This window comes from Gopherus evgoodei, chromosome 1 (assembly GCF_007399415.2).
Source record: "Gopherus evgoodei ecotype Sinaloan lineage chromosome 1, rGopEvg1_v1.p, whole genome shotgun sequence".
Taxonomy (NCBI): Eukaryota; Metazoa; Chordata; order Testudines; family Testudinidae; genus Gopherus; species Gopherus evgoodei.
This window is the reverse complement of record NC_044322.1, coordinates 140,501,969-141,486,025: the sequence shown is the minus strand read 5'-3', so window position 1 is coordinate 141,486,025 and position 984,057 is coordinate 140,501,969. Positions and strand designations below refer to the sequence as shown.

Genomic DNA, 984,057 nt, shown 5'->3' with positions numbered 1-984,057 from the left:
TAGGCCTACTATAAGATTTCAATCACATTTAACTATTAAAAACTGTATATATTTGTGAGGTGTCCAGACCAAAAGATGCTAATAATACTAAAATTTGGTGTCACTTAGTCTGTAATCCTGCAACTTCTTGCATGTGGACAAACTGCTGCAAATGTATAGAGCTCCACTGAAGTACCTGGGGCTCTGTGCAGATGAAAGATAGGAGTCATAAACTGTAGACTCCAAAGGGCAGTGACCTTGTCTTTTCATCTGCTATAAAGTGTCATATGTATATGTAGTGCTAAACAAATAATTAAGATTGCTGCATAAGTTTAAAAAAAAAACTATTTTGTCACACATTGAAATTAGATACATGTTTGATAAACGTCGAGTCTTATTTATTTGCAATGAGCCTCTTGAAATTTGGAAAGCAAGACCGAAGTTTTGAAAATTAAAATATACATATTAGTGAGAAATTTAATAGGAAACATTCCACTGATCCAGTCAAATTCACTGTTTGCAAGTCAAAACGCATTGCAAACTGAAGTTGTGATTCTGAAATTATTGTATCGTAATCCTCTTCAGGCTTGCAACACAGAAAAACAAGAATTGTTAGTCAACACAAGATATTAAATGTTAATATATTATTTTAGATAAAATAGCAGGAATAGCAATTATGATGGGTGATACATCTCCGAACAAAAGTGTATTCCTCAATAGTCTTGTTAAATTCACCAAGAGGAGAAGATATTTCACCATACTACCAGAATCAACAGGAAGCTAGTGTGCCTTTGCAACAGTTGGGAAAAATAGTGATTTCAGAGGGTAGGGGAATATTGTCTGTAAAATTTAAAAGTGGCAATTTTAAAAAGTTATCTTGTGTGCATATGAACCCAGTCTGCACCTAACCAATATGAAAAATATAAATTGAATTTTAATTCTTTAATTTTCATAATATTTCTTTAAAACATAAAGGCTTAACATTTCTGACCAAAAAAAATTCACAACCTTAATTATGGCATTGTTACTATTCAATAGCCTGTAATTCTCTAAAAATAAGTTTTGTGAAAGGTCCTGTATACTGTATATCACAAAATGACTTGCATTTAGGGCAAGATTGAGACTTTCCTCAGCATGAGAAAGGAGTGGTATGTAGTTTCACTGTCCCAGGAGTAGCCCAGGGAAGGAACTGTAATTTTGAAAGGAACAATGATGTAAACTACTTTAGCTTTTAATAACTTTCTCTGTATGTGCCTTTTAAAATACTCTATGCCAGTGTTCCCTATGCCAGTCGCCTCTTGCGACTCTGAGGATGGGGCCCTTCCCAGGTGTGAGGGCCACTTAGACTCACCTGACTTGCTTAAATTCCCGGGAAGAGGAAGAAAGATTGTAGAACAATACAGAAGGAACTGTAAAAAGAAATGAAAATACCTGGGTGTTGCCGGCAGATAACTGCCTGAGGCCAAGCAACAGCGGGGGGGTCCGTGGCCTGGTGTGCCGCGCCAATAAACACACCAGGGTGGAGAAGCAAACCAAGTTTATTTGAGATCTCAAAGCGGTGCAGGGAGATTGACTCAGATCAAGCACACCTAAAACAAGCAGTCTGTTCCTTTATATCCATGAGAACTTTTCTCACTGACTAGCAATCCCCCGTTTCCCCTCCCTCCTCCTCCTTCCTCCCCCTGTAGCAATTCCGTAAGCGCAGGTGCATTAAGTAATCTTGGCCGTGGCAGCTCGTTAGTAAGTTTTCCTTCTGCAAGTTATCTTGTCCTTCTGCTAAAGGTGCACAGGCCTCATTATTTCTGCTTTAGACCAGTTAGAACTGTTGCAACTGATAACGGCTGTTACACCTGGCCTTTTAGGTCGATTAAAGTTCAAACATGGAGGGACTCTTGTCTGCTGAGGCCTAAAACCAGGAAGGCTCCCTACTCTTGTGGCCTTCCACCCTCCCGAGTTACGTAGGGTTATGCTTAGTGACACCAACAACTCCCTCCTTTGAGAATACTCAACAAACTTTTGGCTGAGTGTTCTCACATTTAAAGGATAACGTGATTAAGCTCTAGGGAGCTGGAGTGCTTTACAGCAAGCAAGCAAGAGAAGAGTAACAATACACAACACCACACCAGTGAGCAGGAGGTGAATAATGCCTTCCCCTATTTCTCCCAGGTTGAGTAACCAGCCCCAGTGGGAATTAGAAATAGTGGGTTTCCTTTCCTGGGCCTTCCACTGTTCAAAAGCCTGTTTGGCTGACAGGATGTGCCTGTTAATATCCTGTGCGCTTTCTGGGACATAAGTACAGCATTCATCCCCTATAAGGGCGCACACCCAGCCCTGGGAAGCCACACTTCCACCCAGGAAGTGTCCAAGTATGTCTCCATGATCACAGATCAGATGGTATTCCTGATGCGTCTGTAAGGGCAGTGGGCCAAGTCTGGTACTCAAGATCACTCCAAATGGCCATCAGCTGGTCATTTAGGAAATCGCGAATTCCTAAACATACTAGATCCCACTGCAATGCCTTCCCAGCCTCAGTTATATTTAATACCATCTTTTCTTGGTGTAGTACTATAATACACCTGTTATTTAACTATTCTCAGGTACTGTCAAAAGGCATTTCCATTAATGGCATACATTATTAGTCACTGGAATGGTTTCAATACGGGTAAAATTTCTAGTAGCAGAACAAACTCTTTGGGTACTTGTTATTTAAAATCCAATTAGAGAGAGATATATATGCTGAAGGATTTATCCAAAACACAGGGCGCAGCCTGTAGAATAAACCCCAAAATCCAATTAATACCACATTCCCAAACATGGGTCCCACAAATGTCCTCCCACCAGTGTATAATTCTTTGTTTCTTCACCAGGGTCAGTTCTTAATGTCCTTTCTAGTCAGGAATTCCTGTACTTTGGCAATTTCAGTGGAGCGAGTGTTCCTTCTTCTTTCCCAAAACAGTCATGGTGCAGCATCCTTGTACTTTTTCCCTACTGTCCAGAAGGCACAGTGGAGCTAGAAGGTGAAATAGGCTAATCATCAGTAGGAGAATTCTCCCGAGGTGGAGGGGTCTTTTTGCAGTGAAAACTTGGGACCAAGCAGTCAGGCGTTGGCACTTCACAGCGGTGTTGGTAGGTAGCAGGACTTAATAAGGGCCTTTCCAGCATGGAGCCAAGGCAGTCTTTTGTCGGTGGACCTTTACATCAATCCCGTCTCCTGGTTCCAAGGAGTGGCAGGGCTGCTAGGGTCTTTGGGTAGCCCTTCTTTACCTGTGAGAAAAGAAACTTAACACATTTCATTAGTGCCTGGCAATGTTTTTCAGATCTCATAGCTGTGTGGGCAAATTCAAGCCCTCCTTTTCCTAGTTGTTAGCCAAGTCTTAACTGTGAGCAGTGTCCTTGAATGGAGTCAGTGTCTTATCTATAGCCTGAGCTTGCTAGCTAATTTTTTTTTCCCGTTAACTCATTCTGTGCTTTGTCCTTCTTCCCTTCTTTTAACCTGCAAAGGAAACTTCCACTTTTTACTTATACACCTTTTTCCCAACAATGAAGACATAAACATTGCCATTATACAGTAATTAGTCTTATTATTTAATATATGCCACACACACCCTTTTACTAAAATAACCTTATTACAGAGCTTTGGAGCAACAAGCCAGGACAAGCACACCCACTTTGAGGAGTTAACTCAATACAACCTCTAGTCCAATAGCCTTCCACCATCCCCAGCCCTCTGGCTAGAAATCTGAGGTAGCCAGAAAGATCCCATGTACAATATGGGGAGTGGGTTAACTTTTCATGTCTTTGCTTTCAAAGACTGTTGGTATGCAAATTTTAACAACAATTTTTGCAATTAACAGTTTGGCCAATGAAATTTCTTTTTCTTGAGGAAATGCATTAGACTTTAGTATATCACATTCTCCTGATATATCCAAACACTTTGTATTCCAAGTTGAACAAAACAAATATCTGCATTTTAATTTAACCTTTTTGTTTGATTTTAAACTAGACTATTTTATAAAAATATTCAACACAAAAATTCCGGCCACAAGACAAACACCACAAGACAGGACATAGAACACAAAACATAATTCCTGTTGTGCCAGTAAATGCATGATACGTTGAATGCTGTTCAGCTGGCATCAGTTTTCTCTGATTATCTGAAAGACAAAAAAAACAGAGGTCTACCCTTCTAGGCAGACAATCATCGCTTGAAATATACAAATACTCTTGTTGGCTTCAGGCAAAACAGAGGAATTACCCCATAGTTTCTTGTATTTGTTTCATAGGCAGCCCAGGTTTTCAATTACATAACACTGTATACATTCTTCAGCTAATTCAACTAAATTGTTCATAGCCACACCAAATGATTGCGATCCAATAACTTCTTTGCCTGAATTTATTTACAAACATTTCACAGACACCAAAAACTTTTTTTTTCTTTAGCATTTTTACAAAGTTCAACTGCTGTTTCGTTCAGCAACTACAGAGTTAACTTCTCACTCTCCCTTAAATCACTTGCTTGTCTCCCAACAGCCACTTTTATCAACTTAAATCATCATTCCAAGTAAGTCCTGGGTATTTGAAATCTCCATGCTTACACTTACTGACTCCTTCCTTCCACTACACCCTTAAAGTTTTCCAACCTGCTTTCCAATCTCTCTCTCTCTCTCTCTCTCTCTCTCTCTCTCTCTCTGTTGCCTGCCTGCCTGGGCCCGATCCTGCTTTTCTTGCTGAACCGTCCCTTCCATGGGCACCAACTTGTTCCACTACCAGTTTAGCTACGAGGGTGGGCTTCTCAACTAGCCCCCACCCCTCCTGGTCTCTTCCTTTAAACATTCTTACTCACAAGACTACCCGAGTCCTCCTTCATGAGGCTTGCCACCTGGACAAAAACACATGGCCCATTGGGCAAAGGCCATTTACTTAACATATAATTTAAAGGACTATTCTTAGAGGGTTTACCCAGAGACTCATTCATCTGTTTGACACTTAAACAGAAAAGAGAATTACACAGAGCGCAGAGGGAATTACAGTCTAAGCCAGACTTTCCCACTTCTATACACTGACCGCTACAGGGGACGGGACAGAAGGATCTCCATTCAACCTCAGAACTTTCTCGCACACATGGCTTCCACTCCGAGGAATTACGAACAAGAGGTTCAGTTCCGCCCACACTCCTAACGTCCAAATGAACAGAGCAAAAAAACAACAGTAACCGGTTAAACAGAACAGAACCTGAACCAGATAGCGTTTTCTTATCCTATTAGGACTCACTTTTACTCATGCAGTTCTCAACATATAACACCAACAGTACCAAGCAAAGCAAACACAAAATAACAAGGGTAAAACAAATAGATGGTGTAAATTCTGCAGGGCTCCCCCCTTCTTAATTGCTCACCAAACTGTGACAAATTTCTGTTACCAATCTATCCCTCGTGTCAGGTGATCAGGCTGACACTACAGGATCGTTGGGGGAAGATAAAGAAAACACACCATATAACTGTATTTTAAAGCTCCATTAATAAAATAATAAAACAACAACGGAGAGTGTTGGGAACGCTCCCTCATCACTCAGGAAAACATTAATGCCCCAAGCCCCTTTCATACCCACACACGTACGTCCAGACTGGCCACTTCTGTGTATAATGTTCAGAGAAGGGGGGAGAGGTGGACTGGAGATTATCCTGTATACAGCTTGTCCAGAATTTCTAACATGCTTCCGCTCTTTGGAGGGCTGTTCTCTTGCACCCTGGAATCTTCTGCAGCGTCTCTTTCAGAGATTCCAGTCCAGGTCAGCTGCCTTCGGCTTCTTCAGTGTCACCAAGCCACACTGGCTCCAGGGTCACAAAGGCACACTGTTGGATCTTACTGGACAGTTAAGCTTTGCAAATGTAATCTTAGTTCTGTAACTTGTATTGCCTTTGGTTCGCCTCTGTCTATATTTTTTCCTTCACAGCCAGCTGGGGCCGAAAGCAGTTTTTCTTTGTACTTAGCATAGTCTGCTTTGATTCTGGACCTTGAACGCAGAGCAATCCCCCCCTTTCCATCCCTGGGCCAAGATGATTTTTAAATTAACCCGTTCCTTTCCTCAATAGACAAATTTGCTCACCCTGTGTCAGGGCTTTTTGGTGATTAAACGCTCCTCCTAGATAAGATCATACATCTAAATTGAAGTACCTTCTAGTGGGCATTGTTTAGATGGATTTTCACGCGTGTAAATATTCCATTTCTCTAAATACCTGCAGGTTGTTGAACCATAATGTACGTACATGTAATATGCTGGGGTACCCTAGGGGGTGAGGTGGAATGTTTAGACTGCCCCCCCCACCCATTTTCCACTTACACACACAGGGAGGGTGCCCTGTCCGCGCTAGCGGCTCATAAACTAAGGATTTTTCCCTACAGGGTACTCACACAGGACAGGCTAACGAGGATGGCCACGACCCTCCTACACCTCCCTTCAGCAAAGAGCGTCGGCTAGTCTCTCGGAGACGGCGCCGCTTACTCTGATTGCATCCAGTGAGATGATCAGACTGTCAGTAGCCCACACGGAAAGGAAAGGGGAAGGGAAGATGGGTACACACACTCCTAGACCCAGGCAGCTTCCTCACCGGACGATGCCAGGCCAAGTCAGCCCACCATGGGTCGGACCTCCTAAAGATCCACTAGTTACCGGGCTTGCGTTAGAGTAGTCCTGGTCACGAGCTTTTGCTTCACAGGGTACTCTGGGCGTCTTCCGGTAACAGTCACTCACACTGGCCCCCAGTACCATTCTGCATCTGATCTTGCTTTTTAGCTACAACAGGGAGAGAGTGCACTAGGACATAGGGTCTCCCTTTTCTAAACAGGTCCCTCCTTTGTCCCTGCACTATCCCTAACCTGCTTTTTGGATCCTTGCACTCTGCCAGACAGAGGGAAGAACTGGAGCTACAGTGGGGTATTTTTACAAGAGCTCTCCATACAAACAGCTTCAGAAGCTACCCATTTGCTGACAAAACAGGAGTAATTGGAGGATCGTGTTATAATTAAGTGATCCTTCCGGTGGCCACCTTTCTGGTCCTCTAGTTGATATTGAGGCCAGTCTACTATACAGAACTTTTTAGTTTGCTTTTAGTTAGTGGATCTGATCCAAGCACTTCCCAATTTGCTAGAATGCATTCTAAGGGTGTACACCGTGTCCTGCCTGTACTCTGTCCCTGCCCCATATCCTAGGGTGACACTGGGCGTCCCCAGGTCATAACAGGCAAAAATCCAGACCACTGGACTGTTCCTACCTTATCCAAGGGACCGGTTCCTCACCCTCGCCCTCAGCTGCTTCTCCACTACTCGAGCGCGTTGCACCGTTGTGCCCTCTGGGATCAGTCGAACTGCGTCTCCGCCGAGGCCCCCGGTGAAGTCACCGGTGCGCGCTGGGCGTCGGTCATCGCCGCAATCCGTCGACCACCAGAAGGGATCCAGGCAAGGCTAATTTTAGCCTCAATGCCCCACGTTGGGCGCCAAGAACTGTTGCCGGCAGATAACTGCCTGAGGCCAAGCAACAGCGGGGGGGGGTCCGTGGCCTGGTGTGCCGCGCCAATAAACACACCAGGGTGGAGAAGCAAACCAAGTTTATTTGAGATCTCAAAGCGGTGCAGGGAGATTGACTCAGATCAAGCACACCTAAAACAAGCAGTCTGTTCCTTTATATCCATGAGAACTTTTCTCACTGACTAGCAATCCCCCGTTTCCCCTCCCTCCTCCTCCTTCCTCCCCCTGTAGCAATTCCGTAAGCGCAGGTGCATTAAGTAATCTTGGCCGTGGCAGCTCGTTAGTAAGTTTTCCTTCTGCAAGTTATCTTGTCCTTCTGCTAAAGGTGCACAGGCCTCATTATTTCTGCTTTAGACCAGTTAGAACTGTTGCAACTGATAACGGCTGTTACACCTGGCCTTTTAGGTCGATTAAAGTTCAAACATGGAGGGACTCTTGTCTGCTGAGGCCTAAAACCAGGAAGGCTCCCTACTCTTGTGGCCTTCCACCCTCCCGAGTTACGTAGGGTTATGCTTAGTGACACCAACATGGGTTTAGCAGGCCAATGCTCAAACAACCGAGCTATCCCTCCAAGTGCTATTTAGGCCACAGTTTAGAGCTGAGTGCTAGGAGGTAGGAGCATATTTGTTTCATGGGGTGGATGGGCTGGATCTGCTGTCCTTTTTTCCATTTGCCATCCAGAGCCCTTTCCATTTTAGCACTGGATACTGCAGTTCACATAATTTTACTTGAAATATAAATTTTAGTGGTGCTGGGCAGTCATGATTACTGATCGCAATGAGGTTAGCCCCCCAGGTATTTAAAAAGTATGTCAGGTTAGGGTTACCATATGTCCAGGTTTTCATGTACATGACCTAATTTTTGGTCCACCAATCTCCATCTGGGCAAATTTTTAAAATATTAGCAACTGCCTGGGATTTTTCCTCCGTGGGGAGCTTGCAGCTGGAGTCGCAGCCTCTCCATGCAGGGGATGACAACTGGAGTTGCAGCCTCTCTGCCAAATACCCCCATCCTGCTCCTCTAACAGTGTCCTCTTTTGGTGAACCTGAAATATGGTCACTCTATGTCAGCACTCTCCCAAAAATAAGATTAGCTAAAAATCATGAGATAGTAACAAAATAATAAATGGTAGACGGCTTGCGTTTGCCTTCTGGGTTTTGACTCTTTTAGGTACGTTGCTGGCCTCACACCTTCTAGCTTTCCACCCCAACCAGGAGGGCTAGACCCTTTTCTTTAAGGACAGGGCAGAATCTCACATTACAGTGGGATATTAAGAAAAACAGCAAATACCGGGACTCTCACAAGAAAATCCTGACCACCGGTGGACCCTGCGCAGCGGGCTGAGAATGGCGCTGTCACGTGCAAACACACGCAGCTGGTCCCCTGCGCTCCTGTCTGGCTCTGCGTTCGGACCCTCTCTCAAGCTTCCATTCCCACGCAACTCGCCCCCACGCATGCGCATTTGGGACCGGGCGGGGCTTCGAGCAATGAAAGCCGCCGGCGGCCAGGGGGCGCTAGAGCGCGAGTCGGGACACAAGCCGCCGCCGAGAGCCGCAGTCTCGGTTGCCTGTTGCGGTTGCTGTCGCAGCCGCGTAAGGACCTGCCTGTCGCGTGACTCTCCAATCCCAACGGCCGCCACGAGAGTCGAGTCGCTGCCCGCGCGCCGCACGCAGGAACCCGCCGCCCGACCGGCAGAAGCAGCGCGCAGACACCCGCCCCTCCCCCCGCAGTGAGGAGCGGCCGGCGCCATGCCCAAGAATAAAGGTGAGGCCTCCCCTCGCGCGCGGGCCCGGGGCCGCCGCGTCCCCTCCCTCAGGCCGGGCCTGGGCCTGGGCCGGAGCGGCCTGTGCTCGGGGTGGCGCCGGGAGCCTCTCCTCGCAGGGCAGGCCGGGAGCGGGGCCGGAGTTCGCTGGGCGGTGAGGCGGGGGATCTGGGCAGGGCGGTCACAGCCGCTGCGGCCTGGCCTGGCCTCCTGCCGCCTAGCCCCGGGCTAGCGAGCCCGGCCTGAAGCGCCGGCACCTTCCCCGCCACACACGCACCGGCTGGGAGCCGGGTTCATGGCTCCGCGCAGCCACTGGCTCGCGGCGACCTGGCTGGCTCACGCAGGGTCCCTCCCGCCGGGCTTCTCTCGGGCCCGTGGCCCGGTGTGCGTGACTGGGGCCGAATGAGCGACGGGTCTGGCAGGAAGAGTGGGGGGTGCGGGGCGGTAGGATCCAGCTGAGTAGCGAAGCAAAAGACTCGTGTAGAGAGAGCGAGCCTCGGACTCCGGGACTAAGTAAGTTTGTTCCGCCCTCCCCTGTGTATGGCGAAACGCAACCAGCATTTAAGTGTCAACTTGCTATGCTCCGGTTCTTAACAGTAGCGTTTGTTCGTATAGTACATGCAGATCTTCACAGGGGTACCACCAGCCACCGCTGTTCCCGTATGTTAGAAACCTTAACAGGTCTTGTTAACGTGTTTCCCTGTGCTGATGTGAAAGAGGAAAGGAGAGAAAAGAAGCAATTTTTTGGAGGCAGGATTTACAAAAACTGCAAGCTGTTCTTGCTGATTTTTCAACAAGAAAATGAATCCTGTTGCCAGAAGCTTGTTGAAATGCTGCTGTTTAAAAGGAAAGCATCAATTTGAAAATCACATGTCCATCTGGATATTTGCACCTCCTGTTGCTACAGGAAAATCCCTAAAATTATTTTTCTTTAGTTTTTCAGTTGTCTATTGAACTTTATCTTTTGTATACTGTAGTCACTTTCATGTTTTTATTGAGAGTAGGTTACACTTTTCTGTCTTGTTTATTTGCATAGTGACATCACTCACTGATTTGGGTTGGGGAGTTCACCTGGATGCTTTCCCAGTCCCTGCAAGAACGTGTTCACCAGTAGCAGCACAACTGAGACTGAAGATTCATCACTCAGCCCCTTTGTAGTTTCTCTTTTTCCTGGACAGTCATGAAGGTTGATTAACTGAGGTCCACCAGAATGCAATCAATTGCATGTTCAGGGGTGATGGTGGTAAATGTTCTTTTGAAGGCTGCTGTTACCTAAATTTCAAAGCGAGGTTAAATACTCGATAGTTAGCATTGTATGATCTTTTAATTGATCCCTTGTTTGGCAATGGTAAAATAAGAACAAAGATGAGGTAATTTGATAGTAAATATTGCTGAAATTGATCCAAAGAAACGCAAAACACCTCCAGACTTTAAATAAAATAATAAGATGGCTTTATCATACTATCACTGAGGTGAGATTAAGGGGTAGGTGGTGCTCTTGAGATGTGATTCAGTTTCTCCTACATGTTCTTTTCTGGTGTGTGGCTGAGGAATTTATATGCACATGAATTTCTTCTGTGTCTGTTCCATGTGGAATTTTTTTCTTGTATCCTAGCCCTGCCACTTCAGCTCAGAATTAGGAAGGGTTAGAGCAGAGATGAGATGATCAGACTGTCGCTGAAGAGAATAGGTTTTTAAGTTTTTCTTGTAGCTTATGCTGGACTTCTAAGAATCCAAAGGAATACTATTTTTCTCATCACGTTTATTGGGAACATGAAAATTAAAATTTGTGTCTCGTGGTTTTGACTTTAGTCTGTCTCTCCATCCTTTTTGAAAGAAACTTGAAATCATCATGGTGTAGTGCTCTAAGAAGAAAGATCAGTTTTATCACACACCTAGATATAGTGCTTTAAAGCTGCAGCAGTGAACATAGATTTCCTTAGGTCTAACAAATTATTGCTGTTTTATCTTTCCAATACATGATTTTATATAAGTTTCTAAATTGCATATAGTGATTTATTTTATTTTCAATTTAGGTAAGGGAGGTAAAAACAGACGACGAGGTAAGAATGAGAATGAATCGGAGAAGAGAGAATTAGTGTTCAAAGAGGATGGACAAGGTGAGATTTTGAGTTGTAATTCAGTCAAATATGGTAGCTACAATACTTGGAAGGTTCCTACACAAGGGATAATTGAGCTGTGTATAGGTTTAATTTGGATGTTTGAAAACTACAAAAGTACTTGATGTGATGGAATGGAGCATCTTCATCTTGGGAATATATTTAGCAAAAGGCAAATTGAATGGGAGTGAAGATCTATCCACTTCACTTCCCATTTATTAATGTATCTAAGAAATAAGTTCAGTTCTTTGCTCCTCAAGCGGTTTGTGCTGCTGTGTGATTAAAAAAAAAAAAAAAAAAGTTGTGTTAGTTCCTATGTGTAAATTGTTCCTAGTTTCTTTCTAGAGATCACCTCTGGCTCACTCAGTAATATCACTGTGCTATAGGGAGCAACATTCAACCATCTTCTGCCAGAGGCACCATGATGAATGATAGGGAAACCCGTGAGATCCTGACTGGGTAGAGGAGGAATGTAGTAAATTTTAAAATAGGGAGTATATCTGAGTGTTCACCTAGCAGTCAGATAGTTGGCTTGGTAGCCAAATGAAATTCAGGCAATAGCTTTGCTTAACGTTTCCCTGATGGCTAAAACACAAATTGACATAGAGTCTTGCAGCTCTTGTGATGCGCCTCCTTGACTTGCAACACTCATACCCTGTGATCTGCTCCATTGTCCCTGCTATTCTTCATAGCTTTAAGAAGCAGTGGAATGAAACTGGTTTGTTTACTGGTGGGTGGGAAACTTGGAAAACAAATACTAGTGGGCCACTGTGAATCATGTCGTTTTCATGCAGCTGCTTATGTAAACTATGAGCAGCGGCAGATGTAGGTCCTGAAGCTACACACAGGAGAAGAGGACCCAACTGCAGTCTGAGGGGAAGTAGTTGCAACCAGCTTTTAGCGTTGTCCAAGAGACTTTAAGTGTAGTCAAGTAGCAGAAGACGTTCCTGCCCCCACCTCTCCATGGAGAAAGGAGCTAGCATAAGATCCTTCTCCCTTCCAACAAGCAGAGGTCCTGGAGGCTTTGCTTTTCTCAGTTGAAGGCTAATATGTATGAAAGTGTGATCTAGGGACAGCATGCTTTTAAGGACAGTAGGACCCCCGAAGCTGGGATTCAGAATTCACCAAAAGAGGGGAGAAAATAATGCTCTCCTGTCCCCAAATGATCTGCTTATTTTTGTAATCTATCTGTAGAGGTGGAGGGGAGTGGTGATGGATCTACAAATGTTTCATGTGTAAAATGAGCACGCTTGATCTGGAAGTCAGAGATAATAAATGTAGGCCCTTGTATATCTTTTAAAAATATTTGGAGGAAAAATAAAGCATACATAAATGTAAGAGGGGTTCAGTATAGAAAACATGTAGTCACTTTAAATACCAACAGTAACATAAAGACTTTTTTAAAGCATGATTATGGCTAATTTAAGCGCATATCAATTCAAATTTGCATTTTTTCCAACAATAAAACTTAAACATTTATAATATCCATAAAGTTGCAGTGATGAAAACAAAAAATCTTTGTAACGTTGTGATTTTTGGAGTATATCCACATGGAAAATATTGGTCAATGTGACAGGCAGTGGTCTCTCCACACTAGCAAGCTAACTGTTGCCTACACAAAAATTGACATCACAGCAAAGGAATTTTGAGAAGGGATCTGAAAATGGAAAATGAGGCAGCTTTGTGGATGTTTATGTGGAACACCTCCCAAGCATGTGTGGCTACACAGGATAAAGCGCATGAAGGTGCTTCTTTGAAAAGTGAACAAGTGACTGTGAAGGCTAGCATAATGGACCAATCAGAAGTGAACATCAACAGCTTGATAATGAATCAGAGGTGTTAGGTAGAGTGGGGATTGACTGCGAAGAGCCTTGAAAGTGAATACTAGCTGCTCTTGCATTTGTCAAGACCAGAGAAAGCTATTACATTCATCAAGATTTTGCCAGAGCTACATTGTTTATAGCCCCATTGGCTGGGTGAGCTGCCGAACCTGTCTGTCGGCATTACACCCCGCTGTTTTCTTCCATATTCAGTGGAAGTGGGGCTGGGCTTGGCACAGGAGACCTCTTTAGTGGCAAGAATTTCTTCTGCACCCCTGCTGTTAGTGCCACCTGTGTTATCAGGGTGGCAATCATTGCCCTCTACTTGGGTACCATCAGTCATCCTGGTACCACTGCTGACTTTGGGGTCAGCACTGCTTCCAGCACCGAAAATGATAGAGGCATATTTGGCACTGCCAGTATGGTTTCCACTGTCAGTGCCAGTTCCGAATTCGTTCTGGGCTATGAATGAGTCAGACCAGTTGCTCCCACCCTCAAGGCTGGCTCCACCTTCATCCCCTGAAGCCCAGGACTCCTTGGCATCCAGGTTAGGATCTTCCTCCTCTTGCTTTCCATCACCTGACCCACATTGAGGGGGTCGTTCATGGGGCACTGTGGGTATCAGGATTGGCACTAGTCTTGCAGTCAGGACCGGGGTGCCCCTGGCTGGAGCCTACTCACCCCAGTGTCCTACTCATACCAGTGGCCTCCACAGAATCCCTGAGATGCTTCTTGGTCACAGAGGTCCTGCTCCTCATCCCATTCTAAGGCAAGATCACTCAGCAGGTCTGTGGCAGTGACCATCAGTCTGCCGCAGGCCCAGGCACCATTGAACCTTCCCCTCGCAGAGCCTTCAGGGTATGCTTCTTGGGGCAAGGACTATCTTTTTGTTCTGTTTATAGCATGCCTCGCAAAATGGGATCCTGGTCCATGACTACAGCTCTTGGTTCAACAGTAAAATCATCTTTTTTTATTTCTTGTAAAAATTCCTATTGACTGTTTAAAATTAAGTAATTCAGCAACATGTTGGACTCTCTCTTCCAGAGTATGCGCAAGTGATCAAGATGTTGGGCAATGGAAGATTGGAGGCATTGTGTTTTGATGGTGTGAAGAGGTTGTGTCATATCAGAGGGAAGCTAAGAAAAAAGGTGAGTCTAAATCACTTACATGGAAAATAAATGAATACATACCAAGCAGAACAGGCAATCTTCTGAAAATGGACATAGCTACACATACTCTAAAATAACAGGACACTTGAAAAATTTCCTTAATTATGGTACTAGCAACTTTATTAAAATTTAAAGAATTTTAAAATTCATTTTTAAGTTTTTTGTTCAGATAATTAGCTGCTTATACTTCTCTTGGCAAGGGCAATGAAGGAAGCTTAAATCTTGCCCACTAACTTTCAGGTTCTTGGGGAGGCAGATGCTGATGTTTCAGGGGAAGTTTTGCTTGTTTAAAAAATGTCAGTTTTTTATTTTATGGAAACATTTTTGTTGAACTTGGGTTTTATAAAATCCTATACAAACTCTAAATTTTGGCTTGAATTTAAGGTTACAGGGTCAGAGTAAACTGGTGGATAGCATGATGGTAATTAAAATTGAGGCTAGCTGACTGTAAAATCTTCCTGCTTACTTGGATATACTTGCAAATTGCTGTTCCTCAAGGAGATAGGTTTAGTGGTCCAAATTTGAGGTAATTTAACAAAGGTTTGCAAGATACGGTCCCCCAGAAATCACATGTGCTACAGGACAAAGGCTCTGTTGCATACCTGATTGTTTTACAGGTAGCCTGACATCAGAATAATAGGAGTGGCTCAACTTGACATGCTGTGGCCATTTAAGCCAAGCAAACAGCATTGTCAGTTTTCTGACAACCTATGTTGTGCATATTAGTTGCTCTTTGTTTACATTCTGCAGGTACTCCATCTGGCAGGTTTGCCCTGAAAGCAAAACTTCTTGTTTAAATTGATATTTCCAAATACTCTAAAATCACATGCATACTCTGATTTTACTTCAGAAATATTGTCAAGGAAAATAGCTTTAATTAAATAGAGGGGCAACTATCAACTCTAGTAAGCAGAAACATTAAAGTGATAGAATCATGCTCCTCATTCTTTCCTGAGCAGTGGAGCTGAGTGTGATCAAAGAATAGCAAGTAGCTACTACTCTCATCAATGTCAGCATGGTCAACAGTGTTGCTGAATTTCAAGAAATGCACCGATAATAGACACACCCTATTCTGTGGTATATGGTCCACATGGACTAATGGGGAGCCAGGATGTTCTCATCAGTCAAAACACTATTTTAGGTTTATCATGAAAAATAAACACAGAAAACCTTTCAATTTTCTACTGTAATTCTTCCAGTCTGGACAAACCAAAGGTTCACACACACCATTTTTAGCCTTTTATTAACAATACAGAAAAAAAGGAAAAACAGTTAAAGTATTTGAAATGTAAAATATTGAGTAAGGCTTTCATTTTAACACCATCCCTTGTTTGTTTTCTCTTTAGCTGTAGAGCCTTTAGAAGGAAACCCCCCATTTTTCAGTCTCTTAGATGGTCTCAATGATGGTAATAACTATCCTTTTGGGGATAAACCTATGTGTAGTGCTGGGGAGGAGCTGGTGATCTTGGTACATGTAAGTACCAATGACATAAAGAAAGGTAGGAGAAATGTCCTGGAGGCCAAATTTAGGCTGCTAGGGAAGAGACTGAAATCCAGCACCTCTATGGGGGCATTCTCAGAAATGCTCCCAGTTCCACACGCAGGGTCAGGTAGGCAGGCAGAGCTTCAGTGTCTCAATGCGTGGATGAGATGATGTAGAGAGGAGATAGATTCATTAGGAACTGGGGAAACTTTTGGGATGTAGGGAGCCTATGCAGGAGAGATGGGCTCCACCTAAACCAAAGTGGAACAAGACTTCTGGCACTTAACATTAAAAAGGTTGCAGAGAAGTTTTTAAACTAGGAGATGGGAGAAAGCCGACTGCTGCAGAGGAGCATATGGGTCGGACAGAGACTTCTCTTAGAGGAGAGTCTATTGATAGAGATTCTCTAGGTTATAGTCAGGAGCAGAGGATGGAAGAGGATAATGTAAGGGCCAGATCAGATGAGAAACGTTCACATAAAGAATCAGACACATCAGAAAAGGACAGACAAATAAACAGTGATGCGTGTTTAAAGTGCTTTTACCCAAATGCTAGAAGTCTCAATAATAAGATGGGTGAACTAGAGTGCCTCGCGATAAAGGAGGATATTGATATAATAGGCATCACAGAAACCTGGTGGACTGAGGACAATCTGTGGGACACAATCATTCCGGGGTACAAAATATATCAGAAGGACAGAACAGGTCGTAGGCGGGGAGTGGCTCTATATGTAAAAGAAAATGTAGAATCAAATGAAGTAAAAATCTTAAGTGAATCCACGTGTTCCATAGAATCTCTATGGATAGTAATTTCATGCTCTAATAAGAATACAGGTCTGTCTCATCTTAGGCGGGGGTTCTGTTCCGCGGTTATCGCGTGTAGTGAAAACCACGTATAGTCAGAACCCCAAGCCCTTTAAATCCTGCCTGCAGCTCCGGCCGGCGGGACAGGGGCAAGGGGGGCATTTAAAGGGCTCCGCCAGGCTTCCCTCCGCGGTGGGGAGCCCCGTGGAGCCCTTTAAATGCCCCCTCCCCCCCCGTCCGGCCGCCGGAGCTGTGGGAAGGATTTAAAGGGCTCCTCCAGGCTTCCCGCCCTGGTGGGCAGCCCGGAAGAGCCCTTTAAATCCTGCCTGCAGCTCTGGCGGTGGGATGGGGGGGAGGGCATTTAAAGGGCCGGAAGCTCCACAGTGGCTGGAGTCTCAGGCCTTTTAATTTGCCCCAGGGGCTACCAGCCACCTCTGCAGCTGGGAGCCCCCTGAGTGATTTAAAGGCCCTGGGACTCCCAACCACAGCTGGTGCCCCAGGACCATTAAATCTTGAGGTCATGCCCCCTCCGGGACTCCAGGCCTTTCAGCGTAAAGCTGAAATTGCGCATGTTAAATACGCGTAAGTTGCAAGAGACCTGTGTAACATTAGGGATCTATTTTCGACCACCTGACCAGGACAGTAACAGTGATAATGAAATGCTAAGGGACATTAGAGATGCTATCAAAATTAAGAACTCAATAATAGGGATTTCCTCATATTGACTGGGTACATGTCACCTCAGGACGATATGCAGAGACAATATTTCTCAATACTTTTAAATGACTGCTTCTTGGAGCAGCTGGTACAGGAACCCACGGGGGGAAAGGCAACTCTTGATTTAGTCCTGAGAGGAGCGCAGGAGCTGGTCCAAGAGGTAACTATAACAGGACCACTTGGAAATAGTGACCATAATATAATAACATTTAACATCCCTGTGGTGGGAAGAACATCTCAACAGCCCAACACTGTGGCATTTAATTTAAAAAAGGGGAACTGCAAAAATGAGGGGGTTAGTTAAACAGAAATTAAAAGGTTCAGTGACTAAAGTGAAATCCCTGCAAGCTGCATGGACGCTTTTCAAAGACACCATAATAGAGGCCCAACTTAAATGTATACCCCAAATTAAGAAACACAGTAGAAGAACTAAAAAAGAGCCACCATGGCTTAACAGCCATGTAAAAGAAGCAGTGAGAGATAAAAAGGCATCTTTTAAAAAGTGGAAGTTGAATCCTGGTGAGGTAAATAGAAAGGTGCATAAACGCTGCCAAATTAAGTGTAAAAATGTAATAAGAAAAGCCAAAGAGGAGTTTGAAGAATGTATAGCCAAAAACTCAAGAGGTAATAACAAAATATTTTAGTGTATCAGAAGCAGGAAGCTTGCTGAACAATCAGTGGGGCCCCTGGACGATCAAGATACAAAAGGAGCACTTAAAGACAATAAAGTCATTGCAGAGAAACTAAATGGATTCTTTGCATCAGTCTTCATGGCTGAGGATGTTAGGGAGATTCCCAAACCTGAGCCACCTTTTGTAGGTGACAAATCTGAGGAACTGTCCCAGATTGAAGTGTCACTAGAGGAGGTTTTGGAATTAATTGATAAAATTAACATTAACAAGTCACCGGGACCGGATGGCAATCACCCAAGAGTTCTGAAAGAATTCAAATGTGAAATTGCGGAACTGTTAACTATGGTGTATAACCTGTCCTTTAAATTGGCTTTTGTACCCAATGACTGGAAGATAGCTAATGTAATGCCAATATTTAAAAAGGGCTCTAGAGATGATCCTGGCAGTAACAGACCGATAAATCTAACGTCAGCACCAGGCAAATTAGTTGAAACAATAGTAAAGAATAAAATTGTCAAGCACATAGAAGAACATAAATTGTTGGGGAAAAGTTAACATGGTTTCTGTAAAGAGAAATCGTGTCTTACTAATCTATTAGAGTTCTTTGAAGGGGTCAACAAACATGTGGACAAGGGGGATCCAGTGAACTTAGTGTACTTAGATTTCCAGAAAGCCTTTGACAAGGTCACTCACCAAAGGCTCTTATGTAAATTAAGCTGTCATGATATAAAAAGGAAGGTCCTTTCATGGATTGAGGACTGGTTAAAAGACAGGGAACAAAGGGTAGGAATAAATGGTAAATTCTCAGAATGGAGAGGGGTAACAAGTGGTGTTCCCCAAGGGTTAGTCCTGGGACCAATCCTATTCAACTTATTCATAAATGATCTGGAGAAAGGGGTAAAAAGTGAGGTGGCAAAGTTTGCAGATGATATAATGTAGGTAATTTTTTCACATCTAACTTCTCAGGATAGTTAAGAGCAAAGCAGACTGTGAAGAACTTCAAAAAGATCTTGCAAAACTAAGTGATTGGGCAACAAAATGGCAAATGAAATGTAATGAGGATAAATGTATGCAGGAGGTCAGACTAGATGATCATATTGGTCCCTTCTGACCTATGAGTCTGAGTCTATAAATGTAAAGTAATGCACATTGGGGAAAAATAACCCCAACTATACATACATTATGGTAGGGGGCCAATTTAGTTACAACGAATCAGGAAAAAGATTTTGGAGTCATCATGGATAGTTCTCTGAAGACGTCCATGCAGTGTGCAGAGGCGGTCAAAAAAGCAAACAGGATGTTAGGCATCATTAAAAAAGAGGATAGAGAATAAGACGGATAATATCTTGTTGCCCATATATAAATCCATGGTATGCCCACATCTTGAATATTGCATACAAATGTGGTCTCCTCATCTCAAAAAAGATATACTGGCAATAGAGAAGGTTCAGAGAAGGGCAACTAAAATGATTAGGGATTTGGAATGGGTCCCATCTGAGGAGAGATTGTGAGGACTTTTCAGCTTGGAAAAGAGGAGACTAAGGGGGGATATGATAGAGGTATATAAAATTATGAGTGAGATGGAGAAAGTAGATAAGGAAAAGCTATTTACTTATTCCCATAATAAAAGAACTAGGGGCCACCAAATGAAATTAATGGGCAGCAGGTTTAAAACAAATAAAAGGAAGTTCTTCACACAGCGCACAATCAACTTGTGGAACTCCTTGCCTGAGGAGGTTGTGAATGCTGGGACTATAACAGGGTTTAAAAGAGAACTGGATAAATTCATGGAGGTTAAGTCCATTAAGGGCTATTAGCCAGGATGAGTAAGGAATCGTGTCCCTAGACTCTTGTTTGTCAGAGGGCAGAGGTGGATGGCAGGAGAGGGATCACTTGATCATTACCTGTTAGGTTCACTCCCTCTGGGGCACCTGGCATTGGCCACTGTCGGTAGACAGGATACTGGGCTAGATGGACCTTTGGTCTGACCGAGTACGGCTGTTCTTATGGAAAAGAGGATAAGTCGGTTAAGATGGGATAGAGATGCTGATGCTGCTGCTGAAGTTTAATCTCAGAAAGAAAAGTCCCCTAGTTCACAATCTTCGATGCTATCAAAGATGGTAGTAACTGTCATCCCAGGCAGTGCTTGGGATTTATCTGGAGCCTGTAGGCATGGCAATATCATCTGGACCCCCCAGTCTTCTTCCCTCCTGCGCTCCCCCCCCCCCCCCGGTTATAGTTACGACACCTCTCAGGTTCAAGATGATGAAGGCCTGAGGTCCAATGAAACAGTGGGATTGGCATCTGATTGGTGAAGCTTGCTCAAGTAGCCTGTATCTGTTCTTTTGTTCCTTCATACTTTCCCAACAAATTTTTTCTTTTAAGGACCCAAGAAGGGAGTGATGGGTATAATAGTCTAACCCAGGGATCAGCAGCCTTTCAGAAGTGATGTGCCAAGTCTTCATTTATTCACTGTAATTTAAGGTTTCGCGTGCCTGCAATACATTTTGAGGTTTTTAGAAGGTCTCTTTCTATAAGTCTATAATATATAACTAAGCTATTGTATGTAAAGTAAATAAGGATTTTAAAATGTTTAAGATGCTTCATTTAAAATTAAATTAAAATGCAGAGCCTCCCGGATGGGTGGCCAGGACCTGGGCAATATGAGTGCCACTGAAAATCACCTCGTGTGCCACAGATTGCCTACACCTGGTCTAACCTGTCACTATTTTGTCCACCAACTAGGCCTAATATTTGACATATCACCTTTGGCTCATTATCCTTTGGTATCATATCTCCTGTTTTTTAACAGGCATAACTTCAACACAGTCCTTGAATCATATCAGCGTGGCCTTTTTGTTTAGACTAATTCAGCTATTCTGTTTCCCTTTCATACCTTTTCCATCAACATTTGTTGTTATAAACTATTGTAACCTCTTGTATCCTTCTACATGCTACTTACACTTGAGCATACAATTCAAGTAAATTTTTAGGCCCAACAGTACACACTCCCCTGTAATCTGAACTCTGAATGGTGCTCCAGTTTGACCCCACTAGCTATTATGGCTCTGTGCTTCCAGATGATATAGAGCGATGTGGATCCCCCAGTTTTGGGGTTAACTGCACTTCTGCCCCATCCTTAGTCTGGTTAAGGGACGTCCCTTTAGGACTCAGGCCTCTGTCACCTCTATAGGCAGGGACCTGGATTCCTCTCCTTCCCACCCAGGCTGGAATTCTTCTTTCCATTCACTGTGCGTATCCCAGCAGGTCTAAACTTAGCTTAGCACCTGTAGTTTCTCTCTCTCTCTCTCTAAAGTGATACAACTGTGAAGCCAGTCAGCCTTTACAAAGCAAAATAAACTTATTTTTAGGACAAAAGCATTAGAGAAAATATATCATAAAACTTCTATACATGTGCTAGGTTTACCGGAAGTCACCCGTCTTCCACATGGTAAACCTGATAGGTTTCAAAGTCCTTCAAATACTTTCAGCAGGGTTTTCCCTCTTGGTTACAATCTATCAGTTGTCAGATCAAAAATTAGGGCTCCTCAGCCAGTTAAGGCTGATCTTTGATACTTTTGGCTCATTCTTTATCTCCAGGACTTCTTGAACCTGTTCTAAACCAGTATATGCTATTCACCCAAGGGATGGTACTTCTCTACAGTTTTCCTGTTCCAGGTCTACAGTAATTACCTCCCCCCACCCCCATTTTAGTTCTTAGAGGGAGCTGGATAACCTGTCAGTGTACAATTTCTGGCTCACAAAGATACAGTTAACATTTATAATGTTGGAACAATAGTCTCAAAGATATTGTATATATCAGTAACACCTATCACAGTATGTATACAGCGTGCATGGGTACACTAGGATGAATTGTCAGACCACATCCTCACTAAGGCCAAAGTTGTGTTCAGGTTGACCTTAGTGAACAGAAGCAGACTATGCCTAGCTTATACTTGACCACATCACCATCTCTTCACAAACCACCAGATGCACCTCTTCTCATAATCTAATCTGTGCCAGATGCAAGTAATCCTTGAATCAGTCACTACAGCTGTCACTAATATAGTGAAGAATAGTCTGAGTTCATGCTAGCAGCTGAGAATATAGTTAATAAAATGGCATACTCACCAGTCTTTCCTCTTGCCTGTTTATTATAGGTTCGCATGGACTGTGAAACATACTTACAGTATATCCACAATGGTCCTAGTCATCTCTGGGTGGGGCATCTCTGTGTACCTTAACTCTGTATTTCCGGGTTTCTGAGGTTAAAGTTTAGGACCATGAAACATTCTGGACAGGTCTAAGACACTTCTGGTCAACGCTGTCTCTGCATTAACAAAGAATTTGGCAGTGAATGCAGCAGAGTTTTAGTGTTGATCAAATTGAGAATGTTGTTTTGTAGTCTGACATTAGGAAAGCCAGTTTAGTAAAATGCTGATTACCAATCAAGATGCTTATAAATAAAAGGCTTAAATCTCAGTTCAGCTTCATTTACACCCACGTTAAGGCTCCTTTTTACTACCAATTTGGTGTGCAGTCTCTATAGCATAACTGAGACCCAAGCCCAAATCTCTGAAATTTTTCTTCAAATATATTTTGACAATCATATGAAGAAAGTAGTGCCACTTTCAGGCTGCTGATTTTAAAACTTCTGTGGATTTTTTTTAACAGTAGGTGAATTAGTAAAAATCCATACTGCATTTTAAATCAAGATATTTCTAGGCTAGGAAACACAATCAGAACTTCAGGTTATGTTCTCAATTGAGGGGGCAGAATTGGAGTTGTAGTAATTTTCAGTTGTGGAAAAAGGCATCCCAGCACAATCGACTCAATTCATTGACACATTCTGGATATTAAAGTGTCTGTGTACTGACTGCTTTTGTAACTCCACTCTATTCTACTCAACTAATTTTAATCATAGGACTGGAAGGGACCTCGAGAGGTCATTTAGTCCAGTCTCCAGCCCTCACGGCAGGACTAAGTATTACTTAGTCCATCTCTGACAGGTGTTTATCTAACCTGTTGTTAAAAATCTCCAATGATGGAGATTCCACAGCCTCCCTAGGCAATTTATTCCAGTGTTTAACCACTCTGGCAGTTAAATTTTTCCCAATATCCAACATAAACTGCCCTTGCTGCAGTTTAAACCCATTGCTTCTTATCCTATCCTCAGAGGTTAACGAGAACAATTTTTCTCTCTCCTCTTTGTAACCTTTTATGTACTTGAAAACTGTTATGTCCCCTCTCTTCTCTTTTCCAGACTAAACAAACCCAATTTTTTCAGTCTTCCCTCATAGGTCATGTTTTCTGGACCTTTAATTATTTTTATTGCTCTTTCTCAAATTTGTCCACATCTTTCCTGAAATGTGGCACCCAGAACAATACTCCAGTTGAGGCCTAATCAATGTGGCACAAGAATTACTTCTCATGTCTTGCTTACAACACTCCTGATAATACATCCCCGAATGATGTTTCTTTTTTTTTTTGCAATGGTGTTACACTGTTGACTGACATTTAGCTTGTGATCCACTTTAACCCCCCAGATCCCTTTCTGCAGTACTCCTTCGTAGGCAGTCATTTCCCATTTTGTATGTGTGCAACTGATTGTTCTGTCTTAAGTGGAATACTTTGCATTTGTTCTTGTTGGATTTCATCCTGTTTACTTAAGATCATTTCTCCAGTTTGTCCAGATCACTTTGAATTTTATTCCTATCCTCCAAAGCACTTGCAACCCCTCCCAGCTTGATATGGTCCACAAACTTTATAAGTGTACTCTCAGTGCCATTATCTAAATCATTGATTGATATATTGAACTGAACTGATACCTGCAGGACCTCACTTGATATGCCCTTTCAGCTTGATTGTGAACTACTTGGAACTGCTTGGAAAACCATTCTTAAAGAGTAGTTATGCACTTATAGTAATGGTAGCTTACGGATCCCTTGGTTGCCAGCCAGGCTTGCGGAGGAAAGTTAAGTACAGTAAAAACAAAACAAAATTTACACTAACAGGCAGGACATGTGATCAGTTGACTAAATTATGTCTTTCATTTCATTCACACATCTAGATAAAGACATAAAATCGAGTTCCCTGAGTCTTTTTTATGGTGTATGCTCTGTTTGGGAAAAATCCATTTAAGCAAGGAGCCTAACAAGTCCTAACACACAATCAAGTCTGTGTCTAATATCTGCCTCTGCAGTAGATATTATGAAGCTGTGTGGCTAATTTCTACATAGTCTGCATCCCTGTCTATGTAAGTGATAGGAGATGCACCTTTTTCACTGAAGGTTCTCTCCCTGTTATGGTACAAAAAAGCCTCCCATTCACACCATGAATTACAGCAGTGGTTCTCAACCACGTGTCCAAGGCCCCCAGGGGGACTGCAGAGCAGAGCCAGCATTAGACTCGCTGTGGCCCAGGACAGAAAGCCAACACCCTGGCACAAGGGGCTGAAGCCCAGGCGCTGAGCTCCACCTCCTAAGGCTAAAGCCAAAGTCTGAGCAATGTAGCTCTGCAGGGGCCCCTGTGACATGAGGCCCTAGGCAATTGCCCTGCTTGGTACCCTGTAATGCCAGCCCTGGCTTTTATATGCAAAAAAACAATTATGATACAAGTGGGCTGTGAAGTTTTTATAGCATGTTGGGACAGGCCTCAGAAAGAAAAAGATTGAGAACCCCTGCATTACAGGATGTCAGTAAGTATTAGGATGCCAATAAACTTAATTTCTAAATATTTAATGCAATATCATGTTTATACGAGTTACTACATTAGTTATTTGAATTGCACTAGTGCTTAGGGATCCCTGACTTGAAGCCCCTTACCATGCTAGGCATTGTACAAATGCTTAATGAATGGTTCCTGCTTCAAAGAGTTTAAATTTAAATCTGAGTATAGGGAAAGACTCTGTTTTGGAGGTCTGCAATAAGGAAAAATAATGTAAACCGTTGGACTAATGCACAGTGAATAAGTCAACATTTTTAATCTTCATTTATTTTAATGTGAATTCATGTCATCTTTGAAAAATGACCCGTTCATAGTATCTCTTTAATGAATAAAAAGTCCAACTTTTAGAAAATCACTTTGACATAGTCACTCAACAGAAACAGTCCAGGTTAGATTTCTTGCATTTTCTCTTCTGCTTGGCTTCTTCCTTTCATTCACTTTAGTGTGAAGTTTTACTTTTCTGTGCACAGACCCTTTGTGGAACGTGGTCAATAAAATGGTTAGACTTTCTTTGGCCTACCCAAATTTAATGACTTCCTAGCCATCCATAAGGCTGGAGACATCTAAATCACTTGATTTGCTGCAGTGACGGAGTTCTGTAAATATGCTTGGTCAGCTATTACCCCCACCAACAGTAAGTAATGTAATGTTGAAACCAAGTGTTAGGAAGTGGGGATGTATTCTGTTTTCTTGTTTAGGAAAAAGTGTCTGCAGTTTGTTTTAATATTTTAGTAGATCCAAGTATAGTGTTTGAACTTATTACTGTTAAATTGCAGATGGACAAATGTGGATTTGTAGAGGTTTTTTTTTAATGTTCCTTGTTTCTGACTTTCAGGTTTGGATAAATACATCGGATATTATATTGGTTGGTTTAAGAGACTACCAGGTAAATATTCTTCTTGATTTAGCACTTGTATGTGTTGTAGTACATAGCATGGATTATGGCTTAAAGGGCACTAAAAGTCTGCTAGAGAGCATTGTGCAAATAATTTCTGTTTAACTGGCACTTACTATATGTTTAACTGTATCACGTTAAATATGCTTCATATTTGATTATTTTTATATTTGTAATACAAGACAAATTCTGTCATGGGTAAATGGACCAGTTTTCATCCAAATTGCCCCTTTAGACCATGTATGTGCGGAAAATGCCCTATGGCATCAGAATGCCTCTGACTTTTTCAGAAATGGCTGCTTGGTGAACTGCTCCTGTGCATTTCATTGGCAAATGGAGCAAAATAGGATGGTAGGATGCCAGCCATCACAGTTCAGCATAACTGCACCTGTATTTCTCCCTTTGTGGTCCAGCAAGGGCTGCCTCTGTTAGGCTTCTGGCTGCTTTCCCTCACTCTCTTGGCTGGAGACCCGGCCCTCACTCCCCTGACTACAGTGTGATATTTCCAGCAAGCCAGACTTCCTAAACAGGCCCCAGAGTTTTGTTTTAAGTTCTTAATAGCTATAGCTCAAAACAAGCGCACATATGGATAGTCTTTCCTTTGCACATCTTGAGCCTTTACTCTTCAGATTCTGGGAACGAGAACTCAGTAGACAACGGTTCCCTCAGGGTGTAGCTTCAAAAGGCTGGGCTTTTTCTTAACCAGAGATGAGAACTTGCTTTCACTTGCCCACGGAGATTCCCCAGGCAAACCACTTGACATAACACTTCCAGGGCTTACAATACAGGTCTGTCATATCTTATGCGCATATTTCAGCTTTACGTGGTCAGCAAAAAAACAAACAAAAAAACCCAACAATTTTAATACTGTACCTGTAGTGCGGGCGATTCCGCCCGCCATTACACTCAATGTAATTTTGACTATACACGATTTTAGCTTTACACGCTGACTGCAGAACATAACCCCAGCGTAAGATGCGACAGACCTGTAATACATAACCTTTGCATTTGATACAAAGATGCTTAAATTTAATTCATTACGGTTTGTCAAGGATATTGCAGAAAATTGCCATGTCTGTCACAACAGCCATTTCATTCAGATAAATTTATTCTTTGAGCCCTTTGCTGTTTGAAGAATTCTGCCTTAATCTGTCACTGAATCCAGAGACTACATTAGTTTTTTCTTTAAAATGTGTGGCTCTAATAGTTTCCTAGAGTAACTATATGTTGAGTCCAGTGAATGGCAGTTGTATCAGATTTTTAATGAGCTGTTTTCATAATAAATATACATTCAGGGAGTGCAGTATGATACCTTCAATTATTGGAATGTGAATTTTGTTGCTTATGGAATTAGGAAGATAATTATATTATATTCAAAATAGATTTTCAACAAATTAACAACCCATTAAGAAATATTTTATCACATAGCTTCATAGATAAAATTTAGACTGCTAATGCTAGCTAAAGCTTTAGCTTTGTGATATGTGACAGAAGTAGATGTACCTTGAAAAAGACTAGTTTAGAATGCTTAACAAAAATTGGAGTTCAGGGAGGGAAGACTTAAAATATTCTGTACAGTAGGTTTACCTCTTTCACTTGTAGTGGCAAATTGAAGAATAGTTGAGAACTAAGGGTTTTGTGGATGATTTCAGGACATAAGAATTGAAAAAGATTCAACTGTCCATCTAGCAAACACCTTGCTAACCTATCATTTTTAGGAAGTGGAAACCTTTCTACAATGCTGACTAATTCAGTCAAATGTTCTCTTACTTAGGATAACAAGGCTGATGTCATTCTAAAATACAATGCAGATGAAGCCAGAAGTCTGAAGGCATATGGGGAACTTCCAGAACACGGTAAGAATCTTTCAAGATCAGATTGGAAGTCAGTAGACATGAATGTGGTCAGTAGCCCACAATGAATTGTCAGTTTTTAATGTGTGCATTAACTTTTTTGAAACTCTCTATTTAGCTAAAATCAATGAAACAGACACATTTGGTCCTGGTGATGATGATGAAATCCAGTTTGATGATATTGGAGATGATGATGAGGACATTGATGATGTAAGTAATAAGAATACTACATTTGGTTTCATATATTTGAAGCATCAACTCTTTGATAATACTGCTTTGTTTGCTACTTAAGTAGTAACATATTTAGGTAGCATAATGTATTAAAGCTTTGAAGTCTTCAGCTGGGCTAGATATTATTTCTGAAAGGCTGTCCAGTGACTAAGTGAAATTGGTCAAAAATCCTGTTCTTTGGAGTTATGGCACTTCTTGCAGACCTCTGCATAGTCACAGATCAAAGATTTGCAGGATATCATACAGTGAATATTGCTTCAGATTTTAATAACAGAATTTCATACCTGTCGAAGTTTGATCTTTATCACTGTTTATGGGAGCTAGAAATAAATTATTACATTATGCTTGCAGGAATGTAGTCAACCTCAGCAGCCACTATAGATTAGTCAAGTTAATGTGACAATTTCAGAGCTCTAGTGCAGTGGTTCCCAAACTTTTTTCATTTGCGAAACCCTAAAATATTTCAAATGCAGATGGGGGACCCCTTTGGCAATCTTAGACAGTCAGCGGACCCCAGGATGAAAACCATTGCTGTAGTGGACAAGTCACCCTCAAAATGAACAGTGTCTCAAAATCCCATCCTCTGATTCCTCAGGCGAATTCTGAAAACAGTGTGCCATATCTTATGAACATGGAATTTTAAGTGGGGGAAAATGTATTCTAATGTGCAGCTGAGACTGTTTATTAATCATTTTTATATAGTATAAGATGGGCACAAAACTGTAAATTAGGTGTAGCAGGCAGAGAGGAAGACTTCTCCAAAGGATAAGAGGACAGAATAAAACAGCATGAAGAAACACTGTGAAGTGTTAGCTTGCTTGCAGTTTCTTTTTAATCTAGTTAGACTCTGAGTAAAATGATCTCAAATTCACAGTGTGAAAAAGTTCTGATTTGTATGCTGGAGCATCTCTGTAGTAGGGAGATTTAAACAGGAACCAGTTCATTTTGCCGGTGACTTCTTAAACTATATTTGTGTTTTGATTTGGAACTTTACCTCACAGCTGGGATTATTTTTCTTTTTTGCTTCTTCAGGAAAATCATAGCCCTGCCTTTTTGTATTTTACTGTTTACTCATTGGGATGATTTTACATTGATCATTAACTTCCGTAGGGGAGATGAGTTGGGAAGGAAGGCGCAAATGATTACGTACTCATTAACAAAAAAATGGAAACTGGGGGCAAAAAAGAATAAATTTGATTGTGAAATGAGTTGTTGAAATGAAATGAAATGTGAAATGAGTTGTTGTTTAATAAGTTATTAAAATACACCTTAAAGGTAGAATTGTTTGCTCACATGGTCAAAATTATCTTTCTCACTATGCTGTCTTTTTTTCCCCACTTACAGATCTAAATGAAGCTAAGAGGTTTACATTCCAACTTTTTTCCTCCAAGGATTATTCTACATTGATACATTGGGTAAAATCCCTTTCTTTTTAAGAAGACTGAAACATCAGTAATGAGTGTAGCTTGTTACATCAAATGAGAATTTATTTTCAGTGTTTGTTTTAAAGTATTTATATTTCTTTAAAAACAGATAATGCTGGATTATCTTAAAGGCTAAATGAAATGCCACAACTATTTTGTCTTTTCACAAATTAAAGCTCTTACATCTGGATGGAAGTGAGAGAGTAATATCTGCTGTAAAAGTCTGCATTTTTGCCTCTTATGCATTCATCACTACATTTCGAGTTAAACCTGTATTTTGAAATAAAATTGTTTACCCTGTAATTATCATGGATTTTGATTAAATACTCAGTTCAGATTAGTGTCCAATCATAGTATGCAGTGTCTTTCTGTATACCCTTGCCTTGAAGTTAACTTGAAAAGATTTTGATAATCTAAAAGGAAGGCGGAAATCTGCATTCAAACTCCTAATGCATGGGTCTGCTTTTCATGTTTTAGTAGAATGCTGCTATTTTTATAATAGTTTTGATAATTAAGCACTCATTCTTTCAAAGATGTAAAGTTGCCACAATGGGAGAAAAGTAAATGTAAAAAGTAAGCAGCATCTCAAATTTGCAGTTGTTTAAAACTGTTACATATGTTTGAATAGCTTTTCCATATTTGTAAATGCAGTATAATGCTGTAGTTGCAGAAATTAAACACTGGGTGGCACCCAATTTAACAAACACATTGGTACTAAACATTTACAGTTTTTTATACTGAAACATGTATAAAATAGTTTTCCCTCAACAAAATAAATGACTAGCATTCTTGATGTGTTAAACATACGTAGAATATTTTTACATTATAGAAAGGTTATGTTAAAAGTAGAGTTTTATTTTAATCTAAGTTCCATACATTGTAAGGTGCAACTTTGAAAAAGTTATGTAAACTTTGAATAACTGAATATAAATGAAAAATGTAAATTAATGTCAAATTCTGCAAAATCTCTTTATCCAGAATTAACCAGTAAGACAAACTAATGGAAAGATTCTCCAGCTTCTGAATGGAAGAGTCATAGCTAAAAAGTTGAATAAAGACTAACATATTCCTGGAAATATTTTCATGTGCTAGCATTAGTTTGCGTGTCTTTTTAATGATGTATTTTGAGTTTAACAGTTGAAAGCAGAATGGGGCTCTGGAGAATTTTTTATTTTCATTCTGTGCTGTGTAAAATTTGGTTTTTGACATTTTGTATTTATTATATGGCCTGATAGGCGTGAAGTGACTATGGCTTTAAAAATGCAGATTGGTCTGATTGCTTTAAACAAGATTTTTTTAACACTGTTGAATATTCAAACAAACTCCCTTAGAGCATGTAGCAAAAATGTAACTTTCTACCTTTTTCTCCCCAGTGTATGGTAGGTTTCCATTTATTTCCCTTGTGTGGAGTTGGGAGTCACTACAGGGACTGAAAAAATTTCTTCAATATTCAGTATACTTGCAAAACTTATTTTATATATTTAAATAATTTATAAATTTTACAATCCTGCTGACTTCTGAGAAAAGAAAATATATTTGCATTACCCATGCACCCTTCCTGCTCTGTTGGTTTGCATTGGGTGTATTGACTTTTGAAGTCCTTTTTGTGCCTGCATTTCCAGCAATTCAGGATCTGGTTTTAATTGTTTCATAGAGCCTGTAGTGAGCAGGAATTCATAAACCATTTTCCCCCCTTCTCCTTTATCTTTTCCCGTGAGTGCCCAAATGGATCCTGAACACCTCCTAACATGGTTGAGCTTTCAGAATTTAGCTAGAGCCATGGCACAGAAAGCTTTTACATCATCGGTCCTGTCTTTGCTTGTTCTGTTTTTTCCTAATACCAACTACCTATGAATTGGCTGAGTGTCATAGCAGATAAAATGTGGGCATTAACTGTAGAATGCTAGAACTATCCATTGGAGAAGATTCAGTGGTGATGACTTAAATCATCTTGCCTGTCCACATACTGAAGGGACTGCTGTTAGGGAACCTGTATGTTTTGTTCAGATGTGAATTTATCATAATATATTGTGACTGGGAGGAACAAGCCAAATTTTATACTGATTATCTTCATTTGTTGCTGGGAACTTTATTCATCATACAAAAGTCCACCAATCTATTACCATCTATATTTCAGCTTGGGAGCAGAACTGGACCTGTCAATCACTGGTAGCTGGCGGATGCCCTGCCCCCTGAAGTTCTGCCTGTTATGTGCACCCACAGTGGCAGATGACATAGCCAGATCTCCCTACTGCAGAGCTTTTCTGAGGGGAAAATTCCTGACTTCACTTCAAATTTTTGAGTAATGTTTTGGCTCAGCAAATTGGCTGTGTGATTCCTGTCTCTGTTCTAGGGCTTCATTTGCATTTTAGGGAGATTATGCCCTCAGTTTTGTCTCTCCATCTTATGCATTTGCAGTGTTTTGGTGCATTTTCAGAGACTTAGCAAGGCTGAGAAAAGCCAGAGGCAAAAGGAAGGGTCGGTTCTTGCTTCACCTGCTTAGTGTCTCATTGTGGAGCTTGACTGGCTTTATGGGCAGGGTGCAGTCTCTCTCTCTCTCTCTCTCTCTCTCTCTCTCTCTCTCTCAGCCAGTGCAAGCAGGGTTGTTTTAGCCCCCCAGTCCTGAGCAGGATTGGAAAACTGGGGAAAGCTGTTCCCACTCCCATCTTGATGCCAGAAGGACAGCTTGCTAGATGGAAGATTAAGTCCCTGGAGTTCATACCACCTTTTAACTGTTGAGCTCAGTCACATCCTCTCACTCCCCTCAGTGTAGATGGTGGAGGATAGTGGACTCAGCACAGATACTGCTGATGGCAGTGTGTGCAGTAAGGAGTCATTGGACCCAGCTCTTTCCTACTGCCGCCATTTCTACAACAAGCCTTTTAAAGGAGCTCTGTTGATATCCCAGGCTGAGGTCTATAGGGGAATTGCAGGCCCATCTGGATCTCATGCAGTAGAAGGGCTAGAGATGAGCTGTCTATCCTCAAACCCCAGGCCACCAGTACCTGCCTTGAAAGCCTAAAGATTTAGAAGAGGCTCATGTGGGGGAGGAAGGAACAATACATCTGACCCCTTTGAGGAGAGGGAGATAGTTAACCACTTGAAATACTATTGAAGCAATCTCGGGACCAGTTTTTCTCCCTTTAAATAAAATCAGCAACTAGTTCTCCTGCTCATCTTCAACATGTACAGTATGGTAGATCAATGCAGAAGAGACCAAGCCATAACCATGTGGTAATTTCTGTGGCTCTGTATGCCTATTGGGTGTAGTGAATTATCTTTAGTCAATCCCATGCTTTTAATGATCTAGAAGTCATATGAGACCTATCCAGTAACTCAGGTTATCCCCTCCATCTCTTTATCACATCCATTGATGTTGATCAGGGTCCCACTGTGTACCTGCTATGTCAACTGAATGTAGAAGCAGGGTTTTGTTTTGAGACCCACCTATTACTGGATTAGGTAGAGTGATCCTAGCTCTGATGCCAGCTGGGTTTAATGGAGAGATTCATTCATCTCTTAATTCAATCCAGGGAATAGATTCCAGATACAGGCACGCTACCTGCAGGAACCAATGAATCAGAGAAGTCTTTGGAGCATCTTTCCTTCTCTGGATCAAACCTGTTTTGGTTCCAGCCATCAGTGTGTTTGACAGCTGTTTTCCTAAAAATAAGAACATGATCACCTGATCCAAGAGTAAAAATCAACTTCTTTAGTCATGGGCAGAGCAGAGTTTCCTCTTTGTATGCATACTGCCCATCAAGGGGGAGATGGATACCAAGGCTTACATGTCAGATGTTCCCCCTGCTCATGTTAGCGTGTGCATCCAGAAATACTTTCTTTCATTGTAAGTCACTGTGGTGGTGGTTGACGTTTTTTTTCCACCTAGAAAGTAGTCTCCTGCTTTGTGACCTCTCTATGTATTGGACCTAGAATCTGCGGTGGTGAACAACCTCTTACACAGCACAGATACTGCCATGCTTTGAATCTTCCTACCTTTTCCATTTCCCTAGAACCATACAAAAGATAGGAAGGAGAAGTAGCAGCAATATAATTTATACCTTTTCTAACTAAAGAAGCTATGGCTTTCTGGCCTAACGTAGCATTGAACCATCTCATGTGTCTGTCTCAGAGGATGTCTGCTACTGCAAAAAACTAAACCTCCACCTGGAATCAGACAGGGTCAGAATGGATGGTTGGATAAAATTCACGGACCTGAAAAGTCAACAAATAGAACTTAATCTCTTGGCTGGAGCAAAGTCCATCATTTAACAAAGTGAAACACAGCCCTGATTTCCTGCAAGAGGGTTTCAAGCAGGTGTATAAATATGAGCAAATGGTCTAGTTCTTGTAATATTCTCAGCAGGTTTAAGAGAAAAGTTTTGCACAAATCTCAACATTAAATGCCTTAAGACAGCACCCTTTTTTCTAGCCTCTCAAGGTCATAGAGCATAACTTTAGACCCTCATTCTACTTCTTACAGTGCTACCTGGACTGAGCCCCTGCAGGAGCTGTTATATTTCCTGTGTCTGAAAGGGTGTCCTGCTAGCTACTATGTCCAATCAGATGACTTGAAGTTTGGAGCTTTTTCACATAAGAACCAATAGTGTGCTCTTAATACAAGGATGTAGCAAGTGTCATTACCCTCCTTCCAAAAATAAAGAAATATTCTTGCTTCTGTTAAGCATGAAAGTCCAGTTCTTAGGAGCATTGACAGTCTCAGGGCTGAGAAGTCATGACTCTTGTTTTGAGGTCCGTTAAGCCAAGTTGCAATAGTTGTCTTGTCTCATTAGAAGCTCATCAGAAGGCATTCAGGCAAAAAGAAACAATTGCAAAGTTTTTCTAGCTACACCAGGCAGTAAAATGTCTCTTCCACTCACCACGTCTGAGACCTGTCCCTGCTACTGCTTTTAGGCACTATTAACTAAGAGAAGCAAATGCTTTTAACTGTACTGACAATATGTCATTACAGGCCCCATCTATTAAAGAAATTAGTGTTTGTGCACAGTTGTTAAAAATCTGTTACAGCCACATGAGTTCTTACGCACTTGCACCAGCCAGTAGAACCAGGACAACCGTATTAGTCATGCTTTCTGGTGCTTTTATCTCGAAGTGAGTTTTTTATTTGTTAGCCACATCTGCACCAATTAGCCAACTTGCATTAAAACCTCATTGTTTCTTAACAGAACTTCATGCTGCAGTGAAGACAGAATTGGGAAATCACAAGTTAGTCATTTCATTTTTGTCTAATGCATTAGAGTGTGACCCTGCTGCAGAACAGCAATTGATTTCTTCACACTTATTGTCATGCCACATATCCAGCCATGAGAAACTCAGAAATTTCTGGGTGCACATTACATTGTTCAGTGTCATAACCCTGTGCTGAGGGACAATTTTTCTGTCCACTAGGGATTGTGGCCTGAGAAATTCATGTTGTGACACGACACGTGGGTGTGCTGTAAAGTATGAATCCTGCTTGCCCTCAGAACAGAACCAACAGCTGCTAGTGGTGGCTATGTTACTTTTAGTATGTTTCAACTGTCAGTAAGAGATGGTGGCATGTGTTTTCAGATTTGGCTTTTTACCACAAGAAGACAGCGATGGCTTGCTGTTAGAAGGAAGAGAAAAGATCAGTGCCATTCAGAGATGGAGGCATGGATGAAACTGATGCTGTCTTTCATGGCAGGCTCTCCCCTATTCAGACTGCCACTTCTGGACCAGTACCACAAGCATAGAGTAGTGGGACTATATCATAATGGGAATGTGGGGTGACCAGCAGTTGGCCCAGAACTTTTTTATGATGAAAGTAATGTTTATGGAGTAGTGAGAGAAGCTCACTCTTTGAATGCCACCATAACTTGCAGTTGAAAAAGGCAGCAACTGTCCATAAATATGTTGCTATCACCTTGTGGAAACTGGCAACCCTGGATTGTTACGATATGTGGTAATCCGTTCAGGGTTGGCAAATCAAAAGTTATCACAGTGGCCATGGAGATTTGCAAGACAATTATTGCTTTACTGCAACCCAGAGAGATTGAATTAGGAAGTATCTCCAAAATAATTGTGGAGTTTAATTGAAGTGAGTACAGTATCTGGAAAGGATATTGCTATGCCATTTTGCAACCCTTGTGGTTCACCATGGTATATTTGTAGACACCTACATACGAGTGCCTGATGCCCGGGTATTTCAGCGGTATGAGCTATTTCAGCAGGCAAGTTTTATTCCATCCTCGTGACAGGCATCAAGGGGTTGTCCATACCAACTGTGATTTTGGGCAAACCAGCCTACCCTCTGTTGCAATAGGTGGTGATGACTTCTGATTTCCACCAAAGTGACAGAAGACAATATAACTACACACTGAGCAAGTGCAGGATGGTGGTGAAATGTACTTTCAGCCAACTGACGGTAAGACGATGCTGCTTACAGACTTGTTTGGACTGTAGCATGTATAATCCCATGTGATTATGACGTGTGCTTTACCATATATGGGGGGATAGTTTGGGATAGAATGTTTGGGATGCTTACAAACATTCACCTTGTGCTGATGGAGGGTCCATTACAGCAAAGGTGATATGGGGTGCTTTGTGGGGATAACAGGTTAATGCCACACCTTGGCCCAGTGGTGAAATGAAATGTAATCTTGCATTAAATAAATATAGTGGACTTGTCATTTGTCGGTGTGTACTGTTAGCCATGTAATTCCAGACCTCAGTATGTGACCATAAAAAGCTTTATGGAAGGTAAACATATTTAGGCAGCTCAACTCCCATTACAACATTGAAAAGGTGTGCAAAACAAAACCAAACAAATCCACACCAGCAACAATTACCTGCAAAGATACCACAGTACAAAATATTCTAAACATCAAAGAGCAAAATAAACTGAAAATGTAGATGTGCAATGTAATATGTCATTAGGATATCTCTCTTTTCCCATATTGGAATAGGGGAGCTGTGCAGCAGATACCGCTGATGGAGCATTTCCTGTAGCTTATTGACTGATTTCCTCCCTATCCCTGCCCTCAGCTAGAGTTGGCCATAGGTTGGATGATGGTACCATAGAGATGAAGTGACAGGACTGGGCATAGGTGGTCTAGGGGGTTAGGCATGAGAACTTGAGGCCAACTGGCTCACGATACCTAAACGTCTTTGAGATATCCCTCTGAAACGTCATGTCTCACTCCCTCATCTCCCAGTCATAACAAAGATACTCCACCATTATATCCCTTTCATCTCTGGATTGCTTCTTCAATGCCAGGTCCTCCCTTTCCTTTGCAGCTTGCTCTAGGTCGACCTGCCAGTTCCTGAGCTTCGTTTTATAGTGCTGGTCTGACAGCGCAGTCGTTCTGCATCTCCAGCAGCAGGTCATCCCTTGGCCTCTGTCACTTGGCCCTCAGATTCTGCAGACAGGCTCACAGCTTTTGGCATCCTCCCTTCCCTCCTACATTTGAGACTGACTCAGAGGTTCCTGACAAAGAAAAGTCTGTGAGTGTCCTTGAGTCCTACTATAATTTTATACCCTTTCTATGTAGCTGGAAATAACAAAAACAAAAAAAAATGCAACTTTTTATCTTTGCCATTCCTTTTGCTGCTTCGTGTGCCTGTTTAAAACATGTTCTCAGGAAACGAATAGTGTGCTTTCAAAAAATTTCCACTTTAAGAGGGAGGTGTTTTAAAAGGGGGCGAGCGGGCGGGCAGCCAGTCTTCATGAAACAACATGAAGTGATTATTTCAAACTTATTGCAGGCTGATGTGGTCATATTGGAGATTCCAGTCTGGAGGAGAGAGCAGTTATTTCAGGCCTCAGAGCAGAGACCTGGTTATTCAAGGGAAATATTTCTGCACTTTTATACCAGATGAACAGAAAAATAATGAATTATTTGTGAATGACAGAAGGCAGAGGGAAGCTTACCTTGTCCGGGAAGCTAGTAGCCCGCTTGGAATTTTTACAGTGTGAAAAGTTCTACTTTACTGTTTCTTACAAATGGACCAAAAATAAGGTCTGCAATTAACTGGCAGCTACACCAGTTGGAGGGTCATACCACTTGCTGCCTTTAAGGACTGCTCAAGCAAGCTATATTTTTTTCAGGGCTATGGCTGCAATGCTTTTAGTCTTTTGAACACTTGCAATGCAGTTCTATTAATAAATTGGTAATGTTCTCAGCCACTATAAACTGCTCCTTTACAATTTTTTTTTTATTTCTAGCTTATTGAACAGTGTGGTGTGTTAGGAGGAAAGAAGAGAGAGTGGGAGATGGAGGTATGCAGGTAATGACACTGCATCCATCTGCAACTGATGCAAGATTGGGATTAAAGGCTAAAACCCACTCAGGTGTTTCATAATATCCTTTATAACAGCACATATCTGTGTCCCTGTCTTACCCAGCTGAAATGCTGTGTTCTCTTCTGGTTTGTTAGCTGATTTAATTGACATGGTGGTAAAAACACTTAAAGCCACCAGAGCTTTGTCTATGCTAGGTACTCCCACTGCTGTTAACATTGGATGATCTGATTTGATGGAAGCACGAACAGATTATTATTAATTAAATTATTTGTAGAGTGGGCAGGGACACCCCAATCTCCCTCTTTTCCTTCTTACTTGCTGTGGCCAGTCAGAGCTCCCTTGCATTCTTTTCAGAATACTTAGTTCTCCATCTTCCTTGTAGACAGCTGTTGTTTAGTACTCAATAGATAGGGTTTATTTTCTTTTTTTCTTTCAATTTTTAGTCAGTTCAGTGCAAGGCACCAGTGACAGGCAGTGCTTGCCAGACTTTAAGCACTGCCTATTGCCTGGGGTATCTGCCCCCCCACACACACACACACACACATACCCTGCCTTTTGTTCCTCAGCAAGGGTCACATCAAGAAGAAATGCAGCATCTACCCTCCATCTCCCACTATCTCTCTTCTTTCCTCTTAACAAATCACAAAGAAAAAAAATCGTAAAGGAGCAGTTTACAGTGGCTGATAACATTACCAATTTATTAATAGAAATAGGAAAAAAGCAGATTACCGAAGACCACCATCTCAAAATAGTACCTCATGGAGCAGGCAATGAGGCCCACCTCAGACCCAGGACCTTATGGCAAGTGCCCTGTCTCCTATACTTAGTATGTTAAAGTGGCTCCTGTTGTCTCTGACAGACCCCCAGATTCAGACTGTTCTTCACAGAGAAAGAGAGGTTGATCTTCCTCTCTGGGCCCTCCTAGGAAAAGGACCTGTAAAACAGACCACAGTCATTCAAAGTCGAAGAAGGACTCTTCTTCAGGAAAGAACATGGAACATCATCAGGACTCTTCAGGTACTCATGGTAGAGCTGGGTCATCAACCCATATTACCCCTGTACTGTGAGGAAAAACTCCAATACTGTCTGCAGGATGGCCATTGAGTCTGGCACCAGTGGACACTATCTTGGCACCAGCTTTATCAGTACTGATGATCCTGCAAGTTTTTGAGGCAGCAAAGGATTTGCTGTGCCTTTCAGTCCTGGACTCTCCTGTGGTGCAGGAATCCATTTTGCTGATGGTGCCTCCCACTGGTCCAGACCTGTTGCAGTCCTGGGCTTCTGCTCAGGGACTGTTAGTGATAACAATACCCAGAACGGACTAAGAAATCTGGCAGAGATTTGGCCCTGGTACCACCTTTGGCACCACTGCACACCATGCCAACTTCAGCTCAGTCCCCAGCCTCAATACCAGTTGTATTACCTCTTTTGGCTCCTGCAGTCTTTATATTATGACATTCATTGGAAGGTGCCCTGTCTATGGGCTGTTCTTCAGCACCAGCGGAGGGTTTTCTCAACACTGATGCATGACGACTGACCATCAGTGTCTCGGGATGCTTCTGTAGTACCAACAAATTTGTACTGACTTCAGTGTCTGTTCAACGGGCTATGGATAAGTTCGATCACCCAATGACTCCAGCCTTGGCACCTCTGATGCCCACTATTTGGATGATTTCTTGCAATCCGGTTCAGAGTCCTCCATTACTTCACTGTCCCCTCCTAAGCACAGACGGTCTAGCAACTCCTCTAGGCTACCTCCAGAGAGAGAGCATTGGTACCCAGACTGGAGCCGACCAGATGGTAGAGACAGCTCATTGTATCCTGGTACTTACCAGCTGCCCAGGCTTTATGCTCTTCCCCAGTGGCCTTTTTGGAATCCCTGGGTTGTTTCTCGATTTCCTCCAGGCACCACTCACAGACCCAGTTAAGTGGAAGGTCATTAGACTGTTTGGCAAAACAGCTTTTAGAGCCTCTTAGTTGGAAATACATGGAGATACTGTTCCTCTTGAGCAGCTGGTGCTTCAAAAGCCTATTGTGGGAGAAGCCAGTTCCACATCAGGAGGATCCTGTGGCTCCTGTGCAGCTGTCCTCCCCCTCACCTGACAACCTGATACCAGACTCCTCTTCTCCAGTCCTAGAGAACTTTAAGTAAGTCTTATCAAGACTTGCTGAGGAGAATGATGGTGGCTTTAGGCATACAAGTTGAGCTTGCTCAAGAGAATACTGACAAACATTTGAACAGTCTGCAGACAGCTACCCTGGGACGGTGGCCCTCTTGATTAATTATTCTCTTCTACAGCCATCAGAGGCACAGTTTAAGTGCTAGGCTTTAAGGCACATGCCAGCCTCCTGCACATACAAGTGTTATGTACCAAAGCAGGGAGTTCAGTGCTTTTCATAGAATCATAGCATTGTAGAACTGGAGGGGACCTTGAGAAGTCATCTAGACCAGCACTCATGGCAGGACTAAGTATTATTTAGACCGTCCCTGACAGGTGTTTGGAGATTTTTAAGAACAGGTTAGACAATGACAGAGATTCCACAACCTCCCTAGGCAATTTATTCCACTGCTTAACAGTTAGGAAGTTTTTCCTAACTTCCAACCTAAAACCGCCCTTGCTGCAATTTAAGTCCATTGCTTCTTGTCTTATTTTATTCACATCCTGCCTTTAAATTCCCTGGTGGTTACCGTTGCCAAGGAAAGGTCACATCAAGGGAGATTTAAATCAGCCCCCAAAGAAAAAGAACCCGAGAGATTTGATCTGTTTGGGAGAAAGATTCATTCCACCTTCTCTTTCCAGATGCATATAGCTAACCAGCAGGCTCTGTTAGCCAAATATGATTTTGTAAACTGGGATGCAATGTCCAAATTTACTGATAAACTTCCAGAAGATGCAAGGGATGAGTTCAAGACTTTCCTGATGGAAAGTCACATTGTAGCCAAGACATTCCTCTAGTCTGCACTTGACATGGTGGACGTTTCTTCTAGGGAGATGGCTTCTACAATAACAATGAGAGCCTCCTGGTTACAGAACTTCTATAGATCATCTGACATCCAGCAAACCATAGAGGACTTTACCTTTGATGGTCTGTTTTTGTTTTCCAACAAAACTGATGAGACTTTAAATTCATTAAAGACTCCTTCATTCATTAGTGGTCCCCCAGCTCCCAAAAAGCATCAACTTAAAGCCCTACAACAACACTACTCTCAGTAGTATTACAGGCAGCCAGGACACTCATCTAAGCAGCATGCCTTTTCTAGGAGGAAGCATAAGCCACAAAGAAGGAGGTCCTCCATTTCCAACTCAAATCAGCCACCTTGTCCCTAATCAGCTATGGGGCAGCAGAATATTTGACTTCTTTCTGGAGGTCAGTAATACAGTCATCAGATTATCTTGCCACACACCATTTGGGGACAGATTGCCCCGCTTTCTCAATGCTTGGGAAGCCATACAACAGACAAATGGGTCCTAAGCACTGAGAGTCTGGGATATTCTATCCAATTCCTATCCATCCCCTTTTCCCACCAACTTACTCGCATCCTTTTCATAGACACAATCTTACATGTCAGTGTTCCTTCAAAAAGTTCAGACTCTGTTCTCACTGCGAGCCATAGAACATGTTCCCCTTCAACACTAGGGAAAGGGGTTTTACTCATGCTACTTTTCTGATTCCCCAAGTCCAAAAAGGGTCTGAAACCTGTACTCAGTCTCTGAAATCTCAACAAGTTCATCAAGTGTATAAGATTCTGCATGGTTTCCGTAGCTTCAATCCTTCCCTCTCTGGATTGTGACAACTGGTTTGCTATTCTCAATCTCCAGGACACCTACTTCCACGTGGTGGTGCTGCCAAGTCGCAAGAAGTTTCTGAGATTCCTGGTGGCAGGTCAACATTATCAGTACACATCCTCAGGTCTATCAGTTCCTCGAGAATCCAGCTGGCTGCGATCTTGGCTATCCACCCTCCCATTCAAGGACGATTGTTGTTGTTTTTTTTCTAAGCTCAAGCTTGCCTGATTTTTAGAAGTTATTGTCCAGCTTTCTTCTCCTGTAATGGACATGGTTCCACTCTAGGTCCTTAATATGATATTGGCAGCCTTGATGGGTCTTCCAATTTTGAGCCTTTGGCAACTTGTCCTTTGCCTCACTTGTTACAAAAGGAGATTTAAGTTAGATATTAGAAAAAAGCTTAACTATCACAATAGTTAGATAGATACTGGAATAGCTAATGAGAGGTTGTGGAATCCTTATCAATGGAGATTTATAAGAACAGATTAGACAAACAAATGTCAGAGATGATCTAGGTTTACGTGGTCCTGCCTCAGGCCAGGGTGGACTAGATGGCCTCTTGAGGTCCCTTCCAGACTTACATTGCCATGCTTCTATGAGAAGTTCCCCCACGCACCCCCTTCCTCCCCAGGAAAAGCTTTGGTTTGAAACTAACCACTTTTTTTCCCCCCAATTTGACCAATTAACTGAAATAAATTATTCACTCAGCTCTAGTAACTACTGAAGTCAACTGGTTTGGCAGTTTACATCAGCTACAGATCTGTCCTTAAGTTAAATTCTGTCCCTACTGAAGTCAGTGGCAAAACTAAAAATGATATAGTAAAAGTGATCAGTTTAACATTTTTATAGCTATTCATTTGAGGCTTATCTACCATAGTTCAAGCATTATATGCTGTGGAAACTATTGGTCTTATTTTACCTATCAATATAGTCTGAAGCCCTTATTTACAAGTTGGGCTCAACAAGCTTGCTACCTTGCTCTATCAGAGCTTTAATGACCAATATACATGTTTTTAGTTTGTATATGCTCAGTCACACATGATTCATTAATTTGTTCAAGCTTATAAAAATGAAAGAATAAGGAAAACTGGAAAAGAAACTGATTACAAAGCAAATAAAATCATTTGCTATTTCAAATATTCTCTTTAAAAAAATGTAATTTCTATCCAGATGTTAGTGATGCTGTGCCCTTTTAAAGAAATAAACAAGCAAACAAAAAATCAACTCAACAATGAAGACAATGTAACTGTTCAAGGATTTTTCACGTGTAAACAGAGACAATTTGAAATCCCTGTTTCAAGGGGAAAATACAAGTTTTGTTCCTTTTTCTCCCACCCCCCAGTAATATTGAAAAGTGACTAATCAATTACTGATATTCAGGAAAGGAGAACAGTTTTTTTTTAATGATGATTTTTATTTTTATTTTTAACAATATTCCCACTCAGCACTTTGTGCATGCACACTTTAAAAATCATTAATCAATTGCCACCTAACAGGGCACAGACCTATACTTACAGACCTATGATAACTGCATCTGCACAGAGCTACTACATTGTCATTACCAGGCAAAGGCCTGATTCAATGTCCATTGAAGTCATTAAGTCTTTTAATTGACTTCAGTGGAAGTTAGATCAAGTCACCAGTGATGTGATCCTACATAATATCACCATACAGAATATCCACTATAGGTTAGAAGGGATCATCTGAAACATGTAGTTCAACTGGTTGGATTAAGAAGTGACACTATGGGCCCAGTAATATAAAGGCTTACAAAAATGTTTAGATCTTTTCAGAAATAGGACCTAAGTACCTTCTATGTGCTTATCTAACCTTTCCTTTAATTCCCCTAGCTCTGTCATTCCTTCCTTATAATATAAGTTGAACAGTATTATTAAAGCAGATTTGTATGGCTGTGGCTGCATCCCATGCAGCCCATCTATCATATATGCTCCAGGAGTTTGGACCAATGAAGAAATCCCTAATGTAGTCATGCTCTTTCTTCTTTATTTTGTAATGAAAGCTTAAATTCTTGAGCACAAGATGGCAGTTTAACAAATCAAAACAAAATAAAACACCTGGCTCACTGAGCTACCCTGAGTCAGCCCAGTTTGCCATTTTTATGCATTCAGGAATAACTCTAACGCGTCAGGATATGGTGTTCAAAATCACAGAGAAATTCATATTTATTTCTGTTGATGCAACTCATACCCAGGCATCTATCATACATGAACATAAGAATAGCCATACTGGGTCAGACCACTGGTCCATCTAGCTCAGTAACCTGTCTTCCAACAGTGCCAGAAGGTGCAGAGGGAACAGGGCAATTATTGAGCAATTGATCCCCTAACATCCAGTCCCAGCTTTTGGCAGTCAGAGATTTAAGGACACCCAGAGTATGGTGTTGCATCCCTAACCATCTTTGCTAATAGCCATTGATGGAACTATCCTCCATGAACTTACCCAATTTTGTTCTGAACTCAGTTATACTTATGACCGTCACAACATCCCCTGGCAACAAATTCCATAGATTGACTGTGTTGTATGAAGAAATGCTTCCTTGTGTAAGTGGGGGAATGGTCCTGCTATTGTGGGGAGCTTTCCTGGCTCATAAATTACCCAGTGAAATGGGCTATCGAAAGGATCTGACCTCAAGGGCTCCTCTTTTGCTCCTCATAACCCCAACAAGGCTGGGCCCAGGATTCCTGGGGAGGCTTGACCCCCAACCTTGCTATGGATAGGGAGTAGTTTATTCCCACTCTGGGGTACTCTCTTCACACCAGATACTTCCCTGGCCCACTGAATGTTACATATAGTTCAAGCAAATACAATTTATTAAACAGCAGTCAATTTTAAAAAATGGGAAAGGTTACAGGAAAACACATAACCCCACTCTGTGGCATGGGGACATCACAAACAGCAGTCTCTGGAATGTAAGGGAAGTTCAGTTTGTTCCTCATGTGTCCCAGGCCTTGGCTGTGCTGCAGGGATACTGCCAGTTAGACACTTACTCTGGCGGTGGCCACACACCTTCAAGCTCTATGTGGCAGGACCCCTCTTCCCAGCATCAGCCCACCCTCCTCCAGTCGGGGTTACAGTAAATCTGGCCTGCAAGGCCTCTTGGCTGAGGGTGTCTCCTTGCATTGGGCCAGCTGCGCAGTGTCCCCCTTTGCTGCTCTCCGCAGCTGCTCACACACCTGGCTCCAGACTGCTCCAGCTCCACTCTGCCTCAGGACTGATGCTGCTCTGCCTCCAGCCCCCTGGACTTCTTCTCTGATCTCTCTGGCTATGGTTGCTGTAGTTCTTCTCCCAGCACAGGTCTGCTCTCTGGGCTGCTTCTCCAGTTCTCTGGCCAGCACGGCTCTGCTCCCCAGCTCAGCTCGGGATCCTCTCTCTTTATCTCAGCCCCACTCTGTTCCAGGCAATTCCAGCGCCCAGGAAAGATGGGACCCTCCTCCCCTCGACTCCTGATCCCTCATTAGCCTGCCCACCCTGTCAATGAGGCTGACCTGGAGCACTGACCTCTCACCCTTGCTCCAGGGACTGTCAGTTTTAGGGTCCTGATTTCCCATCAACCCTTCCCCTTTCTTTCAGTACTGGGAGCTAGCTAACAAAAACAGCCCTACTGAGTTTCAGTAAAGGGCCAACAGTCCCCTTACATATGTTTTAAACCTGCTGCTATTAATTTAATTGGGTGACCCCCCTGCTTGTGTTATATGATGGCATAAATAACACTTCCTTAATCACTTTCTCCATACCATTCATAATTGTATAGACCTCTATTGTAACCCTCCTTAGTAGTCTCTTGTCTAACCTCTAACAGTCTTTGTAATCTCTCCTCCATATATAATAATTTTTATTGCCCTTCTCTGTATCTTTTCCAATGGTAATATCTTTTTTGAGATGCTACAACCAAGACTGCATGCAGTTTTCAAGGTGAGGGTTGTTCTGTGGATTTCTGTAGTGCATTATGATAGTTTCTTATTATCTATCCCTTTCCTAATGGTTGTTAGATTTTTGTCTGCTACTGCACATTTTCAGAGAACTATCCACAATGACTCCAAGATCTTTCCTCAGTGGTAACAGCAACAGCTAATTTTCTATATATGGTTGGGATTATGTTTTCCAAACTTTGCATTTATCAGCATTACATTTCATCTGTCAGTTTGCTGCCCAGCCATCCTATTTAGTGAGATCCCTTTAACTCTTCACACTCAGCTTTGGACTTGACTATTAAATAATTCTGTATCATCTGTAAACTTTGCCACCTCACTGTTGACCTCCTTTTCCAGAACCTCAGGGGACCCCACTATTTACCTCTCCCCATTGTGAAAAATGACCTTTTATTCCTACCTTTTGTTTCCTATCTTTTAACCAGTTACTGATCCTCGAGGACCTTCCTCCTTATCTGGAACTGCTTAAATCCCTACCAATGCAGAAATCCCATGGACATTACATAATCAAAAAGGTGCATCTGTGAATTTTTGATGTAGATAAATACATTTTCTGAGCTGAGATTAGGCAGTAAGAATGGATTTTTAAAAAAACAGGGAAAAACCTAGGTCAGGTTTAAGTCCATTGCTAGATGCAAATGGTAAAATTGTAAATAGTGATGTAGAAAAGGCAGAAATTTTCAAGAGATATTTCTGGTCTGTATTTGGAACACAGGAGGCTGTATCCATCCTATGTGAATTTGTGAATGGAGCAGAAAGATTAACATCTGTAACAAAGAAGAATGCAAGCCAGCATCTGTTAAAATTAAACATTTTAAAACCAAAATAGGGCTGGGAAACTTATACCCAAGAGTGTAGAGATTAAGAACTCTTACCCACTGATGTTAAATGTTTAACAAACCTTAGAAATCTGTGGAAATTCCCTGGGCTCCCAGCAGCAATTGACCTACTCTGCCCTGCACATGGGTGGCACATGAATGCCCCCTTTGGGGACACTACCCCTTTGCCCTTACCCCACATCTTCTCACCTGCCAGAGCCCCAAGTCCCCCCACCCCCTCACTGTGGCCAGAAGAGCCCCAGCCAAACCATACCCACCCCTGGGCTGCTTGCCAGACAGCCCTGAGTACCAGCCCAAGTGCCACCAGCCCAGCCCCAAAGCCACCAGCCAGCCCCAAGCCACCTCCTGGCCTGAACCACCCCAGGCTGCCCCTGGCCACCAGCTGAGCCACAGTTTCAGGCTGCCAGCCTGAGCTGAGCCCCTGGCTTCAGAGAAGAGTGAGAGCCAGGGCAGGGCCACAGCCTGGGTTAGTGAAGATTTTGTCTCCCCCAAGGCCTATGATATCCACTGCTCTGGCCCTGTAGCTCCTTTTTATTTGAGCCTGCTGGGCCCAGATTGGTTAGTCCCGCACCTCCTCCCTGATTGGCTGTGCTTCATGCAGCATCTCTGGGACATTCAGAGGACACACCTCCATTGCTCCTTCTAGGGCAGAGCATGATTAAGCCCTTCTGTGCCTGTGTGAGGCAGCCACCCCATAGCACGGCCAAAAGTCATTGGGCTAAATATAGGGATATCTAGATGAAATGTAATGATCTGTGTTACACAGGAGCTCAGACTAGATGATCTAATGGTCCCTTCCAGCCTTGAACTCTATGAAATCTATTAAACATACTGTTTGGTGAAAAGGTGCTCTTTTATCTCTCTGGCATTCCCAGTGCACTAGTACAATTACCCAGAAACACTACAAACAACTCAATTTCATTAAGGCAAGTATCAATGATTTCAGCAGTTGATGATGAGAAACCTAAAAAAAATGTTTCTGTGACTTGAGGGCAAACATTCCATGCTTCCTAGGGAGGATTTTTCTTTTTTACCTCTCCCAGCAAATGCTGAGGCTGTGTCACAGCCTGTTAAAGCATGAAAAACAAGGAGTGCTTTTGCCATTTCTTTGCCTAACCTCATAGCAAAGAATCTTGAGTTTAATCCCAGAATCAAAAGTAATCCAAAACTCATTAAAATTCAATTTATGCACAACAATCACTGAAGCAAGACCTTGATCCTGCAGTGTGAGCCACAAAGGTATATCCTGTTATGCCTAAAATTGTTTATAATTGGAGTTGTTTAATATGAGGGTTTGGGAGGTGTACATATATAGTATATATAGTAGAAAATAAGAAGCGGGGTCAGGAGATGGAAGAGAAAGAAAGGTGATGTGTGTAGGAGAATTATAGATGAATGCATAAAAAAGCTATGCACCATTTATTAAAATATTAGTATGTGATAATGTAATCAAAGACTATCATAATACATACAAACAATGAGGCAAATTAAGGTTGCACAGGCAAACAATTCTGGCATTCCCTTATTTTTAAGTGCTTCTCTTTGCAGTCTTACTGTTCTTGTAATTTAGGGAGTTTTGTTTCTTTTTAAAAACTTAGGGAATTACATTAAAAAACAAATATTGAAAAAACAAAAATTTCACCCCATGAAACCATGTTGTTGCTCAACTTGGTTATCACCAGGACTGGGATCTTTAGATCCAGAGCACAGCCCTCTACTGCCTTGAGCTAACAGTGTAACTGGCAGTATTAGAGATCTCTTATCTTCTATGTAACCTGCTGGGGGGAGGGAGGGGGGACAGGAGGATGACATGCATACTTTGCCAGTGGGTTTGACTGCTATTTGCTAGACTGAAAGGGAATATTGAGACTCGGCAATGATGGGATCAAGTCCAGGTTCTGTAGGAGAGCATTTTCTAGTGGTTACAAAACTTTCTGCTCCTGACCACTTCATTTCTCCCCTCTTCTCATCTCCTATCCTTGTCATTCCACTGCTGATATTCTTCCCCAATTCCTGCCTGTTCCCTCCCTCAACTCATGCCCTGTCCCTCCCTCCCCAACTTCTATGTTTTTCCCCACTCCTATCCTCCCTCTTCTCTGGCTCCTGCCCCGCCCTCTTTTCCTGACCCTGTTTCCCACCTCTGAGCTCCTATTTCTAACTCCCTATACCACCAGGCTCCTATCCCCTGAGCTCCTGGCCCTGTTCCTTCTGCACCCAATCTCGCCCGTTCCCCACATTCCTTACACCTCAGGATTTGCATCATCTGTTTCTTCCTTCTGCACATTCCCTGCGCATCAGCAAGGAGAGCACTGAGGGCAAGTTCTGCTCAGCCCCTGCAGTGCTGGTCTAGGGCATGTTCAGTGAGTCTGTAGCTCATCCAGTGGACAGGAAGGAGCCACGTGAGGGAATGGAGTATACCCAGTATAGATAGAATCTTTGGTGTATTTAGCTGCCAAACTCTAACAAGTCTCTACCGAGTATGTGTGAACCATGATTATTTTTTTCCAGAAAGTTATAACTTGCAGTAGAGCTCCTTAGTGAAATGCTTGTAAGAATTTTGTTATCATGGGCAAAAATGCATTTTACCCTAAGCTCATTCTTAGAACAGGATGAACCATTTTATATTAAACATTCCAGAATAATTGAGGCTGAGGGAGATGCCCAGCATGGAAATTTTCAGCCCAAATAGTTTAACTTTGGCACAGTTATCAGCAACTGAAAACGGTGTTCTTATAAAGGAAAAAGGGTTGGGCAACTTTAACTAATAGGCATTACTTCATGCACCATCTATAATTACTTGATAGGAAATCATAGCTCTGTCTAGTGAAATTATTTTAATGATACATGTAAATCAAAACCTATTTGAATGTACTGACTTGAAAGAAAAATAGTTCACAAGCAAGTTCCAACAAAACAATTCACCTGTAGCAAGAAACTGTAATTTATTTGAAGTAGCATTAATACTGAAATATGGAAAAAATTATGTTCCATATTGCCTTTTATTATCACGGGGACAACTATATACTGGGAGAATAACTGTTGAGTACAAGTATAGTAGGACAGTGCAGGTGTAGGACTAAATTGTTAAAACTTCATTGCTTCTATGCAAAGAAAGATTTGCTCAATCCATCTGGAGAGTGCATGCCTTCCCATCGCACAAATGGAGATATCTTACACTCCCTTAGTACTAAAGCAGTCAGAGTTTTGCAGGAATTAGTTGAATCAGAGATATCAGAAGCAATGCAGTAGCACCTGAGCTGTATAGCTTTCAGTCCTGTCCCTTGATCAAACATACAGATACCCATGGGAAAACAGAAGCAGATTTCAGAAATCCAGAAAGCAATTTCCATAATTATTTTTGGAGCCTGTCATTAGATGTATGAAGAACACAATCATACTGTCCCCATACTGTAAACGTATTTGAGTAACCTTCTTCTCAACCCAAACAACAGAAAGAACCATATATTTAGAATATTGAGAAACATAACTATAGGATGACATATTGTATCTTTTTCAAGATGTATTCCACACCGGAAAGCAGACAGCATGTCTAGGAGTTTAGGAAGGAGCTAATAATGAGAATTTGCCACTGGTTTATTCAAGGCACTGTGTGACCTCCAACAAGTCACTTAACCTTCTTTTGTTTCAAGCTGCTCAGCTGGAAAAATGAGTTAAACCAGGACCTCCCTGAAAGCCAGATGCTACAGATCGTTTAGCTTCCCTCCCTGGATAAACTAATTACAAGAGCCTAATTACCAATGTATGAAGTAATGTTACTCCACAAAACATACCTTTGCATGCAAAGCTATGACACGTGTCTCTTTATAATATATAAAAAATCAACAGCTTTGAAGCTTGACATCTCACATGTAGTGTTGTTGTCTTTCCTTTTTAAATGCCAATGAGGTTTTTTTCATCGTGCGTGTTTTAAAAGCTCACTGCCTGGTACTAGAATTCCTTTATTGTGGAACTGCAATGGCTCTAAACTTTGAAACAAAAATTATATACAGAGAGTAACAAAGAATCAGTGAAAAGGGGAAGAAGATATAAACGTTTTCGTGCTACTTAAAACACTTTCGAGATTCTCACTTGTTTTCTGGTCCTTTAAAACGTGCTTTTATCCGATATTTGTTTTATGTATTTATTTTGTATAGAATTAGGGAACACATTTTCACATTAACAGATCCACGCACATGGATCCAAATTCCAGGTGACACCTTTTCCAAGGAGCGTGTGCGAAGCAGTCAGAATGCACCTGAAACTTGACTATCATGATCTACCTCTAATTGTCCATGGCACTAATGATTTCTTAAATAATCGCGTACCTGGATCCCCGTGTTTTCTCCTCAATTGTCCCTAAATGTATCAGGATCCAGCTGTTTTGTAAGAGGGGGGGATCGTCCTCCGCGCCCCCGGAAGGATTATGCCTGAGGCGCTGAATCTGTACTGGTGAAGAAAGTTTCCTGCTGCTCGGTTCAAGAATATTCGTGGAGTTAAACTTTGTACTAGCATCTGTCAAGCCAGGGCAAGATCCGTTCAGACCAACCCCCCTGCCCCCCAGGGAACCAGAATACTTGAGAACAATGGGGAGGCCAAGGGTGTGAAGGCTGTGGTGACGGCGGGGGGTGCAGCAAAAGAGACTGGACTCCAGCAGCCCATCTCTTGGCTGCCCATCGTCTAGTGGCCAGGCTGTATCAGGCGTTATTATCCTGCAGCCCGAAGCCACCTGATCTCTGAGGCCAGGGAAACGCACCATCCCCCCCTGCCCGGCGCTTTGCACTTGCCCTTCACCTCGCCCCGCGCGCCTAGAGGTGGCGGCTGGAGCTCGGCTGCCGGCGCAGGAGGCAGCGGCCGGGCCCGCTTAGCGCCCAGTCCAGTTGCAGGGCCAAGGGCCGCTCCCCGGCGCTGGTGCCCGGGGCAGGGGGCGGGCGCGGGACGAGCCGCCACACGCCGGGAAGGAGGGAAACACCTGGAGGCGCCGGAGCCTCCGCCCCACCCGCTCTGCGCGCAGCGGGCACCGCAGCAGCCGCCGCCTCCCGCCCCGGGGGCAGCCCGCGCCGCCGCCTCCCCTCCCCGCAGCGCGGCGTCAGGTGCCGCGGAGCGCCCAGCGCGCCTGTGCGGCGGCTACCCGGAGCGCAGCGGGGCCGCAGCCGGGAGCGGGAGCCGCGCTCGCCGCTCGGCGAGGGAGAAGATGGCGGAGCCGGGAGCGGCGCGTATCTCCCCCCCGCAGCCGCGGGCGCCAGGTGAGGGACAGGCCGGGGCGGGCCCGCCAGGTGCAGGGGCAGCGGGGCTGGCGGGACCCCCCCTTCCCGCGGGGTAGCGGGACCCACAGGGGGACCCGCGGAGGCAGGAGCGGCCCCTCCAGTGGTGCCCGGAGCCGCTCTCCAGCCGGAGCAGCCCCGGGCACTGGGGGGCCAGCGGAGCCTCGTGCGCTAGCATGAAAGTGGGGCAGGTGCCCCAATAACTCACAGGGGAGGGTTGCAAATAACCAGCCGGGGGGGGGGCGGGTGTGTGAGCGGGTGCGGAGGAGGGGCGCGCCAGGCCTTAGCAAAGGACTCCTGCTCCTGGGCGGGGGAGCGGCGCACGCTGGTGAGCGGTATCGCTTGTGGAGGGGAAGGGCGCGTAGTGCTCATCCCGGGGGTGATGGCTGGATGTGGGGAGCCTTCCGCCTCCAGGAGCCGGGAAGAGAATTTGGAGAGGTCCCTCAATCCGAGGAGCACGAGGCCGGCTGTAAATAATGCCAGGGAAGGATTAGAAGGACCTGTGAATCCCTGCGTCTGTGGGAGAGGAGATCAGTAATAGCTACAGAAGAAAGCTGTTAATGCTGAATGGTTTGCTGTTCTCTGGGGATGTCAAACATGATTTGGTTCAACACTATCAGAAAGGGAGTATGTGTTGTACGAGAGTAAATCTGCACAGAGCTCTGCTAGTATTAGGCTGGTATAGTGCAGATTCACATCTTTTTGCGTGCTTACTTTCATTTTAAAACTATGTTTTCTTTGTGGTATAGTAAATATTTATCATGAGGCAGTTTTTAGGTGGCTTTAAACCTGTTGGGTTGGTCTTGCATGACAGATGCATGTTAATTTCTTAACCACTAAATATGTTGCCAGTGACGGAATGAGTTTTATTTTAGCCTAAAGTAGGGATCAAGGACAGAACATCTAAACACAGTTCCTGCAGTGTCTGGGCCTGTCTATACTGGTAGGCCAAACCATAGAATAAACTGGTTATGCTGGTATTGAGCTTGAATAATTAGTTTTGTTCTCAGTCCTATATAGGCACAACTTCTAAAGGGCTCTCCTTTCCTTCTTCATTCTAAATAACCATATTGTAAGCTTCTTGGGGCAAGGACTTTTTTTTTGCTCTGTTTGTACAGCACCCAACATAATGGAGCTCTGATTCTAGTTGGGATCTCTAGGTGCTACCAAAATATAAATAATAATTACATTAGGACATATTAAAATGAAGTTATTTAGTTGGTAGAGTCAAGCATTTGAACTTTAGGAAATACTAGAACTAAGGTTGCCTGTGAAACCTTATTCTTTCCCCTGCTTGTATGTGTGTGCGCATTCTGATAGACACCTTAATGACCTGATTGCGTGGTATTTTTTCCACATGACCTCTGCTTCAATCAGTACACAGGAGGGTTAATGCTCAGGGAATGAAGGAGCTATTCATTATATTTTTATCTACATTATCTAATATGTGACCCTTGCGCACCATATAAAACCATGTATTGAATATAGAATTATTAATTTACTCATGGTGCTCATCAACTGTAGTATGTGAGTGCCTCACAAACACTAAGTTTATTTTCACAACTTCTTGGAGAGAGAAGGTATTGTTATCCCTCTTTTACAGATGTGGAAACTGAGACACAGAGAGTGACTTGCTTGAGGCCACACAGTGGCAGAGTTAGAACCTGCAACATCAATTCCTGACTACTCTAGGCCACACTGCCTTACTGTGCTGAGCAGCCACAGCTCAGTTGCTCTTCAAAGCGTTTAGCATTGCTGATCATCCAGCCCTTAGTATCTCAAGTTGGGCCCCTAGAAAATGAGAGAGAAACTAATAGTGACCATGTACCAAAATTCCACTTCAAGTAACTTGCCCAGCATCATGTAGGAAGTAGAGGGAGGGATGGAAGTGATGTCTGTGTAAGTCACCTGTCTTAACCACAAGACCATCTTTTATCTTTTTTGTATTCCCTACTTTATTCTCTATGCACCTTCCAACTGCTAGAAAAACGAGGCAGCACCCTACAGATAAATCTCATTGACTATACAACTTCTCAGCACCATCCAGTCTCTGTCCTGTCCTGTGGAAAAGATAGTATGTTACCGTGTGATCAGAGTGTGTCACAATGAATCTGCACAAGAATGAAGGTTTCATAGGCAATTGTAATAACTGCTGATCATGCACTGTCAAGGTTTGAAACCTGAATTTTAAGCACTGCAACAGAGAGTGCTATTTCTTCAACTACAGGACTAAATATATTAATTGGTAGCAGAAGACTGTTACCCTATTTGAACCTTCCACTGAAAGAAGTTGCATAATACACTGAAAAATAGTGGGTTACATATGCATGAGTAGCCCCATTCTACAGACAGAATAGAAAATAAAGATATGCAGTGTGACTGACTGGATGAGATTTGGGTCTGCTGTAGTGGAGAGCTGGGATATATTGCTAGCCCTAGTTTAATAATTGTGAAGAGTACACAATTACTAAAGCACTCAGCAACAGAGTTTAGAAATCATACTCTTCTGGTACACATTATTATTATTTTAATTTATCTTCTCCTGGGGTTCTCATCCCACTGTGGGAGGTCTGTGGGTGGGGAGAATAGTATCTGCCCATCTGTGATACCCCTAGAAGTGGGCAATAGGCCAATGGGACCATGTGTTGGGTCCAGGTGATCGTTGCAGCCCAGCCTGTACCTTCCCATCCCTTCCTCCAGTACTAAAGCTGCTCTGTCAGCAACTCAGCAGAGTTTCTGTTCACAGAGATTTCCAGGGCAGTGTATGCTGCTATGGCAGTAGCTGTGGGATCCAAGCCTTAGAATGGTCGTGGTGTTCTTGCATGCTGGCAAAATCACGTAGTAACAACACAAGCCATGGTAGGGAAATAGCTATTTTCAACAGTTTGTATTCATCCACATCTGAGCAGAATTTCATGGTACTAGTAAACCGTGTTTTCCTTCTGCAAATAATAAAGGTGATAGAGCTCAAGAAAGATGGCAATAATCTTTTATAATGGAAAGTGTTAGGTAAACTAAATATTGGGGTCACTGCCAGTTCTCCATCAAATAATAATTAATAATGATGAATAAATACCAAATGTCAAGCTTTTGAGTTCCGGATTTCTCATCTTCTGTTTCACTGCTCTGTGACGTGTACTTAGATTTGTCCTGGAAACCTAAGTAGAGCTCAGTATTTCTGGTTATTTTTCAGGGAAGTGTTTTTAATTTCCTTGCAAAAAAACTTGGTCAAAACTAAGAGGATTTAAGAGAGAGGTACATATGGTGCCTAGTTAGTTAGAAAATATAAACATAATGAAAATATAAAGAGCAAATTCTTACATATTCCTTCAGAATATTTTTTTTGCTGCTGGGATGACAGCATTCACTCAGCTGACTTCTATAATATTTTTCAGTGTATAGCAAATTATACTAATGTTGTTTTGTAGTATTTATTTTTTTATGTGAGAAATTAATATTGTTTTCTCAAGATGTTAATTTGTGTACCTGCTTTTATATGGTGTAATTATTTCATAACCATCAGTTTTATTTCAGAATAATGTAATGCATTCTGTAGTTACATAAGAAATATCTCAGAGGCTTTACTAGTTAAAGTTATTTTTGTGCTTTGATTACAATGAAGTGAGGAACAGTATCTTGCCGCTTTGAACTGCAAAAATGGAGGGAAAAATGAAGAGTTGTTTCTGGAATGTAATAAGGTATAAAAATGTAGCAGTGACAAATTTGAACTTTAGGGTGTTAGAAAGCAGTCTTGATACCATACATTCTATACATATTTCAGTCTGCATTATTGGGCTTTCATATATGTATGTGGGAAATACATGAGGTTTAACTTAGATATTTGCTATTATCTTTTTTATGTTGACTGTAGGGGTTTACATGTATATCATGTAAATAAAACTGTATACTGACTGTTGAAATCTTATGATTTTTATAGTAAACACTTTTTATTATGTATTAAAACAATTATAATTTTCTTAGTAATTTTTTTAACTTTAGGTTTATTTATAGCTTAACCTAGTAAAAGAGAAGTTTTGAATATTCTGTTCATACCCTTCAGTCAAGTACTAGCACCACATATCCAGTGCATTGAAAATTTGTGTTTGGTGGCCAGATTAGTCTTCCTGACTGTTCATGTAATAAAGTATGTCTTTTTTTCCCTTATTCCTACCTGTGAATTCCTCCATTGTCAATATATTTCATGGTTGGCAGTACTAGTTGGTTCTTTTGCTTTCGTCCACTATGGTTATATTGGCAGTCTCAGCGGCTATTAGCTAGTATTTTAATAGATGAGCAATTTTTAAATTAGTGCCTTTTTATTTTGATGACTATAGTAGTATTGTACTGTCTACCCTCAAATCGTTAGATCTCCCCATGTACAAGCTGGCTTTCATTAACTTCATTGCAGCACTGTCTGTGGAAGGAAAATCACAATCTCCTTCTGCTAGGACCAGACACACAAGCTGTTACTAAACTTTCTGGCTCAAGCTGCTCTAAATTTAGGGGCATTCTCTGTAAGATTCTCAATGTCAGTTAGTCTTAATTGGAATATCCATACTCAATTTCTGTGCTTAAATAAATAAAAAAAATTGTCATGTATAAAAGTTTTAACTAAATGCATCTATTCAGGCACTCTAAAAAAGAGTAAGCAGACAAACACTATGTTTTGAAGTGTGAAAATATTACCTATGTCTTGGTACAACCATCTCTTGGTCCACTCTGCCTTTTCCACCTTCCATCTCTAACTGGCTGTCACAATTTTTTCCAGACTATCAAATTAGAATTTCAGCAAATCTTTGGAATTCTCTGTTTGATTCAGGTTCTCCTTGATATAATTACCTTTCACTTGATGTGAACAACACATTTTACCTAGGTCAGTACACCACGTTACTGTGATTTGAGTAGTACACATTAATACAGTGTGTTCCTTTGTTACACACCCCAGTTTAACTTTCATACAGCATGTTTCTCTCATATTGGCCCAGGCAAACTTCTGGTTTATTGTTTAATTGTTTACAGGAATACTAGTGTACATTAACAAAAGTTTCACTAATAAAACACCAATGTTCCTCTAGTACTGTTGTGAACTTGATCTAGTTATTATTTAAGCCTTCTTATTCATTACCATTTACATTATTTTGTAATAATTTGATTTTCCCATAAGTGACCTGCATTTGAATCACAGATGACTTGATATTTACTGACTGTGTGAGGATTTTACCATTCAGTGTATGTGTATATATGCATATATTTATATATATTGCCCACAGTCAGTTCTCTGTTTTTTTTCTATGCTCTAACTTCATAAACTACTTGATTTTAAATTTGGAGCTGTTATAGTATACTAGATAGTCTGCCACATTGTATATGTCCAATACCTGTTTTAGGGTCATTTAATGGGTTACTCACTAATTTAGTGACCTGTAATCTTAGCTGGAAAAACATTTACTTTACAGCAGAATAATATACCGTACTGAGTTTTTAGAGATACCTGTTATTGTAATTGATCTCCCTGATCAATGATGCTTGGGGTGTGTGTGTGTGTGTGTGTCTGTGTGTGTGTGTGCGCCTGCACACCTGCCTCAGTGGGAGCCGATGTCAGGTTGATCTTCCTACTGGGAAGTGGCTTAAGACAGAGGAAATGCAGTTCAATGTTAGAATGAAATAGGCAGAGACTTTCAAGGTTCTTATTGTTCTGTTACTTAAAATCTTATGTCTGACAGTTTCTGCCTCTCTCATTCAGATAATGAATTTCATTTTCTTTGTCTTGATTTCTGCCAATGGGCTGTCAAGATAGCAGTGTTCCCTGCTTGACAGACTTTTCAAATGAATATTGTAAAGATCTTAGTGTTGTATTGTGTGTGTAATTAGATAGTGATTAAAATCTTTCATATTAAATGGCAGGTTTGCTTTAAAATTGTTTTCTATTTGGTGTTCGTAGAGTATTTTTTGTTAAAATAATAAAAAAAATAAGATGTTCAGACCCCAGACTGTTCCATCTTTTTTTCTCTTCATTCCCTCCCATTATTCATTATTTAAATTGTTATTTAAATGATTCATGTAATTATACTTTCATTCAACTCTTAACATTTTTCTCCCTTGGCTCGTCTGAATTCTTGTTAAATGTGAGAGCAGATACAGCAGTTTGATGTGGTCTATCTCAACTCTTGCTTACTGTGTGCCTAATTAGCATATGTTTCTGTGAATTTTAGTGCAACAATTCTCTTTGCCCAATTTAATGTCTGAAAAGTATTAGTTATCATCATATATATCTGTTGTTCTTTGTTCAACCTGCTATTGACCATGCTTGTATTAGCTACTTCAGAATAGTAACAACCAAACCTCTGCTTTCTCTAGATTTTCTATAGACCAGTGGTGTGCAAACTGGGGGGCACCCACCAGTGGAGAGTGCAAGAGGTTCTCTGGAGTGCTGTGAAGAAACTTCTGCCTTTTGCCCTTTTGAAAAACAAACATACAAATATCAGTGTTGTTGCCAACCTTACTTCTGTGCTGCTGCTGGTAGCGGTACTGCCTCCAGAGCTGGGCAGCTGGAGAGCAGTGGCTGCTGGTTGGGGCGTTCATGTTATTTGCAGCACAAGACAATTATTTTTTTAATTCCGCACCAGTCCCACCCTCCAATTCCCACTCCCACCTGCTCCCGCATTGTCTATTGAATTTTTATTCCGCTCCCACTGTTATGGCAGCAGGCCCTCTTTGTTTCTGTCGTACTTTGTAACTCTAGTTTCTGACAAGGGATCCCAAACTGATGATGACTGGAAAAGATGTTCATTTTTCATGGCTCTCATTTTCCAATGAGCAGTGTTTGGGGGAAGTGAATAATATTTTTGGTAGCCTCTCTGCATGTGAAGATAAATGAACCTTTAAATATTTTAAGTTGTTCCATGCCTTCTCAGTGTGCAAAGTTCTTTCTTCGGCTGCAAGTTATTTTCCTTGGTCTGTCTTTTCTCTGACTGCTGTTTCTTTTGGATTGGTTTTAGTAATACTCTTAACCTTTCTGTTATGATATCAATCTACAGAGGGAAAACTCTCATATGTCTGATGAATGAAAACCCGTATTACAAACTTCATTTCTTAATGTTTCTTTAATATTAAATTATTTTCCTCAATTCATGGATGAGTCAGCTTTATTGCCTTCCATTGTCAGAATTTAGGCATTCCAGTCTTTTGTAGGATTTAATTTCCCTGAAGATTTCTTTATCCCATAATGAGCTGAAATAGATTTTATCATGTATTCAGTTCCAGATTTTTGTCATACTGGAAAATCCAGGAGAGATTTTTCTCTCCCTGTTCCAGAAATATTTTAATTTTGCCATTCATTTGCTCTCTCTGTTGTCATTTAATGAAAGTTCATTTTTATAGTTTATATCTAAAGTCAAATCACTCCTGTCTGTGTTGTGGAGTGGACCAGTCCCCTTCTAACTTCATTGCATATGTTTCAGTTCGCTGTTGTAAAATGGGCTTATCCGGCTGCAGTGTCTTTCTAAGTGGCTTCTTCACTTTAGTGATGTTGGCCTTTACGTTCACTTTAGTGCTTCTGCTGCATTTCTCATATCCGTTGACAGAAAGGTGATGTGGCACATAAAACATTCTTTAATCTTGCAGAGCTATTGGCTTAAGCAGCCATCTGAGAATCATAATGCTACTTGTCCCCCTTCTTGCTGTTTTAATACATGTCTTCTCTTAATTGTTTTGTTTTTCCAAATTGTTAACATTAACTCCTTCCATTAGAGAAATAGGCAGTGTTAAAAAACAAATTCTTTGAAGGAGTCAACAAACATGTAGACAAGGGTGATCCAGTGGATTTAGTGTACTTAGATTTCCAGAAAGCCTTTGACAAGGTCCCTATCCAAAGGCTCTTATGTAATTAAGTTGTCATGGGGTAAGTGGGAAGGTCCTTTCATAAATTGAGAACTGGTTAAAAGACAGGGAACAAAGGGTAGGAATAAATGGAAAATTCTCAGAATGGAGAGGGGTAACAAGTGGTGTCCCCCAAGGGTCAGTCCTAGGACCAATCCTATTCAACTTATTCATAAATGATCTGGAGAAAGGAGTAAAAAGAGAGGTGGCAAAGTTGCAGATGATATAACTTAGATAATTTTTTCACATATAACTGCTCAAGATAGTTAAGAGCAAAGCAGACTGTGAAGAACTTCAAAAAGATCTCACAAAACTAAGTGATTGGACAACAAAAGGGCAAATGAAATTTAACGTGGATAACTGTAAAGTAATGCGTATTGGGGAAAAATAATCCCAACTATACGTACAATATGATGAGGGCTAATCAGCTACAACTAATCAGGAAAGAGCTCTTGGAGTCATTGTGGATAGTTCTCTGAAGATGTCCATGCAATGTGCAGCAGCAGTCAAAAAAGCAAACAGAATGTTAGGCATCATTAAAAAGGGGATAGAGAATAAGACAGAGAATATCTTATTGCCCTTATATAAATCCATGGTATGCCCACATCTTGAATACTGCATACCGGTGTGCGGTCCTCGTCTCAAAAAAGATACACTGGCAATAGAGAAGGTTCAGAGAAGGGCAACTAAAATGATTACGGTTTTGGAACGAGTCCCATATGAGGAGAGATTAGAGGCGAGGACTTTTCAGCTTGGAAAAGAGGAGACAAAGGGAGAATATGATAGAGATATATAAAATCATGAGTGGTGTGAAGAAAGTGAATAAGGAAAAGTTATTTACTTGTTCCCATAATATAAGAACTAGGGGTCACCAAATGAAAGTAATGTGCAGCAGGTTTAAAACACATAAAAGGAAGTAGTTCTTCACAGAGGGCACAGTCAACTTGTGGAACTCCTTGCCTGACGAGGTTCTGAAGGCTAGGACTATAACAGAGTTTAAAAGAGAGCTGGATAAATTCATAGAGATTAAGTCCATTAATGGCTATTAGCCAAGACGGGTAAGGAATGATGTCCCTAGCCTCTGTTTGTCAGAGGGTGGTGATGGACGGCAGAAGAGCGATCACTTGATCGTTACCTGTTAGATTCACTCCCTCTGGGGCACCTGGCATTGGCCACTGTCGATAGACAAGATACTGGGCTGCATGGACCTGTGGTCTGACCCAGTACGGCCCGTTCTTATGTTCCTGCTTGGTTCAGCATGTGCGAGTGGTCAATTACTTGTCACACATTAAACAGAAACCGGAATGACTGTTCTTATTTTAATTAAATGCTCTTTCTAGTATCTGTGATTTGTAATTAATTCAGTATATGTATGCCATAGAATGCTGGAATTTTTAATGAATCTTTGGTCCACGAAGAAAGATACAGACTTATCATAAGGCAGGCCTGCACAACTCGTAAAGCGGCGAGGGCCACATTACTCCAAAGAAAACAGTTGAGGGCCGAAACCTCCCAGCCCTGCAGAAACAAACCCTCCATCCCCAGCACCGCCCCACCAAAACAGCTGTGGGCCAAAAAGGAAGGCTGGAGGTGTGGAGGTGATACTTCATTTTAAATTAACCAGGAGCTCCCAGCTGAAGAGGTGGCTGGGAGCCCTCAGGGTCAAATTAAAGGGCCTGGCGCTCCGGCGGCTGGAGGAACCTGGCAGAGCTGGCTCTAGGTTTTTTTGCTGCCTCAAGCAAAAAAAAATTTGGCTGCCCCCTGTCCCAGCACTGGGCTCCCCCCTGTACCTTCCTGCTGCCCCAGTCCTGGGCTCTCCCCCCACCGACCCACACTCCCTGCCGCCCCAGCGCTGGGCTTCTCCCTTTCCTCCCTGTCAGTGCCCTTCCCCCCACCCCGCTGCTGCCCTAGTCCTGGGCTCCCTCCCACCAGTGGCCCCCCACACACACCTCCTGCTGCCCCAGCCCTGGGTCACTGGTAACGCTCCCAGGGTGGGTCATTCAGCAGGAATTTTGGATGTGCACAGAACACAGACAGGACTGGTTCCCATATGGTTACAGAGCTGCAATAAAGTGGAACAATTTTCAGCTTGTGTGATTGGAGGATATCTGGATGCATATTATAAGACTGTCCTACAGAAATGAGGAAAAGTTGAGGTGCCTTTATTATCCTTTTATTCCACTCTTTCTTTCTATGGGGAATTTGCCAGTACAATATCACTGTCTTCCTTTTAAACAAACAAAAAGGCAATGGCTGTTGAAAATAGCAATTCCAGTTCTAATAAGCATTTCTTGCTCAATTTTATCCTACTTTTTCTACAGCAAGTTACAGTGGACCAGTATATTTGATTTGGGAGAAATGAAGTACCAGCTGCCCAAACTGAGATCGAGCACTCCTGAATTTTGAGGTGTTCAAATCTGGAAGGCAGGTGCTGGGGGGCAGGGGGATGCTATGGGCTCCGCAGGGGAGCATGGCAGCAACGTATCTGGAGCTGCATGGAGCCAGACACGCTGGTCTGAGTGGCACGGTAAGGGGGCTAGGGGTTGGAGAAGAGGTAAGGGGTTCAGGAGGGCAGTCAAGGGACAGGGAGCAGGGGGATTGGATGGGGCAGAGGTTCAGGGGGGCAGTCAGGGGACAGGCAGCATTTGGATAGGCATGGGAGTCCCAGGGGTTTTTCAGGGGACAGGTAGGGGGTGGGGTTCTGGGGGAAAGTTGGGGGGGTCTCAGGAGGGGGCAATCGGGGGACAAGGAGCAGTGGCATTTAGATAGGGGGTGGAGTCCTAGGGGGCAGTTAGGGGCAGGGGTCCCAGGAGAGGGGTATCAGGAGACAAGGACTAGCGGTGTTAGATAGGGGGTGGGGGTCCAGGGAGGCGGGCCAGGATTCAAAGGGCTCTGGGCTGCCCGCACCTACGGGGAGCCCTGAGCCCTTGGAATCCTAGCCGCAGCTGGGAATCTCTGCGGGCAGCCCAGAGCCCTTTGACTTCTGGCCGCGGCTGGGTTTTAAAGGGCTCTGGGCTCCCCTCTGCTGTGGGCAGCGGAGAGCCCTTTCATTCTGGGTCAGCTGAAATTTAAAGGACTCAGGGCTCCCCGCAGCTGCGGGCAGCCTAGAGCCCTCTGACTCCCGGCTGCAGCTGGGATTTAAAGGGTTCTACGCTCCCTGCTGCTGCTGGCAGCCCAGAGCTCTTTGATTCCCGGCTGCAGCTGGGATTTAAAGGGCTCTGGGCTCCCCGCTGCTGCGGGCAGCCCAGCACCCTCTGACTCGCGGCCGCAGCTGGGATTTAAAGGGCTCTGGGCTGCTCCAGAGCGCTGTCTGTGGGGGATTTAGAATCCCCCAGTGGGCCGCACAGTGAGGCTCCGTGGGCTGCATGTTGTGCAGGCCTGTCATAAGGCTAAGCCAGCGTGCTCCAGGTATTGACTAGAGAAAGAACTTTGAAGTGATCTTTCTTTTCAGTCAGTGAATGTGCTGCTCTTTTTAAAGAGTAAATTGGGTTATAGTTTGAGGAAAGTATAATCTAAGTAAACAGTCCTTGATTATCTATTGTGACAAAGTTCCTCCTCTATCTTGGTGGGTCCTGTGCTTACTGGCAGATGTGCTCACCTCAGTGATCTTCCGCACAGTCTGGGTCAACTCCTCCTGTGTCTGATCAGGAGTTGAGTGGTTTGGGGGGAACCTAGGCCTCCCCTCTACTCCGGGTTCCAACCCAGGGCCCTGTGGATTGCAGCTGTCTATAGTGCCTCCTGTAACAGCTGCATAACACCTACAACTCCCTGGGCTACTTCCCCATGGCCTCCTCCAAACACCTTCTTTATCCTCACCACAGGACCTTCCTCCTGGTGTCTGATAACACTTGTACTCCTTAGTCCTCCAGCAGCACACCCTTTCACTCTCAGCTCCTTGCACCTCTTGCTCCCAGCTCCTCACACACACTTCTTCTCCTCTGGCCTGACTGGAGTGAGCTCCTTTTTAAACCCAGGTGCCCTGATTAGCCTGCCTTGATTGGCTGCAAGTGTTCTAATCAGCCTGTCTGCCTTAATTGGTTCTAGCAGGTTCCTGATTACTCTAGTGCAGCCCCTGCTCTGGTCACTCAGGAAACGGAAAACTACTCATCCAGTGACCAGTATATTTGCCCTCTACCAGACTCCTGTACCCCACTGGTTTGGATCTTTCGCACTATCTAGAATTAAATGTTTTAAATGTAAGTTTATTTTATTGTAAGTAAAATAAGCCCTGAATTTGAAAAACCTTAATCACAGAAACAAAGATGCATTCTTTATGTAGTTAAGCAGGCCATAGGGCACATCAGAAGATGGATCTTGCTCTTTGTCCCAGAAGAAAATAAATATGATCATCCATTAAATATCTTATCAGGGCATAAATAAACACTGCATTAATAGCATTTTTAATGCTTGATGTAATGATGCTTTTATTTTTGCAATACTTTCTGCATGGTACCATGACTGGATTTTAATAACAATAGTAATGCTTTCCATGTGTATATTTCTTTTGATGAAAACACTACACACACAAAAAATTAAGCCTCTGTGAGGGAGGCAGGTATTCTGATTTCCCTGACGGAAAAAACTGAATATTGCAGTTGAGACTTAGTCAAGGTCACAAAGGAAATCTGAGGCAGAGCCTGAGTTTTATTCTCAGTCTCCTGACTCCCAGTCCTGTGTTTCAGCCCCAAGACATCTTTCCCTGTATTCAAAACACTTTATCTCCTGTTAATATGTGCAAGCGTTTGTTGTTCAGGTTCAAACATTTTTTAGTAAGAAACACAGCTAACTGCTGTGGCTATGATTAGGAATGGCAGTTATGGAACTGTCTAAAGGCCTGGTCCGAAGCCCATTGAAATCTAAGGGCTTCCAAGATAACGTTCCAGAATGTGGTTCTGTAATTTTTTTTAGGCTAGATTCTAGAACAAAGTCTGAGAAGGAATGAGGCAGTGAGAGATGGGACACAAATAGTGCATAATATAGGTTGTTTAGAGAGAGTGTTCTGTGGAGAGAGCAGAGTTGGAGAAATCACTGAATCCTACAGTCAGTGAATCCTCCTACAGTGCTGAGAAGCTGAAGACCTAGAAGAAAAGTCTGAGGCCTGGTCTACATGGGGGAGATGGTTCGATTCAAGTTATGCAACTTCAGCTACGTGAATAACGTAGCTGAATTCAACGTACTTAGACCTACTCTCCGTGGTGTCTTCACTGCAGTAAGTCGACTGCTGCCGCTCCCCCGTCAACTCCGCCTGCACCTCTCGCAGTGGTGGAGTACAGGAGTCGACGGGAGAGTGCCCAGGGATCGATTTATCGTGTCTAGACTAGACACGATAAATCGACTGCCCACTGGATCGATCACAGCCTGCCAATACGGTGGGTAGTATGGACATACCCTGAGAGAGACACCTGCATTGAGGCTCAAATAAAATGAGGTGCACTCATTTTTATAAAGTAGTGGGAACAGATCTTATTGTGTGCAGTTATTTTGACAGAATGAAGGAAAGTGCATTTTGGTATATCTGTTTGTTTTTCCAGTATATTGTTCCTGATCTGTTTTATGTAGTGTTCCTGAGCTTTACATATTATTCCTTATTTGGATACCACTGGTACTGAATGTACCTTGATTTTCCTGTAAGTTACATATTGATAAAAGAGTGTATAGAAGAAAATAAGTAGGCTGCCCCTGAATCATAGTGCATTTAAGCAAGCATAAGAAGTACCAGGGAGCAAGTGAAAAGGTGACTGACTTAAAATTACAAAAAACATTCGAAGAATGTATTTTTATTACTGTATTCAGCACTTCTGGAACAAATCTATGATGGGTAAATATTTTTCTTACACTGGAATTTGGTGTTCCCTTTTCTGTGCAGAGATTATTACTGTCCATAATTTTACATATTATTTTCCTTGTTTGGAGCTTATGGACTAAGTTGTTTAATCCTGACTCAAAATTTTTCTTGCTGCAGATATCATGTTTGTCATCCATGTGCAGATCAGGTGTTCAGGGCTTGAAAGTTTTACCTGACTTCTTTTTGCAAGGATACTAATCCTACTGGCTTAAGTAAAGAACACCTATGCTGCCATGACCCCACAACGATGTATGTGCAACTTTCTTTGATCTACTGGGGAGCATGAAGATTTGCTGATTATTTAATCAACCTAAATAAATCAGTTCTCGGTCTGGCTGCTGCTCCTCCTCCTGTCTTCTTGAGCATGCAGGAGGCTCTAGCTCAGGGGTAGGCAACCTATGGCACGTGTGCCAAAGGCGGCATGCGAGCTGATTTTCAGTGGCACTCACACTGCCCAGGTCCTGATCACTGGTCTGGGGGGCTCTGCATTTTAATTTAATTTGTAAATGAAGCTTCTTAAACATTTTTAAAAACCTTATTTACTTTACATACAACAGTAGTTTAGTCATATATTATAGACTTATAGAAAGAGACCCTCTAAAAACATTAAAATTTATCACTGGCATGTGAAACCTTAGATCAGAGTGAATAAATTAAGATTTGGCACACTACTTCTGAAAGGTTGCTGACCCCTGCTCTAGCTCCTCATCTCCACATAGATTTGCTGTTCCTTACTGCTACCTTCCCTCTGAAAGGAGCAACCCCTGGGAGACCACTTTGCTCCCTGGCCGCTCCTTTCTTCTGAGAAATGTATTGGCTTCAGTTACTCAGGCCAGTTCAACGTAACCACATATCTAGTTGCCTTAGTTTACCTCAAGACACACCTCACTTCATATCTAAGCACAAAACAAAATTGTGCAAAAGCAGGGGAGTCTAGGGCAACTGCTATCTTTTTTTTTCTTCTGTTGCCTCAGAAGATAGGGGCGTTTCTTACAAAGATTGCCTTTTAAAAGTAGTAAACTAACATGTAGGTTAACAGTAGGTTAACTACTGTTAGTTTACTACTAAACTAACATGTAGGTAAACTAACATGTAGGTTAACAGCAAACAGAAGCCATAAACAGTAAAGCTGTGTAAAGTTTTCATGTGTACTAGGTATTTGTAATGGAAGGTAAGTTGTGTTAACTTTAATGGACATGGTAAGTTAGTGAGCAGTTGGGAGACACTGGAAGTTTCCCCTAGCGCTTTCAAATAGAGTCAGATTTGTTATCTTTAGAAATTTCCTAGAAGGGATTCAGTTAAGCAGTTTTGTTTAGTGAACAGTAATAGAAGAAAATCTGACTACAAAAATACATTTAAACCACTTGCTCCCCTTGTTGGAAGCAAGGGGTGACTGATGGGGAGGGATGTTGCGAAGCAATGAATATCGCTCTCAGGGAGCGGGTAACGGATGTTAAGATGTGTGTTTGATTGGCAAGAGTTATTACCAGTTTGAGAATTTCACTGACAAGCTCTGAAAAGACACTCCAGCCGGAGGAGAGTTGTGCTGCCGCAAGGCCTGTCAACAGTGGAGGAGGATTATACAAGAATAAATCGTGCCTTTAATAAAAGCACAACTTGGGCTTGATGAGAAGAGGGGGAGGAGGAAGGAGTGCCTGCAGCCAAGAGCCTAGATGGTGAGTTCTTGAGTGAATTACTCAAATGGAAGAACCTGGCTTTTGGAGATTGAGTGAAAGCATGGCAGTTATGTGGAGCTGCAAGGCAAGGGAGTGTTATCCCCAAGCCTTTAAAATCATGAGAACAGAGGCTTTTCAAAACCTTAAATATATTTACTGTAATTTCTGCAAAATGTTAGGTAATGCTGTCCTTATGATCACCGTATATTAGTCCTTAGGGAAACTTAAGTCAAGATTGACACAAACCATGAATCAAATAAACCAGAGAATGTAGTGAACTTTAAAAAAAAAAAATCAAATAACTGGAGCCTTCTTTGTTTTGACTTAGGAATTTTTAGATTAGTCTGGAAGAATGTGCTTCAGGTATACACAGACAAGAAGCTGGAATTTTCTCCAAGTATTTCTCTCTGCAACTGCCCGTTCTCTTTGAGGAACTGCGAAGAGAATCGTGATAATTCTGTGTTGGGGGCTACATAAATTGAAATATTAATCTGTACATGATGTTTCTGGTGTATCAGACATGTAATCTGAAAGGACACACAGATGCTGGTTTTGTTATTTCAAGATACACTGGATATCGGTGACTATTTGTTTTTCCTCCCTAAACCTCAGATAATGTTTATTTTTAATTTTTGTTTTTGTCCGATGAAGAGTAGAAGCTATCTGCCATTTACATATACTAGATTATGATTCTCTTGAGTAGCTTTCAGCTTGAGTGCCATCAGATCTTAAGGGAAAGCAGGAGAGGCTAGATGGACTCTAACACTGAATGGTTCTTTTTTCTGCTAGACTCATAATGAGTCAGTCAAGAGTAACAGATTGGAGAATGCAAGATGCAGTTATTCTTACAGATAAATGTACAGGTAATTTTTTTTAACTTCTGTGGGATACATATGAAATGATATAGAGCAGATTCTCATAATCTGCTGTGATTTTTTTTAATATATGCAGCTACTGTGTCCTGCACTAAAAAAAGGTACCACTCATCAGGGTGCAACAGCAGTGTGTCATCAAGGTGTGGGAATGAACTGGATGAGCTGCACTACCCAGTGTGTGAATAAGAACTCTTCCTTCTTTGTCTCACAAGCATCCCAGTAGCAGTCATTTGTTGGTTGCACTGTGAAGTCAGTAGCTTCAGCAACCTGTGAAAAATCTCAGAACAAAGAAGCACTCACTTCCTATGGAGTTTTGAACTCTTCCTCAATCATGTTTATCTGTGGCAGCTGAAGTTGGAGCTGAACTTTAAGTTCCCACAGAATTGTAGATGTAGGAGAGACTGTGTAGCTATCTCCATGCCACAGGCTTGCATTGGTCAGCACAGAGGGGAGCAGAGAGCCAAGATATGTAAACCAGTCTGGGGCCCCAGGGGGGCAGTGAGCAAGTTTCAGGAGTTCCACTAAGCAGGGCTGCCATTAGACTCGCTGGGGTGCTCGGCAGAAAGCTGAGGCCCCACCGCATGGAGCTGAAGCCTGAGGCCCTGATCCCCACCACCCAAGGCAGAAGCCAATGCCTGAACAACTTAGCTTCATGGGGGCTCCTGTGGCACGGGGCCCTGGGCAATTGCCTGGCTTGCTACCCCCAGTGCAGCCCCTGCCTTTTATATGCAGAAAATAGTTGTTGTGGCACAGTTTTTATAGCATGTTGTGTGGGCTTCAGAAAGAAAAAGATTGAGAATCCCTGATGTGAACTAAGTTAAGTTCGAGTATGAATTTCACCTCTAACAGTGGCTAATTTTCAGTACTTGCATGTCCAGTATCACATTGGAACAAATGACACACTTTTTAACACAAATAATGAAACCAAAATGTCCTTATTTGCTTTGAATTTTTATATGAAAATGTAAAAACCCGTTGTTTCCCAGGTAGCAGTGGTGCTCCATAGTGCTGCTTCCAATCTCTGGTTGATCAAGATTGTTTCCCTCCAATGCTCGCCATGTCATGGTTATCCTTCACTGAGTTATCTGGAATCTGACAGTTAAAATCAGTGGAGATGCTTCAGCTATGTGTTAGGCTAGAACTGTGTAGTAAATGGCATTGTGAGTAGAAGTCATCAGCTTATGGAACTTGCTTCCAAATAGGTGGCTTTCTGAGAAGGATGCTGTCCTTTGGGCTAAGAAGGCTTACATGTGAGATTTGGGTTTCACAAGGAAAACACGTCTGCCAGTCAGTAATTATGGGCAGTAATAGCAATGATGATTTGACCATGCTGTCTGAGTTGTAAAGCTTTTCAAATAACTTAAAACTACACTGATGGGCACTTTTTTGGAGGGGAGATAGGAAGGTGGGTCTGTGGTTGTTTATGTGGTGGGGTTTTTTTTTTGGTTTTTTTTAACAAGTACCTGTATGAATAAAGTAAAGGGAAATTAGTCAGGTCAAATTTGATCCAAAATGTAGGTTTTTTAAATATACTCTTTTTACCAAACCAACAAAATGTTTTCATGAAATTTAAAAAAAACCAATCTTTTAATTGAAAGAACGTCTGAAAGCGAGACTGACTAGAAAGCCAATGTGAAAATGATTAGGCTGCTTTCATTATCAAAGTTCAGTGGAAGGAGTAAACACACAGCATGAATACTAAAAACAGTGATTTTTTTTTTAAAAAAAATTAATTTAGAGCCCTTCTTGTAATAGGGTTAAGGATTGCTTATTTACATTTTTTAAAATAAACCAGTGTGGTGTAGTGCAGTGGTTCTCAAACTTTTTTTTTTGCAGACCACTTGAAAATTGCCACTTAATAATCTTTCTAAATATTGTTTGTACCATTAGCTACCTATTGTAAAGCACTTTGGTTAAAAGCGCTATATATAAAAGCCTTAATAATAATTGTGTGTTTTTTCTACAAATAAAATCTCACAACTAATATTTTCATATCAGTAGTCTAACCTTTCTAATTTGATGGATATGCCCTCTCTCTCCTGCTGCAGCAGCCCCCAATCTGGGGCTGGGAAGGAGTGGGGTCTCTCCAGGCACCACTCAGGTGTGCACTTTAGAGGGTACTATCCACGGACCACCTGAATGGAGCTTGCGGACCACTGGAGGGCCACAGACCACAGTTTGAGAACCTCGGGGTATGTCTGCACTACGGGATTATTCCGATTTTACATAAACCGATTTTGTAAAACAGATTGTATAAAGTTGAGTGCATGCGGCCACACTAAGCACATTAATTCGGCGGTGTGCGTCCATGTACTGAGGCTAGCGTCGATTTCCGGAGTGTTGCACTGTGTGTAACTATCCTGTAGCTATCCCATAGTTCCCGCAATCTCCCCCGCCCATTAGAATTCTGGGTTGAGATCTCAATGCAAAAACTGTGTCACAGGTGATTCTGGGTAAATGTCATCACTCAGTCCTTCCTCCGTGAAAGCAACGGCAGATAATCATTTTGCACCCTTTTTCCCTAGATTGCCTTGGCAGACACCATAGAATGGCAACCATGGAGCCCATTTTGCCTGTTGTCACTGTCGCCGTATGTGTACTGGATGCTGCTGACAGACGCGGTACTGCAGTGCAACACAGCAGCATTCATTTGCCTTTGCAAGGTAGCAGAGATGGTTACCATCCCTATTGCACTGTCTGCCATGCCATTGTAAATTGGCTGTGAGATGATGGTTATCAGTCGTTCTGTACCGTCTGCTGTTGTCAAGGGTGCTCCTAGCTGGCCTCGCTGAGGTCGGCTGGGGGTCCATGGACAAAAATAGGAATGACTCCCCAGGTCATTCCCTTCTTTATGTTTTGTCGAAAAATAGAGTCAGTCCTGCCTAGAATATGGGGCAAGTGTACTAGAGAACCAGAGAGCACAGCCTTTCTGTGTCAGAGCCACAGAGATCCCACAGAAATGATGAGCTGAATACCATTCTAGGGGGTGTCCCTGCAACAACCCCACCCGTTGCTTTCCTCCTCCCCCAACCCTCCTGGGCTACCGTGGCAGTGTTCCCCCATTTGTGTAATGAAGTAATAAAGAATGCAGGAATAAGAAACAGTGACTTTTTAGTGAGATAAAATGAGGGGGAGGCAGCCTCCAGCTGCTGTGATATTCCAGGCAGGACATCTCCATTCCTCATTAAAGGGTGGAGGGGAGAGGAGCTCAGCCTCCAGCTGCTATGATGAGGACGGTTACCAGCCCTGTTGCACCATCTGCTAGGACTGAATCTCCAGGACCACAAAGCTTAAAGAAGGGAATGACCGGGAGTCAGTCCCATTTTTGCCCAGGTGCCCCCAGCCGACCTCACCGAGGCCAGTCAGGAGCACTCACAGGATGATGACGAAGACGGCTATCAGTCATATTGTACTGTACCATCTGCCACTGGGGAGGGGAGGGGAGAGGATGCTGCTGTTTAGCGCTGCAGCACCCCGTCTACCAGCAGCATCCAGTAGACATATGGTGACATTGAAAAGAGGCGAGAAACTATTTTTTTCCCTTTTCTGTGAGGGAGGGACGGGGGGTAAATTGACGACATATTCCCTGAACCACTGGCGACAATGTTTTTGACCCTTCAGGCATTGGGAGCTCAGCCAAGAATGCAAGAACTTTTCGGACACTGTAGGAACTGTGGGATAGCTCGAGTCCTCAGTCCCCCTTCCCTCTCTCCATGAGTGTCCATTTGATTCTTTGGCTTTCCGTTAATGCTTGTCACACAGCATTGTGTTGAATCCCTGCTGTGGCCTCTGTCTATCATAGCCTGGAGATTTTTTCAAATGCTTTGGCATTTCGTCTTCTGGAACGGAGCTCAGATAGAACAGATTTGTCTCCCCATACAGCGATCAGATCCAGTATCTCCCGTACGGTCCATGTTGGAGCTCTTTTTAGATTTGGGACTGCATGGCCACTCGTGCTGATCAGCGCTCCCCGCTGGGCAAACAGGAAATGAAATTCAAAAGTTCGCGGAGCTTTTCCTGTCTACCAGGCCAGTGCATCTGAGTGCAGGGTTAAATCGTTGTGTGGATGTTGTGTGGACGGGTGCAGGGTTAAATCGGTTTAATGCTGTTAAATTCAGTATAAACGCGTAGTGTAGACCAGGCCTTGGTGTAGTGGACTGAGCATAATACTGGAACTTCTGGGTTTTAGTCACAGCTCTGCTGTGGACTTACCATATATCCCTGAGTACTCTCCTGTTCTCCTCCACATCTTCCCTATCCCAGTAGGGATGATATCTAACAAAGGTGTTTTGAAAAATAGTATTTGTACAGTGTTTTGAAAATGTAAAATGTAAAGTGCAAAGTGTTAACTAAATCAGACTTTTAAAAATAGCTCATTTGGTGAAATTAACACACAGCTTGCCCATCTCAAAAGTGACCTTCTTGGGGCCAAGAGGAACATGGGCAACTGAATGGTGCTGGTGGACTAGAGTAGGGAAAAATCTTGAGGGAAATAGTTTAATTCAATACATCTTGTTACTGTTCTTCATAGGTGCAGGAGGAGCACTAATAGAGGTCTGTGACAAATTGGCAAAGAAGAAAACAAGGATATCTTGACATTGAATTTGTCAGTGAAAAATGATCTAGGATCAAATTGTAGCCTGACTTGATGACCAAACTTCCACAGACTTCACTCAGGACAGGATCTCACCCCTAGTATTTAGTTAATACCAAAATGGAGAAGTCTTCTGAGACATAGGCATTTCTTTAAGGTGTCTAGTTGTCATGTTTATGGTAACAGTGAGAATATCATACTAGAACAGGGGTTGGCAACATTTCAGAAGTGGTGTACCGAGTCTTCATTTATTCACTCTAATTTAAGGTTTTGCAGGCCAGGAATACATTTTAACATTTTTAGAATGTCTCTTTCTATAAGTACATAATATATAACTAAACTATTGTTGTATGTAAAGTAAATAAGGTTTTTTAAATGTTTGAGGCTTCATTTAAAATTAAATAAAATGCAGAGCCCCCTGGACCAGTGGCCAGGACCCAGGCAGTGTGAGTGCCACTGAAAATCATCTCGCTTGCCGCCTTCGGCACCCATACCATAGATTGCCTACCCCTGTACTAGAAGCATCCAAATCTAAACTCTGCTGGGTTAACAATTCAGGATGTAGGAAGACGGTGTTTTGGGTGAAGCTGGTATGGTGTGAATGTGGAACAAACAGCTGTGATAGGCTTGTCACTAGAATTTATCAACTGCAGAATCGGTATTCATACCCCTAAATCTTCTGTTGTACAAAATGAGGGTCCACATGTTGGGAACAGAAGTAAAATTAAGCAAAACTTAAGAGACTTGGTTGTACATAATAGATGAAATTGAAAAAAGAGATCAGAATTGTTCGCCTTCACAGAATGATAGAAGTAAACATCACTGGGTTTAGAGAGTGATAATCAAATAGTGTATCAATTACAGATTGATATGTAAATATGGAACCAGAAATCCATGTTGTTCGTTTTTCTTTAAACACCTGGATAAATATTCTAGTGAATGTGGTTTTAAAAAAAGAGGTGGTGGCTTGCTCCTGGTTAATGATCTTGGAAATAAATACTTTCTCTCTACGTAGTTCTGTACTGTGTGGGGATGCATGCCTGAACTTCTACCATGGGTGTTGGTTAGAAATGATTTCATCCTACATGTAAATGGTGGCAGGTGTGTGTGTGGGAGAGGAATGCAGTTCAGTAAGGTTTTTTGTACAGTCTCTGATCACAGTATATCCTTTAGTATATGAAGTCCTCACTTTTAATCTCAGTGTAATTAACAGGATGCTTGGAGGGTAGTGGTGGGTTGGTCAAGATGCCTCAGCCTTTCAGACCCTCTGAGTAGGGGAACACGGGCCTTCCCACTATGTCCCAGCCCAAGGCCCTGTGTGAGTCAACCCCAGAGCAGGGCAATTCCAAACAGGAAGTCCAAAGCCACTGTCCTGGGCTACTTCCTACCAGATTCCCTTCATCTTGGGGCGTGTCCCCTGTAGTCCAATTTGCTGAGGTGGCTTGCCTCCCGTAGTGCCCTGTTGTGGATCTTGGATGGTGTCCTGCTGCAGTCCCAGGCTCCTTCGCTGGGGCAGCTGTAAATTTGGTGAAGCCAAACCCCACAATGTCTCTGGGCCGCAGTCATCCAGTTATCTCAATTGCCAGAGGCTCTGAGGTCTCCTTCACAGTCTCCCTTGCCTGGGAGACAGAACATGCTGCCTGGTGGCAGCCTTATTTGGTAGACTAGCAATCCTTCTGGTCAGATAGGGCAGTAGCTAACTCCTGCCTCTGCCAGTCAGCCCTGATCTGGGCCTGGCGCTCTCCCTCCTCCAGGCCTGGCATTGGCTGCAGGTATAACAGGGTGGGGCTAGCTGGGCCCAAAGGTTCTCCTTAATCCCTGCAGTGCTGGTGGGTTGTTTATCTGCTTCATTAGAATCAGATAATTTTTTTTAAAGATATAATAGATAACTCAAGGTCAGTAAACATTGGTACATAGTGCATTTGTTGTTATAAGAGGTGTTCTGTATTTATTTACTCTAAAATGATTCTCAGTAAAGTGTAAGTTAAGGGTGATTTGAAGCAAAAAGCATGGTTAATGGGAGGCATCTACATTTTGTTGGAAGAGATTATAGGTGTGGTGGGAAATCTGGAAAATGGGATTAAGATTAAACAAAGGTCAGGTGTGTTGCACTACCTTTATTTCACTTGTTCTGTTTTCTTAACCGTAGTCATTCTTCCTCTTTTCATTAAACTATGAAAACTTTGTGGCCGTCTTAGGTTTACTGCTTATCTTTTAAGGCTAACATACTACAAATGGGATCAGTTCAGCACTGCTTTGAACATTCAGCATGATCTTGAAAGTTGGTGTGGTGTCACTAGTGCATCATCATTCAGGTTGAGTGAACAGTTAAATGCTTTAATTAGAACGTATTCTTGGCTGATAGAGGATCTTTTTTAAAATCAAACTTTACGTAATTTTATATACTGAGAATACACTGGCAGAAAATTTTGGTTTTGCAAAAAGAACATTTTTTTGTTGGAAATTGTATTTTTAATCAGCTCTAGTTTGTATAAGGTCTGGCTTTGCTTGGCCAATTATCCTTGCCTCTCCTCTCATATCCCAATTTATGTCTTGTCACTATTAAGATTGTGAGCCATTTGAGGCTGGGGCTGTCTTTTATTTTGTTGTGCATCACTCAGCACAATGTTGTCCTAAACCTGATAGGAGTCTCCAGGTGTTTCTGCAATAAAAATAATAAGGTTGTGACACTGCATCCCATATTCTTCACAGTGATATTATTATGATATGTTTATGACATAATCATGATGTATTTTATGGAAGATAATTCATGTGAGGTGTCATTGGATAGGTTATGGTTTGCTGAATATGATTATCCTATTTGTATGCATGCATCTTTTTTGTATTCAAAGTTATGAGCATTGACTATGTATCTGTGTTTCAAAATGTAGTTACACCTGGGGAATGCCCACTAGACAAGATACTTTCAGCCTAGATAGTGAGTGGTGAAGAGCCATTAGAGAGAACAATAAGCCTTAGGAGAAGCTTATCTCCCACCTGGGGTGCCTTCCTGAGGACGCTGCAGACAGTCTCCGAGTAATGGCTGCTATGACACTACAGGGACATGTAACCAGGTCACCTGGTGCTGGATTCCATCTTGGGATATCAGTATTTTTCCACTGACTGGAGTGGGAACCAAGCTTTGAAACAAAGGGTTCCTGCCATATGCAAAAAGCTATATAGGGCAGGGGAGTGACATCCTCTGGGGTCTTCACTGACTCCCCACCCAAGAAGACTCGTGGAAATACCTAAGGAGCAAAGACTGAACTGGGGGAAGTGATGGTCCCAGGCTAAAGGGATTTTTAGCTTGTGAATGGAACACCTGGGGATTCTAAGCTGTAAGCAAGTGCAACTTGCCCCTTATGAATCTGCAGCCTGCTTATATCATCACTTGCTATTTATATCCAATCTGTGTAGTATATTAAGGTTAATTTGTGTTTTTGTGTACTTGCTAGGTAATTTGCTTTGATCTGTTTGCTATCCCTTATCACTTAATATCTATCTTTTGTAGTTAATAAACTTGTTTTTGCTTTATCTGAAACCAGTGTGTGGGAATCATAACTCAGGAGGACAAAGCTGTGGCATATTACTCTCCACATTGAGGGAGGGGGTGAATTTTATGAGCTTACGCTGTACAGTTCCCTGTGCAGCACAAGATAATATAATTTTGCGTTTATACTACAGAGGGGGTGTGTGCCTTAGGGACTGGGAGGTGCCCTAGCTGAAGCCTTATCATGCAGAGAAGAGCCTGCCTGCGTGTACTGCAGCTGGATGTGTCTCTACCTGTATGTATCCTGATGAAGGTGCAGGCTGAAGCCTGGAAGACTTGGCATCTTGTCATATCAGTACAGTGTAAGAGAGAGCCCAGGCTGATGGTCAGGGGCCTCGGTACCCCAGGTCCAGGTGGCGTCCTTTGGGGGGGAACCCATCATAAATGTACATTACTATTTTTGTCTTCTCTGTGTCCTTTGGAAAAAATCTCGATATAAAAAATAACATTTTTCGTCCATGGGATTCCTATAAAACATTAATTAAAATTCCTAACCACCATTCAGAGAATTACTCAGCTCTCTGTGCTGAGTCTGAACCAAGTATACCTAGACAATCCCTGACAGATGTTTGTCCAACCTGTTCCTAAACACCTCCAGTGACCGAGATTCCGCAATCTCCCTTGGATGCTTAATCCAATGCTTAAATATCCTTATAGTTAGGTTTTCCTAATATCTAACCTAAACAGGGCCGCCCGGGGAGGGGGAAGTGGGGCAGTTTGCCCTGGGCCCCACAGGGGCCCCACGAGCCCTGGCCCGGCGGCGGTCTGGGTCTTCGGCGGCATTTCGGTGGCAGAGGGCCCTTCAGTGCTGCTGAAGACGCGGAGTGGCATCTGCCGAAATGCCATCAAAGACCTGGACCGCTGCCGCGTGAGTGCAAGCACCGCTGCTCCCCAGCTTTGCCCCAGGCCCCCTGAATCCTCTGGGCGTCCCTGAACCTAAATCTCCCTTGCTGCAGATGAAGCCCATTACTTCTTGTCCTACCTTCAGTGGACATGGATAACAGTTGATCACAGTGTCTTTATAACAATCATTAACATATCTGAAGACTGTTATCAAGCGTGTGTTCCCCCCCAGCCCCCGAGTCATCTTTTCTCAAGACTAAACATGTTCAATTTTTTTATCCTTTCCTCATAGTCAGGTTTTCTAAATCATTTCATTTTTGTTGCTTTCTTCTGAAACTCTCCAATTTGTCCACATATTTCTTAAAGTGTGGTGCCCGAAAATGGACACAGTGCTTCAGGTGAGGCCTCATCAGTGCCAAGTAGAGTGGACAATTACCTCCTGTGTCTTACGTACAACATTCCTGTTAATACACCCCAGAATTATATTAGCCTTTTTTTGGCAACTGCATCACATTGTTGCTCATATTCAGTTTGTGATCCACCGTAACCCCCAGATCCTTTTCTGCAGCACCACTGCCTAGCCAGTTATTCCTCATCTTGTATTTGTGCATTTGATTTTTAACTTCTGAAGTGAAGTACTTTGCACTTGTCATTATTGAATTTCATCTTGTTGAATTCACACCAGTTCTCCAATTTGTCAAGGTCATTTTGAATTCTAATCCAGCCCTCTAAACTTTGCTAACAGTCCTTCCCAGCATGGTGTCACCTGCATATTTTATAAGCGTACACTCCACTCCATTGTTCCGGTCATTAATGAAAATATTGAATAGTACTGGACCCAGGACACTCTCTTGTGGGAATGAGTTAGATACATCTTCCCAGTTTGACAGTGAACCATTTATAACTGCTCTTTGAGTACCCTCTTTTCACCAGCTATGCACCCATCTTGTAGTGATTTAATCGAGATCACATTTCCCTAGTTTGCTTATGAGAATGTCATGTGTAACTATGTCAAGAGCTTTACTGAAATCAAGATATATTCTGTCTATAGCTGTCCCCACCCCACAGTTCACTAGGCCAGAACCTATGAAATAATTTTGGTTTGGCATGATTATTCTTGACCAATCCGTGCTGGCTATTCGTTATCTTCTAGGTGCTTACAAACTGATTTTTTAATAATTTGGTCCAGTATCTTTCCAGGTATTGAGGTTAAGGAGACTGGTGTATAAATCCCCAGATCCTCTTTCTTTCCCTTTTTAAAGATAGGTATTATATTTGCCCTTCTGCAATCCTTTAGGATCTCACCTGTCCTCCATGAGTTCTCAAAGATAATTGCTAAGAGTTCTGAGATTTCTTCAGCTCGTTCCTTAAGTGCCCTAGGATGAATTTAATCAGGCCCTACTGACTTGAATACATCCAACTTGTCTAAATATTCTTTAAGCTGTTCTTTCCCTATTTTAGCTTGCATTCCTTCCTCCTTATTAGTATTGATTGTGTTAAGTAACTGGTCACAATCAACCTTTTTAGTGAAGACTTAATCCATCTCTGTGCACATAAACTTTTTCCTTTTAAGCAGACTCTAAAGTTTCATTGTTTGCATTTGGATGGTTTTGTACTCGCTAATAAATTAACTCAAATAGTTACTTAGTTCCTATTTTTAAAATGTTTTTGTGGATTCATACTGACTAGCAGAGAAGCTTTCCGTTTGTCCTCTAGCCTGTGAGCTTGTTACATTGTGTGAGGTTATAGAACAATGCCAAGCACACAACAAAATGTCTGCTGCAAAGAGAAATACATAAAGTTCTAAATATCTATTGTTAATTTAGAAAACCGCCTATTCTCAATATGGAGGCACAGTAAATCAACGAAGGCAAACACTGGTTGAAATAAGCTTATTATCTCAGTGTTTATGTAGAATTCTAACAGGCCACTTTTCTGAGACCGTTAAGTCAACTACATGGTCTTCATTAAAGTATGAAATCTTCTAATAATAAATAAATTAAAAATTCAGCTCAGTAATTTTTTTTTCTAGCTCAGATTTTCCTGTTTGGATCCACTGTATATAACTTTGTCATCCTTGACACTAAATATTTTCTCTCTACATGTCTGCAAATCTGTAAGTTACCACTTCACAGTGTCGAACCATCTTCTCTCACATTAACTTGCAGTACCCTTCCCTGTAGTCTCACTGTGTCCCAGCTCTCTGAACATAGACAAATGCAACTAAATCACTCCCATCCTCAATTCCATTATTTCCCTGTTCACTTCAAGAATCTGTAGATGTTTTCAGTGCTTCATCTACTCTGTGGTAAGCCTGACTTCAGATTTTCACAAGGCCCCCTTCTACTGTGAAGCAGTTTATTCATGAAGTCTCAGGCTTATCCATCTGCTAGGTGGACCTGTTGGTTCACTTGCTTCAGATTTCTCTGTGATAGTCAGGTGAATTTAGCTTTAATATTTTTGGGGGGCTGCAGGGCTGTTGGGTGGGAGAATGTGGTCCTAATCCAGTAACAGTTTTGTGAATGTTCATTTCTTTCTTTGTGAGCACTTACTAAGAACAGTACAGGAAAAGGGGATTTCTCTCCTGTTTTGTCGCATGTTAGAAAGCAATCCTCTGCCCCTTCAGTAGAGAGGCACATTTTTACCTATTCTCCTAATGCATCCCTCCATCTTTTATGGACTGCACTGGGGTAGGCAAACTTTTTGGGCTGAGGGCCCCATCGGGGTATAGAAATTGTATGGCGGGCCATGATTGCTCATGAAATTGGGGGGTGGGGAATGGGAGGGCAAGAAGGCTCTGGCTGGGGATGCTAGCTCTGGGGTGGGGCCAGAAATGAGTTCAGGGTGTGAGAGGGGCTCTGGGCTGGGGCAGGGGGTTGGGGTGCGGGGCGGGAGTGAGGACTCAAACTGGGGGTGCGGGCTCTGGGGTGGCTGGGGATGAATAGTTTGGGGTGCTGGAGGGTGCGCCAGGCTGGGGATGAGGGATTCGGAGGGCGGGAGTGGGATTGGGGCAGAGGATTGGGGCGCAGGGAGGTTGAGGGCTCCAGCTGGGAGTGCAGACTCTGGGGTGGCGTTTGGGGTGTGTGCAGCATGTGGAGCCCCCTGGCTGCCCCTACGCATAGGAGCCAAAAGTGGGACATGCTGCTGCTTCTGGGAGCCATGCGGAAAGCCCCCGGCTCCACTTCCCGGCGGGAGATCGAGGGCCAGATTAAAAGGTGTGATGGGCCAGATGTGGCCCGTGGGTCATAGTTTGCCCACCCTTGGGTTACACCATATTCCATGTCAGTGGTTCTCAAACTTATTTGATCGTGTCCCCACGCCTCTTTGTGTCTGTAGTAGTTATGCCACCCCCCCCCACCACACAAGTACATAAAAAAATCAACATGCAACTCACTAAATATTAAGAACAGTAAGGCACTGATTCAAACATAGTCTATGATCCATTGTAATAAGAGCAATAACAAAACTGCAATTGTTTATGCTTATGATTAAATGCTCATACGGCGTCTTACAAATGGATTAACGTACAGATGGCAATGACTTTGTATAATGCTATGCAAGTTTACCAGAAATCCGTCAAAATGCACAGCGCCATCTGACGACTAGGTATGTCTGGAGGAATCAGTTTTGCTAGTTATTCATGGCAGTGCATAAAATGAGCACAGTAAGTAGTTTTTCCTAACACTTCTCATGTCCCCTTCGTCCCAAATATATTCAGTTTCCTCCTCTACCCCCAGTTTGAGAACCTCTCTTATATGTCATCACTGGGTGGTGAGAACTCCTCTTCCAATCCCTACTTTTGTGGGCTTTGTCTATACTGGGAAAATGCATCACATTAGAAAACGTTAATATTGTGTTAAATGCAATTTTGCCTTTAGTGTGGATAAGGTCATTAGTGTTTAAAAACACATCAACTTGTCATGGTTATCCTTAGTCCAGAGGTGTATCCTTTAGCAGTCGGGCTTAATTTGTTCATGTGTTGTAGTTGACTATTCCATAAGCCTAAGCATGCCCCTTTTTTAGGTCTTTGAAATTATTTCTACTAATTACAAATGAGGAATGTGACAGCATCAAAGAGGTTGAATTTTCACCCTTAAGCAGTAGCACAGTGCTCAGAATACTTGTTCATCTTAAGGGACTTCATGCTTCCTAACGCATTACATTTTAAAAACGTTATTGGCATTCTCTCCTAACTTTTGTTCTAAAAAATAGAGAATTCTGAATTGCATGCAAAACGACAAACTACCTTTAAGATAGCCTATGTCCTTTTGTGTGGCAAATAATTTGAAAATGTCTGCTCCTTGTAAGCTGTTGGGTGAGGGGAGCCCAGTGTTTCAGGAATACAAAAACAGAATATAAGGTGCTTATTCTATTTTAGTAATTCTTTTACTGGAGCCAGAGTTATTTATATATACATGTATATTTCACACTATTTTGCTGCAGTGTGGGGGATGAAAATCTTGTGGATCCAGTCTTTTTTGTTTTAAACAGTTGTAATTTAAAGTATACATATGACACAGTGAAGAACCTGTTGAGTAAATAGCTAAACTGAATAAGGTGTATATATAGAGAGTACCCATTAGCTTGGCACCTGAGCATCAAATTGTCTCTTTAGAGTTACATACCTTTGTCCATAGAGCATACAATGGTATATCCTGCTTTTTACCTCTCCCATGGTTCTGGGAAGGGGCATGTGTGTGAGTGGTGTCAGTGATTTAGAACAGGTTTTGCAGCATTAACACAGCCTTCATTATACTGGTGGGCACTGTACTGGCAAACTGCAGTGTTACTTGAGGCAGGGCCTGTCTGCTCTACATCCTGACCCTGCAAGAGGTTCTGCATGGATGCACCTCTGCATCTGTGCAGTGCCTCGTTGACTACAATGTATATATATATGTGTCTACCTGTATAGATCCATTTACAGGATTAGGGCATATGATTATAGAGTGCCTACCACAAAGAAACACCAATCCTGAGAGGGGTCTCTAGATGCTCATGTGATATTAATAAAAGGCTCTTTTACTACAATACTCTGGTATCTTGAATCCCAACTATATTTAAAGGCAGTTGGATTTATTATAATAATGTTTTACGTAATTATTTTTAAATAAGTTTGACTCCCCAAGGGATGCTGCTATATTAGGTGGGGGCTGTTTTCTTTTCATAGGAGCTTGAGACGATGAAATAACATTGGATTCACTCTTTCTTGTCTGGATCTACATATTCCTAATGGAATAATTAGACAAGTCTCCACAATACAATTATCCTTCTTTTTGTTCTTGTGTACTTCAAGCAGTACTGCAGTAGTTAATAGTATTAATGGTTAACCACCATCATTAGGTTTATGAGTTAACACCCGGTAAAATAAATAGGTGTAGTTCACATCCTCTCAAATCTATTGTTTTGCACTGTCTGCAGACACAGGGACTGAACATTTGAAGGTTTGCATCAAACATAAGGGCTGAAGAATTTTTAAAAGTGAGTTTATATTGTGAATTGCAAGAAAGCAACTATCAAAAGAAGTACCAGCTTGCTGAGTTGCAGTGAGCTGGCCCAATTCAACCTCTGCTAGGATCCTCAGGAAGTGATAGCAGTATTATTACCTGCCCCACCATAAAACTAATTGGATCTTTAGCTCGACTGATTACTTGAATTTCAGTTGCCTTAGGCATGAATTTTTCTTGTTACTATAATAAGGGGCCCTAAATACTTGTTGTTAGGCAACCATTGTGTCCCTGACTTCACGAGTTGCTTTCATACAGAAGCACATGCAGCCAAATATGATTTTTTTCTACTGTAATTACTTATGAGGGATAAGACCATAATAATGCTTGCAGCAAAACTGACACGGTGCAAAAATTAGCACTGTTTCTATTAGCTCTGTGAAAACAAAATACCTATGATGCCTATCCTGCATGTAATGGATTGTCTACATGCCTACTCCGTGCTGAGCACATTAAAAGACCAGCAGCTTCACTGAAGAAAAAAGATGCTGTATTCAGTATAAGAAAATAAGAATAAGAGCAAAAGAATGGCCATACTGACTCAGACCAATGGTCCATCCAGTATCCTGGCTTTCGACAGTGGCCAATGCCAGATGCTTCAAAGGGAATGAACGGAACAGAGCAATTAAGTGACCCATCTCCCGTCATCCAGTCCCAGCATCTGGCAGTCAGAGGCTTAGGGACACCAAGAGCATACACATTGAGCGGATGTTTTCAGAGAGCTATCCACAGTGACTCCAAGATCTTTTTCTTGAGTGGTAACAGCTAATTTAGACCCCATCATTTTGTATGTATAGTTAGGATTATGTTTTCTAATGTGCATTACTTTGCATTTATCAACATTGAATTTCATCTGCCATTTTGTTGCTCAGTCACTCAGTTTGTGACATCCTTTTGTAACACTTTGCAGTCTGCTTTGGACTTAATCAAGATAATTAATTTGGTATCATCTTCAAATGGTACCACTGCACCTCTTTTTCCAAAACTTTCTATGAATATGTTGAATAGCACTGCTCCCAGTACAGATCCCTGGGGGAATACCACTATTTACCTCTCTCCAAACTGACCATTTATTCCTACTCTTTGGCCTGGTCTACACTGGGGTGGGGGGAAATAGATCTAAGATACGAGAATAGCGTAGCTGAAGTCGATGTATCTTAAATTGACTTAGAATTACTTACTTTGCATCCTCGTGGTGCGGGATTGATGGTCACCACTCCCCCGTTGACTTTGCTTCTGCCTCTCACCGAGCTGAAGTTCAGCAGTCAACGGGAGAGCGATAGGGGATCGATTTATCGTGTTACACTACACGTGATAAATCGATCACCAATAGATCGATCACTACCCGCCCCCTTTGTTTCCTGTCTTGTAACCAGTTACTGATCTATGAGAGGACCTTTCCATTTATCCCATGACTGTTTAGTTTGCATAAGAGCCTTTGCTGAGGGACCATTTCAAAAGCTTTCTGAAAGTCCCAAGTATGCTATATCCACTGGATCACCCTTTTCCAGCTGTTTGTTGACCCTCTCAAAGAATTCTAACATATTTGTGAGGCATGATTTCCCTTTACGAAAGCCTTGTTCACTCTTCCGCAACAAATTGGGTTCATCTATGTAGCTGATAATTCTGTTCTTTACTATAGTTTCAACCAGTTTGCCCGGTACTGAAGTTAGACTTACTGGCCTGTAATTGCCAGGGTTGCCTCTGAAACCTTTTAAAAAAATTGGTGTCAGATTAGCTATCCTCCAGTCATCTGGTACAGAAGGTGATTTAAGTGATAGTTTACATACCTCTGTTAGTAGTTCTGCAATTTTATGAGAGTTCCTTCAGAACTCTTGGGTGGTGAATACCATCTGGTGACTTCTTATTGTTTAATTTATCAGTTTGTTCCAAAACCATCCCTATTGACACCTCAATCTGAGTCAGTTCCTCAGATTTGTCACGTAAGAAGAATGGCTTAGGGGTGGGAATCTCCTTCCATATCTTTTGCAGTGAAGATGGATGCAAAAAATTCACTTAGCTTCTCCGCAATGGCCTTATCTTCTTCGAGTGTTCCTTTTTCACCTTGAGTATAACTATTCAGAGGGGTGCATTTTTACTATTGCAGAAAGAAGGAAACAGTAGTGAATGCATGTAATCTTGTCCCTGAGTTGGACTCCTGTTGTTGTTGTGGGTTTTTTTTGTTTGTTTGTTTTGATTTTTCTGGTTTGGGTGTTGCTTCTCCACAACAAAGTCATCAAGTGTATAAAGCTGACCATGCTCCTTCTCATCACTTGCAAAGAGGCAGTCTAATAATATAAGGATTTTACTAGGAGCAACAGTGGCCACAGACTCAGATCTCTGAACTACTGATGTAATATTCTTTCAGTCACTGAACCAGTTATAACACTTGTTCTGCTCACTGAATTCTCATTACGGACTGGGTAGGTTGTCGTGCCTAAGGCCTGGCTGTGGGGACTCTAGCTGCTTGGCCCCTTTTTTTCCTGTTTCAATGGAAAGTTTTCTGAATCTGTATTGTATCTTCTTGCCTAAGCAAATCCCCATCCACAAATCCCCAGTGTGGTTCTGAGGAGGATATAGGGCACAAGTCTTATTGTTTTAAAAAGTGAGGTATTGAAAAAATTAAGTACTTGTGTTTTGTCTGTATAGCAGGGTGGCTACTTAATAGGTGGCAAACAGGTCTTTAAATTTTCCGAAACTGGGAGAGACTTAGGGCTCAGGAACAACAACTCTGGGAAAGTAAAAATGACTTGTATGACAACTTGGGGGAAATAAGCTGTGTTTGAATCATGTAGATATCCTGATGCTGCTAGGTTTTCCCAAAGCAGCTTTAACCCAGAAAGAGAAAATCCAAATTAACCTCTTTCAGTTCTGTACATCTCACGTTGGCAATAACTAGTCATGTGTTCGTTATGTGTTTTTTCAGTTTAATGAATTGTTTGAGATTCTTTCCTCAAGGATTTGTGAATCTTGCTATAAAAATATACTGTACTTTTGTATAGGTTACAGTAGTGACTAATGTTCAAGGTATCCAGGGTGTTTGTGCATTTTTGTTAAGAGCAGCATGCTTAATCCAGGATAAATGTGCTATTAATATTGGATTGTATAAGTACAACAATTTAAGAGATTTTCTGTTCAGTGGATCTCTCTGGCAAAGTTTGGATGGGCAACCATCAGTTCCGTTAGTATAGCTGAAAAGCAGGCTCTAGTTCACATAGCTTAAAAATGTCACTATGGCAAATAAATGAATAATCAGTTTTTATCTTTCTGGCTATTAGCACAAGATATGAATAGATTTAGTCATAATAAAAACAACACACAACACATCTCCTATGTATATAAACATTCTGGAACTGTGCAGAAAGACTAGATACTCATGTACTTCAATCCAGTACAGATAAAAATTCACACATATTAGTATAACTAGGGACTTGCCAACTTTCAAGGTCTCTTCTGTATAGACAAAGATTTCTTCACAGAAATCTCTTCCATTGGTATCTATTTCTTGTTAGCTATTGTCTGTATTAAGAGTAAGGACCATCCAAAGCATGTCTGACTATTTTTGGAATGGGCAATGTTTAAAGTTTGCTTTAATAAGGTTTTCATGCACTGGCATTATTTTTTTAGTTTCCTGAGTTCAGACTTTTTTGTTTAACTTTCACTTTGTTTTGGCGTGTCTCAAAGTTTAACCAGCATTACACCAATATTGACATAACTTTGTAAAGTAATCATTTAATCAACATTTTCTTACTAAAAATCTTTCAGGTATTTCCATCTGCATATCATACTTAAGACAATACAACTTTCTTTTTGTTTTTAAATTTTAGCGTAATTTAGACAAACACACCGAGATGTTGGTTTCCAGCAGTGTAATATCAAGATACCATTGTATGTTCTTAGGTGCAGGAAACTGCCCTGGCATTTTAATCAATCTTGGATAAAGACCTAAAATACTCCTTAAAACTTTTGTATGCTAAAGTTCCTGATAAAATAAATCAGTTAACTTCCATAGAACTTAGGAACAGTGTCAGTCTCTATTTCCGTAACTAAATAATAAACAAATATTGAAACTATTAGTGTTTGAGGGAGGACAGGGTGGCACAAATAGAGAGTCATGCCATGCCTGTCGTCTTCACTACGTCTGTTCAAAACGAAGAAAAATTGGGAGAGAGAAAAGGAGAGGAGGTAAGGAGAAAGTTGGGGCACTTGTCTATTTTTTTTTTTAAACCAGCAAAGGTAGGGAGAACAAGATATGCCATAATGGCCTATATTCCACCCCCAATTTAAACACTGAATTTTACATCAGTTTTTCATTTTGAATACAGAAAATATCACAATGCATGTATTTACATTTTTGGTACTGATTAAAAAGTCAAAACTGTCCTTGCGGCTTTCAAATGGTTCAAATAATTATTTTGTGTTAGACTGACTAACTTTGGGGCAAGAGATAATAGGCATGTTTTCCACAATGAAAGGAACAAAAAATGTATTTCAGAATGTAGTTCTAGTAGGCTTAAATTGAGATTTGTGAAGTAGATTACCATAATTTTTAAAGTTTAATTATAACGCAATATACAAATTTATTTATTTGCACTGACTTATTTCTGTTTCTACAAGGAAAACTGCTTGTAGAGTAACAGTTAACTGAGATCTTAGTTAATGTGCAGTTACGCTAGATGTGCTTGTTCTGAGTTCAAACAGAAGGAATAATTTTTAATAACCTTTCAGATAAGATTGCCAATTACCAAAATGCCTGATGAATATTCTGGGTAACATGTCAGAAGATGCTGTCTTAAAAAGTAAGAAGTAATATTTTAATGAAAGGAATACTGTTATCTACTGCCCTAACCTATTGATAAAAATAATTACCAGTGTATTTCAAGAGTGTGTTTCTGGTAGTTTCCAAACTGTGGTAGGTGCAGTACAAACACACAAGAAGGCACAGATCTTGTCCCAAAGAGCTTACTGTAAAAATTGGGATCACTAAATCCATTAGGACCCAGGAAGAATGTTCTCCTTATATGGGATAGGATAAGAACATAACTGGAGACAGGACACACAGTATAGTTAAAAAGAATGTGATTTATTTTGAATGAATGTGTTAATTACAGCTTTTTAAAATAGTGTCTCTGTTTATACCGTGTGATGTCCAGGACAGTTAAAATGCTATGGATTTTAATTTTATAAATCACAACTTTGCCCCTCAGTACTAGATTCACTTCCTTAGGCCAGGTGTACACTACAGATTTCTTTGAGCGTAGCTCTGTCAGTTAGGGGTATGGAGAAGGTGTGATCCCCAACAGAAATAGCTGTGAGGGCAAAAGTCTCTAGTGTGAACAGAGTTAGATTGCAAAAGGGAGCAGGGGTGGGGTTTACTATACCAGTACAAAGCGCAGCTCTGCTGGTATAGCTTCAGCACGCTAGCAGCATTTTGCCAGATTGGTATTCTTATACTGACGAGGTGCTCCTAGTGTAGACCTAGCCTAAATTTTCCAGCTAGTAATCAGGATGTTTGGACTTACTTATTACAGCACCAAATTGTGATATCTACATATGTATTATAAACAGGCTTGGCAGAATTAGATTTTAATTTTTTAAATAGTTTTAATTGATAATATCCAGGTTTATTTTTAAGCATTTTTTATTTTATTTAAATGTTCCTAGCTGTACAAATCTGTGGATTTTAAGCTCCCCCCCCATTTTTATCAATTTAAATTGAGGGAGGAGTCTGACAATAATTATTTAATGAGAGCACACATTGAGATTAAAAAATTAAGTTTTACAGCTGTTAAAATATAAATTGTCAACATCACATGTCCAAATACACAAATTAAATAGCCTTAGATCTAATTCTGAGTTTTCAATCAGCATTTTTCTTTGCAGATCTGTACATTTCTGTTATCAATGGAAATATGTTTTTGCTAGTTTGTGTGTGCGGTGCAATCATCACTTATTGATCATCTAATCTTTCCAAATCTAGTTATACATAGTGGATAAGTACAGCTGTGTTTTACATTGTCTGAATCCATGCTGCAGCGCTGTCTTAACCTGAATGGTGGTTGCATCTCCCAAACAGGGAAAAGGAATTGGTACCCCATCTCTGAAGGGAAGAGGAGTGGGATGAGAATTCTCCATTTGACCATCACTCTTCTCTTCTCTACTTCCCCAACGTAAAGCATCATTCTCTGTGGGTGAGGAACAGTGGCCTTTATTTTCCTTTCGTGTCTTTGGGGGACCAGCTGTCCAGCCCACAGCTGTCACCTGATCTCTTCAGAGGGCCATCTTTTCCAAGACACAGAAAAAGCATCTTTCCACAATGGCAAAACTTCAAATTTGGGATAAACTCTCTTGCCACTGCAGACTTGATGGTAGGTTGATTTCACTTTGGTAAAACCCCATGGTGTATGGAGTTACCCTACAGCCAACAGCAAACTCTACACAAGGGAGTGGAATTGACATGTGGAATTTCCCGAAGGAGAACCTTTGTAAAATACTACACTGTGTGTGTGTGTATGTGTGTCTTCTTTACACCATTCATTTTTTAAATAAAGAGGACAAATTATATAACCCTGGGAGAAACGATTGAACAGAGATATGTGGAAGCAGACAGTGCCAAATACACTCAAGCCCTATCCCAGGCAGAGAAAGCTACTTCTGGTAAATACCGGTGGGTTCTCTCTCTTCCTTTACTGATGTGAAACACTTTGGCAATGCTTAACTTATGATTGTATTAAAATTTAACTTTTACACTGGTCTTTATATGACTGTTATGTACTTCTCTACCATGGTTATAACCCTGTGATGACATTGTTGTGGCATTATTATGTTGTAATGTGAGGCCCTGATATGGTCACTTTGGCTGCTTAGTCTCTAGATGTTAAGATGATGGACCCTGTAGAAAAACCTCAGATAACCTGATGACTGATGGTTTGGAATAGTGTTAGGTGTGGACACAATATTCAAAGTACTGTGCTGGAACTGTTCAGAATGAGTTCCAAACCAGTCAGAATGTATACAGTGGATTTACTCTGTTTAAATTTGTGTAGAGCGGGAATAGATGATCATGGTATGTTCCATTTATCACTCTTGCTGGGGTTTGAGGAAACTGAAGCACATCATTACTCTTCACTGTGGCTCTTTGCCTTTCATCACGACACACTCACCATCTTGACTTGACCTGCATGTTTATTTAACAGTTGAATTAAAGCATCCATGATCAATAGAAAGTAGCCATGCTACATGTGCTAAATTGGACCATCTTTCTTGCCACTTGTATTCTTGGCTGGAAGTCTACATCATTTTGTATATATCACACTCCTCAGGATTTATGTTGGCTTTGACAAAGATTGCTTTTGGCAACTAACTGGATATGAAAATGCTGTTGATAAAGAAAACCTGAAATCTGTTAAATGTCTCTGTGCTGTCTTAGTAACTGATACACTGGTTGCTAACAGTATAAATGCACTCCTTTGCAATAAATTTCCAAAGCAAAGTTGGATGTGTGCTTTTTCTTTTCTTTTCTTTTTCTTTTTTTTGGGGGGGAAGGGTGGGGGGTATTGTTCAGTGCTACTTTGTAGGCAAGACTCACTGCTCTTGTCAGAGGTCCAATGTTAAGTCCTTACTTTAAGTACCTGGAGAGGTTGTGTGCCCATGTGTGTATGCCAAAACACACCCTCTAAAACCAGTCATTCAGTGTTGGGAATAAGAGATGGGAGATATAGGGGGAAATATTTTTAAAGGGTCTGAAATGGTATATAGCCTTGTTTTACACTAGCATCCCAAAAAGGGAAGGAAGGCAGAATATATAAGAACACAATGATACAATATCAATTATACTAACTGATAGTGCTGTAAAATTTTAAAGTTCAATACTTGCATTTTTACTACCTGTCTTTCTCTTAGACAAGTTTATATACTGTAAACACTTTTTTCAATCTTAATAGACTTCTAATATACAAATCAATAAATCTTATTGTAAAAGAGCAGTGTCTAATTTATCATGCATCGTTGTGCATTTGAGGCATTAATGGACTACTAAAACGCAAACCTTCATGTCTTAATATTACATTGATCTACCAAATTAAAATGAAGAGAGCTGAGCCAATCAATAAAATGTAATGTCTAATCAAATTTCTTACATTTGCTGTTCTGATGGCGGTTAGCATCTTCTCAATTGAATTCTCATTGCTCAGCAAGAAAAATAGGTTGTTACTATTTCAAGGCTAAGTTTCAACAGCTAATATCTTTCCCTAAAAAGACACATTTAGAGAAGTATCATCTTAGTGTCCATTTTTTTACCAGTTATTTTAGTGTAACTCACTGTAGTGATAGTTCTATAAATGGCTGAGAGACCTCAGCTCGCTCTTCTTTAGGCTTCTCAGTTGAAAAGTTAATGGAAAAAGTGGACCTTTTACCAGTCAGTGGCAGTTGGATGGCTTGATGAGAGTAGGGTGGCCAGTTGTAGAACAGTAATGTAAACAACAAAAGTATGTGCCAACTGTCCTACTGCTCACACTGTGGCAGCTATATTTTATTGTTACCGCTCTAGCACAGTTAGAAGTAGCATGGGAATGTATCCTTAAGCTGGGAATCGCACTCCCTGCTTGAAATAGGAATATACTTTCGCAAAGGTTAAGGTAGTGTCTCCACACGATTGTCTAACACAATTCTGGGAGCAACACACTAGAAAAATGGTTAGGGTGATCATATTTCCCTATGCTGAATACGGGGCACCTGGTAAAATTACTTGTGTTCAAGCGAATTTAATGGCAGTCAATCAGAACTATGCAGTACAAATGTTCAAATTAAAATCAAGTTGACTGAGCCCGTTAAAAAGAAATGCTGCGTAGCTGGATTCATTTATTTACTTTCTTATGGCTTTAGGGCTCACATGGGGAGAGGTGACACACACACGCACCCCAACCCACCGATCCTCCCCTCCCTTCGTGGCACTCTCCGCCCTCTTTGCCTGGCTGGGCCCCTGGGAAGGACCCCACCACTCCTTGTACCTGGCAGGCACCGTGTCTTCCTGAGGCAACACATAGGGTGGGGGCATGCAGGGTCACATGCCCCCCCACCCCAGATTTCTGCCAGGGTTCACACTAGAATGTGGCCAGCAGCAGCCTTTTGGCACTGTGTGAGAGAGAAGGGACCGGAGCCCTTTTCAGCCGCAAGAGAGGAAGGCGGGGGGCGAGGAAGGGGATGACCTGGCCCATTTCCTTGCAGAGTTCATCTCTCCCCCTGCCCCCTTTGTGGCTGGAAGCATCTTGTCTCTTCCTGCCTGCACAGTGTTGAAAGGCAACTAACACCTCCAGGCTGCTGCTGGCCACTGATGTAACCCAGCCGCCTCATGTCCCCCTCCTCTCTCCCCCCCCGACTACAGAGCGGGCAGGAAGGGGTTAAACCCTAAGATGCACTGTGCACCAGGGCCCAGGAAACCTGATTGAAGGGGTTCAGCAAACCCCGCCAGAGAGGTGGCTCGGCAGGGGAAGGTGCCTAGGGGACAGAGCAACCCTGGCTTCCCTGGGGGCAAGACCCGAGTGTGTGTGAGTGAAGAGGGTGCTAAGCCCCTGCCCTGGGGGCTGCTGTGGAGCCTGCAGGTTCGGAGAGGCTTCCCCGTACCAGCACTGTGTGGGGTTTTGGCACACGCAGGGCTTGGCTCCTCCTGGCCAGCACCCCAGACCAGAGGGTCTTGGGATTTCCTGGGGCACCAGCCCAACCAGAGTCAGTGGGAGAAGGAAGGAGCCTGCTGGCCAGGCTGTTGGCGAGCTGAGAGCTCTGACCAGGGGCTGGTTCTCCACACAGCACTGGGAGAAGGATGCACCTCGCTGGGGGAGTAGATGGAGGAGCAGCGGGGATGGGGGGGTGAAAGGGCAAAGCAGTGAGAGGACAGCGAGAGGGTGGGCATATAAAGGGCTGATGGATGGGCAGCAGAGGCGACACATAGCTGGCTGCCACCTGGCACCTTCCCGCATTCACCAGGCACTGCAGCTCACAGTGTGCAGCCAGTATCAACTAGAAATGAGATAGGAGGCGGGGCCCTGCTAGTCGAGAGCCCCCACGCAGTGTAGGCTGTGCTGACAGATCAGCAGAGGGAGCAGCCCAGCCCCTCATGCTGCATCTTTGCCCCACAACGAGCCTTACAGACCCACCCCCGTTATTGGCCACTGGGCCACCTCCACTCACCGCTAGTGAGCAGGGATCTGGCCCACAGAGGACCTGCCAATACTGATTGGGGGGATTGAATCTATACTACACATTTTGCGTGGAAGCTATGTTATTACCTCAACTTGCACTATAGCATAATTTTGTCTTTTGTGTGGGTGGGTCTATAGCATTGTAACTGGAGCTGGTAGAAAAACAGAAATTAGTTTTTCATTTAAAAAAATTGCCCATTTTCAGCTAAACATTTTGAAATCTGAAACTTTCCCAGCCAGTTCTAGTTACAACTGTGTTTCAGAACTCTGCTATGGTTGCCTTTTTTGAAACAGACTCCTTCCTTGGTGTTGCCACAGTGCTAGAGTTGTGCTAAATCGTTTTTGAGGGAATGTTTCTCAGGTCTACAGTGGAATGTTTGGTGGGGCGGGGTGTTGGGAAGAGCAGAACACCCCCAGAATAGCCAGTAGCCCAATGGCTAGAGCACACACCTAGGAGGTGAGAGGCTCAGGTTAAAGTCTCTGGTGTGTATCAAGCAGAGCACTGGTACTCCTTGGTCCTTCCTATTCACTGCCAGTGTCTAGTCTTCTGTGGGCTGTAATACTTCACTATCATTTTGGTTGTTGGATTTACTGTGCAGGTGTTGCTGGCCTGTGGTATGCAGGAGATCAGACTAGATGATCTAATGGGCTTTCTGGCCTTAAATTCTACGACTCTGTTGCCGGGCTGTTGGCTATTCTGGGATATGCACATGCACTCTTGAAACTTTTCATACACAAAAAAGTTAGAAGTATATTGTTTTTGTTCCACATCAGAATGAAAATAAATGTCAAAACCTCTAAAATTTTTGTGAACTGGAATTTGTGTTTTCCAGCCAGTCTTAGTCCAGAGATCTGTCTGGTGCAAAAATATCCTTTTATTTGCTAATGTAAAAATCAAACTTCAGGAGATGTTTCAATTGTATTTTTTAAACTATCTGAAATTACTGTGCTACTTTTTCTCCAAAGTAGCTGCCATTTGATTAAATCAAGATCAGCTACTGAACAGGTTAATAGGACAATGTTCTGCACTGCTCAGTTCCTTTTTTATGTTTTCCTATTTTGTCATTTTTTCTTTTTATCTTTTACCACCAAGGAATAAAGGTTTTGTTTTGTTTTTGTTGCTTTATATCAATGACCTATTAAATATTCCTAAAGCCATAAGTGTAAGTGAGGGTGTAGATTGGGTTTTTTACTTTTACTGTGATTAAACAGAGTTCACTCGAAAGACTTTCTTACTGATCCTCCTCTGCCAGAATGCCATATTTAGCACTTAATTGTAAAGCAGATTCTAAGCCTTATACAACTACTCTAGTTCATAGATTACAAGGTGAAAGTGACTTAATCAATGGAGAGCTGTTCATTTCTGTATGTAAAACAAATGAATATTTTTGATTTGTCTTGGAAATAATTCAATTAATCACAATGGTTTTCTTTCTTTAGCAGTTTGCTACTGGGTAATATGTCTACAGAAATGCCAAAATGTGGCACATGGGGGTACTACTGAAGAATTTGCCAATATTGAGAAATATAACAGACCTGCGGTGATAAGCAATAATTTATTAAAAAAACGTTATTTGCAAAGCTCAGTTTATACAAAAGGAGACTTTTATGGTGTTAGTCATTTTGTCAGATACATCCTTTGCAGGAGAATGTGGTATAATACTTGTCTTAGTAAGTGAATACCCTTGTAAAATATAAAGAACAGATATATGTAATTCTGTATCCTAAGGCGTTTGGATAGGACATAGTAAAGTGCATCTGTTATAATATGTGTTTTTGTAATACTGAAAATAATTAGTTTTGCTACTTGATTATTGGGAGGCCATTCAAGTATTTCGGTATTGCCAAAATATCCGTGTTAAAACAATTCCTTATAGTTTCATAACTGGGTTTGTATCACACCATTCATGTGAGTGTTATAAAGCAGTTTATAAGTTATCTATGCCTGAGTCATTTAACCATCACTGGATTACTGATCACCTCTGGATGGAATATAGTTACTGTTTAATAAAGCACAGAATCAGTACATGGCAGTTTAGGATAGTGGTTTTCAATCTGTGGTCTACAGACCCTGGAGGTTGGCAGACTTTGTCTAAGGTGTCCACAAAAGGTGACTATGGAAATAAAGTTTCAGACCCCAGAAAAGACATTCAATTTTTCTGATCAATCAATAGTATGTGAAAATCCCCACTTACGGGTCAAAACCCAGTAGTGTCGTCATTACCTTAGAAGCCCATGGTTAGTGCCCTTTCTGACGCTGCATCAGATATCTTGCCCAGCACATGCAATGTTTATAGTTGAATTTTGTTCAGTCACTTTTCAGTCTCTCAGACTTCTATGGTAGGGGTCCGCGGACCACAGGTTGAATTTCCGAAGGGGTCTGCACCTCCATTTGAAATTTTGTAGGGGTCCGCAAATGAAAAAAGATTGAAAACCAGTGGTCTAGGGAATACTGTATTCAGCTGAAACTTCAGTGGGAGTGATCTAGATAGGCAAAATATAATTACCCAAACTGGAATTTGTCCAGGACACTGAGGCTAACCTCATCCTCATGCAAAATATGCCATGGAATCTTTTATAACTAAAAGTAGTTGGGACCTATATTTTATGTCCCATTCCACAAACATCCCGTCCAGTAGAATAGCGAGTCTTAGCACTATACTTAAGGAGTCACCTTGATTAAATTGAGTGAATGTTATATGGGGCCAAGATAGTGTAACAGTGGGTGTAACACAAGTCCCTTTGACAGAGATCATCCATAACTTAGATGCTATTGCAAACCTATGTGGGTAAAAATACCAGCTGATTTTAACATTTTTATTTAATATGATTTTATCATACTGCTGCGAACATAATGAAGGGGTTTTGGGGAAGGGCAGGGGAGATCTTCCCCTTTTGGCTACAGAGCAATTTTTAGAGCTGTGCTCATCATGCTGGTGATTTGAGCTCAGGCCTGAGAGATAGGTACTCTTGAGCACAGCTGCTGGGATTTGTTTGACTTTCCTTGGAAAATGCAGATTCATCAAAAACCAAAACTTTTTGCAAGGAAAAGTTTAGTTTTGATGATTTTCTAATTTCGAAAACCTTTTAGAAAAAAGTTGCAAAATTATACATTTTTTTAAATTAATTGTTTTGATTTTCACCATTATTTAAAAAACATGTTTCAGTTAACCTGAATGTTTTTTGTGTTTTTTTTCCTGTTGTTCACAAACATTTTGAGATTCCATCTTTTTTTGGCCATTTGGGACATGGACATTTTTTGAAAATTTCAAAATTTTCACAAGTTGAGAAAACAGTTTCCAGCCTAGCTCTGCTCCTGAGCTGTAATCCAAGTTCTGACCAGCTCCCTCTCGAATGCATAAAATCTGGTTTAATTTCTTTCTGAAAAATGGGAGATATCTACCTCAATGGAGTATTGCAGATTTGGATACAAAAAAGGTGAGTCCAAAGTATGTATTAATACTGTGGTTCAAGAACATTTTTCCGCATAAATATCGTGACCATATGAAGTATTTGATATAACTGTGTTATGTCAGCCTCCATCAGAACACAGGTTTGTTGGAGTGGGAAGAAGAATAATTGACAAGTGGAAATGGACGCTATTTCTAGTAAAGGATTTGCCCTTTAAGAGGATATTACAGTGTAAAAAAGAAGACAACATTATTTGAATATTACAGGGGCTGATTTTTGCATCTTTTTGTAAATTGGTAATTATATTTTAAAAACCAATCAGCTTTTGACATTCAAAACCCACATTGTGTGCATTTGGTAGCCAAATAAAGCTCTTTTTATTTATTTGCAGAATTGGCAGAGTTAACATTCCTACAAAGAAATTGCTGCAGTAAAAGCACAGTTATGACAAGCCAGAAGGGAAAGAGGAAATGAAGAAAATGTGGGGGAAATTATTTTTTAGTTTTCATTTTAATAAGGAAATATACAATTAAAAATTGCATGTGTCACTTAAATCACCAAACCCTTTAGAGGCATATTATAGACACAAATTTAACTCCAAACACACATTAAAAGATATTAAACTGATTACAAAGCTTGCTCAGTCATAAGCCTCCCAATATTATTGTGCAATATGCAGTGTAGTTGTAGCCCTGTCAGTCCTAGGATGTCAGACAAACAAGGTTGGTGAGGTAATATCAAAGCAATCACTCTATATTTGACCCATCAGTCCTCATCCTCAAGGAAACCTGCATAAAGCTTTCAAAAGACAATCTTGGGAGTTAAAATTCATTACTCTGCTAGACACTAAAAATCATGGACTGAACAGAGAGACTGGATTTATGGCTTGTTGCAACAAACTGTAAACCACTAACCCCCTCTTTTGGCCCTATGACTGTAGAGATGTTAATGCGCCACTCTACCTCGAATGCTCCCTTACAATATATGCTAACTACTTATGCTAAATGATCTGTTCCACCTTGCATTTTGTTGAGACCCTGAGAGTATCTTTCCTAGACCTGTTTCAGAGTCGTAGCAGTGTTAGTCTGTATCAGCGAAAAGAACGAGGAGTACTTGTGGCACCTTAGAGACTAACATTTATTTGAGACAGCTCTCCAACCTGAAGCAAATACTCACCAGCAACTACACTCCATACAGCAAAAACACTAACCCAGGAACCTATCCTTGCAACAAAGCCTGTTGCCAACTCTGTCCACATCTCTATTCAAGGGACACCATCATAGGACCTAATCACATCAGCCACACTGTCAGAGGCTTGTTCACCTGCACATCTACCAATGTGATATATACCATCATGTGCCAGCAATGCCCTTCTGCCATGTACATTGGCCAAACCGGACAGTCTGTATGCAAAAGAATAAATGGACACATCAGACATCAAGAATTATAACATTCAAAAACTAGTCGGGGAATACTTCAACCTCCCTGGTCACTCAATTACAAATCTAAAAGTCGCAATTCTCCAACAAAAAAATTTAAAAAACAGACTCCAATGAGAAACTGCAGAATTGGAATTAATTTGCAAATGAGACACCATTAAATTAGGCTTGAATAAAGACTGGAAATGGATGGGTCATTACACAAAGTAAAAACTATTTCCCCATGCTGATTTTCCTCTACTGTTACTCTCACCTTCTTGTCAACTGTTGGAAATGGGTCCTCCTGATTATCACTACAAAAGTTTTTTTTCTCCTACTGCTAATAGCCCACCTTAATTAATTACCCTTGTTACAGTTGATATGGCAACACCCGTTTTTTCATGGTGTGTGTGTGTGTGTGTGTGTGTGTGTGTGTGTATTCCTACTGTATTTTCCACTGCATTCATCCGATGAATTGGGTTTTAGCCCATGAAACCTTATGCCCAAATAAATTTGTTAGTTTCTAAGGTGCCACAAGTACTCGTTCTTTTTCCTAGACCTGAGGAAGAGATCTTTGTAGCTTGAAAGTTTCTCTCTCTCACCAACAGAGGAAGGTCCAATAAAAGATATTACCTCACCCACTTTGTCACTCTCATATTATTGTGTATGTTAGTTAATTGATAAATGACCATTTTTAGGTTTGTTAAAGCAGTTAGTTAGACCAAAGTATCATTTTGCTAACCAGAGATAAATATTGTAGACTACTGACTTTTGATTCCTTTGCATTCATTTTTGTTGCCTTGTGATGGGATGGATCCCCCTTCTGGGGTGCCACCTGATGTACTGGGATTTCATGAGCACCTCTTGCTCAACCAGCCCCGGGGTTCCCTCTCCCTGCTTTGCTGAATTAGGCTCTCTGGCATCTGGCCTCTTGCAGTGCACACAAACAGGGCCACACCCTGCTGCAGTCACAGGCGGAAGCCAGCTCTTTGTGAGAGAACTCCCCCAGCACTCATGTGCACACCCCTTTTGGTGTGTACCATCTTGCATTGTATAGAAAAATCTGCACTGCACAAGCTCATAAAAATCCACCCTCTTCCTCAATGTGAAGAGAGATATGCATGACTTCTTCTCCCCCCGTTAGAAATTACATAAACTGAGTTTTATTATAAACAAGAAATAAGTTTATTAACTACAAAAGATGAATTTAAGTGGTTCAAGGGATAGCAAACAGAACCCAGCAGATTACCTTAAATAAATAAATAAAAGCCGCAGACTGAGTTTTACACACTGGATAGGTAGGATACACATTAAATTCTCACCCTGAGTGATAAACAGGCTGGCAGATTCTTACAGCACAAGTTGCCTTGGCTTTCCCAGGTTTTCTTATATAGGCCAAAGATCTTAGCCTGGGACCATCACTTCTCACAGTTCAGTCTTTGTTCCACAGGTGTTTTCTGGTGTGTTGTTCTAGGGAGAGTGAGGCCCCCTCATGTTGTCATTGTGTCTCTTTTATGTCTTCCCCCCACTTTCTGGAAAGCGTTGTGTTTTTTTTTTCTGAGACCTGTGTCAAACAGTTCCCATTGTGTAGAGCTATCTCTGAGAGGTGTCTATTGCACATGGTTCCTGGGGGTAATCCTTATGCTTTTGTGCATTTCTTCAGTAAGCCACTAACATTGTTTGGCCTCATCCAATGTAGCACATCTGAAATATAGAGACATGGTCAATATTCACAGCTTCAGCTACAAAAATGATAGATGCATGCAAACTGGATAAACCCATTCAGGAAATTATAACCTTTCCAATGATATTTTACAAGACCAATCTTGCATAAAGTCTATCTTAGTTATACCATATTCATATCATGAGCATATTTCCATAAAGAATATGTGATGTAACATCACATGCCTTTTGCAGGATTAATTTATGAACTTTGTATATAACTAGCATTACATACATGTTCTAATACTGTAAAACTGGAATACAGAGGAAGGTTTGGGTGCATGATTAAATTGGCTTCCCACAGGGAATGACTAAGGGGCAATTCTCTCGCTCGCTCGTGCTCTCTCTCTCTGTGTCAAAGCTGTATTATGTTCTATGCAAATAATTTTTGTTGTTGACTAATCTGCCATCTTCAGTTTCTGGTTGACCCGGCAATATTTTGATAGACTGTAGCCACCATTCATTTCTCATCCTGCTTTCCACTGATAACAAAAAAAAATATTTTATGATGAAATCTATCACCTCCAACACTACAATTCTGTTTCATATTGGCATTAACTCTAGTGTCATGGTACTAGGCAACTAAATTACTTTAGAAACTGTGGTTTTGGGCTTGGTCACTGCCTCTCTCTAAGCCTGAGAAGGTGGGTGGGTAATATCAGAAGCTGATCTAATGAATAGGGGTGGCTAAACTTACTGACGCTCTGAGCCGCATACAACAACCTTCAGAAATTCAAGAGACTGGGCACACCAGCTGGAGCAGGGCTTCAGCCCCGTGGTGGGGCTATGGGCTTCTGCCCTGTGGGAAGGGGGACCTCAGGGCTTCAGCCCTGCAGGGTGCACTTGTTGGAGCTCCAGGAATGCAGGGCCTGGGGCTTGGGACTTCAGCCCTGCAGGGCATGCTTTCTGGGGCTTGGAGCTTTAGCCTGGCAGGGAACACCTGATGGGGCTTCAGCCCTACACCTGCTGATGCCCTGATTCCTGGCAGGTGTACCCCGTGGGGCTGAAGCCCCAAGATCCTCCGACCCTGCTGGGCAGAAGCCCCTAGCTCCATCACCCCACTGCAGGGCAGAAGCCCCAAGCTCCCTCCTGGGCCTCCCCGCCCAATCTGGTAGATGGAGAACGGAGGGGATATGAGTGGCTTTGCAAGCTGCACTTTAATTGTAAAAGAGCTGCAGTTTGGCCGCCCCTGAACCTCACTCACCTTGTGTGTCTAATATCCTGGGACTGATAAGGCTACGACATCATCTCTCTAAGCGTCTCAGTTCTAATATTAGCTGTTATACATTACATGCTGTGAAAACTGACACTAGTGTGATGTGGTGGTTATATCCCTTAACATGTTTAAACAGGAAATTTTCATATAACAATACAACTTAAACTGTCTTTTTGGCTAATCCGTATATCACCTTATTCAATAAATTTACCTTTGTCTCATTCAAATTGCTCAGAAGTTAATATGTAAAAGAGTAGTTCTACTCTGAAAAGTGACACTAAAAATGCGATCATGGGGTTTTGCAACTGTTGTGCCTAGGGACTTCTAGATCAAACTTTCCCAATTTAACTATAATGGATGGATGTTTGTTTTTCTAATTGCCAGCCATACTGTGAATGGGTCGAGTTCTCCTCTGGGACTTAACACAGCAAACACTCACTGGAATAGTATCCAAACTCTCAGAATTGATTGCTCTTAGGATATACAGGTGAATGAAACAGTGGAATGGATTTTAAGTGACAAGTTGCAACTTTAATTTAGCAGTGGGTGGAGGTGGTGTACATACCTATCCATCTCCTATATTTGGTCTGCAGAGACTTTAGGCTTCCTCTTCTCTGCCTACAATGGCATGTAGCAGATCTGCACCTGCTAGCTGCAAAGATCTCCAATGGCCAGTGATGGGACACTAGATGGGGAGGGCTCTGAGTTACTACAGAGAATTCTTTTCCAGTTGTCTGGCTGGTTGGTCTTCCCCATGCTCAGGGTCTAACTGATGAGCATATTTGGGGTTGCAAAGGAATTTCCCCCCGCTGGGTCAGATTGGTAGACACACCCCCACCACTGCGGTTTCCAACCTTCCTCTGCAGTATGGGGCACGGGTTACTTGCAGGTTTAAACTCACAGGTGCCAGCTTCCTCCAGGCCCAGAGTGTGTGATGTTGTGAATGGCTTGCCAATTACAAAACCAGTTTCTCCTCCCTTGATTTTCACACCTCAACTGCTAGAACAGGGCCTCATCCTCCCTGATTGAACTACTTCATTATCTCTAGCTTGCCTGCATATATATACCTGCCCCTGGAAATTTCCACTACATGCATCTGAGGAAGTGGGTATTCACCCACGAAAGCTCATGCTCCAAAATGTCTGTTAATCTATAAGGTACCACAGGATTCTTTGCTGCTTTTACAGGTATCTAGAGTGGAGCAGGGCTGGGGAAAGGCCAAGGGAATGGGGAAGCTTCAGCCTAGGAAAGCCCCAGGCTGCAGGCCTGGTAAGGCCTATTAGGTACTGGGTTGCAGGGGCTGCCCACGGGTAGCCAGAGGCAGCAGGTCCAAACCCCTTTGCCTGTGATGAGTGGCTTATACTGCAGTCTGCCCCAGTGAACAGGGGCTAGATGGAGACCAGGGAGTAGCCAAGACTGAGGCGAAGTGGGGATAGTGGGTGGGGGTTCCCCTGGGAGGGGGAGACCCAAAACTGTGGGTACTGCCAGGGGGCAGCACCCAGTTAAAGGGGCACTGGGGTGCTGGGAGGGACATGGGGGCCAGCAGTGGTAGCACATCACCCGCTGACAGAGGGTGCTCCAGAGGGCTGGTGAGCTAATTCCCACAGACAACCAGCAGGAAGTGCCGCCAAGTGAGTCTGCGCCCGTTTACACGGATCATCACTACAGATGTCTCCCTGCTAGACTGGAGCACACACTTCCAGAACTTTACAGCTCAGGGCAAATGGATATCTTGTGAGGCGGTCCTCTATATCAACGTATTAGCTCAGAGTGGTTCATTATGCTTGCCAGCACTTCCTACTGCACATTGGAGCCACTCAATCAGAATGATGCTGGACAGAGGAGCAAAATCCCAAACCTTATGTACCGAACTCGTAAACATATGGACCTGGTGCATATCATACTGCATACAGATCTCAGAGGTTTATCTACCAGGACTGCAGAACACAGTGGCAACTGCCTTACCAGGCATTTCCTCATTGATCACTAATGGCAGCTAAATGATGTATGCTGAGGGTATATCTACACTATGAAATTAGATCGATTTAATATGTCGATTTTTAGAAATCGATTTGATACAGTCGATTGTGTGTGTCCCTACTTAAAACTAATGAGACCATTAAGTCGGTGGACTGTGTCCACAGTACCGAGGCTAGTGTCAACTTTCGGAGCATTGCACTGTGGGGGTAGCTATCACACGGTTCCTACAGTCTCTGCTGCCCATTGGACTTCTGGGTTGAGCTCCCAATGCCTGATTGGGAAAAAACATTGTTGCAGGTGGTTCTGGGTACATGTCATTAACGCCCCCCCTCCCGTGAAAGCAATGGAAAAAATCATTTCTCGCCTTTTTTCCTGGGTTACCTGTACAGACGACATACCACGGCAAGCATGGAGCCTGCTCAGCTCACTGTCACCGTACGTCTTCTGGATGCTGCTGGCAGACATGGTACTGCAGTGCTATGCAGCAGCAGCCCCTTGCCTTTGCAAGTTAGCAAAACCGGTTAGCAGCCATATTGTACTATCTGCTGCTGTCTCTTGGTCCCTCCTGGCCGGCCTCGGTGAGGTCAGTCAGGGGTGCCTGGGTCGACATGGGTGCTCCTGGCCGGCCTCGGTGTGGTCGATCGGGGGCGCCTGGACATAAATGGGAGAGATTCCAGGTCATTCCCTTCTTTAAGTTTCATCTAACGGATATTCAGTCCTGCCTGGAATATCAGGCAAGCCTACCAAAGAACCAGAGAGGCAAACAGCCGCTCTGGGTCAGAGCCCCAGACATCCCGCTTCTATGATGAGCTGCATGCCATTCTAGGGGGTGCCCCTACAACTACCCCACCCCTGTGATTCCCTCCTCCCCCACTCCTCCCGGGCTACCTTGGCAGATATCCCCCCATTTGTATGATGAATTAATAAAGAATGCATGAATTTGAAACAATGACTTTGTCTCTGCAAGTGGAGATCAAAGGGGGAAGGGGAGGACGATTGGCTTAGAGGAAGTAGAGTGAACCAAGGAGGCGGGTTTTCATCAAGGAGAAACAAACAGAACTTTCACACCATAGCCTGGCCAGTCATGAAACTGGTTTTCAAAACTTCTCTAATGGGCAGCGCACCCTGCTGCGCTCTTCCAACTGCCCTGGTGTCTGGCTGTGCTTAATCATTTAGTCTTTTAGAATGGAGTTCTGATAGCACAGATTTGTCTCCCCATATAGTGATCAGATCCAGCACCTCCCATTCGGAAACCTCCAAGCTTAGTTACCAGCTTGGACCTGGTAAAGCTGGCACCACCCAAAAAATTAGTGTTTTGGGGCACTCTGGTCCCCCCAAAAACCTCCCCTGGGGACCCCAAGACCCAAATCCCTTGAGTCTCCCAACAAAGGAAAATAAACCTTTTCCCTTCCCCCTTCCAGGTGTTCCTGGAGAGAGAGACAGAAGCAAGCTCCGTGAATCTAAACAGAGGGACTCCACCCTCTCTATTTCCAGTCCTGGAAACACAAGCACTTCCCTCTTACCCAGAGGGAATGCAAAGTCAGGCTAGTAAATCTAACACACACAGATTTCCCCCTGACTTCTTCCTCCCACCAATTCCCTGGTGAGTACAGACTCAATTCCCTGGAGTTCCCCACTAAAGAAAAACTCCAACAGGTCTTAAAAAGAAAGAAAAATACATAAAAATGGTCTCTCTGTATTAAGGTGACAAATACAGGGTCAGTTGCTTAAAAGAAATATGAACAGCCTTATTCAAAAATAATACAATTCAAAGCACTCCAGCAACTATAGACATGTAAATACAAAACAACAAACCATCTTTGTACTCACAACTTGGAAACAGAAGATTAGAAAGCAGGAAATAGAAAAAATCACTCCTCATAGCTGAGAGAGTACAGGCAGAAGACCCAAGAACAAAGGACTCACACACAAACTTCCCTCCACCCAGATGTGAAAAAGTCTGGTATCCTGATTGGTCCTCTGGTCAGGTGCTTCAGGTTACTTTTTTTTTTAGGTGAAAGAGACATTAACCCTTAGCTATCTGTTTATGACAGCTCTTCTAACTGCCCTGGTGTCTGGCTGTGCTTAATCATTTCATCTTTTAGAACGGAGTTCTGATAGCACAGATTTGTCTCCCCATATAGCGATCAGATCCAGCACCTCCTATTCGGTCCATGCTCGACTCCATGGTCACCAGTGCTGATGAGTTCTGCATGGTCACCTGTGCTGATCAGCTCACTACGCTGGCCAAACAGGAAATAAAATTCAAAAGTTTTGACAGGCTTTTCCTGTCTACTTGGCCGGTGCATCTGAGTTGAAAGTGCTGTCTGGAGCGATGACAATGGAGCACTATAGGATAGTTCCCGAAGGCCAATATCGTCTAATTGCATCCATGCTATCCCAAATTCAACCCAGCAGGGTCGATTTCAGCACTAATCCCCTCATCGGGGAGGAGTACAGAAATTGATTTTAAGAGCCCTTTAAGTCGACAAAAATGGCTTCATCGTGTGGACGGGTGCAGGGTTAAATCAATCTAATGCTGCTAAATTCAACCTAAACTCATATTGTAGACCAGGGCTCAGTGGAATTAGGAATTTGGGGATTGGTCCATCTTTGAGCAGGGGGTTGGACTAGATGACCTCCTGAGGTCCCTTCCATCCCTGATTTTCTAAGAGTCTATGATTCCTCTTGAATAAAGTCTGCTAGTAGGGCTAAATTAGGATGACCAGATGTCCCAATTTTATAGGGACAATCCTGTTTTTGGGTCTTCTTCTTATATAGGTTCCTATTACCCCCCCACCCCCTGTCCCAATTTTTCACATTTCCTGTCTGGTCACCTTAGTGTAAATATTTTTAGTCTCTTTGTGATGTAGGCAAATGACAAATAGTGATTGGGGTAAGATTGCCAACCTCAATTTCACTTCTGACCTCAGCAAGCTGTTTATAATACAATTTGACTATTTTCAAGTGGTGACTTGGCTGAGTTGTATAATAATTAAAAAGATTAGTGGACCGCATTCTTGACCAAAATTAGTGCTTTAAAGCATAGTGGAGATCAGCTGATGAAAAGAGAGAGAACTCCTACAAGTATGTTCAGGGGCTGCGCATTTCCTAAAAAAAACCCTAAGCAATTGTAATGAAAGTTCTACATTCATCCTCAGGGCATCTTGTTACGCCTCATTGCACTTTTTATTGACCTTGAGGTTTTGATGTATTTTGACAGAATACTTAACTATGGTTCCTTAACTTTGTGGTAAACGTAACTTAAATGGAAAGCTTAGTGACCTGCTGTACTCTAACTAGTTCTTTGATTTTTCTCTTGGAATGAGTGTGGCAAAACTCTGAAAATAGTGTGCATGTGTGCGCATATGTATACATACAGTTTAATCTGGGTCCCCTCCCCATGGCTTCACGTTTGTGTTATCCTGTAGCTTAGAGAAATTTCTGTAAATATGCCAAAATCTTACCTGCAGGTAGAGTTTTCTTTTTTTGAGACATGAAAATAAGTGTTAGAGGCACAATTCTCTCATGGGCTAGACCTCTTGGGCTAGACAAACTTAACTTTGTTAATGCTTAGTTGGTCTATAGATCAAGTGCTCATTATTAGATTGTCACCCTGCTTCTGCTAGTATTTTTGTAAATAAATGTGAAGGTTTGCAACAGGAACTCATGAAGAAGCCTTGAATAGGTTACAGGTTAACAAAGATTTAACTTTATTTTGCAATCTACATAAGAACAGACTTCTTTTTTTTTTTGGTGAAAGCATCTCATGATCACATTTTTTTCTTCAAAATCAGAATAGCCAGGGAAATACACAAAACACATCAATTTAACATTTAAGTTATTTATTCAGAACCCTGACCTATATTGTTCCAAAGTGTATCCAGATTATAGAATCATACAAGATTAGGTTTGGAAGAGACTTCAGGAGGTCATCTAGCCCAGCCCCCTGCTCAAAGCAGGACCAACCCCAACTAAATCATCCCAGCTAAGGCTTTGTCAAGCTGGGCCTTAAAATCCTCTAAGGATGGAGATTCCACCACCTCCCTAGGTAACCCATTGCAGTGTTTCACCATCCTCCTAGTGAAATAGATTTTCCTAATAATCAACCTGTATGTTTTTATGCATCAACTCATTTGGATGTCGTAAGTTGTACTTAAAAGTCGTCTCTTCCAGGAATCACACTGGGCTCCCAGAAAGATGGAGTCACTTTGGGTATCCTCTCACCTTGATTACAAATATTCTCTTTTGATTGGAGAGCAGCAGGACTTAAACAATATGGGTGAGATTCTGTGATGCATCTCTAAGAAGTGCAGCACAGAACGCACAGCCATTGGAGGGGCTAGGGCTGTTTATGGTGGCTTTGAGCCACCTTTGTCCCCTCCCAATCTTGAGCTGCTTTGGGGACTGAAGTGGATTCCAGCATAATGGAGACAGCCATCTAAATTATGGCAACCTCCCTGAGCTGCTCCATGTGCCCTGTTAAGCCTGCAGAAAAGACAGAAAGCAGGGGTGAGGAACTCATCCTAGGAAGTCTGTGTCTGACTTTACACACAAAGATGCATACATCCTCTACATGACTGATTACAGCCACTGTGGTATTCATGTTAAAATATTAAACCAGAGAATAATATGACTATTAAAAGGAACCAATATGAAGATGGCATAAAATAAAAACAAAATATTATACACCTTACATTTAGATTAGCCTCAGAGCTATCCAGAGGATATAAAACATTGCTACAGACACAATTTGATTCTTATATTGTCACCTCTCAGCAGCTAGGTTCCCAACACTTTCTGGAATCTCAGCAAGTCCTTGCAGGTGGAATTGCAGCCAGTGATGCTCTTTTCACTCAACGTTCCCTCAGAGTCAAGAGGTGGAATTCTCTTGCCTTCCCAACAAGGCTGTAAAACACTCTTCACTTTGTTCCAGGCAAGATGGGTTGGATCCCATCGTGTGTGTGTTTCATAATACCTCTTTCTGGCTAGCTGATCATGCCAATACCAATTGTGTTGTCTTTGAGATCTGTTCCATGAGAACCTACTAGAAATATCTTCCCAAAGAGCCCCCTTTACAATACTAAAATTCAGTAGTCTAGTTCAAAACTTTCTATTCCTGTCTAATGTAATATATAGCTTATGACTTTGTGTGGAAAAATGAAGTAGAACATATAAAAATTAATTGTTGCCCTAAGGGTTGTGAAGCAAGAAGTTTTCATTTGTGGAATGTGGTTTTGGTGCCTGTTGTAACTGTGGAGCGCAAGGCAAGAGTGCATTCACTCTTTTCTTGCCTCTTTCCCCTTCACTCTTTTTCTGCAGTATGTCACCTTGGAGAGGGCTAAAGTGATCTCAGGTTTGACAGAATACTGACATCTTTCCATGTGCAGAACGCAACATCAAAGGATAAAGACAAAAGATGACTTATAGTCAGTATTTCTTTAACTTCATGTCTGAAAGGTTGTATTGAAAAGAAAAATCAGTTTGATTCAGACTTTCTCTATATGTTTAATCAACAGTGGTGGCTGTCTTACACTCACATACCTGAGTTCTCAAAAAATGTATAATCTAGGACACTTAACACTAAAAGCACTAGTCCTCCACTAGCTAAGCTGAAGATAACTACTCCAGCTGTGGAAAAGGGGCAGGCTGAATAGTCTTTGGGGCATCTCCTAAAGAGACAGGGGGAGAAACACATAATCAGCTGTGCTGGGCCAATGTAATTATTATTTTTTTATTTAAGTGCTCTTTAGATATGGAAGATTGGAAGGCCCCTGCTCTGTCTAAGGACAGATAGGAAAGTAGATACAGGTATGGGGAAGGGGAATGACAAATAGGGACAACTAATACTAGTTAACTAAAGTCACTGTAGACATCACAGCAGAAGTGGGTCTTTAAAGTGGATCTAGAAAGGGTAGAGTCTTCAATGAGATCATGGAGGACCTTTTTGCAGAGGGGGCATGTGGAAGAAAGCACTGAGGCAATTATTGATGTGGACTTAAAAGGCAAGCTTTGAGAAGTGGCCTCTAATTGTGGGCAGCTAAAATTGTATTCCTGGAATTAGAGGTGGGGTTGAATTCATTTTGAATTGGCCAAAAAGATAATTAAGGAACTACAGTTGGCACTGGTGCTATTGTTGCTATACTTATAACATATGCTGTTTATAATATATGTAGTAGTGTAGCTTTCAAGAAAAATGGGGTGAATTAACTGAAGGCATTAATGGAGAAACATCCCTAACAATGAAGGGGGCTGACGTGCACAGAAAAATTTGTATCCTTTTTTTCCACTGGTCTACAAACATCTCTTGCTTTCCCTTAGTAAGTCAGTGGGAAATACTGTTCGTTCAAATAAGGTACAGTAAAAAGAACAAGTTAAACCTGTCTCCTAGTCACAGTTGGATTCACAGCTTTTGCTTTTTTCTGGATCTGTCGGATTTGCTTTTATCCTGCAGTCATTGGTTATGGGAACAGCTGACGAGGAGAAAAGACTTTCCACATCTGGCAACCAACAGATGCTTCTATCTGAAGTCATGAGCTATTCCACTGATGTTGCAGATGAGAGCAGAGCAAACTGGAACTTATTTCAGCTTGCCATTGACAAGAGCATGCCATGCCAGTTAAGGTCAGTCAGTGTCTGACTGCTTATTTGTAGACCATTAGGTTTCATCAAGGGAAGCTTGCAGTAGAGACTAGTGTGTATTCCTATGACTTACATTAAACAATCCACATGCACCTGGATTGCATACAGAAGAGAAAATAAAACCCCTGACATCCTCCCTCCCAAAAAAGTTAAATACTTCAGTCACCACTGACTTAAGTCAATTTATAATTAGGCTTGGCAGAATTTTTTAAATTGATTTTTATCTGTCGCAATTATAAAAATTTTTTTTTTAAGATTTGTATTTATTTTAAATGTTCACAGTTGCGCAAAATTTTGAGGGGCAGACAATAAATTAATGACTTCGAAATTGTGATTCAAAAAGTTAAAGCTTTATAAAACTGTTAAAGCAGAAGTTGCCAATATCACACATCAAAATATACAAAGTAGATATCCTTAAATCAACTAATCATTTAATATTCATTCACTACTCCATTTGTAACAAGCCTAATTCAAAATTCTAAATCACTGGATTTTGACTCTAATAAGTTATCAAACAATATTTTTCTTTCTTTTCCTTTCTTTAGGTTTTGATTATTATAGATGGAAATATATTTTTGTCAGTTTGGGATGGAAGGAAATCAAATGTTTACAGACATTTGCTGATAAAAATATAATCCTTCCCAGCCAATTTATAATAATGGAGGAGAGTGAGGGTTGGAGAGTGAAGACAATTGAGGTAGTGTATTTTTCAATAGTCTCATCTGTTGTTATCTAGGAAGGACTAAAACAAAGGACAGGAGTATCATGCCCTAGGAACTGTAGATCTATTGGAAGGAGTGGGAATTTTTGGAGGAGTTCTTGGAGCCCAAACTCATTATCCTGGTTCTCCAACTTCAGTTTCTGCCCCATTATTCATAATCCAGAGCAAATTGCTGTTTTGACTCAAGAGCACAAGTAAAGCTATTTTTAAAAAAATGTATGATTGTATTAAATTGAGCACAAAACAAAAAATGTAAGAGGTTTTACAGCAATATCCCTGCATGTATGTGCTGTGATTTGTTCAAGGTCAGTGTTGCGTTTTATGAAATGCCACCCGTGATGTGCTCGTTCACCATGTCAACAGGTTTCCAAGAAAGAGTCATTTTGTTATAGATACAGACTTTGTTTTAAACATTTTATGGGTTTTGGAGTGCAAAAACTGGAGCTTCATGTTTAAAAAAAGTAATGTTTAATGACTGAGAAACTAGGTAGAAAAACCTGGAGTTGCATTTTTACTAAAGGTCCAGAATGTAGCATTCTGCAGAAGATGGTTTCCAATCAAGCAGTAGTTTTTGTGAAATAAACTTCTCTATATTTGTGAACTAGTGTTAAAAGGACAATGTCAACTTGAAATTGAGTAATTTTTTTAAAAAATGAGTTGAAAGGAGTTCCCCAGGCAACTTTTGTAGTCTTACAGTCACACTTTATCTTTTTTAAATTAGTTTTCTATCTCAGATGCTCTGTGAAAGAGCCATGCAAACAAATGAGGAAACTCTGAAATTTACGCCTTCATTCCCCAACTGTCCAAAGGTGCTGTCAAAATGCATAAATAAATAACGACAGTGTTGGTGGAAATATTTTTCTACATCCTTCAGTTATAATAATCTTATGTGCTTTATGAAATAAAAGGTTTTAAAACAGAAACATCACTATGTAATTGTTTAAGTACATCATGTCCCTTTGAACTGTATCATGGGTATCATCAGTTTACTATAACATGAAATAAAATTAACTTTGACTTCCACAGTCTGTCACCTCTTCGTGAAGAAATCCAGAAATTCTAAAAGTCACAAGATTACACAGCAATTGTAGATCACAGCACTACTGGAATAAGGAGGGACCCAGTCCTGTAGTTAACTCCACGTGACCAGATTCCCATTTGACTTCAGTGGAGTTTTGCAAGGTGTGGAACAAGTTGCAGGATCAGGGTGTACCTTTATCTATTAAGCATAGACAACTAATACTTCAGATGCAGTTTTTACTGTGCAGTCTACTCTAAATACATGTACAATTCTAAAAAAAATATAGATTGTGTTGAGTTTTTTGTTTGCATTTCAAATCTCAGATCTCAATAGTTTTAAACTAGTAGGCCAAGTTAATACTTTAATGTTGTCAGTCAGTCTCCTCGACCAACTTTTAAAATAAATAAGTATACTCTTGGTGTTGTGCTAACAGAGAGATGGTGTATTAAAACAAACAAAAAACAAACAAAAACAAAAAAACCCCACCATATTCTTTTCCATCTCGTTGAGTACAGATTGTGTCAGTGTGCACAAAATGAGCTGAAAGTGGAATAGGGATTTAAACCTGACATCTACGTTTAATATAGCTTTGTGAGAGAAGAAAGTTCTAGACTGGAAGCTCTTTGAGTCAGGGACCATCTCTTTGTTTTGTTTGTACAGGGCCTAGCTCAATGGGGCCCTAATCCATGACTGGTGCTCCTAGGCACTACCAGAATACAAGTAATATACAATAATCAAAATATTGCAGATCTTTTCCTGTTCTTCTCCTGCTTTCCTCAGAAAATATCCAAAGGAACAAAAGACCTACCATCTTATATAAATTGTGAAAAAGTACTTCTAAGCTTGGGTGTAAGAGAACAGTAAAGAGCACTCTTGTTTTAATTAACTGAGATATGATATGTTATGTAGTTCTGTTATCATTTTCATGAGGAAATAACATGCAAATTGTTCAGTGCCAACCTCTATTCAGTATAATGGATTAAATGCAGCCAGATACCCCCTTAATGTTTTTGGTTATGGTTTGCTAGAAAGCTGGATGGGAGTTGTTTTTTTAAAGCCTCTATGCAACAGGGTACCTACGAATGTGCTTAGTCCCATTGATTTCAGTGAGGCTAGCCCACAGTAGCATTTAATTTCTGAATGGGGGACAGGGCCAGCTTTAGGAAGTGTGGGGCCCAATTCGAACATTTTCGTAGGGCCCCAGCAGGGATGACTAAAAAAAAAAACAAAAAACGGTGAAAAAAAGCCTTTCATTTCTTAGCAACCGGTTCCCTATAAAAAGTTCAGATTTAAGGGATGTGCCACAGTGTGTATTTTTGTACCAGTAGGGTTACCATACGTCCGTATTTTCCTCCTGGATGGCAATTTAAGAACCAAAAAGCCTGACATGTCCGGGAAAATATGGATGTATGTTAACCCTGCCTACAGTTCTTTTTAAAAAAGATGGGCCTAAACTAGAAATTAGCTCCGTTTCACATGTGTGGGTCCCCGCCACTCCCTGGGAGTGTGCTAGGGTGACCAGACATCCTGATTTTATAGGGACAGTCCCGATTTTTGGGTCTTTTTCTTATATAGGCTCCTATTACCCCCCACTCCCTGTCCTGATTTTTCACATTTGCTGTCTGGTCACCCTAGGGTCTGCACATGTGTGGGTCCCAGCTGCTCCCTGCTCCTCTTATTGAAGCAGGTGTGCAGGGTTACTGCCTTGGGAACTGCAGGGCACCAGTGGACATGGGGCTGGCTGGAGGCAGGACAGGGGCTGACTTGAGGTAAGGTCTGGCTGCAGGAGGGCAAGGGGTGTGGGGCTGGCTGGAGACGGGGTATAGGGTGGGCTGGCTGGCTTCAGGCAGGGCCACAGAAGGGTGCGGCATGGGTTGGCAAGGCTGGAGACAAAGGAGTGCAGAACTGGCTGGCTTCAGGCAGGGTGGTGCAGCAGGGGTTGGCTGGAGACAAGGCGGGGGTCCGGGGCTGGTGCGGACAGGGCAGGGCAGGGGGTGCAGGGCTGGTGCAGGAAGGGCAGGGGATGAGGTAGGGGCTGGCTGGAGACAGGCTAGTTGCAGGCAGGGGATGCGGGGCTGGCTGCAGGCAGAGGCTGGTGCAGGCCGGGCAGGAGATGCAGGGCTGGCTGCAGATAGGAACTGGTGCAGGCAGGGCAGGGGGTGCAGCAGGGGCTGGCTATGGGCAGGGGGTACAGGGGGTGCAGCCCATTCTGTACGGTGAGTGCCCCCTCCCTCCCCAACCAGGTTAGCAGCAGCAGCCCGGGGCTCGGGGGCTATTTAAAGGGCCTGGGGCTCCTCTGCTTCTACCTCCCTTGCCCTTTTACATAGCTGCGGGAGCCCTGGAGAAGTGGCAGGGCTCCAGGGGCTGTTTAAAGGACCGGGGAGACAGAGGCAGCTGGAGCCCCCGCTCCCCCCCTACCCCAAGACTCTGGGGGCTATATAAAGGGCCTGGGGCTCCAGCCCCTGCTGGGAGTCCCAGGCCCTTAAAATTGCCCCCTGGGGAAGCCAGGCCACCCTGGTACAGTGCACCAGCTCTTGCCTGTATACTGTACTGGGGCTTGGGTGTGGGGCCCTCTTAGGGGCGGGGCCCGATTTAGGGGAATTGGTTGAATTGGCCTAAAGCCTGCCCTGATGGGGGACTACACAAAAATGAGAAAGTTAGTTAAACAGAAATAAAAGGTACAGCGTCAAAAGTGAAATGGCTGCAAGCTGCATGGAAACCTTTTAAAGACACCATAATAGAGGCTCAATTTAAATTTATACCCCAAATTAAAAAACATAGTAAGAGGACCAAAAAAGAGCCCCGGGGCTAAACAACAAAGTAAAAGAAGCAGTGTGAGGCAAAACGGCATCCTTTAAAAAGTGGAAGTTAAATCGTATTGAGGAAAATAGAAAGGAGCATAAACTCTGGCAAGTGAAGTGTAAAAATATAATTAAGAAAGCCAAAAAAGAATATGAAGAGCAGCTAGTTAAAGACTCAAAAAGTAACAGCAATTTTTTTTAAAGTACATCAGAAACATTTTTAAAATACCACTCATGTTTCCAATTTAGACGATCCATAGAGCTTGTTTACACATTAACTAGAACAGTATGAACTAAACTGGTTTTAATTCTCACCTTTAAGTATTTAAAGGTAAATCGGTGTGTGAACACTTTTATTTTGGATTGCATCCCTCTTAATCTGAAATAAGTGTCCACATACAGACTAACCCAGAAATAACTAAAACTGTGAATTACAACTGAATTAGTTCATTCTATTCCAGTTTTTGTGTAGACAAACACTTAGACTTAAAGAAATCTGGGTATATTTTCCCCAGGATTTTTTTTGACGTGTGTGTGTGTGTGTGTGTGTGTGTGTGTATGTACAGAAATTATCACCTTGTGGTGTCTCCAGAAAATTAAGAATGAAATCATTTTATAAGCTTTCTCTGTAAAGGATGATTCGGTAATATCTAGAGTGAGTGTAGACTGCTTTTGCCACCAGCAGAAAATCATCCTAACTTTTCCTTTAATGTGATGGCAAAATTTTAAAAAGGGCTCCAGCGTACTGAAATCTTAGACCATAGCTTGTCAATCTAGTGGTGGCAGGAAAACTCTCTAGGTGGAGGAGAAACATTCAGATTAAGAGGCTGCCAGTACTTTAGAGGCATCATGCTAAGCCCTTGATTACAAAGAAACCTGGTTCTTTAGCCGAAAGAAGACAGAACATTTGACTTTCTGAGTAGCCCTCTGAATAAGTATCAGCCCTGGTCAGTTTGTTAAATTACAATATCAAAAGCAATTATGTAAGGAAAATAGACAAGTATGTTGTTGGGTTTTTTTTTTTTTGTAAAGTAGTATAAATAAAATGAAGTATTCTGCACATCCAGTTGCAGATCAATACTATGTCCACATGGGGGCTGCAGAAGACTGCAGAATGCACTGGCTTTAGAGATTCTACTAAGGCTGTTGTTAGTTGGACCATAAGAGCAGCTGTGTGAGTTCCTTTACCTTCCCTGCCTCCCACATATTTTAGCTACATCCCTAGGAGTATGTTGTAGTAAAGAATATGGTAGAACAAATGAAGAGGACTCTTATTCTCCTTTCTCCTTCTTCCCTCCCCAGAATGTGGATGCAAGGTGCTTGCACTGTGTTCAGCACTACATGCTGGCAGAGCCAATTAATCCTGATAGCAATCAGTTTTTGACACCTAACTGTGGAGTTACAGTTTCTAGCATAAAGGTCAAAACTCAGAAGTCTCAGTAAATGGGGCACGAATGCTTGGGACCTCTACATGCTACTGTAATCCTAATAAACAACAGTAAAATGTAATAAATGGTTTGATTTTTATAAAACCTGACTATTTTAAATCCAAATATATTTAGAGTACGTTTAATATAAAGAAATTAACTCTAAGTTATATAGTAAAACTATGCTGCTGCTGCTTGTTTCAAATAATAATGAACGTAAGTCCAGATATAAAAATCAATTGATCTTCACTGCAGATATCAAATCCCTACTATATTGAAGTGCATGTTCTAAGAGGGCTTTTATTGAGACCCAGGCTGAAGTCAAGAGGTGGAGAAGCAAATCAGTGTGACTATAGGTACTCCACCGGGTTGCCTGGACAAAGTAACTATATTTACAGATTTTTTTTTTATGAAGTTGACCTTCTGTGAGACCTTTTCTTCATAGGCCATGGCACAAGGCAAACTGGAGCAGACTAAACAGAAGGTCTGCTGCATGTCTTCCTTCACATCCTTCAAATGTGTTATTCTGTTTGTATTGTGGTAGGGACCAAAGGCTATTCAGAGCTAGGGTTCCTCTGTGCTAAGTACTGCTTGACTACATAAGAGCTTCCAATCTAAGGCCCCAGTTCTGCAGAGATTTACATACTTGATTAACTTATGTGAACTTTACTTCAGCCCAACTGAAGTAAATGGAATTACACACAGTCCATAAAATTAAGAAGGTGCATATATCTTTGCAGGATCAGTGTCTAATTCAAGACAAGTGCAACGAGTGAGTGTAACAGACAATAAGAGGGAGTTTTAAGTGGAGGAGGGACAAGGATAGCAATAACACGTGGTTCCATAGACTGTGTGCTCTGCTTGATGGTTCTGAGTAATTTTTAAAGTTTTTTTATTTTAAAATACATATAACATATGGAGATATACCTATCTCATAGAACTGGAAGGGACCTTGAAGGTCATCCAGTCTGGTCCCCTGCCTTCACTAGCAGGACCAAGTACTGTTTTTGCCTCAGATCCTTAAATGGCCCCCTCAAGGATTGAACTCTCAACCCTGGGTTTAGCAGGCCAATGCTCAAACTACTGAGCTCTCCCTAGGGGGACCAGATGTCCTGGTTTTATAGGGATAGTCCCGATTTTTGGGTCTTTTTCTTATATAGGCTCCTATTATCCCCCATCCCCATCCCGATTTTTCACACTTGCTGTCTGGTCACCTTAGCTATCCCCTCCCAATATAAAAAAAAATTAATAAATATTAAAAAAGATTAATAAATATAAATCAGCAATCCTGTGTCCTAGCAATCCCAGCTGGCCTTTAGCTAAATTGGCTGCTTATTTTAGAAAACTAAAGCATTACTTAGGATCAGTGATTATTCTAGTCCTCTAAAGCAATTGATTTTTTTTCCCCTTCCTGGAAGATGTTGACTTGGGCTGATCTCCATTCATCTTGTTTTAAAAGATGGATGTGCCCCAAGAGACTGTGTGAGCAAGTAGAAATCATGCACTTAACTTTTTTGGTATTTCATTTGCTTAGGGAGAATATGAAGGTGCAACTTTCGTGAGTTGAGGGAGCAATACTCTGTTCTCAAAATATTGTCTGTGCACAACTTTATCCCACTGGCCCAGAGCAGCGATCTGCGGCCAGTGGGAGCCGCGATCGGCCGGACCTGCGGACGGGGCAGGTAAACACACCGGCCCGGCCTGCCAGGGGCTTTCCCTACACAAGTGGCTACCCCTGTTGGAGAAACCCTGATCTAATTTCAAGACTAAACTGGCTGGTGGCCAATTTGTATCCATTTGTTCCTGTGCCAGTGTTGATCCTTAACTTAAATAACCCTCTCTCTCCCTTGTGTTTATCCCTCTGATGTATTTATTGAGAGCAATCATATCTCCCTCAGCCTTCATTTTGTTAGACTAAACAAGTGAAGCTTTTGTAAGTCTCCTCTTATCATCCTAGAAGCCTTTCTCTGCACTTATTCCAGTTTGATTTCATCTTTCTTAAACAATGGAGACCAGAATTGCATACAGTATTCCAAATGAGGTCTCACCGTGTCTCGTATAATGGTAATAACACTTCCCTATCTCTACTGGAAATATCTTGCCTGATGCATCCTGGGATTGCATTAGCCTTTTTCATAGTCACATCATATTCGTGGATCATAGTCATCCTGCAATAGACCAGTACATGTAGGCTTTTCTCTTCTGTCTCCTCCAATTGATAAGTCCCAGCTTACAGCAAAAATTCTTGTCATTAGTACCTACGTGTATGATCATTCAATTTGAACTGTTAAATTTCATCCCGTTTCTATTAGTCCAGTTTTCCAGGTCATCCATTTTGTATGATATTTTGGTCCTCCTTCATATTAGCAATACCTCCCAACTTGTGACATCTGCAGTTTTATTAGCATATGCCCACACTTTGTGTCAAGGTTATTAATGAAAATGTTAAATAAAATTGATCCCAAAATCTTGAGAAATTCCACTAGTAATCTCCCTCCAGCCTGACAGTTCACCTTTCAGTCTGACCTGTTGTGGTTTCCCCTTTCCTTCTGTTGTCTGTAGAGTTCTTCTTAGTATTTTTATCTTCAGGAAAGCTCTTTCTTTCCTAAGGCTTCATGTCACAGCACCCTGAGAAACAAGGAACTATTGAAACCAAAGGAATTTATGGTCTTTTCTGTTAATTTTTTAATGACAATTCTGAATTCCTTTCTTATAAGAAAACCTAATATTTGTCTTATTGTATAGCTAAGTTTTGTTATCTTTTATGTTTGCAAGTAAATATTTTGACCAGTTTGGCAATAGTACTCAGGTATTCGTATAAGAGTTAATGTTGAAAGTGTATGTTCACATATTACTGATTGTAGGAATATTGTATAAAATTGCTAACTTTAAATTATTAATTTGATATTTGATAATACAAGCTTTTTGATTTCTTGCTCATTTTATTAATGTTTTGAAGTTATTTAGGACAGGTTAGAATAGCCAGAATATTTTAATTATTGTGAATTAGGATTATGCTTTTATAATGAACCTGGAAGTTATTTAAAAGTAGAATAAAATTGGGGGAAGCCTTCATCTCTTCTCATTGTAAGAAGAAAGAAGACGAAAGCTTTAACTTAAAAATTAACTAGAATTCTGGAAGATAATCACCAGTTATCTCATCCTGTTGTTAAATGGTTCAAGAAGAAGTAGTGACAGAAAATTGAGCCAAAAGACTTTTCAAACAATTGTTAGAATATATTTTAATTAACAGTACTAAAAAAAATTAAGTCCAAAATAAAAGGGTTTGCAACTGTTGAAGAGGTGAACTTATCTAAAGCTTGGTTGCCACCTGTTGGATGAATAGAAAACATGAAATGACATTTTGACCTGTTCAGTTGATGAATTTATTACCTGCAGACAAATCTGAGTATGTCCCAAAATTTTTAACTGCCCAATGGGATGATGTTAGATTGAGCGATTGATCCCTTTTCAGAGTTGGGCCAACCCTTCCATATAGCTGAATGGAAGGATGTTGCATAAAAAGTTTTGCAAAATCTGAGTTAGTTGTTCTCTCCACATAAGAGGGTCCACTGATTCTCTTAATTGAGAGATCTAGTCCAGAAGTCCTGAATACAGAAGCATCCTGATCTCAACTCAGATGAGCGAATCCTATTTATGCAAGAAGTATGCAGTGATTCTGCTCTTCCAAGAGAGAGAGTTTCTTTTAATTGAAAGTTCTTTTTGGACAAGAACCTGAGTTTTGGAACTTCAAAAGTCCAAAGTCCTAAATATAATTAGGACATACAATTTTAGTCTCAAAATCTGGGAACGTTGGTAAATATTTCTAAGTTAACTTACTTCCTTGCATATGTCTAAGATGTGTTTAATTACAGAGATGGCACCCTAAATTCTGGTTTAAATTAGAGGTAAGGGCTCTTCCCAAAATAAATATGGGAGGGTTGTTTACCTTCAAATGCTCCTAACATTTAGGTCCTCATCTCTCCTGGATAAGCATCCCTTTTATGGCCTATTCATAGCTAATAGGGTTCTGTTTAACACAGCATAGGAGCCTTCTTTTGTGAATTTCTGTGCAGCTTGTTAAGAGATGGATTAACATTTCTTCTAGGATTAAACATAATTGGAGACCTTTGTGGGGTTACATTTTATTTCCAGTTAAGTTCATGTATTGGCTAAGTATCAGAGCTTCATTGTGGGAATTAAGCAGAGAGAGAGAGGGACGGCGTGGACTGTCCTCTTACATATTGGAATATGGTGAGGTGTCAAAAGGGCACCATTTTATACTTATTAAGTTTGCTGATCACCAAACTCCTAGTGCATTGCAAATGCCCTGAAAATCTTTTTGATAAAGAACATTTGGCCAGTGGTTCAGGATGTCTCATGTAAAGCTTAAATAAATATAACTTGAATTTTTTAAAAAAATCAGTACTATAACCTTATGTAAATATCGCGTGCTATCAAAATGGATGCTGAAATATAGTCACCACTTCTTGACTATCCACATTAACATAATCCTCTTTATGACAAATAAAATACTGTGATTCTTGTGTGTTTGGAACTACAGCTGTCTGAAACTTATTCAAACTATTTTTTACACAATTTTTTTGGTCAAAATAGTATTTTCTGTGGAAAATATTGATGAAATTTTTAAAGTATTTATTATGGAAAAAAAAATTTCAGCCATTCAAGTAAAAACTGGACTGGACAAAAATTTTAATTGTTTGAAAGCCCAAAATGTTTCTGATCTTGGATTTTCAGTTTAATGAAAAACCTGAAAAAAAAGTATAGGAATAAGTTTAACAGTTATTTTGTCAATATTTTTCATGGAAAATTTAGGGGGGAAAAATCATGACCATCTCTACTTGACACATTGTTACTTAACTTTTGCAAGATTTTCGGCAATATACCAGAGTTTGAAAAACTATTTTCTTTTAGCTGACCTGGGACTTTGGTCAGTGTTGTACTAAAATACAAAATTCACAGATACTTTCCTTATGACAGTCTATAGTATGTCTTTTATTCCTAACCCGTCTGTTTCTGAAGTGTTGAATCTTGTGAATATAAATTTGTATGTCATGGTTTCTTGGCACATCTTGTAAGATGCTGAGTATTGTTATGGCGGGAATCACCGCTTGGCAAAGTTATGCATAATCCTACAAGTTCTTTTTCTTAGATTGCAATACAGTTTTTTGTCTTTGAAAAATGGTGTATTATTATTTTACTGTGCAGTACTACTTGGACAGAAGCTATGGAAGAGAGCAGAGAGTTTGCTTTCTGCTTTATTCTCTATATTTGGAGACAATTCTTGGACAGAGTAACTTCCTGGAACTGGACTTTGATGTGTGGGCTGAGATTTCTGGAAGAGTGGATTGCTTGTGCGTTGTGGGTAACTACCTGTCTACCATGACTTGTGTATGTGCGTGAAAATAAAGCAAGTTGTATTTAGGATATGCACTGAGTCCACATCCCAGATTTTCTCTTACATTGGGAAGCCAATCTACAGGGGCCAAGACATCTACTGTTTCCTGACAGAGGGACAGTACTTGTGTCAGAAACAAAAGGCTAGTGTCAGAAGAAGTGGCAACATTATGTTAAGTTTAGAAACTTACTCTACATATCAGTTGATGTGGTTTAATTTCTACTTATTGAACAGCATTGCCCAAGAAATGCTAGTTTATCCTCCCCAAAACTATAAAAAGTAGGCAGAAAATGTGTTCTGACATTCAGTTTTATCGTACAATAATTTATGTTGAAAGGACCTCCAGAGCCATCTAGTCCATCAAACTGAATTGTAGCCATGATTAAGATAAGTGTGCATGTGCTCCTGTGAATATTTATCTCGAATGAATGTAAAAGTATTGAAAAAAGTATTCAATATTTGTTAATGTATTACTGCTGCAGGAGTACTGACATTTCAATTGATTTCTAGAGTCCTAGTACGACCCTTTTCTGCAGAGGTTGTTGTGTCCTGGAATTTTATATAAGGCCTTCTCCACTTCAGATCTCTTGTTGAGGGACCAGTGATTTGGCAGTAAAACTCCTTTTGAACTGAAGCTTAGTATACAAGTTTTCAGTCCTGGAGTGCAGTTTTTCATGCTTCAGATTTTGCAAAACTATTGCTCTGCTATCTGCTGGTATTTCATTATGTGAAATAAATAGATGACATTTTTTAAAATGGGAGATTAATGATGATGTGATTCATAAACATGTACTTCATTTATCTGATGCACATCATTTGCAATCTGCTTTTTAGAATATTTAAACTTGTACTATTGATCATATTCTTAGTAAATTAACTGTAAACCTCCATGGCTACTACTGCCTTTACACTGTATTCTATATTCTATGTCCTTGTTCTGTATGCTTATTTTGACCTGCAATAAAAAATCATTACCAAATAATCTGTTATTACACAAGAGAAATAGCTAGATCAGCTTTGGGGGAAAAAAATTTGCCTACTCAATTAGGGCAAGAAACTTTTGACAGACAAGTTAAATATTAATTACACACAAAAAAACCCATGTTAAAATACTGTTGTTAGGGGTGCAAAGTCAGACACTCAAACATTAGGATGTGCCAGAATTAAGAATGTGCAACCTTAATTTGCCCTCCTTGTGTGTATTCTTTATGATAGTCTTTACATGATCACATATTATTTTTTCCATAAAACCTCTGGCTTATTGAGTGCACAGGAAGGATCTGCTCTAGGGATGAATCTGGGTTGTGTAATGCAGGAGGCTCTTGTCCATAGGATTCCTGCCTCATTTGTTGCAGAGGTTGAAACTGTGTAGTGAATGAGGCAGGGGATTGCAGGAAGAGAAAGGAGGAGCTAATAGTTCAAGCAGTGGAGTGCCACCATGGAGAACTGGATTCTATCCCTGCCTCTCCCATCGAGTTCCTATGTAATGCATCATGCTGGGCAAGTCACTGAAACCAGCATTTTCACAGGTGGCCATTGTGTGTTCCTCATTTTCTGATTGTCCATCTTGAGATACTTAGCACTTCTGCAGTTCAGAGCCCAAGGACTCTCAGTTGCAACAGAGGTCAACAAGAACTCTACTCTGACTATATAAACTGCTGTAAAATGCTAAGTACTCTGAACAATGAGGCCGTATATAGAACACTCAAAATCAATAGACAGTTTTAAACCTTAATCTTTGTGTTTTAATTCCCCATTTGTAAAATACCACCTCCTCACTTCACAAGTATTCACAAGAGCATTTTAGTAATAAATTAATGTTTGTGCATCACTTAGAAACTATTGTGATGAGTGCCCTGTAATTTTTGATTTTATGTTCCCAATTAGTATCTTAAAAATAAGGAATAAAACCAATTTGAATTCTTTTAAGGTTTGAGCCTCCAGGGCAGTTGCAGGTAATTTAATTTAGTGGAGAACTGTGACTGGCACAAGGAATGTTATAATTAAACACTTTATTTAATGTAAAATAGTGAAGCAAACAGGCATTACAATATAACCATACACTGCATTCATACTCACTTCCTAATATGAAATGGTGCAGTTAGAGGTGATCCTTAATGAGTATAATTCTTCCTCTACCTTCATGGTGGATAGCCATACCTAATCTTAAATTGCTGTGCTACCGTTTTATAATCAACTATAATAATGCCCCTTAATTAACATTAAATCCACCTTTTACCATAAATACATATCCACTGCCATAATTAAATATTTTCTACTTTCTCATTGGCTATTTAACATTAAACATCATCTTAATTAACATCGACATAAATGCCGTACCAATAACATATCAATATAGGTAAGATTTTCCAAAACATTAACATTTTATGTGGAATACTTGTGAAAACCAGTTAGGACCAAAACATGTTTACAGCATAACCTGGGGTTATGCCCTAACTAATCTCCAACTTGCTTCTGAATTATCTTACTTCACTTTACTCATATTTTACGAGGCCTCGCTTGGGCATTGTCCAGCCTATTTTCAGAAACAGATTTTTGGGCCTAACAACATTTAAACACATTTCTATATAAATATGAGCAAGCATCATTTCCATAGGCCCATGAGGAAATTAATAATTTTCTCTTCAGAGCAGGTTTTGAACTATGTGTAGTAGTTAAGGCCTGGGTCCACTCATTGGACAATTAGGGAAAAAGAAAATATCGAACAGCTGCTCAGCAAGTGAGCACCATCTATTCTGTGCATTGAGTAAGGCAGGAGATCTGTGGAAAAAATAGTATGTTATAATGTGGAAAAAAATAGTCTATTATAACTGTCTCATAATTCATATGCACACAAGTGCCAATTTAAGGTTGAAGAGGCAACCTTAATTTTGGCGATTGCTAACTTTTGAGTTCCACAGCCTTCATAATGTTCTTTGAACATAATTTTTTATGGGTAATTTCCTAGTTTTATAAAAATTAAACCGAAAAAACAGAAATTCCATCATGTGATACCATACTGACATCCATATGGGTCATCAGCAGGGCTGGAAACTTTAGATCCACCGCACAGACCTCTGCTGCTTGAGCTAATGGAGTAACTGATAGCAGTTACTTTATGTGGACCAGCACAGCAGGGAGATGAGATACTTTTTGCCAGAAGGTTTCATAGATATTTGCCGATAGCAGAGGATTTGAGAGACTCCATTCCAGCTGTGAAGGGAGACAGTCTATAATGGTCACAGATTCTTGTGCCCCTCCCCCTCCATCTTGTCCCTGTCCCAATCCCAGTCTCCACTCCTTACGCTTCTTATCCCCATTTCGTTTAGCCAGTCTGAGTCTCCCTTTCCAGTTACCGACTTGCAGCTCCTCATCTGATTTCTCTCCCACCCATTGGCCTCCAGTGCACACACCCCTTCCAGCTCCCCACCCAGAGCTGGCTCCAGGCACCAAACTGGCGCTTGGGGTGGCCCACGGAAGGGGGCGGCAATTCAGCAGCTGGTCTTTCAGTACCTCTCGGTGAGAAGGACCGGCCACCGCCGAATTGCCGCTGAAGAATGAAGCAGTGGGGTAGAGCAGCCGACAAATTGCTGCCAATCACGGCTTTTTTTTTTCTCTTTGCCACTTGAGGTGGCAGAAAAGCTGGAGCCGGCCCTGTCCCCATCCCCATGGGTTCCTCATTCCCGTGGTCTCATCCAGTCTGTTTCATTTCCCCATAACAACCTTCCTGCTCCTTGTCTTAATCTCTTTGCCAGCAACTCCTCGTTCTCTCCTTGCACCCTGGAAAGTGGGGAAGAAACATGGGGCAGCAGTAACAACCAGATATTTTAGCGTAGACTAGCTGCACAAATCCTAAATGTCATAAGCCACTCAGTAGCAGTAATTTCAACTTGCTCACTGCATGGCTGTTTAAAGATTTTCACTTGGAGATTTTCTCATGTGTAAGGTGTGGTGTGGTATGGTATGGGGGAGAGCATAAAGATGCTTGGGAGAACCAGTGTTGTCCTCAGAAATCATTGTAATGCAGGACAACTGGACTTCGTGTTTTGGTAAATTTTCTTGATGGCCTTGCCAGGCTGATTTTTAAACTTCCATAGTGCATATTATACATTCTTTTATGCCATCATCTAGGCAGGACTCTCACTCCTGGTCACCACCTGCTTTTCTCAGAGGAGCTGAGGCCCAGGAGTGAGACTCCAGCAAGCTACCACTTCCAGAGAAGCAGAATTACAAGCTAATTCTCCCTTTTAAATATTTGAATGAAACTCTCATACTTCTGTTCCCTTATATACCTTGCTCTGTTCTGTTGTCCTTTGCTCTTTAGACGACATATGTGATATGAGGAAACTACGCTGGCACAACAGGGGGTCCAAATAAACTAATCACTAACTATAAATACAACATGTAAGATCTAGCTCCCTGTATACACTGCTGCTCTGGCAGGGTTGTGGTGGCGTCTGAAAACCTAGAAGAAAGTGAAGGCCATTACCTTGGAATAAGAAGCAAATATGCAATGAGTCAGTGTCTGAAGGCTACCTAAGAACATGAGTCAGAAGGAGCCTTTTAACAGTCTGTTTGATCAAAGGGCCTCTGGTTAATTGTTGGTATATAAATGGAGACAATGTAGTTACACCTCAGATGGACGACTTACATTGTATTTTGTATTGTTTTGTGAAAGGTCTATCTGTTAATTGACACTTTCTAGGGGACTTGGTACTGTAGCAGATTTACTGTGCTGGCTGAGTCTGTCCATGGCATATCCATAGACAGCCTCTAAAGGGTGTCAGAGTAGCAGCCGTGTTAGTCTGTATCTGCAAAAAGAACAGGAGTACTTGTGGCACCTTAGAGACTAACAAATTTATTTAAGCATAAGAAGTGGGCTGTAGCCCACGAAAGCTTATGCTCAAATAAATTTGTTAGTCTCTAAGGTGCCAAACAAGTACTCTTGTTCGTTTTTCTAAAGGATGTGGCTTCTCACAGATGGAAAGTTCAGAAGCCAACTGAGAGGAAGATAAAAAGTGGGTTTCCTGACTGGGGAGTCTGGGGGGGGGGGCGTGTTTCAGAGGTGGGGAGAGAAATTGTTTGTACCAGTTGCAGGAAGGGAGCTGCCTCTGTAGCCTCCTGCAGTAATAATTGCATATGGTTCTGTTGTGCAAATGTTATTCCAGGGATTTGGTATGGCTGTGCTTAACCTGCTAATAAGGAGACCACAGGATCATGTAACAGCTTTTTTTGCCTTCTAGTATAACTGTCTCTTTTGATGCTGGCTCCCTTTAATGTCCACAACATTACTAAAACATTGAAAGTCTCACACACGATCTTGTGTGTCTTGTGAGGAATGACAACTTGTTGTGCCTTATTGTTATACTGAAATACCCTAATTCTAGCCAAGGATTTGAGAACAAGCTTGTTAATGATATTGAATATTTAGCAATAAAAACGTTTGGGTGTTTTTAAAGTAAACTAAGAGTACGCACAGAAGAGAAGCACCAAAAAGAGGATAGGGGTTTAGAAATTTGGTGACCCTTCGTAATGTAATCAACAGAGAAAGGATTCCCAACCAGCAAGTCAGAATCTGTAGCCAGGTTCTTTGAATATTAACCTTATCCTGAACAAGTGATATACAATGGGTAGTGTATTAATGTTTTATTGTAACTTTGCCGTCACAAAGGTTTTAAAAAACCACAGCCTACAAAAGCCTGATCTTTCACTTTTCTGCAGTGTAAAGGATTCAGGCTTGGCTGTTTACAGTGATTAACTTTACATTGAATTCCATTGTACATAGGAAGGAGTTATTTAAAAAAAAAATCCCTGATACAATGCAATAACCCATGAGAGTATGGTGTAATTTTTTAAAAAAAGAAATGCACTAGCTCTTTGGCTCTTTTGGACTCTTCTTGACTTTTATCATTAAAATTCCTTTTTTCCCGTCTGGTTTTAGTGGTGGATGGGTTTCTGAAAACTGATGAAAGGCAAAGATTAGCAAAAGAAAGAAGAGAAGAAAGAGAAAAATACCTAGGTAAGTTGACGTCTTCATTTTTTTGAAAGCTATATGTGAGTTTTAGTGGGGCTTCAATTATTGAAAGGAAAATAATCATGTTGTTCCTCTTCTGAATTTTAAATGTTATATTTCAGTCTACTTTTGTTTTTCTGTCATCTTGAAATGGTTTACATTTCTGAAGAATTTTAGTAGAATCTAATTTACTTTCAAACAGAGAACCTAATCTTCTAGGACTCTTTCAACTAATTTCAATGTACAGCACGTCACATTCTACAATTATCAGTTATCTTCAATAAATGTGCTGTTGAATATTATGACATGAATATATGTGTGAGATGCTGATTTTTTGGAAGCTGATGTATATATGATTCTGTCAAAAAGTCAAGCCTTGAACGACATTTACAATGAAAGATTGATGGGCTGCGGCATTGTGATTTTAGCCTCTGAGAGTTAACAACTTTAAAATTAAAGTGGAGTTAGTGAGAGTGGCCTAAACTAGTTATTTCCTTTGCCATGCTGTCACGTGAATTAAAGTTTACAAATTCATTTTTAAGTCATGGATGGCAAAAATTATTTTCAGATTCATTGGTGGTGTTTCTGGTGCTTTAAAGAACAAATTAAACCTCATGGGAAATGCTGATTGTGTGCGCACGTGTGTAAAATACTTCTGAATAATTCTTTCTACCTCATTATTATTATAGGCAGGGCAGGTTGCCCAACACTTCCCATTAAGACATCCTGCTTTCAGTTGCTTATAACTTTCCCAAACTTTAAACATTTGGACTGAAATTTGCCATGACCGGTATTTTTGGAAGATTTCACCAAAATGATTCAGTTGTTTCCAAGAATGAGACTAGAGAAAATGTTGTTTTGCTCATGTCAAAAATCTCTGGCTACCTTTCCTTTGAAAAGCTGCAGTGCCCCCATTTTTTGGAGTAGAGACTTGAAATTTGGCAGGGGTGTGGCCTTTGTGTGACTTTTATATTGCAGTTAGACACCCGCAGCTGACCCTTGCCAGCTGACTTGGGCTCACTGGGGGCTCAAGCTAAAAGGACTGTTTAATTACAATGTAGAGGTTCCAGCTCAGGCTGAAGCCTGAACTCTGGGACCCTCCCACCTCGCAGGGTCCAAAAGCCTGCACCCCAGCCTGAGCCAGAACATTTATGCTGCAATTAAAAAGCCCCTTAGCTAGAGCCCCTTAGCCCAAGTCATCTGGCACAGGCCAGCCAGGCATGTCTAATTGCAGTGTAGACATAGCTATTGTCATGGATGTGCCCTTTCCTGTCCTTGTGAAAAGGTGCCAGAATCTGGCCAAGTTATAAGCCTTTGAAGAATCATAGTTTGAACATGCTCAATAGAGACATGTTAGGTTTTTAGTTGGTAAATTCCCCAAAGATTCTGTATGCACTGAGCAAACTGCAGCCTGCGTCTCAACAGGGCGTTCTCTGCAATAGTAGCACTGGGCTGCTAGAGGCCGTGCCACTGCCAGATGTGAGCACCTGAAATAAGAAGAGGGAGACTCTCTCTACAATGAGCACTTGAAGCCTGGGATCAGTGTGGGAGAGAAAGCGGCCTGATTTGAGTGCAGAGAGAATGAGAACCAGGATTGGGGGGGCAGGAAGGGGGAAGTAGATTGGAATAAGGAGTCTGTGAAGGGAGGGGAGACTAGTGGGTGGAGAGGAGACTGGGAGCAAGAGCCAGATGAGACTGGGAATGGGATCCGGGGAGGTAAATGGGGAAGGGATGGGCAGATTGAGGAGCCAAGTGTGGAGACAGAGACTAGTGGGTAGGGAGATTAGGAATGAGAACCAATGGGGCGGGGAAAGGAGGGGAGACATATCAGATAAAGATGCAGGGGGGGAGCTGAGATTACTGGGGCCAAGAAACTAGAGAAGGAGCTGGAATGGGAGGGTTTTGCAGTTATTTAAATTCTTTCTTTAAAGAAGATCCCGCCAAAGAAAAGAGAATGGAACAATCAGCCTTTGCAGTACTAAAACCCACATTTGGCCCTCCTCATCTACATGCAACTCCCTTTAAAAGCCACAGGAGGCATGTTTGTGCAGGGAAGAATTTAGCCATAAAGTTATGAAGTAACTTGTAATGTACACAGATACAGATTACTTGTTAGTCGGATTATGTTGTTTATGGAAGAAAAGGAGCATCTGCCAGTTTGCAAAAAAGGGGTCTCCTCATTACTTATTATACTAATTAGATTATTGCTTTTTTTTTCTTTTTTTTAATTTTACCTGCATAGTGTATTTTTATGCATTGTGCTGTTGATTTTGTTTTACCAATGTGTCCTGTATATTTGCATTTGGTATACTTTTGCTCTTTGCTTCCCATTTTGTCATACTGGTAAATGACTTTATAAACAGGGAAAAATCAAATCAAGTTAAGTGAGTATTTTTATTTATTTAAGCTGCGAGAGAGCAGCAGATTTTGGAGAAGGAGAGAAGAGCAAAACTTCAGTATGAAAAGCAAATTGAAGAACGATGGAGAAAACTGGAGGAACAGAGACAGAGAGAGGAGCAAAAGAGAGCAGCCGTTGAAGAGAAAAGGAAACAGAAGCTCAGAGAAGAAGAGGTGAGGTATACTGCTATGGCATATGTAGTACAGCCACCACAGGTAGTGTGACTGTTGTGTAGGGATGGTTATGCTTTGCCGTGAGCTATCCAATGATTATGGCACCTTTGTGGCAGTAAGGACCACGTGCCTAAACGTACATAGGATTTCAGAGAGCTGCACAAAGTTTGTTTTTATATGTATCTGTGTGTGTTGTATATGTTTTATTGAGCACTTCGAATGGTATACAGGACTTTGCAAACTGCACAGAGACAAAATGCTCTGTGGGCTGCAGGGGAGGGAATACCTGTGGGGAAATTGGTACTGCATCTCTGAAAGTTGATCATTTATGACACCATTAATATCTCCTGGTTTTTGTTGTTGTTATTTTTTTGAGGGGGATTAGTAAACAACTCATCTGCAAATTGTGCATATATTACTCCTGGGGGATTTCTGTGCCAAAAAATTAAAATTCTGCACACACTATTTTAAAATCCTTTAAAATTCTGCGTATTTTGTCAAAATAACACAGTATAATCACACCAGTTTCAATTACTTTGGTAATTTATTTCAAAATACCTGTCAGCAAATATGTCTGTAACAATACAGATAACAAAAAAGATTCAGGAAATATTTTTTAACAAATAGATTAGTTACTAGGCACATTAATACAGAACTCTGAGTAATAATTCATTTAAATTACAATATAGAACCATATTTCCCACTCACCTCAGAAGCTGTGCAAAGATTTTGAGGAGTCTTGGGTAATGAAGGAGCTTAGGCAGAGAGAAGTAATTGCTCGGACAGAGCCTGGGTGTGAACTTGGTGGGTTGTTGGGTGTGGGTGGGAGAAGTATGGAACATTTATTGAGATTGTTAGGGAGCTTCCACATGCAGACCCTGGCTGACCTCTAGCCTCTCTCATTCAGTTATGTACATCTGCCCCTGTCCCCATGTGTCCCTTTACCCCCGCTCCCATTCAGCCCCTGCCCCAGTCTATCCCTCTCAACTAGCCCTTCTGAACCCCAGTCTGTGACCCCCCCCCCAGCAGCCCTATGTGCCCCATGCTATCCCTCCCCCCATATCCCATCCCTCCTGACCTGGCCCCGAGGGCAGGGTGGTATGAGATGGGCAAGGTGCTGTGAGGAAAGCAGCCTCTTTTCTTCCCTATCTGCAGCTGGGGATGCTGCCACCCGAGAGCAGCTGCTCTTTGTTCTGGTGCCATGGCAGCCACTGGTGGGTGAAAGGCATAACTGCAGGACTTTTCCAGCAGAATTTATTTTCTGCAGAGAGAAAAAAATCTTCATGGCACATGAAGTCTGTGGATGCACAGTGACACAGAATTTCCCCAAGAATAATTATTGTAATATGAATATTATGTATTGATGCCCTACTTTATCCTTGAAGTGGTGCCACATGTTATGCAGGGCAGACTGGAGTCTGGCCGCTGCCAGAGACTGGATACTAGATGAGATGGACCTTGGATCTAATCCCATTCCTATGGGCATGTCTAAACTACAGACTTAAGTCAAAGTTTGTGAAGTCGACTTACAGCCACCACAATAATTACTGCAGTGGATGATATCTACACTACCCTCCTTCTATCGGTGATGCTCATCCTCACCAGGAGCACTTCCACTGGTGGAAGAGGAGCTGTGGGAGGGATTGAGAGCCAGGGCTCTCAGCTCCGCTTACCTCCCCATTGCCTTCCGGGAATGGGTGCCAGCCACCTGTGCTTCTCGCCTCTCCATTCACCACTGAGAGCGGGGACAGCTGCCCAGGCTTCTCGCCTCCCTGAGTGGGGAAACGGACGGACTTGAACAGCCCAGTGGGGAGTCTGGCAGGTGTAGTCCGGTAGGGAGCCCGGGGCAACTGGGCTTTAGTTGCCTGACTTTCTTGTCAATTTCAGGGCTGAAATTTATAAGACAGTCAGCAGCCAGTGCAATTAAAGCAGGATCTGCACAGACATTGCATCGCCATAACTACACTGACATAAGCCCTATGCCTCCTGTGGAGATGAAGTTATGATGTCGGTGTAGTAGGGCACTCATGTCAGTGTGACAAAACTGTAGTGTGTACTGACATAATTGGGTCGACGTAAGTTGCCTTACGTCAACCTAACTCTGTAGTGTAGACCAGGCCTATGTTTGGTCACTGCAGTGTTTTGATATATTCAGTTTCATAGTAGAAAGTCTGTTTATAAATACAAATACTTCCAAAGAATATAGCACAAACAGAAGCTTTCTTACATAACTCTGGATATACACCTCTTCCTTGATATAACGCTGTCCTTGGGAGCCAAAAAATCTTACCGCGTTATAGGTAAAACCATGTTATATTGAACTTGTTTTGATCCACCAGAGTGCGCATCCCTGCCCCCGCATGCTCCTCCTCGGAGCACTGCTTTACCACGTTATATCCAAATTTGTATTATATCGGGCAGGAGCGTCGCCAGGGTTTTTGGCGCCCTAGGGCGGGAGTCCTTCCGCGCTCCCGGTCGGCGACAATTCGGCGGCGGGGGGTCCTTCCACGCTGCTGGTCTTCGGGGCACTTCAGCAGCAGGTCCCGGAGCGTGGAAGGCCCCCCTGCCGCCAAATTGACGCTGAGGGCTGCAAAATGCTGCCTCCCAAATCCTGGTGCCCTGGGCGACCGCCTAGGTCGCCTAAATGGAAGCGCCGGCCCTGATATTGGGTGGCATTATATCGAGGTAGCGGTGTATGTCACTTGTTCTCAGACATTTATAGAACTTAAATAAATTTTCTTTGTGGATATTTGCTCTCTTTGTGTTCAGGTGAACATGGCTCTGCAAACCACTGGAACATTTCTTTTCCTAAATCTCTGTGCCACTGATTTAATTTAATCTTGAACCTGCTTGATCCATTTGCCCTTTAGGATAATTCATACATATTTTTGAGCATTTCTTGGAAATCTGGAAAGCAATGGACTGCCCTTTCCCAAACCTTCCTATGTAAAGCTTTCAGAAGCAGACAAATGCCTCTTTCTTCCCTGATCCCCTGCCACCTGCAAGAAAAGTTGCCTGTTGTTCCATTCCTCTGGCAGCTGCAGACATGTCCCTTTGCTTCCCACTGAAATGTAATATTTTTAAGCACTTCAAAAATATTTTTGCAGCCATTCACTCAATCAGTAGAATACAGGCAAAGATTTTCATAGCCTGTTTGCTGGATTTTTAGATACACAGCTCACCATAAAATTAATCAGTGGTGTGTGTCTACATCACCTAGTTGACCTTGAAAATCTGAACCACGGTCTTTACTGACTCGTGCAACACAGTCGCAGCCATGCAGTGTTAGCTGCAGAATGATCTTTCCACAAGCTTCCTTGTAGTTTACTGCTATCCACATACGATTTCTACTTATCTTACCCATCCCACAAGCATCTTGCTCCTCCATAGAGAGACTCTAGCTGGGAAGCGTGAGTTTCTCTATCTCATAATTTCAGTCAAAACCCAAATGTTAGCTGGATGTTTCTGCTGAAATAACTAGGGCTTTCAATAATGTAGCATTCCAAGAGTCATTTTTTTAAAAATAGCCAGGACGAGAGGGAAGAGTCAGAAAATGCAAGGTTCTTTTTTCATTTCCTCTTTACACCGTCCACTGAAAGATAGAGGATTTTATACATCTAAATACATATTTCCTTTTCCTACCATATCCCAAAACAAAACCAGAAAGTCTCAATGGAACATATGTAAATAATCTAGGCCAACTGAAAATACTAGTCTTTAGAATAAAAGGGATAAAGTATTCTAAAAGGCTTGTGTGTGCACTTGCATATGCACACTCTCTGCCAGGGTCAGTTAGTACTCAGTTTGTTTTTTTGTTGTGGTGGACAGTGGCCTAATTTCTGATGTAGCTCTCTAAATGCAGTATGTACATGTGTGTTTCTGCACACTTATGGACAGGCCAGCGACATAGGAGACAAGCATGAAAGGAAACTGCTTTAAAACTCTTAATTTGATTTGTGTTTTTTTCATTGCTAAAGAAGTAACAGATTTCTGATAAATTATGTAGTAACAATTCAGGCAAACCTATAAAATAATATTTTATGGAGTGTCAGTGCAAAGTATCAAAAAGATGAACATAGAAATGAGTAAAAACAGAAACTGGAAAACCAGAGTCCCTTAAAATAGGGAATTATATAATGGCAACAATCAAAACGTTTCAGAGTTAGCACTCCATCACAATAAAATGGGGTATGTTCAGTTCTCAGAAGAACCTTTGCAGTGGACCACTGCAGTTCCGCCCTATGAGGAAGGTTTTAACAAACCATAAAGGGATAGAGACTTAAAATACAGTGTGAAAGTTCCAATTCTGCTGAAAACAAATGGCCACAAGCTTGTCCTGCACTTCCAGGATTTCACTTTAACACTTAAATTCACTGCTATTATCATGCTGCTGTTAATCACAGTAAGGTTCCTCTTACTATTATTATGTGTTCACATGTGGGTAAAGGTTTAAGACAGCTTGGGCCTTAGTATACACTAGCACTGCTACTGCATCTTAAGATTAAGAATTAAAAGTTTTTTGAAAAGACAGAGGGGATGAAAAAAGATGTCATGGGAAGATGATGACTTTGCTAGAATAGTTGACTTCTAGAGAACCTTGGTAACCTTCCCTATGACCAAAACACCTTTGCAAAAGAGAGAAAATATCTTCTTGTATCAAAATGATTTACTCCCATTTCTCTTCTTTCAGTCTGTGTACATTTTGCCCCGACTTTAACTTTAAAAGAGAAAACAAAATCTGGTCTCTCCTACTTTAACTGTGACATCTTGTTTCTATGATCTGGTTCTCTGTGTGCTTTACTTAAAAAAAAAAAAATAATTATCTTATACTATAGTTGTTTTGTCGGCCTGGGCAGAAAATGTTTTTGGTTCACTCCTGCCCCGCCTGAGTGGCAGAATGAAAAAATACAGAATATTTGGCTAGCCAATCAACGGAGCAAAAAGTAAACAAAACTGAGTGGCACAGCAGTCTGACACCTTCTGGAAGTTGGAATCCAGGGCAGTCATCCTGCTTGCGTGCCAATGTGTCATATGACTCATCTTAAGAATTACTCCTGTTTTACCTTTACAATGAGCAGCAACAGACCTCTATCTCCTTCTGAAATTACTTCACTGGCATAACAATACTTTCCCCAAAGATGTGTTAAACTAATTGGACACAGCTGGAAATGCATATCAGTGTTCCATCTGAAAAAAAAACGTGCAAGTATAAGAACATAAGAATGGCTATACTGGGTCAGAACAATGGTCCATCTAGCCCAGTAACTTGTCTTCTCATGGTGGCCAGTGCCAGAAGCTTCAGAGGGAATGAACAGAAAAGGGCATTTAGCAGTGATCCATCCTCTGTCCAGTTCCAGCACCTGGCAGTCATAGGCTTAGGGACAGTCAGAGCATAGGTTAACATCCCTGATCATCTAATAGCCATAGTTGGATGTATCCTCCATGAAGTTATCTAATTCTTTTCTGAGCCCAGTTATACTTTCATTCTTCAGAACATGCCCTGGCAATGAGATCCACAGGGTGACTGTGCATTGTGTGAAGTACATCTTTATGTTTGTTTTAAACCTGCTGTCTGTTAATTTAAATGGGTGACCCTTGGTTCTTGTGTTATGTGAGTTTTTGTGTTTTAAGTGTCTGCACCATCACAGACCTTTCCGTAACCATTCTCTCATGATGTTCAAAGAGAGAAGTGGTTCCACATGCATACCACTTGTAAATGCACACACACACACACACATATATATATATATATATATATATATATATATAAAAAAACATCTTCAGAAAATATACTGGGAAGAGTGCTGCATAACTGTGATGGAATAAGCCATGAGAATCTGGGTAGAAAATTGTTGTTGTTGAATCTGTAGAACTTTTTTTTTTTTTTTTTTTTTAAAGAAAGGAGAATGGCTGTCCACAATCTGTATTAGGCTTATTCCTTTCATAGAGCTGAGAATCCTTTGCTCAGCTATTTTGTACTTACAAGTACTTTTGAAGATGAGTAGATGGTGAAAGTGCCACATATTCTGATTTCTCTTCTTCCTTGTTCCCTGTGCAAAGGCAGATAGGGTGGTTTGTGTATTTTTAAGGGAATCGATAGTAAAAGTGGAGTGGCTACAGCAAGGACCTCTCTGAGGTGATGATTAGCCACATTGCAGAATGGAGTGAAAGTGGGTCTGTTTCCACTTTTTATCATTATTTAGGAGCATTTCCTCAGATAGGAACTGTGTGAATGTGACAAGTAGAAACTGAATTTTTACTTTAATGTAACCCTCTCCTTATTAGCTACTCCTTTTTTCCTAGAGGTTCCAGATGGCACCATTTTTATCTCCATATTTATCTTAAAACTGTCCAATAGCATTGGATTAAAAACCTCTGTCATTTCAAGGAAGAATGCACTCTCTTGTCCAGAAAAGTTTTAACTGCAGTTTTTATTAGTGAATAGCCAGTGGTTTTAGGAAGTTTGTTCCTCATACTTTGCTAAAATGCAGGTCTGTCCCTACTCCTATCCCAAAGCGCTTCTGGGATTGGAGTGCTTTAGTAGGTCTTTCAATATATTCTAAATGTATCTATTTTTAGATGTAATATCCTCTGCTCCTCTCACATTTTTGTTAATAAAGGAATGTGAACACCTGTCAAAATGTATGACGTTGGATTACATTCTAACTTGGACTGACTGTGTCAAACATATTTGGTGCTCTTTCTCATATTTTTCTACACTGCCCGTTCATACATCATTTTGGGGTAAAAATGTCAGATTATATTTTTAAAAAAGACAAAATTAACATTGAATCTACCACTATATTAAGGTTTAAAAAAACAAGCACTGCAAAATAGGTACATACACAAAACCCAGCTCCCAGCTTCAAGACATCTTGGTAATAGCTGTTGTAAAAATCATTCTGCATCATTGGAAGGATTTCTGTCAGTTAAATATTCATTACGGAGTAAATTTCATATTTTTGAAACTCACATTTGGGAAGGGTATGTGTTTAAAAAAAGAGATTGGAAATATTCATGAATGTTTGGGGACTCCAGTTAATTACTTTTTGATAATAAGTGTTGTAATTCATTTGTTTGTAACTTAATCCAATATATAAATACACAAAAAAAGTTATTGTCAATCAGTTAAGTTATTACACATGCAACTTGCCTGAAACAAACTCACAAAAGTAAGGAAATAAAGTTAAGCAACCGATCAGTTCATACCCTCTTCTCCTCCAACTGCAAACATGCCCATTATCATTGCTATAACTATCGTATACCACAGAACATGCACTGCAACCTTAACTCTGCCCTTCCTGTGCCTGTCTGCACACCTGTTCACCAGATATTTTTCCCTGTCAGTACAAATGTCTGGAGTACAAATAGGTTGTATTAAACGAGGATAGTTTGGTAAGGGGTTGTGTGCAGAAGGGCCGTTAGAAAGATTGGTGAAGGCCAGCATTAAAATTGTTGTGATTTTTTTTTTTACAATGCACATTTTTCCCCTTTAAAAGAAAAAAAACTTTCCCTCATTGCTGTGCAAAAGACCCACACAAATAAAAGTTGAAAGTGACTGTGTGGTGGTATTTAGAAATAGTGCAACTAACTATATACACGGTTTTGATTTTTTTTTAAATCCTTTTTTCATTTTGTTTACTATAGAAGAACAGAATTTTTTTTCTCTAATCTTAGTTAGCTGTTGTTTGTAACAGTAGGTACAAAAATTTCAGACAGGAGCATGACTTTTTAAAGCTATCCTTTTAACAAATTTCTCTTTGTTTATACCCATGATATTTGTAAAATAACCTCCAGTTTGAATGAGAAAAGAAATTGGATTCTTTTGCCTTTTGTGTGTATTATACTTTGTATAGATGAAAGGGAAGTTCATGATCAACTTACTTGTGTTCTCAGGGCTAATGCGTTTTTAAAAAGAGGTAATTTTGGGTGATCCAAATGGTTTTTTTTTTTTAGACTGAAGAAACGTGGGTTGATGGCTATAAGAGTTTTTGGAAAGCAGAAATAAATGTTATATTTTCTGTATGAAAAGTAGGTGGCTCTTTTCAGGTTTTCATAGTTTGCTTATTCTTGCTTTAACCTTCATATGAAGTTCATGGAATACTATATGATTGTTTTTGATGGCTCAACATATCAGTAGTACAGCAGTTACCTTCACAATAGCTATTACAGATTCCAGATGGGAAGCTGGCACAGTGTATGAAATGTCTTTCAAGGAGTTAGGGTCTGTGTAACAAAGGCAGGAAATTTTGTGTTGCTGATGGAGAAATGCATTTGTATCCTACTGTTTAGCTATTCCTAGGCAAATAATTTGGTTGTAGCAGTACTGAATCCAATTGTTGTTTTTGCTAACCCTGAATTTTTGTAGGCTAACAAGCTGGGTTTTTTTGGTTTTGCTTTAAGTATGTGATATTTTGCTAGTTTAAAATGTTAATGTATATGTTTGTTAATTTTTTGAGGGTTTAATATTCAAGTGTTCTGTGATTCTTTGACGAAAGGCACTATATAAATGAAACTATATATTTCCAAAAAATATATACAGAAAATCCTTTTCTCTTTGTAGTTTCATACTGTACAATTTAAGATATCAAATTCTAAATATGCGTAACGTGAGTTTTCAAATACCTGTGGAAAAAACCACAGTTTTTCTTTAGACTATTTCATTTTGTGCTTTATTTTGTTCATATAACAGTGTTGTTAGTTATTTTAAATGCCATCATTGTGTTATCTGACCTACAAAACAGAGGATGATATGATCTTTGCCCCGTGGAATATTGAAGTTATAAACAGACAAAACAAATACACATTGCCTCTTATAACCAGTTGACATTTTAATATATAGTATCACATTTTTTTAAAATAAGTGTGTTATAATACTTATTAGCTATGATAAGGTTGGTAGGTTTCACGGAAGTGTGTTTAAAGAGGGAAATGAGAGAAAAGAATGTTTTGCGTAACACTGGTGGGATGATATTTCAGAGGCAAGGAGGATAACTGGAATGAGTGGGAGGAGACTATAAAGAGATGGGTAAGATAGGAGGCTTGGGAGGAGTAGAGGAACTGAAAGGAAGTGAGAGCAGTGATTAGCCGTGGAGTTAATATGACCTTGAAGGGTGAGGACCAGAAGCTTGAACTTGATGTAGAAGATGAGTGGAAAACAGAAGAGGGATTTGAATATGGGGATGACATTGTTAGACAAGCAGGAAAGGAAGTCTGTTTAGGTCATGGCATGGTAGACTGGAGGGGAGCAAGTCTGGAATCAGGGAGACAGAGAAAAGCTGAATAGCAAAGGCAGGAGAAGACTACAGTATGGACAAGCATGTTACTCACTGAGACAGGAAGGAAGGTATGGATTTTTCTGAGCTATTGTAGAGAGAGAGAGATGTCTGGATTTTGTGGTGGCCTGTGTGTGCCTCTCTAAGCATGCACTTGCAGGGAGGGTGGGAAATGAGGAGTGGGAAAAGAGAAGGGAGCTTGTGTATCTGCTTGGACACTGATGGTATTGACAGTGACATAGGAAAAAAGGAAAAGGACAAAAGCTGCAGTTTGCTTTTGGCATGTTTTGCATTAGCAAATGGCAGGGTATTTAGGATGTGATGTTCTAAAGAGAACTGGAGATGAGAGGCAGATCAAAGGGGGAGATGTCAGTATGGAGACATAGATGAAGGACTCATCAGTACATAGACAATAATAGCTGAAGGTTTGAGATCAGATTAGGTCATCCATGGTAGCAGGAAAACATGGAACAATGGACAGAGCCCTGAGAGAGACTGAAACAATCCACAAAAGAGGGAGAGGAGAAACTAAAGGAGCAATTGGAGAGGGAGAGGAAGAACCTATAGATCAGAATCCAGGAGTAGGAAGTGGCCTGCTGCTGAAATCAGTGGATAGATCATGGAGGAGGATGAGGTGGAGACATTTACACTTTGCCAGAAATAGGACATGCTCTTTATCTTAATACGCAGCACTGAGATGGTTTATAGTAAAACTAAGCATACGTTTATTGATAAAGAATGCAGACTTAAGTGATACTAAGCAAGAGTAACAGACACACATGGTTACAAATAAAACAGAAACATGTTTCCTAGTGACTAAAACTTAATTTTAACAAGTTACAATCTTTGCCTAAGCTTTCTCACTGACCTCAAACTACCAGCATCTCTCGCCCTTCAGGCCAGGGGATCCAGCGTTCACAGAATCAGAGGGTGCTGTTCCCTTTGTCCCCTAAGTGATGGATAGCCAGGATGTTTGCTCCCATTTTATTCCCCAAAGTCCATTGACTTTGACTCAAGAGCCATGAAGACTTTCTGAGGGTTCAGACTCTGGGGAGTCCCCTAGTATGCTCACCATGCTATTGTATCACCTGTTAACTTGATTACTTTGTTTACCTTATATGTAAATGTACTTTCATTGTCCTTTGCCTGTAATCAAGCTAGGCAGACTGTTAAATCCACATTCCTTTGTCTAGGGCAGGCTTGTTATCCACTCTACTTAGTATGCTTGATCTAAACACATTTCCAGCACACGTAGCTAACTCTTCACATGCTAAATCACACAATAATATTAATATCTAGTGTGTTACCAGTTTACATATGATACCTTACAAGATGCCATTTGGGTAAGAATTATGAGAAGTCCTTGTGAACATGCTCAGTAGAAGCCAAACAGCAAATTTGGGGGTGGGCGGAAGGGAGGACATGACCCTGTGTGCCCCTTATGCATTGCCTCTGGAGACCAGCGTTCTCTGCCAAAGTGAAAGAGGTTAATGATAAAAGGATGGTGTTAATGTCAGTGGGAAGTTGGTAATTTAATAGATTGGAGATAACACAAGGATTTTGAGGTTGGGGTTTAACAGGGATGAATTAGGAAGATAATTTGAAGCATAAGAATCCAGTGTCTCGTGAAAAATAGAGCAACTGAGGAGATGAGTAGAGGAACTGAGGTAAAAAACGAATGAATGAATGTTGGGTAAGAAAGTGAGAGGCTGCACAGCTGGACTTATCTTCAGCATGGAGGCTGAAGTTGCCTAGGATGATGGAGGGCAGTTTGGAGGAGAGGAAGAAGGACCGGGACCGTGGGAGGCAATAGATGCAAAAAAATAAGCAGAGGGCAAAGAACAAGATGATGCTCATTTTGAAGGAAAAAAAAGAGTAAGAAAGTAAAAGGCCAGTGTCAACATCTTGACCAATAAAGCACAGAGAGAGTGTGCACTGCAGGGGGAAGATGGTAACAGGCATGGATGGAGGAGTCAGGTTTCAGTTAGGGCCAGGAGGTGGAGGTGATGGAAAGATCATGCATAAACAGTTGAACGTTTAAAGGTGGGGCAAGATTTCCAGAGGGACCAAAGAAAAAAAAAGAAGAAAAATACGCCAGGCAGAGGGAAAGGGGCAGGGGGTATGTGGGCGTAAGGGATGGAGAAGCAAGTTGTTCAGAGCAAGAAGTAGTAAATATGTGTTTAAAAAGTAAAAGCAGCAAAAAGTCCGTGGCACTTTATAGACTAACAGACGTTTTGGAGCATGAGCTTTCGTGGGTGCATGCATCCGAAGAAGTGAGTATTCACCCATGAAAGCTCATGCTTCAAAACGTCTGTTAGTCTATAAGGTTCCACAGGACTCTTTGCTGCTTTTACAAATCCAAACTAACACGGCTACCCCTCTGGTGTTTAAAAAGGTGTATCTAAATTGAATGAGATATGCAACTCAGATTAGGATAAAGACAATCTTAAATGTTTAATCTGTAGAAGGTGTTTTGGGGGAAGCAGGGATTTAAAAAATGTCATCCTGCAATTGCAACCTGCTTCAGGTTTGAAATGATCATTTATCTGTACAGCTAGGAGGAGCCACTGGCATTGCAGCAATCTAGCTTTAATATACTGAAGGAGAAAAGCCTGATGCCTGCTTAGACAAGAAGGAGTTAATGCTTGTCAAGCATTATTCTTATACAAATTAAGTCCAGAGCACAGCAGCAGACTCTCCAGCGGGAACAGATGCTAGGCAGTGATGCAACCTGTGGTGTTTACTTAGGCCTCTGTAGTGACCTCAGTGGATTGCAAACAAAAGATACTCTTCTCTGGAGGTAGGTAGACATACTGGTACTTCTGTATTCAGTCGTTTTTCTTTTGTTGATAGCATGATTACAGGAACCTGTTATGTGTAGTGACAAACGACGTTTATTTTTTACTTTTGATCAGAAAGCCCAGGTGAACTGAATTAGATTTTATTTCTCTCTCTTCATTTTTGCAACAATTTAACCAGGAACGTTTAGAAGCCATGATGCGTCGTTCACTAGAACGTAGTCAGCAGCTGGAACAGAAACAGAAGCGATGGTCATGGGGAGGAGCACTGGCTGCAGGCTCAGGAGGGAGAGATGGTGAGTGAAACAAACTGCCTGCATTGCAGATCCTGAAGTGCAAAATGCATGAGATTAAAGATAGAAAGAAGGTTCCTGTTTATAATTACTGTGATGTTGTGAGGACTGTTGATATGTAGCATGAATAAATGCTTTGTAATAGTTTATCAGGTTTCCTGTATATGGTATCTCCTGGGAAGAGAGGTCACTCCTAAGTTTGTGAAAGCAGATCATTTAATAGAGTAATCAGAAATTGTTTTGGGGATCACAGCAAATGCTAAAATGCAATTTTAACCCCCTCCAACACATTTAGCTTGCTACGTATTCACAAAGGAACTGAGTGCTGTCCAAACCTTTGTGGAAAACGAATCTATTTTTGTCACTTCTAAAAGCTCACAGGGATTTCTAGATGATTATGCAGCATTCACAGTTGAAAATGGATTTTTCCACATACTTTTTTGTTGTTGCTCTTTTTGATTTGGTTTCATAATTATTTCATGATCGACCACGAATTGCTTTTATGTTTCAAGAAGGTATTCATCTCTCTTCTGTTTGTCATTTAAATTCACTGGGTTTCCAAATGGACTGGTTTATTAAAAAACAAAAATAAAAAACCCTCTGCTCAGATGATGAAATATGACTGCTGCTCTCTTCTGAAGTAAATGTAAATATATTTTTCTGTCCATGTTAAAGCAAAAAACATTGAGCTTTATTTCACAATACAAGCATCATTTATGCTTCTAGAGAGCAACCTCTTTAATTTTCTAGTATAGCTTATACTTTTTTTTTAGCCTATTCAGTAATTTCTTTCACCTCTCTTTGCTCTGATTTTTCTGCTGTATAGGTGAATCAGAAAATACCCCACCCCCTCTCCTAGGTTTAGCTGCCAACACCCTTCCTCCAGACCCTGTGACCTCTACTGCTGCTGATGATTCCTACAATGGTATTTCAGAGAATCACAGTACCATAGTGTCTCGTTTATAACTGTTCTAATCACTTTAAACCATCCACTGATCTTGTCCTTCCTAACCACTGTTTTTCTTATTATTTCAGTCTGCTACTCTACACTGTTACCATTAAAGATATGGAACAAATGTCTTTTTTCTTTTTCTTTTGTCATAGTGAAGCAATGCATGCCTAGCATTCCAGCACAATGGAGACATTTCATAATTTTCTCACTAACTGTGGTCTTGAATAACTCAGTAAATTCATGTCTTTGTCAAATTTGTGGGCACAGATGTGTTTTTGTAGTTTTGTGTGATCATTTGAGTAGCTTGTTCAAGAGAGACTGGATGGGGCAGAAGTTCTATTTTAAAAACATTTCAATTATACAATAAGAGTAAATATGTTATGGAGATAGCATGTCACCCATCATGTATCTATTCCTTGCAGCCCCACCCTCTTCATCCACAATATGTTAAAAATTAGTAAGCATCGTCGTTTTAGTATGCTGAAGTCTTTTGAACATTGTAATAATGATTACAAATTCTGATTCTGAGATTGTCCTTTGACAACTTTATTGAATTTTATATTATATGTTAGATTAGAATATTAATTTCAGAGGACTTTGAAATAGATCTTGCATGTCTATACCAGGGATGAATCATACATTGTGGGGTTTGGGGTTTTTTTTTTTTTTTGGTGCTGTTTGTTTTTTCCTTCAGCTGCAAATATATATGACATATTTTGGAAATCTAGCACAGCCAATCTGCTCAAGAGCTATTTTTTCAAAGATGGGCACAATGATTATGCCTGCAAAATGCATGAGTAGCTGATGTACTGCAAAAACATGTATGTAAACCCCAAGATTCTTACTTTTGTGCAGTCATGGATGAATGTTCACACAAAGCAGTATTAATGTACAAATAAGTGATTTGCAGGTTTGCATGCATTTTCTGGAAGCAATCATTGCACCTACCTTTTAAAAATGTGAACATAAGGAATTTTATTGCTTGCTATAGCAGATAGGGCCAAATCTTGCAGTTGTCACTTAGGCAAGACTTCCACTGATATAAGTGGGAGTCATAGTTGAGCAAGGACTGTAGAATTTATAAGATGAATGTGAGTTACTAGCTGAGACTTCTTTGTTGTTGTAGGAAGAAACAAAATTTAAAACATAAACAACCCCCCTGAAGCCATCCAGTATGCTTGTAGGTTCTGACCATTACATAACGAACAACACGTTGTAGTTCACCACTACAATAATTGGGCATAAGCGATTCCATCATCATCTTATGAGTACATAGGAATAGCTATCAAGCCAAAATTTACTTTATCAAACAGTATTGTAACAGAAATAAAAACAAATGTGAACAGTTGGGCCAAAACCAAGTTATTGTTTTGAAAGTTCTCATGCACAAGATGGTAAAGAGGTAAATGATGCTATCATCCATCCTATAAATACATAAATTAGCGCTGAATATCTTGAATGTTGCATTAGAATAGTATTTTGGAGGAGCTGATATACATCTCACCTCCACCAGACTGAAACTGAGAGATGTCAGGGAAGAGTTCAAATTTGTTATGTTCATGAGGCCTATGTATTTTCTTCTTGTACAAGTATTGCATTTCTTTTCCTTGATTCAATTTCATTCATTTGGATTTAGCATGAAGTCACTTGCTCCTGGCATTGTATTAGAAAGGGTATTGTAAAATTGAAATGTTAAAATCACAAGTAGAAAAATTGTATCCCAAACTGTATCTTATAAAATGCTGGTATCTACAGCAGTTGGAATAGGTTTATCTGTTCTACATTATTCATTGCCCCTAGATGAATGACAAAGGTCCATGAGTAAAAAATGAGAGGTTAATTTTGGGAGCATTCAACACTGTAGTATGAATATAAATATCTTTAATACGTCTCTCTGCAGCATGTGACAAACTTTCAGCTTCTACAATGAATCTGCCAAAGCAAATGGAGTCACCAATCAGTAAGCGTCTCTCCTCCTCCACAGCGGCAATAACATATTCCCCTGACAGAGGCAAGTGAATATGCTGCTCATTGTCTCTTATCAGCATAAACTCTCCTATGTTTAAAGCACACCTTCTTGTCCATAGATCTGTTTGTAACTCAAGTTCTTTACAATAACCAATTCTAACGTTATTGGGGTGGTGAGTTAAATATATTAGTGAAAGATCTTTAATACATGAAATAGCTTTATAGCCAACCTAGGATAAATGCTGCCATGTTAGAGACCCCAGGCTGTATGTGACTAAATGTTGCACGGCAGATATAAGTCTTTGCCATAGAGGACAAAGTACGCCTTCATGTAACCATTTTGGGTGGCCAGTTATCTGCATTACTGTGGTTGAATATTGGTGAGGAATGGCATGGCAGTGAAAACATTGGATGAATTAAAGAAAGGATGCAAATTAGGGTTTTTTTTGAGATGTGATCGTTCACACTGTGATGTATTGTGCTTCTCCACCTTAAGTAAATACGAGGTTTATTTAACAGTAAAACAGCAAGAATTCATGCTGGTTCTATTTCATCTTGTGATGCACTAAGAAACAGGGCAGAGCACAAAATGTAATTGCAGTAATCCTCCAGAAGTGCATTGAATGTGACACTTTAGCCATATTAAGATACAAAAATAAAAAATGAACGCAGGTGTATATTTACTGGGTGTTATTGACAAAAGTTTGTCATTGTTGTGAGCCAGCTGGAAGTTGTCACTTATGTCAAGATTTCTAGAGTCTTTTAATTTGACTTAAAGGCCTGATTCATGAGAGGCACTGCAGATGATGAGCACTCTGCAAGATTAGGCCCTCTAGAAGATAATAACTATACAATAAATACTGGAGGATTTGTCCCTCTGTGAATTGTTTCTTTTGGAACAAATGACAAATATTTTGACAGAAACAAGAAGCAACAGTAAACATACTTCATTTTAAATTCTTTTTAGAGTTGCTTAATAAATATAAATGTAGAACTTGGAGGTTATAGTAATGGGTGACTTTATAAATGCAGATAATAGGAATTTGTTTATAAGCATATATAGTCATACCTCATATTTATGAGGAGGAAAGGCGTAAGGATGTACTGTATAAATAAGGTTTGACTGTATAAATAAGGTTTGTACCACAGAGAGACTGTGCATTTTAAATGACTCCAAGTGTACTTAGCACGCAAACCAGAAACTGCTCTGTCATTGGGGAAAAAAAGCAAACCCTTTTCATGCTGAGTCATGAAGCAACCATTTTGCAGAACCGCATTTCTTCTGTATAAAAAACAAGTTTAATCTACTATATTTATTATACAGATTGGAAGATAATTTTAGGTGGCTTAAAATGATGAAACCAGAAACCTCCTTCAGAGGAGCATTAACATCTTTAATAGCTTTTTAAATCACAGACATAACAGGTTTTCTCTTGTTCATTTCATTTGATCATTTCACTGATTTTATTTAAGTTATTTAAAACAATTTTTTTTTAGTTTTTGCTTTTAAAATTTATTTGTTTTATTTGCTCCCATCCTTCAGCTCACCGCATGCACCTTAGTCCAGTGGAAAACTTTATTGTTTCTCGACTGCTGACTCCCACACAGTCTTCTTTAGCCAGAAGCAGAAGTACATTAATGCTTTCTGAGCAATACAGTGATTCAGGTAAAAATGAAAATTGTGCCCTTTGAAAATGTTAAGGTATGTGTTTAGCTGCACTTGAAAAATTGCGTAGAGATATTATCTGTTATTTTTTTAATATAATTTTACTTCCATTTTGAGTAGTAACGTCTCAAAAGCATGGAAATACTTATGTCTACTGTTTTGTCCTTTTCAGTTCTTACCTTTATAAGAAAATTTGGTGACAGGGTCTTGAATTAGCTAAGTAAATAAAATCAACAGGAAATTCCAAACCAGGGTAGAATAATTATGAGAGAGCTCAACTTTTGGACCTTCTCTACAAGTTAACCCATTTATTAGAACAAAAGATTGTACATTAATGTAGTGCTCTTTATCCTCAACACCCAAATAATTTCCAAAATACAAATTAGCATTTTAACATGTAATTTCATCCATAATTGCTTTATTGGAGCTGCAATTATTTATTATGGAATCATTTTTGTCTTTTTAAAGGAACAGATCATAAAAGTGTTAAATTCTTGGGTATACTTAGAAATAAACTAGAAGCACAGAGTGGAGAATATCAGTTTTTCTAGTGATAAAAATATACATTATTATATATATTATTTTTATAGAAATTAAGAGAGTGACAGTAATTAGTGCTTCTTTTCTGTATATTATAGATTATAATAGATTTATAATCCCTGCCAACAAAAAACTAAATTTAGCAGCAGCCTTACTGACTTTATGCACATGAGTAATCCGACTGACTTCAGTGGGGCTACTCACATGAGTACATATTTGCAGTATCAGGACCAAAAGTAGGAAAAGTTTTGTGCACTTTTTTTTAAAAATAGACTTCCGCAAAGAAAAATACTCACTTTTCAGGACAAAATTGTGATAAGGTACAGCATCTATGTCATCTGTTATCCCCATATTACGTGACTTGAATCTACTCATGTTCTGTATGTTGCTTCCTTAATAAAAGGATGCCCAAAGGTATATTACAAAGCAAAAAGTTGTTCTCTTTTTCCCCTCCACTTTTTCTTTATGCTATATAAAATTAGACTCATTAAAAGAGCCTCAGTTTTTTGTTTCTACATGAAAAGTATTGTACTTCAGAAGTTATGATATAGAACACTTAGCTATGAGAGAATTCCTGATTTACTGTTCACAAAGCAACTGTCTAAAGGAAAACCAACTCAGAATGTCAGTGTACTCTGCTCTAAATTGAAGGAGAGCTACTAAGACAAAATAAAAGTATGTTGCTTTTACATCACACAACCACAGAAAGCTGGGACTGGAAGGGACCTAAGCAGGTCATCTAGTCCAGTTCCCTGCACTGAGGCAAGACTTAATCTTTAATAGGTTGTTCATGATTTATATAGAGGACATCAAATGTAGGGAAAAATTGTTTTTTGTTTTGCTTTTTCTCACATTCTTCCAGTTAATATTGTATTTTTTCACATGGATGAAAGGTGCCCAACATATTGCCAAAGCAATATGAGCAAAACGTAGAATACCCTCTTTTCACAAACCTTTGTTCAAATTACAAGTTAAAAAAAAAAAAGACAACGGGGGCGGGGAGGAAGCACCATGATTCTGGTCATGATGCACATAACCAGTGAACTTTTAAATTCAAGGATATGTGTAGTAACAATAACTTTGCATTTAATATGTGAACAGTAACAATAACTGTGCGCTTAGTAATAATCGTGCACTTAATATGTCTCAGACAAGGTTTTATTAGGACATATGGGTACAGCTTTTAAAAGCACCTGTTTGTTCTCGGTTACTGAGGTCTTGTCTGTGCTTGAAGCACTACAGCCGCACAGTTCTCCCATTAGCGTAGCTAATCCACTTCCCAGAGATCAGTAGTTAGGTTGACAGATACAGACCTAGCACTGCCTACACCACAGGTTCTCAGACTTTTGTATTGGTGAACCCTTTCGCAAAGCAAGGCTCTGAGGGCGACCCCCCCTTATATACTAAAAACACCTTTTTATATATTTAACACCATTATAAATGCTGGGGGTGAAGCGGGGTTTGGGGTGGAGGCTGACAGCTCACGACTCCCCCATGTAATAACCTCGTGACCCCGTGAGGGGTCCTGACCCCCAGTTTGAGAACCCCTGGTCTACATTGACACAACTATGGCTATCCTATTAATCTTTTTTTATGCGTGTTTAATAAAGGAGATCAGCACTCTTCAGAAAAGGGGGGGAATCACAAAATCTGTATTTGAAAAGTTATTCGTAATTTGTCTGGGTAAAAGAGATACTGTACTGCTCAGGTATTTGATAGTCTTTTTAAAAATGCACTTAGTTTTATCTTAATGCTTTTAGTGAAAACATTTTTGGTAAATGACACCATTCTGCACGTATGCAAAAGGCATGGATTTAATGTGATTTGAATATCCATTTAAATAAACCTTTAAAAATGTTGTTTGCCATGTTTAATGTTATAACCTAGTTGTGCTGTTTTTTCCTCTCCTTTACTTCCTCTGTCTGTTCCCCTTTGCTCTTGCTATTGTACTATAACTCTTTAGTATTCCATATCTGTCCTCGTGTAGCACCAGCTAGTCCTCTTAAATCTCCCTACAAGCCTTCCCCCACCCGAAGTGCAGAAAGGAAGAAGGCAGCATCACCTTCCACTTCTGATGCCATGAAAGGGGCAACTGCAGCTGAAGTTACACAGGTGGGTTTGGAGCATGTTTTGATTGCGTTCCTGGACAAAGTTATGTTGCTTTAGTTGCTGTGTTTCATTACTGTATAATATGCCCTTTTTTTTTTTTTAAGAACAGAAAGCAGAAAAACATTCACATCCGTTGGTTTTATTCACCTGCCAATCAGCAGGTTTTTAATATCTTCCTGGAAGGCAGTGTAGCCTCTATTAACCAGCATTAGTGGGAATTACACTTCTGTATTCAGGGAATCTACATTTCTGGCAGTGAAACATGTTTTCTGGACGTGCTACATCTTGTGAAACCAGTACTTCTGGAAATGGGTTTACAGCTGCATGGCAAATGGGATGTCACCACCGCTGAGAATGTTTGACTAGAAATAAAGCCACACTACTAGTGAATTGGCAAATTTTCCTCATGCTCTGGTAGCTTGTCTAATGTATTGGCAACATCGCTAATTTATACCTGTCAAGTTCACTTCCTTCTGTATATATAATTTTAAGTGAAATTTATTCAAGATTTTTACTATTGACAACTGTACATTTTCTATAGAGGCATGGAAACTTAACTTAGCCCGCATGTGCCTAGTCACTGCCTAGCATCTGAGAACAAAAGCTCAACTTTTCTGCCAAATCCCCTGACAGTGCCATATCTCTCGTAATAATTGATAGAAGGAACATGTCTGTGTAGTTGTGGAAGTCAGTAGGATTTAGATGCTTTTGAAAATTCTACTCAATGCTTTCCGGGCTTCAACGGGGCAGTGCCCTTCTGTACCACTCCATTAATATTTGTTTATGCCTGAAAGGTATTTTTGCAGCAGCATATACTGTGTGTGCAAGACATAAAAATGTATATTCAGTATTGAAAAAGATCTTGCAGTCCAATTGTATGCTGGGATTTAGAAAACTTCCATTTTATGTGAATGTTATGCAAATCTGTTTATATGTCCTTGTGTTAATAAACTATCTGTATCATCGAAGCATTGCTTTTAATTACAAGCTAAACAAAAACACCCAAATTTCTTTTTCTAGACTGAAAAAATAAAGAGAGAGAAGCGACCCACAACACCTGTTTCATCATCTGGCCTGGGATCCCCTCTGAGAAGATCTGATTCTCCTGCAAGCATGTCTAAAAGATCTGCATCACCTGCACCACCGAAGTATGAATATTTTCTTATTGCTTCAGTACTTTTTGAGAATGTCCCTATTGCTACAGGAAAACCATTAACTGCTATGGGGCTTCCTTAGAAATTTTGATTAAAATCCAGATTAATTTGAGTTCTAATTTTTTTATATTATTGTGTTAATGGCGCTCTGATAATATTTCTCTTCATCTGTCTTAGTCCCGCTCATGAACTGATTAGTGTTAGGCTTTCGTTTGGTAGCTTATATTAAATCTGATTGTGTTAGCCTGGCTTTAGTTATGTAGCATAGAAATGTATGTGTGTGTTTGTTTGGGGAAGCAGGTGAGGTTAAAGCCGTCCTTATCTATCTAAGAAGAAAGAAATTGGCAAGAGTCAGGGCTGCCCAGAGGGGGGGGCAAGTGGGGCAATTTGCCCCAGGTCCTGGGCCGCGCAGGGGCCTCCATGAGAATTTTTCGGGCCCCCTGGAGCAGGGTCCTTCACTTGCTCTGGGGGCCCAGGAAAACTTTTGCGAGGCCTGGGCCCCCAGAGCTCCTTCCACTCCGGGTCTTTGGTGGCAATTCGGTGGTGGGGGGTCCTTCCGCTCCGGGACCCGCCGCCGAAGTGCCCTAAAGACCCGCGGCGGGGGGGTCCTTCTGCTCTGGGAGCCGCCGCCAAAGTGCCCCAAAGACCTGCGGCGCGGGGTCCTTCCACCCCAGGACCCACCCCAAAGTGCTGGGTCTTCAGCGGCAATTCGGCAGCGGGGTCCCCCACCGCTGAAGACCCCAGGCCCCTTGAATCCTCTGGGTGGCCCTGGCAGGAGTACAAACACTAAATATTAGTCTAACTCCTTTTTTAATACATTTAAAGTTGCAGTTTCTGTTGCTGACCATGGTAGTTCAGTCCACAAACAAATGTATTACCCTCCATCTAAAGAAATTTATCCTTAACATCCTTATAGCTTCATCCTTTCTTTCTTTAGTTCAGTGTACTATTGGGTTTGAGCTGATTACTGCCTGTGTTATACATTTTCTCTGTGCCCCTTGGAACATTCATACCTCAGTCTCATCCATCTGTGATATGATCTCCTTTTTCTAATTAGCACAAAGGTTTTTAACCTTGCCACATGCTGATGCCCCATGAGTCCAGTTTGACACATTCCCATCATCTTTAACAGCAATAACAAACAAACCAACCAACTCTCCCTCTCTTTCAAACTTTTTGTATGTGGCCTCTTGACAGAAGAGAGTTTTGTGCTTGTAAGTTTCGTGTTAGTCAGACAAAATAGTGTAGGGATTTCATGGAGACTTTTCGAAAAGCAGTCTAGCCTTTGACACTATGGCTGTGTCTCTGCTACGAGCTAGGGGTGGAATTACACCTGCTCATGTACACACATTCATGCTAACTCTCATGGAGCTAACATGAATATAAACAGCAGTGTAACTAAGTAGCACCAATAGTGGGAGCAGAGGCACAGCTGAAGCAGGCCGAGTACAAATCCTCTTGAGACTCATACTCAGTATGGCTCAGTTCTGCCTCCACTGCTGTGACTGATGCTACCATGTACTATGTCTGTCTTGCTGTTTATACTCATGAGTTAGTGCGAGTATGTATACATAAGCAAAGGAATCACACTCCTGCCTCGTAGTGTCAACATAGAACATGTGTCTCTATTCAGGCTATCTTCCAGAAGACCCCTCACACTCAGCCACAACACATTCCTAATTCAAGTTTCCATGCTAGGTCACAATCAAATGTCATATATTGAGTATACAGTAAAGACTTGTATGTTCCAAATGCTGGAGTTACGTGAATTTGGACTGAGACAATTCATGTAACATTGAAGAATGAAATGGCAACTCTGCAGAGCCCAATTTTTTAAGCATCATTTTGGACCGTTCAGGGAAAATTTCTGCTCAGTGTGTGATGGCAGTCAAAAATGTAAACCAAAATTTAGTTGATTGGATATAAAATAAGTCCAAAATATTATAAAAATGATGGCATTTCTTAAATTACGGTATTCCTTAACAGTTCAATCATCTTATCTCAAAGATATACAAGAAATAGAGGAGGTTAAGGAATGGGAGAGTAGCGACATGGAAACAGTTCTGGATGAGTAGACAATGAAAATGTTTAGTTTAGAGAGATGATAAATAAGAAGGGACATGATGGAGAGATACAAACTAATGAATGGTACAGAGCGGGAAAACAGTAGTACCTGATTTACCTTTTCTCATATCATGGAACAAGGGGCCATTCAATGAAATTGAAAGACAACAAACTTATAACTGATAAAGGAAGTGCTTTATTTTTCAGTGCCTTTAACCTGTGAAACTAGTTTGCATAAAAGATTGAGGCCAAGAACTTAGATTTTTTTTAAAATAGACGCTTATATAAATAATGAGAACATCCACAATTACATTTGGACAAAGACCTAGTGAAATGATTAAAAGAAAGGAGATTGTTCCACTTAAAGGGCCAAGAATACTCCTGGGGGCATTATGCACCAAAAAACTAAAAAGTCTACACACAATATTGTAAAATAACACCATATAATCCTGCCAGTTTCAATTATTTTGGTAATTTATTTCAAAATACCTGTCAACAAGTATGTCTGTAACAATACAGAGACACACACACAAATTCCCCCAGGAGTAAAGAGTTAAAGAAAGCCCTATGACAGGGGTTGGCAACCTATGGCATGCATGCCAAAGGCGGCAAGCGAGGTGATTTTCAGTGGCCATGGGTCCTGGCCACCGGTGCAGGGGGCTCTGCATTTTAATTTAATTTTAAATGAAGCTTCTTAAACATTTTAAAAACCTTATTTACTTTACATACAGCAATAGTTTAGTTATATATTATAGACTTATAGAAAGAGACCTTCTAAAAACGTTAAAATGTATTACTGGCACGTGAAACTTTAAACTAGAGTGAACAAAAGGAAGACTTGGCAAACCACTTCTGAAAGGTTGCTGACCCCTGCCCTATGACAACCCAGTTCCTGTTTCTCTGCACACTCTTCCCCCCGCCCCACCCAGAGCCCAGCTAGGGGGTCAGACACTCACAGCCCCTCCCCACCCAGAGCCCATCAACAACCCCCTTCCCCCTGTAATATTCATATTCATAGACTTAAGGTCAGAAGGGACCATTATGGTCATCTAGTCTGACCTCCTGCATAATACAGGCCACAGAATCTCACCCACCCACTCCTGTAACAAACCCCTAACCTATGTCTGAGTTATTGAAGTCCTCAAATCGTGGTTTAAAGACCTCAAGGTGCAGAGAATCCTGCATGCTGCAGAGGAAGGTGAAAAACCTCCAGGGCCTCTGCCAATCTTCCCTGGAGGAAAATTCCTTCGTGACCCCAAATATGACGATCAGTTAAAGTACGTGGGCAAGCACATGGGCAAGACTCACCAGCCAGCACCCAGGAAAGAATTCTCTGTAGTAACTCAGATCCCACCACATCTAACATCCCATCACAGACCATTGGGCATATTTACCTGCTAATAATCAAAGATCAATTAATTGCCAATTTGGCTATCCCATCATACCATCCCCTCCATAAACTTATCAAGCTTAGTCTTGAAGCCAGATATGCTTTTTGCTCCCACTACTCCCCTTGGAAGGCTTTTCCAGAACTTCACTTCTCTAATGGTTAGAAACCTTCATCTAATTTCAAGTCTAAACTTCCTAGTGTCCAGTTTATATCCATTTGTTCTTGTGTCCACATTGGTACTAAGTTTAAATAATTCCTCTCCCTCCCTGATATTTATCCCTCTGATATATTTATAAAGAACAATCATATCTCCCCTCAGCCTTCTTTTGGTTAGGCTAAACAAGCCAAGCTCTTTGAGTCTCCTTTCATAATGCAGGTTTTCCATTCCTCGGATCATCCCAGTAGCCCTTCTCTGTACCTGTTTCAGTTTGAATTCATCCTTCTTAAACATGGAAGACCAGAACTGCACACAGTATTCCAGATGAGGTCTCAGCAGTGCCTTGTATACAGTACTAACACCTCCTTATCTTTACTGGAAATATCTCGCCTGATGCATCCTAAAACCACATTAGCTTTTTTAATGGCCATATCCCATTGGCGGCTCATAGTCATCCTGTGATCAACCAATACTCCAAGGTCCTTCTCCTCCTCTGTTACTTTCAACTGATGTGTCCCCAGTTTATAACCAAAATTCTTGTTATTAATCCCTAAATGCATAACCTTGCACTTTTCACTATTAAATTTCATCCTATTATTATTACTCCAGTTTACAAGGTCATCCAGATTTTCCTGTATGGTATCCTGGTCCTTCTCTGTGTTAGCAATACCTCCCAGCTTTGTGTCATCCGCAAACTTTATTAGCACATTCCCACTTTTTGTGCCAAGGTCAGTAATATAAAGATTAAATAAGATGTATCCCAAAACCGATCCCTGATTAACTCCTCTAGTAACCACCTACCAGCCTAACAGTTAACCTTTCAGTATCAGGGGCAGCTCTAGGCTCCAGCATGACAAGCGCATGCTTGGGGCGGCAAGCCGCAGGAGGCGCTCTGCTGGTGCTGCGAGGGCGGCAGGCAGGCTGCCTCCAGCCTGCCTGCCGTGCTTGGGACAGCAAAATCCCTAAAGCCGCCCCTGTTCAGTATGACCCATTGTAGTCTCCCCTTTAACCAGTTCCATATCCGCCTTTCAATTTTCATATTGATTCCCATCTTTTCCAATTTAACTAATAATTCCCCATGTGGAACCATATCAAATGCCGTACTGAAATCGAGGTAAATTAGATCCACTGCATTTCCTTTGTGTAAAAAATCTGTTAGCTTCTCAAAGAAGATCAGGTTTGGTATGATCTACCTTTTGTAAAACCATGTTGTATTTTGTCCCAATTACCATTGACCTCAATATCCTTAACTACTTTCTCCTTCAAAAATTTTTCCAAGACCTTGCATACTGCAGATGTCAAACTAACAGGCCTATAGTTCCTCGGATCACTTTTTTTCCCTTTCTTAAAAATAGGAACTATGCTAGCAATTCTTCAGTCGTACAGTACAACCCCTGAGTTTACCGATTCATTAAAAATTCTTGCTAATGGGCTGGCAATTTCATGTGCCAGTTCCTTTAATATTCTTGGATGAAGATTATCTGTTCCATTAAACTGTTCGAGTTTAGCTTCTACCTCGGATGCTTGTACTTCTACCTTCATATCCTCATTCCCATTTGTCATCCTACCATTATCCCTAAGCTCCTCATTAGCCTCATTAAAGACTGAGGCAAAGTATTTGTTTAGATATTGGGCCATGCCTAGATTTTCCTTAATCTCCACTCCATCCTCAGTGTTTAGTGGTACCACTTCTTCTTTCTTTGTTTTCTTCTTATTTATATGGCTAGAGAACCTTTTACTATTGGTTTTAATTCCCTTTGCAAGGTCCAACTCTACATGGCTTTTGGCCTTTCTCACTTTATCCCTACATGTTCTGACCTCAATAAGGTTGCTTTCCTTGCTAATCCCTCCCATCTTCCACTCCTTGTAGGCTTTCTGCTTTTTCTTAATCACCTCTCTGAGACACTTGCACATCCAGCTTGATCTTCAACTGTTGCCTATGAATTTTTTCCCCTTTCTTAGGATGCAGGCTTCTGATAGTTTCTGCAACTTTGACTTGAAGTAATTCCAGGCTCCTCCGCCTTTAGATCCCCAAGTTCTTCAGTCCAATCCACTTCCCTAACTAATTTCCTCAATTCTTTAAAGTTAGCCCTTTTGAAATCAAACACCCTAATCCCAGATCCATTTTTGTTTATCCTTCCATCTAGTTTGAACTGAATTAGCTCATGATCACTCGAACCAAGGTTGTCCCCTACAACCATTTCTTCTATGAGGTCCTCACTACTACCAAATGTAAAATGGCATCCCCTCTTGTTGGTTCTTCACCTACTTGGTGAAGGAATCCGTCAGCTATCACAGCCAGAAAAATCTGAGCCCTATTATTATTACTAGCACTTGTTCTCCAGTCTATATCTGGAAAGTTAAAGTCTCCCATGATCACACAATTCCCATTAGTGTTTACTTCATTAAAAACATTAAAAAGGTCTCTATCCATATCCAAATCAGATCCCGGCTGTCTATAGCACACCCAAGCACTATCTCAGGGGAGGCTCTAGTAGCTTTCTTTCCAATGTGATTTTTGCCCGGACAGACTCTGTCTTATCCATTCCATCACTTTTTATTTCTTTACAGTCTGCCTCATCATTGATGTACAATGCTCTTCCACCACCTTTGCTTTTATTTCTGTCTTTCCTAAACAGCACATACCCTTCAATACCTGTACTCCAGTCATGACTACTATTCCACCATGTTTCTGTTATCCCTATAATATCTGGTTTCACTGGAGCACCAGTAACTCTAGTTCCTCCATTTTGTTACTTAGGCTCCTCGCATTAGTGTACAAACATTTTAATTTTTGCCATTTGGCTTCACTGACATTCTTTACCCTGCACCACCACCCCCAGAGCCCAGCCACGGGGCCCTCCCTTGCCCAGATACCCACATCCCCTCCCCAGAGCCCAGCCATGCCCCCGCTCATCCCAGAAAGCTTCCCCCACTCCAGAGCCCAGGGCAGGGCTGGCTTTACCATGAGGTGAACTGAGGCAGCTGCCTCAGATGCCAGACTGTGGAGGGGTAACCACTAGGACCCAGAGTGTAGAAAATCGTGTCTGCTGCTGGTGCATATGTATTCTCTCTGCTCTAGGCGCACAAAGATGGTGGAGTGCTGTGCTGGAGGAAGGAGGGCACAAGAGACATAACAGGCAGGCGTAGGGTGTACGGACAGCAAATGTGAAAAATCGGGACGGAGGTGAGGGGTAATAGGAGCCAACATAAGAGAGAGACCCAAAAATCGAGACTGTGTGTATAAAATTGGGACATCTGATCACCGTAGGCAGGCCCGAGAAAAGGTGAGAGGGAATAACGGAAAGCAGCAGAAGCTTCAGGGAGAGAGACGAGCCTCTTATGTACCTCTCTAGCACCCTCAGGAGCCTGGACTGATTAACACCAGCTTCTCAGGGAGCTTCCTATTTCCTGCTGCTTCCCTGAACCCACTTGAGGAGAACAGGCAGTCAACTGAAGTAGAAGGAGCCAGTTAGACCCTTAAGACGCCGATATCTTTCCTCACTCAGGCCCTGCTACCAGCCTGCTTATTTGTCCCCTTCAATTGAGTGTTGAGAGACACGATAGCTGGCACAGAGCAGCAGTCACGAGTGAGAGAAGAAAACGCCCCTTTGGGGCAGCATTCAGAAAAAGCAAGCAAGCAAAGGAAGCTTTTCTATCTAAGCAGGAAAAGGGTCTCCTGAGATTCATAGACACAAATGTTCATGATGAGTCTTCCAGCCCCAGTGAGGATGTGAGTGGTGAGGAGATGCCTGATCTTCCAGTTAGTGAGAATGCAGGTGACCTGGCAGCTACTGCAGCATCCATATCTCCATCTCAAATGGATGTAACCATGCACATTTCTGAAGAAAAGTGTAGATCAGAGAAGTGTGTGGTGGAGGCACAAGAAACAGCTGCTGCTGAGTGTAGTTCCTTAAGTCTAGATGATCCAGGATTGTGGACTCACTTGAGCAGTAGCCTGAGGGACTTCCTGTACTATGTGGACTACAGCAAGTGAAAAACTTCATATTCCCCAAAGACAATGAAAATAGAAGTTTCCTTCCAACACATTACTGGCGTGAAATCCCCAATGGTGACAAAGTTGAGAGGCCACGGCTTCTGTACTCAAAAACCCAGAATGCTGCAGTCTAATGTTCCAGCCACATTGAGTTCTACAGGAACAAAGGACCGGAAAAATCTGGCTAGAAATCTAGCATGCCATGAGAAGGCAGCATGTCACCAGAGACCATTCCATAGGTGGAAAGAGCTTGAGATGAGACTAAGGTTAAAAGCCACCATAGATGATCAGCATCAAGAGAAGATTGCATCAGAGTCTCTTTACTGGCAAAATGTTCTGAAAAGGCTCATTACCATTGTGAGAATGCTTGCTACCCAAAACCTAGCACTGCGTGGCACTTCAGATCAGCTATATGTGCCAAACAATGGAAACTTCCTTTAAATTGTGGAGCTGATGGCTGAGTTTGATGCTGTATTCCAAGAGCATCTAAGAAGAGTCATCGTCCAAGAAATATACACACACCACTACCTTGGAAAAACAATTCAAAATGAGATCATACAGTTACTGGCAACAAAAGTCAAACAGAAGATTGTGACAGATCTGAAGTCAGCAAGATACTACTCTGTTATTCTGGACTGCACACCTGACATCAGCCATATGGAACAAATGACTTTAATGGTGCATTTTGTAACAACAACAGAACCTAGTGAAAATGTCCCTGCAATGGTGACTGTCAGAGAGCATTTTCTAGAATTTATTGACATTGATGATACTACAGGAGCTGGTATGACAAATGTGCTTCTTAAAAAGCTGGAAGATACGGGAATTGTGATATGACATGAGAGGTCAGGGCTACAATAATGGTGCCAACATGAGAGGAAAGAACAGAGGAGTGCAGACACGGATCCGAGAGTTAAACTCTCGAGTTTTTTTTTGTCCCGTGCAGTTCTCATTGAAGTGGGTGGTCAGTGATGCAGCATCAGCTTCTAGTGAGGCTGCTGAATTTTTTAATGTAATGCAAAGCATCTATGTATTTTTCTCCACGTCAACTCATCGATGGCAAATTTTGAAGCAACATCAGGGAACATCCTCTCTGACACTGAAACCACTGAGTGCCACACGATGGGAAAGTCGAGTGGAGGCGATAAAGCCTATCAAACACCAAATTGGGAAGATAGATGATGCCATAGTTGCCATTATGGAGGATAATGCTATGACAGGAGAACAGTGGCAGAGGGAAATGGAATCACCAGAAACATACATAACTTCAAATTTCTGTGTAGCTTAGTGTTGTGGCATGACATACAGTTTGAAATAAATGTTGTAAGCAAGAGACTCACAAGGTGCTGACCTTGATATATATCTGGAGCAATGGAACAACTGGACAAAGCAAAGTCATACCTACAGTCTTAGTGGTCAGTTGAGGGATTTCAAAACTTTCTGAAGAGTGCAGAGAAGTTGGCAGAGGAACTTCACGCTGAAGCTATTTTTCCACCCATTCAAGAATACAAGAGTCACCAAAGAAGATGACATTTTGATTACGAGGCACAGGATAATCTCATAAGAGACCCCAAACAACAATTCAAAGTTGAATTCTTTAACTAGGTGCTAGATTGTGCAGTATGATCAGTTGAAGAACGTTTCATGCAGCTCAAGGAATGCAGCAGTATATTTGGGATGTTGTATGATATTCCAAAACTCCTCACTATACCTGAAGAAGATCTACACCAGCAATTACACATGATGACGTGCGATATTGATGCAAGTGATTTAGGTGAGGAACTGAAAGCCCTTTCAAGATGCATTTCAGCAGGATCAACTCCAAAGGCTATTCTGGAATAAGATGACCACCCTCGTTCCAAATGCTTTTGTTACTCTGTGCATACTTCTGACACTTCCTGTAACAGTTGCCAGTGGAGAACACAGCTTCTCCAAGCTAAAGTTAATAAAAACACATCTATGCTCCACAATGACACAGGAGAGGCTGGTCGGCCTTGCAACCAGCTCAGTAGAGCATGAGCTGGCCCAGACTGTGGACCTTCAGGAAGCAATTTAAATCTTTGCAACCAGGAAGGCACAAAAAGCACCACTTTGATTATTCAACCAGATAAAAATGCCAGTGTTTACTATGCAGACAAGAAAAGTTATATTTCCTATTCAGGCGTTTGAAAGTTAAGTGTTACTTAAAATTTCTGAACAAGGCATTTTAAGTTGTTAGTTCTCCTTTATTGGGGTAGGTAGCAGAGAAGTACCATGAGAGGAGTAGAACAGGAAGAACGCAGAATTGAGACCTTTCAAAGTTTTGACTCAAGCAAGGGGGCATGGGGACATCATTTAAGTTCCCTGCCCCAGGTGCCAAAATGTTGCCCAGGAATCCAGAGGAAGAAACGGCTTGATGCTGAGTCCCAGGCTTGCATGGAGTTTCCTGCGCACCACTCTCTCCTTCCATCAGGGCAAGCAGGGAACTGCAGCTGCCGGGAACCCTCTAGCTCCCTCTCCTGCCCCCGGCAATGTCTTTTATGTAAGAGCTGGACTCTGCAGCCCATTTCTGTGGGGGAAAGGAAATTCTGTGTGCATGTTAATTTCTTCAAAATTCTGCATTGCGCAGTGGCACAGAATTCCCCCAGGAGTACAAGAAGGATGGAAAGAGTGATAATATGATGAAGCGAAATGAGGAATAAAGGAGATACCAAGAGAACACTAATTAGAAGACAAGAGGAAGTATACAAAGTTGTGTGAAATTACAGATGAGTCAGGAAATGGCATGAAGCACAGAAAAGTGTAGAACGATAATCTTAACTTAATATGGAAGTCTGTTAATAGGCAGGAAAGTTGACAGAGTAGAATAGCTTGGCAAAAACAAGGAATTCTTTTTAATTTCTCAGTTGCCAGTGGATATTGATTATTTTAAGTGTTTATCACTTTCAAGATACTTCCCCAGTGGGGAAAAATTGCATCCAGGCTTTTGAGAAAATATTATAAATTATGAACCATGAAAACCAGACATGTTAATGCTAAGGAATAGTATGTCTGACAGCATCCTTTCAAAAAGAAAACCTGAAAGTGTGGCAGTCTCTTGGGTTTGAACTAAAGTGGACGTAAAACAAACCGGATGTCTGAGCTGTTCATTTCTGATTTAATATCAGCCTTCTAATCTACAGCCTTCCAATTCATGAGCTATTGTGAATCTGGCTTTTAAAGCAACACATTGTTCTCTTCCCTACTCCCTTTAGATAAAATTGGATGTGACCTCTGACTGGCACACACTGAGAGATCTATATTTTTTTATTTTTTTGTTCTTGTGTATTTTGAAGCCTTATGAATTTTCTGGTGCAGCAGGACATATGTCTCACCTGTCCTTTCTTCAGCTAAAAAAAATTCTCAAAACTCTTCCTGTAGAGTTTCCTACATATTCTTCTGCCATGCGGGGGTCATCTTTTCCCCCTCAGAAGTGGCAGGTGTTGACCCACAAAATCCAGTATAACCTCAGAACCTTTGGAGGGCTTGTGCCCCTGTGTTGGTGTTTGCCCTTGCCCTGCTTCTTCTGGTGCCATGTCAGTACAGCGACAGCAAGAGTTATGCTGACAGGGGCTCTCTGCCAGCTGCCCCCAGAACACTGCCAAAGGAAGGTTTGTCAGAGCAGGGAGGAAAGGTGTGTTAATTTGCCTATCAGAAAAATTCCATGCTGTAGATGGGAGGAGAATGCTTCTTCCACAGCTATCCCTGCTTCATATATTTACATTCAGGTAACTTACTGTGTTACCAATTCCTCCTGGCGTTTATTTGTCATTGATAAAGGATCCTTTTCTGTATAATTTTCTTGTCTCTCTCAGACTGATCCTGTGAGTCATAGAGGACCTTAAGCTTCCATCTTTCTTCTAGGATTGCATTCCCTGTTTCTAGTTCACAAAAAAACAAACAACAAAAAATCCACCACCAAACCATCAGGAAAGAAAGTGTATGGACTGCACCAAAGATTCCTTTATATATATATTTTTCTAATAGTCCTATTTTTTATCCACATATTTGTAGAGCCCTGCAAATCCACAGACATCTGCTTTGTATCTGCAGACCATTTTTGTGGATAGTGGGTCAGATGTGGATACAAATTTTGTATCTGTGTAAGGCTTGGTCTACACTACGCGTTTAAACCAGTTTTAGCAGCGTTAAACCAATTTAACGCTGTACCCATCCACACTACGAGGCCCTTTATATCGATATAAAGGGCTCTTTAAACCGGTTTCTGTACTCCTCCCCGACGAGAGGAGTAGCGCTAAAATCGGTATTACCATATCGGATTAGGGTTAGTGTGGTCGCAAATCGACGGTATTGGCTTCCGGGTGGTATCCCACAGTGCACCACTGTGACCGCTCTGGACAGCAATCTGAACTCAGATGCAGTGGCCAGGTAAACAGGAAAAGCCCCGCGAAATTTTGATTTTCTTTTCCTGTTTGCCCAGCGTGGACCTCTGATCAGCACGGGTGGCAATGCAGTTCTGAATCCAAAAAGAGCTCCAGCATGGACCGTACGGGAGATACTGGATCTGATCGCTGGATGGGGAGGAAAATCTGTTCTATCAGAGGTCCATTACAGAAGACGAAATGCCAAAGCATTTGAAAAAAAAAATCTCCAGGCTACACAGTGCTGCGTGACAAGTGTAACGGGAAGCCAGAGACTCAAATGGACGCTCATGGAGGGAGGGAGGGGGTACTGAGGACTCCAGCTATCCCACAGTCCACAGCAGTCTCTGAAAAGTATTTGCATTCTTGGCTGAGCTCCCAATGCCCGTAGGTTCAAACACATTATCCGGCGTGGTTCAGAGAATAGATCATCAATTTACTCCCCCCACACGTGAAAGAAAAGGAAAAGAAATCGTTTCTTGACTTTCAATGTCACACTATGTCTACTGAATGCTGCTGGTAGATGCAATGCTGCAGCAGTGAAGAGCAGTATCCACTCCTCTCCCCTCCCTGGTGGCAGACGGTACATGCTTTATAACTGCTGAATACCCCTGGCTGGCCTCAGGGACGCCTGAGTAAAAATAGGAATGATTCCTGGTCATTCCCAGTAGATGGTATAGAACGGCTGGTAACCGTCTTCATCATAGCCACTGGGGGCTGAGCTCCATCAGCCCCCTCCCTTTCCTGTGTAAAGAAAAGATTCTGTCCTGCCTGGACTATCATAGCAGCAGCATGCTGGGCTCCTCTCCTCCACACCGCTTAATGTCCTGCCTGGACTGTCATAGCACGGGGAGGCTGCCTCCCCCTCATTTTATCTCACTAACAAGTCACTGTTTCTTATTCCTGCATTCTTTATAACTTCATGACACAAATGGGGGGGACACTGCCACGGTAGCCCAGGAAGGTTGGGGGAGGAGGGAAGCAACGGGTGGGGTTGTTACAGGGGCACCCCTTGTGAATGGCATGTAGCTCATCATTTCTGCGGGATCTGACACGGAGCAGCTGTGCTCTCTAATACACTGGTTCTCTAGTACACTTGCCCCAAATTCTGGGCAGGACTGACTCTGTTTTTAGAAACCATAAAGGAGGGATTGACTCGGGGAGTCATTCCCAGTTTTGCTTTTGCGCCCCCGGCCGATCTTAGCCAGAGGCACCCATGATAGCAGCAGACAGCACAGAAGGACAGATAACCGTCATCTCATTGCCAAATTACACTGGCAGCAGACGGTAGAGAACGACTGGTAACCATCTCTGCTATCATGCAAAAGCAATGAATGCTGCTGTGTAGTGCTGGAGTATCGCCTCTGTCCGCGGCATCCAGTACACATACGGTGAGTGTAAAAAAAAAAAAAAAAAAAGCTGAACGGGCTCCATGGTTGCCGTGCTATGGCGTCTGCCAGGGCAATCCAGGGAAAAAGGGCGCGAAATGATTGTCTGCCGTTGCTTTTCCGGAGGAAGGAATGACTGATGACATTTACCCAGAACCACCCGCGACAGTGATTTTTGCCCCATCAGCCACTGGGCTCTCAATCCAGAATTCTAAGGGGCAGGGGAGACTGCGGGAACTATGGGATAGCTACGAAATAGCTACCCACAGTGCAACGCTCCGGAAATTGACGCTAGCCTCAGACCATGAATGCACACCGCCAAATTAATGTGGTTAGTGTGGCCGCGTGCACTCGACTTTATACAATCTGTTTTACAAAACCGGTTTATGTAAAATCGGAATTATCCCGTAGTGCAGACCTACCCTAAGGCTCTGCATCACATGCTTACCTGAATGGAGCAGCTGTCACCCAGCCCTCAGGCTCCCGCTTGGCTCTCTGAATCACAGAGCAGCCAGCTGCAATATGTGGCAGTGTGGGAGTTGTCATCCCCAGCTAGCTCAGACAGAGGAGGTGAACTACAACTCCAAGAATGGAATGAGCGAAATGCCATTTTGAAAGAGGTGTGGTTGTACTTTAAATTAGTGGGCAGCAACTGCAGACCTGGTGAGGAGAGTAGTTATTGCCACTGTCTATCCCAGCCTGGTCTGCATGCGTTAGAGCCACTGCAGCTGCGTAGGGGTGTCTGAGCCTCCCATGGGAGGGTGGTGCTGCATATGAGTGCCCAGGATTGTAGCCTCCCTGCCCAGAGTGGGGAAGGAGGTACAACGTGAACAGCAGAGCAGGAGGTCTCTCGGAAGAAGTGGAGGGCAGTTGGGAAGTGGGTGCTTGGCATAACCCTGCACAGTGACCTGTGAAGCCATTAGTAGATTAGGAGATCCACAGACAATTTTTGGAGATCAGATGTGGGTACAAATTTTTGTATCCACTCAGGGCTCTGCACATTTGGGTTCAGCCTTTCAGTAAAGAGAAAAAAAAAAAAAAGGAGAAACTTGCTTCAAATAATGACCTCTGCTGGCATTTTGGAATAGAGGAATGCTAGAAGTGTCAATTTGTGGTGTTCTTAAATGCAGAGAAAACCATCAAATCAAAGCAATGTTCCTTTTTATATATTTCTGACTGGCACCTAATGTGGGATTTGAAAACTTCAGAATACAGATTCTTATTGCTGATATAAATTTTGTTTAACAGCTGTTCCTCTGTCACTGTGCAATATTGTCTTTTTTACAGTTTAGCTATAGATTTTATTTCTGGCTTTTACCAAATATCAAAACAAGTAAACCGCTGTTCTCTTTTCTTCTCATCAGACAACCACAAAATAAAATGTAGAGAGATTTATTAGTCAAGTTACCATTTTAACTCATGTTTTGGCTCCAGTGTAGTATGCTGTGCAGTTCTTCTGTCGTAGTCCTTAAAGTAGATCAAGAGATTTAATTGCTCATTACTAAGCTCCTTCTCTACTAACCTCTTTAATATAAACCTGTCAATGTCCCTTAATTAGAATATAATTACTGTTTTGGTAATGCTAAAAGTGATGACTCAGCCTTAGTTATATGACTGTTTCTTCTCCTGTCACAACAACTAAAACAGATTTGCCAGAAATGTGTTGTGAAATGGAAAAGGTGATCCAAGAAACTGAGGTAGAGGGTGAATGCAGTCTGGCTGGGAAATAATGTCCTCTGTGCAAAGGAAAAGTATAGACTCAGGGATGGATATCAATTTTTATTTACAAATTTTATTTTTTTAAATAAAAAATAGAGGGGTGGTTTTAACTTTAACGTTGAACATTAACACACACACATATGAAAGCTAAAAGGGTTTCTCTATGTAGCCGTTATACTTTATTTATTTTGTGCCATAGGTGTGCATGATATTTTACATGTGACTAAAACAAGGTCATTTCTCCAAGTAGTTTACATTCTAACTGAAATGAAATTTGGACACACACAGACAGGAGGGGAGTGCAGAGACACAGCAAAGAACAAAAAGGGGAAAGTTCTGTCAATAGACTCTGCTTGGAGAGTGGACTGTGAAAGAGGTTGTTTGGATACACAATTTCCCCCTACGCCAGCCCTGTCTAGACTAGGGGCATATCTTTTAAAGAAACTTAAGTCATTTGAAAAATGACTTTCCATGAAAATTAGGCTCTGAAGTTCCTACATCACTACTGAAAATAGAACTTGGATACCTAGAGTACATAAAAAGAATGATGAGTACTTGTGGCACCTTAGAGACTAACAAATTTATTTGAGCATAAGCTTTCGTGGGCTAAAGCCCACTTCATCAGATGCATGCAGTGGAAGATACAGTAGGAAAATATATATACACAGAAAACATGAAAAAATGGGTGTTGCCATACCAACTGTAACAAAGGTAATTAATTAAGGTGAGCTATTATTAGCAGAAGGAAAAAAAATCTTTTGTAATGATAATCAGGATGGCCCATTTCCAACCGTTGACAAGAAGGTGCGAGTAACAGTAGGGGGCAAAAATTAGCATGAGAAAACAGTTTTACTTTGTGTAATGATCCATCCACTCCCAGTCTTTATTCAAGCCTAATTTAATGGTGTCTAGTTTGCAAATTAATTCCAATTCTGCAGTTTCTCATTGGAGACTTTGTAAATGTTACCCTAAGAAAATAGGTCACGTCTGAAAACATTAGATAACCTGGTTTTAAACGAGGACTTTGCACCTAGTATAAACACAGTTTAAAAGTGTGCTAGCTGGTTGTGTTCGAGTATGGGCTCCCCACTAGGGTCAGCCATGATCAGCTAACACATTTTTAAACTATGTCTATGCTAGGTGCAAAGTTCAGATTTTAAAAAAGTTAGCTCACATGTTACTAAATGTGAATTATTTTCCTAGTGTAGACATACCCTTAGAACAGTGGTTCCCAAACTTTACTCGCAAACCCCTTTCGCTAAAATGTCAAGTCTTGTGAAGCCACTCCTGAAAATGAATATTTCCATGGATTTTCTCCCTTACCACAGCATAAATTAAAAGCATTGAACTTAGACATATAAAATTTGTTTTTATGACATGCTTATTACACACTATTTATTAATTATTATTTATCATTACAGTATTTTTATTACATTATGAAAAGGGCAACACTCTTCCAAGATCTCACTTCTGTAGCTTGTATCACTTTTGATTAAGCCTGTTATAAGACAAGACTCCTATCAGAGATGCTAATAGAAAAAAGAGGTGCGGGGGCAAAGCCCCCACACACCCCAGGGTCTGGGGTAACACTGCCAGAAAAGTGGGGGGCCTATGGGGACCACCAGAAAAAAAGGGCAGGGACACACGGGGAGGCGCACTGACATGGCGGCGGCACGTGACCCTCATCGCGCGCCCCCCCCCATACTGGCGCTTCTGGCTCCTATGTTTCTTCAAGGAGTATCTGATGTAAAACAGCATGAAGGTATTTAAGAAACCAACTCAGAGTTCCTCCTACACAAGCATTCAGGTCTTGAGCAGTCCAAGCAAACAATGCATGTTACAACAAAGCTTAAACTTGTTCTTCATAATAATTTAAAAACAACAGTAGCAGATGATTTAATTTTAAAAACAGCAAAACATATCCATCTCCCTTTCTATTTAGTAAAAGCAATCTTGAAGTTTAAATCTCCTCAGCGTGATAGATATGCTTGCTTTGATCTGCTTAGCTCTTAGAAGTCCCCAAAGCTCCAGGCTGCTGGCCCATGCTGCCCGGTGTCCCTATGGACAGTTCTGTCCGCCATTAGGGAATTTTTTCCCGAGAACCCCCTGTAACATTTCATGAACCCCCAGGGGTTCATGAACCTCAGTTTGAGAACCACTGGCTTAGAACAATTTAATTCCTGTTGTGTGCTATTCTGAAACACCTCACAGAAGCTGTGTTTGAAGAAGAGATTCACATGATAGGCAGGAGTAGGGTTATATAGCACCATAAAGATGGGAATCAGTAGTTAGGAGATGAAGGTGGAAGCTGAAAGAAAGTCAGTGCAGGAATTCCAAAAGGCGCATGACACTGCTAAATCCATGGCTTTTTCAGCGTATGGATGGGCTGGAGCAGAATGCCATGAAGGGTAGGTTGTAGTAGTCAAAGTGGTAGATGACCTCGTCCATGCTTGGTTTTCTTTTGTCACTGTTAAAGGATTACTTAGTTTACTTAACAGCCTTTTCAATTAGAATGAAGAGCATTTTATAGATATTAAAAATCAGACTGCAGGATTAATTATCAGGCCATATGTGGAGGGGGAAGAGATTGGAGTCACATGACACCAAGATTGCAATTCTGGAGAATGTGAGGAAAATAGTACAGTTATTTACAGTGGAAAAGGAAGAGTCTGGGAGGGGAAGTCCAATTGCATTCATTTATAATTAGTCACTGAGAAATAAATTTTCAAAGAGACTTAAATGTGTGTGTAGTCATTTGTACGTGCAAAAGACAAATTTGTTCATATAAAATTGGGTAGATTCTGGTTTTGCATGCAAAAATTTGGGACCAGGTTTTAAATGCAAATTTGTCTGAACAGAGCCATAGTACTTAGAAACTTTGTCATTTCATTCTGTTTGTATGTAGTAGATTGCAGATTTTGCAAGACTGAATAGCCCGGCACACCATTCTGCAATGCCAAGTTCTTGTGCACATTTCCTTTGTTTGTCAAATGAATGGCTCAGTAGGATAGGTCGGAAGGAGAGATGGCAACGTGCATATCTTTTAATTGCTGCTTCTTATGGTAGGGGTTCACTTAGGGTTAACTGTAAATTCCTCACCTATTTCTGGATGCATTTTCTAAATATAGTAATTGAAAATATACAATAGTAATCCAATAGAGAGTCTTGAAGGTAAAATTGCCTAATTTCAAATTTACTTTGTATTTATGGAGTTGATAAGGAGAACCTTAAAGCTTGAGTCAGGCAAAAATTTATATGGAATGTTTATTTCTCTTCATTAAATACTAAGTAGAGTCTTCAAAGATGTTTGATACTTTACTTCTAAAGTAAAGCAAAGGTTACAAAAAAGGACTTTGCTGTTTGTAACTTTCTATCAACTTGCCAAGTCTTTCAATAAGACAATCCTTCCTTGACTAATTAAACTAAGAGACTTGAGAGGGAACAGAATTGAGAAGTAGAAAAGCACAAGCTAATGCACCCATGCTCACCTATTCCAAGAACAGGAGACTGTGCCCACAGATCCTAGCAGTGGATGTGCACGAGGAGGCACTATCTGCACAGGCTTCCCATTTCCTCTGATCCCCAGAGAATCCTCCCCATGCCTTTGGCCTTCTGACTCCGTGAGTTTGTAGGAGAGGAGGGGCCAATAAGTCTCTTCTAGATTCTCTTTCTCACTCCATCCTTCTCCAAACATGTTTCTACAGACAGACTAGAGGAGATGCCATGCTTTGACCCCCAGAAAATTTTTCCTATATACTAACGGGCTAGTTGAGAAGATAGAGAAATCTGTCCCTCCTCATATTGAAAAGTTAGTCTAACCTAGTGATGTCTGTTGAATTCTTTGCTATGTTCAAGATGATGATGCAAAATCTGGACTGTAATTTATATAGGAGGGGTAGACGTGGTATTCCGAAACTGCATTGTATTGATCTTCCCAGAGCTTTAACTAGTTAAGCAAGTTATTTCCATGTGTCAATGTTGTCTACCTCTCTCTCTCTCAAAAAACAACTCTTGTATTCTGAGGGTCCAGTATTCCCTTAAGTATGAGTAATCCATACAGGGGAATAGAAACTCAGTGAGAACAGTTTCCTTCTGAGCCTTTCTTTGGGGGCTCAGGGCTGTCCATCCCCAAATCCATAGATCTTGGGGAATCTGAGAGACCCCTGGGCATTGGCATAATGGCTTTTTGTCTCCCACTGCTGTATTGCCTCAGCACCGCTGTCCAGTCTCCCTGCAGCTCCTCTCCTTCCCTGGAGCGCACAGCTCCAGACTAGCTAATTTGGGTCTGAGAGTGGCCTGTTCAAAATGATAATAACGCAGCTAATCGTGCAAAACAATTTGAGGGAAAGAAGCTTTTCCTGGTGATCAATTTATGACCTGAAACATGGAGACGATAACCCCTAAAACCTTCTATCTTGGCTAGTGCAGTTCAAGATCTTATTCTTATAGTAGTGTCTGCCGGTCACCTCAAGCTGCAGATCTATTTGCATAAAGGTTTCAGTTTAACCCATTTATTTTCAGTCATTCATAACTCCTTGAAATTTGCTATGTGTGGTAGCTCCCTGAGGTTTCTAAGGTTATAGAAAACAGTATGCTATGGTACAGAAAATTGTGTATTATATTATGTTATGTGAAAAATCTGATTATGTAATTAAAATTTTATCATAATTGCATAGCCTCAGGGTTTCAAAGTTTATATAATGCTCTCTTAATATAGATATTTTTAATATGGAGTTCATATAATTCACATTTTTTAAAGATAAACCATTTGTGTCAGTATTCTAAGGCAGAAAATTGCACAGGATTTTTTTTCAACTTTACAAGTATTTAAAGTATTGAAGCTATATAAATAACAAATAGTTTCCTCTTACCCATTTTTGTTTCCTCTGTTAATCTCTGTTCTTTAATACGTGAATGTTTTAAGGACATAGCATAAAAAGCACACCTTGGACAGAGTGTTATGATAATAAGCTATCTATGGATCCACAGCATGCGCTTACCCAAAATACTTTATCAGTACCATTGCTACTGCTTACACAATGCAACAAAAAAAAGTTTGAATACCTGAGTTTTCAGTGTCCAGTTTATCATATGTATGATGCTGATCAAAGCATTTAATGAGTGATCTGGATCACACCTGGTCTACTCCATGTAAATCTTTAGACATGCAATAAGTGGTCTTGCTTTACCTTAATGTACAGTTATTTTTTCAAAAAATAAGATACTATTGAAAAGATACAATGGTTTTGGAGGCAGACATTTAATCATATTAGCGCATATAATTTAGCCAAAACTTTGCTCTTGAATTTTCTGGAAAATTGTTGTCTTCTGGCTTTGGAAACACTGAGATGGACCATTAGGTGCACTCAGGTTATATATGGGCAAATACCCAGATTTGATATGAAATTGCAATTGAGGAAAAGTCAGTATTTTGGCTAGTGTATGAAACTATGTGACTTCCTACTGTATACTAGGTGTGTTCTTAGCCCTGTAAATCAGAACTTTCTGCAAGCAAACTTGAATACTCAGAGAGTCCTCTAGTACCTGATATGGGTCTCTGTGTTTGAGGAGTTCCAGTGTATTTGTAGCAAAGGAAAGATGCCAGTACTTCAGCCTATGGGCAGGGCCGGATTAACTTTTTGTGGACCCGGCGCCAAACGTATTTGTGGGCTCCCCTGGGGAATGATTGTAAAAGGGGTTGGGGGTAAAAGCACAGTGGGGCAGGAGCTAGGGTTGGTCCGTGGAGCAAGGGAGGGGACAGGGGTAAACTGAAAGCATAGCAGGGTTGGGGAGGGGGGAAACAGGATCCCCCTTCTCCCCCCCCCCCCATATAGCAGGCACCTACCTGGTTCTAGCCCATTCTTTTCATCTCTCTCTGCACTGAGCTGCCCCTCCTCCAGCAGCAGCAGGACAGGTTCTCTTCCAGCTAGGGTGACCAGATAGCAAGTGTGAAAAATTGGGATGGGGTGGGGGGTAATAGGTGCCTATATAAGAAAAAAACCCAAATATTGGGACTGTCCCCTGCCAGCAAACAGCTAATTGGCAGCAGGGAGAGGGATAGCAAGCTGGGGAAGAGGCGGGGAGGAAGCTTGGCTGCCGGCAGAGACTGCCCTGCTTCAGCAGGAGCCCCAGGAGCCGGCAGCATCAAGCTTCTGCCCCTGTGGGGGTGGGAGGGAGAAGAGCGGCTGGGCCAGGCCGAGGCCCCTTTGAACCGTGGGCCCCAAGGTAAATGGCGCCATGGTAAATCCAGTACTGCCTTAGGGGCAAAGCACCATAAGTATACCGCTTCTCTGTCTACACCATGGAAGTTGACATACAGACATAGTAGTTGTCTTAACTTCATACAAGTGGCATCAGCACTTAAATGCTATGGCAACAGCTGACTTAATGGGATGGATGGATAAAAACAAAATAATGCGTTTCGCTTAAACACAGGCCTCTTCTACATGATTTAAACAAGGAGCTCCACTGGTTCAGCCAGTAGAGGAGCTGATAACCACATAACCCAGGTCTGACATTCAATCTCCTAAAGGGTAGTGATGTGGGTGGGGTGGGGGATGTGCGTATGTATATATAATAAATTCAAGCCAGTAAGTTAATACTCTTCTAGATATATAAACACAGTCTCCTTATCACTAGCATTTTATTTCTTTGATAGTCTGAGATACTATGTCAAAACCTACAGGAAAAGAGTAGCAAATATCTGTTAAGATAGAACTTCATACTAAATCACATACAATTTATGGCGTGTGTGACTGTTCTCTCCCTCTCTTCCACCCCCCGACCCCAACCCCAGGACAGTTACAAAGACGTATCCACAGTCTCCTAAATATGTTAAACAATATCCTGCATCTCCTGTGAAGCACCGTGTCACCTCTAATCTCAGCCAGGAGACTCCTAAAAAGAAAGCAGACAAGGAGAAAGAGAACACCACTAGCCACAAACCCCAGCTATCTTCCACTGAGGAGATTGTGGGCCAAGCAGTTGCTGAGAAACATGTGCCTTCTGCAGGAAAGACAGAAAGCAGTGAAGGTGGGTTTTGCGGCAAGGATATATCTAAAGCCGCTGCAGGTACATGATGCTTTTAAACAAGGGCATTTCTTTCTTTTCCTAAAGCTACTTGTAAATCTGAAGTTTGCAGTATCTATTGAAATCACTAGTTATATAATTTCCATTGTGGATAAATTCTTAATTAAAAAAAATGCAACATGAGGTAGCCAAACTGAGGATTCCTATCAATGCATCTCATGGACCAAGGTTTTCAAAAACAAGAGCCTGAAGTTCTGAAGTTAGTCATTTTATCAATGGAAGGAGAAGGATGCACAGTTTTGAAAATCAAGTCACTTATTTAGATGCCTAAGTATGGATTTAGGAGCCTAGGCATAGGCTTCTTTTTTTTAAATCTTGCCAGTTTTGGATTAAAACTTTCTTTCTTTGCATCTAAATGATCAGTTAAAAACCCCTTATTTTTTCCATTTTTGTTTTTCATGCTAACAAGGTGCTTCAGCTTCAGCTGTATTAATCATTTGAAGTCAACAGTCCTTAGAAAAATGAGCTCCTTGAGTATGCCTTACACTTAAGCCAAGTTTTCAGAATTTAACGTTATTCTGTCTGGTACTTTCCTGAAGTGCTGGGCTCTATCTGAGCAGGATCAGGGTCCATTTAACTAGACAGTAGATGCCACTTGAAAATATTGTCTACATCTTTCTTTTAAGATGCACCTAAATCTTTACAGCAGTTGTGATCTAAAATACTTCATCACACAATGATGTTATTTTTATATTAATCTTATTTCTATGACTGTGTCAGCTGCTTTAAAGTGCTTGGTACTTTATAGACAGACACAAAATAAAGACGCTGCCCTAAGAAGTTTCCAGTGCATGAGGGATGTAAAAAAGTATTTGTGAGGTGGATAAGGGGGATGGGAAACAGTAGGCTACTGTGAAAAGATAACATGCTTATTGAATACATGTTACAAAGTATATATATGTATGTGCTGTGCTTCATTTTTTCATTTCCTGACTAATATTCTAATCACAATGCTCCACCAGGGAAGCTCACAGCAGGAACTACTGATGCAGAAGAAGCTACAAAAATTCTGGCAGAGAAAAGACGACAGGCTCGTCTGCAGAAAGAACAAGAAGAACAGGAGAGACAGGAGAGAGAAGAGCAGGAAAGGTACTTGCTGTCATTAAAAAAAAACCAAAAAGAAAATAGTGGTGGTAGTCATTACTACCCAGAAGTCTAAAGTCAGTGGCCCATTATAAAAAAGTGGGCGGGATCGAACCTGGGACCCTTGGAGCTTAGTGAATGAGCCTCTACTTCATGAGCTAGAAGCCAGCTGTCTCTGAGCTAAGGCTATAGAGCAGAGTCAGTCTCTCTCTCTCTTCTCCTCCTCCCCCAAGATGGCACAGAACATCACACTCAGGAGGTGTGTGAGTTACACAAACACATAATAATAGAGAGAATCCCAAAGAGTAGATCTGTTATGGGACCTCAGAACTTTTGAAGATCAAGCCAGCTACTCAGGAGTCTAAGCTTAGGCCCTCATGTTTTTAAAAATTTAACTCAAATAACTAATTACTCAAATCTTTTTATATCAAGTGCAATAGAAACATGTGTTTTTATCCCTGTAGAAGGCCGGAGGCTTCTCACTCTTTCCCCACTTTACGCTCCCACACATCTAAAGTGTCTGTCCTTCTGCCCCTGGAGGACTGAATGGAATTTAATTCAGAGCTTGTCATTGCTCCTTTACAGTTGATAGAAGGAATCACTGTAACATATCACAGTGCAGTACTAGATCCTTTCCCTCACCTTGCTTTCCCTGTGGCTAAGGGAATATGAAGATACTGCAGTGCTCTCAGCTCATTCTAGTCTGAATTGATTGATTTATTTACAGATCAACTACCATGCAGTCTGCTCCTACCTCCTGCTTCCTTACTGAGCTGTTAAGCACCTCATGGTCCCTAGGCTGCCAGGCTAAAATTGCACTGGGGACAGAAAGCTCCATGGACAGCCAGGTAGCCCAAGGCCCATGACAGGCTTAGCACTGCATGGAAGGGTTAGCTCCCAATTATCCTGACCTCCTTCAGGTTTTAGGCGTACAGATGCAAAGTGTTGTGCAAGCTCTCCTCTTAAGTGTGTCAAGCTTTATGTGTGTAAAATTTGAAATGCTGAGGCTCTAAACTTGGCTGTTTTTTTTAAAGTAAGAAACTTTAAGCAATTCAAAAGATAGAAGTTTTACCCTTACTTCTACGTGCGCTGTGGAGCTAATAGACATGAGTTTCTGTACTCCTGACCCCCTTAACTCTCCGTGTCCTGAGGTATTGTTTCTGGACATATGCACTCATGAATTGAGCAGGATGCACAAGTGAATTAAAACAGAGACAGGGATGGGTTTAAGCAGCAGGCCACAACTTTATTGACTTAACACTGAGGAAGGGCATTATTTGTGTCCCACCCACCTGGTCTCTCTCATACCACACATTTAGTTCAGGTCTCACATCATATAATCAATAATGGGGGAGAGAACCTGCTCAGCCTACCCCTACGACATAGCCCACTTCTGAATCTCACCCTCTGCCCCCCGAGGGGTTTAGACGATACCAAAGGTTTGGTCTGCAAAGTTTTCAGGTCTCCCCTTTTCCCAGAAATGCAAGGGCCACCAGCAAAATCCTAGGTCTCTCTTACTTCAGGAAGCTGGCTCTTTTAGACTTTTGCCACACTGGACACCAGCTGCAAATTGTGACAAACTAACAGTTCCTATAAATTGCTAATATTAAAATTCCAAACCCTATTTCTTTTAATCTAACTCCATGATGCTGTGAGGAGGGTGAAAAGATTGAACCTCAGTCAGTTTGGCCCAATGGGAAAAATTCTTTCCTGATCCCAAAATGGGACCTGTCAGACCCACAGCATTGCAAACACAGAGCTTAACAAGCTTATGAAGGAGGCATTATCAGATATGTGTTTTCCCTTCCTTCTGGGACTGTCTCTCACTGTTTTCACCAAGGGAAGGCATTTGCATGTTCAAAAATAACTTCAGTCCTCAGATGGACTGGAGTGAGGTGAAATTATCATAAGGCAAAAGTGGGAATAAGGGTCCTTTTTAACTACTCAAAGCTTGAAAAATGTTAGTTCTACATACTGTAGTTGAAATTACAAACACATTTCTTGTTCTGTCCCACTGTAGTCACATCAGTGTTCAAAGGGAAATGTCATTCCTGCAAAACATTAGATGGAGCGAAAATAAAACTTAGAATGGAAGCCTGGTTGCAACTTGGATTATGGAGTTGTGGCCAATCCCTCTATTGTGTCAGAGCCCATTCCACACAAATGTATGCAGAAGCATATATTTGCAGCCAAAATACATTCTCTACATACAGTGCATGCACTCTGTGTGCCTTTGAGTTCTGTGTTAACAAAGTGCAACATGTGCTGCATTTTAAATGTGCTGCTGTGTTTTGAAGGCTAGAGAGAGAGGAGCTGAAAAGAAAGGCAGAAGAAGAAAGAATTCGCCTAGAAGAAGCAGCTCATAAGAGAGAGGAGGAAAGAAGGCGTGAAGAGGAAGAGGCTAGGAGAAAAGCAGAAGAGAATGCCAGAAGGAGAGCTGAGGAAGAAAAAATGCTAAAGGAAAAGCAAGAAAAAGAACTACAGGCCAAGCTTGAAAAACAGGTATAGTACAAGATATCTCTTGCAAGAATTCCTGTTAAAAGAGCAGAAATCTAAAATACAATCTGCCTACAGGCAATGGACCTGATTTTCAGATGTTGAATCACTGGAAACTTGGTATGCTCAGCAAACTCCATCTTTATTTATGAACATTATAGAAAACTATTAGTGTGGAAAAGTTGTTGAAGAGCACTTAATAACTTAGAGCCCATTGCTTCTTATATCAAGTGGAAAGCAGAGGGACACTGTAGTGAAGATAAAATGTAATCTTCAGTGATCCTTTTTAAAATGGGACATGCAGTCTAATGAAACTGAAAACTCTTACTCTTTCTCTTTTGTAAAATGCTTGCTGACAGAGTTAGGCCGATAATACATACCTGGCAGGCTATGCAAGATTTTATAGAATCTGATAATTTGTCTAAAATAAATAACAGCTCTACCTTAGCTTACACATTTTAATTAGAGAGAAGAAGCTGAAGCAAAGGCCCGAGAGGCAGCTGAACACATGCGGCTGGAAAGGGAACAAATCATGCAGCAAATTGAGCAAGAAAGACTGGAGAGAAAGAAGGTAGGTGTTCATCTCCAATTTAAAAGAACTAGTACCTTTGTTGTTTTAAATACATAAATCCAGAAACCTGCCCAAAAATATCCAAAACAAATATTCAGTTGAGTAGGCAGAGTTCAAGGATGGTTTTTTTTTGTTTTGTTTTTTGGTTTTTTTTTAAACTTAATCCATATTAGCTAGTTTCCAACCAGGAGAAACATGTACCTTAGAGTTTGTAACAAACTTATTAGTTGTTTTATTATTATTTTTAATTCATAATGATTAAGGCAGTTCCTAGGGTCCTGCTGAGAATGTGACCCCATGTTCTAGGCACTGTACAAACACAGTATTGGACTGTCCCTGCCCTGAGGAGTTACAATTTAAATGGACAAGACAAAGAGTAGGAGAAGAGGGTATAACATACAAGCAGACTGATGGTTCCCACTCAAACTTATAAGATACATAAATTTAAAAACAATAATAGGGGTGTGTTTACTTTAAATAAATATGCAGTTTTTAATTGAGAAAGTGGATTTGTACTCTGCAGGAAAAAATAGTATGTTATCCAGTTGGAAAAAGCATTCTCCTCCCACCCTACTCTGAGGGGATGGAGAAGCAACAGTACAGCCACTCTATGGCCACTACTGCTGTTGTTTCCCTCAAGTAGGGAAATGGCTGGTGGTTCTATGTAACTCCATACCCACACCCTGCAAAGCATCCACGTAGTGTGTAGTCACACTGCATGCCTGTAGGTGGCGGGACAGAATTTCCCCCAGATTTGTAGAAATCCTTGTCTTTAGCTTAGTTAAGAGATGCCTGGAAAGTTGTTATAAAAGCCTTCCCTTTTGTGTGTTTTCTTCCAGTTTCATTCCACATTATTAGTCTTGGAGGGTGGAGGGGTTTAACTTTAGTAGGGTCAACCACTTGTACATTGGAACACAAGAACTAGAAGTGATGTCTTTAAATCTAAAATAGTTTACTTTAAGTATATAATTCATAATGCATTTGATTAATTAACAAGCAGAAAAAGAGGATTTTACAGCAGTATCTGATACATTTCTAAAAGGAGTAACTTCACATGTTTTATTCCCCCACCCCCCACAACCCCCAATAAACAAAATTGGTACAACTATATAAAAGTGTTTAATTTTAAATAGCAAATGGATTGCAATTCTAGAGGACTGCTGCTGACTTTGTGATCTGAAGAAGCAGTAGTTGGAGACTTGAGCAATTAGTGTTCAGCTGACAAACTTTCTGTTCAGGAAGTTTGCACAGGGGGCTAATAATCATAAACCTTTTTATTTTTTATTATCTACTAATTTGCACCTGGTGAGAAATTCAGTTTGTTGGAATTGTGATTGCAAAGAGAGCTCCCTTCTCCTCTTCCCCTCTTCTTCTCTGGGTACATCTACGCTGCAATAAAAAAACCTACAGCACCAAGTCTCAGAACCTGGATGAATTGACATGGGCTCACAGAGCTTGAGCTGTAGGCTGGAGCTCATCCTCTGAGACCCATCCCACTGGGCTCCTGCCTAAACTCAAACATCTACACTGCCATTTTTAGCCCTATAAATCCAATTCAGCTGATCCAGGCCAGCCACAGCCATGCTATGGGTCTTTTATTGCAGTGTAGATGTACCTTCCGTCTTCTTCCTTTCTAGTGAGGGCAGAGGCAGAGATAAGTTTGTGACACCCGAGTTAAATCAACCTTCCCTGCTGCACATTACCAATCCCATGAGCCCTCTATCCCAAATTCCTAGCAGGTCTGCCTTGTAACCACCTGATGTGATTGATTTACATTGCTTTCTAGCGCATAGATGAAATAATGAAGAGAACAAGAAAGAGTGAAACACCAGAAGTAAAGGTATGGAACAGAGTGCCCCCCCCACACACACACACACTCTGCTCCCAGGATATTTCCCCAGTGGGTGTGGGTGGCAGGGAGGGGGAGGGACACTGTAGGATTGCTCCCTGGAGATTAAATGCTTTGACTAGAAATGCTCTATTCTTATTTTTCTGTTAGATTTTAAGAATTAAGCGTGACTATAGTTGTGACAGCACCATGAGGTCAGTACTACTCTCCTAGGCAGTGGAGGGGGTGAGCCATATATATTGTTCATAACTGTACTGCTGAGAACTGATATCTTTAGGCAAAAGTCACATGCAATGCACCGCCTACATTTTGATGATATTGAATTAATTGGTCATAGAGCTCTTGTGCTCCTCCATGTTAATTCTGATCACGGGACAGGATTAACAGCAGAGCAGAGGTGTCTGATGATGCACCAAAACTCAATGGACAGAGGTAAAGTGTTTGACTCTCACTTCAGACTTTTACTTCATAACATTTTCTTTTAGGGAAGCTGTTTCTTTATTTAGCCTAGGAGGCTCTAATTTTCTTTAAAAAGACAAAACCAGAAAAATCCTCTCTCCCTTCTACATTTCTCTAAAAGCTACTAGACATTAGGCACATGAGGAGAGGCTTTGTCTGGCCAGGGGGAAGAAATGGGGGTTGTGACTCCTCAACCCAAAGGAGGGGACCCCTTAAAGGAGGCAGAAGGGGGACCTCACTTGAGCCAGGGAAGGACTGGAAATGGCACAAGTGGGCCACTAATCCATGGATGCCTTGGGGAGGGAGGTTTTTTAGTGAAATCCCTCACCAGTAAGGAGTTGTGCCACGATCTGCCCAGGGACCCTGTGTACCTGCAAGCATGCCCTGAATATCTGTGTGGTAAGCAGCCCTGGTTCAGCAACTCTGACTCCAACTGCCTGCTTGTTTCACCACAGCCACACACTGGTTTCCGGAAGCCTTGGTTATTGCTAGCCAAGTGATCCCAACACACCCCCAGACCCCAATTTCTCCAAAACTGTCTGCCCTGAAGTGTCCTGCCTTCTCCTGGAACATTCAGAGAAATAATATAGTTCATTCGCTCCTTCAAAGTGACAAAAGCAAATTTGTGCTTTTTATCTTAATTTGGGTAAATACACTCTTCCCTTCAAACATACCACTGAGTTGTTGGGATTTTTTTGTAAAAATAAAACAAGGGTATTAACAAAAGGGTGTAGGTTAAATGATACCAAGTAGAAGGAATAAAAATAGAAAGGGTTACAGACAAAAGTAAAAATACGCTTTCTAGTGTCTAAGACTTAACTCAAAAGCTACAGCCTTTGTTTGAGGTAGATTTCTTACCAATCCTTTTCTTTCCAGCCATGCCTGACTTTCTCTCTGTCAGGACCTTCCACGGAAGTACAAGGGACTGGTTTCCCTTGTCTTCCTAGGTGACAGATCTTTGCTTAAGCAGGTTTCTCACTTATATTCAGTTCCCAGAAACTTCAACCCCCTTGTTTAAAGGACCCATCTTTGTCATCTTGCAAAAGTTCTAGCCCCTTATGTCTGCCTAGTGATGGATGCCATGATGGCTTCTTCCTCTTGCCTTCTGTTATCTTCCCAAACTCACTCTTTTGTCCCCAGACCCAGGATTACGTCATGCTGTTCTTCTCTTCCTGTGGACTTCCCATCCCCCTGCTGATTCGTATGTAAATAGTACTTCCATTATTTTTGGTCACACCTCGCTTAATGTCATTGGAGATAGATAGATAGCTCTCCTGTCTGGGAGAAACTTGTTTTTTCCTGCTTTTGGTTAGAGACTTTAAAGCATAATGTCCTTAAGTATCCATATTTTCTCATAGAGTGTTAATACATACATTTCACAAAGATCTTAATCACCAGTGTGTCATGAGCTTTCAGAAAAGACGACTTCCTCTGTACACTTCACTAATACAGTAATATTACGTACAATCATTTGATTCTGTTACTTACCATTTGAGGTTCAGATCCATCCGGGGCTATCTCCCCCACATGCTAGGTTGGGGGCTTTTTTAAATCTTTCATGTAACTGTGCCTTCATTGTCTCTGCCTGATAACCAGGTGGGTCAGACAAACAAATGCACATTCTTTTGTCTACAGCAATCAGTGCCTGTGCATTGCTTGCCAAACACATTTTTGAGAACATAATTCTAGCAGATATCCATAACTCTTTTACACACTCCCAGGGCCGCCCAGAGTGGAGAGCAAGTGGGGCAATTTGCCCCAGGCTCTGAGGGGCCCCCACGAGAACGGCTGAGGCTCTGGCCCCCGGCCCGACCCCAGCTCCCGCCTCACCTGGAGCCTCAGTGCATCCAGGAACATCCCTGAACAGCTGAGCAGTGGGGCTCTGGCGAGGTTCCTGAGCTCCTCCCTGCTCAGAACCTCGTGGTAAGGGGGCTGGGCAGTGAGCTCCAGCGGGGCCTGAGTTTGCAGTCCCGCCCTCTTACCATGGGGCTCAGGCCCTGCCGGAGCCCCATTGCACCGCTGTTCAGGGACACTCCTGGATACGGTGCACTGAGGCTCCAGGTGGAGGGGAGCCAGGGGTAAGGGGTCGGGGGGGTTGAATAAGGGGCAGGGAGTCCTGAAGACAGTCAGGGGACAGAGAGGGGGCAGAGGTTGCGGGGGGTCAGGGGACAGGGAATGGGGAGGTTGGATTGTGGGCATTCCAGGGGTCTTTCAGGACTCAGCAGGGGGGTGGATAGGGGTCGGGGCGGTCAGGGGACAGGGAGCAGGAGTGGGGTCCCAGGGTGGTGGTTGGGGGGGTCTCTGGGGGACGGTGAGGCGACAAGGAGCAGGATGGATCAGGGATTCTGAGGGGCAGCAGACGGGGGGCAGGAAGTGGGTGGGGGGTCAGATGGGGGCAGGTCCAGGCTGTTTGGGAGGCACAGCCTTCCCTACTCTAAAGCACATTCAGCAGTTTGAGGTTTGCAGAAGAGCCAAGCTGTTAGCTTTTCCATTAGGGCTACCATCCCTTTCACTTCTCAAATGCCAAATTATAGTCTATATTTAATTTCAGTGCCATAAGGAGATTCATGTCAGGTGAGGGTAGCTTCATTTAAAATTAGCCACTGGGGGAGGATCACATGAGAAGAGCAATATTCTACACCACCTACTTCCTTCCCAACCCTACTAAGGGAGACCCTCCCACTTCCCCTGCATTCCCTGAGGCTTCAAAGGGGTTAATTCAGTGGTTCTCAAACTTTTGTACTGGTGACCCCTTTCACATAGCAAACCTCTGAATGCGACCCCCCACCCCAATAAATTGAAAACACTTTTTTTATATGTAACACTATTATAAATGCTGGAGGCAAAGCGGGGTTTGAGGTGGAGGCTGACAGCTCATGACCCCCAGTAATAACCTCGTGACCCCCTGAGGGGTCCCGACCCCTGTTTGAGAACCCCTGGGGTAATTTAATTTTAGCACCCTGTGTCCATTCACATGCATGTGCTATTTTGAGCATTTCAATTTTCACAACATAGGCTCATCCCAGATTCTGGAACAAGCTCAAATGCTCAGTTTGTGGAGTATGTACATAAGCTATACCAGGGGTAGACAACCTATGGCACGTGTGCCAAAGGCAGCACACAAGCTGATTTTCAGTGGCACTCACACTGCCCGGGTCCTGGCCACCGGTCCGGGGGGCTCTGCATTTTAATTTAATTTTAAATGAAGCTTCTTAAACATTTAAAAACCTTCTTTACTTTACATACAATAGTAGTTTAGTTATATATTATAGACTTATAGAAAGAGACCTTCTAAAAACTTTAAAATGTATTACTGGCATGCGAAACCTTAAATTAGAGTGAATAAATTAAGACTTGGCACACTGCTTCTGAGAGGTTGCCGACCCCTGAGCTATATTAAAGACAAACCCACAGTAACAGTCTTCAGTTTGTGAGGGACCCCATGGGAGCCAGTCTCTAGGAAACAGATAAATGCATGGAGGTTAAGTCCATTAATGATTATTAGCAAGGATGGGTAAGGAATGGTGTCTCTGGCCTCTGTTTGTCAAAGGGTGGAGATGGGTGGCAGGAGAGAGATCACTTGAACATTACCTGTTAGGTTCACTCCCTCTGGGGCACTTGGCATTGGCCATTGTCAGTAGACAGGCTACTGGGCTGGATGTATCTTTGGTTTGACCCAGCATGGCTGTTTTTATGTTCTAAGCTAAATGAACCCAAAGTTATGGAGACAGATATGAGTCAAGGAAGCCAGCAGAGTATGAGAAACCTGGAAAAATCTCTGACTGGCTGGGCTCAGGCGTTTGGTCACAAGCTGAGGTGGTTCAAAAGTTTTGGATTTTTTAAAGCAGAATTCTTTTTATTGTTTCTTTAAACAATCAAACACAGCAAGCAGCAAATATTGGGCCACACACTTCTGAAACCCCAAACCATATTCAGGTTTTGGCAGACTAATTTCAGCTTTTCAATTAAAAAAAACACAATAGATTTTGAAGGAAAGCAGACATTGTTCATGATTTTTTTTCTGCTTTTTAAAAACTCCTAGTTTTCGATCCAAAAAAAGTGTTGATGGAAAATATTTGTCCAACCCTTTTAATGAGCTTTAGTGCCTTTTAGCACTAGCTGGTGCTGAGAACCAGTGATACCTTGTAAAGAAGTTTTCTCAAAACTGAGTTTGTGCCGAGATGCGGAAGGTTTCTTTTTCCCAAGGCCACCTGTGGTGGCGGAGCAAGTGGGGCAATTTGCCCCAGGCCCCACAGGGGCCCGCATGAGAATACAGTATTGTATAGTATTGCAATTTTTTTTGTGGAAGAGGCCCCCGAAGTTGCTTTGTCCCAGGCCTCCTGAATCCTCTGGGCGGGCCTGCACACTCCATGCATACATCATGCAAGAATATTAATGAGTTACTAGTGACTAGTTTTCAAATGAACTACATGCCACTTCTTGGGTATATATCATGACAACTGTGTATGAAGTGTAGTGAGTATGTCAGGCCTGACGAGTTGCTGACACACAGTAGTGAACCACCAGTGGGCCTCTGTGTCACAAAGGTATTTATTAGGGCTGTCGATTAATCACAGTTAACCCATGTGATTAACTCAAAAATTAATAGTGATTAACAAATTAATTGTGATTAATTGCCGTTATAATTGCACTGTTAAACCATAGAGTACCATCTGAAATTTATTAAATATTTTGGATGTTTTTCTACATTTTCAAATATATTGATTTCAGTTATAACAAAGGATGCAAAATATACAGTGCTCACTTTATATTATTTTTCTTACAAATATTTGCACTGTAAAAATGATAAAAGAAATAGTATTTTTCACTTCACCTACTACAAGTACCATAGTGCAATCTTTTTATCGTGAAAGTGCAAGTTACACATGTAGATTTTTTTTAGCTACTTAGCTGCAGTAAAAAAAATGTAAAACTTTAGAGCCTACAAGTCCACTTAGGCCTGCTTCTTGGTCAGCCAATTGCTAAGAGAAACAAGTTTGTTTACATTTATGAGAGATAGTGCTGCCCACTTCTTATTTGCATGAGAACAGATGTGTGTGGCACTTTTGTAGCTTGCACTGCAAGATATTTGCGTGCCAGATATGCTAAACATTCGTATGCCCCTTCATGCTTTGTCCTCCATTCCAGAGGACATGCTTCCATGCTGATGATGCTTGTTAAAAAAAAAAAAAATGCATTAATTAAATTTGTGACTGAACTCCTTGGGAGAGAATTGTATGTCTCCTGCTCTGTATTCTACCTGCATTCTGTCATATATTTCATGTTATAGCGGTCTCGGAAGATGACCCAGCATGTTGTTCATTTTAAGAACACTTTCGCTGCAGATTTGACAAAACACAGGGAAGGTACCAGAGAAATCCATAGAGATTTCTAAGGATAGCTACAGCACTTGACCCAAGGTTTAAGAATCTGAAGTGCTTTCCAAAATCTGAGAGGGATGAGCTGTGGAGCATGCTTTCAGAAGTCTTAAAAGAGCAAAAGCAGCAAAGAGTCCTGTGGCGTCTTATAGACTAACAGACGTTTTGCAGCATGAGCTTTCGTGGGTGAATACCCACTTCGTCAGATGCATGTCATGACATGCATCTGACGAAATGGGTATTCACCCACGAAAGCTCATGCTCCAAAACGTCTGTTAGTCTATAAGGTGCCACAGGACTCTTTGCTGCTTTTACAGATCCAGACTAACACGGCTACCCCTCTGATACTTAAAAGAGTAACACTCTGCTGCGGAAACTACAAAACCTGAACCACCAAAAAGGAAAATCAACCTTCTGCTGGTGGCATCTTACTCACATGATGAAAATAAACATGCATTGGTCTGCATTGCTTTGGATTGGATGATGAGCAGAACCCATCATCAGCATGGACACATGATCCTCTGGAATGATGGTTGAAGCATGAAGGGACATATGAATCTTTAGCGCATCTGGCTCGTAAATATCTTGCAATGCTAGCTACAACAGTGAACACCTGTTCTCACTTTCAGATGACATTGTAAACAAGAAGTGGGCAGCTTTATTTTCTGCAAATGTAAACAAACTTGTTTGTCTGAGCGATTGGCTGAACAGGAAGTAGGACTGAGTGGACTTGTAGGCTCTTAAGTTTTACATTGTTTAGTTTCTGAGTGCAGTTATGTAACACAAAATCCTCTTTCACGATAGAGATTGCACTACCGTAGATGTATTAAGTGAATTGAAAAATACGAGTTTTTATTTTTACAGTGCAAATATTTATGATAAAAAATAAATATAAAGTGAGCACTGTACACTTTGTATTCTCTGTTGTAATTGAACTTAATATATTTGAAAATGTGGGAAACATTTGAAAATATTTATATAAATGGTATTCTATTGTTTAACAGTGTGATTAATTGCAATTAATTTTTTTAATCACTTGACAGCCCTAGTATTTATATTTCATTCCCAAGGACACTAGCTCCCACCCATGATCATAGTAAGACTAGGTTTTATTGTCTGTGGTGGACACTACACCAGTTGCTTTGCTGGGGCCTGGGAAGGAATTTCTCTCACTGCCAGAGTGGCTGAGATGGAGTGGGGGTTTTCTGCAGCTCAGGGACCTGGTGGGGCAGGTCAGGAACAAAGGTTCATGTTGTCTCAGCTTAGTAGGTATCCACAGGAGTTACTCATTGTATGGAGGATCTGGTTCCCTGATGAACCAATTGGAAGTGGATATATGGGAAGGGCATCTTCTGGGGAAATGGGACACCTACCGTCTGGTATAGCAGGGAGACAACCTCATATCCCCACCCATTCTTAACCTTCATAAGAGAGGAGGGCAGTGAGGACCCAGCAATGAGCTGGGGCCAGGCAGGAAGTCCAGAGGGCTGTTGGCAGCCCTTACAAATAGGGGGAATTATTAAGGAAAGAATGACCAGCACCATACAATCCTTGCCAGGTACTTCCAAAATGCGTTAATAAAATTGTGACCTAATTTAAACTACATCTCTTGCATCTTGTCTTTCTTCAACCCCCATTCTCCCAGCCATGCAGGATTTCCCCATCCATCTCAGTCAACTTTCTGACCCCCTTCTGGCACTGTCCTATCCCATCCACTCCCCTACCACCATTCACTTGAGCCTCTGCTCTTCCCTTTATGCATACCTTGTGCCTCTGCATCCCAAAGGGGGAAATGAGGATAATTTCACAAGACCATGTGTACTCTCAGAGTAACTACTCTGGCAGTGTAGGGAATACTTCTACGATAGATGCAGCCTAACGATAAAATTCTGTATTTTGTAGTTTTTGCTTTATGTGCTTGAATGTACCGTAACTGAGAAAAAACATTCTAGGAACAATTGTTTATTAACCAGCAGAGTTTTTTTAAAGGTTCTGCGTCCAGTCAGTTCCCAGAATCTTAGGACCTTGCATCTAATGCAGTTAAAATATTATTTGGTTACAGAAGGAAGAGCCCAAACTGGAGATACCATCACCTTTGACTGAGGAAAAGCAACCAAAAACTCTTGTTCTCAGTCAAACAGGTAAAAGCCCTTCATTTTTGTTTAGAGCGATATTCAGTCTTGATAACTTGAAAACAAAAATCCATAACCTCAGATAGTGCTGTATGATCACAGATGCTGTGTTTTCATTCAGAAAAGGGACAAATACATTTAAGTGTAAATAAGTTAAACATAAGAAAATAGAACATCTTTGGTTTACCAAAGCATGGTAAATGTAGAAGCAGGAGACAGCTATCCTGATGGGCAATATTCTACTCCACAGCATGTCCCAGATAGCATTTATATAAAGTTATTCTAGCCTACAGATTTCTGTTTGTTCATTGTAATCTAGTTCCTGTTTTGTAGATTCTCTAGAAATATTCTCCCCTACAGCCAAGCTTGACATGCTTTTTAAACATTGTTTTAAAATACAGTCCCTTTTGCATTTAATTTGGTTTGCTAACAGCACATATATAAAAATGATGAATGAAAAATGGGTATATAGTGAAGTGTGACTATTCTGTATTTTTTCCCCTTCTCTAGGGCTTCTCTGTGCATGTTGTAAAAGATAATATATTATCTTGTTTCTTTTTCAAACTGTCCTACAATAGCAGGGTGATTGACAAGATAATATGATGGGTCACTTTCATCTCTAATTTCTGTGACTCAAATAATTTTATGATTTTTTAAATATAAACACTGCTATTGCTTCCTAATGAGGTTCTTTTATAGAAATCAATGGACTGACAGCCTGCCAGGAGAGTAAAGGCTTGGGATATGTTGCTAACGAAACACTTTCTCGAGATATATTTTCTAATGGACTTAAGTCAGTAACGGGGCTTATTCAGCTGGATGCCATTGATGGGAAATCTAACAGCATGGATGATTCAACAGATGAGGTTCAGTCTATGGAAGTGAGGTACATGTCACATGAAACACATAACTTTTAAGTAACTGTTCAGAATACCAAAACCAACCCACCAAGACATATACAGTTTTCTCATTTTATTTGTTAATCTATCTCTCCGCACAGCCCAACCCCAAATATGGACTCCTGCGTAACTATGCTTTGTATGTTCTGACTAGTAGTGTGCTCTCAAGAAGTAAATGCACTTTCAGATCGAAGGATAATTATAATCTCTTATCTCACTCTCATATCCTGCAAAATAATTAAGCTCTTCCATAGTTCTCATTTGCTAAGTGCACACAAACGTGCCCAAACATTTTGGATTGTCCATAGAGTTCACATGCTGTATTGCCGTGAAAATGGGTATTCAAATATCAGATTTTGTTTTGTACCAGAACTATAAAGCAGTAGCGCATGTCATTGTGTTCTACAAATAATGCTGCAGGTTAGAGTTTCAACATTCACATTTACAATTATTTTAATCTTAAGTCTTTTAATTCATGTCAATATAACAAATATTTGGCAACAAGTAAACAGTATGAAGTAAGCAAGTAAACAAGCATTATGGGATTTTGGGTGAAAGACTCTTATTGTACAGTGTGTGCAACAAGGAAATTGAAATTTTAAGATTGCTCAGAACCATAGTCCTAAATTCCTTGATTTTAGTAAAATCTCATATGTAATATTGCATTAATGTAGATTTTTTTTAATCAATGGGTCAAATTAAGCCCTGATGCAACTCTAATTACTTCAGTAACTGTACAATGGATCCATTTATTCCAATGTTAGATTCATTTAATTTTTAGTTATAACGTTAATGGGGGAATGAACACTATATTTAAGGTTATAAATATATTATATATCTGTGCCAAACATTGGTATACAGATGTCTACAATCTTTGCTTACTTCCTCCAGTTTCTTTTAACAAATAGTCAAAAGGGCATGGGTAGATTTAAAAAGCAATTTTAATAAAAGATGGTTCTTGTTAAAATCTTGGTATAATCTTCAGACATAACGTAACATGAAAAAGCTGAAAATTAAATGAACTTAACATCATCATCAAATGGATGCATTGCATAACTATAGAAGTAATTAGAGTTGCAATAGGGCCAAATTTGACCCATTGATTAAAAAATCTACATTAATGCCATATTAAATATGAGATTTTACTACAATAAAGGAATTCAGAACTATAGTTCCCAGCAACCGTAGAATTTAAATTCCCTTGTTGTGCTGCATTTAGTTTGTTCTGTAAAAGTTAGCTTTTTAAATTTCACATGGTTTCACAATTTTCACATGGTCGAATATATCTTTGAAATCTGTACTGTGCAAAATTAACGATTTGAGACCATGGTTCTGCAAAGATTTATCCACAAGCTTAACTGAAATTTATGCATTGAAGCCAGTGTGACTACTTGCTGTTCATGGAGTTAAGTATGTGTGTAAACCTTTGCAGAATTAGTAAGATGCAATTAAAAATGGTAAATATAAGGTACCTGATGGTGCAGGGAGTGGAATATTCAGGCTTTTTAACCTCTGGGTCACCAGTTGGAATCCAGCCTCTCTGAAATGAGTTTGTAATCTTAGTCCAGTTCCTACTGGACTGCGTCGATGCCATGCAGCCACAACCAACGCCAACGTTTAAGGAGTATGAAGACAGAATTACTTTATCTCCTCTACAAATTGGCTCCTTTGTGTATGAGTTGAGCACATAGTGCTGAGGCATGTTGTATCTGTTCTGAGGATAAATAGAACAGCTTTCAGGGCTGTTGTCAACCTTTTCATGAACACTAAGAGCTTACAAGACTTTTATTCTGCATTTTCCTTTCTGTCTTTCATACAGTCCAGTTTCGAAAGAAGAACTTATATCTATCCCAGAATTTTCACCCATGAATGAACTCATTCCCGGTGTTTCTATGGACCAAAATGGAACAAGTAATTCCAAGGCTCTTGAAGATCTCTTGGATTTCACAGGACAGGCCACTTACTCCAAGATATCCAGTGAAAACATTAGTCTGGATGATTGTAACAAAAACTTGATTGATGGATTTAACAGTCCTGGGCAGGAGAATACACTTAACTCCATCTGTTGACAACCACAAGACTGTTGTACAGATGAAGGTACAATATTGTGAGAAATATCTAAGATATGACAAGTTATTGGGAGTGTAGATAGCACAATTTTTAGATTAATCCAGTAGTGCGAGCAGCATATGTTGAGAGTTAGGCTCCTGGACATTTAAATTTGGCATAATCTTCCGTGAGTAGACTAAATAGGAATGTAAGAATTGGCATCGTGGAAAAGAGGAATGGTCCACTTAGTCCTGAATCCTGTCTTAGTGTGCAGTCTGTGTTAAACAGTGTCCCTCAGAGCAAAGTATAAACTTTCAGAGTGCTCTGATGTATAACAAAGCAGAATGCTCCAGATCTTAATTGTAACTCTAAGGTATGAGAAGTGATGGTCCTTGTAACTTTACCCTAGCTAGTATACTAGGGTAACAGATGCTATTCTTATGCTTCTTTTAAAACAATATTCTAATCCTTTTCTGATGTGTGCTAAACTTTTTGTCTGAATACCCTACAGCCAACACTTTCACAGATTAATTAAATGTAACATAAAAAGCTTTTATTATCAGTTCTAAATTCTCTTCTAATTTCCTCTTATTCTTGTATTATGGGAAAGGGTAAATAGAAGTAAATGTTCAGCCTTCTCTACATTTTTAGTCTTTTTTATACTCCTGTCATACTACTTACTCTTCCCCTTTCAAATGAAATAATCCTAGTCTTCCTGAAATCTATTAAAATAGACTATATAGTAAAACCTGAGTTTTGCTTAGCTATACCTTAACCAATCATCTTACTGAAATTTAACTAACCAATCCTAACATACTGTAACATGTTATTTAACCTATTATACCCCACCACCTTAATTGTCTTACACCCAACAAAATTAATCATACAGCAGACAGAAACAATCACAGAGCCAGACAGAGACCATGCAAATAAACATACAAAACAATACAGAAGTGAGGATTTCACAACTACATCTATACAGACATAAGGGTTCTCCAGCTGTGTCTATTGATAAGTGAGTTCTTGCCAGACAGGATGCTATCAAACTAAGTTTCCTTTTCCATCTAGGCTCTTCTCTTTCTCTGGAGGTGATAGGAATATCAGGATAGGATTGTATTCCTAACAGCCCAATAGCACCTTATTTCAACGTGACTCGTATGGAATGTGAGGATATGACCATACACTTCCCAGCTTATGGCTGCCTTTGCTGCTTGGCTGAAGAACCAGGCCTCAGACAGTCACAGTAAAAGAAGGCCATTACACAGACAGTGATTTTGATTATCTCTTTTATACCTCTATAACTAGCTAAGTGATAAGAATACACCTAAATTTTTAAAGTATAGGCCTTTGCAGACAGGTCTGAATATCTATATCCTAACACTTAATAAAATGTTTAAGACTTTTTGTTGATCTGCACTGGTACCCAAATCAGTTACATTAATGCAATTGAAGCTACCTGTTTAACTTAAACATTTCAATGATAAACTCAGGATATAATGAAAAATATAGATGTGTATTCTCTTTTAGTTAAAGAACTATGCAACCTTCCCTATTAGTTATGATAGTTCTTAATTATATCTCATTTCAATTTAATCACAAAGAGAGAACAGTTAAAAGCAGGACCAGTTAAGTATGCAGCAATGTGGAATGTGGTAGTGACTGCCATTTATTATGGTTGAGTACTGTAGCTGTACGCAGCATTGTACAGACAGTTAAGTAACAGTCCTTTTCCTGGAAAGTTTGCAAGCTATGTGACATACACTATGATATACTGATAGTCTTAACGTTACATGTGGCATTGTACTTTATTGCAAGAGAATCAGTTCTCAGTTATAAAAATTGGAGCTATTTTACTTACATAAACTGTTTGGGTGTGTTTTTAATTGACAGAGGAAGTATTTATGGAGGATATACGTCCTGTCATGGTGCTGGCAGTAAAATATGAGCTTGTCATCTGAAAGAGCTTCTGCAGTCTTTGAACACTGGATTTCACATAATCAGAGCTGAATATAACTTTGTCTTCCCAAGTGGTATGTTGAATAACTGGCTGTTCTTGGTAGATGCCAGGAATCTATAGCCTTGATTGGTTCCAGGGAAGATTCATTGTGCTTTAGAATTTTGGCTTCAGCTGCTAATAAAGGTCTTACTGCTTTTTTTTTTTAATTTAAATTTCATCTGAATACGTCACTGGGATTTTTACCCTGTGCATTTTATTTTAAAATCATTCTTCCTTCGGTTTTATCATACAAGTACTCGATGTCATATTCTTGTAAATACTATGAGGTTTGCCCACAGTGCGTTGAAATTAAATAATGTACTGTACTTTAGCTCTGTGCCTATTTTTTTAAGTGGGGAACAATACTGAAGAGTTCTCGGCAACTCTTTTTTGCAGGTGTATAATTGCAAAACTAGAACTGAGGAAGCATGAAAACAAATAATTATTCAACTGCTGGAATCAAAGGAGCCTCCTTACAGACTGTGGAGGGTTAGATTTATCCCCCTGCTACAATGCATCACACGTGACAATTTTGTCTTTTTTTTTTTAAAGTCACTAGTGACAAAGCAGTTTGTTAATACAGTACTAATAAAGCTTTGGGTTGAGTCTCACTGAAATCTTTAAAACTCCCTTGATATAACACTTGTAGACAATGTAGGCATAATACCCATTACAGTTCTTTAATATGTATTCTGTAACTGCAGTAGTTCTAAGCAAGTATGTCATGGGGTTCAGATAAATGTTGAGTTAACTATCTGAGATCAATTATTAATACCAGCAGGCTTTCATTCATGTAGACAACTATTTTGTGTCTTCCTACAGACTCAACAAAAAATATAATCAGCGGTAAAACAATATACAGATATTGCAATGGAAATACTAAGTCTATGAGACACTGTCTCTCTCTCACATAGTATTTTCACCTGTATAACAATATTAGCCTCCTTAGTACTCAACAAACATCTATATGGGAAAATTCATATCAAGAATGTAAAATTTAGACATTATGTGCCATACAATGTATTTTGGTTAGTTTTATTTCTTTTGGTGAACTATGGTAACTTTTATCCTATATTCTGTGCTGCCTGGAGGACATTTTTGTCCAAATCTTTAAAAAAAGTCACTACAATTCTGTTTGGAGACTAACAAAAAAAGTAGAAACTTTTATATGTAGAGAAGTTTACAGTGTAGCTTGGTCTCAATTGTAGCCATGTTCTTCTGCTTTTAAAGCCAGCAACTGTTAAAAGATTGAAGTAGCCAATGAACCTGTGTGTGAGTATATAAAGAAAACATGCTTATAACAATCGTTCTTTTTATGTTGGTGTATTTCAGCAAAATACCTTTCTAGTGACTGTTCAGTAAGCTGTAGCATGGTATCGTGTCTTCCAAATTAGTCCTACAGTTGTTTCCTAAATAATAAAGAACCAAAACAAACTAATCATGTTTGTTTTGCTTGATATATTGTGTTTGGCAGATGTCACCTGAGATGTTATATTTTATTATGGTCTCATTGTATAACCTGTAGATTACCTCACTTGCATGACATGTATAGCATGTATAAGAGTGAAATACATTTTCATTTGAGTCTGACTTGTTTCCTAGCTTTTTTTCCCCCTCCAAATAATCATGGCAAAACTACTTAAAAATTGCGGGGCGGGGGGGGAGAGTTTGATTTGTGGTGGTTTTCTCAGCAAGGCTTAATACTAAATGAAGGGATAGTTCCTTAGCTTCTCAAAGTACTTGCCTTTTAGCCTTTTGTTTTCAATCTGATGTGGTGATTTGCTTCTATAGGCTGCTCTGTTCTCTTACTAGTCTTCTCTCAGGTGCGTGAACTGTGAATTAGCCACATTACAAAGCAGCCTAAAATATAAAGGTTAAACTGCTCCTTAGACTAAAGCCAAAGATCTTTTTAGAAAGAGACCAGCTTGTTAAATGTAATGACTAACAGTCCATTGAACTCTTGGGGAGGAGCAGTCTGCAAACATTTGTTTTAAATAAAAGTAAAATAAAACAAAATAATTTTAATGCAAAATATCAAATATATAAGTCTGAGATATTTTAGAGTGTACTAATACGTTACCTCTGTCATCCAAGATATCTCTTTCCACCATAGTGTTTCAACACATGCTCATTTGAGTTCTATGGTACACTGGGTCCTGTATGTGATTTCTCAATACAATTGCATCCTAAGATGATAGGAGGAGACACAGATAGGTGTACATATAAATAACTTCAGATCCTTTTCTTACTGACTTCCAAAGATTTTCTCAGCGGGATTTGGCTGAATATCTGGGGTTACTGCTCTTGTAGAAAATAGAATGTGTCGGGGGCGGGGCCTTAATTCATTTTCTTACTCTTTGTACTGGTATTCATATTTGCTGCTGGGGTTCAGAACTATGCAATGGACTTTCTTTGTATAGGACAATGGTCCTGGAACTACAGTCTGTGCACCACAGGTGGTCCTCCAAGTTCTTTCTAGAGATCTACAGAATTAAACCATTTGAGAACCACGCTGTAGAGAAGTGGGGTAGAGAAGTGGATGAAAGTGATCTTTGTTATGAAGTGATCCACAGAATGGAGTTGTTGGAGAACCACTGAAATAAGCCTGTTTCATTGTGTTAGATTAAATCATACACTACATTGCTAAGGTGAAACTATAGAAAAGTATTTACACTACTGGACTAGAGCAAAATTACTATAAGGTGGGTGCACAACTAGTTGAAAGATGGTACTCAGAGTAGTTGTCAGTGGTTCACTATCAAATTGGGAGGGCATAGCTAGTGGAGTCCCCAGGGGTCAGTCCTGGGTGTGGTACTATTTAACTTTCATTAATGACCTGAATTACAAAGTGGAGAGTGTGCTTACACAATTTGCAGACGACACCAAACTGGGAGGGATTACAAACACTTTGGAGGACAGGTTTAGAATTCAAAATGACCTTGATGAATTGGAGAACTGGTCTGAATTCAGTAAAGACAAATGCAGAGTACTTCACTTGGGAAGGACAAATGCACAACTACAAAAGGGGAATAACTAGCTAGGTGTTAGTACTGCTGAAAAGGATCTGAGGGTTATAGTGGATCACAAATTTAGTTGAGTCAACAATGCGATGCAGTTGATTTTCATTAGTACACAGTCCTTTATCATCTGTATAAGCTCTCGTGTCTGAAAATTAGAGAGTACTACTGCTCACTCTGCTTTATGGGAAAGACAATTTAAATTTGAAAGCAGGGATTAAAGAGGGAAAGGATTTTAAGCTTTTTTTTTTTTTTTTTTTTTTTTTTAAATGCAAGCTAACAAAGTCTTGTCCTTCAGAAGAGTTTTATGACACTTGTTTTCCACTCTGTTTCCTCATTTTGCACAGACGGAAGTACTGAAATATGGTGAGAAGTTCTTAAAGTATATTTGATCATTGAAAACCAAGTAAATAGTGTAAACTTGCTTCCCAGCCAATGGTTTGGATGAGTATCTGAACCCTGCAACATGCAGGATCAAAATGACCTAGAAGCCAGGGTCTCATGGTTCACAATTAGACATGCAGCCCATCTGAAATCCAGCCTGACTGTGAGTTAGAGAGATGCTAGCTCAGCCTGAGAGGAAATTAGAAAAGTAGAAAACTGCAGTAATGAGTGACATGATTTACATAGTCCTTGAACTGAGAATGTTTTATTTATGTATTTTGGCAACCAATCACATGAGCTATATATTTCAGCCATATGTGCGCAGGTTAAGAAGAGTCACTGAAGTTAATGGGAGTTGAGAGTGCTCAGCACTTCACAGGATTGGATCCCCAAATATCCAGAAATAATCTAATTATAGAAGAATTTTCATGGGTGTGAGATGAGATCATAAACTGGAAAATTATTCTCATACTGTTATTTCCTGTATTTTTCTGAGAATGACAGCCACATATTTACCAAATACTACATATGAGCAGTACTTGTTATCCCGTGGAAAGAGAGTGTGCAGGCCAGTGGCTGGCAATGTTAGGGCAATGCAGGCATAATACAATACTGAATTTTCAAAAATTCAGGTGTCCCTTATGTCATCACAATAACTTTTTCTCTTAAAATAAAGGCAAAACTATTCTATTGTGGTCTAAAAGCTCTTTTTTTTTTACCTAATGTGGCAACATCCCCCCAAAAAATTATTAGCATCTTTTATAAATATGGAGAATTATGAACATAACTGACCATCCTCAATTCCCTGGAGAAGTGGATTGACCAGGGGATTAGAAATGACATCCAGTGTTACAGGGTTTAACTCTAGTGACTTCTCTAAGGTCACTCCTAATTTACACTGGTGTGAATTCAAAATCAAGACCAGAGTTTTCACCTCTACATTACCATTCCCGAAACAGTCCATGCTCACGACTAAAAATCCTCACGGATGTCTTGTGAAATTAGGTTGCTCTAAGTCCAATTTTTAGTTGAAGGCAATTTGGACCACAGCTGTCAAACCAAAAACTGAATGTGCACAGAGACTGTATAATCCTCTCACCTCTAGAGATGGCGTATCCAGATCAGAATTGCTATGGCCATATGGAGAAGTTTGCTCTGCTGTGGTCCATGCTTTTCTCACTCTGTTAATAAATAGAGGACTTCTAGGGTGTGTCAAAGCACTAAAAATTCCCACACAATTTAGGAAATAAGTAATAGCTTCTTTGCCTGTTTCATCTTCCTTGACCCAAACCTCCAATTTTTCTTTACTAACCGTAATCCTGGTGATATCCTGAACACTGAACTTCTTCTCTTTCCCAGTGTCCTAGATCAGTAAGTCTACCTATTGCCATCTCAGATATACTATTGCATCACCTCTACTTAATTATTTGTATTATGGTAACACTCAGTGCCTCCAATCAAAATCAGGTCTCTGTTTTGCTAGTTGCTATGCAAACACACAAGATCCTGCATTGAGGATTTTTATAATTCAATGTAAAACAAGATACAACAAATGGGTTTAACAAATAATTTGAAGAAATGGGGGAGGATAGGGGTAACAATGTCACTAAGGTGGTTCATAGACTGTGCAAACTTAATATTGAGTCATTAATATTAAAAATCATAATATATACATAAATATCAGTAATCCCTTCTAACCATCTACCTATCAATGTCTTTTGAAGTCCAAAGTCATACTTTCATTTTCTCATGCCACCACTTCATTACAACTTCTTTCACTGTAGAATATCCAAATTCTAGTTCTTGCTGCTCACAAATGCAAACACATCACTCCATCATTAAATAACCTCACTAGCGTCCTATTTATTACTTCTTCAAAATTGATTGCTTGTTCAAAAAATTTTTTTTTAATTCTCTTTGAGTGATCAAGTTTGTACTCCATACCTATTCATACACTAAGTACCTCCACTAGTTTACAACTAAAGTTATTAAGCTACATCTTACAAATTATACACCCGTCTCCACAGTCAGTACCGCTAGAGGCAATGGATTTGTTTTATGTAGTGCTACAGGGAAGTCATGATGACCTTATAAATATCCAGGCACCATTATGTCATAAAAAGGAGGCTTGAATCCTATTTTATTTGACCAACCAGGAGAATTAGATGAGTTGTTAGATTCAGAATAAGACTCTATTTAAAGAATTATTTGCTGATGCTAAGTGAGCTGAGTAATGCAGTCAGTCATCTTGTTCAGGTTTAATTGTTAAATCCCATTTCTTTTTCCATATTTATAAGTTACTGATTTGACAAGAGTTTAACTCAAATATCAAAGCTACACAATGTGATTTTAATAAGGAGGATCCTAATTACCTCAGTTAACTGAGGAAATGTTGGCGACTGCTTGGAGCACATAATCAGGAGAGGATCACAGGTATGCAAACTGATTATTAAGCTAGTTACTTAACCTTTTTCTGGGCCAAAGTCATCCCTGGTCTGGGTGAGGTGTAACTCACCTGAATTCAATGTAGATGTAACAAGTTACCCTGAGGTCTGATCTGAGCTTCAGGCCTAAATTTCTGTTAATTGGGGGAAAATAGCTGATCTACATCATGTAGGTGTTTGTGATGCTTAGCTAGTTTGTTTACACAGCACTATATAAATACTCTATATTACTATAGACTATCTATAAATGTTTCCGGACAGTATGTATACAGCACTCTCCTTTAGTAAAGGGAAACAAAACTTGTGGTTTATGTGGTTAAAGTACTTTTGTATAAAAGGGAGAAAAATACCTGGATCTCTGAAGAGGGGCATGTATGAGGGAGAAATGATGATTGAAGTTCAGGCTATTACTGAAAGCAGAGTCCAAAATTGTTACTATAAAAGCGTATTTAAAACCAGACTAAAAAAAAGGTAAAGCACCCACTAAACATTTCTCTTGAAGTTTGCCTCATCCACTTTTTTATTGTTCCTTTGACAGCTGTCTTAGGGTTGGTCTACACTAGGGGAAGGGATTGATCTAAGATACGCAACTTCAGCTACATGAATAGCGTGGCTGAAGTCAAAGTATCTTAGATCGAGTTACCTACCGTCCTCACGGCGTGGGATTGACGTCCACAGTTCCCCGTCAACTCCGCTACCGTCGTTCGCGTTGGTGGAGTTCCAGAGTTGACAGGAGCACATTCGGGGATCGATATATCGCATCTAGATGAGATGCGATATATCGATCCCCAAGAAATCGATTGCTACTGATATGGCTGGTAGTGAAGATGTACCCTTAGACTTTCTCCTCCCTTGCAGACTCTGTCTCCAGAGGATCTCCTGCAGCAGGTTTGAAGGCAGCATTCTTTTTCCTCTAAAACATCTCTTGCACTAGGGCTGGGTCAAGACTAGTAAAAATCAGGGGCAGCTCTATGTTTTTTGCCGCCCCAAGCACGGCAGGCAGGCAGCCTTTGGTGGTGCGCCTGCGGGAGGTCCGCTGGTCACATGGATTCAGCGGCTTCCCTGTGGGAGGTCCGCTGGTGCTGCGCCATCGGCGTCCCCGCTTCCGAATTACTGCTGAAGCCATGGGACCAGTGGACCTCCTGCAGGCATGCTGCTGAAAGCTGCCTGCCTGCCACCCTCACAGTGACCGGCAGGCCCCGCCTTGCAGCTTGCCACCCCAGGCATGCTCTTGCTGCGCTGGTGCCTGGAGCCTCCCCTGGTAAAAATGAATTGTATATGATAACAAAACTAGCAGTCTTGTTACAATAGGTTTGGAACTTGGTTAACCAGGACCACCTCAGTGGAACAGCAGTACTCAAAACCAGGTGTTTTGATCTGTGTTGTCAAACCAGTTAACTTTCACTGGTGCAGAGTAAGCCTGTGGTGCTCAGCTTGCCTCTACCTAGTCCTGAAAGGGGTTGAGCAGCTTCCACTGAAATACTTTGTCCACTGTTCTACAATTAGCTTGGCATGGCCTTTGGCACAACTTTTGTGTGTAAAAGCGATTTATATGGACGGTTAAGTCGCCGTATGTTTACTTGTGTGATCTTTTATTTTTGAATTCCAGTTTACTTGCATTTGTAATCTATAAGTATTTAGCCACATAGACACAGTTAATGTGTCCACGAAACAAATTTTTCATTCAAGTGGAATATGAAAACTACACTAACTACTTTTAATTGGAAAGACAAATCACTCAAAAATAATAAATTGTCCTAAATATAATGTGTAATCATCAAATGAGCCTTGTCCAATAAGGCCCTTAGAGAAACCAGTCACAGTTCACAGGTATGGAGATAATGACCAGTGAGATTATTGATAAAAGCTGTTTTGAAATTTAAATATAATTTTACTAAGTAAATATTTAGTTTTCCTTTAAAAACTATGGTCCCAATTCTGGAAATACTTATGCACATGCTTAATATTAACCACATATATAATAACTGTTTGCAGACTGAAACCCGTATTGCTAGAGGAGGATTCAGAAGTAAAGAAGTTAATATTGCTACATTATTTCAGGTTATGTAATATAAAAGCTCATGTACAAAATGGGTTTTCTGTAGTCATTCTGAAGCAGTTTGCAATTTAAAGTGGGACACTCTATCTCCCTATTCCCAAGTGTAACCCTTCTGCCCCTCTGAGTTGGCAGCAACAAGGGCCAGGTTCAGTATCCAGGGGTTCCGTTTCAGTAACACAATGCATAACCGGCTCGAGCCCCCAACCAGTGAGCTGGGACACTTACATACCACACCCCCCTGGGTGCCTCTAGGAGGCAATACTTCCCCTCTCGCAAGCACGGAGTCTGAGTGTAGCAAAATCTTTTTAATGAAGGAATCAATGCGGCATCCCATTGGAGAAACACCACAAACAGGGTTATAACACAAACCATAAACAAAAACCCACCTCCAAGTACGTTTGGCAATGTCCTTTTTCCCCTTAAGGTTTTAAGTCCAATCACCCCAAGGTCCAACAACCCAAAAGTCTCTGGTCAATGCCACCCCAGAGTTCAAGAGTTTATCTGTAGAGGTCCCTCCCCCCAGCCTGGGTAGAAAGGGGCACCTTACATGGTCCGGGGCCAACCGCCCTGCCTCTCCGTGGGTTCTGCTTCTGCCTTTTCCATGAACTGCTCCACTCTACCAGCCACTCCACTCTGCTCCTCCAGCCATCTTCACAAACTGCTCCGCTCCGCCAGCAGCTCTGCTCCACCAGCTGTCCCGTGATCCGCTCCAGCTATCCTCGCAAACTGCTCGGCTCTGCGGGCCGCTCCACCCATCCTACAGCTGCTCAGCTCCACCAACTGTCCTGTGATCTGCTCCAGCCGTCCCCACAAACTGCTCCACTCCGCCAGCTGCTCTGTTCCACAGTATTGCTTCAGGCTCCCCCACTAGTTAGCACAGTACTCAGTGCTCTCAGCTCAGTAATTTCAGCTCTTTAGTGATATCAACTCTTAGTGATCTCAGCTCTTAGTAGGGGAGCCCCAGTGCTAGTGCACCATTAGCCCAAAGTGAGTTCAGCTCAGTAACCTGTATCTCGATTCTTGAGGGAATAAAAAAATCAACTCTGACATTCCACAGTGGAGAGAGGAGGGGGTGGAACTGGTGCTTCTGGCTCCATAAGGAGACTGCACCACCAGGCACAGATACCTGTCCCCAGCCTCTCTCAATTCAATGGGTTTTGGAACCCATGTCCCTTATCTAGCAAGTACCACCCAACTGAGGTTGAGTCATTTCTGTCACAAAGCAGTCCCACAGCTCAGCAGCCTGGGATGGGGTGGGCGTGCTTATGCAAATACACTCTCTGAAATTCTTTCCACCAGATGTCAGGGTAGATCTCATCCTGACTCTGCTTACACAAGTATCAGAATGTTGTCAGCCACACTATTGGTCTGAATATCCCTGTGTGCTTTATAAAGCTCTTGTTTTGTCATGGTAAATATATGAACCTGCCAACTGGAGAAATGAATAACAGAAAAAGTGAGATGTTTTCTTACTCTAACAGGCTGACCTTCCTTTTCTTGATTATGAAAATACTCCTTTTTGTGCAGTGATAGTGACTGTTCTATGTGGTTTAAAAGCATAGTAAATTTTAAATATATATAATCAGGTTGAGCCCTTTGGAGTTCAGGACTTTCCACTAGTTCACCTTTCCTGGTAAAAATGTGTGGATTAATATGGCTGGCTCTGGGAGAATTGTTGCCCCATCAGGGGAATTGGAGGGGGTGAGCTAATGCCTTGCCAGATTGGGGGAGGATTGTTGCCCAGCAGTGTGGCGGTTGGGGACATTATTGCCCAGCCAGTAGGGGGTATCCCCTCTTCCTGGAGGGCGGACAGAGGAGAGGAGGGTTGACTGGTTGGTCATTCCTGCCCCTTCACTTCCCAGGCACTGGGCCCAGCATGGCCCACCCACAGGGAGAAGCTTGCTGCTCTGGGGCTAGTATAATGGTACAAACAGCTACAATCACAAATTTATACATCAGTTACTGACTTCCATGGGTATGCTTTTTTGGTGCAATGTCACAATTTGCTGCCTTTGACATTCACCATTCTCTTGGTCTGAGGGTAGCATGTTGTAATTAGGTTGGGTGCACTCCCATCACAATTTGCTACCATTGTGAAATCTCTATTTTAAATTTGGACACAACTAAATAAAATATTTTTGTAATTTGGAGAAGCATTTTACAGAGTTAAACCACAGGGCTATTGTATGTAAAACCCTGCAGGAAGGTATTGGGTTTTTTTTTTATTAAGCCTTTCCCATTATAGATCAGAAACTGTATGGCCTATGGGAAGGTTTAATGTACCCAAAACATTGCTACTTGTGTAAAGCATTGTAAACAGCATTTGAAATACTTAGGAATACATTTTAACTGCAACTCATTAGGCAGAAAATTTACCACTGTTCCTTATACAGACTTCCCACCCCCTTCATTGTCACTATTACACTTATTGATCAAGTTTTCAAAACAAGATTTACACCTCTCTACTTTGGCACAAACATATGAGCATATTGCCTTCTGCTCTTAGTGCAGAGACATTTTCTCAGGTCTCCTCACTGCTAAAACCGAAGTGCCTCATCCTCAGTGTGTGTGTGTGGGCAGGCGGGTGGGGGGGAGGTTAACCTCAGAGTAGCTCTTGCACCTTAGGTATCTGAAGTAAAACAACAAAAATAATCCTTTTTAGCCATGAGAAAAATGCCTAAGGGGTAGAGCCACAAAGGGGCATAGGGCTTGTCTATGCTTAAAACAGTGCAGCTGTAGCACTTCAGTGAAGACAGTACCTACGCCAGTGGGAGGGGTTCACCCATCGAAGTAGGATCAGTAGTGCTAAACCAGGAGTACGCATACCCCTGGGGGTACGTAGAGGTCTTCCAGGGACTACATCAGCTCACCTGGATATTTCCCTAGTTGTACAACAGGCCACATAAAAAGCACTAGTGAAGTCAGTACAAACTAAAATTTCATACAATGACTTTATACTACTCTATGTGCTGTACACTGAAACACAAGTACAATATTTATACTCCAATTGATTTATAATTATATGGTAAAAAGAGAAAGTAAGCAATTTTTCAATAATAGTGTGCTGTGACACTTTTGTATTTTTATGTCTGATGTTGTAAGCAAATAGTTTTAAGTGAGGTGAATGTTGGGGTATGCCAGACAAATCAGACTTCTGAAAGGTGTACAGTCGTCAGGAAAGGTTGAGAGCCCCTGATTGTAGGTAATCCACTTCCCTGAGAGGAAGAAGTTAGGTCAATGGGAGAGACATTTGTTTTGTGGACACATTGAGAAGCAGAGGTTACTCGCTCTGTGCAGTATTGGTATTTCTTTGAGATCTGTGTCCTTGTGGATGCTACACTACCCACCCTCCTTCCCCTCATCTTTGGAGTTTCTTCTGATACAGTCCTAGGGGACAGCGAATTGGGGCAACCACTTTGGGGCAGGCTTGTGCCACATGGGTGGTGGGTGAACTGCTGACTAAGGGAGGCTATCCCCAGCCCTGCCCCTTCTATGTAAGAGAGAACATGTGCTCTGCAGTACCAGGAGAGCACATGGAGGTGCCGCTACAGTCTCCCCAGCCCTGGGAAGGTGAGTGGCATGGCCCCAGCCCCCTGGAATCCAGTGGCCTGGCTGAAGTAGCGTCTTGGGGTGGGGTTGGGGCCACACCTGACAGTTGGGGGAGGTACTACCTTCCCTATCCATCCCTGGCTTGGTCAGTCCAGGAAGTGACATCACTTCCACCCTGGTCTCCCCACACCCCCTAGGGACAGCCATGTATATAGTGATAAGTGACACAGTATACAAGTATGCCAGTGGGGGGTGTGTGTTGAACAGACACTGCTAATGAAAATCTCCAATTAAGGGCATATGGTCCGTGTGCACCCAGAATGGAGCACCCAGAGGGGGATACACCTTGAAGAGCTACAGTTATTGAACAGGGTAAGTAGCCTCTTCTTCGAGTAGTGTCCCTCTGGGTGCTCTACTCTGGGTGAGGAGGGGGCTTTGGAATAGAGTCCGGCACAGAAAAGAGAACGGCACTGCCGCCTGCACCATCAGACCTGGTGGCATCAACCAAGGCACAGGCTCTAGAAAGTATGAACCAAAGCCAAGTAGCAGCCCTGCAGCTTTAGACCAGAATTTTAAACAAATTTAAACATTTAGGCAATTACTTGGATTTTCAAAAGCATCTAGGTGCTTTCACCCTTTACAAATCTGGCCTGGGGTGAATATTTGGGAACCACGTTCTACACACCCGTGGTGACATGTGCAATAGCACTGCGGTGTTGGGGGGTGGGGAGGGAACAAACAATCAATCAAAAACCCTTGACAAGGGCAATCCCCATTGGTGGATCAAAGGAACCTGAACAAGTTTTGACACCAAACCAGGAAACCAGCCAGCCTTAAACCACATGATCCCAACGAATAAACGGGGGTATTGAAAAAGAAAAAAGAACAAAACTGTAGAATTAGAAGCGAATGTTGCCATACACCCGGGGCCGGGGGCTGCTCGGAGCCGGGGCGGGCGCTGAGAGGAGCCGCTCGGGCACGACGGGGGACCGCTCGGAGGCGCTGCAGACCCGGGACCGGGAGCCTCTAAACTCGCGTCTGACCATTAGCGAGCCTGGTGCATGTGAGATGTTGCCCGACTCGCGGGGGAGGAGAGTGGTCTGGGCGCTGGGACCGGCCTGGGAAGCGGGGGCTGAGATGGAGCAACCCCCCCCCGCCCTGTTTTTGCAGCCGCTGCAACGCCCCGCCCCCCGCTCTGGGGTCCCGCTTCCCCCTCAAATCCCGGCCCAGCAGCGCCCTGACCCCACTCTCAGAGGTGGCGCCTGGCCGCCCGTATTGCCCCTAGGCTCCGCCCCCAGCTCGGTGACCCCGCCCCCTGCACAGACTCCTCCCACTCCCGCCGGCCCCGCGCGCGGGCAGGGGCCTGGCAGCGGCTTCAGCGGGCGGCGCGGAGCCTGCTCGGTCGCTGGGCGCATGCGCCCCGCCAGCCGAGTCGAGCCGCCGCCGCCGCCGCCGCCTGTTCGAAGGGGGTCGCGGTTTGTCACGTTGCGCCGGGGCCCAGCTCTCTGCGCGGCCGGGCGGGCGGGCCCCGAAGCGGCGTTGGGGCGGCACAGGGTGAGTGTCCCCGCGCGCCGGGCTGGGCCTCCCGCTGGCGGGGCAGGAGGTGGGTGTGTCCCCGGCCGGGCCTCGCTCCCCATGGCGGGGCGGGGGCACCTGCTGCGACCGGGCCCGGGGCTCGCGGGGGGGCGGGGCCCGGCGTGACTCGGGGGCGGCCGCGGGGCCTGCTCGGGTCTGAGCCCAGGGGCGAGCTCCGAGCGCAGCCTCAGCTGGGGGTAGCGCCGGGGGGGGGCAAACCAGAGACCCCTGGCCCAGGCCTCCAGGCAGAGCCCCGCGCGGCCTGGGCACTGAGCTGGCTGCGCCTCGAGTTCTCCCAGTGCCGCCCACTCCCCTCCCCCGGCAGGCACAAAACTCGTCATACCGACCGACACAGGTGTCTGATCGCTGCCCCTTCCACACCAGCCAGGGTACTAGCCTGCCTTCAGGTCACGGGCCAGGGCTACGGACAAACAAATGCTTCCCGCTTGATACTTCATAGGAAACCTTGTCCGCTCGTCGTGTAGTAAAACCAAATAAAATATTTATTGGTATGGCAAACTGCATAAGATTAAAATACCAATCAAGCCAACAGCCTTCTCCCTCCCCGCCCCTCTAGTCTAAACTGCCCTGTAAATCTGGAGAGGAGTGGAGTTGTAGACTCTGCAAAGGGTCAATAGAGATTTGGGCTGTGCTAATCTGGAGAAACTCATACTGTGGTGATAGGTGCAAGCCCCCCTAAAATAGATGATCTCTTGTATACAGTATGATTTGACCAGGCTTGTTAGGGTTAAGGCTAGCATAGGACAATAATTATGAGATTATATCATCATGAAGTTACTCGTATTTCTTGATCGTTCTATTACATTCATTTTTTTCTATGAACTCTGCTGCATCACCTATACAGAACTGAGTTTATTGCTATTATTTTGCTTTCAACTGAACAAGATATGTCAAGACCCTCCCTGCCCCAAGAAATTTAAGATTTTTGAACACACAAACTTGCACAGCTTAACTGAAGGTGTGTATTAGAGCTGCTAAGTGGTTAAACAAATTAATTGTGTGATTAAACAATAGAATACCATTTATTTTAAATATTTTTGGATGTTTACTACATTTTCAAATATGTTAATTTCAGTTACAACACAATACAAAATGTACAGTGCTCACTTTATATTTATTTTTATCAACTATTTGCACAGTAAAACAAAGTATTTTTCAGTTCACCTCATACAAGTACTGTAGTGTAATCTCTGTCATGAAAGTTGAACTTATAGATGTAGAATTATGTTTAAAAAAACTGCATTAAAAATAAAATGTACAATTTTAGAGCCTACAAGTTCACTCAGTCCTATTTCTTGGTCAGCCAATCACTCAGATAAACAAGACTGGTCACAATTTGCAGGAGATAATGCAGCCTGCTTCTTGTTTACAGTGTCACCTGAAAGCGAGAACAGGCATTTTCATGGCACTATTGTAGTTAGCGTTGCAAGATATTTACATGCCAGATGTGCTAAAGATTCATATGTCCCTTCATGCTTCAACCATCATTCCAGAAGACATGCTTCCATGCTGATGATGGGTTCTGCTTGATAACAGTCCAAAGCAGTGTGGACTGACGCATATTCATTTTCATCATCTGAGTCAGATGCCACCAGCAGAAGATTGATATTCTTTTTTGGTGGTTTGGATACTGTGGTTTCTGCATCAGAGCGTTGCACTTTTAAGGCATCTGAAAGCATGCACCACACCTTGTCCCTCTCAGATTTTGGAAGGCACTTCAGATTCTTAAACCTTGTGTTGAGTGCTGTAGCTGTCTTTAGAAATCTCACATTGGTTCCTTCTTTGCATTTTGTCAAATCTGCATTGAAAGTGTTCTTAAAATGAACATGTGCTTAGTCATCATCCAAGACTGCAATAACATGAAACATATGCAGAATGGGGGTAAAACAGAGCAGGAGATATACAGTTCTCTCCCCCAATTAGTACAGTCAAAAATTTTAATTAACGCATTATTTTTTTTGACAAGCATCATCAAAATGAAGCATGTCCTCTGGAATGGTGGTCAAAGCATGGAAGGGGCATACAAATGTTTAGCATATTTGGCATATAAATACTTTGCAACACGGGCAGCAAAAGTGCCATGTGAATGCCTGTTCTCACTTTCTGGTGACATAAATAAGAAGCAGGCAGCAGTATCTACCCTCAATGTAGATGAACTTGTTTGTCTTAGCAATTGGCAGAATAAGACGTAAGGCTGAGTGGACTTGTAGGGTCTAAAGTTTTACGCTGTTTTGTTTTTGAGTGCAGTTATGTAACCAAAAAAAAATCTGCATTTGTAAGTTACATTTTCACGATAAAGAGATTGCGCTTTGGTACTTGTATGAGGTGAATTGAAGAATACTATTTATTTTATTTATAATTTTTACAGTGCATATATTTGTAATAAAAAATATAAAGTGAGCATGTGCACTTTGTATTCTGTGTTGTAATTGAAATCAATATTGAAAATGTAGAAAAACATCTGAAAATATTTAATACATTTCAATTGGTATTCTATTGTTATAAGTGTGATTAACTGCAACTAATTTTAAAATTACGATTAATTTTTTGAGTTAATTGCGTGAGTTAACTGCGATTAATTAACAGCCCTAATTTATATTGATTTCATTAAACAGGTGCAAGTTTTGTGTGTAGGGATTGGTATTTTGGTTTGAGTGTGTTGTTTCTGTTTAGGGTCACTTTACAGGATTAAACGAAATCAATACAGACATCTACACAAACTTGCACCAGTTTAAACTGAAAGTAAATATACAAAAAATAGTTGAAGTGGTACAAACTTTTGTGTAGACAAGCCCTTACACCTAAGTGCTTTTATAGAATAGCATAGCTTTATCTAGACAAACATCTTTTTGCCTAGCATAGGTAAGGGGTAACACTTCGAAAAGTACCACAGTAAGTTAGGAGGCTAAGCGCCATTTTCAAAAGTGACTTAGGCCATGTCCACACTACAGAATTCTGTCTATGTAACTTACGTTGGCATACAGCTACCACAGTTATTAACTGGCTTGCGTATGTGCACATGGCTCCTTGTGTTGTTGGTGCACGTCCTCACCAGGAGTGTTTGTATTGATTGTATTGTCAGTAAGCAACTTAGTGTCTACACCGACGGTGCATCAACCTAATTACATTGATTGTGACTCTAGGCAGCTCAGGGAGGTGCTGTCACTAAATTGGTGTGAAGAGGCATTTAACATTGGTGGGAGCCAAAAGTGAAGACACTTCCACAGCTAGGTTGACACAAAGCAGCTTATGTCAACCTAACCCTGTAGTGTAGACCAGGCCTTAGGCTCCTGAAAATCACTGAGAAAATGGGGTATGTGCTCCTTAGTCACATCGGAGCTCTTGGAAAATTTGACCCAAGTTCTAAAGAGAGAGACAAGTGAGACAAGAAGTGTTGGGAGAACTAGAGAAGGGAGTCCCTATCATTATTAGTTATTTTATTTATTTTGTACCTTTGTAGGTCTCTGTTCTTTCTTGAGTCTTGTGGGAGGAGGTTTGCGTAGTGCATTGGGAATGGAAGGCTGTTCCATACATAAGGGACAGCGTAGAAGAAGGGGAAAAATGTCAGTGGGAAAAGCATACAGAGGAGATCAGAGGCTGGGAAAGAGTTGAGGGGTGGAGATGCTGGAAGGCAAGGATCAGAAGTTTAAATTTGATATTCAGTTGTTGCTGAACAACACATTTTTGACATCTTGAAAGTTCTAATTGGTTTTTCTAGAATAGTTTTAAAATATTTTCTTCTGCAAGTGCTAGTATGGGAAGAGATCAGTCAAAAGTAATTCATTTAGTTTGAGAGACAACCTCGTAGTCCTGATGAACAACTCTCTTTCCTAAATAGTGTCTGTGCTATACTGTGCTCCTCCACATCTGCCTCCTGCAAAATAACTCTGGTATTGTTGCCACTACTTTAGTGTGTATAATCAAGTCAACTTTCTTCATGCCCGTGATAAACTGAAGCAGGATTCATTTTGGTCCAGACTTCGCTAGAAAAAAAAGCAACGGGCAGCCGACATGCATTTTGAATGGGGATCACCCCCCACGAAGCTCTGTCTTGCAACATGAAGGAGATCTTTGTCCTTGGATTATTCTAAAGCACGGTGGTGACATAGTTAAAACAGGTTGGATCCTATCTATTTTACAGATGGAACCATATTTTAATCATCTCAGGGGAAGGGGAAAGTATAGTAAATAAATTCTCCAGGATGACTGATTTTGTAGTGTAGAGGGGCAACATAGTTAAAAGGGCTGGAAGGGACCTCGAAATAATCTACTCCAGCCTCCTGGGCTGAGAGAAGACCAAATAAACCTAGACCATCCCTGGCAAGTGTTTGTCTAACCTAAAAATCTCCATGAACTGGGATTTCATAACTTACCTTTGAAGCCTGTTCTAGTACTTAGTTATCTTTATAGTTAGAAAGTTTTTTCTCGTATCTAATCTAAATCTCCTTTGTTTCAGATTAAGCTAATTGCTACTTGTCCTGCTGTCAGTGGTCATGGATAATAATTGGTCACCTTCCTCTTTATAACAGCCCTTGAAGCCTTTGAAGACTGTTATAAGGCCCCCAGTATTAGTCTTTTCACAAAATTAAACATATCCAATTGTTTTAACCTTTCCTTATAGGATAGTTTTCTAAACCTTTTATCATTTTTGTTGCTGTCCTCTGGACTCTGTCCAATTTGTTCATCTCTTTCTTAAACCAGGGTGCCTAAAACTGGATACAGTACTCCAGCAGAGGTCTTACCAGTGCAGTGACTTAACAATGGGTTTGATATTTCTTCTTTATGATGAATAAATTGGAACAGTTACCTCCTGTGTCTTGCATACATATGACACTCCTGTTAATACACCCTGGAATATTTGTCTTTTTCACAACTACATGACATTGTTGAGTCATTCACTTTGTTGTTATTCACTGTAACCCCCCCATATCTCTTTAGCAGTACTGTTGTGTAGCCAGTTATTGCCCATTTTGTAGTTGTGCATTTGATTTTTCCTTGCTATGTGTAGTACTTTTTACTTGTCTTTATTGAATTTCATCTTGCTGAATTCAGATGCATTCTCCTATTTGTCAAAATGGTTTGAAGTCTAATCCTGTCCTCCAAAGTGATAGAAATCTCTTCCAACTTGATGTAATCTGCAAATTTTATAAGCATACATTTCACTCCATTGGGTCATTAATGAAAATATTAACTAGTACCAGACCCAGGACAGACCCTTGCCAGACCCCATTAGCTATGCCCTCCCAGTTTGACAGTGAACCATTTATAACTACTCTGTGAATACAACCTTTCAACCAGTTTTGCATCCACCTCATAGTAACTTCCTCTAGAACAGTGGTTCTCAAACTAGGGTTGCTGCTTGTTCAGGGAAAGCGCCTGGTGAGCCGGGCCAGTTTGTTTATCTGCGATGTCCACAGATTCGGCCAGTTGTGGCTCCCTGTGGCTGCGGTTCACTGCTCCAGGCCAATGGGAGCTGCAGGAAGGGCAACCAGCAAGTTCCTCGGCCCACGCCGCTTCCTGTAGCCCGTTGGCCTGGAACAGCGAACCACAGCCAGTGGGAGCCGCAATCAGTTGAACCTGCGGATGTGGCAGGTAAACAAACTGGCCTGGCCCGCCAGGGGCTTTCCCTGAACAAGCGGTGGCCCTAGTTTGAGAACCCCTGCTCTAGAGCGCATTTCCCTAGTTTGCCTATGAAAATGTCATGTGGGACTGTGTCAGAAGTCTTATTTAAATCAAGATGTATTCCATCTACTACTCTCCCCCTCGACCAGTAGGCCATAGCCCTCTTAAAGATAGAAATTAGGTTGGTTTGGCATGATTTGTCTTTGGGAAATCCATGTTGTCTATTCCTTATAACCCTGTTATCCTATAGGTGCTTACAAATTGATTGTTTAATAATTAGTTCCAGTATCTTTCCAGGTATCAAAGTTAGGCTGACTGGTCTATAATTCCTGGGATCCTCTTCCCCCTTTTAAAAGATTGGCAAAGGACAAACATAAGTACTCATCCTCCATGAGTTCTTGAAGGTAATTGCTAAAGATTCAGAGATTGTTTTAGCTAATTCCTTGGGTGAACTTCATTAGGTCCTGCTGACTTGAATACATTTAAATTAACTAAATATTCCTTAACTTGTTTCTTCTCTATTCTGGCTTGAGTTCCTTCCCCCTTGTTGTTAGTATTAATTGTGTTAAGCATCTGGTCACAATCTTTTTAATGAAGGCTGAAGCAAAATAGGTGTTAAACAGCTCAGCCTTCTTAGTCGTCTGTGATTAGCTATCCTTCCCTGTTAGGTACTGGACCTACACTTTCCTTCATCTTTTTCTTGCTTCTCAAATACTTATAGAATCTCTACTTATTGCCTTTTTTATCTCTTGGGTGTAACTCATTTTATGCCTTCGACTTTCTGCTTTTTTGTCCCCACATGCTTGTGCAATTTTTTGTACTTGTCCTTAGCATTTTGTTGATGTTTCCACACTTTGTAGGATTCCGTTAGATTTTCAGGTTATTAAAAGAGCTCTTGGTGCAGTACACTGGCAGCATTCACATACAACATCACTGAAAGTCCTTTTTAGTGTTTTTTGAAAATGATCTGAAGAAAATTTATTTTCCTATCATTTTTTGTTTATTAAAAACAGTTATCTGTGTTAGGCTTTATATTGTGTTGTGTAGCATTCAGCTGTTACAGAACTCTGGAGAAGATTGTGTTGACTTTTTTCTTGTCTATGACACTAACCTGCAAAATGGGGATACAGGGTAGAAGAGGAGCTTCAGCTCAGTTTTGTTTCTCTGAGATGAAGGGGTAGTATCTTTCCCTAGTTTGTTTGAAATTCATGTTTTATCTCTCCTGGAAGATACTCTAGGAGACTGGTGAGCTATTGTAACCAGGAAATTGCGAAACACTGAAAGATGAGTATTTGACAGTCTGAGGGCTTAATGTGGCTTGGGAATGCCTCTCAATTCCCACAGAGTTCAAGCTTTCCTTATGTGGCCACGTGTTCCGTTATGGCCTAGTGCAATGTAGCAGTGGGTCTGTCTCTGTTTCCCTCCCGGCCTTTTGCTGCTCCCCTCAGCATCCCACACCTTCTAGATTGAGGTGATTTTAGCCCTCTGACTATGTCACACAAAAGTTTCTCTCTTTTGGGGTACTCAAAGTCCAAAATCAACATGAAGAAATGTAAGTTTTCCCTTTACCTCAAGGAGAGCCCGGTTGCAGTAGTCTTCCCCAGTTCCTGGCCCCAGCCAGTCTTCTCTCCCGCAGTGAGAGCTCAAGGTGTGCTCTCTCACACCCAGGGAACAAATCAGTTGTCTCTCTCCCTTTTTAGCTCCTTCCTCAAGGCCTGACATCTGCTTTAAATGTCTTGAAGTGGGGTTGATTGGGCCTCCAGTAGCCCATTAACTCTTACCTAACTTGTGTGATGGGTTGTATGAACTTCACACACGATTTAAAATAAAAATTAGTCATTACAGTAGTGAAATAAACCTCCTGAATATGAACTGAAGATACATTGTTGTCCTCCTGAGTCTGCGGACTGCCTAGAATTTTAAGAGAGAACTGCCTCACATCATCTTTGAAGTGTACTTACTAGGATTTCTCTGGTGCTCCTCACGGAAATGTCTAGATATTGTTTGTGGTTGATATTATAAAAGGTAGACTTGGAAAAGGCCTTCTAGAGCTGTGGTGCATAACTTGTGGTCTTAGTGCTTCCTCCACAAAAAACTCCATTTATCTTGGGTTTAAAATATATAATCATTACATATGTTTTTTTTCGCCCATTGGTTCTTATAAGTTTCCACCACATTCCTTTTTGCTGCAAACATGATGCTCCACTGGCCTAGGTGATGTCACTGACTGAGTGAGTTTTCCTGGAAGTCTGCTAAAATTGTAGCAGATGCCCAGTAAACTAACTCAGATAAGACATTTCTGCTGCTTATATTTACTAAAGATCATCATGATCATGTTCCCATTATGCCTCTGTTGTTTAGGGCAACAGCGAAGCTCCTCCACTCCTATCTGTTCCTGGAAAATCTTTTAATGGTTCACCAGTGTGCCCCAGGTTTTTTGGCTTGGCTTTCACAGCTCTTTGCCATGTTGTTTTCGGGCGGCTCATTTTCGCTTGCCTTCAGGTGTCCATCTTATTGCCACTCTGGTGATGGAATCAGTTTCCATCTGAAGCACATGGCCAATCCATCTCCAGCGCCTCCTGGCAATGATGGTGCTCATGTCCTCTTGGCAGCACTGTGTAAACAGGTCTTAATTTGAGATTGTCCTGGGCCAAAAGATACGGAGGATTTTTCTGAGACAGGTTGTATGGAATGAAGATAGTTTGGACATGTCATCCTTTCTCATTCCCCAGTATTCTGCACTGTAATGCTGAAAGTACGCTGCTCTGATAAATCTTGAGTTTGGTTTTGGTTTTGTATGTTGATGATTTCCAGACTCTATTTGAGCTCCTGAGGGTGGTCCTGACTTTGTTGATTTTGTTCTGGATGTCCTGGCTTGTTCCACTGTCCTGGCTGATGGTGCTGCCCACGTATGTCAATGTTTCTACTTTAGTGAGAACATAATCCTCTATACCTACTGGTGATGGTGAGGCAATATTAAAGGTCATGATATCTGTCCTATTGATTTTCAGTCCAATTTGCTGGCTGAATGCGTCGAGTTGAGTTGTTTTTTTCTTGTACACTTCTACCCCGATATAACTACGTCCTCGGGAGCCAAAAAATCTTACCATGTTCTAGGTGAAACCATGTTATATTGAACTTGCTTTGATCCGCTGGAATGCACAGCCCCACCCTAGTCGGGTCACTGCTTTACCACGTTATATCCAAGTTCATGTTATATCAGGTCGCGTTATATCGGGGTAGAGGTGTATATGGTGTTGGGTATGTGATAGGAGAGCGAGGTCATCTGCAAAGTCCAGGTCTTCAAGGGATGGGAAGGGTGTCCATTTAATGCCTGTTGGCATGCCTTCTGTTGTACACTGCATTACTAAAGATGTTCCCACAAATTCAAACATTGTAGAAAATTCTTTTAAATTTGTTGTAACAAACCCATTGATGCTCTGCACTTTTTTTTCTTCAGCATGGTAAAGTTTATAAATCCTATTGTAGGTCTTCATCTTGATTCCATCTTTGGGTGGAACTCAGGCATGTGGGACAGTTTGTGTGCAATTTATGATTTCTGTATGATATTATGAACTCTGAATGTTTGCCTGGGTGGTGATCATTACTATTTGCATCATACTGCTTGTGGCAAGAAAAGAGGGGACTGAATAGGCTGGTCATTGAGGACTTGTAGCTGACTAGGCCTTGTCCTAGGCTAGAGGGAACCTTGTGACTGTCAGACCACCAGAAGCCAAAGGAAGCTGATTGCAGGAATCAAAGCAGACTCCATGATTCAGAAGAGAAGCCTGAGCTGGAGGAGTGAGGTCCAGGAGAGGGGGCCTGGAAGCCTGAAATGTTATATATCAAATGACAAAGAATGCTCAAGAATGGTGAGGAAACTGAGGCAGGGAATTGTATACAGATGTTTCTTATTTTGCACCAATCAGGGCATCTCATGTTGTTTAAAATAAAGCAGCGTCGATAAAAATTGGTGACTTTTTGAAAAACTTAACAGATTTTTTTTATTTTGTTGTTTAAATTGTATTTTTTTCTTTTTAAAAAATAAACCCATGTAATATGAATCTGAATTTAATGCAAAATACATTAGGGCCTAAATTTACTGTAATATCTGAAAGCATTTAAATAAATATTTTGAAAGCATGAGCCTCTATGAAAAATGGAGTTAAAGGCTGCTGTTCTGTATAAAGGAAAAAAAAATTGGGAAAAATATCTAACTTTTGAAGTCAAGGATTATGAATATGGACCAATAGATCAGCCTAAGTAATTTAAGAGACTGTTTCATTTTTGAGAGACTTAGGTGAGATTAGGAATTTAAGGTCCAGTTACTTTTGTTTGGCATATTTAAAATTTTCCCAGGCTGACCTGAAATCAGTCTGTTTAGCTGACGGCAGTTAACCCCTCTGTTTAATAAAAACTTCAGTTGTTTAAGTGTGAAACGTGTTTTGTTAAGAGAGATTTATGTATCTAAAACAATTAAGGGTGTTTTGTTTAGTAAAAACAAACTTTATATGCTGTTTTGTGTGTTTAAATTCCAGTTGCCATCCCAATACAGCTTGCCACAAACAGTGAGCTAAAAGTGAATTATCTAGTAAATAAGCAATATATCATCATTTTCTAACCAACTAAAAATGTATAATAAATAAATATCTGAAAATATTAAGCTATATTATTGCTTAAATAAATGTATATAGAGTACCCTTCTAGATAGCAAAAGATGTACCAAATCTAGTGTAAAGGCTCTGTTTAGTTGTAAATCAACATGTTTTAATGGTTATATTAACTGATGACAATGCACCTTCTTTAGAAAATTAACTGAAGTACAAATGGAAAAGTCGATTAAAATCAATTATGTAAATCAAGGCTTTCCCCATGGTGATTTAAATCAGTGGTTTTCAAACTATGGGTCGCAACCCGGCACTGGGTCACAGTGGCTCTGGTCAGCACCGCCAACTGTGTCATAACAAGTCCCGTTGGTGGTGCTGCCCGGCTAAGGCAGGCTAGTCCCTACTTGTTTTGACACTGCGCTGTGGCCCAGAAGCGGCCAGGAGCAGGTCTGGCTCCTAGGTGGGTGGCCCACGGGGCTCCGCACAGTTCCCCCCAGCCCAAGTACCGGGGTTCCAGGCCAGTGGGAGTGGATGGGGTGGGGCAGTGCCTGGGGGAGAGAGAGACATGGAGGTGCTTTTGTGCCTCCGTCTAGGAGCTGGACATGCTGCTGGCAAGTTCTGGGGCACAATGTGGTCTGTGGTGCCAGGACAGGCAGGAAGCCTTTCTTAGCACCCCCGCTGCTGCCTGAAGTAAGCCTGCACCCTAATCCCTAGCCATGAGCCCCCCCAAACCCAGAGCCCCTTCTTGTGCCCCAAACCCCTCATCCCCGGCCCCATCCCAGAGCCTACGCTCCCAGCCCAGAGTCCTGACCCACTCCCGGCCCCAGCCCTGGTTCCCCCACTAAACCTGGAGCCCCCTCCTGTACCCCAAATGCCTCATCCCCCCCACTCCACAGCTCTCACCTTCTGCCCCAGCCCTGAGCCCCTCCCACCACCCCAGACCCCTCATCCTCAGCGCCGTTGTGTCATGGGCATCAACAATTTATTTCAACTGGGTTGCCAGAAAAAAAGTTTGAAAACCACTGAATTTTAAATCATTCCACCCTGCTGTAAACTGATTGATTTAGAAATTCTTCTGGAAATTCTTGTTTATCTGCTTCACCTATCACGTCACTGAAGAATTAAACTATACACCTGAGTACCCATTAGGGTGGAGTTGTGGAAAGTGTGTACTTAAGTGGCTGGGCGTGTGTGTTCTGCGCTGGTCTTAGGGTTAGGGCAGCTGGACTAAGAAGGTGTCCAGACAAGAGTCTGTTCCCGGGGAGTGAGCATAGAGGCCAAAGAAAGAGCTTCCTCAGAGCCAGAAGAGCTTAAAAGCAAATGGATTCAATTTCAGCAGCCTGGTGAGCCTCCAAAAAGGGGCAGCAGGTCTGTGAAAGCTTGTTAATCCCTGGCTCATGGATATACCTCATCTGTTGAAAAGGCTGCCAGTTTTGTCCTGCTACCTCGTTTATGAGCAGGACAGGACAGATGTCTGTGCTGCAGGTCTTAGGATCTAAAACTTTTCTGCTGAAAAATAAATTTGGGGGCAGTTGAGCTTTAGTGTGTCTGGATCTGTGTCAAATGGGTTTGCCTGTCTTCTGGGGTTGAGCCTCTGAATTCTTGGCTTCTCTCTCTTGCTGAGGCACTGCAGTAGTGCATGCTCTGGTATGCCCCTCATAGCCTGCTAGATATTTGTTTGACAGATGGTCAAATGAGAAACCTTTAATTCCTAAATCTCTTTCCAGGTGATGCATGCATAGTGAGCTCTACTGGTTTTGTGGCCGGGGAAATGCCCCTTCCTCTCTTTCTCCCCATCTCCTGCCTAGCCCACAAATGAATCATTCAGACTGCCTTGTTAAGGAGGCTAGACAAAGGCCAGGCTGGAGAGGCTATCAAGATGGCAATAAGGGACCATTGTGCCCAACTCCACAGAATACCCAACAGTCCACATATTTCATGGCCTGTTTACAAAGGCCTTAACTAGCTGCTGTTTTTCTAGTTAGATTTATGTATGTAAGTTTTTTCCATTCAGGGTATATAAGGGTGAAGGTTGCTTTTCCTGGGGGCAGCTCCAGTTCCCTCTTCCATCAGCCAGGTGACCACAGTTCCTATTGGTTATTCCTGAGTCTGGCCATGCTGGACAAAAATCCCCATAAAGGAGTCAGGAATCTATGAACATACCCTCCTCCAAGACTTGCATCTGACAAGAGGATCAAAGAAGCAGCAGCCCTTTGGAGCAGACAAAAGGATTAAAATAATTGGTCGACAAAAGCTGGTCCAATAAAACAATGGTCTCCAAAGTGGGGTGCTTAAGAGGATCCTTCGGGATGTGCAAGCAGGAGGAGCGCCACCGGAGCAGTGCCGCTTTGGCAGTTCAGGCGGATTTTTTTTTCCTTCGGCACTTTGGGCAGGAGTCTGAGCGGCTTTTTTTGTTTTTGTTTTTGCCTGGGGTGCAAAAATGGTAGAGCCGTCCCTGCGGCACGGCTGGGGGTGCGTGCTCAAATTTTTTTTACTGATAGAGGTGCATGATCAAAAAAGTTTGGAGACCATTACAATAAAGAGAGTACCTCACGCACCCTGTCTCTCTCAAATAATCCAGACACCCATCCCTCTAGCTCTGCAGGAATTTCCTTAGTTCTGTGTTGTATATTGGAATCTCTGTCTGATTCAGACAGGGTAAAAGTGCAGGAGCCCAATCCTTGCTGCCTCCCCCAAAGAATGCACATGAGAGGAGGGGAGGGAAATCAAAATAACACTGGCCATTTTAAGCTCAGTGATAGAAGAATCTGAAAGGGCAGTCGCTAAGAGAAGCTGCCATGGGGGCTCAGACTCTTCTTCCTGAGAGGAAGGTCAGTTCTTGGAATTGAAACTCGAGGGACAAGAAAAAGGAAATATAGGATGAGTTCCATCAGGAATACTGCAAGATTATTCTAAGGAGGTTTATTTCTGCATAAGACCCTTGCTTATGGCAAGTCTTCCATTTTGTAAACAAAAAACAACCACCCACTCCCTCTCAAAAAACACAAAACCAGACAGCAAAATGTCCAGAAGATATTTTTCCTCAGCGTCAAAATTAGTTCCTTATATCCCATGAAATGGTGTCCAGATTATGTCAGAACAGGAGGGCCCTGCAATACCCTAAGCTCTGTGGTACAATGAACCTCATTGGATCTCTAATTCAAAGCTTGTGGATTTGTAACCTACTATAGTTGCCAGTAGACAGGCAAGTGAATTAATCTGTAAGGAAGATCTATGAGGCAGATTCAGCAACTCAAAAGGCCTCCGCAGAATCCACCTGCTTGGCTCAAATAATCCTGACATAGACAGAATTGCTGTCTTGTTTCCTCCCAAAACTAATCAGTCTCATGTTTGCTTGGCATTCTCCGCCAGGCAACTGCCCTCTCCCCCACCTTAGTACCCAAAGAAAACAAATATGTTGAATAAGCACAAATAAATATTATTATTCTTGCTTTCCATATTATAATTTAATTTTAATGCTTTTTTAGCAGGGAGGAAGGTAGATGACTTAGTAATTTTTTCATATATTTCCATGATTTTAGGTAACTAGTACTCTGGGTCATTGTCCACATACTCTTGGAAAATAAGCTATGAGAAATTTCTTTAATGAATTATCTATTTTTTAACCATAATTTTCTGAATCTCACTGTCGGGAACTCAGATTTCTTGACTTGGGTAAGTTTTAATGTCCTGTAATAAGCCATTTCTTTCCATGAGGCAAAAGGAGTGTCTGAGCTGGAAATTATAATAGTACCATTTATCTCTGGGCGAAAACAAGTACATGCTATCAGTCTTTCCCACGCTTCCAACATGACTGCATTGCTGATCTGGCTGAGAAGGCTTTTTCTTAGGTTTGACTTAACCACGTACATTCCACTTTCAGTTTGATTGTATTGTAATATCATGGAGTTCTGCCAGGCTTTGAGATGGTTAGGGATGAACATTATTGTCTCTTTAGCATTACTACTTATTTTCAGTGGAGAGTAATTTGAGATGCTGCTTCTTTAGATGATGCACTTTTTAAAATTAAGAATGAAGTACAAAAAGTTTTAAGAAAGCTATGAAGGGAACAAATTTTTGGTGAAGTACAGAAATTATTGTGCTTTTTCTGGATGGGCAGAGTTGGTGATTGGGAAGGAAAACAACTGGATCCTTGCAAAGATAATTGAACTTTCTCTTCTTTGAAAGTATGGATCAGTTAAGGAAGCACCATTTCCAATGTGTTCACTAGCCAAGATTTTAAAGATTTTCATTGCATTGGATCAAGTGGGAAATTACTTATGGCCCTATTGTGATACCATTGATGTCAGCAGGATTGTTTTTGGAATAAGATGCTACTCAGTGTGAGTGAAAATGTTGCAATCTGGCCTATAATTTTCAAATAAACATTGAATGTAAACATTTGTCTGTAATAAGTATCTGCAGTTTTAATAGTGTGGCTCTCATGCACGTGACTTCAGCATTGATGATCAAAATTATTTTAAATCTGGGGCTCTTATGAAGCACTCAGTACAAATGCCTTTGGGTGTGTGTCACCATCTCTGCTCCAGTAGAAGGTTTTTGCCAGCTTTTTGCCTTTTGGCAGCACTCCTTCATTTTACGCCACATGGAAGGATTCACCAAAGGTTAATACTCAGATATTTGATTTTTACAGAAAATAACACACATAAAGTGGTAAAGCATAGTTCCAGTAAGAACTTCAGTTTATTGCAAACTGGTGTATGGGTAGGTTATGGCTCATCTCAATGAGAAAACACTGGTTTTGATAAACAGAGAACTGAATCCAGGTATATGGGGTGGTTCTCTGGAGGTCCTCTCCAGTTACAGCAACTCACCACTACTACTACTACAGGTCTCCTTCTCCATCACCACCATGTTTTATTGTATTCTTCCAGCTGGCCATAGCTTGTAGCTTTGTTCACATATATTTACAGTCCTTAGCCAGTTTCCCCACTTGCTTCTAGGGAAGGGAACAGTACTAGCAGCATCTAGTCCTGTGTACTTCAGGATCCCTCACCCCTGGACTTTCTTCCTGTCAGTTTATATAATCCCACCTCCTGGGGTTGCTTCCTCTTCAATTAGCCCTTAAGCTGTAGGTCTACTCAGGGTATGGCTACACTTACAGTTGTACAGCACTGGGAGTTACAGCTGTCTTCGTACAGCTGTGTAGGGAAAGCGCTGCAGTGTGGCCACACTGACAGCTACCAGCGCTGCAGTGTGGCCACATTTGCAGCACTGTTGGGAGTGGTGCATTGTGGGCAGCTATCCCAGCGTTCAAGTGGCTGCAATTTCAAATTTCAGTGGTGCTTTTCAAAAGAGGGGGGTGAGGGGGAACGTGGGGGAGAGAGAGAGTGGATTTTGCATCTGTCAGCTCCCTGCTGCAAGTTCTAAGGACTAGAACATACACATCACCAACCTGCAATCAATTTAAAAGTTTCGAGCCCTTTCCCCCACCCCTCTCTTATTCACTATATGCAAATTATGCACTCCTAAATAGCCTTCAGACCACATAAGCAGCTGCTCAGCACGGACTCCCCCCGCCCCCTCTCCTGTGTTACTTCTGTCTTCAAGCAAACAGCTGTGAACCTTCCAAAGCAATTCCCCTGTCTGCCTCCGCTCGCTCGCTCGCTGGAGCAAACAGCAGCTGTGTTTGTTTTTTAGATAAGGAGCTCGGGGAAGCTCGGAGTTCAGCCATTCTTCCGGTTTGTTGTGAGCAGGCATTCTGGGATACCTCCTAATACCCTGGAGGCCAATAACAGCGCTTTTGGTGGCCACACTTGATGAGCAGCGCTGCATCATCAGTGCAGCAATCGTTACACCCCAAGCAGACCAAGTGTACAGCCAGCGCTGCAGCCAGGGAGTTGCAGCGCAGATGTGCCTTGCAGGTGTGGACAGTTACTAAGTTGCAGCGCTGTAAACCCACCACCAGCGCTGCAACTCTCCAGTGTAGCCAAGCCCTCAGTTAATTGACTCCCTCTGTTAACTACCTGTCTTCCAGTCAGGTCCCAATTAATATATACTGATGAGTGGTAAAGTGCCAGGGTGCTGAGTTAGCTCCTGACTTAGCACACCCTGTTGCTCTAGGTTTTTAAAAGGTTACCCACTATCATAATATCTGAATGCTTGTGGTCTTCATAAGGACTATTCAGTATGTCCTATTTCTCAGTTGCAATTAATAGAATGATTTGTTAAGGTCTAATAGCTATTCCTGCAGTTGAAATTGTATTTGTCATCATCCGTATTTTTAAGTATATGTCTTAAATCAAGTTATAAAGTCCTGAATATAGAAATAGCAAGTCACCACTGGGAAAGGCTCTGTCACAAATGGATTAAAAGTGAATATAAGGGAATTTAATCACTTTTTACCTTTTTAAAAAAAAACCTGAACAACATTTAAATACAAATCTTGTAAAATAAATAAAAAATGTCTAGGCATCCTATTGATAGCTGTATTACAGCTCTCTAAACAGACTAATAATACATATTTTTCTTATAGCTTCAAGAAACTAATTGACGCATACATCAAAAGATGGCTAGATCTAGATCAAGATCACCAAGGTGGAAACACAGGTAAATGCTTAACTTTTATTATAGTTTATATAGAGCTGTCGAGCAATTAAAAAAATTAATAGCGATTAATCGCACTGTTAATAATAGAATACTATTTATTTAAATATTTTGGATGTTTTCTACATTTTTAAATATATTCATTTAACTACAATACAGAATACAAAGCGTACAGTGCTCACTTTATATTTATTTTTTATTACAAGTATTTGCGCTGTAAAAAAACAAAAGAAATAGTGTTTTTCAATTCACCTAATACAAGTACTGTAGTGCAATCTCTCTATCATGTAAGTTGAACTTACAAATGTAGAATTATGTACATAAAACCCCTGCATTCAAAAATAAAACAATATAAAATTTTGGAGCCTGCAAGTTCACTCAGTCCTACTTCTTGTTCAGCCAATCGCTCAGACAAACAAGTTTGTTTACATTTGCAGGAGATAATTCTGCCTGCTTCTTGTTTACAGTGTCACCTGAAAGTGAGAACAGGCATTTGCATGGCACTTTTGTTGCTGGCATTGCAAGGTATTTATGTGCCAGATGCGCTAAAGATTCATATATCCATTAATGCTTCAACCACCATTCTTCCATGCTGATGACGGGTTCTGCTCAATAACAATACGAAGCAGTGCAGACTGACGCATGTTTATTTTCATTATCTGAGTTAGATGCCTCCAGCAGAAGGTTAATTTTCTTTTTTGATGATTCGGATTCTGTAGTTTCTGCATCAGCGTGTCGCTCTTTTAAGACTTCTGAAAGTATGCTTGACATCTCGTCCCTCTCAGATTTTGGAAGGCACTTCAGATTCTTAAACCTTGTGTTGAGTTCTGTAGCTGTCTTTAGAAATCTCACATTGATAACTTCTTTGCGTTTTGTCAAATCTGCAGCGAAAGTGTTCCTAAAATGCCAACATGTGCTTGATCATCATCTGAGATTGCTATAACATGAAATATATGGCAGAATGCAGGTAAAACAGAGCAGGGGACATACAATTCTCCCCCAAAGAGTTCAGTCACAAATTTAATTAATGCTTTTTTTTTTTAACGAGTGTCATCAGCATGTCCTCTGGAATGGTGGCTGAAGCATGAAGGGGCATACGAATGTTTAGCATATCTGGCACATAAATACCTTGTAATGCCAGCTACAAAAGTGCCATGCACATGCTTGTTCTCACTTTCTAGTGACATTGTAAACAAGAAGCAGGCAGAATTATCCCCTGCAAATGTAAACAAACCTGTTTGTCTTTGCGATTCGCTGAACAAGAAGTAGGACTGAGTGGACTTTGTTTTGTTTTTGAGTGCAGTTATGTAACAACAAAAGAATCTACATTTGTAAGTTGCACTTTCATGACATAGAGATTGCACTACAGTACTTGTATGAGGTGAACTGAAAAATACTATTTCTTTTATTTATCACTTTTACAGTCCATATAGTTGTAATCAAAAATAATATACACTTTGATCTCAATTACAACACAGAATACAGTATATGAAAATGTAGAAGAACTTACAAAATTATTTAATAAATTTCAGTTGGTATTCTATTGTTTAACAGTGCAATTAAAAACTGTGATTAATTGCGATTAATTTTTTGAGTTACTTGCATGAGTTAACTGTGATTAATCGACAGCCCTAGTTTATATTTATTTTCAGGACATAGCTTTATATAGGAGTTTATAAAATAGCCTGTATCTTCTAGGATAGCAGAACAAAAAGATCTTAAGACTAAAATATATTTCAAAGAGAACATTTATTTTATAAAATACAAATTTTATGTAATCTGTAAAAGCAAGTTTTCATAAGTAAATTGTTTTCGTGAGTTCTTACTTGCATGAAATTTGAGCTAGATAGAAAGTGGTAATCAGTTTTAAGCATCATTAAGCCTGCAAGAAGGAGTTCGTGCATGAATGGCACCAGTTTAAATTGAGACAGCTTTTAAATTCCACTTCCATTTTTAAAAAAGTAAAACAAACTAGTTAACAATTATGTGAAGTGGTTTGTTGGGTAGGCGGGATGAAGCCTTTCCCTGCTCAGTAGAGGGAGAGGGGTGCATGCTATCAATTTTGGCAGAATGTCAAAACAACCACTATGTTTCTAGTTGGCCCTAATAGGTGTGAACGTACTTTTCAAAGGTGATGGTGGTATCCTGAGTCTGCAGACAGCTTTTTTGCTGAACACAGCTTTTTAGAATTGAGCTAGCAATCTGCAATGAATTTTGCATTTGCCAAGGAAAAATCCACAAGAAGATACTGATTTTCTTGGAATTCACTCAAGGTTTTTTAAGGGTTCTCTAAATCTCTAAATTGCGGAGTTTGTTGTAAATATTCAGTAACTGATTAGTTTAAATATAAGATGCTTTGGTCTGGGGTTGCTTCCTGATTCCCACTGGTGGTTCCTACTGTGTTGTTCTTTTGGAATGGCCTCTGACTAATAGGTGTCTGGCAGTTTAAAAAAAACAACAAAAAATTGCAAAGCTGGCCTCAGGCATTTTTGAAAATCAGATGAGCATTCGTTATCCCACATGCTTTCATCACAGATTGAGGTACACATGGAGGAGTATTTATTTTATTTTATTTTATTTTATTTTATTTTATTTTATTTTATTTTAATATGATTGCACTTTCATATGCAAAACTATCTTGTTTTTGTTTTTTTAAAAATGAACACGTGGAAGCACCATTTAACATATTTAAGTATATACTTACTAGCAAAAACATTAATATTTATATGCAAGAAGACAGAGATTAGAGCTGGTTTATATTTCTTGACTTATAAAAACTTTTCCTAGTGGCAAATGTGGTTTTGACAGAATCAGAATTTTCTGCAGGAAAAGGCTAATTTCAATAACATTTTTGATTTTGTTGAAAAGGAAATTTTGAAATTGAACATAGTGCTTCAAAGTAACATTTCTAAAAACAATTTTTCTCCCAGTTTTTGGAAACTGACATTTTGTCTCCATTTTTTTGGTTTTTGAATGTTTGGGGTTCACCCATTCACCACCTCTTAACTACCCCCACGCCTTTTTGCTTCCACAGGAAAAAATTGAGAAATGGTAAGCAAGTGTGAAAGTGCTTTCTACATTTGCTTACTGTTTTCCAACATTTTCCCGTATAATTGAAATGAAAAAAAAAAAGGTTTTGAAATGAAAATTCTTGTGGAAAACCTGAAATTTTTCAGTTAAAAAAAAAACTGGGTATTTTCCCATGTAATTTTTCATTAATGGAAAAATCAGGTTTTTATATCGGCTCTAGCTGAGATACAATTGCTTTGGACTTTATAATGTTAAATACTTTGGCTTGTTTAAATTATGAACCATAACATTGCAGTAATACTGCGTAAGTTATTTTTGCACTGAATATATTTTCATTTTAACAACAAATCTGTATGTGTTTTTTGGTAACACTTAAAATGGAATTTTTTTTTCTTATGTAGGTCCTTATCACCTGCATTTAGGAGCCCAGAACATCATAGACAAAGACATACTCATATTAATTATGACTGTGAATATAAGGGATTTAGGAAGGACCTGAAGAAACCTATGTCTTGGAGAGTGGAAGATGGGAAATACGGACAAAGCAATTATAGATTTGCACCACATGGGAATCTCCACCACAGAATTTATGAACATAGATCATCTTCGCCAAATGTAAAAAGAACTCCTTTAGAGGATACATATAGTCATAAACCCTGTAGAACACATTCATCAGAAAGGGGTGAAGGCAACAGGAGATATCAATTTCCAGCCAAATACTCAGAAGTATCCTATAAAGAACATGATCAGCCTTTTTACTTACACAAAATGGAAGAAAGATATATGCCTGAGGACTTCAGAGTCACCGGAGATGAAAAAGGAATGAAACCTTTTCATAGACCGTTAGGGGCTTCATGTAAATTTGAAAGAAAATGGCATGAAGATGAAATGAGGCACCAGAAGTTTCAGGAAGACAAATATGGTCAATCGCTCCGAAGAGCTTCTGAAGAATTTACAACAAGGAGCTCTTTGCAGAAGAGGTATAGGAATAAAATAATTAAACCTGGGTAATGTGGTGTAAAGCCTCAAGTGAAAGTCTATTTTCGTTGTAGTTGAAGATTTCCATCTTGAAAGGCATTTATCAATTTGTAGCTTAATTGTGGGCAACTGGTGGTAGAGAAGTATTTATCTTTTAAAGTAAATCATGTACATAGCTAGAGTATAAAAGGATGATATTTTCCTTTTAAGTGCCCCTGCACTTCTGTACTCTGGCTTGAGGGATTTTGGGTTAACTTGCCACGCATTCTGCATATAAGGCCGTGCTATCCAACATTCTGCACATAAATTCTCACTTTCTTCTCTAGTGCAAGTGTAAATTGCTTTATGTCAACACAGGTATCCTGAAGATCGTGATTACAGAGAACATGGGCACACATCTAAAAGGGCTAAAGAAATTGAGAGAGATGACGATGGAGAAATAGCAAGAAATCACAAATGGAAGCAAGATCGTTCTTTTCCACCCTACCAAAAAAAGGAGGAGCAAAGAAACATTGGTCCCCAAGCTCATCGGTCTGCTGAAAGGGAGTACACAAAGAGTTCTGTTACGAAGCTAGCATATGACTATAATTACAAACATCATAGACACCTAGATGGGACAAAATCTTTTTCTGATGATAGAGCTCAGAAGTATGTAAAGCAGGAAGACCAAAAATATAATTCTCCCAAGGGTGCTCTGAATAGCAAAGAGTTAGATTATTGTAGTGGTGGAAGAGTAAGACAGACTGAAGAAGGGCATAATGAAGTGCCCATTAAATATAGTTCAGTGAAGGGCTGCAATGCATGTGCCAACTCTTACAAAAATGATGTTGATCTGAGACCCTTTAATAACACAAAGAAGGAAAGAGTAAGGAATGAAGGGGATTTCAGAAAAAAAATAGATTCTTCTAATAGCCATCATGACACAAGTCATACAGTTTCAGATGTGAAAATGTCAGATGTCACTCCTAGGAAGGAGCTGCTCACAATCAAAGTGGATATGAAGAAAATGATGAACAAGTACAGGTATTTTTTTTTCTTACCTGTTCATGCTTCCTTTCTTGTTTAGTTGTGACTATTAGAGAAACCAAAGATTGTTAAGGTGGTAACTAGGGCAAAATAAGGTGGATCCTTAGTACAAAAATGCCAACTTGCTAACTCTGATGAGTTACTGTTTGTTTCTCTGAAAAGAAAATCGTACCTGATTATAAGGATATGGCAGGGAGAAAAAAAAATATGCTTTTTTGTCCTTCCTCTCACTGAGATGCATTTATCTACGTAGGATTTTTTTTTAACCAGGTAGAAATTTGATTTTGTCCTTTCTTCTGGAATGACCCCATTTAGGGTGGGATTTTCATTGACTTCCACTGGTACTTGGGTATCTAACTCCATGAAGCTCCTTTGAAAATTACTGCCTTAAACTGTATATAATCTCAAACACCTGAGATCTCAAATCCAGTTAAACTATAGAACAAAATGGTACATTCATGGGCCGTACAATTCAAGTATGTTGAAAGAGGTGTTGCTGGAACAAACTAAATTAAACAGCAACATGTTACCTGGCCCTGATGGTATTTCTGCAACAATTCTGCATGAGCTTGAAAGTGAAGTCACTAGCAGCTAACAAAAATATGGCATCATAATCAACCATTATGCCAGAGGACTGGAAATGGCTAACGTTGTACTTACGTTAAATAGGTGTTTGATTGTAATTGCTATGATCATCCCTATCAGACCTACTTAAGTACCAGTAAATTAGTAGAAATTGCAATATAAATACCTAGATGAAAATTACATGGATGGACAAGCCAGTATGACTTATTGAGAAGAAATCATGCTTCAGTATACTAGAATTATTCTAACATATTAACATGATGGTGAATAAAGGAGAGATGGTTTATATAATTTGAGCGGGAAAACCTTGACAGTCCTTTACGAGAAGCTATTTTGAGGGGGTGGGATAGGGGAACTAGGTAGTTACCGTCCGAAAGGTAAAGTACTGTGATGAATTATAACTTGCCTGAGAGACAGAAAACTATCCATTTGCAGTGTGGCAAAAGATTAGCAATTGGGTGTCATAAGATTCTCTACTAGGACTAGTGTTTGTTATTATATTAATAAACTGTAGAAGAGGCTGATCAGTTAAGTGGCAAAGTCTTGTGGATGACCAAATTTAATCAAGAAAGAGTTAGTGGGATTAAAAAAAGAATTGGATAACTACGTAAGGTAGGAGAAAAGATTTTTATAAGGGAGGCAAACAGTCATACCTTACGGCAGAAGCCAACTTCTGACAAATGTTAGGAAGAAACTTCTCTTGCGGAGACTGCACTGGATGAGCCACGGGTCTTATCTGGTATAGCAGTTCTTATGTTCATGATGTATTTTCTGAAAGGTGAACAATAAACCAATGTTCTAGATGTCTGAGTGGTATTTCATTACATTGATAAACTACCTCAGTCTAAGAAATAGCAAAACAATATAGTCAATTAGAAACTCCTTATATATCAAGGGAACTACTCCCACAGTATTTTTCCCTCCCAATCAAAGTTTCTTTTGTATATTTTTCTGCTTGAAATCAGTAATTAAATGTGGAGTTATGGAGACTAGAGAGAACACTACTAACTGAAGAGAGGCCAATATGAAAGACTATAGAGGGCTGTACCACTAGGGAGGCTGAGAGACAGTGGCACCTGTGCTTGGGCTACTGTTCCTGCTTTCTTGAGTGGTAATATACATGACGTGATTCTTCTCCATTTCACTGATTCCCACAAGGGTCCGAAAAACAGTACTGAAGAACCTGGCCATGTCTTGCTAATTTCACTCTGCTTATGTTTGGGAAAGCCACCCACAGCAGAGATGGAAATTTATTTCAGTATACTAGAATACTGAATCCTAGTATCCTAGCTCACGTATAGTCTCCATGCTATCCTCTCCTTCATCCCTCGTTCAGTCTTTTCCTTCATGATCTGTGTTCCTTGCGTCGTGTTTGATTTAAAATATGAAAAGGGCTTTAATTTGTTTCCACTTTTCCCTAAGATGAAATTGTCTCTCGATCTACTCTTTATTTAATTTTTTTGTTAATATTTCAGTATCTCTTAAAGTTACTAAATAAATTTATGCAAATATATTCTAGGACTGGTTCTAGCCATACTATGGAGCGGCAGATGTCACATGATCTGGTTGCTGTTGGCAGGAAAAATGAAAATTTTCATCCAGTGTTTGAACACATGGAATCTGTAACACAAAATGTGGAGAACAACCCATCAAAAGAATTTACTCAGGAAATCATAACAATTATCCATCAAGTTAAAGGTGATTATAATATTTTATGCTTGAACATATAAACTAGGGATGTGGTTAATTAAAATGTTTTGGTATATACCAGAATACTCTCTATTTGAATACAAATAGAACAAGACAAGTAAAGCCTTTTGCAGATTTCTGAGCAGTATGTGTCGTGGCTGTGGCCTTGGGCATATTTGATAAGGAATGCTGATGTGAAGTCTAGAGTAGAGGAAGTCTGGTGTGCTGCTAAGGGTTCAGGAAGGGTTTGCTAGAGAAGCAATCAAATTAAGCTGCTTGTCAAGGAAGAGTTGAGGTTCTCTTCTGAGTGAATATGGGTAAGGGACACGTAGAGGGCTTGGCAGCCTGGAGAAGGTGTAGGATATTGGGGCTCTTGATTGTTAAAGGTGGGGCTAGAAATTGACTGCTGGGACAAAAATAGTCTCTTAATTGATGGCCTCACTTGGTTACATAGTTTTTATATTAAGTAAAAATGGTCTTTGTTTGCATTTCATTTACATCTAAAACAAATACAAAGCTAGGGCCTCAATTCTATGTGGTTAATCCATATGCATAAATTATTGCACCAAGGTAGAGTGATGTTGACCTCAGTGGGACACTCATATGCATCCCAACTTGCAGTACCAGGGCTTGTGTTGCAGTGGAGAGATACTAGTGCCTCTCATATAACTTTTCTTGGGAGGAAAGGAGTGAGATAAGATAAACTTTGTTTTATTCAAAATTAACTATAAGCAATTTACATTTGCTGCTCCTTATTAATTTTGTTGTAGTGCTACTTCTATGAAATGCCGATTGACAGCCCACAGGTACCAGTATTTAAAATACTATATTAGCTGAGACGTTAAACCCTTACATCTCTTTATGTTGAGATTAATTTCATTGAAAAATGAAATGATTAAATACATTTTTTCTAATATATGGGGGGGAAGGATAGCTCAGTGGTTTGAGCATTGGCCTGCTAAACCCAGGTTGTGAGTTCAGCCCTAGAGGGGGCCACTTAGGGATCTGGGGCAAAATCAGTACTTGGTCCTGCTAGTGAAGGCAGGGGGCTGAACTTGACGTTTCAGAGTCTCTTCCAGTTCTATGAGATAGGTATATCTCCATATATAGAGAGAGATTTTTTATAAATATTAAAGTACTAGGATGGCTGCTTTAATAAGTATGCAGTTTGTTAAAGTACTAATCTTTCAGTAGTGTGACGGTTGGATTTCAAGTGGAATTTATTTTGATTTAATGTCAGCATTCAGCGTTATTTTGTGCAGTTAATATTTTAATAGTATGGTTGTGCAATTGCAATTCAAATGGTAAAGTAATATTTTTGCATTTAATATATCTTCACAGCAAATTATTTTACATCTTCTGACCTAACTCTAAATGAACGCTTCTCAAAAATTCAAGATAAACCAGTTGTAAATTTAAATGAAGTTAAAATATATTCAGATCCAGAAATTCACAGGTAAAGCATCAACTTTGTGCTATTATTTATATTGATTAAGCTATTCAATTGTTTCCATTATATTATACGTGCAGCTTAATGTGGAATATGAAATAAATGGACTATTTCTTTCAACATCTTTTAGTGGACTATAAATTGCATAGCATGCAATTGTGTAATGTAATTGTTTTTAAAATGGCCATAATAACAATCACATTTAGTTTAAAGTGATCATTCTCTTCCACGTTTAAATGTGGCATACTCATTCTTATTTTGGCTTATTACTTCAGGAGAATTGATATATCTTTGGCAGAACTTCAGAATAAACTAGCTATGCCATGTGAATCTGGACAGGTATGTTAATTTTTTGTTTTTTTATGGGGAGAATAAGTTACAATGACAATCTGTTATTCTGTTATCCTTTTTTCATGCTCTTGTAACTCGTCCATAACATTCCCGTTAGTATACAAATCCTGAACCACCAAGCAATTTTAAGATCGTTTTAATTTTTTTTCCACATTTTGTTTGCACATAGAATTAGAAACTGAATCTTAACAGTCCAAGTGTCATGTATTTCCCTGCCAATTCAATAAGCAGGCAAATGTGTTCTGCACTAACTGAAGTTTTTGAGTACTCATGCTGTGCTTTGTGAACCCAGAACCATTTGAAAGCAGTTTAAATATTGAGCTGATGCCAGTTAACCCATGGATCCAGTGTTCCACCTGGGGTTATAAAAGGTGTTAACCTCCTTCCCTTCCTGCTAAACTAAATAGTTATCCTGAGTACTTCTCTTTTTGTAGGCACAAGCAGCCTCAGCACTATTACCTCAAACCAACTGAATTGTCAGTGTACTTCAATTTAATGATTATAGTTGTATTTACATATTGTTTAAAAAATGTTAGGATCTAGTTAATGTGGATTCAGAAAAACACCCAGGCTTCAAGCACTGCATTTCACACTAGGTGCTTAAAGTGTTTGGGAAAAGGGCACTTACTTGAGGATACTTGGCTGGTGTTCTCTGTTATCAGAACAAGATGCAAATAAGAAAACTGGGACAAATAAGAAAAGGCTTTGGATCAACCGGTCAAAAGTGCTTCAGTCTTTCTCCAAAGAGGAAAGACAAATAATTGGTTATTGCAGCCCGTTCAGAGTCCCATAGTCCTCTATTCTCTGTTAAGAAACAACGTGCTGAGATATCAAGACAATTTTGATATAGTTGTTTCAAAGAAACGTTCAAGAGGTAAGCCCTTGTTGCCAAGTTCAGGATTGTATGGAGAAGCATTGCCTTTAAAGATCTAATCCCCCAGTTCACCAGCCTGTTAACTTCTGTATGTTGAGCTAGGTTCTTAGTAGGCTTATGGCTGCTCCTTTTGAATGTTGGGGAAGTTGTCTTCCTGGTAGTTGAATAAAATCCAGACTTTAATGATGGACCCTTCTTGTTTAGTATTTTCCGAAGAGAGAGCACAGTGCAGCATCCTTAGTTAATATTTCTGGGTAAAGTGTAGTATCTGAGCATCATCTAAAATGGGTAGGCAACCTATGGCATGCATGCTGAAGGCGGCATTCAAGCTGATTTTCAGTGGCACTCATACTGCCCGGGTCCTGGTCACTGGTTTGAGGGACTCTGCATTTTAATTTAATTTTAAATGAAGCTTCTTAAGCATTTTTAAAACCTTATTTACTTTACATACAACAATAGTTTAGTTGCATATTATAGACTTATAGAAAGAGACCTTCTAAAAACGTTAAAATGTATTACTGGAACACAAAACCTTAAATTACAGTGAATAAATGAAGACTAGGCACACCACTTCTGAAGGTTGCCGATCCCGATCTAAAATAAAACATATATCTATATCTTCTGCTCAAAGCTTCATACCATGCTGAGAAGGCTAGCTGAATAAATTAGATATGAAAACAGACCTTTGAAAATTAAGCAATTTTGGAAGTAATCTTATTTGAGGACTTTGGTAACAAGACCAAAGGAGATGAGCGCTCCATCTAGAGCAGTAGTTCTCAAACTTCTGTACTGGTGACCCCTTTCAACAGCAAGTCTCTCTGAGTGTGACCCTCACCCCCCGTAAATTAAAAACACTTTTTTATGTATTTAACCCCATTATAAATGCTGGATGCAAAGCGGGATTTGGGGTGGAAGCTGACAGCTTGCGATGCTCCATGTAATAACCTTGTGACCTCCTGGGGGGTTCCAACCCCCAGTTTGAGAACCCCTCATCTAGAGATTATCCAGATGGTTAAAGTAATGTATCTGGGTGTCACAGTTACTGGGTGAAGTTAGAGCCCCTTTAGTCCTTCTCAAGTACCCCCTAGGTGGCAGACCTGGCTTCTTGCACCTCACTCTGTGTGGAACCATGTACTTCAACTACTCTGGAACTGGGAGTAGTTGGCAGACCCAACTTGGTTTGGCACCTGTCAACACTTTCACTCAGGGGTCTTTTGACCACTGAGGTAGCTATAGTGACTACAAAACAGCTTTTTTCAAAACACAGCCCCCCATTTTTTATTTATTCAGTAATGGTACAGAGCATACAGAGCAAAGGATAAACATAATAAAAATCTACACGCATATTTCTCTTTACCTAACCCCTAATCTGCAGTCTTTTACATGTTTCAACCAGCCCATTTATCTCCATTTCTGGGTTATGAGAAGCCGACTGCCACTAGTTCAGTTTCTGCATTTCTGACTCTTTGTCTCCTTGCTAGCTTGTCAGCTCTTATTGGCTCCTGGGGCAGACCCTTTTAGCTCACCTGTACCCTCTTCCTTTTCTAGGCCCCGGGGTCTTGTAATAGTTGATTGTTCGCTTTGACAGCTCTCTCTTCTCAGCCTTGATAAAACATCTCACCAGAGTTGGAGCTGAGGAGCCTTCCCTTCATGGCTATAAACCTGACTGTTGTGTTTGAGTATTTTGTAGGATGCTCATTATCTTGGCCATTGTAAATGCAGAGTCTCATGTGCCATATTAATTCAGCACAGATATTTCCCACTTCATTACACCAGGCCCAAAAGAGTTCCAGCACCAAGAAGGACTCAGAGCCCTTTCTAACAGAGGAGCCACCTTGCCAGTCTGTCATTAATGTACCTTTCTTTGTAAGGATTCCAGTTGGAATTCCACTCATAGCTTAGTTTATTCAGTACTTTTTTCTCAACTCCATAGCCAAATAGGATGCTCATTTCAGAGGTCTTTTAATTAAGTATTCTGCCCTCTTCCTGCTTGCTAATCTACTACAGTGCAAATTTACAAAGGTAACTACACGAAGGAGAATGGCAGCCTAAGTATCAGTAACTGAGTTCTGTGAATATTTTGTCTCTTCGGCTGTACACTGACCCTTTTTCCCTGTTATTTTGAGATCTTGTAATTAGTAAAATGAATCAGAGAGGAACAGCTGATAGTTGCAGAGCTGAGTTCTTTATAACCAAGGTTTGAACTTTGTATCCATGGGTCAGTGTGCATGCCAGCCTCCTACCCGCCCTCAGATGGTTACACTTCTTTAAAATGGTTTTGCAAGCACAAGACAAGCCACAGCACCTGCTGTGTGGATCAAGTAACCTGCCTTTAAATTGATTTTATATATCCAATATAATTTCAGTAAAATTTCCCTTCCTATTACTTAGACTGTTGTGAGAGTTCTAGAAGATCCAAATGATCTACGGCATGATATAGAGAGGAGGAGAAAAGAGAGGCTGCAGAATGAAGATGAGAGAGTGTTTCACATAGACAGTGTAATTCAAAGGTAATCTACTATTAGTGAATACATCTGTATACCTGGATCTGTAGGGTCATCAGAAATTTTTTGCATCTGTTTTTAAGGTTGGTCCTTGAATTTTGAGTCTCAAAATCAAATTCCATTGAAATCCACTGTAAACACACCCAGACTTTATTCTATAGTAACAAAGAACAGCCTTGAAAGTGAGAACGGTTTAACTTTTATAAAGGTGAACTGCAATGTGAAAATCAAAATTAAGCTTTAAGTGTCAAATGTTCCCACTGGCCAGGCTGTGGGAAGGAGGAAGGAATTAATTGTTCTGTGCAACCATTCTATTTGTGATGTCTCCGTCTGGGATACCTTCAGTGAAGCAGGAAGCTCCAAGAGTATTTTAGAGATTTCTTTTTCAAAAGATTTAGTTACAGTTTATTATTGCACAGAGTGCCTTCCACTGCTTGATTAGTGGGGGCATTGAGCACAGAAATGTCTGCTTAACTCAATTTTACTACCGTATATACTCGATCATAAGTCGGTTTATTTATAAGCCGATTCCCCCCCTGAAGAATAAGTAAAAATGAAAATTTTTTTTACAACCCATTCATAATCTGACCCTATAATTCAGGGGTCAGCAAACTTTGGCTCCCGGGCCATCAGGATAAGCAGCTGGTGGGCCGAGATGGTTTGTTTACCTCAAGCGTCCGAAGGCACGGCTGTAAACCTAAGTAAACAAAGTGTCCTGGCACGCCAGCTGCTTACCCTGATGGGCTGGGAGAGCAACTGGTGGGGAAGTGTTTTTGGGGGGGAGAATCTGGAGGTCAGGGAAGTAACCCCTGTGACCACCCCCCACATGACCCCAACCCTAGCCTGGGACCCCCACCCTCTCCCCATCTCATCTCTTCCCACCTTATCTGGGGAGAGCCAAGGGAGAATGTCTCTGGCCTGGCTGGAGCTGCTCTGGCAGGCTGGGTGGTGTGGCCGCAGCATGTTCCAGTGGGCTGGGCCGGGTGGCACAGCCACAGCCAGCGTGCTCAGGCAGGCCAGGTGGTGCAGCCACAGCCTGCTCTGGGGGGTGGGGCTGAGCGGCGCAGCTGCTTCGGAGGCTGTGGGGAGAGCAGTGTGGCCAGAAGCAGAGACTGTGGCTCCGCCTCTTCCCTTCTGTTTCTGCTGGCTCTCCTTGCTCCCTGTGTTGGTGGGAGGGGCTATGTCCCACCTCTCCCTCTCTGTACCCATTCATAAGCCAACCCCCTTCTCTAGTGCTTCCCTTTTTTACTAAAAACAATTCAGCTTATGAACGAGTATATGGTTACTGGTTAACCTTAAAAGATTAATCGGAATATACAGAGATGACTTCTTTGTACAGAAAAGAATAATTGTGGAGGAAAGTGTCAAATTGTAATGAAATATGGCTTGATTTGATGATATCTCATAACATGCCAGTGCATATTTATTTTAAATACAAAGTCTATTACATAGTAAGTTGCAATACTTGCCGATTAGAAAACTAATTTGTGGCTTGGACTGGGTGCAGATTTAAGAAGGGGAGAAGGAACTAATTTCCTTTCCTTTGTCAGTTTGTAATATCATCATCATGTTTTCCTTTTTAAAAAAAATTGATGAGAACTTTCATGGAAGATCATACAGAATATATTCTGTAAGTGACTAGCTTGGTTCACTGCTATTCAGCTCTCATCCAGTATATCTCAATGAGTGTCCGTGGAATTCATTTTATAACTATATATTTTCAAACAATGGAGATTTACATTTAAATGCTTTTAGGCCATACTATAAATTTTTATTTAAAAGTAGATGCTAAGCAAATGGAAGTGATCAGTTGTATAGTCCCAAAGCTAAATCTTGACTTGTAGTGGCTGCTTCTTTTTATGGTGAATCTTTTCTTAGGTAGATGTTGGCACTACTGTATTTGTAGTATACTAAATGAGAGAGGTGAGTGGTATGGCCTGTTCAGGAAGGAGACCTAAGGGTATAATATCAGTAAGCATTCTTTTGTGTACTGCATAATGTCTGTTTTAATTTAGAGCTTTAAAAATTACAAATTTTGTGTGGTTTTGTTTAGAAGACTGGGTGCTTACACGAATGAACCATTTTCTTTCTGTCAGGGGAGAATATAAAAGGCATATTAAAGCAGCATTCCAGGTTTTATGCATTTGAAACTGCTAACCATAAACCCCAGTCTTATGTTTCAGGCAGTTATTCTTCAGCTTTATATTTAAACCTTATATAAGACACCAATGTACAATTGTGAAATCTTCAAAAGTTGTAGGAAAAAATAAAATTTTGTGCAGGACCTAGAGAAGAAATGTAGTTTTTCTTCTTGCTCTTTGCAGCTTTGCTCCTATTGGTGCCATGTAACGCCAAGGATTCTTCATTATTCATGCAGTTTTTCTTCATATCCTGCACTTTCATAAGTTAATATTCTTTAGCCTAGAAGGGATCATTTGATTGTCTAATTTGATAATCAAATCTGATATAACATTGGTCATAACTAGATTTTTAAAATTCCACCTTCAAAATTTGTTCTTGTCTCTTAATCTAGGGTGCTAAGAGTATGTTGTATTCAGCAATGGTTTTCAATCAGAGGTATGGGGGCCACAAGCAGGTTTCAGGGGGTCTGCCAAAATAAACCAGAGAGCAGGGCCGGTGTTAGACTCACTGGGGCCGAAGCCCGAGCTGCACCGTCCTGGGCTGAAGCCAAAGCTTGAGCAACTTAGCTTTGCGGGCCCCTTGTGGCTTGGGGCCCCAGGCAGTTGCCCTGCTTGCTATCCTCTAATGCCAGCTGGGCTTTTAATCTACTAGATATGCAGAAAAAGAGTTGTTGTAGAATAGGCGGGGGAGCTCTCTCCCGTTGGCATCTAGCATCTTCACCAGATGTGCTGCAGCAGCGCAGCTGCATCAGTGCTGTACTGTGTGGACAGGCCCTTACATGCTTTTGAAAATCTTATCAGTGGTACATAAATAGAGGCTGGATGTCACACTGTGTACTGAATGTGGTATGATGAATAGAACTTGTGATCTTCAGCTCCAAAAATGCAGACTTTTTCCATTTAAACTAATAGAACTCTCCATTTTATAAGAACACTAAGACATAGAGCTTTGTTGGACAGCCACACTAGGCTGAGACAAGTTCAAGCTGTAAAATAATTAAAAGTAGGTCTAACATATTCCAGCCCAGCAGAAGGCAGGGATAGCCAAGCACATGCATCATTGAATCATTTGTACAAAGATTTTCAGTTGTATGATGAGGATTTAAAGAAGGCACTGAGAATCACTAGCTTGTCTGTTTATTAATCTGTGTACCAGAATGCAGTGATAATTTCATTTAACTTTAGTTTTGACAGTGAAAATGGACCACTAATAATTTGTCAATTAATGTGCCAGTTTAAATTATGTATAAGTATTAAAAAATATGTTAAACTTTTAAAATAGCTTAGTTTTTAAATATTGCTGGCTTAGTTTTCATTCCTTTTTCATTTTCTGTATCCAATCAGGAATGAGCACAATGGTAGCTTTTCAAAATTACAGAACTCTCAAATTGATGGATTCCAAAAACCTATAAGATTCCTAAAACCACCTTTCAGGAAATTTATTAAGAAACCTCACATGGTAAGTTGAAGTGAAATAGATACCTTTCCATGTCTTTCTCTTCTATTTCCCTTATACTCAGATTTAAAATTGGCTAGGCTGACGTGAATTTTAAGTCTCTTGATCCCTTGTCATGTTAAGATTCAAAAGATGATTTGTTACATCATAAGATTTACCTGTGTTAAATTACATCTGGATGGTACTAAAGTTTACTGGTCATGGGTAAACTCTGCTGCATATGAACTTTTTCAAATGTTACAATTGTTACATAGTATACAAAAAGGTGTTGGCTTGCATGAATCTTGACATTCTGATTTAAAATCTTGATTTTTCTGCTTCTTGATACCTATTACCACTCCTAAGCAACTTGTATGGGCTTTTTATTTCCCTGGCATGGAGATGGTTATTGGGAATCGGAACACTGTTTGATTTAGACTTGGAACTATTTACAGTGGAGTCAGAACATTTTTAGGATAGTCAGGAAATGAGGAGATGAGTTTCTATCACAGGAGAATGAGAGCAGGTCATTGTAATTCTGGGTGCTGAATGACTTTGCAATTTCAATAGATCATGTGGAACTATTAAATTAAAACTTGTATTGATTGCAGCCTGTATTCAAGACATTTGGTGATGCACTGTATGTTCCCTTACTTCATAAAATACTCCCACCTAAAGCACAGATCAAAGAGTTTATTACTGAATGACTCATCTGAAGTTTTGGATGAAAAACACAGGAACAGAGAGCCAGCCCACACACTCCAGTGGCTGACCAAAGGACAGAGTGCACATCTTGCTTATATTAAGTACCCTCCTCTGCAGAGAGATTATATTTTAGTTACTAGAAATATTCTAGGAAATGCATAAGAAAAAAATTCAGAGACTAGAAATAATTGGACATACGTAAAATTCATGTAGTGAAAAAGCTCATGTTACTCTAGATTTTTAATTCACCAAATTTAGATGGGGCCTTTACTAACACCTCCATAATGAGTCTTTTTTAAATAAAATGTGTATATTAAACTGGGCAAAATGATTACTGCGAGTCCAATGCTGACCTGCAATAATTAGAAATAAATGCATGTTCACTCTGGACAGTTTCTCTACAAATAAATTTAGTTTGTTTTCAAGTGTTTACTAAGGACTGGTCTACACTGGGAACTTGCATAAGTATAGCTATGTCTCTTAGGGGTGTGAAGGATCCACACCCCTGAGTTATCCCCGGTGTAGATCACACGAGGTATATGGAAGAATTCTTCTGTCAACCTAGCTACCTCCTCTCAGAGAGGTGGATTAACTATATCAGTGGGAGAACTTCTCCCATCAGCATAAGTAGTGTCTACATTGGAGTGCCACAGGGGTGCAGCTGCAGCTGTAGCCACTATAACTGTTTGAGTATTGAGATGCCCTCAGATAAATGAGTGACCGTAAGTTAACAGAGTTAGAGAAGCAAAGGCATGCAGAGAAACTTTTGTTGAAATAAGTACAATGTAAATTAGAACTAAAGCCTCAACTTCCTGAGTTTTCAAGGGACTGTTTTGGTGCATGCAGAATAAATAAAAGAAACTAGATAGGAGACATGTAATTTGTGGTCTTTCTTATTTAATGTCTTGACACATCTGGTCAATATTTTAATATCAAACTTCCATGGGTTCATCAAACTTTTCCTTAGTCTACGAAAGTTTGTTTTTATTATCCACAATTAGTTCACTAACACTGAAATGCAGTTGCTTTGGGGATGTAATATGGCAACTCTCTAACAGCTCTGGCAATGCTATAGAACAGTTTAGGACAGGATGTGAATAATACTTCACTCAGAACTAAAATTGAAATTATGCATTTGAAACTGTGGGAGCCCAGCTTAGCGGTTAAAAGACTCAATGCAAATCATTAGGGAGTTGGATCAAAGTGGGAACTGAGTTAATGCGTTGTGTCTACCAAGGGTGCAGTGAATACTTTAGCCTGACATTTAACAGGAAACTGCAAACAAGGGAGTTCTTGGACAGCAGAAAATGCCTTTGCCTTGACACTTACAAGTTCCAGTAATGAAGAGTTGCTGAGTAAGAAGCAACAGCAGCTATGAAAGAACAGCTACTGAATAATGCAGGGCATCCTGAAGGAGAGAGAGCCAGCAATGTGCTAGCCAGTTTGAAGACAAGATTCTTGCCTCAGAGTTGACAGTGAATATGTCAGCAAAAATTAGAATGAGTTAGTGCTGGCCAAATGTTTTAAAAAGATTAAAAGGGCTTTTAGGGATAGCACTAGAACATTTTTTACCAGTCTTTATTAGTCAGAGCTCCCAGTTCTGACAGATTAGCAGATGAGCATCCTTTTTAGTCCTTGTCTTGCCCTGGCACACTTGGGCTTCCTTTCTCCGTCCATGTTCTCTCTTCTATATTGTTTTTTGCCTTTTAAAAATGTTTCTTTTCATTTTGCTCCCTTACTATTTCCCCACTCACTGTATACTGCTAAGATAGCCGTTCGTGGGGTGTATCAGTGTGGCCGGGTGGCAGATATACTTGTAGCTGTGCCAAGGGAGAAGAACTTTGCCTGATAGGCTGTAGCTTAAGCCTGATCTCTGTAAAAGTGAGCATCAGTCACAGAATTACAGGCTGCAGCAGGAGCAGGGAGGCAAGATTGTTTTCAAGGAGCCACCTGTAGCTTTAGCGTAAGAGTAATTTTGCAGTGTGCTTTAAGGTAGATCCAGAGCCATATAACTTTCTCAGCATCCACTGCTCTTTGGCTTTGATCCCCTAGAATAGTCTGGCATCTCTTGGGTTGGAAAGCACTGCAGTGGAGAAGAGTGAAAGCAGCTATTTAAAGAACTTGAATGAAAATAAAGATCCCAAAATAGCTCTAATATTGAACTTCTTTTCAAAAAGATTTGCCTTCAAGAAAACCTGAGAAGGTTACACAAATAGAAAGTGAGACAATATTATACAAGTTCTTGACAAAAAGCAAGTAAGGAAATAAAGTATATTAAATATGAATACAAAGATCATCCAGTATGCATAATGTACATTCTGTGCTCTTAAGGGAATTTGTAAAACTCATGAATGATATATTTCTGAAATGTCATGAAAACTGGATATGTGCCAGATCATTAGAAAAAAGCAAAGGTAGTATTGGTCTTCAAAATGAAGAGTGATCCCAGCAATTGATTTACTATCAATTCTATCTCTAATAAAATATAGAGGAAATGTTAAGAAAAAATCACTAAGTATCAAGAGAAGAACAAAATCATGGGCAGTAAGCAGCATAGAAATGGAGTCACTATCCACTGCATTGCTAATTTATCAAGTCATTCAGAAAGTATGGAAAGGGAATTTGGAAGATTAATATTTGAATCTTAGTAAAGCATTAGTAACTCACAGAATCCTGCTACCAGAACAGATTCATGTGGTCTTGGATATGAATATTGTTGCATGGATTCAAAATTGGGGGCAGGACCATTTTAAAAAAAAAAAGACAATATTAAATAGCGTGTCAGATTTGAAGGAGATATTTTGTGGAATCCCACAGGTGTTGATTCAGTTCAGGTCCAGTCTAACCAAATAGCTTCATAAATGATCTAGAATTGAGCGTGTGTTAATGACACTAATAAAAAGTTGTGCTTGGTGAATGGGCAGTTGCAAATAGCCACAAGGGAAGAAGAGATAATAGGTAAATAATATGATAATGAAGTGACCTAGAGAGATTAAAAAGAAAGAAAATAATTCAGTGAGATTCAGCTTGGAAAAATGCATGTAGATATATAGACAGGAAATACATATATGGGAGGGAGAAACAGGAAATGTTGAGAGTTAGGTGTTTATGAAAAGTAAATTAAACATGATATCATATTGCACTATAGGAGTAAAATAGGCCAGTATCTTTGAGCTGTGTAACTTGAGGTCATGTTATGGAATTATAAATTCCCACCAAAGGTCAGAGTGGAGGTGTATGTGTGCAGGGTGCAGTGATTGTATTTTACTCCAGCTCTGCCCACAGTCATAAAATGGTTTATAGCCTGAATTTAATCTAAAAATGTAAAAGGTGCTAAAAATTTGTGAAGACAAATTAATCAAAAAATTGTGTCATGTGTCCCATGTAATAAGAAACAAAACTTTTAAATAAATAAATCCCAAACTGCGACAGATAAATTATATCCAGATTAATCTTTGCAGTTGGCTCAATGTTGGTGCTGATTAAGGAATTCATCCTGGATTCTGTGGAAGAATTGTAGCAGTTTAGCATAATATCAGCAAAATCATAAAATTTAGAGGAGCAAGTGGACTGAATGTCTGGCTAGCCTTTATGTTTGGTGTGTCCCAACATGCAATCATAAGGTGCATGCTTTTTAAATGACAAAACACAATCATAACCACTCTCCTTTTGAGTGTGTTTGTTTTTGTTGACACGTAACTATACAGAAGATTGTACCTGAGGGGCAGGTTTCCAAGGGAAAGCATGACCAGTAGGCAAGGCTCCACGAATAGCATTTTAAAAAGAATATTTAAATAAGGATAGAAATAAATCCTTATATAAGGATTAATAAATAAATAAATTAAGTTATTTAAAATTATATTTTAAATTAGATTAGACATCCAGTTTTTATGGTGTTGTGTGGATATTTCTGCTTAATTTTTGTTTATTCGGTATTTAAAATACTCTATGGTTAAATCATGCTTGTCTGGCTCTATGATTAAATGGTTGGTTCAGGTGCATCGTATACAGACATTAAAGAAGCAACTGATATTTGAAAAATTTAAATCTGAGTGGCAGGTCATACCGGATATTAAGATCCTGCATGACATGAAACCTGACAGTATGCTGTGTTTTTATATATAAAAATAATAAAATGATTGTCCTTGATACAACTGAAATACTACTAGAAAGTTGATGTAAGCTCAATTTTGTTGCCATAATTAGATATTGTCCATTTAACAACAATAGTCAGTTAGTTTGGGTCCAAAATTTAACACAGTTGCCATACTAGATCAGATATGTGGACCATTTAGTCCAGTATAGTGTCTCCTGACAGTAGCTTCACACTGTAGTTTCAGAGGAAGGTGCAAGAAACCTTACAGGAGGTAGGTGCAAGGTAATCTTTCCTCCATGAAGGTTTCATGCTAATATTTAATAGTTACAGGTTGGTTTAAACCATGAAACACAATGTTTTATCTCCCTTCCAATACTCTTTGTGTTAGCATTAATGATGAGAACTCTAGATATTCTAGTTATCCATGTAAATGTCCAGACTCTCTTTGAATCTTTGTAAGTCTTGGCTTCAATGAGTTCCACACTCAAATTACGTATTTTGGTTAAAAACAAACAAGCAAACACAAAACGCTGACACCTTTTGATTGCATTAAATACTCCTATATTCTTGTATTATGAGACGGGAAGAACAGAAGCTCCTGATGTATCTTCTCTATGCCACTCATTATTTTATATACTATTATCATGTTGTCTTTTATTAATCTCCTTTCTAAGGAAAACAGTCCCATTCTCTTCAATCTCTCTTCATAAGATTTTTTCCATGCCCTCAATCATTTGTCGTCTTCTGAACCCCTTCTGTCATAAACAGATAAGAAAAGTTAATAGCACAGAAGTACTTTATATCTCTTTGACTGTAAAGGGTTAACAAGTTCAGTAAGCCTGGCTGTCACCTGACCAGAGGACCAATCAGAGGACAGGATACTTTCAAATCTTGAGGGAGGGAAGTTTTTGTGCTGTGCTGTTAGTTTTGGTGGTTGTTCACTCTGGGGGCTCAGAGGGATCAGACATGCAACCAGTTTTCTCTCCAATCCAGGCTCTTATAAGTTCAGACTAGTGACTACTAGGTAGATAAAGCGGGTTAGGCTTATAGTTGTTTTCTTATTTTGCAAATGTGCATTTGGCTGAAAGGAGTTCAAATTGGTATTTTGCTGAAAGGATTTTAATTTGTACTTAGGCTGGGAGGGTGTTCCCAGTGTCTATAGCTGAAAGACCCTTTACCTATTCCATTTTTTTTTAAATTTACAAAGATAATTTTTACAGTTTTTTCATTCTTTAATTAAAAGCTTTTCTTGTTTATGAACCTAATTGTTTTTTTATTCTGGTGAGACCCCAGGGGACTGGGTCTGGATTCACCAGGGAATTGGTGGGGAGAAAGGAGAGAAGAAGGAGAGAGAGGCTGATTTCTCTCTGTGCCAGGATTACTTTCTCTCAGGAAGAGTCTGGGAGGGGGAAAGAGAAGGAGGGAGGAAGGTGAATTGTCCTCTCTGTTTTGTGATTCAAGGAGTTTGAATCACAGTGATCTTCCAGGGTAACCCAGGGAGGGGAAGCCTGGGAGAGGCAACGGTGAGGGAAAGGGTTTACTTTCCTTGTGTTAAGATCCATAGGGTCTGGGTCTTGGGGGTCCCTGGGCAAGGTTTTGTGGGGACCAGAGTGTACCAGGCACTGGAATTCCTGGTTGGTGGCAGCACTACAGGTTCTAAGCTGGTAATTGAGCTTAGAGGAATTCATGCTGGTACCCCATCTTTTGGACGCTAAGGTTCAGAGTGGGGAATTGTACAATGACACCTTCTAATTCTGTAATAATATCTTTTGAGATGGGGTAACCAGTGAACACAATATTGCAGGTGAGGCTGTACCATTATAATATTTTCCAAAGTATTCCTTCTCCCATTCCTTATGCATCCTTGTTTGCTTAATATGCAGCTGCAACGGTCTTCACAGTGATGCCCAGGTCCCTTTCCTGAGCTGGCACCATTAATTTAGAAACCTATCAGGTGTAGGAGTAGCTTAAATTTACCCCTTCAGTGTTGAGGAAGGGGTTGGAATGGGGCAGGGAAGGGGTGGGAAGAGGCAGGACAGAGGCAAGGCTTCATGGAAGAGGTGGAGTGGGGGCGGGGCCGAGGGCAGCAGGGGGGAGGTGTCAGTAGTGCGGCCCTCGGGCCAATGTACTAGTCCTCGTGGTCATTTGAGTTTGAGACCCCTTGACTAGGTGGACCTTAGGTCTGACCCAGTATGGCCATTCTTATATCATAGCACACTATTACTGAAAAATTGCTTGCTTTTTCATTTTAACCATATAATTATAAAAATAAATCAATTGGCATATAAATATTGTATTGTTCAGTGTGCAGTATCAACAAGTCATTGTTTTTATGAAATTTTAGTTTGTATGACTTTGCAAGTGCTTTTTATCTAACTGGTTGTAAAACTAGACTAATATATACATATGTTGGTGTATTCCTAAGAGGACCTCTGTATACCCCCTATAACTGTTTCAAAGATCAAAAAATTGTTATTTCTCTTTGAAGAAAATAGTAGTCCTAACAAATTCAAAACTTTTGGAAGTATTAATGATTTATCATTAAAAAAAAGTACTAAAAATTATGTTGAATTTTCAGTTGAAAAAAGAAGAACTTAGCATCATTTTAAGCTCTGCCTACATGAAACAATTTCTATAACACTTTTATATTTGTATTTATATTTTACATGCATCTGGAAGATATATTTAGATATGAAAATAACATAATATGTTAAAATATGCACCAGCTCCTGGCAGCTGTGCTTGAAACTGTGGGAAAAGGGTCACAATGCACAGGTATAGCAGCGGTGGGAAGGAGTGCTGCATATGGAGGCACTGCACTGTTTTACATAACTAAGGCTGCTTAATGCACACACAGTCAACAGTTGTAGTTACAAACAGTTCCAACAACACTTAAATGTGTCACTTGCTTCTGAAATGGTGCATGTTTTTAGGTGAGCCTCTCATATTGATACATGCCACAATCAAGAAAGGATGAAGAGTAGTCATCCTTATGAACAAATCTAACACAGTTCTTAAGGTGCTGTTCAGTGCATGGGTATTACAGTAATTAGTATGCTAGAAATACATATGGCTGCTCTAGTGTCATAATGTCTGACTGGTAATGAGTCTGAAAAAAAGTAGTAGTCTCATTTGCCAGCCAGGGATCACCAAAGATCTGGTTGCGTCACTCCTGTTCCTCTTCTCCCCCTCGCTCCCCCATGTTCCCCCTCAAAGAGGGGTTGGTATTGGAGGCTGCTGTTCTGGGTCTGCTGATGGCTCTCTGCCCCACACAAAGGTAATCCTCAGTTGCAAAGATCTGGCTGCTTCACAGTCCACAGGGGCCATATTCTGGAGTGGTGCCCTATGTCTTTTCAGCTGTGGAAACTGAAATAAGTCTTTGCAACTTGGACTCCAGTTTAATGGGCAACACACTGCTGCAATTTCACTGACTTAATCCATCAGTTATAATCTTAGGCCAAAAAAGTACAGTACAAATTAGCTTCATGTAAAAATTGTACGTTTCATTGCAATGATTGTTTTTAACATTGTTAAACTACTATCTGTGCCATTTTTCTAGAATTCTTATTATGCTGCAAAAACAAATGACATCTTTACTCACAGACCATTTGGAGGACACCTGGAAAATCCAAGACCCTTCAGAAGACCCTTTAAGGTATTGTTTGACTCTTGCCAAGTGTATGTGTTGCATAAGGTTTTATTTCAGGCTGTGGTGTTGTGGTTTGGCATGTGCTTTGGCACTAAACAGAGATGTTAGTGGTGAGATTTTCAAAAATGGTCAGCATTGGCTGAACTTTTCCCATTGAAACAATGGGAGGTTGCCTTGACTTCAATAGGAAGGGAGTTGTATCAGAACTGAAAATTCCACTCCTTTCCTTTCCCCTCCCCCCCCCCCCCCAGACCCTCCTGTAACAGCTGGAGTACTTTCATATTTTGAAAGACTAAGTTACTAGAATTTGGACTCTCCCAAGTAGGTAAGAGAGCTGACTTTCTCAGGGTGTAATTTTAAATAACATTAAGGGAGAGGGCAAACAGAATGGCAAAACAGTAAGGTTGAAAGGAGAGTTGGGCAAGGAAGAAGGGAGTGGCAAGATCATGGGGCTAGTATCATCATAGAATATCGGGGCTGCTAATGTTGGACAATAGAAGAGAAAAAATCTTAAAGTAAATTTTAGAATCAAAATTGCAGAAAAAATGGGAGATTACTAAAACATCTGGCCAATAAATAGACTTGGAAAGACAGGGTTTTTAATCAGTAAATGTTGGTAAACATTGATTTCACCATACACACACAAACCACAAAAAATATTTCTATCGATAATAATAGACATTCACAGATAGGCAAAGTAAGACAAATGCTGCTTCAGAACTTGATTTGAGGATACTTACTTTGTATTTTTTGACACATGATGTTGACAGTTTTTGTGTTTCAACAGTTATAAAGCTTTAACTTTTTGAATCACCGTCCACTGTCATTAAATATCTATTTCCTGACCTGTTCCATAACTTCCCACAACTGTGAAAATTTAAATAGATGATGGGGGCGGGGGGGAGAGCTTAAATAAACATTACTATCAGTCAGCATTTATTTTTAAAAAAACAACAAATCAGATTCTGTCAAATCTGCCTATGAAGGAACACCTTACATCAATATATTCATTCTTAATTTCATTATTTTGTTTAGATACTGTTCTAGTAAATTTTTTTGAAATTAAGCCTGGTGGAATATTGTAGTTGTCATAACGCTACATGAGAAATTCAGAGTATTTTCCATGTTTGAAAGAACATCATCCTTTTTAGTTGCACTTCTAGTGCATTTTTTTTAAGGTAATTTTACATGAAAAATGCAATCTGTATGAAGACTCTCAAACAGTAATCCTTTTATGTTTTATATTTTCTCATTATTCTATCTGATAAGTATTGCTTTTAGGTTTTGTTTACAGGAACTAGGGTAGCCAGAGGGCAAGTGTGAAAAATCGGGATGGGGGTAGAGGGTAATAGGTACCTAAATAAGAGAGAGCCCCCAAAATTGGAACATTTGGTCACCCTAACAGAAACCCTAAGATGTAAGTGTGTCAGCAAAATCACCCAGTTCTGGGGTACTGCAGAGACTTCCCAATGTGTCTTGACTGTAAAAGACACCCTGGGGTCAAAATCGGTTAAATTTAAAACAAAGATTACTTGTATCTCTTCCTTGCTGTTGTGAGTGGCATGCTGTGCATGGCACCAATTAAGTCCATTCAAAATGGGAAAACGCTGATCAAATCTGGGTCAACTTCTTCTAGCTTTTCATTTAAAAGTGGCCTTGGTATAAGGCAGTTAGGTCACTGACTCATGGTCCAGAATATCCCTTTTCTCCATGAGCCACATGAATGGTGGAGATGTGATCATTGTTAATCCACCTCTTCCACAAAACACATTTCAGATAAGCCACCAAATAATGCTTGATATTTTACAAGGTTGCTGTGAGGATTTAAAAAAAAAATTTTTTTTGTGTGTAAGGTAGGTATGCATTATCCTTATTTTACAGTTAGGGAACTTGAGATAGAATTATTATGACCAAGTATGTATAGGTAGTTGGCATCAAAGCCTAAATTCAAATTTCAGACTTCTCAATTCTTAACTATACTTAAAACTATGGAACCCTTAGATGGAACTGACATTCAGGCTCTCCCATCCTGGTTATTGGTGTCTTGGTCTGTAGCCTATTACTAAATGCACTTAGCCAACCAGTCCCCCCAGATTAAAAGAAAAACAAACTTTAATCAAGATAAAGTTCATAGTGTTATAACATTAGTCTTTTTTTTTTTAGGTATTACTTTAGTTAACGGGTTAAAGTCATCTTACACTAAAATTACATTACATAGAATATTATTTTGGGATCCCTTGGTGTACACCTTACCATAATGGCACCTGTGTCAGCACCTCCCTTCTATTATCAGCACAGGGGAAGTAGATAGTTCTGTTATATCAGGCCGATCCCTGCCTGCCATATCAATCCTTTGGTCTGTTGGCACTTGATGTAACTTAAAGCAGCCTGAATTCTGGCTTAATTCACGTCAACTTGGAATTCTGTGTAGGATTGGGGGAATGTAAAGGTGAGATTTAAGCCACTGTTGCATTCATGGATGCAACTTGTGCTGTCCACTCCTGTGCTGCAGCCAATAATATCTTCCTTTGTGCTTCAGTATAACTACAGGTAAACAGCATATACAGCAGCACTATGTTTTGCATATGTGAAAAGCAAATGAATTATGGCTGGATGGGAAAAATTATATTGATTTATTGACTTAAAATTCGTAATCTAAAATTTCATCAACTTATTTTTTGCATTGAATTTTCTCTTGTATTGCATATAATTTTTTCTTATGTTGTTGAAGGTAGATTGCATTCAGTATACCTGAGATGGTAGTTTGCTTTCTAATGTTATATCTTTATCAACAAAAAGATAAAACAAGGCAGATCTCTTTCCCTTGTGTATGAAACAAGTTCTGTTGAGTCACTAAACAGAAGTATTTTGTTCAGAATACTTCAAAACTGGTTGTCTGTGGTATGTTAACTTCTATATGAAAAGAGTAACACATTCTAGAGGAGCAGTTTTATAAAGGGACACCCAACGTTTTTAGGTTTAAAAAGCTGTTCCTTTGACTTAGTGATTCACAATGCACCCAAGGGATGAGGGCAATCAGTAAACCCACTTGGTATGTTTATCATTTAAATAAAATCATTATCCTGGAGTTCTGATGATTTCATTAACTATTCATGTTTTACAGTCATGGTTTTATGGTGGGATAGCATAGAGGTTTATATTATTTGATATATAGTCTCTGCTTTTAAAAATAAAATATTTTGACAAGCAATATTACTTCATTTTTTAAGTGATGGTTTCAGAAACAATGTTAGCAATCCTTGTAAAATAATTTTACATTGATTATTAAATGAAATTTAGAACCTTAGATTGTTTCATGTTTCAAACTGAAACATTTTAAGGTTTTCCAAATAACTTGGAGCAGTGGAGTAATTTTGTAGCAGAATCTGTTTAAATTGCATAAATTTGTCTTTGAAGAATATTAGTAATTTGGAGTAAGCTACACTTTAGTTTTGTGGAATTTGATACTGAACATAGCTGTAGGTAGGATCTAAACACATTACTATCTAACTTTGGTATTTCTAATGTGTCTACCATCACACTTCTGGTTAGGTTTATCTACAATTGATTATATTCTTCATCAGTGTTGTCTTTTGGGGGTTTTTTCTCCACTTTTGTTTGGTCAAATGATTGCCTTAGTTCAAACGTAGAACCTGTGACAGCAGCAGCTCCACTCCCATTCCTTCCTCTTACTCTGTCTATCCGTTATTTGCTTATTTCCATAGAGAGAGACATGCAGGGGGATAGCCTTGGAACCATCTTCCTAACTACTCCTGCTAGGATGAAGACCAGAAGGTGTGGAAGGAGAGGGAAGCTCAGTAGCTTTCTCCCAAGCTGGAAACAGTAGTGATGGCTGCTGGAAAGCCTTGGGGCCTCCTCTAATGGTAGGAGGCAGATGCCTCCTGGTGGAAGAACTCCCCTGCTCAATGCAAGATGCTTGCCAATTGGGACACAGGCTGCCCATTCACACAGTTTAGGGGGAATCTTGGTTTTTACCTTGCCAAGGTTCACGGGCTTAACTTAGAATTTTAAAAACATTTCAGTTTCCCCTATTGTGGCAATATATTTGCATAAAGGATGGTATTGTATTGTATCCTGAGAACAGTCAGGTTTGGACTTACTCTGATCTCCTGTGAGAAGCTGAGCATTTGGCAGCTGTCTGCCGAGAATCCCGTGCCTCCAACTCCAGTAAGCTTCACCATGGTCACTGACATGTTCATCTTTCCTGGTAAATGCAGCTTTCTCAGTATATCATGGATGGATACAGTGTCTTTGAAATAGAAAAAGGCTTTTAGGAGTTCGTATAAATGAGCTCCTCCCTCGTGTAAGCCTTTTTTAGCTGCACATTGCAAGTTTACTGAAAAACTGGTACAAAATATATGGCATATGTGAAGCACGTGATTTCCCCCCCCCCCAACTCTGTCAGATTGATACCAAATGTTACCAGAACACTCAAAAGTACTTTTCAGTGAGGGCTATTTTCATGACAAATTTCATCTTCTTCTAGCAGTTAAAGTTGTTCATGAAAGGTTACAAGACTTCTACATGGGGAAGGTTTCTACTCTCTGTCTTGCATTTCCCTCGTATTCAAAAGCAGATTTAACAATTTTTTATTAAAACTCCTAAAAACAAACAAAAAAAAAAACCCAACCTTCTGGCAAGACCAAGTTTGAAAACTTCAAACAAAATGTTCAAAAACAATCTGAGAAACTATAATAAATGAGGTTGGAATTTTTTATATTAATAATCTTATACTGCACCCTTTTGTGTGGCATCTGAGTGCCTGAGAATGGAAAACTTAACACAAACATTGCTGCTCCCACTACATATGTTATCTGTCCACTCTAGTATTTATAGTGCCATTGACTTCATCTTCACCACCACCTTCCTTGGCCTTCACCCTCAGTTCTACTTCAGGTGAGTTTACAGTAGCCCAATATAGAGGTGAAGGAAGCATAGCTCTGTGGCTAGTTGTTCTTCCTATGGTTTTAAAGACTGAAGTAATTCTAGGTAAATTTGATATCTTACATTCAACAGATGAACCAGAGACAGCTCTGGGATGCAATCCTGCCTCCTTTGAAGTCACTGGGTTGCCACTCAGTTAATCAGGCCAGGATTTTACTCTTAAAGTTTACTTATTAGAACAGCTGTTTATATAGAGACTCACACACAACCCAAAAAGGAGCTTGTATCTCCCCTTCCACCTCATTTATTGCCCAAATTATACAACCTCTTCAGTGCTCATAATTCTGATATCAAAACCTGTTCTATGAAGATAACTTGAGCTACTTTGGACTGTTGCCCAATATGTGCCACACTGCAGTTCTGTGATATGAACAGTGAGTAGGGGTCTAGGAAGAATTAAATAGGAGGCAAAGAAGAGGCATGTGCATTTATAAATTAATAACACTTCAGTACTGTAAGTTTTTTTGTGTGTGTATAATTGTGTAATTGTAACTTTAAAATAGTTGAATACAATAAAATACAAAAGGCCTTTTTGACCAGAGTTCCGAAATTCCATCATTTTGTCCATTTTTTCTTTTTTTTTCCCTCTACAGAACAACTTTACAGATGGTCGATTGCAACACAGTTATAAATCAGGCTTAGTACAGAAGGGTTTATATATTCAGGCTAAGTACCAGCGGCTACGTTCTGCTGGTTTAAGGGGATTTACCACTTATAAATTCAGAGAAGGATTTTTGAGGAAAGAAAAGGTGAGTTGGATTAAAATTAATTTTCCCTAAACTTTTTTTTCATTATATAAAATGTGAGTATCCAAATGATTCACTCCTATTTCAGAATCCACTTGGAGTTGTTTGTCTAGTTTGTATGGATATTCTTTGGAGTACTAAATTTGACATTCATCCCCTCCTCCCCCTACTCCAAGAAACTTGGTAACTGAGGGCAGGTCTACATTATGGGATAAGTTGACCTAAGTTACGCAACTCCAGCCACGTGAATGATGTAGCTGGAGTCTACGTATCTCTTAGGTCGACTTATTGCAGTGTCTACACCATACTGGGTCGATGGGACAAACTCTCCTGTCGACTTACCCTATGCTTCTCATTCTGGTGGAGAACTGGAGTTGATGGGAGAGCGATCTGCAATCGATTTTAGCAGGCCTTCCCTAGACCCGCTAAATCAACCCCCCCAATGGATTGATCACTGCAGCATCGATCCATGGTAAGTGTAGACATATCCTAAGACTTTTGTCAGCTATGGCCTCTGACATTCCCTCTCTTCTGAAGTCTCAGTTTGGGCAATCCTTTCTGCAGCTCAACTAAGCTGATTTTCCATCTATAAGTGGGAAACTAGTCAAAGACTGTTTTGTGTGTCCTTTCAAACAATTGGTTAACTAAATTCTGTTGTATGATTATGTGCTCTTTTTCAGTACATTACCTAAGGATCCAAGCCAGATATTCACCTTATAAACCATCTAATTCATACATGTTGGAGTGCTATATTTACAATGCATGTTGACATTTACATCCTTAGTTGCACTGAGATATATTACAGGCAATTCTTGTGCATAAAAGGCAGACTGAACCCCCACCCCCACTACTAGAAGCTGGGACTGGATGATGAGGTGAATCACTCAAAAAATTGCCCTGTTCTGTTCACTATCTCCGATGCATCTGGCACCAGCCACTGTTGGAAGACAGGATTCTGGGCTAGATGGACCATTGGTCTGACCAGTATGGCTATTCTTATGTCCTTAAATTGAGTATCTAAAATATTTTCCTGATGGTTTATAAGCTTGCTTAATTGTGCAACTTCTGTTTTTAAAATACTCAAATGACTAGTAGCACTCTGCAAAGATGTACTACAGCAGTAGTAATTCATGAAGAATTTTTGGGGTACCCTGAACTGGTAGGATCTCCCATCTGTATTAGTGTAAAATTGACAGGGCACAGTCTAACACAGTTAGGAGTATCCATGTTGTTATAACTTCATAGGGTGCACAGGACAACACTGTTGAAGCACCTGATGGAGTATCATGTTACAGTTTATAGAATCATGTCAGGAGTCATGAGTATTGTAAGGCTCAGTAACAAATAGGATACCTCAATATTATAGCATCCTAAAGTCCTTATTTGAATTGTCTCAGCATAATCTAAAATTTATCTTCCTTTCTTGTATCAGAGGGGTAGCCGTGTTAGTCTGGATCTGTAAAAGCAGCAAAGAGTCCTGTGGCACCTTACAGACTAACAGACGTTTTGGAGCATGAGCTTTCGTGGGTGAATGACATGCATCCTATGAAGTGGGTATTCACCCATGAAAGCTCATGCTCCAAAACATCTGTTAGTCTATAAGGTGCCACAGGACTCTTTGCTGTTCTTCCTTTCTTGTTTTATAACCATGGTGTCTAATCCATATTACACATTGTTAAACATGCCAGACAGATGTTTTGGGCACGGTTAGACTAGTGATGTAAATAAAGTCTGAGAATGCTCTAAAGGCCATATACCACTACTCTGAGGGAACAGGGCGTGCTTCTCACATCACTGAACAATGACGGTCCTAACCGTTCCTTTCTAAGACCTCTGATAAATACCCATGCTTGCTAGATGGAAAAAGAAAATGACTGAAAAATCAAATTTCAGACTACAGAATCATTCGGAATTATAATCTTGTATTATAATACAAATGTACAATTGCTTCACTATAATCAGCAAACAGATGTCACTGCCATGTAAATTTCCTATTGCTATTTTATAATTCGATACTAGAAATTCTTGTTTAAAATTCATTAAAATAATCTTAAAATCTGGCTGCCAAAGATTACAGCATGAATTGTTGATCAGTATAATTAGGCTTTGTTAAAATATTAATTTTATAACCAATAAAGAAATCTAATATCTCCGTTAAAGTAATATAAATCCTGTATTAAAATGTATGATGCAGCCTTTTTTCCAGTGTGCAACTAGCAGTTTAGAAAGCCTCATCATGGCAACATGTGCTTACATTTCAGTAATTCATGTATTTCTGCCCACATAGTAAACTTGTGGGCAGTTGATATTTGTTGAAAAGGGTTACAATTGGTATGATTTATGTGGATTTTTTAAAAAGCGCTAATCTGTCGTGTTTCTTGCTGAAAGTTGATTTTTTTAAAAGAATTGAATGTCCCCACTTAAATTATACTTTTATGCTCAAAGTAAACAATTTAATTTTTTTAATCTAAACTATTTTTCCAAAATTTTCTAAATGACTAATAAACAGTTTGTTTTCAAGTCTAGCAAGTTAATAAGTTACTTAAAAGATAAGCACATTAGAGATTGTTATAAACATGTATGAACCCGTTATAAACTACAATTGTGCTATTAATATAAAGGAGAATCAAACTCTGTGTCAGCCAAAACTCATCTTAAATATTAATCTACACATTCAAAACTATAAAATGACTGTTTATTCACCATGCTAGTCAAAGTATTTTTAGTACGTAGTGTGTTAACAAACTTTGATGTGCTAGAACAGGTACTTTGCAGCTTTTAAGAGTGCTTCTGTCTAATTAGTGTATTAAAACTGCTGCTTTTGCATGACCCATGTGCCTTCTAAGGTGTAAACTGCAAACTCCCTGCCTGCACTGGTGTGCAATTATTCACACAAGTGGTCCAACTGATATTAATGGAGTTTCTTGAGTAACTTCTCATCAATATGATGAAGGGGTTCACAACACAGTTGCCAACTTTCACGCGATAAATAAACACCCGACTTTCACAATAAGCCAAAAATCAAGCAATCCCATTTCAAAACAAGGCCAAAACAAGCCAATCCCTAAGAACTCCAACGCTCTATGTGACTAGATCCCCCTGGCGTGCAGTCTGGGACTGTAGTGGGCCTGCTCTGCACTCCTCTCTCCCTCCTGCCCCTGCATGCCAGGAGCCAATTAAAAAAACACCTAGTAACAAGCAACAAGCCAAAAACTACCCAACGATCAACTCACAAGTCAATTAAACCAAAAACAAGCCCAATTTCTGTTTGTTTGTTTTTTGTCCCCCTCTCCCCCTCCCCTCCCCCCAATGGGTTTGGCATGTCTGGTTCACAACCTAGCTATGAGTGAATAAAAGAACAGATTTAAGTGTTTGTACTCTAATGTACTAGTATTTTTTCTGCTCACAAAGTTTGACTGTTTAGTATATATTTACATTATTTGGCAAGAATTTTCAAACTTGGTAAGCTCTTAAAGGTAAATAAATAAGTTCCCTGCTTTTCAGAGATGCTGAGCTTCTGCTGACTTTGGAAAAATTGGCATACATTGTATGATTTACTTTACCCTTGCAAAATTGACATGAAAATATACCAGTCCAGGCACAATTCATACTCACCTACTCTTTGCTATGATACTAAATGACTAAAAAACCCTACAGTATTACCTGTTCAAAATATTTTATCCTTGGCAAGTAAAATTTTGCAAAGCTGATTACTTATTCTTTATAGCAGCATGGCTGCTTTAATAAGTAGTCTTGTGCATTATTGCATACCATACAGTGAAAATTAAAATAATAAAAATATGAGCCAATAGAGGTTTTTTCCACTGTTGTGACCTAGAAGTAACAATTTTTTCCTCTTAATAGGAACAGTCAGGCATTGCCACAGAAACCTGAACTGTGATAAGTGGAGACATACAATAACACGGCAAGGGAGCATCGGTTTGTTTTTTTACAACTTTGTCAGGAATTAAAATGGGAGAAATGAACTAACACTGTAACTGTCTCGATAAAATAACTATTTTTTCAGTAGTAACATGCTGCAGAACTTTTTACGGTTTTAATCATTGCTTTTAAATTACAGTATTCAATTGAAAAGTTTAGTAATGGTACCTTTGGTTCTTTTTGCAAACAAGTCCCAAAAAAGAAAAATTGAAGGGAGTCTTATTTATTGAATACTTTTCTCTAAGCATGATTTTTATGAATAGAACTTGAGTTGTTATACCCAGAGGTTTATATGTTGAAATGTTTATTGCTTACATAATTAAAAGAAAAAAAAAAGGAGGGGGGAAGAAGTGCCTGAATTGTTCAGTGATAGCATATTAGCTCAGGGGTCTCCAAACAATGATTTCTTAGGTTGTGCAATAGAGCTTACAGCTGTTTTGAGTCATTTCCCTAGAACAATCTTTGTATTTATTTTTGCCTTATATTTAGTTGGGTTTTTGACTTAAATATATATATAAATTTGTAAATAAATTGTTAGAAAAATTGTAACAATTTCCAACATTTTCTAAAAATGTGTAATAATGGGTAGGTATGTCATCTATTACATAGCAGAAACTTGTAACTGCACTGAGATGCTTCGGTTAGTTAGAGGACTGGTTGACCTGTATGCAGAAATATTCTGGCTCATCACTTTTTTCCATCTATATCATTTCTTGATTAAGCAACACATTGTCTTATCTTCTGCTACAAGTAACCTAGGGACTTACTTGATTCTAAAAGTGGGCTTAAAGATATGTAAAAAATTAGATAAGAGGAGCATATTTTCTAACAAAACTGTTTATAACAAACTATTTAAGGCAAAAAGCTTGTAATTTTTTTTATTAAAATCCCAATCATTCTCCATAGTTTACCACCCCTCAATATCGTTATGCTTTATGCAAAAATCAAGCAGGCTGATGTACATAATATAATGCTCAGGCCTAAAGCAATACTGTATTGTGTTCATTTCCCATTTATAGTTTGAGCCTTAATGTAGATATGATGAGGTTGTTTATGTTAAAGATTTGTTTCTTAATCTTCTTAATACACTACGCTAAAGACTTCTTAATACACTACGCTAAAGGCATATAACAAGTAACTTTTCCAGGGAAAACTTTCTAATTAATTTCAAGAAGAAAGTTATTGTCATCCAATCTTGTGCATTTTAGTAATCTCCAATGTGATAGTAGCCATAAAAGTACACATTAGAATCTCATTTATGGAATGTATTTAGAAAACTGGCACATTCAATAGGCATGTGAAAATACAAAGGAAAACACTCAATTTTTGGGAAGATCAAGCTATAAACAATATATACTGCATGATTTTCCAGAGTACCTTTAATAATAGGAATATTTGACTTATTGAAACTCCTAAGCTGTGGTTCAAGGGACTATAAAATTTTAATACACTGAAATTTGCCTAAAAACTTTGACATACACTTTGGTACACAGTTTAGTCCTCATGTAGAATAATATTCAGTACTTACTAGTATAACTGCGATTCAACAATAGAGAGACATGTCGTCTTCTGTGAATGTTTCCAAAAGCTAAGTACAGGACTTAGGTGGTAATGTACATACACTGCTCTGGTCAAAAATTAAACTAGTTTTTTCAGGAACTTACGGTGTGCATAAGCCAAACAGAAAGTTGTGTTAGAAGAAAGGTTTTCTTTTTCAAACCAATACAGCTAACAATTTACAGGTAGCAGTAAATATTTTAAATATTAGACTGCATAAAGTGACCCTGTCCAAATCTAGGCCCAATTTGTGCTCAAACTGTCCAACAGGAATGCTGCTTCTGAATATGGAGAAATATCTTTAAACAACCGTACACACAATAGAACGTAAACTGTTGAAGCTGCATTGCTTTATGGGGCAATACACTGTTGTACTATTTCTGAAACATTTTCATTGTTTTCACAAAAGTTCTGCAGAAGAATTACATTTTGAGCCAAGTAGGAAAAGATGGGTACATGAGACAACTCCTCCATATCTGATAAGGGAATTTGATACCATTGTGTGGGACTATACAGTACTGGGGCACTCAGAGATCAAAGTTAATAATTTTATGCAAAAATTCCAACATTAGAAGTATTAATGACTTCCCCAACTGACTAGTATGTTTTGCTGATTCTATCTATGACAATGGGTAGCTTTAATTTCTTTTGTACTTCAGTTATATCTTGTTCTGTGCACGGTTTAAAAGAGTGATGACCACTGATGGTAAAACATTGCAAATGGCACATATTTTAGACTGTAGCCATTGTAATTTTATAAACTTTTCTAATGGGGTGTATCAAACACTACTCATTCAGTCATTTGTACTTTGACATGCTTTTCTTAAGAGCTCACCACTTGAACAAATTATTTTTTACTAATAATTTAGCAATGCTAATTCAAGATTCCTCGACTGCATTAGTTTAATAAATTGGGTGTATAGTTATTTTAGCTTACAGGAATTTACTTGAATTTGAGGTCTTTCTAAAACAGCCTGAGTTACTACTCATGCTGTTATCCAGCATATCATCTACATTGAAGAGCAGCTGCTGTCCTGCTAATTGGGGGAATGTTGTAGAGATGACTCCCTCCACATTGTGCAAAGACTTCATTACATACTGTCTGATAGCGTATCTTTATACACAAGTGTACACATACACAATTGGCTCACTTAGCACTGCACACTTAACTGATTTCTGTGTTAGATGAATACTATACAGTGATGTACCTGCTGAGAATAATAGACTGAAATACCAAAACGCAGCCCAGAAATAGAGGAAGGAGGAAGTTAGTGAGAGTTATAAGAAAAATGAGATCATAATATTATTCTGTGCCTTTCTGTAATGTACTGCATTAAGGAAAATAACCTCTTGCTGTACAAAAACAAAATGTCATTTTCAAAATCAGTTTGATGGAAATGTGGGCAGGAGACATTTGTGGATTACAATAGCCACTTTGTTTCACTATGCAAGTTATTCTCAGCCTCCATATTGTAGCTTAACTAAAAGGAGGCATAGGTATATCCTTTTATTGGCAAAGCCAATTGACACTAGTATTGTGAAGTGTTAGCTGTTGAATATGTAATTGTCTGACAGCCATTCTTTTTAGTTGTTTTTTTTAATTGGTGTAGATCTTTATTGTTAAATTGCTTTCAGTCATCTCGAAATGACTGTACTAGAATGCTTGTCATATTCCCAATAGCATTTTATACATTTTATAAATTGAAATGTTTAAATTATTCTTCACCAATATCCAAAAATGCAGTGGTTTAATACGATCAAAGTTCCATTTTTAAATGTGTAATTGCTTTGACATATACATCTGACATTGCATGGCTAGAACCCTAATTTAATCTTTTGGTGTTTTTTTGCTTTGATGATCAGACTTGCAAAGTTAAGAAAAGTGTGGGAGTTGCTGGGAAACTAGAGAGCTAACACACTAGTAGAGCTCTGCCTTACCCTCTTGGTTTGCTTAATTTTTAACAACTTCTTCAAAATTCAACAATTTACCTTAGGACTTGCTTATATCCAGGTTTTGAGACAAGAAGACTACCTCAATGCAGATGACTGATTTCTTTGGGGATTCACCTGAAGGCCCAGTCTGGACACTAACTCACTATACCTAGGTGTCATCCTCTCTTCCACGGCATCTGGATGAAACAGACATTCAGCTTCTGGTGTCTGAGCTTAGAGTTGCACAGATAATCAAAAGGTTGAAGGTCTGTGAAACTTGATAGAAAAGGAAGGCATTTCAGTCCATGGACAAATGCATCTCCATCTTGACTCAGACATGATGGGCAGAGTGAGAGGGGCTTCAGTGAAGTGATTAAGATACTGGTGGTAAGTGATAAGGAGGACTTGGAAAATACACTTGGCTTTTCAGTATTCACCTTAGAGGAGGGATAGAGCATACAATCCTTACTAAACTTTGCTTTACTTGCTGGAAGAATCTGCTTTCCCAAGGTCTTTAGAAACAGGACACACAGTTTGCCTCTGTTTAAACTGCTATTAGTGCCACCCTTGCCAAGTTGTCTATATTCCTTGGTTAAAGGGAAAATCTTAAAATTTGTACACCACCTAGTGCAGCAAAAATCTGCAAAAACTTAGTGCCTAGATATATGCACAGATCTCTTGCCTATGACATGACTTTATTCCACGGGTGCAGGTTAGGAAGATACTTGGTGCTTCAGCATCCCTGCAAAGAAAAGTACCATAAATATAATTTTAAAATAGCAACTGCAAGAACTATGAATGCTTACCTACAACCCTCTAACTCTTCATTAGACTTCCAGGAGACAGTTAAATGTTGACCACTGTCCTATCTCAGTCTTGGCTAAGAGAAAATTTCAGTGATAAGGAGTTGACATAACTACTCTTATAACAAAGTCCTTAGCCTGTTTCTTGAGTAAATACTTAGGCATGTGATTTAGCACAGCCTTGTGCCTCCCTGCTTTCTTTATATACTTCCCCCCCTACACACTATACTAGCTGTTGCTCTGAATCTTGTCTGAGTCATTTAAATCTCAGTCTTGAAATGTTGGTGTAATATTCTGTAAATAATTTAGTTGCTAATCTTATTTTGTGACTGGTTTCTTTTTCTCATGACTGTTTTTATTCTAGTTAATGAGTTTGGTGAAGGGCCTTCCCAGTGAGTTGCTGATTAAGTAAACAGACCTTGGAACAACAAAAGCTTCTTTCCTTTGTTTAGATATTATCAACAGTTTTCCATCCAGCAAGAACGTGGCTCGCTGGATTGTTAAGAAATGCATTTAAAGTAGACCCCATCTATACTGCAGTTCCTCTCCATTAAACCTTTTAAAGTGTTTTTTTAAGTTTAACATGATAGTTTTTGCTGGTGTGGATGGAGAATACTATATTTTTTTAAATCTTCACTATTAAGAGTAAAACTGTCTAAAGTGTGACTTAGTCTCCCGATTCACTATAATTACGCTATGTTTAATAGTTTCCTGATCAACAACCTATATATTGACATTCAGGTATGCTTATGTTTGACTATGTACAGATACAGTGTTCCTACAAACTCTAAATAGATGTTTTAACAAATTTAATGTTTTCGAGTTGCAAATGGTTTTAATGAGTTGTTTTAGCAGGAGGAATTGATATCATGTGTAGTTACTGAAGTAGTGTCCAGTCTTCCTTAGAAAAAATTCTGCTAGATTCTTTCTGCAAAAATGTAGTCCATAAAAATATTTGTGTACTACATTGCTTTTTTCACCTCAAGGCTTCATCCATTGCTCTTTTGTGAATATAAAGCTTTAATCCAGTTATAATTTTGGGTACGTTTCCTTTCTGGCGAATAGAATCAATACTACCCTCTATTTAATATTTCTTGTCTTTATAGTGCCCATAAATGTTCTTGAATTCTTAGAATGGTAATCTTTGTGTATTATGATGATGGATACAGTAGAAAACTCTGAGACAGGTTCTGAATATATCACTTATTCCATTCAAAAGGTGTAGTTCCGTATCCTTTGTGTTGAAAATCCTTGTTATTTCTACACCACATATGGGGAGGGCGTGCATTTGCCGTGTGTGTACATTTCTGCTGAATGTTTAAAACTGCTGTAACAAACTCAAGCCCATCTATGCTAGTTTTCACAAGTCACTACAGTTTTTAAAACTTCGATTTTTAACAAAATGGAAAGTAGTGTAATAAGTGACCTTAGAATCTAGGGATAGGGCTGAAGGTTAGACTAATTTCAATTGCAGTCAGAAAGTCACTAACTTTCTATATTACTTTTGTCCTCTATAACATCTTTAGGCTTAACAGAATCATATCTAAGTTCAGATTTGCAGCGTTCCATTTTCTAAAATGTAAGAAATCATCTTGAGAAAAGTGAGTACTCTGCACTCCAGTAGTATGACAAGGGTGTGTGTGTGTGTGTGTGTTTTGTGATACCATCCTTTTAAGTAACACTAAAATGTAAAAAAGTAACACTGCCCAGAACTTAGGCCCTGAAAGGCCCTTAAGAGGCATGTCTATTCTCTCTCTTGAAACTCAGAAGTAAAAAATTTAATGTTTGCCTTTTTCTAACCAGTTGCCAAGAAAGTTCATTCTTTCCCTAAAATTGTAAAGATCCAAATTAATATTTGTGAATCACAGTCTTCTGTTTATGATCCCCATTAGACTCTAATAATCATCCCTGAAGGGATGGAACAGTGAAGCAAAGCTCTGGTCTGGAGTAGACTTTTTTAATGATGCATTTAGTTGTAATAGAGGCAAATAGATCACTTCCATTCCTGAGGCCCAATTTTAGATCTGAAAGTTGTCTGGGATTTTCAAAAATGCCTAAGTGACTGAAGAGCACAAGTCACCCTAAAAATCAACAAGAACAATTTTGTGCTTTTTGAAAATTGCATCCTACATACGGCTGAGTTTTTGTTCCTGAGAAATACATCAGTCAAAAAATCATTTTCATCTAAAATACATAATCACATTCCATACATCAGGGAAATTTTGTACATTTTAACAAATACTTTCATTTTTCTAAGCAAACACTGTAGTTGTGAAGATTAATTTTCTTTTCCAAATACTTTTTCTTTTTTAAACATATCCTTATCTCTAATTTATTATTCAATATATATATTAAGTGTATATCATTCCATTGGCAAAGTAAAGGGCATAGAAAGCTATTTGGGGATATTATGATATCATCTTGAGGCCCTAACCATATCAGGTCCTTCTTGTAATAGGCACTGCATGAACATACAAATAATGATGCTTCTTGCCACAAAGAGCTTACATTATAGAAAAATGAGGTTTTTTCACTTTCCATAATGGGAGTGTATTATCTTCATGCTTTAATTCTTGGGAAACTGGCTAATTCAAGTACAGTAATTATTTTAGAGTGATTTTCTTCGAGTTAGACAGAAGTTGCTAGAGTATGCTGTGACAGAAGGCAAGAGGTTTTCTGATTCTGAGAGCCTCGCTGGGAATTGTACATAGGAGTAAGCCAGTTTGTGAAAACTGGAAGACACTGTGGCATCTATCTCCCTGCCAGCCCTGATACATTCCTGTAGAAACTGCTAAAGAAATGCTCCTCTTTCTAAGGCTATGTCTACACTACAGCCAGGATTGATGCTCTCATATCGATCCACCAGCGGCCGATTTAGCAGGTTTAGTGAAGACCTGCCAAATCGACAGCAGATTGTTACCCCTGACGAAAACAGTAAGGTAAGTCGACGGGAGAGTTTCTCCTGTTGACCTCCCTACAGTGTAGACCCCATGGTAACTCGACCTAAGGTATGTTGACTCCAGCTATGGGAATAACGTAGCTGGAGTTGCGTAGCATAGGTCGACTCACCGCGGTAGTGTAGACATAGCCAGATAAATTAGGTATATCAATTACTCCAGTACACCTTAAGCTCCTTAGAACCACAACCGGAGCAATTAACATTCTACAATGGAATCATCCCTATTCTTATCAAAACTAGTTCCATCAATTCTAAATATAGATTGGCACATTATTTACTTATGATCTTGGACTCTTCTTAAATGGAGGCAGATGGGTTGTATCAGAATAGACAATTGCTGAAATTGTAGTGCTGGAAAGGTATTTCCACACTTTCTGGTAATCCCACAGATTTAAAGAATATAGCAAAGCCATTATAAAAGGAGTGTTTGGTTATTTTAAAAAGACCTTAAACCTCAATTCATATTGTGGAAATGTGATGAATTTAGTACATGAGACAGATGTAAACTGGACCTTGTGCAGACTTTGTATGGTTGCATTTGTAAGTAAAGAGCCAGACTGTGAGGTGTTAGAGAATTGTCCACTTCCTGAGTGTGGAAGAATGGCTGCAAGAAATTTTCCAATGCCATTGCCTGGGGTGAACAGTGAAACAGAATATGTTTCAGTTTGCATCTCTACTCTGCTTTTGATGGAACTACATTAATGTACAAGTTTGGCTTGATTCTTCTTTTCAGTACATTTCTATTCTCTCCCTATTGAGTGTTGGATTTGTTTTACTATTTTCCTTACAGATATGTTTAATAAAAACAAAGAAATCATGTAACATTATAAGCCATTCTGTGCACTTTTTTCTTTTTCTGGACATGTAATATTTTTTTCAAAAAGTAAAATTCCAATACTTTAAACTAGAGAAGAAATACAGTCAAGTCTAAGCTGGTTCAATTTAAACTGTTTGAGCGTATGGAATCACTCTCCTACAAACATTGCTTTATAGCCGAACAAAAGCTAGTTCTAACAGACATACTGTATTACTAAAAAAATAAACCTAGGTACACCTCTACCTTGATATAACGCTGTCCTTGTGAGCCAAAAAAGCTTACTGCGTTATAGGTGAAACCATATTATATTGAACTTGCTTTGATCCACCGAAGTGCGCAGCCCTCTCCTTCCCCCCTCCTCCCGGAGCACTGCTTTACAGCATTATATCCAACTTCATGTTATATCGGGTGGCGTTATATTGAGGTAGTGGTGTATTTATAAAGCACATGGCATCGACAGCTGAAATAATGTCCCTTGCCCTGTGGAGTGTACGTTCTGAGATCATCTAATTTTCTAGAATAAAGAACTTTATCCAAGTCCTGATTTCAAAAATATAGATTCTGATGGCCAAATAAGCTGCATCAAAGCATTTTTTCTACTTATAAGCAATTCTGCCTCCACTGAGGAGTTTTTATAATTTCTGCTTTTTCAGTACCTGAGAGCTATTTTTCAACAGGAAAGAATATGCTCCACATGTTAAATCCATATCATTGTGGCTGCTAGCATTTTTCCATCTTCACAGCTAAATTAATGGAGAGTTAAAGAAATAGTCTACAGCAGCCTTGGGCAGTTAAAGCTGCTCAGTAGTACAAATCTCTTTAGATTACATTTTCTACACCTTATCTTTTAAAGTTGATTATGTAGTCCATAGTTGTTTTCCCTCTTAGTGGGAGTCTACTTCAGTTGATATGTATAGCTCTTCCAAAGACCCTTGAACTTCCACATACACTCCAACTGCAGAAAAACACCCGTTACCAAATAGGTAGTGAAGCTGAGACAGGCCACTTGGCCTCTTTCTGTCCAAACATGTTACTGTTCTTGGAATAGCACAATAAATCATTTTGATACTGTTTCATTGTGTCAATGTCACAAGTGTTCATCGTCTTAAAATGCAGACTTCAAATCCTTATACATTAGTTGAAAGTAGGAACAATCAATCACTCTACATGAAAGGTTTTTTTAATTTAAATCTCTAATTTCTGGTATCACCTACCCTTCTCTACTCTGTCAGTTACAGCAGCTTTGATGCCTTGTCTTCTCTTTAATGTTTGTCTCTTTTTTTCCATAGCAACAAGATGGGTGAGGTAGTATCTTTTATTGGACTAACTTATATGGGTGAGAGAGACAAGCTTTTGAGCTCTACAGCGCTCAGGTTTTTTTTTTCTTTTCCATGCCACTTTACTCCAGGTGGAATAGCCTTACTGAGGTGGTCTATACAGCCATTCTCCTTTAAATCTGTACTGAAGACTCGTTTCTACCTGGTCCCCAAGAAGAGAGTGCACAGACCCCCTCACAACTCCTGGACCAGACAGGGCTACAACCAGACCCTCTCCTAAGAGCCTTTGGAAGTACTCACCTAGAGCAACAACTCTAGCAGAGAGGCAGCAGGCCTAAGCGCGCCAGCGGCGGGGCTGCCTTGGCCATGAGATGTAGAACTGGCCAGTGGGTTTCGTTACAAACAGAAGTCAGACCAGGCTCCTCACAAGAGGGGCTGGGGCTGGGCTGCTCTAACCGCCCCGCGCGTTGTCCTGATGGACTGAGGGTTTCAGCTGAACAGGAAGCTTTGGGGGCGGGGGAGGGGTTTGAACTTTCGGTGTCAGGCGTTGTTCGGGAGGGTGGCACCTCGGCTCCCCGCGGGGTTGTGCGTGTTGTGTGCAGCCCAGCCCAGCGCAGCCCACCCGACCGTTTTAGCTGCCACCCCCAAAGCTCACTCAGCGGCTGTGAGGCCGGAGCACGGTCAGCTCTGTGGGGGCGGGTTTTTAGCAGCAGATTCGCTCTGCCACTATTCCCAGGGCCGAAGCTGCTCCCTCCCTCTTCCCAGCCGGCCCTGTGGGGAGGAGCATCCCTAGGCGGACCGCGGGAGCTGAGTTTCCCCCACGCCTGCGCCTCTCGCCTCTGTCTCCGTAGGGTCACCAGCCCCCTTCCCCCCTCCGCCGCTGCGGCGGGCAGCGCAGCCGGGCTGGGGCGCGTTCTCGCGACACTTCCCGCCGAGCGGAGCCGCTGATTGCGGCGGCAGCGCCCAGCGTGGCGGCGCCTGGGGGACTCAGCTCTGGCTTCACACTTGCCCCGCTGCACACGCGGAGCCCGAGACGGGGAGTCGCCGCCCATCAGCAACCGCCCGCCCAGCCTGGCTGGCCCCAGTGCAGGCAGCAGCGGGGACCCGGGTGCTTTGCGGAAACTGCGCCTCCCCCCGTCCTATTTCTGCGGTTTGGATGCGCATGAGAGCGGAGCAGCCGCTAGCGGGAAGCAGCACCGCTCAGCCCGGCTGCAACGGGCGCTGAGAGGGCGGGCGCCTGCCTCAGAAACCGCCGCTCCGCTCGGCTCCCACCCCGGACCGGTGGCTTTAACTCGCTGCCGTCCCCGCGGTTTGTCCCCCCGTCTCAAACTTTCAGCCTGTCCCCGCTGCCGGGCAGAGCCCGGCCCCACATCCATGGGTGAGTGTGAGCTCGGGGTGCGCCCCCTTTTCCAGGACGAGCCGGGGGCTGGGTGGTTGGCCAGCGTGGGGCAGAGATCAGAAGGCTGCTGCCTTCCGCCGTGCTGGCGGCTCCGCGGTGCGCCGGGGCTGCCTTCCCCCCACCCACTCAGTGGCTCCCGGGCTCGCTGATCCTTTCCCTGGTGAGGCGGAGTGAAAGGGTGACGGTGGCTGCGCAGCCCAGGGGCTGGGGAGAGGGGGACCCATCCCCTTGGGGCGGATGGGGATTGCAAGCTGGGTTGACACGTTTGCGATTTCCCCTGCTAATGAGCTGGCTTGTCTTTGCTGCGGGAGCCGCCGTTGTGCTGCTGGCAAGGCGGTGAAATGCAGGCTCGAGAGGCTGAAGTGTGAGGGAGGGCAGAGCCGGGGGGCCCTAGACGCGCAGGCTGCACTTTTGCTGCCAAGGTGCTCGAGCTGATGAGCGCAGCGGCTGCTGCCTTCTTGCGAGACAGGAAATCTGAGAGGCCTGCTCCAGGTTTGACATGTCCCGGGGGGGGCCACTCAGGCGGGTGCCAGGCGCTGCTTTCGCTGCCCCACGTTGCAGCCCGGGAGCGGAGAGCCGAACAGCCCCGTCGGGCTGTTACCAGGGTCGGTTCTGCAGCCCGCTGCGCGCTCGCCCTCCGCAGCCTGCTGCCTCGTTAACCCTCCGGCCAACTCGCGCTGCAGGGGCGGCTCGCCTGGATTTTGGGAAGAGGCAGCGTCTGGTTTGCGAGTCCTAGTGCATCCAGCCAGGCGCACGCTGTCCGGGAAGGAGACAGGCGCACGGCTGGCGTGGGGTGGGCTCAGTCCCTGGGTAGGGTGACCAGATGTTTCGTTTTTATAGTGACAGTCCTGATTTTTGGGTCTTTTTCTTATATAGGCTCCTATTACCCCCCTCCCCCCACGATTTTTCACACTTGCTGTCTGGTCACCCTATCCCTAGGGCTAGCGAGGAGCGCGGCAGCTGGTGGAAGGCGAGACTTATTCATGCTGCTCAGTTTGTAGGTGTTAGGAAGAGCCTCCCCCCGGTGGGGGTTGCTTGGAGGTTCCCCTGCTGTGCCTGTAGAGCCCCGGGGTGAATTGTCCTATTATGCTGAGCATGGAGCTGAAGAGCCAGGGACGACAGTAGTGCCAGGCTCTGGCTGGCTTAGAGGCGCACACATGGACCAAGCCTGCTCGCTCCTGAACAGGGCCAGATGCTGTTGCATCCATCCAGTCTGTTTAGCACTCTGTGTGTGTGTGACACACACATACACGTTTGTAGATTGGGGAGGAATACATGAAAGAAGGCGACAAAGGAGAACCCGTACCATGGTGTTTTATAGACTAGGTGTGCGCGCATAAACTCTTTTTCATGTGTGGGTGGGCTAGGATCAGCGGTTTTAACTAGGTTTGGGGAAGTGGCTAAGTGTACTTTAAAAGCTAGTTTTTGAGTTTTCTCTCATATACTGCCACCTCATTTTGTATACAGTGAAGGCAAAGAGCAAATAGGATGTTGTCAACATTAGCTCTCTTTTTGAGGTGTCTTTATCCTGTCAATTACAGTGAGCAGCTATAGTCGCTTACATGTGCAGGCAAAACCCTATATCTATAGTGACATTTGGTAATTTGTTTGAAAATCAACAAATTGCTACTGCTACTTGATACTTATGTAAGTATACGCTACATATACTTATGTATATGAAAATATATGTAACTACTGTAGTGCACAAAGATACACAAGATTAAGCACCAGCTTTTTGCTGTTGAACTTTAGTTAGTCCTGCAGTCCAAAATGGGACACAGGGGGAACAGATGGGAACAGATTCAGTTGCTGTGATCTGAGCTCAGTTGCTGGTTGACAGTAGGCCGATATCCCAGAACACCTCACTTCACTGGTGCATTTTAGAAGACTATGTAGGATTAGATCATTGCTGTTAGTGTTCGGAGAGTGATCATCTCCATTTCTATATTCAGCGGTAAAGAGTTGCACTCCCCAGTCTGCAGTATGACTTTAATATAGTGCTGTAATTGAGATTTATTTTTTTTTAAAGAATGGATAAGCAGAGCTGCATCTTGGGTGTAATGTCAATCCCTGCAATGTAACAAATGAATTTGGATAAAAATAATGTAACAAGAAATTAAGCACACTTTAAAAAAAAATTAGAGTGCTGTAATCAAATCCCATCCTGCAGGGCTTCACGGGCCAGAGAGAGTTTCCATCCCTGTCCTCCATGTAGAATTGATGTATTCCTCTGAAGCATTAGAGACTGGCCAGGGATGAAGTCAGGACACCCAGTGGGGTGGATCAGTGCTCTGAGAGCCAGGGACGACAGTAGTGCCAGGCTCTGGCTGGCTTAGAGGCGCACACATGGACCAAGCCTGCTCGCTCCTGAACAGGGCCAGATGCTGTTGCATCCATCCAGTCTGTTTAGCACTCTGTGTGTGTGTGACACACACATACACGTTTGTAGATTGGGGAGGAATACATGAAAGAAGGCGACAAAGGAGAACCCGTACCATGGTGTTTTATAGACTAGGTGTGCGCGCATAAACTCTTTTTCATGTGTGGGTGGGCTAGGATCAGCGGTTTTAACTAGGTTTGGGGAAGTGGCTAAGTGTACTTTAAAAGCTAGTTTTTGAGTTTTCTCTCATATACTGCCACCTCATTTTGTATACAGTGAAGGCAAAGAGCAAATAGGATGTTGTCAACATTAGCTCTCTTTTTGAGGTGTCTTTATCCTGTCAATTACAGTGAGCAGCTATAGTCGCTTACATGTGCAGGCAAAACCCTATATCTATAGTGACATTTGGTAATTTGTTTGAAAATCAACAAATTGCTACTGCTACTTGATACTTATGTAAGTATACGCTACATATACTTATGTATATGAAAATATATGTAACTACTGTAGTGCACAAAGATACACAAGATTAAGCACCAGCTTTTTGCTGTTGAACTTTAGTTAGTCCTGCAGTCCAAAATGGGACACAGGGGGAACAGATGGGAACAGATTCAGTTGCTGTGATCTGAGCTCAGTTGCTGGTTGACAGTAGGCCGATATCCCAGAACACCTCACTTCACTGGTGCATTTTAGAAGACTATGTAGGATTAGATCATTGCTGTTAGTGTTCGGAGAGTGATCATCTCCATTTCTATATTCAGCGGTAAAGAGTTGCACTCCCCAGTCTGCAGTATGACTTTAATATAGTGCTGTAATTGAGATTTATTTTTTTTTTAAAGAATGGATAAGCAGAGCTGCATCTTGGGTGTAATGTCAATCCCTGCAATGTAACAAATGAATTTGGATAAAAATAATGTAACAAGAAATTAAGCACACTTTAAAAAAAAATTAGAGTGCTGTAATCAAATCCCATCCTGCAGGGCTTCACGGGCCAGAGAGAGTTTCCATCCCTGTCCTCCATGTAGAATTGATGTATTCCTCTGAAGCATTAGAGACTGGCCAGGGATGAAGTCAGGACACCCAGTGGGGTGGATCAGTGCTCTGAGAGCCAGGGACGACAGTAGTGCCAGGCTCTGGCTGGCTTAGAGGCGCACACATGGACCAAGCCTGCTCGCTCCTGAACAGGGCCAGATGCTGTTGCATCCATCCAGTCTGTTTAGCACTCTGTGTGTGTGTGACACACACATACACGTTTGTAGATTGGGGAGGAATACATGAAAGAAGGCGACAAAGGAGAACCCGTACCATGGTGTTTTATAGACTAGGTGTGCGCGCATAAACTCTTTTTCATGTGTGGGTGGGCTAGGATCAGCGGTTTTAACTAGGTTTGGGGAAGTGGCTAAGTGTACTTTAAAAGCTAGTTTTTGAGTTTTCTCTCATATACTGCCACCTCATTTTGTATACAGTGAAGGCAAAGAGCAAATAGGATGTTGTCAACATTAGCTCTCTTTTTGAGGTGTCTTTATCCTGTCAATTACAGTGAGCAGCTATAGTCGCTTACATGTGCAGGCAAAACCCTATATCTATAGTGACATTTGGTAATTTGTTTGAAAATCAACAAATTGCTACTGCTACTTGATACTTATGTAAGTATACGCTACATATACTTATGTATATGAAAATATATGTAACTACTGTAGTGCACAAAGATACACAAGATTAAGCACCAGCTTTTTGCTGTTGAACTTTAGTTAGTCCTGCAGTCCAAAATGGGACACAGGGGGAACAGATGGGAACAGATTCAGTTGCTGTGATCTGAGCTCAGTTGCTGGTTGACAGTAGGCCGATATCCCAGAACACCTCACTTCACTGGTGCATTTTAGAAGACTATGTAGGATTAGATCATTGCTGTTAGTGTTCGGAGAGTGATCATCTCCATTTCTATATTCAGCGGTAAAGAGTTGCACTCCCCAGTCTGCAGTATGACTTTAATATAGTGCTGTAATTGAGATTTATTTTTTTTTTAAAGAATGGATAAGCAGAGCTGCATCTTGGGTGTAATGTCAATCCCTGCAATGTAACAAATGAATTTGGATAAAAATAATGTAACAAGAAATTAAGCACACTTTAAAAAAAAATTAGAGTGCTGTAATCAAATCCCATCCTGCAGGGCTTCACGGGCCAGAGAGAGTTTCCATCCCTGTCCTCCATGTAGAATTGATGTATTCCTCTGAAGCATTAGAGACTGGCCAGGGATGAAGTCAGGACACCCAGTGGGGTGGATCAGTGCTCTGAGGAGATACACCAGCCAGGCATCGATAACAGGATTCTCTGTGTCTTGCTTACATGCTCAGGGTCTTGCTGATTTCCCATCCCCAAATCTGGCAGGAATTTTTCTCCAGGTCAGATTGGCAGAGACATTGAGAGATTTGGGTTTTTTGGCCTTCCTCTGCAATATGGGGCATGGCTCGCCTGCTGGGCTCATCTGGGAATATCTTGAAAACCTTTTTCTTTCTGTTTTTACTCAGTTTTTCAGTATAGTTTTGTCATGTCTCTATTATGATAAAAAGTTAACTGCCACGGGACACTACTATCACTCTTGCTTAGACCCCAGTGTTTTACTCAGCCACTTGCCAAAAAAGGTATGTGTCACTCATATCTGAGACCAAGCTGTGATGAATAAGGATAAGCTCTTTCTCTGTTGTAAAGTACAAAGGTTAAAATATTTGGCCTTCCTTTTTTGTGCATGCCCACACAGGAGGTTAAAAGAAGTGATAAGGCAACATGAAGTAACTTTCCTTTGAGCCATAGATTGTGATCTACAAGCCAGTCTGAAATTAAGGGAAACTGTTTTTCTGATGAGTTTTCTGCCCCTCCATGATGGTTTGTTCATATATTTGTTTTTACTTGTGTGTGATCTCTCATGTTTCATTTTGGTCATTCATATTACTAATAGTTCCTTTCTGAAGTCACAACTCATTCAGACTTTTCTTTTTGGCCAGGGAGAAGAGGGTTGGAGGTATTTTGAAGTTCTGTCAATATCTTTACTTTTAATTTTATGAGTACCACTTAAAAAACAAAAACAGAAACAAACTATATAGGGAAGCATAGGTACAGACAGATAGAATGAAAGTGAATTTTTTATGTATTTGTCACAGATTCAAGATGAAAATGTGATTTTTAAAAATGAACTTGACAATTTAAAGATTTTCTACATATATGAAAGAATAGGTTAGCTCCATCCTTCAGAAGATGGCTTTGCACTTAGTGAAAATGTAGATATGGTAGAACTGCAGAGTTACGAACATCTCTGGAATGGACATTGTTAGTAACTCTGAAATGTTCATAACTGAACGAAATGCTATGGTGGTTCTTTCAAAAGTTTATTACTGAACATTGACTTAATACAGCTTTAAAACTTTACTTTGCAGAAGAAAAATGCTGCTTTTAACCATCTTCATTTAAATAAAATAATCACAGAAACAGTTTCCTTACCTTGTCAAATCTTATTTTTAAACTTCCCTTTATTTTTTTAGTAGTTTACATTTAACACTACTGTACTATATTTTCTTTTTTTTGGTCTCTGCTGTTGCCTGATTGTGTACTTCCGGTTCCAAACAAGGTGTGTGGTTGACTGGTCAGTTTGTAACTCTGAAGTTCTACTGTATCTATATATGAATACATAAAATCCTAGGCTGCGAATCTTGTCTGTCAGTTATTAAAAAGTCTGAGTCTGACACTATTTTTTTTAATCTTTTCTGTGTTTTGAAAATCTGTGTATGTTAGACACCATCTTACATCCCTCTCTAATCTGTCCCAGGCTGGGATCCTTATTGTATGTATATGCTCCATTAAAGAAAACAAGCCCCCCAGCACTTCCCTTGCACACATTAAAAGAATGTTATGGTCAAAAGTTAAGTGCTGAAAAGTTAGAAAATGACACAATTAAGGTTCTTCAAGTGACAGTACATGTCCATTCCACTTTAGGTATTTGCTAGCTCACTGCACAAAGCTATGGAAAAAAAATCTCTGTCAGTACTCCTCAGGGTGGTGCATGCACTCTCCACATGCTCATGCTGATAGCCAGTAGTATCGGGGTGGGGCTGCCCTCAGCCCTCCCTCAGTTCCTTCTCCCCACCTGTGGTAGGTAGACAGAGCCTGTATGCCTCATCATTCTCTAAAAAATGTAAATAATTAGATTAGTAGTTAGTGTTAGTTTACATGTATTGTTTTTATATTTGTTTATTTTTGCATATTTGGATTTAATAGTGTAATCGACACCAAGTATTGGGGCATGCCCAAGTTCCGAGGGTTTAAGTATTGTCTGGCTGTAATAAGTCCATGCTGGTCAGTGACCCTCAAGCCCGTTCTTTAAAGTGTTTGGAAGGGGGCACGTTTGAGAGGAGTGTCTGATCTCAAGGGGATTCAAGACTAGGACCAAGAAATCTGGAGAGGTGAGGCTTTGACACCTGTTGATGGAAGCAGCTTTACATCCTTCCTCAGAACCCAGCCATTCAGTATAGGGAGCTATGGACTCTACTTCATCTCAGAGTACACCTCTGGAAATTGTGCTTGTGTGCTCTCTTTCTCCCTCCATCCCCCATTGGAGGGAGTCAGAAAGGAGGCATAATTCTTCGAGTGTTTGCTCACATCCATTCCATATTAGGTGTGTGTACTAGCCACATGCACCAGTGCTGGAAGCTTTTCCCCTCAGTGGTAGCTGCAGGGCAGAGGTGGGCAAACTATGGCCCATGGGTCGGATCCGGTCTGCGAGCCGTTTTAAGCCAGGGCACTGGGTCAAGGGCTGGACTATGCAGCTCGGCCCTGCTCCAGCTGGGGCGCAGGGTCAGGGCCACACCACACGGCTCCCGGAAGCCGCAGCATGGTCCTGCTCCTGCTCTTATGTGCTATAATGGTCCCCTCCGGCGCTCCAAGCTGCAGGGGGATGCCTGCGGATGGGGCAGTGTGCATAGCCAGCTGGCCACACCTCCGCATAGGAGCCAGATAAGGGACATGCCTGCGCCACCTGAGCCTCTCTCCAGGCCCTAACCCCCAGCCCTGATTCCCCTCAATCTCCAAACCCCTCGATCCCAGCCCGGATCACCCTCCTGTATCCCAAACCTCTCATCCCCAGCCCCACCCTAGAACCCACAACCCCAGCCAGAACCTGCACCCTTCCTGCACCCCTGCCCCAGCCCTGATCCCCCTCCCACTCTCTGACCCCCTCGGTCCCAGCCCAGAGCACCCTGCTAAACTCCAAACTCCCCAGCCCCACCTCAGAGCTTGCATCCCCAACCAGAGCCCTCACTTTCCCCCAACATACCCCAACCCCAATTTTGTGAGCATTCATGGCCCACCATACCATTTCTATTCCCCAATGTGGTCCTCAGGCCAAAAAGTTTGCCCACCCCTGCTGTAGGGGACCGGCTCTGGTGCCCTCTGGAGTGGCATGCACATGCTGCGATATAAAGAGCGCCACTGATTCCCCCCACACTCAGTTCCTTCTTGCCACCAGTGACGGTGCTGAAACGTCTGCTGCTTCAGCTAGCTTTTTCGCTTCGTTCAGTGTTACAAATTTTTCTTGTAAAATTGTTAATAGTTATCCCATAGCGTGTTAGTGAATTTTACTTGGTGAATCCCGAACAGGACTCAGCCTAGGGACCGGGCATGCCCCGGTCCCCAGACTTTAAGCTCTGCTATTGCTGCAAAAAACCCCAGTGTCCCTCAGCGATCGGCATAACAGTTGTCTCAGGTGTTTGGGAGAGTCACGCATAAGCGACAAGTGCTGTATCTACAAGTCCTTCAAACCTCAGACTAAGAAGGAGAGAGACATCCGTCTCAAAGTGCTCCTAATGGAGCCAACTCTAACTCTGGCACCAGAGCAGTTGAGGTCCGACTCTGCCCCGAGCTCCACGGCGTTGGTGCAGAGTGCCCCACCGGCATCGTCAATGAACCGGCACTGACTACCCCCTTCCCCAGCATCTGCCAAGTGGCGCAAAAGAAGACCAGGGGAGGACGATCTCTTACATCCTACAAGGGGATGGAGAGTGCAGGAGGGGAGCCAAGGCCTGAGGAGGGCAGCTCAGTACCTCCAACCGGGAGTACCCTGCATCTGAGGCATTGGTGAACACCATAAAACATTTGTCAAAGTCTGGATTTACCAGCACCAGGCCCTTGACCGGATCTTCCTTCAGCGTGCAGAGAGCCCTCTGGCACTGCCTGGTCCAGATCACCTTGTCTGGCCTACCCTTATCTTATAGCTCAGTGATGGGGGCTGACAGGGAGCTGAAGTGAGGCAGAAACCTTTGGTAGAGGCCAACCATCCCAATAAAGGCCTGGATCTGTTTTTTAGTCTGGGGAGTTGGCCAATTTCTGATCACCTCCACCTTGGCTGGTTCTGGCTTTAAGCAACCGCTCCCCACCTTGTGGCCCAAGTACAGCACCTCTGCCATCCCCACCTTGCACTTCCCAGCATTTATAGTCTAGTCTTGCCTCTCAGAGGTGACCCTGCCCGCTCTTCACCTGGGACACATGTTCCTCCCCAGTCTAGCTATAGACATACATATCATCAATATATGCTAGGGTAAAATTCTCCATACCCCCTCAGTAACTGATTCCCCAGATCCTGGCAGGTGACCGGTGCCTCCTTGAGGCTGAAAGGTAGGACCAGGAATTCATATAGCCCTAGAGGGGTGACAAAAGCAAGTTTTAACCTGGCATCTCATTCCACAGGCACGTGCCAGTAGCCTTTGGTGAGATCCTTGGTAGTGAAGTATTGAGGTCCCCTCCTCCCCTGCAACTTGTCTAGGATCTCATCAGGCCTAGGCATGGGGCAGGCACCAGACATGGTGATGGCATTGAGCTTCCGATAGTCCACACAGAATCGGATCCACCCATCTTTCTTGGGGACCAGCACCACGGGTGAGGCTCAGTGGCTGGTTGATGGCTGGATCACCCGTAAAGCCAGCATATCTCTGACCTCTCTCTCTCTCCAGGGCCTGGGCTGTTTTCCCACTGACTCTGAATGGGGGACACCTGACAAGATGGGTGGCTCCTGTCCCCACCCAGTGAACAGCCAAGTTAGTGAGCCCATGCTGTCTGAAGAACAGCCACTGGTAGGAATGCAGCACTGCTTTGATCCCTGCCTGTCGGGCAGGGATTAGCTGGGCAGAGAAGAGAATTGATTCCAGCCAGAGGCCAGCTCCTGTCTCAGGGAAGAGATCCACTAGAGGATCATCCCCCTTCTCCTCGCACTGCCCACACTCAGCCAGTACCAGCCTCTCCCTGTCACAGTATGGATTTATCATGTTGACATGGTACCCTCGGTGGCTCAGGTTGGACAGTTCCACCACATATTTCACCCCATTCAGCTGTGTGATGACCTTAAAGGCTCCTCTGATGGGCAGGCATCTCAGGATTGCATTCTCTTTGTCCTGGGCCTTTCCCACTCTCTGGCAGGGGTCCCAGGACCTGCAGTATTGCTGGATGTTGTCAAAGACTGGACCAGTAAAAGTTCTGTAGCAGCTTCTGCCTTGGGCACAGGATACCCTGGTGTCTTGAGAAAGGCACGTCACAGGCCAGTTACAGTAGCCTGTGGCAGTACTTCTGAGGACCACTAGCTGTCTTCTGATCCTCTATAGTTCCACTTCCCCTGGGGAAGCCCATTCCCAGTACAGGAATCTCTTCTCCCACAGGAATCTTTCCCAGAAACCTTCCCCAAGGTGGCCAGCAAGTTCCCTCATTTTCTCTAAGGAGGGGTCCTTCTGCAGCTTGGTCTGGAATTCAGCGTCTAGGGAGGGGAATGAAACCAGTTCCCTCTCGCTGCCTGTGGTCACAGCCCCTCAGACTGGAATGCTGGGATTAGGGCTCTCTTGATAAAAAGCCACCATCTTCATCTTGGTCATTCTCTGACCAGGGATCTCTGTCACCAGCAGCGCCCTTTTAGCTGCTTCCCCCTTTCCTGCGGCCTCCTGCACCTCTGGACAAGGCAGCCCTGGTTGGCAGCCATTCTGCCCTTGCTGTGGTTCCCCATACTCAGCTGGGGTCTCCAACCCCACCCCCCACTGGCTCAACTTCGCCCCTGTTGTCCCAGTGAGGGCAGGCAGTGAGCCTGCTGCTTTGGGCACAACATCTTCAGAACCAGTGTGAGCTACCTCCCTCCGTGGGCAGGGGCGAGGAGCATCTCTCTCTCCCACTCAGCTCCAGGGGTCTGGATACTGACAGTCAGCACAACTGAGCTTAGCAACTCCTCCTCTCTGTCAGCCAGGACATTTGCATTTACACTGACCACTTCAGTCTTAGCCGATTGGTTCCCTGGATTCAAACTTGGCTGTTACAGGAGCAGGGCCTGGATCCTGTCTCAAAGAGACAGTTGTCCCCCCATCATCCACGTCAAAGCTGATATCTTGGAGAGCCCCAACTACTAGCCAGCCCGACCCCGTCTGCACAAAGATCTGAGCCCTAGGCAGGGCAAGTGACTTCATCCCTTGGACCTTCAGCCAGGTCTCGCAGCCTTGCAGCATCTGGTGAGGCTGCACCACCCGGAGTCTGACAACAGCTCTCTCTTTCCCAGGATCTCACCACCCCAGGAATGTCTCCCAGTTGTCCACCACCTTCTGTTCCCACTGGAGGTCTGAGGAGCCTGAGCCCAGGAGAGTATACACAGACATATATGCTGGGACCCTGCCCATCTGGCTTAACAGCTCTGGCCTTAGGACCCAGAAGGGGGGCTAGACACCGGAGCCTTTCTGCAGGGTCAGCCAGGTTCCAGTTGCCTTCCTTCCCAAAGGCCATGAGACAGGTATCTACATTTTCTCCCTCCTTAACCTGGGGCATTAATTTAGTATCAAAGTTCCCTGCGGAATTGGCAACCCGTGGTCCATCCCCATTCAGCCGTGGATGGGTCCCTAGCCTCTTAGCTCAGCCATCCCAGTTCATGCTGTCCCTCCTGCTGTTCTGCCTCATGCCTTCCCTGTCTCTCACGGTCCTCTGACTCCTTCAATCTCAGTTCCAGTTCCATCCATTTCAGATCAGATCCACTGATGGGGAATCTAGTAGAGACCCCCTGCTGGTTAGGAATGCTGGTCTCGGGGATGCCCGCCTGCTCCCAGACTCATGGCCCCAACTGGTTGGGAACCAGCTCTTTAGAGCAATCATCCTCTTCCAACTGAGAAGTTGGCTGCACCTTAATGAGCTTTCCAATGAGCAGCCCCCTCCCTCTTCATAGCTCCACAATGTGTTTCTTACGGAGATGGTTATAGGTAAGGCTTAGTTTTAGTCACTGGTATTTTTACTAAAAAGTCACAGAGAGATCACAGCCCATAAACAAAAATTCAGAGGCGTGTGACCTGTCCATGACTTCTACTAAAAATACCTACTGTGACTAAAACTTGGGTGAGGGTGTGGGGGGGAGGCGATCTGGGCGCATCACGGGTACTGGGGGAGGGGGTCGAGGTGACCGGAACCCCTGCTGGTGCTGAGGGAGAGGGGGGCCACGGTGTGCGGCTAGGAGTCCAGCTAATGGTGGGGGAGAAGGGGGCCAGGCCACAGCATGTGGCTGGGACTCCTGCTGATGCTGGGGTAGAGGGGTTGGCAGGGCTCCCTACCCAGCTCCGCATCTCTGCAGCTCTTAGGCCACAAGTGCTGACTGCTACAGCGCCCATTGGCCGGGAACCACAGCCAGTGGGAGCTGTGGGGGTGGGGCCTGCGGGCACTGGCAGCGCACAATGCGGAGACCCTCTCTGCTGCCTAGGAGCTGCAGGGGGGCTGCCCCCACCAGCCGCTGCCCATAGCCCCCTCCTGTACACCCAAGCTGCTGCTGCTGCAGAGATCATGGAAAGTCACGGAATCCATGACCTCCGTGACAGACTCACAGCCTTAGTTATAGGCCATCTCTTCGCTGTTCCCAAGTTGTCACAGACTCACAGGCCTGTGCTCTCTCGGCTCCCCAAAGTCCCTGGGAGGAATTCCCTTCAGTGTGGCAGCCCTTCTCGGGGGTCACAATCTCTCTCAGGCTTTACGTGGTAGGCTGCTCCGCCTCCTGGAACTGCACCTCACTCAGCCTTCAGCACACCTGGCTCTCGCTAATCCCCCTTTGTTTTACTGCTCCCCAGTCACTTACTGCAGGATGCCCTGTCCACAGGGTGCAGTTGGTACCACCCCTGCTGGAGCACCCATGGGGACAAATTAGTGGGTGCTCTGTACCCACCAGCAGCCAAGTTTCCCACCCGTCCCTCCTCCCAGCACACTGTGTTTCCGCTCCTCCAAACAGCAGCCAAACAGCTGTAGCAAGCTCTGGGAGGGAGGGGGGAGGAACTGGAACGTGGCATGCTCAGGGGAGGAGGCAAGGAAGAGGCGGGGCCGAGGCAGGAATTTGGAGAAGGAGTCGAATGGGGCAGGGAGGGGGTGAAGTTGGGGCAGGGTCTTTGGGGAAGGGGGTGGAATAGGGGCAGGAGGAAGTTGGGTAGGGGTGGAGTTGGGGTAGGGCCGGGGTAGAGAGCGGGTCGAGCACCCACCAGCGCCAGAAGAAATTGATGCCTATGCTAATACTCTGGAAATGCTCCAAGTGAAGCCAATCAGGACTGTGGTTTAACCTCCTCTCTTGGAACTGTTGCCTTGGCAGGAAGCCTACGTGACTTTGGTCTTCCTGGGTCTGACCTCGGAGCATTCAGCATCCTTGTTCTCACCATGCACTTCCTTGCTCAAGTATGCCTGGATGGGATGAAATCAAAGAGCCATGCACCCCAACTTCACATTCATCCATGCCTCTCAGCCAGCGTGTGAAACGGAAGGGTTTATTATTCGACAGGAACACAGCATAGAACACAGCTTGCTAGCACAGAAATTAGGAACATTCAGTAAAGTCCATCTTCGGGGGAGGGGAGCCCAGATCCAGAGCTTTGGGCTTCCCCCTGGGCCTCAAGGTAGCTGAGACTGACTTGCTTCCAGCTCCCTATCCTGTCCTGTCTTGTTGCTCCTCCTCTGGTCTTCTGTCTCGCTTCCTAGGCGAAGTGTCACCTGGTTGCATCCCCCTCCTCGTTCTCAGGTTATGAAGGGCATCATCGCTTATGTGCAGGCAGCTGGAGCTGCCTCACTTGCCCTTGAGGTTCTCAGAAAAAGTCACACATCCTTATTCCCATCACCTAAGCACTGATGTAATACAGGAAACTGCGGTACACAGAGTATTCATGCAAAACAGTTAGACCCGCATAGGCTCACGTACAACATAAGGGGAAAAACTGGACTTTGTCACAGTCCTATTAATGGGAAGTGTGAGCAACGTTAACTACCTGCACCACCTCTAGTATTTTTATATTAAAATCTCCCATAACATTTTTAATGCTTTGTCCGCTTCCTAATGTCTAGTATTGTTTTCCTCTTATCTAGAGCCATGTCTTGCTTCCATTGAAGTCATTGTGAGATTAGCTGTTGCTAAGTCCAGGTGAACTAGAGCTGTTCAAAAACATATTTCTAGTTGTTTGGTACATTGCAATTTGGTACACCACTTGTGAACTCCTTTCATTGCATGTGACATTTTCATAAATTATATTAAGCATGGTGATGTATTAAAGGTTAAGTTCATAGATCAACTGGAAGTATTACACAAAAGCTGCAAAATAACTTGCTTCTCTTTCCTCCTAGAAGTCAGGAAATTACAAACATCCTCACAAAAGCCTGTTCCAGGTTGTGTGCCTTCAGATTATATTTTAAACAATACAAAACATACCTAGGAATTCTGAAATTAAGATATATAATTGTGCATTTTTAGCTAATTGTTTGGGACCACATACTTATTATTTTGAGAGTGATTTCTAATTGCACAACATTTTTTAATGTCAGGATATACTCTCCATGAGTGTGGCTTCGCTTCTCCCTCCCTCCCTCCCTGTTACCATAGGGTTGTGTATTAACTGTTGCTTCAAAATCAGTAAGTGAGAAAGAAGAGGGCAATTTGCAGATGTGCTGGGGGTAAAACAACTGCATTCTTACTGGTCTATGTGCTTGAGAGAGATGCATAGCTGTGAAATCATGGTGTGGTGGTTTCTGTTCCATTTAGACCTTCCAGACATCATGTGTCCTTCTCTTTTCAGAATGGGAAGAAAAATTATGCCATAATTAAAATGGTTTTTCCCCTTTTTGCCAGCAATAAACAGCCTTCTCTTACTACCTCTTATTACCAGTGGTGATCGTATACTTCTTCCTATACTGTTCATGAAGTGTAAGATTTCTGCTAACAATTATTTTTTTAGAAGGCATTTAAACATTGTTCAAATTACTTATTTTTTAATAGTTATTTCCTGATTATTATCAAGAAAGCTTTTTGACAAATATCTGAGTTAAGCAAGGTAATATTTCTAACAGGTGTGTGCCAGAGTTCATATAGCAGATCATCATTGACCTTGTGGCTAATACATTGACTCTGACTGCCGCTGCTTAATGGGGGCCATGTGTAGGGAGGGGAAAGGAGGAGTTACAGTTGTTTATAATAAGCAGCTGAACTTTCACTTCTCAGATGTTAAGGTGCATTTTTGTCCTGTTGGGTGTGAGGAGGGAGGGAGAAATTAGAGATAACTGTCCCTATGGCAGTTTTTAGATCACTGTTTACTATATCATGGGTTTTTATAGAGATCCTATCACTGTGTGTCTAAAATTAGAGTACAAGAATCTGAACCAAGAAAAAATATTTTGGGGGGAACATGAAAGCAGGCTTTGTGTATTCCATACTGTGAATGTTCTATTGAAAAAACCAAAATGTCCCAGTAAAAGGAAAAAAAAACAGTACTGGGGCGGGAGGGGAATCAGATAATTGCTTCAACTTGTGTGAAAGTAATTGGTGAGTGTCTGCTTCATATCCAGTGGGAAGAAGTTAAAGGCTTTAAATCTGAGAATGTGTGAAAGAGAATATACAATATTACAGTTTGGTAGTCATGAATTTTATTAATAAATACTGTGTGTGTGTGTGTGCTCTTTCTTCCCTGTTTATGATAACAGATGGGGATCTGTAAAATTTGAAGTCTTGGGGAATTCAAGTAGTGGCAGTAGCTACATAAAGTTTGTAAGGCAAAAAAATATTGGTGTCTCAACTTTTCTTCCCTTCAAATCTGAGTTTGACTAGGTAAAAAAAAATGCCCATGATGATGAAATAAGATGACTGTGTATTTCTGACAAATAGTTTGTAAAGCAGTTCCTTTTCCACTGTGTCACTTAGAATTGTGCTTCTGTTGATATCTGTTTTACGATGAGGAAATATCTAGAACTAGTGATCAGAAATCACTGCTATGCTAAAATTCCTTTCTCTACGTACAGGGAAGACAATAGAAAACTGCTATTTCATTTGAGAAATTATTCCTGGTCTCCACTTATCTAGAATCTCAGTGTAGAAAACTGCATTTTGATCTCTTCCTTTGAACTTGACTAGAAACATTTCAAATAAGAGAGCAAATGTTGGCATTATTTTCTTTCCCTTTTGTTGTCTCCTCCTCACACTGTCCTCCAGTGTGCACCAAATTTACTTCTGGTGGAGTCGTTTCAACCTTAGTTGCAGTGTAGCTGCGTCCAATTAGATTAGTCCTAGTATATGTTGGATAAGCGACTCCCTTTGGAGCTGGTTCCTTTATTATTCCATGTAGAGAGATGTCAGTGGGAACTGGTTGCATGGTTTTGCAAGTCGGGGCAGAATTAGGACCTTAGATATTTAATCAGCTTGTAGAAGTGACAAAATTCATGTCTACTTACTGTGATGGTTCGCTATGATAGATGGAGCTCACAGTTCAAGCGGTTTGTTTTGTTTTTGTTTGTCCTCTGTTTACTTAGAGTTCAGGAAATCTTGTTTACTAATTTGTATGATGTTTCATAGCCACCAATGAAATACTAATATCTCAAAAGAATAAACCTGTGCTTTTATTCACTGAAGGCATTTGTAGTGGGCAATGCCTAGGACGTGTATTTTATATACCTTAAAAAAATCCAAATGAAAACTTCTATTGAACTTTTCATTCTAGTAACTCTTTATTTTATAGTGTATCCAGTTGCTAATGGCAGCATTATTCATTTTGCATGCTTTACTCTATTTCCATATAGACAAACTTGTAAAATATTCAGATAAGGTTAACAAAAGAATTAGACTATAAATACACACACAGTTCAAAATCTTCTCTTTTTGAACTAAATATACAGTGCAAAACCAACTTCCTGTGATTGCATAAACCTTCAGCTCCAGTTTGAGTCTAATGTGTAATCTAGTATGCAATTGCTGCTTCTGCTTTGCCACTGGCTAGGATCATTTAACACACTGATAACTTGACTGGATTTTTATCCATTAGGGACTTGTACAGTGGGGAATATTATTTATACTCTGGGCCTTGGAAAGAATTAAACCACTGGCTCGTGGTAAACCCTTTGTCTTTTCATTTAATTTCTGTAAGTATTTTCCTTCTCATTTCCTTTAGTCCTTTCTGTGGTGTTCATATTAGCTCTTAGTAAGTTGCTGGGACTTTAGCCCCTGTGGATGAAACAGCATAATGGAAATAGACTTTATAGAAATCTTAATTATTATTTATTAAATGGGTTTCATCCTGAGGTTTTAAAGTAACTTTATCAAGATGAAAACTTTTTAAAAGGTAAGCTGTTTGACTTGTGCCCTAGCTTCTAAATATAAAAATTACTAAATTGTTTTGCAGAGAGAATGGTGACATCTGGTCATAAGATATTCACATTTATGTTTAATTTTGCTGATGGATGAATGTTAAGTGGCTGGTTGTTGCTATAGTCTTTTTAATCAGTTGTTTCATAGGACTTTTTTGCCAGACTTTCTGTAAATTGGTGACATAATCTCAAGATAAGGCTGACAAGGCCGTGCCAGCTTCCTCAAAAGTGGTCTGGTATTCTCTATTTTTAATTTTTTTGTGAGGGAGGAAATAGTCACAGTCTCTGCGGTATGCAAACACAGAATATTTTAAAAGCTGTTGGCATAAGCAGGACTTTTCCAAATGGACATAAGATAAGGATGATCTAATCTTAACCCGATCGGATCAAGTTGCATGGCTCCAAGGTAAACCTCACACCTGATTTGTCTGAATGCCGCGGAGGGAGGCGAAGCTTGCAAACCATAAGAAGCCTCCCTGTTTGGTCTACAAGCTACCAGGGGAGGGGAGGGGTGGAGGACCATTTGAGAACCTCTGACACTCCTCATGGTGCGGAGAGAAAGTCATGACATCAACAACCAGCCCACTTCAGCCTTTGACTAGTCTCTCCCTGCACCCAAAGGAGGCCTTTTGGTGAGAAGCTCTGAACCAACAGTATCACTGTCTGGCTCCTTGACTGCAGTTCTAGCTTGTACTCCATGAGAGTCCAGAAGACAATGAGAGTTGAAGAGTTTATGAACCTGTTATCTTAATTTTTTTCCCCTTGTTTGTCTTTTGTCTTTATTATCTGGGAGGTGTCTCAGCCCCTTTTAGTCCCTAATTGTAAGGTATGAAAACATGGCTGTCTGTAAGAGTACCTGTACAGACTACACGAGGAAAGCATGGGAAAGAAAGTTTCCCCAGGTTTAAACAGCCCTACACATAGTCTCTGAAATATACTCATTAAAATGTGTTTAAGAGTCCTAAGAAACTGAAAGCTGTGTTAGCTGTAAACTGCCAAACAAAAGTTGTTAAGCTTATAATTGTTCCTTTAAAAAAAAAAAAAAAGCCTTAATCTGCTTCTCTCCGAAGGGAGGGAAGGCACATGGAGTGAGGAAAGTATTCACCACCACACAAGAATTTATTGAAATCTGTGGAAGAAGCTGTATAGTTTGCTCTGAGTTTGTGGTTATGATATTAGATAATAATTTGGATTCGGTATCAAACTTATAGATTTAATTGACTTGGATAGAGTTCTTTAGCTGGAATTAATAACCAAATGGACAGCCATCTTCTTAGATCCCGTCTTAGAATATATAAAGGTCAGTTATTTGTTGCATTGATTTTACAGGGTTTAACTCATTTGATGATGTAATTCTAATCCAATATTGATATTAACGTGTTGATTTGACTTTGATTTCATAGTTGTATTGCTTTCATTCTGAGTTCAGTATTGCTAGCAGTAGCGGTGATATGTTTTTCAATTTTATTTTTGTTTAATGGATTTAATAAAATATATTCAAAATACAGTGTCATTTCTTTCATTAACCAATGTGAGTCCAGAGTCCATGAGAACTTGGGTGAATATTAGCTGGTCAATGTAAGTCTCACCAGCTTTCCCCAATTAGTCTCTGATTCTCATACCCTTCCATTCAGCTATAGAAGAGATTTAATCTGGTGTTTGTATTATGATCTGATATATATGTCCAACTGAAGGTCTAATATGGGAGAGAACTACCCTTCACTTCCTTCCTCTTCCTTGTTTGTGTTTGATGAGGTTGCAGGGTTGACACATTATGACCTTTGCATGATGAAAGAGCATACCTTGGACACAGCTTTCTATATTGCAGGTGAGGGAATAGTTCTTATTTGTGAAACAGAAAGCCAATGAATTAAAAATCAGGATGAGAGAAACACAGTTACTGCTGCCTCTTGTTACAACTCTTTAAGTTTAGTCTGCTTGCAGTAGAGTGCAGTGGTTTGCTTCCTCTCCTGCTTTGAAGAAAGATCTGCTATCAAACTGGAGAAGTCTCCAGTACCATGAAATAGCAGTGATCACACTCTTGCACCTACAGTTGACTATATTAAACTATTGCAAATAGTTAGGGCTGACATACTTTTGTCGGTTTTACTTTGCCTGGCCACTTAGATCAACTTGAAAATTTTTTGTTCTCTTGTTGTCTCATGCATGTCAGAATTGTTCAGATGGATTCATTGTTAACATGCCATATATTTTTGTAAAGACTGCAAGTTTTTAATGTGAAGTAGCCATAAACAGGATTTCCTGTTAATCTGATAATTGAGGTTTTGGTTAAAGTCCATGGAAAATTGGGATAAATGGCTTGCAGAGATGTCAGCTAGAGAGTCCTGGACTGCCATCTGGTACTTTCTGAGGTTGCTGATTCCAGGACATTCCTCGGCAGAGGTGAGACTTTTAGCATTTTGTTCTTCAGCATATTATAGCTTTGCTATTTTATGGAGGGAATAAAGCTTTACTAAAACAAGCTTGGATAGTATATTCTCCTTGTTACCATGGCCTATTCCCCTGACACAAGCAACAGTTTTTCACCGTTGGCTTCCTATGTCTGCACACCTTTTTCTCTTGGGGAGTCACTCCTCGTTTTCTCCCTCTCTTCCTTAAACACACAGATGCGTTCCTTCCTCTCCTGGGCACCCAATCCTCACCTTCTCCTTCTCAGACACCTCTGAGTGTGCTCCCTTAGTTGTTCTCCGTATCGTCTGTCTCTTTAAGCTCACTCTTCCTTCCATCCCCCCTTCATCTTTTCTCCATCATTCCATCTCTCCTATTCTAGCCTCAGAAGTCTCCCTCCGATAGCACCTGTACGATCCAGTTGTGACTCCCTAGTATTGGGTGCACAGGAACCTGCTGTAGAGGAGTTATCAGCCTGTTTTCGTGGTCTCTGAAGACACAGTTGCTGCATCCTGTACCATGTATGTCTGAACCACTGTTGCTATGCAATCAGAGTTTGTGAGAGGAGTACTTGTAGCCTCAGTTGGCTTCTTTTCCTTGGCATTATGCCGATAGTTTCTGCAACTTAGAATTAAAGTAATTCCAAGCCTCCTCCACATTCAGATCCTTCAGTTCTTCAGTCCAGTCCACTTTCCTAACTAATTCCCTTTAATTTTTTTTAAAGTTTACTCTTTTGAAATCAAGTACCCTAATTGCAGATTTGTTTTTGTTTATTCTTCCATTTAGTTTAAACTGAATTGGCTCATGATCACTCAAACCAAAGTTGTCCTCTACAACAATCTCTCATATGAGGTCCTCGGTATTCACCAATACTAAATCTAAAATCTCTTGTTGGTTCGGTGACTATCTGGTGAAGAAATCTGTCAGCTATCACATCCAGGAATAGCTAGGCCCAACCATTATTAGTAGCACTTGTCCCCCAATCTATATCTGGGAAATTTAAGTCTCCCATAATCACACAATTCCAAGTAGTATTTATTTCATTAACAATATAAAACAGGTCTCTCCATGTCCAGGTAGGGTCCTGGGGGTCTGTAACATTTCCCAAGCACTAACCCAGTGGAGCATCTTCTAACTTTCTTCCCCAAAGAGATTTTGATCCAAACAGATTCTGTTGTATCTATTCTGTCACTTCTAATTTCTTTACAGCGTACCGCACCTTTACCTTTATTTCTGTCTTTCCTGAACAGCACATACCTTTCAATACCTGTACTCCAGCCATGACCACTGTTCCACCATGTTTCTGGTATCACTGTAATATTTGGTGTCTCTTCCTGGATTAATAGGTCTAGTTCTTCCATTTGGTTAACTAGAGTTTTGATATTAGTTGTTTCTACTTGGCTTTGCCCAGATTCTTTGCTCAATTGGTATAGTCATTCTACTGCCAGTGTTGCCTGCCTGCCTGTTAATGCCATTGGTTTGGGCATTATCTTCTTCCTCTTGATGTTCATTCTCCTACCCTCAGTTGTTCCTTTCTCTATTCCTGTAGCTTCTTCCTTGATTTTCCTCATGCTCCATATTAGAATCAGGTTTGGAGATTGTGAGCATCTTCTGACTGGCCCTCTGGAGTTCCGATTTAAAGTGTTTTTTTTTTTTTTTTTTTTTTTAATCAGTTGTACCAACTTCCATCCCAGAAGTTTATTTCTCTCGCTACTCATGTGGAGACCTCTCATGAGAACAGTCCTCTATCCATGAATGCCTCCCAAGGGTCGAACATCCCAAAGCCCTCCTTATAGCACCACTGCCTGAGCCATCTATTGATCATCGTAATCTTGTCTCATCTTTTGGTCTCTACCTGTCACTACCGGAGGAATCCCACTGAAGAGCCTCTGAGCCTCCCGCAGCTTCCACATCCGTTCATCTTTACTGTCTCCTCTGTTCCTTGGGTTGCTGCAACTGCTGCCTTTGTAACTGTCATAGCCTTCTTACCTAAGCTCCTATCAAAGACGGACGGACGGGGACACACACACACACTCTCCCCCCCCCCTTTTTTAACTGTGCTTTTTGTCTCCTTTGCGATTGCTTTTGTTATTCAAAGGGTAATTTTTCCTAGCTTTGCAGTAAGGTCTTTAGATTTGACATCTGACCTCAATGCTAGGGGGAATCGATCTCCATCCATACAAATTTTTGTTATAATATTGAAAGTACAGTTCACACAAAGTGCTAAAAAAAGACACTAAAAATTAGAACCATTGGATAGTTACAATAGAGTAATATTGCTAAACAGTGTCTGCTTTCAAGGTATAAACTTTCTTAATTTGGGTGTGTTTTTTGTTTTTGTTTTCTTCTCTTCATGAGCTGGTATATTTCTGCTTTTAGCAAAAAATTATGATGATGATGCCTTGAATAACAATGCAACTCTCTTGCTCCTCAAAAAATCTATCTAAAGGAAAAGCACATTTTTTTTGTGTGTAGCTTATGTCCTTCAATAACTTCAGGTTGTCAGGATGGGAGTTGGACAGCACATAAGTAGTGTTCCCAGCAGGTTATATATGAATATGTTCATTCCAGGTCACGTCAGAGTTATTTAGTTTAATCTTTGCGCTTAAGGGTTAGTTATGAACTATTTCATTCTCAGAATTGTTTTCAGTTCTAGCCATGCAGATATTCCTCTTCAGGTGCTAGCAAAATTTTAAAACTCCAGCATTGGAATCCTGGTTCTGTTGAAGTCAATAGGAGAACTATTGACTTCACTGTGGCCATGATTTCACCCTTAGGTGAGTATTTCGCTTTGCAACTTGTCTGTCTTCTCCTGCTTCCTCTGTGCAGTGGAATGTGGTAATACATCTGAGGAAAAATGATGTTTAAAAGAAGAAAACTTTATAAAGGATTTTCCTTCTAAAGGTTCTTGAAGGCTTGGAGAGGTTCAGAATAAGTGGCTATATAACTCACACTGCAGAGTTACAGGTTGATGCACACTGGGTCAACTGAAATATTTCTCATATAAAATATGAATTACAAAGTATGGCAAGCTGGCTTATGGAGGCAGTAAAGCTTGAAGCACCTGCTGTATTTGGAAGATGCACTTCAGTTTGTTTGGCTCATGAATCAAAAATCAAGCTCTGTCACTGGCAGCAGCCTGGTCCTAGATGTCCATGCACTAGACAGAATGGCCACTTACTGGAGCAGCAGTTTTCCCCTGGGGGAAAGGGTGAATTAACTCATGGAACGCAGGCATTGTTCAGACTGCCATCCAGATGAATGCTAGAGTGAGGGTGTCTCTCTCTAAAGGGTTAAGGGATTTGGAATGGGAAATCTGGCAAATGCTGTTAGATCTAATGTGGACTAAAAAGAAGCCTATAGCAATATGGTTCTAACTGCTACAGATTAGAACTACTGTGGCTTTGTCCTGTTTCCTAGCTTATTCTTAAAATTTTGCATTGACCAGTCTGGTGGTCACATGCTGCACATAGTGTCTTTAATTTTGTATTGATATGTCTGTGACACATACAAGGGTCTGATGGCGAAAAAAACTACTGTGATAAACAATGTTATCTTGTTGAATGGGCTTTAATAAATGTTAAGTGCGTGTGTCTGAAACTTTTACTGTGAGAGCCTCGAGAGATACTTCACAGTACAGGGAGTTTTATATGTTTAAACTAATTTGCATAATCTTCCTTATTTGCATAATCGAAAATCCTAGACCTGTATGATAGATTATGATTGTAATATATCTGTGGCTGAGTACAATCCTGGAATCGTAAAATATTCTACCTATCCTGCAAGGAATTTCCTGCTCTGCAGGGCCAATTCCACTAGGTAATTTTGTGTTCCTGTTTTAAAAAAATGAAAACAACAATACCTAACACTCTCCCAAACAAAAAACACCCCTCTCCCTACCCCAAGAAAACCAAAAACATCTCTTCCTTTCCTATTAGAAAGGTAGAATTGTATACATTCAGATAGCCTTCAGCTAGGGTTCATATATGATATGAGGGACACACTCTAGGCATTCTGTATACAAAAGCACAGGAGCATTTATTGCTTCAGTAAAAGCTCAGCTTGGTTATCTGTCAGAGCCATTTGGGCCAAAATTATCTTTCTGTGCCAGTCACTGTGGAGGGGGCACAATTACAAGCACTTGAGCAACTCTGATTCAAAACAGTAGGAGGCAGTGTACATGCACACCACCCACTTCCTACAATTCTTCTGGTGGTGCATGCTTGAATGATTCCTTTCACTGCGGAGGGTGGTGTGTGCGAGAGAGAGAGAGTGAGAGAGTACTGCACAAAATCCTTCTGACTTATCTTTGATATACAAAGAGTAAAGATTATAAGAACGGCCATATTGGGTCTGACTTATGGTCCATCTAGCCCAGTATTCTATCTCTGACAGTGGACAGTGCCTGATGCTTCTTGCAGTCATTCCCTGCTTAGGGACACCCAGAGCAGGGGGTTGCGTCTCTGACCGTCTTCGCTAACAGCTGTTGATGAATCTGTCCTCCAGGAACTCCTCATTCTTTTTTGAACCCAGTTATACTTTTGGCCTTCACAACATCCCCTGACAGCGAGTTCCAAAGGTTGGAAGAACTACTTATTAATTTCACCGAGTGAGCTTTAGTTCTAGTGTTATGTGAAGGGGTAAATAACACTTGCTTATTCACTTTATCCACACAGTTCATGATTTTGTAGATCTCTACTATATCCCCCCTTACTCATCTCTTTTCCAGGATGAACGGTCCATCTTTTAAATCTCTCATATGTAAGATGTTCCATACCCCTAATCATTTTTATTGCCTTTTTCTGTACTTTTTACAATTCTAATATGTCTTGATTGAGAGAGGACGACCAGAACTGCACTCAGTATTCCAGGTGTTGGGCATGCCATGGATTTATATAGTGACATTATGATGATTTCTGATTTTAATGCCTATCCTTTTCCTACTGATTCCTAACATTGTTAGCTTTTTAAAATTGCTGCTGCACATCGAGCTGATGATTTCAGAGAACTGTCCACCATGACTCCAAGATCTTGAGCTAATTCAGGCCCCATCATTTTGTATGTCTAGTTGGAATTATATCTTCCACTGTGCATTACTTTCCATTTATTAGCACTGAATTTCATCTGTCATTTTGTTGCCCAGTCACCCAGTTTTGTGAGATCCCTTTGCAACTCTTCACAATTTGCTTAGGACTTCGCTGTCTTGAGTAATTTTGTAATGTCTGGATGTTTTGCCACGTCACTGCTTACCCCCTTTTCCAGATCATTCATAAATTTGTTAAACAGCACAGGTCCCAGTAGAGATCCTTGAGGGACCCCACTATTTACCTCTTTCCATAGTGAACACTGACCATTTAATTACTATTCCTGTTTCCTATCTTTTAATCACTTACTGACCCATGACTGCTTAAGAGCCCTTTGATGAGGGACCTAATCAAAGGCTTTCTGAAAGTCGAAGTACACTGTATTGACTAGATCATCCATGTCCACATGCTTGTTGACTCCTGCAGAGAATTCTCATAGATTGGTGAAATATGATTTTCTTTTACAAAAGCCATGTTGGCTTTTCCTCAGCATATCATGTTCTTCTATGTGTCTATCAGTTGTGTTCTTTACTATAGTTTTAATCAATTTGCCTGGTATGAACTTAGGTTTACAGGTGTGTAATTGCCAGGATCGCCTCTGGAGTCTCTCTTAAAAATCAGTGTGTGATGGAATCCCCCTTGTACAACTTGGAACTGTGAGACTTCTGTGCCTCCTTAACTCTCCAGCCTGGGCTATCTCTCACAATGCTATGCCAGTGACAAACAGCACCATTCCTCCAGGCCCAGTGATCATTCATCTATCAGAATGTGGAGAGTAACTATCAGCTAATCTGCATGAATGCTCTCTAAGCCATTCATGAATCATACAGAGAGGCAATAGCAAATCAACCCAGCCTTACACCCCAGAAATATACTGCCTTACACTGCTCAAGACTCCCTTGGATAGTGCAAGCTCATTAATTAATTCACCACTCCAACAAAGGTTGGTGGACGTGCAGCAGCCCTTGTTAACCTGATTTAGGATTCCCCAAGCACTTCAACCAAAACCACACTGTTTTAGGTAAAATTTATCAATAAAGCTTTAAAATTCAGACATGTGGTATGCCTTGTCATCTCCTCCCCAAAAAGATCCTGTGGTCCCAGCCTGATTAACAGGGGGCCTAGGCAGATTGATGATGAAAATCTGTCACACGGCTCCCTGTATAAGGATCCCTCCCCCCTGCAGCTGAGGAGTGATGGGTGCAGTAAATAGGGTGGTAGTTTGGAGAGATTCCTGCAGCTAAGGGAGAAATCTGGGGGTGGGTCTGACCCGGCCCCAGATGTTATGCATGGAAAGAAGTCCCGTCCTCCCCAGCCCAACCGGGATTAGCAGCTGAGCCTGGTGCAGGGTAGGAGCCACCAGCTGGGTCTTCCCCAGTCCTGCTCCTAGCCTCACAGTGATTTGTCTCTCTGCCAGCTGCCCTAGGCACCCGAAACATGCTGCTGGGGAGGGTTGCATGACCTCCCTTGTGGCTTCCCTGTCAGGAGCTCCTGTGAGGAGGAGCAAAGAAATCTGCGGGGGGAAATAAATTCTGCACATGCGCAGTGGTGTAGAATTCCCCCATGAGTAATGGTAGTAAGCACTGCATGCCTGGTAGTAAGAGTTTGTATGACTGGGCCTTATTTATATTTATTTCCAGTCCTTTGATTTTTATTTTTTTTTTATTTTTAAATTCACTTAAATGTTCCTTTTGCACACTCTAAAACAGTGGCTCTCACCCTTTCCAGACTAGTGTATCCCTTTCAGGAGTCTGATTTATCTCATGTACCCCAAAGTTTCACCTCACTTAAAAGATATTTGTTTACAAACATCACACACACACATATACACACACAAAAAGGGTCACAGCACATTATTACTGAAAAATTGTTTTTCTCATTTTACCATATAATTATAAAATAAATTAATTGGAATATAAATATTGTACTTTAATTTCAGTGTATAATATATAAAGCAATATAAACAAGTCATTGTCTGTATGAAATTTTAGTTTGTACTGACTTCGCTAGTGCTTTTTACATAGCCTGTTGTAAAATTAGGCAACTATCTAAATGACTTGAGCTACCCCCTGGAAGACCACCACATACCCCCAGGGGTATGTGTACCCCTGGTTGAGAACCACTCCTCTAGAACTACCATGTGGCAAAAGGCCTTTCCATTGGTGCCACATAAGATCTAAAAAAATACAGCATTCCAAGATGCTGAATTTAGGCTTTATAAAGTAGAACCCATCATATTTAAAAAAAAAAAAAAAAAAGTGGGCTTTTTATTTTTCTAAGACTAGTGCAAAGCTCAACTCTTTGTTCTGTATTCACTCCATCCCATCACCCTCCTTCAGACAATCTCTCCTTCCCTATTGCCCATTACCATTTAATCATTATTTATTTTCACTACAATTATTTGGTAAGAGTTCTGCTGTAGCCTGTTGGGTACTGTAGTCCATGGGTGGGAGTGGCTCCTCTCTCTCTGGGTTTGTGGGTGGCCAATCTGCCTCACTACATCTCTGGGGGTCGCCTGACGTGGGGAATCAGCGTGACAGGAGATGTGGGCTCAGGCCTGTGATCAGGGCTGAACAATAAACACAGTTACAGAGCCCCAGCCCTGGTTAGGCTGGGCAGCAAATCCAATTAGCCCAGTCCTGGGTCAGGACAGGGCAGTAGAGGGTCTGAGGGCTCAGGCCTGCACTCAGGCTGAGCAGCAAACAGTCGGGCCTCTTTGCTCTGGTGGAGGGCTGACAAGCACAGGCTTCTTGCCTAAGCGAGGGGGAGACTGCCACCCACAGATTGGGGTGGGGGGGATGCAGACCCACCCACTCCACTGCATCCCAGCCCAGGTCCCTAGCACTGGTGGAGTGGTCTGCCACTGGGTCAGCGAGGATCCTGAATGCAACATGCTGACTCGCTCTGTAGGCGGTCATCAGGGAAGAAGGCCTCTGTCAGGGCTTGCAGCTTCTCTGTGCTTGGGTCTGTAAATGGCCCTGGCAGTCCTGGCCAGTCCTCAGCTCCCTCGGGGTCTGCAGCGGCCTCCCAGCTCGGGAACTCACAGGAGGTGTCTGGCTCCTCTGGTGGCTGCCTCCTCACTGAGTTCTCCAGCATGCCTTTTATACTTTCAGTCCCGCCCACTGACTTCCGGCAGGAGGGTTGAGCGTGGTATGGCTCTGCCCATCAGGGTTCAATTAAGGTCTCTTCCCCCTTGTCATCTTTCTTGTTGCTTTCCTATTTGTGGTCAGTGACTTCTATAGCCATCTTCCAAAACTCATGATTCAGGCTATCATGCAAGTTGGTCTCTGAAGTCTGCCAATATCCATCCGCGTATCAAGTCTTGCATAGGTTTCCCTCATAGTTATCTTTCATCATAGGTGCGGGAACTGCAGCTGCTGCCACAACTCCTGTCCTGAAATGGTTTCCATTATATACAGGGTTTAAACTTTGGTTCAGTGGCTCTCAGCAACCGCACCATACAAATTGTTCTAGCGCCCTTGTCTTCTGTCCACAGTCACTGCAAGAGCCATCCTACTGACAGAGCTCTCTGATCTCCACTGGATGTATCCACACCAACATAGCTTAGCTTCCTTCAACTTGTCTTGAATTGGAGCAACGCACATGTGACGAACTGGGAAAGTTCTTAATGTTTTCTCTGAATACTGTATTGGTGCCTCAGTGTCCCCATGGCAGTTCTTAAGTATCTGGCAGAGCAATGGCCAGTGCACCTAAATGCCTGACACTCTGTCTCCTAGCAACTGATGGCCTGGGCCCCTCCTCTACAAAGGTGCCAACAAAGGTGTTGGAGACAAAGGGATCAGGTGACCTCCTGGCCCGGGAAAGGGGCTAAGCAGAGAGGAGGGGCTGAGGGAGGGGTTGTGAGTCTGGAGCTGGCTGGGGTCGAGGGTGGAGGGCAGACCTGGGGGTCTGGCTCACTGCCCCCCAGAATGGACCCAGCCGAGGGGTCCAGTTTGCTGTATCTACAAGCTCTGTTTTAGACCCTGTTCCTGTCATCGAATAAACCTCTGTTTTACTGGCTGGCTGAGAGTCACGTCTGACTGCAAAGTGGGGGTGCAGAACCCGGTGGCTTCCCCAGGACCCCGCTGGGGTGGACTCGCTGTGGGAAGCGCACGGCGGGGCAGAGGATGCTGAATGCTCCAAGGAGAGACCCAGGAGGTGAAGACGTGTGAGCTTCTTGCCCTGAACAAGTCTGCTCCAAAGGAGAGGAGGCTCCCCAAAGTCCTGACTGGCTTGGTGGGGAGCAGTTCCAGAGCATCGCCCGGTGACTCCGTGACAGCACACTAGCCCCCTTATAATCTCATTTTATTTCCTGTCATGGAATCCAACGATTTGACCGTCTCAACATGTTGATTTCCATGGTGGAAAGCATGCTGATCTCCTTTTTGTGGCTGGTCATGCCTGCGTTCAGTATGTTAAGATGGATCGAATTACATCTTTATACACTCTACTTTTAAACTTTATTGGCATTTTTTGTAATAGAGAAATGGGGTCAGCTTTTGCCATTGGGACTGTGCGGCTTTAGTACAATGCCAGGCATCACTCAGGAGTGTACCATTGTCAGCAACCATTGATCCTGGGTATTAAAATTCTTTCACTCTTCTAAGCTCTCTGCTTGTGACATCCTTCATGGTGAGTCCTCCTCCTCCTCCCTCAATTATAAGAGCCTCAGTTTTACCAATATTCACTCTAAGCCCAGCCCACCCAAAACTCTTGTCACTGTTTAAAGTTGGTGTCCAGGGTCTCACAATATTTTGCATAGATCCCTAAGTCATCAGCAAACAGCAGTTCCAAGGCGTCTCCCTTCATATACTCTCACTTATCACATGTATGAGCACTGCAAACAAAAAGGGGGCTCAATGCTGACCTCTGGCACAGGCCAATGTTTATTGGAAGTTCTCTATTGTAGCCTCATTTAGTTTTGACTGTGATAGTGATTCTGTCATACATATCCTGGATAAGATGGGCATAACTTTCTGTCACACTTCTCTGTTGCAAACTCCACCAACTGGTTCTCTTGGTATATGATCATATGCTGCCTTCTCCAGGTCTATAATAACCATAAGCAGTTGCTGTTTTCTCTGAACTTCTTTTCCATGAAGATTTGTAGTACAACTATAACATCAGCTGTGCTCCTTCCCTGCATGAAGCCATACTGACCCTTCCAAACTTTAACCATTCCAGGCAAATGCTTTTCAGTAATCTTCTTCCATACCACTGCGTGACATCAGCTTAACTGGGTGATCATTAGAATGCAGTGTAATATCCCTTTTATGTTTGAAATATTTATTTACAGTATTTTTTTAAATTCATGTTCATAAACCACTAAAGTTTGCTGAAAGCAAGTTATATATAAATATATATATAATATAATATATATATATATAATAATTTTTTTTTAATTCACCTCTGGATTAGGACCTTATCAACAAGTTTCAATGCAGATTGAATTTTTATGGCCAGATTGAAAACCACTTATAAACTGTATTTATTGTAAAGTGTTGACAGACTTTTAACTACTGTGCAACTGCATAAATAAAGTTTCTGTTTATAACCATGCTATAATAGAAATGTTTTGTACCAAAAATACATATTCAAGGAAATTGATTTTTAAATAATTGAGCAGTCCATGATAACTAGTAAAAATTACTTAATATTTAAAAAATACTAATCCTGTAAGAATCATTGTGTCCTCTTACTGAGATTTATAGATAATGTTACATGAAAAGCAGAATGGTGAAAATTGCAATTATTTCTCCTCCAAGTTTTTAGTTCCATGCTAATAATTTCACTGTTGTGATTAGTTACAAAAATACAAATTAGAGCTAATTGTTTTTTCCTGCATTTATGTAACCCAAATGTTTTAGTTTGAGATTTTAAAAACCATTATTGTCCCTCTTTCAGTTCTGATTTTCTGGTTATATTGTACAGCGTACGTGTTTATCAGTTTACATGATACCTACATGATGCACAAATTGAACTTCAAAGTTCCTGCTTGTCATAAAGAAACTCCTAAACCTTTCGATTGCCGCATTAACTGTACGCTCTAGTTTCAGGTGACAATAATTGTGGTGTGAGAAATCATGTTGGAACTGAAGGTTGTATGACCATATGGCTTCTGTTACTTCAGTGGAATACTGCCAAAGACTTTAATAACACTTCCTTTGTGCCTAGACACTTCAGATGTCTGCAGAAAGTTGGTGATATTAATTAACATAGTTCTTGCTACATAGTAACAATCTGATCTTCTTGATGAGACACAGTGATGTAGGTTAAGATAGCATTAACTCTGATTGTCATTGCTTCTCTGAATTTTTGTCATGTTGTTAAAGTTCCTTTTACTCTAACTAGGTCTTTTAGGGTGCGGGGGGGGGGGTTGTTTCTGTTCAATAATGGCAATAAATAATGACAGGAACTAGTAAGTAGCCATAACCAATGAGGGAAAATTGTTGTGTAATTACCAACAAAAGTCTGTTTTCTCAAGTTCCTGTAAATATCTGGAGGGTGTGTGTGTTTCAGATCCAAATAGCTTGAATTGCTTTGGTGCTGGATTTCGTCTCCTTGCGTCAGTGAAGGAGTGCTAAGAAGAGTGTGCATTGCATCTTGGAGAAAAGAAAATGGTTATAACTTGTCAGGGTTAGAGAGATGTGTTTGACATTATTGAGGCATCATGTACGTTGTTTTGAAGTAAAAGTTGCTGAAAAGTTAAGTAGTCCAGAGATCTAGGGCCAGATTCTGTACTCCCTGTGTCACTGAGAGTTTTCCTCTTGCCTTCAGTGGGAGCAGGTGTTGGCCATTTAATACATAAGCAGAGCTTAAAGTGAAATTATTTTGATCTCATTGTCCATGAGATGCTTTTCTCCTCTCCTAAACCACAGTGCAAGTTAGGAGGCAAGCGTCTGTTCCAGAGAGATCTAGCACAGGAGATCTTCACTTGAAATCAATGGAAGTTTGGCACCTAAATACCTGTGAGGATCTAAGCCAAAATTCACTTCTCCCCTCCCCCCCCAAAATTTGGCAGAATGTATTATTCAGAACATGTTTTGAAATATGGATGTGCAAATCCTTTAGTATGCTTTTAAAAATGAATTTGATTTAATAACTGAAACTCAGTCCTATAAATTATAAAGCACCATTAGGCTTTTATGTGCTATTTTTGATACCTGGGGGCCTTGGGTGTCTTTTTTTCAAAATTGTATTTTTCATTAGTTTGTCACAATGATGGTCACATTCCTTAGATTTACCCTATTCGCCCCCCGCCTCCCCCCGAGCTACGGATTTCTTAGCTTTTTTTGAAAAATGCATAGAATTATCCAGCTTGTGTGAAATTTCTCCCTTGCTGTGCCAGCTGCTGTTTTGTATACCATCATCAGGTCGCACACGTTTAAGAAATAACTTTGGAGTTTCCTGACAGGATGCAGAATTTAAGAAGTATCAGTGAGTGAGAAGTTTCCTGGGGAAAGAGCTCATGCATCTGTGTTTAATTTAACTTCCGTTTCCAAAAATTGTTCCTAGCTCTTACGGTTGCAAAGATATATGTAGCAGTTCCAGTTCCTCTGCAGCAGCAGCTTATAGCTTCCCCAAGCAGCTGCAAAGTCCAATTAACAGCAGTATGGTCAATTTTACTGGTGCTATTCAGAATAAAATACAGAATAAAATAAAGTCATATCAATTTTACACTGCTCCTTGGGAGAGCTGCGGCCGCAGCGTCAGAGCCAGGTACTTGAATTATTTATGGAGAAACAGGATTCAAAAATAAAGACTAGGAGAGTTGTACAGTATTGATCCGTTTCCTTCACTCCTCTTCTTGCAGCAGCCAGGGAATAGGGAGGCTGTCTAATTTGAAGAGCCAGTACTGGGAGTGAGCCTAGAGCTCTGATCCCTTCCTGTCTCTTCTCCTCCCATTTTTGGAAAGGTTCATTCATAGCAACTGGGAGGGTGGGGGGTGGCTATGGCAGAGTTACGTACTCCACTTTCAGCAAGATGAGGATGGAGGCTAATAGGTTTCCTTAGAAGAGAGAAGAAGGACCTGACACCTACCAAAGGGACTTTACAAGCTGTCAGACCTGGATGCAGTTGGGCCATATTACAGAAGTAGGCTTTTTTAAATGAAGGGTTTGGGCCACGTAAGCTCCTGCCTTCAAAGAGGAAAATGCATTGCCAGGACCGAAGGCTGAAAAAATTATTTAAGGCCTACAGTAGTGACTTGCCTCAGTGTTTAAACCCTGAAGCTGCCTGAGTTCTAGCGATCTCGCCAGGTCTGCAGCATGGATATGCTTCCCAACTAACCGACCACTCAGCCCACTACAAGAGCATGTGTGGATCTATGAACAATATGGAAAATTAATAGGGTCCTTAGTTAGGTGTCTGATTCAAGCTCTGATTGAAAGTAAATTTCTTATAAGTGGTGGTGTTGGACTTCATCTCACATATGCTACAGGTCTTGCTATTTGTTTTACAGGCAGTGGGCCCCTTATGGCCTCAGCTGTGTATTGTTGGTCTCTGTGTGTACGTTTCTTTTGTTTTGTGGTCCCCATACAAGGACCAGAGGTTCTCACCAGCAGATCTTTCTTTCCGGATCCCTGAAAAGGTGCCCTGACTGATAAATTCCCTATCTTAATGATTCTCCTGGAAGGCTAGCAATGGCATGCTCATAATCTGTGGGCTCACAGGTGGACCAAAACTGGCAACCAAATGTAAACTATCCATTGAACAGAATTGTCCTTTAGACTTTAGCCTCCAATGCAGAATGAACATTATCTGTGTTTGACAAATTCACCATTATGCATTAAAATGGTTTCTTCCATCTCTAGCTTCTTTAAGATGCCCATGATCTCACTTTAGGGTATTTTGGATTCGTTATGATTTAAGGCTGTTTTAGTTGTGAGTATTTTTTGGTAAAAGTCATGGACAAGTCACAGGCAGTAATCAAAAATTCAGGGCCTGTGACCTGTCCATGACTTTTACTAAAAATACCAGTGAATAAAACTGGGGGGGGGGAGGGGAAGGAAGCTGCCTGGAGGGGTAGGGGGTGGCAGCACACCCCCTGCTGGTGCTGACAGGGAGGGTTGGGACTGGCAGGCTCCCAACTGGCTCCACCTGCCGCCCCGCAGCAGAATTTGGTTGTGGGAGGGGCCAGGATATTGGGGCACCTGATGGGGTGAGATGGGCTCTGAGTGGTGCTTATCCGGGGGCTACCTGGAAGCACTGACATCCCCCTGGCTAAGGTCCTAGGTGGAGGAGTGGCCAGTCACTCTGCGTGCTGCCTCCGTCTGCAGGCACTGCCCCTGCAGCTCCCATTTGCCGTGGTTCTCAGAGCCCGCTTCACCTCATCTGGTGCCCCAACCCCCTTTCCTCTCACACAGCCAAACTCTGCAGGGCGAGGGCCTGAGACTGTCCTGCTCCTGGCACAGGGGCTGCCTTAGCCAGGCGCAACTGCTGCTGCAGAAGTCACCGAGGTCAGGAAAGTCATGGCATCTGTGACCTCTGTGACAAACTTGCAGCCTTAATTATGATGTCAAATGATGGCTGTGATGTCTAAGTCTTGGTAGGACTAGAAATCTTTAATTATCTAATGTGAGATGAGACTGTAATATGTTTTGATGAAAGGTCACCAGTCCAATCAGAAGTTCAAGATGTGTTGTGGCCTTTAGCCCTTGGCCAAAAGCAATCATACTCTTCTAGCTATAGCTAAGTGATATCTCTGTCTGCGTTGCTCAAGAAACAAGAAAATATGTGTATACATATGTGCGTGTGACTTCTTTGGGATGGGAGGAATAACAACACTCTCTTACCAACCTAGTTCAATATAATGTAATATCCCTTTATAGGTTAGGTGGAATGTTATTGGGATTGTCTTACCATCTGTGGTGGTGTCACAGGTCTTGTCTGGGCCAGTGGGGTTTCGCTTGCCTTCATTTTACAACTGTACATTGATATTTAACTCAAGATGTCCACTTAGGCTTTAAATTTCATAATCTAATACTTCTTCGCTGGTCCAGTTACAATAAAGTGTGATCAGAGTGTGGCCTCTGACCAAGGTGGGTTTCTTGGGTTAAGACTGGAGACATTCTTCATCCCCGTTCCAACTTCACCCAGAACTGTCTTCTGGAAGAAGCAGCCAGTAGCAGGGTGGTGTTGCCCCCTGCTAGGCCCTGGTTGAATTCTGCCTGCTCATCAGCCTTCTTGATGGTGGAGTTCTTGTTGGTTCTGCCAGCAGCTGATCCTGGATGGCCTCTCTAGGCAGCTCTTGAAAGAATGAACGCACTCCTCTTTTTCTCCAAAAGGCCATCTGAGGGTGATGGTGTCAAGGTGGCAGGGCCTCCAGCAGAGGGCAACAACACCCTGTTCCTGGTTTAATAGTATATGCTCCTTTAGCTGTGCCAGCTGTCGTCATTCCCTGAGAGTTCACTCTCATGATGTCTTACGTGGCACACAGTTATCTGCACAGAAAGGAGATGAATGTGGATATTTCAATCTCTTAAAGGGTAAATGTTCTACAGAATGTCTTTAGGGCATGATTTCCCATCACAGGAGATGTGGCTATTCTGGGGATTCTGGCATCCACTCTTCTTTTGGTAGCTGCTGGGAGAGCTTCTAGAGATAAAAATACAGTAATGTTGGTTAGGGGGAGGGTTGTTTCAGGGGTGAAAATAAGTGAGAACAGCACCTACTGCGCCAAAAACAAACACAAGCAAACAAACTAACAAAAATTTCGCTTTACCATTGAGCATCATCTTCATAGCAGCAGAAAAGTTATTAATTCCTTCTGCACGGTTTGCCTCTGATATTGACTTCTTTTAAAAAAAATATTTTGGCACAGTAAGTAAAATACAAAGTATTTAGAAAAAAGATTTTCCATTCCCCACTAGAGAAATATATCAGAGTGATGCAAGGGGTTATAACACGAAGTAATGGAATGGAATAAACAAAAGTAAAACTGAGGCCAATAATCAGAAAAACTTCCTGCTGGTGATATCTGTTAGATTTAGATCCCTCTCTTGAGGGAAGTGATGAAAGTCCTATGGCTGAGATTTTTAAAATTTGACCTCACAGAGCACCAGGATCTCAATTCCACACTGACAGAGGAAGAGCTCGGTGATATGGTACAGGGGTGGGGGGAGAAACTTCACCCATTTCTAATAGAGCTTATTCCTGCCATTATGAATTCCCTAGCTCCTTCCAGTGAGAGATCTAGATATACGCAATATTGATACAGATATTTATAATATTATATGAAGGAATCTGAGGGGTTTGGGTTTATGTGGCTTTTATTCTTCTGGGAAGAGAATAGGGCATACTACCTGACATGATGAAATACTGGTAGAGGAGCAGCAACAAGTTTGTGTTTGATAGTTGACATTTGGAGCAATAGTAATATTTGAATTTCACATCCTCTGATGCATAATCATTTTGCAAGTGAACATCAATTTTTCCTTCTCAGTGAAATCCTAAGAGAGTATATGTACATAGCAAAGCTTTGCGAGGCTGAGCTCTGCATTTCTGAAATACATCACACTTATAGAAAGATTGTTATAGTGAAATTTAGCATCATGCAGAAACTTTAATAAATGATTCTGGGGGTAGCAATGATGTGTCTGGCAAACTAAGTGGCTATGGTTTTGAATGGTATGGATCTGAACACCATTTCAGAATGGTACTGAAATAAAGCAAGCATTTCTAAAGTAACAAGGAGAAAAACCATAATCTTTTCCCAGAAGTAGACACCAGTTTGTAATGCTTACATCTGAATGGATACTGCTGCAGCAACACACATTGATTTTTTTTAATTAAAAGATAAATATAAAATAAACAGATACAAATTGCTGTCTGTCAACCAGTTATAAAGGGCTGCTCAAAGGATCTCCCCCCACCAGCCCTTGTCCCTAATATGTTGCTGTTGTATGAAGTCTTCAAGGTTAATCTGATGCTATTCCTGTTCCTGAGCAGCTGTTACTGGGTTGGTTGGTTGGTTTTTCTTTTTATCTCTGAAGCCATGAAAACTTTAATCAACCTGACTGAAAATAAATACTGTCTCTAACTCTCTGTAACGTGTGGCTCTTTCTTTTTTAGTGGAGGCGATAGTGGAATTTGACTACAAGGCTCAACATGATGATGAGCTGACAATCACAGTAGGTGACATAATCACCAATATCAAGAAAGAGACTGGAGGCTGGTGGGAAGGACAGCTCAAAGGCAGAAGAGGTTTGTTCCCTGACAACTTTGTAAGAGTGAGTACAAAGTGAAACAGTTCTTGTGTATTGTACTTACTAGCTTGTATTGCTTGATGGAAAAGCAGTCTTTTTAAATCATGCTGCGATTTGTATTTTTTTGAATCATGTTGCATTACAAAGTAGAGAATGCATTTCTGTGGATATCTGGTGTAGTTATGATATCATTAAAATTAAAGATAAATAGACACACTTTTTCCATGCTCTGCAGTGGTTATTGCAGCCCTGTGGTCTGAAAACAAAATTAACATTTAGGATAAAGCTGTCCTCCAAAACTCAGTTCCTTGTATGACTCATGCTGTTTGTAATATCTTCTCTCTCATATACAGTGTGTCTATTTATAGATGTAAAGGCTTTATCACAGGGGAGGACAAACTACAACCCGTGGGCTGGATCCGGCCCATCAGGGCTTTCAGTCCGGCCTGCAGGGTTGCCAGCCACAGGGCTAAGGTAGGCTTAAGTAAAGTAGGCATAACTTGCTGGGAGCTGTGTTCAAAATGATCACTACTTTTTCAGTGTCTCTTGGTATGTGGCATCCTACCCTGCTTCAGAATGTCAAAATAGTTGCTCTCAGAGGTGAAAATAGTAGCCCTTCACAGTAAAACGTTTACATATATGTTCATATACCTACATAAAGGTTACATTTCACCTGTGAGTGGAGGGGCTGTGTCAGGCCTCCAGTACAGGAAACTGCAGCTATTCTTTTGTGCCAAAGAAGGATGAGGAGCAGGCACACAGGACTGCACTCCCTGCAGGCATTAAAGATGGGTTTGGTGCCAGTTATGGAAGGTTTTCATAGTTTAGCTATGGGAGGGGTAGTAGCATGGGCATTGAGTCTGTGATTACATGGATTGGGTGGCCATGAAACCTATGACAGGGTTGCTGGTGGCCGCTCTGACAATTTTTCCTAAAATACTTAATAAATATGCCATATATATGTCCAAATCATTGTAATTTATTTACATAGGATTTTTTTCCAGACTCAATAATAAAATAACGTACAGTTGTGTCTATTCTATACTGAACCTAAACAGACTAGAAACACACACAAGGTGCTTTGCATGTTCTTGTCTTGTTCTTCTTTTTTTTCCTTGTCTTTTTTTGGTTGCTTTTTTTAAGACGTGCTAGTTACTAAGTCTGCTGTGAAAAATGATGTTAACAAACATACAAATATCACTTTTCACAGCAGACTTACTCAACCCCGGCAAGGCCTGGATGGGGAGAGGGATATGGAGGCAGCAGGGGCCAGGGGTGACTTGGGGCAGAGCCCGCCACTTTACAGCAGGGGAACGGAGCCTAAAGCCCTGGGGCTGGAGCATGCCACCCATAATAATATCATAATAATAGTTGGAGGAATACCTATCTCCTAGAACTGGAAGGGACCTTGAAAGGTCACGAATCCAGCCCTGTGCCTTCACTAGCAGGACCAATTTTTGCCCCAGATCCCTAAGTGGCCCCCTCAAGGATTGAACTCACAACCCTAGGTTTCACAGGCCAATGCTCAAACCACTGAGCTATCCCTTCCCCCTGACCCTACCAGTCCTGGGAAAGTGGGGAACTCAATGGCTGCCTGCTCCTCCAGCTTTTGTGTCTCCAGAGGTGGGCAGGGTCCAACCACTGCTGGCAGTCCTAGGGGAGGGAGCTGCAGCTTTGCCACCGCCCATGACCACGCAGGAGGCTGTGGCCGAATGCCGCCAGCATGCTGCATATGAGAAATGCTGGTCTAGGGCAAGAGGAGGATGAGCAGTTCTGATTATTACATTTTAGACAAGTCCTGAGGTAGATAAACATGTAGATTGGGTTGGAGAGAGAAAATATGGATTATGGTGGGAAATGTGCAGTTCCTGTAATTGGTTTGCTGCTTAATAAGGTTACGAGAGCATCCCAGGCTCATCGGGAACTTTGCCTAATCCCCCAAGTTTTAGATGTATGTAATCATAAAAATTAACTAGTAATTGTGGATTCCAGAAGTGCCATTGGAAGGGGATAGAAGATTGTCAAGAGAGAAGAAGGATGATTCGGGGTGTAAAGAGAATGAAATATATTAAATCATTGTTTGGGAGAGAGTGGTGGAGGAAATTAAAAACTGAATATGGGGTAAAGCCAGTGGCAGTGGGAGGGAGTAAGAGCCAGTGGCACTGGAAGTGCTTTTTGAAGTACCTGTAACCAGAATGAAGTTTTCATCTCCACAGAGTGAGAGACAAGAAAAGAGTAAAAATGCAGATTACAAGAGAATATTCTAATGAAGAGACAGAGAATAGAAAGATGTGAGAAAGAAAGGGGAAAAGAAAGCGGGTGACTGTGTATATTTACAACTTCAGTAGCCTTAATCAAGAGACTTTCACTATGAAGCTACAGGAAGGGTACTTCCTGCTCTTGAATCTGCAAACCAAATGTACTTAAAACATGCAAAACAGCTATCAAAAACAAATGCTATAAATTTTATAGGGAGAGTAGAGGCGTATATTTGTCATAAATGACCTTCTGTTCAATGGAGCAACTATACAGGTACTTAAGATATTGTTTTCTCTCTTCTATGTTTCCTTGTCTATTGTCAAGATGTATATCTGGTCTGCTGAAAGATGATGTGGGAAAAGTTTTTGTCTAAATATGTGAAAATACATTAGCTGTTCCTCATTCAAGACCTAATTTCAGATTCTGTGGTCAACTCACTTCTGTTACTATAAACGATTCATTAAACTGATTTTTTTAAATCATAGTTAAGAAATATCTCTTATCCTTTTATGATTCTTGCCTCTCAGATTTGGCAGGTAGAGAGGTATAAATACAAAGAAGGAGAGTTTTCCCCTCTGTATCTGCCCTTAGCACCCCATATCCTTCAGATACAGGTGTTTTTTTTGTTGTTGTTTGTTTGTTGGTTTGTTTGTTTGTAAGGAGGTACAGGAAAAGAAGAGGATGAGAATTCTGTGGCAAGGGAAGTTGATTTAACTTCTGTTTTTAATCTGTAAAATGTTCATTGTTGTATGTTTTTGTGTTGAGTCTGCAAAAGATGAAATGTGTGTGGGCACTGAACTTCTGGGTAATACAGGCAATGTATGCTACATTTGTTCCTCTTTTTCTTTTGGTGTTGAGAAATATCATTCGGAAGTAGATGGAAGTTAAGAAAAACATTTGAATTCCTAGTCAAACCAGGCTTTCAGTGTAACAAACTGTACTTAAAAATACAGGGGCAGCTGAGACAGTTAGATTTTGCTGATAGCAAGTGGAGATGCAGAAAGCAGGAAACTGGTGAAAACCCATGCTTGCTGGTTTTAATTTACAAAGGCAACTGTGTGTGTGATCTAGTGGTGCAGCACTGGTAAATTGTATGCTACACTAGACTGTCTTCAGGTGACTTGCAAGTACTGTTAGCAGACTTGTATCTGGTTTGCAAATAAAGGGTCTACAAGCGCTACTGGAGTTGTGTAAAGTTGCTGTATAAAGCCAGGTTTTTAGAATCAGTGAAACAGAGGGCAGAAACTATGCATAACTGTACTGTTGCCTGAGGTCAGAAGAGCTGCCAAGCTCCATTGACTCCCTCTTTGTATTGAAGCAGAAAATAAGCCTCTTAATACTGCAAATCAGTTGAATTTCAAAGATGATGTGTATGCTAAATAGCAGATGTGAAATGGAACCTTAAGGTACTTAGGTTCAAGTGCTAGGAGACCAGAAGAAGTTACTTCGACAGCTGTCTGCTTGTTTGTTAGCCACCAAATTTTCTCTTCCCTTTTTCTGCCTTTATTAAACTTTTACAAATCTTAAACAGCCAGAGACTTGTAGGGGTTTACTAGAGAGGTGCTCGGCATGTCGGTGTCACTTATAACTGTAAAGCTCCCACAGACCCTATGAGCTGGAGAAGAGAGAGAATGTATTATTTTCTTCCCATATAACCCCAGAACATCCCAATAGTTTTTACTCACTCTATTATCTTTGCCCCAGTCTTCTTACTGCTGCTCGGTGGTGGACAGGTTCCTTTTCACTCCTCCAGTGTCCCCTCTCCCAACCCCGCAGCCTCCCATAAAGTTTCTTGTATCTGCCTCTGATATTGTGCTCTAGACTTTACTTGATTCTTGTTGATTTTATTGCTGCCCACAAAGTTCTGAATAGCGGTAGTGAAACTGACCATGACCTTGTTAATTTTGCTCAGTAATTGCTTCTGTAAGCTATGGCATCCCCAGAGGGGCTGAAGTTATCTGCAGACGGAGGAATACAACAGTGTCCACACTTGGAAGGTTGTCTGCTTAATTGGCCAGTGGAGCCCTTCAAGTCCTCTTAGGCCATGGCTACACTAGAGAGTTGCAGCGCTGGTGAGGGGGTTACAGCGCTGCAACTTAGGATGTGGCCACACTTGCAAAGCACGGCCAGTGCTGCAACTCCCTGGTTGCAGCGCTGGCTGTACACCCGGTCGAGCCTCGGGTGTAGGGATTCCAGCGCTGGTGATCCAGCGCTGGTGAGCAAGTGTGGACCCCACCAGCGCTTTTATTGACCTCCGGGGTATAAGGAGGTATCCCAGAATTCCTGTCCACAACAAACCGGAAGAAAGGGGGAGCTCAGAGTTCAGCCAAACTGCTTATTTAAAAAACAAACGCAGCTCCTGTTTGCTGAGCGAGCGGAGGCAGGCAGGGGAATTACTTTGGAATGTTCACAGCTGTTTGCTTGAAGAGAGAAACAGCATGCTCACACGGCAGAGGGGGAGGAGGAAGTCCATGTTGAGCAGATGCTTAACTGGTCTGCCTGCTATTTAGGAGTGCATAATTTGCATTTAGTGAATGAGAGGGGTGGGGGAAATGGTCAGAACTTTTAAAATGATTGAAGGTAGGCACTGTGTGTCTTCCAGTCCTTAGAACTTGCAAGGCAGGGAGCTGAGAACAGTGCTCCAAAAATCCATTCTCTCTGTCTCCCCCATGCTCCCTGTCACATTCCACCCACCCCCCTCTTTTGAAAAGCAGGTTGCAGCCACTTGAATGCTAGGATAGCTGCCCACAATGCACCACTCCCAACAGCGCTGCAAATGCTGCAAATGTGGCCACGCTGCAGCGCTGGTAGCTGTCAGTGTGGCCACACTGCAGCACTGGCCCTACACAGCTGTACGAACACAGCTGTAACTACCAGCGCTGCAGAACTGTAAGTGTAGCCATGGCCTTATTATATATTTGGTGGAGTGTTACCATTAAATTGCTGCATTCTGATAAGATTTCTAAGATTAAAAAAAACACCCTCATTAAATATAGATTCATTCTTGAGAGGCAGTGAGCTACAATGCCTCTTAATTGCCACTTAGTTCTTGGAAATAAAAGTCAATAGCCCTGCTCTTTGATGCCTTGAGGAAAAATCATTAAACTCGTTACCTTAGGGTTCCCAAACTGTGGAGCATGCCCCCACCCCGTGGGGTGCAGAGGAACGTTTGGGGGGGGACTTGGGCCAACCCCTGTGAGCGGTGGGGAGGGAGCTTCACTCTGCCCCGCCCCCAGCTCTGCATGGCCCCCAGCCCACATGCAGCCCCACAGCTCCACTCCATCCCCTGCTCCTGTTCAAACCCAGCTCTGCCCTCTCTGCCCCCAGGCCAGCTCTGCCTCTAGCCCCACCTCCCTAAGGGGAGGTGCAACAGGAAAAAGTTTGGGCACCACTGCCTTAGGGTCAAGTGCAAAAGAACTAAATGGGCAAAAATGCTTCAATTTTTGGCACATAAAATATGAAAGTATCTGTCTTGTATTTCCCTCCCAATCCCTTCTTGATAGCAAGGCGGACGTCATAAAAGGAAAGCTTTAATACTTTGTTGGCTTATAAGTGCAGGTTTTTTAAATGTATTTTTAAATTATAAAAGGGATATACGTACAAGTCATCTACAGTTCAGTACATCTATTGTAGTTTGTTTCATAGTTTTGCATATTGTGATAAGTTATTTGTAAAGAGTAGTATTTTGAAGAAGTGGCTTATTAGTTTGTCAGTGACTTATTGGCAGCATCACAACAGAATGCTAACTTAATTTACGGATGATACTTAAATGTATTCATTTTTAATGTTTCCTATTGGTTCCTAAGTATCTTTATCACATATGTTATACATTATATAATTGATTATACAGTACTAATACCACCACTACATTGGTTTGTTGTGGAGACTGTTGAATGTATAAAATGGAAATTAGTCTACCAAGCAGTCTTTTTTTTTTTTTTAATTATCCTTTGCTTTCTCTTGTTTTGTTTTTTCCTGAAGAAAACAAGTTTCATTTTGAAGCATATAGTTGATCATATAAAGGAATAAAACTACATTTGTTGTTAGAATTTGCAATGGAGGATTCTAAACGTGTATTTTTTTACCCAGTAAGAGTGAAACTAAGAATTGGTTTTGTGTTTCACTGCTTGAGGCTCTAAGCCAGAGGCAGAGGAATGGAGAGGAAAAACTCAATTAGAGCAGGAAATTAGAGCAGAATTCACCATTTTGGGGTAAGTTTTCAATATAGTGGTATCTTACTCTCCTGCTCCTGTGCCAGAAGGCCTTCGTCACAACTTCCTTTGGACAGTGTCTTCTGTCTGAACTGTGCATTGTGCAAGTGGATTGAATTTGTGGGGCCAGTGTATTTGGAGTATACTCTCTTGTGCTAGTATTCATCACAGCATGAGCTATTGATTGGCAGGAGTATAGGTGGTGACTCTCTCCTAAGGCAATCTTGAAAGGTTGGGAGGCGGTGCCTTATTGTGGAACTGTGACTTTGTAATTCTCTTCTTTTCGATATATATGTCTGAGTACATTTCTGGCTTCCTTCCAGGCTCCAAATATTTCCTCTTCAACTTGTTTATGTGTGGGTGGATAGGTAGATTATTTATGTGTTTTGAGTTGGGCATCTTTTATACTAGGTCCTGTGTTTGTTTTACTATTAAACCATGTTGCCATGAGAAATTCTTGTTCTTCAGGTAAATTATTTGAAGGTATTTGGAAGCATGCAGGTACAAATGCCTTATTTAAAAAACAAACACAAAAAAAGGCTGAAACACCACAATTTTGGTTTTACAGAGGCCCTAGTACAGCATAGACACCCCCCCCTCTCTCTCTCTCTCTCTTTTTTTCCCTCTGTGGAAGAAATTATAACTCTTGGGATTGAATAACAATATTTCCAGTAAAAATCATAGACACCTGGAAACTAAAGGTAGGAAAGACCTGTTTTGACATCACATTCACTCCCTGACTTTGCATTATTGTTCCTTACCGTTTAGTCAGGCAGAAGTTTGATTTTTGTATAAGTTAAGTGTTGGAAGGAATGGTATAGGTGGAATCACTACATCTGTAAGGCTCTAACTGATATTCTTTGGGTGATGTCCTCTTCAAAAATTATTAGATTATGAACTCTGTGATTTCCACCCCCCACCCCATTTGTGTAAGATGACATAGAAGTGGCATATGATTCTGGAAGTATATGACAGAACTATGGAGTTTAACAATTCTCACTACAAAGGGTTACTCCCATGTACAAACTTTATCTCACAGAAAAAGGTCCATTGACTTCAGTGGAACTATGCAAATCTTTTGCATGATTATAATAATTCCATATTCTTCCAAATATCTCACAACACACAGCAGTTACAATGGAAATTTTACAGTGTGACGACGAATAAGACGGGCAAGAAGAGACATCAGGGATTGTAATACAAAATGCCACCATGGTGAATTTTAGCAAGCTTATACTCTGAGTAGCTGTTGTTGCATCTGATTTTGTGATGATGAATAGACAATGGCATAAATTGCGTAGGGAGATCGTTAACATATATGTATGAAAATTGAGGGGTTTTTTTTAAGTCTTTCCTATGAACCCAAATAACAATGTTATGCCAAGACATAAGACCCAGAAAGAAAGACTAGAGACAAATCTTCTGGTCAAAGGAAAAGCATCCAATCCATTTTAATTGTTCAAGTTGAATGAAATGCAGAAATAAGCAAACAGTATAAGTGGTGAAAAATAACTAGCAGTTTTAGAATGTTTAGTTTGAAATGAAATAAAAATTAAAAGTGAAGGTAACTTTTTAAAAAAGTAGGGTTAAAATTTAGGTCGCCTAAAGGTGTTTGCGGTAATAATTTATAGTCATAGACTTTAAGGTCAGAAGGGACCAATATGATCGTCTAGTCTGACCTCCTGCACAACACATGCTGCAAAAAGGTGTTCGTTCTGGTTGGGAGTGAGAGACTCCTTAAATTTAATATTGAGAATTGCATTTGATTCACTTGTCTTCATGTAAATACATATTTTAAGTGTTGTATTGCCTGTCTAGAATCTTGTGGGAAGCAGTTGAGAAGTGTATGTTGGAGACGTCCCCCCCATCTTTCCTTTTCACCCTGCTCATGGCTGACTACATACATATACTAGAGCTTTACGGGTATCTTTGTAGCATATTTATTATAAGGCTGGGCATATTAGAGCTATTTAGATTCATGATCCACATATGTCATTCTCTTGGGAGGTGAGGGGGAGAAGGGAAAGTACATTTCTCTTGAAGTCCTCATGATTTTGGCTTTTATAGTTAAGCAAAATACATATTTTACTGGTACATAATACCAATCCTTTGAGGCCTTCAATATCTTTTTTTTTTTTTAAACTTTCAAGTGAATTTGGTGCTTTTGAAAGACACTGGATTAACATCCCTGGAGACAAGTGCTCTAGTAATCCCTGGAGAAGACAAGGAATGCTGCCACAGTATTCCAACTGGATATTGGCTGGTCGTCATGGCTATTCAGCTCTTAATTTTTTTTTTTTAAGGGGCTGCCAGCTGGAGTGCCAATTACTGCCATTTGTTATGATAGCGGTGGTTTTTTCCCCCTTTTTAAATAACATGGACACCTCCCACCAGGAGCGGTACTGAGACCAAACTTTCACATTGAGAACAAATGGTAATGAATTTTTGCTACCACTGACTTGAACTAGGGATGTAGTGGTAGAGTCAAGGCTGTTCCTAAGCATGTGTCAGGCGTGTGAATCCGTGATCCCATTCTTTAGTGACCTGATTCTCAGCTACCTGTCTCAGCATGCTATTGTGACCCAATGCACCTTGAAAGACTAACTTGGGAATCCAGTTCTCCATGACTGTACAACAGAGGTAGTCAGTAGGCAGACCACAAGTCAAATCGGGACCCCCAGATACTTTTTAATGGACTCTGAAATCTTTAATTTTTTTTTTGTTATTTACTTACTGTTATCATCATTTTTAAAATATTTTCTCTGGAGTCTGGACCTTGACTATACTTTGATGAAGAAGTTTGAACCTTGACAAAAAATAATTGAATATCCCTGTGTGATGGAGTAGGGGCTGCATGGGGGATGGGAGAGCAGGGGAGGACTGTAGGGGATGGACTATACCTGAGCCTGTAACCTGAGCTAGGCAAGGGGGGGGGGTGGGAGGTCAACACTTTTGCCCTGGAAGCTAGACAAAGGAAGGGGCCGGCTGGAGGGGCTTAGTTTCAGTTTCAGTTTGGGGCTGGGTGGTTGGAATTCAGGGTATCCTAACCTGGGATCCAAGCACCTTGAAACCCCAGAAGGACTCGATTGAGGGGTCCTGACTGTGCCTACAAGCCCTGCTGTACCCTGTGTTCCTGTTGTCCAATAAACCTTCTGTTTTATTGGCTGGCTGAGAGTCACTGAGAGTCCCAGGAAGAGGGGTGCCAGACCGGACTCCCCCATACTCCGTGACAACTGGTGGTAGAGGTGGGATATACTGCACCCCATGGATGGCGCTTCCTGCAGTAAGTGACTGGGGAGCAGTAAAACGAAGGGACGATTTTAGGGGTGATTAACCCCTGGGAGTGTGTGCCCAGTGAGAAGGACTTCCCAGTAACAGGGTCTCCCGGGGGATTGCAGCGAGCGGTCCCAGGGGCAGAGGAGTCTGCAGCTCGACCCTGGCAGAGGGCTCAAGAAGGGCTGGTGCACTAGGGGTCTCCCTGGAAACCGTGGGGAGCAGTGAGTACCCCGGCCTGTGAGTGGCTAGCAGGAAGATGTATGCCAAGTGGCGCAAGTGCGACCTGGTGGAGCTGTGCAAGTAGAGGGGGCTGCGCAGTGGGAGACGCACCAAAGACCAGCTGATTGCCCGGCTGGAGGAGGGAGACCGCTTGAATGAACGGAGCCCTGTCTCTGAGGGAAGCAGCCGGGCAGATGCAGCGCAGGCATCAGTGTCTGTCCCCGCTGGGAGTGGTCAGCTGGCGGCTCAGGGCTTCCCAAGACCCCCCCTTCCTAGGCATAGGGGAAGGGCGGGGAGGAGCCCAGTGAATACCGAGGGCACCGTGACCCCCTCGGCCAGCAGGGGATCCTCGCGGCGAAGCTCATTCCCCAGCAGGGGATTGTCCCGGCGGTGCTTGGCATCCGTGGAGCGGATGCGGCTGGAATATGACAGGGAGCTGAGACAGGAAGAGCTCGAGTTAAGGAGGCAAGAACTGAAGGAACGGGAGGAGCGTAAACATGAGGAGAACCAGTGCCAATGTGAGGAGAACCAGTGCCAGCGTGAGCTGGAGGAGAAGGAGAAACAGCGTAAACATGAGCTGGAGCTGGCCCGGCTGGCGAGCAGTGGGGCCCCGGCTGCAGTGAGTGAGGGGGGACCCAAGCCTATGAAGAGCTTTAATAAGTGCTTGCTGGCGTAGCGTAAGGAGGGGGAGGACATAGATACCTTCCTGATGGCCTTTGAGAATGCCTGTGAGCTGCACTGGGTTGGCCCTGCAGACAGGATCTCATTTCTCACCCCCTTACTGGACTCTACAGCCGTGGAGGTGTACAGCCGGATGAAAGGGGCAGAGGCAGGGGACTACGAACTGTTCAAACAGGCCCTGCTCCGCGAGTTTGGGCTGACTCCTGAGACGTACCATAAAAAGTTCCGGAGTCAGCGTAAAACCTGTGAGGTCACATACCTACAACTGGTCAACCGGGCGCAGGGGTATGCCTGCAAGTGGACAGCTGGGGCCCAAACTAAAGAGGACCTGCTTGACCTATTCATACTAGAGCACCTGTATGAGCAGTGTACGTCCGACCTGAGGCTGTGGTTGATGGACCAGAAGCTGGAGAACCCGCAGCACCCTGGCCAACCAATTTGTGGACAGTCGGGCAGGGGATAACAGGGAGGAGTCTCGAAGGAGCAGGCCTGCCTCAGCGCAGAGAGAGAGTCACCATGAGACCTCCCAGCGGGGGCTATGGAGAACCCCCACCAAACGGGAACCTCCAGAGTCAGGTTCATCAGACCCACTCAAGGAGACCCGCGAGACATGGGCTGCTTTCACTGTGGCCAGGCTCAGGGACAGACCAAGCAGACCCAACCCACAGAGGGTTGACTGGGTAAAGACCCAGTCGGATGAGGGGCAACAGTCCCTGGAAAGGGGGGCTGGCAACGTACAACCTGTGAAGGAGGGAGGAGGTCCCCAGGTCATCTCCTCTGGGGGGCTGGATGCTCCAGGCTCCAGGTTTTTGGTTTACAGGGTGGGCGCAGGGCTGCCCCTCCGGAAAGAGTGCCATGTTTCCCTGAAGGTAGACGGGAGGAAGGTCACTGGGTGCTGGGACACGGGTGCAGAGGTGACGCTCGCTCGGCCCGAGGTGGTGGCCTCAGATCGGATGGTGCCCGACACCTACCTGACCCTGATGAGTGTGGGTGGGACCCCAATCAAGGTGCCTGTGGCGAAGGTATACCTGAAGTGGGGGGCCAAGGAAGGCCCCAAGGACGTGGAGGTACAGCCACATTTGCCCACGGACGTGTTAATGGGAGGGGACCTCGAGGGCTGGCCAAGTAACACTGAGTGCCCTGGTCGTGACTTGTAGTCAGAATCAGCAAAGGGCACTGCGCCCCGACAACGGGGAAGGTACTCTGCCCGATGTGCAAGACCCTAACCTGGTTGGGGGGGAACGCCCAGGGACACGGCTCAGAGAGGCTGTGGCCTCAGACCCAGCCAGCGAGAGAGAGCAGGTCCCCATCCCTATCCCAGCTGCTGAGTTCCAGGCCGAGTTGCAGAAAGATCCCTCCTTGCGGAAGCCCAGGGACCGGGCTAACCTCAGTGCGGTACAGACCATGAGGAGATGTTGCAAGGAGAGGTGCCTGTGGGAGAAGGGGTTCCTGTACTGAGAAAGGGCTCCCCCAGGGGAAGTAGAGTCATGGGGGATCAGGAGGCAGCTGGTGGTTCCCCAGAAGTTTCACAACAAGCTATTGTACCTGGCCCATGACATCCCTCTCGCAGGGCACCAAGGAATCCGGCGCACCAGGCAGAGGCTGCTACAGAACTTTTACTGGCCTGGGGTCTTTACCCATGTCTGACATTACTGCCAATCCTGTGACCCCTGCCAGAGGGTGGGGAAGGCCCGGGACAAGGGGAAAGCAGCTTTGAGGCCTTTACATATCATAGAAGAACCTTTCCAGAAGGTAGCCATGGACATAGTGGGACCTCTCAGCAAGACGACCCGGTCGGGGAAGAAATACATCCTGGTGGTGGTAGATTTCGCCACTTGCTACCCCAAGGCGGTGGCCTTGTCCTCTGTCGAAGCAGACACTGTGGCAGATGCGCTGCTGACAATTTTCAGCCGGGTGGGGTTCCCCAAGGAAGTCTTAACGGACCAGGGGTCCAACTTCATATTGGCCCTGCTCCGGTGCTTGTGGGGAAAAATGTGGGGTCCGGCATAATTGGGCCTCAGGGTATCACCCCCAGTCCAGCGGGCTGGTGGAAAGGTTCAACGGGACGCTGAAGATGAAGCAAAAAACATTTATGAACCAGCACCCGCAGGATTGGGACAAGTACTTACCTCACCTGCTGTTCGCGTACAGGGAGGTACCCCAGGAATCTACCGGGTGTTCGCCTTTCGAACTGTTGTATGGAAGGCGGGTAAGGGGGCCCTAGACCTGATGAGAGACGAATGGGAGGGGAAGGCTGCTTCCAAGGGAGAGTCAGTGGTGGAGTAAGTCCTGACCTTCCGGGAAAGACTGGCCGAGCTCATGGGCCTGGCCAGGAAGAATCTGGCCCTAGCCCAGAGGAAGCAGAAGGTCTGGCATGACCGCATGGCACGGACCTGTGTCTTCGCCACCGGGGATCAGGTGATGGTTCTCATCCCCGTGAGGAAAAACAAACTCCAGGCTGCCTAGGAAGGGCCCTTCAAGGTTATCAAGCAACTAAATTAGGTAAACTATGTGGTGGAGCTGTCGAACCGGGCACATCACCGTTGGGTGTACCATGTGAATATGATGAAGCCATACTATGACGGGGAATGTGGTGTTGGCCGTGTGTGGACATTGGGAAGCAGGGGGATGACCCCTTAGTGGATCTATTCCCTGGGACAAAAGCTGGTTCCCCCCGGAGGCGATTCCCCTCTCTGATCAGCTGACCCTGGCCCAGCATGCAGAGATCAGAGAGGTGCTGCATCTATATCGACAGCTGTTTTCCTACCAGCCTAGACGCACTAATTTGACTGTCCACCGGGTAGAGACCGGGTCACATCCTCCTCTAAGATGCTCCCCTTTTTGGGTCACTGGTAAAACTGCCTAGGACCTAGAAAGAGAGGTCAGGGACATGCTGGCTTTAGAGGTGATCCAGCAGTCTTCCAGCCCTTGGGCCTCGCTAGTGGTGCTGGTCCCCAAGAAGGACGGGTCAATCCGGTTCTGTGTGGACTATCGAAAGCTCAATACCATCACCATTTCCGATGCCTACCCCATGCCCAGGCTGGATGAGTTCCTAGACAAGCGGGGAGGCGCTCGGTACCTCACCACCATGGATCTTACCAAGGGCTACTGGCAAGTGCCACTGGACGCAGATGCCAGGCTGAAATTGGCCTTTATCACCCCTCTGGGGCTCTGCAAGTTTCTGACCCTGCCCTTCGGCCTCAAGGGAACACCGGCCACCTTCCAGCGCCTGGTGGATCAGCTACTGAGGGGGATGGAGAGTTTTGCCATGGCGTATATTGACAATATCTGCATCTTCAGCCGGACCTGGGAGGACCATGTGTCCCAGGTTAAACGAGTGCTGTACCGACTCCGGGAGGCTGGGTTAACCGTAAAGGCTGAGAAGTGCAAGGTAGGGATGGCTGAAGTATCTTACCTGGGCCATCGGGTGGGAAGCAGCTGCCTGAAGCTGGAACCAGCCAAGGTGGAGGTGATCAGAGACTGGCCCGCTCCCCAAACCAAAAAACAGGTCCAAGCCTTTATTGGGATGGCGGGGTAATATCGAAGGTTTGTGCCCTACTTTAGCGCCATAGCCGCCCCCATCACTGAGCTGTGCAAAAAGGGGAAGCCAGACAAGGTGGTCTGGACCGAGCAGTGCCAGGAGGCTCTCCGGGCGCTGAAGGAGGCTCTGGTTAGTGGCCCAGTTCTGGCAAACCCAGATTTTGACAAACCCTTTATGGTGTTCACAGACGCCTCAGACACGGGACTGGAGGCGGTATTAATGCAGGAGGATGAAAAGGGGGAGAGACACCCTATCGTGTACCTGAGCAAGAAGTTGCTACCCCGGGAGGAAGAACTACGCGGCCATTGAGAAGGAATGCCTGGCCATGCTGTGGGCCCTTAAGAAACTGGAGCCATATCTCTTTGGGCGACACTTCACCGTGTACGCCGACCACTCTCCCCTGACCTGGTTGCACCAGATGAAAGGAGCTAACGCCAAGCTCCTGAGGTGGAACCTGCTCCTACAGGGCTATAATATGGACGTGTTCCATGTGAAGGGAAGTGCCAACCTGATAGCGGACGCGTTGTCCTGGAGAGGGGGGCCTGAACTTCCCCAGGTCACTGGGCAGAGTGACCCCGCTCAGTTCAGTCTCGAAGGGGGGAGAGATGTGATGGAGTAGGGGCTGTCTGCATGGGGGATGGGAGAGTAGGGGAGGACTTTAGGGGATGGACTATTCCTGAGCCTGTAACCTGAGCTAGGCAAGGGGAGTGGGAGGTCAACACTTTTGCCCTGGAAGCTAGACAAAGGAAGGGACTGGCTGGAGGAGGTTAGTTTCAGTTTTGGTTTGGGGCTGGGTGGTTGGAATTCAGGGTATCCTAACCTGGGATCCAAGCACCCTGAAACCCCAGAAGGACTCGATTGAAAGGTCCTGACTGTGCCTACAAGCTCTGTTGTAACCTGCATTCCTGTTGTCCAATAAATCTTCTGTTTTACTGGCTGGCTGAGAGTCACTGAGAGTCCCAGGAAGAGGGGTGCCGGACCGGACTCCCCCACACTCCGTGACACCCTGCTGTACAACAACAAGAGATTTGATCAAAACACGTTACCAGCAGAACCTTTCCCCTTTGAACCTACAATGACAAATGCCGTCATTCCCTAGTGTTGCAGAGTGTGGGTCAGCATGAGCCACCCTACTGCATGGCAACATAACTGCCCCAGCCTCTGTTTCCTTTCTGAGCCAAACTTACTTGCACTCAGGTATTTAAAATAACATTCTCTCTCTGGTAGTCTGATTATCATACAGTAACCCAAAGTAAACATAAAGTTTTGTTGGCCCTCCCAGGCTCCAACTATTCCTCCCTTTTTCTAGGGATAGTAGCACTTATACCCTTGGTGCAGGGTTCTCCATAGCTTTCCTTCTAGGGGGTGCAAGTACTAGCCTCATGATTACTTTGAAGTCTTGCCCTTGATGGGATCAGCCTTTCGCTGCACGTCTATCCCACTGTGTGAACAGGCAGTCCATCCTGTAGAAGCCTCATCTTTGGGCTACCGTCGTGTGACCTGCAGTCATCTGATTCAGTCACAGGCCAGAGCTTAGGCCTTGGCTACACTGGCACTTTACAGCGCTGCAACTTTCGTGCTCAGGAGTGTGAAAAAACACCCCCCTGAGCGCTGCAAGATACAGCTCTGTAAAGCCTCAGTGTAATCAGTGCCACAGCGCTGGGAGCACAGCTCCCAGCACTGCAAACTACACCCGTAGAGGATGTGGTTTACATGCAGCGCTGGGAGAGCTCTCTCCCAGCACTGGCGCTCCGACCACACTCACGCTTAAAAGCGCTGCCGCAGCAGTGCTTTGAAATTTCAAGTGTAGCCATACCCTCAGGGCTTTAACCTCTTGGGATGTGTCTGCACTGCAATTAGACACCTATGGTTGATCCGTGCCAGCTTACTGGGTCTTGTGGGACTCGGGTTATGGGGCTGTTTAATTGTGGTGTAGATGTTCAGTCTTGGGCTGCAGCAGGAGCAAGGAAGCAGACATATACACACACATACAGCACAGAGTAATTGTATTGTCTCAAACCTGTGTTTTACCAAAAGAAGTTATAAAATGCACTCTATGTAACATCCATGTAATATGATATTGCAGTTTATGGTTGTACAAATAGAGAAAATGTCAATCCAGAATATATGCAAATTGCATTTTAAGCATTTGTCAATGTATATTTTGTAGAATAAATCCCTTTAAACATTGTAAAATAAGCACAGGAAAGATTGTTAAAGAACTCCATTTGTGTGTCTGCTTGTAACTGTGATGTTGGATTCATTGGCAGTCATGTTTACTCAAACTGTTACTGTAGGTGAGAAGTGGTGATGCTTTAAACTTATTCCCTGCTTATCTGTCAAGTAGGCTAATAGAGGGACAAGATGGGTGAGGTAATATCTTTTTTGGACCAACTTTTATTGGTAAGAGAGACAAGATTTTGAGGTACACAGAGCTCTTCTTCAGGTCTGGGAAAGGTATGCAGTGCCACAGCTAAATACAAGGGCCTAGAACAGATTGTTTAGCGTAAGTAGTTAACACACATTGTAAGAGACCATTCAGAGTGAAATGGCCTGTTAGTACCTCTGCAGTACTAGGATAAAAAAAGACCAAAATCTGAGTGTATTTAGTTTAGCAAGCTAATGGCAAAACTTGTAACCTATTATTTTATAAAGGCATTTCTAAAACCAGCATTACCATAAAAAGAGCTAAAATGCTCTCTTTAATAGATAGCTTTGGTGAAATCTAGATGGAAAAATGATTACGTGTAGTAAAAAACCATTGTGCTAATAATAATCTTGCAACAGGAATGTCTAAAGTTCAACCACAGAAAACCAGCATGTATGTCTCAATGTAAATTTATTCATCAGCATAATTTTTCCTGTTTCATTTTTTCTTTGCTTTTTGTGGGTTTTAGTTTTGAAACTTTAGCTGAATTCCATTGTTGTTTTATTTATGCTTATGTCTGGCAATTTAAGAAGATTGAGGCATAACAAATGTGCAGCCGTAAGATCATTTAAATGTAGAGAGTGTTTTCTGCATTTTCTCTTAGTATTGCAGATACATATTTAAGTAAAAGCTCTTTGTGGCCCACCCATCTTTTTTTATGCGATTATGCAATAAAATCAGAGCTCTCTTATACCTCTTCCTTTTGTGTGTGGATCTTTGACTCCATGGAAGTTGCACTCATGGATTGAGAGTATATTAAGGCCTGTAATCCTGTATTTGACATCATAATAAATTCTCATGAAATGATTGCCACAAATTCAGGATTAAGTAGAGGAAAAGAAAATTTTGTACATTTACAAATATTTTTGTAATGAAGCTCCAGGAGGGCTGGGCGGAGCCGTGCACTCTGGCGGATCGAAGCAAGTTTGATATAACGCGGTTTCACCTATAATGCAGTAAGATTTTTTTGGCTCCTGAGGACAGCTTTATATCGGGGTAGAGATGTACTTGAAAGGAGATAGGATTTGTTTTGTTCTGATGTAAATGAAAGTTATTTCCTTTGTGAAGTTTGTTCTTTATGGAGCAAAAGTACTCATATGAAATTTATTTAAAACCTCAGTAGTTGCATGTTTAGGGCCTGCTCCTGTAAACACTTATGCGGAGGAACGACTTCCCCATTCAGATAGTCCCAGTGAAGTCATTGGGATAATTATATGAGTAAAGTTACTGACCTGCATAAGTGCTGGCAAGGTTGAGGCTGTCTTTAACCACTCTACTGAAGATATTAGAGTCTAATTATTATGAGAGACAGGATAGGTGAGGTAATCTCTTTTATTAGACCAGCTTCCGTTGGTGGATGGTACAAGCTTTCAAGCTACACAGAGCTTTTCTTCAGATCTGGGAAGGGTAATCAAAGTGTCTGAGCTTAATACAAGTTGGGACAGATAATTAGGCATAACGGATAATGCTTGTTGCAGGTAGCCACTTGAAATGGAGTGGAGTGAATGGTTATGCAAAAAGAGTTTTAAGTGGGCCACTATGGGTATGTCTATACAGCAAAATAAATCTTGCAGCTGGCTTGTGCCAGCCAACTCCGCTCACAGGGATCAGGCTGCAGGACTATTTCATTACTCTGCAAACATCCAGACATCCCAGAACTCAGCTCCAGTCCCAGTCTGGATGTCTACACAGCAATGAAAAAGCCTTGTGAAACCGAATCGACTGACATGGGCCAACTGTGGGTGTCTAGTTGCTGTGTAGATATATCCTAAGGGTTAGCAGGCTGGTGTGTGTGTGTGTGTGTGTGTGTGTGTGTGTGTGTGTGTGTGTGTGTGTGTGTTACCAAGTGCTGTTGTGAGTCACAAAATCAGTGTCCCTGTTGAATCCATTATTTTTGGTGTCTAATAGCATTATGAATCTGAGTTGATATTATTATTATAAAAATAAATATGATTTTTATATATAATTACACACATGTAATTATATATATATGTAATGTGTGTGTAATTATATGTATAAAAATCATATTTATTTTTAGTTTTTCCAAATGACTTTTCTTTACTTCATGGTTCTTGCTGTTTTGGGGGGTTTTGTTGTTTTTGTCTGCTAGTGTTTCTGTCCGCTATTTGTCTTTCAAATCAAGAGACAGTTTTTTGTTTTGCAGATCACTTAACCAGGAGATTCTAGTGACTCCCTGGAGCTATTGCAGTCCGTCAGATTATTTAAGTTAGGTGAGAATGCATGCTTGCACACATGCATGTCTTCCTCTGAGAAGTAAAAAGAGATTTTGTAGAAATTCAGGGGAAGGAATGGATTGCAAATAAACACAAAACAAAAGACTTTTTTTTAAAAAAAAAAAAAAGAAATTTAATCTGCATTTTGAACAATATATTTGTGTCACTTTTTTAAATGGCTAATGCAAGTTAAGATAGCTGAATCACTTTTTAACTTAAACTGGCCTGATTTTTCTTTTCAGAATCCTTAGAGGGGAAAAATACATTCCCTGACTCAATTCTTGAATGCAAGCATTCAAGCATTCTTTTGCCTGAAGCATATATTTACAGCTGAGCTTTTAAAATCCCAGAAACTAGAGATTTATAATAGAGCAACCAATAAGACCGACCCCATCCCAATCTTGGTGACACTTGCAGTGGAACTTCAAAATGTAGACATCTCTTTCACTGCTTCTGGGATTTTTTCTTTTTACTACCATAGTAATATGCATTCAGATACTTAAAAATCTTAAATTGTTACTCATTCTTTTAGAGTGGGGTGCACTAGCTCTCCTGTAGTTATGGTTCAGTTGTTTACATTAGAGAGCCCTTACTTTTTTTCAGTGTTTTACTTTCATATCAAGCAAACTAGACGCACAAACTGTTACCTTGGATGCAGAACTGTTTTTGTGATTAATTCTTTATTAGGGTTTGAAATTGTTTGTTAGTAACCTTTCCTCCTTCTCCCAATACGATGTCTTTCTGTTGCAGCATTTCTGCTCTACTGTGTTGAGCACTGTGTAAAAATCAATAAGATATTTAGGGCTTGGCTACACTAGAGAGTTGCAGCGCTGGTGAGGGGGTTTCAGCGCTGCAACTTAGGATGTGGCCACACTTGCAAAGCACGGCCAGCGCTGCAACTCCCTGGTTGCAGCGCTGGCTGTACACCCGGTCGAGCCTCGGGTGTAGGGATTCCAGCGCTGGTGATCCAGCGCTGGTCAGCAAGTGTGGACGCCCACCAGCGCTTTTATTGACCTCCGTGGTATAAGGAGGTATCCCAGAATACCTTAGAAGTCTCTCTGGTAATCATGCACACTCCACTGCCCTGGGCTCAGCTGACCCCTCCTTTAAATGCCCCGGGAATTTTAAAAATCCCCTTCCTGTTTGCTCAGCCAGGTGTGGAGTGCAATCAATCATTCAATCAATCAGCGACCATGCCTCCACGCCCCAAACGAGCCCCAGCATGGAACAATTCCGAGCTGCAGGACCTCATCAGTATTTGGGGTGAGGAAGCTGTGCAAGCACAGCTGCGTTCCAGAAGGAGAAATTATGATACTTATGGGCAGATATCGCAGTCCTTGCTGAGAAGGGGCCATGAACGGGACGCGTTGCAGTGCAGGGTCAAAATAAAAGAGCTGAGGAGTACTTACTGCAAAGCCCGTGAGGGAAATCGCCGCTCAGGAGCTGCCCCCACAACCTGCCGTTTTTACAAGGAGCTGGATGCCATACTTGGGTGTGACCCCACTGCCAATCCGAGGACCACGATGGAGAGTTCAGAGCAGGGAGAAGTGGGGGAGGGTGTAGAGGAAGCCGACAGTGAGGCTACTGGCGTGGAGGGAGACACCCCGGAGTCCCAGGAGGCATGCAGCCAGGAGCTCTTCTCAAGCCAGGAGGAGGCTAGCCAGTCGCAGCAGCTGGAAGTTGCTGGTGAGGAAGAAACTGAGGATCGTGCTCGGGGTAAGCATATTTTTATGTTTTGGGAGAGGAGGGTTTGGGTTATGGCTACCTGCATGCATGCCTAAACGTGGAATAGCCCATTGATTTGCTCTATCACGTCTCTGTAATCTGCCTCGGTAATCTCTTGAAAAGTTGCAGCCAGAGCGTGGGCAATGTGCTTTCTCAAGTTTATCGGGAGAGCCACCGTGGTCCTTGTCCCGGTCAAGCTAACTCGTCCGATCCACTGTGCAGCAAGGGGTGGGGGGTACCATGGCTGCACACAGGCAAGCTGCATAGGGGCCAGGGCGGAATCCACATTGCTGTAGAAGACCCTCCCTCTCTTCCCAGGTAACACGCAGCAGTGATATATCTGGCAGTAGGAAACCCTGTTGAAAATTTAGGGATACTTGAGTGCAGGGTGCCAGGTTCGCGTTCCCCCCCCCCCCAGCCCCGCGGTGCATTCCGGTCTCCACACCCCCTTCCCAGCAGGCAGCCAGCCCCGCGGTGCACTCCGGTCTTCCCACCCCCCCCTTCCCAGCACGTAGCCAGCCCCGCGGTGCGCTTCTGTCTCCCCACCCCCCCCTTCCCAACAGGCAGCCAGCCACGCGGTCTTCCCCCACCCTTCCCAGCAGGCAGCCAGCCCCGCGGTGCCCTCCGGTCTTCCTCCCCCTCCTCCCAGCAGGCAGCCAGCCCCGCGGTGCGCTCCGGTCTTCCCCCACCCTTCCCAGCAGGCAGCCATCCCTGCGGTGCCCTTCGGTTTTTCCCCACCCTTCTCAGCAGGCAGCCAGCACAGCTGTGTGTTCGCCCTCCCCCCCACCAGCAGGCCGGCAGTTACGCGGACCGCCCCCCCCCCCCCCGCCAGCAGCTCGCCACCTTCCTGTTCACTACTGTCCCCTGTGCAGGACACCAGCTACCTCCTGTACCCAGTGCAGATAAACCCCAGTGACCCATTGGTCAATTCCCCCTCCCAGGTGCACTCGGGGCAGAAACACTCACCCCATTGCTCGCCATGCCTTAGCTTCCCTGGCCTCTCTGTGTTATGTGAGGTATGTGGGAAGGATGCTACAAAAAGTCTAAAAACTCCTTCACTGTGTGATAATAAACAATGTAGCCTCTGTGTATTACATGTTTCTATCTATGTTTTTTTTAGTGACCTTGAGTAATGCAGCCGGATCACCGGCCTCACGTCGGTTGCAGAACTTGAGAAAAAATCCCAGAAAATCAAAAGAAGAATTGATCAGAGCAGTTATGATTCACTACAACAGAGAAAGTAGGAAGACGCAGGAATGGAGCGAGAAAATGTATGAATGGAGCGAGAAAATGTATGAATGGAGAGAGAAAATGTATGACTGGAGGCAAACAGAGCGCAGGAGAAAGGAGTTGGCTATCAAAAAAACCTCAAAGCAGATGATAAGCCTCCTGGCTCGCCAAACTGAGTCTTTCGAGTCTCTCGTAGCCATGCAGGCAGATCTGTACTGTGGTAACCCACACCCCGCCCAAGGCTCTCTTTCTTGTTCCCCAGTATTTGCACAAAACACCTTTCTCCAGCAGCCAGTTTCTTATTACTCCCAGCTGCCCCTAACACCTGTACGATCACCTACCAGCCCTGATAACTATAATTCTTACCCTGTGCACTCCACCCCCATTACCCTGCAGCATAGTAATCCTGAAGTGCAGCAGACATTGAACAGTAATCAAAACAGGACATATTCAAACCTCTGAATGTACAGTCCACCACCCTAACCCCCCTGGCCTTTTATGTACTGTACTTTGAATAAAGGATTTTATGGCTTTTACAATACGTTTTATTATTGTAGGAAGTGGTAAATATTGTACCCCAAGGTAGAACAAAGCACAGCAAAGGCACCAAACATTACTGTTGGCTCTCAGCATCAAATTGCTCCCTTAAAGCATCCCTAATCCTTGAAGCCCTTTCCTGGGCCTCCCTAGTAGCCCTGCTTTCTGGCTGTGCAAATTCATCCTCTAGGCGTCGAACCTCAGAGGTCCATTCCTCACTGAATCTTTCACCCTTCCTTTCACAAATATTATGGAGGGTACAGCATGCGGATATAACAGCGGAGATGCTGCTTTCCCCCAAATCTAGCTTCCTATAAAGACACCTCCAGCGGGCTTTCAAACGGCCAAAAGTACACTCCACAGTCATTCTGCACCGGCTCAGCCTGTAGTTGAACCGTTCCTTGCTCCTGTCAAGCTTCCCTGTATACGGTTTCATGAGCCATGGCATTAAGGGGTAAGCAGGGTCTCCAAGGAACACAGTGGGCATTTCGACGTCACCTACTGTGATCTTCCGGTCTGGGAAAAAAGTCCCGGCCCTCAGCCTCCTGAACAGGGAACTGTTCCGAAAGATGCGTGCATCGTGCACGTTTCCAGGCCATCCTGAGTAAATGTCAGTGAAACGCCCACGGTGATCCACAAGCGCTTGCAGAACCACGGAGAAATACCCCTTGCGATTAACGTACTCTGATGCCAGGTGGGGTGGTGATAGAATAGGAATATGCGTCCCATCTATTGCCCCTCCACAGTTAGGGAAACCCATTTGTGCAAAGCCATCCACAATGTCCTGCACGTTCCCCAGAGTCACAGTTCTTCTTAGCAGGGTGCGATTAATGGCTGTGCAAACTTGCATCAGCACCATTCCAACGGTGGACTTTCCCACTCCAAACTGGTTCGCCACCGATCGGTAGCTGTTTGGAGTTGCCAGCTTCCAGATTGCAATAACCACCCGCTTCTCCACTGGCAGGGCAGCTCTCAATCTTGTGTCCCTGCGCCGCAGGGTAGGGGCAAGCTCAGCACACAGTGCCATGAAAGTGTCTTTTCTCATCCGAAAGTTCTGCAGCCACTGCTCGTCATCCCAGGCTTGCAGGACGATGTGATCCCACCACTCAGTGCTGGTTTCCCGAGCCCAAAGGCGCCGTTCCACGGTGCTGAGCACGTCTGTTACTGCCACAAGCAATTGAGTGTCTTGAGCGTCAGGCATTTCAATATCATCGTCTGACTCCTCACTGTCACTTTGCAGCTGAAGGAATAGCTCCACTGCCATGCGTGATGTGCTGGCAACATTCATCAGCAAGGTCCTCAGCAGCTCAGGCTCCATTTGTAACAAAAATCGCATAAATCGCGCTGCAGACTCACAATGCCGCCAAACTGCTCGGAATGTGTAGCAAAGCACCACGGGGTGTTGGAACAGGAAGCGGAAAGACCCGCACACTTCCTTCCCCTTCCCACAAGCCACAGCGCCAAAATGGGATGAGGTGCTCTGTGGGATAGCTGCCCAAAATGCACCACTCCCAACAGCACTGCAAGTGCTGTAAATGTGGCCACACTGCAGCGCCGGTAGCTGTCAGTGTGGCCACACTGCAGCACTGGCCCTACACAGCTGTACGAACACAGCTGTAACTACCAGCGCTGCAAAACTGTAAGTGTAGCCATGGCCTTAGACTAGTTATGTTAGGGAAGTTTTATTTAATGTGTCTAGTGGAGACTTCTTAGTCTCCCTTTGGAGCCTGTCGTCCTTTAAATGTGAATGATCACTCCAGCCAATGAATGATGCAAGATGTCATGGTTCCTGTATTTGGAGAGTTGAAAATTGAGATGGAAATTGAAAGTTTCAAGCTTTGCGATGCAGCACTGAAGCCACTGTTTTGGTGCTGAATGCTGACAAATGTACTCTTGTTTTGTGATGCATATAAAGCAATAATAGCTCCCTGTAGATCATTCTTTCACTATATAGATCATTCACCATCAGAAACCTCCCTCCCGCAACCCTACTGATGCTACAACATTGGCACTACATAATACAGCAATCCATCTTTCTACTTCTTGTGTGTCATGGGTCTGATCTTACCTTCTTTGAAGGCAATGGAAAGACTTCCATGGGCCTGGGAGTTGGCTGTGTAAGTCCAGGTCTATCTTTTTCATGCTTTTAACATCTGTTGCATGTATGTATGTATGTATGTATGTATTTATTTAACAATGTTAAGTGCAGCTTTTTCACAATAACTGTAATTTATAAACTAGTAACTGATGTTTTGGCAGGATGTGCAATTACCGGTGCTGTGAAAGGAGTGTACCCAAAGTATCTAGAGTAAAGAAGCTGTTAGAAGCCTGTATGCTCAGAGTGCTGTGCTGTTTAATGCTGATCTCAATTGTACATAAGTAATATCTGCAGGAACATTCAGTACATAATACCTAGAAAAATCTTCACAGTTTTGATATCCTTACAGCATACATAAATGGAATTAGGGATAGAGTAGCAGGTTTAACTCTGAAATCAAAATCTTGCATGTGTATAAGTTACAACATCAAAACATGATTTAATCATACTTTGGGCATTATGAATGAACAGTCTAGGATTGCCTAATCTCCTAGAGGCTACTGAAACCAATCTGGGAGATTTTAGGCCGCTAAAAGTCCAGCGGCACAGCGGGGCTAAGGCAGGCTCCATGCGGCTCTCGGAAGCAACCAGTATGTCCAGCTTATAGGCGCAGGGGCGGCCAAGAGGTATCTGCGCACTGTCCCTGTCTGGATGCTGACTCCGCAGCTCCCATTGGCTGGGAACCGCGGCCAGTGGGAGCTGTGCGGGTGGTGCCTGCATGCAGGGGCACTGTGCAAAGCTGCCTGAGCCTAGGAGCTGGACATGCAGTTGCTTCTGGGAGCTACCCCAGGTAAGTGTCTACCAGCGGGAGCCTGCACCTCTATCCCCATCCTGCACCCAAACTCCCTTCCAGAGCCCACACCCCTCCTGCACCTCAACCCCCAGGCCCAGTCTGGAGCCCCCTTCCATACTCTGAACCCCTCGGCCCCACTTCCCAGCCCAGAGCCTGCACCTCCTCCCACACCCCAGCTCCCTGCCCCAGTCTTGTGAAAGTGAGTGAGGGTGAGGAAGAGCGAGTGATGGGGTGGGGGAATGGAGTGAATGGGGGTGTGGCCTTGGAGAAGGAGTGGGGCAAGAGTGTGGCCTCGGGAAGGGACAGGATGAGGGTGTTTGGGTTTGTGCGATTAGATAGTTGGCAACCCTAGAACAGTCAGCACTGGGCTCCCCTGGAATGTGCCATATGTAATTCAAAATATAACTGTCCTTAAAGTTACAGTAAAGGTCTTTTAAACAACAAATTGTAGAGGTTAGTAATTTCAACTAATTGAATTTATATGGTTTTTGGAATTATATTCAAGTGAATTGCTTTTCCCTTTTTGTGTTAATTATTTGGAGATCATGAATACCCTGTGATTTAAACATATGTTTCTCAGGTATTCACTAGTATAATAAACCAATGAGATTTACTGCAAAAATATCATATAGGATGTTACAATAACATATTGAGGGGTTTTTTTTATGGTCATTATGGATGCAAGGAACAAAACTGTCAGTAACAATAAATTCTCCCTTCATCTCTCTCAGAATTTCATCTAAAAATAATAATTTGAGCTCACCTAGCATCCTTGGAAAGTGGATTCTTCTTTTCTTTTCCTTCCCTCTCTCAAAGAACCTGCAGTTAGAGAGAGCATACTGTGTGTGTCTTTTAAAGATCTAAGTTAGGCTTAGATGGACTTGGAAATAGTTCCATGTTTACCTTCCTTCTGATGTAAATTCTACACTTTTTGAAGATGGGATAGAGGTTCAAGATTTATTTTGTGTGTGTGGAAACAAGATGAGAATTGATATCCAGGAGATTACATTTTCTAATATAAGGGTAGAGGTACTTTGACCATGACAGATATCCAAGATACTTGTGACATGGTGTCCAGATCCTGGATATAATTGTGTGCTATAGAGCAGTAGTTCTCAACCGCGGATTCGCAGTTCCCTAGGGGGCTGAGAGCAGATTTCCGGGGGGGGAGGGTGCCAAAATAAACCAAGCTTCAGCCCCAGGTGATGGGGATGGGGAGGGATTGCTACCTCCAACCCCTGACTCACCTCAGTGGGCCACCCAACCTGTGGGTCAGCACCAGCAGCATACTGGTTTCATACTGAGCAAGTAAAACAAAAATATTATCTAGATTTTTATTTTTGTACCTATATTATCCTTTTTTAATATTTATGTGTGTGTTTGTATTTAGCTGTATAACTATCAATTTAATGCAGCTTGTAATCTACTGAATAGGCAGAAAAACAGCTGTGGCACAAGTGGGCCATGGAGTTTTTATAGCATGTGAGGGGAGGGGAGGATCAGAAAGAAAAAGGTTGAGAACCCCTGCCATAGAGTACTAGCACTAACTCTGTTTTTAAATTCAGCCATCAACAGGCATGATAAGATGGAAGGGAACTGATTAGTTTCTTACGTTTGTTTGTTGTTTGTTTGATTATGTGAAATGGCTATGAAGAATGTGAAGCCATAATAAATAATAGGGAAAGCTGTATAAAAATGAACCTACTTTAAGATAGCTCAGTTGTATGGGCTATCACAGGAAATGTAGCTAGAGCACCAAATGGCAAAGTTTAAAATATCAGCAAAACAGTTTGTTGCATTGCAGAAACCGTAGCTGTGCTAGCACTAGCAGAGATTATGTACAAGGGTGCACTTGGCCCGTTGCTCCTCTCTGCTAGGTGCAGTTTTGTACACCATAAAGGAAAAACTGAATATACACTCTGTGTATCTTGAATTATGGTAGACTCCTCTGTGTAAGGAGCAGACCAAGACTTGGAACTAGGGATAGGAGGGTAGGGGACAGAGGAAGGGAACAGGAAGCAAGTAGGAGAGGACAGATGAAGTAAAGGGGTGCAGGAGATTAACAAGACTGTAATGTAGTAAACAGTTATTTTAGTCAGTAAAGTGAGCAGATGAGACTGTGAATATGTGCAACAAACATAATTTGTTTAGTTTCTTTCTGATCATAACCACATATAAGTTTTTTGTTTGTTTGTTTTCTGGCTTTTTTCAGTAGTTTGCATACCTGGCTTCCAACTCAAAGCATAATGTTGTGTCCCCCTTTACATCCCCCTAGCCAAAAATAAAACCAAAAAAACCCCAACCCAACAACAAAAAAACCCAACACATTTTTATAACCAATAAGGGAAGGGATAGGGTTGGATAGTATTGTGAGGCTATATGACTTGTGGAAACATTTGTATGGACCTAATAAAATCACAGGTTTTCACTCATCTTTTTGTTGTACTCCTCTCTGTATCTCATATTGTGGCTTATGAGAAGATAAATAGTTTTCTCTATATAAAACTCAGTGGCTGGCCACTACACTGTTAGCTTCTAAGGCAGTAATAATGAGACCTCAGTGGTTCGGGAGCCAAATTAACAATCAACATTACCCAAAAGAGCCACAGAAGTATGAATTCATTGTTTCATTCATTTACTATAGTACTATATATAGATAGATAGAAGCATGACAGTTTTAATACAATAGAACCCAGAGTTACGAACTGACCGGTCAACTGCACACCTCATTTGGAACTGGAAGTATGCAAGCAGGCAGCAGCAGAGACCAGAAAAAAGAGAGAGAGAGAGAGAGAGAGAGAGGTGGAGGGAAAAAAGAGGCAAGTACAGTACTGTGTTAAATGTGAGCTACTAACAAACAAACAAAAAAAGAGGGAGTTTAAAAATAAAAAGATTTGACAGAGTGGGGAAACTGTTCCTGTGTTTGTTTCATTTAAATTAAGATGGTTAAAAGCAACATTTTTCTTCTGCAAAGTAAAGTTTCAAAGCTGTATTAAGTCAGTGTTCAGTTGTAAACATTTTGAAAGAACAACCATAACGTTTTGTTCAGGGTTATGAATAACCTCCATTTCCAAGCTGTTCGTAACTCAGGGGTGTGTGTGTGTGTGTGTGTGTGTGTGTGTGTGTGTGTGTGTGTGTGTGTGTGTGTGTGTGAAAATAAAATATAATTCTCACAGCAAAATGACTGACCAAGTAGTATTTAATCAATTACAGTTGGATAATAACATATTAAAAGCATCCTCATTTGTTAATAAGTTAGACTGGTTAATAATTAAACTACAGTGTTTTAATATCGTGCTGCAAATAGCCATGAGAGACGCATTAAAGAGCCACTTGTGGCTTGCAAGCCTCATTCTGAGTATCACTGTTGTAAGGGTACAGATCGCGTCCTTTTCCTCCTTATTTCCAAAGGTAGTGTTACCTCTGCAGCCTTTGTAATCTTTCCAATGATCACGTCTCAGGAGTAGTCTTAGAACCTCAGTTATGGTAGTATAAATGGCCTCAGATCTCTTTCCTTTTGTTTTTTAACTTTTTATTGTAAATATTACAAGAACATATATGCTTTCCTTTTATTTTCAGCAACAGCTAATAATAAAACTGATATCAAATCATATGCTAGAGGTATGTCTATGTTGTTTATTTTGAAATACGGTTGTTGTTTCCCATTTCTTTTCAAACTGGTCCGAGTTCTGTGTTTATCTTGCTGAGATTTGCTCCATTATAAGCTTTATTCTGATCAAGCTGAGCCAGGCGGTCCTTTATGGTTCTCCTGGCTATTTCCCTGCCATCAGGATTGCTTGTTTGTTATTAGTTACTAGATTAATATTTTATTCTTTTCTCCAAAACAACTTGTGTACCACAATGTATATGTTTCTATTTGTGGGTCTGGATCTGTCAGCATGTAAATCATCTGCATACTGCTGCATGAACAGGATGCAGGCTGCCATGAGTTTTATTAATTAAAAACACATACTGAAACGAGCAAGTGCTGAGCCCCCTATTTTATTTAACTATATACATTCTGTTTGCTGCTTCTCCTGGGGCTTGTGTAGAACATTTCAGTTCCTTTAAATAGCATCCCTTTACAGTCACCGCAGAGCCATCTTTTCTCCACAGCCTTCTCTCTTCTGCTGCTAATTATAGCCTCCTCTTATGAGACCCTTTTTCCTTGCAGCCAGAAAATTCCCAACTGTAACCACAAGAGAAAAGGTTTAATAATTCAAAGAAAAATGTCTGAGTGAAAGGAGAAAAAAATCATAGGCATAAAAATTGCAATAGGTGTAGGGTTTTAAATGCCTTTGTAGAGTGATTGGAATAATTTGGCTGCCAAATTAATCAGATACAGGCTCCTCTTTTGTCATTTAGTTAGAGCTGTGCTAAGATAGATCCCTTTTGTGAACAGGGCCTTTCCAGATTAGAACATGAGCAGTTTATTCTCCATTCAAGTAAAATTATTTTTCAGCAACCAAAATCTAATGCCTCCTCCCCACCCCTCTGAAATTGTAGGAAGTAAAAATGTGATTACATTGGGTTGGATCACAATGTATTATTTTTTTTAATCTACTTTTTAAAGTTCCCTAAAATCAATCTTGTATGTGTTCAAACATTTACTAGCCAAATTCTTCCCTTTTGATATCCAGCCCTTATTGATTATCATGGGAGCCACACATGCACATCTGAGAGTACAGATGGACCTTAAATTGATTGAGGTTTGGCAGAAGAGGGGGGGTCGAGGTACTGTTGGTGTCATGTTGGAAATGAAAGGTTGATTTGAGGACTTTGGAGTCAGATGAGTTTGTGGTCACATCAGAAACCTAGGGTGCTGTCACTAGGAACGAATGAAAGGTTTTTTTGAGTCAGGAAGGATCAGAGTTAGGGCAGTGTGGGCCAGGAGGAAGACTAATTAGTAGCAAGTAGATCAGTTCTGGATAGGTACAACTGCAGGCAGCTGTTGAAGCAGGCAGAAACTGAGGAAGAGGTTGAAACAGTCAACAACATGCGCTGTTAGAATTGTACTGTGGTGATACTGAAGGCTGAATTTGAGAAGGCGGAGGTTGAAAGGTAATAGAGAGAAGAGACTGGAGATCCAGGACAGAATCCTGCGGGGCAACATAGTAGAGAGATCTGTTAGCCAGGGATTGTGTATTGCCAATCCCCAAAAAAGAAGTGGTGTAACGAAGACAGCAATGTGGGGAAATAAAGTTCGGCCATAGTGCACCTCTTTTGTGCTTCCTACTTACATTTAACCGCTGCCCAGTTATCACCCTGGTTAACTTGAAAGGCTGCATTGGCTTTCTTCTTGGACCCCAAAACTGTAGCTTTAAACCATCACTACTCCATCTGTGTTACAAATGATAGGAGTTAAACCAGGATAGCAAGATGACTGAGACTTCAGGAAACTGTATCAGGAGATGAAGTGTGAAGGCAAGGAGCAGAAAGAACACTGAGGTCAGGAACCGTGACTGTTTCCTCGTCAGACACAGTCCAGTAGGATCCTGTTGTATATTGTTCATAGTGAAGTCTGACATGGGTAGAAGAGAGAGAGTGGATCTGAGGGGGAAAAATTGGGACAAATTCATCCATCTGTGAGAAGAGAGAGTGTAATTTTTAAAAAAATATGCCATTGATTTATCCTGATTTTCCTCTTCACAGGTTGCAGTCGATGGCAGAACTGTAACCAATTCCTGTCTGACTTTGTTTGAATTTATTTATTTAGCTTTCAGAGTCTTACTACTTGCAAAGATGGAATAATGAATGTTTGTTCCATAGCTTCTTTTATTACTCGTGCTTTGTAATATCAGCATTATGGATCTAATCCAAAGCTCCTTGAAGCAAAGGGAATGACTCCCATTGGATTGTGCCCTAGAGTACCAATAATATGTAATTTCCTCGTTCTGTGTTTTTCTATTTTTGAAATTTTTAGTGACATTTGTTTGTTCCTCCTTCTCCCCTCCCCCCTTCTCTAAATTGAGTCTCATGCTCTGCTGCTGCAGGCAGAATAACAAACTGGACCAGTGTTCTGAATCAGTATGACATACCTGTTTCTGTGAGCTTGCATTTGAATAAAATGGCATTCCTGCACAAATTATCATTGTTTAGGGACACACATACTTCAGACCTCTGGATCAAAGTTGTTTGTAACATTATGGACCAACACTGTTCTTGTGCTGTATTAAAATCAAGAATGGAAACCTTGTTTTTGGCTTTTGTTTCTCCAGATTCCCCATGGTTGGCACCAATGTTTTGCTTTTCACCCTTCTCCCTCCATATACACCCATAAAGCCTAGTGTTCATAATAATAATTAATAATAATTTTGGATAAGGAGTGCTGGAAATGGCTCCCTCTAAACCCATTAGTGCTGCTTGTCATTCAAACTGATGCATCTCTGCTGAACCACACGCAATACGCTGCCTCCTTGCCATAGGCTAACTGTGCTGCTTCTTCAGAGCTCTGCAGGTCTAGGAGCAAAGGGCTGAGGTACGGTGTACTAACTGCGTTTTAACAACGTCCTCTAACTCTTCTTCTGGTGGAAAACCTTACTCTGTCATTTGTTATAAAGTGAATGCATGACTTTTTAGATGGTTAATGGTTTAGTGTACTTCCCCTCTGAAAAGGGTAATGTACTCCTCTCAGTGAAATAGATTTGAACATGCAAGAGGGGGTGTGCGCACGTAGACGTATGCGTGCAAATGATTGCTGAAATGGCTGCTGTATTCATCTCTATGCCACCAGTATTTAAGTGCTGTTTTGTAAAGTGTTTTGGGATACATTGAGTATAAAAGATGCTGTTCAAAAATAAATATTATTCTGGAATGTAACATTTCTAGTGCAGATGGCAGGAAGCAGTTTCATTCTCTATGAACTTGGAACATTTGAACACTATTCACATAAACTCAGGCTTGATATGGCGCAGGGAAAAATAAAAGCTAGTTACCTGATCTGAGAATAACACATTTAGCAGAAGCAGAAATGCATGTAAGGACTGAATATGATGCTGGTTGGGTTTGAGAATACTTTTACCATAAGAGATAAACAAGCTATTGCATGCTGTCATTCATGTGTGACTATTACATGGTTCAGCCATGTTTTAAAATCCTTTGCATGCTCATGTGTACTTTATGTGCAGAAGACTTACTGTATAGTCCCTTGGAGTTTATAGGGGGCCATCCAGAGCTCTGTAAATGATAAGCAAAATTTAATACTTGTGAAATTATTTTACTCTCTGTAAAGAAATTACAGCAGTTTGTGTTGTTGCTAGTTAGGAAGAGATTCTCTTGGTGGAAATCTTTGTCACTGGTTGAAGGGAACATGTATTTGTTTCTGCATTGTGACTGCAGAAATAGTGGAAGGAAATGTAGACCACCTTTGCCTTCCTGCCAGCCCTTCAGCAGCAGGTGCGGAAAGAAAAACTGACTGATGAACTCTTCAGTGAGAAGATGGCTGCTAAAAATATGCAAAACTGATGAGCGTGAAGTAGGGAGGGAAGAGTGAGACAGGGCTGTAGTTTCAGTCAAATATGCCCTAGTTTAATTATTTTTGTATTTAGTCCACTGAAATGGGAAGTAGAGTAATAGACAGACGACTTCTCCATTTAGAGACCTCAGTATAAAGTGATGAAAGACAGTAATTCAGGCAATGGCAAAACTCACAGAATATAGAATTTGCTGTACAGAATTATCATGAAGACATGTTCAGCAGGGGATCCTTACCAGGTACCTCAGAAGAAGTTAAGTCTCCCATCTCATAAGACACATCAGCAATTGGTGTAAATATGTAAATGGTGTATAAAAAGGAGGAATTCATTTCTGCTCACTGTGATGATAGCTTACTTACTGGAACATGAGTTACCTTTGTCTTTTTATCTTGGAAACTGTCTGGTGCGGATTAATTTTAAACATTTGGTCTGTGGTTCCTCTCTCTCTCTCGTGATTATTTTAGCTTAAGTAGCCAGATGTACTGTTTTTTTTATTTATTTAAGATAAATTTGATCAGTCAGTCATTCCAGAAGATTAGAAACCACTGCCTGAAGACACTGGGTGAGGTAATGGGTCATATTGTTGTCAAAGGAGAGAACAGATGTTTGAGGGGAGAGGAGGAGGAGAAGATGCCCTGCTGCGCTTCACTTCCTTCCCAGAAAACAACTTACGATGAGTAGAGGGAACAATGGCCTGTTGGGGGAATGTGAGCATAGAGATGCTTGTAGAGTCTTTTGCCTGAGGGGGAGTTGGTAAGGAAGGTCAAATGGCTTATGTGGAAGGATTTCTTCCAAATGGTTCAGTTGTAACTTGTTGATGCTTATTCAGATCTGATGTATTAGCCTTTTGCGGTTTGCCTATCATCATTAATACCTGTATGTACTATCTAGCCCTGTAGTGTCCAGTGTTTCCCCCATAACAGTCGTATCTATTTACTAAGGGGCACTGGATGTTGGGGTGCATATGTGGACCCCAGTAAGGCTATTATGGCCACGGGCACTTTAAAACTGAGAACTGTAGTTGCAGGGCATCTGACAAGTCGCCAGCATATAATCTAATGGAAACCAAATATGAAGTTTCCTACCCTTAGGGCAAGGGCAACAGACCAGAGAGACCATGTTTCTGTTCTCATTAGACACTTAGTTTAAAAGTCACTGACCACAACTCGGGGAGTGCATTTTCAATCCATAATTAGACACACATTTTCTCTTCAATACAATTGCCTTTGAGGGCCACATGTTAGAGTTTTAAAGGACTGGGAGACAACTGGCGTCTAGCTTTTCACTGAATTCCTTGGATAAAGCTTGCATGGGATTGGCAATGAGACGTGGGATTGACGAAGATGGAGCTGTCCCTCACTTAATCAAACTGCTTGCAGACTGCTCTGGTGGGTTTTTTTTTCAAGATGGAAGTATGGGGAATTATTTAATATTATGGCAGCATTTTGAGATCCCAGTGAGGATCGGAACCTCATTGTATCTTACCCTATACAAACATGAGCTAACACACATTTCCTGCCCTAAAAGCTAATGATCTAAGATGGTCCTGAATATTCTGACTCTCTTCCCCTACTTTACCCTTTAGTTAGGAGAAACAGAAACATTTTTTTGCCGCGTTTCTCCCAAAATGTAAACCAAACATGAATAAACATATTTCAATTTATAAAAAAAAAAATAAGTAAAAAGATGCTAAAAGATTTTTGGAGTGTGAAGAGGCAAAGGTAGGTAAGGAAAACACAGAAACAAACACAGTGCTTTATACCTGTTTGCCTGTTTGGGCTTTAGTACCATACCATAACTTAGTTGTTTAATGACAAGAGGGGAGAGGAAATATAAAAGAATGATCTCGAAGTTGTATGTAAAACAGGCTCCTAAAAGTCCTCAATCTGATATCTAAGCTTATTATGTATCTATATTTGGGACAGTTTCTCTTCATGTGGGATAAAATTCATAGTAAGAAATGCATTTGCAGTGTGTTGTGGCCTAACCACTTTATACAGCAAAGGCAAACATAACAATTTAAGATTCCCAAGTACCTTATCAAAATGGTCATATGCATTGATGATTGGTATGCATGACTTACCTCAGCAAGCCCTCTGGAACCACTATGATTTTCAGCTAATTAATATAGTTCCTTCAAGAGAGAGGTCTTCTACTCTTGGCTATTTTGACAATCACTGGAAAATATACTTTGCCCTCTGTTTTACCTTAAGGAAATGGTGCAAAACTTAGGCCTGGATCCTGCAACTGACTTTGTGTGGGCGGACCTGAGAGATATGGGGGCTCCGGGTGGAGACGTATAGAGTTAATTACAGGCTTGTGGCTGCGCTGATCAGAACTGTGAATTTGTAGAGGCTTTGTGCTCCTATGCCTCAGAGAAGATTGCATCAGTAACAGTGAACATCACTTCCCCCCCACTTCTTCAATTACTAAAGTATTGGTGGTTTTTAAAATAAAGTCGTCATGGCCTTTTAAAAACTTTTACACCGAGTTCAAGAGTAAACAACTTTTTAGATACTGTAGTTTGTGTTTTCATACTATAATTTTTACTGTATTTTATTTAGTGTCCTTAGATCTTTAAGGCTAGACTGATAGCCTTACTGCTTGAGTAATCCCACTGATTTCTCTACCTGTATAAGGTTCTACCCCACTTTTTTTTTTTTTTAATAAAAGCAGAAGAATGAGTTTGTCTATGCAGTGAAGGCTAACCTGTTTGTTTTCCCAGAAAGTCCAAAGAGATCTGTTTGATCATTTTGATTTATAGGAATTGTAACTTTGGGTCAACACACCTGAAACGAGGTCTAAGGGCTCACTCTGTGCTGGCATGGCCCTTTTCTATCATCTCTATGGATTGAGTCCCTCCCAAGCTTCTTTCTTATAACTTTGGGAATTTCTGAACTAATTAACCTAATCTGGGCAAATTAGCTGAAACAATAGTAAAGAATAAAATTGTCAGACACATAGAAGAACATAAATTGTTGGGCAAAAGTCACCATGGTTTCTGTAAAGGGAAATCATGTCTTATTAATCTATTAGAGTTCTTTGAAGGGGTCAACAAACATGTGGACAAGGGGGATCCAGTGGATATAATGTACTTAGATTTCCAGAAAGACTTTGACAAGGTCCCTATCCAAAGGCTCTTATGTAAATTAAGTTGTCATGGGATAAGAGGGAAGATCCTCATGGATTGAGAACTGGTTAAAAGACAGGGAACATAGGGTAGGAATAAATGGTAAATTTTCAGAATGGAGAGCGATACCTACTGGTATTCCCCAAGGGTCAGTCCTAGGACCAATCCTTTTAACTTATTCATAAATGATCTGGAGAAAGGGGTATACAGTGAGGTGGCAAAGTTTGCAGACGATACTAAACTACTCAAGATAGTTAAGACCAAAGCAGACTGTGAAGAACTTCAAAAAGATCTCACAAAACTAAGTGATTGGGCAACAAAGTGGCAAATGAAATGTAATGTGGATAAATGTAAAGTAACACACATTGGAAAAAATAACCTCAACTACATATACAATATGATGGGGGGCTAATTTAACTATAACTAATCAAGAAAGAGATCTTGGAGTCATCGTGGATAGTTCTCTGAAGATGTCCACACAGTGTGCAGCGGCAGTCGAAAAAGCAAACAGGATGTTAGGAATTATTAAAAAAGGGATAGAGAATAAGACAGAGAATATCTTATTGCCCTTATATAAATCCATGGTACGCGCACATCTTGAATTCTGCATACAGATGTGGTGGTCTCATCTCAAAAAAGATATACTGGCATTAGAAAAAGTTCAGAGAAGGGCGACTAAAATGATTAGGGGTTTGGAACGGGTCCCATATGAGGAGAGATTAGAGGCGAGGACTTTTCAGCTTGCAAAAGAGGAGACTAAGGGGGGATATGATCATGAGTGTTGTGGAGAGAGTGAATAAGGAAAAATTATTTACTTGTTCCCATAATATAAGAACTAGGGGCCACCAAATGAAAGTAATAGGCAGCAGGTTTAAAAGATGTAAAAGGAAGTTTTTCTTCACACAGCGCAGTCAACCTGTGGAACTCCTTGCCTGAGGAGGTTGTGAAGGCTAGGACTATAACAGGGTTTAAAAGAGAACTGGATAAATTCATGGAGGTTAAGTCCATTAATGGCCATTAGCCAGGATGGGTAAGGAATGGTGTCCCTAGCCTCTGTTTGTCAGGGAGTGGAGATGGATGGCAGGAGAGAGATCACTTGATCACTACCTGTTAGGTTCACTCCCTCTGGGACACCTGGTATTGGTCACTGTCAGTAGACAGGATACTGGCCTGGATGGACCTTTGGTGTGATCCAGTATGGCCGTTCTTATGTTTTTAATTCCTCCCATGAAAGGAAAGATTCCCAGGATGTTCAGTCAATCTTCCAGTTTATTATCAGAGGAAATTTAACCAATGTGATTTAACATATAGGGTGCTAAATGGCATACTCTTGTCTTCCTCAGACACTGCCTCTCTTCTCTCGTCATGATTCAAGGCAATTACGATTAACTAAGATTACTCAGGTTGGCCCAACGCCGAGTATAAAAGAGAGGGAGATGCTTATGGAATATGAGGGTTCCTTGGCTCTATAACTGCCTTCCTTGGTCTGCTAGAGGCTAAAGTTGATGACATTGAAAACATTCTGCAAGACCGGAAAATGGCGGTAGTGATTGTGGTATTGACAGTGTTGATGGCTGGGTGAGACCTTTGTTAGGGATGTGCTGTTTTTATAGATGTTGCTGTTCACAAAGTATTTAAAGTCTGGTTAGAATTAAAAATTTTCAAAATATTAATGACTGTTTCTTGTGACCCATGATTACTCAATGTTGCTCAGTCTTCATTTCCTCCTCCTCTTCTGGTCTAGAGAAACTGCTCCGCAGAGTAACTGAAACTTTGGGGGCTATTTACAGTTAGTTTACTCAGTGTGGGTCATAGTCACCTTTAAACACAGTACAGATTTGAGTCAAACGTTATGGTAAGAAAATTAAAACTTGATCTTACATTTACCACAGAAACGGTGGAATGACCTTTGACTGTTAAGGCAAAAAGTCATGTGCATTCTGTTATAACAAATGAAATAATTGTATCAAGTCATAAAATCTGCAGTCAAAATTACGGTATTTTGGCATGGTTTTTTTAACTTTACTATGAAAAGTTTGCATCTTAAACTGAACCCTGCAATAGGTTTGATGAGATCTAATAATTAATCTGGTGTAAGTACCTGATATAAGTTACTTTCAAGTGAAGCATGAGTTGAGTGCAGAAATCAGTGGACAGTCCTGGTGCTGACAGGAAAAACGTTTTCTGGAAATGGGTACACAGTTCTCAAACTCATTGTGTTTTTCTGCTGTACCTAAGCTTTTTAAAAGGGAGAAAACAACCATGGATTTAATATATTCTTTTTCCTCTATATTTTGGATGCAGCACATGTGAATGAATTAATTTCACTATGTGGTAGTGCTGACTATCTCATAATACATATTTGCACTTCCTTTCTCTGTCTTTTCAGAGGGACTCCGTTTTAAATATCTGAATGCCAGAGTGGAGCTGGCTATGGTTGTAATAAAACTTCTTTTCTTGAAAACTGAACCAAAAATGCAAAGACACAGCTGAAAAGTATTGACCTGAAAAAAAAATTGAGGATGTTTCAGTCAAACCCTAACATTTTAGAGCAGAACATTTTAGAGAAAAGAGAGGGAACAACTAACAAATCCTATCTCCGTTGCCTTGGAGTTCTTAGTAACTGGGTTTCATGGTGCATTTTGAAGGATCTCTTCATATTCTCATTGTATTTTGGCTAGATTTTAGGCAATCTGAGATGCTAAATACATCATGACACTGAGGCCCCTGTGGCATCTCTGACCTCTAACCCCCAGCTGTCCCCAAAAGGCACAGGGGCAGCAGCAACAGGGAGGGCCCGCCAATACATAACCTGGCTAAAGAGGGGTATCTGTGTGGGTGGGACAGGCTGTCATGGTATAATTCCCCACTCTGAACCTTAGTGTCCAAAAGATGGGGTACCAGGATGAATTCCTCTAAGCTCAATTACTCAATTAGTACTTGTAGCGCTGCCACCAACCAGGAATGTCAGTGCCTGGTACACTCTGGTCCCCCCCAAAACCTTGCCCGAGGACCCCCAAGACCCAGTCCCTCTGGCTCTTAACACAAAGAAAGTAAACCCTTTCCCTCACCGTTGCCTCTCCCAGACTTCCCCTCCCTGGGTTATCCTGGAAGATCACTGTGATTCAAACTCCTTGAATCTTAAAACAGAGAGGAAAATCCACCTTCCCCTCTCCTTCCCTCTCCTCCTCCCAGACTCTCCCTGAGAGAGAAAGTAATCCTGACACAGAGAGAAAATTAACCTTTCTCTCCCCCTTCCCTCCTTTCTCCCCACCAATTCCCTGGTGAATCCAGACCCTCTCCCCTGGGGTCTCACCAGAATAAAAACAATCAGGTTCTTAAACAAGAAAAACTTTTACTTAAAGAGAGAAAAACAGTAAAAATTATCTTTGTAAATTTCAAATGGAATAGGTACAGGGTCTTTCAGCTATAGACACTGGGAATACCCTCCCAGCCTAAGTATACAAGTACAAATCAAAATCCTTTCAGCAAAATACAAATTTGAACTCCTTCCAGCCAAATACACGTTTGCAAATAAAGAAAACAAACATAAGCCTAACTCGCCTTATCTACCTAGTACTCACTATTCTGAACTTATAAGAGCCTGTATCGGAGAGATTGGAGAGAAACCTGGTTGTACTTCTAGTCCCTCTGAGCCCCCAGAGTGAACAGCAACCAAATTCTAACAGCACACACACAAACTTGCCTCCCTCCAGATTTGAAAGTATCCTGTCCCCTGATTGGTCCTCTGGTCAGGTGACAGCCAGGCTCACTGATCTTGTTAACCCTTTACAGGCAAAAGAGATATGAAGTACTTCTGTGCTATTAACTCTTACTTATCTGTTTATGACACAGGCCTACTGCACTGTTTTCCTGCGACACTCAAATCTTCTTCTGGGAGCGTTTTGGCAGGCTCTCCAGAGCAGGGAGTCTTGACATTAATACCTCACTGAGAGGGATGGGCTAAATCCTCCCTCTTGGAGCTATTGTTTCAGGGTGACTGCAGGCGCAGGCAGACATGGCTGCATTGAAAATGTGACCCCTATTTAACCAAACTTTTCAACTATGAGTAGGGTGACAGGACAGCAAGTATGAAAAATTGGGACAGGGTGGGGGGTAATAGGGGCCTGTATAAGAAAAAGCCCCAAATATTGAGACTGTCCTTATAAAATTGGTACATCTGGTCCCCTTAACCATGAGCACTAGAATCTTTTTTTATTTTTTTCAATGAAAGCTGAGTTTGGGACCCTAGGCATAGGCCCAGAGTGTCTGTGCTTTAATCCAGTCCTGACTTGAACAACTGGTTGGTTTAGCAGAAATAGATTTTCAAAACTTTGATTTTGTACTTTACAGAAGATATATATGCTTGTCTAGAACAATCTAAGTCAAGGATGGGCCAAGGAGATCAGGCAGGATGAATGGATTGGAATTTTTACTCTTGTTAAATTAATACAATAAATACTTAATTTGTGAGTGGGGAGGTCCTTTTTGGACAAGAATCCTTTAAATTAACTTCATTATGATACCTCCATTCATAAAACAAACTGCCACATGAACTTAATTACGGAATGGCCTTGCGCATTTTAACAAGAAGTTTGCCAACAGTTATTGTATAGACCTTTCCTTGGAACCATGTAATTTAACCAGTTATATGTATTTGTTCTGCACAGAACAACATGTTAATTCATCTCAAAGCAGACCGTTCAGAAATCAGTGAAACATTTATTCATGGCTAACTTCTTCACCATTTCACTTCAAGATGGAGTCTCGTAACTGTGGAGTTACGTTGCTGAAGATTAATAGTCGATACATCACACATCAATTCTGGGATGAAACCAGGGACCCACTGAAGTCAATGACAAAACTCCCACTGACTTCACTGGGATCAGGATTTCAGCCCTGATGTTTGAGTTGATCTACAGTAAATGTGAATAGAATGGTGATTAAACTGCAGTATAAAGAAAATACATAGGAGATTTAAGTCTGGGTCTCAGGATAAATTTGGAGCTTTTAACATTTTAGTCTAAAGCAAACATTGTTTAAAATAAATATATTTATTGCTGGAGTCATATAGGTAATACTGCTTTTCTTCATAAATTATATAGTTATTTCTCTCCTACTCACTCACCCACCCCACTGCATTAAAAGAACTGCAAAGTCAAGTACTCGGAAGTTAGGAAATGGCCTAATTAAGGTTGCCTATGCATTGTGATACAGTCTTTAATTACACGATGATTTTCTTTATTTTTTTCCACAGGGGCCCTGCCTCAGTCAGTGCACGGAATGGACAGTTAACGAACAGCTATTCAATATTTTGTTTTTCCCTTGTTGTTCCGTGTATGGCCTCATTCCTTTTGTACCGCACACTAGTCAAACCTCGCTCTCTGAATATAGAATTATTAATTGCCTCATAGACTTTTCTGTGGTGCTCATCACTATTGTATCTGAGTGCCTCACAAACAGTAATTCGTTTATTTTCATAACTGCTCTGTGGTGAGAGGGTTATCTCCAATTTACAGAGGGGAACTGAGGTACAGTGCAGTTAAGGTAGAAAATATTCACTAATTTTGGGTGTCCAGTATGAGACACCTAGGAACTGATGCAGTTTTTACTTGTGTGGTTGTAACACCGACAGACCCCAGTTGTTGGTGGGCAGAATCAAACCTGGGACCTGCATGAACCTCTACTGCATGAGCTAAAAGCCATCTGGTTGTTAGCCAAGGCTGTAGATCAAACTCATTAATCGCTCTCTCTAAGTGGTCTCGGGGCCACCAGATGGGACAGAACACCACACCCAGAAGGTGTGTGGGTTACATGGTCACATACTAGGTTTCACACAGGACCCCTGCCTCATTCCTTCCTTAGCTCCCTTGCTAAACTCCCCATCCAATTACAGTCTGTCTCTTCCCTCCTCTCACACCCCTTCTGCCAAATCCCTTCCCCAGCCCCTTGTGTCAGTGCTTCTTGCCCAGCCAGTCCCAGTTGTGCCCTTGCAATCAGCTCCTTGTCAGACTTGTCTCCCGTCCCTTGTCCCCTTCTTCCCTACTCACTGGTTCATAGTCCCAGACCCAGTCTTTGTCCAGCCAGTCCAAGTCTCCTTGCTCCTTGTACTCTTTGTTGGATCTCAGTATACTGTGCCACCCAGCCAGCTGACTCCGAGCACCAACTATCCCCATCACTGGCTCCCAGTCCCAGTCTCCAAGTCCAGTAGTCCCAATTTGCTCTTCCTTCCCTTCCAGTCCCAGTCTTCCCAGATTCCTTCTTCAAATCTACTCTTCTCTCTTCCCCAGTCTGACTTTTGTTCCCTCTGTATTAAAATCAGATGGCTTCCTTATACATACTTCCTGAGCACCAGTAGTGGGGGCATTCAGAGTACAGGAGAGCCAGGCTTCCTGCTCTCTCCTTCAGTGCCTGGCTGGAAGCAGCCATTAAAGAGAGAGTCTGGGTAAGGCCATAGCTTGGGGCTGGAGGAAGCATATACATTTGCTCGGGGGGGATGGTGCATGCATCATGTAGGAGCTGTGAGAGGCTTGAGATGTTTAGTGAGGATGAACTCTTCAGAGACTTTAACTGCTATACTCTAAGGGTATGTCTACAGTACGAAATTAGGTTGATTTTTATAGAAGTTGATCTTTAGAAATCAGTTTTATACAGTCAATTGTGTGCGTCACCACTAAGTGCATTAAGTCGATGGAGTGTGTCCTCAGTATTGCGGGTAGCGGTACACTGTGGTAGCTATCCCACAGTTCCCACAGTGTCCGCTGCCCATTGGAATTCTAGGTTAAGCTCCCCATGCCTGATGGGACAAAAACATTGTTGCAGGTGGTTTTGGGTACATGTTGTCAGTCTCCTCTCCCTCGATGAAAACACAGCAGACAATTGTTTCTCACCTTTTTTCTTGAGTTACCCGTGCAGACGCCATAGCACGGCAAGCATGGAGCCCGCTCAGCTCACTGCTGCTGTTGTGAACGTTGTAAACACCTCGTGCATTATCCTGTAGTATGTGAAGAACCTGGCTAAGAGATGCCAGCATGAGGACAAGTGTGAGGAGGACATGGACACAAATGTTCCTGAAAGCACAGGCTGTTGCAATTGGGACATCATGGCGGCAGTGGGGCTGGTTGATACAGTGGAACGCTGATTCTGGGTCTGGCAAACAAGCACAGACTACTGAGACTGCATAATGTTGCAAGTATGGGATGATTCCCAGTGGCTGTGAAACTTTTGCATGCGTAAGGCCACTTTCTTTGAACTTTGTGAGTTGCTTTCCCCCTCCCTGAAGCGCAGGAATACCAAGATGAGAGCTACCCTGACAGTTGAGAAGCAAATGGCGATAGCCCTGGGGAAGCTTGCAATGCCTGACTGCTACTGTCGGGAATCAGTTTGGAGTGGGGACTGCTGTGATCCAAGTAGCCAGTGCAATCACTGAAGTTCTGTAGTGACTCTGGGAACTCTGGGCTGTTCGCGCAGCTGCAAGAAGGGACTTACTTCCCAGAGCAGAAAATTACCATTGGGGATGTTGAAATGCCAATAGTTATCCTTGGGGACCTAGCCTACCCCTTAGTCCCATGGCTCATGAAGTCGTACACAGGCAACCTGGACAGTGGTAAGGAGTAGTTAAACTATAGATGGTGCAAGTGCAGAATGGTGGTAGAATGTGCCTTTTGAAGTTTAAAAGCTCACTGGTGCTGTTTGCTGACTAGGTTAGACCTCAGTGCAACCAACATTCCCATTATTATTGCTGCTTGCTCCATAATATCTGTGAGAGTGAAGGGGAGATGTTTATGTCGAGATGGTAGATTGAGGCAAATCACCTGGTGGCCAGTTTTGAGCAGCCAGACATTTGTATAAAATACAAGTTTTTGCAAAATCTAATTAAGACCAATGGAAATGTAAGACAAGTATTAATTGATAAGAATATTTCCATGATATATGTTTAATTCTGAGTTTTCTTGTTATATTTAAAACATTTCCCCCCCCCCATGTTTGTGAGCCAAAAACTGCTGCTTTGTGTTACTACATGACCAATAAAGTGAAATAATATGAACGGAAGTAAAAGTGAGTAATTGTCTTTGTCTGACAAAAGTGCAAAATATAAATAGTGAAAAGTAAATTTAGTTTTTGAAGTGCTTTAGCAATCTAATTCCCTGTCCACACAGCAAATTTATCTCAGTTTGACCAGTTACAAAATCTAAATATGATTGATTTTGTGTTCAAGTTCCACATGGCTTATATTCAGTTAGTAACTAGTGGCAGTGATCTTTGGCAGTCTGGGTTGACGTATGGTGGTTTTCCTGTAATCTGTTCAGAGCACTGTTTTACTGGAGCATGGAAAGAACCCACAGATTTGCATAAGCAGTTGGGTTGGCCCTCCTGCCTCATAGTTCTCTGTACAATAAGACATCCCCGTGTGCTTTGCCACATATGTGTCAGGTGCTGTTCTATGTGAATGTGTGTCCTGTTGAGGCACTATGGGATAACTACCCAAAATTTGCTAGAATGCGCTGAACCAAACATGGTTGGGTAGCAGAAGAGATATGGACATGTAAATACAGTTGTGATTGCAGATCAGCTGATGTGTGGAAACAAACTGAACAGTGTTACTTGTAACTGGTAAAGGAGGGAATGCTTCTAATCACTTACAAAATCACTGTGGACACAATCTAAAGGGTTGTTTGTAACACACACATATATTTAACATGAAAAAGTCCTTTTGATATCTTATGTTCATGTTTACATTGCTCATTTTGTTCCCCTGAATTTGGTGAAACATCATTATCTAAAAATGTTGTGCTGCTTTGACACTGATCCCTGTTTATGCAGTATTTTAGCAGGCTTTCCCCCATTTGTAGAGGATCATTTGTATATTACACCAATGGGTCTTGTTTGGATTTAGCAATCCAGCACAGTACAGGACAGACTTTAAGTACTGGATTACATTGTGCAGGAAGAAAAGGGAATTGTGAAATAGCAAAATATCTTTTCTAATTAAAACTAGTGCAAAGCATCTTTTGATGTTTCAAATTGGTTTAATACTGGCTTAGAAATATTATATTTTAGATGGCTCAGTGCTGGGCAGAGTTAAAGCTTATCTACCTTTTAAAAAAATCTCTGAATCTACTTAGTGGTCTAGGAATCACTGGAAAATATGTTACTAACATGATTACCATAACTGCAATACTAAGATGATATTATTGGCATTTATTTCTTAAGTGCAAATATTTTGAAATTGATATGTTTCTGTGATACTGTGTGTAATCTCTATATCTGTTGTATGGACAGGAGTACAAGGGGAGAAAATGAAACAAAAGTTTTTCTGGGTTTTTAAAGTACTGTATCCGTATTAAATTAGATGAATCAAGTCAGTTCTCAAAAGTAATTGTGTTGTATTAACTTAAAAAAAAATCTACAATGACATAGTGCGGAAAAATCTATTTCCATCACCACTTATCACCATTTCCCCTTGGAGCAGAAGTAGATGCACTCACAAACATTTGGGCATCACATAAGAATGGTCATACTGGGTCCATTTAGCCCAATATCCTGGCTTCTGACAGTAGTCAGTTCCAGATGCTTCAGAGGGAATGAACAGATTTGGTGAATGATCAGTAGGTCCATCCTCTATCATCCACTCTCAGCTTCTGGTAGTCAGAAGCGTAGACACCCAGACCATACAGTTGCATCCCTGACCATTTTGGCTAATAGCCATTGATGGACCTATCCTGCATAACTTATCTACTTCTTTTTTTAACTCAGTTACACTTTTATATGGTCGTAATGAGTGCAGGAAACATCACTTAGAAGACATCATGGCCAGCCCTCAGTGTGACCCTAAACCTTGAGGGATGGAAAAAAGGGATGTGTGGATCATTTTCATTTTCCTCTGAAAGCATATTTTGACCACCCACTTTAACCGATCTGCTACCTTGCATAACAATAGAGAGGTCTTGAATTGTTTCTTAATTCAAGCTATGGCTGGCGCCTTTGATTAGACTGTAAGCTCCTGATGAAAGGCAATGTGGGTCCATTAAAATGGAGCGTGAAATTTGATTTAAAAGCTAAAAAGCAGTCAGTTTGGTCTGCTTTGTGTGTGTGTGGTGAGGAGACTTCAGTGTCCCATGTGGCTGAAAAATCACCATGAATCACCATAATAAATTGCTTCATGTTAGTTTCATAACCTATGGTTTCTCTGTCATTGCATACGGTTGTTAGACATTATTATTTCTATGCTTTTACAGAGAATACGTTTGTCACCTTCGCATAGGGGTATGTGGAGGTGGTGGTGATGATGTAAGCATACAAGATACCACAAAAGCCTATGAGCTAGAAAAACACAATTCAAATAATGCTAGTGTGGAGAGGTTACTTTAGGTGCCAGACCACATTGGTATTGCCTATAAAACATCAAGTAACAAACACGGTTGAAAGTAGAAACACTTTGATTCTATAGATCTTTTGTTACTTTTTTAACTGTCAGGAAAACTAAAGCAGATGTATGTGTCTTCAGTGCTGTACAGAACATGCTTAAACTGATCAGAGCTAGGATGGGCATGTTTTGTACACAATGCTGTTTTGTAGTGGCTCATACAGTATTTCCCCTCTCCTCCCCCTGAGCCCAGCAGGGGGCCCAGACACTCTCCCCCGCCTCCTCCGAGCCCAGCTGCAGGCTCCCTCCCCCCCTGGCCAGATATTTGCATGCACCCCCTATCTCCAATTTCCTTCCCCCCCCGCCCCCCCCCCCCCCAGCCCAGACACTCACACCCCCTCCCTGCCAGAGCCCAAGATCCAGATGGAGAAACCACTTGATGCTGGATCCCAGGCTTGTAGGAAGTTTCCAGCAGGCTGCTTCCTTCCTTCAGGGCTTGTTCTGATAAGGTGTGAGGAGGACTGTGCTACCATACCATACTACAGAGCTGTGCAGAATGCAAGGCTGTGCGGTACATGATTGTCACCTGTGTTTGTTTGTATTTTATTATAATGAAACACCAGGTTCAGACTCTAAATGTTTTTAGCATAGATATGAAAGCACATAAATGATGCAGGAAAAAAAAAGTATCAGTACCCAGAGGCAGTGCCCTAACGAGGGCGAGGCGAGTGAGGCACTTGCCTCGGGCGCGCAAAGCGGAGGGGCGCAGCTCTACCACGACCAGCGACGCTTTGGCGGCAGCTCTACCGCCACCGCTTCTTCAGCAGCAGTTTGGCGGCAGGTCCCTGAGTCCCTCTCGGAGGGAAGGACCTGCTGCCGAATTGCCGCCGCTGCTTCGTTCATTATTTGGCGGCAATTCAGTGGCAGGTCCTTCTCTCTGAGAGGGACTCCAGGACCCGCCACCGAAGAATGGAAGAAGCGGCTAAAGCAATTCGGCGGCAGGTCCTTCCCTCTGACAGGGACTCAGGGATCTGCTGCCGAGTTGCCGCCAAAGAGCCTGGAGCTGGCCCTTTCTTCAGGCTCAAAAATTCCTTGTTACGGCTCTGCCTAGAGGAGTGAGTAGTGATTTCAAGGAGACATGACAGGGTTTTTTGAATGCTCCTAAGCTCCTAGCACTTGACCTCTCATTTCTTCTTGTAACAATAACAGAGCATTGGGGAAGATTTTTGAGCCACTTTTGGAGATGTCTGGTGATTTCATGATCTGGTCAGCTTGTAGTCCACTGTTGCACTATCTTGTGTGTTTTCAGGATCTGGCTTTTAGATTGAATCAACAGTTGGAGGAAGAAGGTGGAGTAGTAAAGGCTTTGAATGTATGTAGCAAAAGTAAATGAGCATTAATGTTGGCCCATATGAAGAAAGGCCATGACTCCACACACTGAGCCCCCCTAGTGTTCCTTCTGGGGCAAAAATAATGTGTGAGAGCGACTTGAAGCAAGGAACATATATACACTAAAATGCACGAACCACACTCACTAATCACAGGCATTGGAGTGCCTTCTCCATGGCTCAGACTGTGGAGGACCAACAGTGTGTGAATGCCCCATGTTTTGACAGACAGAGGGTGTAAATGTTGTATCCTGTAGTTACCCCTTCTGTTTTACTATGAACTTCTGGTTACAGGGATATGCGACGGTCCATCTGTAGGGACAGCCTATTGAACTGAACAGTTGTATGATCCTGGAGATAGGATGAGATGGTAGTGGAGTAGTAATGGGGAATATCTTCCCAGGATATCAAGTTATCCAAAACAAAGTGCTTTAAAAATATTTATAGAAAAGAGTCTGAGTTCTCAACATGTTACTGAGGCATTGAATTTTCCCTAAGGTAATGAATCTTTAATTGTCTAATTCTGAAATAGTGTAGAAATGCATCAATGATTTTGGAGCCTGCTAGTCACTGTATAGTATTTCTGAAAATAATTAAAAAGAAGGGGAGGCCTGACTGAGAGAGCCCAGTGTTACCATGAAACTCCTACAAGCTTCATGATGGATGAAAAGTGAGCAGACCTGTCAAAGCATTGACAAGATGATAATGAAGAACAGCTGTGCTGACGTGCATTATTCTTCCAAATGCCCTTTTAATTAATCAATATTCCTTAGATTGTCACTAGGTATTTCTAAATGATCATGCCTTGAAAATAACAGAAGCATCTTGAACTGTTTCCTTTATTTCTCTCCCTTTCACCCATGCTTAGTTTGACCTATCTCTTCCTGTCTGAAGCATTTTTAGAGAAATACTGTCTGGATTATGAAATTCAAGTAATCACCAGACACTGCCCTCGGTGGCTCACTTATTCCAAATAAAGCCTCTTAATCCTATCATATTTTTGGGAAGCAACTGGAGGCTAAATACTGGAATGAATCTTAAAAACATCCTGAAAAGAAACATTGGACCAGACTCTTGGCCTCATTTTGGCCCCCTTTGCCATGATCTGCTGATATAAAGGGACTGCAAAGTTAGTACGTAATGGGGTTGTATCTGGGTGGTGTAAAATTGGCATAGACAGCTCTCTGTTCCACCCTCTCCTGGCCCTATCTGACATAAAGCGTTCCTGGATAGGGGTGGCTGGATCACTGCTCCTCTCGGGCTGTTCCTAGCCAGTGTAATGGCTCCTTGGACTGAACTGACCCTAAGCAGCCTTAGGTGATATAAGGCTATTTTTGCCCACTTGCCTTCTCAGGGCCTCTCTGAGTGCAGCTCAGCTGAATTGATCCCTTTATACAGTAAAGTGCTGTGCTAACCAGCACTTTGCCAACCAGCAAGCTCTAGAAACTGGCATTTCTGATTTCCATTAAAAGTCTGGTTGGTGCAGGGCCGGCAGGCTCCCTGCCTGGCTCCATGCACCTCCATGGAAGTGGCTGTTGTGAGAGGTGTTGTCAGATGCTACCGGTGTGGTGCTCTGCTCTGCTCTCTCCTTGTTGGTATCACTCGGCTGCGTGCGTGTTTTCCCTCTGTGTGCTGCCCCAGCTCTGTGCAGATAGCTGACACAGCAGACCCGAAGAGAACCCCCCAATGACCACAGAGTCTAGTAAGGTACAAAGGCACGGCGGCCAGGTTTATTGCCCTATTGGATACAGTAGTAGTTCTCCGCAGATTACTTAGTCTACCGAGCATACTACGAATATGTACCCACGGTCAATGGACTCGGCTCAGTTAGTGGCGGGACTTTCCACTGCCCCCTAGGCCGGACAAAGACACCGCCCCAAGGATGCATTCTTATACACAGGCACAAACAAGTTACACATCACTCCTGACGTATTGAGGTGCAACCCCTTTACGCAGTAAGGTGCAACCCCTCTACGTAGTAAGGTGCCACCTCTCATCTTGTACAGATTGGTTCGATCAAAACAATTCTATCCATCATATTACCCTTTTGCCCCTGTCATTGGGATGGGTCAGTCTGTTCCTTGTTATCTGTGTGGAATGTGCAAGTATGTGAATGTTCTGAACTCTAGTGTTCAGTACCTTTTAGGTATGTATCTTCTTGCAGCATCAGCCCTTTCCTTGCCAGTTTGTGTGAGCAGGGCCTGCCTCTGGCTCACAGCTTCACTTTGCTTTATATTAGCAAAGTCTTGACCATTATTTTAGTTCAGGCCTCAGGCCTCATACTGGGCCTTTATCAGGGCCTTCACTTACTACAGTGGCTACATGTTCCTGCTGCTCCTGGGTGGAGGAATGGCCACGGGGACTCCGTGCGCTGCCCCCACCCTGAGCACTGTTCCGTGGCTCTCATTGGCCAGGAACTGCTGTCAGTTGGGGCTTCAGGGGCGGCACCTGTAGGCAGAGGCAGTGCACAGAGCCGCCTGGCTGCACCTCTGCCTAGGAACAGCAGGGATATGTTGCCGCCCGGGGAGCCAACCGAGGTGAGTGCCACCCCGATCCAGCACAGTGAAACCCCTCCTGCACCCCAGCAGCCTGCCCCAAGCACCCTCCTGCACCCAAACTCCCTCTCTCCATTAGTAAGTACAACTCCTAGTTAACTGGAATTTTTGACTAACTGGCATCCCCCATTCTCCCAACATGCCAGATAACAAAGGTTTTACGGTATTTTGTGTCCTCATAAACAAATATGAGCCCTTCTTGTGCTGATCTTTTTGAAGAAAACCCAGGATGACTGTGATGGAGACTAATAGAGATTTGGCTCTTCTGGATGAATTATGAGGAAAATTCTTCATTGTGTAATATACGATACACAGACATTTTCTTCTTGGTTAGTTGGTGGGTATTTAGAACACTGGTGGAGTAACCCTGGTTCATCAGTCACTACGTCTCAGCATCCAGGCCACCAGAGACTGATTCTGCACTCACAACAACTTTTCACTGTCTCTGTAACCAGTTAGCTGCATGGTTGATTCTAAATGTAGTTTATGTTCGCACACCATGGGGTTAAAACTTTTAAAACCATGGCACTTAGAAGTGTTTGACCCCTGGCCTGTTACCAATTCAACATTCTGTTTAAGTTGTATGGTTGGATCTCATAATTGAGTCTGTGTAGCAATTTGATTGGCTTTTCTTCCTCCCAGCTCTCTGTGCAGTAGGACAGCCTAAAGTGCATTTCCCCATGTGCCCTGGTGATTCTGTGTTCATCAATCCGTTCCCTAATGAGTCCTCATGGAATAGCTACACAGGAATTCTCTACATTCATAGATATAAACATGGCATGGATGTATACATGGTTGTGAAATTAGAAAAGCTGTTGCCTGGACACAGCCTGGCCTTCAATACTCATAACAAGGGGGGGAGGCATAGCTCAGTGGTTTGAGCATTGGCCTGCTAAACTCAGGGTTGTGAGTTTAATCCTTGAGAGGGCCATTTAGGAATTTGAGGCAAAAATCTGTCTGGGGATTGTTCCTGCTTTGAGCAGGGGGGTGGACTAGATGACCTCCTGAGGTCCCTTCCAACCCTATGATTCTATGAACTTGACTTTGATGGGTGGTGCAGACCCATCAGGATTAAAATGGTTGGGGGATGGTTTCTTCAGACCAACAGTTTCACAGATAATGTGAGGTGACATCTGCCATGAGGAGGGAGATGGGTAAGCTTGGACCTGGAGGAATCCCCTCAGGATCTCAATTTTGCTAGAACTGTTGCTGCTAGTTTTGGACTTGATGCTATTCTGACTATGGAAGCACTTCAAATCTCTGCTTCTGGTGCCTCTGCTGTTCTTCAGGAGAGGGTGTGGTAGCATTGGTAACTCTGCTCCCTTAATTTAGATGAAAATTAAGTTATAAATTAACCTTCTGAACTGCCTTGTCTTTTTTGCTTACTAACAGCCTTCATTAAAGTTCAACAAATCTTAAAAGAGAAAAAACCCTCTGTTCTCCTTCCTTCTGATTTTCTATCTGCTTCGTTAAATTGGGACTCTCAGATGAATTGGCTGCTACAGGTCACTCAAAAGTCTCTGCTTCCAAAATTACCAGTTAAAAGTGGTTGGGAGAGGGTAGATTTCTTGTCTAAGGAGGTATATTTTTAAAACCTGAGCAACTGTAGTACAGCCCAAAATCACAGTACAAGGTGACTGATGCAACCGATGTAGCTGTGAGGAAAGAAGCATGTAATGTTGTGTTTGCATTTGACTACATTATGCCTTATCAGTGAGTTAATAGGTAGACTGTATCAGACAATATTAACAACATGAACATCTATAATCCTTCTATTTGTGCTTTTAATTGGTTTTTACATTTCATTCCAATAGCTGATGGCTACCCCTCTGATTATAATTAGTGTTTGTCATGTTAGTCTGGATGTGTAAAAAGCAGCAAAGAGTCCTGTGACACCTTATAGACTAACAGAAGTCTGATGAAGTGGGTATTCAACCACAGAAGCTTATGCTCCAGTACTTCTGTTAGTCTATAAGGTGCCACAGGACTCTTTGTCGCTTATTACTAATTATAATTAGTAGGTACTGTATTTCAAATCTGTTGAAAACAGTGACATTACTTTCATTGAAGGGGAAGATGCTATAAAAACTTGTTAATTTAATCATACAACTTAAGAAGTTTGAACATATAGAATGTACTGGTTTGCTTGCAACAATCTAACTAGATGGGCTTTGTGTGGCTGTCACATACTTCGCAAATTACATGCTGAAGTAAATAATGCATGAAAATAGGTATAATAAAATTGATATAGGCCAGGTGGGGGGAGGAGGGAAATAGTACAATTACAGAATTTTTATGGCTTAGAGCAACAGAAATGAGTCATGTAGTAACAGTGGCTAGGTAAGCCCAGTTATCCATCTCTAGGTCACAGGAGAGATGTAATTAGTCGACGTAACCATAACTAATAGAGGGGAAAATTTGACATCACTAGGATATATATGGCCAGTTCACTGGTGGTCTGTGGTTCTCACTGTACTAATTCACTGAATTTTTGCACTCTCAGTTGTGGAGTGTCATTTATAGAAATTTACTTTGCATCACACACAGGATAAGCTTTGTGTAGTCTTACTAATAGTATAACATTTTGCTTATGCTAATACCGCATACTGCTAACATAATGAAAAAGTGTAATTTTTCTCCCACTTATCCATCATACCATTCAGAGGTTACTCTTAAGAATTGTATGTCCATGTCTGCATGGTTTTGAAGCTGATGACTTTTACCAGATAATGTAGACACCAACATTAATTAGCTCGTTATCTATGGGTTCTGTGTTTTTGTAATCTTTGATGAGGATGGACTTCCTGCGATTTCCATATTATATTCCACTATAGAGAGTGCATACTGAGGCAGAGACAGAACAGTTCCCAAATTAATTTCTTTAGTGAACACCCTATCAAACAAAAAATGTTTATAATACAGTTGTAACCTCTTTTAGTTCTGCTACTGTTGCTCCCAGACCCAGTCTCTTCCTAGAGCTTTACTGCATTCACACTTCCTGTGTGTCTAGATACCCAGACTAAAGCTTCCAGTAGCCTTTTAAATGGCAGGTATTTTGGTCCCCAAATGTGCCATTTAATGAGATTGCAAATCCTGCATAAAGTCATGGGTTTCTGGAAAAACTCTGTGGTGTCTGCCTGACCCTAGGGCAACTCATTTGTTCTGACAGCCTGTGCTGTTAGTGACACAGAATTCCTAAACTTGCTTTCCCCAGCGATGGTAACCATAGTACTCCTCACTCTAGTCTCTATTAGGGTGTGGCTTCAAGTTCCTTCCAAATGCTGCAAAGCCAAAATGCATCAGACTGAGTCCTCCTTATCCAGTGCTTTTCTGCTGCTCCTAAGCAGAGTCTTGGTCTTCACCATAATGGAATATTTGTAACAGGCTATGGTGCTCTGACAGTTTAGACTGCTGATTGGTAGGCTTTCTGACTTGTCTTTTGATCCCCTCTCATCTCATAACAGGACTTGCAACTGGACTGATGTTGGTCTGATTATTTCATTGTCACCCTCTCTCAGGTCCAGTTAATGATTTACTACGTCAGAATAATATTTTTTCCAGTCCCTCATCTGAGATGCTATTTGTTATGGAACTGGCAGATGTCTGTGGCAGACTGTTTCCCTTTTTCTTTTGGGCATACCACATATAACTTGAAGGTAAGGTGTGCTTGTTTATGGCTTGAGCTGGCGCAGGTATGCCTACTCAAGGAGGGGGTGTAATTCCCATCTAGAAGTGTAGACATGAAGTGTAGACATGCCCATGCTTGAGGCTAGCCCATGCTGTAGGCTGTGCTGCCATGGCTATGCTATTGTTACTCAAGCCAGCTTTGATCTAAGATAAATCAAAGCTACCTTGGGTACGCTCACAGGTGCTGCAATCACACCTCTTGTTTGCAGTGTAGACACAGCCTAAGTGTACAAAATAGCTATCAAAATGTTGTCCTAAAAAAAAAGCAAAGAATCCTGTGGCACCTTATAGACTAACAGACGTTTTGGAGCATGAGCTTTCGTGGGTGAATACCCACTTTGTCAGATGCATGAAAAAAACAGTATTTGAACTTTAGCATCTATAGAACAAATACAGGCAGCTTCCTGAATACTTGCAGAGAGTTCCTCTAAAGAGCCTGGAGTAGAGCTGTCTCACGTCGCCATTGGCCTGCTAAACCCAGTGTTGTGAGTTCAATCCTTGAGGGGCCATTTGGGGATTGGTCCTGCTTTGAGCAGGGGGTTGGACTAGATGATCTCCTGAGGTCCCTTCCAACCCTATGATTCTATGATTTACAGATGTATATAATTCCACCCTGTTTTCTTTATTATTTAATTCAGTTTATAAGACACTTAATTACAAACTGCAGTACTAAATAAAAACCCACTTTGTGTCTTTCAAGAACCACCCATGCCCTACATTAACTTGTCTTTATTTTCCTCAGATACACATGGGCATTCTAATCCAGCATAATATACATTTCCATACATATTTGTTTAGAATGTCTACTTCTATTTCTGTGTGGAAAGATGCTTGTGTGTGTACAGAACTGATATTTGCTTTCATTTAGTTATTCAGGCTTTCTCATGGATAAGATATTTTATTTTGAGATCAAGATCCTAGTCCCAAATCCCTGCATTGTCCAAGAAATACCGGGCCAAAATACTACTCCTTTGAAGAGAATAAGCATGATTTTTCATATGACCGTAGCTCTACACTTGTTCTGGTGGCTATTTTCAAGCATACATGGACGTGAAGTTTCTTTGATATTTAATCACAAAATTCCACTTTCAATGATAAGATGTTTAAACTTGGTTTTAGCAAGATTGCAGTCACATACTTCTAGTCACTCACTGCATTTCCTTCATATTTTAATGCATTTGCACTAAAGTTTGTCTATTTTTCCTTTCCCTGTGGAATGGTCCATAATTTACAAAACTGTTTGGCTTGATTTCCCACATAACACTTATACATAAGATTGTATGCAGTATAGCTGCAGCCATGTTCCCATGCCCCAGGATATTAGTGACGAGGCAGGTGAGATAATATCTTTGTTGAAGAGCTGTGTGGGACTCGAAAGCTTATCTCTCACCAGCAGAAACTGGTCCAATAAAACACATTGCCTCACATTATCTTGTGTCTCTATGCATAGGTTTGGCAGAATTAAATATTTTTATAATGGATATTGATTTATTTTTACGCAATTCTTAGATTTTTTTTTTAAATTAATAGATTCCATGGCCATTGTGATAATTTAGTCTGACCTCCTGTATAACACAGGCTACAGACCTTCCCCAAGATAATTCCTAGAACAAATTTTTGGCTGCATGAAATCATGGGTGGTAAGCACTTTTTAAAGATATTTATCTATTTAAATTTCAACAATTGTGGAAATTATTAGGGGGTGTCATACAATAACTGTTTAATGACAGTAGATGTTGCGAGTCAAAAAGTTAAAGCTTTATAAGCAATAAAACACAAGTTGTCAACATCACATGTCAAAATATACAAAATAATTTTCCTCAAATCAAACTAAGTTCTTAAGCAGCATCTTTCTTACTTTACCTGTTTGTAGATTTCAGCTATCATTGATGGAAATATTTCTTCACTGGGGTGTGTGTGTATGCGTGTGCGTATGTGAAATCAATGTTTACTGACATTTGCTGATAAAAATCTAATTCTTCCAAGCTAACTTATAACAATTGAGGAGAGTAAGTGTTGGAGAGTGAAGAGGCTATTAAAAAGTAAGATATAGTAAATGTCATCTGTTGCTATCGAGGAAGGACTTAGAAGAGCAATACCATACTTTTTATAGACTATGCTGAACAGTGATTTATACTCAGCAATTATCAGAGGGACTAGCTAAAGCATTTTTTTAAAATCAAGTATGCAGTTCAATATATTAAAAAAAGTTTGAAATCTGTCACTGTGCAATACACCTCTACCCCAATATAACGCTGTCCTCTGGAGCCAAAAAATCTTACCGCGTTATATCGAACTTGCGGAGTGCTGCTTTACCGCATTATATCCGAATTCGTGTTATATCGGGTCGCGTAATGTCAGGGTAGAGGTGTAATTAAGTTATTTAAACTGCCCTGTGTGAGGCTTTTCAATCCTGTCCCACAGTTACTGTCTTGAACAGTTGCCTGCTGAATGTGTTTTCATTGAAAATTACTATTGTATCTCAAAATGATCCTGAGACCAAGCTAAAGTAAGTTTATCTGAGTCATGGAACCCTAATTTTAGAATTCATTTCATTTGCCTAGAGTTTTTCCTTGGGATAGTTACACTGCCAATTACTGTTCTGAAACAATAGGTAAATATTCAAGTCTTTCTCTATACAGTGAGCTGTGCTCACGTACTCCAGTGCAAATCAGGAATAATGCTACTGAGATCAGTGGCGTTATTCCTAATTTACAACAGTGTAAATTAGACTAGAAATTGACTCACTATGTCTAAAGAATATTGTACATACCAGAATTACACACTATTTCAAGAATTCTTTCTATTTATGAGTTAAATAGTTAGTGACCATCAATTTGACACCTATCATGAAATTGAAGGACCTTCTTAGTAACTTCTAGGAAAGCATATTTTCAGCCATGATATCAACAATGATATCCAGTGGCTAGGTAAACCAGTTCTTGACAAGAATACCCCGTGGATAATCCATAATAATAAACCAGTTATGGGCTTATAGGGGTTTTTGTTGTTGTTGTTGTTGTTTTTGTAGCGAGAGGAGCTGCACAGGTTGGGTAGCTCCTTAATTCCAAGTGAGCACTTCATATGTTCCTTAGATCTTTCATAGGAAAAACGCACTGAATCTGCTCTGCTGGACAAACAAATATCCTTTTTACTCCAAAGAAACAAACCTAGAAGTGTATTTATGTGATTCTTAAGATAAAACCCCCAAATACTAGGAAAGGTCAGTTTTGCCTCTATGCATGCCACCACCTTTTACTAGTATAGTACAGTTTTGTCACCATCTTTATAACGATTGGTGCTGGGATATGTATTTTAGTGGTGGAACCCAGGAATGGATGTATTAAAACCACATCACCAAAGAAACCAAACCACTCCTTCTTTCCATCAACACAGTGTACGGAGTGTCAATAGAAAATAAACTCCATGTGTTTGTGATTCAGGTTAGAAATCTATCCATTGAAGATATTTCTACAAAATGTGTAAGTGTTTGGTCTTTTTACTGAAGGTTTCTCGTCACAAATAGATTGAAATTAAAAACTACATTGGAGCCAGCTCAGCAGTTCATGTTCAATCAACTGATGGGGGCTAAGTTAGCTACAACGAGTCAGGAAAAAAATCTTGGAGTCATCGTGGATAGTTCTCTAAAGATGTCCATGCAGTGTGCAGAGGCGGTCAAAAAAGCAAACAGGATGTTAGGAATCATTAAAAAGGGGATAGAGAATAAGACTGAGAATATATTATTGCCCTTATATAAATCCATGGGATGCCCACATCTTGAATACTGTGTACAGATGTGGTCTCCTCACCTCAAAAATGATATTCTAGCACTAGAAAAGGTTCAGAAAAGGGCAACTAAAATGATTAGGGGTTTGGAGAGGGTCCCAAATGAGGAAAGATTAAAGAGGCTAGGACTCTTCAGCTTGGAAAAGAGGAGACTAAAGGGGGATATGATAGAGGTATATAAAATCATGAGTGATGTTGAGAAAGTGGATAAGGAAAAGTTATTTACTTATTCCCATAATACAAGAACTAGGGGTCACCAAATGAAATTAATAGGCAGCAGGTTTAAAACCAATAAAAGGAAGTTCTTCACGCAACGCACAGTCAACTTGTGGAACTCCTTACCTGAGGAGGTTGTGAAGGCTAGGCCTATAACAGTGTTTAAAAGAGAACTGGATAAATTCATGGTGGCTAAGTCCATAAATGGCTATTAGCCAGGAAGGGTAAAGAATGGTGTCCGTAGCCTCTGTTCGTCAGAAGATGGAGATGGATGGCAGGAGAGAGATCACTTGATCATTGCCTCTTAGGTTCACTCCCTCTGGGGCACCTGCCATTGGCCACTGTCAGTAGACAGATACTGGGCTAGATGGACCTTTGATCTGACCTGGTATGGCCATTCTTATGTTCTTATGTAAAAAATTGGAATCAGATGTAAAAGTTTTCTTGCTTCTCCACAACAGGGATAGGTGCCCTTTGTATTGTTTAATAGGAACTCCTCTGCTGGTGCTGGATGCCCGGCCTCGAGAGAGCTACATCCGCTCTGCTAGGTTTGATGGCTAGCCATCGCAGTGAGGAAGGTTTGGTAAAAGTGGAAAGAAAGAGAGAGGATCCTCAGTGAGCTGGGGGGAATTATGAAGTGCTTAGTGGTGTGCTGACCAAGCAAGAAGTACATTATACTGAAGTGTGTCACTAGTCACTGTCAAATACAGTATGTGACAATTTAATTACACAGTCTGATATGACAATTCCACACTGACTTCACAGTTCAGTGTGGCATTTCAAAGAAGTGTCCTCTTGCAATTATGAAAACTCCTAGGGAGTAAAAGAGTTGGACTTTTTTTTTTTTTAACCAGTTCCAAGGAAACATATATGCACTGAAGTTCTTCCAGCCCCTGATGGATTGGTTATAGACTGGATGAGGTGGTAGATTGGAATGAGCCTGTAAAAACTGTGACCCCCATTTAATGTTTGTACCCACCTTAAAACCACAGAGCACACTTCATTTCCCCCCTGTTTTTAGGGACATCTAATAAGCTAATGTTTGGAACAGCCAGTGGAAGGAAACATCTAAAGGAGAAAGCTATGCCCTGCAGCTCCTGAAAGGCAACAGGTGGCTTACACAGTGGCCTCAGACTTCTCTCAAGCCATGGAATAGTAAAAGCAACATTATAACACAGCCTTCCTACTTAATAAACTATATATTTATAGCCAGTAAAAGGTGAAGGGAAAAGAAAAAAATAATGGGATGGGAGAGAAAGAACTTTCCACATGGAGTGTAGCTGCGGGAGGGGCTTGCCACTCTGAGTACGTGCGTAGCATCTCAGCTCAGTACATACTCGGGGCGGGTAGCTCCTCCTGCCACTCACACTGCCATGGCTACACTCTCTGGTTTTTAGTGGGCTAACTTGATTAGAGCTAGTATACTGCTATGACTGTCCTGCCATTGCTCCTCTGTCTAGCTTTGATATATCTACATGTGCTTCAGTCACACCTCCTGATTGTAGTAGGCATACCCTTAGTTATCTTGCCAGAACACAACATTGAGATAAGGTTTATTTAGCCTAGGAAAGTGAATGGTGCTTTAAAATGTGTTAGGTAACGAGTTAATCAACATAAACACCACCTAGCACAGAGTCATTTCGAAAAAGGAGCTTGCTGCTCCTTATCAAGCATGGAGAAGAGTTGTAGGTCTAGAAAATTGACCCCAATCAGTAACATATTTGAACGAGCTACTCATTTTTCCAATCTAGATCAGCTCCTAGTGGACATCGGTGCTGTAGCAGAGGGGTTCATATGCTCTAGCAGCGTCCTCTTGAGTCTGACCATACCATTAGTCTGTTCACTCCCTGGTCTGTCTTCCAACAGCAATGAATGATAAACCAGCTTTTTCCCTGTTCTCTCTGAGGTCATTGGCTCTCCACAGTGGCTAATGTTGAAAGCTATGTTTATACCAGAAAGCTGTACTGCTTTAACTGTACCATCTAGTTGAAGTGGCACAGACCCACTAGTGTGGAGTCTGTATAACGATGCTCAGCCATTCCCACATGGCAATGGGAATATCAGTATTAGTATAAGTCAAGAACATAAGAACGGCCGTACCGGGTCAGACCAAAGGTCCATCTAGCCCAGTATCTGTCTACCGACAGTGGCCAATGCCAGGTGCCCCAGAGGAAGTGAACCTAACAGACAATGATCAAGTGATCTCTCTCCTGCCATCCATCTCCATCCTCTGATGAACAGAGGCTACGGACACCATTCTTTACCCTTCCTGGCTAATAGCCATTTATGGACTTAGCCACCATGAATTTATCCAGTTCCCTTTTAAATATTGTTATAGTCCCAGCCTTCACAACCTCCTCAGATAAGGAGTTCCACAAGTTGACTGTGCGCTATGTTTTAAACCTGCTGCCCATTAATTTCATTTGGTGACCCCTAGTTCTTGTATTGTGGGAATAAGTAAATAACTTTTTTCTTTATCCACTTTCTCTACATCACTCATGATTTTATATACCTCTATCATATCCCCCTTTAGTCTCCTCTTCTCCAAGCTGAAGAGTCCTAGCCTCTTTAATCTTTCCTCATATGGGACCCTCTCCAAACCCCTAATCATTTTAGTTGCCCTTTTCTGAACCTTTTCTAGTGCTAGAATATCTTTTTTTGAGGTGAGGAGACGACATCTGTACACAGTATTCGAGATGTGGGCGTACCATGGATTTATATAAGGGCAATAAGATATTCTCTGTCTTATTCTCTATCCCCTTTTTAATGATTTTTAACATCCTGTTTACTTTTTTGACCGCCTCTGCGCACTGCATGGACATCTTCAGAGAACTATCCACGATGACGCCAAGATCTTTTTCCTGACTCGTTGTAGCTAAATTAGCCCCCATCATATTGTATGTATAGTTGGGGTTATTTTTTCCAATGTGCATTACTTTACATTTATCCACATTAAATTTCATTGGCCATTTTGTTGCCCAATCACTTAGTTTCGTGAGATTTTTTTAAAGTTCTTCACAATCTGCTTTGGTCTTAACTATCTTGAGTAGTTTAGTATCACCTGCAAACTTTGCCACCTCACTATTTACCCCTTTCTCCAGATCATTTATGAATAAATTGAATAGGATTGGTCCTAGGACTGACCCCTGGGGAACACCACTAGTTACCCTTCTCTATTCTGAGAATTTACCATTAATTCTTAACCTTTGTTCCCTGTCTTTTACCCAGTTCTCAGTCCATGAAAGGACCTTCCCTTTTATCCCATGACAGCTTAATTTACATAAGAGCCTTTGGTGAGGGACCTTGTCAAAGGCTTTCTGGAAATCTAAATACACTATGTCCACTGGATCCCCCTTGTCCACATGTTTGTTGACCCCTTCAAAGAACTCTAATAGATTAGTAAGACACGATTTCCCTTTACAGAAACCATGTTGACTATTGCACAACAGTTTGTTTTTCTATGTGTCTGACAATTTTATTCTTAACTATTGTTTCAACTGATTTGCCCGGTACTACTGATAGACTTACCGGTCTGTAATTGCCAGGATCACCTCTAGAGCCCTTTTTAAATATTGGCGTTACAGTAGCTAACTTCCAGTCATTGGGTACCGATGCTGATTTAAAGGACAGGTTACAAACCTTAGTTAATAGTTCCGCAACTTTACATTTGAGTTCTTTCAGAACTCTTGGGTGAATGCCATCTGGTCCCGGTGACTTGTTAATGTTGAGTTTATCAATTAATTCCAAAACCTCCTCTAGTGAAACTTCAGTCTGTGACAGTTCCTCAGATTTGTCACGCACAAAAGCCGGCTCAGGTTTGGGAATCTCCCTAACATCCTCAGCTGTGAAGAATGAAGCAAGGAATTCATTTAGTTTCTCCGCAACGACTTTATCGTCTTTAAGCGCTCCTTTTGTATTTTGATTGTTAAGGGGCCCCACTGGTTGTTTAGCAGGCTTCCTGCTTCTGATGCACTTAAAAAAATTTTGGTATTACCTTTGGAGGTTTTGGCTAGCCATTCTTCAAACTCCTCTTTGGCTTTACTTATTACACTCTTGCACTTAAGCTGCCAGTGTTTGTGCACTTTTGTATTTGCCACTAGGATTTGACTTCCACTTTTTAAAGGAAGTCTTTTTATCTCTCACTGCTTCTTTTATATGGTTGTTAAGCCACGGTGGCTCTTTTTTAGTCTTTTTACTGTGTTTCTTAATTTGGGGTATACATTGAAGTTGGGCCTCTATTATGGTGTCTTTAAAAAGGGCCCATGCAACTTGTAGGGATTTCACTTTAGTCACTGTACCTTTTAACTTTTGTTTAACTAACCCCCTCATTTTTGTATAGTTCCCTCTTTTGAAATTAAATGCCACAGTGTTGGACTGTTGAGGTGTTCTTCCCCTCACAGGGATGTTGAATGCTATTGTATTATGGTCACTATTTCCAAGCGGTTCTGCTATAGTTACCTCTTGGACCAGCTCCTGCGCTCCACTCAGGATTAAATCTAGAGTTGCCTCTCCCCTTGTGGGTTCCCATACCAGCTGCTCCATGAAGCAGTCATTTAAAGTATCAAGAAATTTTATCTCTGCATTTCGTCCTGAAGTGAAATGTTCCCAGTCAATATGAGGATAATTGAAATCCCCCACTATTATTGGGTTCTTAATTTTGATAGCCTCTCTAATTTCCCTTAGCATTTCTATTACTGTCCTGGTCAGGTGGTGGATAATAGATCCCTAATGTTATATTTTTATTAGAGCGTGAAATTTCTATCCATAGCGATTCTATGGAACATGTGGATTCTCTTAAGATTTTTACTTCATTTGAATCTCCATTTTCTTTCACATATAGTGCCACTCCTCCCCCTGCACGACCTGTTCTGTCTTTCCGATATATTTTGTACCCCGGAATGATTGTGTCCCATTGATTGTCCTCAGTCCACCAGGTTTCTGTGATGCCTATTATATCAATATCCTCCTTTATCACAAGGCACTCTAGTTCACCCATCTTATTATTTAGACTTCTAGCATTTGTGTACAAGCATTTTAAAAACTTGTCCCTGTTTATTTGTCTGCCCTTTTCTGATGTGCCAGATTCTTTTTTATGTGACTGTTTATCATCTGATCCGGCCCTTACATTATCCTTTTCCCTCCTCTATTCCTGACTATAACCTGGAGATTCCCTATCATCTGACTCTCCCCTAAGAGAAGTCTCTGTCCCGATCCACATGCTTCCCTGCAGCAGTCAGCTTTCCCCCATCTCCTAGTTAAAAAACTTCTCTACAACCTTTTTAATGTTTAGTGCCAGCAGTCTGGTTCCACTTTGGTTTAGGTGGAGCCCATCTCTCCTGTATAGGCTCCCCCTATCCCAAAAGTTTCCCCAGTTCCTAATAAACGTAAACCCTTCCACTCTAGACCATCATCTCATTGACGCATTGAGACTCTGAAGCTCTGCCTGCCTACATGGCCCTGAGCGTGGAACTGGGAGCATATCTGAGAATGCCACCATAGAGGTCCTGGATTTGAGTCTCTTCCTTAGCAGCCTAAATTTGGCTTCCGGGACATCTCTCCTACCCTTCCCTATGTCATTGGTACCTACATGTACCATGACCACCAGCTCCTCCGTAGCACTGCACATAAGTCTGTCTAGATGCCTCGAGAGATCCGCAACCTTCGCACCAGGCAGGCAAGTCACCATACAGTTCTCCCGGTCATCACAAACCCAGCTATCTATGTTTCTAATGATCGAATCTCCCATTACTAACACCTGCCTTTTCTTAGCAACTGGAGTTCCCACCCCCGGAGAGGTAACCTCAGTGCAAAAGGAAACCCCAGCACCATCTGGAAGGAGGGTCCCAACTATAGGAAGGTTTCCCTCTGCTCCCATTGACCTTTTTACAGGTATAACTGACTCCACCTAGGGGGTTGTGCCACATTTACAAGACTGGTAGATGGAGGGAGCAGAACGGTATATGTTGTTGGTGTCCAGAAGAAAGGAGACTAGACATTCAAGTGTTAACAAAACGAGGTGTGTAAATTGCTAGCCTGAATTGGGACAGAGCAGAGCTTGTGGTGCGCAGAGCAGAGCGCTTTTGTTGCCAGCAGCTGGGGAGGGTTTCTTCTGGTGGGCACAGACACAGCTCCTTTCTGCTGTGAGAAGGTGGTAGCAAACCCTAGTGAACCCTGAAAAGTGTCACACCATCTCCACCACGTCCAAGGCCAAATTCAACGATTGAATAAGCGGGTACAACTCCCATCAATGTAAATAGGTCTTGCACTCATTCAAGATATGGTTGAGTTTGTTCCACAGTGAATATGTATGTTACAGTCATTTGCAAATCTATTGAATGCCTAATTGGTGTAAATTTCACTACTTTGGCCACTTATACCTATCCTGTGATCAAATTTATAAGAATGGTTTCTGTCCGTATTGAATCTGACCTCCTGTTTCTTAAAGAATGTTCCCTTAGCTCTCTGATATCATCAGCTGACTATATCCATGTAGTTAGTTCCTCCAGGCTTGACAATTTTTCTTTCTCCTCCCCACCATTCTACATGTGTGGGCAGGGCCGGCGCTACTATTTAGGCAGCCTAGGCAATCGCCTAGGGTGCCAGAATAATTGGTGGGCGCCGTTTTGCCGGAGGGGGCGGCAGGCGGCTCTGGTGGAGCTGCCGCAGTGGTGCCTGCGGAGGGTCCAGTGCTCCGCGGCTCCAGTAGAGCTGCTGCAGTGGTGCCTGCAGATGGTCGGCTGCTCGCGTGGCTCCAGTGGACCACCCGCAGGCATCACTGTGGCAGCTCCAGCGGAGACGCGGAGCGCCGGACCCTCCGCAGGCACCACTGCGGCAGCTCCAGCGGAACCGTGGGACCAGCGCGCGGGGCGGCGAAATTGCCGTCCGCCTAGGGCGCTCAAACCCCTAGCGCCGGTCCTGTGTGTGGGAATGACTTGTAATCTCTCTGAGAAGTAGTCCATTTGGAATGGCTGTGTTGAGTAAGTGGTAATGTTTGGCTGATAACTGTCCTTGCAGAAGGTTAAGGAACAATAAATAGCCCAAGCAGAAGAGAGAGTCTTGTGGACTGTAGCAGCCAGTGGCTTAGCTTTCTGTAAGATTCAGATGCAGCTTTAGTTTCTCCTCCTTGCAGGTTGAGTAGTTATTAGAAAAACTCCACCCCTTCTAGGAAAGCAAAAGTTCAAGGGAAGTGCAAAGCTAAAGCCAAAAAGTCTCCTCTCTCTTCCCCTGCCCCCAGCCCCAAGTCTTCCCTGGATCCCAAGGCTTCTCACTGTGTGCCCAACTGCCACATTGATATGGTAGAGAGGTGAAAGGAGCATCTGTCCTCCCTCTCTCAGAAGATCAGGGCCTTGGATCCCTGAGGAAGCAGGTAACCAATTCTGTCCTCACATCAACTCTGCTGCTTTGCTCAAAGCCCCTTTTTTTCATCCCTCTTCAAATTTCTTGTCAATCCCATGGATTCAACTCCTCAAACTGCCTGCCATCTAGGTCCTTCCATCAAGAGACCACAGCAGCTGCGCTCTGCATTCATGCTTTCTCTCGTCTGTGCTTGAGTGTGTCCCTTACTGAGAAAAAGGATTCGTTGTTTGTCTTCACTGTTTCCCAGTATATTGAGGGCAAGCGCCTATCAGTTCTGAGAACAACAGGCCTTGTCAATACCAGTGTTTAAATTTTAGCATGTGTTAGCTGACACACAACATGTTTAAAAGCCTAAGGTAGACAAGGTGCATGCTGCCTTAAACACGTGTGAAGCTGGTTGAGTCAAAACCAACACCATGGATTACAAATGGTAGGAACTCTGTTGGAGTGCTAGCCAGCTTTTGTTGAAAGAAACGCAATTTTTAAACTGAGAATACTAGGGAATACTGTTAGCACTTTTTTAGTAGGTTTGTAGATATGGCACATTCAGGTGTTTTAAACCCCAGCATCTATACCACTTCAGTTTTGTAAGTGCTGATGTCCTCTTAAATGCCCATCTTTACAAGCACATGAGATTTTTTTTAATTTACATGTACTGTAGCAACAGCTGGCAGCTTGAAGTTCAGACTTCAAAGCAATACCAAGCATGAGTTGTATATCAAAGTGGCTGTTACAGCAGAGATTTAGGCCATGTCTACATCTAAAATTTTGCAGCGCTGGTTGTTACAGCTGTATTAGTACAGCTGTATAGGGCCAGCGCTGCAGAGTGGCCACACTTACAGCAACCAGCGCTGCAAGTGGTGTTAGATGTGGCCACACTGCAGCGCTGTTGGGCGGCTTCAAGGGGGGTTCGGGGAACGCGAGAGCAAACCGGGAAAGGAGACCAGCTTCGCCGCGGTTTGCTCTCGCGTTCCCCGAACCCCCCTGCAAACCGCAGGGAAGGAGACCTGCTTGCTCGGGGGTTCGGGGAACGAGAGAGCAAACCGGGAAAGGAGACCAGCTTCGCTGCGGTTTGCTCTCGCGTTCCCCGAACCACCCTGCAAACCGCAGGGAAGGAGACCTGCTTGCTCGGGGGTTCGGGGAACGCGAGAGCAAACCGGGAAAGGAGACCAGCTTCGCCGCGGTTTGCTCTCACGTTCCCCGAACCACCCTGCAAACCGCAGGGAAGGAGACCTGCTTGCTCGGGGGTTCGGGGAACGAGAGAGCAAACCGGGAAAGGAGACCAGCTTCGCCGCGGTTTGCTCTCGCGTTCCCGGAACCACCCAGCAAACCTCAGGGAAGGAGACCTGCTTGCTCGGGGTTCGGGGAACGCGAGAGCAAGCCGGGGAAGGAGACCAGCTTGATTACCAGAGGCTTCCTCAGGTATGCTGGGATACCTGCTTATTCCACGGAGGTCAAGAAAAGCGCTGGTAAGTGTCTATATTTGATTACCAGCGCTGGATCCTCTACACCCGAGACAAAACGGGAGTACGGCCAGCGCTGCAAACAGGGAGTTGCAGCGCTGGTGGTGCCCTGCAGATGTGTACACCTCCTAAGTTGCAGCGCTGTAACTCCCTCACCAGCGCTGCAACTTTCTGATGTAGACAAGCCCTTAGTGGCTTATCTTAACTTTCTGCATTCTGGTAGCCATTTTGGACTCCTACTTTGATTTGATTAGAATTGATCTAATCAAGAAAAACTGTAATCAGATATTCAAATAATTTAGCCAGACAAATCTGGCTAACACTGGAGAGAGGGGGGAGATAGTTTTGTACTACGTATTGATTACATAGTAAAGAGTCAGTCACAGATATATGTTGCAGTTTGCTTGTATGATGTGATTTAGTGGCCTTTATTATTGTTTGTCAGTAGCAACCCTCTCTTTTCTCCATTATTCTTCAGTTATCTCAGGATGACTGTTTATGGCTAATTTCCAAGGGCCAAATATATCCTTCCTTCCAATTAATATTAATTTAGTACATGACTAGACCTATTGAATTCAGTGGGACAACCAATGGATATGGGTTAGAGAACCGCTGTGCTGTGCTTTCAAGTTCTCCTACACTTGATCCATACCACAAAGGAGAGGATACTTCCTTCTGTTATGAGAGAGATTGCCCTCTACCCTCAGAGATGCATGTATTTATATAAATTGTTCCAGCCTTTTTTGTAGCGTGACTACTCTCTGTGTTCTTGTTACTTTTTAATATATATTTTAAGTAGACAACTGTACTTTTAGGATAGAATGTTCTAGCAGGAGGAAAACTGATCTCAACATGCAGAAGTTAGTCCAATAAAAGATATTACCTCACCTACCCATTCATTTTCCCTGTTGTTCTGAGAGCTTCACAAATTGACATTTAGCAGAATGACGGCCCAGTTCTTCAGCCACTTTACACATAATTATTCGAGGCTCCGTACTTACGGTTGCATTTAAATTTTCACTATAAGCTTTTATTGACCTACGTTCAGACGAATGGATGAGCTTTTTTTCTGATTCTGGATAGCCCAGATAGTTTTTGTTAAATGTGCAGCTTTACCTACTATTCATTAAAAGCCCATAATGAAACTTCAGGCTGAGTAGCGCAGGCAACTTTGTGGCTCCAGGAGCCTTGATTTTTCTGCTTACTAACTCTGAGCCAGTAGCATCAGTCAATGAATACTGTATTAAAGCAATTTCAACAGGGCAGTACAGTAACTCCAGGAGTTCCCTTATTCTTATTAAAGGACTTGGACTCAGTATGATCAAACAGCACTGTTGCACCATCCCTTCTGCCTATTTTCTATCCTCAGCCCCCATCCTTAAATCCTCCCCTCTTTTCAGTCTGTACAAGGTTGTGGCAAGGTGCTATCCCAGAGCACGTTCCCCTCATGATACAGCATGGCCCTGTAAGCACACTGCCCTCAATTCCCTCTTGCTTCTCCAAAATCACTTGTTCACAGCCCAGAGCACATAAAGTAATATTTCACCTTGCTGAGGTCCAGTTTATTAAGCCTTCATAAAAATCCAATCTGCTTTGGCCCCTCAGACCCAAACCTTGCCCCCTGATTAAGAGATTCCATATCCTGCCTTCCTGGAGCTGTGCACTGCTTCCCCTGTGGGTTAAGGGATTCCACAGATCCCTTTTGTGGGGCAATGTAGTGGTTCAAACCTGCTTCCCTTAGGCCAGGTTCCAGCCCTGCTTTACAGAGACTCTCTCCCAGAGTCCACTAACTGCTGGGTTTTTATCCTATTCGGGAGATAGTTCCCTGATTAATACCTGTCTCCCATTCCTCAGCTTGTCTGCTGCTCTCTTAAGGGGCATGTTATGGAACAGGGTTGGCTGGCCCCGAGACCCACTACTCCTTAAAGGGGCCGGACCATCTTGTTACGAAGAGGTTACTGACATTGTCAAAGAAGCAATTAACAAGATTCTCCATGATCTTGTACTTCCCCCTCCCTAAGTGCGCTCTTGTGGTTTTAATGGCAGTGATTTCCATTCAGACTGGCATTGCACCAGTAGACAATGTCACACTGGAGGACCTTCAGAGTTTAGCCTTTCTTGAAACAAGTCTTATCCAAATGGTGGTGGTTATGCGTGTGCAAGATTGACAGCACTTCTTGTGTGCGGACATGAGATCTGTGCTGGTGGACCATGAAATGGTTAGCACACTACATTTCTCTGGCGCAGGCAAGGCTCTTTTGTTTTAAACTCTTGTTTGAAGTTTAAAACAAAACACCTTTTTTGAGTGGGAGGGGAAGACGCAACTTGTCTCAGAAGACTTTTTAAAACAAAATATTTACCTTGCTGTGATATCCTTCGATGTTTATGCCAAGTTTCATACTGGTGTTGTAAGAGGGAGTGATGAATAAGTTTAAGATTGCAAAACTGGGGTGAGAAATTTCCATGTGACACATTACTTCAAAGGTAACATGCCAATCTCATTTGTAAACATTGAATAATTCTGCATCTTGACCTCCTTTTCCTTCTCCTCCTCCTCAGTCTGAGATGTGTGGGTTTCTTCCTACAAATACTGAAGGCACGTCTGACAGGCTCTGGGGCATGGCCACACCCCTTCTAGTCTTATGCCTCATTCTCTGCAAGTTTGGAGCAGGAGTGAGCAAGATCTTTCTTCCCACTCACTCTTCTCCCTTCAGAGACTATAAAACATAAAGGGTATGCTTCTGAACAGATCAACCCACTGGTCTTCTAACTGCCTGTTCCCCTTTCTCCAACCATAGTGGAGCAAGCTTAAGGACACAAGATGCTCCATCTGTGACTAGACTTCAGAAAGGACAGGGAGTTCAGCCATTTCTGCTCCCAGCCAGTGTGCCTTCTGCCTCTGCCTGGAGAGAGGGACTCAGAGGCTGGAAGGGTTCTTGTTGCATTACTGCATTACTCCATGTCAGTCAAGATATCTCTGAGAGGCCTCCTTGAAGGGTAAGTGTTCTCTACTCTTGTGACTCAGGAAATTGGGCTGTCCTCATTGACCAAGAGCTCTTCAGGGTTAAGTCCAAGACTTCCTATGAATCCCCCTGCCTACCTCCAAAGAGAAATGCTCCATGATCCCACACCAGTTCCTTATGTGGATAATTAGAAACCTTGCCAGTGACTCAGAAGCTTTTCTGACTACTTAATTTCCAAAGAAGATGAGCTCTTTTCCGGGATGTACTCTCGAATGTCAGTTATATATGGGATGATGAGCATTAGGGGTTAGGGACTTCAGCTGTAGGCTGAGACCCAAAAGGGCATATTAGATTCGATTTATTTAAAAAAAAAAAAAAAGTATGTTTCCTAGCCACAGAGCCTCAGGGAATAGCCTGAATTGCATCTGGTATGTGCAGAAAGAGGTGCAGATGAAATGTCCTGGACTGGAAGAGAAAGCAACTGGGAAACAAATTTTCCATTATGACATATAAAAGAACTTTTATTGTTTGTGGAACCGGATTTTTCCGAGGTGCTGAGCACCTGCAACTTCTATTAACTTCTGGTTGGGGTTGTGGGTGCTCAGCACTTCTGAAAATCAGGGCTGTAACATCAATTTCTGTGAAATTGGCAGGTGGTTGCCAGCAATATTTATGAAAAGACCTTTAGGCCTAGACTGTCAGACTGCAGAAGGAATAGTGTTAAATTCTAATCTCTGATTTACAAGTCTGGCAGCACACCCTGTTCACATGGAGTGTGATTTGAATAATGATGTGTCTACTCCTAATCTCATTAACCCTGATTTAATCCAGGATCTTATTGCATTAATGCTTGCTAATTTTAATAGGGCTGGTGATGCAAACAAACATTCCTCTAATTATCTTTCTAGGAAGATATTTTCATGACACTTTTTTTTTTCTTTTTTTCTTTTTTTCTTTTTTTTTTTAAAGAGACTGAAAACGCAACTTTTCTGAGAAGATTCCTTAAAACACAGGGAACTGGATTTTGCCCTTGTCTGCATCTTCCAATCAATGGGATTTCAGTTTGTTTTATGTTTTGGTAGATACAGTGGACTTTCCTTTGTTGTCTTCATAATCAAAGGCTACAGAGGCTTGGATTATTGGGTTAATAGAGTGACGTATATTTGAAGGCAGCTCTGTCAAGGAACAATAAGCTTTCACCAATGTGTGTAATTTGTGACATAAAAAGGCTTAGGCAAGACTTTGTGCTCTGATATAAAAAAGAATCATGTGAGTAGAGATTGGGAATTTGTGTATATTTTTCTGGACTGGAGAGGGAAATGAATGTTTGGGCTGTCACTGTGGCATTTTTTTAAAACAGTGACTGAAATAAAAACTTCAGTGTTTCAAAAGCTGAAGTTTTTTTGTTTTGCATAGGGATTTTACTTTATTTTTTCCCCTCACCAAAGATCATTTGGAGAAGAAAAATCCTTTCACCAATAAATAAATAAATTAAAAAATCTTTCCCATGATTCTAAACTGAGGACTCAAGGCACTGGATGACTCCGTTAATGCTCTCATTAGAAAATCTTGCTGTAAATTTCTGGTGTGTGTGAGGATTCTGCACAGAGAATTTGTCCTCCTTCTTGCTCGCTGAACCTGCATGTGTCATAGGCAATGCTTTATGCTTTGTTTAATGCATTACACTTTACCATAATATCTGCAGTTTCTTATTTCTAAGAATGTAATTTTTCTAGATCAGTTTACCTACTTCAGATTGTGTGATTGTGAAAAGAGGGAGGAAGAACAATGCAGCCTTTTAAGTTAATGATTTCAAGAAGCATCTTGCATATCAGCAAGAGAACCTTTGCTATGCTCTCAGCAGAAATATTTATACTAGACTAAATATAAGAACTGACTCTTTTGGCTGATCTTTTATTCATGTCTAAAAAAAGCAATATCTTGTGTGTGAAGGAAGCACAATTATACACCTATTCTTAAAAACTTGTAATTCAGTTTTTCTGTGTATGAAGAACAATCTTGTACTTTCTAATTAGGTACTGGTGGTTTAACTCTTCTGGAGGAAAATGGGGCCTCCACTGCACAATTGTTTCTATGCAGGAGATTGAATAGAGATGCAGAAATAGCACAATGGGGTCTGTTTCCTTTCTTTCTGCTATGATAGGGCAGAGAGCTGGCTGGTCCAGGATGGAACTTTCAGTGCCCCTCCACAGCTGTCACAATCGGGGCAGGGTGTATGTGGGGGTGTGGTTGTTGTCAGACCCAATGGGTCACTGAAACTGTATAGAACCTTCTCTGTGTTGCTGTGATCATAGTGAGAGAGAGAGTACTTCGACCCAGTGGCAGTTGAAAGCCTCACAATCTCTCCAGTGCCATGAAGGTTATGGGAGGGGGAGAGGCAGGGGCTTCTCTACTGCTGTTAAGCTATTTGGTGACAGGCGAGCTGGTTGCAATCAGCCTCCCCAAGATAATTTTTGCTGCAGCAGAGCTTGGTGCCGCTCCGCTGTCTGTGTGTTAAATGGAACAAATCCTTGGCTGAATGTACTTTGCACTACAGCAGAGCCGCCTGCTAGTGCAAAGTACATCACTCATTTTAGTTTCTACTTCATCTCCAGCCTACCCAAACCCTTTGCAATCTCACTGTTTGTGCCTTTGTAAGATACTAGTTTTAGTCTCATGATTTTGCATTTCTGAAATGTTTCTATAAATCTACATCAAGACCAAACTTGTCTTCATTTTTAGTGCCTTTCATGGTCTATCCTTTTGCTACCGATCATCTGTAATGCACTGAGAAGTTGACTTCCACCTCTACTCTGCCAACAATGTCTACCTTCATTGCCTGTTTGTTAAATTAACAAAGAAATGCCTTTCTGCTTTTTCCCATGTTGCCTCTTACACAAGGGAGGCTTTTCCTGTAAACATCCACAAACATGGGTGGCAGGTATAATAAGCCAGGGAATGCTGTGATCCCCAAACAGCCTGGTGTGGCCCCGCCCATGATATACCCTCATTCTCCCTCCTGCGATTCCCAGTGCTCTTCTGTGGCCCAGGCTGGCTGGGGCTGGGGCTGGGGCAGGCCAGCCTGCCACCAGGACTCGAGGTGGCTGGCGCCACGGCCGCATTGCCCACCCAGCACTTAGGGGCTGGGGGTGCTACTGCCACACCACCTGGTGCTCCAGGTCTGGGGGTTGCCCAGGTGGCCTAGGGCTGGGGCCACGGTGGGAGTGCTTTGGGCTCCTGAGGGGGAGGAGGGCAGAAGGGAAGGGAAGGGAGGGGCTAGGGAATAGCCTCCCCCAAAGGCTGGTTCACCAACCACCCGTGTCCACAGTATCCTCTGTCTCATCCCTCCTTAAAACTTGCCTTTTCCATGATGCCTAGCAAACCTTGACAAGGGTTAGGCAGCTGGTGTTTTGTGACCACTGCTTTCATCCTGACCAGTTTTGTGTCATTGTTTTGCTGTGTTTCCCGTTTATCTGTATTCATCTGTTGTGATTTTCTTCTTACACCTAGATTGTAAGGTCCTCAGGGCACGACATGTCATTTTATGTGTTATACAGTGCCTAGCACTGTGGGACCCTGCTGTATGACTGGGACCCCTAGGCACTATCATAATAGAAATTAAGAATAATAATAATAATAATAAATAAAGGGACCTGAAACAGAATAGCAGAGCTGAACTTCCCCACTCCTTTGAATTGGGTGAGGATTGGCTCCAGAACTGCACCTTGTGACTTGGACTCATCTCTTTAGTTAAATACATACATTACACATTGTTTCTGTTTTTTTCCCCATTTGTTGTTGTACTTCTCATTTTGAATCTTGACAGGGCACGCATTTTAAAGATCTTTAGCATGTATTTGAATGTTGTAATCTATCTGTCTTGTAAAGTGGCTCATCAACATCATATCCAAGCTCCCTCCAGAGAACCTAAATCTCAACAGGTAAATGGTCTGGGTGTTTTTTTTCCCACCCTACTTCCTCTAAGGCAGTTGGAGATTGTTTGTTTGTTTTCTTCCTCTCTCTCTCTCTGTTGCTCACCTCTTCCCCCTTCTCTCTCTCCCTCCTCCCCCCCTTCACCTTTCTTCTCTTCTTGGCTGTTTTCAGTTGCAGCTAATGATCTAAATTGAAGAAGTACATTGAGTAGTTTTCTCTGAACTGAAGGGTTGAGAGCTATGTTTATTGCCTGGAGCAGGAACCACTACTGAAAAGCAACACACTGGTTAGGGGGAGTCTGTCATGCTTCTATAAAATAGAGCTGAAGGGTTACTTAGGATCTATGGAGTTTATTATTAAATCTATGAAGTTTATTATTTTATTGCAAATATCTACAGTAATGTAGCTTTCTAATATACAATGTTGTCAGAAATGTTGTCAGATGCTACCGGTGTGGTGCTCTGCTCTGCTCTCTTTTTGTTGATATCACTCGGCTGCGTGCGTGTGTTCCCTTTGCGTGCTGTCCCAGCTCTGTGCAGATAGCTGACACAGCAGACCCGAAGAGAACCCCCCATGACCACAGAGTCTAGTAAAGTACGAAGGCACGTTGGCCAGGTTTATTGCCGTATTGGATACAATAATAGTTCCCTGTAGGTTTCTTAGCCTAATTCAGGGCATACTACGAATATGTACCCACGGTCAATGGACTCGGCTCAGTTAGTGGCGGGACTTTCCACTGTCCCCTAGGCCGGACCCAGACACCGCCCCAGGGATGCATTCTTATACACAGGTACAAACAAGTTACCCATCACTCCTGACATATTGAGGTGCAACCCCTCTACGTAGCAAGGTACAACCCCTTCTACGTAGTAAGGTGCCGCCTCTCACCTTGTACATGTTGGTTAGAACAAAACAGCTCTATCCATCATATTACCCTTTTGGCTCTGTTATTGCGATGGGTCAGCCTGTTCCTTGTTATCTGTGTGGAATGTGCAAGAATGTGAATGTTCTGATCTCTAGTGTTCAGTATCTTTTAGGTACGTATCTTCTTGCAGCATCAGCCTTTCCTGGCCAGCTTGTGTGAGCAGGGCCTGCCTCTGGCTCACAGCTTAACTTTGCTTTATGTTAGCAAAGTCTTGACCATTACTTTAGTTCAGGCCTTAGGCCTCATACCAGGCCTCTGATACCAAGGTTTATATCTTAGGGCCTCCTCTTACTACATTCCCCCACTTTTTGTCTTTTTATGGGGAGGATGTTTACCCATCATCCCGGAAAAGCATAATGTATGGACTAAGGATAACCCAGTGGGCTAAACACTGTTACATGGTTACCTTATTTTACCATCCATACACTCATGCCCCATCTGTCTTTTTAGTCTGCGCATTCCCTCGTACGACTGTTAGGCATATTTTATAATATAATTATTTTTTAGTCCCTTATGATGGGCCTGGGAATGTTAGGCCCAGGACCATGACTGAGGATTGTAATGTTATGATTGATCCTTAGAGGCACTCCCAAATAATTAATATATATGAATTATATGGATATGGCATATATTTGTAGTGTGTATGGGCATATATGTATAGTATGTATGTGTACATATGACACCAACTTATATCCAAGCATAACCATGTTTTTCCAGTTTGCTGGTGTATTCTGGCCCTTTTACTTTGGTGACAGAGATAGAAACACACTCTTATTAGGGCAATTCCAGTGACCACCCCTTTCATTATTAGTAATAGGCTGAATGTGTTAAAATACTGGGATAGGGATTGTGACAATGTGTCCCACAGTGTATATGAGAAGTAAAACAGAAATTTGGAGTAGTAACACTACCATTGAGGCTTTTGTATATAAATATATTGTAATTAGTTATTACACAAGGCACTTTACATACATAGAAACAAAGTTCCTATTCTGAAGAGCTTTATGGTGAGACCAACGTATACAAGATGCAACACAACACAGCTGTTTCAGAAAAGGGGAAATGTGGGGCTTATTGATTAGGAGGGATTGCTTGAAGATGTGAGATTTAAGGAGACATAAAGCATTTGATAGGTGCAAAGCCGAGAGAGGGAAATCAAGACAGCAAGAAGATGAAATTGAGAGGTAGGCAGAGTAACATTTATGTAGGGCCTTGGAGAGGAAGGTGAGGTGCTTTAATTTGATGTAGAAACGGCCATTGGGGTTCAAACCTCAGCAGGATGTGACATAGTCAGAGTGCTTCAGTACCTGGGTCCATGGGAAGGTTTGAGTAGGGAATGTTTAATACATGCAGGAGTCTACAGCAATGGTTCAGCAACCTTTATTCACTGTAAAATATGCCAGCTATTGGAGTTTATTTCCTCTTATTCTTTCATACCAGCTGCCATTTTATTCAATATGTAATCACTTTGACAGGAAGATACAATACAGAAATGTCCTATACTTGCACTAAATCTAAATAGTTTATATTAATGCCTGACATGGATTTGTTCCAGAGGCCTGTGCATTTCCACACAACTCATTACTGCTTCTCAAATACTTAAGAAGTATGTACCTGTTTATTAAATAAAGAACTACAGTAAAATTCTTATTTAATGTTATTTTAATTTGACAAAAAACAAGTAGCTCAGGGTTAATCAGTCGTTTTACCATTTACATAAGCAAACTCATTTATGCCAAGATATTGCAGTGATTTTAGGTCAACGCATGATAGGTTATAAAATATTTATTAGGAGTAATGGAGTAAGTTATAGATGACAAATCTTCCAACTTTACCAAGGCCATAGTCGAACACCAGTTGTAGGGTTTCACACACATCTGTGCAATCAAGCAGACAGCATTGTCAACAAATGATGGATGGGGTCCAGTATTTTCTTGAGTTCAAGCAGAAAGGGAGTTCCCTGTAAAAAGAAGCACCCTAGGGCCCTGATCCTGCACATGCTTAACTTTAAATGTTGTGAGCGTTCCCATTGAAAACAATGGAGCTACTCTCAGAAGGGAAGGTTCAGCATGTGCATAATTCTTTGCAGGATTAGGGCCTCCATTAGGTGGAGATCATGTGAGCCACTGAAATAGTCTATGTGCTGGACTCTGAAAGCAACATGCACAAATCAGAGAGGTCAGTGAGATGTTTAGAAGGTTGTGGTTTAGAAATAAGTCAATAGCCAAAAAGGACTGCTGGAGTCTGAAGTTACTTGCTGAAGTTTTGACTACTAGAAGTCCTAGCCTAAAGGAAACCAGGAGGCTGATAAGTTGTTGTGTCCCCCTCTAGTGACTGGTGTACATAAGAGCCTACTGCTATTAGGACTAGCTAATGGAGTTCCTCCTTTATCTCTGTGCTTTTGGTGGCTGGTCCCAAGTTCTGTCCCTTCTGACAATGCCTTGTGATTGGTTGTTATATGTATGTTTAATAATGTAGAATAAATATAAAATTATATAATTAAAGTTAGCTTAAGTTTGGTTGAAGAAATGTGTTGTAAAGAAAGGCAAATAAAAGATAGGACTTGGGAATAATGAGTTATAAGGCCAGAAGGAATGGAGTAGGGAGGATGTCTGTTTCAAGGAATAACTAATGAAATAAGGCATAGTTTCTAAAAAGAAGGCTTCTGACTGATAGGGGTGATTGCAGATGGTTTTAAATAAGGCAAAGTGAATTTGAATTAGAAGGCGCCACCCCACATAGCACTACTATATTAAAAATTAGGGCCCACATGAACCTCAGTGCAGGAAACTGTTTGATCAGCAGGAAGGAGGGGAGAAGATAGGGTTTATTGCTAAGGCTGCGAGTTTCTCATGAAAGTCACGGATTCTGTGACTTTCTGTGACTTCTGCAGCAGCCAGTGTGCGTGGCTCAGGGGCAGCTCAGGCAGTCCCTGTGGCAGTTGCACCGGCTGTTGCCCACTGCTGGGGCAGTCTTGGGCCATCGCCCCCCAACCCCACCATTAGCAGAGTTTGGGTATGGGAGGGGACGGGTTGGGGCATGGGATGGGGTGAGGCGCTATGGGTGGCGCTGACCTGGGGGGCTCCCTGGAAGCAGCCATATCCCCTTCCCTCAGCTCCTAGGCAGAGGCATGGCCAGGCAGCTCTGCACGCTGCCTCTGCTTGCAAGCAACGCCCCCGCAGCTCCCATTTGCCAGGGTTCCCAGCCAATGGGAGCTGCGAAGCCCGTGCTCTGAGCGGAGGCAGCCCGCAGAGCTGTCTGGTCACACCTCACTAGGATCTGAGTGAGGGGGATGTTGCCACTTCTGGGGAGTCCCCCAGGTAAGCGCTGCCCAGCGCCCACCTCACCCTGTCCCGTACCCCAACCCCTACCCCCTCCCACACCCAAACTCTGCTGCTGCTGGGGTGGGGGAGAGGGGCATCGGGGAGCCAGGTAGGGAGCCTGCCGGCCCTGCCCACGCCCCTCCAGCACCAGTGGGGGTCCTGGGCTGCCCCTCGCCACCTACCCCCCCTCCAGGCACCAGCATGGGTTGCGGGCCACGCACTGCTTGTCTCATCCCCAAGCACGCGTGGCGTCCCCGGGCAGCTGCTCCCAAGTTTTAGTCAGGTGTATATAGTACAAGTCATGGACAGGTCTTGGGCCATGAATTTTTGTTTACTGCCTCTGATTTTTACTAAAAATACCCATGACTAAAACGTGGCCTTATTTATTGCTAATACCTGCCTCATAGACTCTAGGGTCAGAAGGGATCAATGTGATCATCTAGTCCGAACTCCTGCACAAAGCAGGCCACAGAACCTTACCCATCCACTTCTATAACAAACCCCTAACTTATGTCTGAGTTATTGAAGTCTTCAAATTGTGGTTTGAAGACCTCAAGCTGCAGAGAATCCACCAGCAAGTGACCCATGCCCCACGCTGCAAAGGAAGGCGAAAAACCTCCAGGGCCTCTGCCAACCTGCCTCGGAGGAAAATTCCTTCCCGACCCCAAATATGGCGATCAGCTAAACCCTGAGCATGTGGGCAAGACTCACCAGCCAGCACTCAGAAAAGAATTCTCTGCAGTAACTCAGATCCCATCCCGTCACCGACCTGACTGAGTTGGAGCTGACCAATATGGTTCCAAGCACCCATGGTTTTGACCCTTTTGTAAGTATCTTGATGAAATGTTTATAAATGTTTTGTTATTGTTTGTATGTAGTAAATTGTATAATATTTAGGCTTTTAGGGGTGTTTAGAGCAATTGTATAAATACCATTTAGCCTTTGGATTTAATAAAGGAATTTATGGTTAAATTAATGTTGTGATAATACCATAAATAATAATAATCTCAACACATAATAAAGGCAAAACAAAGTCCAGTTAATCTTGAATGATTTTGTGGAGAGTGGACAGCAGAGGCCAGTGGCTTTCTGTATATCCCTGCTTTACTTCACCTTTATATCCTTGTCCTTGAGCCCTGCATATCCCTTTTAAATGCAGCCATCATCTTTCTAACTGGTTAATGTTCTCATTGGTGCTAAAGCTGGTCTTCAGTTGACAGGGATGTTGATGTTGACTAGTACAAGAGACTTGCAGCAGAAATACTGTGAAGTTTGATGTAAAAGATGTTTTAAATCATGCTTTGTTTTAAACTGTAGACAACAGTTGGAGGAAATAACGATAGAAGTTGTCTCTTTTAAAATATACACTATAGGTTTAGGAGTAAGAGAGACAGCAGAAGTGTTGTAGAAGCCTTGTAGTTACATTCTTCATATCAGAGGGGTTAAGATGTTTCCATTATCCTATTCTGATAATTAGAATGTGTTGTATGCAATCCCTCTAGGCTTCTGATTCTGTATTCTTATTACTATTACCATATTTGGCTTCAAGCAATGTACAGGCAGGCAGTAGGTTTTTGAGTTGTAAAATGTCTCATTACTTAAGTTGCCTCTCTTTTTTTACTGTTTGGGTTTTTTTGTTTGTTTTCAAAAGCTTTGTGACTGCATATAGGCTAATTTGATTAACTCCCTTCCTCACAGAATATAAAGCATCAGTTTTCCTTTTTCAAGCCTTGGATAAATTATCTTGTTCTGTGACAATAATTTGCATATACATTTGCATGGCTTCCTACAGCTTTGAGAAATGAAAATGACCTACAGTCTGGAACCTTTCATCTTCAAATTAGCACAGAACAGCTTTTTGTGTTGTAATGGTTGCTGTGGAAACCTTGCAGCAATTTACTCAATTGTTTTTAGTCTGTTTACACAGTGAGGATTGTAAATGCATTGTTGGAAGAATCCATTGAGTAAGTTCTTGAAATGTTCATTTAATAAAAATGGCAGAAGTTCCCTGTAGTGAGGGTAAAATGGTAAACTAATAAAGTGAAGTAGTATTATGAGTAATCACAAAAATAGTACTGAGACCCCTCGCCTATTAGTGCTAGACTTTTTAAACATGCAATTTAAAAATTAATGAATACCGCTGGGGTGAATTTACAATTTTGTTTCTAATACCTCTGAGCAGATTTTCTCAAGGTCTTGATGGTGATGTACTTCTTTCCCCCTGACTAGTATTAGCTGTAACTATGGTGACAGCACTGATTTGAGCATGTCCTCTGCATTAGAGGAAATATTTTGATAGAGGGGACTATATGCAGACACAGTAGTTAGACTGTTGCCTTCAAGGGCAGTGAATGAGCAGATTCTGAAAGCAAAGTCATATATATATATATAAATACAAATAGAAAAAAAAATTAGGCTTGCCAAAGGCTTTTTTTTCTTTGCAAATTAGCAACCCCGCTATTTAATACCACTTGCAGAATTTGCTAATGATATTCAGACTAGGTAAATGTTATCAGTATACAGGAGAACCTCAGAGTTAGGAACACCAGAGTTATGAACTGACCAGTCAACCACACACCTCATTTAGAACTGGAAGTACACAATCAGGCAGCAAGAAACTAAAAAAATAAAAATAAAAAAAAATACAATACCATGTACAGCAAATACAGTACTGTGTTAAATATAAACTACTAAGAAAAGTGAAAGTTAAAAAAAAAGATTTGATGAGGTAAGGAAACTGTTTCTGTATTTGTTTCATTTAAATTAAGATGATTAAAAGCAGCATTTTTCTTTTGCATAGTAAAGTTTCAAAGCTGTATTAAGTCAATGTTCAGTTGTAAACTTTTGAAAGAACAACCGTAACATTTTGTTCAGAGTTACAAACATTTCAGGGTTATAAATAACCTCCATTCCCCAGGTGTTTGTAACTCTGAGGTTTTACTGTAATTAATAATTCTTGTAAGATTAAGAAAAGATGAAAGATTGCATTCAAGAAGGGTTTGGTTTGGTTTGGTTGGTTGGTTTTTTTGCCTAAATCCTCTTACATGTTGACACACTTGTCAAATAGGATAGTCTTGAAGCTTTATATACTAACTTTTGTTTTTTTTATATGGGTAGGGTGACCATACAGCCCGTTTTGGCCAGGACAGTCCCTTTTTTAAGCTCTGTTCCAGCTGTCCTGACTTTTTGGAAAAAGGGCATTTGTCATGTGACAAATGTGTACTTTTGTCAAAAAAGTTGGGTGCGGTGCAGAGGAACTTGCAGGGGTGAGCAGAGATGCCAGCCCTGTGCAGGGGGAAAGCTGGGCTGGGCGGGAGAGGGGGAGAGAAGGGTTCCAGTGCGTGGGGGGCTGGCAGGGTTCCAGTGATCAGCAACAGCCTCGAGCAGGGGGCTGGCAGGGTTTGAGTGATCAGTGACAGTCGGGGGGGGAGGGTGCTCAGGCGAGCAGCTGGGGCCAGCCCTGCATAGAGGGGGCCTCAGGCCAGCCCTGCGTGGTTTCCTGTTTTCCCTTTGGGAAATATAGTCACCCTATGGGAGTGGTAGCCCACTATAATGAAGGTGGAGATTAACTTGCTGTTTAACAGCCAATTTCTCAGTGTTCTAAAATCCACGGGCTTACTGGTGGTATCTTGAAAATTGCTTTGACTCATGGAGGTCTGGGATAGGATTAAGGGTTCAAATTTGGGAGTCACTCAGGCAAGGGATTTCTTAGTTGCAGACCCCTTAAAATTGTCAACAAAATGTTATAATTCATGTAGTTATTTTAGCACACACCTGCAGTTCAGACTATGGCTCGGACTTGCCCCATACCAATGTCACCCTCTAAGTTTTTATCCTGAATCCACTGCCTCTTTGGTGAAGCAATATTTTAAGTTATTTAGGATAAAAATGAATCTCTGGTGTGACTTGAGCCAAACTGATGCACCAGAGAAAGTCATTTGTACATGCTCAGTTTGACTGGAGCTTTGTTGTAAGCCAGGGTGTTTGCAGCCAGCTTGACATTAGAGTAACGGGTGACTCAAGATAATATGGTGAGGTAATTGAACCCAAGCAGTGCTCAGGTACCGTGAGTATGAGTCCTGCTCTCCACATCTTGCTGAGAATGTGTGTCGTGGACATTACTCCCTGCTGACTTTCTAAAGTGGCTTCTTTTGGAAGCTTTGCCCTGAGATTAAGCTGCTGTTTTTAAGAGCTGATAGTTCAAGTGCACTAAACCCCACATGCATACGCCAGGTTGTTTTGAAAAGTGCTGTGCCTCATTGGTGCCTAGGGCAGAGTTTTATGGTGCTAGTTTGGGGTCATTTGGTTCATGTGTTCCTTACATTAGCAAATCTCAAACTGGGGGTTGGGACCCCAAAGTAGGTCGTGACCCTGTTTTAATGGGGTCACCAGGCCTGGCTTAGACTTGCTGGGGCCCAGGGCCAAAGCCGGAGCCCCACCATGCACGGCCGATGCCTGAGGGCCCACTGCCTGGGGCTGAAGCCCTTGGGCTTTGTCCCCCACTGCCACCCGGGGTGATGGGGTTTGGGCAGGCTCAGGCTTCGGTCCTCCCTCCTGGGGTCATGTAGTAATTTTGCTGTCAAAAGGGGGTTGCGGTGCAAGGAAGTTCGAGAACCACTGCCTTAGATAAAGCTGCCCACCAATACGGACTGTTTCTAATGTTCAAATTGCTCTAAATCCTGCATGCATAGGGAGATTGTCTTGAAAATTATGTCCCAGTGAGGTCTGAGTTAGAGTTTTTGGTGGAAATATGGAGTCATTTGGTTAAAGGGATCCAAAGATACAGCCCCACTAAAATGAGCTGCTCATTACATTTTCAGATTTTAGATATTTTCCTAGCTCTTGTCCCCAAAAATTTGTTACACTGACTCTTATGAAATGTATAGCATGGACTGCCTTTGTGATTAACTATTGAGTGGTACCAACGACTGATTTAGAAATACTACGAAAGCTATTTCACTCTGAAAGCTTTTGCACGTCTACTTATAGACAACTGACATCTGAGATTTCATTTCTTCAGAAACTCCTTGGTGATGGACACTCATTGAGTAATGTAGTTACATAATAGCTTAAAGGAACAAGTGGTGTCCTTTCTACACAAGGGCTATGAGTTTGAAGCCTCTCCTTTTGGAGTTCTACATTCTGTGCATGTTCTCTCAGCATGGCTTTTCCTCATTATCTGGGGCACCGTGGGGCTCCTTGCGAAAGTGTGAGTGGGGTGTGCACTTTTGAAAAAAGTTCAGAACTCCACAAATGCAGCTCAGTGGCATCTACCCATCTTCCCCAGTCCTGCTGAGAGACAGTTTGATGGGCAGCACTGTGTCGGCCTGGATGCTGGTGTAGACCTGGGATAGTATGGAAAGGGCTAGTTGCCATGTTGAAAATGGTACTAGGTAGGCCAGTGCAAGAGACCCAGACAGGAGAAATTGATTCTCTTGGAATAGGCTCGCTGAACTCATGTGGGGTGTTCCCAAGCATGATGAACCAGATCTGTATCCTAACATTTAATGCATGGTCCAGTATTTTGAAGTTATAATATGGTAAAGTATCTGGTCTTTTCCAGTTCTTCCTCCTCCCACCAGAAAACCTCACTGTGAAGGATCCTTCCTCAAGAAACCATACTTTCTGGATTACAATGGATTTCTTGGTTTCTTTGCCTCCCACATCTTAAACTCTTCTGTTCCTGAAGTTTACAAGGTGCACACAGGGAGCTCTTCAAAGACAGCAAGGGAGTTAGGCACCTGGCTGCCATTGACTTTCATTGAGAGGTTGTGTCTAACTCCTCTTGCTGTCTTTGAAAACCTCTTCTCAGGCCACAGTGATGGGTACCAGTATAAATTTAAGATAGATAGAATGCCAGAAATGGTCCCTTGCACTCCACTAGGAAAGATATGTTCAAAGTGGGGTTTACTGTTTTTAAAACTCAAGATTTCTCCATTCCCAGACCTGCCATTCCTTCTCATGCACAGCCTCGTGCTCTATGCCTTATGCTGAAGAGTGATCTTTGGGATGAGCGTGTGGTGTACAGATATGATTCTAAATGTTATGGTTTGAGCGATGGTGTAGCTAGTCCCTGGCTTTTGGAACAGTTGCAATTGTCTCAAAGCTTAATGATCCAGGACAGACATTTTCAGTGCACTCTTCATTATGAGCCAGAGTAGACTGTGATAACTAGAACTTCTTGGCCAGAGTTTGATGCCTTTGTCTGCATTATTTTATCGCAAGCATCAATGCAATTATTTGAGACACCCTAGGACTTGGCAGTCTAAGAGCCTCATCCCCATTCCAGCCCTCTTACACCAGGTAAAAGGGCTGAAGTGGCATACAGGGGGTCCTACAACCCTAGTTCCAGCAGGAGGAGAATTTCCTTAGTGTTGACATTGTGGAGGACAGCTGTAAAGCTGCTGTCTGAGGACTCCCATAAGCCCTGACAGAGGGGCCAGGACTGAGGGAAGAAGCAGCATGTTAGGGTTGAAGCAGGAGTGCTGCATAGCTTTCGCGAAGCAATGCAGGCCATCAAGACTGTCATAATTTACAAAGGCCCTTAGGTCTGTCTGTTATGCCAAGAACTAATCCAACCCCTGGATGGAGCAGCCCAGGATAAAGAGGGTGCATAGGTGGCTCAATGTCACCATAGCCTCCCCTCCTCCTAGGCTGCATGTTCTGTGCTGAGTCTCTTAGATGTGCAGCAGAGAATCTCAGCCTAATGTATTTCTAAATTTTGGGTCTTACTTTTAAGGCCTTTTTGGTAAGTTTTTAAAAGGAGTTGTCTTGTACCTTCACTGTTCTCCAGTTCCATTTTAGAGATTTTCCTACATTTTCTATATTCAGTCTCTGGGTAATCTGCAACTCCATCCAAGCAGGACTGGGACTCTAATTTCATGTTGTTGTTTGCATATAGTATGTAAAAAAGGCCTGAGGAGCAGAAGTAACATGGGATGCTGAACCAAGTCCACTGAGGTGAGGAGGAGAGAAAGCAAACTAGAAAGCCAGTATGGGTCTCTTGTCTAGGTTAATGAAAAAGAATAGAGTGAAAGAAAGAGTGGGCTGATACATTATAGTTAGAGGAGGACTTAAGAAACATTTAATTACACCAAGGTCTGCAAGGTTAGATCTGGTATGTCCAGTGTTGACCATTCGAGATGGATTTGACAGAAATAGAGAGACTGGACAGTTAGCACAACTATCAGGAACCAGAGAGATGAGGTTGCAAACTGTGGCCTCAATTCTGCAGATTTATGTGCATAACTTTGAGTTCAGTAGCACTGATCATGTGCTTAAAGGTTAAGCATCTGCGTCAGTTTCTCAAGATCAAGGCCTTACGGCAGGGGAAATTCAAGGGTTATTTTATGGCACTCAAGGTCATAAAGTAGATTGCCAGACAGCAAGAAGGATCACTAGTGTGATGAAATTTGGAGTGCAAGCTGGCAGGTTGGTATGGTAGTTGATAAGGGAAAAGCCTCTTAGGAGGGTTAATGGAGATTTGCTCTAGGAAGCTGGAGAATGATTGATTGATTTTCTTCTGGAAAGTATCTGAAATAGATGTAATCTGGAAGCATTCAACTTTCAGAATAAGAGACTTCTTTCTCTTATGTTCTGGACATCTTTGCTGGAGTCCTTAGAATCATAGACTCAAGAGGTAGTGAATATATTATTGGTATGAGACATGAAAATGCCATTTTTATTCATGTGATGCCAAGAAAACAGTTTTAAAAAGTATATGTATAGTGTGTGAGAGAATGCCATTCATCTCTTCCATAGTCCCTTTTTCATTAGTTTGATTCAATAAAACTTTATGGAGACGCCCTATCAACTATGATATCTGTTGTCTTCTGGAGAGCTCCACAAGCATTCAAGGATTCGGAGCCAGCTGTGGCTTGCCCTAACGTGGTTAATCAAGACCAGCCTCTTGTGGTACAGGACCCTGTATAAGTCAGAATTTGGTGCCCCCTGACATCAGTAGGAGTTTGGGGGAGAGACAGCCCCTCCCAATCTTAATTAGCTGTGGGGTGGTAGCTATTAAAATCTACAGATAGTGGAGTGGGATGGGGTGGAGTATTAGACAAAGGCTACATGAACAATGAAGGGGAGAAGAGCCCTGCCCATGAGGTCCAGGGGAAATGCTAGTGAGAGTTCCAGCCCCCACTCCAGCCTACAGGTGATGGGCATGAGGATGCCGCCATCCTTGATCTCTGGAAGTTGGATGGGCTGCATCTTTGTCAGCCCCTAGGTAGGAGATGTTTGATAAGTTTGTTGCCTCCCCAGACCTTTATGGAAAGCTCCTAACTCCTTCGCACCTGGATCTGATAGTTGGCCCAGTCCATCAAGATCAGCTGGGTGTGTGTTTGAGGGGTAGGTAGCTAATCCCTCACTGGTGGGGTAGAGCCCAATTACCTTTAAAATCCAGCTTGTGGCACACTCTTTCCTCCAGCTCCCTGTGTTTTGTAAATTGAACAGTGGTGCTTTTTGGGAAAGCTATAAACTGGAGCAGAAGCACTGGAGTTGTCTCTACAGACTCTGGAAGGCTGCACTTCACTGATTCACATCAGAAGGCTTGCTTTTTTAGAGCTATGAATTTAATTTTTTGTATTGAAAATCATTCTGCAGAAATTGCTGGCTTATTACTTTTCCCATGAGCTGTATTCAACAAGGAAAAAGTGTCCTATTTGCCACTGGTAGCTGTAGAAGTTAATTTTCTAGCTCTCGTTAGTTGAACATTGAGTTTCTCATTGACATGAGGTTTTGAAAAATCTACTTGGCAATGTGCATAGGAAACTACCTCTGGCAATAAGGCAGGATCTCTGAGGTAATGCTTGAAGAAGACTAAAGTTTTGACATACTAGCTCCTTCCACTTAAATTGTCAGTATCCATTTGATATTCCGGTAGTCTGTCATCTAGAGTAGCAAACTGAGTTTGGGAGCTCCAGATGTAGAATGAACAAGTTCATTCTTTCCTTCCATTTTAAGATATTAAAAATATACTCTTATAACAATCCATGTACTAGACTAGTCTATTTTTAAAAAGTATTGTTACCTTTTTAAATGCGTGCATCATTTTTGACGTATACTTTCTGGATCATGCATACTAAGCATAGGGATATGATGCTATGCACTGCTTGGGAAGCTCAGTCACAGACATGTTCACTCCTTAAAGGTGCAGCATTATACAACTTCCAGTTTCTGACATCTGTGCATTAATTGCATCCTACGTGTATGCATTTTGGAGAAGTGGCAGACAGCTCAGGTTCATACAAATAATGATAATACAGTGCTTGGTTAAGTAGTACTGTTTGGGTGGCTACATTTAATAAAAATCTTTAGAAAAATTTCAAGAGAATTCACAATATTACTGCTGAGACATTTCAGGGTCTGAAATTGTAGAAATAAAATGTAAGTTTAGATATTTGTTAGAATTTAGAACAAAAAAGTTAAAGATGGGTGAGTCAGAGAGTGGGGCTCTAGCCTGGAATTTAGGAGACCCAGGTTCAATTTTCTACTTCATGTGTGACTTCAGAGGGATGTTGTGAAGATTGTTAAAGATTATGTGGTGTTCAGATATTACAGTGATGAGGCCAAATAAGAACTGAAAGCAGGTTGTATTTTAAGATCCGCATGAAAGGTTTGTGGAATGGTGATCCTGCATATGTTCTGTAAATATTTGTCTAATGAGAATTAACTGTGAACTATTGGGAAAATCTTTCCCTTTGGCTCAGTGCTGAGGGAGGGAGCGAGCGGTATGATGAAAGTTCACTCCACTGTTTTTTCCCCATCTATTGCTAAAGAGACAGTCTCCTTAAAAGGTAGTCAGTTGCAAAATATGTTATCAGTAGTAGCTGATACATGCCCTGGGTGCCCCTTACAATATTTATAGCGCTAGTCAGATTTTCCTATTTAAAAAAAATGTTTTCATACCCCCTGTTGTTTCTGTAGGCATTTCAACACAACAACATGACAAACTGCCTTTACAAGGGTAACCATGTAGCTGACTCTGTGCTACATTGTCAAATGCACAAGTATTCATGTTAGAACAATGGTGAAAAATATTTTTCTGTAATCGTTCTGCTATAGTAATTTTAGGTGCTGCTGGTAAAATAGAAAGCAGACATTTTACAGACAAAAATATGATTAAATTGGTGAGATTAACCCTTTTAAAGCACTGATTGGGGAAAATTTTGATAATCTATTAGCCTGCTTGATTTTCATTATGGCATTATCACGTATAAATATGTCTAGGAGTTGGGGAAGAAATATTATTTATTACGTTGTGGCTGTACACACATTGAGTATATACTACAGCAGTTTGAATTGAAATATTCTTATTTTGAGAAGGGAGAGGCAGTTTAAAGATTTTATCTGACACAATCTTGAGTTCCCCACTGGGTGAATTTTTTTTAAATTAATTTCAATTAAACAAAAGTGTTTGGAAGCTATTTAAATATGATAGATGCCAGTTCAGAAATGTGTCAAGTTGTTCCATGTACTGGAGTGGCAATAAACTGTCACTGCCATAACTGTACGATGGTAAGAGTGTAACACTCTGCTGTCTGCAGATAAGAGTAAGAATAATCCAAATTATTGTGAAATATAAAAATACATGGGTGAGTATAGCTGTCAGACTTTGAGCCTTTGGGACTTCTCACAGTTCACATCTATGACTTTCTCCAGTGCTCGACACTTGAGACTTACGAGTATCTTGTGAGACTTCTTGTAAGCTGTCTTTCCGTTTTCCTCCCATACAGGAAATAAAGAAGGACATGAAGAAAGAAAGTATTGCCAACAAACCACCAGAGAAGCCAATGGATGAAGTTTCCAATGGAAGCCCTTTACTGTTTTCTGAGACAATTAGAACCACCAGAAAAGGTACAGTATATCAAAGTATAGACTTTGGTTAAACTGGTGTGCTTTGTTCACAAAAAATTAAAATAACAGAATGTAAGCTTTCATTGTTTTTAGTGTTTTAAAGCACAGCATGTATACAGTTGTTAAAGGCTACCAGTAATGTTGGGAAGATAACAAAAATCTTTCCTTGATTGGCATACAGATGTATTCAGTATGTCAATTTCCATTTTTATTTCCATTTACAAAAGCACAGCTTCTTTCCTTCTAAAGAGATCTTGTCTAGATTTATTTTAATTAAGGAAAGCTACATGGGTGGCTTACTAAAGCTTATCAGACTGGCAGCTAGAAGCATATATAGTGCTCCTGTGCAATGCTGTTAGCAAACTTCAGTCCTGAATGTATCTTTTTTTCCCATTCTTTCCCAAACAGAAGCTCTTTTGTGACAGTGTGATTTTTTTAATTTTTTTAAGGATACTAAAAAGGATGTTAGGAGATGGGTAGAGTAGCAGAGATCACTTTTCTCTCGCCCCCCACTCCAGCACCCCAGAAGCTTTGGTGGAAAGAGAAGAAAATAGAAAGTTGTTTTCTCTCTTCCAGTAGCTAGAAGGATATAGCTTCAAATTAATGAAACACTGCCTAAACCAAATCTGATATAAAAGATGTAGCTATCAAATGGTGTGAAAGATAGCATCCTCCTCCTCCTCCTCCCAAGATCTAGGGATGGCAGCAGGGCTCCTTAACAGGGTGGTGGTGTCCCACTTTTATATCCAACTCTGTATAGTAGAAGGCTGATGAATTTTTCAAATGCTGCCTCCTTCCCACAGCTATCCCCTCTGCTCCTGGACAGACAGGGTCCTTGTCCACTATGCAGCAGTTTTTTCTCTCAGCTCTTCTAACTCATGCTCTCACTCTGTTTCAGTACAAAGTTGAGGGTTTAGAGGAGGAACTGGGTGGAGAAGCTCAGATGTAACTAAGAGAATGTTGCTGCCACTGCCCATCTCCTCTTTCTCTCGGCAGCAGATTACCAAGAGAATCTTGTTAGAGGGAGGGGAGCTAAGCAGACACCTCTTGCAACACGCAGACGTGAAGAAGAGCCCAGTAAGAGATGCATGGGGAGGGTTACATTGATTTGGGATGGGGAAAGAACGGAAATATTTTATTAGAAAAGGTGGGTGAGGTAATATCTTATATTGGACCAACTTCTGTTGGTGAAAGGGACAAGCTTTTGAGCTTACACGCAGCTCTTCTTCAGGTCTTGGTGATGTGGCATTAGATATATATATTACAGGCGTTTTTTACTAGTTCAATTTATTTTGTCTTTGAGCAACTAGGTGCCAGGGATGTTTTTTAAGCCCTACTCTATGCTGCCACAGGCCTGTAGCCCTTAAAAGGCAACCCCCCCCCCCCCCCCCCGTTGCAGTCTACATATTTGAGAGAGAATACATTTCTAAATGAAAAAGAGTTTTCTTTTTTAGGCTACAGTATTGTGCCTTATGGTTTCTTCAGAGCCCCGCATTGTAATGGAGGGGGTGTTTTTTGTAATGCAACAATGAAGTTCCTCTTATAAAGGTTTGTACTTAATTAAATAATCAGTTAGTCTAACTCAGTGGTTCTCAACCAGGGGTATGCATATCCCTGTGCGTACGCAGAGGTCTTTTAGGGGTGTACATCAACTCATCTAGATACTTGCCTAGTTTTACAACAGGCTACATAAAAAGCACTCATGAAGTCAGTACAAATTAAAATTTCACACAATGACTTGTTTATACTGCTCTATATATTATACAATGAAATGTAAGTACAATATTTGTATTCCAGTTGATTTATTTTATAATTATATGGTAGTAATGAGAGAGTAAGCAGTTTTTCAGTAATAGTGTGCTGTGACACTTATATATTTTTATGTTTGATTTTGTAAGCAAGTAGTTTTTAAGTGAAGTGAAACTTGGGGGTATGCAAGACAAATCAGACTTCTGAATGGGGTACAGTAGTCTGGAAATGTTGAGAGCCACTGGTCTAACTCCTTCAGATTGCAGTCGTGATCTGGGAATGCTTCAGGTCAGCCAAATGCCTCCCAATAGTAGCCTGCCCATATTACTAATTGTCTTTAGCTGCTTAAAGGGGGTAGCCGTTTTGTTACAGGATTGTTTGTTGGAAATCACCTCTAGCGATTTGTTTGGCTCACAACTGAATAGAACAAGAAGAATTGAGAGGGCTGGTTGCAGGGGCTGCAGTCCTGATTTTTTTTTCTTTTCATTTTGCTTTTCCGGCTGAATATTCTCGATAGCTTTAATATGTGTCCTTCTGGCTACCATAGATAGCCCACAGAGACACTGTACTAGAACTGATTGGTTTGATGGAAGTAATTTAGGGAAACATGTTGGGTGTAATTTTAAATATATCCTTTAGGGGTGAATTAGTAATTCTAGGGATTTCCTTTTCTGCACGACTTAGGGAGTATGATCTAGGGCTTGGTGCTCCTCAATAAGGAGTAATAGGATCTGTTCTCAAGTCAGGTACAGAAATGCTATGTGACTTTGTTCAAATTACTGAAAAATTTGGGCCTAAGAGTTTGAAAATGATTAGTGATTTTGAGTGCCCAATTCTAAGCACTGTAATGTGTGTTGATTTCCAACAGGGCTGAGTGCCTTCAATGCACTTTAATTTGCCTCAAGTTGGACATCAAAAATCACAAATCACTTTTGAAAATTTAGGCCTCTGTGTCTGTTTTCACATCTGCAAAATAAGAGTCGTACCTGCCAAATAAAGGTGCTGAAGCATCCTAATCATATACTGCAAGTACTATATCGATTTAGGGTTAGTGTGGACGGAAATTGAAGTTAGTGGTCTCATTCTTTTACTGAGTTACCCAGAGTGCACCGCTCCGGAAATTGATGGTAGCCTAGGACCATGGACGCACACACACTCCAAACTCTTCTAAACAAAATGTAATAATTAATGTCAAATCCTGAAAGGCTGACTGTTTGGAAGTAGTGTCCAGTGCAGTTGTTATAATGCCACATATTGTGTGCTGTTGTATGATCTGTCACTGTTTCCACTAAAACACGTTATTTTCAGAAACTGATATAGGCTTTAAAAACATTCTTCCAGCTGAAGTATGACATCCATGGCATGAGCCTGTGAGTGCATTTATTATGATTATTTTTCTTACACAACTCAAAACATTTTGATTCCTCTGGTTAAAACCTACTGAAGACACAAAGAATAAAAAGTTAAATTAATGGTGTTTGGTGGGGGCATTTTCACTCCTGTAACTTATTTTTGATATTATATAAAACTAGCTGACTGTCGATAATGTGTAAGCTAGATAATTCTGGGGAGGGTAGAATTACCGGGTATATAGATTCTCATTGTTCTGATTCTGGTAATTCATAGACACAGTGACTTGAGTAAGCATGACCCCAAATGTTTATTCCTCTTGTGCACTGACATGATGCCCTATTGGTTCCTTTTATTATTTTAATTTTTCATTGTTTTATCAATCATCTTTCAAAAAATTCATTCCTCCTGTGACGCACTTCTGTGTATGCCCTTTCATTGGCACGATACCCAGGGCCTGGAAAGGTGTGTAGTTTTTGCTAAATTGTACAGTTATGAGTGAAGACCTTTTTTAAAGACCTGTTCCATGTATCTTATGGAAATCTCATTGCTTTCTACTAGTACTATAATGTTATGGTAATGATACTAGAGTGAAGATTAAGGCCTGGTCCACACTACAGCGTTAAATCGATTTAAACAGCGTTAAATCGATTTAACGCTGTACCCGTCCACACTACAAGGCATTTTAAATCAATTTTAAGGCCTCTTAAAATCGATTTCTGTACTCCTCCCGAACGAGAGGAGTAACCCTAAAATCAATATTACTATATCGATTTAGGGTTAGTGTGGACCGAAATTGAAGTTAGTGGTCTCATTCTTTTACTGAGTTACCCAGAGTGCACCGCTCCGGAAATCGATGGTAGCCTAGGACCATGGACGCACACCACTGAATTAATGTGCCCTAGTGTGGACGCGTAAAATCGATTTTATAAAACCAGTTTTATAAAACTGGTTTTAATAATTTCGATTTTATGCTGTAGTGTAGACGTGGCCTTAGATAGGGCTTCCATTAAATCTCTCTCTGCAGTGCCTTCTGGTTTTTGTTGAATGAACATTTTTTGCTTGTTGCACTGGGTGTGATGGTGTCCATACAAGAGTCTCGAAGGCACTAATTTATTTAGCTTCACAGCGCACCGATAGGATAGCTAAGTGTAATAAAGGAATGACACACAGAATAATGGTAAGTATGTTTTATTTCCTGGCTCCAGACACTTGACGTAGATCAGGGTTCCAAAAGATGGTTATACGATGTCATATCACAGGGGTGGTTATTCACTGACTCCAGGGGCAACTTTATTTTTTACATATGTAGAAAGTGAAATGGAGAGATTAAGTGACTTGACCAAGGTCTGTCAAAAAAAGTCTGTCAAAGTCAGCAATAGGACTCAAATCTCTTGATTCCATGGCCCTTGCTTTAACTACTTTGTCATCTTTTTCTCTTTAAAAAAAATCCATTAAAATGTTGTAGAGTTTGTGCAGACTAGGGCATGTTCACTTAAAGCTGTTAACTTTTGAGGAAGCACTTATAATGAAAAGTTAAGAGGAACTTGACAGCTATTTTGCAGAAGAGAAAGTGGCTCTCTCAGGAGAAGCAGAAAAAGTAAAGGGACGACATAAACTTTGTCTAGTCAGTTTTAAACAAAAAGTTTATTAATTGCCCCAAATTGCCCTGAAAAGTTTTTCTACAGTTACATTTTCATACTGTTGTAAATGAATTTTCTCCAATTTCATTGTATGAAAAACCCACAGAAACAGAAATGGAAAAAAAACTGACTCTGTAGAGGAAATAGTGAAACTGACTATACAAAGTGTTGTCAAATGCACAAAGGAAGCAAAACAGGGGAAAAAAAAAAAGCCCTGAGAACTGTTACTGCATTTTTGTCTAATTTCTTCATTATGATCTTAAGTAGTAGGTAAACAATTTTCAGACAAGTTTATTTCTTAAACTTTACTGTGTTCCTTCAGGGAAAATAAACTACAGGATTATTAAATCAAGAAAGAGAGAGATGGATGTCATGTATTATAGATAAGGCTAAGATTTTGTCACGATTATTTTTAGTAAATGGAGCCTGTGACTTTTACTAAAAATAACTATACAAGCTGGGGCAGAGGTCCACAGCCCCAGCTGCATCGTCCACTACAGGGCAGGGGTGCATGGCCACTGTGGGGCTACGTGGGGAGCATAGCCCTGGCTCCAGCCCCTGCCACGGCTCCAGCTGCTGACAGCTGAAGCTGAAGAAGTCATGGAGGTCCGGTAAAGTCACAGAATCCGTGACTGCCATGACCTCCGTGACTAAATCGTAGCCTTAATTATAGAGAATCTTCATAATGACTACAGATAACCAGACTGATATGAAAGACCATTTGTGAATCGAGAGAAGAGGGGGGAGCAGAAACACAGGCAGAGGTCAATGACCTGCACCAATAAGTCAATGGGTCAACCTCAATCCCCTTAACAACTGATATCTGGGAGAAGAGCCAGCGAACAGGTTGGATCAACCCCACTGATATACTGTGGTCTAGCACTGGCAGCAGGTTTCAGAAAACTGAGTTTTGTCTGAGGATTCAGATGTGTTTTGTAGCTGCTGTGGCAGGAGACCAGAACAGTGAAAGCCATCAGTGCATGCAGGCATGAAAGCAGCAGTGCATGCTGTTTTGGGGCAGCCATACAGCCATGCAGAGCAGAGGAAGCAGACCTGAAAGCAATCACCTGTGAGATAAGCAGCTCAGCAGTTGCATGGAGGAAAAGGGGACAGGGAAAAGAGAAGAGGAGGAGCCAGTAGGCCAGATGAGGTTGCCACAGTCCCATGCATGGATATGAGAGGGAAGGCCGAGAGCATTGTGAAAGCTCTAGGCAGGGTCATGGGGAAAGCTCGCAAAAGCAGCCCAGAATCCGGGGGTGGAAAAGTAATGCTCTGGCTGCTGGGGAAGGACTAAAAGGAGGGCTAGTAAGAACAGGTTAATTAAGGGACCTCAGGGTAGGGAGGTAGCCAGGTGTTGAACAAGAGGGAGCTGTGCAACAGGAATTCAGGAGCTGCGTTGATCTGATGGGAGGCCTGCCCCTCTTCTTCAAATAGGGCAGCACTGGCCAGATACTTGGTATGTCTACACTCCAATCACACGGGTGTGATTGCCGTTGATCTAGCTTTAATCTAGCTATCGCAGGTACCAGTGCAGTGAATCTGTGGCAATGTGGGCTTTACAAGCCCATGTGCAATCCTGGGTACTTACTCAGACAGTTAGACCATGCTGAACTCCTGTGCTCGCACTGGCCCTTGATACTCGCACTAGCTAGATTAAAGCTAATTCAGCTGCAGTCCCAGCATGTGATTACAGTGTAGACATGAGAGCAGTGAAGGAGCAGCCACCAGCTGCAGCACACAGTCTAGCATCACATAGTCTAGCATGAGAACAGAAATGAGCCCAGGGCCAGGGGCAAAGGGAATTAAGCTGTGAGAAGAGTCACACAAAAGTGCTGGCTGTGACATGCCCAAGCAGAAATACTGAGACTGTGAGGAAGGTGGGTAACTTGTCTGTCACTCCTAGGTAAAGAGATACAGTGGGGTGGGGTAATATCTTTTATTGGACGAACTTCAGGTCACCAGAAGAAGAGCTCTGTGTAAGCTTCAAAGCTTATGTCTCTCACCAACAGAAGTTGGTCCAATAAAAGATATTGTCCCTCACCCACCTTGTCTCTCTGATATCCTGGAACCGATACGGCTTCAACAACGCTGCAAACAACCCATAGGTAGAGCGGTGAAGTGACAGACTCGGGACTCCAGTGCTGGGGCAAATGTAGGGAGGACCTCTCAATGAGACCAGTGACAGCACCAACGCTTGAACCAGGAAGCTAGTGAACAGGAGTTCTGTGAGGAGTTCTCCAGGGGAAGGAGAGGAGACTTAAGTGATGCTTGGAGTGACTTTCTTTTAGTTTGTTTATGTGCTTGCTTGCCTGAAGATTATAGCATGGTCTGTTTTGGGGGCTGTGTGCTAAGCCAATTGGCCAGCTAGGCTAGACTAGGCTAGGCTGAGTGCTTATTGATGAGCTTCTAGCTTGCTATTCCTTGATCCATAACCCTTTTAGGATCCCTTGACAAGGGGATGGGGCTATCTCAGGGGAACAGGGGTTTAAGAAGCCAGCTCTGTAAGATACCAGAGGAGCTAACGAACAGGGGAGTTTAGTGAGGGAGTGAGAGAGGCATTCCTTCCAGGGCAGATCAGGAGCACAGGGAGCCCCATAACAGATTGAACTACCAAGATAAATGGAGTGTGGGTGCAGTGAGAGTTCAGCTGCAGGGGGAGGAGGTCATGGGACTGTAACCTAACTATTAGAAAGGTGCCAGAGAAGCCCCCTACAAAAGAAAGTTACGGGGCGGGAGGGAGGAGAAAGAGGGGAAAAAAGCCCTGATACACCTAACAAACATACTCTAAACTTAGGCCAACAACCCGTGCCACCTTCCCCCATCCCCTCAAAAAAAAACAACCCTACAAAAGTAAAAAGAATGCAGGCAGGGTGTGGGCTATCCAGTTTGTTGCCCTGAGTGCAGCATGTAAGATTACCTGCCTTGTGGGGAGGTGGCATGTGTGCGCATGTGGTACAAGCCACACCCACAAGCTCATGCCCCTCAGCGACACAGAACAGGCTTTGACAACCTCTGTGCTGTAGAAGATGATGAAAGTCTTGGGGAAGGAGGACATCAAGCTGGAGCAGAGGGAAACAGTTCCATAGTTAGGACCTTCCTTTGATATGATGTCATGGTGTCCGCTCACACTGAGGATACTCCTCCAGGAAAGGAAACCCAGTTACCAGAAGGATCCAGATAATAGTAATGGGTAATTCAATTATTAGAAATACAGATAGTGGGGTTTGTGATGAGAGAACCATATGCTAAATTGCCTGCCATGTGCAAAGATTGCAGATCTCATGAGATAGCTAGACAGACTTAAGTGCAGTGCTGGGGAAAAGCTGGGGGTTGTGGTACATGTAGGTACCAATGACAGAGAAAAGTAAGACAACAGTCCTGGAGACCAAATTTAGGCTGCTGAATAGAGAGTAAAGTCCAGGACTTTGATGGTAGCATTATCTGAAATGTTCCAGGCAGAGCTGCAGGATCTCAACTCATGGATGAGACGATGGTGTAGGCAGGAAGGTTTTTGGTTTATTAAGAACTGGGGCACCTTTTGGGAGAGAAGGAGGCTTTACAGGAAGGATGGACAGCACCTGAACCAAAATGGAACTAGATCACTGGCATGTAAAATTTAAAAGGTTGTAGATTTTTTTCAAGCTAAGGCCTGGGAGAAAGCTGACCAGTGCAGAGGAGCACACGGTTCGGGTGGATACATCCCTTAGGGATGAATTTCTTAAAGGGAGAACTCTATATCATAATAAAGAGGATAGGAAAGAAGTTGGTAAAGTACAGGTAGGAGCTGGTGAGGGAACAGTCAAATATAAAAGAGTCCTATTGCAATATAATATTTGAAGGCAAGCAACTGAATATTGACAAAATGTAAGTGCTTTTATACAAATGCTAAAAGTCCAAATACTAAGATGGGTGAACTTGAGTGGCTGGTATTAAATGATACACTAAAATATAATTGGCATTGTGGAAACTTGGTAGAATGAGGCTATTCAATGGGACATGGTAATATCAGGGCAGGAGTGGTGCCAGGGTTTCTGGTGCCCTAGGCAGAATTCAGGGGGGTAGCATTTTGTGCGCTCCCCATGGGGCGCGTGGGAGCTTCCGGTACCGCTCCGGTAGCGCCGCCAAAGAAGGACCCTCCACCAAAATGCCGCAGGCGACAACAGCAGTCATTGAGCTGCTCAGTTGCCTGCCGCTGTTTTCTGTGGCACGTCGGCAGAAGGTCCTTCTTCGGCAGCGCAACGGGAGCAGAACCAGAAGCTCCCGTGAGCCCCGTGGAGAGCGCACAAAATGCCGCTCCCCGAATCCTGGTGCCTAGGCGACCGCCTAAGGTCGCCTAATGGAAGCACCGGCCCTGTACCAGGGTACAAAATAGATAGGAGTGACACAGTAGCTTGCACTGGTGCGGGAGTGGCACTATATGTGAAAGAAATCAGAGTCAAATGAAATAAAAATCTTAAATGAATCAAATTATACCATAGAATCTCTATAGATAGAAATTCCATGCTTGAACAAGAAGTGTAATGGTAGGAATATACTGCAAATCACCTGACCAGGATGATGACAGTGATTGTGAAATGCTCAGAGAGATTAGAGAGTCTATAAAAGCAGAAAGTGCAATAATGATGGGGGAGTTCAACTGTCTTCATATTAAGAACATAAGAACGGCCATACTGGATCAGACCAAAGGTCCATCTAGCCAAATATCCTGTCTTCTGACAGTGGCCAATGCCAGATATTGACTGGGAACATGTCACCTCACAAAGGGATGGAGAGAGAACATTTCTAGATACCAAAAATTACTGCTTCTTGAAGCAGCTTTTCCTGGAACCCACAAAAGGAAGCACACAATCTTATCCAAGAGGTGAATATAACTCAACCACTAGGTAATAGCAACCATAACGTAATTAAATTTAACATCCATGTAGAGAGAGAAATACAAAAGAAATCCACCTCAGTGACATTTACTTCAAAAAGGAGAACTATGCAAAAATGAGGAAGCTAGCTAAATGGAAATTAAAGGGAACTTTCACAGAGTGAAATGCCTGCAACTACATGTAAACACTAATAGAGGCACAAAGTAAATGTATACCCCAAATAAAAAGGCAGTAAGAGGACAAAAATATGTTGTCATAGTAAAACAGCAGAGTGAAAAAGGTGATTAGAGGCAAAAAGGCATCTTTTAAAAATTTGAAGTCACATCTTAGTAAGGAAAATAGAAAGGAACATAAACTCTGACAAGACAAGTGTAAAGGTATAAAAAGGCAGGCCAAGAAAGAATTTGAAGAGCAACTAGATAAAGACACAGAAACTAACAGCAAACATTTATTAAGTACATCAGAAGCAGAAAGCCTGCCAAATAGTTGGTGTGGCTAATGGATGATCGAGGTGCTAAAGGAGCACTCAAGAAAGACACAATTATTGTGGAGAAGCTAAATGAATTCTTTGCATGAGTCTTCACTGCAGAAGACCTGGGTTGGAGCTGTTCTTTTTAGATGGCAAATCTGAGGCTCTGCCTCAGATTGAGGTGTCAACAGAGAAGGTTTTGGAACAAATTCGTAAATTAAACAGTAATAAGTCACCAGGACCATATGGTATTCACCCAAGAGTTCTGAAGGAACGCAAATATGAAATTGAAGAGCTACTAACTGTCGTATGTAACCTATCACTTAAATCATCCTCTGTACCAGATGACTGGAAGGCAGCTTATGAAATGCTGATATTTAAAAAAGGATTCAGGAGGTTATCCTGGCAATTACAGGAAGCCTAACTATACATACAAAATGATGAGATCTAAATCAGCTGTTACCAATCCTTCTTGAATAATAACACACAACTCCTGTGGTGTTGGATAGTTCTCTGAAAACATCTGCTCAATGTGGAAAGGCAGTCAAAAAAGCTAACAATATTAGGAACCTTTAGGAAAGGGATAGATAATAAAACAGAAAATATCTTAATGCCACTATATAAATCCATGGTACACCAACACCTCAATTACTACATGCAGTCCTCATTCCCACAGCTTAAAAAAAAAAAAGGTACAGAGAGAGGCAACAAAAATTATTAGGGGTCTGGAACAGCTTCCATACAAGGAACGATTAAAAGGCCTGGGACTGTTCAGCTTAGAAAAAAGATGACTAATGGGGGATTTGATAGAGATGCATAAAATCTTGAATGGTATGGAGAAAGTGAATAGGTAAGTGTTGTTTATCCCTAGATATAGCACAAGAACTAGGGGTCACCTGGTGAAATTAATAGGCATCAGGTTTAAAACAAACATATGGAAGTACTACTTCACTTGACACACAGTGGAACTTCATTTCCAGGGGCAGGTATATGTATGTGTAAGCCGGAATCAGGCTAGAGATAACGAGGTTAGTTCAATCAGGGAGGATGAGGCCCTCTTCTAGCAGTTGAGTGAAAACCAAGGGAGGATAAACTGCTTTTGTAGTTGGCTAGCCATTCATAGGCTTTGTTTAATCCTGAGCTGATGGTGTCAAATTTGCAGATGAACTGAAGCTCAGCAGTTTCTCTTTGAAGTCTGGTCCTGAAGTTTTTTTGCTGCATGTAGAATTTTAAAAGATGATATTTTAAAAGACAATGACTGGCTGTTTTGAAGGCATGAAAACCCGTAGAGCAGGGGTCGGCCACCTGTGGCACAAATGCCAAAGGCAGCACGTTAGCCGATTTTTGCTTGCACACTGCTGCCAGCCAAAGTCCCAGCTGCTGGCCCCGCCCAGCCCGCTGCTGGCGTGGTGAATGGAACTTCTGGCCGGTAGCAGGCTGAGCAGGGCCGGCGGCCAGGACCCCGGCTGGCAGGAGCCAGCGGATGGAACCCTAGACCAGCTGCCAGGCTGAGCCGCTCAGCCCACTGCTGGACTGGGGTTCTGTCCTCTGGCCCCGCTCAGCCTGCTGACGGTCTGGGATACCAGTTGCTGGCCCCACTCACCTCGCTGCTGGTCTGGTGTTCCAGCCGCCCGGACCCCTGCCAGCCGGGGTCCAGGCCTCTGGCCCTGCTCAGCCCTCCTGCCAGCCTAGGGTACTGGCAGACAGCCCAGGGCTCTGCTCCTGGCCTGGTCCCAGTACTCTGCAGCCTTTATCAAAAATTACACTACAATTAGCTTAAAAACTTGAAAACTTAAAAACTTTGTCTATTACGGTAATCATTAAAACATGTATAATGTTAATAAATACATAGGTTTGATGAAACAAAGTAGTTGTACTTATGTGCCTGTGCTTAATTTGTGGTTTTTGTGATTTACCTTCTAAAAAAATCTCCCATGTCTCACACCCCCAGGGGATGCGTGCGCCCCAGGTCAAGAACCACTGCACTAAACTGACAAGATCTGCATTTTAATTAAATTTTAAATGAAGCTTCTTAAACATTTTTCAAACCTTGTTTACTTTACATACAGCAGTAGTTTAGTTATATAATATAGACTTATAGAGAGAGACCTTCTTGAAATGTTAAAATGTATTACCGGCACCTGAAACCTTAAATTAGAGTGAATAAATGAAGACTTGGCACAGCACTTCTGAAAGGTTGCCGACTCCTGCAGTAGAGGCTGGTATGTTTTACGGCTCTGAACTATGCTGGGAGAGGTGCAGAAACTTTAACATTGTGAAGTAATTGTGGAACTGATTAGGGAACTAGAGATGAGGCAAATATTTAAAATCAATATTTGACTGATTGTGTAGAACACTATATCGCCATACTCTGGGGTTGTGCCTTATGGTGCACCAGAATGCATTGTTCTTGGGAACAAATGCAGAACTCTCCAGAGTTTTCAGAAGCCTGATCCAGTCTGGAATATCATTATTGCTTGAGGGTTTAGAGGAGTTTGGTATAGCAGTGACCACTTCTTATTTCCCTTGCTGTCTTTATTGTGAAGGTGTTATTTGGTAGTGTTCACTTCTCAGGTATTCAGTAGTCTTCTTTATCTGTTTTAGTACTTGACAAAGTAGCAGTAGTTCAAATACTGGTCTGAAGAATTGCATGTATAAATGGTGAGGTCAGCTTTGGGTCCTCTTGCAATGAGAAGGTGCAATTATTGTCATCGTGGCCTTGTGGCCTTTTGGCGTTTCTAAATCAGAGTATCTTATGGTAGATAAAACCCTTTTTGGTGTTGAATTTAAACCAGTCTTTGGGGGGATGAGGGGGAGGACAAATTTAGTTTCTTAGGTTGATGTGTGCCATATACTTTTATGAACTGATGATTGTGCAGGAAAAACTTTTTTTTCTTTCCAGACTGCTCCAGAAAACATACTGTAAAACTCATTTCAGAATGAGAGAGCTTTCTTTTCATTTTCCAAATCAAACATATTTAAAGTATAAAGCCTGGTCCTGCCTACATCTGCAGAGTCTTAGTGGAGTAGTTATTTGCCCTACATAACCACAGAGGGGAATAAGAGGGCATGAGGTAACTCCATATTCCCTTATGTAAGCCACGCACATTGTGATTCAAAGTGCAAGATGGAAGTGCAGCCCTTTGCATGACTGCTACTAGGCAGGCAGGGGTAGGAAATGGGAAGAGCTTTGACTCTGTCATCCCTCATATGTTGGCCAGCACAGCTGAGTGGCCCCAAGATGGAGAGTAATCAACTCTTAGTAATAGCTGGCATGGATTAAGATTATTCTCTGCCCCTTCTTCCCCTCTCCAGCAAGGGATGAACCAGGATTAAGGTGTGGTCTATTTGCTGTCCCGTGCTTGGTGCAAATTACAAAGTGACAATCTAGCTGTATATTTGGACTTGAGTGCTTATAGGGATATGTCTACACAGTGAAGAAAAATCCATGGCTGGCCCATGCCAACCAACTCGGGTTTGCAGGGCTGTTTCATTGCTATGTAGACTTGTGAGTTTAAGTTGGAGCCAGGGCTCTGCAATCCTGTAGGGTGGGAAGGTCCCAGAGCTTTGGCTCCAATCTGACCCCAGAAGTCTACCTAGCAATGAAACAGGCTTGCAGTTGGAACCACGAGAGCCCAGGTCAGCTGGCATAGGCCAGCTGCAGGTTTTTCTTCGCTGTGTAGACACACCCAATGTGTAGACATGCCCATAGCATGCCCTAGTTACTTTTTCCTACATGTGCCTTTGCAACGGCATTCTTTGATGATTTCTCTTTGCCTCTTGTAGAACCATAATTGCCCAGTAATGTGCAGATCTAAGTAAAAGTTTCACCTGCTTGTACAATGACACCAATTCTTTAATTTAAAATCTCTGAGCATTTATAATTCCTCTTCTGCCAATCCTTTCTTAGTCCATCTTTGTCAAAATACAAGTAAGAACAGAAACAGGGAAGCTAAACTTCATGAGCTTCTGTCTGCTGATGTCAAGAATGAAAATCAGTGAAGAGCAACTCTATATCTGAGGAATTTTTGTTTAATATTGAAGGCACTTTTTTTTTTCCCCTCCAGCTGGTTCAGTTACTTCAAATGGAAATCTTTTCAGTTAACAAATGAGAGGGGTCTCAGAGTGCTGAGGAAGGGGTGTTTTCATCTTTCAGGAAATGCCAATCCTTGCATTGTTCAACTGAGATTTGCTGGCTGATTACCGTGATGTTTACTACAAAGGGAGCTCAGTTCAGCCTTTCTAAATGGAGGATGGTTGTGCTATCATAAGATCTGTGAACAAGTAAGGGTGACAAATGTTTGAGTGGAAGCAGAGTTTCTACCCAGGCTCCCTTGCTATCGAGGTCTTGGATTCTGCTTGTTCTCAGCTCCTCATTCTGTTAGGTTGCATCAGAGCAAGCTGTATGGTATTCTAGAAATCTAGCACTAACTGAGATTGATTAATAACAGAGCATTAGAAAAAATGTGTTGTGTTTAAGAGTTGTCATCAAAGTTTTTCTTTATTTATTTATATTTCATTAACTCCTTTAGACTCCAATCAGATAGAATCCCTATTTTCATACAGGCTATACAAAGATATGAACAGACAATTCCTGTCTTGAAGAGCTTACAGTCTAATTTTGGACAAGGCACAAGAACTGAGCTAATCAACAATAGGAGGATGAGGAGTAATTGTAATATGATTATGCAGTAATGCAGTCTAACAATATCCCAAATGAATTTTTTGGATTTAAAACAGCCATTGCTCATTACTTTTTAAAATTCATTTTATGTGCTTTTGTTAGAGGGTGTGCTTTGGGGAACGGAAAGAAACAAAAAGGGAGGAAAAGGGTGTAGACAGGAAGGAGAGGAGGGCGTTGGGAGAGGGTGGAGGGTACAGGGTCAACAGGATGAGGGCACAGTGAAAAAGAAGTAGATACCAGTAAATGTCAGCAATAGAGTCCATTAACTGAAGCTGAAGGAGTGAAAATGTCAAAGAAGATCTATTATACTGTGTTGTCAGAATTTCTAAAAGATGTCTTCCCCTCTCGCTGCTGCTGTTCTGCTGGAGCCTTGGGGGTGGGGGTGTTGAAGGATCTGTTGAGAGCCTGGCAGTGGGACAGAGACCATGGCGGGGGGGGGGGGGTCACCAACATCAAGTATTGAAATTTTCAAAATGGGTTTAAGAAAAATAAAAGCTCATTGTTTTTGCTTCTCCTCATGTCACTGCTGAAATTAATTTTTAGTACTTAATATTCCATGTAACCACTTAGCTGTTGGCATGTGATACAGCATTTCTCTTTAGTGTCAACATTCCAGTGGAACTTTGACACTTCCACAGGGTCTTCCAGATTCATTAAGCAGGTGCATTTTGCATGCTAGTTAACACTGAAGCAGTTAAATTTTTAAACACCCATCACGGTGATATAAAATGTATTCCTCTGATACATCTGCTCATGGTGAGGTGCTCATATGCACACACCCTCTCTTCATTTCTCTCTTCCTTCTATGTTAAATGTGACCCATGGAAAAAATAGTATTTTTTTATAATTTGGTATGTAAACAGAGAAAAAACTGTGAATTTCAATAAATAGTCTTTCATTGAGTAGTTTGTGAGATGCCTTTAAAATACAAAAGAGGATAGTGTGAAGATATTCCTGGAGAGCTATTCAGTAATGCTAGGTAGATAACAGAAACCAATATTTTTGCTGGAAGTACTTAAGCAAAACTGAAAGAAAGCTGCTACTAAATGAATTACCTCAACCACTAATGACAAAACAAAAGGCTAGAAAGGAATGTGTAGAAAGGAAGAAGAGGGGATAAATAGAAGCCCACAAATTGGGAGAGATGAGCACAAGTAAAAGAGTGCCTTTAGCTAATGTATATGCAAAACCATACAAGATTAATGACACCTTTTCTAACTTGATGAATCTGATTGATACAGGAATAAACAGCTACATGGTCAAGGGGAAAGAGGACAGATAATAAATGATTTATTCAATGTTTTTCTCCTGTAAACATGAGATACTGACAGTTACTGAAGGCCTGAATTAACAGAAAATACTGAGAGAAGATGCAGCGATATTTTATAGAGTTCTGTTGAGTGCTACAATAAAAAAGTTAACAAAACATTTAATCTATCTGCTCTCAAACTCTAAAAGAGATACTTGCACAGAGGAATGGCTTTTCCTCTCTGAGCAAACTGCCTAGTATCTCACTTCTGTTTTATGAAGGAAGGCAGCTCTTCTGTATGTATTCACACTATAAGATGGTTTTGTTTGTCATGACTCAGCTGCTACTTAGTTTGGATTTCAGGCAAGTTAGCTCTACAGTGGAAACACCATATGCAAAAGCACAGCTGATCATCTCGTCGTGCTCTACAGTAAATATGGTGCTGTTCACAGTTTTTTGGTTTTTTTTAATTTGGGATGAGGAGAGAGAATATTAAAGAACATTTGTCTTTTTAACTATGAGAGCTTTCAGAGCTAATTCAAAACAACTCCTGGGCCAGATCCTTGGCTTCTGTGAATATGTGTCGCTCCATTGAGCTATAATGGAGCTATCACAGTTTACAGCAGCCCAGGAGCTGGTCCAATATACAGGGTGGCCTTTGCCACCCCAAGCAAAAAAAATGTCATGTGCCTCCCCCAGCCCTGAGGGGAGAAGCGAAGCGGCGGTGCGCTCAGGGGAGAAGGCAGAGGTGAGCTGAGGCGGGAAGCGGTTCCTCTGCCGCCCCCCCCCCGGGTTACTTCCTGTGACCCCCCACCGCCGCTGCTCTGCCTGCTCCCCTGAGCATGCCGCTGCCGCTCTGCTTCTCCCCCCTCCCTCCCAGGCTTGCCGCAAAACAGCTGATTCACGTGGCAAGCCTGGGAGGGAGGGGGGAGAAGCAGAGCGGTGGCGCGCTCGGGCGAGCAGGCGGCAGTAGAGCAGAGATGAATGGGGGGGCGGTTCCTCTTCTCCCTCCCCCCCCCCCGAGTTATTTCCTGCGGCCTCCCTGTGCCCCCCACCGCTGCAGCTCAGCTCTGCTCAGGGCCAGCTCCTGGCTGTTTGTGTCCCAAGCAAAAAAAAAAATGGAGCCGGAGGTGCTGCTCCTTGGAAAGTGCCCCCCAAGCACATGCTCGGAGCACTGGTGCCTAGAGCTGGCCCTGCCAATATATTTGGCTCCCCAGTGATTGCTTGCAGAAGCCATTCAACAATCTTGAATTGCAAATACCAAGGAACGCTCCATAAACAAAGACTAGTTATAACAATAAAATCTTTTATGTACAAAAAGTGTGTCTGCAAAGTCTGTAGGTTTCTATATTAATAGTGCTCTCCATTTAAAGAATTGAAAATGGAAAAATGCATGATGAGTAATTATTCTCCCTCACATCAGAGAGAGAGTGTTTATTAATACGTTTAAAAATACAGTTAACCCCCCACCCCAAAGAAGTGGTTGGAGTTTGATATTTTATTGAGAATTTATGATTCACGGGGGTGTCTGTGTTAACTAGAGCGAAAAGTGGTAGACTGACAGTTCTGATGGCTCACATTATTATGTATCCATAAAACAAGGTACCACAGTAGCACACGCAATGTAAATTTCCCTACACTGTCTCACAAGTGTGCCCACCACCCTCACTTGGGTGGGAGTAATGGCTCTTGGAAGCAGCCCAGATTCATCTCCTTCCACGAGACTGACAGTTCTGGTGATAGTTTTTAGCCCGATTCAGTAAAACACATGCTTAAGTCTTCTTTATTTTAGTTGTAGTATATGACATGGCACTTGTGCATTACAAATTGACGTGAAAGAGCACTCACTGCTTTCAGAGTAGCCACCTGAGAGCCATCTCTCCCTGGGTGAGAGTGGTGGGCACATCGGTGAGGCAACGTAGGAAATTCACGTTGCTTATGCTGCAGTGGTACCTTGTGAGTAGTACCTCATCAGATGATGAGTTTTGATCATTTGAGCCAGTAGCACAGTGGTAAAGGCTCTATATTGCCATTGACCAATTCCTTAGCTATCTAACAGCCTCCATTCATGATCTGGTCTTTCTGTTCTGACAGGGATGATTTAGGTTGGAGACTTGGTACAGGTCCCAGCTCTGCTACTGATAACTTCTGGGTTTGAAATCTTTATGAATATCACAGCATAATTAAACAAACATGGTAGATAATTTTCAGGCAGATAAGAAATGTAGCTCAGAGGCGAAACTATAATTTTTTTCGTTATTTGCATAGATTTTTTTTCTGGAAATAAATTACGAGACAATGAAATACTGATGTTCTATGTGCAGTCGCATCTATCTTCCAAGGCAAAGACTAGTGAAAATTACTGAAAGCCTGAAATATATTTTTATTAATTTCCCTTTGTTGCAGGCAGATATGAAATCTATTATGTGGAATATCTAATTTAAAATGCAAACTGTGCTAGAGCTAGTTTTGCTTATTTATCTGGATGTAGATGGGTTTTTATTTCCTCATAATTTTTGCTGAGCTGTTACCAAATTCTTGTACTCTTCCATTTTCCATGATCCAATCAACACAAATTCTAACACAAATATGAGATTTTTAATAGTTATCAGGTACTAGATATTGTAAAGTTATTTATAGGAGTCATAAACTAAATACCATACAAAGCTCAGGATGATAATGTATTTATAATCTAGTATTTACTTCATCAATTTAGACTGTATATCTTACTACAGTTCTCTAAGCACTCATACTATACAACTTATTTTAAAACATACATCACAAAAATTAACAGTGTAAAAAAAAAAAAGTACTAAAACAACATTGCAGCTCACTAAAATCCTCCCTACTTACCCCAGTTCCTCAGAAGAATCCAGGTCCTTGTAACATGCCTGAAATATCAACAAACTCTGGGTCTTTCAAATTCTAGTCTAGAAAACCATCCACTTAATATGTCTTTCCCCGTATATACAAACATTGGCTGCTTCTTCAAGTGATTGCTCATGTGTATTCCACAATAGGTGTGCATGCTCACCACGTGCGCCGGTGTCGGAAGTTTTCCCCCTAGCAGAATCATAGGAGTGCTGCTAGCAACCCTTGGAGTGGCATCTCCATGGCACGGTATAAAGGGCACTACATGCTCCCCCCACCATCAGTTCCTTCTTTCTGCCATTGAAGGTGTTTTGGAGCTGCTCTGCTCCAACTTTGCTGCAGCTCTTCCACAGAACTCTTGTTCATTTGGTGTATAGTACCTATAGTTTAGTTTAGTTAGTGCGCCTGGGCCAGGGCATGCCCCGTGCCTTGAGTTTTAAGTTGTGCGACGCTTGTAGGTGACCGATGCCAGTGAATGATCTGCACACGGGCTGTTTGGGTGAAACCCATCTCAGCGATTGCTGCAAGTTGTTCAAGCCTTGGACCGAGAGAGAGACCTTAAGATCTGGGCCATCCTGATGGAGTTGGCATTGACCCCGACTCCAGCGCTCCACTATGAGTCGGCATTGGGTACCATGGTGTCAGTGTGCGGCGACCTCCTGGCACCATCTACCATTTAGCACTGCTCCCCATCCATGGGGCATGCCAAGAAGGCTAAGAGGAGGCCTTCTCCACCGCGGCACTGGAGCAAGACTGGGGGAGAGGCTAGACACATGTTGGGCAGTCCTCGGTCCCTATTGGCCTCTAGGCCTCCAACTCAGGTCAAGTAGAGTAGCCCAGCCCATTCTGAGCCAGCTTCCCCAGATGTCCAGAGGCCCTGCAAGCGGCCTGGGACGTTATGTCCATGCCGGTACCAGGAGCACCGCTAAGGTTGGCCCTGCGGTCCAGAGTCAAGCTGCCACTGGGATTTCCGCAGTAACCCCCAACTCAGTACTGGTCACAGTCGAGGGAATGTTCCCGACGCTGTTCACTGCTCAGCATAGTTCACGCAGGTTGCCATCAACCCCCACCGGGCTGTCTGGCTGGGTTCTAACTGACAGACTCCAGCGGAGCGGACACCGACAGGACAGAGGCAAAGAACACTAAAGGCCCTCATCTCAGAGGGGCTATCGTAGCCAGTCGCGACATGAATGTCAACACCATTCCCATTTGTCGGCTTGCTCCAGGATCGTGCCATGGCACGCTCCCACAGTCCCAGGCATCGATCGTCAGCGCCTTGCCATCGTGGAGCCGCCTGCTGGAGCCGATCGTGGAGCAGCTGCTACCGGCAGTACTGTTCCTTCACGTCAGGATCATGGTCTCGTGGTCACCACAGCTCCTGGCGCCTCCGCTCTTCCTGGTCCAGGGACAGTGGCAGGTCGTACGTCAGCCTGGCCTCCCTTCATAGTTGTCTATCGATGGGTCAGGCCAACCAGGCCGAACAGCTTGCTCCACCGTTGCCACAGCAGATGCTGTGGAACTGGGCCCTGGGGCTGGCACAGTGGTACCAGTGGGCACCACAGCTCCCAACAGGAGCTCACTCGGTGGCCAGAGCCTCGGAATGGCCATCGGCCTCCCTCTCCCAGCCTCCAAGGAAGGAGTTGGTGGAACGTGCACTTCTGCGCCATGCTCGGAGAGCGAACAGGTGGCGGATCCTAGGGTGCCTGTGGACACGCAAAGTACCGTGCTTGCTTCCTCACCCTCCCCGATGAGGCAATTACAGCCTCTCCTTCCTCCATCCCACAGGAGGACTCTAAAGCTCTCCAGGAACTATTGAAAAGGGTGGTGTCAGTCTTCAGGCAGAGGAGATGGAGGAGCCCTTGGACTCCCTCTTCAACATCCTGTCTGCCTCGGTGCTGGGCAGGGTGGCCTTGCCACTGCATGAAGGGTGGCGAAAATTTCAAATGTCTTGTGGCAAATCCCAGCCTCATTGCACTGCATATCTGAGAGGGGAGTGCAAGTATTTTGTGCCTGCCAAGAGACATGAATACCTATACACCCACCCTGCCCCTTACTACCTGGTGGTCAAGTTGGTCAACTACAGGGAGCAGCAGGGTAAACCAGCCCCCACTCCAAAAAATAAAGATTCAAGGAGGCTGGATTCATTTGGGAGAAAAATTTATTCGTCCTCAAACTTCCAGTTATGGGTGGCGAACCATCAGGCTCTCCTGGGCTGGTATGAATTCAGTCTGTGGGGCTCTCTGCCCAAGTTCGAGGACTCTCTGTCACGCTCCTGGAGGAGTTCAAAGCTCTGGTGGAGAGGGTTCAGCGGCTGCCAGGGCAATCCTGCAGGCAGCATCAGATGCGGCGGACACGGCTGCATGGTTCATGGCCCCCTCAGTGTCTGTAAGGAGGGCGTCGTGGCTCCTGCTGTCTGGGCTGTCCAGTGAGGTGCAGAACTCCTTGCAGAACTCCCGTTTGATGTCAAGGCTCTGTTTCCAGAACAGACGGACATAAAACTGCATGGCCTGAAAGACTCCCGCACTACACCGAGTCTTGGCCTCGATGTTCCAGCTCCAGCTCGACCTAAGTTTAAGCCACAGCAGGCTCCCACCCAGACCACCCACTGTAAATATAAGCCCCCTTATAAAAAGTCACAGGACTATAAGAAACACCCGCAAAGGCAGTCTTGGTCTGCCCCCCAACCTGGGCCCTCCAAGGGCAAACGGGCAGGGAAACAGCAGTTTTGACGGGATGCCTGGGGGCGACCTACTAGTTCACATCAGGGATCCACCCACAATAAAGCTTCCCTTCTCCAACTAGTTGTGTGCTTTACTCCCGGAGTGGTTGCGGCTGACCTCGGACTGATGGGTCCTCAGCACCATCTCCCGGGTCTACACCCACCAGTTTACCTCTACCCTGCCCAACTACCCTCTGTACCATCCCTCCTGGGGTACCCCTCTGATGAGGTCCTGCTCGAGCAGGAGGTGGGGCAGCTTCTTGGCCTAGGAGTGGTGGAAGTGGTGCCAATGGAGTTCAAATGCAAGGGGTACTACTCCTGCTATTTCCTTATCCCAAAGGCCAAAGGGGGGCCTAGGCCCATCCTGGACCTGCGATACTTGAACCAGTACATGGTGACGCTCAAGTTCTGCATGGTCTCCCTGGCCTCCTCCATTCCCTCCCTGGATCCCGGGGACCGGTACACTGCCCTTGATCTGCAGGACGCGTACTTCCACATCCACAGGCGCTGTCTCCATTTCACGGTTGGACAGAAACACTACCAATTTGTGGTCCTCTGGTTTGGCCTGTCCACTGCCCCCAGGATATTTACAAAGTGTAGGTCTGTGGTGGCGGCCTACCTCAGGTGCCGTGGGGTCCAGATCTTCCCCTACCAGCTCCCAGTCACAGGTGTGGGATCATGTGGCGCTCCTTCTGTCCACGTGCGCCACTCCGGGCCTGTTGGTAAACGACACCAAGTCCACATTAGTCTCGGTACAAGGTATAGAGTTTATTGGAGTAGTCCTGGCCACCATATCGGCCAGAGTCTCCCTCCCGCTGGACAGGTTCAAGACTCTGAAAGGGCTCATCAACACAGTCACAAGGTTTCCAGTGACAACAGCCAGAGAGTCTCTCCAGCTCTTAGGTCACATGTTGGTGTGCACATATGTGGTTTGCCACGCCAGACTCAGGATGAGGCCCCTCCACCTCTGTTTGGCCTCGGTGTTCTCCCAGGCCAGAGACAGGATGGACATGGTCCTCACTGTGCTTGAACCGGTGATCACCTCCCCTGGGAATATGCTTTGTGGGGTCCCGTTCAGAGGCAGGTCCCTGTTGATGGAACTGGTGTCCGACGCATCGACCTGGGGTGGGGAGCCAATGTGGGAGACGTTCAGACCCAAAGTCTCTAGTGTGCCCAGGAGCTGGCCTTCCACATAAAGGTCAAGGGCTTAGAGTAGTCCGGCTGGCATGTGTGGCCTTCCGCTCGCACCCGGATGAAAGGATCGTCAGGGTTCTCATGGACAACATGGCTTCAATGTTTTATATTAACATGCAAGGTAGGGCCTGATCCTCTGCCATCTGCCTGGAAGCCCTCAAGCCCACAACATTTGCCTACGGGCCCACTACCTACCGGGAGCCCAGAAGTGATGGGCGGATCACTTGAGCAGGGGCTTCTCTCAGCATGAGTGGTCTCTTCACCCAGAGGTGGTGCACAGACTTCCCCACTTTTGGAAGACTCCCCAAGTGGACCTGTTCGTGGCTCGGCAGAACTGCGTTGTACCTGGTTCTGCTCCGGGGGGTGCTAGGACGGGGCGCTATCTCCAATGCCTTCCTTCTGTCCTGGTCAGGCCAGTTTCTCTATACCTTCCCCCCCATTCCTGCTGATCGGCAAGGTCCTGGAAAAGATGAAGATGGACAGGGCCCGGGTCCTCCTTATTGCCCTGGCTTGGCCCAGACAGCATTGGTACAGGCATCTCACAAGCCTGGCGGTTGCCCGGTTGTGGTTGTTATCGTTCCCCCTTGGACCTGCTCTCCCAAGACCAGGGTTGCCTCCTCCACTCCAGCCTAGCGACACTCCACCTCACGAGGTGACTGTTCAATGGTTAGGCTGGGAGGAAAGGACGTGCTCAGAAGGGGTTCAGAGTATCCTCTTGGAAAGCAGGCAACCCTCCATGCACTTAGCCTACTTGGGAAGGTGGTCTTGGTTTTCCCCATCGGCAGCTGAGCAGGGCATTTCTCCTGTGGCTGCCCCAATCCAGCTCATTTTGGACTACCTCTTTCACCTTAGAGCCCAGGGCCTGGTGCCCTTGTCTATCAAGGTGCACTTGGTGGCCTTATCAGTCTTCCACCCGCAAGTGCAGGGGCACACGGTATTCTCCCATGCCGTGACTGGCCAATTCCTTAAGGGATTGGATCATCTCTTCCTGTACTTTAGGCTGCTGGCCCGGCTGATGGGTGCCTCATTTGAGCTGCTAGATACATGCTCCTGGTTGCATCTCTGGGAGAAGGTAGCCTTCCTAGTACCTGTACTGGGGGAGCACTGCTGCGACCCCTAGAGTTGCACCTATATACCATGCTATAAAGGGAGCTGCGCACTCCCCCAACCCTCAGTTCCTTCTTGCCGCCAGAAAGAGAATTGTTGGAACTTTGTGCTCCAGATCTGCTGCAGCCTTTCTACTCGACCTTAGTGGTACCATTCCTGGAATTGTTCCTTCAGTTGTTAAAGTGGGCTCGGGGCACGCCCCATGCCCCAGGCTTCAAGTTGTGCTACTCCTGTCACCATTCTATGCCTAGGAATGTCCCGCACACTAAGTGTCTTCGCTGCCTGTGTGAGACTCGCATCAGCGAACGTTGTAAGATCTGCAGATCATTCAAGCTGCGGACTAAGAAGGAGAGAGACATTAGACTCCTTGCTCTCCTGATGGAATCGGCATTGGCCCCAACTCTGGCACGCCGGGCAGACTCGGCACCTACCACTGCATCGTCGGTGAATAACTAGGCACCCTCTAATAGCAGGCACCGCTCCCCCTCCAAGAAACAGGGAAAGGGCCCTTCCTCACAGCAACGCTGAGACAAGGAAAGAGGGGAGGCTGGTCCCACATCGGGCAGCCTGTGGTCCCCCCTAGGCTCAGGGCCTCCAACTCGTGCTGAATGGAGCAGCCCGGCACCATCCGCATGCACATCTCCGCTGGTACAGATGGTGTCGACCCCGGAGGTGATGCAGACAGTGAAAGACATTATGAGTCTGCCGGTCCCAGTCGTGCAGCTGGTGACGGCCCCCCCTCTCGGGGCAAGCCCCCATTGGGTGCCCATCAGACCTCTCCTGTGGGTTGCAGTTCCCGCTCCGAGGGCCGTTCCCCTCACCGTTTGGTGCGCTCTCCCTCGACGCCGACCAGGCCATCCAGGTCACCACCCACATGGGAGTCTCAGGGACCCTCTGCGCCGCCTGACAGCGAGCACAGGGATCGAGAGGCTCTGGAAACGTTTCCCTTCATGACGCGGCTACCTTTTATATCAGCTTCTACTTAGCCCAGTAAATTTGGCAGCTGGAAGGTAGACTTCTTTCTCCCCTCTCCCCAATTACTTACCCACACAGCCCTCCTAGACTCTGCTTGCCAGTTAGAGAAGAGGATGACTATGTTACATCCCCATTTCCAATCTAGTGTGGGGTAATGTGGGGAGTGTGTCTCTTCTATTCTATTTCCTACCCTGTGAATAATCTTAGGGGCTGCCTTTGCTCAAAGTTTTTCAAGATAATTGCAGAGTGGAATTCACATGGTTGGTATAGGTCTCACTGCTGCCCAAAGGATTCTGACTACCAGAATAAAAATGGCAATAGAGTCCTTTAGCATTCCCTAGCAACAGTAGCAGGAAACAGTTTATAGACTAACTTTTCACATTTAGAAGTGTTTCCTTAAAACTGTAGGATTGAAAGTCCAGATGGAATCTTTCCTTCTTGTATACTGTCTCACCAGTAATTAAGCTTCTGCAGCCCCAACTATGCTCTTATTTATACATATGCAACCCTAAATTAGCTGTTATCACTCGAGAAAGAGATCTTGGAGTCATTGTGGATAGTTCTCTGAAAACATCCACTGCATGTGCAGCGGCAGTCAAAAAAGCGAACAGAATGTTGGGAATCATTAAGAGAGGGATAGATAATAAGACAGAAAATATTATATTTCCTTTATATAAATCCATGATATGCCCACATCTTGACAATTGCGTGCAGCTGTAGTTGCCCCGTCTGAAAAAGGTATATTAGACTTGGAAAAGGTTCAGAAAAGGGCAATAAAAGTAATTAGGGTTATGGAACGGCTGCCATATGAGGAGCGATTAATAAGATTGGGACTTTTCAGCTTGGAAAAGAGACGACGGGGGGAGATAGTGGAGGGATATGATAGAGGTCTATAAACTCATGACTGATGTGGAGAAAGTAAATAAGTAAGTATTATTTATTCCTTCTTGTAATATGAGGGGTCAGCAAATGAAATTAATAGGCAGCAAATTTAAAACAAACAAAAGGAGGTATTTTTTCACACAATGCACAATTAAACCATGGAATTCTTTGCCAGAGGATGTTGTGAAGGCCAAGACTATAACAGAGTTCAAAAAGAACTAGAGAAGTACATGGAGGATAGGTCCTATTAATGGCTATTAGCCAGGATGGACAGGGATGGTGTCTCTAGTCTCTGTTTGCCAGAAGCCAGGAATGGGTGACAGGAGATGGATCACTTGATGGTTGCCTGTTCTGTTCATTCCCTCTGGGGCACCTAGCATTGGCCACTGTTGGAAGACAGGGTACTGGGCTAGATGACCTTTGGTCTGATCCAGTATGGCCGTTCTTATGTTGTTAGGTTTCTGTGGAGTGCAAAGGTATATGTGAAGATATAGCTAGAAGATAATGAGGTTGTGCAGGTATAAGTCCGAGCACGTAATTTGGACTGAAGAAGCTTTATTACAATTAACAATGCCCAAGAAAGGAAAACCAGCTCAACTCTGCGCCCAAGTTGAATGTGTGTGGAAGGCAGTAGAAAAAACACTGGTTTTATTGGTAAAATGCAACAAATTTGACATGATGTAATTGAGGTACAATATAAAAAATGAAAATGTAAGGGTCCATGTTGAGTCATTTTTCAGAGTAGAATTTCATTTTAAATTCTGCTTAAATTGTTGATGGTCTCTCCCTACTCTGTTCACCAAAGAAAATGTGCTATTCATCCTTGGCAAATAGGTTGAAAAATCTGTGTGTATTTCCCACCAGCACTAATTCCCCAGTAGCACTAATGGGACTGATAGCTACACAAACAGATGCCTCGTGTTGATGGGGAAGTAGACCCTTAAATGTATTCAGCAGTTTTGCTTTTTGAGACAGCTATAGTCTGGTTTCCAAGGGGAAGCAAAGCCCAAAACAGAAATAAAAGAATCCAACCATACACATTTTGACTATTTTGATGACACACATTTTGATTACTTTATTTGTCTGTTTCATAGCCTTGTGGCAAGGATGAGAATAACATCACCAAAATGGTGTGGCTAATATTTGTGTTAATTGAGTTAACTGCCCCCCTGATCCCTTGGGTCACTGATTGTAATAGCCCTGTTTGTCAACCAGCACTTCAATTCTGCGGAACTGAACACCCCTCCACACCTGTTATAAATGCCAAAGTGCTCATTTGTTTGATGGCAGCAACAAGGAAAACCACAGGTCCAATCCAGCAGAATGTATCTATAGCATTCTGAGCCCCAGAAGGCTCTGCATTCCAGCTCCTCAGAGCCCAAAGAGAAGTCTGATGCAGAGCTGCCTTAGCGGAAAGAAGACTCTTTTCTCCACTCCCTATCGGTATTATTCTGGGAACAAGGATACAGTTGAAACGCTAAGCCTTTAATTTTTTTTTGAAAGGCTGCTAGCAACCAGGTGGGGCTAGGTATCTTGCTCATTGGTGAGATTAGTCGCCCTGTATGATAATCAGACTGCTTCCAGGAAGGAAGAGGTTGTGAAATACTTAATACAGCATTCGACATCCAACAAATGTGTGGGGCTTCCTCTTGGAGTAGACTACACTTTACCAGCTCCTTAGTCTCTGATGCTCAGAACTTCAGTGGACCAGCAGCAACAAGAGTATCTAGTTTGTTTGTATTATCAGATTTATATAACACTTTCTATGACATATGTTCCCAATGCACTGCACAGTCAGGTCACCACCAAATAACAAAGCACTGCATAAAATTCCCTTTCATAAAGCAGGTTACGTTTGGATTATAGCAATTTTGGAACAGTAGGTAAAAAATAACAAACCTTAACACAGGCAGAACAATTGAGGGTTCCTCCTGGTGAGTTTTCCCTTTAGGAGCTGGAAGATGGTTAGTTGTATAAACTAGCATGCTGGGCTAATGTATGTCACTGGATCGATAAGTCATATTAGCAAGGCTCTGGTTAGAGAGAGCTTTTGGAAATGTCATGGTTTAATTGCCATCTAACACATGTATATGTGTGTGGCCTGTTTAAGTTGCCAGCTGAGGAGTGACTTGTCTCTATATAATAGACTAAGACAGAGTAACCCATTTTTTGATCCTTTTGTGTGAGGGATGTTTTGTGATTTCACATGTTTTAGTTAATATATCAATAAAAGCTTTATGTTAAGAGTTCTGAGTTTAGAGCTATTTATTAAGTTAGAAAGAATTTATGAATTAGGGCTGTCAATCACAGGTAACTCACAAAATTAACTAAAAACAATCATGATTAATCACACTGTTGTTAATAGAATACCAATTGACATTTTTTAAATATGTTGGATGTTTTTTCTATGTTTTCAAATATATTGATTTAAATTACAGCACAGAATACAAAGTTTACAGTGCTTGCTTTATATTTATTTTTATTACAAATATTTACACTGTAAAAATGATAAACAAAATAGTATTTTTCAATTGATCTCATACAAGTACTGTAGTGCAATCTCTTCATTGTGAAAGTGCGACTTACAAATATAGATTTTGTTGTTGTTGTTGTTGTTGTTGTTGTTGTTTGTTATATAGCTCCTCTCAAAATCAATGTAAAACTTTAGAACCTACAGATCCACTCAGTCCTACTTCTTGTTCAGCCAATCACTAAGACAAACAAACTTGTTTACATTTACGGGAGATAATATGCCTGCTTTCTATTTCCCATGTCACCTGAAAGTGAGAACAGGTATTTGCATGGCATTTTTATAGCTGGCATTGCAAGGTATTTACATAAACATTCATATGCCCCTTCGTGCGTCGGCCAGCATTCCAGAGGACATGCTTCCATGCTGATGATGCTCATTTAAAAAAAAGATGCGTTAATTAAATTTGTGATTGAACTCCTTGGGGGAGAATTGTATGTCTCCTGCTTTGTGTTTTACCTGCATTCTGCCATATATTTCATGTTCTAGTGGTCTCAGATGATCATCCAGCACGTTAGTTTTAAGAATGCTTTCACTGAACAAAGAAGGTGTCAATGTGAGATTTCTAAAGACAGCTACAGCACTCAACCCAAGGTTTAAGAATCTAAAGTGCCTTCCAATATCCGAGAGGGACGAGGTGTGGTGTGTGCTTTCAGACTCTTAAAAGAGCAACACTCCGATGCAAAACTACAGAACCCAAACCACCATAAAAGAAAATCAACCTTCTGCTGGTGGCATCTGACTCTCATGATGAAAATGAACGTGTGTTGCTCCGCACTGCTTTGGATCGTTATCGAGCAGAACCCATCATCAGCATGGACACGCCTCTAGAATGGTGGCAAAGCTTGAAGGGACATATGAATCTTGCACATAAATATCTTGCAATGCCACTAAAACATGCCATGCAAATGCCAGTTCGCATTTTCAGGTGACCTTGTAAACAAGAAGCAGGCAGTATTATCTCCCACAAGTGTAACAAACTAGTTTGAGCTATTGGCTGAACAAAAAGTAGGAATGAGTGGATATGCATTTTTTCCTCCAGCACTTGAGGCAGTGGTTTAATTCATGTTGTTGCTGGTTGATCTGAAAATTAACATCCTGATGAGTTGTCAGGATAGGCTTATTTGAAATTAGTGTATCAAGGGGAAATTGTAATAGAGAAAAGGAACCAAAAGTGGTTTTGCAAAGCTTACATGGCAGTTTCATGACAGATTCCAGTATTGGCAGTCAACAGCAGTGGTGGAGAACCAAAATTGGTCAGTACAGCTGTTAACACCATGTGCCTCCCAGACAACAAATAAATAATTCTGAATTGTTCTGCTCAGTTAAATTAAGCAACTGCAGAGTCATTCGCAATGCAAGTAACTGATAGTTTTGTTGTTTACTAAATGCAAAAATGTTAACTTCACACTTTCCTCTGTGATCCACAAGCTTATTCATAACAGACAGTACAGTAACCCTTTACCGCAGAAATCTGGAAGATGGCATCACGGTTATTGGAAAGTAGCACTGAAACAGAAAAAACGTGAATGTTACTGGGGGGAACATCTATCTGCTTTGCAGATTGTTTCGTCTCTGTTAATATATCTTGCAAAACATTGACATTTATAGGTACATTCATTTCTGTAAATTATGTACTGATATGTAAGAACGTAAGAACATAAAGAACGGCCGTACCGGGTCAGACCAAAGTTCCATCTAGCCCAGTATCTTTCTATCGACAGTGGCCAATGCCAGGTGCCCCAGAGGGAGTGAAGCTAACAGACAATGATCAAGTGATCTCTCTCCTGCCATCCATCTTCATCCTCTGATGAATAGAGGCTAGGGACACCATTCTTTACCCTTCCTGGCTAATAGCCATTTATGGACTTAGCCACCATGAATTTATCCAGTTCCCTTTTAAACATTGTTATAGTCCCAGCCTTCACAACCTCCCCAGGTAAGGAGTTCCACAAGTTGATTGTGCGCTGTGTGAAGAAGAACTTCCTTTTGTTTTAAACCTGCTCCCTATTAATTTCATTTGGTGACCCCTAGTTCTTGTATTATGGGAATAAGTAAATAACATTTCCTTATCCACTTTCTCAACATCACTCATGATTTTATATACCTCTATCATATTCCCCTTTAGTCTCCTCTTTTCCAAGGTGAAGAGGCTTAGCCTCTTTAATCTTTCCTCATATGGGACCCTCTCCAAACCCCTAATCATTTTAGTTGCTCTTTTCTGAACCTTTTCTAGTGCTAGAATATCTTTTTTGAGGCAAGGAGACCACATCTGTACACGGTATTCGAGATGTGGGCGTACCATGGATTTATATAAGGGCAATAAGATATTCTCAGTCTTATTCTCTATCCCCTTTTTAATGATTCCTAACATCTTGTTTGCTTTTTTGACCGCCTCTGTGCACTGCCTGGACATCCTCAGAGAACTATCCATGATGACGCCAAGATCTTTTTCCTGACTTGTAGCTAAATTAGCCCCCATCATATTGTATGTATAGTTGGGGTTATTTTTTCCAATATGCATTACTTTACATTTATCCACATTAAATTTCATTTGCCATTTTGTTGCCCAGTCACTTAGTTTTGTGAAATATTTTTGAAGTTCTTCACAATCTGCTTTGGTCTTAACTATCTTGAGTAATTTAGTATCATCTGCAAACTTTGCCACCTCACTATTTACCCCTTTCTCCAGATCGTTTATGAATAAATTGAATAGAATTGGTCCTAGGACTGACCCTTGGGGAACATCACTAGTTTCCCCTCTCCATTCTGAGAATTTACCATTATTCCTACCCTTTGTTCCTGTCTTTTAAGCCAGTTCTCAGTCCATGAAAAGACCTTCCCTTTTATCCCATGACAGCTTAATTTACGTAAGAGCCTTCGGTGAGGGACCTTGTCAAAGGCTTTCTGGAAATCTAAGTACACTATGTCCACTGGCTCCCCCTTGTCCACATGTTTGTTGACTCCTTCAAAGAACTCTAGTAAGACACGATTTCCCTTTACAGAAACCATGTGACTATTGCTCAACAGTTTGTTTTTCTATGTGTCTGACAATTTTATTCTTAACTATTGTTTCGACTAATTTGCCCGGTACCGATATTAGACTTACCAGGTCTGTAATTGCCGATCACCTCTAGAGCCCTTTTAAATATGGGCATTATATTAGCTAACTTCCAGTCATTGAGTACAGAAGCCGATTTAAAGGACAGGTTACAAACCTTAGTTAATAGTTCCGCAACTTCACATTTGAGTTCTTTCAGAACTCTTGGGTGAATGCCATCTGGTCCCGGTGACCTGTTAATGTTGAGTTTATCATTAATTCCAAACCTCCTCTAGTGACACTTCAGTCTGTGACAGTTCCTCAGAGTTTAACCTACAAAAGCCAGCTTCAGGTTTGGGAATCTCCCTAACATCCTCAGTCCGTGAAGACTGAAGCAAAGGACTCCATTTAGTTTTCTCCTCAATGACTTATCGTCTTTAAGTGCACATCTTTTGTATTTCGATTAGTCAAGGGCCCCACTGATTGTTTAGCAGGCTTCCTGCTTCTGATGTACTTAAAAAACATTTTGTTATTACCTTTGGAGTTTTTGGCTAGCCGTTCTTCAAACTCCTCTTTGGCTTTTCTTATTACACTCTTGCACTTAATTGGCAGTGTTTGTGCTCCTTTCTATTTGCCTGACTAGGATTTGACTTCCACTTTTTAAAGGAAGTCTTTTCTCTCTAACTGCTTCTTTTACATGGTTGTTAAGCCACGTGCTCTTTTTTAGTTCCTTTTACTGTGTTTCTTAATTTGAGGTATACATTGAAGTTGGGCCTCTATTATGGTGTCTTTAAAAAGGGTCCATGCAACTTGCAGAGATTTCACTTTAGGTCACTAGTACCTTTTAACTTTTGTTTAACTAACCCCCTCATTTTTGTATAGTTACCCTCTTTTGAAATTAAATGCCTACAGTGTTGTGGCTGTTGAGGATGTTCGTCCCACTCACAGGGATGTTGAATGCTATTGTATTATGGTCACTATTTCCAAGTGCGTCCTGCTATAGTTACCTCTTGGACAGCTCCTGCGCTCCACTCAGGATTAAATCTAGAGTTGCCTCTCCCCTTGTAGGGTTCTCAGTACCAGCTGCTCCATGAAGCAGTCATTTAAAGTATCGAGAAATTTCATTCTGTATTTCGTCCTGAAGTGAAATGTTCCCAGTCAATATGGGGATAATTGAAATCCCTCACTATTATTGGGTTCTTAATTTTGATAGCCTCTCTAATTTCCCTTAGCATTTCATCATCACTATTACTGTCCTGGTCAGGTGGTCGATAATAGATCCCTAATATTATATTTTTATTAGAGCATGAAATTTATATCCATAGCGATTCTATGGAACATGTGGATTCGCTTAAGATTTTTACTTCATTTGAATCTACATTTTCTTTCACATATAGTGCCACTCCTTCCCCTGCACGACCTGTTCTGTCCTTCCGATATATTTTGTGCCCTGGAATGATTGTGTCCCATTGATTGTACTCAGTCCAAGCTCTCAGGTTTCTCTGATGCCTATTATATCAATATCCTCCTCTATCACAAGGCACTCTAGTTCACCCATCTTATTATTTAGACTTCTAGCATTTGTGTACAAGCACTTTAAAGACTTGTCCTTGTTATTTGTCTGCCCTTTTCTGATGTGCCAGATTCATTTTTATGTGACTCTTTATCATTTGATCCAGCCCTTACATTATCTTCTTCCGTCCTTTGTTCCTGACTATAACCTGGAGATTCTCTATCATCAGACTCTCCCCTAAGAGAAGTCTGTGTCCTATCCACATGCTCCTCTACAGCAGTCGGCTTTCCCCCATCTCCTAGTTCAAAAACTGCTCTACAACTTCTTTAATGTTTAGTGCCAGCAGCCTGGTTCCACCTTGGTTTAGGTGGAGCCCATCTCTCCTATACAGGCTCTTCTCATCCCAAAAGTTTCCCCAGTTCCTAATGAATGTAAACCCCTCCTCTCTACACCATCGTCTCATCCATACATTGAGACTCTGAAGCTCTGCCTGCCTACCTGGCCCTGTTTGTGGAACTGGGAGCATTTCTGAGAATGTCACCATAGAGGTCCAGGATTTCAGTCTCTTCCCTAGCAGCTTAAATTTGGCTTCCGGACATCTCTCCTACCCTTCCCTATGTCATTGGTACCTACATGTACCATGACCACTGGCTCCTCCCCAGCACTGCACATAAGTCTGTCTAGATGCCTCAAGAGATCCGCAACCTTCGCACTAGGCAGGCAAGTCACCATACGGTTCTCCCAATCATCACAAACCCAGCTATCTACGTTTCTAATGATTGAATCTCCCATTACTAACACCAGCCTTTTCTAGCAAATGGAGTTCCCTTCCCCGGAGAGGTAACCTCAGTGCGAGAGGCAACCCCAGCACCCATCGGAAGGAGGGTCACAACTATGGAAGGTTTCCCTCTGCTCCCATTGACCTGCTCCTGCTTCCCTGGGCCTTTCCTTCTTCTTAACAGCACAGAGGCTGTCCTGAGCGGAGGTGGGACAATTCTACAGTGTCCCGGAAAGCCCTCATCAACATACCTCTCTGCCTCCCTTATCTTCTCCATTCTGCCACCCTGGCCTCCAAAGTCCATACGTGGTCTTCTGAGGCCAGGAGCTCCTTGCAACCGACTGCACACATACCCACCTGCCCACAGGGCAGGTAATCATACATGCTCACCTCAGTGCAATAAACTGGATAGCCCCCACTCTGCTGCTGGGCTTCGCCTGCATTGTCTCCTAGTTAATGAAAGGGTGGTTTAAAGAAAGGGGTTTGGAATATGGTTTGGATTATAGGTTTTAAGGGGACTACAGGGGAACAGGTAGGACCGACGAGGGACCCCCCCCTTCCCACTCCCCTTCCAAACTCTCTTGCGAAACTCCCTGTTAACAGCTCCTATTCACAAGCTCCCTGGTCACTTGTGCGCGGCTTTATAAAGCGCTGGCCTGAGTTAATTCCCTGCCCACTGATTAAGGCTCAGCCAATTACCAGAGGCTTCGAACTTTCAAACCTTCCTTTGAAGCTCACGGCCTCCAACTGCCAGCCACAGCACATGATCCTTCAAACCACCAAACAAACAAACAAACAGATTGACAAACACAAGCTCAGCACACAGCAAGTAACCCCCAAACACACACAAACACACACTACAGACAGTCACTTACCCCACAGATGCTGTATTTGCTCCTCATTCACCTGGAGAACTCCCTTGCAAAACTCCCTGTTAGCAGCCCTTGGTCGCTTGTGCACGGCTTTATAAAGCCCTGGCCTGAGTTAATGCCCAGTCTACTGATTAAGGCTCAGCCAATTACCAGAGGCTTTGAGCTTTCAAACCTTCCTTTGAAGCTTATGGCCTCCAACTGCCAGCCACAGCACAGGGTCCCCACAGATGCTGTATTTGCTCCTCCTTCACCTGGAGAACTCCCTTGCAAAACTCCCTGTTAGCAGCCCCTGTGAAACGAGTAGGCAATATACAACAGGTGTTAATATTTATTTTTAACTTAGTTACTAAAATCTGTATAGGGTTAATTTAATGTGTTTAACTGTTTTATTAGTTTTATCTACCTTGAAAAGGGGCTTTGCAAGCATTTTGATAACTGATGATTGAAAGGTAGCTTTCAGTTTCATTTCAGCTTCAGTATCTATATCTCCCATCCACTGGAATCCTCCTGAAACAAATAACAAAACAGTATCAGCAGCAAATCCAAACAGAAGTCACTGTGTCTCCTCCAGCAACACTACAATACAGTATCAGAGGGGTAGCCGTGTTAGTCTGGATCTGTAAAAGCAGCAGAGAGTCCTGTGGCAACCTCATTCAGTACAATACAGGGATTTCTTTTTCTTGTATGAAAGAAAACCAAAGCATAAAACCCAACCACCGTCACTATAGTAACACTGTTATAAGCTGTAGCAGTGTATTTAGGATGTCTGCTGTTGTGTTGGTCATAGCCTATATTAATCACCAGCTTCTCAAGGATGACACAGTAAGTTTATTCAGTGTTTTTAAAACATCGTGCCTGGCTCAATTGCTAATCTTTTTGTACTCTTGGATTTGTTAAATGAACTTCAAAATTGTCACAACTTCCATTCCCCTCTCTTTCCCCTCACCCAGAAGCACAATAGCTTAATGACTACTTAGCTTTGTTCTTTCATTACTGAAACCACCACAGAGATTATAAATTGGAATTTGTGTATACCTTGTTGCTATTTCAGAGATTAGGTGGTATTGCAGGCAACTGTTAACAGAAGGTATTGTTTTGTGAATTAATAACCACAGCAGACATTCTGGAGTGAAAGAAATCTCTGATTTTTTCACGGCATAACCTAATGCATCCTGCTCTTCAGAATAGATTTAAATGGCTTTGATTACATCATTGATTTTAATCATTTTTTATTCTTAAAAAAATCTCGTTTCACAAGACGGTATGTGACAGCAAAAACATCTGATGTATATGCTACTGCAACAGTTGGTTAACCAAAATATTTCCAAGTTATTAATCAGTTAACTTGTTAAACTACATTTATTAATAATCATTTTGCCAACATGGGACTATTTCTATTATGTATTATTATTCATCAAAATGTGTTTTCATCAGAGTTGAGTTAAACCAGGAAAACTAGCATGATCAAAAATGTCTCTATTAAAAATAAAGATATGTTAAACTTATTGATGTGTAATCAAATTGATATGGGAGAGTGAAAAGTATGTTTCACATTATAAATGATTGCATAAATAAAAGGGATAAAGTTTAGTGAATTTTGATAGGGTTCTATTTGCACTTCACTGGGAACACTTTGCATGATTCAGCTCTGGTCATTAATTTGTGGCTGGATGGTTATCAATTGTAATGTTGAGGTGGTAGCAATATCCACTTCTTCAAGAGTAGGATTAGGCAAGCCCCTCTGTCCGATACAGAGGGTACGTCTACACTACGGATTATTCCTATTTTACATAAACCGGTTTTGTAAAAACAGATTGTATAAAGTCGAGTGCACGTGGCCACACTAAGCACATTAATTTGGTTGTGTGCGTCCATGTACCAAGGCTAGCGTCGATTTCTGGAGTGTTGCACTGTGGGTATTTATCCTGTAGCTATCCCATAGTTCCCGCAGTCTCTCCCATTGGAATTCTGGGTTGAGATCCCAGTGCATGATGACGCAAAAATAGTGTCGCGGGTGATTCTGGGTAAATGTCGTCCCTCATTCCTTCCTCCGTGAAAGCAACAGCAGACAATCATTTTGCGCCCTTTTTCCCTGATTGTCCTGGCAGACGCCATAGCATGGCAACCATGGAGCCTGTTTTGCTTTTGTCACTGTCACCATATGTATACTGGATGCCGCTGCAGAGGTGGTACTGCAGTGCTACACAGCAGCATTCATTTGCCTTTGCAAGAAAACAGAGACGGTTATCAGTTGTTCTGTACCGTCTGCCATGCCATTGTAAATTGGTGATGAGATGATGGCTATCAGTCGTTCTGTACCGTCTGCTGCTGTCATGGGTGCTCCTGGCTGAGGTCAGCCGGGGGTGCAAAGACAAAATGGGAATGACCCCCCGGGTCATTCCCTCCTTTATGGTTATCTAAAAATAGAGTCAGTCCTGCCTAGAATATGGGGCAAGTGTGCTAGAGAACCAGTGTACCAGAGAGCACAGCTGCTCAGTGTCAGATCCCACAGAAATGATGAGCTGCATGCCATTCATGGGGGGTGCCCCTGCAACAACCCCACCCATTGCTTCCCTGCTCCCCCAACCCTCCTGGGCTACCGTTGCAGTATACCCCCCCCCCATTTGTGTCATGAAGTAATAAAGAATGCAGGAATAAGAAACTGACTTGTTAGTGAGATAAAATGAGGGGGAGGCAGCCTCCAGCTGCTATGATAGTCCAGGCAGGACATTAAACGGTGCAGGGGAGAGGAGCTCAGCATCCCACTGCTATGATAGTCCAGGCAGTACAGAATCTTTTCTTTAGACATGAAAGGAGGGGGGCTGATGGAGCTCAGCCCCCAGTTGCTATGATGAAGACGGTTACCAGCCATTCTGTACCATCTACTGGGAATGACTGGGAGTCATTCCTATATTTACCCAGGCGACCCCGGCCGACCTCACTTGAGGCCAGCCAGGAGCACTCACGGGCTGATGATGACGATGGATAGCAGTCATATTGTACCGTCTGCCACCGAGGAGGGGAGGGGAGAGGGTGCTGCTGTTCATTGCCCCAGCACCGTGTCTACCAGCAGCAAGTAGTAGACATAGGGTGACATATAAAAAAGTCAAGAAACGATTTTTTCCCTTTTCTTTCACGGGGAGTGGGGGGTGTAAATTGACGAGTTATACTCTGAACCACCCCAGACAATGTGTTTGACCCTACAGGCATTGGGAGCTCAGTTAATAATGCAAATACTTTTCGGAGACTACAGGGACTATGGGATAGCTGGAGTCCTCAGTACCCCCTCCCTCCCTCCATGAGCGTCCATTTCATTCTTTGGCTTTCCGTTACGCTTGTCACGCAGCGCTATGCTGAGTCGCTGCTGTGGCCTCTGTCTGGAGATTTTTTTCAAATGCTTTGGCATTTTGTCTTCTGGAACGGAGCTCTGGTAGAACAGATTTGCCTCCCCATACAGCGATCAGATCCAGTATCTCCCGTACGGTCCATGCTGGAGCTCTTTTTGGATTTGGGACTGCATCGCCACCCGTGTTGATCAGAGCTCCACGCTGGGCAAACAGGAAGTGAAATTCAAAAGTTTGCGGGGCTTTTCCTGTCTACCTGGCCAGTGCATCCGAGTTCAGATTGCTGTCCAGAGCGGTCACAATGGTGCACTGTGGGATAGCTCCCGGAGGCCAATACTGTCGATTTGCTTCCACACTAACCCTAATCCGATATGGTAATACCGATTTCAGCTCTACTCCTCTCGTCGGGGAGGAGTACAGAAACCGGTTTAAAGAGCCCTTTATATCGATTTAAAGGGCCTCGTTGTGTGGACGGGTGCAGCGTTAAATCAGTTTAACGCTGCTAAAATCTGCATAAACGCGTAGTGTAGACCAGGCCAGAGACAAAACCAGATGTGGTTTTGCCCAGTATCACACAGGCAGAGGCAGGCCCTTGTCATTCTCAGAAGTACCATAATGTCCAGTATTTTGGGGATGCATGAGTGGTAACCCTAAGTAAGATACCTTCCCTGATTCTGGTACTTGTACTGAGACTGTGGGCACAAAAATGAGATGGAGTGTATGCTTGCTGTTTATAGTTTAACTGTAAGTGTGTCTGCCATGTTTCTTGAAGTTTTATACAAACTGAATTTGAAAGGATTTTATACAATATATATGGCTCTCCTTTAATTTGTTGCTGACAGTCTTCTGTACCCTCGGACAGTCTCCTGCAATTCTCTTTAGTCCTATATTTACAATTTAGGCTATGTGATTATTTCATGTATTTTATCATGATTTTCCATCAGGATTTAGAGGTGGTTGAGCCAGCAATATGAAGGTTCAGTTCAGATAAATTTCTAAAGAATTTCTCTGATCACTTCCCTATTCAGCTTCCTGCTCCTTTCTTTACCCCCAGAGGCATAGTTCCTCACCTCTGAAGATCACATCCTTCTGCAGCAGTTTCTAGTTCAAATCCTAGGTCATCTTACACATATTTCATCCTCATCTCGTGGCAGCAGTTGCATGTTAAAACCCAGGAACTCCTCTGCTGAGTCATGCTGCTGCATTTCCATTCATTTTGAAGCTCTCTGGTATTTATACATGAGGGAGCTCTTCTAAGCCCACTAAGCCAGGAAGTTTCAGAGCACAGGGAAGAATGAGTGAATGCAATCATAGTTGCAGGATGCTGTGCTGGGGGTCCCACTGCTCAGCTACAACTAACAGTAGAGTGGATAATGGGAAGCAGTGTGTCCTAGAGAACAGAACACTGGATAGGGACGTGGGCTTTGTTCCCAGCTCTGCCGTGGCTTGCTGGGTGACCTTGGGTAAGTCACTTTACCTGTCTAGATTTCAGTTTCTCCATCTGTAAAAAATCAGAGGGGTAGCCGTGTTAGTCTGGATCTGTAAAAGCAGCAAAGAGTCATGTGGCACCTTATAGAGTAACAGGACTCTTTGCTGCATCTGTAAAATGAGACTCCTAGAATATCAGGGTTGGAAGGGACCTCAGGAGGTCATCTAGTCCAGCCCCCTGCTCAAAGCAGGACCCAATCCCCAGACAGATTTTTGCCCCAGATCCCTAAATGGCCCCCTCAAGGATTGAACTCACAAGCCTGGGTTTAGCAAGTCAGTGCTCAAACCACTGAGCTATCCCTACCCCCCAAATCATGAAACTGACCTCTCTCTGTAAAGTGCTTTAGGATCAACTGATGAAGAAGGCCAGATAAGAGCTAGGTATTTATTTATTTATTCATTTGTTCATTCTCTTTTGGGAGCAGGTGAGAGAACAGGCTGCCTGGCAGAAGACCTTTACTGCGGCAAGTGTGCTGTGGAGGGATCTTGGTGAACACTTCCTGAATCTCAGCAAAGATTAGTTTGGGAAACAAGTGAAAGTGATCCCAGTTTGTCCAGTCCTGTCAGGATAGAGTAGTTCCTTTCAATAGTATTAAAAATCTTTTAGAATGTTTCACTCTTCTTGTTCATTGCCTATAGCTGATACAGAGTGTTCATTTACAGTTTAAATTCCAAAATAGTCAGGCAACACTAAAGATAAAGTTCTGGTAGTAGTGTTAATTTTGCAGATTATTTTTGAATCTGCACCTGGTTAAATGTGTGGCTTAATACAATATATTACTCTTTCTGTTGTGTCACATGGACATAAATATATATGAATAATACCCCCGTCACCTGCAGCGGCTTGGAGCTCCAGGGACTGCCAGAGGCAGCCGGTGTACCCCGCAGCTTCCAGTCCCCGCTGGCGGCAGGGAACCCTGCAGCTCGAGCGCCCCACAGGCTGAAATCACAGAGGTTGCTGGAAGTCACCTATTCCGTGACTTCTGCGATCTCCGTGACTATATCGTAGCTGTAACGATCACTACTGATATCAGTTGTCTGTCAATTACACAACTCATGGGTCCTGTTGTTATACTTAAACATTATTATTGGATCATTGTGTTCATGTTGCTCTACTGTAATTGCTGCTGACCACGCAGCCTTGATATAACCACATTGATACACATTTCTGGAAAATAGAAAAAAAAATTGAACTGTATGATCTGAGCAATGATTTTTGTCTGGGGAATCATGTGAAAATTTAATGGAATAATACAAGTATTTCTGCCAGGCTTCCAAGATCCTCACAGCTTTGACCAAATAAATCTTGGTCATAAAATTCACAATAGCAGTCAGCTAAGTCAGCTCAAAAGTCTAACTGTGGTGTCTAGTAAGAGAAAATATACTCTTCAGTAATGGTGGAACATTAGCACATCTGTATAATGGATTAAACGTGTTCGAGAGTCCTGCAATGTTCCTAATTCAGCTGCACACATACAAACAGGGCACTTGACACAGCAGAGCTAAAAGGTGCACTTAAAAATTAAGCTTCAAAACAAAGCAGCCTTCTTCTGCTCCTTTTTAGTGGAAAAGCAAGAGTTTCAAAGATTGATCGATTTATTTAAGGGGGTGGGCGAATGTTACTCTTTATATTAGAAATATCAGCTCTCAACTTGCATCTGTTTTCTGCTGGATCTGGAACACATCAGAGATTTTATTTCTTCTGCCCTGAGTATCAACCACCCTTCCAACAGAGTGATTAAGAGAATTAGAGCTCAGGTTTCAACATCCCAGCTGCAATGTCACTATTCAGTTCTGATGAATATTGCCAAAGTCCTCCAGGATAAAAGGGAAATCGGGTCCTGATATTTCTGTTTTTGTTTGTTTAAATGGGAGATGAACATTAATTCCTGGTTCTGATGTAGTCAATGGCAAAACTTTCATTCACTTAAATAGGGCCAGGATTTCACCTGGGGACTTTAAATGCCATATTAAATAAATCTTACAAGATCTCTAAGGATACCATCTAGTTTTTCTTATCCCTTCCCTTTTAATTAGAAAACTTCAACTTCACAAAAGCACCCAAAATAATTATTCACTTTAAAAAAAATGTCTTTAAATTTAGTCAGCTGCTAACCTGCATTTCTTAAAATCTAAATTAACAAATACGAAAATATGCTAAAATGAAAATACTTGGTGCTATAATTGCCCCAGCCAATAGCCAAAAATGATGAAATCTAAAATTCCTAGGTATCATGAAACACAGTAAAATACAAAGATTGCTAAAAGCATAGAACAATAAGTGCCTTCCCCTGTTGTATAATAGCTTTAAAAAACTGCAGACTAAACTTAAGTTTTTAATGTTGGTTTCCAGTATAATCACAATAAAGAACAGCTTGTCTAGCCAGAGTTAGCAGCAGATTGAACCATTTCCTCATAGATACAGGTTTAGCTTCTGAGAAAGGGAAGTAGTAAGTGCAACATAATATGATTTAAAAAAAAAAAAAAGTGGAAGACCAGAATTCTGAGCTTCAACATGCAAAGTTTCCTCAGAATTGTCCTGTCAGAAGGGATCAGCTTTGCGGGTCACTTTTAGAAGGGGGTTTTCTATTTTATGTCCCCCTTTCAGATAGGGGAAACCAAGGTTCAGGGAGCCTATGTGATTTGCCCAAGTCCAGACAACAAGCCAAAGATAGAAAGAGGAATAAAGCCCAGTGGCGTGGTAGGAACTGCTAGGTGATCAGCACTTGTGAAAATCTGGCCACTAATTTAGGTGCCTAAAGATGGATTTAGAAGAACTTTAGACTCTTATTACTGAAAATCTTGGTTCAAGTCTTCTAGATTCTTTGCTCCAGCCCTTGCAGTCTAGCAGTCTTTGTACATCTCAGGCTGCTGAGAGAGGCTGACATTACTTTTTAAAAAAAGAAAACCAGGAAAAATGATAGATTGCAGAGATACCTGTACATTCCTGAAACACCAGCCCCAATTACAAAATTGTACATGGTTTGTGGGTTTTCTTATGGTGGAATTATGATGATTAATTCTTTAAAAGATGTAAACAGTCACTCCATGATCCCAGGTTACAGAATTTATGTACTGAATGTAACTTTACCATGTTATAGGCTGTTGTGCTGCCCAGGTTGTCTTGAACAGGTGATGAAAAATTAAGATTTGTAATATATAACATACTGAAACAATATAATATACTGTATATTAATTTAAATTATAATTAGTTTGTATTAATGAGATTAACAGCCCGAATCTCGTTTACAGTGACAGGGCAGTGTGAAGGGGCTTTGGTGTAAATGATAATCAGGCCCATGGAAATTAATTTAAAACTATGTCTCAGGAGATACATTTTAAATAATCTCATTTGGATTTAAATACTCTGATTTGTTTTAAATAATTGATTTGTGTTCACTGTACTGCTAGCTCACATTTCAGTTTCTCCAAAACTAGATGTTTGGGATCTATTGCTGCTCTCTGACTGTGGTATGTCTGTCAACAGTATTAGTTTGACCTATTTGTAATTGTTGGCTCAGCTTTCAGTGACACTTGACAACCATTAAACATGACTTTTTGTTGTTGTATGCAGTGTAGTTGTAGCTGTGTTGGTCCTAGCATATTAGAGAGACAAGGTTGGTGAGGTAATAGCAATATGAGATCAACTTCTGTTGGTGAGAGAGATGAGCTTTTGAGCTTACACTGAGCTGTGACACTGAATACTGTGCTGGATCATGGAAACCCCCTTGGGACTGCCACCTGATGTACTCAGGCTACCTCTGAGCCCATTTTCCCTGACAGCTTGGGACTTCAGTACCCTGTCTTGTTGAGCCAGACATGCTAGCTTGCTGCAAACACAGACCCAGGTCTGAACCACATCCCCCAAAAGCTGCAAAATTAACTGAAAACAGCTTAAGAAGTGCTCCTGTCTCTAGCACCCAGATACCCAGTTTCCAATGGGATCCAAACTGCAAATAAATCCGTTTACTCCATATAAAGCTTATACAGAGTAAACTCATAAATTGTTCGCCCTCTGTAACACTGATAGATATGCATGGCTGTTTCCCCCCCCCCCCAGGAATTAATTACTTACTCTGGCTCAATTAATAAGCAAAACGTGATTTTATTAAATATAAAAAGTAGGATTTAAATGGTTCCAAGTAATAACAAACAGAACAAAGTGAATTACCAAACAAAATAAAACAAAAACACACAAGTCTAAGCCTAATATAGTGGGAATACAGATAAGTCTCACCCTTAGAGATGTTCCAATAAGTTTCTTTCACAGACTAGACTCCTTTCTAGTCTGAAATCAATCCTTGCCCCTTGTACAGTCCTTGTTCCAGCTCAGATGGTATCTGGGGAATTTCTCATGGCTGCAGCCCCCTTTGTTCTGTTCCACCCCTTTATATATCTTTTGCACAAGGTGGGAATCCTTTGTCCCTCTCTGGGTTCCTACCCTTCCTCCTAAATGGAAGAGCCCCAGGTTAAAGATGGATTCCAGTTCAGGTTACATGAATATGTATCACTGTAAGACTTCATTACCCACTTGCCAGCACACACACGTATACAGGATGACTTACAAGTAAACAGAGCCATTTACAGCCAATTGTCCTGGTTAATGGGAGCATTCAAGATTCCAAGCCACCATTAATGACCCACACTTTGCATAACTATAATAGGACCTCAGAGTTTTTATATTCCTAGTTTCAGATACAAGAATGATACATACGTACAAATAGGATGACCACACTCAGTAGATCGTAAGCTTTTTAATGATACCTTACAAGAGGCCTTTTGCCTGGAGCATATTCCAGTTACATTATATTCACACTCATTAGCATATTTTCATAAAATCATATGGAGTGCAACGTCACAAGTACGTTTCCCTGACCTGAAGAAGAGCTTTGTGTTGTTTGAAAGCTTCTCTTTCTCCAACAGAAGTTGGCCCAATAAAAGATATTAGCTCACCCAGCTTGTTTTTGTTGTTGTCTCCTTTTCATATTAATTGTTAACTCCAATACTTTGTTCAAGTAGTTTTAAAATTCTTTGATGGGATTTCTTGCTCACCTGTGTCTTTCACATAGAAGATTAAATTGTTCACATGGAAGAATGTCTTCCTGTTGGTGGTGGAAAGGTTCTTCCACGTCTCTAAATATGGGTCCACAGAGATGTCAAGGCTGTCCTTAAGAGTGAGATTTACAGCCCAAAGAGTGAGATTCAAGGCCCAAGAGTGAGACTTTCCAAGTGGTGTGTTAGGCCATTGTTTAAAACGGTGAGTTTCATCTTTGGTCCTTGGCAACATCCAGTAGTCCAGGTTTTTAATCCAACCAGCACTTAATAGCTTATTTTAAAATGTACACTGCTTAATATTGCATATGAAATACTTAAATATCCTAATTCATATTAAAGTATAGAATTCTATATGCAATGCAAACTCAGTGGATTTTAATAAAAACAATCATTTGCTGGATGGAATAAAAGCCTGAATGATCAGAGATCCCTGAGGACCAGAGTTAACAACCCCATCATTTAGGCAAACATTCTGTGGACAGAACAAGACAAATATTCAAAAATAAACTGTTTTTATATAAGCCTAACCAAAAACCCCTTGTTTTATCAACAAGGCCACCCGGGGGGGGGGCAGGAGGGGCAATTTGCCCCAAGCCCCGCAGGGGCCCCCAAGAGAGTTTTTTGGGGCCCCTGGAGCGGGGTCCTTCACTCGCTCCGGAAACCCTGGAAAACGCCCACAGGCCCGGGACCCCAGAGCTTCTTCCGCTCCCAGTCTTCACCGGCGGGAGGTCCTTTCGCTCTGGGGCGGAAGGACCACCCGCTGGCAAATTATCACCGAAGCGGAGCCGGGTCTTTGGCGGTAATTCCTCAGCGGGGGGCCCTTCCATTCTGGGGCCCGCCGCTGAAGTGCCCCGAAGACCTGTGGCGGGGGGCCCCCCACCGCCAAAGACCCAGCTGCACTTCGGCGGTGGGTCCCGCTTCCGCAGTAATTCAGTGGCTGGGGGCCCCCGCCGCGGGTCTTCAGGGCACTTCGGCGGCGGGTACCCGAGCGAAAGGACCCCCCACCGCTGACTTACCGCCAGAGTGGGGGCCCCCCACTGCCAAAGACCCCAGGCCCCCGGAATCCTCTGGGCGGCTCTGTTTATCAATAGAACAGTGTGTTTATTTTGCATATCATCTTGTCATAGTGATCATCCATTTGAAAAAAAATTTACAGAACAAATATTCGGTTTGTATATTATTGCTCATATTACATTTATAGCAAACTAAAATAATCAGATTGCAAAACAAATAAATTAATTAAATAACACACAACAAAACACATCAAATTAATGTAAATTAAATAAATTGAATTTAATTAATTTGAAGCTAACAAACTACAGATAAAGGAGTCAGATTCCACATTTCTTTGATTTCACATTTTATTCATGTGTTTTGTTATATTGTCATGTGGCTCCTTTGCGGTTTTTCTTTTGGTGGCTCAAACTTGAAACATGGCTCAGGATTTGCCTGCTTCACTTGGATAAAAGAGGAAAATGTCCCTTCTAGTCCAGAAGACCAGTAGGGATTGTGACATTAAGTTATGCCTACACAGTGTCCATCCTGTATGCACCCTGAGGGATATCTGATTTCTTCTTCCAAACTCCTCTTCCAGCTTCTCTGTCTTAGGTGAGATTGGACAAGTGCTGGTATCTTCCAGCAATGTGCTCAGCCTGTTCAAAAGTGCAGTTTTCCCTAATATCAAATTCACAAAAGCTGCCATCTTTAACATTTCATCCTTCAAATGAAGCTTCTCATGTGCACACTTGGCTTCATTAGTATAGAATGCTCTAGCTCAGGGGTGGACAAACTTTTTGGCCAGAGGGCCACATTTGGGGTTGCAAAACTGTATTGAGGGCCGGGCAGGGAAGGCTGTGCCTCCCCAAACAGCCTGGCCCCTGCCACCTATCTGCCCCCTCCCCCTTCCCATCCCCTGACTGCCCCCTCCCGGGGCCCCCTACCCCACGGAGCCCCACCCCCTATCCATCCCCCCCACGCTCTCTTTCCCCTGACTGCCTCAACCCCTATTCACACCCCTTCCCCCTGACAGGCCCCTCTTGACCCCCCTGCTCCTTATCCAACCCCCCTGCTCCCTGCCCCCTTACCATGAAGCTCAGAGCAGCAGGAGCTCACAGCCCCACCGCCCAGCTGGAGCCAGCCACACCTCAGTGCTGCCCGACAGAGCGGCGGACCAGAGCACTGGCAGTGCGGCGAGCTGAGGCTGCAGGGGAGGGACTGGTGGCTAGCCTCCCTTACCGGGAGCTCAAGGGTTGGGCAGGACGATCCCATGGGCTGGATGTGGCCCACAGGCTGTAATTTGCCCACCTCTGCTCTTGCTGCACAGGAGAACTTCCGTTTGCCAGAGGACTAATATCCTCTATCAGTCAATTCCAACTTTCCATACACCCTATTTTGTGACCAAACCTACAAATGCTGTTTGTCATCTCTTTCAGCACCTTAATAAAAACATTTTAAATCTTTACGTCTGTACTCAAAATGAGTGAGATAATCTTAGGAATGTATGTGAGATTGAGATAGCATGTTAATGAGCGAGTGAGTGAGACTTGACATGTCTGGGTCCAGTCTTGTTCCCTTTGAAATCCATGGCAAGCTCCCCTTCCCCCTCCCACCCACATTGAGATCAAGGGAGTGTTTCTATCGACATCTATGGGCTTTAGATCAAGATCCATATATGTGCATTGATTTAAATTACTGATTTTAATCAGCAAGCGGAAAACCTTGATCATTGATTTTAATCTTGTTTTGCATTTGTACTTTTTTTCCAGGAAATAAGTTGATTCTTATTGGTTGGTAACCATTAAAACATGTTGATTTGCAACTAAATATAGCCTCTATACTACATTTAGTCTCTCTCTCTGTCTTTTTCCCCCTCTCTAACCAGGAGGATTTTTTTTTTTTTGCTAACCAAGAGGATACACTATGTCTATACACATTTATGTAACAATTATTCAGATTCTTAATTTTTACATTTATTATGTTTGAAAATAGTGAACGATGCATTTCATATTTACTGGATGATTAATTTTTTACTTAGAGAGACCAGGTGAGTGAGGTGACTTCTTTGTTGGACCAACTTCTGTTGGTGAGAGAGACAAGCTTTCACTTGGGATATGTGTCCAGCTCTGTTGGACAGAGATTAAAATTTAATTAAAATGCACAAAAAAACAGCATTTAATGTTTCTGAAATTAGTTAAATAAAACTCCCTTATGTGGCTGGATATGTAAAAAAAAAGTTTATCAAAACATATTTTGCCTTTAAAACGATCAGTATTTAACAAATTACTTATTATATGTAAGTTAGCAAATTTGAACTGGTGTTTCTGTCATTATACCCTTCAGGATTTTAGAACTAGTGGATCTCACCCTCTCATCTGATTTTTATTCAGAGATTGAAGGAAAAAACAAGCTTTTCTGCTTTTTCAGCTCCTATTTGGTTTATTAACTTTGAATTGAACTAATCATTGACTGAACTAGTTGAATAAACTGAAATAAAGAAATATTCTGTCTGCACTTGCAGAAGAGGCTGCTGATGTCATAAGCTGCTTTAGCATTTCAACAAACCCTGTTTCCAGGTGCTTAGCCAGTGACTTCTAGCGGCTCAATGGTTTGACTTTTTTTTAAATTTGGATGCAAGATAAACTGCTTAATATTATTTTTTAAATTAATTTAGATTATTCTAATAGATTATAGTAATTTTGGCTTTCATATTAAGTTGTCCATAATTTCCATTTAATTTTAAATATGTTCATTTTAATTTTTTTTAAAACCCTGTAATTAATTCAATTGAAATATAATCCAATTTTTTTAATTTTTAAAAATAATCTCTATTCATATGGCTCCATATGAAAAGCCAAGTAAAACTGACTTTCACTTCAATATACTATGATTTAATGAAAAATTGGTTTAAGTAGTGAATACTGTTTAGTTAAATCCAGTACGTTCAGTTTAATTTGTAAAGTGTCATTCAGGTTACTTGTTCACAACGTACAACAGTTTAAAATAATAAAATGCATGAGCATGCTGGGCACAGTCCATTTTGTAGGATATTATGAGAATAGGCAACATCTCTAGTGGCTTTGTGTGCCAAGTTATAAACATCATTTGCACATATTTTTAATTAGCGATGGTTAAAAGTTCATATTTCCGCTTCCTGCCTAGACCCTAGCTATAAACTTTGAATTTTATTAAACATTACTGATAGGCATCCTGATAAATAGATTTGCCATTTGTGTAAGGTTACTAGACATGCTGTCATAAACCTTAGTCCCAGATTTGGACCTTAGCGTCCAAAATATGGGGGTTAGCATGAAAACCTCCAAGCTTAGTTACCAGCTTGGACCTGTACTTGCTGCCACCACCCCAAAAAATTGAGTGTTTTTGGGCACTCTGGTCCCCCTGAAAAACCTTCCCTGGGGACCCCAAGACCCAAATCCCTTGAGTCTCACAACAAAGGGAAATAATCCTTTTTCCCTTCCCCCCTCCAGGTGCTCCTGGAGAGATACACAGACACAAGCTCTGTGAAACTACACAGAGTGACTCCCCCTCTCTGTTCCCAGTCCTGGAAATAAAAAGTACTTTCCTCTTCACCCAGAGGGAATGCAAAATCAGGCTAGCAAATCCAACACACACATATCTCCCCCCCGATTTCTTCCTCCCACCAATTCCCTGGTGAGTACAGACTCAATTTCCCTGAAGTAAAGAAAAACTCCAACAGGTCTTAAAAGAAAGTTTTATATAAAAAAGAAAGAAAAATACATACAAATGGTCTCTCTGTATTAAGGTGACAAAATACAGGGTCAATTGCTTAAAAGAATATTGAATAAACAGCCTTATTCAAAAAGAATACAAATCAAAGCACTCCAGCACTTATATTCATGCAAATACCAAAGAAAAGAAACCATATAACTTACTATCTGATCTCTTTGTCCTACACTTAGAAACAGAAGATTAGAAAACAGAACTACTTCTCCAAAGCTCAGAGAAAGCAGGCAGACAGAAAACAAAGACTCAGACACAAAATTCCCTCCACCCAAAGTTGAAAAAATCCGGTTTCCTGATTGGTCCCCTGGTCAGGTGCTTCAGGTGAAAGAGACATTAACCCTTAGCTATCTGTTTATGACGCCCCCCCAAATTGCAGACAGTGGGGAAGCTCACTGGCGGCGATTTCCTTCTAGAACTTTAAAATAAACAGATTACTACAACACATGCACCTTTACATATACTACTAAGTATATAACTAACAGACTTCTACATTTTAAGAACACTTTTAACTACTGAATTCTGGGAAACTCTCACGGGAGAGAGCATCAGCAACTTTGTTAGAAGCTCCTGTGATGTGTTGAATTTCAAAATCAAAATCTTGGAGAGCTAAACTCCAACGAAGAAGTTTCTTGTTGTTCCCCTTGGCAGTATGAAGCCACTTTAGTGCAGCATGGTCAGTTTGTAGTTGGAACCGCCGTCCCCAAACATATGGGCGTAGCTTTTGCAGGGCGTACACAATGGCATAGCATTCCTTTTCACTGACTGACCAGTGACTTTCCCTCTCAGACAGTTTCTTGCTGAGAAACACGACAGGATGGAAGTTGTGATCTGTTGCTTCCTGCATGAGCACTGCTCCTATACCACGCTCAGATGCATCTGTGGTTACTAGGAATGGTTTGTCAAAATCCGGGGCCCTGAGCACAGGGTCAGACATGAGCGTTGCCTTAAGTTGGGTAAAAGCCTTTTGACACTCATCAGTCCACTTAACTGTATTTGGCTGGGTCTTTTTGGTCAGGTCGGTCAATGGGGCAGCGATTTGGCTGTAGTGTGGTACAAATCGCCTGTAGTATCCGGCCAAGCCTAAGAAGGATTGGACCTGTTTCTTTGACTTTGGGACAGGCCACTTTTGGATAGCATCCACCTTGGCCTGTAGGGGGTTTATGGTTCCTCGACCCACCTGGTGCCCCAAGTAAGTCACTCTGTTTTGGCCTATTTGACACTTTTTGGCCTTAACAGTTAGTCCTGCCTGCCTGATGCACTCAAAGACCTTTTCCAGGTGTAGTAGGTGTTCGGGCCAGGAGTCTGAAAAAATGGCCACATCATCAAGGTAGGCAACTGCAAATTCTCCCAGTCCAGCTAGTAGACCATCTACCAGCCTCTGGAAGGTGGCGGGTGCATTTCGAAGGCCGAAAGGAAGGACATTGAATTCATACACCCCCGCATGGGTGACAAATGCTGACCTCTCCTTGGCAGGTTCATCTAGCGGTACTTGCCAGTACCCCTTGGTTAAGTCTATTGTAGAGATGAACTGGGCACGTCCCAACTTTTCCAATAGCTCATCGGTGCGTGGCATTGGATAGCTGTCCAGACGAGTTACCGCATTTAGCTTATGGTAGTCCACGCAAAAGCGTATTTCCCCATCTGGTTTGGGTACCAGAACCACTGGAGATGCCCATGCACTGGTAGATGGGCGGATTATACCCATCTGTAGCATGTTCTGGATCTCCCGTTCTATAGCAGCTTGGGCATGAGGAGACACCCGGTAGGGTGGGGTTCTGATTGGGTGAGCATTACCTGTATCAATGGAGTGGTATGCCCGTTCAGTCCGTCCTGGGGTGGCTGAGAACAATGGGGCGAAGCTAGTGCACAGCTCCTTGATTTGTCGCCGCTGCAGACGTTCCAGGGTGGTTGAGAGGTTCACCTCTTCCACGCCACCGTCTTTTTTCCCGTCGTAGTAGACACCGTCAGGCCACTCAGCCTCATCTCCCTGGACTGTAAACTGACAAACCTGTAAGTCTCTGGAATAGAAAGGCTTGAGAGAATTAACATGGTACACTTTAGGCTTTAGTGAGGAATTGGGAAATGCTATGAGGTAGTTTACAGTTCCCAGGCGCTCTTGGACCGTGAATGGCCCTTCCCATGATGCTTCCATCTTATGGGCCTGTTGCGCCTTCAAGACCATAACCTGGTCTCCTACCTTGAAGGAACGTTCTCTGGCATGTCTGTCATACCAGGCCTTTTGCTCTTCCTGAGCATCCTTTAGGTTCTCTCTAGCAAGGGCTAAAGAGTGTTGGAGGGTGCTTTGTAGGTTGCTTACAAAGTCCAGAATGTTAGTTCCTGGAGAAGGCGTAAACCCCTCCCATTGCTGCTTCACCAACTGTAATGGTCCCTTAACCTCGTGACCATACACAAGTTCAAACGGTGAAAACCCTAAACTGGGATGTGGTACAGCCCTGTAGGCAAACAGCAACTGCTGCAACACTAAGTCCCAATTATTGGAGAATTCGTTGATGAATTTTCGTATCATGGCCCCCAAAGTTCCATTGAACCTTTCCACCAGGCCATTGGTTTGATGGTGGTACGGGGTGGCAACCAAGTGATTCACCCCATGAGTTTCCCACAGTTTTTCCATGGTTCCTGCCAGGAAATTAGACCCTGAATCTGTAAGGATGTCAGAGGGCCAACCTACCCTGGCAAAGATGTCTGTTAGGGCCAGGCACACAGTGTTAGCCCTGGTGTTGCCTAGAGCGACTGCTTCTGGCCATCGGGTAGCAAAGTCCACTAAAGTCAGTACGTACTGCTTTCCTCTGGGCGTCTTTTTTGGGAAAAGGCCCAGAATATCCACAGCTACTCGCTGAAATGGGACCTCAATTATGGGGAGTGGCCGGAGAGGGGCCTTGACCTGGTCTTGAGGCTTTCCCACTCTTTGGCATACCTCACAAGACCGGACATACTTGGCAACATCCTTGCCCATCCCCTCCCAGTGGAAGGACTTCCCCAACCGGTCCTTGGTTCTGTTCACCCCAGCATGGCCACTGGGATGATCATGGGCTAAGCTTAAGAGCTTCCCCTGGTACTTAGTTGGAACCACCAACTGTTTTTGCGGCTGCCATTCTTCCCGGTGTCCACCAGAAAGAATTTCCTTGTATAAAAGTCCTTGGTCTATAACAAACCGGGATCGATTAGAAGAGCTGAGAGGCGGTAGGGTGCTCCGTGCCGCCGCCCAAGCTTTCTGAAGGCTGTCATCTGCTTCCTGCTCAGTCTGGAACTGTTCCCTTGAGGCTGGGGTCACCAGTTCTTCCTCAGACTGTGGACTTGGGCTTGGTCCCTCTGGAAGCGATGTAGGTGATGGGGTTGTTTCCGTTGCTGGTGAACCGCTCTCCGCTGGTGCACCTGAGGTTATTTCAGGCTCTGGCTGAGCCTTTTGGGTATGGCTGTCTTTTGCTTCGGCCAGTTCTGGCTCGCTGGCACCCTCTGGCGTTGAGGTTGAAGATGTGGTTGCACTTGCTGGTGCTGGTTGCTGTTCCAGTTCCGGGCCTGGGACTGGAGATGCTGTGGCTGTTTCAGTGGTAGGCATGGAATCCGGGTCCACTACCTCTGTCTGGGTCTCTGGTAACACAGACGGGGCCTCTGTGGACGGCTCAGGAACAGGAATGGGTCTGGAAGCTTGCCTGGTTTGGCTACGTGTAACCATTCCCACTCTCTTGGCCCGCCTCACCTGGTTGGCCAAGTCTTCCCCCAGTAGCATGGGGATAGGATAATTGTCATAGACTGCAAAAGTCCACATTCCTGACCAGCCTTTGTACTGGACAGGCAGTTGAGCTGTAGGCAAGTCTACAGCTTGTGACATGAAAGGGTAAATTGTAACTTTGGCCTTTGGGTTGATGAATTTGGGGTCAACAAAGGATTGGTGGATAGCTGACACTTGTGCCCCCGTGTCTCTCCACGCAGTAACCTTCTTTCCGCCCACTCTTAAATTTTCCCTTCGCTCCAAGGGTATTTTAGAGGCATCCGGGCCTGGGGATCTTTGGTGTGATGGTGGTGTAATGAATTGCACTCGCATGGTGTTCTTGGGACAGTTGGCCTTGATATGTCCCAGTTCATTACACTTAAAGCATCTTCCATCTGATGGGTCACTGGGCCGAGGTGAGTTACTGGAGACTGGTGAGGTGTAAGGGTAGGGTGTCTGTGGCTTTACTTGGGTGGTATGTGGGGTCTTTGGCTGTCCTCGGTTGTAGGGTTTATGGTCTGTGTGCCCCCTGGGGTAATCGTTCCCCTTGACAGTAGCTTTCTTGCTTTCTGCCAGTTCCATCCATTTGGCTCCAATCTCCCCCGCCTCAGCGAGATCTTTGGGTTTTCCATCTTGTATGTACTGTGTGATGTCTTCAGGAACACCATCCAAGAACTGCTCCATTTGTATGAGGAGGTGCAGTTCTTCCAAGGTTTGAACGTTGTTTCCTGTTATCCAGGCCTCATAGTTTTTTGCAATGTAGTAGGCGTGTTTGGGAAATGACACCTCTGGTTTCCACTTTTGGGTTCTGAAGCGCCGACGGGCATGATCTGGGGTTATCCCCATGCTGTATCTGGCCTTGGTTTGAAAAAGTTTCTAGTCATTCATTTGCTGCTTTGGCATTTCGGCTGCCACCTCTGCTAAAGGTCCACTGAGTTGTGGCCTTAATTCTACCATGTACTGGTCTTCGGGGATGCTGTACCCAAGACAGGCTCTTTCAAAATTTTCCAAGAAGGCCTCGGTGTCATCACCTGCCTTGTAGGTGGGAAATTTCCTGTGCTGTGGAGCAATAATTGGCGCCGGGTTGTTAGAGTTGGCTGGCACAGGTAGCCCAGCTTTTGCCAAGTCCAGTTCATGTTTTCTCTGTTTTTCCTTCTCTTCATTCTCTTTTTGTTGTTTTTCCATTTCTTTTTGGTGTTTTTCCATTTCTTTTTGGTGTTTTTCCATGTCTCGGCGGTGGGCCAACTCTTCTTCTGCTTGTTTCCTTCGGTAGGCCACCTCTTCTTCTTCTAGTTTTCTTTTGTGTGCTGCCTCTTTGGCTGCCTGTTCTCTTTGGTAGGCTGCCAGTTTGATGCTTTCTTCCTTTTCTTTCAGCTCCATCTCTTTTTGTTTTATTTCTAGTTCCTGTTTGTGTTTTTCCATCTCTCGCCTGTGTTCAGCTTCTTTGATTTGTTCTTCGGCCTCAATTTTTGCCTTAGAAGTCATGGTTCCTGTTTTCTTGTGTTGGGGTGCCCTCCGGTGTTTATCTTCTGAACTGCAGGTTCTCTGTTGCCTCCTGAAGTCTGCCTAGCAACAGTGCCTTTAGCTAATCTTCAATGTTAAGTAAACCTGAAAAACCACTTTATTTGCATATATATAGTGCTGGTAATGACTCTCAGTGGGAGTGCTATTGTGTGACAAAAGACTCTTAATAGCACCTTAATGATTTCTTGCTTAAGATGGAAGCTACAAACTGCCAGAGAGAGCAGAAAAAAAAAATTCTCTCTGGTTCCCTTTTAAAACCAACTGTTTCTCTCTGCTAAAAAGCCCTTAGCAGAGAAGAGAAAAATATAATATTCCTACTGGCTTCTGGATTCTGTCTATCTCCCAACCGCTGCTACACCATGTCATAACCTTAGTCCCAGATTTGGACCTTAGCGTCCAAAATATGGGGGTTAGCATGAAAACCTCCAAGCTTAGTTACCAGCTTGGACCTGGTACTTGCTGCCACCACCCAAAAAATTAGACTGTTTTGGGGCACTCTGGTCCTCCTGAAAAACCTTCCCTGGGGACCCCAAGACCCAAATCCCTTGAGTCTCACAACAAAGGGAAATAATCCTTTTTCCCTTCCCCCCTCCAGGTGCTCCTGGAGAGATACACAGACACAAGCTCTGTGAAACTACACAGAGTGACTCCCCCTCTCTGTTCCCAGTCCTGGAAATAAAAAGTACTTTCCTCTTCACCCAGAGGGAATGCAAAATCAGGCTAGCACATCCAACACACACATATCTCCCCCCCTGATTTCTTCCTCCCACCAATTCCCTGGTGAGTACAGACTCAATTTCCCTGAAGTAAAGAAAAACTCCAACAGGTCTTAAAAGAAAGTTTTATATAAAAAAGAAAGAAAAATACATACAAATGGTCTCTCTGTATTAAGGTGACAAAATACAGGGTCAATTGCTTAAAAGAATATTGAATAAACAGCCTTATTCAAAAAGAATACAAATCAAAGCACTCCAGCACTTATATTCATGCAAATACCAAAGAAAAGAAACCATATAACTTACTATCTGATCTCTTTGTCCTTACACTTAGAAACAGAAGATTAGAAAACAGAACTACTTCTCCAAAGCTCAGAGAAAGCAGGCAGACAGAAAACAAAGACTCAGACACAAAATTCCCTCCACCCAAAGTTGAAAAAATCCGGTTTCCTGATTGGTCCCCTGGTCAGGTGCTTCAGGTGAAAGAGACATTAACCCTTAGCTATCTGTTTATGACACATGCCCATTTACTTATAAATTCAGAGGGGAGAATTGCATTGAGAATATTAAAATTACATGGTTAAGCACCTTGCTCTACAAATGCCAACTGAGGTTGCAACTTCAACCTTGCTTGTGTTCCCTTGTGCATATGCGTTATGATATAGACTTTAATTATGTGATCTACTACTGTTTTAAAAATACAATATATCATCTGTTTTTCTACCAGCTTAGCTGCAAGTATATCATCTCGTTATAATTTGATATTTTTGAATAGTTACACTGTGGTAATTTCATTGTTACCGTGGTCCAGTATATTTATTTGCTTACATATTTTATATATTAATATTTATTATTTCTATGACTGTAGCACCTAGGGGCTAGATCTAAGGGGGACTTAGGTGTTTTCGCACCTAACTTTTAGATACCCTGTTGCACAGTGGAATTCACAACCCCAAGTTAGGCACCTAGGGTCTCCATACAAAGCACAGGGTGAGTCAGGCGTCTATAAAAGGGATTCACAGAAGCCAGCATGCTGAAGGAGGGGATATTTAAGCTAGTCAATGGGAAAGGTTGTGGAGAGGCGTGTAGCCTAAGCTGCTTCCTTCAAAGGGCATTTTTAAATGAGCAGGTCTGGATGAGTTACATCCAAGAGTTTGAAAAGAACTGGTGGAGGAGCTTTCGGGACCATTAATGTTGATTTTCAGTAAGTCTTGGAACACTGGGGAAAGTTCCAGAAGAATGGAGGAAAGCTAATGTTAGTGTATTGTATAGTAATGTAGTTAATGTATTTTAAAAGGGTATGTAGAATGACTTGAGTAATTATTGGCCTGATGGTTTGACATTGATCCCAGACAAGTTGATGGAGCAGCTAATACAAGACTCAATTAATAAGAAATTAAAGGGGAGAATGACATAAATAATGCAAATCAACATGGGTTTATGGAAAATAGATCCTGTCAAACTAATTTGATATCTTTCTTGGATTAGAGTGCAAGTTTGGTTGAGAAATGTAATAGCATTGATGTAATATACCCAGGTATTTGACTTGATACTGTGTGACATTTGGTTTTAAAAAAAACAAACAGAAAGATATAAAACTGACATGGCACACATTAAATGGATTAAAAGCTGGCTTACTGATAGATCTCAAAATGTAATTGTAAATGAGGAATCATCATCGCAAGGGTGTATTTCTATTTGTCAGATTTTTTTTGATAAAATGTTTTTCAAGGAAAAAACCTGTCTAAAGATAGTTTTAATTAAGATCCATTAAAGCTCAAAGATATCTCATCATGGAATAGGGATTATAAATTCTAATTCTATAGTGTGAGACAATATATTCATGTAATGTTTAAGAAAAGTTTTGTAAATGAGTTCCAATAGTTCATGGATTAGGGACCCAATTTTATGTATAGATTATTTAGGTTACTCTTTCTTTCTACCTCATGGGACTCAGTGCTCAGTTTAGAAGATACCATCAGAGATGCTTAGTTTTGCAGTTCTCAAACTGTGGATTTGTGTCTCCAGAGGTAACATGCTTGTTAACAGCAAAAATGTTTTTAAATAAATAATGTATAGAGGTGAGAAATAACAGATCTCAACTCTATTGTCCTGCAAATTTGTGTACACAGAATCAATCCCTTACCTCTCTCTAAAAGTGCAAAGTTTCAAAAAGTTCAATGAATAGAAGATTGTTGGGGGGCGGAATAGATCTGGACAAGGAGAAGACATCTGGAGATAAATGTGAGAAGAGAGGGACATATGCTTGTTTTGTTAAAATATTATGTTTGCTGTTGAAGAAAAAACTCTGGAATGCTTAACATTGTTGTTTTAGTTAAATAAAACAATTTAAATGTCTGTCTGGTGATATTCTCCTTCTAATACAGCATGGCAAGAAAATCCCCCAAATATTAATGATTAACCTGTTGAATTGGAGACAGTTCACCTCCCAATGACTTCATAAATATCTGCTTCAATTACCTTTGGTAAATGAAATAACCAAACAATCATTCATTTCCTGATATAGCTGTAAAACTCACTTGAAAAGTTTTCAAAATAAATGACTGTTTAAAAATGTATAGTGTGTACCTTCTAAAAATGAAACTTACATCTGAGTTGTGAAGAATACAGTATGTATTAAGGTTATAACAATCAACAAGAATCTACTTCTGTGTAGAAAACCACAATTAAATAGAGTCTTCCTGACTAGTGATTTAAATCATGATTTAAATCAATTTGATTTAAATCAAATTCACCCTAATGTCAAACCATGGGCAGTTTGATTCATGTGCTGTTCAAAAATTCCAGTACTTTTAAAATGGGAAAGGTGCATTGTTCACCTCCTCCTTTCCACCTGCACTCAGAACTGGCTGAACTGCTTATGCCCAAACTTAAAAAGAAAAGCGGGAAATTTCCATCCAAATGGTGAAATTTTCATCAAATTGAAGGACCAAAAATAGGATTAGAATGGAAACTATATGCAACTTTAATTGCTGGAGTTGTTGCAGATACTACTGTAATCATAATTTTAGTAAGAAAATGGTTTAAAACTTAACTGCACATTGACTAGCCAAGTACAGTACATTTTAATTTCACAGTGTGTCTTTAATACATCTCACAACACACAGCAGTTACAGCAATAATTTCAGTACAAGTTTAATAATAGGTGGGAATATTGGTGGGAGGTGGGGAGGCAGGGCAGACAGCCTCAAGACTGATATTTTGTCTTTACTGTCTGTAAGCCATTCCAGGTGATAGTCATGATTCCTGAAGGTGCTGTGTTGAGAAACATTGTGTACTAATTAGACAAAAAAAACAAACCTCAGGCGAGTGACTGGCATGGGAATTATACAAAAATATCTCTATCTTTGCTAACAACTCCTGTATGTGTGCTGCTTGTTGACTCTGAACTCTCTTTGAATCAGCTCTGTTTTCACAGTGATCTAGTAGTACCAGCTGGATTCTCGTTGAACTACCCATGTTGCTTCGTCACACCATACAAAACAAAACAACCCTTCTGCTGTATATAGTTCTTAGCGCTGCTAGTATGCTGTCCTCAACAGATTCTAAACCTGTACATAAGCAGTTAGCTGTTCGTGGGGCCTGGCTGTTTACTTGTGTCCCCTTGTTGAAACCAAAAGAGAGAACTGCTGCTTCTGTTAACAGTTGCATTAGAAGAAAGAGAAGAACTGGATGATACTCTGTGTCTCACCTAAGGTGACCAGACAGCAACTATGAATAATCGGGACATAGATGTGGGGGTAATAGGAGCCTAGATAAGAAAAAGACCCAAAAATTGGGACTGTCCCTATAAAATCGGGACATCTGGTCACCCTAGTCTCACCTTCTGTTCCTCGTTGTTCTCCATTTAGATACTTCTTTAGAGAAAGATCCAGGGAGAGAGAGAAGCGAGAGAACCAGGAGACTAATCTGAGGAACTTTGAACAGTTGGGTATATTGAATGCTGTGGGTTGACCTTTCTTGTCTGGTATCATGCTGCTTTCATGTCTTCATGTACTCTGTAACTGCTGTAGACATGTCTGAGAACGGAACTGTAAGTTCATGATCCCCATAGTTATACTTTGCACTTCTGTAAAGTTTTTTGGGATCTGAGAGTTTTACAAATGTTAAGTTGAGTTTAACTCACAATAGATGAGAGAAGGAGATAAAATACAATTTCCTCTATTTACAAATGGGGAAATAGAGTTCCAAAGATCTTATGGAACTTACCCAAAGCCACACAGTAATTAAGTGGTAGAGCAGAGAAGAGAACACACATCTCTTGGCTCCTGTGCTTTCTTCACTAGGTGTTTATTCCTAAATTTTAAAATGTAGGACATTTTTCACTGGTAAGATTTCTCCCCGCCCACGGTTTTCTTGGATTCTCCATGTGCCTAATGCTCCGCTATCAATGGAGCTGAAGTCAATGGAGTTGCACTCACTTTATTTTTAACTTTTCTGGTTTTGCTGAGACATGAAGTGGATTTCAAAGCATTTGCCTCTTGTCTCTTTTCCCCACCTTTCTCACAAGAGCAGGATTAAGAAAATAGCAGTAGAGAGGACAGTATATTGGATGGATGCGGTTTATAGCTCTTTGTTTATTATACATTTTCCCTCTTGCATTGTAGAGTGGCCCCACTTCACACTCATTGAAGCTACGTTGGATGGATAATTACTGAAGCCGCTAGGAATTATTCTAAACATATACAGTATATCTTTCCTCCTTCACCTCATGACTTTTGTATAATCTTTTTTTCCTGCTGGACTGCAGCATTGAAGGAGCTTCCTTTCACTTGTCCTTCTCTTGTACCGACTTGCATTACGTTATTAGAGGACTTCCCATGTTGTTCTCTTGCTCTTTGAGCAAGTTCTGATAGACCTTAAGATAAACATTAAGGACCCGAAGTATACTTTTACCTTAGCACCTAGGAGCCCCCAGTCATGGACCAGGATCCTATTCTGCTAGGTGCTGTACAAACTCACAACCAAACGACAGTTCCAGAGAGATTACAATAAAGTGATTACATCTTTGTGGTAGTAAGAAATTTTGAAACAAAACGTCATACTGAAAAATCCAAATGTTTCATTTTATTTGATGTGAAATGTTTTTAGTTTTTTCAGATTTTATTAGTTTTCTTTTCCCCAACTGAATCAATTAGATGAAATTGGCACAACTTTGCATTTCCCCCCAAAATAAGTTGTGTGTGAAAAATTTTGACAAGCTCTGTTCTTGGGAATAAAATAAGACCAGTTGAACCTGCCTAAAACTGGATAGCTTGCACGAGGAGTATATGTGCACACTGAGTGTGAGTGAGCTGCTGATCTAGTAAGAGGAGAGACTGGATGTGTAGTTGAGAGGAAGGCCTTTTCTACAACTCCAGTAGCTATACTTCCAAATTTAGGAAACATCTGAAGGATTCCTGGCGTTTGTAAGTGTACTTTGATTTGAGGCTTAATGTTTTCATGTTTCTTTTACATACATATTAATCTTCCCATTTTATACAAGCTCTTCAACATGAATTGACCAGGGAAGACACACTTATAGCAATGACACAAAAAGATCATAAGTAAAAAAAAACAAAACAAAAAAAAACCAGAGAGAGAGAGAGATTCACATGGTTTTATCAGTAGTATCCAGTGCTGTATCGATTTCTTATTCTCTTAGGTCATGTCTACACTATCGGCTAAATCAGCACCGCTTCAGTTGATTCAGTGGTGTCCGTTTAGCAGGTTTGGTCAAGACACGCTAAATTGATGGGAGAGCACTCTCCCATTGACATCAGTACTCCACCTCCCTGAGTGCTCTCCCTTGTAGGCACTACTGTAAGTTGACCTAAGTTACGTCAACTTCAGTTACGTAACTTACGTAACTGAACTAGCATAACTTAGATCAACTTACAGCGTTGGTGTAGACCAGCCCTTAGAAATGTCAAAATCATTTATCCTTGAGTCACCCAATATTGATTATAAAATACCATGGCACCTGACGTACTTCAGTCTGTCAAATCAGTCAACAGTTACCACTTCATAAGTGCTGATATTCATATAATGAGGATGTTTATCTTTAGAAAAAATCTGTTTTTTATTTGCAGCCTCTAACTTTTGCACAGTCCTGAAGGCATTCTATGCAGAGTGTATTTATTAGGATACAGCCCAGAAATCACCCAAGTGAAATCATCAATGTCACACAATACTTTTCATTAGTGTAAGTGAAGAAAAATAAACTGACATTTTTTATGAAAGAACTGAGATAGGTCAACTGCATTAAAATATATTTATTTTTAAAAAATTCAAATAGTCATCTGCTGTTTATACTATACCTCAGAGACAAGGGAAGCTTTTTTCCAAAGCCTGAGATGGTAAAATTTAAAAGCTAAGTCAAGGTGAAGGTAAAATTGCCTTTCAGATTTTGTCTGCATGGGACTACCTCCAGGCTCTTTTTTTTTTTTTTTTTTAAAAAGACCAGCTTTCCAAACTGAAAAAAGAGAATCAGCAATTATATGACTTTTCCTCATTCATTTGTCCTAAAGAGCCTTTCTAATACTGTCGAGTATTTTGTAGAGTAAACATCATGCTGACTGCATGACTTTTTTTGAAATGGAAGTCTAGGGGCATTTGGACCATAATTATGAAGACACACCTGATTTGTGTGTGTGCATTTGAGGAGATTTAATATTCCACGTTATAAGTAAGCAAATTACGCATGAAGTGAAGAAATGTATTGACAGTTTTTTCATACGGCATATGGTATGGTTCCTGCATTGCAAGGCATCTGGACAAGAAATTTCCTTATTTATGACAGAAGGAGCTGCATTTTAATTGGTTTTGATCAGTCTACTGTCCATGTCTACCAACATGCAAAATGCTGTTACTTTCTTTGTTTTGGTAAGTGGCTTTTTAACCAGAAGAGGGTGGGTAGGATGTTTCAGCAGTTAAATTACAGAAAGTTTTCTTTTTCCCTCTCAGTTTCACAACAAAGTCCAAATACAGCTGTTTAGCAAGCAGTATTCCAAAACTGAATCTTCCCATTTACCTGGCTGCATTTAAATCAACACCCTAAATTTAGATTAGTGCGCAAGTATGCCATTTAAAAATATATATCTACAGAAGATGACCCTACTGTTGCACTGACATTTTAAAAGAGAGAGATGAGCAAGCAGCAACAGTAATAGTAGTAGAAGAAAGACGTTTATCTTACCTGAATATCCCATTGTATCAATTCACATCAAAAGACAAAAGTAGCTGGAAGGAATAATATGCTCTATGGTCCTCTGAAAAATTCTGAATATTGATCTATTTTGTAAATCGATTCTAGGCACATTTATTAGGGATTGCAAACATTCAAAAAGTTTTTAATAGTGCTCATTTATAACACTGCAATGCTGCTTCACCTTCAGTGCTGTCCCATGGAGTGTGTTCCGGGGCACAGTGTAGCTGGGTTGCTTGTTCAGGAAGCCTCATATTATTTAAATTTTCATCTAAACATTTTGCTCTATTCTTTCATCTCCATCTCCAGGGGAGAGAAATAGGAGGAGAAGATGTCAGGTGGCTTTCAGTTACATGCCTCAAAATGAAGATGAGCTGGAGTTAAAAGTTGGTGACATCATTGAAGTGATGGGAGAAGTAAGTAACTTTTATGTACTGTGTCGGTGCACAGTCTTCATTTGCTTTGTACACGCTAACCTTTCCGAGGGTAATATGTTTTAAAACGATTCAAAAGAGAGTTTTTTTACTGTTCTTTTGTTTGTGTTATGTCAGTTCAGTTTTTTTGCCCCTTATGATTCTGTTGTAATTTGATCTGCTTCAAAGCTTTACCTGCAGGAATATGTGCATACTCCACACCAAGTGGCATTTGAACACAGATCAGTTTCTAAGATTGGGCACCTGTCAAGGTCTTTTCCCCACTTTGAACTTTAGTGTCCAAAAAGTGGGGACCTGCGTGATCACTTTTAAGCTTAATTACTAGCTTAAATTTAGTACGCTGCCACCAGCCAAAATATAGTGTTTGGCACACTTCCTGTCCCCCCAAAAACCTTCCCTGGGGAACCCAAGACCCAAACCCCCTGGGTTTAAAACAAGGAGAAATAAACCATTCCCCCTCCTTTCCCACCCCACCCCCAGACTTTCCCCTCCCTGGGTTACCTTGGGAAGCTATGCAGATCCAAACTCCTTGGATCTTAAAACAAAGAGGAATTAACCATTCCCTTCCTTTTCCCCCCCACCAATCCCTGGTGAGTTTAGACTCAATCCCTTGGATTCCAAAACAAGGAAAATCAATCAGATTCTTAAAAAGAAAGCTTTTAATTAAAGAAAGAAAAAAGTAAAAATTATCTCTGTAAAATCAGTATGGTAAATGCTTACAGAGTATTCAGATTCATATAGACTAGAGGGACTTCCCCCTCCCCTAGCCTGAGATTCAAAGTTACAGCAAACAGAGGTAAAAATCCTTCCAGCAAAATACACATTTACAAGTTAAAGAAAACAAACATAAGACTAATCTGCCTTTCCTGGCTAGTACTTACTATTTTGAAACATGAGACACTGATTCAGAAAGATTGAAGAAAACCTAGGTTGTACGTCTGGTCCCTCTTAGCACCAAGAGCGAACAACGAACAAAAAAAAAACCACAGCACAAACAAAGACTTCCCTCCACCAAGATTTGAAAGTATCTTGTCCCCCCATTGGTCCTCTGGTCAGGTGTCAGCCAGGTTCACTGAGCTTCTTAACCCTTTACAGGTAAAAGAGACATTAAACCTTAACCATCTGTTTATGACAGCACCATTTTCAAAAGTTTAGATACTTAGAACCAAAAGCTTAGAACCTGCAAGTGGTTCTGCATACACAGATCTGCTTGTCGGATCTATTTTCTGTAGTGTTCCGTCAATACACCTTCTGATCTTGCTTCATTGAAGCTGTTAGAAGTTATCCTCTTCATTTAAATATCAGGACTGGGAACTAAAATACTAACCTGGAATCTTTGGAATGAATCAGGATATTCTCCGTCATTTAATTTTATTTATTCAGCATTAAAATGATCTATCTAAGGATTCAGTTTGATGAAAAGTCCAATAAAATGCAAGTTATCAACTGCCATGATTTATTTCCAGGGATTTTTTTCAGTGACTGAGCAGCTAACAAATCAGCATTTGTTATTCTGCTGAGGATATGGCCAGTTTTATTTCTCTTTTATCCATCACTTAAATAACCAACAATCCATTTCTTAAAAAAAAAAAAAAATTCATTGCAATCTAGTCAGGTCTTTATTGCCTGTAAAAAGACTAAACTTGACATATCCAAATGTGAAGGGCTTAGTAATCACTGTTTCTTCTTTAACCTGAGTGCATACACTGCACATTGTCCTTCCCAGAACCAGACATCTCATGTCACCTAACTAACCTTATTTTGGCTGTGAGCAGAATTGTAATGTAGGATGTCAAGATTATAAGATATTGGCTAGGACATTTGGATGGCACTATTCACCCAACATTCTAATGAGTTCCAAGACTGAATTTAAGCTCTCCTTGCTGTGCAATTTGAAACATATTAGACCTTATATGGACATAGAAAACCTTCCTTGAATTGTCGCACTTAAAACTTGATAAATCTATCTTCGAAGAACAAGGTGATGGAATAAAAAGCCCTCCCAACATAAACTAAATAGGCCATCCATGAGGAAGAACTGTCACCCTCCAATGAATCGTATAAGTAACTAATTTAATTGGGAGCCCTCTAAAGTTCAGCCAACAAACATATCCCTTGTTTCTTTTCACGCACATTTTAATAACTCCCTTTTTCTATAATCAGTACAGTTTTTCAAATCCAGATGAGATTGAAAATGTTCGTTACATGTGGAAGTTGTAGACATATGAAAATGAAACATTCCACTCCCTCATCCTCCACCCCATACACACCCATGCTCATAGTTAAGGGAATGTTTTTCAGAAGTAGATGTTTACATAATAATTAAAATATGTTCAATTAGTAATACACACATCTGGCATGGAATTCATAATTCTGGCTTGATTGGGGCTGCTGAAGGGAGTCTGAGTGTCTTGCAGATTCTTTGCTCTAGGAAAATGTATTAGCTAAGGCAAGGTTCTATTGGGCAGACCTGGGGGAAGCACTGCTGGGATTTCTTTTACTGCTGCACTGAAGAGGTTTGCCAATGGCTAGCATGTGCTGTTGACCATAACACCTGTGGCAGCTGGCTAGAGAATAAGGGGACTAGAAGTAGATGAGCTGTTGCCCCTTCCTAATACTCACTTGTGTCGGAGGGAAATATCCTACATTATCATTTGCCCAAATGTAGGATCTTCCTTACTTACTCCTCACTGCATTAGTGCAACACAGGGTGTTATCTTAGCCTTCCGACTGGGTTGATGGAAGAAAAAATTTATTCTGCAAAATCAAAATTCTTAAGATCACAGTGAGTATAACCACAGGGCATTTATTATAACCAGGGTTGTTTTTTAGAATGGTGATGTGGAATAGATTGTCTGTGTTCTGTTCTTGTCCCACTACCTTTCTGATTCATATGAAAGTACAGCAGGCTTTTCACCATTTCACAGGAATTTTATCTGCCACAGAAAGCTGCATCAGTAATTTACTGCTTGTCTTTCTGCATGCCAGTGTTACTGTGTACAAAGGTATAGCACTGCAGTGTGAACCATAGCACTTCTGACATCCCATAAATACCACTTTACTTAGTATAATGCATCTCTAAGCTATGAATGCCTAACCTGTGGAATTAAGAATATAAGCATCTCAGTTGTGCAAACCAGAAACATATTTCTGTAAAGTTTTACTTTATGATGTACCATAACATGTACATTCAAACGATGAATGCACAAACCTATCATATGAATCATGCTTTGCAAAAAGTTCATTAATATTTAGTAGCACCAGCACAAAATTTATTTGCTCAGTCTAGACCATTGTGATTGAAGATGAAAACCTGAATTATAGTTTATTTGCTTGTTAAAAAAATATTTACCCTGTGTAAATTTTGCAAGGTTAGGTCTATAGCTATCCTGACTTATTCCCAGTCCTGCCCTTACCCACCAAATCTTTTTTTATTCACAAGTATGAGGTATGACGCCATGCCTGTGAATTTTAGGCCTTGTCTACGCAATAAAATTGCACTAATTTAACTAAGAGCTAGTCTACACTGGTACCATTTTATTGCTCAGATTAAAAAATTCTCATAACCATTTTATTGAGAAGCTTTGGTGCAAGAGCTTAAAATTTGGCCGTAGCATCAGGGATGAGCCTTTTGCTGATCCTACAAGAATTCATCCACATATGATAAAGTTATAAACCTTTGAATACATTCTGTCTGTATAGGGTAACCAGATAGCAAATGTGAAAAATTGGGACAGGGGGTGAGGGGTAATAGGTGCTTATATAAGGAAAAAGCCCCCCAAATCTGGACTGTCCCTATAAAATTGGGACATCTGGTCACCCTATGTCTGTACCAAGCCTGCTGAATGTAAGAGATATAGGGGTTGAGCAGGGCTCTTCCTAGTTGCTTTGGGCCACTGGGGTGTTGGGCACCAGAACTGAGAGCAGGGAGATGGCCTGTTTTGTGCTCTCAATACTCCCACCCTGCTGTCACACAGGTTGCGAGGATAAAGAGGAAGCAACCTGCCTTAAATGCAAAGTAGTAAGAAATGATGTGGGAAGAGAATGTCACAAGGTGGGAGAAGAAGCTCATAGTTGGAAGTGGGTTTGATAGGAGCAGACAGGGACAGGTGCTATTGGGACAAAAGGGTCTATCAGCACTAAAGCACATACTCTCTAGCAGAACCTGAAATTGAACCCAGTAGTTCTGTGCTTCTACATTCATCTGTTGTCAGTAAATAGCTGTTAAACCCAAAAACAAAGTGTCTGATTCACCCTTATGTGGCTGGTCCACAGAGAGGATGACAATATTACTGCTATGAGATACTCTGTTAGCTCAAGTGGTAGAGAACTCTGCTGTGGATCTAAGGGTCTGAACCTGCAGATGGCCCAAGTTGAGGGGCAGTACTGTTTCAGATGATGAAACTTCTATTTTTAATTTTTTTTAATTGAGTAATTACAGTGTTAAAAGCATACATTAAAAGAACATTAAGGTTGCAAATTTAAGCACTAAAAGTAGGAAATGCCACATTAAGGCTACTTGTGCAATCTTAATTCAGTCCCTTTGTGCACATGCAGTGACATTGGCCTTCAGTTACATGTTCACATACAGGTTTTTCCACAAGATCCCCTGCCTTACTCTGTGCACAGGATGGGGCTGTGTTTTGGCACTGAAGCTTGTAGATGTGTAGTTACTTCTGGGAGAATTCTGCACTACTGTGCAATGCAGAATTTCATTTTTCTCTGCAGAATAGGTGCTGCAGAGCTGCTGTTTGCCACTAGGGGCCGCTGGACCCGGCAAAGCCCTGGTCCCTAGCTTGCAAATACAGGACACTGCCAAGGAGAGGTGTGTGTGTGCATGCACAGAGCTGGAGGGTTCCCAGCAGCTACAGTTCCTGGAACACTCTGAAGAAAGAAGGCAGCATTCAGGAAACTGTACAAACCTAGAACCCAGCATCAGGCTGTTTCTCTCTCTGGGTCCCTGGGCTCTGGGAGTGTAGGAGGATGTGGGTGTCTGGGATAAGGGTCGCTGCTGCTAGGCTCAGGGGGGTAGGAGGATGTAGGTGTCCGAGGGAGGGAGGCTGGGTTCAGGGAGCCAGGGGTGTGGGTGTCTTGAGACCAGAGAGGGAGAGTTTTCCCCCAAGATGTGCGCAGCTAGCACGTGTGACACACCCAGACTGAGGCACCCAACTAAAACATAACAGAGAAAAGGAACTGGGTTGTCCTAGGGGTTTCTTTAACTTGCTACTGCTGGGGCAATCTTTTGTTGTCTGTATTGTTACAGACGTTGTTGCTGACAGGTATTTTGAAATAAATTACCAAAGTAATTGAAATTGGTGTGATTATATAGTGTTATTTTGACAAATAAAACATGCAGAATTTTGTAGAATTTTAAAATACTGTAACTCCTCACTTAAAGTCATCCCGTTGTTTCGTTGCTGATCAATTAGGGAACATACTCATTTGAAGTTGTGCAATGCTCCACCCTTACGTTGTTTGGCTGCCTGCTTTCTCCACAGCTGGCAGCCTCCCTATAGCCCCCTCCCCCCCAGCGCTTCCCACCCACCCGCAGACGCTGTGGATCAGCGCCTTCCCCCTCATCCCACCGCCTCCTGCCCACGACAAACAGCTGGCTTGCGGTGTTTTGGAGACTGGAGGGAGAGGGGAGGAGCAAGGACTCGGCATACCTCCCCCCTCCCTCCCCTGCCCTCCCGAACGCGGCAAGCCAGCTGATTGCCCCAGCAGGAGGGAAGGGGGAGGAGCGAGGACTTGGCACGCAGGCTCCCCCTCCCTCCTCTGCTTCCTGAACGCAGCAGCCAGCTGATTGCCACGGGCAGAAGGGAGGGGGGAGGAGTGAGGACTCAGCGCACCTTCCCCCCCCCTCCCCTATGCGGCAATTGGGAGGGGAGAGAGTGGGGAGGAGCCGGGACGCAGCGAGCGAAGTAAAGGGGGAGGAGGTGGAGGAGAAGAGGCGGGTCAAAGGTGGGGGCTTGGGGGAAGGAGTGGAGTGGGCTGGCTGAAGGTTGAACCCCCGCCTCTGGTGCTTGCAAAGTAGAGGAAGCTGCCCTGGAACCTAACCGTCCCCCCCCCATTTACATTAATTCTCAGGGGAAATTGGATTAGCTTAACATCGTTTCACTTAAAGTCGCATTTTTCAGGAACATAACTACAACATTAAGTGAGGAGTTACTGTACTGTATGCAGAATTTTTTAATTTTTTGGCACAGAACTTCCCTAGGAGTGTGTAGTGAAGAAACTTGTCTAGAGGACCCCAGAGTTCCTGTGTGATACTATTCAAGTCACTTAACCACACTTTAATGCTAATTGTGTGTTCCTCATGTTCTGAGTGGCCAGTGTGAGACACCTGAGCCAGATTTGCATAAATGCTGACTGTTCACAGCTGGAAATGAGGTGGATTAGACCTGTGCATTGAACATATAAAGTTCTTAAAATGCTAAGTACTCTGAAAAAAACAGGCCTTTGATGTCTTAAATTGGACTTGCAAAAGTAGTGGACACTTTTGACTGTTTCGGCCTTAATTTCTGTGCTTCAGTTCCCCAGTTGTAAAATGAGGATTGTAACATCACATAATCTCATATGAGTGCTGTGGAGCTAAATTCATTAATGTTTGTGAAGACACTGAGACTCTGTGAGAGGTTTCAGAGTAGCAGCCGAGTTAGTCTGTATCAGCAAAAAGAACAGGAGTACTTGTGGCACCTTAGGGACTAACATATATATTTGAGCATAAGCTACAGCCCACTTCATCGGATGCTCAGAATGGAACATACAGTAAGAAGATATTTATACATACATGAAAAGGTGGAAGTACCCATACCAACTGTAAGAGGCTAATTGATTAAGAGAAGCTATTATCAGCAGGGGAGAGAAACTTTAGACATGATAATCAAAATGGCCCATTTCGGACAGTTGACACGAAGGTGTGAGGATACTTTAACATGGGGAAATAGATTCAATTAGTGTAATGACCGAGCCATCCCCAGTCTCTGTTCAAACCTAAGTTAATGGTATCTGACATCAGGAATCATATTTCTTAAAGTACCGCCTGGCCCACAGCATGGTAGCAGTCCAGCTGCCATCTATTCCGGACACTTTTGTGGCTGCAAGGGACCTTATTGCCATGATGGCATCAGCATTCCCTCAGTGACACGCCAAGATCCCAGTGCCTCTGCGCACTGCACCATCTCAGGGCAAGGCGGCCCTGATTCACCCGTCAGCACCATCGGTTGAGCTACGGCACCAATCCCACTCTCAGCACCATTCCCACTGCCACTCGAAATTCTGGCGCCAGTCATACTCGCAGCGCTGCTCCGGCTCCTGTCCCTGATCCCATTCGCAGCGCCATTCTGCCTGCCGGTCATTGTCAAGGAGCAGATCCCGGACTCGACGCCGTTCCCGATGCCGGTCAACATCTCAGCACCAGTCCAGGTCCTGGCACTGCTCCCCAGCTTCATGGCATCGTTCCCCGTCACCTTGTCGATGTGCACCGGCGCAGATCCTCTTGGCACTGCCAAGGCCTTCGCACTCTGCCTCTCACTCTTCGGGATTGGAAGTGGGGTCACAATTTTCAGACCGTTGCCATTCAAACCATAGCCACCTGGAGACAGACGGGGTCTTGGCAGGCATAATGCAGGGACCCACTCAGGGGCCCACTCAGTTGCCATTCTGGACGCCGTGGGTGTACCACCAGGCCCAAGGTGCTCCATCTAGGGCTTTCTGATCAGCCCCTTCTGAGCCGTAAGTGCCAGAGGCTACTGCCAGTTGGCCTGCCCCGAGGGGCATAGAGGCAGTGGCGACTTCTCTACCCGCCACAGGTCCTCCCCCAATTCCTGGGCCGGTCCCTGAGGTTGGGGGCACAGAGCAGCAGGTCCTGGCACTGCAGGGGCCCTGGACGACCCTCTCCCACCCGCGGCCTCCTCTTCCTCCTCATCCGTCAAGGTGGTGGCAGGTACTGCGGTCTCCAGTCCCCCTTCAATAGACCTCCATGCCCACCAGGACCTCCTGCACAGGGTGGCATGAAACATGAACCTGCAGGTGGAGGAGGTGGTGAAGTTGGAGGAACCCGTGGTGAACATCCTGACTCCGGAAGCCCCGTCAAGGGTGGCCCTGCCCCTTATCCGGACCCCTGTGTCCATCCCCCTGACAGCCAAGGGGGTGGAGTGGAAGTACTTTGACCCCTCAGAGGGGTATTATTATCTGTTCACCCGCAGCCCTGTTTGCTTGTGATTGCCTCTGTGAACGAAAAGGAATGGCATGGCCAGCAGGCTCCAGCACCCAAATCAAAGGACGCCAAGCACCTTGATTTGTTGAGATGCAAAGTATATTCTACAGGAGCCTTCAACTCAGGAGCTCTGTGTCGTTATAGTTTTAACTCCTGGAACTCCTTGCTGAAGTTTAAGGAGCTGATGCCTCCTGAGTCCAGGGAGGCGTTTGGGGTTTTGGTTAATGAGAGCAAAACAGTGGCACAGACCTCTTTGCGGGCCTCGCTGGACGCTGTGGACTCAACTGCACGTACTTTGTCCTCGGGGATCGTAATGAGGCATACCTGCTGGCTGCAAGCCTCCAGACTGCCCCCAGAGCTTCAGAAAACACTGCAGGACCTCCCTTTTGACTGAGAGGGCCGGTTCTAGAAAAAGGCTGACTCAAGGTTACATAGCCTTAAGGACTCAAGGGCAACAATGAAGTCTCTGGGCAAGCACACACTGGCTACCCAGTGAAGACCCTGCAAGCCACAGCAGCGCTCGTATCCTCCTCTGCTGAGCAGGATCTCTATAGGCGGCAGGGGCATAATGGCAGGAGGAAGCCCTCCAACCCCCCGCCAGGACAAGGCCAGGGCCTGACCAAACCTTCGTCAGGATCAAAACAGGTTTTTTAAGGGACGCCGGAGGACGGCATTCAGGACCTCATTCAAGAACCTACCCCTCCCTTTCTTGAATCATTTATCTCATTTTTACCATGCTTGGTCTCAGATAACTATGGACCGCTGGGTCCTCCACACAGTGGAAGCGGGATACTCTCTCCAATTTTCTTCCTTCACACCCTCCTTCCTGTCCCTCTTCAGGGACCCTTCTCATGAGCAGCTCCTTATTCAGGAGGTTCAGGTGCTCTTTGCCATGGGGGCGATCAAGGAAGTTCCGAGGGAACTATGGGGCAGGGGGTTTTACTCCCAATATTTCCTAATCCCCAAGGCAAAGGGGGCTTCGGCCCATTCTGGACCTGCGTGGACTCAATGAGTTCATGGTAAAGTTGATGTTCCGCATGGTCTCCTTGGACACTATTATACCTTCCCTGGATCCTAGAGACTGGTTCGCCGCCCTCGACATGAAAGACGCGTATTTCCACATAGCAATTCATCTGGCGCACAGACGCTTCCTGTGCTTTGTGGTCAGCCATGAACACTACCAGTTCATGGCTCTTCCCTTCGGAGTCTCCACAGCCGCCCCAAGTGTTCACCAAATGTATGTTGATCGTGGTTGCCTTCCTTCGACGACAGTGGGTGCAAGTGTATCCTTACCTCGATGACTGGCTAATCTGGGGAGGCACCAGAGAACAGGTGAAGGCCCACCTCTGCTTGATCACGGACATGTTTCTTCAGCTGGGCCTCCTCCTCAACATGGCAAAATCAACCCTAGAACTGACCCAAAGAATAGAATTCACGGGGCAGTTCTGAACTCCATCCGGGTGCGAGCCCTCCTGCTGGATGCTTGTTTCCAAGCTATTGTGGGCCTCGTCCGGAGCCTTCAGAGCTTCCCAACCTCATCGGCAAGAAGTTTCCAGAGTCTTCTCAGCCACATGGCTTCCTGTACATACGTGACCACGCACACCAGACTTCGACTCCGTTGCAAACCTGGCTCACATCAGTCTATCGCCCGGGTCAAGACAGCTTGAACTTGGTGGTCACCATCTTGGAGCGGGTCCTGGCCTCCCTCCAGTGGTGGCTGGATCCCTGGGTGGTATGTGAGGGAGTCTCCTTTCACAGTCCTCAGCCTTCCTTGTCCCTGGTCACTGATGCCTATGGCCCCCATCTGCACTGTCCCTTCATATCAACGTTCGGGAGCTGATGGTGCGCCTTGCCTGTCAGGCTTTCCAGGAGCAGCCACAATGTCGTTGTGTGGCGGTCCTCACAGACAAAACCATGATGTTCTACATCAGTGTTTCCCAAAATGGGGATGCCACTTGTTTAGGGAAAGCCCCTGGCGGGCTGGGCCGGTTTGTGTACCTGTCGTGTCTGCGGGTTTGGTCGATTGCAGCTCCCAGTGGCCGCGGTTCGCTGCTCCAGTCCAATGGGAGCTGCTGGAAGCAGTGCCCAGTACATCCCTCGGCCCTTGTTGGTCTTTGAGATGTGTTGCTCATATCCATTCCAAATCTGTTCCCCCTTCGCCTCTGTCAGCAGAGCTGACAAGAAGGAACTGAGGAGGCTCCGGGTCACCTGGGGTATATATTGAGCACCATGAGGTGCCATTCCAGGGGGCTCCACAGCTGACCTACTGGGTGTTGTTAGGGTAAAACTTTCTGACAGCCATGCACGCGGCGTGTGCACACCTAATTGGAATGGATATGAGCAACACATCTTGAAAATGTTTCTGCTACTTGTGGCTCCCTTCCCGGGACATACACAGAGTCAGCGGCCAGCATGCATGTTGTGTTCTGCAATGGTGTACAGCTCTGATTCAATCACTTTGAATCCAGTCACCTGCCAGCAGTTATCCAGACACACTTTTGACTTTACCAGACTTGGCTAATGTTATCATGTGACGCCAACATACTCCCGTTCCTAAACTTCCCCAGACCCATATGTCCAGCCATCTGCAACATTCAGAAGAAGATGATGCTCCATTTGCTCCTTTAAGGAGACAAAACCCACCACACAGCACTGCTGGTTTAGATTAACAGTAAGACAAGTTAATTAATAAAAGGAAAAAAATGGTTACTCAGCAGTATGCTGTGGCAAGTCACTGCATACTGCTATCTCTTGTCTCATGGAGTCGTCACGGTTTTTCCTTCACCCTCGAGGAATGCTTGGATACACTATTCCCAGCTGAGTCGGAGCTACCTCTTACTTTTTCTTTCACTTGAGAAAATCTTGCTGGTACCATAGAGAAGATGATTATGTGTGGGCTGTCTGTCTCTTTGTGTCCCCAACCATTGAAAAGAGACTTGTTTGGAAAAGAGAATCATATTAAAAATCAAGGTGTCAATTCCAGTCAAAGCCTTTTCCATGGAAAGGCACGTATTGGATGTGGCTGTATGGTGTTTTTTTCCCCCAGTTGTATACTTTATTTTAGATGCATCTTTGCTTATTTCATGAAGGCCTCCTGCCCACACAGTTTGATTCTTTAGTTCCTTCTTAGCACTTCTTTAGAATACAGCAACATGGTACATTTGCTTGCAGATTTAGAGACACTGATCATATTATTCCATCTGGAATACTTTACCTCGGCAGGTGTCACTGTTGATTTTTAAAATGCTGAATGATGTAGGCCCTGGCAGTATTTTAGAACTCCCTTTTGTGCCACTTTGTGTTTAATTGCTCTCTCTCTCTCTGATTGTCTAGGTACTTAGCCTCCATCTGAATAATATCTGAGCATTTCTCAGTATTTAGAAATGTAAATAACAATAATAGTTCCTCTTTTACTGCTTTCCAGAATTTCATCTTCTGGGATACTTCATCAGTTCCTGTCTTGTAACAGTGCAAACATTACATTTTGACTTATTTTCATTTGTATGTGGAATACATTCCATATCTGTGCTTTCTCCAACAACCCTCCTATCACTGGGCTAGTTACACTTATCTGCCTCAAATGGTGCTTCACTCTTCGAGTAATCTCAGTGAAAGCTGTGGTACCAGAGTCTGCCCCATGGTGCTTTTCTGTGAAAGTCTCGTTTTGCTGTAGTGGTTTTCAAAAACTAAAATTATATATGCCACTTCCTTGGAGGAACCTCATAAGCAATGTTCCCTCTAATATTTTACATCCATGTGCGGAGTGAGTTTTGTTATGTGCACCAATATGGAGGTGATGTGTGGCAGGGGTGGGGCTGAGGGATTCGGAGTGTGGGAGGGGGCTGGGACAGAGGGCTGGGGTGTGGGGGATGAGGCCTCTGCCTGAGGTGCAGGCTCTGGAGTGGGGCTGCAGATGAGGTGTTTTGGGTATGGGAAGAGGCTCAGGGCTGGGCAGAGGGTTGGGTAAGGGCTCTGGCTGGGGGTGCAGGCTCTGGGGTGAGGCCGGGGATGAGGGACTTGGGGTGCAGGCTGCCCTGGGGCTGTGGCAGGGAGAGAGGACTCACTCCAGCCCTCTCTCACCGCAGCAGCTCTGGGCCGAGGGAGAGCATTCCTGCCTGCATGGCCATTGGTAGCCATGCAGCTTAGAGGGAACTTAGCTCATAAGGTACTTTGATGGAGTTTTGGGGTACTTTTAATAATAATTAAACAACATTTAATATTAATATCTTTAAATCTCGGAGAAGCAGCTTTTTAATGGCAGTAGAGATATGTGTGGGTTCTGCAGAAATGATTTTCCACAGCCACCCAATAAGATATGAGACACAGGATAACCAATCATAATATATTTTAGGTGGAGGAGGGACTGGGTGTAGCTCCCTCAGTGTTGGACCCATCTCCCCTGCACACATAACATTGGTTGGTGATGTGTTCTGTAAAAATGGCTGAACGGAAATGTACCTCCCATAAATATATGAAGTAGGCTAATGAAATATCTCCATTCACCCTCATGTATGTTGTTATACTTAAAATGTAGTGTGACAGCAGTACCGACAGCATATCAGACATAGCAGGTTGAAGACAACCTTCCCAGAAGGTTGCCAGAAAATTTAACCAATGGGGGAGGGGAGACAGGCTGAACCAAAAACAATATCTACAGTATTGTCAATAGGAGATGGATTAATTCAAGAACATTTCCTCTACTACAGGAACCCTGATTTCTGTTCTGTGAGTGAGGTAAAAAAAAAAATGAGGATGATTTTTACAGTGCATGAATGCTAGGCAAGAATTAGGACCCAGGTGCATACATCCTGAAAGCACTTAGCTACAGTAACAGATTTTACTGAATGCTTGTACCTTCTGAAAGGCTACTCACATGAATAATACATTTCCATTTGTAAGCTTTTATTGGCTAAGAATTATCACATCATTTCAAACCATATGGCACAGGGTTGTCCCCATTTTGGGCTGCTAAATCCCGGAGACAGTTTTATATGTAGTTTGTTGTACAAAATAATCTCTAACTAATGTGTTTAAAGTTGATAAAAATGTGCATGTGCACACATATGCACACCTATGTTGTACAATGCTGTTGTTGAACAAAATATTTATTAAAACATGGAACTCCCCAGTATTCTTTGCAAACATCACTTTGCATAGTGTTTTGGGAAGATTCCACTTTTGGCTCTAGTCTCTTGCTCACTCAGCAGACACTGGAAATATAATGCAGTAGTCGTCAGTAAGCATTGCAGATGATTTAAGTGTGACTAATGATGAGGTGTGTGTGTCTGTGTACAGGGTACTGATATTAATTTATTAGAAAACAGTGTTACGCAACAGGAAAAATACAGAAAAAATTTCATCGGAGGGATGTAAGTGGATAATATTGTTTGTTCTGGTTTTGGTTTTATAGCACACAGGAAAAGAAGGCATTAAGGGCTCAATCCTATTTGCTTGTGAGATTGGGACCTAAAGGTCTGCATAATTCCATTCTGCTTCATCTTTTGGTCATCAGTTAGTCAGACTTGAGTAACTGTTAGGTAGTATGAGTAATGAATAAAGGTTCAGTTTTGATCAATAATGTCTTCTGTGAATAATACAGTATTATAAGTAGAAATATTTTATATATGAATAATATTAAAAGGTGAGCTTAAAGGCTTTAACCCTATAATTTTCCTCTTCAAAAATTATTATATGAAAGGTCTGGCTTTTGAAAATACTATTGTTTATTTTTCTCTCTGTTTTTCCCAAGCTTTTTAGTTTGAACAGAGAAAACAAAAACAAACAAGTATTATTTTTCTAGGACATATGAAAACACTGGCTGAAATCCTAGCCCCACTGAAGGCAATGGGAGTTTTGCCATTGACTTTCAGTGGGGCCATTGTTTCACTCAGAATGTCTTGTTTCTTCTTCTCTCTAAGGCAGCAGTCAGCTAACAGCCATTATTCCTAGACATGTGCTTGACCTCATTGATGTTACTGATGCATGAACAAGATGTTTTGGCATGGTAAGGTACTGAAGTTGTTAAATGAAAATAGCCGTATTGATCTGCCACTTCATTTAAAATTAAAGGCAAAAAATCAGCCTAAAAAGACAAGAATTTGTATGAGAAGCAGGAGGGAAAAAAAAATCTAAAGTAAAAATAACTCAGTAAATGTACTTTATAGTAATATATCAAAAGGAAGTACACACACACAATTAAATCACAGTATATGTCTGGGTTTTAAGATTCAGCTACTTCATCTATAGGTTGAGAAAATATTTGCCATAAGTTGTTGCTGGCATCCTAGATACGTTCTTAATAAATGATTTACAGTGTAAGAACTTGAGACTTTTACAAATATTTGATATGTAGCTGAGTTCTTAGCAAATAACTGAAACTGTTTTAATTTTTTGTTTCTAAAAAATTAGTAAACATAAACAGCTACAACTTGCAAAGAAGTTGGAATCTGGTTTTCTTTTCTTTTCTTTTTTTTTTTGGCAGAAAAGAAATGGGTCAAACCACATAAGAGACTGATATTTCACAGACTGAAGCTGTCCTCTCCTGTCACTTTCTTGTGGATGGGCAGTGTCTGATGGATGGAAGATATTAATCTGTCAAAGATATGCTTATCTGATGCAGAGAATAAATCACTCCCTGCTGTCATAGACTCATAGACTCATAGGTCATGTTATAACCTAAAGGCATTTAGTATGTAGGGACTGTCACTTCCTAGTATGATGCTCCCATTCCATATTGGATAGGTTACACATGAGGGAATGAATAATTTTTAGGTGATGTATTTATTTTCTACAGGAATTACATTAGGAAGTTGCTTGCTTCTTTTACTCCCATTATTATTTATTTCTGTAGGTCCTGTTGACTCTTTTGGAATCTAACAGACATTAGTACTGTTCTTCATATTCTCTCCATCTTTGCAGTTTCCTTAACTTTTACATAATACACGGTGTCATGTCATGCAGTGGAAACCTAAAGAAGTTGCTTGTGAAGATACGGAATTTCTCAGTTAGTGTTCTTTTTCACATCCTATTATGAACAGGGGTGTGGTGTTACTGTGCACAGTTAATGAGCTGTCGTATTTCAATGGCTGCATTTCCTTGGTGATTGAACTAATTCTTACAAATGTGACGTGTACTTGGCGCGCTGTAATTGTGACATGTTGCTCAGTCATTTTATTTAATGGCTTGTCCACCCGCATGATTGAACAAATAAAAAATCTGCAGACACGCACAGATAATATACATACATCTCGTGCTTATAAAAAGATGGATGCCACATGCAAAGTGCATCCCATACTTGTAAAAATGTGTACAAACAGCTCAAAATCAGTGTTCTTTTCATATTTGTTCTTCATACAATTTGTATTTTTAAACATTTAAATAAAAAAAGTGTTGTATATATTAAGACCCCTTTTTATTCTGTTTCTGTCTTGGTCCAGGTGGAGGAGGGCTGGTGGGAAGGAATTCTCCATGGAAAGACTGGCATGTTTCCTTCCAACTTCATAAAGGAACTTTCTGTTGATTCTGATGATGTGGAAATCGCACAGGAGGAACAACTAATAAAGCCAAGTAAGGAACAAAGTGTTATCAGCTCAATCTATTTTTCCTCCTCTTGTTTATTGACTTACTGGTATGCTGGGGTATTGCTTGAAAGAGTTTCAGAATGCCTTGTTCTAAAGCTGGTGCCAGGAAAAGGTTGATTGGCTGATGCTATAAGGGTATTAGCACCTTCCCCTTAATTATAGTACTTTGCATTAAAGACCAATACAACTACAACTGTGAAATGATGCCATTTTACAACTTATGAGCTTCTATTTCATAATGAAAATACACTACCATTTTGTCCTTACATGCAGTAGTTGAACAAAATTACCAAAACACCTATACAATGTTTTTACTTATTTATTTTAGCGGGGGGCTAGGAGTGCAAGGCCTTATGAGTCCTCCTGGCTATTTAAAGATTCATAATTATTGGTGTGGGACATGCAGCACTTTCTCCCTCCAGGTGCTGAGCATGCTACTTCCACATCCATCATTCCCAATCCCTGCTAACCAAAGGAGCAAAGGGCCAGAACTAGGACTCAGATTTGGTTCTCCCACTGCACCATCCACTCACCTGGATTTTCAATACTGCTGCAGGTGAAAAGCATGTTTGGTAACTAAGTTTGCAGTAGTGTCAGCTTGGTAGTGGATTCTCCCAATTTGTAACTTTTTCCTTGATGCAAAGAGAAGAATATCCTGAGTCATAAATCTGCTCCTGTGTGAAATGGTTACTCCTCTGTCTTGCTGCGTTTCAGTTTCTTCAAGTGAATATTCTTGGTCACTAGATCCTGTATTTTAAAAATATTCCAACATTATTTGCATATTTTAGCATAAGTGCACATTTACCTGATAAGTTGCTCCCCGCCAGGCATTTTGTTGTTTGCAGCATTTTTAATACTTGGTCATGCGGTGTTTTTTTGAGACCTTTACAGGAGTTAAGCACAACTGGATAAAGTGTGATACTTTTGTGGGACTATGCCAAACTCTTAAACTTGCCAAACTTGAACAATATCTTTTTATAATGCATTTATGGATGAGAGGTGAAAATCCAGTACACCTCTACCCTGATATAATGCGACTTGATATAACACGAATTCGGACATAACGCGGTAAAGCAGTGCTCCCGGGGGGCGAGGCTGCGCACTCCGGTGGATCAAAGCAAGTTTGATATAATGCGGTTTCACCTGTAATGCGGTAAGATTTTTTGGCTCCTGAGGACAGCGTTATATCGGGGTAGAGGCGTAGTCCTGAATTTTTTAATTGAAAATGTCTTGATGCAACATTTGTTTGGTTTTTTGCCGTAGAAAAGATTTGTTGTCTTTATTCTATACCACAGAAATAAGGTTGTTTAAAAAAACAAAACCCTAGTGTAGTGTTTGGAAGAGGGTTTTTCTAATTTCTTATAAGGACAGGTATTAGTGACCTAATCTATATGTTTGGGGTTGGTATGATCTTCATAGAAAATGCTGCTTCAGTCTCAAATTAAACTGCTTTAAAAATATTCAGCAATTCGAAGAGAGGTGCAGGGGGGGCATTAATGTCCATGAGTAATATTGTAGTTGCATGTTCCAGTATGTAGGCAGGCTACACTTTGAAATTATTACTTGCAATAATAATGGTTTCAGTATAAATGCAATGAAGTTTGATAGAATTAATCTCAATTTGTCGATAACATTTCACAAGTTAATTCATAGACACTTCAATTTGGAATCTGTATTTTATCTCCTAGATTCTACACTGATGGGTACTTTATAAAAATGTTTATAGGTAGGTAGATTTACAGGAGAAGAAAAACATTCCCTTTCTTTGCTAATGTTTCATTTTAAGCCTCAAGTGCTCACTTGTTATGGTAAGTGACCCAGAAATGGCTTTAAACAGATTTGACAAAGGAAAGTAAGTGTAAAATATTTATATCCTTTCAGTTCTGTCCATAATGACAGAGGTAGCCAATTTAGTTAAGTAATCAGACTGTTTCCTTGGTCCTCTTCACTTGATAAAATCCTACCAATTATAAAATTCATGTTAAAGGGACATCATCAACATAAAAATTACATCTGTCTGAAATCACTTGTACCTTGTCTCCTAAGTAATACCTAAGATTACTTTATCTGAAAGAGAGAGAGAGAATGTTGTTTTTTTCATTCTGTGTACATTGAATATTTGATTATGCTTAGTAGCTAGCCAGTTTCACTGTTGTTTATGTGTGTGTTTCAGACAGCAGCAAAATAGTTTTAAAATAGAAAAATATTATGAAGTCACAAATAGAGGCAAAGGGACAGGGTGCAGCTGTAGTCCCTCTAATTATTTTTTTAGAAATTGACAATTTCCAAGTTAATTTTATCCCTTTAGGGGCTAGATCCTGTACCATTGAAGTCACTGGGAGTTTTGTTCTCCATTTTAATGAGTCCAGGATTTGGACCACATGGAAGTCATGCATACACATTCCTCCAAGGGAGCTAAGGAGTGACCTGAATTCTTTCCGGACTGTCTCTTGTAATGGTTACAGCTGTTACCTCATAAATGCATGGCCATTTATAAGGTTTTATCAGATACCTCAATATGAATATTAAAAATCTTTACATTAGTGGGAAAATGCCACTTAAAATATCCATATTTCATATTTTTTCAGAAGGAAGAATTATAGATCAAGCAAATATAAATACATTAGGAGACAGTATATGACTTGACTTTTTAGGGATCTAATTTCAGGCCTCCAACTCAGCTCCTTGCTTGAAGGAAGACAAGGGATGTTCATGCTGCAGTTTCTTGAGGGATGGTAGGATCATGTTGGACTACAACATCTGTCGGCTTTATAGCAGCTTGACTACACTGCACCATAGAGTGGACTATAGGTGTGAATTGCAAAGTGCACCAAAATGTTGCCATTTAACTGCCCTGTGTGGACACTACTGGCACGAACTAAAATGTGTCTTGTTTGCATGAATGCAATTGTGTTTGAAAAGGACTGTGTTAATGCTAACTAGGTAGTTTATAGTTCATTCCAGCAGCATCCACACAGCACTGTTATATCGCAACATTATGGTGTGCTCTGCCATTCAGACCACTGTAGTCCACGCTGTGGTGCAGTGCAGACATGGCCTAGGAGTAGCACTGATTTGAGACGGACAATATCTAGCGATTGTAACACAGGACTCCGAGTCAGAGCTTAGATGTTTACTCTGGATGACAGACTTGTATCCCAATCATGCAATCAAGTCTGTGTGGCCTTGGAGGTCAGTGGGGATCTGCACAGACTCAGATCCGCCCATGAAGATCCAGTTGCAGAATTGGAGAATTATAATGTAATCTGGGCAGTGACTTAACTCTGCTTCCCCACCTGAAAAATGGGTATAATAATACTCATCCACTTTTATAGGTCTTTTATGCAGTTTGGTTAATCAAGTTTGTAAAGCAGTTTGGGATCCTCAGGTGAAATGGACTGTAGAAATGCAAAATATTATCATTATTTGGTTTTTAATAAGTCTTATTTACTATCTCTGGAGAGAACATTGTCCAGTGCCATAGGTCAGACAGACAGGGGCTGTGCTCAAGGCTCTCAGAGTGGAGAAAGTGCAGAGGGAATAAGATATGTCCTTGGTGCTCCAAGAGAGGTTCTGATGAAATACCACCACCTCCCCTCTATGTAAGAAAATAAAATATAAATTGAGAATTTGGGGGCATTTCTTTTTATTTATGAGGTGTCCCTTTTTTAGGACAAGCAAATGTTTTGTAGTAGTTTAGAGAAGTGACTTGGATTGAGGAATCCAGAGTCCTTTTCTCACCACAGCTGCAACTGAGTGACCTTAAAGTTACTTCTTAAAATGTTAGTAATTGAAAGTATAGTTACTTAAAAGTTACTTAAACCAAATTTTTTTAAAATGGCTTCTGTTCTTGGATACTCTATTTGGAACTCACTTGCGCCCAGTGTTTCAGAGGGGCTGAGAAACTGTAATTTCCAATGAGTTCTGAGTACCTTGACATTTTGGAAAGTAAGGGCCTTGCAAGATCAGGGATCATTTGAAAAATGTTTGGCCCATCTGTAAAATGGCTGTAATATCCCTCCTCCTCAAAGATGCATTACAGACTTCATCAAGGCTTGATTTTCGTGCCCGTGCTCACATTGAGTAACTCCTTATTTTTCCAGGATTCCTATTGATTTCAAAGTGGTGGTGTCTGTTGGTAGTAGATAACATCCATAAGTTGTGTATGCTAGATTTCTCAGATGTCTTAACATTTGTTTATTTGGTTTTAGGATATTCTGAAATACCACAGCTTCTCATTACAGCTTAACAAAAAATCAGGAAAATTGTCATGTGTAATAAAACTGAATATTATAACCTAATGAATCAAAGTCATACCTTAAGGGGGTGATTTCACAGTCATTTTAATATGCCTGTGGCAATATCACAACATTTAAAGACTACTGGATATATCTTGCTATCTCTTTTGTGTGTGTGTGTAAGTTAAGATTTGACTAGGTCTTATTTAATATATTGGATATTTAAAAACATAGTAGCCATGGTTGCTAAGAAATCCTGAGTACCAGTACTAAGATTGATGTTAGACTCTGCAGCTAATGATTTAGTTAGGCAATGTAATACGTCTTAACTTCTTTAAATTTCAGCTGTCTCTTCACTGTCATGGAGCCAAACGTTTCTTTCTCTGCTTTCTTAACAGCGGAGTGAATGTTATAATAGCTTTCACTTAAAGGTGATCTGCAAATGGGGGAGGGGAGGAGAGGCTTTGTGCCTTTTTGTTGTTGCTTGCTTATGTAGACAGATGGCGATGGATGTTTTCATTGGTGTACTTCTTTTCTGCCAGTCTATTACAGTATATATACAGTTCTAACTGGTTTTTTCCTAGAAGATGTTTTGGATTACTGGAGAACTGGTAGGACTATGAAAGAATGATATGCAATGAAACCTGTATTAGCTAACATGTTAGCTTTCTCACTGTAAACAAAAAAACAAAACCACAAACAAACAAACAAACAAACAAACAAAACCCTACTTTTTTGTTGTTACTTTTTTTGGGGGCAGTAAAGGCATAGCCTTAACCAACTGAAATGGGAAGCAGTCTTTGTTCAGACTGTTTAAAGTTCTTTAGGTTTGTTTGTTTTTTTGTTAATATCTATTTAGCTGAATAAACCACTAGGTTAAAAAAGTGTCTATAAGGGTCAACATGTCATCCCTTCAGTTAAGAACTGGTAAAGTTCATAATCAATATCTGAAACCTTCAATAAGTCCCTCAGCAAAACATGTTGGTTTTGATATATCTAATGGTATTTCAGTGACTTGCCAGTGAAGTCTGTTTATATCAGGGGCATGGACTGGCATAAGTAAGAAAGATATTGATGGAATTTCCCTACTATAGACAGGGCTTAGGGCAAAAAACAAACAAGAAAAAATGTTTGAAAAGTCTTTCCAGGCTGTCTTTAAATCTCAGGTAGAGGAAAAAAAAAGAGGACACACATTTTTCTGTTCAGTCACACATGTAAAATAAAACTTTATGGGCCAAATTTTCTCATATTTGGCCATTAGAGATTATGGGGAAACAATACATTATATAATTCAACCAAGGTGGCTTTAGCAAAATCAAGAGAGATTTCCCTATCTAACGTACAGCAGTAAGAAAATTTTTAACTTCATGTACAGTCAGTGCAGCTAATGGTCTCATTTTGCTAATAGAACTCTTAAAATGTTAGTAATTGAAAGTACAGATTAAAAACTCTTCCTCTACCTTCTTTTTACCATCATTCGATCTCTCCTTCCCCTCTTCTGTTTCCTCTTTCCTTCTTTTCTTTCGTTTGCTGTCAGGAAAGTCTGCCTTTCATGGGACAGTTCTGTACAGAGTGGCACAAGCAAAGATTGACAGCTACAGACGCTATAACAGTGAGTGTATTTAAAATTCAAGAGGCAATTTTAAAGATGAAGTCTTACTCCTCAATATATGTTTGATTCATCTACACTTGTAAAGTGTGTCACCATTACTCACTTATGGCTGCACTACCTGTAGATGTGTCTGTGAGCTAACTCTTATTTGCTGCTGACAAATGCCATAATCGTAGTGTAATGAGAAAGTATTCTCATTCTCTCTGTGCATGTATGTGTGTATATATCTATACAGTGTATGTGAGCACGCAACAAGCTGTCAGTTGTGTTGGTTTTAGGCCATAGTGTAGAGTGGGATGCAAAGCCTTCGGTCTGATGATTTCAGCTGCATGAGACTTATAGGTTTCTGGAGTGTAACCACACTCTCGGAAGTGTGTTGTTGCTATTACTTATAAGAAACTTGCATGCAATGATAGTTGAACATATAAAATATATTTTTCTTTAAAGAAAAAAGTGTAAAGGAATTTTAAAAAGAAAACCCTGCATTCTTTAAAAATAAAATAAATTACATTTGATTGTGCACCCATCTTCCTGTCCATGATAGCAATTACTGGCAGCATTATGGATCTATATACTGTACCATTAAGGAAGAAGGTAAAATATCTGTCAGTCTAGGCCAGTTTCTAAGCACCAGTCTGCTCATTTAATGTTCAGGCTTTTTGCTCCTCTGTCCAGGAAGCATGGTGTGCAAGTTTCATTCCACATGCTTTCCTAATCTTCTTCCTTTCTTTTTCTCCTCCCACTGCAACTCTAGCTCTCAGAATAAGGCAGAAAATATGACGACAAAAGTCAGAGACAAAGATGGGCAGAGAAGAGAGGAGGAAAAGAAGACAGAAATCCTCTACTCTTCACAAACTGTAGAACTCTAGCAGCCAGAGATCAAGTATCACCACAACAACCCTCTCCGCTTGTCCACTATCACTCTCTGACTCTAGGGAAACAAGTGGTCAGTAGTTCTGCCCTATGCAGAGGTCTCATGTTTATCTTGACATGTGCTTCCCTCCAATGCAGCTGTCTGCTCAGGACAATGCTCCCTGGTCTTCATCCTTCCCCACCCTTACTTTGCCCATCCACATAGCTGTGGGTTGCTGCTCTCCTACCTCCCAGAGACTTTGGCCTCTGTCAATCAACACTCCATCTTACGCTCTGAGTCTGTTGGAGCAATAGTTCCCTGCTCTGCTGTCTCTCATCCACCACAGTTTGTTTTTTTAGTGACTGGAGCTTTAACCATTCCCCCTTCTTCCTGGATCAGTGCAGCTGCTGGTACTCAGCTCCCAAAAGAGAGTGCTCTCCCCTCAGCAGTGGCTTCATGGGCTGTCCTTTGGAGGCATTCATTTCTTTTTGTGGCTTCTCTTTCTCATTCATGTTTCAAAAATGCTCTCACCCAGATGGAGCAATCCACTTGGTCTGTGGTTCCTCTGCCTTCTTCCTTGGTGGCCCCTTCTCTGGTACTTAGTTATGAGGCCTTCTGTATTCTTTCAGATTCTTCCCATTCAACTTCCTAGCTCTGTGATGCTGCTTTTGACAATGTTAGACTTACAGGCAGATCCATGGCCTCTGTGGCTGTCCATGTGTGGATTTGAAGCTAGAAAGCTGAGAAGAGATTCCTACAGATAAGCCTCTTTGGGCAAGTTTGAGACAAGGCAAGAATCTGGTCTCGCAAGTGCTTTCAGAGATGTCCTCCTGTGATTCAGTGCCCAAAATGGGTATTTCATCACTCTTCCTCCTATTTCTCTAAGCAGCTCATCTTGCAGACAAGACTCCTTCTCTATACACCTCTACCTCGATATAACGCTGTCCTCGGGAGCCAAAAGATCTTACCGCGTTATAGGTGAAACCGCATTATATCAAACTTGCTTTGATCCATGAGAGTGTGCAGCCCCTCCTCTCCGGAGCACTGCTTTACCGTGCTATATCCGAATTCGTGTTCTATCGGATCACGTTATATTGAGGTAGAGGTGTACTGACTTTTACTTTCTCTCTTCCAGAGCAGATGTACTGAGGCTTTGCTAAACCTGCCTCCTCTCATATCCTACCCAATGGCTTTTGGTTTTAGACAAAGTGTTCTTTTGATTCTTCAAGTGCTCATTCCTCCATTTTCAAACCCTCTGGACATGATTTTTCATAGATATTTTCATTTAAGAAAGCCTATTTAATTGTAGTCGTCATAGCCCGCAGAATGAAGGATTTGAGTTTTATTATTATTTTTCTCCTGTTCCTGAAATCTTACTTGAAAATAGGACAGTTCTTTGACTTCTCCCTGAGTTAATTTCAAAAGCAAATTTGCACATATATATTAAGGAACTCACTATTTTTCCTAAAGTGTGTCTTGATTGCCCACTTTCACAGCAGAGGAAACTTCACTCCCAGGCCTTCAAGCAAGCTCAGAAGTTTTTACCTCTCCATTGTATTCAAGGTTTTATGAAAATCAAGAGTTGCTCATTTTGTTTTGAAAGTTGTAATAAAAGGGGGACGTTAATATACTGGATTAAAAATTGTTTTCTGTTAGCCTATGACCAGGCTAATTGTTTTCTGTTAGCCTATGACCATGTCCTAAAATTGTTAAATGCCATTCAGTTAGGGTGCAGCAGCACTTTTTGAGCACCAAGGACTGAGACACTGCCTCTGAAATTTGTAAGATCATCCCCTTACATTTATGTTCAGCATTATCCTTGGATCTCTCCTCATCAGCTGACGTCACTTTTTGGCCATTAGGTATGGCCAGCTCCACTATACAGTAACCCCAACTCTAGCATGCTGAGGAAATTGCTGCTGCTGGGTAGGATGGTTGAAGGGGGATATATGACAAAGGAAAATTACTCACCAGTAATTTTGTATATTGCCATCCTCTCTTCTCCCATCCTACCTTCCTCCTGTGCCTCCTCAGAGAATACTACTTGGAATTGTTTTATTTTTACCATCTTAATTTCTCCCTCTCTCTCTTTTCCTTTCTTTTCCTCTGGAAGCACCGTAACTGAAGGAAGTGGGCAGATTGGCATGTATTTAATGCCAATGGACAAATATTTTCCCTTGATAGGTGGAGCCATAATGCTGTCAGTAATAGCTGTTCAGTGTGACAGAAGAAGATAGGATTGCTACAAACAGAATTACTAGTGAGTAATTTTTCTTTTGTGCTTTCTACTCTTCCACCAGTTTACAATTTTTTTTTCCTTTAAAAAATATTTTCTAGTCCTTGAGTAATTGTTGCTGGTCAGAGTTCAAAGAAAGCAATACATGATTCATTACCTATTTGTAATATGAATACTGTTGAAATATCTCATCATATGAACAAAGTTAATGCACACAATTTTAAAAAAATCATGAATTTCAGCAAATTTAAGGAGAGATTTAACCTTTTCCAATTCTCTCCAATGTCTCTTAAATTGATTACAGTATTTGCTTACTAAAAAGAAAATATAACTAATACACAGATGCTACAATGTAAAGTAACATTTGAGGAAACAACAGTGCTAAAATTTCATGAGGCACAATTTTCCTGAATAAGAATTAGCATACTGAGAAATGTTGCCTGGAAAACAAATGTGCAGATGGAGAGAGGGAAAAAAAACAGTGGTGGAGAGGGAGAAATGCATAAAAAATCCTTCCAAACGTTCAAGAACCCACCCGCAGAAAATGTTTTATCAGGCTCATAATAGACCATTTTTTATATCTGTCAGGAAGAAATACTGTTTGATTGTGGTTGTTACAGGTCCCTTCATGTAGTGTAAGCAATGTGTTTCTGTACCCACTCAGAACAAGAGGGATGAATATAATTCAGAAATCAAGAAGGCAGCAGACAGAAGCACAGTTATACCAGTCTAAAATGAAATTGTGAGAATACTCTGTGACCTTTTATGGGAAATGGAAAAAAGCCACCAGCTTCAATATTGATGGCTTGAAATTCATGCTAAAGAGAATTCAGAGTTGTGCTCACACTGCACGTCTAATGCATGCTGCTCTGTGGTGCAGGAAACTACTCCCCTTTACCCTGCATGATTTCTTGCTAAGGCATAAAGAATTTGGGGCTGCTTGTCACATAGCAAGAATCATTGTGCAAAGGAAAATGAACATCCCAAAAGGAAATGACAATGTTTGGATTACAAAATTACATCTCCTGAAGGAATATATCTGATGATAATAAATAAATGAATGAGTAATGCAGAGGATAGACTATGTTTGCAATTTGTATGTACTGTATACTTCAGCAGAAGCATTTTTAATTACTATTTTGCTCTGTTATAAAGCATGTGTTTGTTTTTCACAATGTACATTTATAATCATAACATTGTTCTGAACCAATATTTTAAATCAGTTTCACATAAACTGCTTTTCCTGTTTTTTTAATTCTACTGAGAGGTAGCATGAACCTATCATCAGGGAAGCACAGGATATTCACAGAAAAAAAGGTCAGAGCTGAGTGCTGGGTGCACAAAAAATAAAGTAATAATAAAAATTAAAAAATCATGGTGGGCTGTGTGTGTGTGTGTACATGCTGCGTGCCTGCTCCCTCCTGCTTGCCACTTCTTGACAAGATAATCATCTGGCTGTCACCCTGGAACCACCCATCCCATGAAAATTCACTAGCCAAGAGTTCCACAATCCCATGCTACCAATCTCTGCTAGAGGGGAAGAGTATACTTCTCCCCTCTCTTCCTTAAAAGTCAATGGGGGTGAGAAAGAAGCTCCATTTACACAGTTCTCCCCTTTATCCCATTAAACACATCTGACAGCATTTTTCTCTGGATGCCAGACCAAATTAGGAAAAACTCTTAGCTGTCTGAGGTGTTTGCCTCTGAACATCTGACCTTTATACCACTCGGACTGGTAAAGCTTAGAGGGCATCCGGGAAGCAGGGCAGAAACATTCTGCCACAGTTACATTTGGGGATTTTGACAATACCATGAAATAAAGAGTAGCAATACAGAACAAAGAATAAAAATGAAATTGCCAAACAATACATTAAAAGAGAATTTTCTTTGAAGCTTGAAAATGCTTTTTCTTTTTGGCCTTTTCACTTATTTACATTTAGAAACAATTATTTTTCCTGTGTTTTGAATAGAGTTAAAACAAAATAAACAGCTGTGATAAAATTAACATTTTGAGCTTACACAACCCATTATCAAGTCTGAATAGATCTTTGTGTTCCAGAATCTTGGACTGATGCCAGCACAACTCTGGGAATATTGTTTGTTAGTGAATTAAATCTGGTGGTCCTTCTAAGCCCCATTTGTGCTAATCTCAAATCCACTATAGTTTGGCACAATTTGGAGAGTTTGCTCTAGGGAGACTTCCGACAAATAGCAAGAGTGTAATAGGTCAAGTCTTGAAATGCCTTGTCACAGCTGTGGTTTTCTGAAAAAGAATTAGATCTGAGCTACCTCTAGAGATAGTGTTGTTAAACTCTTACCTGCATGAGTTTCATTTACAGTATTTATTATATGTAAATGAAATAAATGGCAGACAATACTAGGGCTGTTAACATGTTTATACCATTTTATGTATGTCTGCAGTCCCCTACTTTCTCATAGACTCATAGACTCATAGACTCTAGGACTGGAAGGGACCTCGAGAGGTCATCGAGTCCAGTCCCCTGCCCTCATGGCAGGACCAAATACTGTCTAGACCATCCCTGATAGACATTTATCTAACCTACTCTTAAATATCTCCAGCGATGGAGATTCCACAACTTCCCTAGGCAATCTATTCCAGTGTTTAACTACCCTGACAGTTAGGAACTTTTTCCTAATGTCCAACCTAAATCTCCCTTGCTGCAGTTTAAGCCCATTGTTTCTTGTTCTATCATTAGAGGCTAACGTGAACAAGTTTTCTCCCTCCTCCTGATGACACCCTTTTAGATACCTGAAAACTGCTATCAGGTCCCCTCTCAGTCTTCTCTTTTCCAAACTAAACAAACCCAATTCCTTCAGCCTTCCTTCATAGGTCATGTTCTCAAGACCTTTAATCATTCTTGTTGCTCTTCTCTGGACCCTCTCCAATTTCTCCACATCTTTCTTGAAATGCGGTGCCCAGAACTGGACACAATACTCCAGTTGAGGCCTAACCAGCGCAGAGTAAAGCGGAAGAATGACTTCTCGTGTCTTGTTACAACACACCTGTTTATGCATCCCAGAATCACGTTTGCTTTTTTTGCAACAGTATCACACTGTTGACTCATATTAAGCTTGTGGTCCACTATGACCCCTAGATCTCTTTCTGCCATACTTCTTCCTAGACAGTCTCTTCCCATTCTGTATGTGTGAAACTGATTGTTCCTTCCTAAGTGGAGCACTTTGCATTTATCTTTATTGAACTTCATCCTGTTTACCTCAGACCATTTCTCCAACTTGTCCAGATCATTTTGAATTTTGACCCTGTCCTCCAAAGCAGTTGCAATCCCTCCCAGTTTGGTATCATCCGCAAACTTAATAAGCGTACTTTCTATGCCAACATCTAAATCGTTGATGAAGATATTGAACAGAACCGGCCCCAAAACAGACCCCTGCGGAACCCCACTTGTTATACCTTTCCAGCAGGATTGGGAGCCATTAACAACTACTCTCTGAGTACGGTTATCCAGCCAGTTATGCACCCACCTTATAGTAGCCCCATCTAAGTTGTACTTTCCTAGCTTATCTATAAGAATATCATGCGAGACCGTATCAAATGCCTTACTAAAGTCTAGGTATATCACATCCACCGCTTCTCCCTTATCCACAAGGCTCGTTATCCTATCAAAGAACGCTATCAGATTGGTTTGACACGATTTGTTCTTTACAATCCATGCTGGCTATTCCCTATTACCTTACCACCTTCCAAGTGTTTGCAGATGATGCCTTTGATTACCTGCTCCATTATCTTCCCTGGCACAGAAGTTAAACTAACAGGTCTGTAATTTCCTGGGTTGTTTTTATTTCCCTTTTTATAGATGGGCACTATATTTGCCCCCTTCCAGTCTTCTGGAATCTCCCCCGTCTCCCATGATTTCCCAAAGATAATAGCTAGAGGCTCAGATACCTCTCTATTAACTCCTTGAGTATTCTAGGATGCATTTCATCAGGCCCTGGTGACTTGCAGGCATTTACTTTTCTAAGTGATTTTTTACTTGCTCTTTCGTTATTTTCTCTTCTAAACCTACCCTCTTCTCGTAAGCATTCACTATACTAGACATTCCTTCAGACTTCTCAGTGAAGACCGAAACAAAGAAGTCATTAAGCATCTCTGCCATTTCCAAGTCTCCCGTTACTGTTCCCCCCTCCTCATTGAGCAGTGGGCCTACCCTGTCCTTAGTCTTCCTCTTGCTTCTAATGTATTGATAAAAAGTCTTCTTGTTTCCCTTTATTCCCATAGCTAGTTTGAGCTCATTTTGTGCCTTTGCTTGTCTAATCTTGCCTCTGCATTCCTGGGTTATTTGCCTATATTCATCCTTCGTGATCTGACCTAGTTTCCATTTTTTATATGACGCCTTTTTATTTTGTAGGTCCCGCAAGATCTCAAGGGTAAGCCAAGGTGGTCTTTTTCCACATTTTCTATCTTTCCTAACCATCGGAATAACTTGCTTTTGGGCCCTTAATAGCGTCCCTTTGAAAAACTGCCAACTTTCCTCAGTTGTTTTTCCCCTCAGTCTTAATTCCCATGGGACCTTGCCTATCAGCTCTCTGAGCTTACCAAAATCCGCCTTCCTGAAATCCATGGTCTCTATTCTGCTGTACTCCCTTCTACCTTTCCTTAGAATTGCAAATTCTATGAGTTCATGATCACTTTCACCCAAGCTTCCTTCTACTTTCAAATTCTCAACAAGTTCCTCCCTATTAGTTAAGATCAAGTCTAGAACAGCTTCCCCCCTAGTAGCTTTTTCAACTTTCTGAAATAAAAAGTTGTCTGCAATGCAGTCCAGGAACTTATTGGATAGTCTGTGCCCCGCGGTGTTATTTTCCCAACATATATCTGGGTAGTTGAAGTCCCCCATCACCACCATAGACATAGACAGTAGAAAAAGGTTTGGGAAATTTAACGTCTTGCTGCTGTTCTTCTCCCAGCTTCAACAGGTTAATGTTAATAGTGGGCAGAACCAGAGCTATTAGTCATTGTCAGAAGGGGAATGCCCTGCCTCCTGGCACTCTCTTCAGTTTTTTAGCCAGCCCTCCCTGCAGCAGAGCTTTTCTGAGGAAAATGCCAAACCTTATTTCCAATTTTTAGACTAACAGTTCCATTCCATAATGTGTTTGTCTAATTCCCAGCTGTGTCCCAAGGCTGCATTTGATTTTGGGGGAGATTGCCCCTTAGTTCTGCTTCCCCTTCTGAGACTTGGCAGCAGCTGGTGTACCTATGGGCTTCAGGGATAGAGCCAGGCAAAGAAAAATCAGAAGCAAAAAGAAAGGCCTGTATCTCCCACTCCTCCCCTATTGACAATACAGTATTAATTTTCCCTGGTGATCAGGGACTCTGTGTTTCTAACTGGGGGAGATTTTTACCTGTGGCCACATAGTAATCAGAAAATTCAACGGACAATCCTGACTCCGGACACACATTATAGAAGGGAGTACAAATCATATGGCAACATGAAGCACAACAGGAAAGAATACTTTTTTGTCAGGCAGCTAGAACAAGAGTAGGGTCTGTAGTTGCCCTCCATTGCCCCAGAGCTATCTGAAGGTCTCCCAATCAGCTCTTTCTGGAGATAGACCCCTGAGTAGTGCCAGGTTCTTTCAATTTTGAAGCAACAGAGTTACCTGTAGCTTTGATCAAATATGGTCACTGGAATACCCTAGGAAGCTCTTAATAGAGGTTTGTCTTCAAAGCATTCCCATTTAACCCTCCTTAGACAATTCTTATGATTTGCAGATGAATGGCAGCCCTTTATTTTTTCCCAATTTCAGTCATTACCATTTGATGTTATATGTGCTCCCAGGGTGTGTCTCCAGCGTTATGGTAGAAATAATATTGGCTTTAGGGAAGAAGGAAATTCACTTATCTCTTCCCAGACAATTTTTCTGATCTGGATTCTGTGCAGAGAAAAGCTGAGTGACACAGTTCCTGGAGAATCTTGTTTTTGGGACAAACACATTGTGCTTGGAAAGTTAATAACAGACCTGGGATGAGGAGGAATGCTATCAGATACAGGGTCTCATCTCAGAAAAGTGTTACAGAAGATGAAGATTGCCTGTAATGGAAAATGAGTGGTGTCACAGAAACAAAAATCCAATTTTTATCTGAGCCTATTGGGAATTCTGATGTCATACACAGGCATGTTCAATGAGTTCGTATGATACCTGTATCCAGTAATTCTGGGTACTGCCACTGTATCTTACTCTGTCTTATCCATTTGCAAAGATCTAGCTCCAATTCTGTGTTATCTGCTCTCACAGCTAGTGAATGTAGAGAATCAGATTAATTTTATTATTTTTAAGGGACCTTCCTAATTCAGTTCAGGGAATGGGTACCAGAAAAAGAAGGTACAGCATCCAGCAGCTGGAACACTATAATTAATTGAGGTCTCAGAGTATGGCTTTTTCCATGAATAATGGACCTGTTCTACTGACGACAGTCAGTGTGCCCAGTCAGGTTTTCATAATGACTAGCAAGAACACATTGGGCCCTACCCCAGAGATAAATTTGCTTGTTCTTGGCAGAACAAAGTTTCCTGTCTCTAGGTGCACTCCCCGCCAAAGGGGAGATGAACACCAAGATTTCCATGGCAGAAGTTGGATTATCAGAGTGGCTCTGTGACAGGGTGGCTGGCCCCTTTAAATGAAGCAGGTCCAGCTCACCTCTGCTAGAACAGGTGCTCCCGGTTGATCAGTTAATGGGGGGCAGCAGCATCTGGGGCTATGAAGAACCAGGCTGTCAGTAAGGAAAGAGGAGCAACAGGAAGTTCCCTGGGTTTGGTTTCTACAGTGCCAAGAGGGAAGGCAATGGGAACCAACAGGGGTGGCCGGGGGAAGAGGGGAGAATGGCTTCCAGGGAGAAAGCTGGGAGGCAGTGCTCTGTGAAAAGAGCAAGGAAGAATCCTGCAGTAGGCCCTGAAGCAGGAAAGATTGAAAGGCAAAGGGGAAGCCCCCCTAAGTGCTATAATCCAGGGTGCACCAGTGAACTGTTTTTATTTTGCTTATGTTTGGAACATAAAACTGTGCCTCGAAAGAGACTCTAGGTATGGCAGTGGGTCCTTCAATGTCTGGGGACAAACCAGCATCTTAGAATATCAGGGTTGGAAGGGACCTCAGGAGGTCATCTAGTCCAACCCCCTGCTCAAAGCAGGACCAATCCCCAGGCATATTTTTGCCCCAAATCCCTAAATGGCTCCCCTCAAGGACTGAACTCACAACCCTGGGTTTAGCAGGCCAATGCTCAAACACTGAGCTATCCCGCCCCCCTAGTTTCTAAACCTAAGAATATCTCACACATCATTAGTCAGTTTGGTCAGCTTTTCCACAGCGATATGGTGCAAAGCTTAACTATCATGTTAAATCAGTGAAACTTAACCTTGAGTTCCTCCTGGAGGACCTTAATATGGGAATATGAGTGTCCCACAAACAGGTCAGGTCTCTGTAGTATAATGTTAGCAGCATGTTAAAAAAAAAAAAAAGGAAACTTTGTATATATCCCAACATTTAATGTTTCCTTAAGGCATCAACCTTATTCCAACCTCACAAAGTCATAGAGCATAACCTTGTAACCTCATCCTGCTCCTTACCTCACTACCCAAATGGAACCTCTGCAGCAAGTGTCACCATATTTCCTATCTATTAGAGCAGGCCTCCCAATGGCTACTATCGCCAATCAGATGAGGGTTTTTTAATTTGAAATTTGGGACTTTCTATGAGACTCAATATTGTACTTAAATTTCAGCCCAGTAGTCCTCACAATTGTCATAGCATTCATTCCTTAAGTAAACTCAAAAAATAGCCCTGCTTTAGTTATGCGTCACCATCCAGTCCTTAGGAGAACTGGCAATCTCAGGGCAGAATACTCATATCTTCTGTAATAAGATGTGTTGTCTGCCATTCATTCATCATATTAGTCATCCAGTGTCAGCTAATGCCATTCCCTTTGTTTTGGAAGAAGTCTTCTCCATGCCTTGATATCCAGGGGAAGATGGAGGAGATATATAATCTACTTGGTTTTGGAAGTCTATATTTAAGAGATGATCCTGCTTCCTATCACGGAGGCACCCTACTATGAAAACCCATTTTAATTAGCACTAAGAAAAATGGGAAAATGTATCCATGCTTACCTGAAAATTTGCTTTCTTTAAGTAATAAGGTCCACATATCCAGCTGCCCTGAAGACAAATCATCATTCAGAATAGAGATGGAAATCGACATCCAAGGATTTGGGTTTGTTGTCGTTAGGTAGAATTTACCATGATCTGCAGTAGAATACTTTGTTGTGTTTTTCCTCATAGTTTATTTAACATGATCTGTAATTTAGGAAAGTAGATTTGAGTTCTCCTGGCTGTGGAAGTTTCCTCAACTGCAGAGAACTTCAAGAGGCAGGGCATTCTAGTTTATTCTCTGTTGGGTTTTATACCACGCTCATCACCCTAGTATCTGAGTGTCCTCCAGTAGTGCAATTAGCAATGTGACTACACAGCTGTCACATGTTTGTTCTCTTATTCTCTCCCCAAAGTGTGTGCAGTGGAGTGTCTAGGTTTGGTAAGGTATTTTTTTTTTTTAATATCAGTGAACCTGTTGCTATGTGTTTGTCAGAGAAGGCAAGGTGAAAAAAGTGTGCCTTGCATTTGGAGTGGAAAGTGGTGGTGTTTGTGATGGTCCTTAATTCCTGAGATCACTCCACAGTCTCAGAACATCCCTGGAGAATGTTCTGTCTCCCACATAGATGAGCTTTACTCTTATTGTTGAGAGTTCTGTTGTGCCAGAGGAGTGTAGTTGTCAATCACTCTTCACCCCAGAGCTTTATAGATGATCTTTTAGATACCCTGAGTTCAGGCCAGGGAGTGATTTGAAGGTAAAGACTGTGACCTTGAACTTTATTAGAAATTCAAAGGGAAACCAGTGGAGAGAGTGGAGGACGGGTTTGATATGTTCATGGTAACTTGTGTTGCAGAGGAGATGCGCTGCAGCATTCTGCACTAGTGGATTTTCCTAAGTGCTGAAGGCTTCCTGCCCAAGTATATCACATTGCTGTAGTCCATCTGACAGGTGACAAAGGTCAGGTGTTCATCCACCAGGATGGGATGGAGTTTCCTAGCAAAGCAAAGATGGAGAGCATTACATGCGGATGCTAGTATGTGTGAGCTCAGTGTTAGCGAGGAATCCAAGTGTACTCCTAAACTACGGACTGAATTGACCAATTGTGGGCGTGTATCTTCTACTAACGGAAATTGCACTGAGGCTCCAAGCTCTTCAGAATACTCTCCTCTGCGCACCAGCATCATCGCTGTCTTCCTCAGGTTAAGCTTCAGACAGCTCTTTATCCAAGAGCTACTTTCATCCAAGTACTGGGCTGTCTTGATGGTAGTGGTGAGGTTGTGTGTGGGGAAGGATAGATAGTGCAGTGTGTCATCTGCATATGCTGACACTTCCCTACTGACAGTTCTGGTTCTGCCCTTGAACTACAAGCAGACTGAAATTAAAATACTTATTGTAATAGAACTGTGGACCTTATTACTTGAATAAAGAAAATTTTCAGGTAAGCCTGGATTTTCCTGTTCATTGAGAGTAGTAAGGCAAGTTGGAATGTCAATTTTGATTTATTATATTCCTAGAGGAGGATGTGCATGTGTGCTTTTCTTACAAGGCTGTCTAATCTACAGAGAGATGTAATTCTTCAGCAGGGATAATATTATGCCACTTATTTGATTGCAAATTTGTTTAAACAGCTTTTAGCTTTATATTTTCCCTTTAGGTAATGTATCTTTAGATACTAATTGCAAAATTGGCTTGACATGAGTCATACAGATTTAAAGTACAGTATATCTGGTCTGACTCCTGAATTTTAAGTGCCATAAGTATGATAGCTGAACTAGAACTGAAATTAATTCTAATTTCTTGGACTCTCTTTTGAGTGATCTGTGTCTAGGGAAGAAGGATATTTTGATTTATAACAGTGGTCTTCTTTAGGGATAATGTTTTGATTGTGTGTGTGTTTTGTGATTTGAGAGAAGTTCTAAGAGGTATGGGAAAATGATGAAATAAAAAAAAACTAGAATGAGTACTTGGCACAAAGAAAGGACATCCACTTTACCTATGATTTGGGGGTAGGGGAAGCTGCTATTTGCTTTGACCACCGTTTTGTGTTTTTAAAATATTGTCAAGCTCCATATCTAATGTTTCTTTCCCCACACCCCCTTTTCTGGCAGGTTTAAGAGATGCTACAGGCTCTGAGAGTGATGGTGGTGACTCAAGCAGCACAAAATCAGAAGGAGCCAATGGAGCAGCAGCAATCCAACCCAAAAAGGTCAAGGGGATTGGTTTTGGAGATATCTTCAAAGACAAACCAATAAAGCTACGACCAAGGTCAATAGAAGTAGAAAATGACTTCCCACTAGTAGAAAAGGTACATTTTGTAACTTAATTCTGTCATGGTTGTCATCCCCAGAGTACTTAACTTTATGATAAGGTAGAACTGACAGCTTTATGGTTTCTTTCTGTTCCTTACTTTGACTGACTCCTTTTGTCCTCTGTTGTGCCAAGTGCAGGAAAATAGATTCCTATGAAGTTGGTAATAACATTCTTCCAGGCAATTAAATAGATGGGTTATTTCAGTGAAGGTTTTATTCCTGTGCTCACACCTCCACCCATGGGTCTTTGTTCTAAATAACTACCAGTGCTGGGAACAAGACTTCAGAGTCTGTACTAGAACTGTGGTTATCCATATGACACCACAAATAATAACAATGCCCAGTTCTTATGTAAAGTAACATAGCAGCATAAAGTCACTGTACCATCAGGATGCCAAAAAGGAAACGTCAAAAAGTACCTACAGAATTTAACTTTTAACTTCGTGCTTCGGATATTCATTTAAAAAAATGTATTGGGCAAACTTTTTATAGGTGACCTGCAGAGGACGCAAATTGTTTTATGCTCATCTTTTGTTTGTGTGACATATAAAGAAGATCCCAATTAACACTTTGGGGAGAAACTCTTTGTTAAAGATTCAAACACCTTCACCCTTTCAGTTGAGCCCTCAGAGAGGTCCCTTCGTTCTCTAGTCTCCAAGGAGAACCAGAGACACAAGAAGAAAAGACTTAATATTTCTAATAAGCAGCAGGGAGTGAAGCTTTTTAGCTTTTTTTCATGCCTTCTGTATATAATGAAGTATGTACCATAGTGAAAAGGGCACAAAATCCTTTCCCTCACCTTTATAAGAAATTATATTTATCTAATGTGTATGGATAATCTGATAAGTGAGGCTTGGTTTTGATAGACTTATGCATGCTTGGAATTCTGCTTATCTTTGGTAAAATTCAAATTAGGTTCTTCTGCAATGTAAACATTTATATGTGCTGTTTGAAAATGTTGAAAGAGGTTGTTACTACCCCCAGAATGGGATAATTAAAGGTTGGGTTTTTTTCCTAAGTTGATAGTGATAGCTTCTTTGGACTGGATTCATGTAGGCCCCAATTCAAGAAAGAATCTTTCTTTAGAAAAACACTTGTAGTCAGTAGGATTTAAGCTTCTGTTAAGTGTAGCATGTAGTTAAGTGCTGTCCTGGTCTGGGGCCATAAACTTTTCCTATTACATTAGATAATGTGTATTTTCAGTAGTTCATTTCCAGCAGGTATATAGGTAAAGAAAACAAATACAGTGCATGCAGAAACAATGAGAAGTCTTTGTGGCACCTTGGAGACTAACAGATTTATTTGGGCGTAAGCTTTCGTGGGCTAGAACCTACTTCATCGAACGCATGAACCGATGAAGTGGGTTCTAGCTCACAAAAGCTTATGTCCAAATAAATTTGTTAGTCTCTAAGGTACCACAAGGACTCCTCGTTGTTTTTGCTGATACAGACTAACATGGCTACCACTCTGAGTGCATGCAGATATTCTGATGAGCTAAATGCACAGTCAGTATTTGCATGTTAAATAGTGTTTATTTATAATCAGGGGCGGCTCTAGGTATTTTGCCGCCCCAAGCACGGCAGGCAGGCTGCCTTCGGTGGCTTGCCTGCGACGGCTTGCCTGTGGGAGGTCCCTGGTCCCGCAGATTCGGCAGCATGCCTACAGGAGGTCTGCCAAAGCCTCGGGACCAGCAGACCCTCCGCAGGCAAGCCGCCGAAGGCAACCTGCCTGCTGTCCTCACGGCGACTGGCAGAGCGCCCCCATGGCTTGCCGCCCCAAGCACGCACTTGGCGTGCTGGTGCCTGGAGCCGTCCCCATTTATAATTACTATATACACATTCACCTGTGAATGATGCACATAGACCTTAACCAGAACTGTAGAGGTATTCAATATTCAATTATCCACATCTGATTCAGATGGCTTGGAATTGACAAACTGCAGTGCTCTGCAAATACCATATGATCAGGCGTGGGAAAATTCTATTTTTATCAGTGAATATTGGTAAACTTTGATTTCCATGCACACACAAACCAACAAAAAAGTATTTCCATCAATGATAATTAAAATGTAGAGATAGGTAAAGTAAAAAAAAAAAATGCTCCTTGAGAACTTTTTATTTAAGGATGTTTACTTTGCATATTTTGACATGTGGTGTTGACGGTTTTAATGGTTATAAAGCTTTTTTTATTTGTGTCTATGGTCACTAAATAATTGTCTGACACCCCATCCTGCAATGTTCCACCACTGATAAAATTTAAAAATAATAAGCTTAAAAATAAATTTTGATATTATCCTTCAAAATTATATTTAAAAAATTTAATTCTGCCAAGCGTACATATGACAGTTTTCTGTAAAGATACAGACATTTTTGGTAAATGGGCTCTGTATAAAATAGAGTATAGACCTGTTCACCTTTTAGTCACTCATCTAATATGGTCAAATTTGAGGTGTCCATCTGGTAGATATTAAATGGCTTTTGTGAAATAAGAGGAAGTTTTAGTCCACATTTTACTGGGCAGGAAGTATCATTATCCCTATTTTGCAGATGGGGATCCGAAAAGTGATTTGTCTAAGGTCAGACAAGAGGTCTGCAACATAGCCAGGAATTTAATCCAAAATCCTTAGAGTCTTAGACTGGTGTCTTTAATTACAAGACCATCCTTCTTCTGTATTCACATTTTCCTTAACAAATATTTTAATGGGATGTGATTACATCATATTTGCAGTTAGAATACTTTATTTCCTGTATTTAGTAACTTCTCAGGCTGCAAGTAGGAAATGCTTGCATAACACTTACCATACGCACCCAACATTTAACAGCTAAAGCAGTGGTTCTCAGGAGGCCTTCTGGGTGAGGGGCGGGAGGAGAAGACATCAACTCATCTAGATAGTTGCCTGGTTTTACAAGAGGTTGCATAAAAAGCACCAGTGAAGTCACTACAAACTAAAATTTCATACAGACAATGACTGGTTTATACTGCTCTGTATACAACACACTGAAATGTAAGTACTATATATATATATATAAAAATTAATTTATTTTATAATTATATGGTAAAAATGGGAAACTAAGCAATTTTTAAATAATAGGGTGCTGTGACACTTCTATATTTTTTGTTTGATTTTGTAAGCAAATAGTTTTTAAGTGAGGTGAAACTTGGGCATACGCAAGACAAATCAGAAAGGGGTACAGAAGATTAGTAAGGTTGAGAGCCACTGAGCTTAGAGAGCCACTCAATCAAATAGAGTCTAAGAATGGCACAAAATAATCAATAAAAGATTACCTCACCCACCTTGTCTTCCTCCCTCCGCTTCCATCTCCATTCCCTTCTTCCTCAAGAGCTCATGCTGGCCGTTGGGAGGAAGAGGAACTTCATTTTTGCTTGTTATGGAGGGAGGGAATACCAGTTGTTCCTGTTTCTTTATTCTTCTGTGTAATAGAGGGTAACTGAACAGCGGTATAGGAGTTGCTGAGTTTGCTCAGTGCTCCCTGTGCTGCACAATAGATTAGGTAGATGGTCCTGTGACTGACATTCTTGTGCATCTCTTCTTGAGATCCAACTAAACTGAGTGGATCACTAATCCATCACCTATGCAGTAAGAGCTGCATGTAGGACCATAAAGAGCAATGTATAGAGAATCGCTGTTTTAAAGAACTTATACGTTTTGGTTGGCAGGAAGGCTGCTTTGGTTTTTAGTTCCTTTAAAACGTTTGTATTTACTAAGTTTCTTCTTAAACACCATTATTTCTGATCATCTCAAATGGGGAGTGTCTCCACTCATCTCTTTTGTGAAGACAGAAGGAAAGGGAGAATCCACTTCACAAAAGTTGCTTTTTACCCCTTTGTCACCCTTCTCCACGCTGCACTTTTCCAGGTATGAAATTAGACTTAAAAGCAGTTACAGAGTTGAACGCTAAAAATAGTTAGAACTAAAGCTCAAAATAAGGGATATGAGAACAATAGTAGCATATAGCATTTTGTAGCCTAGAAATATTATTCTGTAGCCACTCCATGCATGAAACGCCCACATCATGAGGTCCCTTGCTTTTGTACCACTGTAGCTCTTCTGACACCAAACCACTCATTCTGGTCCATTTCTTTACCATTCCTTGTCTCCTCATCTCTAATCTACCATGAGATAATTCTTTGAATATAAAACTTCCATTTTAAGTGATGAACATTATCCATTGGTGCTTCAGTGGTGAAGTGTTAACAATGTAGGATTAATTTTTTTTTGCAAAAATATCATTTGGAAATTATGAACAGTACTTTGAAATTGTAAAGTGTAACACACAAAATTCTCAATAATATTATTTATCCTTTTTAGCATAAACAATTTACAGCAATAAAAGCTAATTAATGACACCAGGGCTTCATGAGATAGGTAAAACAAAGCTAGCTCTCAGATGAAGGACAGTTTAGATCTATACCTTTTACTAGGATTCTGAAACCATAATCTCATACAGGAAAACAGGTACAAAGGGAATGGAGCAGGAAATGGAAAATTGAGTTTAATAGAGAGGAACAAATTTGATAACCTAGACTGGCACTGAGTCTCTGCTGAATCGCTATTGAAGAGTGATGCATCGATCAGAAGTATCTCTTCTCATCTTCCATATTCCTTCCCCCTTCCCCAAACATATCTGTGATATCACGATTTCACTTTTTGGATTGTAAAATGTTCAAGCTACTCTCTGATAAATGGGAATAACCCAGCTGTCAGTGAAATGGCTTTGCCCTGGGTTTTAACAGAGAACATGTCTGTGTATCAGTGGCATTTTTAAAAAATGAGTCTACCACACAATAGTGCTCTGTCACTGAAGATCGTTATTTTTAAAAACTGTTATTGCAGTATAGACTACATAAATATAGGATGTTTTAACATTGCCTATACCACCGTGCCTTGCACATACATCACATAACAAAATGAAGGAAAGCATTGTCCATATGAAGGAAATGCTGTTATAATATACATAATGACCACAGTTGATTTTAGATTCCTTTTGCTTTCTTGAGTTACTTAAAAACTGCATAGAGATCTACTGGTGAAAAGACTATATAACAGCTAGTGATGTCAGTAGCAATACTATGGAGAGTCTGGTTTTGATTCCTGGTTGGGAGCCATGGACTTCTGCTCTAGTGGTGTACCCTGAAAAACAAAATCTATGAAATCTCAAAATATTTCGGCCTGGAAAACAAAAAAGTAGAACCATTTGGGGATGGATCACTTCCAAGAAACCACCATACTTTATTTAGACAAAAGTGAAGCTGATTTCCATATTGCTGAGTTTCAGGGATTTTCTGTGGGGACATGACCTAATGTGATAGTGAATTTCTAGAAAGGAGCAGCTGCTCTGCTTCTCTCCATTCCCCAGCAGTTTCAACTCCAGTACAATTAACATGCTTTGATAAATACCAGGGCTCCTTGGTATATATCTAAAATGTAGAATGAGTTTACTTTCTATCTGATGAGCTCCCAGATAACTGGCTGACAGTGTGATACAACACAACATGTAAAATAGCAGCAAAAGCTACTTTAAATAAATCCTGATCACTAATATCGTGATCATAAGCAGAGTTGGTTCCTGAGACTTTGTCTACATCAAAGAAACAATTGTATTTTTTTTTCCTAACAAGATCCTAGGATGGTTTGCCTGACCGTTGCAGATAAGGATGAACTGTTACAACTTTGTAAAATCCTCTGTTTGAAACTCAGTGCTTTCAAAGGCTTGTTTTGGCACTTGTGGCAATTCACAGACCATATTGTGAAATTTCTAGGATGTAGATTTACTTGAAATGAGCTTTTCTGTTCTGCTTCTATTTTGTTTGCTTTTGTTTAAGAATTTAACCTCAATGCTGGTGATCCTTAATTATACGTTGGAACTTTTGTTTGGGAGAGAGGGGGTTGGTAGCCTTTTTAAAGCTCGGGAAGGTTTTAATGAATAGACATTTGATACTAGTTGCCTACCTGAATATAGGAAGTTAAGATAGCAAATAGCTTGGCACAAATAATAAAATAACAAGTCTAATTCAGCATTGATGTTGCATATGTAACCTTCGTATTCATTAGGTATTAAGATTTCTGATTAAATAATTGTCTCATGTTACATAAAGCAAACTGAACTGTATCAAGCAACTGGGGTGACAGTTTGTACAGTCATAATTTTCTATCAGTTTGAATTAATCAATTGATTTTTTTCTGAATCTGTATATTTGGCTTTTTTTAAAAAATATCTTTAGCAGAGGATATTAAAAAATACAATTGATTGTGTTTTATATAATTAAAATGCGTTTTAGGCTTTTTAAAAAAAGAACCCCAACTTGATATTCTGTAAAACTGAAAAGGATATATTTCATTATGACTTTAAAAGAATTTGTTCAGTGGAAGTTTGAAATTAACATCTTCTTCAGGAAGTGGTTTTGATGACTCAGGTTGCATACTGCCATCTGAGCCATTACTAAACCTGTTCCACAATGTGGTGCTAGGGTGGTTACTGTGCTTATAGAGATGCTGTCAAAGAGTCAGAGGGTTTGTCTCCCACGTGAGAGGTAAAACCAATCTCGTGATCATTTCTGGTCGTTAAAAAATACTGTGGCACATTTCCCAGCAGTAGGTATGTCTGGTTGGCTGTCCTGACTAGATAATTTATGATCTTCTTTCAAAATTCCTGTTCTTATTTGTTAAGGTATTTTGCTTCATGTCCTTATGTCTAAATTTTGTTGTATTGGTATTGATGGTGCTGTTAAAATGGCTGCTACATTTTACCATCAGAGAGAGTTGATTTTTAATATTAGATGTATAGAACGTGTAAGTCTGTTTATATATACATGTGTATTTGGGATTTTGTAGAATGTTCTGAAGCTTGGTCAACACACTGCATAGCTCAAATAAAAGTGAGAGGAATGGCCTCCTCCGATTTATTCTTCCGTATCCATATTATCATTTTCCATTTCCAGTCATTCTTATATATTTGCATGAATGCCTTTATAGGGGACATGGAAGTGTTAAGATTTTATACTTTTGTTGTGGAAGAGAGGATTCATGGTGATATTACAGCTTTTAAAAAAAGTAATAAATCACATGGAATTTTAGTTCTTAGTTTTTGAATTGGTGAAAATTGGGTAGTTGGAATGTGACAAAGACCAAAATAATTTTTCAATTGAATTATATGATTTATATGTTAAAAGATTTTCTGTCTGAGCTGCTTACAATTTATTTATTTATTTATTTATTTATTTTTGCATATTACTGCTTATGTTGCCTTTTCTGGCTGTCATATACATGAAGCCAGTGAAGCTGAGTTTTCTGTCTGGAAAGGCAGAAACCTCTACCCCAAAGTAAATAAAACTACGAAAAGTTCCAGGCTTCCTGTGAAATAAACAAATGCAAGCTTTGTTTTCCTCAAAGCTCAGAGAGCCCTAAATGTGACTCAGTTTTAGGCTTGGTCTTTTTAGACTTGTAAGTTTTGCTATTAGAAGGAAGTAGGAGAACTCCGATTCTCTTCTTGGACACTTTTAACTGTAGAAAGACAGTTTTACTTCACAATGGGAGAGGAGGTATTTCTTTTTAAACAAACTTTTTTTTGTTGTTTTTAACCATCTTATACTATATTGTTACTTATATTTTGCAGAGCACCGATGTTTGGTAGGAGGGCTCTTTGGTTCTTTTCATAGTGGACAAAAATTGTATATATGAAAATAAACTATTTTGTACTAGTCAGGATCTTGAGCAGATGGGAAGTCCAGCTCTATTAAAGCGGAACATATTAAAATAAGGGATTACTATGTGAAGACATAGTCTGTCCTGGAACTGTTTTGTTGTAATTTTTTCCCCTTCGGTCAGTTTGGCCATTAAACTTACACAGATGTTTTCAATTTTTGTACTACTTGTTTTCCAGTCTTTTACTCTAAAGAATAACGTAACTTGGCAGTTCACGTAAGGAGTAACTGTTACACCATCTCTCTAGGATGTGTAGCCGTTTCAAGTGTTTGCTTACTAAACAAAAATCCAGTTTTTTTCTCCAAAATAATTTAGTATGATTAAAGTTCCTCTTCCTTGGTAGAAAAAGAAAGAGCATCCTAGTGTTTCATTTTCTGTGAGGTGACGTTTGGAGTTTGCTCTGTGAATGGGAAAAACTAAAATTAGTAATTTCTTGATGTTGTCACACCTTTTTTCACCAAAGTAATGAAATCTAAACAGCAATCGTTACTTCATGTAATTGCAAGGAGAATTTGTGTCAATTGGTGGTGCATGTTATGAAATTATCTAGCACACTGAAAGGAGAAACACTAAATACATGATTCGATATTTTGTTTGGGTTTTTTTACAAATAGTTTTTTGTGTGCTTGTTTGGTAGATATAGATCTCTAAATTCATGCATTTAAAAGCAGAAGTCTGTGAGTTCATGAAATGAAGTTACAAGGTTCCTTGAATAGACTTTTAAGCTTACAATATGCCATGTGTCTCTCCTTTTCCTGCCTTAAAAAAAAAAAGCGGGGGGCGGGGAGAACAGGGCTATATAATAGCCAGACAGTCTAAAGGATGAGATGTCTGTAGTCTGATTTAACTGTTTGTTGACAAAATAAATTTAACAAGACTTTGACACAAAAATACTTGCTTTTTAAAAAATATCCTAAAATACAAGCTTACAGATGAGAGCTACTAAGCACTTTGTAAAAATCCCTTAAAAATTATTGGGGGAGAGAGGAGTGGGACTGTAAAATTCTGGCCTGAGGAAGGCCTTCGAGCAATGCTGCTCAATTGGCAATTCCTAGATCAGTAGAGACTGCTGCCTGCTGTGTTCTGGCTGTTCTGATACTTACCGCACTCTGGCCACCCAACAGATATCTGCAAAGCTTCATAGACAGAGCTGACTTTTCCCTTTAAAGCTGTCTCTCTGCGAAAGGTGCTTGCTGTAGAGGAAAACTAAGATCACACAATCCTGGTCATTTCCATTTGTATTCCACACTCCAGAGCTCCATGCAGAACGAAACAGATAAGTTCCAGTCAGTTTCCTTGTTCATGCTGTGCCAAAGAACTTTATCCTTGAAAGGGTTGGTAAGGGAAATGGACGAGATTGCTAATCAATTTTCCCTTGCAGTTCTTCGTTATATTATTTGCTACTAATACTTTGCTGCCCGGTAAAGAATTTTTTTAATACAAAAACCTCCAAAGAAAAGAACATAAAGGTATAAAACTAAGCAGGATGGACAAAAGGGCAGAAAAAGATGGTAAAAGGTCACAGAACAGGGAAAGAGGATGGAGGAAGAAGGAACAAAAAGAAGGAAAAGAAAAATGTCACATAAAGTAAGAAGGAAACAAAATGGAGGGTGGTGGAAATTCCTTTATTGTCCTGATTACAATAAAACTTATTTTCCAAATGTTCAATCTTACTAGCTTTCTTGGTTGTTGGATTTTGGGGTTTTTGGAGGTGGGGCGACTGTGTTTGCTGGAGGGTTGAATATGTCTGAAGGGCATTCCACAGGTCCTCCTTTCAGGCAGGTGTGGGGGAGGGGAAGGTGTTTGTGACCGGATCCGAGTAGTAACTGTTCATCACTGTTGCAGAAGGAACTATGAGTTAGGATAGCGGAACAGTTTCTTTATCAGTTAACTTTTGAGAATATTATCGAACTGTTTTTTTCAGTCCTGGCATTATAATTTTACTACTGAAGAACTAAGTATTCTCATTTTCATTACCATGATTAAGAAAAATCTGTAATATTACTATCTTTTGTCACTGGCTATAACTCACCATAAGCATAAAAAGAAAGGAACACAGGGAAGACAAAAGAAACACAACAGAAGATGGCAAAAGGCAATGTTATCTGGTGGATTACCAGCGCATAGAACCGGGAGTCAGGAAACATGGGGTTTTTTCCTGCTTCTGTCCCGAGTTGCTCTGTTGCATCAATAAAATGGCGATGTTTCTCTACCTCACAGGACTGTCATGTGAATAAAAATCATTAGTGACTGTGAGTTGCTCTGATACTGTGGTGACTAGGGCTATGTAAGTACCTTTACAGATAGGCACTTCTATCTGCAAACCTCTGAGGTATCAAGAAGCTCCTGATGCAAAGAAAGAGCACGCCACTATTGGGGTGGGGAGGGTGACATGGGCATGGCATTGAAAAAAATATATTATGTCTCCACTGAGGGAAAGAATACAGATTGTTTTTAAAAATATGAAAATGCTCCTTGTACCAGATGATGCAGAAAAAAAGGAAAATAAATGGATGGCAGGATAGACATAGAATAAATGCCATTTTACAAAATGTTACACAGAAAATATAGTATAATAAGAGAAAATGTTGTAGGTTGTGTGACAATTCTGAATTGTTTGTTGTGCAGACTAGCCATAATTATTCTTCTATCAGTGAACATAACTTTGTTGATACAGTGAATGAACCAAGAGATCATAGCTATTTTTAAGCAGCATCATCGCTTGTTCCTTTCTGGGTTGCACACATTATTGACACTGGAATGCTGGGCAAGGAGCCACAACAGCAAAGACTCTGAACCTGCTTGATTCTTAACAGCTGCAGAGACAGGCTTAGAACAGTGTAACAGCCCCATTGGTTGCTAATTGCTACAAAAGGGGAGGTTTCATAAAAGCAGTTTTCTGTTCTGGATGGTGCAATCTGGAGCATGCTAGTTGCTGACAGTGTTTCTCATGAGAAAGCACAGAAGGATTTCCACCACAATATGTAGATTGACTATAGAATCCTCCTCAAATGACAGAAAACTGATTCTGAATTGTTTTTTTTAACTGCAGTCCACAAATGGTGGAATTTCTAATGAGTGATACTGGGAGAAATGACCCCTTCATTTGCACAAGCCGTAGTCAGTAGAAGTTACTATTAAAAATAAATAAAGGGAGGAAGGAGAGTGAACGATGTCTGCTACAAGGATATTTACTTTACTTTTCATCAATGTTCTTGCCAGAAATCTGACCTTCCATTGTGAATCTCCAGTTGAGAGAGAAAGCAAGTGACTGTATTCACTCTAATATTGTTCACTTACCTCCTTTAACTGTTATTTTTTGTTCCTTTGAGATAAGGCAGTTAGGAGCATGGTACATAGATTCAGTTCTGTGTTTGTTCTTTTTATTTCATTTGCTAAGCTTTTTACTCATCTGTGATTCCAATATGCCTTGCTCCATTTGTTTACGCAATTACTACTTAGCTAAACTGTTGCTCTCAATTCCGTGCATTTACTTTGTCACTTTGATACATTAATCCCAGTAAAATCTCTTGGGAGGGAAGATTTTTAGCTCATTAACAAAAGAGATAACTGAGGGTCGCCGTCTCCGACTCAAAGAATACTTTCAGGACAACACTGAACAGCGCACTGATACACAGGTACCCTCCCACCAACAGCACAAGAAGAAGAACTCCACATGGACTCCTCCTGAGGGTCGAAATGACAGTCTGGACCTATACATTGAATGCTTCCGCTGGCGTGCACAGGCAGAAATTGGGGAACAACGACATCGCTTGCCTCATAACCTAAGTCGTGCAGAACGCAATGCCATCCACAGCCTCAGAAACCACCCAGATATTATCATCAAAGAGGCTGACAAAGGAGGTGCTGTTGTCATCATGAACAGGTCTGACTACCAAAAGGAGGCCACCAGACAACTCTCCAACACCAAATTCTACAGGCCACTTCCCTCAGATCCCACTGAGGAATACACTAAGAAACTGCAACACCTACTCAGGACACTCCCTACACTAACACCGGAACAAATCAACATACCCTTAGAGCCCCGACCAGGGTTATTCTATCTACTACCCAAGATCCACAAACCCAGAAATCCTGGATGCCCCATCATCTCAGGCATTGGCACTCTCACTGAAGGACTGTCTGGATATGTGGACTCTCTACTCAGACCCTATGCCACCAGCACTCCCAGCTATCTCCGTGACACCACTGATTTCCTGAGGAAACTACAATGCATTGGTGTCCTTCCAGAAAACACCATCCTAGCCACGATGGATGTAGAGGCTCTCTACACAAACATCCCACACACAGATGGAATACAAGCTGTCAGGAACTGTATCCTTGATGATGCCACAGCACAACTGGCTGCTGAGCTCTGTGCCTTTATCCTCACACACAACTATTTCAAATTTGATGACAATCTATATCTCCAGATCAGGGGCACCGCTATGGGCACCCACATGGCCCCACAATATGCCAATATTTTTATGGCCGACCTGGAACAACGCTTCCTCAGCTCTCGTCCACTCACGCCCCTTCTCTACCTACGCTACATTGATGACATCTTCATCATCTGGACCCATGGGAAGGAGACTCTGAAAAAATTCCACCATGATTTCAACAGCTTCCACCCCACCATCATTCTCAGCCTGGACCAATCTACACAGGACGTCCACTTCCTAGACACCACGGTGCAAATAAGTGATGGTCACATTAACACCACCCTATACCGAAAACCTACTGACCGCTATGCCTACCTTCATGCCTCCAGCTTCCATCCCGGGCACATCACACGATCCATTGTCTACAGCCAAGCACTGAGGTACAACCGCATCTGCTCTAACCCCTCAGACAGAGACCAACACCTACAAAATCTCCACCAAGCATTCTCAAAACTACAATACCCGCACGAGGAAATAAGGAAACAGATCAACAGAGCAAGACGTGTACCCAGAAGCCTCCTACTGCAAGACAAACCCAAGAAAGAAACCAACAAGACTCCACTGGCCATCACATACAGTCCCCAGCTAAAACTTCTCCAACGCATCATCAGGGATCTACAACCCATCCTGGACAATGATCCCACACTTTCACAGGCCTTGGGTGGCAGGCCAGTCCTCGCCCACAGGCAACCTGCCAACCTGAAACATATTCTCACCAGTAACTGCACACCGCACCATAGGAACTCTAGCTCAGGAACCAATCCATGCAACAAACCTCGATGCCAACTCTGCCCACATATCTACACCAGCGACACCATCACAGGACCTAACCAGATCAGCCACACCATCACCGGTTCATTCACCTGCACGTCCACCAATGTAATATACGCCATCATATGCCAGCAATGCCCCTTTGCTATGTACATCGGCCAAACTGGACAGTCGCTACGGAAAAGGATAAATGGACTCAAATCAGATATTAGGAATGGCAGTATACAAAAACCTGTAGGAGAACACTTCAACCTCCCTGGCCACACTATAGCAGACCTTAAGGTGGCCATCCTGCAGCAAAAAAACTTCAGGACCAGACTTCAAAGAGAAACTGCTGAGCTTCATTCATCTGCAAATTTGACACCGTCAGCTCAGGATTAAACAAAGACTGTGAATGGCTTGCCAATTACAGAACCAGTTTCTCCTCCCTTGGTTTTCACACCTCAACTGCTAGAACAGGGCCCTATCCTCCCTGATTGAACTACCTCTTTATCTCTAGCTTGCTTGCATATATATACCTGCCCCTGGAAATTTCCACTACATGCATCTGAGGAAGTGGGTATTCACCCACGAAAGCTCATGCTCCAAAATGTCTGTTAGTCTATAAGGTGTCACCGGATTCTTTGCTGCTTTTACAGATCCAGACTAACACGGCTACCCCTCTGATACTCAACTGAGGGTCTAGCACCATCAGATGTCAAAATTTCAGATTTTATAGAGTCATACATTTTTAAGACCAGAAGGGACTATTGTGATTGTCTAATCTCACCTCCTGCACAACACAGACCATAGGACCTCCCTGAATTAATTTGTGTTTCAGGTCCAATAGTTGTGCTTGAACTAGAGCAGTGGTCCCCAACCTTTTTCGTCTGGCGAGTGCCAGATGAAGGACAATGGTGGTGGTTGAGCATCTGCCGAAATGCCTCTGAAATTTGGTGGCAACGCCTCTGAATGACATTGCTTGTAGCGGAAAGCATCATCATCCAGAGGCATCACCGCAGAAATGCCACCGAAAGCTTGACCGCTGGCAGGATGCGGGCACATTTGGCACCACATTGGGGATCCCTGAACTGGAGCGTGTCTTTTAGAAAAACATTCAGTCTTAAATTAAAAATTTCCAGTGATGATGAAGCCACCACAACACTTGATAAGTTGTTCCAATGATTAATTACACTTACTGTTATAAATTTGCACCTTAGTTTTAGTCTGAATTTGTCCAGCTTCTTATACTTTTATTTGGTAGATTGAAGATCCCTCTATTATCAAATTTCTGTTCCCCAAAGCAGAGCCAAAGGGTTAACCAGAGTTTCAGTCAGAAGGCATAGTGGAGGGTCAGAACTGGGAGTCAGAAGTCAGGAAGAAGCTGGGGGCTGAGGCAGAGCAGGTAAAGGTTGAGGCTAGTGCTGGGGCTGGAGCAGGAATAGATGCACACTGGAACTGAAGCAAGACTAGAGACAGCAGAGGTAGGGACAGGACTAGGTACAGCTGCAGGCTAGGAATGCATTGAGCAGCCACTGGACTGTTGTGGCTACTGATCTTATGTAAGAGCCTGCTGACTCCCTCAACCAATCAGATGGCACACTCAGACAGCTGACCTTATTAAGCTGCCAGGAGACTGGCTCTGTTGCAGGCTAGATCCTATCAGTACTGGCACCTCCCCTTCAAGGGCACCTACTAGAGTCTGTGGGACCAGGTTTCAGGGGGTGTTTCTGATGGAAGGCATGTACAAGTTGTGGAACACTAATGTTTTCTTCTGGTTTCCATGATTGCTCTTCCAGTCCATAGCTCTCCCACTCCACCAGATAATAAGAGTTTTTGCCTCAAACTTGTGTGGCGTCTAGGAGTTCCCAGACCTCATTGCCTCTTGACCCTGCACATCTATGGTGGTAAAGCTGAGTGGTTGGGAAAGTGATTATCTGTGTGAGGTTTCAAACAGGAAGTATGGAAAACTGGGTGGACTTTCAAGGATTCCAGCAACTGGAGCCTAAATGCTACAGGGTCTTTACTGATAGTGAGTGTGTATAATTTTGTTTGTGTAAAATAAAATAACTAAAAAAAGTTAATTATTACAGGTTTAACACTTTAGAGGAAATAAACCAAGGATGAATTTGGGCCAAATGTTCTCAATGTTGAAACTTTTTAAATCTATACCCCTTTGTCTATAGCAGTTGAAAGTTTGGAAATATTCCCTTTCAGAATATTAGTCAAAGAACTGATTAGTTCAGGGGTTTGCTGTTAGGGTATGGAGTCTTACACCTTTAGCTCTCTGTTGCCCACGTAGCTAAGGATGTGGAAGTCATCCATAGAATGTTTCTTCTTTTGACTAAAATGAAAGGAGCTGATGGTCTCAGTCCAGTTCCTGTAGATTAGCATCCACTTCTTTCCTAAAACTGCCATGATTGTGAAGAATGGCAGCTTTTATGAAGTCAGTGACTGAATGGTCTTGGGACATTGAAATAATGTCTCCCCAGCCTAAAAGTAGCTCCCCCAGGTCCGACAAGGTTTGAGGCATGTTAGGAAGGGCAAATGGAAAATATACTAATGGCTTACAGGTCAGTTTTTCAGCACTGAATGGGATTGCAGTGGTTTGCTCATATTAATGTGAAAAAGAGTTATAGTGCTCAGAGAATAATGTGCTCTTTGTTGTGCTATGATTTGATGTTTTTTCCTGTTCTATTCCTTTTCTCTCTTTTTCTGTTTCTTTTTATTTTATTTGTCTCACTCTTATATAATGGAAAAGCTACTAGTTATTTTGTTTGCATGTTTTTTGATTGTGTTTTTTTCCAGACTAATTCTTCACAGCATCTTTGTTTTATCGCATCTTCCCACTTCTTATTACTTTGTCTTGCCCTTTGCTGCTTCCCCTTCTTTATTGTGTGCTTTAGGCAGCATTGCCAAGCCCAAACATTGAAAAATCTTAAGTCAGAACCCACAAAATCATGAGATTGGCTTTAAAATCAAGGGATTTTGTTAAAAAATTAATGGGTTCTTTTTATTTGCCTTTTGCTTTCTGGGTCTTTAGTGTATGCTCACATTGCATTTTCAGGCTTTTTCTCTGCAACCACAAGAGCTAGAAATATCTTTTTTTTTAATAGAAGCTGAGTGATCACTCAGCTCCTGGATTTGGGTCTTTAAGTAAAACATCAAATATTGTAAAAAGAACAGAAGTACTTGTGGCACCTTAGAGACTAACAAATTTATTTGAGCTTAAGCTTTCATGGGCTACAGCCCACTTCATCGGATGTAGCCCACGAAAGCTTATGCTCAAATAAATTTGTTAGTCTCTAAGGTGCCACAAGTACTCCTGTTCTTTTTGCGGATACAGACGAACACGGCTGCTACTCTGAAACGTATCAAATATTGTGAGACTAACAATAAAATCATGAGAGTTGGCAACACTGTCATGTTATTCCCCCACCCCTCCCCCATAGAGCACTACTAGTACTTTCCTTTCACACTGTAGCTTACCAGGAGCACACAATGGAACAATGCAGTGTGGGAGAGTTACATAAAGGAAGGAACAAAAGATGACTCTTGCACTGTCATAATACGAGTACATTTTAAGTTGTATGTTAAGTGCAGTACTGGTAGATAAAATGCATTTGCTGTTTACTTTTCATATACTGTAAATAACAATCAATGACTGTCTGCGTACACAGAATATTACAGGATGTTATATTTATGCATTTAAAATTATAGAAAAAAATGGAATGATACTGGATTACCTGACAGTCTGTAATCATGCCATTGAGTGTGTTATAAAACTTACTCACAACAGAGTAGAACGAAGGCTGAACATGCTATCTGAATTTAGGCATTTCCTACCTTTTTAATGCTTCTGTGAAACCACACACTATTACTAGTTTAAATTACTGTATTTGTAAATAACATAATAAAGTGGCTAATAGGTAATTAATCTCATGGAACTAACCAAGGTTTTCTTTCAGTAAACAAATGGACAAATACATATTTGAACTCTTGCTTCTAAAAGTGCTGATGTCTCTCTATGCCTTCTATTTTATTTTAAAGGAACTCTTTGGTTGTTGTTTTAAATCTTCATTTAGCAACAGCAAATAAAAATATGAAAAAATAATAAATACAGAACTGTCAAGCTGCCTGCATAGTAGACCAACTCAGCCATATTATATTTTTGTACCCTCTCCCATTTTCATTGTTTGTCATCATTTGTAGCATTGTCTACAAGCAGATTGGTGCTGGGCTTGTCATTTTTGTCTTTAAAGTGTCATGTACACACAGCACTATATAAATAACTCTTCTTCCACCCAGATAAGCGCTTTTTGTTATTCATCTTAACGTGTTACTTTAAAGTGTCTTTTCAAGTACCTTTGGACATCACTGAAATCTTTCTCTTTATCTAGCTAGCTCAAGAGTGAATTTCACATGAAGCATCAATAACCCTTGTGACAAAGTTCCTCCTCTACCTTGGTGGGTCCTGTGTTTATTGGCAGATTTGCTCACCTCAGTGATCTTCCCCACAGTCTGGGTCAACTCCTCCTGTGTCTGATCAGGAGTTGGGAGGTTTGCGGGGAATCTGGGCCCGCCCTTTACTCCAGGTTCCAGCCCAGGGCCCTGTGGATTGCAGCTGTCTATAGTGTCTCCTGTAACAGCTGCATGACAGCTACAACTCCCTGGGCTACTTCCCCATGGCCTCCTCCAAACACCTTCTTTATCCTCACCACAGGACCTTCCTCGTCGTGTCTGATAATGCTTGTACTCCTTAGTCCTCCAGCACCACACCCTGTCACTCTCAGCTCCTTGCACCTCTTGCTCCCAGCTCCTCACACGCACTTCCTCTCCTCTGGCTCCCTCTGGCCTGACTGGACTGAGGTCCTTTTTAAACCCAGGTGCCCTGATTAGCCTGCCTTGATTGCCTGCAGGTGTTTTAATCAGCCTGTCTGCTTTAATTGTTTCCAGCAGGTTCCTGATTACTCTAGTGCAGCCGCTGCTCTGGTCACTCGGGAACAGAAAACTACTCATCCAGTGACCAGTATATTTGCCCTCTACCAGACTCCTGTTACCCCACTGGCCTGGGTCTGTCACATATAGTAACACATCCTTTAACATTAGGATGGGAAGGGCAGGCTCCCCCCTCCCTTGATAACATACATTCTGTCCTCACCTTGTGCCATCACCCCCACTCTTTCATCCATGTTTTTTCTTTTCTTTAGGCAATTTTTAGGCTATTTATAGTGATGCAGAAATATGAATTGAGATCCCTGGGGGGTGCTTTCTCTTAGCTATCTGAACAATTTGGAGGTAGGGGTCTCCAGCTGTATCCAATAAACACTCCCCTCTGTAATTAAGTGGAGTAATCGCCTTAGAACTTTTTACAAATTTGCCCCTCTCATACCCAGACATCATAAAAAAATACCAGACTCATGTACTCCACTGGTTTGGGTCTGTCACACCCTTTTCTTAAAAACTTCAAGAGATAAAGCAATTTTGAAAAAGAACTTTTAATCTTTGAAAGCACATCTGCCTATTCATTTAGTATTCAGAGCACTGGTTATTAGCCTTAAGTGTGTTTATACAGTTTATCTGATGAAATATAGCAGTTTATCTTTTTTCACTGAAAGAGAAAACAATGCTTAGATGTGACCCTGATGAACAAATAACTGACACTGCCCAGCAATGGAAAATCCCAACAAAATCCTGCTTTGTTCTAAAAGTCACCTATCTGGAGCTCTCTGCACTGCTTATTATTTTTTGCTTTTCTGCTCACTCGTCTGCTTGGATTCAGGTGTGAAAAACATCTGTGTGTGTCAAATACAGGGAAGTATAAGTTGCTCTGACATCCAGCACTTTATTTCTACGGCACTGAATGGACTGAAGGTGATCTGATATGATCACAACCTGTTTAACGCAATTTTAAATGAGACTTGTAGTTCTGTGATAGTTTCTCTAGTTGTGGAATAATCTAGTTCGAATTTATTTTCAACTGCTTATAGTAGTCTCCGAAAATAACTTTTGGCCTGAAATTTTTCACGTGTTTCAATTTCAAAGTAGAATTTTAATTACGTTAAAATAATTCTGGTTATGTGTATCTTGACATTTGTAGATATTTTGTTTGTACATGCTTATATTTTAAAATTGTTTAAATATTATACTGAATTTAGTCTTTAGTGAAGTTAAGGAGATCTGACATGCTTGAATAAATTTGGTTTAGAACTAACAAAAATACTATTGCTTAAAATATCATTCTGTAATGTGGTTGCTAGTATGCAGTTTGTGTATGTAATCCTGGTGGTTTAGAAGTTTTCCTCAATTACTTCAGTATGGCTAAGATTTCCTCCTTAAAAGGCTTTTCATATTTGTAAATTTATTAAATTTTGCCAGAGAAGGAAGTACAAGATATTAGTGTTCCATTTATTTGCCATGCAATCGAAAACAATGTTTTTAACCTAGCAGAGAAATGATGTAGCAAAGTAACAGTAATTCGTAACCTGCATACAGTTATGTTTATACAGCTCCTAATTTGATGCAAGAACAAACAGCAATTTAACAGGAAAATTCAATGCAATCTATTGGATTGTGTGGTACTGGAATATTTTCAGATTCTGCAATTGCAGATAATTTGGTTTGCCTGCCTGCAAAGGTATGGCGACGTAGTTCAAAAATATTTGTGAAATATCTTTCTAGAAATTAAAAAGTAAAATTTCTTCACGTATGTGTGAGAGTAGATCTCACTGTAAGTTCATGCAAGATTTTTTTTTTTATATATATAGTAGTGTCCCTCTGGTGCCACACATGCATTCTGTGCCTCCTCATGCTCCCATTGTAGGGCATAAAGAATGGCACAGTTACAATCTTCCCTCAATACCTTACCACCACCAACGGCCACAAGGCGCAGAGCCTGGCGAGTGTCCAAGCCACTAGTTCTTAGTTTTAGCTAAACCGTCTCAAAAATCTTCTACAAACCTTCATTGCTCTTCTCATTCTTCCACTTATGACCACTGTAATCTATATCTACTCATCTGGATGGTTAGACACCTCCTGGATGGACTCCCCATTACAGGGCTACTTAACATGACAAGTCTTGAAGCCCTTGGGTTTTGAGTCTATCTATCCTGTGATAGATTAACTCCCCTAAAAGATGGGCACAGCAAATGTCTCTTCTGTTTAAGAGAGTCATATATACTGAGTAGATGTTCGGTGTGCCTATTATTCTCTGCTAGGACATGTGAAATGTCTTGAAACTCCATCTCCTGGAGCAATCCTTGAAAGTCTCATCAGACCCTGAGGAGATGGGCTCCAGAGTTCTGCTAGCAGTTAGATTGCTGGATGAGGCCAGTTTATCTAGCAGACAAGCAGTGCTGAACGCTGGCACTGAGAAGACCTGGCACTAGCTCTGATGTCCCAGACGCTGAAGCTGACCCTGGTATCATCAACACTGAAGCCAACACCAATGACTCTGATACTGAAGTTTAGCACTGAGAGGGGGTGCTCGCAACACAGAAGCTGAGAGTCCAGGGAGAGGTCAATCTCCTCCCATAAGGACAGACCACGTAAAGCTTCTAGAGATAAAACCATCAAGCCTCATGTGGCATCAAGGACTGGTGATAATGAGCAGCCCACAACACAGACACAGACTCCTCTGGTACCAGTACTGGCTCCAGTGATGTACTTCCCATTGTCAATGCCTACATCCCTGGGAGATCAGTACTGGTACCAATACAGAACCCAGTAGCGAGATCACCATGTGCACTGATGATGTCCCTAAAGGAGGTGTATTCCTCCACACCATCATCAAGGCAAATGTTGTTCTCATCTTTGAACAGAGAATCCTCTCCTCTGAGGTTAGGTGGACACTGAAGAAAGACCTGCAGCTTTCCCTACAGGGCTCAGCCACCAGTCTCTCATAAGGGCTGGCCACTGATCTGGCCAATACCAAACAGGTAAGCCACGTTCCTATTGTAAGCCACTCTGGGCCTATTTGGAGAACTGTAGTCCACTGTCTCAGGTACAGAGAAGCTCGGTCTACACCGAACTCCTCACCTGCATCTTTGGCCAGATCATCTATGCCAGAGCACAAGGAAAAAGCAGATTTAGGGACAGAGCAACAACAGCATCTCACCATCAAAGAAACCAAAGGAACTCTTTGTCATTGAATGAAGCAGTATCCTCAGCATTGGTACTGGTGCTGGATGGTTTTGTCTTTCGAGGAGATCCTTGAGGATTGCTGAGACTCTGGAGATAGAGATCTCTGTTAGATCAGAAATCCTGCACGCTGTTTGACATCTTGTCAGTTTCTGATCCAGCCAAGATCACCCTCCCCAAGGACATACTTGAAGGCTTGATCTACTTGTGAGAAAAATGTTCTTCTCTGCTTCCTTACAACTATGCATGGCTAAGTGCCAGGTCTTACCGGCCAATTGTGACTTTCTAAACTGGGACAAAGCAAAGCGTTTCCTCTTGAAGCTCCTGCATGACAACAAGGAAGAGCCCAGAAACATAATTAAGCCTATGACATCCTTACAGAAACATAATTGGTGGCTAAGACATCCTTATAAGTGATAATCAACAGTGCTTCTCTTGCTATAACCACAAGAGCATTCAGAGTGATGTTTCCACCATAGCGGAGTTGGGCAGAGGTGTAAATGGAGGAAGCCATTCAGATGAACAGGGGAGACAACTATATAGAAAGTCAGGAATTTAAATCCACTCTTCTGAGAAACTTTTCCTTCCTATTTTAAGGACTTTTTTTTTAAATGTGAGAATTAAACTTCCCCCTGTCTGAAGTGCCACTGTACTGACCCTTCATTTTCTGTTAATTCTGTTCTTTCAGCAGAGCTCACGTAGAGAATCAGGAAGACCTCATGGTAGTAAAACTAAGTGTTGCTGGCATGGAAGGCAGTTCACATAGAGCTGAGTTCGGTTTCACAGGAATAACTTATTCTAGTCACTTCTCCATTGTTAAATTTCTCTGACAAAGTGGGATACATTTACTTCTGGAGGCCTTTATTGAAAATTTAAATGTGAAATGTAAAAGTTCAGAAGCTTAAAAGACATTAAGATTTGCTTCCCTTTTAAGATGCAAGTAGAAGTATTCCCCATCACCACAAAAAAAAAAAACAAAAAAACCCTGTTTAGTTGACAAGAAGCTTGTTTATGCTCCTGTTCATTCAACGTCTGGAAGAAATTGGTAACTGTTTCTGTTTGCTTCTTTTTTGTAGTTGAGAGCCTCCTTCTCATAAGTTGCCTGTCATTGGAGATTTTTCTACTATTGTTTTTTCATTTTCCTAGTTTTTAAAATAAACACAAAAGAACAAAGGCCTACTTTTCTCTTATGATAGTAATGGCCATGGATTTGTGCCTGGAACAAAAAATTAATTCTTTCATCAAATGTAAACAAGAATTCAAAAATAGTAGCTGAAGGGGAAAGGGAAAGCAATGACCAAAGAATCTTTGCATTCTTTTCCCCCTGCCTCAGTCAGTGGAATTTTGACTAGCCTCTTTCTCTTCTTTGCAGTCCCTTGTCACAATCACCAATGTCTGAACAGATGAGACAGGATTCTTCTCAAAGGGCACGTCTTCACTGGCAATGTTAAAGCGCTACGGCAGCAGCACTTTAACGTGGCTGTGTAGTCGCGGCAGAGTGCTCAGAGAGAGCTCTCCTAGCACTATAAAAAAAAAATCACCTCCACAAGGGGAATAGCTTCCAGCGCTTGGAGCGCAGCGACAATGGCACTTTACAGTGCTGAAACTTGCAGTGCTCAGAGGGATGTTTTTTCATACCCCTGAGCGAGAAAGTTGCAGCGCTGTAAAGTGTCAGTGCAGACAAGCTCAAAGTCTGTCAATATAAATTATAAATGGACGACAGTGGTATACACTACAGTACAGTGCTAGGCTCTGAAACTGGTGCAGCAGTTCTGTATTTCCTTGATAGGGTGTGTCTACACTACGGAATTACTCCAATTTTACAGAATTTGATTTTTGGCAACAGATGGTATAAAATCGTGTGCATGCATCCACACTAATCACATTAATCGGTGGTGCACGTCCATAGTGCTGGGGCTAGCGTTGACTTCCGGAGAGTTGCACTGTGAGATCCTGCAGTCTCCTCTGCCCATTGGAATTTAGGGTTGAGATCCCAGTGCCTGATGGAGCAAAAAAACATTGTCGCAGATGTTTCTGGGTATGTGTTATGTCCCTCCCTCCCTTCGTCTCTCCGTGAAAGTAACGGCAGACAGTTTCTCGCCTTTTTTCCTTGGATACCTGTGCAGATGCCATACCACGGCAAGCATGGAGCCCGCTCAGCTCACCATCACCGTATGTCTCCTGGATGCTGGCAGACTTGGGACAGCATTGCTACACAGCTACAGCTCATTGCCTTTTGGCAGCAGGCGATGTATTACGCCTGGTAGCCATCGTCATCGTACTCCTGGAAAGGCTTTTGGAGTACCTCCAGGAGAGCTTCATGGAGATATCCCTGGAGTAAATCCCCCCTCCGCGCGCTTTGGCCTCTGGGTGAGAAGGCTATGGAACTTGGGGAGGGGGTAGGGCAGTTAAACAGGGGCTGCAGCAGCACGTTGTGATCCTGCTGCCGTTCCTGAAGCTCCACCAGACACCGGAGCATGTCCGTTTGATCCCGCAGTAGCCCCAGTGTTGCATCCTGCCTCCTCTGATCTTCCTGCCGCCACCTCTCATCTCGATTGTCCCTCATTTTCATCCCTACTGTCCTAACGGTCATTGGACGCTTTTCTGTACTGTGATACTGTGTCCACTCATTCAGATCAGGTCTTTCATTGCGGGTCGACTGCATGATCTCAGAGAACATTTCATCGTACGTGCATTTTTTTTCACCGCCTTCTCTGAGATAGCCTTTGGGATGGAGGAGGGAGGCTTGAAAAATTTGCAGCTGTGGGAGGGGAAAAAAGGGAGAGAAGTATTTAAAAAGATAAATTTTACAGAACAATGGATTTACTCTTTCATGGTGAACAGCACTATTCACATTACATAGGACATGTGATTTCAGTGCAAGGTCGCATTTTGCATCTTTTATATTGAGTGTCTGCGGCTTTGGTGTTAGGGAGCACAGACACAGGGCCGGGCAACAGATTTCGGCTTGCAGGCGGTCATGGTAAGCTGTAGTCTTTTGGCTTCTGCAACCTTCATAAAAGCAGCATGTTCACATGCAGCAGCAGAAACCAAAGTAACCCCCCCCATCCAATTCTCTGGGATGATCTCTTTACTCCTCCCCCCACTGTGTGGCTGGTTCTCCCCAGAAACCTTCTGCAAGGGCTGTACCTCCAGGAGAGCTTCATGGAGATGTCCTTGGAGGATTTCACTTCCATCCCCAGACACATTAACAGACTTTTCCATTAGTTGTACTGGCAGCGAATGCATCCCAAGTCCTCAAGGCAAATTAATCATTAAAAACACACTTGCTTTTAAACCATGTATTATATATACAAAGGTGCACTCACCAGAGGCCCCTTCTACTGCTTCATGGTCCGGAATACCGCCTTGGGAGGGTTGGGTGGGTATTTCAGTCACGGTGAGAAATAGATCCTGGCTGTTGGGGAGAATGGTGTGCTGTGTGCTCTCCTCAAGGTCGTCCTCATCGTCGTCCTCATCTTCCCTGTCCGCAAAATCCTCAGGCATGGCTGAGAGTACCCCCTTTTCAGAATCCACGGTCAAAGGTGGAGTGGTGGTGGCGGCCCCTCCCTAGAATTGCATGCAGCTCAGCGTAGGAGCGGCATGTCTGTGGCTCTGCCCCGGAGTGTCCATTTGATTCTTTGGTTTTCTGGTACACTTGTCTGAGCTCCTTAACTTTCACACTGCACTGTATTGAGTCCCTGTTGTGGCCTCTCTTCATTGTGCCCTTAGAGATTTTTTCAAATGTTTTGCCATTTCGTCTTTTGGAACGTAGTTCTGATAGCACAGAATCGTCTCCCCATACAGCGATCAAATCCAGTACCTCCTGTATGGTCCATGCTGGAGCTCTTTTTCGATTCTTGGACTGCACGGTTACCTGTGCTGATGAGCTCAACTTGCCAAACAGGAAATGAGATTCTAAAGTTTGTGGGGCTTTTCCTGTACACCTGGCCAGTGCATCTGAGTTGAAAGCGCTGTCCAGAGCGGTCACAATGGTGCACTGTGGAATAGCTCCCGGAGGTGAATACCGTTGAATTGCATCCACACTAACCATAATTCGAACCTGTGATATCAATTTCAGCGCTAATTCCCTCGTCAGGGAGGAGTACAGAAATCGATTTTAAGAGCCCTTTATGTCGAAGGAAATGGCTTTGTTGTGTGGACGGGTGCAGGGTTAATTTGATTTAACGCTGCTAAATTCGATATAAACATATAGTGTAGACCATAGAGTCCTACTATTCTGAAATAAGTGTCCACACAGGGTCTTAAACAAGTAAATTTCCAAGTTAGACAAGCCCTTAAGTTGATGCCAGGAGAAGCCTATCTATGTTAATACATAGGTGTTAAGGGGGAATTGTATTCCTTTAACTGTTGTGCAGGAATATAACAGAGCCTTCAATCCTGACCTGATTAGATCACAAGTGAGAGCTTGACTTTGCTTAGCATCCAGAAACACAAAATCACCACACCATTTGAGTTGCAAATTGTTTATAACATTGGACTTGTGCCTCATCTTGATTCTTTATGATCTCTAAAGAAGATCTAAAATATTTTTTTTTTAAATCTTGATCAATTTTTCCCTCAAACCCTAGTCTTTTCTGGTTGTGCTGAAGGTCTTGTTGAAGAGTTCAGGCCACGTTTATTTTGGCACCTTATTTGAAGGAATGTGGGTGTGGAATCTTTAACAAAGGCAGCTTCTGTATTGCTAACTCACATTATTTTATCATGAGTTCTATAATATTAAGTGTTTAGCTCCTGGAGTCATGTGACTATTTGATAATCTCACATTTTCATTAAAAAATAAAGTAAGTTTATGGCCCTCATAGTTCTGAAATAAAGCTTGAAACTGTGACCTGAGTGGATCCTAATGGTTCCAAAACCAGAAAGCAAGCAAACAAATAAAAAAAAACAGACAAAATGAACCCCTAAACCAACTGCATTATTTTAAAAATATCTCTTGATTTAAGATAATCTTACAATTTTTGTTTGCCTGACTGATGCTTTTTCAGTGCGTAGGATTGGCAGTACTACAACCTTTATCCAAAATGTTATTCATAGAAGTAATACAGGAGTTTAAAAAAAGTTTTCCCTTCTCAGTTGCTCAGCTTTTCCCATGTTGATTTTTGTGATGTCAATATTTCACTAGTTCTCCAGCATCACTGAATGTTCCAGGCAGACAAGCCCTCATTTTTAATGTAAAATACAAATAGATTAATAAAAACAAAAATCTTTTCGGCTTTCTGTATAATCACAAAGAAAAAAAACTGGGCGCAAGTCCAATTTTTCTCCCTTTTGCATGTCACCGTTAAGAAAAGCTCCGGTGTTGCACGTGATGGCTGAAGGGCCTTAACGGAGCAATGTGATGGAAACTTGCATGTTGTCTGCCCATGCTATGCTTGGCTTTATCCTATGTTCTCTATCACTCTTATGGATATCACCCCAATTCCAAATGATATAGGGGGAAGAGAGCATTATTTATCACACAGTGACTTCAAGAGAGGTAACTTGCCATCTGTGCAGTGTTATGGCAACTTTTACTTCAATAACTGGGAAAAGCATGGACTGCAGTGGTAGGGCTATGCAGTGTATGTGACTTCACAGTGCCATTGAAACCCACTTCCATTGAAACTACTGCCTGTTATTTTAATGCTAGGCATGGGCTTCGTGAAACCAAGCATTAATGCCTGCAGGTTGCTGCTAAATCTGTGACATCTCTCTTAATATCTGTACAGCAAAGTTTGGCCAGTATTGTTGTTTTGATTGGCTGTTTTTGTGCAGGAAAGGTTTCCTTCCCCTTTCATCTTTAGGATCCACTTGCTTGTAGCCATAAGATATGGGGAATTTGTGTTTCACAGCTACATAATCCAGCTATTGTTACCCCATAGGACTGGCAAGATCAAGATACTCTTGTTTTGGTGATGTGTTCTGGTGCCTGTTGAGAGGCAGCCTAGGCTGAGAGGCAGGAGATCTGGGTTCTCTCCCTGTGTCCACAACAGATTCCCTTTCTGTTCTTAGACAAGTTACTTTGTGTCTCGGTTTCCCCGTCTGTTAAGTAGAAATATTATTATCAACCTGCTTCAGAGGGATGGTGATTCTTCATTAATGTTTGCCTGGTGCTCTGAGATCCATCCTCATAAAAATGTTAGTATTTAGGTTGTGGTGAATTTGGGAGGTGAATAAACAAAAATGAAAGCAAATATTTAATATTCATACCAACTATTATTTTATGTCAGCATTTTGCTGTGTGAATCATTGTTTCTGAAACAGCTTAAAGATTGTATGTAATGTTTTTCTCTCCAGCAGGGAGTGGTTTCTTCATTACGGTATAGTAAGGAAAAAGTGGGGGAGGGTGAGAAATTGTATCAAGATCTTGCCAAGCAAAGTGTTTGTCATTGATCTTGTGGAGAGCTTGGAAATATCTATATTATTTTTATGAATATTGTGCTTGCCTTTCCGTGTTTGTTCATGTTGGATTACTTGCTATGGAGTTACATTAAAAGGAGTTGTTATGGAAAACAAACAGAAAAGGATAAATAGCCTAGAGAAGAAGGATCCCAGCAAACAGTCAAACTCAATAGCCAGATTTATAGCTATGAAGAAGCTTCTCCTCAGACTTAACCATGGTTACATAACAGTTTTCGTGAGAACCTGGAGATCAAGGCACTGATCAGTTAAAAGATCTTCCCTTCAGAAAAAGAAGTTGGAAGTTATCATCTGCTGCAGGCTGACACAGACTGACTGAGAGTCTGGGGTCTGCAGCAAAATAGATTGTAACTTGGGAGCCAAGACAACAGGATGGCGCAAAGTTTAAGTAATGTCTGCTTAGGGGCTTGAGAGTTATGCCTACGGCCCTACCCAAGCCACGGCCATGAAAAATGCATCACAGACAGTGAAATCTGGTCTTTTGTGTGGGACTCCTCATCCAAAAGGGAGTTGCAGGAGGTCACAAGGTTATTTTACGGAGGTCATGGTATTGCCACCTTACTTCTGCGCAGACTTCAGAGCTGGGTGGCTGGAGAGCGGTGGCTGTTGGCCAGGTGCCCAGCTCTGAAGGTAGCATCCCACCAGCAGTAATGCAGAAGAGTGGCATCCTTACTTCTGCACTGCTGCCTTCAGAGCTGGGTGGCCAGACAATGGCGGCTGCTGACTGAGGGCCCAGCTCTGCAGGCAGCAGCATGGAAGTGAGGGTGGCAATAAGGTATCATGCCCCCTTACTTCTGTGCTGCTGCTGGCGGATTGCTACCTTCAGAGCTGGACTCCTGGCAAGCAGCTGTCGCTCTTCAGCTGCTCAGCTCTGAAGACAGCACCACTGCCAGCAGCAGTGCAGAAGTAATGGTAGCAGTACCACAACCTCCCCTCCAATAACCTTTCAATCCTCTCACAACTCCTTTGTGGGTCAGGACCTCTACCATTACAACACCATGGAATTTCAGATTTAAATAGCTGAAATCATGAAGTTTATGGTTTTCTAAAACATATGACCATGACATTGAAGTTATGACAAAAGTATGCCAGTATGTGCATAGATCTGTCTTATTTTAAACCCATTCGCTGGAGTTCTGTGCACCTTTTGGCAATATAAATTATACTTCATTTTGAAAAAGCTGGTGGGCCTAACAGCCATCCTTCCATTCAGGCTAAATTAAGGAGCAGTTAAATGCATCTTTGTTTAGTAATAGCTGAAACAAGAGAGGCCACTGCCCAAAACATAGACCCTCATGGCAAGACTGAGCAGAAGTTATGCCATGCTGACTGAGGGGTTTCTTTAGGACTGATGCAGCAAATGCAGGGGGAAAGGCATTGATTAGTGGAGGTGTCTGTGTGTTTGTGAGAAGGAGGAAAATACACCAGAGTAGCAGGAGAAATAAAAGACTCAGGCCTGGTCTACGCTACGCGTTTATACCGAATTTAGCAGCGTTACACCGATTTAACCCTGCAGCTGTCCACACAACGAAGCCCTTTATATCGACATAAAAGCTCTTAAAACTGATTTCTGTACTTCTCCCCGACGAGGGGAGTAGCACTGAAATTGGTATTGCCATGTTGGATTAGAGTTAGTGTGGCCGCAATTTGACGGTATTGACCTCCGGGCAGTATCCCACAGTGCACCATTGTGACCGCTCTGGAAAGCAATCCGAACTCGGATGCACTGACCTGGTAGACAGGAAGAGCCCTGCGAACTTTTGAATTTCATTTCCTGTTTGCCCAGCATGGAGCGCTGATCAGCACGGGTGACGCCATGCAGTCCAAAATTCAAAAAGAGCTCCAGCATGGACCGTACGGGAGATACTGGATCTGATCGCTGTATGGGGAGACAAATCTGTTCTATCAGAGCTGTGTTCCAGAAGAGGAAATGCCAAAGCATTTGAAAAAATCTCCAGGCTATGAAAGACAGAGGCCACAGCAGGGACTCAGCACAATGCTGTGTGACAAGCATAACGGAAAGCCAAAGAATCAAATGGACGCTCATGGAGGGAGGGAGGGGGTACTGAGGACTCAAGCTATTCCACAGTCCCCGCAGTCTCCGAAAAGCATTTGCATTCTTGGCTGAGCTCCCAATGCCTGAAGGGTCAAAAACATTGTCGCCAGTGATTCAGGGAATATGTCGTGAATTTACCACTACCACCCTGAAGAAAAGGGAAAAAAATCATTTCTCCCCTCTTTTCAATGTCACCGTATGTCTACTGGATGTTGCTGGCAGACGAGGTGCTGCAGCGCTAAACAGCAGCATCCTCTCCCCTCCCCTCTCCAGTGGCAGACGGTATGGTACAATATGACTGATAGCCGTCCTCATCATCATCCTGTGAGTGCTCCTGGCTGGCCTCGGTGAGGTCGGCCGGGGGCACCTGGGCAAAAATGGGAATGACTCCTGGTCATTCCCTTCTTTAAGCTTTGTGTCCTGGAGATTCAGTCCTAACAGATGGTGCAATAGTGCTGGTAATCATCCTCATCTTAGCAGCTGGAGGCTGAGCCCCTCTTCCCCTGCCCCCTTTTTCATGTCTAATGGAGTTTCTGGACTATCATAGCAGTGGGAGGCTGTGCTCCTCTCCCCCCTCACCCCGTAGTGTAGACATACCCTCAGTCAGAACAACCCCTGGGAGCACGGCCCTGAGGAAAGCTGAGGGGATAAGTGCTGACTGGAAAGGGGCAACTCTGAGCAAAGACACTGTCTTTCATTGTTTGTTGCCTGCTGTGTTTAGGGAAACTGGACTTTATGCATTCCTTATATGTAAACAGGATTGCATCAAAAATGCCTAACTCCATCATCAGTTTCTCTTCGTAATGGAAACAACCCACAACATCCTGAATTTGACTTAGGGGTAACAATACTATTGGTATCCACAGGCTCCCAAAGGGAAACTCTTGCAGGTGCCAATTTCGTTGGGCTTACTAGATATTATGGTTGGCAAGCGTGGGGAGGGTGTAACCCTGAAATGTAGTTGAAGAGCCTCAACTTAAATGTATACCCCAAATTAAAAAATACAGAGACCAAAAAAGTGCCACCATGGCTGAACAACAAAGTAAAAGAAGCAGTGAGAAGCAAAAAGGTATCCTTTAAAAAGTGGAAGTTAAATCCTAATGAGGAAAATAGAAAAGCGCATAAACTCTGGTAAATGAAGTGTAAAAATATAATTAAGAAGGCTAAAAATAATGTGAAGAACAGCTAGCCTCCTTTTACTGAGCCAGGTGGGCTCCCTTCAGCTGAGTGAGCCCTTGTTCGCAAGGGAGGGTGGATTTTACCTCAGGGACTCATCACATGGCAGGGAAGGAGAGTCTGGTGCAGGGAGGCTCAGCTTGCCAGGCCCATGTTCTCTATGGGGTGCCCCCGGAGCAAGTGTCTGGCTAGGGGCAATGGGGCACGACGCAGGGGAAATTGATCCCGGGAGTGAGGGACTGGCCAGGAACAATAGGGCCCGGGCTGGCTGGGATGCCAGTACGTCCTGTTTTGGCCAGGACAGGCCCCTTTTTCAGCTCTGTCCTGGCCGTCCCTACTTTTTCACCAAAACATTTCTCCCGGCTGCAGGGCAGAGCAGAGAGAGGTAGCTGCTGAAGGCAGCAGTGCCCGCCAGCAGGAAACTGGAGACATTTTTCTGCTGGCAGGCAGTGCTGGCCTCAGAGCTGACACCTGGGTGGTGCAGAGATTGGGGGAGGAGGGGATCAGCCTCAGCCGGAGGAGGCGTGGAGCTAGGGGGAGGAGGGGATCCATACCAGCTGCAGGCAGCACAGGACTGGAAGTGGGTATTGAGCCCCAGCTGGGACTGATCACTTCAGCAATATCAACTCTCTCCTTGAGTCCCCGCTCTATTGCGTCAAACACAAGCTTGTTTGTCTTTACTTCAAAGGCCCTTCATGGCCTATCCCCCCCCAACTAGCATCTCTCATTCAGTGTCAAAATGTTAACTCCTGGCTCCGATCAGCCCAGGATGCCAGCCTTCATTGCCCCACTTGTTAACATTTCAAACAAGCACCTTTGTGTTTTCTCCTATGCTGCCCTTCATGTGTGAGAGGAGCTCTCCTTAAACATGCACAAACTACCTCATTAGCCTCCTTCAAAATCTCTCTTCAAAACTCTCCATAAGGCCTATGAAAAATGGTTAAGCTGCTGGTACACTAATATCACTGTCTGCTTTGCTAACCAATATTGTCTCTTGTTTTACTTTTACTTCCTCATCTGTCTACATCCATCTGTTGTATCTTGTCTTGTAGTTAGACTGAAAGTTCTTTGGGGAAGAGACTGTCTTTTTGTTCTGTGTTTGTGCAGCCTACCATAGTGGTTCTCAACCTGCAGCCCAATTAGCACACAGCCGTGGCCCTGCTATGCACTTAAAAAAATTGCAAAGCTTGCTGCTGCTCTGGTCTGGCAGAATGTGGGGCCGGCTGATGGGGAGATGGCAGCAGGCAACCCTGCTGGAGCACTTTTGCCAGTAGTGAAGGCTAAGCAGCCCCTTGTGGCAGGGGAAGAACTGAGCAGTCCAATGCAGGGGGCCCTGCCAGGGAAGTGGGTCCTGAGGGAGCTCAGCCTGTGCAGGCCCCACTCCTGCTCCAGCATGGCTATTCGCACTGCTTCTCAGGGGCCAGAGCGATCCCTGGCTGCGCTGCCAGCTCAGCCTGGCAAACACAGTCATCTCCCAGCAGGGTCGGTGAGTGTGGCTGGGGGGCAGGGTGTGGGAGAGTGGGTCTCGAGGGGCCTAGGGGGGTTCTGGGAAGTGAGGGTATGTGGGACGCTGGGCAGTGAGGGGCTTGTGGGGGCTGCTGGGCAGCATAGACACAGGTTTTATGCAGAGCTCTGCTGCTGGCCCCGCGTCCGGGTCCTCAGCTCTGCACCTGGCCCCGCTCTGTGGAGAGGTCTCTCAGCAAGGGGTGTGTGCTGGGCATATGGATCTGTGGGGAGTCTTAGCAGGGGTCGGTGTGGTCATAGGGGTTTGAGGGGGGTGTCTCTGGGCAGGAGAGCGCTGGGCATAGGGAGTGGGGGGGCACTGGGCAGGGAGTCAGTGTGGCGCATGGCACGGGTCTTCCCTCAAAGGGAAGGGGCACTCTGGCAGCACAGGGCTGGCCAGGCCAGTGTGTGTCTGGCACAGTGTTTCTCAACCTGTGGCCCACAGTGGTAAATAGGTTGAGAACCACTGACCTAGCACAGTGGGATTCTGGCCCATGACTGGGGGCTCCTAGGTGCCGTGTTATACAAACAATAAAAGTAGCCAGGTCCTTGACCACAGATGTTACCAAGCTTTCCAGGGGCATAATTTTGTTGTGGGTTAGAATAATATATTTACAAAATTAAAATTAAAAAATGGACGTATACAAAGATCACTGTCAGGGCATGTCTACACTTAACTCCAGAGTGATTGATCCAGTGGGGGTCGATTTATCGTGTCTAATGAAGACACGATATATCAACTGCCGAGCGCTCTCCCGTTGACTCCAGTATTCCACCGGAGCGAGAAATGTAGGCGGAGTCAAGGGGGGAGCGTCAGCACTCAACTTATCGCAGTGAAGACACCGTAGTAAGTAGATCTAAGTACATTGACTTCAGCTATGTTATTCACATAGCTGAAGTTCCTTAACTTAGATCGATCTCCCCCCAGTGTAGACCACGCCTCAGTGAAGAAAAATGATGGTTGTGCAGTGTGTGCATACTGTTCTTTCAGCTTTGCTGTCTAATACTAATGATACATTATTATACTGCTTGGTGAACTTGATAATGTATGTACTTAAAATGACAAAAGGGGACACTGTCAACTTTAAAAGCACATTTATGTCCGAAATGTATTTACCTCCTATTGTTACTTGTTACACCTAATACTATTATGATAGAAGGAAATTGAAGGAATTTTTTTCGTTTTTTTCCCCACACTGTTTCTTCGTTTGACAGCACTTAATAATAGTCAGTTTCCCTGTATAATCCATTTACCCATCTTGTTTCTGTGGGTCTTTCGTACAGCAACATTGAAGAGGAAAGTATTTTTAAAAACAGGAAAATGTGACTGTAAAATCACACAAAAATGGGCAAGGCATTTAGGGTAGGAGTGCTACTTTGAAATCTTTTCACCTTTTTCTTTTTTCTCCCCACTTTGCCCCCTGCAAATTGACTAGATTTCAAGTTGTCCCTTTAATGTAATTCTTCTCCCCCTCTCCCTCCCTTTTTTTTTCTCATGATTTCTGCGCTGTTGCTAAAGCTTTAACTGGGAAAATAAAGGTTTTAAAGAGGAATAATTTATTTATTTCAGACTGTTGGGAAGAAATTACCTCCAGCTACAGCAGCTCAAGAGCCAACGAAAATAGAAATGGACAGCAGAACCAAGAGTAGGTCTCACTGTTTGTTTTTCCTCATTTGCACTCAGAGCTATTGAGCCTTTTGGGAAGTGTTGAATACTTTTTTCTTAGGTTTTAGTTTGAGCAATTTTCTGTATGTCTGAAAAATAATAAAAGCAAGACTACAAATATATTCAGCATGGAGCTTTTGAATTTTCAATGTTTAGACAAGCCACTTTGTTTCTAAGATGCTTTTGAATTGTTTTTGCCCTGATAATTTTACCCCTAACTCTCTGCCACCAAAAATAAAATAAAATTACATCATTCAGCCTCAGGCTGAAAGCACTTATAGATGAGTCAGATTTGAATGTGATCCAGCTTCAAACTGCAATTTATAGGTGTGTCGTAGACAATGCCCTAATAGTAACACTCTTCCTGTTTTTGTTTTTTGTGTTTAGTTGTAAACAGTTCCATCAGGTGGCAGAGTTTATGTAAGAAACAAAAAATCCAACAAAGTATGAGCGTCTTAGTGTGTATAAATCATTGGTACCTAAAAAAGGATAAAAGTCATAATTAAGCTTCCTAGGAAGATCACTGCTTTGTCCAATGGAGACATATTTAACTATCATACAAGGCAAATCAAACACAAACCGCTCATGCTTTAGTCTTGTTATTTTTTTGATAAAAATTATAATTAAATGTGTTGGGACCTAAGAGGAGGTAGTCAGAACTAAGGGGGGAAATAAAGCCTGAATGAGCAAAGAAATTGATTAGAAAGTGAAACTTAGTATTTCTAGGTCAAAATTCTCCCCTCTGGTCTACACTTGAGGGTCTTTATTACACATTCTCCATTTACTCCCTTGATACTAACAGAGATCTCCACAGCTGATAAGAAATCTGTAATGTAGAATGGATAGGAGAATATGGCTCATAGAAATTAGAGCTGGAAAAGACCTTTCAGTACATATGCAGTACAGCATTATTAGTCAATTATTTTTCAGTTTTAAATGAACCAAAAAGTGATTTTTCCACTGCTTCCCTTTTGGAGCCTGGTCCATAACCTGAAGAGATCTCCCTGTTAGGAAATTGTTCCTAATTTGTAGATTATATTTTCTTATGTCTTATTTCATTTAATGACTCGTTTATATCACTTGAACTGCCAAAACAATTTCTCTCCCTCTTGAAGTTTCTACCTTTCAGATTCTTATGGGTAGTTAATACTGTGATGGGTTTCCCCCGGGACTGGAATACCACTGAGTCCCCTGGCCCACCAGCCTGGGCTCCGTCTCACACTGTATTGTTGTGACAAACTGCAAAGCCCTCCAGCCTAAACTTTCACCAGCCTTCATATAGGTAGGGCCGCACCTAGATGTAGTTACATGCAGAATCTCTGTCCAGCTTCTGCAATGAGCCAACAATGGAAAGGGTACAGCTAAGGCAACTCCCAACTCCCCAGCCATGCAGCCCCTCTGGAGAATAAGCCCAAAATTATACTGTCTTGCTCTGCACAGGGAACTGTACAGTGTAAGCTCAGAAAGTTCCCCCCCTCCCTCAATGTGGAGAGGAATATGCAACAGCCTTTGCCCTTGAGCTAAGATTCCCATACACTTCACTCCAACTCACTGGTTTAGATAAAGCAAAAACAAGTTTATTAACTACAAAAGATAGATGCTAAGCGATTATGAGTGATAGTAAACAGATCGAAGCAGATTACCTAGCAAGTAAACACAATCTAAGCTTAATATACTAAATTGATTGGATATGAATTTGCAAATTCTCACTTTAAAAGATGATACAAGCAGCCTACAAATTCTTATAGGGAAAGCTGCACTTGTTTTACAGTTGGAATCACCAGGAGTTTCGTTCAAAGGCTAGAAATCCCTTTATCCTGGGTCCATCACTTCCCCCAGTTCAGTCTTTGTTCCTCAGGTGTTTCCAGGAGTCGTCTTGTGTGGGGAGTGAAGAACACCAGATGATGGCATTCCCTGCCTTATATAGTTTTTGCTTATGGTGCGAACCCTTTGTTTCAAAGCTTGGTTCTCAAGCCAGTCTGTGGAAAAATGTCGACATCTAAGGAGTCCAGCATCATGTAATCTGAGCACATATCATTGTAGGGTCATAGCAACCATTACTCACAGACTGTTCGGAGTGTTCTCCAGAAGGCTCATCCCCAGGTGGTAAATAAGCTTCTCCTAAGGCATATTGTTTTTTCCTAATGGCCCATTGCCCTGAATAGGCCCTTCCCAACCCACTGTCTAGACTGAAAGCATCTTGTCTAGTGGGCGTTACCCAGGTCTAACTACATTTGAAATATAGATATATAGTCAATATTCGTAACTTCAGATACAAAAATGATATATACAAATTGGATACTCGCATTCAGCAAATCAGAACTTTTCCAATGACACCTCAAATGATGTATCTTGCGTAAAATAAATCATAATCATATCATAATATCATTATGAAGAATACGTGGTGCAGTGTCAGAAACATTTTCTCCCAAACTTTAGTAATCTATATACATTTAATTTCTTATCGTTTTTCATTATATGTTGCTTTCCTGACCTGTGTCTAAATGTGCTGGCACCCTGACATTTAATGCATGTCTGGTCTTCTGAATGTACAGAGGTGGTGAAAGTTAGTTGTCAGATGTAAGCTGATAAGAAAATCCTGGTAAGTAACAAAATAGAGCACCGTGCACCAGCTTGCCATTATTTTAGCCTGCAAACTGGGTATAGTTTGTACACTGAGGAGGAGGCGGAAGAAAGGGAGTTGTAGAAGGAAAAAGGGCTGGAGCTGACCAGGAAGAGACCATACAAGCTGTAAGTTCCACTGCAAAAATTCTGAGGTGAAGAAAGCAGCTAAAAACCTATTAACATTAATGTAATATGAAGCAGTCCTCCTACTTTAATATACACCTGAGTGGACTTCCCCAGCACTCTTGGGTTTCAAGCTTCCCCTGGGGTAAGCAGGTGCAATTCCGAATCAAAGGCAATAGGAGAGCGGCACCCTCTTATACTAGGATTAACCTTAATCCCTAGTTGAATGGTGCTGCTTGCACTTCCCTGGAATATTCCTTTGACACTCTGATTTTTTTTGCCAGAAACATCCTCTCTTTCTTCTGCATCCCTCTTTCACCTCCTCTGTGTGCAAATACTCAATTTTTTGTGTGTGTCCAAAACTGATGGGATGAGCAGGTTCTTGCACAATATCGGAATGGAATAAGTTGCACAGCATTCCCATTTACACCCAGATTTTTGACCCCACACAGAACCTCTGAATTTTCCCCAAACTTTGTCGAATTAGGACATTTTAACCATGCTGGAATCTAGAGGCTCTATTTGAACCTTTATAGAATCTGTGCTCTTGCTTGGGAGACAGGGAACTGAGGCATGCATGTAGACTCCTTGACTTTCAGGCCAGAAGTGACCATCGTGATCATCCAGTCTGACCTCCTATACATCTCAGGCCACAAAAGCTCACCCACATACTCCTGTAATAGACCCCTAACCTCTGGCTGAGTTACTGAAGTCTTTAAATCTTGATTTAAAGAAGTGACAGAGAATCCACTATGTACTCTAGTTCAAACCGGCAAGTGACCCATGCTGTAGTGGAGGGCAAAAAAACACCCATGGGCTCTGCCAATCTGACCAGGAAGAAACTTCCTGGGGATCAATTAGACCTTGAGCATGGAGGCAAGACCCGCCAGCCAGACACCTAAGAAAGAATTCATTATAGTAACTCAGAGCCCTTTTCATCTATTGCCCCATCTCTGGCTGTTGGACATACTTGCTACTAGCAATCAACGATGGGCCACAAGCCATGGTAGGCAATCTCATCATACCATCCCCTCCATAAACTTACCTAACTGAGTCTTGGAAACCAGGTAGGTGTTTTGCCCCTTTGAAGGCTGTTCATGGTGAAACCTTCACCTACTTTCAAGCCCAAGCTTGTTGATGGACAGTATATATCCTATTTCTTTTGCCCACACTGACCCTTAACTTAAATAACTCCTTTCCCTCTGTTGTTTATCCCTATGCTGTATTTACAGAAAGCAACCATATTTCCTCTTAGCCTTCAGTTGTTTAGGTTAAACAAGCCAAGTTCCTTAACTCTCCTCTCTTAAGGTGGGTTCTCCAGGTTCTCCATTTTTTTGATCATTCTAGTATCCCTTTTCTGCACCCGTTCCAGTTTGAATTCATTTTTCTTAAACATGGGAGACAAAAATTACATACCGTATTCCAGATAAGGTCTCACCAGTGCCTTTTATAATGGCAATAACATTTCCCTATCTCTACTAGAAATACCTCACCTGGTGCATCCTAGGACTGTATTAGCCTTTTTCATGGCCACATCACATTGGTGGCTCAGTCATCCTGTGCTCAACCAGTACACCGAGGTTTTTCTCCTCCTCTCCCTTCCAATGATAAATCCCTAGTTTATAGTAAAAATTCTCATTGTTAGTCCCTAATTGCATGACTTTGCGCTATTTAATTTCATTCCATTTCTGTTAGTCCAGTTCTCAAGGTCATCCAGGTCTTCTTGTGTGATACAGTAAAATGTGCCTTAGTAACCACTTCTGAAGAGAGACCACCTATCACAAGTAACTACCTGCAGAGGCCACAGAATGTTTTTCCCCATAATTTAACTCTGAAGACCGACCACCTGTCATCTGCAAATAGCAACCATATTTTCTTACTCCATCTATAAAAACAAACCTGTAGGACACATGATCTTCCTTACTTCTGTGCTGCTGCTTGCGGGTACCTGGCCAGCAGCCACTGCTCTCTGGTTGCCCAGCTCTAAAGGCAGCAAACCTTTGAAGAGAGACCACCACTTACAAGCGGCCACTTTTGCTAACTTCCATGAGTGGTTGCTCTTGGCAAGTTTTACTGTATTCTGGTCCTCCTCAGTGTTGGCAATACCTCCCAACTTTGTGTCATCCTCAGCTTTTATCAGCACATTCCTGCTTTTTGTGCCAAGGTCATTAACGAAAATGTTAAATAAGATTGGTCTCAAGACTGATCTATATGGAACTCCACTAATACCTCCCTCCAGTCTGACAGTTCACCTTTCAGCATTACCTGCTGTAGGCTCCTGTTAACCAGTTCCTTACCCACCTTTCAGCTCTTGTATTAATCTCCATCTTCTCTAATTTAACTAATAATTTCCCATGTGGAACCATATCAGATGTTTTACTGAAATCAAGGTAGGTTAGATTTACTGCATTTCCTTTGTCTAGAAAACCAGTTATCTTTTCAAAGAAGGAGATCAGGTTTACAATCTACATTTTGTAAAACCATATTGTACTTTATCCCAATTACCGTTTACCTCTATGTCCTTAACAATTTTTAACAAGATTTTTTAAAAATATCCAATATTATATGAGAAATGTTTTTGTAATAATAAACTTCATCTGTAATAGTCGAACCATAAGCATATGATCCAATGTTCTCCATGTTAAGAAAGCTATTCCAAAAGAATTGTTCTATGATATTCTGTGTATTCTCTTATGTTCTTCGTCTGGTGCCTCTTTTACTTTATTACAACGCATACAGAATTTCCCACAGTACCTAGATTGCATCACTTCCTGAATAAGTCTCAGTTTAGAAATCTGTATAAACTAATTTTATAGTCCTATAGCATTTATGGATCAGTGTGAATACCTACTATTTGCATGCCTAAATAATAATTTCATGTTTATGCCATTGCTTCCATCCTACTAGGTATAAGTAAAATTAGAAAAATAGAAACAGCTGAATAGTTCTCATGGGTACTTTTAAGGTTTCGAAAGTTGTATTAGGCAGGAGAATTTTCTTTGTGTTTTTTGAGAAGCTGCCACAAGAAAGCTGGATTACCCATAAATCCAAAAAGTCTCCAGTCCCAGGCTGGTACTAAATGTTCTTTGAGTGCTAGGTACCAGCATTCATCCACTCCATCTTGGAGTTTAGCTTAATTTCTCTTTCCTCTTTGCTGTGTTTTCAGTACAACACCTAGTACAATGGGGCCCCAGTCCTGACTGAAGCCTGTAGGTGCTAAACACAACAGACACTGCCACTCACTTGCAAAGGAGTAGTGTAAGGCACAGTCCGCTGATCCAGCTCCAAACTGAGAGAGGTCTCTGAGATTCATGATTTGGATCCTAGTGTGCTTACTGCCACAGGGTGCTTAGAGAGGATGGAATGATGAGACTGCCTACAGTGTCGTGTATCGGATCTGCAACTACTAGAAGCAAATATCTCCAGTGGCCAGTGATGGGATACTAGATGGGGAGGGCTCTGAGTTACTACAGAGAATTCTTTCCCAGGTGTCCGGCTGGTGGGTCATGCTCAGGGTCTAACTGATGGCCATATTTTGGGTCAGGAAGGAATTTTACCCTGGGTCTGATTGGCAGAGACCGGGGGGTGGGGGGAGGCGTCACATTCCTGTGCAACATGTGGCACAGGTCTCCTGCAGATTTAAAGTCGTGTAAATTGTGGATTCTCTGTAACTTGAAGTTTTAAATCATGAGTTCAGGACTTCAGTAACTCAGCCAGAGGTTAGAGGTATACGAAAGTGGTTGGGTGAGGTTTTGTGGCCTGCAGTGTTCAGGAGGTCAGACTAACTAGGTGATCATGATGGTCCCTTCTGACCTTAAAGTCCCCCAGGGATCTGGGACCAGTACTGTTCAACATATTCATAAATGATCTGGAAAAAGGGGTAAACAGTGAAGTGGCACAATTTGCAGATGATACAAAAGTACGCAAGATAGGTAAGTTCAAAGTAAACTGTGCAACAAAATGGCAGATGAAATTCAGTATTGATAAATGCGGAGTAATGCACATTGGAAAACATAATCCCAACTATACAAATAAAATGATGGGTCTAATTTAGCTGTTATTACTCAAGAAAGAGATCTTGGAGTCATTCTCGATAGTTCTCTGAAAATATCAGTGTTGGAAATCATTGGGAAAGGAATTGATAAAAAGACAGAAAATATATTACCTCTATATAAATCCATGGTACGCCCACATCTCGAATACTGCATGCAGATCTGATCACCTCATCTCAAAAAATATATTTTGGAATTGGAAAAAGTACAGAAAAGGGCAACAAAAAATGACTAGGGTATGGAACAGCTTCCATATGAGGAGAGATTAAGAAGACTGTAACTTTTCATTATGAAAAAGAGATAACTAAGGGGGATATGATAGACATCTATAAAATCATGACTGGTGTAGAGAGAGTAAATAAGGAAAGGGGTGGGGAGGGATAGCTCAGTGGTTTGAGCATTGACCTGCTAAACTGGGGTTGTGAGTTCAATCCTTGAGGGGGCCAGTTAGGGATCTGGGGCAAAAATCTGTCTGGGGATTGGTCCTGCTTTGAGCAGGGGCTTAGACTAGGTGACCTCCTGAGGTCCCCAATCCTCCTATTCTATGATTCTAAGTATTATTTACTCCTTCTCATAACACAAGAACTAGGGGTCACCAAATGAAATTAAACATCAGGTTTAAAACAAACAAACAAGGAAGGATTTCTTCATACAATGTACAGTGAAACTGTGGAATTCTTTGCCAGAGGATGTTGTGAAGTCCAAGACTATAATAGGGTTTTAAAAAGAACTGGATAAATGTCTATAAACCAGGATGGGCAGGGGTGCAAAACTATTCTCTGAAGCATCCCTAATCTATGTCAGAAGCTGGGAATGGGCAGGGATGGATCACTGGATGATTACCTGTTCTGTTCATTCCCTCTGAAGCCCCTGGCATTGGCCACTGTCGCAAGATGGACCATTAATCTGACCCAGTTTAGCCATTCTTATGAGTCTATGAGTACATTGCTGGCCTGCAGAGCGGCAGGAAGATTGGCGTGCCACCACAGAACCGTCCTTTCCTTGGCTGACTTTGATGCTTCTTGCTCTCAGTTGCATAGCAACAGCTGCAGTGTGAGACTGCATGCTGGTTGTAGCCCACAGAGAATGGGGAGCAGCTTCACTTCCCTTCTACCCTCTCTGCACAACTGAGTGAGCCCCCCTGTCTCTTTATTGGCCTATCATTCCACAAGAGGAGTACCCAGTGCCAAGTAATATTTGGTTCTCTGTTCTCCCCACATCCAATTCAAGAGCCCTCTCTTTGTTATGACTCTAGTGACGTGAGGCAAAAGGGAGTGCAGCAGGTAGTAGCCAATCCAGCAGGCGTGCAACTAAACTCTGTCTCTTCTGGTCCCTTTGCTCATTTAACCATGCAGACAACACTGAGGGCTTCTACCAGTCCATGGCAGCCAAAAATAGTGAGGATCTAAGTATGGGTACAGCGGAAGGGACCCTTTGAACCCTGGAAGGGATAATATGGGAAGAAAAAGGAATCCTCTGTCTTTTAGAGAGATAAAAGGACAGGAGGAAGGGTCCTCAGGGATCTGAGAGACAAGGAGGAGGAAGCACTTCAGAGCTGGAGAACCATCAGAGTGAAAGAGAGGCCCTCAAAGACTGGGGTGAGAAAGACATGGGACCTCGGGGCTCCAAGGGCTAAGAGGAGGTGAAAGAGCCTGTAGAGTCTGAAGGGGCAGATTATGTGAGAGAGTCCTCGGGGTATAGGGAGGCAGCAGAAAAAGAAGGCAAGAGGGAATGTCATTGAAGGTTTCTCATAAGTTTATAGGAGTGATTTTTGTAGGGGAAGACTGATATATCATGTGCTGTGTTGGGTTTTTGTGGGGGTAATGCTGATAATGGGTGTCCATATATTTTATATGCTTTTGGTATAGAATACGTTGTGGGGAGATGTGTGTTTGTTGTGGGTTGGAGTTGCTTTTTGTGGGAGGGGCACTAGCCTGTAGTGACAAGGTTGTGTTTTAGGAAATATTTATCCATTATTATAAGTATATGAGATTGGATTCTGAAAATCTGTACACCAGAACACTGCTAATTAACTGAGAGAACTATTGCAAATGATTGACATTGCCAATTTAGAATATAAATAAATGCACTAGAAAAATATGGATAATGTAGCACAAAATGCATTGTAATTTTCTTTCAGGTACTTCATGGTGTTTCAGAATGTGTGGAAATGTATTATATTTTGTAAAAGTAACAAATTCTTATAATGGACTTTTTTTATAATGCTGTGTCTGATATTCCTGAGTAGTAGGCAGAAGATACCTCTTGGTACAAATTATAAAATGTAAAGATTAATTAATCTGGATTAGAGCGGTTCTAATTTATTCAAGGTTGTTACATTTTCTTTGTTTCTTCGGTGGTGAGGCAGTGCTCTGATGTTCTCCGTATACATGGTGAAATTCTGTGGAAAGATCTATTTGGGTAATTCAGTTTTTGATCATGACTCTAATGATCTTTATAGATATTGAGCAGTAAAACTAAATTCTGCTGTAGCCTAGGATTTGGGTTTGAGTTGTGTTGTGTGTTTGTCTTTGCAACAGAGTTGCAGTCTTATCTCATTTAATTGTGTGTGTGGTCTTTTGTGCTCTAGCATCTCTTCCTCCATTTATAGAAACGTGATATCAGTAATAGGATTAATCTCACTTAATTTTAGGCTTCTTCTTTCAGACTGTGTTGTAGTTTTGATTTATCTATCCAAACTCCATTAGCATGTGCACCCAACTCAATTGGTATGTGAATTTAGACTCCCTGTGAAGAGCTAAATAACTGGTTTTCAGAGTCAAATGTATGTGGATAGTGTTCTTAATCAATTTTCAAGTAAGTTGAAGTACAAATCTAGCATAGTGCTTGTGCTGTGTCAGACTGAGGTAAGTTTATTACAGTGTATCATACTAGTTGTCTAACAAGGAAGAAGCAGGATCATACTTAAAAAGAGGATTATGCCTCCACTTGGACTGAGGGGGAATGCAAGCTCCAGAGTCATGGACCTTCCCTGGAGAATTGCCCTATTTTGGCCTCTAGATGTGCGCATCTATGGACTGTCTGCTTGAATGCCACATCTGATCTTTAGAGTCTGGTAAGAAAACAAGGAGAAAGTTGGTCTTTAAAGATAAATGGGACTCCAAACGATATAGGGCTTTATACATAATACTTCGAATTGCCACTGGAAATACATTTCAAGCCAGTGCAATCTGTGGTGTGTGAAAGAAATATGACCCATGCACCAACCTAAGTAATTAGGCATCCACATTCTGCACTAGTTGCAGTTTCCAAGTTATCCTTAACTTCGGAATTTGCTTGCCCGCTTCTTTCAGTAAAGCTGGGCTTTTTGCCTGAGTGCCAAACATCTCAAATAGATCAAGGAGCTGTGTTCAGGACTTTCGAACAGATTCTGGGGCATGGAGGGGGAGTAGCTGGAGTGAGCTGCATTCTAGCTCCCCTCGTGGGGTGTTGTTCCTTGGAGACCATAGCCAGTTTACACAACTTAAAGCAGCCCCTGGACTGCTGTAACCTGTGCTGGGGGCTCAGGCTGTGGGAGAGAATCAGAGAGCTGTTAGTTCCTGATACCTTTTCCAACTGTCCTGAGTGATGATGTGGAAGTGGGGAGCCATGTTTTACACCATGTTTTTTTCTGGGATTAGGAACAGCCAGTTGAGCTCCTGTTCTATTCTCCCTGGGACTCCCACAGCCTGTTGGGGAAGATGGCAATGGAGCAGCCAGAACCCAGGGCCGCCCAGAGGATTCAGGGGGCCTGGGGCAAAGTGGGGGAGCTGTGGCGCTTGTACTCACCTGGCGGCGGTCTGGGTCTTCAGCGGCAGGGGGCCCTTCAGTCGTTCTGCATCTTTGGCAGCACTGAAGCCCGCTCACCTCCACCAAAATGCCGCCGAAGACCTGGACCGCTGTCAGGCCAGGGCTTATGGGGCCCCTGTTGGACCCGGGGCAAATTGCCCCACTCCCCCCAGCCCCACGAGCAGCCCTGCCAGAACCATTCTCCTCCATCCCTGGAGATGCAGCAAATGGCTGTTGAGGGAGCTCCTGAGCCGCTGCAGCAGATAAGGTACAGCAGCTGCTCAGGGCATCCTGAGTAACATCAAAGCTGCTATTGGGACTGCACCAGGAGTGATAAGAGGAAGCTCCATAGTAAAAGGCCAGGTTAAAACACTTCATTTTAAAAATCACAGGGTGTGGCCTAGGGAATGGACTTCAAATTAGTCAAATACATTTTTTTCTTTTTAACACAGACTCCCTCAGGAGTTTTGTTGATGAAAACAATGTAGTGGTTTTAAACAATGACACCTCAACTCAATTTAATGCACAGATGGTAATCTTTCTTGCTCAGTCCTGGAAATTATAACAGCAGATATTGCAAATAGACACAACTGGGAAACGAATAAGGAAAAAGGAATGGGAAGTGATCATGTCCCCATACATATTACTTTTCAAGGGCAAGGTAAGGTTGAATGTAATGGAAGATTACCCACCTGGAATTTTAAGAAAGCTTTATGTGAATGATGACAGAGAATTTCAATGAGAATATAGTAAAAGGATTAGTAGCAGCAGCTACTCTAGCCATGCCTAAGATATTGAAGTACCCCAGTACAACCATACTTCCATGGTGGAGTGAGAAGTGCAAAATGGAAGTTAAATAAAGGAATAAAGCCTATAAAAAAGCAAAAATTGCAATTAACAGTGAAGATCTAATGAAGTGTAAAAGAAGTAAGGCAACGGCACAAAGACTTATTAAAAAAAAACAACCCAAAGAACATGTGAAGAAGTACTGTGAGCAGATAAATAAAGATACCAAGACATCAGAAATGTACTGGCAAATTAGAAGAATTAATGGAATTCAGACCAAGAGGAGTCACATTCCAGGCCTTATTGGGACTGACAAAATAGTCAGATGTTCTGATAATGAGGAAGCAGAAGTTTTAGTAGAAGCTTTTGAGGGATGAGTAATGATGAAAATCAAAGGGGAGTTTTCTACAAGAGTAAAATAAAATTCATTGAAGAGAATCATGAACAGTGTAGTTGGTATCTTTATTTACTGAACGAATTGTTTTGTATGTGGGAACTTGAGAAAGCTATTGATATCAGCAAGAATACATCCCTATGAAAAGATAATATATGCAACATAGTGTTTAAATATCTATTTGAAAGCAGTTTGAGGGTTCTCTTGTAGTTGTATATCTGTCATGGCCTGGTCATGGGAGGCCAGACCTAGCAGAGACAGAGTCTGCAATACACCAGAGTCAAAAGTTGGCTGGGTCAGGATATCAGGAGGTCAGAAGCAGAAGACAAACTAGAGGTCAGAACCACAACTTGAGAACCAGAGTCAGGCCAGATCAGGATACTAGAGGGTCAGAGGCAGGAGAATAACTGGAGGTTAGGAACCACAAGTCAGATGCCAAGAGTCAAGCCTGGTATGGATTCCAGGAAATCAAGCCACAGAGCAGGAAACACAAGGCATACAGTCCAGAATAAGGTGGAGCTTCCTGTTCCTCCTGCTGCCAGTGGACCAGTCAGCTGCTCTGGGATTCCACCAGTTGGATTTCAGGGGTGGAGCCTCACACTGGGGCAGGGTTTGGCAGGTCCCAGGTAAGCTGTTGTCAACAGGCTGCCAGGTGGAGGATTGGAGTGTCACTGCTCCCAGGAATCCTTCAGGCCTGGGTTCAAGACCTGTGGGTCATGACAATAATACTACTTGGGAAAAAGGAGTGATAAGAATAGAATAGAAATATGCAGTAGTTCCAGTTCAAAAAAGCAGTCAAAAACATACAAATACAGAAACCAGGCAAACTCTATGGAAGTGGTGCCTGTAGACCTATTGCCCGTACAGCCTGCCTGGATAAAAAGGATGGAGAGAATGATGGATAAAAGATTGGCTGCCTATTTGGAAAACAGTGGTATTGTAGATGAGGTGCAGATTGGTTTTTGGAGAAGAAGATGCACCATTGATCAAATTGTTAAACTAGAAACTGTATGGGTCACAAAGGTTTTGTGATAGCTGTCTTCATAGATATTGAAAAGTTTTATGACATGCTGTGGAAGGAAGCTTGTTGCACAAAATAGGCGCACAAGGGATAAGGAGATAAATATATGGGTGGATTAGAGAATTTTTGAGTTAAAAAACCAGGCAGGTCAGAGTTGGGAAAATTATGTCAAATATACGGTATGTAAAGTTAAAAAATGATACACCACGAGGAAATGTTATTAGCCTGACTGTCTTTAATATTATAATAAATAATCTCCCAACATGAATAAGTGCCAGAGTAGATGTCACTTTATTTGCAGATGATTGTGCTCTGCGGGTTAGGAGCAGGAATACTGAAGTAGGAGAAAAAGAGAATCAACAAAGCATTATAGAAGACCTCTGACTGGGGAAATGCATGAGGTTTCAAGTTCTCCATCACTAAAATCGAAGTATTGGTCTTTATGATACGGAAAGTTATAAAGGAATGTCAACTGTATTGGTATGGAGAACAAATCGACATAGGTAAAAAGTTTTAATTTCTAGGGGTAATATTTAATAATAAATTACTTGGGAAAGATCATATAGACTGTGTTAAAGATAAACATACAGGAAGTAGTAACCTGCTTATAAGTTTGGCTGGGACTGCTTGGGGGGAAAATAAGAAAACACTGTTGATACTTTACAGAGCTTTAATTGACCCAGTTATTTGCTGTGGCTGCCAAGCTTTTGGGTCAGCATCAAAATTAGAACTTAAAATATTAGATTTAATATAAGCACTGGCACTGCGAGTTGTATGTGGTTCATTTATTACTACGCTCATATACACACTACAGATAGCTTCTAGTGAAATGCCAGTTACACTGCGAATGAAATTACTGGACCTAACTTTCTGGGCCAAAAGTTAATGGGAATTGCAATGAGGAAAATACCAAATAAATATACGAGGAATGTTGAAAATTTGATAGGTGAATGATAGCCTATGATGGTAGAAATCCACATGATTGAGTTAAAGTGTGAAAGCAGAAGTTGAAAGGCAAGGAAAAGCTAAACAAAGTCAAAACTATTAGTCATGGGAAAATTAGTTATAGATGGAAAGTTGCATGTCCAAATGCAGATTTAGATTTATTTTATACATTTAAGCATAAAAAAGAGACAGTAGGTAATAAAAATGAAGTGTACCAGCATATAAATGAAAAGTAGTATTTTTTTCAAATATATATGGATGGATCCAAAAAAGAAAAAACAGGAAGAGTAGGGGCAGCATATTGTATACCAAAAGTTGGCATTAGTACATCTAACAGAACATCTGATTTTTATAGCTGTCATGACAGCCAAACTAGTAATAATGCTAGCATTAAATCAGATCTGGCGTGTACTCCCAGCAGAAGTGGTCATTCTTTTTTTTTTTTTTTAACTCAGTCTGAGATCTTATGATGATAAAAAAAAAGATGTTTCGGTATGTAGAAGTGATTTAATCAATGAAATTATATTTCTAATGAAAGTTACTACAGATGGGGATGTGTGTAGCATTAGCTTCGATCCCAGAGCATATTGGGATTACAGGGAATGAAAAGGCGGACAATGAAATGAAAGGACTGGCATAGAAATACCCTTGAGTAAACAGAAATTTAAAAGCTTAGTACAGAAAAACCTAAAAAAGGAATGGCAAAAATTTGAGATTAATGAAGAACATGGAAGAAGATTTTTTTAATTGTACCATACAGCTGAGGATAACAACATACATCAGAGCCTGAGTAGAAAAAGTGAAATAATTTAGTGTAGAGTACTAACTAGCCATTATGGCTTAAATAAAATTTTTTTTTTAATAAATAGACACAAGATGGACTATGTGTACTCTGTAAGGTGGAAGAAACAATTGATCCCCTTTTATGGGTATATATGGGCTTTGATAAACACAGGGAAAAGCTTTCTGAGGAACTCAAACATCTTGAGGTAACAAAAGTTACATTATGTTTAGTAAAAATATCAGGGAAATGGAGTAGTATTAGAAAGGCGTTTTACCTGAAGACACAGGGCAGAGTGAGAGAATATAAACTGCTAAGTATTTAGGAATTAGAATTGGTGGTAGTTATAGATTATTCAGTCAAGTCTGCTTCACCATTTAAAAAAAAAAAAAAGGATGACGACTCCCTCGGTGGCCACGGTTAAGAGTGCAGAGGCCCATAATTGGAGCCCACTGCAAAAGAGGTTGAGTTTGTTAATCTTCAGGAGCAATTTTAAGGCCTGTCTATTCACTCAGTCTGTTTCCTGAGGAATGTGAATTGAGAAAGAAGGGTTATTTCTCCTTTTTGGGGGGGGTAGGTGGGGGGAAGAGTTAGGATTCAAGTTTTTTTATTGGAACTTTATATAATTTGAGAGAGTAAACATAACAATATCATTTTACAGCATTAAGTAAGAACTGAAAATCATCAAATTGCATGTCTTTCTCTTCCCCTCTCCCCCCAGTATTTCTTTGCCAAAATTTGCATGTGCATATGTTTGAGAGAGAGAGTCTTATTTTAAAAACGTACTTTTACATTAGATCAAAGAGAAATTTCAAGGCATTTGGTGGAACTTAAGAAGACTGATGCAGGTTTGTGTGCCTTGTATACTAGTCCACAGTGTGACGCTGATGAAGAAGGGGTACAAAACTGGCAGTTGGGAGTACTAAATATAGGGACTATACAAACATTTTCTTTTTGTTGCAGTGGGATAGTTTGGCTTGTGTCTATTTTGTTATTGTCTACAGCTATCATTTGTCAGATTTCTACTGGCAGCCATTGTTTTCACTGCTCGTTTACTGTTGATCTCATTTTTAAAAAAAAAAAGTCAATTCCATTGAGGTCTCTAGGAGGTAGTTTTTCAGTGTAAATACCCGGTGTATCTCACCTCTTTGTTGACAACCAGCGTAATAGGCTGAAAAAGGAACATCCCATTACATTTCATGGGCTTGAGTCTGACCTTGATTGTTGACATGTCTCAGTAAATTTTATTTTTGTATATATATATGCTGTGTTTCTGAGATTAGAATCTGTCCCTTTCTTTTAGTCTGTCTAAACATGATTGCTGGAAGTAAGCACATTTTAATCCTGTTGTTATATTGGGCTTAGATGATTATGGAAGTCTTAATGTGATGAAGAAAAGTAGAATATTACCTCATTTTGTTAATATGATTTTATATGTTTGACCTATTGAGCCTTTGACTCTTTATTTTTGCTTCTCCTAAACAGTTATCCTTTCCAGAGGCTTGAAAGTTGATTCATCTTTTTTATGCAGTCACCCATATGACTACACACTCATAAGGGTTATGAACACCTAGGTATATTGCCCTTTTCTGTGAGCCCTTCTCTGAGAGCACTGGGGTTTTAATTCTAATGTAATACTTTCTTTCTACTGATTCACTGTAGGCTGCTGTGCATTGTTTCCTACCTGATAATGAGAACATAACATCCAGTTAATTCATGGAGGAATAATGTATTCACCTGAGAATGCAAAGTCTCCTGAGTCTCATTCAAAAAGGAAAATCACTTCCTCCAACAGCCCCTCCCAACATTCCATTCTGTGTCATAAAAATGAATCATTAAGGTCCTGCCTAATAACAAGAGGCTTTACACAAGATGCTGTACACACTTTTTTGCAATACAGGCTTAAATTGATACTAGCTCTGTATATATTTATTGCATCTGTTATTTGTCAAAATCTTTCTTTGTGGTGTGTAGATTCTATAAAGACAAAATTATTATGATGATAGCCCACATGCAAATGAAATGGTGAGAACATAGTGGATTTTATCAGTCTCTCTCTCTCCTTGCAGTTCACTTGCTCCACAACCAGCTATTCTAGATCAGTGCACGTAAGCCTTCCGCCCCCATATCTCCACTACAGTGCCTGCTCCCTCCTACAGTGATATGAGGTCAAACACCCCAGAGGAGCTGCTCAATATGTTGAGCTGGAGTAACTTCCTTGCTTGACCCCAGAGAAAAGATGGAGAGGTACAAGACTCAACTTACAGACTGGTAGTTAGCCACTCACATCCCCCCTCAAATCCTAATTGTGGGTCTCAGGTTCGCCCATGCAGAATCCTTGGAGACTGTTCTTTTGTTCTGAACAACTAATACATAAATAATAGTATTTGGAAATTGTTATTGAAGGATGTTCTCTATTTCTGGAAAGTAGCAGGAGGATCAGCCTCTTCCTCCTTGGCTCTTGTCGTCAGAGGATCTTTCTAGAAGGTTTTTCATCCTCCTTTCCTGATCATTATTTCTTCAGAGGAGGAAAGAGGCTACAAACAGGGCTGGCGCTTCCATTTAGGCGACCTAGGCTTTGGGGGGAGCGGCATTTTGCCACCCTCGGCAGCAATTCGGCAGCAGGGGGTCCTTCCACACTCCGAGTCTTCGGCAGCAATTCGTCGGTGGGTCCTTCACTTGCTCCGGGACCTGCCGCTGAAGTGCCCCGAAGACCGGGAGCGTGGAAGGACCCCCCCACCGCATAATTGCCGCCAATGACCGGGAGTGCGGAAGGACCCCCGCCTAGGATGCCAAAAACCCTGGCGCCGCTCCTGGCTACAAATGGATGGTTCATGTACTAGTTTTCCTGGCTGGCAAGAAGAGAGCCATGAGCCAGAGAGATCTTGACATACTCGCTTCACAGCAACTTAAAATTCATCCTCTGCCAAGTAGTAATATGTGAACCAGAAAAGACCCTTACCCCCATTTAAACAGTCTAATTGTTCAAGCACAGTGCATCCTCATGTACCATCTTACATAGATGTATATTTTGTAATTACGTTAATATTAATCTACAAAGGATCCAGCTATCTTTCTAGTAGAGGACTGATTTTAAATATTGTATATTTTGATATATATACTCTAATACCAGAAATGAATGATCCTATGTCTTTGTAACTTCTCAGTGAGGATTGGCACTCTTGTCTTCGCTGCATAGCAACAAGTCATAATTAACTGATTATTTTTAACGACAGTTGTGTTGTTGATTAAGAGTAGGTGTGTTTGGTATCAGAACTGAGAAGACACATTATTTATAGATAGTGAAGAAAGAAAGGAGGAAAAAAACTTTATAGTAATGTTGGAAAACATCCATTAATAATGTACATACAAGGAAATATTTATGAATCATCTTTCCATTTTATTTTATTATTATTTTGAGTCACCAGTTTAGAAATATCTATTGTCTTGCTTTGGCAGGAGGATAAATGAACTATATGGCCTCCTAAGTCTTTTCCATCTCTAATTTCTGTGAACCTTTGGAAAGAAATACAGAAGCCTTGATGGAAATAACAAACGCTTACATTTATTTTGGTGGAAATGGTTCATGACGTGGTTACAAAACTCTTTTTTTTTCTTCCTAGCTGATAAATGCAGGAATGTCAATACAGAACTTTTGAATATTTCATGCAATTTCTGAAGGTCTACAATCTACAGAGAAACAAATAGCAAAAAGATAACAATAGCTTATACAGAGACACTTACAACGTATAACGTGATTATATTTATAGTGAAATAGCTGGATAAAAAATGTTATAAGATTATCGTTTATTGAATTGCACATTTTTCCTTTCAGTCAAGGAGTATTGCAAAGTAATATTTCCATATGAAGCACAGAATGAAGATGAACTAACAATCAAAGAAGGGGATATCGTCATACTTATCAATAAGGTAAAGGCAACATTTTCCTTTCATAAACCAGAATACAACTTTCAAAATATATATATATAAATTTGCATGCTGGGCACCTAACTCCCTTTTGTACCTTTGAAAATCTCCCTCTGAGCTCTTAAAACTATAGAGTTTTGTTAGAACAGGATAAAATAGGTGTCAGAAAGACCTTTTTTTTTTTTTCTTTTGCTTCAGAGTCTTATCTTGATAAGATGAGGCAAAGCACAGAGTCTGTGTTTTTATGAGTTTACAAGTGTGACTGGAGTCCCAGGGGAGCCAACTGAGGTCACTCAACTACAGTGAACTGCATAGAGTGGGGCAGGCAATCCCCAAAGCTGGTGGATATTCAGATACTTAGATTGACCAAACCAGCACAAAACGGCTTCTGGGTAACCAGCGAGTTATTATAGAAGCTAACAACACAGTTCCTTTAAAGCAACCCAACCTTAGGCCTCCACCAAGGGCAAATATGATGAGGGTTACTGAAAACCATATTCGTAGTATAAAAAAGTTCTACCACTCCCAAAGGATCTGACAGATTACCCTGCAGTTTAATGAATATTTCAGATTTTACCCAAATACACACTTACAGCCAATTCTTACTAACGAAACTAAAATTTATTTAAAAAGGAGAGAGAGTGAGTGTATTGGTTAAAAGATCAGTATACATACAGACATGAGTACAATTCTTGAGATTCAGATTCATAGCAGAGATGGTGGGATTTGTAGTTGCAAAGAGTTCTTTCAGAATTAGCTCATCGGTTAAAGTCCAATGTTTGCATTCAGGGTGATTCCAGATTGGCATTCTGGAGATCTAAACCTTTCAACTCAAGCTTCCCCTGCATGAAGCATTAAGCAGGTCTGAGAAAAAGGATCAGGACTCAGGCCCTTTTTTATACAGTTTCAGGCCTTTTTTTGACAGGTTGGAGTCCTTCAGTGAACAATAAGCAATCACCAGTAATTAGTTACCCAAAGTAACACAAGGCAGTTTATCCATTAGGCAGTCTATCGCAAACTTCAAAGAGACATGTAGACAATTACATTATTGCACCCAAGATTCATCTAAATGTTAATATTTCCTTTTGATCTCTGAATCAGAGGCTACAGCGACAGACGGGAATTGTCTGTTTACATGACTAACATCTTAACAAGATAAGAGTACACACATACAATTAGTATCACCTGTAATTTCTAACAATATAGGTTTGTATTTCAAAGTTCTAGCCAATCTACCATAGAATGGCCCTAATTTACCATTTCTGACATGTCTTTACAGGTTGACTCTGGGTCAATTATCCTGCAGGATGCTTAACCCTTTCTGGCCATGTGTTGCACTTTGTATAAGCTTCATTGCAATTATATAACAGTGGTAGCAATAATGATTTGCATGGTTTTATTTTAATTAGACAATGTCACAATAAGTAATTATAAAACTCTTTGATTTGCACCCAGTGACAAATCAGCATAACCCAAATAAGCCATGGGTTGGTTCCTTTTCCAAATGCAACAGCCTTGGGAGTAGATGGGAAGGATAGTAAATGTACACATGGACAATAGCATCAGTGAAGTGCTATATGTCCAATTTGGGTGCGTTGCTGGGGATTTTGTTGTGGTTTTCTTTGCTTTGGCTTTTTTTGGTGGTTTGGTTGGAGTTTTACTTTGTTTTTATTTTAGTAAGTACATTCTTTTACTAAATGGCAAGCATGTGGTAATTGAATTTAAAAACAAAAACCCCAAAGACAATGGATCAAAATAATGTTACACACACACTTGTTAGCTTAATATGATTAAGTATGTGTAATAAAGGGTCCAATTTCATTAATATACTAAATATACATGGTTAAAATTTGAGTTAAAGAACCGTATTATACTTCTGTAGAATCAGCCAAAATTCTATTAATAGCTTAATAGTAAGTGAAAAGTTTTTTGGTTTTTATTTTGTTTTGTTTTTTGTTTTTTTTACATAAGTTTGCATATCTGTGAACATTTGCAGATTATTGGCTTAGCTCTCTATACTGGCAAGACAGACAAATTGGTCAGATTATTTAAAAATATTCTGAATTAGGGCTGTCAAGTGATTAAAAAAATTAATTGTGGGATTAATCACGTTAAACAACAATGGAATACCATTTATTTAAATATTTTTGGGTGTCTTCTATGTTTTCAAATATATTGATTTCAGTTACAACACAGAATACAAACTGTATAGTGCTCACTTTATATTTATTTTTTATTACAAATAACTTGCACTGTAAAAAGCAAAAGAAATGGTATTTTTCAATTCACCTCATACACATATTGTAGTGCAATCTCTATCATGAAAGTTGAATTTAGAAATGTAGATTTATGTACAAAAAATAATCACACTGAAAAATAAAACAATGTAAAACTTTAGAGCCTACAAGTCCACTCAGTCCTACTTCAGCCACTCAGACAAACAAACTTGGTTACAGTTTGCAGGAGATAATGATGCCTGCTTCTTGTTTACAGCGTCACCTGAAAGTGAGAACAGGCGCTTGCATGGCACTGTTGTAGCCATCATCACAAGATATGTATGTGCCAGATGCGCTAAAGATTCATATGTCCCTTCGTGCTTCCATAGGACGTGGATCCATGCTGATCATGGCTTCTGCTCGATAACGATCCAAAGCAGAGCGGACTGATGCATGTTCATTTTCATCATCTGAGTCAGATGCCACCAGCAAAAGGTTGATTTTCTTTTTTGGTGGTTTGGGTTCTGTAGTTTCCGCATCGGAGTGTTGCTCTTTTAAGGCGTCTGAAAGCATGCTCCACACCTTGTCCTTTTCAGATTTTGGAAGGCACTTCCGATTCTTAAACCTTAGGTTGACTGACTACTGTAGCTATTTTTAGAAATCTACATTGGTATCTATGTGTTTTGTCAAATCTGCTATGAAAATGTTCTTAAAACAAACATGTGCTGGGTCATCATCCGAGATTGCTCTACTGTGAAATATATGGCAGAATGCGGGTAAAACAAAACAAAAGACATACAGTTCTCCCCCAAGGAGTTCAGTCACAAATTTAATTTAATTAATACATTATTTTTTAATGAGCATCATCAGCATGGAAGCATTCCCCTGGAATGGTGGCCAAAGCATGAAGGTGTATACAAACGTTTAGCATATCTGGCACACAAATACCTTGCAATGCCAGCTACAAAGGGCCATACGAACACCTGTTCTCACTTTTAGGTGACACTGTAAATAAGAGAGCAACATTATCTCCTGTAAATGTAAACAAACTTGTTTGTCTTAGTGATTGGCTGAACAAGAAGTAGGACTGAGTGGACTTGTAAGCTCTAAAGTTTTACATTGTTTTGCTTTTGAGAGCAATTACGTTACCAAAAAAAAAATCTACATTTGTAAATTGCTCTTTCATGATAGAGATTATACTACAGTACTTGTATGAGGTGAATTGAAACATACTATTTCTTGTTTCATTTTTACGTTGCAAATATTTGTAATAAAATATAAAGTGAGCACTGTACACTTTGTATTCTGTGTTGTAATAGAAATCAATATATTTGAAAATGTAGAAAAACGTCTGAAAATGTTTAATAAATTTCAGTTGGTATTCTATTGTTTAACAGTGTGATTAATCACAATTAATTTTTTTAATCACGATTAATTTTTTTGAGTTAATCGCATGAGTTAGCACCGATTAATTGGCAGCCCTATTCTGAATATAAATATATTTAATAAGTCAGTATACATATTGAAAGAAAACCAAATCCAGTGTCTCAAAACTGAATGCTCATTTGTCTCTGTCCTTTCTCTGTTGCTAATATATTTAATATTTATCCAGCTTTCATGGTGAGTCCATGTGTTAATTTTCCAGCAGGTTGTATCACAGCTTATGGTGGGGAGCCTAAACAGATAATGGATAGGATAGGTGAGCAGCCAATACACAGTTAATTTAACAGGTATAGATAAGTAGAACATGTAAAATATGCTCAAGTTACTCCTCAAGTGTGGCTGTGGAAGTGTCTGACAGGCATCATGATACTGACCTGAATGTGAAGAGGATGAGGACTTTGCAGATAGTACCCTCACTTAAGCAGGAAAAAACCCATAGGGAAAGCATTAAAACACTAGAGATAATCTAAACATTCACTGACATGCATGCTGTGTTGCCTACCTGCCAAGAGCACGTGTGGAGTTTCACTTCAGTGGATTGCAACTTTTCAGCTATCTTTATTTCCGTCTTCCCCTGTAGTCTCTATAAAAATAAGGAAAACCTGTTGTTTTGCAAAACAAATTCAGTCCTGTTATCCTTTTGTTCCACTAGTATACATAGTCTTTCCTGATGGATGCACAGAGATATTACAAGCATTGTTATGCTGGAGATGAATCTTGCATGCTGTGTAGGGAATTGATTTCTAAGTGTAGAGTGAATCTGAAATAGGTTGAGCATGTTTTCTTCTGAGGAGTCTGGTGGCACGACTACCACTCTGATACTTTTCTTTTTAGATTTATCAGGACGTTTGGTACATAAGAAATAAAATAATCTCATTAGTTTGTCTACTAACCAATAGCAGTATCGGAGTACTATAATGGTTTTCAAATTACTTACGTATAGTTGCTAACAAAGATGAACATGCATACTTGGATGAAAAAATAAACAAGTCTTTTTCTAATTTTGGATCTCTTTATTTTTCCTTTTAAAAATTTAATTTGAAATTAAGAAGTTGTTCATGCAAAGGAGCTGTTTTCTCCCAATATTCCTCTTCATCCTGCTTGAAAATCCATTGTGACATCAGTCATACCTTCAAACTGAAGTCATGGTCTATCCCTTTTATTCATCTATCAACCAAAGGAGTATAATGTCCTACTAGCTTATCCCATTGTGATCATTTGGAGGGGAACAGAGATGTTATTCATGAATACATTTTTTGAAGGCCATAATTGTTTACACTTTGCTTAATTAACTTTTCTTCTTTAGAATGTTTTTGCAATAAAATAAAGTAAATATTCAGATAATAAAATGTTAATTAAGGTTAGTAAATGTTAATTGGGGAAAATGAAATTTATTTTGTTCCATGTTGACTAAAGGTAGTAAACTCGAGTCACCGCTGTATTTGAAAGACCACTTTTTCTGGAATTTGATTCTTTATTGTTCCATTAGTTTTATAACTTTTGGTTTTTTTAAATCAATTTAATATCCCTATTTAGTATCTGTTAGTTCATCGGGCCTTCACTGAAACTATTTCTGACTGTAGAGAGGTTTTCATGGAGGTCATTTTTAAAGATTTTCCGTTACCAAATAGAAGTTGCTTTAAATGTTGTGCGTGTACTCTTTACTTTGTTGACTAAGCCTTTGTTTGAACTCCAGTGAGGTGTCTGATCTCCAAGCAAGGACAGCAGAGTCTTACTCTCAATATTTCTTCTAGATAGATTCATCTTTATGTAAAACCTGAGATAGCCGCAGCTGTACTATTGAGCCAGAACTACTGGATTTCCTTGTATATAGTAGTAGTAATATCTTTAGGGTTAGGTAAGTGTTAGTTTAGTATTAGCTAAAGTAGTTGGTTGCCCTGTGCGATGCCCTCAGCAGGAGTCCAGCGTTGTCCATTGTGGAGGGGGTCACCCCAACAGCAACTCAGGCACCAGGTGTTTGTTGTGCAAGGGACACATTAAAGAGAGGTGTTCCATCTGCAAGTAATTCAGAGAACCCCGGTGGCAAGAGGCTTGCCATTGAAGCAGCACCTTCTGGAACAGGCCATGAAGCATGCTTTGGCATGGAGGTCCTCCTCTGATCAGCAATTGCCTTTGGATCTGGCAAGCGATGCCTATCCGCATTCAGGCTCTGGCGTTTCCCCCAAGAGGACAAGGGGCCATTCACCCTCCTCTATTGTGGCAAGGAAAAGGTCCCATAGAATGAACCAGAACCATTCTAGGGCTTGCAGAGACTTCTCCATTTCTAAGAGAAGTAATGACCAACACCATACTTCCTCTGGCATGTAGAATGGAGCAGGTCTGTTGAACCACTGCCCAGTACCATGCAGAGAGCAGCAGGGGCCCATACCGTTGATTCTGGTTCTGGCCATGGAGTGTCTGTTGTGTCAGGTATCGACAGTATCAGCAGCAGTGCCAACTATCTCCATGCCAAAGGCATACTTGGTAGCATCAGACCTGGTTTGCCTCAGTCCTGGACTCTCCACTGGTTCAGGGGTTCTTCAGATCATCTAGCATCTACCAGATCATCCTCCACTGTGTCCTTGGCGCCTTCTGGCTGTGTTGCAGAGCATCTACCCTGTAGCTCATGCTACCTGGGCCAGAGACTATGGAGTTGAGGCCAGGCCCAGCATCGAAGGTCCCTTCGACACTGGGACATCCTTCGGCACTGTTGTTTACTTGGTGGCAGATGCCATCTCAAATGCAGTACCGGCCTTGGTGCCGTTGCCTCCCCAGTACCAAGTGGGAATGTCTTTTACTCAGTGCCAATTCTCCACTGCTCTCCGACACCAGTGCTGCCTCCTTATAGTGCTTCAGATAACTCTAACTGGTTGTTTGCCACATTGGTGCTGGCTCCCACTTTGTCACCACAGGACGTCTGGGATTCTTCAAGATCCAGATCAGGATCGTCCTCACCTCCTCACCAGATAAGTGCCAGGGATCGCCCTCAGATTATTATCAGTATTGAGATTGGCATCTGTCCTGTATTAGGAATAGAGGTTCTTGGCCCAGGGCCTGCTAGATACCAATTCTTATTTGTATGCCCAAAAATCCTGGGATGCTCCTTGGTCTCTGAGGTCCCGCTCTTCTATTTGCTCCAGAGGAAGATCACCAGTCCCGTCAGAGACTCTTGTGATCGCTGAATCTTTTCCTTCTGTTCCTATGGGACACTTCTAACCAGATCCTGTGGTACAAGAGCAGGATCCATTGTTGATGCTGCAAACTACCTCGTTCTCCCCAAGTGTGCTGGAATCATCCTCTCCATTGGTGATCAGAACCTCCTGCCACCTTGGGTATCCTCCAGGAGAATATGCATAAACTCCTGGATGTTTTCCAACCATCAGCTCCGGGGAGAGTTGGCCTACCAATAAATGAGGCTCTCCTGGATCCTGCAAAGGCCCTCTGAAATACCCTAACTTCATTGCCCTCTATGGCAAAACATTCAGAGAAACTATACTTCATTTCCACATCAGGGTTTGAGGGTTTCTATTCCCACCTAGCCCCCAACTCCCTGGCTGTGACATCAGCAAACGACATTGCTCAGCAGGGCAGGCATAAATCTATTCCCAAAGACAAAAGAGTCAAAGAGGATGGATTTGATGGAGAGAAAGATTTAGACCTCCTCTTCCCAGCAGGCATTGCTCTCCAGATATGACTTTAACAGGGCAGCCAGGTCTGAGTTCATGGACAAGTTCCACCCTCAATCCCCTCTGCACTGGAGTCTGCACTTCTGATGTTTGGTGCAAAGTAACTGAAGGCTGTCTCTCCCTGACCACCTATATGACCAGGGGAGGGGCTATGGCTCCAGAGCGTGAGTGCTAGGCAAAGTTTTCTGGCTCCGGTGAGGCATACCCACATAAAATACATGTCTTCATCACATCTCAAAAAACGACAGTTACAGTCAGGTAACCTTTTTTCTTCCCCAGCAGCTTCTACCATGCTGAACCAATGGAAACCTTGCCATCCCATTACAAAGCCTCTCCAAGCTCTCAATATCGATCTAGAAGTACATTGTCTGTAGGTTCTGCTTTCTGTGATTGGGCACATAAGAGGTGAACGTGCTGACCCTCTACAGTTGTCTAGACCCAAGTGGCCTACACAGGTGGTTTTGTAGAGAGAGACTTGAAGAGTGGATTGAGTTTTCTCTCTAGCAACAGACTACAATAAAACAACAAGTTTAAGAAACAGGCACTTTTTCAATATTCTGTGCACTTTCTGCTTTTCTCTCTATAGTGGAATCACTACAAAAAGAAAATGACCTAATTCACAGTACATCAAGTATCTCACTACAGATTGGCAACCTCTTCTTGCATAAAGTCAATTATACTTGAACATTTTTAGGCGTTTCTAACTCAAAGAACTGTTGGGTTCATATTTTACTTGGGAAAGAATATTGGCAAAAACATGGGTGGAAATGTCAAAGTGACAAGGAGAGAACGAAGAAAGGAGGAGTTAGGACAGAATTTCTAATGAAAAAAATTGTTACAGCACACTGGATGCCTTTTAAAAACAAAGTCTCTCCCTTGTTAAATTAGTTACAGGAATCTATTTTTCAAGATTCTCATACAACTTCCTGATGTAGAAAGTGAATTAGTGAAATGTTTGTTCAGGATTTTGGCAGGCTTCATTTGCTTTTTCAGACCACGTCAAAGTTTTCCTCCACTGAATTTATATCTTGATTGCAGTCTTATCTTTACCTTTCACCTCTTCAACAATAACAAAAATCATACCTTTAAAAAAAAACAAAACCAGGAGTACTTGTGGCACTCCTGTTCTTTTTGTGGATACAGACTAACACGGCTGCTACTCTGAAACCATACCTTTTAAGTAACTTAATTGGATTCTGAAATGGTATCTGTTCAGGAGATAGATCCTCTTTTACACTGAAAGAACACATTTCTCCAAAAATATCACATTTTAAAGACATGGTGCGATTTGTTGGAATACCTGCAACATAGCTACTAAGTGTGTCCCCCCCCCCAATCAATCTAGTGTTAATGAAGTTGTTGACCCTGTCAGTCTTCCTAGCTATGTTATGTTATGTTTTAGAACAGAGTTATAATTTTCATAGCTCTTGGGACATTTTCCTTTAATACTTATAAATGTGAAAAAGATAAGATCACTTAATTTGAGGCAGGCCGTACAAGTATAATGATTTACTAGCAGAGAAAATGTGAATTCCAAATATTATTTCAACAAAATAACTATATTACTCAACTTTCAACAGTTCCACCAAGGAGCCTTTTTGTTCACAAGAACTACTAAGTGAACTCTGGTATATATCATCTCTAACAAATATTTTCCCCTATGATAGACTACATAAGACTCTGGGGGTATCCGAGATTTATAGAAAATAAACTGTTTAAGAAAGGACAACCTAACAGCTATGCAGCCCATTTGATGAGAGGATGCAGGGCTAGCTCTACTGGATGCAAGGATGCAGGGCTGGCTCTACTGTGTTCGCTGCCCCAAGCAGCGCGCCGAATTGCTGCCGTGGACGGCGGGGGCAGTCTTTGTGCCGTTAGGGCGGCACATGCATTTCTCACGGTAGCGGCAATTCCGCGGCAGCTTCTGTCTTCAGTCAGAAGACAGAAGCTGCGCCACCGCGGACAGCGGAACATAGAAGCTGCCGCCGAATTGCTGCTGCCACGGAAACGCACGTGCTGCCCAAATGGCACATGGACTGCCCCCGCCGTCCGCGGTGGCAATTCGGCGCGCTGCTTGGGGGCAAAAACACATGGACTGCCGCCCCTTGCAGATTGCCACCCCAAGCACAAGCTTGGAATGCTGGTGCCTGGAGCCAGCCCTGCAAGGATGCAAAGGATTTAATTTCTCTACATCAGTCTACAGAGCTCCAAGCAATAAAGAACATGTGATCAAGTATTCTGCATCATTATTTTGAAAAATGAAAGACAACATCATAGTTTAATTATACAAACATACAAGGAAGAATGAAATTCAGAATCTAGAGCACATCATCTCTGACTCTCCTAGAGATTCCAAGACCTGACAACAGATGATTGTCCTGCAACTTTCCCTTTCAAAACCTCTGATCTGTTCATTCTTGTCCAGGAGGTAGTGGACCCAGATGGCCTTTCTATAGCTGTGAGACTTCTAAGAAGAACTGGATTAGGTGTGAGTTGTGGAGGAAGCAAGTGCTCTCATGGATGTGCAAGGCTGCTATAGGAACAAAATGGGGAATTGCTGTTGTACCAGCATCTTGCCAGTTAACTGAGGCTAGGAGAGGCAGAGGAGGGAACAGGAAAAAGATGGTGTGCTGGAGAGAGAGAGGGTGATACTTGATATTGCCAGTGGATCTCATCACACTGAGCATGCGTCCAGATCACGGAGTTTTACAGGTGGAAAATTTTTCCTCCTAGTTTTTAAGATCAGTCTGATTTTTTTTTATTGACATTTTGTGGGCTGTCCATAAACCTATGGATGTTTGACATCCCAGAATGATTGAGACATTGACACATTAAATAAAATAGTATAAGCCAACCAGTGGATAATAGACTATGGTTTCAGTCTCAAGAAGTTATAAGAACTGTCTTTAAGAACTACTTTTTATCTCCCTGATTTCCAGAATTCTCAACTTCCTGAAAAAGTTCACACTGATAATCACATAATGAAGTCATACTAAGTATACCAGATTGGCCGGGAAGACACTGGTTTCCAGAGCAGAAAAAATAATATAGTAATTAAAGGGTTCTTTCTTTTTCTTTTGAAAGAGAGTTCCCTTTCCAGACAGTCTGTCTAGTAATTCAACTTTTTTCTTTCTCTGACAGATATAGCTGATGAGGGACATTTCTTATTTAATAAAAAAAGTTTGTCTGATATAGCAGTTTAAGAAAATTAAGTCAACCAGAAAAAAAACCAAAACCTAATTTATTATAATAAATAAACTACTTTCAATTTTCTCTTAAAGTAGCCGCTACCAAAATGCCTTTTTGCAATAAATGTTCACTCACAAATGCCATCATTCTGGGTTTCAGTAATTTGAGCATGTGCAACAGCAGTAAGGTGAGCGAGCATCAAACATCACCACATTTCATGCAAGAATTCAAGAATCGTAGTCTTTAAAGAATAGCATTAGTCCTCTTTCTGAGTTCTAAAGGTTCTCCTTTGGGGCTTTGAGTATTCCCATTGTGGAAAACAAGACCTTAAAAGAACTTCATGAATCCTTTTAAATTCTCTTTTCAGAAAGCTATAAAATAATTCTGTAGATCTTGGATGAGACCTTATCTTTCTGCATATGATAGATAATTTTATTGTGAAAAACTTCTGACGATCTCAGTGAAAATAAGTCTGTTTATTGCTAAGCGCTTCATTTTGTACTCACTCAGATAAGGGCAAAATCCTGTAGCCTAAGGATTGAAAGATTTGAACCAGAAGGAACAGAAAATGCTTGCATTGTGCTATATCTAAACTTTCAGTACCTTGTATGACGGTGATTTTAGGTGTTTGTAGAATCAGGCCCTTAGAAAATGTTCCTCTGTGGCAAATATTTGAGGCAGAATCCTGGTTATTCTGTAAAAGAAGCATGATTGCTTAACCACATTACCTTATAAATTATCTAAAATAGATGATATACTTAGGAAAAAAGGAATGAGTTCATAGAATAAGTTCTTTTTCTAAAATACATTAATTTACTAAGAGGAAAAATAAACTGTTAGTAACTGTCTATCAATTGTCTCCTCTTCCTTTCAGTTGTTGTGGTGATTATACTTGTCCTAGATTTTTTTTTCACTTGGATTATTTCCATATCTTGTGACTTTCCATTGACTGGCTTGACTAAAAATAAAGCACCAAACTAGGTCTTCCTTGAGATGGTGGCTGATGAAATATTCATGTACCCTAATGCATCTCAAGTTGTACTGCTGCGATCAGAAGTGTTAGTGAAATAGTCATTTTCTGAATGACGCACTTGAGTAAATGTTTAAGACTGAATTAATTACAGGTGATGAAATAAATGACACTTCCTTTTCTTACTTGCCAATATATGTATAAAAGTTGTTTATTAAACATTCACTAAAATTAAGTTTGTGAATCTTTGACTCCTTTCTCTTTGTTCTTATCCTCCTGTTCCCATCCTACTAAGTTAGGCTTGCATTGATTCTAGTGTATTACAGGGCTAGACTAGTGTCTTGCAATTAAAAGATCATATTGTTGTTGGAAAGATAAGAATGTGAATATTGGCGAATGGAAGCGCAGGCCACAGCTGTAAGAGTGAGGTGACAAGTTGTCTCATACATACAGTGATTACAATTTGCTTCTTTTAATACTGGCTGTTAAGGTTTATTTGCTAAGCTAAAAACTAAACTAAAATTGTGCAGTGATAACTCATTTATTTTAAAATTTTAAAATAAAAAAGTAAAAAGATCAGAAGTCCCTGCAAAGCACCACCTGTTGAAATGTCTAACCACATGGCATGCAGTGACTATTGATTAGTATGCAAAACTTTTCCATTTTCTGTTTCTGTCATCCACCATTGCATGTTGTCAGCATAAATCCAAGACAGTAAGATCTTTAGACTAGGGAGTCTATTTTTATTTCATATTTGCACAGCAGCTAGCACAGTGAAGTCCTGATCCCTAGGTACTACTATGATATAAATAAAAACAGAGTTAAATAATCCTACAGATGTGTTCTAATAGACTCATTCTAGGTTTTGTAATAGATTATTTTTTATATAAAAATATTATTGATGCACACGTGTGTTGTATAGGCCCAACAGAAAGAGAAAAGATAAGTGTTATCAGAACCACCTCAGGTTTGTTGTCTATTCTGGTTTTGTTTAGAATATGGACACTAATTGTGCAGGTTCTATGAGTTGAGTTGCATTTATTTCCCTGTGATAGTCTGTTTTCTGCTGAGTGAACATTGCAAGTGAATCTCTAGGAAAAATTGTTTTGTTCAGTGAACATGATCATTTTTGCAACACGTGCAATATTTCATCAAAGCATGTCAGATTTGCTACCGATTATCTGATTTAAATTCATAGTTTAAGGCCAGGAGGGACAGTTAGATCCATCTAGTCTGATTTCCTGCAATCACATTTCACTCAGTTACCTCTGTACTGAGCCCAGTAACTTGTGTTTGACTAAAGTTACTGGCATCCAGTCTTGATTTCAAGACATCAGGAGATGAAGAAGAATCCACCATTTCCCTTGGTAATTTGTTCCAATGGTTAATCACTCTCACCATTTAAAAAGCATCATGCTGTATTTCTAATTTCAGTTTGTGTAGCTTCAGCTTCCAGTCATTGGTTCTTGTTATGTCTTTCTTCGTTAGATTAAAAAGCCTGTCTGGACCTGTATTTTCTCTTATGAGGGTAATTATATACTGCAGTGGTTCCTAAACTGGGATTCGCAAAATGTTACAGGAGGTTCTTGGGAAAAAAATTCCCTAATGGTGGACAGATTCCCTAGGGACCCTGGGCAGCACGGGGCCAGCAGCCTGGAGCCCCTGGACATCCAGGAGCTAAGCAGATCAAAGCAAGCATAGCTATCACACTGAGGAGATTTAAACTTCAAGATGCCTTATAAGAAAGAGAAAGGGAGGAGGATATTTTTTGCTGTTTTTAAAGTTAAATAGACAGCTAGTATTGTTTTTTAAATTATTATGAAGAACAAGTTTAAGCACTGTTGTAACGTGCGCTGTTTGCCTGTACTGCTCAAGATTTGAATGCTTGTGTAGAAGGAACTCTTTGAGTTGGCTTCTTAAATACCTTATTCAAAATGATAGTAGCTATGAAAGTGTGATCTTGGAAGAGTGTTGCTGTTTTCATAATCTAATAAAAATACTATAATAACTAGTGTGTAATAAGTATGTCATAAAAACAAACTTTATATTTCCAAGATCACTGCTTTTATAATTTATACTCAGGTAAAAGAGAAAATCCCTGGAAATATTCATTTTTAAGAGGGGGTTTGCGAGACTTGACATTTTAGTGAAAGGGGTTCACAGGTTGTTAAAGTCTGGGAACCACTGATATACTGTAATCAGATCACCTCCGACTCTTCTTTTCGACAAGCTTAGCAGATTGAGCACTTTAAGTTTCTCACTGTAAGGCATTTTCTCCAGCCCTCAAATCATTCTTTGTGGCTCTTTTTTGCACCCTCTCCAGTTTTTCAACATCCATCTGACGAAGTGGATATTCACCCACGAAAGCTCATGCTTCAATACATGTGTTAGTCTATAAGGTGCCACAAGACTCTCTGCTGCTTTTAGAGGTTTTGAGTTTATTGGCCCTTGTGTTGTATCTTCTGTAATTTAAATAAAGCCAGTGCTGTGGAGCGAGTCTTGAACTAGATGATGGTGAGATCTTTCTTCTACCTTCACAGCTGGTGAGTTTCCCAGTTGGTTTAGGCTCTTGCTAATTTTTAAGTGAGGTTGTATTTAAGAATGCTAGATTACCTACTGAATTAGATGAATTGTAGCTCCTCTTCTGTAAAGAACTTTAACAACTAGATGTACATTGCCTCAAGAAGTTCTCAGTCCCACTAACTAAGTGTTCTGATTAATGATGGTTGATCCCTTTGAATGTGAATCTCGGAGACCACAGGATGGGTGCAGTATAAACATCTGGATGGATATTTTTCTTAAATATTTTATATAGTTGCACAAGTATTTATTAAAATTCTAGAATCAAATATTTTGAAATACAGTTGTATATTGTACTTTCTAAATTTAAAATACAGATCCAATTATGAGAATAAAATTCTCTACACGTGGCTTCAGAAGTATTCTGTGAATTGTGGGGAAAAAATTCTCCTAAATATCCTGGGCCAGATCTTCAGTAAGTATAAATCCACTTAGCTCTATTGACTTCACTGACACCCTATAGAAGTTCAGACTCACCCCTGCAGTGCCTCCTGCTGGTGACTTCTGGGAATTAGATCATTCCAGCTCCAGAGCGCCCTCTGCAGGCTGGTGATCCGCTGCCTCTTGGCCCCCATGTCCCTCCCAGGACCCGGTGCCCTGTTAGCTGGGATGCTGCCCCCTGGCAGTAACCCCTTTCAGGGTCTCCCCTCCCCAGGAAACCCCCACCCACTATCCTCACCTTGCCTCAGTATCAGGCTACTGCCAGTCATCATCTAGCCCCCGTGCCCTGGAGCAGATTGCAGTATCAGCCTACTCATCACTGGCAAGGTTGGGTTTGGATCTGCTGCCTTTGCCTACCCTTGGGCTGCCTTCTGCAACCCCCAGTATCTGTTGGCATTGTGCTAGGCCGCAGCCTGGGGCTTTCCAGGCTGGAGCTCCCCAGTCTTTTCCCAGCCCTGCACTACTCAGGTACCCTGTCTCTAGCTCTCTGCAGCCAGGCCTTTCTCCCTCTATAGGCAGAGAGAGACCAAGACTGCTTCAGCCCAGCAGTCCCTTTATAGGGCCAGCTGAGTCCGTCTGGGGCGTGGCCACAGCTGCAGCTGTTTCCCCACTCAGCCTGGGCTGTTCTCCCAACCTTCCAGCCCTCTCCCAGGGCTGGTTCCAACCCTATCAGGGCCGGAGCAGGTCACTACCCCACTACACACCCATTTACATTAGTTGAGGATCTGGTGCTACATTATTTGTCTAAGTTCATTTTACATTTTTCAAAATTATTATTTATTTGTATTAGAGCATCTGTTAGCCCTAATCATGGACCCAGGATCGCTTTGTGTTCGGCACTGTACAAGCAGAGAACAAAGAGACAGTTCCTGCCCAAAGAGCTTACATTCTTGCACAATTATTATTATTTCTGCGTCTTTAACATTTGTTTTCATTTGAAAATTCTCACTGCCTACATTGAAAGGTAGCCATTGACTTAACAAATTACTTAACGAATAAAAGTTCTTCTTCGAGTGATTGCTCATATCCATTCCAGTTAGGTGTACGCGCCGCGCGTGCACATTCGTCGGAAAACTTTTACCCTAGCAACTCAGTGGGCCGGCAGGTCGCCCCCTAGAGTGGCGCCACCATGGCGCTCCATATATACTCCTGCCGGCCCACCCGCTCCTCAGTTCCTTCTTACCGCCCGTGTCGGTCGTTGGAACAGTGGAGCGCGGCTTAGCTGACCTACACTTCCCTAGCTACTCGTTTTCTCGTATATAATTATGCAGTTATAACCCTTTTATATATATATATATTTGTATGGTTATACGTGTTTTCTTTGCTAACATGGTTAGTTTAGTTAGCGGGGTTCAGGAAGTAGCCCCTTCCATGAGCCAGTGCCGGAGCCATGCATGGCTCACCAGGTTTTAAAAGGGGCCCGGCCTGCCAGAAGCCGCGGCCGAAGAGAGATCTACATGACTCCTGTTTGAAGTGCCTCAGGGAATCACACTTGACAGATAAGTGCCCCATTTGCAAGGCTTTTAAGCCGAGAACAAAAAGGTGCGGGACTTTCACTTACCCCTCCACCTTGGGCGCCGAGCGATGTTCAAGCGGCGGGCAGAAGCGCCTCCTCGGCACCGGACCCCGCCGGTACTACCAAGGCCTTTCGGCACCGACCGTCGCCGGCACCGATGTCGACTCGGCACCGCTCCCTTCTTCCGAGGTCGAGAGAGCCTACGATTCCTGCTGGTGCCTGGCGGCTCCCCGGCACGCGCCGTGGTTGAGCCCCCTGCTCCCGCTGCTTCCGTGCCACCTGCATCGCAGCCAGAGAGCTCGCCTAAGTTGCGTTACCCGGCACCGACACCTACAGAGGCACCGATGACTTCGGCACCGTCGATTCCAGTCCCCCAGGACCACTGAATCCGGTGCCTGGCAGCTCCCCGGCTCGCGCCGTGGTAGAGCTTACTGCTCCTGCTGCTTCTGTGCCAACTGCACCGCAGCTAGAGAGCTCGTCTAAGATGGTTCGCCCGGCACCGACGACGTCGGCACCGTCGATCCCGGTCCCACGAGGGCCGTGGAATCCGGTGCCTGACGGCTCCCCGGCACGCACCGCGGTTGAGCTACTGCTCCTGCTGCTTCCGTGCCAGCGGCACCGCAGCCAGAGAGCTCGTCTAAGTCGGATCGCCCGGCGCCGACACCTGCTACGGCACCGATGACATCGACACCGTCGATCCCGGTCCCACAAGGGCCGTCGAATCCGGTGCCTGACGGCTCCCCGGCACGCGCCGTGGTTGAGCGTATTGCTCCTGCTGCTCCCGCGCCAGCGGCACCGCAGCCAGAGGGCTCGTCTAAGTCGGATCGCCCGGCACCGGCACCTGCTGCAGCACCGATGACGTCGGCACCGTCGATCCCGGTCCCACAAGGGCCGTAGAATCCGGTGCCTGACGGCTCCCCGGCACGCGCCGTGGTTGAGCTACTGCTCCTGCTGCTTCCGTGCCAACGGCACCGCAGCCAGAGAGCTCGTCTACGTCGGATCGCCCGGCACCGACACCTGCTGCGGCACCGATGACGTCGGCACCGTCGATCCCCGGTCCCGCAAGGGCCGTAGAATCCGGTGCCTGACGGCTCCCCGGCACGCGCCGTGGTTGAGCTACTGCTCCGGCTGCTTCCGTGCCAATGGCACCGCAGCCAGAGGGCTAGTCTAAGTCGGATCGCCCGGCACAGACACCTGCTGCGGCACCGATGACGTCGGCACCGTCGATCCCGGTCCCGCAAGGGCCGTAGAATCCGGTGCCTGGCGGCTCCCCGGCACGCGCCGTGGTTGAGCTACTGCTCCGGCTGCTTCCATGCCAACGGCACCGCAGCCAGAGGGCTAGTCTAAGTCGGATTGCCCGGCACCGACGCCTCTGAGGCACCGACAACATCGGCACCGTCGATTCCAGTCCCACAAGGGCTATCGAACCCGGTGCCCGACGGCTCCCCGGTACGCGCCGTGGTTGAGCGTATTACTCCCGCTGCTTCCGTGCTGACGGCACCGCAGCCAGACAGCTTGTCTAACTCGGATCGCCCGGCACCGACACCTACCGAAGCTCTGATGACCTCGGTACCGTGGATCCCGGTCCCACGAGGGCCGTCGAATCCGGTGCCTGATAGCTCCCCAGTATGCACTGTGGTTGAGCCTGCTGTTCCCTTCACGCCGGAGATGTTACCAACGGCGAGGGCTCTCAGTGCCATGACAGAGTCAGTGCTGCCTGACCCCGGCACCGCCGGTACGGGTAATACAGTCTCTTCAGGGGACTGCCCCCTGTCAGCACAGCAGAGCGGCACCGTTCATGATCACGGTCCCGCAGACACTCCAAGTCCTGTCGGCACGCCGGACACCACTGGCAGTCCCGGTGCTGTTTTCCTCGGTACTGGTCACACTCGCTGCACCGGTCGGTATCCCGTTCGCCGACCCGCTATTGGCACCGTTCCGACTCCTGGCACCGGGGCAGGTACCTTGACTCCTGTAGCCCTTCTCCGAGCCTCGAGATCTCAGTCGACCTCCCGACACCGTTCTGGTTGCGGGTCTGGATCTCGTTCCAGGTACCGATACACCTCCAGATGCCGGTCCCCGGTGCCGAGTTGGGCAAGGTCCGAGTGAGTCAGAGACTCTGCCTGTGCCTTCTTTTAGTACCTCCATGGCCGTCCGGACACGCATCCGTGTCATCCCATATGCGCAGATTTTATGCTCAGGACCACGATCCTGATATGATGGCCAGCGGGCGCCAGCCCCGAAGCAGAAAGAGGCTTGGCGAATGAACAGGCTTGGCCGCCAGGTGTACTCTGCAGGGGCCCTGCAGCTCGGGGTAGCAAAGCAACAAGCTTTGCTTAGCTGCGATAATTATGGCACCTGAGTGAAGGAGTTTCTCCCTCAAAACTTCCACCTGGAGTTCGCTGCCGTCTTGGAGGACGGGGGAAAGAAGGTTCCCAGGGCGTCCCTCCAGGCCTCGTTGGACGCAGCAGACTCTGCGGCCAGCACTCTGGCCTTGAGTGTCGCCGTGAGGTGCATTTCATGGCTTCAGGTTTTAAACCTCCGGCCGGAGCTGCGGTATACCATTCAGGATTTACCCTTTGTTGGTAAAGGCATCTTCGCGGCAGAGACAGCCCCAGACTGCGAAGTCTGATGGGCAATAGGGTCCTAATGCCTCTCAGCATGTATACGCCAGCGACCAAACGCAGGCCTTTCTGGCCCCAGCCGCCATACTCTGTGCCTAGCCGGAGGCAGAACTCTGGCAAACGGCAGGGCCAAGGTGGTCGCAGACGAACGTCAGGACCCCTAAAGAGCCAAAGTCAAGGTCCCTCGCAATTACCACTGGGACCAAAGACGGACCTTCCAAGGTTCACCTGAGGGCGGTGTACCAGTCGCAGGACGGGATCCCGATCCCGCTTTCTCCTGGCATGGCCCCAGTAACTTTCAGATCGCTGGGTCCTGCGCACGATGGAGCATAGGTACCACCTTTAATTTGCTCCAGCCCTGTCCCCCTTCAGCGGACGAAAGGGGTAAGGGGTTTTACCCCCGTTATGCCCTAGTCCCCCACTCGAACACAGGTTTCAGACCTTCTTGGTCCTGCACGGACTCAACCGGGTTAGGATAAGGTTGGAGTTCTGCATGGTATCCCTGGGAACCATTATTCCATCCTTGCCTCCTGGGGGCTACTGTGCCGCCCTGGATATGAAGGACGCGTACTTTCGCAATGCCATCTTCCCTCCGCACGGGAGATGCCTCCGCTCTATAGCTGACAGTCAATACTCCCGGTTTACGGCCATAGTCGCCGCCTACCGTCGCTGATGTCGGATATGCGTTTTTCCGTATCTGGACGATTCGCTTATCCACGGAGACTCTGAGACACAAACCACTCAGCGCGTGGGCATCGCCACGGTCTTATTCACAGGTCAAGGCCTGCTGTTTATTATAGAGCAATCCACTCTGGTCCCCACGCAGAGGTTGGGCTCCCTAGGGGCTATCCTGGTCTCCTACCTAGCCGGAGCCTGCTTATCGCAACTGCGATTTTAGGCGATGGCAACAATCATCTGAGGTCTGAAGGCTTTCCCAACGACCTCAGCTCGTTCTTGTCTCAGTCTCCTGGGTCCATGGTTGCCCGCAAGTTTGTAACCAAACACGCCAAGCTCCGCCTCCGTCCTCTCCAAGTCCGGCTCACTGCCCCTCATCTCTCTGCTCGAGTGCTCATGGTCACCTCTGAGCTTAAGGCCTTTGGTCTTCTAGGGAGCTGGCATTCCTCATCAATGCCCCAAAAATGAGAGTAGTCCGCCTGGCGTGCCAGGGGTTCCAGCGGCAGCTGCGAGGCCGTTGTATCTCGGTGTTTACAGCCAACACAACGACCAGGTGCTTCATAAGTATTCAGGGGGGACATAGTCCTCCCCCCCTTTTTTGTCAGGAGGCCATCCATTTCCGGGTCTTTTGCATGGCCCACTCGATGGAGATGGCGACGTCCTTTCTCCCAGGCGTTTGGAACGTCTTAACTCTTTGCCTCAGCAGGTCTTTCCTGCCTTACGAGTGATCACTCTGCCCCATATGAGGCGTCCCGCTTTCCGGAAGTGGAGATGTTTCCTCACACAGACCTGTTCGCTCACCGCGAGAGCAGGAAATGCCAGGTGTTCTGCTCCTTCCAAGATCTCTCCTCGGAATCAATCTTGGACGCATTCCTGATGCCGTGGAAAGGCCAACTGCATTATGCCTTCCCACTGTTCCCACTGGTTCATTAGGTCCTGCTCAAACTCCGCAGGGGCAGAGCGTGCATCATCATGATCACTCCAGAATGGTCCAGGCAGCACTGACATACCATGTTGCTCGGCCTGTCAGCCCAGACCTCATCACTCAGGGCAACGACAGGCTTCGTCACTCGGACCTGCAGCCTCTTCACCTCACGGTGGCTGCTGCGTTCCTGAGTCGGGGTGACAGGCAGCCTTCCACCTGGTCGACGTACCGGGCCAGGTGGAAGCGTTTCTTTTACAGCTGCAATTCGCTCGATCTTGCTCCTGCTGAGGTCTCGATCCCCTCTATTTGGCCTGCCTCTGGCCTTCAGCGGCAGGACCTGGCGGTATCAGCGCTGAGGATACACTCAGCAGCCATCTCTACCTTCCAGCAGGCTGAGATGGACGTTCAGTGTTCTCACGCTCTATGAGTTCGAGGTCCCTCAAGGGCTTGGAGCGCTTGCACCCTCGGGTGCGCCGCCCAGCCCCGATCTGGGACCTCAACCTAGTCTTGGCCAGACGGGTCTCTGAGATCAGAGCTCTTACGGGGGTTCCGCCGTACACTAGGTTTCACAAAGACAAGGTGCAGTTATGACCGCACCCGGCTTTCCTCCCTAAGGTGGTTTTGGCTTTTCATGTTACCCACAGTTCAACGCAATGGGCACAACCGTTGCACTCCTTGGACATCTGTGGAGTGCTCGCATTATATTATGCTGACAGAACCATTTCCTAAGGTGCCCCAGCTCTATCCCGGTAGCGGGCCAAAGGGAGGGCTTGCTTGTTCTCCTCTCAGAGGATCTCATCTGGGGTGATGGCGGACATCCCCACTTGTTATGATTTGGCTCATATTTCCCCGAGCCACATCAACGTGCATTCTACCAGGGCTCAGGCTTCATCTGCCGCCTTGCTGGCTCGTGTTTCTACCCACGAGATCTGTCGCGAAGCTCCATTGGTCCTCGGTCCATACCTTGGCTTCGCAGTATGCCCTGGTTCAGCAGTCAAGAGAGGCTGTAGCCTCTGGCTCAGCAGTTTTATTCTGCCACATTTCACTCCGACCCCACCGCCTTTGTAAGGCTTGGGATTCACCTAACTGGAATGGATATGAGCAATCACTCGAAGAAGAAAAGACGGTTACTCACCTTTGTAACTGTTGTTCTTCGAGATGTGTTGCTCACATCCATTCCACACCCGCCCTCCTTCCCCACTGTCGGAGTAGCCGGCAAGAAGGAACTGAGGAGCGGGTGGGCCGGCAGGAGTATATATGGAGCGCCATGGTGGCGCCACTCTAGGGGGCGACCTGCCGGCCCACTGAGTTGCTAGGGTAAAAGTTTTCCGACGAATGTGCACGCGCGGCGCGTACACCTAACTGGAATGGATATGAGCAACACATCTCGAAGAACAACAGTTACAAAGGTGAGTAACCGTCTTTTTCCTTTCATATTCTGTATATATACTTCATATCCTATACATAAATTTTTGTACCAGTGCTAGGGGCTGTGTTTAAAAATGGTGCTACCTGTTTTATAGGTCTGCTCCTGCTCTTTGTAGTCAGGACTTTTGGCCTTGATTCAGCAATCAATACATATTTATGTATGAAGCAGTGACTTCACTTGGGCTGTGTGTGTATGCAGGGAATTGCAGATTCAGAGTTTTGCTTGTGATTTGACTCTCTTATTATGTCTTCAATCCTCAAATTAAGAGGTCTTTTAAAAATATACACTTACTGATAATTTCTGGAAAAGTGTAAACACATTTGTCCTAAGGCTAAAATTTTCAAAACTCAAATTCGGTGGTTTTGCTTTTGTAAATTATGGGGTTGGCTCTCAATTGTGGGGGGAAATGCAAGGGCGAGACTTAAAATTATGGTAGTAATAATTTAATATGTAGCTTCTAGATACAGATGACACATGAAAGCTCTCTGTACTAAAAATGTGAGACACATTCATGACTCTTCCTAATAAGGTGGTTTTACAAGTTCAGTGTCTTTCTTGATGTATCTACAAAAGCAGAAGGAAAGCAGACATTTGTAACAAAGTTTTCAAGAGCAGGAAAATATTTTGTGAGAGCCCTTCTGCAGGGAATGAGACATTGTGTTGAAGATTTCTATCATTTCTTTCAGAATCTCTAGGTTCCTACTATTCAGGGATTTTATTTTTCAAAAGACTCCACTGTTTTGCTATGTCTCACTACATAATTAGTTTGAGTCGTTTATATTTTTCACTGTGTAATTTAGCTTGCTAATCATCTGGATGTTTTTGTGTGTAATTAAATTTATTTATAAAATCTTAGGTTTAAAAAAAGTCTTATAGGGTATATTTTTCCAAAAATGCTAACAGTATAAGAAAGTTCATCTATTTGCATGGGCAAAAAGCCCCTTTATTGGAATATTCAGAAAACTCACTTGACCATATAAAACCGCAGCATGTGTGCGCACATTCAGCAGCTACATTTTCAAAGGAGCTGCTGTGTTCCACTGGTCTCAACAGTGCTCTCTAGAACAGTTATAACTCTCCACTTACCAGTCCCTCTGTGCCAAGCAACTTTTGGGAAAATCCTAACAAGCACAACCAGTAACTAGCAGTTGATGTCTTAACTATAGCCTCACTAGAATGTGTGATAAACCCAGGCCAGTTGGGAACAGCAGAGTAGTCCTGTTGGTATCCAAGGAGTGGGTAGGCCCCCCAGTTGCAGGAAATCCTGTCGGCCAACCTCCTCTCCCTGGTTTTGTAGATGGCCATTTTGGCCAGAGCTAGAAGGAGATTGACAAGGAGGTCCCGCGACTTTGTGGGGCCACGGATAGAGAGTGCATAGATGAACAAGTGAGGGGAAAAGTGCAACCAAAAACATAATAATATATCCAAGAGGAGCTGGAATAGGGGTTGCAGCCTGGGCACACTCTAGGTAAACGTGTGCCATGGTCTCCCTAACACTGCAGAAGGGGCAGGTGTCCAGGACGGGGATAAACTGCGCCAAGTACACACTTGTGCTCACGGCCTCGTGAAGGAGACGCCAACTGGTATCCCCAGCGGGCCTTGGAACCAGGGTGGAGTATACACTGGCCCATCTTAGTAAAAGGGAGATATACTGACTACTGGATAAGCAGTTTTCTGTTCCCTGAGTGACCAGAGCAGGGGCTGCTCCAGGCTAATGAGAACACCTCACTCTGATTAACCTGCTAAGAGTCAGGTGAGGCTGTTAAGCACCTGACTCTAATTAAGCCCCTCTGATGCTATAAAAGGGCTCACTCCAGTCAGGCCAAAGGGAGCCAGAGGAGAGGAAGTGTATGTGAGTGAGGGAGGAACTGGGAGCAAGAGGTGTGCAAGAAGCTGAGAGTAAGTAGGCATACTGCTGGAGGACTGAGCAGTACAAGCGTTATCAGACATCAGGAGGAACATCCGGTAGTGAGGACAAAGAAGGTGCTGGGAGGAAGCCAGGGGTAAGTAGCTCAGGGAGTTGTAGCTGTCACACAGCTGTTACAAGAGGCACTCTAGACAGCTGCAGTCCACCGGGCCCTGGACTGGAACCCGGAGTAGAGGGCAGGCCTTGGTTCCCCCCAAACCTCCCAACTCCTGATCAAACACAGGAGGAATTGACCTGGACTGTGGCTTCTACCAGAGGGGAAGGTCTCTGGGCTGTTTCCTAACCTACAGGGTGAATCTGTGAAGTGAGCACATCTGCCAATAAGCGCAGGACCCACCAAGGTAGAGGAGGAATTTTGTCACAGATGTAATTATACATTTAAAAGCTCACTATACACATTTACCAGAAATATAAGACCCGTGCTGAGTAAAAGAGCAATCTTTGTAACTTGCTGTATGCATCTGCAGTGATAGGATGTTGCTGTAGCTTTACCTACATATTACTACTGGGGGGATTCTGCGTGACTGTACACCCGCACAACCCCATCCCCGAATTCCTGTGCTTCTGTGCAGAAAACATCAGGGAAGCCACGCCAGAAGTGAGAGGGAAACGAGGGCAACAGTGTGTGCAGTTTGAAGGGGGATTACTCCCTCCAAACAGAGGTGAGGCATGGGGGGCATATGGGGTTATGTGCCACTACCCCCCTCATTCCTGCAAGCACAGCGCTGCCCAGCTGAAGGAGGTTGTGTATGGGCTCCTTTGATTCTACAGCTGAACACCACTTCCTGGCTCCTAGTGCCAGTCATGCTCCCTTCTGTGTGCTGGGAGCCTTCCTGTTTTCTATGCAACAGTGAGTGCCCTTGGTGGGGCTGGTGAAGGGTTGAGGGGAAGAGTCAGTGGTGAAGGAAGAAGTGGTGGAATAGGGCAGGTGGATGGAAATGGGTGGGGGCTGGAGAAGAAAAGGGAATAGGGGAATCATGGGGGAAGTGGCATCCTGGCACACGGCATCCCCTCAGCAGCAGCTGGGGCTCATTAAGCAGGCCCATTGACCCCCTTGCCCTGACAAGCCCCACCCCCTCAAATCTGGATCCCTCCGACAAGCCCCCCACACAGACTCCCACCCCACTGATTCCTAACCAGCAGCACCTGGACCCTTATACCATCAAGACCCACTCCCCCAATGAGCCCCCATATCCTCCTTGCTGAGTCCCAACCATCTTCACCTGGATCCCTTGCAGAGTCCCATTGCCCCTGTACCTGAACCCCACAATGAGCCCTTGTGCATCCAAATCTCCCAATGAGCTGCCCACACCCAGTTTGCCCCACACAGAAACCTCTCAGCCCACACCTGGATCTCTTCCACACTTGGATCCTGCTAGGCTAAGCCTGCCCACCCACACCTGGTGCAGAGGGACAAGACCCCAGGGTGTTTCTGGGGCAGGCCCAGCTCTTACACTGTGTCAGGGTCAGGTGCAGCCTCACTGCTGAATCCCTATATTAGAGGAGGTGGGGGCTTTAGGGGGATCCCCCACCTCAGTGCAGCCAGTGGCATGTGCTCCCCACTGCTGTGCTGGAATTACATTTATTTATTGATAAATAAAATATGCAGAATTTAAAAATATTGTGTGCATAATTTTTAGTGTTTTGGTGCAGAATTCCCTCAGGAGTAATACATACATATATGAAGGGGAGAGAATAAATATAATGGCAGTGTAACTTGTTTGGGGATCCCCAACTATGTCTCCCCTGTATTTATTCATTACAAGTAGAAGTCCTGTAAATCACTAGCAGAGGGGAGACTCAAGAGCAGCGGCACCTGCCTGAAGTTCGTAGTCTGCTTCCTATTCCAGCTGTAATACCCTCTCAAGCATCCAACTTCCATGGAGAAGGCAGCAAAAAGACTACTGCAACTTAAATGGAAAATGTGACTGGGAGTAAGTGGAACAGGAGGAAGAACTGAGCTAAAGTGGGAAGCTGACAGATGGTACAGCTGCTTCTCCTCTTCTCCCAGCAGCCCTTTGATCTGCCCCTGAGAGAGAACCTCTGTATTGCTAATCCCAAATGTTCAAAATCATAAATCAGGCCCCAAAAAGTCATGAGTGGCTTAATAACAGTAATATAAAAATAATAATTTTGGGATTCCTTTTGTTTGATTTCTGGTTTTTGAGCTTTAAGGCTACATTTGGTTTGTGTTTTTAACCTTTTCTCCACAGCTATGAGAAACTTACTTTTTTTTTTTAATGGAAACATGTATCTAGGGGCTCAGGCATTAATTAAAATATAAAATACCTTCATAAGACCCTCAGTAAAAATCATAAGAATTGGCAACATGGGAACCTCCACTGGCTCTTCCTCCCAACCCCGTGAGAAAAGGATACTGGCCACCTCCCAAGTGTATGGGGGAAAGGACAGCAGAGGTTCTCTCCCAGATGCTGGAAGGGGTGCAGAAGTGGCTACCATAACTGCTGCAATCTCTCTAGGGATAACAGAAAGGAGGGAGATCGGTGTTTGCACAGCTTCATTGCTAGCTGGACATCCCCTTCCCCACCTCAGCCCAGTTGCTCTTGACCCTTCTATACCACCTCAGGTTTTCTATTCTGTTGGTGAAGCCATAGTACTTGGCCCTCCATTACCAGATGTGGGCTGCCAGATATCCTCCAGGATCAGACAGCTGATACCATTGGAAGTAGCAGCTGCTTGTCTTCAGGCATGTGCTGCTGCCTTCAGTACTTCTGCTACTAGCCCCTCACCCTCCCAAAGCATGACACTAGGTGGTGGAGTGGGTTGGTGGGGCTTCTGGATGCAGATGAAAAGGGAAACAAAGGGCTAAATTACTACTGCTTGTTATTAAAGGGATCAAGAATGGTCACTTACACAGCATGACCCTCCTTTTTTCAAGTGATTTTAAGAAAAAAAAATAAAAATAATAGAGTAGAGCAGCACTTGTAATATGACCTAGTTTGGCCTACCTCTTATATCATTTTTTTTTAAAAAAACAACCTTGTATATTGTGACTTTTTGTGAATAGGGAAATAGGAAAACCTGTGTCATGAGTTTATATGAACCTGAAATAGATATCATCTTTTCCATTAAAAGAGAAAATGGTGATTGCCTTGCTGACCCTTTTAGCTGGGTCAGAGTCTAGCGTGCCTCTCAGCCATGGAAGCACTTATGGGTTAATCATAAATCCCTTTGTGTCATGTAAACATAATTTGCGTAAGTATTGCTTTATACAAAATAAAAACTAACTTTGGTAGAATATGAAATTATTTTTGCCTCAAATTGAAATTAGCAGGACTGTAAACATGATAATTTCAATGAGGGAGATTTCTGGTCTCAATCATGTTGCAAAATCCTACAGTGCAAGAAGAGTATGTTAGAACCTTAAAATTAATTCCAAGTGAGTGAGACTTGGTAGGTCAGTCTAACACCATGGATTTGAAGTTACTAAATCATTAGCATGTTTACTTTCAAACTGTTGCATGGGTTTTAGCTAAGAAACTAATGTTTAAATTGGGGGGGAGGTTGTCATGGCAAAATCCCCAAATGCTTTGGAAACTGGCATTTTCTTTTCTGGAAGAAAAAAAGCCCCCAAAGCCCACATAATATGGGTGTCATACAAATATACCAAAATTTGAATTCAGCTCCTCAAACAATGATTCACACAGGGTTTGTTGGTGATTAGGGCTAAAGCTAAGCTTGCCAACCGTGTCCCAGCATTCATCCACCCCACAGATAGTGTGTAGTAAATAGTGTTTGTGGTACTACAGTGTACCAAGGAGCTCCTGCGAGGTCTTTATCTATTTTGCATGCTAGATGCTCCTGATTCTGCAGTCTACTGGACCTGGCTGGCACCAATGGAAAAAACACAGACAAACCCAAGCCTGTGTGAGCACCAATGAGAATTCATTCTGACCATAGATAGGATACATAAATGCACATATTCATGTAAACTTCTGTTCTCTAAGTTCTACATAAAAATTACCATCCACTGTAGAGCAGCCACTACAATTTGATCACCAATTCACACAAAATGTTTCCTAGCTGTATCTCAGTCACCATTTTCAATCTCGTACTCTACACCACATATTTATGCACACTAGTGCAGAAATACTTACAAAATAATGTATGAAAACCACCCAGCCCTGTATTATCATCCAAAGACATGAATGTATAACCATTTAAATGTGGTCAGGGTGAAGTCCAGCACTGGTTATGTGGAATACTGGTGGAGATACATGGACTGTGAATTGTGGAAGGGAGGTAGCTGAGGAAAACTGATAGAATGTAAGATCTATCTATCTAACCAGCTTCCATACTCTGGAGGACTGATTTTTATAAAGGTTGTTTAGATTATAATAAGTGTCCAAGTGCAGTACTGTAGCACTGTCACTTTGAATAAGGAGCCCTATTGAATACACATTTTGAAGTTGCAGTTTAACCATAGACTGTAAAAGGAAAAGCACAGTAGCACATAACCATAGCTGAAATCTGTACATCATACAAAGGGCTTCAAAACAGTTTACATATCAGTAGAAGATCATGACAGAACAGAATGGACAAATGTTTTAAACTTGAATGCTTAAAATTTGGCACATATATCCTTATTAGGCATCTAGATAAAATTAACTTTTACATAAAAGTAGCCTGATTTTCAGAGGTTCTGAATGCACCCACCTCCCATGGAGCATGCTGAGTAAAGCTCACATACTCTTTCATCATAGTCCTTCAGTTTTAAAGGAGTTTCTCTTGCAATTACAGAAGCTATCCTGTAAGTAAACCAACATATAACGAAGTGGGTATTCACCCATGAAAGCTCATGCTCCAACACATCTGTTAGTCTATAAGGACTCTTTAATTTGTCACTTTCAACATATAAATGGTTCAGAGTCATTACTGTGCTGCCTGAGGAAGGCAGTTTCTAGCACCTCCTTGCTGCCCGAGGAGGGTTACCCTTTGAGTTTATAAACACACATTTTCCCCAGAAGAATCCTGTTTACATTCCTAAGCAAACTGCATTTAAAGAATAGTCCCCTTTTGGCCTATATCCACCTGTCCCTTCCCTGTTGACAGACTGCCAACAATGGCACAATGCTAGCACATCTGTGCCTGGACTAAATCCACTTTAGCACTGGAACTTCCTGTCCTCTGGTTAAAGTGAATAGTGGGTTCACAAGAGGAGGAAGGAGGTGTTAGGGGTTAAATAAGAGATTTGCTGGCCAGACAAAGGCTGAGAGCATAAAGCAATAAAGGTTAGAAAGGTGTGCCATTCCCTTCTCTACTGCATCTACACAAAGAGACAATTCCCCCATTGAAAACCTCAAGGAAAGTTAATAAAGGGCAGTTTTCCCACCTTTCCCCCACTACAACCGTCTCTTGGGAGTGCTCATGTCAGGGCAATTCCCAAAACATAACATTAACAAAGGACAGAGGAAAACAAACATTTCCTCTGTCCTCTTTTGTTAAACATAAAAATCCCTAAGAGCTTTCCCAGGTGTGACACATTTCCCTTGTCTCTCTTCCCTACCTGTACTAAAGGGAATAACTTTGTTACAGGTGTTACGTTAAAGCTGAATGTACAAAACAGGTTGGTTTTCACAGAGACTATGATAGTGAAGCTGCCTTAGCTTGTGTCAGTGAATCATAACTAAGAACTACCGTCTTTTAGCTGGCAAGACCACCATGGAGGAATTAAATTAGCCAAAGTCTGTTCTCTTGCTCTTTAGAGCAGGCTTCATAGAATACCATTGTTTGCTGGCCAAGCAAAGCGAGATCTAAGGCTTTTCTCTGTCTGTCAGACAGACATTTCTCTGTCTGTCCGTTATGCATATTGATTTTGTGCAAAGGAACCCTGGGAGGAGGGGTGCTGCAAGCAGAGGACTTTCTGTACTACCCCCTACTGCTGACTACACATATCACAGGCAGCAGTGTAACACTGCCTGGGGAGATTTTCTGTAGCTTGGACTCAAACAGAAATAAGTGTCTTACAGAGAGGAGTTGAGGGGGGGAGCACAGTATGTGGGGCTATAGGGGAAATGGAGGCTTGGCGAGTACAGGGAAGAGTGGTGGTGGAATGGGGCAGTGGAGGTAAAGAGAAAAGGAAGCAGGGACTCAGAGAGGACAGGGGTGGGAGGAGTGGAGGTGATGAGGGAAGCAAGGATCCAGAGGGGACTCAGGAGGAGGAAGTGGACTTGGCAATGACGGGGGTGTGTGGTGGTGATGAGGAAAGCGTGGATCTAGTAGGGGAACTGGGTGGGTGAATGGGGAAGATGGGACCTGGGAGTGGGGGGGGGGGGGCAAGGGGAATAAAGAACAGTGGTATGGGAGAGACAAAGCCCTGGCACAGGGTGGTGAGGGGAATAGAGGACAGGCACAGCCCTGGGGGGTAGGGGGGGAGCTGCAGGAAGTCCCTGAAACAGAGGGGGATGGGAGGGTGGTACACAGGGTGCTTGTAGGGAGCATGGAGGGATGCAAGGAGCCTCTGGAATGTGCAATAAGCTTGGTCTACAGAAGCTATAAAGTTTGTATCTTCCCCCTTCTTTGTAATTTTAAGAAAAAATTCAGCAGTTTTGTAGCCTATTTAAGAATGTGCTAGTCCAGCAGCCCACCGTCTGAGAGACCAAGTACTATACTATAATGACGTCTTAGTCCAGAAGGACAAAATATAACTTCATTGGTTTTTAAGTTTTTATAAGCCAAGACAGAGTTTGACAAGGCCCCAGTTGGGAGCTGCTGAAAAGTGACGTTATATTGTAGTCTTATATTGTAAACAGTGCCTATGTTTCCTTCACTTTTGCAGGTGGTATCAGATATCTGGTGCTCCAAATACAAGTTTCCTTTGCTTACATGCTAACAGAGCTTGTGCTCCTTTTATTTTCTCTTTCAAGTCTTGAATGCCTTGTGTACTTGATAAATTTTATCTTGTCTCTTTTGCTCACTGTAAGCTCCAGTTTCAGAATTGAGACTTTTGTCTTCTTTTTCTGCCCTCCTACAAAAATGTCTGTTTTCTCAAGATGGTTCCCTCTTATAATTTTTTTTGCAGCTGGGTGTGTCTCATTTCTGATTACATGAGGGATGTCCTTACTCCCATTTCTCCTGGACATTGCTGATGTCAAGAAAGGGATCATTCTTTAGTGTCTGCCAGAATGTATGCTTACAATTACTGGCAAAATTCTTAGGCATCCTGGGGAATAGTAGGTGTCCGATTATTCTGGTATATGCTGTTTCTTGCACTTGCTATTTCTCTGACTAAATGTTTTTTCCTGTTTACATTTTTTTTTAAGATAAATTCCTTAAAAATCTCGGGTCATATTGACATTTTATCTGATATCCCAGGTGAGGTTTTTTTTTTTGTCTTATAGGGCACAATAGCTGGGAGGTATACTCAACTTGGGTAGACATACATGCACTAGGTCTGCTCAAGCCCTGTGGGCTAAAAATAGCAGTGCAGCCATCGAGGCTAGGACAAGCAGTCCGAGTACATGCCCGGGGGTTAGGTGGTGTTTACTGTTTTTTTTTCATCCAAGCTTCTCCTTTACTATAGAAGAACTTTGCTAACAAATTATTTTATTTCGTCTAATAATACTTTACTGTGGTCCAGTGATGAGGGTACTAGACTGGAGAGTCTGAGAATGAAAATTGCAATTTGGCTTCTTCCACTGGCCTGCTTTGTGACCTTGGGCCCATCCCTTCTTCTCTGTCTCCATTTTCCCACCTGTTAAATGGAGACGATTTTTTCCTCTGTAAATTGATTTGCAATCTCTGGATAAAAAGCTCTTTATATGAAAGCATATGAATCAGCCATGTCCTTTATCGTAGGTTTTATTGCTTTGTTAATTTTGCTAGGAGTGTATTTAAAAATCTGTTCACCTTAAAATAATGTGAAACACAAATTCCTCAGTGTATTACAAAAAACTCCTCCAGTTTTTCTTTTTAAAGGGAGAAAAAGTTAATCATCCTCTTTACTTTTCACTGTACTGTTTAAGTTTTATGTTTCTCTCAGCCTGGATAATGAAAAGAGCAGTCAAAAATTTTTGTTTTACTACATATTTTCTATAAGTCATTTTATCACATACTCGGGTTCTTATGCACAAGCATAATACTGCAATGTGTTGGTTACAAACACTGCAGGGGAAAATATACTTTTGTTTTATAAAAGGTTTCCATTGGAGGCTTTAAAAGAAATTAATTAAAACAGTTCTGTTGGTCTTTAGCTTTTGTTAAAGCTTATTTTTACAAAAGCTAAATTTTGGTTCAAACTCTTCCTAATAATACTTCTTAAAGCTCTGAATTAAACTTTCCTGTTCTTATCGAACACATGTTCCCCCTTATCTTGTATTTTCATGGTGTACTGCAAGGTGACGTCCTAGATGATGTACACCCATTCTCCAAACTTAGCTTTCTTTTTGATGAAGTCTCCCCATCCTTTCTGCTCAGCGACGAAGAAGGACCTTCTTGCATATAAGATAGAGAATGGAAAAATTAGAGAGGCTGTCTGAAGATTTGCTTAATGTGTGAAAAATCCTGTGTGGTGATTGGCTGCATAAGCCAGATTGGCAGGTTGTAGGTGTTGGGAGACACCATCTGTTCTGGATTAATGAACATGATATATAAGTCTGTTCATGAAAATGAGTAAACTCAGAAGCATCAAAGATGAAATTTAACTGGGGTATATGAAGTGAGAAAATACGAAGAGGATTTCCCCGGCCATAGGGGATAACTAAAACCTTGACCTAAAAAAATATACATCCGATAAAGTGTGTGTAATCGTCAGGAATATTAGCTAGAGCTAAATAGTGCCATTGTTCTATGCACAGAAATTTCACCTCTGAAAAACTCCATTCAAAACTAAATTAGGTCATAAATATTTTGGCAATTTAGTACCAAAAGGATATCACATTAGAAAACCACCACAAAATATAGCATAATTCAATACACTGAATAGTAGTCTCTGCTGAAGTAGATGTCACCCAGGAGTAGGACAGTTACTGCACCTCAAGAATGAGGCATGTGTAAAAATGCCTGCCTATATTTTAAATCATTCATTGAGTATATAACTCTTGCAGTTTGTTTTATTTAAAGTCATCAGTTAGCCAAGGATCAGCCCAATTTACTAAGCCAAAAAGAGAAATCTGTTCAAAGATGTAAACGTAGTGCTGAAAAATGAAGGCATTATGACTGCAGCCCACAATGCTAAAACAGGAGGGAAAGTTGGGGGGGGGAAGGAAAATAAACTGATCACTAAGAGATAAGAGGAAAGGAATAGGGGAGGAAAGTAGAGTGGAAGAGTTGTTCAGTTGCCTGTTTTTAGATCATGGACACAGTAAATCAGTGAATTGTGGTTAAAAACAAAAATAAAAGAAAGGGGGACCAGATCTGGCTCTGATCCAACAATGAATAAATTACTATCCAAGGTACCATGCCATTTAACTAGTTCTCCTGAGATTAAATAAGGTAAATAAGCAGAATCGAAAATGGACAGGCAGCAAAAATGTTCAGTCTTCTTTCCTTTTAATACTCATTTGATTTTTCTCATTTAATCCCTTCCTGCTACACACACATTATAACTTCTAGAAAAATGCAACAGAGATAAACAGATGCAAAGTAATGTAGTAATACTGAACAAGATTTTTTTCAAGTTTTTCATAGTGTGGACTTCTTCCTATTGAACAGAGAGACTGTTCTGCAGACACTGCTTCTCTCGCACTCATCTTACATCTCTATGGCAACTAAAGCAATTACTTACCTGGAAAAGCAATAGTAAGCCCATGCAACCTTAATTTGGCTCCCTCATGTGTCTGCATTATCATACAGTCTTTAATTACCATGATCACCTGCTATTTTTTCCACAGGACCCCTGCTTCATTCATTGTGCAGTTTGGACAGTGCTTACTGAATGAGCGGCTATTCTATATATTTTTATCTTCATAGTTCCATGTGTGGCCCCGCGCCTTATTTACTGCACACTATTCAAACCCTGCGCTGAATACAGAATTACTCACTTCCTCATGAGCTTTTTTATAGTGGTTATTGCTATAGTATCTGAGTGCTTCACAAACAATTAATTTATCCTCATAGTACCTCTGTGAGGTGAGGGGGGGTAGTACAGGTCTGTCGCATCTTAAGCGGGGGTTCCGTTCAGCGGTTATCGCGTAAAGCGAAAACCGCATATAGTCAGAACCCCAAGCCTTTTAAATCCCACCTGCAGCTCCGGCTGGTGGGACGGGGGGAGGGGGCGAGATTTAAAGGGCTCCGCCAGGCTTCCCACCCTGGTGGGGAGCCCAGAAGAGCCCTTTAAATCCCGCCCGCAGCTCTGACTGCAGGACCCGAGGGGGTGGGGAGGCGGCATTTAAAGGGCCCGAGGCTCCACGGTGGCTGGAACCTCGGACCCTTTATTTCGCCCCAGGGGCTATCAGCCACCTCTGCAGCTGAGATCCCCCTGAGTGATTTAAAAGCCCTGGGACTCCCAGCCACAGCTGGTACCCCAGGACCTTTAAATCTTGAGGTCATGCCCCCCTCCGGGAGTCCAGGCCTTTCAGTGTAAAGCTGAAATTGTGCATGTTAAATGCGTAAGTTGCGAGAGACCTGTACTATCTCCAGTTTACAGATGAGGAAATGAGGCAGAGAGATTAAAGGCCAAAAGTTTCCACTAATTTTGGGTGCCCGATTTGAGAAACCTAGAACCTGATTTTCCCCAGTATTTAGCATTATATAGCACTGTATGTTCAAAGCACACCTCCCAGTGACTTCATCTGCAGCTGTGAGTGCCCAGCTCTTCTGTAAATCAGCCTCCAGAGTTCTCATGTCTGGCACACAGAAAATGAGGAACACTATTAGTGGGCAGCTGTGAACATTTTAGTTTAAATGACTTGCCCAGTATCCCACGGAAACTCCGTGGCTGATGCAAGGACACAATCTTAATCATAAGACCATCCTCTCTCTTCCTGCAGTCCCTTGTCTCATTGATTACACACCTCCAGCTTCTGTGACAAATGAGGCAGGGTCCTACAGACAGCAGCTTAACTCACTACATGACATTAATTCATTCCCTGAGGACCATGCATGCTGTGAAAAAAGTAGTATGTGGCTATGTAATTAAAGACCTTAATGTTCTATTAATGTAGTTTTTTTAAAGTGTAATTTCCTACATTAAAAAAACTCTTATCATGTGGAATCACACTGGCTCTCAACTTGGGTCAGCAACAGAATTCGTACCTATACATCCATCTGACAGGCCTGTCCCACTGAAGTTAACAGAGTAACTGCTAGCAGAAGTAGACATTTTTTATGTGGACCAGGCACTAGACAGGGATGAGACACTTTGTCAGTGGTCTTCACAGCCCTATATTGGATTATTCTCACTGCAGACAGACTCTTCAGAGAATTTACCTCCAAACTCTAACAGGTGTCTACTGAGCATGTGTGAACTGTGAATTTTCAGAGGTTTTAGTGTGGGCAAATGTAGTTGAATATTCACAGGGCCAGCAAAAGGAGGGCAACCCCTTGCCAAATGTCAAGCCCTTGCTCCAAGACATGGGGGTGGTAGAGGTTCTCAATCCAATGGCTGTAATAAATTTTTCAATATGAGCAAACCAGTCATTTAAAAAATGACATTGGGGAAATGTTTTGAACTATTTTAGTTGAAACTTTCAAATAAAATCCAGCTTGAGGCAGACACCCAGTATGGAAAATTTCAGTCTGAACCGTTTCGTCTGCTGAAGCTATAAGCAGCTGATCAACAGTGACTGCCATCACTGGCTATAATAATTAATAATAATAATAATTAATAATAAGAGAATAATAAATAATAATGAAAAGCCTTGTTAAGTTATCATGTTTTTTTCAATTTCAGTATTATGGTTCATTACCAAAATACCTAATTCTCTTTTTTTACTTAGAATTAGCCTGTGCCTCCAGTCTGTCATCGAATAATGTCATAACTCAATGTTTTTGTTGTCCCCACCTTAGTAGAATTATTTTGTTATGCACACTAGTTTGTGCTATTCACAGAATGCTGCAGATGATGGTGATGCCTTAAAGAAGTTTCTGGGTAGATGTAAACATACTGCTAATCAATGATTGGTGGTAATAAAAAATGAATCGGCATATAACAGTTCAAATGGACTTGTGATCAAATGTAATAATTGTAAAAGTTATTAGTGTGTCAGGGTCTCTTTGAAGAGGTTTTACATTTCAGAGCCTTAGTATTAAAATAAAGGAGTCTTATTAATGCTTGGAATGCATTCTAAAATGTATTTGTTTAATAAAATCATTTTATTTTACTAAAATGTAATTGGAGAGAAGTAATATCATACCTGCCAAAAGGCCTTATTGGTTTAATGGATTAAATGGTAACATTTCGCTTTAAGCCCAGCCAGTCTTGATTAAGCACTTACATTTATTGTTTTTTCCTCCTTATTCCACATCACAACATGAACCAGGGTGATTATTGTAGGTTTCATTTAGGAGAGTGTTCTGCATGCCTGAAACTCTAGAAAATTGTCCTGCTGTGGTGAAAAGGCAGAAGGTTATGGCAAACTGCCTTTCAACGCATAAATCTGTACAGCATATGTACATGTATAATTTTTGACATTTTATTTATGTATTGTAGGATTGCATTGATGCAGGCTGGTGGGAAGGAGAACTCAATGGCAAGCGTGGAGTGTTTCCAGATAACTTTGTCAAGCTTCTTCCCTCTGATTTTGAAAAAGAGGTAAGTGTAATTATTTCCCTCTGGTTTGCTTTATTATATAGGATAAAACTTGAGATGAAATTCTGCTCTGGATTTCTATGATTCATATAAGACAAGTTACACTTGGAAAAAATTAAACAAAAATGGTTAGGGAAAGTAGCATTGCTGGATAACAGCAGCAGCATCTATGTTGGATTGTTCATAGCTTGAGGCCATATTGTGTAATTTTTTGGAAGGTATTTTGCTGGCCCATAAAACCAGTCATCCAACCTCTATTACCTTGTTTTTAAAGCCCTCTGTGCCACATTCTCAGTTTATCTGAGGCAGAATGACTGGAGATCATGGTGTAATTTGCTCAGTTTTTATAGTGTAATGATGATCAAAATCATTAACATGTCTACAGTGTGTGTGATACACTATGAAACATTAGTCTATCAACTGCTTTTAGACAGATGTCATTTTGTCTTGCCAGCAGCCATAATTTAATGCACTCTTCCAGAAAGAAAAGGGTGAAATTCTAGCATGTGTTTGAAAGAAGAAAGCTAAGCTTGTTTAATGACATGTATGCTTGAGCTCTGTCAGACTCCATTAATTTTTTTTTTGACTGTGAGTAAATTCTTTTGCCTGTTTTAAAATAGGCAAGGTTATTTATTTCCCTAACACCATTTAGAAATCCTAACACACTTTCTGAGAGAACTTGGTAGATTCCTCTTCTCTAAAGAGACTACCCCATTTTCAGGAAACTCCTCTGTCATCAGGGTGATATTGTGAGCTTATAATCAGGCTCTTCATTTATAGTTCAGAGTGATTATTATGTAAGCCATCAGTGATAAACTCAAGACTCAGAGACACTCTTTCTCAAGGACTGACAGTAAAATTGGATGCCAGATTAAATAACTTGGAAACCTTGATAAAGAAATCACAAAACAACTCTCAGAAGCTAGCATAACTATTGAAGATGAAGGTGGAATTTATTGCTCTTGTGAGAACAACAAAAACGCTTTCACAGAGTAAAATGTCATTCCGCATCAGAGTGGAGAGCCTGGAAAAGAACATGAGGCCTGGTAATGAAAAGAAAGTGATTTCTAGAAGAGACAGAGACCCTTGGAAAAAATATGCAAGGGAGTGGGAAAAAGGGTGTGAGGAAGGGGGTGGGGTGAGGGGAAGAGGGATGGGGGAATTGGGAAGGGGTTGGGAGGAAGAGGGAGTAGTGAATGGAGGAGGGAGTTGGGAAGGGGGAAAGGGGTGGTCTGTGGGGAGAGGCAGTGGGGAAGGGAGGAGGGGTGGGGGGAGGAGAATGGGAATGGAGAGAGGAGGAGCACAGGGCAGGGACCCAGGGCGAGGCAGCTGGAGAGGGCCCAAAAGTTATTTGTGCCCAGGGCCCCGGTAAATCTTAATCCACCTCTGCTGGCGCAGACTTCCAAACTTGAGCTCTTCTGTCTTGTCCCTTTCAACCAGTCCCTGTGCCACTCCTGTTTCTTTCTCATCCTTGGCTCCTGCCCTAGTTCCAGATTCCTTTGCTGATACATTTTCAGTCCAAGTCTCCACTGCTCAGGCTTCTCATCCCAGTTTCAGACTCCTTGCCCAGCAAGTCCTGGTCTCCCCTCCTGGCTCAGGGCCAAGTCCCAGTCTGCTCCCTGCCCTAACTTGCAGTCCCACTCTCCTTTCCAGCCAGTCCCTGTTTCCTCTTCTCAGCTATTTGTCAGATCAGTTTCCTCCCATCACCCTCCTGACACTAGCCCCTAGTCACAGGCTCCATCCTCAGGCTCTTCAGACAAGCTTGGACTCAGCCAACCCCTCCCCCGTTCTTTGTTCTGGTCTCTTGGGCACCAGCTTGGGGAATGGGGCGAAGGCGCTGGCAGTGAAAGCACGGGAGAGGTAGCTCGCTGCCCTCACTCTAGAGTACAGCCTCACCCTGGCCAGAACAGTCACTACAGGGAAAGGCTTTGAACCCCCTTAGCCTTGGGCAGGAACATGCTTAGTCACTCTGTGGGGATGGTGCATCTGCTGTCTGGTCACATGTGAGAGGTGTGAGGGGTTCGACCATACTCAGTGAGAATGGGATCTTCAGAGACTGTAGCTATTTAGCCCTAGTAAATCTTTACTGAGCACATGTGAACTGTAATTTTTATTTCAAAGGCTTGTAACTTGGCTAAATTTGGAAAAAAAATTGTTGAACTTTCCCCCCCTCAAAAAAATTCAGCCTGAGGCAGACACCCATCAAGGAAAATTTCAGCCAAAAGGATTAAATTTTGGAAAGTTATAAGCAACTGAAAACACAGGCTTATAATGAGTAGTATCAGGCAAACTTAGTAAGCAGTGCTACCAGCCTCACCTATAATAAAGGGTGTCCTAATCAATGTTCCTCAGTCAAGAAGGTGGTAGCTTTTATGTGGGGCCATTAGGTTGCAAGTGATTAAGCAGAATGATAGTCATCCTGAGGAATGAGGAATACCACATAGAGAGAGAGAGAGAGTGTGTGTGTTTTATATCTATCTATCTATCTATCTATCTATCTATCTATCTATCTATCTATCTATCTATCTATCTATCTATCTATCTATCTATCTATCTATAAGCTCTCTAATAGAAACGTATATAACACACACACACACATTTTTTATTAGAAGAGTTTTAACTCAATAGCTTTGACCTTTTATTTTAAGTGTGGGAGTTAAATTAGTATGTCATATGCCCCGTTTGATTTTGCATTCACTCTAAGGCATTTACAGCATCTGTCAGTATGGTGTGCGCCGTGCACACACGCACAAAAGGAAAAACCACCGGCAGCTAATCTACATAATAGAGAAGAAAAACAGATCTGAAACCAATTCAGTGATCGTATTTGTGAAACATGTAAAGTGTTGCAGTCCTGTTAGGAAGGATGGTGATAGCAGAGAAAATAAAAGTAAATGATGAATAATAATTGGCTGTTGATGTGAATAATTAGCTTCATTTCATCAAGCATGGGAAGGGAAGTCTTAATAACTATGCTTGAAGATGTTCGTCACAAATGGGATAACAACCATATATTGGCAAAATGTAACCTCTAGAGTATTTCTTGTGTTCTGCATTTATGCTTCAACTTAGTGTAAGAAACATATTTCAGCTCCTTCATTGCTTACACATTTTTCAAAATGGCTTTGGATATTTACAAGATTAAGTCTTACTTGCAAAGGCTACTTCAGTGTACAAAAGGCCATTGTTTTCAGTGATTGTAAGCCACTTAATGCTGAGCTTTTATCTAAAAGACATTTCAAGTGTAAAAAATAGTAAAGTGGCATAGTGTTTCTCAATTACATTTTCTTTCTTGAAAATCTTTTAATTGAATTTAGTACTTGTGAAATGTGTGATTTACAGGCCTGGAATCTGAAGACATGTAATTGTCATTGTAAAGTAGTATTACATCAAATCTTTCTATGACTTCAAGTGTTTACAAGCAATCTCTTTTCTGCTTTTCCTTGATTTTAGAGACCTAAGAAACCACCACCTCCATCAGCTCCTGTCACCAAACAAGGGTCAGGTAAGGTGTTGTTGCTCTTATATAATATACATCAGTGAAACACATTCCATACAGAACCATGTGTATTTTCAAATTTGTATGGATGCCATCAGTATCAAAGCCAATATACAGGAAGAGTCTCAATCACTAACAGTAGATTGGATACAAGATGCAAAAAATTACACAACCATGAAAGTTTGCGATCTGCTTTCTAAATAGATTGTGAGTGAACTGAAAGAGGACACATGCCAATTCTTATTTGAAAATAATACATTAGAAGATTTATCTTAAATATTATGGTTCATTTCAAACAGTTTATACTAAACATGAAACTTTTGTTCTTGGAATTTAAATCAAATTGTGGTGATGCATAAAGTTAAGCACATTCATACGTTTTTACAAGGTCAGTGTCATAATGTTAGGGAATATAAACTGTAGTAGGAAAGTTTATTAACCTTTCACCTGTAAGCCCAATCTGCACTAGAGATACATGTCCTTCTTCCTGTCTATTTGCAACTTAGGCGTCACTGCTGAAACTGGATCTGCATGTATGCAGGGGTCCAAATGTGTGGATCCAGTTGCAGGATCAATCCCATAGTTTCAGTTTCTTGTTTATCCATATTTTACAGGTAGGCTTAAGTACACTATTAACCATGGAATCATGTTGAAACTGATTTAGGGGACAACCTGTGTTGTAACCAAGTTTCCTGGTATGTCTGCATTTTTACAATGTCTAGGTCCAAAACCATACTACTGCAGCTGAACTGGAGTTAACTATACTTAACACAAATATGATTTATCTGCCCAGTGTAGATTAGGCATCACTGTGTTTAAACATGTGGGTTTAAACATGTTTTTAAAACTCTTATCCCTGCTGTGAAGAATGAGGAAGGTATCTGGATTATTTTTTATAAATATTATATGTACTTCACTTTACCTGCTTGATGATATTCTGCCTGACTACACAGAGTTAAATCAAAGGAGGCTGTTAGGGAGAACAAGCAAGAATTATATATTCATATTATTCTCTGTGTAAGCAAACTGTATTTAAACCATGTTAGAATGAACCATGATCAAACCCAGTTAATCAAAACCAGTTTTACCTCTGTAGATAAGACCTTAGGGTAAAAATGTTTTAAGTGACTATGTTTCAGTGGCACATACGCAACTGGAGGTATGTCTAGACTACCTGCCGGATCAGTAGCGTTCATTGTATCAAGGATCGATTTATTGCGTCTCATCTGGATGCGATAAATCGATCCGCTATTCGACGCCTGTACTCCACCTCACCAGGTAAGTCGAACTAAGATACTTCTACTTCAGCTACCCAAATAGCATAGCTGAAGTTGCGTATCTTAGTTTGACTCCCCCCCCCCCACTAGTGTAGCCCAGACGTAAGTTTCTTAAGGTGCTTTTGAAAATTTTAGCCTTAAAGACAGAATTCAAGTTGTGCTTAGGTCATAATAACAACTCAGAATGAGTGGGATGGTCTCAAAGGCCTTGTCTGCACTAGTGTTTTCCCCCTAAAATTTCCCAGTTGTTGTCACAGTGGTTCAGGCACTAGTGAGGACAAAGGACTTTAATCACTATTTTCTGTTCCCCACCTCTTGGTTAAAAATCCAATGGTTTCTCTGCAATCGCACTCCCACTGTTACTTACCACCATTGGGAAATTTTAGCCAGTCTAGTCAGGCTTTTCTACCTATTGTTATCTGTTACAAGTTTATGTTTCAGTTCACTAGTGTATCTGATTATGAATCAAGGGACTATAATTTAAATTTAACTCAATCAAGCAGTTGTTTCAATTTTTTAATCATGCCAATAGCTCACTTCTTTGTCTTGAGACACTTAAAAAGAGATTTAATTTTAAGATTCTTTGCTATTCAGATGATCTACCTGAATCATTGCTCACTGAGATCAGTATTACTTTGCCATCTAGTGGTGGTTGCAGTGTTAAAAAAAAAAATCAGCCATGCTTTATTGACTAATGAAATTATAATCAAGGCTATGTTTTCAAAAAATCCTTTAAAAGATTACATTTCTGTTTATATCACTGCTTCAGGTTTCCCTTTCGTAAAATGGGGAGAATAATAATTTTAGCCTGTATATAGCCCTTTGCACATTCAAAGTATGAGCTACTTAGTCCTCACAATAGCCCTGCAAGATAGGTAGATATTATGCGCTCCTTTTCAAAGTGAAAATTGAGGCACAGGGAAATTAAATGACTTGCTCAAGGCCATTAGAGTTGGGGGCAAAAGTCAAAGACGAAAACTCAGATGTTTCAGGTTCCTAGTTCCAAACCCAGTCTACTGACTGGACAATGCTATGTATGCACAAGAAGTCTATGAATGTTTAGGTAATGTCTGTACGACATTTCAAGGCTGAGGAATGCTGTACTTTTTGTTATGAATGAATATCTCCTGCCACCAACTACAGTGTGAAATCACTGGTACTATATTTTACCAGTCTTAGGATGAGGCTGATTCTGCTATTGATGATTTTGAATACCTGGTAAGATATGGTATGAAAAATTAGATCCAGAACTATCAGTTGCATGCTGAATAATTAAAAATCAATATATTCTTTTACTGAACATAGAAAAATAGCACATGATAGAAGCATAATTAAGATGCGAATCCGAGGAACTACAGACTGTTCAGCCTCACCTCAGTCCCTGGAAAAATCATGGAGCAGATCCTCAAGGAATCCATTTTGAAGCACTTAGAGGAGAGGAAGGTGATCAGGAACAGTCAGTATGGATTCACCAAGGACAAGTCATGCCTGACCAACTTGATTGCCTTCTATAATGATATAACTGGCTCTGTGGATATGGGGAAAGCGGTGGATGTGATATATCTTGATTTTAGCAAAGCTTTTGATATTGTCTCCCACAGTATTCTTGCCAGCAAGATAAAAAAGTATGGATTGGATGAATGGACTGTAAGGTGGATAGAAAGCTGGCTAGATCGTTGGGCTCAACTTGTAGTGATCAACAGCTCAATGTCAAGTTGGCAGCCGGTGTCAGGCAGAGTACCCCAGGGGTCGGTCCTGGGACCAGTTTTGTTCAACATCTTCATTAATGATCTAGATGATGGGATGGATTGCACTCTCAGCAAGTTCGTGGATGATGCAAAGTTGTGGGGAGAGGTAGATATGTTGGAGGGTAGTGATAGTGTCCAGAGTGACCCAGACAAATTAGAAGGTTGGAACAAAAGAAATCTAATGAGGTTCAACAAGGACAAGTACAGTCCAGTACTTAAGATGGAAGAATCCCATGCACTGCTACAGGCTGGGGGCCAACTGGCCAAGTGGCAGTTCTGCAGAAAAGGACCTGGGGATTACAGTGGATGAGAAGCCGGATATGAGACAACAGTGTGCCCTTTTTGTCAAGAAGGCTAACAGCATATAGTTAGGAGCATTGCCAGCAGATCGAGGAAAGTGATTATTCCCCTCTATTCGGCACTGATGAGGCCATATCTGGAGTATTGCATCCAGTTTTGGGCCCCCCACTACAGAAAGGATTTGGAGAGAATCCAGTGGAGGGCAGCGAAAATTAACAAGGGGGCTGGGGCACATGACTTACAAGGAGAGTCTGAGGGTATCATAACCTTAGTCCCAGATTTGGACCTTAGCGTCCAAAATATGGGGGTTAGCATGAAAATCTCCAAGCTTAGTTACCAGCTTGGACCTGGTACTTGCTGCCACCACCCAAAAAATTAGAGTGTTTTGGGGCACTCTGGTCCCCCTGAAAAACCTTCCCTGGGGACCCCAAGACCCAAATCCCTTGAGTCTCACAACAAAGGGAAATAATCCTTTTTCCCTTCCCCCCTCCAGGTGCTCCTGGAGAGATACACAGACACAAGCTCTGTGAATCCAAACAGAGTGACTCCCCCTCTCCGTTCCCAGTCCTGGAAACCAAAAGCACTTTCCTATTCCCCCAGAGGGAATGCAAAATCAGGCTAGCAAATCCAACACACACACAGATCTCCCCCTGATTTCTTCCTCCCACCAATTCCCTGGTGAGTACAGACTCAATTTCCCTGAAGTAAAGAAAAACTCCAACAGGTCTTAAAAGAAAGCTTTATATAAAAAGAAAGAAAAAATACATACAAATGGTCTCTCTGTATTAAGGTGACAAAATACAGGGTCGATTGCTTAAAAGAATATTGAATAAACAGCCTTATTCAAAAAGAATACAAATCAAAGCACTCCAGCACTTATATTCATGCAAATACCAAAGAAAAGAAACCATATAACTTACTATCTGATCTCTTTGTCCTTACACTTAGAAACAGAAGACTAGAAAGTAGAAACTACTTCTCCAAAGCTCAGAGAAAGCAGGCAGACAGAAAACAAAGACTCAGACACAAACTTCCCTCCACCCAGAGTTGAAAAAATCCGGTTTCCTGATTGGTCCTCTGGTCAGGTGCTTCAGGTGGAAGAGACATTAACCCTTAGCTATCTGTTTATGACAGAGGGAACTGGGCTTATTTAGTCTGCAGAAGAGAAGAGTGAGGGGGGATTTGATAGCAGCCTTCAGCTACCTGAAGGGGGGTTCCAAACAGGATGGAGCTAGGCTGTTCTCAGTGGTGGCAGATGGCCGAACAAGGAGCAATGATCTCAAGTTGCAGTGGAGGAGGTCTAGGTTGGATATTAGGAAAAACTGTTTCAGTAGGAGGGTGGTGAAGAACTGGAATGGGTTACCTAGGGAGATGGTGGAATTTCCATCCTTAGAGGTTTTTAAGGCCTGTCTTGACAAAGCCATGGCTGGGATGATTTAGTTGGGGATTAGTCCTGCTTCGAGCAGGGGGTTGGACTAGATGACCTCCTGAGGTTCCTTCCAACTCTAATTCTTCTATGATTCTATGTTTAGAATTAGCCTTTGTCTATATTACAAATCAAAACCTGGTTCTACTTTGTATTGTAGTATAATTGGGACCTTAACTATATCCCCAAACTGGGCTTGAGATGATACTGTGTGGTAATCATGCTTTGAAACCTTGGCCAGCTGCAACCCACATCGTAGCTGAATGCACACACACACGCACATGTACATACATTCATATGTTTAAAGTCCTGTGTCACTACTTAAGTTTCTCAGGATATTCGACTTGTATAACCCATGAGTTTAGAGTGACTGTAATTGGGAGGCTAGCAGTAGTGTCTTCCTCTCTATGGTGTATAAGGGTGATGTGTGTGTCTGTCAGTTCAATAATACTTATGGGCATGATAAGCTATACAAGTGTTGCCTATCTAATAGAGCAGTTACAGAGAAACAATGGCCAGTAATCACCACTAATGAGGGGCCATTACCTTTGATGAGCAGTGAGTGTTAGGGACCAGCTGCAAGCATTGTACTGCCATATTCAGAAAATGTAAATGTGCTTGAGTGCTGCATAACACACAGTGAAACAGACTGAACAAAATAGTGTTATGTAACCCTTTTAAACTCTGCTAAGCTAAATGGTTGTCACACCTTGTAGTTGGCTAGTGGAATGAAGCCAAAATCTGTTATAATAATTCTTGTAAATAGAGCTCTACCAAATTCATGGCCGTGAAAAATGCGTCACAAACCGTGAAATCTGGTCTCCCCTTTGAAATCTAGTCTTCTGTGTTCTTTTACCCTATACTACACGGAGTTCATGGGGAGACCAGCATTTCTCATACCGAGGGTCCTGACCAGGGCTGGCTCCAGGCACCAGCTTAGCAAGCAGGTACTTGGGGCAGCCACTCCAGAGAGAGATGGTATGTGCAGCTATTTGGTGGCAATTCGGCAGAGGGTCCCTCACTCCCAGTCGGAGTGAAGGACCTCCCGCTGAACTGCCGCAGATCACAATTGCGGCTTTTTTTTTTTTTTGGCCGCTTGGGGCAGCAAAACCCCTGGAGCCGGCCCTGGTCCTGACCCAAAAAGAGGTTGTGGGGGAGTTGCAAGGTTATTGTAGAGGGGTCATGGTATTGCCGCTTTTACTTCTGCACTGCCTTCAGAGCTGGGTGGCCGGAGAGCAGCAGCTGCTGGCCAAGGCCCCAGCTCTGAAGGCAGTGCAGAGGTAAAGATGGCAATACCATGACCCCCCTACAATAACCTTGCAAACCACCCACCACCACCACCACACTCACACACACACACACACTCCTCTTTTCGGTCAGGACTTCTACAGTTATAACATTGTGGAATTTCAGATTTAAATATCTGAAACCATGACATTTATTATTTTTAAAATCATATGACCATGAAATGACCAAAATGGACCATGAATTTGGTCAGGCCCCACTTATAAAATTTGTCTAGGACTAGAACTAAATCTTGTCTACACCAGGAAAATTTTGCTAAAACTTGCCACTATTGGTTCATCTCCTTTCTGGTAGCAACTGTGGGGTGGCTATTGTAGGCAAGATGCTGGTGGTCACCATTATTTTGAACACTGTGTAGAGTAGACTTGTCCTATAGGCAAGGCATTCTTTTAAAATGCAGCAACCACCCAGAGCACTGTCTTTGCTTGTGCTCCTACCATTGCTAACATTTGTGGAAATGAACTGCTGGGAATAAGAATAAAAAAGTTTGGTTAAAAAAAACCTGTTGAGTAGTACATATACCCCCTTTATATGTTAATCATGTTCAAAACTACTTTTAAACACAAACAGTGCTTTATTTGTGCTATTATTAAGCAGACAGCAACTAAATTAATAAATTGGATATCCAACTATGTGGCATTATTTTCTTAGCATCAAAAAGTCCCATTTAATTGACTTACTCTACTGAATTTCCCCATTGAATTATTTTTGAGTCTAACCATGATACAGGGTTAAAAGAATGTAAAATTTAATTTTCTGACTCCCTGATATTTGGAATGGAACAATTGTGTGCTCATTTTGCAAGAGCCTGCTCTCCTGAGATGTATCGTAAGTCATGTACCTTGACTGCAAAGACTACACAGTCATGACATTTTGCATGTGTTTGTGACTTAAATAATTTTAATTGAAAATGGGCTAATTTTTAATTTAAGCGTGAAAATTTCAAATTTGGGAATCTAAAAATCAAAATAAAGGGGGGCAAATTTAAATGTATATCTTTTGCTTGGTTTGTTTGCAGATATCCTTTTGCAGAATCATGAATTTTCCTTTCTTTGACAGGTACCACAGACAGAAAACATGAATTAAAAAAGGTACCTCCTGAAAGGCCAGAATGTCTTCCTAATCGAACCGAGGAGAAAGGTATGAAGTGTGCTTCTATGTCTGCTGTTTGCAGAATGATGAATAGAGAAGGAAGTTGATTCAAGTTTTCATTTTCCAGTCAGTAGATAGATTTAATTAAGTGTGTTCTGTGGATGTTTACTTCCAACTCTCATACATATATGATTATATTGATTTTGCAAGGATCCTATCATTGTTTATGGGGTAATTTTTGGGATAAGGATAAGGGAATTGTACTGAGTTTAGTAGATATTGCATTGTATCTATTGCTGCGATATTATGCTACTGTTTGTAGATTTGCACCTATAGTATCTTATATTGGACTTTGGCTAGGAGACTTGGCTTTTTTTAGATTTCCATGGCCATTTCTAGAATTACTATACAGGCCATGGAATATATTTAATTCCTTGTTATGCCTCTGTGGCATATATTAGGTGAAGCAGCCAGATGCTGAATGTCACAAGCGGAAAAACCACACTCCAGAGAGACATAAGTTACCGACATAAGCGTTGGATGGGCAGAGCTTCTCCCACCGACTTAGCTACCACCACTTGTTGGGGGTGGATTAATTATGTCAGCAAGAGAGCTCTCTCTCCCATTGGCGTAGACTGGATACACTAGAGTTCTTACAGCAGTGCAGCTACATCAGTAAGCTCTCTAGTGTAGGCATGAACTATTTTAACCATGATATGTTACTTTCTAGACCTGCTTTGAGTAGACTTAGATGACAGAATGGTTAAAACACCGAGGGTCCATCTACAGTGGTGCTCCTCCTGTTGCTACCACTGGTGAAGATCCAATGGTGGGAAACTTTAAGACATAGGCTGGGTGTAGAATTCACTCACCTCACATAACTGTCTTAGCTCATCTCTACTTCCTTTTTAAAAAATTTATCAGAACACTATTTTTTCAGAGAGTGTTAAGTTTTAATGACACTATCACTTGGCTTCTTAAATACTTTATCTCTTTTTATACTGACTGATTTTCCTTGCGTTCTGTCTGAAATGGTTTATGTAGCCCCCTGAGTATTGTTATTCATATAAAGATGGCTCTTGATACAAGAGACAGCACAACTAAAGTCTTAATGCCATTTTACACATACATCTAAAAATGTACTTCAGTTTTGGTGTAATTATGTCACATCAGAATCATTAGGATGACAACTATCAGAGGGGTAGCCATGTTAGTCTGGATCTGTAAAAGCAGCAAAGAATCCTGTGGCACCTTATAGACTAACAGACGTTTTGGAGCATGAGCTTTCGTGGGTGAATACCCACTTCCTCAGATGCATGTAGTGGAAATATCCAGGGGCAGGTATATATATACTAGCAAGCAAGCTAGAGATAACGAGGTCAGTTCAATCAGGGAGGATGAGGCCCTGTTCTAGCAGTTGAGGTGTGAAAACCAAGAGAGGAGAAACTGGTTCTGTAGTTGGCAAGCCATTCACAGTCTTTGTTCAATCCTGAGCATAGCAGAGGGGCATTGCTGGCATATGATGGCATATATTACATTGGTGGAGGTGCAGGTGAATGAACCAGTGATGGTGTGGCTGATCTGGTTAGGTCCTGTGATGGTGTTGCTGGTGTAGATATGTGGGCAGAGTTGGCATCGAGGTTTGTTGCATGGATTGGTTCCTGAGCTAGAGTTATTATGGTGCGGTGTGCAGTTACTGGTGAGAATATGTTTCAGGTTGGCAGGTTGTCTGTGGGCAAGGACTGGCCTGCCACCCAAGGCCTGTGAAAGTGTGGGATCATTGTCCAGGATGGGTTGTAGATCCTTGATGATGCGTTGGAGGGGTTTTAGCTGAGGGCTGTATGTGATGGTCATTGGAGTCCTATTGGTTTCTTTCTTGGGTTTGTCTTGCAGTAGGAGGCTTCTGGGTACACGTCTTGCTCTGTTGATCTGTTTCCTTATTTCCTCGTGCGGGTATTGTAGTTTTGAGAATGCTTGGTGGAGATTTTGTAGGTGTTGGTCTCTGTCTGAGGGGCTAGAGCAGATGCGGTTGTACCTCAGTGCCTGGCTGTAGACAATGGATCATGTGATGTGTCCGGGATGGAAGCTGGAGGCATGAAGGTAGGCATAGCGGTCGGTAGGTTTTCGATATAGGGTGGTGTTAATGTGACCATCACTTATTTGCACCATGGTGTCAAGAAAGTGGATCTCCTGTGTAGATTGGTCCAGGCTGAGGTTGATGGTGGGGTGGAAGCTGTTGAAATCGTGGTGGAATTTTTCCAGAGTCTCCTTCCCATGGGTCCAGATGATGAAGATGTCATCAATGTAGCATAGGTAGAGAAGGGGTGTGAGTGGACGAGAGCTGAGGAAGCGTTGTTCCAGGTCGGCCATAAAGATATTGGCATATTGTGGGGCCATGCGAGTGCTCATAGCAGTGCCACTGATCTGGAGATATATATTGTCATCAAATTTGAAATAGTTGTGTGTGAGTATAAAGGCACAGAGCTCAGCAGCCAGTTGTGCTGTGGCATCATCAGGGATAGTGTTCCTGACAGCTTGTATTCCATCTGTGTATGGGATGTTTATGTAGAGAGCCTCTACATCCATGGTGGCTAGGATGGTGTTTTCTGGAAGTGACCAATACATTGTAGTTTCCTCAGGAAATCAGTGGTGTCACGGAGATAGCTGGGAGTGCTGGTGGCATAGGGTAATATACGCCATCATATGCCAGCAATGCCCCTCTGCTATGTACATCGGCCAAACTGGACAGTCTCTACGGAAAAGGATAAATGGACACAAATCAGACATTAGGAATGGCAATATACAAAAACCTGTAGGAGAGCACTTCAGCCTCCCTGGCCGCACTATAGCAGACCTTAAGGTGGCCATCCTGCAGCAAAAAAACTTCAGGACCAGACTTCAAAGAGAAACTGCTGAGCTTCAGTTCATCTGCAAATTTGACACCATCAGCTCAGGATTGAACAAAGACTGTGAATGGCTTGCCAACTACAGAACCAGTTTCTCCTCTCTTGGTTTTCACACCTCAACTGCTAGAACAGGGCCTCATCCTCCCTGATTGAACTGATCTTGTTATCTCTAGCTTGCTTGCTAGCATATATATACCTGCCCCTGGATATTTCCACTACATGCATCTGAGGAAGTGGGTATTCACCCACGAAAGCTCATGCTCCAAAACGTCTGTCAGTCTATAAGGTGCCACAGGATTCTTTGCTGCTTTTAGGATGACAACCTTACTCTACAAGCTTTGTAATATGTAATAACCCTATTAAGCTCTCCATACAGTACTAACAACATGGCAAATGGTACAGGCCATAGAAAAGAGAGGGGTGGGAGTGAAAATAAGAGCTACCTTGTACATCCTAACAATGATACACTATGTTTTTCCATTTCAGTTTTGAGTTATACAGTCAACTATAAAGACAATGAGAATTACAAGATATTACACTACCAAAAAATAAATATCTATAGCTTGGCTAGTCAATGAATAAGAGGAGAATAGGAACTATCTCTGGGTTCAGTGGAACACCAAAAAAAGAAGAGGATTTGGTAGTGTGTTGCAAGAATATAACTAGGGGCAGGACCTTCTTTTTTGTTATGTGTTTGTACAATATCTTGACTACCACAATGGGGTTTTGGTCCATGAGTGGGGCTCCTGCTTGTCACCACAGTGCAAATAATAAAAAATAATAATTAATAATAACAACAGGAGCAAATAGAATTAAAATTATGAGATCTCTAGATTGTGGAAGACATGGAAGACTGAGTCATGTAAAAGTATACTGGATAAAGTATATTTTGTAGTGAACAATAGGTCCCTGCCGGGTGAGCAAGATGACCTAATATGATCTTTTGTCTTGGGATTATGCTCTCTATATTAATTTTTCTGTACACATGAAAGTTGACTAATGATATGCCATAACTTACTCTAATGGCTGACACTATCCTTAACCTAAACCGCTAGCCCATTCAAATATGCCTATGAAATACAATGGTTTATAATATTTTCCATCACTTAGACAACACAGCAATAAATTGGTCTCCAGGGCTTGAATGCCACTGCTTTTGTGAGTTGAAATGAGACCTTTGAACACATTTTTATGTTGCCAATTTTTTTTTTCCTGCTAGTATTATCAACAAAGACAAAGGGCTGTTTTTGTGGTCCATGATTTCTTCTAACCTAGTATCTTAAAAACTATAAAGAGGTAGCCTGGCTCTATGTAATATTCTTAAGTGTATGCCATAGGGATTCGTGTGTATATTCACAACATACTATAGACCATCTTGTCACTGATGGGTTTGGTATATTATGAGACAAGGGGTGAGAGTTTTGCCACTGACTTCAGTGGAGCTCAGGTTTCATCCAAGTAATCTACAGCGATAAAAGTGTTTAGCTACGTTTTACAATATGCATTTACAGCATATTTTATAATGGGACTATTCAAGCAGTTTGTATGTGCTCTATATGCATCCTAGCAATAGCAGGCATTGGCATGTTAAAGACTGTAGAATTTCCTATGAAAAGTAATGAGATTAAATGCAAACTAACCACTTTTGAAACTTGGAATCCCAAATGTTAGGTACCTATATCCAAATGTAAGCCCATTTTTGAGAGGTACTTACTTCCTGTGGTTCCAATTGCCTAAATTAAAAAAAAAATCAGGCTACTTCTATTTAGATGCCTAAATATGAATCTCGGTGTCTAAACGTTGGCCTCCAAGTTGTTATATTTTGACCCTGGTATCTTAAGCTGATTAGTTTTTCATTTAAGTATATTTGTATTAAATTCCTGCAGAATACATTTTTAAAAGAAGATATTTGCATGTTTCAGTTGAGCATTAAGAACACACAAAATTATCCTTATTTTTGTGCTCTTCTAACTTAAGTATTATCTCACAGAGTAAATATTAGTATGAAAGTGGGCTTGGGGAAAATGTTTCTGTATGATGTGTAATTCTCTTGTCTTCTTATTTTAATAGTTAATTAAATAATCAATGTTTTTAATGATTAAAATCAGAAATTACACTCAGATTCAGACACTGTCTACACATTAGCCAAGAGCAGGTTTAATGTAAATTCAAACTATTGAAATGTGTTTATCGCTAAACTGGTATAAACATTTTATTCTCAGAAAAGAGTGAAGTAAGGCAGAACAGTGACAAATGCAGACTTATTTCTTAGATGTGGTTTAACTAACATTCATAGCTTCTGTACATTGCAAATCAATATGTGCCAGAGAATTTCACTTAAGATCTTTGTTCTTTTCTGGGGGAAAATTGATTTAAAGAAAGACCAGAAAGAGAGCAAAAACTGGTAGATTTGCACAAGCCTTCAGTCCCTGCTATACCTCCGAAGAAACCTCGACCACCAAAAACGAACTCTCTGAACAGACCTGGTACATTGCCCCCAAGACGACCAGAAAGACCAGCTGTGCCTCTGACGCATACAAGGTATTGTTAAAAGCTGCACATTCATAGAGTGTAGGTGTTCTATTGATGTTACTATTCATTTCCAATTCTAACTTCCTTTGGTTAGATACTCTATCATCACTCTGTCACACTGGTTTTACCTAGTCTAGTGCTTTTGGTTTTATTGTAACTCACTTGAATTGATTGTCAATTAGACACTTGAAGATGTTTATTCCTGCTGTAAAGTTTGTCGATATTAGCATGTACAATCAAGTTAGCTAACTCAAGTTAATTGGCACTCTGTTAACTCAAGTTACAACAAGACCAACAACTCTAGATAAGTTCTGGCCACTGCGTAGCCCTGTCTACCCTCCTGGATAGTTAAATATAATAGTGAATAATATTAGCTAGTGTGCTCCCTTTTTAAACACTGTAGTGCCTAGAATGGTGCTAATTTGATTTCAGTCCATTTTCCCTGGCTATTGTAGTCCAAGTCTAAGCGTGTTGCAAACTGGGTTTCAAAATGTGTTTTGATTACACAATGACATACTCAAGGTACTATTCTAGAATGCTGCTTGAAAAATAATTTATGGCCTCCATCGGTGGCTATCCAACATCCTTTGCAAGCATTGATTAAGTTTTGCTACACACTGGAGTATCATTGACTCCATTTTACAAGTGGAGGAACAGAGGATGGTGAAGTTAAATGACTTGCTCATGATCACACAATGTCCGTGACACAGACAAGAATACAACGTAGATGTCCTGACTCTCAGTCTTTCACTTTAACTTTAGGTGATCATATACTACCTTGATAAGAGCAGGTTAAGAACCTGAATAGAATAGGACCCATAGATCATGCTTCCCTTCATTCGTCTAATAATAGCCTATAAAAGGACACTCTTTATTGAAATCTAGTCAATTAAAAAAGTAATTTAAGATGCTACACCTGCCCTTGACCTCTGCCAGGTTATGAAGTCTTACTGAAGTGTCTCTCTCTCCCCACCTGACTACACATGGGAGGTACTTGAACATAACACTAAAGAAAATAAATAATAAATACATACAATCTCATGTTTCTATGATTAAGAATGTTTTGTTTCTCCGTTAGCTGTCTGAAAGACCTACAGAAGGGTAAACAGTGAAACTAGCTTCAAAGTGCTGTCCAGTACATACTGTAACACAGAAAAGAGAGAGAAATATGTAATTCTCTAATCTCTTATGGGAGTAGGTGTTATATGTAACAGTAATTGTTTTTTTAAAAGTACAGAAAAATGTGTTTAAGTTGATATTGCCCCTTTAAATGCCACAATTGCTAACTGTTTACCACTCATTATTTTATCAGCTAATTTAAACTAATTGGTTATCCAGGGTCACTTTTGTATCCTGTTATGCCTATTTGTAAGGACATTTTATAGGAATAAGGCTACACATTCATATGATCAAATCTATAAAATAGTCTTTTAATTATTTGGATTATTCAGAAACTTGGAAAAATAGGGTAAAAATGGTATTTTTGTTAAATGTAGCTTGCAGGATTTGGTTGGTTATTTCTTTTTACAATCATTTCAGTTTAATAAGCTAATAAATATTTTGAAAGTACCTTCTGGTATCTTATACTGAGATCTGTAAGACTCAGGCCAATTAGACAATTTTAAAAAAATTGAACTCCTACAGAAACTTTGCAGATTCTAAGGGGAAAACCCTGTGGATTTTAACAAAATTCCCCTTAGATTTCTGTTGCTGTTGGTTAGCAACGGCATCCTTATTCTAGTGTGTGTCAAGAATCTTACATCTCATGGGTTTCAGTGGGATGTTTTTATATTTTGTGATAAAAATCAGTTTCCTCAGTTCAATAAATAATTTTCTTTTGGAGCCTGGGTAGGGCTTCAAGGACTGTGGGTTAGGTACTAAGAAGGTCCTGCAACAAGTTTGGATGTGGGGCAAAGCTGCAACTGACCTGTCCCAGACATAATGGCTTATTTGGGCATGCTGCACTATTGGTAATTACATCCGTTACCTGTAGTTCAATTGTCTAGTGTAGACAAGGCACATACTATCTGTTCAGATGACTCTTTTGAAACCAGGGTTTTACCTTGTTTTTCTGAGATACATTCATCTGATGCAATCTTTTTCACTTTCATCTATTGGAGATGAAGTGCATTACAAAGGACTGGTGTTGCTTTTTGAAGGAATAGCAGAAGGCTGTACAAATGGCAAAAGGTTGGTGCCAGCAATTGAGCATTTAAGGTATGAGCAACTTGGGGTGCTGGAGATGTGGCAGCACACCCTGGACTTGAAGCAGTAATAACCAGATACATGGTTTACACTTTCCGCACCTCCACTATAAAAATTGTACTAGCACCCCTGTGAACAACCCTATAACAAACTTGTATGTGTGTGTAATGGACAAATTCTGTTCATTGAAAACATTTTTAAGATATGGAGTCCTGAAGGACATTTAGCATTCCTTAAGACAGGTGTGCTAAGTATCCTTTAAGGATCCAACATCAAGGTCAGCCTCAGTATCCTTCAGTCCTAAAATCATAATAGTTTACAACCCCAACCCAAACAGCATACATCCCTTTCTCAGAACACTTCCAATTAGCATTCTTTCTTCGCCATTAAATACATCTGGGCAAAGAGGTCCAGGGGAGGTACAATGAAGACATTTTTTTGGATTACCACCAGGACACTGTTACTTTGTTATACATTTCTTCCAGTGATTAAAAAAAGAGAGAAAATTTTATTGATCAAGTAGATCATTCTGAACATCTTCATTTATCATCAGTATTTTACTAATCCAGTGTGACAGGAATGTTTTAATTTCTCCTGCTTCCTCACCTACAGGGACATCCTGACAACTTGATATTTCATAATATGATCTTGTTTTCTAGATCATCAACTGGGTTTTTTTTGTCTTTTTACATTCTTAAGTATTCTCTTCAACCTACAATAGTGTTATCTGTGTGTATCCATTTTTTTTTAATTTCCAGTTTTCAGCAAAACTTTCCAGACTTCTTATCCGTTACAGAATTTTTAGTCTGAACAGTTCTAATAGCTAATGCCATGTGCATGCTTATAAATCTGGCATCATTCACTAAATCCAAACCATCCTTTGCCAGATTGCACCACCAGAAACAGACAGGTGGTATCTGCTAGTGAAAAGTAAGGAGCAAAATGCTAAGTCTTTAGAAGATCATGCTTTATTTCTAATTTATTAATAACTACTACTGCTATTTTGAGAAACACTAAATATCTAGGTCATTAGTTGCAGGGACAGTTATATATTTGGCACATTTTGCCCAGCGTGCAAAGACGTGCACAGTAACATTATATAGATAATACTATTTATGTGTGTATGGTGACAATTATTGTGGGAATTATACAATATTGGGAGGCTGGCCATGAAATGGGATAAATATTTCATGACTATAATACAGATTTTTATTCCATTAAGTGAACTGAAGCGGTCTTGAAATCTCAGTAAATTTTCACAAGGATGTTGTGTGTGGGACCTGTGCAGTTTAACCATGTGCTCCTACCGCTGATCCCATTTTATTCTGTCTTAGTGGTCATATTGCTTCGATAAACTTAACCAGTATGTGGTATGTGAGCTTTTGCATGGAAGGAAAACAGGGTTACTCATGGCTGAATCCCTGTTGCTGTTAAAAATTTCAGCCCCTCCCCCATATAAAGTATCACCCTTCCTCTGTCATTTTTCTATGGTGAAGAAATTTTCACTCTACAGTTCCTGGGTTGAGAGACATCCTTGAAACCACAGAAAGGGATTTTATAGCCTAAAATGATGAGTAATATGTACAGAAATCATCTTTTTTTAGTCGGAAGCACTTACCATGGTGAGGAAGCTGCTTCAATGAACAGAACAGAGCACTCCTGGATCCCATTATCCCAGCTTGACATTTTTTCTCTTCATCTATTTATCTGCAGATTTCTGGTTCACCTATCCATAATATCTAGGCACCAATTATTAATTGTAAGCAACTAAGAATAAGCTGTTGAAGGTTAGCCCTTTGCCCTTAGAGTTCCTTCATGTTGAGATGCTGTGAGCATTTGAGGAATAATTTAGGACTCTACTGTGTCTAAAATAGCTTTTTGACAGGTGTTAAAGAGAAATGAGATAAGGTTAATCCATGCAATATGTCTGCTTACTAGAGATGGCTCTCTGTGACAGGTTGCTATAACTCAGTGCTACACAGGAGGAACACGTCCCCCCTCTTTTTATTAATTGCAAGTTGGTAATTTATTGTTACCCACAGACAAACTCTAATAAATGTCTCCTCTTCTTTTTCTCACTGTAGGAATGATAGTACAAAAGTAGAATTAGTGAGCAGTACGGTATCCGGAATCTTGGAGAAGGACTCCTCAGAAAGAAGCAGTGACATTGGTAAGTTGCCATGTTTTTGTTGTTCCTCTAACAAAGTTATGGTGTAGATATCTGCATTTTAGTGGTACTCGCTCTGTTCCAGGAAGCAGTTAATGAGTTCATAGTGAATTTTAAATGCAAGGTTAATCACACATTCCTTGCATAAACTTTTTTTAAAAAGAACACAAAAATATGAAACTTAGATTATTTGGCATGGGAAATTGATTTTATTGTTAAAAGCCTGAAAAAAATGGCTAGGCCAAATGAATAATTGTACTATGTTTTGGTAAGGTGAAGATTAATGCATATTATATGTTTGTAATGTGTTAAAGGTTTACATCTGTGGTTACCAATAATCTTTACATTTCAACTACAAAGGAAATAGAGACTGCTTTAAAAAAATAAATTTTGCTAAAAAAGTATTAAAGGAAGTGTTTGTTCCAATTTTAAAATGAACATAAACTCAGCTGCAGTTAAGATGATGATCAATAGCCCTAAAACACAAACAGTTGAATCACTGAGTCACCTTGAAGAGGAGTAAAGTTAAAGATTGGATTGTTTTTCTTTTTCTTTTTCTTTTTTTTCCCATTGCTAAATTTGAAATCCATAAGAGATGTTTGTTGCGTGGGATGTTGTTGTAACTGAGGCATTGAAAGTGAGGTATTCTGACTCTTGTTTATTTCTGAAAGCAAACCCAGGGACAGTCATTTGTATGTGGAAGTATTCCAATGACATCTGCTCTAGTCACTCAATTTAGTAACAACTGTGCAGCAGCAGGCATGTTTTTGTAAGAGGCAGAATCTTTGTACTCTGAATGTAAGCATTACTAGAACTCATTTGGTAGCATATAAAGTTAATTTGATGTTTTGTTTTTTTTCATAGAACACATTAATATTAACATATTTTGGTAGATTATTATACTTTCAGCAACCAGTCTGCCTTCTCTCCAGACTTGAAAGGAAAACTTTTATATATAATTTAAAATATAAAAAGTGAACACAAATAATTTTTCTTAGTTTTATGAAGATGATCTTGATTATTGCTCTCAGTATTCATGTATCAGCTTTTTGAATTTGTTGCTGCCAGTGTGGTCTATGATAGCAAGCTTGTTCTAAAGGAATAAACAGTATATATATATTTTTCTTTTTAAATGAAGGTGAACATAGCACAGGAATTGGCAACCTTTGGCACGTGGCCCGTCAGGGAAATCTGCTGGCAGGCCGGGAAGGTTTGTTGACCCGCAGCTTCCACAGATTCGGCCTATCGCAGCTCCCACTGTCCCCTATTCGCTGTTCCAGGCCAGTAGGGGGCTGTGGGAATCAGTGTGGGCGGAGGGATATGCTGGCCGCTGATTCCCACAGCCCCCATTGGTCTGGAACAACGAACCACAGCCAGTGGGAACTGCGATAGGCCAAACCTGCGGACACTGCAGGTAAACAAACCAGTCCGGCCCACTAGCAGATTTCCCTGACAGGCCGCGTGCCAAAGGTTGCCAGTCCCTGATGTAGCAAAAAACATTGCAATTAAATTGCATGAACTGTTTTACAAGTGTACATTATGATGTTTTCTGATTAATATTATGTTAAAGCCAACAGTATAATGTGGAAATGCAATCAATTTCAGCATTTAATATTACTAACTTTTATTATTTAGTTCAAAGCCTGTAGGCCTGTGTGTACTAGAAGGAAAAATGCTGTGCCACCAAATAGCATATAATGGTGTGATATAAGTATGCTAGCACTGTTAGCAAGGAGTGCGATGTGATAAAAGCACAGATTTTAAAAAATGGTATCATGAGATAACTAGTAAATGTTGTTTAAGAACAATTCCTGTTCTCTTCCAGAACCATTACAGACTTTTTATTTTTTGAGATGGGACTAGTAGGGACAACAGAAGCAAATACAAAGATCCCCCAATGACACTGCACACGAAAATAAACAAATCACATTTCGCAAAACATTGCATAAGGTTTTAGCCACTGAGCTGCTAGTAACTTTAATGGAAAGAACTAACTGAGTCTAAGGATAGACTAGTGTGAATACTTAAATAAATTTATTGGATAAAGTAAAGTATACTTAGATAAGTACAACCTGATAGGGTCAAACGAGCATGACACCTACAAGACATGTCTTTCTAGCCCATTAGAGTTCATATTAAAAAGTATTAATTTGGGAATGAAAAGTGACCCAGCGATCATAATTTACTTGGATTTTCAAAAAGCTATTGATCAAGGAAATAAAAAGCCACCTCATAGAAGGCAAAGTTCTGTGATGAATTAAAACTTTGTAGGCTAAAATGAGTTGTAGTGAATGACTGCTCCTTACGCTGGAGAGGGATTACCTGCTCAGGGCTTAATATGGATCAGTGTTATTTTATAGATTAATAATCATTTGTGAGAGGAAGGGACAGTAAATTGGTGAGATTTTGTTGATAATAAATTGTTAGTAAAAATGTTAAAGAATTGAGAGATGGATTTAAAAGCACTGACTGGTTGGGCAGCACGTGGTCAGAGTGAATTAAATTGGGATACATGTAGGGTAGTGAACATTGCCAAAACTGCCTTAACTTTATAATACAGTAAAACCTGCCAAAAGCGATCACTCATCGGCATTAGCAAAAGTGGTCACTTGTAAGAGGTGGTCTCTCTTCAAAGGTTCACACAGCAGAGAGCAGGAGTGTTCCGCGGCCTCTGCAAGTAGTTGCATGTGACAGGTGGTCTGTCTTCAGAGGTGGTCACTAAGGCAGGATTTACCCTATATACTGATGAGCTCTGAGGGGAGAGGACAGCCCCCAGCTGCTTCCTTTTCCCCTTTTGCTTCAAAAAAAGTGGGAAGGAGATGGATCTAAATACCATCTTCTCAGCACAGACCCACGGTAGGGCTTAGTACTGTAGAAAGCATGCAAGCAGAGGCAGTAGCTGTTGTAGTAATCGTCTTTGAAGAAGAGGGAACCTAAGTGGCCATTCTAACAGCTCTTGCATACCCATTTCACTGTAATCTTGGTCACTGGGTTACTTTCCATTTATACGATAGCCTAAACAGAGCTGTTCTGGGGCACTGAGAACCCTTTGCAGGAGGAGGAGCGCTGCAGTAGCCAAACATGTGCCCTACCTTGGTTTAAGGATGCTACTAAGTGTTAGTGCACAGGGTGGTGCTTCAGCACTGTCCTGGCCCCCTGGCACTGGGAATTTTGAAACCTTTCTAATCTGCACTGGGGGCACTCCCACTCTCAGTAAGGTTCTGCTGTGCTCCATGTCAGACAGGTGTTGAGTATTAGCACACAAATTATAACTGAGTTGCCATTGCATGAGCTTCACTAGATTGATATTGTACAGTCAGTTTATGTTGTGTGTCAGAAAGTTAATTTTAAATAGATGCCAAAGAGCAAAGGGGCTCCTTTTCACTAGCAAATTGTATTGAGTTGGAAGTTAACCTTGAAAAGTTAGCTAAGTTGATGCTGACCACAACTTTGCAGTCTGTATAGTCAGGGACACATGACGTTCTACATGGAGTTAGATGATCATAGATAAACCCTAGGCTTATTTGGGTTTATCCATTACATATCTCGTCCCTCTTTACACAGACTGAAAAGTTGTGGTCAGGATCATCTAACAGGACTCCTCAGGGTCATATTCCAACTTGATGTAATTTGCTAGTGAAAACAGGCCCCAAAGGTATGCAAAATAAATTGCTTATCTACAGTCATAATGAACTGTGAGATACTAATTAATGGAATATGTTTGATTTTATGGCTGTCTTTTTAATTCAGTTCAGTAAAGTGGAGGACTGGTTTTTATAGCTATTACCACCACGCTTACAAAATATAATATTTTAGTTAGTTACAGTAAGGAACATGAAAAACAAACCATTCTTCTTTCCTCCTCACTACTTGTTTTTTTTTCCCTCTCTCTCCCTCCTCCAATTTTTAGTGATGCCTTTCTTTTCCTTTCCACTCATATTTCATCAAGCTTTTCCCATTTACATCTCTTTACCATGGGTAACTCTTCTTCACTTGATGAGGGTAAGGCTTTTTTCCATCTCTTTTCTATCCTGATATTTACCTTCGCAAAGAATTAATAGCATGCATTCTGTGGAACTACTGTTGTGCATTTTGGTGATACATATTTTCTAATTGCAAATGGGTAGATAGTGGACTGTGATGGAAAATATTGCACTATAATACTGCAACAGAAACAATTTCTTATAAACCCTCTCTATGGAATTTTATTGGGTTATCTGATATATATGTTTTATGCATACACTATCAATCAACACCTGGTTTCTGTTTATCAGGTCTTTATATTCAAATGGTGCCATCATAAAGTATAATAATACATTTCATTGTGGCATCATTGCATATTACACAACAGAAGGACCATTTAGTAACATCTTTCAGCTATTATCTAGTCTGAAGGAGAATATATAAGGTGGGGTTGTCAAAAACACCCACTGACTTTGAATAGACTCATGTACCTAAGTCACTAAGGGTTTGCCTGCATGGGAAATATTTCCAGTTATACCAGTATGATGTATATAATTTCATCTGTGGATACTCTTATTCCAAAATAAAAGTGGCCTGCTTCATCTGAGCTTAGACCAATTCCAAACCAACATAAGCTAAAGCAGAATGAGGCACTCTTATACCGTGTTACAGACCTCCTGGGGTTTGGACTCTGTCTGATACCCTTCTTGGAAGTGGCACACTATGGTCCAGCCACCCTGGTCTCCCAACAGTTCCCAGGAGCTCAAGCACACCCTTTTCCCAGAGCTCAATCCTCATGGGCACTCTAGTTTATAATTTAACCCTTGATTGTCTTAGGCCAGGTCTACACTACAGACCTATACCCATATAACTAAGTTGCTCAGGGGTGTGAAATATCCACACCATTGAGCAACATGGTCACACCAACCTAACTCCCTGCATAAACAGCACTACGTTGGTGGGAGAGCTTCTTCCATTGACACAGGTACGCCCTCTTGGGGAAGTGGATTAACTACACCAGTGGAAGAGCTCTCTTCTGTTGGGGTAGAGCCTCTTCATTACAGCGCTACAGAAATGCAGCTGCATCTGTGCAGCATGATAAGTGTAGCTTTGCCCTTGACTTTGGATTTCTAAATCATTCACACTTTACTTTACACAGCACAAGAGATATATACAGGTCAAAGCAAACTAAGATACCCTGTGGGCAATTCTGTGCCTCAATTTCCTCGGTACTCTTGAGAATTCTTAGAGATTTGGTCAGTGTTTTTTCAGAGTTTCACGTCCACTCTCCTGGACCTCACTCGTTCTGCTCAAGCTTCTCTTCTGAAATCAGAGATTCCTTCCACTCCTGCCCAAGCTCCCTTTGCATTTCTCACCCTACCACTCTCTGTGGTTTTAAAATCCAGTGCTAATATCTTGGTTCTTTGCTCTTATTTTCCTTCCATTCTGCACACAAGGTGGAAAGAACTAGTTCTTCACCTAGGTTGGAACAACCCCATTGTTCTGTTAGGGTAGACTTATTCAGTTGTTGATGGTCCTCAATGATTGTCCCATTCAGAAGCAGACACCCTGGCACCAGTCCCCCTCTCCTGACCACAAGAAATATGATGCAAGAATACAGCAAAGTCAGCCATATGGGCATAAACATACAGAGGGACCATAGCATCAAACAGAAGTCACACAGTGTACATAGACAGGTCTCCCAAACCACCATAACTGGAATAAGAGTGTCATCAGGGGAAGTTATACTGGTATAACTATAGTGGTTTAAATTCATACCTTGTATATATGGCAAAGGACCAGTATAAAGTAAGGCATTTTTTCCTTAAAAATTCCACCCATCGTTCCTAGATCCTGGACCAATAAACATCAATCTACTAGCCCTCAAAAATATGATCTATTTTATAATCATGATAATTTTTGAGGGCTAATACATTGACAAAATAAAACTGTTAGCAAATTTGGTAATTTAAAGGATAAAGCTCTAATTCTGAAAGTCTTATGGATTTGAACTATGTAATTTAAACTGTAATCTGCCAGTAAATACTGTTAAAATATATAAAGCAGAATCACACAATAATCCACACAAAATTGTAGTCTCTGTACCTCCCAGCAATAATGGACTGCACGTAAACAGTATTGCCAACCCCAAATGTTCAAAAATCATGAGTCACGCTCACCAAAAATCATGAGATTGGCTTTAAAATCCATGATATTATTTATAAATGATACATTTGGTTGGTTTTTTTTTTTAATATGCCTTCTGCTTTTTGAAGCTTTCACTGGGAGTCACATTTTGAAGCTTTCTCCACAGCAACAAGGGCTGGAAACTTATTTTTACTTTAAGAATGAAGGCTAAAATAATCACAAATCCACTTGACTCCAGGAGCTAGGTCTTTAAGGAAAACCATCATTATCATGAGACTCCTGACAAAATCATGAGAGTTGGCAACATTGTGCACAGTTCATGCATGCATCTAAGAGAACACAATCTGTTTCAATGTTTATCCTGTCTTTTTATACCCTTTGCTCTGTAGGATATTCACTATCTCTAATATTACTAACAAAAGACACCTAAGGACTCATTGATTGCTGTTTAAAAATGTAGCACTGGCATGAGATTTATTAAGAGATATTCTATAAGGTCACAGAAGAAAGCTCTTTTTTCAGAGCTATGGGGAGATATGATCTTGAAATATAGTAAATCAGTAGTTCTCAAATTATGGTCTGAGGAACACCTGCTAGCGAGTGATGGAGAGCTGACTGGCACATGCTACCAGCTCTTCTCCTTTTTTTCAACATGCTAAATTGCATTAAGACAGTTAAAAATACACTTATAAGCTGTTTTCCTCATAATGAATAGCTAGTTGCCACAGTGCTGATACACATTCATAAATGGGAGGGGAGATGGTCAGTGTGATTGTGGAAGGGAGGGGAAGTGGCAGTGAAATGATTTCCCTCATAAGATATGGTCCACACTATGTAAAAAGTTAGAGAACCCTTGAAGAAAGAGTTATGAAACAGGTAGTCCTGTGTTTAAATCCCAGGTAAGCCATTAGCTCATTTTGTGATTTCAGGCAAATAACTAAACCCCTTTGTTTCTTGGCAATCTCATCTGTAAAACTTGGAAAAAGTACTTCACTGAATACCAGATGCTGAGGTCAAAATGAGAGTTATAGTGAAGAGAGAAATCCGCCTTCAGTTGGCATCTCCCAAGACAATGCTATACATATTCATTCTAACAAAGTTATACAAAGCAGCCAGAATTAATAGAATTGCAGTGGTGCATTAAGCTGTAATACTTATGTTAGCTAACTGAGGATTACCCATAACCATAGCTTTGAATTGTAAATATTGTAAGCAGGGAGATAAGTCCATGAAATAATTAATTAACTCCCTAGTCCTACAGAGCAAGGAAAATGTGGTAAAAAACGGAAATGTAAACCACTTTCCATGTGTGTCCAATTGTGTAAAAGCAGCATACCCATTTCTTCTAGGTTAGCTCAGTTTTCTTGACCTCTGAATACTTGCTCAGCATCTTCTGCATCTTTAAAAGTAAAAACTTGATGAAAGCACTGCCCCAGAGCTTTGCGTGGTACAATACGGCAACTTTCAGCATTCAGTTTTCAATTATCCAGGATTCAAGATAAAATCTGAAAAGAACTATTTACTTTAGAAAATAAAGTAATCTAATTACTGTCTAATGGAGCCTTTGGTATCCAAATCCTTTGTACCAAAAGCAAGAGACTGAGCTAGCAGAAGTCTCACATATAATCCATGTTATTCTAAACACAATAGATATAGAAACAGGAATCCTTCCTGATAAAATTGAATGAATCAGATCTGAACTAGAGTTCAAATGGAGTCAGTTTGCATTTTTTCAATATAGATCGGTATCTGCTACTCTGACGCATGCTAAGAAACCAATGCGAGACTCCTTCCCAAAGCAAGTACTACTCAAGATGGGTAAAGGGTGGGATAATCTGGCTTGTTGTATAGAAATACATAGACAATAATCTTAGTTTTCTCAGAGTCCTCAACAATACGTAGGTTCTTTATTTTTTAAAATTAAACTGTATTTACTGTATTTGCATTAACTAACATACAACAGATTTCATTAATCTCTATCTCATTTATCATATATGGACTTTGCATGTTTATTTTCTTTCAAGATTTCAGTATTCATGATACTATAAAAAATATGGATTCTACTGTTGATTACTTGTCATTATTAATTTTCAAGGTGAAATCACTTTGCCTGTTTCTTCCAGAGCACCAAAGAGCTGAATCCAAAAGAAGAAGAAAAACAAACAAACCAAAACTTATGAAACAAGCTTAAAACCCTCACCTATTTCTTGTCAACTCAGTAATTGTAATATTGCTTAATGATTTAATTTTTTTTTTGCTTTTTGAGGAGAAAAATCACTTGCAGGCTAAAAACTTAAGATATAAGTTTTTTCACCTGGATCTGTTTTGAAAACAATAACATTTTTACATGCACACACTCCTTAGAAAATATTGTAATGGGAAAACTACTATTGATTTCCATGCCAATTTACCTGAGAATATTTCTTGCACAGCTGAGTTTTTTTCATTCTAACCAACTATGCTAGGACAGGAAGCAGAACACTTTAAAGAAGATTGTGCTGCATTAGTACACTGCCACAGGGTGGCTGGCCCTGTAAATGAAACAGGCCTGGTGTCAGAGCAGGTGCTCCCAGTTTGGCCAATTAAGAGAGCGGGGAAGCACCTGGGATTATAAAGGGTCAGGGAGAATGTGGGGGAGCGGGAGTTGAGACCCAGTTTGAGAGAGACCTGGAAGTTAGGAGACTGGAGGCATTGTGTTGGGAAAGCTGTAGAGAGCAGAGGGCTCTCTGCAGGCCCTCCCTGGTGAGAGGGAAGGATTATCAGAAAGCCAGTGGTGGGGCTGGCCTGCTTCAATAGCTAGTGCCAGCTGGCTGAAAAGGGCTGAAGTCAGGAGTCGGTGCGGTGGCTAGTTGGTCACTCTGCCAGAGCCTGAGCCAGGACACTGAAAGGGCTAGGGAGCCAGTGGAGGTGCTAGCTTGCTAACCTTCATGAGGCAGAAAGCCATGGCCAGAGAGAAGGTGGGAAAGACCTGAAGGCTGAGAGCAGAAGACGGCTGTGTGAAGCCTATTGGCTCTCTGAGCCAGAAAGCTGCAGGTGGAGGGCAATGGAGGGTTGAAGGTTGTGAGTGACCCATGGTGAGGGACACCAGAACCACACTAGAGAGCTGGGGTGGGACACCAGGGCTCTACTTAATGTTGTGTCTGGACTATGGATGTAGGACTGGGTGTTTTGACTTATTTTGTTATGGTTTATGTTCCTCAGGGCATTCTTTTATCATCAGTTAACCCCATAAGGGCCAACTCAAAAAGACTGTTTAGACTATTTCTGAGGAATCTGAGGGAGGGAAACTGAGGCAGGTGCATGTGTCATGCCACAGCCTGCTACAGGAGGGCACTCCAGGTGGGCCTGCCTTATCACATACACCAAGGGACTATTCTCTTCTGGTCTTTCTTCCTGTGTCTCACTGAGTCTAATGCATTACTATCCTCAGTAGTGAAACGTTAATGTTGGTGCAGTTATTTATCTTTATAATAGTTATTAGCTAGTTTTCAGTTAAGGAATTTGAAGATTTCATTTGAATCTTAAGTCAAGCCTACTGCCCTGATCTAGGTTGGTGTCAGACTAGAGAAAGGAAGGGCTTCTTGTGAGAAGAATTTGATCGTTTGCTTCCACGGGCTGCTGAATGGCCTGCAGCACAATTAGCAAGACTTTGGATACAGTCACTGCTTCCTTTTTTCTGTTATTGCATCCCACGTTTCCCAGAACAAGGGAGGTGTACTGTACTCAGATGTAAAACCCCCAAATATAATCTTCCTTAGCTATCTGTAAATTCTGTTTTATGATCACATGCCTGCATTAGCATTTAATGCTGTCATTTCTGCACACCCCTATATAATGTGTGTACAATATATATCTTGTAAAGAGGAAACCTGGCTAAGAACATTGGGGAAAAAACACTGTAGCATTATATTTCATTGGCAAGAATAATCAGAAAAATAAGCCGTGTAAATAAGAAATTGACCTTAACTGTACAGCATTCTACACTGTGCATTCATACAACAACTATGTTATCACTGAGACCTGGCTTTAGTTTGAGCAACTGAAGTCTTTGTTTTTCTTGTACCAATTTAATCAATTATTAATATAATTTGTTCTCTCTGTGTGTGAATAGTACTTTTGGATCTGACTCTGAAGTGCTGATCTCCTTGGAAAGGGAAGGATTTAAAAGAGATACAAAAAGTCTCAATAAGATGATCAAAAAAAGGGCAAGGGAGTTCTATAAATGAGTTTGCTATTTAGACTTGTACAAGTAAGGGTCCTTCTCTTTGGGCTTGGACTTACACTTTAATAGGATTTTATTTATAGTGTCAGTTGGGTTTTTGCAATCTCACTAGTTTGGCAACATACATACTGTATTTCTCTGTTATAGTCTGTATTTCTCATATAGGTTGTTTTGAACTATTATTCTAGAGACCAGCTGTAGATTCAGAAACTTGAAAAACTGGGCTATTGCTAAAACCCTTCCATCTATTTCTTGTTAATAGAACCTTTTCACAGAACAAAGCTATTATATTATTATGGACAAAACTATTATAAGGCCCATCCAATTTTCTTCATAGTCTTTTTCATTCAGATGCTCACAGCTCTTACTGACTTCAGTGACACATGCATTAGTTGCTGAATTTGACCCATATGTTTTTACATTAAAATGAACAAAATATGAATGTTTGATTACTCTGATCAAATCTAGAAACATACATCTGATAATAATTCACGAGTAGGATCAGCAATACTACACTTAAAAATGGAGAGAGCTGACTTCATCAAATGTAATTCTTTTATATACTAACCAGCACTTTGAATTAATAACGTCCTTCTTTTTCATTGGTTGCTTTCCATCCTAGTCCAATTACCTGTAGTATGAAATTATCTTCTATAAGAAAAAAGGAGAGAACAGTGGCGTTTTGGACAAAAGTCACAAGACAGAGAACAGTGAAGCTGTCAGTGTGTTTTCTTGGTTCACTGGTGGAAGAAATGGGAGTCAAGAGGGTCAGAATTTACCTTTATTCCCCATCTTTAAAACTTAGGGCAGTGTTGTAAATAGTGGTTAAAACAAATGTCATGGGTTTTAATTCAAGTTGGGCAACTCATTAACTGTGTGATCTTAGGCAAGTTATTTAACCTCATCATCCTTATTCACTTCAGCTGGAAAACTGGATAGAAGTGGAGGATTTCTGAAAATCAGATGGCACATTTGAACTAAGATTTCCAGAGGAAATAAATTACACCTAAACAAAAAGCAGTACTAGCAGGCAAAGGATAGGTTTCAGATATATGTTGGCTGGCTGGACTTTTAAAGTTTAATCCATGCTCTTCCACAGTGGCCCATTGCATCACCTGACCTTTGCAAAGATGAACTTGTAATTTTAGACTGTCCGATCCTGAGTGGCAGAATGTGTAACATGCCACAGTGGCAAGGCTAAGATGTAGGTTAGAAGAGCCATCAAAAGATGCACTAAAGGCATATTCATTAGAGGACGGGCAGTTATTTGTTGTATGTAGAAAGAGTTATTCCTAAAATGTTGTAAAATTCAGGAGGTGAATAACCTTTAGACCGTAAGAAGGTTATTGAAAGTAGTGTACATACCTTCCTTAGGGATTCTGCAGGATATTAGTGCCTCAGAGATACATAGTTTAAAATCTAGATCCCATTTAACTCCCAGCCACCAAATCCTCTAAGTACCTGAAATCAGTTTGGCTCTCCTACTTAATGTGCAACAGTTTATCCATATAATGGGTCTTTATTTTCTATTACCTGTCACTTTAAGGAGATTACCCGTGTATATTATATCAACATAGCTTGATCTGCAGAAGATTAATTGCTTCTTTTACCAGGTCTGAATAAAGTACCATTTAACTCTTTGGTATATATATTTTATGAAGGAGTCGTAGCTTTTGATTCACAACCAATGCATTTTTTTAATCGAGCTTATTCTTGAATCACATATTCTAGTAATTTGATAAAACAGGGGGACTAGAGGGGTGATATATCTATCTCATACACAAATGCAATAGAATATCTTAAGTTGAAGTGGCTGAAACAATATTTGTTTATGAAACAAAACAGATGAATGATATTAAATCATCTGATTCAAATGTGTTCAACAGCAGTAATATTCCTTCAGATGTCATATCCCTTCAGTATTGGCTTGTGGCTGGATTCAGTAAACACTCCATCAATATGTTTCATGTAACATAAAGCCAAGCCAGGTTCCTATTCTTTGAATCTACTTACCCTGGGCCCTGTAGAGTTTTAGGAGTCTACTGAGATGTTTTCTTTTCATTGTTATAAAAGGATATTTCATTATCAGATGCTGTAGTGCAAATCTATAATTGGTGATACAAACATTGGAAGAATGTGCATGCTATTTTCTACCTCAAATTATTCATAGAAAAGTTATTAGCCGCTCTAGCAGCAACAAGGTAATTTTGCTGCTGCATTTTCCGTTTCACATGAGTGAACCAGAGTTTTGTCCTTCAGCTTTAATTGCACTGCGAGGCAAAAAAGGCTCCTATACTCTTTCCATGCCTGATTATAACTGAGCCAAAAGAACAAGCATGCATGACAGAAGTTAAAAGTACCTAGATTTCAGCTGCCCTAGATTTTTTTTAGTTACACAGGGGCAGCTAAATTCTAAAAAAATAAAAGAAGTAACATGATGTAATGGGGACTTAATTTCTTTGAGATTTACCAAAGGCAGGAATTTTGTTTTGCCTTTAATATAAGTTTGTATTGTTTCTCTTAGAGAATGATTCTCAGAATTGACTCGATGTAATCTTTTTTTTTTAAGATCTGGAAGGTTTTGATTCTGTAGTACCAGTTGCTGAGAAGCTCAGTCATCCAACTACAACCAGACCAAAAGCTACTGGCAGACGACCTCCATCCCAGTCACTCACATCTGTATGTTCATTTTTTCTTCCCTTTTTTTTTTTTTTCCAAATTACTTTCTGAATTTTTTTTTCTTGGTAAGTATCCGTGTTATTCAATCCTTTCATTTATGCTTGGGCAGCTGCATCACACATACTAATGAGGTGCTGGAGGTGCTTCTCAAAGAGCCCCCTTTTAAAAGTATGCCATAATTTTGAATATACATTTAAGAACATTCCCTGTCTAAGAAAGAGTTTCACCCACTCTCTGGATACTACTAGATCATCCCCACCAAGCGTGAGTGGAGCTCATAAAAATACTTCATAAAGGTTTCTGGAATAGACCAGATTCCACTTGAGGTGTCAAATACTTTTTTAAAAAGTTTCCCCAATGAGAATATTCCTCAGTCTTTTTAGGGGGTTTTCAAAACTGCCCCCACTGTCAAATTATACAAGTTGAATTCTGTGCTATATTGGCAATAAACACATTGTTTTTACAGGAACAAAGTATCAACATTTCTAGCAAAGTGAACTTAATATGCTGTTTCTTTGCCAAATGGTGTTGTCCTCTTTCTTGACTGTTATGATTACAAAAAGCATTTTTATTTAAATGGTAAATCAAATAAATATACTGAAGTCCCTCACCCTTCCTCTTTGCAAACATATGCATCCCTGGAAAATGGAGATTTTTCACAGACTAAGGGGAATGTCTTTGTATAAGTCTCTTGTTAAGGTATGGGCTACTCATAACTAACACACACTCTGTATATGTTGCTGTAATAACATGCCAGTTGCAGTTTTTCTGCATATTAAGTCATACTTTTCAATTTCATTATCCAGGCACCTGTAAGATGTTTGCATGTGTTTTCTCTCATACTTTACTGCCTGTAAGCCGGTCGTGTCGGGGCTCGTCCCTCTCAGGCGCGGCGGGGAGCCAGGGCGCCTCCTAGCACGCTGCAGTCCGGGTAGGCTTAGCCCCTCCACAGGTGTTGAGGGGGTACAGGGTCTGCAAACAAGGTAGAGCCCCGGCCCTCTAGCCGGGGTCGGGACTCTCAAAGTAAATAAGCCCCAGCCCTTGGCAGGGCGGGGCAGTAGCAGTTCAAGCTCAGGCCTCTAGCAGGGGCTGAGCAAACACAGTATCAGCCCAGGCCCTTGGCAGGGCGGGGCAGTAGCAGTTCAAGCTCAGGCCTCTAGCAGGGGCTGAGCAAACACAGTATCAGCCCGGGCCCTTGGCAGGGTGGGGCAGTAGCAAAGTCAAAGGGGGCCCAGCCCTTGGTTCGGGCGGGGCACCAAACACAAGTCTAATTAGCTCTGGCCCTTTGGGTCAGGGCAGAGCAGTAGCAAAGTCAAAGGGGCCCAGCCCTTGGTTCGTGCGGGGCACCAAACACAAGTCTAATTAGCTCTGGCCCTTTGGGTCAGGGCAGAGCAGTGGCAATAGGCGGGAAGAGGGGGAGTCTGCCACCTGGGTACGGGTGGCAGGGGGAACGCAGGCCCTCCCACTCCACTGCGTTCCAGCCTGGGGCCCTAGCAGCGGTCAAGACCCGCTGCGGTCAGTGGGGATCCTGGCCGCAACACACTGACATGGGTTCGGGCTCTTCAGGAGCCAAACCAGGGTCAGCTACCCCCGGGCCACTTCCAACCTCCCCCTCTCTGGGGACCTGGTCCTTGCCAGCGTCGTCTGGGGGGTCCCAGACCATGGGCTCCTCCGGGTACTGGTTGTGGGGAAGCTCAGGCCACTCCTCGGGGTATCGGGCACACGGCAGGTCAGGCCGACATTCCTCCGGGGTACCAGATCTGAGGCAAGTCCAGCCAGCACTCCTCTGGGTAGTGGGCGCGGGGCAGGTCCGGCCAGCGCTCCTCTGGTTAGTGGGTGCGAGGCAGGTCCGGCCAGCGCTCCTCCGGGTAGTGGGCGCGAGGCAGGTCCGGCCAGCGCTTCTCTGGGTAGTGGGCACGGGGCAGGCTGGGCCCGGCGGGAGCCCGGGCACCAGCGTCTATCCTCTCCGGCAGCCTGCACCTAACTGAGCGCTGGGGCCGGGCTTTTATACTTCCTGTCCCGCCCCTTGACTTCCGGGGGGCGGGGACAGGGCAGTGCTGGCTCCGCCCACTGAGGCACCTGCTCTGGCTCGTTCCTTTCAGGCGTGGCGGGGAGCCAGGGCACCTCCTTACACTGCCTCTTCTATAAGAGCTGTTATTCTTGACTCATAGTTACTGTGAGAAACTCAAATTTCATCTCTTTTTTTTTTTTCCACAAGAAAGAAATAGAAAGGGGCAATTGACAGAAGACTTCATGTCTTATACATCACTTGCACATCAACTATGACTTTTAGGAAACGCTTGTTCAACAAGTTGCACCCAATAAACAGTTTGTCTCAGATGAAGGAATCTAAATGACCTGTTGGTTGTGCCCAGGGTCACAATTTAATAGATCTGAAAACCCAAAAGACACTTCCTGACATCTCCAGATACTAAACATGTGAGTAGTATAGGTCACAGCCAGATAAGTTCAGTAGCAACAACAATTAAAGAAAATGAAGAAATGAAAATTAAAGACAGGAAAAAATGGAATTGAAGGGATTGAAGAAGGGGAAAGGAAGAATTTCAGTAGCTACACATGAATTGTTTCCTGTTATAATATAATAATGTAATATAATATTGTGATTTCCTAATAACAGGCCTTCTCTCACTTATCATGTACCCATGCAAGTACTCAAAATGATAGAAAGACAACCTATCCGCTATTCACACATCCTGTTCAATTCTGTTACCAAGCAACCCACTAGCTGCTGTTAGCTCTAAATAATGTATTTGTTTTTACTTTCATCCAACAACCAATGACCCAAAGGACCCAGATGTGTATCAGGGCCAGATTAATTTTGATAGGGGTCCAGGTCTGTTATAGTTTTGAGAGTCCCTCTTTGCATATTCAGTTTCTTTCCGTCATTGTTTTACCACCACCTCTGTCCAATGCCAAAGAATCATTTGTTAAATTACCTTGGTTATTTCAGTTTTCTTTTTTACCATATGTGATATGGTAAAGCTGAATTAAAGTTAAAATGAACAAAACCATTTTAATTTGGGGTCATAACTAGTAGTAAGGCTTTAATTACCTAATTACCTATAGCAATGATATTCAGTTACATTGTCTGATGAGCCAGATAAGGCAAAGTCCAAATTTTGGTGGGCCAAAGGGCTCTTCAGGTGTTTGCTCTCTAGTGAACGGCCAGGACTCACAACCTTTCAAGAGTGGTGTGCCCAATTGTATTTACTAATCTCAAAATAAAAGGTTGAGTGAGCCAGTAGGCAACAGTGCAACAAAATCTTTCAAGCAAATAATTATTTAGATTCACTGTAATGCTGTTAACACAGCATGCTATTTATATTCATTCTACTGAAACTGTGAAATTGAAATTATAAATTAAACTCATTAGGAATGAAGGGACATCTAACTTTCTTTTCCTTATTGTCTGAATTTTGACACTTGCACTATCTTTTTTTAAACTTCTGTGCAGCATGTAATCACATGAAAGTATGTCAATTACTTACTCAGATGTTGTATAACTAACTATCTGAGTAAGCTCCTGATTAAAAGTGTACCACTGTAAGTAGAAATGTATCAACAGATTGTACCTCTAATGTGTTTAAATGTAAATGAAAAGTTTCTACATTAAATACATGCCGTGACCGTCAATAGAGGGAAAATAAACTGAAATGCATCTGCACAGAACCCATCAGTTCTGCCACCTAGTGACCTGAAGAAGAGTTCTGTGTCAGCTCCAAACCTTGTGGGTATGTCTACATCTAAAATTTTGCAGCGCTGGTTGTTACAGCTGTATTAGTACAGCTGTATAGGGCCAGCGCTGCAGAGTGGCCACACTTACAGCAACCAGCGCTGCAAGTGGTGTTAGATGTGGCCATACTGCAGCGCTGTTGGGCGGCTTCAAGGGGGGTTCGGGGAACGCGAGAGCAAACCGGGGAAGGAGACCAGCTTCGCCGCGGTTTGCTCTTGCGTTCCCCGAACCCCCCTGCAAACCGCAGGGAAGGAGACCTGCTTGCACGGAGGTTCGGGGAACGCAAGAGCAAACCGGGGAAGGAGACCAGCTTCGCCGCGGTTTGCTCTCGCGTTCCCCGAACCCCCCTGCAAACCGCAGGGAAGGAGACCTGCTTGCTCGGGGTTCGGGGAACGCGAGAGCAAACTGGGGTAGGAGACCAGCTTGATTACCAGAGGCTTCCTCAGGTATGCCGGGATACCTGCTTATTCCATGGAGGTCAAGAAAAGCGCTGGTAAGTGTCTACACTTGATTACCAGCGCTGGATCACCAGCGCTGGATCCTCTACACCCGAGACAAAACGGGAGTACGGCCAGCGCTGCAAACAGGGAGTTGCAGCGCTGGTGATGCCCTGCAGATGTGTACACCTCCTAAGTTGCAGCGCTGTAACCCCCTCACCAGCGCTGCAACTTTGTGATGTAGACAAGCCCTGTGTCTCTCTCCCATAGAAGTTGGTCCATTAAAAGATTTGTCTTACCCACAGTCTCTCTCTAATATCCTGCGACTAACACAGCTACAACATACATCTAGTGCCCCCAACAATACTGCCCTCTAGCGCCCCCTGTCAGCTGTGCCTCCTCCCCAGCCTCACCTCTGCTCCTACTGGGCCACCTACTGCCCAGCCCCCTATCAATTCTGCCCTCTAGCACCTCCCCCAACATCGGCTGTGCCTCCTCCCCAGCCTCACCTCTGCTCCTACTGGGGTTCTTCATCCCCCTTTTCCAGGCCAGAGAGGGCTGCAGCAGAGTCCCTTCTCCCCCTTCCCAGCAGGGTTCTTCACCTCCCTCCCTCCCTCTTCCCTGGTCAGGAGTTACAGGGTGGGAGAGGGAGGAACAGAAAAGCCATCCCTGCTTGAGAGTGGGGGCTGGGGGTGCAGGGGAAGAGCGAGTGGAGCTGCCCAATGCTGCAGAGCTCTTTATGTTTCTTCCTCTCCTCCTGTGAGCAAGGGCATCCCTCCCTTCCTGTGAGAATAGGCCAGGTTCCTGAGAGGAGAGAGTGAGGGGGGTCTGCTAAGCTGCTCTGATTGGCTGCTGCTTTCCACGAAGTGTGAAGGAACATGACTGCCAGTTGAAGATGTTATAAATGATATATCAATATCTAGCTCTATAATTTTGCTGCCTCTATAGGCCCTGCATTTATCCAGCCCTTAATGTATGAAAACATAGTCCAGACTACAAGCTCCACATAATAGACCTCCCTTTCATCTGTTAAAATACCATTGAGAGGGAGTAAAGCTATCTTTTTCAAACTTCTCTGAATCTGTTACATAGCTCAAATTGTGCCCAGCTTCCTGGTGTGTGACCAATATCATTTTGCTATTTTAAAAAAACAAAGATTTGATAATGCACAAATGCTCAATCTTTTGTGTATAATTTTCATTTTTTGTTTTTGCATGTCGGGATGTCTAAATGAGAGTGTGCTATGGATAACACTAATGTCTCATGTTCATATGCTGGAAAAATAAAGTGAAGGGAAGGTGAATGGCTCATTGTGGAAATAAAAGAACAAAAACGGAAGGTTACATTACTTAAAATAAATCTAAGAGCCAGTTTATGGTTGACTCTGTGCAAGACGTAAAGTGTGCGAGGTCAGGGGGCAAAGGATGCGATGGATTTTCCCCTCTTTGTGCTCCTACACAGAAGCGAGACACAACATGGCTTTGGAATGCAGGTGGTGTGTACAGATAGCAGCACTAACCTCTCCAAAAGTAGAAGAGTGAGGCCTGCACCTAACCAAGCCAAATGCACCCTCTCCCAGTGTGGTGGAACAGCAGCATACACACCTTATTAGCCTCAGGGAAATTCTGCCTCATTAAATAAAAATTCTTCTGGGGGGCAGGAAGGCACTGTGCACCCTCTTCTGAACAAAGAGTGCCCCTAAATTGCAATATAGCCATTATGCATTTCTCATTTCAATACTGATTTTTTCATTTGCCACCCTTTAAAACAAGGTATTAATTAAAACAGAACCTTCCTTTTGAATTATAAGTTGTCTTGTATAACTTTTGATAATATTTGCTGTGTAATTTTCTTCTTTTAAAAATAGTCTGGAATGAAAATATCTGGTTTTACTGTTTTGCCTATCTAGTCCTCCCTTTCAAGTCCTGATTTCTTTGACTCACCAAGCCCTGAAGAGGAAAAGGAAGAACATGTGTCCATTATACATAAAGCAACTGAAGTGTCAAAGAAAACAAAGACTGTTACAATATCACAAGTAAGTTAATCAGCCTGTTTTGATTACTCTGCATCTGCTAACTTATCCTCATGTACATGCATTGTCATCTCAGTAACTGAGCACCTCAGGGTAGTTAGTTTTAAAAAATACATATACTGTAATACTTAAGGATTGTCCTACAGTGAAACACAAGATGTAGGCCTAGTCTACACTAGAAAAGGTTTGCCCTTACAGCTAAGTATAGCTAGATGGACAAATCCTCCCACTGTAGACACCTTTTATATACCAACTCCCTGAGCAAAATAAGCTGTACTAGCAACACTTTTGTCAGTATTACTGCATCTATTCTAGGGCTTTTGCTGGTAAAAAAAAAAGATTGCTAAAATCATATCCCTAAGCAACATTACTATACCATAAAAGTTTCTAGTGTTGACCTGGCCTTAGTAATTAAAGATCTGAGTTCTGTTTGAAGTTAGAAAAGTTACTAAATCTCTCTCCACTTTATTTTCCTTTCTGCTTACTTATTAGACGTGTTGTCTATATGTGTAACATTTTATCTTTGCTTTGAGATCCTCAGAGGAAAAATCTTATAGAAATATAATGTATTATTTATGATTATTAAATATTTTCATCAATGCAAATGACCTTATCTGCCTCAGCTATGGTACCCCAGTCAGTCAAAAACCCAACCAAAGAGGTAAATCTGGCACCATGTCCTTTAGACTGTCAATCTCTGGCAATTGCTGACTCATTGGAAACCAGTTCCAGAGGTTATGAATCCCTATTGGGAATAGCTTATGAATATCTAGAACTCAAGAGCAAAAGCCATCAAACCACTAGAATTAAATCTGAAAGGGAGAGGAGGATGAGATAATTGAGTTCCAAACCATTTATGATTTTAAATATTGGTACCAAAACTTTAAATGGTACTGGGTAGGTGAAAAGTCATTAGTGTAGAACATGTCATATTGATAATATATTGTCACAGTAATCTAGAGAAAATGGAACCATGTTAATAATGAATATAGACATCTGTATTTACTGCTCTAAACTATCTTAACTGTTCTAGCTAAACTTCACAAGGGAGCTGTGGAGAACTATTGTCAAGGTTTTAGGCACCAAATTTCATTTAACTTAAACATTTGTTTTGTTCTGATTCTAGTTCTCTGGATCCTAAATGTATGAAGCACACTTCTAGAGGAAAAAACAAAAACTCTAGCATGGTCTAGTGGATATCAAATTGGGAGTCAGGAGACATGAGTTCTATTACCTCTACTACCTTTTGAGACACGTTGTGCCTGTACTTCTGCTTCCTCTTCCACTCTTTGTTTTATCTGCCAAAGGCTTGTCCACATGTAGTTTTTGTACCATTTTCACTAAATTGATTTAGAAACAGACATATATAGTTGATTCTTGTAAATTTATATTTATGTAGAAGCGCTTTTAAACTGTTGAAACCTGCCCACAACAGGGATTGTACCACTCTAAATATATCAATATAAAATCACACCCCTATCTGAAATAAATTGGTATAAAATTTTTGTGTAGGCCAGCCCTCAGTCAGTGATGGGCTGGGCTGAGGGTCCCTGCCAGTCTCAAGCTTAATATTGTGAGTGTTCAGAAAGACAGATTTGAGTAACAGTGGAGTATCATATCCATTGTGCCATATTCAAGCATGTAAAGGTTCAAACCAAACCCATCAGCATGACGGCAGGGGAGTAAAATATACCTAATACTGAGATGTGCTTCCAATTCAGGCAACTTAATATTCATTGTTTTTTGTTGACAGGTGTCTGATAATAAAACTGCATTGCCTCCAAAACCAGTGGGTTTGACTAGTGGGAGTAATATACAAGCATCATTATCCTCATCCTCACCTGTACTTCATTCAGTTACTGTGGGAACAACAGGCCATAGGTCAAATTCCCCATCTTTGTTCAGTACTGAAGGAAAGCCAAAGACTGAGCTCTCAAGCCAGAGTCCAGCAGCCTTGGAGGAGCTGAGGATACAAGTTAAGGAGCTAAGAAATATCATTGAGACAATGAAAGACCAGCAAAAGTAAGCATTAGAAACCACATCATCCATTTGAAGCATCTTTACTGTGCTTTGTACCACTTTTCCATATAATATGTGTGTTTGTGTGTGAAATTCCTTTGATCTTTTTGTCAGACAAAAAGATTTAATGAAGACAAATAGATGTTGAGAAAAAAATTAAAACACTGATACAGTCAATCTGATAGTTTGTAATAGCTTCTCTGGAGCTATGTTGTTTTATCATATAAGTACATGTTTACCTGGACTTTTTAAAAAGCTGAACTGTAGACTAATAGAGGTTAAAGATAGAGGTTATACTGTCTAATACATCAGTGGCCATTTAGGGACTCAAATATGTTGATCTGAAAGCTGAGAAGCATTTCTAGTGGGCTTTTATACAAAAATTCTTCAGTAGTTGTTAAATTGTTAATATAATTGCCCAGAAAGCTGCTCCTCCAAATGATTGTGTCACAAGTGATGGGATTTGAGAGGTCTGGAGCCCATCTAACCATGATGTGAGACACTCCAGCCCCCTCATGAACTTTAGCCCTGCCATAAACCAGCAGAGCCTCTCCATCCTGCTTGCAGTGTTCTCACAGGAGGGGAGGGAGCAAAGAGCACAACAGCCCAGCATGGCTCCATTCGTTCTGCCCCACTTGCCAGCATGGTGCCTCTGCTCTGCACTGCGTCCCCCTGCAGCACCTGGGCAGGGAAGGGGCAGAGAGAGGAAAGGGGAGATGAGAAGGGTTGCTGCTGTATACCCCCAGGCCTGGGAAAGGGGAGTGAAGATCCCAAGAGGAGCAGTGGTGTGGCTGGGGGGGAGGCTGAAATGTGGGAATGGGGACTGATGGGAGTGGGGGCACTGAACTGATGGTGGGGGGTGGGGTGTGCTCTGGGTTTAAGGAAGTGGAGAAGTCCCGGGAAGGAAGAACAATTAAAATAAAAATGAATTTTTTAGCTATTTGGACAATTATGAGATTTTAAAAAATAATTTATTGTAACTACTGGATAATGTATATAGTTACACAGTTAGCCAAATTACACAAAGAAAGAATGGTCTAAAATTATTTGTTAAATACTTTGAATGTGACTGAATTATTTAAAAAATAATATTTAGGGATTATAAGTATCATCATTGCACTGAAACACAGAAAGCTCTGAAAGATGGTTGATGTTGTAAACATATTCATGTAGCTAGAGATCTTTGCAGCTCACATAAATCTTTATTGAAAAATAATTGGAAAACTTGATCCATAGTGAGAGTGCTTTGTGTTCTTCTTCGAGGGGTGTCCCTATGGATGCTCCACTATAGGTGTCAGTGTGCCCAGTGCCTTTGTTCGGAGATTTTTACAGCAGTACCCATATCGGCCACACATGAGCAGAGCCTGCCTCACATACCAGTCTTGTCTTAATAGTGTGATGCGTGGCCGAACTCTACTGTCCCTGGACAGAGTTGGACCTACAGCAGACTCGTTAAAACTTTCTCTTACCCATTCTACATCCTTTTCCCCCTTAGTTTAGCACTCTAGTTACTAGATAACTTCATCCCTTTAAAACAAAAAACAATTTGTTCCAGCTTGTTTCTCTCAGCCTCCAGCTGACGCTAATATGCGTGGGCTCCCCAGGATTTAAGCGGTGCACTACGTGCAGGGACACCATCCCTATCTCAGATGGTGACTCCCAGTGTATAAAATGCCTGGGGGAGTCCCACATTCCTCAAAAATGTGCCCATTGTTCCAAATTAATATCCAGGGCACGTAAAGACAGAGAACTCCAAATGAAAATGATTCTTATGCAGAAGTCACTCATACCTGCTTCTGACCCAGGTACGGGCTCCTCAGTGAACCGCAGCCCTCCCACCTCCAAAAAGGACAAAAAAAGAAAACACCTGCCTCCCTCACCCAGAAGGCAAACATTGGAAGCAAAAATGTCACTGAGCAGGTCTATTTCTTCTACGCAGACCTTCCTTTGATGCACCAGTTCCCCTGGCATCGCGCTAATTCTGCCTCTGGCTGCGTCAACAGCGCAAGCTCCCAGTGCCAAGGCTTCAGGCTTCAAGTTGCCTGCCTCTCTCATGGCACCGTCCAGCACAGCAATGGATATGGTGCCAGCAAAGATGACCTTGCCGGAACAGACATGGGCTGCGCTTACGTCCACAGCATCTCCAAACTCAGCACATGCATTGAGCACTATGGTGCAGAGAACATCGGTGCCGAATGACCCTACAGTGCCACAGGCACTCCTAACAGAGTGTTTATCTGACACAGGCTCTCCAGCACTGCAGTTCATTCATTCACCGGACCTACAGGTGTCACCTAGCCTACAGTCACCACTACTTGACACCTATTTTTCTCCGGACATTCGCATGCGATCTAGACAGCTGTCTCTAGCTGCATCTCACTTTTCCAGTGATGAGGAAGCCATAGTTCAGGGAGACTTTTCACCCTACCAGTTCTTCCAGTCGCAGTGCCAAATCACCACTGATCATAGAAAATCTAGGTCTTTGTTCATCTCCCCGGTTTACAAACCCGTGAGCTTCCTTGGTCAGTGGCAATACTGAGGTCCATGGGCACCATATAAGTGATTCCACTGTGATTGCCAAGATGCCAAAAATAGGAACAATGCCACTTCGCCACAACCAGTGCATACAACTACAAATGAGACAAAACAACAAGCTGTTAATCCACACTTCGATGAACATGCTACACATGCTTCCCCAACCCTTGTGGAGCCCGTATCAACACAGGATGAAGCTATACTGCCTCCCCCACCAACACTGTCGGATGATTTCTTAAAATTTCAAGACCTCTTCAAAAGAGTCGCCAACGAGTTGAGAATTAATCTGGAGGAAGTTTCTGAAAACCAACATGAATTGACTGACATCCTGCAACCTTCCTCCACATCCAGGATTGCCTTACCTATAAATCCAGCCATTATGGATCCTGCCAAAACCATATGGCAGACACCAGCTACTAGCACATTTACCTGTAAGCGAGCTGACGGGAAATATTGTATTCCTTCCAAAGGGTCTGAGTTCCTTTTTACTTACCCAGCACCAAACTCATTGGTAGTAGAGGCAGCTAACCAAAAGAACAAACACCAGTTCCCTGGTCTACCCCAACTGATAAAGACAGGAAAAGGCTGGACCTGCTTGGTTGTAAAGTGTATGCTTTGGCCACATTACAATTCCAGATTTCTAATTATGCAGCTGTTCTGGCAAAATATGACAAAAAACCCATCAGTTTAAAGCCATAGTCTTTGAGGGACAAATTGTCTCCCGTACCGCAGTACAAGCTGCACTTGATGTTGCTAATACAGCTGCGAGGTTCACTGCTACAGCCGTCATGATGCATTGGAGCTTCATGGTTTTCATTGTTTTCTTTTCCTCGCAAGGTTCAGAATACCATTGAAAATCTCCCTTTTGATGATGAAAAACTATTTGCCAGTAACACCAACAATGTGCTTCACTCCATGAAGGATTCGAGAGCAACATTACGGTCTCTCGGTATCCAAACCCCTGCAAATAGGAGGAGACAATATAGATACCAACCTTATCAACAACCATGCTACCCAATGTATACCAAACAAAATCATAGATCGTATGAACAACAACATCAGTGACCAAGATATCAACTTCACAGCACCAATTCATCGGCTCCATGTCAACCCTCTCCCACTAATAAGCAAACTTGAAGGTGTGATTGAGGGTATAGAATACATCATCCCTACTTCAGTGCCCATTCCCTGTTTCCCCCCCCATACCCTGTCCCTTTTCAGGGTCCCCTCTGACAACAACTGCTCCACCAGGAGGTGCATCACCTCCTCTCATTAGGAGCAGTAGAACCAGTGCCTGACCAACACAGAGGAAAAGGGTTCTACTCTCATTACTTTTTAATACAAAAGAGAACTGGGGGATGGTGACCCATTCTCGACCTCAGATGCCTCAATAAATTCGTTAAATACATTTTTTTTTAAAAATGGTGACTCTTGCAACCATAATTCCAGCACTGGAGCAGGGAGATTGAGTTTCAGCCCTCGACTCATGGGATGCTTATGTTCCTGTGACCATACATCCTTGCCCACAGATGTTTTATTCACTTCGTTCTGGGCTCACAACACTACCAGTACAGGATCCTGCCTTTTGGCCTCTAGACAGTGCCTCATGTCTTTTCCAAACTTGCAGTCATAACAGCTCATCTCAGAAGTCAGGGAATCATAATTTTTACTTACCACAACAACTGCCTTTTCAAAGCCAGGACCCTCCAAGTAGCCATTCAGTCCACCCAACGGAAAGTCCAATGTTTCCATGCTCTTGGCCTGCGAATGTACAAAGAAAATCTTCACTCACTCCCACCCAACGACTCAAGTTCATAGGAGCACATTTCGACTCACGCAGAAGAATAGCATCTCTCCCACTCCACCTTTTTAAAACCATCAACCTTTTCATTCCCAAGCTATGCAACAGTCCACAAGCGGCTGCACGAGCTTGCGTACAACTCCGAGGCCACATAGCCTCTTCCTTTTGTAGTCAGGAATGCTCACCTCTTCATGAGGTGTTTCCAAAGCTGGATTCCACTGTCTAGAGACAAATGTCCATGGTCTGAACAAACTTTTATATGTACCTCCCAGAATCAAGGACTGCCTCCACTGGTAGACATTGCCTCACAAACTTTGTTCTGGGATCCCCTTTCTACAGGAAATCCTGTCGGTTGTCATAACTACAGGTGCATCCCTTACAGGGTAGGGAGTACACGTGCCCCAATACACTGCCAAGGGGCTTTCGTCTCCTGCCGAGACATCCCTTCACATCAACATCTAGAACTCTGAGCGATACATTTCCTTCATATTCTATGTAAACAGGCAAGGGGGAGGGGCGATCCCACTCCCTTTGTACAGAAGCAATGAAACAATGGAACTGGTGTCTCAGACACAGTGTCTGAATATCATCTACATACTTACCTGGCTCTCTCAATACCACTGCGAAGACTTCAGCAGAAAATTTCTCATAGACCACAAATGGGAAGTAAATGAGGATATAATACTAGACATTTTCCACACATGAGGATACCGAGCTACAGACCTTTTCACAACTGCAGCAAACAAGAAATGCCCAAGACTTTGTTCCAGAGCAGGACTAAGCAAACACTCCTCGGGGGATGCTTTCATGTTCCCATGGAACACTGACCTAATGTATGCATTTCCCCGATACCACTCATACACAAATTATTGATAAAAATATAAACAGACCAAGCCAGGGTCATAGTGGTAGCCCCATATTGCCCAGACAGGCATGGTCGCCTTTCCTTACCAAGATGTTGTTTTCCGCACCCATCCTACTACCCTCCGCCCGACTCTTTTGTCCCAGCAACATAATCTACTACTCCACCCCAATTTAATCATGTTACACTTCAAGGTTCGGCCCCTTCATGGCTCTCTCATGCCAAGCGAACTTGCTCGGAGCAGGTCTGAAATGTACTCCTTCATAGCACAACAAATTCTACATGCACCACCTGCCTTCATAACTGGATAAGATTTACACACTGCTGGGCTGTCACAAAAAATGCTCCTTTTTTTCCGCGCCTCTTCCGCTAATCCTCAACTATCTGTTAGAGATTAAACTCTCTGGACTCTCCCCGAGTCCCATCAAAGTCCACTTGGCCGCAATTACAATATTCCATGATGCCATCGATGATAGGACTATCTTTGCTCACCCTATTATTAAGCGATTCCTTAAGGGACCCCATACCCTATACCCAGATATCAAACTGCCTAATCCACCTTGGGACCTTCCCTTTGTCTTAACATGCCTAACCCCAAAACCATTTGAGCCATTAGCCACATGTTCCCTCCTACATCTCTCTGTGAAAACTGCATTTCTGGTAGCAATTGCCTCTGCAAGACACACAGGAGAAATTGCAGCACTCATGGGAGATCCGCTATACACCATATTTTTTAAGGACAAAGTCACCCTACACTTACTCCCTGAAATTCTACCAAAGGTGCCCTCATCTTTCCACATCAGTGAGCTTATATATCTCCCTACCTTTTCCAAAACCACATGCGAATTCCTTTCAATCTACGATGCACGCTTTGGACTGCGCAGAACTTTGTTTTTCTACTTCGACAGGACTAAAACCTTTAGGTGTTCCAACAGGCTATTCATCCCCATTGCAGAACGCTCTAAGGGCTCATTTATCTGTAATCACAGACTTTCCAACTGGATTTCAAGTTGCATTTGTCTCTGTTATCAACTACAGAACGTGACTCCTCCTACTTTTATCAGGAGTCACTCCACCAGATCCATGGTGGCCTCAGTGGCCTTTCTACATAACGTCCCCCTTAAGGACATTTCCAGAGCTGCCATTTGGGCATTTGAAAATACGTTTGCAAAATATTATGCTCTTACACAGGACCCATCACCGATACACATGTGGGCAGAGCTGTTCTATCTACTGTGTTCCTTCCAGATCCGAAGTCCCTACCTCCTTGAGAGATACTGCTTTTCAGTCACCTACAGTGGTGCACCCACAGGGACACCTCTTGAGGAAGAGGAAGTTACCTGTGGAGTAACTGACATTCTTTGAAATGAGTGTCCCTGTGGATGCTTCACTCCCCCTTCTCCTCCCCTCTACTTCAGAGCTGGAGCAGCCTCCATTGTAGAAAAGGAACTGAGGAGTTTGGCCGCGCATGCGCACTATTAAGACAAGACTGGTATATGAGTAAGGCTCCGTGCATGCGCAGCCGATACGGGTACTGCTATAAAAATCTCTGAACAATGGCGCAGGGGTGCACCAACGCCTACAGTGGAGCACCCACAGGGACACTCATCTCAAAGAACATCAGTTAGTGCACAGATGAGTGCACAACCTCCTCTTTCTTGGATGTTCATTATTCATTTTCCACCTCCATTTTACAGGCCTTGTATGTTTTGAAATACGTGTGAATTAGATTTTTCATCATATTTTATATTTATCACATTATAGTGCTCTCCACTGAGTACATATATTATACCTGTGTACAATAAATTAACATAAGTACTCCCCCTCTTTCCCACCAGCCTGGGAGTCTTCCCTCTCTCCGTTTTTGAAGGGATACCCATCCTAATAAAGAGATACCATTAACAGAGGCCACTTAGGACTAGCCTAAATAAAACAAATATTTAACCATTTTGCATCTTCTCCATTCTAATTCTCATTACATTTGTGTACCTCCAGCATCTCCATTTGAGCAGCCAGGGAGAAGCATGTATGCATTAAAGTTGACTTTTCAATCTGAAATTTTCATACACACATTACCAGGAGAGTAGAGGGAGGTAAAAAGTCAAAAGACAGACTGAAAAAAGATGGTCTGATGATGTTTTATAAATTTCATTACTTTTTTAGGAACTGGCTCATGGTTTTTGATCTCATGAGTCTGGCAATACTGTAACTGAATTGTGATTAATAATGAGTTGAAAACTCTCCTGTTATTATTCTGAGTCTTACATTTATTTTTATTCTGGGGCAGGGGGGAGATATTGGGAGAGTTTAAAGTGCTCAAATCTCAGAAGCTGGGATTTCCTCATTATTTTTGCCCTTCCTGAATATCGCTGATATCTTCCATTGTTCCCAGTGGGAATGAAGCCAGGGTACCCACAGGAAAGATGTCTGCCATGTGTCGCCAGGCCAAAAATGGTAAAGGGATAGGGTAATGTAGAGGTTTGGGGAAGAGGATTGTAGGAGTACCATTAAAGACAATGTAGTGGCAGAGGAATGTGACAAAACAAAGGCCATGTCTACATCTAAAATTTTGCAGCGCTGGTTGTTACAGCTGTATTAGTACAGCTGTATAGGGCCAGCGCTGCAGAGTGGCCACACTTACAGCAACCAGCGCTGCAAGTGGTGTTAGATGTGGCCACACTGCAGCGCTGTTGGGCGGCTTCAAGGGGGGTTCGGGGAACGCGAGAGCAAACTGGGAAAGGAGACCAGCTTCGCCGCGGTTTGCTCTCGCGTTCTCCAAACCACCCTGCAAACCGCAGGGAAGGAGACCTGCTTGCTCGGGGTTCCGGGAATGCGAGAGCAAACCGGGAAAGGAGACCAGCTTCGCCGCGGTTTGCTCTCGCGTTCCCCGAACCACCCTGCAAACCGCAGGGAAGGAGACCTGCTTGCTCGGGGTTCCGGGAACGCGAGAGCAAACCGGGAAAGGAGACCAGCTTCGCCGCGGTTTGCTCTCGCGTTCCCCGAACCACCCTGCAAACCGCAGGGAAGGAGACCTGCTTGCTCGGGGTTCCGGGAACGCGAGAGCAAACCGGGAAAGGAGACCAGCTTCGCCGCGGTTTGCTCTCGCGTTCCCCGAACCACCCTGCAAACCGCAGGGAAGGAGACCTGCTTGCTCGGGGTTCTGGGAACGCGAGAGCAAGCCGGGGAAGGAGACCAGCTTGATTACCAGAGGCTTCCTCCTTCCACGGAGGTCAAGAAAAGCGCTGGTAAGTGTCTACATTGGATTACCAGCGCTGGATCACCAGCGCTGGATCCTCTACACCCGAGACAAAACGGGAGTACGGCCAGCGCTGCAAACAGGGAGTTGCAGCGCTGGTGATGCCCTGCAGATGTGTACACCTTCAAAGTTGCAGCGCTGTAATTCCCTCACCAGCGCTGCAACTTTCTGATGTAGACAAGCCCAAAGAAGGCCACTGTAGGGGAATAAAAGAACACTGGGGAGGGCTGTCAAGTAGGGGTTATCAAGGTGAATGTGGCCCAATTTGGGCTAACTGACACCTATTCCCAACCTGCCTTGCATAGCCACTGGCCCCACAAGTCCTCTGGCCTGACATTCCAACAGGAGCTGCCTCCAACTACTGGTTTCTGGCTTGGGGGACAAGGCAGTAAAGAGGAGTGTGACAAAATTTATTACATGCAGTGTTGCTGTAGCCATGTTGGTCCCACCTTATATTTAGCTGTGACATTCTGAGTACCTTTCCCAGACTTGAAGAAAAGCTCTGTTTAAGCTTGAAAGCTTGTCTCTCTCACCAACAGAAGTTGGTTCAATAAAAGATATTACCTCACACGACTTCTCTCTCTAAGATTTATTATGTTCAGAGCACAGGCCTGGGACAGAGGAGAGGATCTCTCTATGGGAAAGATATAGTGAAACTTCCTCCTCCAAATAATCACATCCTGGTCTTACCTTTCAGAGGTCAGAAACCATTTCTTTTTCTTTCATTACATCCCCTGGACAACAGACCGTTTTTTGGTGACCCACGCTTGGGAATTATCTAACTTTCTAAGTTAAGATGCAGTTTAAATAGTGCTGTATTAAACAGTTTAAATGTGTGATCACTTATGTTACCAGTTTCTATAACCTACCAACAGACTAATCCAAATTTCCTATTGTCGTATACAAAAAATATCATTGGGGACTGCGTCAGTGGTGATGTTACTGGCCAGAGCAAATTTTGGTGGCCAAAGTACTAAACCTGTAAACACAGGACTTTTATTACAGTGGAAAACCTTATTCTTTAGCAGTACTAGGTTTTGGGGGTTTTGTTTTGTTAGCTATAAACAGTCCTATTTTTGTAAGTTGAACAAAAATGATCAGCTGCTACACAGCTTTTTTCCAAAAGCATAAATGAAGTCACTTCTGTCTATTATGTGTTTTAAATGAAACTAATGCAAAATGTTTTAAGGATATAAATACTTTGATAAATCATTATTGAGAAAATATAGTAACTGGTTTGGTGGGGAAATGGTTCAGAGATAATTACCTCTATTTTAATAATATGAACCTTTGCAATTTTTTCATTCTTCTTTTTTTATAGAAAAGAGATTAAACAATTGTTGTCTGAATTGGATGAAGAAAAAAAGATCCGTCTACGATTACAGGTACTTGAATCTTATGTGGTCAAAGGCAACTTTACAGGGATACTGGCAGGTCAAATTTAGCCTCAAACTTAAAACAAGCACTTATAAAACTTAAGATAAATATATTTGAATTTCTTTTTATATTAACAGAATGTATGTATATAAACAAATATATATTCCCCTTGCAGTGTTTGCAATTTATATGCTGTTGCATTGTGTTATCGCATGAAAATTATCTGGAATCTTAATAGCCTATTTTTTATTATCTAAGCTGAAGGAAATACAAAAAAGTAAACAGAGTTTAGCTAGTGAAAAGTGAAATCTGTTTTTAAAATTCTTAGTTTTAATCTAATTTGTTCATAAAGTAGATGAGAGAATTTATGTTTTAAAATGTGATTTACAGTCTGCCACTGACTTTTAAATACGAATTGGTCTTATTTTATTTGAAAAGTTAATTTCAGCTAACAAGATTCTGCTGTTTCCCTTTCACACAATCTGATAGTTCTAAAAAAGTATAATTTAAAAAATATATATATTATTTCCATTAAGAGACCAGGTTCTGTTTCTTTAACATTGAATATGACCTTACTTGGAGTCATCCTATTGAATCAGCCACTTGAGCAGTACTTGACACTGGCAACATGAGTAAATGTAGTAGAACTGAGCCATTATTTGGACCATCAAATATACAGCTTCATATAGAAAGTGACTTTGAAACTGCTTTTCATGGTTTGGGGATTGACATACTTATCATTATCCAGATTTTAACATTAATTTGATATTTTTACTTCTATTTTGTGACATATGTTCACTGTATATTTTTTATACTCATGATGGAAAATCAAAACATGATTTCAATGGGCTGCTCTTACTTAATAACATACTGTCCAACACGAGTAAAGATAGCAGAATTGGAGCCTTCTGAATATTTCTTCTGCATAGGCAGATCTGTGAGAGGCCATCGTTTTTAATAAATAACCAATTCAGCGAAGGTTAATAAACCTCTTATAGAAATTCTTGTATTGGCCTAGCAGTCAGTACCATTCAGAGTTCTGGATTCCAGTTCTTCAGGATAGAGCTAAGTCTGGTCTAAATACAGAGCTGTTCTGATCTAACTGAAGGTGTGATTTTTTTATAACAATTTTATAACTTTTGTTTGTGGACATTCTTATATCAGTTTAACCTAGCTTATATTGGTTGAGCTTGCTAGCTAAACTGATATTATCAGTTTTAAATAGCTATGAGAGTCCACACGCACACAAGTTGCACTGATTTAGCTAAACAAGCGTAACCTCTGTGTGAAGAGAAGCCTTTAGGCTTGGAGGGCTGCAAAGGTTCAGTCTCCACTCAATGGAGAAGACTCTGAGTAAGTTTGTGACATGTTCCAGTGACTATCTTTGCCTGGCTCTGGAAGAAGGGAGCCATCTCCAATTCTCATTAGCAGGAATGAGTCACCTGGATGTATGAGGCTTTTGCTGCTGGGAATAATAAGGGGATAACAGAGTTTCCTCTACTTTCAAGCCCCGCCCTCCCCCCCGAGATAAGATGCAACTGAATATGCTGCTGGCACCATGCTTGAATTTGACCCACCAATAAATCACCTAATGAGATTTTTCTTTGCAGATGGAAGTTAACGACATAAAGAAAATTCTTCAATCAAAATGAATACTTGATAGGTGGAATGTTACATTATTCATCATGACTGTGACTCAAATTTATGCCCCAGCCAAAATAACTTTGTGCCAAATGATCTAAGAATTGCCTCAATATCCCTTTGTTTGAAGGATTAGCACAAGAGTTTTTGATAGCACAACACAAATTCCAATGAAGAAGAAAAAATTCTACGGGATGCAGTTGCTGTATAGCACTGGTTGTGACTGAAATTGATCTTATTGTGCTAAAGTCTCTACTTCAAGATCACAAATGAAATGAAAAAACTCAGGCAGTTTAGTCCATAGTGGTACTATTTTGATGATATTTTTCCATAAATAAAATGTATTTCAGATTATCTGTTTACAAGCTTTATGATTTTGACTTTTTTTTAAATTGTCTTCTGTCACAGGTTCCTAAAATATTTGTACTGCATATAACCAGGAATGAATGTTGATGTTTGGGGGGCGGGGGTATTATTTTGCTTCAGGTAGAACAGCCTACTTTTTGTGTTATGTTTTGAATTCTATTACATATGCAATTTTATGTCCAAAAATAATCCATGAGATAAATTTGTGTAGAATGGCATATTTAAAAAAAAAAAGAAAATCTTGTCTTTACAATGATTTGTGCCTTCTTTTTGCCACCCCCTGATTGGAACTGGTTGCAAACCAGATCTCAATAATGTATCTGCCATGACGACACCAGTCACTTAGGTCCACTAGAGGTCACTCTTCCAATGTATAGCTGCTCAGTCAACATAGCCAGATGTGTGCTATAACAGCATAAGGTTGGGAGCAGCTTTGTCTTACCAGCTGTGGTTTTTTAGCTTTCCTGTTTAATAGGACTCTCATTCAGCTAGAAAATTCATCTCTGCTTGATTTTCATTAGAAAAGTTAAACACCTGCCTCCGTCCCCATTTTTGCACACTTTGAGTGAACAGAATATGCATTACTAAAGCAAAAATAAATAAAATTAACTAAATATCATCAGTTAAAAGGTTGTATTATTTCATACACAAGGTTCTCTTTGTTGTGTGATGTTGTTTAACTTGCTATTTATGTGATGTCATTTGCCACATTCTGTTGTAAGCTTTCTAACAGATGAAATAGAAGGCTCTCTTAATAATACGTTTTAGCAGCTGTGCTTTCTTTCCTGGTTTTATGGAAATCAAGTTTACTCTGTGTGTGTGTGTGTGTGTGTGTGTGTGTGTGTGTGTGTGTGTGTGTGTGTGTGTGTGTGTGCGCGCGCAACGCGCGCACTTGTTTGTTTGTAATGGAGTTTTTCAGCCTTTGAAAGTAACCTATTTCCTTCCTGTTAGTGCAATCAGAAAACAAAGTATAATAAGACTGCTCTGGCTTCATATTTAAATGGCAGCAGATTTCATGTAGCCTGTGAAATGTTTTTAATATGTTTCTCAAATGCCCACTATGTTTATTGAGTTTATCTGAATCAGCTAAATATGGATATTTTTGCACAGCTGTGGAATGAGTGATTGATAATGCTAGTATTAGGAAGTGATAAAATTGCACAAAGGATCTATTATTCATCATATTGAGTTATATTAATTGATACCACCCTGGAGTTCCTGCATCACAGTTTACTATTCTTCCTGCTAAAGGGTGGATGGGACTTATTTCTTAATCTGTCAGTGCCATTCATGAACAGCTGGAGGGGTTCTCATTTGGTTATATGGAGAATTCTTTTAAATATGTTTAAGCACACACAGACGTCCCAGTATACAAATGTGTTAACCTGAAGGATTCTCAACTGGGTGTTCTGTATGGCAATACAGAACATTATCACTGGATCAATTTCCTTTGCTTGTGCTTTTTTTGTAATGAAGGGATCTGAGATTTCAACTTTTGTTAGTGAAAATTACAAGCTTTGATTTAAATTACAGTGTATTCTCAGTTGTAACTGGAACAAAAGCAGTAATTACATATTTTGTTACTGAGATGCTTTTATTTAATGTTTTTAAACAACTGCATTGAGGTTTTTTAAAATAAAATTTATAGTCCCATCATGGTTTTCCAGCAATAAAGATCTTTAGGTTATTAATTTCTGTATCTTTTATGAGGCAAATAACAGTTTGGGGAGAATAGGAGGACATAGGATGTAGCCTGTAAGGATTCTGCGGGGGTTCTGAACTGTGTATATTTGAAACGTATACAGAATTAAACAATTTCATAATGCAGGAGATTCCTAACTTCACCCATGGGGAAAAAAGCTATGGTGCCAGTGGTAAATTAAAGTATTGGTTCCTGGACTGGACCTTGAAATGTAAGAGGCAACTCTGAAAAGTTGCTTTTGTAAAAACCTGTCTGAACTCAGCATGGACTTTCCCAAAATTAGAGTTCATCTATTTTTTTCTCCTGTTAAAATGGTAACTTGTCATTTTACAAGGCTATACTTAGGAGTCCGACATATCGTGCTTTGTTAAAGAAGATAAAATGAGATTTTGTGAAAAAATATTTTGTTCAAAACTTTATTGTTCTGGGAGGAAGATTTCTGAGAAAAACATGTTATTCTTCTGTCTGCATTTCATTATAATAATTAATTTTTTTACAAAGGACATGAAATCCCCCTTTTAAAAAATGAATGATTCAGTAAGACCTGTGGATATTAACCACTTGGAGAAAGGTTCATTTTTATATTCAAAAGAAAAACAGAAAATGCTGGGGAGCTACAAAGTCATTTTGAAATGAAAATGATTAAATGTATTTGAAGAGTCATGTAAAATTACTTTTCATTAACATGCACACACATACACAAACATGCTGGTGGCAAACATGCAATTTGGTGATTGTTTTCTTTCATGTGGAAATTGCTGTAAAGCATCACGTTTATGCCTTTGAGCTATTATTAGTAATTTCTTTTTCCTTTTATAATCACTTGTATCTGGGCCACCATGATGCGTATAATTTGATTCATTGATGTTTTGCCTGTTTTGTGTACGATAATGCTTTATATAGTTCAGTGAAAGAAATTATGTATACCTCAGGTAGCACACTCATAATAAACAGAGCCCCACCATTTACAGATAACTTTAACAAATGCATTTTGTTAAATCTGTTGGGTTCATTTTGTATTTATGCAACTGGTAGGAAATAGTGAAAATCCTTCAAAATGATACTTTAAAAAAAATCAACACTGAAAGGACCTAGTTTCCGCTAGATGTGTGACCATAATTGCTGTTAACATTACTAGAAGAATAAATGTTAAATGAAAATAGAACCCATAATATAAAAAGTATTCAAAGCAGGGATTAAATTCTAGCAGTGAAATTTCATTTTTTGGTCAGACATTTTAATCATGTTCCATTTTATAAATAAGTTATAAATCAACTGTTAGTCCAACAGGTCACTTATTTCCATCTAGAACACTTTCAATACACGTGCTTAAAACAATCTATAATGCACACTGCTCACATCTGTAACATGCTTGTAACATCTAGACATTATAAACTATTTATGAATGTTACCTTAATATAAAGTGTAAACCATCTTTTTATATCCATCAATATTTAAATTTATACCACTGCAAGAAAGATAACAGGTATGGGCAAGGAAAAACCTGCAGGCATGGATGGATGTGCAGAAATATTACTCCATAGCTATTTTAGTCTATCTTAAATCTATTGTGTGTTGTTCTTTTACATTCAAGTTCCAGTAAAGATATAGAAATGTTTAGCCTCTCTGACGGGAAAGTTTGCCTTCCAAGTGAACTAGTCCCCTCTGCACCACCCTCTGCTGCCTTGTCACGTTTGGAAGCAGACAGACTGATATACTGCTGTGCTAAGGCCCTGGTGTTACAAGCTCTTCTGTGGTGAGCCCATTGGATTCAATGGCAGCCGGGGCAGGGGTCAAGGGGAGCAGCTTGTGGGATCAGGGCTTATGTGATCTATAAGCATCTACTATTTGTTTTGATTGTGTTGAAGTGTTGCACTATGTCAGCAGTGTTGCCAACTCTTGTGATTTCAGCCTGCCTAATGCAGTTTTGGCCCCTGCTGAAGTCTCTCTCTCTCTCTCTCTCTCCTCTCTCTGAGAGGCTCCAGTCCTGCTGGGAGGGAGGGGGCAGGGGGAATCCCTCTGATTGCCTTTGCTTCCCCCATTTCCTACCTCCTAGGAAAGAGCAGCCAATCAGGGCTGCTGCAGGAAGTAGGCTGAGTTCCCCACACCCCCACACACCAGGAACCAGGAGAAGGTTTTTGGTAGGGGTGGGAGGAGAGGAAGCAGTAAGTAATGTTCTCACAGGAGGGGAATGGGGAGCAGAAAGAGCACAGCAGTTGAGGGCAGTTCTTCTCCGTCCACTTCTCTTACTCTATCCGTGCAGCATAGGCCTGGTGAGGAGTGAGTGGGAATAAATGTTGGAGAAATTGTGGTGAAAGATTTTATGCATATAAACTAGACATGTCCTGTCATAGAATAATGCATGTTGCTGGGCAAACGACTGAGGTGGAGAGAAATGGGGGGAGGGGGTTGAGAGCTGGCAATGCTGCAGCTACCACACTGGAGGTAAGCAGGGGGATTAAAAAATCAAGACATTAAAAACACAATATAATGAACAAGAAAACATCTCATGAATTGGGGGGGTGAGGGCGACTCACAATTGTTGGAGTTAGCAATACTATGTGGGAACCGTAACTTACCATTGTTCAGAGAGAGGAGAAGGTTAGACCACTTAAGAGATTGTTTGTTTGTTTTATACCCAAAATAACACTTGCCGTTTAGAATTCGATGAAGTGTGTGGAATCACCATATTCAACTTCAGTTACTGGTATCTGAAGGTACTAACGAGAAATCAGCTTTTGCCTGGGACCAGTGGCATGAATCACAAACTGAACTAGCCTGAGCATTGGAGATTTAATTCTAAGCTGCTGCCTTTTCGTCCATTTCCTTCTGGCAGTCAATCCCCTTCACCTTTCCAAGCTCAGAGAATGACTAATTGATGACAATTAATGCTGGTGAATATCAAAAGGTTGAAAGTAGTATCCAGTTCCAGAGCCTCCACAGAACGTCACCCCCATTAGAGTCTAGATCTTTACTACCTCTGTTAGCTTCTACAGTAGGGGAAAGGGTGAGAGGCCCAATGGTTTTTTGGGATCTTCAGAGGGAAGCTGGTAGCAAGATGTGGCATACTGAGATTCCCCAACACCCTGATGAGCCATACAGTGTAACAAACCTGAATGTTTAAAGTGAGAGAGAAAGCAGCAGGACCCAGCAAAGGAGTGTGAGTTCTGCAGTTACAGAGCCAAGACCCTGGAAAAACTCAATGGGAAGAGGCGGCTTGCTGCGTTGTCCTTTCAAGTTCCTAAGAGAAAGTGGAAAAGTGGGCCACTCAGCTCTTCCCTTGTGACAGGATGGTCTATCTCAAGGGAGTCGAGTTTTTGGCTTTTTCTCTTTTCAGATTCAGTAAACTTTCCTGTTTTGGGTTGTTTGTGCGCATGAGACTGGGATTAAGGTCTAATAGCCTAATATTTGGGGATTTTTCTTATATAGGCACCTATTTCCCCCCACCCCTTGTCCCAAATTTTCACACTTTCTATCTGGTCACTCTAAGTGGGATAGAAGTGTAGCATCAAAGGTCATAACACTGCAGCTATCCATGTGTCTTTCTATCTTTTCCAGAAAACCAGGGGGAAAACAATTAGCCAAATACACAAGCTTGTGTGAAAATTACTATTGAGTAGCCCAACCACAATCCTAAATAGAAGAGCCACATTATTGAAACTGCTGGAGGACAGATGAAGCAGGTTAGTAAATGGGACCCTGAGGAAGGGGAAACACTGTATAAAAATCCAGAAACCAAGGAAAATATTCAACACTCTCTAATGGCAGGACATGTCTAATATATATGCATAAAATCTCTTTCACCACAATTTCTCCAACCTTTATCCCCATTCAATCTCTATGTATATTTTAACCTGACTGGTGTGAGGTACCATCGAGATGGTATTTTTAAAAAAATTATTTTGTTGTGCTACGGACTGATTTTTCTGGTCCTATTTTCCAAATCAACCCCTAGTTCTCTGGGCTAACTTGTCTATCCAGGTCATTTTCCCAGTGTGTCAGATATGGCCATTTTTTGTTAGGAAAGTTGTCTGCAAAGATTGATATAAATTAGTTTCCTAATAGCTGTAACATTGTAATAACATCGTATTATAACAATATAATTTATATATTGTTTCTTAACTGACGAGAAGCTATTGAGTGTAACTTGTTTTATTGTCTTTATGCACTATGAATATACCCAGTCTCCATTGCTGATTTCTAGCTCCACTGGGAAGGCCTGGAATCAGCTGCTGCTGCTGCTTAGTAGGGGAGCAATACTGGGTCAGAAGGAGGAGCAACAATATTAAGTAAAATAAAAGGACACGTTGCTACCTGCTTTAAAGGAACATCATCAACAAACTGAACTGGGCTTAAATTGCAAAATGTGGAACTTGAAAACACAACACTTGATTAGAAAAACAGGGCAAAGGCTGCTTCTAGGAAGAATTAATGTAATAAAGAAAAAAAGATATATGTTCTTGTTTCATCACACACAAAGCCTGCTACTGTGTGTGATGTAACAAACACACACACACACACTTCAAAGGAAGAGTATAGGCCAAGAAAGACTTCACTTTGACCACACAAATTAAAATAGTAATTAATAAATGATTAATAGATCAAGGTTAGCAAAATGTGTGTGCCCCTAGGCCTCACTTTATCCTTACCTAGAGTAAACAAGGTTCTGACCCTCCCATGGCAGGCTACTCTTGCCTTAGGGCCACTTTATGCAAGCAGTATAGTGTAAAGAGACCACAGCACAGTCAACAGCATGGCTACTATTATCAGTTTACCTCGTGCCAGAATAATCTAATATTTATTCTTAAACTGAATGTTTTGTAACATAAAATAAGTAATCTTGCCCTCTAAAAATGCTACATACCTACCACAATATCTCTGGAAGACAGTTTCACAATAAATTTAGGAGACTTCTGAGAAGACAAAGTAGATTTTAAAAAGTGAATTTTTGCTATCTTGCAGTAGATCAGTGATGAAGACTATTTTAAAATATTGGTGAGCATAGTTAAAGGGAAAAAGCGATTTGCACAAGAAACAGGAATACTGCAGTGAAAAAAGTGGTGTATGTGCTAACTTAGTTGGGGGAAAGTTATCATTGGGCTCTTGCTTAAAAAAGGTAAAAGAATAGAAAATAACTTAGTCATAAATGACCTTCATTTGTGCAGCTTTGAGACTTGAAATCAACTCCTGTTATGCCATCACTAAATAAAATCTGTTGGTAGGTAACGAAGAATGCAAGAAAGCAGAAATAATGAACAGTGAATTTTTGTTTCTAAAAGTTATGCCAGAATGCTACATTTTTAATTTTACATGGCAATCGGATGAGGGATCAAGCTTGCAGAAATACAGTCTGTCCAGTACAAATCTGGGAAAGGTATTATGTAACTTCCCCCTGGTTGCTTCTATTTGCTAACAACTTAAGTCAGTTGGAATTTTTTTAGGACCTTCCGTATTCAGTTAAGTATTAAGCCACTGGGCCATTACAGTCCTGAGCATTTTTTTAAATGTTAGCTAAGAAATAGTTGGCACATGCTAAGAGGGAAACCGGTACTCCTGCCTCGTTCATTGCCAACTAAGGCATCTGGATTGGAACATCCATTTTTAAAACTGAAGTCAGCTCAGTTTAGGCTGGTGACATCTTAAAGTGAATAAATAGAAACTGAGACAGATACACTCAAAACCCCTTACTGCATCAGATAACGATCGTACTCTAGTCAGCCCAAAACAAGGTAGGCAAAGCCTTATGTTAAATAAAGCCCACGAGGGCATTTTGGTTTTGGTACAACACAGAAAGACAAATAAGACACCTTGAAACATTATAAAAAGGTTTCAGAATACAATGCATTATTGGAGACTTCTGTAGGGTCACTGTCTAGAATCAATCCATCTTTTTATACTCCCTCATTTGCCTGTTTTGTTAACTTGACTAATGTGTATTTAACTTTTTCATTACTAACAAAACTGTCCTCCCCTGCTTACATATTATATTGAAGCTGAACAGTTGAATGGGTAAAAAAAAAATTGGAATATTTAGCTGTGTGTGCATTAAAATTTGGGTAGCTGCCCACACATAGGAGCAAGAAAACTGGCTGAACCAGGCTAAAGTATTTATCTATTCTGTACCTACAAGTCCAAACCAACCTCTTAAATTAAATGTCAATTACCTGCTCAATGTGGTTCTGTTTGGGAGAAATACTGTAGTTTTAATGATAAAAGTGATCATCTTTTCAAAATGCATGAGCTCATATCTACATTGGAATGGGAACTTTAAAGGCTGCACTCACTTCTTCCTTTACTGGAGCTCTCAACATTTATCAAGGCTGAGCAAGTTGCAATCAGGGAGGAAAAGATCCCAGGTATCTGGTCTGTTCACTGTGCTTGGCATTATCTTCAGCAGGCTACAGTGAGCCAGGGCAGGGCCTAGGACTCAGCCCAGCTGCTTTCACTTCTCTGTAGATCTCCAAAGCACCCCCACCCCAGCCCTCCCCACCAATCTCTCTTCCTCACACACCCACTTAAGCAAGTGTGGACTTGGCTTCCCATGTACCCAGGGAAATGTTTGCAGGGCCCAAGTTCCCTTTGTGAAGCCAAAGATACAGAATGGCTTGGGCTGAGTTTTGTGCAGGGAAGAATCGCTGCTGCTCTGCTTACAAGAGATGAGGAGGGGAAGGAACCACTTTTGTGACATTTGTAATGTTGCAACATGTTACCAACACATTTTGCTACCTGAAGCAGTTCTTGACCCATGGGTGTTCTTTGCTGCCTTGTCATAATTTACTACTTCTATCTTTCCCCATTCTCTTGTCCATAGGTAGCAAACTGTGATAGATGTGAGCACACCTGTCACAATTTGCTAATTCCCCTAAATACCCTAATTACTGGGGGTAGCAAGTTGTAATGTTTGCCCTGCCCAGCCACTTGAGAATTTGGGCTGGTTCTCTGGGATGGCGGCAGGGTGGAGGGGGACCGAGCAACTCTGGGCAAGTGTGCCCTAAGGCCAGGGATGCCTTCTACACTTTTGGGGGCTCTGGGTTCCCTGTGGAGGAAGCTGGGGGGAGCTGGATACCCGCTATCCTGGCCTGCCAGTTGCAGACTCTCCAGTCACAAATTGCTACCATTGTGAAATCTCTATTTTAAATTTGGACACACAAAAAAAAAGTATTTTTCTAATTTGGAAAAGCATTCTACAGAATTAAACTGCTGGGTTATTGTATGTAAAACCCTGTATGAAGATGTTTTTTTCCCCTTTATTAGTCTCTTTCCATTATAGATCAGAAACTGTACAGTAAACAAACATTTAATGTACACAAAACACTGAAACTAGTGCAAACCACAGTAAACCATATTTGAAATATGATGAATTCATTTTAGATGCAAACTAGTTGGCAGAAAAATCTACCATGACCCTTATACAGACTCCCCCTCCTCATGGGCTCACATATTGATCACGTTTTCAAAACAAAATTTGCACATCATTCTTTTGGCACAATGAGCGTTTTCCTTCTCTTATTCCAGAGATATTTTCTCAGGCCTTTCCCTCACTTTTTTTTTTTAAACTCAGAATAGCTTCTGCACCTTAGTTACCCTAAGCATAGGCATAGCTTGACTTGCATGGGGTGGGGAGGGGCAGTAAATTCTGCACCTGCTTGAGGCTTGCAGTTTGGGGGGGAGGAGGGGAGCAGTGCTCTCTGCCTCTCCTCAAACTACACCCATGACCCCAACTTAAACAAAACATAACACAAATTTTGTTTTTTAGCAGTGAAGAAAAGGCCTAAGGGCTAGAGTCACAAAGGGCATTCCACTGGTCAGTATTACAAAGACCAGCTTTTAGGGACCAAGAAAGTCACAAGAACACCATCTGTGCTTCACAATCTTGCATTAGGTGCCTAAGCTTCCTATACAGTGAATGGAGAGAGAGAGAGGTGGCTCAGAGTGAAATCCACAAAAACCAGCATGCTAGGCAGGGAACTGCCTAAGACAGCCAATGGAAGATTGCCAATCAGAGGTGTGTGTGCTAAGACCCACTTCCTCAAAGGTCTGTGCTTATGTTCCCAGTGCAGCAGGCACCCAGCTCTGCCCAGAGATCCATGAATGGGAACCCCACTCCTGGAATCAGGCAGCTAAACTGTTTCTCCAGCAAATGAGCTAGGCAGGTGTCTAACTGCCACAGAAGGTGGTACCCACCTTGTAACTTCTATTGCAGTAGTTAGAGCACTCACCTGGGATGTGGGAGACTCCTGGTCAGATCCTCTCTTCCCCTCTGCCTGAGGGGGGAATTGAACCTGAGTCTTCTACATCACAGCTGAGTGCACTAACCACTGTAATAGAAGATATAAGGTAGCTAGTGACCCATCTTATTGTCCTCCAGTGAGATCCACCTATTGGCTCAGGTTCCACTCACAAGATATGCATTGCCTCCTTCCCCCATCTTCCCTGGTTTGCAAATTGCTCTGAGCCTTACGTGCGATATAGGCACTCAGATGTCTAGAATAAGGCAGCAGTGCACATGCTCAGGGCAGAAAATTAGGTACCTAAGAAACTTCTACCCTGAAAATGCAGGTGCCTAAAGCATTTGGCAAGAGTTTGGGAATTGAGGTAGAGCCTTAAACTGGGATGTAGACACCTAAACCTTTATGAATCTAGCCCTAAGTCTCTATAAAGAGGAACAGGGAGGACCAGGGAATTATAGACCGTTCAGACTAATTTTGATACCTGGAAAGATGCTGGAACAAATTATTAAACAAACAATTTTTGAGCATGTAGAGGATAATTGGGTTCTAAAGGATAGCCAGCATGGACATTTCAAGAACAAATCATGCAAAACCAACCTAATTGCCTTCAACACGGTTACTGACCTAGTGGATAAAGGGAGAAGCAGTAGATGTGCTATATTTTGATTTTAGTAAGGTTTTTAACACAGTCCCACATGACAGTCACATAAGCAAATTAAGGAAATATGGTCTGGTTGAAGGACTATATTCAAAGAATAGTTAAGAATGGTTCACTGTCAAACTGGGAGGATGGATCTAGTGGGATCCTGAAAAGGCCAGTCCTGGGTCCATATTTTAATTAATGACTTGGCTAAGGGAATGGAGAATATGCTTATAAAATGTGCAGATGACACCCAGCTGGGTGGGGCTGCAAGGGCTTTGGAGTGTCAGATTAGAATTCAAAATGATCTTGACACACTGGAGTAAATGGTCTGAAATAAATAGGATAAAATTCATTAAGGACAAATACAAAGTACTACATTTAGGAAGGAAAAATCAGTTGCCCAAATACAAAATGGGAAATGACTGATTATAATGCCGTACTGCAGAAAAGGATCTGGAGGTTACAGTGGAATGCACACTAAATATGAGTCAACAATGTAATACTGTTGCAAAAAAAGCAAAAGCAACTTCGGGAAAGATGTGGACATTTTGGAGAAAGTCCAGAAGGGAGCAACAAAAACGATTAAAGGTCTAGAAAACCTGACAATACAAGGAAAGATTGAAAAATTAGGATTTGTTTAGCGTGGAGGAGAGAAGGCACGGGAGGAGGGGAAGGATAATATTCTTCAAGCACATAAAAGATTGTTTTAAAGAGGAGGGTGATAAATTGTTCTCCTTATCCACTGAGGACAAGGCAAGAAGTAATGAACTTAAATTGCAGCAAGGGAGATTTAGATTAGATATTAGGCAAAACTTCCTAACTGTCAGGGTGGTTAAGCACTGGAACAAATTACCTGCGGAGGCTGTGGAATCTCTGTCATTAGATGTTTTTTAAGAACAGGTCCCTTAGACAAACACCTGTCAGAGATGGACTAGATAATATTTAGTCCTGCCTCCGTGCCAGGGACTACTAGAATAAATGACCTATCAGTTCCCTTCCAGTGCTACATTTCTCTGAGTGCTCCATTACTTCACTCCTCCTCTCTGGACTTAAAAAAAAACCAAATGGAGGATACAATTGAAATGTACAACATTTAAAAAAATGTCCAACAGAGGTAAAAAACCTGCTGATTAATAGAGTGTTAGGGAAGGACTCCTGCAATCTTCTATGGTTGCCCAGACTGACAATGTCTAAACTAAGGTCAACTTTATTCTGAACGAGTGTGCACACGGGGATTTAAGGTGCTGGAATGTATGTGTTGTAACTTCACATCTTTATATAGACATGCCCTTAATAAGGGAAGAGAATAAGGGAAATGGGGGGGGGAAGGGGAGGAAAGCCTCTGTTAATTCCTTTAGTTTAAAATGCATTAACTGGTTTTCCATGACACCGACACAAATAGGGGTGGTTGTAGGCACGCAGACACACATACCGCTGATGGTGAAGGAGCAGTGTTAGGCACACAATCAGTATCAGAGTTGTAAAGCTCTGAATGATAATGCTTAATGTAACATCTGAGTCAGCATTACAGTCTGCATCCTTAGCATTAAGAAAATGTGTTTTTATTGTGGGACAACTAGCGTGCATCAGCTATCTCCCTGAGAAAACAGTGGAGACATGGCACTTAATTTTGTCAAAAGAGAACCAATTCAAAGGAGTGACAGGATAATTCATTTTTAAAAATCCTCGATTTTGGCAGTGCAAAACAGTAAACCTATCAGAATGAAAAACATCACTGAAATGTATCAAAACAAAATATGTAGCATACATAAAAAGCTATGAACTTAAAATATTCAACTGGAAGCATAAACAACTCAGTAGAAAAAAATCAACACTTATGTAAGCAACTAATGAAGTAATAGAAGCACTTCAGTGCTTGCAAGATGGGGAACTACAGAAATAAGTTTTCAATGCGAGAGAGAACAGCAAAAGTATGAAGCTATTACACCCTAAAGGCTCAGATACAAAAAGGCAAATTAAAAGAACTCCAAATTTATTTATTTATTTTAATGTCATGACTTTCAGATGTAAATCTCAGGATGTTTGAACACTTGTTGCCAACCTATCTCTGGGTTGTATGCCTATATTAGGTAAAATCTACAGTAGAAGTTTACCTTTCTGGAGGATTTAATACTGTCAAGGTTTTTTCCCCCACTTTGAACTTTAGCATCCGAAAAGTGGGGACCTGCATGATCACTTTTAAGCTTAACTACCAGCTTAAATTTGGTACGCTGCCACCAGCCAGAAGTCTGTGTCTGGCACACTTTTGTTCCCCCAAAACCTTCCGTGGGGAACCCAAACCCCTTGGGTCTTAAAATAAGGAGAAATAACCATCACCCCTTTCTTCCCCCCCCCAGACTTTCCCCTCCCTGGGTTGCCTTGGGAAGCTTCATACTGATCCAAACTCCTTGGATCTTAAAACAAAGAGGAATTAACCTTCCCCCCTCCTTTCCCCCCCATCAATCCCTGGTGAGTTTAGACTCAATCCCTTGGATTCTAAAACAAGGAAAAATCAATCAGGTTCTTAAAAAGAAATCTTTTAATTAAAGAAAAGGTAAAAATTATCTCTGTAAAATCAGGATGGAAAATGCTTTACAGGGTACTCAGATTCATATAGACTAGAGGAACTCCCCCTACCCCAGCCTGAGATTCAAAGTTACAGCAAACAGAGGTAAAAATCCTTTCAGCAAAAAGATACATTTCCAAGTTAAGAAAACAAACATAAGACTAATCTGCCTTTCCTGGCTATTACTTACTATTTTGAAACATGAGAGACTGATTCAGAAAGATTGGAGAAAACCTGGGTGTACCTCTGGTCCCTCTTAGCCCCAAGAGGGAACAAGGAACCAAACAAAAAGCACAAAGACTTCCCTCCACCAAGATTTGAAAGTATCTTGTCCCCCGGTCAGGTGTCAGCCAGGTTCGCTGAGCTTCTTAACCTTTTACAGGTAAAAGAGACATTAACCCTGAACCATCTGTTTGTGACAAATACCAAGACAATATAGTTCCTGTGGGCCAGATTTTTAAAAGTATTAGGCAACTAGTGGGATTTTCAAAAGCATCTAGGTGGTTTCACCCTTCAAAAATCTGGTCTATGGTGAATAGTTAGGAACCAAGTTCTACATACAAATGGCAACATGTGAAATACCACTGTGGCATTGCATAGAGCAAGAACCACCTGCCAAAGCAAGCCCCATTGGCAGATCAAGGAAACTTAAAAAGTGTTGACACCAAACCAGGAAATCAGCGAGCCTTAACGTCACGTGATCCCAAAGAAAAAAGTGTGTATTTAAAAAATGAAAAAAGAGCAAAACTGTAGGATTAGAAACAAATGTTGCCATACACGCAGGAAGCGCTACACGGGGCTGTGATTGCTGAAGCTCTTCCAACTCTTAATAGTCTTTTCAGAGATGAGCTGCTATTAAACTGTCCGTTAAATGGCACACGCCGCCCAGCTGCACAAGGGTGAGGCAGGGAAATGCTGAAGTGCTCCGGGTAAGGATACTAACACGTGACGGGGTAAATCATTTCAGGGAGCGAAGCTGCGGGCTCCCCGGACGCGTGTGACCATTAGTGAGCCGGGGCGGGGGCATGCGAGATGTTGCTCCGACTCGCGGCTCGGCAGGAGCCTGGTCTGGGCGCTGAGATGGGGCAAAAAGCCCCCCCCCCCGCGCTCTGGGGGGGGTCCCAGTTACCCCCCTCCCGGCCGCCTTCTCCGCTGGCTCTCGCCCCGCAGCGCCCAGACGCCGCTCGCAACAGCGGCTCCTCCCCCCCGGCTCTAGTACTGCCCCCGGGCCCCGCCCCCGCTCCCAGCTGTTTACACCCCCCGGGTGCGGTGTGGAGCTGCAGGCGCCGCCTGGGAGGGAGCCGACTTCTCCCCAGCGCGGCCGGCGGGCGGGGTCGGGGCGCTCCGCGGAGCCCTGTCCGCGGCGCCGCTGTTCCTGCCCCGCGTGACTGACGTCCGAGCTCCGCTCCCGGGACGGCGGCTCTGCGGAGAAGTTTCCCCAACTCCTGCCCCGCGCCCGGGCTGAGCCCCCCCCCCGTCACCCTCCCGGGGCAGGCGGCAGCGCCCCCATGTAGCGCGGGGCCCCGGCCGGGCGGGCGGGCGCCATGGAGGGCAGCGGGGGCGCCGCGGCGGAGCAGCAGCATTTCCTCAGCGGGGAAGCGGAGCAGCAGCCCGGGGCAGAGGCGGGTGCCGAGGCGGCGGGGCCGGGAGCGGAGAGCAGCGTCCCGGCCCCGCGGCAGCGCTCCCTGCGGGCCGTGTACGTGCTGAACGACAGCCCGAAAGCCGGGGCCGGGGCGCGGAGCCCGGAGGCCGGGGCGCTGCAGTGCCTGGGGCGAGCCTGCGAGGCGCAGGGGGCCCAGCTCACCACCGTCAACTTCGGGGAGCTGGACTTCGGGGAGACGGCGGTGCTGGACGCCTTCTACGACGCAGGTGAGCGGGGCGGCGCTGGGCACAGGCGGGGCTACCCCCCCCCCATAGTAACCCCGGTATTTCCACAAGCCAACACGTAGCCAGCGCCAGCGGTGCTCAGACACCTTCGGTAAGGGGGGGGGGCGGAGCGGTGCCAGGGTTTTTGGCGCCCTAGGCGGGGGTCCTTCCGCGCTCCCGGTCTTCGGGGCACTTCAGCGGCGGGGCCCGGAGCGAGTGAAGGACCCGCCGCCGATGACCCAGAGCGCAGAAGGACCCCCTGCCGCCGAATTGCCGAGACCCCCCCCCCATCCTGGTGTCCCAGGCGCCCCCCGGCGGGGGGGGGGGGCGGTAATCAGTAGGTCCAGCAATGGCTACTAGCCAGGCTCACCAGGGCTGCAACCCCCTGCTGCGGTGTCTCTAGCCTCAGTTTTGCCCGAAGCTGGGAGCGGGCGCCAGGGGCTGGATTGCTGCACGATTGCCGGTTCTGTTCATTCCCTGTGAAACCTGAAGCGTTGGCCCCGTTGGAAGCCACGCCAGACTAGGATGGATGGACCCTTGGTCTGCCCCAGTATGGCCATTCTTGTGTAAATAAATCAGATTCCTTTTGTCGCCAATCGCCAGACCTGCGTGGGGCCCTAAACAGTTTCTTAGTTTGCTTATGCCTAGTGCCTCCCCTAGTTGTAGATTTTGTCCCCCTCTTCTCTGATGTTGGGGATTGGTGACTGGAGCGTTGGCTCCGGAGTTTTGATTCAGACTCTGCTCTGCTTAGTCTTCATCTTGCGGGCTCCCTGGGGACTGTATGGGCAGTAGAAGAGGGTGATCCCCATGCATCCCTTGGAATAAGAAGAGGGGCAGGAGCAGAGCCTGTCCCAGGGGTCTGTGAAAACATGACAACCAATGCCAGGCAAAGGAGCTGCTGTTGGTGGATGCAGCGCATTTAAAAAAAAAAATGGGCAAGATGGAAGGGGGACCTATTTAGAGGGGAGTGGAGTGAGCAAGGTAATATCCTTGCCTTATGTGGAGGGAAGTAAGAGTTTTTGCCCCAGAATGCCTTTGACAATGAGAACTGAAGAAACTGCCCCTCCCACCGCCCCCCCAGAGCTCTTGCATTTTCTCTATACGAGGGGTTCTCATGGACAGCTCCCTTCTGATAATCTTGCAGACAGGGCCGTCCTTAGGATTTATGGGGCCCTAGGCAGTATTATTAAACTGGTGCCCCTGTCCCGGGTGGCAGCCCAAGCTGACAGCCTGGTGGGGGAGGGGGAGGAGGGACTTGACAGCAAAGGATAATGAGATGCCCAGCCTGCCTCATAGTGGCGGAGAGTCACAGTTCACCGCAGAGACTTCCATGCACTCTCCCTCGTGCAGAATGGACATGAAGAAAGTACCTAATTAAAAGCACTAAAATTTGGGAATAAAAAATGTCAGTCACAGGTTTTTTGATATGCCTTAAACTTTGTCAGAGATTTATTTGCAAAAACTTCATAGTAAGGGTGAGTCAGCTGTCCTGCTGAATACAACATTACATATAATGGAATACATGATGCAGCTCTTGTCTGTTTTACATTTTCTTCATCAGTATTTCTAAATTGAATTTATATTTTAAATGTACTCAAATCTTAAACCAGCATTCCAGATTACTACATATTTAACTCACTGAAACAAAGACATTCTTTTAAATTAATCAGAGAGGTTTAGTGTGTTCATAACAATGTTCATTGCTTTTAGAAAAAGGGAACAGTAATTTACTTTGTGTGATCTCCATAACAAGAGACATGGTTATGAAATTTCAGCAACTTTAAAAAAAAATGTTTCCAAAGATTTTAGGTATAACAAGGATTTTGTCTTACTAAGGTACTGATTTTGCTTGAGGGTTCTTTTAAAACTAGTTTGTCGGATAGTCAGAAGTAAAGAAAGGGAATTCTTTGTCCAGCTATCTGGAAGGGAAGGACTGTTGTCCCTTTAAGGGCTCTCTTCGGTGGGGAGTGGGGGGAGAGGTGGTGAAGGGATGGACAGAAAGGACAGGAAGACTTGGAAGCACTTTTTTTTTTTAACTGTAGTAATTAAAATGTGTATTTTAGGTAAGGGAGGTCTTTTGAAGGATTTATTAAAAAAAACTATGTCTGAAGATCCATACATTTAAGGCTAAAGATGATTGTGCATCTAAAACTCTATGCAAGCATTTTTTAGAAATGTGATTTTATAATCTTCACCAGCTCACTAATGAAATATTTTTAAAGCAAATTTTAAACTAAGGTCCTGTAGACTGACATGTTATGTGTAAATATTACATTAATGCACAACTGTTTTTGTCAGTAAAGTCAGAAACTGACAGTATAAAAATTTATTTGGGCATAAGCTTTCGTGGACATCTGATGAAATGGGTTCTAGTCCACAAAAGCTTATGCCCAAATAATTTGTTAGTCTTTGAGGTGACACAAGGACTCGTCCTTGTTTTTGCTGATGCAGACTAACAGGACTACCACTCTGAAACCTGTCAGTATATACCTTGGAGTTGGCAAATGCCTGTTAAATGGCTTTATTACCTCTTGAATGTCTCTTTAACAGTTTCAATGTTGTGCTAATAGGTCTGGCAGGCTGGAGGTTTTTTCACTTTTAACTACTAGATTCCCTCCCAAGGAAGACTCACCAGGCTAGAGCAGCCATCTGTGGGAGCCTGCATGAAGGGTCAGAACAGGGATAGGAAAACAAGCGGTGGACACTAAGACCCAGTGGTGCCCCAAATTTTCAGGTGCCCTACGCAGCTGCCTATGGCCTTGTCTACACTACAAAGTTGCAGCGCTGGTGAGGGGGTTACAGCGCTGCAACTTAGGATGTGTACACACCTGCAGGGCATTACCAGCGCTGCAACTCCCTGTTTGCAGCGCTGGTCATACACCCGGTCGTGCCTCGGGTGTAGAGGATCCAGCGCTGGATCACCAGCGCTGGTCATCAGGTGTAGACACTCACCAGCGTTTTTGTTGACCTCCATGGAATAAGCAGGTATCCCAGCATACCTGAGGAAGCCTCTCTGGTAATTAAGCAAACTCCACTGCCCTCCAAGCAGGTCTCCTTCCCCGCGGTGTGCTCTGGCGTTCCCCGACCCCCCCCCCCAAGCAGGTCTCCTTCCCCGCGGTGTGCTCTGGCATTCCCCGACCCCCCCTCCAAGCAGGTCTCCTTCCCCGCGGTTTGCAACGGCGCTGCAGTGTGGCCACATCTAACACCACTTGCAGCGCTGGTTGCTGTAAGTGTGGCCACTCTGCAGCGCTGGCCCTATACAGCTGTACTAATACAGCTGTAACAACCAGCGCTGCAAAATTGTAGAAGTAGACATACCCTTAGTTGCCTATGCCTAAGGACGGCCCTGCTTGCAGACCACCTTACCCACTCCCCCCACCTTTTATGATTCCTAACTTCCTTGTGGCAGCTATTGCTTCCATGGCAAAGTGATGTCAGCACAGCGTTTAATGTATTATAGTTGCTTTTTAATAAGATTTAGTAGCTGGAAGGAGGAGGAAATCTGACTAACCAGCTCTCTGGAAAGTACAGGTGCTTCATGAACCACTATCCAGGAACTTCTTCTGTTGTACTGGAACTGGATTGGAGGACTGAGGGCATTTGGTAATGGGACATAAAACCTGTCTTTAGGTCACCTAAGGCGGCTAGGCATTTGAGTTTCATTGAAATTCAGGGGATTTGGACATCTAACCCCTCCTTTAGGCTCTTTTTTATACCCGAGCCATAGTGTTTTAAGAGATTAAATATGATGATCTGGTTTTCATTTTCTAGGACCATCAATCCAATACTGCACAAAGAAACTGAATTTTGCTTTAAAAACAAAAAATTATAAAATGCTGTGTTGAAAAGCCTGTTGTCACTCTGGAAAGAATCTACCAGAAGTCTCTTCTTTCTCTTGAGGTGGGGGGAAAGCCAGACTGTGTAAGCAAGGAAGACTGGGTTTTAGAGGGGTACAAGTGGATTTAAATTTTCAAGAGTTTACTTAACAGTTGCTGAATTTATGAATCCATAACATGATTTAAAAACAGTTATTGTAGTTATTTTATTTAATATATTGCTTTTCATTTTTTCTTGCTTTACATTATCTACTTCTGAGAGCTCCCATCCTTCTGGTTCCGATCAAATGCTGCTGATATTCCAGTTGAAAGTAGCCAGTGCTACTGTTCTTTAAAAGGGCAAAGATATTACTGTTCAATGATTCGTGGCATGCTAGTCCATTAATGGCCTAAATTAAGGAGGCCATCATGCCAGTGAGGTGTGAATAGGCCTGTACCTCCTCCATTTTTCTAACCCTATTAAAAAATCTAATAACTATTGTTTCCTTCAATTCATATTCACCCACTCAGTTTATTTTTGTTTTTGTTTTCATTACAATATGCTTCAGGGAGTTGAAGAACTGCAAACTGATGCTGTATCTCCTGTCTTATGATTTTTAGTATAAATAAAATATGCAGTGATGTGTATAAGCCATCAAATATTAATTTTCAAAATAACAAGCAGAGAAGGCAATGCGCACAAAAAGAAGGTAGAGAATTTTCTGAAAGATAGATGGGGAGTTTTCCTTGGGTGTTGGGAAGACCTCCTTCATTATGGTATAGAATAGAGCATGATCCTCTCAAATGCTAAGCCATATGAGAGAGTAACCTACAGGGCAATAGGGCCAGTTATGACATTTGGAAAGCTTGTTCTTGATTATTTGGAATGCTCAAGTATAGTTTAAAGTATATTAATTATGACATGTACAAAACATTGAGCACCTTTCTAATTCTGCCCGCTCTATCCTTTTCTCTTCTTTTTCGCCCTTTTGAGAATTACAGTTCAACCTTCAAACTACCACTATCTACATAATAAAGTTGTATTTTCTACACTATGTACTCCATATCCTCTCTTAAAGGAGGGGGATGGAGAATCTGTAATCATATCTGTTGTCTGTATGTCATGTCATTCTGTTATCTTATTAATAAAAGTTAGAAACCAAAAGGAATTAAGCTTCCAGAGTGTAAACCGAGTAAAATAAAGTATTGTTATTCAAATAGCAGCATGGATGTACATGGGACTTCAAAGACAAAATGCTCGTTTCTGCTTTTAGTGTTCTGCATTCTAATTTATTCCTTTAGGTCAGGAATATTAGTGTCTCATATTGCACATAATTTGTTGGTTTCCCACTTCCTTTGCTTATGCCCTCTTTCTCATGTGCTTCCACTCTTTCAGTCTTTCTGCTCTCCCTACTCAGTACTTTGATCCTCTGCATTTCTGAGCTATCCCAAGAACCAGATAGCCATTACCCTCATTCTGTAAAAATAAAAGTTATCTGCCTTTCACATGACTCATCAGGGGACTTAAGGAGTGGGCAGCATGGCCTCCTGAAATACCCTAGTTACTTAAATGCACCCTCTCCCAGAACTTGACCCAAAGGTGTGAAGCTTCTGCTTAAGGTTCAACTCTCTCAGCGGCATGCAGCAGCTGTGAAGCATATAACAGTCTCTGTGCAAAGTGTGAAATACATTAATGCTTGCATTGTCTCTGTGTGGTGTGCACCTGCTACAAGCCCTGTCAGCAGTGGTAGATCCACATACATATGGGCGCTCATGTCATAATAAAACTTCACAATATCAACCAGAATTTGTAAATTGCACAGCCACATTCCCAATTCATCAGACCTTGTTCCTGAGGAAAATGGACCTGAGGTGAGTGGGTCCCTGACTAAAGGAAAGGGGGTCTTTGCAATCCCAGTGTGGAGTCCCCTAACTTGCTTTTGGGGGCAGGAAGGACATTGGGACTGGATTTGGCCCAATATGAAGTAGACTTTAGAATAAGCACATTTATCTGAGACCCTTTGGATCAGAAGGTAAGTGGTTTCTGTTGTTGTAAATGGAACACAAGTGTCAGGGCTGGTGGATTCAGGCTTGGGACAGATGTTTGTGCAGGAACACTAATATCCCTGGAGAATTTGCAAGAGGATAGGAAAATGACTATACATTGACTGTATCCAGGAGGACATTTGACCCTATCCCATAACCAGGATTTAGTTGCTGTTGGGTAGGATGGAACACTGAAATGACAGTAGCTGTGGCTAAACACTTGTCTTACTCAGTGGTGCTAGGCAGTTACTGTGGCCCCATATCCAGTCTCTTAACGGAGGCAGCGAGGCAAAGCCAGGCATCACACTGAGAGGGAGAATTGGCCAGAGGGGGACTTTTCCTTCTCTGATTCCAAACTATTTTGTGAGTGGCCTATGTCTAAAAGGACACCTCATCATGCCAAGGGAGAGGCTCTGGGCAACCAGGATACCCCAAGGAAAAGAGCTAAGTAAAGCATAGTGGTGCAATGTAATCTGGACCCCGCAGCGACCTCCCTCATGAGATAGATGCTAAGACCACACCTAGTGGGTCCAATTTTATTCAAAGCCAGGATGATGCCATGTTCTGTTGGATCTGTAGATGACTGGCTAGGGTGAATGGGGCACTGGCTGACCCTTTCCAGGATTTCAGTATCCCTAGTCTGAGCTTCAGTGGGACATTCTGGTAAGGGTTGTCTGGATACCCAGAAGATGCTGATCTCAGCTTATTGTTCCCAAACTGTACCAGAGATAAGTATTGAATCTAGTCCATGATGAGCTGGGGTGAGGCCATTTAGGAGTAGAGTAGACTCAAAGAGGGGAGCCAGACTAATTCTTTTGACCAGTAGTCTATCATGAGGTTCCCCTGCGCACCACCTCCGGCAGCCCTCCCAGGGGACAGCATGCTGCCACCGGCAACCGAGGGTTTTGGGCTCCTGATGGCATGCTGACCCAGGGGAACCCCTGGGCTGCCTGCTGGCATCTCAGACTCCCTCTCCCTCCCAGCACAGCGACCACTCCATCCCATGTGATTCTTCTCATTGCTGCCGGTGGCTGGGCAGAGCTCCGCAGCTCTGCTTAGCGCATGTGGCATGAGCCTGCCCACGAGCATGACAGCAGGGCTTCTGGAGCAGAGGTGAGCTGGGGTGGGGAGGTGCCGCATGGCTCTCCGGGAGGGGGCGAGAAGGGAGCTGCTGTGGGGGGAGGGGTGCCTCAGGACAGGGGGGTAGGAGCAGCCACCTGGGGGCGCCTCAGGGCGGAACTGCCGCAGAGCAGGGGATTGGGGGGACGCAAGGTGGAAGTTTCGCCTAGGGCGTGAAACTTCCTTGCACTGGCCCTGGTGGTGTGCAATTTTGCTCACTGCTCTTTGTCATCACGCGAGGCTGATTCTTCTTTATCGTTTCTCTCCTTTTCATGTAAACCAGATTTTTCTTTGTCATTATTCTCCTTTTCGTGTAAGCCACATCCTCCTTTATCATCATAGAATAATAGAATATGAGGGTTGGAAGGGACTTCAGGAGGTCATCTAATCCAACCCCCTGCTCAAAGCAGGACCAATTCCCAACTAAATCATCCCAGCCAGAGCTTTGTCAAGCCTGATCTTAAAAGCCTCCAAAGAAGGAGATTCCACCATCTCCCTAGGTAACCCATTCCCTTTACGCCACCAGGAAAACTGGATGATTCTCTATCACTTTCCTCACTTTTCCATTCCTTATCTTAAATCTGCTAATTCCTCAGTAATAGGGCTTCCATCATTTATGCTTTGCTCCTAAATTTTTTCTGCACTGGGAGGTTTGGTACTACCTAAAGGCTGGTCTATGTTGTTCTGTTTCATATATTTTCCCACCAAATTTGCCCCTTGCTGTAGACTAGATTGCAATTGAGTTTTTTGCTTCCTGTACTGAGTTTCCCAAAGGCTTCTTCGAGGGCATCTTTTCTTTTCTACGGGGGAAAACAGACAATATTAGGGAGAACAAAAGTCTGTGTCTCAGTTTTAGAAAGTCCTCAAACATTACATATTAAGTATGGCAAAATAAGTAATGGTATTACTTTTATATTGCGCAGATATGGGTTCAGTAGATATCTCTGGTGTCTCATTAAATATGACCTATTAGTCGCTACTTACACTCAGGGCCATCACTTCCATTTAGGCGACCGCCTAGGTCGCCTAGGGTGCCAGGATTTGGAGGGCAGTATTTTGCCATCCTCAGCGGCAATTCGGCAGCGGGGGGTCCTTCTGCGCTCCGGGTCTTCGGCAGCAATTCTGCGGCGGGTCCTTCACTGGCTCTGGGACCCGCCACTGAAGTGGCCCGAAGACCAGGAGCACGGAAGGACCTGCCCCCGCCGCAGAATTGCCACCAATGACCGGGGGCGCAGAAGGACCCCCGCCTAGGGTGCCAAAAACCCTGGCACCACTCCTGCTTACACTGTATACTTGTGTTTTAAGACTTGAACTTTCACAATTACACAGTAAAACAAGATTCACAATATTGCAGCTGAACTCTCACTTCACTTTGTTCTTATATCTCACTGACTGGTGACGCCTCACACCTTATATGCTCACAAGGGCATGGCTGACAACGTTGTAGAAAGTTCAAGGAAAATGTAGTTCTCAGAAAATCTGGAAGGTTTCATGAGATCCTACAAAGTTTCAGAACATTCTAGGAGGTTAGTGAAAAATGAATACACGTATGGAATACCTGAAACTTTTACTTTCCTTTCCTTTTTGTCATAAACAGCACCCTGAGCCTGGAGCTCCCCAAGCCTGGCATCCCAGGCAGTTGCCTGGGTCACCTGCCCTTAAATCCGGCCCTGGTTATACGATATGTCTTGGTTTCCATCACACATCCATTTTAATGAGGAGATATAATTGCACTTTATTTTAATGAGATCAGGTGGCATCAGATTTACAGCGTGCAGAATTTTCTAATAAATAAGCATATGTTCGTTTACTCAGCAGCCATTGGAGCAAGTAATCTTGCCAATTTTCATCTTTGAAAAATGACTCAAGCAAATATCTAGTTTTCATATACTACACATGTTTATCTCCAGTGTGTAACCTGAAAGATATTTTCTGCATCTTAACTCATACATGTTCTATGTAATACCTTCTCTAATGTCAAATGCAGGAAGATAGGGACAGGATTTGGATGTGAGTGTAATTCAACAGAAGTAAGGTGTGGCGCTCTGTACCTTAATCAGTAGGTGCTGAAGATGGTTGAAGCAGATAAAAAGTGTACCTTGATTTCATTATGGAGAAACACTCCAGTGTACTACTACTACTATTGAATCAAATATCTCTTCTCACCTACTGTCATTCCTTGAGTTATCTCAGCACTCTGTTCTTTACCCTGTTACCATTTCTCAGTCAAGATGAATGTTTAGTTTTAAGGAGCTCTTGATCCAAGTTGTTAGAGCAAGGCTCTGGTACTGGATAGGTTTTATGGATCTCAAAAATAAAATGTATAACAGATAAGAGTCAGAAAATAACTTTAGAATTAGTGTAAATATATGAATTTGAGCTGCATATTTTGAAAATATTTTTTGTCTATGTACATAGCAGTATATATGACTGTAAATCAGGATAGCTCCATTGAAGTCAACCAGCTGAGGATCTGTCCCATATTATTTATAGATTGAAGGAGCAAAATCTTTGTGGTTTTTTTTTAATGTGAATGTGTACATCTGCAAAATATTTAAATCTAAAATATTTTGAAGATTTCTTTATCAGAGTCCATTTTCAAGACATACAGAATAGCAGATTTAATCTCAGGAAAAACTTCCTAACTGTAAGAACAGTAGGACAATGGAGCAGACTGCCTAGAAAGGTTGTGGAAGCTTCTTCACTGGAGGTTTTCAAAAGGATACTGGATCGCCATGTGTCTTGGCTGCTTAGACCCAATAAATCCTGCATCTTGGCGGGGTTAGATTAGATCACCCTTATCATGCCTTCTAACTTTATGATTCTGTGTATGTGACTAAGGGGTGGTAAATGTTTCTGAATATGCATTCAATGACACAAGTGTGGCTGCTGAGTTAAGCCTAAAGAGGATTAGAAAGTGTTACTGGGATACCGAAGATTAGATTGTTGCCATGAAAGCCTGAAAAATGGAGTATATCCCTGTTATAAGGGCTGTCAGCAACCTCTGTTCAGCCTGGTGCATGTGAGCAAAAAGGAGATCAATTCGTTTCCCAGAGGGACTGCTGAGCAGCCTCATGCTGCCCCACTGTTGCCAGTGAAGTGAAAACCATAGCAGGTCCACCCCAGGGATCTGGGGTGGAGCAGAATATGACAAGCATGAAAATATTGCTAATACTATATGCAGTGGTGTAGCCATGTCTGTCCCAGGATATCAGAGACACAAGGTGGATGAGGTAATATCTTTTATTGGACCAATTTCTGATGGTGAGAGAGACAAGTTTTTGAGCTACATAGAGTTCTTCTTCAGCTGTGTGTAGCTCAGAAGCTTGTCTTTCTCACCAACAGAAGTGAGAAAGTTGGTCCAATAAAAGATATTACCTCACTAACCTTGTCTCTGTATCACTACTATTGTTGAGACTGAATGGGTGATTATGTGGGTAAATGTTCCCTACCCACGCTTCTCACTGCTGCTGCTTGGATGAAAAAGTTGGATCATACCATCACTTATTTTTCTCCAGTATAAGCACTTTGGCTATATCCACTCATAAATATCTCCAGTAAAAAGTGTCATATCCTAGGCCCAGATGCATGGTCTACCCAGGAATGAGTAGAATGTCTGTTAACAGTCCCAAGGCTTTGACTGCTTAGATGCAGAGAAATATTTGTTCTTTGGGGATCTCAGATTAGCATTTTAAAGGGACAATCAACTCAAATCATGTCCCTGCCTGAAAATTTTGTGACCTGTTGTAAGTGCAAGTAACATGTCTATAGCTGAAAGAGATTAGAGGAAAAATTGTTTATTTTTAAAAAATGATTTGTTTACTTTGTACAATTGATGGAATTAATGATTTTATTTTTTTCCCTTCCCCATTTATAAACCAAAGGAACAGGAGAACAGATATATGTATGTGCTTAAGACCTAGAGCAGGGGTCAGCAACCTGCGGCACGTGTGCCAAAGGCAGCATGCAATCTGATTTTTAGTGGCACTCTGTTCCAGCCACCAGTCCCGTGCCAGCCGGGGTCCTGGCCACCGGCCCTGCTCAGCCCGCTGCCAGCCTGGGATACCAGCCGCCGGCCCCACTCCACTTGCTGCACTATTATCTATTTTACGTACAACAATAGTTTAGTTACATAATATAAACTGAGAGAGAGAGACCTTCTAGAAATGTTAAAATATATTACTGGCATGTGAAACCTTAAATTACAGTGAATAAATGAAGACTTGGCACACCACTTCTGAAAGGTTGCTGACCCCTGACCTAGAGTGTCAGACTCATGCTTTGCAGAAGGCAAAATCCAAAAGATCTCCATTCATGACTCTTCCCCCCCCCCCCCGTTCTGGCTATCGGTTATTGAGGATTTGTCTAAGACAGCAGTTTATAAAATCTTGGAGTGTAGATAGTAAGGTCTTGATAAGTCTTCAAGTTTCAGTGCCATATAGTAAGAGAGATTTTATGATGATGTTCAATATTTGAAGTTTAGTTTTGGAGGGCAAAGTTTCTGTTTCTCCAGATTGGCTTTCGGGTTGCCAGCATGTCTGGCTTTTGCTTTTCTGGCTGTAATGTCTCAGTCAGTTCCATGTGTTTTTCTTATGATGCTGCCAAGATTTGTGAACTGTCAGACCTGTTCTGTGTTAATCCCAGAAAGCATTTTTGGTGTTCTTTCTTTTCTTGATTCTCATGGCTTTAGTTTTGTCCATGTAGACTTTTCAGTCTCACCCATAGGAGGGAATTTTTTTTAACTTGCAGATCTCTGTGCATATGTGACAGCAGGTTGATGTCATCTGCAAAGTCTCCTACCATCTGTGTGAAAGTTCATTGTTATACCCCATGGTTGTTACTGAAGTTGTGGTGTGGCAAAGTTGCTGCCCCAACACACCCCCTCGTGGCTGGATGTGGTGATGCAGCATCTTCTGCCTCCGTTTCCACAAACTTCTTTTAGTCTACTCTTGCCATAGGAGTGTCCTGACCTCCTGCCAGACCTCTTTTGTAGAGTCCTGCTCCTTCCAGGGCCATGGCGTCCTTTACCAAAGTTCAAAAGCTATGTAAACCAAACCTTCAGCCTAGCCTGGCTCAGCTGGCAGCCATCTCATCGCAGGTGTACCTCTGCTGCTCCATACTGTTAATCCTGTATAACCACAGGCTTCTGTGCCTCAGTCAACTCGAGATTTGCATACTCTTCCTCTTGCTTTGGAGTTTAGGCAGGCTGCGCTTCTCAGGGCACATGCCTCCGCTCAGGCTTCCAGGTTACACCTGGAATTCCCTGTCTGTTCAGACATCTTTCAGGCTGCTTCTCAGAGAGAGGGACCTCTCTACATCTTCTCCTCTAGATCTCCTCCCTTCATCTGGTCTCACTCAACTCTTTATGGCACCAAACCCTACTGTCCCCCAGCTGGGCTTTATTTCTAATTGGGCCTAGCCCACCCTCCAGTGCAAACAGGCAGGTTAACTGGCTTTTCAGGTCTATATTCATCCTTCCCTGCCCATATTAACCCTTTCCCAGGTTGTGTGGGGTGAGGGAGGGAGGCATACAATTCTGCTTGTCTGCACTATGCCTGTCTGGTCAGTGAATTAAAGAGAGCACTTACGCTCTTAGGTCCTTTACTTTTGCAGACACACATACTTTACTTTATATTTTGTAAATTGTTTTGAATGTTCCTGTTTGACATTTAACAGTTCAGCCTTAAAATCTTGGAAATCAGACTTCATGTTCTGTTTTATTGCATTTCAACTTGGTCAGAGATGTCAGATTGAGCCCTTGGAAGTAAAGTGCCAACAATGTCTGTGGCCAGTGCCTAATGATGTTACAAGCTAATTTTAGTGTCATCAACTCTCATAATTTTAACATTTTGCAATATTTGGTGTTTTTTCTTAAAGCCCTACCTTCTGGCGTTATGTGGCTTGCCCTCATAGTTGTGGAGAAAACTTGAAAAATTGACCAAAATGTAAGTGCCCAGAAACCAGAAAACCAGTAAATAGAACCAAATTTTATTATTTTTTTTTTAAGCGCCCTCACTATTATTAAGCTAATGTCATGGGTTTTGAATGCTTGAGGTTAGCAATACTTGGATTGCAGTCCATAGCACAGTTTTGCAAATTAATCAGAAATATGGAGGAGGGGGAGAAACATTTCTCCAACTGCAAAATGGGGACAGTAGCAGGGCATCAAACTAGTTATTCTAGTTTTACATTCAGCAGTTTTATAACAAATAAGAATCTTCGTTTACCCTCCTCCCCCCATTTTGTGGACTTAGGTTGTAGAAAAGTTGACTTTGTCATTTCAGTAAAAAACAATATGAATTGAAAATGCAACTAAAGCTGAGAGCTTCTGTTATTTTCGAGTGCTCATGTAATAAGTATTCATAACTCAAAAGGTAGCAAAAGTTCTTTCCATGCATAAAACCATACTTGTAATGGTTAAGTGCAGCACATAATATTCCAATGTAAAACAGTGCTTTTATTTGAATAAAATGTAAGTAGTTAAAAAAAGAATAACCTTCCACAAAAATAATCCAACCAGTAAACAGAATTATTTTTCTATATTAACAGGTGGATATCACTGCCTGTTTTTCCTTGAGGGACTCCAGGGTCACATCTGAAAAACTTCAATAGTGAGCTTCATGTTCATTGCATTTGGAAAACCCTTTTTATTTTATTTTGTATGGCTTGAAAATAAAGCCATTAAACAGGAAAATCTTGGGGGAAACTTTCATGACACTATCTTTAGGAACAAAATCATAACACCAACTTCAGAATCTGAGAATAATGGAACATACACAACACATGGCATTTTTCATACACTCTTATCTGCAGAGTTCCTTGACATCATTGGAAGGCCTCCATAAATTTCCATGACTCTTCCGCCCCTCAACCCCCACCCCCAAAAGCTCTTAATTTGTCATGCTCACTGAGAATTGCTGCAACAGGTCTTTCCTTTGCTGACATTCTTGCTTCCCATGAGCCTTTCATAAACTAGCCCATATGGTCCAACATGTATTGTGAAATAGACAAAAATCATATTGCAGGCACTTCATTCATATCAACAAATGGTGGATTTGAGGCAATTAGTGAAATTTTGATCAACAGTGAAGTCATAGTTTTACAGATGCAGTGTATGGTAATGTGTCTGAGGTAAGTCTCAAGTCCTGTACCTAAAATGTTTGCATATTTGCAAGTTAAAAGATGAAAGTTTCCATACTAAATGTTGACTTTTCCACCTACAAAATTGATGAACATAGGAGGAAACCATAGTAACTAGTTTCATGCTTTGCTTTGTCATGATACACTTCTCCTCATGTAATACACTGAAAATAAAAAACAAAATGCTTCATAAATGTTACCACACGTAGGAATTATAATACTGATTTAACTCACGTTTTCCAAATCGAGAAAATTGAGGTAAAGAGCTTATGACACAGTCCATACAGCTAAGTAGCCATAGTACATACAGCTGTAAGCCCATGGAACAATTTCAGTCATAGCTCTGAAGAAAAGGTATATATTATAGGTATCATCTAAGGTTGATTTGAAGCAGTTTTGACCCCTTTCACTAGGATTTGTATCTTATTTGTCCCTTACTTTTACATCAAATTATCGAAGAGACTGTCCAGATTCTGTGCAGCAATATATTTGTTTCCCTCCTACCTGTGTTAACCAAAGCATGGTTATGCTTGCTCAGCTATAATTCTGCTGTTAGTGACAGGAAGTGCTCAAAAGGTCAAGGAATTTTGCTCAGATCATTACTCAACGTTTTGGAGCCTTATTTCAAATGTGCAAAATCTCTCAACAGGCTCTTTCATAAGACTCTTGTACTTGCTGCTTCTAATAGCATCAGCAGTACTGAGAGGAAAAACCTTTCTTCAGTGGTAATATTTCACTGCTTCCAAGCCTGACCAGAACAAAGAGTTGCAGAAACATGTGAAAATTAGGGGTAGGGAGGATTAATACAGGGGAAAAGTTATCTGATCTTGGTTCAAGTTTTGGGTGATGGCTTAGGTCTGCACTTACCTTATCCAAACTGTTTTCTCCCATCTTACTAGTACTATGAGTTAGCATTACTAACATTTGGTAGTTACACAGTTAAACTTATAGTGAATCCAAGTGTGTTCATAGTACTCATGAATTCAGTCAGTTTCCCTCAGATAGAAGTCATGGATGTAGGATTGGGCTAATTCAGAGAATTAATCATATGGAATCTGGGTTAATACAGAGAATTATCTGCCATCTGTAAATTAACTTACAAGATGTTTGTGAAAACTGCCTCCTTGTTGTCCCATACATGGCAGTTGAGAAAATACTTAGGAATCCTGGTTTTTTGGAATGTCACGTTTGTCTTGCCTGCAAAGAGAGTGACAGGATGAAATGGGCGTTTGGAATTTGTAAATGAAAATAGGGTTACAAGATTATACTAAGTGTGTCACTTTCGAATAGTGACATCAGCTCTACTGCTCTAATCTAAGCTGAAAACGAAAATCTGCAGTAGAAAAGCTAATGTTTACAGTGATATTGCTCCCTGGCACCAGGTTTCCTTGCTGAGCAGAATTGCTATGTGCTATTGTTGTGTAATGGGCCAACTGTCCATTTTAGCTACTGGCCGCTTCTCTGCTGGTGTGCTTAGAAGTCTGTGTGTCTGAATTATGCTTCAGGTGTGTTTTTTTTTTATCCAAATGGATATTTTACATTGATTAAATCTTTTAAAGCAAATTTGAGAAAAGGGTGTAATTATTAAGCTGAAAGCCAAACATCTGCTGTTTTTACTAGTTTTGTTCATGCTCCAAAGGTACTGACATTATCAGTCTTACTTAGTCAAGTGGAGAAGATGCAAAGTGCATCTTTGTGAAGCAGAACGAAAAGAAACTTAAAAATAGCTTGAGGGGAGTGATAAATAATGAAGCAGGCAGGTCACTGATATTTGGGTCACTTGGCAACTGGGTGCAAGAAAACAATATGCATTTTAATACGGCTACATGTAAATGTGTACATCTAGGAACAAAGACTGCAGGCTATACTTACAGAATGGAGGACTCTATCTTGGGAAGTAGAGAGACTGAAAAAGATTTGAGGGTAGGCTCCCAGTGCAACGCTGTGGCCAAAGGGCTAATGTGATTGTGATGCTTCCTGGGAGTGCCCAGGTTTATGAGGTAGCTCACTACCCCCTGCCCTTAGCATGAAAAAACCTAGTCCATGCCTACCATGGGTCTGCTCCCTGATTCCACCAGGCACAGACACCAGAAGCACTCTCATGTAGGCCTACACAGACCCTGTTGTCTTTCCACAGGTTAGTGATAGGCACATTGCAACCCCTGAGCCCCACAAGTGTTTCCCTGGAGTGTCCAGCCCCTGATTCACTGAACATTCACAGATTTGCTGCTTCCAGAGAAACAGTACAGAAACCCCAGCTTGCCACCTCAGATCACCACTCTGTTTAACAAACACCACTCCACTTAGATGTATTTCTAAAGAAATGCAGTATAAAGTTTATTTAGCAAAGAATAGAGATTCAAATGACAACAAGAAGCAGCTTTGGAAACAAATGGTCACGCACAGAATAAAATCATAGCACACATTCTAGAGTCTAGACTTAATTTACAAGATACTCTCATGTCTAATAAAGAATTGCTTGCTAGCACTTTACTGTCAGGTTTGCTATTACCCCCCCTTCTGCGAGACACAACACGGTGTCAGCTTGCTTCCCCAGTAAAGGATCCAAGTACCTTTTCCTATATCAGGACAGTCTTTTGTTCTTTTTCATAAACAAGAGACCCTAGCTGACTTTTTTTTTCGCCCCTGTGCCTTCCCTCTCTTGTCAATTTTAAAATCTTTGGATTAGCATCAGGCTAAGTATGTACATAAACCTCCATTGTAAACAGGGGCGGCTTCAGGCACCAGCGCAGCAAGCGTGTGCCTGGGGTGGCAAGCCACGGCTGGCAGCCTGCCAGTCGCTGCGAGGGCGGCAGTCAGGCAGCCTTCAGCGGTGTTTCTGCAGGAGGCCCACCGGTCCCACAGCTTTGGTGGCAATTTGGCAGGACCAGCAGCTCAGCTGCAGAACCGCCGTCGAATCCGCATGACTGGCGGACCACCTGCAGAAACACCGCTGAAGGCTGCCTGACTGCCATGCGTGGGGCGGCAAGAAACATAGAGCCGCCCCTGATTGTGAAGCAGAATAATGCACAATACACCTATGAAAAGACTGAAAGATTAACATCTGTTACCTCCAGCCTGAAAGGAACCTGTCCGAGGCATGTTGTCTTCTCCAAGACCTTAAGAACATAATTTTCAGTATAGATACATAACTTGTATATAAGAATAATATTTATTTCACAATGATTGTGATGACCAGTGGGCTACTGGCCTTGGTAGAGACCTTACTTGTCACTCTTTAGTGAACTAATAAGCATATATCTGACACAGAGGATCCCTGTAAACCTGTAGCATCCTCTGCCATATGGCATCAAGAGGAGTCTGGGTAACAGTGGTTTTTGGGTGTATAAATGAGAATCTAGGACAGGGATTGGTAATCTTTGGCACGCGGCCTGCCAGCTGGGCAGGTTTGTTTACCTGCTGCATCCGCAGGTTTGGCCGATCGCAGCTTTCACTGGCCGTGGTTCACTGCTGCAGGCCAATGGGGGCGGTGGGAAGCGGCAGTCAGTAAGTCCCTCAGCCCACGCTGCTTCCTGCAGCCCCCATTGGCCTGGAGCGGCGAACCACAGCCAGTGGGAGCCATGATTGGCTGAACCTGCGGACGCAGCAGGTAAACAAACTGGCCTGGCCCACCAGGGGCTTACCCTGGTGGGCTGTGTGCCAAAGGTTGCCACTCCCTGCCCTAGGAGTAGGAGGTTATTTTACCTCTGAATTTGACAGTGGTGTGACTGTTGCTGTAATACTATGTCCCTTTCAGTATCCATAATACAAGAAGGCTATTGATAAACGGGAGAGGGTGCAAAGCCACAGGAATGATTAAAGGATTAGAAAACTGTCGTATAGTGACAGATTACTAGATAGAAACCCAATTAATTTAGCTTAACTAAGAGGAGGTTAAGGGGTGACTTGATTACAGTCTGAGTGCCTACCTGGGGAACAAATATTTGATGATGGGCTTTTCAGTCTAGCAGAGAAAGGTATAACATGATGCAGTGGCTGAAAGTTGAACCTTGACAAATTCAGGCTAGAAATAAAGTGTAAATTTTTAACAGTGAGAGTAATTAACTATTGGGATGATTTACCAAGCGTCATGGTGAATTCTCCATTGCTGACAATTTTAAAATCAAGATTGGATGTTTTTTCTAAAAGGTGCTGTAGGAATGATTCTGGGGAAGTTCTATATCTGTGTTATACAGGAGGTCAGATTAGATGATCACAATGGTGCCTTCTTGTGTTGGAATCTGTGAATTATTGGGAGGTCATGATTTTTGGTTTTGCAAAACCAGGGAAGGCATTTAATTTTGGAGCATGATTAGTACATACAGGAATGTGGAATGTTTTATTGTTCAAGTTAAATGAAATAATAACCACATCTGAGTTACTCTTAGAAGAAGAATACACACCAAACGGTCAACTTAGTGGGGGTTTTTGCAACTAGTGATGACAGAACTTTCAAAAGTTTTGGTGATTGGGTTTGTTTCGGATAAGGGCTCAAAACGTAGAGAGTTGACCCTAATCTTTTCTGCGCTATCTGAACTTGAAAGAGATACAGTAGTCTGGAAGGGTTGAGAGCCACTGCCTTAGTTAGCCCCAAATCATACATTCTCTCATACCAGTTCATTAGGTCAGCATGGTTCACAGATGAGCTATGGCAGATGATGTATGCAGGTAGGAAGTTAGAATACCAGTGGCTCAAAAAACACTCTGAATCCCTCTGTCAGCAGCACAAACATCACTTGCAGCCGAACTCTGCCATGGCAGCAGAGGAGGCAAAATGAGCCTTCTAATCCTTCACGATGAACATGGCAGAATCATGCCCAGCAGAACTGTTTTACCTAGAGAATTGGCTAATCAACCCAGACTGCGTAACCCAGATGCTTACCACTGTAAAGAGCTGTTGGCACACTTCACTGATAAAATCAACAGATTACTTATGGAGCTGCCTGGGAAAGAAAATTCCACCCCAACCACATTGTATTATCCGCCCCACTATCTTTGGCTGAGCTTGGCTCCATCACACATAAAGAGGCTCAAGAAGCTGTGGAAAATGTTAGAGCCACAACCTCTGAAACAGAACCTCTCCACACCTGGCAGGTAAAATCCAGAGAACAACTATGGCTGCTACTAATGGGAATATCCGTGTCTCCTCCAGAGGAACTGTCGGGGAACTACAGCTGAACCTAGACCGTTTCTCTCAGCTAACGCACCCAGGCTCCTGATTCCCTGAAGACTCTAGCAGTCTTAAATCCTGCAGCAGGCCTGGGACCTTGTGGAAGGTGTGGGATGCTATCAAGCACCCATGTTTCTGCTGCCTGTTCCTGCTCTCAGCTCCCTTCTTTCTCCAAGCCTTCACTCTGGATCCCTGCTCCTGCTTCCTGCTCCTTGTCCCTGGGTTGGTTCCTGATTTCCTACACCTGACTCCTAGTCCCCTCTCCTAGCTCCTGTCCCCACCACAGCTGATAGTCTAGCTGTAATGCCCAGCTCCTGATTCCCAGCTTCAGCTTGCTCCCTGGATTTGGTATTATTATTCTGACAGCAGCTTGGCTCTTGGTCTCTGGCTCTTGGCTCTGGCTCACCTCCTGGACTTGGCCAGACAGTCTTGTTACCTCTGTTTCATCCAGTAAGCCAGCCTCTTGCCCTGACCGTTAGTCAAGGCCACTCATGGCCTGGTTGTTACAGTTTGAGCAGCCCAGGAACCAGGGCTGCTGGAGTTTTCAGCCAATCAGGAGGCTGGATTCATTAGTTGAATCAGCTGAGGGCAGTGAGCAGGGTTTGAGTTCAGCTGTGGGTCCCTGAGAGAAGCACAGCTACTGTTCTCCTTGGGAAATACAGAATGGGTCAGTCAATCCTCAAGAAGCCAGCACTTGACCCTAATAATATTTGCAACTGCCATCTTCAAGCTCCAATTTCTGGGCAAAATAATTGAGAAGGATAGTAACCACCTAGCTCCAACTCCAATGCATGACATCAGCCAGCATCCTGGATTTGTCACAATCAGGGCTCAGATCAGGGAACAGCAGGGATAGCTCTAGTGGCGCTGAAAGATTTCTCATGGCCTTGGATACAGGTAAGATCTCCATGTCATACTGCTGGACCTTGCTGCAGCCTTTGACACAGTTAACTGCAGGGATCCATGCTATTATCACTTCTCTTCAATATCTACATGAAACCACTGGCGGAGATAGTGAGCTGCTATGGGTTCAACTGCCTACATTATGCCGATGGCATTCAGCTGTATTCTTCATTGTCAAATGATACATCCTCCACCACTGCTAAAATGCTAGCAGGCCTAAAAGCCAAACTCAGACAAGTCCAAAATGATCAGAAACAGGAAATGCTTCAAAGAGCTGGCCAAGAAATTGGCTCTGCCTTCCTTTAAAGGCATCCAGCCCCCATTTGTTAAAGTGGTATGAAATGCCAGGGGTCCTGTCTGACTCTTCAGTAAGCTTGGCTGACCAGGTAGCATCACTTTCCAAAAATGCCTGTTTGCTTCCAGCCTACTGGGAAACTTAATCTCTTCCTCCCAAGGACCTAGCTGCGATCATCCATCAGACTGGATTACTGTAATTGATTATATCTGAAGCTGAACGCAAGGATAATGCACAGGCTCCAGGTGGTACAGAATGTGATTGCCTGCCTTTTCCATTGCCCAAGTCACTGTAAGGATATCAGGACTGTACTCTAAGTCTCTTCACTGGCTTCTAGTCAGCTTCTGATGTCATTTTCAGGCCTTGGTCCTAATTTTCAAAGCAATTAATGAACTGGACTCTAGCTACGTAAGACTTGCACTCTGTGAATCACTGTGACAACTGCGCTCCTACGAGACAAAGCAGACAACAAAGCCCACAACAAAGTATGTGAGAGCTGGGTACAAAACATTTTCTCAAGAGGATCTGGCTATGAAGCACTCTTCCAGAGGAGATCAGGTGAATCCAGTGACCATCTTCAGGAAACCTTGCAAACTCTTCCTTTTTTGAGAAAGCTCTTCCTCTGTAAGAGGCACCGTTTCACAATTCAAACACCCATTTTATTTCTAACCTCTCTCAAGCAGAGTTCTGACTGTGTAAAAGGAGAAATGCTGGAGATTGGATGAAAGACACTAGAGACTTTCAGAGTGGTAGCTGTGTTAGGCCATGGCTACACTAGAGAGTTGCAGCACTGGTGAGGGGGTTACAGCGCTGCAGCTTAGGATGTGGCCACACTTGCAAAGCACGGCCAGCGCTGCAACTCCCTGGTTGCAGCGCTGGCTGTACACCCGGTCGAGCCTCGGGTGTAGGGATTCCAGCGCTGGTGATCCAGCGCTGGTCAGCAAGTGTGGACGCCCACCAGCGCTTTTATTGACCTCCGGGGTATAAGGAGGTATCCCAGCATACCTTTTAAGCCTCTCTGGTAATCCTGCACACTCCACTGCCCTGGGCTCAGCTGACCCCACGTTTAAATGCCCCGGGAATTTTAAAAATCCCCTTCCTGTTTGCTCAGCCAGGTGTGGAGTGCAATCAATCAATCAGCGACCATGCCTCCATGCCCCAGATGAGCCCCAGCATGGAACAGTTCCGAGCTGCAGGACCTCATCAGTGTTTGGGGTGAGGAAGCTCTGCAAGCACAGCTGCGCTCCAGAAGGAGAAGTTATGATACCTATGGGCAGATATCGCAGTCCTTGCTGAGAAGGGGCCATGAACGGGACGCGTTGCAGTGCAGGGTAAAAATTAAGGAGCTGCGCAGTGCTTACTGCAAAGCCCGTGAGGGAAATCGCTGCTCAGGAGCTGCCCCCACGACCTGCCGTTTTTACAAGGAGCTGGATGCCATACTTGGGTGTGACCCCACTGCCAATCCGAGGACCACGATGGAGAGTTCAGAGCAGGGAGAAGTGGGGGAGGGTGTAGAGGAAGCCGAGAGTCAGGCTACTGTGGTGGCGGGAGACACCCCGGAGTCCCAGGAGGCATGCAGCCAGGAGCTCTTCTCAAGCCAGGAGGAGGTTAGCCAGTTGCAGCAGCTGGAAGTTGCTGGTGAGGAAGAAGCAGAGGATCGTGCTCGGGGTAAGCAGATTTTTATGTTTTGGGAGAGGACGGTTTGGGTTATGGCTGCCTGCATGCATGCCTAAACGTGGAATAGCCCATTGATTTGCTCTATCACGTCTCTGTAATCTGCCTCGGTAATCTCTTGAAAAGTTGCAGCCAGAGCGTGGGCAATGTGCTTTCGCAAGTTTATAGGGAGAGCCACCGTGGTCCTTGTCCCGGTCAGGCTAACTCGTCCGATCCATTGTGCAGCGAGGGGTGGGGGTACCATGGCTGCACACAGGCAAGCTGCATAGGGGCCAGGGCGGAATCCACATTGCTGTAGAACACCCTCCCTCTCTTCCCAGGTAACACGCAGCAGTGATATATCTGGCAGTAGGAAACCCTGTTGAGAATTTAGGGATACTTGAGTGCAGGGCACCAGGTTTGCGGTCGTCCCCCCCCCAGCCCCGCGGTGCGCTCCGGTCTCTCCCCCTCCCCCCTCACCAGCAGGCAGCCAGCCCCGCGGTGCGCTCCGGTCTCCCCCCCGCCCCTCACCAGCAGGCAGCCAGCCCCGCGGTGCGCTCCAGTCTCCCCTCCCCCCCACCAGCAGGCAGCCAGCCCCGCGGTGCGTTCTCCCCCCCCCTCACCAGCAGGCCAGCAGTTTCGCGGACCACCCCCCCACCCCCCCGCCAGCAGCTCGCCAGCTTCATGTTCCCTACTGTCCCCTGTGCAGGCCACTAGCTACCTCCTATACCCAGTGCAGATAAACCCCAGTGAGCCATCAGTCAGTTCCCCCTCCCAGGTGAAGTCGGGGCAGAAACACTCACCCCATTGCTCGCCATGCCTTCGCTTCCCTGGCCTCTCTGTGTTATGTTAGGTATATGGGAATGATGCAACAAAAAGTCTACAAACTCCTTCACTGTGTGATAATAAACAATGTAGTCTCTGTGTATTACATGTTTCTATCTGTTTTTTTTTTAGTGACTTTGACTAATGCAGCCGGATCACCGGCCTCACGTCGCTGGCAGAACTTGAGAAAAAATCCACGAAAATCGAAAGAGGAGTTGATCAAAGCAGTTATGAATCACTACAACAGAGAAAGTAGGAAGGCACAGGAATGGAGAGAGAAAATGTATGAGTGGAGGCAAACACAAAGCAGGAGAAAGAAATTGGCTACCAAAAAAATCTCAAAGCACATAAGCCTCCTGGCTCGCCAAACTGACTCTTTCGAGTCTCTCGTAGCCATGCAGGCAGATCTGTACTGTGGTAACCCACACCGCTCCCAAAGCTCTCTTTCTTGTTCCCCAGTATTTGCACAAAACACCTTTCTCCAGCAGCCAGTTTCTTATTACCCCCAGCTGCCCCCAACACCTGTACGATCACCTACCAGCCCTGATAACTACAATTCTTACCCTGTGCACTCCACCCCCATTACTCTGCAGCATAGTAATCCTGAAGTGCAGCAGACATTGAACAGCAATCCAAACAGGACATATTCAAACCTCTGAATGTTCAGTCCACCACCCTAACCCCCCTGGCCTTTTATGTACTGTACTTTGAATAAAGGATTTTATGGCTTTTACAATACTTTTGATTATTGCAGGAAGTGGTAAATACTGTACCCCAAGGTAGAAAGGAGCACAGCAAAGGCACCAAACATTACTGTTGGCTCTCAGCATCAAATTGCTCCCTTAAGGCATCCCTAATCCTTGAAGCCCTTTCCTGGGCCTCTCTAGTAGCCCTGCTCTCTGGCTGTGCAAATTCAGCCTCTAGGCGTCGAACCTCGGAGGTCCATTCCTCACTGAATCTTTCACCCTTCCCTTCACAAATATTATGGAGGGTACAGCACGCGGATATAACGGCGGAGATGCTGCTTTCCCCCAAATCTAGCTTCCTATAAAGACACCTCCAGCGGGCTTTCAAACGGCCAAAAGCACACTCCACAGTCATTCTGCACCGGTTCAGCCTGTAGTTGAACCGTTCCTTGCTCCTGTCAAGCTTCCCTGTATATGGTTTCATGAGCCAAGGCATTAAGGGGTAAGCGGGGTCTCCAAGGATCACAGTGGGCATTTCGACGTCCCCTACTGTGATCTTGCAGTCTGGAAGATAAGTCCCAGCCCTCAGCTTCCTGAACAGGGCACTGTTCCGAAAGATGCGTGCATCATGCACCTTTCCAGGCCATCCTGAGTAAATGTCAGTGAAACGCCCACGGTGATCCACAAGCGCTTGCAGAACGACGGAGAAATACCCCTTGCGATTAACGTACTCTGATGCCAGGTGGGGTGGTGACAGAATAGGAATATGCGTCCCATCTATTGCCCCTCCACAGTTAGGGAAACCCATTTGTGCAAAGCCATCCACAATGTCCTGCATGTTCCCCAGAGTCACAGTTCTTCTTAGCAGGGCGCGATTAATGGCTGTGCAAACTTGCATCAGCACCATTCCAATGGTGGACTTTCCCACTCCAAACTGGTTTGCCACCGATTGGTAGCTGTCTGGAGTTGCCAGCTTCCAGATTGCAATAGCCACCCGCTTCTCCACTGGCAGGGCAGCTCTCAATCTCGTGTCCCTGCGCTGCAGGGTAGGGGTAAGCTCAGCACACAGTCCCGTGAAAGTGGCTTCTCATCAGAAAGTTCTGCAGCCACTGCTCATCATCCCAGGCTTGCAGGACGATGTGATCCCACCACTCAGTGCTGGTTTCCCGAGCCCAAAGGCGCTGTTCCACGGTGCTGAGCACGTGTGTTACTGCCACAAGCAATTGAGTGTCTTGAGTATCAGGCATTTCAATATAATCGTCTGACTCCTCACTGTCACTTTGCAGCTGAAGGAATAGCTCCACTGCCATGCGTGATGTGCTGGCAACATTCATCAGCAAGGTCCTCAGCAGCTCAGGCTCCATTTGTAACAGAAATCTCAGAAATTGCGCTGCAGACTCACAATGCCGCCAAACTGCTCGGAATATGTAGCAAAGCACCACGGGGCATTGGAACAGGAAGCGGAAAGACCTGCACACTTCCTTCCCCTTCCCACAAGCCACAGCGCCAAAATGGGACGAGGTGCTCTGTGGGATAGCTGCCCACAATGCACCACTCTCAACAGTGCTGCAAGTGCTGCAAATGTGGCCACACTGCAGCGCTGGCCCTACACAGCTGTACGAACACAGCTGTAACTATCAGCGCTGCAAAACTGTAAGTGTAGCCATGGCCTTAGTCTATATCAGCAAAAAGAACGAGGAATACACATACTAAAACTATTTCCCCATGCTAATTTCCCCCCCCCCCCCCCACTGTTACTTACACCTTCTTGTCAACTGTTTGAAATGGGCCATCCTTTTTATCACTTCAAAAGTTTTTTTTCTCCTGCTGATAATAGCTCACCTTAATTGATTAGTCTTGTTAGAGTTGGTATAGCAACCCCCATCTTTTCATGTTCTCTGTGAGTGAATGTGTGTGTGTGTGTGTGTGTATGTATATAATCTTCCTACTGTATTTTCCACTCCATGCATCCATGAAGTGAGTTTTAGCCCACGAAAGCTTATGCCCAAATAAATTTATTAGTCTCTAAGGTGCCCCAAGTACTCCTGTTCTTTTTACTAGAGACTTTGTAGTTACTATTGATTTTTATATGGAAGGCACTCAGATGCTATGATGATGAGCAGCAGTATAAAACACTAAGACAGCCTTCCTGGGAGGAATGCAGATGAGTTTGATAAACAAAACATCACAAAGCAACAATCTGAAAACATAGTTTTAGAATAATTCTGGTCACAGATGCCAATACCCAAGAATTTTTTTCCTTTGAAAGAAGAACTTGTAACTTCCATGATTCTGAACTATAATTTTAAAGATTAACCCAACAGAAATAACATAATTTTTTAAAGGAGAGGAAAGAGTATAAGGAGGCAAATAATCTTAGTTAGATATCATTGTGATCTGACAATGTGTTATGGTATGTAAACTGTGATGCTGACAGACCAGGTGCTAGCTCACGTCCAGGCCCATAGGCCTCACTGAACACTGACAAATGAGTTCAGCTGGAAACCAGACTGGGTCACCTGTGTGTTTAGTATTAGATTTATAAAAATGTGTTTTAGTTTAGATGTCATGAGATGCTTGTGAATTGCTGCATGCATTAATCTCACTTATGATATGTTTCCTATGTTTTAAAGTAATATTGAAGTGTTTGCTCTAAAACTATAAACCCACACAGTCATCTGAGAAGCATTACCGAATGTGAAATACTTACTTATGACAAGTCATCTCCTCTCCAACAAAAGAAGGCCTGTAAACCCCAGACAAGCCATTATGGAACATCAATGGACAAAATACTTTGTTGATTACTGCTCCCACACCCATGAAGAAGACACAAGCACTTGTCCCCTCAGCTTGAACTCTGGGAGGAAGAGACTAAAAATCCTTGTCAAGAAGAAATTGTTATCTCTATGCTGCTTGGACTCTGAGGGGCCAAGATGTCTAAGCAAGAGTTTTTTAGTTCCTTGCATATTACAACAACCACTTATTACCTTTTGGAACCTAAAACTGTAGCTCGTTTGTGTGTGTATATTTACCTGTTTTAACTTTTGTAAATCACTCTAATTTCTTTTTCCTAGTTAATAAATCTTTAGTTAGTTGTTATAGGATTGGCTATAAGTGTTGTTGACTCTGGTGAGAGATCTAGTGCGCAATTGACCTGGTTAAGTGACTTGTCCTTTGTGTCGGGGGGCAACCTGAATATTGTTGTGATTTTTGGTATAAGGGACCATCTATCACAAAGGGAAGCTTGCCTTGGTGGCAGGATAGATCAGAGTACCCAAGAGGACTGTCTGTGACTCCATATTAAGGCTGTTACAGGGCTTGAGGAGTTCACACTTGATACTGAGTTGGTGAAATCTAAGTATAGAACACACAACCAATTTGAGGTTTGTGCCCTGGTTTGTAACAGCCTGCCCTGAGGTTGGTATTCATGTTCATGAGCCACTCCAGACAACTTGACATAAACATTTATTTCTAGTATCAGGAGGTAGCCGTGTTAGTTTGTATCCACAAAAACAACAAGGAGTCAGTGCCGCCTTAAAGACCAACAGATTTATTTGGGCATAAGCTTTTGTGGGTAAAAAACCTCGCTTCTTCCAATGCAAGGAGTGAAAATTACAAATGCAGGCATTACGTAATGACACATGAAGACAAGGGAGTTACCTCACAAGTGGAGAACCGGTGTTATTTATTATTTATTTGGTTAGTTGACAGTGTTATTTATTTCCAGTGTTATATCAGGAGAGGGAGCATGTGGTTAAAGAGGTTTTAACCATCGTACTGGGAGTTGGGAAGTCCAGAGTATTTATTCTGACCGGGTTTCCTTTGTGTCCTTGAACAACCCACTTGTTTTCTTCACTTTCCCTTCTGCAGAATAGCAGTAATACCTACTGCACTCATAGTGCTGTTGTAGATACTGTTTGTAACCTACTTTGAAAATGAAAAATGCTACAGAAGTTTTAAATATTACTGATCATTAAGTACTTGGAGACAAACTTTCCTTGTTCTGTAGGAGCCAGAGGAATTTGTGTGTGTTCATAATGTTGCTTGGTGGAGTATAAGGTTTACCGTAACAATATGTGGTAGATCCGCAAGTACATATAAATCAACAAATTGAAAATACAGCTATTCAGCATCCAGACCAGGATGGGACCAGGGATTCTGTATTGCTGTTTGATCCTGAGTCACTTAGCTCAGTGTGTGTGGAAGCTTTGGAACTAGCTACACTTTAGGACACATACTATTGTTGATATAAAAATATAAATAAATAAAGGAGAATATGCACAGTGTGTAACTTAATTTGTGTGTGTCTTTTTGTATGTGACAGAATCTTTGTGTCATGGTGTCACAGCTGTGAGTGTCAATCTCAGGTCAGACTATTAGAAAACAGGGCAGACACCCCAAACTGGTAGCATATTCTATTGTTAGATTTCACCAAACCAATAACAAGTATGCACTCCTGGATCACTATATTAGTCTTACCATGGAGTCACAGACAGTGCCCCTTGGAGTCTCCAGCCCCTACTTTACCACCCAGACAGATTGACCTTTATGATGAACTTTGTTTTTAAAAACAAAGTTCACCACACATTAGGTTACTCCCAACCTCTAGGGGCCAGTCACTTACCCTAGGTCAGTGGATATTCTTGATCACCTAAAATAACACTGTAGCCAGTTTTCTCTAGTAAACTAACTACAGATTTATTAGCTAAGAAAAAGAGTGTTATGGAGAAGTTAAAGCAGGTAAAATACATTCTAGATGAATCTTAAGTTTGTAGTCCAAACGATGTCAGAGATGTAGTGTCTGCTGGTTCTCCAGAAGTGTCTCAGTTACCCAGAATGGCTTTGGGAACCTCTGTCCACTTGCTCAGAATTCCACCCTGTCAGAATTCATCAGTCCAGAGATGCAGAGTCACTCCCAGGGTTCCATATTATATTTGAAAACAGTCTGGCAAGTGTTCTCAGCACAGCATGGGCTCTTGCTTTGTTGACTATCTGCAGACAAAGTTTGTGGATTTCCTATTGTTGCATGCAAAGACCCATGCTTTGAGGTTAATGTTTGATCATTTACAGTTCTGAGGCTCCAATCCTGTTTAATGGGCAATTTAGAGATAATGCATTTAGATACAGCCATTCAGACAATCTTTCATTAAGTATCGGGGAGTTTTACATATCAAGTGAACTCACATCTAAACGCTAATTCATTCGTTTGATTTTAGTGTTAACTAAGTACAAGGAAATACATAATGTAATGGGGTAGCAATCAACAGGTTTATAGGTAAGTGAAGACAAAATGTCATTCATGAAAATTAATTAAATGTTAATTTAGAGCAAATGTAATTACCAGGGCATATGCCTTGTAAATGTAATGTGAGAACATCCCCTTTTGTTCTATCAACAAGTGAATTGACTTGAACACTTATGACCTTTTAGCATTTCTTTAATATACACACATCAGTGAATTGCCCTATGGTCTAGCCTGAGCTGGCAATCTGTTACAGCATCACACCTTTGATTTTAATTTATAGAGAGAATTGTAATTTGATGGGAAAGAAAGGGATTGATTGTGCTTGGTTTGTGCTGCTTAATTCTGTGTCTGTTAAGGACAGAAACCTGAAGAAGTAGGTCTTTTTATGTTTGACTGTATGAATATGGGGTTTTTGTTTCAACGTGTTTTAAAATATATTTGAAAAAACTGAAAATTCATATTAAATACAAGAAAACATCTAATTTTCTAGAGAAAAATTCAAAATTTGAAAATATTTTGCATTCTTTTCTTGCAATATCATATTGTGTTCACTTTCATGTTATCAATTTGCATTTTAGTGGGTGGAAAATACTGATCAACCTTACTATATTTTTTTCCAAATGTTTTCTTAAACCAGGATGGCCAGTGTCTGACCTGATGGAAATGTGCAGCCATGGCTGGCTTCTGTTGCTACCCAGCCAAGGTATTCAACATTCAGTGATGAGTGACCATGAAGAGGTTTGGTCTGGATAATTATCCAGAAATTCAAAGCTGATTTAAATCTTCTTTTTTTTGTCTAGAAATACATCTGGATGTATTACTGCGGGGATGGAGGGGAAAACAGCTCTTTTCATATAACTTTAAGTACATTTTAGTCAAAAATACTCCATGAACAACCTTTTTCAAGGTACTTCACCATTTTCCACTGCAAGTGATGACCCAGCATAGGAAGTGCAGAGCATTGGGAAAATTAAATAAATAAAGTTAACCTGTTTCAAATGGCAAGAAATGTTCAGGGTTGGTTCAGCTTTGGTTCCGTTCAAATGAGTTCACCCAGCCCTAGTTAATACGGCAATGGAAATATTCTTATATGACCCTTGGCACATCTACTACTGTAGTCGGCAAGTGTGCAATGTTTGATTCCAATTTACTTCTGTTGTGCCCATGAGCTAATCCCGCTAAAGACAGGAGACAGATTCAGCAGAATTAATAGGTTCTTACTGCAAAAAGAATTTAGGAAATAAGGTTATATATATTCAAAGGACAGGAAAAGCAAAACATCAACAGTTGTGGTCTAGGCATCCATTTGTAATGCAATGCAATGCCATGTCCGTATGCCAAAAATTTATAGTTGTGTAGTACAGGCAGTACGTCAGTAGGAGGCAAGTTATCTATCAAATGTAGTTATTTGTTCATGAATCGTTTAAGAGTTCCTGGCTTCTGACTATACATTTATTGTTGCTAAGTATTTGTTTGATAGTTTGGATGAATACCTTTTGAACCTATAGATCGCGTGTTGGCTATTCAGTTCAACTATTTGCTGTTCATTAACTTCAGTGTGTAATTAGCCAGCTAACCCATATGCTGCCTGTACTCCCTGTTGGATGACTGAAATGTCCTCAACCAAAGAATAACAGATGATAAAAAGTGAATGACTCTTCCTGTTTGCCTGCATCAGAGAACAGCTACTCTCCTAATGCTCGTTTGCGCATATGTTCGTCAATAACAAAAATGGTCACAAATGTGGTTGAATCAAATATCTATTAGAATTTGTGGATGCTACTTTTGAAGTATTCAGGCAGCTCTAGGCAAGCATTGAACAGACATGGAGTCTGGATTACTTTTGGTCTTTTTAAAAATGGGATTCTGGTGTGTTGGTTATGTGCATGATGGGGAAGCCTATTGCCAGTGATGTAACCTGTTCTGTAGATGGAGGACTACAGTTGCTAAGTCTGTGACCTTTCATGAATTCTAAACCAGGCATAATCATGATGGAAGGTAGGAAGGAATGGTTTAGGCAGGATATTAGGAAGAGCTTTTTTCTTTCAGCACTTTCTTGGATTTGTCCCAAATCACCTTGAAAATAAGGGGCCCTAATTTTCAAGATGCTAAGGACCCTTGATTCCCTTTTACTTTCAGCACTTCTGAAAATAGGTCCTAAAGACCTGAAAAACTATTACTATATTCCTTTTTTTAATAGCTGATAAGCTCAAGAGGTGATATCCTAGCTCTGATGAAGCCAAGGGCAAAACTCCTGTTAGTTTAAATGGATTCAGGATTTCACCAAAGACATTTTCAAGATAATGAAGTAGGCATAGCCATTGGATACTAGATCCAGAATAATTTATCAGTAGCTGGCAGGATGAATAAAAATAAATAATTTTAAAAAAATAACTAAAAAAAATGGATTTTTTAATTTAAATTGGATTTTTTTTGATAGATTATATCATCAATAAGCATTTTATCTAAAGATAGTTTTAATTAAGATACATTATAGCTCAATGATATCTCATAATGGAATAGGGATTATAAATTCTAATTCTATAGTATGAGACAATGTGTTCATTTAATGTTTAAGAAAAGTTTTGTAAATGATTTCCAATAGTTCTTAGATTAGGGACCCAATCTTATGTGGTTCCAGGGGCTTCTCTATAGATTAATATTAATCTTTCTATCTACCCAATGGGAATCAGTGCTTAGTTTAGAAAATAGCATCAGAGATGCTTAGTTTTGCAGTTTTCAAACTGGATTTATGTCTCCAAAGATAACATGCTTGTTAACAGCAAAAATATTTTAAAATAAATAAATGATATATAGAGGTGAGAAATAACAGACCTCAACTCTATTGTCCGTCTGCAAATTTGTGTTCACAGAGTCAATTCCTTCTCTCTAAAAGTGCAAAGTTTCAAAAAGTTCAATGAATAGAAAAGATTGTTGGGAGTGGAATAGATCTGGACAAGGAGAAGAAGTCTGGAGATAAATGTGAGACGGGAGGGACAGGCAGTAGAAACAAAAGTGAAACTGTTTGAGCAGCATATTTCAGAAGTTTTGAAGTCTTTCTGAGCATAGCCTTCATTGATTTGAGATCTACCATACCATTCTCTCACTAGAAGGGAAAACATAATGGCAACAGTCTGTAAAAGAGACCCAGTTTGGTAATATTTTAATGAAATTCCTCCACCTGTGGGTAAGCCAGGCATGTGTGCAAAATGCAAACAGTGCAACAAAAAATGCAAGGCTTGGTTGCCCGAATGAAACAACATCATGAGAAGTATTCCTTCTCAGGAGGAAGCTGCACTGCAGATGATGAAAGGAACATGTCTGAACATGCAGGATCTTCAGGTTGATAAACGTTTTTTATTTCAAACTTAAGGACTGCCTGTCTTCTTTCCGGACTATTCTTGAATTCTCATGTTTGAGCAAAAAATATAGTTGTTACTCTATGGTACTATTGTGACAGGTTTGATCACAGAAACCCCCTTGGGACTGTCACTTGAAGTGCTGAGACTACCTCTGAGCCCATTTTCTCTGCCAGTTTGAGCCTCTAGAACCCTGCTTTGTTGAGTCAGACAGGCCAGTCTGCTCCAGCACAGACCCAGGGTCTGAACCATGTGCCCCAAAGCTGCAGACTTAGCTGAAAACAGCTTAAGAAGTTCTCCCAGACATCCAGCTTCCAGTGGGAACCAAACCCCAAATGAATCCATTTTACTCTGTATAAAGCTTATACAGGGTAAACTCATACTTTGTCCATCCTCTAACACTGATAGAGATGCACAGCTGTTTGCTCCCCCGGGTATTAATTACTTACGCTGGGTTAATTAGTAAGCAAAAGTATAAGTGTAAAAAGTAGGATTCAAGTGGTTCCAAGTAATAACAGACAGAACAAAGTAAGTTACCAAGCAAAATAAAACAAAATGCGCAAGTCTTAGCCTAATACATTAAGAAGCTGACTACATATAAAATCTCACCCTCAGAGATGTTCCAATAAACTTCTTTCATAGACTGGACTCCTTCCTAGTCTGGGCCCAATCCTTTCCCCCCCGTACAGTTCTTGTTAGCTCCAGCTCAGGTGGTAACTAGGGGATTTCTCATGACTGGAACCTCCTTTGTTCTGTTCCACCCCCTTATATAGCTTTGGCACAAGGCAGGAATCACTTGTCTCTCTGGGTCCCTATCCCTCCTTCTAAATGGAAAAGCATCAGGTTTAAGATGGATTCCAGTACCAGGTGACATGGTCACATGTCCTGTGAGACCCTAAGCCTTCATTCTTCCTGGCCTGCCTCCTACAAAGACTTGCAAGTAAACAGAACCATTTACAACCAATTGTCCTAGTTGATGGGAGCCATCAAGTTCCAAACCACCATTAATGGCCCATACTTTGCATAATTACAATAGGACCTCAGAGTTATATTTCATATTTCTAGTTTGATACAATGATACATTTATACAAATAGGATGACCACACTCAGATTATAAGCTTTGTAATGGTACCATACAAAAGACCTTTTGCATGTAGCGTATTCCAGTTACATTATAGTCATACGCATTAGCATATTTTCATAAAATCATATGGAGTGCAATGTCACAACTGTCGTTTTAGATGCAGTTGTGATTAAAAAAAATAAATAGCTGAAATAGGCAGATCTTCCTTTTACAATTTCACCTTTAAAGTCATTCTGAGTGTCAGTGAATGCAATGAGTAATACTAAATGAGCCATATGGGAATAATAATTAAATAACTGCATTGACTTATTTTGTTTAAGAGAATCCATCCTCAACATACAAGATTCTGAAAACTATCCACCTTCAAGCTCACCGTCATTTTCTATAGTTTCAGAGTTATCTGCCAATTAGTGTTTCAGTCACATCATGTATGCCACAGTATAGCACCTGTAACAAAAAGGTGATAGCCACAGTATATCACCTGTAACAAAAAGAAAAAAAAATCTTCATCATCCAGAAACAACCATAGATAAGTTTGTGATAAGAACAAGCAGATTACAAAAATAGGTAATTGATGAAAAAAATTGCCCGGTTTGTTTATGCATCAAACTCTTCTTTCCGTATGATTGAGAACTCACACTTCATTAACGTGGTTCAGTCATTAAGACCAGGATACAGTCCACCCAACAGAGCAGATGTCGCAGGCAAATTACTGGATAAAGTATATGAAAGAGAAATTGAGCAGTGTGCAATTGTTAGGTAAAATTGTTAACCTGAGTCTTGATGGGTGGAGTAATGTCCACAATGATCCTCTTGAATGTGCTTGTGTGACAACAGAAGAAGGGAATGTCTTCCTTACAGAAACAATTGATACATCAGGAAATGCACACACAGTGGAATACTTACAAGAAGTAGCAGTAAAAGCGATAACAAACTGAATTTTTTTTTCAAATGTCTAGTATGCAGCTTGGTCACAGACGATGCTGCAAATGTATCCAAGATGAGAAGAAATTATTGAGAAAAGAGTGGAAAGAGTCCCAAGTTAATAACATATGGTTGCAGTGCTCATTTGATGCACCTCTTAACCAAAAACTTCAGTGTTCCAGAAATAAAGGCTAATGTTATTGAAATTGCAAAATACTTCCATTAACAACCACTTTGCAGCAGCTGCTCTGAAAAAAGTGGGAGGAACCAAACTAACTCTCCTACAAGGTGTGCGATGGAACTCAGTCGTGGACTATTTTGAGCACTATATCAAGAACTGGCCTAATCTGATGACAGTTTATGAACAAAATTGTGAAACAGTAGATGGCACTATCACACCCAAAGTTCTCAACATCGGGTTTAAGAGAAATATTGAACATCTGCTGAGTAACCTGAAGCCTATTTCTGTAGCCTTGAACAAAATGCAGGGAAATAGCTGTTTTATTGCTGACGCAGTTGAAATTTGGAAGGAACTGAGTGAGATCTTAAAAAGAGAAATATGCAATGACAGAGTTAAATTACAAGCATTAAAAATGGGACAAGCTCTATCTCCAGCTCATTTTCTTGCAGATATTCTCAATACTCGGTACCAGGGTCAAAACTGAAGAAGCTGAAGCTGAGGAGTTGGCTATGACATGGATATCCAGCAATCATCCCTCCATAATTCCAACTATAATAGATTTCAGAGCTAAGGGTGAACCATTCAAGAAATAAATGTTTGCTGATGATGCTTTAAAGAAAGTCACACAAGTGAACTGGTGGAAGTCACTTAAGCAATTGGATTCAGAGACTGTTGAAGTGATAATCTCACTCTTAAAAGCAGTAGCTTCTTCTGCCAGTGTAGAAAGAGTATTTCCTTCCTTTGGACTAATTCATTCCAAACTGAGAAATCATTTGGGACCTGAAAAAGCAGGAAAGCTTGTTTTTTCTTTTCCAGATTATGAACAAGCAGGAAAATGAAGATGAAGATCGTAGAATCCTAGGGTTGGAAGGGACCTCGGGAGGTCATCTAGTCTAACCCCCTTGCTCAAAGCTGGACCAATCCGCAGATTTTTACCCCAGTTCCCCAAATGGCCTCCTCGAGGACTGAACTCACAACCCTGGGTTTAGCAGACCAATGCTCAAACCACTGAGCTATCCCTCCCTCCTGAGGGATGACTGAGTTAGCTGCAGAAGCCAATATTTTATGATTGGCTGACCTAATTGATTTAGTTTTTTTTAAATGTTTCATTTAACTATTTTAGTTAAAAACAATTTTAACAAAAACCAACCTGATTTTAAAAAACTTGAATGTTTAACTAGATTACAAAAATCATATGCTTGTTTTGTTAAAATGTTTGCCGTTGAAGAAGAAAAACCAGAATACATAGCGTTGTTTTAGTTAAATAAAACAATTTAAATGTCTGTCTGGTGGTGATCTCCTAATACAGCATGGCAAGAAAATACTCCAAAAGTTAATAATTAACCTGTTGAACTGGAGATAGTTCATCTCCCAACAACTTCATAAATATCTGCTTCAATTATCTTTGGTAAATGAAATAACCAAACAATCATTCATTTTCTGATATAGCTGTAAAACTAATCTGAAACATTTTCAAAATAAATCACTTAAAATGTATAGTGTGTACCTTCTAAAAATGAAACCTACATCTATCTCTGAGCTGTGAAGAATATGTATTAAAGTTATAACAACCAACAAAAATGCGCTTTTACCTAGAAATCCATGATTAAATCGAATCTTCCTGACCAGTGATTTTAAATCATGATTTAAATCAATTTGATTTAAATCAAATCCACTCTGATAGCTGGCAAGCCGATATTAAGACAGGTTTTATATTTGTGAAAAATGCCAGACCTCTAGCTGTTGAGACTAAATTTTTTTGTTGTGAACTCTTGGATAGGTATTGCATAGAGAAATAGCAGTGTATCTGTTCTAAATCCAAGAGGTAATAAGCCTATCAGTAAAAAGGTTCTTCAGTCTTCATGTTGATTTATATGCGTCTGGCTTCTTCACTGAGTTCCAAAAATGATGCTACCTGCGATAGTACTTGTGAATTTTGTCTAAATACTTGTTTTTTCTCCAACTAACACAACATACTAGAAGATACGTTGGCAAAACTGCATATATTGAAAATGGGAATTCAGAGAATAAATTGTGAATATAACTAAGATAGGATTAAAGATAATTCTTTACATGTTCAGAGCACTGTATCAATATTAGGCAATTGTCACAACACCCTTGTGAAGTAAGTATATTCCCATTTTATATAAAGTGAAACTGAGAGAGAATGGCTTATCTGAGAATACACAGTGAGTTGGTGACAAAGTAGAAATTCCTGGGTCCCAACCGCATTCTGAATCCAATAGACCATATAGACTTTCTGCCATAGTGCAGACTATTGGAAGATGTAGTTTTATTGTAGTGAGATTACAGCACCTGCATTGTAATATTCATTACTCTGATTTCTTAGGGGCTAGTTGCTGTTAGCCTTTAAGGGGCCCCACACCCGCACTAATATAAAATGAAAAATATACATAAAGAAAAACACAAACCTACAGTAAAAGACATGCAAAGATTGCAAAGCCAAGCACTCAGAAGTTAGGAAATGCCAGAATTACCATTGCCTGTGCCTCTTAACTTGGCCCCCTCATGAAAATGCATTATGAGCATTTTTAAGTCAATGATCACATACTGCCTTATTTTCCCACATGATCCCTGCCTCATTCAGTGAATTGGTTGATAGTCAATATTTATTTGCATCCTTCCCATTCACTGTGTGGCCCATCCTTTATCCAAACCCTGCACTGAATTTAAAAAAAAAAAATTTCTCTTGGGTGTTTCTATGGTGTTTTCACCATTGTGTCCAAGTACTTTGTAAAACTGAATTGAGATAATATTGTCCTCATTTTACAGATGGTAAATGGAGGCACAGAGAGTTTAAGGTCAAAAATATCCACTAAGTTTGGGAAAGACTGAGGGTTCACTCAGGGATTCAGTGAAGCAGAAAAGTTTTAAGCTATCATTTGAAAAAAATTCTTTTTTTAATACATTCTAGGTGGTTATAATATATTATTTACTTTCCAAACTTGACGCTTGATAAGAATTTTTAGTAGTGCAGTGAAAACATCTCCTACACTGGAAAACATCTTTAGCATAATGTACAGTAGTAGTAGTCCGTTAATGTTTGTAAAGCTCCTTGAACATGTAAAATACTATATGCATGCTAAATGTAAATGTAATCCCCACACCAAAGAGGTGTGGAGGGTTAATAAATTGACTTTTTTTTGGTTTAATGAAGATTATTTTGAAGCTGAGAACATGTTGGACACACGTTTTCAAAAATAGTTACCTAAATTGCATATGTGTAAATGATGTTTATGCCTGCAAAATAGGCATTTTTTTCATATGCAGAATGGGTAATTATGTAGACAAACGAGTACCAGCTTGTCCTTACAGCAATTTGTTTTGTACAAATTACTGTTGTATAATTCCATATCTGGTGGACTCAGTGTCAATGACTCTTCTTGTATATGTAGTTTCAGCCCAGACCTTTTCTTTCTAACATTAATACCTGAGTATTTTATTACATCATACAAAGTACGTTTCTATTTCAGGAGAGAGTAACCTGTCTTTTAGTTTTCATTTTTTTTCACTTAAGCTTTTTAATCTCTATAAAACACTGAGACTCTTTAGAATGTTGTCATTATTTAGCAGAGGTTACCAAATTTTCAAATAAGAGCTTTACGAAGATACAGAATCTTCAAACATTTTAATCCAGTAGTTAACAAAGTAGTGGCAGGCTGATAGTTTAGCAATGCTCACATGATTAGTAGCAGTAATGACACTAGCCCAGGATCCAGATGGAAACTGTAAATTGGAAAGAAGATATTGACATTTTAAAATAAATTTGGAGGTTAGGTTAGAAATCTTGTGAATGAAGATGTGATGCTAATGGGAAAGAGAACTTTCTCTTTAGTTGATGCCTTTAAAATAAGATTAAATACATTCTTAAGTCTAGTGAGGCATCATAAAGATGAGCTGGAAGATATCTGTATTATTCGTATGAATATTTTGTGTTAATTTCCCAGTTCAGTTTGGTATTGCTGCCTATTTGGGCCATGTCTTCATTACAAAGTTTGGTCAACACAAGTTATATTAGTGTATAGCTGCTAAAGTTTGTATATTGCTTGTGTACATGCATATTTATGTGTTTGAGTCACTGCTGTATGTACTCACCAGGAATGCTTGTCTTGATGCAAAGTGAGGTGCACCAGCGGTAGGTATCCCAGTGTCCTGTGCGGTGCCCTGTGGTGCAGTGCCTTTTGGGAAATTTTCACAATGTCTTGTGAGGTAGAAATGACTTGCCTGGGGTCTCGGAGAGCTAGGAGTCAGGTTCCCAGCATGCAAATTTTTCCATCCCATTATGTCATCCGTATCCCATAATTTCTGCATTAAAAAAAAAAAATCCCAGAAACCCACAAGGCACTTTTTTGTGTCCGCTACCTCTGGCAGAAGCGTGGAGTTTGCAGAGCTCTGCACTATTCTCATGAACCTAGCAAAAATATGACCCCCGATTCTCTTATATTTGCCAACCTGCAGAAAGTACTGCAACAATAGGAGGGGGGCACGATTTCTTGGGGGACAGATTGCTGACAGACACAGTGAAAGGCAATTTAAGGTGGTTGGTGGTGTTCATGCAGCATAGCACAGCTGCAGATGGTGGAGCCCCACTTCTGGGCACAAGAGACAAGCTCCGACTGGTGGGATCACATCATAATGCAGGTTTGGAATGAGAAGCAGTAGCTGCAGAACTTCTGGATGTGAAAGGCCACATTCCTGGATCTGTGCGCCAAGCTTACCCCAACCCTCCAGCACAGGGACATTGGAACGAGAGCTGCACTGGCAGTTTTGAAGCAGTAGCTATCGCACTGTGGAAACTTGCCACATTGGATTATTACTGCTCAGTGAGAAGTCATTCTGGAGTTGGAAAATCCACTCTGGAGCCAATTGTTATGCGAATGTTTAGGGCCATTAATCATCTCTTGCTACACATGACTGTGACTCTTGGCAATGTGCAGGACACAGTGGATGGATTTGCAGCAGTGGGGTTCCTGAACTGTAGTGAGGCAACAAACAAAATAGGCATATCCCTATTTTGGCACCAGCCCACCTTGCTGCAGAGTACATCAGCAGAAAAGACTACTTTTCTATGATTGTGCAAGTATTATTGGATCACTTCACCAATACACATGTGGGGTGGTCAAAGAAGATGCATGATGCTCACATCTTTCAGCATACAGGACTGTTCAGAAAGTTGCAGGCAGGGACATTCTTTCTCAACGAGCAGATTACAGTTGGTGATATTGAAATGCCAATAGTGAATCTGGGGAACTGAGCCTACCTCTTTTCCCCTGGCTCCCGAAGCTATATACTAGGCACGTCGACAGCACCAACAAAAGATTCAGCTACCAGCTCAGCAGGTGCAGAGTGACTGTTGGATGTGCCTTTGATAGATTGAAAGGATGCTGGCAGTATTTACTCATTAGATTGGATCTCAGTGAGGAAAATATCCCAATGATGATAGCTGCCTGCTGTGTCCTGCAAAATATCTGTGAGGCAAAGGAGGAAACGCTCTACCTAGGGTAGAGGGCTGCAGTGGACAGGGCCGGCTTTAGGCCAGTTAAGCCAATTCCCAGGAATCGGGCCCCACGCCTAAGAGGGCCCCGCACCGAGAGCTGGAGCCCTAGCCGGAGTGCGGCAAGTCTCCCCGCAGCCCCGCTCTCCTGGCTGGAGCCCCGGCCAGAGCGCAGCAAGCTGCCCCACAGTCCCGCTTTCCCTGCTGGAGCTCCGGGCCCTTTTAAATAGCCCCCTTAGCCCTGGGATAGCGGGGGGCTATGGGGGCTATTTAAAGGGCCAGGGCTCCAGCTGCCTCTGCCACCCCATCCTTTAAATAGCCACCGGAGCCCCGCTGCCCCCATGTGTTCTCCAGGGCTCTCGCTGCTATTTAAGAGATCCGGGGTGGGGTAGAAGCAGGGGAGCCCCAGGCCCTTTAAATAACCCCCAGAGTCCTGGGATAGCGGGAGGCTTGGGGGCAATTTAAAGGACAGGGGCTCCAGCTGCCTCTGCTGTACCCTCTTCCCTGCCCCCAGCCAGCTCTGCCCCCAGGCAGCTCTGCACTCCGTGCCCCCAGCCAGCCCCTGCCAAACCTCCTGCCCTGTCTCCAGCCACCCCCTGCCACACACCCCTGTGGCCCTGCCCAAAGCCAGCCAGCCCCCACACATCCCTGCCCGCACCAGCCCTGCACACCCTGCCCACACCCAGCCACAAACTCCCCTGCCCTGTCTCCAGCCAACCCCGCTGCACTCCCCTGCCTGAAGCCAGCCAGTTCTGCACTCCTTTGTCTCCAGCCCTCCCAACCCTGCTGCATCCCCCTGCAGCCCTGCCTGAAGCCAGCCAACTCCACACACCCCTGTCTCCAGCCAGCCCTGCACCCCTTGCCCTGCCTGCAGCTAGACCCTACCTCCAGTCAGCCCCTGCCCTGCCTCCAACCAGCCCCATGTCCACTGCTGCCCTGCAGTTCCCAGGGCTGTAACCCTGCACACCTGATTCAATGAGGGGGGCAGGGAGCAGCTGGGACCCACACATGTGCATACCCGCAGGGAGTGGCAAGGACCCACACATGTGAAATGGCTGTGATTAATAAGCAATCAACAGCATATATGATGCAATGTACATAATATATAATTGTATTATTTATATAGTTATGGAAAGTAAATAATACATGGAAGAAATGAAAGGCTTTTTTTACACATTTTTAGTCATCCCTGCCAGAGCCCTGACAAAAATGTTCGAATTGGGCCCCGCACTTCCTAAAGCCGGCCCTGGCAGTGGAGCAGCTATCGGCTGACTTTGAACAATTGCTATGCATTCTGCAAAATATGGTGTGAACTAACAAAGACAATTTTATTCTCCAGAAATAGAAATTTGAGTGGCAAAAACAGTGCCAAAAAACAATGTGCAAAAAGCCACAGTAATGTAATACAAACTTTTAACACAAATTAACAGAGTAGAACTATACAATTGGAAAGGTACACTTCAGTGCACAAATGTAATCCAGTATGGTTACACATACCTCATTTGTGGTTTTCATAGGTTGATGTATGTGAAGCTGTGGTTTTCCTTGCCAGCTCCTGGCATGGAGTGGCAGGGGTAACAATGCCACATGGTGTGTTGAGGGGTCGTAGGGAGCTGCAACCATGGAGTTCTCTTAAGCGTTGCAAAAGATGAGTCATCTGGGATTTTTGGACCTGTAACTCAACCAGGGTCTGCAGAATTTGGGTTTGCAGCCTGAGAAGATCCATTATGTCCTGGTGCATCTACCTCACCTTTTCCTTCTGGGACTCTTCCTGTGTGCTCTTTACTTCTCCAGGCTGTCTACGTATTCACCATCGAGGCCCTCTGTTCACATTCTGCTGCAGCACTGACTTGCAGAATTTCGGTGAACACGTCCTCCTTAATCTGCTTCTTTCTCCTCTTCATCAGGGTCAGGCATTCTCTCAAGGCTGTAACAGAAGCTGCTGATAAAAATAGATAGGTGTATCATTGAATTTACAGTCCCATTGGAAAGATGTTTCAAAACTCTGATCTTTATTCCCATAAATGCTTTTAATAAGACATGCTTATTTACGCTTCATCTTTCGAGCATCTGTGCACAGCACCAATCTCCAACCCTAGCCTTGAGGAGTCGGAGGGGCTTGGGAAAAAGGATTTTTGATAGCACAAAACAATAAAATTTCAGTCCCTATTCCATGGGTACAAGTATAGGAAAATGGCACTGAATGCTGGCACAATTTTCCACGAGTAGTGGTGATTTTAGCTGATATCTCACACCTGAGGATCACAAAGGCGTAGTTGGGTTCTGGCATCCCGAAGCTACCGATGCCTGTATGCTGCCAACCTGTTTACTGCAGTGGGGCCAGCTGAAGTCACGGAGTGGTACGGGAATGTGCCTTACCATGGAGGAAGAAATAGGACAGGCATTCCTAGAAACCTTTGCGATGTCTCATGAGGATACAAGTGACATCCTTATGTTTATAAGCAAAATGCTCCACATGCCCCGTTGCCTAAACAGACGGGAATGAAAAGCGCATGCCAACTCTCTCTTTTGGTTGAACCAGTACCTCTTCTCATATGAGTAGAACACTAAGACGTCGATACCTGTGTCTTGTTAACTTGGAGTGGACTGGGCAATACCTTTTCTATTTAAACATTGTTAGGAAAAATGCATGCACAGGCTTACCCGAGGTCCCTTCCACTTCATCAGGCTCATCCATACTTGCTTAGACTTTGGAGTCTCCAACAGGTCCTGTCTTGCTGTGTGGCTGGAGGACCTGCCATGTCTCCTCCTTTCTGTTCATGGCAGAGGTCTCCTTTGAGGTATCTATGGTGATCTGTGGAGTCCTGGTGAGGTCCCTGCAAAGTATGGCTCATTGTGAAAGCAGCAGATCTGTGGCTCAGAATCAGATCTATTGTTGGCCTCCCTGGCCTTGTGGTGTGCCTGGTGAACTTCCTTCATCTTCATGCAGAACTGCTGCTAATGCCTGTCTGTACCCCTTTGCCTGCATCCCATGTGCAATCTGTTTGTAGCTCTCAGTGTTTCTGTACCCAGTCTGTGGCTGTGCTTGCACAGTCTCTTCTCCCCAGAGACACAGGAGATCCAGTACCTTCTTCCTATGCCAGTTAGGAGTGTGTTTTAGTTTGTGGCGCAGGCACACAACAAAGGAGAGCTGTTAGGTATGCTCGCCAAGGTGCGCGATCAGGAAAAGGCATTTCAAAATCATTCACGTGCTTAAAAGAGTTGGTGGTTTCTAGTCTCCGTGACTTCTAAGCAATGGAGTTTACAATTGTGACCAGAGTGGTCACTGTTGCAGAGAATGGGGCATTGTAGGACAGCTGCTGGAAGACTGTTACAGTGGACACAGGTCATGCAATGTCTACATTCACACTGGGAAGACCTCAATAGATTGATCATGGCTCTAGTCTGCGCTATTCGGGAAGGTGATTTTGTTGTGTTGCTTGGTAATGGTGACAGTAAGGACAACTCTTTTGTACCTTGACCTTTCATACTGCTTGTAAGAGTGTATCTTTACACTGGAGCTGGAAGGTATAATTTGCAGCTTGGGTAGACACACCAGCGCTAGCTTGATGAGAGCTAGCGCACTAAAAATAGAAGTGTAGCTATGGTGGGAGGTGCTACCTGCCCTGAGTACATGCCTAACTTCCTGATGGGATTGTGTGAGGGTGATTAGCCCATCCCACTGCTTGTGCCACCACAGCTTCATTTCTGCTTTTAGTGCAATTGCTGTGATTGAGCTAATGCAGGTATGTCTCCTCAAACCAGAAATTACTCCACCAGTTCCAGTGTAGACGTACCCTGCTGTGTCAGTCAAGAGGCTACTTTGTTTTCTTTGACATTTAAAAGACATGGGATTGAACATTTGAGAGGGATATCTGGGTGGGAATCCCTGTATGATTGTGAAAACTACAGATAAAATCTGTGACTCAGCAACCCAGTATGAATTCCTTTGACTTTTATGGAATTGTACCACTTACAGCAGATCTGAATTAGGTCCTATAACTTCTTTGGAGGTTTCATTTGATTAAGAACTGAAGGATTGGGCCCTTAGACTAGGAAGTGTAATACTTTGACTCCCTTTTTTAGAGATTAGGATGTAAACTAGGATTCTCATGGGATTTAAGGAAGTTGGTTGCCCAGCTTCCTTTGAAACGCCGTTGGAGTTATGTGCCTAACTTCCTTAGGCACTTTAGAAAATCCCAGTCTATGACATTTGAGTCTGTGCATTTGGAGTCAAGATGCTTCTTCCACATTGCCAGGGCATCAGCAGCGAGAGCACTGAGATGCCAACTCCCTGCTCTCTGCTCCCGGATCTCTGCTCCGGTGCCTGGTGGCACCTGTCAGGTGGTGCAATGGCAGGGAACCTTAGCCCTTGACTAAAGTATGCTAGGTTCAGATGGAATCTTTGAAGAATTTAGCTGTCAAACTGGCATGCTCTAAGTGGCCTGTACTGCAGATGTGAAAACAGTACACATCTTGGCCAAATTTGAGCAGGACAGCAAAAGTCACATCTTGACACCAGTGTGACCCCTCTGCCAAATTTAAAGTTCCTGCTCCAAAGCCCTGGAGTCTTTAGACCTACTCACTAAAACTGGCATACAATTTTTTTTAACATGGACAAAATATATTTTTCCCTAACCTCGTTCTCGGAAGTAGCTGAATTATTTTTAATGGAACTTTGAGGGAAGGAAAGTGCAGGAGAGGGGGTCAGCCTGAGGCAGACACCCAGCATGGAAAATTTCAGCCTAAAGCATTCATTTGGCAAAGTTATAAGCAACTGAAAATAGGGTCTTATTATGGAAAGTGATAGCTTTGCCTACATGCAGTGTTGTTTTAGTCATGTTGGTCCTAGGATATTAGAGAAATGAAGTGGGTGAGGTAATATCTTTTATTGGACCAACTTCTGTTGGTGAGAGAGACAAGCTTCTGAGCTTACACAGAGCTCTTCTCCAGGTCTGGGAAACTAACTCAGGCCATATCTACGCTAGAGAGCTTACACTGGCACTTCTATTGGTGTAACTAAGGCTCTCCCACTGAGGTCAAAAGAGATAATTAAGTAATATTTGGTATCCTGTAGAGTGTAGCAGTGTAAGAAATTTTATCATGAGGATCAATTGCTTTTCCTTTTTTTCTTTTCCCCAAGTTGCAGAATAAAAAATAGGCTGGGAATCTTTCACTTCTATTTAGTGAGTCATAGAACAGAAAAGTGTATTTAGTAGGTTACAGATTGTTGTAATTAACCATAAATCCAGCATCTTTATTAAGGCTATGATTTTAATGTCTAGCAAAATTATGAATTTAAGCTCCCAAGCTCATCTTTTGAAGGTATGCAGATTTCATTTGAGGACAGGGTCTGAGAGGTCAGATATGGAATGATTGATTTGTGAAAAGTGTCCGCCCACCAGTTTTTGTCTTATTTTTCAGTGTGAGTTCATTTGAGAGCATAATGATTGTCTGGTTTCACCCACATAGCTGCTGTTGGCACATTTAGAGCACTGGATGAGATACACAACATGTGTGTCATGTGTAGGACCCTTGAATCTTACAGATGTGTTGTGAGGGGTATTTATCATTTAGCAGTGGAGGTTTTGCATCTGTTGTTGTGGTAGGGTCTGGTGCCACTTTAGGTTGATATGTCCTGGTCTATGAGAGGCTTGCTTCTGATCATGAGTTTGGCAAGGTTGGGGGGTTGTTTGAAGGCTATAAGAAGGGATTCAGAAAAGATTTCTTTTAGGATGCAGTCCCCATAGAGTATGGATTATATTTTTTTAATGATGCTCCATGTGGGATGATAGGTGACAAATAGGAGTGTGTGGTCAGAGGATTTTTGTTTTCCATATTGAAGTAGTTTCTCTCAGAATATTTGAGTGGCCCTTTCTATAATGCAATCTTCTCTGGTGAAGGCAATTTTAAGTGTGTTAAGGTATGTATCCCAGATTTTCTCCTTGGAGCATATTCTGTGGTATCTGATTGGCTGGCTGTAGATAACAGATTTCTTGGTGTGTTTAGGGTGGTAACTGGATTTGTGAAGGTAAGTGTGATGATCTCTGGCTTTCTTCTGTATAGTTGTGGTTTTCCCCCTGTTTTGTCCTATAACTGCAGAGGTGTTAACGGGCCACTTCATCTTAAATGGTCTCTTACAATATATGTTAACTACTTATGCTAAACAATTTGTTCTAGCTTGTATTTAGCTGTGACACTGTGAATACCTTTCGTAGATCTAAAGAAGAACTCTCTCTAAGCTTGAAAGCTTGTCTTTCACCAGCGGAAGTTGGTCCAATAAAACAGTGACTCTCAATGTTTCCAGACTGTTGTTCCCCTTTCAGGAGTCTGATTTGTTTTGCATTCCCCCAAGTTACACCTCACTTAAAAAGTACTTGCTTACAAAATCAGACTTAAAAATATAGAAGTGTCACTATTATTGAAAAATTGCTTATTTTGTCATTTTTTACCATGTAATTATAAAATAAACTGGAATATAAATATTGTACTGTACTTATATTTCAGTGTATAGTATATAGAGCAGTATAAACAAGTTATTGCCTGTATGAACTTTTAGTTTGTACTGACTTTGCTAGTGCTTTTTATGTAGCCTGTTGTAAAACTAATAAAAAAATAATCTAGATCAGTTGACGTAATAAACACTGGATCATTACAAAACCTAATTTCCCCCATACTAATTTTCCCCTACTGTTACTCACACCTTCTTGTCAACTTTTTGAAATGGGCCACTCTTATTACCCCTACAAAAGTGATTTTTCCTCCCTTGGTATCCTAATTGAATTGTCTCGTTAGACTGACCTCCCACTTGGTAAGGCAACTCCCATCTTTTCATGTGCTGTGTATTTATACCTGCTACTGTATTTTCCACTCCATGCATCTGATGAAGTAGGTTATAGCCCACAAAAGCTTATGCCCAAATAAATTTGTTAGTCTCTAAGGTGCCACAAGGATTCCTCGTTGTTTTTGCTGATACAGACTAACACTGCTACCACTCGGAACCTTAGGGGTACGTGTGCCCCTGGTTGAAAACACTGCAGTAAAAGATATCAGAGGGGTGGCTGTGTTAGTCTGGATCTGTAAAAAGCAACAGAGTCCTGTGGCACCTTATAGACTAACAGACGTATTGGAGCATAAGCTTTCGTGGGCGAATACCCACTTAGTCATATGTTAATTGAATTGCCTTACCAAATGGGAGGTCAGTCTAACGATACAACTCCCATTTTTTCATGTGCTGTGTATTTATACCTGTCACTGTATTTTCCACTGCATGCATCTGACGAAGCGAGTATTCACCCAAGAAAGCTTATGCTCCAATACGTCTGTTAGGCTATAAGGTGCCACAGGACACTTTGTCGCTTTTTCCAATAGAAGATATTACTTCATTCACTTTGTCTCTAATATTCTGGAACAAACACGGCTACAACACTGCAAATTTCTTTTGAATAGGGACTTAAGTGACATTTATTTCTTTCATTATTCAAATAACAATACCTCTCTCTATCTTTAGATATTTGAAAGACAGCTTAAAGCTATTCTGAATATATTATAGATTGTCATCCACAGGTTAGCTGCATTACTTTGTGTATTTGGGGAGGGCGGTGTTCTTTGTTTCCTTTTTTGTAAGGATACACAACTTGTTGATATTTTGCCATGTTCCATTCAAGCACATTAGAGCAAAATATTTGCCTAATCCAGTCATTATTTGAATCTGTTAACACAGCTGTCCCAAGACAGGAGCACAGATAAAACTTCTGCACCTGGAAACATCTGAACTGTTTGGGGTTTTTTTGTAATTTTTTTTTTTTTTGAGCGAGTGGGCAGAAATATATCTTCATTTAATGGTAAATATGATGTTTTTTCTTAAAACCCCAGCTCCTGGAATCAGGAGACTTCAGGAGACTCTCAACCCTTATTTAAAAAAAATAAATAGTTTCTTGCTTCAATAGTGGTATAGAAGAGCTTTAAAACCTGAAGCAAACCCATCCTAATGACTCATAAACCAAAGCAAATAAAAAGAATCCAACATTTAATGTTTAAAAAATCATGGTTTTTTGTTTTTTTTTTAAACACTAGGGGTTGGCAGTGCTCACAACCTATTTTTGTTTGTCATCTCTTTAGTTAGAATTAAATATAATTTCTTGGGTAATAATTTTTGAACCAAAATAATGATGTTGGTCTCAAAATATTCTACTTTGTATGTTAGTTCTTAAATGTGCCATGCAGTCTTTTAGTCATTGAAGCTGAAAAATAAATGCTGTCCAATTTTTCCTGTGAGACATAATAAATGAAAGAAGAGTGTGACAAATATGCAGTAGTTCTATTTTTAATATGTGTTCGGTGTACTAGAAGATGGATTGTAGATGTGTTTGGGCACAGTTGTAACTCAACACCATGCTGCTGATATATATTTAGTAGTTATAGTATTTGGGTCTAACTGTAGCCCTATGCTGGAGTTCAGTGTATTTATTTATTTGTATAGTGTACACTATATATTCACAGAGTTATAGAAATTAGAGAAGGAAAAGACCTGTCAATTTTGTCAGTCTGTTGTTTTGCTTGTGTATTATTTTATTAGGCACCTAAAAAGTGGCTTGATTTTTCAAAGATATTGAGCTACAATAGCTTCTATTGACTTAAGAGAGATTGTGGGTGCTTAGTAATTCTGAAGCCAATCAATCAGGCTAGCCAGGCACTAAAGGCAATGACACCATAAAGCATCCCAGGAGCATACTTCATTGGAAAATGTTTACAGATAACAACTGAACTGATGAATGGTGCCACTTCTGATTAAAAGTCTGCAATGTAAAATCAATAAAGTAATTTTCTTTATTTCTCATGATCCCTAGCCGAATTAAAGTAAAGTACTTTTTAGGCTATGTCTGATTAGCTCCACCAGGGACTTGCATTATTTACCATGTAAGAGCTCTCTTATTGACTCCACTATAGTTATGCATGTCTTTTGATGATTACAGACTGAATTACTGTAATATGCTTTCCTTGAGGCTACATTTCATCACTTGTACAAATTTTATTTCATCACTGGTACAAAATGTGGCCATTCATGAATTTACAGGCTTGATCCTGCTCGCGTTGAAATGAATGGGTGCTAACAACTCCTAGATTTGTGTCTGGTGACAAGATGTTCTCAGCTGCAAGGTAGAGGAAGGTCTTGTAGTGGTGCTTCTGAGCCATGCTATCATGAAAGACTGAAGTGCAGCTCCCAGTTAAAGTGTTTGACAGATTCCGTTATGAAAATTGTGTTTCTTAGGGCCAGATAATGATAGGTTGGTGGGAAAGTAGTTGACTTTTTAAATATAGACACATGCACACCACAAACTAAAGTCAGGCTTGGTCTACACTAGGAATTTACATCAGTATAACTTAAGTTGCGTGAGCAACTTAATGTAGTTACACTGACCTAACCCCCCAGTGTAGACAGCTTTATGTTGATGAAAGGGCTTCTCCTGTCGACATAGCTGCCACCTGTCAGGTGGATTACCTACACCGATGGGAGGAGTTCTCCTGTCAGCATAGGCAGTGTCTTCAGTAAGAGCTACAGTGGTGCAGCTGCGCCACTGCAGTGCTGTAAGTCTAGACAAGCCCTCCATCTTTGATCTTGGCTTGAGCTCATAGTTGTCTCTTAAAGATGTAGAAAGGAGAGAGTAATGTGGTGGGAGGAACAGAAGAAAATCTGGCATCTTTCCCTCAACACATACTGATGTTAACTGGAACTGACTGGTACGCTCTATGTATTTACAGAAATTTATGGGTAATCCATTTAGGGGAATAATGTTACAACTCTTTATAATACTATATTTTATTATTGTCTCCATTAAAGGAGACTACCTTATTACCTCATTCCATTGTACTACTTTTTGAGGACTTATGAATCTTTTCATTGTAACTATCATAATTTTTCTATTCAAAGTGCTTATTTTAGTGTTATAGTAGGTCTGATGTAGTGCAAGTATGACCAGTGTCATCAGAATATATTTTCCAGGAAAATAATTTATAATATTCTAAAATTTTCTCTTAACTTTAAGTACTAGAAAAAATTATTAAATTAAAAATGTAGTAGCATATTAGTTTTTTTAGTTGCTATATAGATAACTTTAGGATTTACGCTCTCTTTTGTTTTAAAATTTCTTTTAAAAAAGTGGAAAATAGGTAAGTGAAAAGATTACTTAGATTAGTTACACAGAAATTTATTAAAGCATTTTATACTGCTACCTATCTTTGTAATAACTGAATGCTTTCCACATAACATCAAATAGCAACACTGAAGTCTCTAGTGGAATTCATGGGAGAAATGTCACACACCTTCTTGTGATCAAAACAAAACACTCATTGGGGCATGGCTGTCATGTTTAAAATATTAATTTCCTTGTTTGTTTGTTTGTTTGTTTTGGTAGGGGCTTATAGTTAGAAGGTGTGTCAAGTGATATGAGTGTTATGATGGAAAGGCTTTTCTAAAGAGGCAAGTTCTTCTCTGTTCATATCCATTCCATGTTAGATGTGTGTGCACCGTTGCCGGAGATTTTTCCCTTAGTGATATTCAATGGCCCAGCTCTGGTGTCCTCTGGAGGTGCACACTCATGTGCCGGTATAAGGGGCACTGCTGGGCACACACACTCTGAGTTTCTTCTTGCCTTGGCAAGGTTTTCTTCCCAGTGGTTTTTAAATTCTAGCTCTTTGTTCTTCCTTACCATAGTTTAGTGTATATAGCTTCTGTAATTAGTATTAGTGTGCATGCTTAGTATAAATAGATAGTTTCTGTTATCGAGGGACTCCTCCACCCCTGGGGCTGGACTTACCCCAGTTCCGGGGCTTCAGATATTCAAATCTTATGCCTCCTGTGGCAAACCCTTGCCCGTGAGTGACCTGCATTCCAGCTGTTTGAAGTGCCTGGGGGAAACTCATGTGACGGACAAGTGCCAGATCTGTTGGGACTTCAGACCCCGGACTGAAAAAGACAGAAACATTAGGCTGAAGGCTATCCTCATGGAAGGCGCCCTCAGACCAGCCTCAGAGCTGAGCCGTTCCAATTTGGCACCAAGTACTTCAGTGTTGGTGAAAAGTGCTCCTCTGGCACCGAGCTCTTCCTGGCACCATTCACCATCTCTGGTGCTGAGGAAAAAGCACAAAAAGCAGCGCACTGACAGAAGGCTCTTGCCAGTGCAGAAGAAAGACCAGCAGCAGGAAGGCAGCACAGTGAGACCAATTCAGGGCTGACTCTAGATCAAATGGCTCCCCAGGCGAGGAGCATCTCAGTGCCCCCCCTCCATATATTAAACTTCTGAATATCTTTTTTTTTTTTAAATACTGTATTTGTAGCCCATTTCATGACTTTGATGCATGATTGAGACTTGGGCTAACCATCCAACTCAAGCCTAGGCGGTCAGGTAGACTTGAGCTCTGGTTGCTAGCCAGTGTCCCCACCAGAGCCTCAGTATCCACACAGCTATTTTTAGTATGCTAGTTCAGGTCGTGCTAGCATGAGTCTGTGTACCCAGGTTGGGAGGCTCACTCACAGTTGCAGTGTAGACGTACCCTTGATGACCTGGCAAGTGAGAGACTGGAACTGAAGATCAAACTCCATTTTCCATCACTGGGGTTGGTGAGAGAGCATTGCTTTTCCAGCCAAATATTTGATTGTTTTGATTGCAATTTGTGAGAACAGCTCACCCTCAAACTGTTTTGATGTACTGTGTGTGTAGATTATTTTACAAATTAATTCATTTTAATATTTTATACAAACATATAGTAACCTTTTTTTTAACTTATTGAGACTATGATCAAGTCGTAAACAATTAGTCCATTGGCCTCAAAGTAGGCCAACATTGCATGCTTTTGCTACACCACATGACTAAAATTCATACAGAAGACGTATATCACAAAACAAAATATGAGTGCCTTGTTTGTTGTATTTGTCTCGTGTGTGATTTGATTCTAATTTGACAGGTTAGGAGTAACTCAGTGAAATGATCAATTACATAGAATGGTATTGCTAAACTAAAGCATTCAAAAATCAGGAATCAGGCCCCAAACAATCACCACGTTGGCCTAAAAATCTTGGTTAAAAAATACATTTTAGATTATTATTTGGCTTTTAGGCTTTTGGTCCCTTAGCAGGGTGGATTGATTTTAATCATGATTAAAATCAGCAAGTAGGAAACCTTGATTTAAATAATAGATTTTTAAATGTATTTTGTGTTTGTATTTTTCAGTTATTTCCCTAAAGCCAGGCTGATTTTCATTGCTTAGTAACCATTAACACATGTTGATTTGCAACTAAATGTAGCCTTTACATTAAATGTAGTAATTATTTTTGCTAACCAGGAGGATACATCATATCTAAGGCTAAGATTTTATCACGGTTATTTTTAATGAAGTTATGAACAAGTCACAGGCAATAAACAAAAATTCACAGAGTCCATGACCTGTCCATGACTTTACTAAAAATAACTGGGGGGCAGGGCAGGGTAGGGGCGAGGAATGGAGTCCCATGGGGGGATGGGGAGGAGGGGGATACTGACAGGCCATGTCCTGATGCCATGGGGGGGGGGGAGTGGCGGCGCACAGCCCTGACTTCAGTTGCTGCAGTGAGGGGAACAGCCATGAGGGGCACACAGCTCTCACCCTAGAGCTGGCCTAGCTGCGAGACAGAGATGTGCGGCCCTGATTGCAACCCCCACCAAGCCCTGGCCACAGCAGGGGCTGGGGTGGAGGAAGAAGGGACACATAGCCCTGGGAAACCGCAAGGGGGCGCACAGCTCTGGCTGCAGCCCCTGCCAAGCCTGGGGTGCTGCACAGTCTGACTTTTTTAACACTTGGCAGCAAATATGCACCACTCAGGGCCGGCTCCAGGCACCAGCTAAGGAAGCAGGTGCTTGGGGCGGCCAATATCAAGGGGCGGCATTCCAATTGCTACTGGGGCGGCACGTCCCGGTCTTCGGCGGCGGCAGGTCCCTTAGTCCCTGTCGAAAAGAAGGACCTGCTGCTGAATTGCCACTGAAGAGTGGAGTGGCGCGATTGCATTGCTGTGCCTCTTTTTTGCCACTTAGGGCGGCAGAAAACCTGGAGTCAGCCCTGGCACCACTTGATGATGTTGTTTTTGTATTTAATTTAAATGATGTACTAGATTGTTAAGAGCGACGAAGAGTCCTGTGGCACCCTATAGACAAACAGACATATTGGACCATAAACTTTCATGGGTAAATACTCGCTTCGTCACCCACGAAAGCTTATGCTCCAATACGTCTGTTGGTCTATAGGTGCCACAAGACACTCTTTTTCGCTTTTTACAGATCCAGGCTAACATGGCTACCCCTCTGATACTAGATTGTTAAACTTAGGTCTTAACATAGATTGTCAGTTTCAAATTTTTGTGAAATAGGTTTATTTAAAAAATCTCAACAAACCTGTGTTTAAGTTTTTAAAAAATCTGATTTTTCTTTTAAATTGATGTTTATCCATCCTGTCATTTAGCATATACTCAGGTCACATTTTCAATCTTATTTTTCTACAGAATCTTACTTAAAAAAAAAAAAAAAAGCCGAGATTCTCATGAAATAACATGACTGCAAGAGCTGGGGATTTAAGAAAAGCACCAAATATTGTGAGATTTACAACACAATCATGAGAATTGGCACTACTGTTGGTGGTCAGAATCAGATGTAAGGTATATAATTACAAGTACTAGTTATGCATGGGGATAACAACTATACAGAAAACTAGTGCCTTAGCCGCAGTTATCATTACTTGTAATTGTCACCTGTGCTACATCTCTCCCAAAACTCAAGGTAATGGGAAGGCTGGAGTCAGGAGCCGGCATGGCTGGAGCATTGTGCTCTGGCAATGCCCAGTTGGCAGGTTGTCCTTTTGGAATTGTTAAAGCCAGGATGTAGTCACTTCATTTCTGGTATTGCTAGCCTTGTTTCATTAAGAGAATTTCAATATTTTTCAGCAAAAAAAAAAAAAAAAAAAAAAAAGGCCAAAGTAGGTCAAAAGTTAGTGAGATTATCAGCATCAAACAGTGGTTTATTGAGAATTGGTGTTAACGGTTGCTTCTGTAAGGGATACATTACCTCTTCCTGTTCTGAAAAGAGGCTTTGACAGTTCCCTCCAATGGATTTAATGCCCCGTCATTCATTTGCACTAGCCATGGAAGACATGGATCTAAATTGCAAATAATAAGTTTTTGTCCCTGAAGTAAATGAAAATTTCCCAGAGTGCAGAATAGTTGAATCCACAGCTCCATCCAAAGTCTTGCACGCCATAGACCTACTCAATTATGAGTTGTCCTCAAGTGGGAGGATTATTGAAGGTACTATGGTACCAGCGTGACTACCCTGCTTGTTTTCAGACTAGCACTTTGAATTAGTCCTCATAGGCCGCATTTGGCTGGTAGGGTAAATGCTGCACATTTGTGGGCTATTTTGCAGTGGCAATTTCTCTTCCTTTACTACTTTCCTCTTTCTTAGAAATATAGAATCTTGATGTGAAAGCTCTTGATTTTATTTTAGATTCCACTAATAGTGCCATGAATCATACCACTGTCACATAAAGATTTATAGGGTAAGCCAGTTCCCACTCAGGTCACTTATAATTTCATGAAATTATATGTTCCTGTAAGATGTGTTTAGGATGGAGAATTAAATTCCATCATTTAAACTTGTATATTAATGTATTCCATGCAGCGTCATAAAGTAACTTCAAATTCTTTTCTTCATCAAAGGCAATGTTCTCCTTCTTGTTTCAGTTGTCCCAGTTCTTTATCTCTGGCCTATCCAGTCTCTAAGGTGTGCTGGTATGGAACTGTAATATAACAAACTGTACATACAATGCTTTATAATAACACAAAGACCTAATCAGAGCTAAAGTATTGTACAATTTATTAATAGTGATGAATTACCTTAATTCAGTATAAACTATATGTGTACATACAATGGTTGACACAATGAAGAAAAGTTTTAAAATGTATTTCCACCCTTCTTTTAAGAAAGAGCTGAAATCCACTTTGAAATTTTCTAGTCACAGAAATCATTTTCAGAAAGAAACTATTTCCCTCTCTAGCCATGATATAACGGGGCAGCTAAAAATATCTTTTATACTTCAGAAGAAATGAGAAAGCACGGATGTGTCGGGGTGGATTCTTTGATAGTAATGAAGGTGATTGCGGCTGCTCGAGAAACAAATGCCATCTGAGTAGCATTGCTTCTAAAATAGAATATTTTGGTGTGTCTGCTGTCATTTTAATTAAGTGACTCCCCCACACACAGTGAATACACTGTGTATATCTTTTTGTAGTATGTTTTTTAAAAGCTTTCAGTGGAACTGTAAATGAGCAATTTTATATCCTCTGTATCAAGTTTTTTTAAGAAAACATAGATCAGGCAGTACTTCAAATCTTTGAGAACTTTATTATTAACAGTTATTAGATAACTTTATCAGATGCCTTCGTGTGTGTGTGTTTTTTGGTATGAGAGGGACTCTAAGATACAGTCCACCCTCTTTAACAGACCCTGACAATGTCACCATTAGTTTACAAGTGTCAGGAACTCAGCTGCCTCTGGGCTTGGTCGTCTAGCAATCCAATGAGCTTGGGTGAGCCAAGTAAACCTTCACTAAGTGATGCAGAAAAGCCAACTGCTTATGACCTGTAGCAGCAGCAGCAGCACTGTGACTGCTCAGTGCATTCCATGCCCACAGCTCTGCCAAACCTTCTTCCTGTCTGGCCCTTGTTTTGACCTTTGCCTGCTCTGCTCCAGCCATAGTACCCGCCTGCCTCTGACTGCCCCCACAATTCTAACGCCTGGCTCTGACCACTGTCTTGTCTTCTGACCATGCCTCTTGTTCTGCCCTCTGACTTTGCTCCGATCACTAGGTTGCACCACCCAGAGCGTAGTGTGTGACGGTGGGAACTCCTGCTCCAGGTTTTGAAGCACACGCCTATGATAAAGGAGGCTGAACCTAAGTTTGAACAGAGAGACCATGGCAGCACATTTGGTGTACAAACTGTTCTGCCATGGAGGATATGAGCCAGATAAGAACTGCAGATGCATTTGATCATCATTTGTGTAGATGTCACTAGAACTGTGAGATGTCCCTGTGGATCTCAGGACAGCTGTAAGTAAGGTAATCCTTGCTTTTTTGCAATAATGCTAGATCTTCAATTCAAGTGCAAGGTTCCTTTGTCACTCTAAGGATATCTGCAGGGTTATGAATATTAGCATTACTGTAGGGTGGGATATGGCAGTTGGGGTGAGTGTACTTCTGGAGGTGCTGGGTTAACCATCAGCAGAGTTTAGTGAGCCACCCACAAAGCTACATGCAGCAAAAAGATGACTGTGCCCTTGTCAGTAATGGGATAACAAAATACATTAAAAGCCAGTATAGGTGACCATTGACACTCATTGGTATCAGCAGCAGCAACACCAGTCAGTTGGCAAGAGCCTCTGGGCTTTCCTCCTTTCTCAGCAAAGGAAGAGAACTGAGATTTAACCACATCATGTTGAGTATTTGTTGCTGCCATGTTTTGCCCCAACCTTTTACTACTAGTTCTGTGACCCACTGGACTCAAAAGTCACACTTCTGTCCTGAATTAACACAGCTAGTGCATAAATAAAGCTTTCCTTTCCATTCCCAGTCCCTCAGTGTACCCTTGGAGAGGATGCTTAGAGTGCTCCAGGGAATGGGATGTCTCCTAGCTGTTCTAGTCTAGGTCCTAACCATGTCAAGAAGCCAGTCCTGAAGTTTCTTTCTGTTTCACCATTAGTAACTCTGCTTTCAGTTTCCTCCTTGGCTCCCACTCTTCTTCTATATCGTGCCCATTCAATTCCAGGGGCTCTTTGTATTTCTCTGTCATGGCTGCCATGAGATCACATGAAGTCAAGGTACCGATACTAAAAACAATTATTTTTAAAAGGAGGAGGATGGGGAAATCTTATTCTCCTTTCTGCCTTTTCTTGTGATGCTGCTGTCACTGTCCTGTTAATTTTGTTCTCCTTAATAATTCTCCTTTATTCTCTTTTCTCCTACACAAAAAAGTCATTATCTTAGAGTTAAGGTTCCCAAGTGTATTTTTTCACACCAGTGCAAACACTAAAAGAGCAAAGGAATTGAAGTAATGCAAGATTCATGCTCAGTGCCGTACCATCAGGATGCTCAGCTACACTTCTACTCTAGTATGCACCTTTAAAACCAATTGAAAAAGAGGAGGTAACGTTTTCAGTTGGCAGGATGAAGAAAATTTCAGATGAAATGACAACCAGGAAATACAGAAATAATGCAGAAAATATTTGCATATGATTTTGATCTTGCACCAGTTCTACACCAATTCAACTTCTTTTGATCAGAACCTAATGTCCCATTATACTACTAGAGTGGCAGAAAAGGACCTTATACCTGCCCAAATGGACAGTTAAGGATCCCATGCCTAAGCTGTGCTGATTGAGTCAGTGAAATAACTCCTGATTTTTAAGTGAGGTGAGAATCAGGCCCTTTAACTTACTGTGGTATTCTGTAGTATTGGTGCTCTATGTTTAAAGCACCCAATTGGAGAGAACCAGGAATACTTGTGCATAGTAGAACCCAACTCTGAATCTCCTTACTCTTTTGTTAAGCTAGCTTGTGTTATTATTAGGGCCCTACCAAATTCACAGTCCATTTTGGTCAATTTCACGGTTATAGGACTTTTAAAATGGTAATTTTCATGTTTTCAGCAATTTAAATATGAAATTTCATGATGTTGTAATCGTAAGGATACTGACCCAAAAAGGAGTGTAGTGGGGGGGTCTGCAAGGTTATTGTAGGGGGGTTGCGATACTGCTACTCTTACTTTTGTGCTACTGCCGGTGGCAGCACTGCCTTCAGTACTCTCACTCTGGAAAGTGAAGGCAGAGCCGCTATCAGCAGCAGCGCAGAAGTAAGGGTAGCATGGTATGGTGTGCCTCCCAGCTCTGAAATCAGCACAGAAGTAAGGGCAGCAATAGTGTGACCAACCTTGTGACCTTCCTGTGACTCCCTTTTGGGTCAGGACCCCCAGTTTGAGCAATGCAATCTATATAGTATAGGCTGAAAGTATACAAAAGACCAGATTTCACAGTCCGTGATGTGTTTTTCATTACTGTGAATTTGGTAGGGCACTAGTTATTGTTTTAACGTGGCTTAATTGACTGCATTTAACATATATAATTATGTGTTCGATTTACTTGCTAGAAATCTCTTAGGAAAAGCAACTCTGTTTTTGGAGCTGGGAGAAAGAAGCTCTTTTAAATGATGTTTAAAAATATTGTGAAAATTTCTTTTCACACTGAACAAAAAAACCTTCTCTGCCTATTGAAAATAGTAATAATGAATATACAGGGATGAATAATGTCTGCCTGAAAAGCAGGTGTTTGCCTCTGCTTTTATTATCAAATTATCAGTTTAATGGATTAAATTATGTTCTTGCTGCTTCATACATCACCATTTAACATGCAGGCAAAGAAAATAAATTTCAGTTGTAGACTATATTATTTGCTTGGTGATGCATTATGAATTTGAAAAATACAACTTTGTTTCAATAAATTATATTATGGTTCATCAACAATGCATATTGCTAAATGCAGTATCTATGTCCTACCTGCACACATTGTCTAAATTCTCTCATCAAGAAGGTGATTTTGATTTCACCGCATTATGTTTCCACAAAAACAATTTACACAGGCACAAAACCCACATTTCTCGAGTTTTTAGACTTCTTTTTCTGAATGTTAGTATGCAGATCCATAATCAAATTCTCTAAATTTCCCTTAGTTATATACCACTTACATTTCTTAAATGTGGTGCTGAATTATTATAAGGAAAAAAAATGTAGATTTTAATGTGTATTCAAAGCACCGTGTACTCTACATCTAGCCCTTTTGGTTTCTATGGGTATGTCTGTACTGCAGCCAGGAGGTGTAATTCCCAGCTCAGGTAGGTGTACACATGCTAGGTATGCTCGAGCTGTGTGCTAAAAATAGCAGCATGGCCGCAGTGGGATGGACAGCAGTTCAGGCGAGCCACCTGGAGTGCATACCTAAGATCTCAGATGGGATTATACTCTAATGGCCAGCCTGAGCTGCCACCCATATCACTGCAGTCACACAGCTAGTTTTAGCTTGCTAGCTCAAGCATAGCTAGTGTGTGTTCATCTACCTGAGTTGGGAATTATGCCTCCCAGCTGCAGTACAGACATATAGCCTGTGACATTCTGATATTGAATTCTTCAGCAAACTGGGAACTCTGTGGAAGCTTTGAGAGGACCAGTTGAATTGATTGGAAAGTACACCAAGATGTGGCTGGGAGGCACCCAGTCTGGTTTCGGTTGTGGGGACAGAGGATTCCTCTCCCTACAGCCCCTATGATTTTTGAAGGAAGTGAACAACTAAGGAATGATGAAAGGAGTTGGTCTCAGGAGGTGCCTCAGTGTCTTGGTACATGATTTGGGTCACTTGTGCATTAATATGAATTGGCTACTGACCTGGTGGCTGGCTGGTGTGGTTTGCCAAAGCGGGCCCTTGAGATCTCTTGCTGTAATGGCATAGGGGTAGGCAAATGGGACTTGCTTTCCCTCAGATACAGCATTCTCCTTTCTGGCAATAGTAGTAACTGATGGTGATAACACTTTAGCCATTTGTTATTTTATTTACTGCGCGTGTATGTGTCTGTCTCTTCCCTGGCTGATGGGAAAACTTATTTTTAAATAGACCAAATGCCTTATTGAATGTATGGATTTTGTCTGTTGCCCAAATTTAATTCCATTTTTCTTTATTTTAAATTCTGTAAAATAAGAATCAGCTTGGAAGTGAGTTTTGGTTTTGTTTTTAGCTGTTTTCCCCCCGCCCCTTGTTACAGATGTTGCAGTAGTGGATATGAGTGATGTTTCCAGACAGCCATCACTCTTCTACCACCTTGGAGTGCGTGAAAGCTTTGACATGGCCAATAATGTTATACTCTACCATGATATCGATGCTGACACTGCGCTGTCACTTAAGGTAAGGTCTTCACTTCAAAATCAATTTTAATACAGATGTTGCAAATGTAGAATCTCATCCTGCAAACACTTGTGCATCTTGGAAGCTTTACCCCTGTGCATTGACTACTTAACAAAATGGGAGTATTTGTGTTTCTAAAATGACATGCAGGCATGTTTATAGGCCTATAATATGGTAATTGTTTTTCTTCAAACTGCTTGACATGGAAACAAGTGTGTAGTTCTGATTTTCATTAGCTCAGTCACAAGTAAGGTTTGTTTCTTTCTCTTGACTATTGTTAAGTATGCTGTAAAAAGATTTTAGGATTTTTGTTTAATAATGACACATTTCATTTGATTTAGGCCAATATTTGAACATAGTTTTATTATTAGTCAGCGTACTCATCTCCATTACTATAGGTTTGCTTTGTAGTTTCTAGAGGCTGAGTGGGTGAAACTGTATGCACACACACACTCAAAAATTCATCTGCTGTTGCTGTGGGGTGAAGATAAGAAACATGTCATCACAAAAGCTTTTTATAAGCTTGTCATTTAATTTTATACTAGGTCAGGGATCGGCAACCTTTCAGAAGTGCTGTGTCGAGTCTTTATTTATTCACTCTAATTTAAGGTTTCACATGCCAGTAATACATTTTAACATTTTTAGACGGTCTCTTTCTATAAGTCTATAATATATAACTAAACTATTGTTGTATGTAAAGTAAAAAAGGCTTTTAAAATTTTAAGAAGCTTCATTTAAAACTAAATTAAAATGCAGAGCCCCCCAGATTCGTGGCCAGGACCTGGGCAGTGTGAGTGCCACTGAAAGTCAGCTTGCGTGCCGCCTTCGGCACCTGTGCGATAGTTTGCCTACCCCTGTATTAGGGCAATAAATGTTATTACACTGTAAGCACTCTGGCTAGCCATGGGCAGACTGCCCTGGACACAGATCATAACTCATGGGTACTTCTGTCCATTTTAGCAGAATAGAGGAAGACATCCTCTTCTGTGCAGCAGATTATCCCTACCTTCTTATCCCTACCTTCACATCCTTTAGTCTCTTTGCTGTCCCCACTGCTAAAACCTTTGTCGCAGAGTCATAGAGTTTAAGACCAGAAGAGACGACTAGACCATCTACTCTGACCTTCTATATGTCATGGGTCACCAACCCCACCCAGCACCCACACATTAAACCCAGCAATGGAAATGAGACCAAAGTAAACGAGATAGAAAGAAGACTGGACTAATATTTGCCACAGGCAGAGAATCGGAGGGTCCAAGTTGCACTAGTGCTCAAGGCTGTGGTAATGGCAGGGAAATGATTACTTGAGAGAGATGCAGATGATCCTGGCCAATGTCATGCATCCATGTGCTGCAGAACATTGAAGAAAAAAAAATATCACTGCAAATTTGATCGACGAAATTCCTTCTGAATCCACATATGATGATCAATTAGGCCCTGAGCATGCTAGCAAGAAGAGCCAGCCAAGCATCTGAGAAAGAGAATGCTCGATGCCATATCAGAGCCCTGGCCCTCCATCCCCAGTATCCCATTTCCAGTCTTTGCCATCCCTCATGCTTCAGAGGAAGGAGATTAAAAAAAAAATATCTCCCAGAATACATTGGAGCGGGGAAGGGAAATCCCTTTCTGACCCTTACCAGTGGCTGGCTGAAACCCTGAAGCATGGACATTAGAAACATAAGACACAAAATTAATTAAGTTGTTTGGCGTGACAACTCCTATTGGGAGACTGTCCCAGAACCTTACCCGTCTCATGGTTAGAAACCTTCTGCTAGTTTCCAGCCTGAATTTTTTCATGGCCAGTTTATATCTATTCTTGTTCCAACAGTGTCCTTTAGCTTAAATGGCTCTTTGTTCTCCCTGATATTTACCCCCATATAGATACTTCTGTATCTACAGAGAGCATTCATAATCCCTTCTCAACTTTTTTTTTTTTGAGAGACTAAACAAGCCAAGCTCTTCCAGTGTCCTATGATAAGATAGGCCCTCCATTCTCCTGATCTTCCTAATAGCTCTTCTCTGCACCTGTTCTAGTTTAATCTCAACTTTCTTGAATTGTGGTATGTAAATCAGCTTCTGTAACAGATGACTGGAGGCTAGCTAATGTGACTCCAATTTTTTAAAAGACTCCAGAGGCAATCCTGGAAATTACAGGGTAGTAAGCCTAACTTAGTACCAGGAAAATTTCTTGAAACTACTATAAAGAACATTACCAGACCCAAATGAATACACTTTGTTGAGGAAGAGTCAGCATGGCATTTGTAAAGGGAAATCATGTCTCACCAATCTGTTAGAATTCTTTGAGAGGATCAACAAATGTGGACAAAGGTGATCCAGTGAATATAGTGTTCTGGGATTTTCAGAAAGCCTTTAACAAGGTCTATCACCAAAGGCTCTTAAGCAAAGTAAGGGATAAAAGGGAAGATTCTCTCATGGATCTGTAACTGATTAAAAGACAGGAAACAACAGGCAGGAATAAATGGTCAGTTTTCAGAATGGAGAGGTAAATAGCAGTGTCCCCCAGGAGTCTGTACTGGGACTAGTGCTGTTCAACTTATTCCTAAATGATCTGAAAAAAGGGGTAAACAGTGAGGTGGCAAAATTTGCAGATGATACAAAACTACTCAAGATAGTTAAGTCCAAAGTAGACTGAAAAGAGTTACAAAGGGACCTCACAAAACTGGGTGACTGGGCAACAAAATGGCAGATGAAATTAAGTGTTGATAAATGCAGACTAATGCACATTGGAAAAATTAATCCCAACTATACAGATAAAATGATGGGACTAAATTAGCTATTACCACACAAGAAAGAGATCTTGGAGTCATTGTGGAGAGTTCTCTGAAATCATCCATTCTGTGTGCAGAGGCAGTCAAAAAAGCTAACAATGTTAGGAATCATTAGGAAAAGGATAGATAATAAGACAGAAAATATCATAATGCCACTATATAAATCCATGGTATGCCCACATCTTGAATACTACGTGCAGTTCTGGTTACCCCATCTCAAATAAGTTATATTAGAAATGAAAAAGATACAGAGTAGGGCAACCAAAATGATTAGAGGTATGGAACGGCTGCCATATGAGGAGAGATCAATAAGACTGGGACTCATCAGCTTGGAAAAGAGATGACTAAGGAGGGGATATGATAGAGGTCTATAAAATCATGACTGGTGAGGGGAAAGTAAATAAGGAAGTGTTATTTACTCCATCACATAACACAGAAACCAGGGTCACCTAATTAAATTAATAGGCAGCAGGTTTAAAACAAAGAAAAGGATGTATTGCTTCACACAACACTGTCAACCTGTCTCATTGCTAGGGAATGTTGTGAAGGACAAAAATATAACTGGTTTCAAAAAAGACATAGGCCAGGCCTACACTACATACTTACTTCAGTATACGTTTCTCACAGGTGTGAAAATCCATATCCCAAGCAATGTAGTTCTACCAACTTTAATCCCTGATGTAGACAGAGCCAACATAGCTACCGCCTCTTGTGGAGATGGAGTTATTAAGCCAGCATGAAAGCTCTCTCCCATTGGCTTAGAGTGTCTTCACCAGCAGCACTGCAGCAGTGCGGCTGCACTGATGCAAATTTGCAGTGTAGACCTGCCCTCAGATAAATTCATGGAAGGCAGGTCCATCAATGGCTGTTAGCCAAGATGATCAGGGATTCAACCCCATGCTCTGGGGGTCCTAAGTCTCTAACTGCCAGAAGCTGAGACTGGATGACAGGGGATGGTTCTCTTAATAATTGCCCTGTTCTCCTCATTCTCTCTGAAGCATTTGGCATTGGCCACTGTCAGAAGACAGGATCGTGGCGTTAGACGGACCATTGGACTGACCTATTATGGCTTCTTATGATGATCAGAGTTGTATACAATACTCCAGATCATGTCTTATCAATGCCTTCTATGATGCCTTCTTACTTCCATGCCTTGGTCTTCTCCTGTCTTGATTACTATAACCTCCTCTTCACCTGCTCTGCTTTTCACTTTTTCCCACTCCACTGCTGTGCAAAAAGCCATTGCTAAATTCTGCTTATTGTCATAACATTCTAACCGTGTTGAGCACCGAACATGAGGTTCTTCGTTATTTTTGTCTCTTCTCAAATCCAAATTCTGTCTCATTGTCCTCTTCTCCTCCCAGCTCAGACTCAGAACCTTTCCCAGTCCTCCTTTCATCTTTTTTCTACACTCAAGCCATCTTGTATTCTCCTTCCACTTGTCCATTGAGCATGCTTTTTCTTTCCTTACGGTCCCTCCTTGAAAACAACTTCTTCTAGAGAGCCTTCCTTGGTTCTCCTCATGGCAGCCACCCTCATCTGAAATGATATGCTATTTCTTGTATATCTTAGGCCTGGTCTACACTGGGGGGAGGGGTTGATCTAAGTTACACAACTTAGTTGACATACTTAGATCAACTTACTGTGGTATCTTCACTATAGTGAGTCGACAGCTGCCCCTCCCCCGTCGACTCTGCCTGCATCTCTTGTGGCGGTGGAGCACAGGAGTTGATGGGAGAGTGCTCGGGGGTCGATTTATCGCATCTAGACTAGAAGCGATAAAGTGATACCTGCTGGATCGATCACTGCCCGCCGATCCGGCAGGTAGTGTCGACATACCCTTAGTTTGTACCTTTACTGAGGCAGGAAATATGACTTACTCAGTCTGTAAAGCAACATCCACACTGATAAGACTGTGCAAATTATTTTTATTGAAAATAATAATCCAGACAAATGTTCCTAAACTTTTCCTTGATCTTTGTTTTCCAGGACATGGTATCTCAGAAAAACACAGTAAGTATTAAATCCTGATTTTTTTTAACATAATATGAAGATGCCACAAATGATTTAATTTGAAGTGACTAACATGAAAAATACCCCGTCAGTATTGCATAAGTGGGTTTGCCAAGTCATGCAGTAGTTGCTATAATGTAATTAAGAAGGCTACTTTGTTTAGGTGCAGTATAAATTACTGTAAATCATGCTGACTTCCTCTCCAAAGCATGTTGTTGGTGACATTTTCAGAAATTAGTTTGTCTTTGTGACTATTGGGAAGATGTAGAAAATAGAGTTTATTTGACTACATGACCCTGGAGGTCTGGTGAAAAAGCTTGAGAGAGATTTTAATTATTATTATATATTGTAGATGGACAACCAAGACAGCACATTTAAAAAGTTTTATTGGGGTGTGTGGGGGGGAGTGCATGCTAGGGTGCATTTTAAATTCCAGGAAACACATAGAGAGAGATTCATGGTTCTGACAAAAGACTTGTGGGTGCAAAAGCTTGGTTCTCACAACAAAATTATTAGTGTTACATTTTCTTAATACCAACTAAAACTAAACAGACCAGGAAACAAGTCCAGTATAAAACATATTTTTGGATGTTTTAATTCTATTGCATTATATTTATATGTAGACTCATATTAAAGGATGATTTAGCTCTTTCTGCAGTTACATAGCTTATTATACTTCAGATCATTAAAAGTGGCCATTCCCAATTTAATAGTGTACTTTCTAAAGTTGAGAACTGACTTAATTTGTACAAAGCTGAAACCTTGCTTTATCACTTTTTGTTTCCATTTGCGCATACACCTAAAACTTGTATTCTATTTTGCATCTACAGAGCAAGAATAAAGACATGTACTTGTTATTTTGTTGTTTGAAAACAAACAATTTTAAAACTTAAATTGGAATTACAGGTTAAATTTGGTAACTTTAACACACTGTGTAGATAAAAAAGCTGCTGTGTAGACCAATATACAGCTAGATTAGACTAAGTAAACATGAGTAAGGGATGTAGGGCCCTCAACCCATTTGCTTGGCCTGCCTGGTAAGGCCCATTTTAGCTCCAGATGTGTTATGGAGTATGCCCACCACTATCTCTGAATATGCTCCCTGCAAACAAGGGTAAGGGGTATGGGTGGTGGAACCTTGCTTCTGAACCCCATCTACCCTCTAGCTGGCCTAAGTAGCTGGCTAGGCGCTAGGAGGAGAAATAAACTGACTTTTTCCAGAGCTACACTCACTGCATCCCTACCCAAAGCAAGAGAGGAGCACAGGAAATGTGATTGGGTCACAGTTTCTTCTAGGGGTTGCTCTTGGGATGGAGCAGTTATGTGCTACCCTTCATTCAGGACTGATCACAAAAGCACCATCCAGCCTGTAGTAACTTCTGACACCTTTTACTAAAAAGTGTTTACTGGCATTTTTTTTTTTGATAAAATGCCATCAGAGAGAGTTACTAGTTTTAAGTTCCAAGCATGTATTCTTGACTACTTTTTATTTTTTTGGGGGGGGGGGCAGAATATGGGTTGGTTGAAATTTGATAGTAGATTATATTTAAATTTATATTCTTAATTTGTTATCTCTGATCAGTTTTATCTGAGATTACTGTGACAATGTTGTAAATAAACTAATTACACTAGTAGATCAAAGTTTTATAACTAAGCTGAAATTACTGTCTCTCTGCATAAACAAGAGTCTGTTTTTTTCCCCTTCTAGAAGTAACTGCATGCTGTAGACAAGACTGTGTTTTGTCACTGTTACAATATTCTACCATTTGAAGCTTTTGGATAAGGAGGGTTACTTCACTCCTTGGATAATTACAGTGTCAATGTAATGTAAATGTAAATCAGATGAAGTGAACTGCTAAGTAACCCTTTAGGTTTAAATGGCAAATATTTACATTAGAATTAATGTTGATGCTGTGGTGTTTGTTTTTTGATTTTGTTTTCTGATTTAATTGTTCTCCATTGGGGAAACCCCAACACAAATTGGCTGTGCTTTCTGTGGGGCAGTAGAGATCAGTAGGGGAAAGACTACTTCCCATCCCTGCCCTGAGCCATGGAGAATCCACAGAGCTGCTACTGCAGTCTTAAGGCAGTAGTGATGCCTGCAATCCCTTATGCTTTGTTGGGGGAAGAGGGCAACTGAAACTGTCCCTAGGTACATCATCCCTTTTTCCTGGCAGTGCAAAATCAGTCTCCTGTGTGGCGTACGCTAGGTGCAGAGCCACTGTCCAGAATCCTTGCCCTTGAAGACTTAATATTTTAGTGTTGCCCTTTATTCTGGAAATCTCAAATCCCATAAAAAGGGCAAAGAAAATCACAGTGTAGAACAGTAGTTGGAACACATAAAGATGTAAACTAGATGTCAAATGTTTCCTTTGCAGTGATTGTTTCTTCATTCTAAATTAATAAGTAAACCTAGAAAAATGATTAATGTTTTCCCTTTAAAGAAAATGTAAATCATTATACTAATTCCGCTTCAGGGAAAGAGGGAGTAGAGAGAAAGTTGAACGTAAACGGAGAATGCTACATTGGAAATAGTCCAGCAGTTCATTTGGGACTTGGCCTGGATCCATAGCTGAAACGCGAAAACCACAGAGCAGCTCTGTAAGGCTGAGTGATAAGATTGCAACATAGATTTAATAACTGATTTGAAAAGTGTAAGGGTGGGAAAACTGGCGGATGTATCTTCTAACATCAATAATGAAATATTTTGAGATTGGGATAAGAGTCTGTTCTATTTGACTTTCCCCAAAGCAAGCAATTAAAATTCTGTGTTGCTAATTTACTGCCCCTCTGAGATGTTTAAAGCATGCAATCTACAATTGGGATCTCAGTTCCCAAGACAGAATTGCCCTAGCATGTAACTAAAGGTCAAAATTCTCTATGTCCCTTCCATTAGGTCGTTCTTTTTGTGTGGAACTGATTGTAGCCTTAAAGGCAGTCCGCTGCTTATTTCACTCAGAGATGGTGTAGCTCTACTGTTTCTGTCAAAGTAGTTATTTATAAAATAAATCACAAATATCCAGCCTTGTGGAACAGTCTCATCTTCATCTCTCTGTTACCATGAAGCAATGAAGGTTTGGGAGCTGGCTTGAGGATATATTCTTGGACTTGTAGAGAGTGTCTATGGGGATAATGTATTTTATCCTTAGAGGGAAAGGATAAACTTGTGTGTTTTATTAGGCTTCCTAACTTCTCCAAATCACAACTGGTGGATTGTAGGAGTGCAACTTCAGAAAAACATGAAAACCAGAGCTGGTCAAAACCTTGACTTTTCACAAAAAAATTTTGTAACAAATTTGTCATTTTTTTTGGGACAAAGAATCAAAAGTCAGAAAATTTCTCCTAGATTTCATGAAAACTAAGGCACAGGACCTAGGAAGAAGTGGGATTAAGCCATTTTTAAAGATTTCTAGAATCAAAGGGCAGATGGACGGTGCTTTCCAGAATAGTTCTGGCCCCGACTGCCCATCCTTCATGATACATATAAATAAAATGTGAGGGTGGTTAAGCAATGGTACAAATTGCCTAGGGAGGTTGTGGAATCTCCATCACTATTGGTTTTAAAGACAGGTTAGACAAACACCTGTCATGAATGGTCTAGTTATTACTTAGTTCTTCCTTGAGTGTCGGGGACTGCACGACATGACCTGTTGAGGTCCCTTCCAGTTGTACATGTCTATGATTCTATGATAGTGAGACGCATTTGGTTTATTTGAATGTGGGTAGTGAGGGGTGGTGAGTTAGATACAGCCCACCCTGGAAAGCAATCACAAAATCATAGATATGTCCAACTGGAAGGGATCTTGAGAGGTCATCAAATCAAGCTCTCTGTGCTGAGGCAGGACTAAATAAGCCTATACCATCCCTGACAGGTGTTTGTCCAACCTGTTATTAAAAATCTCCAGTGATGAGGATTCCACAATCTCCTTTGGAAGCCTATGCCAGAGTTTAACTCCCCTTATAGTTAGAAAGTTTTTCTTAATATCTAATCTAAATCTTTCTTCCTTCAGATTAAACCCATTATTTCTTGTTCTACCTTTAGTGGACATGGAGAACAATTGATCATTGTCTTCTTTATAACAGCCTTTAACATATTTGTGATTGGGTCTCTTCTCAGTCTTCTCTTCGCATAACTAAATATGCCCAGTTTTTTGTATCCTTTCCTCATAGGTCAGGTTTTCTAAACTTTCTATAATTTTTGTTGCTTTCTTCTGGACTTTTTTTTCCAATTTGTCCACATCTTTCCTAAAGTGTGGTGCCCAGAATTGAACACAATTCTCCAATTCAGGCCTCACACTGTAGAGAGGGACAATCATCTCCAGTCAGAGGTGAAAGTAATGTAAGAGACTTACTGGTATGCAGGGCGACTGGGATCCTGAGCAAGGTTGTGGAGCGGCTCTGGGCCCCTGGAAGGGGCAGGGCCTTGGGCAGAAAGGGCAGGGCTGAGGCCAGGCTCTGGCGGCAATTTAAAGGGCTTGGGCCTCTGGTTGCTGGAGCAGTAGCGGCGGCTGGGAGCCCTGGGCCCTTTAAATCATTGCTGGAGCCCTATGGCAGCGGCCAGGAGCTCCGGGACTCTGGCGGTGATTTAAAGGGCCAGGGGCTCCGGCCATGGCCAGGAGCCCTGGGCATTTTTAAATTGCCAGGCCCTGGGGAACCTGCCCCTTTGCCCCCTCTTCCCCCGCATCAGTGGTCCAGCCAGTATGGTTGGTTTTGTACCAGCTCTTACCAGTGAATACATCCCAGAATAATATTAGCCTTTTTTGCAACTGCATCACACTAACTCGCATTCAATTTGTTATCCAATATAAACCACAGCTGCTTTTCAGTAGTACTACTGCTTAGCCAGATATTTCCCATTTTATAATTGTGTATTTAATTTTTTCCTTCCTGAGCTATAGTACTTTGCGCTTATCTTTATTAAATTTCATTTTGTTGATTTCAGACCAATTCTCTAATTTGTCAGTCATTTTGAATTCTAATCGTGCCCTCTAAAGTGCTTGCAACCCCTTCCAACTTGGTGTCATCCACACATTTTATAAGCATACTCTCTACTCCATTATCCAAGTCATTAATGAAAATATTGAACAGTACAGACCCAGGACTGACTCCTGCAGGACCCTACTAGACACACGTTTCCGGTTTGACATTGAACCATTGATAACTTCTCTGTGAGTGCGATCTTTCTAACAGATGTGCTCCCACTTTATAGTAATTTCATCTAGACTGCATTTTCCTAGTTCTCTTATGAGAATGTCATTTGGGACAGTGTCAGAAGCCTTACTAAAATCAAAATATAGCATGTCTACGGCTTCCCTCCATCCAGTAGGCTAGTTACTCTGTTGAAGATAGAAATTAAGTCAGTTTGGCTTGACAAATCCATACTGGCTATTCCTTATAGTCGTATTGTCCTCTAGAAGCTTACAAATTGCTAATAACGAGGATAAAAATAGAACATAGAGATAATAGAAGGGAAATAGTTAAACTGATTTTTCCTTAAATTGGTGGTTTTCTAATGATTTAGAATTAACAATCTGATTTTAATACTCTGTATATATTAAATATGAAAAATGTTAATGCAAGTTAAGGATATATATTTAATAGTAAAGAGTTCTAGAAATGCAAACGGTAAAGTTTTAATAGGCATACACTAGTTTACCTCCATTGTATATATGTTGTTGTATGTAGTTAATTACAGTGTTCATGTAATAATCTAACGAGTGATTGTATATAAGACTTCCCTGAAAGCATGTTAGTGATAAAACAAAAACATATGCTGGCAAACTTGTCTCTGTAGTATTGTAGTTATACTAGAATTTCTGCAAACTTCTTTGAGCTTAAAGGTTATATATAAACTTACCGTATGTGTGTGTTCATCTTCTGTTGTATCTCTTTCTCTCTTCATGTGTCCTGTGTCGGTCTGTCTCTTTTTTTATTATTTGTATACTTCCATATTCTTTCTTTTCCATGCTGTTCCATTTCAATTTGGAGTTGGCTGCAGTTGCCAACCACAAAGCTTTTCTTCAGGTCCAAGTGCCTCCTGAGTACCACAGTGGTTATGTGATAGGCAAAGTATGTATTAGTTTCTAGTCTGCTTTCTGGCTGAATAAAAGTAATTTTAGAATTATTTTATTACTGTGCCTTTCCAATTGTATTTACTTAAGAATATTTTAAAAATAGTACTGGGCTGGGTCTTATTTTTCAGGCAACTGTTATCTTGGAATAGATGTTATTTTGAAATTGGATCCTGTAGCCTAGGGATACATTGTGTTTTTTTTAAAAGAGAAAGCCAAACCCTGCATTTTCAAAAAATATATTTACATTCAGACTTTTAAGATGAAGTACTGCATATAAAGTACTCTAATTTTGCTGGGAAATCAGTCACATGCAACAATTTTCTGTGGTGTCCAGTCCATCATATTTTTCTGTGGTGTTGAAAATTATCTTGATCCTTAAGACAACTAATTAATTTAACTCCCCGAGCGTGTTCAGATAGGCAATGTGTTTAGAAGCTTCCAAATTCGTCTAATGAATTTGGTTTGTTCTTTGTTGTCCAATTGCCTGGATTAAACCATACTGAGAGAGTCTTTTACATGTTATCTTAAATACTCTTAAGACTTGTCTACACGGGGAACTGCATAGCTCTAGCAGCGTAATTCTACCACCGTAACTATGCCAGTATAACACCCCATGTGGATACTCTGATTTCAAAATAAAAGTAATTTAAGATATAGGGTGGTAGTATAATTGCACTTTTGTGGAGGTATATGTACAAGTTTGCTACTCACTGGTGTTATCCTCACCTAGCTCCAAGGACTCATTGTGCCTAGCACAGTACAAACATGTAGTAAAAGACGGTTGCTTTCCCTAAGAGCTTACAATCCTAGTTTAAGACAAGTCATGACAGATTGGTGAAACGTACAAATGAGAGGAGGGAGAATGGGATAACAGTAATATAAGTGGTTTTTTTTTTCCATAGCCTGTGTGCACAATTTGTAGACGTAGAATTTTTTTTTTAAATAATGGTGATATATAAGCAGATCAGTAGCCGTAGTCTTAAATTACAGCCTGCCTAACCACTATCAGCCAATAATATGCTATAGACATCACAGTAAAAGTAGGGCAGTCAGAGGCCCTATGCACACCAGGACCTCAACCCCAGGAGCCACAAGGGTTCCCTCCCTTCCTGGAAAAACAGAGTTGAGAGGAGAGGTCACTCCAGTACTTAACATAACAGTCAGAGTGTATCTGAGTGGGTGGATGGATCAGGACTGCTGCATTCCTCTCCTCCTGCCACATTGAGTCCTCTCCTAGGATGGTGTCAGCACCTCTTCCCTCCCCTCCCCTCCCCTCCCCAAGATCGTGAGGTCTTGGAGATAACAGCCAAGTTAGGTGTTAAAACCTCTCTGAGCTATTGGTCCAGGTTTACTGCAGACATATGGGGTCATCACTGCATTAGTTATACTCAGGTCTTGTGTTCAAGCTTCCCCTCACTAGAAGGACTAGAAACTTCTTAGTTCATTTTTCAACAAAAGCTGAGACTCTGGTGTAAGTACATGACTTCAGGAGCTGATGTCCTGAAGCATGGACCTAATGTTCCTATGCTTCACCCAGTGCTGAATAGAAGTGAGTATGAAGGGGGTTAAGTCGTGGTCTTGCAGGTGTTTTGTGGGACAGTGATTTACACATAAGTAGGGTTCTACCAAATTCACGGCCATAAAAAAAGCATCATGGACCATGATATTTGGTCTCTTCCTGAGAAATCTGGTCTCTTGTGTGTTTTCACCCTATACTATGCAGATTTCACAGGGGAAAACAGCGTTTCTCAAATTGGGGGTCCTGACCCAAAAAAGAGTTGCAGGGGGGTCAGGGTGTTGCCACCCTTACTTCTGCACTGCCTTCAGAACTGGGCAGCTAGAGAGTGGTAGCTGTTGGCTAGGCGCCCAGCTCTGAAGGCAGAGCCCCAGCAGCAGCAGTGCAGAAGTAAGGGTGGCAATACCAAACCATACCATACCATCCAGACTTCTATGCCGCTGGTGGTGGTGGCTCTGCCTTCAGAGCTGGGCTCCTGGCCAGCAGTGCCGCTCTCTGGCTGCTTAGCTCTAATGGCAGCTCTGTTACCAACAGCAGTGCAGAAGTAAGGGTAGCAGTATCACAATTCCCCTACAATAACCGTGCAACTCCCCCCACAACTCCTTTTTGGGTCAGGACCCCTACAATTACAACTGTGAAATTTAAGATTTAAATAGCTGAAATCATGAAATTTACTATTTTAAAATCCGATGACTGTGAAATTGACCAAAATGGACCATGAATTTGGAAATAGGGCCCTACACATAAGGAATAATATGGAAGAAGGGATGAAGCTTCTTGTGGGAGAAATAGACAAGCAGATGGCTGACACTTTTATCATTGGCCAAGCAAAGAGGAAGGCTGATAAGATAATAGAGAGGGATAGGTAGGATAGAGCTGAACTGTGAAAGACCTTGAAGACAATCTTGTATTTGTTGCTGTGGATAAGGAGGGGAGGGACCAAAAAAGGCCAGGAAGATTGTCTTAGGAGTAGCATTTTGAACAGACTCTTCAACCTCTGCAAGTTTTTGATCAGAAAGTAAACCCAGAACTGAATCTTGCTTTGAGTTTGAAATGACTTTTCACTCTCTTCCATATCAAGCTATATGCTTAATGTTAGAGGTGTTTTAGAGGAAGTCTTTTTATCCTCTTCTATTTTGCAGTTTATCTATGGATATCTTAAAAGATGTTTGGCTTCCAATAATAGATATCATCTTTCCCCTCGACTCCAAAAACTGTAAATAAAATGGTTCTCTTTTACCATCTCTTTTGATTACTGATTCCTGCAAAGTGCTGTTCTGGTGCGCATGGCCTAAATTGATGAATGGATACCAGGCAGCTAGTTCATGCTCTACTTGGAAAAAATTGAAAGTGTTGCTTGTTGGGTGGGGGAAGACTTTTGGAAGATCTTGATTATTTGGAAATTGCCATGTTTGTTGATGACTGTGGATTGATAGGCCCTTCATATGAGGACTCTTCATTTTTTACTGAGAGCTGAACATGGAAACCCATGTTTCATTCATGGTCAGATATAGCTCTCTCCCACCTCCCTCCCTCCAAAATCTTTTGAAGTTGTGACCTTTCCTTCAGGAGATAGACCTTGCCACTGTAATCTGTGTCCTTGTCATCTATAAAGACAATTTTTTAAATTTCAATAATGTTTTGTTATGGTATTAGTATTAACAATGTGCTCTATTGAGGGCTACCTTTGAAAACCACTTATAATTTGTAACTCTTGCAGAATGCAGTAGCACAGATTCATTGAGTCCTGTAATATGCACTGGCCATCTGTTAACCAGTGAACATGCTTCAAATACTTTTGTTTGATTATGAAAACCTTAAATAATAGAGGACTAGTTCAGTGAGGAGGGAAGGGAACATGTTTTCATCTTGATTCCTTTATGTCAATAGAGATTAGTTGGTTTGGAATTACTGACTGTCCCAAGGCACGTATTTGAGAAGATGGGAGGGAGGGTCAATGTTGTTGAGGTCTTGTAGCTTTGGAAAGGCCTTAATCCTTAACCTATTAGTTATTTTTTCACTGGAAAAAAAGAAGTCAAAATCCTAGTGAAGGCAAGGCTGCCAACTGTGACTTTCGCTAGTGAGCCGCTACTATTAAACCCCAGGTTCCCTGTAGACTTTAACTTGACCTCTTAACTCATGTGATCATAGGTGCTGGAACTCCTGGCTTGAAGTGGTTTCCATCATGTACAGGGTTAACAGTTTGGTTCAATGGCTCTCAGCACCACCACTATACACATTGTTCCAATGCCCCTGCAGGAGATGGCTACCTAGTCCCCATTAGGACTTTAATTCCTGTTAGCTAACTTGAGTGAGTTAGTTAATAACACACCTTTTTGTTCTTCAGTGAAGATACACCCATATCATGCCAAAACGTAGCAATGGCATCCTTCCAGGAAAAGACTGTAAAACTTATTGTTTAGAGGTGGATTTTTTGAGGTTCATTTCACTGATGATTCTGATATCTCCTTCTTGATCTGAGTTGTCTTTGTTTAGATTGTTTTTAGTTATATTCTGGTAGGCCACCTACATACCTCAATTGAAATAATTTTTTAAAATTTCTATCATGTTTTTAAAGTGTTATGAAAAAAGATGTATAAATACTAAGAATTATTTCTTAAATCAGTGTATAAGTGCAAAAAAATTATTTCTTTATAGTACACTTACACTGTAACTGAATAATAATTCTGTGCTTTTTCCTTAACAACTTCATTTTAAGTTCTTAAAATGTATCGTTTCCAACTATGAATACTTATTTTGCTTGTATTTTAGATTGGAAATATTTCAAACTAATTCAGATAGCTAATAACTTTAGATTATCTAAATATTGCTAGACAGTCTTGTGCAGGTATTAATTTTATTTATCTTGCACAAGTAGAGCTATAAGTTTAGCAGGCAGATACTGGTCCTGTTTGAATCACTGAATAACAGCATTTGCATTTGCTGCACATGTGGCAAAAAAGTTAGATTGACAAGACTGTTTCCTTTAGACTTTTTTACACAGTACTCTCACTGATGCCAACAGGCTTCCAGTTGATGGAACAATCATAGAATATGGCTCCAGGATCAGCTCTTACACTAGCGAGAACTTACTTATGAATGGCAGTGAAGTGTTCACCTGCATGAATAAAACTGATATATTATAGGGCTTATTGGAATCATCTAGTCCATGCACCCTTGCTTTCTCTCCTTCTACTTTCTTACTGAGTGTTTTCTTGAATACCTCTCATGATAGTGCTTCCCCCTACTAGCTCAGGTAGTTGAAATTCCTGATTGCTCTAACGGCTGAGAAATTTCTTTCCTAATGTCCAATTTGTATTTATTTTCTCATTTAATTTTAGGGCACTACAGCTTATTTTGCAATACATTTAAATACGAATTAAATCTCAAAAATATTTTGCACAATAAAGCTATTGCATCATTCTGTTCCTTGCTCTTTCTAAAACATCTTGCCACTCTTCACTTCCTCTCTACTAAACAACTTCTGCATTTCACTGACTAGTGAAATGATGATTATCTCCTGCATAGAGGGCAATTTCCTGCTCATGTAATTCTATTAAAATCCAAAGGACCATTCCTGTGATGAAAATGAGGACATTAGGCCCATAGAGGAAAAATTCCCATTGACTTCAATGGGCTTTTGATCAGTCCTATAGCTTATAAAGTGGCATGGGGTCATTTGCAGTAAAGGGGCTATGAAATGTAAAACATTCAACATCATTGTGCTTCTGGTAGCAATAATGAGAGTAATCAGCATTTAAATCTTTCCTGATTTGATGTCACTAACTTAGGTTCCAATCCTGCAACTGACTCCATGCAAGTGGACCCCTGCGCTTATGCATCTAGTTACAGGATCAGGTACTGTCTGTCAAGGTAAAATGTTTCCCTTAGGATGGTCATATAAGCATATGATCTGAGTTTGAGTCTGGATTTTTTTATATATATTCTATAGAAACAAAATAAAGTCAAACTATTATAGTTCCTCAAACCACCACTTTGAATACGGTAGCACGTGTGTGCCATGCATATCACCTGTACTTAGTAACGCTTTTCGGTATTAACCATGGTATCCTGGTAAATCGCTGCCACCTGCTCAGAGCAGGAGCAAGCCTTGTCTCTGCCCACCACCTTCCCCCTTAGCAACATAGGTGCTCCAATCAAGGCTCCATAAACCCCACTCTTTCCCAATGCAGGCTAGCAATTTACACGCCCCATTTTACTACATTCAAGAGCACAGTTTCTTGTCTTATGGACACCCTCAGTTTACATGGATCTGCTGCCTCCGTGGAAGCAGTGCATCTCAATTCACCAGTTTCACCTAAGTTCAACACTCTTCTTAGGACAAGGTGTCTATACGTGTTTATAGTAAAAACAAATTTAAGTTTATTTAACAGAGCTTGAGAGAAAGATGCAAAATAAAAGTAAAAGGGTTTGGAAACATAATGTTAAAGGTAAAAGAAAAACAAACTGCAATCTATAGCCTATACTTATTAACAAGTTACCTTCCTAGACAGGAAAGTATTTCTCATCCAATGGTCCATCCTTGCAGCACTTTTCCAGTCCAGAAAGCTGGGATCCACCTTTCATGAGACGCTCCCACTGGCACAGTGGCTCTCCCATAATGAGTAACACCTTTGCCCTTTCTTCTACCCCTATACAGTTACAAACTGTTGTATCTTAGCCCAAGGAGGTCCCCTAACCAGAGACTTTTCTTAGGGGTTCTTTTGTCTTGGTAACCGCTCAGGCCTGCATCTGGTCCAGACAGTAAATCCAGGGCTTGAGTTGGCTCCACTGATGGCCCTTGTTCTCATTGTTGATTGAGTCAGGTCTAAGACTCCTCCATCTCAAGTGGCAAGTTTCACTTTCAACCATTTTGGAATACAATAGCCTACATGTTTCATAACTCTAAAATGGTTTCCCACACAAACACCTCGCAATAATCATGACATTCAGCTAGTTCTTAGCGCTCAGCAGATACCACCCATGACCCCCTTCAGTGAAATATTGAGAAGATGGTCAGACACAGGGGTAATATACCTCCCTGGGCATGTCTGTGTCACACTTACCCCATAGCTCCAACTGAGTTTGGGTATGTAGCAGGGCACTGCAGAGCCTCTCTTTGCTTCTGCCCCTGCTATGCTGACAAAGTCACTTGGGGACCCTGGGGTTCAGTAATTAGTGGGTCATTTATTTATGGGTTAGGTTCACACCATCTTTTCACCATACACAGCTTGGGTTCTAGAGTCTTCACTGAGGAAGGAAGACCTATCCCCCTGCTTCCACTCCCTCCCTCATCCCTCCCAGGCTAATTGGGCAGCTGTCTTCCATTCACCAATTAGGCGCAGGTTTTCTCTAGCCAACTCCAATTTATTTCCCTTCATGGGAGTTGGCATGACAGAAGGCTGAGTCAGCAGTTCTTCCCTTTGGGAGGCTGTGAACAGTGACCAGGCAGCTTCTTAAATGAAAGTATTGTTTAATTTTGACAGTAGGGACAAAGCATTTAGAGGCCAAGATATTAAAACAACAGTCTATACACGTGTCTATCTTTCTAACCTCAGATGATAGCCTCGGTAGGCCTAACTTTTCAGACCCCACAATGGGTGCCTCTGTCTGTTGCTCACAAACACCTATTCCTTCTCTTGAGAGAGAGAGCTTTAAAACCCTGTTTTACTCCTTTGTTCTTCTGTATTCCTGAGGTTTTGGCCCTTCTGGTCAAAACTAATTTCCCAGGCTAGTTGGGCAGGAGGTAAACTGTTCAATGCTGAGAGTTTGGACATTGTCACTTAACAACCCTCAAGAGTTTGCTGAGGAATGGCTTATCTTCAGCCATTCTTTTCACAATCTGCTTTTTTTCCTACAGCCTCATGTTAAACTAAACCAATATATTCATACAGTAAACATTGCGATAACCATATCAACATATACTATTCATAAATTATTAGAGAGCAGCTCTAATTCTGTCATAATGATCTAAGCCAATCACAAATTGTGCAGAGCCTGGCTGATGATTTATTAACACTTGGGGTTGGCAATACTACATAAGTTGCTTAAGAGGTCATCGACTGCTTATTCCTCACCTAGAATATCAGTAATTTCTTTGTGACATTACAATAATTTTCCGCAGTGGCTAATTTTGATGAATCAGAGAGTTTTCTTTAGATGAGGAATAGGCAACTAGAGCAGAGACCTCCTAAGGAATAAAGATGATGTTTTCAGACATCTTTGGTTCATAATAAAAAAACAATATAAAGGAAGTAGAGAAACAGAATTGTTTCTAAGTAGTGAAGATTCGATGGAATCTTTTAGAAATTTCAGTCCTCATATTGTACTGCATGGGATGTTTGGATTTTATTTAGTGCATGCATATGTTAAATAGAAAAGAGAGGAGTCAGGAAACTGTTGATCACTAGCCATGAGGTAGCACAGAAATACAAGGCTTTGATGGGTATCCCCTACATACTAAGGTTACTTCTTCCAGGAGGTAGCCTACCTCTTTGTATAACACTGATGGCTTATTTTGGCAGCTGATGATGTGGCTGTGCATCACGAACTTACGGGGCTAAATTTTCAGATGAAGTCCCACTGCTTGCACCTCTAGAACTCTTCACATAAGGTAATGTGTTTAAATACGGATAGGCCTCAATTTCTGCATTAAAAATAGGTGCTTCTGCATTGTGGACGAAAATTTGTAGAATAATATGTGGGGTACAAAAATCCAAGAGGAGGCAGGGGACATGAATAAAATGGTTAAATGTTATCCAAACAGGTGTATTGCACTGTTCCGCACAGGTAACTTTGAGAAACATCTCTGAAGGCTGGTTGTGAAATTTAAAGTTTTCCTTCTCCCAGCAAATAACTACAGTTTTCATTACTGTTACAAATTGTAGCAATAAGAAAATTATATGGACTATCAAAGCTGATCTTCATCTTCTACCCCAGAACTAACAGCTCATGGATTGTTTGAAATTTAAAACCAAAATTCATACATAAGGAGAATTAATGACCTAAAGTGTTTTGTCTTTAGTGATTTGAGGGCGGGGGCAGACTTGCTTTCTCATGAGGTCACAATGTTCCAGGCCAAAGACGAGCTTAAAAATAGTAATAGAAAAAAGCAAAACTAATTTTTTTGCAAAATGTGCACTGAGCACCTTGACATGCTAGTTGCTTGAGTTGAGCTTGGTTTAAGTAATTAGTTTTGGGGAGGCGGGTGGTAGAAAATAAAGACAGTAGTGGGACCAATGATCACAGTGTTAGAAATGTGAATGCTGTACTGTGTGGTGACATTTAGCTCAAGTACAGTCAATAGGAATGTGGTATTATTTTTATTAGAAATGATGGATCTTTTATAGTTTGGAATCATCATGAACTCAAATAGAGGGGCAAAAGAGTCACTGTGCCTCAGTTACTTTCTCTTTCTCTGCCTTTAGGGTTACCACATGCCTGAAATGAGGGTTTCAAATGAAAAAATCTCCCCTTCTAGTGACTGGTTTATTGGCATACAACAAAATCTGTTCAGCTCTCTACTCTTGTATCAGGGCTTCTTAGTCCTTCGTTTCCAGGGCTGTGCTAGTCTCCCCTCTTTCACAGCAGCTGCCAGTCTACTGCAGGTGGTGATCTTTCTGCCAGTCCATGGAGCAGTCCACACAAGGTCTTTCTCAGTCTGTGGCACCTCTCAGACTCAGCTGAGATCATTGCTTTATATAGCCTTGCCTGGCAGCCACATGCCTCTTTCTAAATGCATCTGCACTGATTGTAAACATCTGTGTCCCTTCTGCAGGGTGGGCTGGGAAGGCAGCACAGGGGTTAACCCTATTCCCTGCTGGACTAGGGAATGAGATCTGCGCAGCTGGTCACACAGCAACAGTTTTCCTAATTCATTTCACTTCAGGTCTAGTGCCTGATTCCTTCACCGTTAGTAATGTATATATTCCTGTCATACAAAAGGAGTCCCGCTGAAGTTAATTTTGCCAACACTTTTATTCTCTGCAAGTCTCACAATATTTGATAGTGTTTTTAAAGCTACAGCTCCTGGAGTCATGAATCTCAGCTCCCCTCTTTTTAATTTTTTTAAATTATTTTTCAGCCCTCATGGTTGCAGGGGATACATAGGTTGCAAATATGAACCCTGAAGTCTCAGAAACCAGAAATGTTTAATTATTATTTGAAACCTCCTGATTTTGGAGGGCCTGAGTCATAATTTTTGAATCCTTGGGGTTGGCGATACTGAGCTGGGCCTCTCATTCTGGAATGCAATAAGGTCTCTGGATCTTGAAATACTATGTATGGTCCTCTTGGTTACTACCATCTCCTCTCTTCTCCCCTCCCCTCCTCTACAGAGAGCCTTCTACCTGCTACCTCCAACAGTAACTAATCCCTTATTCTTCTTTGACTACAGTGACTGCTTCCCAGCAACTGCTTCCTCCTGTAGTACCTTCTCAATACGGGCCAGATCAAAACCCCAACAAAGTGTTATATATGAAATGTGTCTTTTCAGTTATAAGAGTGCTACTGCCAGTCCCCTTTTATTATGTTGTCATTGGACTGATCTACTGAATAACAGAGACAATATCATGACGGCTGTCACCCTACATAATTTGTCATACTCACATTCAGAATATTTAATTAAAAATTTCAGTTAAATAAAAATAACTGAGGTAATTTAAATATTAGTTGTATTATTTAAATTCTAAAACTCTGGTGACAGCACCATGACATCCTGAGGGCTGCTGCTTTTTAAACAAACAAAAATTTATCCTATACAGTAAACTTGGATTTTTTTTTAAAATCTGGATTTCCAGTTAAGCATATATTTACATAAAGACTTAATTCTTCCCTCAAGAAAGCAACTCCTACTGAAGTCAATAGGAGCCGTGGTCCTTTTGGCATGCCTGAAAATCAGGCCCAAAGTGTCTCAAGTTGAGCATCCAAAAGTGGAGGCATGCAAAATTAGTGAACACTTGTGCAAATCTAGCTGCCCATTATTTGCTCTTAAGGAATTAATCAGAAGATTCAGAATGAGATCACACAATTTGAGTGTGCAGTGCTTCCATTTGCTATCTGAATGTGTTTGCTTTTCCTTCTAGGCTTCCAGTGGGAATTACTATTTTATTCCATACATTGTAACACCCGGTGCTGATTATTTTTGCTGTGAAAGTGATGCCTTGCGGAGGGCCTCTGAGTACATGCAGCCTAACTGGGACAACATCCTGGGACCACTCTGTGTTCCACTGATGGACAGGTTTATCAGTCTTCTGAAGGACATTAATGTAACATCATGGTAATTTTGCCACCTTTACACTTCCTGCTTGTGGATATTTTTTCCTACTATGCAAGGGGTTTCAGAATCCCCACCAAGGTTCAGTGTGTTCAACCCTGTTTTAAAATACATACCTTAATTTAACCTAAACTATATTTCTGTCATGAAGCTGTTGTAGTAAACTAACTATTTTATGACAGCAGTGGATTGCATTTACTATCCAAAATATCAGCCATCAGAGTCAGAAATGGATACAGCCCTTGGAAAAGAGAGGGTATAGAAACTAAGTGTGTGCATACAATATGGTATTGACTGTGGTGTCACAGACTAGTGTCTGAGTGGAACCTTTTTAACAGTTGAATTGCATAGTAATTGTAGAATGCTGCTCTGGGCCTCAGCTGTCCCATGGTGACTCCTGTTTACTGACACATCTTGATACCCCTTTGTGTAGTAGGCACTGCCCTTTGTACCTCTTCTGCACTTTTCACATTCCCTTCCTCAGTCAAAATGTTGCATAATTTCTGTTTTATGCCATGTCCTCCTTCCTACTTCTGTTTCTATATTGACAAGAAAGCTCCCATCTTATGGCATAGGTTCCATGCGCTGGGTAAACTGCATGATCATTATCCCTTTTCAACTGTGCTTGTTGTCAGGTTGTAGCACGGTCACAGGCAAACTCAGTTTGGATCCATACTCAGCATCATTTGAAACTGTGCAGCCTTAATTAAAACTCTGATCAGTACCTATCCTATCCTGCTGCTATTGTTATTTATTATTTGAATTACTGTAGCAGCTAGGAGCCCTAATCATGGACTAGGACCCCATTATGCAAGGCTGTGAACAAACATAGAACAAAAAGATGGTCTCTGCCCCTACCAAGCTTACAGTCTATTTCAGTGTTGCTGAACTGCTGCTATATTGTTGAACAGAGTTGCCTTCATTCAGTGTTATCAGTGGAGCTCAGTTTTAAGTTGGTGCATTTTTGTTTGTGTCAGCTGCTATGAGGCATTCAGTTCCTACAGTGTCCTTGTGTTGTATTTTTACATTAATTTAAAAGTAACTGATTATAAAATTATTACTTTGCTCCTCTATTTTTTATCCTGCCATTTACAAGCGTATTAATATGAAGGAGGGACAGTAAAGATTAGGGTAATGTGATGCAATCAATAAAGCTTTTGTTTATGTGGTGCCTTTTATATAAATTCTCTCCTAAAAAGCTTTAAAGAGTTAACTGTACAGTTATAGAGTTAGGAAGAGTGGTGGCAGAGAGATGTGAAGATATACAGTAGAGGCAAGTGACAAAAGATAAGTTTTAATGAGACACATAGTCTGTCACTTTTGAAAATGGAACTGGGTCTTCTAGGTGACTTAGGGTAAAATTTTCAAATCACCTATGTCTGTTCTTATTAATGCAAGAAGAACTGATTAACATAAACCTGGAAACAGTGCACAAGAACTAGGAGTGATAGTGTGCAACAAATTAGACATGAGTTTGCAGTGACAGTAAAATAAGTAAAATGAAAGCCTTCCATTGGCCATTTCTTCAGACCCTTATTGCATTATCTCATGAGAGTACCTTGCAAGTGATATATGCTGTGGATATTAGTATCACAGTATTAGTGGATATTAAGAGAGAGCTTAATTTCCTCTTCTGCATTTAGGATTTAGGGTCTGAGCACTTGCAACTCCTTTTGGACAAGAAAAGCAGTTATATGTGCTCAGTACCTGTCAGGATCTGGCTATTAATGACTAAGCCCTGGGCTTAGTAAATGCTCGCTACAAATTACATTTCAAATAGACTGCATCTTTTTTTTTAACCTCCCTACATTGCAATATAAACTGAGATTTAGTGAAAAAAAGACATGACCGTTGTTACTGTGGCTTTTGCATGCCTCCTGTGTAATAGTATGCATTATATTCACTAAGTGAACTACAGCTAATCAGATAATGGATGGCTGTGGTTGGTTTATTTAATAAGAGCTGCTAGCCTCCATTAGATACAAAGATGAGGGATTTTGTTTTATATTACTGTAGTCTCTTTGTTTAGCATGACACTTTCTACTTTCTTAGGATAAATGTGTAGATGAATGTGTTTATTTTGAGCACTGTCCCTATACTGTACTAGGTCTGGTAAATAATTTTAAAAAGTAGAACTTGTAATTTAATAATGTTTCATGTAAAATATTTCTTAAAAGTGTAAACTGAAAGGAATAGTTAACTTAAACCTCATTCTGATAAAGAAATATCAGTGCTGTTTTAATGTTGTAACCAAACCTCCATTTAGAAAATTCTAACACTTTATCTCCATTTTTATTTCTTCAGTGCATATTGCAAGGAAACACTGTTGAATGATATTAGAAAAGCTAGAGACAAGTATCAAGGAGATGAATTAGCAAAGGAGCTGGCCAGGATTAAGCTTCGTATGGATAATACTGAAGTCCTGACTTCTGACATTATCATAAACCTGCTTCTTTCTTATCGAGATATCCAGGTATATATTGATGTGAAAGTAAGGAAGGTTCTCTTTTCGAGTGGATTTTACTCTTGTTTATTGTTTATTGCCTGTTTGTTTGTTAGCTTTTGAATTTGGACCACTGTATTATTTTAGTTTCAAGTTAAATCTGGCTATATTGTGGTTTTAAAGTAGATTACTTCTTTTTCTTTTTCATCTATGAAAAAAGAAGTGTATTTGGTTTTTAATTTTTAAATCCAAACTTTAAGCCTTTGGAAACTAAGAAAAAGAATTTGTTGTGATTTCAACATTTGCCACAAGAGTCCAGATTTACTATGTTTCAGAATTGGTATAAAAAGGAATATTGTGTTTGTTTTAAAAACTCAAGTCTCCACCCTCCCTATCCCTTCCACCTCCCTTCCCCACCCCTCGAAAAAACAACCTTTTGGCTTTTTAAAAAAACTCTGGTTTTGGTAAAACAGGGCCTCTCTTATAATACTTATGAACTATTCATCTTTGTGAGTGACATTCCTCTTAAGACTTGTTTTCACCAATTTGTTCTTCTGATATTTAGCACTTTTGTTTCTTGTGTCCCTCCCTCAGAATACATTTACTTGGCAAAGGAAGATGTGATTGCAGTGCAAATTGGCAGACCCACTCTTATCTTTAATTTAGCTGACATGGGTACAATGGTAGTGAGGAAGTGGTGGCACAGGCTTTGGCACCCCATTACAAGCCTGCTGGGTTGCTGACCCATGTCAGGGTCTGTGACCCCATGATTGTTGCCCGCACTACCTACATTAAAGTTAGCATAGTTAGGCCTACCCAGGCTGCAATAATTCCTCTTCTCCCACCCCTCACCATTGTGGTGGGTGCTTTAAATTCTCATGGTCGTCAACACCAGATGAGATCCCCTTCCTATGATAGAACTGAATGATTTTATTGAACAGATTCCCAAGCTGCATCACGACCAATTTAAGGCCATCATTCAGAAGGGTCAGCTAGTAGCAAAGACAGCGTTACAATCTGCCCTTGATACAGCTGACGCTCTGCCAGCTGCATCTTGATTGTGGTGGTGGTGCAATGTGCCTCTTGTCTCCATCTGTTGGGCTTCCTGAAGGAAGTACAGTCAGCCGTTGAAGATCTTGCCTTTGAGGGCACTAAGCTCTTAGTGGAAAAGACTGATGCCTCTCTTCGCACCTTGAAGGATTTTCAGGCCACTCTCCAATTGCTGAGCATCTACATGCCAGGACAGAAAAAAAAATTTAGTCTGTAGCCCATCACAAGCCATGCACCTCCCAATACTCAGCTCAATGTTACTACAAGACCCTGAGAAAAAAACCTAAATTTTCAAGACATAAATCATCTGGCCCACAAGCTTCCTCATCCAAGCCATCCACATCCAAACATCCATTGTGACATGTTGGTCAAGGTGCCATTAGACCATTCCCCATAACTGCTACAACTGGCCACCGCTACCCACCCATTGGCCGCTGACTCTGTGTTCTGCGGCACCTCGGAGTACATAATACCAGACTAATGGGTACTCTATTTATTTTGCTTTCCTGCCCCATCCACAATACCCATCCCCATTTTTCTTCAGGAACGCTTCTCACAAGAGTTTGCTACAACAAGAGGTAGATCATCTCCTCCAGTTAGGAACCATAGAATCAGTACCTCAACATCTTTGAGGCAAAAGGTTCTATTCTTACTTCCTAATACCCAAGAGGAAGGGAGGTTGGAGACCAATACTAGACCTCAGAGGTCTCAACAAGTTTGTCAAGGCCAAAAATTCAAGATGGTCACTTGAGCAACTATCATTTCAATGTTGGAACAGGGAGACTGTTTTTCAGCCCTTGACCTTCAGAACACCTACTTTCATATCTAACTCCTACCAACTCACAGATTAATTTCTCAGATTCATGCTGGGACAAGACCACTACCACTACAAAGTACTCCTCTTCGGGCTGTCATTGGCCCCAAGAGTATTTTTCAAGGTTCTCTCAGTGGTGGCTGTCCACTTACGCTCCCAAGAGGTCACGATTTACTCTTTTCTGGATGATTGCCTCCTCAGAGTCCTGTCTCTCCAAGAGCTCACCAAGTCAGCAGAGTTGCAAAGCATTTGTTTACAGAACTGGGCCCACAGATCAACGCCCAGAAATCAACCCTCACTCCAGTGCAGTGCCTGGAATTCATAGGTGTTGACCTCAACTCGTTACAGGCCAGAGCGTTCCTACCTCAACACAGATTCCTCTCCCTGGCGACACACATAGAGATTGTTTAAAACAGCCCACAAATATCAGCCAGACACTGCCTACAGCTCTTGGGGCACATGGCAGTGGGCACAGCAGTGATACCACACACCAAGCTTCACATGTGGTGCCTTCTGATGTGTTTCAGCTCGGTTTACAGACCAAACAGGGACAGACTAGACAAACCCTGGTCAGTACCCACCAGGGTCAAAATCTTCTTAGACTGGTGGAAAGACCCAACCAACATTTGCAAAAGGACCCCCTTCTTGCACCTCTGCTCATCATTGCTTCTCACCATCGATGCATCGCTCATACAGGAGGAGTTATCTAAATGGCCTTACAACACCAGGCAAATGGTCACCCATGGAGATCTCCCTTCACATCAGTCTCCTCAAGCTAAGGGCGGTCAGGAATGGCTGTGCTCACTTTCTCCCACTGATCAAAGTATCACACATGAGAGTCCTAACGGACAGCGTAGCCTGCATGTTCTACATAAATCAAAAAGGGGGAGCCTGATCACCCTCCCTTTGCACAGAAATGATGAGACTATGGTGTACCTCTTGTGACGTCACACTGTCAGCAATCTACCTCCCGGGCACACACAGCTTGATAGCAGACAGTCTTGGATGCAAATTCCCACGTGACCATGAGTGGGAACTAGACCCAGTAGTTCTTCACGATCTATTCAGGTGACCACAGACTTGGTCGCCACTTACCTGAACAAGAAATGTCCACTCTACTGTTCCAGAGCAGGGATAAGACAACTCTCCTTAGGTGATGCTCTCCCCCTCCCTGTGATGGAGACCTTCTTTATGCCTTTCCTCCTTTTCCTCTATTATCAAAGGTCCTGCTGAAAATAAAGAGACAGAGCACATGTCATTCTGATTGCTCTTACATGGCCAAGACAGACCTGGTTTCCCTACCTGTCACAGCTTATAACACATCCACCAATCTCTCTTCCAGTCATTCTGAACCTCCTCTCGCAGAAGAGAGGATATACCCTACATCCCAACCTGGCGATTCTCCACCTCAAGGCATGGCTCCTTCTTGTTTCAAACACGTAGAAAGCGCCTATTCGATAGAGGTGCAAGAGGTATTATTACACAGCAGAAAGTCCTCAACACAACAGATTTACCTGTAAAAGTGGTCTAGGTTTCAGATTTGGTATATTTGCCAACAGATCTCCCCAACAGCTATGGCTCTTCCACGCATCTTAGACTATGCACTGGCCATAAAGGATTGGGGCTTTCTCTATGCTCTCTGAGTCTAGCTAGTGGCTATACCAGCCCTTTCACCATCCAGCGGAGTGGTACTCGGTGCTGTCACAGCTGACCATCAAAAGATTCCTCAAGGGTATAGTTAACCTTTTTCCACAACCTCGGCTTCCTACGCCTACATGGGACTTAAACCTGGTACTGAAAGGATCGACTAGGCCTCCCTTCGAACCTATGGCCACCTGTTTGCTTACATAGCTCTCAATGAAAACAGCATTCCTTTTAGTAATTACTTCAGCCAGGAGACTAGGGGAAATAGTGATTCTGATGGCATATTCCCCCCTCCCTCTCCCCCCTCCACAATATTCTTTCAGGACAAGGTTACACTCAGGCCACATCTGAAATTCATTCCAAACCTCTCTGTTTCACATGAAGCAACTGATTCATCTTCCAACGTTCTATCCCAAGCTTCATTGAGACAAGAGTGAGGCTATATTACACACACTAGATATCAGGAGAGTCCATGCCTTCTACCTGAACAGGACGAAGGCCTTCAGAGACTCCCCCCAGGCTTTTCCTGTCCATTGCGGAAAGATCCAAGGGTTCAGCAATATCAGCCCAAAGACTTTCCAAGATGGTCTCAGAGTGTATCAGACAACATGAACTCTCTCAATACTGTTCGTACATGCTCCCCAAGGTCTGTCTCCTTACCCCTCACCTTCTTCAGGAATGTGCCTGTCTCAGAGATCTGCAAAGTGGCGACATGGATGTCAATCCACTCCTTTGCAGAACATTATGTGATCACTGGGGACTCTGCCTCCCATGCCATCTTCGGCTCCACAGTGCTGACATTGACCCTGGAGTCCCAAACCTGCACTGGGATACTGCTCAGGAGTCACCTACAGTGACACGTAGGGACACTACTCGAAGAAGAAGTTACTCACCTTGTGCAGTAACAATGGTTCTTTGAGATGTATGTCACTATGGGTGCTCCACAACCCACCCTCTGACCCTCTCCTTTGGAGTTGTTGTCAGTGACTCTGCAATAGAAAAGGAACTGAGCGGGGTTAGCCTTGTGGCGCAGCCCAGGGAGAGACAGCGCATGTGCGGGCCTCATGAACACTGCTACCGAAGTTCTCCAGTCAGCAGCACAGGGACACAAGCACACCTACAGTGGAGCACCCATAGGGGGACACATCTCAAAGAACCATCATTACTGCACAAGGTGAATAACTACTTCTTGTGCACAACTACCTCGCCTGTTAGTGAATGTGAGCTGTCTTTGTCCATACTGACCAGTAATTATTACTGTAACTAAATTGATTTACATTTCCAAGTGAAGAACCTGATCCAGCTGGGAGTTTGATCAAATGATTTGGCTTAGTGATATTTTCTTTGATTGTATTTTTTTTTATTGATATCAGGACTATAATGCTATGGTAAAGCTGGTGGAAACACTGGAAATGCTGCCTACCTGCGATCTGGCTGATCAGCACAACATTAAATTTCATTATGCATTTGCATTGAATCGGTAAGTATAACTGCTAGGTTTTTTGCATTCTCTATAGGTGTATATAAGTATATGCACACATTTAAAATGTATGTGCATATACTTGCGTGTGTGTGTGCATGCATTTACACCTCTACCCTGATATAAGGCTATCCTGGGCAGCCAAAAAATCATACTGCATTATAGGTGAAACCGCATTATATCCAACTTGCTTTGATCCGCCATAGCATGCCGCCCTGCCCCCCAGAGTGCTGCTTTACCGCATTATATCCGAATTCATGTTATATCGGGTCGCGTTATGTCGGGGTTGAGGTGTATGTGCAACATCTTTCTCACTCACACCCACACCACTGGGGATACTGTTCATGAAATAAATTACTTTGTTTGCAATAACCATATGTTAATCCCTTTGTGCCAGGACAGCTTTTAACATTTGAAATCCTTTCAAACAGCCCCAATTTGGTAAAAGAATAGTCTGCCCACAAGACTGGATAAAAGACCTGATTCAAAGCTCATTGAAGTCAATGGAAAAACTCTCATTGACTACAGTGAGCTTTGGATCAGGCCCAAATTCATTAAATGTTTGAGTTCTTCCTTGTCCATGTTTCCTTTTTGCTAAATTGCTATTAGTTAAAGGTAAGTTATTAAAGTAATCAGTGATAAGTGGTAGCTGAATCATACATTGTATCTCCGATTGAGGGAAGAAAAGCCCATTTGAGCCTACCTGCTTTCATCCACTCGACCTCTCCTGAAGCGACAAAGATAAATGTTCTGTTTTCTCCCTTTATTCCTCTAGGCAGGTCTTTCCATAGCACTTCTCTACAATGGCTACTGCATTTTAAAATTATAGTAAGAAAGCTTTTAGCTTGTTTCTGTGGAAAATAGGTCTTGTCAAACAGGCCTGATTTTGCTCTTTGATGAGATTACAAGTTTGATTGATAATAAAGTAACTAAATAATAAAGTATAAATGTAATATACTTAGATTATTGTAAGACTCATAGACTCATAGACTTTAGGGTCAGAAGGGACCAATGTGATCATCTAGTCTGACCTCCTGCACAAAGCAGGCCACAGAATCCTACCCATCCACTTCTATAACAAACCCCTAACCTATGTCCGAGTTACTGAAGTCTTCAAATTGTGGTTTGAAGACCTCAAGCTGCAGAGAATCCACCAGCAAGTGACCCATGCCCCACGCTGCAGAGGAAGGCGAAAAACCTCCAGGGCCTCTGCCAATCAGCACAACCTTCTTAAAATTTTCACAGAATGCAACCTTTTGGCTGAAATTTTCCATTTTTGGTGCCCGCCTCACTGTACTTTTATGTATATGTGAGAGTTTCAGCAAAAGGGATTCAGGCTTTCTGAGACTGAAGCTTATCAAAATTGTCTTCCTCCCTCCCCCTTTATTGACTTGCGAATTTGATGTAGAAAATGCATCTTTTTGAAGATATTGATGGAGTTAGAGTTCTGTAAAAGACACATTCAAAATAATCTGCACCTGTTCTCATTAACATATGCTGCACTGAGTTACCAGTCTGCTCGAGTATAGTATTCTAATGTTCTTTTGGAAATACTTAGGAAATGTATTATGGTAGTTTCCTAGAAATGAACAACTAATTTTCCAACAGTGAGAACATAAAAAGTACTCTCTCCTGTTTATAGATTTTTGGTCCAATCAAAGAGTAATCTTTTTAAATTACTTCCCTTCAGCAATTTTCAAAATGTATGTGCTACTTGATGCATTGTTTTGGACTTGAAAATATTTTTAGATCAGATCTATTCATATATCTGGTCATCCTAAAAATGTAATTGTTAACTACTTTTTCTACAGACTGCTTGTGCTATTAACTTTCTGTTTTTATTATTCCTGTTTTATTGAAGTTTGTTAGTATTCACAAGAATACAAAATGATAAAGTTATACCTAAGATATTGATTCTTGCCTTGCAAAATAGGGTAAAGATTACCCAGAATCTACAGTAAAGTGCAGCAGTAACAACATGCATCATAAGTAATAACAGAACAACTGATTGTAGAAACCCAAGCATACCAAATGTCAGACACTGCTGAATCCAATAATTAATATTTCACATCAATTATACCGCAGTTCTAATCATAATCAGCAGAAAATCTTATTCATTAATTTCCTCTTGTTCTGCTTTAATTAAGTTATTGTTGGCAGTTAATTTCATTTAGTCTTTTCAGTTAGATGATTGGGCTGTGCTACAAAGACCTAGAGATATGGCACTAGGAAATCATTTCTGGGGGCATGGACTCTCCAAATTATGTGGAGACAGGGCAGAGAATTGCATACACATTTATGGCACTATTGTAAATAATAGATTATGATAATTCCTCAAGTGTAGGTCCTGCGGTAGGATAGTTATCTGTCACACTGGTCTCAACTGGGGACTCAGCTTTGGAGCATAGAACACATTTTGTCAGGGACTCTTCTCTTTGGTTCATCTTATTTAATGTAAGGTCAGTAGCTAATAAAATTTGTAACTACTATGATATAATTGTAAGGATGATGTGTAACTGAGGTTCTGTGGAGTAGTTTGTCATATTTGCATCTGTTTTCAAATGTAGGTGTTCCCTCGCTTCAATCAGTGAGCGATTCCTGGGTGAGAAATAGCTGGGGTGTACAGCTTGTACTGTGGCACTTTGTCTGGGTTGGCACTGGATTTGCCTAGACCTATTGTACACTAGACCCTTGCTAGAACGTGGGATTTGGGATCCATGCGCAGCACCATGTTAACACGGGGACCGCGTTAAAATAAATTGCAATTAAAGTAATTAAATTTGGGATCCATGGCTGCAACCAGGTTATATGCGAATTCGCGCTATATAGACGTGCGTTTTAGCGAGAGTCAGGTGCATTATGTGACTGTGGGAACATGGCTTCACAGCTGACTCAGGATTTCATGACAATCATGGGTCTTTCCCAAATGATTTCAGGCTCTAGGAATAGAAGTAGGCATGCTCTGGACCTTAGTATAGTTTTGCTTTTGAGGAGAGTGAAGATTATATTTCTAATATTCTTGCTGTTTGAGCTTAGGGCTCACCTTTAAAGAAATAATATCCTCTGCCTGTGCCTCCAGAGAACCCCTCCTGTCTCTGTAGTGAGTATTTACACCGAAGTGCTACAATGGCGTAGCTGCAGCTGTGCTGCCTTAGTGTTTTATATGTAGACATAGCCTAGCCTGGGCTGGAGGAATGACTGGGGCCGTGAGCAGGCAGACCAGGACTGGCTGGACAAGGAAACGGGAGGAGGGTGAACTGATATCAGATTGGGTGGGGTGGGGGAGGAGAATGGGACTGTGGGTAAGGAGACTGGGACTGAGAATCAGTGGGGCCGGGAGCAGGAAATGAGAGTTGAAGGGAGACAGATCTGATGAGGAGACAGTATGGGCATAGAACTTGGACTGGGTGAGTGAAGAGAATGCAACAGAGAGCCGGAGGGGGATGGGGACACTGAGATTGGATGAGAAGCCCAGGAAGGGAGACGGTGATAGGTAATTAGGGTGAGGGTTGGGTAGGGAGGGGGTTATCTAGAGGCTAAGGTAGAGCTTTAACTTGCCTGTAATTAGATAGCTTAATGTTAAGAGAATAATTAAATGGCACATTAGACTGGCTCTTTGTTGTTTTACTTACTGCAGTAGTTTGTCTGAATATTAATAAAGTCTAAATTTTCACTATCAGCTAGAATTTTAACGTTATGGCTCTCCATAGGTGATTTAGAGTTTAGTCACATCCACTAAAAATGATTTAATTAATATTTTGAAGAGGTCCTTGTAGACTAAACCAGGACAGTCCAAATATTGCTCAAGTGGTGGCTGCATTCGCCGCTTTCCCAGCACCCAAGGGCTACATCTGATTTTTTCATAAAACAGAGCAGGCTATAGCTACCTTAAAGCCGAATTCAGCCCTCACATAAGAACTAGGGTGGAGATATTACCGCTCCTGCTATTCAAAATTCTGGTGTGTGTGATTTCTTTGTAGCCCCCAACCAGTTCCATCTTGGCTCATATTAAAGATGAGGGAGAATGCAATCATCACTGGTTATTAACAATGAACTAGCATACAAAGAGCAAGCTATTAGCAAGTGAGGGAATAACATTGTGCAAGGGAGTCATTAGTAAATAATTAGTTATTACTGGTAATGAAAGCCATAGGAAATTTTTCTCTTTGAAAAGGAATAAGTGTTTTAAAATGTAGTTCTTCTGTAAAAATGGCATCATGGGGGTATGTGGTTTATTATATGTCAGTGACTTGCATCTGACGTTTCAGAATTTCAAGAAAAAATGTTCTTTCCTAACTAGAGCCCTGCAAGTTCAACCTACAATCTGAAAGTCAAGCTGAGTTCTCATCACCTTGTGCATTATCACCAGTATTAAGGGATCTGCAGGCCAAATTATGCCCCTTTTGACACATATATAACGCCATTAGCCTTCAGTGGGATCAGTATTGTGTCTTTAATGAAAAAGTATGTGAAATACCACTAAATTATCTGCTGTAAATTATTCTAGGCCTATTTCTTGCTGTAGATTTTAATATACTTAGTTATACTTGGGATTATCCATCTGTATTTATAAACCGTGCAAATCTGATATGGAGTAACTGAGATGCAATAAATATTGTAATGCTGTGATGCCATTTTTTCAGCAGTCATCAGACCTCATCCTCATTTTAAGACTGCTTTGATATGCATATTAATTATTTTTTATTAGTGCAAGTAAGTGTTCCAGAATGTGTTAAGTCACAGTAAACAGTAAGTGCTGCTTTTGAATGCTAATTACTTAATGAATGGTTGTATTTATGCAGTATTTATTATGGATTAGGCTGCTCATGTTCTCATTACTCTGCAATATGACACTGAGCTCATGTTTATAATGATAACGTGCATAGTAAACTGTTTGACAGCTGTTTGAAGGCTGAAATAATCAGTCAGAACAAAATACTGGCTTGAATGGATGCCATGAAAACCTGGTCAACCTAAGTCCCAGCCCTGATATGTAGGGGAAAAAAATATGTTGCCTCCTTCCACTGATATTCAGTATGTCTTGTCTAACAACCAAAATAGTAGGTAGTAATTCCAATCTGATGAGGATAGCAAAGATGGAGAAAATATTTTATATCCTGTATGAGCAGACAAATAGAGACAAGATGAAATTAAAGATAAAGGAAACTAAAGCCCCCTGTCCTGAGCAACTTTTCTTTTGATTGAATTATGGGCCTTCTATAATCCAGTCTCTCTTCCAGAATACACAGTATTCTATCTACCTGTCTGATCATGGTGCAAACAGAAGGCATACAGGACAAAATATCAACAAAGGTCCAGACCAAAATTGGTAACATCACTGTTGTTTACAAAGTGGCAAATGCTTCCGCTAGCCTAATCCCAGACAGCCAAATCCTGGCCCCACTGAAGTTAACGACATGACTCCTGTTGACTTCGGTGGGGTAAGAATGTGGCTCACGGTGTGAAGCTCTGACTTGTCAGTCATGCTAGTGTTCCAACGGGAATGAAACCAGACTGGAAGTGATCAAGGAGGCTGTTTTTGGATATATAGTGAGAGTGATGACAGCAGTTACTGGAAATAAAGACTACAGGGAAGGGTTTATGGGAAGATTGAAGCCTTAAGGGCATAAAAGAAAAATAGTAGAATATACTTAGTGGTTTGCTTGTTGCTGTGGTGCAGAGGACTGGGTGGTAGATGAGAGGGATTAGGCGAGAAGATGACATGTTGGGTGGGTTTCGAGCGGCTGAAGGGAAAGGGAATTGAGGGGGTAAAGTTGTAAGAGGATCATATTCTTGTGGATGTTGATGATCCTTAATGGAAAAAACCCGCAGCAAATTACATGTAAGTTTAGAGGAATGAGAGTCGCTGGTGCCATTAGCAATTATAAGTATGTAAGATGAGCTCTTAATATTCCACATCCATTAATCATCAAAAAACAAAGAAGTGTAGTAGATCATTTGACATGCATAGGTGGTGAGCGAGAAAATGAATGCATTCCTGTGCATCACTGAGACTTATTCCTGCCAGCTGTATTTGTTCCTCCGTGGAAACAAGAAAGTATACCTCAGCAATACAGAAAGTACCTATGGGTTTCTAAATCCAGGCAAAAATCCCTCTAATCTGAGTTGCCAAGTTACGAAACAGTACTGTGTATTTGGGGGAGAAAATCCTTTCATTACTTAGCATTAGAAAGTTTTCAAAACTTATCCTGGCTTTTTAAAGAAGTCCTATTGATTCAACAGTTTATAGGTGTGTATTTGACAGATCATTTGATGTGGTAAATAGGAACCATTTATAGAGAACACAGAGAGAGCACTGTCATTTTGATTCTAGCCAGAAGTGATGATTACTAAATAGGAGAGTATGAACATAGCCTATGAAGGGTATGAAATTAAGATCTGAAAAAATAAGTAGGTTAGAAGACCTAAAGACACTGAAATGACTGTATTTTGATTCCATTGTTCTCCAAGTAGCTAATCCATTCCAAAGAGCAAGTTGCTGATACTCCTGTGTTTCACGAACCTCCCCTTGGCTGCAATAGCTTTCCCTCAACAATTCTAATAATAGCTTGGGTGAGAATAGACAGAAGTAAAACAAGAGGAGCAAAGTAAGGCAATGAAGTAGGAAGAGTTGGAAGCAATGGAGAGAGAGAGAGAGTTCAAGCACCCTTCCCCACCCAACCCCCTCATGCAATCAATAAGAAGCTGGTGGAGAAAAGTCCTTTTGACTGTGACTTTCTATACTATGACCTAAGCGTGTGATTCCCAGTTTGCATACACATACTCATGCTAGCTCACTTTGATCTACCATGAGTTATAGAAGTAGTGTAGCTGCAGTAGCATGGACAGTGGCAGCACACCACTGATTGCAGGCAGGTTGGTACTAGGCACAACCTGTGCTACTGCAGCTACGTTACTACAGGTAGTTATATTTGTGCTAGCTCAGTGAAAGCTAGTGAGAGTATGTGTGTGCAAGCTGGGAATCAGACTCCTGGCCCACAGTATAGATATAGGCTGTGTATATACTAAAGTTATCTTGTCAACATTCAGTTACCACCATGCTGAACACATTATCAGTACCTAGATAGATATTATAAACACCATCCAAAAGCTTTCTAAGTATGTTACAGTTAAATTAAAGAGACACTTCTCACCCCAAAATGCTTCCAAATATATGGATCAGATCTGTAAGTACGGTGAGTAGTACCTTGGCTGCAATGGGAAGACTTGAGGAGCAGGGCTACTCATCATGAATAATAGTCTCTGAATCTGGCCCTAAATTAAAACACGATGCAATGAACAAAGAGGCTGGGACTGTAGAATGGATGAGGGCAAGGGATACGACAGTGAAGTTACACAGTAACTTGCGTTTGCTCTGTGCATGATTTGACTGGTCTTTCATATATAATATGTGTGTTTTATATGCACTTTAAAATGTAATGTAGCTTGATTGTGATCTAAAACAAATGTGTGTGTTTGTAGTTGGTGTGTGGTGCTGCAGTGATAGAAGTGAGAGAGCCAGTTAAGGAGAAGGGGATTGCTTGGCAGGATATGGAGATATGGGAGTTGAAGAGGGTATTGGGAATGGGGAAGTGAGAGGAAAGCTTAAGAGTAAGTCTCAGGAGGACAATAGGAGAAGGTGATGGTGTAGCAGGAAGACAGGTAAAATAACTTGTTGACAAGTGAATTAAACAAGCAGTGACAGAGTGAGTGGTTTCTGACAATACTAGGGTGTCTGGTAATAGTGATGAGCTGGATAGAGTGCCGCAGGGCTGATGTTGCAGAAGTGCATGGAGGCTGTAAAGGTGTATTGCTGTTGTGGAAGCTTCCTGGGGAGGGATGGAACTTGCTCCTGAAATCCAGTGTTTCCACTGGTCCAGTTCATCCCTGCATTCCCTCTTGCTGTGACTGCTGGAGCTAGAGTTGAAGCTGCCCATAAGTCCCTAGCTGGAGTTACTGTGCTCTGGCTACATTCCACTGGCATGTGGCCCTTGAGAATTGTTGCAAAGTGGCACAAATAAAAGTTGTTCCCAGTCTGGTCTAACCTCTTCCATGGCTGGAGTGGGGCAGGATGGTCTTGTTTGTCTGTCTATTGTGATAGTGGTGCATAAGGAAGGTCAGCTGTTCTGTATGCTGGCTTTTCTGTAAGCTAGATCACTTAATTGATAAGCAACTGGCATATAGATGCCCTGACACATGTTTTAAGTAAGAGCATTGCAAGCAACATGATTGTGGAGTTGAAAATAGCAGTTACCTGCAAACACTTATGTACCTGCTTAGTTATAAGGCCCATTTACTTCAGTGGTTATATTTGTGTACATAAAGTTATTCATGAATGCAAGTGTTTGCAGGATGAAGGCCTGAATGATAGCGATCAACACACATGTACATTTGCTGACCCTTTCCTGCAGACTGGCCGAGATAGTTCATTTAGTTTTACACTCAGAAGATTGCAAAGTTTTTGTTTATGTGATGGACATTTTTATGAAATCAACATTGTCTAAAATAGCCTTATTTGTTTCTGTATTAGTACAAGCAGGAAAACATTTAAAAAAAAATACTGTGATCTGGTTTTCTGCCAAAAACTTTCTTTGGAGTTATGGGAATGATCGTCGTCGCTTTGAGCTGTGATTGCTGATAGAAAAACCCCACTCAATGCAGCTTGTTTATATGCATTATTTTAAATGATCAGGAATAAATCTTACCTTTTATTGCACTGTTACACAAGAGGGTAGAAGATAGGGAGCAGCGGCTGTTATCCTAATTCAAACAGTCAAGAGTATGGTAGGAAGAACACTTGATTAACATGCATGAACTTGAGCCATTGAAAAGGAGGGCTATTTAGTCCCCAAATTAACTAGCACATATGCTGCTAGCAGCAGCAGGTGTGTTTCACAGCAGGTTGGCAAAGCAGCAGTAAAATACACAGAATGCATTGTGATGTCCGGTTATCTGGAATTTTGCTTCTGCCAATAGGATTTCTTAGGCATGCTTACCTTGGTTCAATTCATCCTCGATGTGCTGACTTACTCATACCAGGAAAATATTTCATGCTTTCTGTTAGCTCTGCTGGGACATTATAGCGTAATGTACTTTAACTCTGCCACTCTTCCTTCTGCTGTTAGGACTCTGAATGAAAAACACGTTAATATGATTGATGCTGGGGCAAGGACAACGTTAAACAGAATTACCATTTAAAAAAAACAAACAAATTAAGCTGATTCAGTTGATCTTTTGACAGCACCGGAGCCTGTAAAATACATTTAGACTTTGTCAGGCATTTGGCTACCATAGTGATAACCTTAAATTAATAGGAGTCCTCTATCTATGGAGTAGGTATAACAGTGTCATGCCAAGTATCAGACGTTATCCCACCTGCATACCTCCATGCTGAGCTGGAGAAGCTACCTGTAGGCCTCAAGAGAGTGGTTCAGTTTTTCATCCCATTCGTACCTTGGCTTCTTAGCTGAGATTGCCTTACAGAGTGATAGTTTATTCCCAAGACTGGTGATGATATAGATGCTTACCCCATAGAAACTGGACTCATTTCACATAGGCCACATACAACTATCCTATGGTAATAACTTTGTCACTATTGACCTTGCACCTAGTGTACACTGGGCACATACTGGAATTTAATATCTCTTTAAGTGCCTCAATGAGCAATTAGGTGCCAAAAATCAGATGTTCAGGTGACTAACTATGGGCATCCAAGTTTGAAAATTTGGTCTAGGTGAATATAGTTAAGATGAGTTGCTTGATGCCATGCTTGATAATGTCTCATATTAATTTAAATCCACAATTAATTGATCTAAAAAAGATTTAAATGCACTGTTCTAAATTCCATTAAAAGTCCCTTCGGTTCCCTACAAGGGAACTGAATAATCTGTGAGATTCTTAATGAGATGTAGAGGCTTTTGCCCATTAGAATCTGGAGTACATATTGCATTAATATTGATATTATTTATATTGAGCCTGATCCTTTGAAGACAAAGGGAGTCCTCTGTTGAGTTCAGTGGGCATTGGATCAAGCCCATGGTGCCCCAAGAGTGTTCAGCATTAGGTAGTGACAGAAAACTATTACCAGCTGTTCATTAGTCTATCCCAGGGATTGGCAACCTTTGGCATGCGGCTCGCCAGGGTAAGCACCCTGACGGGACGGGCCAGTTTGTTTACCTGCCGCATCCGCAGGTTTGGCCGATCGTGGCTCCCACTGGCAGCGGTTCACCACTCCAGGCCAATGGGGGTGATGAGGAGCGGCGGACAGCACATCCTTCAGCCCCCATTGGCCTGGAGTGGCGAACTGCGTCCAATGGGAGCCGCGATCGGGCGAACCTGCAGATGTGGCAGGTAAACAAACTGGCCTGGCCCACCATGGTGTTTACCTTGGTGAGCCGCGTGCGAAAGATTGCCGATCCCTGGCCTATCTTAAGCAAAACTATCCTTGTCGTACTATGTATTGTATTATAGATGGCTTTTTCTTTAAATTTGTGCTTTTGCACAGACTTTTTATAAACATGGTTTAATGGTACGAACCTACACCAGCTATCTGAAAGTACTGTAAGTTATATGCTGGTTGTGTGATGCCTTTAAAAGCAAATGTAGTAGACATTATTTTGTCAGCGATGTCTTAAACACATCCCTAAATTCCAATATGTGCTAATTATGGGACCTCAAAGGAACCTGTTGTAAGACCAAATATTGTCCTTGGCTATGCATGCACAACCTTCATTGTATTTCTGTAAAAAGGGTAGAATTTGGCCAACATTCCTTAGAGAATCTGATTAATGTAGAACAGGTTTAGTGAGAGAATGTGACACAGAGGACATTGGACTTGTCCTTTCCTCTTCTTAATTTTTTACCTCTATAAAGTTCCAAAAAGTCCTTCACCTTTTATTTGGATCTCATTAGAAATGGTCAGGAAGAACTTTAATTCAGAATTTAATCTGAAGAAACAATGCACTCTTTTAAAACTCTGGTACTTGCTACTGTACAATTTAAATAATGCCTCTGGCATCACAGGCAGTACAAAATGTAGAGAACTAGTGACGAATATGTATAGCCATATTGCACTTTTATCCTGCACTTCTCACGCATAGAAAATATTTTACAGTAGGTATGTTCTATAGGTTACCCAAGTAACTGAGCAGCTATACCAAAGATTAAATCCTTTCAGTGGAAAAAATTTCTAAAATTACCAGAAGCAGCTATCTGCCCTTGGCATTCCTGACAAAGCAAGCATATATGTTCTTAAGCATAAGTTTGTTTCTGTAGACCTAGATATTAGGGATCAGGAAAGCATAAGCAGATCTGAAAATGGATTGGTAAATAGTTTGAATCCTAGTTATTAGCAAAATGCTGGTAAGTGGATTTTAAGCTCTAAATCCATGCTTGCTTTTCACTTGCAAACGCATTTTTTTTCTGTTCACACTGATGTGCCTTTTTGATGTAAATAGTGAGAGTGAGTTTTAAATTTATTGAAAACGACGAGGTAAATCTAGGTTTATTTAGCCAGGAATTCTGAGGTTACATTAACAAAAATGTTAAGAGCATATAATATTTTACTAGCTTGATTTTTGTGATGACCGTGAATGTTACATGTTTTTAATTAGAAGCTCATTACAGTTGTTAATTTTTAGATCTTTTACACTTTTTATTTCTTACCTCCACAGATTAATCAAGGAATAAAAGTAGTTCACTTCAATACTATTTCCCTCAATATCCATTTCCCCAAAGACTTCATGTTGATCTTTCTTGTCTTGCTGGACAAAGAGAGATCAACCTGGCTTTCCCCCACAGCCAGTCAATATCACCACAGGACTGGCAGGTACTGGTCACTTCCGAATTATGGGTCCATGCCTGTAAACACTATTAGGCCTAGTGCAGTGAGTAGTCCCATTGACTACCATGGGAATACCACTGTTACCCTGTAGCAAGTGTTGTGAGGACTGAGCCTCATGTGAAGTGCTTGTTTCCCCTTCACAGCATGCCCAACACCTGTCTGTTCATGGATGGAAGAACCAGGTGCGAGATGGAGAATCTTTAATATACCTGAATAGTCTGAACATTATGCAGTTCTTAGATTTAACAAGTAGTTCCCCTATAACAGTAAAGTTATATTTATGCCAACCAATACATAATGACATTTCAGTGGAATGATAGCAAAAACTAAATTTACTGTGCATCTCAAACTTGCTGTTTTGGATTTCAACTCATTCGTATAATTTTCTGCATTGATTTTAGAAGGAACAATACAGGCGACAGAGCGAAGGCATTACAAGTGATGCTTCAAGTCCTGCAGACCTGTGATCACCCTGCTCCAGATATGTTCTGCCTGTGTGGGAGAATCTACAAGGACATATTCCTTGATTCCGACTGTAAAGATACCAGTAGTCGAGATATTGCCATTGAATGGTAACAGAAAAAGCAAACCCATTTGAAAATACTGTTAAAGTTTTACATCTGGCTTTGAAAAAACAGCAAAATTTATCTAAACAAGACTGTGCCAAATTATAAGACTAAATTCCAAGAGCTTTACTTCCACACAGTATTTATTTAAGCAAACTCCTACTGAAGTAAAATTTGCACTTGGTTTAGTCAGAATTGAGAAAACTTTGAGTAAGGATCTCCATTTTGGCCAACCGTATCTTAGTGTTTTTTTGTTTTTTGTTTGTTTTTGTATTAAGGCAAACAAATTCCTGGTCTCTTACTCTTCTCTATGTATTGGTGTGAGTTGGGAATGCTGTGCAAACAGCAAATTCAGGGTGAAATTCACCTCCATGCAGAGACACCACAGAAGACCTAGTGCTATTTACATCTCACTTAAGCCCCACTTTGAGGGTTTAAGTGAGATGCAGGTAGCGTATAGGCCTCATGCTGGTCTTCTGCACAGTGAGGAATTCTATCCTCAGTCCCAGGAGGGGGTGCTGAGGAAGGAGATGTCTCATGTTGCTCGATAGCAAGTTCTCCAGTGAGTTTAAGGAGCTGCGTTGATAAACTCCATAATAAAGTCACGGCGCAGACGTATATACACAGATCTGTGTGTGTGTGTGTATATAAAAGCCGCATATTGTACAGTAATTATTCAAACTTCTGCTGATTGAAGTATTGTTAATGGTGTATTTTCTGGATTATTACTGTAAAATATTTTTTTTTTCAAAGGGGATGTCTCAAGCAAGAGTAATACTACATTGTGTGCAGGGAATAATGAACCCCCGGGATGTAAATGGGTCTCTCATGAAATTAAATAAATGCGTAAAAACTGTTGGCCCTAGATAATTTAGCCAAGTTCATGGGAGTTTTGCTACTAAGAAACAAGATTTGGGGCACAGAGACATAAAGTACAGAATATGTGCAACTCTCAGCCCTTTTTGTAAAATTCTCACTAAGAAAGAACATCTTGCTGCATTTTCCTTGATATTTCTATATCACTAATGGAATGAAATGACATTCTGTTGCATTAAATGTTAATTTTTTAAAATAACTAATTCAGATTTTCCTTCCTCGAAATCATGCAAATTGATAGGACACACAATTGTATGCCTGTCCTCTGCTCTCCTTTCTTCTTTGACAACAGGTTAAATCAGTGCCTCTCAACCTTTCCAGACTACTGTACCCCTTTCAGGAGTCTGATTTGTCTTGCGTACCCCCAAGTTTCACTTCACTTAAAAATTACTTGCTCACAAAATCAGACATAAAAATACAAAAATGTGACAGCACACTATTACTGAAAAATTGCTTACTTTCTCATTTTTATATATAGTTATAAAATAAATCAATTGGAATATAAATTTTGTACTTATATTTCAGTGTGTAATATATAGAGCAGTATAAACAAGTCATTGTCTGTATGAAGCTTTAGTTTGTACTGACTTCGCTGGTACTTTTTATCTAGCATGTTGTAAAACTAGGCAACTATCTAGATGAGTTGATGTACCCCCTGGAAGACCTTTGTGTGTGCTTGGTTGAGACCCACTGGGTTAACTCATGGTCTCTAAAGCATTCCCTTTTCAAAGTGGTGTTGGTACAAAGTAATGAACATGTTACATGGTCCCTAAAAATACTTTCTTCCCAGGGGGCAATGAGCCCCTTTTTTCAAAACTGTGCTGTGTTTTCTGTTTAAGGCACAGTAACATGGGAGCTCTAGACTCTTTGTTTCTGTAGGTACCGCAAAGGATTTGAGCTCCAGTCAAGTCTGTATTCTGGAATTAACCTTGCAGTTTTGCTGATTGTGGAAGGACAGCAGTTTGAAACCTCAATGGAACTAAGAAAAATAGGTAAACAAACAAGAAGTTTGTGTTCTCTTTAATAAAGAACAATTGAATTTTATTTTGCTGAGATGGGTCTGAGGTCTATTCATCATTGCCCCTTGGTCCCTTTATGCCAGCTACATCAGCATAAAAGGGGCCACAGAAGGAGCATAAATCTGCTCCAGGGAACAGACCCCAGATATGTGTGACCCCTACAGTTGCTGCAGAGACAGCTCTGTGCCACCTCTTCAGGAGCCCTGGGAACAGGTGGGGGAATTACAGCACACAGCAGAGGTGGAGGGAGGTGGTGTAGGCAGGTCTGGACCTGTGGCCCAACTGTTCTGCACCACTGCAGTGGTTCGGAGTTGCCATTGCAACAAAGGTGTGAATTAAAGGGCATTGAGGGCCACTACGGACACTGAATCAGGGAGACCATTCCCTCACCCCCTTTGTATCAGTGCAGAAATCAATCTGGCTCAAAATTTGGTTTAGCCAATTACAGCATTAGGAGCCAGTTGCCCAACTCAGATTCCAATTTCCCCAAAGTTCAATGCTTGATTGAAACACATCCCTGAGATAGATAGATTTATAAAAGAAAACTGTTGTATTATAGATTGTTGCATTCTAGAAAGGTAATAGCCAAAAATCAAAGTTCTACATTTGGAATCGGATCCTCAGCTGCACCAGAGCAGCCCTCTCCGCAGCAAAGGAGGTCAGGGGGATGCAAAAGTGTCTCTTTTTAACACGTTTACACCTCAATCCTGGGACCAGTCTGCACCAGCCCCTGACCTAGGGACTGTTCCAGCAGGTGGGGATCTCTGGGACATAGGGACACCTAGGTACATCCCCTACACTGGGAGCCAGTGTAAGAGCTCCTACAGTGGTCCTTCACAAAATAAATCCTTCCCTGGCCAGTTGAGCCATGTCTAAGTCTGTGTTTTGTCACCACAGCTGTACAAAGTAACCTTAATGGGGTCAAGCACCTGGCCCATAATCTCCAGGTAGGAGTAAATACTCCCCATTCTTTCATTAATGACGATTCCATCTCTGAATGATCATTGTTACAGTGATAACAAAATATGCAAAAATTTCATTTAAAATAGAAGCATTCTTTCAATGTGGAATTTTCCAGGTGTGCGGCTGAACAGTTTATTGGGAAGAAAGGGAAGCTTGGAAAAAATGAATAATTACTGGGATGTGGGACAGTTTTTCAGTGTGAGCATGCTGGCCAGTGACATTGGTAAGGCAGTGCAAGCAGCGGAAAAACTGTTTAAACTGAAGCCTCCAGTTTGGTAAGTAGTGTGTGTTCACATTAAATGCACATAAAGTCTCAGTCAAAAGAGCTATCTTTTGGGATTTTTATAACTAGACTGGACAAAATACTAGAAAATGTTCAGTAGGGAACAATCCTACACAGAAAATTGGATGAACCAGATGACTTAATACATTTCTAAATCTCAAATTTTTGCAACTCTGATTTGAACTTGATTCTTTATTGTGGTTTTTTTCCTGGTAGAAAATAAAATTATCCATCAGACTGATAGAGCTGGTTTTAGATTCCCCTGAAATGTGTATGTTAAGGGGAGGATGATGGTGGATGTGACTCAAACTGCAGTAGAATTCTCTTCTAAGTATTGATATGTGCAACCCATTCTGCCCCCCATGTGATCAGCCCATTGGCATCACTACATAGGAATCCATTTAACCTTGTACTTCTCAAATCAGTTGTGCATAAAAGCACACTATAAATTATGTCTGAGCTTGATATCAGGCCTATAAATCTGTAAAATCAGCACAGTCATATGTAAATGACAGTATCTTGTAGACGACATTTAATTTTGATTTAAATTACATTTGAGCTACTAACTTATTAAAAAGCGTTGGGAGGGAAGGGGATTCTGAGTCAGTCTCAGAGTCTCTCCCTCTCTCTGTGTCTCTCTCTCCCCCTCCTCCCTGCCCTTGATTGACTGTATATGTTCTAGGTACTTGAGGTCATTAGTCCAGAACCTGTTGTTAATTCAGCGTTTCAAGAAACTCACCATCGAGCATTCTCCCAGACAAGAGAGACTGAACTTCTGGTTAGATATCATTTTTGAAGCAACGAAAGAAACAACTAATGGACTGAGATTTCCAGTAAGATGCCCAAATAGGTTTTGTAACATATAAATCCTAATTTCCCCAGATCTTATTGAATGGCATTAACCAAAATCTAGCATTTTTTCAATCTCCCTTCTTCCAAGTAGTCATTTGACCAACCTAAAAACATCTGATGCCCTCTCTAAAGTACAGTAACAAATATACCATAAAAATATTGTTTTATTGTAAATAGGAAAAAAAAACATGGATTTTGTAAAACAAAAAATATGTATGCAATGTCTGGTTTGAGATTGCTTATTATCCTATATCACTATCCTTCTTGAGATCTTATGGTATAGTTGCTGTTACATTTCACTAAACAGAACCCTGGTTTTTTTTAGGTTTTAGTGATAGAACCAACTAAGGTCTATCAGCCTGCATATGTGTCAATCAACAATGAAGCAGAAGAGAGCACTGTCTCTCTATGGCATGTCTCGCCCACTGAAGTGGTAAGACAAATGGCAAACACATTTCACATGACTAATGATGCTTTTGTACTTATATGGCTCCTTTTTCACCTATGGATTTGGAAGCACTTTAGAAACACTGTAAACTTTTCTACATCCCTGTGACGCAGGACAATTAATATCTCCATTTTACACATGGGGAAACTGAGGTACTATAGAGAAGGTGAAATGACTTGCAGATCTGGGATTATTCAGTGGCTGATCTCATATTAGAATTCAGGTCTTTGTTGCTCCCAGTCCTGAGCTCATTTCACTAGAACATGCTCTATCAATGTCTTCCATGCATCTGATGAAGTGGGTTATAGCCCATGAAAGCTTATGCCCAAATAAATTTGTTAGTCTCTAAGGTGCCACAAGGACTTCTCATTGTTTTTGCTGACTAACAAACTAACATGGCTACCCCTCTGAAAACCTTTTGGGTAGCATGATTGATTCTGTTATCCTCTTTAATTTTTGTTTTTTTACATTAGCACGTGATTTTACAGAGATACAATTCAGAGCTAACCTACATTGATTATTAATTATTATTGATAAAGCACCATAATGGCATTGTTGAAATTGTAAAGGTTTTCCAAACATAGGGAGTAGCATGAAAGAAGATATCAGGTTGTGAGCCGGTGAAGGACAAAGTCAAGAGACAAACTTTGTTGGAATATGGGGTTATGAGAGAGGGTGTAGGAGGAAATTTATAAAGAGATGTGATGCAAACAGGTATGGAGTTGTCCAAATCCTTGAAAGTGAGAAGTAACTTGAATTTAATGAGAAAGGAGAATAGAAAGCCCAGAATGATCAAGAAGGGGGAGATACTGTTGGAAAGGCTTGAGAGGAGGACAGCTTTTGCAGCCTCCATGAGGTGAGATCTGGAAAAGAGGTATGGTAGCCAAAGAGGTTATGATAACCAAAGTAAGAGATGACCAAATAATGGAACAAGGTTTTAAATGTTTGTGCATCCCTGAAATCTAATCTGATCTGGTGTGGTGGGATTGTGCACTACTCCCAATACAGGCCACAGCATATATGACACAATTTTACCTTACAAAGCAGATTCCTTGTGGACTGCCCTAACCTATGTTAGCTGACAACAGTAACCAAGACACCATCCACTTGCTGGGGACAGCTGGAGGGCAGTACTTTATGGTCATAATCTGTCCATCTCCCTCTCTGCCTCCAATTATTTCTGTGCCAGAGCTTCCAGGGGGAGAGAATTCATAGGAGCCAATTACGCTAGCGCTTTATCTGCTGAAAACGGGATGGTTCTATTCCTAAAAGAGAAGAGCAGGGCAGTGGATCTGCCCTGTGCGTATTTTTTAATGTGAAAGGATTGCTTAATCAGTCCAAAGATGTACTGTTTGGTAAATTACGCTTCAGGCTTCAACTTTGCGTTTGAAACTGAATTTTACACTAGAAAATATGTATCTTAATTCACTGTGATATTATTTAAATGGCTTTTCCTCAAGTGAGTAAAGCTAGCATTGATATACATCCTACATCTACCCAAATCTATTCATCCTTTCAAATAAAAAAATGGAGATGTGACTAGTCTTGCCAAGATCCTATGTATTGTATGACTTTGCTTTCAAATAACAAGCTGAGACTAGCTTCTGGTTGACTTAGATCTTTGTTCCTTACAGAAACAGATTCATGAATGGAATTTTACAGCTTCCTCCATTAGGGGAATAAGGTTGGTATGTTTGAAAACAACTAATTACGGTTTCATATTTAATGTTTCACTTATGTCAAATGATCATGCCTTACTATTTGAGATAATGAACTCTGCTTTTCATTTCCTGTTAAATCTTTCTTCTACTTAAACTGCTTCAGAAGATTGTAATAGGGAAGAGTCTTTCTTTCCTTAAGTCAGTGATTCTCAAACTTTTGTACTGGTGAACCCTTTTAAATAACAAGCCTCTGAGTGCGACACCCTCACCCTCTTTTTATATATTTAACGCCATTATAAATGCTGGAAGCAAAGTGGGGTTTAGGGTGGAGGCTGACAGCTTGTGACTCCCATGTAATAACCTCACGATCCCCGGAGGGGTCCCCAGTTTGAGAACCCCTGCCTTGAGTCAAGCAGAGCAGTGAGCTTCTGCTCTAAAGAGTCCGACCTAAAATGTCAGAGTTCTATTTTGAACTGTATTTACAATTTTTATATTCAGCTAAGCTGGGATTGCCAAACTTTTTGACATCATGACCCCATTTTAACTAATTATTTCCTCCCAGGACCCCAGACAGCCTGGAGGATGCCACTTTTGTCCTAGAATATGATGTCCTCTGCACAGAGTGACCTTGTACGTATGGTGCATGTGAAGTCATGTGTAGAGCAAAATGGCCTTCTCCAGACATCATGACCTTGCACACATTGTACATGTGAGCAAAATGGCATCCTCCTCACACTAGGGATTGCCACAACCCCATCTGCTGATAGTGTGACCCCGTTAGGGAACCATTGAGCTAAACCCACCCTCAATTGGTACAAACAAACTTTGTTAGTTTCATGTCACTGGAAGCTAGATTTCCAGGAAATAAATTGTAGTTTCTTTTCCATGATTGACACTTTTGTATTTAAAAACAAGGATGAGAGAAGGCTGGAAGAGGCTAGCTGAAGACATCTCTTACATTAGGAGACATCTATAGAGAAATCTTCAGGCTGCAAGAAAAGTACAAGGTCTCAGACTAGAGTTGCCAACTGTCTAATCTCACAAACCCCAACACCCTTACCCTGCCCGGCCCCTTCTCTGAGGCCCCACCCTGCTCACTCCATCCCTCCTCCCTCTGTCACTCACTTTCCGCCACCCTCACTCACTTTCACTGGTCTGAGGGGATGTGGGCTCTGGCCTGGGTCCAATGGGTTCAGGGTGTGTGGGGGGCTCCATGCTGACCCTGGGGCAGGGGTTTGGAGTGCAGGAGTGGGTGTGGGGTCCGGGAGGGGGCTCAGGGCTGGGGCATGGGATTGGGATTTGTGAGGAGTGTGGGCTCTGGGAGGGGGCTGAGGTGCAGGAGGGGGCTCTGGGCTGGGGCAGGGGGTTGGATGCTGGAGGAGGTGAGGGGTGCAGGCTCCGGCAGCGTGGCGCTTACCTTAGATGGCTCCCAGTTGGCGACACAGCACAGCTAAGGCAGGCTCCCTGCTTGCGTGGCTGCACACTGCTCCCAGAAGTGGCTGGCATGTCCCTCTCGCCCCTGGGAGTGGGCAGATGTCTCTGCACACTGCCTCCACTCACAGGCACCACCCCCGCGGTTCCCAGCCAATGGGAGCTGCGGAGTTGGCGCTTGGGATGAAAGCAGCATGCGGAGACCCTTGCCTTCCTCCCCCCCAAGAGGCTGCAGGGATGTGCAAGCCGATTCCGGGAGCAGCACAGGGCCAGGACAGGCAGGGAGTCTGCCTTAGCCCCACTGTGCCACCAGACTTTTAGCAGCCTAAAATCTCCCATTTTGGCTTCAGTAGCCTCTGGGAGATAAAGCCCGACACCGAGAGACTCCCGGTGAAACAGGGAGGGTTGGCAACCCTATCTCAGACCCAGATAGGCGATGTGTATAAAAAAAATACCTGAGGTCACATCAGCAAAGGTGATTACCCAATCTAGGTGTAGGAGCTTCTGAGAGAAGTGAACCAATAGGTAACTTCTCTTCTCTTCTCTTCCTGGACTTTCTTGATCAAGAAACAATTAATAATAATGTCCAAAAGCTTCTTCCCTCAGTTTGACAAAGGATTAAATTAAACTGAACTCTAAATATAATTTTGCCAGATAATAGTAAATAGTGAGCCACGTTTTCTAAAACTTAATTAATCTTTTTTAACAAAGCTTCGTTGTAGTTTCTTAGGCCATGAGTTAGTTTAGTTAGCATAAAACATCAGTCCAATAAAGAAGATACATTACAACAAAGAGCACTGAACTCAAAATTCTGGAAGCATTACAAATAACCTACTCGTGTAATTGAGCACTTGAAGATATCACATAAAAAACCAAAGAATTTCATTTTTCCTCTCAAGTATAAGTAATGACCTCAAAACAGTACTCCTTTGATTAAATAAAAATATTACCTTTCTTGGTTCATTAACCAAGCAATAAAATAATATAACCAGATTCTTCTGCTCAGAAGCTACACTGATTAAAGTCCCCAAAAGAGAGGAAGTGGGAATTCTGTAGTGACTCTAGGGAAATAATCTTACCCCCTAAGACTGCTGTGCATCCATTGCTGCAGCCGCACACTCCTGTGGGTCCTGGCCCCTTCTCCACCCAGCTCTGTTGAAGAACAATGGCTGAGGGAACCACATAGCCTCCTCACTCTTTGCTAGTCTGTCCTTGCACTGCCTCCCCCCACCCCCCGCAAGTGCAGGTGCAACAGCATGCTGGGAGCATGGATGCTGGAACTAGGGGAGCTGCTGTACCCGCTGGCTTGACGTGGTTGCCATTATATACAGGGTTTATAGTTTGGTTAAATGGCTCTCAGCACCCCCACTATAAAAATTGTTCCAGTAGCCTTGCTGGGAGTCTTCACAGAGTTGTTGGCCCCTTGCTGTAAGGGTCTGCTGGTCCCTAAGCAACCGCTGCATCCACATTGCCACCAGACAGCTCTGTCAGAGCAGCAGTTGACAGGCTGTGAACGTAGCGGGCCCAACAGTACTGGATATGCTGCCCACAAAGGATCTGATTAGCAGTGCTCCCAGATTGGTCCAGATGCACTACTTAAGCTTGGAGGGAGCACCAGGAACAGGAAGTTGACTATGCAAATAGGCGAATCCTCAGCTAGCTTCTATCACAGGCCTTGCTCTTAGTTACTGCTCTGATCCCTGCCTTTAGTTCCTGGCTTCTGACTCTGTCTCTGACCCTCAGCCTTGACTCCTGACTTCCAACCCCGGCTCTAATCCTCTGTGCTGGTTCCGGTCTTCCAGTTACAGCTCTTACCCTTGGTTCTGTTCCTGACTCTTGACCCCAGCTCTGCCCACTAGGCCTGGTCACCCAGGCCCCAACTGTAGCACTTGCACTCAAATCCTGCCTACCTGACCTTCAGTACTGCAGAACCACCACTAGTCCTTCTGCACCCGTGCAACTGAGATGGGCACAGCTAGGATTTTCCCTTTGTTGCACTAGAGAAATGTTAGGTTATTTTCAGTCCCAACAAGTTTCCAAGACCAATGAAATGATTGTTGTTGCTGGTGTGCACCGTTACCAGATAAGGAGTCCTTTAGCATCTAATTTTCTAAAACACACATTACTTACTTTACAATGGGCTTAGTTTTTGTTATTAATCATTGCTTAGCATGGTAACTAGTTAAACAATGACAATTCATTTGCTTTGGCTTCTTTCTTAATCATTTCTGCGGACTCTAAAACCCTTGGAAGTAGAGTTTTATGTGATTGAATTAGGTTTGATTTCTTTTAACGTTTGTATTTGTTGATTTTGAGTTATTTTGACCTCTTCATGCTTTTGAAACTCTCACCAGTTATTTAATGTAGAATAGTACTTGTAATCTTAATTCACACTTTTGTCAGATGTAATTGTTCTTTATGGTAGCCAGTTAATCTTAAACTCCTGAGGCATTCCTATATAGTTTGTTATATTTAGTAAACTGAAAATCATATGCATGGATATTGACGTGTTTCACCAGTGTATAACCTTTGAAAATTCACATTGTTTTTTATGGCAGTTTAGTCAGATAGATTAATCTGCCTCATACGTTTCTACACTGGAGATTGCTTCATCAAAGCCCAGCAATGCAGTGACATTTGAAATGGAGAGTTTTGTTGTGTGTTTTGTAAAGTAATAGAGCTGGCTGCAAAAAATGAAGGTTTACTCCCATGTTACATTTCCAGAGTGGAATTATTACTAAATATAAGTATCAGAGGGGTAGCCGTGTTAGTCTGGATCTGTAAAAGCAGCAAAGAATCCTGTGGCACCTTATAGACTAACAGACGTTTTGGAGCATGAGCTTTCGTGGGTGAAGAAGTGGGTATTCACCCACGAAAGCTCATGCTCCAAAACGTCTGTTAGTTTATAAGGTGCCACAGGATTCTTTGCTGCTTTTACTAAATATAACTTTTTTTAAAATTATACAAAATGTTTTCTTTGTTTTGGCAGAATTCTTTCTATGTATTTTAGAATGTTGGCACTGTTGTGTTACCCTTAAATGTTATAGCAACCCAAAATATTGAGCATTCAATTAATTCATGTTCTCAAATGAACAATGCCTTTACAAAACAAGGCACCTCATACAGATGAGTGAAGTGCTAATAAAAAATTATTGAATGGGGGAAAAATAGCATTTAGAGTGAATTTTGCTTTGGATCATAAGGACCATGGAAATTTCCGAATGCAGCTTAACTGCAGAAGTTCTCTTACAAAGTGGACACATAAAAGATCTCTTCAAACTCTACACTTAGTTGAACAGGGCTTCATGACAGTTCTGTGCAGTCTAGTTGCAGGAGTTTGCAGTTATGCAGATCCTATGACTATGAACTCCTGTATGGGGGACGGAAGCTATTCCAATCCAAAAGCTAGTAGCAGCTATGAAGGGACGGTAGGACTTCCGTGTGCATTGTGCATGGACTGAAGATGGATTCCATTTCTCCCAGTTCCTGCAAAGTTCTTCAGCACGTAGCCCATTTATTTGGGTTCTGTACAGGAGTGATCAAAGAAAGACACTTTTTCAACCAAGGGCCTGGCCTCAGTGGCAGATGTGGTTGCACATTAATCTGGTCTTTAAAGGGTTCTAAGAAGCTTACACACTAATGTACGTTGCTATTATTTCCTTTTTAAGGTTTATTGCAAAAGTAACCGAAGTATAAACTAAATTTGTTAACGTAAACAAAGACAGCCCTGGAATCCAAAGAGATGTTAAATCAGTTCAGTTTCCACACAAGGGCAGTCAGATACTAGGAAATCATATGAGTCTACTAAGAGAGGTTAAAAAAACCAAAAAACATCTGGGATGAGGTTTGTCCCTGTCAAAGGCAACATTAGTTTTGCCATTGACTTAAATGTGGCCAGGATTTCACCCTCAATAATAGGTGACACAAAAGACATTTCATATGTAAGGAGAACAATTACAGCTATTCTTGCATTTGTGAGAGAATTAACTGTGTTCTTGAGAAAATAAAAGTTGTCTGAAATTGAATAATTCCTAAGATATTACTGCTTCCTCCTCCATGCTGTCTAATATGAACATATAGAGTAAAACTTTTTTTGATGGAAATTTTACAGCATATCCAAGTTTGACGAACGATGTTGTTTTCTTTATGTCCATGACAACTCTGATGACTTTCAAATCTACTTTTCCACAGAGGACCAGTGTAGTAGGTGAGCTGATTTTACCACTAATAAAACTTCTCTGGTATGTGACTGGCAAAGGTGTTGGAGCCTTCCCAAAAGTGGGAGAACTGGGGGCCCCTGCCCCTCCCCTGGCCAAGCCAGAAGCTGGAGCAGGGCCGGGGAGCCCACCGTCCCCCTCGCCTGGGTTGGAGTGTAGCTGAAATCATCCCCCTGCCCGTGTCACCATTACCCAGGCCTCCCGCCTAGGGCAGGTGGAGGGACCCTGGCACCTCCGACCCAGCTCCAGCCAGGGGGCAGGGCCATGGAGCTGCAGCCTGGCCATGATAAAGCTGTACAGGAAGCTGTGGAGAGCTGCAGTGGGCCCCTCCACCTGCCATGGTATGGGAGGCCCACGAAGAGAAGCCCCCGGCCCATGTCTTCTCCACTCCCCAGCCAGAGCTGGGTCGGGAAGCGCCATGCAGGCAGCTGTGGTGAGCTGGCGTGAAGTCGCGGACCCTCCACCTGCTCTGGGCTGGGCAGGGAGCCCTGGGGCAGGGACATGGGTCCGGGGGCTGCTTTAGGCTACCCCGCGCCATGGGCAGGTGGAGGGTCTGCGCAGTCCCCACAACTGTCCAGGCTCCCCAGCCGGGCTTCATGCTGGCCTGGCCATGGAGTTGGGGCTTGGGGAGAAGAGGAGGGGAAGGGAACAGGGTCTACCCTGGTGAAAAGTGGACCAGTCAGACGTGTCCACTTTCTAAAACTGGGAGGGCCATGGCCTCCCTGATCCCGCTTCCTGCTCCCCTCCCTCATCACTGGTGACTGGTATATAGCACTTAGTGCAAGACAAACACAGACAGTTTTTCAGATAAATAAAAGTTCATTTGTGCATTTATCATCTTGAAACTTTTTTTCTTATTAAGAAACTATGGGCTGAATTCAGAGATGATATATAAGATGATATGAGCTAGATCCCATTACACTCAGACTGTCCCTACACCTACATTTGCAATATTTAAGGGAGTCTCTGTTGGTACAACTTGCATGTAAACAAGCTTGAACCAGGGCCGCCCAGAGGATACAGGGGGCCTGGGGCAGGGCCAGGTCTTCAGCGACAATTCAGCGGCGGGTCCCTCTCGGAGGGAAGGACCTGCCGCCGAATTGCCACTGAAGAATGAAGCGGCGGCGGTAGAGCAGCCTAAGTGCCGCTGATCACGGCTTTTTTTTTTCCTCGCTGCTTGCGGCGCTTGTACTCACCGGGTGGTGCTCTAAGGCTTCTGCAGCAGTTCAGCGGTGGGTCCTTCAGTTTCTTGAGTCTTCTGCTGCGCCTAAGACCCGGAGCGAGGGAAGGGCCGCCCGCCAAAGTGCCACCGAAAACCTGGAGGGGCTTGTGGGGCCCGGGGCAAATTGCCCCACTTGCTCTCCCCTCCTCCCTTGCAGCCCTGGCTTGAACTAAGGTATAAGTTAAAGTAGCCCCCATCCTACTTTAACCTACACTTTCTTCTAGCTCGTTGGCATGTAAATTACACTTACCTGGACCTCCTTATACCCTGCAAAGTGGTGGTAAGTAGGTTTAAGGAAGTGTAATGGAGAGTCTAACTTACTACCTCGCATGTAACCCTTGTGAAGTTTGCCATGGGTGCCTGAATATTCTCTTCAGATAGAGTTATCAAATCTAGATAATAAGTACAGTTGTTGAAATTCAGGTGGAAGACGTATTAGGAGAGTATTTGGTCTATAACTCTCATGGGATTGGAATTTGACTGGTGACATCAGTGGAGTTTTTATCAGCAGTGAATTCAGCTCTGTTTGTCTTAATATGTGTAATTTTTTTTCTCTTTTGGGTGGTGATCTGTGTTTAGTGTTTATATAAAATGGGGGACACGCAACACTACGTTAAACATTATTAAGGTTGTAAAGTCAAGCTCTCAAAGGTTAGCAAATGCCAGAATTAGGGTTGTTTGTGTAACCTTAAATCTGGCCCATCGTGTGTATGCATTATAATACAGTCTTTAATTACGTGGTCGTGTGATATTTTTTCCACAGGACCCCTGGCTCTCTCAGTGCAGAGGCTGCATCTGCTCTGGGGTGGATGAGTGTATGTAGTGAAGTAGGTGCATAGGACCCCTGCCTTATTTGTTTGCAGGAGTTGGAACGTGTGCAGTGAACAAGGCAGGGGATTGTTAGAAGAGAAGGTCAATGGGATCTATGTTTTGAACATATAAAGTGTTATGTGATGCTAAGTACAGTACTCTCAAAAATTGGGTCCAAATTAGGCACCTAAAATTAGTGCAAAATTTTGACCTTAATCTCTCTCTGCCTTTAATTACATAAAAGCTGTACTGGGTCAGATCAACCATCCATCTAGCCCAGGATCCTGTCTTATGACAGTGGCTATTTCCATATGCTTCAGAGGGAATGCACAGAATAGGGTAATTATATAGTGAGCCATCCAGTCCCAGCATCTGGCAGTCAGAGACCTAGGGACACTCAGAGCATGGAGTTGCAAATCTGACCATCTTGGCTAATGGCCATTAATAGACCTATCCTCCATAAACTTATTTTAACCCAATTCCACTTTTGGTCTTCACAACTGGCAGTGAGTTCCACAGATTGACTGTGTGTTGTGTGAAGAACTACTTCCTATTGTTTGTTTGTTGCTTCCCTGGCAGTACCCTCTCACCATAGAGATATTGAGAAGATAAATTACTAAATGGTTGTATAGCACTCAAGCACTAAAGTAACGAATGCCATAGAAAAAAACATGCAGAAATTAGCATTTCTTGCTTTAAAGCAGAGTTTGAATAGTTTGCAGTAAATAAGGCATGGGCCACACATGGAACAATGAAGCTAAAACAAAACACTGCAAACTGCTAATTCAGTGAGCTCCATTCATTCTGTGTTCTTAGGGAGGCAGGAATCCTGTGGAGAAAATAGTATGGGAACATTTAATTAAGGACTGCATCGTAATACATACACAGAAGGCAGCCAAATTAAAGTTGTACCAGGTCACAACGCTATTCACTCAGTTTTGGCCATACCCCCTGCCTGAGTTTCATAGACTCATAGGTCAAAAGGGACCAATATGATCATCTAGTCTGACCTCCGTTTCATAGGCTGCTCAGCACTTTCTAAAAGTCAGCCCTTACCAAGGTGTCTCAGATTGTGCACCCAAAAATTAAGGCACTAAATATCTCTAGCAACTTTTAAGTATCTTGCTTTTCATGTTTCTGTAATTGCATTTATAAAGACTAGGCCACACTAAGGCCAGTTTACAGATTTATCTAACCAGAACATTGTAGTTAAAAGAATTACAATAAAAAACCCCAAACAAATCCTTAGGTACGCTGCAGCGGATTAAACCACTTTTTAGATAAGTAGGCTTTTATTTTTCAATGTATGTTTCATATCTTTCCTCAGATAAACTACAGTAAATGTAAAGATGGAAAGTTAATGAAGGAACCCTATTACAGTTTGTTAGTAAATGTATTGCTTTGCACTTGGCTTACAAAGTTTTAGCTAATCTTTTACAGCGAGGGCATTCTCTTTGCTGATTGATACTTACTGCTTGCAGATTCTGTGGCTTGGTTAAAGAGATTTTGACTGATGCTGTGGGCAGTGCTTTGGAATTAGAAGGAGAGATTGATGGGGACACACTGGAAGTAAGTCATGTTTATGGGTAAAATAGCTGCAAACCCTAAACCATTTTTCCTTTTCCATTTTTCCTCTCTCATATGAATTTGTCGGAGAAACAAGGATAAGGAAATAATATTTAAATCCTTCAAAATATATAGAAAATTGCAATACTCCTGTAACTCTTTATATAAAATAGTTAACTTTCTTGTGGGGGAAAAATACAGTCTTGTATGTAACATAGTGAGCCAGCTACTACAGTGGCTGGGGTCATATAAGTACATGAGAATGTGAGCAGGGGCGGCTCCAGGCCACAGCATGCCATGCACGTGCTTGGGGTGCTGTGCTGGGCGGCAGGCTGGGTGCCTTCGGCGGCATGCCTGCAGAGGGTCTGCTGGTCCTGTGGCTTCGGTGGACCCTCCGCAGGCATGCCTGCAGGAGGTGCACCGGAGCCGCGGGACTGGTGACCAGCAGAGCGCCCCCCATGGCATGGTACCTTGCTTGGGGCGGCAAAATGTCTAGAGCTGCCCCAGAATGTGAGTTATTGATCTAGAAAATTATTGCACATGTGATGGATAGTTGAGAATCACCTGATCCTGGGTGGAGCTGGTTAGATAATGACAGCAGGTATTGCTTACTTTCCAAGAAAACCTATTTAGAAATTGCCATTTAGTTTTTCTAACCAGATCCATGATGTTGCCATCTCTTTGGATAAATTAAATTGATAGGCTATTTTGGTGGTGATTGAATACCAGACTCTTGGTAATGTGAACACTGGTCTTTTCATCCAGAAAGTTCAGAATTGTTAGTTTTGAGGGTGTACACTGCATTCTGTTGTTTTATTGCAATTGGGAAAGCATCGCTAAAAGATTGATGTCATTTTTTATCTCTGGGCAAGTAAAAGTAAATCCAACTGCTGTTTTTAAAAAATACTTACTCTTTGTAGTTCACCTGAACCTAAGTTCTTTCTGCCCCTGTTTATTCCATCAAAAGCCATTGCCAAATGGGCACTTCCCAGGAGCAATTTACTTACCTTTAGGATGCGACTAGGTCTTCATGATAATGAATCTCTTGTAGAAGTTGAGACTTCAAGCAGGAATTGAGGGAGGGAAGAGTTGTTCAAGATTGGGTACTAGCTGAAAGACGAGGTTCCCCAACCAAGTCTGAGAGTTCTGGCCACAGAATTCTCTCATCCTGCCAATGTAAAGGGCATCGGTTGAGAGGGTCTGTTAAGGCTCAGCTAAATAGTTCACATCTGTGGCCTCAGCATTTGCTGTAGAGAAAACAGAATCCAGGAAGCAATATTTTGCTTGGTCAGAGATATAGTTATATCTGAGGCAGTGGGTTTTACTTTGCATATTTGTGTGCTTAGCCAACAGCAGGAACACTTCCTAACAATACAGTGTATGTGGTTGAGGAATAGTCTCTCAAAGGAAGTAAGTTCACCATAGCTTGAGCTTTTTAAAAAACTGAACTGAGCTAAATGCTTGAGGCTACATTGTAGGGAATAATCATGCATTGATAGGTTCCATTTGTAAAAATGCTGGCCTAATGATTGATATATAATCTTTAAATTGCATGATTCTATAAGCAACCTGCATTTTTTTCACATATATTAAATTAAATTTACTCTATTATGCAACAAGGGACAAAGTTGAAATCAAAATGTGGAAGGGAAAGGCAGAACTCTATCCATACAAGACAACTATTTGGTTTGAAAGCCCCTAAGCAGATTTGTCTATATGGGAGAGAGGCTTTTGTGGGTTGGGGTTTTTTTGTTGTTTTTTTTTCACCGTTATAACTTGCACATTGGAACTTTGGTTGATTTGATATTGCAGTCCCTAAAAAGAGAAAAAAGAAAAAAAAAGAAAAACAATAGTTTTAGCTGGAAACAGCTGGTTCATAAATGAGATCAGACGTTATATCACTCCACAGTTACAGGTTATGGAGTCTTTTCACTTAAAGAGGAACTTTTCACTTAAAGAGGGACTATCATGCTGTCTGGAGTGGCTCATGACCATGAGTGGCAACCTCAGGGCAGAAACCCCAAACTGGTTGTATGTTCTATAATTAGATTTCACCAACCCAGTAACAAATGTGAATTCCCAAAGCGCTATAACAGACTTACCATGTAGTTGAATTTAGGGATAGCTGGTTGCTATACACCAAAGATTGCAAAATATTCAGGTTGCTTCCAGTCCCAAAAGACCAGTCACTTACCCAGGTCAATTTGTACCTTAGATCTGTCACCAAAGACAATGCTTGTAGCCAATTCAGTAATTAACTAACTAAAGATCTATTAACTAGGAAAAAAAAGTGAGTGTTGTTACAAGGTTAAAGCAGGCAAACGTATACACCTGGTGTAGGCAACCTATGGCATGTGTGCCAAAGGCGGCATGCGAGCTGATTTTCAGTGGCACTCACACTGCCTGGGTCCTGGCCACAGATCCGGAGGATTCTGCATTTTAATTTAATTTTAAATGAAACTTCTTAAACATTTAAGAAACCTTATTTACTTTACATCCAACAATAATTTAGTTATATATTATAGACTTATAGAAAGAGACCTTCTAAAAACCTTAAAATATATTACTGGCACATGAAACCTTAAATTAGAATGAATAAATGAAGACTTGGCACACCACTTCTGAAAGGTTGCCGACCCCTGGTATACACAAATGAGGTAGTTTATAGTTTTAAAAGGTGACAGAGTTGTAGTAATATGTCAGCTCTGAATGTTATTTAGGGCTAACCCAGGTTGACTCTGGGGATCTCTGCTCCTGTTTCATAGCTCCAGTCCTGTGAGAGTCCAAACAACAAAAAGGAGATGAAAAATTTTCTTGTCAGTTAGTTATTTTTATTTTCTTCTTCCCAAATTCAAGCTGATGGGATGAGCCCTTTTGCACTTAGCCTCTTCATGGATATGAAAGGGCAGTTAACAAAATCTTTGTATTGTGATGTCCCACAATGGCCCATTTAGTTTTGACAGGCCTTCTTGATGGTTGGGAGATGATCCCTCCTGATTGAGTTCACAGTTTCAGAGCAAACATTTTCACCGTCATAAATCAAAAACTTAAATATTATCATACAGCATGTGATAAAGATATAATAAGTGAGACTAATGCATGCAGCAACCTACAAGCATATCATAGAGTCTAAACACTAAATACGTTAGAAGTCTAATACCCATCTGAACTGTACTAACACACAGATTAAACAGACTGGTTTCCAACAATGAATTTGTCAGGGCTTAGCTGATGCCTTAAACCTTGGCAAGGGCTCACATCCAGTCTGCCAGTGTCGCAGTGACAACATGAAAAATGCTAGGTGACATGTTCTCGATGGACTTGACGAGAAAGCCTCACCTGGAAACCATACATGGTATTAAGGGGGAAAGAAACTTTGGAAGGAAAAAGAAAACCTGTGATCTTTCAGTTTTCAGTCAAAACTCTTCTGATTAAGAGTGTCATCTGGGTAAAGGGCTACATGATAGAGACAATGGTAGCATTTGAAAATGATTGTAACTTGGAGTAAAAGCTGCTGTTAACAAGGATTTAGATTTAGAACTAGAGCCAATTTGGGGATTCTTTGAACCAAGTGGGATTTACTTATATTACCTTTTGTGCACATCTGGACATTAATACTGAGGAAGTTTCTATCACTGGAAAAGTTGTTACTGAATCCCAAATAGGAAATCCCATAGGCCTGGGAACTCCAGACCGTGTGCCTTGACCAGGGTCTTAGGAGGAACACCTACTTGTTCATAACTGCAGTTGAATCACTCACCAAGGAGGCTCAGTAGTTGATCATGTGCACAGATTTTCTGCAGTGGCAAACTGGTATGGATTTATTGTCCACCTAAAGAAAACAGAATGGAAACATACTAAATTGCATCAGGTACACAGTTTACTAAACCTACTGTCAAGCACTGAATTACACATCTCAACAGACTTCACATACCCTGGGAAGCATGCTAGGGAACATGGACTCCTTCTCTAGGCTGAGAAGAATTACCTTAGGACTCATCTGTTGCAGAGCTGCACCCTGACCTCAAACTCTGTCCCGCAGCTGTATCATGCCATAACTGTGAAACCTGGGTGTGCTACTGCCAAAGAACTTGACACGTTTTACGTGACACTTTGGTCAATTGTGCATGTCGCATAACTGGAACTTTGAAGAGCTAAAACATGGAAAATGAAACTATGTTAAGGCTACGTTAATCCAAGTACAGATCCACTGAGTAGGTGTTAGGGTTAGACAACAACAGAAGTCCTTAGCATGTTCTGTACAGTGATACAAAGATGGGGATCATTTGGTAAATGAACAGAGAATTTTGAAGGCATATTGAAACAGCAGCAACTTAACTCAGGATATGCTCAAAGAAGACAGATCTCGAGGATGCATTCAGTTCCACTGCATGACATGGACATATTTGACATTGCAGAAAAAATGGTATTATGAAAGAAGTCTCTATTAATTACAGCAGTAAAAAAAATTAAAAATGATGTTACCCAAGTAGGGAATTCATACAGACACAGCATGTGAAGCCTGAAGTCTCGCAGATTGGGCATAAACAGCCATTTGGATTTGGGAAGGAACAAGGGGAAGTCTACATGCTCCAGTCGCTCATCCTGGAAATTGTAAAGCTACACACTTCTTTTAAAAAAAATCTCTGTTTTCTATTTGTGTACAAGCTTTCAAAATGTCCTACGCTAATTCCTCACTCTCAAATTTGTATATGAATCAAGACTGCACTGTTTAACCCATCTCTCATAATAGAGGTTCATTTAGTGCCTGTGAATTTGCTTCATACATCAATAGGCCTTTTGTCTGCAGAGATCTTTGCAACACGAGTTCTCTACAATGAGGTCACAGTAGTAGACCAGATCCTCAGATGGTGTAAACCACTGTAGCACCATTGAAGTCAGCCACCTGCACCAATTTATACTAGCTGAGGATATGACCCAGTATGTTCCAACAGAAATGTATACAACTACTTAATTTTGTATTTTTAATTTCATTTTAGAAGATCAGCTTTAGGGCTGTCAATTAATCTCAGTTAACTCAGGTCATTAATTCAAAACAAATGAACTTGATTTAAAAAAATTGCAATTAATTGCATTTTAATTGCACTGTTAAAAAGAAATAATGGAATACCAACTAAAATTTATTATAGATATTTTTGGATGTTTTTACATTTTCAAATATACTGATTTCAATTACAACACAGAATACAAAGTGTACAGTGCTCACTTTGTTGTTGTTTTTGATTATAAATATTTTCACTGTTTGGGCCCAATCCTATATTCCATATTCAGGTAAAATTCCCTTTGAGTAAATCTATTTAGCAATTATGTATCTGGACTTTTGTTAGGGAAGGCCACATTTTATAAAGCAAAAAGTAAATAATTAATGACCAGTGAGTTTTTAAAAATTATGTATGTATGTATAGACCAATATATATTTCATCATTCTTACTAAAACTGATTTACAATCTGAAAGGTGGCTGCAGTTGTAACTATTTGTGTACCATTACGTATACCTTTCTGCTTTCAGTATGAATATGACTATGATGAGAATGGCGATAGAGTGATATTAGGGAAAGGTACTTATGGAATAGTTTATGCTGGAAGAGATCTTAGCAATCAAGTCCGAATAGCCATCAAGGAAATCCCTGAGAAAGACAGCAGGTGAGTCTTGGGCCTTGTCTACACTACAGGGGAAAGTCTATCTAAGCTATGCAATTTGAGTTACGTGAATAGCGTAACTCAAGTAAACGTAGCTTAGATCTACTTACCGCGGGGTCCTCACTACGTGATGTCGATGCGAGACGCTCTCCCGTCAACTTGTCTTACTTTTCTTGATTGGTGGAGTATAGGAATCAACAGGAGAGTGATCTGTGATCAATTTAGCAGGTCTTCACTAGACCCCCAAATTGATTACCGATGCATTGATCACCACATGTCGATCCCCCGGTAAGTGTAGACAAGCCCTCAGTGTAGTAATAAACCTGCATCACCAATAAGAAATACAGTTTGTTGCTAAGACTTTTTTCCTTCTAAAATGGATTTATGTATAATGGTTTATAGTATAATATTCCAATGCATGATCATTGAATTAATCTATAAAAAAATATGGCTTTAATCATCCTGTTTAGGGGCAACTTTAATGTCTTCCTTTTTTCCCAGTACTGCCAAACCACCAAAAATATGTGCTAACTTGATAAAATCCTTTGTGGGGATCAGGATTTTGTAATTGTTTGAATAAAGAGTCCGACATTATTTCCTGGAATAGTTTAGATAAGAAACAGTTTGTTTTCCATGTAGCAATCCAATCATATTTTTATCCTTTTTTGAGAAAGGATTTTAAATCATTTGAATATGTCAAACATAGAGCTGGAAAATGCTAGGAAGAGATGCATGTGCATCTCTATCTTTGTGGGAAGCTTTTCTTGCACTCCATTGCTTTATGTTTTCTGAAAGGCCAGCCAGTCAAGCTGCATTTTGAGTTTAATGACTAGAAGGTTTTGGGGGACTTGGATGAAACCACTAAACTCATTTTATTTGTAAACCAGGATTTAAAACTAGGTCTCCAAAGATGTTAGTCCAGTATATTTGCATAAATCTTCAACTGATCCTCAATTTACTACTTCTTGATAGGTATTCTCAGCCACTGCATGAAGAGATCGCGCTGCATAAATATCTAAAGCATCGGAACATTGTCCAGTACCTTGGTTCTGTCTCTGAAGATGGATACATTAAGATCTTTATGGAGCAGGTGCCAGGAGGTTTGTATCATTCTGGACTGGGATTTTCAAAGGCACCTAAGGGTATTAGGAATCTAACTCCTGGGAACAGTCAATAGGAGTGAGGCACTTAAATGCTTTAGGAACTCCACAAATCCCAGAACTAATGCGCTGCTACACTGTAGGTGTCCTTCCTGTTGAGAAGTTAATTGCAAGTGGCATTTTTCTGTTTATAAGCAGATTCTCTGTATGTGAACAATAGATATGAAGTGGTACAGTTCTCGAGATCCTGTGAAATCCCTTTCTATAATAATTCTTACACACACGCAAACTATATTAAAATAATATTAGTAAGATTAAAAAGTAGAGCACTCAGAAATTAAGAAATGCCAGAAGTAAGGTTGTTTCCTCTTTGGCCCAAGCAGTTAGCCAGTATTTGGGGCGTTGCTGTTAGGAGGAGGACTTGATGATAAGAGTCAGTTATTTCTTTAGTGCAATCCTAATGTACACTAATTCCAGTTTCCCTGAACAAAGAAGAGACAAATAACAGGAGGCAGTTTCCTTACTCATAATTTCAAAGTCCAGCCCCTCCACTTGATTCTGTGCCTCAGCGAGCTTTGTCTCTCTGCCACATCTATGATCTTGCTCCTGACTCTTCTCTCTGTCTTCTGGCTTTCTCCCTTTGGCTTTCTGTCTCTCATGCACACACTGTTCATCAAACAATAATCTAGCTCCTGTGTGTGCAACCATGGAACCCCTCAGATCATATGGCTTAGCTTCTGATCAGATTTTGTCATGAGGCCTTGAGTGGTGGCTTCTGTTGTTTCCAGCTATTTCATTACATAAAGAGGCTCAGTTGCCCCTTTCATTTAGACTGAAAAAAGAGGGCTCACTGCATCCACTGGTTTTAACTGTGTCTGGGGGTATTTTTTCTTCATAAGACCACCGCCTCATTCAGTGAACAGAACGGATGTTGTTCACTTAATGAACAACTGTTCAATATTTGTTATCTCCTCACTGCACACGATTGCTCTGAAGACAAAATTATTAATTTAATCATGGGCTTTTCTATGGCACTCATCACTATAGTATCTGAGTGCATCACAAATATTAATGAAGTTGTTTTCACAATGCCTCAGTAAGACAAGGGAGTATTATTATACCCATTTTACAGATGGAAACTTAATGGCGCAGAGAGATTAAGGTAAAAAATATAAACTGATGTTGGATACCCAATTTGAGACAGCTGGGACCTGATTTTTCAGAATACTTAGCATTAGTTAGCACTTCATATGTTCAAAGCACGGCTCCTATTGACATCAGTTGCTACTATGAGTGCTTGGCATTTCTGTAAATCAGACCCTCAGCCATCAAGTAGGCCACCCAAAAATGACGAAAACACAATTAATGACCACTCATGAAAAGTTTGGGTTAAATGTCTTGCCTAGCATCACATAAAGAACTCTGTGGCACAGGCAGGGATAGAATCCAGTTCTCCAGAGCATCATTCAGCTGCCTTAACCGCAAGACAATCCTTTCTCTTCCTGCAATTGCCTGCCTCATTTACTACACGCCTTCCAAATTCTGCAACAAATGAGACGGGGTCCTGTAGACTACAGCTTCTTTCACTACACAACCCTGATTCATCCCCAGAGCAGGTCCAGCCTGTGCACTGAATGAGGCAGGGATCCTGGAGGAAAAATATTATGTGGTCAGGTAATTAAAGACTGGATTATAATGCACGCACACAAGGGGACCACCTTAATTCTGGCATTTCCTAACTTTTGTGTGCTTAATAATACAGCTTTTTTTCCCCCGCATGTATAATTGCCTAGGTTTTTAAAAATGTAAACTGAAGTTAAATCTGTGGCAACATATTGATACCCACATAGTTCATTAGCATGGCTCTAACTTTTAGAAGAGAGACTGAGGGAACTGGGCTTATTTAGTCTGCAGAAGAGAAGAGTGGGCGGGAATTTGGTAGCAGCTTTCAACTACCTGAAGGGGGGTTTCAAAGAGGATGGATCTAGGCTGTTCTCAGTGGTGGCAGGTGACAGAACAAAGAGTAATGGTTTCAAGTTGCTGTAGGTTGGATATTAGGAAACACTATTTCACTAGGAGGGTGGTGAAGCACTGGAATGGGTTACCTAGTGAGGTGGTGGAATCTCCTTCCTTAGAGGTTGTTAAGGCCTGGCTTGACAAAGCTCTGGCTGGGATGATTTAGTTGGTGTTGGGCTAGATGACCTTCTGAGGTCTCTTCCAACCCTAATCTTCTATGATTTTGTGATCCAACACACAGTCCTCTGCCAATTGAGCTAACAGAGTAACGGAGAGCAGTAGTCGGTTGTCATGCTCTCTGTGGACCAGCACTAGGGGGGAATGAGACACACACTTTGCCTGGATCCAGCATGACCCACAGCAGCTCAGAGATACAATTGCAGGGGAAGTCGTGTTCAATCCTGGGTGGGAACATGCCCTGTGCAAATGAAATGTTATGGGATTTTAACCACTAAATTCACCAAATTCTCTATTGAGCATGGTTGAATTGCAGTTTTCATTTTCCAAAGGCTAATAAAGGCAGGTGTCAAATTTGGATTAGATTTTTTCAGACAGATGTCAAAAAGTACGGGCCTGACACAGAGGCCACCTCCTGCCAAATTTAAAATTCCTGTTCCAAATTGCCAGAAATTTTAAACATGGGTAAAACAAGATAATTTCCCTAAGACCTATTCTCTGAAATGGCTGAACTATTTACTGAGATGTTTCAAAAAACATTCATCCTGAGGCAGGCACCCAGCATGGTAAATTCGTTCCAAATAGTTAAAGTTCGGCAAAAGTTATAAGCAATTGAAAACAGGGTCTTCTAATGGGAAGGGGAGCAGTGGGGGCAAAATACCTAAATGATTTCAAGACTGAGCTTGATAAGTTTTTGGAGGGGCTGGTATGATGAGACTGCCTACAATGACATGTAGCTGATCTGCGACTTCTAGCAGCAGATATCTCCAATGGCTGGTGATGGGACATTAGCTGGAGAGGGCTCTGCGTTACTTCAGAGAATTCTTTCCCAGGTGTCTGGCTAGGGGCTCTGAGGATCTAACTGGCTGCCATATTTGGGTCAGGAAGGAATTTTCCCTTGGGTCAGATTAGTAGAGACTCTTTTTTTTTTTTTTGCCTTCCTCTGCATCATGAGATCACGTGCAGATTTAAACAAATGTAAATGGTGAAGTCTCTGTAACTTGAAGTTTTTAACCATTATTTGAGGACTTCAGTAACTCAGCCAGAGGTTAGGGGTCTCTTACAGGAGTGGGTGGGTGAGGTTCTGTTGCCTGCAATGTCAGGAGGTCAAACTAGATGATCACAATGGTACCTTCTGACTTCACAGTCTCTGAGTCTAAGTGACAGGTAACCTTTTTAATAGCTGGTGGAATTAGCCTCTTCACCCCATAATAATTCCCAGACAAAAGCTTTGTTTAAGTGGAAAGTATATATCAATAATTTGAGGGTAAAAATCCTTACTAGTAGTTCACCAAAGCTATTAAAGAGGCAGGAAAATCAAAGTTAAGGTTAAACCTCCAAGACACAGACTCAAAAAAGGTAATTCAGAGTGCATTTTAAAAATACATTTGGGAGGCACGAGACGATAATCTTACATCCATTTCACTCCCATCTTTAGGCTCCCACTGCCTCCTGACTGTAATGTGCTTGCTTGCTAACACTGCAGCACACATGCACCGACTTTCTGATTTCCCCGTGGGTGCTCCACCTCTGCTTTGCCCCAGGCCTCACTCCCAGTCCAATCCTTCCCCTAAAGCTCCACCCTCTGTCCACCTCATCCCACCCTCGCTTCACCCCTTCCCATTCTGCCACCGAGTGTGCCCCACCCTCGTTCTGCCTTTTCCTGCCTCTGCATCTCCCACCCCCCCAGCACCTCTTGTCTGCCACTGAACACCTGAGCCCACATTATTTTTTTGGTGGGTGCTTCAGCCCAAGAGCACCCATGGAGTCAGCGTCTGTGCTGCCATGCTAACATAATGGCACGTGCTTGTGCTAAATTCATCCCAGCATCTCCAGTCACTGTCCTGCCCCGGACAGTACCAGCTGTTGTTGCTTACCTGGTGCTTTATTCTGTCCATGCACTCTTCCTCCCATATATGTTGTAGTGCACTCTGAATAGCTGCTGGAGACAGGAAAAGACTGTGCTAAAACTTACATTTCTTCAGCACCGACTAGCTTTAAAGGGACAGCTATTTAAAAAACCTGTGGTTGAATTTTGTAAGGAAACTTCCAACTCAGAAAGCTGTTGGCATGGATTGAAAACTCTCTCAACTACGTTTGCTAAACTTAAGTAGAGCCCATTGTAAATTCTCTGTCTGACTTGTCATAAGCAGAAACTGTTGCAGAAATTGCTGCTGTGTGAGCCAAGAACTTGGTCTGTTTAAAAAGATTAAATCTGGTTCACTATCTCCACTAAGTAGGAGAAATAACAGTAACCCCTCTTCCAATCTGAGTGTAGGAGGCCTCCAGCCCCTGGTTTTCTTTCTGGAACATTCTTTCCTCTATCTCCGTCTATTCCCAGGGACAGGGCCGGTGCAAGGATGTTTTGCACCCTAGGTGAAACTTCCACCTTGCACCCTCCCCCGTGCCCTGAGGCACCTCCCCCACAGCAGCTCCCACCTTCCACCCCGAGGCACCCCCCCGCAGCAGCTCCCCATCCCCCCACCCTCCGCCCTGAGTCACCCCCCTCAGCTCACCCCTGCTCTGAGCACCCCAAGCACACCATCACTGCTTCACTTCTCCCGCCTCCCAGGCTTGCGACACCTAAGCTGATTGGCGCCGCAAGCCTGGGAGGCTGGAGAAGTGAAGCAGCCATGGCGAGCTCGGGGAGGAGGCGGGGTAGGGGTGAGCTGGGGCTGGGAGTTCCCCTGCGTGCCACCCCCATCCCCCCAACTTGCTGCAGGCAGCCCTCCCCGCACTTCCCTGCCCCAGCTCCCTCTGCCTAAATGCTGGCAGCAACCAGGGCAGCCAAAGATCCGGCCGCTGCGGTTGCTGACAAAGAAAATGCCGCCCCCCAAATCCTAGCGCCCTAGGCGACGGCCTAGGTTGCCTAAATGGTTACACTGGCCCTGCCCAGGGGTCAAGGCTATATTAACAAATCAAAGGGAGGTGGGTTTAGACTGTTTTGCTGTCAGAATAGATCACCTTCTCTTAACTTACATAGTTTGTCATATTTCATATTCACCTGAGTCCACGCTGCTTTTGATTAAGTGCCAGATTGTGGCTGATCCTAACGTGCACACCTTAGGGCTTAAAGGGGAGTGAGAGCAGTCCTACCCTGGCATACAGCTTCCTCACATCATGGTTTAAGGCATGGGTTGTGCATTAGTTACTTTCTGCCCCTTTCAGTCAAACAGGTGGTGGAAATGGGTAGACACTTGGCTCTGCGATTCCACTGATGTGCCAGCGAATGGAGCTGAGCTGGCATGAAAAGGGAAATAACCTGCATCTAGTCAAAGACTGCAATAAATCACTTCTGCCCTGGAGGAAGTAGGTGACCAGCAAAGTCTTGGGCTTATCCTGGAGTGCTGTAGCTACACCTCACCACCATCCTCGGGACATTGACCTGAGGTTCAGCCTCGCTCTAAATTTATTATTACTGACCTCCAGAAGTTGACCTTGTGACTGTGCTATCCTGACATGTTTTCCTCTTTATCTATCCCAGGAAGCCTCTCTGCTCTTCTAAGATCAAAATGGGGCCCAATGAAAGAACCTACAATAAAATTTTACACCAAGCAGATTCTGGAAGGGCTTAAATATCTCCATGAGAACCTGATTGTACACAGAGATATAAAGGTGAATTTTCTCCAAGTGTTGTATTTTGTACAGTAGAGTCGAGTGTGTGTGTGTGTGTGCGGGGGGGGGGGATTTATTTCAGTACCTCTTGCAAGATAATTAATTTTGTTATAAACAGAAGTCATACTTTTGGTAGGAAGGAGCTTTTAAAAAACAACAACAAAACACTACCGCTGCCTCTGGCAGTTTGCTTTGTAAAAAGTGTTGTTATCATCTTTGTTATCAATCATGCTGGGATCTGTTTACATCCATCTGTCTTTTTGTTGTCTCCAGGGAGATAATGTTCTTGTGAACACATATAGTGGGGTGGTAAAAATTTCTGATTTTGGGACTTCCAAGCGACTTGCAGGTATCAATCCATGTACGGAGACATTTACAGGTAAGATGAACCAAACACATTTCTGAACAGTCTCCTCTTTGGTGGTGGTGGTTTGACGCTATAGTTAGCATTCTTATTTAGGATTCAGTTTTGGGTTCCTCACGTAGCCAAAGTGCCTGTTGAAGCCACCAAGAACTTTTGGTCGGTAAAGAAAGACGGGACTTTCTGCTTTGAAGAAAACAAAGAAAGTAGATTGGTGTATGTCACATGCAAGGATAGGCTTTTTTTCTTCTTCTTAAGGAGCCTATTTAAACCTAATTTAAAATCTTGGACCAAAAATGTCTGTGAAAAGTTTTACTGCAAAACTTTAAACTCCTGCACCTCACAAAATACCACAAACTGCACCATACGAATCAGTGAGAACCTAATTTTGACTGTAAAAGCTCTCAAAACTTTTTTTTTGTAGCTGGGTCCTCTGAAGATGTTTTTCCTATAGTCAGTTAAGTGTGCTGTGTGTGTTTAAACAATAAAATAGTTAAAATGTGAACTAAAATTGAGCCTACATAATTGTATGTATGTCGTCCTTTGTAAGAAAACCAGGGGAATTACATGACCACTGTCAGAGTGAGATGACGGAAAAGGTATTTTATCACCCTTTAGAAGCTGGAGGCCATTTTCTGTCTTCACCATCTATGACCAATCACAATATCTATGTAACTTTTTCCAAACTTAAAAAGATTGCTGCCATTTTGCAGGCCAGTAGATAATCTGCTCTGTGATTTTTAGGAAATAGTAGATAGTTCTAAGGTTGAGGAAAATATTATCCTTCCTGTTTTTTGCTGTTCAGACTGAGCAAAAAATTGAGTAATTACATAAGCATATCTTTCTTTTCCTGACTATAGCTTCTTTGTTACACAGCAAGTTTTCTTTCCCCTTTGACTTTGCAAACTTTTACTCCCTTTCCTGTGTGAGTTCTTTTGGTGTTATGCAAATCAGAATCTGGCTAAAACCAACCAGCCTTTTATTTTCAAAAAATGTGAGCTCTTTTTTTATTGACCATAACAAACAATGGGTCAGCCAGTTTGTCTGTGTTTTATAATTAACTTCTCAAACTAAAGTATTCAACATAAAGACTCATGTCTAATTTATTTCATATTAAAATACAATTTAGGAAAGTATGCATTCATGAATTACCAAATGAATAAGAGGGATTTTTAACCAAAATTTACTAGTTTTAGTTAAATATTGAAAGAGAAATTAAATCTGTAGAAATAAAGACCAATAGTATTTCATGTAAAAATTGAAATACTTGAATAAAAAGTTGTAATCACTTTAGTATCTTTGGGGACCATATGGTATTAAGTTTATGAATGGTTTATGTATCACTTTGGGCCAGTGATTGTATGAAACTCTGGGGAGGGAGAGAGCTAAAAACAGGGAGGGGGTGATTAAAGTAAATCATTTAGGTTGTAAACACCTCTAGAGAGGTACCACCCCCAGAAAGGCTTATATATACTGGTTCGAGATGAGTTTTCCAGACGCCAACAGACTAAGAAAGGGCTTTTGGTATAAAAAGGCTGAGTTGAGCCTTTTTTATTCAGCAAATGGACAGAACCTTCTCCCCAACCAGTGTGGAAGGGTTGGAATGATTTTGGCTTACTAGGGTCCCATAAGACTGAAAATTGACCTCTGGTGAATTTTAGCATGCATATAGGAACTTTTATTGACTTTTATGTATTTTCTTTGTAATGCTTTTACCTTAAGGATAAATGTATTTTGCTTTGTGAGGGTTGGTTGGTGACTTGTAGACACTGTCATAGCCCCTGGAGAAAGGTTAATGGCAGGTACTGGACCCCAGTCAGACTAACTGCAAGCCTAAGCCCCTCGTCTGGAGGGACAGAGATATGAGTCTCTGCCCCAGAGAGGTGACAGCTGGGAGCCTGAAACCTTTAAAAAAAATGATAAATTTAATAGTAATAAGTCACCAGGGCCAGATCCTCTCACAGATTAGTAACTGGTTAAAAAACAAGAAACCAAGGGTAGGAATAAATGGTCATTTTTCAGAATGGAAAGAAGTAAACAGTGGTGTCCCTCAAGAATCTGTATGGTGACTGGTGCTGTTCAACATATTCATAAATTATTTTGAAAAAGGGAAAACAGTAAGGTGACAAAAATTACAGATGATACAAAATAACTCAAGATAGTTAAGTCCAAAGCAGACTGTAAAGTTACAAAGGGATGGCAACAAAATGGCAGATGAAATTCAATGTTAAATGCAAAGTAATCCACATTGAAAAACCATAATCCTAAGTATACGTACAAAATGATGGGGGTCTAAATTAGCTGTTACCACTCAAGAAAGAGATCTTTCTGTCGTCATGCATAATTCTTTGAAATCATCTGCTCAATGTGCAGAGGCAATCAAAAATGCTAACAGAATGTTAGGAACCATTAGGAAAGGGTTAGAAAATAAGACAGTAAATATGATGCCACTAGATAAAGCCATGGTATGCCCACACCTTGAACACTGAAAGCAGTTCTGGTTACCTCATCTCAAAAAAGATATTAGAAATGGAAAAGGTACAGAGAGAGGCAACAAAAATGATTAAGGATATGGAACAGCTTCCATATGAGGAGAGATTAAAAAGACTAGGACTGTCCAGCTTCGAAAAGAGACAATTAAGGGGGGATGTGATCGAGGTATGTAAAATCATCAGTGGTGTGGAAAAAGTGAATAAGAAAGTGTTATTTATCTCTTCACATAACACACTAACCTGGGGTCACTCAGTGAAATTAGTGACAGAGTCCTGTGGCACCTTGTAGACTAACAGACGTATTGGAGCATGAGCTTTCGTGGATGAATACCCACTTCATCAGACGCATGTGGTGGAAATTTCCAGAGGCGGGTATAAATATGCACGCAAGAATCAGTCTAGAGATAACAAGGTTAGTTCATTCAGGGAGGATGAGGCCCTCTTCAAGCAACTGAGGTATGAATACCAAGGGAGGAGAAACTGCTTTTGTATTTGGCTAGCCATTCACAGTCTTTGTTTAATGCTGAGCTGATGGTGTCAAATTTGCAAGTGAATTGAAGTTCTCTTTGGAGTCTGGTCCTGAAGTTTTTTTGCTGCAGGACGGCTACCTTTAAATCTGCTATTGTGTATCCAGGGAGTTTGAAGTGTTCTCCTACAGGTTTTTATATATTGCCATTCCTAATATCTGACTTGTGTCCATTTAGCAATGAAATTAGTAGGGAGCAGGTTTAAAGCAAACAAAAGGAAGTACTTCTTCATGCAACACAAAGTCAACCTGTGGAACTTATTGCCAAGGGATGTTGTGAAGGCCAGAATTATAACTGTATTCAAAAAAGAATAAGATAAGTTCATGGTAGATAGGTCCATCACTGGCTATTAGCCAAGATGGTTGGGGTACAACCCTGTGCTCTGAGTGTCCTTAAGCCTTGGACTGCCAGATACTGGTACTGGATGACAGAGGTCACTTGATAATTTCCCTATTCTGTTCATTCCCTTTGAAGCATCTGGCATTGGCCACTGTTAGAAGACAAGATATTGGGCTAGAAGGATCATTGGTCTGTCCCAGTATCTCATTCTTATGTAAGTGGGTGCCCTTGAAGAAGACCGTGATCGGGGTCAAAGGTGCAGATAACCCTGAAATGGTGACAGTTTCCACAAATATAATTTCTCTTGCAATAAAGACCAGTTCTATTTGATTTAAAAAATTGAAGTATTTCAAAGAAAAAATCTCATCACTTAACATTTTAAAAATGGTGAAGTAAAATTAAAGAACAAGTTATAGTCATAGCATTTGTAAAATTCATCAATCTTGATTCCTAATAAAATGCTGTACTTAAGTGAAATTAAAATATTATTTGTCAGTTTACATAGATCTGAGATAGCCCATTTTGGAATGCGTGAAATGACTATCTCTTTAGCTCACAGACATGAAAACATGACATACAAAAAATACAGTACATTTTGGGGTAAAGTTTGGTTGAATCATTTCTTTAAGAAATTTCACCATAGTTTTCCAAATAAATTATTCGATAAATACTTTTTTTATTATCCAGCTGCATAAACTATGTGAATAAATAACAAAAATATATATACAATTTTCATTAAATATTTGAAATAAAATACTTCAATTGTTGCTTGCAAGTATTTGAGCAGTTCCATGCTGTTGTATAAAATAATGAGAATGGAACAGCATGCTCCACATGGTAACCATATGAAATAGACGCATTTTAATACCATACTAAAGGAACTACCAAATGACAGCATAAGAATAGTTGCCATATTGTGACGAGAGCAGGTAAAAATTTCATCTTGTTTCTGCATTCATCCCTTCCTACATTTTTTTTAGTGCTTTGTGTGGGTATATTTTACCTATGTGTAACTGTAGTAGTCTCCACTGGATATGTCCATACTAACACAGGCTGGTCTCCCTCAATTTGTCTTCAATTGGAACAAATCTACATTAGACCCTTTACATCCTTGTTTTATTTCCTGTCATGGAGTCTCCAATTATTTGATCCTCTCAACATGTTCAATTCCATGGTGGAGAGCATGCTGATCTCTTTTCTTATGGCTGGCCAAGTCACTGACCTGTTAAGTTCCATCAAATTACAGTTGTATACACTCTGCCTTTTATTGGCATTTTTTTGTCACAGAGAACTGGAGTAAGCTTCCACCATTTGTACCCACCCAACTTCAATATGATGCCAGGTTTCACTCAGGGGCACCACTGTCAGCAACCATTGATCCTAGGAATTTAAATACTTCCGCTCTTCTAAGTTCACTGCCAGTGATATACTTCATGTTGAGTCCTCCTCCCTCCTACCAACGTTCATTCTGTGTAGCCTCTTCAGAACTATGTTGCCGCTGTTCAAAGTTGGCTTGCAGGGGCTCACAGTCTTCCACATGTAGCATCAGTGAACAGCATGTTCCAAGGTGGCTCCCTTTATGTAGTCTCACTTATTGCATTTATGACAATCACAAATAAAAAGGGGCTAAACAGTGACCCATGATGCAGACCAATCTTTATTGGAAGTTCTCTACTGTAGTCCCATTTAATTTTGACTATGGTAGTCACTCCATTATACATATCTTGGATAAGAGGAACGTATCTTTCTGGCACACTTCTCCATCGCAAATTCCACCAAACTAATTCTCTTGGAACATGACCCTATGCCTTCTCTGGGTCCACAAAGACCATACCTAGTTGCCATCTCTCTTCTCTGAACTTTTCCATTCGGATTCATGGTGCAAATATGGCATCAATGGTGTTCCTTCCCAGCGCAAATCCATATGGACCCTTCCAAATTTCAACCATTCTATGCAGATGCTTTTCAATAATCCTTTCCCATAACTTTCATAGTATATGACTTCAACTTAATTGGGCTATAATTAGTACACAGTGTTAAATATCTCCTTTATGTTTCAAAATAGGTACCACAAAGCTTTTCATCTGACATTTTTCTCTTTCTTACTTCTTCTGGCCCAGGTGCTTTCTCCTTTTTCATTTTCTCAAGTGCCTCTGCAATCTCTTCCTTTGGTATGCAATCTGTCATGCTCATGTTCAGCTTACATGTTCTTAATTCCGCCATTGGGTTCTCCTCATTCATCACACTTTCAAAAGAATCACTCCATACTTTGTTGATTGATTCACCATTTGTTTGCAAAATGCCATAGACATTTCTAACGTAAGCAAACCTGCATCCTTTTCGTCGTTTTCTCTCTTGCCTTGGCAAGGCTACAGATGGCCTTATCTCCCTTCTGTCCTCCTAGTCAGTTTAGTTCATCACAGGCCATACTTTTAGCTGTTGCAGCACTTCTTCTAACCTCCTTTGTGTCTCCCCATATACCATCTTATCATTACTGAAACCCACTGGCCTGCCATTTTTTGAAGATTGCCTTTTTTCCACCTCAACAGATTCCCTAATTTGAGGATTTCATCACCAAGTGTTCCTTCTTATCCTTTTCAACACTGGTTTCATCTCTCCTAGGATGACTTGTGCAATTTTCAGCAAAGCTGACCTTAGTTTGAACCAGTTGTCCTCCATGCACCCCTGGGTGTATTCAGGAAGTCTGCGCATTTCTCCTTCTATGAAGTTTTTTTCATTACCATCTGTTTTCACTAGTTAGGCCTCTCCAGTGCCAAGGGCTTCAGATACTTCTGAGGCTCTGCATTCTAGTCTGTAAGGATAAGTCTATGCCGTCTCACAGTGCACTCACCCCATTTACCTTATAATTGATTATGCATGATCTCTCTCTGGTTAGTATTGAAAAGAAATTGATTCGGGACTGGTGTTCTCCACTGGCATAAAATATGAGATGGGTTTCTCTCTTCTGAAAGTGTGTGTTTGCGGTCATCAAGCCCAGTGCCAGACAAGTCTGTAGGACCATTTTTCTCTCCCTCAGAGTTTCTGGTTCCAGTGCCATTCCCAGCACGGACACCTTCATGTCCAATCATCTCAGTTCTAGTGTGTACATATAAATCTACTCCTATAAGGATCTTCTTGTTGGATGGTATGTTTTCAGTAAGGTGCAACTCCTCATCAAAAAACGTTACCATCTTCTTCGAGTGGTTGTTCATGTCCATTCAAAGTAGGTGTGCGCGCACCGCGTGTATGCCAGCCGGAAGATTTTCACCTAGCAGTGTCAGTAGGGTCGGCCCTGGTGCCCCCTGGAGTGGCGCCACTACGGTGCCCTATAAAGGGGCCCGCCGACCCTCCATCCCCTCAGTTTCTTCTTACCACCGGTGATGGCTAGCTGGAACTTCTCTTGCGCATAGCAAGTTAGCAGTGTCCTATCCTTGTGTATAGTCTGTGTATATAGTTACGTTATAGTTAGTTTACTTAGGTCATTGTATATAGTTCTTGGTATTTGGGGGGTTCCCCCCCAAATTTTCGTCACCCGCTGGGGCATGCCCGGGTCCCCCGGGTTTAAACTCTGTAAGGACTGCTGGAAATTCATGCCCAAGAGTGACCCGCACTCTGCTTGTTTGAGGTGCCTCGGAGAGAGCCACCAGAAGGACCGGTGCTCTATCTGCAGAGGCTTCCGCCCGAGAACTCTCAAAGACAGAGCTCAAAGACTTAGAGTCCTCCTGATGCTGGCTGCCCTGTGGCCACCCTCGGACACGGATCCGGCCGAGGCGGTGCCCAGCACGTCTTCCTCGGTGCGGAGTGCCCCGGCACCAGCATCAGGACTTAGGGTCCAGCCCAAGTCATCTAAAACCTGGCACCGGACGGAGTCGGGTCATAGGAAGTCGGCCTCAGTGCGGCACCGCTCACCGTCACCAGTGCCCGCTGAGAAGAGAAAGCCGGTGAGGGAATGGTCACCCCACCAGGATCCGAGGCCGATACCGTCTGCAGGTGCAAGCGGACAGGCTGGGCTACAGCCCTCAACTGCTCCGTTGACTCCCGCACCGCAGAGAAGGCGGTTGAGTCCGGACCAGCCTAGATCCCCGGACCTCAGCGGAGACTTGCGCCTCCCTTCAACACCGGAGCCGTTCGAGGTGGCCTCAGACTTGATGGGACTCCGGCACCAGCCTCCCCACACCCTAGGGAGTTGCCTACCGCGACCTGTCCACCAGTACGGTCGAGGGGCAAGCTGGCCATGCTGTCACCTCCCTCCTCGCACCGCACCATTAAGGTGGCACCGGAACAGATAAGAAGCTCCCCGTTGCCTCAGCATCGCTCTCCAACGGCACCGGGTGCTGCTTCCCCCAGGTCCTCGTACTCAGGACTTCAGACTCAGAAGCAGACTCCTACTGCTCCAGCCAGTCGCGGAGCAGGAGATCGGTTTTGGGGGCGAGTCACCAGCGTTACCCACAGTGGCAGCAGCAATAGCATCTGCCCTTGCAGTGGCCGTTTTGGACCCCCTGGGCCTACCACCAGTCAATAGGCCAGGCGTTTGGTCCTCGATCAAGGTCGGCCTCAGTCTCCTCGGCATCGGTGGCCCCGGTGCAGCTGCCTCCTCCACTGGCACTGTCGCCGGGCAGGGGTGTGCCATATCCACGTTCAGCACCCCCTAGCCAGGCAGTGGCACTGGTAGCGGCTACAGTTTCGGCTCAGGAGGCACCGCCCGATACGCCAAGCCGCTCACTGGTGACCCTGGTACCAGTCATGATGCCGCATTTAGTATCGGAACTGGCCTCGCAACCACAGTATCGTGTGCCACAGGACCCCAAAGGACTGCATGCACTGGAGGAAGGGCCGATCCATGTAATTTCCTCGTCTTCCTCCCCGGACGAAGCGGTCTCGGGTACGGCTGTGGCACTGGCCCTGGAGGACACTCGACTCCTCCAACAACTGCTCCGGTGAGCAGCTCAGAGCCTCGCAATCCAAGTTGAGGAAATTGAGGTGGACACGGACCCTGTAGTATATATCCTGGCTCCCTCAGGGCCATCCAGAGTGGCTCTCCCGCTGATAAAGACTATAGCGGATACATCTCGCACTTTATGGCAAATGCCACCCTCACTGGCCCCTACTGCCAAGAGAACGGAGCGGCGCTATTTCGTCCCCTCTAAAGGGCACGAACACTTGTACACACATACACCCCCGGACTCCCTGGTGGTGGATGCGGCCAACCAACGGGAGCATCAAGAGTTTCAGGGGTCAACACCAAAGAGCAGGGACGCTAAAAGACTTGACCTCTTTGGCAGAAAAGTGTATTCCACGGCAGACCTACAACTCCGCATTGCCAACCAACAGGCAATTGTAAGCCGATATGGTCATAACACGTGTTCAGCCATGTCGAAGTTTACGGAGCTCCTTCCCCAGGACTCGAGATCAGAGTTTTTGGCCCTGGTGGAGGAGGGGAAGCTGATCTCCCGAGCCTTTCTCTAGGCAGCCCTCAATGCGGCGGACTCAGCCTCGCGTACCCTGGCCACAAGCCTGGTCATGCGGTGGGGAGCCTGGCTCCAGGTCTCGAGCCTGCCCTATGAGGTCCAGCAGACTATTCAAGACCTCTTCTTTGAGGGGCAGATGTTGTTTTCAGAAAAGACGGACAAGCATCTGCATAGCCTAAAGGACTCGTGGGCCACACTTCACTCGCTGGGCTTGCATACCCCTGCGACCCAGCGCAGGCAGTTTAGGCTGCAGACGGCCCCAAGCCCCTACCAGCCTCAGACTTGCCAAGAGCTGGGGCACAGGCGGGGCAGAAATGGCAGGAGGTGTCACCAACGCCACCCCTCCTGCCAGGCGTCCGGTCAGTCGAGACCACCATGGGGGCTGAGACCACCATGGAGGCCAAGACCCCCTATTTGATGGTATGGTCGAGGGCGACTACATTTCAAGACTCTGGATCCTTCTACCCCTACCTTTGGTCATGTCTATCCCCCTTCTACCGTGCCTGGTCCCGAATAACGTCGGACAGCTGGGTGCTCCGCATGGGAGAGAGGGGATATTCTATCCAGTTCTCCTCCCTCCTGCCCCACCAGCCCCCCTCCCCGTCCCTCTTCAGGGATCCATCTCACAAGCAATGTCTAAGTCAAGAAGTGAAGTCCCTCATGGAGGCAGGGGCCTTGGAGGAAGTCCCTGGGAGCTCAGGGGCAAAGGCTTCTACTCCCAGTATTTCCTAATATCAAAGGCGAAAGAGGGCCTGAGACCCATCCTAGACTTGTGGCGGCTGAACAAGTTTGTGTGAAAGCTCAAGTTCTGCATGGTTTCCCTGTCCTCGATTATTCCCTCCCTGGATCCAGGAGATTGGTATGCCACCCTCCACTTAAAGGACGCTTATTTCCCCATTGCCATAATTCCCCGACACCGGTACCTCAGGTTCGTTGTGGCCGACGCCCGTCTGCAGTTCATGGTGCTCCTGTTTGGCCTATCAGCTGCTCCAAGGGTCTTCACGAAGTGCATGGCAGTCGTGGCGGCCTTCCTGTGCAGGCGGGGCATCCAGGTATTCCCCTACCTGAATGACTGGCTCATAAAGGGCCACTCCAAGGAGCAGGTGGAGACCCAGGTGTCGTTCATCAGGCGGACCTTTCTCAATCTTGGTCTCCTCTTGAACGAAGCCAAGTCCACCCTGTCTCCGACGCAACAAATAGAGTTCATAGGAGCAGTTCTGGACTCCACCCACGCCAGAGTGTACCTGCTGGAATCCAGGTTCCTTGCGATTTCCGAGCTCATCCTCGAACTGCACCGCGCCCCGATTACCACGGCTCGAGTTTGCCTCCGACTGTTGGGTGACATGTCGGCGTGCACCTATGTGGTAAACCATGCCAGACTCCGACTTCACCCCCTACAGTCCTGGTTAGCGACAGTATATCGTCTGGCCAGGGACCCCTTGGACTCAGTGGTATCCATTCCCCACTTGGTGCTAAGCTCGCTGTGGTGTGGCTCAACCCGCAGAAAGTGTGCATGGGTGTCCCCTTCGCTGCCCCTCACCCTCCCTCTTCCTGGTAACGGATGCCTCAGATCGGAGTTGGGGAGCGCACCTGGGACACCTCAGGACGCAGGGCTTGTGGTCACCAGAGGACCTCGAGTTTCATATCAATGTCAGGGAGCTGAGAGCAGTTCGCCTGGCTTGTTTGACCTTCTGGTCCCACCTGGCCGGCAGATGTGTTTCAGTCCTCTCGGACAACACGTCGGCAGTCTTTTATATCAACAAACAGGGGAGTGCATGCTCCTCTCCCCTGTGCAGGGAAGCCCTCGCGCTGTGGGATTTCTGCATCCACAGTGCTACCCACCTGACGGCATTCTACCTTCCGGGGGAGTAGAACGGTTTGGCAGATGCTCGTGGTCCTTCCGATGGGATGTGGTACACTCAATTTTCCAGCTCTGGGGCTTTCCCCGGTTAGACCTGTTCGCCTCAAGGGAAAATAGAAAGTGCCGACAGTTCTGCTCCCTCCTGGGCCGCAGTCAGGGGTCTCTGTCGGACGCCTTCCTACAGTCTTGGAGGGGTCGGTCTGCTCTACGCCTTTCCTCTGATCCCCCTGATACACAGGGTGATTTTGAAGATTCGTAGGGACCATGCATGGGTAATCCTGATAGCTCCTGCGTGGCCACGCCAACATTGGTACATGTCACTCCTGCACATGTCCGTTCAGGCGCCCTTGACGCTGGCCCTACTCCCGGACTTGATCATGCAGGACTGGGGCTCCCGTCGCCACTCGAACCTGGAGTCCCTTCACCTCACAACATAGATGCTCCATGGCTGAACCCGGTGGAGATGCAGTGCTCCCAGCAGGTCAGACAAGTGCTGCTCAGTAGTAGGAAACCATCAGCTAGGGCCACCTACCTGGCCAAATGGAAGCGCTTCTCCATATGGTCGGGTCAGCGAGGTCACAATCCGCTGGGGGTCCCAATCTCCATTGTCCTAGACTATTTGCTCCACCTCAGACAACAGGGCCTCTCCCTCTCCTCGATTCGTGTTCACTTGGCGGCCATCTCGGCTTTCCATCCGGGAGAGGGGGGTACCTCGGTGTTTGCGAACCTGCTGGTCGAGCGTTTCCTCATAGGTATGGACAGGCTATTTCCGCATGTTCGTCAGCCGGCCCCTGCTTGGGACCTGAATCTGGTCCTCTCCGCCCTCGTGGGACCTCCCTTTGAGCCTCTGGCTTCGTGTTCCCTGTTGTACTTGTCGTATAAGACCGCCTTTTGGTGGCAATCACCTCGGCCAGGAGGGTGTCGGAACTCAGGGTGTTAACATCCGAGCCCCTGTACACTGTCTTCTATAAGGACAAGGTCCAACTTAGAACTCATCCGGCTTTCCTACCCAAGGTCGTCTCACAGTTCCACATGGGTCAAGAGATTTTTCTCCCGGTGTTTTATCCAAAACCACACTCTTCCAATGAGGAGCGGAGGTTACATTCCCTGAATGTCCGCAGGGCCTTGGCTTTTTACATCGAGCGTACCAAGCCGTTCAGATGCTCAACTCAGCTCTTCATCGCAGTGGCGGATAGGATGAAGGGGCTCCTGGTCTCCTCTCAGCGAATCTCTTTTTGGATCGCGACCTGCATCCAGGAATGCTACCGCATAGCTAAGACCTCTGTCCCTCCGGTCACAGCCCACTCCACTAGGGCACAGGCCTCCTTTGTGGCGTTCCTGGCTCAGATCCTGACTCAGGAGATTTGTAGAGCAGCCACGTGGTCCTCCATCCACACGTTCTCGTCCAACTACACCATCACGCACCAGGCTAGCGATGATGCAGCCTTTGGTCGTGCAGTACTCCAGTCAGCAGTGATCTCCAACCCTGCCACCTAAAGTTAGGCTTGTGAGTCACCTACTTTGAATGGACATGAACAACCACTCGAAGAAGAAGAAATGGTTACCCACCTTTTAGTAACTGTTGTTCTTCGAGATGTGTTGTTCATGTTCATTCCAATACCCACCCTCCTGCCCCTCTGTCGGAGTGCCGGCAAGAAAGAACTGAGGGGTTGGAGGCTCTGTGGGCCCCTTTATAGGGTGCTGTAGTGGCGCCACTCCAGGGGGTGCCAGGGCTGATCCTACAGACGCTGCTAGGGGAAAAACTTCCGGCTGGCGTGCACGCGGCGCACACACACCTACTTTGAATGGACATGAACAACACATCTCGAAGAACGACTGTTACTAAAAGGTGGATAACCGTTTTTTTTGATCCTCTCCTAGCTGTTGGTGCATGCCAACTTACTATAGAGAGAGTTACCTCTTGCCAACACAGTTTAATACTCATCAGTTGGTCCAATGTTCTGGTAACCTCTGTCACATGTCTCTGCAGGGTTTCATCAAGAATAACTCCAACAGCATTTCAGGAGGTTGAACTCTGAGAAGTAGATTTTGTGACTCCTCACCACCCTCTTGTCTCTGCAGCCTTTCTGTTTGGTCTCTTGTACACATGCCATATTCACTCTTCTCATCTTTAAGAACTCACATAGTTCCAAACTTATTCCAATCGGCATTCCTACGCCAACTTGCACATCTCAGTTTACTCACTGACTTTTTTAATTTTATCAGCCCATGCCCAGTTACTACAGTCAAGCACGGCTGTTGTAGGTCACTTGTGGGGAACATCTTTGCCTTCTGGGTTACACTTTTTGACAAATATAGCAATTTCCTACAATATCATTGAAAGACCTTAGTGTATTACGTTTCATATTATTGTGAGATGGAGTTGTGTGTAACCTCTTGGGGGCATGGGGGGGAGAGGGGGATGATAGATGTGAGACCTAGGAGTTCAAAATACTATATTGAAAATGAGACACTTTTGGGACAATAAGTGTTAAGTAGATTTCCTGGGGAATTTCTAGGGAGAGGTTAATGCAAATTCCCTAGCTCTGGCTATGCAAAAATCCAGACTTTCGAAGAGGGTGAGGAGAGGGTGACTGTCTGCTGGTTACCTGTTACAGAAGGCCAAGATCACAGGGCGAGCTGTATAAAGAAATGACTGATCTGCCCAGCCTTGGTTCTGGTTTTGGATCCAAGACGGATGAACTTGTAACCACAGGGAAAACCCAGATTTGGGTTTTGAAGAACTGAAACCTATCAGAGCCCTAGATTCGAGTTGTGGGTGACCACTTATAAGCTTTTTAGAGGCATGTAGGTTCTTTTATTGCCTTAATATGCTTTCTCTGTAATATTTTTACCTTTAGAATTAATATGTGTATGATAACTTACGACTGCAGTAATACACTGGTTATAGCCTTTGGAGAAAAAAGCGAAGTGCAGGCTCTGGCCTTTTTGGACAGGCTGGCTGGGGATGTCACAGGGTATGTCTGCACTACGGGATTATTCCAATTTTACATAAACCATTTTTTAAAACAGATTGTGTAAAGTCGAGTGCACGTGGCCACACTAAGCACATTATTTTGGCGGTGTGCGTCCATAGACTGAGGCTAGCGTTGATTTCCAGAGCATTGCACTGTGGGTAGCTATCCTGTAGCTATCCTATAGTTCCCGCAGTCTCCCTCGCCCATTGGAATTCTGGGTTGAGATCCCAATGCAAAAACAGTGTCGCGGGTGATTCTGGGTAAATGTCGTCACTCAATCCTTCCTCCGTGAAAGCAGCGGCAGACAATCATTTCGCACCCTTTTTCCCTGGATTGCCCGGGCAGACGCCATAGCATGGCAGCCATGCAGCCTGTTTAGCCTTTTGTCACTGGCAACGTATGTGTACTGAATGCTGCAGACAGACGCGGTACTGCAGTGCTACGCAGCAGCATTCATTTGGCTTTGCAAGGTTAAAGAGATGGTTACCAGCTATAGCACCGTCTGCAACTGGAAACTGGTGATGACGTTTATCAGTCATTTTGCACCATTTGCAATTGGAAATTGGCGATGACGGTTATCAGTCCTTTTGTACCATCTGCTGCTGTCATGGGTGCTCCTGGCTGGCCTTGCTGAGGTCGGCCGGGGCACATGGAGAAAAATGGGAATGACTCCCCAGGTCATTCCCTTCTTTATGTTTTGTCTAAAAATAGAGTCAGTCCTGCCTAGAATATGGGGCAAGTGTACTAGAGAACCAGAGAGCACAGCCGCTCTGTGTCAGAGCCCCAGAGATCCCACAGAATTGATGATGCCATTCTAGGGTGTGCCCCTGCAACAACCCCACCCTTTGCTTCCCTCCTTCCCCAACCCTCCTGGGCTACCGTGGCAGTGTCCCCCCCATTTGTGTGATGAAGTAATAAAGAATGCAGGAATAAGAAACACTGACTTTTTAGTGAGATAAAATGAGGGGGAGGCAGCCTCCCGCTGCTATGATAGTCCAGGAAGTACAGAATCTTCATTAGACATGAAATGGGGGGGGGGCTGATGGAGATCAGTCCTCAGTTGCTATGATGAGGACAGTTTTCAATCCTTTTGCACCATCTGCTGGGAATGACCAGGAGTCATTCCCATTGTTGCCCAGGTGCCCCTGGCTGACCTCACCAAGGCCAGCCAGGAGCACTCACGGGATGATGAGGATGGTTTTCCACCATTTTTCACCGTCTGCCATCAGGAAAGGAAGGGGAGGGGATGCTGCTGTTCAGCGCCGCAGGACTGCGTCTACCAGCAGCATGCAGTAGACATACGGTGACATTGAAAAAAGGTGAGAAACGATTTTTTTCCCTTTTCTTTCATGGAGGAGAGGGGGGTAAATTGACGAGATATATCCTGAACCACCCGGGACAATGTTTTTGACCCTTGAGGCATTGGGAGCTCAGCCAAGAATGCAAATACTTTTGGGAGACTGTGGGGACTGTGGGATAGCTGGAGTCCTCAGTCCCCCCTCCCTCCCTCCATGAGCGTCCATTTGATTCTTTGGCTTTCCGTTATGCTTGTCACACAGCATTGTGCTGAGTCCCTGCTGTGGACTCTGTATCATAGCCTGGAGATTTTTTCAAATGCTTTGTCATTTCATCTTCTGGAACGGAGCTGTGATAGAACAGATTTGTCTCCCCATACAGTGATCAGATCCAGTATCTCCCATACGGTCCATGCTGGAGCTCTTTTTGGATTTGGGACTGTATCGCCACCCATGCTGATCAGAGCTCTACGCTGGGCAAACAGGAAATGAAATTCAAAAGTTCGTGGGGCTTTTCCTGTCTACCTGGCCAGTGCATCTGAGTTCAGATTGCTTTCCAGAGTGGTCACAATGGTGCACTGTGGGATACCACCCGTAGGCCAATACCGTCGAATTGTGGCCACACTAACCCTAATCCAACGTGGCAATACCGATTTCAGCGCTACTCCCCTCGTCGGGGAGGAGTACAGAAATCGATTTTAAGAGCCCTTTATATCAATATAAAGGGCTTCATTGTGTGGATGGGTGCAGTGTTAATTCGGTTAACGCTACTAAATTCGGTTTAAACGCGTAGTGTAGACCAGGCCACAGTGTAGGGCAGGGAGCAGTGCAGCCTTAATGTCCCTGGTCAGGAGAGGTGATGGCTGGGAACAGGAAGGTTGAAGTGGGTATCCATTGTGGACCATGGAGTGGGACTAGAGGTGCAGTTGTGCTGAAACTGTGACACACTTGACATGAATGTCAGTTTAACGAGCATATCTATGGAGTGACATTTACAGGTCAGCTGTCAAAATCTTTGCTTTGAAACTGTACTTTTCCTTCTCCTAGGTGAGCTGCCTTCTGAGTCTTGTCAGCCTTAGCAGACAGCTCACCTAGGAGAAAGAACACTCCGGTTTCAAACCAAAGGTCCTGGCCCAGCAAGACTGATTTTAAGGCAGTCTTTATTCACCTTGATGTCGTCATCATGGGGCCTAAGTGGCATTTTATGGAGGTAACTGATACTGTGTCACTAGCTACCCCATCACATCCTGCTGAGAGATGTCACCATTTGGTCTGTGACTGCTTACTGATTATTTGCAGCTGCCCTGCATATCTGCAGGATGTTTCCCTATCTGCCATCTGGGGGTGCATGTGGTGGGAGTTGGCCATTCCTATGCAAGTTTTATCGGATTCCTAAAAAGAAATCTCCTTGTTGGCTACATTATTTTTTAATGGCAACTTTTCCATATGCTTTTTATGGAAAAGAGTCCAAGGAAGCAATTCACTTGCAGAAATATTATGAAATCTGTGTTGTATTGCAAACTGTGTATAAATTATAAGCTGTCACTTTAAATCGTAAAGGCTTTCCTGATTCTGCTAGCAGGCTAGGATTGTGCAATCTGGGTCTTTCAGCAGTCAATATACAAAGAGCCAGCCTAGAGCCCGGTGAATTGTGCCCTTTTGGCTTTGGAAGCAGCCTGCTTTCTCTCTCTTTTTGGTTTTTGTATGTTAAGATTCTGGATTTTGAAGTAAGAGCGTTACTTGCAACCTTCCAGAGAGAGTATATTATGTTTTTCTCTAACTTCTCTGTTTGTAATCTGTGAACCTAACAAAATCCTTCAAGCACCCAAGTGCATGTGTAGAGCTGTTTTACTGCAAATGGAGAGTTATTTATGTACTGACTGAAAATCCATTAAACTTTAAAGAGCAACTTCACAGTATAAAAGAGGGTACGAAGTGCATTTGACTTGATGTCCTAGTAAAAGATCACAGTAACTGTTCCAGACGAACTTGCTGCATGTTTTACTACTTTCTTCGATGTTTGTTTCAACAATATTACAATCTTTACCCTCGGTCTTGTAATCAGATATGCACAAACAGATTGATGGCCATGGGACTCTGTACAGGCATGCAGATCTGTCCATGCAGATCAGATTGCAAGATCCAGGCCTTCTTTTGTTAACAGTAGAGTTGTAAACACTTGTGCTTTAGCACTGCAATTCAGTATTCTAAGAATAAACATTTTTGTTGTGTTATTCTTGAATTGATTGCTTGCCGATTTTGTTGTAACACGAGTCAGCTATGAAATGCAAAACCTTAGTGCTATCTAAAACCAAAAATCCATATACAAACTACATTTTATATTAAAATATTTTAGCTTTTGCAATCAGCATATAATTGAATTTCATTTAAAAATGTTGTGATTTCAAAAATGTTGATTTACATTTCCCAAGGTTTTAGTTTTTTGCCCTTTTCTTATTACGTTGTTACTTTACTTGTGACAGCCCCCACCACTAGCACAACTCTGATGTGTGGTGTTTAGGCATTTGTTTCTAGTGGTATTATGAGACTATTATGTTTTAAATTATTTATGTTTTTTCCACCTATAAACAAACTGATGTTTTGGTTAAGTATAACTTCCTGGAATATATAATTGTTACAAAAATCTCTGAAATGGGCAGCTATTTGAGTATGGTAAGTAAGCTGCTAATGCCTGTTTTGTTTTGTTTTTTAATTATTGGTATTATATAATTTTGTAAACCTATTTCTTAACTAAGTAATCCAAATTAATTTATTAACATTCCAGGCAGAGCCTTTTCACTGTTGTCACTAGCATCTCTTTTAGCCCAGAGGAAATTGTATAATACGTGTGTTCCTCTTTCATTAGAGTTGATAGATCTCTTCATAATGTTTTGTACGTGTAATATTTACAAGTCTGTTAAGTCTGTTTCTTACTCAATAACTTTTGATGATTTAAAGTTACTAAGACCCCTCACTGAGTTCTGCTTCCTCAATTTATTTCTGCTTGAGCAGCCAACTACACTTACGAAGTTAGTTATGAGTTAAGGAAGTTTAGCTTTCAGACTTATTTTTCCTTGAAGCAATGAGAATGTGCCTGTACTGTATTACAGACCTGGGAACTGAAAAGGACACTCTTCCATAGTGGCAGAGAAAACATGCCCCGCCCTAAAAAAAATCTTTCTTTGCATTAATTTATATCTGATAACAGAAACATTCTTTAAAGTGTATGAAACTACGTCTTTTCATCATCAGTAATTGTGGATTGTCAAACACACTTTGCAGCCCAGCCCAGGCCCCCCACATGGATGGAACTCAGTCCATTATGATTGGATCCAACTGCTGAATCCCATGTGCTTCCTAAGTGCCCTGGGTCTTGATAGTAACTGGCCATTGTTCCTAACTCTGGATCTCTCACATGCACTCTCAGATGCAGAACCTGTGTCTGATCCTCCTTGGGCAGCAGGACCTTTCAGTTGGCTGCCTAGACCCTAGAACCAGCTTCACAGCCCTCCCAAGCACCCAGTTGCTTAGACATGTTTCCCCTGGCTGTCCAAGCTCTGATTTCCTAATTAATCCCCTTAGTGACAATGTGGCAGAAAAGCAATGAATACGGGCTTAGCAAAGGAATTTCTTAACCACAGTTACATTTACTCTTAACAAAGCACAACAGAGTTACAGATCCATGGAAAACAACAAATCCCAAAACATAACTCCCTGGTCTGATCTCGCCTCATCTGAAAGCTCTAGTTCTGGTCAGCATCCTTTGGCAAGGCAAGCCCCCTTCTCCCCCCCAGCTTTCTCCCTCTCTCCAGCACAGGCTTCTGGCATCTGGTGTTGGATGGCCCCCTTCTTCAGAGAAGCAGCCTCCATAAGTAAAGTTTCCTGTGTTTAGTCAGATGGTCAGGCTGAGAAATTGCATGCTCTCCTAGCTAGGTTTCTGTGTATGAAGTCCATTCAAAGTCACAGGTCCTGCTAGTAGAAACCCGATTGCTCCAGCATGGAAGAGTCATTCGATGTTAATGGCCCTTGATGGCTCTCTCATTATTAGTCTCTTCAAGGTGCAGGGCCGGCTCCAGGTTTTTTGCCACCCCAAGCGGCAAAAAAAAAAAAAAAAAAGGCCGCGGCAGCACAATCATCGTTCGGCGGCAGGTCCTTCACTCCCTCTCTTCCTCTTCGGTGGCAGCTCAAAGAGGAAGAGAGGGACTCGCTGCCGAATTTCTGCTGAAGACCCGGACATGCCACCCCTTAGTATTGGCCGCCCCAAGCACCTGCTTCTTTGGCTGGTGCCTGGAGCTGGCCCTGTCAAGGTGTCCCACCCTCTAACATGAGCACACAGTATCTGCAAGACATTTCCTTTATCAAAATTTCATCACCACCTGGATGTCTGAACCTGCCATAGAAATTACAATACAGACCAAAGGTCACAGTGAAGGTTACAATCACTGGTATTCTCAAAGCAAATGGGAATCCCCAAATATGTGGAGTTCACAATTTGACCCAGATATTCACCCTGTTTGTCTCACATTTCTGCCACTTGCCTCCATGAGGTTGTTTCTTTTGCTTTCTCTTAGTCCGACCCTGATATTTCGTTTGTAATGTAGGACACTTATCCTCTTTCTGCAAGCCTTATCTCTTTCCCATATCTCATCTCTCTAGCCCTACCTCTTTCCATCTCGCCCCCTCTTCAAAATCTCTCATTCAGCTCCTGATCCTCTCCTCCAGGCCTGACCCTCTTTGCATGGACTAGCTCACTTTGCTATTGCTGATGTTCGCCTGCTCTGTGTTCCTGCCAGAGGTGGTGAATACAGCAAAAAAAGTATTTCTTCAAAGGAAACCCATCAACTAGTTGGCTGCCCTCTGCAGCCCTTTTTATTCACATATCTTTCCAATTCATCGTGTGCAGAAATGGAGATAGGTTTAGCTTAAATAAGGCAAGGGAGAACTTTCAGATTGTACAGTAAATATATTTTCTCCCATTTGAAGTCCTTCATGTGAGGGGAAGAACTAAGAGTTTGTATAGAAAAGACATGGGAAAATGCAATCTTATGACTCAGTGTTGGTGGTGGAGTTTGACTCTGGGCTTGGCTACACTCGAAACTCCAAAGTGCTGCTGTGAGTGCGCTCCCGCGGCAGCGCTTCGACGTGCGAGTGTGGTCGCGGCGCTAGCGCTGGGAGAGAGCTCTCCCAGTGCTGCAGGTACTCCACCTCCCCATGGGGATTAGCTTGCAGCACTGGGAGCCACGCTCCCAGTGCTGGGGCACTGTTTACACTGGCGCTTTGCAGCACTGTAACTTGCTGAGCTCAGGGGTGTGAGAAAGTTGCAGCGCTGTAAAGCACCAGTGTAGCCAAGGCCTTAGAGGGCTCATCTTTCAGTCATACAAGCCGCATTTGAAGTGACAACCTGCAAGGAGTTTAGTGATATGGTGTATCTATTTGATAAGAAAAACAAATATATGACTTGTGTTCTTCCTTTTTTGTCTTGATTCAGGAACTTTGCAGTATATGGCTCCAGAGATTATAGATAAGGGGCCTCGAGGATATGGTGCACCAGCTGATATCTGGTCACTGGGTTGTACTATCATTGAAATGGCAACAGGAAAGCCTCCGTTTCATGAACTAGGGGAGCCACAAGCAGCAATGTTTAAAGTAAGAATTGTTTTATTTGCTGGACAGTTTGTGAAACTTGAAGTAGTACCTGTTAATTAAATTTTTATATAGTTACTATTTACAAGTTAAATATTCTGGGCAATTTAATCTACACTGACATTGTAATCACCTGTTGTTATAGGAGTGACTTTGCACAGAGTCAAGGTCCAAACTGTGATTTCCTTATGCATGTGAATGATCCCATTTGCTTCAAGATGCATCACTGAGGGAAATGCTGTGTGCATGGTGCTTTACAAATCAAATAGAAATGGTCCCTCAGACAGATTAGCTGAAGTGCAGAGAGACCCGGTGGCCTGTTGTCACATAGTGAGTAGTAGCAGAGCTTAGAACAGCTATATGCCTATGGATTTGCTGCTTGGAATCTTACACTGCACAGGAAATATGACGTCTGGTTTTTAAAGGCATTGTTTTGGATGTGCATGGAGACATAGCTTGGAAGTGGTTCATGAACTGGCATTTTATACCCTGCACTACAATTCAAATACAGGCTCTACCGTTCAGCATTTTGGCTTCAGCCTGCATTGCGAGTAGACCATACTGGATCTCACAAAGCTAAATTGCTATTGTAAATGTATAAGAGAGCCACAATGCGTTAATACAGTTATCTAATGTGATTATTCTGACGACTCTTTATTTTAGCAAGCTGCTGCTACTTGTTTAACCACTTAGCTACTAGCTTCCTTGTGGCCAGCATTATTTCCAGGCTTCTTCTACTTGTTCTCCAGAGTCTATTTTACATAAATATTTCAAGGATGAAAAGAATAATTTTGCCAGATTTGTACGGTATGTGCAGACTGAGTGGCACAACTCTGTCTTAAAGAGTACGCCTACACTTGAAAGAAACCCTCCTGCAGCAATGAATCTCGGAACTTGGGTCAGCTACTCCGGTCTTATGCTGTGGGGCTAAAAATAGCAGTGTGGACATTCAAACTCGGGCTTCAGACCTGTCATGGGGGTTAAGGCTCAAGCTCAGGGTTTTGCCCTCACTTGAACGTCCGCACTGCTGTGTTTAGCCCTGCTCGAGACTCGCTGCTGTGGGTTGCTTGGTTTGTGTGCATTGTAGACATACCCAAAAATAGTTCTGTAAAATCAGTCCTGGGTATTAAAAATGAGTAGCTCATGTTGATGCACCAGAAGGCAATATCAAGTTACTATCCAGTGACTTCTTGAAATAAATAAATTTCTGTCCAATCACATTATCCAAGTGTGGGATTACATTAACCCTTTGAACATTGTGTAATTTCCAGTTGGCTGCCATTGAAGGGCTAAGAAAGACGCGGGTCTCGGCACTGGGTATAATAAGTGCCTCTGGCAGCCAGGGACTGGGTGTTCACGCTTGTGCTAAGAGTGAGCACTGGGCAAAGTAGGCCAGGTCTGGGCACCAGACAGAGGGAATGGGCTACGAAGGGACTCGGCATTAGGGCTGGAAGTTGGTTTTGGTATTTGGGAAGAAATGTGCTGAGCGGGCTCAGCAACTGGGAGGGAGGCGCTGGCTGGCATATGAATAGAAGGGCTTGGTGGCTAGTAGGGAGAATAGCGTCTGGAGCACTTGTGGTGGGTATAGTCAGACCCAGGAGTTGCACGAGGCTTAGATAGTTGGATATGTCCATTTCTTGACATAACCAGTTAAGATACATATCTGAGGGTTAAACATTTGCAGTAGAAATACAGCCAGATCCCATACTGGCGTAAGTGGAGCCCCATTGATGTTCCACTGATTTCAATGGACTTCTGCATTGCAGCTGTCAAACCCTTCACTTGCCGTCAATGGAGCTATGCCAGTTTACACCAAGCGAGGAGCTAGCTAGTGGCCCTTTTGCAGCTATTTGTTTGAGGCCAAATAATTTTCTGTCCATATTTTACTTACAGGTTGGGATGTTTAAAATTCATCCTGAAATCCCAGAATCACTATCTGCTGACGCAAAGGCCTTTATTTTGCTCTGCTTTGAACCTGATCCGAATAAGCGTGTCACAGCATCTGAGTTACTCAAAGACCTCTTCTTAAAACAGGTGAACAAGGGCAAGAAAAACAGAATTGCATTCAAGCCTTTAGGTAAGGAATTATCAGCCAACTACAAGTCAACATCATTAAGATAAAAAGATTTTAATCATTAGCCAATTCCTCTCTGTTATTCAGGATGTTGAACATACCAAGAAATCAACTACAGTTAAATCGTAGAAAGTACCTTGTAGTTTATACCTTGTTTTGGCTTGTTAAAATCTCCCCACTGGCCAAATGTGTAACCATTTATAATAAAATAAAAGTTCATTTGGCCAAGATTTTCACAAGTTACTTAAATTTTTTGGTGCCCACTAAGAGTCACCTGAAAGAGGTATGATTTTCAGAAAATTGGTGCTCAGCACTTTCTGAAAATCAGGTCCCTTTTAAGGTGTGTCAGGTTGGGAACCCAAATTTTAAGATACGCAAAAGCACTAATCAGTTTTGAAAATCTTGGCCAAGCATCTTGATGTTTTGTGTTCAATTTATACATATTGGACAGGATTTTCAAACATTGGTGCTGTCACTGTGCCTCAGTGGTTCACAGAATACCAGATTCAGGAAAAACTGCTGAGAAATAGGGGCAGACTCACCTCACACTGGTGGTTATTCTATCATTAAATATACCAAACCAATAACAAAAGTAAACTTTTTGTTATCCAGTGTGGTGGGACAGAAGTCAAAAATGGAGTCTCCATAGGCATTCCAGCTCTTATTTCACCACCCAGATACTAGACTTAATGATGAGTTGTTATTGAAAGCCAATTTCATGAAACAAAGGGGTCTTTTGACCTCAAGAGATCAGCCACACAGCCAGGTCAATATATAGCTTTATATATTTATTCAATAATCATGCTTCTGCCAATCCTTTTAGTAACTAAAATCGAAAAGTTTGTTAATAAGAAAAGAAGATGGCGACTTAAAATGGTTAATATATATAGTCATTGCAAAGTTCTTATACCAGGTTTGTAGCAGTGATGTTATAGACTGCTAGCTTATAAAGTTTCTCTGGTAACTTACAAAAGAATGGAAGGTCCTCAGTCCATACTCAATATGCTCCTTTTAGTTGTAAATGCATAGTTGGAAGAATTAGAGCAGGAAAAAGGCAACATGGAAATATTTCAAGGGTCTTTTATATCCTCTGCTATCTGCTTAGAATTTTACTATTCCGAACAAATCTCACAGCACAGTTTGTGGAAAATTACTGGCACAAGATGGAGTCCAGGGTCACATGAGTATGTCACATGTCCTTACATGGCTTGATGACTCCAAGGGGTAGCCATTGGCCTCTTGGAGATGGCGATGTCAGCAGGATGAGCCATCTGGGCAGAATGAGTTTCTTCTATGGCCCACTGTGAGAGTGAAGTGTCCTTAATGGGCAGCCAAGCTTGAAAAGTCCCTTCACAATGTGTTGGATAGACTGATGTGAACTTATTACCCCAGAAACAAACACAGTGGTGATACCAGTACATAACCAATATTCATGACTTCAGATACAAAAATGATGCATGTTTTAGAGTAGTAGCCATGTTAGTCTATCAGCAAAAAAAACAAGGAGTACTTGTGGCACCTTAGAGACTAAAAAATTTTATTTAAATAAATTTAAATTAAATTTAAATATGCTTAAAAATCTGTTAGTCTCTAAGGTGCCACACATACTCCTAAAAATGGTACATGCATATAAACAGGATAATCATCTTTAGCAAATCATAACTTTTCCATTGACACCTTACATGATATATTTTGTACAAGTTTTATTGCAATTGTCTGACAGTGGCAATATTCATGATAAACATGGTCATATTCCAATCATACAGCATCACAAGTGCCTAATGTGGAGTATCAATATTTTGGCACCTAGTGGCCTAATTTTCCAGTTACTGATGTTTCTACTGAAAATCTGGCCACTTTGTTAGCAGGATAAATAGTGAGCCTGAACTTCGACCTACTGAACAACCCCATTCATATCTGAGAAAACTACCCATACAAATATCACAAAATGCAAACTGGAAAAGTTCTTTTCTTCCTCAGCTCACCTGTTCTCATCCTCCTACCAACCCCACCCCGGGAAAGATCTGCCAGTGCCTTCTTCCCACATTAGGAACTGCTCCAGGCCAAGCAACCTTGCTTCCTTTCTTTTCGCTGCAAGTGGCGGTTCCTTGGCTGACCAATATTGGGTGGTGCCAGCTCTCCCTCATATGATCACGGGCAACTTCCTGATGTGGCAAGTGGAGGTGGACCTACCCAGTAAATGCAGGACTGAAAAGAGCCACAAGTTGACATGTTTTTATTTTGGTGGCAATTTAAACTCCTGTTTTGAAGAGTAACTGCGTCCTAATGACTATGCCAGAATTTTACACCCAACCCTGCCTTCCAAAATATCAACAGTTTGCGATGGTGGAGACAAACACTCAGAAATTTGCCTCCCAGTCTAAATATGTACCCCCAGCCTGCAGCACCCCTCCTGCATCGTACTCTAGTAAATAGGCCTGTAGGGAAGTAGTGGGCACCAAACTACTCATTTATTTTGTTCTCCCTTCTGGATGAAATGGGAGGGATTGTAGGAAGCTTCTTGGCTTGTCCTGAAGGAAATAACCGAAGGCAGGGGATGCAAGAGAGGCAGATAGCTAGGAGGCCAATGAGAGATCAAATCTTGGTCCCATAGTCGTGTCTGTGGAGGGGTAATTGGATGCACCTGGTGTTAGTATGTCATAGGAGGAAAATATTGATTAGCTAAAAATGCCAATTCTTTATATTCACAATGACCAAACCTGCAGAATTACCTCTAAGTACCTTGCCAAATGAGGGCTTTATTGCGTTCAGTGGGTAGTTCTGTGGTTTTAAAAGTACTGCCCTCTCTCACAGTTGTGTGATGTGCCCTATTTAATAATGGGTGTGGTTTGCTGTCCCTTGCTAGATTATAATCGTAGTACGTCCCTCCCACTGCCAGTCCATGGGGAACAGGCTGGCAGTAGCAGCAGTGAACATGGCTCTGTCTCACCAGATTCAGATGTACAGCATGATATGTTCTTTGAAAAGACAAAGCGATCTGTTTCAGAGAACCCAGCGAAGCATCCCATTTCCCACTTAAGGTAAAGCTGTCTAATTGCTTCTGGTTTGGCCTCCACAAAGCTTATGCAGGTTAGAGTCACATCACATTTTATCCAAGGCAATTTGTGCATGTAATTAATAGATAACCAGATGTGTTCAAAAATTAAATCTGTTGCTTAATCAAAATGTCAATTGATTTAAATATTGATTATATTTAACTGATTCATGGAGATTTCCCCCAAACGTCTCCAAGTATTATGCTGGTTTATAACAGCAGATAAAACCTGGGGCATAAGGGGGCTCCATAGCCCATTAGAGTCAGTGGCAATCTTTCTGTTGATTTCAGCAGGATTTGGTTCAGGCCCTTGAACAATAATTGCAAGAAGCCTGGGAAGAAAATAGTTTCCTGATCAGAGGAGAACGTGAAACATGACATCTTTAGATACGTTTGTTGCAACGTGTGCTCAGAATGAAATTCATTGTTATGCTCATTCTGCTTTATTTTCACTTCTTGTTATTGATTGACTTGGTGCACAAACAGGGCCAGACTAAGCTGAAGTAAACTGGTGTAGTTCCATTGACTTCAGGGGAGCTAGATGAATTATACCAGCTGAGGATCTGAACCGTCTTTAACAATGATTCTGAAATGGAAGTTGCAGTGACAATGAAATAAGATGAGATTAATACTAATTATTATTTATATATGTAAATATCCCTACCCACTCCCGACTGTTGTTTGTTATTTCTGGTGCTTAGTTATGTCTTGTACATCTTCTCTTGTCTCTGATCCAGTATTCCTGATGAGAATTCTGCCTTAGAGGATCGGAGTGCTTCTCCTTCCCTTGAGGATAGAGATTCTGGTCTCTTTCTGCTAATGAAGGACAGTGAACGCCGGGCAATTCTCTATAAAATTCTTAAAGAAGAAGAAAATAAAGTTGCTTCAAACTTACAGGAGTGTCTCTCACAGGTAATATTTTAATGCTTCTTTTCGTGTTTAAAAAGGAAAATTAAAAATCCAGTAGTATGTAGCATTCCTCTTTCTATGACAGATGAGAAAGGGTAGTTGTAGATTTTACCATTCACAGCAACTCAGTCACATCTGATTTTTTTAACTTTTTGTTCCTTTATTGTCTTCCTACTGGAAGAAGTTTCTATAATGGAATGCTAAGCTGTATTACAGCACGTGTCACATACCTTACTTCAGTATGTAACAGCTATAGGTCACAGTACATTTAAGGATCTTCTAGAGTGCACCTCTTTTTACTCTCTCTATAATGGAAACTTGGTAGCCAGTCCATATCTGGTGCAGGACCCTGACTTGCTAGTAGCAGTCTGAAACCTATTATGTACAAGGAGTACATGACATGGTGTCAGCAGTGATTTCCATGACAATTACTTTATCCATTTAAACATAAGAGGAACTTAGGCAGGCAGAATTTAATTATCCAAACTGGAAACTGGCCAGGAAACTGGGGATTATGACCTTACTTGTATGAAAAGCGCAAAGGACAGTATACATTGTACTGGGGTGTTAGTTTAGTGTTCAACTAAAGGGAAGAGCACCACCTTCTGAATCATCAACATATAAACCCAAGCTAACCAAGTGTATAGGGAAGTACTTGAACAACCAAAAGTAAAAATGTCTTTCTCTCAGGTCAAAACCTTCCTGGCTTTGTGAGCTGGTGATCTCTGCAGGTGTAGGAGGAAGATCCCATTCCTTGAGCCACACTGAGTATATCTACACTGGAAATACAAACCCGCAGCTGGCCTGTGCCAGCTGCTTTGGGGAAAAGGGCTTGGTCTGAGGGAGATCCCAGAGCTCGGGCTGCAGCCTGAGACCAAACATCTACACTGCAATTAAACAGCCCCTTAGCCCAAACTTGAGCCAGCTGGCAAGGGCCAGCTGCAGGTTTTTAATTGCAGTGTAGACATACCCATTGTGAATGAGAAGTCACTGTGTTGTGCCCCTGCTCAATGAAGAACAATAGCTGTATAGATAGTTCCACCTTCACCTCCCCTTCCCCACATTCCTGGCTTGCAGACAGGGCTGGCTCTAGCAATTTCACCGCCACAAGCACGGCGGCACGCCGCGGGGGGCACTCTGCTGTTCGCCGTTCCTGCACGCCTGCGGGAGGTCCACTGGAGCAGTCTGCTGCCCTCCCGGCAACCGGCAGAGCGCCACCCGCGGCGTGCCACCCCAAGCACACGCTTGGCACACCATGGCCTGGAGCCGGCCCTGCTTGCAGAGCAAAAAGCCTAGAGCCAGCCCTAAGTGTGCTGAGTCAAGGAGGGTTCCAAGAGAACTGCAACAGTCCGGTTGTGTTTGAGGACTTCCACACCTACAGAGATAGGGGCCGGAATTTCCTTTTAGTGGGGAAATTCTCCAGTAATATGAGAGCTTGTGTGGTTGCAGAAGTCTAAATTGATTAGAGCTGGATAAGAAACCAAACCATTTCTGATTTTAAAAAAAATATAGACATTTTTGGGGCTTTTTTTGGTTGTTTTCAAGTTAAATTTTTCTGAAAATGCTCCAAATATGTTGAAGAGCTCCTAACATAATCAGCAGGTGGGTTCTTTACATACTTATTGTATTCTCTATCAGTGCAATTAATCTGCAAGCAAGAGAACAGAAGTAAAATTGTCATCATCAGATAGATATGAAAATGTATGTTTGTCTCTTGTGCATTTTTGACATCTCTAAACCTCTCCCGCCCAGAAATGATGGTGAATTAATTGGTTTAAAGTTCTCCTTTCTATTGGATCCTGAAAGTGTATGGCATGTTTGAAAACTACCATCTTCATTTCACTGGTCAATGCAGCTCTTCTTATTCATCTACATTTTTCTGATACAGAACAATCTAAATTCTATTAGAGAAGCACAGAGTGAGTCCAGGTAAAATGCTGAGTGGTGTCATGCCAGTGCATTGCATCCTTTCTAGAAAGGGTGCAGTGCTCAGGCCTCCTCTATAGTACTAAACATAGTTGACATGAAAACAGTGACTTGGTCAGACATGTTGAGCCAAATTCAGCCCTAATGTAAGCAGGTGGAACTCTATTGCACTGTGGCTGAATTTAGCTCATTATCTGTATCCTGCCTTAACAACCAACTTAATCATGCAGTACAAGATTGACTGGTGCAGTTGCAGTGAATTGATAGAATTACATGAGAAGCCTATTGGAATGGAAACAAGGCAAAAATATATTTTAGGGCTTAAAATAATCAGTGCCAGTGACTGCTTTTGACAGAGTGACTTTCATGCTATGAGTTACGGCAAATTCTTTTTGTATTTAACAAACTTACTAGGTCTTTAATTTGTCACAAGAAGTCACGAACTGTAAATTCTACTAGTTACACATCTAGTAACATGTTAAACTGAGAGAACCCATATTGTGACTGGACTTCCATGTGTTTGTCATCCTCTCTATTTACATACAGAGAAGCAAATATAAAGGGCACTGACTAAACAGTTAAGTATCCACACTCTTCATTTCAAGGACAGTCATTGCAGCCCTTGGTTTTGTTTTCACAAAGTACATATTAAGTTACAGTAAATATAATTCATATGGTTTGACAAGGGCAGAGAATAAATACAAGTTTAGTGGGACCAGGGCTGGCTTTAGGAGGTGCGGGGCCCAATTCAAACAGTTTCGATGGGGCCCCGGCAGGGATGACTAAAAAAAAAAAAAAAAAAAAAACACGTAAAAAAACGTGGGACTTGTACTCACTGGGCGGTGTTCCAAGTCTTTGGCAGCACTTCGGCAGCGGGTCCTTCACTCACTCCAAGTCTTCAGCAGCACTGAAGGACCCACCGCTGAAGTGCCACCAAAGATCCAGAGCAAGTGAAGGACCCACCGCCAAAGTGCCGCTGAAGACCCGGCGCGCCACCAGGTGAGTAAAAATTAAAACGGCGCCTCTAGCCAGAGAAGGGATTCTCACTGGGCATGGGGCCCGATTCGGGGGAATTGGTGGAATAGGCCTAAAGCCGGCTCTGAGTAGGACTTGCAGATGGGTGATTAAATTTCCGTCACTTTTGTGTGGTTGTGTGAAAAACAGCCGCAGCAAATATAAACTGTAACCCTGTAATGTTAGCATTGCTAAATCATTAGGTTCTTAAGTACAGGGGATTTATTGTTTCCTTGTGTGAGTCTTGATATTGTGCACTGAATACCTTTTCTCCAGAATTCTGAAGAACTGCAACTTTCAGTCACTCACATCAAGCAGATAATTGGGATTTTAAGGGACTTCATACGCTCTCCCGAACACAGAGTGATGGCATCCACTATATCCAAGCTGAAAGTGGATTTGGACTTTGACAGCACTTCCATCAATCAGATTCACCTGGTGCTGTTTGGATTTCAAGACGCAGTAAGTCCTCCATTTGTCTAGAAGCAGAGGGGAGTGGCATTCCACTCTGATAAACCAAATCCCTGTACTCCTTTTCCTATTCCCAGGGCCTTCCTGGCTGAACCCCTGCTACTTCCCTCTGCTTTCCCTGCTCCCCATCTCTACTTATTCCCCTCCGCACAGCCATTCTCTCCTATAGCTCCTCTTGGCCCTTCTGCGTGATGTGTCAGGAACTGGTGAGATATGTTGGGTAAGTGAAAGAGGTGACTGGGATGTGATGAGCTGGGAGGTGAGAAGGGATATGTGCTCGATGCTATTGAGGGTCAGGGGAAAAGGTCTGTGTGGAGAAGACCTGGTTAGCAGGGAACATAGCTGTATGGACAAGCTAGGGTGAGGGGGAAGCCCAGTGCTTCTGTGCTGAGCCATCAATGCTAAATGGTCTCTCGTGATGCAGCAGTCATTGCTACCTGGCATACTGAGCACTATGCAGAGCTCTAGGTGCATGGAAGTCTCAGTGCAGAAACACCTGGGCTCCCTAAGCACTATTGCTTGGTGCATGAGTGAGCCAAGGCCATTGGTGCTTGAAGGGTTCCCCCCACACTATGTCTTGGCACCCTGTGGGTGATCCCAGGATCCTTGCATACAAGCCTATCCCAGCAGGCCCCTGATACATCACTAGTGACCCCCATTAGGGCCCTACTCATCCCAGCTCGCTGTTTGCTGCCCCATCCTCACTTATACAGCAGAACCCTGTTTATCCGATCTAATTGGGACAGGACTGGATAATCAGAAATTCAGATAATCCAGAGAATGGGAACGGTCGAGGCTGCAGCGCCATCTGGTGGCCACAGGAGAGACCTGGACCTGTGTGTGTTGGTTATTCGGTTAACTCAGAGAGCTGGATAATGGAAGGTCAGATAAATGGGGCTCTGCTGAACTCCATTATCTCCCTAGATTCCCATCTCTTTTGTTATCCTGTGCCATAATAATCGTATCAGGCCATGTAGTTCAGGAATGAATTTGGCAACTGTGACAGGGGCTTTTGTAAGGGCTTAATCCAAGATGTCAAATTCTAAGAGCATCACTTTCCCTATGATCTCTCCTGCCCATAGGCCACTCCCATACATCCCACTGCCCCTCACTGTCCTGTTTTTGTGGGGTTTTTTCTTTTTTTCTTTTTTACAAAATATCAAAAGGTTTATATTTTTGCTAGTCTGGGGGTGGGGAGACAGCTCAGAGCCAGATCCTTCAGCACCTCCATGTACAGAATTTCTATTGGCTTCAGTGGGAGCTGGTGCTGCACATGTAGTGACAACAGCAGCATTGTGCTGTTATCGGTGAACAACTTCCTTGGGACTCCAGTAAGGTTGGTTGACTCCTCCAGACAGAGGATCCTTTGATGTATACATTCCATGTAATTATCTTTTTATTTTATTTTATTTTATTTTATTTTATTTTATTTTATTTTATTTAAATACATGACTGCTTGGTTCCACTATCTCACATGGAAGCCCATTCACCAATTTCGCTGTAAAAAATTCTTCGAATTCTTCTTATGCACTGAGTATATTCCCTTTGTGCCCTAGTTCTTGTCTTATCACATCTCCTGTTAATCCTCTTCTGTCAAGGCTAAATAAGGTTTTGTCAGTATCCCTTCATCTGTGAACCCCTCCATTGCATTTCTCAGTTTAGTTATTCTAAGCTAAATTGAAGAGAGTTCTAGAAACTCATGATATATATGTAGTGTATCCTTAGTCTTGCATAATTTTAATTTTATTTAGTATGGCTACAGTGCTGAGATATCTTAGTGGCTGCTTAGAGGACTGTATTTTATTAGCATATAGGAGATTTGGAAGTTGTTGTTCATGAGCTGGTGAAGTCTAAACTCAGCAGCTAATAATTTTAGTCTCAAGAGGAAAGGGTTGTGCTGACTTATTCTATACAGATTCCCATTAATTTACAGAGCTTTATCTGAATCTTTACAAAACAAAGTTTTGTCTCTGGTATCTAGGTCCTTCACTGATGCTTTTGCTTATTTCTATACTTGTAGGTGAACAAAGAATTAAGGAATCATTTAATTAGGCCTCATTGGATGTTTGCAATGGATAACATAATTCGGCGTGCAGTCCAAGCAGCAGTCACTATTCTTATTCCAGGTAAATCAAAACACATCAGTACTAGTTTCTAAATGAAACACTTCCAAAATGCATCATAAATGGTTTCACATTCTTTCCAGCTGATTGATCCATCTCATTTCTGAAGTTTGTGAGCAGGGGGAAATAGGGCCCTGAGTGATTTCTCTTCAGCGGGACGGTGCTGTGGACAGGGGCAACAATTTTTTCAAATAACCAATGAACTAGGCTGCACAGAGTAAAATGGATTTACTCCTTTATATCTGGTAGTTTTATAACTGGGGAAACCTAATTCTAAAGGCTTTTGGAATTAGGCCATAACTTACTCTTAAACTGATGAGGAAGTGCTTAATTGGATGGTATCTGTGTGTATTCCACTTGAGGTGCACCTGCAGTCCGTACCCCTGAGACTGGAAGACTTTTCATTTTAGTGTCCGTTGCTCTGTGCCTGTGGTCTTCTTCTTCTGGTGCCCCAACCGACGGTATAAAGGCCAGTGCAGACCAACTGCCTCTCTAGTTCCATTCTATCACCTGTAGGCTGAGACGGGGTCCTCCATTGTCCACAGCTTTAGCTAGTGTTCTTTGTTTATGTGTAAAAAGTTGTAAATGGTTTGTTCTTATATAAGTTTCCTCCAGAGCTAGTTGGTTTTAGGAGCCATTGTGTGGGGGTACCAGTGCACTTCCCACAGCCATGTAGGGGATTCCTAGCATGTCCAAGATGCCAGACTTCAAGATCTCCATGGTGTTTCCCTGGCCCTTCCTGATCAGCAACAACCACAACACCTGTCTGTATTGCCTCAGGGAATCTCACATCCCCTCCAAGTGTAATATCTGTCAGTTCTTCCCTCACTCAACCCACCAATCCTGAGAATTCTGACTTCAAACATTGCTGATGGATCGCTCAAGGAGGCCACAGTCCAACCATGGCCCATCAGACCTCACGTACACTGAGCAGAGGCATCGAGAAGCAGTCTTAGAGCATGATTGTGTCCACACTGGGAACAGAAGTAAGGACTCTAGCAAACAGGACAGACATGAGAAAGGTAAGAGTAAACACTGTCACAAGATGTATGTGAGAAATCCCCCTCTAAGGAGAGGACTTCTACCCCAATGCATTCTATGTTGAGTGACACTCTGCACCCCAGTAGAGGTGTGTCAGGAGGACCTAAGGAGCACAGTACCAGCTCCTTGGCCCTGAGAGGCAAAAGTGCCCCGAGACCATCAACCACTGAAGGAGCAGAACCGTCCTGTGTACCAATGAGTGAAAGGAGTGAATGGACAACTCCTACACAAATGCTGACTTGCATGGAGAAGGATTCATTGGTACTGAGAACCACTGTCTGCTCAAAACTGGCACTGCCAGTGCCACCAAGAGACAGAAGCCCACCAGCATCAGTGATCAGATATGCTATTCTGGAGGATCTTACAGTCTGCAGACCCAGAATCACTGACTCTGTCCTCACACCATTGTTTTGTCACTCATTGGTACCATCTACCAGTGGAAGCATAGTAAGACTATCACTGATTCTAACAGCCCTGCCCATGGACACACAGGCCTTGTGCTCCTCCAACAAGCCTGGGATCAGTGGGGAGAGCTTACCAGTCTTATCGAGACAGGAAGTCAGCTCCAGCAGAGGCTTTCAAATCTCATGGGCACCTTCTCACTCCCACAGGACCTGGCTTGGGACCAGTAATACCCTTCTCCTTGGAGACCACCCCATTATCCCTATGAACTCTCTCAATGGCTTTATTGGGGACCCAGGGAACCCTATGTGGGACATACTAAATACAGACAGACAAGAATGCAAGTTGAGGCATGTACCCCTGCATTGGGAAGAATCCCAACCCACTCAGGAAAGCTCTGAGGAAGAGAAACAAGAGAAGCTCAACAAGGCAGAGCAACTAGCCACTGTGAGGATATCATTGTTCTCACTAGATGAGGCAGTCACACCAGCCTCACCACTTGATGACTATAGGCAATTTCAAGATCTCCTAAGGAGAACTGCAGACATGCTTCATATCACCCTGGAAGAAGCATAGGCTATCCCTCATAAATTACTTGGATATCCTTCAAAGTTCAGATCTTAGTAAGGTGGCACAGCCAATCAATGAGGCTATATTAGGACTAGCCAAGATGGTCTGGCATATTCCAGCCATCTGTACTCCCACTCTAAAAAAAAACAGAAATATTTTATACCATCTAAAGTGGCAAAATACTTATTCTTGCATCCCACTCTGAACTTCTAGTGGTGCAAGCTGTCACTGAAAGGAACAAGCAATATCAACCTTGATCTACACCCACAATAAGGAGGCCAAATGTCTAGACTTCTTTGGGAGAAAGAACTTCCCTTCCACAAGTTTACAGTTCTGCATAGCAAACTATTAGGCTTTAATGGCAAAGTATGAGTTTATAAATTATAATCCGTTCTCTAAATTTGTCAACAGGCTGCCTCAAGAACACAGACTTGAATTCCATACGATCATAAAAGAAGGTAAATTGCTAGCCAGCTGTACCCTCCAAGCTTTGGTAGATGCAGCAGATACAGCCTCCCACTTAATGGCACCATCTGTAGTCATGAGATGGGCTTTGTGACTCCAACCCTCCAGATTTCCCAAAGAAGCCCAGTCAACCTTGGAAGATCTGCCCTTCAAGGGAAATAACCTATTCATTGAGAAGACAGACTAATCATTATGTACCCTTAAGGACTCGAGCGACATTCCCTTCGCTGATATTTGGATGGATGAGGAACTGATAGCATGCTTGGAGATTGTACAGTCCATCCTCAGCAATAACAGAAAATGCTAAGCAGCAAAATGGAAGAAATTCTCTTTATGGCATCAATTTCAAGACTCCCTACAATTATGACCGACCTCCTCTCTCTGTAAATATCAGTGTTCTCTAGTGCACTTGGTGCCCATTAGTGCCTTTCACTCTCCAATGGACAAATATTCAGTCTTCACCCACCTGACTATAGTCAGGTTTCTGAAGGGACTTGTCAGATCCTTTCCCCCAGTACTGAAATCTACTCTGACATGAGACCTCAATCTAGTCCAGTCAGCATTAACAAATTCTCCCTTTGAACCTTTAGCCTCATGTTCTGTCACTCCTCTGTCTGTGAAGGTTGCCTATCTGGTTGTCCACCTCAGCCAGAAGAGTAGGTGAGCTGAGGGCCCTTGCGGTTGACCCACCTTATATGTCCTTCCATAAGGATAAAGTTTCCCTGAGGTTACATTCTAAATTTAATCCAAAAATAATCTCATAATTCCACCTGACTCAGGTCATCTACTTACCTGTCTTCTATCCAGAGCCCCATGCCACCAGAGAGGACAGTGTCCATTGAGCCTTGACTTTTTACCTACAGTGGACAATGTCTTTCAGGAAATCTCCTAAACTATTTGTCTCCTTTGCTTCCCCCCTCATACATTTGGCGATCTCCTCACAGAGACTTCCTAAATGGATTTTGGGCTGCATCACTATGAGTTGATAGAAACTGCTTCCCCACAACATGAGAGAGCACACCTGACCAGGGCCCAGTGTACATCAGTAACTTCATGTAGAGATGGCCCTCTTCTAGAGATCTGCGGAGCAGCAGCGTGGGGCTCTGTGCAGACCTTTGAGACACTTTGCCCTGGTATAAGCTTCTACAGATATATCCTTCAGTCTGTGATAGAGCAGAGTTCCTCACACCCTCCTCCTCAGTGGGTACGGCTTGTGAGTCGCCTCAAACGGAATACACATAGGGACCATCATTCAAAGAAGAAAGTCTGCTTGCTTACCTTGTACAGCAACTGGAGTTCTTTGAGATGTGTCCCTGTGTGTATTCCACTGCCCATCTCTGCTTCAGATCCTTCTCCTGAGGTTATTTGCTGTGGAGAAGGAACTGGAGAGGCAGTCAGCCCACATCACCCCTTGTATCTTTGGTTTGGAGCAGAAGGAGAAGGGTGCAGGCATGAACTAATGGACACCGCTAGTGAAAATTTTCCAGTCTTAGGCATATGGATCACATGTGCAGTTCAGAAGGAATACAGATAGGAACAGAACATCTTGAAGAATGCCAATTAGTGCACAAAGTAACCAACCAGACTTTTCTGGAATTCTTCCTCCTCTAAAAGCAAATCTATCCCCCCATTATTTAAACAGAATCCTGAGTCTCTACTGCCTGTCCATGCTATTTATTACTTCTGCTACATCATCAGTGCACCTGTGATTTTATGGACAAGTAAGATTGTGAATGCCATACAAACAGGGATCTATCCATGCATGAATGCACTAATACTGCTATTGCTGTTTGGAAATGGTGCCACGAAGTCTGTGGTTCCATTAATGTTAGAGGCTAATGATTCATGTGTTAATATTTGCCAATGTTACATTACTAGCTACTGGTATCTCCCTTATTAAACGCTGTAGGAAAGTACATACCATGTTGGAAGCATCAGGATAAAATCTCATCACTACTTTACTCAGCTTTTTTCAGTTAAAGAGGAAATATGCCACCCATAAGATGTCCAGAAAAAGTGTTGCTTTCCCGTGGTTTTCCCACATTAACTGCCCCCCAAAAAGCAAGGGTATGTGGTACTAAATTGACGTCTTCATTGATTTGTGCAGAGCTTCAAGCTCACTTTGAGCCAGCTTCAGAGACTGAAGGAGTGGAAAAAGATGCCAATGAAGTAGATGATTGGCACCCAGTGGAACAAAATGGAAATGAGGAGCCAGTTGTCACATCTGGAGTGAGCACACTCAGTTCTGTGGTGTCACATGAATCACAGCAGCAACATCTTAATCTTCAGCTAGCCAAACTTAAACAAGAGACAAACAGGTAACTTCTCTTGTAGAACTATGTTTTTTTTCATGTGGTCTTCAGAAAACCTTCAAGAATAAACAACACACACAAAAAGGAATGTTTATTCATAGGCATATGTTCATCCAACCACAGTATCCTCTAGTCAAAGTAGAATTTGCAGTTCACCCAGTGGTCTCAGAAAGGTACTCAGCAATATATATAACTTTCATCAAATCTTACAACACAGCTTAGGATCTTCCAATTCACAGAAAATACACTGAAAAAATGTTGGATTCCCACTAAGCATTGACACTCTCTTTTTGTTTGTAAGGGTCTCAAGTAAGGGTGCCAAACACTGGATATTAAATATAAGCACAGGATTCCCAGTGTGAGCTGAACTTCAGTTTTCTCGCCACTGTTGTGGAGTAGTGGCAACTAAAATGAGAAGTTCTCATTCACCAGGTGTCTGAATTTCATGTCAGAAAATTCCAGACAATTACTGGTCTAAGAACTCAGGATGTAATGCCCAGTGTTGGGGACACAATCTGCATTAGACTACTCAGAAGGTTTTATATATTCCTGTACAGTAGGACTCACATCAGCCCCTTCGCCCCGGTAATGAAAAATCTGGAGTTCTTGTCAATAGATGATGTTGTAAAAGCTGCAGCTCTGTCAGCACAGGCTTAATCTGGAACTACACAGTAAAATAAGGAATGCACTGATTTGTTGAATTACTAAAACTTTAAGATCTCTGGGCACCATCATGATAAAAATAATCAGTCAGGATTGGGGCCCTGTAGGGTAGGTGCTGTGCAGACATAAAGGGAAGACAGTCCTTCATGGTGGAGAAAACTCAATATTGATGTAAAAATTCTTATTAATGAAAGAACGGTTCTTTACCCCATTATAACTATGGTTTTGTACAGTAAAGCACTGTGGTTCTTTAAGATGTGTTGTCCATGTGTGTTCCACTTCAGGTGTAGCGGTAGATTGGACTTTTTGAGGAGTGAGGCCATGCATGTGTCCTCTGGTGCTTCGTAATGGAGTGTATAAAGAATGGGACAGCTGCCACTGCTTTCCAGTTCCTTTGCTAATGCTGAATCCAATGGGGGCAAGGATTGTACAGTAGCTGAGAAAGAGGGTGGGCCATGCAATGCATGTGGACAACACATTCTGAGGAATTAGTTTTTGTACGATAAGTAACCTTTCTTCTTCGAGTAATTGCCCGCATGGATATCACTTCCAGTGCCTCTCCAGGACTTGAGTTACTGCTTGAGGCAGACACTCTGAGTTTACAGGAATAATGACTGCAGGACAGCTCTGCTGAAATGAGTGTCAGAGCTGGAGCTGTCCACCAGCAAACAGTGTGGGGTGACAGTGTGAACTGAATTCCAGGTAGCTACTCTGAAGGTTTCTATGATTAGGATGCCTTTCAGGGAAGTTGCAGAAGCTGCCCAAGCTCTGGTGGAATGGGTGCCTCACTGTACCACCACGTAGCATGCCCTAATGCAGTCAAGAGACCCATTTTGACAGTTTTTAGGTGGAGATAGGTTAACCCCGCCTCATTCTGTGAGCAAATGATAGGAACATTCTTAAATGACTGTTCTGCCCAGATAATACTGAGACACCTTGAAGCATCAGGAGGAAAGCTATGAACACAAGCCAAATGGCTCTCAATTCCAGGATGTTTAAGTTAATATTGGCCTCCTGGGGGGAGCAGAGGCATTGGGTCTGATGGCCTAGATGCAGTCTCCATTCTACTATGGACAAGTCTGTCACTAGTATTATGTTGGAGAGAGGTGTGGAGCAGGACACTGCTGGAGACATGTAGAGGGTCTTTCAACCAATCATATGAGAGGACCCCTTAGGGAATTGTGACCTCTGTACACCGTCATGATCTTTAACATGACACACTGTACAGAGACGTAAACATTACCCGTGTTCTGTATCTCAGCCCCTGGCAGGCAGAAGAAACTGGAGTGCAGTTAGAGCCATCCTCTGGGAACAGGGACCGCAGGGGAGTCCTCCCAGCACACAACCCCTACCCCTCTCCCTGCACCCTGACCGATCCCCTGCCTGCACACAGCCCCTAGGTACCCCTCTGCCTGCACACAGCCTCTAATACCCCTCTCCCTGCACCCTGAGCTACGCTCCTGCCTGCACAGCCCCTAGCTACCCCCCTGCCTGCAGCCTGAGCTACCCCGCTTCCTGCACACAACCCCTAGTACCCCTCTCCCTGCACCCTGAGCTACCACCTACCTGCACAGCCCCTCCCTGCCTGCACCAAGCTACCGCCCTACCCACACACAGCCCCAGCCACCCCCTGTACCCTGAGCTACCAGCCTGCCCGCACACAGCCCCTAGTACATCTCTCTGCACCTTGAGCTATCCCCTGCGTGCACACAGCCACTAGCTACCACTCTGCCTGCACACAGCCCCTAGTACACCTCTCCCTGCACCCTGAGCTACCCCCCTGCCAGCACACAGCCCCTAGTACACCTCTCTCTGCAACCTGAGCTACCACCCTGCCAGCACACAGCCCCTAGCTACCCCCCTGCCTGCATACAGCCCCTAACTATCCCTGAGCTACTGCCCTGCCCAAACACAGCCCGAGCTACCACCCTGCCAGGGGATTATTTCATTCATCTTTGCATGCAGGGCAGGGAAACTCTGGCAACCTGTGTCACATGGCATGAAAGGCATATCAAACAAGTTCTGGGCCAATGATGTCAACTGAGATGGATGCTGTTTGACAAGGTTGTGAACGGCAAGAAAGCTGTGCCAGGGCGGATAGGCCTTTGCCAATAAGGCGTCCAGTACAGCCCCCATGAATTCTGTGCTGACAGAGATGAAAGTAGACGTTGGTCTGTTGAATCTGAGGCACACTGTGGCAGAGAACCAAAAATACTCAGAATCATTCACAAGCAGAGATGACTGATCTCGAATCAGCCAATCCGGGGTAGACTTTAATTCCATGCCTTCTCAGATGTGTAGCCAGGCATTCGGTGATGAGCCCAAAGATAGTGAGCCGTTGGCAGTAAGACTTCCCCATTAGAAACCTGACATCTTTTCTGTGAGCCAGGTAGACTGCACCATGACCATTGGTCTTGCAAGCCTAGAGCTTGTCCTGAGGAGCCAGCATGGGGATTATGCATCCTAGGGTTACCGTCCTGAACTTGAACCAGTGGATGAACTTGAGTTGTCAGAGGTCCAGGCTGAGGTGCCATCATCCCCCTTTCTTCTTTGGGAGCAGAGAAATGATGAGACTGAACTAACTGTAACCAGCTAGAAGATAAATGACATAGTGTAGGAGTTCTCAACCTTTTTCTGACCCCCCCCCCGATATGCTATAAAAATGCCAGGGGCTTTGGGCATTGGTATAGTTTGACTTCTTATTGGGCTGGGGGATGAGGGGGCAGAGCCAGCAGGATGTGAGCCACCTCTGCATGGTGGGGTCCAGGGAACGAGTGCCACCTCCACCCCGACTCACCTTAACAGGCCACCCGGCTGTCTGGGTGGGGGGGGGTTGCAACCAAAAATTATAACTCAAAAGTGGATGGCTTAGCACAAAATGTTTGAAAACAGCATAGGGTGCAGGGAGGGGGTGGCTATGAGTGCAGGGTGGGAGCAGCTCGGGGCTGTGTGCAGGCAGGGCGGTAGCTCGGAGTGCAGGAAGAGGGGTGGCTAGGGGCTGCATGCGGGCAGAGGATTAGCTCAGGGTGTAGGGAGGTGGTAGGGTTGTGTGCTGGGCAAACTCTCCTGCAGTCCCTTTTCCTGGTGGATCTTGCCGGCCATGGAGCTGGGATGGGGGTGGCGCAGCGCTTACCAGCTGCCTCTATGGGAGCAAAGGGGGCTGGGAGCTGAGGAGCAGCTTCAAGCTGGGGCATCAGCAGGAGAGGAAGGAACACTACAGTTGCTGCTAACTGCTCCATGACACCAGCTAGAGAAGCAGCTGCCACGCATGGCCTGGCTCCTGCTTCCCACCTCCGACATAGCCAGGGGGTGAGGAGAAGAGATTGTAGGGGGATAGGGGAGGTGTGGAGCTGCCGTGCTTTTGCCTTGCAGTTTTTTTGGGAGTGTGCAGTTACAGCTACCCTGCCCTTTATGAGTGCCAGAGGGCATGCAGGGCACAGGCTTGGTGCCAGCAGACACTGCTATTCAAAACTATTCCAGTCTCTCGCCTATGAGGTGCATGCACATTAGAAGTAGAATGCATGTGGACAGTCACTCAATAAGTTACACTTGTGCTGTTGGGTGATTACAAACTTGTCTTTGCCTTGACTGAATTTTAAGAAAGCCCGAGAAAGTCTGATTTGTCAACAGCACAGATTCCTAGGGTACAAAAAAAATAATAAAATAACCCCCACCCCCTATCAAAACCTCCACATGTATTTACACAGGCTCTGAAATACAGTTTTTATAATTTCAGTCTTTCTTTAACTTTTCATATTTTTCTTATGCTGTTATGAAACACAGTAGGTTGATTTGTTCTTTGTATACAATATTTAGTAAGCAGTTTTTAAATTGCAAGTTGAACATGTACTGCAAATTGTCAGTCTTAAATCTAAGGACCATTTTGATCAAAAGGGCCAGTAGACCAGCAAAACTGTTTGTTCAAGACCCAAGTGCAGCTCTCTGGTATGTGAGACAAGGCTGAGTTTTGTCTAAAGCAGGGGTTGGCAACCTTTCAGAAGTAGTGTGCCGAGTCTTCATTTATTCACTCTAATTTAAGGTTTCATGTGCCGGTCATATATTTTAATGGTTTTTAGAAGGTCTCTCTCTACAAGTCTATATATAATATAACAAACTAGTGTTGTATTGTAAAATATACAAGGTTTACAAAATGTTTAAGAAGCTTCATTTAAAATTAAATTAAAATGTTGATCTTGCGCCACTGGCCTGCTCAGCCTACTACTGGTCTGGGGTTCTGTTCACCTAGGCTGGCAGTGGGCTGAGTGGGGCCTGCGGCTGGGACCCCAGCTGGGAAGGGTCTGGCAGCCAGAACCCCAGACCGGCAGCGGGCTGTGCGGGGCCGGCAGCAGGGACCCCAGACCGGCTATGGACTGAGCAGCTCAGCCCACTGCCACTCAGGGCCTCCATCCTCCAGCTCCTGCCAGCCGGGATTCCGGCTGCCGGACTCACTCAGCCAGCTGCCGGTCTGGGGTCCCAGCCCTGCCCACATACAGTGGGTACCTACCTTCTTCCTGGTTCTGGCCCATTCTCTTCCTCTGAGCACAGGGCTGGGGGTGAAGGGTCTGGCCAGGAGGGAGGGGGCTCAGGGTTGGGGCAGGAGCTTTGGGTGTGGGGTCACTTACCTGGGCAGCTCCCATTTGGTGTGAGGGGTGCAGGTGGGAATGTGACTCCCATTTGGTGCTCAGGGTGGGGGTGAGGATGTGCGGGGTGCACGGGATGGCGGGGGATGTGGGGGGTGCAAGAGTCAGGGCAGAGGGCTGGGGGCATGTGAGGGGTGCAGGTGTCAGGGTAGGGGGGATAGGTAGGTGCGGGGGTGCTAGAGTCAGGGCTGGGGTCATGGGGGTGTGAAGGAGTCAGAGGGCTGGGTGGTACAGGGCTCGGGGCAGGTACCTAGGGGTGCAGGACTCAGGGCAGAGGACTGGGTGACTGCCCCCCCCGCCCCAGAATCCTCAACCCCCACTGCTCCTTGTCCTGACTAGCCCCTCCTGGGACCCCACCCCCTATCTAAGCCTCCCTGCCCCTTGTCCTCTGACTAACCCCCTACCTGTCCCCTGACTGCCCCAACCCTTATCCACACACCCGCACCCAGACAGACCCCCTGGACTCCCATGCCTATCCAACTGCTCCCCATCCCGACTCATCCAACCTCCCCAACTCCTTGTCTCCTGACCACCCCTTCCAGAGACCCCCCCCATCCTAACTGCTCCCCCAGAACCCTCCTTGCTCCCTGTCGCCTATCCATCTCCCAAACGGACCCTGGGACACATACCCCATCCAACCCCCCTTGCTCCCTGACTGCCCCCTCCAGAGACCCCTGTCCCTAACCACCCCCCCATCCAACCCACCCTGCTCCCTGTCCTCTGACTGTCTCCACTGCTTACCCAACCCCCCCTCCCAGCCCCCTTACCGTGAGGCTCCCTGCTCATCCGGAGCCTGCGCACAGCCCTGCTCCGCCCCGCCCCTCTGAGCGATGTGCACGCGGCAGCAGGGCTCTGGATGAGCGGGTAGCGTCTTTACCTCTCCACGGAGCCAAACGCTGCCCTGCGGGAGCACGCAGCCCCAGCCCCCAGAGGGCTGCGTGCACAGCAGCAGGGCTCTGGGAGAAGGCGGGGGAGGGGCTAGCGGCTTGCAGTGCTCAGCCGGACGCTCCGGCCCGGGACCGCGGACCCTGCGGCTTGTCGCATCGGCAGGATTTTTAATGGCACGTGGAGTCCCAGCAGGCAGTGGTGTGCTATTAAAAAACGGCTTGCATGCATCTTTGGCACACGTGCCATAGGTGGCCGACCCCTGGTCTAAAGCAAAAGACTTTTTTTGTAGGAATATTCAGGGCTGCATTGTTATCAGGAGCCATACATATGGGCCTTCTCACCCATGAAAACACCTTCATTTTAAAACCCCAACAAATACTTAGTGATGATTAAGTACTTAGTGATGATTAAGCACCTTATGTATTTGCAAATGTTGTGTGAATAGATTTTATAGCTAGATCATTTGACACTTTAACTCGTTACTAAAGTAAGAAGTCATTTTAGTAGAGAATGATTTATATTAATGTGTGGAACTAGTCATCTGGCACTGCTTGGGCAAATTACTTACCAAGAGTCACTTCTCCAGTGCCTTCTTGAATGGCTATTTAATTTTCAGGACGGTGAAGTTTAAAAAGACTATTGAGAGCTGTAAGACTTTTACATATGACAAAAAGGTATTTGGACCCATCTGCAGTAGAATCTCAATTATTAAACCCCCAAAGGAATTCAAGGGATATGTAAAAAAAAAAAAAAGTTTCAACTGTGTTGGAAAGTTATCAGAGCATCTTTAAAGTCAATATAGTCAATGAATGGAAGAAAAATGACAACCCTGATGCACAGACAGAGTGCATATTCAGGAGCTGAAGATGTTGCTTTAGCCAATCCATGAAGGCACTGAGTCAGTGAAAGGATGACAGCAGCTAATTTTTTAATCCAGTCAAAGAGGGATGTTTTCCTCCTTCAGTAAGACTATGGAAAGAATATAAAAATCTTGCTGTGCTGAGCAACCAGTAGCACTGTGCTCATGTCTCTCAACCTCAGCAGGCAAAAGCACACTCCCCACACTCAGCCTGTTTGACACTTCTGCAAGCAATAACAGCAATTGGACAGCTAACAAAGAAAGACACAGAACAGCATTCAGATGCAGCAACTTTCCAGTTCAGCATGATGAGTGAGATGCAATTTACCAAAGAATTTAAATTTTTCCTGCAGTGACTTTCAGAATATTGGACTGCAGTTGTACTTTAGGGCATTAACAGCTTCTCTTGCTAAAAACAAGATTGTTATGCATTCCCACAGAGCCATAAACTAACTGGCAAACAGCAAAAAAGTGGGATTTACTTTGGGTTTAAGATTCTGGATTATTTTGTTTGTCTCAAGACAGCTCCGTGAATGGCTTCTTTTGAATAACTGATTTAAACACTGTCTTTGGATGCATAAGACTTAGCCTCTGATCACTTACCTTTGGTATATCATCATAAAACAATTTATAGATGTGCAAACAGGATTCACTCTTAAAGTTCGTTTGCCCTTCTTGAAGCTGTTTTACATTGAGGCTGGACTCAGTACTAATTCGGGGAATAATGTACTCTGGTCTTAAGAGAAGAACTCCCCTACGAGAGGCAGGCCCACTCTGAAAGGTGTAATCTTGTTTTGTTTATTCTACATATATGAAAAGACTGTAACTGAAGTAACAGTTATTGCTTGACTACTGAGTTTTAATTTTATTAGTAAAGTCAGCAATTGTGATTTTGCTTGTTTATAATTTTGGTGTCCCCTAAGGCCAGGCAAAAAGCCCCATGCGATTAAAATAGTGGGAGGACCATTGCTGCTTTGGCACATCATTAAACTTTGTCCTAGCCTTTCTTGTTTCTCTAAACTATAAATTTTAGTAATATTGGAGAAAAAATTATGAGACTTGTCAACCGGAAACACCCTTTTCCACTCTCACTCTGCACTGAAGAGCTTACGAAACATTTGTTAGACAGGATAAATCTCTGAATGCCTCTTTTATCCTAGTTTTCACAGACTGTAAACGTCAAACCAAAATTACTTAAAAGGAAAATAGTTCCTAGAATATTTGACTACAGTTACTCTATTTATATGGTTACAGGAAAGGATTTCAACTCTGGGATAGGAATTAGACTGGATTTTGTTTGGCTGTTTGTGTAGAAGAAAGTACTCATTTGGAAGGAGAATGAACTCAGAAATGTGTACATATAGCTCTTGGGTAAATACTGGTGTTTTACATCTCTTATTTTTTGAAAGTACTCAAGATACTCTTTGGGACATTTAATAAATACGAATACAGGTGTATTCTCAACTTGACTGTCTCTGGCTTTGGTCATGTTTGATAGGCTTTTGGAAGTCTTGGTTCAGAAGGAGAGAGCGTATCAAACCCTCTTACGGCAAACTCTAGAGCAGAAAACCCAAGAGTTACACCTGCTTCAGTTACAGTCCAAGCCTGCAGGTAGGAGGGGTTATATTTCTATGGATAGCTATGTACTCAGTTCCAAATGCTTACCAAAACCTCTGCTTGAATCAGCTTATTAAATGGGACTTGCTAAATAATTTTGCATGATTGTATTTTTGGGCTTGGAATAGTCTAAGAAGAAATCTGTGGTCTACAAACATAGGTTACCCTCTCTGTGAGGAAAGCATCAGGTTGCTGAGGCTAACTATTTTTGCCCTAGAAAATACCGATACAGCTGTACAATTCTACATGTTGTTGACCTGTCAACCTACATATTTAAATTATTACAGAATTTCGAAAGCCTCCAGGAGCTCCTGTACAGAATGTAGACCTGGAGCTCCTAGACTGGTTAAGACAACAAGGAGCTGACTCTGATGCAATTGAGAGGGTAAAAAAACAAAAATTAATCTGTTAATACTAGTTTGGTTTAAATGAAATAACATAACTTAATTTAGGAACAACTCTGTCTTTCAGTTTGCTGAAGAGGATTACACGCTAAATGATGTCCTTAATGATATCACTAAGGATGACTTGAGATACCTTAGACTACGGTAAGGCAATATTTGAATACTGCCAGAAATGTTTGCCAAAGTACCTGCTTGCCATTCTGTTGGTCTTAACATAAAGATGTCCAGGATCACTGTAGTGGTCCTTATCAAAAAATGAATTTGTAAAGATTAATTTTCTATTAAATAAGCTCTCACAGCTTCATTGCACAAAGGGTTCTTGCTATTATAGTAAACTTGAAAGAATATTTAAACATGTAGGTGTTAAGGCCTATGGTGCAAGGGACATTTACATGCAAGATCACTGGGGCAAGTTAACATTAAGTGTGTGGCATCCTAAGTGAAGTTTTCTTTACATAGTCTTCCTTTCTTTGACATGAGGGCCATTATGGCTGGCTTGTCTGTGTTGTCATTCTAGAGAATTTACATTGATTGAATGCCTTACTAGCTGAGGAAGAGTAAATTTTTGGTGATTATGCACAAACTATTTACAGCCTTCGATCTATTTAGTGATAGATGAAAATTATTATCCCCAGCTTGCTTTGGCCAGCTCTCCCCACTATCACTACTTGGAATTTCCTGTTCCCTAGGAGAGAGCACACACAGGCACTTAAAAATTCTCCAACACTTTCTAAGGGTGCAATTATTATTGGTATAATGTTTTGGAATTTAACATTGAATTAGAAACTTTATTTAATTCGCTATTTTCATTTCATCTTTATAGTGGTGGTCTTCTCTGCAGAATTTGGAATGCAATATTAAACCACAGAAGAATGGCCAATAGGTCCTCAGAAACCAACAGTTAATTTTTTCTCACCATTGAGCAGGCAGAAAACATTCCAAGTAATCCTTAAATTATTAGATTGTTGTATATTTGTTCCGCAGTTTTGCACAGCTAAATAGCCTGTTTATCAATGTAACTTCAAAATGTAATGCACAGTGGACATAAGCACAGCTTTCTTTAGGAGGGTGTTTGTGATTTTTGCCCATTAGATACTGGATGTTGAAACTTCTGTAAGACCCCTTGCTAATCTTGCACTTAATTTTTACAAATAATTTGTATTATTAATGTAATGCATCTGTCAATGTAATTACAAACTGCAGCTGAAGAAAACAGCTTGCTGTTTTTAATAAAGCACATGCCGTATACCTAGAGCAGTCTATTTGTTGTATCTAAAATTAGAATGCATTTTAAATGCAAGACTATTCATCAGATTTTTTAGAATGTGTTGTACAGTTCTGCTACCATGTGCACTGATTAACAAGTATCAGCCAAATGTATATAAGATGGGGAAATGTATGTGCTTACAAGGGCACCTAGAACTTCTGGATAATTTTTTATATTAAATATTGAAATGTTTGCTTTCTGCGACTAGAGTTTCATTTCCTTAATCAGCAAAATCAAACACTGATTTGTATAGTATTAGTCCCATCTTCGGAATGCAGAAGTTTATAGAACTTGAAGTAAATCCTTATTTCTCTTTACAACTCATTGAAAGAGTTGGGGCCTGACATCTGTGAAAAAAAATGGTATGACAAGCCTCTGATCTCATACCCAAAGCAAACAGGCACAGTAGACCACGTTAGTGTGACACTTAATATATTTATATACTGTACAGAACATGATTTTTATTCAAAACATTTAGAGGAGTAACTTGCATAAGTAAAGCAATCCAAAACAACCCACTGAAACAAATTTATAGCAATTTAAATAACCATTGCTTTATCCTAATTCAGCTCCTTATCCATGGGTTTGTGCATTTTTCTACATGTTTAGCTGTCCTTGGCTGAAAGCAATTTTTACTCTTCCAAACAAACCTACCTTAAATATGAACAGTTTGTTCTTACAATGAATACAAAATTTAATCCCCCACAAGAAGGCCATAATGTAACAGGCTACTGGAGTAAACTGCATTCAGTTTAGCCAACAGACTTGTATTTGATCCACTGACTGGGGCCACGTACTTCAAAGGGTGGCTCATTTTTGTAGATATGGTTGCCTAATTCTTCTAGCGGTGGTTCTGGATCAGTGGTAGCAAACTGAGCTGCCTCCTCAATTTCCTTCCTTACTTCCACATCAATCTCCTAAAACATAGAAGACAAGTGAGGCTGTGACAGTCTTAAAACCAATGTTGGTCTGTTCGTATAAAAGGGGGTCGCAGAGGGACCAGTTACTGCCCATTGCTGGATTTCCTCCTTTCAGCAACTAATGCAGAGTGAGAGAGGGTTACATCAGAAGATCCACATTCAGGCAAACTTCTAGTGACATTCAATAGGAACTACATTTGCCTGACTAAGAACTGCAAGATTTGGCCATAGTGCAAATATGGGAGCTTCAAGTGCCTAATAGGCTAAAATTAAACTTCAAGACCAAAGGTCACTTGTCATTCCATAGGGATCATGATCACGCTATCCCCTTCCATTACAGCTGCTGACTGCCAGACATGTGGAGAGATCTTTTGCAAACTTTACCTGTTAGATAAGCATATAAAACACTCAAGCAGGGAATAATAAGCCATTTCCTGAGAGGTTAGTGAACTCTGGCAACTACCTCCTCCTCAGAGCACCAAATGACTGTACTGCAGTCATTAACCCCAGTCAGATAAATTACTTTTTTAATCACATGCAGGACACGGAGAATTAATGAACTACCAGAAGTCTAACTTTTCTCTAGAATTACCACTAATTATGTTCCAGTGACCTATTAGTAGAGTCACAAGATGAGCTTGACAGAATTTATATTTTTTCAGTGCATTGTACAATATCAATGATTAAGCTCCCCCCAATTTAAATTTTCAGAGTTGTGGAAAATTATAGGGGGGAAGGGAGGAGTCATACAATTATTTAATGACAAAGTTTTAACTTTATATATTTTGATATGATATAGACATTTATTTAGGGATATTCATATGATATAGACATTTATTTAGGGATATTCAAAGTTAATTCTTAAGCAGAATTTTTCTTACTTTGCCTTTCTGTAAACTTCAATGGAAATATTTTTTTCATGGCTTTGTGTGTGGTTAAACAGATGGTTATCAACATTTAATCCTTCCAGGCCTATTTAAAAGATGCAAATTAAAAACAAAATAACTTCCTCATCATGAAATGTATAATGCACCCATGGAACACCTCAGAGTTGGCATATGCTCACATTCCAAAGGCTGGGATTGGACCAGAATAAGGAAAAGAGCTCTTATACATAAATTGCCTTCAGAAGGTAAAATAAAACCACCTTTCTATGAACCAGGCAGAAAATGCAAGTGTGTATATCTGGCTGATCCCATTTACTTTTACATGGAAGCACTATGATCAAATAGTGTGGCATTCCATTGTTATAATTTTGAATGTCAGTTTCTAAAACAAATAGTTCAGTTTCCAATAAAGAACAGAACTTTAAGTGCTTCTATTTTGTAGACTCAAACCTACGCACAACTTAAAGGAAAAGAGCTACAGCTGTAATTAATAACATGCATATTGTACACTTCCTCTTTTTCAGGTCTGGTTACATATTAAGATGTTAAAGATTTCATCTTTTTAAACTGGCCTTTGCCTCTTGCCAAATTTGTTTCGCCAATTCAAAGAAGAAAAATCTTATCTTGATAAACAGCAGAAACTGAAAAGAAGTGCAGAAAGAGTTTAACACAGCTGTAGCATACTCTTTGAGACACTTGGGTAGAGATGTTATAGAGGATTTTCTGGGACCTGCCACTATCAAACTGAAAGGGAATGCGGATGACAGCTTTGGAGTTAATCCCTAGTAGCAGTGATTTATCCCTGGGGCTTTCAAAATAGCCTAATTTAAAAAAAATTGTTTTTAAATGCACCAAGTAGAGGTCTTTTAAAAAACAATTCCCAGGTGACAAAAACTCCTCCCCTCTAAGAGCTGTCACTCAAAAGTTTGCTAGGAGAAATACTGCCCTAAATTCTGTTGTTCAGAAACAGAACACACGCAGTAAAGTGTAACCTCACTTGCATTCAGTTTTGTCTCTGTTGAAGTTATTAGACTCCTTTTGTTTAAATAGGAAAACAATGAATATTTTCATTAGTCCCTTATCATTTCTCACCAATAGCACTTTTGTGCAGGCTCGGGGGGAAATATTGGCAGCATCATCACAGGGCTCTTTCACAGGCTGCTCATTTATGCCTTAACAGGTTATCACCAAGAGTAGTCTGAAAAATATCACTTGATACCTTCAATTCCTCGACACTAGAAAGACTGTTGTTAAGCATTCTGTCCTTCAGCAGAGTAATAGGATCACTTTTGCTTCTGACTTCTTGAATTTCTTCCCTAGTACGATAGCTATGGCAGTCAAGGAAAGACATGCATTATATAAGTTCCACACACTACCACCCAGACATATAAGTTGTGATTACCCATTGACACACAGCAAGAATTTTAATGAAGACCATTAATTTGCCACTGAAATAAGGTGAAAAGAGTAGTTATTGGTGTGAAGGCTAATACAATGATTGTGTTGAGAGAGCTGGATCCAGCTCCCATTCTGCTAGACTTTGTGTGACTGGGCAAGTGACTTACTCTCTAAAAGGGATATTTCTCCATCTCACAAGGGATGTGTTAATGAATTAATCTCTGTCAGATGATGGGGAATTTAAGCTTGGAGAGAATATACTTTATTCTCTCCAAGTGCCTACATTAGGAAGTGCCTAAAGTTAGAAATTAAAAACACTTAGCCATCTCATGTCCTAGCCACTAGAGGACTGCTCCCTACAGTATCATCTCTCCTCTAGGTTTAAGTGACTGCACTTATAGGCTTCCATTACTTCCCTTTTCAAGTTAAACACAACTTTCTGAAAATTCAGACTTAGTGCTCAGTTTGTTTGGAAAACATTTTCCAACTGTCTTCACTTACCCCCTAAACTGGATTCAGAGTCTTTCCTTCTCTCACATAACAACCAGCAAAAAACTATCTGCAGAAAAACTAATCCTCCACTGATACACATGCAACTCCATTATTTTCAAGTTATGCTCTCTGAGGGCTGGTCTACACTACCGCAGTAAATCAATTTAACTTATGCAACTTCAGTTACGAAGTTGACATAGTTAGATCCACTACCGCAGTGGCTACACTGCACTGTGTCAATGAGAGAGCATCTCCCATCAACTTCCCTTACGCTTCTCAGGGAGGTGGAGTATACAAATTGATGGGAGAGTGCTCTCCCATTGATTTAGCATGTCTTCACCAGACCCACTAAATCAACGCTGCATCAATTTCAGCAGTGCCAATCTACCATAAGTGTAGACATGCCCTTAGATCACAGGTGTAACTTGTTAGAACTCAGAAAAAAAATCTTAAAGATGAAGCACAAGGAGGAACAGAATCCTGCTCTTATACTCAGCTGTGAATCAAAAAATTGTTTGATCACTGAAGAAATTGATAGCTAGCCTTCAGGGACTAAAATCAAATATAATCACACACAAATAGAATGAACAGTGTAACAGGATCACCTCCTCCTAGAAATTCTCATTATCTGACCTTGTTTTCCAGCAGCTAGAAAATATCCTTCCTGAAATTCAGAATCCACATGGAAACTCTAACACAGTGATCAGTCCCCAATGTGTTTAAGAACACTTGGCATAGAGCTAGTGCGCTAAGGCTGAAAACTACACAAAATACTAAAATGGAATTTTTCATTCCAAATTAAAATACCGTTACTTTAACTTCTCTACCAAAGAACAATCACCACCTTCATTGAAAGCATACACCAGAGCTGTTTTTCAGTTAAAGCTTACATAAATAGCGGGAAAAGGAATTTGTTGGTGCAGAATAAACACGATCTTACTGAATGTAGAATCTTAGAAAAATATATCTAACATTGGGACTTCTGCCATTTTGAAGTATTATGAGTCAAAGCAACTGAGAGAGATATTAAGTCAGACATTACTGTGATGTGTGCAATATAAACCTATTAAGAGACACAGTATAGCATTGGTGATGTGTTATTAGGTAAGGGGATATGAGTGGTCAAATTGATTCTCATAAGCAAGATTTCAATCTTTTTTTTTTTTTTACATGCCTAAAGGTGGATTTCAGCAAGATATCCACATTTCTAAATTTTTATCAGTGGCATGAATTTTTTGATTCTGAGTGTGCAGGTACAGAGAGAAAAAGACGGAAACACTACTACCAGCTTATCTACCACTCACTAGACCTTGTGTGCAGATTACCCAATAGAGTAAGTTCACACAATCCTTTTTAGTGTACCTTATTCCGGGGTCACTCATACTGTGTCCATGATAACGATAGGTCTGTAACTCCATCAATATAGGACCCTGAAAAAATAAATAGTTATGGTTGTTTTCATAAGCCTAAAGAGCAACAATAGCATATACTACAGATCCAGGCATTACCCACTCACCTCAGCTCTCATTTTGTGTTTGAATGAGACAACACCAATGCTCGCCTAAACCACCTTTCCAAGCTCACTCTTTGTATTACACATGATCTCTTGCAACAGGACAAGAAATATTTCATTATCCTGAAACTATTCCTAGATGGGTTTCAAGAAGAACCTTGGATATATGTTTTGTGAAGGCAATTTAATAACTTCACTTGGCAGCTTGTTCTCATGTATTTAAACAGCATAGCTCCACAGCTTCAGATGTCAGTCCACCATTATTCAGCAAGTTTCAGTTGCATAAAATTGTCCTTCCCTTTCAAGACTGTAATAGAGTTGACCTTGCTCTACCAGTACTGATTAGGTCTCTATGCCAGAACCCCTCCAGTGTCAAAAATAATATTCAAAAATAAATTCATCCACTTCATAAGTGGTTCTAAAGTTGTAGATGAAGTGGAACAAACATTCCAATACAGACGATCTGCATTGTCGTTTTATATCATGTCTGAGTTAATGCAAATTACTGTATATGCCTTCATTTTACAGTTTTCCTCTTCCTACATGACCTCACAAAGATTTACTTCAGTTATTTTATATTTGTTGCAAATACAGCAGGATTGTTACTCTTGCCCCCACCCTTTAATTGGTAAATAAAATGTTTAAAGCATACTCAAATCCTCTCAGCAGAAGACATAAAATGGATGAAAATACATGCTTTTCAGTTTTAATATGATCTTTTTACTTAAGTCAGTGCATTTTGGTAAAAGGTATTTAGACAATCCATTTCTGTAAAATTGACAGAGAAATATTATATAAATAAATGTTTAATACTGAAACTTTCCTTAATTGAGAAAAAGAGATACAAAGAGAGTTTCAAAAATAAATTTAACTGCAGAGTATTGGGCTGGTATGAGATTTTGTATGTGCGAAAAATATAGCACAAAATAATTCCCTTATCCTTGGTAGAGGACTGATATTGAGTAACTTACTTTTCCAGATCTACAGTGTTCAGCTGCAAACTTTGTTGCCTCTCTCACACAGAGAATATCCATACCATCCACCTGTTAACAGAAAAGCTTTTTAATTAGATCAGAGCGGAACAGACTTCAGAGGGTGAACATCAATTTAAGTATTCCCATAGATTCAGTATGAATTCATGATCTCTAATCATCTGCTCCATTATAAATACAGAAAAGATGGAAACTGTTCTCACTCTTATCCCTGGAATGTAGTCTCCTCTTTTGTAGTAGTCAGTGCTGGCTGCAGCTCTCTCTACTGAAGTACCCATTCCATACCTGTTGTTCTCACAGATGAAAATGCATGGCAGCTTCCACAAGGCTGCCATATTGTATGTTTCAAATATCTGACCCTAGAAGAAAAACAGTAACATGTAAGTTAAGTCCCTCTTTGGATTCTTTAAATTTTAAGTATCAAGGCCTACAGGGGTTCTTTCACTTCCACCAAAGGTCTGGCTAGTATTTGACTCTGATAGTGAACTCCAATTCTGAGTCAGTTCAGTCTTGAAAGAAGAAAATCATAGGGCTGAACATCTACTTTTCATCTTAACCTGTATGTAATAAAATACTCTCCCATTAAAAAGTATTATCCTTTACCGCTAGATAGCAACATTCAGGATAAACTGGTGCACCAAAGAGTTCACAACACTAAAATATTTTCAACAGAAAATTTGAAAATTACATTAATAAAAGCAATGTTGGACTACACATGTAACATGCTACAGTTCTACTTCAGTTAAATAAAGAAAGTTCCAACAACACTGTTGTATCAACTACTCTATGCAAGTAGAGGTCACGGAAAAGGTCATCACTTGAGAATTCCCTTTGCTAGTGGAAACTGGGATGGCTTCCATAGCTGTGGGAAGAGGAGATTTAAAGCACAGATTTTTGTAGAAGTTGCTATAGTTAAGTTTCTAGCCCTTATTGGTAAAAGAACCTTCTCCTGGGGGAATTCTGCGCCACTGCGCATGCACAGAATGTATGTTACCCTGTAGATTTCTTTGCTTCCCCACAGAAAAATGACTTTCAGCTGGGGAAGCAAAGGGAAGCCACAAGAGCAGTATGTTTTGGGTACCCAGGGCAGCCAGCAGAGAGGTAAATCACTGGGGGGCAAGGGGTGGGACTGGGGAAGACCTGGCTGGTGGCTCCTACCCTGTGACAAGGGACACGGGACTTCCCCTGTATGGCATCTGGGGCTGTATCAGACCCAATCCCAGATTTCTCTCCAAGCTGTAGGAAGCTCTGCAAACTCCTCCCTCAGCCCGCTTCCTGCGCCCATCGCTCCTCAGCTGCAGAGGGAGGGTTCACTGTACAGGGAACTGCTCCCTCAACTGCCCACCCCGTGCATCCTCATACTCAGACCCTCCTGCTGAGCCTCATTTAGGGTGACCAGATGTCCCAATTTTATAGAGACGGTCCCAATTTTGGGGGATTTTTCTTATATAGGCGCCTATTACCCCCTACCTTCTGTCCCAATTTTTCACACTTGCTGTCTGGTCATCCTAGCCTCACTTCCCCCTTGCACTCGGACCACCTCAACTAGCCACCCAGACCCAGATCCCCACCCTACCGAGCCCCAGCCACCTTCACCTGGACCCCCCTGCAGAGTCCCATTATTGTTGCACCCAGAACCCAACAAGCCCCTGTGCATCCAGATCGCCCCCCCACCCAGATCTCCCACTAAGCTGCCTGCACCCAGATTGCCCCACACAGAACCCTCTCAATCCACACCTGGATTCCCTCACACTAAGCTTCTCCACACTTGGATCCTGCCTTGCTGAGCCTGCCTGCCCACACCTGGTGCATATGGCATGGACGGGCAGGGCCCTGGAGTGTTTCTGGGGCAGGCCTGGTCCTTGCGCTGTGTCAGGGTTGGGTGCAGCCTCACCACTGAGTCTGTGTCCTTGGGGGGAGCTGCCCAGTGATCTCCCACCTCTGTGCAGCCAGTGGCCTGTGCTCCCCAATGCCATGATAGAGCCTCCATATTTGACAAATAATATTTGCAGAATTTTAAACACTTTACACAGAATTTTTAATATTTTGGTGCAGAATGCTGTCAGTAGTAAATAACCTTTCATATGAGAATCAAATATAAGCTGATGAGGTGCTATTCCCCACCCTAGGTCTTCAGGAAGACAGGTTTATTGTGTCTGCTACTGCTCATGGATTTTTCCAAGCACCAAAAGAGCAAAGTCAGAATGAAATTAACACCACTAGTCAGTCTGTGCTGCACTTGAGAACTCTTGACCGCAGAGAAACTCAAGAATCACGTCAATGTCATGCGTCTCCTACTTAGGAAAGCCATGAGCAACAGCAGAGGCAGGCACTGAAAGCTGTTCACAGTGCAGGTCCAGAGTATGCAAAGACATCTCCCTGCAGCACTTGCAGGCTGAGACAGGGCTAGAATAGTGAAGACCTGGCCCCACTCCCTCACAACTTCCTGGAGGGGAAGAGAGCTCCAAATGCGAGGAGTGGTGGGGAATACAGTGCTTCAAAATCATAAGAAGGTACCGACTAGCAATAAGTTTAAGTGAAAGATATGCTCCCAAGCATATTTGAGACCCTGGTAGGAATTCCAGGATCCTTTGCACTTCTGGTATGTGAAGAACCACTAGGGTGAAGACTTCCACCACCACCACCACCACCACCCCTTCTCTTGTCTTTCAGATCTACCTTTGGAAAGCAAGCCTAATCCCCTAAATTTATAAGCTTTCCAAACTTAAATTTTCCAAGCTCTAAAATATTTTTATAATTCAATTAGTGTGAATGCCTAAAGTATGTAGAGTGATTAGACAGAGCAGCAGCCTGATAGTGACCAAAAGTTATCTGACAACTGCTCAGGAATCTATATGACATAAATCTGGCTCTTCGCCATATTATAAAACCCTCCCTTCATCACAACTGCCAAACTTACTGACTTTCACATACAAGTCACAAAGTGATTGAAACGAATGTCAATAGGGCATACACAGGACAACTCTTACTATACACATTTAAATCAAGAAAGCTTACTTGATTGGCAGCACCATCTCCATATAAAGTCAGACAGATCTCATCTTTGCCAAAGTACTTACAGGCCAAGGCAATCCCAGCTCCAAGAGGAACCTACAGTGAATTATAAAACAGATTTAACAAGTCAAACATTTGGAATAGTTGGAGACACACAGCTGTGAACTATAAAAATTAACTTTTGTAAATGTATGCAATTAATAATGAAAAGTATAGCTACAAAGGCTGTTAACTCATTTCCATAAGACTTGATTCCTGTTACGATCTAAACTCTAGTTTTCACATAACATTAAATAATATCAATAGTTTAATATCTGTTAGATTTAACTATATGTTTTGATTTGTAAAGAATTAAGTGGAAACCAATTGAGACTATGGTCAGGTATAGCAATGATTGCTGTAGGCAGGCCCATAGCAAGAAAGGTGATGCTGGCATAGAATCTAAGTGAGATTTAATTTGATTTTAAAATGCTAGACATTTGCATCCTGTATCATAGTACCTGAGCACCAACAATGCCATTGCCACCATAGAAGTTCTGGGCATACATGTGCATTGATCCTCCTTTTCCCTTAGCACATCCTCCTTTTCGACCTGAAAGGTGTAGACATATAATGAAAAGAGGTTACATTTTAAGTATCTGACAGGACACAACAGGTAGCTACAAACAGATGGAGAACAGAAGAAAACAGTGCAACAATTACAACTAGCATCAAAGTAAACACGAAATGAGATTAGTGAGAGAAATGAAAAACAAACATCTACTGGAAGAGTCCCATCATTCTATAATATCTTAGTATTTTCTAACAAGGAAGTAGATCCTACTTGTGCTCAGACAACCCTACCCACTCCACCCAAATACCTCTGATACATGCTGTAAGCTACAGCAGAGAAACACTGTTAGTCACAACCTTGGGTAAATATGGTTTCTGAGAGAAAGGTTCTAACCTGGGTTTTCCTAACCAGTCTAACCTACCATCTCAGCTTCACTGTAGCAATTATCATAACAAGAGTACCCTCGTGTAACCAGGTCATCCCTGACACAATTCAGTTGTGCATTACAGGTGAAGCCATGCTGTGTTACAACTCCAGTAAAGACCCAGACAGCAGTACAGCTCAAGGTCAGAACCATCCAAACTACAAAACTGGAGGGTGTCAAGCCCTATCATGAATAAATAAGATCCACCAAAAGCATAGTTTACATGGGACCTATAGCACAAATAATAATAAAGTTACTGTAGCAAGACACGCTTCTAGATAATGCTCATGTAGACAGAATCTATGATATCAAGCAAAGCTTTCAGAAGTGGTGTAAACTGAAAGGAATAGCATTTTGTATTACTCCAAGTCATGAGAAGTATCTGAGTATTAAAGTTCCCTTGTGACTTTATTGTGAGGCATTAGGAGAGGTCACAGAATACTGATGATTTACTTTGCCATATTATTATGTGACATCCCATGTCCCAATTTATTTAGTATGTCACAGACAGTTTAGATCAGCGATACTCAGACCTCAGTGGTTCAGGAACCACATTAACGATCAACATTACCCAAAAGAGCCACAGCAGTGTAAATTCACGGTTTCATTTACTATAGAACTATATATATTTAAACAGTATGACAAGAAATATTTAGTTTTTTATATATATTATCCTCACAGCAAAATGACTATATTATTATTTTATCAACTACAACTGGTTAATAACATAGTAAAAGCATCTTGACTGGTTAATAATTAAATCACACAGTGTTTCAATATCATGTGCTGCAAAGAGCTGTAGGAGAGACATTAAAGAGCCACTTGCGGCTCGCGCGCCTCAGTCTGAGTGGCACTGCTTTAGATGTTATCTGGAAATTCTGATGCAAGCTAGGTACAGCAGTGCCTGACTCCCCATTTTATTCAACATGAACCTGTAAGCTCAGCAAGGATCTCTCGGACAGAAGTTCCACGTGTGTATGCATAGCCATGAGCCCGGTATGCTGTTATCAAGTGATCTGTTGGTTTTATAGCAGCTTCAAGTCCAACACAGCACGCTTCCTGTTGTAAAGGAAAAATAAGTCTGACAACAGGGGACAAAACATGAGACTCCTCTAGCCAGCTCTTGAGGCTGGGGGCCAAGGTCCCCATCCATACTTAGAAGACGTGTAGCAATGGAGGGCAGCAGGTACAGCTGACTGCCCTGCACCTCAAAGGAGACATATGCTTGACATATGGGGTTGGAGCTAGGTCCTTTGAGAGTCACTGGACTACAACAGTCTGCAGCTCCAGTATAATCAAAACCAGCATAGGAGGAGATTGATGATTAGGTCAAGGAAGGTGAAAAACTAGGAAAGCTTACGGACCACTGTCACTGCCTGTGTGTTCAACCACTTAAGCACCGCTCTTCCGATGCTCACCCTGACTGACCTTTCCATTCCCCATGACCAGCGAGCAGGGGAGACAAGTATCACCAGCCCTCTCACAGAAGAGGGGATTTTGCACCACACACCCAAAAGTGGGGAAAAGGCAGCAAAAACTACGCCACAGACATCCCTAAAGTTCTTTCCCTGCTGGCAGATACTATTTTAGAGGCCAAAGGTCTTTTGTCCCAGCCTTCCCAAAGGACATCTGGGAAGCTTGATATGGAGGAAGCAGGCAACCCCAGCCCTGCCTACACCACCACATTAGCTGTAAACAGAACATTGCAGATGCTGGTTCCCTGTGCCCATCTTCAGCAGCTTCCTGCTTTCTCCCTTGCTGCTGTTGCCCCAAGGAAGCTACAGGCAGATCATCTTCCTACCTCATTAGCTGGGGCACATATGATCTAATGTGGGTTTTCTGTTTGTCTTTTTAAAATAAGGAAAAAATAGACCAAGTTTTGGTTTATACATATGTTGAAAGAGAAGGGGAGTCTGTGATCCAGCTATGCTCTAAGACTAAGATATTTACCATTGATAAATGCTTCTAAACTTAGCTCCCTCTTCATTCAAACCCCTACATTAAATAATGCAACACACAAAGAATCCACCCTTTTTTATGAACTCTCTGGACCTGTCATATACCTGACCATCATATAAATGGCAGAAGCCACGAATAATCTTCTGTTTATACAGTTGGTCTGACTTCAGTTCCATGCGCCGAATTGTCTGCATAGTCTTGTAGTAATGGAGTCCTTCCTCCCGAGTCAGCACTGCTGTAACAGGAGGGCCCTCTTCCAGACGATGGAGATCGCATTTCTAAAGAAACAGTCAAGGAGGTATTTCAATAAGGTACATGTTCCTGTTTGTCATCTCAGCACTAAAAATCCAATATTTTAATTTATGAGGTTCAAGTTCCAGATAGTTATTGAACAGTAAAACCTGAATATTTATGACTAAACCAATGGTTCTCAAACTTTCCCAGACTACTTTACCCATTTCAGGAGTCTGATTTGTCTTGCATATCCGCAAGTTTCACTTAACATAAAATCTATTTGCTTACAAACTCAGACATAAAAATACAAAAGTGTCACAGAACACTATTACTGAAAAATTACTTACTTTCTCATTACTGCCATGTAATTATAAAATAAATCAACTGGAAATAAATATTGTATTTGCATTTCAGTGTACAGTATATAGAGCAGTATAAACAAGTCATTGTCTGTATCAAATTTAGTTTGTACTAACTTCACTAGTGCTTTTTATGTAGCCTGTTGTAAAATTAGGCAAATATCTAGTTTAGTTGAAGCTCTGGGGTGGGGCCGGTGATGAGGGGTTTGCGGTGTGAGAGGGGGCTCAGGGCTGGGGCAGACAGTTGGGGTGTGTGCTCTGGGGTGGGGCTGTGAATGAGGGTTTTCGGTGCAGGCTGCCCCAGGGCAGCAGCGAGAGGAGAGGACTCCCCCTAATCATCTCCCCACCTGCAGCAGCTCTGGGACCGGGGGGAGAAGTACCTCTCCTCGCCGACAGCCCTGCACAACCCAACTTGCTCCCTTCCCTGTCCAGCCCCTACCTCTCCAGGCTCCTGTGGCTGTGTGACTGCAGGGCCCTTTATAGCCAGCTGTGTGGCCACGCAGCTTAGAGGGAACTTAGATACCCAGTCCTTTAGTAGGGCTATTCCTTTTCAGAGGATGGCAACATTTTGCACCCCACAGCTATTATAGCAGTTTCATCTCCAACACCAATCCACTGACACCAGTGGGCTTACACTAGGAAGAAGCTGACCCAACTGTTCTATCAGCAGACTCAGGAAGACAGCACTGCTTCACAAGTCACATTCCAAAGACAATCTAATCTAAAAACCGTAATGGCTAGCAACACAGGTGTGACACTCTGTACCTCAAAGTAGCATCCTGGAACCGCCATATTCACCACTGTGAAATTATGATGTTTTGTACAAATGATGCCTTGAGAGATATCATTTTGTAAGTTTAGGATTTAGAATGCATGTTTCTATTTTTATTTCTTAAGGTAACTATCTCCTTTATGCCTACCACTTATAATCACTTAAAATCTATCTTTCTGTTAATGTTTTATCCTTACCAGTGAGTTTGTCTAAAGTGCTTGGGGAATCTGCTCAGGTCACAAAGGCTGGTGCATGTTCACTTTCCTATGAAGACGTGGTGAACTAAGTAATTAACTCACACTGGTCAGGCTTCTGACCAGTGCAGGATGGTATAGTTCTGGGGTACAAGGCTGGGAAGCTGGGGAGGGATTGGCTGGAGCCTCTCTATTGATGGTTCATGAGTGGCTGGGAGATCATTCATGTAACTCAGTTGGGTGTGTCAGTGCAGTGCCTGTCAGAGGTTTGTAGCTTGACATCAGCAACACAGTGTAGGAGGCGAGCCAGGTTGGTGGGTTTGAGGGCTCTGCGGTCCCACAGTCCAGGTTGCACCCCGGGGACCCCATCACAATAGGACCAGGTCTTATTCTATACACCAGCACATAGAAGGCCTTTTGTACAGGATTTCCCTTTGCCTGCTAAAAGGGACACCACCTTTGCAACATACTGCACTCCCCCACCCTTATACCATGCAGGAAGATTCTGTGTGGTTCTTCTCCCACCAGTCTGGATGAGCAGGAAGTGGGTATTTCCCAAAACCTTAACAGGAAGTGAGCATAAATTATCGCAGATGGAGTCTGAAGTAACTGAAACTGTTTTCCCCTCTCTGTGCTCCAGAACAACCTTTTCTTCCTGGGGTAGCTAGTGGCATAGAGAACACATTCTCCAGGGGCTGCAGCAAATCAAACAATTACAGAGGATGCCCCACTCCCTCTTGCATGTTCCCCAGAATCCACAGAGACCTGAGGAAAAGCCTGCATGTTGGGAAATGGAACCCATGGCTTCTGCTATAGTGTGACATTTTGGGGTCCACCCAGACCAGGCTACTGCCTGCCCTTTGGATGCCTTGGTGCTGTGCAGCCATGGTTCAGATCTCCGACACCAGCAGTCAGCCCATAAGCATAAGGTTTCACCCTAGCTCTCACCATCCCAATTACTCTTTGCAGGGTGATGCCAGCCCTTCCAATCCCAAGTCTCCCTAAATATGTCCATCCCAAGTTCTTAACTACCAGATACTTGGATTTTTCACATCTGAGCCATCAGCCCTGAAGACATGAAGCCAGTCCCCCAGATACGAGTTTATTTTTGAACACATGCTCCACACAGTTTGCACAACAGAGACCTGCTTGGTATGAAAATAAACAAAGACAACCACAAGCTGTGCACTTTCCTGTTGGATAAAATCCCTTTTCTAATAGGAGTTACATATTGCCTTCAAAGTTTTCCAGCTTACCCCCTAACTATAAGGGGGATCCAGTATTCACAGGCGCTGGCTTCCTCCTTGCCCCGGCTTTGCCCAACCCCCCCTCCACCCCTTTCCCCAAGGCCCCACCCCCAGCCTCCTCTTTCTGCCCTGGCTCTGCTGGAACATCTGACTGTGGCAGGCAGAAGGCACTGGGAGGGAGGGAGAGGAGCTGATCAGCGGGCAGAGGGGGAAGAGACGGAGCTGGCTGCCGGTGGGTGCTAAGCACCCGCTTTTTTTCCCCCGTGGGTGCTCCAGCCCTGGAGCACCTACTGAGTTGGCGCTTATGCCAGTATTCACTGATAGCATCATGCCTTGAGACTGTCTCCCAAGTTCTGGATGCTCTTCAATTCAAACCACTTCCATTTTAAAATGGTTTGCCTTCCACCCGCCCACTTCAGTTGCTACTCACAATAGATATTAAAAGTGGGGAAAACTCCCTTCTTTCTTAGTTTTCAAAGACTGATTTTCTTTTCAGTTTCAAGCCATTTCCATTTGCTCTGATGGTTCCTCATTGTTTTTTCTTGGACCTTGCAATGGCTACATGTTTGAAGCTAAAGCTGAGGAGGTAGTTCCTCTCTGCCTGATTGCTTCACCACCCTGGTGTGAGGTGATGCTGAAGTTGCACCACAGTATCTACCACAATTTTCTATATATATTCACTGTATAAACTGTATACATCTCATAATGACTAGGACACTAATGTCTAAAACCATCCATTCTCTCCTTGGGGTATCTGGACCCTGATTGTCACACATGGGGAGCAGCAAATACCATTCCTCTGATAGAAGACTGTCAGGGAAACCCAAATAGGAGAGAATGACCGAGCCCCTTAAGAGAACTCACTGACTTCAAACTTTAGATTCTGTCGACACTGATACGGACAAGAGATGAACAATGGTATTGTGTACTACTAAGGGCCTAGTCAATCCAATGCCCACTGGCATGCTGGGTATAAAGACAGGATACCTTCATCCTCACAAGTCCATGCAGATGCTTAGTACATGCCTCAAGGGCAATTTAAGCTAAAGGACAAAGCTGGCACAACAATAAAAGGGTATAAACTAGTCATGAATATAGACTGGAAATTAGAAGGTTTCTAGCCATCAGAGTAGTAAGGTTGGAACTTCATTCCAATAGGATTAGTGGTGGTAAACAACCTCCCTAATTTTAAGATAGGGTTTGATGTGTTTATGAACAGGATTATATGTAAGAGTTGTCTGAACATCAGGGGACTGGGCTCCAGGACTCAGATGGTCCCTTCCAGTCCTAAATTCACGATATTTCAGGTTTTTCATCTCAATAATTTATGCTATTTTTTGTTTTTTAGTTACCTCAGAATCTTACAGTAGCATTTCAAATATCCCAAACAGCAACAATTTTTACTCTTTCCTTGTAACTTGACTTTTTTTTCATGCACTGAGGGAATATCAGTTTGTGAACTCCTGCCAGGTGCCGATAGATATAGAGATGTTTGGTTCTGAACATTCAGAAATTATGTCTTTTCTTACAGAGAAATCCACAGTAGTAATATCTATAAACAATAGTTCTATTTAATGCTAATTCTCAAAAATGAAATATTAAACTTCCTTACCTTAATATCAAATGTAGCCTCACTTGCAAAGTCTGCATAGTTACGAGATGCCACCACCACACGGGAAACCTAAAAAAAAGCAATACATGTTATTTAAATTTAGAAGTCAACAAACAATCCCAAAGAAAAACGAACATTTCCCCAATCATTTAAACAATCAGTCACCATTATATGTAGCACATACAGTACTTCCAGATACTAATGGAAAGTGTTTAACTCACCAATTATATTTATCTTCCCATAGTACTAGAGAGTAGTCTGGATTTTAACTTGTACCCTCCCCCAGATATTAGACCTCCTTTTCTAACTTGATTTTTAGAGATTTTTTTAAACAGAAGATTGGGTGCCATCTTAAGCTCACAATCGTGATCAATAACTAAGTAATAATGGAAACATAAGGATTCTGACCAGTTCTTAAGATCCTGCAAGAATCAACAGCATCAAAGGGCAGCTGTCTTTTTTTATGAAATTTACCCTGCAAGAACACAGCATGAGTGAGACATAAGCTTTGTCCTGGCCCTCTGCATAGGGGTGAATTTCACTTGTATTAGAATAGCAAGAAAAATACTAGTTTTCTGAAATTCAGGCTGCTCTAACCATTTCAAGTTAACAGCTACCCTAGACCAGTACCCATGACTTGGCGGGATCTAAAATTATTCACTTCTAGAGACAACCCAGACCCACTTTAGAAAGGTAATGACAGGAGCAGATAGTTGAGGAACAAAGAATAGCATAAATTGAGCCAGAAAAGCATAGTTATATCTTGGAAACAGTGTGAAAACACAAGGGCAAGGGACCTAAGACACAGAAAGCTTCAAGAAGGAAATGTAGCAGAACAGACAGCACATTTTAAAATAAAGTCTGCATGGATTAGGGGGCTATTCCACACTCAACACTCCTTTGTAACTCTCATAAATGATGGTTATGTTGCAACGTAATGTAGCTGAAACTCCCACCCCCCCTCCACACACACTACAGAAATCAGGATTATCCATCCATCCAATCACCGTCTATACAGCATAGTAAATACAACATTTTACCTCTGGGTTCCAAAAGCTCAGGCTGCTATCTAGCTATACAAAAGAGCAATTCCAATAACTCATTCAGCCAAGCTGCTGACATACATGGTCACATGGAAGAGTCATATAGCACATCATGTAGTTCACCTCCCATACCACATGGACAAGATTTTTTTCAATTTTACTTTAAAAAAAAAATCCTTAAAAGATGGAGGTCACTCTAGTCTGTTATGATTGTGATCCTACAAGTTGCCTTTGCAGTTTATTCTATTGTTTAACTGATTTTATAATCCTAACATGAGCAGGTTAAGACATTCTAATCCAGGAGTGGGCAAACAGACATGCCAGTACATAATACTGCATGTACATTTTTAGAATAAGAGTCCATGGAGTGTGTCTACACTACAGAAATATACTGTAGCAGCACCATGGGGTAGACACTTCCTACATCAACACACAGGGTTTTCAATCAATACAGTTAATCCACTTCTCTGAGAGGTGGTAGCTACGCTGATGGAAGAATCCTTCCATTCACCTCACCACATCTATACCCTGGGTTAGGCCGACCTAATTGTGGTGCTCAGAGTGCAAATTTTTCATATTTAAAAATAAAGTAGCAATTAATTACCAGAAACCAGAGTGAACTGCAGTCTAAGCCTGGTCTACCTAAAACTTAGGCCAGGGGTAGGCAACCTGTGGCACGCGTGCCGACGGTGGCACCCGAGCTGATTTTCAGTGGCACTCGCACTGCTCGGGTCCTGACCACCAGTCCGGGGTGCTCTGCATTTTAATTTAATTTTAAATGAAGTTTCTTAAACATTTTAAAAACCTTATTTACTTTATAATATATAACTAAACTATTGTTGTATGTAGACTTCTAGAAAAATCTTCTAAAAACATTAAAATGTATTACTGGCATGCGAAACCTTAAATCAGAGTGAATAAATGAAGACTCGGCACAGCACTTCTGAAAGGTTGCTGACCCCTGACCTAGGCTGACCTAGCTACATTGCTCAGGACTGTGAAAAATGTATACACACACAATTTTATATTATATATACATAAATGTATGTCTATACACAAATACTACATTGTTATATATTGTCTCTCTCAAGCACATTATATTTCAAACACACTACAAAGTTACTACCAGTCTACAGAATATCAGCAAGCTAAATATGATCCCATTTCTTCCTCCTCTATCCCGCAGCCCATCATTTTTCATCCACATTCACCAAAATTTGGCATACCATGCACAATCCACATTACATGACTGAATTCACTGGTACCATCACTACATTTAAGAGGACACTGACTTCTTTACACTCTTCATTACTTATTCTTTAAAATCTTGTGGGAAGAGGCTGCATTTTCATCCTGTTTTGATTTACATTTGGGTTTTTTTCACCCCCAATGTTTTGAATGGAGCAGATGACATATACAATTATTTTTCTTCAGTAACAATTCAAGTTTGCCTGAGGGTTGGTGAACATCTCTCCAGGATAATTAATATCAGTAACCAGGGATTTGGGACACTTATTGTTAGTGTGTTGCTTGGCATCAACTTACAGAAAAACAGAACTATTTTCATACTTAAACACAAATATTGTTCTGTTTTACTTTCCCAGAAATTGAGTACAAATTTAAAAACTAAAAACAAATAACCCTCCACTTTTAGACTCTGAAGAACTTTCCTCAGACTATAAACATTTTGAAGCAACCTAAAAAACCCCAATATCCTTTTAACCCTTCTTAATGTAACAGATTAAAAGAAAAAACAAAACAACTAAGATTAAAGATATTCAAGAAAAATTCTGAAAATTAGACTAAATTAGTTAAATGTAGCAATATTAACAGTGCTCTCTAACCGTTTTATATGGGAAGTTAACAATGAGCAAGGAGTTTAGGTTCATATAAAAAGGCTAGCAAGTTTGTAAAGCAGATTATGTATGTATATAATTTTAACTGGCTAAAAGCAAACCTTTACAGAAGTGATGTGCCTTACCTCACTAACAGCTCCCTAAAGTAGCAGCCATTGGAGGAAACAAAAAAGAGAGAAGAGTCAACAGCTGTAATAAAGCAATTCAGGGAAAAAATATTCAACAGATTAGCAAAATAAGTGAGAGTACTGTCATTTCTCTTGCTTATGGATGTACTTTAAGGCCTCATGGTTTGAATCTTCCCCGCTCTGGACTTCATGAAGTCATTTAACACCTATGCACATGGAGTGCAAAGTCCATGTAAAACATTACCTTATGAAGTGCATGTAAGCGCTACTCTTGACTGGCAGTATGTTAACTCTGACTTTGCACCAGTGTAAGTAACAAAATTCAGGGAAAAGAATCAAACCCAAAATTTTCAAAACCTGGAAGCCTAAAATTAAGTTTCTAAATCTATATTACGATATCTCAATAGAACTAGCTTGGGCACTCAAATGTGCAATACTCCAGAAAGCCCAGGCCATTTCTAATTGTGTGCCTCAATGTAGATCAGGGATCGGCAACCGTTAGCATGCAGCTTGCCAGAGTAAGCCCCCTGGTGGGCAGGGGTCATTTGTTTATCTGCTGTGTCCTCAAGTTTGGCCAATTGCTGCTCCCACTGGCCGCAGTTCGCCGCTCCAGGCCAATGGGAGCTGCGGGAAGCAGCGCAGGCAGAGGGACGTGGGAGCCGCAATGAGCCGAACCTGCGGACATGGCAGGTAAAGAAACTGGACCAACCCGCAAGGGGCTTTCCCTGGCGAGCCGCGTGCCAAAGGTTGCCTATCCCTGATGTAGATTCAGAAGCTAGCTATCAGCACCTGGATTTTATGACTTAAAGATCACAGGTGGCAAATAAGCTGCATCAGAGGGGACAGATCCAGAGAAAGATTACCTCCTGACCTCCAGAAAGGGCAGTCTGCTACTTCCAGTTACAAAAATAACAAATAGCCCTTTAACTTATTAGAGTCCCTATTGTTCAGGGAAGAATCCTGAAGTTTCCTTCCATAGGGACTATAATTCTGAAAGTAAATGCTAATAAATATAGTCTCATAATGTTATATGTCCTGAAAAGGTATTTAATATTTCAGTTCCTGATTAAAATGATCTTCACAAAAGCAATGACAACATGCATTGTCAAGAACTAATGCCAGCAGTATAGAAGGACACCATAAGAGTTAAAAGCCTGGTTCTCGCCTGCTTTAATACTGAGTGCATAATCTGAAGGGAAAAAAAGGTTTGTTTACAGATTTACTTTACAGATTCTCCTAAAGGCATTTTTCCTGTCAACAGAGGCTCCTTCCCCTTCTACAGAGTGAGTTATTTTGTTTTTAATATGAACAAGATTTGGGTGACCTTTATTCTGACTGGTGACTTCACAGATACATTCCACAGACAGAGTAATCAGAGCACAGGTGACAGCTACGGCCCAGCTCCAGAGCTGGGCATGCAGCACTGGGCCAGCTAGGGTTAGGGTCAGGCCACAAGTCAGCCAGGAACAATGGGGCCCCTGCTGTTGTAACACTGGGGCTAGCTTCAGGTGCAACGCATTTCCTAGCTCCTCCACCCCTGGTGAGAGCACAGCACACAGTTGCTCTTACCCCGAGGGTGGACCATCAGCTGGCTGACAATGCCCTGTCCCAAGTCCCGGGGTGACAGGGCAGGGTATTGCAGCCCTTTCTTCATAGCCCCAGCTGGGCAGCATTCTGCCTGCATCCCAATTATTGGTGCCTGGGACGACATGTTACATGTTTCCTTACTAGCACAGGAGAGTTACTCAGACAATACAGACAGCTCCGCAGCACAAGCACTGGATTAGAGACAAGACACTTGCTAACAGATCTTACAGCTGAGCAGCTAGATAGAGCCCTGCAAGGGAGATTTTTGGTCCTAAGACTATTGACAAATCAGCAAGAGCCACTGGCCTGGGTACCTGGAATGCAAGAAGTGGGTTTGCTGCTTCAGACAGAGCCCCAAGCTCCAGGGAGGAGAGATCTGGCTGGCTGCTAGCAGCCATGGCTTTGGCACTTCGCTTTGATGGAAGGGTGGGAGGGGTTGGCCTTGATTGGTCCCAACATCAGTCTAGACAGTCATTTGGTCCATATGGAAATGGAGTTTGGTCCCTACAGAACTAGGGTGTAAGTTTAGGGGAGTTCTGGGTCTTGCACCCAGTGTGCAATATTGGGGACAAGGGCCCCCCCCAAGGTGCTGGAATGGGGAACTTTGAATGAAGACTTTCAGGGCATGAGGCCCTGACAGGTTTCACTGTGGCAGTTTGCAGGGCGTGTTCAAGGCACCACTCCCCAGTATTCTAGACTGTAGACAAATATATTAAACCCTAGAGAGAAGGAGGAAGGGATGGTGGAGAGGAAGTGCTGCCAAGCTGAGCTGATCAGAGGATCTGGCGTGGCATCCCACAGCCTGTCATGCCTGCTTGCGATGCACCCTGGTTGGTGCCCATCTGCAGCCCAATCACATTCTGACCCTCCTTCAGCTTGTCTTTAGAGAAGTCACAGCGGTTCTCCTGGGATTTCTTGGGGAACCAGTTGGGGTCTCCAACAAACAACCCATCTTGCTTTGTTACAGCCAAGCCCCTCAGGTTCATCAGGGTCCTCTGCACACAGGCCATGTTCTTTCCTTCCCAGAGGTCCACAGTCTGGAAGATGTCAGTGGGTGCAATGCCATACTGCTCAGCAGCCCACAGGAACTGGGAGATCTGTTCCATCTGCTTGAAGGCCTTGTTCGAGGGATCGGTGTTGGCAACAGACGCCTGGCCCTTTGGGTAGAGGCTGTTGATGAATTTGCAGAGCACTGTTCCATCTTTCAACCACTCCTGGAATTTCTGTTTCGTGGGCTCAGGCAGCTGGATGCCCCCACACTGTGCCAGGATCCACTGGGTGAGGATCTGCTCCAGCTCTGGATCGTATTGCTTGTCAATCCGCTGCTGAACCTCCCAGCTGAGTCCGTAGGCTGGTCCCCCGTTTGCCATGGCAATAGTGCAGTGTCTGCTGGCGACAGCCTGGAGCTAGATGATTTCTGCAAGAGAGCTTTCCTCCCTTCCTGAGGTAGCACTCTGCCATTGTACTGTCAGTCTATAAAGCTATAATTTATAAAGGGTTTGGGGGCTTGTTTTTTGAGTTCTCAAAATGAAATTTATTAGAAATCAATTTTTAAACTGCTTCATGGAGCTTACATTTAATACATTTTATTTGGCTGTAAACACACTGAACATAAAGTGAAGCAACGGGCAAAAACCCAAACATAAGATTAGTGGAGTATACAATACACAATGAAGGGAGAATGGGGGGCAAAAAACCCATAAGAATTGGGCTGCAGCAGAGACACTGAGTGAGTGGAAAAGGCAAGGCAATTGACAATTGAAAGAATTCTCTCTGCTTCTACTCATGCCCTCATTCCATAATCTTGGAAGTTGGTGATTGGTGAATCAGCCTGGCATGTTTCAAAAGCAGAAACAAAATTCATTGGTCCAGGCTGCAGACCAAGCAGGAGCACAAACCTGATTCAAAAAAATACACCATTTTAGCGTAGTGCTCCAAAGTGTGTTTGGTGCCTTCCAGACATGTAATAAGACAATGTGGTGTGGAATAAGGAGGAGGGAGTGATGGCTCACTAAGCTCATTTGTCCCTGTTATATTCCTACCCAGCCCTCAAACTTGCCAATTTTCATTTACAAAATGTCTCTATTACTTTTCTCCTCAGAATGTTGCCCACTCATCCACTGTGCCTACTGGATGACCTTAGGCAAGTCACTTCACCTCTATGTCTCACTTTCCCTCTTCTGTAAAATGAGGATAACTATATTTACCTCTTTTGTAAAATGCTTTGAGATCTTGGGATAAAAAATACTATATTAGAACTAGGTATTAGTAATCACTTTTACTTTCTATTTTTAACCTATTAAATTCTCATCTTTGTCAAAGTAACTCCTACCCATGACAATCCCCCTCCCATCCCATGTCCTCTCTCCATAAAGCAGGCCTGATTCCGGTTTGCCTTCACTGGTTAACCAGAAGTAACTCTGCTAAAGTCAAAGTTACAAAGGTATAAAACTAAACTAGTGTAGAAAAGATGAAAGTCAGTCCCATTAATTTTCTTAGCCCCTCTTCCAAAATCTTCTCCAAATTAGCCCCTAGCATGCAAGAGTGAGCAAGTCACTATCAGTCTCAGGGCTTGTCTACACTTACCATGCTGCAGCTACACGGACGTACCGCTTAGTGAAGACATTACCTACACCAATAGGAGTGCTTTTTATTAACTGGCGTAGGTACTCCACCTCTCCAAGGAGCTGTGTCAACGGGAGAAGCCCTCCTATCAACACAGTGCTGTCTACACCAGAAGTTAGGTTGGTACAACTATGTCACTCAGGGGTGTGGAAAATGCATACTCCTGAGCGACGCAGTTATACTAGCATAAGTTCCTAGTGTAGACCGAGCCTCAGAGGTCTCTACTGAGTGGAAAGCACTCTGCTGCACAAGCTGGCTTTGCCAGCCTCTTTCCACCTGATGTCAGATTCATGCGCAAAAAGTCACTGGGGAAGCTCTTTTCCCACGTGATATTGAGGAGGTCACACCAAGAACAGAGCCAAAAGTCATTCTCCTCACTGAGTAGTTTCAACACCACAAAGTTGGTGGGTTGTGTCTCAGTCACTCACTGGGGGGGTCTCTTGTCTATATGGAAGTGAGTTGTGAAAGAAGGATCGGGATCAAAACTTATAACATTAAGATGTAAGCTCATATAAAACTTCATTAAACAAAGCAATTTCACTAAGCGTGAGACATCTTTTCCTTAAAATAATCTGAAATTTCAACAGCCCAGTACAAGATTAGGGAATTGTCTGACTACATGCTTCCTGCGATATACAAATTTCACACTCAAAATACAAAAACAAACAGCAAAAAGATATACACTAACAGTCATCATAATCATGTTAGTACACTTGAAGTGGGATCACTTCTTAGATCATATGAACAGAAGAAATGTGGGAAATCTTAATTTAGAGAACATCCTTATCTGTTTCAAATCGTAATCCATCTTTGAATGAATCTCTTTAGCTCACCCAGCAACTATTTTTAAAAGTTTTCTTTCCAAAAGCATACTAAGAGAATTTGACCACATATGCTAACATCATATCACTTATTTGCACAAGTACTAGACGCTGAATTACACAGCCTAAGAACAAAGCACAAGACGAAAAATCCTGTAAATTCGCACAGTAGTAGTTCAATAACGTTTTCTGTGATTCACTCCCTTTATGTGGTGTCAACACTTCAAAAGTTATTTTTAAAAGCTCATCACCAAAATGAAATCTAATCAATTTTTTAAAAAGGTTGGTCTCCTCCATAATTTTTTCTGAGTTTACACACACAATTGACTACACATGGAAAACACTGAAACTTCCTTTGTATAAAATTATGTCAAATGTACAAAGTAGACAAACTGAAAAATAAGAATTTTATTCTCTGGTCTTTAGTAACCTTAGGATGACACATGCAACAACAGTAGGTAAGATTGTGTGTGTGTGTATATATATATATATATATATATATATATATATATATATATATATATATATATATATATATATATATATATATATATATATATACACACACACACACACATATACACACACACACATACAGTGGTAGGACGTTTTGACAGTATCTGTAAATTAGCATTTTTGTTAGCATTTTGAACTTTCCCTCTCAACCACCTATTCTCATTTTAATCCTTACATTTAGCTATTTTTTTTTTTTATCACTGAAAACAACTGGAGAGAGTGAAGAGGGAATTTTACACTAGATTACTGTGGGCTGACCCTAGACTCAGGAGCACTGAGATTAGCAGTCAGGAAAAGATTAAGTCCCCTTTTCCGTCTCAAAATATTTACCTTTCATTAACTCATTCAGTATTGAACTACTCTGCATATTACTCTGATGTTTTAAATTGATCTTCTATTTAAACTCATACATTTTTGTTCCATTAAGTACATCTGGCAAAAGATGCACTAAAGACAATTGAAGTCTTAGGACTAGTCTACACTGGCAACGCTAAAGCGCTGCTGCGGCAGTGCTTTAACATGGCTTGTGTGCTTGTGGCACAGCATTGGGAGGGAGCTCTTCCCAGCACTCTTAAAAAAAAAAAAAAAAAGACAAACTAACAAAACCCACCTCCATGAGGGGCATAGCTCCCTGCACTGGTGCACTGTCTACACGGGCACTTTATAACGCTGAAACTTGCTGCACTCAGGGGGGTGTTTTTTCACCCCAGAGCAAGAAAGTTGCAGCATTGTAAAGTGTAGACAAGCCCTTAAGAAGCTCAAGCTACTCCCTGCCCTCCTTAACCCTCTCAGTGCCTCAAGATCACTCCCACTTTTGTTCCTTACTTCCCTTCACTATCAAGAGTTCCCAAGTTGGGTGAAGAAAAGGTTGGACTGACCTAAATAGGGTAGGACAAAGCACTCTGCAAAGCCTGTCAAAAAACAAACAAAACATTTTTCAATCAACTATAGGAAGTTACTAAACAGTGTCAAACAGCATACCCCTTCCAGCTCCTAGTGAGCCCAAACCAAAAAAGATTGTTGCTCTGCCACTGGAACACAGGACCAGCTCCTACTATCTGGTTTTAATAGCATTTCATGTGATAATATGAATATCACTGCAAGTTTATACTGCACTTTACAAACCTGTATTGACATATTGTGCCCTGAACTATTTACAAAGTAAGTTAATCAAGACAGACACAAGATAAGACAAGCTGTTATAAGGAAACGCTTGGGGACTGATATTGAAAAGGTAAAAAGGATCTCTGGAAGTGAGTTTTGAACAAAGATCTAAGGAGGAAGCAAGATTTGGCAGATGAAAAGAGGGAGACTATGCCAAACGTACCAGCAGCATGATGGGATATGTGTAAAAAAATAATTGGAAAGAATATACAGAAACTGACAGAATGAGGACAGTTTGCAATGCTCAAGAAGAATAAATGGTGATGGTAGAGAGAATTCATGAAGCAATCAGAAAAAGAGCACTAAGCAAGAGTTTGACAGTGCGTTTGCAATTAAAAAGCTACAGCGGCACAACTGTACTGTTGTAGTGCTTCAGGTAGCCACTATCCACACCAACAGAAGAGATTCTCCCACTAGTGTAGGTAATCCATCTCCTTGAGAGGCAATGGCTAGATCAGTGGAAGAAGTCTTCCTTCAAGGTAGCACTGTCTGCCTGAGGATTTAGGTTGCTCCAGGATGTGGATTTTACCCTACAGTTAACCTAAGAAGTTTCTAGTGTAGATCAGGCCTGAGATAGAGGACCAGATACTCAGCTGCTGTAACAGAGTACCCATTTACACCCACTGATGATCTGACCTGAATTAGGAAGCAAGACAAAAAGTGATGCCGCAAGGGCTAACAGAGACAGGTAGGAAATGGCAGGTGACCTCAAGGAGATATTTTCAACTTGTAGTGAACCTAAACAAACCAAACCCATGCTCCAATTTACTATGTATATCTGTGTACATGCAGGAAGGGTAATTGTGCCTGGACCTGCAAGAGAGAGCCCCGGGGGCTGGGAGCAGCTCACTGAGCAGCATGTACCCAGACACGGCCCTCAGGAGGGCCCCTTTCTGGGCCAGGGATCCCCCTTCAACTAATAGAAGGCAGAGACTGAATCACGCCGTTCTTCGCGTTCTCATTTTAAACGTCGTTAAAAAGCGCAGTGACTCCGGAGTGCGAGTGACATCAGCTCCGCCCCGGTAGCAGCAAAAGCAGCAGCGGGCGGGCGGGGAGTTTAGTTTTATTTGCAGCAAGACACAAGGAGGCACCTCGGGGCGGCCCCGCTCCCGGGCTCAGTTTGCTCGAGCCACACTCACAACCGCGCTCGGCTTCCGACCCTCCCCGGGGAGCCCCGCGGCCCGGCCCGTTCCGCTCCGCCCCCGCCCAAACGCGGATCCATCGCGCCGCTCCCCGGGCAGCGACGCCCCCGCCCCTCACCGGTCTCGCGGCGGCGGCCGGGCCCTGCAGCACGCGGGACAGCGCGGCCAGCAGCATCTTGCGCATGAGGGGGCGGCTGCGCCTGGCACGAGCGGCCTCCTGCCCTCGAGTCTCCTTCAGCGAGGGCCGCGCCCTCCCCCCCCGCTGGGCCGACCCTGAGCGGCCCGGCGTGACGGCGGCGGCGCTGCGTTCCAGCCCGCGCGCCGGCCGACCGGCGCCTTTCCCTGAGTTTCCGCGCGCTGCACGCGCCCAGCTGGGTCCGCGCCTCTCCCCGGCCCTGAGCGGGTGGGATGTGGGGGGAGGGGACGCCCGGTGCCGGTGGGAACTGAGACTGGAGCGTTATCAGCACGAGTGCGCTAGTGGGCAAGGCAGGGCCGGGGCCGCTCCCCAGGGCCCGGTGCGGCAGGGGCGGAAACGTTCGCAACCTGGGGCAGTCAGTGCGCAGCGCCTGCGTTGGGCTCCGCGTCCTGTGCGTGCACGCGAGGATCTCTGCAGAGGGGAACGGGGCAAGAGGTGAAATGTACGTTTCTGTCCCTGGCTGCTGGAAACGTGAGCCCTCAATCGTCAGACATTGGAGAAGACCCACTTAAAAACATCAACTTGCACTATTTTCATGTGATTAAAAGCTGAGATTCCGGCGGAGGGCTTGGTGCATGATCTTTTCATGCTCGTGGTTAGCAGTGTTGCATTGCAGGGAACTGCAAAGGAAAGTTAGGAAGGCAGAATGCAATGATCTGAATGGGAATCCAGCCAGAAAACCGCTCAGACTAGCTCTGAGTGAAAAAAAAAATGAATTTTTTTAACAAAAAAGGGATATACTTTTAAACAAATTATGAAAAATGTTTCTGTTTTTCCACCTACTCCAGTTAATTTCTCTTTTGACTGTTAGCAACTAGACTATCCAATATGGCTGATATCTATAATACAGGGTTAAATAGTAATATTAACTTTTTATTAATGTTGAAAATTAAATATGCACAATTTAAGAGGGAAGGTACTGTACATCTGGGGTCAGGCTGAGTTATGAGGGATGACCAGGTATCGGTTACAAGGTTCACAAGATACATACATATCACTAGGGCCGGTGCAAGGATATTTTGCGACCTAGGCAAAACTTCCATCTTGCGCCCCCCCTCCCCAAATCACATACATTATACAAAATACACGGTCAGAGAGTAACATTATATAATTTAGAATTTATGTTTCCGTGCTTTAAGTTTAGCAAATTTAGAAACAAGTTCCTCCAAGTCAACGCTGTGAGCAATGTCATGTTCTATGGACAAGGTAGATAGCCCAACAAGTCTTTGTTGCAACATTGATGTTCGCATGTATGTTTTCATCAACTTGAGCTTGGAGAAACTTCGCTCACCACTGGCCACAGAAACTGGGAGAGTCAAGAGGATGCGAAGAGCAATAACTGTGTTAGGGACACTATCTGTCAGCTGGGGGTCAGGGCTGTGGGGGGGATGGGGTGAGGGGGTTTCCAGCTCAGAGGGACTGGGCTCGGAGCTGGGGGTCAGGGCTGTGGGGGGGATGGGGTCGAGGGGGGTGCCTGGGGGCACAGGGGCAGCTCAGCTCTGCAGGCTGCTGTTCTCTCCAGCCATCCAGGCACAAGGGGAGCAGCAGCAGGGACCAGCCAAGGACCAAGGGGGCAGGAGCACAGGCACCTGAGGCCAAGCTGTGGGGAAGCACTTGCTTACCTTGCCCAACACATGAACATCGCAGGCCTCTTTCTTCCTCCACTCCACCAGACCACCGCTGAGGCTCTTTTCTTCTCCATGCCCCTCGCTGGGGCTGACGTGGAGGCTGAGCCAGGGGGCAGCCCCCCGCTTTCCTCCAGAAGCCCTGGTATCGCGCTGCCCTTGCAGGGCTCCTGCCACGTGCCCTAAGCAGAGCTGCACAGCTCTGTCCAGCCGCCGGCGCCCTCACCAGCAACGAGAAAAATGGCACAGGCTGGAGCCCCTGCTCTGGGAGGGAGAGGGATTCTGAGCCTCTGCCTGCAGCCCAGGGATTCCCCTGGGTCAGCGTGCCGTGGGCAGCCCGAACCTCTGGGCTGCCGCGGCAGCGCCCTGACCCAGGGGACCCCCTGCAGCTCAGACTCCCTCTCTGTCCCAGCAGCAGCGGCTGCTCAACCATTTAAAAAAAATTGGGGGGCGCCGCTTTTTGGCACCCCCAAATCTTGGCGCCCTAGGCAACCGCCTAGTCCACCTAAATGGTTGCACCGGCCCTGCATATCACCTAATCAGCATAGACCCAGATTGGGGTGCAGGAGTTTTTAAAGTGTCAGTGGATAAATGGGCTCGGGTGCGCCACCCATGGAATGTATTAAGAGTCCAAGTCAGTATCAGTGTAGCGAATAAGTAGGTGGGTGGGGTGAGTCCCTTGGTTCCTGAGGGAAGGAAGTGCGTTATTTCCCTGGTCAGCGGTCTCGATTACTCAACCTGGTATTGATGGTGTCCTGTGATGTGTTCCATATAGATGTTTCTGGACCACCTGATGGCATCGGACACCATGAGCTGTCTCATGAGCCAGGCATAGCGTTGACCGACTCCACAGGCTCTCAGTACCGGCTCATTGTGGCGGTCCCACGAGGCCAGGGCTCCCATATATCTGGACCTCGTAGCCCTGGGCTGTCAGGATGTCGGCCAGTGGGGTGTACTTCAACGCCTTCTGTGCTCAGTTCTCGTGGAAGGCCAGTGACCTGTTTTCAAATGGCACCATGACATCTACCATGAGGACCTTCTTTTCTGCATCTGTCACAACAATGTCAGGTCACAGTTGGCTGTCTGTCCCTGAGATGGCGTAGTCGACAGTGACCTTTTCCAGGGACAGCGGGATGGCTTTCACCAGCTGGTTTTGGATGGCATTGTGGCGGTGCAGCCAGGCTCCAGAGTGCTGTTTGCCTCCACACAGGACGTGGGGCAGGGTCTCGTTGTCATAGCGGCACTTCCTGCAGCACTTGTCCTGGTTGCCGTGGCGGATGGCTCCGTTGAGGGGAACGCAGTTGAGTTGGGCCCGGTGGACAAACTGCCAGTCGGTGAACCTAGTGAAGCTGCCTCCGGGGAGGAAGTGGTTGTTGGTGTCCCACTTGCTGGACACCTTGAACACCTTGCCCTAGTCTGGCTTCCGCTTGAGGTTCTCGGCATAGTGGCAGCAGATGGTGTCTTTCAGGGTCCTTTCCAGCATCATTCTGGCGGTCGGGATGATGATGGCGTGGTCCAGGGTCCTTATGTGTGGCACCAGTATTGCCAGCTCCCGGCGCTCCTCGCACCACTTCCAGCGGCAGCTGATCCTCTTTTCTAGGTGTCTCGAGGTGCTGCGGGCACAGGACCAGGTCTCCCCCCTCTCTCCTGAACTCAGCCTCCAGGGAGTCGCTGAAGTAAGTGGCGACGTCCTGCTCAGAGAGGGCCCTAGCGATGTGTTTCCTGACCATGTCCTGTACGGTGTCCTGCATAATGCTCCTCACCGTTAGGTCCGGGGATGTCAGGAGGCGGAAGGCATAGGTCACCGCCACGTCGCATAGGTCATCCATCCGAGGTACGTTGGCGCCGCACTGCCTGTGGTAAATGTAGATGATGTCGGTGCTGACCTGGAGAAGGTAGAGCCATTTCCTCACCAACTGTCTGATGGTGCTGTCAGCCTTGTTCAGGGGCACCTTGGCTACTGCCGATGCCCTGAGGACAACGTAGATGTCGGGGATCAGGAGGATATTGAGGGCGTTAATCTTTTGCCGGGGCCAGCAGGAAGGAGTCAATTTGGGCCAGATCCCGCAGGATCTCTACAATGATGTCTTCGGGGGTCTGTCAGATGTGGACCCCTTTGGATGTGCTCAGGTGTTGGTATACCTCTCCCTCCTCGAGGGAGGCCATGGGCTCACCCTGAATCAGGAACCATGATGCCTGAACCAGAGCCCTGGCGCCACCATCGATGTGGAGGGAGGTGTATTTTTTGGGGTTGAAACGGAGGCCCATCCACTCGGTGGCTCAGCTGGTGATGTCAAGCAATTGCTGGAAGCTTTCCGCGCTGTCAGCGACCAGGGCCAGATCATCCGCATAGGCCAGGATGCTGATTCTCTTGCCGTGCAGGTTGAAGCCAGTCGGGCCACTGGAGATGGCTTGGATGAGCGGTTCCATGGCCAGGTTGAAGATGATGGGGCTGAGGCAGCCCTGTTTCATGCTGCAGCAGATGGGGATGGCGTCCGTCTTTCCCTCCGTGGCATGGATAGCAGTGGTGCAGTCCTTGTAGAGGTCCCAGAGGATCTGGATGAAGGTTTCTGGCATCCTGAACTCTCTCAGGGTGGAAAAGATGTGATGGTGGGGTATGGAGTCAAAGGCATTGGTCAGGTCAAGCCATGCTACAGCGCACTACCTCCTGGCCTCCTAGCCGCCTGGATGGCTGTCTGAAAAAGGAAGTTGTGCTCATAGCATCCCTCACAGGACATGAAGCCCTTCTGCGCTGAGCTGATGGCAACCCCGCACACTGACCAGGCATTGAATCTATTTCCCCGTGTTTCCTCAGAGCTTCTTGTCAAACTATCTTAAATGGGCCATCTTGATTATCACTACAAAAGTATTTTTTCTCCTGCTGTCAACAGTTCATCTTAATTAATTAGCCTCTTAGAGTTGGTAGGACAACTCCCACATTTTCATGTTCTCTGTATGTATAACTATCTCCTCACTATATGTTCCGTTCTGTGCATCCAATGAAGTAGGCTGTAGCCCACAAAAGCTTATGCTCAAATAAATTTGTTAATCTCTAAGGTGCCACAAGTACTCCTGTTCTTTTTACTGACAGTCCGTGATCCTGGTTGCGAGGCAGCTGGCATACAACTTGTAGATGGTGGAGCAGAGGGAGATGGGCCTCCAGTTGCCAGGGTTGTCTCATTCACTTTTTTTGTGGATGAGCACAGTCATGGATTTTTTTCAGGAGCGGGGAGCGCAGTGGAACTGCTTGCATTTGTTGAAGATGACGGCAAGCACCAAGCAGCCAGGGTCTTGCTTCTTCAGCAGGTGGTAACGGATGCCATCTTTTCCAGGGGCGGGGTTTTTGGCCCTCTTCAGTCTCACCAGACCCTCCTGCAGGGAAAAATCTTGCTCCAGGTCGTCCGTGAGGTTGATCCAGGGTAGCGGGAGAAGGCACTCTGGGTGTCGCATGTCAGTCTGAGCCTTGCAATCAAACACGTCCTTGAAGTAGGAGTAGAGCCTCTCGGGCTGGATGGCGCAGTAGGAGGAGATCCCATCGAGGATCTCCCTCATGGCTTTTGGACGGTTTGTCCTGTATAGTTTCTGAATAAGGGATGTGGCCACTGGATCGTAGCTACGGCCGGCATCCCCTCTCCTGCCTTCTCTGGCAGTGTTGTTACGGCTCAGCGTGGGGAATCTGTGAGTGGTGTGTGCGCACTCCTAGGATTCCCTCCTTCCGGCTGTGATTTCTGCAGAGTTCTGCAGTGGGTCTGTCCATCAAGGTGTCAAAGTTTTTGAAGTTGTCAGCCTTTGCCAGCTACTCTGTCCAGGCGGATTGCCACATCACTTAGTCTCTGTGTATACATGTCTGTGTGGTCAGTAAACTTAGGCAAAAGGACACAGAATCTTCTTTAGTGTTGTTGCTGAATTAATTAGGGTTCATCTGTTTTAGCTCGAGATAGTGAGGTATATTGGAGTCAGACACGTGAACTGCAAAGTTTGTGGTATGACTGTCAAACCTTTAGTCCCAGATTTGGACCTTAGCGTCCAAAATATGGGGGTTAGCATGAAAACCTCCAAGCTTAGTTACCAGCTTGGACCTGGTACTTGCTGCCACCACCCAAAAAATTAGAGTGTTTTGGGGCACTCTGGTCCCCCTGAAAAACCTTCCCCTGGGGACCCCAAGACCCAAATCCCTTGAGTCTCACAACAAAGGGAAATAATCCTTTTTCCCTTCCCCCCTCCAGGTGCTCCTGGAGAGATACACAGACACAAGCTCTGTGAATCCAAACAGAGTGACTCCCCCTCTCCGTTCCCAGTCCTGGAAACAAAAGCACTTTCCTCTTCACCCAGAGGGAATGCAAAATCAGGCTAGCAAATCCAACACACACAGATCTCCCCCTGATTTCTTCCTCTCACCAATTCCCTGGTGAGTACAGACTCAATTTCCCTGAAATTTCCCAGAAAAGAAAACTCCAACAGGTCTCAAAAAGAAAGCTTTATATAAAAAGAAAGAAAAAATACATACAAATGGTCTCTCTGTATTAAGGTGACAAAAATACAGGGTGAATTTCTTAAAAGAATATTGAATAAACAGCCTTATTAAAAAAGAATACAAATCAAAGCACTCCAGCACTTATATTCATGCAAATACCAAAGAAAAGAAACCATATAACTTACTATCTGATCTCTTTGTCCTTACACTTAGAAACAGAAGATTAGAAAACAGAAACTACTTCTCCAAAGCTCAGAGAAAGCAGGCAGACAGAAAACAAAGACTCAGACACAAACTTCCCTCCACCCAGAGTTGAAAATATCCGGTTTCCTGATTGGTCCTCTGGTCAGGTGCTTCAGGTGAAAGAGACATTAACCCTTAGCTATCTGTTTACGACAATGACGATATGCTATTTTGTCATAGAATCACAGGGTTCAAAGTGACTGCAATGGCCATCTAATCTAACGCCATACCAAAATATAGGATTTGTGGTGTCTAAACCATCCAAGACAGGTGGCTATCCAGCCTCCTTTTGAAAACCTCCAGTGAATGTGGTTTCACAACTTCCCTAAGCAGTCTGTTCCATTGTCAGAACTTTTCTTACGATTAGGATGTTTTTCCTGAGATTTAAACTAAACCTGCTGTGCTGTAGTTTGAACCCATTACCAGGGCTGTCCCTAGCTATTCTGAGGCCCTATGCAGCCCCCTCACGAGGGGGAGGGTGTGGGGTCCCAGGCCTCTGTGGGGGAGAGTGGGGGGGCTTGCCCCAGGCCTCTGCGGGTGGGAGGGTGAGGAGCAGGCCCCAGGCCTCCTGAGGGGGTGAGGCTGACTTGGGGGGCAGGGGGGAACCACCCCCCAGCACTCACCAGCGGCATGGCTGGGACCAAATCGCTGCACTTCCGCCACCGGTGAGTGCAGCCCCAGCCCTGCTGTAGAGCTCAGGGGAGTGGGGGTGGAGCTGGGCAGGGGCAGGAAGGGGTGGGGCTGGAGCAGAGCAGAGGCGGGGGCCCTGTGGAAGAGCTGGAGCAGCACACAGCTGCACAGGGCACCAGGAAATTTGGTGCCCCAAATTTCCCAGTACCCATACACAAAGTATGCAGCTGCGTAGGGCAAGGACAGCCCTGCCCATGACCTCTTGTCCTGCCTTCTGTGGCAAGAGAGAACAACTTTTTTCCATCTTTTATATGGCAGCCTTTCAAGTATTTGAAGACCCTATCATGTTCCCCCCTTAATCTCCTCTTTTCCAAACTAAACATAGCCAGTTCCTTCAGCCTTTGCCCATATGGCTTGCATTCTATCCCTTTGATCATCTTTGTTGCTTGTTGCTGGATCCTTTCCAGTTTCTCCACATCCTTTCTATATGTTGATGACCAAAATTGGACACAGTGCTTCAGCTGAGGCCTAACCAGTGCCAAGTAGAGTGGTACTATCACTTCCTGTGACATGCATGCCTCTGTTAATGTAACTTAAAATCACATTTACTTTTTTTGCAACAGCATTGCATTGCTGATTCATGCTGAGGTTTTGATTCACCACAACTTCCAAATCCTTCTCAGCCATGCTGCTGCCAAGCCAGTTTTCCCCCATTCTGTATTTGTGCATTTGGTTTTTCTTACTTGAGTGTAACACCTTACATTTGTTTTTATGACATTTCATTTTGTTGCCAGTAGCTCAGTTCTCCAATTTATCAAGATCCTTCTGAATTTTAGCTCTATCCTCCAAAGTCTTGGCACCCTCCCCCGTTAGCTTTGTGTCATTTGCAAATTTGATCAGTATGCTCTCTATTCCTATATCCAGGTCATTAATAAAGATGTTAAGCAATAAGATCCCTCTGGAAACTCACTTGAGACCTCCCTCCAATCTGACATCATTCCATTAACAGTTACTCTTTGTTTGCTGTTTGTTTAACCAATTATGTATCCACGTAATGGTAGTTCCACCAAGCCTGCATTTCTCTGACTTATTTATCAGAATATCATGTGGAACTGTTGCTGAAGTCCAAGTGTATTATGTCCACCACATTCCCTCTATCCACCAAATCAGTTACCCTGTCTAATAAGGAAATCAAGTTGGTTTGGCATACTTTGTTCTTGGTAAATCCATGCTGGTTGTTAGTGATTTACCCCTTCATCCTCCAGGTATTCGCAAATTGAATGTTTTCTACATTGCTCTAATAGCTTCGCAGGTATCACAGTCAGGCTGACTCGGCTATAGTTCCCCAGTTTCTCCTTTTCCCCCTTTTTTAAAAGATGGGCACTGTTAACCCTTCTCCAGTCTGCTGACACCTCTCCTGTCATCCAGGAGTTTGCAAATGTTATTGCTAGTGGCTCTGAGATTTCTTCAGTATCAAGAGCAACACTATGATACAACCTCCATCCTGACTTAAATTTAGGACTCTTTAATATCCTGCAGAATGCAGGTGAGACTACTGAAAATCTGCAATGTCCTGAACATTTCAAGAAGTAGAAACCCTAAGTCTGTGAATGTAGCAGTTACCATGGTATCATCTCTCCTGCTCAAATAGAAGATGTCAGGATTAGTTAAAAAATATAAATAAATCGGGGCCATTGCTCTTCCCCACCCACATTCAAAAAATCAGATTACTTTTCATAATTATATTTTTATAAAGTGACATATTGTGAATATTTTAACAATCAGGAAATGCAATGTGTTTCTTACTGGAAAGGGACCCATTTTATATCTCTTGAAAAATAATAAAGCAGTACTCTAAATCATTTCTGTGTTTTTTTAAAGACTTGTTCATTCTGTTTTATTTGTATTAATGCATTCTCACCATTTAAAACTGAAAAGCATGTCATTTTGAAAATTCTGAAGTAATTTGAATGCCACAAAAATTAATACAGAAAACTCACCCTTGAATGAGGTAAATGATCAAAAGGAGGATATAATAAAATGAACAGTAGAAAATGCCAGGAGAAAATAACCGCCTTGCTGAAAGCAACAGTTTTATATAACTTCTCATAATTAAGCAATAACATATTTAGAATTTGACTTTATAATTTTGATGCATAATATTTTAAGCATTTTTATTGTTTTTATTTCAATTTTCATAGTTGCAGGAAATTATGTGAAGTGTCGGATAATAGGGTTAGGAGTCAATAATCATTTAATGACAGTAGATTTTGAGATTGAAGAAGTTTAAGCTTTATAGCCATTAAAACACAAATTGCCAACATTTTGGCATAACGAGTCTTGTGGATAAGGGAGAAGCGGTGGATGTGGTATACCTAGACTTTAGTAAGGCATTTGATACGGTTTCGCATAATATCCTTATCGATAAACTAGTCAAATACAATTTAGATGGGGCTACTATAAGGTGGGTGCATAACTGGCTGGATAACCGTACTCAGAGAGTAGTTATTAATGGCTCCCAATCCTGCTGGAAAGGTATAACAAGTGGGGTTCCGCAGGTGTCTGTTTTGGGACCGGCTCTGTTCAATATCTTCATCAACGACTTAGATGTTGCCATAGAAAGTACGCTTATTAAGTTTGGAGATGATACCAAATTGGGAGGGATTGCAACTGCTTTGAAGGACAGCGTCAAAATTCAAAATGATCTGGACAAATTGGAGAAATGGTCTGAGGTAAACTGGATGAAGTTCAATAAAGACAAATGCAAAATGCTCTACTTAGGAAGGAACAATCAGTTTCACACATACAGAATGGGAAGAGACTGTCTAGGAAGGAGTATGGCAGAAAAAGATCTAGGGGTCATAGTGGACCACAAGCTAAATATGAGTCAACAGTGTGATACTGTTGCAAAAGAAAGCAAACGTGATTCTGGGATGCATTAACAGGTGTGTTGTAAACAAGACACGAGAAGTCATTCTTCCGCTCAACTCTGCGCTGGTTAGGCCTCAACTGGAGTATTGTGTCCAGTTCTGGGCATCGCATTTCAAGAAAGATGTGGAGAAATTGGAGAGGGTCCAGAGAAGAGCAACAAGAATAATTAAAGGTCTTGAGAACATGACCTATGAAGGAAGGCTGAAAGAATTGGGTTTATTTAGTTTGGAAAAGAGAAGACTGAGAGGGGACATGATAGCAGTTTTCAGGTATCTAAACGGGTGTCATCAGGAGGAGGGAGAAAACTTAGCCTCTAAGGATAGAACAAGAAGCAATGGGCTTAAACTGCAGGAAGGGAGAATTAGGTTGGACATTAGGAAAAAGTTCCTAACTGTCAGGGTAGTTAAACACTGGAATAGATTGCCTAGGGAAGTTGTGGAATCTCCATCTCTGAAGATATTTAAGAGTTGGTTAGATAAATGTCTATCAGGGATGGTCTAGACAGTATTTGGTCCTGCTGTGAGGGCAGGGGACTGGACTCGATGACCTCTCGAGGTCCCTTCCAGTCCTAGAGTCTATGAGTCTATGAATCTATGAACATCACATGTCAAAATTTACAAATTAAATAGCATTACATAAAACTGCAATAAGTTCTCAACAGCAGCATTCCTATTTTGCCTGTCTGTAAATTTCAATGTAGATCAATGGAAATTTTGTGTGTGTGTGTGTGTGTGTGTTTTGAAATCGACGTTTATTGATAAAAATCTTAGGGACTTTTCACAGTTGCTAAAACAGTCAAATCTCAGTTATCTGAACCTCAGATATCCAGAGTCTGAATGTTGTCTATAAGGTTTAACTTCAGCACATAAAAATGACTTCCCCCAATTAATCAGACCTATGATTATCTAAAGATTTAGATGCTCCCAGAGCTTTTGGATAACTGAGGTTGTACTATATAGCTTACATGTTTGCGTTAAAACAACTGGAAACCTTTCAAGGTCAAAGACCATATAACACAGATTTAAAAAGCATAGCATTGTAACAAAAATGCCACAAGGTGACACTATGGCATAAGGAATAGAGAAAAGCTACCTCACCCCCTTTCAGATACTGACATCAAGTAGCTATTGAGAGTCACAGTAGTGACTCAATTTATGTTAGAAGAAAATCACTGAATGTTGCTTGGTTACTTGGAAAAGCAATATTAGGACAATATTAAGAAGATGAGATGAAAATAAAATTGTTTCAATGCTAAGGGTGGGCTGCTTGGTATACTTCCCTATTTCATATCTAGGCTATTTATTTCCTGTACCTGAGTGCAAGAATTTATTGTTTTAGTCCCAAAGTGTCAACATCGTCTCAGCTCCCGCTGCTTTAATCTTCCCCAATTATTTGCAGTTTAGTTTTGTCTCCTGTGTTTCTGCTATGCATTTGGTTTTAGTGTCATTTACAAATTTGATCACAGTTGTTACAATATTTATAATAATGGAACCCACAACAAAGAGGAAACAGCTGTACATGGTAAAAAGTTTTTGGAGCTCCTACAAGAGTCCTGAGTGGCTCCACAGTGAAGAGGAAGTGTCATTTCTTAAAGACTGGGGGATATGTCATCACTAGTGTGACAAAAGGAGCTCCGTGCACTGCCAGACATCTATGCTCCACTGACCTCAGTTTAAGACCCATTGCACTAAACCAGGGGTGGGCAAACTTTTTGGCCTGAGGGCTACATCTGGGTGGGGAAATTGCATGCAAGGCCATGAATGTAGGGCTGGGGCAGGTGGTTGGGGTGCAGCAGGGAATGCAGGGTGTGGGTGCGGGATGGGGCTCAGGGCAAAGGGTGGGGTGCAGGAGGGGCTCAGGGCAGGGAGTTGGGGTAGAGGAGGGGTGCGGCGTGCAGCAGGAGGCTCGGCAGGGGGGTTGGTGCAGGAGGGGTGCGGCAGGGGGCTCAGGGCAGAGGGTTGGGGACTCAGGGCAGCGTGTTGGGATGCAGGAGGGGTTGGGGTGCGGGCTTTGGCCCGGTGCTGCTTACCTGGAGTGGCTCTGGGGTGGCAGCGGTGCGCAGCAGGGCTAAGATAGCCTGTCCGCCTGCCCTGGCCTCGCACCGCTCCCAGCACCACCTCCCTGCGGCCCCTGCGGGAAGGGGAACCTGCAGCCGTGGTTCCCCTTTCCCGGCCAAGGGGAGCTGCGGAAGATGAGGGCAGTGCACAAAGCCCTCTGCCCCCCTGGGGCAGCAGGGACATGGTGCTGGCCACTTCCGGGAGTGGCATGGGGCTTTCGTCGCCACAGGGGTGGCAATCCTGTGGGCTGGATCCAAAGTCCTGATGGGCTGGATCTGGCCGGCAGGCCGCAGTTTGCCCATCCCTGCACTAAACCATGTTATCTCTCAATACTGTTAGTGAGTCTGATTTGCCACGGGGTTACTGAAGTTTTATGTTGATATAACTTCATGGTGTTTTTCTCCCTCTTTTTCTCTGTAAAACATACACAGCATGATGTGAGATTGTGTTAAGGTTTTGTTGAGGTTTGTGTTAAGACTGCAAAATCAAAACTGCAAAGGTCAAAATTGACCCATCATTAGGGTGACCAGACAGCAAATGTGAAAAATTGGGACAGGGGGTTGCGGGGGTAATAGGAAACTATATAAGAAAAAGACCCAAAAATCAAGACTGTCCCTATAAAATCAGGGTATCTGATTACCCTACCCCTCATGAGTATGCATTATGATAAAATCTTTCCCTGCGCAGGAAGTTTATGGCAGAGCCCAGTCCAGTGGCACAAATATGAAAGAACATCCTTTCTTTGCTTGCTACCGTGAGGAAGGGCCTTGTTCAACATATAGCATATGATCAAGTAGTTAAAGACTGCATTATAATGCATACACATAAAGGGGCCAAATTAAGTTTGTGCAGGTTCCCCTAGGGTCCCTTTACAGCTTGCAGGTTCCACAGGATCTTATGTGACTGAATAATACTTTAACATTTTTTAAAAAACCTAAGGGCTAGATTGTGATCTGCCCTTGTGAAGGTGCAAGCGTCACCTCAGGAGTAGTCATAATTGCAATCTAGGCCAGTAGAGCTCAGCGACTGTTCATTTCCTGTTCTCTCAGAGGCAAACATCACCCCAAATTGGCCTTTAACAAACCAAAATGTTGAGGTTTTTTTGTTTTGAAATGACTTTTGCTTTTGAATAATACAAAATTAAAAGAGGTAAAAATCAAAATGAAGTGTTTCAATTTTGCCAAAACAAATAGTTCAGCTGACCCCCTTCCACCCCCTGTCCACCAATTTGTTTTTTAATTTTCCTTTGTGGAGAATTTCAAAATGTTCTAGTTTTGTTCCAGTTTGGAACAAAGCCAAATTCAAAATCTCATAATCCTTTGCAAAATGGAACTTGCATCCTCTGCACAGCTCTTGTGATGGGTATGGGCTTAGTTTTTGGTAAATTTTATCCTACACCTCTATTGTTGCTCTCATAAATGGGTGGCTATATATTATTTTTGGTCTAGAGATTTAGAACAAGCTTCTTGACCATATCACTTGATTACATTTGGATTTAAAATCTCTGCTCAGTTCAGTACTTGAAATTATACCCAAGAAAGCTATCAGTAAAATCTCAAACAGCTGACAATGTACAAAAGCATATTTCATATAATTTACTGTTGTTGCTGTATGGCTCCTACAGGATTTTCCAGTTGTTAGTGAGCATCAATAGTCTTTCCCTGCGGAGCCTGTCCTATTTACAACAGTGACTTCAGGACAAAAAGTTGCCCACAAAGCCTGCTGAATGGAGCCTTGGCTTTGTCTCCAGTTGTCATACCAACAAGAACTCACCTGTCAGAGAGCCGCTGATGGAAATAGGGAAAGGTCATATGTGGACCTTCACCCAGCTTGATAATATAAACATTTATAATACTAGTTTTCATATTATGGGCCTATTCCAAAGCCCATTTAGTCAATGGAAAGCCTCCTAGACTTTCCATTGATTCAACAGGCTTTGGATCAGGCCCATTATGCACTAGTTTTCAAATATATCAATAAATATGGATATTTATGGTCATGCCTATGTAAATATATAGTTGTTTTTACATAATATATACAAGTCAGCAAAAGACATTGGTGTGTGTAACACTCCTATCTCTGAAAGACATGAATTACATTGGGTATATTGGCTCATTGTACTTAAACATTTAGTTCCATGTGCTGTGATTCATCACCACCTTGTATTAAAAAAAATACTCTGTTTTTGACTGTTGACAAACTAATTTCTTTTTTTTTTAAGTCTTAGTTTCTGTGCCATTAGCTTGTCTCTTTAGCCTCACTAGCTTTAGTTGGTCTTGGGCAATGGATCTATTTTATAAAGATTATGCCTGTGATTTTTTTGTTTTTGTTTTTTGCACTGTGGTACTATATCTCTTGACTTTGCTTTTTCCTCCAGCATCTGTCTCCTATTTCATGTGACAAGCAATCCTCTCCTACGTCCTTCCTGCCCTCTCTCGCCAGCTAGACTCCAATAGTCTTGCTACGGTGCCATGTAAAGTATCTCAGGGTCAGTTCCTGATTATAAACCCTATTATTAACTAATTTGCTTTAAATGACATTGGGTGGAACTTTTCACATTTGGTCGTTTAGATGACTTTATTCTCTAGTACAAAACATTATTTACATTGGTCAATTACTTTTGATTAACAGATTGACTAAATAAAACAACCTTGCAAAATGGCCCATTCATCCACATGCCCATTTTGGTGAGGGCTGGAGATAGGTATGTGGGAGGTGGGATGAGCAGGGAAAATTCTTGGGCTATATTCTTCCACTGCAGGGCAACAGTAATTCCCAATGCAGCTAAAGGTAGATTCTCTTATCCTGCTGGAGAATTGGGCTCTTTAGTATTTTCCATCATCAACTTTACAGCGAGGTTGGGTGAGCAGATTGTGCATCTGGCCTAGTAAATTTCCATGATTAATTGGCAAGGCTGAAATAAAGAAACTTATTTAGATTTTCAGGGTTATTGGGTTTTCTTTCCAACCTCTAGGTCACAAACAAATGAACTTCTAAAAATAAAATGTTTTAACTTTAAGCTGTTATTAGTTGCAGAGCACAGTCCTTTTTGATATTCAGCTAAATCAATGCTTTGAAAGAATCCACAGATTTATGTTTGAAGAATACTTAACTAAGCCCATTGCAGAGCACTTTATGATTGTACATCAATTTCCAGTACTACATTTCATCCAGAAAGTATTTAGTATGTCATACCTCAATGATTGTTAATGGTAATCTATGAGGAATAGCTATTATTGAGATCAGGGATATAAACAAAATTATTTTTACTTAATGGTCCACTCAGGAAGGTTACAGGACATTATGAAATAGATGAAGACATGATCTTAATTTTCAGATGTTTTTTATGGGATCCTTGTAGTGCAAACATCTTTAATTTAAAAAACTAATAAGGTAATACAGCAAGTGAAAACATGAAGAAATGGTGGGGAAGGTTTCTTAAACATGAGCCAGCTGGCTGAATTGGATCAGCTAAGGGTTGTACTGATTTCCAGTGTGAATTTTTGATGGCTTTTTTTGGAGAAGTTTATGTTGAAGAGCAATTCTGAAAACATGAGCAAGAGAGATTTGAGCCCCCATCAGATTTCCTGTTATGTATCCAAATTGGGATTACAGAGTTGAAGGCTGATTATCAATTTTCTTCCTATTGTCTTAACTCATGGGAAAGATTCTACATTGAGCTTATCATTTGATTAGTAATTATTTATATATTTGTAGGGATGGCATGATATACAGTGTGTTGCCACTCTTATTTCTGTGCTGCTGCTGCTGCTGCTGCTGGTGGCACTGCCTTCAGAGCCAGGCGCCTAGCTGGGAGCCGCTGTTCTCTGGCCACTCAGCTCTGACAGCAAAAAAAACCAGAGAACAGCAAAATTACAAGAAATTTGTCACATTGTCACAAATTTGATTTGGGAAAAAAATTTCAACTTCAAAATGCTATACCGAAAAACAGATCTTTCTGTACATCATAAAAGAAGCCATTTCCTACTAGAGCTTGTCTCTTATATCTGCTCTGTCCAGCTGGTTTAATATAATGCCATGAGAAAGGATAAAGACAGACTTATTTTACTCATTTTGTTTTTGCATTTGTAATTAAAAAAAAAAGTAGTGGTAAATAATCTAAAACAGAAGTACATGCTTTCACACATTCCAGTAAAATAGGCTAGACACTGCATCATCTACTACAGGAATTTCCACTATCTATAGCTGTGGAATTGGAGTCTCAAAAGATTAAGGATTAAAAAACCTATTAATAGATTCATAGATTCTAGGACTGGAAGGGACCTTGAGAGGTCATTGAGTCCAGTCCCCTGCTCTCATGGCAGGACCAAATACTGTCTAGACAATAACCAGTCAAACAGAATATAGAACACAAAGCATTTGCTCCTCCAGGCTTCTGTTCTTATAACTATAATTTAGCAACCACTTTCCAACTTCTATGTCACCTAAAAAATAAAAAGCAAAAATAAAAATATATAAGCAAGTGCAAAAAAGAGTATACATTTTGGACTTGGACATACACTGTATGCTATTAAACAGTCTTTACAAAAATAATAATTTGAATAGGCTAATCAATATTGCAAAAATTGATTTCAGTGCTTATTCTGAAGAAATTATTAGGAATTAATTTGTAGGGAAATTCCTCCTGTGCAAATCCATGCATTCTAGCTTTAACAACATTACACATCTAAATGTATGTCATAGAATCGGCAAGAAAATATGCTTTATCTCCCACAACATATGTTATATATAGCCAACAGGAGTCTGCCATTTGTGATTTCACTTCAGGATACAAGTACTGTATGGTAGAACATAGAATCATTCTTTATTCTTCATGGTGGCAAAACATTTAAATGTTTGCAGACAAATCAGCACAAATATAGTGCTGCTCCAAAACTCTGAACTACAGCAGGAGCTGGGGACAGATCCTGCAACCTGCATGAGTTCAATGGCATTAAGTGTATGAGTAAGGGCTACTATAGAGTAAAGGTTTCAGGATCAAATCTTTGGCTCCTGCTGACAGGTTTCTGCATGCTCCAAAGAATAAAATAAGGGAAGGAAAGAACCCAGGCAGATGAAGGGGGAAATGGGCCCATCTTGTGCTAGTGCAGAGAAGCTAAGAGATAGTAGTCACTGATAAAATTGATTGTGATTTCAGGTACCTAGTCTGAGAAATAAATCTGAAATTGTTTGTAAAATACACAAGAATAACAATAATGATGAATAATGCCTTCTCCCCAACCCTTCCTGTTCCCCTGCACTTCCCACCTGCACCCCAATCCCTGCACCCCCTTTGCCCCTTATCCCTGTACTATGCCCCTTCTCCTCAACTCCCTCTTGTGCCCTTTCTCCCCAAACTGTTTGTGCAGCCCCTTCTCCCCTAATCCTTCCTGCACACCTTCTCCCTTAACCCTGCACTCCCCCCTTTGCCCCTAACCTCTGCACCCCCCTTCTGCACTCCTAACCCCTGTACTCCCCTCCTGTGTCCCCTTCTCCCTGGTCCCTCCTGCACTCCTTCTCCCCTAGTCCTGCACTCAGATATTAAAAAACAATTTAAACAGTTTTATTCAAAACTATTTAGCTGAAGAGGACATCAGTAAAGATGCCCTAGATAACTTTTTTAGTGGCTTGTCTCTGCCACAGTTCTCTGACTCAGAAGGAACTTTTAGATGTTCCTCTAGAAATTGCGGAACTGACTCAGTGTATAAAAGAAATGAAGGTCAGAAAGACTCCTAGTGCAGATGGGTTCTCAACTGAGTATTGCAGAAAGTTCTCTGGAACTTTAACACCTAGATTATTGAATATGGTCAATGAGCCCAGGAATGAGCAAATTCTCCTGCCTACTCTAAAACAAGCTGTAATTTCAGGTATTCCTAAAACCTTAGACTCTGTAGCAATTACAGGCCAATTTCTTCAATCAATTGTGATGCTAAGATTTTAGCTAAAGCTCTTGCTATGTGATTGGACAAGTTTTCTCATGTATGATTCCCATAAATCAGGTAGGCTTCCTTAATTACAGACATGACTTAGATATTTTATGTCAACTGATTGATAGTATTGCCACTTCAAGAGATTCTAAAAACCCTTAGCTGTCATTTCTTTAGATTGCAAAAGGTCTTTGATTGCATAGCCTGGGACTATCCTTTTCAGTTGTTAGCAAAATTTGAATTTGCTAACCTATTTATTGCTTGGTGTAAGCTTCTGTACACTTCCAGAGTAGTTACCAATGGTATTATTTCCACCCCATTTCCATTCAGAGAAGTACAAGGCAGAACTTCCCCCTTTCTCCTCTTCTGTTTGTTTTAGCTCTAGAATCTTTAGCCGTTGCCATTCAAGCAAATCAACATATTAAATGTATCAGGGCAGGTAAAATAGAGCGCAAAATTATGCTTTGTGTGGATGATGTTTTAGTACTTTTAGTTAACTGAAGTTACCATTCCTAAGGATATAAAATTAATTGGGGTAAATCAAAAATCTTAGGCATTAATAAATATGCCCACAAAGACCTTTTCTCAATGGCAATCTTCTTATATAAAATATTTAGGAATAATGATTCCCAAAAATATTCAGGACATCACTGAAATAAATATAGAGCCAATTATTATGCAAGTGGCTAATGATTTGGAGATGGAGTTTATTAACCCTCAGTTTGTGGGGTACAATTTATATACTGAAAATGAATGGTTTTCCCAGAATTTTATATGTCTGAAGGGGTCTTCCTACTTATAGTCCTCAAACTTATTTTAAGAAATTTAATAATATTTTCAGGAGATTCATTTGGGGCACAAGTAAGAAACCTAGATTGGCTCTGAACAAACTTCAGCTCCCCCTATCTCTGAGAGGATTTCGTTTTCCCAACTTGGAAAATGATCATATCTCCTTTTTGTTAATTCAGGCATCTTATATCAGAGGGGTAGCCGTGTTAGTCTGGATCTGTAAAAGCAGCAAAGAATCCTGTGGCACCTTATAGACTAACAGACGTTTTGGAGCATGAGCTTTCGTGGGTGAATACCCACTTCCTCAGATGCATGTAGTGGAAATATCCAGGGGCAGGTATATATATGCTAGCAAGCAAGCTAGAGATAACGAGGTCAGTTCAATCAGGGAGGATGAGGCCCTGTTCTAGCAGTTGAGGTGTGAAAACCAAGAGAGGAGAAACTGGTTCTGTAGTTGGCAAGCCATTCACAGTCTTTGTTAAATCCTGAGCTGATGGTGTCAAATTTGCAGATGAACTGAAGCTCAGCAGTTTCTCTTTGAAGTCTGGTCCTGAAGTTTTTTTTCTGCAGGTGGCCATCCAGGGGATTGGGGCATGGGGTTACCTCGGGCAGCTCCTGGTCAGCAGCGCAGTGGGGGTGCTAAGGCAGGCTTCCTGCCTGTCCTGGCACTGCAGGCCATGCTGTGTCTTGGAAGTGGCCAGCAGCAGGTTGTGGCTCCTAGACAGAGCCACTGTTTTGGGCAGGGGCAGCACGTTGAGCCCCCCCTCGCGCACGCACACCTAGGAGCCGGACTTGCTGTTGGCCACTTCTGGGGTGCAGCGCAGTGTCAGAACAGGAAGGGACTAGCCTGCCTTAGCCAGGCAGCACCACCGATGGGACTTTTAATGGCCCAGTCAGCAGTGCTGACCAGAGCTGCTGCAACCCAGTGCCTTACATTCCGCAACCCAGTGCTGGGCCACAACCCGCAGTTTGAAAACCACTGATCTAGACCAGGCCTGATAAGTGTTTGTCTAAATTGTTCTTAAAAATCTCCAGTGACAGGTGTTCCACAACCACCTTGGAAGCCTATTCCAGGGCTTAACTCTCCTTATAGTTAGAAAGTTTTTCCTAATATCTAACCTAAATCTCTCTTGCTGCAGAAGAAGCCCACTACTCCTTGTCCTACCTTCAGTGGACGTAGAGAAAAACTGATCACTGTCCCTTTTATAATAGCCCTTAACATATTTGAAGACTGTCGTGTCCCCCACCCCCTGTCTTCTTTTCTCAAGACTAAGCATGCCCATTTTTAAAAATCTTTCCTCATAGGTCAGATTTTCTAAACCTTTTATCATTTTTGTTGTTTTCCTCTGGACTTTCTCCAATTTGTCCACATCTTTCTTAAAGTGTAGTGCCCAGAACTGGACACAGTGCTCCAGCTGAGGCCTCACCAAGGCTAAGGAGAGTGGAACAATTACCTCATGTGTCATATATGACATTATTGTTAATACCTCCCAGAATAATATTTGCCTGTTTGCAACTGCATCACATTGTCAGTTCATATTCAATTTGTAATCCATATAATCCCCAGATCCATGTCTGCAATACTACTGCCTCGTCAGTTATTCCCCATTTTGCATTTGTGCTTTTGATTTTTCCTTCCTGACTGTAGTACTTTGCACTTGTCTTTATTGAATTTCATCTGGTTGATTTCAGCTCAATTCTCCAATTTGTCAAAGTCATTTTGAATTCTAATCCTGTTTTCCAGAGTGCTTGCAACCCCTTCCAGTTTGGTGTCATCCTCAAATTTTATAAGCCTATTCTCCATCACATTATCCAAACCATTAATGAAACTGTTGAATAGTACCAGACTCAGGACAGACCCCCACAGGACACCATTAAAAATGTTCTCTCAGCTTGGCAGCAAAACTCAAAATATTGTAAATATAAAATATTAAAGTATGCTGACAACATTCTGTTTTTTCCCTCAATTGGCTAATGATCTATAATTCCGATGAACTAAGGACCCAGACCTGTCTTTGCATGCACAAAATTTCCATTGTTGTCAATGGGAGATTTATGCACATAAGAACTGATGGATCAGGGTCTAAAATAGGGACTCAGAAGTTTTCTTCAAAGCATCTGTGGACAGACCTTTCAATGGGTTCCTAATGCATTTGAACATTTGCAGTTGCTAAACTGAAGTGCATTACTTCCAAGAGTAAAGTAAAAATGTGTATGCTTGTTCCTGCAACCCTCAGTCATGTGAGTCGTCCTTACACAGAGAGTCTTGGTCTCTCAAGCTTATAGAGCAATGGCATCAATGGCATTAGTCACATAAGCAAGGATTACTCAGTTAAGTAAAGACTGCAGATTAGGGGACATATTTGGGTTGCATGGAGCACTAGAGCTTGAATTATAGTGAAAATGAATCTTGAGATGATCCCAGTTTTCAGAAGGACAATTAAAAATACCAAGCAAAAACATAAAGCCTGATCTTCCTCTCACACCTATTTTATACCAATGCAACTCCACTGATTTAAAAGGCATTACACCTAATTTTCAATGGTGTTATGGAGCAGAATGGGGTCATATGAGATTACATGCTAGGGACACCACTTAAGTTTCATTGCGTCAGTTCACCAGCTGTGATAACTTGACCACAGAAAGCCTGTATTGACATTGACTAAAAGAAAAGATGTACATTTTACAAAAATCCAGATGTTAATCTCTGATACTTATCACCATGTATAAGTCAGAAAAATCAACTGCCATGCTACGAGTTCAGAGCAATGCTTACCAAACACTTAGGATTAGACCCTCTTCAATGGTGTATAAAGTCAGCAGCCAGGTCTCATTTGTGTGTTTGTACTACTCTGGTGAGGACATGGTTAAAATATAGAAGCAGCATGTTTTTTAAAGTACAATCTTCATCTTTTCATATTTTACGTTACTACAGATATTTGTTAAAATTCTTTTTATGAAAGAAAAAATGGAAGTAAGAAGCAGAAAAAGAAATTTTAGCTCCTCTATCAGTTACTTTTGTTTCTTCTTTCTGAGTTCCCATACAACAATCAAAAACCACAACAGCTCTTTAACAACAATGCTCCAAATGACTTTGAGAAGGTTTTTTCCCCTTCTATCTGGCTAAAGTCAAAGCAGGACAAACATTTCAGGTGATTTTTAAAATCATATTAAAAACCCCAACTATATGCTTGTGACCAAGCCAAATGCTACATAAGGATGAAATTTACAGAACAGCTTGGCTTGGCTTGGTCAGCAAACAGATGGTAAAGTTGTTTTTTTATTATTAAAAAATCTCAGTATGCCTGCTCTGCTTCATCTCCAGTCAGTGATGGAAAATAAATCAATGGGAAGTCTATGCTAAGGATGGTGCACAGCTCCTTGGACTTTCTACATAATAATTACATTATTTTAATGAAGTGCCTAGTCTCTAGGATCAAAGCCAGAAGTGTCCACTTGCATCATTCCAGGAATCTTTACCTGTCAAACTGCAGGATAGAGACTCCTCGAGTGCATCTTGGCCAGGTGCTGGTTTTGTTCTCCAGAAAAACAAAGTGTCAAATGAATTTTGTTTTAAACTCACCTTTTGGCATTCTTATTTATTCCTTAAACCAGTATTTTATAAAGCAGGGTTACTCTACATAGTTTAACTTAAGAAAGAGACTACAGTCAGTCTGTGCTTCATTCATAGAATCATAGAAATGTTGCACTGGAAGAGATCATGAGAAATCATCAAGTCCAGCCCCCTGCTGAGGCAGAACCAGGTATACCTAGACCATCCCTGCCAGGTGTTTGTCTAACTTGTTCTTAAAACCTTTAGTAACAGATTCCACAACCTCCTTGGAAGCCTATTCCAATGCTTAACTATCCTTATGGTTAGAAAGCTTTTCCTAATATCTAACCTAAATCTCTCTTGCTGCAGATTAAGCCCATTACTTCTTGTTCCAACCTTCAGTGGACATGGAGAACAGTTGATCACTGTCCTCATTATAAAAGCCCTTAATATCTGAAGACTGTTATCAGGTGCCCCCTCAGTCTTCTTTTCACAAGACTAAATATGCCCAGTTTTATTAACCTTTCCTCATAGGTCAGATTTTCTAAACCTTTTATCATTTTCATTGCTTTCCTCAGTACTCTCTCCAATTTGTCCACATGCAGGGTTAGAAAACAAGGAAAAGGAATATATCTGATTCACAGCGATTTAGTCAGACTACCCTTATACTTGGTTTTTTAAACTCAAGACTAATCTCACTAATTCTCAACAAACAAACAAACAGACAAACAAACAAAAAACAAACCAACCAGGCTTCAAATGCACATTTAAAAAAAACTCTCTAGGTGTGTGCAGCTGATAAGGAGTAAATGTAATGGAATCCACTTATGGTAAACTCATATAGACTGACACTCGCTTTGGCTCTGATTCTGCAAACACTTATGCATGTGCTTAACATTATCGCTGTGAGTAGTCCCATTGAAATCAATAGGACTGCTCATAGTAGTAAAGCATTAGTGTAAGTGATTGCAGGAACTGGGCCTTTATGGGCCTTTTAAATCAAGACTGAATTTTTTTCTAATATAGATGCTCTAAGAATTATTTTGTGGAAGTTCTAGAGACTGTGTTATACAGGACATCAGACTAGATCACAATGGTCACTTCTAGCTTTGGAATCTGTGAATCTATGAAGTATAGAGAAAAGGGCCTACATTGTTTTGGTGAATTGCAATGTGTAAAGTTACAAACCTGGTTGACGTGAACCTTCATGTACCATAAGGTCTAATCCTGCAAGGTGTTGAGCTTCCTCAACTCCCATTAAAGTGAAAGGGAATTGAGGGTACTCCTGTGAGTTGTTCAGTACACTGGCAGAGTCCAGTTCTAAAGTTCAACTCAGAAACAACAGGAGACACTTTAGAAATAAAACCCTCTATTGGGAAAAAGGCCTGATTCTTTATCTTACAAGAGCCAGCACAAAATAAGGTGTTTAAAAGAAAAAAAAGCCCTCAGTTCTGTGGCCTACTTATTCCTAATAATATGAAGAACACAATAAGCCATAGGTATATTTTAGAGTTCCCTTCCAGTTCACACAAATAAAGAGACTAATAGTTCCCCTGGTGGTGTGAGACACATCCTGCTGGTCCTGAGAAAACAGCAAGTGATACAGATTATAGCAGAGCGCCACCTCAGTAACACAGAGCCCATCTTCCACTTACTTCACTGGCTCTTCAGAGGATACTGTGCCACATTTGAAATCTCAGGCCCAGATTTTTAAAGGTAATTAGGTGTCGCTGCACTCAGCACTGAAATACCTAACTGATTAAGGATCCTAAATCTCATTTTCTAAAGCACTTAAGTCAGTGGAATTTAGGTTCCTAAGTGCCTACATCACCTTTGAAAATGAGATTTAAGGTATGTCTACACTATGAAATTAGGTCGAATTTATAGAAGCTGGTTTTTTAGAAATCGTTTTTATACAGTCGATTGTGTGTGTCCCCACACAAAATGCTCTAAGTGCATTAAGTCGGCAGACTGCATCCACAGTACTGAGGCTAGCGTAGACTTCCCAGAGCGTTGCACTGTGGGTAGCTATCCCACAGTTCCTGAAGTCGTTGCTGCCCATTAGAATTCTGGGTTGAGATCCCAATGTCTGATGAGGCATAAACAGTGTTGCGAGTGGTTCTGGATACCAGTCGTCAGGCCCCCATCTCCCTCCCTCCCTCCGTGAAAGCAACGGCAGACAATTGTTTCATGCCTTTTTTCCTGGGTTACCTGAGCAGACGCCATACCAGGCAAGCATAGAGCCCACTCAGCTCACCGTCACCTTACGTCTCCTGGGTGCTGGCAGACGTGGGACTGCATTGCTACACAGCAGCAGCTCATTGCCTTTTGGCAGCTGACAGTGCATTACGATTGGTAGCCATCATTGTTGTACTCCTGAGTGCTCTTTTAGCTGACCTCGGTGAGGTTGGTCAGGGGCTCCTGGGCAGACATGGGAGTGACTCAGCCAGGTCATTCTCATCTTCTGCTGAGCACCCAAGAGATGACGATGCACCGTCTTCTGGTGAGCAGCCAGGAGATGTCGATGCCTAGCAATCTTAATGCAGCATCTTCTGCCGAGCACCCAGGAGATGACGATGACTTGCAGTCATACTGCACCATCTGCTGCCAGCCTAAGATGTAAAAGATAGATGGAGTGGATCAAAACAAGAAATTGACCCAATTTGTTTTGTGAAATCAACGGCCTGCTAGACCCCGGTTTTTGAGCTCAATCCTTGAGGGAGCCATTCTGTGTGACAACTGTTTGTGTTTCTCCTTGATGCAAAGCCATCCCTTTTGTTGATTTTAATTCCCTGTAAGCCATGTTGTCAGTTGCCCCTCCCTCCATCACAGCAACGGCAGACAATTGTTTCATGCAAAATCAGACGAGGAGGCGACTGCAGCGCGGTGACGAGAGGGACATGGTTATAGACTTCTCACAAAGTATGGGCCGGGCAATGTGCTCCAGCAATGTGCACATCATGCTGATGAGCTCTGCATGAGTTCTGAAAACACGCTGGCCAAACAGGAAATGAAATTAGAAAGTTTGCGGTCCTTTTCCTGTCTACCTGGCCAGTGCATCTGAGTTGAGAGCGCTGTCCAGAGTAGTCACAAAGGAACACTCTGGGATATCTCCCGGAGGCCAGTACCATCGAATTGCATCCACACTACCCCAAATTCACCCTGGCAAGGCTAATTTCAGCGCTAATCCCCTCGTCAGAGGTGTTGTAAAGAAATCGATTTAAAGAGCCCTTTAAGTTGAAAAAAAGGGCTTAGTTGTGTGGACGGGTCCAGAGTTAAATTGAGGTAATGCTGCTAAATTTGACCTAAAGTCATAGTGTGAACCAGACCTATGTTAGGAGATGCAATGCTGAGTGAAGGGAACAATCAATGTTAAACATAAGCAAAGTTTGTGAGGTGGATGGGGCCCCCCAGGGTCAATATGCCAAGAGCATTCCATTCTCACACAGAATGAACACTGCCATAAGCTACTCTGAGACATACCTCCATGCTGTTGAAGGCCCGGGGTGATGGGGCTCAGGCTTTGGCCCTGGGCCCCAGCAAGTCTAAGCCAGCTCTGGTGACCCCATTAAAATGGGGTCGTGACCCACTTTGGGGTCCCAGCCCACAGTTTGAGAACTGCTGGATTAGATGATATAAAGGTCCCTTCTGGCCTTAAAATATTCCCATCTTCGAAATTTATAGGCCTGATCCTGCAATTCACATGTGTATTTTTGCTGATTTTAATGGGCTTACTGGTGTGTATAAAAGTTTCAGGATTAAGTCCTAAATTAACTTGCTTTTCTTCTTCTCCCCTCTCTACAGCCTACCTTTTGTTGTAAAAGAAAAGAAGAACTTGGTGCATTATTTAGGTTACTAAGGAATTGTTTTACCTTAAAACTTCCTTTAGAGTCATACCTTAGTGAGGAAGACCATACAGGTTCACTTGGAAAAGCCTGTTAAAGTAAATTGATTGCTGTTCGCCCATTAGTAGTGGGGTGAAAATAAGGTTTAGAGCTTCCAAGATTTATAGCATTATATTTGGCAATTTAATTGTTTTGATCTGAAAAAGAGACTGGTTGAGAACTTTGCATATTTATGGACCAATTTATTTCTCACGGTGCTATTTCTCATTTGACTTTTCTTAAGCCTTCACTGGGTTTTAAGAGCTAGAGAGGAAGTATATTTTGCCATCTGGTTTTATTTTTGAGAACTTATGGCTCATAATCTTATGGCTTCATAAACCAGTTATGAAGGATAATTTGAGGGAAAGTAACATTAAATCCTATCTCTAACAGCAATTCAAAGTCATAGTCTGATTTAAATTATGTATAGTGTAAACACATTTCATTTGGTTTGACAAACTTGCCAGGTTACTAATTTGTGGAAAGCATAGGATAAGCTCTAGATTTATATTTAAAGTAAAGAACGTTAACTGCCTGTGTACCTGCAAAGTTCATACACAAGATTTTTCATAGATCAGAAGCCAGATCAATTTGGTCAGATGAAATCATAGGCTTGATTACACATGCAGCAGCATAATTTCATTGTCTTCAATAGAGTTACTCCAGACCGACACCATTTTAATGAGAGCAGAATCAGGGCCCTTATGTTTTCATAGTGTACATTATCCAATTATAATTTTGAATTTCTACTCTCCTGGGAAATAATGGGCTGCCTTCAGTGTGATGGTTACAGGACTCAATCCTGCGATACAAAGCAACCTCAGCTCCCATTTCCTCAGTTTTCATTGCCACAGTCACATTGAATCCAACAGGAGCTGAAGGACACAGATCCTCAAAGGTATTTAGGTGCCTAACTTTCATTGAAATCAATGGTGCTTAAGTATCTTTGAGGATCTGGGCCCAAGTGCGTTGAACCATACAGGAGCTGGACTACTGATCCATCCAAACAAAGCGTAACCTGTGTACTAATAATTTTACATATGTGGAGGAGTGAGAAACCTGATTCTGAACCATTTCTTATTTCCACTCTGACCAGAGCACATCAGCTTAGAATTTATTTCCATAACAGTGTGCTTCCTTTGCAGCAAAGGCATTGACTCATTCTAAGGAATGTATTCCATTACAGCTGTGCTGGCTTGTACTATAACTTTATGTAGAACCAGTTAGTTGCCATGGTGACTGACCTACAAACACAAAAATATCAGGAACTCTTTCAGGACTAGTCGGAGTACTTTTGATGAGCACATATAGCTTAAGGCTACTTGTGTTTGGCTTTTTAAGGAAGGGTCAGCCCCTCCTATAAACATAATATCTCCCTGAGGCCATCCACGTTCATTTCAAAGAAATCCTGGCTGGCTATATTTTATATAGTTCTGAGAGATAGATACAAAAATGTAAACTAAAACCTTTACTCCATTTCCAACTGATCTGAAATAAGTGTAACTGAACAACAAAGTGGACCAGATACACCCTTGATGTAACTCCCAGGTTTGAATCTGAGCTAGTATGGCTAGAATAGTTGTCATTTGGTATTTAGGTGAGTAGAATGCCTTTATATAATCCTTTGGTGACTGTAACGCTCCAGACAGGTGAGAAGGAAAGCAAAGTTGTCATGGACAGTTTTTAAGACAAGTATGATTTATTAGTAATAACACACACACACACACTGCTTAAAAACCTCACAAGAAACAAAGGCCAGGTGATCCTTTCTGTAGTTGTTTTTGCCACTTAAATATTTTAATCACCTTGAGAAGGGTACAGTGCTGAGGAGAACATTTGAAAAATTGGTAATTTCTCCTTGTTCATGAAAAAATACTCAAAAACACCCCATATTCAGCTCTGAAATTGCTTTTATCTCACTTTGCCGCCTTAGACCTCTCATCATCCCACATGTGCCCACCACATGAGTAACTAATAATGTGACTGATAGGATGCAGGGTTACTATTAGGTCCCTGGTGAATGAGGCATCTCAGCTTCCCACTCTGGTTTCACAGGTGCTCTAATGAAGAACTATATATTAGCCGCTTAGGTTCTAGAGGGGCTGAATGGCTTAGTAAGCTGGGACTCCCCATGTAGGGATGTAAGTCTAGGTTGAATTCCAAACTGGGGAGTTTTTTGTGTTCATTTTTTCTTTATGTTAACTGTTTTTATTTTCTTGCTGTGACATTATTCCACTGAGGAAGAGAACTTGTTGAAAGGAACTGTTAATGTTTATGCTGTCATTTCACCATTTTATAATGACTGTAAAGAGTATGGTAACAGTTGTGCCTGTTGTGCAGTCATTTGGAGAGAGAGCAAGGGGTCTTGCTTGCTCTCTCTACATTATATAGCAGATGGATATATATATGGTTAAAAATAACTGTGAAAAGCAGCAATTTTAGTATAACACCTGCATATGTCTATGAAAGTACCAACTTCAGAAACTACTTCATGAAAACTTAATGGATTTCTTTAAATTGAAAAAGCTCAGTGTAAAACGATGCAATTTCACAGTTCTGTGTAACCATTTTTGCATAGGCCTAGATTTGGACTTGTGTGCACAAATTGCATTTTTGTACGCCTGCCCAAGTCAGTATCTTTTTTTGGCTGAAACTTGGCCATATTAAATTGTGCACGCAAAAATGTATTTGGTTTTATTTGATTCTCTAGTGGTCTCATAGCAGCATCATTTGAATTAAAAATGAAATACAAAATTGAATAATATAAGAAATCAGTAGCCCCCTTTGTTATTTATCCTCATCTGAAATTTATTTAATTTTAGCCTGTTCTTGCCTTTCAAAGTGCTGCAGATATTTGCTACTGATACTGCATAATCCTATCACAGAAATTCTCAGGGGACATCAGCCAGTTAGGGAGCCGTTGGGGCTTTTGGCACCTGGGAAGACAGTTTAGGATTGTGAGATAAGCACATAAGCTGGTAGCTTCTGGTAACATGATCAGAAGTGAATTAGTTAAGAGTACAGTCTTGTACAGTAATTGTTTCAGGCTGTCTGAAGACTCATGAAGGCAATGCTGCATCATTTTACACTCCATTTATATTTTTGAGGTTATTTTCATAATCATAATTTCTACCTGCCTAGTTGTCATGGGGATTTATGTAGCCACTCCTCACTGTAGTATTTGAGCACATTCCATTTAGAATTAATAGCAGTAGTGAAGCTTCTGGTGGGGACTTTGAAGGAAAGGAGAGATTATTCATCTTGTGCAGTAACTGGAGTTTTTTGAGATGTGTCCTGTGGATGTTCCACTTCAGATGCGCCTGTGCCTTTGATTGGAGCTTTTTGGTAGCAGTGTCCATTCAGCCCACACATGTGCCTCACATATCCTCCTCATGCCCCAAACTGAGGCTATGTGGGCTGTGCAGGCAAACTCTCCTTGGTTCCTTTTCAACCACAAAGTCCCAGAAGGGAGACTCCAGAGCAGTCAGGAAGGAGGGGGGGGGTAGCAGAGCACTCACAGGGACACCATTCTGAAAGAACTTCAGTTACTGCACAAGGTGAGTAAACTCTCCTTCTTTGAGTAGTGTCTCTATGGGTGCTCCAGTTCAAGTGACTCCTGAGCAGTACCTGTCTAAGGAGGTGGGAGGTTTGGAGCAAAGTCAATATAAAAAAGAGAACTGTATTGCCTACAGCAGCATCTGATCCAGCCACAGGAACCAATGCATAATGCTTAGAAAAAGTATGAACAGAGGACCAAGTTTCCACTCCGCAGATCTTTGCAACTGGTATAACTGTTAGTAAAGCTATAGAAATAGCTAGTGCTCTGATGGAATGTGCAATCACCCTCAAAGAGGGCTGAACATGAGTTTGGTCGTAACAGATCTTAATACAACTGGAGATCTACTTTGACATCCTCTGTTTTGAAATTTCTGAGTCCTTGTTTCTGTCCGCAATGGACACAAATAATCTAGCAGATCTTCTAAATGGTTTGGTCTTCCCTAGATAAAAGGCTAATGCCCTCCTGACATTTAAGCTATAAAATATGACTTCTTGAGTAGTTCAATGTAGTTTTTTGGGAAAAAACAGAAGATGAAATTCTGAGGACATCTTGGGTATCTTGGATGGTTCCATAGCAATACTTTCTCTCTGGTGAATACTGGAAATAGGGGGTAGGGTCTGCCATTGAAGCCTCCAGTTCTCCAACCCTTTGGGCAGAAGTAATAGCTACCAGGGAGAGTGTGTTCACAGATAAGTCTAATAAAGAACACGTAGCAAGTGGCTCAAAGGATGTTTCATAAGGCAATTAAAGACTAGGTGGAGGTTCCAGCTAGGAGTAGGATCTCTGATTTGTGGGGAGAGATTTGACAAACTTCTCAGGAACTGTGTTGCCGTAGGGTGTGCAAAGAGTGAAAAATCCCCTGTGGGTGTGTGAAAAGTTGTTATTGCCACTAAGTGTACCCTAATGGCATTCATAGAAAGACCTGATGTTTTTGGTTCCAACAGGTAATCCAGTATGCTGGGAACAGAACAGGAGAGTGAGTTGGCAAAATCTGATGATCTGATGTTACACCAAAGATAATCTTTTCCACTTCTGGAGGTGAATAAATCTTGTGGAATCTTTTTTCTATTATTATTGTTGTTGAATAGGATACCTCTGTTCTCAAGAACTATCAAGAAACCATGCTTGAAGCCTCAGAATCTGTGGGTTGGGGTGAAGTGTTTGACCAGTATCTTGAGTCAGTAGGCAAGGATTGAACGGAAGCTGCCACGGAGGGTGACAGGTGAGCCTGATTAGACAGGGATACCAAACTTGTCTTGGATATGACACTGGCCAGTCTTGTTTGATCTGGCTGAGAACCTTTAACATTAACAGTGTCAGTGGCTACACACAGAGAAGCCCCTTCAGCCATGAGATTAGAAAATGTATTCTAGGGATTGGGGATTGAGACCCTCTCTGGAACAAGACCTGATGCATTTTGTGTGGCAAGCATAATGACCTCTGGGAATCCACAAGCTAGAACTATCATGTAGAGGACTTGCGAGTCCAGTTCCCATTCGTAATTTAGAAAGAAATGTCTGCTGAGGCCATCTGCCATGGTGTATTGAATACTGGGGAGGTAAGTCACTGAGATGACTATCTGAATGGCTGTGCACCAATTCCAGAGCTTTATCGCCTTGGGACTGAGAGTTGGGGAATGTGCCCCTCCCTAACAGTTGACATAATGCATATAAGCCCCATTGTCGATCATTATCTTTTTTTGACTTGAGTCTGATTAGAGGTAGAAAGTATAGGCAAGAATTTCTGACTGCTCTCAGTTCCAAAAGATTGATGTGGAGAAGCTTTTCTACTAGTGACCATTTGCCTGCACAATGTGAAGTCCCAGATGTGTCCTCCATCCAATAGCAAAGTGTCTGATGTTGTTATGGCAGGGGTATTCTGAAAGAACAGAACAGCTGCACACTTCTTGGTCAGATTCTTCTGACAGCTGAGTGACAGGTGAACCCACTGGGGGACAGACAGCAGCCTACCTAGGCTGTGTGGCTGCTTGGTTTGTAAACTGTTTGAAGCCACCCTTGTAGACATCTGGGATGTACTGTAATCTGAGATGTTTCACTACAAAGAAGCAAGATGACAGGTGCCCCAGCAATTGAAGGCAATTTCTTACTGTTACCTGAAGATTGCCCTGAATCTTTGAGGTGAGTCATTAGTGCAAGAAATCTGCTGGAAGGGAGGTACGCTCTGCCTGTCATTGCATCCAGCAAAGCTCCTATGAAGTCTAGATGCTGTATTGGAGTCAAAACTGACTTTTTGAGGTTGATTTGAAGTCCCAGGCTGTGAAACAGAGAACATGTTACCTTTACTACCACCAACACTTCCTGATACAATCTGCCCTGATCAACCAATTGTCCAGATACAGGAAAACGATTATACCCAGATAACATAGACTCATAGACTTTAAGGTCAGAAGGGACCATTATGATCATCTAGTCTGACCTCCTGCACAACACAGGCCACACAATCTCACCCAACCATTCCTGTAGCAAACCCTTAGCCTATGTCTGAGTTATTGAAGTCCTCAAATTGTAGTTTGAAGACCTCAAGCTGCAGAGAATCCTCCAGCAAGTGACCCGTGCCCCATGCTGCATAGCAAGGCAAAAAACCTCCAGGGCCTCTGCCAATCTGCCCTGGAGGAAAATTCCTTCCCAACCCCAAATATGGCGATCGGTTAAACCCTGAGCATGTGGGCAAGACTCACCAGCCAGCACTCAGGAAAGAATTCTCTGTAGTAACTCAGATCCCATCCCATCACAGACCACTGGGCATACTTACCTGCTGATAATCAAATATCAATTGCCAAATGAGTTGCCAAAATTAGGCTATCCCATCATACCATCCCCTTCATAAACTTATCAAGCTTAGTCTTAAAAGCCAGATATATCTTTTGCCACCACTAATCCCCTTGGAAGGCTGTTCCAGAACTTCACTCCTCTGATGGTTAGAAACCTTTGTCTAATTTCAAGTCTAAACTTTCTAGTGTCCAGTTTATATCTATTTGTTCTTGTGTCCACATTGATACTAAGCTTAAATAATTCTTTTCCCTCGCTAATATTTATCCCTCTGATATATTTATAAAGAACAATCATATCCCCCCTCAGCCTTCTTTTGGTTAGGCTAAACAAGCCAAGCTTTTGGAGTCTCCTTTCGTAAGACAGGTTTTCCATTCCTCAGATCATCCTAGTAGCTCTTCTCTGTACATGTTCCTGTTTGAATTCATCCTTCTTAAACATAGGAGATCAGAACTGCACACAGTACTCCAGATGAGGCCTCACCAGTGCCTTGTATAATGGTACTAACACCTCCTTATCTTTTCTGGAAATACCTCGCCTGATGCATCCTAAAACTGCATTAGCTTTTTTAACGGCCATATCACATTGGCAGCTCATAGTCATCCTATGATCAAGCAATACTCCAAGGTCCTTCTCCTCCTCTGTTACTTCTAACTGATGTGTCCCCAATTTATAACTAAAATTCTTGTTGTTAATCCCTAAATGCATGACCTTGCATTTTTCACTATTAAATTTCATCCTATTACTATTACTCCAATTTACAAGGTCATCCAGATCTTCCTGTAGGATATCCCGGTTCTTCTCTGTGTTAGCAATACCTCCCAGCGTTGTGTCATCTGCAAACTTTATGAGCACATTCCCACTTTTTGTGCCAAGGTCAGTAATAAAGAGAGTAAATAAGATTGGTCCCAAAATTGATCCCTGAGGAACTCCACTAGTAACCTCCTTCCAGCCTGACAGTTCACCTTTCAGTACGACCTGTTGTAATCTCCCCTTTAACCAGTTCCTTATCTACTTTTCAATTTTCATATTGATCCCCATCTTTTCCAATTTAACTAGTAATTCCCCATGTGGAACCATATCAAATGCCTTACTGAAATCAAGGTAAATTAGATCCACTGTGTTTCCTTTGTCTAAAAAATCTGTTAACATAGGTGGGCAGCAACTACTACCAGCATCTTTGAGAATACCTCAGGGCAGAAGATACTCTAAAAGGGAGCACCCTGTATTGGTAATGCTAGTTGTTGATTAGAAAACAAAGAAACCCCTTGTGTGAAGGGTGAATAGTGACATGAAAATATGTATCTTGTAGATCGAGAGTTGCAAACCAATCTCTTAAATCTAATGAGGGAATTGTTGTTGGAAGGGTCTCCTTCCTGAATTTCTACTGTTTTCCATAACTATTTAGAGACCTGAGGTCTAAAATTGGACTTCACCCTCCATTTTTTGGGGGGGACCAGGAAGTACTTTGGATAGAATCCTCTTTCTCTGCACTGTACCAGAACTCATTCTATTGCTTCTAAGCATAGACGTGTGGTAAAATTTTGTGCCAGCAATTGGTTGTGAGAAGGGTCCCTGAAGAACGATGGGGAGAGAGAGTGGATAGGAGAGAGAGATTTGAAATGGATAGTGTAACCTGACATTACAGCGTCCAAAACCATTTTGTCCAATGTTCTAGTCTCTCAGGCTGCCTGATAATGGGAGAGGTGACATCTGAATGCAACATCCTATCCCACTCTCTCCAGTTATAAACCGCTGTCAGTTGGATGGTTGAGATTCTCAAACACAATATCAGAAATGTTGCTTGGAGGATATAGGTGTCTGAGAAGATATAGTTATAGGGGAAGCAGGTTTTTGTCTTAGAATATCTTAGTCTCTTGGCCGGGAGCTCAAATGGTCTCTGACTATGGGGTGGGGCATGCTCTTTGTGCCATCTGAGACCCACTAAATCTCCTCTTACTTACAGGAGTATAAATTCCTAAGAATACAGCATGGCTCTTGAGTCCTTTAAAGTGTGGATAGATGTATCCACTGAATACACAAAGAGTTTGTGACTGTCAAAGGGGAGGTCTTCAACAGTACGCTGGGCTTCTCTTGTGAAGCCTGACAGCTGCAGCTAAGACACTCTTCTCATGACCACTGCGGTGGATATAGACCATGTTACCATATCAGCAGCATCCAAGGAGGCCTGGAGCAATGTCTTTGCCAATAGCTGACCTCTTGTACCATGGCCTTAAATCATTCATGACGTTCCTCTGACAAGTGCCCAATAAATGAATTAAATTTGTTGTAATTCAATTAGTTGTATTTGGCCATGAACACCTGATAGGCTGCTATTCTGAACTGAAGTGTGGCTGAAGAATAAGATTTGTAACCAAAAAGATCTAGTCTCTTGTGGTCCTTATAGTAGAGGTTGGACTTTGACCTATGTTTTCTGCCTTGATTATTAATGGCCTCTACTAGTAGGAAATTCAGAGCTGGGTGAGAAATTAGAAACTCTGATTTCCTGGCTTGGACATATTTGTTTTAATCCACCCTTTTGCAAGTAGGCAGTGCACTAGCTGGGGTTTGCCAAACAGTCTTAACAAGTTCCATAAGAGCGTCATTGACATCTATGAAGATTACCATTCCAGCCAAAGTGTGCAAAATATCTAGGAATTTATGGTGGGTCTCCTATACGTCTTCTGAGGTAATCTGAAGCCTGTCCACAATTCACTTCATCGGTTCTGGAAACTGCCTGCAGGCATCTGCCACAGAAGGAAGTGGAAGCATCACAGCTTCATCAGGCTATGAGGAGGAAATATTAGTATGAGGAGTCACCTCCTTATCCACCAAGTGTCCAAAGGTGAATATGGTACTTTAGATGATTAGAAGGGTTGGTAACTAAGAGTCTTGATGCTGACAAACCTACACTTGTTAACAGAGGAGACTTTGGCTCCAAAGATACTAGTAGGTCCTTAGGGTACCTAAATTCTGGCAGTACTAATGATCTCAAGGATGGGATCGAGTCAGAACCTGTAGAGAATGGCTTTGGTACTGATGCAGCTAGTACTGAATGTTTGGCATAGGAATTGGTTGACTCCAGTTCCATTGGTACATGGATAGCAGAGACGTCTTTGGTGCCATTTACTTTTTTGTTACTGATACTGAGTGCTGTTCGGGGATGGGCTTAGAACTTTTTTCACCAGTGTCTCTGCCACTCTGGGTATTGGTACCCAAGCTTGGTACCAAGTCTGTCATAGACGACTGACTGTCCTTCACCTTTGTGGAACTGGGATCATTTGGAGCCTGCATGGAACCCCCCTAGGGACCTGAGGTCTTCAGAGTCATCTTCTGTGTCGGTGACTGAGATTTTCTTTGAGATTTACTCCTTACCTCCTTCTGCTTAGAAGCAGATGTTGAGGCTCCCTCTACAGATGTGCTCAGTGCAGGTACTGTCTATCTCTCTAGCAGTTTCCGGTGACCAAGTTCTTGATGTGGATGGGGTACTAATGGTGCTGGGGTTGAGGGAGCTCAGCCCCTGGATCTGAAGCTGGTCATGAAGCTTGCTTCATCATCAGGAGCTTGAACTTGATTTCTCCATTTTTCAGGATCCACCCTTGAAGGAAACGCAGAGCTTGCACTTACTGGGGATATGTCTACCCCAACAGTGGAGGCACTCTGGAATCTCTGTTACTGATGGGAATTGCCTCATGACTGGAAAGGCACTTTTTGAATCCTAGGAAGCCCAGCGTTCCTGAGTAATATCTCAAAAAAAGACCCCTAGTAGGGGAAAACTCTAATTACTATCTAACTATGTATAGTGGTGGTTTTTTCTATTTTATTTTTAGGAAAAGAAAAAAGAGAAAAGTTATTCTAACTACTATACCCACTATATGGTAACTAACTATATGCTAACTAAGTACTTATAGACTATTATAACAAACATATGGTAGACTCCATCTCCTTCCAAAGGTAGAACTGAAGGTGGTTTTCCAACACCACCCCATATAGTTTTGGTGCGGGGCAGGAGGGTGTGTGGGATGCATGTGCAGGCTGAAAGGGCACTGCTACTAAAACTCTCCAATCGAAGGCAAAGGGCTCAGGTGCACCTGAAATGGAGCAGCCACAGGGACCCTATTCGAAGAAGTTTCAGTTCTTGAGAACAATTCTAAATCAAGGAGCGAGCAAACTGTTGTATTCGTTCGCTGAAGAATCAGCAGAGCTCTGGCTGTATCTCAAAAAAATAGTCTTTGCAATGCAAGTCACTGGTTTTGACCTACAATAAAAGACCTGTGTGGTTGGGACCTGTCTCTCCTGGTGTGGCCCCATGACAATGGAGACCAGCTGAGGTGCTTGAGCTGACAGTTCTCCAGTTTAAATGAGAGTGTAATGGTTATGCTACATTTTCAGTAGTGGGGATCTCTCTACCTAGGGAGCTCACTTCTCCTCTTAGTCCACAGGACCTGAGCCTGTTGAACTTCAGGGCATTCTGAGAAGGTTTTCTGTTCTCCAGGTTTTCAAGGAGAGGGTATGGTTTAAAATGGATCCAACAGCATGCATGTAAATGAGGGGAAAGTTAGTAACTGCCAATCATCGCAGACGGAAGAATTTAGTTTATTAGTTCTTTCTTATACATTTGTTTTTACTGTCTCTTTGATTTAGTTTAGCATCTTTCTTTGATACTAGGAATTTATTAAGATAAACAATTAATCCAAAAATGTAAAACATATAATACATTTAATGGACATGCCCAGTGCTCCCCTCAATAGCATTAACCCATAAACCCTAGTAACCCATCAGTCAACCAACAATCTCCTTATTGAACCAACCTTCTCCTTTTCTTGCAAATGCCAGTGAAAAAATATGGACTTTGTGGCATGCTTGGAAGGTGCCCAAACTAAAATGTAGGTACATTTTAAAAAATTGAAAACGGAATCATCTGCATACACATCTTGCCCAGTATCATTTAGGCTTTGCTACCTTCCCCTTCCAGTCCCCAGGAAATTAAATCTGAACTTGCCTTGAATCTGAATTCTTCAGGTTTTGCCTACTAACACAGTTCTGTTTTATAGATTATTCATTTTGTTCTTGCCTTTATGAAACAAAGTGAAGTCTGAAATTTTCCTGGACTGCTCTAATCTTGAAATAGCTCTACTGAAAGATTTAGTGTGGTTCAGGGACAAATTAAATATATAGCTAAAGCTGTGTTAACATTTCCTGCTTGTCTAAAACAACATTTTAACCACCTGCACTTTTGCCCAAGTTAACTGGACAGATCCCATTTGTAACCTTAGTATGAAAAAACAAATTCTTCTGGATACTCTACGGTATTCTGCTGCACCTCAAGAAAAGGTTTTCCTAGCTGTTTCCAAAGCGAATTCTGGGAAACATAGTGGTGTTCTTAAGATAGAGGGGAGGGAAAAAGTCCTGTTACTTTAGATCTTGTATAAAGCATTCAACTACCTGAAATATATTATATTCTGCATAGGACATTCCTGTCATTGGTTGTTCCAGTTTCCTGGTGCTTATAACAGTATTGCTAACCCCAAGAGATTAAAAAAATCATGAGACTGGCCCAAAAATCAAAACATTGAAAAAAGAGACTATATTGTGGGGGGTGGGGGTTTGGTTTGTCTTTTTACATTTGAACTCCCTCTGCCCACCCACAGTGTGTGTGTGTGTGTGTGTGAGAGAGAGAGAGAGAGAGAGAATTAGTGTTGCCCATTCTTCCAAATTGATCAGATCAGGCTATTTTATCTACTGCTGCAGTAGCTCTCACCTCCATTTCTGCACATCCCTTGCTCAGCCATTAGTCTTGTTCCCCCATCCCAAACTCAGTTCAGCGCTGCCCCTTTCCCCCCACCCCTCAGTTTAGTCTTCTCATCTCACTTGTCCCAGACCTGGGGATGCTGCAGCAGATTCCATTGTCCTCCTTCCCAGATGAGGAGGGCAGTTCCAAGGGCTTTTCACTTCCCTCTCTCTCTTCCCAAGCTGAATGCTGCGGGGAGGAGTAGAGGCATTGTCCTGTTTGTATTTCTCACAGAAGTGGTGGAGGAAGAATAACGGAGGCACACTGAGCTGTTGGGCTCTCTGCTCCCTCCTCTTTTCTCTCCTCATGTGAGAATGGCGAGTTGGGGAGAGAAACCCTGACAACTTCTGCAGGACCAAACTTCACAAGGGGGCTGGGAGCTTCTCCCATCATCACAAGAGGAGCTCCAACCACATCTGAAATCCTTTCACTCATGAGAAAAATGGCAAGAGTTGGCGAGACTGATATTGGGCTAGGTTGCTTCCTGCCTCTGCTTACCCATAGCAGGGTAAGAGAATGCAAGGAGACTCCCTTGCTACTTACACCATTCCTCCACCACAGCAACATTCAAGCATAGTTGCAGTCCTTGTGCTCACTTAAGTGCAAAGATTATGTGGCACTGGCAGTGCTAGCCAAGCCACCCTTAAGGGGAGTATGGAAAAAGCAGGAACATGGCCCTGTCCCTCAGCAGGGGGTGAGGTATCCCACCGCCTCGCGATTTGTCCCTCAGCGAGGCGGTGGGGTATCCCACCGCCTCGCTACCAATAGTCTCCCGCCCAATCCTCAGTCGGGGCGGAACAACCGATGTTGAGTCCAAAAGCTCAGGCCCTCGGGCAAGGCTGTGCAGCAATAGTCGTAAGCCCAGCCCTGGGTCAGGGCGGGGCAACAAACACTGAGTCTGTATGCTCAAGCCCCCAGGCAGGGCTGAGCAGCAACAGTCTTAGCACAGCTCTAGGTCAGGGCTGGGCAGCAAACACTGTCTGTAGGCTCAGGCCCTCAGGCAGGGCTGAGCAGCTATAGCAGGTTTCGACCTCCTCAGGCCAGGGAAAGGGGGAGTCTGCCACCCTTGGAAGGGTGGCAGGGGGGACGCAGGCCCTCCCACTCCACTGCGTCCCAGCCCGGGGCCCTAGCAGCGGCAGAAACTCGCTGCTGTCAGTGGGGATCCTGGCCGCCACACTGACATTGGCTCTGGCAGTGCTGCAGCCAGACTGGGGTCGGCTGCCCCAGGGCTACTTCCACTCTCCCCCTCATCAGGTACCTGAGTCGTCAAGGCGTCACCAGCGGTCTCAAATATCCCGAGGAACAGATGGTAAGTGGCGAACGGCAGGCTTGGCTCCTCCTCGGGGTAGCAGGAGCGGGGTAGGCTTGGCCAGTCCTCCTTGGGGTAACGAGCTCGGGGTAGACTCAGCCAGGCCTCCCTGGGGTAGTGAGCGAGGGGTAGGCTTGGCTGGCCTGGTGCGACGTCAGGCCAACTGCGACCTTCTGCTGTCTCCCCAGCTGGAGCTCAGTCGCAGACATCTGGCCTCTCTGGCAGCTGGGCCTCCACTGAGCTCTGCCAGCGAGCCTTTATACTTCCGGGTCTGTGCCGTGACCTCTGAGGGGCAGGCGCAGGACCCAGTGGCTACGCCCACGCTGGTGCTAGGGGAGGTTTGTCCCTCAGCGAGGCTGTGGGGTATCCCACCGCCTCGCTACAGGCCCTTATACCCCCTCTGAACTGGTCTGCAGAGATGGCTGGCCATCAAAAGGAGCAGTTGCACCTTTTTAAGGTGTGCCATGGCAACCACACTCCCACTACATGCCGGGGAGCCCTGGAAAATATTGTGCCCTTGACGTACAATTTCTTTTGGGCAAGACAATACCTAGAGCACACAATCTGGACCTTTATATTTATTTAACCTTAAATCAATGGTGGTATTAAATGCTCAGTGGTAATCCTCTTGATGATCTTCAGTAGAAACAATGTACATACCTGAAAATGCTATGCAGAATGACTAATACCAGGGCTCAGAAAAACAAAGAACCTCCTACCACTGTAGATTAACACCCATTTTTTCCTCAAAGCATACCAGGGTTAAACCATCTGAGTAACAAATGCTGTCACACCCCTATTAAAAACATCTCTGAATGCTCTTGCATAGAGCCAGCTCATCCAGGGCATTGTTTGTCTGAACTGTTTTATTTATTTAAATGTTAAGTTTCATGACTCTCCCTTTCAGTTCTGCATAGTACGTTCTTACAGTTTAATCACAGATTGAATAGACAAAGGGCCTAGGCCTGTGAAAGGTTATCCATAGGAAATCCCTATCTGGTCAAGCCCACAGTGACCATCTAATTTTGAATATATCTAGTTCAGGGTACATCTACACTGCAATAAAAAACCCATGGTACCTGTTTCAGAACCTGGTTCAGTTGACTCAGGCTCTCCGGGCTTAGGCTGTGGGGATAAAAATAACAGTGTAGATGTTTGGGCTCAGGCTGGATACTGGGCTCTGAGACCCAGCCCCCTCCTGGGGTTTCAGAGCCTGGGCTCCATCCAAGTACCGGGTTTACAATGGTGCCAATGGCAATGGCCCATGCTCAGAAGAGGTCCCGGTACCTGGTCTATGCCTCCCCCTCCACTCCGCTTATGTTCTGCTCCGAGTCCTTGTTCCTCCTTGGCCTCCTCCCTCTGAGGCCTTGCACCTATCCACCCCCTCCTTGCCTTGCCCTCTTCTCCCCCACCCTCTGCTTGCTCCTCTCTGCCCCCTCCCCCCCGAGTGAGTGGTGGGCAGGGCCTTGGGGAAGAGGCTGAGTGGAGGTGGGGCCTTGGGATGGAGGGCAGGTGGAGTTGTGGGGCGGGACCTTGGGGTGGAATATGGGTAGAGTGGGAGGTTAATCTGGCCCTGCTCCAGCCCAAGCCCGAACATCCACACCGCTATTTTTAGCCCCCAGTCCAAGCCCGGTGAGCCTGAATTACGGCAGCCGCGGTTTTATTGAAGGGAAGATATACCCTCAGCCTCTAAGCCTGGGCTTCTCTATTCTTTCTCATCTTAATCTCTATAATATTGATTGTCAGACTATCTCAGTCACTCAGCCTCACTCCATCTGTCCTTCATCTTCGCATCATCCCTTTCCTCCCTGTTCTTCCCACCCTGTTTTCTTCATCTTTCTCCCTTCAAAGTCCTCTCTCCCTTTGTCTTTTGGTCCTCTTCTAACAAACCCCCACCACTACACTACAAATTGTGACACCAATATGATGTTTGCAGAGCACCTCCTTGCGCTTGTATGTTCTCTTTCCCACCCTTTGTCTGTCTTGTCTATTTAGACTGTAAGCTCTTTGGGGCAGGGACTGTCTTCTGCCCTGTTTCTACAGTGCCAAGCACAATGGGGCTATTTTCTCACTCAATCCCGAGGCATTATTGCAATAATGCCAACACCACAAATACAAATACTCCTGAGTCAACAGATACATGTAATTTTCAGTGCTGTTTAGACTAGGGGTTCTCAGTCTTTTTTCTTTCTGAGGCCCCCCGCCGAACATGGTATAAAAACTCCACCTGTGTCACAACTGTTTTTTCTACATAGCCGTATTAAATTATAAACACACACACATTTATAATATAAAAAAGAAAAGGATGATATAGCTATAAAAATAAAAAACTGACTATTTATTTTACTTACTCAGTGTGGAACTTGTGGGTGGCCCACTGAGATGAGTCAGGGGGTGGAGGTAATGCTGCTTTCCTGAGTCCTGTCGCCCAGGGCTGAAGCCCCAACTCGAGTCCTGTTGCCTGGGACTGCAGCCGGAAGCCGAATCCCATCGCCTGGGTCTGAAGCCCAAAACCTGCCACTCAGGGCTGAATCCCAATTTATTTTGACAGATCCCTGAACCCACTCATGGCTGGCTGGCTGAAAACTGCTGGTGTAGGATATGGTTTAACTTTGTTGTTTAATTGCCACAAAAATGATCACATTGTACTAATACAAGCCAGTTTAGGCATCTGTTCAGCTGGTCACTGGGAAAATATAAGAAAAAGTTGGGGACAACATAATATTGTAAATTTGCTCTGAAATATAATATAATTTCCTTTGGAAAATGACAAACTCAGTGGGTGCTGTCTTACATGTAGTCGCAGAATGGAGTAAACTCTGTCTGCAGCCAGAGATGAACTAGAAGAGACTCACCTTAGCCAAGTAAGCCTGACAAACCCAGGATAGTGAGTTTAACAACTTAGCTGGGCCGTCCCTTTCAGTTAAAAATTTTTACCTTATTCACTTTAACTAAAAGGACAGAAACATCTATATGCTACAGACTTTGCTTTATCCACACAACTTGGCTGTTCTACAATTTTCTCTATCCAGCTAAAACTATTTGATACCAAAATACAATCAGATATCATCAGTTAATGGAGCAATTGCTACTTTTAAAAATTGCATTGGATGGTTAACAGTTAATTCTGGGTTTGAATATTATCCTCTATTTATATCAGAAACAGATTTTTCTTTTTCTGAAAAGAAAAACACTGGTATTACTCAGCCAGGATATTTTGATTTTTTTATAAGGGCATTTTTGTGGGCCAAGTGGTTTGTATGTTGTGGCAAAAAAAAGTGTAACGAAAAAGGTGTTTGAGATTCAACAAAAGCTGAATCAAAGATGCCTCAATATAGACAGCAAGCATCAATTCAATGTCAAATTAAGGTGTAAATTGCCTAAGAGGTCTTGTATTAACATAATTATTGAACTTATTGATCACTATTCAAAATGTTTTGGAATCAAATGTTGTAAATTGTTGTGTGCGCAGTTATATAACACATCACTGGAGAGGTCCTACTCTCACTTGTATATTATCCTTTTGACAGGTTAGAATATAAATGCATGACAGCATGTTGGTAGAATTTAGTGCATTCCACATTTTGCTAATGACTTCCTGTATGGGCATACTCACTGTATGGCTCATGCACTTAGAACTAGGAATAAGCACGAACTCAACTTGCAAATTCCGATTTAGAAGCAGATATCCTGATAGCCTTTGCAACATAGATGACTTCGGGGTCAAATTAATCAATGGTGTAGTTACACCAAATTCAATAGGCTTACACCAGAGTTTAGCCTGGCCCACTGTGTCTGTGTTATCTGGCAATATGTATCTCTAGTACTTCCTTTACCAGCCAGTCTGATCTTGCCTTGAGGTCTCATGTGACAACCAGTCTGCCTGCTAAAAAAGTAATAAGTCTTGTAGAACTGGTATATTATAACCTATTTTCTGCCTCACAAGGAAAAGAAATATACATATGCAGAAACTAGAGGGAGATTTTCACTCTGGAGTAAATTTGACAAGAGAACATTTATAAGTGTAACTGTTCTGCCAGGTGGAGCCGGCAGCAACCAGGGCCGAGTTCACTATCTAGGGGTTCCTTTTCAACAATATAACCCAGAAATGGCTCAGGGTCCAACCCAGTAATCTGGGAAAATTACATACCATCTTGGGTGCCTTTGGGAGGCAATACTTCTCCACTCACAAGCACAGAGTCTGAGTCTAGAAAATAAACTTTTAATGAAAGGAGGGAAGTCCCCTGAGATTAATTAGGAAAAATGCCACAAGCAGGATTCATAATCATAAAACTGTGAGCAGGACACCCACCCCAGAGTGTGTGGGGCAGTGTCTTCTGCCTCATGTTCTTGAGCTCTACAACCAAAAGTTCCTTTTCTGTGCCACTCTCTGCTCCCTCACCATACCCCACTTACAGTGGTTGACCTTGGTCAGTGAGGACCAAGGCTTCAGAGGTGCATCTTTGTGAGTTCACCTCCTACCCAGGGAAGAAGGTACCTTGCTTGTTCAGCCCTCTGAGCACTTTGTCTGTCTGTCTGTCCTGCCAGCCACTGTTCCTACATGCTGGCCACCGTGCCAGCCACAATTCCTCTCTGCTGGCTGTCTTTCCAGTCGCTTGTTCCACTCTGCTTGCTGCTTCGCCAGCCACTTGTGCCGGTCACCTTCTGCCACCTGCCTCTCTGCTGTAACCTCTGCAGGTCATTCCCTTTAGTTCTCCCCAGGTCTTAGTGATTTTCAGCTCTTAGGCTGGGCAGAATCACTCTCCCACCACAAGTCATTGTCAGCTCTTTTGTGCACTTAAAATAACAAAAAGCTCCTAATGGAGCCTATTTAGTTCTATCTTTGAACAGTGGGGAGGAACAAGTTAAACCAGACCAGGGACCCTTAGGGAGAGTCCACACCTCCTGACTAGGACACCTGTTCCCACCCCTCTTACTTGCACAGGCGTCTGGCATTTGAGCCCCTGGCTCGATGACCCCCTCATTTAGGACAAATTAAGCATAGTTCTGCTCCCCTTTACTCATACAATAAAGACAATAATGTTGATAACAACATTTCACTACCCCTGCGTTCAGTACTAAAGTGATTTGTAACCCACCACCAGCCACAGCTGATCACTTTGAGCACTTAAAGTCGTCCCGGTTAACGTTGTTTCATTGTTATGTTGCTGATCAATTAGGGAACATGCTCATTTAAAGTTGTGCAATGCTCCCTTCGAACATCGTTTGGCAGCTGCCTGCTTTGTCTTCTACTTGCAGAAAGAGCAGCCCATTGCAACTAGCTGGTGGGGGCTTGGAACCAGAGTGGACCAGCAACTCCCCAGTCAGCTCCCCATATCAGCTCCCTGCTTTCCTAAATTCCCTGTGCAGCAGCTGCCCAGCAGGCTAGCAATTGCAGCTGTGCCTCCCCCCACTGCCATGTGCTGCTCCTGCCCTCTGCTTTGGAGCTGTTCCCTGAGACTCCTGTTTGCTGTACGGGTGGAAGGGAAGGAAGAGGGGGGGCTAATGTCAAGGTGTCCCCCTCCCCCTACTCCTGCACCCGAGTTACCTCATCTTCCATAGATCAGGGGACACACAGCAGGGCTCAGGACAGAGTGAGCTTGCAGCAGCTGCGGTCTCAGCAAGCTGATCTAATTAACAAGGCAGTGTACTTAAAGGGAAAATGCCCATATCTCCCTCCATTCCTGCTGCCTTGTAAAATGAGAGAATTAATCCTTGAGGGCTCAGCCAATTGCTAGTTCATCATTTAGCAGTAAGGGAAATATCCCACCCTCTGACTCCTCCATCTCAACCAAGCTTCATAATCATCATCACTGTGTACCAGTATTAAATTGTTTGTTTAAAACTTATAGTGTGTGTGTATAGGTACTTGGAATCTAACCCCCTCATTTACATTAATTCTTATGGCAAAATTGGATTCCCTTAACATCATTTCGCTTAAAGTCACATTTTTTCAGGAACATAACTACAACGTTAAGTAAGGAGTTACTGTACTGCTCTATCTGCTGGATATCTAGGCAGAGTAAGTGTATTCATATAAATACAGTTTGCTCCTGAAGTCTCTCCCCCTCCCAGCTGTCAGGGGACAACTCATTCAGACCCTACTTACATAGGCAATAATATTACCAACTCCATGTGTTTAGAAACCAAGTATCAGACCCTGAAAATCAGGAAATTAGCCTAACAGTTTATGATTTTTAAAAACAATAATACAGTAAGGTTCTTTTTATTTGTCTTTTGGTTTGAGCCTTTATGGTATACTTGGGTAACATTTTCAAGCTTTTCTCTGCAACCATGATGGCTAGAAGATTTTTTTTTCTTTAAATGAGAGCTGAGATTCTCACAAAATCAAAGGGCTCCAGGAACTGGGGATTTAAAAAAAACACACCAGCTATTGCAAAACTTGCAATAATATTGTGAGTGTTGGCAACACTCAGGAACAATTTTGGTACATTATTCTTCTGCATTCCCTCAGCTTTTATTTCAGATATTTATGATTTAGTAAGCAGCGTCTATCAGCCTCTCATTCTTAATATTGCACAGAAGTGCCTCATAAATGGTGTTTATGACAGCAGTCTGTTGCTATAGGAATGGCTGATGTCACAAATTTAACATGATTTCAATGAAGTCTCAAATCTGAAAAGATGGTAGAAAAAGAGCAAGCTATTTAGATCATAAATCACATCGATAACATTTGTAAACATGCTAAAATAAAGTTATGAAAAGATAAGTGTAAATGGAATTATTTTTAAGTCTGCTTCAAAGTTTCCCCACTATGGACAGTTAGCTTTAAAGGAATATTATCAGCTCAGATTTACTATTTTAAAATATTTAGACTCTCTGTCCCAGGAGCATCAGTCTACCTATGTTTTCTTTAGCTTTGCTCCCAAACATGCTTTAGCTGGCAAGTAAAGATGCCGGGCTAGGCTAGTTTGGAGGACCCTTGCAAATATTAGCCTAGGAATGCATAAGCACAAGAGGCATGAGGCACTGAAACACCGTTTAGGAAAACACCAAGCTAGATGGCTATCACCCACAGGGATTCCTCCAGAACAGTCACAGGAGGAGCACCTCCTGGAGAAGTCATGGAGAATAAAGAGACATTCAGGACTGAAGCAAGCAAGCAAGCATGGCTGCTCCCTCCTCCCCAAAATCTTGCATGTAACAGCCCACTTTCCCACATGTTAGGCCTCTGTCCCCACCCAAAGCATCCTGTGTGTCACAGAGGGATTGGCCACCCCCTGTAGGCATCTTTTCAGGGACCTTTGGGGGGATTGGGTGAAGAGAGAAATCTGCTGGTATCCTGGTGTTTTTAAAGGAAGATGATGATTGCTGTGGGGTGGGAGGAAAGTTGGGATAGTATGCTGCAAATAGAACTAAATAAAAAACAAAAACATGCAGGAAATCCTTTTAAAAATATTTTACAGTGGTATCATGAAACAGTCCAGGATATTATTTACACACATTCAGTTCTCTAATAGTTAGAGCTGTATTCTGTCACCTTACTCTGAGTATTAACTTACTTCCCAGAGAGCCTGAGGCTCTGCATGGAGCAGGGTACTACTCAACATGAGTAGTGGTAGCAAAATCTCACCCAGAGACTGGAGCAGTTGTTGTACTCCTGTCCCGTTCCTACTGAGTGAATGGGGAAGAGTGCAAGTGGCTTCCATAGCAACTCAGGAGCTTGATGATGGCACCATGCTGAGGCACATGTCAGGAAGCACCAGGCTGTGTCAGTAGTCATCCCCGCCTCTACAGGAAAAAGCAGATGAAAACGTGTAAAATTGGAGAATTACAAGCCCCATTTGAAGGCAAGTTGTACTTTGAGGTTTCTAGGTCTAATTATTAAGTTAATGAAGGATAACAATTAAAAATATTATTCTTAAATTGATAATGTCCCTTTAAATATATTTAATCTGATGCCTACCAAATGGTCACCATTAAAAATAAGTGACCATTTGCCAGCTATTCATAAAATAGGAAATAACTGCGGGATCTCTGTGGTAACTCTTGACTTTAATGGTAGCCACTCTAAATATTAATCAAATTCAAGAGGAAAACTGCATATTAGCCAAATTCAAGAGGAAAACAGTTAACTGTTGGTTAACTGGGAAGTAAAAAATGCTTTTCTTTGAGGAAATAGAGTATAGTAAGTCTCTCTTCTCAATTTTTTGGACTGCTGGCTGAACTTGTCAGGTTGTCCACTATACGGTCTGAGGAGCACCACTTTATGTATTGAAGAGGCAAAACAGAAGCTGATAGCATAACAGCAATACAGTTTCAGTACACAAGTCCATGAGCATATTATCCACCCATTTAACTGACATATCATAGCAACATATCCAAACATATCTTAATAGAACAATAGGGCTTTGTCACATTGGGAGGAAAAAAGACTTTTCATGATGTATTCCACTCCTTTTACTAAGACAAATACACACTTACCCAGCACCTTCAGATCTTTGTATTACCTAGAACCCACTCTTATTTGTAATCTTCAATATTTCCAGGGTGGATAAAAATCCATTATTTAAAATAAAAATAAAAAATACAGATTTTTTTACTTAAATTGGATTTTTTTGATTTTGTCATTTAAATTATAGTAAGTTTTTCTTTTTAAAAATAAACCTGTTTAAAGTGAAATCTGAACTTAATACAAAATGTGTTAAGGCCTAAATTTATTATAATCTCTTAAAACAAAAATAAATATGCTGAGTCCAGGAGCTTCTATCAAAAACTTTGAGTTAAAGGCTGCTTTTCCATATAAGGAAAGAATTGGGGGTGTAATCTAACTTTTGAGGTCAAGTTTTATAACTATGGCACAATAGGTCAGATGGTGTATTAAGGGTTTTTGTTTAATAAAAATAAATTGTATGTGCTGTTTTGTGTATTTAATTAAATTCCAGTTACCATCCTAATGCAGCTTGATACAAATTATGAGCAAAAAGTTAATTGTATAGTAAATAAGCAATATATTATTCACCATTTTCTAACATACAAAAATGTACAATTTGTTAATAAGAATCTAAAAATATTAAGCTGCATAATTGTTTAACAAATGTATACAATTATAGCATTTCCCACCTCAGGTAGCAAAAAGATATACCAAATCTGGCATAAAAGCTCTATTAAGTTGTAAATCAACATGTTTTAATGGTTATATCACCAATGAGAATGCACCTATTCTCAAGGAACTTCCAATCCAATTTTATAGACCTAAGTGTTTTGGATAATTCTGATTAGAGCTCGTTGACCATTTAAAAATATTATAAATAAAAGCCCCACTACAATTCATAGATTCATATAATTATTCACAAATATTCATACAGCTGCCAAGTATTGTTGAAAACGTTTATGAATCTGGAAAGTTTCATAATATTTAGCATGAAGATTAATTGGCTGAAGATTTCAATCAGAAATGCTTTATTTTTACTGTTCTCCTCTTTGAAATGTTTCAGGCCAAGCAGAAACAATGCAATAATTACCTCTTCACAACAGAAAATAGTTAATAATCAAGGCAAATTGATTGCAAATAACTCAGTCTCAAAATTATTTGTCCAAACTATAAATCAAAAACATATGAACACATTATTGCCCAAATTAAATCAGGATCAGTTCACAAAAAATTTACTCTCCAAAAGGGATGCTAAGTTAAGAATAAATATATTTTATAACAACTAGGTCACTCAGCTCTGATCCTGGTAACCCTCTAAACCAGGGTGTCGGCAAACTTTCAGAAGTGATGTGCCGAGTCTTCATTTATTCATTCTAATTTAAGGTTTCGTGTGCCAGTGATACATTTTAACATTTTTAGAAGGTCTCTTTCTATAAGTCTATAATATATAACTAAACTATTGTTGTATGTAAAGTAAATAAGTTTTTAAAAATGTTTAAGAAGCTTCATTGAAAATTAAATTAAAATGCAGAGCCCCCCGGACTGGTGGCCAGGACCCGGGCAGTATGAGTGACACTGAAAATCAGCTCACATGTCACCTTTGGCCCGCGTGCCATAGGTTGCCTACCCCTGTTCTAAACCAAGAGTCTGAGGTCTAAATCTTGAAGTCCTTATTCAGGGACAGATTCTGATCTTTTTTTCATGTTGAGTAATACCATACTCCACAAATAGTTTAACTTAGTTCTGTGGGACTACTCATTGAGTAAGGTGCTACTCAGCAAAAAGCAATCAGAATCTGTCCCTCAGTTTAGACCTTATTCTGACAGACTTCCATGAACTTCATCCAGAACTTTGCCGACGACTAGTTTAAGCCAGAACAAATTCTTCTTGTATATACTCAGTCATTGCTCTCTGGCTTCAACGTGTTCCTCTTCCAGATCCTCAGCTGGTGTAAATTAGCATTGATGGAGCTATGCCAATTTACACCATAACATACAACCCTCTCAAATCCTTCATATATTATGTAGCATCTTCCCTGCTAAGGGGGAAATCATCATCATTTGAGGACACACTGTGATTCCTACTAGTTACTCCCTAGCTCAGGGTCAGGATTTTAATTTTTCCTCTGTCAAACTCAGGACAAACGCTGTCCTACATAGCCTCTTCTCTGTCAGAAAGTAGAAAGCTCCAGCTCCAAGTAATGAAATTGTTGGTGTTAGCCAGCTAATAATCATGTTTCCTTTACAGCTCTGGATCAACCAAAAGTGATACTTGTTTCCTTTTGCTACTAAAGGGGAAATATTGCACTGCACAGAGAATGTCTACTTTCCTCCATGATCTTGATCACTGTATTAATACTTTTTGCTGTAGTGCATCTTGCTGCGGGGACTTTCAGCCAGCCTCAGATTCTGCTTCATCTTGCTATCCACGCCAACTGCCAAATGCTAAATTTTTTGTCTGGCCGGTGAGTTGCTCTGTGAGTTCCATTGCTGCTACTTCTGCTCTTCACAAGTTAGAACACGGGTTAGTCAGCTAAGAAGGGCTGTGGTTACACATTGTTTCTTTGTGTATGGCTGCAGCTAGATGTTAACCAATAAACCTCCATCAGAGGCTTGTATTAGAGGTGAATGCTGTGTTGACCCCTCACCTTTTTGTATTAATTGCTTGAGCATCAACTTCCCTCTTGCCTGTTTCCCATGTGCAGCCACTCTAAGGGAAAACAAGACTCCAACTCTGGAAGAGGATGGAGTAGGGGCTTGGTATCTGACCTTGCCTCCCACTTCATTTGGTTGTTTGTTTTTCTAAATATAAAATTAATTACCATCAGCATGTACTTAGGGCCTGATTCAGAGCCCTTTGAAGTCAATGGGAGTTTTTTCACTGACTTCAAAAGGGCTTTGTATCATGCCCTTGATGTAGAGTGTACCAATTAATTATTAAGCCATTATTACTGGCTAATTATTACTTGTAATGTGTACTAGAATATTACTGTAGACAAGTTGGCTTAAGTATTCTACAGAGCGTAGGCTGACTACTGGGGAACAAGGATTTATTTCTTTAATCCTTATGTGTTTTTCTATTATACATTTCTGTTTTAATAATTTTGTGTAATTATCCTCCTGTTTTTCTGCACACATGTATATTTAGAGTGTGCCTTTGCTACAGCCTGTCCTCTGCACCACAGAGCATGATATTAGGTATATACTTATTTTTACCGAATATTTTGGGATAGAAGGGATTTTTTGGGTTGGTTTTAATATCGTGTTTGTATATCAGTTCTCCACATTTGCATGCATGTGCTTAGCAATTAGGGCCAGATTGTGCCACTTGGAGGCGTTATGGAGCTGCACTCCCCAAGGGGAGCTCCAGAAGGCACAGTGCTATGGCAGCGGAGGGCATGATGGCCAAACTTTCCTTTAGAAGATCACACAGTGTGCTTCCTTTCACAGCTGGCTGGTGTGGGGTGAGGTTATGTCTATGGCCCATTTCCTCCCTGCCCCAATATGGCCCTGTTTGGAGTGAGTAGTGCCCCCCAGGGTGCTGGCAGGGAGTAATCCCTGTGTTCAGGAGAGAACCTGGGCCACAGTAGTGTCTGGCTCTTGTTTATAGAGTGTGCAAAGAGGGAAGGGCTGGCCTGGGATTTTCTAAGGGGCCTAAGGTTATTAGGTGCAGCTGCCATTTGCTTTCAATGGGAGTTGGGCACCTAAATCCCTTATTTCTTTGGAAATCCCATCCAAGGTCCTGGCGCTGATTCTCTCCACCCTGACTTCTGCACCCACAAGAAGTCCAAGCACAATATAAAAAATAATTCAAAAATAGTTTTTACAAAGTGTTGAAATTAAGCAAAGGGGAATTTAGTCTGAAGAGCAGGAAAAAATTCATAACTGTGAATTTGATTATGGAATAGTCTCCCAAAGGAAATAATGGAAGCCTAACTGCTTGAGTAATTTAAAACAAGACTGGACAAAGCATTCAATAATAATATACTGCAGGGAAAAATCCTGCACTGGAGCTGGAGCTGGAGTAAATGACCTAATAGGTCTTTTCCAGTTCTTGTTTCTATGATCACATGATTTATTACTGCAGAAGAATGTAAATTCAGAGACAAGTTAACAATGGTTATTAACGATGTTTGGTTTGCTTCCTCCCGTCTTCATACTGCAGACTCACGTACACCCATATTGTAGTTTTGTCAGTGAAGATTGCCATTTGGTAGAGGAAAGACATGTTCAGAGAAAATAAGAATTCTGCATTTGCACTTAACCTTTTACATGGGATAATAGGATTACTGCACAAAAACACATTAATTTACCGTGCCAAATATTTTTCCTAAAAGACAACAGAAGAAATTGAAAAAAAAATCATAGGAGAAGATTGTTCTAAACGTGGTATGAGGAAGCTCCTTTGTGGGACCCTGAGGATAAAGATTCATCAAAATAGATAACAGAAGCTGATACTAGAGAGCTTAAAGAATTTGGCAGCTAAAATACCTGTGATAAAACTAGTTGATACTGCACTGCAGGAAAGCTCAAGCTCTGTTCAAATCTATCTTGGGCCACATTAAAATGAAAGCCAGAATAAAATAAAGCACTTAAATACATTGACTGAATTACTGCTTTTAGAATGCGCTGATTTTTAGAAACAGCAGTAGACTTTGGACCATCTGTATTGTGAGGCACTATTTAAATACACTAAAGCCCAGATCCACAAAAGGACTAAGAATCATAATGAACAGGATTAAATCATAGTAATGCCAAATATCATTGTTTGGGAAATGTCCAGTTTCTGGAAATGGTCCTGTTAGGCTGGTTCTGACAGAGCTTTTTCCATCATTCTAAATGATCTATTCTTGCTAGTAATGTGTAAACCTCAAAAGGTTCAGATCAGAGAGCAAGCTGAAAGAAAAAACTGAAAAACCTGTGTCTATGAAGATCGTTAAACTCTGAAAAAACTGGGGTCAAAATCCAGGACCCATCTCTAGTTCAAGGGTTTAGTTTGGATAAGTCAAACAGCCATGAAATGCTTATCCAACTTTCTAGAACCCTAGTGCTTTGTAGATTTTGTACCACCAGCTCTCTTCAAATACTTGGAGGCCAAGGGCCAATACATTTAATTACTTTCCAAGCTCTCTCCCGTTTGCATCAACAGTCAAAGACTTTTCCCAATACTTTTCCTCCACATTAATGAGTTTTGGCCTGCGGCACTGGATACATTCCAGGTACAAATAGTCTAAAACAGTCCATTCTAATATCTGGGTTACCACATGGAAAAGTTACCTCAACCCTTCAGTTATTGCTGCACCATAAATCTCCAATAGAGCTTTAGGCTAGGTGAGATCTGCATTCATTAACATCTGAAAATTGGCTGAATATTTTTTCTTCCAAATATGCCTTGGGTCTCTACACCCAGTCAGTCATGTTTTAAAACATTTGCAGGTAAAGGACCCAAAAAACAAATGTGATACACAGGCAAAATATTAGCTATGTTCTATGATGGTAAATTTGAGTATGCTTTAATTGCTATATTTAGCTTTTTTAAAGTTTCTTTTCCATACTGGTGAAGATTAACTGGTAGACTATTAACCCCTATGAGAGGAGATGTGATATAATTTTTTGTAGAGTGATTGTTCTCTCTTTCCTTCTACATTGAGAAATTCATTTTTTTTTACTTTTCTCATTTCCAGATTATGTTCTCCCCTTTATTTTGCTCCTTCTACTAGCTTTCGCTATGTTATTACTGGAATTAATACCGTAAATTGATGAATACGAGCTATTCACTCACTAAAGCCATCACTCTGTACCAGTCACCAACAGTCACAATTTCCACAGCGAGGAGCTTCATAAAATAAAAGGAAAATATCCCCAACCTCCTACCATGCCAAGAGTCTGTAGGTAACGGTTCCCTGCAACCCTGCTAAGATGTTTCAACAGTATTACTTGCCAAGGACCAGCTACTTGGCGAGTTCCTTGAGAAAAATAAAGCTGTTGGTGGTATAAACAGACAGCTTGGAATATTATTGCTCTTATTTCCCAGTTATCTCTTATTTTTTCCCATATCCACCCACCAATGTCATTACAATTCTAACCTTTTTTTAAAGCCGCACTGTACAAAATAGTTTGGATAGTCATGCTGTAAGCCCAATTCAAAGCCCAGTGAGATGTCAGTGGAAGCCTTTCAATTGACTTCAATGGTTGGATCAGGCTCTATCACAGGAATTGGCAACCTTTGGCATGCGGCCTGTCAGAGAAATCCACTGTGGCCTGGGATGGTTTGTTTACTTGCAGCATCTGCAGGTTCGGCCAATCTCAGCTCCCATTGGTCATAGTTCACTGTTCCAGGCCAATGGGGGCTACAGGAAGTGGCGCAGGCCTGGAACAGTGAACCGTGGCCAGTGGGAGTTGTAATCAACCAAACCTGCAGACACTGCAGGTAAACAAACTGTCACAGCCCACCAGTGGATTTCCCTGATGGGCCACATGCCATAGGTTGCAGATTCCTGCTCTATCATTTTCATGAATCACATTTTTACCCCAACAATTCCATTTAGCTTCATCTGGAAAAATTTTTAGTTGAAGAGCAATAACTACACCAAATCTGTGGGACACATAAAACCTGTCACAATAGATGATTAAAGGTAGGTTAGTTTAATAGGGTGATTAAATGTGGTTAGATTTCTTGGGTGGAACTAAAAAAGTTATCTATATTGTGGGTGAGGTAATTCAGGGGTAATCAATTATTTTTTATCAAGGTCCAAATTTCTTGGTCAAGGTATAGTCAAGGTCCAGACTCCAAATAAACATTTTTTCACACCTCAATAGCAATAATGATAATAAGTAAATAGAAAGATTTTGCAATCCATTCAGAAGCATTTGGTGGTTTGGATTTGGACTGTGGTTCGCATACTGACTACTGCTGAGGTAAAATCTTTTATTGGACCAACTTCTGTTGATGAGAGAGACAAGATTTTGAGCTTACACAGAGCTCTTCTTGAAAAAAGAGCTCAAAAGCTTGTCTCTTTCACCAGCAGAATTTGGTCCAATAAAAAATATTCTCACCCACCTTGTCTCTCTAATATCCTGGGACCAACACAGCTACAACAGCACTGCATATTATCTATACTGTAATGGACACTGGTCATTTCTGCTACAGTATATATTCCTAGATATCAAGGTTAGAAGAGACCATTGTAATCTAGTCTGAACTTCTGCATAATACAGGCCATAGAACTTCCCCCAAATAATTCGAGCATATATTTTAGAAAAGTGAACAATTTCAATTTAAAAATGGTTAGTGATGGAGAATCCACTACAAGCCTAGGTAAATTGTTCCAATGGTTAATTATCCACACTTAAAATTGTACACCTTATTTCCAGTCTGAATTTGTCTAGCTTCAACTTCCTGCCTGTGGACTATGTTATATCTTTCTCTACTAGCATGAACTCTGCTATACTTAAAGTTGCAAAACAATCTCCATTAAAAACTGCCTATGGGTGACTTTTTTTGGAAGTATGAGCAAAATCCCTTCAGCTGCTTTTGAGTTAGGTGATGGTGACAAGTCATGGGTTTTCTTTTTAAAAAACATCCCTGTTTTTCAATAGAGCTACAGCTGAAGTTTGATGTTTTAATGGCTGAATTCTGAAAATTGGAAGGGACATATTCCTCACTGAGGAGGATGTACTTTGCTTGGTTTCAGGAAAAACAGTTTAAAATAAAAATTACAAATGATTGAAAAATCCCTTTCAAGCATGCTGAGAGGGCATCTGCTAAGATTTTTAGCAGATCTTAATGAAGCCCCATCTTTATTGCTATCACAAATCACATTCTCCCAACCTGGCCTGATTAAGGCCAGGGGGGAGAGAGACACAGCTGCTACCAGCCAGGCCTCTGCCAGCATAGTTATTATGTGGGAAGTGTTTATTGTCTAATGGGAACACACACAAAAAAATCCTCACCTCCCCACAACACAAACACACACAAAAAAAGGACAGATGAAAATTGGAGACATGAAAATAAATCATGAATCCATTATATTAGAGTCTCTCTGTAATTTTTCCTGCATTCTGCAAAATTCTAACTTCTCATTTTTTTAAATAAAATTAATTATCTATAGTTTGAGCTATCATCACAATTTAAACAGACCTGCTGCAATTATCTCTCTCATATATATGGGGCAAAGTATGTGACAAAACAAGGAAATTAAATGCAAAAACCATATTGATATGTTTTTAAGGCTGTCCCATTCAAATCACAAAGGCAGGAAATGCAATAGCTATAATTTCCACAGTATATTAGCTCACCTAGACCATATCTATTTGCCATACCTATTTTTTTTGTTGGTTAAATGTGTAACTTAATTTTGGCTTGATGGTGCCTCCCTCTGTGTGGGTGTAAGGAGCCTTCCCTTGCACAGAAGCTGGGCACAATGCAAGAATCCAGTTGTGCAATCCAGTGTGCAGGTGCTTAATTTTATGTACCTAACCAATCCAACTGGCAACTGGTTGCAGAAGCAGCGCCTAGTCCTTTTATTCAGGGGAAAAGACAGGCTACTCTGGGATAGCACCTGCAGAAATGACGGTTTCTCAAGAAGAGGTATAGAGGAAAGAGAGTGGGGCTGGGGTAGAACTGGCCAATCACAGAGGGCTAGGTGCATGCTACACTTCTTTATGGGGTATAGTAGCAGCAGCATTGACAGCCCTCGCAATTTTGTTGCAAGTCTTGCAATATGTACTGATTTCAAAGTGGTAGCCGCGTTAGTCTGTATTAGCAAAAACAACAAGGAGTCCTTGTGGCACCTTAGAGACTAGCAAATTTATTTGGGCATAAGCTTTGGTGGGCTAAAACCCACTTCATCAGATGCACCTGATGAAGTGGGTTTCAGCCCACCAAAGCTTATGCCCAAATAAATTTGTCAGTCTCTAAGGTGCCACAAGGACTCCTTGTTGTTTTTACCAATATGTACTGATTTTCTTAATGCCCAAGTTTCTGGAGTCAAGCATCTTAGCTTTCGTTTTAAAAAAAAATTCTAATTCTCATGGTTGTAGAGAAAAGCCTGAAAATGTGAATTAAATGTGCCCTGAGTAACCAGGCACCAAAAAGCCATATAAACAATACTCACAATTGAGTGCTTTTAAAAATCTCATAATTTTAAAGCTAATCTCATGATTTTGGAGGGTTTGATGTGTTTTGCATGCTTGGGGTTGGCAATAGAGTTGCACTGACTGCACTCATCCTGCAGTCTAGGAACCATCTGCATAACGTGTCAGGGAGCTCCTCCCTTCACTGAGAGAAAACATCTTAAACCCCACAATTCATCCCTTACTCTTTGTTGTTTGTGTAATGTCATAAAATACTATATACTGTGGGGGACATGTAATGCAGATGAGTTAATGTTGGTATGGGAACTTTATATTTTTGTCTTCCTTAGGTTTTTGTTATTTTAATTGCATGACCTTGATGTTATATTAACATGTCCCTTGAATGTACTTAGATTTGAAAGCTAGAAAAGCATAAGTGACAGTTATATTGTGGGGGTGTTGGAAAGAGAGAAGTTGGAGCCAAATTCTCTAAGTGATGTTTTCTTGGTGTAACCAAGGCCAATAAAGTATTTCTCCAAGTGTTATACAGTGATTAAACTTTCCAACAATACAGAGTGGATCTGTTCTCACTTGGAGTATGACCACATTTCTGGAGTTTCCAAGGGATTTTAAGCGAACACTGGAAATAGAAGTCCCTCTTCCACTTCTTTCATCATTTCCTAAATGTGATGAAAAATGTTTCCGAGTTTCTTTCACTGCACTTAATTTAGCAGTATGACAAGTCCACTTATTTTTCAGATTGGCTAGCTGAAAGAAAGTACCAGCCCTGACATTTACTCAGATACCAGATAAGACACATTACTTAATGTTTGAAAAAGGAAGAAGATGTCAGATTTATTTCAGCAGCCTATTTAAAGCTAAATAATTAAGACTCAGGGCCAGCTCCAGGCACCAGCTTAGCAAGCAGGTGCTTGGAGTGGCCACTCTGGAGAGGGGCTGCATGTCCAGGTATTCGGCGGCAATTTGGCGGAGGGCCGCTCGCTCCCGCTCGGAGCGAAGGACCTCCCGCTGAATTGCCGCAGGTTGTTTGGCTGCTTGGGGTGGCAAAACCCCTGGAGCCGGCCCTGTTAAGACTACACTACATAACAGTGCTTTATATTCAGCAACACAGTGCTTGCATTTCATAGGAAGACCCCCGTTCTACAATTGATAGCTTGCAGGTGAACTGATGCTCCTACATAGAGCTCTGTTGACTTTTGTTTTCAATAATCTGTGACAGCAGAAAAATGCTATTTGCACACTGAAACATGTGAATCAAATATAAGCATGTAAAATAAGTGCTCAATGTGTTAGAGAAAGAGAAGGGCTGAAGTCCTGGTCCCATCATACTCAATGAGAGTTTTGCCATTGACTTCAGTGGAGCCACGATTTCACCCAAGATCTCCCAAGTGTTGATTATATCTTCAGCACTGGTTTTCTTTACAAGTTGCTGGATTAGTACAGTATTTCTTTGCCCTCCTCTCTTATGAAATCAGACTCTCCAGTTCTCACATTCTTTATATGTATATATTTTTCCCAGTTTCAGATTTATAGTTTATATTACAGTTCCCCAACATGCACCAAAAAGTGTGCTATTCTATGCAAGGTGTTGGATTGTTAGACTAGATGCAGGAATCATTGGATGAAATTCTATGTCCTATGTTATACAGGAGGTCAGCCTAGACCAGGGGTCGGCAACCTTTCAGAAGTGGTGTGCCGAGTCTTCATTTATTCACTCTAATTTAAGGTTTTGCGTGCCAGTAATACATTTTAATGTTTTTAGAAGGTCTCTTTCCATAAGTCTATAATATCTGACTAAACTATTGTTGTATGTAAAGTAAATAAGGTTTTAAAAATGTTTAAGAAACTTCATTTAAAATTAAATTAAAATGCAGAGTCCCCCGGACCAGTGGCCAGGACCTTGGCAGTATGAGTGCCACTGAAAATCAGCTCGTGTGCCCCTTTGGCATGAGTGCCATAGGTTGCCTACCCATGGCCTAGATGATGACAATGATCCCTACTAAATCCTCACATTATAGATAAGATGACTAGTTGCATGACTCAAAGAATTACCATCATAATTTCAGACATCATAAATGGATGGGACATTAACATTGGGTCTGGAGGGGGAGTAAGGACTAGAGATTTCTGAAAGTTGGAATTTCTGTTCTACGGAAAATTCTGAAGTTCTTAAAATAAATGTGCTCCATTTCAGAATGAGAAGCACGCACTTTGAAATTTCCTGTGGAAGGGAAATTTGAAAAAAAATTGTTTAGGAATTTTTAAAATGTAATTGACCCTCAGACCCCAACCTCGGAGGCTCCCATCTCAGCTCTGCAATAGGAAGCCTAGAAGCTGTGAGAGCACTCAAAGTTTCCAGACTCCTGACTCTGTGGTAGACCCTGGAGCTGCTGATTGTGGAAGCTCTGGGGTCCCCAACTCCAAGGCAGTCCTCGTGGCTGTGCTACCCTAGAGCCACAGACCCTGGAAGACATGAGGTCCCTAACAGTCCACCAGACCAAGCTGTCAGAGCATCAGGCAGGTTTTTGTTAAAAACCTGTCTGTGAATCAGTGGAAGCTTTATGAAACAGATACCTTGCCACAAAATATTTAGGTTTAATTAGATGAGCATTTTCTGATGATAACGTGTTTCATTGTAAAATTCTTGACTAACTCTAATATGGACAGGATTTGCAGCACTAAGATTAGGTGGCTACAGTTACAGTAGCAGTTAGCAAAGTTACAGTTGAATTTGTCTTAATATGTAGCCACGTGGATTGTGTTGTACAGTAATCCAATCGCATGACCATGGCAAAGTTCTCTTCCACATAACGAATGTGAAGTATCTAGACAAAGCACTGACCCTATAAATAGGAAGGTTACAAACATCAGGATCTTATTCTACTGGGTTGGAATCCCAAACTGAAAAACTCCTATATTGTATTGCACTTCTTTTTCAGTCAAGCATTCTAACCACAAAACATCAAGATGAGGTAAAAATATCCATTGTCCTGGATCCTACACACCTTACACATTTGTTAAACTTTACAAACATGAGCCATTCTGTTGAATTCAATGGGACTATTTACATCAGTAAAGTTTGGCACAAGCGTAAGTGTTTTCAGGTTTGGAGCATTGGTGTCTATTAGTGAACAATGATCAATTACAACACATGGTAAATTGGGCATGATGCATCACAACACCAACAGACTATCACCTTTTAAAAAAATGCTATCTGAGTTGTGCTGAATACCTTCACTATTATGGATCCATGTACTAATATAGTGTGAATGGGGTAATCCTCTCATATCTAAGTTAATAGCAGTAGAAGCAGAGTGTTAGGGCAAATGATGCTACTTTAATAGCAATGTTTGGAAATGCTTCATTTTAAAATATAAAAATACACGCACATCAAGGAAGCACTTTACCATTGATTTTATGTGTCCACACAGAAGATGTGATATTGTAAAACTGTCATGAACCGGGCATCTGGATTTGCTGTGCTACATTTCTGGAATTTCCATTTAAAATTTCTAGAAATAAATATCCTCTCCCTCTCCTTCAAATCCCTTCTCAACACCTATCTTTTTCCACAGCTTCTGAAAGAACTGTTCCACAAATCTTTGTACCTAAAACTCCAGCAGGAATGTGGTAATGGGCGAAGAAATGTGCAGCACACATAATGTGTGACACTTGGCAAGTTTACACTTTAAAAAAATGTACCTATAGCATTTTGTAAGCAATCATTACTTTTTTAATTTTCCATTCAGATCTTTCAGTGTCCCTGCTCAGATTAAAGCACATCCTCTCCTCTTTCAAACACAGAGACGTCAAATTAAATTTCAAGAAGGACACATTCATTCAGATAATTCCAAATGAAATAATATAGGGGATTTTTCTACATCCAACATTATTGTAATGTGTTAAATCTAGCACTAAAAATGCAGACTCTGGTAGCTAATGTTTTCATCACTGATAATCATGGTGTAATTCCAGACTAGATATTGTACCTACAGCCATGTGACGTGCCTATGGATTCACTTCACTACAAAGGCAGACTTCTGGTCTTCAGAAGAAAACTAATTTTCTGAATTTTCTGAAGGATACAGTTAGATCCCACTCTCCTTGGCAGCCTGCAGAAACAATTGGATCCAAACATAAAGATATATATGCTGGAATAACAGACACAATACAGGCAGAGCGGGCAACGAGCAATCTTTGGGTAAAGAAATGAAAGCTTGACAAGACAAAGCAAGCTTATAGACAAAGCAAACACATTATAGGTGCAGCTGGTATCACTGCCTTAGTTAGGGTTGACTGACACTTCACTATAAGACCCCATTTACAGTTGTTCATAACTTTGCCAAAGTTAAACTTTTTGTGCTGAAATTTGCCAAGCTGAGTGTCTGCCTCACACTGTTATTTTTTGGGGGGGCAGGAAGGGGAAGGGAGTGCAAGAAGATTTCAGCTAAAATGCCTCAGTGATTTCCAAGAATGTGTTTAGAGAAACTCAAACATGTTTTGTCCATATTAAAAAATTCTTACAACCAATTTTTTGAGAAGCTGTAGTGTCCTCCATGCTTTGGAGGAAAGGCTTGAAATTTGGCAATCACTCTGGTGTCATGTCAGGGTTGTGTCTTTTGTTATTCCTGTGACATTTCATGGAAATTTGGCCATGTTATGAGTGTCTGAAAAATCTGTGTGCACATGCTCAGTAGAGACATCTTAAAGTTTGGCAGCTAAATTCTCCAAAGATTTCATCTGTATCGAGACTGCTCCATCCCTTCAGAACTCCTGCCTGTGACTGTACTGCACATGGGCCATTCCCACAAAGCAATTGAACATGCTGTATTCCAGGGCTGCAGGGACTGAACAGGTTTTCCTGGCGGTTGGTTATCCCAATCACCAGTAGCCACTATAGTGCCAGGCACAGGGACTGAGAGTAGGGAGGCTGTTTCACCTGAGCTCTCAATAATCACCCAGCTGGACCCCTAGCAGTATGAAGGAAGAGGAGGAAGCAACCAGAGTACAGCAGAGGGGTGAGTAGAAGAAGAAAAGAGGGGGCCCAGGGGCATGAGCCAAGCCTAAGAATCTACATTCCTCTACTGTCAGCAGATAGTTTTGAAACCCACTGGTAGGGTATGTGTCTCATCCCCTTCTAGTATTTGCATCTCATAAGAGAAAACAGCCTAGTACAGCTACCAATAGTAGTTCTGTTAGGCCAAGTGGTAAAGTTCTGTGCTGGGGATCTAAAGATCTGAACCCTGCTGATGACCTAAACTGGGGGATCAATGTGGTTCCCCAAGATAATACCTCTGGTTTTTCTCAGTTTTTTTTTTAATTTGGAAACTACATCCAGAACACTATGATTAAAGGACATTAAGATTACAAATTCAAGTGCTCAATTTTTGGGAAATGCCAGAATTAAGGTTACCCACTCTTTACTCAGCCTCTGTTTATGTATCCATTACGATGCAGTCTTTAATTATATGATCCACATGTATTTTTTTCCATGGGATGTTTTTCCAGGGAACTCTCAATTAACAGGAATTCTACATACATTTGCATTGGAGTAGATTTGTACACGTTATGAGGCTTTGGATATGAGCAGGGGAATCTGTGCTAATATATTCTTTAGAGGTGTCTGGAGGACAATGATTCCATTTTGAGTGACATTTGGTGTCAGAATGTTCTTTTTCAGATGAAATTGATTTAGGAAGATTTTAGTAAGTAAGTGACTCATGTGCTATAGCCTGGTACTTAGGGCACTGGCCTAGCACATGGGAACCAAGGTTCAAGTTTCTATGCTGGCTGACTCAGAGCAGAGTTTGTCAAGCCAGATCATCCTGAGGTTTTTGTAGAAACCGATATGTCTCCACTAAAAGTTTCTGCTTTGTTGAAATGACCAAGCTCTATTCTTTATGCATTATAGTCCCTGGAAAGAAATGGGGTGTTTTGTAGAATAAACAAATTTCATTTTGTTTTTTAAATAATTATTTTATAACAAATTCAAGTTATTTTAGATGCTTTTAAAATATCCCTTTGGGGTGTTCAATAGCACTGAAACACTTATAACATGCTGTTAGGTGTGAATTCTCTGTAATAAAAGTTGCTGTGTCCCATTTTATGACCAAGAGATGTTCTTTATTTAATTAGACAATCTGTTTTTTTGAGGAAACAATTTTCTCTTTGACTGGATGTTCCGTCTCATCAATGTTTAGAGTAAATACAGTGCCAGAGCTTACATCAGAGGCACCTGTTTGTATTAGGAAACTTTTGGTAAAATATAAATGGACCAACACAGGCTTGTTCAACAGAACCACGTCAAGCAGATGAAGACAATCTAGAATGCTTGAGGCAATATAATTTCATGTTTCAGAGTAGCAGCCGTGTTAGTCTGTATCCGCAAAAAGAACAGGAGTACTTGTGGCACCTTAGAGACTAAGGCTTGGTCTACACTACTCGTTTAAACCGATTTTAGCAGAGTTAAACCGATTTAGCGCTGCACCCGTCCACGCAACGAGGCCCTTTATATCGATATAAAGGGCTCTTTAAACCGGTTTCTGTACTCCTCCCCAACAAGAGGAGTAGCGCTGAAATCGGTATTACCATATCGGATTAGGGTTAGTGTGGCCGTAAATCGATGGTATTGGCCTCCGGGCGGTATCCCACAGTACACCATTGTGACCGCTCTGGACAGCAATCCGAACTCGGATGCACTGGTCAGGTAAACAGGAAAAGCCTCGTGAACTTTTGAATTTTATTTCCTGTTTGGCCAGCTTGGAGCTCTGATCAACATGGGTGGCGATGCAGTCCCAAATCCAAAAAGAGCTCCAGCATGGACCGTATGGGAGATACTGGATCTGATTGCTGTATGGGGAGACAAATCTGTTCTATCACAGCTCCGTTCCAGAAGACGAAATGAGAAAGCATTTGAAAATATCTCCAGGCAATGATAGACAGAGGCCACAGCACAGTGCTGTGTGACAAGCATAACGGAAAGCCAAAGAATGAAATGGATGGGAGGAAGGGGAGACTGAGGACTCCAGCTATCCCACAGTCCCTGCAGTCTCCGAAAAGCATTTGCATTCTTGGCTGAGCTCCCAAGGCCTGTAGGGTCAAACACATTGTCCGGGGTGTTTCAGGGTATATGTTGTCAATTTACGCCCCCGCCCCATGAAAGAAAAGGGAAAAAAATCGTTTCTTGACTTTTTTATATGTCTCCCTATGTCTACTGCATGCTGCTGGTAGATGCGGTGCTGCGCCAATGAATAGCAGCATCCTCTCCCCTCCCCTCCCTGGTGGCAGACGGTACAGTATGACTGCTATCCATTGTCATCATCAGCCCATGAGTGCTCCTGGCTGGCCTCAGGTGAGGTCAGCCGGGGGCACCTGGGTAAAAATAGGAATGACTCCTGGTCATTCCCAGTAGATGGTACAGAACAGCTGGTAACCGTCCTCATCATAGCAACTGGGGGTTGAGTTCCATCAGCCCCCCCCTTTCATGTCTAAAGAAAAGATTCTGTACTGCCTGGACTATCATAGCAGCAGTATTCTGGGCTCCTCTCCTAGCCACCATTTAATGTCCTGCCTGGACTATCATAGCAGCTGGAGGCTGCCTCCCTCTCATTTTATCTCACTAAAAAGTCAGTGTTTCTTATTCCTGCATTCTTTATTACTTCACACAAATGGGGAGACACTGCCACAGTAGCCCAGAAAGGTTGGGGGAGAAGGGAATCAATGGGTGAGGTCGTTGCAGGGGTACCCCCCGTGAACGGCATGCAGCTCATCATTTCTGTGGGATCTGGCACAGAGCGGCTGTGCTCTCTGGTTCTCTGATACACTGGTTCTCTAGTACATTTGCTCCATATTCTAGGCAGGACTGACTCTATTTTTAAATAAACCATAAAGGAGGGATTGACTCGGGGAATCATTCCCATTTTTGTCTTTGCGCCCCCGGCTGACCTCAGCTAAGACCAGCCAGGATCACCCATGACAGCAGCAGACGGTACAGAACGACTGATAACCGTCATCTCATCGCCAATTTACAATGGCACAGCAGACGGTACAGAACAACTGGTAACCATCTCTGCTACCTTGCAATGGCAAATGAATGCTGTTTTGTATCACTACAGTACCGCCTCTGTCAGCGGCATCCAGTACACATACGGTGACAGTGACAAAAGGCAAAATGGGCTCCATGGTTGTCATGCTATGGTGTCTGCCAGGGCAGTCCAGGGAAAAGGGGCACGAAATGATTGTCTGCCGTTGCTTTCATGGAGGAAGGAATGAGTAACGACATTTACCCAGAATCACCCATGACACTATTTTTGCACCATCATGCATTGGGATCTCAACTCAGAATTCCAATGGGCGGGGGAGACTGCGGGAACTATGGGATAGCTACGGGATAGCTACCCACAGTGCAAAGCTCCGGAAATCGACGCTAGCCTCGGACCAGGGACGCACACCACCGAATTAATGTACTTAGTGTGGCCGCATGCACTCGAATTGATACAATCTGTTTTACAAAACCGGTTTATGTAAAATCGGAATAATCCCGTAGTGTAGACATACCCTAACAAATTTATTTCAGCATGAGCTTTCGTGAGCTACAGCTCACTTCTTTGGATGCATAGAATGGAACACACAGACAGGAGATATTTATACATACAGAGAACATGAAAAGGTGGAAGTATGCATACCGACAGGAAGAGTCTAATCAATTGAGATGAGCTATCGTCAGCAGGAGAAAAAAAACTTTTGAAGTGATAATTAAGATGACCCATAGAAGGTGTGAGGAGAACTTAACATAGGGAAATAGATTCAATTAGTGTAATGACCCAACTATTCCCAGTCTCTGTTTAAACCTGAGTTAATTGTATCTAATTTGCATATTAATTTGAGTTCTGCAGTCTCTCTTTGGAGTCTGTTTTTGAAGTTTTTTTGTTGCAAAATTGCCACCTTCAAGTCTGTTACTGAGGATTTAGAGAGGCTGACGTGTTCTCTCACTGGTTTTAGAATGTTATGATTCCTGATGTCAGATTTGTGTCCATTTATTCTTTTGCGTAGAGACTGTCTGGTTTGGCCATCTGACATCAGGAATCATAACGTGTTCCATTCTATGCATCCAAAGGAGTGAGCTGTAGCTCACAAAAGCTCATCCTGAAATAAATTTGTTAGTCTCTAAGGTGCCACAAGTACTCCTATAATTTCATGGTTGTTACTCTTGATTTTGGGTTGAAATTAGCATGGATAGTAGTTTCTTACTTTAAGGGTACATAATTGTTTTGCATTGGAGTAGATTTGTACAGGCTTTGAATATGAGCAGGGAATCTGTGCTCAGGGTAGCATAATTGTTTTTTGAGGTAGGTATTCAATCACACAACTGTACTGTGCTTACTTGCCTTTTGTATCGCCTTTTATCAGATATGCTAAAAGTCTTCTGTTTCAGTAGACTGCCTTTAGCTAGACTAATAGTCATCTCCTACACTGTGAAATCTTTCTGGTAGAAAGACTGAACATGACTGAGAGATATACAACTGTAAATTAGTTTATATTATATGGAAATTCTCTCACACACAAAAAACTTCATTAAGATGCATTCAAGTTACTGATATATATTATCAGCCGTAAGGCCAAAGAAACCTCTCTAGATCAGTGGTTCCCAAACTTGTTCCGCCGCTTGTGCAGGGAAAGCCCGTGGCAGGCCAGGCCAGTTTGTGTACCTGCTGCTCCCACTGGCTGCGGTTCGCTGCTCCGGGCCAATGGGGGCTGCGGGAAGTGGCGTGGGCCGAGGGACGTACTGGTTGTCATTTCTCACCATTCCCATTGGCTTGGACCAGTGAACCACGGCTACTGGGAGCTGCGATTGGCCGAACCTGCGGACACGGCAGGTACACAAACCATACCGGCCTGCCAGGGGCTTTCCCTACACGAGCGATGGAACAAGTTTGGGAACCACTGCTCTAGACTGCTATAGTTTTAAAAACCAACAACAAAATTAAGCATTCAGTCTCAGAAAAATAAGAGTTTAGGTTAAACTTTAAAGAAATCTAAACATCTGAAAATATGGAAATGCACAGTTAAAACACCCAAACAATCCAGAACCTGTCCCTGTAGTGATACTAATCGCCAAATTTTCTTTTATTTTCTTTTCATTTTCGGGGCCTGATCCTGAATACCCTTACTCATACAAATAATGGTTCGCAGAATCAGCTTTCTACTTTGTCAGATGTGCTATATTTGGACCAAGTACATTTACTGAAGGGTTTTTAAGAAGTTACAGACAAACTCAAAATTCTGAGTTAATCTCAGTGCAGTTTAAGGGTAGGGAGCAAGTTCTGCATTCCATGGATTCTGGAGATTTCCTCTGTGGCTTCTCAGGTTTTGGAGCTGGCTGGCAATCATTCTGGTCCCTGTGTAAACTAGAACAATTTACACCACATTGTAATGGCCAACAAGTAGCTGAGAACAGGCAGAATGCAGAGGTGTTCGGCCTTATTCCTCTCTCCCAGCTATTCAGGTAATCTGTAGGATTGCAGAAATGAGTATGGATCAACATCTTTGGAATTTAAATAATGGTGCTTCTGCAAAGGTATTAAGATCTGATATGGTGTTGTAGTTAGGCCTTAGCAACTTATCCCACCTGAGCCAAATAACTTCCCCTGTGGCAGAAAGATCCATCTTCTATACCTGATGTTTTTTATCTTCATATCCAGTTTTAAAAAAAAAATAAATACATTTTTATTGCTTTTCTTATTGGACTATGTAAAGATTTTTTCCTCTGAAGGAGAAACACCTTTGTCTACAACATTCATCTGCTGTATCTTTTATAAATTGCGAGTTAGCCTTTTATAATACCTCCTATAAAAATATTTCTTAGCACTAATTCAGATTCATTACTTTTATTACTTACTTCAGGCATACTGTGCCCATTTTTTCACCATAAATGCAGGATTTTTCAGTTTACACCTAGAAAAAGTACACATTTAACAAGATTTTTTAATAACAAATATCTGCTAAGGTGTTTCACAATACCACTTTACATTTTCAAGTAAGAGTCATATGAAAACTGGACAGTGTATATTATTTGTGGGGATTGAAAAAATACTTTGTATTTATTCAGAAAGGCTTTGACCTGAAGTAAGTTATTAAATCGTCATACTTACTGTGGTGTTTATGAGTATGGTGGTGTTCAAAAAAACACTATTAACATTGAAGGATGCATGATATTTCCTGATGCAGGCCAATTTTTGAGCAATGTTGGCTGGTTTTTCAAGAGTAATAATCCTATGGCAGGCTCTGGTTTTATTTTACAGAGCAGAATCTTTTTCAATTTTCTTACTTACATGTGTAGTCTGGGAGGTTATCATAATTACTATTTGAATGACTAAAACTATGGGGAAAATTCAGATATCTTACTACACTAAATTCTGGAAAAAGGCTTAGAAAATATTTCTCCTGGATCCCCATTCTCTGATTCCATTCATTGCCCTCTTTCCTGTGGTTTTCCATGCAGGAGTTATTACATGTTCAAAATAGATTTTCAGCCAATCACAGTTCTATACTCAAAGTTCCAGAGCTTCTCTGCAGAGCCAAAGTTGGTCTCATGAGAACATTAGAAGCTGTTTCCTTCTAGTTCTTGTAAATTTATATTTAGTTAAATAAAGATTAAAACACTATTTTTTCCATCATTTCTTTTATATTTCACTTGGAGCTGTGAAAATGTATTCCAGACAAGTATCATTATAAGGTTATTTTAGGAGGAAGTCTTGGTTTAGGTCCAGTAACTGAAGTGAGACCCATCAGAGCACTGCAAATGTGTATGCTTCTAATGTTCTTCATGTTCTGATTCTGTTGCTGACTCACCGTCTTTCCAGTGTTAAATTTGCAACATTTAGTCTCTCTCTAACTCTCTCTGGGCTTTCTGAAGTCCCTGTCGTTGTACTATCTAAGCACTGTTTCGACAACAGGAACAAAACAAATCAGAACTTGTACAGTAAAACTTTTATAGCACCTCTCAAGGATCTCAAAGTACTTTACAAATATTAATTAAGCCTCAAAATATCCATATGTAGTAACTATGTATTAGTAAATTGTCTTTTCACAGATGGAGAAACTGAGGGGTATGTCTACACTATGAAATTAGGTCAAATTTATTTAAGTTGACATTTAGCCTTCGATTTTACAAAGTTGATACTGCATGTCCCCTCTAAGCACATTCTGTTGGCGAAGTGCATCCTCACAATATCAACTCATGGAGCTATCCACTGTGAGCAGCTATCCCACAGTTCCTGCTGCCAATTGGAATTCTGGGTTAGGCTCCCAATGCCTGTTGGGACAAAAACATTTTCACGAGTTGTTTTGAGTACATTTCGTCAGCCTCTCATGATGCACTTGTCTCCTCCCTCCCTGCCTCCCTCTATCCCTGAAAGCAACAGCAAATAATCATTTTCATGTCTAAGCCTAGGTTACCTGTGCAGATGTCATAGCACGGCAAGCATGGACCCTGCTCAGCTGTACACTGTTGTTGTGAGTGTCCCAAACACCTCGCGCAGCATCCTGCGGTATTTGCAGAGCCTAGCCAGGGGCCGCAGAGCAGAAGAATGTGATAACATGCAAATAGCCATGCTGGAAGCCATGGAATGGAGCAATTCATACGTGGTGGCAGTGGCAGCCGAGCTTGTTAACATGGTGGAATGCCTCTTCTGGGCTCGGAAAACAAGCACAGACTGGTGGAACTGCATAGTTATGCAGGTAAGGGATGAGGAGCAATGGCTGCATAACTGTCGAATGCGTAAGGCCACTTTCCTGGAACTTTGTGAATTGCTTTCCCCAGCCCTGAAGCGCAGAAATTCCAAAATGAGACCTGCTCTGATCATTGAGAAGTGAGTGGCAATAACCCTGTGGAAGCTTGCAATGCCAGATTGCTACTAGTCAGTCTGGAATCAGTCTGGAGTGGGTAAATCTACCATTGGGACTGCTGTGATCCAAGTAGCCAGGGCAATCAATTCACTTCTGCTAAGAAGGGTAGTGACTCTGGGAAATGTGCAGGACATAGTGGATGGCTTTGCCGCGATGGGGTGATAGACGGAACACATATCCCTATCTTGGCACCAGACCACCTTTCCAAAGAGTACATAAACTGCAAAGGATACTTCTCAATGGTATTGCAAGCACTGGTGGATCACAAGTGCCATTTCACCGATATCAACGTGGGTTGGTCAGGAAAGGTACATGACGCTCGCGTCTTTAGGAACTCTGGTCTCTTCAGAATGCTGCAAGAAGGAACTTTCTTCCCAGACTGGAAAATTACCATTCGTGATGTTGAAATGCCAATAGTTATCCTTGGAGACCCAGCCTACCCCTTGCTCCCATGGCTCATGAAGCCGTAAATAGGCAGCCTTGACAGCAGTAAAGAGTAGTTCAACTATAAGCTGAGCAAGTGAAGAATGGTGGTAGAATGTGTCTTTGGACATTTAAAAGGGCACTGGCACAGTTTACTCACTACGTTAGACCTCAGTGAAAAAAATAATCCCTTTGTTGTTGTTGCTTGCTGTGTGCTCTATAATATCTGTGAAAGTACGGGGGAAAGTTTCTGGCAGGGAGGGAGGTTGAGGCAGATCACTTGGCTGCTAATTATGAGCAACCAGACACCAGGGCAATAAGAAGAGCACATCGAGGCACACTGTGTCTCTGAGAGGCTTTGAAAACCAGTTTCATGAATGATCCAACCCTGATGTGAAAGTTCTATGTGTTGTTCCTTGCCAGGCTGCCCCCTTTTTTGCATGTACTGCCCTGTAAACTAAACTCCCATCAAGCACAGTGTGCAAAGTGAATAAAGAGCCTCTTGTTCTCAATCCATGCATTTTTATTATGCTAATAAACATTGATCAGAGACAGCAATGAATAGCGAAGATAACCTGGGTCTAAGGGCCTGATAACACAGGGGGTGGGGTGGGGGGAGGGCAAGGATACACAGCTTATTACAATTGCACTGTCTAGCAATCAGAGCTGTGTGAATGAGAGCCTTCTGCTCCAAGAGCCATCTCCTGGAGTTGAGTTCAAGGGATAACAGAGCTTCTACCCCCTGCCCTCTGCATTCTAGGACATCTGGGAGACAGGGTATGGAGCTTGGTGAGGAGGACAGCTGGTTCATCATTGGGTGCAGCAGGACTCTAAAGTCTAGCTGCCTTTCCTGCACCTCAACCAGACACCTCAACATGTCTGTTTGCTTCCCCATAAGCCGCAACATCTTCTCTTGCATGTTACGCTCTTGTTCCCTGCATGCTTTCCTGACCTCTTGGTCAGTGTGCATGGTCTCCGACAGTGTAAGCCTCCATGTATTCAGCTGGGCCCTGTCAGTCTTGGAGGAATGCATCAAATCACAGTACATGTCTTCCCTGGTCTGCTTTTTTCGCCTTCTAATCTGGGACAGCCATTGTGATGGTGTGGAGAAAGCACCCACAGACAAGGTTGCAGCCTCAAGAAACCGCCCCCCAAAGGTAGCCTTACAGAAAATACATTGTTGAAAACAGAAGGTTAACTCTTGCAATGAATGAAACACTTTACAGCCGTAAATACATTCCCTGAGGTATACGGACACATTTTGTCTTTTAAAAGAAGTGCCTACCAGTAAGGTACAACACATGGCAGAGAGCTGGGCAGCAGATTTCAGTTTTCAGGCGGGCATGGTAAGCATGCAAAAAAGGGTAGGAGGTGTCAGGGCCACCTAGGGACATTTTTTGGTGGGGAAACTCTTGGCACATAAACAGGCTTTTCCGGGGAGCACACTTTGCATAGCTGGACTGGCCACCACTGTATCCCAATTGTTTACTTCAGATTAAACATTAACCACAATTGCATTTAACCCCTGTAGTGTGATTACAAAGTGTGCACTCACCAGAGGTGCCATCCCCACCATCACAGTCCCGCAACAATAGGTCCTGGGTGGGGATTGACTCCAGCGTTAGGAAAAGGTCCTGACTGTCAGGGAGAATGGATCCTCCACTTGCCTGCTGCACATTCTCCTCCTCTTCCTCATCAACAATGTCCTCTTTGTTGTTGCCCGAGGCAGCCTGGGGCCCCTGGGAGGTATCCACAAAGAGTGTTGGAGTACTGGTGGGGTCCCCGCCTAGAATCTCATGCAGCTGCTCATAGAAGCAGCATGTTTATGGCTCAGAACCAGAGTGACTGTTTGCCTCCCTTGTCTTCTGGTATGCTTGCCGAAGCTCCTTTATTTTCACACGGAACTGCTGTGTGTCCCTTATGTAGCCTTTGTTCCCCATGCCCTGTGTGATTTTGGCATAGATGTCAGCCTTTGTTCTTCTGGTTCAGAGCTCTGTCTGCACAGACTCTTCTTCCAACACAGTAATAAGTTCCAGTGTCTCCTGTATGCTCCATGCTGGAGAGCATTTGTGGACCTCGGCAGGTATGGTCAGATGTGGTGGTGAGTTCTCCAAGCTGATCAAACAGGAAATGAAATCCAAAAGTTCCCAGGGCTTTTCCTGTGTACCTGGCTGAAGTGCAGTGGAGTTGACAGTGCTGTCCAGAGCGGTCACATTGGAGCACTCTGGGACACTTCCTGGAGGCCAGTCCCATCGAATTACACAGTGTTGTGTCTATACTACCCCTAATTTGACCTGACAAGGTCAACTCTAGTGCTGTTCCGCTCACCGAGGTGGAGTAATGTGTTTTCTGTGTAATGCTGTCACCTTAAGAATAAACGCGCTTACTTAGAAAGAACTGTGTGACTGCTGGGAATTCACACTGTCATAGACCCCACACATGTTGCTACCACATATGCCACAATTCAGGGCAACTGCACCTGCATTCCCCCTGTGTGGTTCCTTGAGAATATGCTAGGCTCTTGGCTCTTCAGCCATCAATCTCTTGGGTAGAGCAGTGTGTCTCTCTCCCTCCATACGAGGATTTTTCCAGGTTACACAGTTCCCTGCCTATCCTGTGATAACCCCAGCAGTACCTAAAGAGGCCAGCACCTGTGCTTTGCTTTCTCTTTGAAGGCTATCAACAGCTGTGTCCAGTTTTAGGCACCACACTTTAAGAAAGATGGACAAATTGGAGAGATTCCAGAGGATAGCAACAAAATGATAAAAGGTTTAGAGAACCTGACCCATGAGGAAATGTTACTAAAATTGGGCATGTGTAGTCCTGAGAAAAGAAGACTGAGGGGGACCCTGATAACAAAAACATTCAGATCAGAGCGAATGTATATAAAAGCCTGTTCCAAAGCCCACTGAAGTTAATGGAAAGACTCAAATTAATTCAGAGGGCTTTTGGATCATGCCCTAGTTGCTTTGTTACTTTTAGTGCAATGCATTTGTTTGTATCAAACAATCCAATTAAAGTATTTCCTGTGACTCATTGAAAAGTAAACAAGTGTTTTAATGCAATCACCATGTTGGTTTTATGGCAGCAATCTAATACCAGTCCAATGTACAGGCAGAGTTATACAGAGCAGTAAAATATTGTAAGCCACTGATATGTTAATAAGGGAATGATAATTAAAGCACCATTAGCAAGAAATAAATCCCTGGGGATTGGTCTATGTAAAAGGAGTATTCGATTAAAGATTATTTAACTTGCAGTATGAACTGATTTGTGAAACTCTGCTCTCTACAATTAGCTATATAATTTAATTACTGAACTCCTGTATTGATTTTCTTTTGCCATAGAAAATATTATTTAGTGTAGTAATTTATAGATGAGTAAATGCACTGAGATATAATTAATTACCACAGTAACTCTACTATCTGACTATTATTGAAAACAGAATCTTTTGAAGACAAAAGTACTCGCATCCACATTTTATAAACTTTAGTGAAACTGTAAGGAACATGGGGAAAGAAAATATATAAAATCCCAAATAAAGAAAAAAGTCCAGAGTTCCTTTTCAAACTAACATAAAAAGGGAACCAAGACTGGTGTTGATTTCTCTGGCTAACTAAAATTTAAAACAGGTTGAAATAATTTTCTATTGCAATGTAGTTGTTACACACAAGTAACTACACAACGTGTCAGATTACTTGTCCCTCTTATTATATATATATTAAAACCAGGACTATCCAGTGCTATCTAATCCACATTGTGTTTTATACTGGGAACAAAATTGTCTTTTGCCTAAACAATAACAGGTCACCTGAGGATCTTAAAATGTAGAAGGATTTTAAATCAACTGAAAGCTCTTCCTCTGCTTGCTAATTCAAGTGAAACATAATCCATTCTAAAAACCTAGAATAATGTCAAGGTCACTGCCAATAGCTTGGATAAGCAATAAATAGAGACACAGGAACAGGCTAATGATATAAGGACATTAAAAATTAAAAAGGAGCTATTGATTTAAAGGTGCTATCTCAAAGGCTAAGTAGCACTAGCTATTGACCAAATGGTGGATCATATATTTCTGACAATGTGTGCACCGACCTATTAGTGTTTATCAGGCTTTTCCAGTTGCCTTGTAAATGTTACCTATTCTGCATTTTATCTGGACAGTTTGCATGTAGTTTTTAATAACATAATAAATAAAGAAAATGGGCATTCCAACCTTTTCACAACTCATTACAAACACTCATTTGAGCTTCTATATTTAGAAAAAAATTAGGAAAGGTAGTAAATAACAGAGATTATTTTAGGGACATTGCCGGCCTCATGAAAAGGTTTTGCACTGTGGCACAAATCTCTCCCAGCACTAAACTCATGTATCTTGACTGAACATTTGGGATTGCTGCTGATGGAGCAGGGGAATCCTCCCTGGAAAATGAAATATTCTTTTCACTATGTATGGAGGTTGGGGCTGCAGAGATATCATCAGAGAACTGGTGAAATGGTGAATGCCCTAGCCTGGCCTCTTCCCTAGGCATCACCAGCCCTGTCCCCAAACAACCCTTGTGCTCTCTGCAGAGTTGGCCTATGCACTGTACAAAGGGTGCATATCTCTTGTCCGGTTCTCCAAAATCTTTCTCTCATCTTGTGCAAGAGAACTACACTGCCAGGAATATTTCCACATGACCAGAGGAGGGGTAGGATTTGTCCCTGGGTGTTCAAATTTTAAATGTAGGCATTACCTACAGCGCCGGTCGCCAAAACGTGCAACTATTCCATAGGTGCAACTTCCACTGTATACTTGCCATTAAATCTCCAGACACCCTCCTTTGTGGTAGTTACTGTAAGGAGAATGTTACATGCTTGAAGTGCATGCTGCCATTGGACTTGCTATCTCGTGAACCCCAGTTCCCATCCTGCCTCTCCCCTTGCTCTGAGTGGGGAGCAAATTACTTGACTCTCTTGTGGAGTGCAACATACTCCCCCTGTGCATTAGGGGCAGCCATTTCAACTCCTCCCTGCCAACTTGCTCAGAGGGGGAATATTGTGTGAGCAACCATTGGCTGCCCCTTTGTGTCTAGAGCCCCCATCTGAGCGGCCCTCACTTGGCTATGCAAAGAAAGTAGTTATGGGGCCTTACACTCCTGCTCAGGCAAGGAATATCTAGGGAATATTTAGATCACTACGTTTATGCCTTGGGAGAATCAAACGCCAACAGAAACTAATGATGGATTGAGCAAACTCAAGTCAAGGAGTATCTTAGAAAAAAATTGTTCTTATTTACCACTGTGTAAATCCAGAGTAACTTCATCCGCTTCAGTGGAGTTCCTCCAAAATTATACCAGTGAAGTGAGACGGAAAACCAGCCCAGCTGTTCAATGGAACATTATTACATTGCGAACCTGATCTCAGCACCCAGAAGAACAACACTTTTCATTTGTATTAAAATGAATGCTTAGATTATAGGGAATCTCGTAACATCACTTTGGGATGGCTGAATTCTGAGACTGTGTACTTTTATAATTAAATTCAGGTAGAGCTGTTTGTCTAAGGATCAACTTTCAAATAGTATAATGAGTGATGTTTATGTTGCCATCAATGCAGGTGGTTCTCTTTCCCTAGAGGATCTGCCCAACCTTAGCATATGTGTTGTATGTGGTTCAGTAGAAGGTGCACAACTGCCTAATGGTCAGGCGAGGGTTGACCTGTCACCTCTCTGTTGAAACACAGTCCTGTCCTTCAGTTCCCCGTCCCAAGGGTTTCCAGTCCTCCCTTTTAGCACAGGGCTTTGCGGGTGGGGGACTTGGCCCCTCAAAGGGTCAAAGTCTTCTCCAGCGGGACTCTCACATAGGTGAAAGCTCTTGTTGTAACGTCCTCTTGGAGTGGGTAAGGGAGCCCTGGCTCACCCTCTCCACTAGGCTCCAGTCCAGGGGTGGGCAGCTCCAATCGGCACCTTGAAATGCTAATCAGCTGCCAGTAGGACCTCTTCTGACTCCAGCCTCCTTTAGCTTCCCAGAGTAAATCACTTCAGTCTAGTTTCTGACCTGCACATGCTGTCACCGGCCTCTCCTTGGAATGTTTGTACAGGTCTGTGCTGTCAGGTCCCAGGCAATGAGCTTCTGGGCAGTGCTTTCCCCATGGAGCAGCCATCTGTTGCCTTCTGCTGCCCACCCTCCCCAAACTGCTGTGCACTCCTTTGTAAAGCCCTGCCTCCAGCTTGTGCAGGCTTTGCAGTGTGTGTCTGGGCAGGGATACCTAAGCCCAGAGCTGTTCCTTGCTCTCCAGTGTGGAGTTTGTGTACACCATGACAGGCTAAAAAAAGATTACATTGTAACCTTGTGACCATCAAATCCTGGGATTAGAGGTATAGTTACGTCAGTGATCATGGGGCTATGATTACCTGAAATTTATGGTACAATAGGATTGGACCTGGAGGCCGCTCAGATAAAGATTGACGCTACCTACTGTCTTCCCCCACCTCTCAGTTCATGAGCTTTTGGGTACAATTCACTCTATATCTGAGGTTAGATTGAAGTGTGTGGTGGTGCTTCAAAGTGCTCTAAACAGTCCCTTCCTTATCCTACAATCTCTTATAGACTATCATCAGCATTAACTGAAACATATTCCTGTTTGTGCTAGATAATCTGAAAAACTCTATGTCTTACCCTAGACAATCTTTGCTAACATCATCACGCATCCTTATTCTTAGCAATTAAACTAGAAATATCAAAAGGGCTTATTTCTATCACATTGGTACCATGTGTGATGATGCCCTTCATGGCTAAGGAGCAGCCCAGGCTCGGGTTGCATCATTCAGTGGCTGAATGGTAAAGGCAATCATTTTCAGCTTTACTGATCCTTTCATCTTCATGAATAGAAAATACATCCAGAAAAAATGAGTGAGCCCTGATGGAAACAGAACTGCCAGAAAGGGAGGAGAAATTGAAATCCCTTTTTGTTTTCTGCCTACAATATTGTACTGATTGACAGTGAGCCTCAGCATTCTGCAGCCCAATTTCATCCATGACTGTTAGGTTTATTCTGCAGACCAGTAGGAAGGATCTTATGAGCCACTAATGATCCATGCACCCTACCCTGTGAATCAGTGCTGCACGAGGGACAAACAAGTCAGAATCCTCGTCTCATGATATGCAACAAAAGCCTACTCCAGTAAAGTGTTGAAAGATAATTTTCTTCCTGTTTAATAAAAGTCAAGCATATACTCTTTATATTGTAGTGGCTGACATGCATGTCTAAGTTTTATATCTCTCATTCACATGTAACTGTAAACTAGGGCTGTCAAGCGATTAAAAAATTAATCATGACTAATCACAAAATTAAAAAATAATCTGTATTAATCACTGTTTTAATTGCACTGTTAAGCAATAATATAATACAATTTATCTAAATATTTTTGGATGTTTTCTACATTTTCAAATATATTGATTTCAATTACAGAACACGAAGTATACAGTGCTCAGTTTATATTTATTTCTGATTATAAATATTTGCACTGTAAAAAAAATAGTATTTTTCAATTAATCTAAACAAGTACTGTTAGTGCAATCTCTTTATCGTGAAAGTTAAATTTACAAATGTAGAATTATGTACAAAAATTATGTGCAAGATGAGCTAAAGATTGATATGTCCCTTCATACTTCAACCACCAGTCCAGACAACGTGTCCATGCTGATGATGGGTTCTGCTCCATAACGATCCAAAGCAGTGCAGACCAATGCATGTTCATTTTCATCCTCTGAATCAGATGCCACCAGCGGGAAGTTGATTTTCTTTTTTGATGATTCAGGTTCTGTAGTTTTCATATTGGAGTGTTGCTCTTTTAAGACTTCTGAAAGCATGCTCCACACTTCATCCCTCTCAGATTTTGGAAGGGACTTTGGATTCTTAAACCTTGGGTCGAGTGCTGTAGCCATCTTTAGAAATCTCACATTGGTACCTTCTTTGTGTTTTATCAAATCTGCAGCGAAAGTGAACAACATGTGCTGACTCATCATCCAAGACTACTATAACAGAGCCAGAGACATACAATTCTCCTCCAAAGAGTTCAGTCACATATTTAATTAACGCATAATTTTTTAAACAAGCGTCATCAGCATGGAAGCGTGTCTTCTGGAATCGTGGCCAAAGCATGAAGGGGCATACAAATATTTAGCATATCTGGCATGCAAATGCCTTGCAATGCCGGCTACAAAAGTCCCATGCAAACACCTGTTCTTACTTTCTGGTGACATTGTAAATAAGAAGTGGACAGCATTATCTCCCATAAATGTAAACAAACGTATTTGTCTTAGCGATTGGCTGAACAAGAAGGACTGAATGAACTTTGTTTTGTTTTTGAGTGCAGTTATGTAACAAAAAATATCTACATTTGTAAGTTGCAGTTTCACAATAAAAAGATTGCACTACATTAGAGGTGAATTGAAAAATACTGTTTTTTTTTTATCATTTTTACAGTGCAAATACCGGTAATCAAAAATAATATAAAGTAAGCACTGTACACTTTGTATTGTATTGTACACCGTGTTGTAATTGAAATCAATATATTTGAAAATGTAGAAAAACATCCAAAATATGTAATAAATTTCAATTTGTAGTCTATTGTTAACAGTGCAATTAAAACTGCGATTAATCACTATTAATTTTTTTAAGTGTGATTCATTTTTTTGAGTTAATCACGAGTTAACTGTGATTAATCTATAGCCCTACTGTAAACCAAACAATAACAATATAACACAGGTTCACTTACAAGTATCAGAAATGAGTCCTCACAAAGATAAATTATTTTGGTTACTAGCTCTACGAAAACACTGAAGCAGCCTGGTAATACACAGTAAAATGGGCGTAGGTAGGGAACAGGTTTTTCTTCTGACATTAAACAAAAGCTTTACCTTCCTGAATAATTTTTGCAAGCCTCTCGCACCCAGATAGAAAAACACTCTATTTGGATAAAAAGGATCACTTATCTTCAAATATGTTCTTTTAAATAGCAATTGTTGTCTTCTTTTACAGAATTGTAGTTTCATACAAAAGCCACATAAGGCATAGTGCTGCTATATAGTCTCACTCAAAGAAACCTTAGACATTTTTTAGTAAAAGGTTTAATGCAATATAAAGATTAAAGGACCTGGTCGTGCCTACTGCAGGGAAACCTGCATACAGGCCCAGAGATGCTGCCAATGTCTGACAGGTCACTCCATCAGGGATGGGAGAGGATTTGCCTACGGAGCAGGCAAAGGATATGGCCCACTGATCTCAATACATCTGTCTCAGTCTGGGGCATTGGTACAATTTTTTGGGCCTTCATATCCCTCATGGCAAAATGGCTCCTTCAAGAAATGTGCTTCCATTGCTTCCACTTCTGCCCCTGCCCCTAATTTATCTCTCCAAGGAGCACAGGAGCTCACATAAGCTCACAAGTAATGCAGTCAAGGTCAGCATTACACAGGGAAACCTCTGCCTAACAGAGGGGAATGATGCCAAAGACAGGTGTCATTGGGGTGAAAGTAAATTTGAACTCTTACCCATACGGGGCCAATTCCGCCCTCCTGAAAGAGGCGTGGCCTTAGGCGGGAGGGGCGGGGCTGGGGGTCAGCCTCCTCCAGCCAGCCCAGCTGTGCTGCCTGGACCACGCTGCCCGGGGTTCCAGCAGCAATTTAAAAGGTCTGTGGCTCCGGCAGTGGCAGCCGGAGCTCCGGGCCTTTTTAAATCACCAGCCCTGGGCCAGCTGCTCCTTTTGCCCCCTACCCCCATTGGTGGCCTGGTGGGGATTTGCCATCCAAGAACCTCAATAATTCTCCAGGAATGTATAGCTTACAATCAGACATTCTTGCTACATTTATAATTCGATGATGATTATGATAAAAAAATTGAGAAATACAGAGTTCTGCTTTTCGTGAGTTTGAAACTGTGAGTGTCCTTTGTATTGTGTGAAATTGACCTAGGTACAAAATGCCAGCACAAGGACCTCTGTACCACTTAAATGGGAGCATCATACTCCTGAGGGCATTCTGAGAGAGAAATAAAAATTATGCACCAAAAATTCAAATTCTGGGCACACTATTTTAAAATTCTGCAAATGGTATTCGTCAAATAAATCTGCAGACTCTAGTGTGGCATTGGGGAGCACAGGCCACTGACTGTACAGAGGTGGGAGATCACTGTGCAGCTCTCCCTGGGACATGGATTCAGTGATGAGGCTGCACCCAACCCTGACACAGCGCAAGGATCGGGCCTGCCCCAGAAACACTCCAGGGCCCTGCCCCTCCATGCCATATGCACCAGGTGTGGGCAGGCATGCTCAGCAAGGCAGGATCCAAGTGTGGAGGGACTTAGTGTGGGGGGATCCAGGTGTGCGTTGAGAGGGTTCTGTGTGGGGCAATCTGGGTGTGGGCAGCTCAGTGGGGGATCTGAGTGTGGGGGGAATCTGGATGCACGGGGACTTCTTGGGGGGTTCCGGGTGCAATGATAATGGGACTCTTGAGGAGGGTCCAGGTGAAGGAAATCAGGGCTCAGTGTGGGGGGTGGGTCTGAGTGTGGGAGGCTCAGCGAGGGGTCCAGATGCTGGGGGAGTGTGGCTCAATGGGGGTGGGGATCCAGGTGAAGCTGGCTGGAGCTTGGCAGGGTGGGGAATCCAGTTGTGAGTGGCTTGTCGGGGTGATCCAGGTGCAGGGGGAATGGAGCTTGTCGGCGGCAGGGGCTGAGGGTGGGGAGTGAGGCTTGGCAGGAGGGTCTGAGTAGGAGAGGGTCTGGATGGATAGGGGTTGGGTGAATGGGGGAGCAGCTACCTGTACAGTGATCCCTCCCCCTGCTACTGAAGAGCAATAGGTGCAGGAAGCATGGGGGGCAAGGGGAGGAGAAAGAGTTTGCAACGCTTCCTATAGTCAGGGGAGAAATCTGGGGGTGGGCTCTGACACGGCCTCGGATGCTGTGCACAGGAAGAGGAAGTCCCATCCTCCCCAGCCCAGCCGGGACTAGCATCTGAGCCTAGTGCAGGGTAGGAGCTAACAGCTGGCTCTTCCTCAGTCTCGTGCCCTGCCTCACAGTGATTTACCTCTCTGCCACCTGCCGTGGGCATCCAAAACATACTGCTAAGAAGGATCTCATAACCACTCTTGTGGCTCCCCTTTGCTTCCCCATCAGAAAGTCATTTTTCTGCATGGAAGCAAAGAAATCTGTGGGGGACATAAATGCGCAATGGTGCAGAATTCCCCTGGGAGTAGCATAAGTAGGTCAAAAGGAGGGCACAAATCTGGCACTGGCCCACTGCACAGGGATGAATTTCATCCTATATGGAAGGGTAGGATATCACTCCTTGCCTTTCAGAAAGTTCCTGTGTGTCTACATCTCAAAATGGGGCACATTTAAAGAAAAAGATGCTGTCAAGTCAGCAAAGAACAATACCAAAATGGTTTTGGGTCCAATCCTGTAAAACTTAGACACAAGAGTAATCTTATTTACAAGAGCATTGCTACTGTATTCAGTGACATTACTCATGTGCATAAAGATAAGCATGTATTTAAGTGTTTTTAGGATCAGGGCCCTAGTTTGTAACCTCTCTAGAATAAGGACTTTTTTCCTGTGTGTTTGTATAGTGCTTAGCACAACGTGCCCTAATCCAGACTGGAATCATTCTATGCTACTGAAACACAAAATAAATGTAATTCACTTAGGGAATAAAGATAAATATCATGTGCTGATATAAATAAAATGTACACAGGACTGGACAAAGCATTGGAGAATATATTGTAGGAAATAATTCTGCATTGGCAGTGGGGATTGACTGGATTACTTAGCATGTCTTTGTTTAATCTCTTAAATCTGTTATTGTGAGTCAGCTGTGGCGTTACCCTACAACTCTACACAGTGATTTGAGCCTTTCCTATTTGCTAATTATAGCTCTAGAATAATTATTTTAGTTTTGTTTTTAACTTCAGTCTTTTTTGGATCTGTCTGTACTGGATAATGTGACAGCAGAACGCTAATAACTCGCAAGCAGCAATGTGCTAAATTCACTTGTACAGCCCCACCTTTGCCTTTGCTCTCTATGTGCCCAGCCTATGCATGGAGGCTGCTGTCAGAAGGTAAGTGATGATGGATCTCCTTAAGAATGAGATAAAAGGAGGTTTTGGGTGTGTATGCTGCAAGTACATAGATATTTTTCTGTTCTCATTTCGGCCACACCTTCTAGACTAACTTCTAAAACAGAGATTTTGTTGGTGAGGGGAGCAGAGGTGGGTTGTGTTTTTTTGTTTTTGTTTTTAAATGCTAAGGCCTCCATTCAGAAAGTCACTTAAGCATTTGTTTTACTTGATCTCTATACAGCACATCATTGGAGCTTTCCTCTTGCGTTCACTGTCACGTGCAGCTACTGTGCTTGTGATGATAGTTGCACAAGCACAGCTAGGGCCAAATCCCATTGTGAATATTTGGTATTTATTCAGGCAAAATATCACTGAAGTCAATGGCATTTTGCTTTCATAAGAACCAAGGAATGCAGGATTTGTACCTCTATTTGGATAAAAAGGATCACTTATCTTCAAATATATTCTTTTAAATAGCAATTGCTGTCTTCTTTTACAGAATTGTAGTTTCATACACAAAGCCACATAAGGCATAATGCTGCTATATAGTCTCACTCAAAGAAACCTTAGACATTTTTTAGTAAAAGATTCAGTGTAATATAAAGATTAAAGGACCTGGTCATGCCTACTGCAGGGAAACCTGCATACAGGCCCAGAGATGCTGCCAATGTCTGACAGGTCACTCCATCAGGGATGGGAGAGGATTTGCCTACGGAGCAGGCAAAGGATATGGCCCACTGATCTCAATACATCTGTCTCAGTCTGGGGCATTGGTACAGTCTAGGCCCAGTAACAATTTTTTGGGCCTGCATATCCCTCATGGCAAAATGGCTCCTTCAAGAAATGTGCTTCCATTGCTTCCACTTCTGCCCCTGCCCCTAATTTATCTCTCCAAGGAGGACAGGAACTTACATAAGCTCACAAGTAATGCAGTCAAGGTCAGCATTACACAGGGAAACCTCTGCCTAACAGAGGGGAATGATGCCAAAGACAGGTGTCATTGGGGTGAAAGTAAAATTGAACTCTTACCCGTATGGGGCCAATTCCGCCCCCCCTGGAAGAGGCGTGGCCTTAGGTGGGAGGGGCAAGGGTTGGGGGTCAGCGTCCCCCAGCCAGCACAGCTGCGCTGCCTGACCCACTCTGCCTGGGGTTCCAGCAGCAATTTAAAAGGCCTGTGGCAGCCGGAGCCCCGGGCCTTTTTAAATCGCCAGCCCTGGGCCAGCTGCTCCTTCCCCCCCCCCCCATTGGTGGCCTGGTGGGGACAAAAGGAGCAACGTCAGCTGTAGGGTCCAGTACCGGCAGCCACTTTTTACTGGTACACCGTATCAGCCCATACTAGCCTGTACTGCCTTATATTCACCCCTGGGTGTCATCTCCTTTAGGCACTAATTCATGCGCTTGAGGGCTGATCAAAAACTTTCCTGTGAAACTTTTTTTGGGGGACAGACAGAAAATTGGGTGTTTGAATAAACACATTTTGGCAGATAATGTCTGCTTTCCTGGAGATCTTTCTAATTTTTGTTGGAAACCTGAAATCATGAAAAAAAATTGGCCAAAAACTGAAATATTTTCAGTTTTCAGCTGTTTTGGCTGAAAATTTTTGGGTTTCAGATTTTTTGACCAAGAGTGGCTTTTGTTGGTCAGAGGAAGGTTTCTGTCGACTTAAGGGGGATTATTTTTCTATACACGCTCACTAAAAAGCATTTAGCCTTTTTGCAAACATTTATCAGTTTTCCTACCTCAGTGGGATTCTTGAGAGGACACAGCCTAGCCCAAAGTAATTTAGTTAATCATTGATAATCCCTCTGTGTAACAGTTTCAAATCATATGACTGTGTAAATAATAGATTGAACTAGTAATATAGGGGAAGAATGTAGTAAGTAAATATTTAGTCACTAGCATACTAATGGCATATGTATTATGTAGAACAAATGGAGCTATGTACAAAATGCCATTTCCTTGCCATGGAAAAGAATTGGTAATACCATTAAAAGATGCTGATTTTACTGAACAATAGAGTAACTATGGATTTTTCATGTCATTTCAGCTAATAGACAAACATTGGTCCATTAGGGAATATTTTATGTGCTGTCTTTGTTTACTCTATGATTGATTAATGTTTAAATTAATCTTTTGGAATTACCATAGAAAAGAGTAGACATAAGATTTTAAATGAATGTCAAAGTGATTAATTAAATTTGTGTTTTAAAAAATGATTCTGAAAAGAAAAGTCCAATTTTAGAGGAATGGTTCAAAAATATGGGAGGTTGATGTTATGGAAATATTAATACCAATTACATACCCAGCAGAATAAGCAGAAATAAGCAGAGGACGAATAGGTACCAAAGGTACATCCGCACTGCAGCTGGTAGACAGATTTGCTCTAGCAAGGTCCAAGCAGGCATGTTAGAAATAGTGGTGTGGATGTTGCAGCTCTTGTTGAATCTAGGGCTGGCCACCCAAGCTCAGACCCAGGGGATCTGGTGGGCTTGAGTGTCCGAGTTGCTACCCAAGCTGCAACATCTGCACAGTTATTTTTAGCATGCTAGCTCAAGCCCTGCTAGTGCGAGTCTGTCTACCCAGCCTGCAAAAACAACAAAAAAAATCAGCAAAGCCATTCAGGTTTTTGAATATTAACATTTGATAGACATGCCTAGTCTTTTAAATATATGTAATCAGAGATTTCACTCAGTTCAATAAAATCACTAGAAACCACGTCATAGGTGTAATGATGCTCTCTGTAATATCATAACACCCTATTAAATAGGAACATCTGATGACTATATTCCTGTATAATGTCTCTTTAAACAAAAGCTCACAGTTGCAATGATTATTTCTGATCTTTATAGGGCAAGGATTGGTAAACCTGTTAATACTTGCTAAAAAAATAAACAGTGGATTCTGAAAGCCTTTACGTTTGGTTTTCACTTAGTGTTTGTTTCAAGGGCCCTTTATATTGGTCTGTTTCCCACTAGATGCAGTTCCCCATATAGAATTCATGTGTGTTCTAAGATTTAAAATGTTTTGTGTGGTTGTTATGTCAACTATGAGCCTTGCACTGATCTCATTTCATATTTATAGTTAATAATTTAACCACAGATTTCACATTATCTGCAGGTCCTCGGGAAAAACAGAACAGTAAGAAGCTGATGTTAACCCCTGCACACACAATAATTTTCATGCAATTATGAAATTGTCGTTATGTAATCAGCATGAACAAGACACTGTGGCGAAACTGGGAACACCCAAACTGGCCATGCATATTCTAATGAAGGAGACACAGAGTGTTGGTAGTGATATGTTATAAAGCACTCATATACTTTCATTTAAAAATAATAAATATATGAATCTTTTAAGCCATTTCCTCTTCCTCTTGTGGAATGGATGCTCTGTTCCACAAGCAGGTGTCATCTTTTACAGTAGATGTGTTCACATGTTCAGCTGGTACTATGTGAGGTTGTTTTTAAAATGTTGTATGGGTGTTTTTTTCATTATTTGCTATTCTTCGTCCATTATTCTCCTGTTTAAAATGTTTTGGTTGTTCAGTAAGAAAGTTGGGACAATATCACGAGATAGAAGAGACTAATCATATACAGTGAACTGCCAATAGTCAAACATTTCCTAAAAAAAACAAACCATGGTTGAAATTTGTTTGCATCAGCTGTTGGGCACATATTTAGCAATAACAAATGTTTGTAGACATTGGGATCAGTTTGTGAATTAACCATAAACGGAAATAAGGCTTATTTGCAACCAATAATTCAACTAGAATAACAATGATAGCTAGCTGCAAGAGTTGAGAATATATAAATAGCCTTCGAATATCATCCCTCAGGGCTTTGTCTTCACTGCAACTCCATTTACTGACCTTGAGCTAGTCTAGCTCCCAATGAGAGCAGCCACGCTGTCAAACAATACCACATAGAGCAATTGGATTAGCAGTACAGAGTGATGGGATTAGCAGTTGATGAGTTGTGCTAATTCTGTGGCTGGAACAGCATTGTATTGTTAGCTTCAGCGTCAGCTGCACTTGAGCTTTAACCCATACCTCTGAGTTCCATTTCACTTGAGCTAGAGATCTGTGTATATGAACAGGAGTTGGGTTGGGGTAACACTTGAGGTATTCCTTAAGCTAATACTGCATTCAGATGAGGCCAGGAGACTTGAAAGAAATAGATCTACTTAGACATCTTTAAAGAGTACAAAATGTGTAAATAGTCTTTGAACTCTCCTTTATCCAATATTTAATTATGCATACCTGCAACTCACAGACAGAACAGTAGAGAAGAGGTAATTATTTTCCTTCAGATTGTTATCTGGATATAAATGTTAATGGGCTATTAGCATCACAGGCTCAAGGATATTTGTAGATAGGAAGGATTGGATTTCCTGCAATATCTCTTCTCGATATTGCTGAACTTAAGTGCTCTCTTGAAGGGGACAAATTGGAGGAATTCATTTATATTGCCTCTCAGTGAGCCAAACAGTGCCTTACTTGCCTGAACAGATGGACAGAGATAAGACAGATAGATCCACTTTTAAACAGAGCTCCCCAATCGGATAAATGGAGACCTCTGCTTAAAAATGAATGGCATGATAGAATCAATAACTTTAGCATCAAGCTTACTTAATTTACAAATAAAAATTTAAACAAAAATGTTCTCTCCCTATCTTCAAAGGTCAGACTGGGAGATGCATGTCCAAGTGAGATTTTTTGCCTTGCACAACACCAATAGTCATAAGGATTCTGTATGAAATATATTTGACAACTTTGTTGACATTAAGGTTAACTGGTCAGAAAGTCTGGTCCAATATACATATTGGTTCCCTCCAACTTTATTTTTTAAAACAACGCTATGGATAAATGTAAGTAAACACCATTCCTGATGCTTAGTCCTCACTCAAAGTATTAGGCCTAAGTCATGACTTTCATGTTGAACAGCAAGCCAGGAAAGAATCCTGCTCATTCTTCTACAGCTGTATTGGCCCTGTAGTGCTAACAGGATTATAGTGGTAATAACTTATATCTGAAAGTAATGTAAGAAGGTCTAACTTAGGAAAAATACAAGGAAGAGATCTTTTGAGAAGATTAAAATTGTATCTACAGCAATTATTGTTATAGAGTCAACAGTTACCAATAGTTACCATGCTGTGATATCAGAGGTACCAGGGTTTTTTTTACTTTAGATGAGATTCTGACAGCATTACTCATATTGATTGCATCCGAAGAAGAAGTGGGCTGTAGCCCACGAAAGCTTATGCTCAAATAAATTTGTTAGTCTCTAAGGTGCCACAAGTACTCCTGTTCTTTTTGCGGATACAGATTAACATGGTTGCTACTCTGAAACCTGTCATATTGAGTAGTATTTTATTCTGCAAGCAGCCCCATCAATTTCAATGGGACTTCTGGAGGAGTAAAGTTAATACCCAATGTGTTCAAGAGTATCAGAAGAACCTGGTCCATCTTCATGTCTCAGATGCCATGGTCTGGCAACATGTTGACTTTTTAATTGCTATCACAGTAGTCATTTTCCTGACCATAACCAATATTTTAACTTCCTTACAGACTGCTCTTTAGGAGTTGGAGATGTCTTTTGAACTTACACTAGGAAATTTTAGAATCTTGTGTCAAACCTTTTTATTTGAAATTATTATTGTTGCTGATTTACCAGTAACAAATCTATCGACGTATCTATGTCAAGCTTATTATCAAGGTTTATATAACAGATCTTTGGTTCACCTATACATAACACTTAGAAATGTCCTGCTAACTAGTTTGCTTAACTAAGTAAATATTTTGGTGCTTTATTATGTGTTTGTTTCCCTAGAGAAATATTTGTATTAGTTTTGGGGATCTGGTCATTTAAAAAAAAGTATAGCTTGTTTTAGTTTGGTTGGTTTTTATTGAAGAGAATCAGAAAAAAAAATACATTGAGTTTCTTCACTGAAGAATTCTAAATGGGGCTAGGAAAGCCTGGACACTAGAAAAACAAAACCCACACCTCCAAAACAGGCTCCAAGTTTGATCCTGCAAAGCTCTGAGCACTTTGACCCTGATCCAATAAGCACATGAGCACATTTTAACTTTAAGCTGGTTAGTGTTTCCACTGACTTAAATGGAATTACTCACATGCTCAAGTGCTTTGCTGAATTGGAATCAGTATTCAACACCTCACTGAATTGTGCTCTAAATCCTGATTTAGCTAGGAGAACTGCAAAAGTCTAATGTATTTGAACAAGATCACAGAATCGTAGAAATACAGAACTGGAAGGGACTTAAAGAGGTCATCTAGTCCAGTTCTTTGCACTGAGTCAGGACAAAATATTATCTACACCTTCCTTGATAGGTGTTTGCCTAACCTGTTCTTAAAAACCTCCAGTGATGAAGATTTAACAATTTCCCTAGGTAATTTGTTCCAGTGCTTAACTACCCTTATAGTTTAGGAAACAATTCCTAATGTCTAACCTAAATCTCCTCAGGGCTGCCCAGAGAGGGGGGAGGGCAAGCAGGGCAATTTGCCCCAGGCCCCGGGCCCTGCAGGGCCCCGCGAGCCCTGGCCCAGCGGCAGTCCGGGTCTTCAGCAGCATTTTGGTGGTAGGGGGCCCTTCAGTGCTGCCGAAGACACAGAATGACTGAAGGGCCCCCCACTGCCAAAATGCTGCCAAAGACCCGGACTGCCGCCGGGTGAGTACAAGCGCTGCAGCTCACCCGCCTTGCCCCAGGGCCCCTGAATCCTCTGGGTGGCCCTGAATCTCCCTTGCTGCAATTTAAGCCCATTCCTTCTTGTCCTATCCTCAATGGTTAAGGAGAATAATTTATCACCTTCCTCTTTATAACAATATTTTACACACTTGAAGACTATCATATCACCCCTTAATTTTCTCTTCTCCAGACTAAACAAACCCATTTTTTCAATCTTTCTTCATAGGTCATGTTTTCTAGACCTTCAATCATTTTTGTTTATCTCCTCTGGACTTTCTCCAATTTGTCTACATCTTTCCTGAAGTGCAATATACAGAACTGGACACAATTCTCTAGCTGAGGCCTTATCAGCGTGGAGTAGAGTAGAAGAATTACTTCTTGTGTCTTGCTTAAAATGCTCCTGCTAATACATCCCAGAATGGTGTTTCCTTTTTTTGCAACAGTGTTGACTCGTAGCTAGCTTGTGATCAATTATAATCCCTGGATCCTTTTCTGCAATACTCCCTCATTCCTAGGCAGTCATTTCTCATTTTGTATTTGTGTGTGTGATTGATTATTCCTTCCTAAGTGGAGTACTTTGCATTTGTCCTTGTTGAGTTTCATCCTCTATAATTCGACCATTTTTTCATCTTGTCAAGATCATTTTGAATTATAATCCTGTCTTCCAAGACACAGGAATCTGTTTTGAGTCCGCTTTTATTCAATATCTTCAAAAATGAGTTGGATAATGGCATACAGAGTTTGCGGATGATTCCAACCTGGGAGAGATTGCAAGTACTTCTCCCAGGTTGGAATAATCTGCAAACTCTGTATGCCATTATCCAACTCATTTATGAAGATATTGAATAAAACCAGACTCAAAACAGATTCCTGTGGAATCTCGCTTGATATACCCTTCAGCTCAATTGTGACCCACTCATAACTACTCTTGAGTATGGTTTTCCAGCCAGTTGTGCAGCAACATTAGAGTAGGTTCATCTCTAGGCTATATTTCTCTAGTTTATTTATGAGACAGTCACATGAGACAGTAAGATGCAGCTGTTCAGTTTGTACAGTCCTGCCCTGCCTCTCCCAAATGTGTGTGATTTACCCAGATATTGGAATGGATCTGAGGCCTAGATTTTTAAAGGTATTTAGGCATTGTTGCACTCAGTGAGACTAAATCTCACTTTCAAAGGGATTTAGGCATTTAGGCATTCAACTGTTGATGGGATTTTGGCTGCAAAATACCTAAATCCCTTTTGAAAATGAGATTTAGGCTCTTAAATCTGTTAGGCGTTGCAATGCTGAGGGCAGCAATGCCTAAATACCTTTAAAATATGGGCTTGAATGCTCCCCTCCCAGGTGTTACATATGGATGCTGATCACTTATCAGATTGAGTATAATTAACTGAAAATGTTTCTAATTATGAAAACAATCATTTTTTTTCTGTATTTGTACAGCACCTAGTTCAATGTCATCCTGATCCATCACTGTGGCTCCTAAATACTACCATAATACAAATAGTAAATAATACAAATGTTCAATATTAGGTTGCTGTCCTTTTTATTTTCTCCCCAAAACCTAGATATCTTGAAACACAAGCTTACATTATAGATCAGTGATGGGCAACCTGCAGACCGTCAGGATAATCCACTGGCAGGCCGCGAGATAGTTTGTTTACATTGACCATCTGCAGGCACAGCGGCCCGCAACTTCCAGTGGCCGTGGTTCACCGTTCCCAGCCAATGGGAGCTGTGGGACGTGGCGGCCAGCACGTCCTTGCAGCCCGTGCTGCTTTCCTGCAGCTCCCGTTGGCCATGAATGGTGAACCGCGGCCACTGGGAGCTGCGGGCAGCTGTGCCTGCGGATGGTCAATGTAAACAAACTGTCTCACAGCCCACCAAGGGATTACCCTGATGGGTTGAGTGCAGCGGTGGGTTGCCCACCACTGTTATAGATTAACATTCTTTCAAACACTTTTAAACAACAAAAAGTAGAAAGCACAATTTTTTTTTGGTGTGTGTTTCATAATATAAAAGGGACACATTTTGTCACATATTTTCAAAACAACAACAACAAAAAACCCACCTCACTCCAGGGATAACAGTTTCTCTGCCAAATTTTACAGCGTAGTAATAAACACCTGAAAGTAAAGAGCTAGAATGGAAATACTGACACAACTGAAACTTATAGTGTCATAGCCTGTGCTGTTATAATACCTCGTGTGTATCTTTCTAAAAGAAATAAACCCCTGAAGATTATGAAAGTAAACATGAAATATATATCGGCCAGAAAACTTTTTAGAGTAAGTTTGCCATATGGATACCAGGGCCCAAATCTTCAGCTGATGTAAATCGGAATAGCTCCATTGAAGTCAATGGATGTATGCTTATTTTAATCAGCTAAGGATCTGTCCCAAGAAATCTGAACAACAAGAACCAAAGTTGGTACCATATGTTGATTGAAAATGTAAATATGATTAAAAATTATAATTTATAAGACCCCCGTGAAATAGACTTCCCCTCATACAGCCTGTGACATGGTATATCTACCCCATACTGGCCCAGCTAGGATTGACCACACAATATTGGCTGAAGAGGCCACACTCCCTTACCCAACTGGGCATGCTCCAACTGGAGATAGGATACAAAAGGGAGCAGCCCAGCTGAGTTGGGGCTGACTGAGAAGGAGAGCAGATGCATGCTGCAGGCTTCTGCCAGAAAGTTTGTAGCCTGATCTATAAATTAAATTATATTGTTTACTTAGGAATCCCCAATTATCTTTTAAATTATCTTCAGCTTTGAGGGTTGACAGGTTCTTGTCCCAAGATCAGGCCCAGTATTATTCAAATTATAATATAGTTGGGAACCGCTGTGCACAGTTGCAACAGACACACTATAGAAGCTCTTCTATATTTACAACTAGCTTATCAATACATTTAGCACAGTCACAAACGCTCCAACTCAGTAAGGTAGATAGAGATACTACAGAATATACATCTGCACGTCCATATACTCACACCATCTCCTGTAGAACAACCTAAAATATTAGCCATTATCTTCCTCATCACCATCACCTTCCCTCTTATCACCAGTGGCCATCATTCTGGCACCTCTCAAGGGCTACATCTCCTTTCCCTACCGCCCTTAGGCTGGGATGCAACTTTTATAATATGTTATGCTGATGCCACTATGCTTGATGCATATCCAGTAGGAGATTTTCCCCTTTTTTTTTATTTACTAATTTGGTGTGTCCTTCTCCTATAGCTTAGTATAGCAATGATCTCAACTTATTATCAAATTAGTCAATTCGTTACCATGGCTCTCTTGTGGTTAGGTATCTGCGGATGTAGTTCATGTTCCTGTTACATACATCAGTTCATTGCCATGACACTCTTGTGGTTGGATCATGTATCTGTGGTCAGCAATTCCCCTTAAACACTATTTTCAGCTCCCCAATACTTGGGGTTTCCTTTGTGCTGTTTATCTGCTCAAAGTTCACAGGCCTCAAGCCTTTTGCTAACTTTGCTAATGTCTTACAGGACACCGGCCTGTAGGTTCCTTGCATTATTGCCAAATATCATGGAAAGCAATGAATATAATAGAGGCAAGCTAGCCCTTTGGGCTACTAGTTGCTGGAGTTCTGGACAGCGGAGGCTGAACAGGCTGAATTGATGGTGAACCCCCCCACCAACTCCGGGAATGGTGAGCTGCCATCTCCAGGGGAATTGATGGAGCAGGAAACAAGGAACAGCCTGCCAACTTTTTTATGTTGACTGACTGCTTTTATTTAAGATTTTTGATATACACAGAGTATTAAATGCAGAGGTGTGGACCACAAAACCTCAGATTCTAGCATGCCAGGGTACATCTTGATCAAAATGGACAAGGAGAGGAGTCCTCTGCTGGCTACTTCAATGACATGAATGCAATATGCCATGCATTGCTTGAACTCCTATTATTTTCTTTGGAACCATGACAGAGCTCAAGCTCAACAGAGGAGTTATATGATCTTTAGGAGTAATGCACAGTGTGAAATTTTTAGGAAAGATTGTTTAGGACTGTATGATTTTTCAGATTATCTAGATGTTAGTTTCAGGAAAAGACAGTCAGTGCATTTAGATTGTAGGGTAACTAAGGTACTGTTTAAGGTACCATGAAACACCACCACTACTCTTAAATCTAGCTCTAGATACAGTGTTAATTATTGGTTGCTTGCAGAACATGAACTTTTGCTCCGAGTTCATTCTAGGGTTGTTTGGTTTTTTTTTGTTTTTTTGTGAACCTCACCACTGAGGCTGTGTGTTTGTTACTTGGCAGCATACAGCAGCATCCTTTATGAGCACAGCCTTCATGGTCACAACCAGCATCTGTCAGGAGAAATGCTGCTAGAAGAGAATGCAGGGAGATTGGAGAAGCCGAAGGCAGAGCAAAGGCAGAGCTTTCATACAAATGGCCCTGACCTCTGGCAGATCCCCAAAGATCAAGGGGGTTCTGTGGATTAAATCTCTACCATTATCTTGTTTCTAGGGGTGAAGAGGGGAGAGAACATACTGAGAGTGCTTTTACACTAGTGTAATTCCATTGACTCCAGTGGAGATACTTCAGAGTTATACTAGTGTGGGGAGAGTACAGGCCCCAGTTATCTCACCAAACCCCTACAATTTAAGGAAGTGTTTTATCTCTGTTTTACAGATAGTGAGAGTGGAGATTTCCAAAGGCCACCATGCAAGTAAATGGCAGGGCCAAGAATAGAATTTATGAGTCTCAGCTTTCATGTACCTGCTCTGACCATTAAATACCCTGCAAATATTGTACCCTGGGGCTTGTAGTGTCTCTAAATATGTGGAACCACCATAAAATGTATAGTGAAGCTGAAGTCAGTGGAGCTGTGCCAGTTTATACCGGCAGAGAATCCAGACCTAAACTTTCAGCATGTGATGTTAATATATGGCTAAATTCTACCCTCTGTTTCACCAGTGCAACTCATCTCATTTCAGTTTATTTACCTAACTCATGGAGGTGTGAGTCTTAATTAGCATCTTGCACATTGCTATATATTAAATTTATGCAGTAGCTTTAATAGCATTTCCTCCAGGCTTCTTGTGTAAGCACATTAGCCCCGTGTACCTCTAGGTCAAAACTGAAAAGGCAGAATCTTGGTTTTAGACTTTGATTAACAAAGAGACAGGAGCAACATTTTTCTCCTTTTCAAATATAAAACGTGGACTAACATGCACTGAATGTCATTCTGAGGAAAATTGATCAGATAGTCACAAATATTTGCTTGACTACAAATTTCAGATTCGCAGTGGCAGCATTCATACCCTTCGTGTTTACTTTCCATAAATATTCTAGTTAACAATGTCAATGGAAAAAGAATTTTAAGTGAATTCACTAAAAGCAAATTTCAGTCATGAAATTCCAATATTTGCTCTGGAAACCTGATATTAAGAGTTATGTTCATCTATTCATGGAACAGAGACAATCCTCAGTCACCACTCAGATATCTCAATGAACTTCCCATGAATCATCATGACAATTATCATTGAATAATTAAAACTAATATAGATCTGAGTAACAATTTGTTTGCAGATAATTTGTCAGATTTTATCCTTATTCAGTAAAAATGATTCATTCAGCACTACCTCTGAGTTGAGTGAGGCAAATATGTACTCATAACATGAATGACCATTTTTTTTAACCAAAATTATTCAATACATTTGTGTATATTTTACATTTCGGAAGAGGCTGATATTTTTCTATTCCAACAAATACTTTAAATGGCTAAATAATTAAAAACAAAGCAGAGAGTTTAATGATCCTGTAGATTATGCACATACCGTATATATTTACATATACGTATCTCCAGTATAATCACACATATAGTGAGCAATGCATACAGTTTACACAAAAGGAGCAATTAACATCTTATGCATGTGTAAATTAGGAGGAACGTCAATGAAGTCAGTGCAGTTACACCAGTGTAAAGATGGAGTGAGACCAGAATGAGGGTGTTGAAGTATAAACTGTACAATATAAATACATGTATTTTGAGAGAGATATTAGACCTCCTTATGATTTGGTCAACTGTTAATGAAAAAATATCTTCACACACAGTTTAAAAGTGTTATTTCTTTACTCAAGATAATTAAAAGTTAGAATGTTACAATGTCAGAATGTAAGTTGGAAGCAAAGTCCAGGAAGCAAGTTCCTGTATTTTTGCACTATAATTACTTTTCCTGTTGCTCAGTTTACTAAATCTTAAGAGTGAAGCTTTTGACTTTTTTGTTTCCAGCTATCAAGTGTGAAAATAAACTCTAATTATTCAGAAGTTCTTAAACTTGAAAGTTTAGTTTGGTTACTCTAATCATATAACAATAGTATAAGGAAAGGAGCTGAAACATCTGCTACCGGGATTAGCAGAGTTACCAGGACCTAAAAAAAAACCTCTTCTATTATGCTGTCACTAATCCAGTTACTATATTCAAGTTCCTTTAGACTTCAATGGATATCTAATGTCTTTGAACTTCAATTATACTTCTAAGGGAACTCTAGAAACCAAGTACAAGTAAAAGAAACCACATGCATGAGCAAACTTAAAAAAGACTGATTGAACTAGAGAACAGTACCCCGGAGATTAAAGTAAAACGGTCATGCATGCTTGCTGGTTTTATGAAAAGAAAAACATTTTTTGGTTTTGAATAAAAATAAAAGGTGATTTTTGTTGACAAAATGCAACAATTTTGTTTTGAAGAACAGTTTTCACAGCAAAACAACAAAGTTTAGGTGTAAAAATTATGACTTTTCACCTGGGACAAGGTGGGAAAATGTGATTAATTCTAGTGTACAATTTCACTGTCATCGTCAGGTGTCTAATCCTGATCTGAATATTAATATACCAATTTTCTCAAGAATATCCCATGGCTTTTGTTTTTTGTTAAGCAGTAGGGCAGCACTCTATGTCCTGGTCAGGGTTTCTCTCTTAGGAAAACAAGTACTCTTCTTCTTTACAACAGTTTTACACTGAAGTCAGTGGAGCTGCACCAATGGACTTTTGACTTACATTGGTCTAAGGAGAAGAATTGAACCATAAGAGTTCCAGGCTGCATATATTGTTGAGCACAGTAGCTGCTTTCTTTACAATATATGATCACTTTCTTAATCATTTTTTTGTACATTTTTTGTACATTTTTTGTACATTTTTTAAAGTTCTTCCTTCACATTGGCATAACCTTACTGATTGCAATAGGGGTTCACTGGCATAAGTGAGGGAAATGTGCAAGGCACTAATCACTACATTTTTGAAGCATTGTGAAGAGTTTAAGTTGTGTCCCTCACTAAAGTCATATCAATTGTATGCAATTAAAACCCACACCATACTTTTTGAAACTTTAGGGATTCCAGAAATTACTTTGCCAAAATAAAATGTTTTAGGAGAAAATTGAAATTAAAATATTAATATGAATACATTGAAAGTCAGAATCCTTGAAGATGTGACCTTATTAAATTACTATTTTTAAAGCCAAACATTAATTTAACGTGACTGGTTATTTTGAACTGGAAGCACATTTCCTGAGCAACATCTCTGCATACTTTACAGAAAATAAAGAAACCACAGTGAACAAAGAAACCACAACTAATGCACAGCAGTTTTAACAAGAGTTATGACAATTTTTCTAATTTTGTATTTTTCTAATTTTATCCTACATAAAACAATACTCATTAAGGTATGAATGCTGCATATAAAAATTTGACAAAAAGCGATTAAGATTATGCAGTAAGAGTTTACAAATATGATTCTCCTGAAGTTAATCACAGGAGAAAGTAAGTTCTTGTGCTACTGGAGGGGGACTTCTGACACAGGGCAAGATTCAGCTATGTCACATCAAGGACAGTATAGGTAACCTATGGAAAACCAGAAGGAAGAAGAGGCAGGGTGTTGTCAGAACACAGCCACTGAACATAAAAGCTTTGATTCTATTGTCTCCTATGTCATTCCCTGCAAATCCCCATGCTCAGATTTATTTCTATCACTTTAATGGCAACCCACTCATATCTTGTCTTAAGATAGGAAAGCCACATCCATCTCTTCTTTTTGCAGTTTAAATCACTATCCTTGGAGCCTCATGTCCTGCCTAGCAGAACCATTCCTAGCTATATGTGTGCTCCAGGTGGCAGCTGATGTGGTGACCGAACAAGTCACCAGCACTGGTTGGCACTGCTGTATTTCAGATACACACTGTGTTAACAATTTGCCCCATCTCACTACTCTTGAGGAGTGGGGCACAGGTATTGTGCTGTGCCAGGAACAATCAACAGTCACCTTTCCTGCTTATCCCTAACTTTAGTCTATATCTTTCCAAAGAAGGAGGACTGTACAACACTTCTCTTAGAAGCTAACTATCCTGTTCCTTACCCAGCCTGAGGAGTAGATGCTGAATACTCTCAGCCCTGCTGGTATGTGAGTGAGAGACCTAGCCTGAAAATCAAACCTGGGTCACCTGAATGGTGGTAAAGCATCTGATCATAACAAAGATGGTGCACACCTGGCAGGATTTAACCTGTAATCAGTGCAGTATCAAAGAAGAGGGTGATTTAGTGAAAACACTAAATGCGATGCAGAAGTGCTTAGAAGAATTCTGTACAAATTAGAACATTCAAAGAGATCTCTCTGTGTTTATGAAGAGAAACACCGTGTAATCTAGACTTGCAGTGCATGTATCACAACCTAAATGTCAGAATGGGATAGTAGAGAAAATTGAAGAGATTCCTGAAGGAATCGAATGCTATCTGTAGTGGGGCAGCTGCCCCGTGCCAGCAGAACAGGGGTTAAAAGCAGCCCTGGAGAGGGCTGTGGCTGGGATAAAAGGAGTGAGAGCAGCTGGGAGAGTAGCTGACCACAGGTGAGGCCAGCTCAATTAGGGCCCAACTGGTCCTGATAAGAGGGCTGGGGTCCAGGAGTTGGAAGAGTCTCACTCTAGCCCTGGAGTGGGAAGGCCTAGCTGCCTCAGAGCAGGGTACCGTGAGTGGAGCAGTGCTGGGAAGGGCAAAGGGAGCTGAGGAGCTCCAGCCTAGTAAACCACAGGCTGCAGGCCCTGTTGAAGGCCTATGAAAGGTCCTGGAGCTGCAGAGGGGCAGCCCGGGGATAGGCTAAAGGTGGCAGGTCCTACCCCCGTGCCAGTGATGAGTGGCCAGTATAGACTGCAGTCGGCCCCAGAGAAAGGGGGCTAGATGATGACTGGCAGTAGCCACTAAGGCAAGGTGGGCTTAGAGGGTTGAGGGTTCCCCTGGGAGGGGAGACCCAGAGCATGAGATCCTGCTGGGGCAGAACCCTGAGGTAAAGGACACTGGGGTCTGGGAGGGACATGGAGGTGGCCTGAGGCAGGTGAGACACGGACTGGCAGAGGGCACTCTAAGCTGGAAAAGAGCTAATTCCCAGATGACCAGCAGGAGGTGCCATGCTGGTGAGTGTTTGACCTCTTACACTATCCTGAACACTAAATAGATGTACTGTTCCAAGGGCAGGGCTGGGAAGCCTCCTAGGCAGCAGGCATCCAAGAAGGCCTGGTTTCAGAAGGCAGTTTCCCAGATACTGGCTAGAAGCCTGGCCTTGCCAAGGATCACTGGAAGAGTTACAGTGGCTGAACCTCTCTGGACCCTTGGATCCAGAGAAGGATCTTACTCAAATACAGGCAAGAAGTCTAATACCAGGGGGTAGAGACTGGAACTGCCAGGGGGTGCTCCTTAGCTTCTCACCATCTGGACCTGCTGAAACCAGGGAGAGGGGAAAAATCAAGCAAGGGCTCAATCAGAACACCGTGTTCACCTGCAAGGGGGGATGCTGGGTCAGCCTGGAATGATGACATCTACCCTGGACTGAAATGGTAGGCAGTTATCCTCAGTTTTGCTGTAGGTGTGAAAATGTTCATTTAGCTTTACCCAAGACTTTCTTTTTTGCTAGTGCCAAAGATCAGGCAGATGTTTTTAATAATCTATCCATGATCACTTCCAAACTTTGTCTTGCTCAGGTTCAGAGCTGGATGTCACATAATTTTGAAATATAATACCTCCAAGCCTAAATTGATGCTGGTTAAGGAGCTAGGTTCTTAGAGTTTTGTCCTCTTTTGCAATATCCAGATTGAGAGACATTAATTATGCTAGTATAGTGAAATTCACACTTTGGTGGAAGTCCTATACACTATTTATTTGCCTATTTTGAGAGCTGAAGTAGTGCTTAAATTGTGCATATTCCTCAAAGTTTTCACACAAACATCTTTTTCTCTTACAGTGAGAGTGGTAAATTTCCTTATCAATGTTGCCTTGGAGTAATTAACGATTTTGCCATTTTTCACTGCAGACAGCTATGTTAACCAGCAAAATAAAAGATGGTTTTGCTGTGCATACATCCTGCATATTATCATAACTAAGAAACTCAAACTGGGACACTCATAGTCCAAATATAGCAACTCCACCAAGTCAGGCAACAAAAAGGAATTATTTCTTTTCCTAAGCTAGTAGGAATCAGATAATGTTGCTTTCTGCATATCTAACTGTGGTAGCCTTGTAAGCTGTTAGCTAGTAATGCTGTAGTTGTAAAATTCAGTGGCCTATGGCAGAACACCTGTGAAGGTCATGTTCAAAACATGACCCATAAGAATTCTTCTCATCTTTGAAAGGATGCCCCACAAATGCACTATGAAGCATTTCTTCTGCATGCAGTACACAAACAAGTCCTTTGCAAATACGTAACTGCAATGTTTTCATCGCAGTGCAGGAGTTACAACACTAAGCTGAGACTCAACATAAAATACAGAAATTTTACAAGACCTACATTTTAAACAAGCTTATTTGGAAGCAATATGTGTGGTGCAAGCAATTATGAACTATTATCTTTTTTTCTCTGTACTGAATCTAACTGTACTGACAGTAATTGTTCAGTGATGCTGCAGCCAGATAGATAAAATACACCTTCTGTGGTCTCAAAGATTTTACTTTTATTCTTTCTTCTTGTTTCAGTGCTTCAGAAATAAAGGTAATTTGAACTGAAAGCATATGGTTGCTCTGTTATTCCACACTCAAAAAGCAACAATATTATCTTTTTGTAATATATAGAATAGTCTAGTCATTGCAATATATGGGAAGGATATTGCTAAGAATGGAAAGATGTCGTGGAAGACAAACAAAGGCTATTTTGCAAATGGATGTGCTCGTGTGCCTCAATGCAGTGGCCCTCTGACTTCAATTAATGTGTTTGTTAGCATAAAGGTTACATTAGCTTATCTATTTGCAGACTGAGTTGGAAAGTGAAGTCCATTTAAGCAATGTTCCTTTAAAACTGTTTGCTGAGGAGTAAATCAATGACAGAACTCATGATCTTCCAACAGCTAGCCAATCAAATTATAGCTGTTAATATGAACAGCAACATTAGAAGTGGGAGAAAGTGGTGGTGGCCCTGGGTGTGTCAGGAGTGGTCGGGAAATAGTATTCAGCAAGCAATGCAATCAAGCCACGGGAGCTAGCAATGTTTCAGTAGTAAGGCAGGTGTGCAGAAGAAAATCAGTGGAGCTACTCCCATTTACACCAGAGGAGGATCTGGACTGGACAGTGGCATACAGTGAGTTTTTGAGAAACAATTCTAGTAGCAGAGCAATGAAGCCTGGAAGAGGAAAAGTCAAAGCCAAAAAAATCTTTCAATGACATAAAATGTAATGGGAATTATAAAAATGTTTTATTAAACTGAGTGATTTCTACTGGAAAAAGATATGGTTCTATAAAAGAATATTTCATGAAAAATCTAGAATTGTTTAAAGAGGTCCCAAAGTATTTTAGGTAATAGACACTCTGGAAAAAAATTAAATATTGGTTTCCTGGCATTTGAGCTATGATCTTTTTCTTTTTTCAATCTCAACCAGCAAGTATTAGGTCCTGTTTAAAAAATCTAATAGATATTCAATAAATATTTAGAATTGCAAATTATTTGGGCAAAAACATGGATTCCACACCTGGATTTTCATAATTTATAGACCATTTTTGGTAGCTGTAAATTGTCAATCATCATGAAGTCTGCATAGGACATTGGTCAGCTGACAGCTAATGTGCAGCACTGAGGTTTATTAAAATTTCTGTGGTTCACTTAGCCAAAGAGCTTTCTGGCATCACAGAAAATGACATATTATGACTTTCAGTTAGGACCACCATCACTTCAACACTTTAAATAATAAATGTATACAAAAAAAGGTTGAAAAATTCTCTTTAGATAGAAAATAATCGCTCACTCACTGATAGAAAATAATAGATAAACAAAATATTTTTTAAACCAGAAACTAGCTGTTTTTCTTCACCAGATAATAGGCATCTCACTGGCAATCCTGATCTCTCGCACTCTAACATTGCTAGCAATATCTCGTGTCAATGGGGTGGCTCACACACAGCACAAGGTCTGCATCCACATATATTTAGGGGCACCAGAGCATTGCTGGAAACTCAGCTGACTTCAAAGTTCTACAATAGGCTCTTCAGCCATACACAGCCTCACTGACCAAAACCTGCTCAGGAAGCAACCAAGTAAAATGCCATTTTCCATTTTGAAGAGAGTTTATTTGTTAAATCTATACTAAATTATATGGAATACTTGATCTTTCTTTCATGCTAGTTCTCTCACTGTGTAGCAATACTGCTAATGGGCTCTGTTGCCTCTGCTTCTCTCCTTTTCTTCTCTCACAGACTCCACAGCTGGCACCAGGGAGTGCATAGGAAGCTGCAGACTCTCTGAGCTGCAAAAACTTGCAGACCCTTATTCTTCTCTCCCTTACTCTTGTGTAAATAAGGAGTAATTTCATGGGAGTCAGTGGATTTACACTTATCGGTGGTAAGTGGAAGCATGCCATAATTACATCCACAATACACAACGGCTGATCTAGGCCCATTCTCCTTACTTCCAGACCACTCAAAGACTGCAAAAGGGATGGGGATGAAGAGGAAATTGTCCACGGGATCAAAGTTGCAGGGCATAGTTGGTCTGTTACAGCTGCAGCTGGACATTCCCTTGACACTACCACAAAGTTTTAAGATTTCTTTAGTTTGCTCTCGAGCGACACTGGCAGCCACTTATCCCAGCTAATGGACTGCTGAGAGGATTGGGGAATAAAAGGATCCTAAAAGAACATAGCTTGACATGCTGCAGCAACTTATCATATATATCCAGGTACCCCAGATAAATATTCTAAGGATATCCTCAGAACAACTCAGCGTACTCTCAGAGAAATGTCACCTGCAGCTCTTCCATTCCACTCAAAAGATTGCATAGAGCCAGGAACTCCTCCAGAGTACTTACATTCCCTCAAAAGGACCATTTGGAAAATTAGGGGCCTAAACAATCATCTTGGATCAGTTGGGAACCAAATGTGGCTGGATGAAAGCTTCCCAATGAAGAAAAAAAGATCACTTAGGAGTAACTGTGGGTCTTAAAGTAGGTTTTATTTATAAATATATACTTCTGGATACACGTACACCCTTGGCACCACTCTGAAAAGCTGTGAGCATTAGGGTCAGCTGCATGTTCCTTCATGGGGCTGAATGTTTGATGCTAGGCTACATAAGAAGCCAGAGCCCTGATTCCCTCAGATCCTTCTCTTACTTAACATTCCAGAGTCAGGATTGAAAAAGTGGGAATGGAGAATGGGATGTGTGGATCTATACAACTTCCTCAAAGAACCACAGTTACTGGTAAGTAACCTTTCTTTCTCCTTCAAGTATTTTCTTTATATTATCTCCACTTTTGAGAGATTAACTAATACTAACTCTCAAAGGTATCAGTTAAATAAAGATTGCAGACTGATTGCTCCCCCGGTCGGAAATCAGTTTTAGCTGCCAAGTCAAGTAAGTAGTGCTGTGAAAAGCAGGGCTGGCTCCAGGGGTTTTGCCGCCCCAAGCAGCCTAAAAAAAAAAAAAAAAAAAAAAAAAGCCGCGATCGTGATCTGCGGCAATTCAGCAGGAGGTCCTTTGCTCCCAGCGGGAGTGAGGGACCCTTTGCCAAATTGCCACCCAATACCTGAAAGTGCCGCCCCGCTCCGGAGTTGCCACCCCAAGCATCTGCTTGATAAGCTGGTGCCTGGAGCCGGCCTTAGTGAAAAGATATGAATAGAACGCTAACCTTGTATATCTCTGTAACAGAGACATTTGTAGAATGTGTAGATGCTGGCTTGAACCTCATGGAACGGGTTCTAAGATCTCCAAGGGGTGGAACTGCAGCAAGGTCTGGACCACTTTCATTGTTTCTGAGCAGAGATTGTCTTCTTCCTTAGAGTTATCTCAATAAATGGGTTCAATGCATCTTAACTAGTACCTAACAGCTTTTTTTGCATCTAAACTAAGAAGCTTAGGCTCCATTGCTAAAAGAGTGTGATATGGAGAAAATACAGATAAGAGAATAGATTTGTTTAGATAGAATGTCTTTGACCACTTTAGTAATGAGTTGAGGATGTGGACTTTTAACCTCCTTATCCTCATAGGACACTATACAAAGAGAGACAACAATTGGAGCTTGGATTTCATTGACTATCATTCCTTATTAGACGTGCAGTCTTCGGAGATTGATGGCATAATAAACAATCTCAGAAAAGTTCAGACACAGGGAGTATATTAACTTGGTAAAAACTAAATTCAAGTCCCAAAAAGCTTATGGTTCACCTGTGGAAAAATTGTTCTTTTCGTCCTCTGCAGCTCTTGATAGTCTACTTCTTTGCAAATAAGTCTTTCTGAGGTATTCCCCACATGCTAGAAATTGCTTTACTCACTGTGTCCTCCAGTGATCATCCATGTAGGAAACTGCAATACCTGTCTATTATCTTCCAAAACATTGTCCTTCCTTGGAAGATGGACAACCAAAGATTTGATTAAAAAGAAGGTCCACCACTTCCAAAACTGAATCGCTTCCTGCCTCACAAGATTGGACAGCATTCCACTCTGCCAACCAATGCAATAAATGCAGGGGTTGAATTGGAAAAACAACAATAGTAGTGGTAAGTCTTAAACTCCTCCCACAAACAGAGTTCCACCCGTTTGAGACACTATTCACAGTAAATCTTCATAATATGATTGTACCCCTCTTTTCTCTTTGCCCACCATTGTCTACCTCTTCTATATCACAGCAGGTTAGCACACAATTTGTTTGAAGGATGTTGCGAAGCACCGCAGCAATAGAACTCAATAGGGGCATCCTCTATCCCAGTCTTTTCCCACAGGGACAGAGAGAATGCTGGTGCTTCCAGATGGACAAGATATTCCAAAGGGATTGTGGGTGGAGCCATGGCACTCCTTTCATACTCTCAGGAAGAATGAAATAGGCACAATGGAGAGCACACTTTATACATTGAAAAAGTACTCACCACTGAACACATATGTGCCTGCCAGGGCACTCTGCAACCCACATATGTCTAAGAACTGCCAATGATGTGATGACCCCTAAGGCCTGGCTCCCCAGCATGATTTATCTAAATGTTATGATAAATCCCTAGATATGAGATATGCACAAATATTTTACTGAAGCCATTGTAGTCAGTTTGTTGGCATTTTTGGAACTTAAAAATGGAAATTGTTTTGGTAAATCTAGTAAAAACCAAAGCAACAACCTCCTCCTACCCCATCCCTCCCCCCACATGTTCCCCTGGATGAGAAGCTGCATGCTAACATCCACCCTGAGTAGATTTTTATGGACAAGTTATAAGTCTCATAGACTCATAGACTCATAGACTCTAGGACTGGAAGGGACCTCGAGAGGTCATCGAGTCCAGTCCCCTGCCCTCATGGCAGGACCAAATACTGTCTAGACCATCCCTGATAGACATTTATCTAACCTACTCTTAAATATCTCCAGCGATGGAGATTCCACAACTTCCCTAGGCAATCTATTCCAGTGTTTAACTACCCTGACAGTTAGGAACTTTTTCCTAATGTCCAACCTAAATCTCCCTTGCTGCAGTTTAAGCCCATTGTTTCTTGTTCTATCATTAGAGGCTAACGTGAACAAGTTTTCTCCCTCCTCCTGATGACACCCTTTTAGATACCTGAAAACTGCTATCAGGTCCCCTCTCAGTCTTCTCTTTTCCAAACTAAACAAACCCAATTCCTTCAGCCTTCCTTCATAGGTCATGTTCTCAAGACCTTTAATCATTCTTGTTGCTCTTCTCTGGACCCTCTCCAATTTCTCCACATCTTTCTTGAAATGCGGTGCCCAGAACTGGACACAATACTCCAGTTGAGGCCTAACCAGCGCAGAGTAAAGCGGAAGAATGACTTCTCGTGTCTTGTTTACAACACACCTGTTTATGCATCCCAGAATCACGTTTGCTTTTTTTGCAACAGTATCACACTGTTGACTCATATTAAGCTTGTGGTCCACTATGACCCCTAGATCTCTTTCTGCCATACTTCTTCCTAGACAGTCTCTTCCCATTCTGTATGTGTGAAACTGATTGTTCCTTCCTAAGTGGAGCACTTTGCATTTATCTTTATTGAACTTCATCCTGTTTACCTCAGACCATTTCTCCAAATTGTCCAGATCATTTTGAATTTTGACCCTGTCCTCCAAAGCAGTTGCAATCCCTCCCAGTTTGGTATCATCCGCAAACTTAATAAGCGTACTTTCTATGCCAACATCTAAATCGTTGATGAAGATATTGAACAGAACCGGCCCCAAAACAGACCCCTGCGGAACCCCACTTGTTATACCTTTCCAGCAGGATTGGGAGCCATTAACAACTACTCTCTGAGTACGGTTATCCAGCCAGTTATGCACCCACCTTATAGTAGCCCCATCTAAGTTGTACTTTCCTAGCTTATCTATAAGAATATCATGCGAGACCGTATCAAATGCCTTACTAAAGTCTAGGTATATCACATCCACCGCTTCTCCCTTATCCACAAGGCTCGTTATCCTATCAAAGAACGCTATCAGATTGGTTTGACACGATTTGTTCTTTACAAATCCATGCTGGCTATTCCCTATTACCTTACCACCTTCCAAGTGTTTGCAGATGATGCCTTTGATTACCTGCTCCATTATCTTCCCTGGCACAGAAGTTAAACTAACAGGTCTGTAATTTCCTGGGTTGTTTTTATTTCCCTTTTTATAGATGGGCACTATATTTGCCCCCTTCCAGCCTTCTGGAATCTCCCCCGTCTCCCATGATTTCCCAAAGATAATAGCTAGAGGCTCAGATACCTCTTCTATTAACTCCTTGAGTATTCTAGGATGCATTTCATCAGGCCCTGGTGACTTGCAGGCATCTAACTTTTCTAAGTGATTTTTTACTTGCTCTTTCGTTATTTTCTCTTCTAAACCTACCCTCTTCTCGTAAGCATTCACTATACTAGACATTCCTTCAGACTTCTCAGTGAAGACCGAAACAAAGAAGTCATTAAGCATCTCTGCCATTTCCAAGTCTCCCGTTACTGTTCCCCCCTCCTCATTGAGCAGTGGGCCTACCCTGTCCTTAGTCTTCCTCTTGCTTCTAATGTATTGATAAAAAGTCTTCTTGTTTCCCTTTATTCCCATAGCTAGTTTGAGCTCATTTTGTGCCTTTGCTTGTCTAATCTTGCCTCTGCATTCCTGGGTTATTTGCCTATATTCATCCTTCGTGATCTGACCTAGTTTCCATTTTTTATATGACGCCTTTTTATTTTGTAGGTCCCGCAAGATCTCAAGGGTAAGCCAAGGTGGTCTTTTGCCACATTTTCTATCTTTCCTATCCATCGGAATAACTTGCTTTTGGGCCCTTAATAGCGTCCCTTTGAAAAACTGCCAACTTTCCTCAGTTGTTTTTCCCCTCAGTCTTAATTCCCATGGGACCTTGCCTATCAGCTCTCTGAGCTTACCAAAATCCGCCTTCCTGAAATCCATGGTCTCTATTCTGCTGTACTCCCTTCTACCTTTCCTTAGAATTGCAAATTCTATGAGTTCATGATCACTTTCACCCAAGCTTCCTTCTACTTTCAAATTCTCAACAAGTTCCTCCCTATTAGTTAAGATCAAGTCTAGAACAGCTTCCCCCCTAGTAGCTTTTTCAACTTTCTGAAATAAAAAGTTGTCTGCAATGCAGTCCAGGAACTTATTGGATAGTCTGTGCCCCGCGGTGTTATTTTCCCAACATATATCTGGGTAGTTGAAGTCCCCCATCACCACCAAATCTTGGGCTTTGGATGATTTTGTTAATTGTTTGAAAAAAGCCTCATCCACCTCTTCCGCCTGATTAGGTGGCCTGTAGTAGACTCCCAGCACGACATCACCTGTGTTTTTTACCCCTTTTAGCCTAACCCAGAGACTCTCCACCCTTCTGTCTCCTATGTCCATCTCCACCTCAGACCAAGTGTGTACATTTTTAATATATAAGGCAACACCTCCTCCCTTTTTCCCCTGTCTATCCTTCCTGAGCAAACTATACCCATCCACACCAACATTCCAGTCGTGTGTATTATCCCACCAAGTTTCAGTAATGCCAATAATGTCATAGTTGTATTTATTTATTAGCACTTCCAGTTCTTCCTGCTTATTACCCATACTTCTTGCATTTGTATAAAGGCATCTAAGATACTGGTTTGATCTCGCCTCCCAGCTTTGCCCTGACCCTCCTTCCTCTCTGCCATTATAGCCCGTGCTCCCTCCTGTTTCCAACCCATCTCCCAGGTCTTGTTCCCCACTTACCTGTGGGCTTTGCTCACCTGTCCCCGTCGAACCTAGTTAAAGCCCTCCTTACTAGGTTAGCCAGTCTGTCCTTGAAAATACATTTGTATAATGGAAATATAAGTGCTGACAGAATTTTAAAGAGAATTAATGCCCTAAGTAGGGACTTGAAAGATTTTACAATGCTTCCCAGGTGCTGTCTTCAAGGCTCCTTTTCCATGGCAGCTCTTCATTTTAGCTTTCTTCAGTTTTAATTTGCACCTTACTCTGGGCTTTGGGTGATAGCCTTTTACTGCCTCAGCAGTTGTACAGTTTTAGGAGCATTGCAATTTGCCTGGCAGAGAGCAGATAAATACACATTCATTTTGGGATGATGGGGAATTTAGTGGGTTTTAACTCCTTAGGTTACCTTCCCAAAGACAGCGTCTAAGGATCAAACACCATAGGACAGAGCACATCTGTATAGCAACTAGGGTACTGACAGGTTGGTCATCCAACAGAGCAGGACAACTGTGTTGCCAGATACAAACGAACATCCTCTGTATAGAACGTTTAAAGCCGTTTTGCCGAAGACAAGTTGCACTGTAGATTTCACTTTTGAAAGCCCAGTATTCTGAGAAACAGCATCTCACTCTTTATCTCACTGTGGTAGCTGCACTTAGCTGGGGCACTGAGCCTGACTGATCCCAGATTCAATCTCATTATGGGTCTGAGCAACTGGTGCCTCAGAGGACACTTGTCTATGAAATTTAATAATGTTAACGATTAGAATGAACCCAAATCTTGCCACTTTAAGAACACCATGCAAGACTCATTTCTCTGAACAAGACTTCTCCTAAAATCTAGTGAAATGTATTTCCTTGGCAACTTGGTACTTAGATACATATTATATCTAGGTGGCTTATTTCTATCTTTTATCTGTTGCACAGAGGATGTGATCTCTGTTAGCTTTTCTTGAGGAAACTGGTACAGTGATACACATCTAAAAGCAGTTCCTTCTCCTGAGTGCTGGATTTTGCATTTGTATCTCTACATCAACTGACATGTAAAAATCACACTTAGACGAAAGTTCCTTTTTTTATTGACTACATATCTAAGGAAGCTCCTTTGCATTGTTGAGTTCAGCTAATACTTGGCAAATATTGTGCTCATGAAATGTACTCATATATTCCAGCTTCTAGTATTAATTGGGATAAACTCTGACTTTTAGGTAAATCTGTCCCCATACAGCAATCTTTGAGCACAGAAGCATTAGGTGTCTTTTATAGGATACCAGTGTCCTGGACAGGCAAGTTTCCTCTAGTTATTCAAATCAATTCTTGTTAAACTTGTTGGTGCTCAATATGCATGTTTCTAAGATCAGACTTGAGCCCTTACAGTTCAAGTCCTTCCTCTCTGAATGCGTTTAACTTCTGTCAACTTCAGTAGGAGTTACACACTCATACTTATAAAAGAATGGATCCTTTATGGTGTACATTCCCATAACTCCAGTTAGCAGGGCTAAAATAAAAACTTCTTGTCTTCTTAGTTGTAATCTTCAAGAGTCACCATCAACTAAAAATCACTCTTGTGTGATTTTTTTTTTTACCTAGTATCACTGTAAGTAAAACCTAAGATTATTATAATTTTCTCTTTTTTTAATTTGTTATACGTATGCATTTGACAGTGCTTTGTGTCTTGCCAATTTTAGTGCTTTTTCTGATAGTCATTTGCAGTGTTGTAGCCATATTGGTCCCAGGATATGGGAGAGACAAGGTCTGTGAGGTAATATCTTTTATTGGACCAACTTCTGTTGGTGGAGAGTTCAAGCTTTTGAACTATAGAGAGCTCTTCTTCAGGTCTGGGGAAAGAAGCAGAGTGTCTGAGCTAAATACAATTGGAACACATTGCTAAGCAGAAGGAGGTAATGCATGTTGGAGGAGGTCACTTGAAATGAAGTGGGCAATTGGTGATTAGATTATTGTGTGAACAAGTTATAGTCAGTCCATTGGCTGTGTTGTTTACCTGGTTCTTTCACACAGCAAAAGAAGAGAGGAAAAAACAGCAAAATGTCAAACCACATAACTTGTCAGGAGGACTATGGGGCAGATATATTACCTGAAATTATGTATAATTTTTAATTAGCTAGTTTTTAAGAAAACTGATTAATTTAACTTTTAGATATAGCGTTTTTTAAGTAGATAAAGAGTGGGGTGGCACAATAGATTATTTTTTCAGATTTTTATATTTGTTACAGCAGGCTTGTTGCAAGCAGTGATTACACTGCCTTGAAACAGAACCACTTGGAGAAGCTAGCTTGTTATATGAACTACACCACTTATAAGGCCATGTCTACACTTACTGGGAATCAACATTGCTGTGATGGATGCAGAGGGGGTCGATTTCTTGTGTCTAGCAAAGACCCCTAAATCAATGGCAGAGCCGCTCTGCAGTCAACTCTGGTACTCTACTGGAATGAGAGCAGTAACCTAAGTCGATGGGAGAGCATTTCCTGTCAACCCAGCATGGTGTAGACACTGCAGTAGGTTGACCTAAGTTACATCGACTAGCTGTTATTCATGCAGCTGGAGTAGTGTAACTTGGGTCGACTTACCACGGTAGTGTAGATAAGACCTAAGACGCGAGCATTCAGCATAGAATATCAGGGTTGGAAGGGCTCACAGGAGCTCATCTAGTCCAACCCCCTGCTCAAAGCAGGACCAATCCCCAACTAAATCATCCCAGCCAGGGCTTTGTCAAGCCTGACCTTAAAAACCTCTAAGGAAGGAGATTCTACTACCTCCCTAGGTAACCCCTTCCACCTCTTCACCACCCTCCTAGTGAAAAAGGACATAAATCCACTGTGAAGAGGTCAAGCATAGGAGTTTATTACATACAGCACTGGCAGAGTATCACCTTGCTTATTAGGCTCAGAGACACTGTCAATCAATTGATTACAATGGAATATATAGATATTCCATGGGTGTGGGAAAGTGACAGGGTAGGCAGTTCCACATCCCGGGATAGGTTTTGCAGCAAGACAAGATAACCATTGGCTACTGTGCTAACAGGTTACAAAATGTCTCCACCCATGGTTTCAAGTTAGCAAGTTAACATTTAATTAATTAATACTTTGATAAAATGTTGTTAGTATAAAATATATATGTTGAATTCTGATTTTGGATTCATAGGAATGGAGCAACTCCTTTGATTGTCCAACAGGTACATTCCTAGGGGTTAAAGCAAAGAAATAGTGAAAGCATATGGCAATAAAGATTGTCTTCTTTGTGTCTTAAGGCAGACATTGGTCCCTTGGAAGGGCAGGTGGGAGGATGCCATATCTTATACTGATATGTGCCAACTTTTCATAAACTCAGGGTTGGATCTGTGGGAAGAACGTCTCCCTACAGAAGAAACTAACACAATAGGAACAGGGATTCTTTGTTCAAGTTGCAACTCCGAATAAGACACAGTTATTTAGTTCTTAGCTCCAACACCTGGCAATTTGCTGACTAGTCTTATTTTAGCAAAACAAGAGTATCTGTTTACCCCAGCTTTCTCTTAGCTGATCACTGTTTGCTAGGCCTCTGTTCTCTTGACCAAACTCTGGACTTTGGGTCTGGAAAAGAGCTGGAACAATCCATATATCAGGTTGTTATATAAAATGCACATGGATTTTAACCCTTCACTAATATCCAACCTAAACCTCCTCACTGCAACTTGAGACCATTACTCCTTGTTCTGTCATCTGCTCCACTGAGAACAGTCTAGATCCATCCTCTTTGGAACCCCCTTCAGGTAGTTGAAAGCAGCTAACAAATCCCCCCTCATTCTTCTCTTCTGCTGACTAAACAATCCCAGTTCCCTCAGCCTCTCCTTGTAAGTCATGTGCTCCAGCCCCCTAATAATTTTTGTTGCCTTCCGCTGGACTCTTTCCAATTTTTCCACATCCTCCTTGTAGTATGGGGCCCAAAACTGGACACAGTACTCCAGATGAGGCCTCGCCAATGCCAAATAGAGGGGAATGATCACATGCCTCGATCTGCTGGCAATGCTCCAATGTATACAGCCCAAAATGCCGTTAGCCTTCTTGGCAACAAGGGCACACTGTTGACTCATATCCAGCTTCTCATTCATTGTAACTCCTAGGTCCTTTTCTGCAGAACTGCTGATTAGGCACTCAGTCCCTAGTCTGTAGCAGTTCGTGGGATTCTTCCATCCTAACTTGTCCTTGTTGAACCTCATCAGATTTCTTTTGGCCCAATCCTCTAATTTGTCTAGGTTCCTCTGTATCCTATCCCTACCCTCCAGTGTATCTACCACTCCTCCCAGTTTAGTGTCATCAGCAAACTTGCAATCCACACCATCCTCCAGATCATTAATGAGCATATACCTCAACAATTAAATGAGAAACAGAGATCTCATTCACGTTAGACAATTGCTTTGTCTTTTTTTCATTTTCTGAGGCTTGTATTTCATTGCTGGACTCTCTCACATTTGAATGTGCTGGTTACAAATGTGAGATGAATGCTGTAATTTGATACATCATAGAAACTTTGTCTGGTTAGGAAATATAAAAAAGAGACACTTTTTTTTAAAGAAATGCAGTTTAAAAAGCAACTCAAGACTTGTGAAAATACATTGATGTTAATGGGTGTTTTGCCATTGACTTCACTGGAGCCAGGATTTCAATCATGGTGGTTATAAGTGCAATTTTATTTTCAGAACATTGGTGAGAAATAAAAATGCTTGGAATATTATCACATAGTTGAAATCCAACATCTCTCTACTAGGAGAATATGTAAACTTCATAATAATAATACCAGTCTGAGATGCACGTCACCCTTCTCAAACTTGTGGTCTTGTAATCTGCTGCTTGGGAGGAGAAGTTTTCTGGAGGTTCTCAGTCTCTAGGACTTGGCAGTTTTATTCTGCATATAATTATTGTGATAATGAAGAAAAGATATGCTGTGACCATATGTTGCTTTCCTCCTTTGGAGTATCACTTATTAAGCATGAATGTATGTTTTGCTGTTTCCAAGGGCCAGTATCCAGAGTTGTACAAACAAACAATAAAGGAGGAAGTGAGAAATTTTCATCTCATGAAACCGAAATAAACCTTTTTTGGTGTTTTCTGGAAAATGTGATAAAATCAACTGGACTGAAAACCTGTTAATTATTTGTTTATCTATGCCTATGTATCGGACCCAGTGTGTTCAAGAAGATAAGGCTGTTCGTGGAACTCAGCCTTTGGCTTGTATGTGATAGTGACAAACACTGGAAGTAGTCTTAAAGCTGTATATCTGGATTAGTAGTAAATACACATAGGGGTATTTTAGCTCAAGACAGCTATCATAAATACACTTTGTTTTTTTATGTAGTCCGGGATCTCAGTTTCTCAGTAGCAAACAAATAGGAAACTATGCTTGGTTTCTACTTCTGAATATGTTAGTGGACATCGTCGAGTTTTACATGATGTGTTGGACAACTGCAAACATGAATTAAGTAGATATTTTTGTCTTTTGTATAGGAAATTATGCAATATTTTCCCCTTCACTCCAGTCTTTATGGTTAATACTTCCTTAATCAGAGACGCTTCTATTTGATGTTAGTCTCCTAATAATGAGCTTGATCTGAGAGAAGAGGGAAAAGTAGACAATTCCCCTAGCTGCAGATAGATTTCAATGTTTGAAAATTCATCAGTTGGTTGGTTTTTCAGAAGTTTTATATATTTATCGAGAAGACTGTATTGCTTGTAAGAGGTGCTGGACTGACAGCTCTAGAAATGTAGCCTTATTTATATAATGGTTACTAACTGCACAGGTAGCAACTCTGTAAGCTTCCAGCAACTGCCCTGCCACTTGCCATCTCAAGGGTTAAGCAGGTGCTTCAGTTTCCATGTCCTTTCAATCACTGGCCTTTCTGCTGAGATTGCCAACAAATGGGTAATTGGTAAGTGGCACTGCTGTCCATTAGGGACTGGAATGAAAGTCCCTTGTCAGCAACACAAGATGCTTAGTGTCATGTTTTCTGTTTTCTTATCAGTGTGAAGAACTGAAGCTTCCAAATAAAGCAAGTAAGTTACTCATTAAATCCTAAAAATTCTGAGGCTGAATATAATCGCCTTCAGATATTAGGATGTACTGCAACCACTTAATGCTTCTTATTGGATGTGGAGCTTGCCAAGTCAATTTGTAGCAGTCTCATGAGCAAACTGCAAAGCCCTCAGATCACCATTACATTTGATCACAGTCATCAGTGACGTGCAACACTGACTGTCTTTGGCCACAACTGCGTGTGGGATCCTGCCAGTGGCCCCAGGTGTGTAGGCTGGCTGCATATTGACCCTGGCCCATTCCAAATTGGTTTAGAAAGGGCCATGAGTGGCACAGTGTGACATGGCATGGCCGCGGTTTGTCCCGCAGCGGGGCTGTGGGATATCCCACCCCCTCGCTGTTAGTAGCCTTAACCCTGGGCCCTGGTCAGGGCGGGGCAACAACCAATGTGAGTCACTACGCTCGGGCCTTTAGGCAGGACTGAGCAACAGCAGTTCTAGGCCCGGCCCTTAGGTCAGGGCGGAGCAGCAAACACAGCAGTCAATAGGCTCAGGCACTTAGGCAGGGCTGAGCAATAACAGTTCTAGGCCCGGCCCTTAGGTCAGGGAAAAGGGGGAGTCTGCCACCACTGGAGGGGTGGCAGGGGGGGGACGCAGGCCCTCCCACTCCACTGTGTCCCAGCCCGGGGCCCTAGCAGCGGCGGGGAGTTGCTGCTGTCAGTGGGGATCCAAGCTGAAACACATTGACATTGGTTCTGGCAGTGTTGCAACCAGGCTGGGGTCAGCTACCCCTGGCCACTTCCACTCTCCCCCTCATCGAGTACCTGATTCGTCGTGGTGTCAGCAGAGGGGTCAGCCACCATTGGCTCCTCGGGGTAAGTGTTCACTGGTGGGCCCAGTGGGTCCTCGGGGTAGCGGGCAAGCGGCAGGCTCAGCTCCTCCTTGGGGTAGCAGGAGCGGGGTAGGCTTGCCCAGTCCTCCTCAGGGTAACGAGCTGGGGCAGGCTCGACCAGGCCTCCCCGGGGTAGTGAGTAAGGGGTAGGCTTGGCCGGCCTGGTGCGACATCAGGCCGACCACGACCTTCTACTGTCTCCCCAGTGGGAGCTTGGTCACAGATGTTTGGTCTCTCTGGCGGCTGGGGCCATACTGAGCTCCGCCGGTGAGCTTTTATACTTCCGGGTCTGCGCCGTGACCTCTGAGGGGTGGGCGCAGGCCCTGGTGGCCCTGCCCACAGTGGGTTTGGGAAAGGTTCGTCCTGCAGTGGGGCTGTGGGATATCCCACCGCCTCGCTACACACCCTCCCCCTCGAGACTGGCTCCCGGTTGTCGGGGCCAGCCCCATCCACGTCCCCCAGGCAGGACAGGAAGTCTGCATTAGCATGGTCCTTTCTGGCCCTGTGGCTGATGGTAAAAGCATACGGCTGCAGGGCCAGATACCACCACGTGAGCCGCATATTATTGTTTTTCATCTGAGCCAACCACCGAAGCACGGCGTGGTCCGTGACAAGTACGAGGGGGGCCCCCAGTAGGTAATAATGCAGGGCATCGCAGGCCCACTTTACCACCAAGGCTTCTCGATCAAGCGTAGTGTCGTTCCCACAGAAACAATTTCCGGCTAAGGTATATAACAGGGTGCTCCTCCTCGTCCACTTCCTGGGACAGGACCGCTCCCAGGCCCACTTCTGAGGCATCCATTTGGAGGACGAACCCTCGGGAAAAGTTCAGGCTGTATAAGACGGGTTCGCGGTAAAGGCAGTCCTTGAGGGTCCGGAAGGCCCGGTCGCACTCTGGGGTCCACTCCCCCTGTCAGGGGCTGTCCTTAGTTAGGAGTCCTGTTAACAGGGCCGTGATGGAGGCAAAGGCGGGGATAAACCTCCGATAGTAACCCGCCAGTCCTAGGAATTGGCGCACTGATGCTTCGTAGTAGGGGGAGGACAGGCGGCTAAGGCTTGGAGCTTCCCCACGAGCAGCCTCACCTGTCCATTCCCAATAGTATACACTAGGTTGGTCGTCTCCTGCCACCCGATATGGCACTTCTTCGGGTTGGCGGTCAACCCTGCGGTTCGTAGGGACCACAGGACTGTCGCCATTCACTCCAGGTGGTTCTCCCGGCAGTCATTGTAGATGACAACGTCATCCAGGTACGTGGCCATGTACTCGTGATGAGGGAGAAGGAGGCGATCCATGAGTCACTGAAATGTGGCCGGGGCCCCATGGAGGCCGAAGGGCATCCGAGTGAACTGATAGAGGCCTGAGGCTGTGGCAAAGGCAGTCTTCTCCCGGGACGCAGGCTCAAGGGGGATTTGCCAGTATCCCTTGCTTAGGTCGAGGGTCGTAAGGAAGCGGGTCTTACCTAAGCGATCTAGCAGCTCGTCTACACGGAGCATCGGGTATGCGTCGAACTTTGAGATAGAGTTGACGCGGCGGAAGTCTACGCAGAAGCGCTGGGTGCCATCTGGTTTAGGAACCAGGACTACGGGGCTGCGCCATTCATTCTGTGACAGCTCAATAATGCCCAGCTCTTGCATCGCCCGAACTTCCTCCTCGCATCCAATAAGGTAAGGGTCTAGTCGCCTCTCGGATTATGACTCCTGGTTCAGTCTGGATGGTATGATATTCCAGGGTCGTGTAGCCTGGCTGGGTGGTAAATGTCTTACAGAAGGCGTGTAGGAGGCATCCGGTCTGTTTCTGTTGCTCGTCCGTGAGTGACTCCCCAAGCTGCGGTGTTGTGGGGTCCTCGAACGGGGCACCTTGGGGTCCTAATTCCAGCTCGGGTGGGCACGGGATGATTAGGAGGCCTTCTCGCTCCCGCCAGAGTTTCAAGAGGTTAATATGATACCTCTGGGTCTTCCTCCGATGGTCGGGCTGGTTAATCTCGTAGGTGACCGGCCCGACCCTCCAAACTACCTCCTAGGGCCCCTGCCACCGGGCCAGTACCTTGGACTCGTTGGAGGGCACTCGATCCCCCAGTTGAAACTCGCGAGTCTGGGCCCCTTGGTTATAGGTCTGGGCCTGGGCTTCCTGCGCCACCTTCAAGTTTTCCTGAGCGAGGGTTCCGGCGCGGGTCAGGCGGCCCTGAAGCTGAAGGACATATTGGAGAAGGCCTTGCATGGGTGAGAGGGTCTGCTCCCAGGTATCCCTCATGAGGTCCAGGAGCCCCCTCAGTCGCCGACCATACAACAGCTCAAAGGGGGAGAATTTGGTGGAGGCTTGGGGTACCTCCCAGATGGCCAGGAGCAATGGTGGGATCAACTGGTCCCATTGGCGCAGGCGAGAACTTGCGCAGGATGTCTTTTAGGGCCGGTTGAACTGCTCCAGCAGGCCATCGGTTTGCGGGCGGTACACCGAGGTGCGTAGCTACTTGATCCCGAGGAGTTCACAGACCTGCCGCAGCAGCCGGGAAGTGAAGTCGGTACCCTGGTCGGTAAGGATTTCCCAGGGCAGGCCTACACGGGCAAAGACCTTGACAAGTTCATCTGCAATGGTCCTCGCTGTGATGCTCCGGAGCGGGACAGCTTTGGGGAAACGGGTGGCATAGTCCACGATGACTAAGATGTAGAGAAACCCAGCCCGGCTTCTCGGGAGGGGTCCCACCAAGTCCATCGCCATCCATTCAAATGGTGTCTCCACGATGGGCATGGGTATGAGGGGGGCTGGGGCCGTCCGTGAGGGGGCAGCAAGCTGGCACGCCGGACAGGAGTTGCAATAGTTCCGCACCTCCTGATGCATCCCAGGCCAGAAAAACCAGGCCAGGATCCGGGCGAGGTTCTTTTCCTGGCCTAAGTGCCCGGCCGCTGGGACGTCTTGGGCAAGCCTCATCACCGCCCATCGGTGGCACTGAGGCACCAACAGTTGAGTCTGTAGTTCCCCAATGCAGAAGTTCCGATCCACTCGATAGAGACGGTCGTGCCGTAGCTCGAAGTGGGGCCAGGTTTTGGTTCGGGCAGGATCAAGCAGGGTGCTGTCGACCATTGCGAGCTGCTCATATGCCCGGCCCAGTGTGGGGTCCTCCCGCTGGTCCTGGCAGAAATCTGTGTCGATCACGGGCATGGGCATTGGCAGGGGGTCCCCTGACGAGACATCCTGGCTCTTTGGTCTGGCCTCCTCAGTCTCGTCGACCGGGCCCTCGGGGCGGTCCCCTTCGAAGACGAGGGTGACGTCCGGGTCTTCCTGGGTGTGGGCCTGCAGGATGCTCACAAACTCAGGCCAGTCCAGCCCCAGGATTATGGGGTAAGCAAGCCATGGGGCCAGACCGACCACGAGGGTTCATGTGACTCCCTCCACCGTAAGGGGAACTCGGGCGCTCGCATACGGCCGGACGTCGCCATGAATACACTGCAAGCTTATCGTTCCCAGGCGGCGGTCTTCCGGGATGCCGAGGTTTTGGCGGACGAGCGTCTGTCTGCAGCCCGAGTCAATCAAGGCTTGCGTCTGGTCGTCCCCGACAGTTATGGGCACGGCGATCTTAGTGACCTGTGGCCCTCGGGCGCGGTTCTTGCCAGTACAGATGTGCCCAAAGCTGCAATCCACCGCCAAGCAGTCCCACTGAAGGTGCCCCTGCTTCCCGCAGGAGAAACAGGGCACAAGTTCAGGTCATCCCGGTCAGTTCGCATCACCTTTCGGGCTTTTGGAGTTTCCCGAGGGGTCCCATTGGGCCACCGAGCCGGGGGTTCCTGACTCCACAGGGGTGTCCGTGGGTCGGCGCAGGTGTTTGGCTGTCGCTAAGGGTTGGGGCGCTTGAGCCCTGGAGGACGGTCCCACATCCCCGGCCCAAGCAGGTTTTCTGCTGCAAGGACGTTTTCCATGAGGGCGATGGCGGCGGCCACCGTCTGGGGCTGGTGCCGGAGGACCCAGGCCCTTCCTCACGGCGGGAGGATGTGGAGGAACTGCTCCAAAACAACCTGTTCCAGGAGCTCTTCGGGGCTCCGCCGGTCTGGCTGTAGCCATCTCTTGCATAGGTCTCTCAGCTGCTGTGCCACCAGCCGGGGTCGAGCACCAGCATTGTAGGCGAGACTCCGAAACCACTGACAAAAGGTTTCGGGGCTGATGTCCAGAGCGTCCAAAATTGCCGCCTTCACCTGGGTATAGTCTCTGACCTCCTCTGTCGATAAACCCCTATATGCGGATTGTGCCGTTCCGGTCAAGTAAGGGGCCAGGAGGGTGGCCCACTGGTCAGGGGCCCACCTGGCGACCTGGGCCACCCTTTCGAACATCACCTGGAAGGCCTCGGGGTCGTCTAGTGGGCCCATCTTGGTTAGCCTTACAGGCGGGTTTAGCCGAGGGGTCCTCGCCAGGCCTCCCAGCTGGGGGTCTACAGGTCAGGACAGTGCCGTCTCGAACTGCTGTACGCATTGTCGCTGGAAGTCCTGGTGCTGGATGGTCAAATCCTGAATCAGCTGCTGCTGCTGGGCTCCTAGCTGCTCGGCTAGCTGTTGTTGCTGGAGCTGGGCGGCCTGCTGCTCCTGCTGCTGGTGCAGCTGGGCTGCCTGCTGTTGCTCCTGGCTCTCTGTCCAAAAGGTGAAGAGCCTGGACAGGTCCATGTCTCAGGGGCTGAGGGGGAACGAACCCCTCCCTTCTCACAGGGGTCGAGGGCTCGTGCCCACATTCTGGGCATAAGTCCCCACTTCTGGTAACAAGTGCGACGCGGCCGCGGTTTGTCCTGCAGCGGGGCTGTGGGATATCCCACTGACTCGCTGTTAGTAGCCTTAACCCTGGGCCCTGGTCGGGGTGAGGCAACAACCAACGTGAGTCACTATGCTCGGGCCCTTAGGCAGGGCTGAGCAGCAACAATTCTAGGTTCGGCCCTTATGTCAGGGCAGGGCAGCAAACACAGCAGTCAATAGGCTCAGGCCCTTAGGCAGGGCTGAGCAATAACAGTTCTAGGCCCGGCCCTTAGGTCAGGGAAAAGGGGGAGTCTGCCACCGCTGGAGGGGTGGCAGGGGGGACGCAGGCCCTCCCACTCCACTGCGTCCCGGCCCAGGGCACAAGCAGTGGCGGGGAGTCGCTGCTGTCAGTGGGGATCCAAGCTGAAACACACTGACATTGGTTCTGGCAGCGCTGCAGCCAGGCTGGGGTCAGCTACCCCCGGGCCACTTCAACTCTCCCCCTCATCGAGTACCTGATTCGTCGTGGTATCAGCAGAGGGGACAACCACCATCGGCTCCTCGGGGTAAGTGTTCACTGGTGGGCCCAGTGGGTCCTCGGGGTAGCGGGCAAGCTGCAGGCTCGGCTCCTCCTCGGGGTAGCGGGAGCGGGGTAGGCTTGCCCAGTCCTCCTCAGGGTAACGAGCTAGGGGCAGGCTCGACCAGGCCTCCTTGGGGTAGTGAGCGAGGGGTAGGCTTGGCTGGCCTGATGTGACGTCAGGTCGGTCGCGACCTTCTGCTGTCTCCCCAGCGGGAGCTCGGTCACAGACGTCTGGTCTCTCTGGCGGCTGGGGCCACACTGAGCTCCGCCGGTGAGCTTTTATACTTCCGGGTCTGTGCCGTGACCTCTGAGGGGCGGGCGCAGGCCCCGGTGGCCCCGCCCACAGCAAGTTTGGGAAAGATTTGTCCCACAGCAGGGCTGTGGGATATCCCACTGCCTCGCTACACATGGCAAATCAAAGCTGGGTACACACTTGTTTGGGTCCATTATAAGAGACTGGTGTCTGATGTCAGCTACAGACCATTCTTCATGCCACATCAACGTTGTAGAGAAATCTGGCATAAGTTAGCAGCCCTCAGACTGCTCTGATTCATGTGGGGGATTGCCCTTAGCACTTGTGTAAATGACTGTACAAAGTAAATCTTGTGATGCTAGCAGACCAAGTGCTTGCTCTTGCCAAGGCTTTAGGCCTCAGCTGAGCAATGACAAATTCATTACTGGAAACCAGTCTGTTTCACCTGTGTGTTAGTATGGTTAAGATGTGTTTAGGCTTTACGAAATGCTTTAATCTCACTTATAATATCTTTATGTAACTGTAGCATCCTGGTGGCCAAGGAGTCTGCTTTGCAGGCAGCTCTGGCCAAGAAAAGAGATAAGCAGGAATGAATCGGGAAAACTTCCTTCCACCCCAGACGCACCTGCTCTAAACCCCCAGAGTAAACACACACACACACACACACACACACACACACACACACACACACACACACACACACACACACACACACACACACACACACTGGAATAGTACAATGAATATCATCATCATCATATTCTTATTACACATCGGGTGTTTAGGGCAGCGATGGAAGCTCCTCCACTCCTATTTGTTTCTGGCAAGTCTTTCAATGGTTCTCCAGCTGTGCCCCAGGTTTTTCAGCTCAGCTTCCACAGCTCTTTGCCATGTTGTTTTGGGCAGCCTTGTTTTTGCTTGCCTTTAGGTGTCCATCTTATTGCTACTCTGGTGATGGAATCCGTTTCCATCCAAAGCACATGACCCATCCATCTCCAACACCTCCTGGCAATGATGGTGCTCAGATCCTCTTGGCTGCACTGTGTCAATAGATCTTGGTTTGAGATTGTCCTGGGCCAAAAGATACAGAGGATTTTTCTGAGGCAAGCTGTATAGACTGAAGACAATTTGGACATGTCATCCTTTCTCATTCCCCAGCATTCTGCACTATAAAATAGTGTTGAAAGTATGCAGCTCTGATAAATCTTGAGTTTGGTTTTGGTGTTGTATTTTGATGATGTCCAGACTGTATTTAAGCTCCTGAAGGTGGACCTGGCTTTGCTGATTTTTGTTCCGGATGCCCTGGCTTGTTCCACCATCCTGGCCGATGGTGCTGATCACATATGTCAATGTTTCTACTTTTGTGAGAACATAATCCTCTATCCATACTGGTGATGGTGAGGCAATATTAAAGGTCATGATATCTGTCTTATTGCGGTTGAGTTTCAGTCCAATTTTCTGGCTGAATGTGTTGAGTCGAATTGTTTTTTCTTGTATATGGTGTTGGGTACATGATAGGAGAGCGACATCTGTGAAGTCCAAGTCTTCAAGGGATGAGAAGAATGCCCGTTTAATGCCTCATGGCATGTCTTCTGTTGTACACTGCATTTCCCAGTCATTGGCAATGTTGAAGAGGATTGCAGACATGACACCCCAATGTACTCCTGCTTTGACTTCAAAACTGAGTTCACTGTGATCAACACTGCATGTAAAGTTGAAATAGAAGCTTTTGATGACATTGATTATATGGAAAGGAATTCCATATGCCTGCAGAATGTACCATAGGCTGGACCTCTGAATGCTATCAAAAACCTTCTCAAAGTCTATGAAATTTATGTAGAGTTGCCGTTGCCATTGTAAGCACTGTTCTCTTATGTTTCGTAGAGTGAAGATCTGGTCTGTGCAGCCATGCCCTCTCCGAATACCAGCTTGCTCTTTTCTGAGTACGCCATCAACTACCTCTTATACACGCTGGGCTATAATCTTACACAATACTTTGCTTGGCACAGATAAAAGTGTCATACCACACCAGTTATTACAATCACTGAGAGTTCTTTTCTTTGGTATCTTCACTATAACCCCATTGGTCCCATATCTAGCATTTTTTCCCTTTACTAGACTGATGTAAATAAAAGGACCAGGATAGATATTGCTAATTTAGGATTTACCTTGAACAATTCTGCATTCAAATTATCCTTGCCGGGAGCTTTCTCGTTTTTTAAGGATTTGATGGCTTGGATGATCTCTTCCTTAGTTGGGGTGTCTGTGTTGATATCAAGATCTTCTTCTGCCTCCTGGATGTTTGCTTCCTCTTTAGGTGGCACCCTGTTCAGCAATTCTTTGAAATGCTCTGTCCAGCACATTTCTTGTTCTTTTTCGGTTGTTAGTCAGTGTCCTTGTTTGTTCCTGACGACAGTGTTTGTTGGTGTCTGCCACTGATAAGCTGTGTCATTTTGTAGATAGTTCCTTGTTCACCACGAGCAGCTGCATCCTCTGCTTGTGTTGCCAGATTATCAATATAATGCCGTTTGTTGGTTCTCACAAGGCGTTTGACCTCCTGGTGTGCCTTGCTATACTGCTTATGATATTTGTCCTTTAGCTTCTGGGATTTTGTGTCTAAAACTATTTTTTTTAGTGCTCGCTGGTTTCTATGGTGTTCCATGTGCTGGGTGTAATCCACTCCTTCCTTCTCTTCTGCCTACAGCCTAGACAGGCTTCACTGCTCTGTTTATAAATTCCTGTTACTTCTCATTGATCTCATCTGCATTTCCCTCCCCAAATGAATACAAGAGAGGGAAATATTTATTTATAGAGGGATGAATGGAGAAAAACAACAGGTGGGAATGTAGGGGGAGCAGTAAAACAGGGTTACATCCAGCACAAGGCCCCACAGGCCCAGTAGTATCATAATATGAAAGGGCAGACACCGAGCGCTACATCTGCACACAGAGTTCAGGAGGTCTGAGAAAAGTTGCAGTCTAGTGGTGAGTCCAGGGTGCTCCTGGTCGTCTTTAGCACCAGTGAACTTTCCCCAACAAACCCCTCCATGGCCTCTTCTGACGCTCTCTGCAAAGCCACTCAGGGCGACCACCTTGCTGCTTAGCTGGCTACAGCTTCCCTCCTTATTCCCAGTGCAAGGTCACAAGCCCCAGTACCTATGGCCCCATACAGGTCTGGGCAGTAGTGATCCTGGGTCCTGCACCAGTTTGTTCTTCTGGGATTCCACCCTGGCACAGTGCTCCTCCTGGCTCCTCTCCTGGGGTGTCCCCAGTCGGCCGCTCTGTTCCCTGAGGCACTGGACAGGTTCTTGGCTGCTTCACTATGGCCATGTCTACATAATGTTGACATTGGCATCTTAGCGACTTTGTCACTAGATTTAGTGATGTTTTGGTTCCCCTAGCAAGAAAACAAGTATCAAAGTGATCAGTGACAAATCTAGTGACTTTCAATGCCAATTACAGTGACATTCAGAAAAAGAAGTCACCAATATGTATAGTCACAAGCAGCTCAGTAGTGTTAATAAAATCCATTCCATGCTCTTCTTACTCCTTTTTGTTGCACTCCAAGTTAATGTCATTATGTCTCAATTGAGCATGTCCTCAGAAGGAATCATATTCCAGGGCTTCTTGGGCTGAGATCACTATAATCTGCAGGTGAAGAAAAGAAGTCTGTGGAGGCTAATTAAATACTTTGCTAAAGCTAGGCACACTTTGGAGAGAGTGGCACATTAGCCAAGGCTTGTTTTTATGTAAATGTGTTCTTTCTCGCTGCTCCATATTAAGTAGCACACCCTGTGATCAGGGAAAGATGGCTAATGAAGCAGGCTGGGCAGGGGAGGCAGGTTAGCCAGTAAGGCGAGCCACATAGATGGAAGGTGGGGTGGGATGAGACAGGATCATGTGCCCCAATGGGGTCAGGAGGGGGCTCCGTGCCTCCAGGAGTGAAGCCCTTACAACAGGATCAAAGGTGATTTCAGTTCCCCTTTACTCCTTCCCCTGGCTTGGCCACCTGGGATTAGCTGCCCAGCTGTTTTCAGAAACAAAACCCTGGAAGTGTGGGGAAGGGGTCCAGCTAGCGGATTTTTGTTTTAAAATCTTCTTTCTTGGGTCCATGCAGCGCTGAGCTCAGGTCAGGTGAATGTTCTCTTCTCCCTGGTTCTGGACTCTCCCTTTCACTAACCTGTTGGTTCAAATCCAGGCTCAAGGCTCAGCTGAAATTAAGCAACCCCAGCCAACCAGGGCTGCAGTGTACAGAGCGCCCTTCCCAAGGAACAGAGGGCTGCAGTTTCCTTCTCAATGAGCAGACGGCACCCTCCTGATGCTGAGAGTGTACTAGTGTAGTTGCTTCTGGTGCACAACAGAATGTAGTAAGAATAGCATGGAATGGATTTTATTAACACTATTGAGTGTTTTGTGAATGGTTTTGGGACTGTACTTGCCTGTGTGTGTGTGTGTGTGTGTGTGTGTGTGTGTGTGTGTATATATATATATATATGAGTGTGTATATATGTATATATAATCTGTTGAATTCTCTGGAAATTTTGTTCGGTGACATTTTTGACTACTTTTGAGTGCTTAAACAACTACATCTAGCGACTTGTCATAGTTTGTCTGATGACTTCCTGCTATGTGGAGTTGGCAACACTGTCTACATTACACAGGTTACTTGACATAAGGCAGCTAATGGTGACCAAACTGTGGAGGTGTATACACTGCAATGCTTCTCCTGCGGATTTAACTCTCCTGCTACGCCGACAAAATAAAACCACCTTGACAAGAGGCGTAGCGCTTAGGGTGACGTAGTTAAAATGATGCAGTGTCAGGGTAGACATTGATGCTTATGTCGCCGCAAGTGGCCTCCATGCAGTGGTGCAAGTAAACCAGTATGGTCAGGTACGCCGTACCATTAAGACATTTATTGCCAGTATGCTGTACTGGAGAGACACATTTTCAAGAATAAAATTGTAGAGCCCGGTGTGGATATAAATTTATACCTGCAGATGCGGACATCCACGGGTAGAAATCAGTATCCGCTGAACCATGGAGCTCTCCTGGGAACTGCAGCGGTGAAAGGAGCAGAACATGGGGCCACTGCTTCCAGGATCATGGAAAGGAGGAGAAGGGGCATGAGAGGGACATGCAGCAATGCTATGCTAAGATCAAGGAGCTGAAGCTGGCATACAAAAAGGTGAGGGAGGCCAATCACTGGTCTGGTGCTTCACCGAAGACATGCCACTTCTACAAGGAGCTGCACACCATCCTCTGCAGAAAGCCTGCCTCCACTACCAAGTAGCCCGTGGATACTTTGGGGGGACTGGAGACAGTGGCTAGCAGAGTGAACCCCAAGTAGGATGCAGTGGATGAGAAAGTGGAGTTGGAGGAGGATGGGGGACAGGCAACAGGGATATCTCATGGCATAGTGAGGCAAGGCCTCTTTAACTCCAGAGGGGTCTAGCACTCCCGCTCTGGCATGCCTGACGCAGGAAAGGGAAGCTCCAGTAAGAACTCATTGTGCTTTGATACTGCAGGATTACATGAGGTAGTACTCTGCTTTTTTTTAAATCAAGGTAGAAGAGAGATTGAAATAACCAACGTAGGTACAGTTTGTATCTGCTTCTCATTCCCCTTTCTGCAGCTGTGGAAAAGTTTGCACACCGGGATGTCCCAGGAATCCTCTGTAGAGATTGCTAAGAAACTTTCCTGGAGGTGCTCTGTAATCCTCTGCAGAAGATTTCTTAGGAGGGCGGCCTTGTTTCTTCCCTACTGGTAGGAAACTTTTCCCCACCAATCAGCAATTATTTCTGCAGGCACCATAACAACACAGAGGTGAGCAGTGTAAGGACCCAGTCTGCAACTGTACTCGTGCAGCACCAGCACTCCCTTGCACTAGGAGAGAAATATCAGCTGCTATTACCCCTGCCTGTGAAAATGGAGTCAGTATTCAGAATAGTGCTCCTAGGTACTGGTTAGAGATACCCCTCTGAAACCCATCCCACCCTTTATCCCATCTTGCCCCTTCCCTGCTGGACTGAGGTCACAATGGTTGGGGCTGTCACTGGGCTGCGTGTGCCTGCCAAGGAAAAGTGAGAAAGTGATGTCTCTAACCATGGGTGGCAAGTTTGTAGAAATTATGGTGGTGCCCAGAACCTGCCCCCCAACTCCGCCCCCCCAAACTCCACCCCAACCTGCCTAAGGCTCTGGGAGGGAGCTTGGGGGGGCAGGTCTGGGAATTAGCGTGCAGGAGGGGTACTGGGTGCAGGCTTTGGGATGGAGTTTGGGTGCTGGGTGCAGGCTCTGGGCTGGGACAGGGGGTGGGTGAGCAGGAGGGGGTGAGGGGTGCAGGCTTTGGGATGGAGTTTGGGTGCAGGCTCTGGGCTGCAGGTGGGGGTATAGGTAGGGGGTGGGGGTGCACCTTCTGGGAGGGAGTTTGGGGATAGGAGGGAGTGCAGGGGTGAGGGCTGTGGGGCTGAAGATGAGGGATTCATGATGCAGGAGGGGGCTCAGGGCTGGGGCTGAGGATTAGGGTGCAGGGGGATGAGGGGTCTGGCTGGGGATGAGAGTTTGGGGCGTTGGAGAGGCTCAGGGCTAGGGCAGAAGGGCAGGGTAAGTGCAGCCTGCCTTGCCAATAGTGGAGGGCAGGCACTAGGACTCGGGGGCAGCAGACAGCAGTTCTGCCGGTAGCCGCTTTCTAGCAGCCCGAGCAGGAAGGGGAAAGACCTGCGCTGTTTTCTGTCAGGCAGGGACGCGGCGGGGGGGACACACGTGGGGGGGCAGGTAGCAGGCGGGGGCTGGGACCTGCTCCAGGCAGGGAAGCGGTGGGTGGGGGAGACCCGCGGGAGCCGGGGTCCGATCCAGGCAGGGCTGGGGAAGAGACCCAGCTCCAAATATTGCTGGAGCAGGGCACCCGGCCCTGAATATTCCTGGAGCCCGAGCACCACAAAGATATATAACCCGCCGCCTATGTCTCTAACTTGTTTGGATCAAGGCTGTGAGTGCCCTCACAATAGTGTCTCTGTCTATTGTTTCTTTAGCTTTTACAGATGTGTCCTAGAGGGTCTCCTCCTGCACACTGGCTGAGTGGCTCCATACGATAAGAAAACGAAACAGGAGGAGTGGAGGAGTTCTGCAATCCTCTAATGCTTTGGCTTGTGAGCAGAGAGGCTATCAATGAGAGACTGGGAATGGAGAGCCAGGACAGGAAACAGGGGCAGAAGTGGAAGATACAGCTACTCCAGAACCAAACAGACATACTGAAGTTTCCTGAATGATCTTCAGGTGCAACATATCTGTGCTTGCTTCCCCCTGAACCCCGTACCGAACTGCCTTCTATGCCCACCCCACACTCCCCACCCTCCTTTCTTCACATGTTCCCAGCCCGTCACAATACCCCATGCATTCCATCCCAAGGTACATGTTTCACAATGACAGCTGGACATACACCCTGCTGTGAGATCTTCATTGGCAAATGTTCTCTTAATGTTCATGTCCCTTGCAGAACATAGTAAGGTTTGCATTGGTGTTTAATAAAAATGTACTTATAGAAAGAGAAGGCATCTTTATTTGTCTTCTACACGTGGTGGTTGCTGTTGAAATTCATACACAATGTTAATCGGTGTATTTGCATTGTAAAATTAATACACACAGAGAAATCATTACAAGATTGATACTTCTGTGCAAGAAAACAATGCCTGGCTCAATGCATTACAGAAACCCACATTACTGAGACTCATTGTCAAAATGATCCTTTAAGGTCTCCCTGATTCAAATAGTTCCCCATTGAGCCTCTCTAGCAGCTCTGGTAGCTGGCTGCTCAAAAGCAGCAGCCAACTGATCCGCCTCAATGTTCCACCGCTGCGGAAACTTCTCCCCCTTCACTTCACAAATGTTATGCAGATCACAGCAGGCTGCTATTACCATGGGAATATTTTCCTCATTGAGGTCTAATCTGCCAAAAAGGCAGCACCAGCTACCCTTTAAGCAGCCAACGGCACATTCAATAGTTACTCTGTATCTGCTGACCCTGTTGTTGAAGCGATCCTTGCTACAGTCAAGGTTGCTGGTGAAAGATTTCATGAGCCATGGGAGCAAGGGGTAAGCTGGGTCTCCAAGGTTCACTTCTGGCATTTCCACATCCCCAACTGGAATCTTCTGGTGTGGAAAGAAAGTCCCTGCCTGCAGCTTTCAGTACAGGTCAGTGTTCCTGAAGATGCATGCGTCATGCACCTTCCCTGACCATCCCATGTTGGTTTGGGTGAAATGACCCAGGTGATCCACCAGTGCTTGCAATACCATTGAAAAGTAGTCCTTTCTGTTGATGTACTCCATCACAAGGTACTCATGGGGCCAAAATGAGAATATGTTTGCCATTTATTTTTCCGATGCAGTTAAGGAATCCCATTGCCACAAAGCCATCCACTATTTCCCGCATATTGCCCAGAGTCACAGTCCTTCATAGCAGGAGGCAATTAATGGCCCTGCACACTTGGAACACTGCAACTCCCATGGTGGACTTCCCCACTCCAAACTGATTAATGACGGACCAGTAGCAGCCTGGAGTTTCCAGCTTCCACACAGTGATTTCAACTTACTTCTCCACCATGAGTGCAGCTCACATTTTGGTGTCCACAGGGCAGGGTGAACTCTGCATACAGTTCCAGAAGGTGGCTTTGCACATCCAAAAGTTCTGCAGCCACCGCTCATCATCCCATACCTGCATAATGATGCAATCCCACCCTAATCGTACTGTCTGCTGTGGGCAGCTGTTCCATGAATGCCAAGGGCAATCTTGAATTCTTTCTGTCCGTGGCACACAGCAAGGCAGACACCACGGTGTCATCATCAGATTTGAAACTCATGAAATACTGCAAGATAGATACCCATGGTGCACTGCTCTCTTTGTTTATGTAAGAGCACCAACAGGGGACGTGCTCTGTTGTCACAGGGAGCTTTGTGTGGAAGGTGCAAAAGTGTTTTAATTACAGTGGTGGTTGAATGTCAATGTAACTCATCATGTTCATGTACAGCACTTCCTGCAATTGTTGCAGGGTTTGTAGAGTGTTGCATGTATCCCACAATTTTCAGCACAGCTTCCAAAGACATATGCATATGTATGTGATATATAATGCATATTTTAGTTCACTGGCAGAATTAATAGTACCACTGCAACTGCACCACTTTCATTTCTTCTTCACAGGAAACTGGTCCTGCAACAGTGCAAGGGGACTTGCTCATTTTATAAGCATTACAAGCATGCCAGGGTGTTGCAACAAGCTAAATGTTAGATCTAGTGCGGACAAGCCTTCAGAAACAATGAAGGCACACACCCCTTCCAAGCAGGTGAAAAAGTCATACTTCTATCTGTGCTCAGCATCTGGCAGCCTCTTGCACAGAATTTTTTAGGAGTCTGTAACTCTCCTTCCAGTGGTCAGTGAATCAAGCTCTTCCTTCTCCCAAATGTCTTGGACCAGCTTGGTATCCAGCCCACAACTGACTTCCCAACACAAAGGTGGATATCCATTGTCTTAGTGCATCTCCATCAATCTCATGGTGGCCTTTCAGATTTCTGTCCTGTTTGTCTCTCTCCTGGGGATTGTAGTTGTTTAGGGATTATCCCATCCCATATATTCATAGACTCCCTGCCCTTCTCCCTAAATGTACTGTTTTTATTTGGTACAAAAAAAAAAAAGCTTGTAACAGGCAGCAATCCAAAGAAGCAACAGAGCTGCTGCCCTGGCAACAAAATTCCTCACCAGCCTCAGTACAGTGCTATAGCTCCCCTTCCACTGCCTGCATACTAACTCCACCCACCTGCAGGAGGCCCAGAACATACAAAAGCAAAAGTAATTAAAAAAAAACATTTAAAATTAAAATAATTCCCTTCTCAGTCCCTGTATATAATTGGTCATTCATTTCTCTCTCATTACATTGGCTGGAACATCAGGTTGATAGGATAATTTCTAAAAATCTCGGACTGCCAGGGTGAAACTTGTTAGATGTTATCTAATTATGGCAGTTTTGGAACTTCAGGGTGCCTGAGTCTACCAAATCCAACTGCATGGAGCAGTGTAGGGGTCATGGACTGGGAAAGGAGAAAGACATCAACACTGAACAGGAGATACTTCCACTCTGAATGGAAATGACCTATGAGGAAAGACTGAAAAAACTGGACATGTTTAGTCTAGAGAAAAGATGGCTGAGGGGAGACATAACAATCTTCAAATATATTAATGGCTGCTATAAAGAGGATGGTGATCAGTTGTTCTTCATGTCCACCAAGGGTATGAGAAGAAGTAATCAGCTTAATTTGCAATAAGGGAGATTTAGGTTAAATATTAGGAAAAAAATGATAAGGATAGATAAGCAAAGGAACAGGTTACCCAGGGGGGTTGTGGAAACCCCATCATTAGAGGTTTTTAAGAACTGTTGAGGGAAACATGTAAGAACATAAGAACAGCCATACTAGGTCAGACCAATAGTCCATCTAGCTCAGTATCCTGTCTTCCAACAATAGCCAATGCCAGGTGCCCCAGAGAGAATGAACAGAACAGGTAATCATCAAGTGATCCATCCCCTGTCACTCATTCCCAGCTTCTGGCAAACAGAGGCAAAGGACACCATCCCTGCCCATCCTGACTAATAGCCATTGATGGACCTATCCTCCACTGAACTTATCTAGTTCTTTTTTGAACGTTGTTATAATCTTGGCCTTCACAACATCCTCTGGCAAAGAGTTCCACAGGTTGACTGTGCGTTATGTGAAGAAACATTTCCCTTTTTTTTTTGTTTTAAACCTACTCCTATTAATTTCATTTGGTGACCCCTAGTTCTTGTGTTATAAGAAGGAGTAAATAACACTTCCTTATTTACTTTCTCCACACCAGTAATGACTTTATAGACTTCAATCATATCCCCCCTTAGTCATCTCTTTTCCAAGATTAAAAGTCCCAGTCTTATTAAATCTTATTAATCTCTCCTCATACGGAAGTCTTTCCATATCCCTAATCATTTTTGTTGCCCTTTTCTGAACCTTTTCCAATTCCAATATATCTTTTTTGAGATGGGGTGACCACATCTGAATGCAGTATTCAAAATGTGGGCGTACTATGGTTTTATAGAGAGGCAGTATGATATTTTCTGTCTTACAGACACTCCCTGGCTTAAGCAAGACCCGACTTACACAAATTCGCACTTACGGAAAAAGTTCCATAAGCCAGATATAGCATTTTCGAGTTGTGGACATTTTTGCGTAACGTATGGGTATACGTTTCCAACTTACACAAAATTCGAGTTATGTAAGGCTTTCTGCAATGGAACGATTGCATAAATTGGGGGGTGTCTGTATTATCTATCCCTTTCTTAATGATTCCCAACATTCTGTTCACTTTTTTGACTGCCGCTGCATATTGAGTGGATGTTTTCAGAGAATGATCCACAATGACTCCAAGATCTCTTTCTTGAGTGGTAACAGCTAATTTATACCCCATCATTTTATATGTATAGTTGGGATTATGTTTTCCAGTATGCATCACTTTGCATTTATCAACATTGAATTTCATCTGCCATTTTGTTGCCTAGTCACCGAGTTTTGAGAGAACCTCTTGTAGCTCTTCATAGTCTGCCTGGGACTTAATTATCTTGCGTAGTTTTGTATCATCTGCAAATTTTGCCACCTCACTGTTCACCCTTTTTTTCAGATCATTTATGAATATGTTGAATAGGACAGGTCCCAGTACAGACCCCTTGGGGGACACCACTATTTACCTCTCTCCAGTCTGAAAACTGACCATTTATTCCTACCCTTCTTTTAACCAGTTACCAATCCATGAGAGGATTTTCCCTCTTATCCCATGACTGCTTACTTTGCTTAAGAGCCTTTGGTGAGGGACCTTGTCAAAGGCTTTCTGAAAATCTAAGTACACTATATTCACTGGATTCCCCTTGGTCCACATGCTTGTTGACTCCCTCAAAGAATTCTAGTAGATTGGTGAGTCTAGGTATTCTTAGTCCTGCCTCAGCATTAGGTGGCTGGACTAGATGACTTCTCAAGGTCCCTTCCACCCTACATTTCTATGATTCTATGACATGCGAGAATGCCATCTTTCAATATCTCATATTGGAGGATGGCTTCTTCAGCACCTTTTCTAATTGCCAGATCCTCTTAGGCTGTACCAAATCACATCTCACATACCTCTTGACCTCCATGTATATCAAAGATAATATTCTCCCTGCCCCTTCAAGTAACTACTGAGCTATAGAAAATACTATAATGCCATAAATTATGGAAACATTGATTTAATATGCTGACCTTCTTTCCTCATGCCTTTAGACTATTTTTTTTCATTTTCATATGAACCTGAGCCATTTATTTAATAATGCTGATATGATTATACGTATGAGTCTAGTTTGGATACTTTTATATAGTCAAAGCATCTGCCAGTTCAATGAAATAACATTTCTGGATCAAATTTTCCTACATAATTTCCTTCCCTTAAAACAACAACAAAACTAAGGCTTACAGGGGAGACTGCCTTTATTTAGAAATGTTCATTAACATTAATATTCAAGTTTTATATGATGCATATAACCTAACCCAGTATAAAACCAGTTGTTTTGCATGGCTAAGATTTTTGCATGTTCATTACTTCAGCCTACAGTAAATCACACAGACATTTAATATATTGTATTGTGTCCCCTGTGGTTTATTTGTAAGAATATTTCAATATCGTAAATTCAACATTTACAGTTACGAGTGTCTAATTTTAAACTGGGTCATTAAGACTTTACTGGCTCTAGAGCTTTTTATTGCTGCCTCAAGCAAACTGACCTGCCAGCTTAAGTGTTGTAGCCCTGTGGGTCCCAGGATATTAGATAGACAAAGTGGGTGAGGTAATAACTTTTACTGCTCCAACTTCCCCTGGTAAGAGAGACCAACTTTGGAGCTTACAAAGAGTGTTTCCCAGACCCAAAGAAGAGCTCTGTGTAAACTCCTGGTCAGGATCCTTCAGGGGGTCAGGAGCTGTCAGCCTCCACCCCAAACCCCGCTTTGCCTCCAGCATTAATAATGGTGTTAAAATATACTAAAAAGTGTTTTTCACTTATAAAGGGGGTCACGCTCAGAGGCTTGCCGTGTGAAAGGGGTCACCAGTGCAAAAGTTTGAGAACCACTGGTGTAAACGCCAAAGCTTGTCTCTCTCACCAACAAAAGGTGATTCAATAAAAGATTTTGTCTCTCACCCACCTTGTCCCAGCAATATAAGGCACTTCTGGTGGGAGACTGGGAAGGGGGTATACAGACACCTCTCTTGCT

The 984,057-nt window shown here is 42.2% G+C and overlaps 6 protein-coding genes, 2 long non-coding RNA genes and 1 pseudogene across 33 annotated transcripts; 6 read left to right on the top strand and 3 right to left on the bottom strand.

Moving 5' to 3' along the window:
- The first annotated feature begins 9,120 nt into the window (after positions 1–9,120).
- On the top strand, positions 9,121–30,216 carry EIF1AX (eukaryotic translation initiation factor 1A X-linked). Of its 2 annotated transcripts, XM_030574644.1 has the most exons (7): positions 9,149–9,267; positions 11,302–11,385; positions 14,250–14,353; positions 25,571–25,621; positions 27,405–27,486; positions 27,602–27,693; positions 29,059–30,216. In XM_030574644.1, the coding sequence occupies exons 1-7, from the start codon at positions 9,252–9,254 to the stop codon at positions 29,062–29,064; spliced, it is 435 nt and encodes a 144-aa protein (XP_030430504.1). In that variant the 5' UTR covers positions 9,149–9,251; the 3' UTR covers positions 29,065–30,216. The 2 variants fall into 2 exon arrangements, with proteins under 2 accessions (XP_030430512.1, XP_030430504.1); XM_030574652.1 differs by lacking the exon at positions 11,302–11,385 and having other exon boundaries at positions 9,121–9,267.
- A 20,923-nt stretch (positions 30,217–51,139) lies between these two features.
- On the top strand, positions 51,140–192,044 carry MAP7D2 (MAP7 domain containing 2). 7 transcript variants are annotated; one of them, XM_030574550.1, is made up of 18 exons: positions 51,140–51,242; positions 125,941–126,018; positions 128,420–128,583; positions 140,838–140,952; positions 141,776–141,874; positions 143,802–143,912; positions 145,413–145,535; positions 148,039–148,187; positions 149,205–149,332; positions 171,250–171,485; positions 172,505–172,631; positions 174,923–175,127; positions 175,588–175,692; positions 177,479–177,532; positions 185,441–185,519; positions 186,210–186,396; positions 188,229–188,506; positions 190,349–192,044. In XM_030574550.1, the coding sequence occupies exons 1-17, from the start codon at positions 51,191–51,193 to the stop codon at positions 188,476–188,478; spliced, it is 2,262 nt and encodes a 753-aa protein (XP_030430410.1). In that variant the 5' UTR covers positions 51,140–51,190; the 3' UTR covers positions 188,479–188,506; positions 190,349–192,044. The 7 variants fall into 7 exon arrangements, with proteins under 7 accessions (XP_030430410.1, XP_030430417.1, XP_030430436.1 ...); XM_030574557.1 differs by lacking the exon at positions 141,776–141,874; XM_030574576.1 differs by lacking the exon at positions 145,413–145,535 and having other exon boundaries at positions 148,063–148,187.
- LOC115657183 lies at positions 103,015–115,912 on the top strand. The gene is made up of 3 exons (XR_004001901.1): positions 103,015–103,128; positions 106,876–106,878; positions 115,900–115,912. It is a non-coding gene; the product is annotated as an uncharacterized LOC115657183 (long non-coding RNA).
- A 10,215-nt stretch (positions 192,045–202,259) lies between the features above and the next one.
- On the top strand, positions 202,260–301,956 carry BCLAF3 (BCLAF1 and THRAP3 family member 3). Of its 10 annotated transcripts, none has more exons than XM_030574446.1 (13): positions 203,361–203,461; positions 220,229–220,302; positions 223,731–224,309; positions 224,665–225,330; positions 227,438–227,616; positions 228,949–229,063; positions 229,333–229,396; positions 232,674–232,792; positions 236,272–236,386; positions 244,723–244,818; positions 250,371–250,526; positions 254,388–254,462; positions 258,034–262,546. In XM_030574446.1, exons 2-12 carry the CDS (start codon positions 220,262–220,264, stop codon positions 254,415–254,417), a joined length of 2,160 nt encoding a protein of 719 aa, XP_030430306.1. In that variant the 5' UTR covers positions 203,361–203,461; positions 220,229–220,261; the 3' UTR covers positions 254,418–254,462; positions 258,034–262,546. The 10 variants fall into 10 exon arrangements, with proteins under 10 accessions (XP_030430288.1, XP_030430306.1, XP_030430270.1 ...); XM_030574410.1 differs by lacking the exon at positions 254,388–254,462 and adding an exon at positions 209,423–209,529; XM_030574428.1 differs by lacking the exons at positions 203,361–203,461; positions 254,388–254,462 and adding an exon at positions 202,260–202,279.
- SH3KBP1 (SH3 domain containing kinase binding protein 1) lies at positions 264,743–631,474 on the top strand. Of its 6 annotated transcripts, XM_030574488.1 has the most exons (19): positions 264,749–265,188; positions 301,798–301,955; positions 390,469–390,589; positions 453,223–453,329; positions 469,002–469,131; positions 474,921–474,995; positions 488,314–488,510; positions 522,297–522,372; positions 540,744–540,838; positions 577,067–577,168; positions 580,619–580,670; positions 587,780–587,860; positions 593,097–593,259; positions 597,540–597,625; positions 610,525–610,634; positions 616,735–616,860; positions 618,611–618,879; positions 628,652–628,715; positions 630,318–631,474. In XM_030574488.1, the coding sequence occupies exons 1-19, from the start codon at positions 265,185–265,187 to the stop codon at positions 630,357–630,359; spliced, it is 2,058 nt and encodes a 685-aa protein (XP_030430348.1). In that variant the 5' UTR covers positions 264,749–265,184; the 3' UTR covers positions 630,360–631,474. The 6 variants fall into 6 exon arrangements, with proteins under 6 accessions (XP_030430375.1, XP_030430348.1, XP_030430356.1 ...); XM_030574496.1 differs by lacking the exon at positions 474,921–474,995 and having other exon boundaries at positions 264,751–265,188; XM_030574505.1 differs by lacking the exon at positions 264,749–265,188 and having other exon boundaries at positions 301,851–301,929.
- Positions 544,999–597,237, bottom strand: LOC115657156. The gene is made up of 3 exons (XR_004001896.1): positions 597,074–597,237; positions 551,973–552,063; positions 544,999–545,077 (listed from the first exon to the last, which is right to left on the bottom strand). It is a non-coding gene; the product is annotated as an uncharacterized LOC115657156 (long non-coding RNA).
- Positions 631,475–645,561: 14,087 nt separating the features above from the next.
- On the top strand, positions 645,562–822,993 carry MAP3K15 (mitogen-activated protein kinase kinase kinase 15). Of its 4 annotated transcripts, XM_030574378.1 has the most exons (31): positions 645,568–645,725; positions 675,257–675,322; positions 705,567–705,706; positions 710,485–710,508; positions 716,497–716,577; positions 727,182–727,375; positions 729,677–729,845; positions 734,697–734,803; positions 747,047–747,217; positions 748,967–749,079; positions 750,185–750,344; positions 751,035–751,185; positions 751,530–751,637; positions 753,287–753,336; positions 758,856–758,951; positions 762,475–762,562; positions 768,090–768,223; positions 769,193–769,320; positions 774,998–775,128; positions 775,402–775,507; positions 795,938–796,095; positions 797,986–798,169; positions 801,033–801,207; positions 801,959–802,133; positions 805,347–805,532; positions 807,562–807,667; positions 812,250–812,460; positions 821,003–821,115; positions 821,409–821,506; positions 821,593–821,669; positions 822,349–822,993. In XM_030574378.1, the coding sequence occupies exons 2-31, from the start codon at positions 675,277–675,279 to the stop codon at positions 822,428–822,430; spliced, it is 3,762 nt and encodes a 1,253-aa protein (XP_030430238.1). In that variant the 5' UTR covers positions 645,568–645,725; positions 675,257–675,276; the 3' UTR covers positions 822,431–822,993. The 4 variants fall into 4 exon arrangements, with proteins under 4 accessions (XP_030430246.1, XP_030430238.1, XP_030430220.1 ...); XM_030574360.1 differs by lacking the exon at positions 675,257–675,322 and having other exon boundaries at positions 645,649–645,725; XM_030574386.1 differs by lacking the exons at positions 675,257–675,322; positions 716,497–716,577 and having other exon boundaries at positions 645,562–645,725.
- Positions 822,994–823,207: 214 nt separating this feature from the next.
- PDHA1 (pyruvate dehydrogenase E1 alpha 1 subunit) lies at positions 823,208–850,497 on the bottom strand. 2 transcript variants are annotated; one of them, XM_030574326.1, is made up of 12 exons: positions 850,364–850,497; positions 842,388–842,402; positions 839,364–839,432; positions 835,050–835,223; positions 833,919–834,045; positions 832,510–832,601; positions 832,013–832,105; positions 829,198–829,353; positions 828,974–829,045; positions 827,852–827,919; positions 825,819–825,927; positions 823,208–823,709 (listed from the first exon to the last, which is right to left on the bottom strand). In XM_030574326.1, exons 1-12 carry the CDS (start codon positions 850,427–850,429, stop codon positions 823,545–823,547), a joined length of 1,206 nt encoding a protein of 401 aa, XP_030430186.1. In that variant the 5' UTR covers positions 850,430–850,497; the 3' UTR covers positions 823,208–823,544. The 2 variants fall into 2 exon arrangements, with proteins under 2 accessions (XP_030430186.1, XP_030430196.1); XM_030574336.1 differs by lacking the exon at positions 842,388–842,402.
- On the bottom strand, positions 844,506–845,407 carry LOC115657078 (annotated as a pseudogene).
- Positions 850,498–984,057: the final 133,560 nt, after the last annotated feature.

Coding starts and splice junctions, on each gene's coding strand:
- MAP3K15 (XM_030574378.1), top strand. CDS start 675,277: ATGGAAATGTGCAGCCATGGCTGGCTTCTGTTGCTACCCAGCCAAG. Junction 747,218..748,966: donor CGAGATATTGCCATTGAATG/GTAACAGAAAAA, acceptor TTGTTTCTGTAG/GTACCGCAAAGGATTTGAGC. Junction 758,952..762,474: donor ACAGAGGACCAGTGTAGTAG/GTGAGCTGATTT, acceptor TACTGCTTGCAG/ATTCTGTGGCTTGGTTAAAG.
- PDHA1 (XM_030574326.1), bottom strand. CDS start 850,429: ATGCGCAAGATGCTGCTGGCCGCGCTGTCCCGCGTGCTGCAGGGCCCG. Junction 829,354..832,012: donor GAGATGGTGCTGCCAATCAA/GTAAGCTTTCTT, acceptor TTTTTCTTCTAG/GGTCAGATATTTGAAACATA. Junction 827,920..828,973: donor AACACTGTAGATCTGGAAAA/GTAAGTTACTCA, acceptor TTATTTTTTCAG/GGTCCTATATTGATGGAGTT.
- EIF1AX (XM_030574644.1), top strand. Junction 14,354..25,570: donor GAGGGAAGCTAAGAAAAAAG/GTGAGTCTAAAT, acceptor TCTGACTTTCAG/GTTTGGATAAATACATCGGA. Junction 25,622..27,404: donor TTGGTTTAAGAGACTACCAG/GTAAATATTCTT, acceptor TCTCTTACTTAG/GATAACAAGGCTGATGTCAT.
- BCLAF3 (XM_030574428.1), top strand. CDS start 220,262: ATGGCTAGATCTAGATCAAGATCACCAAGGTGGAAACACAG. Junction 232,793..236,271: donor ATAGACAGTGTAATTCAAAG/GTAATCTACTAT, acceptor GTATCCAATCAG/GAATGAGCACAATGGTAGCT. Junction 250,527..258,033: donor GATTTTTGAGGAAAGAAAAG/GTGAGTTGGATT, acceptor GCTTATATCCAG/GTTTTGAGACAAGAAGACTA.
- SH3KBP1 (XM_030574488.1), top strand. Junction 522,373..540,743: donor AATGGACAGCAGAACCAAGA/GTAGGTCTCACT, acceptor TTTTCCTTTCAG/TCAAGGAGTATTGCAAAGTA. Junction 587,861..593,096: donor TAATCGAACCGAGGAGAAAG/GTATGAAGTGTG, acceptor ATTGATTTAAAG/AAAGACCAGAAAGAGAGCAA.
- MAP7D2 (XM_030574550.1), top strand. CDS start 51,191: ATGGCGGAGCCGGGAGCGGCGCGTATCTCCCCCCCGCAGCCGCGGGCG. Junction 128,584..140,837: donor AGAAGCTCAGAGAAGAAGAG/GTGAGGTATACT, acceptor CAATTTAACCAG/GAACGTTTAGAAGCCATGAT. Junction 148,188..149,204: donor CTGCAGCTGAAGTTACACAG/GTGGGTTTGGAG, acceptor TTCTTTTTCTAG/ACTGAAAAAATAAAGAGAGA.